Source organism: Thermobia domestica, chromosome 13, assembly GCF_964235325.1.
Source record: "Thermobia domestica chromosome 13, izTheDome1.hap1.1, whole genome shotgun sequence".
Classification (NCBI taxonomy): domain Eukaryota; kingdom Metazoa; phylum Arthropoda; class Insecta; order Zygentoma; family Lepismatidae; genus Thermobia; species Thermobia domestica.
This window is the reverse complement of record NC_137466.1, coordinates 83,811,870-84,965,302: the sequence shown is the minus strand read 5'-3', so window position 1 is coordinate 84,965,302 and position 1,153,433 is coordinate 83,811,870. Positions and strand designations below refer to the sequence as shown.

At 34.8% G+C, this 1,153,433-nt stretch overlaps 4 protein-coding genes across 16 annotated transcripts; 2 read left to right on the top strand and 2 right to left on the bottom strand.

Annotated features, from left to right (window-relative positions):
• The first annotated feature begins 73,949 nt into the window (after positions 1-73,949).
• Positions 73,950-361,682, top strand: nab (NGFI-A-binding protein homolog). 6 transcript variants are annotated; one of them, XM_081736000.1, is made up of 13 exons: positions 73,951-75,112; positions 199,238-199,339; positions 222,100-222,237; positions 249,140-249,417; positions 251,637-251,795; positions 271,703-271,843; positions 311,282-311,415; positions 318,673-318,808; positions 329,219-329,427; positions 336,747-336,855; positions 338,651-338,785; positions 353,273-353,453; positions 356,875-357,039. In XM_081736000.1, the coding sequence occupies exons 1-13, from the start codon at positions 74,923-74,925 to the stop codon at positions 356,895-356,897; spliced, it is 1,935 nt and encodes a 644-aa protein (XP_081592126.1). In that variant the 5' UTR covers positions 73,951-74,922; the 3' UTR covers positions 356,898-357,039. The 6 variants fall into 6 exon arrangements, with proteins under 6 accessions (XP_081592127.1, XP_081592126.1, XP_081592125.1 ...); XM_081735999.1 differs by having other exon boundaries at positions 73,954-75,112; positions 271,724-271,843; positions 353,273-353,440; positions 356,875-361,682; XM_081735998.1 differs by having other exon boundaries at positions 73,954-75,112; positions 329,222-329,427; positions 353,273-353,440; positions 356,875-361,682.
• Positions 361,683-391,557: 29,875 nt separating this feature from the next.
• LOC145668281 (condensin-2 complex subunit G2-like) lies at positions 391,558-512,394 on the bottom strand. 3 transcript variants are annotated; one of them, XM_081735993.1, is made up of 20 exons: positions 512,121-512,393; positions 499,460-499,607; positions 497,156-497,323; positions 491,230-491,376; positions 484,027-484,149; positions 475,514-475,696; positions 471,567-471,680; positions 469,716-469,907; positions 460,469-460,645; positions 450,098-450,761; positions 442,695-442,900; positions 432,029-432,271; positions 425,081-425,251; positions 418,252-418,433; positions 409,916-410,088; positions 408,971-409,176; positions 404,864-405,007; positions 398,075-398,215; positions 397,381-397,559; positions 391,558-394,498 (listed from the first exon to the last, which is right to left on the bottom strand). In XM_081735993.1, exons 2-20 carry the CDS (start codon positions 499,553-499,555, stop codon positions 394,414-394,416), a joined length of 3,594 nt encoding a protein of 1,197 aa, XP_081592119.1. In that variant the 5' UTR covers positions 499,556-499,607; positions 512,121-512,393; the 3' UTR covers positions 391,558-394,413. The 3 variants fall into 3 exon arrangements, with proteins under 3 accessions (XP_081592119.1, XP_081592120.1, XP_081592121.1); XM_081735994.1 differs by having other exon boundaries at positions 512,127-512,393; XM_081735995.1 differs by lacking the exon at positions 432,029-432,271 and having other exon boundaries at positions 512,121-512,394.
• An 18,118-nt stretch (positions 512,395-530,512) lies between these two features.
• Positions 530,513-531,383, top strand: Tapdelta (Translocon-associated protein delta). The gene has a single exon (XM_081735991.1). The coding sequence runs from the start codon at positions 530,541-530,543 to the stop codon at positions 531,057-531,059; it is 519 nt and encodes a 172-aa protein (XP_081592117.1). The 5' UTR covers positions 530,513-530,540; the 3' UTR covers positions 531,060-531,383.
• Positions 531,384-551,693: 20,310 nt separating this feature from the next.
• On the bottom strand, positions 551,694-1,098,032 carry cnc (NFE2 like bZIP transcription factor cap-n-collar). 6 transcript variants are annotated; one of them, XM_081735988.1, is made up of 16 exons: positions 1,097,929-1,098,032; positions 1,097,615-1,097,716; positions 691,985-692,149; positions 688,627-688,690; positions 642,850-643,016; positions 628,349-628,480; positions 577,378-577,642; positions 571,579-571,709; positions 566,761-566,857; positions 565,797-566,010; positions 563,725-563,888; positions 562,215-562,400; positions 560,523-560,627; positions 558,725-558,912; positions 557,495-557,668; positions 551,694-555,087 (listed from the first exon to the last, which is right to left on the bottom strand). In XM_081735988.1, exons 2-16 carry the CDS (start codon positions 1,097,699-1,097,701, stop codon positions 554,914-554,916), a joined length of 2,313 nt encoding a protein of 770 aa, XP_081592114.1. In that variant the 5' UTR covers positions 1,097,702-1,097,716; positions 1,097,929-1,098,032; the 3' UTR covers positions 551,694-554,913. The 6 variants fall into 6 exon arrangements, with proteins under 6 accessions (XP_081592114.1, XP_081592112.1, XP_081592111.1 ...); XM_081735986.1 differs by lacking the exon at positions 1,097,929-1,098,032 and adding an exon at positions 1,085,009-1,085,615; XM_081735985.1 differs by lacking the exons at positions 1,097,615-1,097,716; positions 1,097,929-1,098,032 and adding exons at positions 1,085,009-1,085,615; positions 1,096,806-1,097,278.
• Positions 1,098,033-1,153,433: the final 55,401 nt, after the last annotated feature.

Here is a 1,153,433-nt window from a genome sequence, read left to right as displayed (position 1 = left end):
CATGGGGTCCCGAAGGCCTTAACTTTATAAAAGAAGTTGGTCATCGCATTCGTTTATCGTCAGGAGATGCTAGAGCAACCTCGTTTCTACTGCAACGCATCAGCATGGCAGTACAAAGAGGGAACGTTGCATCAGTTTTGGGAACGCTACCCTCTGGTAAGGAACTGGAGGAGATCTTTTGTTTGTAATCTCGGCGAAGGTTTGAGGATGCTGTTGTGAGGCTTATCACAATAACGTGTATTAGTGAATAATTATATTTTAATAATCTTTAAAATGTAAATTATGCACTGTTCAAGGAATGTAATATTTTGTAGTTTTGCCAGCGGACTTAATGCAAAGTGGGATCTTATTGTTGTCTAATTTCTAATTTTAATTAACTTTGAATGTTACAAATTTGAATGAGGCCGTCGGTTTTAACAATATTTCATTGTTAAATTTTAATGTAAATAATTAGGCAAAAATTGCTTTGTTGTTACAATACATTTACCAAGGATAAAAAAAATTTGTTAAATATATAAAACAAGTTCATTGCAGAAAATATGTATTAGCATGCTTCTCAACATACAAGACAAATTAACAAAAGGAAACTATTTTTGTGGTACTTAAAATTGTGTATGTTTTATTATTATTATTATTATTATTGTTTAGTTGTATTGAAAGGACATATACAGTGGCAAATCCAGGATATGGTCAAGGGAGGGGCTAAACCATAGTTTGCAGCTTTTTCTAGTGAAAAGCAGGATTGAAGCCCATTTTATCCAGTGTATACCTTAGCGTCAAGGGGGGCTATAGCCCCCCCCCCTTAGATACGTACCTGGACATATAGTATTATATTTCCTTCAAGTTTTCTTGCTCGTATTTTAATTCAGATTACCGAGAAGTGAGTTTCTTTGGAGAGATTATTGGTGAAGAAAATATCAATGCAAATAAAGTGATATGAGAGAAAAAGAGAAACAAGAGAAAATAATTAAAATAGGAACATGAATCGTACATAACATGTTATAGGGAAAAAACTAGAAAAATTCAAGAAAAAATGCAACTAAATAATATAGATTAGGTAGGAATATGTGCAAGTTAAGCGGAAAGTTAATGTTCAATTACTAAGGAAATAGAATATTATAATCAAGAAATGAAAATAGAGTTTACTGGTGTGGATTGTAGTACTAAAGAAGACTGGGACGAAATAGAAAATCAAAGACTTACCAGAAACATATATGAATGATGAACTGAAAGAATAGAAGAAATGACAGAGAAAAGTATAATTGAAAGGAAAGTTTGACAGTCACGCTTCTTTTCACCGGCTCTATTTAATATCAATTTAGAAGTAATAATTTAGAAGGATCTACATAGGGAACATGGTATTTCAACAGGAGGTACGAATAGAATACCCGATCTTTGCATGGGGCAAATACGTTTCATTTTGGACATAAAGGGGTGATTTTGAATTTAAACGGCATCGGAAGTGTCAGTGTTCGTCTCAGTGACCCCAACAATTATGAATTCGACACTAATATTAGTCATTTTCGATCATTTTTATATATCTTTCTCCTCCCCCATGCCAAGTTGCGAGGCTGAATTTGGATTTAAACGGCATCGGAAATGTCACTGTTCATCTTAGCGACCCCAAAAACATGAATTCGACACTAATATAAGTCATTTTCTATCAATTTTAAATATCACTCCTTCCCCTCCCCTAAGTTACACCGTCAAAATGGAATTATAAAAAAACACCCCAGGCCCGAATCTCACTATGTTGAAAATTTGATCGAGATCAGTCTCGTGGATCATTACTTATTTTAATTTATTATATATATATATATATATATATATATATATATATATATATATATATATATATATATATATATATATATATAGAGAGAGAGAGAGAGAGAGAGAGAGAGGAGAGAGATACATATATACATAGACAAATATGGACTAGGCTTTAAATATTAGTATATGGCTTTTAATGAAGAATACCTATGATAATAATAATAATAATACAGGTAATATTTTCCCCTTTCGTTTACACTGCAGATTTTAACACTCTTCTTTTTCTCCTTTCTTTCACTTAATTTTATTATCTCTTGTTTTGTAACAATAGAGACAGTTGTATACGTTTGAAATTTATAAACTTTAAGCAATTTTAAGCATTAAATTTATATTCATGTTTGGTCCTAATTTAACCAAACAAATATTAATGTAAACATATAATGTAAAAGATGTCAATGAAATTAAGAGAACAAACTGTCATGTCATATTAATATACCGCGAAACGTCACTTTCCGTCAAAATAAGTCCTACAGTAATTAAGGAAATAAAATGCAATTATGGTGCTGATATTACATAACTTGTTGAACTTCAGTATAAGTATATATACGTGCATAGGGAAGAGCCTATTTGTCAAGATTTAGAGGGATCCTATTCTTCAAGTCCTACCTTGTCCCTTTACATATTCCCGTATAGTTTGGATAAGTTGCTAACATTTATGACCGGAATAGTTTAGTTGATAATCTTGTCTAAAGCAAGTTAGAAGGTCGAAGACGGGACGCCATAATAGTCCATTAAGGTAGATTTAAAATTAATTTTAAAATCTAGGGGATGTAAAAAATATTATTGCAAATAAAGTACTGTTCGGCGATAAAAAAAAAAAAGTAATAAAATATAAATTATTGTGGTAAAAAAAGTAATAAAATATAAATGATTGTAGTATTGTGACATTATTAATCAAATTAAGCAAAACGACACTTCAGTATTCAGAAACAAATATTAAATTCTCAAATTCTACTTCGTAGCAGTTAGGGACGCCAAATTTTCAGAGTAAAAATTCTGATATTTTTGTTTCGTGTATTCTTGAGTATAGGGAATATTTACGGTGTAATGTGAAAATTTGAGATGAAAGTGCTGACAACTGAGAATGCTAGATTTTTAACATATTCTTTTAAGAAGTCTAAATTCCGTAATCCTTAGTACATTTTATGAGTAATCCATTACATGATTATATATATATATATATATATATATATATATATATATATATATATATATATATATATATATATGTATGTATATATACGAGAGAAGGCTGGAAAGTTCATGAAAGAACCAAGAAGAAATTTACCTGGAAGAACCATTTTAATACACTATTCAACGTATTCCCCCCGAAATTCAATACACTTTCCACAACGGTCTTGCAACATTTCTAATCCTTGCAAATAGAAAGTCTTATCCTGAAGTGCAAACCAGCCCTCCACCTCTGCAATGAGTGCCTCATCGGATGAAAAATGATTGCCTTTGAGATATGGGAAGAGGTGATAGTCGGAGGGGACCAGATCAGGTGAGTAGGGTGGGTGAGGTACACAGGTGAAGCCCAGATCCACCAGCAATTACATAATTTGATTAGCCTTGTAGGAGGGTGCATTGTCCTGGAGAAGCTGAACACCACTGCTCACTTTTCCCGTGCGTTTATTCTTCAGAGCCTGCTTCAGCTCAATCAAATAGTTGGAATAAGCCCCAGCATTGATAGTTTCACCCTTTTTAAGATATTTGATACGGATGACACCGTCCTTATCCCGAAACACCGATGCAAGCACCTTCCCAGCTGATCTTTGGTTTCGGAACTTCTTCGGTCGAGGAGATATACTGTGGCGCACTCCATGGATTGCTATTTAGTCTCTGGATCATAGTAGTGCAACCATGTTTTATATTCTGTCACCAGACTGCGCAAGAAATCACCAGGGTTTTGAAACTTTTGCAAAATTTCCTGTGACATCTGCACCCGTGTTCTCTTCTGGTCAGCATTCAAACATTTTGGGATCCATTTGGCACTGACCTTCCGCATGTCCAAATATTCTGCTATTATGACACCCATACGCTCACGCGATATCCTTACACACGCAGCAATGTTTTTGATCGATATGCGCCTATCCTCCATGATCATGTCATGCACTTTGTCAATGTTTTCCGTGGTCACTGTACTTGAAGGCCTGCCTGAGCGAGGTTCACCTTCAGTCTCACGATGACCAGTCTTAAAACGCCTCACTCACTTCGCTAGTGTTGTATATCCTGGAGCGTATTTCCCCAAAGTAACCTGCAAAGTTTCATGAATTTCCATTGAGGATTTGTCTTGCAGCACGAAAAACCTGATGACACTGCGAAGCTCATTCTTCTCGAATTTTCTTAGACCCTCCGCCATATCTTCTTACAGAACCTGTAATAAAAGAAATAACAATGATAAAATTATCATACACAAGATGCGAGGTTCACAATATATGACCTTTCTAATGACTACAATGATATGTTTAAATTTTTATTCCTTCTTGGTGATTTCATGAATTTTCCAGCCCCTCGTATATATATCATTTAAAATTGGTATACTCGACAAAGTTTAATATCTGAAACGAGAAGATAAATAAAGAAATAACTTATAATAAAGTAGCGTTAGTACCCACAAAGGATTTGAAAGTTACTTTGGTACTTTTAGTTGCAATAAATAAATAAATAAATAAACTTAACTTGTTGACGTTAAAACCAATCATTGCTACAACTGACTAAACGGCTTTATAGTTGGGTAATGAGTAATCAACAGATATGGTCAGTATTTTTCGCACTTCTTAGGAAGCCAGAGTTCTCTTTCTCGTATTTCGAGTAGCTCTGCTCCGCAAATGTCTCCCGATGTTCGGTAACAGAAAATCATAGCAATCGAATTCGGGACCACATACGCTGCCTAATCGGGTAATTTTTTTTTTTAGATATATTATTAAATTATCTTTTCTTTTTTAGTCTCTAACTTTAAAACTAATTTATTTTTCTTATTTCAAAAGTAATCAGAGTTTTTAAATATAAAAAATTTATTACAAAGAATCTTATAATATGTTTTATTGAATTTTATGAATATCTTTTTACAAAGTTAAGCTGTTGGGTTTTATACACAGATCACAAGCTCTGACAGAGTTTGATGGACTGGTATACATCATAAGGTCACATTTGTGTATATAAGTAGTCTTTTTTATATTAACGTTGCAACTGCGTGATCTAGCTACTAAAACTTAAGAAATAACATATCGGTCTGTATCTAATTACGCATATAATGCATCAATTAATCAAATGAAACACTTCTTTTCAGCATATCAATTATGATGGATATTTTATTACACAGGGTGTATTGTCATGCTTCCGTTTATCTGAATTTTGGTTATGTGAAGTGAACCTTGTTACGCTTGATCATGGAGATGATTTCTAGCGTGTATACAAAATTATGGGTGCTGATTCAGGCCTAAAATACGACTAGGAATCCACTTTAATTTAATGATAATGAACTCTGGTCTATAAGGCAAGAAATAGCCATCGATATTCTTTCTGGTCACACATCACCTAACTTAAAAGAAGAAAGAAAAGTGCCATCCGGACATAGCGTTTTTAAGAACATTAACGCTAAATATTATGGTATTGCATTGTCAAATGTCCAGTATTACAAAACATTTTCTTAAATACAATACATTCCCGGAGACTTTTTTGTACAGAGTGGCGTGCCGTATTAGCGAAAAGTGTTGGATTATTGAGAGTGCTTGAAGAACTTTATACTTACTTTACACCCTATGTTGTATTCATCAGCAATCAATTTCTGATAAGATCCTCTTTTTAATTTAGGATCTACAATATCTTACAGAGGGGCCGCGGTGGCTCAGTGGTAGGTTTATACCTCTGGTGCTTGGGGTCCCGGGTTCAAACCCTGCTCCCGCCACTTGAACTTTGTGGTGGGCAAACACCGTGTGCGTGGGTTTTCTCGGGGTTCTCCCGTTTCCACCAACTTTCCCCATTCCACCATTTCATTCATCTCTCATCATCGTCGTCTTCTTTAGCCTAACCGGCATAACCGTGGGACGTAAAACTCAAAAATTTCATTTCATTTTTTTCAACATCTTACAGAGATCTATTGTTAGTTACGTATATATGATTTTGGATGCAATGACTTCAATATTTTGTAGAAATATTTTGTATGTACTTGTCTAATTAACGTATGTATCTAAATGAAATAAGCTAAGTGAATAAGTATCTAAAACAATAAATGATTTTTCCAATTGGATGATAATATATCTGCCAACACTGTTGAAACTCTTGTGGATAGATTAAAAGTTGAAGAAGGAAAAAAAGTTGATAGGAAATAAAAATAAAAGAAACAAAAGAAAAAAGAAAAAAGTTAAAAATAAGAAGGCCAACTGTCTTTGCTTGCAGCCATCACGAACAAAGGAGAGTGTCCTGCATCGAATTGACTGAATCACTCGGGTTGAAACACATCAACATATATATATGCATATACATATACATACACCTTAGAGGCACACTCATAGTCCAAATGCATGTTGTAGGTAGGTACTCATATATGCATACATACATACACCCAGCTAGCCAGACACAAACTCGCACACACACACACTCTTACATATATGCTGTACGAAATGGTCGTCATCTTCAGTCCGTCAGACCCCATGCAACAATACAATTTTTCGTTGGTCTCTTGCGGGTCGAGTCTCTCCCCACGCCGTCATACATACAACAACGAAGTGCAATAAAAATAATAAATGACGACATGTTTCATGACGTGGTAGAGGTACGAGTACTAAAAATCCTTACCCAGAAAACCCGTACATACATTCACACACACATACATACACCCTTTGCAGCAAAACGCATTCTATAAAGAAAAATGAGGGGAGAGAATATTTTTTTATTACATGCGTATGCAGGCCTTCCTTTTTGTTATTATTATTGAACAGAACAAAATCGTATGCAGTTTTCCGCACCCATCGGGGATGTCGAAAGGAGGGGTGGGTGCCGTTATAATAGTAAAGAGACCCTTTAGGATGCAATGCAGCTGCACATCTGCATGTAGACAATGCAGTCAGAAAAGAGATGTTAAGTTTATAGTCTGGCCTGTGTGACTAAGGTGCTCTCAAATATTGCCCAATCGCCGTCATATACATACACTCAGTCCCCCTAGCTGCAGTTTTTTTTAACTCTAAATCTCCATCAATTATTTCATACGGGTATGTCTTTGTTGCACCAGGAAGGATGTGTACGTAACATTCTGGTTCTTCTGGGAGTTCAATTATTTTTGGTTCCTGTTTCCCAGTACTTATTGAAGAAAAAATAGCAGTCGACTCTTGTGTATTATTCAAGCTTCAATAAACCTTACAGTGACATGTTGCATGAACGGCTTTATTTTTTCTTTCTGTAATTTTCTTTTCTGTTATTTTTCTTTTTAAAAAAATATTGTCAGCAGTTGTGGTCGATTTTACTATATACTATTTGTTGTTTGATGCAACGGACCTGGTTTCACCCTTCCTGATGCACGCAACGTTTAAAGGGTATTGAGTAACGCCTTCCTATTTCACGTATGTCACAGTCTAATATATACTTTTTTTTTTCGTGATGTTAATGAAGTAAATTAGATTAATTTCGAATTTTTTGTAACCCATTCTGTTCTGTGGGTGACGTTAAATTGAACCATCTGCTTTTCCAATTTATCTCCCCCGTCTTTTCAATATGAAGTCTATTATTTCACTGTTTGTTTTGTTTGTTTTTCAAAAGAAAAAAAGATTTTGAAAGTTGTTCTTACTTTTTGAAAAATATTTGATGTTGTATTTACTTTTTAGAAGAAAAATAACATAAATTCAATGTTTCATTGGCGTTATGGTCTACTAAGAACTGTGACCCGCCAGATGGTGTATATTCGTCTGGAGTGACATGTGAGCATGATCAGTGAACTAGCTTTCAACCCCATTATTATTATTATTATTATTATTATTATTATTATTATTATTATTATTATTATTATTATTATTATTATTATTATTATTAAATCAGAGTTCACTAACTTTTAATGTAAGTATCTTCTGAAATTGTCCATAGTGCTCGGTCAGCACCGAAACAATATGCTTCACCGAGTCGAGCAACAAACCAGGACTACATACATCAACAGTTCGGGTACACAGTGATGGGAATAAAATTCTAACGAGCTAGTTAGAAGAAACAACCTGGTTATTATACATAATTAAGAAACAAAATGTATTAGCAACTAAAGTACCTGACATTGCTTGATAAAAATTCTAAAAAGCCTATAGTTTCTTCCCGACAGTTAACTAGAAGCAGTGGTCTTTTTCTGGGAATAAAGACACGCACTTCTGGATGTCGGCATTTGCCATGAATTTGTTATTACTCTTTAACATTTTTAACATATTTCGACAAAGTCTTTTCGTTTTTACATTCTAATAAATAAATCAGTGATTGAAGATGATTTAGACATTTTCTAGAAAAGACTTTTAGCCATTGTTTAACATGTTCAAAAAGTCTTGAAGTATTCTATTAGCGAATAAAAAATGTTTAGGATGCATCCTAATACACATCAACATATATATATATGCATATACATACATACTATTAATAGGAACTGCCCTTAGAGTGTTCAAAATATATCTAAACTTCTGATGTGTTAGATTATTATATGGACACAAAAATGTTTTTTAAAAAAGTGTTAGAATACTTCACACATCACCATTTATGCATTTACAAGTCGTTTCTGCCAGTATACTCATTGGACATATCAGAAGTTCAGGTATCAAAAACTTTGAACACTCTTAGAGCAGTTAACTATTAACCATGATTAGGATGCATTTTAGGTATACTTTATTCATTGATAGAACAATTAAGAACATTTTTGGACAAGTTAAACAATGACCAGAATCTTTTCTTTTTTTTAAAAAAATGCCCAAAACTGATTTATTTTTGCAGAGTGGCACTGTTTACCGTTGCATATCTCCAGAAAGAAAGCACTACCTAGAAGTATGCCAAATGAATGGTTTGAATTGTTTAAAGGCAGTGGCAACCCGTAGGAAAAATCCCACTTCGGGAATTTTTTGACATTAATTTGTAAAATAGGGATAAAGGGAATTTTCGCAGAAATTGACAACATGTATTGGGTGCTTTGTATATTTAGTTCATAGACGTAAACAAACTTTTCTATAGACGGAAAGTAAACTAATGAGTCTTTAATAAAAGTGAAATCAGTGCTAATTGTCAAATTTTGTTATTATAAAATGCATGATGGCACACTGCAAAAATTACAGAAACTACTTTAGACACTGTACACATTACCGACCCTCCTTGAACACCTCCAGATGACGGCACATATTCACCCTTTGTAGATACTGTGTTGTCCAAGTATGTCCCAGAGGTATGTACAAAATGTATGTCATCATTTTGTTTTCGAACTGTTTGCCGAGAAGTGTTTCAAATATTATTAGATACTGTTTTCGGAGAATGAAAACTTTTGGTCACACGAAGCACACTTTATAAACATACACTTGATATATTTTTTCCCTTCAGCATCTGTACTAAAAGTGTTTAAATGTTGTTTTATTTTTTTACAATATATGGAAGTGATTTATACAATGACTTGAGAATCCCAGAAATTAAGCACCATGGAACTTATTAATAACTCTGATATTTAAAAAAATAACAAACGAGAAACAATAACAAACAACGAGAACGAGAAACAAACGTATTTCAGAACGTTCTACACGAAATTATTGAAGAATGTAGCTTGTCTTGTCTACTAGTTTCGTTACGTTCCATCGAAGATTACGACACAAATACTTGATGCAAATACTAATTTTATAACAACAAAATGTACTTATGTTTGTCAATATTTTCAATTCTCTTTTTATTACTTATTCATCAACTGATTAAAATAGGTCTGAATTCACTGATACATTGAAGAGACTGAGTGACATACAGTATCATCACTTTTCATATTTTAAAAATTTTGAAAATTTTGTAGAACGTGGGAAATTCGAGAGCAATATGAAAATTTCTGCCTCTCGAGATGAGATTTTCTAACGTTTCAGGTTGGCATCACTGTATAAAGGATAAACCAAGAAACATTCAGTTTTGTACGGTATATAAGATTGTTGAATAGTAGAACAAGTTTTCACGAACATACACGTCTAATTGGAAATTCTCAGTTATTTGAAACCGTGATTTTCAAACAATTTGCCATGAAGAACCATAAGACCCATTTACATCCCCAACAAAAAAGATGACAATGATTGATGGAGTTTCCTAAAGTATTTAATAATTCCGTTGTACGTGGCTCAAGGATAGTTGAAGTAAAAAAAAAAATAGCACCACTTTACGTTTTTTAGTTTGTATAGTTTGTTGATTGTAGAAAAAAATCGTCCTTCATTAATTTTGATAAATTTTTATTGTAAGTGAACATTGCATTGACTTAACGTTTAACCTCGAAAGAACGTTTAGCAGATTTATTCTGTGTATTTTAATCCAATTCTTGTTCTAAATAGCAATTAGTGATTTTGATTTTCGAAAATTTGTCTTAAGTCCAAACTTCAAAGATTCCTAAAAGCAAAATATATAATGAGAAAGTCACAATCTACTTCCATGCGAAGTTTAGTCAATATCGGATGAGTTATACAGATCGTGAAAGATATATAGACCCGAACGATATACATACCCGGACGATCCAACGATATATTATACCTGGACGATATATGTAGATTGCTGACGATATACAGACCCAGATGATATATGCAGATCGCTGATGATATATAAACCCAGACGATATATGTAGATGCGGATAACTTGCATTTTTTAAAGGGAAACAAATGAAGGTCGAAAAGGTAATAGAACAAAAGTCTAAAATGTTAGATATATTTTCTTTTCTGGATCAAAAGATCCAATATATTTTAGGCAAAAATTTGCTTGTAGGCCTTATATCTGGAGAATTACATATAGTGTAGCTAAACCCAACTATCACTTTGTGATGTGCTTATTCCATTAAAAAAAAAAGAAAAAGAAAAAAGAAAAGAAAGAAAGAAAGAAAGAAAACTCGATTTAGGGGCCGTTCAAAAATTTTGTGGCCCCTGATCAAAAAACTAATTATTTGCCAAGGTTGCAATCTTTTTATGCTTTTTTGATCATTCCTAAAATTATTGGTCAAGATCGCAATGTTTTGATCCATTTTTAGATCGTTCCTAAAATTCTTGTTTGATGTAGTGTTCGGAAGCGTGTACAGTGAGATTATACAATGATAAAAGCGATTAATGGTAATATGACTAATAGTCCCTTAAGTTAGTTTGCATATGAATAGCATGTTACGTTATACAATAGTTGTGGAATTAATATCAGTCGCAATCAAGGTAGTTTAATTTATGAAGCATGTGCAGTATGAAGCTCGTATATGATATAATCTTGAAATTACAATAGTTAAGTCGGAAGGATCGCGCGGTAAATTCTATAAGATTACTATTGCTAGTGTTTACCGTTAACTTGGAAGAAATTTCAGAATATTTATTCAGTTTAGCTTCCGACGTCTATGCCCTGTAAGATAAAAGAGACTAAATCAATGAAAGTGAATTATTAAGAAAGAATGGGTGGAATGAGAATGTGGAAAGAAACGGAACAACTTTGGGAAACGAGCAAGCTTACATGACCTGGGATAGAGTGCGAGACTCTTTGCGTCAGAGGTATGCGCTCCAGTACTGAGCCACTTTTTCCGCAGTTTCAGAGTTTGAAGTTCATTTAATAAAATGCTGAGATTATTGTGATGATGTGACTTTTAAAAGTTATCTTCACAGAAAGGTCAATAATAGTTGTTTGTTGTTATTTTGAAGTTTCATTACTTTAAAAACTTAGCGGCTATAATGAAGACAGATTAAATATTTTTTTTTTATTTTTAATTGAATCAACAAATAGCTCAAAATACTTTTAGCAGAAAATTATGTACGAAACTCTTACTACTCTAGTTCATCGCCTCTTTATTTGACTTTTTTAAGACGAAAATCTTGTGTCCCTAATTTCCTTCGATTTTATCGTAAGTTTTCCTAAAACCATAAATATTCTCTACATACCTAAAAGTTCTATAACATGTACAGTTAAGCGAGCTTGATAGCGAGAAGCAATTTTCTGCAATCAATTTAGCGTCCTAAGAATATATTTCATCTGCACTCTTATCTGTTTACTAAAACCGGAAGTGGTAGATATCTATTACTAGTTCCAGTTTCAATATTAATTGAGACAATAATACGCCGTACAAACCAAACTTATTCAGGAAGCATACTCTTGACAGTGCTACTGCGTATGTAATATTCAAGACCAGATATAATGCATTAAAAGTCATCTGCGTTTGTTTAATGTAGTACTTTTTTTTATGTTTTCTAGAGTAGTAATTTCCAAGTGGCCAGTGTATAACAGAAGCACCCTTTTTACAATCTGAGAAACGATAGAGACAAATTACTAGAGTAAAGGAGGAGAGGGGAGCCTTGCCAGTGTACAGGTTAGTCATGGATTCATTGGTTTAATGTATCTCCAAAACGGTTGGGGTTCTTGTTTTCCTGTCACCATTGGCTTTTTGAATGCCCGGCTTCCTGAATAATCCTTGTTCTGTCCGTGTGATTTACTGAAAATAAAATCAGCAAACTGTTGCTCTACAGAAAATCCAGTTGGAGACGTCATTCTAAAGCTTTATATTCTTCAGATTATAATATTGCATTTAGCTTTGTACTTATATACAGTGTCAAAAAACTTGTGGATAAAACTAGTTAAATTTGTAGCTTATACTCTTGTAAATATAGCTCTCATCGGTGGTCTAGTGGCTAGTACCTGCGCTGTTGATGCACGAGGTCCGGGGTTAGGTTCCGGTGAAAAAGGCTTGAAATTTTGAACGCATTACGAAGGTTCAGATTCCACCTTAAACTGTAGGTCCAAGTCTCATATAGACTCGGTGCTAAAAAGAAACTCCAACAAACAATTCTTATATATCACGGGGATAGCGCCCATGGAAGTTGTGGAAGTGCCGATTTTCCTAAGTAAAGAGAATAATACATTAAAACAAGCAATGAAATAATGAATTAAGAATAATAATACATATTGTAAGAATTCTTCTTCTTCTTTCTCTTTACCTTCTTCCAGTTATGTGGGAACGACGTTTCCCATTAGTCCTCTCCATGAAGCTCTGTCCCGGAATTCTTTTCTGTTAGACCTTTTTCCCTAAAGCCATTCTTAATCATAACCACGTTTTCCTTCTTGGTCTTTCTATACCTCTCTTCCCATCCACTTTCATTGCTATCACTCTTCTGACCATATAGTCGTTAGTGCTTCTCATTAAATGGCCATACCAATGCAGTTTTCTTTTCTGGATAGATGTCTCTATCACCTTGATTGTCTCTTCTTGTTATAACTCGCAGCGCAGCACTTTCGTTTCGGTAACACTCAATCTTTTTACATGTGTTTCTTTTTATTGGCCGTGTTTCTGCTCCGTATATCATTCATTGCTGGCCTAACCACTGTTTTGTAAATCATCCCTTTATTCTTCATGGAGATTTTGCGGTCACATAGAACGTCACTATTATTTCCATGTCTACATCACCATTTTTAGCAACAGATGAGCCGAAATATTTATTTTTTTTTCACTTCATTCAATCGTTTTTCTTGCAGCCTTACTTTCCCATTTCCTTTTCAATTGTACTAGAGATATTCCGCTTTCTTTCTATTATTTTTTAGATTTCTATCTTCCAAAAATTTCCTTCAGCTCTCCACTTTCCTTTCAACTTCTTGTGTATTTGTTGCATAGCATGATGTTGTCGGCAAGCATCGTACACCAGAGAGCTTCATCTTACATCTTAAGTTGTAGCACCCATGACAATGCTGAAGATGTACGGGCTTGAGACTGAATCCTGGTGTAATCCAACTCGAACAGGGGTTTGGCGTGTTAATCCCACACTACTTCTTACTTAGCTTCTGTATATCTTGGATTCTCCTTACGTATTTCTCTAGGAATCCTTTCTTTCTCAGACACCTCCATACTTCTGGAAGTAGTACTCTCTTGTAAGCCTTTCCCAAATCAATAAAGATCATATGCAATCATTTTGATTTTCCTAATATTTTTCCATAGTTTGCCTTGGTTTAATACGTAATTCATCCGTTCTACTCTTTCCTGACATAAATTCAAATAACTCTCACACCGTGCTCGTGGGTTTTCTCGGAGTTCTCCCGTTTCCTCCCACTTTCTTCATTCCACCATTTCATTCATTTCTCATAATCACCATCTCCTTTAGCCTAACCGGCATAATCGTGGGACGTAAAACTTAAAGATTTCATTTCATTTTTTCAAATAACTCTCCTTCTATTTTTAATGTTTCTTCCCGCAATCGACCGCAATTTCTTCAAAATCTCCATCGTATGTGACATTAGTTTGATTCTTCTGCGGTTCCCACAGTAATGTTCATCTTCCTTGACCTTGAAATTAAGTGCATTGAAGCTATCTCTCCATTGACTTTGCATTTCTTTCGTGTTCAAAGTTTTTCTACACCAGATCCCATACAATATTTATACCTTCTGGCCCCAGACTCTTCTAACTATTGTACTACTTACTTACGAAGCAGTACACCGAGATATACCCTGTACAGTATAGTGACACTAGCCAGAACGTATACTCTAATTCGTGAACTTATAATATTTTATACTTAGTTCACTTCTTCATTTATTATAATTTATGTTAGCATCAACATGACATAACCTCAATTATTTATTTATAAAGAGAGGAGAGAGCCATGGAAATATATCCTCTCTAGACTTCTTTCCTGCCGGTTTAAGTCTGTCTTCCCAGCCTGGGAAGATCGTTTTTTCCTTTATGAAATCTTTTTCAGCCTTTGATTGATATCAATGAGTTTTAACTTTTTGTACACATTAAAAAAAAAGAAAAAGAAAGAAAAAAGAAAATTAAAAAAATGTCCAGTTATCAGACGCAGAAATAAATTTAATATAGGTAGATCTCTCTTGAATACTGTCAATTTGTGTAGCACCATGCTTTTAAACATATTACTTCCAGCTGATGCGGAAGGGAGCAATGTAATGAATTAATAAGAAAAACATTACACAACGAGGATAATTCTTGATATGGATGAAAATGCAATATAAGATGAGCCTATATGATAATATTTTATGTTTTTTAAATACAAAATTTTCTCTGCTTGATTAGAAAATTCACAAGATTGTATAATCTCCACAGCTTTACAAAATCCTCCTATATCAGAAATTCGCCAGTAAAACACTGCTACTTTATGTAAGGAACAGAAGTTATCATAAAATCCAACCAGGAGGGTTTACAACTGATATAGATCCATAAAGAGATTTTGTAAACGTATTGGACAAATAAAATCATAGTCCAAAAATAATATTAATATAAATATTACTAGAGTCGATTACCCGCTTCACTGGGTTATGGTAAGAAAAGTTAGTAATATGTGCTGTACCTTTTCTCCCCAAAGTTGCGGGGCTGAATTCGGATTTAAACGGCATCGGAAGTATCACTGTTCATCTCAGCGCTCCCGAAAACTATGGATGCTGCACTAATATCGGTCATCTTCGATATATATATATATATATATATATATATATATATATATACAGTGAAACCTTTCTAAAGCAGACAGCCGTGGGGAATCAATAATTGTCCGCTATAAAGAGGTGTCCGCCTTAGAGAGGTTTTGATATTTTCTTACGTAAATTAGTAAAGATGGTCCAATTAGTAACAATATTTTTGGATGAATCATGTATTCACGAATATTACCAAAATGTTACTGTACCTGTGTTGTCCTCTGCTGTTCAATACTCTATGTTCGTTGCACAAGATGGAAATAAAATGTTATAGTTCTCTGCACTTTACACTTACGTTTTCAGTATGTCGCTTTAATTTGTGGGTTAATTGCAGTCCAATGGTGTTTTTTTGTGCCAATATGCGTACCCGCCGGCAAAAACTACCGAACTTGTCTTCTGCTTGGTTAGAGATTCCAGCAGGACAGTAGAATAACGTGTTATTCCAAACGGCGGGAAACTGTCAATCACTTTTGTGTCTAAAACAGCTTGAGTGGGAGTGGAATACAAGCAAAGGACAAGAGAGTGTTGTTAAACAGACACTCTTTGTTTGGATTGCTGAGTAGACAGTTGAGGAGACAGAATGTCACAATATTTATTTAGATAGATAGTTAGATTATATTATAATAATAGTCCTATTACATTATAATAATATAATAAAACAAACAGCGGAAAAGAGAAACAATTGTTATGTTTTTCGGTATTAGGCCTATTTTTAAATCAAATAGTGTGTGTGTGTGTCATTATTAGTAGTGTGTATCATCCTTAGAAGAACACAAACAACAGATACAATAGTTAACAGTGAATCTTTTTCACATACACAGTACATAAATAAATTATCTTTTTCCAGCAGAATAAAATACTATCAGTGGCGTAGCAGCTGCCCCCGCCACCCCCGCAGTGCGGGGGGCCCCGAAGTCTTGCGATGAATAAAGATTTAAAGAAGTAGAACTTCAACCTTACTTCTGTCGGCTTTACAACTAGGGCCCCTTCTCTATACTTTACGGGGGGCCCGCAAAAGTGTGCTACGCCACTGAATACTATCAATTATTATCGTCAACCAACAACATATTTTTTTAGAGCTATAGAAATTCGTTTTCTCAATTTTCTTGCAAATGGCACATGAGAATTTATCCCCATGCATGTCCTTTTGTTCAGTTCTAAACAAGTATTAAAATTATAAGTGGTTCATAATTTTGGGCTTTATCTCTTTAATATTACTGTGTACTGTTATATTGCAAGCGTCATAATGAAAAGTTTCATGAGAATAAGCTCCAGTGCCAGCTTCATCTTAAGGCTCTTTACTACAGCACAATTAAACTACCTCTAATTTTAGTTTTTTTTTTTTTTTTTTTTTTTTTTTTTTTTTTGTAGTATCTTCAAAACAAATAAACAATATTCGAAAAGCAGAAACGTAGTGAAATAGTCAATACGATTTTGCATGTGATACCGTTATCACAAGTCACCTATCGGCTTTCGATTTGGAACATAAGATAGATTTAGCATTTTTTGCGGATTCTGTAAATAGTAGCATACCAAAAATAGATAGGTAAATTGTGGTAAAGGTATCACATACAAAATCGTATTGACTATTTCACTACGTTTCTGCTTTTCGAATATTTTTATCTTTTTTGAAGATAGTACAAAAAGATTCTAAAATTAGCGGTAGTGTAATTTCGCTGTAGTAAAGATCCCAGCTGGCGTGCTTATCGTACAACATTAATTTTCAGATTTACAAACAAATTAGTATTTTTTTTATTGTCTCTAAAATTACGCATGAGAATTTACACTAATCCGTATCATTTTGTTTAACTCATTGGGATCTATCGAATGGTATGTGTTTCACCTTTGAACATTTTGTTTTTCGCTAAACACTAACCATGTTGTAGAACATTGAAATCTACAGGAAAATTACCTAAAAAGATTATTGCATTCCGTTAAGATTCGCCTTTCTCAGTGTGGATTTTGCACATACTCCATGAGATTACAAGTATCTACAAAGATCTTCAGTGATTGAAAGCAATTTGCGAAGGAATGGGATACATGTTGCATTATGAAAGCACAAAATTTGCCGTTATTCATAATCAGAATAACTTTCAGTTTATGGGTTCGAAGGGTACGTATTATGAAGATTATTGAATTAGTATGATTCAACTTAAGTCTCCATACAAATGATTATAATACTACAGTACAGTTATAAAATATGTTCCACATGTTTCCCTTGCATGTCGAGACAAAATGACAGGCGCTCCAACCAATTCCGAAGAACATTTGTCAATGTTGCACTTGTCACTTGTTTGCAAGCTGCACTGATTCTTTAAGATGATCCAAATCCCGAATTTTCTCCTGGAACACAATCGATTTCAGGTGGCCCCACAAATAAAAATCCATGGGAGTGAGATCTGGTGACCTTGGTGGCCACTCCACCGGACCACGTCGACCGATCCAATGCTCAGGGAACTGCTGGTCCAGCTATCGGCGCACTTCAATGCCGTAGTGGGGTGGTGCTCCATCCTGCTGAAAAAATGCAGGGAAGTCCCCACTCTCATCCAAGATTGACACGAAGATGTCATTTTTCAATATGTCAAGATAACCTTTGGCGTTAAGGTTTCCTTCAATGAAAAAAAGGGCCAACAATCCTGTTACCCCATATCCCGCACCACACCATGAGTTTCGCTGCACCTTGCTGTTTGCACTCAGACATCCAATGTGGGTTGGTATCACTACAGTACCTCACATTTTGCCTGTTCACCTCACCACTAACATAAAAATTTGCCTCATCTGAAAAAAGGATGGTACTAACGAAATCATGATCACTATGGTATATGTTTAGTGCCCATTCACAAAACTGTCCTGCAATCAGGATCGTCTTCTGACAGCTTCTGCAACATTTGTAGCTTGAATGGGTGCCACTTGTTAGTATGCAAGATACGCATGACACTGCTTTGGCTGATTCCAATTTCTGCAGAGAGGCGTCGGGTTCCCTTTTTCGGACTCTTGACCATCGCTACCAGCACCATCGTTGACATAACTTCATTTGTTGCCGTCTTCGGTCTTTCACATCGAGGTTCGTAGGCCACAGAACCTGTCCTCTTGAATTTCTAAATGAGTTTGGCCACTGTGTCATGGGTTATCTGCGTTCTGTGTGTTTCATTGAACTCACGTGCTACATGACGCGTGGTACCACTACCAGCCAACAGAATGATGTCAATGCGTTCTTCCTTCGTAAGTGGCATTCTTTCGCTTCTTTCACTTTGGTTTAACTACCTGGAATATAAAAAATAAACATGAGTCATCTTGTATGGAGACTTACGACTCACCCTATATATCTATCTATCTATCTATATATATATATATATATATATATATATATATATATATATATATATATATATATATATATATATATATATATATAGATAGATAGATAGATAGATAGATAGATAGATAGATAGATAGATATAGATATAGATATAGATAGATAGATTGAATGTGTTTGGTTCAGGTGCTGAGCCTCTTAGTAACAGAATCAATTGACTTAATAGACATAACTAGAGACCGCATGTTAGGCAAAATGCCTATTCTTTAATATTAAAGATATTATCAAAAGTTACGTTTTAAGGTTTATATGGGGGTTATAGTTTCAATTTAAGTCAATTTTATTTCTCCCATTTTGCCTATTTCGCCTCTTCCTGCCTAAATAATTGCATGAGTGCCTAATGTTGCCTATTTTATTCATTTTCTTCAAAATAAAACTTTTTTGAGGAAAACTATATAATTTAGTGTTTCAAGAAAGGATTCGGCTTCTTCTGAGAAATGGGCCTATCGGAAGTGTCGTTTGCAGTAATAAGAGGCCGTAAAATTTTGGACTGCTCTGTGTACTGATAAAGTGTATAAAATTTGGACTGTTATGTGTAAAGTCTTGTATAGAATGTGTTTACCAAATATACGTGGAATATATGTCAAGCTTCATTTTTCTATATACAGTAAAAGAAGGTATTAACAAATAGGTATGTTTCAATATTCTTTGAACATTATCTATGACTTGAATTTGTTTTTAATTGTATTGAGTATTTATCTTCATTATTTCAAATTACATCTTAGTGCCTATTTTACTGTCTATTTTTTAAATTTTCAGTGCCTATTTTCCAGGTTTTTATGCCTAAACATCCGGTCTCTAGATATAACAAATAACGTAAGTTAATCAATATTGTAATATGATTTATTTGTTCCTTATTGTAACTTATTCAGTTGACTTACGGATTCAAATGTTTTAGTATGAATTTACCTATTAAAATGTATGCAACGTAAAAATATTTCCGTTAGGGTTAGCTACAAGACGAGACAAGACAAAATTCTTACAATAGAAATAGATACTTTTTGAGACGACCTCATTTTCACGACACCTTTTCTAGACGAGACATCCTCAACTCCCCATTAAGAACAGCTTGTATTATTATTGAGGCGTATTAGTATACATAAGAAAATACGTAATGGAAAACCCTTCCTGATGGTTCAGTGGCAAGCGTGCCGATCTTATGTGCAAGAGGTCTCGGGTAAATGATAGGCCCATCTCTTATAGCTTCGGTGCTGAAGAGGAGCAGTAAACTCCAACAAATAACATCATCATGTAATGTGGATTATAGAGTATTAGATATTTCCAAACAACTATTCCTTTAAACATTCTATTTATAAATTATGAAGTCACTATACTTCAAAGAAAAAAAACTGACAGATTGATCTAGGTCAAACTTCTTGTAAAAACGTAAAATTTGGACAATACATAGAATCTGTGACACAAGGTACACCGTGAAAGGATTTTTGAAAATACGATGTTTAGCAGGGAAAAGGGAGAAGGTGTAGCAAGTACCGATATTATAATACGATATCTATATCTGAATCCCTTAAGGTTAGAGACGTGAAATTCGTATTTGGACTTTTCATCTAAAATAATTAAACATATATTTAATCGTTTTTGATACTTGACCAATAAGGAAAGTAAAAATAGTGGGAGTGGTTCACTAAGGTGTCTGTATCTCGAAATCCATCAGATTTAGAAAAATTAAATTTGGTATTTAGACTTTTGATTTTAAACAATTAAATACGTGTTCTAGCGGTTTTCGATATTTGTATGCAATAGAAACTGCATGTCTTCAGCCGGATTATACAGGTACAACGAATTATGACAATTGACTATATTGTTGTATTTATATTTCACATTCAAAAATTGATTGTAAAACTTATTGACCGCTGTGAACTTCTCGAGTATTCGAAATGTTTGTATATCAGCTGTGATGAAGTACATTCAATTTTACTTTCTTATTTAGCTTTCAAATTCAGAGACATTCGTATTTGTAAGAAAAAATTCGAATTTGTTGAAAACTTCAGTTTATGGTGTTGAATACCTGGACATTTTTTAATACTTTTTTAGCCCATTGATTTGTATGTGGAATTATTCTTTCTGTTTTCCTTGAAATGAACTGGGATTTTAATTGCTTGATTGTACTGATTTCGTCTTTAGATCTACCTAAATGTCCCTTTCTTCATGAAAATTAAAATTTTGTGATATATAATTTAAATATTTAATAATCAAATTTAATTTAAATATTTCTACAATTCAGTCTACGTAAAGCCTGGTAAATGAATTAACATACCCGTATTAAATTATTTATATACATATAGTTCAATTAAATGATCCATTTAATTATTTAATTCAGTTAAAGCTGAATTTTTCGTCTGCACGTATTTCACTTCATATTTACTTCGTTTTATTCAGTCATTGAAGACAAAGATTCAAAAAAAAAAAAAAATTACTTTCTATATATTGAAATACTTATTATTTTTATGAACATTCGTCCATTTACATTCATTTGATTCAAAACAGCTTAGTAAGTTTTAGGAGGGAAAACTAACAATAGTGTGTTCACGTTTTGAATCGAAGATCAACAAGGTCACCGATGGTAGTCACTGACCATCAAATAATCCTTAGAATTTGAGAGGAGGCATAAAAGATCTGTATGATCAGAAGAACCGTCCCAAAGATATTGCAATCGAAGCAGAGGAAGAGATAAATGATGAAGAAAATGGACTCCATATTCTGAAAAATTAAGTAGTACAAGCCATCAAAGACATACAAAGGAGGAAAGCCACTGGAGATGATGACATTCCATCAGATTTGCTCAAGAGCTTAGCAGATAATGCAATAAAGTACTGAATTCACTTATTAACAAGATCTACCTGAGTGGGGAATACCCAAAAGATTTTCTTGATGTTACAATGATTGCATTACCCAAGAAAAACCGAGCAAAGAATTGCAGCGATCACAGAATACAGAGTAATTAGCCTTATTTTCCACACTGGAAAGATTACTGCGCGTATACTGAACAGGAAAGTAAGATAGAAGAGATGTTCAATATGGATTCCGGAAAGGAAAAGGGACCAGAGACGTTATTCGATTGATGATAATATATTAAAATTAGTTCTTGGCGCAAGGGAAGAGTTATGTTTGTGCTTCATCGAGTGAAAAAAGCTTTTGACCGGGTCAATTGGACCAAACTTCTGAAAATATGGTAGTTAAACAAATCAGGATCAACTGGGGAGATCGTCGACTCATTCACAACCTAGGACAAAGAGTGCAGTTGTGCTTCGATGAAAGACATACCAATAGTGTGGAGATTGGAAGAGTAGTCAGACAAGGATGTATGTCGTCTCAATTACTGAACATTTACAGTGTATATTTAATGGAGGAAGTATTAATGGGAATTGGAAATTTAAAGATTGAAAGGGCAGATCATTAATAAGATCAGCTATCAGATGATGCGGTTATTATAGCTGGAACTGAAGATGGACTACAGGACAAAATTACTTACGCTGGGAAACTATATGATATGGAAATCAACATTGAAAAATCGAAAATCATGAGAATATCCCGTGGAAACGCGCCCTTACAGGTCAGAGTAGAACAAAGAGAACTTGAAGAGGTCGATCATTTCAAGAATCTGGGAAGTATTTTGACGAGAGACTATTACTTCACCAAAGAGAAATGATCAAGAATTGGTATAGCCAAGGAAGCATTTAAAAAGAAAAGAAAATATAATAGAAATTTTATTAGTAGTAGTTCATTTCCCTGCATAATAAAGTCAATAATTGTATTATTTTGCTCTAATTGAATCTACAATTACAGCAAGGATCTGCAAGTAATACACAGAAATCATGTTTTACTGAATCCCGATTAACTGAATTTCCTGGTTAAATGAGTCACTAAAAGAAATCTACTAAAGCAAATACAGTACTGGAAATCCAATCGAAAAATGACAGGACAGTATTAAGAGAGATCTCGCAGAAATAGGAATACAAAATAGAAACTGGATCCAGTTGACTAAGCATAGAAGTCGATGAAGAGCTTTTGCGAATGCGGCCTTGAACCTCTGGGTTCCATGGGCCATAGAGTTAGTTTATAATATTCACAAGCTGAATTAAACTTCATTATTTTAGTTCTACGGCTTTAATTCAGCAATTTTCAGTTTTGAAGGCATCGTGTTGCCAACATCTTTTAATCCTGAAAATATACAATACTGTATATCAAAAAATCCTTATTATGGTTTAACTTTCGTCTTTGGTGTTTTTTACAGAGAAGGTTATGTGTACTCTTATAGTGAAAATGTTCAAACATCAATTTTATTTTAAAACATGTAACTCAGGTTTTTTCTGCAATCATCGATTCAATTGTGCTGGATGTATTGATTTCTATAATCCTAAATTGGAGTAACAAATTACGCTAACAGTACCTCTCCAAAATACCTAATGTCTTAATGACGATTTCACTTTATATATATATATATATATATATATATATATATATATATATATATAATAATAATAATAATAATAATAATAATAATTTAATTTTAATTTATTGGACTTTTTAGTGCTAAAAACAGCTCGAAGCCCCCTATACAAGAACAAAACAGATTGTACAAAGATATAAATGATAAACTTTTTATATACCGAGTGCATGAAAATGGATAAATTATGCTTGGAGAACATACACAAAAATTCTAAGATACATAAATAATATACGCAACGATGATATACATACAGTATAACATACACACATAAGATAGATGCATTTGTGACATATACTGAGATACTCCTTGTTACCATTTATAGTTAACAAAAAAAAATTGTTATATAACTTCGTTTAAGAAAATATTTTACACTGCACAAAGTATTCTGCTCGACTTTTGATCTTATTTAGCATGTCCAAAAATGTCCTTAAATGTTCTATCAGTGAAGAAGGTATATCTAGGATGCATCCCAACATTGGTTAATAGGAACTGCCCTAAGAGTATCAGAATGTACCTGAATTTCTGATACAATTATATATCCAATGGGTATTCGGACACTGTTTAAAAGTCGTTTCTGTGCCTGTATACTCTGATATTCTGGTACATTTTGAACACTCTTAGGGCAATTCCTAGTAACGACTGTTAGAATACATTATAGACATATTCTTTTCACCGATAGAAAGCTTCAAGACATTTCTGAATATGTTAAACAATAGCCGAAGGAGGTTTCTGAAAAATGTCAAGACACTATTTTTTTTCAGTGTACTTATACTTTAAACTTTCAGTTGATACTGAATGCATGTATTATAATATTGTATAAGTACCTTCTAGAGCAAGGTTTCTCAACCTGGGGGTCGTGAGTTGGTTTCATGGGTGTCGCGAAGATAAGCGAAAAAGATTAATGTAATTATAATCTAATATCGGGAAGAACTTTTAAATATTATTTTGAATTTTGTTTTGATAAGCATATTTTTATTTTGATATACACTGGTCTACTAAATATTTTCAACAAGTGCAGATTTGTTTAAAGAAATTTTTGATGAAAGAGGTACGATATGAAACTAAAGAGAACTGCATATTGAAATATCAGAAAAATACAAATGCAACAAAACCAGCACACTGAAATACAATTAAAATTGAAGACTAATGAGATACCTGAGGATGGTGTGATTTCACTAGTATACCTATGGCAATGTCCGGTTCAATCTTCGTGACGCACATTGTTAAATCATTTTCAACTGATACGCGATTTATTGTCTTTCCTTTAATGCTTACCAGGGAAAAAAAAAATTGCTTTTAACGGTTTTTGGTGATACTAAACACACACACAAACAACATACCAAATTCACAACAATATGAGATAACTCAAAGTAGCACTCTGTCGAAAATTAAAATACTCAATAACTTTTTTAACAACTGTCCAAGTTTTTAAACCAAAATTAGAAATCACTTTATTTTTTATCATATGACCCAAAATTAAGGGCGTTATGAAGTTTTAAAATTTTCAAATAGCCTCCATTTTGAAACAATATGACGGATCAGATTCGATATTTGTAATTTGAATGAACTAACTGAATTTGGTTTTAATCCATTCGCTTTTAGGGAAGTTACTGTTTCCACTATATACAAGAAATGGATTCTACTATTACAGGGATAGATGAATATCATGAGATCTCCGTAATAGGTATATTAAAAATCTCACACAAGATTATTACAAACCAGAAGCTGTAAGAGGGTCGCTGGCAAGAGGATGTGATAAAATGGGGGTCTTGATAGGGATTAAGTTGAGAACCACTGTTCTAGAGGAATTATTTATCTTCTTTTACATATAATAAGTATATTGTTCTTGTTTTCTGGGCTAAAATTTCGAATAACAATTTAATTCAAATAAAGTGACTATTTTGTTATCAACTAATTTGTCAATGAACATTGCGCTGGTGTATCATTGCCTTCTTGTCACAAGAGAGTCTGCTATAATCATAGTATAGGTGATATAGTTTAAGATAACGGTACAATAGCTTTAAGAATATTTTTAATACTACTACTATTATACTGCAAATAATAATAATAATAATAATAATAATAATAATAATAATAATAATAATAATAATAATAATAATAATAATAATGTTTGAATGCGCAAAAGCTACTAAAACACCTTGTCCTTTAATATGTATATATTTAAAAAAAACTAACATTTGAATAACGATAACTTTGCAGTTACTTTGTACGTAGAACTGTCAGAAGAAGCACAAGTAAGCAACAGCTGGCTGTTGGAAGTTCAAGTAAAAGACAATTTGTCAATTTTTAACTAAACTGACAATGTTAGAAAAGAATCGCCCTACTCCTCCCAGCCTGGTGTCCTATAAATATATGCATAAAAAAAATTAAATTTATTAAAGAAGACTGAAAGAGACAGATAGGTTTGTCTGGGCTTCTGAATTTTTCTCATAGGCATAAGAAAGAGATATAGTGGGATATTTAATAAAAAGGGGGAAGTGCATGTGAGTATGTATAATATGGATATCCATACGTGACACAGGGGGAGTGAGTGAGTGCAGAATTTCCCGCCTGGCTTTGCAAAGCTAAGTAAAAACCCCTTTTGGATGTACTATAACGCTTCTTCTTGCCAGACAGGAGTGGACTCCACTTCCTTTCTATGGATTAAACTGACCCCTCTGCTACACATTTTCCTGCTTTTTTTAAGTATGTATATATGCACATATGGCTCCTGTTTGTTTTATGTAACAGGGGTCATCATCAGTGGACACTGGCCAGCCGTTTCTTGTTTCCCTCCTTGGCCCAGCGTGATGGTCATTTTTGTTATGTCCACCATTTATCGTTGACCAATCTGGTTTCTGGTTCTCTACTAGGATGGGTGGGTAAAGAGGGGGATTAAAGAAGCGTCTCGTCGCTTCTTTTGGATCAAGCATATACCCATTGAGGCCAGTATCTTATTAATTTCCGTACCCACCCCCCAGATACATACACTTTTTTTCCGTCTCGGGAAGGGCTATTGTGCAGCAACACCAAAAGCTTTTCTACTGGTTTCCTTCTTGATGACCCGCATCTGCACCTCCCAGCTGCATTCTGTCTGACGGATGCACTTTCCCGTAAGTTTAACAAAAAGGGGGTCAAGACACTATATTGCTAGTAACAGGCAATAGTAGAAAAACGGAAAATGTATGTATGAACACATTTGAAAAAAAAAAAATCATGTATGTGTATATCCATGTTCTTATATTCAGAAGACTTGTTTTCTATGGCACTGCCAGGATTATGAGAAAAATCTTACTCCCGACAAGGAAGGAAGAAAATCTATAGGGGAGATTTCTAGCTTAACTTGAAGGAAAGAGGTGGACTTACAACATTTTTAAAGTTCCATCGTCATCAAACATCACCAGACGCATTTTTCATCAAGTAACCAACCAAACAGCTAGACAGCCAGCAAACCCGTCTTTTATGTGAGAATGCACTTTCACATGTGGGTATTGGTTGTCTTGCAACCAGACTGCATAATCAAATAAAGGAAGAATTTTAAGAAAGGGTTTTTAAAAAAAGTATCAAGGGTTAACTTTTACTTACATGAAGTATGCACTCTTCCCTATGACCAAGTTATACGGAACAAATCTTACTAGTTGCTCATTCTCCCCCATAGATTTTTTCCTTTTATTATTTCCTGTACCCTAAAGAATCAATTGTATGCATAATGCATTATTAATTTGAATATTGGCAATGCAGTGCATTCGATTGATAGGGTACTGCGATTTTCCTGTACCTTAAATCAAGCGGAAAAAACATTATTATTATTCCTTACACTTTGTACCTATGAAGACTGTTACCTAAAAACTGTTGCGATTGACACGTAACAGGGTTAACTGCAACGCATAAATGTGGTCTCTTTTTTTAAAAAAAAAATATTAAAAAAAGTGTTACAGCCAATCGGTTGAACTTGCAATTGAATATTCCGTTACTTGTTAATGTGTGATTGAAAAAAAAAGTCACAATTTCCATTGGAAAAAAATTATATAAATGCAAGCTTTCTTTCTCGACAACTTATGGGTACGTTAGTTAAATAATGTGAGAATTGAAACTTACATGCTATACATTTATTCGGAAAGGGAAAATGCATCTGCCCAGGGTGGGAAAAAATATGCACCACTGCATTGTATAGATAAAGGTAATATTATTACCATTCTCATTAACATTTACTTTATAGTTGATATTTTGATTTCTTTAAAATGTCAGAAACCAGCTTGATGGACAAGTGTTCGTATATATCATGAAACTATTGAATAATATTATTATAATCAGTTATTTGAGTTTTCGAAATGAACCATAAAACTTTTATCAAACAGTTTGCTACTTTCTCGTGAGAATCCTAATTTGTCTCTGGTTATTTTTAACGACTTTATGGTTTTGATATTTGTCAGCAGATTCAGAATCTTAAGATATATATATATATATATATATATATATATATATATATATATATATATATATATATATATATATATATACTATTTACGTGTTACAATAAAAACATATTTACAGAATCACTTATATAAATCTTGATTATAAACACTAAAATGTAGTGTTTTGGAAGGTCTACTTATATTAATATATGTAGTGATATATTAAGTGAAAGAAGATAAATTCATCCCCTTATCCTTAAGCATCCCCTGAAGGAACTTGAAGCAAAGGGAACAAATCTTACGACTTGAAAAAGACACGAATATGTTTTAAAATAGTTCAATTTTTTTCAGCATCTTCAAATTAGTATAAAAAGCATAATTAGCAGTTAATTCAAGTGTGGGCACTTTTCAGTGGCTTAATCGTTAGTTCTTTGCTTTTTGCTCTCGCATTTTCTAACAGTCTCTTTAATGTTCTTTGTTATGGCTAGGATGTGTTCCAGGCCCATAACCAAAGGGGGATGTAGGGGGCTTCCTCTAAATTTTACATGGCCCTCCCGGATCACATTATGTTTATGTGCTGCACTAATAGAAAAATGCAATTTAGATATTCGTAAGAGATGCTTTATTTTAAATTCCTTTAAGAAAATATGAGACAAAAGAACTGTAGAAAATAGCTAGGAACAAGTAATAGGTAGGTAGAATACCCATCTCCTCAATGATTTTTTTACACACTTTTCTTGGGGATTCCTCAATAACCGAATGAAACTAAATGACGGTAATTGTAGTAAGTGGAAAATCGCCAAACACATATAGATTTAGAAAATACTAAAGTCAGAAAGAATAGAAACCAAGTACCGAAATTGTGACCTAAGTTGAGGCGTTGTTTGTACAATATTCGGAAACGACTTTAAGACACAGTTAGGACACTTTACACATTACCGACTCTCTTTGAACACCTCTGGATGACACATGTTTATCCCCTTTTAAAATACTGTTTTTTCCAAGTATGTGCCAAATGTGTTTGCAGAATGTGACATAACTTTGTTTTTGCAGTGTTTGCCGAAAAGAAGTGTTTTAAATATGTCACATTAGACACTGTTTTTAAGTTTTAATTCTTTTTGGACAATTTTCTTCTCAAAACTGTTCCAAAAGTGTTTAAAGGATGTTTTATTTTTTATAATGTGTGTCTGGGAGAACCAGCAAGTGAAAATGGGATACATATTTCAAGAATGCGCTAGTATGTTTTTTTTTTTTTTTTTCAACTGCTAGGGATAATGCCTAACAATGCATGATTTCGGGAAGATATTCGGGAAAACTGTACTCCTCTTACTTCTTGTAAAATAAAGAATAGTGTTTTTTTTTAAATATATCCTTTGTCTATCTGATATTCTTTTTTATGTGATTTTAGTTTTGTGTATTTTTACTTTCGAGTGACAATAGTGGAGAAGAAAGTAAGGCGATAGTGACAAAAAGGCGAATTAGAGATTTCCGTGGATTTTCACTTTCATGACCTTTACATATCTAAAAAAAAAATTAGATATCTATTCTTTCGTTCGTGCCACTTTACATACACTCGCCTAGAGGTAATACCGTTCAAGGAATCCGGACCAAATTCTAGACTTAAGGTTTATATAATATAATATTCTATGGAAACTTTATTATTATTATTTTATTCCTATCCTCAAAAATAAAAATAATTTAATATATGGTGAAAATCAAAATTTACGACTTTCCCAAAACCGTCTTTAACGATTTTATTCATATTTCTTAAATCAATATATCATTTACAACCTTATTGTGAGACGTTTTCCTAGGGAAAATCCAAATGTAGAAGTTCTCTTATGGGGATAAGTACTTTTGGGACGATGTCTCAAACTCACTGTCAGGCAATTTTGTTTCTATTTCATAAATAAATAATAAAATATTGCATAAGTCATATCTCTTGAAAAACCCATAAGGGGTAGTTTACTCTTTGGGGTAAATTTTTTCAAACGAGTTTTCAGAAACATCTTATATGATTTTGTTCTTATTTCATAAGTACCATATATTAATATTTAATTAATAAAAGTGCAATTTGACGTAAGCAGTTTCTCATTCAAAGGACCACAAGGGCTACTTTACTTATGGAGAAGAGTTTTTTTTTCCTACGATGTTCTCGAGTACGTTGCAGCTGATTTTGCTCATATTCCATTAATTATTCTACTTTGTGAAGTAAGTAATTTCCCTCCAAAAAAATTTGAAACGGATGTTTTATTCTAGGAGATTAGATTTTGTCGGACGATTTTCTCAGAAAACTTCTCAGGCAATATTATTCAAATTTCATAAAAATATATTTCATCGATAAACCTATAATATGAGATAACCTGTTTTTTCCCGAAAAGGTCCACAGATGGTATTTTACTCTTTGACTTCAATTCAGACTATTTTCTCAAAAACTGCTCAGCCGTTTTTTATTCATATTTAATAAACAATATGCTATAATATTCTCCTGAAGCTGTTCCCTCTAGAAAAATTAACAAGGCATGTTATCTCTTTGGGTTTCTGGGGATGGCAATATCAAATATTTCTCTAGCATTTTCTTCATTTCTAAATAAATGTTTCGTATAAGTTGCTCCCTTTCTGCTGTGAAGTTGAAAATAGCAGATAATGACGGATCATCGTTAATCTCTATACCGTTTCTATAGAATGTATCGAGGTCTGCAGACCCTCGTAAAAAAAAAAAAAAAAAAAAAAAAAAAAAAAAAAAACCTCAAGATGAAGATGAAGATGAAGATGTAATATATCCACAACAAAATGTTGTAAAGAGATTTAATCGCGCAAACCTCATGCGGGACGTAATTATCATCACAAGATGGCACCATCTAGTATCTGGTCGCCAGCAAGAACGAGAAGAGTCTTGCAAAGAATGGGATAATGCATCTAAGAAATCTGTATCAAAATTGTAAACCTAGGGAATTATTACCCTCCTCGAATTATAACTTATTAGAAAAGTTTCAACGGAAAATTTTATATCAAAAGATACATCCCGACAAGGGGTTAATACTAGGGAATTATTACTCCCTCCCCCCGAATTACAGTTTATTTTAAATGTTTCGACAGAAAATCACGCATCAGAATATATATCAAAGGAGCACTCCCACGAGGATGTAATAACACTCTAGACATATATTAACCTCTTCGAGTTTCCGTTTAATTGAAATATAACGGAAAATCATACTTTTATATATATCAAAAGATGCATCATAGAAATATCCTGAGGAGGGAGTAATAACACCCTAGGAAATTATTAATCCCTTGAATTCCAGTTTATTTGAAATGTTTGAGCGGAAAATCATAATATATCAAAACATTTATCAAAGAAACACCTCGACGAAGGGAAGTAATAACCTTGGGAATTACTACCACTTGAATTTAGGTTTATTTGAAATGTTTCAACAGAAATCCATGTTATATCAAAATGTACACTAAAGGAACGTCTTGATAAGGGGATAATAATATTCTAGGGAAATATTACCCCCCATCCATTTCCCACTTATTTCAAATGTTTCAACGGAAGATCACTACATCAAGAAAAGAGATATCAAAATATACAAGTTATTAATTAACTATACCGACAAACTTTAAGAGGTGATTCCTCATATCAAAATAAGAGAAAAAGTTCACATGGACTTATGGCGAAAAGTGCATAGTTTCAGAGCTAGGGTTGTCCAAAATCGCCGAAAAGCAAAATTTCAAGAGGCCCTAATTCGAATTCCAGAAACTGTGGATGGTGGTCCTTATCAGCGTAAAGGAAGTCACGCATATGCAGTCCAAAAATGCATATTTCATTAATGTTCAATTGGTGTACAGATTATTCCCTGCAGCGTGAAAGTCCCAGACATGCCATCAACCGAATTTTGAGATATGCTCTGACTTTATGATTGGTCCAAAGTAGGCAAACAATAAGTCTTGATATCAGTGAACACGAAATCCTTTGGCGCAATGTCGGAAGTGTTAAGAATCGTCAGCAGCATGGTCTCTCGTACTCGGGGAAACGCATGGTGCGATGATTTCTTTCACGCTTATAAGTGAAGAAAACGTGAAATATCCCGTGACGAAGTACATGTCATCACACGTTATTCCGAACACAAAGAAACATGGAGCTGGCGGTTTCTAACACTTCTGCCTTCCCTCCGAGGCTTTGGATGTCCATTGTTGTCAAGGTTTACCTCCTGCCTACTTTGGACTCTTCTTGAAATCGGAGTATGTCTGAAAAGTCTATTGATAATATATCTGAGAATTACACCTTGTAGGGAATACCTCCTACACCTATTGACAGTTTAGGAAATATGCACTTTTGGATTGTATATGCGTGGCTTCCTTTACGTTGATAAGAACAACCATTCACAATTTCTGGAATTCCAAATAAGGCCTATTGAAATTTTACTTTTTCGCGATTTTGAACAGCCCTACTCTGAAACTATGCACTTTCGCCACAGGTCCATATGAACTTTTTCTCTTATTTTGATGTGAGCAATCACCTCTTACGGTTTGTCGGTATAGTTCCTTAGCACGCTGTATATCAAAAGAATCGCTACGGCGAGAGGATAATAATACTCCAGGGAATTTTTATTAGCTCTAATTTTCATCTACTTGAAATATTTCAACGGAAAATCGGGGTGTTTCTTAATTATACTTAATTATGTTTACAATATTTAATTATTTCAGATACGAACTTTAAAGATACCAAATCAAAGTTATTACGATCAATTTGTTAACAAATTAGGTTTACACTACCATAGCTAATTTATATTGCTTTCCACTTTAAGCTCTTATTTCATTAAATATAGTTTAAATCATAAATACCATAATTGCTTCTAGTATATATTAGCTTATACAATGTACAGGGCAAAATGTACTATTTCAGTTTCACATGGCTCGCATGTTTTAAGTTTGAAACATAGGTAAATTTTATATAGCAATTTCTCGTGAAGTCAACCTAATTCACGGATCAAAGAGGAAATAGAGTTGTCATTTAATGCCTATTATTACATTCGAGATTTGAAAAAATGAAATCAAATGAATCATTCATTTCTTAGTTTTACATTCCACAGTTATGCCCTGCAAGCATGACAGGGGATGGTGATAATGAGAATGAATGAAATGATGGAATTGAAAATAGGGGAGGAAACGTGAGAACCAACGCAAACAGTGTTTATCCACAACGAAGCTCACTTGGCACGAACTGAGATCAAAACATGGACCCCACGCACCAGAGGTGAATTCTCTACTACTTTGAATTTGTTTTTATTAGAATAATTACAAAATAAAACTATAACAAGAAAGTAACCCATCTCATATGTTGAAGTACGTAGAATAATGATAACTTGTTGCAGGATAGAAGGTTAAGATGAGTTACACAGGAGACATCAATATCATATCTTCTAGCACAGGGAAAAGAACATTCAAATAATCGCTTAAGCGAGGCCGTTCACCCGACAATGCATACAGTTTACATCGGGTACATTGAAGATAACTAAATTAGTACTAGCTTCTAGCAAAGTAAAATAACGGTAGATATATATATGATTGTACCTGCGATCAAAAACAAGACTGTGTTATGTTTCGTAGAAGGATGTCAATGAAAATCGGGAAAGAGGATAATTAAAAAAAAAAACAGACTGGAGGTTTGCGACACACACATCTCAGAAACCGTAACGGAAGACTCCAAATAGGAAGTACCACCGAACACGAAGTACTTATATCGATGTTCTAGAGTATAAATATGGCCACTTTGGCCACACGATGTACAATGTGGGTCAGGGGTGCGACGGGTTATGAAGACATTTATTGGTGGCAACTAAACGATAGATAATTTGTTACCATTCAACCAGGATATGGGGTACTAAAGGTCGAGCAAAATCGTTGTATCATATCTAACTCCGCTAGTGCTGAGGAAACAAGAGAGGAATCCATAGCTGAGAATTATCCAGTACTGAACTGAGTAATTCATGATAAAGATGATTACAGGGGAGAAACTCCCAGAAAAGGTAAGTCCTTTAATATACCTAATATCGAATGAAAATCTTGAGATATAAAGGACAGCTATGAGACAATGTTAGTAAGGACGGATTCGCAGATGGCAGAGAAGAAGCCCTAAAACAGCCGAGCCATAATGATGTGTGAGATGTAGGACGCGATGAATGATGAAAGTCCAACATGAAAGCGCTTCACATTTCATGCGAATATTGATAAGGCCTATATAACCCCAAAAACATGGAAATATATAAGTCTGTGTGTTTCAAACAGAGAAAAGTTCCGTGCCAGATAGTCCATAAAAATAAGGATTCAAGTTTTTTAGCATAAAGTTCAGGGAGAGGATAAAGTCGACCATAATACCATAGTTTTGGGGCTGTTTACAGGTCAATTAACTGGATTTTATATAACAGATTTAGTCGCCAAAAACGATGATAAATCAGTTTTTGTCGTATACTTGCTGAAAATAGGTAACCAAATATGATCAAAAGGTGTGGTAGGGACCTACTGAAAGGTGATACCAAGAATAGTAGTAGAAGTAACAAGAGGTATGACAGGCACATAAAGACTATTCTGAGGTACAGCAACGTCATGAAACGTAAGAACTGCAGTCTTACGTGGTTATAGAATAAGCCAAAACATTGCGCAAATTGAAGTAATGTGTCTAAAACTTGTGACATGCGAGATAGGTCTACAGAGGTAATGTCTGCATATGCAAATACGTTAAGAGGACAGAAGGGGTGCGCTGGGAACGGTGACAAGATCTCTACAAAATGTAGATAATACTAAAGTGGGTCAGCAGTAAGAGCAAAAAGGAAGTGTAGAAAGGGTACATCACTGGCGCAAATTCTCGAAGGAATGGAATAACAGATGATAGATGTCTATTAATTTGAAGGCGCAATATAATTGGTATGTAAAGGCGTGGAATCAAGAATAGAAGGATGTAGGTAAACTTCACGCCGCCGATACTTGAAACAAAAAGCGGTGGGCAAGGGTATTATAGGCCTCATCGAAATGAACGGTACGAGCGCCAGCGCTTATTTGTCTAGTTTGAAAATAAGCAGAAGTATCACTGGGAGAACGTAAGGTAAAATGAATGTTCGGATAAATTGCAATCTGGTATGGGCTTATATGTCTTATTAAAAGCGGCTTTAGTCGTGCTATTACTTTGGTAAATAATTTATTGTCCACCGGTAGAAGCGAAATGGGACGAAAGTCATAAAAAGACTTAGTGCAGGTTTTGGTAAAATAATCACAATGACAGTATTCTGGATCAAATGTGCCTAGTTAAAAAGGGATTAAAAGGAGAAGTCAAAACAGGTTCCAAATACTGCCAAGGGTGCCGGTAGAACTGATACGGTAATAACTTGTTGATCCCAGGTGGACTTGATTGTTTAGCAGTACACAATACTTGGCGAATTTCGTCTGCAGTAATTGGAGTCCACTAAGGCACCGCGGCTCCCTACAGAGATTCTAATTAAATACGATCGATGATCAACTAATATTGAGTTTGACTTTGAACAAATTCTACATTAGGTAGTTAGTTCTCTTACCCATTCGTAAAAACAAATTGAAATTATGCTCCTTAGGCTAAAGGAAACAGATGATTACTGAAAGTGAGTGCTCTCCCATAGAATATTGAACCCGGGACCATGTACACACACGTTAGTTAATTGATTGATTTTGAGTTTAACGTCCGTTTCAGCAGCGAGGCTATATGAGACGTGGACCTACTCATTAACGTGGAATCCGAACCACGTGGGCTCCGCCGGGAATCGAACCCGAGCCTCCCACGCCAAAGGCGCGTATGCTAACCGCTTAGCCACGGAGGAGCTCGCACACACGTTAGTCACTAGACCAAAGGTGACATCTCCTTTCAGTTCATTTCCTCTTATTATAGAGTTTCTTAGTGTGTGTAAGAAACCCAATATCTGCTTATTACTCTTCGTATTTTATCATTTTATATAAGCTCCGCAATAATCGGTATTGCGATGGATCAGTTTTCAGAAATCTTTCTTCTCTAAATATTTATTATCCATTGTTTACAGTATCGTATCAAGATATAATTATACAGCTTCGTACACTATCTATGCTGGGCAAAGACAGGAATTTTGGGAGAATTCTGGGAAGATGACCAACCACTAAGTATCAGAGTCTTTTACTCACCTTTAACATAAGTCTTCTAACTTATAAAACATTTTTATTTCAGATTTTTTTATCTCGTCAATTTTGATACTATGCTCTAAGTAAAATAATTCAGTGACAGTCTCAAGTAAGGATGACGTTTTTCGAAAAATCTGGTCTCCGATTTCCAAAAAATTCATTTTTCGTTTTCGAAAAAGTATTTTTCGAAAAAATGTGGCCATCCCTAGTCTCAAGTTCCTTTTGGTAATTAAACACACCAATTTGATATAGGCAATGTGGAACTTCGGTTCGTGAATGAATGAATGAATGAATAGGGGGATTAATGGGGACGTCAGCAGCGATTCTATCGTCCCCATTAATCCCCCTATTCATTCATTCATTCATTCACGAACCGAAGTTCCACATTGCCTATATTAAATGTCCATCTTGATTGCAATTTATACTGTAACTATTGAAACTTTTTCTACGATTTGATTCAATTGACTTTGGTATATATTTTTTTTTAGAAAAAACATTGGTTGTCGACATGGATTTATATCCGCGACACAAATACAGCTTTTATAGTTTGTATAGAATAGAATAGAAATGAAATGAAATCTTTCAGTTTTACGTTCCATCGCCATGCCGGCTAGGCCAAAGAAGACGGTTATGAGAAATGAATGCAATGGAATGAATAAAGTGGGGGGAAACAGGAGAACTCGAGAAAATCCAGAAACACGGTGTTTGTCCACCACAAAGGCCATGTGGCGCAAGCTGAGATCGAACCAAGGATCCCACGCACCAGAGGTGAACGCTCTACCAGTGCCTCCCGTCTATAGAATAGAATAGAAATATAAAATCGAAATCGAAAAGTCATACAGTGAACAAAAAATATTTTAATTTTAACAAAACACAGAAGTTAATCAGCAGAAAATAGCAGATGCAATAAATCTACTAAGAAACCACTACTTATACACGAGAAAAACTGGGAAAACACTAATTTTATTTTATTTGAGTAAACAAATTTCTTTCACAGTTTAAGATCGACATAATGGTTGATACGAACAACATGGATTGTTCAGTCAGGACCTTTCTGTTCCTCATATTTTCTGAATCTAACCTATGTCTGTATTATAAACAGTATATATATATATATATATATATATATATATATATATATATATATGCACATCAAAAGTCCAGTTTCTATACGAAATCTACGGAAGGTTGTTTGGTTGTTCGATGTGTCCGTCTTATTCAGTATTCGTTACATTTGTTACTAATTATGCCGTATTATATGGTATATGTTACTTCATCACTAAAAGAAAATAAAAGCCTCAAATAAATATGAAAAATAAAATATTTCAGTGTAACGTCCCATAATTATGCCCTTTAGATAAAGAGAGACGGATGATTAAAGCAAGTGAATGATGCTGGAAGAATTGGTGAAATGCGAATATAGGAGGAAACGGGAAAACCCCGATAAAACCCACGGACACAATGTTGTTCATTACAAACTTATTTGGGAACCAGGAACCCTACACGCTCTGCCACTAAGCCACCGTGTCCCCTATATACGAGTATCTAATGTACTGGTTAACTAATTTTACTAGCTACTTACCTCAACCTGTAACAGGTTACTTAACTCCTAATCTACCAATACTAAATATACTTACCTGGTTATCACACTATACTCCAGCGTCGACGGCGTCCTTCAGACATCTTGCAGCAGATAATTCATGTTAAGAAATAATGAATTATATTAGTTACAAAAGTATTTGTTAATTTCGTTTATTATGTATTGTTAATGTAATGTATTACCTACTTGTGTTAATTATGCCTTCTTTTGCAGTTATCTATATAGCCTAATGTGTTTACTTAATTATTTGGAAATTCATGTATTATATATTCATAACATTGTCAATTTCTTTTGGTTATTATCTAACTTGCGGATGAAAGTTCTCGATCTCAAGATCTTGTAATGCATTACATCAGACATGTTCAAACTTCGTTTTAGTAGCGACCAGAAGCTGACTGGTGCCATCTCGCGGCGGTTTCAAGAACTATTTCAGGAACGGCGGGATGTCATATTGATATTCCATCTTGAGCAATTTCAGCCTTGATAACTTACGACTGGGAGAAGTGAAAGCGATTTGTTTTTAACTTTGCACAGTCTATCCTGGAAAACAACATAACATAACTGAATCCATCAAGGGGAACCCCAATGGATGCGTTTGTTTATTTATTTATTTGTATTTATTTAGTCTTATTTTACATGGCGAAGTTGTCTCCCATTTAACCATGCAATGATCAGGATATAATATTACAACTACAAGTATTTATGAAGAATAATAATCGAAATGACACATACTGGTATTTACAGATAAAGATATAAAATTGTTGCACATAATCCAATACGTATAAAATGTGAATTTTGTGCATTGTAGTAAACAACGCACCAAACAAAAAATACTCACGAACGCATACATACACATATATCACATACACAGATTACTACAAATAAATATAGTATATTCAGGTAAATTTTAAAGAATAAAGGGACACATGTAAAGAAAGAATAAAAATCAGCATTTTTGCCAGATATCACTGAGCCTAATGAGTCCCGAAGGGCCTGCTCCATCACGTACGTAGCCAGAATTTCATTTCGGAAGAGAGGGACAACGATATGAAAATCTTTTGAGACTTCCGGTTCAGAAACTTACTTTATAGTCTATATGTCTGCACGTTGCGACTGGGAAGTACAACATCTAAATTAAATTTCAATTTAATTAACTGTCTACTGGTTTTAAGAAAAGTGCTATGAACCTCTCAGTTCTCTTTAAAGTATAGGCATATATTTACTACAAAAGACAATGGAAAGAGTTAGTATTACCAAAAGCGTTTGAGATAAAAGAAAACTTGTACCATCTGAAAACTAAACCCTCTTATTTAAACTATCGACACTACTAGCGCAAGAAATTCCTTTCGGAACACAAGTATAAATAATAAGCTAGCTTAGTACAACGCACAGCTTGACACCCGAAAACACGTTTCTGAATACTGCTGAAAATGTTTTTTGATCGTATACTCAAGTTTGGACTTTCAATATTGAGTGTGAGTTTGTGATCTTGGATTTTATAAGTAACTCTATTATTTGTTTCCAAATACTATAGAGGTAACTAAGAAAGTTCTGTCACTTTTTCACCCACCACCTTCAAACATCGATATGTCACCAAGACATACCTGGAATATCAAAAATAGTTCCCATCAGCATCGACGACCTATGCCAACGTTCTGGAAGGCCATGGATTCCAACGCGTAGAACTTGGTGGGCCGTGAAGCGAAGAAGGTATCAAGTGCATTTTGCACCTCTACTAGGAATATGAAGTAGCGACTTTTAAGGTGATTTTTAAAGGAATAAAACAGGTGATAATCGGACAGTGCAATGCCCGGGGAGTATGGCGGATGCAATAGTGTTTCCCATCCAAGGCGTAGAATGGTGTCCCGGGTCATCCTAGCAACGTGGAGCTTCAAGTTGTCCTGTAACAGGAGGGCCCCTTTGCGGTTCAAAAGTGCTGGCTGTTTGAATTTTTCTTGAATACGGCTCAGCTGCTGACAGTACATAATTGCATTAAGGTGGATCACCACCCGGAAGTCAGTACATATTTTAGCTCATTCCCTTAACTACTACGCAATGAAACGTTACACGTTATAAATTTTGTATTTTAAGATAAAGTTATGTTTCAGCTACAACACAAGACACTAATTCATTTGGTTGTGTCTTTTGATGTAGAAAAAGGTAACGAATAAAAGAAAATATTTGATTCGATTTACAATGAGCACACAAGATGGCATTTGCTGTTAGATCTTACTAGAAGTGTTCAATTTTATGAAATGTTTATTTGAATTTCTAAAGTACTTTAAAGTAACGATCTTATTACGAAATAGATATACTATCTGACCGTTTTTCTTGTTATGTTTCACATTTTATTTACTTAATTATTAATTTACATTTAAGGAAATATATTTTGAGAAGAAACTTGAGCAGAGCGTCATAATGCGTTGTTGCTAAATTTGTACGTTTAATTCCTGGATTCTAGCGTTGCAGTTCGAGAAGCGGAACATAGCTGTGAATTGCGGTAAGGGTCGAAAACCAATTTCTCCAGTAAGTATTCAAGTAGAATTCCATAATTACTTCCTTTATTATCTGGCACCAGTAAACACTCGACATTATCTGGTAACGCTGCACTACTTAAGCAGTGTTCAGCATAGCACCGAGATCACCTAGTGATCCACCTTAATGCTCATACCAGCTGGTAGCAGTTCCTGATGCACGATGCCATGAGCAGTCCAAATACAGAGGAGGACTTTCTTCTGGTTCACTGTTTGTTTGGGCTGTTTTTGAATAGTTTCATGGGATGCTCACCAATGATGACAGCGCCATGGAGCTTCGTACAGGATCCACTTCTCATCACATGTCAACACCCTGTCCGGAAATGGCTACTTCCTCGGACGAGGCAGCAAAGAAACATAAGTTTTGCATTCTGGCCCGGAGTCAAATCATGTAGGACCCATCGACCCAACTTGTAGTACTTTCCAAGTTGATGGAGGTGTTGCCGAATGGTTTTCCACTCACACTGAATTATAGTTCCAGTTCCTCACATGTCTGGCCATTATTCACCTCAATTAGTGCCTGAACATCTTCATTTTGTACATGGTCTGCCGGTACGTGGTGCGTCTTCAAGTGTTTCATCACCATCCTTACACTCTCACCAAGGCCTGGCATATCTTCCGCACCGCCGCAGCGGCGTTTGACCCTAATTTGAACTCGTATAGCATACACGGCCTTATGACGCTCTGTGGAGGTTCCATGTTCACTCTGTCTTTACGAAAGTTCACGGTGTAATTGAACTGCTAGAACCAGGTAGTATGTTGGATATACCCACAGCAACAACTAGGTATGTGTCCTTCGCCTTTTCTCCATTCGCATTCAACTCACGGTGTGAGGGCCACTTGAACACATACCTTCATAAAGAGCGACAGAACTTTCTTGATTACCTTTATAGATTTGGTAATACCTAAGGACAGGAACTGCTTAGCAAAGCATCTCACATCGAGATCGCTCGTCTACTCAGTGTTTAAACCGCAATATGCATGCATGTACTTACCGTTCAAAGCCTTCAACACTTAAATACAATCTCGTCTGGTACAATTTAAAAAAAAAAATACAAGTGTGTTTTTAATGTGAGATGCTTTTCTAAACAGTCCTTCTTAAGCATTATCATACCTAATATTGGAAGTGAACAACTCAGTAACTAATAAAAATTAAAGATCACACATTCACTTTCGACATTCATGACTCAAACTTAAATATCTACATAGGGCTAATAAACAAAGCTGTCGAACTATGTATTTCCTGCTATTACAACGAAATAGTACCAAAGAAAACAAGAAATAAATTACACGTTAAAGGAAAATTCTAATTTATGCTCAATTATGCTGAGTAGATACTAGTTACTATCTTTATTCAACCAAAAATATTACAAATTCAACACCATCGTAATTCTCAAACAAATTTGATCTTTGATTCATATTGTTCGCCGAATTCCATGAAAAACATAATCTTCACTCGAACCATTAGTAAACTTTAACGGTTTCAACTTCTCCACCCTTGTCCTGTCTTGCAGGAATTCACATTTTACTCGCGGATTTTGGATTTCCTCTCCCTCTCAATTTGGCGGAATAAATGTTAATCCTAGGGTAGTCGATTTACTCGAAGAAATCACGCCAAGTAACACAACTGTGTCCTACTCCCGACTAAGTACTTGTTTACTTTAGAGTAACAGCTTAATCTAGTTTGGAAAAGTTCGTCCTATGGGTATTAAATTCCACTCTATCGGAATAATAAATCTAAGAGTAGAATTGATTATTATTTCGTATTCTATTTCCCTTCTTTCCTTTTTCCGCAGTTTTTCGTTTAACCCTTTTCCACTTTTATCTTTGACCAAAATTTATGAGGACATGTCTCCCGTTCCCCCCTTGGCTACTCCCTGTGCTCCACCGACTTCTTAGAAAAATTGATTGAGTGTGATTGTCGTGTGTTGGGTGGAAGGTCATTCTATTCACAGATAATGGATGCAAAGAACGAATTAGTGCAGTATTTCGACGATTATAGGGAATGAGAAAGTAGTTTGTTTACACCTGATATTGTATTCTGATCATGGACCATTTGATGGTTGCAATCATTAAAATATAAGCAGAAAGGTTGTTGAAAGCGGAAAGTCTTTGAAGAAATGTTTGTAATGCTTGAAGAAATATTGTAAAGGGCATTTTGTATTTATTGTTTTATATTTGCTTTTGAATTTAAATATTAAATCTATTTTAGTGGAAATTCTCACTTGGTACCACAGCTAAAGTGATCCCACGCTAGAGTGTAATATGCTCTCCGCTTGTCAAATATAAACAATACATTGCAAGTTGGCTTGGAATCTGGGACCGAACAAAATAATTTCCGATTGATGCCTTACACTTTCCAAGACCGGTCTTGCGAATGGCGAAAAGGAGTTTCAAGTCCCCACAGAGCTCGACTTTGCAAATCATCGTTTTTTCTACAATCTAAGAGTTTTAGGAAAACGTTCCTACAATATTTCAAGTTTTTACGTCCAATGTAGTTTCGGAAGTCTGATGATGAGTAAATCAGTAATGAGTCAGTGAATTTACCCTTTATTCTTATATAATATTTATTTCACTCCATTGCTTGCTATTATATTGCACGTTATATTGGAGATTATAAAGTATAACGTATCGATAAGTCACAAAAAGATAGAGCAAGCAATGGAGTGGATTATGTGTGTGTGTGGCATAGGATAAGCGTATAAAACGTCTGTTCTATCTTTTTCACATTGTCTTCTTTTGTAGTGTGATACCACAGCATGTAAAAAAACTTGTTCTCTTAAACGAGTTTTTGTTGCACAGTACTTCGACACTATCGAAAAAGATTTCAGTTTTTCCACATCAAAGTCTAGTATGTGCCAGTCAAGTACCTATCAAATCGTCTTACTCAAAGCCGATACTGAATACAGAACTGCGTACGAGAATTGTCAAAAATAGATCTTAAGAGCCAATTCGGCATTTATCATATATGATCCGATCTCCACAACTCATCCGACCTGAACCAAACTTGGTGTGCCCTTGTTTAGTATGCGTGTGAAATACGCTGTGGGGGTCTTTGGCTACAGAGTTATCGACCATCAAATTTGGGACATTATATAACAATAGCAATAATAATAATAATAATAATAATAATAATAATAATAATAATAATAATAATAATAATAATAATAATAATAATAATAATAATAATAATAATAATAATAATAATTATTATTATTATTATTATTATTATTATTATTATTATTATTATTATTATTATTATTATTATTATTATTATTATTATATTATTTAGAACAAGAATTAGGCGGAAATGGGTGGAATAAACCTATCAGTGTTAATTTAATAAAAATCGTTACGTAAATATACAGTAGCGCGTACTTACAATAAAGATTTGCTGAAATCAACAAAGGACGATCTTTTTTTTTCATACAGACAACTCCTTACTACTTGGGTTTCCCTAAGCTGCAATAAATAAATAAATAAATAATAAGTTGATTTGAGTTGGTTTTGAGTGCAAAGTCCCTTTCAGCAACGAGGCTGTATGAGACGGGACCTACTGATTAACGTAGAATCCGAATCATATGAGCTCCCGCCGAGAATCGAATCCGGGTCTTTCACGCAATTGTTTTTTACGATATATTTGTAAACTAAACATACATGTGTAGGTGGGTCCTTCCTCATCTCTCCGCATAATCTCTCATTGAAATTCAGGCATTTGTCTTACCTTGCACCAATTTGTTCCAAACCTTTGCAAAAAAAAAAAAAAAAAAAAAAATGATGACTCTGGCTATTTATCAATCTCCTCGTATTTCATTCCATTTCTTCACCACCAGTTGACAGGAGACCAGGTCTCTTATGTCGAACCTGAACTCTTTCTCAGGAAAACCCAATTAGACATAAGCGACTTGGTCTCTTCTTCGTGACGATAACGCCGACCTCCACTCAGCATGCAAACAGATTTACTCATTAGGCCTAATTCCCATTTTGCCTAACACTTTATCAGCTGTCAATAATAGTTAAAAATCTCATCCGCCATTTTAGCTGAAACACCAATTCCCATTTGGCCTAATTCCCATTTGGCCTAATTCCCATTACGCCTAACGATCTTATCAAGAAGGAAATACTCCCCCACATACAAAATTTGACAGTGTTTCAATACTTATACATAAATAAGTGACAGAAACTTACATACAAAAGATACATTTATTTCAAACAACTAGAACATAAAATATTTCAAATATGCAAAAAAAATAACATACATCAAAGAAATTACTACAATCATATATTAAGAACTTATTACAATGAACTAAATTTGCTAAAAAAAAATACTAATTTCAAATAACTATAACAAAAGATGTTTGAAATATACAATATTGTAACTGTACAGTGTGAATACACACATAGTTGTGGAGGGGCGAATTACAACGTTGTGAAGACTTCACTTTCCATGTCCGTTGTGAATAATTGCTTTTGTCAACAAGGGCTTTGTATGTAAGTTTTTGTCACTTACCTATAACCTATGTATAAGTTTGGAAACACTGTCAGTTCTTTTATGTAGGGGATATTTTCTTCCTGATAAGACCGTTAGGCGTAATGGGAATTTGGCCAAATGTGAATTGGCATTTCACCTAAAATGGCGGATGTGATTTTTACTTGTGAGCTGATAAAGTGTTATGCAAAATGGGAGTTAGGCAAAGTGGGAAGACACCATGCAAACAAGACACAAAATTGAAGAATTAGGGTGCGAACGGTTGCTTTACTCTCTATACAGCTTCAATTTAGCACCGAGTTCCATCTTTTTCCGGTGTTAAAGCTTGCATTGCAAGGGGAACGTTTCAAAACATATGAAAAAGTGAAGCGGAATGCGAGGAGAGTGTTAAATAACTTTTTATTATCATTATTATTATTGCAAAAGGTTTGGACAAATTGGGGCAACGGTGAAACAAATGCCAGAATCTCAATGAGGAGGATTATGGGAAGAGGTAATATAGGACTCACCTACACATGTATGTATAGTTTACAAATACTGTATATCTCAGCACATAAATATTTTACAGCTTAGGGAAACTTATATGTATATTGAGTGAACCACGTAAATCTTCAAAATCATATCTGACTCTGCTTCCTTCTCCCATATTTTCTGTCCTTCATAATAAAATAACCTCCTATCCTCGAACGGTGTTCTAATCAGTTCATTTACCACTTTTGAAGTATCGTTTCCTCATATATATATATATATATATTATATATATATATATATATATATATATATATATATATATATATATATATATATATATATATATATATATATATATATATATATATAGGGCCGGATCCAGGATTGCTTGAAGGGGTGCACCAATAAATACCAAAATAACCAATCACACTGAAACTCTTCAAAGTGATATGTGACAATATTCTTTACATCTCACAACGCTGATGGACACAACTGAGCAAAGTATTTTAAAGAGAGTCGCAAATGTTATGCACGAAACAAAAAAAAAAAAAAAAAGATCTTCTCCCCTCCTGGCTTTTGTTTTCTTCCCTAATTGACAAATGCTATGTTGTTTTGCTTGGTGAATCCTCTTCCTTCAGCCTTTAGAAGATGGACTTAGCAGGAAGTTTCGGAAAATGTTGGTATTTTCACTGCTAGCTTATTATTTTAGATAGTGCATATTCACGAAGAAGAGGGGTGCACGGGCACCTTATATATCAGTTTACTTGTTTTTGCTATCCGCTCTTTACACTTAGTTTTTCGCATGTACGTTTTAAAATGCTCCATCAATCGATTTTTATTGATCTAAGGTATATGTTCCTGTCACATACGTATAATACACGCATGAAACATGTAAATATATAATGATGAGTCTTTTTATTCACTCTCGAGAGACATGGTTTTGTCGCTTCACCAGTTCTCATTTTCTTTTACAGGGAAAACTTACATTTTTCCCTGAGCTAGTTCCTTATAATATTAATAATTTTAAAAATTAATCATAAAATATTATTTATGGGCCAAAAATTATTAATTTTATGTGTACATATATATATATATATATATATATATATATATATATATATATATATATATATATATATATATATATATATATATATGTGTGTGTGTGTGTGTTTCTGTGTATGTATGTATGTATGTATGTTTTGTGTATGTTTAAAATATACAAAAGTAGTAAGGGGAGAGAGTGTTCGTGCAGTTAAGATGTGAAGACAATTTTTTTCTCCTCTTCTCGTACTACGTTCAACAGAATTTGTTGTAGAGTAAAATATTACAACATCGAGGCTCACGGAAAGTCCTGACGCTTTTCCCATCGGAAACAGATGATATTCTTCCTCCCCACGGGTGTGGTATCTCTCTCTCTCACTTTTTCGCAGTTTCATCACACATAACATTTTTTTCTTTCACCTATCTCGCTCTCTTTTTCTTCCCCTCTCCCTGACACACACACACACACATATATATATATACATATAAGTACTCACTCATATGAGTATTTATATATATTTAGAAACACACGCATGCACGCACTTAACACAACAGAACAGTTTTTTTCCTCTCTCGTCAGTCTCACGCAACGGTTGGTAATTGCTATCATCTTTGCGAGTTATGTTGGTTGTCTACCACCTAAGGATATATGAGACGTGGTTCTAAATATGTGATCAATAGAGCTAGGAATTTTAGGTGCAACTTTTTGGTTAAACTAAAGGTGCAAAATTCTGGGGAGGGGGAAGATGCACATTTCAAATGTAAAACAGTACCAAAACTAATTACATCACATATAAGGATTCAAAATTTTTGAGAGCTTGTTAGTGGCTAAGCGGTTAGCGTACGCGCCTTTGCCTTGGGAGACCCAAGTTCGATTCCCATCCGGAGCTCATGTGATTCGGATTCAACGTTAAGTTGTAGGTCCACATCTCACACAGCCTCGCTGCTGAAGGAACGCTAAACTGAAAATCAGATTGAAAAATCTGCCAAAACAATTCCCAGAACACAATGTTATTAAAGTCGTGAGCTCAGAAAACTGTTAAAACAGATAAGCTAACATTTAACACTTTAATGAAATTCACAAATATAGGAAACTGTTAAAATAGATTAACATTTCAGTGAAATTCATAAGCCCAGAAAACTCTTAAATCAGAGAAAAACTTTTGACATTTCAATGAAATTCACAAGTCTAGAAAACCGTTAAAACAAATTACATTTAATATCTCCAGTCACTAAGTAAGGCTTATGGCTGTATGATTAGATTACGTGCTTTCAACTTGGCAGAACCGGATTCAATTCCCGGTGGGAGAAAATGTGGTACTGAGCCCATCTCGGTGCTAAACAGGACGCTAAAGTCAAAATCAATAAACCCATTTGGTTATTAAATACGGTAGATGCTTGTAATGTAGAAAAGCACTCGATACCCGTGATTAGTCAGTTTGATGTTCCCACATCTCCCTTCACTTTCAATTCATTAGATTTTATCTAATGAGACTGGATTGAAGCGAGAGGAATGTGATGCTGCACATGCTTGATGTTCCTTATTTAATTATTACTATAATAAAATACAGAAAAGAAATAAAATTAAAAATAAGTGCAAAAAGTAATGATATTGAGAAAAGGCGCAAAAAGATGATTGTATTGAAAAAAAAATAGAATAAGCTGCAACCAAACACATGTAGGAGTGTTTATTTAAGATTTTCTTGGCAATTGAAAAGTCGAAAGATGAGAAATCGAGAAATGAATTCGTTGGAATATATTTTTTAAAAACGCTTAAGTAACAAATAATTAAATTCAGACAAACAAGGAATATGAACTACGGGACAAGTGAACATTTTGAATTATGCGTTTCAGAGCAGACAATAGGTTATAGTAAAGAGTGTAGAGCTAAGAAACCATGAGTTAAGAAAGAGAAGTTTAGAAAATGAAGGAAAAGAAGTTATGAGGGAAAAATGACAGGAAGCAGCATGAAGAAGGGCTTTGGCGGCTCAGTGGTAGAGCGCTCACCTCTGGCGCGTGAGATCCCTTGTTCGATCCCAGCTCGTGTGCTTTGTGGTGGCGGACAAACACCATGGGTGTGGAGTTTTTCGAGGATTTCCTGTTTCCTCCCCCTTTCTTCATTCCTCAATTTCTTTGTCATCATCACTGTCTCTCTTTGCGTAGGTGCATAATAATGGGACGTTAAACTTTAGGCCTATAAAAATACAAGAAGAAAGAATGTATAGGAATTCACAAAAGCGAATTGCGAGAGGAAACCGACAAGGGCAAGAATTCTTATTATGTATATAGACCAAAATATGATGCAGAAATGTGGATGTTATAAAAAGAACACAATGAAGAATGGCCAGAAAGAGCTTTGAAATAGTAATGTTAGGAAGAGTGAAGGAAGAATAGGCCAAACAAAAAAATAGCGAAGGAATCTTAACAATACAATAATAATAAATAAAATAATAAAGCAAGAGGGTTTTCTGGGTTTTAACCCGCACCTCCTTGAGTAAGATATTATGCAAAAATAAGCATTCTGTGATATATGATAGAAGGAAAAATAGGGAGGTGAGAATAGGCTACAAAACGTATCATTCCTATGTCAAGACGAAGTGGTTGGCTGAAGATTTAAATGCATGGAACATTCTCAACTTATAACCAGTGACCTGTCAGTATTACCAGAATACTTACAATGATGATTACTGCGTATAAATGACACAACTTCTGAACCTTCCCCACTACTCTGGTGGGTAGGGCACTCCGTTTTAGACCATGCGTTATTCCGGGTGGGAGAACATTGATTTGAACACATTACAGTAGTTCGGATTCCACCTTCTGTAGGTCCGCGTCTTATATAGCCTTCGTGCTGAAAAGAGACGCTAAATTTCAACCCAACCAACAACTTCTGCTACTTCTAATGGTGTTGTTAAGAAAAAAATCTAATTAAATGGGAAACACGTGCATCCCACGATTTAAATGAAGTTTATTTGAGGTTTCAGTATTGGCATGCACAAGCTTAATTTCTTGGTTTCCATAGTATACTCTTTGAAAACATTTATCATTTGCGCAAAAACAAGAATAGTCCTTTTCTCTGTTAATACTTTAGCTTCTTGACTATAAAATATCAGAGAATAATATCGCAAAAACGTTTTATTGACATGTGCAAATGAATATCTGTGTAATATAACATTGCTACTCACTTCTTATATGTGTAGTATCCTAAACATTAGGAATGAGATTTCTGGGCTTTCGGCATCTATGGCCATGCTAGCCCGTCAAACATACGAGGAATGACGTCCCTCGGCGATCATCCTGCACGGGAAATTGGAGAGGAAGGAAGGAATGGGGAAAGAAGGAAGCGGCCTGTTAGGTACCATCCCGGTATTTGCCTGGTGTGAATGAGGAAAACCCAGAAAAACCTCACTCCGAATGTCTGCCATGAAAAACCTGTTACATCTTTTTAACCGAGTGTCACCCACCGGGAATCAAATCCGGGATGTTCGCACCAAAGTCGAGAACGTTAGCAACTACGCTACGCGGTGCCACCATATTTCTAATCGTAATACTGAAGCTAAAGATTCAACCCATCTTTCTGATTTATTGCTTTCATGCACTCTTAAATAACAGGGTAAAGGGCGTATATAATACAGTGCTCTTAGGAGCCAGGCAGTATGGTGGGAAACGGCCTATATACTATGAGAATTGTTGTTGCATGATAGTCTGTTGGCTCGTCAACTAGGGATGGTATCGAGACGAGACGAGACGAGACTTGGTACAGTCTCGGTCTCGTCTCGGTTGATAAGTAGCGGTCTCGGTCTCGATCTCGTCTCGTGTCAAAAATCGCTGTCTCGGTCTGGTCTCGGTCAACAGATGCTTGTCTCGATCTCGGTCTCGGTCTCGAAGGCCAAGTCTCGGTCTCGTCTCGGGTCTCGTCTCGAAAGTCTCGAAATAAATAGTATGAAATTAAAATTGTAAAATTATTATCGTACAGTCTGTCGTTTCCGGTTCATAGTTTTTGCCTTCATTCTTGACAGATTATGGCATGATGGACTTCTTCGTAGCTAATTTGCTAGCGCTAATGCTTTCCATGCGTGTGTTCCGGGCTCAATCATCAGTGGGTATAACATACCTGGGATAAAACCCTAATAGTAACCCATATTTCACTTTCTACAATAGACTTTGTCTCAAATAACCTCAGTACTGCCTATACAATTAAACTCTATTAAATTAACTCCAGTATTATACAGTAGTTTATTTCCTTCCTTTGAATTATAATTGTTCAATACCTCCTAACGGATAACGCAACACATAGCAGCACGAATGTATTTAATCGTACCGAAATTGAAATTTTACAATTTCTCAGTTATTATCCAAAACACTCTGCTTTGATTGTCATTTTAAAAATAGAATATAACGTTCATTATCTTAACAAATAGAGTAAATTATTACTACCATATATTTTGTTTCAAATTGATCAACTGCTTTATTACCGTTTCACATCTCAATGTTTAATTGACACTTTAAAACAGGCACTTCCTTAACCTTATGGTGGGAGCTACGGCACTCATCTTTGCTATCTGTGTTCTCGGGTTGGATCACCAAACCAGATAGATTCAAAGTTATGTTTCGTATAGTTCGCGTCTCACTTTAAGTATATTCTGTTTATTATACAAGTTTATAAGGTCGTAATGTACTATATGAGCATATATCCAGTGCCGTAACATAGATTAAGCTAATTCCTGAGTTCTCAGCGGTGCATGGGAACGCGGTGGCTCAGTAGTAGAGCGTTCACCTCTGGTGCTTGGGGTTCCTGATTCGATCCCAATCCCCGCCAAGTGAACTTTGTGGTGGACAAACACCGTGTGTGGGTTTCTTCGGGGTTCTCCCGTTTCCTCCCACTTTCTTCAGTCCACCATTTCATTCATTACTCACCATCACCGTCTTCTTTAGCCTAACCAGCATAATCGTGGGACGTAAAACTCAAAGATTTCATTTCATTTTTCTCAGCGGTGCATGTGATCTTTATTCGAGAAAACTAATCATACATTCATTACGCTGAAGTTTTATATTGCTTAAAAATTAATTGTTCTTGATTTCGTCAAACCTTCTTGTATAAGGACGTTTCCTAGGCTGTTTTTATCTCGTGGTATCCTGTCTAGAATTGTTTTCGTTCATCCATCATAATTTCTTGCAATATGTCCAGCACATTTTCCATCCCATGTTAAAAATTATTCAATTAGTACCAGTCATTAGTTGCCAAATAATTCATTTCTACTGTATGTATTTGGCCTACAAATAGTTCAAATCCGCTACTTTTGGAGCACCGACAGGCTACTTTTTGACCTTCGAATCTGGCAACACTGACTCAATTATTTAAATCAAGACAATGTGAGGACCTCCATTTGGTCTAGCGGCTAGCACGCTTGACTTCGGTTCGCGTGATCCCGAATTGATTTCCGGTTGAAGGACCGAAGTGGTTCGGATTCCATTATAATCATTAGCTCCACGTCTCCTTTAGCCATTCTAGCATAATCGTGGGACGTTAAACTAAAACAAACCAAACCAAAAATCAACACAATGTGTATTACTAACTGTAAGTCCTTGAATAATTGCATATAGCTATATGGTATGGATCGAGTTTGAGGTGGTCGGTGGTCAAACTAAAACAAGTGAAATGTAACTAGGGTGTATTTAGAATTTTTAATTAAGCATGGTTTTGTGTACATCAGGCCTAAGGCTGAGAGGAACAACTAGTGTTACTGAAAACTTATCAGTTACATTTAATTTCAGTTACAATTTGCATTTACATGTATTGCTGGAACGAAAACTTTGACATTAACATTATAAATAGCCCAAAGACTATGAAAAACGTCATCTTTTGAAATCATTCCTGCACCATAAAGCAAATTACGAGTTATTAAAATATTTGGCAGCTTAGTTACGTTGTTTCCACTATACTTAGAATAATATTTAGCAATTTATTTAAGTTGGCAACACTGCTTAAAATAATGGAACTGCAACTTGTAATTAAAACAACCAAAAACTATTGTTGTAATGTTAGGCCTATAGAAGCAAACTAAAACAACAATCATTATAAAAACAACACAAATGCGTTATTTTAAGCAATAAAACAATCACTATCCACGTGTTTGGTATCTCTGAAACGGTTTGAAATAATTCTTGTAAATGACATTATGATCTCTTAAGTCTTTTGGAAGCATCTACATGATGAGACATTATATATATCAGCACGTTTTCAAAGTAAAGTCTAGAAAAAGTTTTTTTTTTTTTCTTCATTTCTTGTAACTTTGTTCCTTCCTTCATTCGAAATACATTATACCATGATCATAGTCTTTGACGCTAAGATACAAATCATGCGCATTGCACCGCCTATGCCATTTGAGTTATTAGAGATCTCCAAAATGTTGATGTTAGTGATATTGTATTGTCCTTTATTACACTGAATAATGTATGTGGTATTGTGGTTTTATTTAATATCTAAATTAGAAATAGGTAATACCTTACATAGTGCAATTGGAGAAAATACAACTTTATTTTGTGTTGGTAACACTGTTTGTTTATAAATAGGGACGGATCTAAGGGAAGGGCTATAGGGGCTATATACCCCCTTAATGCTCAGGTATACACTGAATAAAATGAGCTTCAATCCTTTACACTGGCTAAAGAGACAAAGTACGGTTTAGCCCCTCCCTTGATCATATCCTGGATTCGCGCCTGTATGTATATATATACAGGGTGGCCCATTTTAATCTTTCCACAAAAATATCTCGAAAACGGTTGAACAAAAACTAACTGAACAAAAACTCAAATAGGAAATACTATGGGGCAAATCGAATGGTGATGTCATGGTGTCCCCCAGGGCCGCTCTTCAAGGGTGCCCGGGGTCCAGTTTTAAAATTTTAAATAGGAACATGGGGCGAGTGACACCTCGTTCGGTAGATCTTTAAAAACTGAAAAGGAATATGGCAAAAGATTTTTACATCGGTCACCGTTTTCAAAATGGCAGCCAAGATAATTATATTACCTGTATTAGTTAATTGTTCAGTAGCACTAATATGAAAATGGTTGAACATAAATGAACCAAACAAAACCTCAAATAGGAAAGCCTTGGGGGCACATCGAATGGTGTTGTCGCGGTGTTCCCAAGGGCTGCCCTTCATGGGGCCCAGGGCCCAACTTTAAAATTTTAAATGGAATCATGGGGCAAGTGATACCTCGTTCGATAGACCTTCAAACACTAAACAGAGTTGTGACAATGAACAGAACAAAAAGTGAAATAGGAAAATGACATAAGGCACGTAGGATGATGTCGTGGTGACCCCCAGGGCCGCCTTTCATGGGGGCCCAGGGCCCAACTTCAAAACTGTTAATGGAAAAAACATAGGTCAAGTGATATCTCGTTCGTTAGATCTTTAAAAATTAAAAAGTGTTGTGGTAAAAGATTTTTCATATGGTTATCGTATTCAAAATGGGCGCCAAGACATGATGCCTGTATTAGATAAAACGTCCAGTACCACTAATATGAAAACGGTTGGAGATAAATGAACAGGATAAAGTCCGTATAGGAAATCGCAAAAGGTATTTATCATTCCACGCCTCGAGAATAATCCAACGGAGAAAAAGATTATTAAAGTATAAGTGAGATAATGCTAAATAGGAAACCTAATTCTTAGAAAATTATCTTTCCGATCTCCCTCCGTAAGTGGGTGAAGCGGAAATGAATGGTAAAATCTCAAATGAGAACCCCACTTTTACTTGGAATAGGTATGGTTTGTCTGGAACACTTGTGTGTACAAGTGACTGTTACTGTAATGAGCCAATATTGTGCAGACGACTTTTGAGCAAAACCAACATTTGTACAAGTTGTTCTAAAATTGCATTGTTCCACAAATTAGTTTCGCATTTCACCTGATTCATTTTTGCACAAATCATTGCCTGCAATCAAAATGGAAAGTCATATTTAACAAGAATTTTACCTACTTTTTTCTATTACAGACACCTATCTGTTATAAAATCACATTTCAGATAATTTTGTTGTGTAGGTACAATTTGCAAAGCTAAGGTTCTCACTTGCAATTTCACCGTTTCTTCCTGTCCCGCTTCACCCACTTACGGAGGACGTTGGAACGATGATTTTCTAGAAACTAGATTTCCTCCTTTGCATTATAGCACTTTTACTCTAAGCATCTTTTCCTCTGTTGCAACACTTTCAAGTCCTGGAATGATAAATACCCTCTGTGGTTTCCTATAGGAGTTTTTTTCTGTTCATCCGTTATTATCTTCAACCGTTTTCATATTAGTGGTACTGGACGTTTTATCTGATACAGGCACAATGTCTTGGCGGTCATTTTGAAAACGGTGACACTTATGAACAATCTTTAGCCACAACGCTGTTTAGTGTATAAAGATCTATCGAACTAGGTATCACTTGACCCATATTTTCGTTTAAAATTTCAAGTTGGGCCTGGGCCCTATGAAAGCCGACCCTGGGGGGAGGCGACAACATCATTCGATTTGCCCCGTGGATTTAATATTTGAATTTTTGTATGGTTCATTTATGTTCAACCGTTTACATATTAGTGCTACTGGACGTTCATCTGATGCAGGTAACATATCTTGCGGGCTATTTTGAAAACTGTGACCGATATGACCTATCGAACGAGGTGTCACCCGACCCATGTTTCCATTTAAGATTTTAAAGTTGGGCCCCGGGCCCCCTTAAAGAGCGGACCTGGGGGCACCATGACATCGCCATTCGATCTGCCCCATGGTATTTCTTTTTTGAGTTTTTGTAGATAGATAGATAGATAGAGATAGAGATACAGATAGAGAGAGAGAGAGAGAGAGAGAAGATTATATACAACAGCAGAGGATTTTGTTTGGGAGAGGCTTGAGGAACGGGTAACAAACATTTGTGTTGTACGTGCAATGATTACAAATTTATTTCGGGAGGGGCTTGAGCCCGATACCTACCCCCTAAATACGCCACTATACATCAGTCAACCGTTTCCAAATTATCTCATACAGCAACGAAGCAAATTTTTAGTAAAGGCAAAGTAACTATCAATATTCGAGACGAGACCGAGACTTTCGAGACTGACCATGGTCTCGTCTCGGTCTCGTCTCGATTTATAGAGGTCCGTCTCGGTCTCGGTCTCGTCTCGGTATGTAAAAGTCCGTCTCGGTCTCGGTCTCGTCTCGATATATAAAAGTCCGTCTCGGTCTCGGTCTCGGTACCATGCCTATCGTCAACTACACCGGATTCAATTTCTGATTGTGGTTCGGGTCCCAAGTTAATTGTAGGTCTCGTCCCTCATGACTTCGGTATTATAGGAAAGGCACAAACAAAAATTCAAACTTAGAGGGGAATGATGTTGGCTACAAGACGAAACAAGACAAAAGTAAGTTTTTACGATCTCCTTTCGTAAATTTTGTAAAAAGTCTCTTCTCGTCTCGCTTTTCGAAGAATCCTTTCAAGTCCCATCTCGATTCTAAAAAAGTGGGGCGCGGTGGCTCAGTGGTAGAGCGTTCACCTCCGGTGCTTGGGGTCCCTGATTCGATCCCAGCTCGCACCGTGTGGACTTTGTGGTGGACAAACATCGTGCTCGTGGGTTTTCTCGGGGTTCTCCCACTTTCTTCATTCCACCATTTCACTCATCTCTCATCATCACCGTCTCCTTTAGCCTAACCGGCATAATCGTGGGACGTAAAACTTAAAGATTTCATTTCATTTCATTTTTCGATTCTAAAAAAGCTTTTCTGATCTTGTCTCATTCTGAAAATTCAAGTACAAAAAAATATTGGAATTCTTTGAGTTTTACGTCCCACGGCTATGCCGGTTTTAGGCTAAAGAAGACGGTGATGATGAGAAATGAATGAAATGCTGGAATGAAGAAAGTGTGAGAAAACGGGAGAACCCCGAGGAAACCCACACATACCGTGTTTGTCCACCACAACGTCCACTTGGCGCGAACCAGGGATGGAATCAGGGACCCCATGCACCAGAGACGAACGCTCTACCACTGAGCCATAGTGGCCCCTCATGTATAAAATATGTTCCCTGATTTTTCACTTAATTTCATCTAAAAGTTATTAGAATCCTTCCGCGTCAGAGGCCCACAAAGTGTATGATACAACAACCTTTTAACCATATTCGTTTTTGGAGTACATTGTGTAATAAGTTGCTTATCAATGCATTTCATTGTGTTGGTATAATCACTTTGTCAATTTATAGTTTTAAAACTATGAATCATGTGACACTAAAACAGTGGTAAAGATTTAAGACTTCGATGAACTAGTGTTGTCCACGAAACTCTGAAATTTCTGTTTCGTTTCGAAAACGAAGTGATAATGGTCATGTTTCTCGTCTTGTCTCAAATTCAAAAATGTGCTTCTCGTCTCGTGGACAACACTACAAGGGAAAGAAACTAAACACCCTATCCAACTAGTTTTGCTACATATATGGGTTAGAATCTACCTGTGGACAGAACCCCTCACTTAGGTCTAGTTCTGGGAGGTAAAATCCTTGAGAAATGCTTTACCACGGCCTCAATTAAAAAAAAAGGAAAAAAAAAGCATTATATAGCTGGATCAGTAGCAATTACACGATACACCATTATGATAATATCAATCTTTAATTAATCATGAATTAATTTATCATTGAAACAAATCGATTCATTAATCATGAGTCTTGTATTATGTGTCACTGTGTCAGAAGTTTCCAAACTATATAAATTGTTATTGAACTCGTGATTTACATTCATAGTTCTTCTCCTTCTCTTTTGATCTGTGTTCAATAAAATATACTCTATTTACTGAGCTTAATTTAATGCTTTTACTTTTTTTATCCTTCATTTTGTCTCAATTCAATTAACAATATAATAAATCAACGACAATAGCACTCGCGTTTGCAATTGTCAATTAGATAACTATAGCTCATACTTAAAGTGCTTCTTTGTGACCATAACCCACATATCTACGGTATGCGTGATCCTGGGTTAAATATCCGGTAGGTCACATTTTTTTAAATGTTGATTCAATACAATAAGACAATTGGAGAGCCACTTAAATTAAGGATAGCGAATTCCAGTCTAGAAGACCAGAAATATGGAGCTTATATGCTAATGACGCATCACCTAATTGAATATGTGTCACAAGAGGAGTCATAAACCTTCGAGGGATGCAGTACTAAGCACGGAAAGTTTTCTTTTTAGTTTAACAAACATATTTACTTATTTAACGAACTTCAGATGCAGACTGAGGCCCAAAATACCATCCATTATTCACCCGGTGAATAATTCGGTTTTGGATGACTACAAAATCATGATATAATTTTCAAAAAGAAAAATATCACTAACGAAAGAATGATGGCTTAAGGGTCGCTAAGTTAAACGGGACGGAGGAATGATAAAAGTAAGTGATAATGGGTGCAATAATTGGTAAATTGGTAGTAGTGGAAGGAAAAGGAAGAATAGGAAGAAAACATAAGGACATCATCACTAGCTCACATGTCCTAAAATTGAACATGAGACATTTTGCACCCGAGTTGATCTATATCATTTTGTACAATGCCTCCACAAACTTGTGAGACGAATTGCAGTCGTATTCACATTTCATCTTAAATATAATTCATGCGAAAGAACTATTCGCGTTAAGGATTTGTGTGGTGATAATAATAACAATATTTTGGTTTGTCGTACTGAGTTAAATGAGGACAATACATAGTGTATATTTCTGTGATATGCATGAAAGCCATTCCTGGAGGGGCCAAGGGGCTTGCACCCCCCCGAAATTGCTTAAGCTCTCCAACATATGGATATTTTGCTCGAATCTTTGCTTGTATATCTGAAAATGAAATACATTTATCTGAAATTACACAGAAATCGGTGCCGCTGGATGTTTGCAGAGATTTGCAAGAGATGTAAAGGATCGTATCAAATTTAGGGTAATGAATTCGATAGTTATGTATGCAGTAACGTGTGAACATATCTGAGACGTTAATGCGATAGTTTGTAGACTTACAAGAGGGACGGTAGAGTTGTGTAGACTTACAAGAGGGACGGTAGAGTTGTGTAGACTTACAAGAGGGACGGTAGAGTTGTGTAGACTTACAAGAGGGACAGTTGCCGTGAGTAATCCGTGGTACCATGGTTCCAAAAATTACAGCCTTTTGGGACGGCTGCATTTGTGCCCTTTCCGATTTTGATTATAGTTATAGTAGCTAAATAAGTAAACAGTGTGTGACAAAAGGTTTCCGTGTGACAAACAAAGGGTTCAGCACTGTATAAAATCGAAACGAAAACGATCATCATTCCTGTTGCTGGATCCTCCAATATTGGGCATCGTAGATATTGAAGACAAAAGTGCGTTCTTTGATGTGACATGAAAACCCACCGTCTGAAAGAACAATATCAAGAGCAGTGTAACGTTCCTAATCCCGCAATAGACCCTCTATATATATATATATATATAATATATATATATATATTATATATATATATATATATAATATATATATATATATATATATATAATATATATATATATATATATAGACCCTATAGGAATGGAACAGATTTGATCAAACCACTTCACAACAGTTTCCTTTAGTGGTAATTGAGATGTAAGGTGATAGCTAACAGACAGAGTTTGTTCATCTGTTCATCGAGGAGAATCCCTGGTAGCATCACTGTATTTCTTAAGCTGGTGAAGGTGGCAAATTCGTTACCATAAACCTGAAACAATCTTTTGTATTGATATACTGGACAGAGTACATATTTTTAGTGGAATTTTTCCCTCGACTAACAATGGAATAGTTCAGAAAGAATAGTTTTAGAGATTTCAACCATATTATTAAGCTAAAGAAGTAAGTATAAGCAAAAATCGTGCTAGAAAAATAATTGTAAATCAAATCTTTAACGTAGTATGGATATTACTTGGAAGTTAAGGGAGACTGATGAAATAATTCGTGGAATGAGGACTTGCAATAAGACGTGAGACCGTAGATAAAGCTCACAGACATAATGCTGTTCTCTACAAACTCACATAGCCTGGGATCTAACCAGGGAATCCTCACACCATGGGTAAACGTTCTTCCATTGTCTTTTCCCACCGCCTATTTGGTGTGGAGAAAATAAAGGAAAAGGAAATGGTTTTGAAAATTTGAAAGTGATATTTGCAATATTATACCTACGTATTTTCTTTTGTTGATTGCCTTTTGACTTAACTGTCAATTGCAGAAGATATTGTAAAGTGAAGAAATCACTAAGAAAATGCATTCGGTAAATGAACTGGCATATACACTACACAAACGATCTTGCAAATGGAAATACAGTAAAAATATACGAAATATATTCAGAAAGGTAGGGTTACTTCGAGAGGTCATTTGAGAAGTGTTTTTAATCTGTGAAGTAAACAGTAGTTTGAGATACGGCCATGAAGAAAGAGATTTTCGTAATGTGGCATAAAATCCCTCCCGTAATACAGTACTTGAAAAATTGCGTTGAGAAAAAATGTTGTCACATGGATTGGATATATTCTTGGTGAGAATCGTTTCTTCCTCTATATAACATCTTCATCGTATGCAAGCATTTTATGAGGGAAGAATGTATATATATTATTTTTTTTAAAACATATTCAACAATCATATTCATGACTTTAACCTTTCGGTATTTATAATATCTTGTTCAATGATGAGTCTAGTTCACCCATGATGATATTTTCAACGTCCACAATCACTATTAATATATCGTAAATAATCATTTGCAATAATCAAAATCAGCCGGGGCTAGTGGCTCTCTTAGAGGCGAGATAGTGTGGTGGGGAACAACGTACACTGTGAGTATTGCTATTTCAAGATTGTCTGTCCAGCTCCGGTATGGTTCGGAGCCAGGCCCGTGCTGGGTCACTAACGAGGGCGGTGGACAAGTCTACCAAAAGGGCGCCCATATATATATATATACAAGGGCGGATCCAAGGCTATAGCCCCCCCCCCTTGACCCTCAGGTATACACTGGATAAAATGGACTTCAATCTTGTTTTACATTGGATAAAGCGGCAAACTATGGTTTAGCCCCTCCCTTGATCATATTCTGGATCCGCCACTGTATATATATATATTGTGTAACTTAATTAATATACTAAACGTCGGGGGGTGATTCCTGACACCGGAGATAAAACGAAAAGTATAGACCAACCTGGGTGTAGAAATGCCTCTGAGCTATGACCACCCAAAAATTTTCAAGAAAGTGCATATCTGCCAGCTCGTGGACAGGATAATCTGCCATTGCGCAGGCAGATATAGATTAACAAAATTAATTTTACTTAAACACCAACATCTACAGTTTTATACGACCATGAATACCTGGATACAACCCTCTACCGTTGTACGCAACATTTCCTATCCTGTAATACAGCAATTCCACACGCAACATCAGAGAATCGGACTCTGTATACCACTCACAACTTGCATCATATTTCTACTATAACACATGCACGCTAATTTATGTAATTCCACATCAAAACTGCAATACAGCCTTCCGCAAGCCACTCGCAAGTGGCACACAAAGGACGATAATCCCATAAGTGATGCTACGTCTAAGCAAAAGTGCCACATTCTTTTTTCCTCTGTGTAGATATTTCATCCACCTCCAAAGTACATAGAGAACGTCAAAAAATATTTTCCATCATTTGTTGCATGTGTTTTCTTCTAGAAACATTTTTTTTTTAATTTCCACCAGTTTCAAAATCAAAATATAAGTGGGCTAAACTACGACACTATTTTGGTATATTCATAATAGGAATGTAGTTTCTCGTAGTTCAGGATTAAGGGGCGTTTTCCCAACTCCAAGAGAGGGGAAAAGCCCTCGAAAGTATCCGTGGAAGATTTACCTAACGGATAAATTAAGTATACTGTTCTAGCGCATTTCATTGCAACGTGTATAACATCTCGTGTTTCGTCCATTTTTGTTGCTTGTGTGCACAGAAGTATCATATTCCACGGAATTACATATTACGAGGAGGCAATCCTTTAATGCAGCTTACTTTAGCCCAATATGTATGCGGAGAATCCCTTGTATACTCGTTGATCACACATGATCTTAGCATTTTTCAATATTACATGTTATGTTTCTTTACATGCCGCCTGACTGTCCTATACACAGTCATTTTAAACCTGATCTGGGTCAAAGTTATTTTTTCCATTTTCACACACTCGTAACTTGGACAGAAAGCCGTTCATTTATCATCCATTATCAATAGCCTAGAAGATATAATAATAATTTATAACCAAAGTCTTTCATTCCCCTCCGTGGAGGGGCGGGCCGCAGAAGGTTACGTCTTCTCTTTGGGCAGAGGAGTAAAAGACTGGAGATACGATAAAAGATAGATGGAAGTCAGGATACAGTTTATGCGGGATGTGTTGAGCCTTTATAGTCAACGTAGGTGAGAATTATGGTGGTAATAGCGAAGGTCGATAAAGTGTATAGACGTGTAGGCTGCCAAGGAAGGATATATATGTATGGATGGCAACGATATATGCGGCGGTCGGGGTTGTAGTCAGCTGTATGAGCCTCTCTTTCGTAGATTGCTAGTAGATGATCCATAGGTGGATATGTACGGCGAGGAATGGTAGGAGTCTGTTTCAGAAGTTCGGCTATGATTGGATGATGATTTGTGATGTGCTGCACGATGTAGCGGGTTCTGAGGTGATAGAGGTGGTTGAGAAGAAACGGCATTGAGGTTTGTTAATAAACTAGTGTAGCTGGTGGTCGTGCTGGTAGTGAGTAGGCTATGCGGATGGCTCGGCGTTCCAAGACCTGAGGCGGTCATAATAGGGTTTATTTGCTGATAGCCAGGCGAGATGGCCGTAGGTGATTACGGGACGAACGAACACCTTATAGGTATAAAGTAAGAGGTCGGAATTTAAGCCCCAAGTAGTGCCCTTTAAACGACTCAGCAAATATAAGCGCTTGCGGATGTTTTGCTTCAAAGTTTGTAACTGGGATCTCCAGGCCAGATGGCTGTCAAAATGCACGCCGAGGTATTTAAGACTATTGCTGAGAGGTATAGTTGAGCCCATGACGGTGACGCGGAGACAGTCAGGATTGCGTGAATGACAGTATTTATGTTTATTAGGCCCGAAGAGCGCCATCTGTGTTTTAGTCGGGTTCATCTTAAGCTTCCATTTTAAACACCAAGCTAGCAGAGTATGTATGGCAGGTTGTAATTGTATTGAGATGCTGTCCACCGATGATCCCAAGGCAAGATAGACGGTGTCATCTGCATATTGTAGGGCATGCACCGGTGGTGGTGGTATAGGCATGTCCGAAACATATAAAATATATGAGGGGGATCGAATTTACCCCTGGGGTACCCCAGCTCTTAATAGGAATTTAGTGGACTGTGCACTATTGTGGATAAAGGCATGCATGTGAGATAAAAAAATTGGCTATGAGACGGACGTATGGAAAAGGGAGGATCCGTTGAAGTTTGTAGAGCAATCCTTCATGCCACTGTGTCAAAAGCACGTTCAATATCAAATGAGATCAGGACCGCTGGAAGATGCTTGTTGTAATGGTTGGCGATCAGTGAAGAGGGTTTGAGCAACTGGTTCGTCGTGGCAAGAAAAATGGCCGAATGCCTGCTTGTGAGAGCGGAAGGATGTTATGTTATTGAATATATACATGGAGCCGTTTTACTATGATGCGTTCAAAGGTTTTACCGAAAACTGTGGTGAGTCTGATAGGTCTGTAGGAAGTGACCTGGATGGGATCTTCCCCAGGTTTTAGAAATACTACTATTTTGGCTAGTTTCCAGGCAGGAGGAAAAAAGCCCGTGGTGAGAATTGCGGTGTATAGAAGAGCTAGCAATCTATGAAAGAGAGCCGGAGCCTATGACAGCTGACGGAAGCTTATTGAGTCCACTCTCGATGACGTGTTACGTCTATTGAACAGAACAGAAGTGATATCTGCAGCGGTGATTGGTGTAAGTAGAGAGGTGCTGACAGGAGGCTGGGGGGCGAAAAGCGGTTCAAAGAGTTGCTGATGTGGGGTGCCTGCTTCAATGATATGTTGGTGAGTCGGATGAGTGAAGATCGGATCCATGTGTGGGGTGAAAACTGTTTTAAAATTTTCTGCGAAAGCTTGTGCTGTAGCTGCGTCCGTCGCTGGAGCTGTATTATTAACAAGAAGTGGATATTTCGGGCTATTGGTTTGGAAAGTGAGTCTTTTAAATAGGGCCCAGAATTTGGTTGGATTTTGCTCGGTGCGGAGTTGATTGCAGGAGGTGCGCCACGTGAGTCGTTTCTTGGCTATTATGAATGATTTGACCATGCTTTGGAATTGCTTGTGTAAGTGGAAAAAAGTGGATCTCTGGTGCGTTTATATTCTGTAAGATAGGCATGAGACCGAGCTAGAAGCGTACGGGCATATGGAGGCAGAGGGGCCTGGACGGATTGGTCGTGTGTTTAGGAACTGCATAGGCTGTGCCATGAATGATAGCGTCAGTGAGCGTTTCTGTGAGTTTGATAATGGAGTCTGATGTAGAGAGATCAGTGGAGGTACCTGCAAGCGTCTCCGTGATAGATGATTGATATTTCTTCCAGTTGGCCCGATGGAAATTATATTTGGCAGACGATATGGTTTGAACAGCATCACAGCCAGGGTAAGGGTAAGTAGGACAGGAAGATGGTCGCTGCCGATGGTCCCCAAGACGTCAACTGTTGTTGATGGTACCAGGTTGTGGGCAGTGATGTAATGCTAATATTTTAGGTGGGTATACGCTCCATCCCTTGTCACACACACACACACACACACACACACACACATATATATATATATATATATATATATATATATATATATATATATATATATATATATATATATATATATATATATATATACGAGGGCAAGTCAAGAAAGACTTGGACTGATTTTTTTCCCGGCAGTTCTGTTAACGCTGGATCTTCATAGTTTGGCATACAAGTAGGGTGGGTCTTGCTGTGCATATATATAAAATGTTGTTAAGGAATCATTGCATGTTTGGTAACCACGACTTTTTATTGCAGGTGATGTTCTGCGCCGCCTCTAGAAGTCGCCTGTAGAAGAAATGGAGTCATTACGAGATGAACAATTTGCAGCTATACGGTTCTGCTATCGCCTGGGGAAAAGTGCAACAGAAACTCTAGGAATGTTGAGAGCAGCCTACAAAGATGACGCTCTGCCACGAAGTACCGTGTTCTGGTGGTTCAAAGAGTTTAAAGAGGGCCGAATGACAATCACGAAAGCTGGTGGACCAGGTGTATCAGCGTCAGCTGTTACTGAGGTGAACATTAACACGGCAGCAGTCATTGTTAGAGAAGATCGCCGCATCAGTATCGACGATCTGGCAGCCGCACTACGCATATCTCATGGCAGTGCCTTCAAAATTTTGCATGACCACCTCCACATGAGCCGAGTGTGTGCGCGATGGATTCCGCGACTCCTGACACCAGAGCAGAAGGCCATTCGAGTGGAGACTTGCAGGGAGCTGTTGCAAAGGTTTGAGGATGGTGGAGACGCCTACCGCACCGTGCAACTTTTTTCTATTCCTTGCACTAAAATCCAGACTGCGTGGACGCCGCTTCTCCGATAATTCCGAGGTTCTGAAAACATCGGAGGCGGTTTCGAAGGACCTCTCAAAGAATGGCCTGCGACACGTGTTTGAGGACTGGAAGACTCGAATGAAAAAGTGCATTCAAATGGGCGGGGACTACTTTGAAAAGGATCATGTGCCTGTTGCTGAGTAATAATAAATTGCCTAGAAAAAAAATCAGTCCAAGTCTTTCTTGACTAGCCCTCGTATCACTATGACACTTTCAAAACGTGTATTTAATGTACACAGAAATACACATATCTCGTTTGAGTTAAATTTGGAGTAATTTAAGATTGAAATTTTGAATTGTAATATTGTAAATCGGTCGCGAACCACAGCCTACTGGCTGCTATGATAATCAGGACCATAACCAAGAAGAGATTAATCGCCCTCAATCTGTAGTTTGTCCGTCCTGCAGAGTACTTCTCTCTTTCTCTCTCTCCCAAATTGTGTTTAGTTGTTCTTTTGCTCGGAGAATCAATTTAGCTCTCTTTTGGCGGATCATAATTACATTAAAATAGAAAATGTTTAATTTTTGTTTCGTTGGCGCATGACCGTTTTAGAATTGATAGGTTGAGTGACCCAGTAGCCTAAGTGTCAACAGCAATAATGTCTAAATTGGTATCCATGCTAATACTAAAATTGCTGTTGGTACTTAGGCTACTGTGTCACTCAACTATTCAATTAAAACAATGACACCTATGTCCCAATGAGGAAATAATTAATGACTTGAAGGGTTAATAGCTAAGTATAAAGAATAGACAAATAAACAATACAATAATACGAAGACAAGCTGTTTTCATGAACTACCACACCTAGAAATTAGAGTTTTAGATGTCTCGGAAAAGCAGAAAAAAACTTAGGTTATACCACTGTCATAAGTTCAAATCTAGTCTTTGTTGCGATCTTCAGACACGAAGCTTTCTTTTGCTCTAGATGCCGATTTCAAGACAAATTTAAACCGAATTAAGCATATGACGCCTGGAAATACCAGTAAGGATGGATGGCTATTTAACTAATTTTCTAACGTGTTCTTGGACATCTTGCGAATTGCGAAGAAACTCTTAATTCGTCAACCCAGAAATAAAGTTTAAACATATTTGGGATTTCCACTTTTTGAGGTAAATTTTAGATTTTCACTGAAGCAGTTACTGCTTTCTTAGGTCTACTATTTATCGTAGGATCATGGTCCATACCTTGTTTTTCTCAGAATAGAGCACGGCACTACTCGTTTGGCCGTATTATACACCAGAAACGAGTTAAGTAGGGAAAACCGGGAGTTTTTTCGATTTTTTTTTCAAAATTTTTGCACCCATTTATATATATTAAAAAAAAATGACATCGTCATTACTACTTGGCCTAGCATCATGGCCATTTTCTTCATCTTACGCGCCCTTTCCAACGGCGCCACTCACATGTCTGTATCATACACATGAATACGAAAATGCTGAAAACCGGATTTTTTTCTGAAAATTACCCTCTGAAAATATTAGCGCCCCTCGGGTCGGGTCCGGGTTCAGGTAGGGATCTCAAAAAATTGAGAAATACTGAAAGGTGCACACAATCAGTATGCAAAATTTTAATCTTGATACCTTTTAAACTAAGGGTGGGATTTTTTAAATTTCCCTTAAGGAAAAAAGAAAAAGTCACACCCCTCCGCCCGCAGTTGGTACTGCCAATTTACCATCCGATTCCAAAACGCATCTGGGGTGTTCTTTGGTCTATGCTTGACTTGACCAATAAAGAAAGAAAAAAAATGGGTCTAATACTTGTTATATGAACTTAATAGGCGTTTAAACACAACACTACTCCATGGTACCGATTCGTACCATAAATCCCCAAAGGGTTAAAACACTACTAAGCATATATTTTCGAAGTGACGGCTGTATCGAAATGATCAAGGACTACTGTGACATGCTCATACGCTACAAGTCTTTCCTGACTTTTGTTTACTACCCCTTTCAGTTAACAAATTTTCTTCAATTTTCTTTTTTATCTGAAAGAAAATTATACAACAAAGAAAAATGTTTATTTTTACTCCGTCTCTTTTTTTGTTCAGTAGGTTCAGGAAAAATTACTACTAGTAGTAGCTGCTGAGTATCTATCGAAGTCAAACGCTCCTTTCTTTGATGTCAATTGAGGCTACAAATGAGCAGTACTAATCCGAAGTTCGCTGTTGTATTTGGTTGTATTGGGAACGACGGTGAATGCTTCAAACTAGACCGACGATAGGTCATATGTTTTGTTATTTTTGTGGAGGCCAACGACTTCTTGGCGCAGATACATTCATTTAATTTCCTCTAAACTCTTAAAGTAAAGACCACATTTTTTCGGAACCTCCTTCCGTGATTAGAAAGGAACTGGTTCCATCCCATATTGCCTAGCTCAAATTGTATCCAATCGACAGACTTTGAATTTGAATTTGGAATTTGGAAGGTAGGGACAACGCATGTGACATCTTGAGGAAAAAATCAGTGGATGTTCAGAGCGCTGCTTTCCATTATAGAAGAGATTTTCAGAACATTTGATTCCTACGCCCCGAAAACGCAAACATTTTAAAAGAATTTAGACATCATTCGCGGTAACAGCCTGAAAGTACATGAAAAGTAGTTGCTGTTTGTCCCAATGAACTGAATATACTGTTGCTCGAATGTAGCGTATACCCGCGTACTTCCTAAATTCTAGGTGGCTATACGATAGTTTCCAAAAATTAGAGGTGGGTATACGCCGTATACCCGCGTATACCCTCCATTACATCACTGGTTGTGGGTAACAAGTACAACATCGGGTGTAGTGCCACTGACGGGACGAGTTGCTTGCGGTATGGGCATGAAGGATGCTTTAGTCGTGAGCAGAAAATCTTAAAAACGTTGCTTTTGTTCTGCGGTGCAAGAGGAGTAATTAAGGTCAGCGAGAAGTACGTAGGTAGTGAAATGGGTGTTGAGATAAGTGATACAACGGTAAGGGAGTGGTTGAGTGGAGCGAACGTAAATGGTGGCAACGGCAATGATTCTATTGAAAAAGTAGACGGTAGTAATGACGCTCTCCGGGTATAAGTCAGCATGAAGAGGTGTAATATGTCGGTATGGTAATGAGGATCGGACAGCCAGAGCAGCACCACCCCGGGCAACAGTTTGCGTGAGATCGGAACGAAGCAGATGATAATGGGGAAAATAATACGGGTCAGTACACTTCAGAAAGGTTTCAGTGAGAAGAATACAGTCCGCTTGATGAGCTGTTGCCATCGTTTTAAGGAGAACACGATTTGTTGTCAGAGAGCGGACGTTTGAAAAGAGTAAATGGATCGGTCGTCTGCCTGTCGATCGGATATTCATGATGGTGGGTCGGAATGAAAATGGAAATATGTTGATAAACCGGAATAAGTGGCAGCCATATGGAGGTGGAAGACATCCATGGCCGCTTTGGTAGCATGTGTGAGAATGCTTCACGTTGGGAAGGAAAAGTATTCTGTAATACAAGTGTAACGAATTGAAGCGAATTCTCTACTGTTGGGGGCGGTAAGAGAGAGGTTTGGGTACCAGTGTAGATTTGAGCGGCCGGATGGAGTCGGAGAGGTACAACCCGGTTTATCAGGTAACGGCTGAGCCTTCTTCGTGCAGCGATACGAATAGGTAGGGTGGGGACCATCGCAGGTATTACACGTGGTCGACTGTTGGAGGTTGGGGCAGCTTTTGACCTTGTGGGACCCCTTGCAGTGTGGGCAGATCGTAGGCAGCGTGTACTTGGTGGGGTGTGTTGTAAGAGAGACAATTTTCTCACCGCAACGGAACTGGTGATGTAGTACGGGAAGGCTCCACTCGGTGGTGGCAGCGATAGATATAAATTCGGAGAATATTGCGGAGAATATTGTCGATGAGATTTTGGCCCTCCGTGAGGACGCGTACCATATACATGGGCCCGTTAGCATTTTTAATTCGAATTGCACGTTTGGGATGAAAACCCTCCTCCTTGAGTTCGTCCAAAATATCTTGCTCTGTGAGGGTGGGCTCAACTCCACGTATCACGGCTGATAGAAAAGCGATTCGACGGGGTGGTGGTGGTGTTTTTGGAGTTGTGGACGTCAAAGTTGTATTTTGGCATTGGGGTCCAACATTGCCGGTCCTACTTTATGGATTAGGTATAGTTGAGCGTTAGCAGATTTAAGAATGATGCCGTTCTGAGTTTTGATTAGTTGTTTCAAATCCAGCCTATTGCAGTAACGCATGAGTTGTTGGTAGAATGATTTGATTGTTGAGTATGCCGGGTTGAGGTTGCTGAAGAGGATATTAAAGATGGTCGGATTGTCGACACCCACGTCCATGATATTTTCAACAGAGGGAGCTGGTGTAACTGGAGTAGAATCGCTGTTGGATGCATCAGGAGTTGGTTTAGGAGGACTCTAGAGCGTCAGTGTAGCACGGCTTCGGTGAAGAACGAGAACGGTCTCGCTCACGAGGGGGCGAGCCCTCGGAGGATTCAGATGAACTAGGGAGCTTAGTGCGCTTCTGAGAGCGCGAAGCATCCCTGCGAGGTTCTCGTGGGGGTCCCATCACAGTTGAAGGAAGGCCTTGATGTTTGCCTTTGGTGAATGAAAAGCCCGGGATCTTTGGCATAGCGTCGTCCTAAGAATGACGTCAGAAAGGCAAAGCCTTTCGTCGGTCAAGAGCTGCCGGAAAAGAGAAGATAGACTACTAGATATGTAACTGATATTAGAGAGATTGAGGCGTACCGCGAACACCGAAGTGTTGAGTCACCAACTAAAGTTAGTAAAGATGCCTGGCGTATCGCCAACACCGAAGTGTAGCGCCCCGCTCAGGTTATGTGCGGACAAACAACCGGGGTTAGTAAGCAGAAAGTAACTACGCGCCGGTAATTTCGGTGCCCTAATATATATAAGGGTAAATGCCGTGCTACTGTTTTTAACCTTCAATTTATTTAGTGCTCAATAGTAGGAATACCCGTGTTTTGTCAATATTTACTTCAATATAACGAAATCGGGGCTTTTGGCCTGATACTCGAACCAAAACATCACAATTACGTGACCATGTGTGACCTTTAGTAGATACTCTACTATTGGTATGTGCAGGACAAGGGCACTGTTTTCTGTGTAACTTTGGAGGGCCCTATGAAAGATATGCATTAGTAGAAAGGAAAAATGAATGACCATGTACTGTAGAAATAGGAGAACCTACTTCAACTTAGCAATTTGGCCCCCCTCGTTAGAGGGCCATTTCAACTTTGGGGGTCCCAGGTCACTAAATCAACTTGGGGCGCCCTTGGTGCAGGACTACCCACTTACGCAGGCTAAAGGAAGTTTTTCTAAATACTCGACCTTCACCTAATAAGAATATTAAGTATTATTATTATTAATAATAATAATAATAACACAGTAATATCGTCTTTTAATATACACTTACCTCCGTTTTTCTTAGCAGTTAGCACTAGACAAATGAACTCACACAATAACAAGTCACAATTCGCTCCATAACAACACGAAAGCCAGTCGAGCATGCGCAGCAAGTGCTGGAGACTAGCTTCAAACAAAACATGACAGGTGACGCTCACATCAAGAAGAAATGCATCAGAACAGATGCAAAAATTTGCATCAATCGAGTAATCTTAAACCACAATCCATTTATATGTCTCAAATGACCCGTTTTTTATTTTCGATCGTTCTCTCGGGTTGAAAATGCTGCGCATCAGTAAATTTATACATATTAATGCGCCATTTGATGCAGAACGCTGTTTCAAATTTCCTATGATGCACTTGTAGTTCTGTGTGTAGAAGATATAACTGTGATACGTTAGAGACTTCTTTTCGTTTACATTATTCTCCCGAGAGTTTATTCTGTGCTAAGATGAAATAGTCAATCACACATGTGCATCTCTCTTTTTTTCGAATTCTAAGTGTTCTAATTTGAACGATGTACTATTACTTTTGATTGTTGAAATCTTGTACTTGATTGTTGTTCATTGCCCTGGTTCAACGTTTGATAAAATAGTCGAAGGAGTACTCCGGTTTCTTTGGGAGGCATCCTTGCGTCGCCACTGCACTATATTCGAATGTACACTAATGGGATCTACGGCTAAAAATAATGGACATTCTCTTTTACCCGACTTCGATCCGATGTTTTATTCTTGAGTTATGGCTGTTCTTACATTTTTCCGACAAATTTTTGTGTATTCAAGGTGCCAAAAGGAGGCATTTTTACACCCAGATTGGTGTATACTTTTCGTTTTATATCCGTGTCAGGAGTCGCCTGAAGTTTATGTTAAGGACTCTGTATATATACAGGCACCATTTTATGTATTAAGACCCAAAGTTTGTTTAATAATTAAATAGCTAAACTGTGAAAACTTCTTTACTAGAGAAACATTTTTTACTTCTTGTAAGATTTTTTTGTGAAACAAAATGAAGCTAAATATATACTAATAAGCTACATTTCAGAAATACAATAGGCACTGATTATTCCAATACTGCTCTAAAACACACAGGAATAATCACATGAAACGGGCGCCTTACGTAAAGGGCGCACTGCACCTTTCACGGGTTCTTTACCAGCAGTATGTACTCATAGTACAGAACTGTGCCATACAGAAGAATAAAACTGTTTGTCCTTCATGTGGTTTCGCAAGGGCGCCTTTGCAAAGGGCGCAGTGTACCCTTCATGGGTTCTTTACCAACAGTAACAGTATATTCATGGTACAGAACTGTGATACAGAAGAATAAATGAAACAGTTTATATTTGATGTGTTTTCGCAAGGGCGTATGGGTTACTTACCAATAATAACTGTAAGAATTTAAAAGTATACCTTTATATACAGGGTATTTCAAAACAACACTGACAGCGTTTGGGAGGTGATTCCTGACACCAAGATAAGACAAAAAGTATAGAACAACCTGGCCGCACAAATGCTTCCTTTCGGAGTTATGGACTCCCGAAAACATGAAAAAATGAAATTTTAGGGAAAACTCAACAACCAAAATGACTCTCATGTAGTGTGACAGGACAAAATAAGCATACTATAGCCTACATTTACGTTAAACGTTTAGACTAAAATCGATCATAATCATTTGACAGTAGTCTTAGTTAATGGAAATATGCGCAGAGCCTTCTATACCTCTTCACGTAACTTTAACAAATGTTTTCCATGCATAATAGCCTCCCGGATCAGTTTACGTCAATATATATATATATATATATATATATATATATATATATATATATATATATATATATATATATATATATATATATATATATATATATACAGTGGCGTATTTACGATTTTGTTTCGGCAGGGGCTTTGCTAACTTTTGGGGGGGCTTTGCTAACTTTCGGGGGGGGCTTTGCCTGGAAATGTGAAAATTCTGCAAGATATTTCATTTACTTTACTATACTAAGTAAGATTTCGGGGGGGGGGCTTAAGCCCGGAAGCCACCCCCTAAATACGCGACTGTATATATATATATATATATATATATATATATATTAATAATTAGATTTCAATATCCTCAAAAATGAGCTGATCGCGAGCGAGTTACTGAGTTGTTTGTTCCATGGCCAGATTTGAATCCTTTGAAGACTTTTTAAATCGCGTATCTGATGCTAGCGTAGGAAGACAGATATTATAAATTAGTATGAGGAAATGCAAATGTGGCAAATAGTTGAAAGAAACATGGAACAAGGGCTATGCAGATGCATAGAAACATGAGGGTATCACTTCGAACATTTTTTTTTTATAATAAAATGAAATGTTAAGTTACTTTGTTTGTTCATTTTATTGTATTACATTTAGCCTTTTTAAAATAACTTAACTTATTGATTTATTGGGTTATCTTCGTTATCTAATACCAATTTTGTTAAGTACTGAAATTTATAGGTGCATTTACTTCATAATGAGAAAAGTAGTTTTAGATAAAACATATTAGATTGGCTACACTGCCCGCCACATGACAACACACGACATCATCCAATGTGTTCCTCTCGTATGTATACAATTTCCGAACGATCAGGAATTACGTGCATTTGAGAGTCATATTGCTTGAAATACAGTACAGCAAATTAGTATTGTCCACGAGAGGAAAAATTTCTCCTCTCGCCACGAAAATGAGACGACAACTACATTTTATTTTTGGTTCGAGACGAGACAAGAACTACATTTTTTAGTTCGAGACGAGACAAGAAAGATGAATTATCTCATTTTCGAAACAAGACTATATATATTTTTCGGCTCGTGGGCAATTATAGCAGATTGTATACGGAAAAACGTAATGAGGTAGTGAATATAAGGGTAAAAGTGGATCTGAAAAGGAAGGGGACGCATGACGTAACCCCGTCCCCTGTACCTTTCTTTGTCTATTCTAATTTTTAGGAAGTGGAGGGAAGCCATAGATATTTTTGGAAGTGGAGGAATGTCGTTCACCCACGTTCCCCCTCATTTTTACTCCTGGAATATACTATACTATTACTTGCATTTCTTTTTCTATACTGGTACTTTCAAGTCCATATATGGATTGAAACATCTAATATCAATTTGGTTATTAAAGTATCAACATTAAAGTACAACTTCTTTCAGAGAAAAGTGGCGCGAAAGAATGAGAAAGACAAGGATTACTCGTATCGTAACCCTTTCCAACGATTAACATAGTCTTACTTGTTGTTCAATTTGTAACAAAAACAGTGTTGGGATCTTACCCATACTGTGTACGTATGTCTGTGTATGTATGTACTGTGTATGTATGTACTGTGTATGTATTTATTTTCATAGTAATTCAGCTTGTCGAGATAAAGACAACAAAACATGATTTTGCGCAATTTCTCGTTTCCATTGACATACAATTTAAGTGTTTTTTAACAAACAGATTTATAATAAAACCTAAACTTTTTTTTGTATAGTTTCCATTTAAAACAGCTGGTAACAAACTGGTAGACTATATTAATACTCTTCTTTTCATCTTCACAAACAACTGAACATCAAAGGAGCGTGATTTTATATTTTATATAAGCTATCACGGAAAAGAATCTTACCGTTCGTTCCGTGTTCTTTATCGTAAATACTGTCTGTCTTTTTATTTCCTGTGCTTTGCTGCCGTTTACTATCAGATTCGTTACGCTGCAGTTAATTTTTGCACGTCTGGCAGTGCTGCTTTATTATTATTATTATTATTAATATACATTTTTTTCTTTTTTAGTTCTATGCAGTTTTCGCTCCGAGTCTAGCCGAGAGTCACCGACAGCGGCCGAGGTAAATTGTCGAGAGTTTCCCTTATGCTCAGTGGCGCCATCGCGTGGTCTGGTGTGGGTGGGTTGTGGCCCCGCCCCGTGGCCCACCTGTTTCCCGGCAACGTGTTTTTGGGGTGGGCCGGTCAGTCAGGGATTGGGGTGGTAGTATTCACTGGCCCCCCCAAGCACTCACACTGAGAGGCCAGTGTTTTGTTCGTTCGGCCAACAGGGGGCAGGCGGATACAGGGAGAGTCCAGCTTTTTCTATGAGGTTGTATGGTTGTTGTTTTTTATACTTGCCCCCTCTCTCGCGCGTTCCCCTCCACTGTCATTGAATCTTGGTGAGTTTTTTTTCGTGTTTTTTGCTCGTTTTTTCCCCGATGCAGCCCGCCATGAATCAGGCTACATCCGTGCTCGCCTGGGAAGGTTTTTTATTGGCGGAGCCGTAAGGAGCGAGCTCGTAGCCGAATGCCTCGCTAGTCCGAGACTGGCAGCATGAGAGTACGGAGGGAAAAAAGAGATCGGAAAAAGTTGATAGTTGCGGTGAGGAACTATCCGCCATACTGTGCTATGTCTTAAAGGAACTGGGTCGAATACGACCAAAGCATGTACTTTACTTTACTACGCCAGACCTCAGATTAAACGAAATATCTACCCAACGAACTTTTCGACTATTTTTTTTCCTTCCTAATTATTTTTTTCTTTTTTTTTATTACTATTCGCAAGTGAAACAAATTTCACACAAACTTCAAACATACTTGAAATATATATTCTGCATCTTTTTAACAGGCCGTATGGACCTAATTATGACTATATAATTTAAAATTTCTTTTAAAGGAAAACAAAAGTGTTGTGAATTGAGTGAGTGGTGTGTGACACCTTACAATACTTCAATAGTTAACAACTTCTTGTTTTTGGTGTCCATCTGTCTGCTCTTTCTGGTGTCATGTGCGTGTCATCAATACAATCGGTGCATTTGTACAGGTGATAATCCCAAGTGGGACGGGATGGTGTAGCGTTTTTTGGTGCCTGATGGACCCAAGGGAGTATATGAACCATTGTCCCGGTGCTGCCAGCGTCGAAGGGGGATCTTCAGTAACCCCCGGACCCCCTGCAGCGGGACGAAGCCCCATCCCCCCCACAGTGATGCCTGTTCCAGGACCTTCTGGAGTTCTTCCCAGCACGGGAAACAAGATTCTTAGCCGAAATGTGAACGGAACAAGTAAGTAAACATTTTTGTTTGTTACTAATAAACTAGCTATTACACATGATTTACATATTGTGTTAATTGACACTTCGCCAGACTGACCAGTAAGTTGTGTTATTTTTAACCGCAACCAGAATTGAAATTATGTATCTGACCCGAATAAATTATTGAATAAGTTCTGTAAAGTACGAAGTATAAGAGAAAAAATAGAGAATTTCAAACTGATATTCTGGTATAAAGACATTGTTATTGAAAGAATGTGTAAGGAATATTTGTAAACATGTTAAATAAAACTCGGCAAAAACTTTAGAACATATTTTTAAGTAAATATGCCTAGATTGATTACATTCATATCAATATATGTGTAGGAGAAAAAGAAGATAGATTCGTATTTTAGTGTCTGTAGCGCCAAAAAGTGCAAGTTGAACATCGAAAATGTATCCCTCCAATGTTTTAAGATCTATGTTGTTTGTTGTGAATGTACGAATCCTCCAGATGGCAGGCTAAACGTCCGAGAACGCTTGTGGTAGCGAAGAATAACCAAATGCTATTTCCCTGAGCCAATTTATATAACTGATTCTTGTTTGTACGTATTCTAAATTTTTAGACGTTAACAAATTATTTATGGCCTTGAGATTTTTTTCTTACTTCTGTGTGTACAATAATATTATATATGCACAAAAATAGAAATACGAAATATCGTCGAAATAAACAAATCGTTGTCATATACAAGATAAATTATTTCAAACACACGCACATAATGTAAACCCTATATATATTAGGAAAATTGAAAAATTGCATTTTACGTTAATAATATTCTATGTACCTAGGTAATGTGTGAAGTAAGTAAATTATCTTAATCCATTTCAATGATGGAATAACAAACATATTTTTACAACAAAAAATTCAGTGTTTGACTTTAACACCATAGTTAAACATTGTAGACTAAGAAAGACTGGGAAATTATTAATGATAATATCGTACTAATGATAATAAGGTGGAAGTTGAATCCACTACCAACACGTCTAACACTTTCGCTCCTCATGTCAGCCAGTTTTTTTTTTTTCTGCACCTTTTTCGTTCTTTCCTTTTTTTTTTTCTTTTTTCATATTTTTCAAAATAGGGTCTACAAGTATACCTTACATAATGTGTGTTTTGTTCGAATCCGCTTTTATATTATGTCAAATATTTACGAATTAGTAATAGGTTTGTGAATTGAAATTTTAAAAAAATATCACGTAAGCATGTATAGGCTGAAGTACATAAGTTGAATCGAGATGATGGTTTCTGACATTATGTAGATAAAAAGTACAACTAAAGAATGGGGGCATGGTAGCTCAATGGTAGAGCGCTCACTTCTGTTGGAAGAGATCCGTGGTTCCATCCCAGGTCATATTGAGTTTGTAGTGGACAACATCGTATCTGTGTTTTCTCCCTTTTTCCTCCGACATTTTCATTCCATCAATTAATTTCATAATCACTTAATTTCATTAATAATCAATCACCTACAGAGAATAAGCGTGAAGCGTAAAGCTGAATGATTTCATTTTTCATTTATAATTAATGAAATAGACTTATAATCTTTTTAACAGCTGTTTATAGCTATGTTTAAAAGAATTTTCTGTTTTAGCAAGTTTTATACTTTTATTATTGTTTATTCATTATCTTAAATTTTTGTGATGAACATGTTCATTTTAAACCCATTGTAAATAGGACTCGAACAATGTAGTTTTTATAATGTGGACGTTTTTACACAATACCATGTTATAGGCCATACAAGGTACAGAACAGGCCGGTAGTCAGCCCAGAAATATAAAGGGGGGGGGTAGAAGTTAGGAGGGCCCGATCCAACTATATTATAGTTCATCAACATATTATAATTCATTTGTAAGCCTACCGTGAAAATTTTAGGGAAAGCCAGTAAAAGTTTAGTGTGGGCGGCCCCAGTAGACACCCCTGGATACGGACCCGGTACAGAATGCTATAACGAAAATGACAGACAATTAATGTGTAAGGATTATAGTGGTCCAGTGCTGACAACGTCTATGATGACAAATAAATATGATTAATCTGAAATATTGTACATAAAATTTGATCTATTGTAATTACTAGCGTCATTTTGGATTTTGCTTTTTCTTGGGGAAAGGGGGAGCAAGTGCACGTTTATCCACCGACATAAGAGTTTCAGGTTTTTTTTTTCTTTTAATAAATATATTAGTATACAATTGATTTTGAAAATATGTATTCCTGAGACTCAAGGGTCAATTGCCCTCATCAATTAGCGGCCCTGATTATAATACATTTTTTCGTGCCTCATAGACGCTAATCAATTCATTTCATAATACTATATACATGTTTACTAGAAGAGCTCTTTCGTAACTAAGCAGTTAGTGTACCAGCCTTTCGCGTGGGAGACCCGCTTTCGATTCCCGGAGAGGGCCCATGTGGTTCGGATTCCACGTTAATCAGTAGGTCCCGTCTCATATTGCCTCGCTGCTGCAAGGGACGTTAAACTCAAAATCAACTCAACATATTTACTAGAATCCGAAATTTTATATTTTTGTTTCGTCAAATTTGAAATAATATTTTAAAAGCTAATATTCTTCGACAAATTTTAAAGTTGGGTATAATCATTCCGAAGAAAAAGGAAGACATCATTCCTTTCTTTCCAGTTCTTGCGCCAGACTGTACATAGCAGCAGATCTAAGGGAGAAGATAGATATTAAAAGGGGCAAATGATTTTTTATTCATTCAGAGCCCAAAATTTAGAAATTGTAGCTATTTTGATAAATATTGTATAGAATACATGTTGTGGGAGAATGTTAATGATTGAAAAGGTGTTGAAAAATACGTTAAACAGCAGCCAACCAAATAGCGTGGGCATATCCGTGGGACTTAAAACTTAAAGATTTCATGCCTTATATAGCCTTGGTGCAGAACAGAACGCTAAACTCTAAATCAACCAACCAACTCATAACTGCGCTCGTAATGAACAATCAGGATCTGAAAATAAAGTTTTATAGAAGAGCAATGCTAAGTTCAACACTTTCTATCAATCAGAAACTTTCAAAGATTGATTTAAGTGATGTCATTTTAACACATATTTACTATAAAATTGCAAAATAAATCCACTGAACTGTGTAATTGAAAATTTTACTTACATTGGTCTTCCTAATTCTTTTCCAAGCCACTTAATAGACCCATTCTGTTTCTCTCAAATGGAAGAGACACAAAAAAATAATGTTCGTATTAAATATATATTCAGTTTGTCACATTTTCAAAATAATAGTAATGAAAATAAAAGCAAGAGTAACACTATTCTACACATTTTGTAGATATATGAGAAAAAATAGTTAACGTGTTTACGAAAACAATATGATACAACGTACAGTACCGCTCAAAAGTTTTCGAACGCCACGGATTTTTGTAAGCGTCTATTATGATCCTATTATTTTGGCACGAGAACTTACCGCCCTGCATCAGAGGTACGAGGGTCACTACGAAAGTTTTGAGGTACGCATTGTTGTGGCACAGTATTTGAATTCCAACAATTGCATTCGGTAGTGGTATCCAGAGCGAAGAAGCGAAGCAAGTTTCAACTCGCCTCGTTTATCGGCGTGGCCGTATCGCCTTCACTTGTTTGTTGATGTGAGCAGTATTCGGCTGTCTAAAATGGAGCTCGAAAGGGAACATTTTCGGGCAATGATCCTTTACGATTTCAAAAGTGGTTTGAACGAGACACAAAGCCTTGACCGTGTGCAGGTGGCATTTGGGGACCTTGCTTCTTCCCGTGCTACAATTTTTCGGTGGTTTGGTGAATACAGAAGAGGCTGGACATCGCTTAAAGATGAAGAGAGAGCTAGATGTCCGGCAACTGCTGTGTCAGATGAAAACATTGCCGCTGTGAAACAAATGATTCGAGAAAATCCTCGAACAACTTTCAAGGACATTGAATCTACAGTGAAAATTGGATCGCCAACAGTAACAAAAATGCTTCATGTTCATCTTCTGCTCAAGAAGATTTCATCTCGTTGGGTGCCTCACACTTTGACTGGACAGCAGAAGCGCATGCGTGTGGAATAATGTGAAGAAATGCTTGCAAGATTTGATGGAGGCAATTCTCGACGCGTCTCTGACATTGTTACTGGTGATGAGATTTGGATCTATCAATTTGACCCTGAAAATAAACGCCAGTATACAGTTTGGATCTTTCCACCCACGAAAGTGAAGCGACCGCGAAGTATGGGGAAGAAAATGGTCGCAACTTTCTTCTCCAAATCTGACCATGTTGCAACTGTTCCACTTGAAGAACAAAGGACTGTTACTGCTCAGTGGTACACCACTGTTTGCCTAACAAAAGTGTTCCCGAAGCTTCGGGAACGGCGTCCAAAAATTGCGTGTGATCCTGCTTCATCATGACAACGCGTCCGCACACACGGTCAACATCACAATTCAGTTTTTAGAATCTACGGAATATATATATATATATATATATATATATATATATAGATAGATAGATAGATAGATAGATAGATAGATATAGATAGCCTAGATGTTTATGCAACCCGAAATTCTTAAAGGTTTTGCTGGTTGCACAATATCTAGGCGAAACGTATTTTTTATGAATGAATGGTATATGGGTAGTCACCGTTAAAGTCAAAGTTACCTATGAAGATGAAAAAAAAATGACTCCATTAGCGAACCCGTCCCAGATAATCATCCTAGCTGTTGTGTTCAAAGACTGGAATTCACAAATTCGCTTTCATTCAAAAGTTATCGTGTGGAGTAACGAATGTACGTACGTATTAACATTATAATCTCATAAGCCCCGATAGTGCAACCCTAATAAGAAAATTCCTCAAGAACTAAACGAAATAAGTGAAACTAATTCTTTGAATAGAACTAGTAAGTAAAGACACGTTGAAGATGGATGCTATAGGTTTTAGTAGGATTGGATTGGGATTCACGAGAACCATTTTTATGAAACAAATAGATACAACAAAGTGCTATCAAATAATGTGTTTTTGTTCTTAGTCATACGCATCGAAATCGAGTATCATCCCACGATTACGTAAGACTTTTTTTTCACTGGCACGATTGTTTTCTTTTATTTTCTCTTCTTTTTGTGTCCTTCCCTGTCTTTATGAAATGAATTCACCACACTATTAATGAACCAAAACTGTTTTGCGTAATTTCATTTTTATCTTCCCATTATACCAAGCCTTCTGTCTTTTCGTGATGGTTTTCATGAAACGGTGAAGTCGTTTTATGTTCTTCTGTTTGTCATCTTCTGTGCGTGTAACACGTTCATGGAAAAAGAAAGGATTTTAAAAAAGAAAAAAACTTTGCGCAGTTTGCCACACATACAAATAAGTGCATTTCTGGTTACAAATCGGATTTTAAATAACAATAAGCGTTATTTATTGTTTTAAGAACAGTGCTCATTCAAAATACAACACTTTGTCAAAATTAGTGGATTCAAATATATAAATACTTAAAATAATAATAAGAGAAAAATGTTTGTTGACTTCATACAGGTTCGAGTCAATCATAATTTACATATTGACCACTCATCAGATTGGATTGGATTAGATTTTGAGTTTAACGTTCCTTTCAACAGCGAGGCTATATGAGACGGAACCTACTGATTAACGTGAAATCCGAAAAAATGAAATGAAATCTTCAAGTTTTACGTCCCACGGTTATGGCGGTTAGGCTAAAGAAGACGGTGATGATGAGAAATGAGTGAAATGGTGGAATGAAGGAAGGGGGAGGAAACGGGAGAACCCCGAGAAAACCCACGAACATGGTGTTTGTCCCCCACAAAGTGCACACGGCGCGAGCTGGGATCGAACTGGGGACCCCAAGCACCAGAGGTGAACGCTCTACCACTGAGCCACCACGCCTCTAACGTGAAATCCGAACCACATGAGCATTCGCCGGGAATCGAACCCGGGTCTCCCACGCAAAAGGCTCGTACACTAACCGCTTAGCCACGAAGGAGATCCGCTCAGCAGATGTTCTGTTGTTAATTGAAATACATGATTGTACAATTATCGTAACATTATTTTTGATAATTTCGTCTTTTCTTTTAATTGTAGTTTCTTATCAACTGTCTCTATTGATATGTGATTCCTTATCTTGTCCTAACATTAGGAATTTTCATCAAAAAGTTTTGAACTATACATAAGTGCTGGGCAATATATTAAAATATTTTTAGGTTTGAACTACTGTCCGATCACTATAATAATAATATAGTTGCTTTCCATGCGCGAAATTCAATCCTTGCTTTGAATACAACGCCCCAGATATAAAGAGTTAATTCACAATGTCAGGTAGCAGAGATTCCTATTACGATTTCTTAAAAATTGTATGTGTATCTAAATATTCCTCCGTATTTTGTAGCATCCCTGCTGTAAGGAGAAGTGTCGTTTGTCTGTCTGTTGTAGTGTCTGTAACAAACGTCCTCTGGATCTAAAAAACGAAGAGGGACATCGACAAAGGAACTTCAGAGTCACAATTAAAACCCTCGATTTCTTGGTTGTTTTCATGTCATGACCCCTTTCTTTCGTTCTTTCTCTCTCTCTCTCTCTCTCTCTCTCTCTCTCTCTCTGTCAATCGCGCTGCTAGTAATCGATTTGAAGGGTTTTGGTGGGGTTTCAACCATAGATAACCCAGATGAATGCCGGTTGTTTGTACTGTGAGGCACAATCTTCCCCTAGTTTATAGAATTGACTCACAGGTGGCACTACTGTCAAAATAAACCAATAACGGCTTTTTATTACTTTTATAGACTGAACAATTATTTTTTCTGAAAAATTAAATTCGTTTCATGTTTTTAAAAAGCGTTCACAAATCTAAGATTATAAGTTCTATTTGAGAAATATGACCAGTTTGTCATTAGTGCCATCTAAACGATAATTCTATCAAATACTTGAAATCTTCACACCACTATCAAAATAGCCGTTGTGCATCAGTCTTGTTTGTGCTTCGATTTATCTCGAGAAACGAAAAAAGCTATCGAGAGATGAACATTCGGAATCGGTATTCTTGATCGTTTCCAATATCTCTATCTGTGTATGGTAGTAGGACCCAAACCTGCGGAGGAGGAGGGAGAGCGGAGAGCGAGCAAGAAAGGCATTTGTAATTATAAATATTACGAGTGTTGTTAACAAAAAGGCGTTAAACTAAATACCGTTTATACGCAAAATAACTATGGACTGAGTAAGAACTGTGGTTTGAGTAATAACAAAGCTTCTAACAACATTCGGAGGAATCTATCAAAACCAGAAGTGGTTGAAATTTACTACTACTTCCGGTTCCAATGCTGATTTCCATAGAGCATAAACGATAAGAGATATCGAGATGCAGTTTTTTGCAATCGATTCTGCTGCTTAAGAGTAGGTTCTATCTCCTCCTTTAACCATCAATTGAACGCAAGTGATTTGCCTGCGCTTTTGATAGCTTACAGCTTTGAAAAAACACGTTATCCAACATATATTTATAAGAACTTTGATGCAGTGATTCATCTTGGAAAGTTTAGCATTTTGAATTAAAAGTATCTCTATTTAGTCACTGAAAGCCTAAAATGAATCTATTATGAGTATTAGTAATTCATTTACGTGTTTGCGTGAAACTTAACATTTGCGTTTTCCTATCCCACATCCTTTCTTTTCATCATAGCGTAATCATCAATCAACATTTGGGCTGTTGCGTTTGCCACATTCTTTGATATGGAAATTATACCGCAATTCCAGAACACGTAAAATTTAAGAACCTAGCTTTGAAAAGAGACATATATGACAGTACAGAATCAATTAGATTAACTTAGAACAAATTATTGTATGGTGCATCGTTCTGAATTATTAATGCAGTCATTTATATATAACTCGTTCTTAATGTTTCTGTTCCCAGTTAATTTAATGGACTAAATCGTACCGTAAGTTACGAGAATTTCGGTTCAAACTACTGTTGTTAAAAATCATTCCATATATATTTACTTCAGTTATTCGAATATTTGTAAATCCAGTAACTATTCGAACCACATTCATTTGAACAATAAGTATATTTGTTTATCGAAATTTAGCGTCCCTTTCCAGCAACGATGTTATGTAAGGCGTGGTCCTAGAGATTAAGTTGAAATCAGATAATACATTCAAATGTCCCATCGGGAATCGAACTCGGGACTCCACGAACCAAAGCGCGTTAGCTACTAGACCAGTGGGAAAAGCTTGAAAAATATATTATTCGTACATTCCTATATTAAATTATCCTAAATTTAGCAGTTCTAATTTAAGCCTCTGCTACGTTTACGAGTGTGTGTAGCAGGGGCGTCATTTAGGGAGGGCAGGAGGGGGCAATTGCCCCCCCAAGAGTTTGAGGAATACATACACTATAATCGATTGTCTACTAATATACTAGTACAGAAGGTGAAAATCTTATGTCGGTGGTGCTCTTGCCCCCCTCAACAGAAGTCTGAAATGACGCTCCTGGTGTGTAGTCGAGCGAATAAAATCTGATACTGACCGAAGTTACAAAGGCTTGCTTGTATTCATAAATACAAGTTGTACATCTAATTTTGTCAATGCCCCACTCATTAGTTACGGATGAATTCATCTGGAATTTAGGAGCTAATCTCCTTCACCAGAGATATTGATGTTCATATTAAGAGGTGTGAATGTCGTTATTATGGAATTTTACAACGCTCTTTTTTGTCCTTTGGTTTTTGATTTGATTTAATTTTGAGTTTAGCGTCCCTTTCAGTATCGAGGCTATTTGAGACGTTGATCTAAAGCTAACGTAGGATCCGAACCACGTGATCCGGGTCTTACACGTCAAAGGTGCGTACGCTAACCACTTAGCCACGAGCGAGATCCTTTTTCATTCGGAGTGTAGAGGTGAATGGTGGAAGAATAATGCATAAAACTCATGTCCAGATTGCGACTAATAAGTTTTGAGATTTCCACCTTAGTCCCTTAAACATTTTTTTTTTTTTTTTTTTTTTTTTTTTTTAAGGAAGAATGGAACTACGCTCGGCAAGCCTTGCTTCACTTCTATAATGTAACCCTAACTATGCCATATAATTCTCCATAAGGGAAACACTGCACACAGTGAAATCTTTCAGTTTTACGTCCCACAATATCACATGAAGGCTAAAGGAGAATTAATGAAATGGTGGAATGAAAAAAGTGGGAGGAAAGAACTCCGAGAAAACCCACGCACGTTCACCACAAAGCCCACTTGGCGTGAGCTGAGATCGAACCAGGACCTCACACACAAGAAGTGAGTGCTCTACCACTGAGCCACCATACCCCTCACTTCACACAGTATTGTACACTCCAATGCTTTACATGTATTTTCCAAATATATTTGAAATAAAAGTGTCTGCAAATCAGGGTTGGCAAAAACCATGGTTTTTATTAAAAAAACCAAAAAAACCGGTTTTTTTGGTTTAAACCAGGTTTTTTTGGTTTAAACCAGGTTTATTTGGTTTAAATAATTTACTCTATATATTCATATCATATATGGACAGAAATAAGTTTGTTTCGCCTTGATGTTATTATGCAACAACCGGGTTATGTTGGAAGGGGTCACATAAGCTTAAAGCGGAATAAAAACTGCTTCTCGAGTTACATCCGAGAGAAATTGTCCTCCATTTGAACTCGGAACCAGGACTAATTGGCCACAAATGCGATACGTCTGCCGACTCACTCACGAAGGAATCCTGATAAAAATACGTTGTACTGATCTTTACATGTTTCTTAATATAACTATCAAGAGTCATTTCAGAAGGACAAAAAGATACACAGTTGCACAAGTGAAACCATTATACAGAATTACATATGGACAATTTCGAAGTACTACGGAGTACAGAAGAACTAATTTAGTTCAAGTTAGTTAACAACGACTTTTATTGGTCCAAATTAACGAAATACAACGACTTAATATGCATATCAGTAAGAAAAGTGTATAAAGATACGAATTATTTGAGTCCACTTTGGCTCAGACTCATTTATACATAAATATATACCAAAGATACTTCTCATTTCACTAAATGCCTCTCATGGGGTCTGTATGACCCCCCCCCCCCACACACACACAAGTATGCCATTTCGATGTATTTTATCAATAGTAAACATTGAAATGAAACAATATTTAGAATTTTTCTTTGATTGCAATTACACAACAATAATAACTACAAAAAAATCACAAAACAAACATTTATAAACTTGTATTTTAAAAAGTTTGCTTTTGTAGTATAATCTTTTTGAGTAATGAATGGGGAATTTAGGTCTGAATATAATACGAATAATATACGGGAGTGAAACGTGATAGCCCACAAATGTGTGTTCATCAAGATTTTACAAACACTTACACTTTTACGAACATTTTTCGTTTTTTGGTTTAAACCAGTTGGTTTTTTTGAAAAAACCAGCTGGTTTAAACCTTGGTTTAAACCATGGTTTAAACCACCTTGGTTTAAACCAGCCAACCCTGCTGCAAATACAGATGCATTTCTCCGAGCTATTTTAATGACAATGACTACAAATAGCTCCCGCTTTTGCGCCTTGAGCACGCTAACCCTCTATGTTACTACCTTGTCTCTGCCTTTTTTTTCTCTTCAGTCATGCACTTTTAGGTGGATCACGAAAAAAATCATCCAATGACATATTCCTTAAATGTATGCAACCCTTGCAAACTTATATGCACAAATGGGTGCATACGTTTAGGAGTCATTACTCTCCTTTTGGAGTAGAGAAATGTAAACATGGTGTTCTGGTTTATTGGAATTATTTTCTATACACTAGATAAATATGCTAGCGGGTAGAAACACAAACTGGGATAACACAAACTACACGCTGTTGCTAAATAAAGAGGAAAATGGAGATATTTCTTGTTTCTTTCTTGTGTTTTAAGGATTATCAAAATCAATTGGAACCTGTTATATGCTTTCGCGTCTGGTGTAACAGCTAAGAATAATAAGAAACTAATAGTAAAACGTTGACTTAAAAAAAAAAAAAACTACTATCGTAAAGAAACCCATTGTAATATCAAATTTATATATAGTTTAGTGTTCGATATAGTGTCTATGGATTAAAAGAGTGATAGATGGACGTGAACTGTTAATTTTGATTATTCCTTTACAGTACCGTGTCTACATAAGAAATCAACCTACAAATGTAACCTGGGATCTAAACCACAGATATTTCCATAACTGATCGAACCCGCATCTTCCACACAAAGACGAGAAAACTCACAATTTAGCAAAAAAACTAACAATTTAGCATGAGAGAACTCACCTGATGAAAAAAAAATGCATAGTAAATTAGTAAAATGGGAGAAACTCAAGGTATATTGATGTGTTCCCTGCATGTCAGAGATACGTGCTCTACTACTAAACCATTCTGAACTTCATACTTGTAATGATCAAAGTGAACACAAGCACGACTTGAACCAAATCTAGCTTCCAGGTCAGTTCCCGAATATCCCAGTTTGTTACTACAGTTCCGTTCCGGTCGATCCCGTGTAGGAACTCATGAGATTTAGATCTTAAAATTCACATCTCACACATCTTCGACGCTGAAAAGGACTTTTGTAATCCCAATCAACCAATCAAACTCATCTCAGGTGCTGGTTTGTGGCAACAAAATGATCAACCGCATTACATATAGATACATTAATAATATATTTCCATTCTCTAAAATACTAATACTGAGATAGAAATAAGTGAGTTTTGTTTCACAATATGAAATTATGGTGATTCAACACTCAAACTCAAAGAAGTACCTCTATAACTACTGGTTGCAATAGATTAATAAGATCAAAGATAGAACCTTTTCCTCGGACGCTGAATCCATATCAAAAAGCCATTATTCACTATGCTATACTGTTCTGGTTCTGTTGTAATAAAGGTTGAAACCAAAAATCCTTAATTTGAACCAATTCCGGATTGAATAGATTATTAAGGAAGGAGATAGAATCTACCCTTGGGAAGCTGAATCAGTTACAAGAAACTGCATTTCGATTTCTCCTATCGGTTTTGATCTACGGAAATCAGTATTAAAACCGGAAGTAATAATGAATTTCAACCGCTTCCAATTTTTGTAGAGTATTGCGGATTGTGACGATATAGTCTCTTGAGACATTGAATCGTTTACATAAAATCGCTTGCTGCTATTCTTTATCGTGTTTGTTCTATGATTATATGTGTTGAAACCGGAAATGGCTAATTTAAACCACTTCTGATTTGAGTAGAGAGTTAGCGAAGAAGACGGAACCTATTATTGGGACAATGAATCAATTGAAGAAAACCGTATCTCGATATCTCTTATCGTTTTTGCTCTGTGGGAATTAGTATTGAAATCAGAAGTAACATTAAATTTGAACCACATAATATTAGTTTAAGTAGGGTGTGATTTAACTGGAAACAGTAATCAGATTAGGCATAATAGCTAAGTTTGTCATCTTTTAATGTTTCAAAGTCCCATTATTAACTAATAACTTGAATAATTATAGATAATTTCTTGCAATTGAAACCTGTTACATTTCACATCGTAAACATTTGGTTGCGATTATTTATCTATTGTTAGGCATGTTTAAGCTTTAAAGTGACTTACATACACTTTCCTTTCAAAGTTAGAATTAGTTTAACCTTCCAGAGTTCAGCTCTCTTCCACGTCGGAAATCAAACCCAGGGCTAACCGAAGCGCTTGTGATATTTTTTGACCAGTTAGATGCCTGGAAAGAAGAAAGAAAGAAAGAATAAGTGAAAGAAAGAAAATCAGTTATGCACTATAATCAAGTATCCAGTAGTTTGAACATACAATCACGCAATACCGTATCTTTGACAAACGTAGAAAACCACTCTATTTTATAAATTATCCTGTTTCCTGTAAATGTATCTACGTAGAAAGAGTATATTAGGTCTATTTAATCTGTCTCTTACTGTTTAAAAAAAGAAAAAAAAGAAAGAGATAGATGAAAAAGAAAGTATGAAGAAAAGACATGATGAAATTAAGTGAGAGAAAGATGAAGAAAAAGAACCAGAATAGTTAATCTGATTGAATGAATGCAAAGTGAGGGAGCTTTGAGGATCAACCAGGCGTAAATAATCATGAGCTGGCTTCGTCTCTTCCTTTCCTGTGTTTCCCCCTATTTGACCTACTCACCTATTAAAGAATAATCAATAGACGGAAGAAAATAAAAAAAAAGAGTAGATTCATTCTCCCACTGTCAACATTCTTTTTTCATTGCTGATTTAATTAAAAATAGATTTACTAAAGGTCTCTATATCAACATGAGTAAAAAAAAAAAAAAAAGTTTTATCAAATGGGCCGCAGTAGCTCAACAATAAGCAGTTCCGTATTTATATATTGTGCACCCCTGTGCTCTAAATGATTTGCCGTCCCCGCACAAAATTATGTTGCAAAGTTGGAAACAAGCCATGGTTACCATTACAACTTACAAAAGTTACAACGTAATTTTAAATGGCCTAATTCCCTGAATGATGATTATGATGTGGTAGGTGTTTGACACGAGTGAGTCCTTATGCTCCACTCCCCAGGGAGGGCGAGATTTTGAAAGTAATTGAAAAGACAGCTATTAGTGTTGAATTCATAGTTTTCGAAGTCGTTGAGTTTAACGCTATCAGGTTTCATGATATTTAAGTCCATTCTCATCCCTTGAGGCGGGGGTGGAAGAGAATGACTTTTTAAAAACAATCAGATAAGCTAGCTAATTAGTAACTACTGTAATTAGAGCGAATTTAAACACATTAACATATTTTCTCGCGCTTGCGCGGGACTCTGAGGGTTGCTAGTTTTAAATATTACTTATTGTGAATCTTTAAAAAAAAATCCAAATTTAGCCGCCCCCTAAATTCTGCCGCCCTGTGCTCGAGCACAGAACAACACTTACCTAAGTATGGGTCTGGCAATAAGGCACTCAGTTTGAAAACTTAGAGTCGTAGGTTCGATACCAAGAGCGCTGTTCGAGCTTTAAGCAGCATAAATCCATCTTTCTCGACGTCTCCTTTCAGCACCAATAATGTATGAATCCGGATCAGGACCCTCAGTTTAATACGAGATTGAACTCAGGACTATGCACAAAGGAAACTTGTATTCCTATCATTTGGGTTACGACATTGGAAGCCCGTTAGATATTTCTTTTCTCTTCAGTAATATACAGTGTAACATGGAAAAATTAAATGTTCTAGCTGTTCAATATTAGTTTATTGATTGGTTGATATGGTTGTCTTTAATCAATATCATCCAGATATTCAAGTTTTCAATTTCTGATGTGGTACATCCCGGGTTCAAACCCTGCTCCCACCAAGTGAACTTTCTGGTGGACAATCACCGTGTGCGTGGGTTCACTCGGGGCTTCTCCCGTTTCCTCCCACTTTCTTCATTCCACCATTTCATTCATATTTCCTCCTTTACCCTAGCCGGCATAACCGTTGGGACATAAAACTCAAACATTTCATTTTCATTTCAATTTCTGATGCTACTATTCTATGTTTCAGCATGGATTAGTCAAGATTCAATGATGTATTATAAATTAATGTAATGAATTACATAAGGGGGCACGTTGACTCAGTCATAGAGCGCTCACCTCTGGTTCCATACCCGTCCACTCGAATTTGTAATGTGCAATATCGTGTACGTGGGTTTTCTCGGAAGTTATTCCATTCCTCCCACATTCTCATTTTACCAGTTCTATCGTACTAATCACAGCACTTCCATCAACCATGCGAATTCTTCACCTTAAAAGACGTAACTTCTTCTAAATGTAAAACTAGAAATTCCATTTTTTCACGAGTTATGTACTATGTATATCTGTGAAGCCCAAGCCATCGTCCTGCTGTAGACTTACAGTATAGCTTAAAATCGTACTTAATCAAAAGCTGTACATTTAACATTTTGTTTAAAGTTTCCTCACTAACCACCCCAAATTCCATAAAACTTCGTTATACACAACAATCCTGCCAGTAGTAACATCTATTAGCGTCAGATAGCGCACGTGGCGACATCTATTTAGCGCGACAGTACTAGTATTAGTAATTAGCGTGACGCACTGATACATTTACCGTTTACTATAAAGATTTTCATTTTGCCCCTTGTCTCTTCTACAACCAGCATTACAAATCTCTTAAGCAAGATTGTATAACATTCCAGGAGAGCGTGTGACGCTCAAACTGCCGTTTGCCTTTTATAATTTGGATAGAGTTAAGCAATAATGCTTTTCCTTATCAAGCAGATAAGTCAAAACTTGCGACCTACAATATCGTGTACGTGGGTCAGTCGACATCGAGTTTCGGGAATAAGTGATCGAGAATCCATTTAAGCACGAGTTCTGTACGTGAATAAAGAGCTAGTGCCTAAATAACAACAAGCATAAACCCCAATGAGGCTAATGAGGCTAAACACGAGGAATGAGCTGGATGTCTTAGTGAGGGCGAACTCAGCACGAGTCTCATTAACCATAACGATCCTGAGCTCGATCGAGTGAATCTCCATGCCCTCCCTAAGTGAATCCCGTTTGCAAAATGGCCATGTGTCCTATATAGATTAGTATTAGTTACTTCTCTGTTACTTTTCCTTTCTTTTCCTTGGAATGTGCAACATTCCTCTCGAGTATCACCTTTGGAAGGAATCAAATAACCTCGCTACTGACTTCCCCATTAAACTCTCAATAATCAATCATTCACATTTCGAACGCTTCCAATTTCCTTTTTATCTGCTATTCAAAACGTCAACTATTTAATGTTCCACTTAACTCTCAGTGGTGATTGAAGATAATAATCTACTTCTGTAACATCCGCAGTTTCACGTCAGTATCTTGGCCGTACGTTTCGGCAATTACACTTTCACAGCTGGAAAATGATACAGCAGAGCGGCGTACCATTCTAGCAAAGAAGAGGACGTAAAAAGAACTTTAAACTATGCCCATTGTATTATTCCAACGTTCATTTAATATTGTGAATGAGAAGAATGAGCAAATCGCAATCGGATTGGCAATTTCAGAGTTTGTGTCATCTGGTAATGATTAATAAGGTTTGCTTTCTGTTTATCTTTGCTGCTTACTCATCGTCATTTATTTATATAATTGCAATGAACGGGAACGCATATTTGTTGCAAATTATTACCTATTTTTATCACCTGGTGCTACAACCGTAGACAAGTTACAGATTAAAGAAAAAATATATGTGTATTATAGTCAGCTAAATATTTTTAATGAAAACATATTAGATAATAACAACAATTCATTATAAATTTAATGTTCCATGTCATGTCCATACGGGACTCTATGTAACATGCCTATGGCACCAGTTACGGAATGGTGATTCTTATTTATGAAAATTGAAATGAAATCTTTGAGTTAAAGGCCCCATAGTTTTGGAGCTATGGATCTTTAAAATTCATTTTTTCATGTTTTCAGCAGTCTATAACTCCGACAGGAAGCATTTGTGCACCCAAGTTGGTCTATATTTTTCTTTTTATCTTCGTGTCAGAAATCCTCTCCCAAACGTTGTCGGTGTTGTTTTGACACTCCTATATATACACTCCTTGTTTCGACTCTTGTCTCGTTTTCAAAGATGAAATAATAAGTTTCTCGTCTGATAGACAAACATTAATTGAATATCATGTTCATATCCCAAGTATCCATGGATATAAAAAATACATTGACCATCAAATGACATGGCAATAGTCGTACTGGACATTCAATGGACATATGCTAATAGACACGCGATTTAGTGTCTTGTAGTCATGTCGTAATTTCAGTAATAGGCTATTCTAAATCAATTTTTACAACTTCATGTAACGGAATGCAAGAATGCTTTTTATTTACAAACTTGTTCAGACTATATGCCAGAGAATATAATGTAATCGCAAACACAGTTGACTACTATTATTATCACCATAGCGTAAACGAAAAAGAACGTTAATTATTTTTTTTCTATATTCTTTATGAAACAGGATACTTCATCCTCCGATGAACCGTTTCTTCATCCGAAAAGAAGGAAGATGAAAGCGCACGTGTTTCATATTCGTGATACAATATGACATTGATTAATTATCTCTTTATTACGATTTCTTTTGGCATACGCATTGCAGTATTTTGCATGTTGGTAATACGTATACTGTATGCCTATACTCACTCCCTTCCTGCTTTGATTAGCCGTCGAGTACACTCAAGACATCTTGACCTCTCCCTATACTGATTACAGATATCTACTATATATATATATATATATATATATATATATATATATATATGATTATATTCTGATTTTTTTTTCTTTCTTTATGGTTGGATATAACATTAGGAACATTTTCGTTGAGAGTGATGTGTTGCACAAGAACTCTTGAGTTTTGATATGTGACATACACAAAAGCGATGTTTTACTTTTCTGCATTTAATCATATTCCAAAATAAAGAAATAACACCGGATTAATAACATCGAGAATATTTGATTGGTATATAAAATGTTGAAATTATATCTGTAATAATGTTTATATATATTTTTATTAGAAACGTTTTATTAGTTAAGTATAATAGATTGTTACTGGAAATGTGTACATTCTTCATATGAGTAATTCAGTAAATCACGTTTAAAAAGTGTACTTGCTGTTTGGGAAAGACCTTCCGGATGTTAGCTGGTTAACAAGTTTGTCTGTTGGGATGTGTATATACTGTTTGGAGTTTAATTACCTTTTTTCAGTGCAGAGACTACACGAGACGGGGAAGTAGAGTTTAACGTGGGTTCCAGAGCGATGTGTACTTCTACCGACAGTTGAAGTTGACTCATCCATACTGGATACTATATACGATACGTGGGACTTCCTCCGTTACCCTAGTTCTGTTAAATTTTGAACATACGTAGTGTCACTTCAAATCCATCACACTATAGATTATATTGTCAAAATGTTAGTTGTTAAATCAAGTTTCTAACATGATGAGGAGACATTTTAGTAACACACCGTTTTCATTGTTTCATATACAGTTGCCAAATAACTACTTTTACAAAAACATTTTCTCTCTTATTAAACGGACATGGCTCTTATGAAAGATAATAAAATAGGTGACGAACATAGTGAACAATAGGAACAACAGATGGCAGCACTTCTACTCATGTAAATGTCAGAAAATGTATACATTCATAAGATTATTTTCTCAAAAGATTACAAATATATAATACGTTGTTTGTTACTTGGTATAAATATCGTAAAGGTTTGTTCATAACAATAAATAAATAAAAATTAATACAGATTCTTCAATGTCATCTACTAGATATTTATGATATTCTTGAAAGCCAATGTACACGCTTAAAATTACAATATAGATGTATCTCTTTGATACATATGATTTTAAGGCAACTATGATACCCGTGCTAAATCATTGTAGGTATTAAATTGAAAGGCTGTGCTAGCCACTGACGTGCAATACAGTTATTAATATTTGTATCTCAGTGGCCTTCATGCAACATGCTAGATAGGGTATTACTTACAATACATGGTATACATAGAAGGATCACTGTGGTGCTGTTCCTATTTCCGAATTTCTTCGTTCTTTCACCTAGTTCTTTAGCATCGCCACGGTGTTATTTTTTCACTGCTTAACACTGTCAAATCGGTAACACCAGGCCTGTGTTAACCGCAACACAGTCCTTTCTGTTGAAATAACATGCTGAAATGGTAGTCATGCTGGGACCACTAGTCTGTTTTAAAATTGGGTTGTTTTAACACCATCATTTCTTGTTGTATATTTCTACTGAGAATCGTACCCGGCTCTCCCATTTCATAGGCTATATGAGACGTGAACCTAGAGTTAACATGGTATCTAAAAAGACATGTTTATACTTCGAGCGAAAATCGAATCTGACTTTCCCATACCAGAGGCGAAACACAAGGGAGCTCCTTTTTGGTCCATGTGAAAATGTTAAGCAACAAAACAAATGATTTTACATTTTTAATATGCAGAGAGAGAACATAGAAATACAGTTTTGAATTTTAAAGTACACGAAGACTTCTGACCCGCTAGATAGCTTGTTATTACTTGAGCTGGTCAGAACATTAGTTCCCATCGCTGCTGTTGGAGCTTTCTACACCGGATTTCCCTACGTAACACTGCAAGACTGTTTAGTTTCCTTATGGTACTTGGACAAAATATAAATGTCAGTGCTCCCACGGGGAACAAAACCAAAAATTTTACCATTCGGCTTTTTGGGATTGTACAGTTTATATATATATATATATATATATATATATATATATATATATATATATATATATATATATATATATATATATATATATATATATATATATATATATATATATATATATATATATATATATATAGATAGATAGATAGATAGATAGATAGATAGATAGATAGATAGATAAGGGCGGATCCAAGGGGGAGCTATAGCTCCTATAGCCCCCCCCCCTTCTTGACGTTCAGATATACACTGGATAAAATGGGCTTCAATCCTGCTTTACACTGGATAAAACGGCAAACTATGGTTTAGCCCCTCCCTTGATCATATCCTGGATCCGCCACTATTCTTATATTTATATATATATATATATATATATATATATATATATATATATATATATATATATATATATATAAGAATAGTTACATTTTTTGGCATAAGTTACTTTTTAACAAGGTTATAACAAAAGTATAGTTGCTACTCTATTCTTAGATAATCACTGTACGATTATGTCTCGATAAGTAAATTGTACTCGAACCTAGGGCAATGTGCGCCAGAAGCATTTCCTGGGAAGTAATCTGAATCCTTCAGGGCAGAAGGAAAACCTTTTCTTTTATTTCTATTTCAGTAAATTTATCCGAGAAGGAGAACATTCTTTTCCCAGGCTTTTCCTTGAATTTATCCCTGGATTTCGTATATCGTTATGCTTTTCGACTATCTTGAGTTAAAACTAGTATTCCGTAAATTTTATGACAGTTATTTGAAAATTTCGACTGCTTCCTGCGTTTTTTTTTTTGTTTTTTTTTTTTTTTTTTTTAATTTTTCATGTTTGATTTCCAAAACTACGGGGAAAATAAAGTACACATTAAGATACTGCAGTAAAGATTTAAGATTTAACAATTTGTTTAGGAAAACACACAATTGTAACATTTAATAAATCGTAAAAAGAGGGAAAATCAGAATTTACGTGACATTTGTGAGGTAATAACAGTACTAGTTTTGTCTCATTTCGTTGTCTGTGATACTATGTCACATCTTTTGCAATAACTACATTAGTTTTGTGATACAGTGTTACGATGACCCAGTCAACGGTAACGTAAGCAACCATCTCCCAGATGTTTCATGAATAATATACCTTATGTCATGTAGCCTTATACAGAGAATGAGAATTTGGACACCAAACTGCGAGTTAATAACAAGATATGTATATTTCTCTCTCATCCTTTGTGGACGGCTTTTATTCAGCATCTTCCCACACGTGACAGTTTCTAAAGCCTCTTCCCATGTGGATGATGATAGCTATTTGTTTCTATATGCATGGTTCAGCACTTTTTTTCTCTCTGTATGTATGTATGTGTAGTGTGACACATTTTTGCTCTTGCAATTGCAACATGATATATACGTGGGTACGATACAACACGGTCGCACATTTGAAAAGTTAAAAAAAAAGAAAGAAAAGATGCGTGCAACATAGTATAAGCGATAGGAGTACCTATTTGGATGAATGTTCCAAATAGTCCCTAAAAATGCGACCGTTAAAGCAAAATCAGAATGTGAAATTGTGATGGATCAGTAGAAGACAATTCTCCGTTAAAAAAAAAAAAAAAAAAAGTAAAAGAAAGACTGAGGAATCAGTCTCGCAATGAATTCTTTCTTGGGAGAGGAAAGAAATGCACAGTCTGCAACAAGAGAAAATAGAGTTGCCTATGAAACAAAACTTCAGACTGTCTCGTCTCGAGAAGGGTTTGCCTCGTCTCGTATTTCCTTATATCTCGTGGGCAACTCTAGCGTTATACTGTATATGCACTCTCTGTATAAGCTATTTTCTTTTCTCGGTGTCTATATAAAATCAAAGTTTGGGCGTCATTGAAGGAAGGAAGTGCGAAGCAGTTGCCCCTATCTCCGAGTTTGAGATTATATATTTTATAAATAGAATATAGTAATGTACTAACGCGAAACATAAAACTCTAATTAAACTATTAACTATTAACTATTATTCAACTTCAACTATTAATTAAACTTTAAATGCTTAGGAACTACGGTAGAGAATTGCTCCACCACCCCCCTTCCCATGCAAAAGGTATAATGACGCTCCTGTTTGAAAGATATAACAAGTAGATATAATTACGAATGGAAGACAAAAGTAAGATGATGATAAATGGATAGAATAAAATTTCAGAATTTATTTTGTTACGTATCGGTAATAAATTACACCTTTCTACTGAAACTAAAACGATTTCTAATCCTTATTAAAATAGCGAAATATCTGCCCTTGTAGCATGTCATTACATTTTTGTATCCAATAGATTTCTAGATGATAGGTAATGATAGTGGACTTGACACCTTAAGATAGTTTACACATTTTTAAATTTTCAACTATACTATGTGTAAGTGTCGGAAGTCTTATAGAACGAATTTGTCCGTACGTCCTTCGACTGGTATCAGAGCAAAAACGGTGAGAGATATCAAGATTTTTTTTTGTTTGTTTGTTTTTTGGTAATTAATTCAGCGTCCCAGAAATATGTTCCATCTTATCCGTTAATACTCTATTCAAACGGAAATGAAATGAAAAATGAAATCTTTAAGTTTTACGTCCAATGGTTATGCCGGCTAGGCTAAAGGAGACGGTGATGATGAGAAATGAATGGAGTGGTGGAATGCAGAAAATGGGAGGTAACGGGAGAACCCCACGCACACGGTGTTTGTTCACCACAAAGTTCACTTGACGCGAGCTGGGATCGAACCAGGGACGCCACGCGCCAGAGGTAAACGCTCTACCACTGAGCCCTCGCGGCGCTCTATTCAAACAAGAATTGGTTCAAATTAGCCATTTCCGGTTTCAACGTCTATTGGCATAGAACGAAAACGGTAAATGATAAGGAGAAGCTTTTTTTTTTTTTCAAACGACTTAGCACTTCGAAGCAACACATCTTAACTATCACGAACACTTTGCCAAAACCGAAAGTGGTTCAAATTTACTATTACTTCCGGTTTCAGTACTAATTTCCATAGATCAAAATCTGTAAGAGATATCGATAGGCGGTTTGTTGCAATTTATTCAGAGTCCCAAAAATAGGTTCTCTCTCCTCCCTTAACCCTCTTCTCAAATCGGAAGTGGCTCAAATTAACCATTTCCCGTTTCGATCTTTATCACCATAGAACAAAAACAACAAGGGATAGTGAGTAGGCTTAAAGGCTTTTTGGTATGGATTCAACATCCGAAGAATAGGTGCTATCTTTGATCTTATTTCTCTATTGCAACCAATAATATAGATGTACTACTTATATACGAGGGTGAGTAAAAATGTGCATATGTTTTGTTATCATTCTGATCAGCTTGGCTTCATTGTTTTGATGTTTGCATTCAATGATTGGAGTTTCAAGTCCTGAGGACCATTGTGATAAGTGCTAGAGCTCTCGCCTCTGATATGAGGGGTGTGTACTTAGATTCCAGATCATATGAGTTTGCAGTGGACAACATTGTGTCCATGAATTTTCTCGCAGTTCTTCAGTTTTCTCTGACATTCTCATTCCACCAATTATTACATAATCATTTACTTTCATTAATCATCTATGAAATATTAATAGTAATTTTTGCTAATAGCTTTAACATTGAACTAATTGAAAATGATCTTGCATACAATTAGCCTGCGTTGTTGTTTGTGAAAATAGTAACACAAACCAGAAATGATGAGAGTGCGTCAAAACTCAAAAGTTTTCGATGGCAAAATATGATGTACGAACGAGTATAGTTGATAGGGATGGCGCATCCGTGAACCTGCAGCGTTCTCGAAACGATGCGTGAAGTAGTATTACGAGAGAGTAATTTACGCATAATTCGGGCTGTGCAACAAGTGCAGATGAACAGGAGAAATGTAGGCAAGTCAATATGCCTCGTCGACGTCATAGGGTGCACCATGAACAGATAACTGCGTTCGATCTGAGATGTATGGTCGTAGTTTCTCGTAGCGCAAAATTTATTTGTGTCCGAGGAGGCATATCATCACAAGAATGCATACGTGCAACAGAACAGTACACAGTGACGACTGAGCAGTAAACCGCGCAATGAGATCACATACCTGGATGACAGACATCTGACAAACCATACAGCATACAGCATCGTCCCCACAGGTCACTACTATACCGTAGCGTGTGTGAACTTGTCGACAGTTCGACGTCGTTCACATTAATCCCGTGTTTCTGAATGATCTATTCATTGCTGGAATATTCAAACGTGATGTCGACCTACAATATTGTCCTATTTGATTAGCCTGCCACTGTTAGAAAGACGTTAAGATTTTTTCAGCATGACAGAGCATCCCCGCACATCGAGTGAAAAGTCTACCACTGACTGGATAAGGTAATCCTTGGGCAATTGAGTGATTAACGGAATATTGTGAAATGTCTACTTAGTTCGCCAGACTTAACACCACTGGACTATGTTCTTAGAAGTGTGCCAGATCTAGCGTGCACACCAGTAGTCACCGAACAACAGTTTTACTCCATAAAAATATCTGTAGTCATCTTGCATTGCAATGTTACGACATTCTGTACGTGAAGTGAGAGTTGTCTTTTCATCATGTTTAGGTGTACCGTTTACAGGATGACAGCAATTATGGATAATATTACCAATTTATTTTTATTTTTTTCTATTAGTATGTATGCGGAACAAGGTTGCTGTAGTGGTGCGTATTTTAGTTTGTCGTAGTGCGAATGTCTGTAGAGACGTCTTTTGCGTGTGTGTGTGACTTCGCAACTAACGATGTAGTTAGTAGTGACCGAGGGTATTAGCCAGATTTTCATTTTTGAATAGTGTGCCATGTGTTCCATTTTTTCCATGTTTGTTTTATGCACTAATAAATTAATAACGGAGTTGCTCTGTGGCAACTAACTTTTCAACCACACTATAGGCCTATATTGTAGCTTTTCGGCTTTGTTGTTCATAGTTTCATTCGTTGATTAAAGCATTCAGTGATTTAATGACTTCATGTAAATCACTGAATGTTTTATAGAAAAACTGAGAAGGACTATTTGATTTTTAAATTAATCTGAAGTTCAATGGAGCTAGGTCAGGAGAATGGGCAGTACGTTATATCAAAATTGGTTCCGAAAAACTTTTTCTCGGTGCTTAACTGAAGATAAGATGATACAATGCTTAAAGTTTTAGAAAGAGCTGCAACACTTTTTGTTACAATTAGTTCAAAGTACACACATTTTCGGACCAATTTTGTAGTTTTGAACCTAATCTCTTTGAACTAAAAATAATGTCTAACTTCAAAGGGGGGGGGGGATATTAAAATTTTCTCTTAATAAGAAAGATTTTTTATATTTCATTTGTTGGTTGACTTTTTATCTTAAAATAATCTCAGGTTATAACCTCCAACTTACCTAAGCCCGTATTTGTTGATGTAAATTTCTCACACGGTCCTTAAAAATTCGTTATCTCTGCAACAAGATCTCTGTTCCCATGAGTTACTTGAAGGTCATCGTACATACATCTTTAAAACAGTAATGGCTTTGAAAAAAAATACGTCGCTTCCTAAAAATAAAAAAAGAACAGATAAAAAAACTGAATTAAAAGAAGGTACTTTTTTTATAGTTGTACGTAAGTAACCATTCCTGTACAAACGGGTTCAAGTAGTACGTATGCAGAAACTTGTTCATGTTCATACAAGTTTTTTTTTTTTTGGTTCATCTTAGGGGGTTGCTTGTTTTATAACGAATTATCTCTGAGAATAATGTTAAAAAAAAGCCTACGGTGATATGGGAAAAATGCCTGGGAGTTGTCATTTTTTTTTTAATTAACGGCAATGAACTGTCTTTCAAACAAACAAAACAACTGAAGTAAAAAAAAAAAAAGTTGTCTCATAGTTTTATTAGGCAACCAACCCTTCTTCGGTGTAACTACCCTAACAGATCTTACTCTCTTTTGTTTAGAACTAGCTTACTTTTATGTAAAGAGAAATCTTAAAAAAAAAAAAAAAAAAAAAACGAACACGATAAATTAATTAAAAAAGCTAGCTTCAAGTCCTTTTGTTCCAGGGTTTCAGGGATGATTTTTTTTTTCATCTCTCAGTGCTGAAGACAAAAGACCAAGAGAATAGAGAAAACTCACACATGCATAAATAGAGAGTAAAAAAAAGTACTCCCTTACTCTGCAATAAGCATGTACTCGGAGAAGACGCTTTAAAATAAAGGATTCATTGCAAAAAATTATAATACTAAGAGAAGAACGAAAGAAAAAAAAATGTAGATGCAAAGGACATTCCGTGGGTATTCTTCATTATACTTGCTCAAGCTCTTCTTCTTGGCCGTTAAGATAAAAGGATCCTGTTTTTGCTATTCTTTTAAGTCTCTCTTCTTTAGCCTGTTTCGTAGTCCCCGCAGGCGATGATGACGACAGAGAGAGAGAGCGTGTGAAAAAATTCAAACCTCCGCATCAGTGCGACTGGGGTATCCTATTGTATATATGCGTGTATGTATATAAGGGTGTGGTGTGGTGGTGGAAAGTAGTAGCTACATGAACAGAAGAAGGGTCGTTAAGATTGCAAGACACGTACTTGTCGGCTTAAAACAGACCTAGTATTCATAATTTGTCCTCCATACTCTTTTCATATACATACACACGTATGTAAGGACAAAAGATCTTTTTTTTATTATTTATATGGGGTTAAAAATATTCAAAAAAACACAAGCAAGCAGACAGGAGTACCTCAAGGCTCATCCCTCTCACCACTGCTCTTCTTTTTCTTTAGTTTTTTGTACTCATTAGCAGGGTTTTTTTGTCTTTTTTTCTAATCTTCGCTCTATTACCCGTGCCTACCCATATGTCTGCGTTGTCCCCCGTTTCTTTGCCTGGGTTGTCTGTTGCAAAAACTCGCGTGCCTTGAGGCGGTTTTTCTGGTCGGTATGTGGGTTCTTTCTATTATTATACAGAAGAAGATCGAGAGAAAGAGACCTTATACGTTATTGTCCTCGTAGGGCAAAAAAATCTTACTTCTGCAACGTCATTCGTCCGAATTTCACAATCAACCCCTCCTGAACCTTTAAAAGTTGCACATGCCAATATGTTATTGGCGAACGCTACATTTGTTATCGTCCAATCAGAAATGATTTTGCCATCCGAAAGATCAGTTAAAAAAAAAAAAATGGCGTGAAGAAGGAATAAAGTTTTATAAATTTTTGTGCTAATCTAGAGTCACATTTAAATTAAATAGAACTGCTAAGATAGTGACTGATATATAAGAGTTCAATTATGGCGCGAACTCTAAAACAAATACTTGTGTTCATGTTTTCCATAGCTTGGAAATTGGAATACAAATAAATATTTATGAATTTGACAGATCTATCAATAGAAATAAATTGTACAAAAATCATTATTACAAGTGTTCCTACAACATTATAATTGCAGAGCTTCTCGTGATAATATGGTTAGCGTACGCATCTCCAGGGCTGGAAATCTGGTTTCGATTCTCGGCAGGAGCTCATATGGGTCGGCGGATCCCACGTTAAGCAGGTCCACGTCTCATATAGTCCCGCTGCTGAACGGGCTGAACTCCAACTCAACCAACATTATGCATCATGTTACTCACTCATTATTATTATTATTATTATTATTATTATTATTATTATTATTATTATTATTATTATTATTATTATTATTATTATTATTATTATTAGACCTATAATAAAATAATTGGAATAGCTGCATTTTCAAATCTTACTTTTCTGCTGTAGATTACAGGAATATTGACTCAATAGATTTTTTCTTCAACACGTGCCTTTCAATGATAATTCTCGACTTATATTTTTTAAACTGGGCGTCTCCGTGATAACTCTGTGCCCTCATCTATGTAAGACGTTGTAAGCCTCAAAATCAGAGTGGTGCTTCGAATCCAACTTGAAAGACTAGATCCTGTCTCGTATAGCCTGGGACATACACGTAGCCAGAACTTTTCATATGAGTGTGCACCAGTGATGACATTTGAGGGGGGCAAGAGGGGAGCGTTTCTGTGACTGCCTATTCCCCCCCTCCGACTGCGCTGTAGACATGTATTGTAATGTAGATCAAGAAATATAAAGCAATCTTTTGGTATACAAAAGCTAGCTGCCCCCTCAAAAATGTCTCTACCCGTTCTCCTGTTCCCCGTCCAAACTACTTAAAGCTGTCGACATTTGTGGTCATAGTGGTAATACCAAATTTTAGGATGGATTCTAGGAGGTGTTCAAGGGGAGCAGGTAATTGCAAATAAGTTCCTCAGTAAAGATATGACAGTATGAAGAAACCCTTTGTATAGCATCCTCAACTCAGACTTCTTTAAATAAAATGTATATTGTGATTAAGAAGAACGTGCAATGTACACAATACATATTCTAAGCAGTGTTTCTTCCAGACGTATTTCGGAGGATTCATCCACCCGGTATTGGCCAACCGTTTCCCAAATCTAGATAAATTGATAAATTTAGATAAGATAAATTAAATTCCGATTATGTGTTACTCTTTCTCAGGGCCGGGGCCGCGGTGGCTCAGTGGTAGAGCGTTCACCTCTGGTGCTTGGGGTTCCCGGTTCGATCCCAACCCCCGCCAAGTGAACTTTGTGGTGGACAAACATCGTGTGCGTTGGTTTCGCGAGGTTGTACTGTTTCCTCCCACTTTCTTCATTCCACCATTTCATTCATTGATCCATCTTCACCGTCTTCTTTAGCCTAACCGGCGTAAGCGTGCGACGTAAAACTCAAAGATTTCATTTCATTTTCATTTTCTTTCGCAGGGCCCGTTCTTTACCAAATGTTGCCCCAGCACATCCCTCTCCCATGTTGAGTTTGTTCCCCTAGCGGGGAAAATTTTCTGGATGAGAACCTAATTCTAAGCGTGTGATATTATTTGTGCTTTCAAGCGACATATATGTTACTGTGGATTGCATTTGATCTCTCAAGACGTTTTTTTTTTTTTTTCTTAAGTTGCTAAGTAGTTGCTATCTTATCCATCAACATTTAATTTTGTGACTACACCGGAAGGGTAATCTTGTAAACTACTTAAACTTGAACTTAATTTTGTGTATGTGTAGCTTTTCTCGCCATACAATTTACGGTTGTTATAATCTTAGGGGAAAGATGAGAAGGATGACTGGATTGCATGTTACCAAGTAGAATACAGTAGCTGAATAGCCTCAAAAACAGCAGAGGGAACGAAGAGAAAAATGTTTAGATAATATCTGTTAGATGTGCAGTGGAAAAAAACCTGTCACGCTACCATTTCCCCCCACTTTTCGAGTATAGTTGGAAAGAAAGGGGAAAATAAACAACAAGGAATATTTTTCCCCCCATTCTCTGGATCATTCGGTAACAATAAAAACAAGAAATGAACTACATTGCACTAAAACAGCACACTGTGCAGTATAATACTTTTTGTTTTATGTATACCGGGTATTTCAGATGAAACGTTCAGTGCTAGTGAATCACAGACAAACAGTTTGAGATAAAAGGATCAAACAAAGGATGAGATACGAAAATATTACAGGATACATCAAGTAGATTTTTCTACTTGACCTTCAGGGCTCCTACCGTGGGACTCTTGCATTATATCAGAAAATTGTAAATAGCAAGGTATGCATTTTTTTTTATATTTGGTCTAGGAATTAATTCGTGCGGGTGGACAAGAGATGGCGCAACGAACGGAGCGTCCCACAGTTCCGTGTATCCACACATGTGTTGCAAACCCCTGTCATCGCGTATCGTTCGTAGTATAGGGCAGTGGATTAAAGCGTCAACAACACCAGTTTGTAGTTAAGTGAACATGGCGCAATTTGTGCCTGATAAAGTGTTTTTGCGGGGTGTCCTACTGCATTACTTTAACATGCAGAAAAGTGCGACTGAAAGTCGTCGTATTTTGGTGGAAGTGTATGGTGACCATGCTCTAGCTGAGCGAACGTGTCAGAAGTGGTTTGCACGGTTTAGAAGTGGTGATTTCGGCTTGGCAGACCAAGAGCGAGCTGGACAGCCAAAAAAATTTCAAGACGAAGAATTGACAGCATTGCTCGAGCAGGATTCGTGTCAAACGCAGGAACAACTTGCAGCAGCATTAGGCGTTGATCAAAGAACAGTCTCCAAACGCTTGAAAGCCATGGGAATGATTCAAAAGATGTCACATTGGGTTCCACATGAATTGAAAGACAGAGACGTTGAAAGACGAAAAACCATTTGCGAATTGCTGCTTCAACGACAGAGCAGAAAGGGGTTTCTGCATCGAATTATTACGGGTGATGAGAAGTTGATCCATTACGAGAACCCTAAACGAAAAAAGGCCTGGGTGAAACCAGGTGAACCAGGTCCATCACAACCAAAACGAGATATTCACTGTGCAAAGGTTATGCTGTGCATATGGTGGGATATGAAAGGTGTGGTGTACTATGAGCTGCTGCAACCGGGTGAAACTATGAATGGAGAACGTTATCGACGACAATTAATGCGTTTGAAGCAAGCTCTGGCCAGAACACGACCAGAATGGGAGAACAGACATGATAAACTTATTGTTCAACATGATAACGCTCGCCCACATGTCGCAAAACCGGTCAAAACCTATTTAGAAAATGTCGGATGGGAAGTTTTACCCCACCCGCCGTATTCACCAGACGTTGCTCCTTCGGACTACTACTTGTTCGATTGCATGAACAACGATTTGATTGGACAGCGGTTTACTTCTTCAGAAGATATCGAAACATGGGTCTCTGACTGGATCGCTTCCAAGGATGAGGACTTCTTTCGTCACGGAATCCGTACATTGCCTGACAGATGGGCGAAAGTGGTGGCTAGCGATGGGCAATATTTTTCTTAAGGTATTTATGTATTTTGTGTTTGTACTACAGCTTCAATGTGTGCGTACCAACCGCACGAATTAATTCCTAGACCAAATATATTATTGAAATGACCTAGAAAAAGGAACAACTTTTGTTAGAAAAACATTTTCGTGTGGGGCACCGTTTACGAAATGACTACTATTCAATTAAGAGTTATTATACATTCAAACAAAGGGGTCACTGCCTATAAATCAGTAACGATTGAAACAGAAAGTGAGAGATTGACTTATAAGGTTCAATATCGTTGAACATCGAAATAAAATGAAATCTTTTAGTTTTACTTCCCACGATTATGCAGTATTGGCTAAAGGAGACAGTGGTGGTGAGAATAAAAAAAGTGGAAGGAAACGAAATAGCCCCGAGAAAACACACGCACACGGTGTTTGTCCACCACTTTGCGCGAGCTGGGATCGAACCAGGGACCGTACCCACCAGAGGTGAATGCTCTACCACCAAGCAACTGCACCCCTCGTGGAACGTCGAAGTACTTCAAAAAATCGTAAATTGCAAGGTATGTAATTTGATACATGGACCATGAATAAAGAAATAACATTTGCAGGAAAATATTTTCATGTGGGCGTTGCGCAGGAAATGATCATATTTAACTGTGAGTTTTATCTAACCAAGAATTCATAATGGAACGGTGGTTAATTCGTAAATTGTGCTCCAAATATATTTTTTTCCTTTAAAAGTCTTTTTTTACATTATCTTATCAATGATGTAAAAAAAAATCACAGAATCACCTATCAGGGGACATCGAGGGGTATTTTCGGGTGACCCCTCGATGCCCCTTGATAGGAGATCCTGTGAGTCAAGCAAAGCGCTCCATTCGATACGATCTATATAACATTTTTCTGTTTCCCTTTTTGTTTTATCCTTTTATCTGCAACCGTTTCTCATTTAAAAAGGGTGGACGTTTTAGCTAAACACCCGGTATGCACTTCTGCGAAGCTAAAGGGCTAGGGCGCGTGCTGTCATGCCCATGGTCCTGAATTCAATTGCCAGTGGCAGTATAGAATTTTGAGTGTTCATCCAACATCGTGGTACAATTGAGGAAATACTCGAAATAAGATGTAGAAGAATGTAGATTTGTAGTCAAGAAAACCATCAGTAATAACCAAAGTATAGGTGATGCGTTCTCCTAACATAAAACCTCTTTGTGCCAGGGATTTCGAATTTTAATATCAAAATAGATTGCCTAGCATTTTTTTTTAAATGCAACTATTGCTGACTTTATGACATTTTGCACTGAAATCATTAAAGATGGGAAGTGGGAATAACTTTTCTGAAGGAAGTCAGCCAAAGGCTATATTAAGAGCACCATCTCGGAATTCGCCTGGAGGATTTGACATTGAAACATTTGAAAATGTCAGGTTTATCATTTATTAAATGTATCATCTTTTTTCAAACGTAGAGCCATTTATTATTATTATTATTATTATTATTATTATTATTATTATTATTATTATTATTATTATTATTATTATTATTATTATTATTGAAATGAAATTTCTAGTTTTATGCCGTGTAATGAAAGTGAATGTGAAAGAATTGATGAATTGTTAATGTGGGAGGAAATGGGATAACTCCGAGAAAATCCAAGGACACGATGCTGTCCACCATTAACTCACATGACGTGGGGTCGAACCTGGGAACTCTCGCGCCAGAGATGAGCGCTGTACCCCTTACGAACCACGCTATTATTATTATTATTATTATTATTATTATTATTATTATTATTATTATTATTATTATTTCGTATTAAGAATATATAATAATCTACACTCAATAGTAGGGTATGCCATGCATATCTTCCAAGGGTATATATAGTATTTTTATTATGTATAGTAATACACTTTTTTATGCCCCCCTTTGTCTACCTATTTCTATCTCTCTCTCTTTTTTTCCCTTTTTTCTGTCTGTCTGTCTCTTCGTCTACTACTGCTTTTGTAAATAGTTATTGTCTGTGCGTGCTGGCACACTGCACACGGAACAGAGGAGCGATAGGGGAGGATGGGGGAAATATGCTGCGGCAGTAGTCCCCGAGTGCAATTGCATAATTGCAAGCTCTACGCTCATTCTGCTTTGAAATTCTCTTTTTCTCTCTTTCTCCTTCTGTTGTACTGTATGTCCTTTCCTCGTCATCCCCAACCTCCCTCTCTTTAGCCTATGGTGTATACGATAGAGGTGGAAAATCAATAGCTTTAGCCTTTTTAAAGAGGAGGGCACAAAACATTATAGTCTGTTTCGCTTCTTCATTAAACAGGAGCTGCTATAAGAACTACTCGCATATTCATTAAAAAAAAAATCTAAATACTACTGCTATATGGGGAGTCTTTTCTATAAGAAAAATAAAAGCAACGATGTGAATTGGGAAGGAATCATTTAGGTAGAAAGAAAAACGAATTTTATGAATCCGTAAGGAAAGAGTTAAGATATATTTGTTTGACTGGATTTTTAGTTTCTTTCAGTACTTAAGTTATACGAGACATGGACCTACAGCGTAACATAGGAGATCCGAACCACATGAGCTTCCACCGCGCGGAAATCGAACAAAGGTTTCATTGTACTTAAGGCACGTACGCAAATTATATTTTTTAAGAAGTTTGGGATTAAGGATTATGAATTACATTTCTTTATTTTCCGCATCTATGGTCATGTTAACCCGCCACGTATGAGAGATAACGTCCCTCGGCGTCCAGGGAAAGAGAAGGGAGATAGAATTGGGGAAGGAAGGAAGCGGCCTGGAACTTGTATGTTAGGTACCATCCCTGCATTTGCTTGGTGTGAATGAGGAAAACCTTACTCAGGGTGGTTGACCTAAAAAGAACTTTTACACTTTTCCGACTGAGTGTTCGCACCGGGAATCGAACCCGGAACCGCTCCCGTAAAGGAGTTTGGTTTGCGAAAACTCTTTTATATATATTTATTTTGTCCGTGTGTCCTCCGTTCGGGAGACAAAACATCTTAAGAACTACTTGATTCATCACTATCAACTCTGGCCAGAATGTAAAGGGTCAAAACTTAGAAATATACGTAGTTCATTGATAAAAATGATCCATACACTGAAAGTGGTAAGAATCAATCATTTCCGGTTTTAACGTTTATCACTATAAAGCACAAACGGTCATTCGGTTTCCTACAGTCGATTAAGTGTCCCAAGAATACATTTCTTGTCCATCCTCAATTCTACACTAAAACCGGAAGTGATAGAAATCCACTTCAACTTTCGGCTTTAATATTGATTCATCTATAGGAAAGCAAAAATGATAATAGAGAGCAGGAAGAGTTTATATTTAATCGATTTATTATTCTAAAAATAGGTATTATCTTCTCTCTTAACTCTCTGTTCAAACCGGAAGTGGCGTTGAATCAACCACTTACGATTTAATGTTGATCACTACAGAGTAAAAACGGTAATAGATAGCGAAAACCACTTTTCTGCAATCAATAATTTAATTAACGTCCCAATAATATATTCCATTTCCACTCTGATCTCTCTACTAAAATTGGAAGTGGCAAAAATCTACTACTACTTCCCATTTCAACATTAATTGAGAAAAATTACGTCATACAACCAAACTCCTTCACGTGGTGTACACATGCCGTTCCTACTTATTTTTTTACTTAAAACATCGCCCCAACCGGGACATTTGTCTCCATGGTCTTCTAAATAATCGTATTCAGCATTCTACTGAATCCACTATAACAGGGACGTGAACACAGAAACTTCGAGAACAATTAAAACGGTCATGTTCTTCAGTGAGTCTCGAACCCACAGTGAGCTAGCATCGTGATCCGAAGCTGAACGCCCAATACAATTCTAATGGTATTGGATTTGAGTTTATTATCCTTTTCATCAGCGAGGCTATGTGAGACGTGGATCTACATCTTAACATGGGATCCGAAACACATGAGCTCTCTCCGGGAATTGAAACCGGGACTCCCGCAACGAATGCGCGTACGCTTACTATATAGCCACGAGGAAGCTCCCGGAGGCTACTCGGTTATTACCATCAGCAAACGTATAGCCAGGAGAAACGGCTATGTTTCTCATGTAAGGCATTTACGGCGCAAAAAAGTTCACATTAACAAATTGTGACGAAAAATGACTGGCGGCGTGAAAAAATGATGAAAGATGTCTAATTGAAAAGTGTTGTAAAATGACTGGAAGTGTTCGGAATGTGGATATGAAGAAAAATGGAAAAATAGGTGGGCGGAACGAAAAGTACTAATAAGGAAGTGATAGAAAAGATTGGGGAGACAAGATGGTTAAATCAGAAAAAGAATTTAAATACGATATTGATGAAATACACACATGGTAAAGTGTAAAAGGGAAAGTAAAGGAGAATACATGTTGTTGAGTGGTATACATTATTTATTTTTACTGTATTTTTAGCTATTTTATAGACAATAATCTATTTCTTTTAAGAAAAATGCATACTAAAGTTTGTGTGTGTGTGTGTGAAACGATGTTAGTGCATTCTATCGATTGACTGGTATTTAATATTGAATAGCAATGCAAAATAAAGGGGGAAAATGCATGTGCAGAATAAACAAGTGAATAACTAGATTGTGATACACGTAACTAATTCTGTAGTCTAGAAAACCCTGATGCGTGACTCAGCTGTATATTCTACTCTTGACATGTTTCATGTGGATATACATATTTTTTTCTAACATATAATATACATATTTTTTCTAATACTGCATTTAACGAAACGAAACTTGCCGTGTGGCTATTACTAATGCTGTGTTTCCTTGTTACCTACTTCCGTTGCAGAGACTCTCCTTTCCCACTTTATTTTATGGTGAGGATATTAGAACGAGTTCTATAAGCCCCGGATCATATAACATGCATCGTATCGCGAGATGTTTGACACTGTCCTCTGCTTTTATCCAGTAGCAATGTCAACATAGTTTGAAAAAGCACTCAGAAAAGTTTGTTCCTTGCACTTTGCGTTATCTTAAGTGAATGGTGAACAATGGTAGTCCTGAATCAAACACACGTTTGTCTGGATATTGTTCATGTCACACCATCATCGGCAAATTCTTTTCTCTCGTACCTTCTTCAAGTTCCTCAAATCAGTGTGTTGGAATGGTTTCTTCCAATGTTTTTATTTTAATTCATTTTTCATCTGTTATCCAGAAATATCGTACTTTTTGGTTCGTAGCTAGACTTGAAGTTTAGCCTCCCATTCAACACCGGGGCTATATAAGGCATGGACCTTCAGTTAAAAGTGGGATCGGAATCACATGAGCTCCCACAGGGACTTTTAGATTTGGAATGATGGGAATGCAAGTAGCACTGGTAACCAACAAATCAATTTTAGACCAAGGTTTGTCATTTCAGGTTTTTCTTTGGAAAACCATGTTTTTTTTTTTTTTTTCATTGATATAAATAGTTCCAGGTTTTTCATTATTGATAGTAGGTATATTAGCCTACTATTGAAATAATCACTGTCTCACACTCAGTGGGTCATGGTAGCTTCACTTCAGGTGCTAAGGCTGACTCATCAGCATCCAAGTCACGTGAGTTTGTGGTAGATTGTGGACAGTATTGTGTCTGTCTCCTTTAGCCTACAGGGCATAATCGTAGGACGTAAAACCGAAATACTTCAATTTTTCGAAGTCAGGGGGTTGCTGCCTTAAATGATGCCTCTGGTTAAGCTTTGTTAGTTAATGACAAAATATTAATTGTTAGACTATACTTGAAATTGCCCTAGAAGACTAGATGTTTTTAAAATTCTTTTTTTCCCTAATTACAAAACGTTGACAGTGTAGTGAAGATCAAGCAAAGAATTGTTACATAATTCGTTTAACTCCGCGCCAGATGGATGCTGAAACTGTTTTGCTATTTCTGCTCGCATGGGGGCCACGTGTTTCTGCAACATCTCTCTGTCTTCGTTTTTTCAGTGTCTAATATTCTTTCTGTGTCTTTTTGCCCCCTCTGGTGGGAGCAGACGAAAGCGGCTCGTGGTTGCTGCGGGCGGTCAGTGGCTTTTCGTTTCATTCCTGCGCTTTCTCGTCGGCAGAAGTTTTGTCTTCGCACTGATCCATCACATCATTCGGATAGGATAGATGGAAACCGTGCCAAAGGCCGAGCTTAGCGGTGTCTTCGGACAAGGATGGGGCGTATACCGTATTTATTTCTTTTATTCTTTTTCTTGTGCGCTGTTGTTAATATGATGATGATGTTACTTAGAAAGAAATTAAAGGAAAACCTCTAAGTCGGGGTTCCGCAATGGGAAAGGTGGAGAATGTAATTTATGCAACGTGTTACGTACGTTCGTATACTTACGTTAAAACTATAGTATAGTAAAATCTATTGTACGTTCGAGGCTACTACATTTTATATGACCACATATCACTAGAACTATATATACAAGATTTAAGGGGTGCAACCGTGCACGTGCACTTCCCTTCATTGTAAATATAGCTACACTATCTAAAATCAGAAGCAACCAGTGAAAATAACAACACTTTCCGAAAATTTCTGCCGTCATTGGGGGCAGGGCTCAGTGGCTGAGCCCTCACCTTGGTGTGATGAGCTCCCTGGGTCGATTCCAGATGATGTGAGTGTATAATTGGGTCAAGTCTTGTCATATCGAAGATTGTTGGTGACTTGTGTGTTTCCAATACTTAATTTTAATATATATATGGGAGTATATCATAAGAGAAATACCAAAAGAAATCAGTAGTTCAGATGTTTTAATGTGTTGAATATTAGCTAGAATATTCGTACTGGTTATTTTGAATCCTCTCTCCTATTACTAATGGAAGGACAAGGCCACCATTTCACATTTGTTCTTCTCTTGTGATTGCTTCCATATACTTTACAATTTTTATCTAAAAATCGGAAACATATGAGTCACTTTTTTTTTTTTTTAATTTTGTTTTAATTTGGATTGACTAAATTGTGAGACTTAATTTCATTTCAACATTACTACTTCACAAGTTGACAGCTTGTGTAAATCTGAGGGTGCCCAACTTATTATCGTTTCACTGTGTAATTACCGGATTGTCTTGGTTAAAATTTAGGAGCAATACGAATTTAGAAGCCTTGTAAAAATAGAAATGAACATTGAAATACCACATCTTGCAGCTAAGCAATACTCGTTTCCAGTCCTTACTTTGTTAGATCCATTCTAATGATAACGCGGTTATATAGACACTCACATTCTAGACGGAATTCGAATCCCATAAATTCACGTACAAGTCAGCCAACTTCCAACGTTTTATTTTTCAGCTGATGTTCACGGTACATAATGCATTAGCTCCCTCTTAGCTTCACAAACTACTCATATTGCCTATCTTCTCCCGATAAAGTTAATAAGTAAGAATTTACTCCCTATCTAGTTTATTAACATACAATTGGGGGTTCAATGAGTCAATGATAGAGCGCTCATACTTCTTTCTTTTTTGGGTCTCATGTGCGACTCCCGCCTACGCGAATTTGTGGTGGATAACATTGTGTTCATGGGTTTTCCCATTTCCTTTAATCAGTTATTTCATTATCAATAATTCATCCGTCTGCTTTCGTTTTTATTTCCGCTGGAGAGAGGATGGAAGTGACCCCTTTTCTCACATAATGGCGGGAGATGAAATCTGGATATCATACGGCACTGGGGAGTCGAAGTAGTAGTCAATCCAGTGGCGGAACTCTGGCACTTCTACAGTTAAGACATTCAAACAAACACAAGCAGGTTGCAAAATCATGATAATCGTGTGTTCTGAGACCAAAAGGGTGTGATTCTTGTGGAATTTTTGCAACCAGGACGAAGATTTACAACACATGTGTATTGCGAAACACTAAATAATCTGCGACGTGTTATCCAAAATTGGTGGAGAGGAGTGCTACGCTCTGGAATTATTCTGATAAATTACAACGCTTGACCCACACACAGTTGCTCGCACTGTTGAGACAATTCAAAGATTTCGATGGGAATTATTCAATTATCCCTCTTACCGTCCCGATCTTGCCCCCAGCGATTTCTAGAGCGTTCACCTCTGGTACTTGGGGTCCTGGTTCGATCCCAGCTCGCGCCGTGTGGACTTTGTGGTGGACAAACACCGTGCTCGTGGGTTTCCTCGGGGTTATCCCGTTTCCTCCCACTTTCTTCATTCCACCATTTCACTCATCTCTCATTATCACCGTCTCCTTTAGCCTAACCGGCATAACCGTGGGACGTTAAACAAAGATTTCATTTCATTTCCCCCAGCGATTTCTTGTATTCACCTGATAAAGTGTTCCAGCTTAGTGGCTTCCATCTAAGCATTTCAAAAACAGTAAAGTTCTCAAGACATCAGTTCTGGATTGGCGGCAGTCGTTACATATAGGGTATACAGAAGCTTGTGCTACACGAAATGTCTAAGGGTTCATGGTGACTATTTGAGAAAATAGCCAAGGTATGTATTTGTATATCAATGACAATAAATTTCTTCTCTTGTATTTTTTTTAAATATCGGCCTTTTTGTTTTGGTATGCGCTACGTATTTTATGAGAATTTGAAAGCAATGGAGTGTCCAAATTTATTAATATGTCCCTGATTACATTCATAAGTTAGTCAGTCGGGTTACAGGTTCTTTCCAGATCAATCTTGAACGAATATTTTAATAGAATTGTAGATTTGTAAATGATGAAGATAATGAGACATTTTATTTAAGGCTCTTCAAAGCTAACTCCAACTGTTTTGAATTTTAGTGAGTAACGTAAAGAAAATAATAAATTCAAAAATGTAAAAAAAAAAAAAAAAAAAAAAAAAACAGATACTAAATACTATCTAAAAACGCTATTATATGAACTAATAACTGTTGATTCAGATAGTGTCTACAAAACGCCATTAAATAAACTAGCAACAGTTTCCAAACCTTTTCTTATAGATCAAACATTTTGGTGCCCAGATTATGACGTCATAATTGTAGGATACCCATTTATATACTATACGAAAGATCTTCAAAACAATTATTGGTTTATATAATAGCGTTTTGTAGATACTTTCTGGCTCACTTTCTACATTTTTTAATATTTTTTTTACTGTCTCCAAGTTATTTACTAAAATCTTAAAAAAAAAGGGCACGGTGGCTCAGTGGTAGATTCTTATCTCTGGTGAGTGGGGTCCCTGGTTCAATACCAGTCCAAGTAAGATTGTGGTGGACAACATCGTGTCCGTGAGTTTTCTCGGGGTACTCATGTTTCCTCCCCTTTCTCATTCCACCAATTCTTCCAACATTATTCACTTGTTTTATTCATCGTCTCCCTTAGCCCAAAGGGCATAAGCGTGGGATGTTAAACTAAAAGGATTTCATTTTATTTCATTAAAAAAAAAAAAAAAGGTTGTGGACTAGGTGAAGAGTTGGTTTTAAGCCTGATAGTACTCAAGAAATCTTTAAATCAGAATGACTTGAGTTTGAGAATCGAGTTCGAGTCTTTTTCTTTCACGAATTATGCATACCAAAACTACTCAATCACGTTCATAATTTCGTAGGTACTTCTGTATTAAACATACAATTTTTAGATTATGGCTTCTATACATTTTATGTATCTAAACCAGAATTGAATCCTACTAGATGATAGTGTTTTCCAAGGCAGCAAGAAAGAAGGAAAGTTTTTTTTATTATTTTTTTTTAAAAAAAAGCTATTTCGATTAGAAATTTCATGTACTTCCCCCCTCTCTCTCTCTCTCATCTTCCTTGTCTCCTTCAGGCTTGAGAAAGGAGATTAAAAAAAAAGAAACTACACAAAAATACAGAAGAAAAAAGATTTTAGAGGGAGAGTTAGTTGTGCAGCGAAAAAGGAAGAAAAGGGGGAAAAAGAGAGAGATAGAACGGTAGCCGACACTCGACCAGTTAGAGATTGGAATCTGCCAGAAGAAGCTGCCAACAAAACCTCATGAAAAAAAGAAGAAAAAGGAAAAGAGGAAAAAACTGAAGAAAAATTACGGAAGGGTAAATAAAAAACTAAAAAAGAAGAAAAGTAAAAAAGCAAGACAAGTCCTTGCCGTTCTTGGTCGGTGAAATCGATTTTTCGGCTGGAGCAATGAGCAAAACCTTCTATATGTGGGTGGAGAAGTATCTGCTTTAGACAGGGGAAGGAAGGGTTTCTAGAAAGACATAAAAAAAAGATAAACGTATGCGAGAACTCACATACGAATATTTATCTTTTATGATTATACACAGTAAATGACAAATGAAATCAATCCAATCCCATATGTCATCTGCAAATTTTTGTCTTTATACTGTCGATTTTTAAAATGCAATTACTATTATATTTTGTACAATTTCTGAGGTATTATTTCTGCGTTAGGAACAATATTGCAGGGGGGAAAAAGGTATCTCCTTCAGCTGAAAAGATAGCAAGTACCAGTATGTTTCGGAATAGCAGTTAAACTTAGTTTCCCAATGTTAAGGGTACCCCTCAATTTATTTGAAAATGAAATACAATCTTTAATGTAACGTTCCACACTTACGTCTTGGAAGGTAAAGGAGACGAAAGACAAGTGAAAATGATTTATGAAACAGAAATGAAAGGAATGAGAAAGTGTAGGGAAATGAAAGAATCGCGAGAAAAATAACAAATAACGATATTCTCCATCACAAAATAAAATACTGTAGTATGGGATCAAACCAGGATCTCTGCTCATGAAAGGTAACCACTGTACCATTGAAGTAGCGTGTTATTTCAAGATTAGGATTAGGAATTAGAATGCTGGGCTTTCAGCGTCTATGGCCATTTAGCCTGTCACGTATGAGGAGTGACGTCGCTCGGCGAGCACACTATCCGGGAAAAGGTAAGGAAGGAAGCCGCCTGGGACCTATAAGTTAGGTACCACTCCGGCATTTACCTGGTGTGAATGAGGAAACCCTCATTCAGGATGGCTGGCCTGTAAAAGTTTTTTTACATTATTTTCGACCGAGTGCTCCCACCTGGAATCGAATCCGGGACTGCTCGCAGCGCCGTGTTATTTCAGTTTGCTTCAAGTCAGCTATGCTTTTCACCTCCTGGTACCCAACTTGACAAAATAAGCAGTTTGGTCTTTACCCAAGATTTACTTTTTACTGTGTTTGCTTTCGCTTTATGGTTAGTGTAGCCCATGTACGTATCCAGGTAGATAATCGACAAATGAAAATATCATATTCTTCACCATAAAGTATTCAGTTGAAAAGATGAACCCAATAGCCGTTAACTTCGCTTATCGAAAAGTTACCTTGTTCTTTGTCCAGCCAGCGTGATAGGTCAACTGAAATTGTTTAAATTTACGATCCAATGACTGGCCCAAGCAGGAAACGGAAATTGTTCTTCATTCGTATTCATAATGTCATCATTTAGTGGAACCAGATTTGTCAACTCATATGATATAAACTTAATTGTCCCACCTTACCCCATATTCCCCTAAATAGAAGATTCACGTCGTGCCGTATTGTAAAAATGGTTGTGAGATCTGGTAGCTTGTCGAAAAGAAACGGGACAGTAGTGGCCTTGGCTATAAAAATGAATCTTCGTATTTGTACACAAAATGTAAGGTTAACATTTCAATTTCATTTGCATATGAGAATCAAGTTGAGTTTTTATCCATTTTCGACTTTTTTTTTCTTAATCAAAGTCACTCTATATATAGAGAAGTGACTCTTCACTTTTCAGAAGTTTCAACGGTCTAAAGTTGTAGACAGTCCACGATATGTCCATCCATTTACTGTACTTCCACCTAACATTCCTTCTCTCTTTTTAGGTAATCAAATTTATGAATGCGAAGGGATGGCTCCTATTGAAATCGCTGCCACATAAACTTTATCTAATGTTCTGGCCTCTTCATAATCAGAATAGAAGCCAGAAAATTATGTGTTTTTGGTGGCTTTTTTATTTGACGGGTGCCGAATGAGGAACTACAATTGAAAAGCGGAAAGAAAGAAAAAAATCATAATACAATAAAATAAAACGTATCTCTTTTTAAAAGAGAACTTAACGTTTGGCTTCTTTTTTCTTTCTGCTGTTTCATGGGCTTGGCCTTTGGCACGATGTTTGAGATAGAAGGCGTGCCAACTGTTCAGCGTTTATTCTTCTTTAAATCTGCTGTAGCACTTCAATGTTGCCAGGTAGATGGGCCTAAAAACATCCCAAGTTCATTAAGCTTTTTTAAATATGCCAGTTATATTAGTATCCTTATCTAAATAGTTACATTATTGAATGTGTTCTACAGTTTAATATCCTGCAAGTTCATTTGGTTCTAGAGACTGGTTTCGTAGATTATGAGACTGTAATTACCAATTTCGGTAGTATTAGGCTTACATGTGAATATGGTTGATTGGTCTTCAATTATACAGTAGTTTGCATGTTACAGGAGTAGGGAACCTCTTTTTTTTTCAGGGCCACCTTAGCAATGTCCATTTTCCAAGAAGGCCGATATAAAAGTTTTAAATATACATATTTGTTGTTGTTATTTTATTGTTATTACTTACTTAGTTATATAATTTATATGGAAATATATAACATATTAACATATTAAAAAGACAAAATAAGAAAATGTATCATTATTTACTTTTTCAGAATGTTTGTCGTATTCCTATTCCGCATACAATTTAGCATTTTCCTCAACAGGAGTAGAGACACTTTGTGACTGTAAAGGTCACAGGTTCCACCCCACTGCGCTGCTATAGTAGAATTAATATCCTGATATATTTTCTTTACTGCTTGTTCAAGTAAAGTTAAGCTTCTATCTATTAAACATAGCACGTATGGGTACTCAGGTCCGTAGCTACGGTTGACCAGGGGTTGAACCCCTTGCGATACCTTCACCTACACATCCTGTCGTAGTGTTGTAGTTACGGACCTGCGGGAAGAGCATGGAAGATTTAGTAGGATGAGTGATGCGAGAGAAAAAAAACTGAGAAATTATAGACATACTGTACGTTCAGAAAAATAAACACACTGCTGAACAAGACTGCACTTATTTAATATAAAAACACATTTACACGTGACGTTTCGATTTTCTAGCCAAGATCCTCATCAGACGTACACTCTGACGTCTGTGTACGTTTGATGAGGATCTTGGCTAGAAGATCGAAACGTCACGTGTAAATGTGTTTTTATATTAAATAAGTGCAGTCTTGTTCAGCAGTGTGTTTATTTTTCTGATTTTATTCGCAAGACGTTGACTATGATTGTGTGACTGTACGTTCATCAAGTTCTTATAAGTCAGAAGGGAAAGCAGGGAACCATCGTTCCAAAAGTAAATATTCAACTACTGTGTCACAATATTTCATTTCCTGAATTAAAAACAGTAGTTTATATACACGTAGTGTTTGAGCCAAATATATATGCATCCTTATGCAACACCAGGGTATAAAGGACGAGCTACTATTAACGTGGGTTTCAAAGCAAAACCTGAGCTCAAATCCGATGTAGTTGGCGGGTGTATAAACCACCATACAAGATCAACAGTACAGGTCGTTCCCCATCACACTATCTCGCCTCTAAGAGAGCTGAATCACAGAACTATGTTACTAGCTTCGGCTCCAAATCCAATATAATTGTTTTAGATTTGAAACACAATTAATACTTGTTTCCTTGTAACACTAACGTGCAAAGGGGGAGATGTATTCGCGGTTAACAGAAATCCTTCACATTTAGACACGACAAAAAGCTATTAATATTTTAACTGTCGGAAATAAAATTTCTATTTTTAGACAGGGAACTTCTCTCTCGATTATTTTTTTTTTCCTGGATACAGATTTGATTAAGTGTAATTTGTTATATAGTTATGCAAGTTAGATATTATGCAAGTGTAATTGATTACATAGTTAACAAATTATTTTTATAGAAGTTACAGTATTATAAAGTAGTGGTTTGGATGTGTATCACGTCTTCGTTAGTATTAGTGCCATGAGACGATGAATTTCTCATCTCTTCTCGGACATATAATATGTACAGTTACAATTTCCAGTGCATATAGTTGCATCAAATTATAAATCAAAGAAATGATAAATCAAATAACAGTAAGATTAAATATAAATTCGTCATGCAAATCGTATTTTAAAAAAGAAAAAAAACACCCTTAACCTGTTGTAGAGTGTAGATAGAATTATTTCTGATGCAAATCAAAATCCTCAAGAGACACATCAATATTAGCAAAATCATTTCCAGTTGATAAACATCTGTATTTAGGAACATCTTTTAGACATGCGGCACTTAGAAATGTTCTCAAATCCTTGTGTAATGCCTAGAAACATATAAAGTTATTGTAGATAACAAGTTCAGTTTGTCATGTAAGATAGAATGCACTGATTTGAGATCCATAAGGTTTTCCTTTGCGACAACTTAAAAATACCTAATGAAAATCTTTCATTTTTCCGAAAAACGCTTACATGTTTAACGTAACCGTAACAAAAATAAGTTTTGGATCATTTCTAAAATATTTAATACATAATTAGTACTTCTATTCCAGATGCTAGTGCAATACTCTAAATATCTCTTTACATTGGTATAATGAAGAATTAGGCAAGTTTACTCACAATTAAAGTATTTTGGTATAAATTTTAAAAATACTAAGATTACAACGAGATTTTGAAACAATATTAAGTATATGCTTATTAAAAAGAAGCTGTTATCAAAAGCAACATCCAAGTCTTTAATGAAATTTATGACTTTACCCAATGTTTTTACAACAACACAAATAAAATAAACTGAATTAGTCTTGTCCGTAAAAATCATATGAAATCTTTTATTTTAATTTAACGGTAACACATTAACTTCGGGCCAGTACATAGTGTTTTTAATATTATTTTGAATTACAAAGCAGTATCCAAATCCTTAACAGATTTATAAAATTGTAAATCATTAGTATACATTAGAAATTTACAATTTAAATTGTCGCCAATATCATTGATAAACATGAGAAATAAAAGCTCTGAGAAACATCGGAATGAATATTGTAGATACCAGAAACACAACCCTTGTATCTAACAACAAATTTTCTACATGACAAATAAGATGCCAAGAACATAATAAATAAAATGGAAAAAATAAAAAAAAATCTAGTTTCTTTATCAAAATATCATGAGGTAATTTGTCAAAAGCCTTGAAAAAATCGAAATGTACTAGATCACCACCTTGCCCATTATTCTTAACAACAAGAAGAATATCGGCCATAAAACAGGCCAGATTAGTCATAGTTGATCTATTTTTTTAATAAAATTATATTGATGTGTAAGGAGACTAGAATAAACATGATAGTACAAAAATCTGTAAACCAATTTGTCGAATACTTTAGGAATAATATTCCAAAGAGAGATTGATCGATAATCAGCTAAATTTTTATAATGTGTTCTGGAAATAAGGACAACAGCAAGTCTTTCAATGATCTGGATAAACATAGGTAAGCAAACTCCAGTTAAATAGAGATACAAATACCGGAGCAATTATACTTATTATTAATTTATTTCAATGTAAATACAGGAATAGTATGAAGAGCACAAGAAGACCTGGTATTAAGACCTTTCATGACCTCTTACTTGATTGCAGTAATAGCTGAGTAGAAACATCTATTACTAGTCACTACTGTATAAAGAAGACACTTTTGATAAATAGACTCAAGTAGTTCAACTTACGAGTTAGCCAACAGCTTTGGATCGGATATATAATTACGAGCTATTAACCACACGCCCAGAAATTTGATTCGATTAATTTTATTTGTATGAACGAATTTCCAAAATTTTTCGGACTAGCCCTTAATTTGTTCTGCATTTCATAGATATAGATAGCCTTATCAGAATGTAATACATATTTAAATTGTTTACAAAGATCAGCAAATGCACAATAATCCTAGGGATCGGAGCGAATCTTTTTCAGCTAAAAGTAAATAGATCCTATTTTTGGGGGGAGGGGAGTCTATCAGTCTCTATTATTGAAACATAAGCCTACTCGGTCTCTTTTTTTCTCACCCCTGCTTAGTCCAATTATTGTGGACTGTGGCGAAAATATCAGTGATTAGATAGAAATAATGAAGATGATGAGTGGGAGACCACATAATATAAGGTAAATATAGTCAATATATGTGGGAGGCTGGTGAGATTTCTGTCTCCCACAAGGGAGTTCACCAAGGAGACATTTTTGTGTTTATCTTACCTTTTGCTCACTGTAAGTAAATTTGCAACAGGTTATCACTTCTCGGTGATTCAGTTTTTAATACTACACTTTATTTCCTTTTTGTTGGCATTTTGTGTGTGTGTGTGAGAGAGAGAGATATATATCTTTTGATGCTGTTTCCATGAACTATTTCTGATGTATAAAACAACAATTCATTTCAAAAACACGTTATATTTCAAAAAGCACTCAAATATAAAATTTAGACCGCACTTCGGAGTAACTAGCACTTACAGTCTTTTTCAGATATACTTTACATGATTCACCTTAACACAGCAATATAAAATTTCCTGATATAAAATTTGAGAAGTTCCACTGATTCATGTTTTATGTGCAAAGTTATTTGAAGCCATTTGAACTATCATTGTCAGAGTGTCTAAAAGTACTGCTGTTAGTGAAATGAAATCATTTCCATGTGATTGGACAAATAACAGGTTGTTTGAATCTGATAATTTACTGCCTTTACGACAAGTTGTCAAACAAAATATGAGCTGTCCAAGTTACCACAAATGGATGTTCTACAATTCTTGAAGATATTTCACATTATATTTCAGATAGTAAGCATTTGGTGAAAAATACAATGATTCAACCTGTTCACAGGCCCGTATCCACGGGGGTCTAGGAGAGGCTGAAACCCCTAATTTTTTTCCGGCAGGCTTGCAAATGAACTATAATATGGTGATGAACTATAATGTGTTTGGATCTTCCCCCGTAACTTCTACCCCCCCCCACACACACACAGTTTGGGACTGGCTACCGACCTGTCTGTCCATATTAAATGAGCACTTACATTTGTCAATCCTTTGACAAGGAAACAATAAAATAGCTGCAGATACATCAAAACTGTGGCAAAGGCACTACTTGTGGCCATTTCAGATAATCAACTGTTTGACCAAAAAGAGAGGTTGGAAAATGCTAGCAGTACTAAAAACATAGAAGTAATGGAAAGGAAGAGGAAGTTCAGTGGCACCAGTGGCGTAGCAGCTGCCCCCGCAACCCCCGCAGTGCGGGGGGGGCGAGGTATAGGGGGCCCGTAAGTCTTGCTATGAATAAAGATTTAAAGAAGTAGAACTTTAATCTTACTTCTATCGGCTTTACAACTAGGGCCCCTTCTCTATACTTTGCGGGGGGGGGCGCAAAAGTGTGCTACGCCACTGAGTGGCACAAAAGAATTTGTAAATTTTCTGCTGGTAAATCCACTGATCAAATTCGAAAGGCTCCTGAAAAGGGGACTTGAAGGAAACCCATATTGCTCAAGGGATATTGGAAGATGCTATGCTTTTGAAAGAGAAGGAATGCAAAGAGCACAAGGACATTCAGAATCTTCAAAAAAAGTGTTGAAAACAAAATAAATGCTCTCATGAGATCATTCTCTAATGCACAATCAAAGAAGTGAAATTTACTCAAGTGAAAATGCTTTGTGTTTTATATTTTTATGTTTCTGAGATATGTGTCTAATTACAGATGATATAAACATCTATGAAAAAAAGCCAATCCCCATCCAGGGTTAGAAGTAAAAGATTTGTTCAGATTAAGACTGTGCAACTAAGTTGTCACTCAGGTTTCTTTACAGATATGTCCAAATATATATATATATATATATATATATATATATATATATATATATTCCAACAAGTGCTCTGTATAATGCTAAATAATCTTCCTTATGAAAAGCAAAGTGATGAGATTTATCTCCTTTTGACATATTAAGATAAGAAGAAAGCTTAATTTTAAGAAGATAATGAAAACACGCAGGTTTAACAATCAATTGAACATTTTTGGTAGCATAAATATCAAAATTGGAAATTACCAAATCCAACTCGGGAACCTTGAGATATACATTATGATCATCTAAAAAAAAAAAAAAAAAAAAAAAAAGAGAGAACAGCATTCTCAGCTTTACATTTAGGATAATAATGGATACCTGGCAAAAATTCTTTCATAACCCAATCCACTTTAGATATATTATAATCACCAAGCATAAGAATGTAATAATTTATATCTATTTTGGTAGAAATCGTTGCAACAAACTTTTTAAGAATGTTAGAATGCAATTTCGAATTAAAATAAGCACAGATTAATAACAAATTCTTCCTAGTTTTGTTTGGAAATTCTAAACAGACACTTTCTTGAAAGGATTCATGATCAATTCGTCGAATCACGTTCATGTTGCTTGTCACTCCACGGAAACCACATCTACTTCTCACACATACATGAGATTCGTACTGTATGTCTGTCCTAAAGCAGATATAAATATCTGGATAATGGTGTTCATTAATATGAATATCACTAATCTAAGTCTCAGTAACAGGAATATTATCATATTTACAATCTGCAACAGATTTATAAAATTGCTGACTTTTAATTCGTAAACCACGCATTTCTGATACCAAAATTGATGCTACTCATTAACCTTTCCGGGGGCCGCTGTAACTCAGTGGTAGAGTGGTCAGCTCTGGTGCCTAGGGTCCTTGATTCGATCCAGCTAGCGCCAAGTGAAATTTGCGGTGGACAAATACCGTGTGCGTGGGTTTTCTTGGAGTTCTCCCATTCTCTCCATTCCACCATTTCATTCATTTCTCATCATCACCGTCTCCTTTAGCCTAGTCGGCATAACCGTGGGACGTACAACTTAAAGATTTCATTTCATTTCTCATTAACCGTTCCTGAACTTACATACAATTTATCCACAATAATGATAATAATAAGTTATTATTATTATTATTATTATTATTATTATTATTATTATTATTATTATTATTATTATTATTATTATTATTATTATTATTATTATTTAACAGTCATTAATTCTCGAACCAAGCAACAGATTCGTGAGACAGCCTGTATAAAAGATCATAAATAAATAGAAGATAAAGAAAAACGAAAGCAAAGAGATTTAAAAGAGAGAGAGAGAGAGAGAGAATTAAAAGATGTAAGGGAAGTTATGGCTGAAAGGAGGGAATAACATTTAAAAAGTAACAAAACAAGTAAAAAGTCAAAGTTGATGCATAAAAGGATACAACAAGGAAGAAAGAAATTTAAAAAGTAATAATGAAAGAATAAGTAAAAGAAAAGTTAGGGTGGAAGATAAAAAAGTAAGTTTTTTTCTTCATTTTGTAAAATTATAAATAATTCTTATAGAGTTACTGCTTAGTTACAGAGAACTATTATCAAGCAAGATTTATTTTTTTTTTTTAAAAAAAAAAAAGGAAAAAGTCGTTTACAAAACAAGAGAAACAGTATTATTAACTTATATTTTAAAAAAAGAAAAAGAGAACAAAACGTCTTCTTCTCTAATACTGTTAGTACGAGCTTTTAATTATTATTAACAGAAACTGAAGATTGTTTTATTTAGGTACGCTGTGAATCAAGTCAGCCACCTTTTCCCAGGAACGTTATGTATGTAGTCACTGTACATGAGAGATGATGCTTCAAGCTTCATGAGATAAAAACTGGATAAAAACTAATCATACATACATACAGATGCATAGTCTATATATGCATCAAACGCCAATTCACTGAGAGAGGTGATTCAGCAGGATACATAAAAAGTCCAATGACCCATGTAGTAGTAGATTCGTAATTGTGCATTATATCAAATATAGCGAGATGTTTATATGTTAGTTTAAACACAGGGTGTATAAACGATGTTTTTATATGAACTTGAATCTTCCTTATTACAATAATATCTCAATGTGTTTATCTTTTTTTTTTTTTTTCTTTCTTGCCCGCATATTAAACTCTTCATATCGGACAGAAAAAGAGTCGGTATATGCAGTTGAGCAGTTCGATTGGTATTTTTAATGACTTGAAGCTGGTTGTCATACACTCATACGGTTATAAGATTCTTAAATGGCATAAATTATTTATACTTTTTTTTTTCATTTTGTATTGTTAAAAAGATAATAAAATAATAGTACTTATAATTGAAAGAATTTATTTGGCAGGAAACAGCTTGGACAGGCACATGTGCGACAAAAATAAATTCAACATATCAGAGAATATATAGTACATTTCAAAACATAACGTCCTCAGGTCCAGGAGCGGCGCAAATCTGCCTTCGATACTGGAAGGGACAAGTAACCTTTTTGTTGTTGTTGTTGTTGTTGTTAAGAGATGCTCAAAATAATTGTAAAGTTGAAAAACAATCCTGTGGAGGATCAGGGAGCAGAGTTGTCTTCAACATTGGGAGGCGGGCAGATTTGAGGCTTATTCTGAGGGACATCAATTTCATCTCACTTTCCTTTGTGGCAATCGAACACAAATTATCACAATTCTCCCCCCAAAAACACATTTCAAATCGGATTATGGGGGCGACAGTCCCCTCCTAGTTCCAAGATTGGAGGGGACATGTCCTCCTCATTTCCCCGGGATTTGCGCCAGTGACAGGAGATATTCCTAATATTTATCGGGCAGCAATTCCTTAATACTATACGTACGCACTAGAACACGAAGAGCAGCTCTTAAGCGTGGAATTCTAATTATATTACAAGGATATATTACAATTTTCTTCTCAATGAGACGGTAATTACATTCAGATGAATATATGTAATGAAAACTTCATATTTTGAAATTAGCTATACATCGTCCGTAAGAAATATGCAATAAGGCAATAAGTAGACAAAAAATTAATAAACCTGGTGATCAAATAAGTGTCTTACAATCAATAAAAAATAATAGTTAAAAAAAGCACCACAACAGAAATTATTACCAAAATAATAACAATAACAATACTAAGTGTTAATATATGTGGTGAAAAGTAAAATGCACCCATATATATATATATATATATATATATATATATATATATATATATATATATATATATATATATATATATATATATATATATATATATATATATATATATATATGTGTGTGTGTGTGTGTGTGTGTGTGTATGTATGTATAATATTTACATGTATGTATGTATGTATATATTTAATATTTTAAAGATAATTTAACAATTTAACAGAAACCTTTCTGTTAATAGTATTCTGAGCGGTGAGGATGTAGCAATACAACGTGAATGACAAAATGTTATTAACATTCTTAAATCAATTTTGTTTGGGGGATAAATAAAAATATAATAGAAAAAATTATACTGACATTTTCATTATTCCCTTACGAGGGAAAATATAGTTATTGTGTCAGTCAGCGCATCATTTTGTGGCAATACTTATTTTCAAAGATGTACTATGCATATGTATTTGTTAACTTTATTGATAATATTTAGTGATCATGTTATTTTTTCTTCTAACTAAGCTTTCACTCTATGTCATCCCTAAAATGGCGTCTCTTAATAAATACCAGTGCTTACTTCCTATTTTTGTCTATCTTATTGTTTAATAATGCATTATGTGACAAACATTTTAGATCCTTTTACTTCTCAGGTAATACAAGATTCAAGTTCAAAATCAGTAAATCTATTTTGTGGCTCTTAGTGTCCAAGTGTTCTCTTCGTATAGTCGAATGGTGTAAGGCATTATGCTGATTATCATGACAAGAAATCAATCGTGAGTTCGAGCCCTACTGCAGAACATGGGTGTTTTTAATTGTCCTGTTTCCTGTTGAATTTGGTGGTAATCGAAAAAGCAAGAAAGAGTAAAATAATAAACTGAAGTAAGGTACAGAAATGAACAAGCTGTTGTGTCACGTGCACATCGCGTAAAGGACTTTGGTTTGCATGACGTAATATTTTCTCAATTAATATTGAAACCGGAAGTGGTAGTAGATTTCTATTACCTTCGATTTTAGTACGGAGAATTAGTGTGAAGATTGACTGAATTCTTGGGACGGTTTATTGATTACAGAAAGCCGTATCTCACTATCTATTATTGCTTATACTATATAGCAATCAACGTTAAAACCGGAAGTGGTTGGTTTCTGACACTTCCGGTTTGAATACAGGGGTAAGAGAAAATATGGTACCTATTCTATAGATTATTATTATAGTCGATTCCAATAAAACTACTTCTCGCTACCTCTTATCATTTTTGATCTTTGTAGTTCAGTATTGAAACCGGAAGTTGTAGTGGATTTCTACCACTTCCGGTTTTAGTGTAGAATTAGGGATGGATAAGAAGTGTATTCTTGGGACGCATAATCGATTGCAGGAAACCGCTTCTCGCTATCTGTTACCGTATTTGCTCTATACTGATCAATGTTGAAACCGGAAATGGTTGATTTCTACAACTTCCGGTTTGAATATCACCTCTTTAACGTACTATGTTTCTAACTTTTGAGCCTCAATATCCTGGCCAAAGGAGGTGGTGATTTCAAAATGTTTGTCTTCCGGACGGACACACGGACAGGATAAGAATGTAAAAAGAATTTTCGTAAATCCAATTTCTTTTTTTTTTTTTTTAAAGTGAGTAACGAACGTATTTTATTTACTTGTGATTCAGTGTTCGATCCCCGCTGAGGTATTTGCCTATTATAAAAATCCGGGTAGTGTTTCTGATTCTATTTTAAGCAGGAGGTTCCCCTTCGGTATTTGAAACGGAACTTCAAAGTCCAATTAATTAAACTATGACAAAGTGCGTAAGGCTTTCGTAATTTACTACAATGTTTCTATGTTTGAGCAAAAAGCGGGGAGGTGCAGCTAAAACAGTCGGCTTGTGTAATTAATATACAGCATAAATTTAAAATTTCTTTGTAATGCAGTTTGAGAACGGAAATGAAGTTCTAAAATGATGAAAGATTTTAGTTAATTATTTTTGGAAACAGTACGAAAGGATTTCAGGCGTTACCTTAATCTCTAGTTAGAATTAGTGCAAATACAAGAAGCAGCTAAATGAAAGGGAAGAAGCGTTTTGTAATATAAAGTAGTCACGTTAAGGTAAATCGGATTACCATTTCTTTTTGAGAAACTCTACAGACGTAAAATCTCTTTTGCAGGGATATTGTAAAATGTGTATCTTGCAATTTGTATATCATCGCTATTCTGAAGTTCTTTTGCTCGTCTATACACCGAAAGATTCTATCAGCAATGTATATTGAGACTTTTACAAAACACTGTGAATTTAAAAATACAGTAGTAATGTTTTAGCAGCCTGAGAGAACTGATACACAAAGTTATATCATAATAATAATAAGAAATGCATTGTTACGCATATTTTTTTTTTAAATTAGAACTTGATGACTTTATCACTATTATTATTATTATTCGATGTAATATTTTCTGATAGTACAGGACACAATGTTTTAACAGATTCATTTTTTCAACAACTCATGGCAGCTCAGTACTGGAGTACTCACCTCTACTGCGGTTTCCAGATTTAGCCTGAGACGATATGAACCATGCCCATGGATTTTCATTGTGTTTTCCGATTTATCCTTTCTCTTTTCACTCCATCAATTCTGTCACAACTATTCGTTTCTTTAGTCTAGAGGCGCATAGTCGTGCGTAGAACGTTCAACATTGAAGATTTTATTTCATTTCATCTTGAATGCTATTCTGATTTATTTGAAATCTTCAGTATTTCTGCTTTTAATTAACGTTTCTCAGCAGCGATAATTCACGTACTGTCAATTTCTAACATGGTTGAAATGTAATATCTCCATTTCCTATAAGCGATTTTATGATGTTTATCATTGTACTTCCATCTTCTAGCATTAGGAACCTGGGCGGGGTCCAGCCGGCGTGGTTCTGTAAGCAGTTCCTGGAGTAAAATAGTGTGGTAGGGAACGCCCTTCTATGTGCAAGAGTCTTTTCTATAATAGTTTATGCACCCACCAGTTGCACTCGATCCAAGTTTTGGCGTGGTTTAAAACCCATGAAAATAGTACATACTGTCCTTCATAACCTTGGTGTTCCTAAGAACATAAACCAAAGATCAGTCACTTAATCCAGTACCAGAATTTCAGAAAAAAAAATCCCCGTTTATTTTATATTTAAAAAAGACAGAAAAATAAGAAGCTAATCTGTGTTGTGGTGGTGGTGGATGTTCAAAATTGAAAAAAAATAAAAAAATAAAAATAATAAAATGGAATTATTATCGGGAGTTTAGCACCACTCTTGCGATTTGAGGATATTAGAAGGTTTGGATTTAGATTTAAATACGGGATTCGAAACCGAATTACATCTGACCCAACCAAAAATCGAATTCGATGCTTCGACGCCAAATGTAGAAATGCTAGCCAGTAAGTTGTAAGAAGTTTCAGAGAGATTATCATTTACATGTCTGATTCCCATCATAGAGAGCAATTGGAATTAGAAAAAAACGCCACATAGAGATCCTAAGAAAAGCTCGTTGAGCCGTTGTGATATGCATACTATGCATATTGTATATGTGTAGAAGATCGGCTCTGGCAACCCTTGACATAAGCTGCTCTTAGGTTAAAGTATAAGAAAGCCTCAGAGGAGGGGGCCTAAGTCACGATTCAATGAAGTGGCATTCCTGCAAGTCATGGCGAAGGAATCGAACAAAAGCAAAAGAGCGGTCTATAGCCGTCTAATTCTTCCAGCACACGGGAATATAAACATATACTATTCAGACAAACATTACGGTATATAATGACTATAAAGAGTCTTAGGGCCTAACAACGACTGTCTTCCTTTTTTGTCTCTGTAGGATTGACGATTGTAGTGTGTGTATATGCGTATGCATACATCGCTGAACGTCAATATGTGAGTATATGCGTAATTTTACCCTTTATGAGCGTGTATGTGAAGATTAAGAAGAAAAAAAAACGTGTGTGAGAGAGGAACTCAACACGCAGAGGGACATAGATGCTTTTACTTTATAAAAATTTGCTTTATAAAGCCTGTGAATATTCATTTCGACTTCGGTTCATTATTTTCTTTTCTTTTTTTTAAGAAAAAAGTCCTCTTCTTCCCCCCTTAAAAAAAACATACCAAGAACAATTCAATAGGGATCCTTTGGAATTAGATGCAAAAATGAAGATTCATAAGATTTATTATATGTCAGAAACCGTTTATTTGTATGATATATTCTAATCCACCCTAAAAGTCTTTATGAAATAGTCCTTGAATCTCTCCTATAGGTTCGGGCTCAGAGGTAGTGTGAAGAGTGAATATATATATGCACGTAAAAAAAAAGTGAAGGGAGAAACAGAAAATTAATCATCTTATAGAATTGTGCCGATATATATATACTGTTTAGTTGCATATATGACATGATACAGAGTTTTGGTGATATGCACTTTTCTCAAGCTCGTATATAAACTTGAATGAACTATAGTGTGAAGATACTTGCGTGTTCGTCACAGCTTTACATACGTAGTTATATATTATATTCAACATTGATTTAATTTATTGGCCAGATTTTTTAATGTCCCTTTTCAGCACTAGAGCTATATGAGACAGGACGTACTGTTTTAACGCGAAATCTGAACCAATCCTAAGCAAGTATCCCATTTTCGCATCGAATACGAAACTACAAGAACAAAATTGCACCTGCAGTAGCCACTTGGACACGAAGGAGCAGAATGCCAATTTCATGATTTCAAAATTGATGAAAGTTACTGCAGGAATTTATAAAGTCATTTACAATATTTCTTTTAAATGAACATAAACAGCACAGAACAAATAACAGGCTGCAGATTTGCTGTTGATAAGTGTTTATAACTAATTTTACACTGCTATACTGTTATTTTAAGAAGCCAATAGTATACTCTAATGGTGTAACTTCTGTATATTATTATTTTTACTTACCTACTTACTTATTAATTTTTCTCCAATTCTTATTAGTAATTAGGATTAGGAATTAGATTTCTGGGATTTCGGCATCTATGACCATGTTAGCCCGTTACGTATGAAGGATGACGTCCCTATGCGATCACACTATCCAAGGAAAGGGAAGGAAGAAAGGATTGGGGAAGGAAGGAAACGGGCTGGGACCTGCATGTTAGGTACCGTCCCCGGCATTTGTGAATGAGGAAAACCCATGAAAACCTCACTCAGAATAGCTGGACTGAAAATAAAACTTTTATACTTTTTCGACCCAGGTCCTCATCGAAAATCGAACCCCTGGCCACTCGCACCAAATGCAAGAGCGTTAGCGACTAGTTTTTTAAAATTATTTTTTAAAGATCAACCGATCATACCTCAGTTCCCTGAGCACCGGAATTTTCTCGTATACAAGATTTCTTTAACATTTACCATATTCGACAGGGACACGAACACATATGTATCCAGGACAGTTAAAATTCCAAAGGCTCTCCCACCGGGAATCGAACTCGGGACCCTATATATGGGCCATCCAAGTATATTACTATTTGTATGTGTGTGTATGTTTTCACGCTTTATGCTGAGGTTTGCATGAAGTTTCTTACAATTTTTCATGTGTCCGATATTACACCGTTCTGTATATTAATGTTTTATTTTCTTTGATCTTCAATTCTAATTGTTCAAGTGCTTTTTTTCAACGTCGTGTGGACCACTCCGGTATTGGATAATGCACATTTATTACTTCGATAACTGGTGAATATATATATATATATATATATATATATATATATATATATATATATATATATATATATATATATATATATATATATATATATATATATATACATATATAATTTCAAGGTCCATGGTCATGGGAGAAAGTGGATAAAAGAAACGGCTAAAGCAATCTTATAACGAAGAACGAGTCATTTAACATTTCGAAGTCAGAGTTTATATTTTCATGCACAGATTTTCTTGACCACTTGTATTGTATTAATCAGAGTGAGTTGCTTGATCAATAATTCCATGTTATTCATTCCGGAAAATATAAAAAGCGAAAAATATGTGTCCATTAATCTATGAAATTGTTGTTTTCTTTTTTAATTTATATTTTTAGAGAGAGAAAAAAAGAAAATATATATATTTCCCAGGTTGCCTATCTTCATGAAAATGTTTGTGGTCTGAAAAATACGAGATTTGATTAGATATGTATTTCTGTAAAAGTGAAGTTGAATATATAGATATATATATTGAAGGAGTTGAATGGTTTCCTTGCCTGTTCTGTTTTTTTTTTTTTTTTTTTTTTTTTCTGTACGTGAGAATTTTTAGATTCCAGCAACTCGTAAAATTACGTGACCAGCAGAGAATCAGACGTACAGAGGATATAGTAGGAGTTCGCGCATGTTTAGTATATCCAGAGAAGAATGTGAAGTTATCTTTACGACTGTGTTTGAATACACAGTTGTATCAATAACTAAGCACTTTATTACTCTTGTGATATTTCTTTCCTTTTTTTCCCCCCTTTTTTAATGTTTGACTTGTGCATATATGCTTCCATATGATTTTATTTTCTTTTTGTTCTGCCAGTGGGGAAACAAGCTTTTTTTTTTTTAAATGACAAATCTTTTCTTTATACTTTTGTTTTTAATAAGCAATAGATATTTAGTCTTGTGCAGGTGGTGCGCATTGGGAATGTTTATTTGTTACAATTGAAATAACACAAAATAACGTTATTATAAGGGGCCATCAGTAGAGTAAGAATAGTACATATACTTTACATCAAACTTCTGTGCATGACTTCCGGGTTCGATTCGCAGTAGAGGCAAAAAGAATCGATATTATTGTTTTCAGTATAATGGGACAATTCGAAGTAGACTTAAATTAAGAGGTAGGGCTACTGAACTTTGAACGAAATAGATAGAGGCAGCAATATTGGAAATCAATGTGCTGACCTTAAGTTATTACTAACAATTCGCTGACATTCCAGAGCATTTCTTGTTCTATAGCGCCATGTGGTCTTTTATCACGATAAAAATCGATCATTTAGGAGCGTTTTAATTTTGTAACGTAAATGTTGAATATTATTATTATTACATTAAAGCCTGTTGTTTTCTAATCACGAGTCATTACCCAAAGCATTTAATCTCATCCATATAAGTGCACGCCGTTAAAAAAAAAAAAGAACATGTAACGCAGTGTTTCTCAAACTGTGTTTCGCGGATCACATGTGGTCTTCGATGTTTCCATTTATGGTCCTCTTAGATAAAATAAAAGGCATAAAAAAATACAATTCAAGTGAATTGCTTGTCACAGTCTATAGTTGAGAATCTCAAACAGTTATAGATTATACAAGTAATATGTTATACAATGTAATAAGGGAGCAGAGAGTACACAAATTCTAATACATTATACAGATGTATTATTGTAAAATTTCCTTGACAGCCTTCAATTATTTAAAAAATGCATTTTCTTGTGTTATTTGTTTGTATGTTTATCCGTGGTACAATTCCACACCGTTCGCTTGGCATACTTCTAACGCAGGCTATTTAGAATTTTTAATGCGTATACTCAGAGGGAAGGAGGGGGGGGGGATTCGAACATAGAGAATCTCACCATATCCACGAAAAAATTAAATGTCGATTGAAAGCAGGAGATTCTTGTTATTATTCAGGCCAAAATCTCTTATCTACGCGAATTCTGTCAAAGAGTTTGAAGCTTAACATATAATAAAAACAACAATTATGCCTGATGTGGTGTATGGTTGCGAAATATGATATCTTATCTAAGAGGATGAAAGACTGAAAGTATTTGAGAGTAAAATACTGAGGCGAATATTCGAACCCAAGAGAGAAATTGTAATGCGGAATAGTGGAAACTTCATAACGAGGAACAGCATAATTTATATTGTATACCAAACATTGTTAGGGTCAACAAGTCTAGGAGACTCAGATGGGCAAGTCATGTAACCTCATGAATGGAGAAAAGTAAAAACGTTTTCAAAATTTTAACTGGGAACCCAATTTGAAAAATACCATTAGGGAAGGGCAGGGGATAATTAGCCCCTCGAATTTGACAACCACATACTTTTTTAATAAATGGTATACGAATATACTAATTCTATATATTCTTATGTCGATAGACAATCTTGCCCCCCCTCCCTGGCAAAATCTTAAATGACACTACTGTTAGAAAAACCTAGGCGTGGATGGGAGGACAATATTAAGATGGATATTGCAGAAATAGAAATACAAAGTAGAAACTGGTTGCAGTTCTCTAAGGACAAAAATCAGTGGAGTGCTTTTGTCAATGCGCCATTAAACCTTCAGGTCCCATAGGTCATAGTGTTAGTTAGTTAGTTATGACCCATCAAAATAGTTTTTTTTTTGGGGGGGGGGCATGCGATGGTACAGCGTTCACCTCTGGTCCGTGGAGTCACTAGTTCGACCCAAGCTCGCGCCAAGTGGACTTTGTGGTGGACAAACACTGTGTGCGTAGATTTTCTCGTGGTTCTTCCCAATCTCCCGTTTCCTCCCACTTTCTTCATTCCATCATTTAATTCATTCTCATCATCACCGTCTCCTTTAGCCTACCTGGCATAAACGTGGGACGTAAAACTTAAAGATTTCATTTCATTTCTAAGAAGGAGTTTAAGCTTGATGAAAAGTACATGGGTCGAACAAATCTGTCAAATGTTTATTTAGGCATAAGAAAGTAAAAGTTAAGACGGTTGATTAGCTATTTCACAGTGCGGACTTATAATAAACATGAAAGACAGAGCGTTTCTGCAACACGGAATCTTGAAAAGTTTATTGTGGAGCTTTTGTGGAACAATTGGTTGAGTTGATAGATTTTGAGTTAACGTCACTTTCAACAGCGAGGCTATGTGAGATGGGACCTACTGATTAACGTGAAATCTGAACCACTTGAGCTCCGTCGGGAATAGAACCCGGGTCTCCCACGCCAAAGTCTGTGGAACATTTGATATATTTTCGACTGGGTGGTGGTTATATATAGTGTCCAGCACACACAAACACACACACACATGTATATATATATATATAAAGGTCCGGGTTACAACGACTCACCAAAGGTAGTCGTTAACCCTGGTTCAGTTATATCTTTAGTGGCAATAATCGTTTTCACCTTAAAATATCTTCTGAAGTTATATTCACTAGTATGCTCACCTTTTCTACTGAAATTACAAGTCCATGATGAATGTTAAATAATTTATTCTTTGATTCCCTTTTAATGTATATTCACACAAACCGACTTGCAATCAAACATGTTAACTGAGTATCTATAAACAACGACATAGCAACCAACTAGACAATAATGTATATTTCTTATATATTAAAACATTCTTCTTTTATTATTTTTAATTAACATTATAACAGGTATAGTGCTTGTGTAAAAGCACTTTCTGCCCGAGATATATGTAATTATGGACCGATACAAAGTATCTCGTTATAGGGTTCGATTCCCGACGGGAGCTCATGTGGTTCGGATTCTACGTTAATCAGTAAGTCAACGTCTTATACAGCCTCGCTGCTGAACGGGACGTTAAACTCAAAATCATCTCATCTCATCACATTTAAAGGTCAAGAGAGTCTGCTTTATTATTATTATTATTATTATTATTATTATTATTATTATTATTATTATTATTATTATTATTATTATTATTATTATTATTATTATTATTATTCCTTGTATATATTCATTATCCGTCACCCATTTGTGGTTGCGAGTGTAACGTGGGTCTCTGGTGGGTATATCCTTCCTTTCTTATGATAGATAAATTTTAGGAGGAGATTGTACTGCCACTGGACAGGAAAGAGAAAAAAAGGTATAGAGCTATTAATCACTCAGTTGTAGTCTTTTGGAATTTAGAAGAAGAAAAAGAAATACACGCTGCGGGAAATACGGGTGGACGGATTGAGAGGTATACTTCCTTTTTACATTACGAGGGAGAGAGAGGAAAGGCAAAAAGCGGACTGACCAACTCCCCAATTCTTTCTCTGAATGGATGTTTTATTTATGTAGGTTGGCTGGCATTATAGTCTCATGTACTGAAGCCATTTACAGAAAACGGTATTCCCTATTATTTCTTTTTTTGTAAATGTAAGGACTGGTTTTTTGTTTGCTTTTTTGATCTTGGGTCAATGTATGTATGTATGTGTGTATGTACTGTATGTGGATATATGGATGGGTTAGCACGAACGGATAGACGGACATTTGTCGTTTTTCGTACTGTATATCGATGGGTTAAGCGCGTAATATATGTTCTTGTTGAGTATGTTGTGTGATGATAATGACTGGATGATCCGGCTCCTGGCGAGTTATGGTGGAGTCATGACGGATAATGACTTCTTCCCGATACAGCCACTTCCCTCCATAAACGTCACTCTTCTGGAGAGGAAAGAGTCTTTATCTAGACACACACACACACACACACACACAAAAGTGCCAGGGACGGGATTTCACTAAGCTTTGAACGAACTAAAGAAACAGATAAAGACTAATAGTCTTCCTTTCTGTTTTCCTTACGCTTTAGAACAATGGTAAAATAATCATTATCTACACCAGTCATTTCTAACTGCGCGATGTATGACATAGTGATGCGATTTACAATCTGAGAAAAGCATAGAGGAACGCAGTGAGGGAAGCAGAGAAGAAGATGGTGTAAGAGTAGTAATTGCCCATAACTGAAAAATGAGACGAGAATCATTTTCAAATTCGAGACGAGACAAGAAATGTTTCGAATCTCATAAGCAGCACTGGTTCACTCAAGTCTTCGTAACTGTTTCAGTGTTATATTATTCATTTATATACACATTGATAAAATGATTGTACGAACACAATGAGAGTGTCTATCAACATTTCACAAGTCATTGCACAATATACTTCAATAATAAATATGGTTTAATTGTTGTCATATTCGTGAACCTCTCGTGACGCGGAATAATTCTGATTAACTTCTAGTTGAAATTAAGAAGAAAATCAGGCATAAATTTTGTTAATAAATTTACAAAACAAGACGAGACGGAACTAGATATCCGAGAGTTGAGACGAGACAGGAATTCGACAAACTTTAGAAACGAGACAAAAAAAAAACTTCTTGCTCGTCTCGTCTAGAATACTAGGCTACGTAGGAGAGCAAGTGTTGGTAGTGTATGCGTAATCCTGGATCCAAGAGTAACATGCCTGTAAAGTTATCGATATTTACGCGTCATCACTATCCTTAATCAACGCCAGACTATCTGCCAGCCAATTCCTTTCCTTTAAATTGGAAAGGCGAGAAGCAGACTGTGACGTCACTGAGCATTGAGTTGGAATTGACTGATCTATACTGTAGGCCAGAGAGATTCAAACTAGCGAGCCTGGCTTTCGGGTTCAATCGGCCTCAAGCTCAATAATTGAACGCGAGCGTGTTTAAGCATTAGTGTTATGAATGGAGAGCAATCGACAATCTGAGTCAGAGCGAGCGCAAGCCGTATTGAGGATAGAGATCCCCAGCCCATTACAGTCTAGCGTACACGTGCAGTAGGATTGATAAGTCGTTATTTTAATAGCCAATACCGTTTTAATATCATCCGTATTTCACGCAAAGTAAAACCTCTCTTAATGGACATCAGGCACCTCCATAAGAGGGTCAAATTTTTTTGTCTGGCAAAAATATGTATTATTATGGCCAAGAACCCTCTGTTTTACAGACACGGGCAGTCTTCTTTTATCTCTAAGGACTCCATAAGAGATAGAATGTATTCTCAGCTCATATGTATTTAGGGCAGAAAATATTTTCTGCAGTCTGAACATAAAGCTCTAATTAGTCCCTTCATCTTTCAGCAGTTACAAGCAAATTTCGGTCAAACATTCTCGTAGTGTCCGCAGGGTTATAGGAGAGACAATTATTAGACTTTCAAAAAAAAAAAAAAAATCATAAACCGTCGTGATTGGTTAGTTCTGCCTACATTGTCTGTATTTAATAATAATGTTGCATGATAATATTAGGTTACTTTTATTTTTAATAGAGTCAGTAAGCGAATTAAGGAAATTAATAGAGGCATGATTTGTACTTGACAAGAACATTATCACAAGCATTATTTTTTTAGTCCACGCTCATATAACACATCTCCCAGGGATACTTGTGTTTCTTTACAAAGGGTTTTCCTCGTCCCCCAGTAATTCGAATACTGCGCACAATATTTTTGTATTAGCCTATATTTACATTTAAGTTACTGTATATTACACACAATGGCAACATAAGTATTGAGTCCTCTTTATTTATGTAACCTCCTAGTAACGGATACATCTCATTTACGGACAAATAACCGCTTCCCATTAGTATCGAGAACTTTCTTTGTTTTACAGTGGATTGTAATTTTTCAACGTACTACAAGTTGTTTGCTAGTAATTCGTTGTAATTTTACTGAAAATTTTTAGAATGTGACTCAGGGAAACTAGAAAGTTTAAGGAATGCCATGATTTTTCTCCAATTCAACCTTACAAATAACATCATCGTCACAACCATTTAAAATTTAAAATTTCAATATCCTGAATAGTGTAGACTAATCTGGTCTGAACTTTGAGTCCGAATGTCGGTTTGGAGCTGAAAAATCAGGGTGACTGGAGGTGATGACTTGAAAGGAGTGGAGGGTGAGAGTGAAAGAGGTCATGCCAAAATGTATACCTATAATTTGGACAAGATTTTTGGCAAAATACTTTTTTTAAACCTTAAATAGTAAAATTTAGAAATTGCAACTAAATTTACACCTAAACGTCCTATTTTAGATCCAAATAACACACAATTTCTGACTGCTATGCAAGCATGTAATTCCCTACTTGTAAAATGTATTCTGAGCCTCATATACAATACGATTTTTTTAAAAAATCATATTCAGTGTTAAAATCATCAAAATTATGAAAAATGGCCAATACAACAAGAAAGTAAACCAAAAACAAAGAAAAGTTGCAAGTTTTAAAAATACAGTACTTTGGATAGTCTTCCAAAGTACTGTAATATATATATATATATATATATATATATATATATATATATATATATATATATATATAGAGAGAGAGAGAGAGAGAGAGAGAGAGAGAGAGAGAGAGGCTCTATATATATATACACTTGTTGTTGGCCTGATTGTGTTGGCTTGTTAATCAGGTACGATGTTTGAATGAATGATTGGAAATGGCTGTGTCAGCTTCTCAGCTGTACGAAAGGTTTGATTTTGACGAAATTGAGCATTTTACACATATGTGATGGGTGTGAGATGCCCTGACCTAAGAATATAGAACAAACTCTGAAAATTACCTAGAAAATCAGAATGAAAATTTGTTTCAGATGAACTTTCAGAATGCGAACTTGTATTTTTGTTCTGTAAAATTGCTCAAAACAAGAATTTTAGTAATGATCCAAAAAAATGGATCAAAAGATTGCAATCTTGGCCAAGAATTTTAGGAATTATCAAAAAAATGCATCAAAAGATTGTGATTTTGGCCAATAATTAGTTTTTGGATCAGAGACCACAACATTTTTGAATGGCCCCTAAATCGAGTTTTCGCATTTTTTACGAAATAAGCACATCATACTGAGTTAAGTGATAGTTTGGGTTTGGCTACACTATATGTAGTTCTACAGATATAAGGCCTACAAGAAAATTTTTATCTGAAATATATTGTATCTTTTGATCCAAAAATGAAAATAGACTACAGTATTTGTGCTGCAGAAACACGATAGATATTATGTGTAAACTTTGAGAAAGCATATAATTGTATGCAGTAGGTCACACAGTGAAGGATTCCAGATTTTAATCCCTGCTCTTCAACAAGATATTACCGGAAAATAAACATGTACTACTGTACATTAGGATATGTATACAAATATCACAAATGTCCTGCAACGATATGAATTTGGTACTTGAACTCCACCTTGATGAATAAGTTAAGACAAATTGAAGGAGACTGAAATTGCTGCTTTCTTTAAAGTGATCTTTTATTGAAACACAAGACACATATAGGCCTATATATGTAGGTAGCTACAATAAAATAAGACAGTATTAGGAAAGACTTAATATAACACAATTTCCTTTAGGTTAAGGGACGAGAATGAGGACACTTTAAGTCCAGATACACTGGTTAATGTAGCTATCATACAATTATTTCTTTTAGAAAATTATTATGTACGCACGCGCTCTGTGAAAATAATGGAGAATAACCACTCCTTCCAAAGTGACTCATTCTTTCACCGTTGATATGCAGCTAGGGCTTGTCAAAGTGTTATTGAAGAATCGTTAGGTGTGACATATTCATGTGTTCATTTAATTTCATTTTCACCCTTAGAATATGGTTCACGTACACTATTTTGAAATAATAATAATAATAATAATAATAATAATAATAATAATAATAATAATAATAATAATAATAATAATAATAATAATAATAATAATAATAATAATAATATAAATTATACACAATGGTAAAATCGCTGTACAGATATTGTGACCCTTTATTTTTTACTCTTGTAATTTCTTATCTCCATTTCCTTCTATTTGTTCCCTCTGTTACTTTTTATGACTCACATATTTCCAACTATCAACGTCGGTTATCGAAGTAACTTTAGAGAATCAATGGTATTGTCATTTCATCGACGATTCACACAGACAGAAATGCCTAGTCAACTTGAATTCGTGAGAGTACCCACGATTATGCCGGTTAGACTAAAGGAGACGGTGAAGATGAAAAATGAACGAAATGGTGGAATAAAGAAAGTAGGAGGGAACGGGAGAACGCCGAAAAAAACACGAGCACGGTGTTTGTCCACCACAAAGTCCACACGGCGCGAGCTGAGATCGAACCAGGGACCTCAAGCACCGGAGGTGAACGCTCTACCACTGAGCCCCCGCAACAATCTAAAAACATATAAAGAAACCACTTCAATTTATTGCAGCAGAAGATATTTAGCTAGGAATTTCTTCATTGGTGCTTATTTGTGTATATTATTTTCTACAAGCACAGAAAGCAATTTTACGATATACCGGTAATACGGCTAAGTTGAATTAAATTATTCTCAAAACAATTGATCAATTAAATGAAGCACCACTTATCATATGATACAGAAAATTCTCTGAAATTTTTCACTACTTTCCCTAACCTACAACTCTTTTAAAAAAAATATCTGAAAGTTGGAAATAAGGTTTTATTCTCATCCATCTCATTTTGTTCATGTTAATGAGATTTATTGATATATATATATATATATATATATATATATATATATATATATATATATATATATATATATATATATATAGGTAGATAGATAGATAAGTATTGAGCTGTATGGACCAGAGACTTGGACATTACGGAAGTTAGAAAGGAAATATTCAGAGAGCTTCGAAATGTGGTGTTAGAGGAAGATGGGGAAGACAAAATACACAGAGTAACACACGAAGATGTTTTAAAACGGATAGGAAAGAAGAGGACACTTTTTGCCAGCATCCTTTGTAGGAAGGTCAATTGAATTGGACACATCTTGCAAAAAAAAAAAATGTCTTCTTCATACTGCCATAGAACAAAGATGGAAGAAAAGCGAGGAATATGAAGATGAACACAACTGTCGATGATTAGAAAATATTGGGAGTTAAAAGAGGAAGCCTAAAATTGAGAAACGTGGAAGAAACATTTCTAGGCCCAATCCTGACAACATAAGCTGTATATTTCGTGCACATATTTTAATATAGAAATTGAATATTTCAAAATAAGAAGAAAACTACTTCTTATTAATCTTAAATTCAAGAATGCAAACCGCAAATGTAAATTAAATTTACCCTAATTAGTGTTATATATTGATAAATTTTTCGAATCTATAAGGCATAATTGTCATTGAAGTGTTTTACTTTTTTTTTTAAAAAAAAAAAAAAAAGAAAAAGAAAAAGATACAATGAAGGAAAGAATAGAATTAAACGTATATTTCAATTTGTACGAGAAAAACACAATTTTTAAATTATTACGAAATTATCAGTAAGCAAAACGTATCAATTAATGTAAATGAATTTTTAGAAAAACAGTTTTTATAAAATAAAACTTGGAAAAATGCACATCATCATACATAAACTTTGTTATTTTTACAAACGAAAGAATATTAATTAATGTAAACAACAAGATTGGTTGTGAAAAAAAAAATGTTTCAAATAAACAGATAAATAAACCATAAGTATTTTCAGAACAACGTTGCAATTCTACAGGTTTTAAAATTAATTCATGCATTTTTTCACCACCATGGAAATAGAACCAACTTTTATTTTTATTTTTTGTGTTAAACTGAGAAAATATATCATATCAGATGAAATGATCGAGATAATTCTATCTTGTTTGTAATATGGAATTTACCTTAAATAACGTTTTTACGTTCTGTAATAGGTTTCCATGTGTTCATAAACTTACAATGTACTGTAGACTGCATCGATTTATCGATGCATATTTTCAGAATTTTCTGCAAAATTTTGAAAATGTAAAAGTGTTCAAATACTCTTTTTTCATTTAAACCTTATTTTCCATTAACTAACAAACTAACTCTATGGTCTGTGGAGTTCGGAGTTTCACTGCTACAGTCTCAAAAGCTTTCCATTGATTTCTATCCTTAGCAACTGGATCCAGTTTCTACTTTGTATTCCTATTTCCGCGAGATCTAACTTAATATTGTCCTCCCATCTGCATAGATCTTTCTAATGATCGTTTTGCGATCGGGTTTCCAGTTAAAATTTTGAAAGTGTTTCGATTTGCTTCCATTCTGGCTACATGACCTGCCTACTTAAGCCTCTTAGGCTTAATAACCCTAATAATGTTAGGTAAACCGTATAAATTATACGTAACCAATATTTATGAATATGAATATTTATGATAAAAAGCCATGGGAGTTTAAAAATAGTATTCTGCAGGACAAAATAGTGAAGGAAGTGGTCTCCAATGTTTTTAACCAAGGAGCCAAAGCTACTTTTAGATAACAACAAAACTGGACTTAAATAAAAATAATAATACATTAAATATTACCATTATTATTATTATTATTATTATTATTATTATTATTATTATTATTATTATTATTATTATTATTATTATTATTATTATTATTATTATTATTATTATTATTATTAAGTATTCTGCCTTTTGGCAGGTCCTGGGACTAATGAGGTTTTTTTTATTCTTTTTTCTTATTTCTTTTCTTAATTTTCAGTTTGGACCTGGAAATTTTTCTTCCATGTCTCTCGATTTTCAGCTTCCTCTTTCAACTTCCAATATTTTCTTCTATTTTTCAAAAAAAAAAATCGATCACTTGTGCTCTTCTTCTTCCTATTCCTTGCTTTCCTTCCATCTTTCCTTCTATGGCGGTATGAAGAAGACAATTTCTTCGAAAGATGTGTCCAATCCAATTGGCTTCTCTACGAAGGATGGTGGCTAGAAGCGTGACATTAAATATTGACAATGATAATTTAGATTGTATGAATATCACTAGCAAATTACATAGTATATAGTAATAGGAAAACAAGAGTTAACATAATTTTATAGTTCAAATATAAATAAAATTTTACTTCTATTGACGAAGACAAATTTAAAATTGACAACGTTTTACATTTATATAGTGGCCCTGCTAAGAACTATAAATTGAATATCGATATACTAATACTATATGTATAATCAATTCACTGGGTCAGATTAAAATTATTCGCGGTCCATATTTGACGTGTACGTGGTAGTTGGAAAACCCTGTTAGTAGGGGAAGGTTGAAGTGCAAAATAGTAATAATAATAAAATTCGCAAAAGTAGCAGTGAAATGCAATATGATGCAGGAATGCAAAATGATATATTTTGTTGGATTGACCTGTTATATTATGGATAAGAAAGAAAACATGCAACTGCTCACGCAACTAGAGACAAAAAAAGAATAAGCAAAACAAAAAGACATATAGGTTATTAACAATAGGCCTATATACTACATGTACCATAATTGTATGTGTAGCTTATTGCATGAAAGATTTCTACTTCTGATAGGAAATAGAAATTAGAGCTTCAATTTGCCATTGGTAGTTTATGATTATTATTATTATTGTTTTTGTACTCAACGTTTCCCCATACTAAGAAAAAGTATATAAAACCACATGACTTTACCTATTTTATGGTAGTGATTATTTGAACAACAAACAAATCTATTGTCAAATACTTTGTCTGAATATGCTTAAATAACTTGGTGACCTATATTTTCTATACACAAATTATAGTTTTAAGTATGCCGGAAACTACGTATTTTTTTTAAATAAAATAATTGGATTACATAATGTCATTCCTTACAAAAAGCACTAGTTTAGCCACAGACAGACAAAAGGCGCCTTTAGTGTAGAAGTTGGAAAATATACTTCCTTCCCTCACATTTGTTTGAGCTTGATTTCGGTTCCTATTCCGGTGTATGACCACTGTGTTTAACGTGTAGAGTATAATTATGAAGCAAGTGCATTGTACTGCTTTTTAATCAACATCCTGTTAACACATAAAGCATATCACACAATCTCTTAAGATTAAAAGAAAAAGGAAGTTCTTAGATTTAGAAAAATGAAATATGTAAGTGTTACGTCCAACGGTTATGCCGGCCAGGCTAAAGGAGACGGTGATGATGAGAAATGGATGAAATGGTGGAATGAAGAAAGTGGAAGGAAACGGGAAAACCCCGAGAAAATTCACAAACACGATGTTGTCCATCACAAACTCACCTGGCCGGGATCCAACTAGGGACTCCTCAAACCAAAGGTCACCTCTCTATCACTGAGCCACCAAAAATTATTTTAAGAATATTATAATTTGATGTAAAGTATCTACCCAATATTAACAAACGGTTGTGTTTCCGGGATATTGTGAAATGCGTGCGTTATAATTCTCCCTTTACATCCACTTTATCCAGATATCTCGGCATGTTTGAGAACTTTATCTATAGGAGAGGGAAGATCTCCATATTCTGGACATTTATTAAACGAATAATTATGTCTATTGTTAATTTTATAAGTCAACGAGTCAACAAACTTATTGCAAGGCTTATAATACATATAATCAAGAGCTAAAAGTCACTTGACACATCATCGTCTTTCTCAATAAGCGACAGATTGAACGACTTCCGTAATATTATAATTTGCTCAATGTATCGGAACAACCAATAGTCCTTTCCAGTAGGGCATTGAAATCTCTGAAAGGAGATTTTGTATTGCTCTCGTATTGCATTGTGTTGTGTTAATATCTCTATTGAGTTCGAACGAAAGAGGCAAATAATAAAAGAAGGATAGATAGATATGTTATTGTTAGCTCTGCAGCAGCAGCAGTCAACGAAATTAAGTTCTCCTTTGTGTATGTGTGTTGCTCGTGAAACATGTAACTCACCAGAAACATCTTCTTTTATATAAACTGCATTGTGAAACATGTCAACACAAACCAATCAAGGAATTATAAAATGCCCATCCCTTTCCAATATTTGCAAACCAATTGGTCCTATTATTATTGTTATCAGCTGCGCATTTTTTTCTTCCTGCTAGAACTATATGTATATGTATATTTAAAAAAAAATCTTGGCTTTAAGCTTTCGGAAAGACTCTCTTTTATATTTGTGAAACACACAAAAGGGAAAGGTGCAGAGGGTTTGATGTGAGGGCCTACTATGGATACATATGGAAAAAAGAGTGAAATGGGAATTCAATAGGAAAAAGGACCGACGGAAATACGACACTTTTGTATTTATCTTATGTGTGTGTGTGTATGTGTGTGTATTTTTGTCAATGGAGGTCGTTGGTTGAAAAATCAGTCGTCGTCAGTTGGTTTTGTGGTCCTTTATCCCCCGAAGAAAGAGGTAGTGCGGGTAAAGTGAGAAAAAGATATGAAGAAAAGATTGCCCTAAAAATGTTAACGTCGCGTGCGATTCGCGTGCAAAAGTGTGGCCACAGTGAGAAAGTTGGTTTGTTATCCGTTTTGTGTCCCTTTAGTGTAAGAAAAACCTTGCTCTCATAAAGATAACTTTGTATTGATCTTCTGGTTACAAAGTTATTCTCAGTTGTGATTGAAGTTTTAAAATACTTCGGCAGATGACAATAGCCATTAAAAACTATTTGTTCGATTACTATTGAGATTCGAGTTAATTCTTTTGTGATTTTCTTTCTGTTTTCATTTGTCATCTAGGCTTATATAACTATAATTTAATGTAAAATCAAACCCTCACATTAGAGATCAAATTGAGATCACGAACAAAATTTAATCGAGTTACCATTATAGCATAATAAGCATTATAATACTGATATAGTACCATTATAGTACTTCGACGTACTGTTTCAAACTTGGAATATTGTGCAGTGCAGGAACTTATATTTTTATAATGAAGAGCTATTTTGCATATAAACAAATACCTACCTAGTCTTTACTCAGTCTGTAATATAGTTTGCTACGAAAGTGTAGTGCATATAATATATTCGAAATTCGTTCTAATTCTAGAAATTAATAAATTCCTACTGGGAAATAATGAGACTCGTAGAAATAACAACACCATGATTTTAAATTTGGTTAGAAACAGTAGCCCATAATCGCAGATTAATACAGTACAACCCCTCAAATCCGAACCCCGGAAATCCGAAAACCTGACAAATCCGAACACGTTCTCAGGAGAAAAAAAATAACTACAGCTGGAAAATGAAAAAAAAAATGATTTAATCACACAAATTTAGTTTTTTTAAGGTTTTAACATTTTTAGACTTTATGCTTATTCAAAATCATTATTTAATTATATTCTTACAAGAAGACAGTTATAGATATGCGACAATCATTTTGGACATGAGTGTACACCCGCCAGTCAAGGTCACTGCCCTTTCGACCACTGGGCCACCATGTCTAACGTCAGTCGTTGTTTTACCGCCAATTCAGTGACGAAATAAGTATGTAATATTATTTCCCGGGTAATCCAAACCCCCCGAAATCCGAATAGGCTTCAGCCCCAATTAGTTCGGATTTGAGGGGTTGTACTATATACCTGTTGAGTGTTATTATATAAGCAAAATATTGGTGTCTGCAGAAGTAATGAAGAACGACTAGAAACTTTTAAAAATAAATGTTGGAATGAATGAAATAAAATACGTGAAGCAGAAGAATATCATCATAAAAAAAATATTGGATAAGGTAGGGGAGAGGAGAACGATATTTGAGACAGTTACAAATAAATAAATAAATAAAATTGAATCTTCCAGTTTTACGCCCCACAGTTATGCTCTGTAGGTTAAAGGAGACAGTGATGATGAGAATGATTGAAAAAATGGAATGAAGAAAGTGGGACGAGACGGGAGAACCCTGATAAAAAAAAACCACACACGTTGTTTGTCCGTCACAAAGCCCAGTTGGCGCGAGCTGGCATCAAACCAGGAACCCCACGTACCAAAGCTGAATGTTCTACCACTGAGCCACCGCAGTTCCCAGAGACAACTACAGTGAGAGAAGAACAAATTATGGGTTTGTTTATGAAGAATATTCTGAGCGCTACGTAGAAGGTATAAAATGAGGGAGGGGAAGAAAAAGATTGGATTGATGGATTTTATTAAAGAAGGCTATTTTTACGCCAAGATAAAGAGGTTGATGGTAAACCGTTGTTCATACAACCTTGTCAACTTTCACGGAGAGTAACCTGTCAGTAATGGTAGAATATGATAGACAGTCATTGCTTGTAAATTTTTAAGTTCCTAATGTATATTAAGGAAAGATAAAGCAAGTCACACAAGGATTGGGATAAATGGAGTTTGTAAACCCATTTTGAGTGTTATTTGCGCTCTAAGATACATTATTTGAAAACACTTCGTTTTTTACAGTTAATATACATATGTTTCAGTCGTGTTTCAGACGGCAGAACTTTTTATACACAAGTACATGTAATTATTAGTATTATTATATATATGCATCGGAATTTATAAATTTTGTATAGAATAATAGCAAATGATATAATAATAATAATTATTATTATTGTTGTAATAAATATGATAATAAGAAGCAAAGTAGAGAAGGAATAACAATTATAGTAAAAATATTTATTATATTATTACGTTATGCATTGATCCTAACAATAAAAGTGATCGTGTTAGTCTACGCGTCATGCTAATTCATAATAGTAGTCACGTTAATTCATAATAGTAGTCACGTTAGTTCATAATAGTAGTCATGTTAATTCATAATAGTAGTCACGTTAATTCATAATAGTAATCACGTTAATTCATAATAGTAGTCACGCTAATTCATGATAGTAGTCACGTTAATTTGTAACAGTATTCGACGTAAATTGCGTAAATAGAGTTGATAACAAATGAACAATGAAATAATGAATAGATGATAGAATCAGCATATTACTTATGGATAGAATCAGTAATAGTGAAGGTCTACGCAGATATACAATTTCGCATCTCGCATAGCAACTTGATCCACACCTTGTCCGTAGCATTCATAACCGGATTAGCACTCGCTTGTACAGATAGTGAGATAGCGACTTGTTTATCCTTTGATTATTATGATTTCAAAAGCAATTTCTAACATAGCAATATGAATACTTCCTTCGTATGTAGTTTTGTTTACGTAGGTAATTATGTTGTATAATATCAGTTAAATCGAAAATAAATATTACTGCATATACAACCATTTTCTATCATGAGTCTACGCTAAATAAAGTGGATTCATGCAGACATAAATTACTAAATTAATAATAATAATAAAAACCAGTACTTACTTAAAATCCTCTCAAACGCAATTTCCTTCAAGAAAATTGTTAAGTTTGTAATAGTGTGATTTGTCAGTTAATTTCAAGGTAAATTGCTATTTATTTTAATATCACTACTCCTAAGATACGTTCGTTTTAATTCAGAACGGAAAGATGAAATAAAGATAACAAGGTCCTTCAGAAACAAGAATAAACCACCTCAAACAAATTTATATAAATGACATTGACATTTCATATTTATTACTGGAATTTCAACCCAAAAGGAAAATGAATCCAATGAAATACATTTTTGCTCTGGCGGTTATTCCTTAACCCCCCCCCCCCTTCCCTGCAGAGACTTGTAACGCTTTAATGCAAGACGCCAATACAATAGTTCATAGTATTCAGAAGAAAAATCACGAATATCTGCAATTGTTTCCGACATCCGCATAGAAACTAAGAATATATTTACAAGAAGCTGTATTTATATGCCTCGTATCCGCGGATATCTTATCCGCCCAGATCTCTAGTGATTAGTAGAACTAAAAGAGCAATCAAGAAATGAAATTAAGGTTCGGAATTAGTATATTCGATTTACCAGATCCAGTTGAATGTCGTGAACTATTTGTCATTAGCGTTGCCAGGAAACTACTTTGGCAAAGGAGATGTCTTTAATCAGAATCTGATCAAGAAACAGACTCCTCTCCTCTCCCTACTGGAACTGGAAGATTGCGAACATTGGCAACCAAGTTTATATGAACTCATCTCTTTCTCGAACCTCGTTATGTCATTCATGGTTTTAACTCAAAATACCTCTTTTTGGTAGAAAATATATGCTGAAATGGAATAACCGTTCTGCACTTGACAAAAAAGCATATGTAGCTCTAACTATGCGTACTACATAAATCTCTTATCATCATTACATGCGTCTTTGGGATTGGACTCGACTCCCGGTGCAAGCTCATGGAGTTCGGATCCCATGTGAAGAAATAAGATCACGTCGATGCTGGAAAGAACGTTAAACTCTACCCCAACCGTATATATTTTCGTAAACGTAATGCGTTCTTGTTTGTGACTACAAGTTTCTCTAAATCGGAACTAACTATTTAGATCCTGAGACATTATAATTTAAACAGAAGTGGAATTCGAAAGGGATATTACAGAGTATTAGAAAAATGAAGGGAAAGGTGCGAAGAATGAAAAAAATGTGGGAAGAAAATAAATATTATAAAGGTGAGAAACAATTTGATTGGAATGAAAGGAACTTGATAAAGTATAGAAGTTGGATGGAAGAAAATAAAATAGTTTGTACTCAACAACGAAACAGTGGAAATGAGCAATAGGAGAAAGGACGGAAAAGGAAATAAGAATTATTTGAAAATAAGAAAAGGGATCTATTTTTAGTTCCGTTAGTTATAGAACTAATGTTTTGACGACTTAGGCACATCGCACACTGAGTTAGCAAACGGGCAGAAGCAAAGTAGCAATTTAGTCTTGTCCGGAGAAATTTATCCCTTTGCTCCCTCAGTGAGCGCGGTAATTTAGCTCCACGGTGCATTTTGATCCAAATGAACTAGATTGTTATCACATCACTTTGAATGTTCGTAGTGAGTGCATTTTAAAATACGAGGCTTCCATCTGCTTATGCGCCGATCGAAATGCTCCCGCAATTTCGGAGCGCAAGATAGAAATGAAGGTAGGTGTTCGATATTGCTCCAAATGCCGTGCGGTATTACAAGTGACATGGAGTTCAGTATGCGGCCTTGCCTATTTGAATGTATGGGAATCTAGTTTCCGACAATCTTCAATAGAGCGAAAATAACGAGTAACACATGCTTCTACCCGTTTGCTCCCTCAGTGTGCGGCCAGTCTTAAAATCGTCAGAATAAACTAGACAAAAGCACGAAAACATCTTTTAAGTGTTCACACAAACATATATGAACTATAGGTGTGTCTAGACAAATGGGCAACATTCTCGGATTTGTACAGAAAACCTTGCTTTAACTCTTAGTTGGAGCACACGTTGTTCCCAGTTTAACATGTATTCATGTTTATTAGAACCTCGCTTCTAAATAGGAGATTGAACTACAAATCAGAAACAAGTTGCTTCAGAATTCTTTTACAAATTTTGGGAGGCGATTCTGAACATATGAAAATCATCCCCCCCCCCCCAAAAAAAATGTAATCACAAAGTCACTCATGAATCAATCTAGAATTAGTGTAGAAATGTTGGATAAGTACCAAACTGTAACTTTTGTATGGGCTTTAATTTACTGTGTTACATAACTATTTTTTGAAATTGCTCATTTCAAATCCATTCAAAGTTAAACTAAATGTTTCAAAATCCTATAATTTGATTTTTTTTAAAATCACAGAAACTTACACATTTCAGCACCATGTCATACAGTTAAAAGTTTTGTTGTAGCATCACAACGAAATCATTTTTTCTACGTTTATGAAAAATATTATGTGCATTACGTAAGACCATAAAATTTCATTACACTATAGAAGGAAAACATATTTTACTTTCGCTTCTTCCGTGGCAACAACTTTAATTCTAGAATTTCTGGTGTGTGGTTTCAAAGTACATTTCTAGACATTTTGCGTGACTCGTAACTCAGAAATAAACCATATTTTGAATTTCTTAGCATATTTTATCTTTTTCGCTATATTTGAATTATCAATCAAACGCTGAACCAAATATATACAGAATCATTAATTTAAACACTGAGCGCTAAATCTGTAGAAGTAGGCAGTTCGTGATTTTTATAATTTCTAGTATGGTACTCTTCAGCTATTTACTTAATCAGTCATTCCACCGCCTTACCACAAATGTAATGCCTATTTATAGTGATAAAAATAGGATTGTGGCTTCTGGATATGATCATAAAAAGGAGCGCTACAAAAGCACCACACGGACATGACTAATTTGAATATCTGATATCATCTGTTGATTTTTCCGAGAAGGTTCTTGATAATAGCTAAATAGAAATATCCCAATAGATTTATACAGAACACCATAACCCATTTGAATAACCTCTTTTTCTCTCTTTTCTTTCTTCATATATAAACATACACAGAGAGAGAGACCACTGTCCCAAATATGTCAGTTACATCTTCACGGACCATTTCCCGTTAGTTCCCATCAAAAGAAAACCTGAAATGGCATAGAGACCTACTTTCATAGTTTAAGTACTCCTAAAAGATCCACTTCGAATACTAAAAAGTTTTTTTTCTTTTCTTAATACACAAATATGTGATTGAAAAAAATATATATCTCTAAAAGAGATGTTTGAACCAGGATTAGTGTGTGTGTGTCTTTCATTCTTGTTTCCCGCCCTTCTATGTTCAGGTGTCACTTACATTGAAATGGAGATGAACTTTTTTTTTTCTTTCTTTAAGTGAAGAACCTTTCCCGGATTTGTAGATCTTTCTCTGTCTTGAAGACTATAAAGAAATAAAAGAATTGTTCCTTCAAAGACAATAATGTTAAGACATATAACATATTATTTCTTGCCCAAATCAAGTTAGGAGTTTTTTTTTTTTTTTTTTTAATTTTCAGTACACCACCCTATGTGAATTGGTAAAATAAATGACAGGTATAGAAAAAAAAAGGGTCGTCTAAAACAAAACTAGGAGTTGACGTTTACTGATGATTTTTATATGGGCGGTATGATTTTTTTCTCCTTTTGAATGGTGATACGTGATCTTGTCAAATAGTCGCGTAATCGTTCCTCTCTTCGTGCAGAAAACGCACTAATAGATCACGTTAGTATGTGTGTGTGAAAGAAGAGTATTTAATCAATGGGTTTCGGGGAGGGGTCTCTCTCTCTCTCTCTCTCTCTCTCTCTCTCTCTGTCTTCCCTAAAGTATCCAAAGGACTTTTAGTGAGAGAAGTCTCGTTGCTAACTGAACGTCACGCGGAAGATGAAATGACAAATGTCTACAATTCGTCACGCTTTCCTGCGCTTAATGACAAGTTTTTGTGTACATTTATATTTTTTCCCCCTTTCCTGTCTCTTTAGTTTTTTCGTTCTTCTTAGTTACCTCAGTTTCTTTCTCTCTTTTTAACTATTATTCCCTCCTTTCTTCTTCCTTCCATAAGCGTCGTATACTTTTTTCTTGTACTGTTTTTTTTTTTTTTTCGTAATAGCTTGCCTTGCTGTTTCTTCACAAACCCTTTCTTTCATAACAACTATTAAAAAAAAAAGGAAAGAAAAAAGTTGCTGGGAATTATCTTAGGCAAGACAAAAGCGCCTTTTCATGCCTTTCTTATGTCTTGTCTCGTCTCGTCTCAATGCGACTCTTCAGCATATGCAAAAAAGAGTACTACTAATGATAAAAAAAAAACCTACCTAAATTTTTACCCACGATACTTAATCTCTTGTTTTTTTCTTCATTTCTTTTGCCTCATAGGAAAGATTCTACAAAACTCGTGAAAAAAATAATTTTGAACTAATAAGAGCTTTGATACAGAGAAGCTGTTGATTCAATTCAAGACTAGTTAGTTGTCCGTTTACCGTACTTTGTAAATCGAATGCAGTTACTAGTTGCAGAATTTAGTTACTTTCTTTATACGAAAAGTATGCTTTAGTATGCATAGAGTAAGTTTGGGTTTGGATTTTTTTTTTTTTTTAATTTTTCTCTTGAAGATTAATATAACTGTTCGGCACCCGATACCATATGAGGCAAATTCAGAATTTAACATTGATTTCAAAGTACATCAGGAATCGAATCCCGGAAAATTGATTTGTTAGGGGTCTATCAGTATCAACGTTATAGAAGACGTAGACGTACAAGACATTTCTACAGTTTAACTTGGAATTTAAATCACATCATTTAGACTGAGAAATGATTTCCTGGATCGTACTTGCTGAAAGTGCGTTTGCATTTGTTTGTATATTGATCAATTTCGCTCGGGCAATAAAATAAAATAATTCAGATTAAGTAGATACAGTACTTAAAACGTATTTTTATCAGCATTTGCCACATGAAAAAAAAAAAATAACTACACAGTAAGCAGAATTTTGGAAAATGTGACCTCTAAAGGAGGGAATTCAATATATTTTCTGCCGCTCACCAGACTCCGAAACCATTAAGTCTATGACCTTGGAATTTTATATGAATGTTCTCCGTGTAAGTTAGGGTAACAAGACGGTATTTTGCGAAATGTTCCCCCTAAGGGTAAAATGGAAGTTCCAATATTATTTTTGCTGTTCACCAAATGTCGTAAACTAATTAGGTGTAGAGGTTTGAAATTTTGTATAAATATTCTCCATGTACCCTAAAGCTGTAGATAAGAAGTGAGTTTAGAAAATGCGATCTTTTAGGGAAAAGAGAAAGGAACCTTGATCTACACCAGATCTCCGACACGTTTAGGCATTAAAAAAAAAAAAAAAAAAAAAAAATCAAAATGTGTGCAAAAAATATTGTTCTTCAACATTTCATTAACAATTTGCACGAAACAGGGAAAATACCTTGCGATTTCGGGTGTAAGAAAGTGATTTAGCAAGGTCTCAACTTTGATAAAACACATTTCTAGACGTCTGTTTTTTTTGTGATGAGAATGAACTAAAAGAGTTTGCCTTACGATTCACATGAACTGGAGCGGGTTCGCTGTTTTGGAGTGAGAGAAAGTGTCTCGGTCTTGACATTGTGAAAATATATATATATATATATATATATATATATATATATATATATATATATATATATATATATATATATATATATATATATATTAGGAACGATTGTGTTGATGTTTAAGTGACTTCGGTGAAATCGAATTTGAAGCAACAAGTATTTGGAATTGAGGAAAAAGTGCATATCTTGCAAATACTCATACTTTCCTAAAACTTATTTCTGCCGTGCGAAGAACTGGGATTCTTCTAATACACTATACATATATAGAAGAACTATTTTAGAACCTCATCTTTTGGTACACCTTTTAAAATCTCTAAATAGTGATTTACGTTTTCAATGCTGTAGTAAAAAACTGGTTTTCTAAGCGTCACCATTCTATGTAGTAGAGGATAGAATAAAGTGGCACAGGTGGTAGAATAATTCAAGATGTTTAGTTATTCTGATAGATTGTTGTTAATAACAAAGTAAAGCAACAAAATAATAATAATAATAATAATAATAATAATAATAATAATAATAATAATAATAATAATAATAATAATAATAATAATAATAATAATTGTGATTATAAATTCTTAACAAGCTGTCTCTTGAGAACATACGCGATTTTCGCAAGAAAATTGAATCAAGTAACACACTGCCAAATACACATTTTAGCAATGTACAACTATATAAATATAGTGTTTCCCACGAGACGAGACGAGACATTTCTCGAGTCTCGTTAGCAGCTAGTTGATCCGTCTTCAAACTTTAATAGTTTTAGTGTTCTATAATTCATAGTATTGATAAGGTGATAGTAAACCAATGATGACAATTTATCAATGTTTCAAAGATACGCAAATCATTACATGATTTACTCCAATAACACCGTAAATATGGTTTGAATGTTGTTATATCTCACCCTTCATGGACCTCTCGTGATGCAGAAGGATTCTGTTATTTTTCTAGATGAAATTAAGAACATTAGGGCTTAACTTTTGTACGTAATTTACAAAACGAGACCATTAAGAATTCTTCGAGATTGGGGACGATTTGAGACTTCTACAAAAATTTACAAGACGAAACAATCTTATTTTTCGTCTCATGGGTAACGCTAATAATATCAAATTATCTTTTGCACACATCTACAGAAAGTAAGTAAGTACTGAACTTTAAAAGATCAACAGTTTTATGGCAACACTGAATAATCCAACGTAAATACATCAAACACGCCGACAAGAAGTAAAAGTACTACTATATGCGTAAAGTGTTTATATTATAATAAAAACATCTTAACCAATCTTTTTTTTTTTTTTTTTTTTTTTGCATATATATATAAAAATGAAGGATTGGCCGGAAGATGGGTGTATAACCAAAAATAAATATTGCTATTTGCAACTGCAAGTTTTAAATAATTCGCAAACGATGTGTTTAGTAAGGAGCTACCTACCAGGTACATAACTCAAATAGAAAAAGAGTTACTTTCAAACTCTATACCGTAGTAGTGATGACCAAATGGTGGCCCGTGGGCCGGATTCAGAACTTGAATAAAAAATTTAAAAATATATGATTTTTTTCTTCTTTTCAACACTATGCATAGCAGGAAGAGTGTAACCGGTCATCACAAGCGGTATACCTGAATTAAGAATTTGACTTTTAACAGTAAGAACATTCCAAAAGGTATGGCTGTTAGTACCGGGCCAATTTTTAGGGGAAAAAAATACAGATTTCATGTTATTACTTTCAAATGTTCGTAGTTAACGTAAGTGGCCAACACATGAAGAAAGAAACGTAATACTTAGAATAGAACAAAGATTCAGAAAATATATTACTGACAGCGAACCGTTGCCTCGAAGCGGGGGACCCCCCAAGTATTGATTTTCTAAATTTTACGTAGTTTAGCGTCCCTTCAGTAACGAGGCTATGAGATGTGGACCTACAACTTAACGTGGGATCCAAATCACATGTACTTCCTCCGGGAATCGAACACCAAACCAAAGGCGCGATTCGTGTTTCTTTCTGCCCTACAGTGCATTACGAATTGATTATAATTGCTCCACGGCATAAACAACAACCCAACTACTTTTTTCTGTATATATTTGTATATTTTCTGAACTAAAAGGGGAACTTACATGTTTTTTATTCCATAGAACTATTTCGTTACGCGTTTGAATGCTCTTTTCAGATCAAAACTTTGTTGAAAAGTAAGTGCAAATACAAACTAAAACACTTGTGCAAAAGTTTTCACTGCAGAATGAATTGAGAAACACACTACTGACTATATTACGAGTACAGTCACAAGGAAAAGTTTTTCTCTGTTTGATGATTCTTTTTAGTGGTAGTTGAGGAGCAGGTTAACGAAATTATCTGATTGTGTGTATTTCATACAAGAATATACCAAGAAGCATCAAAACCCGCTGATAAGTTTTGTCAGTCGCAAATTTAAATGTCGGTTACTCTTCTGAGACTTTAATACCTAAGATCTGTGATTTAAAGAAGAAGAAGAAAAAAAAAACAGAACTCATCTTACAAATTTAGCAGTCTCCCTATGGACTTATATTGCGTTTCAACATTGCCTGAGAAATATTTTCCGGAACGACGATCCTGTGTGTTGCAGTCCAACTAAACCACTGCCAAGGATATAACTCTCTGTTTGCTCATAAGCTCGCTGTTGCGTATTGAAACCAATTGAATCTCGCGTGAATGTGGATATTTAGTGTTGTTGTTGTTCTACTATTTTGTTTAAACTGTAACGGGCAAATTGTACACTTTAGGAAAGCTAAGCAAATGTATTTTTTTTATCACGTAGCGGTATTAGCTTATACTAACGAAACTTGAGCTCGACCGTGTCTTACAGCTTGATGTTCTTGATGCTAAATTGAAATGGTTCCTGCACTTCTTGTGCACAGGGACGTCTTACGTGCATATCTAAAGGAACCGCACTTCTTATATCAGGAGGGAAATTACACTACCTTGAATGAAGCTAAATAATTAGCAAAAAAAGAGAAGCATCTTGAAGTATGAACAAAAATGGGAGGGGCAAAACAAGAGAAGGATAAATTAAAATGCAAATACTTTGAAGCTCATAACTCTTCTGTTTTGGAATTAAGAAAATAAATAAATTATTTTTAAAATAAAACACTTCAATGCTACTTTATGATACAGACAGTAATTTTTCGTCATAGCAGTTGGTCCTCATCCCTTTTCTTTTGTTTATTATTTTTCGTTTCCTTTCTAACTGTTTGCTTGAATATATGAATTATTATTTGTGCTTATGGTACACCTGGGGAATGCTAGGACGTTGGTCAGCCTCTCAAAGAGATGCAGAAGAAGCCTTGATTCCATTAAGTGTTTGAACAAATAACGAGTGTCTTAGAGCAAGAATAAATTTATAATGGTACCACTAGTAGTAATAGTAGTCGTTGTTGTGATGTTATTATTTTTAAAAGTTCAGTGTTGCCAACCATTGCTCTATAAAGTGATTCTAGATATATTTAACATGTTTTAAGGGACATTTCTTCACACCATAGTTAGAAAAATGCCATGCATAGTGGATGTATTGGTTGTGTTCTGATGAAGAATGTTGTTGACTGATGCATTTCCATGTTATAGTTATGAAATCACTCGCTCACTCAGATTAGGGGAGAGTAGCCAAAATCGCACCACTTTTTACATAAATGGTTTTAATTCGAAACTTTTGAAGAAATTGAAAAAGATTTTTTGATTATATTGAACTTTATAGTTTTTCAGTTCTTTCATACTGATTTCATAACGATATCTTATCATTACCATGATAAAAATGATGACAGTTTAGAAGCCTGCGATTGGTGCGATTTACGCAACAGGTTTCCCAAATCGCACTATGTGAAGCCTAAATCGCACCGCCATTTGAATACATGCAAATTTTACAGTAAAGCATATGGGTTAAACAAATTATCATTTCCATGGAATATCACATTATTTTATTTATGTTATATTAAGATGAGGAATAATACATCTTTAAAGATTTAAAAAAAAAAAAAAACTGCAATATAAATGACCGAGCACAGAAATAACACTTTAGAAATAAGCTAAGTAGAAATGCAACCTACAAATAAAACAAATTATTTTTCTATATATCACATTCCTTTATCGCAATGTTATTAATACGAGGAAGAATATATCATTAAAGAAAAAATATCCATATTTTGATTGAATGAGCAATAATCCATGCGCAATGTTGTTCATGATCGTATGAAACGTAAACACATCTATATTTATGGAAAATACGGACAGCTACGTCGTATGTGCAGAAAAATCACATTGGAATGCACGTTCATCTCCTGAAACACCCGCACAAGATTCATGTATCCAAACTTTACACAAAACACACTGGACTAAATTTTGTTGACAAAGGATGCAAAACCAATCTTGTTCATTGATTTTAAAAGCCACATTTGAAACACTGCGAATATGTAGCTCGGAGCATCGTAATTTGGTTGTATCTTCTTTTCGAATGAACTTTTTGGTGGTAAGGTTTCCTGAAGCACATGCAGACCTAGCTGAACGTTCAGAAAGATTAGGTCTCGCCACACGTTTGGATACTCTTGATTGCCTTTGCCGTTGTTTTTCAAGATGCATCTTGTAAGGACTTGATAAGAGAACTTCTGTTTTTTGTGGTTGCCTATTGGTAGTCCTACTTCCTCCTGCTATTGGACTGAACAGCATCACTTTATTTTCTATAGACTCTTTCAAAGCATGATTCATAGACTCCGGAGATATTTTCCATATTGTCGTGTACCCATTTTGTGTGAACAATAACGAGAAACAAACCAGGAAAAACAACTACACCACGGGAGCCAAAATCGCACTAGTGCGATTTCGGACACAAGGTAGTAGTGCGATTTGGGAAACTATGCCATTTTTTAAAATATGATTCTTTACGCACCTCACATGTTAAAAAAAGAATTACTTGAGTTTGTCACTATAATATTAATGGTATTTTGTTTATTACTACTTATTGAAACATAAGCTAATTCTCTTACCTTAATTCCTATTCTACTGTTAATTAGCCCGAAAATTAGTAAGGAATACTAAAATTTTATTGTACTGCATCTGCACACACACGTAACTTACTGAACGTCGTCACTTTACTGTGCAACTATGGGAGTATGCTTAAGTATTTAATTTAATTGCCAGATGGTATGTTAGTAATACCGTTCTTTTTAAACTAGGGATGGTGAGATATAGAACCCGGTGCGATATCGGGAACTCTCCCCTAAATATGCTAACTTTTGCGCAACTCTCGCTTGTCATCACCAGAAAAGATACTGTAAAAAAAAATAGTTTATTTATTGATTTATTTGTACATATTTCTGGGCATTATCGATATTTATGGCCTTGAGCCCATCATATCTGAAGGATGACGTCCCTTAGCGAGCACACTATCCGGGGAAGCGGGAAAGGAGGGAAGCGACCTTGAACCTGTAAGTTAGGTACCATCCCAGTAATTGCTTGGCATCAATGAGGAAAACCCAGGAAAAACTCACTCAGGACCTGTAAAAGCTCTTACACATTTTCGACCGAGTGCCCCCAACAGGCTGTAAAAATACGAAAAGGGCGGAGTATGGTCAAACAAGTAAATAATACATAAGTGAAAATCTACTTTAAGTTTCAGCTGATATGATCCAGGTCAGATCGTTATAATTCCTTCATGCGCTTTTCCTCCAAAGCGCTTTTACGTGACTAGATTTGCTCAGAAATATTTTTATTACAGTCAGTGCATTGCTAATAAATGGTATAAAAATTGTATGCTTTAATTTGTACTTAAATTCTATGACAGCAGAGAAATATAAATATTTGAGCCCGTTTGACTCGATTCATTACCCCACTCATGATCACAAATCTACCATACTACAGTAGTACAGGATTTATCTTCTATTTCGCTGAAAAAACATCTTTGCCTCTAGACGGAATAGGAACTCGGTAGCTTCACTCAGAATATACACGTGAGTATACAGAAATTGAAACAGGCTTACTTGATCAAGAATATTAAAAAAAAAAAAAACTATAATTTTCGTGTGTTTGTGTGTGTGTGTGTTTTTTTTTTAACCTTATAATTTTAAAATACATAAGAATTTGAAATTGTAGCACTATGGCATTAAAGTTGAATAAATTCAGAAAAGAATGTTACGAAACATCTATATATGTAGGTTTTTAAAGTAAATCCAATTTAAAGTGTTATAAGAAACGTGGCATAAGAACGTTTCCAATTTCGACTTATCTTTATACATATATATTGTTTGTGCTTTGCCGAGAGTTTTTTTACATCTCTAAAATCTGTTAATAAGTTTATATATATTTTACAGAAATATAAGTCATCACAAAAGTTGATTTTGCAGAAAAAGTACAATAATACACTCACACTCAATTATCAAATACATTTGTTTTGTAATAAATCACTTTTTGTGTAGCTTGTAAACTGTGTTTATAAGTAAAAAGAGCATCAGTGTTGCATTTGAGCAAATACACAACCTGCTCTAGTATTGATTTTATACTGTTATTTATGAAATGTATTTTATTTTCCTCGAAAGCGAAACAATTATGTATCTCACATGGAAATTTGGAGATAATGAGATAGTTCATTCAAGATGAACCTCTCCCTCCTAAAATAAAACGTAACATCACTTTAAGTACAGCAGTCACTATCGAAATTAAATTTATGATCGTCCATTACGGAGGTGAGTATTCTTTACCATTGACCAAATCGAAGAAGTGTATTCGAATACGAAAACCAGTTAGTCGCTATTAGAATCAAAAAATTAAGGCAAGGAATGATGGAATTGCCAAAGTTTATCTCAAGTTTACATTTTGGTGCTTGATTACCATAACTATTAAATGATGCTACTACCGTTCAACGTATGAGGCATCTAGAATAGTAACCACATAACCGGCTACACTGAGAAAAATCCGTTCTCCTAACAGCGGTATATTGTACAAATGTACGGAATCCTCTTGCTTACTACAGAAATCAGTATGGAAGATACGTTGTCCATATGCTACGTACGCATTGCCTGTAGATGTTACATCATGCCGTTGCAGGATGTCTGACATCTAACAGTTTTCCGTATATCACATGCATATACTTGTTACATTCCTCAGCTATATGTTATATACGTCCTTTTGTATGTGAGATCCTGACAACCTATATTGATTCCTACGGAAAATACGTCTAGATGGAACACTTATACGGAAAGTATTATAAAACATGAGTTTTCAGTTATACATCTGTTGTACGTTGTCCAAAAACTACAGGAATTAGACATATAACATATCTTTTTAAGTACGCCACCTACGTTTTTTCTCAGTGTACATGTCCATTTTTTCTTTTTTTTATGTGTGTATGTAGGTGTATCTGCACATTCTATGAACCTTTCTTTATAATAAGTGAGAGTACCATTGGTTCATACTCAACGGGTACGAGTGATATTGAAATATATCTAAGCAGTACTAATCCGTATGTACTGTTCAAGTCTTTGTACGGGGATTTGATTGGTTTGATTTGATTTCAGTTTAGCGTCTCTTTCAGCAGCGAGGCTATATGAATCGTAAGAGTTAACAGTTTAACGTGGGATCCGAACCACATGAGCACCCGCCAAGAATCGAACCGGATCTCGCATGCCAAAGGCACGTACGCTAGCCACGACGGAGCTCTGTTCGTATGAGAAAATAACAATTGGCTCATATCGTTATTATTCTAGGGGCCTCATATCTGAGAAATTGTGTGTGTGTGTGTGTGTGTGTGTTTACCTGTTTCACGATAATTTTCGTAAAAATCTCCTAAAATGTCCTATTTTGATATAACCTTTTCTCTGGTATTTACGAAACAACTCTGTTATTTGTGGTTCAAGTAGGGCGACAATAAGGACATAAATTCAACTCCAACTTGCTCATACTGTGATAACAAAACGATTCGTATGCAAAATTTATGTACTTTGTCAAACATAAAAACAGCAGCCTACATGCGCTCCTGTTATGCACTTTATATAGTATAATTACAATGACACTTTGGCATTTAAAATGCCACATTACTTTCGATTACTTACATTATAATTCGTATTGAAAATCACAAGGTGCTAGAAATATGTACGCAACTATTCACAGAGAAATCGTGAATTATGTTTTTGCGTTAGAAAGGAGAGAGAAGGTGCAAAACGTACTTTTAAATGGGCAACAAATCATTTACAATGTGTCTCCAACGTGTCATAATTGCTGGGCGTCTGTGTTAATTTGTATTGGAAGTTCTAAAACACAGGAACTCACGCATAACGTAACTTTTTTGTACTAAGAATTTATAATAAGTCAAATATATAGTAAGTACTCGAAGCGTGGCGAGTAGAGATAAATCGTTGTCTTCTGAGAACAAGTAAAAACACAACCAAAAAGAAAAGAAAAAGAAAAGTTTTCATACGCTGAAAGGTAGCAAAAACAGTAGTCTCTGTTTCCACTACATATTTTTCCCTGTTCGCTTACAAGTTTGGTGTATGTGATTTGATTTATCGCTGTCAGGCGAGGGTATACTGGTTACTGATTTACAAAAAAAAGGAAGGAATAAAAAAAAGGCGGGTGTCCGGTATTGTTTAACCAATACCATAGACTTGGCATGTAGGAATACCGTACACATGAACATTTCTGAAGACAGGATACAAGAAGGAAAAACGAGGCACCTGAAACTCGAGATGCTGATATCTGTGTGTGTGTGCTGTATGTACGTTTTCTGTAGTTGTAGTGTTTGTATGTCTAGTATGTAGATGGTATGCTGCAGAAAGAGGAGAGAGAGAGAGAGAGAGAATAAGAGGCATGTGAGAGGGGCGGGGGAAGATTATTCTTTTTATATGAAGACAGACACGCAGAATGGAGGGAGGGGTATGAATGTAGCATAAAAGAAGGTAAAAATAAAGTATATAAAAAAAGAATAATCATAGCCATTTATCAAGCTGGAGACAAAAGGGTACTTTGACAAGAACCTCGTATGCAAATTTCTTCAGTATAAACATACATACACGCACTACAGCACACAGCTCCTGACCGACCCTTCTTTTCCTGATGCGCAAGGGACCCGCGAAGTATGCAAATGAGTATAAAGACTAGTGGATGGATAACTCCTGAGCGATGAGAAGATCCGAGTAAGAAAACGACGAGAAGGTATGGATGGTATGAAATAATAATAATAAATAAAGAAAAAAACTGTGATGAGATGGGGTTACCGGGAGCGGGACGTAAAGATGACCGAGGGATGCTTTTACCAGACTAGTATTCTTTCATACCGCTTAATACTGTGAGGAGGTACGCATTTCTTTCTGTTTCTCACTGTCATACTATTTTTTTAAAACTCTTTTTTTGCATATATGTATATTATAGTGGCTGTGCTTGTGGTATTATATGCAGAATAGCTTCCTTTTACTCAGTTCTCCCGCACTAAACACCATCGCCTATTCATCTCTAAGGAAGGATTAACTAAAGGGTCACAATTGAATGGTTACACAGCTGAAACATTAAGTCCATAATCCTCGAGGTGAGAGTCGTCGTTCCTTTTGCACACTTGAGTAGTTTCAAACCAGACTTAGTGGATCTGTTCGCTCTGTTCACTGTAAGTTAGTAACGAGGCTCGTTCTATTAAACAAAAAAAGACAAGACCCACGAACACAGAAAAAAAATGTTCAGCACTTTTCTCATAGTTTTTAGTTGGCTGTTTTAGTCTTCGTAAGTAAGGGATTAGGCAAAATAGAAGGAATAAATAAAAGAACTTCTTATGTTAGGGAGAAAAAAAATATCCTAAGAAAATTTTCAGTTGCATAAAAACAAGCTCTTTACGTATTTTTTTTCTTGTACTAACGAAGCGAACTGTATTTACAAAACGGATGAGCACTTATAAAAAAAATGCAGGGTTGCATGAAGACATGTTCAGAATTTAATATTAGCTTACGGGGAGATTAGGAAATCTACTCTGCTTCGTAAATACTGTATATTAACGATCATTACCAGAATATGTTGCTAGAATGTTGTAATCTTACTAGCGTAAAAATTTAAAAAAAAAAATGATTTATTTTGAATTAACGAAATGATAGCAAGTCAAAATTATTTATTAATATGAATTCAATTGCGGGATATACATGGGATTTTCTAGAAAAAATTGCATCAATGCTGATTTCTCCATTAATTTCCGTGTCAATCAATCAGTGAATTGAATCATCATTCTAAATAAAACAGTTACACTGATCATTAGGAAATTTTATGTCATTGCTGCGACCGGCCAATGATCAGGAAAAAGGTCGTGTTAAAATGCCCTAAGATAACTTTTTACAAAGCTTCTCATTATTTAGAGGTAATTATCAGACAATTTATTATTATTATTATTATTATTATTATTATTATTATTATTATTATTATTATTAGTAGTAGTAGTAGTAGTAGTAGTAGTAGTAGTAATAGTAGTAGTATTCTGTTTCACACTAATAAATATTTTTGAACGTATGGTCTATGCTTAGTCACATTACCCCATGATTACTTTGAGACTTAATATGTTTTCTGGTTCTATTTTGAAAACTAATTGTAGTAGGTGTTAGTATTCGTATTTCTACAAATCTTTTTCACTGAAACTAAAAATCAATAAAGTTTGTAAATAACAAGACAGTATGTATACTTCATTTTACAATATTTTGCCTGACCTAAACTGGAGGTCCACTCAAATCATGCACTACAATGCCTTGGATATGAATCCAAGTAGTTGTTCAGATAGGTGCTGCTAAGGTTCGAATATTTCGACATTCCAATGTTCGTTTTTGAATAATTATTCCAATAATAAATAATTATTGTGATAACAAAATTAGTATTCGAATATCGAATAATAATTTGAATATTGGAAAAGAATGTTGTTCAAATATTCTAATAACATCAGAAAAATTATTGGGATAACAAATTATCATTCGAATATCGAATAATAAATCGAATATTGGAAAAGAATATTGTTCAAATATTCGAATAACATCAGAAAAAAATATTTGGATAATAAATTATCATTTGAATATCAAACAATAATTCGAATATTGGAAAAGAATATTGTTCAAAAATTCGAATAATATCAAAAAATATTCAGATAACAAATTAGTATTCGAATATCAAATAATAATTCGAATTTTGGAAAAGATATTGTTCAAATATTAGAATAACATCAAAAAAATATTCGGATAACAAATTAGTATTCGAAAATCGAATAATAATTCGAATATTGGAAAAAATATTGTTCAAATATTCGAATATAAAAAAAACATTCAAATAACAAATATTTGAATAAGTTTAACATTATTACTTCAGATCCCATTTTAGTTCTTAATCTGCACTTCGTAACCCCGCTGTTATGCAAAGACGTGAAAATCCAGTCTCATAACAGTAACAACAGCCGAAATGCAATTATGAGATGTTTCTTAAAGAGTTTTGTGACACAAACTAGTGTCGAAAACAGTTAACACCATTGTACAAATGATATTTCTCGTGAGTTAGCACTATAAGAATTTTATGGGTTAAAATTTATTGTAAGAAAATATACCAGGAAATAAATCATAATACAATCATTGAGAGCCAGGGATAAGAGCTTAAAATCTTTTTCCTTATTTCTTTCTTCTTTTAGCGATGATCACTGTGTTTAATAAGTAGCAGTGTCATGTGTACACCACGAGAAAGAGTTTGGTATGTATGACGTGATATTTTCTCAGATGTTGAAATCGGAAATTGTAGTAGAAAACGGGTTTGCCACTTCTGGTTTTAGAAGAAAGATTACAAAGAAAATTGAATATATTATTGGATCGTTTAATTGATTGAAGAAAATGGCATCTAGCTATCTATTAACGTTTTCCTCTATAGAGATCAACGTTAAAACCAGAAGTGGTTGATTTCTGCTACTTTCAGTTTGAATAGAGGGTTAGCGGAGATGCTACCTGTTCCTAGAACGCTTAAGGGGACAGACTACTAAATATTTTTCGAAAGCTAACAATATTTCTTTTGCCCGTTTAAGTGAAAAGAGATAATGAAATGTAACTTACCACAATAATAGATAATATTATTCTACACCCGAAAATGTGAATCAGAAGAATTTTCAGTGTTGCCATCCATAGAAATTACAATGTGACCAGAATTTGAATTACCCAAAAATCTACGTTAAGACAGCGACTAGAAAAGTGAACTTTAACGGTAATTGATGACTTATCATACTGTCTTTGTTCCTTGTTAATTACTTTTTAAATAATATTTGTATTTATTTTGTAGTAACTTAAGTAAGTTATCTCTTTTCACTTACGAAAAACGGGCAACAGAAAAATTGTTAGCTTTTGAAAAATATTTAGTAGTCTGCCCCATTAATCAATTCTTTAAAAAAAAAATGGATTCTGGCTATCTCCTTTTATTTCTCCTCTATGTAGATGAATATCAAAACCTGAAGTTGTGTATATCTATCCCGGATTTAGTAGAGATTTATGGAGGAGATGATTAAAGCTAGGAAAGAGGTTTTCGCGTTTTCAGCATCTATGACCCTATTAGTCCGTCATATATGAGGAATGACGTCCCTAGACAATTACACTATCGAGGAAAAGAAAGGAAGAAAGGATTGGGAAAAGAAGGAAGTGTGGCTTGGGACCTATATGTTAGGTACCATCCCGGCATTTGCCTAGTATAAATTAGGAAACTATCAATCAGGATGGCTGGCCTGAAAAAAGCTTTTACACTCCCCCCCCCCATCGAGAATCGAACCGGGACCGCTCGCACCAAAGACGAGAGCGTTGGTGACTACTCTCGAGACGAGGAGGTGAAAGGTATTCGTCAGGCAAATTAATCGATTGCGAATAACTGTTTCTCGCAATCTATTACCGTTTTTGTTCTATAGTGGTCTACGCTAAAACCGGAAATGGTTAATCTATCAACGAACATGATTCCTAGATTTTGACCCTATACACCCTTAACCAAAGCCAAAGCTGGTGATCCGTCAAGTAGTTCTTTAGACTTTTTTTTTTTTTTGGTCTCCCTGATGGATAGACAGACAGTGTCAACTAAACTCCTTAAAAATTGGTTTAGTAACACAAAATAATCTGATTTATTAATAAATTGTAGGCAAAAGCCAGTTACTGTGACATTAAAAAAAAAAAAAAAAAAAAAAAAGCTGGCCTAGCTGAAACTACCCAAAGCGTCGTGTGTGTATCAGTAACTTGTATGAACTACGGAACAACAAGTTCACGAGTGTGAGTACGTTATTAACTATTTTAAAGCTAATGACTATATGAAATCATTGATTTCAAGCTTAATACTTAAACCAGGGGCGTCCACAAGTACGGAATATTCCGACACTAAGCGGGAAAAATAATTAGATGGAACTTTTGAAATACTTAAAAGAACTACGAAAAGCGTGTGCAATATAGGCAAAAAATAATACTATTTAATCTAGACCTTATCCAGTGAGTATGTGTTAGGGGGGGGGGGGCGGAAGGCTGGAGGTCATAATCATTCAGTAAGTTTAAAAACAGACCAGCAATATGTCAGTTAAATTTAAGGTGTTATACTTGAATCAAGGAAGATGGACACTCCCTTCCCCCTTTTAAAAATCATATTCATACTTCATAATACAGTAATTAGTTGTTATGTGTTCTAAGGAATTTTAGAAATCTGGATATTTATTTAGATCCTGTTTTCATTACTAAATTTATTGATACATACCAGTAGGTTTATTTCGTGATATTTAATGGCATGTCTAGTACACATGATGGAAATTGAAGGAACAGCTTATTTGTGGACCAGACCAGGAAATAAAGTCTAAGAGAAGGATAATCTATTTAAATAAAAGAAAAAAAAAGAAAAATGTACAGATCTTTTTTTTCTGACTTTCGGGTTACAAATGCTGAATAGAAGAGAAGGAAGGACTACTAAGCAACGGGATTTGAAGTGTAATGTCGTTCAAGGACAACAGCACAATTTGGCAATGTTGCCACGAGACTAGTTAAACTTAAAGTACATGTTTTCTTCTTAACCTGCTGCACTGTGACATTGCTTGTTGCCTAGCATTTCTTCTGCCTTTGATTTTTACGACAGATACTTTTAACTGGAATATTGCCAACGCCTGTCCAATGTCCACCCACCTAACACGCGCCAAATTTGTGAAGAATTAAACCAGATAGAGGGAACCTTTTTCCAGTATTCCCTTTATTTTCTTGTTTCTCGTATTTATCTGTACTCCCTGTCATCTACAGTGCCAATAGTTTCAACCAGAGTACACGGTATTAACACATCCTCTATCCCAGCCTTCTTTTTTGCCTGCCTAGTACAGGAACGTCATTTAGGGATGGGAATCGGGATGAGGAATGTTGTCTCTCTCTCTCTCTCTCTGAAAAAAGTTGAATATTTCGAAACTCATTTATAATTAAGTTTTGTAAAAAAAACTATTTTGTAATTCTGTCTTTTAATTTGTCTCCACGTACCGATGTTAACAACCCTTACACAACATCATGTGTAAATGCATGATATTCACAGCATGTTACTATTTCTGCACAAGTACAGAAGTCTCTGACCTCAACATTAGTCGAAAAACAAAACGACTTGAAATTTCTAAGTCGTAGCATTGCAACTATAAACTGTAGCAAACAAAAGAAAAAAAGGAAGAAAGTAAAGGAAAAGAAAGAAAGAAAAGAAAAAAAGAAAAGAAAGAAAGAAAAAATACCACATCCAATCTAAATCCAAACTAAACATTAAAGTTATAGTTTATCAATACTAAAGTATGCCATGAACAAGACTATTATCATAGGACCTTCAACATAAAGTATATATTTGTAAATTATTTGTCAATGCCTGGTCATGATGCGGTACTTGAAAACATTTTCACGGACACAAATGAACATAAATTACACACATTAAAATCATTCTCCAAAACTTAATTCTTTTCATTTCAGTATTTATAAATATTCGTATAAAAATTATCAATGTCTAAATTTCTTTTAAAAAGTTTTTGCTATGACAACAATACCTCTCACAAACGTTCCTACGATAGTTATTCATAAATAACGCATAGCATGACCGCAGTACTATACAGTAATAGATACAGTTCTATCTCCATTACTCTTATCCAAAATATGGTGTCACCCATTCCAAACTTGCAATGTGTCTTATATTGTGCAATGTGACTTATATTGTATGCTGTAAATGCATTGAGAATTGGAAGTTGCATGGGGTAACGTTTAATATTCAATTGACCCAATTTTTTTCTCATGGGTTAATTTAGTTTGATATAGAACCATTTAACGGGGTGAGACTCGAAAAAATCGTGAAGTCATGAAGTATAAAAACAAGGATCACCCTAATATATATTATAAATAGCCTCGCTATATCTATCTATCTATCTATCTACATATATATATATATATATATATATATATATATATATATATATATATATATGGGATAAGAACATTAAAACTCTACTTACATCGGTGGGTATTCTTGCTCCCTTACCCCAAACCCAAAGCAAACCCTAAAATGCGTCTCTCAGTCCAATGGCTAGCTCGCATGCCTCTGGTGTACGAGTTGAGTTGAGTCGATTTTAACGTCCCGTTCAGCAACAAGGCTATATGAGACGTGGACCTACTGATTAACGTGGAATCCCAACCACATGAGCTCCCGCCGGGAATCGAACCCGGGTCTCCCACGCCAAAGACGCGTACGCTAACCGGTTAGCCACCGAGGAACTCTCCTTTGGTGTACGAAGTCTCTAGCTCGATTCCTGGTGAGAGAGCATCGAACGCATTAAGTGGCTCTGGTCCCACTTTTAAACAGTAGATCTCCTCGTATACAGCAGCCTCGTTGTTGACAAAGACGTAAATAGAAATAAATTAATCAATCAATTTTCAATCTTACTCGTAAGATAACATTTGACGTCAAGTACCTAATTTGAGATAAGAAAAACTATTATCACCTATAATTTTCAAAGGTTATCGGCAGTATAGCTACTCTATGGACGAAGTAATTCAAAAGTCAACGATATTATTTCCTCAATACTAATTGTTCATTTTCCTCTATTAGACCTATAGCGGGGACACGGTAGTTCAGTAGTACAGCAATCATCTCTGATACGAGAAGTCCTTGTTTCAACCCTCGGCCACGTTAGTTTGTGATTTACAACATCACGTCCATGGATTCTTCCGTTTCCCCCCACATTCTAGTTCCAATAATTATAAAAATAATTCATTTTCATTACGTGTATATCTGGTTCGAGTAAATTGGAACAATAATGAAAAGAAAATGGGGAGAAGAGAGTTAATGATGGAATCCAAGAAAATAAAAGGAAACATGTCGTTAGGGACACTATTTGAGAATATCCTTGTTCATATTACGCTGGGAGATTTTTTTTTTTTTTTTTTTTTTTTTTAATTTGAGGCCAATATTCCGTCAGCCAATTTTACTGTCGATTGTGCAGCGAGGATATTGTGATAAGATTTCCCACACTCCCATTACAAAGCAAACCAGTAGTTAACGCTAATAACTGTCCTACTATATCTTATACATTACGAAGAGTTAGAAGAAAAATATATGCTCAATTTTCAGCTGATAAATACGGAATGGTCCTGAAAAGAAATCGCATGTCATAGTTGCGACTGGATATAAATATCCAAAGTATTCATATAATAGATGTAAAGTATTTTATTAGTCGTGCGTCGTGCTATCCTGATACAACCACACAAGGACGTGGAGTAGAGACAATTTTGTTTTCTTGTGTTGAGGAAGAAACTAGCCCTTTCGTGTGGAGGAGGAAGTTTACAAAGAATGCTGATGCGTGACCAGTCCTCATTGGATTGGAGCGGAGATGTCAAGGATTTTTTGTTCCTACATAGAACTAAGGAAAATTCGTGAATATCGCCGTTAAAAAAAAAAAGTAACTCCCCACCTCTCCCAGTTGCACACATATAATGATATAACCGGAAACGTGGTAGTACATACAAATATTACATCATGGACGTTCACTTGTAAACATCCTACTCCAGATATCTACTACAAAAATAGAGTGGGAGTGGGACATTTTTATGTAACATCATGCAGTAAACAAGGTGTTGTTCTTTCTTTGCATGTCTCTGTGCAGTTTACGAATGAAAGTATAATAGTTTCTTAGAATAACTTATATCAGTATATGGAGATTAATATTAATAGATATACTTTACCGAAGAACAATGTTAAACTTTGAAACAAAAATCGGTTTGTTTAATGAGAGTCACTTTTCTACATCCTCGAGACAATATGAATTCATAGTTTAACACGGGAATCGAACCTGATCTCCCGTACCGAAAGTGAGATCACTAGTCATCTAAAGGTACGAGGGTGTTTCGCTAAGAATATTAGAATACGAATTTTCTTAATATACTATTTTTTTTTTCGCAATTTTCCCTTGTTAATAATTATAAGCAAGTTCTTATTTTTTGAGGATTGCTAATGAAATATGTGAACATTTGTGATTTCTTATGCCTTTATATCATTTTGATTTATAGTGATAAAAATTGAAGCAGCTGTTCTACGTTTAAGATTAATTCTTAGTATTTGGAGATTAATGAGTGTAAATTCGCGTGTAGAAGAATATATATTCCGATTCCTTGTAACGAGAAATAATGTTATTAAATCTGTATAAAGATGCTTCATAGCAGTAGTTGGGATGGGAAAAGCGACCGAGAGGGCGTAAGCTGCTACCAGAAAGAAACTACATTCGTAGCTAGAAATATTACGAATGTTGTAAAAGAGACATTAAATTAAATACCGTATAAACAAAATATTTCGTAAAAATTGTGGTTGCGTTAAGAACAAAGATGGTTTTAAAAATTAACTGTACTACAATGGAATTCAGAAGTTTAGCTTGAAATAAATACCTATAAATTGATTAGAATAATAATAAGTATTATTATTATTATTATTATTATTATTATTATTATTATTATTATTATTATTATTATTATTATTATTATTATTATTATTATTATTATTATTATTGAAGATTTGAGAATCAATACCGCATCTGACATCGCAAAAGGGACCAGGCCAACGAATGGAAAGGAGGGGAGGGGGCGTGAAATATACTGGCACATTGTTTATGAAAGGGGTCGCCAAATAAGCAAGGTTGGGAACCACTACTTTAGAGGAATACTCTGCCATACATTTAAACCATTTAAAATACAGTGGAATCCCGGTAATCCGAACAGGTCCGGGAGGAAAATTTTATTTATTTATTTATTTATCTTGTGGTGAAAATATGCAGTTTCAGGAAATTAATAACTAAAAGGATGAAAATGGGTGCATGTTTTCTTAGAAAACAAAGTAAACTTTTGTTAAATACAGTTTTTTCTTTAATATCAGTATTTAGGCTTTAAGCCACATTACGACAATTACACAAAGTTTGTAATAGAATACAGTACGTACGTGTTTTAAATTACTATACGCTGCGTATTACAATACAATAGACTTGTTCACCCGCTTCAAACCAGGATTTTACTGTTATTCCAGCTAATCCGAACAATCACGTAATCCGAACAGAGTTCGGTCCCAATTAGTTCGGAATAGTGTGACTCCACTGTATTCTAAACATAACTTCTCAGCAGTAACCTTCACCTCTGATGCGGTTTGTTGATTAAAGCTCCTTCGTGGTTACAGGGGCGGATCCAGGACGGACTTCTGGTGGGGGTGGTGGGTTGTAATGCTGCTACTTGGAGCTACTTTTAAGAGTTCCAAATTCTGGGATGGGTTTTATTTATATATATAAAATAAGAAAGTTTCCTCTTCTGGGGGGGGGGCAATTGCCTCGATCGCTCCTCCCTGGATCCGCCATTGCGTGGTTATATGGTTATTATTTGCGCCTTTGATTGGGAGACCCGTGTTCACTTCTCGGCGGGAGCTCATCTTGTTAGATCCAAGTTTCATAATTCTCGCTGCTCGAAGGGACGCTAAACTGCAATACAATCATACTAAGAAGAAAGTGTTTTGATGTTCCTATTAATATTTATTACACGTGAATTTGAATCACGTGACAAAGATGAAACGCATTTATCGAACAAGTATCCCTAACCTTCTTTTATTTCCTCATACTATACACGGAAACTGTCTGCAAATGCGTGGCATTTGGTAATCTAGGCTATTGCAGTTTATTATTTGCTATCTCACTTGTAGTTGACCCATACGATTTGCCCTTGTACCGTCTTTCAGGATAAATATGATAATACATACTACTATCATATTTACTACACTAGTACTACTTTAAGTAAAACTCCCGTAAACAACAGTTGATATAAAACCTAATTTAACGCTTACTTCATAGTACGATGTTCTAATATTAAAGCTTGATCCAATTGATAAGGTGTCGGCCCTCGTAGGCTAGCGCAACATGCTAGTAATGAAAATCGAAGAAAAAAATTGATAAAGACTTATGATTGTAGTAGCTTGTTGATATTTTTAAGTATTCTGTTGGGGTGATAAGTCGGCATTACGTTGGTGCTGTACGTAACAAGTAAAGCCCATTATACCTCGTCATAATTTTCCATCAAATATTGTATCAAACTTTTTTTTTTATGGTAATTTGATCAAATAAGTTGTCTAAAACTTTCGCACCCATAATAAACGATCAAATATAAAGATCAATATCCACACTTATTTGTTTACACATCTTGATTCAATTGTTAATTTACTTGAACGTATGTGTGTAGTTTTATGGTGGCACCTGCTGGTGTAGCTTGCTATAATGAATAAGATTGTAGAAATGAACGGAATGATTACTCATATTACTTCTTTTTGTCTCATTTCAATCCTTTATTTCTATTCCTAAGTATTTCTTTTTTTCATGCTTCCTTTCTTGTTCAGTAGATACGTATGAATCTATATTCTATTTATTGGTCCGATGCTTAGATTTCGTCTAATTCAGTGAATTTTCGAGTAACTTTTGGAACTTTCGGGCACTGATTAAGAATAAATAGTGGGTCATAAAAATGTTAGGTTCTACAATTAGGATTAGGTTCTACATACTAAAGAGGATTTTTCACATTGTAAGAAATCACTAATTTATATTTAGAAATGCGAAAATATTACACGTGCTCTAACCTGTGATTTTATGCAACATCAAGATTTTGTGCATATGATTTTTCGCACTATCCTCATTTACGCACCCACCCTCTATTAATGATGGTCCTGCTTCTTGCGAACCGAACTCTGAGCTAACTCGCAGCTCCCCTGCTGTGCTCCTGCTCTGAATAGTTTAAATATCATCCTCACTTTTAATGGCCACCAAACGTAATTTGCTTTCTCTGCAGTCTCGTTTTGTAAATGGTATTCGTCCGATGCGTGTTTATACCGCAAAGAAATTCCTCGTAAAGTGAATCAACACTCATGAATGCAACTCCTACCCTAAGAAACAATTTTAAGACACTACGAATGAATTTCGTGAAGAAATAATTACATATAATCAGTTAGCACATAATCATTCCAGACACGTCATATTCACGCATATTGTCAATCTGTACGCAGTTATCTGAGCATGCGCCAAAGTAATAACGTACAGAACGTCTTAAAAGCTCATTTAAATAAAGAAAAGTAAAAGAAAATGTTTGTTTGTTTGTTTTTTAATTTCACGGAATATTCTTAGTCTATGCCCACATCAATTTTGGGAGGTCACCCGCTGTACTTAGCCCTGATATTCTTTAATTTTATAGTTATACAAAACAGATTACTGCTATAAGAATGTCAACTGCTTTCCGTGTCTACGTCATACTCAATTTTAGTGATACCGCATAGCGATTTTCGTTTGTTTTCTTGATCCAATGTTGGATAGAAATAGAACAAGTTCTAAATTAGAACAGTTGTAACAAATGTTGTAATCAACCCAAAAGTTGCATACAATTTGGTATCGTACACGTTCAAATTCTACTTTGCTGAAATATTTGATACAATATATGATGAAATATTTGTTCGTCTATAATATGCTTAATGCCAATATTGATGTGCGATCCTGTGTTTCCTATGTATTTATTAGTGAATAATAGGCATGTTATATCAAGATTAGACGACCCTTGTGTTTGTAAATAGGAGATGCTAACAATAATCTAAGATCAAATGTTAGGATATAATGAGATTACACGTGATAATATTTCTGATTGAAGATTGAAATAGTTTCCATCCACGTAAAGCTGTTGTCGTATGACGTTAAGATTAATGGTGGTAGGTCTTGAGCTGCGTGTCGTGATATGTCTTGAGCTTAATGTAAGTTTTGACTAACAGTGTACATACAATGATTTCTTGTTAAAGAACTTCAGTGATAAGTTCCTTTGTGGTTAAGCTGTTAGCATACGCGTCTTCGGCGTGGGAGACCCGGGTTCGATTCCAGGCGGGATCTCGGTATGTATTCCACGTTTTATATAGCCTCGCTGCTGAACGGAACGTTAAACTTAAAATCATCCCAGAACTTCAGTGATAAAGATCAATTTCTATCCTTAAAGCTCCAATGCATACAAGTCTCGTTATAAAAGAAAGAAAGAATATATTAATGTCTCACTATATTTTACACGTATGCCCTTTATAGACCAACGTGTTGGATAATATTAATGAAAGTGGATGATTATGAAAGAATGGTGGAATGAGAATGTGGCAGAAAAGGAAATCCCCCTAGAAAATCCACCATAAACTAACATTGCTTGGAATCGATCCAGAGACCGTTTCCACCACAGGTAAGCGTTCTTCCTCTGGGCTATCATGCTCCCATATAAGCCTCAGGGGCTCCCTATACGCAACGCAGGGACAACGACAAAGGTTTCCCACGTAGATGAACAAGCTAATAATAATAATGTTAGTCATGAAATATTTAATAAAAGAACTTTAATAAAACAATATATCTCAAATAATAATGTACTATATCTATATGTATCAATGATATTTCCCGAAAACCTGTGGAAAAGATGCTTTGAGCAGGCCAGTCACAAAATGACATTATAAGAAGATGGATCTCAGAGAACGAGTGTTAACAACACTCCTAATTCAATTGATATGACAGAAAATACGATACTGTGCAATATTACTTAAAGTCCAAATTTATAGCATGGAACTACTGCATACCTTTAGGTTGTATATTATACACGGACAAAATTTTTGTTTTCGTGTCTATTGATTCATCTCTTCCGGTTGAAGTAAACATCGACAAACATCAATGGAAAAGATTCCTCTTCCTCTTTTCCGCCTCCTAGGGACCTCCGATACTACTTACAAAGCGAAAAAGATTTGGTGGTTTAATATATATATATATATATATATATATATATATATATATATATATATATATATATATATATTTGGCTTTGTGCCAGTCAAAGAAGGCCCCTTTTCGTTCTCTCACCCTGTTGAAGATTATGCAAATAGTACTGTCGAGACCTTTTATCGCTCTCAAAGGACTGAAGGCCCCGAAGACCTGTTGAATCTTCGGTTATCTGCTTACTACGAACAACGCGAAAAGAGAAAAGAATAACAAAATGTGGAGAAGGGAGACACAAAACTAAAAGGAGACATATAGAAAGTGTGCATATATTTAGAAGGGAGGAAAATCCGATACCTTTCACACATTGATGGAAGTATTTAAATGTTAAAAACTTGGCATCTCCTGATAATTAGCAGGTTTACCTTCTTTTCGTGTAACTTGTGGTGTCATGGTGGCGTACAATTATGTCTTCACATTTCCATTTTTGTTAGTAATGGTTAAAGGAAGGTTCTGTCAGGATCTCTACGGGAAGCTTATACTTAATATCCGATAGGATTTCATGATGAGAACATTCTAATGTATGTAATCAGAGACCTGCATATGATGAGCTAATAAAGGTAAGAATTATAAATTAAAATTCCCAGAAGAACCTCGCATGCGTATGGCTAATTGAGTTGGTGATGTGCTTTTTCAACGTATGTGTAGGCTCTTTTCCATGTGGAGGTAAAAGCTTTAATTCGGAGTAGGTAACGCAGCTTAGAGAGCAACTGACAATACATTTTAGGATATGTTTTTTATACAAACTCTTGTTGCTTAGTTTAGATCTGGTAAAGTTTAAATTAGTTATTGTATAAGTAATACATATACATGCAATACTTTTGCATTTCCTTACTGTAAGAGAGAATTGTTAACCTATTTTATATCACAATCCTCCAATCATCACATCCTCTTACCAGTGACAATTGTACTTATATGTTCGTAAGCCTTATACTGGAATAAGAGGAACAGAAATATCAGATTGACAATAAGTGTGGGAATAAAAATATGTAGATATATCAAAATAAGAAAATCAAAATAACTCCTTAAATAGTTTTTCCGATACTAGATTTTAATTAAATTTTTTCACCTCACTTCGCGACTCATCTAGGGATTTCGATCAGGTTGAGAACCCAGCTTTATAGTTTTATCTTAAAACAATGAGTCGTCTAACACAGTTCTTTCAAGCATTGTTCCTTAAAATTAAGGTGGCCACGTATTAAATTCTAGAAGGTGTATTTGGTTTTCGGATACGAGCTCGAGGAATGTTTTGAATCCTACTTTAAGTAGTAAATCCTCAATGCTGAAGGAGTTGGAACACACCCATCACATCTTTCTCAAAGTTAATGAGCGGTTTTAGAACATGAATGAAAGTTTTAGTTTACGTGCAATGGTTGCCCCCTTATAGGCTAATTGCCAGGCGGCGAAAGTGTCTAATGTTTTTATCATTATAGCAGAAAAAAATTCAGTACTTTCGTCGCAATTCTCTCAAAGAAGGAGGCGACGATAGTTCGATCTCAATTGATGTAAGTTTGTTGTAGTGGACAACATCGTGTGCATGAGTTTTCTCGAATTTTCCTCGTTTTCTCCCACATTCTAGTTCCACTAATTGTTTCATAATCGTTCAATTTATTAATTATTCTTCATCTTTAGCCTCAAGGACATAACTGTGGCTCTGCTCAGGCATTTAAGCTAAAGTTTGAGCAACAAAACAACACTAAAATGCAATCAGAGTAGTAAAGTTGCTGTTTTTGTAATTTTATCGCGTGTTCAAATCAGTGTTACTTAGGAGAAGCGTGGTAGTTATTAGTTACAAGTCTATAAGTTATCCATGTGAAATCAACATTCATAACGTATACAATTATTTTTTATATATATATTTTTCTTCGATATGAGGATACTACAAAGTATGAGGTACTACTCTCCGGTATGAGGTAACTTATAAGTAATTGAAATCGTAAAGAAATACAAGAATACCTTACATAATATTGTTAAACTGTTGATTGGATCCAAGAAGTGTCTAGATATGCAAAACCACGGTGTTCAAACTCTGTTTACAATGCGTTTAAATTGAATTTGTTCATTGTAAAATTTAGGATAAGTTGAAAAATGAAATAAAAATATTTATTTTTAGGACCAGTAGTCAAATCGAAGGGATTGGGATTGAAGTGATGTTATAAAGTGGAGGGCAGAAACGTGTACAGAATCTCAGTTCAGTTTCAAACTTCTCGTCACTATTCTGAACTGAAGACGGAATATCCACAATAGAACGAATATCTTTAATAAAATTCCCATTTTAAAAAATCGAAGATTATATATCGATTGAATATAAAGCAAATTATGGATTAACAGTCGGATACTTTTAGGGTTTAGTTTGATTCAAATAACTTCAATTGTATTTTAATGGCCTTTTCAGCACGAAGTCTATTACATATGAGACTACAGTTTCTATATGGGCCCTTGGTGCTGATCTAACGCGCCTTTAATGTATGGTGTCCCTGGTTCGATTCCCGGTGGGAGAGCTTTAAAATTTGAACTCCATTACGATGATTCTGATTCAACCTTAAACTGTAGGTCCACGTCTCATATCACTTTGGAACTACAAAAGAACGCAAAATGCCAACCATTTTTCCCCCCCTTAAGAAAGGAAACTTCATGTCCTTCGTCTCAGCATAGTATCTATAGCATAAGGACTTAGTCATTATGGTATACTTCAAACACTTTTGCATGACTTGAGAATGTTTGTTTTGCTGGTTATTTGTTGGTATCATACTCTTCAAACAAACAATTAGAAAGAGGATTAAATTAATATGGCTTTTCCTTGTACCTATACATATTTTTAAACCTTGTAGTTTTGGTATGGAATTTGTATATTATTTCTTATATTCTTTCTAAAAACACACGTTATTAAATCTTCTAATTGGTGATATTGGAAATATTAGAAATCCATTTTTTTTCCTTTACGCATGTATAAATGTACTGCTAACCCTCTTTCAATAACAGGCTTCAGACGCATGACAAACTTCAACCTACCTTGATCGGCGTCACTCATACTTGCTGCCAGTTACATAATAAGCTTCTATGTATGTTGCAATTATCCTCCACAAAATTGCTAGTTATTTTTTTATTATTCTTTTATATTTCTATTTTTTTCTTTATTCTTTTCAATATACGTCCCAGTTAATAGTTGCCTACAACCTACTCATACTTTTCCAATAATAATGTAGGTTGGTTTCTAAATATTGATCGCAATAGATGAATAACTGCGTCTACATATTGAAATCTATTAGAAAAAGTAAATTGTGAATTTTATTTGTGATTTTGTCTGTTATATGTTTTCAATAACAATGAAAACAAATAACGTATGTACAGTATGTTCCTGTAATCTATCCCCGATTTGTTTAGTCTTGCAAGTTGATATTGTTTAAACAAACAAAAAAAAAATGCGTGTTTAAAGTATAACGGTATTGAATATATACAAAACTACCAAATAATACCATTGGCAACAAAGAAACTAACAAGAAACTAAGTTTACTTATCCTAACATTCATGAGAAGCTGAATTACTTGTGATATGCCTTAAATATTTTGTTGCGGATTTGGTCTGTACAAATTTATCTTGCACTGGGATTTTCTTTAAATGACTTTTAAGTACGTTTTCTCCGCTCTGGGAGGATATAAAAGGGGTATTGTTATTATTATTATTATTATTATTATTATTATTATTATTATTATTATTATTATTATTATTATTATTATTATTATTATTATTATTTGTAAGTTTCCTCTTAGAAGTTGCCTACAAACATTTCTGAATAAAATTAGCAATAAAAACACACTCTATGTTGTAAATATGTTGTAAAGAACTACATCGAAAATCATGCACTAATTCGAAAAGTATCTGTGAATATTCTGCCTGAAAACAGGTACCGAGCAGAGATAGAGCGATCAGTTCCTTGTTCCAGTAGCAAAAGAGCTGAATTAGTTATAAAAGTTGCGAAGCTGAAAATGGAACAGTTTGAATGAAAGAATAGATTGAGGATCAGGAGTAGGAATGCTACATGTGTAAAAAGTTGATAATGTCCACTTACACACATCTATTCATATTCCTCCAATATAAGGCTCTTTTACGTATTATAGCCAAGAAACCAAATTCTTAATGAGAAGACACTTTTTGAATTCGAACATTCGAACAGTCAAAATCTGATCTGTGGACCAAAACCTAACGCTTAGAAGTCTTTAGAACTTATTATTATTATTATTATTATTATTATTATTATTATTATTATTATTATTATTATTATTATTATTATTATTATTATTATGAAATTCATTTCTTTCACGCGATCCTTCGCGTACAAAGAACGACATTCCTTCCTTTGTACCCTAAAAGGAAACACGCGCAACTCTTCTCTTTGTTAATCTATTTCCTTGTTAAGAAACATCAATTAACAATAAGTATGCAACTATAGACCTATATTAGGACTTAACACCCAAGCAAAGAATCATGCCCCACTTGCACGCAATTACGAAGTTGAGGTAAGAGTTCAGGTTTTGTGTTTTGAGTCTTATTCAATATCAAGGTTATGAAGGACGGAACTACTATTAACGTGATCTCCTCAACTCAACGATGGTATATAGGCTGTTCACCATCATACTATCACGCTTTCAAGAGATCAAGAGTCTCATTACCTATTGGTCTTCGCAAAAATTGAAGATCGCAAAGTAACGCAAAAAGGGCAATAAAGAGTTAAATTTAATAGATACTATGCTGATATTTCGTAAATTGAAACGCAAATTTTGGGATGCGTTGACGTAAACTGATGTAACGGGCCCCTTGATATATAGAACTTTGCAACTGGCTGCGACGGAATGAAGTGTTCTGTGTTGTAACTAAGGATTTGTTTGTCAAATGTTTCTCAAACTGAATTGATTCAGAAGTAAAACCACATACCTAGGTAAATTTAAATGCTAATACTGATTCTAATAATAATATTCAGATAACTCTGATCACTCAAAATATTTTCTGCTAATAAGTAACAACTTAATTCTTAGGCTACTGATCAAAGATCTGATAGAGGAAAAGAGTATGTGAATTTGAGTCTACAAGGCGTTTCAAAGAGGTGGTAACAATTTTTTAAACCTGACCGAACACACGGGCACTAATAATAAAATAGATTACTTATTGATGTTTATGATATGCTTCGCACAAGAAGAACACATTTTTAAAATGTGTTTTTTTTTGTTTTTTTTTCCTTTAAAAAAATAGTTTCTACATTGTTTTACCAAAAAACGACGGAACAAATTCCAATGAATTCTTTCGTTCTAAACACTGATATACGTTGACTTCTTCTAGCTAAGGGCAAATCAATCTATCCTTTTAGCCGTAAATAGAATCAAAGCATATGCATTTTAAATGCTGTTTTATAGTTTTATGACGATTATTGACAACTTTGCTAAATAATTCAATATATTTGTAGGTTGCAACGTATACCAGTATATTGTTTGGTCTGGCTGTTAAGTCAATATTACGTGTTTCTCCTATGACACTGGTAGTAAAGCCATTGCAACTTAAGTAAAAGTAAATAAACACGCTGTTAAAACCCAAAAATTGTTGTGGGTACGGTGGCTCAGTGGCACAGAGCTCACATTTAGAACGAAGGGTCCCTGGTTCGATCCCCAGCGGAGTCACGTGAGTTTGTGGTGGTGTTCAACATCGTATTGATGGGTTTCCTTGATGATCTTCAGTTTCTTCTTACATTCTTATACCACAAATTATTTCATAATTACTTTCATTAATTATTCATCTCCTCTAGCCTAAAGAGCAAAATTGTGGGATGAAAACTAGAAATTTCATTTCTCTTTCTCTCTTTTCTTAAAATGATGTTTTATTGATTTAAATGGTGTACTGTCGACGGCGAATCTTGCTTTACTTCTGTGTGATCTTCAATATGAACCAAAAAATTAAAATATTCCACGAAAGAATATAACATATTCCACATTATTTTTTTAGAAGAAATTAAGTGACACTAACATATATATATATATATATGTATATATATATATATATATATATATATATATATATATATATATATATATATAGATATAGATAGATAGATAGATAGATAGATATAGATATAGATATAGATATAGATATATCGTTACTACAGTTTAATAAAGATATAGAAACAAATACGGAATCAACCTTCTATTTTCGTGAAACTTCCTTCCTTCTTTCCTGCTTACACATAAATAGTATCTGCTTTAAACTTTCCGAATGGTTCTGACCTTCGGGACACGTCCTTGATTAAAATATAATGTTCCTTCTATAATGTATACATTTTCAATGCATTTTTTTTAAAGAATAATTGATACCTGATTTAATCTTAGTTTTTTAGTAACTCCTCTAAAAATTTCAGTGACACATCTTGCATCACGACCCCCCGCTATGAGCATCTCTGAATCAACAAACACTTCCTTTATCTAATTAATAAAAATAAAAACATCGTTTCAATGAATAGTATGTATTATGAGAGGGAAAGAGTATGTTAGTAGTCAGTAGTCTGTGGTGTTTTTTTTTTTTTTTAAATAAAATACAGCTATAAAATCTGTTTGAAATATATATTATGTAAATTATCCCTTTTTACTCTCCACGCTTTTATCAATAGCTAATAACGTAATGTTAAGTGATTCTGCTAATCAATTTACAAACAGGAAGAAACTTTTTAAAACACACTGAAATTACAATAAATGAACTCAATCGTAAGGCTATGTGAACAACGGCAATTAAAAAACGTTGATTTTCAATTATTAAATTTTTCACGAGCTTTTAAACATTTTCCAGCTCTATGTGAATTTGTAACTGACCAAAGCATCAGACATAGCATTAAATAATGAAATATTAAACGGCGATTCTTGTGTACTTTCTGCTACAGGAAGTATAAAAGCCATTTCTCACTTGATTTGTTTTCAGTGAGTTTAAAGTTATTATATACGCACTTAACAATGCATTTCGAGATAAACTAGGAGAACGATAGCTCAGTGATAGAATGCTAACTTCAGATGTATCTTGTTTGATCCTATATATATATATATATATATATATATATATATATATATATATATATATATATATATATATATATATATATATATAATATGACAGAGATAAAATTTGTTGGGGAGAAAGAATATAATGGTCACCTTGGAATAAATTTCTTGAGGTTTGAGGCAACTATGACGCACATTCTGTATGTCTCCGCAATATTTGCGTATCGCAACGCAAAAAAAAAGAAAGAAAAGAAAGTAAAATAATCATAACTTCTATGACTATTACCGCAAACTAAAACACTAATTTTGACTTATGTTGAAACGAACTGCAAGGGAATGAGGGACTATATAATCTGTTCCGTGTTTTCATATTGGAAGTAGTTTTATATAACAATGTTGCTTACAAGCAATTTCTTTTCTGTACATCTCAGTCATACCAAACTTAAAACATTTAAGGTATACACTAGACACGCTAGACTAGTGAAGATGTACACTCATGTCCAAAATGACTGTCGCATATCTATAATTGTCTTTCTATAAGAATAAAATTTGATAATGATTTTGCAGGGTATTTTAAATACTGATACTATGTGTATAATCGGGAAATGTATATTTGTGGTAAATTTCATAGGAAAAAAATTATAAATACGAAAATTAGAATGAGTAAAACAAAATGTTGCTAAATGGACAAGAAAGTTTTAATTTCGTTTATTGTTCTTATTTACTGCTCTTTTGACATGAAATTTGCCATATACATGCCTTTGCCGATTACACACATACTAACATTGTAAGACATACCTGGCGAATTCGTTATCAACTTATATTCCCACAACAACATATTTATAGACATGCGACAATAATTTTGGACATGAGTGTACATCTATTTCTCTCTCTCTCTCTCTCTCTCTCTCTCTCTAAAAGGATCTTGCCCCCAAGGAAACTTTGAAATGACCAATGATCTTATAAAATAGAGGATCTGCCCATATATATCCTCATCCTATTAAATAATGAAACCAAAAAACAACCGAACATCGGCACGTCTGATTGGCTACTCTCGTTTCCGCCTGGGGGGCGCGGTGGCTCAGTGGTAGAGCGTTCACCTCTAGTCCTTGGGGTCCCTGGTTCGATCCCAGCTCGCGCCGTGTGGGCTTTGTGGTGGACAAACACCGTGTTCGTGGGTTTTCTCGGGGTTCTCCCGTTTCCTCCCACTTTCTTCATTCCACCATTTCACTCATTTCTCATTATCACCGCCTCCTTTAGCCTAACCGGCATAAACGTGGAACGTTAAACTTAAAGATTTCATTTCATTTTTCTCGTTTCCGCCATCATCTGATTGGCTACTTTCGTTTCCGCCATGTTTGTTGGTTCAAAACATTGCGATCCTAGTGGGTGGAGTGGGCAGAGTAGGGGTGGCAAAACTGTGACGTATGGCTTCAAGATTTTGTTGTAAGGGCAGATCCTCTATTTTATAAGGTCCTTGGAAATGACGCCCCTGAGTACTGTGTCTGTTAGTGTTCTCAGACTTTCTTACTATCTTGATTACATTATTTCTTTCATTATTATTAACTTTTTATATTTGTTATTTGTCTTACGTAGTGTTATCCATGAGAGACGAGAAATATGGTTTTCTCATCTCCTTTTGTAAATCTATCATTTGGAGGTAGTGTTGGTAGAATTTAGCGCTTAGTAAGAGAAAATTCAGATTTTACTTATTAATTACTGTTGAATAATTAGCATTAAAATTGAAGAAGATACATATTACCCAGGTTCCTTAGTCAATATTCATATCCAAATAAATATAAAAGTCATTCACAGTATTGAACTATTAGTAACTGATTTTAACAAGAAAAATTTCCGGAGTATATATGAAATACAAAGATAGTAACTAAAATTCTAACATTTTACAGGTATAAGGAATGTAACAGAAGCAATAGTATATAATTAGTCAACTATTAGACAAATGAACCTCATTAAAATTTAATTCTTGTAGAAAGTACGTAGGAGGCGTTATCTTTTAACATGAAAATAATTTTCTCGATAAAAAAAGTAACTCAATAATACGCACATAGTTTAAGCAGTTTAATAGTATGGGATAAATAGTTCAAACCTAAATAATCAAATCATGTAATGACATGCAAAACGAGGATTTAAAATATGGCAAAGGTTTAACTTCAGACCTTTTGATTATGTTTCTTATCTAATCTATTCACAATAACAAATTAAATATTCAGAATGCACTATGTATTCAGATGATGTTAAAATAACATAGGAAACAGAATACTGTTATAATTACTATAATGTATTAAATTATAAAATCTACATTTAAACCATATTTAATTGGATATTCTGTAATGACCTGCATATCGTCAAACGTTGACCAATGCTCTTTCATTGTATATAGTCATTTTATCAATTTATAGTTTACATACTATGAGTCATACTTCGAGTGAGTAGTATGAGTAACTAAAACCATGTTTGATATTCAAGATATGGATGTAATAATACTGCTTACGAAATTCGTTGATTGGGCAACACCAGTCTTTCTTAACTTATTGAGCATCCATGGAACTTAAACTAAAATTCAGTACCGCAGGAGCTCATGTGGTTCGGATTCCACGTTAATCAGTAGGTCCCGTCTCGTATAGCCTCGCTGCTGAAATGGAAGTTAAAATAAACTCAACTCAAAATTTAGTACCATATTTTACAAATATTCCTGGTATTTTGCATTAATGGTAGAGATTTAATAATTAATTAGAGAGAGAGAGAGAGAGAGAGAGAGAGAAAGAAAGATTTGTCATCTAAATACGAAATCATTTGTGATTACTGATTGTCAGAACTGACTGCGATTACTGATTGACTTCATAACTAAATTTAACTCTCCTTGACTTATTGCCTTTAAGGTGCAATAGCTATTCTTTCTTATCCCAAATTTCTTTAGTTCAGCCAAAATAATTATCTGTCTTTCTTTCTTTCTTCCACTTTCTTAATACGGTACGGTGCTTCAGTGATAGAGCGCTTACCTCAAGTGTGTGTGGGGTCTCTAGTTCGATCCAGGGCAAGTTTGTGGTGGACAACATCGCGTCCATGGGCATTCTCTTTCATTCCACCAATCCTTCCATCATCATTCACTTGCTTTAATCATCGTCTCCCTTATCCTAAGGGACATAAACATGGGACGTTAAACTAAAGATTTCATTCCATTTTCATTTTTCCACTTCTTAAAATTGATTTTACCATGCTTATTAGTATTATTCCGGATTTTCTAGTCTTACTACGCCATGTACTATTTTGTTTAATCGTTGGAATTTGATAGATGTTCTACTTCGTTGTTTAATTATATGACTTTACAAGTTAGTAGAGTCTGGATTTTGATCAGTGATCAAATTCGAAACCACATATAACCGAGACATCTTCGTTAGTGTAGTAGTAATAGCGCGCATACGTCTTTAGTGCACGGTGTCCCGGGTTCAATTCCCGGAAGGAAAACCCTGAAATTTGAACACATTATAGTTGTTGTTGTAGGCCCCCTTTCATATAACTTTGGTGCTGAAAATGGATGCTAAATTCCAGCAAGTAGCCAATGAACCACGTGCAACCAAAGGAAAGCATGGTAACAATCTGTATACCCGGGAATCCTTCAAATAAACCGGAGAATTTTCATTTCCAGCACAAAATGTATCAAATGGATTACAATAGGTGCCAAATTCTTTATGAAAATTTGTATCAAATGTCAATTATGAACCCTTTAAAAAATTTGACTTCATGACACTAAGAACTTTGAGTACCCTACATATCGGAGGGATATGAATTGTCATGTATAAATAAACACCTGTTTCAGTGAAGCCATACTTACTTAGCTCTTGTGTAAGTTGTATCCCTAATCCTTTATCCCAGTTCTTCAATCTCGTAGTTTCCCATATGAACGCTATGTGTTAAACCAGGAGGAAAAGAAACTTTATCATACTGTCCGACTGTATTGGCTTATGGTCTCGTCTAGGTGCGGTAGATAAATGGGCTGGAACTCTCTTCGATTAGAACTGGCATATATGGCTAGTTAGAAGCTATGTCATTGTTAGGAGTCTGTCACCGTTAGGTGAAGGCAAATAGTAATACACACAATGTTCTACTTAACAGTGCATTTCTTTTTACATATATCGAAATACAGAACATAAATTCTATACTTCTGATAGACAATAAAAAGGATCACGCACTAGAAGCTTCAATATCGTCCGGAAGTAGTTGTCCCCTGGAGGAGGTTTGCTGCCATCTAACGGCGAGATGGGTAACTTTAATCTTTGTTTCCATAGTAGAATATGGGATATGGGTGGCTTCCGTTAAAATCACCATTGCCCCATGAAGATGTTAACGGCTTGACTCAATTAAAGAATTCGGCCGAAATAATAGCTTTAATTATCTATTGCGAAAAAAAGAACTGAATTCAGAAATTCGCTTTTGCTCAAGAGTTATCGTGTGAACTAACAGACAGTCTTAAGTGGCCGTTACCCTTTAAGCTGTTAAAGGATTGAATCTATTAACCAATTCGATTGAAATAATCATTCTAGCTATCTATTGTGCAAAAAAAAAAATCAAAAATGATATTTCATTTAAGACTTACTGTGTGGACTAACGGATGGACGTAAATCGCCGTTACCGATTAAAATATTAACAGATTGACACAGCCCATTAACGAATTTGGCAAGAGTTATTGTGTGGCCTAACGTACGGAAGTACTAACGTTATAATAAGTCGTACTTGCAATATTGTAAACAATGTGTTTGAACACAATTAAAAGTATGAATTATTATTGGCAACAAACAAAATATTTTTTAGCTCCATAAATATATTTTTTCTCGATTTCCTCGACATCTACACGCTAAATTTAACCTTAAACGTGTACTCTTGTTCATCACCTTTATGTCACCCATCGATTGTCTCACCTTGGCACAATACTATAGTTAAACAAATTTCAAATTTAAGAGTTAATAATAATTTTCGGATTCATCTTGTTAACCATGATGTGTGATGTTATCTTGCTATGTTATAATGAAAAGCTTGATTTGAGTATACTTCGAAATGAAAAATGAAATGAAATATTTAAGTTTTACGTCCCACAGTTATGCCGGCTAGGCTAAAGAAGACGGTGATGATGAAAAGTGAATGGAATGGTGGAATGAAGAAAGTGGGTGGAAACGGGAGAACCCTAAGAAAACCCATGCACTCGGTATTTGTCCACCACAAAGCTCACTTGGCGCGAACTGGGATCGAACCAAGGACCACATTCACCAGAGGTGAATGCTCTACCACTGAGCCACTGCAGCCCGGGAAGTACACTTCACTGTCAGTTTCATCTTTATAGGTGAAAATATTCTTTTTACAAGCGATTTTCTAGAAAAACTACGCATAAGAATTTCCATTTATCCATATAATTTGGTTCACCTCAATAAGATTTGTTGATTGGTATGTGTTTCATCTTTGGATAGATTTTTTTTTTCGTTAAACGCTAATAGAATTACAGAAAATTAATCTCTTTTTTACATATACATTATTATACCTTCCTGATTTTTCATGTTTCACACACACACACACATGTTATTTTGTCGACCTAATCAAGTACAAAAAAATTCTATTAGCATATGTAATTTAGTTTGAGTTCAAGCATGCTTAATTAGTGATATGTGTATGAACAATCTTCCCTCTCCCCTCTTCAGTTCTCCAGAAAACAATTACTTTTTCTACTTTGTTTTGTTTCTTTGAGGGGAAGGAGAAAAGAAGATCCTACGATATATCTTAAAAATAAGCCCAACATGAGCAAAAAGTAATATTGAAAGAATAAAAAGACACTTCTTTCAAGCGTCTGTTGTGGTAGGGACGTTTTTGGGTCAGTTTTTTTCTGTATTCCGCATCCCGTCCTGCCTTGCTTCCTACAGTATTTCCCATTTTCTTTTTTCTTTCCCTCTTTCTCTCTCTCTCTCTCTCTCTCTCTCTCTCTCTCATCCGTAGCAGAAAACTACGTTCAAATATGATGCCCTCGCTCGATGGCAATATATCATCTTTCTTTATTTCGGTCACTAGCCACTCACAAAGCAATGCTGTTATTGTTATTATTATTATTTTAGTGTATATTTTTTCTTCTTTCTTATTTCAAAGCCTTGTTTTCGTATTTTTCTGCAGAGGATGAGGATGATTTCTTGTATAACTATACTTCAGTCATTGTTCACCGCAGGAACAAGGATATACAGTAGTAATTTGTAAATGAAATAAAAGAAACCTTTTTTGTTTGTTTAGGATAAAGCATGCCATGCGCTTGAAAATAAGCATGAACGTCATAGGATTTTAACCACGGAGGGGTAAAAGATCGACACATTATCGTAAATGGACCGCGGTGGCAAGGGCGCCGATTTTTCTGTAACTTTGGAGGGCATTCATAAAAAAATATATATATAACAATATATATAACAAGAGAAAATACATATAAAAATACATATTCATAAAAATACAGGGGCCCACATGAGCTTTGGGGGGCCCGGCTACCCCAGGATTGGCGCCCTTGCGCGGTGGCTTAGTGGTATGGCTAAGCCTTCACAACCTCAGAATTTGATTTGTTATTATTATCAACATTTCCCTTAGGCTTGGAGCATAAATATAGGACGTTAAAGTAAAGAAAAATAAAGTGCAGATACTGGGATTAAATTGGAGCTTGGACATTTTTCTTTCTCTGTCATTCTTTATTCTTTCTCTATTTCTGACGATCATACACACACACACACACGTATATATATATATATATATATATATATATATATATATATATATATATATATATATATATATATATATATATATATATATATATATTCTTGAGAATTGGTTTAACAACAGTTATGCTCTCTTCAACTTAAAAATAATATAAAACACATACTAAAACTAAAGCTACTTGCTTACGAATCTTTGAGGAAGAAAGAAAGAAAAAAAGCTTGCATAGCTGCAACTATCTTAAACGTTGTGCGTATCAGTAAGTGTCCGTAGGTTTCCTCATGAAAATTTCCCTCGATTGACAAAATTTTCCCTTTTCTTATCACATTTCCCTAGTTTGTTGAGTGTCCGATTTCTATGACGGAAGTTATAAGATTAATTTAGCTATGTTAAAAGAAGTGCTAACCATGTTTGGGTTCATTCATTTTTTGTTTCTATTTTTAAACTTTTCCTTCACTTTTTTTTTTAAAATACATCCAGCCAACAATGGGTGCAAATTATGCTACTGAAGAACAAAGATACAATTAAGCATTTGTGTTGGTCAGTCAGTTAGCCCGAGAATTTCCTTGGATTTTCACGTTTTATCGCAAAATTCCCTTTTCCCCGTTTCGCTAAATTTCCTAAGAAATTTACCTAGAGTTGGGAAATTTCCCTCAAATTACAAACACTGATTAGGGACTGGTATAAGTGCCGAATATTTCCACAAAAGGTGAATAAGTAATTATTCGAAACTAGAGACTAGAAACGCCTCTAGGTTCTTTTTTGTTAGTATTATTTAGAGGAAAGAAGTAAAACCGTCACACAAGCCTTGTCAGGAATATACACTCGCGTTGATGTACGCGTGCACAGAAGTCTTTATGTGAAGCTGTTATACATATTGCGTAGTTTTATTAATTACATTAAATACTGTATACTATAGTACTAAATAAGTTTTGACATGTATTTCGAAGAACTGTACCCCATTCTCCCTTACTACCCGGAATGCATCATATATCTATATATATAAAAGAGAACGTACAAAATCCTTTGTCCGCTCATCACGCTAATACGGCTGAACCAATTTCTTTCATTTTTGGGGGGTTATTAGGATTTGGACCCTAGATGGTTTTTATCATATCACTTTGATTTTTAATTACCAGTGTCTTGAGATAATTGACCATTCAAGTGTCCATAACGTACAAATCCTTTGTTATTAGTTCATCATAGGTAAAAATAAACGTATTTATATGCAACCCGCATGACCGTGTCACTCGGCGGGTTAACATAAATGACAGGCGATATACAGCGGAAAATAGCTTGAATCTTCTGTTTAAAATTTTTTAATTGATTTGCTTATTTTTACAGACACTTTTACAATATGCCAGCACCGGGATGACCGCAGCGAAGCGGGGCGGGTTAACATAAATGACAGGCGATATAATGTTAAGATTTACTGCAATCTTCTATGGTTTTTATCATATCACTTGAAAGCGAAAAAGTAAAAATTATCTAAGTAACAAAGTTTATTGCGTTCCGGGGTGACCGCAGCGAAGCGGGGTGAACGCTGCTAGTATATGTATATAGTTCAACGAAATACAAAGTACTTGTCTACCGATGCAAATTAACGGTTTTTCAGACGCACAGAAACTATTTTTATTTATTTTTAAATCGTGCTTCAAGTAGGGTTGGAATTTTACCGGAATATGATAGAACTTCTTGGTATCAAATTAACTTTTTCGGGATTCCAGACATAATTAAATATCTATCGGAGTATTTTTACTATATCTTTATGCATCAAACATTCTGTCTTCAATTTCTGTTTCAAATGTAACTTTGAGAGAGAGTTTAGTGTAATCACTCAATTATGTTGTAAAGAAAACAAGCTTTTCGAAGTTCCCGAAACCAGAACTTAAAAATGTCACCTTTTTTTTTTTTCAATCTAAAATATTAACAGGACAGAACAGGACAGATAATGATTTTTCTTTAACAGTTCATGTATTATTTGTTATTCTCTAACATGATTTTTATTTCTTGATTAAAATACTTATATAAAGTTGTAGTTCATAGTATCATCCTAGTTACGAGTAACTGATAAGTTTTTTTTTTTTTTTGTTATGTATGTACCACTGTCCTTAACATTTTGACTGAATATGTCAGAATGTTACGTAAATTTGCCTGGAAACCTATATTTGCATAAGTACTTAAGACGTAATATTTAGTATGAGAAAAGATAAAATTGATTTTTTCGTGTATATTTTGAAATTGAATATAGTGAAGAACGTGAACGTATAACGTAATAGCGTGAACTACAGGGTTACCACTTACAAAGCTACCTTTGCGCATGGAGTGTTAAGAGGGACTTTCAACCCTGTCTTAACGTGATGATGGAAGTACGAAGCAGGAGATATGCCTAATTACTTCCAGTGTTGCAAATTACAAAAACCCAATTATTACTAGTTTATTCAAGATTTATGTATAAAACTTATAATTCTGACATATCACGGTCATGCTCTTTAGAATGGAGGACCCAATGATAAGTTATAAAGAAATAATTAAGCGGGTAGACCGTGCGGCGGCGTGAGAGAGAAGAAAACACACACGTGATTTGTTGCTCACTACAAAACGCATATAGCATGACTCGGAATTAAAATAGGAATTTGAAATCAATCTTCAAGTTTTTAAGTACTTACGCACTCTATATGCAATTCCATGAGCTCTATAAATATCGATATACTGATAGCGTCAAAGAAGGAAATTATAATCGTATCGTGTGAAACTATTATATAAGTGGTCCCCGAAAAAAGAAAAATGCACCAAAGAGAATTTAAAAATCTCCAGTGTTTACGTCCTACACTATTTCAGGCTAAAGAAAACTATAATTAATGACAGTGAATGATCAGGAAAGAAAATTGATAGAATGGGAATGTTGGAGGAAACGAGAAAAATGCACAGAAACATTGTCCAAAAATTCACATGGCCTGGAATCGAAATAGAAACCCCTTCCTCGTTCGTACCAGAGGTAACGCTTTATCACTGAAGGAATAACATAATTTCTCTCTTCTTTAAATATTGTAGCGTATTAAAATTTCTTGCTTAGTACTAATTTGCCCTTTTCTCTATTAATATGGTTTCCGAAGTTTAATTAATATTTTCAAAGTTATTTATAAGTTCATTTCACCAATAAAAGTTTTCTTGTTATTTGCTCTTGGTGTAAGAGGACTATTTGTCCGATTTATAAATGATAGAACTATTTTTTTTTTCTTTTTAGTGTAATGAAGTATGTATAGCTAAATAGGTTAGTTCACCAGCCTTTGATAAACATGGTCTCGGGTTCGAGCAGAAGTACACTATTTAAGTTGTTGACCCGCTGTCTCGTGACGCAATTCAAAGATTATTTGAATTCAGAAATAACGATGTAACTGGGTATGACAGGAGTGTCATTTGGGAGAAAACGGGGAAATTACTCCCTCTGAGTTTTATATATATACAGTATATATTCAATTAGTTGTATACTAATGAAAAATGCGAAACTCAACTCACATCGGTGGAAAATGTTGCCGTCCCCCTAGAGCATAATATGAAATAACTTTACTGTGATGGGCTAACCATATTACCGTACATCGCCCCCAAAAATAAGAAAAACAAACTGTATGGCCGTCCATAGTACATAATGAATTGAAATGCTAGCTTTTCGTTATTTTTCAGCATTATAATTTAGAAAAGATCTCCTTTTATTTGAATCATAATCTGTATATCAAAGTCTCAATAAAGTCATGGTAGTATGATAGCATTTGGTCCAATGAATGGAGAGTTTAAAAAAAAAATCCCTCCATTTTATTTTATTTGTTGAAAAACTAAATTTTTTGTGTATGTTTACCAGGAGTCTAGCCACCTGTATTGATCTAAACTCGTTTTATTGCATTACTCACTCTCACTTGTGCAAAGCCATTTGATTTGACATTTGCGAGGGTGGAGGGAGAACGTGACAAGAGAGAGAGAGAGAGAGAGATGCAAGAAGCATATATGAGTACGTGTGTAAGTCAAAGAAGAAAGAAAAAAGGGAGAGAGAGAGAGAGACTGTAAAATAAACTAGTCAATATGTATGCTATGTTACGGTATTGATTTTAAAAAATAAACACAGTTTTAAAAAAAAAATTAGATTTCTTTTTTAAAAAGTTGCATGAATGCGACTCTTTCTCTCTTTCACTTATATATTTGAAGTTTGTATAATATTGCTTGAGGTCTGATTATGTGTGTGCGTCTTTAAGGATTTATTTATTTTGCTGTTCCGAAAATCACGAAAATTCAGGCTTTGCTCTTAAGAAATATATCCTAGAAATTACCACGGTTCATGTGTAACGAACTGTGTATATTTTAATACATTGTATTGTATGGGTGATACGTAGAGGCGCTTTCAGTCAACAAAGTTTGGTTGGTTGGAGTTTTGGGTTCGTTTTTAGCACCGAGGCTATACCTAGGTAGAAGACGTGGACTTACACTTCCAGCTGGAATCCAAACCGCCATAATGCGTTGAAATTTCAAGACTGTCCCATAGGTAATTGAATCCCGGGATCTCTTGCATCAAAGGCACACGCGCAAGCCGCAAGACCTGTATACCAAGAAGTAAATGGGAAGATAAATATGAATGGACATCTTAGGGAGATGGGAAATATGTAATAAATGCGCAATCTAGACCATGAAGTAGCTTGCCACGAGATAGGAAATAATGGAAAGTTATTTTTAGTATTGTTAAAATTCGAATAATTTGTTAGTGCTCCCTCGTAACTATGCGGTTAGCATACAGCCCGGGAGACCCTGGTTCGATACCCGGTGGGAACTCATGTGGTTCGGACCCACATTAAGCTGTAGCTCTATGTCTCATATGTCCTTGTTGCTGAAAGGGACACTAAACTTTAATCGAACAAACCATGAAATAATTCATTTTTCGTTCGTTATGATAATAATAATTCGAATAAAAATAACTACTCGAATAGTTTTCGTACATAGAAAACGAGTTTAGAGATATTCAAATAACAGCAAACTGAAATCGTGATGTTAATTTTCGACTTTTGTTATTTTTTAATACTTATTTAAAAATGAAAATTATTAGAAAAAGGTTTTATTATCGTTTAAGATTTCGTATAACAGTGGCAGAGATAGATTTTTTGCGCTCTCCTTCAAGTCCTCTTAAAACTCTTTATATTTTCGTCACGAAATCCCACTACACACCAACCTTCTCTATTTGGCACTCCCAGATCATGGCGTCACCTGCAATTCTGAACTCTGTGCCTTTACTTCTGGTATTGAATATATTAAAACAATATTATGATTGTTACAATTTTGCATTAGAGTCTGGCAGTTTGTGATATACTGCAAGCGTAATATTAAGACTTACATTATAAAATGTATTAATATATTTGTTTATGTGTATTTTTGTGTGTTAGGTAATGTCAGACAGGGGATTAGAGATTAGTGCCCTTAATGCTTATCATAATGACAATTTATTTGCTATATTGAAATATATTTATGTTTTTCTTAATTATTTGTAGTAATTCCATTCTGTTCCTTTTTTAATTCTCTCTATTTAGGATCTTGAAGAAAATCGCTTCAGTGCCAAGAAACACTGTAGACGCAATCTAATTTTGATGTATATCATCCTGTTCATAAACATGTAGAGACCTAGTGGAATATTTATTTAGAGATTATCATATAGGCTATATATAGTCTTCACAAGAACAAAATTTAATGATATTTCAAGTCTGGAAGTTATAAAATGTGTAAGATGTATATATTTTGAAATATACCCTGTCAGACATTACTATTTGTATGTTTATAATGAAGTTAGCATGTTGGCACATGTCTTCAAAGATCTCACGTAAAAATGTAGAGTTAGACTTCTTTCCCACCTTGTGACTGTTAATCTTACTGGCTGCACTTTTCGCCTCTGAATCTTTCGAATACGTTGAGATATGTAGGATATTCTGTCGAAGTTTCAATATTTAGTCTACATACTTACATGTATATTAAATGCACAGTATTCTAAGAGTATCGAGTAAAATAATTTATGATCAAATCTTATTTGTTTTACTTTTTACATATATTTCATTTATTATTTATAATAATTCAAATCAAGAGGAATTGTGTAAATAATTATTGCTAATTGACTTTTCATTGTGGTTGAATTATGTTTTTTTTTAAATTTTAAATTGCTCTTTAAGTGTCTAAGAGAATATATTTAATTAATTATTTAAAACTTAAATTTTATTTTGTTTTTATTTAATTTCGAATTTATTCTATTTCCTCAGAGCATTATTATTCCTTATTTTTTATTTTTTTAAAAGAAAAGTTAAACCTTCACTTCTTTAAACATCTTAACTACATTTTGGTTAATTAAAAACTGTTAGATTATATTTCTTCAACGGATTCTGGCCAGATTTCCTTAGTTAGCAACTGATTCCTACGATATTTTGAAATTATATTTCCGAAGTGAGTTACTGTACTTTGAAGCGCTTTTACTCCCTTACATTGATGTGACTGAGTCTAATGAATATAATATGTCCATATATATGTAACTGGACATGTGGTTAAAATGCTAGAAACTCCCATAACCCTACTGCTTATATTCTGAACAATTCCTTCCGCGTATCTGCAATGTTATAGAAGGTATTTTCTCACGAATTATGTACAATAATATATTGCAATGAGCAGGCACACCCGATTTGAAACCAACACTAAATGTTGGTTTTAAAGGTTTAACCTGGGTGACGAAATAGAATGTTAAGCCCTAAATAAGCAAACAAATTGGTAAATTTAGTCGAAATTAATATTATTACTTAGACATCAAAATATATGCAAAATTGATACTATATGACAATAAAGAATGCACCACGATTTGATGTCAAATATTTTATTGCCGTATAACTTAAATTATGCACAAGTATTACCTTTTGATTTCTTGAAGAGTGTGACGTAGTAATAAAATGTCAGAATTTTTTACAGAATTTTCTAGACCATATGTGTTGTTTGAATGTATTTCTACGGTTATGTTTTTCGTTTTCAAGATTTTGCTTTCGAAGTAGCGTAGCAGGTTATGCCACTTATCCTCACAAGTGAAGGACATTTCTTAGTTTAGGCAACAGTTTCAAGTCAAGTTGTCTCGTTGAAAATTAGGTATGCTTTAAATAACGAGTTCCAGTACATTGTCACCTCAATTTCCCCAGTTTTCTAACAAGATTAGATTAGCCTAGCATGTTTTCTAACAAAAATCACAAGAAATGAAGATGTAATTTTTGTTCGATATTTTTAAAAAATGCACATCACAAGAGCTGTCTGCGTGTCGGGAAGAATTAGAGCTAAATCATTCATGTTTTGTCTTTTTTAATAAGCTTTTAATCGTTATGACAGACTTTTATCTATTTTATGCTTTACAATAATACTATATACGGGATGGAACAAAATCTTGGAAATTAAGAAAGTAATATACGGGATGAACAAAAACTAATCTAACGTTGTGTCATCACTGATTTATATTCTTATATAATAATGAAATGTTATGAAGGAACTAGTAAACTTACAATTTGTAGCATTTGAACAACTGTTCGAGTTTTTATTTCAAATTTTAATAAAAGCAATACGAGTGATGAAACTTTTGTTTCGTGTTGATTAATTTGTTTTAAGAATTATGTTTAATTCAATGTGCTCTAAATATCTAAATACAAGTTTTCAATATTTTATAATCTATTAATACAATTGTACATGGATAAACAATTTAAATAGAAATTGAGGAACTACAATATAAATGTGTTTACTATTTTGAGGCTTAACTAAAACTAAAATGTTACATGTAATTGCCGTTTCAAAACATGTGGAGCAGACAGTATTTATTTATTAATTTGCTGTCTTGGAGAGTCAAACTGGAAATCTTCTGATTATTGAAACTCGAATTAAAGATTAAATGCATATTCACTAAAACTGTTTTGATTTAGGTCTCCAAAATTTTTTAAATATCTAATATACTGGCGTTTTCTTCTAGTAGAATGAAAGTAATTTTCTTTAAATAATAAATATATAAATTTAATTGGGTGCTTACAGTATGAGAAGCTTATCAACGTAAAAATCTACAGTATATTTGATTTGAGACTTTTGACTGGTAAAATAATAAAGATTATTTATAACCAAGCACTTAAGTTAGAAATGTCAATACGGAAATTTATAATATACTAACTGATATCACATTTATTTTCTATCTTTAAACATATTCAAAATTTCTTTTTTCATATTAAGCTCCGGAGCCGTTAAGTGTTCACTTTGGCTATTTAATTACGTATTTTGTTACATTATTCCTCCGTTTTATATGTAAATACCACCGCAATTTAATCTTATTGTTTTAAAATTTAATATTAACAATACTGACAAAAAAGTTAAGGGGTTCCTAATCAGGCGTATAGATAGGATAAATTATTAATATCCACGAGCAGCAGCCAGTAAGACGTTTTGTGTACCTATTTCCTCCTCTTTTAATTAAAAAAACAACTACCTTAACTTGTTCGTGGTTACAATCCAGTAAGGCCTTCGTACACCTGCTGTGTTCTTGCTTGCAGTTGCCGTCACCTCCATTCCCTACAACCTGTCGGAGGTCCAGTTGTTTCGGGTTTTACAGCGTGCCAACCTGCTAAGCTACTACGACACTTTCGTTAGTCAAGGTAAGTAATCCGAGCTTTTTTTTTCTCTTCCTTCCTTCTCTTTTAGTTGTGCTGACGTCAGCGCCTAGCAACGAAGCTGAGCTTCAGTTATACAGGGTGATGCAACGAGCCAGCCTTCTCGCTTACTACGACACGCTGTTGGAAATGGGTGAGTAAAGCTTCATTGTATATATATGTTCTTCTATCTTTAATTGGTATTGATATTTGTAGGATACTTATAATTCAATTTATTTATTTAATATTATTATTAAGCCTATGTCCTTTGAGCTTCTGAGATCATTTCCATTCTAATTTTTTCCCTTAAAAGTGGATTGGAATAGGATATAATACGCAAATATTATAAACGTAAATATCATCAAATTAGTTAATTTTGTGAGTTACATATACATTAAGCTATTTTTTCTATATAAAAAATACTAGCAAAATTTGAGTCCAATATATTAAAGACTTAGAACTTAGTTTGAATTTGATGTTTAGTTGACAAATTGGAAATTAATGAATTACGTATATTTACATATGATTGGCACAGGGGTATTATTGGTATTTAAGACTTAATTTATTAAATCTATATTTTTTTTATAAAATTACATATATTGTTAAAATTATTGATTTCCAATCCGGTTCAGTAGACAAATTTCGAAATTAATTTAAACTTATGTAAGTACTAGGAAGTTAGGTAAGTTTCAAGTAAAGTGTAAATAGCGTCTTCGAAAATAAATAAAATTTAGGTTGACAAGACAGTAGGGGAGTAATCTTACAGAGTGCAGTTTTTAGTTTAAAAGTGGATAATTTCCTTTCCTTATATAAAATATGTGCATTTTCTATATGAAACTAAAGTACATATTGTTCATGTTTGACTGTGTTGATTTCACAACATGATTTCATAACGTTTTAATGTGTGTAATAGAAATGTATTCTACCAATTTTGTATTGGCTGGTCGTTTTCCTGACTGACTGTTTTGTTACCATACTAATAGTATTGTATGAGATTAAGTGGATGATATGATGTAAGGTGAACTGGGTAACATTTTTAAAGTGTTCAGTATTGATTAATATAACATATCGTGGTTATTAATTATAATATATATTAATATAACATGCATATATGGCATGATTGTAGTTCCATCAAGAACTTTTGTTCTGAACATCATCATTTTCATGTTTTCTAATCCCCGAATCGGCAGAAGAGCCTGCTTCCAAATTAAGGTATTCGTGGTATGTGCTGATGGTAAATGGCGATTATCCTCAGTGCAGTAGAAAGGACAGACGAAAGAGTAAGCTGATTTTTTTTTTTTTTTTTTTTTTTTTATAAATCTATACTCCAACCAAGAGTGTTTTAAACCATTCAGCCTGAAAACTTATTTTCTCTTGTCCAAATTGTCTCTTAGGATATTCGTTCAACACTGATCGTTGAAGCGCGTCTGATATGGGATTTTGCGATATCAGAAGGAAATTCAATATCACTTTCCACAGTATACGTATACGAACTGCTACTATCTTCTACTACATCCAGGGTTGCCAACTTTTCTTAAGAATAAGTCGGGACGGGATAATGGGTGTTGGAGCTCCCACCCCGGAAACGCCTACATGTACGGCGAGTCGTTGAAAACAATAATCAGCTGAATAACACGAACCTGAATGGATGCATCACCTTATTTTCCTACCCACTGCTCATCTCTAGGTATAAGCAATATATGCAACGAATTCAAACCAAAACAACTGCAATTTATTTAATATAAACAAAGTTTAGAGGGAAAACTATGAAGATTAGATCTTTTTTTAATCACAAATGAGTGTATAACACTGTTAAGGAATTATTGACAAAAGTATTACTAAAATCAAGTCTTATTCTTTGACTATCGTCATACAACAAATTCAAACCAAAACAATTGTAATTTATTTAACAACGTTTAAAAAGAGAATTATATAGAATGTTTGGTTTTTGCCACAAACAAATGAGTTCCTTTAAAGATTGACTGAAACAGACTATCAATTAAACTAGTCTTTTCTTTGGCTATTCCCTTTGGTAAACTTATATTAAAAATGCAATAGAAAAACTTCGTGTTCTTTTGCAAAATTTATCATTTCTTAAAAATTTACTTTTCGGTTCTCCTAGTAACCTTGATCAATTTCTTGTTGCTCTTAGAATTTGAGATAAAGTCAGCACAAGACATGTCCAAGTTTAAAGTAATGAGTAGCTAAGCTTGAAGTCGACAGAACAGAGATTCTGAACATTTGTCCGGAATATGAGTCAAAATACAAATTTGTGAAATTGATTCTATACATAAAAGTATGCGTGCAAAAGAATAAGTTATTTCTTTGTAAAACTGGCCCAGTAAAATATTAGTTAACTTTGAAAATTGATAAATTGGAACAATATGCGTCCCGACGAGTATCTGGTCGCGATGCGGGACAAATAAGTCAGAAATCGGGACAGTTGGCAAGCCTGATTACATCATCAAAATCTATCGTGACATTTTGACGTTCATATACAATTTTTGTTTGTTTTACAGATAGCTACTTTCTTAAAAAAAAAAAAAAAAAAGTCCTAAATGTTTCGTTTCTATTACACATTTTTAATTGTTCTACAAACACATACACACACACACACACAAGAGAGAGAGAGAGAGAGAGAGAATCATATTAAAGAAATTTTAATTACATTTCAAATTTCTAGAGACGTTTTAACTACATTTCACGTTCTTCTGGCACTGGAAGATTCCCCGCGTGATTTATATGAGCACAGATACACGAAGAAAATGCCTCAACTGACAATAGCACTCACTGTATATTATTCACACTGTGAAGTCATAGTTCAGAATGGTTATTTTTCTAATAGGAAAACACCGCGACAAAGCCGCAATGAGAGCTTGAGGATGGAGAAAATAATAATAACACAGATATTGTTGATAACTTATACTAGCCCCTAATCGTCAGTACGATTAATTTCGACTGTAGTTTGACACCTCTGACTACAGAAACGCAAAAATCAACCGTTCAGAAACAATGCGTCTTTTTATTTATACTTTTTTAAGAATGAAAAATCGGTTCTTTTAAAACCAAAAATGAAGGAGAAAAAACAACAACACGACACACTAAAAAATAAAGAATATCGTAATATTTTTAAAAAGAGACCATTACGTCATCTGGATTGTTGTTCTGAAGTCCTATCTTACACAGGACACAAGCGTACAGCCAAATAATTCGGTGAGCTTGCAAAGTCAGGTGACAATGGATCTGCCGTTTTTAAACGGCATTCAAAACGGCCCTGAGAAGCATTTAAAATTGAGTGTGATAGGTCAAAATGAAACGTTACATGAGATTTCGTTCTGTTTATGGCATCTTAGACATCAAGCGTGCATCCAGAAATTTTCGCTGGGAGTGCAATACTGCAAGCCACTATGTCCATGTATTATTGACCGGATATTACTTGCACCCGAAAAGACGATAAGTAATTGTAAAATACTTCCATCTACATTTTCAGAAGATAATAATAGAACTAGATTGTTTTATAAGAGAAAATGTACGAATGAAGTGTAAAATCAAATTTTCATGCTCGTACGTCAAGCATTGCTCTGTTAAACAATTATAGTTTTATTGAGAAAGTGTACAAATATGTTGGGTTAGGAAGATTTTGGGGGGTCCGGATCCCCCGTGGATTCGCCCCTGTTAGACAGTATAATTTGAAACTTGCCTTATAATTTCAGATCTAAAATTTATAATATTTTTGATTCCCAGTTATAAATTCAATTTTATTTTACTGAGGGTGCAGAAAGGGGTGCGGAGATCCACCCAGAAGGTGTATCCGCACCCCTTCAATCCCCTATCGACGCACTTATGGAATGACGAGAATGGGAGAAAACGGGAGAACCCGAGGCAAATCAACGCACACGGTATTTCTGCTCCACAAAGCCCACTTGGGTACTTAATTATTTTTAGTGTTCGTAATGTTATACGTTTAACTACAGTCTCCCTGTTCTTTGGTTAATAAAACTTGAAATTAACAGTTTCGCTACTTATAACTAGCTAATTTATAGCTATTATATTAAAAAGTGTTAAAAGTTATAACATTCGCTAGATAAGCTAGAAAGCACATCACAGGTAATTACATTCTGACATTTAGACTTGATTGCTATTTTTTTACTTCATTTTGACGTCAGTTAATATGATTTCAGAAAAAAAATAGGTAAAAAACAGTCACGTTTTTAAAATGTTCATGGATCTGATACCTAATCACTGAGTGTTTTTTATTCCTCCTGCGAAAAGTGAAAAAGAAATGTAACCAGCAAAATACAACACGGTGCAAATATATTTTTCGAATTTGTAATATATAATATGCAAGTTTTAGTAGTACGCTTCTTCATCGCAACTAAATTATGTACTACATCCATTACAATCTGCATTATTTATTGTTAGCAGTCATACACACATACACACTTATAAAAATGCAGCTCTATGAATACTAAATTATTCTCCCTGTCGATGACGTCGATGGGAGAGGCATATTAGTGTGACGAGAGGAAATCGACAAATAACTTTTAAGTAGACATGTGATGTTTTTATGACGATGACACATCTACGTACTTCTGTTTTTAATGTTCGCTTCCAACAGCGATTTTTTTTTTTTTTTTTTTTTTTTAAGTGCGTGCAAGCTAAATCTTTGTGTCAAAATTTATACTAAAACTCGGCAAAATTGTACTAAAGTAATGGTTTCAAGAAAATTTCGTAAATTTATTTTTCAGGATTTGTGCCACAAAAAAATGTTGATGTATTTTCTTTATGGGGGGAGGACGTAGAAAAAGGGGTTATTTGGGATGTAACATTTTACCTCAGATGCATTTTTGTCCTTCATTTGAATTTACGAAAATAAATACTGTTGCCCACGAGACGAAATAAAACGAGAAATAAGGTTTTCTTGTCTCGCAAATTTTTGTCGAATCCTCGTTTTAACAAGACTGTGATACAGGTAACTGGGACCTAGGTCTGCACCTGAAAATATAAATACTCAATTGTGGTACGGAAAAAAATTTTAATGTTGCGCACGATATTAATTTTTTTTAAATCTTATCTCGATTCCCGTTTCGAAAACGAGTCGGGAAGTGCAATTTCAAATTCGGGATGAGACGAGATTTCTCGAGTGTCGTGAGCAACACTAGTTCACCCGAGTCTTAGATCTCAAACAGTGTTACACGATTATATTGAAAAAAAAACTGTAAAAAGATAAAATGATCGTACAGAGAGGTTCGAAATGTGGTGTTAGAGGAAGATGGAGAAGATAAGATGGACAGAGAGAGCAACAAACGAAGATATTTTAAAACGGATAGGAGAGAAGAGGACACTTCTAGCCACCATCCATCGTAGAAAGGCCAATTGGATTGCACACATCTTGCGAAGAAATTGTCTTCTTCACACCGCCATAAGAAGGAAAGATGGAAGAGGAATAGAAAAAGAACACAGTTGATCGATGAATTGAAAGATAGGAGAAAATATTGGGAGTTAAAAGAGGAAACTGAAGATCGAGAAAAGTGGAAGAAACATTTCCAGGCTCAAATCTAAAAATTAAAAAAAATATAAAAAATAAAAAATCTCATTAGTCCCAGGATCTGCCGAAAGGCAGAATACTTAATAATAATAATAATAATAATAATAATAATAATAATAATAATAATAATAATAATAATAATAATAATAATAATAATAGCCAGAAAGTCTCGTCTTGTCTCGTAATGTAAATGTTGTCCTGATTTTCTTATTAATTTCATCTAGAAGTTTTTAGAATTTTCCGAGTCAAGAGAGGTCCACGAAGAGTGTGATATAAACATCATTTAAACCATTCTTATTATTGAAATATATTGTGTAATAATTTGCGTATCTTTAAACGTTGATGAATGTTCGTCATTGTGTTTGCACAATCACTTTATCATTTTACAGTTTTTTCTGTATAATCGTGTAACACCAAAACAGTATTAGAGATCTAAGAGTTTTGTGAACTAGTGTTGTTCAGGAGACTCGAGAAATTTCAAGTCTCGTCTCGAATTTGAAAATGCACTTCCCGTCTCGTTTTCGAAACGGGAATCGAGATAAGAAATTTTTCGTATCGTGCAAAACATTAAAAATTCTTTCTTTCTTTACCGCAATTGAGGATTTATATCTTCAGGTGCAGACTTAGGTCCCAGTTACCTATATCATAGTTTTGTTATAAATAATTGTTTTGTAATATAGTAATTTCATTGTAAAAATTGATGGAAAATGATTGATGACGATGAAGGAGTAGGATCGAAGCTACCTTCGTATCAACTTACTGAACTACGACGCTTTCAAAGTACCTATGCATTACATATTTCTGTCAATTTCTTAATCTATTTTTCAACAACATCTATAACATATTTATACAAAAGATACCAGCAATTTTGGAGTCCATCGAATTCTTTGTTTCCGCCAATTCACTAAACTTCATCAATACCTCCAAGATGTGAATAAATAAAATACATTTTCTCCCCCCATCTTCGTTCCAGCAACTGCTTGGGCTATTAGACTAAACATTACATTTTATTTCTAAGAAAACTGAATAAGTCATAATTTCCTTATCAAGAACAATGGTGAACTTACTGTCCCCCTAGGAGGACTTTCAATTCATGGTGGGAAATAGTACTGCGAATACATATACCAGTGATACATATAATGATAGGAGATATGGCCCGAGAAAATTTTTATACTTCTGGCGGGGAAATTTCAGCTACCTTCTAAAATCATCACTGATCACAAATACTTTATGCTGTCGAGAATGCCCTGAAACAAGGAGATACTTTGTCGCCATGATTATTTAATTTTGTGCTCGATAACGTTATACTAAAAATTAAAGATGCAGCGATTTTAATGTTTTGATTTCGCTTATTTCTTCTTTAAGTTTAATTAAATGTCCATTGCTTTGTCAAAACTAATTTGCATTTATGTGTAAATCTAGCATTACTTAAATTAATTTCGATTATCAAATATTAAAATTATAGACCAGAGAAATTAATTTTCACAAAGTAATGGGATGCTTTTTTTTTTTCACAAGATTTGAAGAAATCAGTACAAATCAAACCATTAAAGTTTTCGTTCATTTCAAATAAAATCGAAAAATAATAAGTCTCCATGTAAATCAATGCTGAAAGAGAGAGATGGTATAGGTGCTCAACACCGTAAAATATTTGTTTGTAATAACACTAACGAAAAAAATGACCAAATATTACTCTCGAGACACTTAAAATTCTCTTTACATAAAAAGCGCTGCAACTTTTCACTAAACAGAATTTCCCGCAAATTTTGAACGTTTGTCAGTGCTTATCAAATAAAAGTGCTTGATTCGATTTCTTATCCTTTTCCCTATTTTTATTTTCAAAGGAAATCAATATGTCTATTGACTTGTATCTGAATTTGTCAGCATTCAAATTTATTTTACATTGTAAGTGAATCAACATAAATAACTAGCGTATTCCCTTGCGTGTTACTGCAGATATTATGTTTCATTTCTTCCTCTTCCTGTGTTCCATTCCTCTTCGTCTTCGATATTAAATCCAAGTGAATAACACAAATGTTTTGAATGTGCGATTCCCAAAACCTTCTTGCCTTATTTATGTCCTATAGGGTGCAACGAGAACAATTATGCAAAATATCAACGTTCTACGTACGTCTTAACAGTTTTAATAACGGCAATTGCGAACGGCAAATAATAATAAGAAGAACCCATTCCCCCGTAGGATAGAAAAATATCCAGTTTCCAAAATCTTGTCATATTTGCAGCCTAGGGTGCAAGGAGAATATTTATACAAAATTTTATGTTTCTGCGCTGTAAAGCTTTAAAAATCTGGCGAACGAAAAACAAAATCCCCTTTGGGTATGCAATTTACAAAACTTCACCCTATTTGCAGTCTATGGTGTATGGAGAATATTTATACAAATGTCATGTTTCTACGCCTTTTAGTTTCGGAGATCTGGCGAACACATACACAAAAAATCTATTTAAGCCCCCAAAGCATTTAGGATATGGAATTCCCAAAACTTTGTCTTACTTGTATCCTAAGGTGCGAGGAGAACAATTATCAAAGTTTCAACGTTCTACGTCTAATAGTTCCGGAGATCTGTTGATGAGTGAATCCCATTAGTAAATATTATAAATAAATATAATATTTACTCTTTTACATTTATCTAGTACATATTTATCTAGTATATATTTTATATAATATGTATTGTATTTATTGAAAAAATGTTTACTTACCCAAATATCAATTTGCATAAACATAGGAATGCTGGAACTTTTCCTGTTTCAATTTCCAAATGCTTTTAACATCTGCTTGGAAAATTGGTAAGTCAGTGTAATCCTGTTGTGAGAATCGAAAGCTCATGTCGAGTTCTTTTGTCTGTTTTCAGTTTCAGTTCGCAAGGATTTGTTAATAATCGTTGTCAAGTTAATTGTCACGAAAGTAGAAGTCATCATTTTCTGTTACGTTGTCATTCATGTACTTTTAAATACAATTTCAGTAAAATATTTGTTGTCTGTATTTCCGCCAATTTTTAGCTAAATATCCTGTTACAATAATAATAATAATAATAATAATAATAATAATAATAATAATAATAATAATAATAATAATAATAATAATAATAATATAAGTATGATTTCATAGTTTCTACAAGTTTCTTAATATAAGTTGATTATTTTTCACTAAATATGATGAACCGCACAAAAAATGCAAATATATCGTTCGAAGATTTGAATCAACTACATCCATTTATGCAATTTAATACACTGTTCTGTGTAAAACGATGTGTTTCATTCCTTTTAATTTTGACGCAATAATATGTACTGTGCAAAGAAAAAATACTATAATACTTCCGGGTAATGCACGTGAATATATCAATAAATTGAAATAAAACCATAACCAACAAAAGTTATTTACATTAACAGAAATACAGCTAATTCGACGTATTTTCAATCGTTACGATAATGTCATGTTTCTGACGAAATACCGAATTTTCAGTATTCATATTTTGTTCACTTTATGCTGCTAAAATGTGACTGTAGTCTAAAACATATTCTGCGACTATAGCAAAGGCACTTTATGAAAGAGATTGTTTGTTTTTATGTGATTCAGTTTTCGTTGTTCTGGATATTCAGAGATCGCTAAAAGTATTGTTCGTTGAAAAATAGGATTTTCACCATGATCTTTTCTCAACTCTATTCACAATATTAGTGTAAGATCATCTTTTCATCACTTTTGTGTAATCATGTGCAGTTTTAATGTTTTAGGTACTCTTCGATTTATAATAAAATAATAATAATTTTCCGTTTATATTAAAGTTGTCAGAAATATGCACTTAGGTGTAACTTTGTATAACTCAGATCTTTTTTTTTTAAACTTTAAGATCCATTCAATATTTGAATCATTAAGTATCCGAATAATCAACATGTTTACTTATGTGTGTGTGTGTGTGTGTGTATGATACTGGGATCGAACGGGGAACTTTCGGTTTAAATCCTTTGTAGATTTCGTTTGATGTAGTCTCGGTGCTCCAAACAATCAGCTTCCATGGTTGTTTTCAGTTCTTTATTATTCACAATTTCTTCATTCGTGGAACAGATTATAGATTTATGACGTATATTGAAAACAGAAGTAAGTCAATAGGCGTAAAACTTTTTTTCGGAATTTTTGTAGAACCTGATGAACCATATTCGAAATCGTATTGAAAGTCTATTGTGTTAAACAGAATTGACTTTCTATTTTACACTCCAGCACTTTACACTAAAACTAATACGTAATACTCTGTGTTTCATTCTCCAAGAAATGGATAAAACTGATTATCGTCATGAACCTTGATGCTAACGATGTTTATTTTTCTGTGCACAAAGAGTTTTGTAGGAAGAAATGCTGCGCAGAGATTTTGAAAGCTATTCCAAAGTTTGATGATAACACAGGAATGCAAAAGAATCTCTTTATGAACTTTTTATGCATTATTGCAATGTATCCTCATTATTCTAACAATGTCTGAGGTGTCAGAAATCAGAATTGAGTAGTTATCTTCTATTCAGAAATGAATACGGGGATTATTGTAGTACCAAAAACTGTGGAGATGCAGTAGTACACCTCTCAGTACTTGTGGAGATTCGTATATTCGAACCCTTCTTGCACCATTTAGCATTTGTTTAGGAAAACACCATGAACGCGAGTGTTATTCCCATTTCCTACACTAACATAATCATTACTAAGAATTTTATTACGTATTTTTTAAATCAAAAATACATAACCGCGTTATATTAACGCTACAAATGTACACACTTGACTGACAAGTCCCTGGATTGTTTGAATTATTTTAGAGAAAATTTTGGAAATAATTAGTACAGCTGTATAACTGGAATATGTCGTCTAAATGTAGAAAGATAAGACGATAAAAAAAATAGTTTTTCTAGTAGTCATATGAATTTCTATCGTAGAGGATCGAAAGGTAGGCCTATCATTTTGGTGCTCGATTCTGAATAAACCCAACTGTACTACAGAACATATATATCGCACCATAAACATAAATGTAAATAATAAAGCCAAGTTCTCGCGTATTTATCAGCTCATTCGGCCAGAAAAGTAAGTAGAGTTCTGAAAACGATGCCAAGTTCTATTGAAATCCGATAATCAGAAAATGAAATTTGAAACTTTAATGCTGAGAACAAGTTATACATGGTATTGCCTCCTGCGACTTCTGCTTACAAGTTGTTTTCAGTATTAAAGTTTCAAATTTCATTTTCCGATTATCGGAGATTTCAATAGAACTTGGCATCGCTTCAGATCTCTATTATTTTTTTCTGGCCGAATGAGCTGATAAATGCGCGAGAACTTGGCTTTATTATTCACATTTATGTTTTTGGTGGGATATGAACACTTTTGTAAAACTTAGAATAATCTTCCTACTATCTAAAGCAGCAAATAGACCATTAGTGTCCTCGTCTATTAACTAGTGATGAATATTAAATCCTTATTTTTCCTGTGCTTCCCAATTTTTCCCTCTTCGAGGTGGAAATTTTCTTTCTTTCTTTCTTTCTTTCTTTTTTTTTTTTTTTTGTTTTTTTGTTTTGATCTTCTTTTAATTGTATCACTAAACGTACATTTATGCTACATTTCAAGTTGTCATGTCCACTGGAAACATCGCATAGATTTTGTTTCATAGGTAGTGTGATCATATTAATTTTCCCCTTGCCCCCTAATTTTTCCTCTTGGAAAGAGAAATTTCTAGTTTTCAGATTTTTTCCCCCTTTCTTATATCAGAAAACAGGTTTGTGCCAAATTTCAAGTTTCCATGTTAACAGGAAATACTCTATAGATTTGGATGAGTGAGTGCGAAATTTGAGGTTTTCATTATCCTCTATCTCGTAAACAGTTTGATATTAAACCTCAATATTTTTTGTAGGTCATGACCTTATGTAGTTTAGTGTCGCACCTCATTTTCATTCTCCTGTCGTCACGGGAAGTGAAATTATCCATATTCAAAATACACTCTGAGTTGCTTCGTTGTAAATATACACATAGCGTGCGCCAGCTCGTAGTGAGCGAGAACTTGGCTCGCCGCTCGTAACGTTACAGCATACACTTCAAAAGATTTTAAACACACACAAAGTATGAATTGTGTTTTCGGACTCAAATTATATTAAATCTCGTTCATTAGTCTGGTAAAATTAATTCACAGTATAAATTTAAAGTGTAGTTGGGGTCCTACAAACCCCAGTGTATAGTTGCAGGCTTGAACTTTCATTTCATTCACATCTCTTAAACCGTATTGTTTCACTTTGATCTAATAGTGGATACCTCGTACATTTTAATGAAGTTATAGGAAACAGAAGAAGAAGTCTTGTCGTGAAGACAAGATGTTACACTATTTAACCTGTGGATTTTAGTTTTAACAAGACAATATATATATATATATATATATAGTTGTATATGATGACATATAAATAAAACAATAGCCATAACAATAGTAGTTTAGAAGAAGCAGATAAAGGAAACTAATTACGTAATGAAGTGTTGAATATAGTGTCAAAGATATTTTTGTCACTAGTCGATTATAGCTTTTAATGTTGAACTGGTGTTTACGGCATAGCATTACACGTAATACAATAATTTAGGCTTCTTGGACTTCGTTGTTTCTGTTCTTATGCTCTCTCTCTCTCTCTCTCTCTCTCTCTCTCTCTCTCTCTCTCTCTCTCTCTCTTTCTTTCTTTCTGCTTTCGTCCTTCTGCTGCTGGCGTATGGAGTAGTGGAGGCAGTTAATAGCCCCAGGGAACGAAACTGAAAGAATGTTTTACGTTTGACAACATATATAACCAGCCACTTGTAACAACACCAACTGTCAGCCTGTACAACTCTTTTCAAATGTTGATAAAGCAAAACAATTGGATTTATTTCATTTTCGACATGTACTCGAATGTAGTGTTGAAGAGCTGGAGGTCACAGATCTGATAGGAATGTTTGATTGATTTAGATAAGTGATGTCCTTGTCTCGAAAAAGTATACTTGTTTCTATTGCAAGAGCTCTATTTCATCACAAAAATCATGTTTCGTCTCGCCTCGTGGACAACACAATTTCCAACTAGATGTTCTGTGACGTCACATCCTGCTCGTATTCTCAGTAGATCACACAGAGAGGGCAAGGAGGAGACAGCAAACCTAACGTTGATTCAAGATAGTGGTGACAGCAAACAAGGCGTAGTTAATAGTTTTGCAGATTTACTGCTCCTGGATCTATGGATAATTGTACACTGGCAACACTCGTTTTACTCTCTTCGATCTATCTCAATCCGTCTCCTTGTTTGCTCAACCTGTTCTCTGTGTTCCGGCTCTGGTCTTAAAAGCTCACTCCTACGTCACACATTGCCCAGTTGGAAGTGAGTGATATAGGTCTACTTCCAACAATGACTATGCACTGTAAGCATGGGAGCCGAGAGCCCTCCTCCCAAGTATGCTTGGTCCCCAAGGATCTGTATATATTTATTCGGAACAACTGGCAACGAAACAAACATACACGAATACCTTCCTCCGTTCCTCAAAAGTTATATAAAAGTCAGTGCTACTGACTGTAAAGTACTTTCATACACTAACCGGAAGTTGTGGAAATTTACGATTTCCAGTATTAACACTGATTGGCATAGTGAAAGAAAAAGAAAACTATAACTGTTAGTGAGAAGTAGTCTTTTGGTATGAATTCGTTTCCACAAGAGTAGATTTCATCTCCGACTTTATTCCTTCATTGTAACCGAGAGTGGTATAAATCTACTACCACTTCCGGTTCCAATATTGACTCCCACAGAGCGAAAACGGTAATAGGAGACGTTAAATGTTTAATTGATATGGATTCAGAATAACAAGAATAGATTTCCACTGAAACTGGAACTAATAAAAACTACTGCAACGTCCGGTTTCAGTTTTAATTTCTATACAATAACAATTCTGAAAGATACCAAGAAACTGTTTTTGATATGGATTTGAAGTTCAAAGAACAAGTTCCATTTCCTGCTGCTACCGTAAGTTATGGGTTTACAACTTCTGGTTTAAATGTGCATCATAGTAGCACAATGTGAAACGGAACGCTCCTGTAAGTTTTACACTTTCAAACTATGCTAGGCATAAATATTGGAAGGTTGTATAGAACAAGTCTCTATGTCCATCTGTCTGTCTGTCGACAGGTATACAAGCCAAAACAATATTAATATATACTAAAACTGCCACATCCGGTTTTTAAAATTGCATCCCTATAGTTTACAGATCCATTATGTCTGTTATGCTTTCATAATATGAAACAAAAACTCTCATATTTATATATATATATATATATATATATATATATATATATATATATATATATATATATATATATATAAATGAAAAATTCCCAGTAACTAGTGGGCTAAGACAAAATAGGAGGGATAGAAAGTATCCAGTATTCCTAGAGATTTTTCTCCTACAGTATAGATTCGTTACTATACAAAATTGGCCACAGATCTACAGTTTAAGGTGGAACCTGAACCATCGTAATGAGTTCAATAGTTTATCACCGGGAATTGAATCCGAAATCTCGTACATTAAAAGCATTCGGGCTAGCTACTAGACCAGCAGGAAGATCAGGAAGAGATAATGTTTGCCCTTATGGCACTGCCACTATAATTAAGTGTTTCTTGATCGTTTCAACTTTTATTGTATTCGGGCGAATTTTATTAATACTATTATTTTTAATAGGTAGCTATTTCGAAGAAAAGCTTTTGTAAAATAATACACTGGTATGCAAAACTTAACGATGAGATAGATTAAAAAAATAGCATAAAATATTGCGTAGTCGATGTAAATAAATGAAAACCCGACAGCATGTTGCCATAGGTATCCCTTCACCCATAGGGATCAAGATGCTGCATAGCGTGACCGTAGCGCCGAATGGGTTTGCTTTCTCAACACAAAGAAGCTGAATGAAAGAAATGAGACAGTGTGTGTCAGTCAGAGAGCTGTTAATGTGCATTGTGGTTGTTACTCACAATCAAATGACCTGGAGACAACGTTTGGGAAACATTATCCGGGGAAAAATAATTGAGAAACTGGAAGAATGACTAAGTGTGATGACTGTGAACCAAGAGTTTGATATTTCCCACAGCATTGCATATGAGGAGCATTCCTAACCACAGGTAATGCTGTGCAAAGGAGAGATGGTGGTCAGCCACTGTCAACTACAACAGAGAACGACCGCTACATTTTGAAACGGGAAAGAAGGAACACGTCAAATGGTGGGTGCAATTGCAAACCCACCTAAAAAGACTGCAAGTCATCCAGCCACACGCTTCACAATGGTACGTCGTCTGCATGGAAGGGGTCTCTTTCCCCGACAGAAATTACGTTGCATTCCGTTGCCACCCGCACATCGGCGGTACCGTTTGCAGTGGTCCCAAGAACATAAGGACTGGACTGAGGAGGAGTGGAATCGCATTCTCTTCTCCAATGAAAGCAGACTCAATTTGAGTAGTGATTCTGAACCTACACTCATCTACCAAGAGGTAGAAACATGCAATGAACTCAGGAACATTGTCGAATATGATCATTTTGATGGTCCTGTAATCTTGTGTGGGGAAGCATGATGCTACATGCGCATATCGACTTCTCAATTTTGGAGCGCAGTACACTCATCGGTCAACGTTATTGTGGCACTGTACTCATGCTCCATATGCGTCTTTTCAGAGATGGAGTCATCCCCCCCCCCATAATCTTATTTATAAATGATAGCACATAATCACATCAACACAACAGTTGGTGGAACTCTTGAAATGACATGATATTTTGCAAGTGGACTGACCTACCTGTTGACTTAAATCTCATCTAGCACGTTTGAAATGCTATGAAAAGACGTCTTGCAGCACGTCCAGGTGCACAAAGAACGATCCAGCAATTATCAACAGCGCTGATGGTGGAGTGAAACTCCATACTACATCAACTCAATAACAGCTTTGTGACCAGCATGGATACACGTTCCAGAGCATGAATCGCTATCCGTAGTGACACATACCTTCTTAAGGACCATTCACTCCTGTAATCTAAAGGGGATAGAGCATCATGAATCACAGTGCTTTCAGTGTAAGTTATTGCCTGTGAATAAAAGTGTCAGTTTTGTTCTTCTAATCGCGTTTTTTTATGTTGTTTCTTATATCCTACTGTAACACTATTTCCTATGTATTGTTCAAATCTCACCAATCTATGCCACTTGGGAATGCCACAGCATGCAAAACTTACTTTCGTCCTTATATTTTGCACACGAGGATAATACATTATGTTGTTTTTTAATTGAGAGTTATTTTTGTAGTGAAATTGTGAATGGCAAGATATTTTATTCTTCGAAATGTAAACATACCTTAACCCAGGTAAGTTCAGTTCCCAAGTTCTATGCAAGTAACCATGATTAACTGTGTGTTTGTGTGTATGTGTGTGTGTGTGTGCAAAGTTCATTATATCCTTTGTTCTCTATCTCAATCATTTTTATATTTTTCTTTTCTTACGTGTTGTGTTTTCCATTTTTTTGCGCTAGCCTCGTATTAAAAGAACTTTCAAGGCATCTATGCCTTTTTTATCTCCCTGTTCTTTTATCTTTTACTTTTACTTTTTCTATCTTGATTTTTTGTCCCTTTATTTTCTTAAATAATCGTTTCTTGCTTCTCTCCCTCTTTCTTTGGCTTTAATGAACTCCCCGTCGTTCACTCTTGTAAGTCTTCTTTCAAGGCCAACCCAAACACTTTTCGCAGCGTAAGTGCTGCTACACTCAATAATAATTGCAATGTACGTACTTTATGATGTTATAAGATGGTTTGTCATTTTGTATACCTATTTTACTATACAATTTTTAATTCATTCCTTAATTATCTCTCCAATGTACTAAAATAAATACGAAATATATTGTAATGTTTTATGCTTATCATTTTAATTCAGTATTGGAGCATATTTAAGTATTACACTATAGAGTAGGTGTTCTAAACCCGATATTTGTGTGCATTGTGGTGGTTCCGTAATAAGAATTGATGTAGTGATTTAACCAAAAAAAAAAAAAAAAAGGAGAGAAAGAGAGTATCAGCGATCATGTTTCCAATATTAAAATTATTTTGTTTATATATTTAAAAAAATAAACTGTTTAAGATTAGAACAAATAATAGATTTCTGATGCGCGCTGTCTGAATCTGATTATATTTATATATAGATAAAAAAAAAGTGTCCGAAAACTTATACAAAGGTTAGGAATGAGAGCTCTTGCTATAGAGCAGTGTTTCTCAAAGTGTGGGTCGCGACCCATTGGTGGATTGTGGGCCGTCTTTTGGTGGGTCGCAATAAGTTTTTCCTTTCAATTATGAAAATTTTATTTTGATGCAGAAACATATGTTGTGAACAAGGGCGGATCCAGGATTTTCTGAGGGTGGTGCACCATAACTACCAAAATAACCAGTATCATTGAAATTCTTCAAAGTGACATGTGACAATGTTCTTTACAGCTGACAACGCTGATGCATAGAACTGAGGGGGGGGAGTATTTTAAAGAGAGTCACAAGTGATATGCAGGAAAAATTGTTCTTCCCTTCTCTTGGCTTCTGTTTTCTTCCCTACTTGACAAATGTTATATTGCTTTGCTTGCTGAATCCTTTTCCTTGAACTTCCTCTTTCTTTTAAGCCCCAAACGGAAACATGATGGCAGAAAGTTTCGGAAAGTGTTGTTACTCTCACTACTAGCTTCTCATTTTAGATAGTGCATATTTGCAACGAAGGGAGTGCACATGCACCGGTGCACCTCCCCTAAATCCAGCACTGGTTGGGAAGTATTATTGAGAAAATAAAAATTGCAAGCGTTTGTTAACGAGTAAGTTATTACTCAGAGCCCTGCCCTGTTATATAGTTAGTAGAGATGCTGCGTTAGGATGGGAAGATAGTGGGTCAGTGAAAATCTGTCACGGGCTAGGATATTGCGTCAGGAGTAGTGTTAACTCTGTGCCTTTCTATGGAAAAACTTTAACCCACTTTGCGCAAGCGTTCAATTTTAAATGATACAGTTATTGAGAAAGAAATTTACTTTACACTTACTCGATCGTCACCTTCTGATATTCTCTTACCGACGAGGCCACTGTATTCATAAATTTACATCACAATTTAGTTTGAGATATTTACGATAGGCATAGCTAGAAGAAACCAACTAAATTTTGATTTACTAAAGTTTAAGCATCGAGATCTACTTTGTAACACTCGTGGTCACTCGAGGTTTTCGCAACATCCCCAAATAAATTGAAGGAACTGAAATTAGAGATATCATTTACAAAATTTAATTGCTTTGAAACATATACCATTACGTAGAATACGTCAATGTGTATTTGAATAAAAGTAGGTGGGCCACAACATACTTTTTATTATTTAATGTGGGTCACGGTAAAACAAGTTTGAGAACCTCTGCTATAGAGGGAAAACTAGTAGTAAAAAATATCTCCTGAAACATTTGTAACGATAAATCCTTTACTGATAACTTGCATTTTAAAATTTTGAATGTTTATAATCACATATGATTTTAAGAGCTTTCATTGTATTAATCACAACATTTCTTTCACATGCAGAATTTTCCAGATAAAAACATAATTGTGTAGGGGAAAAATATATAATATCCTACGCTCAGAATAGCCTATAAAGTCGTGAGTTCACCATATGCTTCTGGAGAGCTTTTGAGAGTTTCCGTTTGCTCTATAATTTGTAATTCCATCAATTATATATCATTATCTTTATTCTGCAGGCCATAAACAAAAATATTTCGTATTTTCCTTTACAAAATTCTCATGGCTATATGGTTAGTATACTTGGCTTCTGTGTTGGAGACCCGGGTTCTATCTTCAGGAGTACATGAGATTCGGATACCATGCTAAGCTGAAGTTCTATTTCGTGTTTAGCTTCGATTTTGAAACTGAATTGGTTGGTGTGTTGATTAGATTGGAGTTTAGAACTCCTTTCAGTACCGAGACTATAAGAGACGTGGATCTACAGTTTACAGTGGAAACCGAAGCACCACAACCTTCAAATATCAAGGTTATCCCACCAGGAATGGAAACCGCAATCCTGTTTACAAAAGATGTGTGTGCTAGCCACTAGAGTAGTAGGGATGACTGACCCTAAATCAAAATAAATAAACATATAAAATTCAGGATAGGTTATATGTGTCCATGTAATTAAGCATTAGAATTGCCTCTATTTACAGATGCATACAGTACATGACCGACCTTCCCCCTAGCTGTATTATTTTTATTAAGGTATCTATTTTATTCTTTTAACGATTTTCGTGAAACCTTTTCTTTTCATGCTTCCATGGATGGCAATTCTGCGACGGCTCGTGCTGATTAGCGAAGCGTAACAGCAATGTACCACGAAAACAGTGGCAGGCAGCTTGCTTTTAATAGCTTTCTTGTTACCCGACTCACACATTCAACAGGAAGAGTTTATTTCAATTAGGCATATCTACTGACATCCTAGATGTTAACATGATTATTCCTTTTCCTTTCTTTTTCTTGTTGAGTATTGACGAGGGACCGGAGAAGGAGGTAGGTTTCAAACTCAAGAGAATGAAACGAATACGAAATATTAGGTTCTAGTGTGATGAATACATAAGCGAAACGTAACGTGGTAGGCAAGTGCTCACAAATGGTTTGAGTACTTTCTTCACAGTTTCGCTTATGTTCATTATTCATTTACAACACATTTTCTTCCAGTTCATTACCGCGTTTCTATTTTTTTCTTCTCATTCGCGTTGTCTACTGAGTATAACCGTTTTACTCTTGCTTTCGTGTTCTTCTTTACACTTCTTTTCTCTTGTCCTCTTTCTTCACATCCTTTCAGCGTTCATGACCATATTTTTACGTGATCTATTATATTTATTGCATTTGTTGTGTCCTTTCTATGCAAGCTTTTGTCTATCTTACTCGCTTTATTTCGCTATATTTACAGTATTCTAGCATCTTAATATTTTTGTTCCAATCACAGTCTCTTGAGTTCACTACAGAATGTCTAATATAATAATTCGCTTCTTGAAATGAAAATTCTCGAATTGCCTCCATCAGTTTTCACTTCACCTCGCAGTATGTGTTCCTGCGATTTTCATGTTTTCCCTTCATAATTTTGCCATATTTACTAAATTTACCTTCACCCCTTCTTACTCTAGTAAATTTTACCCGCTTTAACCCATTAGGATCTTTTATTTGATTTATTGGGAACGCTTATTTGAAATGACTTCTTTATATCTCAGTTGACGTATATGCAAAGAGGGAAACAATCGATTAGGAAATACAAACACGATAAGGTGATACTGTCTTTTCTTAAGCAATTTATAGTATTAAAATGCGTAATTTTGTTTCTAAACTAGATTAATAATGAATCACTGTACAAACTGGTATTTTTTGAACCATCTTACACATTATTTTCTTCGTAAACAGCACTCAACTGCAGAATAAAACAACTTAATTTAAAGAGTAAGGAATTCGGGCTGGAAATGAATATAGAAAGGACGAAAGGATGTTCAAAACTTTGGAGGAGAGTAAAGGAGTGTGCAATTCTAGTTGAAAATGTGGAATTAGAGGATATGAATTCCTACGTTTACTTGAGGCAGGGAATTGTATGTATGAAAGCATTAAAGAACAATGAAACGGATTATTTAGCTCAGTTGAAGAACACTGGTAAAGACGTCAGAGATGAGAACACAAAATCAAAAAGTACCGTCTGCAGACGACAGCAAAGAATAGGAAGATATATGCTCTCATTTACTCTCAAAGATCATTGATTATGAAGATATTGACGAATATTATTATGGCAATAAAAGTTCTGAAAGCAGTGTGTCGTACATGTTGCAAGAAGAAATTACGATAGATGGATAAAAGTAATTTGACTTGGATGCCAAGAAGCAAAGAAAGACTATAGGAAACGGTTGGTTTGACGAAATCAAAAAGCGCTGTAAAATTTCAAATTTCATTCCAACATTGGGTTGACAATAGTTTATGCATATGTATATATATATTTCTGTATTTTAGGTTGCATACTTCCGTTATTTCTGTGGAGTAATGCAACCTACGGCGCAGAAACGTAGATATTATGAAAGAGCGACGAAGGACCAGGAGCATTCCAAATGTAAGTGTGGAGAAGACTAGAAAATTATGGATCGAACGAAAACTCAATAAGAAGCTATTAATGAAAGTTATGGAAAGAAGAGTAATATAGTGGAAATAGTTAGATAGAAAAAAAGAAACTGATTATGGCATTACTTGAGAAGAAATTATCCAGTTAGAAAAGATTGTATATGGTAGAAGATAAAAAGGAAGGAGAGGAAGAAAATTGTATGATAGAATAAGACAACAATTCTTAGTTGAAAACGAAGAGATTACGAGAATACCATGTTAAATGATTTTTTTTTTAAATTTGTGACAAATGACTTGTCAGTGATGCCAATATAATCATATAAATAAAGATGTGACGTATGTTGAGAAAATGAAAGAAGTGAGTTGCGTTCTACACTGTAAAATTATAGTATTTTCAAACTACGATTTAACATTGAAATCGGAAGTGCGACGGTGAATTCATACGAAACAAAAAAGTCGCTACTTGTTACCGTTTTTGCTCTAAGGATATCATAATTCAAAACCGGAAGTTGTGAAGATTTCTACAACTTCCGGTTTTTCTTAAAAAATACGGGCGGAAATATAAACTATTCTTGTGACACTAAACCATTGACATCATAAAAACCGCTTCTCGCTACCTATTACCGTTTTGCTTTATATTAATCAGCGTTGAAACCAGAAATTGAAGATTTTACCACTTCCGGTTTGAATAGACGGATAGAGGTTCAGATGGAAACATATTCAAGGGATCTGAATCCATATCAGAACGTAATTTCTCGCTATCTTACAATTTTTGCTCAGTGAAGGTCAATATTGAAACCGGATGTGGTATTATATTTCTACAACTTCTGTCTTTAGTAGAGAGATAAGGACAGGGGCGGATCCAGGACGGACTTCTGGGGGGGCGGTGGGTTGTAATACTGCTACTTAGAGCTACTTTTAAGAGCATCAAAAAATAAACTATATATTTTATTTATATATAAAATAAAAAAGTTTCCTCTTCTGGGGGGGGGCGATCGCCCCCCCTGGATCCACCCCTGGATAAGGATCGAGGTATCCTATTCTCGAGACGCTGAACTCATTTCCAGAAAATGATTGTCGCTATCAGTTACTGTTTTTGTTCTATCTTGATCAATGATGACTCAAAAAACGGCCGATTTCTGCCACTTCCACTTTGAGTCTAGGGTTAAAAGAGGAAGTGGAACGTATTCTTGGGACGTTGAATTCATATTAATAAACAGTTTCTGCTATCTCTGACCTTTTTTCTCTGATACCTGTCGACAGATAGACGAACGGACATATAAAACTTCCCATATTTATGCATAGAACAGTTTGAAAAGAATTCAAATGCTTAATCGCGATAAAGCCCCAGAATAAATAGTGACAGATACATTTCAAAACCCATTTCACTCTTACATCATATCACACTCCACTACTTTTAAATTCAACTTCAATCAGCCTTAAGGTCAATTTGTTGTCAATAAACCTTTATTGCATCGCTTGCGTAATTCAGAAGACAACAGAGATAATATCAGTGTAGATATCTAGGACGCAGTGATTTCCTAGAAACATGTTTAAAAAAAAGGAAGTGTATTAATTTCTAAGCTATAGTGTGGCATGTCTGAATTTTAATAAAAAGAGGAAAGTATAAAATAGGAGCAAATCTTAAGGCCTTAGGCAATTGCTCGTCTTTCATTGTAAGTTAATTATGGAACTCTTTTTATTATAAATCATTAGCTCTCTTTTGTATATACAATAAATGCATACACGTTTACATTTCATGGTGACGTATTGTATTTTCTGTATTCATTCAAAGTTACAAAGCGAAAGTTTCACGAAGTATCCAAAATTTTTCGCACCACTGTGTGTGTGTTATCTGTTTTACTTTCTGTACTGTGTATCTTTGTTTTATATCTTCGTTAACATATGTTTGCTGTTTTTCTTATAATCGTTTCTTGATTGTCTGCCAGGAATTAGTTATTTCAAAGATTTCAGTATTTTATGAACCAACAATCCTTTTAAAATTGTTCAGCGTAAATTTTGAAACACAGTCCATTGAGAATTTTATGCAATATTAAAGAAAAATGGGCAAAACTAAATTGCCTGTAGTACTTCCTTAGTTATTTTTGGGTTTAGTACATTTCGTCTCTTACAGTATTTAAAGCAAACAATAGTTTTGGCATTGGCTGAAGAATTGAACATAAATATGTTTTATTATATATTTTTCGTTGCAGGAGGTGATGATGTCCAGCAGCTGTGCGAAGCGGGCGAGGAGGAATTTTTAGAGATCATGGCTCTGGTAGGCATGGCTTCCAAACCTCTGCATGTTCGACGGCTGCAGAAGGCCTTACAAGAATGGGTCAGCAACCCAGGTAAGTCATATAAAATATTAATGTAACGTTTGTTTAAAGAAAATATAGATCCACGGTATAGTAATTCTGAAGAAAATTGCAGTAACTTTGTGCTACAATAAAACAGGCAACTACCCCAGCTTTCACAAATGTACTCAATCTTTCTCCCAGATTTGACAGTATCAGGATTTCCGCTAGGACTTGGTGATTGGGATGTTACTAAATTAGGTGTAACATTTTGTGTCAGGATACATCAAATTTTTGTCAAGAATTTGAACGCGTTAGAAATAGCCAACTCTCTCTGTAGCGATAGGTGTCTCTCTGTAGTTGATCGATTTCCTTGAGTCGTTTGTGGTTTTAGTTTTCCAGGGTTCGATTAACGATGGGACTCAACATATTCAGTATTGTGCTCACATTGTGAAACAGCATTCGAAAAGCTATTTGCATTAAGTTAACTCCATTTACAAATCGATAAATGTAGGAATTGAGGGAAAAGAAAGTTCAATATATGATTAACTTTAGGTTAGGTAGTATTGTTAGTGAAGATCTGAAATATGAATAGGAACTAAAAGGAAGAATGGCGAAAGAAACTTTTAGGGAAGAGAAAGAAGAAAATTAAAATTTTTGACGGTGGAAGGAGAAAATAAGGCCTTTAAACCAGTTAGGAACAAAATTTTTGACGAGGAAGACGAAAATGAGACTTTCAAACTAGTTAAGAATAAAACTTTATGTATAAAAAGTGCATAATATATACAAAAGCAACATTTTGTATCAGTACAGCACCATGAGAAGAAGACATGGATGAAGGGTTGGAGACCAGACCATTGAGAAATTACAAAAATATCAAATATATGATCTATGAAATAGCAAATAACTTGTGAAAAATGACCTAAAAATTGTGAAAATGATCATTAAAAATGTAACTGTAACTTTAAGAGAATACAACAAACATACCAAATGATGGGCATCATTTCCATGTTACCGAAAAAAATAAGGTAACGTCTTCAGTTGAAATATGTAATTTTGATTTTAAATGAAAAATAGCCATATAAAATATAAACTTAAACAATTTACAGATTAAGACAAATATAGCAAATTATTCAGCGTAAGACGCACTTATTTCCCGCATCTCGGCCTACTATGTAGCATGATATATTTCCATGTCCTATGCGTTACTGCAAAAACAAAGAAATAGTGCCTCCACGTAAATCGCGTTATTATTGTTTAGAATGAAAAATCAGAAAGTGAAATTCAGGGGCACATTTGAGGAAAGGACGACTTCCTAGGTACGCTGCCTCTTTCCGCCAAGATACAGACCTTCGAAAAGTAACAAATTTAAATCATTAAAAATATTACACACAAAAAATTAATTTTAGAAATTTTAATGAAAATGAAAACTTCAAGATTTTTTTTTTTTCATTTACTTTACACATAGTTACAGTACACCACCATTGTATTAACAACATAGAAACAAAGATTAATGTATGTAGTTCAGATCCTTTTTGTTTTGCTTGTAAATTGTCATCTTACTAGAAAATGTGTTTACCTTGGTGCAAAGTCTCGAACATATTGCCAAGATTAAAAGAATGACAAAAAAAAAAAAAATTTAAAATACCAAAACATACCAAAAATGACGAAAAAATTACTGAAACTTAAGAAAAATGACAAACAAAATTATATAAAATAAGAAAAAATGACCTAGAGGATGAAAATTGGTAAAATATGCAAATAAATAAATAAATAAATAAATAAATAAACTTTAAAATTATAATTTAAAAAAATATTCAGAACGAAGTGTAATATTGTGTGTATTGTGTCCGCGATACCAAAAAAATGATAACATGTCATCAACTTCCGCCCTTCCCCCTTGTTATGAATCTTAAGGCGGATTCCGTGCTGGCGGAATCTGACCACTCCCGTGCTGAATAGTTTCTATCGAGTCATGGTGAAGCTTATTAACATAAAATATTATGCTTTTGGTTAAGGTTTTAATAATATTGTGTAACTCCAATCCATTAGATTAAGAAAAAAATTAACAAAGTGCTAAAAATAACTTTAGTTCCCAACTCAGATTAAGGTTCCCAAACTGTTATTTCTCTCCTCCTGTGTTTTCACATCAAGACACTAGGTGATGCTCATGTGTTTTCCTTTGGGCTTCTTACGTAACACACTGGCTTCCTTCGGTTCTCTATGTTCCAGGATGTGGCCTAGGCTGTGGCTTCCAAAAGAATGAGAGAAGGAGGTAAAACGAAAAAAAAGCACATAGACGAAGAGAAAGTCTAGTAAAAAAAATAGGAGCGAAAGAAATAGAACACGAAAGTACAAGAGAGAGAGAAAGATAAGAAAGTCGAAGGACTCACATAGGACTTATCGATTTTTAACACCACGTGCCAACATTATTTTTTTATCCTCATTTATTTTCGTGTTTTTTTTCCTCTCCATCCTGCTATCTCGTTTTTCTTCTAGTGTGCAATATTTCTTTTTCCAACTGTGCTGGTGGGCATGCAGAACGGCCAGTGGGGTGGGAATGTTGTATTAGTTTTTCTGTGCGGTGTAGACTTTTTTCTGTTCTTTTCTTGAGCTGGTAGAAGTGGGTGGAGAACGGAGATGTCAGTCGATTTTCTTTTGTCTAATTTTTTTTCTAAACTCTCTACTCAGTTCCTCCTGGATGGAGGCCAAACACACGATGGATTTTTTTTACTTGTCTTTTTTATATTTTTTTCTCTTCTTCCTATGTGATTTTTTTTTCATTCGTTTCTTCAGGCTCTGCAAAACTGTAGGACGAAAGAAACTCAAACAATCTTTCACTGCACTGCAAAATTCACCTCTGAAATTATTTCTCTCCATGAAAGGAGGGAGGAAGGAAAGTACGGTGTAACAATGGGAGGTAGAAATTTATATATTGATCCTGCGTGTGCGATGCCTAAAATAGTGAACTAAAGAATATTGCTGAAAAGTTACATTTCCTAGATATTTCTAAAACTTGTATTGCAGTATCGATTTTAAGAATGTCAGTCAGTATAAATGAAATCATTATAAAAACGAAGTGGAAGGAAGGGGGTACGTAGGTGAATGTTTCTCATTTCGCCATCAGAATGATCTGTGTTCAAAACTCCCGGGAGACCAAAGATTTTACAAGTTTTCCGATCTTATTTTCATTAGCGGCTGGAATAGTCTCTTTCCCATCCTTTTGTTATTATTGAAAATGAAATGAAACCTTTCACTGTTTACGTTCCACGGTTATGCCAGCTAAAGGAGACGGTGATGGAGGAGAAATGAATAAAGATGCAGGAATGAATAAAGGGGGAGGAAACAGGAGAACCCTGAGAAAACCTACTAACATGGTGTTTGTCCACCATAATGCTCGCTTGGCTCGAGCAGGGATCAACCCAGGGTCCCCAAGCATCAGAGGTGAACGCTCTACCACTGAGCCACTGTACCTTCTCTTTATTATTTGGGATGAAAAATGTTTTCTACATTTGAAAAAAAAAAGTGTACGGTGTCGGATGTCATGCATGTACTTGAAGTTAAGTTGGCTCGTCTAGTGCAGTTATTGTTTAAAATTATACTTTTAAGATATCTTGGTGAAATAAGTTACTTATGTCATCTTATCGTAGGTAATTTAAAATATACTATATATGCAATTAAACATTTAAATGAAATCTATAGCTTAAGAACCTGCCTTATTAAAAATAATAAAAAAAAATTACAATTTTTCCTTTGCTTGTTTATTCATAAGTGGAAGAAGATAATGAAATACAACTTACCACAATCATAAATAACGTTATTCCAGAACAGAAAATATGAACCTGAAAAATTTTCAGCGTTGCCATCCATAGAAATTACAGTGTTGCCAGAATAACAATTTTCCCCCCAAATCTAAGTTAAGGCAACGACTAGAGGAACGAACTCAACTGCGTTTGATTATGTATCATGGTGTTTTGTTAAGCTGTGAACTACTTTTTAAATCACATTATTATTTAATTTTAAGAACTGTATGTTAAAACTGTTTTGTTTATTTCAAACTAAATAATTCTATTATTTAAAAAATAGTTCACAAAATACCAAAACAACATGATACGTAATCAAATGTAGTTGAGTTTGTTTCTCTAGTCGCTGCCTTAACTTAGATTTTGGGGGAAATGTTATTCTCACTGTAATTTCTATGGGTGGTGGGGCCGCGGTGGCTCAATGGTAGAGCGTTCCCCTCTGGTGCTTGGAGTCCCGGGTTCGATCCCAGCTCCCGCCAAGTGAACGTTGTGGTGGATGAACACCCTATGCGTGGGTTTCCTCGGGATTCTCCCGTTTCCTCCCACTTTCTTCATTCCACCATTTCATTCATTTCTCATCATCGCCGTCTCCTTTAGCCTAACCGGCATAAGCGTAGAAAGTAAAACTCAAAGATTTCATTTCATTTCATTTTTCTATGGGTGGCAACACTGAAAATTTTTCAGGTTCATATTTTCTTGGTAAGTTGCATTTCATTTTCTTCTTTCACTTATGAATTAACAAGTAAAAGAAAAATGGTACATTTTGTATTATTTTTAGTAAGGCAGGCTCTTAAGTAATCTCCCAACAGTGAACTTTATTGCTGTTCGCTCAATCGTAAGAAAAATAATGTGTTCTTACAAGAAATTTTTCAACTCACTTTAGAAATATTCATATTCTATTGTACGAATAAATTATTTTGAAATTCACTACTAGAATTGAGCCACCCTAATAGTCATGATCAGTGGCGTATTTACGATTTTCTTTCGGGGAGGGGCTTTGCTAACTTTGGGGGGGGAAGCTTTGCCTGAAAATGTGAAAATTCTGCAAGATATTTCATATACTTTACTATTGTAAATAAGATTTCGGGGGGGATTAAGCCCGAAACCCTCCCTTAATACGCCACTGGTCATCATAATTTTTGTAGCTGTATCAAGAATCGAATCCCGCGGCTATGAACAGGAAACGTGTGAGCCAGATATGACCGCATTTGTATTTAATATACGGTTTTCGTCGGTGTATACTCTAAGCAAGGGCAGTTCTGTGGAATATTATATAGCCCTACCAGTTGAAATGTCCGGTATTCGCACCAGAAGAATAAGCTTATGGAAAATGTTTGAAAATTATACATTATTTGAATCTCCTTTTCCCTCTCCTTTAGCCTAATGGGAATAACCGCGAGACGTTAAACTAAACGAAAAATCATCTCCTCGTTTCGATGCTAGAATTCAACAATAATTCATTCCAATGGTTCAGTAGTATATTCCTGTTATCAATAAATGTAAGGGTGCAGAATTTGCTCTTTGACACGCCTTCTGTTTTCTAAGTGTTGTTAAGGAATAAAATAAAATAAAATAAATGAAAACATGGCACCCATTGTTTAAATTGTAACATTATACATATTGCTTTGACTTAATATTAGAAAGATAAAGGAAAGCGGACATTTTCTGTTCCATTACCTATATCCTATCAAAATAACAAAATACCGTATTGGTGTTTACTCTCGTGTTACCTGTAATGATGCAGTTAATAAAATTACACGGTAAGTTTAGTTTCTCACTATACGTACGTACTTTTGAGAGAAGGCAATTACTCTTTAACGGTGCGTGAACATTGAAGAAAAAAAGAAAAGAAGATAACAACAAACTTTATGATGAAGGATAAAAAAAAAGTAGTTAGGTCTTGGCTGTCTTACAACTAATCAGACCGGTGTTAATTACCAGATGTATCTTTAAGTATTTATTACTTAGCTGATCTTTTTGTGTGGTCGGTTTGTATCTTCAACTTGCCGCTCCATTTGTTATTACTTCCATTACGATTACATCGTTTCAATAAATAAATAAATAATAACCATTCCCAAGACGTTTTGTGAGTGTTTTTGAGCTCCAGCTTTCCACTTTTTTGAATGTTTAATTTCTCTTAATAACTTCTTGCTTTCTCCAGGGCAAGGAAAAGACAGGGAGATAAACGAGATACAACAGGATCAGTTATTCAGCCATCTTGCTACAGATGTCATCTTTGTTTAAAAAAAAGTAAATAAATAAATAAAACTAATAATAATTCAGTGGTATGTTTATTTATTTATTTATTGGAGATTAGCGTCCCTTTTCAGCACTGAGGCTATATTAGACGTGGACCTACAATTTAAGGTGAAATCCAAACAATCATAATGCGTTCAATGCTCTCCCACCTGGAAACGAACCCGAGAATACGTGCACCACAGGCGCACGCATTGGCCACTAGATTAGTGGGGAGCGCTGATTTAGTAATCTGTACAAGGTTGTTGAAATGAAGAATCAATTGAGAAAAATAAACGTAATAAAAATCTTTACAACATGTCTACATTAAAAATAAAATAGTTTTCCTCATTTATGAAAAGGAGTGGTAACAGGCATGCGGGCACGAATTTATTTGGGGTGGGGGTCCAAAACTTTTCGAGGGTCTAAATTCAATATGATCATAAATTGTATTAAAATATGTAAAATCAACCCTAAATTTACAGAAAAGAAGGATTTTGGGGGAGTCCACACCCCGAGGATGCACCCTTTGCGTACATCCCTGATACGAACAAAATAACTATTCTTTAAAAATCTGTTAAATGCTGATTATTTTATTCTAATGACACGATCTTTTTTTTCTTGATCGTCTATGTAACCTGCTTTTGGTTTCCCATATCTATAGTTTGCATCGACCTTTTGCTCTTGCGCGGATTAAAATACGATTGTTTTTGAAAAACTGCAATTATTTTTTTTATTTTGAAAAATATACACCATTCCGTAAATACGGTGTAGTTATAATTAGCTGTCGCACGTAGTGAATGTATATAGTGACTTATTTTTATATGATTATTTTTACATTTATATATTCCTTATATAATAACTAAAATTCGAATCAAGCATACGTTGGTAATCTGCATGTCATAAAAGCTACGCAAAAAATGTTTAAGAGAAAACAACTTCTTAGTACGAATCTCCGGAGGACTCAAGCTGGCGATTTTCAGTTGGAGGATGTCTCTGTGATCGAAGGCACTGTAGTCTAATGGTTAGAGTGTTGCATTCCGTCCATGTGGTTTCAGGTTCGATTCCCAATCAATGCTTTCCAATTTTCGGCGTCCATCCAGCGTTGTGAGGAAAACTGGGGAGTGATGTGACGTCACTAGGTCTAGACTAGAAAGATCTTGATATGCCTGTTAGAGACAGGGCGACGCAGTGCGCTGACTACGTGTTCTTTGCTAGACTTGACGTAGTTCGTCCGGTCGCTAATAGATGGCGTCGTAGCGGCTCTGGCTCACAAAAAGGGCTGTTTTAGGATGGGCAAAACCGGTTTTTATAAAAACCGAAACCCGAAAAACCGACATTTCGGTTTTCTCCATAACCGGTTCGGTTTTTCACCGAAACCGGTTTCGGTTTTCTTCAAAACCGGGTCGATTTTCACCGAAACTGGTTTCGGTGAAAAGTTTTCGAAAACACATAAAACTATTTCTGTGGAAATGGATTCGGTTTCCGGAGAACAACGAAACACCATTCTGGTCAGAAATAGAACAAATTTTGGAAAAAAACGGAATCGGTTTTGAAGAAAACCGAAACCGAATCAGGTGAAAAACCGAACCGGTTTCGGAGAAAACTGAACCGGTTTTTAAGAAAACCGAAACCGGTTTCGGTGAAAAACCGAAAACTGAAAAACCGGTTTTTTGTGCCCACCATTAGTTTAGATATGTGTGTGTGTGGTCAGTACATCGAAATCCCACCAGCATACTGTCTTGATTTATTTATTTCTTAACTCAAATAAAGCTCCCCGATTTCCTTACGATGCTAGGTTAGTACGCAAATATTTTTGGTCCAATCGGGAACCGAACCCGGGATTTCGCCTATCAAAAACACATACGCTAAACATGCAGCTATGCAGATGTTGAACAAGAAATGAATCTGCATAATATAATTAAAAGTTTGTTCAGCTCTTAGATAGTTCGCCATGCTATCGTAGTAAGTAACTCTCTTTAGACATTTAAGTTATATAACACTTTTTTAAAATGAATTTCAATTTACTCGAACGTCGTTTTCCTTGTAAAGAAACAAGCTCTATATTGCATTACTCTTGTCTTTCCCTTCTAATATGTATAGTAGTTACGTATAATTATAATTATAATTATAATTATAATTATAATTATAATATGTAACCCGGTTGTACTGGACATGTACGGGTATACTGCTTTCGATATAATTGTAATTACTTTGTTTGTTTTCATATCTCCTTTACCTTTGATAATAGATTTTAAAATATGTGATGTTATTGAGGCGCAGTACCAACAAATAATTCTACATTCATTGTTTATAATATTTTATTACTATTTTAAACCTTAATAATTATTTTTGTGTCTGTTATGATACTGTTTTATCTAAGAGCATAAACCACGAGACACAATACTTACCTATATTTTATTCCACTAATCTAGAAATTAATTACTTTTACTTATTGTAGTCTACTTGTTACTATTTCGTTTTGTCGTTCGTTTACGCAATGTTAATCCCACAAAAGTGAAAAAAAAGAAGTAAAATATAAAACTAAAGATTCTAGTATTGGTATTTTTGTGATATATTCTTTTCCCCGAAAAAACGTGCATGATATTTTTAGCGCACGTTGAGAGGTGGGGATGTGGTAACCCAGTGATAGAGCGTTCACTTCTGGAGTGTGGGATCCCTAGTTCGACTCTCGCTTGTTCCAAGTGGGCTTTCAGGTGGACAAACACCGTGTAGGTGAGTTTTCCCTGGCGTTTCCTCTTTCCATCCACTTTCTTAATTCCGCCATTTCATTCAATCTCATCATCACTGCCTCCTAAAGCCTACACAGTATAAACGTGGAACGTAAAACTGAAAGAGTTGATTAAATATTTTTAGTATCCTATTTCATCGTTGGTTCTATATGAGAAACTGATCCTAAGTTTATATAAAACACATGGTTCTGTACCTGACTACCAGACCTGGGAGTACGCGTTAAAAAAAAAAAAAAAAAAAAGTTATTTACTTGGATACTCGAGACGGTGAAGTAACGCCGTGTGCATGGGTTTTCTCGGGGTTCTCCAGTTTTCTCTCATTTTTTCTTCATTCCACCATTTCATTCATTATTATCGTCACCACCATCTCCCTTAGCCTCGATGCAAAATTGTGAGACAAATAACTAAATATTTCATTTCATTTTATCTGGAAAAATCTATCAAAAATCATATAATTGATTATATAGAAACGGGATTATTTACCAAGTGAGGCATCTAGCGTTTACAATAATGATTAATTTTGATTTGATTTGATTTTCAGTTTAGAGTTCCTTTCAGTAGTGAGGCTATATGAGACGCGAACTACAGCTTTATGTAAGATCCGAACCACATAACCTCCCTCCGGGAATCGAATCCGGGTTTCCCATGCCAAAGATTCGTACGCTAACCGCGTAACCATGAGAAAGCTCATAATAATTACTAAGAACATTTAAGTACTTTATCTTAGATGCTTATACAACCCGTTTTTCTTAAATCTTTTGAAGTTTGCATATTAGTATTACAGACATATTTTTGCTTTATAAAAAGAATATGCAAGATGTGAGTCACACATAATTTAATAATTTTTCATAAACTTCCGTGTAATATGATAATTGATACGAGAAATACCTGTAATGTCTTCGTCAAATCTCTTTTATTATCAACTTCTTTATAGCCACTGTGTCCGATTTCGATCTTAAAACGTGGAAATTATTTTTAAAAAAATACATGGTGGGAGCTATTTACAATTGTCTAGATTCAGCGCATGTCTGATGACGATGTCTTAGTTTACCTTTCTTCTTTATTTTCTCTACAAAAAGAGAGGATAGAAGAATTTAAAAAAAAAAATCTTTTGGTCAACTTATTTTATTGTTTTCTGTGTCGTAACGATTTCCGGGGTTGTTTATTCCTTGTTCTTTTTTTTTTCCTTTCTTTTATCGATCTTTTTTGAAAGAGGAAGTTTGTACATCAACATTTTTGGTTTGTTTATAAAAATACAACACAGAGGTTGAAAAAAAAAAGGGGAAAGCGGTAACTACGGAGGAACGTTACTGGCAGAAACCCCCTTTTCCCTCCGTGCAAAGAAGGAGAAAAATTTAAAAAGAATTTGCCCGAAAGAATAATGAAAAGAAAAGGGAACTTTTAAGTCGGAATCCTTGCTTTTTGGAGATATAAAACACATTGAAATTCATCCAGCTTATCTTCAGCTTGTATATGACGTCATAAAAATAGACCTGGAGGAGCTTGAAAGAGGCCATTTTGTTGTCGTCTGGGAACTTTTCCCATTTCAGTGTCTTTTATGAAGAACTTGTCTGGGGCGGCCGTCGTCACGTGCTCCGCGTACGTCGTCGTCGTGAGTCGACTGACTATACGACACGCTCTCGCTCGTTGTGTGGTGTGTGATGTGACTGACTGTCTGAGGGAGAGAGACTTGACTGTTTGCTAGATGGCGCTGGCATCACATACAAACAAGAACACTTTTTTTTTGTGCCACAAACGTGAATAAACATCTTTTAGGTGATATATATTTCTTTCCTTTCCCTTCCCACTCCGATTATTATACTCTTTCTAGATCTATAATTCGAAACAAACGTACCCACCTTATTTGTATCAAAATAATGTTATCCTCTCATTGCACTGTACAGAACAGACAGGAATTGTGAAGTAGTGACGAAAGACGAATAGTAGTAATGTGGCCATGTGGGTATGATGAAGAATGGAGAAAATTAATTGGATGAAACGAAACAAAAAAAAAAAAAAACATTGCGAAAGTACTGACAAAATTTGGCGCGAAGTGTGGCCTTTGAAGGAAGTGACATCGAAAATAAATGAAAAGTACACCATGATACTTATTTCCCGTTGCCCATGTTTGCAGCAGATAATCCAATGAAACTTTCATATGTTAAAGTATTACGTAAGTCAATACGAAAAACCATATTATAAGATGCGCTTATCACATAACACAAGTGGCCAAGTGTTCAGCGTAGTTGGACTGCATACCAAAGGTCTTACACTTTTGGTTGTAAAAAAATCTTATTCTTATACAAAGTGCTACGTTATTTTGTTCGTATAACAGACAAGAAGTCATAGTTAAAGTCTGAAAATAGTTAAAGTCTGAACCTTATATTTTAAAAATAGTTCTTGGGATAGATAAACTATTTATTTAAATTAAATTTTCATCTTAAGGGCACGTGATTCAGGGTCCCTGGTAGTTTTTTTTTTTTTTTTTTTTTTTTAATTTACATCTTCCACTGTCAGATCAAGACCGTTAGTTTCGACCAATGTACTGCTGAAGGTTATTCCTATGGGATCGATAATTTTAATAACAATTCTATATCTAGTCTACGAGACAGTCGTTGGGTAGCTGTTCTTATGTTGAATGGCAAGAACTTGCAGTGCATGATTTTTTTTTTTTTTTTAAATTTCTATTAACCCACTCGATTATGAGTAGAAAATAATCCTGAAAACTTCAAAGACGTAAACCATTATTAATACACTAGAATATCTATTTTCCTCTTGACATTCCACCAGCACCCATAAATAAATTTATGATGTAATAATTATTATAAAACTGGACCTTTCTTATACTATAGATGTAAAATATCACATTCTTGTTGCCCCATTCCATCCACGACTCGTTTGTTCTGTTGTTGATTGTTGCTTTTGATGGTAGCCCATTTCCCCACTCCTCTGGTTTTTAGTATTATTATTGTTATTATTATTTCTATCTGTTCCTTGCTTTGATATACACTGCAGCTTGAGTAAGGCAAGGACGAGACTCCCAGCTGTTTAAGTATTCCGGACGGCAGTTGGGAACTTCTTACGTGAGGCGATTTTTTAAAGGAAAAAACTTGCTTTACGTAACTTCGCTACATTACGAGTAAGAGTGTTTCGATGCTACATCCGAAAACTAATAGCAAGGACCTGAAACATGAATGGATATCTTCTTTTTCTCACTTTGAGTTGAATAAGCAAATTTTACAGTTCTATTATTAACGTTTAAAGAAAAAGTCCAAAGATAAAAAAGATATAGGAAACAATAGATCTCATTAAACAACACATAATGATGTTGGTAGGTGTATAGTAGCCTCATGCGCAGTTTTTGAGAAAATGCAGAATAAAATATTAAACCTAAAATTAATGCTATACAATAACCACGCCATCTAATAAGATGGAATTGATACTAAAGTATGCACTATTCATGTTTTGTGTTATTATTATCACGACACTAGCAAAAAGACAGTATGGTTTATAAAATATAACCCAAAACTAAACTGCAAAAAATAAGATAGTATTTAATTATTTTAAAATAAATTTTGTCGAGAAAATGGGTTAAACAGTACTCAATAAAACTTTTCTAAAGGTACGAACCTATTTTTAAAAATTAAAATGCAGAAAACAATAAAAACGTTAAAAAAAGCTAATAATAATAATAATAATAATAATAATAATAATAATAATAATAATAATAATAATAATAATAATAATAATAATAATAATAATAAAACAAAAGCAGACAATTTATTATTATTATGATCTAAATAAATTGTTTTCTGCTTTTAGGCGCCTTATTATTATTATTATTATTATTATTATTATTATTATTATTATTATTATTATTATTATTATTATTATTATTATTATTATCTGCTTTTTAATTCTTTTATTATTTTCTGCTTTTAAATGCCTTTTTGAAGTCGGTTACTTTTCTTTGAAATGTTTTAATTTTGCCATTAGTTGTTTAGTTAGATACCTAAACTAAAAGTAGGGTACTAACTTCCTATCAAATAGCCTTCTCTACGAAACACACTCGAACGAATACGTAATAATAAATTATTATCAAAATTATTGACTTTTTAAAAAAATATAGTTAAGAATCTACCTTGAGAATAGCTTATTACGTTAGTGCAAAACCACATCAAAATATCAGGTAGACTAAAAAGTAGTAAGCTCTTTCCGCACGAGATGGCATTAGTGTCCCAAATTGCAAAGTATTTAAATCTCAAAGGGTCCGGCATATCATCATGTCATTTGACAGCTAACAGTTGAAGCTAGTAGATGTTTAAGTTATTATTCATCGTTCTTTCAATTTAACGTCCCACGATTATATCCTTTAGGCTAAGGAAGACTATGATTAAAGCAAGTGAATGATGATGGAATAATTGGTGGAATAAGAAAGTTAGAGGAAACGGCAGTACCCCGAGAAAACCTACGGACACGATGTTTTCCATCACAAACTTACTTAGTAGGGAATCGTACCAGGACCTCACGCACCAAATGTAAGCGCTCTACCACTGAGCCGCCTTGCTCCCTAGTGGATGTTCAAAACGCAGTAGAATTCTTATAATCAATGGCGAAGATATTGCGCCGTGAACATGGGCGAACTTTTCTTAAAACTGTGCTACGTTTTACAGTTTTATTTCCATAATTTGCAAATGTAGAAAAAGCTGGCCACCAAAGGGTATTAACCCCCTTGGTTGTATGCAACCCGCTTTACTTTGTTGGTTACCTGGTTGCTGCATATTTTAGGATAAGAGTGTTCATCAGGTGTAGAAATTACTTTTTTTTTTAATATTTGATTTTTTATTGATTAAATACTTTTTCAAATATTTTATACCTAAAAACCTTCCTTGGGAACAACTTATTCAATTAATGAAGACAGCATAGAGATATGACCAACGGTTCTCGACATAATTACGTATAAACAGTGTTCGACATGGGGAAAAAAGCAGAGGTGGTATGTTTTATTACGATTTTGACTCGACATACCGGCTATCTAAATGTTTAAATACAGTGAGAGTATGTTGCCTAAAATATTGCATTTCTATCAACATAAAGACTGAAAACCAACGGAGAGCTTCCGATTATAGAGAATTCATAATGCTCAAGAAACGAGTTTTTGTTTCCTGCGGGAAAACTCCCGGACTCCCTACTTCACTAAGGTGTATTCCAAACCCCCCTAAGATCCTCCCCCATCCGTTTATGCTCCTAAATCCGTTTATGCTCAAAACATGACATTTATATGCATTAATGCAAGAAGACACACACACGATAAGAAAGAAACAATTCAATATGGCACATCAAAATATAAACTAGATTAACTTCTTTGAAGACTCCTCATTTTAAAAACAAAAGGTAGGAAAAAGATAACAAAAATCTCGCTGTTGTCAACTTAGAAATTATTTCTACATAAGAAATAAAATCTTTTTACAAACAAAGCTATTCGTCAATTACTGTGTATAAAAATGGACTTATTAAAGGTATTTCAGCGTCTACTCTCCAGTGACGGTATGTCTTGGTCACTGAAAAATCAGAGGTCTTCATTACTGAAAAACCAGAGGCGGTATGGCATACCACCGCATACCGTCTCACTTCCACCACCGTTTATAAATACAAAAAAGAAAAATTCAATATAATCATTACTCGAATGAAATATTCGGTAGAAGGAAAAATAATAATATCCTCTTGAGTCACTGGACTGGGAGAACGACCTGTAGAAGAATGTGGACTATGGCCTCGTGATCTCAAGTCCATAAACTTTGCAATATGATTAATTTGGGAATCTGAGGATATATCCTGTGGAACTCCGAAATCTGGTTCATCTTCAGAAGCTAATAACCTTTACAATGACTGCTTCAGATCCTTACAAGTTGAAGAGAGCTCAAGAAAGGTGATGGAACTTTTGAAGTCTTCTGTTGTTGAGAATAGTGGCGATGTGGGTTTGTGGAACAAACACTATGTTATTTGTCGTTGCTTGTAGTCTTGTGTGATTGAGTGCAGGACTACGAGATATTTTGATATTTCGATAGATATATCCAAATTTGGATTTCGCACAACCCTAATCGAAGGTTAACTTGGTTTGTGGTGTGCATTATCTTGGGTTCTATTCCCTGTGGAGTATGCAAAATTTCGGTGTTGACTCGTACATATAGGCTATCTTCTTGAACTAATTGGGACCTCAAACTTCGGTGAAGAAAGCTCGAAATAACGATGATGGAAACAGGTGGTACTACTTACCACGTCGCTTAATTAATATCCATTGACTACTGAGAGTCTTTCATGGGCTGTACGAGTAGGATGCTTAATTTAGGAAAGTATATCAATTGCTTCAATCGCTACATAGCAGTGCCGCCAATGCAAAATATGAACTCGCGCCTCTTCATGACCAACAGGTGCATGATTTGTGTACATGTGACTTCGGGTTTTATGATCTTTTTGGGTGTGCTTGCATCAGACAAAATCTGATCGAGTCCCACTTTAAGCCATAGGTCGTATCTCATCCAGCCTTGTTGTTGAAACGAACGTAACCTATAATTAATCAATTAATTAAAATATGAGTACCATTGACGGCGATAACGGTCCTTCAGACCGAGGGTCCCCTTCAAGTTATGAAACTGAATTCCAATAGAGCTTTCTCAGTACCAAAAGAAGTTTGTTGGAAGTTTTAACAATACTAACACATTCCAAAATCAATCCAAGACCTTTTAACTCCCCCTCACCGACCTCACTGCAATACAGTCATCATACTTATGTTCTAAATTTGAAGACGTAGATGAGGATGGTTAAAGCTATTTAGCTATTTCTACGTCCTCATAAATAATTAATAGTAGAATCGCCCGAAGTGATAATAGAAGTAATTAACGAACAATCAATTGATGAGAATTAGCGATAGATGGCTCTGAGATCGAACGAGAGATGAACGGAAGGCAACGCACGATGTATATGCCTGGTTTTACCCTATTTCTTCAACCGCTCGCTTCTTCTTTCTTTACTGCACTGAGCTCAGACTCTGTTAGCAACAGACACTATGAAATGAAAAAAAACACACACACACACACACAGAAGAGAGAGAAAAAAGCAAAAAGAAAAGGAAAAGCAAAAAAGAATAGGAAAAGAGTAGACCAAAAGGAAAAAACGCATCTCCATGGAGACCGGTGACGTCAGCTGTTTTATTGGTCTTCCTAGCTGAGGAACACTAAGAAAAGAAAGGAAAAAAAAGGAAAAATGGTTTTCCTTTTTTTCTCCATAGTTCTTTCTTTTTTGTTATTACTTTTACTTTTTTTTCTTTTTTTGCCGCCATCCTTTAGCAGCGAGACTTCAGAGTCTGTTCTGTTCTGCTGTGCGGAGAAGAATGCGGACTTCAGATACGAAGAGAAAAGAAAGAAAAAGAAAAAGAAGAAAAAACACTACTGCAGACATGTTCATGTACAGTGTATGAACATTACATAAACACTCCCCTAGTTTTAATTAAAAAAAAAAAAAGAATAGGAAAAAACTGTTTAGTCGATGAGCATGAGGGAAGGGAGGAGAATTAAGCTTCTCAATCGGCATCACAAGTGTTCCTTCCTGCTTCCCATTTGGTGTAGGTACTGTGTACTGTACATATAAACAATGCTACATTAACTATGTAAAATAAAATATTGTCGAATCGTTACAATACAATAAGTTTCTACGCATAGTAATACTATGAACTTGATTGGATTCAAAATGAAAAATTAATATTATGTTATCGATATTTGTCAAACCTCAATTTTCAAAAACTGGTTTACCAACCAAAACTCTTTTATATATTTAATTAAACTGTTTGCCCGTTTGTCTGTCCGTCCGGTAGACAAAACTTCTTGATCCGTCCGGTAGAAGCCACCAACTCGTCTTGTTGAGATAAGATGAGAAACATGACAACTCGTCTTGTTGTTGAGATGAGATGAGAAACATGACAATTGGTCTTGTTGCTGAGATGAGATGAGAAACATGACAACTCGTCTTGTTGAGTTGAGATGAGAAACATGACAACTCGTCTTGTTGCTGAGATGAGGTGAGAAACATGACAACTCGTCTTGTTGTTGAGATGAGATGAGAAACATGACAATTGGTCTTGTTGCTGAGATGAGATTAGAAACATGACAACTCGTCTTGTTAAGTTGAGATGAGAAACATGACAACTTGTCTTGTTGCTGAGATGAGGTGAGAAACATGACAACTCGTCTTGTTGTTGAGATGAGATGACAAACATGACAATTGGTCTTGTTGCTGAGATGAGATTAGAAACATGACAACTCGTCTTGTTGAGATGAGATGAGAAACATGACAACTCGTCTTGTTGTTGAGATGAGGTGAGAAACATAACAACTCGTCTTGTTGCTGAGATGAGGTGAGAAACATGACAACTCGTCTTGTAGTTGACATGAGACGAGAAACATGACAGCTGGTCTTGTTGTTAAGATGAGATGACAAACATGACAATTGGTCTTGTTGCTGAGATGAGATGAGAAACATGACAACTCGTCTTGTTGAGATGAGATGAGAAACATGACAACTCGTCTTGTTGCTGAGATGAGGTGAGAAACATGACAACTCGTCTTTGTTGCTGAGATGAGGTGAGAAACATAACAACTCGTCTTGTTGCTGAGATCAGACGAGAAACATGACAGCTGGTCTTGTTGTTGAGATGAGATGACAAACATGACAATTGGTCTTGTTGCTGAGATGAGATGAGAAACATGACAACTCGTCTTGTTGAGATGAGATGAGAAACATGACAACTCGTCTTGTTGCTGAGATGAGGTGAGAAACATGACAACTCGTCTTGTAGTTGAGATGAGACGAGAAACATGACAGCTGGTCTTGTTGTTGAGATGAGATGACAAACATGACAATTGGTCTTGTTGCTGAGATGAGATTAGAAACATGACAACTCGTCTTGTTGCTGAGATGAGATTAGAAACATGACAACTCGTCTTGTTGTTGAGATGGGACGAGAAACATGACAACTTGTCTTGTTGTTCAGACGAAATTGAAACTTTCCCGAGTCTCATGGACAACACCAGGCCACCCAAATCTTAGTTTCTTAAACACTGTTTTAGAGTTAAATGTTTCATAGTATAAAAACTATAAATTAATAAAATGAATGTGCGTACACAATGAAGAACATGTATCAACGTTTAAAAATACGGAAAATTATCACGTAACAAGTATGGTTTGAATATTGTTATATGACACCCTTCATGCTCCTCTCATAAAGATATGGGGCCCATACCTTGTCCTAAACATAAAGAGAGGAGTCTGCAACTCTGAAGTAATTCGGAACTATTTTATAGAGAATGATAGATAAAATCCATTTAATAGAAATCGTTGTTCAATCAACAATTGAGTCAAAATAAGTTACTTCAATTTCTTTTTCTTACATCTTGTTTCACCTTTGCTATTGGTCAGTCTCATGCAGTTTAAGCGAGATAATAGGTTGCTTATAGTCATTCTAATTCTTTAAGTGATTTTTGAGTTAAACTAATACAAACATACTACATGATCTTTCAGAGTCGTTGACATATACATTATATGCATTTTATTTGCTCTAATCGATCTCAACCCTCTTAGCTGATCTAGGGGCAACCACTTGTGCGGCTATAGTCCGCGTCACCAGAATTGGCGTGTGGCATCAGCCAATAAGCTCGCAGTGCGCTGTTACTAAACCTTCAGGGAGGAATCTAATAATTCATAATTGATTTTGTTCTTATTTGTGGACAATTATGAATTATTGGATTCCTCGTCCCCTCGATCCTGACCTAGCAGTCCAATGTAGGTGTTATGCAAGGTGACTCTTTTAAAAGGGGACACTAGCACAAAGCTTGGTTGTACCTTTTATGGGCACGTGAATATCCAAAATACGAAGTAACAGACAAAAAAAAAAGTTCCTCTTGTTTCATGAATAATCATTCGGTGATGAAAAATTTGGGAATTGGCTCATGGTTTCAGAAATATCCATTGAAAATCTATTTATTTCTAATTTGCAGTAATTTGGATTATACTTCGACATTCTTGAACTATTCTACGTATCTCAAATTGAGCGAAATCAACATCAATATTGTTTATTTCCTCTTATTGCAATTTGCCTCACGTCCCATATTTCTATGGCGGATGGGCCGCTACGTTCTCCGGATCTTTGATTTGCAATTTCTTTACAATATCTTTATGCCACCTAAAGGATTAACCTACATCGCACGAGATTTAAAGGAAAATGTTCTAAACTCAATTGATAATAATGATTCCATAAATTTGAGTCACACTTCCAGCATAAAATTGAACACAACCCTTTCATTTGTTTTCATTTCGTACATAGAAACCAGTGAAGGCAGCAGACACAGGAGTCGAACAGATTTTACGTAGCCACTCTGTACTTTCAGAATAAGAGTTTAAGGTTTAATTTTGGAAAATATGAAGAAAACTAATTTCTGAGTATATTTTACAAAGAAAATATAACCAACTACTTCTACAGAGAATTTTCCGTTTCTTATCTACCATGACGTATCCGCAGAAGTAAAAGTTTTTTTTTCTTTTTTTATCTGCTGGAGGAGGTGGAAGGAGTATCTGAAACTGTCCAAGCTGGACCCAGTCTAGCTTCTTCCTCATCCATTGCGGTCACCTCCAAGCTTTACGAGAAAGAAGAAAAAAAACATGGATTGGAAGTAACACAGAGAATAAGGGGAGGAGAAGAATAAGGGCGAAGGATGGAAAGAGGAGGTAGAAAAAAGTAAAACGTGCTTTCGTAACCTCCTGGAGTCTCCTCTTGGTGCAGTTTTTCTAAACCCTTTCCTTCCCTTCATCCTATATGTGACTTTTTTTTTATTTAATTCTTTCTTAGAGACGTTTTTCGTTTTTTTTCTGCAATAACTTCATCTAATGCGGTTCTTGGACCTCGCCGCATTTTTCAGGGAGGCTTGGTCGTCGTCGAGGCCACTATATATATATATATATATATATATATATATATATATATATATATATATATATATATATATATATATATATATATATATATATATATAGATATAAGAAATTAAGAAAAAACTGGAGAAGAAACTGGGATGAAAGAAGAGTTACAAAATGGATGAGGGTATTGATTCACCAAACTATGAAGGCTTTTTTTTAAAGCTTCCTCTATGCTTTACCCTGTTTCTTCCTTCATTTTTCTCTCCTGCGCTCACACACACACACACACACACACACACACACACACATATATATATATATATATATATATATATACAGTTTTTCAACTTGCAGGTTCGTAAAAGTAGAAGGGAAAAAATTTATATCGCAAAGCCCAGGAAACAAATGGCTGGTTTCTTAGAATCTCTCTCTCTCTCTCTCTCTCTCTCTCTCTCTTTATGTGTCTCTTTCTCTCTCTTCATTTTCTGTTCTTAAAAAAATTACAAAATCAAAATATGAAAAACAAGTTGATGCAAGAGCCTGGAATAAAGTTTTTCTTACTTTTTTTACTATACCAAAAGGGGAGAAATGAATTTAATAATAAGGACTGGAATAGGATACACTAATGAACGAACCAAAAGGGAATAAAATGACGAAAAAATTAAAAAGAATAAACAGAGTTGGGTAATTATGTTCCTTTTAAAATTCATTTTCTAATAATAGGGTTTGATAACAATTTTTGCTATTCATACGTTTTGCAACATGTATTCTAATAACAAACTTGCTTCTTGCTCACTGACTTCAATGTGTTTTACTCAAGTTTATCTGTGCCATATTTTCGTGGAAAAATAGTATTCCAAGAATGGGTCAATTTTATTCTATAATCATGTACATTGGTAAGAGAACATGATGGCTCAGTGATAGAGAGCCCATCTCTAGTGCATTTCCTGGTCATGTAAATGTGCGTTTTGTAAAGAGTTTAATCGTGATTCGTGGATGACATAACCAGTTTGAAACAGGAGAATGTCTGTGCAAGGGTAAAAGTATGGGAAGACCAAGAGCGTCTGAAAAGGATGTTGAGCGCTTTAGGGAGTCTTTCTTATGAAGTTCTAGAAAGTTTGTTGGGAAGACCAATCATGAACTTTCAATGCTAGTGATGACAGTATGAAAGGTCTTAAAAAAGACGCGTACATATGCGCCCCTACCACTTAAAGTATTACAGTTTTTAAATCCTACTGATTACGCTGTGCACTCCAAATTCAGAATTAAAGTGTTGCAGTAGCAAAATGATGACTTTCTTGAGAGTGTTTGTGTTCAGTGATGAAGCAACACCTCATCTTAGAATCTGGGGATCAGAAAATCCCAATGCGAACTAGACTCCCCAAAAGTTAGTGTTCTGTGCTGTTTCCCAACGAAAAGTTAATAGGCCATTCTTTTTCGCTGAAGATACCATAATTGGAATGACATCTTTGGCTGTGCACAGAGAATGGCTTTTATCCAAATGCAAGATGTACCAAATAACTTATTTTGGTAACAAGATGGTGCACCTGTACATTGTCATCACTCTCTTCGAGATTGGTTGAATGATGTCACTGACCACTGCATTTGTCATCATGACTTTATGACGAGACTTATCTCCGATGGCCTCCAAGATAATCGGATCTTACTCCATGCAAATTTTGCCCTTGGGGTTTTGTAAAGGACCGAGCCAATGTGCCTCGACTGCCTCTAACTTGCATGAATTGAGAGACAGGATTCGAAGAACTGTTGCTGTCATCTGTATATATCGGGTGTTTCAAAACAACACCAACAACGTTTGGGAGGTATGTAAATGTATATATATATATATATATATATATATATATATATATATATATATATATATATATATATATATGTGTGTGTGTGTGTGTGTGTAAAGGCGGACTGTTTCCTGTATGTGTTGTCCCGGGTTCAACCTCTGATGTTGGAGTACAAACTCGAGTGGTGCTTCGAATTGCACTAGTTTTATCTCATACAGTCTCTGTGCTCGAAAGGCATGTTAAACACCAATCAGTCAAAAGTTTCTGCTTATTGAGTCGTTGAAAGAAATATTTTGACCTTATTCGACTCAAATGTTGTTTTAATTCATTGAAGCTTTCTTGTTGTAGCACTGTGACGAGACGTATTTTTCGGATGTTGCACACGGTTCTCTATGGAGTTAAACAAAAGACTAAAAAGAAAAGACTCGCTTAACGAAAGAAAGAAAAAGGAAAAAGTAAGCTTGTTTCTTGTTTCTGAATATCGCAAGGTTGCCAGATCGTAAGGGCTTTATATTACTTGAGTTTTTTTTTTCATACCTTACACTTTTTCTTTTTCTTTTTTTTTAACAATGCGTATTACTTTGTGTGCGCAAAGCGTACTTAGCAGCCCCATCAAGGTCACCTATAAAAGCGGGCAGACATCGAGGGCGGAGGAGACACACCGGTAAGTTCTAACTTAGGGGAAGGGTTTGAGAGGAAAGGGGTAGGAAGCAAAGAGGGGAGAGGTAACTGTCGCGTAGCTTCAGAGACACACATATCGATCAATGCCAAGTTCATACAATAGTGACTATATGCAACACTGGAAATATTATTGTCAACACTAATGACCACATACTGTGTTGCCATAGAAAGCCACTCGTTTTTTCTTACATCACCATAGTCTTTATTTTTATCGCAAATAGCTCATTGGCAGTTACGAGTTATTTCAACGTATTGTTAAAGATAATCAGATATAAATGCTGTATAAATAAAAGACTTCTTTACTGTAATTGGTTCGCTACTTTTATCTGTAATTTTCAAATTAATGAGAAAAATGGATCAATATTACAATTGTTTCACTTGCAAAACTTTTCCAGCTCCATTTATTATATACTTTAAGAAGGTGGTACTTAATGAATCGAATCAATGTCTTCTATATATAGAACCTATCTATCTATATCTATATCTACACACACATACACATATATATAATACAATATTATCGAGTGTTCTTCAAGGATCGAGCACTAACACACCGCTAAAGGATGTGCCCCATACCACCTGACTCTATCAGAGAGGATGACACGGGACTTATGTTTTAATTTTATTCAGATTTGCGAGAATTATATGGTCCCACAAGATTTTCATTTAATTTAAATAAACTTCGGATTAATTTAATTACTACTTTGTACACATTAATCATCGCTGGTCCAGTTACCATCAATATAGTTATATGTTTGATTCACCACCTGGAAATTCTTTGCAGTTTCGGTGTGTTCACTTTCGTTACACGTTGGCGAAGCAATGGTTTGTTTTATTATTTAGATTGTCAGTTTTCCGATCTTTTAGTCTGGACCATTTCTTTAGCACTTGCACTTTGCACAATTAGGAAACTTCGTAATTCGAACTAATCATATTTATTCGCAATATCATTTGTTTCTTTGAAATGGATCAGATTTGATTACAATATCAATTAAAATCAGGTCTTTCTCTTCACCTTCATTCTATGATCGATCATTAACAATCGTCTCATTACTCATCATGGTTCATTGAAGTATCGATGTTCTTTGCTGTCCTGTAATTAGATATGAATGGTTCCTTGCAGGGTATCACACAGATTCTTAATTGAAATATGTATTTTAGCTTCTTTGACGTCGATATTATTATTATCGGTTGCAGAATCTATATTTTCTACTACACGTGAATGAAATAATGAAGTTTTATAGCTCTGTATTACTCTATCGAACCGATCAACTCTAGAATCCCTTCATTCAAATGTTGAAATTTTGAACAGATTATTTCATTCCATTAATTGCATATATTATCCAAAACATTCTGACATGTCTCTAACGCATTTTGAATATCATCTAAACAATTCTCTTTTAATGCCATTATAAATTATTACTCTTTACTTGACTTCGGAACTAGTCAAAGCTCCCGATCATAGCACCAATAAACATAGAATGTATAACACTGTTATGTATTCCTATATTAATATGTTATTTACTTGGTTCTATATGGATCGGAAAATAAAAGAATTTACAGAAGTAACTATTTACATTTATTTATCGACATATTGTAGTTTCTGTATCTATAATGTTAATTCTCTTCTTCTATCTTTATTAAAACAATCTACATGGCACATATTGCTAAGCTTTTCTAGCCAATGTAAATAATACATGATCGTTGTAACCTTTTTCTCGAAAACTACGCATGTTAATTCGCCCTTAAGCATTTCTCACTTTGTTCAGTTCGACATCACATCAATTGATATATGTCCCATCTTTGGAGAATATTATTATTATTATTATTATTATTATTATTATTATTATTATTATTAATATTATTATTATTATTATTATTATTATTATTATTATTATTATTATTATTATTATTATTATTATTATTATTATTATTATTATTATTATTATTATTAAACTTCGAGATATCATAGGTTATTTAGGATTTTTCTAAGGCTACTTCATCTGTTGCTATGTACTTTCGTATAAAATACTTCATTTCTTTAATATTGTGATTGTCTGTACACATCACAAATGGTAGAAACATATGCATATATATATATATATATATATATATATATATATATATATATATATATATATATATATATATAGAGAGAGAGAGAGAGAGAGAGAGAGAGAGAGAATGTACCTATGCATTATGTGTTGAGGCACATAATGAAAATGGGAGAGGCGACTATTTGTTGTCTGACAAGATCTTACATGAAGTAACACCGTACACATGCATACATACGCAGATGCAAAGGGATGAAGAAGAAGAGTTTGGGAACAAGGTACAGAGATGAAGCTAAGAGAGAAAGAGGAAGAGAATAATTTTCTCTCTCTCTCTCTCTCTCTTGTCTTCTCTTTGGTCTTCTTCAAGCTGTCTGTCTGGAACCAAAACTTCCAACTCACCACCCGAAAAACTAGATCCACTTTTTAATATTTTTTGTGTATGTATGCGCCCGACACTTCACAAAAACTCTTTACCACAGAGTCTCTCTCTTTTTCTCTCTGTCTCTATCCCCATCTTCTTCTGTTGTTCCGGGAAGACCTTGAAACAGAGTGATGTTCTTTTGTTCTTTATAGTGTGTCTTTTTTTTCCTAGACTTATTTTTGGTATGGGTATACTGTACTCTTAATTTTTTGGACGTTGGCTTTCGCTACATGGCTCGGCTGCCTTGCTACTTCTTTTTAGTACATCCAAACCTTGACCCCTGCCCGTGTATTTTTTTTTATTTTTAATTTTTATCATTCTTTTTGCTAGTTTGTGTACTCCGTTACCTCACTCCACCTTTTCCTTTCTGTTTAGCCAGTTTTTTTTATTATTCTTTACTTCTCTTCCCCTCCCTTGTTTCCTTTTTCTTCTGAGCTGCATATTAATTACGACAAAACAAAAGCGCTGGTACCACCGTGGCAGGGGATGCTACGGGAAACGCCTTGGAAACAAAAAAGGACGTAACTTAAAGTTTGTATGGGGCGAAGGAAAAAAACAACAGCGAAGTGGAGAGAAAAATCTTCTCTGTGACTTTTTTTTATCATCTTCAATGTAGCCAACTCCTCAATTGCGGAAGGATGTCAACTTTTTTTTTTTTTTTTTTTTGATGCTTCATAATTCAAAATTAACAAGAATTCATTTTAATAAGTGATGTGTGCTCTAGATTCACGATCTTAAATCTTAAGACAATTTGCTAGGCTCACTCCTACTTTTTTGAATTCGACTAAATTACTTAGAGACAGTTAAGAACTCGAAATTTTAGAGTGAGCCAGACAAAATGCTGTTACATGGACTAATAGTTGACATCAAATCCTTTCGTATAGTGAAGAAAATTATGTCTCCAATAATTATGATGACACAAATTGCACACTCACATTACATACTTCCAAGAAAGTGTCTGTAAATTCATGTTTCTTCATTTAATAGCTTACTAGAATTTTTTTTTTAAAAAAGTGGGAGTGAGATAAGTTCTTTCAGAAGTTCTGAAGTTGCAAAAGAATATGAATACACAGCGAACTCTCTCTATCCTGACGTGTTCATAGTATATATGCGTAGTGAATAAACTATACACTACCATGTAGCCGAGGATTTCTTTTAGGTCTGTCGTGTTCCCTAGTTAAATTCTTGCTGAAGACACACAAACTTTCCCTGTAATTGATATAATTGATATCCAGATCACATACTGTACACTAAAATCTGTCTAACCACTCAACACCTTAAAGCAGCATTGAATTATTGTTTAAATATGTAGTATGCATGTTCGAGAAAACAAGTCTTATGGCAGGTTACACAATAGTTCTGCGTCTTATCTTCTTAACTGATTTAGCGTCATGTCACTGATCTTTTAAATACCATGGTAGTTCGACATTTAAAATAAATTTCATTTGGTGCTAATTCAATATTAGCAACTTAAATACGGTGTGTGTACAATCTTTTTTTTTTCTTCTTTCTTTTAAATGTTCATCCACTTCTGAGAACTCTGATTGTAAGATATTTAATGAAAATGTTATGTATATGAACCTTTATGTTTAATATCAAGACTTCCAGTAACTAATTAGAGAAGCTTTATAATTCTTCTATAAAATCATTATCAAATTCTTCTATTTTAAGTGTTACAAATTTAAACAAATGTAAACAGAAAAGGATATCGCACTTTCACAAAGGCCCAGCTGTGACGTTGGAAGAATTCTGTTGGTATCGTGGTAAAATTGATCTGAGTCTTATAGAGTGAACTAGTCAATATAATTAATTATTTATTTCAAATTCCTAAGATATAAAGTAGTGTGTATATTTTTTGTCAGGGAATACTTTGAAAGTTTACAAAGAAAATCTGGCGTCGTAATTGTCAGATATTCATCCTAATATTACACACACGCACACACACACACACACCAACATACACACATTTACCCCTGTATGCATATATTTGGTTCTTTTCTGTTTATGGATAAAAGTACTACGGAAATGAATAACAAACACCTTTTGAGCAAGACCCGTATGTAAGCTGACTTTAGCTATAACCCAGACATACTATGTAATCGGTCCCCAATGTATATACAACCAAATTTGTATGCTAAGTATATGTCAGTATTACTCTCATTGTGTTCAAATATGTATATCTTTTATTGTATTAGAAATTTCGAAACTCTTCTATAAATCTTTTATTATAATTTACTTTCAGCGTTGTTCCAAACACCGTTGGTCCCTAACATGCCAGCGGCGGGTTTTCCTATCAACCCTACTCGGCCGATGAATCTGTCACAAACATCGCAGCAACAGCAGCCGCCGTCGCAACAACCCCAGCAGCAGTCGCAGCAGCCACAGGTGCCACAAACGTCACCAGTGTTGCCAACTGCGAGGCCAAGTCCTCCAATGTCAGCCGTTCCAAGTAACAATCATAGTAGTCCAAGCCCGAACTTCAACAAGGAGAGTAGTGAACCTTCACCTGGCCATAATCAGGTAAGCATTTCTTAGGTTATTTCCACGCATTAAACTTTCTTAAATGATTAGAATTTTGTGAAAACAAATTTGCCCATTAGTTTGGGAGCAGGTCCGTAGCCACGGGGTGCCCAGGCTAGCTACGCCTTCTCTAAAATTTCCAGTTGTTTCTGTAGGTATTTATAATTTTAAAAAGAATGTAAATTAAAAGTTAGCCACTCCCTCCTTTAAAAAATCTCGTCCAGTTGTTTTTCAGGTTCCGAGACTCGAATTATGGATGAATTATGAATTATTATTATTATTATTAGAAATTAATGGTTATGAAAGAATTGGTGGAATGAAAATCTTAGAGGAACCCCGAAAAACCCACATATATAATGTTATCCATTTTTTGCATTTCTCATTGTTAAAAAAAACACTATTGACCATATACTTCAAAGTCGATTCGTTTATATGAAGAAGTAAGTCTTCCTTTCAAACAAACGAAAATTTTAGTATTTTAATTTTAGTGGTTTATTCTTTAAACCTAATACTTCATGAAAATTCTATTCTGTGATATAAAATGTTTAATACTTACTAGCTGAACCTGCGCTGTCCACACGGCGTATCTCCTAATATAATCAAGAATCTCCACTGTTGGTAGATGATATAACTCTTGGTGTGAAATCTGAAAAGAAAATTAAAATAAGATATTAGGAAGTCTTGAGGAAAAGCTGCGAAGAATATGGGATGGAAATAAACATTAGAAAAACAAAAGCACTAGTGATTGAAATGAAGCGTTTGGTATAAAATATAGAAGTGAAAGAAGAAAAAGTAAAACAGGTGACTAGTTTTCGGTACTTGGGTAGTATCATTGGTGAAGATGTGAAGTGTTAATATGAAAATAAAAGCAAGAATAGGAATGGCGAAATAAACATTCAGGAAGAAGAAGTTTATTTTGTGGGTCTCTGAGTACAGAGTTAAGAGAAAAAAAGACTCATACTACAAATGTTTGGTTTTGATTTGATTTTCAGTTTAGCGTCCCTTTGAACAGCGAGGCTATATGAGACATGGACCTACAGCGTAATATAAGATCCGAACCACATGAGCTCCCACCGGGAATCGAAACCGGGTCTCCCACACCAAAGGCGTGTACGCTAACTGGTTAGCCACGAGGGAGCTTTTAAATGTTTCGTGTGAAATATTGTTCTCTATGGCGCAGGGTATGGACATTACATAGAAGCGATGCATAAAGACTGGAGAGTTTGAATTTTTGATTGGAAGAAGAGTGGAGAAAGTTAACAGGGTCAAACAAAATTAATGAGGAATTGCTGAGAATAATGGAAGAAAGATTGGTTGGACTAGAGTTTGGCGCCCCTTTTAGCAGCGAGCCTATGTGAGATGCGAACCTATAACTTAACGTGGAATCGAAACCACATGAGTTTCCGCCGTGAATCGAACCCAAGTAAAGAAGAAAGAAAAATATTGAGTCTTATTAACAATAGTAAGTGAGACTGGTTAAGACATTGTCTGAGAAGGAATTGTATGCTGAGATATGGTGCGGTACCTCAGGATTAATAATAGAGTACAATACTTAAATAGAGGGTACGGTGAGAGTTAAAATAGGGAAGGACAAATGAGACTAGTATTTAAAACGGATAGGTACCTCAAGAACGATGAGGTTAATGGAGATTTAAGAGAATATGAAATCCCTCAGTTTCCGGAAGTGACCTGTCAATAATGGAGGGATACATTCTACTTTTACGTCTTAAATAATGAGAGACGGGTAAATAATGAAAACGAATGATTAAGAAAAAAGTAGAAGAATGAAGGTGTTGGAGAAAACAGGAGATCCGTGAGAAAATTCACACACACACACGATATTGTCCACCAGAAATCGCTTGGTCGAGAATCAAGCTAGGGACCCTCCACACCAGAAGTAAGCATTTCTACCACTAACCCACCATGTTCCCAAACACGTGTGATGATAATGCTAGGAAGAAAGGGGCATTTAGAAGATAAAGTTGAAGAAGAAACAATCAAAGTCGAACGATAACATAGAGTCAATAAAATATGACACAGATTCTCAACAGCATTGATATGATTGTTCCCAATACAAAATGGTAGCTATTTCTGGAATTTTAATACTTTGTAAACAAATAAAGTAAATCGAAAGAAACAGTGGCGTGATCACAATAATAGAGTTTAGATGACGTTTTTCTAATCTAGCATTATCTGTTATGTTTTGTGTCTAATTCCAGGAATATCCTAGTCCGGGATCTCCTTTGCAATTAACGCCCGTCCTCGTGGAGTCTCAAATCCAGCGACTAGCCGAAGCGGCCGAGCAGCTGGTGAGGACTCTTCCCCAGTTCGAGCCTAAACCTCAGAACAGCAAGAAGAGAATATGTAAAGACTTAGAGGTGAGTAGTTTCTTACATATATTTTCCACACTATTTATTATTATTATTTTATTTAACTTGCACTATATCTTGCACTATATCTACTTTCGGCAACTTTCTGTTCAAATTTAGTATAGATGTTTTAGTACAAGAGAAACAGCAAGTTCATCGGGTGTTCTTTTGAATTTTTTCAACTTAAAAAAAGTAAAATAAAAAAATGAACAATAGCGATGCTCAGTGCAGATTAAGGTATCTATAGAGCCTAGACTAATTCTCTCTAATGGGCTTCTTTCACATATATCTTTCAGTTTAATGTCCCATGATTACCCCCTTTATTCTAAGATAGGTAAATGATTGATTGAAGTGAATGAGATGGGGAATTGGTGGAATGAGGTAGTGGGAGGAAACTTAGATATCCCGAGAAAACTTACGGGCACAATGTTGTCCACCACAAACTTACTTGGTCGGGGATCATATCTAGGGCCCGACGCACCAGTAGTACTGACATATGACGTACGAAGACACTTTAACTATCAGGTGTTGACAGTGTACGCATAGTCGTTGATCCATAAATAGTATGCCTGCAAAACTATTGACAACGCTGTCGATGTTCTTGTTTGTCCGACATCACTGCTTTTGCTTTAGCCAGGTTTCTTGTTTGTCCTTTTTTCTTTCCGTGTTGTTTACAGTGAAGGGGAACAGAAAACTGTAACGTCACAGAGCATTCAGTAAGAAATGACTGCTTTAAAATATTCGTATAAGTTAATACTATATAAATAAATTCTAGTAAGGTGCTGTACTGTGAAGCACTCATAAGATTGAAAATATGCAGGTCATGTTTTTCTAAGTAATCAATCGCCGTACAGCGCATACATATGATATTTCCGACAATTTCCTTCTATGTTTTTGTTGAGCTTAAGCGTTTAGAGATTGTCGTAGCATATAAACACAGCCATTTATTTCATTGATTGTGAATGTGGTGCATAAACACATCATCTGGACGAAAAGAGGTGTGTGATTTATTGCGTTTAATTTGTCAAGTAAATCATTCAGTACCCAATCATAGGCTTGGATGGCTTTTAGGAAGTTCATTTTTTTAAACTTGTAAAGCAAGACTGATAGCTGTCTCCGAAGAGATCCATTAGAGATGAGTGTGACATATTGTCGCGGCCACGAACGGTCTCAAGGGGAAGCTTAGACCTTCGTGGTGGACTGGTAGGATTCTCAGTGTTAGAAAGTTGTAGAACACCGATTCTATCATTTGCATTTAAAGAACAACGAATAGTTTGTTCACGCTCCCAAGTAAGCTCAGGTAGAATTCAAAATATAGGTTTTATATACATGAGCGCTTAACTAATTTATGGGCGTACTGACAGGGTGTGAAGACACCGATATAGAGAACGATAGCCAAGAACAACAAGTATTTATATACCGCCAGAGGTTAATTATATCACAACAAGATTAATTCATTTCAGGGCCACTATTTATGTGGGCCAGGGTTCGAGTCTCAATGTAGCCACCAACTTAAGTCAGCGGGTACATATCCCAACGATTCTGTTATCAAATTATGTGCGTGACGCTAGGTATCGCATGTCACAGGCCGACAACAATTATGTCGCGCGTGCACATTCCACCAATCTGTCACCAAAGTATGTCTTGGTGGAGGAGGTTGTTATTAGTACAATAATAATGAACAATAGCAAGAGGTAGCCTTGAAAAAGGCTGTTTATATTGATAGCAAGAGGTAGCCTTGAAAAAGGCTGTTTATATTGGGACTTCAAATTAGTCCGTGTCAAAGAGGAGCTATGCAGCTCGGATGATAGATGGTTAAATAACATACAATTTCAATAACAATCGAGTGAAGGCGCAAAGGCGAAGATGTCCATCTCAAGCAAATAGGCTATCGAATGACCACTCGTCAAGGGGGACAGCTTTAGGGTCCCGTAACAATACAAATAACAAAAGCAAGGCGGTTTTAGTCACAATGAGGACGAGGGTGGTCAGTACACAAGAGAACGAATGATTACGAGTATTAAGATATCAGCGAGAAGGCGTCAGCGAGTTGGAATACCACTGCTATCAGCCAATTCAGAATACTTAGCAAATTAGCATATCAAAACTTATTATATCATTACAATTAAACACGAGATTACTGCTCGAATTAAAAGAGATCTAGGAAATCAAAAGTAATTAGCAATTCACACAAACGATATTTAAGCAACAAAAGGTTTCAAAGTAATTTTGAAACTACTTGGGAGGTGATCCCCTTTACAGTTAAGCGACTTGATGAAAAGATAATGCAAATGACAGTTACATGAAAATATTAATTAAACAGTGATAACCCACCTGAGGTCCGTGGTCCTACCTCCAGGCACTCTAAGTCGAGATGGGAAGACTCCGGGGCTATCTTCGACGCTGCTGTAGCCGTTTCGTACGCACCAGGTAGCACAATCACTTAAAAGCACTAAGAACACTATTACGAGAAACTTACTTGTACTTCGAGCGGCTGAAATACAAGAACAGGATAGACGGACGATGATCAGGACTTCATGTAAGACGATGTCGTCACTGAGCTTCGTACGGGATTAGAAGTCTTCGGAATATTTGGGACTTCGCACAGGCTGGTCTTCTCCTGGATGGATGATGGAATAGAGGTGAGACGAATGGTGAATGCAGTTCCCAGATTCGAACTACGTCCAACAGGATTTCATTCCACAGGTCATCTGCCTTCTCCAGTAGACTACAACATGGGCACGTCGATACGAGGCGTTAATATAGATATTGAGAAAGAATTATGAAACGTTCACCAAAAGGGAAGTATTGAGAATGTTTTTGGAATGACGTAAACAACGCAAGTTCGAGTTAGGAAGAATTTTATTAGCTGGCTCGAATAAGTCCGTAGACTGAATACATTACAGGGAGACTTTCCTACATGAGGTCTTCTACGCAACTCAGCGTTAGCACAGGTTAACGAATATTGTTTTAGGAAGCATTTAGGTACACAAAAGTTGAATTAATGAGAGATCTTAAAGAGATCCTTGTAGAGCCAATGTTCAGATTAGGTAAGCAGAATCTGAGTAGTAATAACTAAGTTTGTAGGTTGACTGTATACTCACAGTGAGAACAGAGGTACTGTCCAGTTGAGCACTTAGGATTGAATTAGTGATAACACACACTGCTCATCTCCAATGATGAATCTTTATGAAATATCCGTGGTGGAAGGAATACCGTCCTTACGCCGTATGATGGAAGTTAACAGTCACTGCCGACACAATAGCACAAGTCGGTGAGGGATGTAACAAAGTTTCTCCCGACCGAAGAACGGGCTATAACAAGAGTGTCAACGTTCCGGCGTAGTTCCAAGTTAGACTGTGGACGATAAGTCCATGTCGTGGAGTTTGATGGAACTTTAACTGAAGGAAGCAACAAGCTGGAGCTTGTGCCACTCCTAAAGGTGATCGGAATTTCCCCCGAAGGGGGCAACGGGCGGAGGCCCGCGCCTCTTCGAAAAACTATGGAATCACTCCCGAATTGACGAAATTGAATCTAAAGAGAGATGTCCTCACTTTTTGTTTGTCCTTATCATTCTCACACGGCACTAGGTTAGGGACGTGTGAAGGCAGGGGTAAGTCAGGGTTTTACCTGATTGGATTTCTAATTATTTATGAAACGAATTTAAGTTTCTGCGACTGCGTAAGCAGGCGGAGGGCGTATCCTAAAAGCTTCCTTTACATGAGAAAATTTCTTGATACAAAAACCCTGATAACCTGAGAAGGTTAACATTTGACCTCATGTGTACAAAGAGTCACTTTTAGTTACAGATAGTACAATTTACTAAGACAATCTTAATTACACCATGACTCTCCAAACACATTATATTTCTAATAAAATTTCAAGAGTTCAAAAGTTCAAACTTTGCAAGTGTGCTTTAAAATAATAATTTAGGTCTGTGACAATTTATATTACTAAAACGTCCAAAAACAGAGTGAATAATCAAATTTATAATCGAACACTTGTGGTTGTATTACAGGAAGATGAGACTCTGTGTCAGAGTTTTTGAATATATTACTGGCTAGCAAAATAACCTTTTTAACCTTTAAGTTAACTAAATGAAAATCGGATTAATGCTGTAGTATCTATTTATTTAAGAGTTGTGATAACCAAAAGTAGGAATCTATTACTTTCCTGTAGGCGGAAATATTATCTTCTCCAGACGAGAAAGGTTATAGTTTAACTGATTCTTGAGCAGACAGTCAGCTGGCTGGGAGGGATGAAGCAGACAGAATATTTCATCCAAGAAAAAAAATAAAGACAGCTGGAAGGAACTTGAATGCGCGAAGAGAATGACTAACATTTCCCTGTTCTCTCGTTTTTCCTTGTTTTAAGATTTAAGAAAAAATAAACTTGTCTACGCAATTAGAAAAATAATTGTCGATAATTGTTTGAGTAATTGTGGAGTGTGGCAAAAATTTTGGCGCCAATTGAGATGGCGCGTGTGGCACACTACAGTCGACGCCCCTTAAGGAAAAAAAATTTTAGTTTGCTCCGACAAATCTAAACATTTTTTTTTAACTTAGGGCTAATGGCAAATTAAATTTCAGAGTTGGCAACACTTTCATGTTAAATGAGTTTTACTTTGGGTTGGCAACATTGACTTAACCTATGGTAGGTTGCAACACTGTTGTATGTTCGAGCAATACTACATACTAAAGTTAATTAAAATTGAAATAGAACATACCCTAACTCAATATAAGAGAACTCATATAAGTATATAGTGACAATTTCATAATAAGTACATAAAACTAAGAAATGACACGATTAGTGAGCTTTAAACTACAGGATTGAATCATAAAATCAAGGATACTAATCAATACGCTATACCTAATAGACAATTACAAAGTATGTATATGAGCTTATACTAAAGGCATTAATTCTTTAAACCTTTATAGTATTTCTACATATGTGCCTTAAAATTTTTACATGTAAATTTAAGTGATATTCCTTTTAATAATGATTTCTAAAATTACTAAGATTTTCCGACAAATGTGCTGATAGAATAAAAATAATATGAGACCAAATAATTCGTATGCGATAGCAATATCGAATTGTATTCGCAAAGATACAAAAACAAAAGGAAACAGAATTACCAAATTCTTGTTTATCTACGGAAACATAATAAGGAAGTAGACACATAGTTGACCTTACTGAACCCAAACAAACCATTAAGGGATAAGAGATGAACTTGACCTACTTTTAGACTTAACGGTACGTTTTCTTTTTTAACTTTTTCTTTTTCTTTTAAAAAGAAACTACCCTAAACCATTTACACATTCAGCTTGGACTCGAGCTGAAATATGATATTTTCTACAGAGGGGTAAACCACAGAAGATGAAAGAATTCAAGAATCTGTATATAGACGTATATATAGATATTTTTCGGCTACACAACTAACCTTTAACTTTTTTTTTTTTTAACTGTTTCTTGTCCCTACGTTGACGGAACCATTCTATGGAAACAGATGTTTCGAGATTGTACCTTTTACATATATGACTAATATATTGTAAGCGTAAATTACAGCTACCTTTTAGATGTACGTTTAACAAATTAATGATGCAAATTATAATTTCCTTGAATTAGACAGAATACTATTGTCACACTTTTATTCTTATACAATTAATATAACGTACGAGGTATTATAGACCTCCTAATTTCAAACGCTATCGTTTTCAATACGATTATTATTAGCATGGATGTTGTTGGCAACATCAATATTAATACTATTATTACTAGCAACAATGTTATGACGGCTATTATTACATATGTATATTGTTACTTTAATTATTTCGAATTTATAGCTACAAGCATTAGTTTGATCAGTTTGTATCAATTGTTATAAAATATTATAATGAACCCTTCATAATTGATTTACGAAATGGCAAAGCTTACGAAATAACATGAAAATTAATTCTCTCACAGAAAGAGTTTTAGAGTACAGGTGAAAGACTTCTTGTACATTTATAAGGGAAATATAAAACCACAATGCCACAATGATATTATGGAGATACAGAGCAAGAAATTACAGATATGAAAAAAATATAAGCTATTTATGCATTATGATCTTATGAATCCGTTAAATAATGCATAAATAAATTAAGTAAGTTAATTGTTACTTTAATGATATTAACTTACGAGTAATTAAAGGAGATTTCTGAACAACAAACAATAGATAGTTCTAAAATAAATTAACATACTGACTTCTAGCATGGTTGAAATAAATTATATTCTTTGCGCGTGGGACGCAAGTCGCACAATTTTGTTTAAATAGAGTATTTTAGAAAGGGATGATTATGCCTTTCGTACTAATGACTCAACATAAATAAATCTATTAAAGTTTAATGATTAGGCAATTCATAGACACTTCTCGCTTGAAATAGTAATATTTGAGTTATAATTGAACATTTACAATGAACGATAAAATACTAATGTTATTAATTCGCGAATAGCTAATTAAGGTGAGCTCGTCCACGCTACTGGACTAGGTGAGCGGTTAGAAGACATTTAAACTATCATAATATTTCTATATGTATTGCCTATAATTAAGTATACAGATTACCTTAAAAGCTTTTTCAACACATTATAACTACATTGTTAACAAACATAGGCGATTATTTGAATCAATATTTGGTTTTCAATTAATCGGCATCAGATAAGGGTGCTTAATCATACTGAATTCATACATTTTTCCTCCTTGTTTAAGGGCACAAATTATACACAATTAGATCACTACACTTGAATTTCTTACTAAAATTCGCTTTACAATTAACCTCTAGATTAAATGATTTTCAATTACATATGGCGAGAGCTCGAGAATCCTTAAGTCACTGTTGTAGATCAAACAATTGATCTTCAAATTACAAATTAACGATAATTAAACTTCGGATGAGAGAGTTTTACATTAAGATTTTCCTTTTTGAGAGGGGCGGCTTGGCTTTTTGAATGAGATTGGATGACTTGTTACGTTTAGTAATAATTGCATGAATTCCATTAGCAATTTTGAGGCGTCTGATTTCAACGCAGAAAAAGATAATAATGGCTTAATTTAGTAGAACATTTAGACAAATACACAATTAACTCGGCCGTGGGCAACTTTAATAGGCTTTCTGGTGCGGACAACCTTTTACTTAAGGAAGAATGAATGGAACTGGTCATTGGTGCTCCCAAGATAACAAATACGTAATGAAATAACACATAAAACTGACTTCAATATATCTGAAAGATTTTCTCGCTTGACACTAACCTTGGAGCGGATGGCGCTCGGAAACACTTTCATACAACAGAAAACTTACTCAGTATAGCAGGCCTGTTCAGAAGGGCCGCTAATTCGCACTTTTACCACATTTACATATTTCTGCAAAGGAAACAAGACACTTGGCCTCCTTTTCCTTGCATTTATTCGCCTTTTAATCGCATTTTTGCCTTCTGGGAGAAGACAGAGGGGCTGCAAGAAAATGCGCCCAGGTCGGTAAATTTACGGACCTATTGAATCAACATAAGCATGGCTGGACCTAGACTGACGCAAAGAGGTGTGGTCACTCCGAAAAGATGACGACAGCTGTTTTACGCGAGTAGGCAGCAATTCGCAATCGCTATTTCGAGGACAGTTCGAAGGCACTGTCAATAGCAATCTAGCACAACAGAGAGATATGTATTCTACACATCAAACGCAATTTATATGAATTTCTTCAAGATGCGAGGGAAGTACTACTTAACCCAAAACACTACAATTGAAAATGAGCGAGACTAGAAATGAACGGAAGCACCTGAGTTTGATGATTACGTCACATGGGCTGACGACATTTTTACGTCCGACACAGTTGCAATTAGATTTTCAAATTGATACTTTCCACATTACTTTGATATTATACGGCCATTGCAATACAAAGATATTTAACTAGAGCAGTATACAACATTTTCATTAATTAATAGGTTTCAATATTCCTGAACAAACATACATGAATGCACGCAATTTCTCATTTCATGTCTAATAATACTCATAAATGGATACATTTTTATTGAAAAGTTCTACGTTTGCCGCAAGGTTTAAATAACTTCTGTTTCTAGAAACGATTAGGAACGCTAAATCGTTGTACAACTTCAAAGATTTCAAAGGGTCATCCGTTTTGACACATTTAACTAAACGCAAATCAATAAGAGTTGATTCTAGGTGTTTGACAACAAGATTTTTGTCGACTAGCGGTAATAAAGCAACAATTTGTATTCTCGGATTCGGACCAGAGAATACGAAAAGAACTGAAGGTCGTAACTCTTCATGATACTCAATTAAATTAGAGAGATAATGTAAAGACATGGTTTTGATGCCGTGAAATATAATTTCTGAACTATTCGCTAGGCTAGTCTGGAAATGCAATTCATACCATTTTCGGAATCGTAAGCCGCGTAGATTTTGAACAATTTCCTCTTGTTCTGTTAATCCGTAAGTGGGATTAAACAATTCAAATTTAGGCAAAACTGAACGTTGCGCAAGTAGGTACTTAAATGAAGAATCTTGCATGAGAACTTCGTCTTCTTTATAGACAGGATAATACAATTTATGATGTCCCAACATTTTGACAACTAATTTTCCTTTCTCTCTCTCTCTACTAAACTACTGAAATACAAACGAGTGACGAATAAATGAACGAACGAGTGGATATCGTCACATACATAAAACAAATTGACTTTCTCTCAATGATTAATGACTTAAGTAATTAAGTTTTACATGAATCAAATAACTGCAATTAACTTGATGAGTTAAGAATTCTCACGCCTCCGTTTTTCTTTACTACTACTATTATACCTTCTTATTAATGTTACTAGGAAGAAGAAAGAAACTTCACCAGTTGAAAGAAAACAGATCGTTTTTCGAAAGGTTGCGGAGGGAAACAAGTATTTCGTTCCGCGGTTTTCGCTTCTTTTCTTTTTTTTTACAGCCGTGGGTTGACGGCGAACGCAAAAGGAGAGGCTTTCTGTCCAAAAGATTGAAAACTTCCTGTCGCGGTCAATTTTCTATCCTATTTTCTTTCTAGGTGTGAACCTTCTTTGATCTTGTTTTTCTTTATTTACAACTACCACGGGGGGGGGGGGGTTTGGAGAATAAACGAACAAGATGTTTCTGTGAGTGTTATCTTAGCTTAAAAAGATTGGAACAATAAGTTCTGCAATGAAACTATACCTAACTCTCTTTTTAAATTTGTAAAAGAATGTAAGATTACGTTTACGTCAACAAAGCAAAATGAGAGATTTGTTGTGTCTCTACCAAACAACTATCTTGTGATTTAAAAATGAACAAAATCTTTTGAATGAGGTGTGCAAACTATTCAAAAACACACAAATTAACTTGATTTACTTTGAAACACACTTTCCTTAAATTTTAACTAAAATTACAAGATTAAATCAATACAGTGTAACAATTTACAAGATAGATTAAATTTTTCGCTATCACAAGCTGTTACCAAAATTTACCAAAATTAACAGAATTTACTCTTGTGAAGCAGGTTCGCATGTCACGCGCTGCCACCATTTCTGTCGCGGCCACGAACGGTCTCAAGGGGAAGCTTAGACCTTCGTGGTGGACTGGTAGGATTCTCAGTGTTAGAAAGTTGTAGAACACCGATTCTATCATTTGCATTTAAAGAACAACGAATAGTTTGTTCACGCTCCCAAGTAAGCTCAGGTAGAATTCAAAATATAGGTTTTATATACATGAGCGCTTAACTAATTTATGGGCGTACTGACAGGGTGTGAAGACACCGATATAGAGAACGATAGCCAAGAACAACAAGTATTTATATACCGCCAGAGGTTAATTATATCACAACAAGATTAATTCATTTCAGGGCCACTATTTATGTGGGCCAGGGTTCGAGTCTCAATGTAGCCACCAACTTAAGTCAGCGGGTACATATCCCAACGATTCTGTTATCAAATTATGTGCGTGACGCTAGGTATCGCATGTCACAGGCCGACAACAATTATGTCGCGCGTGCACATTCCACCAATCTGTCACCAAAGTATGTCTTGGTGGAGGAGGTTGTTATTAGTACAATAATAATGAACAATAGCAAGAGGTAGCCTTGAAAAAGGCTGTTTATATTGATAGCAAGAGGTAGCCTTGAAAAAGGCTGTTTATATTGGGACTTCAAATTAGTCCGTGTCAAAGAGGAGCTATGCAGCTCGGATGATAGATGGTTAAATAACATACAATTTCAATAACAATCGAGTGAAGGCGCAAAGGCGAAGATGTCCATCTCAAGCAAATAGGCTATCGAATGACCACTCGTCAAGGGGGACAGCTTTAGGGTCCCGTAACAATACAAATAACAAAAGCAAGGCGGTTTTAGTCACAATGAGGACGAGGGTGGTCAGTACACAAGAGAACGAATGATTACGAGTATTAAGATATCAGCGAGAAGGCGTCAGCGAGTTGGAATACCACTGCTATCAGCCAATTCAGAATACTTAGCAAATTAGCATATCAAAACTTATTATATCATTACAATTAAACACGAGATTACTGCTCGAATTAAAAGAGATCTAGGAAATCAAAAGTAATTAGCAATTCACACAAACGATATTTAAGCAACAAAAGGTTTCAAAGTAATTTTGAAACTACTTGGGAGGTGATCCCCTTTACAGTTAAGCGACTTGATGAAAAGATAATGCAAATGACAGTTACATGAAAATATTAATTAAACAGTGATAACCCACCTGAGGTCCGTGGTCCTACCTCCAGGCACTCTAAGTCGAGATGGGAAGACTCCGGGGCTATCTTCGACGCTGCTGTAGCCGTTTCGTACGCACCAGGTAGCACAATCACTTAAAAGCACTAAGAACACTATTACGAGAAACTTACTTGTACTTCGAGCGGCTGAAATACAAGAACAGGATAGACGGACGATGATCAGGACTTCATGTAAGACGATGTCGTCACTGAGCTTCGTACGGGATTAGAAGTCTTCGGAATATTTGGGACTTCGCACAGGCTGGTCTTCTCCTGGATGGATGATGGAATAGAGGTGAGACGAATGGTGAATGCAGTTCCCAGATTCGAACTACGTCCAACAGGATTTCATTCCACAGGTCATCTGCCTTCTCCAGTAGACTACAACATGGGCACGTCGATACGAGGCGTTAATATAGATATTGAGAAAGAATTATGAAACGTTCACCAAAAGGGAAGTATTGAGAATGTTTTTGGAATGACGTAAACAACGCAAGTTCGAGTTAGGAAGAATTTTATTAGCTGGCTCGAATAAGTCCGTAGACTGAATACATTACAGGGAGACTTTCCTACATGAGGTCTTCTACGCAACTCAGCGTTAGCACAGGTTAACGAATATTGTTTTAGGAAGCATTTAGGTACACAAAAGTTGAATTAATGAGAGATCTTAAAGAGATCCTTGTAGAGCCAATGTTCAGATTAGGTAAGCAGAATCTGAGTAGTAATAACTAAGTTTGTAGGTTGACTGTATACTCACAGTGAGAACAGAGGTACTGTCCAGTTGAGCACTTAGGATTGAATTAGTGATAACACACACTGCTCATCTCCAATGATGAATCTTTATGAAATATCCGTGGTGGAAGGAATACCGTCCTTACGCCGTATGATGGAAGTTAACAGTCACTGCCGACACAATAGCACAAGTCGGTGAGGGATGTAACAAAGTTTCTCCCGACCGAAGAACGGGCTATAACAAGAGTGTCAACGTTCCGGCGTAGTTCCAAGTTAGACTGTGGACGATAAGTCCATGTCGTGGAGTTTGATGGAACTTTAACTGAAGGAAGCAACAAGCTGGAGCTTGTGCCACTCCTAAAGGTGATCGGAATTTCCCCCGAAGGGGGCAACGGGCGGAGGCCCGCGCCTCTTCGAAAAACTATGGAATCACTCCCGAATTGACGAAATTGAATCTAAAGAGAGATGTCCTCACTTTTTGTTTGTCCTTATCATTCTCACACGGCACTAGGTTAGGGACGTGTGAAGGCAGGGGTAAGTCAGGGTTTTACCTGATTGGATTTCTAATTATTTATGAAACGAATTTAAGTTTCTGCGACTGCGTAAGCAGGCGGAGGGCGTATCCTAAAAGCTTCCTTTACATGAGAAAATTTCTTGATACAAAAACCCTGATAACCTGAGAAGGTTAACATTTGACCTCATGTGTACAAAGAGTCACTTTTAGTTACAGATAGTACAATTTACTAAGACAATCTTAATTACACCATGACTCTCCAAACACATTATATTTCTAATAAAATTTCAAGAGTTCAAAAGTTCAAACTTTGCAAGTGTGCTTTAAAATAATAATTTAGGTCTGTGACAATTTATATTACTAAAACGTCCAAAAACAGAGTGAATAATCAAATTTATAATCGAACACTTGTGGTTGTATTACAGGAAGATGAGACTCTGTGTCAGAGTTTTTGAATATATTACTGGCTAGCAAAATAACCTTTTTAACCTTTAAGTTAACTAAATGAAAATCGGATTAATGCTGTAGTATCTATTTATTTAAGAGTTGTGATAACCAAAAGTAGGAATCTATTACTTTCCTGTAGGCGGAAATATTATCTTCTCCAGACGAGAAAGGTTATAGTTTAACTGATTCTTGAGCAGACAGTCAGCTGGCTGGGAGGGATGAAGCAGACAGAATATTTCATCCAAGAAAAAAAATAAAGACAGCTGGAAGGAACTTGAATGCGCGAAGAGAATGACTAACATTTCCCTGTTCTCTCGTTTTTCCTTGTTTTAAGATTTAAGAAAAAATAAACTTGTCTACGCAATTAGAAAAATAATTGTCGATAATTGTTTGAGTAATTGTGGAGTGTGGCAAAAATTTTGGCGCCAATTGAGATGGCGCGTGTGGCACACTACAATATGAAGGCATTACTGATCTTCCGTTGAGGACTGGTCTGGTATATAAAAGCAAAATCTGAACGGAGAGGTCGGATGTGCTTTATAAGTCTACTTTGTATTCAACTTGTAAAATAAGTAATTCCATGTATTGCAATAATGCAGTTTGAAACTTATTATTACTTTTTTCGCCTCTGAAGGAAGACTGATTTAAAATAGCGACCCCCTAAAGGGGTAATCTTAAATAACGCATCGAAATCAGTAAACTGTAAAAAGTTCACTTTTGACTAAAGCAATCTACACTGCTGTGTATTCAACTGGTGAGGAAATCATACCGTTTTCTATGTGATTCCTCATTCAATTCTTGGTGGAGACGAGGTATATAATGGATCATATAATTATGGAAGTATTTTATGGTCCACCGTATACTCGCCTTAAACATACGAAAGAACGAGCATGTACGGGGATGGGTAGACGTTAAATTTATAAAAACGGTCAAGCGTGTACTTACCAAAACTTCCAACATTATACCACTGATGGAGACAGAATTGTCAGTGTTAACCGAGCATAATAATGCAACTGGAAAGATATTTTAATTAAGAGGTAGCTCACTTTTTCTAGGAAGCCAGAAATAACAGTAATGAGAATTGGAAGCACTGCACACAGGAAGTTATCTAATCGCCTAATCTTGATTTTAAAATGTAACTAGTTTTCACTCCCCTTCTTTACCACAAAATGTCGCATGTTATAGTTACGTTGAATTTCGAGGGAAAGTATCGTGTTGTCTTATCCATAGATGTTTTCTTAAAATTGCCAAAGATTTCCTTACAATTGACAAGTATTTTGTGCCTAAATAGAGACGAGATTTTACTTTAATTCAAATTTATTTCACTTTGGTTTCGGGCGGAAAAGAAATTTAAAAACGTTTCGATTTTGTAAAAACTTAAAGGCAAATGTAATGGAAATTATTGAATAAATAATTTATATCAATCACCATACCAAATAAATGTTGGTCTTCCAGGTGTTAATTTCCAAAATTAATTTGATATTTTTTTCTTTTGCGTTTAATATCCTACGTTTATGCATTGAGGCAAGAGAGATGGTGATAATGAGATGGATGATAATGATGGAATGAAGAAAGTAAAAAGAAACGGGAGAACGCCGAGAAAATCCATGCACACAGTGTTCGTCTACCACAAAACCCACTTCACAGAGATAAAAAACGTGGTATACGTAAAAACATATTTTACGTGAATAAATCCTGTAGTTTTGGGACTTAACGTACGATTATATGTAACATCCTGCAGCAAACGTATAACTGAAAACATATGTTTTATAACACTTAACGTACGATTATATGTAACATCCTGCAGCAAACGTATAACTGAAAACATATGTTTTATAACACTTAACGTACGATTATATGTGACATCCTGCAGCAAACGTATAACTGAAAACATTTGTTTTATAACACTTAACGTACGATTATATGTGACATCCTGCAGCAAACGTATAACTGAAAACATATGTTTTATAACACTTAACGTACGATTATATGTAACATCCTGCAGCAAACATATAACTGAAAACATATGTTTTATAACATTTAACGTACGATTATATGTAACATCCTGCAGCAAACGTATAACTGAAAACATATGTTTTATAACACTTAACGTACGATTATATGTAACATCCTGCAGCAAACGTATAACTGAAAACATATGTTTTATAACACTTAACGTACGATTATATGTAACATCCTGCAGCAAACGTATAACTGAAAACGTATATTTTATAACACTTAAAGTACGATTATATGTAACATCCTGCAGCAAACGTATAACTGAAAACGTATATTTTATAACACTTAACGTACGATTATATGTAACATCCTGCAGCAAACGTATAACTGAAAACATATGTTTTATAACACTTAACGTACGATTATATGTAACATCCTGCAGCAAACGTATAACTGAAAACATATGTTTTATAACACTTAACGTACGATTATATGTAACAGCCTGCAGCAAACGTATAACTGAAAACATATGTTTTATAACACTTAACGTATGATTATATGTAACATCCTGCAGCAAACGTATAACTGAAAACATATGTTTTATAACACTTAACGTACGATTATATGTAACATCCTGCAGCAAACGTATAACTGAAAACATATGTTTTATAACACTTAACGTACGATTATATGTAACATCCTGCAGCAAACGTATAACTGAAAACATATGTTTTATAACACTTAACGTACGATTATATGTAACATCCTGCAGCAAACGTATAACTGAAAACATATGTTTTATAACACTTAACGTACGATTATATGTAACATCCTGCAGCAAACGTATAACTGAAAACGTATGTTTTATAACACATTACTTATAAGTGTTCCATCTATATGTACTTTCCGTATAGGCTGAAGGAACACTTTCCGTATGACTGTATATATTTAGGCGGTAAGGACCTCACATACAGATGGACGTATATAACATGAAGCTGACACATGTAACATACGTATATGTATGGAATATACGGAAGACTGTTAGATGTCAGACACCCTGTAGCTGGATGGTATAACATCAAAGCGGGAAAAAATATTACGTATGTAGTATATGGATAATATATTATCTGTACAGATTTCCGTAGTAAACATATGGATGCCGTATATTCGTACAATATACCGCTGTTCGGATAACGGATTTTTCTCAGTGTGGCGGAGGCTGGGATTGAATTATGAACTCACACACCAGAGGTAAGCACTCTACCCCTGAGCTACCGCGACTCCTTGATGTTTTGTTCTTTACATTTGATCAGAAAAATATGTTCTTCCTCAAATTCATTAATTTACAGTTTGAAATATTTATTTCTAATATTACCCATTACGTATATTCGTTCGTCTTTCTCCAGTGTTGCACTTTTTCTTCTGAAAACATAGGGAAGCTTTATTTCTGAATCATTCATTGATAGCAATTATTTTCTATTCAGAAGTGACTATTAAAACAAAACAAGAGATTAGAATTGTTTCTTATTATTTCTTCTTGTAACAACAGTTTGTCTTTCGTCATGATATGAATAATGTAAGTAAAGTTTAATCATGTGGACACTATTTTCAAAAAATCGTTTATTTTTTTAATATCTATTCGAATAATAATTATTTATTGCTAAACGTACAATATGTGGTTGCTACAAGCGAAAGATATTACAAGCGGACACTAGCCTTTTGTATCCCTTTGTAGATTTGTGGAAATTACGCGTTGCTAGTAGTGTTAGGTTAATTGCCAAAGTAATTACCACAGGGACTCTCATTGTGAGCTGGCGGTCATAGAAGTATTATCTTCATTGGCAGTACCGAAGAGGAAGCAATATAGAGGAAAAAAGGAAAGAAAAAACAAAAAAGGTTAGCTCTGTTCAACAGGAAAATTAATTTCAAATAAAAAACTTCAGAAAAAAATGTATGTATGGTAGATTGGGGCCTTTGCAGTAATTATACGATACAAGAGTAGTTTTCCCCGCAAAATTGCTATCGTGATTAGATTAGGAAGTAATTATAGAGTGTGTGTGCAGGCATGAAAGAAAAGCATTGCAGATCTATTGATATATTGATTTAAATTAATTAAAAAAAAACGATCTATCAGATTTTTATTCTTCCTTTCAAGCTAATGCATATCTCACAGAATGCCGTGGTCGTCAATGAATTGATAACTATATACATATTCTTTGTTTCACTTGTTTCTCATTATCATAAAACGTCTGTATGTCTTATTCAGTCTAATGTAAAGATTCCGTAAGGTTATTCGCAAAGTTAAAACATAATATACAGAGAGAAAAAAATATATGTGACATACGTAGAAACGTAGGTTACATGCGTAAATGCTGTAGTTTTTGGACTTAACGTACGATTATAGGTAACATCCTGAATCAAGCGTATAACTGAAAACATATGTTTTATAATACAATCGTATAAGTGTTCCGTCTATACGTACTTTCCATACGAAACAAAGAAATGTATATAGACATTCAGGATCTCACATACAGATGGACTTATATAAAATATAGCTGATGAAAGTAACATAGTAAACGTATGTAATATACAGAAGACTGTTAGGCCCGTTACACAGTCAAGCGGAGCTCCGCGCTCCGTCTTCCGCCCTCCGCGCTACGCGCTTACACAGTGATCCGTAGCTACGCGCTACGCGTCACGTGATTACATACACAATTCTCCTCAGTCAGTGTTGCGAGTCAACATGAGTAAGATCGAAACGACAATAGTGGCTTCTTATCTCTGTAAGAAGAGGAAACGAAGAACACAGAAAAATAGGCGGTTCCAAAGCCACCCCTTAGTTACTCAAAGAAGTTTGAAGGGAGCTTTTGTGACTCTTTATGTAGGTTTGCGAGAAGATTAGAAAAAGTTCTTCAATTATTTTCGCATGTCGGTCCGGTCGTTCGATGAATTAATTGGAAAAATTGCGAATCTCACGATTTTTGTATTCTACGCAAGCGGGATCCCATAAACATGGTCTTAATTCAACTTCTGTAATAAGTCTTTCTGGATCAATCTTCATTTTGGTTTTGCTACTATGCACCTTGCTCTTTACATTTTAAAGGGAAGTTGCTGCTCCGCGAGCGGAGTTCCGCTTGACTATGTAAGCACCCATTTGCTCAATGGTCCTATCCGCCTCGCGGAGGACGGAGCGCGGATAAGGCCACGCGGAGACTGCTCCGCGCGCGGAGGCCTCAGCGTGACTATGTATGCACCCATAAGAAACAATAGAACAATCTTGCCACGCGGAACTCCGCGTGACTGTGTAACGGACCTTAGATGTCAGACATCCTGCAACGGCATGATGTACCATCTAGTGAGAAAAAGGGAGTACATATGTAACATACGTATAACGTATGCTCCGTACAGATTTCCGCAGTAAACTTATTGATTCCGTATGTTTGTACAATCCGCGGCAAAAAACCTGCAACATGAGGATGTAAGTTTATTGTGAAACTACGCCTAACAGCACAGGGAATGAACATAACGTCTATGTGGAACGAATCACGCCAGGATAAACCTCTGCCTCCTCCCGTGCACACTTATTTTGGAGCAAAAGACTTCGTCATTTCACAATAAACTTATATGCTTATGTTGCAGGTTTTTTGCCGCGGATTGTACATATACCGCTATCCAGATGACAGATTTCGCTCAGTGTAGCTTAGGCCAAACAATTATAAGTCGGTGCTACGCAATCGATTTGTTACTGTGTATAGCACAATAATATGACAATGGTATTATACTACGTAACTACTAGCTAAAGTCTAACAGAACTTCTCCCTCCGAGGAACATCTTTCGAGACTAATTTGAAAGATTTAAATGATTTGAAACAGAACAGTTTTTGTATAAATTAAAAGAAGACATACTTTTACATGAAACTGCACTGAAATGAGCTACCTGTATATTTTACACCAAGAGAATTTAAGGAAGAGAACAGTGCAAGCAGTCATCTATTTTGTGATTATATGAAATGTAGGTTCCTAGTACGACATATGTTTTGTAATTTCATTAGCTTACTAATTGTTGTTAATTTCTATCCCAATTAGAAAACATGTTAATCTGTACATAACGCTAATTCCTAATAGTAAAGAATTACGCTAATATATGTCGCTACCTGCGCTGCCTGCCTGACGTTAATAGAAGTCGCTAGCGTGCAGGTAGTTTGTCGATTTAAAACTATTGTGGCGACTTAATTCCTACTTATAAACTGTATTGTTTCAATTTAATTAATTAATCCAAAAAATATGTAATACAGAAAAATCAAAGACAGAAAGCGCGAGCAAACCACTTCCCTAATTTATATAAAATGTGGATCTCAACCTTTGGAAGATGCTTTTAGTCTTGATCCTATTTTACTGTATCCAAAAATCGTGTTATCCTTTGTAATGCACTTTTTTTTATCTTTTGTTAGTAAGGCAAAACACTAAATTACCACCCAGAAGTTATTTTCTCCTTTTTAATGCATTTTATATTTTTTCTTTAAAAAGTTTTTTAAATTGTTAATCTTTATTCAATATCGTACAATTAATTCTTTATTCCTAATTTCCTTAACTTAATAATATTGTATTACTCAGTGTGTGAGCTTACTTACAGCATACAAATATTAGATGCTCAAAATTTCGTTATGGTTAACAGAACGCCTGATCGTCTGCAACCAATCATGCTTGTGAGGGTATGGGTTGTATAAGCAACAGACGCTTGACCATTATTTCTAAATATTTAAATAATTTCATTAATTTTACAGTAAAACGATCAACTAGAGCGAAAATTATGTGATAATACAGTATTGCATTTTTATCGAGTTTACGTATGTAAAAATTCAGAGTTCTCGCGTTTACCTATCTGTACAAAAATTTCAGAGCTCTCATTAATATGGAAGTGTGTGAATTTAAGTTGCAAGATTTGGGTCTAACAAACAATAAACGGAAAAGTAACCTAATAAAAGCGTATGGTTTCTTGAATGCTTAAAATTTCTCAGAAAATGCATTCTCGAAAATGTACTGATATTTCAAGATATATTTGTCAGGTAACTAAAATAAACCAATTCAAATATGTTATAACAAAAATATTTCCTTCAACACATATTACGCACAGAGGTCCGGAGCTCTGTGTCTTTACATAATAATGATGATGATGCGTAATTTGAGAAGTATAGAATACATTAACCATTTTTTATTTTAAACAAAGGTTGTGTATAGACTTACATTCTAGGTTTTGTTGAAAGTTCCCAACGTCAAACCCGAATAGCTTCTCTTGTTTGTATGTCTGATATACCAACGAAAAGATAAAAAAATTAAAGTTGCTTGTCTGTTTCTACAAAAATCAAGTTAATCCAGGGCTTATATTTATTATTTACGTATTTGTTTTCCTTTTCTTTCAATTTGTAACGAATGATTATGAACAATGTCGTGTAGCTATGGCATGCTGGTAGCAACTGACTTATCTTGCGTATCAAGTCCTCTTCTTTCTCCTTGCAGTATGTGATGTCGATGCCTGAGGACGACCCTCGACGGATGGACGAAATCCGAAAATACGCCGCTATCTATGGCCGATTCGATTGCAAGAGGAAGCCAGAAAAACCTCTCACTCTGCATGAGGTAAGTCGAAACTCTAAATTTGACACTAATTTTCTTTGAATTTGTTGGCTCTTGAAGTTATAATATTAGTTTGTTAAAAATAAAAATAAAAAATATTTACCTTTTTGTGGTTAATAAACAATGGCCACCGAACAGATTTCAGTCAAATTTGACAAATGCTCTAACTTTTCGTGTGTTTCCTTTCCTTCTAACTCAGAATTTAGTCACACGTAACAATAATAGGGCTCTATTGAAGAGGGTGTTTGAAAGGTTCTAGTCTCCCCTTTCTATAGAGCGTCTCACCCTTAGATTGCAGTACAGGAGTAAATGGCAATGCTTTTCCTTATGCCCATTGTTGCCAAACTTAGCCTGAATTTTAGAAATAGTTTATTTTACTAGGTATGAATAAATTATTGTAGAACATTGTATTCTCTATCAAATAATCTGTTTTTCTCACATCGAGAAGAATTTTCAAGTATTGAAATACATTGAAAGAGTGAAATCTTGCTAATGGCAAATTCTAACGTCGCGTTAAATATATCACGTCATAAGTTCGGAACTCTAAGAGATACAACATTGAAACTTATACAGCTATTAACACCATAATTCTTGCCAATGTCGGAAAAGTCTGCATTCAAAAAAACTTTTTGAATTTTAAAATAAAAAATAAAATGTAAGAGAAAGTGCGTATACTATTGCAATGCAATATCTAAAAAGTTGACTAGTGGGAAACTTTTTTATTTTTCAGGTTAGATGGGGGTGCAAAGCGAGAAAAATTTTGAGAAAGGATTGAAGTTATTTTTAAAACAAATTGCAGGTCGATATCTTTCTTTCTTTAGGTTTTATGACTTTTAGTGTTAAGAATCAACTTTCCAAAGCGCGCGCATCTGACCAGAAGAAAGGCAGTGACAAATCTTGCCAATGTTATTTTCCTTATAATGTTTGTTTTAAAGTTACTGATGTAGAGTATTGTGCTATACCGATGAGTGTTTACTGTTGATGCTATGCGAGCACGAATCTACTGCTTAACGGAAGCATATTCGCAAAATCGAATCCTGGACCTCACCTACGATAAACATTGCGTCAACTCCACTCAATCTTAAGTTCCACTACTTACTTTGCTTGTTTTCCTTGAGTTGCACGCACGCAAGCACGTACACACACACACACACACACACACACACACACACACATATATATATATATATATATATATATATATATATATATATATATATATATATATATATATATATATATATATATATATATATGACAAATATCTATTAATAATAAATCTCCTCATTCCTGGTGATAAAAAGCAATTAGTTTTGTAATTGATTCATTATGGTTCGCATGTAGTCCTTAATGCTGTTTCAGATGCTGACAATTTTGACAATAAAAGTTAGTTTCGTTTGCAATTCCACTTCTCTTATTTACTTTGAATACACAGATGAAAATGACAAAAGCGTTCATAACAAATAACTTTATGAGCTCACAAAGCAGAATGAAAGGCCTCTTTATTCTCCCCCCCCCCCAATGATTCTTTAGGAAGCAGGGTTTGATAATTCTGTTTGGTTTTGTTTCCTCGCCCAATGATTTGTATCTTGTTGGCTGTCATACGTGATTTAAAGTCACAACTTGCGCGTTTGTTTAGAACGGATACAATGGGGTTTATTTTCATTCTTCTTATGTTTCCAGACTGATATTGTGTGTCTGAGGTGACAGAAGTGAGTATAGAAACTAGGAGGTTCAGTTCCTATTCACCATTGCATATGTCATCATCATCATCATCATCATATTTTATTGGCAGACCACTTGCTGCAACTCAGAAGCTTCCATGATCCACGGTCTTCGGTATTAACTTCTTCGTCTTCACGCATGATTTTTCTATTTTGATATCGTCCAGTAATTGTAGTCTCTTTTCGTCCCCTCCCTCTTTTTCCTGCCACCATACCCTCTAGCACGTCCTTCATGATACAGTTTTAAACATTGGAAGTGCGGAAAAGCCGGCTTCACAATATACTTTATTATGTAACATGTTTGACAAACGGAATTGGATTAGCGGATATTTTGCGTACACAGACGAATGAGCGTTCTCGTACGTCACATTTTCTCGTCACTTATCACTATCACCCTACTCGTTTTCACTCTTATCCAACTTCAGTAGCAGTATCTTACCCATTGCTATTCCTTAGTTTTCCGCACAATCGGTGCAGGAAATTTCTGTTTAGAAGTGTTTAGCCGGCCATTTATTTCAATCATATGTTTTGCTATTCGTTTCATATGTTCTCTCGATTTCATATTGCTTCCATCAAAATTTTATTGCAACAATTTATAAACCATCATTAAAAAAATAACTTCTAACACAATTGCTAGACTGTTATTTCGTACCCTCCAATTCGCCGTTCTAAATGAATTTGCGCGATTGGAATGACAGAAGAGTTGAAAATATATGAATTTAAGAAGGATTTATTTACAGACTCATCACTCTTTCTTTCTTGTTCTTTCTTCGAAAAAAAACATACGGCGGAAGAAATGTGGCAACAGCGCGCTCCATTTACTCTGTACTGCAATCTAAGAGTGGGACGCTCTATAGAACTCCACAATTCTGAAAAAGTTAATTAAAATTTAACGTTTTTGTTGAAACTGCTTTTCTTAGCTCTTCTGAAATAAACTAAATTTATAGTTTAACGATTCTCAATTAGGTCTTTTAGGCTAAATGAAAGTGGATAATTAAGAAAGTAATTTGGTGGGATAAGAATGTGGGAGGAAATAGGAAAACACGAACGTTGTCCACCACAAACCTACATGGCGTGTGAATGAAACCAGGCAACCCTAGCACCAAAGATGAGAGCTCTACCACTGAGCCACCGTGTCCCCTTTTAATTTTTCTCTTCAGCACTAAAGCTATGTGAGACAGATGTCGTAACAGTTACTGATTAATAACATTTTTGTTTCTCTATTGGAAAGACCCGGGTTCGAATCCTGTGACCGTCTATCCTGGCTGAAGTTTTTCCAGATTTTTTTTCTGAGTTCCACTAGGCAAATGCAGGGATGACACCTTTTAGTAGGTATAGGCTCTAGCCGACTCTCTTCCACTTCTTTTTCCCTCCTTCTTTTCCAGGGAAATTGGACTCTCGCAGGCTGTACTTGGAAGTGTGGTAAATAAATAAAATGTTTAACGTGAAATCCTTATCACATATTCTTTCATAGGTAATCAAGCCAGGATCACCCACAATACATAAAGGCGAGAAATATAGCCATTTCGGTATGAGAAATAGCTGTCTAACATATACTTGCATCATTAAATCGTACTGCAGAAATTAGCAGATTATATATGATTAGGTTTCATATGTATGATAGGAAACTTGAGTAAACTGACAAATCCAATAGACGTGACATTTTAAGTTCAATAATTCAGGTAGAAAAAAGTCTTATAATTCTTTCTTCATATCACAGTATTAGTGAAGTGTTATACCAATCAATATTTCTAATATACTTGAAGCTTCATGCATTATTAAACCAGCTTGAAGAGTTCAATTTAGAAACAATGTTTTTTAAAATACAGTAAATGAAAATTTTATGTCGGAAAAAGTTTTATGTATACATATGTATTGTCAAAAAATCTTTGTTTATATTAAAAACATACCTGAAGCGATAGGGTCAGTGAACTTGAAATTAAAATTAATTGAATATTTTTGTATAGATATATTTTTTTGGGTGCTAATATAAATTAATTCTTCCTTTGGTAAAGTAAAATAAAAGAATATATATATATATTATATGAATAAACGGAAAATATTTATTCTTTGTTTTTTTTAATTGTACTTTTTCGATCATAAGAAAATAAATTACGGAGAATGATAGTTTCTAATGGTGATCAAAGAGGATCAGTAGTCACGTTAAAGAAATAATGTGATTGTGTCGTTATGACAAAGTTTCTTTCCTAAATGGCTTGAAGAACAAAAAAGTTCTATCATGAGTGTTCGTTGTATAGAACTCTCATTTTTATATAAATACTTTTTTCTTTTACACATTATTCATATACAGTATAGGCATTCATAAAATTTTGACGATAAATGTGCCATCCAATGTATAGAAAGTATATTAGTAAATATTGGTCAGAACTTAGATCTATTACCACTTGAAATTCTGAAGAAACAAATGCAGTTAAACTTGGTTATGGTAATATCGGTTTCTAAGACACCTTGTTTATTGCATCAAATATTCAGAGGTAACAACTAATTCCTCATAAAGCAATTGATTTTATTCCATGATTAGTACGGCACTCACAAAGGCATCAAGCTCGTATATAACTTATCTCAAACTTCTATCTAAAATATATGTTAGTCGAGTGGTCAAATACATTCCCAATCTTCGATATATGATACTGGTATTGCACATATCTCGCTTACAATAACTTTCATTCATAATGGCATTATTTTTTGGGTCCCGTTATAACCAAGCTGAATTGTATAAATTTCGGGAGCGAGTAACTGAAATAATAAAGTAAGTTTATATATATGATGACTCCGTTGTAGATCATCTTTGGTGCGATGGAACCTGGTTCGATCCCAGATAGTGTGAGTTTATGGTAGACATAATTGTATCCGTGATATTTTCCTGGATTTTCTCTCTCATGTCATTGTCATCATAATCATCACCGTATCATCTTCAGTTTCGTTTATCTTTAGCATACAGGAAATAACCACGGGAGATAAACTAAAGCTTTCATTTCGTTTTATTAAAGTTTAATAGCAGGTGTGATGAATCATAGAAAAACTCGTCTTTAACTAATATTTTAAAGAGATGCTTAAGAGATATTCCAGTCTTCATCTTCATCTAGAGAATCGTCCAAACTTAAATTATGCCATAGTTTGAAAATCTCTTGCGCAGGTTTTTATTTATTTATTTATTTACGAGCCGTTACAATGCTTTGTTGAGTTACTGAAAACTTTCTTTCCTAAAAAGACTTGAGATTTAAAGTGCACAAAACGCATTTCTGACTCCAAGACATGCAAACTTTCGCAAAGTGTACAAATATGTAATGCATTAAAAGTTTTAATACATTATATGGTCACAATTACAAAGTAACACATTCCACTGTTCGCTTAACTATTGCTTGTGTATAATATTTAATGTTTTTTTTTTTTATTCATCGGTGTATTTAAAGATGATATCCAGTGCGATAATTTTTGCTTTTATCCAGATCAACGTTATTACCGTCATAAAAAAATAATGGTTCAATCCCGTATCATGTGAGTTTGTGGTGGACAACTTTGTATCTGTGTGTTTTCTCGAGGTTCTCCCGTTTCTCCCGCAGTAACATTCCATTAGTCATTCACTTTCATTAATCATCTGCCTCCTTCAGTCTAAAGAGCATAACTGTGGAACGTAAAATTGAACGAACCAATTAAGTATAATACGTTGTATAAAGAACGCTTAAAGTCACCATATGATACACTTTGGTTTTGCAAAAAAAAAAAAAAAAAAAATCTCAGTTTTACGTTCCATGGTTATGCCGGCTAGACGAAAGATGATGATGATGGTGAGAAATGAATGGAATGGTGGGATGAAGAAAGTGGTAGGAAACGAGAGAACCTCGAGATAATACCCACACAAAGTCCACTTGGCGCGAACTGGAATCGAACCAGGGACCCAACGAACCAGAGGTAACGCTCTATCACTGAATCATCACTGGCCCCACTTTGGTTTTGCATATCTATAGTTACTAAAGACAAGAAAGTTTAAATATTATATCAGAAATTCCAAAACTGTAAGTTATATTATATAGTGTTATGAAGAGTTGTAACATTAATTAGATTAGATATGCATAAAGCTAAACCTGTTTTGCTTTCATGTATTTACAATAGGAAAAAATGGTATTGTATATAAAATAATACCACAATTCTGGGAGGTTTATGTGCTTAACTGGAGAGTATAATGCCCCAAACTTCGTGTGACAGGAATAACAGTAACTTGATACTCTGCTGCAGTATTAGTATGTGAAAAGGCGCTTAGTGAAATTAATTCAATCTTAATTATAGTGCGGTAAAGAAAACTAACTAGCCAGACTGGCTACTGCTTATCCCTTAAAGGCAGGAAAAATAATTTTAAAAAAGAGTGATACTTGATTACTAGGAACTCGGTCCTGTAATTTCGATGCAAAAATCAACTTCTGACGTCAAAGTTATCGGAACCTCTTTTAAAAGATATAATTGTAGATGAGTTTAGGTATTAAGTCTCATCGGCGCTTCAGTTGATAAAAGAAGGACATCTTTATTATAAACGCTTCGTTACTATAGTCGTATCTTCATCATATTAATTTCTTTCCTTCGATCACAATGTTTCAGGAAGTATCTTTTTGTCACAATAATTTATTTCACAAACATATTAATTGATTTTAAAAAACTGATCTTCTTATTATAATACTTTATTACTTTTTTTCTAATAAATTTAGCTTTTAGGATATGAATGAAAACAATTACAAACCCTAATTGATAGTGTTTGAAGAAACATGCAGTTTTTGTGTGCATATGAAAGATGTTACTAGAAACATTGATAGTGTTTCTAATAACGTCTTTCATATGCACACAAAAGCTTCATTTGACTTACAACCTTTGTTTTAGTTGATAAATTTCAGGAATTATTGTTTGTAAATCCTTCGTTTTAAACCTCGAAATAATACGTTCCTTTTTTTCTCATTTCGACTACATCGACAAATAAGAAGATATTTATTTTACTATTTTCGTCTTTCGTTTAATATTTCTTTTTCAATCATGAATAAGGATAGTTTGTTGTTGTTGTTCGCCGTATGAGGCATGAACCTACAGCTTAAGATGGAAGCCGAACCACAGTAATGCATTAAATTTCAAGGATCTTCTTCCATCGGGAATGGAATCCGGGACCATGTTTATCAAGTGAGCATGCGCTAATCACTAGACTAATGGGGAGTGCAAGGCAGATTATATCGTACGCTATCTACAGAACTCATCCGATTTTGACCAAACTAGAGATGTCTAAATTCGTGAGTTCAGCTCTCGAGCTCAAACATTGAGCGCGAACACGAGCGCTATAAAATATTAAGCGATTTAGAGCCTGAATCCGAGCAAGCATGATCTCCAATGAGGTTATTGAGCGTGAGTGCGAGTGCAAATTCCAGTAACGATGGCCAATTGAAGCCGGAGTTATTACGAGTGTGAGTCGGAGACAGCAGGAGTCTGAGACCGCACGAGACCACGAGTGAGCCCCGGTTTAAAGATAGCAATCTCAGGACCAAACTTGGCATTGAGATAGACCTTATGTTGCTTAGTATACATGGAATACAATTTCCTGAGCAGATTTTTCGTTCTCTGGATTTTTGCCATCAAATTACTGGCTTTAACAGTCAAATTCGTGCAAAAAGAATTAAATGAAATTTTTTAAAAAAATCACTACTTATGTTTTAAACAAAATAACATGGAAGAAACATGTTAAATGTTACTTGTAACCATAAAAAAGAATAATAAAATAATTAATTAACTATGTTCTAAGTGCAGTGTGTACTTATAACGAAATAAATATTTAAATAAATGATTTTTTTTTTGCTTTTTAGTTTATTATTGTTATTGTTTGCAATAAACTTAGTAATCTATCTCACAAACATGTTCTGTATCAACACGGAGGTAATCTAGATCTGAAAGAAATCGTTCTTACACTTAATTTGGAGTGATTGGTTGATGAAAGACAAGAGATGTTCAATACTCTGTAAGCTAAATAATAACTACAAAACTTTTTTGTGTGTGAATGAGCTTATTTTTAATATCACAACATACGATCAACTTCTGAAGGATTTTTTTCAAAACAATTAAATTTTGAATATTCAACCCTTAATAAGAAAGTGGGAATAGAAATAAACTATACCAATATGTTTATTTTGAACGAATGAACTAAAGGTAAACAAATTTGCATATTTACAATCTTTTTCCGCCATAGAATACGAATTTCTTAATCACTTGCACGAGTGCATTTGGATTAAAAATTTTCTCCAAACTATTTTATTTCTAAATTTGTACTAAAGCAGAAAGACGAGTAGACTCAGATTTTTAAAAAGAAACAAATTCTATGTTTGTTTGTGTATTTTATCTTTACATAATGTATGTTAAAGGTTGATTATGCTCAATGTTATCTGTAGAATTGATGAACTAATTCTGACAAAATTTTTATCACAGTTGTTCAGAATAAGCCAGACAAAGTGTTAGAATAACACTTCGTACGTAACTTCGCTCAACACTTTCGTTAAAAGTTTAGTGTAGTGTTTATAGACGAGGGAAATAGGTTGTTCAATTGACGCCTGACATTTAGGCAACCTATTATACAAAGAACAATATTAGGCTGCATAATTTGTAGGGAGTTATGCTAAAGAGAATATTTGTAGTTAGATTCGTCGATTTTTAGACTTCTAAACTATGTAATGTATGTGTCGAAAGTCTTATAGAACGGGTTTGTCCATCCGTCCGTCTCTCGACATATATCAGAGCAAAAATGCTAAGATATATCAAGAAGCTGTCTATGAGAATCAATTCAGAACCCTAAGAATAGATCTCCTCCGTAAACCTTGTATTCAAACTGGAAGTTGTAGAAATCAACCGTTTCCGGTTTCAACTTTGATCCGCCATAAAACAAAAGCTGTAACAGATAGCGACAAGTTTCTTTTCAAACCGATTTTTAAAAAGGAAGTTCTAAGTTTTACTTCTATATATGTATTTAAGTGTGTACGAGGAGCGGTTGATAAGTTTGCGGTTTGAGGTACTTAGCAATGATTCTTGTACTCATTAATGATAGTACTAATTGCGGCATTCCTCGGTAGTGTAAATATTACCGTATTTCAGTAATAATATTAATTACCCTATTATCTGTGGAAGGACAAACATCTCCATGTTACCCCAATACGAAAACTCTCGCAACTTAATAAAATATTTTGTGAAGAAATAAAATAGACATGTCGTCAACTGTAAAGGATTTTGGGCCTTCGTATAGCGTGGTCAAAAGTGAATCCGCCTATTTCAACAAGGGTGAGAAAGCTGTGAAAATGACCCCCGCCCAGGGCATCGTGTGGCCAGATCCCTCAAGAAAACATCGCAAAAATCAAAAAAAATAGTTCTGACTGAGCGAAGAATAAAATTGTAGCAGATAGCGGAGGAATTGCAGATTAGTAGAGAACGGGCTGGAGAAAATTTTGCACACCCATGCTGCTTCACAAGCAACGATGACTTTTTGGAATTAACCGGAGACAATCTTGACGAAATTTGCTCCCAAATCATACTGTAGATGAGTCTTGGCTACTTGCAATATGATTCGGGGTCGAAACAGAAGTCTATGCAGTGGAAAGTACAGAATCTATCTTTGATCCTGTTCCTCTGTTACAAGTAATTATAGATGTACCACTTCAAACTTGAATATTGAATTTACATAGTTGGAAGTCTACCGTACTTTCACTCTATGAAACAAATCTAATTTGTTTACTTCAATTTTTGTTTTTGAAAGAGCCAGGGAGGCAAGGGCGATAAATGAAAAAAATGTAGGCCTACTATGACACACGCATTACAAGAATAATTCAATTAAACCTTTCAGTGCAGCGTCTTCTCTTGGCCTGGTACTTTTTTTTTTTTTTTTTAACAAGTTTTGAGCACTTTTCCTATTGACGTGTCACAAAAATCGTGAATAGTCGTAAACATTACCTGAAAAGTTTTAGTTGCCTGTTAATTCTTTAGTTGCCTATCGATTCTGCCAGGTGAAAATTTAGTTTAGATTTTTTTTAGTTGCCGAGTTGAAAAGTACATATGATAATTAGTACAGATTGTCTTTTTTTTATTAAAAAAATAAAATATGTTTCTATTGATTCATTTTCAAAAATCGTGAAAATTTGTAAAATAATATGTAAATTAGATTAATCCTGCTTCATTAAAGAGTTAAAATGGTTTCATACGTCAAAACCTTATGGTTATCTTGATATTTGAAGAGCGACCCTTCTCACATGAATGACCATCACTAATTGAGCACTATTTATAATAAAAGACATTTGCTTGTGTGTATACGAATGGTTAGCGGGTGGGTTACCGATGGGGACTAATATGGTTTAAATCCCGTGTTAAACTGTAGATTCACGTCTCATATAGGTGCCCTTGATGCTAAAAGGTGACGTTAAACTCTAAATCAATCAACCAACAAAAAATAGATGGGTTTTCCATATATATAGTTTGATATTAAACAATATCAAACTATATATAATTAAAGATTATAATCATTATAATTAAAGATTCAAGTTTTTATCCAATTATTTTAGCTTACTTGGAGAAATTCCTCACGTCTCTGGTTAGAATTCTAAATTGATTTAAGACCGTTGAATACAATCAGATACATTTGTGAAATTTCAAACGCATAATTAAACCTGCATCAGTGCTAGTTACGATTTTAACGGAGGTGTTAAATGAACAAACACATGTTTTTTATTATTATTATTACTTCTGTATTTATAATTATATTGACCTTCCCACCTAAAACACATATTGAGATGGGAAAAACAAGCTTTTACATCCCTTTCGTAGGCATCCTTATTATGTCAGTTTCCTTTTACAAAAAGGAAATATGGAATCGGTTCTAAAAAACATAATTCAATGGACTAGCGCTATCTTTTAATCAAATATCGCAGCATTTAAAACAAAACGACTTATTGGAGGAAAAACAGGCCTGTCTGCAACTATAGCCTAGATGTGTGAGATCTCAACAATGTGAGCAATGTCCGTTGTTGAATGCCAATGTAATTGTAAAAGCCGTCGAGATGTTGTGGGAAACTGACCAAGTTGACCCTGTTTTAATGAACAACTGATTAAAATGCTTTTCTCGATCGTACATTAACTGGACAGAACAATCTTCAGATTTTTTTCTTCCTTGTTTTGTTTCTAATTTTAATTTTTCTTTGAAGAGAGAGTTTTTTTTTCTTTTACCTTTTCTACTAATCTCGGTTGCTCTTACATATATACTTTCTCATGAGCTGGTCTAATAATATGAAATGTTTTGATTATCTTTGTCAGGACTTTCTTATTTATTTCTTCATTTTTTTTATTATTATTTTTGTAAAGGAAACAGGAAGATGATAAAGGAATAAATATATGATCTATCAAAGTATAGTCAGAAAAAGGATGCAAAGCAACGGAAAAACAAAAAAAGGAAGCAAAATTAGAAAACAAACAAATAAAAAAAATATACATGATCAAGTTCGGTTTCGTGGGAATCTTTGTTAACGATCAAGCTGCATCGATGCGTTGTTGTATGTTGATACACAAAAAACAAGCGAGCATCGTAGCTCCATAATTATGTAAATACCACAAGAGATCCGGCAGTTGCTCTTTTGCAGATGAGAAAGAGATGAGAGAAGAACTTGGTTGGGGTGGAATAATAATAATATAAAAAAGCAATCCCGTAACACAGGGCCAAGTTTTTCTGTGTGGTTATTTTCCTGCTTACTTCTTTTTTCTTTCTTTTTTTCTTTCTTTCTTTGTTTTGTTAAATTTTAGAAGAACCATCGCAATAACTCTTCGTATAAGTGTTTAAAATCAGTGTTGCAACAAGATTATTTTTTCTTTCTTTCTTTTCCAATGCTATCATAAAACTTGCTATCATTATGTTCATTTAACTACGATATTAACCTACGTTATAATTATTTCACTTTATACGGGCTATTCCTGTTGGGAGAGTTAGTAGTTTTTCAACCAAAACTACACGAAGCTTACATGTAGTTAGTACTTGAATTTTTTTTTATTGAGTCGACTAACCTCAAACCAGCTGAAGAATAGTGTCACCAAATTTGAGCAACGGTAGCAATTGCTAACAAGTTATTTGTCTACTTCTAATGCGAATTTGTGGAAACTTATTTCGCAAAGGAGGAGGATACGACTTTTCCCGCGATTCCTTTTTTTTTTAGGTGTGAGAAAGCGTATAAGCTGAGGAGTTGCACCCAGAGCAGATCGTGAGGAAAACCGTCTATCGATGTCACTTCCCTCGAGAGCCACCATTGGTAGCAACTACGAGAAAACTCATTCGAGAGAAATTTTGGAACCATAACCTCTAAAAGTTACTCCTCACCTATAACTGGCCTGAAATTTGAGAGTTGGTGGCTAAGGCAAAATGAAGGACAAGACTCAGTTGTTGAATGAAGGTAAAGATGAGTGAAACGTACTCCGCAGTTCGGATTGATTTGTTGATTGGAAATGAGCACCTTTTTTCTGCACGAAGGGCATATGGAAGGGGCATATCCCTCAGGACACAGTTTATTCTAAAAGGGAATCCCGAGCAGTTTCTTTTCCTGTCTTTAATTGTACTTCGAACGTCCCACGCTTATGCCCTGTAGGCTAAGGGAGACGATTAAAGCAAGTGAATGATGATGGAGGAATTAGTAGCATGAGAAAGTGGGAGGAAAGGGCAGTAACCCGAGAAAACTCACCGATACGATATTGTCTACAACAAATTTACTTGGTCGGGGATTGAACCAGGACTCCAGGTAGCAGAGGTAAGCCCTCTACCACTGAGCCACCATACCCTTTGATTGTATCTCGAATATTCTTCTTGTCTCTTCTATTGTTTCCAATATTTATAATCGTTTTTTCGTTTCATCAAATTAATTTTCATTATCTGTCTATTGAATCTCTGTAACTTTTTTTTTTTGTTCAGTAATGCTCTCGTTTCTTGCACCGTAGAATAAATATTCCAAGCGAAACATTTAATTAAACTTTGCCGTAAGCCTTTCAACAGGTGCACTGAGAAAAATCCGTTATTGTACAAATATACGGAATCCTTGTGTTTACTACAGAAATCAGTACGGAGCATACGTTATCCATATGTTGCATACGCACTGCCCTTTTCCCCGCTTAGATGTTACATCATGCCGCCGTTGCAGGATGTGTGACATCTAAAGTCTTCCGCATATTACACACGTATATGTATGTTACATACGTCAGCTATATGTTACATACATCTATCTGTATGTGAGACCCTGACCAACAATATACAGTTCTTTCGTTCTCACGGAAAGTACTTTTATTCGGAAAACGTATGCAGAAAGTTTGTATATTTTTTTTCAGTTATACGTTTGCTATACGTTGTCCAAAAACTACAGGATTTACACATGTAACTTACGTTTTTATATACATCACATACTTTTTCCCCCCTCAGTGTTCCCTTAAAATATGATTTTCTTCTTCCTCGAATTCCTCTTCTTGCGTTTATTTTCAGCCTTGCTTTCTGTTCTTGCTTTGATCATATTTATTTATTTAACAATCACCAGATACAGCTTAGAGGTCTTTTTATACTAGATATCTAACAACAACAACAATAAGAATGGAAAGGATTTAGGAAGGTGTCGACCAGGGCCTGTTTAATAGGTACCATCCCAGCATTTACCTGGTAGGACTGAGGAAAACCCGGAAAACCCCAGAAAGGATGGCAGGCAGCGGGAATCGAACCCACGAGCTACTTGAGCTACATTTGAGCTCCTTCGCTCGCTACGTTAAATGATATGTATCAAATATTTAAAAAAATATTAGGAAGTAAATATTGTTATGTTTCTTTAAAAGCTAAAAGGAAGAGAAAAGGAAAGCAGGGAAACGAATAAAGTGCCTTCTTAAACATTAATACTGCAAGAAATACATATAAAAAATAAATTTTTGAGTAAAGCTAATGAGAAATGCAAGACAGAATTATCCTTAATAAAAAAAGAAAGAAAGAAAACTAGACTAAACATTAAACAATGCTTGCTTATTTCCTTGAAGAGCTGAACAGAGACCCATGAAAACCTAACCCATTTATGTTTTATTCAAAGTGAAGAGGGTGGCAAGAGACACAATAAACAAATCTTAACATTTAACACTGTAACACTTTTAACATATACAAATTACGATTTAAGACTATACAGAAACATTTATATTCTATATTTCAGAGTACTCTATATGGAAATATGTCATCTGTGTTAGCGATTTTGGTGAATATATATAAAGTTCTTGTTTCTTCAGAAAGAACAACGGCTTCAGTCAAGGAGGAAAAAGCTCCCTCATGTCTATGTCGTTCGCGTTGGTGCGGGAGACACTAGTTCGATTCCTGGCGAGAACTCATGTGATTCGGATCCCACGTTAAACTGCAAGTCCACGTCTTTGTAGCCTTACTACTTGTAGCCGTACTATATATAAAACAAGGAAGAGAAGTCCCAAAAAGAGACGAAAGAAAAATATAAACCGAAAAAGCGAAGATAAATGATTAACATCCTTGCTTCCTAATGGGAAGATCTCGGATTCGAAACCAGCGAACGCTCTTTCTGAATGACATTTCTCTCAGACTCACGATGAAAATGCCCATATGTTGTCTCTAAATATATCCTTGGCCGATTGCTTTCCAAAAATTCTTTTTTCTTTTATTGTTACATTTTAAAGTTAAAACTCATATCTCTATCAAATATAACTGGAACTTCGTTAAAATTAAGTAGATATCTAAGGAAAATGAAAAGAAAAATACTTTTACGTCTCACGATTATGCCGTGTGTAAAACATAAGAATAATTGGAAAAGTGATTATGAAAGAATTTATGGAAAGAGACTCTGTGAAGAATTGGGAGAATTCCGGAAAAACCCACGGACACAATGCTGTCTACCATAAAATATATGGTCCTGGGATCGAAGCAGAAGTCCTCGCACCAGAGGTGAGCGCTTTACCATTAATCCGCCACGTCTCTATCTATAAAGAATATTACACATTACAGAATATTATATATTATATAAAGGTCGTTTTTAACTTTATATAGCTTGCAGTAACTCCATAATTAAAAGAATTTTAAAAATGTAATTTATAATCTCTTCCTGGCTGACTGATCAATGCCCAGGCCTCACTGCTAAAGCTAGAATCTTGGAGTGTGTACAGTACATATGATTTTGTGACGTATGGTACACCTAAGGAAGGATGTTTTAATTCGACGTTTGAGGGGGTAACTATATTATCATATTAAGATATCTCGGAATTTGTTTATGGTAGAGATACTAAATTTAGTTTTGGGACTGTTCATTAAAGTAATTAAACACGTGTTTTAGTGCTTTTTTTTTTTTTTTTTTTTTTTTTTTTATTTCATCTAGAAGGGAAGAAAAGGGATTGGAAATTCGAAATTGGAATGGATGAAAAGACGTTGCAATTATTATAACAATACATATGTCGTTATCTTAAAGTCCCTTGAGGCTACAGACAGGAAATTTCGTATTTAGACTTTTAATTTAAAATACTTAAATACGTGTTTCAACTTTTTAATATATATTATATGTTTGATCTAGAAAGTAAGAAAAACGGGAAGAAGTGGTTCAATAACAAGAGATACAAACTGTTGGGATTTCGTGCAAGACTTCCATTTTAAAGAAATTCTAAGTGAAAGATGCGGATGGTGAAATACAAAGTGTTGTGTGCAATAACACTGGGGAGAGGGGCATTTGATATCTAAATACAAGTAATACATATTTCATTCTGTTATACATTTTCAAAGCTGAATAGAATCAAGACCATTTCTAGATCTTTGATTTTCCCTTACAGGACGAAAAATATTCTTTCTTTTGTGAAATGATTGCTTGTTTGCTTGTTTGCTTGATTACGTCCTTTGTCAGTAGCGAGGTTATACATATAGAACGAGAGCTACAATGTAAAGTGGGATCTCAATCAGTTCGATGGTCTCTCACCATGAATCAAACGTGAGAGTTTTGTGCACCAAAGGTCGTAGTCATTTAATGTTTCTTGCTTTGCAAAAATAATTTTATGTGACTTATGAATTTAAAATTTTATAAATACAGTAATATGTGGAATAGTGATTGTGTCATAATCGTCGTAAGTATTCTGTCATTGGCAGATCTTCTTCTACCGACAACTGAAGAGCTTCCATCTACCTTAGATCGTAGTTAACCTCTTTGTCTCCGTGGAACAATATTATTTGAATACCGTCTACCAATTATAACATCTTCCGACCCTCCCTCTTTTTTCCTTCCACGTAATCTTCCGTTGTATTATGTCTCTTAGAATACAATTCCTTCTCAGCCAATGTCCCAACAGTTTCTCTTCCTCTTTCTAATCACATCTGATATTGTTCTTTGCAGCTCTAGTATTTCTAATATTCCCTTCATTCCGTTCGATGGAGAATTTCTTCCCATGAGAGGGGACGAGCCAAGAAATAAGTTTTCCCATCTTATCTCGTAAAGTTTGTAGAAATACTGTCTCGTCTCAATTCGAGAAGATCTTTCTTATCTCTTCTCGATTCTCGGAAAATCTTGTTTCATCTCGAAAATATCTCGTCTCATACTTTGATGTAGTACAGTTGCTTAAATTGTTTAGTGATTATGCAATAAATAAAAATCATACAGATATTCACTCATTCACTCCCATTCACAGGCTGGCTGCCAGCTACTGATTCTCTCTGCGGAAAAAAAGGAGATGCCGTACATTTCCCGTACTTTACTTCTTTAGCGGGAAAGAAACGATCAAATCTTTCTGAATATATCATGTGCACCAGTATTATTATTAATGCTTTCAGATTAATTTTTAACAATATTTATTTGTCATGTAGAGAATTATGGAAGTGTATGTTATTGATAAGTCCCTGCCTTCTGTATTGATAAGGATGTTCTGAACAAAGCATGCTTCAATAGTGAGAAAAGTATGTGTATTTCTTGCAGATTTGACACACTAATCTATGTCTAGGAAGTTGTTTCTTTGTATATGTCACTGTAGTCAGATATTTTAAGTACGGGAAGTTCATTAAGCCGTAGAACTTCGTGAAACCTTTGCAAATAATCATGCGCCTTTTTAAACTAAGGAAGTGTTCTTGGGTTCTTAATGTAATATACTAGAAATATGAATATTTGATCTTTTAGTGGAGGCGTGGTGGCTCAGTGGTATAGCGTTCACCTCCGATGCTTGGGGTCACTGGTTCGATCCCAGCTCGCGCCGTCTGGACTTTGTGGTGGACAAACACCGTGCTCGTGCGTTTTCTCGGGGCTCTCCCGTTTCCTCCACTTTCTTCATTCCACCATTTCATTCATTAGTCATCATCACCGTCTCCTTAAGCCTAACCGGCATAACCGTGGGACGTAAAACTTAAAGATTTCATTTCATTTCATTGATCTTTTAGTAGGGGGCACTGTGGCTCAGTGGTTCAGCGCTTACCTCTGGTACATGGGGTACTTGGTTCGATATCCTGCCAAGTAAGTTTGTGGTGGAGAACTTCGTGCTCGTGTGTTTTCTTGTGTACTCTCGTTTCCTCCCATTTCTCATTTCACCAGTTCTTCCAAAATCATTCACTTGCTTTAATCATCGTCTCTCTTAGCCTGAGAGACATAATCGCAGGACGTTAAACTGAAATATTTCATTTCATTTCGTTTTGATCTTTTACTAATAAAGTATTCAGCAGAAGTTCCAACGTTCTGAAGTATTACTTGCCTTTAGTTTCACAATTAAAAAAAAATCTTAGATTTGTATCTTGCAACACTGTCAAAAATATTATTATAAACTAGAGATGCAAGGGCTCGGAAAAAAACCGGCTTTTTTGGAAAAAAAACTCGGTTTTTTCTGCTTTGCTTGGGAAATTTTGGGCTTTTTTCAAAATTCTGCTTTAAATCGATAAAGCAGACTTTGTTTCGCTTCTCTATAACACAGAAAGTCATTTAATTAGTGGTTGATGCCGATAATAATATAAAACCTCGAAAGTAAACCATGAATTTCGAAAAGATATTTTAAACAATTTTACTTCAACATTTTTACATTATGAATTCCAAAGGATTAACCAATGTATATAATATACACATTTTAACCTCCTATATACAAAAGTAAGCAGAGTTGGCAAGAACCATGGTTGTTTCTGAAAATGCCAAAAACCCGTTTTTTTTGGGGGGGGGCAGTTTAAACCAGGCTTTTTTGGGGTTTAAACCAGGTTTTTTGATTTGGATATTTTGCTTTATGTATTTGTATTACATATTCACAGAAATAAGTTTGTTTCGCCTTGGTGTTATTATTCAACAACGGGGTTATGCTGGAAGAGGTCCCATAAGCTTAAAGAAGTCCGGTCAGTAAATTTCTTAAATTGAGAAACTCCCGCCCTAGCCATCGGGAAAATCCCGTCATTCTTTTAAATGTAAAACAATAACGGGAAAATCCTGTAAAATTTAATTTGCATGTAAAATTTAAAGGTCAACGTATTATAATCAGTACGCTAAAACTGAGTGACACACAATCATAGTCAACGTCTTGCGAATAAAATCAGAAAAATAAACACACTGCTGAACAAGACTGCAGTTATTTAATATAAAAACACATTTACACGTGACGTTTCGATCTTCTATCCAAGATCCTCATCAGACGTACACTCACGTCTGATGAGGATCTTGGATAGAAGATCGAAACGTCACGTGTAAATGTGTTTTTATATTAAATAAGTGCAGTCTTGTTCAGCAGTGTGTTTATTTTTCTAAAACTGAGGTATTAAATTACAAATTTAGTATGTAGGTATCATTGAAAGTCCAATCCAAGCTAATGTTGGAAGCTAAGTAGGCAATCGATAAATTTTACCAATTTTAATCAATATATTTAAGCAACCTTCGCTTCTTTATAAAACAACAGGCATGCAGAAATATATAATTTGGTTTCGTTTTGTATGTTTAGGCTTAACATCCTTACGTAATACCGAGGTTATCAAGGAGAAGACTTTCGCTTAAAGTGACATCCGAAAGAGTACTTGGTTTACACATGAAAGAAGGGTTGTGGTTCGACCGACAGTTGAACATGGGACACCTTGATTAAAAGGTGAAAAGGAAATAAGACTACTGCAGATGGTTTGACATGTGAAACGTCACTATGAAGTTCACACGTTTCGCATTTTTGTTCTTTTAATTTTTTTAGTTTAAACCAGTTATTTAAAAAAAAAAAAAAAACAGCTGGTGTAAACGAGCCAACCCTAAGAGTAAAAACTTCTTTCAAAAAATACACAAATAACTAGCAAAATTGTATGTAGTATTTTTACTTCAAAATATTCCATACCCTCTTTTTGAAACAAAATAAAATTAAAATAAAACATAAGAGAAATACTTAGATTTGTATGATACAATTAAAGGCTGCACATGGTTCTGTATATTCTTGAAATTCTACAGTCAAGTTTTTTATAACCACCATCAAGGGCGCCCATCAGGGGGGTTAAGGGGGCGCTTGCCGCCCCCCCCCTAGAGGAAAATGTACTTCAGAATATTGAAAATCCAATAGGATTTTTACATTAGTTACAGCAAAAATTTGAAACTATTTTTGGAACGTTGCTTATACTTCCCCTCCTTGGAAACCACAACATGGGCGCCCTTGACCACCATCACGGTTTACCCAGTCCTCAAGTTTTCTGAATTTTTAACAAGAGGGATTCAACATATCATTACGGAACAAAAAAAAAAAAAAAGACTACGGAATATATTTAAGTTAAGCTAAATACAACTGCACAACAAACGTGACTGAGTGGTTGGCTTTTGCGCTTCTATCGGGAAGTCCGGGATTCAACCCAGCATTCGACCATTCTGACAAAGCCTTCCTTCATTCCATCTGAGAATGTAGAAATAGTGCGTGTACTGGCCGACTAGGAGTGTAGGAGTTGGCCGACTTCCTTTTTTATTGTTTTTAAATCGTTATTATTACTAATTACCAGCAGTGACGGTTTTGCGAAGGTTAGAGGATCGGTCTTTCGGACTGAAGCCTGTTCTCCAAAGTTGTGGAATGTCTAAAACGAACGAAATATCTATTAGTTATGCCTTTACTCATAAACTTTAAGCTCCCGTCAAATAAAAATTACGAATGTTTAGAAAAACTAAACATTAGTAGTAAGAAAACCCCTCCCAAAACACTTTTTTAAATTCGCCATTGATTCTCAGTATACCGGAAGATTATTGCCGGAAGATTATTGCTAAACATATAAACGAAACGAAATATTAGTTATACCTGTACTCATAAACTTCAAGCACCTCCCAAATAAAATTAGGACTTTTTAGAAAACGAAACAATCAGAGAAACCCCTCCCAAAGTACTTTTCTAAATCCGCTATTGATTATTTGTATAAATTGGTATTCAAAGTTGTATTTGGAAAATTATTGCTAAATCATTGCACAACTACAGTATAACAGAAATGTGCAAATACGGTTTGACGGACATATTGAAAAACGTATGCTTTGACGGATATATAGAAAAACGTAAGTTTAACTTTCGTGCTAGAAGCTGGAGTACTAAGCTCTTAGAAATGAAACACGGATGACAAACTAAAATGATCTAGAGAAGGAAAAAAATGTCGATAACTCAAAAGTTAAAATAAAGTTAAATAACCTGTAAAATTGCCCTCAAATACTACATTCTTCATGTTAGCTTTAATTCGTAAAATATGTGCTCCATCCATCTTGATGGTGAATTACAGAGCTAAATATGGCATTCAGGTCGTGGAAATCTTATCTAACTATAGAATATACTATAAGAAAGCTATTTGGATAGAAAAATCATGAAAATGAAAAAAGCCAAAATTTCCAAAATTCTCGGTTTTTTTCCAAAAAAGCCGGCTTTTTATGTGAAAAAAACCATCGATTCAAAAAAGCCGGCTTTTTTGCATCTCTATTATAAACAAGTACTCATTAGAGACAGCAGCTGAAAAATCTTCCTGGATATGCAAGACAGGAGACGATGCATTTCTCCCTTTCTTTCTTTCCTTCCTTTTTTAAATGTTGATATATAAATATATCTACAGAGAAGAGGGAGTAGTGAACCCTCATATTAAGATGTTTGTTTCATCACTGTGAAGTTTAAACATCTTATGTGTAAGGAAGCCATTATTTTATTCTTGTAGCCATAAGCAAGATCTTAGAATATGTAAATGTAGCCTGTTCACTTGTACACTTGAACCCAAATATTAATGTAGTATTTTTTTTTTTTTTAAGTCTGAATTATATTGAATGCTTTCGTAATGAACAGTGTCAAAAACTTTTTTTAAAAAATTCTTTCTTTACAAGTTCAGGCAAGCAGAAAACAGTTCGAAATAATTTTATTTTGGATAAAGCTTGAGGGCCAAAGACGGAAAACTTTTCTGGTTTTGTGATGTTTAGACGTATCGTAAGACTCGAGGACTTTTACTTCCCCGCCCTTGTAACTTGGATTTCTTTTCAATAATGAAAGAGATAACATTGCAATTTGACAAGACGATGCGCTAAGCGATTTCGTACAAGTCTATGAAGAAAAAAAGAAGCTACACACGAATTACCAAAAGGCATTCTCTTTGTTCAGTTACGATTTTCTTAAGGTTAAAAATTAAACGTTTCTCTTGAAACGGCTAATTACGTTTATTTGATATGATTCAAGGGTATGCGTACATTCCATACATTCCTTCCTATATCTGTGTGTACTGTTCGTCTGTGTTCGACACAGAGTCACACACATACACAATTTCAGTTTTGAATTTGAAGATACTACGGCTATTAAATCAATAATTCGGAGTACAGTGAAGTCAACTCACACAATAAGCTATTTCTGTGTCACGTAGAACAAAGAGCAAAACCATTCGAAACACTCACTTGTGATACAAATTGGATGATACGCTGGCTAACTTCTAAGAATAAAAATATTTAACGACTTATTAATCATTCATTCTGGATGTGCTATTCATAGGTCAGCCTATTGAAGGAAATGTTCCAGCGATTCTTATCCATAAGAAAGTTGATTCCTGCTTCAGAACATTGACTTGCTTCGTGTTTTAATTTGTATAGAATAGCGATAGTTATATGATCAATTTCGGGTTCGAACAGCGCATTAATATTCAAATTCCATTAGATAGCTAAATTATGAATACAAGAACTTTATCGTAAACAGGAAACTCGTACAATAAATCTGAAGCCCATGTCTTGAGTGTTCTTCCAGAAAGCAGATTCTATTCCGTTTACACCAACATAGTTAAGTGGAACCAGTAAGCTATTCCAGCTAACCAGCAAACTTCAAATTAAGAGGTGAAGTAGAGGAATACGTTTAGAGTTAGGATTCAATATACCACTTATACAAGAACTTTGCCCTTAATGGCTTCCCTGCACAGGTAGTTGCTTGAAATGAAACCAAGTTTGTAGTTTAACTTCCCACGATTATACCTTTCAGTCTAAAGTGATTAATGAAAGGGAATAATTATGAAAAAAGTAGAACGAGAATGTGGGAGAAAATTAGAGAATCTCGAGAAAACCCACGGACACAATGTTGCCCATCAAAAACTCACATGATCTGGACTGGGGAGCGCTCTGCTGCTGAATCATACCGTACCACCATTTACCTGAATAATTTTGTCTATTTGCATGTATGTGTATGGTATAAACTTTCTTTGAAAAGAGTTTATTTCTCTTTGTAGTTACATTGCTTTCATTTCTGGCAATGTATATAAACGATTGTATGAAAATATTTGTAGATTATTTGTTTGCATTGCGTGTTCGGCACTGAAGGGATACAAGATATTGGCTTGTGACTCAACGTGAAATTCAAAGTCCTATCGAGAATCGAACCGAAGTATTCTACGCCAAAGATGACAAACTCTGACTGTTTGGCCAGAAGAGAATCATATTTTAAGTTTTGCTTATTTTGCTGAGAAATATTTCATCTTAATGTGTGAAGTCGACAGTACAAGAGAACGATAAATAGTGTGCCGAAAACATGGACCACCAGAACGTTTTTGTCATCAAAACTTTGCTTTTCTCGGTAGTTTGGAAGCCAAGTTACTTTTTGTCATTCCTACAGTTTATGTTTTAAGAAACGTCATTCAGGGTTTCCAAAAATTGACGACAGTAAAAAATGCTTCCCATACTAGTTCGTGTTCGATTTTTATCAGGAGCCTTAACATGTAATATATATTAATTTGTATACTAGAAGCTAAATTCTAGAACGGAATCGTGTTTACCTTATGAATATGCATTCACTTTGTAGTGTTGTTAACTTGATTACTACAGTTAAAAAGAGAAGAAGCAGCTTAAAATTCTGTTCCAACAGACAAAAGACTTTCACTTGTAAAGAACTGAAAAAAGAACCAGAATTAGTAGAGTGGAATTAAAGTTGTGTGTTGTTGATAAAGGGGATAATATATGGTGGTTGTCCGAGGCGGAGATTCAAAAGCTCTGTTGAGCTGAGGCAGTGGTGATTCATTTACTGCACCTTACGTTTGAAACCTGTTGCTGCCTCTGCGCTGCTCTGCTCTCGACTCACAGAATGGATAATCACTCTTTTCTTTGGGAAGGAGAAGTAAAGAACAATCACAGTTAGAGATGAAAAATTAACAGAGAGAGAGAGAGAGAGAGAGAGAGAGAGAGAGAGAGAGAGAGAGAGAGAGGAAGAAAGGGGAGCTAATGAACTTACTGTAGAGAAAACAGAAGTTTCAGTTTCCTTTATCCAAAAGCAGAACTTTTTTCTGTACTTAAAATTGCATGTTATTTTGAACTTTACTTTGAATATAAAGTCATTTTCGATTATAAAGCTTATTCCGAGAAAAGTCTATTTGACGGAAGGGATATTTGTATTTTAGTTTTTGTAAATAAAGTTTGTTAAAATTTGTATCTTTATCGTCGGATTCTTAGATCTTTCAAGGTTAAGGATCATACATGATAATTACATATAAATTAATCCTATTTATAATTACCAATATATATCCCAGTGTGAGTAACGCTTATATTCGAACTTCTAAACATTTAAAAGTTACAGATTGCATAAACATCCGGGCAAAAATATTTAGATATTTCTAATCCTTGTTACTTTATTATATTGAAGAGTTGTGTTTGGCATTTAATACATTGGACATTACTATTACATTTTTTGTCATTAGAATTTAACTCAAGGTTTCCTGCATCAATATCAGAGGCGGCTGCACGCTTGTGCAACCGGATATATATTTTTAACACATTTTTTAAAATATTACGAGCGCAAGACTCTACGCTGAGAAAAATATCGTATGTGGCGTACGTAAAATCGTATGTTACATTTGTAAATCCTGTAGTTTTTGTCTTAACGTAGAGCAAACGTATAACTGAAAATGCATGTTTTATAATACTTTCTGTATAAGTGTTCCATCTATACGTACTTTCCGTATAAAACAATATAGGCGGTCAGGATCTCACATACAAATGGACACATATATATATATATATATATATATATATATATATATATATATATATATATATATATATATATATATATATAACATATAGCTGATGAAAGTAACATACATATATGTATGTAATATAAGGAAAACTGTTAGATATCAGACATCCTGCAACGGCATGATGTAACATCTAAGGGCAGTGCCTATGTAGCATAAGGATAACGTACGCTCCGTACTGATTTCTGTATAAGCAAGAGGATTCCGTATATTTGTACAATATACCGCTGTCCGGAGAACGGATTTTTTCTCAGTGTATTGACGCATTAAAAAAAGTCATTAAAAAATTAAACTGGATCCAGTAACATTGAGTATATTACAGGGACCTCTTATTTCTTAACATTGGAGACCGCATTTGTACCTGCATCGCTTTTATTTTATTTTATTTTTTTTTTGTATTGTCTACTAGCAGTTGCAACCACTTTGGCAACCACTATTTCTCCTCACGCTCCATTCCCCTCGAAGACACTTTAGTAAGATGAATGAACATTTGAAAATAGACAATATTTAAGCCTTTAGATTTTTGAAGTAAAAAGTCATTTAGTTTCATTTTAGCGTTATTTCATGGAGAGATTAGTATTTTGTATCCTGAGCATTATACTAATCCGTTAATCTTAACAACACTGCGGGTAGTCTATCAAGCAAGCAAGCAAGTATACCCCGTAATTACTTCCATAAGAATATATGGGGAACTGATTTTTCTTTGTTCATATCTTGGATAATCAACGATGGATCACGTCCAATAACCAATTCGCTTCTTAATTTTTGATCCTATACATCCTGGCTAAAACTCATGGCGGTCTATCGAGTAGTTCCTGAGGTTTTGTGCAGTGTCTTCCTGATCAACACACGGATAAACAAAGTAAATACATATGAAAGAGTTTTTGGTAAACCAATCTCAGTAATTTCCAATTTCCGAACCATTATATTTCTTGGAAAATACGAAAATTTCCGACATTTTTTTTTCTCTATTGTGAAGTAAATTTTTGAGCCTGTATAGAGATGCATGCAACAACGTGGATCGTGCAACCGACTGGTTTGGTCAATCAGTCTAAGCAAGGCATTATTAGGTTGGCGCTCGCAAGACTTGTCTGTCGCGAGTTCGACTCCCGCTTAGGATATGTGTGTGTTATGCACTATACATTTACCCTTTATTTCCATAAACGACACGATTGTGGGGAGTACGTTAAAAATAAACTACTAGCTGAACCTGCGCTATTTACACAATGCCCAGTTCTAATATGAGCGTGAATCTCTTCCCCACTTCTCACTATATCTGTGCAGGTCCCTTTACGAACACAAGTAAAAGACAGGAAGACTCTCAAAGGGAGTGAATTGCTATAGACAAACATATAAATGTAGTATTTTAATATATAGTGTGTTGGGGTGAGTTTATAGCAGACTTGAATAACTGATAGATGATACCAAATGCAAATATTTTTTTCTTATAATTCTATATCCGAGTACGCCTCATTGTGGGTCCACAAGCCATCGAAGTTATGAGCTTGCAATAAATTTTGTCATTCAGATTAAAGCAAAACCCCTGAAATGTCCGTCAATCCGCTTCTTCTACTGGTTGCCCTTCACGAGGGTACTAACCTTTACATCTTAATGGCAATATTAAACCATAGGGTCAAAACGACACCTAAAATGTGAAATAGAAAAATAATGACAAACTTTTTGAAAATTTGAATCAGAACTGGACAATCTATACGAAGTTTGGAATCGACCAGGGAAAACGGCACGTTTCTAGCACTTGTGGTTTCCGAGGTCTCATTGTCAAAAAAAAAAAAAAAAAAAAAAAGCCACAAAGATATAAACGGAATTGACCACAAACATATGAACTTTTCTTGACCACAAATATATAAACCTAGCATTTTAATATACAGATTATATAATATTGTTTGTGTATAACGAATTAAGAAAAAAACTGAGACATATATCTATCGATAATTGAGTGGGTGAATATAAATAGTTGGTGTACGATAAGCAGGCCATCTGTTAAGGTGAATTTAATAGTGAAATATACCCTCATTAAGTTTTTCATTATGACATTAGCAAGATAAAAGTACACATATACCATGATTAATGAGATATACATTTAGTCCAAAATTCTAATTAACTCTTAAATTTAAACGAGATACATATACAGGGTGCGGAAAAAGTCCCCGAACAATCCAATATCTCGCGAAGTATAAAGATCAGCAAAACAAAAATAACACGTGTTAAATAGTTTTGAAAAAGCTATGCAATGATACTAAACTCAGCCCCCTATTCCCACCCCCTTCGGAGGTAGGGGATTAACTTTAAAATTTTAAATGGAAACCCCAATTTTTTATTGCACATTTCGATTCTCCAGAAAAAGTGACAGTGATTTGACCCAAAATTGAAAACAGTGCCTTCACGGATCGCACTTCAACCGACACACACACAAAAAAAGGAACACAAAACGTTATGAAAATGTGGTATCTCAGCATCGTACTCTGTGGCCACGTGGTTAGCATACTGGACTGTGGAACCAAAGGTCGTGAGTTCAATTCTCGCACAGAGTAACATTTTTTATGTGATTTTTTTACACCAAAATAATGAATTCACACATTTTAACTTCGATAAAAAAATAATGTATTTATCCATATTAGCAAGAAAATATAAATGATGACAAAAATGGTTTATTTTTATTGTAAGTAACCCTATCTAAGAACTACTTCATAAAGCTAGTTTGCAAAACAATCATCAAAATTTGTACTCTATTTAACTTCAAAAAGATATTAATTGAAGTTAAAACATATGGAATTTATTTGGGAAATAAAAGAAAGAGTATTGTCTTGAACACGGATCGTACTCACAACCTCTGACTCCGTAAGCCAGTACTCTATCCGTACGGCCACAGAGCACGAGACTGGCAGTTCGCATTTTCATAACGTTTCGCTGCACCATCTTTTATTGTGTGTCGATTCAAGCGCCATGTGCGAAGACACTGTTATCAATTTTGGGTCAAATTACTGTCACTTTTTCTGGAGAATCCAAATATGCAATAAGAAATAGGTGTTTCCATTTAAAAATTTAAAGTTACCCCTCGTACCCCCGAGGGGGTGGGGATAGGGGGTTGCGTTTGGTATCGTTGGATAGATTTTTAAAACCAATTTAACACGTGTTATTTTTGTTTTGCTGATCTTTATACTTCGCGAGATATTAGACCGTTCCGGGACTTTTTGCGCACCCTGTATATGAATCAATAAATGACATCGAACTAAAAACAAAGTGACATACTTGAGGATAAATTCTTATGTGAACTTTTCAAGAAAATCGAAAGCAAGAAAAAAAATAATATTTATGAGGCTAAAGAAAAAATGTAATTCGCTGTTAATGATAACTGGTAATTTATATTCTACTGGAACATATATTCATTTGTTTATATACTGTATCATTTGTGTATACTTAAATCTGAGAAACTCTGTCTTATCTGTGCACCGAGAACATCTTTTCTTAGAAACAAGAGTTTGAAATTCTCATTAATGAGAAATGAAGAAAAGTAGAAGAGGTTGTATAAAGCAGAACGAGACACCATACTGTTGCTTTCTTTCTGAAAGAGAATTGCTAAATTTCATTTCTAACAAAATATCGTCTCGGTGCACATATAAGAAACGGTTTCTCAAATTTAAGAAATTATTTTTTAACAGTGTAAATAGTACTAAATATGTAGAAGAAGAATTACACTGCTAACATTGACACTTCTTTTAACTTTGACACATATATTCTTAAAGTGACACACATACTACTTCTAAATAAGTAAATATATAATCATGTACAATTTTAGTAAGGGGGTAGACGCACCCCTAGAGTTAATTAGCACCGTTTAAAATATCGTATAAAATAGATATTTGAATGGGAGAAAGGCACGGTGGCTCAGTGGTAGAGCGCTTACCTCTGATGCGTGGGCTCTGTTTCGATCCCCGGCCAACTAAGTTTGTGGTGGACAACATTGTATCCGTGGGTTTTCTTGGAATACTCCCGTTTCCTCCCATTTTCTCATTCCACCAATTCTTCTTTCATCACCATTCACTTGCTTTAAACATCGTCTTCTTAGGGCTAAAGGACATTACATGGGACGTTAAACAAAAAGATGTCATTTCATTTCATTTCATTTTCGAAATTTCAACAATTTAATTAGTCAATTAAGAGTTGAATATGCTACTTGATTAAGTATGCTTTCTATTTTATTATTGTATTTAATAAGATATCCAATTTTGATTTGTTGGTCAACTCATTATTTAACCTAACTTGAAGAAAGTAGGACAAATGTCGTAGTAAAACTGTAATTTAAAGAAGCCAGAAATTATATACTACTATAATGCACAGTTTTTACTTTATTTGTTGTTTATATACATGTAATAATAAAGAACCATCGTCCGCGGAGGCGGCAGAATCCCGTTTGAGAAGGCTAACAAGACATCATAAAATTTCAGTTATTGCAACCGTTGGCAAGGAATCCTCACTCACTCACACACATTTGACTATGAAAAGATAACAACATATCCTCTGTCTTCTTCCTTTTCTTTGCCAATACCAGTGGCATACAAACCTTTATAAACTAGTATTACGCCAAAAGTATGCAATTTTTAGTACCTTAGATATACGAGTCTATATGTCCTAGGTCAAAAGTTTTTATTTCCTGCATCATAAGTAATCAATTTTCTTTGTGTATACAGGCTGGTTTGGTTTACAAGCGTGAGAAAGTGCATATGAAAATACGGATGAAAGAGGTAGACCAAAAAAAAAAAAAAAAAAAGTCAAAGAACAAGATGATTTTCCAGTGTTTTATGTAACAGCAACATAGTAGCAGCCTACGGCCACACTTTTTTTTTTTTAATGTTCAATTTTCCACACAACAAATTTGGATAATCAATTATTTCTGTCAGACATTTGTTTTACTTCTTCATCTTCTTGTGAAAGAAATAGTGGACAGTGATTCACACGTACGTTGGTGTTTTTCGGCCAATAGTAGTACTTAACATGTGAGAACTTCGCTACTGGATAGTTGGACGTCTGCTTTTAGCCTTTCTACGGTTTATCTCTTATTAACCAAAACGTTGAACTACATTCCGGTCAGAAGCTTGCAAAACCAGATTCGTAGTGTGAATGTGTTTGCCTCATTGAACATTTCAGAATAAATAATAATAATAAAAAAATGCAAGACAAGTTTTTTCGTTGTTATTTTGTTAATGGTACATTACTTTTTTTTTAATCCCGTTTACATACATTTGGTATCTTGTCAACATAAAATTATGTGTAACAATAATCATTTCTGCTTGCCTTTTTTTTAAAAAAAAAAAAAATCCTTTCTGGTTCATATGTAACATTTTGCTGGTCATACTGCTGATAATATAATAAAGCTTTACAGTGTATCCTACTTTTATGTAAAGTCTTTATTATTATTATTATTATTATTATTATTATTATTATTATTATTATTATTATTAATATTATTATTATTATTATTTAAATTCTTCACTTGAAAACTCACTGTACGGGTAGGGGGCCTACTAAATCTCTATAGTAGAGATATGACTGCTTGATGTTAAGATGTAAATTCATGAAGCAGTAGAAAATGGACTTAATCGCCCGTGTCAACTACCCTGGTTCTTCTTTATAGTCTTACAATATTAACATAAGTGTCAATCAGAGGCGGCTCGTGAGGGAAATCACACTGGTAAAAAAAAATGAAAGTGTTTTCGCTTGAAACTGAGGAAATGAATGTTATCTAATGTATTATTTTGTATACAGCAACTAGTGCATTTTAGTTTCAAGTTATAAAATTATATTGTTTTACCGGTGTGATTTTCCTCGTGAACCGCCTTTGATGTCAGAGAGATATCTCAGCAAATGGTCATTATTTCTAAAGATGTAAAAGAGGAAATCTGTGTCTCATATAACTTTGTTACCGACAAGGAATGCTAAATTTCAGTAAATAAATAAATAAAAAGAATAATAAAATATTGTTCATAAAAAGGAAAACACATGATCCTGAAAACTGCTTTTGAGCTCTCTCTTGACCACATGTTTAACATACGCGCCTTGGATGCGAAAGACCCAGGTTCAGTTCCTAGTGAGAGGTCATATAATTTAGATTCCATATAAAAGTATGTGTCCACGTGTCGTACATCCTCCTAAACAAATTGTGGACTCCAACTAACCAATCGGAACGCTGCTTTAAATCTTTCTTTTTTTTTAACTACCTTTGCTTCTGATACCATATGCTTTGCAGTAGTAGTGAAAATGAACTATTTCAGCCAGTGGCGGATCCAAGGGGGGCTATAGGGGCTATAGCCCCCTTGACGCTGAGGTATACACTGGATAAAATGGCCTTCAATCCTGCTTTACACTGGATAAAACGGCAAAACATGGTTTAGCCCCTCCCTTGATCATATCCTGGATCCGCCCCTGATTTCAGCTTTACGTCCCACGATCTGTCTCTAGTCTAAAGGAGACGGATAATTAATGAAAATGAATGATCGTACACGAAATTGCTAGGATGAGAATGTGGAAGAAATGGGAGAACCCGAAGAAAACCTGCATAATATGATGTTGTCCACCATAAACTTGTATGACCTGGGATCAAACCAGGGATTTCTGCACCAGAGGTGAGCGTTCTACAACTAACCCACGGGCCAAAGCACTAGTAGTGTATAAGGTATCATATGCAAGGAGTTGGGGATCTATATATGGAATCATAAGTATGTAATTTAAGTATTGTGCAGTCTAACTTCTAAGAATTCTACGATTGGTAGAAAACAACAATAGTACTTAATGGTCAGGGGACATGATCTATAAATTAGGAGGATAACCTTTTCTTTTTCTTTTCTTTCTTTCTTTTTTTTTTTTTTTTTTACAATTTCTGTTTTTTATGTTAAACAAGAATAAACATGCATTTTACATGAAACGCCCATACTTGAAATGACGAAAGAAGGAAGAAAAAAGCAATAAAAATAATAGTTCGTAGGAAGAACCTTCTACATTACCGTATTAAAAAAAAGGAAAATCTATATATACTGTACACGTGTAGGTATTTACTTCATTTCTTAACATCAACATTTACCACATTGATTGAGAGAGACTCACGAATTTTTGCCAACTTCATGGTCAAGTGACAAAAGAAACAATTATGGGTAACAAGATTGGCAGATAGCCAATAAAAAAAAAGTTCAGATTTCATTTTAGCAAATCTAGTTTAGGCCTATGTCAAATGCTGATAATGACCTTGAAATACAAATGTACTGTCAATACTGTTACGGCAATTAACGTACTAAAAAAAAAACTTCTGTAGATTTCTTTACAATAAGAAGTATTTACAAGCATTCAATAGGAAAGTTTGATTCAATAAAAGTTTTGTATTATTATTATTATTATTATTATTATTATTATTATTATTATTATTATTATTATTATTATTATTATTATTAAGAGTAGTAGTAGTAGTACTAGGACTACTAGTAGTAGTAGTAGTAACACTAGTGATAATGATGATGTACATTGTAGAAGCGAGCACCCAATTTCCCTCTCATTAATTTTAACCTCAATCTATACAAACGAATCTACAACTTAAGAACAAAACACAGATGTTATCTATACATATATTAAAATGCTAGGTTTATATGTTTGTGGCCAATCATTTGCTTGGATGTAAGTAAAGTAAGTTCTAGGGAACCATAGCGACCTCTAGAAAGATGTCATTTTCACTGATCGATTTCAAATTTTGTGTAGATTGTTCAGTTCTAATTGAATATTTTAAAAACGACCGTTATTTCTTTATTACATTTTTTAGTGGTACACTGTAAGTGTAGAAACTTTAGAAAAGTAAAGCATCGTATCCTACGAGTTATATACTCTAATGCCCAGTGGTGCTATACAGCCGCTTCGCACCGGTCCGCGAGAACCGGTTGTTAAAATATTTCGAGTACGCAGAACCGTTTGTTATACCCAGACATAAAACACACACACGCAAGACCAAGCAAAAAAAAAAAAGTGAAAACAGCTCTTTATTTTCTCCCTCTCGCTTGCATTGTTGTGAAAGCAAGCAACTTTGAACTATTTCAATTCAATGGACAGTCAGAAATTTGAATACGAATTCCGGAATTTCGTCCGGAATACTGGGACCTGTGAGTGTAATGAATGTGATACGAATATAATGACTATTACGTGTGCTACCTATTTGTTTTTGTATGATTCCGATATCTTCGTCGGTTCCGGAGATATGCGTCTTCGAAGCAATGTGTACGAAATATTGGTATTGTCATTGATATCTCGAACGATTGCTTGTCATGAACCATACTGTCATTCCTCAAAACATGGCCCTTACTGATGGGACACCCTACATATATGTATACACGAGACGTATTCCAAAAGTAAGGGCCGTTTAATGATGAGAGAGAGAGAACCGGTTGTTAAAAAATTAGAATAGCACCACTGCCAATACCACTCATTTGTATACGGGGTTAGTATATTTCTCCGGCGTTTGTTTCATGACCAAATGATAATGAAAAACGAAGGATAATCATTATCTATTCTAAGATGAATCTTTATTGTGTGGAGTGTTTTTTTCAATGAACATCATATATCACTGACATTATTAATTGTGTATATAATGTATTTGCTTATTACATACTGTATGCAAGAAGAAAGAAAACACTGATCAAACATGAATTGGAAACTCCAACTGGAAATAGTCTCAAATCTTGCAAACGGTGCGAGATATTGAAAAATCGAACAAATCTTTCCTTTATGGTACCCTTTGCCGATTTTTATCAAGACGTCTTTCACTTGTGTCTGTAAAGGAACATGTACAGATGTTGTGAGAAATGACAAGGAGATTCGTACTCATATGTGAATGATGCGCTATGTAGAGAGCGCAGGTTCAGCTAATGTTTTATTAAAAACGGAATATTTATACGAAATATGCATGAAAATGTTTAAATAAAATCAGGGGATTCACTTCCTCATTATTGACCTATTCCAAGCAGTAAAAACGATAGGAAATCCTCAGAAAAATTTACGTCATATTCCACCCAAATCGAATTATTTATTTTATGAAAGCTGTTGTAATACTTTTATTTAATATATATTCAGCCATTTTCAACTCCAAACATTGGGAATTGTGTAAGAACTTCAACATACACACCATATTGTGTCAAAATGAAATAATTTTTACAGTGGGTGATAGTGGAATGTATTTTTTTTACACCGGTGAAAGGAAGAGTAAAAGTTTACTCGCTATTTATCTATTGATTTGAAATCCAATTAATGTGAATGTTTGTGAATCCTCAAAAAATATGCGCTGTTGCATCAAAATCTAATATTATTTTACGAAAGTATTCTTAGAAATGTTTCTAAATTGGCGGTTGCGGGAAGGGGGGGGGTCAGGGAAACTAAATTCATCGTTCATTCCTGAGTGATTTTAATCTCAAGCACTGAGGAATGTGCGAAAGCCTGAAAAGAAAATATACATATAATTCTATCAAAATCTATAACTTTTACGAAAGTTCTCGTAAAACATTTTTTAAAATCGAGAAAAATAATATTTTCATCACTATCTCCTCAAAAGGAAATTTTTTGGAAGCCCCAAAGAAAATGCACACTTTATTGAATCAAAATCAGACATTTTCTTAAAACGAAAACTATCGTGGAACATATTTGTTAAATTGGGGATAGTAAATTCACTCTTTCATTCTTGATAGATTTTAACCCGACCTGTTAGGGTAATTTAAATCCTTTAACAAAACTATTTTGCAAAAAACCGATTTTTTAAACCTATTTTTCCTGGGAAAATTTTCTGTATGCATATGTTCAAACTTGTGATGTGGGGTGGCTTTGACTCCTTTTTTCCTCCCTTATTATTCTTGGATGAAACCTCTAACAATAGGCTTATTTTGAAAGGTTGGAGGAAAGTGTATAAACCATGCTTCATTAAAATCGGACAAGTTTTTTAGAGAAAGATGGACAGATGACAGACAGACACAAAAATGCCGATCGAGTGAAATGAAAGAAGCTTGCATCAGTTATTTCATCATCATCGTCGTAGGAGCAAATATTACAAGATTTGGAGAGTGTAGAGCCACAAGTGATAGTACGAAATATTAATCTGGGGCTACAGTGGGGTAGAATCCATCTCTCGTGGAGGCGAGATAGTGTGGTGCGGAGTGACATACACAGTGATAGGTAATCTTGCATAATGTTTTGTCTCCCGCTTTCTTCACTGGATTCAAACTCGATCATGGTTCGGAGCCTACGTCAATAGTAAGTCCCATCCTTCATAACCTCGTCGCATAAGAACGCAAAACCTATAAATTTATTAATGCTTGTAGATGGTTCGTTATACAATTAAAGTGTTGCTTTGAGAAAAGATTTATTTAGCTAATACAATTAAAGTTCTGCTTTGAGAAAAGATTTATTTAGGAAATACAATTAAAGTTTTGCTTTGAGAAAAGATTTATTTAGGAAATACGATTAAAGTTTTGCTTTGAGAAAAGATTTATTTATCTAATACAATTAAAGTGTTGCTTTGAGAAAAGATTTATTTAGGAAATACAATTAAAGTGTTGCTTTGAGAAAATATTTATTTAGGAAACACAATTAAAGTGTTGTTTTGAGAAAATATTTGTTTTGGAAATACAATTAAAGTGTTGCTTCGAGAAAAGGTTTATTTAGGATATGCAATTGAAGTGTTGCTCTAGGAAAAGATTTATTTCGGAAACCTACAATTTTCAGAACTTTCATTTTTTTAAAAAAATATCCTTTACAGATTTTGTACTAGAATGTAGATGCAGGAACCTTACTTGGAAATTATAAACAAGATGTCACGTGCACAATTTGTTCAATGTTGAGCACGAACCCTTATCGAAAGAATTTTAAACAAAAATAAAGAAAAAGAAACATTACGGGAAAAATGCTACATACATTAGTTCTCATCCAAATCAATTCTTCAATTTTATTTATGCTTAATACTACGAATTTGAAATACTCCCAGTATTTCGAAAACATGGTTAGCTCGAATTTGTAAACAAAACGTTTAGTTTGTTAAACATTCCCACAGTTCTCTTTCTAATTAAGTGTTTAGTTTCTTCTTACACATATAAATAAAATGTAGTATTATATCATTAGCTTTCTGATACATTTACCAAAAACAGAAAAAAGTACAGAAAAACTGTCTTCAGCTTCCTACACACAACGTTAGATTTATTGTTTTAAAGATACACCATATATCAAAACTTTTCTTCTAAGTGAAAAAAAAAAAAGTCTTGTGATTTTGGTAGTAGCTCTTTGTTTTGAGTTGGCTCAACTAGACGTAAGCTACTGTATTTGATTAATGTTTCCTGAATTGTATTTTTAAAAGCGAATAAATCCAATTAATGCCTAATAGGAGATGGTAAAACTTTGTATTGTATTTGGTGGTGGTTTGTGCCAACTTACTTGGCAAACGGGGAAAAAAGTGGCACAAATTGTTGTACTTTAATAAGTTTTTGACATCATCACGTGATGTATTATGCGTACATATGCGTGAAATAAACGTGTCTCTCTACATCTTTCATTTATAATGGGACACGTTGACTTCACACATGGAAGGAAATTAAATTTTGCTAATGGTGTTGAGTACCTATATCTGTTTCATCTTTTTTTTTTTTTTTTTTTTAGTTTATTGATTTACATGGAGAGTTATTTTTTTCTATTTTCTTTCAAATAAACTGGAATTTTAATGGTTTATTTTATTGATTTCTTCTTCGAGTGTAGTTAAATGCTACACGCTGCTGTATATATGGCCAGTTTTAGGGGAGGTGCCCCGGTGCACGTTCACCCCCATCGTAAATATATACTATCTAAAATAAGAAGCTAGCAGTGAAAATAGCAACACTTTCATTACGATTCTGTATGATATCCATCATATTCCAAGTGTTCATGGTTAAAGAAATTGCTAACCTAAAGCAACAAACTAATTATATACTAAAAATTATACCGGTACAAAGTGGCCGCGGCTCAGTTTGGTAAAGCATTGGCTTTGCATTCGGAAAGTCGTGATTTCAATTCCCGAGTCCAGACACTGAGCATTTCCAGCGCAATTCCTCATTCACACTACAGACGGCTAAAGGCTTAAAAAAAATAATAATTTAATTCAAATGTACTGGTAATTATTGGTGCATCCCCGTCAGAAATTTCTGGATCCGACCCTGTATATATAATAATATGGAAATATATAGGATATATATATATATATATATATATATATATATATATATATATATATATATATATATATATATATATATATATATATATATATATATATATATATATATATATATAGGGAAAAGAGTTCATACATAACTTATAATGTATAAACTCTTTTCCATATAGGCACGTTGACTCAGTGACTCAGATTACCTCTGGTTCGATCTCCGGCTAAGTAAGTTTGTGATGGACACTATCATATCCGTAGGTTTTCTCGCGGTACTCCCGTTTCCTTCCACATTTTCATTCACCAATTCTTCCACCATCGTTCATTTGTCTTAACCATTCATCTCCCTTAGCCTTAAGGCATAAGTATGGAACGTTAAACTGAAATATTTCATTTCATTTCATATTTAATATAGGGCCATTAAGTTAAGAGCCAACTGGATGGTTTAATGTTTGACACATGTTGAATGTTAAATCACGTGTAATTTTATTCATTCAACATATAATACTTAAAAAAAAAAAAAGTACGTAGATGACTACTCTCACATGAATTTTGATAAAAATTCAACTTATCCTTTTGGTTTTCATGCACATACAATAAATTTGACATGAAAACAGTACATCTGACAATCATATGTCTGGGAATTCACTAATAAACAATAAAATTAATTCCCAGTCTTGTCGTCTACACAAATACCAATACGTGTAATACATTTTTTTTTCGAGGGTGACAACGGGATATTCTCTCAATTATCTGCGTTTGCCGTGACTAGAGTCTGCCCGTTCCGGCAACTCAATCTGCAATATTTTGCTCCAACTCAGTGCATTATTTTCGAACCAATAAGCAGGTCTTCGTAGTGTTGACGAATAGAGTTGATATTGTCATTGGAAGCAACCAATAAGCGTACATCAAATTTGCGATGTTCAGTTAACACCGGTACTTTTTTTATGATTTTACGAAGTGTACCGATTGCTCCGCCTTCTTATCGACTCGACGTCTTAGGAATGAAGCTTCTGTCATCTTATGATGCTTACAGACTATTACAGCGATCACTAGATCTCATAAAATCATATAATGTACTGGTGCTAACTTAAAATAGCAATTGGTGAGGTACGTCTATATTGGTTATATGAGGAAATCATAGTTTCGGTCGCCAATTTTAGTTCCTCGAAACCTCTTACTTTAAGCGTCCATTATATAAAGTAACAATTGATAGAGTGTTATAATAATAATAATAATAATAATAATAATAATAATAATAATAATAATAATAATAATAAATTTTCATTCGATGAACAATAATTATTCTTACACCTTACAATCGCTTTTTTTATTATCTGATTATTCTTTGCTTTGCAATTAACCGTTACCTTCTCATGTCACATCACAAATTCCTACCAGTTCTATATCATTTTGTTTCATCTCTTCTCTGAGATATTTATTTTTTTCCTCCTGTAATGTGGTTCATACATTTCATGTTCTTCGTGACTCCACGTAGTGTAGTCGCTAATGCTCTCGTCTTTAGTGTGAGCGCATCTTGCTATAACGTCGAAAAAAGTGTAAAAGCTTTTTCAGGCTAACCATGCTGAGTAAGGTTTTCCTGGGATTTTCTCATTCACACCAGGGAAATGCTGAAATTGTACCTAACATACCGGTCCCAGGGCGCATCCTTTCTTCCTTCGCTTTCCTTGGATAGTATGATCGCCGAAGGAGATGTCATCCCTCATACGTGACGGGCTAACATAGCCATAGATGCCAAAAGCCCAGAAATCTAATTCCTAATCCTAAGTTCATGTTCTTATCCTAATATTTTTGCTCTTGTTTGTAATGATAGTAATGTCAGTCAATGCATCACCCTATCCTGAAATGTTATACAACCTTGCTTAAGAGATTTGTAATGTAGGTTACAGAAACACGAGAGGCACATAATGAGAATTCCTTATAACAAACGGCTAATGTCTCACACTTAGTGCGTGACGGTAATTACTAATAATATAGACTACAATATCACTAATAGATATCGCTATCTGCTGGATTGTTGTGTATAACGGTGCCCTTATATAGCTGCATTAAAAATATATGGTATTGAGTTTTGGGGCAATTGAGGTCAAACTCAAATAAATGAATCTGTTAAATGAAAACAATTAAGAGCTTTTAATTAAGCACAATTTAACCTATAGTGTACAGGGGACTGAAGGCTGGGGGCAACTACTACTACTACTACTACTACTACTACTACTACTACTACTACTACTACTACTACTACTACTAATAATAATAATAATAATAATAATAATAATAATAATAATAATAATAATAATAATAATATGCATTTAGGGTGAATAAGGGATCGTAAACAGATATATAGTTGGTTTGAAATGCTTTTAAGTTAAATTTTCCATGCAGAAAGTCGAGACTTTTGAGTGGAAAACCCTTCTTCTTTTCCCCTTTCTCCCAAGTAAGACAGAGGTTATATTATATCGCAAACAAAGCAGTTTCGCGATTTTATAGATCAAGTGACTTGACTATGTCTCCTCATTTATGTGTTCTTCCATCTTTTCTCTGATGGTTTGTTTCTTTGTCAGAGTGCGGCGGGTATTCAAAGGTTAATTCAATCCAATGTTTTGCACGTCTTGCACACTGCATTTATTGAGAAGAAGAAAAGAAAGAAAGAAAAAAACAGACAACTACTTGTGAGACGTCTCTGCTACCACTAGATATGGAATTTTAGATTTCACTACTTTCCGTAGACTGCTTTTTATTCACTTCAGAAGTTTTATTGGTACTTTGAGGCACAACAAAATTGAGACGCTTTCGTCACCGCTGTCTTTCTTGCGTATTCTGGATATTTCTACCATACAACTTCTCAAACAGATTAGCATTCACGCTTTTTTAAATTCTGTGATTTTCCTTTCTTTTAAAATAACGTTGTCCATTCTATTAAGAATCATTATTTGTTTACTTAGCCTATAGAATAAATTTCTTTTCTTTTCCAGGTATCGGTGAATGAAGCGGCGGCGCAAATTTGTAAACACATTCCGGCGTTGCTGACACGAAGGGACGAGCTATTTCCCCTCGCCCGACAAGTGGTCAGGGATTCCGGATATCAATACTCTAAGGGCCATTCCAAGTAAGTAACATGATTTTTATTTTTAAACTTTTCTTAGGTGTTTTTAGTGGCGGCTCCTGAGGGAAGTCGCAACTGTAAAAAAAAAAAAGTTTTATCACAACAAGCTTAAGGGATAAAGCTTGCTAAAGAAGAAAAGCTTACGTAATGTAATAGCCTAATTCTTGTTTAGAGTTTTCTGAAGCCGTATGAAGATTTCCTCTCTCGGCTTGTATCGACAATGTGACTTCTCACTAATCTGACTTCTCTTAAAGAGTCGGCATTATATGCTTTCGAGTCAACTCGTATCGTCTTCATGATCATACGTATTCTGCCATTGTTGGCAGGTTTTTTGCCACAATTCAGAAGCTTCCATGCTCCACGGTCTTCAGCTAATCTCTTCATCTTCACATACGATTTTTCTGTTTTGATACCGTCCATCGATTGTAGCCTCTTCCTATCTTTCTTGCCATCAGACCCTCTACCACGTCCCTCATGATACAGTTCCTTCTTAGCCAATGTTTCTCAACCAGTCTCTCTTTCTCTTCTTAGTAATATCTAAAGATAGTTCTTTTCTAATATCTCGTTATCGTTTTCTGCTCGATTCACCTAATTATCTATTCTTTTCCACACCCACATTTCGAAAGCTTCCAGTCGTTCTTTTCATCATTTTTCCGTAATATCCATGTTTCTGTCCTATACACTACAAAACAGAAGAACCATATGTGATAACGAAGAGGTTAGCGGAAGACCGTGGAGCCTGGAAGTTTCTAAGTTGCAGCAAGTGAACTTGGCAATAATGACAGATGATAATGATGATATCGTAGAAACGATGGTCGGCATTTATTCAAGCCATTTATGAAATGACAGGAAGTTGGATTTACTTGAAGTAAATGCTCGTTGGTTGAAATGGAGTTTAGTGTCCCGTTCATCAATGAGACTGTATGAGATGTGGACCTACACCTAACATGGGATCCAAACCACATGAGCTCCTACTGTGAATCGAACCCCGTTCCCCACTTCAAAGTCATCAAGTAAATGTCGTTTCGGTGGGTTTGTAGATACATGGGAGAGTTCACTGAATGTGAGAACGAAACCAAACTTGGTGACCACGTTTTGGTATTTTTCTTTGAACCTTAATGAAATCGTTGGTCCAATATATATCACCATTAATTGTGCAAAAGGGTTCAGTTTAGCAAAGATGCTGTTACACGTGCTTGTACTAAAATTGTTGTTTTAACTTGCGGTGGCAGTAGGGTTAAGAAGAAAGTTTGGAAAGAACTTATCATTTCGGGAAAACAACACAATGTTAAAACTCTATAATAAATCCTTATGATTGAAGTAGAAGCTTTGGTGTAAATGATATTTGACACGAAATTAAGCACGTAAAAAGTTATCTTTTTAAAAATATAACACAATAATTTACAACGGAAAAAAGCGCAAAATTTATCTATTACCAGAGACTGTATGAAGTTGAAAAATATACGATGGTTAAAAGATTTCACCATCATGAACTCAGGTGCACGTAGAACCCAAAATATTTCAAGAAATGAGTGTTAAGCTAGCAGTACAGCTGCTTAACAATTCAGTTGCCGCTAGTTTAGGACTCCCAAACGTCCTGATGTACCCGGAGTAGTTCCGGATTTAAATTATCTTTCCCCAAGGAATTGAAAATGAATTATATTTGTTAGTTGACCATTCTATGATTTTTTGTGCTCTTCCACCGGGAATCGATCCCGAGATCACGTGCACCAAAGGCAAACATATTAGCCATTAGAATAGCAGTGAGCATCCCTCCCGAAAAACAAGTTCAAAAACCCAAATATCCCAGTTTTTCGAGAACATAAGTTAATTTCATCCATGCGATATTTTTAAAAAAATCCCTCATTTATCATTGATGTTCAACTAGAAGGTCAACCTACTCCCTGTTATTCATTTTTGGAGAGTGTTCACCTATTATTTATGAGTAATTAATTTTGATGTTTGAGCTAAAAGCAAATACATTACTATCACTATACTGTAAATTTTCATAGGTTGTCCCGGTATTTTAGTCGGAAAATCTGAGACCCATATATTGGTTTAGAGTTTCATCGCGAGCTTTGTGTAAGTAGATTCGAAAAGAGAGAGATAACTGAAATATTTATTCGCGGAATGAACAGTGTGTTTAATAAAAATGGACTCAAATTTTCGACTTAAGGGCCTTCAAAGAGAAAGTAATTATAAATGACGTATTATTTTGAAGAACTTTTATGGTGTTCCTTTACATGAAGAAGACATATTTGCATCAGAAAAAACTTTGGAGTCTTTGTGAGTGACAAAAAGAAGCACTTCAGGCTATATGCGTGTTCTTACTGTGAAATTTAATTAGGGTCCTGCTTAAAGATACAACGATCTCATTCGCTATATAAGTTGTGACTACTATCCTTCTTCAGTCGTGTGGCCCCGCGTGGCGTAATCACTAACGATCTCGCCTTTGGTGCGAGCGGTTCCGGGTTCGATTCCCGGTGTAAGAGCTTTTTCAGGCCAGCCATCTTGACTTAGGTTTTTCCTGGGTTTCCCTCACTCAGACCAGGCAAATGTCAGGATGGAACCTAACTTATAGATCCCAGGCCGCTTCCTTCCTTCCCTTTTCTCGGAGAGTGTGATCGCCGAGGGACGTCATCTCTCATACGGGACGGGCTAAATGGCCATAGATGCCAAAAGCCCAGAAATCTAATTTCTAATCCTAATCTTTCTTCAGTCGACTTCTCACAATTACATGTTTCAAAAAATGCTCCTCGCTAGCATATTACGATGTAATCAAATATGCTGACTGTAATAGACAAAAAAATAAGGGTCAATTACCGCTATATATTGGGAAGATTGCATCGAGATAGTACCTACGAGAACTTCCAGTGTTTCGAAATTTGAATTGCTTTGAGAAAAAAAAATGTTAAGATATTTACCGATATTAATATTTCATAATATCAAGCGTTGCTTTATTTTTCGTGACCAGGGAAATTAAGTCAAGACAGTGACAAAATCGGAAAGAAAACCAATATTCTGCAATATATTCATAAAACGTTCAGGGATATCGAATAAAAATCGTCATAATTCAAGCGCGTAAATATTTTCCTCGCCGCTTCGGTCAGACTTAACTACGCTAGCACCACCATGCGGTAGAATTAGGAACTTCAAGACTTCCAATACTTCACGTTTAAAGTGCTATGCCCAGGTTAAAACAATAAAGAAAGAAAAATAAATCACCCTATGTGGAGTGGTTTATTTTCTGCTGTAGTACCTATATTCTAATGTAAGGTAATTTTTCTATGACGTGAAGGTTGTAATAGTGACATTGCAAATAAATGTGATTTTACTTTGATTCTTGATTCCTAAACCCTTTCAAAAACAGAGACTAGTTTTATCTCAATGTCCTATTCAAAATTCAGGTTCGATGAATCACGTGTTATATCAGAAAAAAGAATCACCTTGTGGTGGAATTAGAAACTTGAGGAGTACCAGCACTTACAAAGCGTTATGCTATAATAATCACTTACGAATCACATTTAAACATAATGAACAGTTACTGCTCAACGTATATTGAAAAGTTCAGACAACAACACACGGTACTAACTCTCTATTGAAGTATTAAAAATAGATTCGGAACATTTTAAACAACATTCCATCTGTCCTTGTGAAAATAGTTCGAATTCAGGGTGATCCAAAAGTAGATATACACCCCTGCATTGATCAAGTTTAATATTCTAGTTTGTGGGTTTATTTGCTCCAACTGTTCCGAGATTAAGGTATAAGTAAAAGGCTTTAAGAACAAATAATAAAGAAACTAAGCAATAAAATTAAGAAATGATATAAAATACTATGAGCTGATCAGTACGGTACTGTATACCTATTTTTGGGCCACCCTGTATGCACCAGCACTACGCTTATACTTGTTTTTCCGGAGCATGTTTTCGTTTTGGCAATCATTCATTCAAATTTTTCTTCCCATTCCGGCGTCAGTTGCACATAGTACTTCGTAAATAGGGTTGCCACTTTTCCAAAACAAATGGCATGGACATATCGTGCAGATATTCGAAGAAGAGTATATAAATGTTCTTTTTCCGTAATAATGTAATAAGTCTTTCTATAGCGAAGAGCGAATCATATATCTAATTGATAAAAGGAAAGTCGTCTTAATCATAGGTATTATGTTATTATTGGCAGCTCAGTTAGCATAACTGAGAAGCTTCCATGCTTCACGGTCCTCAGCTAACCTCTTCGTCTTCACATACGATACCGTCCATCAACTGTAACCTACTTCGCCCCCTTCCTTTCTTTCCTGCCACTTACCCTTTAGCACGTTCCTTATAATACAGTTCCCTTTCAGCCAATGTCCCAGCCAGTTTTTCTTTCTCTTTTCAATAATATCTAAAATTGTTCCTTTCTCCTCCACAGTTTCTAACACCTTTCTTATTCGTTTTCGATTTACCCAGCTAATTATTTCCATTCTTCTCTACACCCAAATTTCGAAAGATTCCAGTCACTTTTCTTCACTCTTGCGTAATGTCCATGTCTCTACCCCATACAATACAATACTCCGGACAAAGCATTTTATAAGTCTTTTTCTCAACTCTTTATTCGAGGTCCCAAAAATAGACTTGTCTTTCTCCTAAAGGCTTCTTTCACCATTCTTATCCTTCCTTTTATTTCACGTTTACTCTTCATATCATCACTAATAATACTACCCAGGTATCGAAAACTAGTTATCTGTTCTATTTTCTCCCCTCGTACTTCTATATTTGACACCGACCTTCTTTGTTCCAACCCACCATGGTTCTTATCTTTCTATCATTTGTTTTCATTCCATATTTTTCACTGCCTTTTCTCAAGTTTTCTAACATTTTCTTTTCAGATTCCGCAACAAGTACCGTATCATCTGCAAACCATATACATCTGATCATTCTGTCTCCTAGCGAATGTCGTCTTCGTTATGTAGGCTCTTTTTCACTATCTTTTCTACTTAGATATTAAATGATGTTGGCAGAGACAACATTCCTGTTGAACTTCCCTTTCATTTGCACTCTCCTCTGTCATTTTCTCCCTTATTCTAACATTTACTTGTTGATTCATACATAAGTTTCTTAGGAGTCTTCGATCTTTCCATTCCAACCCAAACTTCTTTAGAACTCCCAGCAACAATGCCCAGTTTATGCGATCAAAAGTCTTTTCTCGATCAATAAGTACAACATACATTCCCCCTTTTTTCTATAAACCTTTCACTGATTACCTTTAATAATTCAATTGGCCTTAACTCTCTTGAACCCAAACTGTTCCTCCTCATCTTTTTCGTTTGTTCTGTTCAGTGTTCGAAGCAAAATTTATGGTGCATGCGATATGAGACTAATAGTTCTATTTCTCTGGGTTCGATTTCTTAGGCATAGGTATTATAATCGTCTTCAAGAAAGATCTTGGCCACTATCCTGTTTCATATATTTCATTACAGAGTCGAAACAATTCTCTCTTGCCCTTGTCTCTCATATTCTTAACGAATTCGACTGGTTCCTAATTTCGAACATACCTTTTTTCGAGCTCATCCCGAAGAATACTAAATCATCCTCTCGTACTTCATTTTCTACTTCCACATCTAGGCCACATGTTCGATCCCTACTCTCATACATGTCCTAAAGATATTCTTCCCATCTTCCTAAGACTTCACTGCTTTCGCTGACTACCTTCCGACTCGTATTTTCTATTGCTATCAGAAAACCTCCTTGTTTCCTTCGTAGTTCCATAGATTTCATCTCCTTATAGGTTTCCTCATATTTTCCAACTCTTTACAATTATTTTATGTCCTTCACGTTTTCTTTTATAAAACTCTTCCCTTGCTTTGTGTGTTCTGAGGGGAAAACAGTTATAAATGTCTGCACTGCTAACAATTTAAAAATAATTCACAACATCAACGACAACAAGAATGTTTAATCCAAAGCATGATTCACTAGAAATTTCAAATTCATTATGTGATATTACAGATCCTGTAAATCATTGGGGGTTACAGAAGCGGTTCTCACCGTAGACATTAACACCCTGCATAAGGCTTTCTCTTTTCCAAAGAGGGCGCTGGAAGATGAAGAGGGATTGGGGGAGATAGATTATTTAGGGGTCGTTTGATGTAAGAGATAAAGGGAAATGTATAGGAAAAGATGGCTAACGTAAGACTAATTATAAAAAAGAAATTTACTTTTACTTTATATACACTTTGTATAGCTCTATATATTTTTCAAGGCTGATTATAAGAATTGGAGCTTTATTCTGGTCCTTAGACTGTTTCCTTCAAGTTTTACGTTCAGCTTTGTGCATGTGAGGATTGGGTTGAGATAACAGGGGGCGCTCAGAACAATCGCATTCACCCAAGGGGGCGCTAGGTTCGAAAAGGTTGATAAACAACTGGTCTACAAGTCGTAAGTTCTTCATTGCAGCTTTGGAAAATTCAATATTGCTAATAAAACTCCAACTGACCAAAGCAGTATATATATTTTAACAGTATATATGTGTTACTTTCGGCTATGTAACATAAATATATAAAATATATATACTGCTTACACTTACTTAAAATGTATACATTGCTTTGGTCAGTTGGAATTTTATTAACAATGGTCTACAGGTATACCCAAGGAACATTTTGCTACTATTAGCTGAGGATAATCAGAGAGAAATTTTGTTAATTAATGTGTATAGTTGTTTTACAGAAAAATAAAAGAAAGGAAGATGGGTCTACAGAAAGAAAAAAATAGTTTCAAGGGTTAAAGAGGAAGTGTAACACCTAAATACCACGCTAAATACCTCCATGTATGATACAACGAACAAATTTGTCCCTCATTATCTACAGGCTGTCACTTAGAAAATTGGAGTAATTAATAAAAGCTGTTAAGAAAATTATTCTTTTTGCCTTTTTTTTAGGTAAATAAATCACCTGCAATATGTCTTTCTCCATTCCATAAAACAATTCGAGTGCTGCAGACACATTCATTTGCCCCACCTTTTTTTTTATTGTAATATATTTGTTAGTGTAGTTAGTGTGTACAGTAGCAATTGCTATGAGCATGCTTTTTGTTCTTTTAACGCTGCTAACTTTTGTTGTAATGGTTATAAATAGTACTGGTAAGCAATTTTTGCACTATTGAAGCGTAACGAAAGACCGGTACATGCTGTATATTTTTCCCAATGATGACATATAAACTAAAATTTATTATACTTACAGGAACAATGCTTATATATATTTTTTTTTCTTTCTTATCATTGTAGTTTAACGACTTGTTACCGAACGGGGCAGAGTTATAGTATTCGAGGGTGTAACAATGGCGAGGAACAAGGAGGGAAGAGGCCACGACTGGAACAAAGCGAAGACTCGCAACAAGAACAGCAGCGGATCAAGCGACAGGTTATTAACATAGTTCTTTTGTCCAATATAAAGTAGGTTGTAGAAAAAATTATCAATGTAGATTCACAGGCGGATCGAGAGGGATGTCACGTCAGTAACAATTTAGACTTCTATCGCTACAGCCTTAAGGAAGAAAGCTTCAGAAAGCTGTATAAAAAATCAGTACATTAAGTGAGCTTTCTTCTCTTAGCTTGTTGCGAAAAAAATCAAATTTTTAGTGGTAATTCCCTCAAGAAACGCCACTGAATAAATTTAAATTCTCGTCAAGAGTCAAAGTAAGTGGATTTAAAGTACGGGACAAAAATAAACGACCACAAACGCTATTAAAAATAATGACATTTTCGGTCATTTATTCTTGTCCCGTACACTATATAGTTATCAAGGTAAGCACAAAATAACAACAAAAAAGTATAGAGATAAACACATTTATTTCATTAATTACAAATATGGTTATATTGATTCAATTTAACAAGTGTGGGATTTGTGTCCTAAAGTTTTAAAAATTTTCTACCCCAGCAGCACAGATAATAACTCAACAGTGGAAAACGATAGAGTAACTAACTGCCAACGTTGGTCCTACGTTGTAATTAGCTAGTTCGTCGAAAATTTGGCAACATAATCCCTACGACAGAAGTAAAATTTTAATTGAGTGTGAGGCCGATACTGTTGGATATGATGGCAAACTGTTTGTTAAATAACGGCAAATTGTTGGATAAATGATGGCAAATTGTTGGCTAAATGACGGCGAATTTTCGATAAATGACGGCAAATTGTTGGGTGGCCAACGTACACTATAACTACAATGGACCAATATAATTTTCAACTTAATTTTTCATTTTACTTATAACAGCCTACGTAGGACTTACCAAATGTGCTGCTAGAGCAAGTACTACTGAAAAATTAATTGAATATAATCCTGAAAGTGTAATTATTACTGAAACTGATGTTCATTATGAAGGAATATTCAATAATTTTTGTGCTTATTTGCATTTGTAGTATTTGAATAATTTGCCTCAGTGACGCGAAAACTATCTTACTTTAGCCCTATACTATTTGTTTAGTTAAATAAAGTTTAGGAAGAGAGAAAGGGCGGTTATTTTTTTCCATCCACTTGATTTTCATAGATTGTTTAAATAGAATGAGAAACGAAATGAAATCTTCAATTTAATGTTCCATGCAGTGGCGTATGCAAGGGAAGTTTCCAGATTTAACCCCTTTCCCTTGATTAAGATATGGAAAAATAAACGTTCACTGTATGTATACTAGGGTGGTTCTTATTTTTCGACTTTAGAGATTTTTTGAGTCGTATCCCCTAAAATGGTTCCATATCAGACCAAAGTAAACTATGAAAGAAATTAGGTTAATTCAATAATATTATATAATGCCCCAAGTAACTTAAATTTTTAATGCATTTATAGTATATAATATGAAGCACAGGGCTGTAATAGAACTATATATAGATCTAAGAAGTACCTTTAAAGTTAAGCTAGTTAAAATTAAATTGCCAAAAATAAATAAATAAATGAAAAGTAGTCTACTTAATGGATCTAACAAATGCTATAATACAATTTGAAGATCTGTCATACATAAATTACTTAATAGGTCTACTATCTGGATGAAGAATGAAAACAACTTTAATGGGGATTGAACCAGACACGTAACTAAGGGGTGGCCAGGGGGTCTCATTTCTTACTGCGACCACCTTTAGCCACCCTGAAACTTATACATAGTAAATGTCAGATGAACTTTAGTTAACACCCTCTAAAGCTGGTCTCGACTCTGTTGTCTTAGCATTCTGTGTACTGTACGGGTCTGGATTGAAACCATTCTATCCGTCCTATTGTACTGTTCCTGATTGCTTACTGTTGTTGCATTATTTGCAAAAGATTTTTTCCTCTTTGTATTTACTTTTTGTGAACACTTAAGTTTCATAATGTTTTTCTGGGGGACAACTTACATATGGGTGATTAGGGAAAATTCATTGAATTGTTAATCACTTATTGACTATAACTATTTTACGAGTATTAGACCTGTCAGAATTACAAGGACATAATAACAAACATTTTAATTATTCCCATCCATATTGACTGCAACAACATTAACACATGATGTGGCAACTTTGCTAGTACATGATCGAAATTGCTCGAAGCGTGAAATGTTGTAAGATCTTTATAGTTTAGTTATTAACAATATATTTCAAAATAATACAATTTTATATAAATTAAAACAGCTATTAAATTGTTTGAACTTTATAATAAGATTTAGTCAATATCTTATATAATAAGCAATATTGAGCTAATAAGATATGACATCTAAAAAAAAACTCTTTATGAAATGATTTAAAACTGCAGTTAATTTATATTGAATGTAACTTACCTTGAACCACAAAAACTAAGCCGCAGGGTATTCTTCGTGAAGAAACAAAACAAAAAAACGATCCCACGGGCAATTGAGAAATAATTTTTTGTAAGGAGTCTTTTTTTACTACATGTTCAGAAAAAAAAATCGTGTTGCATGTTCTTCACAAAACATAATATTACCACGAGAATTAGCTGTAAATTAAATCATCACAAGAGTTAGTTAAACAACATTAATTTATTGTATAGCATTAGCCTTTTGGCTATTAACATATATAGGATTCGTTGAAAAGGAAATTTAGCAAATTATTATTATTATTATTATTATTATTATTATTATTATTATTATTATTATTATTATTATTATTATTATTATTATTATTATTTATTTATTTATTTATTTATTTTTATTTCCGATTACAAAGAGATTTGCAAATCCTTATAGTTTTATGGGTGTTTATGGGTATTTAGGTATTTCAGTAATTTGTTATTTCTCGTTCCTCTAGAGATATCTTTTCATTTCATTTATTATCAATCTTCTTAATTGTACAATCCGCGGCAAAAAACCTGCAACATGAGGATGTAAGTTTGTTGTGAAACTACGCCTAACAGCACAGGGAATGAACATAACGTCTAAGTGGAACGAATCACGCCAGGATAAACCTCGGCCTCCTCCCGTGCACTTATTTTGGAGCAAAGGACTTCGTCATTTCACAAGAAACTTATATGCTCATGTTGCAAGTTTTTTGCCGCGGATTGTACAAGGCATCACCATTGGAACGTAAGACTAGAAATTTTGTTTCATTCTATTTGTCCAAATATTATTTGAAAAAATTCTTCGAAATTCAAACAGCCAAATAGCTGTGTAATTCAAAAGTGAAAAATTAATTATTGATGAAACTGAAACGGAACTTGTACAAGCTTCACTGATCTGCACTGAGAAAAATCCGCTATCCGGACAGCGGTATATTGTACAAATATACGGAATCCTCATGACTACTACAGAAATCAGTACGGAGCATACGTTATCTATATGCTACATACGTACTGCCCTTTTTCCCGCTTAGATGTTACATCATGCCGTTGCAGGATGTCTGACGTCTAATAGTCTTCCATATATTATACACATAGGTATACATATGTTACATACGTCAATTATGTTACATGCATCCATCTATATTTGAGATCCTGACCACCTATATACAGTTCTTTCGATCGTATGTAAAGTACGTTTATTCGGAACACTTATACGGAAAGTACGTGTAAAATATAGACCTACTTTTTCAGTTACACGTTTGCTGTACGTTAAATAAAAAAAAAACTACAGGATTTACACATATAACCTACGTTTTTACGTACGCTACCTATATTTTTTCTCATTGTATCCTTAAACTTTCAAACATCCTTCCTTCATCCTGGTTGACCATGAGTGTCGAATGTAACGTATCAATGGTGTTGTTAAAATTATTTCAATATAGACCCACGTCTCAAAATGGACGGTAAAACTCAAACCGTTCAACCAATGTTTATTCTAATTATTACTCGTTCAATGGTACATTATACCAGTACCGGTATTTATTGGTATAAAAAATATTCAAGGATTGTTCGAACTATAATTCCTCTATTAGAAATTTTAACGGCTCTACAGAATGCGGATAGTGTACACAATACTTTCGCTTGCCATATAGTTTTCCACTAATGTGAGACAACTTTAATATTTACCTGAAACTTTAATGAGAAATTAATATATTTGGGAAAAAAATGCGAAAAGATATGTTATATGACCTATATTGCTATCCCATATTTTTCGCATCCCTTAGTGTTACTGTTGGGTATTAACTTACTCGTCTTTCTTGCCAACAAAATTTTATAGCGCTGTCAAAATATTTCCATAAATATTAATTCAGTTCGAAATAAATAAATACATCGGGCAGTAATGTAAGTAATTCATCTGGAGCTTAGCTCACGAATCTCTGCCGCGATTCTAATTCTTTTTTGCCGTCAACCGCGGCAGAGATTCGTGAGCCAAGCTTATATCTCTAACCCTAGGATGTCAATTGAAGACAAATTTTTGCTAAATACAGTAGAATCTCGATTATCCGAGCTAATGTGGACCGGATCTAACTCGGATTAGCAAAAGCTCGGTTAATACGGATGTATGCATAGAAAATTTTGTACAGTATTTATTATTGTTGTTTATTGATTATTTTTCTTTATTAACTTATTTATTATTACTATATTTATTATTTTTATTGGACATACAGTACACTACATACATACATACATAAGTAAAGCACAATACAAATAAGGCACTATTTAGCATATGCATAGCATTAAAAAAAGAAGTCTTTCGCAGTCTTCTGGTTCATTAAACTGTTTCGTTTCTTGCCGCTACATTGTGCATACGTCGTAATACCATGTCAGCTGATGTGTCGCCTTGCTGTTCGACGCAGAGCAGTACCTTCTCGATCGCGATCGTGTGACTGATTCTTTCAATATTTACCATTTTATTGTCATCTTCGTCACCTGAACTGTTGACCAAATTTACAATGCTGTCATCAGACAGTTCATAATGTTCATAATCTCGCATCTAATCACTCACATCTTCGTTTGTTACCGCCTCTGTAACCCGTAGCCTGTTTAAGAGATCTATTAGTTCTACATTATTTTAAGATTCTTGAGTTTATCCCATCCTTGTGCTATCATTATTTGGCAGAAATATGTTTCCAGTTTTTCAGAACGATAGATTCTTTCACATTGTCCCAAGATTCTACCAGCCAGTAAATGCCATCTTTTAGATTAACCTCTTTTGGACTTTTGACAATGTATTGTTATTTTCTAGATCTTCCAATAAGTGTCTCAAAAGTCACACGGAACAACAATAATAATAATAATAATAAAAAAGTGGCAACGTCGAGCGTAGTCGTTATCTTTATGCCAGTTTCACTTTTGCTTTGTTGCTGAAACAAAGGCTTTGCAAACTGTTTTTCGTTTAACCAGACTAGGTTTTACAATATGTTTTGTGTTTGTTTGTTTTGATTAAGCTCGGATAACACGGAACCTCGGTTAATTGAAACTCGGATAATCGGAACTCCACTGTAAACAATAAATATTAAAAAAAGGCTTTATTACACATTTCATTAGATTATTTTTTGTGCACTAAATGCGTTTTGTGGATCGTAGATATTAAGAGAGAGGACAACTGAAACGAAGTACGAGGGTATTTCCAAAAGTTTCTAGCCTAATTATAAAATATCGTGCAACTGTAATAAACCGTTCGTGGTATATGGTGTCATCTATGGAAGAAATAATGTATTAGTTTCAACTGTCTAGCTGCGTCAGTTTGTTGGAGGCAATCATTTACGTAAACCAATCGCTGTGCGTTGAGCTGGCATATAATGCATGGCAATGCTCCAATCCACACGACTGTTATTGTCAAACCTGCAGTGTTAAATCTGGGTAATAGCGTGAGTGCTGAATCTTCTCGAAGCCAGTTTTCCACTGTAGTCCTCTCAACAACAGCAATGTGAACTGGAGCATTGTCATGCAGTATGTGAGCTTAACGCACACGACTGATTCAAATGGCTGCCTCCAACGAACTGACGCTACAGTGATGCCAACCTGTGACGTTACAAAATCCTATCTCGAGAGGGAAAAGTTCCATTTTGCTGTTACTTTTTCCACGCTATACTACTTTAATTGCAAAAATTCATAACTTATGAAGTATTAAATGTGAAAACTATTGTATGACACTCACTTTCATCAATAAATGAGCAAATTATCCGTAAATTCCGATCTTCTATGTTTATCAAATAGTTTATTAGTAAGTGTTTTCCTTAACTTCAAGAAACAATTGAAAATGTTAACGAAAACAAAATAATTTTGTTGGCAGAACTTCATATTTTTAAGCATTCTTTTGTGATGTAGTCTTCTACGGAATGTAACGAAGCTACACAAGCTTCATTCTCGAATCATTATGTGTTGAACGTTTTGGAAATTGGCTTTTTTTTTTTTTTTTAATATCTGATTACAATTTACGTTCCTTGGCTCTTGTTTCTTGAGACTCTCAAGCCACTGAATAAATCGTTTCCATACTAGCATGCATTTTACAGTAATAAAATTAGTTTTGATTTCACGCCTATTGAAGACTCATTATTCTCCTTTCCGCCCATTAATAACTTCTGTTGGCATTGATGAAGTAAATACAGTATATGATAAATCCCATATATATTACCAATTTCTGCGAAAATTCCCTTTATCCCTGTTCGAGAAATTAATGTCAAAATATCCCACAAAATGGGATTTTCCCCACTGGCAGGCATCACTACTGACCCAGGTTTACAGTTCAAACTGATACGTTATTTTTCCCATTTACGATGAAGGCACTATTACGATAGTGAGATATTTCAATGTCACGCTGAAAACGTAGGAGCTTCGAAATGTGCGTATATAGGGAAAAGAAGAAAGTTAAGGGGTAGAATGAAAAAATAAGTGAGGGAGTGTGAACCGAAGTTAAAAAGAAAGAATAATGCTGAAAGTAGTTAAAGAAGAAGAGAAATAGAAGCTTATTAGAATAGTATTTGAAACTAAATGATAAGGAGGGAGAGAGAAAAGGTAAAGGAGGGAGAGAAGAGTATCATATTGCCCCAAACATTGTGCGACCTCAAATATAATTCGACCTCAATTTTTTAAAGATATTTTTAAAGGAAAAATAAAGTATTCAGCATAAAATATTATACACATTTTCAACATATGATATACTAATGGAAAACTTACCACTGATACAAAGCCTTTTTTAAGATTTAAATTCCAGTTTTCGTTCCTGCTTCTTCTGGTTATTACTCCGTATTCAATATCCTCATGGTATACTTAGATCGATTTGAATACCCCATGGAAGCCTAATTGAAATACATTAGTAGCAAAAATATTAGGTGTCAATCAAATCGAATCATAACATTAAGAATTATTATTATCTATTTCCTATGGACGTCGAGTTTGACGAGTCACGTAAACGGTACGGCATCGGCGCAGGAGAGTGATACAGATGGTACATTTCTGCGTGACATGAAACTTTTTCCAAGTTCAAAGGGCTAGGTTACGATTATAATATGAACATGGTTTTTTTATATTAAAATATTGTACTGTATTTGCGATAATACGGTTTATTGAAACGAAGTGGCTGGAAATTTCCAACTTTGTGACAAGTGACCTTCGTCAAGAGCAGAATGGTTACGATGATGATGATGACGATATCCATCTGACATAATGCTATATCTTGAAAGGCGACGAAAATACATGAGATGCATCATTGTTGAGCTTTGCCTATGGGGCGGATGATAATTATTTCAATGCTTCTTCCCGGAACTAGAAAAATAATCGAGAAAGAAAAAAAGCGCAGGAAGAAGAAAGTATTTAGTACAATAGGAAATTGACTTAAATTTTCTATGAGAAAAGATTCCAGTTTTGAGAGATCAATAGTGTATTTACACAAAGGTTACTGTATTAAGCGATTCTGAAGAAAGAAAAAAAAATACAGAAGCATTACTTCTACGAACGTAGGCCTACTTGGTTGGTGGACAAGAAATCATTTTGCGAGAGATGTAGAGAGGATCACATTGTATGTATGGGAAAAGTGAATTTTCTTAGATTAAAAATGGATGCATTGCGATTCACATCATGTGGTTCCTGTAATTAGTCTCAAAGAGCAATAGTTTTCTTGAAAACAGGTTTCGCTTTACTCTTGTGTGTTAGTTAACTGCAGGGGCCATGTTCACACGACGGTCACTGGCCGGCAACGTTGAAAGCAAACCAAAGCAAAACAGTGCAGTGTGTGTGCCGCTTCTTTTTCATCGGTTCCCACACAAGCAACTTTGGCAAGGCAAGAAATAAAGTAAAGGGAAGGGGGAGAGAATAAAAAAAATATATGTATGAGAAAGAGAGGGGAGGAATTAAAAGAAATGCAAGTTGTCGGGGGAGTACGTACGTAAAGAGATAGGCCAAGTATCAACAACAAGAGTTTTAAGAAAAGAAAAGAAGAGAAAAAAGTGGCCGATTTTAGCTATAGGCCATGAGATGACTATTCTTCCACTTGTCAGATTGGTCTGTTAGGGGCAATTTGTTACATTAGCCACGAAATTCATCTCGGCTTCTCTATCGTTTCTTCTCTTCCTCTCTTTGTCAAATGCAAATTCTATTATGCTTTTTTTCTCAATATTTGCAAACTTGCAATAACAGCTACCAATTACTATCAATGTTTTTTTCTTCTTTCTTTTGTTTCGCTGATACACGCTAGAACAGCCTAAAGCTGTCAATTTTGGGTAAAACTACCGGATCCGTTATCTTTGAAAAGCCTTGCTTCAAATTTGTTTTCGTGCTATGTAATTAAAAAATAAACATTTAAAAAATCATAATATAGTATCTGTAAAAAATAAAGTTCTCTTAAAAGAAGAAAAATCTATTTCAAAAGAATAGCTAATATTCCTTATGTATTTGTGACTGGGAGAATCAACGACAATAACAGCCGTTCACAGATGCATGTTTACTAGGAATTGCGGGAAAATGCAGGGGTGAGTTATGGGGAAATAATGCTTCTTTTCAGGGCCTCATTAATAAACTCTGACACCCTATGCTATACTTCCCGAATCGTCCCCCTCAAAATAATAATAATTTATTTTGTAATACAGTTCTACTTCTCGAATTTGAAGCTGCTGTTATTGGTACTGTACAATTTTCTTAATACGTGAAGAAAGTGGTATAACATGAGCGAGCTTAGACTTCAATCTTTAGTAACAGTATACTGTATTATTTTTAAAAAAAATGAAATGAAATGAGACTACAGGGATTATAGTAATAAATATGAAAGAAGTAAGGAAAAGAATTAAGAAATAGAAAGGAACCAGATAATATTTATATCCGTGGATTCTTTCTCGTTTTCTGTTGGTCATATATGTACGAGAAGAAACACACCTGAATTAGCGCCTAGACTCAGTAACTTAGAGCATACAGGGCCGGATCCAGGATTCTCTGGGGGGGGGGGGGGCACTAATAACTACCAAAACAACCAATCATACTGAAATTCATCAAAGTGACATGTGATAATGTTCTTTACCCCTGACAACACTGATGCATAGAACGGAGTATTTTAAAAAGTATTTTTTGAAAAAAGAGGGTTGTAAGTGTTATGCAGGAAAAAATGTTCTCTCCTCCTGGCTTCCGTTTTCTTCCTTACTTGACAAATGTTACATCGTTTTGCTTGGTGAAACTTTTCCTTCAACCTTCAACACAAACTATTGCTTTTGCAAAACTTATCTTTTTTTAAGCCCCAAAAGGAAACATGATGGCAGAAAGTTTCAGAAAGTTTTGTTATTTTCACTGCTAGCTTCTTACCAATGGAAAATGCTACTTTATCTTGAATATCACATTCAGGATCTCATTTGCAGAGAAGTGATCACTTCTGATGTGCAAGATCCCTGTTCGATTCTAGGATATGAGAGTTGTGGTAGATAGGTTCTACTGATGGTATGGGTCAATTACCTGTATAGTGGCTGTGTTCATGTATTTTCTCCGAGCTCTCCCGTTTCTTCTTAATTTATATTCCTTCATTTATTATATCTATCTTTTTAGCCTGCAGGGTATAACCATTAGTCTAAAGATTTCACTTCCATTTTTGTATTACGTTTATTATCTCTATTTATTGTAATAAACTATTTAAAATGTCTTATGCTGTAATATGCAAAGACAAATAATCTGGCGACTTTATAAATGTTGAGTTACTTATAGGAGGATATTGCAGAACCAGGTAGCAAACTAATTATCCCATCCGAGTAGAAACTTTTAAGTTAGGCAAGGATTTCTTTTAAGAGAAATCAAACCGCACTACAAAAATCGAGTTGCAAATCGACAACGTTAAAATGTGTGATGTCCTTGTTATTTTAAGAAAACTGTCTATCCATTATTTAGTTGACTGCAGTATTAATGCTGGAATTTTTGACTCTTTTCTTTTTTTATATATGAAATGTCTATATGGTTTTTAGTGTGTTGTGGTATCTTTCAGGAGCGGTTGGAGCAAATCGCTGAAGAGTTGCGAGCATTGAGTGAACGCAACGAAGAGCTCCGCGGGGCAGCTCAACAAGTAAGAGATCTCAATGACTTCCCAGCGCTGCATTCTCTTCAACAGCAGATGGAAGTGTTGCAGAGCAAGCAGGCGCAGCTGTTACTCGAACAAAGTGACCTCATGCGGCAACAGCAGCGTAGCGCTAGCAGGTACATTTGCAATTAAAAGAGTGCTCCTTTCCCGAGAATAAGACTGGTTACGGTATTTTGTCCGTATTTTTTTATAGGTATTTTAAAAGTTATGAATGTGCTACTGATACTTGCTTAAAGAATAAAAATAATCGTAGAGTTTGCCATTATCCTTCTTTAACCTGAAAAGTGGCGTTAACAGCATTAAATATCTGCACATCTTTATTTTATTTTATTGTAGCCCATTGATTTATATTGGGATTAATTTTTCTGTTTACTTTAAAATGAACTAGAATTTGAATGATCTGTTTATACTGATTTCTTCTCCAAATCTATTTGTGGGCATGATCCGCTCCAATGCCATCTGTTAGCAACCGGCTGGACCTACATCCAGTCTAGCACGCTGGCTACGTGTCGTCGCTCTGTCTCTAACAGACGTATCAGAAGATTTCTAGACCTAGTAGTTGTCATATCTTTTATTCACATGGCTCCCCAGTTTGCCTCACGATACTGGATGGACGCCGGGAATTGAAACCGGGACTATGCGGACGTGAGTCCAAATATTAAATCTATAAATAATGCAAATTCATTTTGGAAAAGCAAAGGATTTTTAATAAGGTTTAAGGAAGAAATCAGTAAAATCACATTGTTCTTAAAATTCTAGAAGAAAAGAAATTCAAAGAAAACAGAAAAGTAATTCTCCATATAAATCAATTGACTTTTAAAAAAAGTGACATAGGTACTCAACGCCGTTAAGTGAATCTTCTATGCAGTAATTTGCCGAAGAATTGTATTTGACTACAATAGTCGTTCGAACTTTTTCCACTCATAAAACGCGTAACCGTCGGTGTGCATATCTGTATCACTATTATATCTTCTTTTTTTCCCTTTACGACTTAACACCACAACTCTATCATCAACAAATTCTACTTTCACTACCTTCTCATTACAAAGAATTATTCCCACGCTATTATGGCTGCCCTTTTCATTACCTGAGTAAAACATTCAATATCCTTCACTGTTCAACTCTCCATTATCATCCCATCTACCTTCACAAACAAACTAAATCCAGGATTATTTTGTTTGATTTCTTCTTTAAGATTTTCTAACTCTCCTCCTTGTAACATGGTACGTACGTTCCATATCTCTGTCATAAACTTTTTGCTCTTGCGTGTCTTCCTTTCTCTATTTATCTTCACCATATTGTTACTCTCTCGTCCAGTAGTCCTTCCCAAGGTACCTCTCTCCAGCAGAACCGAAAGGAGGGATATTTTACATCCGGAACTATATTGTGACCTGCAAAAGGTACTGCATTGTACTTAGGTTTTCTTTCTACTATCAGCTAACTAGGGAAAATAGAATGATAGTTACTCGTTGCTTTCCACCCCGCAGTATCCCAACCATTAAAGTCACTCTGACCGTAGATGTGATTAATGCCGTACCAATCACTATGATTGTCGCCAACTTGCTACTGGAGATCTACCGCCTTCCTCCAGAACACTTTTTGTCTAGCTACTCCATTTGGACTAATTCGGTAGGGGTAGCCCTTCTGGTAGTGTGAACTGTTGCCGACATATACATTTCACTGTAGCAGGCAATCCTCTCTACCCGGCACATAAATGTTTGCGTAAAGGTGGTGTTTATCGGAGAGGATATACAAACACGTGAAATTATATGAACTTGGAGGCTTGCTCTCTCTTGAACTTCTGCTTACTCTACTGATTCAGATAGCCTTAGTGTGTACATCACGTTGCTGATTCAGTGCACTACAAATTCTTTGTCTCAATTATCACTAGCTACAGCAAAATAAAGAAGGAGAGAAAAACGATTAAATATTTGCACCATGGGTTCTCAGATTATTATTATTATTATTATTATTATTATTATTATTATTATTATTATTATTATTATTATTATTATTATTATTATTATTCTGTATTCCAATGTGATACTACTTAAACGTCCTTGTGGGATCGTAAGAACATGAACAACAGAAGCATGATTATTTCATATTCTGTTTCATGACATGCAACCCGTTTTTGAAATGTACCATATAGATTTCTCTTATATGTATATAAAAAAAAATCTCTCGTATTTTATTACTCAGTTCTTTCTTATTTGTTTGTTTGTATTAGTTCCATTGTTCAAGCTTGTGTAAAGGCATTCTGAGGGTGGTTTACTGGTACGTTGGATACTCTCTTCCTTCCTTCCTTTCGCTTTTTCTGCTAAGACCAAAAATAAGTTCTCTTGCTATTCATAGCCCAAACAGCGAGGCTCGCATCCGAGTCAGTGTGTGCGAAAAATTAATTCGGAAGCTGAGACCTTGGCAGATCATTCAGTGTATATCTCTCTCAGCCGGCTGTGGTTGTGGGGATCTTTCTCACCTCACCTCACCTCACACTCCCACCAGTTTATTTGTTTTCCTCTCCTCTTCTTCGTTCTCTCTGTTCCTATTCATATATGTGTATGTGTGTGTGTGTGTGTAGACACACATAGTAGAGGTGTTCGCTGAAACAAAAAGTATTTCGCCTGAAGATTGATGGTATCCATTGGATCTATTTTGGTCTTGTTGCTCAGATTTTTTACCTAGTCATAACTTACTATTTATAACATGTATACACTTAGATGACTGACTTTCTATAATAAGTAGTTGGTTGCCTAAAAATGAGAGCTCATTAGAACAACGAATACTTTCGTTGTGCATATAAATCTGTTTATGGTGTTAATTTCAAACAATGACCCTCTAGGTTTTGCTTTTTGGATTGATAGCGACAAAATAAGCACTACTTTGCTGGCAGAGAGATAAGTGCCTACAAAGCTACAGGCAGTGGCAGCTATAGAAGATAGGCCGGATAGGCACGGGCCTACCCAAAAATTTTGAAAAATATACAAATGCTAAAAGATATAATAAAGAGTAAATATGTTTTCCACTATTCATATTAATGGTAGATAATTATTTAACAAATATCATCAACTACTACTGTAAAAGTAATTTCCTACTGTCGTTAATCAATCAAATATATATCCATAAGCGAGGAGCGGGCCTACCCAAAATGAAAATCCTAAAGCCGTAGCTGGCTAGGGTGGCTACAAAATTACAGATAAACTATAACACTAAGATAAAATGCAACTCAGTGAAAATAATTATCCTTTTTGGATCAAAAGATCCAATATATTTCAATCAAATTTTTTCTTGTAATCCTTATTTCTGGAGAACTACATGTAGTGTAGCCAAACTCAAAACTATCACTTAACTCTGATGTGCTTAAGAATCAAAATGTGATCGAGTGGGGAAATTTCCCTCTGCCGGTAATTCGCACCCTGTATGTAAAGTCTATCTCCCGTGTGCTGAGTATGATAAAAATTTGAAATTATTACATGCCAGTAACGTCATTTCAGATTTTTTCGGAGGGGAAAAGAATGCCCACCGACAAAAGAGCTTCACATTTTTTATCAATAGGGCTATAGTGGTATACAATTTATTAAAAAGCATGCCCTCCCGAAATGACGCCCATGTTATTCAATTTGAAAACTCCCGTCAGTCATTTGTTTCTTTCTTCACTAAATGTTATTCAATATTTCAGATTATTTTAAATTTATCGTGTGCAGTTATCACTTTCCACAAAATACTGCATGGGAATCGATTTTTGTTGCTGTTTTTTTCACTCTTGAAATTAGTCTACGACTAGAAAAAATCTACAAATCTCGTATAAAGTGCTTCCATTTTCCATATTTTTCTGGGATAATATACAACTTTACGGTTGAGTAGTATAAGAGATTTCTTCCGGTAAACGAAAAAATTTTTTTTTTTTTTTTTTTTTTTAATACGTCTTCTAAAGATGAACAAGAATCTTTTCTTTGTGAGAGGCCTGTCGTCTTCGTCGACAACCAATTGTGAATGTCAGCACCCAGCTGCTCGTTGATTGGTGCCAGAAGAAACCGCCTGCTAGTGTGTTATATACAGTAACAAGGGACTGGGGACAATGTGGCACGTGGCACTACTTCACTGACGGTTAAAGGCTCCCCCCTCTCGCTTCTCATCCTCTGCTGCTACATATAGAAAATCCCTTTTAAATGAACCGTGAAATAAACTTTCTATTCGCCCGATTTGTTATCCTTCAGTAAGATTCATATTCTTTTATCGGCTTTCAAAATTTCCCTTTTTGCTGCACAAATAGAAGTAAACCCAGGTATAATTTCCGGTTAACCTATTACATTTACAATAATGTGGAAGGCAATTGAATAGTGATCTGAAAGTTATTACAATTCCATTCGAAGAGTTAATGATAATTTCTTTTAAAAAGAAAATGCCTGGGTTATTGTGGGATTTTCAACTATCGTTTGCTTTGCAGAAACATTTAGACTTCCAATCTATATTATACATAAGTAAGAACGACAATGTTCGTCCGTCTGCTAACGGAGATCAGAGCAAAAACGGTTGAGAGATGTCGAGAAGCGGTTCATATTCCAAACAAATACGTTCCATCTCTGCCTTAACCATCTCTCTATTCAAAACGTAAATGGTAGAGTCTACCAGTTACGGGTTCAACCTTGATGATCATAGAGCAAAAACGATAATAGATAGCAAGATGCAGCGTTCTGATGTAGAATTAGCGTCCCAAAAGTAGATTTAATCTACTGTATTATCTCTACTAAAACCAGAAATTTTAAGAATCTACCACCACTTCCTGTTTCAATGTTGATTTTCATAGAGCAAAATAGTACAAATAGGAAATTTTTCCCATATGAATTCAGCGTTCTAAGAATAGGTCTATCTCTATCTTCATCTCTCTATTCAAACCAGAAATTGAGCTCATTCGTGGCTAAGCGGTTAGCGTACGCGCCTTTGGCGTGGGAGACCCGGGTTCGATTCCCGGCGGGAGCTCATGTGGTTCGGATTCCACGTTAATCAGTAGGTCCAGTCTCATATAGCCTCGCTGCTGAAAGGGACGTTAAACTCAAAATCAACTCAACTCAACTCAAACCAGAAGTTGTAGAAATCTATCACTTCCAGATTTAGTATTGATTTGTAACATGGATTTGCTATTTTTCAGATTTCCATTCCTTTAGTTTTACCTTGTTGAATATATGTGAGGCAGCAAATGGGGTAGTTGCTTACTACACGAGACGAGAGGAGAAATAAGGTTTTCTCGTAAATTTTTGTCGAATTATCGTCTCGTCTCGATTCTTAGAAACCTTTTCTCGTCTCATTTTGTAAATATATGTACAAAACTTATGCCCCGACCTTCTCCTTAATTTCAACTATAAGTTATCAGAACCCTTCCGCATCACGAGAGGTCCACGAAGGATGTGATATAATATTCAAATCATACTTATTATTGAAGTATGTTATGTAAGGTCTTGCATATGTTTGAACGTTGATATATGCTCTTCTTGTTTAATTTTAATTTTAAGTTTAGCATCCCTTGGAGCAGCGAGGCTATATGAAACATGGACGTACAGCTTAGCGTGGGATCCGAATTACATGAGCTCTCGCCGGGAATCAAACGCGGTCTCCTACACCAAAGGCGCGGTATGCTAACCAGTTAGTCACGAGTGAGATTGCTCTTCATTGTGTTCGTACAATCACACAATTATCAATTTATAGTTTTGTACTGAAGCAGTAGCTACTTTACTGAAGATCTTCAATTTCTTTTTAAAATCCCAAATTGTTAAAAGGGTTAACATTTTTTCACCGGGAATCAACCCCAGAACCATGTACACCAAAAGTTCGCTCTTGCCACTGGATCAGCAACGGACTGCCGTTGAGCTACTCGTATATGATACTCATGATTTAAGAGCTTGATGTGCAATAGTAGACAGATAGTTTAAATGATTACAAAGTTGAATGCTGTCCCGCATTTCTTAAAATTAATGATTAAATGTGTGATATATAAAACAAGTATAAGTTGACAACTAACCACACGCGTGGCGTAGGAAGTGCATAGGTAATTTGTTATTACTTAATTAGAAATCACAGTACTAATAAATCATAAAGTAATAATTACGTGCGGACATACCTCTCCACTGTAAACTACGATACTTGTATTGTAGTTTCATTCATCGATTGTTTTATAAGAATAGATCTATCACTGTTATTAAAGGTCATAGTAGAAGCAGAAAAAAACCATCACACCGAGCGATGCTGTCTTCCACTGCATTCACAGATTAGGATTTTACCGTCCAGCTGAGCGGTAACAAAGAATCTAAGTAAACATTATGTTTTGACCCACGACAGAGTCATTAAATCACAGGAGCCAATGTCCTGTTTGGGTTTGTTGTTACATGTACCTCGCCTGTAACACTCTCCATTGAATCACTCCATTTGATCCATTCGGCAAAAGAAAGGGAAAATGGTGTTGATATGAATATATTTGTTGATATTAATATATCATTATGACTAACTTAAACTAATATAAACTTTAGCGACTTATTATTATTATTATTATTTTATAATGTTACTACCGGTAACACCGGTTACGTGAATGCGACAATCCTGCACCTAAGCCTTGTCAGAAACAATGAGTGGGCGAATTTTTACCCTCTTCCCTCAAAACTTCGTTCCGGACCTTCAGGTTACGCATATTTTGTGTCATTTCATCGGATAACTTCTTAATTAAATATTTCTGTGGTATTTATTTTAATTTTTTGTAAATAAACTTAAAAGATTGAGTACTTAGACCCTACCTCAAAATTTAATTGTTGAGAGTTCTTACTGAAGGTTTCAACCACTTTTGCTGCAGTTTTCTTCATCAGAATTAAGTTACTAACATGAAAATGAACTCAGTTTTTATGAAAATATTTTGCAATTTTCTGCAGAAAGGATTATAAAATTGAAATTGACAACTTCGGTGAAACAAAAATGCAAAATATTTTCATTAAAAAAAGTAACTTATTCAGTTGAAGAAGGCCGCAGCAAGAGTGGTTGAAACAGCACAGTAAAAGCTCTTAGCGACGCAATTTTAACCTCCTGAGGCCCTGCGTATTGCATGCAATACAATTTTTAAATGATTTTCTTTATTAAGAAAATTGTTGGAAAGGTCCTATTACGTGGTATTGAGTTCAGTATATAGCAGGCTTACTGTACTGAACACAATACCACGGAATCTAACCTTTCCAACAATTTTCTTAATAAAGAAAGACATTTAAAAATTGTATTGCATGCAATACGCAGGGCCTCAGGAGGTAAGGCATGGTATAACACTTTACCATATTTCAAACTGTGTAATAAAACCATAAATTACTTCCTTTAAATAAATGTTAAAAGATAAATATTTTAGTTATTTGCATATATATATTTCTTATCAATAATGTATGAACATTTTGTTTTTTTCTCAAAGGCTCAGCAAACGTAGTGGTCGAATGTCATCGTGTTTTGACTCCGAGAGACCGGACACGGATGACACAGACTCACAATTTTCCTATAGCAATGCAAGCTCTCCGTCTCAGGTAAATAATTATGCCTTTTGATACAATTGTTTGGCAATATAGAGATTAAATAAGTTTCCCCATCTCCAACTAGAGTACAAAAGAAGAATACACTGTATACTTAAAATGAAAGAAAACATTTAGTGGTAACATGAATGGCTTCTAGTATAAGTAATGATGACTAAAAATTTTAGTTTTTTATATTTGACAAACTTTCCATAAAAGAGTAGTCATTAAAAATATATTGTACTCAGGATGAAATGCATTCTTGAATATCATTTTGAATGAACGGTTTGTATGCATTAATATTAATTTTAGCAAATTTAACCAAAAGCGAAACTGACATCGCCATTACAAAATACAGTGCTATCTAGACACTAACTAAATAGCTGGAAACCTAAATCTTTTATTTATAAAAAATATTGGACAAAAGAGAATTAGAAATACGTAATGTTGTTATCATTATTGACATCAAGTGAATATAAATCAAAGTTATTTTCAGGCTTTAAGTCATGTTTTGTGCCTATATTAGTATATAGACTTTAAACATTTATGCACAAAAAAAAAATCTTTTGTAGTAAATATTTACATGTAGTACGTGCGTAAAGCAACCAAGTGCAACAGCCGGCTACCAGGCCAGTGCCAGCCCACTGAACCCTTTCATCCGGCCCACCTGACTCCTTATTGAAAATAGACTTCTTGCATAATCTTAAACTGAATTGAAAATATTTCCTGGATAACTGATATCCACTTTTGGAAAATAACATCCGCGTTGGAACATCCAGTGTACTATGGAACACTGAGAGACTAGTTCCGAACATAAAGAATCAAATTCCCAACTAAAATAATAAATAAATAGATTTTTCCTGCTTTTCTTTAGTAAACAGATATTTTGGTTACTGTTATAACAGATTTTGTGTTCCTGTGATATTAGTGTACAATGGACGGGTTTCCCCATTAAATATGGACATTCGATAGTTATGCAAATGTTATATATTGTCTCATATGGCCCTCGATGCCAGTAAGTTCTCGTAATTGGCCCAATTCCTGTCGCAACTTGCACATGTCTGGCATAAAGAGTATGTATGTCGTCATTAGGAAAAGACAAAATTAACAGTGTATTTAGCTGCTTATACAGTACATAAATAAATAAATAAATAATTTCAACAAAATAAAGATTGCCAATTATTATTGACAACGAACTATATATACTTTTTAGCGCCACAAAAGTTCGTTTTGTGTGTGTGTGTGTGTGTGTGTTCTCAAACTACACACGAGAACTTATCCTCAAGTATTTACAGTAATCTCATTTCTCACGATTGGTCTATCGGCTGATATATCTTATCTTTGAACAATATTTTAGTTAAACAAAAATTGAAATTTAAGAGTTAATTATGCTTTTAGTTTCTATCTCATTAACCATACCATGTACTGTCATCTTGCTAGTATCATAATGAAGAGCTCAATGAAAGTATACTTCCGTATCAGTTTCACTGCATTAAGTAGCATTGTTCTCGTGTAGCATTAATTTTTAGGTTTAAAAAGAAATTAGGTTTTTGTTCATTTTTTTCGAAAACTACGCATGAAATTTTACGCTTATGCATTGTGCTCAACCCAATGACATATGTCTCATTTTTGGACATTTTTTTCGTTAAACACTAATAATAATAATCTTGTAGAAGTTAATTGTAAGGGACATTGTACACTAATTTATTGCTATTTAATTATTCTTAAGTGCATATATGTGAGTGTAGAGATCAGTAAGTGTTTAGAATCAAATCCAAATGATCATGAACAATTACCTCTTATGTTATAGGACATCGGAGATTCACGGGACTCAACGACGCGGGACGGGGAGACAATGCCAGGCAATGGATCTGGGGATACCAAAATCCATGATCTTGTTGTCAAGGGATCTGCTGTGAAAAGTCCAAGCAAGATCCCGAAACAGGTAAGGTGACGATCGCATTTTTCACTATTTCTTTTCTGAAGAAAACAAATACCATACTTATAAATTATCTAAAACGCAATCACTAATTTTATTTTGACTCTATAATGGCATTGATTTTGGGATGTAGTTATTGTTAATTTGATATTTTTATTTGATTTTATACTTTTTTGAGTATTCCTTATAGTATTTTTTGTTCTATATTATTTATGCAAAACAATGTCTGTAAATATGACCTGGTATCGCATTTGGTACAACTCTTAAATGGAAATTATTGCGTGTACATCAACATGGCATCACACAACGTATGCACGACATATACATTTCTTTTTGCTATTTATTGCATGTTAAAATTCTATTATATAAAAAAAGAAACGAAAAAAAGAAAAAAATGATTCTAATGGGGACCAAAATTAATAATTTTAACAAGATTATAATACAAACTTTTCTTTTTAAATTGAAAACAATTTTTAATCCGAATATATATATATATATATATATATATATATATATATATATATATATATATATATATATATAGATAGATAGATAGATAGATATAGATATAGATATATATAGATATATATATATAGACAGATAGATAGATATAGAAGGAAGTATAATTTAAATTTAACATGCCAGTGTACTCAATAACTTCCTCATGAGCTAATTTCTGGGACAACGAGAAAGCAGAGAAAAATAATAATGATGAATATCGATAAACGAGATGAATAAATAAATATTATAAATAAATAAGCTTTTATTGATATGACAGAAAAAATTATATGAAAATGCATATGGCCTTTAATAGCATATTTTCTGATGTTGTGTATTTTACAGTTATTAAATAAAAGGTGGAAGTAATGCACAACATAACCTAACCATATATATATATATATATATATTTTTTTTTAAATCTATGATAGTATCTCTCACCTTAGCATATTAGGACGATGAAGCTAAACAGCTGATATATTATGACATTAAATTCGTAGTACGATTCGAATCCACTGTTATTTTGGCCTTTATTCAGTATATATCAGCGATTCCTAGAATACAATTCATTTAGCAAATTATTAATGTTAAGCAATTATATTTTGCCTATGATATGGTTCTCCCAAGCAAATACTTTAAGAAAGAAAGAAGGAAAAACTTCGCTGCTTACTGACATTCTTATCTTCATAGATAGGTAGTCAATAGTGAGAAGGTAGTTTTTGGCGTGAGAATTCTTCTCAGGACAATCAGAACAAATTAAAGTTATCAAGTCAAGTCTGGAATGAAAGGAGGAATATTTGTAAAGAAAAGAATGCGGACCGAGGAAATAAGCAGGAACGAGAAATGAAGAATATATATTTGTTGTTGAAATGATAAATGAATTTTTAAAAAGTGTTAGTAATGAAAACGATATTTGAAAAACAGCTGGAAGTAGATGATACACTGTTTTAAACTTTAAATTATAATAAGGATGATAAATTAATTCATACAAAGTAATGATAATATGACAATGATAATTAAAATACTCAAGAGATATATGGGAGAGAACAGCGGAAATAGAAAAATGATATACTAGATTTATTGAGACAAGTTATGATTAGTGGACAAAACGGAAATGTAAACTTCCGCATCTTTCCTTCTAAACTAAGAACATAAGTAGTTTGTACAATTTATTTACCTAAGTATTAGAATAACTGTTTCGTTTAATACACAGTTTAGCACTTGTTTCCTACAAGAGAATATATAAAACTAATCAAATAAAATATATGTGATATACAGTATTACAAATTTATAGTCAGTGCTGATTTGTCATCGACCAGACAAATTAGGAATGTAATTGGTAATTTGGTCTACCAACCAAATACTCTGGGTTTGATCCCAGACAGGGTGGCATTTATATATTTTAATTCTATTCAAATACGGGTCAGGGGCTCCACCGAGCTTCTTCCAAATGGATACCGTGAAAAACTTTAAAAAGACGCGGGAGCGTGGTACTGACCCCTTTGGATGTCAAAGTCATAGATCTGTGCCCGTCTTTGGTTTATCCCGATTGCTAGGCGTACTTTTATCTTCACTCTTACTGTAATATAGATAGAACATAGCTGTATGTAAGATACCGAAAATAGAACTCCAATTAGATTGAAGTTATTGACGTAAGTAAAGATATGACTTGATAAATACTTTGCTGGCTACTATGTAGTTTTGTTGCTAAATAAATTAGAATAGTTTTTTTTCTGCATTTTTGACATGACATGACTAACCGTACAGAGCCAAAGCATTTATTCGAAGGAAAATATTTTCGAAAGTCGCTGCTTGTTTCATTCTCAGGCGCTCCAAGTACGACATACGATGAATACATTAAACTCACATATTTATGGGTTTCATAGTTAACACTAAGTAAAATGTAAATCGTGTTATACAGGGTGCGGCAGCGTTCATAGCGTAATTTGACTTGCGTAGTACAATGACGTACTGCATGAATGTGCGCCAGCTCGTGCCGCATTCGTGTACTAATGAGCTGTCATTTCGAGTGTGACAGTGATATGGAGCGATAGAGTGCACAGCATTGTGCCTTTGCTGTTGAAAGTTATGTTAAGAATAACGACTCTGTTATTGTTACCCAGCGTCTATTTCGGCAACATTCCAACTTCGGACGTCATGAGAAAGTTCCAGATGGACGGACCATTGTGAAGTGGGTACGTGCATTTCGAACAACAGGTTCTGTTTGCAATGGGAAACCGGTAAGAAGTGAAAGAACTGTGCGGACACCAGAAGCCGTGGAAAATGTTCGTGCTGCAATATTGCGTAGCCCAAAAAGATCTGCTCGTCGTCATTCGCAAACTGTGCATATGGCCGATCGCTCATTCAGGAGAATATTGCACGAAGATCTCCATTTTCACCCATATAAACTGCAGATTGTTCAGGAAATTAGGCCTCACGATTGGGTTTCACGAGAAACATTCTGCTTAACCATGCGTGATCTCCTTCGCCAAAATCCACGAATGTTGCACACCATCCTGATGTTAGATGAAGCTCATTTCGAGTTATGTGGTTCAGTGAATAAACAGAATATGCGTTATTGGAGTGATGTAAACCCGCATGAACTCATGAACTGCACATCAAGCCCTTGCACAGTTCTCGTGTCACAGTGTGGTGTGGAGCTGCATCCTTTGAGATTATTGGCCTTTACTTCTTTGAGGATGACAGCGGTGTGGCTGTAACTGTCACCAGTGAACGCCACCTAAAGATGCTGCAAGACTTCGTTCTTCCCCAATTAGGTATGGTCGATGTGGATGTGGAACAATTATGGTTTCAACAAGACGGAGCGACCTCGCATACAGCCAGAATTTGCATGGATTTCTTGCGACAGACATTTCCAGGTGGAGAAATTTCCCGTTTTGGTGACATTTCCTGGCCGCCTCGCTCACCTGATCTTTCATGTGCAGACTTTTTCCTTTGGGGCTACCTGAAGCAAGAAGTTTTCCGAACACGTTGTGCCACCATTCCTGAGTTGAAGGATCGCATCAGAACTGCCGTCGGCAATGTCCCAGGGAATACGTTACGCCGAGTTATGGAAAGCTTCCAACGCCGCCCAGATGAATGTGTTGTGCAGTGGGGGCATCATTTGATTCAAAAAAGTAATCCACGCAATGGACAATAACTTACACATTAGTAAATGGCATACCTTTAACTATTAACTGACATAAGAGGTAATAAATAAATTACAGTTACTGCCTGATGGTGTGTTTTTAATATCCTACTATGAACGCTGCCGCACCCTGTATATTGAAAGTACAGATTCTGGCATGTGAGTAGGATAATAGTCACTATAGCAAGTAAAAGAAACTTCTTCATACTTGTGTTTATTTTCCCAACGATGTAATGATAGTCCAGATAATTGTTAAGAATTCAGGGTCCTGGTGGTGCAGACATATTCAGTTACTCTAATACAAATATTGCTTTTTGAGGATTTACAATGTCACTTACAAGTATGACAAAGTATATATCGGTCATACAAAAGTAAAATTTTCGTCAGAGTAGTTGAACATGTCTGTACCATCAGGACTGTCAGTTATCTTCTTAATAATTAGCTGAATTATCATTACATCTTGAGAAAATAAACATAAAATTGGTAAAGTACGCATTTAAAAAATGCAAAAACTACGACTGAACATAACATCAAGGCGGCTTACTACATTCATAGATTAAACCCTGCATTTAGTCTGGACAAAGGTGAAATTAACCCGATACGGAGTAGTGTTTTTCCTACGTACTCCTGCAGATTGGAACGAAAAAGGAATAACAGTGAATATTGACTAACTTTATAGTGATCAGCGTTGGTTCATTTGTCATAGTATTCTTTGACGTAAAGTGTTATATGTACTTCGACATCATCATTTTTATCTTTTCACTTTCCCACATGTTTATAACTTTTTATCCTTTTCCAAACTCACGAATGCTGAACATGAGGACCGTTGTTCCTTGAGAACGTTACTGAGATGTTATAATTTAGTGCGGTCAGTATGAAGAATTTTCTTTTACTTACTCTTACGTCATATATTGGCCAACATTTAATCCTACTACTCAATTGTAATGTAAAACATATTCAACGTGGAGCGACCGAGGATGACAGCAGCAGCCGCTGTCAAAAATATTTTCGTTGGAATAAATACATTGTACTGTTAGTCATATCATTTAGTAAAAAAAAATGTGTCAGATGATTTCTATATTTCAAATAAAATAATTCCTGTTTGTGATAATCCAAAAGAAGAACAAGGGTAAGTATATTGCACAAAATCTTAACCATGCAGTGTTATGCTAAATACAATTAATATCATTTATCTTCACTCGTAGACCTTATTTCTTTTTAAAATATGTTTCTACATAACTATATCTTCAGCTAAAACTGCATAGTAAACAAACATACAACTTCTTATATATTTTTTACGTTTACATCAAAAGTTTCTTCACCATAGCCTCTTTTCTCAACCCAGACATGAACTTCCACCGTCTTGTAACTAGATCCTTATTCTTTCATAATAAATAAACAGTAAATAAGAAAATATCACATGTTCAGCACCATAAAGACACTCACGGCCTAGATTGTCATTAACCAGTTTCTGTTCCATCATAAGCTCCTAATAGTTAGTCGAAAATATAATGACACTAGTTCAATTTTCTAGTAATAAATACAGGGCTATTGTAAATTATCTTTCTGATTTCAAAGTTTAATAATTCACGTTTATTCACTCACAATAACATATAACTTATGTTAAATGAAAGAAAAAAAAGTAAAATAGTTTCACTGATGTTTAGTTACGCATTCCACTACTAAGGCAGTAAATCAAGATGGCAGAAAACGAGGATAGAAGAGCATTTTGTGTTCTTGAATCTTGTACAAAAGTCTGTAGTCTCTTATTCTTGTCGGTGGGTTTAAGCGCCTGCAATACTTTCAATCAATATGGGTTAAATTTCAAACGTTTTCGCAGAATCTTCCACTCTGTTGTCTACTTCAAGTTCAATTATTTGATTCCGTGAATGGATGATTTTCGTGGAGTTCCGGCGAAAGTTGCACGCACACAATCAACTGCTTCCTCATCAACTCCTGGCCGGCCCGTTGTTTTTCCTCTTGCAGATACACCCACTTTCTTTATATTATCGCTTCCGAATTGAGTGTCTGCTTAGGGAATCTAACCCGAACTTTGTCGTGAAACTTCGTTGAACACTAACTACAGACTGTTTTCGAGAAAACAAAATGCTCTCCTGTCTTTGTTTCCTGCCATCTTGTTTTACTATCCCCTAGCGGCAGAATGCGTAACTACACATCAGTTTTACTAACCACTAAAACTTTTTGAGTTTTGCTGTCATTAACGTAAGCTGCATGTCATTATGAATAAATAAACGCAAGTTATTTAACTTTGAAAGCGGGATGATTACTTACAATAGCCCTGTATAATAACTATAAATTCAGCCAGCAACAAAATATACATACCTCATACATGTTTCCCTGCAAATAACTCTGAACCAAATAGAGTTCCATTTTTGGTGAAAACCATTCCTTGAACTGATTCTGTATAATTGCAGACATTGTTTTGCAGTTATTTTCATTTATTTATAATATTTTACAGTGTATTGCAGACATGGAATTGTTATAAACAACACAATTGTTGTGAGAACTTTCATTCTGTCAGTAATAAGTTAGCTTTCAATATTATTGTCTGAAACTTCAGAGAAGTCTTTTACGACGGTTTGCTTTTGAATCTCTTTCATATACACAATTTTGATTCCCAAACATATTTATAACGATTCCATGCTGTGTTATTGAAAGATGTTTCTTTTAATTTTCATTTTTTATATTTTATTTAATAATTTTAACTATTATTTAACTTCTGGTAAAGTGTCTTTTTTCTTATATACATAAATTTTAAAAGTGTTAAGTTTGATATTGTATAAATCTGAAGTTAAATATATTAAAATCTTAATCTAAAATAATACAAGATAAATAATACATTAATATGAAGGGTATATATGCCGTATTTAAGAACACCCTGTACATAGATCGAAATTCGCACCACAAAATGTGTCTATAAAGGGCATGCTGATCTTAATTTGAAGATCCCAGTACACTGGCTAGTGCAAAGAGGGCAAATTGATCGTAATGTCTGTAGAGAGCATGATACTAGTAGTTTGAGAGTCCTCAGACAACAAAAGTATGTGTGTGCGAATCTATTGAATAACAGTCTGTGGCTGCAATGCCAAGATGACGGCGTCGAATGCTTATTGTGTCTCTCTTTCTCCGCACACCGCATTGGGGAGCGCTTCAACAGAAGGCTCGTTTGAGCCGATGTAAATGAAAGGATGGCGACTGTTAGTTCGATCAGAGCCGTTGTGACCCTATATGAGCGCATGAATAGTAACATGGAGGCAGGAGTACATTTCCACGTTCCTCTCACACGAAATCTACTTATCACCCATAATGTCTTTGGTAATGTTGGGATAGACTACGTTGCCGAAATGAATGGAGGGCGTTATTATTTAGCAACGAGTCTCAGATACAGTGATAACCAAGCTTGTGTCAGTTGACGTGCAATTGAACGAGAAAATCCAACACGCGATACGGAATCCACATCTGGTATTACGGCTAAGCTTCCTGCTCTCCTTTAGTCTTCATTCAGAGGAATACGACTCGTGTGTCGTGAGGACATCAATTCTATTCTCTTATCTTATCTGGATACTTTACTGGTCTCCAACTTCAAGCAAGATAACATTCACGCCATACCGCCAAGGTAGCCCAGCTTGTCCTACTCGGTATGCACTTCTACCCTGGCCTTTCAGATCTCCGTACCTAAACTATATCGAGAACGTGTGGGACGATGCCCGACTGCCAGGTGGATTGCATCAGCGATTATCGGCTAACTATATACGCCAAGACTTACAGCAAGCATGGAATGCAATTCCCAAAACATGCAATATTTGCACGATCTCCCTGAGTCTTTCTGCAGTGATGTCTTTTCGACATATTAAACTGTGTTTTTAACTGTACGAACTTGTGCGGCTGTTCGGAATAGTTGTACATAGTATTGAGACTATACTGTATGTGTTTGAAGATTCTATATAACATGTTCTGGATCTTCCATCGGCGTCATAGGTCATTCCACTTATCGTCACTTTCTTGTGCCAATTTTAAACTGGGATTCGTGGTTTTTTTCCGTGGCTTTCTCTACAAGGGCTAAAGTCTTGCTCAAGAGTATAAAATCAATCAATCATGAATAAAATAGATACTCTTTCTAATTGAAGAAAATGTTAGTTATTATGGGATTTCAATTTTGTACAATAAATAAATATGTATGGCTTATGGCTTGAAGTTACTGTACATTACTACAGTAAAATACAAATAAACTAAAATGAGCATATAAACCACTGCAACTTAACTACGTAAGCATAAATCACTACAATATTCAAATATAAATCGCTACGTAATCATCTTTAATAAACCAATGAAAATAATGTACATAAAATGTGAATATTTATCGCACCTAAAAGGACTATTATTGTAATCCATGTCCATTGTGACTTTGATCAGCATCAAATAAACTAGTTATTCCAAAATTGATTGATAGAACTTTAAAATCCTTTTGTAACACCGAGGCTGTAAGAGAGAGGACCTTATAGTTAATTTGATAAGCCAACCCTACTTGGATCTGTATCCGAGAAGAGAATCTGGACCGAAAGTTGAATCTAGAATCATGAACACTAAATGAACGCGTATTAGCAACTTAGTCATAAAAGGGTATACAGTTATTCTCAAAGTTTCACCAATTGTGTCTCAAGATTTCTTGAAAAACTGTCCAGGATTCTTTACGAACCAAATACTCGGTTATAAATTAATAATATAAAATGTTGCGAATGTACTTACATCTATCATACTTTTTCCAGGCATCACATTTATGTCCCGTTTATTACAGTATATAAAGTTTATTACTGTGTATGTTCTACAAACAACACAACTCTTCATACGAAGAAGTAGTTTGTTTTTCGAGAGTACATTGAAACAGCAATTAGTTAGAATAAACACCATAAGAAATCGTTTCAAGAGGACCATCGAATATCTTATCTACTTATGTCAACTCAGATATAGTAAAGCATTTTTGCATCGAAACCAAAGAACAACAAAATTTTTTATTACTATAGAACATGGCTTTCTGCAATATTTTTGGGAAACAGTGAAAAAAGTGGTTCTAATAAAGAATTTAATTATTATCAAAGTGAGAGCAAATTGTTACAATAAATGTTATAGTATTAATTTCTGTGAATCCGAAAAAACATATCTCATACTATATCCTATTAATATCAAACCAAGAATACCTACAAAACAATTTCAAATTCCTTTGTGGACAAATGGAGTTCGTAATTTGTAATTTATCCATATAACTAGCTCTGCGAAAACGAGACAGAATTAATATATTACTATTAGTGTTTAAAAAATACACATATTGAATCTCTATTTAAAATAATTTGCCTTGATCGACACAATTACAAATTTTAATATTATGAGCTAAGTCAGAAAGAGGGGACCCATTGCTTCAGCAAACTAAAAGAACAATTTTGATTAATATGTACCGGAACTTAGAAAACAACAAAGCTTTACATCATAAATCTTTCTCACAGCAGTTTAGAACCGTGACTATAATGAAAAATAAAAAATCGGTATAAATAATAGAGTTTTTTAAAAAAGGGTCATCGCTTGAATACGTGATGGAGAACGCAAGTAAAAGATTACAACAAATATGCATTTATGATTGACCAATACTAGAAAATATCAACAAATGTTTGTTTCTCTTTGACCGCACGGATACAGAGCTTACTAATCTCTCATGACAGACCTGTATCTAAAGTCTAATATACGACTATATACTATATTTTCGATTAGGAGTAACACTTTGTTTCAGTTGAACTTTAAGAAAATACAATTTCAAAAAAGTTTTCAAGTTTGTTCATCTTTTTTTTTTTTTTTTTTTTTTTTCGTTTTTGTTTTCAATTCAGGCAAAGCTAAGGAATTTTTCCCTTTCGATCCTGATTCATGATTTATGGAGGAAAGCCAGGAGTAGAAAAGCATTAGGGAGAAAAGCCACACAATACTTTGTCCAAATCCATGAATTCCTAATGGGTGTTTTTAAATGCGTTAAATATGTATATAATTATTTTCTTTTATTGTGTATCCGTTATTGTTAACACAATTTCGTAATTGCTTAAATATATAAAATTCATTTGTGACGTAATTCAACAAGCATTTTATTTGTGAGTAAAAATATGTTATAATCTGTTTGAGCGCATAAAAAACAAAACGAACAATTCAATAAATACTTTAAAAAAAACATCACTTCATAATGATACTTTATTTGAAATAGTTTTTTAAACAATTGTGAGATTACTAAATATTTAAGTATAATAACTATTTAAAATTGCCAATATTAAATAAATGAAAATAAAGATTAAAACCTAAATAAATCACTTTATATCCAAATAATTTGGCACTAACATTAACTTTTCTTCTACACTAAATCATGTTATACTCATGAAAGTCTTTCCCTTATTTCCATAGTACACTTGCACTTGATTAAAACATGTATTTTTATTATTATTATTATTATTATTATTATTATTATTATTATTATTATTATTATTATTATTATTATTATTATTATTATTATTATTATTTAAGAACTTTTTCACATGTATACTCCCGCTACACCGCTAAATGTTCCATTGTATACTTGTAGTTATATTATGCATATAATTACTTACTATAATTTTTGGTAATGGTAATGTATACTAACAATAGATACTTAATACAGTAACTAATGTACTAACTTTTTTATATATAAAAAAGGGAAATTCTCGATAATATTACTTTTAATAGTAATTCGTTGTAAAGTATATCTTTATTTTGTTTTCTTTATATTTTTAGTTTAATGCCCGATGATTATAATCTTTTGACTAAAAGCGAATATAAATGCAGATAGATGAACGATGATGAAAGAGTTGGTATCATAATGAAGTGAGTGAAACAGGAGTATGCCAAGAAACCACGCATTTACATATATCGATCGACTGATTGATTTTCTACACCAAGGCTATATGAGACGGTACCTACTGTTTGAAAGTGAAATTCGAACCACAACTCGCCTTTATATCCGAGGAAATTTCTCCTATTCGGTTTCAAATTGAGGATCACATGCATTAGTTGTTTAACTCTGAAGGAGCGCTATATATATATGATGTTGATTTCATCATACATCACTTGGAAAGAACTCTTGCCCATAACTGTTTGATTTCCTTCTCTGCAACTATAAATTAGTTTTTATTATTGGGTTATAAATAATAAAATAATTCAGTGTTCGTAACACCAATTTACCTGCTCTTAAAATATTGAAAATATATGCTGTATGTGGTAAAGTGCATAAATTTGTATGGGAATTAATAATGTAATGGAAAGATAGAAAGGGATATTAATTCATAAGAAACAATTCTGTCTTCAAAATAATAAGAAATGTTTTAAATATTACACTTAAATAATTCTGTAGACACTTTACCTTCACTTTTGTTTCGTTTTGTTATTTGTTGTTTTATATTTGAATATCATCCCAAGTCTTGAGACAATTCATCAGTGCCACTGCACCAAAAACAATAGAGAATTTGAGTGCTTTTTAAAACTACTGTGTTATCAAACGATGTTTCTAGTCTGTCGTCTCTAGACACCTCAAGGTCCAAAAGTCTTATGAGGTGGAGGAGATAGTGAGGACAGACTGAGGTAAAAAGACCAATGAGCTATATGGCATGTACCGTAAGTAACCTGCAAGATAGGCAGTTCGCTGTAGAGATTCCGAGTTCTTAAAAATGTAGATGTATGATATAGATATGTAAGAATATATTGTCTAGTGTAGTATGTAAAATTGATATTACATATACGTAGTTAAGTGAATAGGAGTATTTCTAGAACTTAGAAATATATATGTATGTTGTTTTTTTCAGTGTTATACGAATCGATTGAATTAGAAATGTTATTTGTTTTGTTTTTCAGTTACGTATTCAATACATTTATACATATTTCTGGGAATTACCGGCATCTATAGCGTTATATTATTTATATTGATAACAGCGAATTTAAAAACATTTTCCACCAAGTGTCAAAATACTAATAGCTACTTAAAGTACTAATAAAATATTATTTTTATTTGTACATACATGTGGGGTATTACCAGTATTTATGACCCAAAGGCCGTCATATATGACGGATGGCGTCCCTCGGCGAGTACACTATCTTGAAAGGGGGGAAATGAAGAAAGGAATGACGAAGGAAGGTAGCGGCCTGTGATTTGTATGTTAGGTACCATCCCGGCTTAGTCTGGTGTGAATGAGGAAAAACCAGGAAAAGCTTCACTTAGGATGGCTGGCTTGAAAAAGCTGTAACCCTTTTCCGACCGAGTGTTCCTAATGAAATAAATGACCAAAATAATCTACTCATACGCACTGTTTGTTCTAAGACTTCGGAAAAATTATTATTGAAATTTATCTCCTTAAATTTGTACGAAAGAATATTCTTTAATATACTAGTTTGTTATCTCAATATTACAAAGAATTATGTAACCGACCAATCCAGTTAAACTGTTTGATAAATACTTAATTTAGATCACTGTACTCGGTATATCACTTATACTCTTTATTACAGATCTCTTTTTTACACAACTACTTATATTACACTTCTGTTAACTTTCCTACACAAATACCAAGCTTAACAGATGCTCCTTGATCTGAAATACGCATTAATTCACATTAATGGAGCTTCATTGATATCAACAACTAAATAACCTATGTTCTACATAACTGATCAACAATTCTCATAACAAGAACACTTCTGTATCTGTATGTGATGTATTCCTTTATCACTTACATCCTTTAATTCTCAATAATTTTATCGTGTCCTATTTTATAATGAGGATTACATTCATCTTGTTATGCATGTACATATACTCTCAGCATGCTGGTCTGTCAAATGAACGATTACGGAGAATAAGACAAAAATGCCTAGTTAGTTTTAGTTTTGAGTTGGCAGTTAAAGCTGAACGTGTTTTCTTTTCTTAAATATGTTTCATGATAATAGTCTTGCAATAGTAGCATTAAAAAGTTCTATTTTGAAAGCCCATTTTGAGTGTTCCTTTTCTGCTGAATTCTATGTTGTAATATTAATAAATTAAAATTTTTATGTACAAGCTATAAATCTGTTAACTTTTTGTTGGAGGAGGATGTCAATTGCCTAAAATTAGAATAAACTAAGACCTCTGGAGCTACAGCATACACATACAGCTATGGCCAGCCAGATCAAAAGTAATATTTTGGTTTGATTGACTGAACCATTTTTTCTCCTTACAAATGATTTGAAAGTGAAAAAGAATAAAAAGGGATATATAAGATTACAAAAGCGTAGCGTCTACACAGATGAGTCGCTTGATTCTTAAAACTAGTTTCGTGTTCTGTGTGTATTCAGTTTCTTCATGATATTTTCTCTTTATTTGCAAACTATGTAGTCAAGAAGCTACATGATTTGGTGATCATTCGATCCGTATATCACTGAATATTATTGATTACGTACAGTACAGTAAAATGTAGTTATTCTGTAAATAGTGAATTTCGTAGATAACTGTGAAATTATCTAGTCATAGTGCACGTTAGTAGATTTATTCATAGTTTTCAACGCTAACTAATTTCACAACTTTTAACATAAATGAAGAATCTTTACTAGAAGTCCGTACAGAGTCTAAAAATTGGCTTCATTATTACTATCCGATTATAAGTTTCCCTAAGATGTAATCCATTTCATTAAACTCTAGTTAGTTTGGAAAATATTACACTAAATGTTTTTTTTTTTTTTTTTTTTTTTTTTTTTTTTTTTTTTTTTTTTTTTTTTTTATAACACGATTTATGTTACGACTATGCTTAATTTAGCTAAGACCTTTTAACATCCATATTTAGTTCGATACATCTTTAAACACTGCACATGAAGGAAGACTTAAATGAATTTCGTTAAATTATAATAATATGCAATGTAAAATTTGATAATAACACTAGTTCAGCACATTAAATTTCGAAAAGCTAATTTTCAATGTTTGAAAATATCTAAATTTTCACCAAAACTTCACAGCTACAAAATTATAATTATTATTAAATCTGGAAATGGTTCCTTTCCACAATTTATTTTGCTTTCTGTTTTGAGAGCCAACAATAGTATCCAAAGAATATGTTAAAACATTTCTTACGAATCCAATAGCATGGTGAATAAATGCGAAAATATTTTAATAAAATCCACACTTATAACTAATCTTCAAATCAGATTCAAAACCGTCTTGTCCATAAGCAAGCACTTTGCATAAGCAAACATTGAACCATTAAAGTTCCAGTTCATTTCAAAGAAAACAATAATATTTTCCCATATTAATCAATTATCTAAATCGAATATGGGGCAGCAGGTATTCAGCATAGTTAAGAGGCTTAAGGTTGCGGTTATACTGACTTTTAAAGCGGACGCTGAGAACCCTTAATCTAGCTCTGGACGTTTTCCAAAAAATATCTTCGAGAGTATCTTCATTCTTACTGCTTTGGATGTACTGAAACTATTTTCGTAGTTGAAAAATAAATAAATAAATAAATAAAAATAAAAAATAAAATAAAAAGGAAATAAATGAATAAAATAAAATAAATAATAATAGGAAATAAATAAGTAAATATAAATAAATAATAACACAAACAGATACTAAAGTCCATCTGATTACCGTTTTTATTATATACAATGTAGACTGGTAGTTGGTTTTCGAAATTTATTGGGTAGCTTGCATTTATAGTTAAGGTACTTAAGTATGTCTAATGGCTTTATTTATTGATGTAATATGTAATTGTCCATTGTCTTGTTTCACACTAACCATTATTTTCCCTACACAACAGCTAGTTCAAGAAACTCTAATCCACGAAGGGCTGAGAGTAGTGAAAGAACTTGTGGCTAGTCAAAACAAGGATTCTTGCGGTAGTGAAGGATCTAGTGATTCACCGAGACATACAAACACATCTGTGGGACCACAATCGTATGACTATTTTCAAGAAAGCAAGGTTCAGGTAATAAAATATTGTAAGAATAATTTATTTGAATAATATTTACTCTTACACTTATAGCATAGAATAAGATAATATAGGTGTTGTTTGTTTAGTTTTCAAAGTAACTGTAAAACAAAGTACAAAATTACGATTTTGGTCGAAAAATTACAGCAAATCTGTATTTGACGGAATCACAGTGGTATCGTAACTTATTTCCATTAAGGAAAGATTTCTAAGTTACTTTTTAATACAGATTTACATTAATTTTCTATCTTGCAATACTTTCAGGCAAGGGGGCAATCGCATGTATTTTATTGTAATTAATTTGTCTAGGCTATAATTAATTTGAATTCTGTAGCTTGACTTGTGTTTCTTTAACACAAGTATTATAGATGAATATAATTTTGTTTATATCATGTTACAGAAAACATAAATTTAAGTTATATTTGTTAAATCATTACAATGAAATGATTCAATCGAGATAGAATCACAGAAAAGACTACGATAGAAGATTTAAAAATGAGTATTTAAAAAAGTATACCTAAATATGTACCTGAAATTAAGGTTTTACGGAATTAATTTTCTGAAGCATTCATTGCATTTTATTTATTAATAAATTTCTGTTCAGTCATCTGGGATCTCATTTTCCACTATGTATTCCAACATTGACATTTCAAACAAAACAATAATATTTTTCCATATTAATCAATTATCTAAATCGAAGATGGCGCAGTAGGTATTCGAATTGTTTTGAATATTTTCACAAAACAGTACAGCCATTCCACGAAAAGTGGTAATTTCACGAGAAATGTACATACGAAATATGAAGAATAATTCTATCTATACTGGAATTGACCATCCTTATATTGTATAAAAACAACTTATTTATGCATTTATTGTACCTCTTTGTTACATATTTGTATCACTGAATGAAATTGTTCGCGCATTGTCAAAGATTCTTTCAAACATGATGAATTTGGATAGCTTCTATCAATTTAGTGGACGAAGTAAAGTAACATATTTTTGGGAGGAACGAAAGAAGCACATTTGTAGTTTTCAAGAAAGCAGTAAGTATTGTCAAGGCAGATACTGTTTTAAACTTATGCAAGTTTTGATGAGTAACAACACGATGTAACCTCCGTTACAACAAATATTGATAAATTCATATAAAATGGAACATAGGTGTGTTATTTGCATTAAACCTGCGGAGAGTAACAATGAAGACATAACCAATGTCTCATCTACAATAACTGGTTTATAAATATAATATTTCTTTTTTTAAAAAGGTGTAACGGAGGTTACATGTCATGAATTGACACTGAGACAATGTAACCTGGCCGTTACAGGAAAGAATGACGAAAATTCATGTACAATCGAAACAATAGCTTTCTTAGTTACATAAAACCTTCAGAATGTAATAATAACGTCACAAAAATTAATTCTGCACAAAAATTCTATGAACATGCTGTCACTTTGTCTAAACCTGTTAATGTGCTTTTTGTATCTCGAACTTATGTTGAAAAAACGGGTCGCCTCTTCCTGAACAAACGTTAGATGTTAGCTACTGATATCATTGGAATATGAAACTTCCATCACTTTGAGAAACTGGATGACAATAATATTTTAATTAGTCTTACCGCAACGCCTAATTTAATCAAAATACATGTTTCTTCGAGGTCGACTCAGCAACCAACCATACAGACATTACCTCAAAATCATTTAAAGTATAGTGATATTTACAGTGATGATGATGTTGATGATAGTGGCACACTGTCCAGCATACAAACGAGCTATTCTGACGTTCCCAGCCCATCAGTTGAAAAACCTGCATCGGAATTGGAACTTTCAGCACATAATATTAAGCCAGAAACTTATGTTCTGATTGATTTCAAGTGGCGCTACAAGTAAAGTTGCCTATAAGTATGCAGGCATCTGTCAGACTGGATGTGAAGATGATGAAATTCGGGTGGCATTTCTAAAATTGTGTGGAAGTGACGGTACATTGTTTCAGCTTGATGAACATAGTGAAAAGTATGTTAGCTACGAGCAAATAGACAAAATTTTACCTCTTGCAAATCTGAAGATAATACGTAACAGGATACTGTACGAATTTTCGCATCCACTTGATGTATATGAAAAGTGAATATTTTATTAAAATTAGACAAAGTACCCGATCTTCTAGAAACAAACTTTAAAACTTGATGGAGTAAATTTATTTCTGATAATTATTTTACGCAAATAACAGTTTAATTTGTCTCTTTTCCGTTACGTGAAATTATTTTGGATCTTATGTTCTATAGTTTCTAATACTTTTCAACTTCACTGCACAATATTTTGTATTGCTCTTGAGTGGAATTCCTGAGCTTGGTATCATTTATAAATAGAGTGGTTGTCTTATTTGTGCTATGTAATGCACTCTTTTCTTTACACTCACGATTTGATTACAGAGATGTTATATCTCGTCTTGCAAGTCCTTGTCTTGTTTGATACTAGTATAAAATGAACGTTCATTTAGATATATATATGTTTATAGACTGCCTACATATGTATTAGGTAAATAATTATTGTAGTAACATAAACCGAATTATATTACGATATAGTACCTCAGGACTAGTTCAGTGACTGGTCTCAAATTACTTGTAACCTCCGTTACACAACAAACATATATCAGAAATATATCAAATTTTATTTTTTCTCCTCACAACTGTTCTTTCAGTTCATAGTTTTATCTTTTAAGAAACAGAAAAATCGAACAGCAATAGTTTCGGTGTTACAAGAAACCAGAGTTCTGATTGGAAAAGTACGAAGAGTTAAACCTGTTCCCAAAAAATGTAACCTCCGTTACAATACAAATAACGTTTTTTCTCCTCAACGATGTGATATTTCCACATGTACCTTTATACTATAAATGGTGGCATGAGTATGTATTGTTTGGTCTATAACAACACGAACAGCACAAGTTTTATTTGTATATTATATCACTTTGCAGTAGTAAAAGTGTAACCTCCGTTACAAATGGAATGGCTGAGTACTGAAAAAAAAGTAACCAAAATATTCAAACAATTATCTAAATAAAAGCTTCTGTTTAAAACTAATTTAAACGATGATCTCTTAGTATATTTTGTTTAGTTATAGCATGTAGGCATAATCTGTTTTGATTGCTTCATTTCATTTCTCAACTAATTTAACTTTTCCTTAAAACTTTGGATAAAGTCTATCATTTTAAAAGACATGTATTAGATAATAACATTCCAATCTTCTTTCTTCTTAGAGCCCCAAAACTTTCTTTAGATGACTTGATTTCTTTAAGTAAACTTTGTTGTTTAGAAACAATTTACCAATAGTGAGCGAAAGCTGTAATATAGAAATATTCTCAATATTATTACAGATGCTTACCCTCCTTTTCTTAAAAATAAGAAGGTCTAATCTACATAACTGACTTACTTATTTTCCAGGTAATAGCATCAAGCGGAGGTAATATTATTGCAGTAGCGAATCCAGCGTTATCAATGTCGCCTGCCATTCACCCGTCAACTCCTGTATCATTAGATTCTGACAGTGGAGATAAAGGTTCCTCAGCCACAATTAATACGCTACTGACTTTATCTCAAAACACTGGTCGCACTGTTATGAAATCAGAAGTAGACGGTAGTAGTAACAGTAATGTTAAGACTGAGTGAACCCAGTGTGAAAAGAGTGTGTATATATTATATATAAATATAAATAAATGAAATTTTTGTTTGTTTGGTTGTTTCTTTTGTGCGTGAGTGTGCGTCACGCCGATTGAGTGAAAGATGTGGTTGTGCTAGCTTTGGACATGTCCGCCTACCTTCCTTCTTTGTTTCTAGGCTTTGTGATTGTGTATTTCAGTTATTATGATAAATTAAAATGTTCTCATTATCGTAAAGAAAGAAAGAAAAATCATTATAAAATGAATCCCGAACACAAAGGAAAGTCATAATGTGAGATGATGATCAAAATATATATATATAAAAAATGCCTTGAAAATTGGATCGAACAGGAAGGCATATCCAAAATTAAAATTAATGTTTTAGAAAAAAGCAAAGTAAAATGCTTAATTTGTTTAGATGCAGGGTAAGGCAAAGATTTTTCGTAAATTTTTGTTTTCATTTATGGATATTAAGAAAGAAGAAATATGAGACTTGCTTCTTAACAAATATCTAAACAGAGGGAAGACAAATCATTATTCTTCAAACTATCTTCATCATATGTGTAAAAATAACTGTGATATTTTGCGTTTGTTGCTAATATAAGACATGGTCACATGTTGCTCTTAAGTTTTTTTTTATTAACAAAAAAAAGGAAAGAATAAAACATCTCACGAGATATATATATATATATATGAAGAATGTGCCTGTGTTGGTATTTGTTAAATAGATTGTCTAGTGTTGACTATAAAATACAAAAGAGAAGAATATATGTAAAGGAAAACAAATATGTTACAAATTTAACAAACAGAATTATATGTATGTACATCATCTTATGTATAAAAGAAACTTAGTATCGTCTATTAAATAGGTGATACGTTTTTTTTTCTGTAAGAAATGATGGATGCCTAACCTCAAAAGGAAGGTTTAAGAGGGTTACTGTAAGTGCAATATTTTGAATAAACAATTATGATATACATATTGTATGGATAAATATACGATACATATACCTGCATAGGTGAGATATGATCTCACTGAATTGATCATGAGAAAATCAGTATTATTGCAAAGTAATTAATTGGCTTTCTCTTCGTAGTGAATATGAGAATATATTTTTCTTACGGACAAGATAGAGAAATCTAAATGTCATATTGCAAAAGCTATTTTGTAAAAAAAAAAAAAAAGTAAAAATAATAATTACATGAAAAATCATGTATTGCTTCTTATGAAGAAAATATGAATAGAATATCTACAAAAAATATGTATATAATCATAGTTTATTAAAAAAAAAAGATGTTATCTAAATTTATAATTTGTTCTTGTTCGGCAAATCATTCCATGTTTTATTTTTTTCTGCAACTTTCATTGTAAAAGAAAATGTTATTTTGAAATAATTTCTACGACTAATAGACAAAAGATGATGATAGAATATTATGTTAGTTGTTGGCTGTGAAGGAGTTAAAAAGATAACGAATGATAAAGAAATGGTTATCATACAGTTTTATATTTATACATATATAACGTAAGAGCGATTGTTTTCATATCATTTCATGGATATGCCAAGAAAAAAACTCATGCGTAAGACATTTATTTCACTTTTATAACTGCTAAAAATACACTACACGACAAGTAAAAATAAAATATATATATACTACTTTATATTATTTTATTCAAAAATTTTGAATCAAAAATAAGGCTTTTTTTAAGCTACTTTATGTTTGCAGATTTAAAATCTATGCAGTACTTTCTTTAATGTCAGATTGTAAATTTCATGTGACTATTGTAAGAGGTAGATATTGCGGTGTTTGTTTTCAATTGCAACAAAATTATTTTGTGTCAAAAAAGTGAATGCTTATTATCAATTTGATAATATTATTTACCCTAATTAATATTTTATCTATACACGAATTTTGAATGTAATATAAATAATGCTAATGGTATAATATATCTATTTTGTTGCATAATCTTCTTTTTCGTTTAATTTGAATTTTATATTGATGTTGCTGATGTTAACTTTTCACTGCCAAATTACTTAAAATCAAATTGTCTTGCCGTAACCTGTACTACAGATATAAATAATTGATAACATTATGTATTGGAACGCTACATAATTAACCAAACATAAAAAGGATGGTAGAGCATAAATACATGTTAAATAGTAACTTAAAAGAACATTATTTATATCGACATTAGAATCATATTCACTAATAAGTTGGACATGTGTATTTACTCGAGAAGTAGTTGTATGGAGATTAAGTTGCTGCAATACCTTCTACAAAACTTTGCCCATACAGTATTGTAACATATGTTTTGTCTCTAATTTTATTTTTTACAATATCATGTTTTGTTAGTACAAATTAAGAAATATATATATATCTATATTTAAATTTTGAGTTTACAAAAATCTTAGTTATCTAAACAGATGACTGCTGAAATTAATTATTTTTAGTTAATTATTCTTGTATAGATTTGTGTTAAATGTAAAAGAGCTATGTAATAGCTTGAAGAGTACAAAGTAGATATTAAAAATGTTTTTAAATTAAAGACTCCTAAAATTGCATTTTATTTTAAAATTTAATTAAATAAATCTTTTTGTTAGTGTTCAATATAAGTATATTTATCTATGGTGGTGTTGGTATGAATTTTAAACACCACACTCACACACACACACACACACATAAACATATTTTAACATATATAAATACAAATACAAACACAAAAGAATGAAAACATTATCTATAACTGTTGACATATAGTGTTTTATTTGTACTTAATATTTACTTGTTTTGGAAAATATGCGCCTTGCTATTGGGAGTAGAGCTTTTTCCCCCTTTAATCATGTTTAAAAAGAGCCACATTTAATTTTAGCAAGTAGATGGGTCTTCAAGATGAATATAAATACGCAATTGTTAAACAATATCAACGCTTAATCATGTGTCATATAAATGTGCCATCATTTTCATCATGACAAATTTCTATAAGAAATTTAAAACATTTACGTCCTTAAGATATCGTTATATGGTAGCATGGTTTGACCAATAAAAAGTGTTTCTTTAAAAATAGCGAGTGAAACATCGTAATACACATTTTTTTCATTTTCATTATTTGTTAAAAAAATCAGAAGTTTATATACATATATTGAAAAAAAAAAGCTTAATGCTGTACCTTATTTTGGAGTTGATATTATTAATTATCGTGTATGTAATTGAATAGATAAAAAAGAAACTTCCTAATAAACTTGTTATAAATAATTGGTGAAAGAAAGTATAAGAATGTTTTAGAACAGGAATGTTTTTATTAACTAGTCTGTACATATATATAATGTATACATATTTACAAAGGGTGAGTTATCAAGTGAACTCTTAAGATACAGAAAAACAAAAAATATATATATATACACACGTATATTTTTTCTAGTCAAATTTTTATGTCCTAGATAAGATACAAATATATCTATAAAAAGAGGAAAATTGAGTTTGTATAACTAGGTTGTCTCTATTGTTTGCCAATTTCTATATTTTTTTTCCCCTTTTGAAGAAAACTAAATCAATGAATTGAGTGAAACAGAAATATTTGACGTGCAGTCATAACAAAGAATGTAGGGTTTCTACTGTGATACTTTTATAGATGGTTGAAAGAGGGAATGGTATGGGATGGGATTGATATTTATTTATTGTATTTTGGTATTGCTTGATCACATGACTACCCAGTAAATGTCAATAATATAACTACAGTGAAGGGATGAAGTTATACAACAAGTGAAGAGGAATTAAGAAGCATTCCAAGTGGCCATGTTGGCTTTTATCAAAATAGCGTTGTGCCTAAGATTAAAGAAATATATATATGTATATGGAAACAAGACATTTATTACAGGTAACAAACATCTTCCTCAGTAATTTTATTTAACGGAAAAAGTATTGCAACAAAATAAAGCAAGATATTGAAATAGTGGTCAGTTTTCTTGTGACAATTTTTAACACTTCTACCATCGAAAAATAGAAACAAAATATTACCAATTAATTAAAAAAAAAAGCACACAATCCGAAATAATGACTCTAAGTGGTGCTAACTTTATAAACACACTATTCTATATCGTACGTCATCTTCTTTTGTAAGGACGAAGAAATTTTCTATTGTTTCTTACAGTGTAAATGTAAATAATACTTCTATCTGTGCATGGAAATGTTTTTTTTTTTTCACCGTATGAACTACATTTTCTTCCTATTCACCCAACAAACGATCTTTTGTAAAATTATCATGGACTGAAACAATGTCAAAAAATTGACAATAGTACGTATATATATATATATATGTACATAAATAAATATATATATATACATATAAATATATTGTTCACAATGCCTGTTTAATACATAGTGAGTTAGCATTAGTTATTTTTTAAAAAAAGAAAATACAAGAAAAATATAAATCGAGCTGCCCAGTGTTATGTGCTTGCTCTTTTAATGCAAATAAAAAATACGAAGTTCCATGTTACAAATGACTTATATCTGACAAAAAAAGAGGAAACGCGAAACTGTTTCATTGTAAAAAAAATAAATAAATAAAAATAAATTTGCTTATTGTAATATAAAAAATTTTAACTTATTTCTCACAACCTATAGTGTATTATTATTATTATACCCTAACTAAAATAATAGCAGGTCATCCATTATTCCTACCTCTCGTCCTCCCTTTTTTCCTTCCTCTCCCCCTCCCTTCGGAACGATTTCAGCATTCACATTGTTAATAATTAAGAATTCTAATTAGACAAATATAATTTAACGTTCTTGTTAATTTCGCGTTATAATTGTCCATTATTGTATTAGATGAGAACAACGTTTAATATTGCCATTAGGAAACAACAATGACTCAGATTTTGTACTTTATGGTACAAAAGCTGTCTAACTAGAATTCCTGAATAATTTCCAGTTCTAATTAAGTCACACTTTCTGCTAGAAACTTATAGGCCTAAGTAAGAATAACAGACCAACCGTGTCTTTAGTTGATAATACTTTACTATGAATATAAGCTAGTTCCTTCAAATAACCAATGCCAAATCACAGAACCAAACTTAATAGTGCTGAATACCTACGCCACTTCCTCGCACTACCCCCCGGTGGGGAGGGGGGTACTTTGTGCAAACCAAAGTGTAAATTTTTATAATTACTCTTCTAATTGTTTCCTCAAATTTGTAAAAAAAAATATGTTATTGCTCAACATGTTTAGCTAATGCCTTACGGTGGTGCAAATTGAACGTTACTATGTCTCAAATTTGCTTTTTTAAATTGGTGAGCACAAAGTACCGCTCCCTCCCCCGTTGGTACATGTGACTAACATTTAGAATTTCACTCCTTCATGGCAGTATAATAAATAGCTCTTAGTCGTCTTATCCCCTGTACTGTTCATTTCAGTCCTTGAAGATGTTTGTGAGAGTTTGTAATTTGTATCTTTTCCTAGATATATTTAAGCTTAACAGGTAAGTACAAAATGACCCCTCCCCCTTGGTAGTCCGCGTTACAAAAAATATCTAGATAGTGCGAATGTTAGTCCATTGGTATATATCGGGGATTATTTATCTGTTTCCCTTGTAAGTGAACTGGAATTTTAATGATATAAATTTACTGATTTCTTCTTCGAGTCTAGTTAAAATTTCTTGCTTTCTTAAAATGAATGTGTATTAACATTACTAAAATTCTATTAATAAATATCAAAATTATATATAGCGAAATTAAATATTCACAAAGTAAGGGACATTTTTATAAGTAGATTTAAAGAAGAAATAAGAAAAATCAAACCATTAAAATTCCACTTGATCGAAGAAAAAAGGAGAAAAATAATTCCTCATATACATCAATAACCTAGAAAACAAAGGTGTCACTGATATTCAACATTTAAAACAAAACAGAAAAATAATTCCTCATATACACCAATGACCTAAAAAACAAAGGTGCCACAGATATTTATTTAACATTTAAAAAAATAGAAAAAATAATTCCTCATAAACATCAATGACCTAGAAAACAAAGGTGATACAGATATTTAACATTTAAAACAAAAGAGAAAAATAATTCCTCATATACATCAATGACCTAGAAAACAAAGGTGCCACAGATATTCAACATTTAAAAGAATCCTCATATACATCAATGACTTACAAAACAAAGGCGCCACTGATATTCAACATTAAAAAAAAAAAAATATATATATATATATATATATATATATATATATATATATATAATTTCTCATATACATCAATGACCTAGAAAACAAAGGTGCCACAGATATTAAACATTTAAAACAAAACAAAAAATAATAATAATAATTCCTCATATACATCAATGACCTAGAAAACAAAGGTGCCATAGATATTCAACATCTTTAAGGAAATCACAAAAGCTTCTGATATTTCTTTAGCTGCTTTGTTTTCTGAGATGATAAGTTTAGTATATGAAAATTTTTCAGAGCTGAAGAATGACTTTTTTTTTTTTTAATACAGGCTATTTAGTATAGAATATTTACCTCACTTTGCAATCTAAATGCAAATTCAGAATTTTTTTTTAAGCATCTTCGGAATTTACGAATAATATTAATACTTACATTTTCTGTTTCATTCTTACTTTATTGTCAACATGCTTAGAAAAACTAAGCATATAAACATATAGCATCATGTAATATCCTTCCTGCCAAATAAAATTATAAACATAAAAGTATGTATGAACTGGTTCTATACAATATAACGTCAGGGAATTCTTTTTTTAAGAGGTGTCTGATACCGCAGTCGAGTCACTCCTTGATAATATGTAACTACAGCTTTCCATGTAGCTTGCACACAATATAATACAGTATATAAAAATGGGAAATAAAGCATATTGATTTTTAAACTTGTATTTTAATCTAGTTAAAACACAATTTACCTAGCATGTGGTTGCCAATTTTGGCCTTAGAAAGTCTAATGTTTAGCTTCACACTTTGATCATACTAGATATGAGAATTTTAACAATATATCAAAAGTATTTGAACATATCTAATTACTTACTAAGGTTACATACACATAAATGTAGGAAATGCAACATGGGAAGAAAACATGGAATTGTTAATAACGAAGATTCTAGTAGTAAACAATTGAAATATCTCGAAAAGGTAAGAGCTTAATATATTTTCCGAGACCAAGGCTATATAAGACGTGGACCCGAGAAAATGGGATTTGAACCACGCGTACTCCCACAGGGAATCCTGTGCTGTATATACTTACTCTCACCAGATAGACACGGGAGCTCATATTAATATTCGACTTCGGTTGGAAGATCACCTCTTATAAAGTCAGGATTCTCAAAGTTCTCCAAAACTATGGAAAGCAATTGACTGCAAAGAATTATCTTAATTTGAATGTTAAAAATTATTACACAGTTAAAATATTCTTCTTCGTTACTTGTATCAAGTTCTTTAAAAAAAAAAAGGACTAAATATGTATTAATATGTTGTTTTAATTGTTGGAATAACAGAAACCTGTTAACCAGAATAACAGGTTAACCAGAATGCTGATTATGTAGCATAGAGTATGTAAGTTCGTTCACATTTTAGAAATTCAAATCTGCAGTATTCTAAATGTACCTTGATAACAAAAAAGTGCTGCGATGGTGTAGTGGATAAGGCATCTACCTAACAACTGGATAACCCGGTTTCAATACTCGATGGGGTGATTTATTCTCCCGTTCTACCTTGGTCCAACTCAGGAATTCACCCACTCTGTTGAATGGACGCGTGGGCGGAGCGTAATGCGGACCAGGTAACCTCGTCTCAATCATGGACCATATCGTAACACACCATTACCTCTTATCATGATAAAAGAATCGTTTTAAATTGTGTATATGTTCTGAACTACAACTATTGAATGAAATATAACATTAAGAATGATCAGAGTAAGCATAATGAATATTTCCCCGTATTTCCTGAGTGTAGAAAAGCCTGGTCAACAATGAAGTAATGACAATTTAACAAGTTTAGTGTCCAAATACAGATATGACAAGAGTTAAGTTTATAACCATTGAAATTCTGATTATGGAAAGATGTAAACAATTGTAATAATAGGGAAACATTAGTAACCAATTTGAAAAAGTTACGAAGCAGACTACTAGAGAACAGGAACTTCATTATTTTAGTATATATTAAAAAATCTAATAATCCTCCTTAATAAAGTCTGGAAATAAGTTTAAGAAGATACAAATTTGCTGCTTTCTTCATTTTCCTATTGTTTTGAAATAGAAGTGATGGGAATGAATGCTACCTTCCTTCAAGGATTTATATCTTTTTGAGTTTTATTCGAATTAAAGAAGAATGTTGGTAAAGGGCTACGAACATTCACAGTAAACGTAACAGCCTTCATTCAGAAAGCTCATTGAAGTAAGCATTCTGATCATAGTATGAGTATACTAAGCATATGTCTCGATGAGCTCTTTCCTTCTTTTCTTGGTAATAGAATTGTACATTTGTTATACAACAAAGAAATACACACATTTAAATTTCTAGTGTAGACGATTGACTTTTAAAACAGCTTATAAATCAGTGATATTATGGTGCTAATTTTTAAAGACTATATATGAGAAATATTAAAGTACAGGCCTACAAAAGTACAGCCACAGAAAACAAGATCCGTTGATAGAAAATATTATAGCTGAAAAGTTATACTTATGGTGTGCCCAAATAAATAAATAAGGAGGCACGGTGGCTCAGTGGTACAGCATTCACCTTTGGTGCGTGAAGTCCCTGGTTCGATCCCAGCTTGCGTGAAGCAGATTTGGTGGGTACAAATCAGTATACAACGTGACATCGTATGTAAGTTGCAATCAGCTACGAAGATAAGGAGTAGATAAAGGTTAGGGTGATCCAGAATAAAGTTAACCCACCCAACCAGGTACATTCTAGGAACGTGCCATTTAAGTTCCATATGTACCGTTTACGTACCTGGTACTTGAAAAATGTACATTTCATATGCATAGCACGTGTCGCTAGGTACGTGCCTTTCGAGGAATTTCTGACACTTGAAAGGTACTTTTACATGCTTCACTGGAATGTGAGGAATGTGAATGGCACATACCCCATGTACCATGGCATGGTTGTTCGTAAGTTGCTTCGTATTGCGACTAGGGTTGCCAATTTAGCCACTTTGTGACGAGATCTGGCCATTTTGAGAACGTCGTTAGTCACATAATTTCCAAAGAGCCAATAGTGGCTTTTTAGCCATATGCTTTTCACTTCTATAGCCACTTTCTGAGTTTAGCCACATTGTAATATATTGTGTGTGTCATTTTGCAATTTTCTGACGTTTGATGCGTTCTCTAGGTTGTAACATTCTAAACCCCACTGTCAGAATTGTCCTCATAAAATTAGCATTGATGGTTATATTGTGACGTTACACAGCAGAGAATTAGTTCAAAACCTGTACGTTAAAACTAGACGTTAAATAAAATTTTCGGGAAGACGTAAGTTTAAGTATAAACTAACTCCTTAAAGAAATTCAGCCTGATAATATAGACATCCTTCAGGAAATGTCGCTTTTCAGTGGCAATAAGCTTGAAACCGGTGAAACATCTTTTACTGATTTAGCTTCTTCTTTCACCTTCTGTGGAATTTGAAGATAATATCGACAAAATTGAAAATCAGTGGCGATTATAAATCTTCGATTGAAGAATTTTTGCAAGAAACTAGCTGAACCTGCGCTCTCTACACAGCGCATTATTCGCATATGAGCATATATCGCCTTATCATTCCTTACAACATCTGTACATGTCTCTTTACAGACACAAGTTAAAGACGTATTGATTTAAAAATAGCCAAGGGGTATCATAAAGGGGGATTTTTCGATTATTTTTCTGAATATCTCGCACCGTTTGCAAGATTTGAGCCTACTTCCGGTTGGAGTTTCTAATTCATGTACGACCAGTGTTTTCTTTCTTCTTGCATGCAGTATGTAATAAGCAAATACATTACATACAAAATTAATATATTGCCAGTTCTATATATGGTGCTTATTGGGAAAAACACTCCCCAAAAAAGTTCATCTTAGACTGGAGAAATGGTTATCCTTCCTTTTCCATTATTATTTGGCTATGAAACAAATGCCGGAGACATATACAACCGCTATATACAACAGTGTGGTGTTGGAATGTGTAATGATTAGGATGTGATGTTTTATTTTATTTTTTTGAAATTTCAACACTTCCAATGTACCCGTAAAAATGTACTAAAGAAATAGTGCCCATGTTTTTTAAATATTCAATTAGAACTGGACAATCTACATGAAATTTGCAATCGATCAGTGAAAACGTCATCTTTCTAGAGCCTGTAGTTTCTGAGATCTCATTGTCGAGAAACATATATGTGTATTTTAAAAGAGCTCCAAAGATGGCAGCACAATTCATTTGCATGTATTTCGGAGAAGGCTTACTAAAGGCAAAGGCCTTTGAACAATAATTTAAAAGGATAAACTTTGTGAAAAATATTTATTTCCGTAATTTATTTAAACTACACTCTTTTAAAAATATTTGTCTTTGTTATAAACGTGAAATCACAAATAACCGTAAATCAAAGGTTTGAATGCTAAGATTATAGGTTAGAGCTCGGTCGCTCGTAAACGAACTGGCCACCTGGAATCTCTAACCAGGTAAAAAAATAGGGTATCCGTTGCTGGCGGAGAAAAATAAACTAGTCCTCTGGTGTTTCCATCCCCATTGTTTGATTTTACTCGCGATCTTCTGTATACGGTTGGATAACTTGCCTCCTCGAGGTCCAAGGAAACAACCGTCGAATTGATTATAAGCCTCCACGGAGGCAAAAATACTAAATTGATCCTAATAGTTGACGACCCTTGCTATTGTTTTTGGCTTCTAGATTTATTTGATACTCTCCTCTTAGGAGGCAGAGATACCTGTACACGGTTGACGACCTTGGCATATCTATCGGCAAACGACTTCGTTTTCAGTTTTCGTAACACAGTACCATGGCTTCTCCTACACAACCCTCATATCAGCATTGCGGATTACCACAGATCATCCCAGGTCCGGCTGACGCTGCTGCTCTTGACAGACAACGCAGGGAAAGCCACAAACGTGCTCAAGGCACTAGTCGATCTCCATCTCGATCTCGCTCACGTTCACCAGCTCTTTCACGACAACCTCTGTCCCAGCCATCAAAGAAAGCACACACAATTAGCGATTCTGAATCTGAACTTCAGATAGATCTAGGAGACGACCGGCAATTTCCCCCATTACAAGCACCGCAACGTCCACCGTTATACAACTTTATCCTTCAACAGTTTGATCCTAAATTCGCCAATCTCAAAATTCTGCTCCAGCAATTCTGTAAGTACGTACCTCGTACGTCAATTTCTGAACTAATACCCACTCGCAATGGCATCATCATAAAATCCACAGATGAGAAACTGGCCTATAAAATTCTGAACCGCTGCAGCTATGAAGTCTTTGGCAAAACAGCCACTATGGCACGATTAGCCGACAAAAGAGCCAAACAGCCACCACCACCACGAAAATCGCCTACCTTGTCTGTAGTTATACGTGGTGTGGACCCGTCGATCACAGACGAAGAAGTTGCCGACGAGCTCAAACAGGAAGGCCATGTCATTACGAAATGCATCCGCATTAAGAATAATATGGGCCCGACATATATGATGCGTGTTCTTACTTCGCACCAAGAAACTATCGATGAACTTCTAACTTCAGGGGCATTTATCTTCAAACGTCGACACCGGGTCGAGGCATCTCGCACTCCACAACCTCTCCCGCTCCGATGCGAAAAGTGTCAAAAATATAATTCGCATCCAACATCAAAATGTCCAAATCAACCAACGTGTGGCTTTTGCTCCGGGTCTCACTTCACTAAGGTCTGTCCAAATACCCACCAACCGCCTAAATGTACCACATGTCCTGAACAACACCCTACGTTCAGTTACAAATGCAAAGCCAGGCCACCAGTGGACGAGACTAAACCTGAACTTGTGGTGCCTATCAGAACGCCCGAAACTAAATCTGAATCTCCGCCTATCACTTCAGTATATCAACCTATCACAATCGAACAACTTCTTGCATTTTTCACCGTAGCTCTGCAAAACATTCATCCATTTCAAAGACAATATGTACTCCAACAAATCCAACTTGCAGCTCAGGCAACTCTAAACGTCACATTAAATGCTACATATTCAGGTCCGTATGCTTATTTCCATGCTACTGCGGTTCCACCTAGCTCTTAAAAACCTCACTTACTGTATATCGATCATTATGGCTTTAATATTTCTGTTTCTTAATATCCGGTCTCTTCAATCACATAAACCACTGTTTGAACAACTGCTACTAGAAGAACAAGTCAATGCATTTCTCCTTAACGAAACTCATCTGAAGCCTAAACAAAGCTGCAAATTTTCACGATACACACTGCTCAGACATGACACAACCATACCCATGTGCCGTGCAAATGGCGGAGTCGCCCTTGGGTTTTCTCCATCAATCGCCTATCGCCAACATTTACTGTCAATACCAAACATCCCGGAATACATCATTACCACTCTATACTACAAAGATATATATGTCACTTTGGCTACCATTTACATCCGCCCTGGTCATGCCATACCTCTAAATTTTTTTCAGTATATCTCAGACACTTTCCGCACCTACATCATTATGGCAGACATAAATTTTCACAGTCGAACAGCCCGCCAAAAGGAAGAATTTCTAGATTTCATTGCAACCGAAACATCCGGCACATTCCATACCCTGCCTCATTCTACCCGACCGATCTCGGATACCACTCCAGACGTTGTCATTACTTCAGCCAGTATCTCTGCACGGTGTACTCTCACAGTACTCGACCCGCTTGGTAGTGATCATGTTCCCGTTAAATTATCACTCACTTCTTCACACCGTCCAGCACCCCACTTACCTCCTGTCACTCGTACCACATTGCGCTTCGACAAAGCCGACTGGCCAGGATATCGAAATTACCTCAGTAGCATTTTTGCAAACTCAACTTTATCAGAAACGGAGGAAGATCTTCATAATTCTTTGGATAGAATAACTACAGCACTCCATGACGCTACCAGCCGTTTTATTCCGACTAGTACATCCCATAGTTATCGCCCAACGCTCCCACCCCATTATTTACCACTTATCAGACGTTCACGAGCGCTCTACAAAGATTACAAACGTACAGGAAATCTAGAGTCATTGCACTTACATCGTCAATTTCAACGCACAGTTCACAATTATATTAAAGCATATAAACTCCGTCAATGGATAAAAGCTTGCAATAATTTGGCAGACGATGCACACCCATCCAGATACTGGAACCGTTTCAACATGCTCACTGGTCGCAAGACCCACACTACCTATCCTCTTCTAGAGAATGAAAATCCTCTTCACACAGATAAAGAAAAGCAGACGCCTTCGCAACCTATCTACAATCTATTTTCACTCCGTCTGAAGCAGCCATTCCTCGCAGGCATCCCACACATACCTTTAACATAAATTCACCAGAACTTCAACCCAGCACGTCTCATGTTTTACCCGCACATCCTCTTACTACGCCTATCACTGTAACAGATATCAACTCCGTCACGGCTCGCAAGCGCAATACTGCCCCTGGTCTGGACTCAATCACTTATCGTCATGTCAAAGAAGCGCCTCTCGCCTTACTACACCTTTTAGCAACTATATTTACGTTTATTCTCCGCACAGGTTATCTTCCCCCTCAGTGGAAGACTTCCAAAACACTCATGTTTGCTAAGCCACACAAACCACTAAATTCCGTATCATCTTACAGGCCCATACAATTAACTCCGACTTTCAGTAAAATATTGGAACGCATCCTTGTCAAAAGACTTCACACTCACTTAACAGCGAAAAAATTGCTACCTTTACATCAAGCTGGTTTCCGACCAGGATATAGTATTAACGATCAGTTACTTCGCCTCACCAACATGATCACTAATCATTACAATTCTTCCAAGCCTGCCTGTTTAGTTTTATTCGATCTCGAAAAGGCATTTGATAAAGTATGGCACCTGGGACTTTTATTCAAGCTTCTGTCTTTCCGTCTTCCAACCACGTACATCCGCTTCATTTTTAATTTTCTCTCAAACCGCCTGGCTTACATTTACATCAATGACAGTGTCTCTTATCCTGTTTTCCTTCATAGCGGCGTTCCGCAAGGCTCTGCCTTGTCCCCACTGCTGTATCTGCTTTATGTCGCTGACATGCCGTCCTTACCGCAAAATATTCATACATTTCAGTACGCCGATGACACGGCTTTCCTGGCGTTAACAAAGACTATCTCTCAAATAAACACTGCGATGAATGAAGCTATCCGTCGCTTTAGCGATTGGTGTCGGACGTGGCGCTTAACAATAAACGCTACCAAAACTCAGGCCATAGTCTTTATTCCACCAAAACGTCGATCACGAGTTCATCGAAACCCAGCTCGTCTTGCCCTTACCGTCAATGATGCTGACATACAGCACTCAAAGACAGTGAAATACTTGGGTATAACATTTGATCATCATCTTACATGGCGTCCACACCTCACTACCGTTGTAAGCAAAGCCAAAAATAGATTAAATTTACTTAAACGTCTCATAGGTACAACGTGGGGTCTCCATTCTTCTACGCTTATCAACACCTACAAGGTCTTCCTCCGTCCCGTACTTACATATGGTTTTACCTCCTGGATATCAGCAAGCGCAAAACATTACGAAAAGCTGTTAATAATGGAACGACATGCTCTCCGCCTAGCCTACCGCATTAAATTACCAAGTCCAACCCGTGAATTGTACGACCGCATCACATTTCCTCACCTACTTTATCATATTGAAGCTCTTCGTATTAAATATATAACTCAACGGTATGACAACGAACACGCTTTATTTTTTGAAACCGTTTACAGCGACGCTCCCTACACTCACAGCCATCACCACACGTCTACACCTCTCTCACTGCTTTTCGCATTATATAAATATACCGTACCTCCAAATCATCCGGACTATAACATCATCAGTATCCTCAGCACATCACACGTACCGGCCCATATCTCACCTTCATATCATGCACAGTAAACCCGCTTGTCACTAACAGGACCTCCTCACGTATAATAAAATAAATAAATAATTAAATAAAACTTATGGCGGTTTAACACAGTTCATAAATGTCTCTTTGCCCAACTGAAAATATTTCTTTTCCGACACAAATATGTTAAATCTCTTTCCCTAATAGAGGGTGTAGCCCTCGCAATGGGTGCTAGCTACACCATAGCTAGCTAACTTAAAAAAAAAAAAAAAAAAAAAAAAAAAAAAAAAACGCTCGTAAACGAACTGGCCACCTGGAATCTCTAACCAGGTAAAAAAATAGGGTATCCGTAGCTGGCGGAGAAAAATAAGCAAGTCACTAGTATTTCCATCCCATTGAATCGCGAACTTCTAAATACGGTTGGATTACTTGCCTCCTTGAGGTTCAAGGAAACAACCGTCGAGTTGATTTTAAGCCTCCACGGAGGCTAACACACCTAACTGGTCTTACCTATTGACGACTTTGCTATTCCTCTTGGTTTTACGGTTTATTTGGCATCATCTCATACTCGGGCTTAGCCCACCAGACGGTTTTCACTATGGCGGACAATGGCATCGATCAAGGCAAACGCACAATGAGCAAACATACTTTACCAAGTATCATCCCTGGTCCTCCTGGTTGCTCCACTAAGGTGGAAAAACGCAAGGTGCAGTCACAAACTATTTCTGGTCGTACCAGAAGCTCATCTCAAAGCTCTGTTACGTCTGTGGCTTCCCGCTCTTCCATCAAGCAAAGTTATTCTAACCGCTTGCAATTTTCACCACCTGCAAAGAAAGCACACACTGCATCAGATAGAATGGAGAACACTACGGATATGGAAACAGATTCTACTGCGGATCCAGCTTTACCTCGCTCTTCATCACCATCAATTTACTCGTTTCTGTTGACTAATTTTGATTCACGTTTCTCCACTGAGAAACAAGTTGCTATACAACTGCGCAAGTACCTTCCTCGTGCTTCACTCAAAGAAATAGTCAAGACTAGGAACGGCTTCATTTTCAAAACAGAAGATGCAAACTTGCTTAGCACTATAAAGAACAAAGTACCTATAGATACCTTCGGCAAAGATGCTAAACTTACCAACCTTAATGCATCTCAACGTAAGCAAATACCACCACCTCGCCGTCCTCCGCTCCTTTCCGTGGTGATTCGCGGTGTTGATCCTTCTTATAGCGATGACGAGATTCAGGAGGAACTTACCTACGAAGGACACACACTCCAGAAGGTTGTGCGAATTAGAAACGCTGCAGGCCCCACATACATGGTTCGAGTACTAACTCCTTCTCAAACCACCATTGATTCTCTTCTGACTAATGGAGCATACATTTATAACAGAAGACACAGAGTTGAACCTTCACGGTCACCAGCACCACTACCACTTCGATGCGAGAAATGTCAGACATATAATCAACATTCTACCGCAACATGCCCAAATACTACTGTTTGCGGCTACTGTTCTGGTGAACATTCCACTCGTACATGTCCAAATCTACAACAACCACCGAATTGTCACACTTGCCACGAACAACATCCGACATATAGTTACAAGTGCAAGGGTAAACCTGCCCCTACCGAGGCTCACCCTGAGTACGTGGCACCATTACATACATATAACTATTCTGCAGACGTTCCCCAATCACTGGACTCTTCTATAACAGTGCGCAATATGCTTGCTTTTCTAACGCTCACTCTTCAAAATATCCAGCCATTTCATCGTTCGCATGTCTTAAAACAAATCACCCACGCAGCCAGAGAAATATTCCATGTTACATTTCATGCTACTTATTCTGGTCAAAATGTCTATTTTCACACATCACCTTTGGAAACTACTGTCTAACCTACTCATCATGGATATAGTCTTTCTATTTCTCAATATTAGATCCATTTGGCAGAATAAATCTTTATTCGAAGCGTTGTTACTGGAGGAAAGAGCTGCAGTGTTTATCCTTAACGAAACCTTTCTCACTCCCTCTATGACTTGTCACTTTTCTGGATATACACTAATTCGACAAGATAATACTCTTCCTAGGAGGCGTGCAAATGGTGGAACAGCTGTGGGATTTTCTCCACGTATCCCATCACGACGACACTTTTGTAGGCTGCCAGATCTGCCTGAATATCTTATAATTACTTTATACTTCCGTAATATAGCCATAACTGTTGCCACTGTTTATATCAGACCTGGAAAGCCGCTACCTACTGCATTCGTGCAATACATTTCCGATAATTATAAGAGATTCATAATTATGGCCGATTTCAACATGCACAGCAGATCACAAAGAGACAAAACTAACTTTCAAACCTTTGTCACAACTCACACGACTGGTATCGTTCATGATCTTCCAAAACCCACTAGGCCTGAATCACAAAGCACACCAGATATTGTCATTACTTCTGCTAATCTCGTTTCGCAAATCCATATTGATGTTCTCGATCCATTAGGAAGTGACCATGTTCCGATCAAACTGCTCCTCCGTACTCAACATACGTCTCCCTCTCCAGAATTTCAGAGAACTAGCGTCCGTTTTGACAAAGCCAACTGGGAACAATACCGAACATATCTATCGGCAGCAATAGAGCCATTAAAACCTCCTACATCAGAAGTCGAACTGTATCATGACATTCATACCATCACAACTTCAATCCAAGAAGCAAGTTCACTTTACATACCAGTAACTACATCAACGCCTTATCGACCAACATTGCCACCAGAATATCTTACATTTATCACTCGCTCTCGACAGTTTTATCGAGACTATCAACGTACAAAAAATCCAGAATCACTCCGTCATCACCGGCAACTTCAGAGGATGGTCAAGAATTACATTTGTGCTTACAAGCTAAGGTGTTGGGTTAAAACCTGTAATTCACTCTCTGACGTCACTCATCCTAGCAAGTACTGGAAACGTTTTAATGCTCTTTGCGGAAAACATGCTAAAACACCATATCCATTATTAAATGGTGACTTACCTATACAAACAGATTCCGCCAAAGCTGACGCTTTCGCTGATTTCCTCCAAGACATCTTCACACCACTCAGTTCCACATATTCATATAGACATCCAGCTGACACAGTCAATCCATCTTCTCCTTCATTACAACCTCATGCCCTTCATACTCTTCCGCAAAATGAACCTCTAACCGAGCCAATCACAGTTCAAGATATCAGTACAGTTGTTCGCAACAAAAGAAATAGTGCACCTGGCTTTGATACAATAACCTATCGCCATATAAAAGAAAGCCCGCTTATATTGCTTACTCTGTTAGCCACGATTTTTACTTTCATTCTGCGAACTGGCTATTTTCCTGTCACCTGGAAAACTTCTAAGACGTTAATGTTTCCAAAACCAAAGAAACCTCCTGCCAACTTATCATCCTACCGCCCAATTCAATTAACGTCTACTTTTAGTAAAATCCTAGAACGTATTCTCGTAAGACGTCTTCATGTATACATAGAAAGACGCCAGTTACTTCCCATACATCAAGCAGGATTTCGCCCAGGTTATTCGATCAACGATCAACTACTTCGCTTAACCACCATGGTTACACAACACTATAACTCGGTCAAACCATCATGTCTTGTATTATTTGACCTCGAGAAAGCATTTGACAGGGTATGGCACATCGCACTTATATACAAATTAGCTCATCTTCGATTTCCTGTTCCATATATACGACTGATATACAACTTTTTATTCGGCCGTCTGTCCTATGTTTCAATAAATAACTGCCTCTCACATCCTATTTTCCTTCACTGTGGAGTACCTCAAGGATCGGCTTTGTCGCCACTTCTCTATCTTCTCTATGTTGCCGATATGCCTCCACTTCCTGATAAAATACACCTATTTCAATATGCCGACGACACTGCGTTTCTTGCCTTAGGACCTACTATCCAATCCATCAACACTGCTCTACAGTTAGCAATTAACAATTTTCTTCGCTGGTGCGACAAATGGCAGCTAACGATCAACGCCACAAAAACGCAGGCCATTGTCTTCATTCCTCCGAAACGAACATCAAGAGTCAGAAGAAATCCTAACTGCCTTTCACTACAAGTAGACCAAACTCCCATCCAGGCACGATCAACTGTAACTTACTTGGGGCTCACATTCGATAAACATCTCACTTGGAAACAACATCTTCAAACAGTCACAACTAAAGCATACAATAGACTTAACTTATTAAAAAGGCTCACCGGAACGTCCTGGGGACTAAAAGCGAACACAATTCTGAACACATACAAGGCATTTTTACGGCCTGTACTGACTTACGGAAACGTTGCATGGATTGCGGCCACCCGCAAAATTTATGAAAAGTTATTAGTATTAGAACGACATGCTTTCCGCATTGCATATCGAGTCAAATTGCCTAGTCCCACAGCAGACTTGTACAACCGAATTCAGTTTCCTACCCTTCAGTTTCATCTTGAAACTTTACGTCTCACATACATATGCTCTCGTTATAACACCCAACACCCTTTACTTCTGAATACTATGCACCACCTAGCTCTCCATCCTTCTCCATCTCGATATTGCCCTACACCGCTATCGTTACTCTATACTCTCTACTGCTACACTCTACCTCCTGACGCCTTAGACCAGGAACTCCTCATAGAGTATCAAGTTCATGACCATCTTCCACACATATTTCCATCATTTGCACGCTGAATCCATCTTCTACTAACATAACTCCTATTGTCTACTTTGAAGCCTAGAGCAGCCCCTAGGCAAGAAGATGATTTCATCTGTCGAACTAACACTTTTAGTGTTGTGATGTGATAGCACGCCTCGCCTCACCCTTCATGCTCATTTCACAATCTATTTATCTATGGTATGCCTTCTCACCAGGTACTCATATTACTTTGATATATCAGTTGCTCCAGTTCAGGTTCGGAAAGATTCTTAAGACCTTAGCAATTATTATAATAAAGAACTTCTCTGAGACCGTCACAAAATCCCTTAAATCTTCTATTTACGTAACACTCTTCCCTAAGAGAGGGCGTAACCCTCTAAAAGGGTGCTAGTCATTATGACTAGCTATAAACTGACTGACTGACTGACTCGCTCGTAAATGTTACTGTAGTATTTTAATAGATAGTTAAATTGCCACACAGATGCCGGAGCAGGGCATATATTTTCAGAGTTAGTTGCTTGGCTTTTTTTAAAAGTACAAGCTTCTAAATTCGAACGTAAAAATGAAGCGTTAAGGTTTTAGTATTTAAGTACTCGCACCCCCAGTTGCATAGCACTGCCCTAAGGAACATTACTAACATGCCTAGTACATTCCTGGCACATGCCAATGCCAAGTAAATGTGTCAAGTACATACACGGTACGTGATATACACATAATAGATACATTCCTCGGTATGTGTCATGCACGTACTTTTGGGCGGAAGTAACCTTATTCCTTACATGTGTATTTCACATGATTACTCTATTCACGTACCTATCATGTACATTCCAATGTACCTCGAGGAACATTCTTTACACATGATCAGTATGTACTTGTGTTGGGTGGGAAGATGCCGAGAGTTTCTTTAAATTTTCACAATTTTGCCAGTTCCGCAGTTCTTTCTAATTGTGGGGTTACATCGTATTCCATTTTACAACATTTCGATCACTATGTTGATAGAAATAATAATTATCAAAGATAAATAATGTAAAATTTATATTTTCAAAATATTTAAATATAATTACAAATAGTGATTATTAATGCATTATCGACAATATATTTTATAACATAAAAATAAGACTAACTAATTACCAAAAAGAAGGTTCCTGTATAAACTAATCGTGCTAGTATTAAGACAACTCTGTAATAAATTGATTTTCACAAAATATGGAACATAAGAGATTACTCGCATAAGCGATTGGGGTCCCGGGTTCGATCCCAGCCTCCGCCAAGTGAACTTTGTGGTGGACAAACACCGTGCTCGTGGGTTTTCTCGGGGTTCTCCCGTTTCCTCCCACTTTCTTCATTCCACCATTTCACTCATCTCTCATCATCACCGTCTCCTTTAGCCTAACCGGCATAACCGTGGGACGTAAAACTTAAAGATTTCATTTCATTTTCGCATAAGCGAATCAGCTAATTTGAAGCTGAAAATATGTAAAACGATATTCATGCCTGTTGCTCTGAATGGTTGCGAAACATGGTCGCTTACTCTGAAAGAAGAACATAAACTGAAAGCATTTGAGAACAAGATGCTCAGACGAATATTCGAACCCAAGAGGAACGGGAATGGAAAATGGCGGAAACTTCATAACGAGGAACTACATAATTTATACAGTTTACCAAACATTGTTAGGGTCATCAAGTCTAGGAGGCTCAGGTGGTTCATGTAGCCAGGATGGAAGAAAGTAGGAACGTTTTCAAAGTCTTAACTGGAAGACCGATCGGTAAATGACCATTAGAAGACCTAGGCGCAGATAGGTAGACAATATTAAGATGGATCTCGCAGAAATGTGAATACAAAGTAAAAACTAGACCCAGTTGGCTAAGGATAGAAGTCAGTGTTAAGCTTTTGTGAACGTGGCATTTAACCTCCAGGTTCCATAGACCATAGAGTTAGTTAGTTTTTAAGTGATTATATATACACTGATACTTCTAAAAATTACTCATTACGATCCTCCATTCATTTCTCTGATTTTCTGTAACTAACTCAGTATAAAAAATAATTTGACTCTTTTAAAAATAGGCAATTTAATACTAACAAAATACTATTGAATTGTTTATTTGTTTTAAAGATGTTTTATATACAGTAAGCCAGTGAACTCAGTATCTGACTATATAGGCCAGTCGAATTAGGTACCTCGCATGGACATAATTGGTAATGAATTTTTCTCTTCATAGGATTGTTGTATAGTGGTCCTAATCAACATACTAAAAGTCCTGAATGATCCGCCTTGTGCTACCTCCGCCATCTTGAAAAATGGTAGACGATTACACATCTTCATTCGGCTTTCGACTGATTTCTCAAAAACGGTTAATTTTAGAAAGAAAATAAACTAAACGAATTTGAAAGAGCAGAAAACTTGCTATTAGAAAGAGATTTTACATTTCTCTCAAAAAGATAAGCATTCTATCACCATGCACACAGCATTTTTTGGTCAGCATATCGACATCCCTCGAAATATATTTATGATTTTCTTTCTTGGTTGTAAGTAATGAAATTTTCTCTTCACAAGATTGTTGTAATTGTGCTCCTCATCCACATACTAAAAGTCCTGAATGATCCGATTTGTGCTGACGCCGCCACCTTGGAAAAATGGCGGACGATCAGGCATCTTCAGTCGGTTTTTGGTTAATTTCTCTAAAATGGCTAACTTTAGAAAGAAAATTAACTGGGACATCTTGTAAGAGTTAAAAAAAATATATTAAATAGAACTTTCACATTTTTCTTCAATACTCATAGCTCTCCAGAAATTTTGGCTAGTTTTCCTCTCTTGAAATTATAAATCAGCCGAAAATTGTCTGTGTTACCGGAATATCGAATTTTTATAGGATGATTGACTATTATTCATCTCTAATTTATCTTTTATTATAAAGGATGAATTGTAGAACATTTCTTGAGTTCTACAATAGCGGAAATAATGAAAGGGGAAATAATAATAATAATAATAATAGAAATCACAATAACAGGCAAAATTACAGCAATAGGAATAACTCAAATCGATCAAATCGACGTAATGAAAGGAATTCCGGCCACTTGGAAAACAATTAAAAGGCGGTACTGCGGACCGGGTACCGACCAACACATACTTTTTTACTGTAGGTCCAACTAAATATTTTCTGGTATCTCATACTCATACTTGTAGTATAAATAATTTCGAGTTGGCTAGAAGTGAATTTGAATCGGACACCTACTGTCTAGACCATTATATTAATGCGCAACCCAATCCTATCTCTGAAAACTTAAAGTTTTAGTTTGTAATGCTGAAGTTGAATGTCTGGTGGACACACGCTCCGACACGTGCCTCATGTCTTTAGCGCTTTGGAAACGCATTAGTGCAGATGTGACGTCACCCAAACTCACTCCAGCTGACGATGTACTTTTAGTGGATTTCAGTGGGTCAACCAGGAGAAAAGTAAGAGGTTACACATTAGTCACTATTCAAATTGATAACATTTCCGTTTATGTAAAGGTTTATGTTACAGAACCTCTTAATCAAGATCTTATTTTAGGACTGGATGCATTTACTGCCTTGAGAAGCCAAATTAATCTTTCGGATGGCACGATAATTTGAAAACCATTAAATCTTTTACCAGAAAATTTTGATTTTCAGGAAATTTCTGAAGATGAAGAGAGAGACACAATAGATAACAATTTTTCTGTTTCAGCTGCCACTTTTGTGAAACAATGTCCCACCCAACACAAGTACATACTGATCATGTGTAAAGAATGTTCCTCGAGGTACATTGGAATGTACATGATAGGTACGTGAATAGAGCAATCATGTGAAATACACATGTAAGGAATAAGGTTACTTCCGCCCAAAAGTACGTGCATGACACATACCGAGGAATGTATCTATTATGTGTATATCACGTACCGTGTATGTACTTGACACATTTACTTGGCATTGGCATGTGCCAGGAATGTACTAGGCATGTCAGTAATGTTCCTTAGGGCAGTGCTATGCAACTGGGGGTGCGAGTTCTTAAATACTAAAACCTTAACGCTTCATTTTTACGTTCGAATTTAGAAGCTCGTACTTTTAAAAAAAGCCAAGCAACTAACATCTGTGTGGCAATTTAACTATCTATTAAAATACTACAGTAACATTTACGAGCGACCGAGCTCTAACCTATAATCTTAGCATTCAAACCTTTGATTTACGGTTATTTGTGATTTCACGTTTATAACAAAGACAAATATTTTTAAAAGAGTGTAGTTTAAATAAATTACGGAAATAAATATTTTTCACAAAGTTTATCCTTTTAAATTATTGTTCAAAGGCCTTTGCCTTTAGTAAGCCTTCTCCGAAATACATGCAAATGAATTGTGCTGCCATCTTTGGAGCTCTTTTAAAATACACATATATGTTTCTCGACAATGAGATCTCAGAAACTACAGGCTCTAGAAAGATGACGTTTTCACTGATCGATTGCAAATTTCATGTAGATTGTCCAGTTCTAATTGAATATTTAAAAAACATGGGCATATTTCTTTAGTACATTTTTACGGGTACATTGGAAGTGTTGAAATTTCAAAAAAATAAAATAAAACATCACATCCTAATCATTACACATTCCAACACCACACTGTTGTATATAGCGGTTGTATATGTCTCCGGCATTTGTTTCATAGCCAAATAATAATGGAAAAGGAAGGATAACCATTTCTCCAGTCTAAGATGAACTTTTTTGGGGAGTGTTTTTCCCAATAAGCACCATATATAGAACTGACAATATATTAATTTTGTATGTAATGTATTTGCTTATTACATACTGCATGCAAGAAGAAAGAAAACACTGGTCGTACATGAATTAGAAACTCCAACCGGAAGTAGGCTCAAATCTTGCAAACGGTGCGAGATATTCAGAAAAATAATCGAAAAATCCCCCTTTATGATACCCCTTGGCTATTTTTAAATCAATACGTCTTTAACTTGTGTCTGTAAAGAGACATGTACAGATGTTGTAAGGAATGATAAGGCGATATATGCTCATATGCGAATAATGCGCTGTGTAGAGAGCGCAGGTTCAGCTAGTTTCTTGCAAAAATTCTTCAATCGAAGATTTATAATCGCCACTGATTTTCAATTTTGTCGATATTATCTTCAAATTCCACAGAAGGTGAAAGAAGAAGCTAAATCAGTAAAAGATGTTTCACCGCTTTCAAGCTTATTGCCACTGAAAAGCGACATTTCCTGAAGGATGTCTATATTATCAGGCTGAATTTCTTTAAGGAGTTAGTTTATACTTAAACTTACGTCTTCCCGAAAATTTTATTTAACGTCTAGTTTTAACGTACAGGTTTTGAACTAATTCTCTGCTGTGTAACGTCACAATATAACCATCAATGCTAATTTTATGAGGACAATTCTGACAGTGGGGTTTAGAATGTTACAACCTAGAGAACGCATCAAACGTCAGAAAATTGCAAAATGACACACACAATATATTACCATGTGGCTAAACTCAGAAAGTGGCTATAGAAGTGAAAAGCATATGGCTAAAAAGCCACTATTGGCTCTTTGGAAATTATGTGACTAACGACGTTCTCAAAATGGCCAGATCTCGTCACAAAGTGGCTAAATTGGCAACCCTAGTCGCAATACGAAGCAACTTACGCACAACCATGCCATGGTACATGGGGTATGTGCCATTCACATTCCTCACATTCCAGTGAAGCATGTAAAAGTACCTTTCAAGTGTCAGAAATTCCTCGAAAGGCACGTACCTAGCGACACGTGCTATGCATATGAAATGTACATTTTTCAAGTACCAGGTACGTAAACGGTACATATGGAACTTAAATGGCACGTTCCTAGAATGTACCTGGTTGGGTGGGGTGCTACAAACGAACAGATCAGAGATGTTGTCAACCGCACGTATAATTTAAACAACCAACAGAAAAAGAAATTATACTCTCTTTTGTCACAATATAGGGATATTTTCACAAATTATCCAGGTCTTTGTAAAGACTTCGTTTCTGAAGTGGAGGTAAAAACAGACAAACCACTGGTACGTAAACAATATTCCATCCCTCATAAGTATCTCCAAGATGTACGAGATACATAAGTTATTAGAATTAGGATTAATTTGTCATTCAAATTCTGTTCATAGCAATCCTATCCTTGTAGTTCCCACGAAAAACGGGAAACCAAGGGTATGTGTTGACCTCCGTTTGCCGAACCGGTTTATGGAACTTCGCCATACCAAATCTGAGGGCATACAAGATTTGTTATTAAAAGTAAAGTGTAAACCTTTCCTTAGGTCTTTGGACCTTGTAAGTAGCTATAATCAAGCCTTGCTTACCCCTAATGAATATACAGCATTCAATTTCGAAGGCCAGCATTAAGAATACCGAGTAACATGTTTCGGCTACAAGAATGGTAGCAGTGTATTAAACAGTATGCTTCAAAAAGTATTGGGACCAGAGTTAAACGCTAAGATCTTACGATATATCGACGATTTGGCTTGCTTTACCTTCGAAGAACACCTTGCATTGCTGAGACAAATCTTTGAAAAGTTTAAAGAACACAACCTTACTCTTAACATTGAAAATGTTTGTTTTGTACTAATTCAATATCTTTTCTAGGTTTCTTGATTACTCCCGAAGGCATAGAAGCGGTTCGTAACTTACCCAGGCCCACCAATATTAAATCTTTACAATCTGTAATTGGTCTCTTTAATTTGTCACGAAATTTTATTCCTCATTTCTCAGAAAAAATGCAACCTCTTTTCTCTTTTTCAGCTTCTCAAAAAAGGAAAACGGTGGCAATGGCTTGAAGAACACGAACAGTCTTTTCAACAGCTTGAAGATGACATTTGTAAAGATGTTCTTTTGTCTCACCCTGATTTGAATTTACCTTATTATTTAGAATCAGATGCGTCCCGCCTGGGAGTCAGTCCAGTCTTATATCAGTACAATGATGGACAGAAGAAAGTTATCCAGTTCGCGAGTCGAACTTTAACACCTGCTGAATCTCGTTATATTGTTAGTGATCTCGAATACCTAGCAATTGTATATGCGGTGCGAAAATGGCGTCAAGTATTAATTGGTCACCATGTCATTTTTATTACAGATCATAAAAATCTTAGTTGGTTAGATAAGGCCAAGCCTTGGAACACTCTCTTTTAAGATGGACTTTGGAATTACAACAGCATGATTACGAAATACGTTTCCAGAAAGGTTCTAAGAATCTTTGTGCAGACGCGCTTTCACATTTATTTCCTTCCAAAGAATTACCAACTAAACGAGTTCATTTTTACAGGTTATTCAAGACAAAATCAAAAATATTTCAGCTGAAGAATTACGGAACGCGCAAAAGGAAGATCCTGATTATTTCCCCATTGTTTCTTTTTTAGCTGGCGAGAAAATAGAAAAGCTCCCAAGGAATTCACACAATCGGGAAAAATTTTTCAAATTCGAGAACGGTATTCTTTTGTATAGATATTTCCATTTTCCAGACTCATATAAAATTTGCATTCTCAGATCATTAGTGAAAAAGTTCTTACAGCTTATCATGATGATTTAGATCACCCAGGAGTAGACAAAACGCTTCGGACCATCTCAAAATCATTTCATTGCAGTAAAATGAGATCAGATGTCAAGAAACATTTAAAAGATTGTGTGAAGTGTATGCGATTTAAATCCGATCATCACCCAAAAGCTCGTTTCTTGTTCATTAATCCTTATTCGGCACTTAGAGCTTTATTAGCCCTTGACTTTTTAGGTCCATAGCCATCAGGAAAACATGGTGCGCGCTTCGCACTGATTGCCGTTGATGTATTTACTCATTATTGTACAGCTTACCCCTTGAAGAACGCCACTGATACTTCAGTTATCAAGTGTTTATTAGATATATACATGCTGTTTAGGTATTGTGGAAGCGGTGATGACAGACAACGCTGCAGTGTTTTATAGCGAAAACTTTTTATCTAAAGTGCAAGAGTACAATATTAAAGTTCATCACACAACACCTTATTATCCCATGAGTAACATCACGGAACTCTAATAAAATTCTTTTATATACCCTTAGGCTATTATGTCACCAGTCACACAACAAATGGGCCGAAAACCTGACGCAAGCAGTTCTATTACATAACTATTCCATCGTTGAAAGTCTTAGTGTTTCAGCAGCAAGTTTGTATCTCAACATTTATTTTTCTCGTCCCATTTTTAAGCATTTTGTTTTACAGGTATCTGAAGATTTTGATAAGGAAGATAGGATTAGTTGGTCGAACAAACTACTTATGGCAGATCACCGACGAAAAGCCATCATTGAAAAAAGGAATGCACGGTCGAACGACAGCCAGCAACAACGACAACTTTCACTATGTGATCAAAAGTATCCGGACACCCCCCAAAACATACGTTTTTCATATTAGGTGCATTGTCCTGCCACCTACTGCCAGGTACTCATTATCAGCAACCTCAGTAGTCATTAGACATCGTGAGAAAGCAGAATGGAGCACTCGGCGGAACTCACGGACTTCCAACGTGGTTAGGTGATTCGGTGTCACTTGTGTCAGAAGTCTGTACGCGAGATTTCCACACTCCTAAACATCCCTAGGTCCACTGTGTCTGATGTGATAGTGAAGTGGGAACGTGAAGGGACACGTACAGCAAAAAGGCGTACAGGCCGACCTCGTCTGTTGAGTGACAGACTGCGCCGACATGTGAAGATTGTCGTAAAGTGTAATAGGCAGACATATATCCAGACGATCACACAGGAATTCCAAACTGCATCAGAATCCACTCCAAGTACTATGACAGTTAGGCGTGAAGTGAGAAAACTTGGATTTCATGGTCGAGCGGCTGTTCATAAGTCACACATCACGCAGGTAAATGCCAAACGACGCCTCGCTTGGTGTAAGGAGCGTAACATTGGACGATTGAACAGTGGAAAAACGTTGTGTGGAGTGACGAATCACGGTACATAATGTGGCGATCCGATGCACAGTGGGCCAGAATTAGAATCTGACTGGAAAAAAGTAGTTTTGGCAACTACGTCTAATCTACATTCGAACAGCACAGTTGTGTTAAGTAATAAATAAGGTTTCTTGCTGCGTATCAGTAAACACGGATAACAGCATATAGTGGCGGCAGCAGCACTTCAAAATTGATAGTTCATTATCTGTTTTATAGCGCGCTGAATTGGGGTAGTATGAACGTAAGGTTTGCGGTTTAATTGCGCATGTGAAAAGGCAACGAACGATCGCAAAATAAGCTATGAGTAAAGGTATGTATATGTACTTGCTGTTTGACTAAAGTTTTGATTGATTGGTTTACGTTGCTGTTCTGTAGAAGCATTTCTAGAGAGTCGAAGTATTCACGTATTGAAGAACTGCTATTGGAAATTGAAATTGAGATTTAAAAATGTACGTTCATGTCTGTATTGAGATCTTTCGTCATGATGTAGTTTGATATATGTATTTCGAAATACAGTTGTGATCTACTGCCCGTTCTTGCCCGATTTTTATATTTATCGTCTTTTCAAAGTTAGGTGTAGCGAGCTGGATACGCTCTTCGTGACGTGAAGAACCTGTACGAGGTATTGCGTTCTAAACCATCACTTTATAATTATGATACGTCAGTTATGGAATGTAAATTCTTTCTGTAGATGTTCTTCGCAGTGTGAGAGTGACTTTAAGTGCCTTCAAAGTGATTTCGAGAAGCGTTGGAAGCTGTGTAATAGAATGACTAATAAATTTTTATCCAAATAAAATGATTGGTTGGAACTTGGAAGGACATATTAAGTTCTCTGATAAAGTATTTACTGGTTTCAAAACGATCTCTTGAAGCCAACAGCATAGGCCTTTGACAAGCAAATTAGGCAGACCTAGTAAACTCTTCGAAGATCCGGAAACAAAGTCGAAGAAAAAACTTGTACAACCACTCGTTACAAAGCATTCTGAGTAAAAGCTGGTGTTGGCTACCCAATGTTCATTGAGAGCTGCTGGAAAAAGAGATGCCGCGGTTGTATTAGGAGAAATCACTCAAACGACACCTAAGGGAGCAACGAAAATCAAAAATGCTTATCATTCGCCAAAATTCTCTCAAACACTTATTCTCCGGGTGAAGTCGTGGCACTTATTATAGATAACAACTCAACAAAAAGACAGTATGCAAATTTGAGACTAGGTGCAAAGGCAGAACATTGTGACATATATCCGTCTTATAAAGTGGTGTGGGAAGCAAAATTAAAGCGTTATCCCAGAGAAAATATTATAGTAACTGACACGTCAGCCGAAGATAATTTACAAGCAATAGTAAATCAGACAATTGAGCGCATCGTGATTTTAATGAAGATTATATTAAACAGTGCATCAAAGATGGAGACATAATGAAATTAGTGTGTGAGTGGGGTTGCGATGGAAGCAGTTGTCATAATGTATACAAGCAGAAAGTTCAAACAGAAGATAAATTGAACTAGTGGCTCAGATATTTTTGCTATCTCCTTCGTTCCCTTACAGTTGTATTCAACATCAGATAGGAAGGTTGACAAAGCAATTTTGTAGCAAAATCCCTAACCATCGTCGCCTAGATTTTGTCGACCAATTAAATTATTGTACCAGAAAAGAGAACTGAACTGTCGAGAAAAGAGGTATGTTATATGGAAACGCAAATACGTAATTTAAAGCCTACTAATGTACCAATTTAGGAAAAGGAAGTAAATGATATCCCTAAACTTGTGTTCACAATGGTGAATGGGAAGATGTGAAACTCTGTTACAGAAACTTCCTCCTCAAACGTACTCCTTGAAGGCACTTAAAGTCACTCTCACACTGCGAAGAACATCCACAGAAAGAATTTATATTCCATAACTGTTCGTATCATAATTATAAAGTGATGGTTTAGAACGCAATACCTCGTACAGGTTCTTCACGTCACGAAGAGCGTATTCGGCTCGCTACACCTAACTTTGAAAAGACGATAAATATAAAAATCGGGCAAGAACGGGCAGTAGATCACAACTGTATTTCGAAATGCATATATCAAACTACATCATGACGAAAGATCTCAATACAGACATGAACGTACATTTTTAAATCTCAATTTCAATTTCCAATAGCAGTTCTTCAATACGTGAATACTTCGACTCTCTAGAAATGCTTCTACAGAACAGCAACGTAAACCAATCAATCAAAACTTTAGTCAAACAGCAAGTACATATACATACCTTTACTCATAGCTTATTTTGCGATCGTTCGTTGCCTTTTCACATGCGCAATTAAACCGCAAACCTTACGTTCATACTACCCCAATTCAGCGCGCTATAAAACAGATAATGAACTATCAATTTTGAAGTGCTGCTGCCGCCACTATATGCTGTTATCCGTGTTTACTGATACGCAGCAAGAAACCCTATTTATTACTTAACACAACTGTGCTGTTCGAATGTAGATTAGACGTAGTTGCCAAAACTACTTTTTTTCCAGTCAGATTCTGATTCTGGCCCACTGTGCGATGGCAGGGTGTGGGTATGGCAAATGCCCAGTGAACGTAATCTGTCAGCGCGAGTAGTGTCAACAGAAATTCGAGGTGGTGGTGTTATGGTGTGGTCATTTTTTTCTTGGAGGTGGCTTGCACCCCTTGTTGTTTTGCTTGGCACTCTCACAGCGCAGGCCTACATTGATGTTTTAAGCACCTTCTTGCTTCCCACTGTTGAAGAGCAATTCGGGGATGGCGATTGCATCTTTCAACACGATCGAGCACCTGTACATACTCCATGGCCTGTGGCGGAGTTGCTGCACGACCTTAACATCCCTGTAATGGACTGGCCTGCACAGAGTCTGACTTGGACTCCTTTTAGATGCTTTGGAACGACTTTGTGCCAGGCCTCACCTACCTACATCGATGCCTCTCCTCAGTTCAGCACTCCGTGAAGAATGGGCTGCCATTCCCCAAGAAACCGTCCAGCACCTGATTGAATGTATGCTTGCGAGAGTGGAAGCTGTCATCAAGGCTAAGGGTGGGCCAACACCATATTGAATTCCAACAGTACCGATGGAGGGCGCCACGAACTTGTGTCATTTTCAGCCAGGTGTCCGGATACTTTTGATCATATAGTGTATAAGACAAGGAAGTTTAATTTTTCTAAAACAGCGCAACATTAGTAGTCTATTAAAAGGTGAAATCTCAAAAAAAAATATTTGTACCGAGGGCCCCTTTTATGTGTTAAATTTATCAATTACCGTGTTGTTGAACTTGTTGACTCCTCCACAGGTGAATATTTAGGACTTCATTTCGTAGACAGGACTAAATTATGGGAACCTACGCCAGAAACCCGTGAAATTTGGATGGCCTTGGCACGACGCCAACTACCAGAAGATCAAAGTATATTGTTTGCATTTACCAACCAGTTTTTTAATTGTATGAATGAGAGAGAGTGTAGTAGCATAAGATTAACTATTTGCCTTTCCATTTTTTTTAATTTTTTTTTTTTTATTTTGGGAGGTTTTCAGGTACGCTGCTGCTGTGAATTTTCACTGGTTCAGTCACTCGCGATTAGTTTTTTTTTTTTTTTTTTTTTTGCTTTTTTTCTATTTTTCTCAAGTCATATAATGATTGCGATATCGAAAAGTGACGTTTCGAATAAACCAAGTCAATTTTTTTTCTTTGATGGATTTCAGGTTGATTACGTATGATTTTTTTTTTCTTTAATTGAGATGGTATTTTAATTCCAAACCAGCGGCTATATGGGATTATAATTTGGACCAGTCGAGATACTTATTAATGTTTCAGTGAAGTACTCAATGCTACACAAGCCACATAAACACCATATCAAAAAAAGCTGAAGGAGATGTTGGGAAGACACTTGGAAATTCAATGTTGCCAAATACATATTTATATCCGAATTAGTGAATTTAATGATTATGTATATCGCGATAAATGTTTATATAGAATGGAACACAGAGTCTATGTGGTTGGATAAGTATTGCTAGGACCCTCTTTCAAAAAAATTTTAATCCCGTAAATATAGAACAACAAATTATTCCTAAAGGTAATACTGCACTATCTGGGCATAAATAGAATAATTGTAGTGTTGAATAACTGTGTTTAGTACTCGCTATAAAGAGTTTTCCGCTATTGAGACTACATACTGGTATCCAATAGTTCTTACAATTACTTTATTTCGACTGAAGTGAAACACCACAACATATGATCAACTTGCTACTTAAGATGATATAAACTCCTTAAATAATCCGGAAGATGAATAATCGATCAATTTCCTTGAAATATCGCTGATTAAAAGATTTATTATAGTTAACAGGAATTGAAGTTTAAGTGAGCTATATCTCATTAGTCATACTGTATACTGCCATCTTGCTAGTGTCCTAATGTAGAGCTTAATGAGGATACTTTAGTATCAGTTTAATTTTAATAGGTGGCGTGGTTATCGTCCAGTTGTTCCCAACCGGTGTGTCGCGACATTTTAGAACTTAATCAGCTGAGAATGCTCGAAGAGCATTGCCAAAACGAACTTAAAATGAATTATTTTTTCTTATTAACCTCTACAGGCTTTATATCAATTGTTCTATGTACTTTATTACTATACTCGTTAAACAATTCTTGTAATATATCGATCCATTTATAATTTCCTTGAGTACTAAATTTTTCCATATGTTTTGTTTACGAGTTGTGATAAAACGTTCTACGATATGTTGTTTTACGAAGACACATGCTCAAAACTGAATAAATAAATAAATCCATCCAACAGACAAAGAATGAATTAGTAACAAACTGCGTTGAAAATCATGAAGTATTTAATAATAATAATAATAAAATTGAAACTCCAGTGCCAGTCAACGCCTCCAGTGACAGCAACAATGCTCAGTACTATATAGTCACTCAATACAATTTATTGTATTAATAAAAAAAATCAAACAAGTGTGTCGTGATGACGTAGGTGTTCAGTAAAGTGTATAGTCAATAAATAAATAAATAAATGGCTAAGAACCATTGTCATATAGTATCAGTTTTCAAGTTTAAAGAATAATTTTGCTTGATTTTCTTGAAAACTACGCATGAAGACCTACTCACTCACATGATTTTGTTTAGCTCGCCGAGATCTATCGATTGGTATATGTACAATTTTTAAATTTTTGTTAAACGCTATAGTACTCGCACCGAGTCGTGAAGCTTGACCTAGATCTACCAATTTCACCACCCAATAGAACGCAAGGGTGTGTTCCAGTCGTCAACCCCCACCCATCAAATTTTGTCAGTGTCTTCTCTCGCACTACACGGAAAACATCTCTCGAGAGTACAGTGTTGTCGGATTGGCGTCTATCCGTTTTGTTAATTCTTTTTTGTTGCGTTATATTCTCATTGTTACCATTCGTGTTTTTGTTACCATTTTAGAATAGTTGTTACAGTAGTTATTATTGGTAATTTTTAAATGCCTTTTTTATATACTCGTTTACTATGTCTTTAAAGTTTGGCAACATTGTTGGTGAACTTCAGCTGTTCGATGTTTCCCTAAGTGTGCTCTCGGGAAGCGGTTCCACGAATTATATCGAAGTTTTCCGATGTGTTGGAGCTCAATTAAAATATTTCTATGATTGGTTTATAGCCCAAGCTTCACGACTCGGCGCGAGTACTATAATAATATAGAAAAAATTATGTAGGTAATTGGGAATAACGAATTTAAAAATGCAATGGTGCAATTTATTTAGCTCTTTATTTTTCTAACAGAAAATAATACTTTTCCATATATATATCTGTATAAAACTCTTACCTTCTATTTATGAACAAACATATTTATTTCTCTGTATGAAAAATAAAATTGCACGAAGTACTTTACATTGTATAGCAGAAGCTTTACTCTTAAAGCTTATAACATTTTGTAAGTTGCTACTCTCTTCTCTGTTCAGCATTCATACTAATATGAACAGAGTGATTACTAATAGAAAAAATAAAATAAAACTGCAAAATAGTATCGTTTTCTATAACTCTTTCTTCCATATTAACTATAAATTTGCAAACTTGTTCATATATATATATTAGGCTAATAGAAACTAAGATACTCTATAACTATATTAATGACTTGTTCGGAAGCGTAATTACAAATTTAATGTTAATTGTGGAAACAGAAATTCTTTTTTTTTAAAAAAGCTTGAAATATTCTTTAAAACACAAATGAGAACGATGCATGGATACAGTCAAACCTTATGGAATAATCCACTTGTAATACTTTACTCATTTTTGGAGTCAAAATGTCAAAAGTACGAACATGACGTGGTATGTTTTGATGTGCGTATACGAACACTAACTCTGTATCTAGGCAGCTTGGTAGGGAAAAGTCTAATGCTCATTTTGCACGATTTTAGTAACAACTAATATAGTGTTTTATATTTTTTATCAAGCTGATCAGACCGTATACATGAAAATACTTTCCAGTTACTTTATTCATTATACTGCATGTAGATATATTTATTAGTACAATAATGATTTTTAATTTCCCAGCTTTTTCAATTTTCCTGGAAAATAATCCTTGTTTTGCCTAGATACAGTTTCTATGGAATATATTTTTATGGAAAGTATATGAATTGCCATGAACGTACATACATGCTTTCTTTACTAATATTCGCGTATTATATTTATCCACCATCAAAAATTAACTTGCTATGGGAATTCAAGCTGCTGTTTTTCTACATGAATCCCTCTCGTTATATATTAAACTTCAAAATCCCGTTAGAATAACCAATGCTAATAAACCGAGTTGCTCCAATAAGGTTTACTGGAAATTTGTAGAATTACCATTCATACGTCTGCTTCACATAAAATTTAAAAGGAACAAATTCTCAATCACTTAAATGCAAAGAACAAGATTACAATGCGAAATAACTTTTCTACATTTAAGTTCTTCTATAGACGTGAGGTACGGATCTCATATTCAGTCTGTGAGATCCACTTATAACTAACGCAATTAATCTAATTATAACTCAAAAACCAAAACTGTAATATAACTATTTATTAGTTATTATTTTTTTACTATAATTTGCATAAACATCTCTTATAAGATGCCTCAAACTTATAACGAAAAACGGAACAAATAAATCTTTGCAAAGGTATATGAAAAGCAAAAGAAATGGAAATCGAACATATATACATATAAAGTATTAAGAAAATAATCTTTAAATATTCTTCGATTGCTAGCAAGCCACAGGTAGCATTAAACTATAGCGCAGTCGAGTTCGTCGTACTGGATATTCCGGGCCACTAAAAACAATTTCAGTATCCGGGCCACTAAAAACAATTTCAGTAAAACCCAGCTGACAGAAATGTAACTATCACTGTGTGAAAGCAATAAAAATGAATGAATTAAAAGAAAAAAAATGTTGGGATACCTGGACATGACAGGAATAAGTATCAATGCGTATAAAGGCAGAGGAAGTTGGAGTTGGTCAACATAAAATGCTGGAAAGAGAGTATCTTTCAGGAGAGACTGTCTAGAGTCACTCTTGTTCGCCGTAATTCGTTGTGACAAACTGTTTGTTTATCAGATCTGTAGACAGCAACAGGTCTTTAATGGTTAAGAGCTTAAAACTATTTTGGTCACGTAAGACTGACTAGAAAAAAATACAATTACAAAAATGAACACAGAACTGTTATGCATGTTAAACTTGAGAAAATAAAAATTAAATTTAAATTTCAAACTATGGACTAAATATTTCTTTCATATACTTTTCAGTATACTGAATGAGTATAGACAAAGAACTATACTGGATTTTTAACTAAAAATTATACGTAAGCATTCGTTATATTATTTCAAGCTAGTTTATAAGCTACCCAAATTTAGTGTTTCCCGAAAACAAATGCTGTATTCATTAGCGAGTTGGCATACAAACAAATGAGATTATAATTTGAGCCAGAACACAACAATGGCATAAGAGGCCAAATTTGTCCACCTACTATGTAACGGTCTACTAAAGAATTACAAAGTGCTACTATCTTAAGGGAAAATAATGTGCTCTTATCTTATTACATTCTTAACAGCTCACTTTTGCTAGGTAATTTGAAACTTCATACATACATATAAGTCACTTGTACAATATGATTACAAGGAAAGCCACAAAAAGATAAAGTACAAAACACAATTTTTTAAACATAAAAAAGAAAATTATTACTCATTTCTCACACAATGTTCTTAACACTAAGCGAGAAATGCTAAAAAAAAATGCTATTATTACTTTGGTGATCTGTTGTTACCCGTGCACAATACAATCTACTCTATGCTATCGCAGTAGTTGTCAAACAACAAAAGAATATTTGTATATCTAACCAACGACTACACACTCGAATACAACTATGTCAATTTAAATATAAAAAGTTTGCTATCTTTCAATTTTAACGCACGGTACATATAATTTTTCTATTTAATTTTTCACGCGAATTATCGTAGAAAACTTCAAAAGTATATATATATATATAAATATTTATATATAAAAATAGACATATATATCACAAGATTCTGTGAAGTTAAATGCTGATTCATTGACTCTACATTTGCCAGTCTCTTCATTCCTCCATTGCAGCACTTCGCAAGTCGTTAAGCGTTTCCTTCATATTCCATAGGAGATCTTTGGCGATTCGAGTAGTATTCCTGGAAGAAAATTTTCTTTGAATTACGCAAATATTTCACATTTTTGTTAGACATAATTCATTGAGAAAATAAGTAACATTATCGTAATATAATGAACTAACAATAAAATAAGCGGCATACATTGCCTCGACTCATTGTTTCTTTGCAACATTCAAAATTGAGCTAATATACGTATTATTTAGACATAAACAATTGCTTACGAAAGAAAGAAGTTAAATTTTGACTTATATTCTGTGGAAGTGGAGGTAGAGTATATCGCGCCAAGCATAAAATTTGATGGTGGTGGATTTATGACATGGGTTTGATTTTTCTGATACAGAACTCTACTACTTATGGTTTACGGTACTCCTACTTAGCATTCTGAATACTGACATTTTTAAACAATGTGGAAGTTTACGCTGCGAACTCGTATTACTCCCATGATAATAACGCATCAGTAACTCTACTATTTGCAGAGGCTACTACTAACACAAAATGTAAACAATAATGTTCACCCACTAAATTGGCCAATTCAGAGCTAGGCAAACAAACCTAACATCTCAATGTTCTAGATCTGTCATTACGAATAACAAAAAACATTTCGATAGCTGACAGGCTTAGAGCACAAGAATATAAATAATAGCAGAGTACTACTACTGAATGGCATTAACCAGCTGCTGGTGTAGGTTTCGATAGGAAAGTTTAAGACATACTAACAAATTGTACGAAGAGAACTATCGGAAACAATAATAATGCAAATACTAATGATAATAACTATAAGGAGGAAGATAAATTAAAACATGTAGGAAAAACCATAATAAATAAGAACAACGTACACGGGAAAACAAAACAAGATTAATGGTACTATTTCTAACATTTTGTACTCGAAAGTTAATAACATTTGAAAATATTAGTTTGCACATTGCTCATACGCACACATATAGACTTATAAAATAAACTTTTACGTAAAATATGGTGGACTTTATTGAGTGTATAGCGTTTAGAAGTTTAAGATGAATATATATTTTAATTAGTTTCTCATATTCAATTACAATTGATTTAGGACCACAAGGAAATGTAAGATTTCTTAAGTTTATTTCTACATATTCAATATTAACCGATATTAGAAACACACTCCTTATGTGATATTAAAATAGCACTTCGAATTTTCTTTTAAAACCATCAGCCCTGATGAAGGCTTCAGGAACGCTGTAAGTAGAAATTGATCGAAACAAGTCAATACACAATTTAGATTTTTTTTTTAAAAGTTCAATTTTGGTTGCTGAAATAAACGCATGTGACAACTAGACACACAATTACAACAGCAAGGACAAACTAATTGTGTTCGAAGACAAAATAAAAAGCAAAAATTCGTAACAAAAAGAAACAGAAGAATGATAAAGGTTACACAACACGAAATATCTATTCATTACCGAACATAATGAAACTAATTAGTTCGAGATGTCTAAAATTTAAGAAGAGGATTGCATAAAGTGTTCGTTGGAAACCTGATAGGAAAAGTATCTCTGCAAAATAATGAGAAGATGGAATGATGATCTAAGGAACGTGGATAGTAATAATACTGGGTGGATTGGATTAGAACATCATGGATTCTACTGATGGGCTTTTGTTTCTGCATTAAACTTTAAGTTCATTCAAGCCATACGAAGGGCGGTCAATAATTTTTTGTCCTCAATATGAAGGAGTTGAGGAGGAAGGGCCAAATGCAGACATATGATTAGTCTTTCTCTGCATAGTCACCAAGCAAAGTAACACAATTCTGCAAGCGGTCTTTCAGCTTCCACAACTCCTTTTTGTAAAAAGTGTCACATTGGCTGGAAAACCAGTGCTCCACTGCAGCAATGACCTCCACCTTTGAAGAAAAACGTCGTCCTTTCAGAAACTGTTTCAGTTTTGCAAACAAGAAGAAATCTGACGGCGCGAGGTCAGGTGAATACAGAGGATGGGGAATTGGTACCCTAGGCAATGGACAAAATTCATGGTTTCCTGTGCTTTGTGGGCGAGCATTGTCAACTAACAGGCGAGCACCTTTGGTGAGAATGCCACGGCGCTTTTCCTTTAGGGCATCGCGAAATTTTCCAGCAGATCTCTGTAATATGTTCCAGTCATACTATGCCCATAAGTTAGGTAATCCGTAAGAATAACGCCCTTGCAATCCCAGAAAACTGAAAGCATGACCTTCTTAGCAGAAGGCTGCACATGAGCCTTTTTAGAGGATGGGGATCTGCCATGTTTCTACTGTTTACTCATCACTTTAGTCTCTGGGTCAAAGTGAAACACCCCCGTCCACATTTCAGCTGTCTCTTCCATGTTTTTAATAGTGCTTAAGGATGGGTACTTTTCACCATAAACAGTTTTCATCTCTGCATAGATGTCCTTGGCTTTCATCCCCTTTAGATGGAGAAACTTTATGACAGTGCAATATTCCACTTTTGCCTCCTCTACATTTTTACTCCTTCCAGACGTCATATCTTCAAGTTTTCAATCTAGTATGCATTTTGTACATAATATGCATACAAATAGCTAAAACATTTCTATACAAAATCAAAAATATATTGACCGTCCCTCGTAGTTATAGTAAGTAGGCCACTATTTTTGCAACATTGCTGGTGGTTTATTTATCGTAGGGATGGCCAACTCATCGACCGTGGTCTACTAGTCGACTGGCAAGTCGTGAGAGATAACCCGCGGTGCTATGTGTCATACTGTTTGTATCAATTATTGTTATTGTATAATGGTTTCTCTAGCGGGATAGTGAAGAGATAAATAAACCACCAGTGACTTCTGAGATGAAGAGTAGCCCTCAAACCTATAAAGACTAGCCACTTCTGGCCTGTTGAAATGATAGTAGTAATAAGAGAGAAAAGTTCTAATGTACTTACATCTCAAAGAAAAGCTCCTCAGAATCTGTAGAAGGAAGAGGAAGAGTGCTTTCTGGTAGACTCTCCACAATATCATCTATTTCATTTACATGTTGTACTAAAGTACTAACTTTTACTTTCCCTCGATCGTGGACTAATGTGAAGAGAAAGCTTAATGCTGCCAAAAGTTTTGGTTTATTCTGAAAACAGGAAGAAAAACCATATAATTATGTTGTATTTCTTTTTAAAATAAAGTAGTGACGATGCTGAAACAGAAAAACATGAATGTACTTATTTCGTATAACGTCTTGTTCTTTTTAATTCTAACTTCCGGGAACCCTTGACCGTCTCGATTTAATATACTTTGTAAATAAAAAAAAGCTAAGCCAAAAATAATAATCAATGTTTTCCTTTACCTGACATTTCTTTCTTAAGTTACGGGAATTTTTACATTGTTCCGACAACTTTTTTACGGGGTAACATATATAGAACTTCTAAATTCTTATGAAAAAATATTTTTAACATATTAAAAATACAGCTCAGAAGCTTACAATCTTACACATTTTCTCACCATGTTCAATGCATTAATTAACAATTTACAGGTGATAAAGGATAATTCTGACATTAATTCAAATAATATATTATATGATAATATGACTGGAATACACTACATACTGAAAGGAAGGAAATATATAGTGAGAGAACCGTTACTTACGTCTGAGCATACTTTAATTTTCTTTTGGAGAAAGAATAATAGTACGTCTCCTAATCCTTCATTGCTTTCGAAAACGGTAGCAAGTTGAGCAGCTACAAAAGGCATTTCTACAATTTTCAATCTATATTCAACATTATTGGCCTGGAAGAGAAATTATATACATATTACTTGTCTGGCATCAGAATAGAACGTTTTAGGTATCTTGTGGCAATGAATTGACTTTGTCTAATTAAAACACCATGTCACCATATGGACTTATTTCCTCTTTTTAATAGCAAATGTGTTTATTGGCCTTTGGTAAAGCTATATCATACTTAGACAGATTTCTACTACATATCTTCCATTTTGGTCAGGTCTGGCCCTCCGTTCGCTCTGTTAGTCACTAAATGAAAAAGAATCTTCTCCATGGACTATAGGTGATGGGAAGATTCAATTCATAATAATATTCGTGTGTTGAAGTTCTGGATTTTATTCTGGAGTGACTTCCTAGGTTAAGTTTTCTACCGTTGGACCCGGCATTAGACTAAAGAATACGAAATCCAGACAGGTGGTATGACCAAGACAAAGCAAGGAAATATAGTAAAATTTTAATGGATCCTTCTCTCCAAGTATGATATAAACATTCTCCAGTAGCCTTCAAATACCAAACATATCTGAGTTTCTCATATAAGAGGAGAAATATACAACAACAAAACACTTTAAGGTTATAAAAATTATGTCTATGTAAACTCACGGCGTTCATGCTAAGGCACTGTACCGCTGTATATATATATATATATATATATATATATAACTAAAAATAACATCATAACTATCACCAAACCTAACACTGGGGCATAAAGTTAACAGTTACAGATAGGAAACAAAAAGCTGTCTCTCTCCACAGTTGAAGAACACAAGTAGGAGTTCATCTCTAAAATTACGTATATAAATTCCTGGTATTCCCGTTTATTTACATTCATGAATAAGTCGTTGTATCACAGTTCACAAAGAACACTGGTGGCTTGCAAAAAGTGGTATTTCGGTGCATACAAACGATCAGCAGTATTAACACATGAATGAAGTAGTAGCATATGAATTCAAATTATATATACAAGTACTTAATAACAAACGATAAAATAGGCGTTAAAGAATATGTACTACGAATTTAGTACATAGATTAGGGGCATAATTAGTTTGATGTTGTTCGTGATCTACATATTCATTCTGTTGTTCGCTCTGAAGTTTCTTCACGTTGTCTGATTGTATATCCTGTTGCCCAGCATCCTTTGGTTTGTTCATCTTCTGGTTTTCAGATCCTTGTATTTTTTTCTTCTTCTGGAAACGACTTCTTTCATCTGGCTACAGTAACAGAATCTTAAACAAGCTTACCACATGGAGAACAATACTGCACCATATTCACACCATTCTTTTTAATCATTATACCACTGAGTAGAGAACTTCGATTTTCCGGGTTTGGGATTCATATCCAAAACCAAAACTATCTCATGAACTAAAAAAAATTGGGTGCGACGTTTTTGCGTCGGAGATTTTCTTATGGCATCCAAATTTCTTACACAGATTAATGTATGTTTCACTCCGCGCCTCTTCAATCTTCTTCAATCGATCTCGATTGGACTAAAACTGAATAGGTACTGACATGGTATTACCCACTGATAATAATAGATTGAAGCGCATTAAAACGGAGCTTCCCAACCGGTGTATCGAGAAATTTTAGAATGTAAAATCATAAAGCATTTGATAACTAGATAAAATCAATTTGAGAGAGAGTGTACCAGTAAATGCCCTAGCAGAAACAATGCTCAATATTACATAGTCACTACTTCTAGAAATTTATATTTTTACATTATAATTTATATTATTATTAATAAAATATCAAATAAGTGTGTTGCGATCTCGTGGGTGTTCAGTAAAGTGTGTTGTCAATCAAGAAAGGTAGGAAACCATTGCATTAAAAGATAAGCTTGTGAAAATTTCATTCCAGGTACAGACGGCAATATTATAAGAAAATGTGATGGACTGGACATATCAGACTACTGTTCTTGCTTATTATATACATAAGCTTTAAGACGGGTAGACACTGTTTATATGGTTTTCTCAACCATTTTAAAATGGGCCATAGTATCCGCAAATTTGAAAGTGACCCCCAGATGTTGAGTCAGTTCCTTAAACAGTGCTAATTTGAAACAAAGCTCTATCCAATTTGAGACATTTACCTATGTCATATCTTGGAAAAACATGATTCACTGCAACATTCGCCACTGATTCTGCATCTATTTTCTCCAATGTTGTAGTTACTAAAGATCTAATTGTATCGCCAGTGCAGTCGATTCATAAATGTCACAAACAGTCGAAATAAATGGTACAAGGCTGTTGTCACACATTTGCAATGTATGTGGCTTTTTCTCAGACTGGATGCACAGGATTTCTCTTTTGCTTGCCTGAATTGAACGGTGGTCTAACTTATCGCTTATCGAACATGCATGGAACACATTTGGTCAGCATCTTGTACGTCCCGGGCTTTCAGTAGACAATCGCATACAAGCAGCATGCCAGGAAAATTTTTCAGGAACGCATCTAACGACTATCTGATGCGATGCCACGACGTATTAAGAGAGATACTGACTGTAGCACGCAGAAGCTTCATGCCAGATTCATTTTTCAAAATGAGAGGTGTTATATAGTTTTTAAATTACAATCATTTCTGTATATTTATGTAACTAACTTGTGGTATAAAGTTTACACGCGTTATTATTATTGTTTACTTATTTGATCTGTATTCAGCTGCAAGGTTATATGAAACGTGGACCTATAGCTTAACGTAGGATCCGAACCACATAAATTTTCGCCGGAATCGAACCCGGGTCTTCCGCATCAAACGCGCGTACTGTGTCTTTTTTCCTGTTACAACTTCCACAAACAGCAGTGTACAAAGGCACTTTTATGGTTGATTTCGAACGGCTATCCGAATACAATACAATGAAGTACTGATATTCAGTTGTTGGAAATCAACATCTGAGTAAAAGTTTGATGATTTCTATTATTATTATTATTATTATTATTATTATTATTATTATTATTATTATTATTATTATTATTACGTAAGATTTCAAACAAATGCTAAAATGGAGCTTTAAACAAAATTAATTGCCCAATTATTTTCTTTCAGACATGTGACTAAAATTAAATACGCTAATTAATTATAAACCATTCCTTATTATTTTATTTGAATGAACTTCATTGTTTCTTGCCAGCACCAAACCTGTATCAGATGTGGCAATGTAATGCCCCCATCGTGAATCGGATTCAGTGGGTGCAATGCTTTTACGCACACTTTCTTCCAGCTTATCATTCCATGCAGATAAGAAGCAAAACAAATAATCATTTTAATGCTTTTGCGCACAAAATGGTATGCAACGTTGCCAATTCACTCTTTGATCTTAATATACAATATATTTTGTAGTTCTTTTGCAAAACAAGACAGGACTCATTTGATTAAATAAAATAAACTAATTTATTAAATTACCTAAGTAACTCCAACTACCTTACTTTTTTGGCTTCTTCAAACACACTAACTAACTTATCTAACAGAATACATAGCGAGACAGCAAGTGGTTCCTGATTGGTTACCACCAGCTGGCGGCAGCCAATCGCGTGACAGCTTCCAAAAGAGAACTTCAAAAATGAACTTTTAATTAACGACTTTCACTTGGCAGTAGATCGTTAATTAAAAGTTCGTTTTTGTAGTTCTCTTTGGGTAGCTGTCACGGGATTGGTTGGCGGTAACCAATCAGGAACCACTTGCTGTGTCTCTGGAACTTGTTAACTACCAGATATGAATATATATACTGGAGGATACTGAGGATACTGAGAACTACGAAGAAAGGAGCACCATTTATAATAATGGGAGGTTATAAATATCGTCGTTTCCGTGAAGGAAGAGAAGGATCAATATGGAGGTAAGTTAAAATATACTTACTAAATTGGTGAGAGCAGAAACTTTTGTTCTTCTCAGATTGCTTTGTGAACCATTTTAATTTCTACAGACTATGTTGACGTTTATAATCCTTGAGTTTAAACGTAGCTTACTGTGTCTCTCCACTGGCTAAAGTAAGGTAATGAAGCAGTGGATGTAAACTAACTTAATACTCTAAAATTTTGAACATTTTCGGTTTTGAATACATTTTCATACAAAAGTAGCAGAGTTAATCTATAGACCTTTTGGTGAGGCACCTGCTCACTATTGCTCCATCTACTAATTGATTACTTATACGAAACCATTAATTTTGCAGGTGTACCTTGAAAACATGCTCGCCTACAATTGAAGTTGATGGTACTGAAAGCAGTGTATTACAGAAGGGAGTGGAGCATAATCATCAAGGGAGTATTGAAAATGTTAACAGGCATTTGTTGAGGGAAAACTGTAAACGTCGTGCTGTAGAATGCCTTGACGAACGGCCAAATAAAGTCATAAGAAAGGAGATTTCAAAATTAACAAGCTTGATCATAAGGTTATGAAAACATGCAGAGAAGCAATGTATCGATCTCGGAGGAAGAAAATGCCCAGTAAACCAAAGATATCACCGAAGCTATTCAACAATTGAAAGAAAGAACGAACGATATAACTATGGCTGGAGAAAGGTTTCTGTACGTCAATGAAGCAACGCAAATAGTCCTTCTTACATACAATGAAAACATCAGGTATGTGTTCCTTTTTAGTTGTTGTTGACTTTGATGTTGTTGTTTGATGATTTTGATTTTGTTTTTATATAGTTGTTTTATATAGGTCTAGTGAAGAAAATGTTTCGCTTCTATGTGTTCTTTATTCTTATTCGGTATTATTATTCCTTTATTCTTTTTTCGTTTCAGGTTCTGGTGTGTTTTCCAGGACATGGAATTGTTTGCTGACGGGACATTTGCATATTCCCCATATTTTGCCCAGCTATATAGCATTCACGGCTATAAGAATGGATATTATGTTCCTCTATGCTTCGCGTTATTGCCAAAAAAAGATAAACAGACTTAAGAAGATATGTGGAAGATGGTTATCAGTTTAGACGCAAGAGTGACACTCAGATAGATTTACACAGACTTTGAAAATTCTGCCATAGAAGCTATCAGAGTGATGTTCCTAGACTGTGATATTCATTGTTGCAGGTTCCACCTAGGTCAAGCATTGTGGCGAAAGATACAAAGTGATAGCGATCTCCGTAGTGCCTATTTAGATTCAGTCAGTTAGGTATGTGCCTTGGTTACTTTTCTTTTCGGTTTTATAGTTACTTCTTTAAGCTGTGGACTTTTGAAATAACTCTACTATCATGACATTAGATTATGTCTTCTAAATATGAATTTGTGGCTACTACTCTAGGCAAGACTACTCTAGGAAATTTAAGTTGTGAACTATCCATAAAAGAAGTCAACAATGTTGAACTCAATTTAATTTCTATGCTTTTTAGGTTCTTGGCTAAAGACATTTTTTGGACTCCCGTATTTATCTCCAGAGCAAGTACCAGATGCCTTTGCTGATCTGATTTCGGTGGCACCTGACACCAAAGGATTTAGATTTTCAGATTATGTGCTGAATAACCACATCGAAGATAATTGCAGGTAATATTGCAAATCAGAAATAGCATTCTGGTTTGATAAATGTAAAAGGTATAATGAATTTTGGGGGCAATAACAACCCTGTGGCTTACACCCGTCCCGATCTGGGAAAAACCACTTAACTTAGTTTTAACTATTAAAGAATTATAAATATCAAAATTAAAGAGGTAGAGGGTCTCCAGCCAAAGTAATTAAAAACTGTCTAGTATATAGGCTAGAAGCATTCTCGTTTGAGAAATTAAAGGCATGAATATAGAAATAGCGCACAGAAATAGTAGAGTATTATATGAAGTGAGATCCGAAAATTAGTTTCTACTTTATAGCAGTTCTGGAAATCAAAATATTATTTCAAAATAAAAAATTAAACGGTGATAGGATATGGTATTCATGATTACCTTTTCTTTTCAGGTACCCTCCAGTGATGTGGGCTTGTGAACCATCTCCAGCACCTAGGACAACAAATGGACCAGAATCTTTCCAGCGTCACTACAACAGCCAGTTCTATTCTAGTGCACCTGATGTCCATAAAGTAGTATCAGTGTTACTTGAAATACAGCATGAAACACGTTTGAAGATCGCTTCGGTACGGAAAGGTGATTCGAAACCACAAAGGAAAGAAGAAATTCAAAGGAGGGAACAAATTATTAAATTATACAGGTACTTTCAAAACTCCACACACAGCGAAGTTTCGAGAATGAAATATCCTAAAGTTGTAGGACACAAATTTCAAGGACTAAAGTTGTAAAAAAATGTACCATACAGCAGAATTGAATATAATAAACATTGAACAGCAGAATTGAATATTTCTTTCGTATCTTTCATATTTACCCTTATTCTCTAAAGTATTGATACTGTGCGCAACTGCATGATTTGCTTAAGCATGATTATATTGAGATTTGGCAACGTCGCATTTAAAAACTGTGCGCAAAACCACGATTTTATACTTTTCGATCAGCTGTCAATCAACTACAGATTATCGTAGATCTTTGGGAGAAAACTGTGCGCAAACGAGTACCACAAGCACAGAAATTACAGATATTAAGAACCATTCAGCTGTTCGAAAGTCTTACATGTATACATTACAATTCATATTAACGTTTAAAAAAATTTAAAAAATAGAATAAAATAAAACTATTATACTGGTATACCAAAAATGTAACTACGATTAATGTTTCACGTACTTACCTTTTTAATTTCGTTTTCGACAAAATCAATTATACAGTCAATGAAAATATTAATAAGATACTTCATTTTTCCGGATCTCTGACCAAACACTTTCCCGAAGGAAATGATGACGTCAGTGATAAATATTTTCAAGCCGGTGAAGTTCTGAAAAAAAGAAATAAACATTTATAACGAAAAGCAAAACAAATGATGGAAATTGTGCAAAACTGACTACATGGTGACAATAATTTTCTCAGGGTACTGATTTTTCTTTCTTTTTTCCTTTCTTTTCTTTCTTTTTTTTCAATTTACATTTTACATGCCCTCTTGTTTCTTAGTTTCACCATCAGTATAACAAATGATATGAAGACGTAAAACAAACAAATAGGTGTGGGCAAGATAGTTGAATGGAATGGAAAATCGATTAGGAATAAGCAAAAAAGACGAGGAGAGAAAAACAACATTCGACATGTCAACAAGACGAAAAAAGACTTGGGAATAAAGAGATTAATAAAGGGGCATAATGCACACAAGTTTCTAAATTTGTGTTTAGTAACCTGTCAGCAATGGCAGAATGAAATGATAATTACAGTATGTTTCAAAATGATGATACATGTTTAAAAACATAACTATACAAGAGACAGAAACGACGGATCAAAAAAGAAAAGCAGTAGGACTACTGCAGTGTTGCACTATAAGAATAACAGATTATTTCTTTAATAATAATAATAATATGGGACCTGAAATTAAAATTTTCCAGTTGAAAAATTATGACATTTAGTTGGAAAATGGACATTTGCTTCAATAATAGTTAGTCTAAAGATCCAAACATTATCTACTATCTTTATTTTAACAGTATAACTAACTTTATGGCTTAAGAAGCCCAAAAGTTCACTGCAGTAGAAACTTCTCCATTGTATCCTGACCTGTGCCAAACCAATCAATTCTTCGGCAAGAACATTTTTGGTTACTTTGTACATAATTATAAGATATTAACTTCACAGTAATGATATTAAGTCAACTTATTATACTGATCACAGAGCCGGTTGATAAATTGTTTGAATGATACCACTGATCACGCATGAACTGTATTTCACAGCACACACAAACATATCCCCTAGCGATAATTTTGTTTATTTACAGAGGAGGATTTCACTTCATCCTCCCCAATAATTTGAACATCGAGTAGAGTACTTCAATATTAACCTATATTTATGTTTATAATTAAAATATTTACTATATACTGATTCAATTAGCCCGTAAGGTGTGGGTAATCTAACTGTGTAACCTCTATGTAATGAACACCTTATTTACGGACAAAAGATCATGTCCCAACAGCGTTCGTTAATTATAAGTTTCATTGTAAAGATAGGATTGCGCCGAACATAAGGGTACATTCATAATCCTTTGAAACTTGTATTACATTACACAATCCACAGGGGCAAGTAGAGATATCTCAAAAGAAATAAGGGAGTGCAATCTGCTTTTGAACATGACTGTACATACGAAGTTCTTAAGCTTTGGAGACTGGGGTTTTGTTAACATTCCCATTAAATTTTCATTATCAGATTTAGTATACTAATCATTTATAGATTAAAGTGTCTTTTAATGACAAAAGTAGGAATTTTTGGTAAAAAGGTAGGATCACCAGTATACATCCTTTCTACATAAGCTTACATACATAGACTCTTTTTAATAAATATATCATGAGCCGCCTTCTCATTTGAAGGTTCTTCGTCATTCTTTGGCCCTTCTTTTAATAAAAATAGCTTCATAGTATTTTCCAGACATCTCAGTGAAGTAATAGCTAATGTAGAAGACTGTTTCACGTAACTTATGGTAACTCAAACTGTTTTCAAACTGTTTTTAGAACAGGATTAATCAAATGTAGTTTTGAAAAGGCATGTTCTGTGGTCTGATAAAACTTTCACATTTCATACAAGAAAATAGGAGGTGTTTCAAATCTTTTTTTTAAAATTCTTTTTAATCCTACTTCCAGTTAAGTATTACTTAACTCTTGATATGAACTTGGAAATTTTGTCTAGGCAAGTTCTTCGATAGCCTTTAAACTAGTCACTAATGTTTACGAAGATGCGACTTAACAAACTCTTGATAAAGATTCTTTATGAAGTATATAAATTAATGACTCCTCTTTCTGAAACCGTTTTAAGAACTTCTGGAAGTAGTAATGGCGCATGTACTAAAAAGTGTAATTGGCTGAAAGTTCTTAAAAGGAGAATCTTTTATACCTACAATACTTATTTATGCCAATTATTTGTTCTAACTTTTGGTCTCGTTGGGAAGCTCTGAGATTTGTTTATTTATTTATTGCTAGTTACAGAGTCTCTCACACGGGAGGGTCTCACAAGTTGTCGCTAAAATCTGATTGCCACATAGCACATCTAATAGAGCATCATGAGAAATGAAAATGAACAAAATTTAAGGTGCTATGGATCAGAAGGATAGGAGCTTCGGGGCTTCAACATTTGAATATCCAAAAAACTATATCATGGAATTATGTACATTTAAAGTAAATATCTTGAAAACTGTTAAAGCAATCAAAACAAAAGTTGCACAATATAATGAGAACAAAATGCCTATCAAAAACCACAGTGTTGTCATAGGTGAAGCAGTGTTGCCAATTCAGAAGAAAATATTTTGTTTAAAATAGCACCACATACAAGTGTGCACAGATTTAAAATGCACTATTATCACTAAACATAACAATGAAGTGTAGTGGTACAGTGTGCAACTGTTGAAACTACGTGTGCTGAAAATGTACAATGGAGAAATCTGATATGTGGCAACAGAGGGTAATAAAGAAATACATTAGAAAAAAGATAGGGTTTTGCATTATATTCTGTAGCCCTGGTGAATAAACATACAACTTGCGAAAACAAAATGATACACGTGAGGAAAGAAACACGTGTTATCTAATAATGTAAACTGGTTCTCCAGATTATCTTATCAATATTTGGAAGAATACTTTCTTGGCTTATGTCTTTCGTGTTAAGTGGCATATTCTTTTACTTCCTCTCCTACATATCATATGATTATGTTTGTACACCGTAATATTAGAATATTCACATTGGAAATATAATTATTTTATTACTACCTCATTCTGTTTTCAGTCGGCCCGGATAGCCGTGTGGTCTAGAAGTCTAGACAACCGATAAATTAGGGATCGCGGGTTCTAATCCCGCCTTGGGACATGTTTTGTACTTTTTACCTTACATTTCATTGTTATCTTTCTCTTTTATAGTGATTCGGATTCCATTTTACACTATAGGTCTCGTCCTATATACCTTCGGAGCTGACATAGGACGTAAAAATAGCATCACCGAACTTCCGTTTTTCAAAAGCATCAATATTTTGTGACACTGCTGACATTTTGCTATGTTATACTATGTGTATTATGCATTTGAACTAAATTCATAGTATGACTCATATTCCTTTATTACCATCTGTTGCCACATATCAAACTTCCCCACTGTATATTTTCAGCACACGTAGTTCCAACAGTGTGCAACACTGTACCACTACACTTCACTGTTATGTTTAGTGATAACAGACCATTTTAAAACTGTGCACACTCATATATGGTGCTATTTCAAACAAAATATTTTTATATTGAGTTGGCAACACTGCTTCACCTATAACAACACTGTTTGTGGTTTTCGATAAGGCATTTTGTTCTCATTATATGGTGCAACTTTTGTTTTGATTGCTTTAACGGTTTTCAAGATATTTACTTTAAACATACATAATTCCACGATATAATTTTTTTGGATATTCAAATTTTGAAGCCCCGAAGCTCCTATCCTTCTGATCCATAGCAACTTAAATTTTGTTCATTTTCATTTCTCATGATGCTCTATTAGATGTGCTATGTGACAATCAGATTTTAGCGACAACTTGTGGGACCTTCCCGTGTCAGGAACTGGGGTCGGAGGCAACCATCATGCTACAACAAAATGTAGCTTACCTCCATGAAAATATTACTTGGATACATATTTTTCTGACTGAAACGCAGGAAAACTTAAATCTCGAATCATGTACTGATCATTTAGGTCAAAAATACAGGAAGAGGCTATAAAACACAAAATGTTTCATGTGGTCCATACTTACAGCAACAGATAGGTCGTCGGGGCCTTCGATCGTTTTGCTCATCACATCCACCATCACTTTTAGTAGTGGAAGTATCATAAATTGGTACACTGTTATATCTTCTTGGCTGAATTTTCCATTACCTTCCCCGCAATGATACGCTTGGGCATAATCACACAGCTTAGATAAAACTCGAGCGGAAGAAGAAAGAAACATCATGCCTGAATCTACAATACACACATAAGAAAAAAGCAAACTAATATCACTCAATATCATTACACAGTACTAACAAGTGAGTATTTAGTTCAACATAATCATCTAATTTCTTTTGAAGGACCTCTACATAAACCTATTAATAGTAATGACTGATAGAACGTGTGGAATACATATTACAAGATGAAAATATTCCCTATAAAACATTATACACTAATAATACTTCCTGATAATACTAAAAACATCGAGATGGCGGACGTCATTGTGATTGTTATTCTGGTTATATTTTGCAACGTTTACAACTTTTTAGGCTGTGTCCACACTTTTGGGCCACCCCGTATACTGGTTCCTACACAATTCCAAATGAAATGAAATGAGATGAAATCAAAAAGGTAAGTCTTATTTCGTAACGAACAGCAAATAATTCAACTTCCAATACACTTTTCGAATCAGGGTTGATAAACCTAGCATTGATATTTAACACTTTCACAATGATTAAAAAACACACAAGGAAAATATCAACACTAGATTTATCAACCCTGATTCGAAAAGTGTAATGGAAGTTAGATTACTCTTTCATATTTGATTTTCATAGTTCTTTTGATGGAATCTATACAAGAATCAGTATATAATATAATGACATAGTACTGATTCTTGCACAGATTCCATCAATACGTAGTTCGATTGATTGAATTACTACGTGAACACTCTATATACCTGTTACAGCAACCAACAGAAAAATATCAAGCATACCTGACGTCAACAGTTTCTTCGTAAATATTGTTATTTTTGCGCAAAATTCGGTATTTACTTTGCGAATTGCAATTACATCATCTGCTACCATGCATATATCCTGCAGAAATGAAATGGCGAGGGAATTTGAATTGTTCTCCATTTCTGCTTGTGTCAGGTAGGGAACAACTGTTCTGGAGAAAAGAACAAAACACTGTAAGATACGCTTTTATAGTTAGCAACATGATTTGATTTTTTTTCTCTTTAAATAACATTATCATTTAACAGTCAATCTAAATGGCTCAACATAGAAAAATGTGAACATTATATAATAAGTATGTTAAAAAAAACATAAATAAAATGTAACTATACATATTAAACCAAAATAAAATGTACTTACACGGTAGATATGCATAAAAATATGGATGGGCAAATAAAGATGAACATCTAGATTTACATATTAATTTGTATGAATATAACTTTGACAACATAGAGTACTACTATAAAATTTTAAAAAATAAACTAATATATGATTACAAAAAATTGGAACTAACTTTGTTAAATCTATTATTTAATAACTGCTGAAATATTCAATAGGCGCTCCTACCTTTCTCAGCGCCGTTTTCTTAAAGCATCGGCTATAACTCTTAATCATATTTCACGGCACTAATCGTTATGATATAGATGTATCAAACAAAAACCCTCTTTCTAAGATATAGAATTACCTCGTTAGGATCAGAAACAGAAGTTACAATCCTAAATCTGAACTTTCATAGAACCACTCTGGACCTTCCTTGAAGTTGCTCAAAACATTCCATATTGATGCCGATATTACTATACGGCGACAAACTTGAGATAAGACAAGTATTAGTATTTTACTTGAGAATAACGTGACGCTTCCTACAGCTTTGACTTACGCCAAGTCGCCAAGCATTGTCGAAAAAGTTTCTAGCAGATTATAAAATTACATCTCGAATCGTTTATTACGAGTTTACCAGGCAGACGGTTTGCAAAGAACTCCAGAGATGTTAATGAGGATAACTAGACAATTGTAGGTTCATAACAGTTGGATTCCTCCATGCGCCCAAGCACAAAATTAATGATAGTGAAGTACTACACGGCACAAATTCTTTCACTGAGGGAACGTTTATGAATAATATTTTATAAGGACAAAAATTCCTGAATCTTGACGAATGCAACATGGACAAGAGATGGGGGGGGAGGGGTATTACCAACTGTCATTTGGAACGCCAAATATGAAGTCTACTGCTCGAAGATAAACCACAGGTTTATTCAACACGGAATTAAAGAGGTACCGATAGTTTTGTTTTTTTTTAAATTTTCGACGTTAACTTGCCAGTGATTTAATTTAGATATTTATTGTTTTACAGATCATTTATTGTTTTACAGATCACTTGTTGTTTTACATATCATTTATTGTTTTACAGATCTACGAAGTGGACAAAGAAATTCTTTTAGTAATCACAATGTCTAGTAATTATAAGAATGTTATGTTGAATTAAATCCTATAGAAATTCCAATTAGTGTATTATGAGAAAACTAGAGGAAGTGTTTTAATCAATGATATTGTGCGTAGAATGCAATAATGGAGTGTTAGTTTGAGGAACCTAACAAGTCACAGCAGTAGAAAATCTATCAAATAATTCTCAAGTAGATTATTTGTACTGTTTATTTTCTCAAGTTTGACGCCATTTCAAATAATAAAACTTTACGTTGGGATGGCTACAAGGGCGTTTCATGATATATGGTCCATTCCTCATGTGTCCATTGATAGTAACTTGCATTTTTTTTTCATTTGATCATACTATACACGACTTACATCTTGGCAGATTGCTTCGTATACTTCTGGGGAAGAGAAGCATCGGTATAATAATTCTTGCAACCAGGTAGTGATTTCTTTATACCGGTATTATTAGAAGAAGATATGGGTAATGCCATTTTAACATTGTATCTACGGGACGTAAGAACATATGGAATTTTCAAATTATTTTTGATTAAACTGGAACTTCAATCCGAATTTTGATCTGGATTTGATTGGAGTTCAGTGTCCCTCAGTAGTGAGGCTATATGAGACGAGGACCTACAGTTTAACGTGGGAACCGAATCCCATGATCTTCCGTTGGGAATCGGGAATGTTGTCCTCCACAAATCCATATGGCTTGAATTCGAAGCAGGTACCCCTCACACTAGAGGTGAGAGCTCCACTATTGATCCTCTGTGTCCTTTGATAATGAATGTTTGTGATATGACGAGTAACGAACACAATATTCTGTTCCAGTGAGTGAAACAATATAAGAGAAATCAATCTACTGGACGAAACTAATCAAAGGCTGAATTCTTCAAACGTTTGCTTTTATGACCTTTATTATTATTATTATTATTATTATTATTATTATTATTATTATTACTTGTGGACCTCAGAACACACTTTCACGATATATCTTTTGCAAATGTACCACCATATGCCAAACATTAATCATCTCAGAGATGAGGGCAGGCTTATAGCCACCCTAAAAATGTAGGGGAACAGTAGAATTTAGGGGGCTAATCCAACCATATTATACAAGTTCATCACCATGTTATAGTTTATCTGCAAGCCTACCTTGAAAATTTTAGGGGGCAGTAAAAATTTAGGGGGGCTGCTTCCCGTGGATACGTACCTATCTGAAGGGGAGAAAGATTATAAATAAACTCATGTTTGTATACTTAGAACATTATTTCGTGTGAGTTTATTGAAAACAAAAAACTGAAGTTTCAGAGTAACAAATATAAGTAACACATAATGAATTTCTGTCAATATTCCTCTTGTTCAGGTTCGAAAAATCCTGGACGCCAGATAGTCAAGGCGATTGGAAATAGGAGTCTGGCTCATAAATAAGTTAAATCAAAAATAAAATTATGAAGTCCCATGTATGAAATTATATTATTATGGTGACTAATTGCTAATATACAGAGTAAATAATAGAAAAATGAAAGGATGTAATAGGATATGAATATTTTAAAAGGGATTAAGAGTTTTCTGGTACAGAAAGTGCTTATTTGTAGCCGTAGCATAACAGCATGGAGATTCACGACAAATCTTCAAAATAAAGAAAAGCTATATGATGGCCTAGATATTCTCAATCTGCGCATGAACTGATATAGTGCTTACACTCTAATGTTTTTTTTTGGGATAATACAATAGTAAAGTAATTCAGTTTAAGTGTATAAGTATCTAAATTATTTATAATGATAGAACATTACAAATGACCACTAATGTATTTCAAACTAGGAAAATAGGTCTTATTAACACGTTAAGTGTATTACTTATTTTGCTATTTTTCCTTTCGCTATTCTAATAAATTTATTTGTAGTTTGCAGTAAAAAACTGTAATATGAAAAGATTCCCTGAAACTTCCAATGTAATTCACAGAGTGATATGGACTTGTGACGTCACGCCAAAACCCTTGTTTGTGCTGCCGTGACGTAAGTAGATCATTTTTCCCTTGTTTGAAGCGTTGTATCTCCGTAACGAAGAAATATTTTTCTGAGATTTTTGGTATGTGGTATATTGAAGACTAGTTCTACACGATGGTGTCTTTAAATTACAACCTTTGGTCAAAAAGGAAATGTCCATTGCTGAACCATGCGTAGTCTTTGAGATCTAGCACGAAATATATCAAAACATTTAAATTTTTCCGGGCTACGACCATCGTCACGCGCGTGCTTTCTTCGCGTTTCTAACATGTCCTCACTATTTTCTCCATGTAATATCAGTCATGATTTTTTTGCAAAAGGTTATTCACATACAGATTTTCTTTGTGGCCTAAGCAGCAATTTTTAGCACTTTGTCCTCCTGAGATATTACGCCCCAAACATGGCATCAAAATCACGAACTTCAATTTTCGGACCCCCATAAATCTATGGTGCCAGTAGTATCATACGTGTAGATATTTCTAAAGACTCTTTACATGCAATAGTATTCAGCACAAAACTTATGAATCCCCACTTTAAGCCATTCCAAAATAGAGCCCCTTTAAAAGTGTAATTTTCTATACTTTTCCTAGCGATTTCTTGTATTGTTTGCAACCCTGCATATTTATTTAGAAACAAGAGTATATATTCTCCGTTTACTTCAGTCTCTCCTCTAAACATTCGTTTTTGTTCGGAGTTCGTCTGATATGTATGTTCTGAGCAACTGTAGTTTACGAAAACTCTTAAAAAAAAAAAGCACTCCACCGACAAGGAAGATGGCCGCCATTCCGGAACACTTATACATACGGCAACGTGAACAGTATACAAGGTTCATCACACTCCAGTTTCGATAATTTTCGGAGATGGTCCAGCAACCATTTTCCCCATTTTTGGACTTCAGATGGATTGACCCAAAGAAGAACGGGGTAACTTTGAAAGAGTAGTATTAGAAGTAACAGACAGCTGAGAATTATTAGAAGTAACAGACAGCTGAGAATTTAACATCACTTCTGAGAATCAATGCAGATTATAAGGAACTTAAATAATTTATTACAGGATTCTGTAAAATGTACCGTTGTTGTTTTTATTAAATTATATTGGCCCCCGTAAACTCTTTTCTATATTCTTCGGGTTTCTCCGAGAGAAAAAAAGGTGTCCACCATTAATCTAAAGCAGCGTTTCCCAACCGGTGTGCCGTGAATGAGCCGTTGGTGTGCCGCGAGGAAAGCGAAACAAAATTATTAATAGGTATCAAATTGCAAGTCATAAGGAAAAAATGAATATTCGTATTTCACATTACTATGAATCTACAATTTTAAGTTTCATACCGTGTTACTTTTCTGTACATTTTTAATGCTGAAAAAAGTATTTGTTATCATTGTTATGGCCATTATTGCTTCTTTCTTGTTGCAGACTATTTCGTAACTTGAAATTTTAAAATATCATTCAGTCCTTTCGACAAAGCAAACATGCATACAAATTACCTACATTTTAAAAGTATTTTAAAAGTAAAAGAGATTTATTTGTTCGTTCGTTATTTAGTGCTTCCTTCTTAGTGAAAGGTTGGATACAGTTTTCGAAAAAGAAAGCGTATTTGTAAAAACCTGTGTCCAATATTTCATTGCAATTGTTTTCTATTTTTAAATTAGAATGAAAAATAAGCATAATGATTTACCACGGGAAAAAAACAGTGATCGAGCTTTCTTCTCTGTGGGAAGGAGATCAGTAATCACAGAAAAAAATACACGGTATTTTATATTTACAAATAATATCTATGAGTGTGCCGCGAGAATTCAAGTTACACCCATACTGTGCCGCAAGTTGAAAAAGGTTGGGAAAAACTGATCTAAAAGAAATATTCAGTTTCTGATCGGAAGTAAATTTGATAACCTTACGGAAATTTTTTCCACACCTTGTCCTTCATTGTTGGAAAATGCGCAAAGGAGGCAGGAGGGAGGTAAACACCTTCTCTCTTCTATTTAACTTTCAAGATTAACGATACGTCATCCGAGTTAGAAAAAAAGTTAAGAGAAAGCGGGTGGGTACAGTCAACAGAGTATCACTGTATAGGAAACAGTATATATAAATAACAGATGTTATGTGAAATGGTGAAGCAGGTAGAAGTAGCAAAATACGAAGAAAAAGACAGAATAAAGAAGTGACAAAGTAAACACAAAAAAGCTGGAAAAAATAACGATGTTAAACAAATTCCAGGTAATGGAATAAAAGTGGTAAGTTAATAACAATGGCAACGTAATTGCTTTGCTGTTTGTTATTTCTTTAAGTTTAGCGTCCCTTCTCAGCACCAAGACTATATGAGATGTGAACCTACAGTTTAAGGTGGAATCTATATTATCGTAATGAGTCCAAATTTTATTGCTCCCCCGCCGGAAATTGGAACCGGAACCAGATGCATTAAAAGATCATTTACTAGAAATTAGATATACAGGGAAGGCTAGTTGCTTCATCATCATTATATCGTTATTAGTACAATTATATTTCTTTATTATTATTATTATTATTATTATTATTATTATTATTATTATTATTATTATTATAGCATTTTGTCAACTTTCCACACATTATCTCCACTTTCATTACCACTTCTCAGTTCTATGTATTTCTACCTATGTCACTACTGCTTCTCATTACAGTTATCTGTACTAGTTTGTCTATTGCGATTTCAAGTGAATTGTGCTTGCATTCTCTGTATTATTTTTCACTTCCCTTGATACCCAGTCAGATTTCGATATGGTCACACGTTCCTTTGTTGTTAACTAGAGACCGGATGTTGGGCAAAATGCCTATTTCTTAATAGTAAAGATATAATACCATTCTGAAGTTCATTTGGGTGGTCTTTACTTCAATTTAAACAAAATTTATTTTGCCTGTTTCACTATATTGCCTATTTTATTTGCCTACTTGTATCTGTACTTTTTCAAACCAGGACTTCAAGATCGAAACTATGTCGTTTATTTAGATTTTTTTACTTCACGAAAGGTTTCTATCAGATCCCATTAACTTATGTTCAGGTTAAGGTCAAGCTTAATCTAAATAGCTGAAAAGAATGTTATCGCAAGAAGGGCTGGATGTGACGCACATCGTCTCGTACTTTCCATTTCTTCTTTATTTGCATTCCACAGATGCACCAAGGAATAAGTTTTTATTTCATTTTAGTTTGGGGGTGTTTGTTTTGTGATCGGTCGTGGAAAGAGGTGTGTGTGTGTAAGCTCTCTGAACCGAAGGAAAAAAAAAATGTGTTGTCCTTCTCAACCGATGTGCCGCGACACACTGGTATGTCACGCAATCCCTAAGGTCTGTTGCGAAATTTTAGAATTTAAAAATTATGAAGAATTTAATAATAATTAGTTAAAATCAAGACAGACTGTACCAGTCAATACCTCGAGCGGTAGCAATAATGCTCAGTGCTGTATAGAGTCATTGTAAAAACTATTTGGTCTCACTATTATAATATATATTGTTATTTTATTATTTATAATAAAAATATCAAACAAGTGTGTTGCAATGCCCTGGATGTTCAGTAAAGTGTATCGTCAGTCAAAAAAAAAAAAAAAAAAAAAGGTTGAGAACCGCTGCTATTGGGCATAATTCATCATCTGACAAGTTGAAAAAATATCTTGTTATCATGTGCAATCACAGGTAAAGATTTCTTGAGACAGACTGTTAAAATGTACTGAATTAAAATATATTTGGTTATTCCTCTATTTGCAGGAAAGTGAACAACATTCGTTCCTTATGTGTACTGATAAAAGTGCTATAAAACTTTGGACTATTACTGTTATGTGTAGCAATAAAACGTTCAAAAACACTGGACAGCTGTATGAAGTGACGAAATGCTCTAATAATTTGTTTAGTAAATATACACTAAATTAAAGTTTGGACAAGAGTTCGAAAAAATTATATACACATGGAAAATCCAGTGCACGTGTTAAACTTCAAAAGTATGGTAACCCTGCAACAAAAAAGAAAGAGCCACCGGGTTTGCCAATAAGAACATTAGAAGTTTAAAAAGAGGTAACATGAAAACAATATAACTAAGAAATTGTCCCAAAAAATATGAAATTTGCACGTCTTACAAATATCTACCGCGTTGGACTCATAATGAACTGAAATCAACCACAAACCCTCCTTGCAATAATGTATACAAAATAAAAATTTCACTACTATATTGAGTGCCTATGTCCAGTTCCACTTGCTACCCTTTTTCTTTAATGAGTCACTGTTTCGGTGAGTGGAATGGATTATTCTGGACTCATTGCAAGAAAAGTTCCCCGCGTTCCATTGAGAAATGGTGATGTAAATTGACCACCCAGATCATGTGATCTTTCTCCGCTGGATTATTATTATGGGGTTATCTTTAAGTCTACGACAGTAAGCCACTAACAATTTGTGAACTGAAAGGGAACACTGAACATACTATTATGAATTTACTGTGCCACGTGTGCAAAAGTAGCCCAAAATTAAACTTTTAGAATCCATTCCACCGAAAGAAGCAAAGGACATTTGAATATTATCTCGAAAACAATGCTATTAATTGCTTAATAACATTTGTGGTTTTCATTGTATCTCATTTTAAAGTTCTGATATTCTTATTGGTAAACCTTTTACCAATATTGTAATGTTCCTATTTATAGCTTCCTTTTGATTTCTTCATCCGACGATAGAGCCTGACTGGCTCTGAAACATTGTGAAATCCTTAGCAGCATTTTTGAGTCGTGAGTCTGAAATTTCTTGAGTTTACGTGACTTATCTTTCTAAGTGTACAAACACTTAAAAAAACAATTTGCTTTATTCTACGGAAATAACAAAGTTACCATCTATTTTACTGTTTTAGAACTTTACATTTAATACTCCGTACTAACCTTTCTGCCCAATCAAGCAACTGGGTATAATTGGCAATAGCATTGAAATCCTCGTCTTCTTTGTCTTTGTGAAGCAAAATAGTCAATTTGCAGTATCTTAATAAGCATTGTTTTAGGAATTCGTCTGAGCAAATGGAACGTTCGAAGGGTTCTCGCGATTCCAATCTCTGCTCAACAAGTGACTGAAAAATAAATAAATAAACTACAGAAACTTCGCATCTCACGAACAGCAAATCATTATTAAAATACTTCCATTATAAACATTTTCTTGCTATATTCTAGGTCTGTCACGACACATCAAGTAATATACATTCCAGCGAAGTACATTGTCCGAAAATGTTCCTAACAACATGAGATTCGCATATCTAACATAAATATTCTGCCAGACTGGACTCACAGTGGATTAATATCAACCGCAACCATCTTTGCAAAACGTACATATGTAGAATCAAAATTTAACAATTGGTCTATATCTGCTTACTTTATACACTTGTTCTTTAGATTAATTTATATTATTTCGGACAACTCTTCTTCGGTTATTCTTCCTCAGCAGGATAAGGCTATTTTATTCCATAGTATGAAGGAAATAAATGACATTTTTATTGTTTTAACTCTGATAGAACTGAGTAACCAATTGTGTTGATAATAAAACATTCTGATGCGTAAGTTTTTTCAGTGTCGCGTCGTACACGAAATTAATTATTAAAACGAAAATAAAGGCAAGCTAATACTAAAAGCTAAATAGGTACTACATCTGTTATCTACTCACACACTAACTTCTTAATAAGATATGTACTTGATATCAATAATAATAAATTTCTTCTTCTATCGAAGTATTCTTCTTCTATATCTTCTATATGTATCCAGGGTGTCTACCAAGCAAGCATAATCAAATTCCCTGAAAAATTATAATTTTCCCTGACTCTGTCATTCTTTTTTCTTTAGTATTATACCTGTAATTTACGACTATTTTAGTGGCATTCCTTCACCCCTCACAGCCTGGGAAAGATTTTTCCCTGACATACAATGAAATTCCCTGACTGGTAGACACCCTAATATATATCTACTATGTGATCAAAAGTATCCGGACACCTGGCTGAAAATGACTTACAAGTTCGTGGCGCCCTCCATCGGTACTGCTGGAATTCAATATGGTGTTGGCCCACTTTAGTCTTGACAACTTCCACTCTCGCAGGCATACTTTCAATCGGGTGCTGGCAGGTTTCTTGGGGAATGGTAACCCATTCTTCACGGAGTGCTGAACTGAGGAGAGGTATCGATGTAGGTCGGTGAGGCCTAACACGAAGTTGGCGTTCCAAAACATCTCAAAAGTGTTCTATAGGATTCAAGTCAGGACTCTGTGCACTCCAGTCCATTACAGGGATGTTATGGTCCTGTAACCACTACGCCACAGGAAGTGCAGTATGAACAGGTGCTCGATTGTGTTGAAAGATGCAATCGCCATCCCCGAATTCCTCTTCAACAATGGGAAGCAAGAAGGTGTTTAAAACATCAATGTAGGCCTGCGTGGTGAGAGTGCCACGCAAAACAACAAGGGGTGCAAGCTCCCTCCAAGAAAAACACGACCACACCTAACACTACCACCTCCGAATTTTACTGTTGGCACTACACACGCTGATAGATGACGTTCACCGGGCATTCGCCATATCCGGCACTCAGCATCATAGAACTAAATTACCATAACTTTCTTATTTTTGAAGTTATTGGGCTCATCCAGGTGTCAAATGAAAGTTAATTTTTGCTCTTTCAGTAGATCCTAAGTAACCTTGCAAAAAGTTACACTGTCAAACATTAATGGGCATACAAAGCTTTTCTTTTTCTTTTTTTTTAACAAATTGTGCCGTTGCTCAAAAGTTACAACTAAGAAACTTTTAAAACTTTTTCTGCTCATTCAGCTTAACACGTACATGGTATGGTGTTAAAAAATAAAGAGGGTGTTTTTCGTATTTTTGTAATTATTATTTTTTATATATATATATTTTACATGTACGGAAATATATAGTTTTAAGTTTTGTTACAAATTATGTCATTGTTCGTAAGTTACAACTATGACACTTTTGAAACTTTTTAAATAGAATCATCTTTGCACATACACGATATGGGTAGAACATGAAAAGGGTGCTTTAGGTATTTTTGCAATTATTATTATTATTATTATTATTATTATTATTATTATTATTATTTAAGTTTTAAATGTACAGAAATATGCAGATTTACAGTTGTTAACAGGTTATGTCTTTTCTCTGAAGTAGTGATGGCCAATTCCGGAATTTTTACTTTACAGATTCCGTAAAGTAAAATAAAAAAAATTCGGAATTCGAAAAAATTCCGAGTTCGGAAAAATCCGGAATTCGGAAAAATTCCGGAAAGTGAAATTTCCGATTTCGGAAAATTTTGTCCATCCCTACTCTGATGTGACAATTGTTACACTTTAAAACTTTTTCAAATAATCATCTTAGTAAATATTAGGTATGCTTAAAAATAGAACTGGTGTAATGTGTAGTTTTGGTATTACCATAATATTATATTTTCATACTTTAACTATGACTTTCAACTTTTTCCCAATTGTATTATCGCTTACAACTATGAAACTTTTGTAACTTTTTATAGGATTAGTTTGCATTTACTAGGTATGATTAAATAACAAAAAGGGATATCCTTTTTGTAATAATCTTGGGGTTTTGTGAATGGAAAATATAGGGCTAGCAATGTTAGGGATTGAGTGATTGTTACAAACCCTAACAACAGGAATAAGAAATAATAGACTAATATACATAGATGAAAACAATAAACATACATAATACCAGTAATACTTCTTTGAATTACATAGATTTACATACAAAATTGTGTCCTATATTTCAGAGCTCATTCTTTTCATTGATGACATGATGTCTTCTTTTAATTTTGCTTTCAGTTGCGTAAGCCCGGACTGACTGGCTTGTAACAGATGGAACAGGAACTTCCCAGATGATATTTTCAAAAGGTATCCAACAAAAGTCTTCATTTTCTTGCCAGTAGAATATAGAAGGCCCAGAGCGATTCATGAATTGCACTCTGACGTACAAAAATAATAATTGCAAAAATACCAAAAGCACTGTTTTTTATTTTTAAACCATATCATGTATGTGCTAAAATGATCCTATAAAAAAGGTTTCAAGAGTTTCACAGTTGTAATTTACGAGCAATGACACAATTTGTAATAAACTTGAACCTGTATATATTTCCATACATGCAAAAAACATATCATGTATGTGCTAAGGTGATTCAATTTAAAACGTTTCATAGTTGTAACTCATGAGCAATGACACAATTTGTAACACAAACCTGTATATGTCCATACATGTAAAATACAAAAATACCAAAAGCACCCTTTTAATTTTTTAACCATATCATGTATGTGCTAAGATGATTCAATTTAAAAAGTTTCATAGTTGTAACTTACGAGCAATGACACAATTTGTGACAAAACTTAAAACTGTATATTTTCGTACATAAAAAATAATAATTACTAAAATACAAAAAACACCCTCTTTATTTTTTAACCATATCATGTACGTGTTAAGATGAATGTACAATTTGAAAAGTTTCCTAGTTATAACTTTTGAGCAATGGCTCAATTTGTAAAAAACCCTAAAATTTGCTTTGTATACTCATTAATGTTTGACAGTTTAACTTTCTGCAAGGTTATTTAGGATCTAGTGAAAGAGCAAAAATTAAGCTTTCATTTGACACCTGGATGAGCCCAATAACTTCAAAAATAAGGAAGTTGTGGTAATTTAGTTCCATGATGCTGAGTGCCGGAAAGTGAAATTGAAGCAAAGTTCACATTTTTCAAAAATTTCTCTCCGGCCTATTTCTCATCCAAAAAATCGGAAAAAATTAATTTAGCATAATTTCATTGGTATTTATGTATGAAAAAAATTTGAAGAGAATCTGAGACATTGAAGTACAGTGCTCTAGGTGATTTGACATGGAATGACCCCCAATTGTTATATGAACATACATTTTACTGTAAATATAACTAAATGGGTAATTATGTCGTTGCAAAATTTTGTACGAGTTTCTTAATGTTTTTGTATGTAGCTCACCAGTATTAAGCAACGACCATAAGGAATCTAAAAAGGATCTGCATCAGAAAATCAGAGTTTGTCAGTATACGTCTCCAAGACCTAAGTAAAATGTAAATTAAATCTAAAATGTAAACATTCTGCAGCTGGCGTTCATAAGGTAAGATTTGACTATGTGTAACATATTCTACAATTATTTGCCTACACTTAGTGCAAAAAGTATTCACCTAAATAAATTATTTATAAGTCTTTAAAATCGCTAGCGCTAACTATATATTGTTTGGTGTAATTATCTTTAGATAATAAGCAGGAAAGGACGAAACACAGAAGAGTCTTCATTCAACCACCCTGCTGTGAAGAACAAATGCCCTTCAACCACCCACACCTTATTTTGTAAGGTTATTTTCACAAGTGGAAGTAGCAGGGTTGGATGGTTTAAACCAAGGTGGTTTAAACCATGGTTTAAGCCAGCTAGTTTTTTCAAAAAACTGCTTTAAACACACACACACACACAAAGAAAAAGGTTCGTAGAAGTGTAAGAGTTCCTAAAATTTTGATGAACACACATGTGTGGGTTATCACGATTCACTCCCACATATTATTCGTACTATATTCAGATCTACATTCCCCATTCATTACCCAAAGAGATTATACTACAAAAGCAATTTTTTAAACATAAGTTTATGAATGTTTCTTCTGTGATTCTTTTATAGTTTGTTATTATTGTTATGCAATTGCAATCAAAGAAAAATTCTAAATAATGTTTACTACAGATAAAATACATCGAAATCCCGTATACTTTTTTGGGAGGGGGGGGGGGAGGTTAAACAAACACCACGAGAGGCATTTATTGAAATCAGAAGTATCTTTGGTATCTATTTAAGTATAAATGGGTCAGAGCCAAAGTGAACTCAAATAATTTGTATCTTTATTTACTTTTCTTACTGATATGCAAATTAAGTCGTTGTATTTCTTTAACTTGGACTAATAAAAGTCGTCGTGAACTAACTTGAACTAAATTAATTCTTCTGTACTCTGCAGTATTTTGAGATTGTTCATATGTAATTCTGTATAATGGTTCACTTGTGCAACTGTTTATCTTTTTGTCCTTCTGAAATGACTCTTGACAATTATATTAACAAGTATGTAAAGATCAGTACAACGTATTTTTTTTAATCAGGAGTCCTTCGTGAGTGAGTCGGCAGACATATCGCATTTGTGGCCACTTAGTCCCGATTTCAAGTTCAAATGGAGGACAATTTCTCTCGGATGTAAGCCGAGAAGCGGTTTGGATTCCGCTTTAAGCTTATGTGACCCCTTCCAGCATAACCCGGTTGTTGCATAATAATCCCACGGCGAAACAAACTTCTTTCTATCCATAAGTGATATAAATACATAGAGCAAGTTATTTAAACAAAACAAAAAAAAAGGGGGGGGTTCAATAAAAAACATGGTTTTTGCCAACCCTGGGAAGTAGCAATGCCACAAAAATATAGGAGTTTTCGTTGAAATATAGGAGCACGGAAAGCCTGGAAAATTAAATTTAAATTATCTACTAGAATGTTATTTTAATTAAACTATTTGTGGCATAAATATTCACAAACTAACGATTTACATTTATTTGGAAAATAATTTCGTTATTTTGTTTATCTCTTATATTTACATTCAAATATTTCAATGGAAAAAGAAATATATTAATAAAATTTTTTATTATAGTAGTAATAAGGAATAAATTTTGAAACTCTCAGAATGAAATATATTGAAAATTAACACAACGCTCAGGACAATTAAAGTAAGTATTGTCAGAAAGAGAATGTTACCAGCTAATGTTGTGTGTTTTGTGACAAAATTTCAAACATTAAACAACTCTGAAGAAATTTAATGAAAATATTCCGAATTTGTTAAAATAAAAAAAAATCTCTCATTCAGAATTCAACGTAGGCTTTGCTAAGGGAAATTTCGAAAATCATGCGAATTTTTCAATATTAAATTTCGATTGGTGAAGAAATTACGCCTCTGAATTAGGAATTTATCTTATATTATGCTTGGACCAATACGAATGAAGAAGATTCGACGACTATAGAATCAGACGTGCCTCTCCAATGGCCACTATCTTATTAATTTTATCAACCGCCTGCTACAATGTGGCTTAATTATAACTAAAATTGAAAGAAGTAAGTAATAATAAAACCCAAAAAATTCGTATTTGTGGAGTATTAACATTTATGTTGGATCTTTTTAATAACTGGCAATACAATCTGTACTGGAAAAGAAAATACATATAGCTCTCTAAAAAAAATTTTACAAATTCTTTTAGTATGACAAAATTTAAGATACAACTATGTTTCTAACTGGAAAGTAAAATCTAGTTAATTTGCATTTTTAAAATAAATTTCAAAATCAAGAAAAACAAATACTAATAATGAAATAGCGGATAAAAAGATGCTAGGAAACAAAAGAACTGCATTTTCACGGTATAGCTTAGTACAGAAATTTATAATCCTATTCCAGATGTCATACCAAATTAACATGAACATTAACTAAGCAGTCAGTAATACATCGAAAACACTAAACGTTTGTTTCGTTACAGTATTTATAATATGAAGCGAACGAAAAACCACTTTTAATGTTATCGTAAGTTTTTAAATATTGACCTCTAGTAAACTTTGCTTTACGTGTTTGCAATGTACTTCGAACTCTACAGAAGTGAAACATTAAGATCAATTACACAAAGACCTCACCTTAACGTGACTCATTCCAGTCCACAGTTCCAATACAGTGTTGTAATTTTTCAACAAAACCACTCTTTTATTTACTGGGTGACCAAATATAATATCCAGATATCTAAGTGCAAGCATTGGTTTTGGTCCATGGTTATCTATTATTTTCACAATAGTTCTTCTTCTACCTGCCTGCAAAGAAAGTTAATTTTCTCTTACAAATAAAAATGAACACTGAGTACTTAGGAATACATACATACATATACTGTATATGGTTAACAAAATAAAGAAAACGCCTATAATTTGCAACACATACGATGTATGAGAGGGGAAACTCCGATGATGGTTGTGCAGCGCCTGGCCGTCGTTAGAGCTGTTCGGTCTGTAATATGTCAGATGAAGTAGAAAGGAAACTTATCTTGAAGCAGACAGACGGTTTTAATGCAAAACAGGAGACTTATCTGAGCTCCAAATACGCCAAATTGTGGATGTGGTTAGTTGGTGCAAGTGTATTACCTGAGATGACCAGTGTTAAGTGCGCTGTGAGGAACGGTGTCTAAGGTGGTGACGATCATGACAAAACATCAGCGAAGAGTAATAATAAATAAAGAAGCCTCAGTAATAGACCACCACGGATTGTCATCAAGAATCGTAAAATGAATGCGGCTAAAATGATTGCAAACTCAATCAGCACCTGGAACAACCTACTGCGACAATCACAGTAGGACGCGAGCTGTATAACCTGAATATTCACAGTCAAGTTGTAATTTCCAAACTGCTGCTCAGTGCCAACGAAGGGGAAAACAGGTACCGAGAACATGCATAGTGGACCAGTTAAGATTGGAAACGCGTAAAATGGTCTGATGGGTTCGCTTTCACCTTATTTCCAACAAGACCGTATTTATGTATGGTGGACGATCAAAGCAGCTCATGATCTGAACTCTCCTTCCTACCGTGAAACTGCCGGCGGCTCTGCAGGCCGTATTTTCCTGTATTCAGTGGCTCCTATGATTACACTTAGAGGATGCAGTAATTATGTGGAAATTTTAGGTAACCACGTGCATCCTATGGTGAAGCTGTTGCCTCCGACCAATGATGAAAATTCCCACTGCTGGAGCTCATGGACATCGGGAAGAACTACATTTTCCTAGCCCAGTCCAATCTCCAGACCTCAATATTATTGAACACTTGTGATTAGTTCCAGAGTTCAAGACTCCCCAGCCGGTATCCTCTTCTTCCACCTTCGCTGACGGAACTGAGTGCAGCGCTGTTACGAGGCATAGTATAACATTCCTTAGGAGAGAATTAGCTGAGTAAGCGGAAAACGAATGAGAGAATGTTAGAAATAGTGGAGAAGAAAATAACAATTTTAGATATTACTGAGAAGAGGAAGAGAAACTAGTTGAGACATTGGATAAGAAGAAACTATATCATAAGGGACGTGCTAGAGGGTCGGGGGCAGAAAAGAGAGGGAGGGAATGAAAGAGGCTACAATGGATGGACGATATCAAAACAGAAAAATCGTACGTGAAGACGAAGAGGTTAGCGGAAGACTATATAGAGTTGTAACTACTCCAAATTTGTGCATAACCAAATTTGTGTATAATTGTATTCCTTTACTTAAACGCAAATTTTGCGTTTCGTACCTGTGGTAATCCAAGTGCATTTAGTTCACCACGTGTATTTTGCTCTTCGATTATGCTGCCACCTAATGGTATCAGATGAACTAATAGAAGAAAAGGAAGAAGAGAAGTTGATGATGACTCGCCGTATGTGAAGAGTAATATGTATGTATGTGTGTGTGTGATCTGACAGAATGAATCAGAGAAATCTGAGAGTGATATGATTTAATCATGGTAGCCTAAACACCAAAAGCGCATACGATAAAAACTCCATAAATACATTAAAGACGATTACTTCTGTACAATTTCAAAACTGAACTTTGTATCGAATTTCAACAGTGCGTGATAGCCTGGTATTAAAGTTTAGAATGACAAGCCCTGTCTCGTGATCAAAGAGCGGGCGGTAGAGATGAACTTTGGCTCGGACAACAAGTGTGTAATAAGTGATGGCTTGAGGTGGATGTGAATTAATAACAATCTCCAAAATACGAACTTTTTCATGTAGTCATCGTGTACGAAATTGTTGATTATAAATGTTGTATCTTGGTGTTCGGCGATTGCATTATAATTCAATGTGAAATGAAACGCCTCGAATCTTTTAAGTTAGAGGATGTAGTGGATTCATTTCGAACAAACGATTCTGTACAACGTCATGTGAACCCACCATGTAGTATGAATAGTCACGTGTGCATCAGGCCCGGATCAACGAAAGTTTTAATATTTTAAACACTTATTCTACGTTTTATATGAAAAACAAAGTAGCAAACAACAGAGGTACCACATTTACCATATTTGTATTTTGTGTAAACATTTAGGTACAAGGTCCATCCTTAAAGTAGTAGGACTGATTTTTTTTCTTTTCATTTTACAGACCGACGGCGGTTGCTCCACCTCTTGTTGGTTGAGGTGGGTCTAAGGAAAGACAGGAAGAAGCGCCAGTCGGCTGCCAGCCATAGCAGGGTTAAGATCGATCGTCATCGTAACCTCTGCGAGTGACCCTCGTCACGCTGCGTCATGGCCAATCTTTTGGAACAGCGTTACGTCATCAAATTTTGCGTGAAGCTCGGTAAAACTGGGAAAGAGACTCATGAAATGATCAAGACGGCGTACGGTGATAACGCCATTGGAAGATCGAGTGTGTTTGAGTGGCACAAGCTGTTTAGGGAGGGGAGAGAAGTTGAAGACGCTGCACGGCCAGGACGACCTTCGAGCTCCAAAACGAAGGAAAATGATGCAAAAGTGAAGAATTTGCTGGACAGTGACCGAAGATTAACTGTCTGCATGATTGCCGATGAACTTGGCATTGCTAAAACCCAAGTTCACGAAATTGTGCACGAACAATTGCAAATGAGGAAAATTTGTGCAAAGTTGGTGCCGCTAGTGTTGACAGGCGAGCAAAAGGACGTTCGCAAAAGGACTTCCGAGTGGTGGCGTATCTGGCCCAACATAACATTGCAACCTTGCCTCAGCCACCCTACAGTCCCGACCTTACCCCACCAGACTTTTTCCTCTTCCCCCGCCTCAAAACCACACTGAAAGGGCATCATCACCACTCGGTGGAAGCATTACAACAGGCCGTGACGAGGCAGCTGAACAGCATTCCAGTTTCCGCCTTCCAGGAAGCGTATGAAAACTGGAAATCCCGCTGGCAGCGGTGTGTGGATGTAGGAGGATCATATTTCGAAGAATATTAACCGTAAGTGTTATTTCTGTCAATATCTTATTTTTAATTGACTCAGTCCTACTACTTTAAGGATGGACCCTATATGTGTTAGTCTTTATAATAAAGCACTAAGCGTACTTGTGCTTTGATTTATATTTCCAAAAGAAGCATGTTAAATGTAGAATTTGCTGTTACACAGCATATTTGTTGTGTAACAAGTAAGCGAGAGTAGACGATCACTTCATCTATTCACGATAACTACATCTTGGATCGTCTTACAGACGGTACCTCCTGAAAATGGACCGCAGACAGTAGGGTCGTGCGCTAAGGGCAGTATCACTGAGTGACAACTGGAGGGAACTAGTATGCATTCCAAATTCGCAGGCATTACAGTGCAAGGCTATGTTGTCTGGAGTGAGGAACTGAGCAGGCCCTACAGAGGTCACTTGATAATGGAAGCGGTTTGCCCGCAAGGCGTAAACCCGATGTGTTATAAAATGTCGTTCCCTCGCAGGGACGAGTTGTTATAGAATGGCTCCGTAACGAACAGGGACGTCCAAGGAACGAACCCAGAACTTAATAAAATGCTGCCCGAACAACGGACTCTTGATCTTGGACTGTTATAGAGTATGGAAGCTTCTTAGTTGCCGCAAGTGACCCGCAAATAATGGCAGAATACCTACGATGATTATTATTCCAATGTCAAAATATCGTTGAAAAACTAGCTACGTTAAAGTAAAGAATAGTTTTTGAACCTTTTCCCAGCAAAATCTCGATACTCTTCCGACCAAAGCTGTATGATTACCTTTAAACTCCTTTACTTACAAGAGAAGTTCGGGAGAAAGTACTCGCCTGCAGAGAAACTAAGCATGCCATTTGAAGGACTAATTCATGCTCATTACAACAAGCTCATAAAATCCTGTACGATTGAGAACTGTTCGAGAGATTCAAGTTGGAAGTTTATATGAAAAAATGAGTATATACATCTTTAAACGAGTTAAGTACAACATTATTGCCAACGAATATTGGCGTACGAATTGAAATCTACCGGAGGTAACAGAAAAAACTGTTTTGCAATAACTAACCGGTTTGTTAGTTAAAATTAGTCATTACACTGTTTACAATAATGATAGGTTAGAGATGAAAATTGATGACTGTTGTTCTACTGTTCTATGAAGAAATGACACAGGCAAAAGACTTCCTTGCGCCATGAACATTTTATATGTGCAATTGCGTTGCATCTATCAAGGGAACAGTTCGCATTACCAAAGCTAAAGCAAATTCGACCGTTGATTCAAAAGGTATATAATGTGTTCGGTAACCTGCTTTGTGAAGGCAAACTGAAACAATCCAATGTATCGCGGTGATCGGAACTGATTCATTAGCATGGACACGAACTTTATTTGATTATTTCGTTGCTACAGTCCGCAGCAAAAAACCTGCAACATGAGCATGTAAGTTTATTGTGAAACTACGCCTAACAGCGCAGGGAATCAACATAACGTCTAAGTGGCACGAATCACGCCAGGAGAAACCTCAGCGTCCTCTTCTGCATACTTATTTTGGAGCAAAAGACTTCATCGTTTCACTATAAACTTACATGCTCATGTTGTCGGTTTTTTGCTGCAGACTGTACATCATAACGTCCGGATGAAGAAGTTTCATACTATGTACAAATCTCCTGTCATTATCTTTGATTGGTCGGAGTCCAAACAGATCAAATGATTGTACAATTCGTGTGCAGTTCTTTGATATATTCTCAACCATTACGTCTTTGCCATCCGTCATCCAACTTGCAATGGACAATTTGTCTGTGAATGGACCCCAGTGATCAAGCATTAGTAAGTTCAAACCAACAAGCTTCGCCATGGGAGAAAATACTTCGGCTATACACTTCTGGCATCCTTCTTTCCTCATCATACTGCTCGTAGATGAGTCGAATATCAAATTGGATGGTTTTATCATAGACTCCCATACTTGACTACCAAACTTCTTTTGCTTCTTTTGAAAAGTTACAAGCACTTCTCTTGCAAAATCCGTCATTGTAACTGTAGGCAGTATAGTAAATGAATGCATTGAAGCATTCTTGCTTTGAACAATTTTAATGACATCTCAAAAGTTTTCATTTGCTAATGAGCGATTACCAGTTAACTCGTACTTGGAACCGGACTGATCAGCGTTGAATACTCTATCAGGTGTAATATTTTGCTCATCTATGAACGCCTTCATTTTCTCTACAAACTCGCGGCTCTCGTTCTCTAGTTCTTCTTAGTCATCATGAGTTACCTTTGAAATGTATGCCGTAATCTTTCTACTGGTAATACCATATTGTTTCTTGAAGGAGTAAACGAAAGTGCGGCTTGATGTCAAGTTGAAGTTTTATTTAGCTACATTTACTTGGGCCTATATCTGGATATCAACGTCAGGTATGTCAATTCCGGCGCGTTCAGTTTCCAAGAAGTTTTGGTACGTGTCATCCATATGTTTCGCCAAAATATTTTCGCGTTCTCCACCCAGTTTAACGTGGTCTTTCCAGCGATAGGTATCTCTCCAGCTGTGAACAAACGGATACCATTTACGGACTTGTTTAATAACGCGTCGTTTTTCATTCTTCAAATAAACGAAATTGATGACGTCTTGCAGTTGTTTATCTGTCGACTTGAAAGCATCTCGTTGATATTTTCTAGGTGACGGTTCATAATTGGGATCTTCGTCAACCTCCGCCTTGCCGTGACGGCGGTCGACTAACGCGATCACGGACAGCTTCATTCATCGTTCATCGTTTCCATCCGCGTAAGTTTGAATGTCTGAAAACGCCAGTGTCTCTCGGATATTGTCTTCGCATTCGAATTTAGTCAATATGATGTCGAATATTTGACAAGCAAACGCTTTGTGTGTGTGTGTGTACGTGCGTAATACGATTGACTTGTTTGAATCCGTTTTCATGTTTCCAAACTATCGCAAGATCAACCATTAAATTAGCTACGTTAACGGATGATTGCCATTTTTCTGCTGAAAAACCCTGTTTGTGTTAATAAACAATCTATCATCGCCTTACTCAACTTTTGCAAACACGTCTGAACGTACCGAAGTATGATTGTCATCTACCTCAATATTGTAACTTTGTATATAACAACAGCAAGTGAATCGTTTTGACATCGACACAAAACTGGCATTTGTTTACGTTGTGTGTCATGTTATAGCTTCTGACGGTCGAGACGTGGCTCCAGACATCGTCCATGAGCGTCATTTGTTGGTATTGTTCAAAACTGATAATAACGGTACGTCGCTCGGAGAGCAATCGTGCATGTGTTGTTGGATATCTTGAAAAGTTCTTAACAGTACAAGAATTTTATTAGCTTGTAATCAGCATGAATTGGTCTTTCAAATGGCATGCTTCGTTTCTCTGCAGGTGAGTTCTTTCTCTCGACCTTCGCTTGTTAGCGATGTGTTTTACCGTATCACCTACATATATGTCAGCGCGGTGTCAAATTTAAATAGTCTAATTATTCCTGCTCCAACCTTCACGTAAAGAAAAAAATGATTGAGAATTAAGATTCCTTTAACAATTTCAGACCATCATCTGAAGTTTAATTGTTATAACCTTAACACTTCAAATATTATATAAACACTCAAGTGTAAAATGATAGAAGTCATAATTTTAACTGTAGTTCTTTTACTCACTCTTAACGTGAAATCCTGAATATGACACCTAAAAGCAGCATCCAACCACTCAGAAACAAGTTCGAATATATCTGGTGCTCGTTTCCACATACACATACACGAAATGTATATCAAGCATCTGTCGTCACTTGCATCAGCTGCCATTGACTTTAATTCAGAGTTACACATACTCACTAATGTACCCACTTGATTCGGCTGAAGAAGACTTGCAACGTATAATAACGAACTGAGTTCTTCACTATGCTGCACAGAAAACGAAATATAAAAATATTAATTTCATAATTTACTTAAATAATTAAAACACATTTATTATTATTATGCTCTTGTACATTTAATAGAATTGGTATTTAGTTATTCCAATAATTAATTATGTTTCGAAATGACTCGGTCATTGTGAAAAAGAAATTGCTTTCATTACGTGCTCCTCGTCAGAGAATAAAGAGAAAGAGGAAAAAAGGAAAAATGAAAGAAGAACACGATTGTGTTTTTAGAAACTGTCATCTTATATGTTTAGACGGAAGAGTGAATAGCAGATTTCATGGTAGTTTCCGGAGGGAAATATACTAGACATAGGTGACTGGTATGCAGAAAATAACCGTACAGAAATTTGCAGCATAAACAACTGGAAAAATAACTCTAGCGACATATAATGGGACCCTGTGTGCATTTTTACAATGTTTTTATTACATTACTTTTTTGTTTGTTACTTTTCGGGTCAAATCTTCCAACTTAAATTTACGCACGTCCATACTAACCACGCTCTCAAATTTTGTAGATACGTAAATCTGATGACAATCTTCACATAATTTTCGTTCTAGCTTATAGTTTTACTGTAAAATTAATTAAGTTATTACTAAAGAGAGAAAAATATGAGCTTTCATATTTTAAGCCATGCTTCGTACGGCAATGGCAATAAGGATCTTAACGTTTCATAGAATGTCGAATCGAAATTATGTGTTTTAAATTTTCATATTTCGCAATAGTATTGACAAAAATTTCATATTTAGTGAAAATTTTATTTCTATATGTTCTGTGCTCATCGTGTGCCTACACTAACCTCTTAACTTCGTTAAACCCAGTGACTTTGCATCACCTTCAAATTCGTAATGTACGATCCTGAACATCAGTAGCATTTTAATCCGGGGTCAAACTTGCCTGGTCTCTTGGGTCACAGGGACATCATCTGGTTTCCCGGGTCGTACCCATAAACACACGATTCATCCTCTCTGATGATACTGTCCAAGAATATCTGATCGTTAGAAGCTGTTTCTCCCAGTGACCTTCTTGCCCTCTACGAGAATCCTTGGCACGAATATCACCGATACAGGCGCAACCTTAGATATTCCGGTAAGATTTGATGTCATGAGTCAATGTGAATGTTAATTTCACACGAATTTCACTGACAGATAGTCGTTGTTTGGCTCTGACAAGTGCAATGATCTGGGCAATTTTCTCCATATTCTAACTTAGGACGAGGACCATCCTCCACGAACAGGCTTCCAGCTCGGATATGTACGAACCAATGGAAGATAGTTGCGCGACTCAATGATATACATCATCGAATGCTATTTGCAACATTTCATACGCCTCTAGGGCTGGTTTTCCAAACAAATTCGCTGTTTTTTTCGATCATTCCTTTCAGAATCTGATACGGACCACACAACACACTGCATGCAATCACGTCCCACTACCTAGACTTAGGTAAGTGATAACGATGTGGCGTCATATGACATATTATAGTAATACCTGCGCTGAGCATTCTGGGTTGCGATTAATACCTTTTGAAAAGAGCTATTTTAGTTAGCACTTGGCTTCATGTGAAATTCGCTTTCAATTTATAACTTTCTGTACACTGACTTGGATTAATTTGGTTGGTTGGTTGAATTGGAGTTTAGAGTCTCTTTCAGTACTGAGACTGACGTGAACCTACAGTTTAAGGTGGAATCCGAACCACTATAATTCGTTCAAATTTTTCTAGGAACTTCAACCAGAAATCGAACCCAGGATAACGTGCACCAAATTTCATTTTCATATATTCACAACAGAATTTGCTTCAGTATTGCATTATTATTATTATTATTTTACTCGTCATACGTAAAAAAACATTTAACACACAAGCTCTCAAGAAAGGTTTCAAAGAGACGAAAATCACACACTTACATATGCTGTAATCCTACCTAGGGGTGTACAGGTACCTTTTGAATGACAGTGGACAGGTAGGATAATTTCCCATCTCTTTTTCTTTATACACGTATGATGAAACATTTAAAAATTGACAATCTGTATCAACACCCACAACATTTGTAGTTAAACTATCACTGAAATGGAACAGCGGATTACAACTATACTGATTCGCAATATTGTAATACGTCAAACTTACAATCTTTTTCTCAAAAAGATGCGAGACCGACTCCAAGTTACAGTATGACGACTAGAAATTTTTTGAAATAATATTAAACGAAGAAGCAATTATATGCACTCGGAATGTAAATATAGCCAAAGAACTATGCCTGAAGTCCAAGGAAATTGTAACTTAAGTTTTCAGTTCAAGGGATGATACATTATAGAAGAGAATTAACTATAATGATTAGAGCAACCATGCTTTATTTTTTGTTTAACTATGCTTTATTTTTTTCAAATTATGCTTTATTGTTAATTTCAATCACTGTTTTACATTAATCATGTATAATGTATAATATTTACTATACATTAAATATTCTAAATATCTTGATCTATTTATTAATATTTTATGCAACCAGTTTCTTTCATATTTAATGAAATTTCTACGTATTGCACTGTAAAGAGATATGCTTTACTCGAGTCAGTTTTTTTTTTTTTTAACTTTTTTTTATCACTTGTGTGTGCCTTAGAGGTGTATATATACAGAAAGGGAAAATAAAACATGCCACCAAAAAGTACAGAAAGTGCTCGAGTTCAAGAGGTACACATAATAATAGAGTGTGGAATTCTTGTGCACTTTTTGTACATTTTGAATCATCATACATACAATTCTTGTAGACATGATATTTGTACCGGAGAAAGTAACTCACTTAAGGTGTTCACAAACTATGTACAATATCATTAATATCACTCACATAATATCACCTTCGAGATTCAGCATATCTGAAACAAATGCTGCAAAATATGCAACTTGTTTGAAATCTGTTAAAGTATCACTTATACACCACACTAAAATAGGTTACGAATGAAAAGTTAGTAATCTTCATCTATGTCACTCTCAGTTTCTTCGTTTTCACCAACACCACCTTGGTAAATTCCAAGTTTTAAGTGAGCCTCGAGATTTTCTTCTGTGAAGCACAACCTCTTGGAATTCAAAATCCAACTGAGCGTAGAAAAGCTTCTCTCTGGTGAAGCAGATGATGGAGGGACCATTATTGCCTTCATTGCCAGCTTACTACTTATAGGCATCTTAGTGGAATGTTTCTGCCAGAAGGATAAAGCAGAAGACAAATTTTCTCCCTGCACCATTCCTACATACGTTGCTATTTCTTCTATTGGAACATCAACAGTCGAGAAACGTTTCAGTTCACCCGAAGTAAAGATGGAAGAAATCTCAGCAACGGCTAACGTTGGATCTAAATTCTGAACTTTCTTCCAGAAGTTTACAGCTGGATGGCGTTTATTCATATATCTTTCAAGTTTTTTACATGAAACACCAGAACTTTGAATCATCTCAAGAACTGATGACAGAAGAAGTCAGACCTGTGTTGCATCAATATTTTCTGATTCCAGAACCTGTATTTGTTTACAAAGCTCATCAGAAATTTTAGCAATAGCTCCAAGTTGAAACTAATGGATTTCATTTTCAACCAATTGTTTTAACTTTGTTACAGCAGCACTATTTTCCTCAGCTTCTAATTCAATCCAACGTTTCACTGCATTAAAATCAGTATTGTGATATTTTCCTGCCTTCAGTCATGTGCCTCAGCGTGTTATTACAGGAACTGGAGGTAAATCAAATATTCCTGTTTCTTTCAAGCAATCCAGTAATCTCTGCATTCTGGCCGGTGTTTTCGCTAAGGCAGTCTTAACTGCTGCAATGAATTTATCAGCAATTTCAAGCGAAAATCATCTTCTTCGGCACAAAGATGCAATACGTGAGCCCAGCAAGTAGAATGTAAAAGCTATGGTGCAACTCCAGCTAGTCATCTACCAGCAGAAAGCATGTATGGTGCACTGTCTGTTATCAAAACAACCAAATTATTAATGTGAACACCAATAAGATCTAGTGTATCAACTACTATAACATCAGCATTGCAATGTTTAACAATTTTAGTTTTCACAAGACAGGGTTTTGATTCACAGCACCTAATGGAGCAACAAGAACATTCACCAAATTACAATTTCTTAAATTTCTAGTTTCATCAGCAATCATATAAACAGAATTTCCCTCAAATTTTGATTTAGTTTCCTGGATATCTTCCGCACACTTGACAAGATACCTTCTCAGAGTGGTTTCACTGGGAGCCGGTTTTATAGATGCAGCAGATGCTACCCACTGACGATGTTGTTCATTTCTGAACACATGAAATGGTACCTGCAGAAGTAAATGTTTTCATAATTTCTTTCATATTATTCTTGGAATCTTCCATACACTGCCATACTTGAGGTATAGTACTAGTATGTATGCTGCTAGGGCCGCTTGAATTGAACAATCTCCTTGTCCGTCGCTCTGCTTTCGAGATCTATGTTTAAAACTTTCCACGTGTTTCTGTACAATGGACTTCTGTGGCAGTCTAATATTTTCCAAAATTATGCTTTATTATGCTTTTAAAATTAGTTTCTTCTGGACCCTTAGACGGCCACAACCATGTTCAAGGTACCAACCATACGTGTAAATTGCTGTTATGCTTTTTATGCTTTTGGGTTGGCCTAATAATGATATTATCTCTGGGTGTATATAATCTACAGTAATATTTAGAAACATATTTACTGTAATATACAGCATGTTCAAAAAATTATGCAATTTTAGAGGAATCTCATGAATTGTTTTTGTTTCGTTATAGATGCCGAATAACTAAGCAGCCATGAAGTATGTTGTGAAAAACTTTTTTTGTTTTTTTTTTAGCCAACCCAGTGGGCTTTTACTAAGAAAAACTAAGTTTTAAATTTTATACGTACAATTAAAGTTGTATTCCTACTTAAAAACACTGCTTAAGCATTCGTGTTCTATTGTAGACATTTAGAGTGAAACTATGAAAGTCCCTTGTCTCACAAAGGGAATCCATGAAGGCCTATCCGCGTTTCGTGGGACATAGTTTGCACTCGCTTATATTTCGAATTCTCGAAAGGAGGAAGTAAAAAAATTTGTAGAGCAACAAAAAGGATAATATAATATATTATACAATAGTGTTCTATATAATATACAAAAGGAATAAAATCACTTACTACACTTAAGATTCAAGGACCAGTCGTCCTGACTGAAGATTTCTTTAGTTTCCTCAAAACATGCCAGACAAATACTAGGGTAGTACCTCATGTCAGGAGCCAGATATGAAAGAAAGCAGCTTTACACGTTCAGCCCCATGTGTATCTATTTGGCTCACAGTAAGGTTTTACAGGTAGACCACGTGTATCTATTTTAATCACACAAATTGATTCTCTTCTAAGGCGTGTGTATCTGCTAGACTTACAATTTTCATTTGAATAAATGATTCAATTTTAAGATTTGATCCCTGGGAAAGGAAATGTTGACTTCGGTCACGAAATTTTTAACAGATGGCAGCCCTTTATTGTTACACTTTCCGCGTCTTTATTCTTACATATTGAACTGCCCAGGGTGAACTGCGTTTTTGTCCCGAGGTAAACTTTACTCATATAGAGCTGGGGCTGAACGTGTTAATCCCTTGGATACAAACGCTGTATCACCCACACCTATCAATTATCGCCTAGAACGTATATGCTTGGTTTAAAATGATTTTTCTCTCTTATGTTCAGAGGGTATAACGTTATAGCAAAACACATTTTCCGTTCTTTGTGTTCGACGATATAGTGTGATGATGTCCCTCCAAATTTGGGCTTAAAACAAAGCCATATGTTTTGGAAAAGAAAGTGTAAGATTATTTGTTGATACTTTAGATTCACAGTTAATGTGAATATATTAAGAAATTAACATTACAGCATTTTCCCTTCCTTTCTCTTCATTCCCCTTCTTACACCCAGAAAATTTTATATGATTTAGTTCTGAGCCAAACAAGGAAGTGTTATTTTAGTTGTTTTTTAGGTGGGTTTGTTGCGTTTTTATTAGCGAACGGTAATTGGGCGATGTAGTTTGAGTGTAATGTGTAGTATATTACAATAAGAGTATTGTTAATGGGTCCGATTCTCACGTAGTATCTCTTTTGTACTGTCAAACAGGATTGAGGAAGATTTTTCCTTCGTAACTATTCTAGATATTGCAACGGAACTTGGCATATGCATTAATGTAGGCCCATAATATTTTTCAAGGTAGATTATATTCGGGAGCCCGTAGCCAGGACCGCTACAAAGGACAAATTTTAAAAAAAGGGAAATTTCCCTACTTATTCCGAATTTTCCTTTTTTCGTACATTATGAACACACGCGCATGATATCACTTGAAAATTTGTTTCATTCTGAAGAGAACGAGGTATTAACCATGATGCTCGGATAAACAGTACTGTATTTGGAAACTTTCATTTTGTACCTTCTACTTTTCCCTATTTATACATATATGAAACTTGTTATTGTCAAACAATATTAAGAAATATTTTCCCCTTCTAACTATTTAGATATTGCAATAAAACTTGACACACGCATTACATACAGGCAGTAATATTTTTGAAGTTAGATTATGTTCGAGTACCTGTAGCTGAAGCCGCTCCAGTGGGAACAAAATTTAGAGAGATATTTTCTTGGAAGGAAAATTCTCTATTTTACCTCAAATTTCTCTCCTTGTACATCATGCATACATGCATATACTATTTGAAAGTTTCTTTCATTCTGAAGAGAATTATGTATTAGCCATAATACTCGAATAAATGGTACTCAAGCAGTAGTTACATAACTGGAAGTCAACATTTTCCCCAAACATGTTATTTTTTTTCTATATCATATTTCTCGTCGCCAATTTGCTTTTTTACAACATATTTTACGATTAAAGGACCTTTGCACAACATGTGATAATAATACTATAAGTCACATGTTCCACCACATGTTACGCAAAAAGAATTTGGGAGTTTCCCGATCTTCTTTTTAAAGCAATTATTTCTCATTTTTCTATGTGTATTTACTTAGGTGAAGTACTGAGAAAAGAGGTAATTTTTAGTAATTTTCTTTTTTAAGTGAAGTGTTTGAAGTGTCTTTAATTCAAATTAGGATATTAAAAAAAGTTTGATTTTTACACTTGTAATTATCATAAGAGAAGATTTTTTTTTTAATGCAACTCTTTTTCGTTTGTGTGTAATTATCTAAACGCAGTGTTGAAAAATCCTTTATTATTTGTTTGTACTAATACGCGAGTACGTATTACAAAAATGAAGGGAATATAGCAGTGTTGCTTTTCTTCCCAGGTTACATGAACATTGTTACAGCGAATTTGTTCGAGCGCAAAATTCGTAATGCATGATTCACAAATATTTTTTTAATGATATTCTGTTCTGATGATGATTTCTTGATAAATTGATATTTGAAGCCAATTTTGAAAGTAAACGTGTACTAAGAGACACGATTAAAGAACATAATTATAATCACATTAGGGTTATTATTTCAATCTAAGTTTAGAAGTATATTTTGGACGTGGATTTTTTTTTTTTTTTTTTTTTAAAGAGTGGGAAACTCCAACAACCCTGACTGCAACAGCGTATACTCACTGTGACAGAGTACATACGCATCAGTAGTTATGTTTTGAGCCAGGGGGTCTACACGGACAAGTATGAAACAGATGTTCCAAACAAATCCTCCTGAAAAGGCTGTACGACAAGTTCCAAGAAACAGGTAGTATAGTGGACGCACCGAGAAGTGGTTGGCCAAGGTTGTTACCGGAAGAATAGTTGATCGATGTGCAAGCTGTATGTGTCATGGGTCCAAAAAGATCAGTGTGATTACTTTCTAGCCTGTCCGGACTTTCCGATTAGCAGAGCACGCACGGCCTTAAGCAAGGTTTGAAATTGTACTTCTATAAAATTACAGCGACCCAGTAACTGCTACCTGAATACATAAATGCCTGAAAAGACTTGTCATGGAAACTGTAACGCTAGAAGGGAAAGAATTCAAAGACTGCTACTGGGCTGATGAGGTATGGTTTCATCTACACTAATCACCCCAGCTGAGTTCGACACACCTACCGTGTAGCACCACTTTTCGCTCTGATAACGGCGGCTACTCGCCGCTGCATAGACTTCACAAGACGCCTGAAGTGTTGTTGTGACATCTCAATCCATATTTGCTACAACGTCTCTCACAGATCCCGCAGGTTCGTGATGGCCAGGGAGAGGGAAGTATTGCCAGATCAGACGAGTGCTCATCAAACCAGTCTGCTGCCATCCTAGAGCGGTGGGTCGCCACACTGTCCTGCTGAAAGATGTCACCATCCGAATGTTGCAGCGGAGCAAATGACAGGATATGGTCATTCAGATCGCGGTAGCGTTCACCTGTGACGGACCGTGTCATACGTATTACGGGACCCATTTCAGTACGCGTAAACATGTCCTAGATGAGAATACCACCACTACCGGCCTGCATAGTTTCCTATAGGTACAATGGATCCATTGCCTTGTGCGGCTGGCGACGCACCCGTACCCGTCCATTGGCATGTACCAATGTGAAATGTGACTCATTCGTCCACGCAACTTTTTCCACATCGCCACAGTCCAGTGGCGGTGTTCCTTTTCCCATGTTAGACGTTGTTTCCTGTGTTGTGCAGTTAGATGGGGTATTCATGTGGGCTGATGGCTTCTTTACCCCATGGTGAGTAGATGGTTATGGATTGTGTGGCTGCTAACACGGCGTTGTTGTCCTGCATTGAACCTCTCCGCGATTTGGCCCGTCTATCGGCTGTTACGATGCGGGGTAGTCGGGGCCAACCCCTGTCGTCGACACGCCCCTGACCGTAGTAGGTTGCCTGTGCGGGTACGATTTTGCCGGAAGCTAGGTACTCATGATACACCCTTGACACAGTTGCCTTTAAAAATCCGAGTGTAGCAGCCACTTCCGAAATCAAGCCACCTAGTTGTCTGGCCCCTACGATTTGACTATGGTCGAATGCACTCAGGTCCTTCGTCTTGCCCACCACACATTGCATTGACACGGATATGGAGAGAGGAAGCACATTGCAGTACACGCGCGATGCATTTAATTCAAATGCACTGGTGGACTCTCTGCAGGGCGGTTTCTGCAACTGTCCTGCTGTCTCTAACCAGTGACAACCCATACGTGCTGAAGGCCTCTATATTCACAGAAAATTGTGTGTGATGTGCCATATCACGTAGTTACGTGTTCATTACATTCTTTGAACAGAAGTGACCTCTGAACAGTACGTAAAACTAATATGTTTTCCCATAAAAGTTTTAAAAAAATTAACTTTTTAAACGTCTTGAACAGAGATTGTTAAATTTCTTTGTGATGTTTCTTTTTTTTAAGCTAAAGTTAACGAAAACTAGCCCTTTCCTTATGACAACTCTGAGTAACATTATAACTAAAAGCTTAGCGTCTGGATTCTTGAATGCTACTCTTCTTTCTTTGTTTACCTATGTTTACATGTCTTCAACAGCAAACACACTTTGTGGACTAAGTTCAAGATGGCATCTAGTTCGAATAATGAGATCAAGTTTACATACAGTTTTCCTTTGTTGATGAAACGAACATCAAGTATCTTTGGATTACAATATGAATAACGCTTTTCAAGTCCAAAACAAAACATTCACGCAGCAGTTCTCAATCTTTTGGTCTCTTTAATATAAATCAAAAAGCAACCAAATCGTTTTATTGTAATATACTTTGAAAATAAAAACCAAAATAAATAACTAATTTATTAATAACAAGCAAAAGAACTAAAGGAACATGATCCACAATCAATGCTCTACATGATCTAAGAAATATTTAACAAATTGTTAGATTATATATTAACAGATCGTGAAAACACATTACAACAAGAATGCTTGTTTTGCACTTCATGTGCAGTGCTAGAAAGTGATATATCACACATCTCTCGAAGCTTGATTTACTTACTTCCACTCAAAATTAAGCCATTGTTACATGGTTAATTTTCTTTTGATTTTTCCAGGAACATGACACTTACCGTACATCTGGCAATTAAAATACTTCTTTTTCTTGTATGTATGTGTGGATACGCAATCAAAATTTGGACAACGGACATGACAGGTAAAATGTGTACGTAATGCATTTCCTGGACACCATTTCTTCATGCCCGACATATCTTGACATCGAGTTTCTCTACATTCCTTACATATTTCTTTTCATTTATTATAAGAATTACACATGAACTCAAGAGGTACTTAACTTGCTCTTCTGTATTCCATTACGGGTTAAAAACAATAATAAAGCAATAAAAATCAAATTAGTAATCGCATAAAAATTCCTTGTTTTACTCAAATTTTCATTTTCTGTCCATTAATTTAATAATTTTCACGACTACGTACTACAAAAGTAAATGAATGGAAATACTTACTCTAAAATACCTGAAAAGACTTGGTATTACTGCCATTAGTCCATTTTCTAAAGCAACTTGATATTTCTGGTTTTCAGCAATATTTTGAGCTCGAGCTGTCCACAAGATACCAACGATATCAAGAAATCCTTGAATTACAACTATATTTTCACAAATCTCATCTTTATTATTATTCTTTTCATGATCATCGGATGAAGATACATTTCCTATCAGGAAAGAAAATAAACGATTTACAATACTAAAGGTTTGGAACAAATATAGCATAGGAAAAGAAATGGGTCATATATGTTTCCAAATGCTTATTTAAACAAATTAAACGTAAACGAACATAAAAGTACTATAGTTATGGTACTTTAAACAAATGCCACACATACCTAAAAGCATCTGCGTGAACAAGTCATCTACAGTTCTAGTGATATTTTCTCGCCATCATCAGAACATTAAAAAAAAAGTTGCTAAAAAATACATTTTGATAAAAATCTTCTTCTGTGTAGAAACATTGCAAGCTGACAAAGAGAAAACAATTTTTGAAGTTTATCTAAACGAAATAGTGAATCTCGACAAATTATTCATCTACACATAAAAACATCAAATCTTTGAACACCATTAAGTTCTGAATGACGTATACATAACTGCTATTACTGCTTATGAAACAACAGCAACTGTTGGTTATTTAGACAAATTAATCGATGCCTCAAAAAGCATCGGCTATTGAGAAAACTCAATTTTCCCATTTTTTATTTCATTAATATGAAAATGTTAAAATTGTTTTTGTCCTCATTAAAAAAAATAAATACATGGTGTCTAGCAAATTTCTCTCAGCAATTTCCCGACTTTTTCCAGACTTTTCCCGACCATTTCCAAATTTTTCCCGACTCATTCTTAAAAAAAAAAAAAAAAAAAAAAAAAAGTTTTCGTAAAATTACATGCGTTTCTCATTGATAGAATCATCTGCTTTGGGATAGGAAGGGCTTGTATGCCACCAGCCTCATTGACAGCATCATACACTATACGCTGCGCCACTAAAGAATCCTTTGACAAATTTTCAACTACTATTTCCCTGTTTAGAGAAACCCCTTTCTAATGTTGCATTACCGTGGGAAAGAATTAGGCATATCTTTACTATTTTGCACAGATATACATCATTTGGTGGTAACACACTCATCCAGAAGTCAAGTCTGTGTTCATTTCTTTTGTACGACTCCATTTTCTCCCACACATGTGTCTGATCTACTAGAGCATTGTATTCTCTGTCAGCCTTTTCTGCATCAGACGCTGAGACAATATTACTCTGCACTAAAATTTCGAACGTTGCTCTCATTTGTTTAACAGCTTCTTCCTGTGAATGACCAACGGTTAAGGGATTAAGAAACGTCAGCGTTTTTGTAAGGGAATATTTTAGCGGGGATCTCTCCTGCAGCTTGGACACTAAATGTTGATAACATTCACGTACTTGCTTTCGGAAACACAACGTTTCCTTTTCACTAACTTCTGTACATCTCCTCAGTGCTGACCTAGTTGCATACCCAAGGTCAATTTCCTTGATACGAATTAAATATATAAGTTTTCACTTTTCTCCTTAACATCAATAGCATTGACACTCTTCCTGTCCATTATTTCTTTTTTAACGAAGCGAGACATCAATACTTTCAATAACTGAGTAAGGGTACCATGCAAAAATGGAGTCATAGGAGTGTCTGACTGATATTCAGTCAGGAAAGGCTCACAGTCCTCAGCAAGAGATTGAAAAAACGCTAATTTTGCATAGAGCAACTTGTCGTTCAAATTTCTAGCTACTATTCTGAAACTGTTACAGTTGGGTTCTTTGTCTGTTCCCTTAACCGTTTCAACATACGTTCTCACATGCGGTAATATTTCTTGGCTTCGCTTGGCTACCTTCGCATTTTCTACCCAACGAATATGCCAAAATGGAAGTGGAAACAATGACGAACCTGTTATTTCAGAATGCTGGGCACGCCTTGCTAGTACCATTTCGTACAAGTTATACAAGGCTCTACGAAAAGAAATCAAATCCCATCCAGTTTTTTGTATGCCAGTCTTAAAACCACCGTGAACAACGTGAAAACCACACGAGCCAAGTTCAAGGAGCTGTGGAGCGTCTGTACCAAGAGAGGCACAACGTTCCTCTTTCATTAGCCGTAAAAGCGCCCAATTTACATTTGGCCCATCCATTGAAACTTGCAAAAGCTTAAATGGATCAAGCGATTGCAATACATTCTGCAAACCTTGTGGTAGGCCTGTAGCTGTACTATGATCCATAAAAATAGAATTCAAATACCGTGTTCTGACTCTGTTCGTGTTATCGTCCCAGAAGCGTACACTTACATCCATTTGAGTTCTTTGCGCAACACTATTTAAACTTTCATCAAATCCAATGACATAATGTTCGCACTCTTGTAATACGGATTTAAGTTCACGTTGAAAGTATGGACACAATCCGTACACGATGCTATATGACACTTTACGCGATGTTTATCGGAGTCGCTCCGACAAGCGTCAGCATCATTTCCAATATGTGGAATTTAATTCCATTTTTCCCTACTTTTTTCGCAAATTCCAGACAAATCCCCGAATTCCCGACCATTTTTTAAATTTAAGACAAATTCCCGACTTTCCCGATTTTCCCGACTGCTAGACACTCTGTAAATAAAAATAAATCATTCCACACAAGAAAACATTGAAAAAATGTTCCTTTATCAACTTACTATTTCTACAGGGAAGATTTATCAAAAATGTAGTTCTTCCAGCAACGCAGGATTAAAAGAAAAAAATCAGATGATGGCAAGAAAACACAACTGAAACTGTTTACAAATGGCTTGTTTATGTGAATGCTTTAGGTGGATGTTGGACTTTTATTATATGATATACATCCTAGTGTTTCAGTAAGTAAAATAAAATAAAATCCAAAAAAATAAATAAATAAATAAATAAAAATAAATAAATAAATAAAAAATAAAAATCTTTCAAGTCTTGAGGGAACTAGATGCTGGTCTTCTATGGAGATTAAAATGAACTATAAAGGGTTTGTGTTATAGTAATGAACTATGTAATAGAATATTTGATAATACAGAATAAATTATTGCACACATGTTCAGCGATCTACCATTGACATTTTTAGAGAGAGGAAAATTTCATCCCTACAACTTGCAACTCGTACACAACCAGAGGAGCAGTCACACATGAGATCGTAATTGTGTATAATTATAATGGTACATGTAAGTGCTTCGAGATTAGATATCTGCGGTACCTGGCGACGCGAAAATGGGATGATCATTCTATAATCTTTTGTCAATATGGCGAGCTCTGGGCGTATACCAGGTGGAAAATCATAGCAAACGAGTTAAGACTATTGGGTTTAATGCCATACATACGTTTGAACGCAAGATTTCATAAATCTTGAGTCTGTTGAAAATGCCAATACTAACACTATACCGAGCTGTAACCATACGTCAGACATGAATGTAGAAATACTTTGTAAAAAATAACAGAAGCTTTTGTTACCTTACATTGCGTCAAATGTTAATTGTTCCAACATGTTTCGTCCAATAATTATCGTGCGGACGTCATTCGGATTTCAGCTTATTTTCGTAGGTAAGTGCAATTTTCCTACATCATCTTTTAATTATATACCTAAAATCCGTTCAGCTATGTCACAATTATGTCAATTGTGTTCACTGTTGACAAAGCAAGTACATTTTAGTAGTGAAGATTTTCAAATAATTTTAAGTGTTTTGCCACAAATTCATGGCATAAAGTTTAGGAGGATAATTAAAAGATACAGGAAAATCGCACATACTAAAAAAGCTGAGATCATGATAACTTCCGAATTACGAATGTTGGACAAAATATTTTGGAACAATTAATTATTTGACGCAACGTAAGGTAACAAAAGCTTGCATTTTACTTCATATCAGAACAAGTTGTGTGAAAATGAAATTTGTAAAGTTTTGATGCAAGCGTTTGGTTTTGCTTCAGCTAAGCTTTAAAATATTCACTTTGTTACTTTCACTCTAACATTTAGAAGATGTGTTTTCCCAACTAAATGTAATTCACTAATTACTGAACATGTAATTACTGAGTATCAACGTATCTCTACATTTACACCTAATAGTGACATATTTTGTTCTAGAGAACTTCCGAGTTCTCAGTAGTAGGATGTCGTAAGGATTGTTTTAAAACTATTGTTCTTTATATCAAGGAGCCTCTTGCGCACAAGATGGTGTTAGTGTTCCAAATTTCAGGGTATATTTGTCGCAACGGATCAGGTCTAACGTCACTCGACAGCTGACAGTTGAAGCTAGTAATGTGCGAACAGTAAGTTTGAATTGTTATAATCAGATGTAAGGTATTACGCCATGAAGAGAGTGAGCTTTACGCAAAGCTGTGCCAAATTTTACAATTTTATTTCCATGCAGGCGCAAATGCTCTTAGACCAGTGAAGAAATTTATGCTGTTTATGGACAAGACACGTTATCAAAAGCAATAGCTAAAAGATGTTTTGGTCAGCTTATGACATTTCGTATTGTCATCTGACAAGAATTATATGAAAAGTCTTTCAATATTTCAGTATCATGCTCATACCAAGAAACTAGAGATCTCGCAAAAAGTTTTAAAAACCTTTACTGGAGAATAAAAATGGCACAACCAGACCAATAACTTTTAACGTACACTCATGTCCAAAATTATTGTCGCATATCTATAAATAGGTTGTTGTAGGAATATAATTTGATAACGAATTCGCCTGGTATTTTTTACAATGTTAGTATGTGTATAATCGGCAAAGACATGTATATGGCAAATTTCATGTCAAAAGAGCAGTAAGTAAGAACAATAAAACGAAAATAAAACTTTCTTCTCCACTTAGCAACATTTTGTTTTACTCATTCTAATTTTCGTATTTATAATTCTTTTCGTATGGAATTTACCACAAATATACATTTCCCAATTATACAAATAGTATCAGTATTAAAAGTACCCTGCAAAATCATGTATCAAATTATATTCTTACAAGAAGACACTTATAGATATGCGAAAATAATTTTGGACATGAGTGTACATAAAGGTCATTTCTGGCCATTTCCTCATTGCCTCTGAACACCCAGATTGGTAGAAAGAAATCGCAACCGAACTGACTTCACTTGACGAGATATAGAAATACCATAATTCTGCTTACCTGTTACGACTAGCTGATACAAGTCAGTCTCATCAAAGAAGTTCGTATGCGCAAATAAATAAAGCAGTTTGAAGACAATGATTTGTACCCTCACAAAAAAGGCGACTCATACTTAAATGTTCCTACGTCAACAAAAATTAGTCGACTATATGATACTAGTGAATACTGGCTAAAATAAGCTATTTACTAGTAATTAAATTTTTCTTTCAATGTTAGGATATTCAAACTGAAACTCACGTTAAGATTTCAGTTGGTATTATTTCTAAAGGGCCGAACCGGCTTGCCATAAACACCAGTCACGTGATCAGGTCAAAAGTCACGATGCGTACTAAATCAAGTCTCGAGATTCAAAATCAAGTCGTGAGATATTTCACCCGTTTAACCTCCTCGTGGGGCACCCTGGGTAATTCGAAGATACATATACTTTATCATTATTATTGATTTTACTCAAACTTGAGTTTTGACAATGTTCTATTCATATTTACCTTACGTGCTCTACATAATTTCTAAGCTCTTCACTATGTCTTTGCAATAAGCTTTCTATTAGCTATCTTCTTATTACAGTTTTTAAGATACGTGGACGACTCCATTTTTTCACTGATTTTCCACTGACGACTTTTTCATGTTTTGTGATTTTTTTTTTCTACGTTTCATCCATTTTAGGACAATTTCACTTTTGAATGTAGAATCTGCATTGTCTGCTCTATATTTAGTATAATTTTCAGCCATCTCCCTCTTTAGGCTTTTGAGATAAGTGGAGAAATTATTTGTATTTCATTGATTTTCCATTGACATTAATATTAATGTTGCGTACTTTTGGACTATGTTCCATCCACTTTAGGACAATTTGGTTTTCGAATATAGAATGTGCATAGTCTCTTCTACATTTAAGCTAAATTTCAACCATCTCCCCCAAAGTCTGTTTACATCATTGAAACCAGATAGGCCCTTTCAGAAAATCAATATATAAGCTGCTCTCAAACAAACAAAACTGTATTTTGTCTAAAATGATAGCAATTAATCATGATGTTAACTTGTATTACGTAAAAAATCAGTCACTCCCTTTCATTTTATACTGTCTTATACTCTCATCCATCAGTCATAAATACTTTAAAGCTGTACCTGTCGGATTTTCTAAAACAGTATCATAAGTAGTATGTGTGTCACTGTTAGAAGATGGCAAACGGAAGATACAATCTGCTATTCAATAGTGCAATTTTTACATATAGAGTATATAGTGGAATAAATAACATGTTTCAGCGGAACAAAAACCTATCGATTATTATTGGCATAAAGCGACATAGTTTTTAGTCATAAAATCTTTTTTGTTAATATTATCGAAAATTACACAAAAGAATTTACCCTCAAGTATGCAATTTCGTTCAACTCATTGTGATCTATCGATTAATATCTGTATCATCTTCGCAGAATACAGGACAAGTCAAAATAATGGACACGATTTCAGAAATTTACTCTGTAAACTCTAATGAACATATGTTATTGTGAGACATGTGCTTCGAAAAGTTAACTTGCAAAGTTTCCACTTTCTATCGCTAAGAGTCAGCAGCGAGCAGTTAAGAAAAGCCATTGATTGGAAAACAAGAGATCTTTCCGTATGCTTGATTATTATGTCTGTGATTAGTGTGCAACGGCATTTCCGCAAAACTGTATTGGAGATACCGTTTATATTGGAGAGATTCACCTACGGCAAAGCCATTCATAAGTGGTATGAACATTTCAGAGATTCGGACCGTGCATCACAGCAGCCATTGCTAATATTGACCCCATAATTTCATTAACCATAGTTGTATTGTCATCTTGATCTCATAATGGAAAAAAAAGTATACTTCAAGATCAATTTCGTCTTAATACATAGTGTAATTATTTTAGAGCACCGATTTCAAGGCGTTCAAAAATATTTATTTTACTCGATTTTCACGAAAAATCATGCATGAGGATTTAATACTCCCCAATATCACGTTGTTCAGTTCAATGAGTTTTATGGATCGGTATATAGCTGAAATTTTGACGATTATTTCACGTTGACGGCTAATAATGTTATAGAATTAAGAACATAATGGATGACATCCACATGACAAACCTATCCGTATACTACCAACAATATATATCTGTGTATGACCACGTATTTTACTCCAAGTAATCACACATTTCTGTTAACTACAGTAAAGGAAACAGTTTTATTACTTACCACTATTTGTATTCTCTTTCTCTTCACTCGAACAGCCTTCATTTAGTCGACGTCTTCTAGAAGGCGGATAACCCTCTTCTTCATAACGGCGCCTGTTCTCAAGCAAGTTATTTCCCACCTTTTTCAAATACTTCAAAATAGCTAACATAAATTTAACAGCCTCCAAAAGCGGAAGGCATTTATGACTATACTGATAAAATTTCCTGGAAGCTGTTTGGTTCGTAAGAATTATATGTTTACATCTATCTAAAATTGCGGACATTGGTTTATCTGACGGATGAAATGATTCAAAGAGAAGTTGAGCTATTTTCTCACAAACGGCAGGACTGTCTTCTTCTAATCTAGCATACAAATGTTCCAGAGAGACAACTTTCCAATACTTAAGGTCTGCAGTTGTTTTAATCTTTAATAACATATCTACAAAGGCTATTCTTACAGCTTCACTGATGTCATGCAGAGAATTCTTCATTAGTGGCAATGCTTCCGAAAGAAATTTTGTCGCATAGGGATTTTGTACAAGCAACTTCATTCCTCTAAAAATCTCTTGACGAACGTCTGCACATGAACTATCATTAACAAGAACGCCTGTCACAATTCTGAAGATATCTTTAATCACTGCACCAGGAATTACTTGCCAGAATTTATAAAGTGTAATTGACACCTCCTGTAAGGATTTCAAACGAAAAAATAAAAGTTATTTAGGTGAGATAAATATCTTATCATCAAAAATAAAATAAAATAATAACTTAAACATTAGATGACAAAACTAAAAATAAACAGGAAGTCTACCAAGAGTACCTGATAATGCAAAATCGTAAAGAAACTTAACTAAAAATAAACAAACTTAACTAAAAAAATAATTGGATTACTACGAAATTTAATCTTCCGTCAGCTTTAGTCGCGAAGGTGGTGAAAGGAGACACGGGGGTTCAGTTGAGAGCGCTCATCTCTGGTGCAAGGAGTCCCTAGTTCGATCTCAGGACAAATGATTGAGGTGGACAACATGGTATCCATGGGTTTCCTCGGGATTATTCCGTTACCTCCCACATTTACATTCTTCCAATAATTATTCACTTTCATTAATTGTTTGTCTCCTTTAGCCTAAAGAAAATAATCATGGGACGTTAAACTAGAAATTCCGTTTCATTCCATTTGACGAAGAAGTTATAGAATGAATAATGATTAAGGCAACAATTGAAACTAGTAATCAATATGAAATTTTAAAATAATAATGGAAGAAATCTAGCTGAGTGTGTGGAAGTTGGTATTCTTTAACTCTACACAAAAACATGGGACTTTAGAAATATTTTATTCCTTTCCTGTCTTGTTGTTTCAAGCTCTGGAGTAACAAGTTCATAAATGACACATCTGCATAGTTATTCTTTTGCTGTCCTTTTGATTTTTACTGAAATGTACAAGGGTTGGATTTTTAGTAATGGCAACAACGGTATATTTTAAGAAGTATAGTACTTACAAGGTTCGAAGTTTTACAGGCCATCGAAGTAATAACCAGCATTGTGAACCACGTGTTCCCAGCAATGTGGAAACCGCTGGATGCCGTTGGCAGTGCCTAATCTCTGGATAGTGCGGATGGATCATTCGGTTGTCCGGAGAAGATCATCAACTGTACGGAAGCGTGTCCCACGAAGTTGTTCCTTCATCTTCGGGAAGAGATCGTAGTCACAGGGACTTAAATTTGGAGAATACGGGGGGGGGGGGGGAGTGATACAACATTTCCCAGCCCCAACAATGCAACAAATCAGTGACAGCATCTGCTGAACGTGCCCTTGCATTGTCATGTAGAATGATGAATGGGTTCGTCAGGAAGTGGCGTCGTTTCCGTCTTACAGCTGCTCGCAGATTGTTTTGCAAAAAATTGCAGTAGTACTCTGCACTAACGATGTGTCCTTGGGGTATGGTATGGTTTATGATTATACCATCCCAGTATGCAATGATAAGCATAGCTTTCACATTGGTTGGGTTATTTTGAATTGTTGTTTATGTCGGTGACCCAGGATGACGTCACTCGTTTAATTGCCGTTTCAGCTGTGGTTCATACACTCTGGCCCAGGTCTCATCAATAGCAATGATCCGCCGTAAGAAGGCCTCACCTTCACGTTGATACCGCTCCAAGCGTTCGAGCGGCATCATATCGCAGCCACTTGTGTTGTTCAATCAGATCATGTGGAACCCACCCTGAGGCGACCTTACGCAATCCCAGGTTCTTCTTCAGAATTTTCAGTACATTTAAAAGCGCTAGTCCTGTATCGTCAGCCAATTGACAAATCGTGGACTCCCATCCGCTAGCACAAACGCGTTCACATTCTGTACATCATCTTCACTTACAGGAGGATGGCCGGAGCGAGGCATGTCTGTAACATTTTGTCGTCCGTCATTAAAGGCCCTGACCCACCTTGCTACTGTACGGTATGCTAATGCACTTGCACCGCAAACATCTTGCAATACTTCGTAGCACTGTTCTGCATTCCTACCTCTAGCGCATTCAATTTTCAACCAGCTCCTCTGATCTTGCTCGTAAACATTACTGTATTCCGCGAGCACTCACGCAGCGTGACTGTAGTCCACCAACACTCACTCAGAACTGCCTTTTAAGTGCTGGATTTGCGCGCACTGGAAGGGAGGGTCGCTGGTATGACTTATAATGGATTGCTTTGTTCCTGAGTGTATGTATAGCAGTGTTGTCATTACTAAAAATCCAACCCTTGTAGAAAAAAATATAGTATACGTTTTATAAATGGAAAAATAAATTTGATCTGGGCAAAATTTGGCTACGAGTTAGGAAATTAGCACTTCTGTGAAATTAAGTTATTGTGTTTTTGTGATATAGGTTCATCTCGTGGGATGTGTAATGACAATTCACGTTTCTTAATGGCATTACCGATCCGGCACTAAGTCATTGAGTGGCCAACAACTGTCAGAAGTCACGTACGAATATCAAGATACCTCTGAGCGGGTTAATTCGGAAAAGCGGGAGGATCGTAAGTTTCAATTAATTGACTAAAACTGTGCAAGTTGAATATCGGGTTTCAATGTTAGTCTCTAACTGAACTGTGTTGCGTCGAAGTTCAAAATCAATGAAGGCTGAGTTGAGAGAATTACTCAATCGTAAGAAATTTACCCGTTCCTTCCCATCGAACTTCAGTGGAAGGTAGGGTTCAACCGACAACTGTTCTAGCTATATTAATGGACTGTTGCGTTGGTGCTGAACCATTTACATCGGGACCTTGAGGCTTCGGTGAGCTCACCAACTACCTAAAACACACTGGGTCCATACCAGTACCTCCTACCTGGACTATCTAATATGACAAGAATGAATCGAAGAATCTACGAAGACTACACGACGAAGAATTTCCCCTTGAGTTAATTGTGAGCTTTTATAGGATTCCGACTTCCACCACTTGAGAGGAGGTAAAGAGGGGGATTCTTGGCCTTGAACGAGATACTGAATCGTCTTCTTCAAGTTGTTGTTGAACTGTCTTAGGTATAGTATCCGCTAGCTATACGGAAATGATAGAATAAAGGAATATTTTTCCTATTCATTTTGATTGACGTCAATTTGCAGCATGGATGATTTACGAACACCGACACAAATATCTATAAGCACATCCTGGATAGACTGGGTAAATGCTCAAATTAGGTGAGTTCAAAGAAGGGTTTTTACACAACTTCTGATAAGAGAAAATTATTTTTTTTCATTGCTGATTCATACCATAGCAGGGCCGTAAGTCTCCTACGCTGGAGTGACATTATAATGACTCCTCTTTTCATTAAGTTTTTCTTTCAGTTATATCTGGGAAATCTGTCAGTTTAACATCCCATGATTACGCCCTTTAGGCTAAGCGAGAGGATGAATTAGGCAAAGTAAATGTGATGGAAGAATCAGTGGAATGAGAATATGGGAAAAAACGGGGGTACCAGAGAAAATTAACGGACACGATATTGCCCACTGTAAACTTACTTAGCCATGGATCCAATCAGGGACCCCACTCACCAGTACTAAGCCTTCTACCACTGAGTCACCGTGTCATCCAGTTATACTGGGAATATGCTGTTACCACTAGACTAGGATTCCTCTTAACCTTAGAAGATTACCTACGCACTCTCACAGGTCTCGAACCAATAATCCTCAGTGATACATTTCCAACTAAGCTCACTGCCGTCCTGGGATTTGCTTAGGAGTTAGATTAGGAAGACACATTTTTTTTCTTCTGACATTTGTGAATTTTAGCGAAGGAATAATATGGTTCTTTCTGCAATTCCGTCACCTTTTTAGCTAGTGTAATGATTTCCTTTACGATGCAAGTTCGATACTTTCATTTCCTTTGGAGAACAGTTGGATGTTTATAGCCTGCATCTTTAATTAAATACAAATTCCGAGAGGCGGAAAGCAAAAATACCACCTATGTTCTGCAACAGCTGGTAAAAAATAATACTGCACTATAATGCTATGCAGAAGTCTTGATGGAAATCAATATAAATTGCTGAGAATGTATTGTTATTAATATGAAAATTTGAGAATTCATCTGAAGTCGCAGAAACTCTCACAAAAACAACGTATGACAAACGAGCGGAAAGGAAGGAGAACGTAAAGTATGCAGGGTTTACGAAAGGGCGCCAGGCAAAGTAGGCTGGGAACTACTGGACTAAACCAACCTGGCTAGCGAACAGAAAATACTCGTATTAGCTTGTATCAGGTGTTCAACAGTCCAAAATAAAACAAAAATGCTATATAATGGTATCCTCCGGAAACTCCTTCAGGCGATAAAGCCAACAAGCTCACTTGGCGCAAGCTGGGATCGAACCAGGAACCCCACGCACCAGAGATGAACGCTCTACCACTGAGCCATATACTCAGCTATTATTATTATTCATTCAAGAATATACTTAGCTATTATTATTATTATTATTATTATTATTATTATTATTATTATTATTATTATTAAAGTGTTACAGCCAGTAGAATGAGACGTGAGTATCCTCGTGAATAGGACCTGTCAAATTTGATTTATGATCTTGTTGTGGTTAGATGGTTGAGTAAATGAAGTAGCGTTTATTGCCAGACCGTTAGATGGTCAGAGTAGTTATGGAAGGTTGACCGTTACGAGGGTTGAAGTAGTTTCTAGAAAGGTTGAATGACCTGTATCGCATGATTTTTTTATTTTCTCGTATGCATGGCATACTCCGTAGAACAGCTATGGTGTGATCATATTAAAATATTTAATTCGATCCGTTAACATGACGTCATTCTTTTTTAATTTCATTTCATAACATTATTTTTAATTGGATCGTATCTTTTCTTTTATTCTTTCGTTTTCATTAAAGAAAACTCAGAGGAATTATATTCCGAAATATTAAAAACTCGTTGAACACTCTCTGATGGTGATCAATTATTTGTTCTTTCCCTTCGATACGAAGCTCATTAAACAGCTATGCTGTGATCATATTAAAGATGGGGAGGGAATAAACTTTATTCATGCGGGACTTTTTTTTTATTTGTATGGTCGAGAAGACCTCGTTTTTATGGAGTACGTATTCTTTTACATGATAGGCTATACTGGTGCATATACTGTATATAGAATATGGTTTTCGTACGTCTTTCGCTGTCGAACTCAAGAGACTAACTGAGCTTTTCGCCGACTTTTTGGAAACCAGTTGGGTGGGAGTGAAAGCTGGCGTTGCCAGGTAATGACCTCACAGGTACGTGTTAAAACATGAACACAAATACAAAAGAAGACCGGCACAGCGGCGGGTGGATATCACAGAATGTGGAAGGGGTAATAAAAAACAAGTTTTGCTGCCGCGGTGGTGGACATGAAACAATGCCGGCGGAGAATACAAAAGAAGTTTGAGGTTACGGTAGGAGTACACAATACAATGCAGAAGGGATAATAAAAAAAAAAAAAAAAAATTGATAGCGTGGTAGGTGGACATGACACAATGCCAACGGAGAATACAAAAGAAGATTGAGGTTACGGTAGGAGTACATAATACAATGCAGAAGGGGTAATAAAAAAACAAATTTGATGGCGTGGTAGGTGGACATGACACAATGCCGACGCGGAATAGAAAAGAAGTTTGGCGCCACGAAGGGTGAAACATGACGCGACACTGTACACGTATACAAAGAACTTTGACATGACAAATGATACTATTGAAAACATGATGCGACACTAAACGCGAATACAAAAGAACATTGGTATAATGACGGATGAACCTGTTGAAACATGAGGCAGCACTGAACGTGAACAAAAGAAGATTGTCACAATGATGGATGAACGTGATGCAGTACCGAACGCGAATACAAAGGAAGCTTGGTAGTATGAAGGCTATTGATAATGAAATACTAGTTGTAATCAGGGTGGAAAAAAATCATGATTTTTTTTAAAAAAATCATTTTTGTTGATTTTTTTGATTTAAATCGATTTTTTTGATTTAAATCAAATCTTTCTCCTCGTAAAATACAAGTCGCGAACTGAAGAAAAAACATTAGGAATTAGTATTAAATGCTAATTATGCCATTTAAGTGAAAATATTGAGGTTGAATTTTGAATTATCCCCAATCGTTAACCTATATCAATCCCAAGAAATGTTTCTTAACCCTTTTAAATTATGGCTCTTTTTAAAGGTAAATTATAGACTTTCAGTCAAGCAGCTACAGCATCATCCCTATTTATCCTAGGATCACGGTACATACATCACCCTCTTTGGAATAGAACAGATTTTGAAACAGTAACATTCACATTTCCCTATCATGTCCTTGAAGCGGAAAATTTTGAGAGTAATAGTCATTTTTTTTTTTTTTACTATTTTTAAAAATTTTTGATCCCCTCTGGATTCCCCTGTGTTAACGCACAGATCTCAAAATCAACTGGGAAATACTAAGGGGTGTACTAAATGTGTGTACAAAATTTCAAGCTTCTATCTTGAGTAGTAAGGTTGAGGAAATTATTTAACAGTGAGCTAAGAACATTCCCACAATGCACCGGATAACCCAGATGTAATATAAAAATTTCCTCACACATCCCTATTTATCCTAGGATCATGATTTGTACATTATTCTCTTCAGATTAAAACAAATTTTCAAACGGTACCCTTCAAAAGTTTCCATCATGTATCTGGGGTGGGTAAATCAGGAAAAAAGGAATTTTCTGTTAATATATATATATATATATATATATATATATATATATATATATATAAAACCTCTGTGGACCCCTTCCCCTGTTTTAAGGCAGAGATCTGAAAAATACTGAGGGGTGCACTGAGTAAATGTGCAAAATTTCAATCTTGTAGGTGCAAAAGTATTCTAAGCCTGCGAAAAATAATATTCCCCAAATACTCCAGATTCCCGTATAAAACAGGATCTCAGGTAACAGTTTCCTGAGACATTCCTATTTATCCTAGGAGCATAGTACGTACATCATTTTCTTCAGAATAGAACAGCCTTTCAAACGGTACCATTCATACGCCTCCATCTAAGGCGGGAAAATCACGAAAAAAGTTTTTTTGTTAAAAATATCATTTTTTAAAACATGTTTGCCCCTCTGGACCCCGCTGTTTCCACGCAGAGATCTGAAAACGTCTGAAAATTATTAAGGGATGCACTGAACGAGTGTGCAAAATTTCAGTCTTCTGAATGCAAAATGTAACTTGCCAAAAAATAATAATAATACGCATAATAAAAAAATATCTTTTTAAATTTATGACACTATACTTCAACGCAGAAAGGCGTGAAAGCATATGTAACGTGTTCTAAAATGCCTCTAGTCTTGAAGAAAACGAAGTAAAAAGCTTTATTGGTACATTTTTAATCGAATAATGAAGATTCTATCTTATCACCTAAAAATATGTGATATCATTTAAAAGGCTAAGCATTAAGGAAAAAGTACAGCAACGTTTATCAAAATGACACTTTTTTTTTTTTCACAAAAGTTACTGATATTTGGCAGGAGCCTATTTTTAAGAACTCAGAACTAGCTTGCGGCATGAGATACATAAATTTCGCATAAAATTATAAAATTAACAAAAAAAAAAAAAAAAAAAAAAAAAAAAAGATTTGGAGGAGATAGGACCCCTCTAAATACGTCCTATTATCTGGGAACAAACAGACACACACAAAAAAGAATTTTCGTCTTAAATGTCGATGGTGATTTCCCCGTTGAAATAGTTAACGATTTTAAAACCCAAACCCAATGTTACGAAAAGAAGAAAGCAGGATTGCTCGCTTACCTGTTCAAAACGGGATTTTCCCTAATCATCCTCTGCATGACACTTGTTTCCATACTATACTGTACATTTGAGTCTTATTGTATTATGATTATTAACTTCCATAATCGAAATAACAGAACAGAAACGGGATTTTACTTATTTTCACTTTAAATTAATTTATTTAGGAATTTGATTTAAATCAACGATTTTTATTTAAAAAATCAAGTGATTTAAATCTTGATTTAAATCGTGATTTAAATCAGACTGATTTAAATCAATCCACCCTGGTTGTAATCCTTTTATTGTACGTAGATATGTGTGGTTGGTAGACGCTGTGTTTACCCGAATAACATTAATGATGGAATGTTGTAAAAGAAGATGTAAATGATCAAAGATAATACGGGCACGTGAATAACATGTTCTTTTGAAAACATGTAAACCATTTATCTGCACACGGATCATGTAAATCTTTTCTTTGTACGTAGATGACAGGTGACTGATTGGTACACGATATGATCACATGAATAACATTAATGATGATGTTTTAAAAGGATGTTTTGATCACAATAAATATATATGAGGTTTTCTCCGCCCCTATGGGTATAAAAATTGTATAGAGAATTTGGAAAGTACATGTGAAAGCTGATTGAAAATATTTTAATTGTTGTAGGGGGAATGTTTTAAAGTATTACGTGATATGACGTCGTTGGTAAAGTTTTCTTTATATATGGGATATAGAGAGACGACTGGCATAGTATCGTCATGGAGTCGCTTGACAGGCACGACGAGAAATCGAGCTCTGCAATGAAGTTAACTGGGATTCTTCGTTTCAATTTGTTGAATCCCCCAAGAAGAGAAAGTTTAAGTCCTTACAGGATTCTCCAGACTTGTTCGTAGAAGAGGATACATGCTATTTTTCGTCAGCTTCACCACACCTTTTTATAGAAGCAGGAATTATAGACTTGAAAGACGAGCCAATATTGATTCCTACTTCTTCTGTAGGATCGGGAACAGCAACACCATCATTAATACCGCCAACACCTTCACCCTCACCAGCGCCAGCTTCACCAGTTCCTGTGGGATCAGCTCGAGTAAGCTCAACATAACCAGCAGCAACAGCACAACAAAGTTTACCAATTCCATCGATTAAATGGACCCTACTGGAAGAAAGATAATCTTCCCTTGATTTATTCACTGAAGAAGAAATTTGTAAATTAATCGGTGAACTAGATGATTGCAAGCTGGACTCACCAGCAGCAAGTGTTTCTCCAGTGGATTTTAAAACTCCACCAAACCTATATAAGGCATAACGAAGAGAAACATCGAAGCAAGAATAAACGATGTAGAGACTAAGGAGAAGAACCAAGCCGTTTCAGGACTATTAAAACATCTAAATGAATCTAACTATTCCATAAAACAAACCAACTGCATAAAACTTCTTCGCTTTTAGAACGACAAGTAAATGAATTCTCCTCATCCGGACCAAGAACACTAAATTAAACCTGGATAAAGGCAGCTCAGACAAGCAATGGACTGCATCATAAATTACAGCAAACGAAGTATCTTCTGTCACTGTACCGATATTTCTCCGGCATTCGAGTCAGTACAGTAGACAGAACATCTATCTAGCTCAATGTCAATGAATATTTCAATAGTGAATGAAACAATGAATGAACACTGTTGTTTAAAAAGGCAAACAATCGGCACCTTTTACTCATCATTAAGTTGTTCTGTGCAGTTTTCCAACTCTCAGAAGAGAAAAAAGGCATATTAATCAATTTTATATCTACCTTGAGTGCAGGAGACATCATTCTCCCAAACAAGAAAATATCCATATATTTTTTTTAATAATGTTTCAGTTTAATTATTTCCAAATTGATAGTGATGATACTGCACATGAACGTGCTCTGGTGTTTATTATTGAGACAAGAGACGCAACTATATTTATACTTAAGCATTAATATTTATGTATCATAACAGCAAGTTAGTTATGGGTAAACTAAAGAAAAAAAATAAACGTAAACAGTTAGAATTCTTAATTAAGCACGATTTTAACGTACAATGTTTAGCGGGCCGAAGGCTCGGGCAGTACAACTAGTAAAGGTAATTATGAATTAGCTGTCTAACAAACAATTTACTTACCCTTATGGCAATTATTCGAACTTGATGGCAATCATCCACTAGTAGATCTTTCATTACTTGGTACTGTCGATCGAGGAATAAAGTGTTTTGTTCTCTTCCTCCACCAGGCACTTCCATAGGAAAAAACGCACCAAAAAATACTTGAGCTGCATTACAGCGTAGGTAATTATTTGGACTCTGTCGAAAGAAAATAACAATTATTTCGTTACAATTTTTTGATAATACAACAAAAGGTATTATCCTCACTATTCAAATTACTGTATAATTTAAATTAATTATTCAATTTTGCTGAATATTTCTTTCCTTTCAGTATAACATGCTATAACATAAAGAGGACTTTATTTAACTGGTAATCGTACATAAATAATATGCATATCTTAAGATATGTGTGTGACAACAAATAATGGCATTCATTTTGAAGCGTTTTATTTCCTTATATTCTAAACGTCCTGAAGGTTAGATTATATAATATGAAAAACTTAATTTTTATTCCTATTATGTAAACTTCATCCACTTATGCGAAAAGTTTTGGCTTTAAGCACGTGACGTAATAGAAATTAGTTTACTGCAAAATAAGCTTTATATTCTTTCTTAAGAAATTTCAATTATTTTCAGAAACTGGCACAGCAAAATGGGTTATCATAAAAAAAAAAAAAAAAAAAAAAAAAAAAAAAACTAACACTCACGTAATATTAATACATCGAAATAAAAAAAAAAAAAAAAAAAAACGGATTTCTTAAACAATTCAAAACATCTTTACACACTTTACATACATACATGCAAGTTAGTTCTCAACCAAAGCAAATAACTTATTTCCGAAAGACAGTTTCATTCTTTTCTGGTGTGAAGTAATATTGATTTCTTCAAAATTTGTGTAATTCTTTTGCCGATTTCTGGCAAGAAATTTGACTCTATTTTGATAATTTCCATGAATGTTGTTATCAATCGATATCGGACCTAATTAGGAATACTACTGCTATCTGGGAATGATGGTAGAACGACATGTTTACTGTCATGAGCAGTAACGTTGTTGAGTTGAGTTGATTGTGAGTTTAACGTCCCTTTCAGCAGCAAGGCTATATGAGACAAGGCCTGTGTCTGAAGTTGAAGGTGGAGGAGCATCATCAAATGGCGACTAAATCAAACCGTTACTGGGAAACGTATATCACGGTTCCTTTCCATACTTGGTTTTCCTATATACGCACTGAAACTGTCCAGAAAAAGGGCTTAGAGTCGAGGTGACTACTGCAAAAGTTATTGAGGATTGTTACACAAATCAGGAGCATATATCGAGACAATTGCCCAAGAGAAGAATCAGAAACAGGGCTACAGGGGAAGTGATACCCACAAGCTGCACGGAATCACTCAATTGATGTACCCATGTAAATTCAACTATTGTATGTAATTTTGCTACTTTAATCACTGGTGCATTTTACACGTACTTGGTATTTGTATAAAGATCTGTCTTTTGCACAACGAACAAATGTGAATAAAAATATGGTGAAACGAAACTGATAAATACAACGGTATATACCAAGTCTTCTTTTCAATTATATTTAAGTGGAAAACTGTCGTGAAATAAGACTGAATGTGCTATACTTATACCGTGATAACTCTTGTTTGTGTGTGTGTGGTTCACTAAAACGTTTTCGGATTTTCTTGCTGTCTTCTACAGTAGTATCGTGAAACAACATAACTAATTAGAAGCCGGCCATTATGACAAATAAAGGAAAAAAAATTGAAGGAAAGAAAATAAGTGTAACAAGAATACTAAGTTGTGCAGTTTTTTTGTGTGTGTGTGTGTGTGTGTGTGTATAATACTTTATATCCTCCTATTTTCCATCTCTTATTCGGTGTTGTCAATACTATTATTAAAAATAGTAAACAAGCTGTCGAAAACTTTCTAGTAATGAAGTCAAACAGAATCATTCACGAAATAAGGTACGCACAGTATGCACAGATTCTTTAAATTAAGATTATAGAAGACAGAATGTGGTTAAAATAACGAACAACTGACAAAACAATTAAAGAGCAAAATTCCGATTTGTGAGTCACAACACATATCGCACACAATACGCGAAAAAACAGAATATTTCAATTGTATATATATATAGGGCGTTAACGAACTATACAAACAAACTTTAAGAGGTGATTCCTCACATCAAAATAAGAGAAAAAGTTCATGTGTACCTATTGCGAAAAGAGCATAGTTTCAGAGCTAGGGCTCTCCAAAATCGCGAAAAAGGTAATTTCAAAAGGCCCTATTTTCGAGTTCCAGACACTGTGGTGAGTTAAGCCTTGGCAACAATCGACATCCAGTGCTTCGGAGGGAAGTTGAAAGTGTTAGGAACCGCCAGCTCCATGTATTTTCGTGTTCTGAATAACGTGTGATGCGATGCACTTTTTCATAATATATATTTCAAATTTTCTTCACTTTTAAGCGTGAAAGTAATCAATTGACAGACTGTGCTGTTGACGATCCTTAACACTTCTGACATCGCGCCAAAGGATTCCGTGTCCACTCTGTCAAGGCTTATCGTTTTACTGCTTTGAACCAATCATAAAGTCAGAGCATATCTCAAAATTCGGTTAAAGGCATGTCTGGGAATTTCACCTTGCAGGGAATACTCTGCACACTCATTGAACATTAATGAAATATGAATTTTTGGATTGTGTATGCGTGTACACTGATAAGGATAACCACTGCACGATTTCTTGAATTCGAAATAGGGCCTTCTGAAATTTGGCTTTTTCGCAATTTTGGACAGTCCTAGTTCTGAAACTATCCACTTTTCCCCACAGGTCCATAGGAACTTTTTGACTTATTTTGATGTGAGGAATTACCTCTTCCAGTTTGTCGGTATAGTTCATTAACACCCTATATATATACACTACCGGCCAAAAGTATTGCATCACCACCGATATCAGTAGAAAACGAAAAAATGAAATGAAATCTTTGAGTTTTACGTCCCACGGTTATGCCGGTTAGGCTAAAGGAGACGGTGATGATGAGTAATGAATGAAATGGTGGAATGAAGAAAGTGGGAGGAAACGGGAGAACCCCGAGAAAACCCACGCACACGGTGTTTGTCCACCACAAAGTTCACTTGGCGGGGGCTGGGATCGAACCCGGGACCCCTAGCACCAGAGGTGAACGCTCTACCACTGAGCCACCGCGGCCCCCAACAGTAGAAAACGAAATGAATGCACATAATTATGAACACAAATAGAACAATTTTATATTTGCGAAACAAAACAACAAAGGGTAACACAAAACCAAAACAGAAGAGTCAGAATGTGAAACGAAATCATTCAAATTTGGGATTTATCAAAATATCCACCAATAGCTCTCAATACAGCAGCACACAACCTAGGCATCCTCGCGAGTAATTTCCGTAATGTTTGGGCTTTAAGTCCGTTCCAACACGTTTGTAAATGTACCCACAACTGTGTTTTATTAACTGGTCGACGTTTTCGAACGTTTCTGTCTAACTCATCCCACAATAACTCTATCAGATTTATGTCTGGGCTTTCCGGTGGCCATCGCATGTTTATCAATTCTTTTTGTCTTTCTTTCTTTCTTTCCTAAGTACGACTTACACAAATGAATAGCGTGTTTGGGATCATTGTTTTGTTGAAAAATAAATCCCTGACCGACAAAACTTTTGCCACTGTCTCTCCATAATGCGATGATAATCTTTTTTCATTGTTCTCTCAATTTTAACTAAATCACCAACATTTTCACCCGCGATACAACCCATACGATGACAGACCCACCACCATATTTGACACTTGGATTAATGGATTGTTCGAGCATGCGTTCTCCACGAAGTCGACGAACAAACTTTCTGCGTTTAGTTCCAAAAATTTCGAATTTACTTTCGTCACTAAAGAGTACTTTATACTACTGTTGTACTGACCAATTCTTATATTTTTTAGCCCATTGCAATCGTTTACGTTTGTTTTGTTTACTCAAAAGTTTTTTGTTGTTGTTGTTGCAATGTATCCCCTTGATGTACCGTGTTTTCGAAGTCGGCGTTTCAGTGTTTTAACAGATACGACTGTTTCTCGGGTAGCATTAAGTTTTTCTCGAATTTCTGGGGCAGTTAGTGTTCGTTGACTTTTGCTTGTGACCACAATAAACTGATCTTCATTCTTTGACGTTATTCGCGGTCTTTCAGGTCATCGACGATTAACATTTGACAGAGTTTCGTTGAAACGTTGAATAGTGCGAACAACTGTAGATTGATGTATGTTCACTTTTCTAGCGATCTGTCACGTAGAAAACTTTAACGTGTACAATTCCACAATAACAGCACTTTGTTCTTTACTAAGTTCACGAACTTGAGCCATACTGTTCATATGTGTCGAACAAACAATCACTTATTTAGTATATTTTAGCTGACAACTCTTGATAACCACTGGTCCCTGAAAGGCGAACAGAAAAAACTAGGCACAATTGCAACTGGTTTCGTACTTACAATATTTTATGTTGTATGTAAACAAATATTCATGTTAATAATTATACCAGCTAAAAAAATATTATCTTCCTACTTGTCAAGAACTTTTCTTTTTGCTGTGACGGTGAGGTCTCGCCACATTTTGAACTAATTTTTGATCGCGAGAAGTTATTTTACTGGTGACAAATTTAGAAACGTTTCAGAATGACTTAACGATAATTTATGTATAACATTCCAACATATTTTCATGAAAATCGGTACACCTTGTACGTATTTACAGCATTTCCATGGGTGATGCAATACTTTTGGCCGGTAGTGTATATATATATATATAAAACACAATTGGAATATTTGTGTAATTCAATGACCTTCCACGAATGATCACAACAGTTTCCGGTGCTTGCAGTTTTTCCTGTACATGTTAATGATATGCATAGGAGACCAAACCACATAAACAATGAAACACTAAAACAGAAACTAAACATTCAATACTTTCAGAATGTAACTTCCGTTATTTTATTTTATTTATTTTTAAACTGAAAATTGCGATCTTGTTTATTCCCATATTACCTTGGTATAAACGATATGACATGCTTATGGGCAATAAATATCTCTCAGCGGCTCGGGCGAACATAATAGTAAGCGCTACTTTCAGTGAAATTTAGTTATTAGATGGTATGGGTTGGGATCGAACGTAAAGTTAATTTAATTTCGGAAATGTATCTTCAGGAAGCTTGTTTGGTACAGTACACAAGTTCCATTGATGCTCTGACCAGCTGGTAGCAGTTCCCGGTGCACGATGCCGCGAGCAGTCCACCAAACACACAGAAGGACCTTCTTTTGCAGTGCTGGTTTCGGTTGCTTTCGAACCAGTTCATGGGACGTTAACCAATGATGACGGCGCCGTGGAGCTTTGTACAGAACCCACTTCTCATCACATGTCAATATCTTGTCCAGAGATGGCTCCTTCCTCAGACGAGACAGCAAAGAAACACAGGTGTCTGCTCGCGTTGCCTTCTGGCCCGGAGTCAAATCATGTGAGACCCATCGATCCAACTTGTAATGCTTCCCAAATTGATAGAGGTGCTGCCGAAGGGTTTCTCCACTCACACTGAATTGTAGTCCCAGTTCCTCACATGTCTGGCCACTGTTCGCCTCCATTGCTGCCTGAATATTTTCATTTTGTACATGTGTTAGTATTCTGGCACGTGACGCATCTTCGAGTGTTTCGTCACCGTCCTTAAACTTGTTAAACCACCGCTGCACTGTCCGCGCAGTCACGACACCCTCACCAAACGCCTGGCATATCCCCCCCCCCCCCCTCTTCAGCGGCACATCTTGACCTCAGTTTGAGCTCGTACAGCATACACGCCCTTATGACGCTCTGTGGAGGTCCCATGTTCACTCTGTCCTTACGCATGTTCAGGGTGTAACTGAACTGCCACAACCAGGTAGTACGTTGGATATACCCACACCAACAACTAACCTTTACATTATCTCCATTCGCATTCAAGTCACGGTGTGAGGGCCAATTGAACACAGATCTCCACAAAAGCGACAGAACTTTCTTGGTTACCTTTATATTGTAAAAGTTTGTCCCATATAGGTATAGGTAGAGCGTTAATAAAAAGTGTTCGGAATCGACTCCCACTACCGGTTTTTATTATAAAACTTTTCACTATAAAAGTATTTTGTAAAAATACTGTACAAATAATCTCTCTAGTATACAAGGTTAGATATAGGTAGTCTTTGACCGTAAGGTCGCAGACAGGATCTCCACAAAACACCGTAGCAGGCTAAGCAGAGGGGAGATAGGGACCCAGTTCTCCGTAGTAAGCAGAGGAGGGTTAAGTGGCCAACAGAGCCCCGTAGCAGGCTAAGTCAGGAGATCGGATAGGCTTAGTCCCGTAGCAGACTAGAGGCCTGGGGTTAGGTTACTCCTAATGTTCCGTGGCAAACAGTAGGAGGGTCACCAGAAAACTGGTACAGAATTGCCGTCGTCCAGCCAATTTAAAGGGTTCCTTGGGTGGCGGTGGCGCTGCTGCTCCGTGGAAAAGCTGGAAACCGTCGTCTGCAAGTGATTGTAGATCCATTTGGTGTGAAATCCTCTTGCCAAACCACGTGATAGTGTTTGTAAACACTGGCGTATGGAATTGTTTATACACTACATCACGTGGGACATTACAATATATATATATATATATATTAGTACTTTGAATTTTATTATTATATTATTTCTTTCGTCACATATTAAACTGATTCGTTGCAGCAGAAAATGCTTTCTTGATACTTTGTTTATTTAAAGCTCCTCCCTACGCTAACTTTTTTATTTTTTAAGTGAATAACTTAAAGACAATGAAGAATATAAAAAGTGTAGAAAGCGAGTCAGATAATATCTACAAAATAATATTATATGAACTAATAATTTTTTCGAACACCTGTCGTATAGTTTGTAAATTTGGATGTTTCACAATTATGACGTCATAAACTACGCACCCAAATTTCTGGTCCATCAGAAAAGGTTGGAAATGTTTATTAGTTTATTTAATAGCATTTGTAGATACTACTTGGCTCACTTAAGAACTTTTTTTATATTCTTCATTCTCTTTAAGTATTCACTAAAGTTTTAAAAAAAGAAAAAGAAAAAGAAAAATTGATGTGAGCTTAGCGAAGAGCCTTAAGTTTGATTGAAATTTAAGGTTCGTGTTCAGCATCCTAAATGAGACGGAATGTACTATTTCATGTGGGAACCAAACCACTGCTCAGGTTTGTGTCCAAGGCAAATACCCCACCAGGAATCGAACCCTGAACTACGTGCAAACATAACAGATGTATTAGTCATTTCGTTACAATAAGGTACATTTGTTTCTTTACCTAAGTTTCTAAACTAATCTCTAACTCATTCGATATGAATCATCCTTGCGTATACGTTGCATACAGAAAACTGTCTGCTATATACAGATGGTCTTCAAAATAACAGAAAGACTTGAAAGAACTAGATTAAAATGGAGTTGGACTACCTTTAGCCCCCAGAACAGCTCTAATGTGACGCAGAGTGGAGTCATAGAGGTCATAAATGGTAACAAGTGAAATATACTATTCAGCCTGCAGTGCATCACTCAGTTTCGTAACAGAGAAGGGAGGTGGAAATCGAGGCCGGATTCGTGTCTTCAAAACAGATCACAGAATCTAAATTATGTTCAGGTACAGGGATTGGACGCGCCAAGGAAGGTGTTCAACTTTATCTTCATGTTCCTCAAACCACGCCGCAACAGCTCCAGCAATGTCAATGGGCATATTGTCATCCTGGAATATAGGCTCAGAAACATCTGAACCATATGATGAACAAGTGTTCTCTAAAACGGCGACATAAACACGTCTAGTGACGTGACCAGTAAGTGTCAGTACAAGACCCACTGAAAACAGGATACTGCGGTTCACAGCTCATAGAGCTGCCACCATGTTACACGCGTGGGCAGCGCAGAGCATCATAAGCTTCTTTGGACACTTGCCAAACATAAAAGCAAGGTCCATCGTTTGAAACCAGGAGAACGATGACTCATCAGACCATATTACACGTTTCCAGTCATCAGTGGTTCATGTTGCATGTTCGTGGCACCATTGACATCGTGCTAAAGTGAGAGGTCCCTTGTCAGCGGTTTTTCCAATTTAAGCTGACCCCGCATGTACATGTCAAGTAATTCGCTACAGACTATTATTGTTGAAACAGGCTTTGAGAGGTGCTACTTCAATTCCCCCGTCACTTGCACCGCAGTAGCACGATAGTTCTGATGACAATCCGCTTTAATGCTGTCACTGAGTATTGTTCTCCGACTACTGTTTCTCTTCGCCGGAATTATCTTGCTATGAGTTTTATAAGAAAACATCACCTTGGTTACTGTCCCTCGCGAGTCAGAACACACCCAACTGCCATTCTTGTCGAGCTCGTGCCACATAATCGAGCGTCAATAAATCAAGGAAATCAAAGACATAGCCTATTTTACACTATCACTGTCGCTCTACTTCTCCTCACGGAGTATGGAGTTTGCGCTAACATACCAGCAGCCTGGCGAAGCGGTCCCCCGTCTGACCATTGTCAACCCAGGCAGTTGATGTCATTTAAACTCCAGGTGTTTCTATTATTTTGATAATTATCTGAATGTGAACGATTAAGAAATAGTTCGTATTTCAAGAATGCCATGGAGTTACTATCGGCTGTGTTCTACTAGAATATCAGTTTCGTTGACAATTACTCTACAGTGCAATGTACATAGTACAACACTGTATTTGAAATGGGAGTATCTGAATGGGAGGAAACTCTTTCACCTCTCTATTACAGCTTTTGAGACGGTTTCTAGTTTGCAATGTATTTTAAAACACTCTTTGGATACTTCTTCTTGATAACAATGATTAGTAATATGATTATCCTTAAGTTAGGCTTGTCAAGCGTACGGTTCACTCAGTGGCGGGAGTGTAAGATACAGAGTAGTTTGGAATCGATGTTACATTGAAGATCCATTTTTCGTACAGATTGTAATTATTTGTTGAAGTTAAGCGTCTATTTTCAACTCAGACGCTACATGAAATGTGGAGCTACAGTTACAATGGGAACCGAGCCGAGGACCACATCCACTAAAGGCACGCGCTAGCCACTAGATCAACCTGGAGAGCGACTTTTCATAGAGAGATGCTGCTGGATAATACTATATATAAATATTCCGTACGAGAAAGACACGTAATAATTTTGTATCTACTTATGCTATTTAAAACATCCAAAGCTCAGTTACCTTGAGCTGACGCCAGATATGAGGTTCATATAACGTCACCAGCATATTTCTTAAAGCAGGATTCTTCTTTTCGTTGTGGAGAACAAAGAGCACTGCAATTAAATTATGTCCCAGAGTGGTCGGCTCTTTACCTTTCCGTTGTACATAAAAAGCATGGCAGACGATACTTTGTATGATATCAAGTTCAATGACCTGCAAATTAACAAGGAATTAAGGACGTATTAAAACACAATTGAGTATTTACACAACACAATAAAATAAACTTATTTACTTAAAAGTATTAGAACATTCGCCTTTTTTCTATTAACTATGCATATACAAATAGTAATGAACCTTTGATAAATTGAGAAATGCACACTAATAATAATAATAATAACTTAGAAGTTACTTGCTCTAATCTTCTCTACATTGATAAGTAGAAAAGAGTGAGATGGATAAGTTTTGAGCTGATCTGTAAGAAAACTCTTCAATCAATTTACATTAAAAAGAAGTAGAAACTAATTATTCCGCAGCATGAGTTAAAGCGTGGACCCTGCGTTAACTGCCTGAAAACAACTGTTTTACATAATTTAGATAGAGTACTTTAATTAGATGTTATGTAATAGATACCAAACTCAAAATCAAGAGAGAGAAAAATACGAAAAAAGCAGACCGACTTTGACAGCAACTTTGCAGAACTTCGATATGTAATAACTAAAATGATAAGTAAAACAAATTGACAATAATACTATATACAACAACGACAGTAACGAATAACTCTTAATAATATACTGAGGAAGTTAACACTATAGAACATACCAAATAATTCAATACTACACTCTCAAAGATAAACTATCTGTAATATACACACAAATACATAAATAAGTAAAAAGGATGAATAATGGATAAGTATTAACATCCGAAACACCCTGATGTTTAAATGAGTCCTGAAAATATTGATCAAGGTTAGCGAGAAGTAAAGCCAAAGAAGGTGTATACTCTTCTGTTATAACAGAAAAATGAAATGTTTAAGTTTTACGTCTTATGGTTATGCCGGCTAGGCTAAAGGAGACGGTGATGATGAGAAATGAATGAAATGAAGAAGGTGGGAGGAACAGGAGAACCCGAGAAAAATCTTACACACAGTGTTTGTCTACCATAAAGCTCACTTGGCGCGAACTGGGATCGAACCAAGAACCCCATGTACCAAAGGTGAACGCTCTACCACTGAGCCACAGCGGCCCCTTATAACAGAAGGCTATACAGTTTCAGGAAGTTAGGAAACAACAAACGATAATACCTAGTCTTTAACACGACAATAAGAAATAAGAATTTTGTACGAAAAGATAAATCATATTCCATTTGATTTCTCTGTGACAATTTTGATTTGTTTGAGCTCACAACGTTCTATTTTTACGTTCAAATGAAATACTGTAAGCCCAATTCGAGTGACAAAGGATTTAGACTCCAAAGATTTAAATGAAAGACAATAGATATTCAACTGAAATGGTATTATGATAACTTAATTTTCTTTTAACGCTTTTCTTTTGAAGCTAATTCATTAATTTTTAGAATGTTACAGAATCATATTTTATGCACTTATTACATAAATGAAAAGTAACCTAATCTGCGTTGTTTATTGTCTTATTTTACCTGATATTTCGCTCTCATTTTTCTCTGAAAACTTTTTCGAGATACAATTTCACGAGAAAGTATCTTGAATGTCGTTCAACGCAAGAGGACATTCATGATATTTTACTTGGGAAACTTATCCCTGGAAAAAGCTTTCAGAAGGAAATGTCACGTAGAATAAGACAATGAACAACAAACTTAAGATTAGTCTTTATTTAAGCCATTAATTTTGTTACTTACATTCCGTGTAGTAGCATCTCCATTAATCCACGCTGTACATAACACGTGCCCAATACCCTCTGCTACATTTTTCTTACATTGTGTCAGAAGATGCTTAAAGTTTTCGAAGATTCTCTGTAAATACAATAAAAATAATTTGTTAAAGCGCAACTTTCATCATCATCTAAATGGTACAGCTATTGAACTGAAACTATTATTAAGAAAAATGCTGCTTTCTGTAAAACCAAGGGTAAATATTTAGAATGAAGTTCAAATGAGTAGCACCTAAACAAATATTAACTTTTCCCAATGAAACTTCCCAAAAATATGACTGATTACAATTTTCTAAGAACTAAAAATCAAATCATTAAATTTAATGTGATGAAACTATACTGTAACTCACAAATACAAGGTGTTTCAAAACAACACCGACAACGTTTAGGAGGTGATTCCTGACATCAAGATAGACAAAAAGTATAGATCAACATGGGTGCACAAATGCTTCCCTTCGGAGTTATAGGCTGCCGAAAACATAAAAAATGGACTTTAAGGCATGTACTTTTGGATAGGGCACATTGACACTAGTTCCTAAGTGAAGTCTTGACCAGACTACGGTAGGTTCCATAGTTTTGGTGTTATGGATCTTTAAAGTTTGTTTTTTTCATGTTTTTAGCAGGCTATAACTCCAAAAGGAAGCATTTGTGCACCCAGGACGGTCTATATGTTTTGTCTTATCTCGGTGTCAGGAATCATCTCCCAAACGTTGTTGTTGGTGTTGTTTTGAAGTACCCTGTATATCCAGAATAGAATAGGGAAAATATACACTGTAACATCAATTTTGAGTATGGCTGTGCAAGTTGCAGTCTCAAATCAAAATCAGAACGAGAAACTACCGACAATAAAAACTAGGAACGAGAAAAAGAGCTAATTAAAACTTGAGAATTGTAGTTCCAAACTCAGAAAATTACGGAATTTTAACGCTTATACATAAGGGCTCTAAATTAAAATATAGAATGGTCTAGAAATTTACATTGTACGTATTAGACAACATACACTATATTGCAACGACGGCATATAGATGACAATTAATGAGAATCTAGAGGTAAACACCTCCAGCGTTAAAGCAGCTGTTCCAATGCTGAACCAATTTCTCTAGAACAACGCTGGTAGCTGCTGAACCCTCCTATAGAGAATCACGATCTGCTCAGTCGGATGGGAAACGTTTACATTTCAGGGCCTTCTACGGAGCGAAGACGTGATAGTCGAGTGGCGAAAGATCTGGGCTCTAAGGTGGATTATCAATAAGACTATCGAAAGTGGAGCGAAGTGTACATTGCTGTTGGTAGCGTGTGTGGAGAATAAGCACACCTCGTAACAATTTCCTCGTCGCTTGTTTTTAATAACCATTTGGAGTGTGAAATCTGTAATAACGCGGGTCGTGGCACTGCCTGATAGTAACTCCTACAACTGAGGTCCACAGCGTGACTCTGCTATCAGAAACCTATGACTTTACCATCTTTGGTCTCGGTGACACAGAATGTTTCCAAATCTGTCTCAACTTCTTTGCCGCAACAAACGTTGTCCATGTGGTACTGGATGAGACATTCACAATATATCCCCATCCGTTCTGGTTTCTGTTCATCGGAGAAATGCCACGATACCCATTGGGAATATTAATTCCATGTCTAACTTCCCTGTGCTGGATTTTATGCATGGATCCAATTTTGAGATTAAGTTGTTGATTTAGTTGAAATGGATTTTATCATCCTTTCAGCATCGAGGCTATATAAGATATGGACTTACAATTAACGAAGGATTCGAACCACATGAGCTCACGCCGGGAATAGAACCCGGATTTCCAACACTGAAGACACGTATACTAACCATATAACTACAGGGGAGCTGACAGTTGTTCAATGCTCACGTACGGTTACGGCAATTGTCACTTAACATCATGTCCAAAGGGGCAATCTTTTCCTTATTGATTACAGGCACTTGCTTATATCGTGGGAGATTCGTCGCAAGGCATCCGTCTCGAAATTCGACACATCACTTGAATATATTACTTCATTTGGAACACTGCCTGTATATGACGAAAGATTTTCCCTGACGTAGCACCTTCAGTGCACAGAAAAGGAATCAACCCACGTTGTACTAGCCAATAAACCACTGATGATTCACCTTGCTCTCGGCTCAGCGAATTTGTGTCTCAGGTTACCGACATTCTGTGCTGTCACCTCTTGACCGCCCAGTTACATATTTGTAGTGTTTCCCAGCGGTTTCAATTGACCTTTTTATTTGGTTGGAACAAAGGGACTCCAAAATCGCTTACTTAGAAGAAAACAATGGAAACAGAATCACACTAAGCGCTTTTGTTAAATGTTTATAAAAACGGGGAGGGAACGCACAGAAACAAAATAAAAATTAAAGAGCAATAAAGCGTCCAGATGTGCGCCAAGTCAAAATGTTGTCAGGCTGAAAATAAAATAGTTTAGTGGAGGAATATATAGATAACGTTAAAACACTAAATTAATCCCTACAATGGATTCGGCTTTATTATAGCCTACGATTTGTGATAACGTAGCGCAGTCTCCTGTAGTGAATACTCATGGGGCAAGCTAAGCCAATCAAGAGTGAGTTTACGCGAGACGGATAACACCAAGATTTGTAAGTATTTAATAAACAATAGATTGTGGTGTCTCGACAGGTTGCAGCCTCGATCGCGCAAACGGTTGCACTATTAGTGTACAAGAGCAACTATAGTGCCAGCGGAAGGACGTAACCAACCGTCGAAAATACTGCAGGACTGCGTTGATAAGCGTTGCAGAGCGACTGGTACGGAGTCAGAGGCACTGTAAAGTGAAGGTGAGTACTCAACACAACCGTGGCTAACTCGAGAATGTATCTTCTCTGACAGTGCGCCGTACAGTCGCACATATGGGGTATTCTAACGATGACCCCGGAGTCACCCGCTGCTCATCACCTGGGTCCAGCCCAAAGATCCAGTAGGTGCAACGAATACGCTAATTGGACGACACAAGATATGAAGATGATCTGTTGGGAGGTGATTAGTTACAATTTCTACTCCACTTCGTGCATGGGCATGCTAGGTCCCTTAGTGGTTGACAACAAAAAATGAATCCCAATCTCATGGCAGAATTGGTACATCCAACCTCCTGCAACTTTTTCAATCATGCCGATGAAATCTTCTGAAACTAGCCACCGTCTACGTCCTGTGCAGAAACAGTCGAAGGAACACAGTATAAACTTCCATCTTAAATGCCCCAAATTCCACGCATCTTAAACCCTTGTGAGTATTTTGCATTACGTGCACATTGGTTTGGAACATACTACCAGACTACCGACGTCTCATTATATTCCCGCTAGGTCGGATCACTGTCCTACGGAAGGCGAAAAACGAGCTACATGTTAGAAGGTAGGTGTTATATTTGAGTTATCACCCAGTACTTAGGTATATACCAGGGGTGGCCAACATATCGATCAAGATCTACTACTCGACCGGCAGGTCGTAGAAAATAGCCCGGACTAGTCTGTTCTTGCACTATCGGTTCCGAAGCGAGTAATCCTAGTGCATTAAGCCACTTAAAAACACGCTCATCTAGTACAGCTTTAAGTAAGAACGTTTTTTTATTCATTCATAATAGACATAAGGTGTAACAAAGTCTTCCTTACTTTAAAAAAGGAATCCGATTCTTTTTTTTTTTTTAATATTTTCAAACTTCATCTACTTACAGCTGATAACACCATCACACAACCCTACCTACCAATATGCCAACCAATTGAACTCTTCTAAACGTTTTACTCTTTTTTTTCTTTCTTCCTTTCTTTTTCTCTATTCCCCCCTTCCCCAATCGGATGTAGCAGTTACCATAGTGTATTTTTTTCAGTTATGAGAGTTCAATTTTATTAAATTCTTTCACTTTCTTGAATTAATTGTATTTACTTACCTTAATATATGCTGATCCATATGAGAATAAAGAAGCAATAAAGTTGCATCCTTCGGGAGTTGTTAAGTACAGATTACTACGCGTCGTGTCCAATACTAGTTGTGACAATTCACTGGGATTTTCCTTTAGGCGACAAAATTTAAGAAGTTCTCTTAATTGCCACACTCGCTTTACATCATTTTTCTGAAGAAAAAAGGTGTAAAAAATAAAATCAACTTCTAACAATCAAATAAGATATTAACTTTTTTTTTTTTTGTGACACTGACTCCATCTTGCTTTCATTCACACTTTCGAACACAAACTCATATACTGGAATTTCTTTTTTCACAAGTCTTACAATTTTCAATATACTTGACAATACAAAGGATTTTTATCTTCAAACCATTAATTGGGAAAGCTGACTGGCTAAGGCACTAACTTTATTTAAAAGATGACAGGGTTGGCTGGTTTAAACCAGCTGGATTAAAAAAAAAAAAAAAAAAAAAAAAAGGTTTAAAAACAAACAAAAAAAAAAAAAAAAAAAAAACGAGAAATGCTTTAAATCATGTGAACTTCATGGAGACGTTTCCACATACCAAACCATCCGCATCACATTTATCTACTTTTCACCTTTTAATCAAGGGGTCCCGTGTTTAATTCTCGGTCGACCCACAACCCATCTTTCAAGTGTAAACTAAGTAGCGATTCGAGGTGTCCCTCTAAGCGAAAGTCATCTCCGTGACAACCTTGGTATTTCATAAGGATGTTAAGCCTAAACATACGAAACGAAACCACATTATATATTTCTACTTGCCCGAATGCCTGTTGTTTTATAAAGAAGGCAAGGTTGCTTAAATATATTGACAGAAATTGTCAAATTTATGAACTGCCTACGTAGCTTCCAACATCAGCTTGGATTTGACTTGGTTTTAATTTTATTGAATGATATATACATACCAAATTTGTAATTTAATACCTCAGTTTTAGCGTAGTGATTATGATACGTTGACCTTAAAATTTTACATACAACTACATTTAAATTAATACCAGGATTTTCCCAATGGCTAAGGCGGGAGTTTCCCGATTTATATATAATTCTGTATAATGTTTTTACTTGTGTAACTGTTTATCTTTTTGTCCTTCTGAAATAACTCTTGGCAATTATATTAACAAGTAGGCCTATGTAAAGATCAGTACAACGTATTTTTATCAGAAGTCCTTCGTGAGTGAGTCGGCAATCGCATTTGTGATCAATTAGTCCCGGTTTCGTGTCCAAATGGACAATTTCTCTTGGATGTAAGCCGAGAAGCGGTTTGGATTCCGCTTTAAGCTTATGTGACCCCTTCCAGCATAGCCTTGTTGTTGCATAATAACACCAAAGGGAAACAAACTAATTTCTGCCCATATTTAATATAAATACATAGAGTAAATTATTTAAACAAAACAAAACAAAAACAACAACAAAAAAAAAAACGGGTTTAAACCAAAGAAACCCTTTTTTTTTTCAATAAAAACCATGGTTTTTGCCAACCCTGAAAGGTGGTCATCAGGAAATCGAACCCTGGTCTCCGGTTTACTGTATGGATGTGTTAATCACTACGCTACCCAGCCCGCTTTCTGAAAAATCGTATGTTCTATCAACCTTGAGGTCGATGCTCAGTCATTCAGACTACGTGGACTGTATCACAATGCCTGTTGGACAAATTAGTATCTACATTTCAAAAAAACCTCTAACGGCTGGTATACAAATACGTATTATAAATGATAGTTGAGCGAAATAAAAGATTTTATATTACATCACTTCCACTTTTCCATCCACAACACGAGTTTGTGATATAATCCTTGTGGTCCGGGTGGTTGAGCCGACCTTAACTGATAGAATGTATGACTATTCAAGAAGATAACTGAGTTGAGTTGATTTTGAATTTAACGTCCTTTTCAACAGCGAGGCTATATGAGATGGGACCTACTGATTAACGTGGAATCCGAACTACATGAGCTCCCGCCGGGAATCGACCCTGGATCTCCCAAGCCAAAGGCGTGTACACTAACCGCTTAGCCACTAAGGAGCTCAAGAAGATAATTGAATAACGTAATAGTTAATGAATCGGTACGATATGCCAGACACCCAGTTTCCACTCTCGGTCAGTCGTGCATTTTTCTCCTTAAAATGCTTAATTATACTACTGTATTTTAATGAGTTATTACACTTAAAACTAGTTACGTTTTTACCTGTAGTTGTTATTCGTACTTTCGGACGAGTTATGCTGAAATATATTATTAAACAATCAAAATCTTATCTTGCGCCTCGGATTGTTGTTCCTTTTTAGGATTTAACTTCCACTAAATATACTCCGTTGCCATGAGTACGTGACGTTGAGGTGAAGGCTACAAATCACCACAAAATCATAGTCGTTGACCTAGTCTTGTAACTGAAGAAATATCAAGTACTCTGAAGCCATACACTTTTCAATTAAACACTATAAATCAATCACTTTCTAGAAACATGCATTCGTTTTTCTTGAAATGTGGTTAATATACGTACGTTCTATGTCATGTCCTCGCCCTAAACTATACTCTTTACATGCTATGTCCTTTAGAATCTTATCCTTATCACTTTACACTTCTTAAATTTTTTTGGAAACCTTGCCCTGTACATTAAAACACTCTTATGGCTAAATCCTCTGTAAAGTGCACAGTAATGAAAAATAACTCACAACACATAATAAAATGGCATAACTTTATTTTTACTTTTTACGGCGAGTTTTCTTTGAAGCAGTACAGCAGACTATCGATAACTGGCATAATTAAAAAAAATCGTTAAAAAGCTATACGACTTTTAACCCCTTCACAGAAACGCGACTTTGTCAAAGAAAAGCAGTCGTATATCAAAGACTCTTTCAAAAACTAAAAACTTTTACGTTTTGACTTTTGTTTCCTTCTTTCTTTGTGTTTTAGGTCTACCTTTCCACACGTTAGACATTATAAAATTTGCCTTAAAATGAGCAAATATTTTTATTCTTGATTTTTTTATTTTTAATTTTTAAAGCGTACAGTACAGTACATAGCAAACATTTATAAGATAATGCCCAAAGATGTCAGAAAATATAAACAAGAGCAGGTTTCGGTGCGAATAGTGTGTTATTTATGGTATGGATGGCTCTGAGCAGTAAGTGAGAATTACAGAACTCAGGCCTATTCGGCCCATCTTTTCGCTATATTAGGCACGATAGTCGAGAGTCTATATAATGTTATTTATAAACACTGGAGAGTTTGGGACATTTTTATATATAGGACAAGGTTTCCAAAAATATATTTGAGAAGTATAAGTTGGTAAGTACAGATACAAAGAGTACTACCAAAGTCTTGCAATACGATACAACCATATGTCACAGGAGTCTGCTTCTTGTTGCATGTTGAGACATGTTCATACTTGCACAGTAACCGCTGTCCCAAGTCGCTAGGTTAAGTTATTCATTAGCAGTGATAGTCTAAAATGCTTGCTATGACATCTTGATCACGAAACGAGATACAAGCAGTTTTGTGGTATAATTTTGCGCGTGGTTTAAACGTAGACCAGTGTTTAGAAGAAATGATTCTTGCAATGGATGATGTCTATCTACATCATACGACTATATTCAGGTGGTACAGAGCATTCTCAAGGGAATTTTCACTCTGGAGGAGGCTGAGAGGGCGGGAAGGCCACAAACGTCAGTTACGAAGGAAAACATTACTACTGTTGGAAACTATTTGACGAAAACAGGCGGGTAACCTACCAGCAGATTGAGAATACTTTAGATCAAAATGCACCTTCAATTCGTTCGATTCTGCATGATCATTTGCACATGAAGAAACTTTGTGGTCTCTGGATGCCGCATAGTCTGACTGAAGAGCAGATGACACGATGTGGGACATGGTGAGGGGAGATGCTGCAAATGTTTTATAAGAAACCATCTTAATATGTGAACAACACGTGACAGGTGACTAGACTTGGTTGTATTTATATAATGTGTCAACGAAGATTCAGAACAAAGTCTGGATTTTTGCTGACGAGGATACACCTGTAGCTGTCAGAAAATCCCGATCAGTAAAGAAGAAAATGGCAGCCGTATTTTCCAAATCGAGTGGAACTGTGGAGCGTGTCGTCGTTTTGGACACGCAAAAAACAGTAACAGCTACGTGGTACACTGAACAGTACCTACCTAAAGTTAACGAATCTATGAAGAACATACGACCAAACTAAACAATGGTTCCTCCATCATGACAATGCTCTAGCTCACAGCGCGAAAGTTTGCACCAAATATTTTACTACTGTAAGACTGGAACTTCTTCAGCACCCTCCTTACAGTCCAGACCTTGCTCCCTGCGACTTTGCACTGTTTCCGTATGTGAAAATGAAGCTGAAAGGGATGTAGTTTTAAAGTGATGAGGATCTGAGAACTTGGGACAACGAGTGTGCCTTACTCCCTAGTGAAACTTGGCAAATCTCATTTAACGATTGGTTTAGTAGGACAAAGAAGTGTATTGAATGCAGTGGAAATTATTTTGAAAAAAAAAAATAAAAAATGTTTAACTCTAAACGAATGTACAACTAACAAACTATGGCCTATGGAACCCGGAGGTTCAATACCGCGTTCACAAAAGCTCTCCACTGACTTCTATCCTTAACCAATTACATCCAGTTTCTACTTTGTATTCCTATCTCTGCGAGATCAATCTTAATATTGTTCTCCCATCTGCGCCTAGGTCTTCCTAATGGTCGTTTTCCGATTGGTCTTCCAGTCAAGACTTTGAAAGCGTTTCTACTTTCTTCCCCTCTAGCTACATGACCTACCCACCTAACCCTCCTAGACTTGACGACCCTAACAATGTTGGGTAAACCGTATAAATTATGTAGTTCCTTGTTATGAAGTTTCCGCCATTCCCCATTCCCGTTCCTCTTGGGTCCGAATATTCGTCTCAGGATCTTGTTCTCAAATACTTTCAGTCTATGTTCTTCCCTCAGAGTAAGCGATCATGTTTTGCAACCATACAGAACAACAGGCATGATTATCGATTTATATATTTTAAGCTTCAAATTCCTCGACAGAATTCGCGACGACAAGAGATTTTGAACAGAATAGTAACACAAATTCCCTGTTTTTAGTCGACATTTAATTTCTTCGTGAATATGATTTTCATCTGTTAATATTGATCCCAGATATTTGAAAGTATCCACTTTATCAAAAGTATTATTTAATATTTTAAAGCATCCATAATTTGCCGTATTACAGTCCCGACGCACTTCCATGTATTTAGTTTTCTCTGCATTTACTTCTAAATCCATGTCTCTGCATGCGTTTAATAAGATCTATGCATTTCTTTCTACTGTTCTCCTATCATCCCCTATTAAATTTACACCATTAGCATATGCCATAACTTGGTGAATACCGTTCAATTCTAGGCCCTGGTTGCTATCTTTGATTTTCGTTATAGCGTATTCCAGAACAAAGTTAAATACTAATGGCGACAACGCGTCTCCTCCTTTCAGACCATTTTTGGCGTGAAAGCTCGTGGACAAAAATTGTCCTACTCGGACTTTACTTTGGGATTCACTTAAACATATCTTAATTAATCTAATTAGCTTTCTCGGTATTCCAAGTTCTGTAAGAACGTTGTATAATGTTTCTCTCCTAACTGAGTCGTACGCCTTTCTAAAATCAATAGTTTATGTACCGGGGTATTGTATTCCCATTTTTTTTTTTTTTTTTTTCGAGTATTTGGCGAATGGTAAATATTTGGTCGATAGTTGATTTCGTCTAAATCCGCACTGATAATCTCCAATGATTTCATCTGCGTATGGGGTCAATCTTGCTAATAGAATATTTGAAAGGATTTTATGTGATGTTGACAGAAGAGGAATGCCTCGATAATCATTACAGTCAGTTTTGTCGCCTTTCTTGTGAATTGGAACAATGATTGATTCTTTCCACTCTTGTGGCAATTCTTCCTTGTTCCAGATAAGGAGAATGAGTTTGTGTATCTTGTTACACAATTTTTCGCCTCCAGCTAAAATTAACTCAGCCGGAATTTCACATACAACCGGAGATTTGTGTTTCTTTAATTTCTTTATAGAGGTTTCTACTTCTATTCGGTTGGGTTCTGGAATAGACGGTTCTGCGCTGTGTATCTTCTTTTCTCCACGCACATTAGTTTTTGGCTGCGTGTTCAGCAAATCGTCCAAAGAAATCTTTCCATCTATTTAAGATGCTATTTGTATCAGTGAGAACTGTTCCGTCAACTTTCTTTAATATATATACACGAGACTGATAGCCTTTCTTAAATTCGCTGATTCCCTTATACATGTCCCGACTGTTTTTATTTTTACAATTATCTTCAAGTTCCTTAATTTTAGCTTCCAAAAATCGCGTTTTTTTGTTCGAAAAGTTCTGGAAATTTCCCGCCTGATATCTGCGAAATTACGAATATACAACACATAAAAAATATAGTTTAGGGTGAGAATACAGAATATATATATTAACCACATTTCAAGATGCAAGTTCTTAGAAAGTGAAATTTATACTGTTTAACTGAAAAATGTACTTGTTTTGAATATTTGGAGATACCTCCTCATTACAGGACTAGGAAACGACAACGGTATTCTGACGATTTTTACCCTTTCATCTCAACCTCACGTTCGTGGCCACAAAGGGGGGCCGATATATATATACATATTCTGTATATATATAGTGGAAGTTAAAATCCTAAATAGCAAAAACAATATGAGATGCAAGATAAGATTCTGATACCAAATAATGTACTTCATAGCAAAGATTAGTTACTATATTATTAAATACTTCGGACAGATGCACTGTATTTTGTTATTTGGAAAATACCAACTTCAAGGTTGAAGATGTGAATTTCGTTTAACACTCTGAACTTATGGTGGACTCCCAAGCTATTGCAAATTCAATACCGAAACCAGAAGTAGTATCTGTAGCATCCGTTTACAACAGAGGAATACAGTTAGACATGAAACCGTTCTTCGGACCCTGAATCCATCAATATCCAAAAAGTTTCTTGCTATCTCTCACAATCATTTTTTATTACTATGTAAGAACCAATAATGAAGCACTAAGATGTACTAGTTTTGACTCCATACCAAAGAGCCATTTCTTGTTAATTCATATCATTTCGTTTTATGAATATTAATATTGAAACCATAATTGGTGGATTTATACCACTTCCCGTTGCAACTGAGAAATAAAAAGTTGCAGGTAACATATTCTTGCGGCACTGAATCAGCATCAAAATGCTTCTTCTTCCTATATATTATCGTTTTTTCCCTATAACGGTATGCTGAAAATGGAAACCAGGGATATCCACCAGTTTCAGTTTGAAAGAAAGACAGAAGTTATTCTTGGGATGCTGAATCCACATAAAAACCCATTACTCGTTATCTGTTATCGTTTTGCTCTATGGAGATTACCACTTAAAACCAGAAGCGGTAATAGATTTCTGTTACATCTGGTTGCATTAGAACTAAAATCGCAAATTGCAACTATTTGTACGGTACTGAATCAATATGAATGACGCTGCTTCTCGCTATTTATTATGTCTTTTCATTATGAGGATTATTTATTTCTTGCTATCTCTCGCCATCTTTGCTCTATGATAATCACTATTATTGAAACCAGAAGTTCGGGCGAATTTCACCCATTTCCGATTTCAATTGGAAGATAAGGGCGGATACAGAATCTATTCTTGGGACGCTAAATCGATTACAGAAAACCGTGTTTCACTGTCTATTACTGTTTGAGTACAGTGACACTCAATGCTAAAGCCGTAAAGTCTTTTCCTATCATTTTTGGTTTGAATAGAGGATTAAGGGAAAAGATAGAACCTATTCTTGGGACAACGAATTGTTTTCAACAAACCGCTCCTTGATATCTTTTTTTGCAGTTTGTGCTCAACAGACAGATGGAGGTAGAGATATAGCCATTCTATTAGATTCTCAATACTTATGCAAAGCATAGTTACTGTTGGTGTTTAGTGGTGAAGTGTTCCACGAAAGTATTTAAATAATTAGAAGGAAAAGAGTTTACACATTTGCTTTTCAGCAAAATGGAATCAAGTATAGTTAAGAAATGTGAAATAAAATATATTTCAAGAAATTGTCATCCCTTGGTCAGTGATTATAATAGTCTGTACTACATTCATTAGAAGTCTTAAGCAACAGTTTGGAAGTCTAAAAACGAGAAGTTGTTCTGTTTATAGCGTAGTATTTAGCGCACTGCAAGGCTAAAAGCCATGTTCGATCATCGTCCCAGTCGCCCTCTTGAATTTAATTAAACAGAAGTACATAATTTTTTATTGAACTAAATACTAGAATGTTAAAGAAATTTACTTTTCGCAAATACACAGAGATTTTAAAACTTTCAAATTAATTTCTATTTATTTTAAGGAGCAAAACACAAGTAACAATATAAGAGGGCAAGAAAACAAAATATTTAAAAGCCATGCGCAAGCCACAGGAAGCATTCTTCTATACTTACCACACTTTTCGGTCTAAGAGTTCTTTTCAGGAGAAAGATGAGTGCACTGGGGCATAACGTTTCACACATTTCTAATCTCTTTTTCCACCATATCTCAAGCAGCTGAACAATATAATTCTGACACTGTAAAAGGAAAAAAAAATTGATATTTAAAATTCAAGCAAAACAAATGAAAAAGTCTATCGATAAATTAAACAAATGTTATTCGGAATTGCAAGATATAAAGCAGACCTCACAACTTATTTCCCAATCGTCTCACCACCTCTAACCCTTCATTTTGTACCGTATTTGAAATTTCGGCTCTCTTCTATAACCTTTGTAACAGAATAAAAATAGAAGGTAAAACAATAGCATAATTCTTTATTCTTTCTGGACAAAGTTAAAGCCCTTTTTCCCCAACCCCTACTCATATTATCCCCACAATCCTCAGCTAATTTTCGGGAGCAAGTGAGCTGTCATCCTCAGTGTTGTTCTATTCACACACAATGTACGTTTTCTCACGAGAAAACTGACCTAAACTCAGTGCTGTTATTAAACCGGTTCGCAAGAACCGTTGTTATAATATTTCGAGTTCGCAGAACCTTTTGTTGGATACCCAAACATAAACACAAACATGCATATTTACGCATAATTTAACCAAGAGTGAAAGAAAGAAGCCAAACAAATTTGTGAAAACACACTGTACTTTTTCCACTCACTTGCGTTGTGAAAACAAGCAACTTAAAATTGTTTCAATTCAATAGGCAGATAGAAATTTCAGTGCGTGGCCGCCAAGAAATTTGTCTAAGGCCACAGATAAAGGGTTTCCCAGTCATGTAACACAAGGTTTTCAGGTCTTAATTATGAATTCATTGAGTGCTCCATATTTGTATTGATGAGAATAAGTATTTGAAATTTTCAGATAATAAAAGCCTGGTTTCGGTAAAGCTTTGAAGCTACATGTACCAAATCTCACTAACAAAAATACACTATTTTATATTGTGTAATAGGTTTTTCCCTCCTTCAAGTCGGTTTTGTTTGAGCGTGGCACTACAAAATATAGTAGAAACAGTTGTGGTAAAATTGGCGTTGCGTTCTACAACGTAAGAACTTCTGTAACTACCTTGTATGGTTTGTTTCCTAAGAGATTATATCTATCTACATATCCATCTACTCTCTCTCTCTCAGATTATATATATATATATATATATATATATATATATATATATATATATATATATATTGGGGTGGGTCCATAACCTCTTGGGTCAAATTTATACAGGTGATAGAGGGATCCAATATACGTATTTTGAGATAGAAACTGGAGGTCGAAAATGACTAGTTCAAGCGTCATGTCATCTTGAAGTTCCAGCAATTTATGGGAACAAGTACGAAGTTTCAATAGCAAATGTGTTTATAAAGTCAACCTGTTTTATTCTGCATAACACTACATTTCAGTATGTAACGTTTAGTACAAACACACTACTGCTGCACTGTACGTATCAAACATTCACAGTAACTGTACAAAGTGACGACCACAAACCTTGATTCACGTAGACAACGCATAAGGAAATGTTACCTCACTCGCTCAAATATCACCGGCATCTCTTGCAAAATCAAGCACGCAGCTGGGGCTATTGCAAGAAAGACCTCCTCGGATTCTACTGACGATTCATACACCAAGGATCTTCCTTCTTTCCCGAACTATTGGAGACTGTACTTCTAGATGTCCGCGCGAGAATGTGGGTGCAATATGGCGGTGCGCCTGCCCATTTTAATGTGGATGTTCGCCATTATTTGGATACAACCTTTCCTAATCGTTGGATTGAAAGAGGAAGTCCCATCCGGAGGCCAGCGCATTCCCAGGATCTCAACCCTCTCGACTTTATTCTTTGAATACACATCAAGTACTTGGTGTATGAATCGCCAGTAGAATCCGAAGAGGACTTGGATATTTGAGCGAGTGAGGCAACATTTCCTAGGCATTGTCTACGCGAATCGAGGTTAGTGGTCGTCACTTTATGCAGTTACTGTGAAATTTTGGTACGTACAGTGCAGCAGTAGTGTGTTTGTGCTGACCGTTACATACTCAAATGTAGTGTTATGCACAATAAAACAGGTTATAGCGACTTGATAAACACATTTGTTATTGAAACTTCGTACTTGTTCCGATAAATTGCTATAACTTCAAGATGACATGACGCTTGAACTAGACGTTTTCGACCTTCGGTTTTCTATTCCAAAGTACGTATATTGGACCCTTCTATCACCTGTATATATACAAAACCGTTTAAAAAATTAGAATAGCACCACTGCCTAAATCCAGTATTTTTGAAAAACAAAACTAGAAAAAAAAAAAAAAAAGAAAAAAAGAAAGGAAAGAAACTGGAGGTCGTTCATCAATAGGGAAACGAACTTAGACAACATTGAGTCATTCTATTTCAAATCAACAAATGAGAAATTCGTGATCTCAGATTTTGATAATTTTTTGTATATTGAAAGACATGTTTGAGAATAGTTATTTCTAAAATAAAACTTTCCCTGCCCTCGTAGGTAACTAGTAATTACGCAAGTAGCTTCAAGGTCAGGACTCAAACACGGCTGTTTTTGCATTTTATTGTTTATTTCAATAACCATAAGAGCTATGAAGCTAAAAATTTTGATCCCCATGTAATTTTGCCTGTAGATTTCAAATTTGAACCTAAGGGCCAAAATAAAACTTCTAATATGTAGTAAAATTTTCACTAGTAATGAATCTGCAAGGGATTAATATATTCTTCAAATGGTTACTTCAGGTTAATGAGCCACGGAAATCACCCAGAAGAGCCTTGGAAGGTGATCGCGAAATCAGTGACCAATTGAAATATGACAGTGTGGCTGTACATGAATTCTTAGCAGTGTTCTTGGCAAACTTAAAAACGGAGCTACCATTCCTTAAACATGTCATATATTTCAGTGATGGCTCTGGGGCTCAATATAAAAATTGTAAAAAATTCAAGAACATTTGTATGCACAGATCAGATTTTGGTCTTATATGTGAGTGGCATTTCTTTGCCACTTCAGATGGTAAAAATGTTTGCGATGGCATAGGCGGAACGACAAAGCGATTAGTTACTCGTGCAAGTTTACAGAGTACAACTGCGAACTAAATATTAAATGCATGGCAATTTTCATAAAGGGGCTGTGGACAATATCACATCCATTAGATTTTTTTTTTAATCAAATGTCAATGTTTAGCAGCATCGTACGACTCAAGAAAATAGGTTTGTCCCTGTGAAAACAATACCTGGAACAAGATAATAATCAAGCTTTCATTCCTGATAGTGAATAAGTTTAAAAATTGGATAAATTTCCTCTACGTCAATGGAAAAGCTACACAGAGTTTGGGTAGATACAAGAGCACAAACAGAAGACATCAGAAGTAAAAGTCTTGGATCCAGGAAAGTTTATAGCATGTGTCTATCACTGCAAATGGTGGATTGGGATGGTGCTGGAATATTCTGACAGATATCAGGACTATATCACAAAGTTCTTGCACCCTGCAGGGCCCGATTCTACTTTTCACTGGTCTCGAACCAACGATATTGTATGGATGCCAGCTGGTCACATTCTTATTGATGCAATAGATCACATTTTCTATCACAGCTAGTGAAAGATCACATAGTGTGTCACATGAGACTGTTAATAAAGTTAACGATTTATTCAAGAATTTCTGTAAACATTGATACATTGCACAATAACTGATTTTAGTAGATAAGGCAACTGTTATTTTTTGCTATAATTGCAGGCAGGGGCACCCAAAGAAAAGTTTCTAGGGGGGACCATTCCATGGTTGCTATATTGCGTCTGGTATTTAATATATGTGGTTTGCTATATTACATATACATTTTCGTGAGCCAGGGGGGCCTTGCCCCACTTTGGATGCCCATAATTGTAGGCTACTGTGTGGAATAGTTGTAATAAAAGTTATACAGTATCAAATACCTCTATCATTATTTCAGAAAGTCGTTAAGAGACAAAAGACACATTCAGATTTTGGGGGGCGTTAGGATCAAATACCCAAAACCAAATTTGGTTCACACAAAATATAAGTATTTCTTCACCTTGTGCTAAAAGTTCGCACATGTACAACTTTCACCACATGCTCATTCCGGGGCCTGAACTTGGGACCTAAATGCTACTATATCTCAACACCTATACAATATTCATTAGTTTTGATTGCAGATTTGAAACCTACAGACAAAATTACATGGGGATGAAAATTTTTAGCTTCATAGGACTTATGTTATTGAAATAAACAATAAAATGCAAAAACAGCTGTGTTTGAGTCGTGACCTTAAAGCTAATTGCGTAATTAATTACTAGAGCAACCCACATTATGCTTTATTTTTCGCTTAATTATGCTTATTTTTTCCAAATTATGCTTTATTCTTAATTTCAACCATTGTTTTACATTAATCGTGTATAATGTGTAATATTTACTACATAGTAAATATTCTAAATATCTTGATCTATTTATTAATATTCTATGCAACCAGTTTCTTTCATTTTTAATGAACTTTCTACTTAATCCATTGTAAAGAGATATCTTTTACTCGAGTCAGTTTTTTCTATCACATGCGTGAGCCTTAGAGGTGCATATATACAGATAGGGAAAGTTAAAGATGTCACCAAAAAGTACAGAAATTGCTCAAGTTCAAGAGGTACACATAACAATATGGTGTGGAGTTCTTGTACACTTTTTGTACATTTCGAATCATACATACATAACTGCGCAGTTACACTTAGAAGAAAACTATTGTTTATTCATTGTTGGAGGGAAGTTTTCTTCTTTTGCTTTTTTTCTTTTCTCCAATTCAAAGGGTTACACCGAAAAGTTTACAGAAACAAAAATAAGCTTTTCATTGTTGCATTGTTATGTTCTCCAAGATTTTGCATTGTAAATATTGGTTTTAAAAAAATATTAATACAGTGTGTTAAACTTGCAGTTAAACAGAATTTTCAAAGAATTGTTCTAATCGAATTTTGCAAGAACTGTCCTATATATTTTAAATTATGCTTTATTTTCTAAAATTACGCTTTATTATGCTTTTAAAGTTAGTTTCTTCTGAACCCTTAGACAACCACAATCATGTTGAAGGTACCAACCATATGTGTAAATTGCTGTTATGATTTTTATGTTTTTGGGTTGCCCTATTAATTACTAGTTACCTACGAGGGCTGGAAAAGTTTTATTTTGGGAAATAACTATTCTCAAATATGTCTTTCAATGTACAAAAAATTATCAAAATCTGAGACCACGAAATTTTAAAATGCTTATACTTTGGTCGATTTGAGATAGAATCGTCCCATTGGTTTTCAGCGAGCAGGGTCATAAATCTCTACCATGTGTGCAAAGTTAAGAAAATAAACTTAAAAGACGAAATTTTTTACTAGTGAACTAGTTAAGAAATTTCGGGTTTATTATTATTTTTCAAAATCTTCGAAACTCCTATACCTAGGAATCCTAAGCAACATCTTATGTAACCGATCACAAAAATGTAACAGAAAGAGCGTCTGGCACATTATTCGTAACCTAATGATATCCTATAAGTGAGCTATAAATCTCCAACTGATATTGGAAAACAATTTACAGACCTAAAATATTTATCAGTAAATCTATTCATGCGAGAGTCTCTGGAGCTATTTGTCAATGTGAAGGCATGAACATATAAGAGACTCGGGAAGTCCAATTATAATATCAAGAAAATGAAAATCATCCGAAAAACCAAATCACAAAACGAAAGGAATGTGTTTTGGGTCTTATTATGTAAGAATTAAGAACCTACGTTAACTTTAAACGATGGTAACCTTTATATAAGAATTCGTATTGTGTTATCAACAACTTTATTACTCAAAAGTTTAACTTCGATAATCATTAAACCGATCTTCTTGTTCTTTTCACGCACATGCTTAATGGAGCAACTGATTATAAAAGTGTCAGAAAGGACAAAATTGATTTGATTATATTCTGTGAAGTTCTTTTCCTGGCAGTTGATGAACTTTTTCAGTTTATATTTTTTGACACTTTTAGTGTATTTCAATGGTAGAACCTTATTTAGTTCGCCAACTAAATTCCATATTATGACTAATGTTATAGTGCAGTGTTATACATGGGCAATTAGGTATGTGAGCTCTCACCGCTGATTTAGTGGTCAGCGCGCGCGCGCCTTTGATGCATTTGGTCCTGGGTTTGATTCCCGGAGGGAAAACATTGAAATTGACGCGTCTTAAGCTATAAGATAATGTTGCATATAGTATTGACGCTAAAAAGAAACGTATAAACTTCAACCAACAAATAAAACAAATCAGGCTTGTGAGTTCTTAGATTTTAGTGTTAATCGTACCGAGCGACCAATGAAGGAAATATGAGAGGTTCTTGATATTATTTCGCTTGGTTAATTACATAGGCGTAACAAGGTTTTATATCATTTGGAACAAATTAAATTTTTTAGTCTAACGGAGACAGATGATTAATGAAAGTGAAAGATCATCAAATAATTAGTGGAATGATAATGTGGGAGGAAAACAACCCAAGAAAACCCACGGACATGATGATGTCCTCCACACACTTGCATGGACAGAATCCAACCAGCGATCCCTTGCAACAATTGAGCGCCCTACCACTCGACCATCGTGCTCCCCTAATTATATTATTTGTTTCTGACGTGATTTATCTACCTGAAAACCGTCATCTTATACTTATTAGCAACAATTTCATAACAAAGAAGAGAACTGCCGATTGAATTCAAGTTTTTTGTTTGTGTTAATTTTTTAACGTCCCATGAGTATGCACGTGGCTAAAGAAGACGGTGATGATGAGATGGATGTTCACGGCGGAATGACGAGTGTGTGAGGAAACGGAAGAACCCCGAAAAAACTCACGCACATGGTGTTTGTCCACCACAAAACCCAAGTGGAGGGCTCGGGTTGAACCAGAGCCTCCACGCGCCAGAGGTGAGCGCTCTACCATTAAGCCACCGCGGTCCCAATTCCGTTTTAAGTACAACGCATAATAATTACTTACTTAGTCATAAATCACATTTCATCTATGAAGTGTTCTTAGCAATAATGAAATAATATTTTATCAAAAAATGTATGTTAAAAAAATCTAGGTATAAATCGCCTAACAATTTATCACAAACTTATTCTTCAATATCAGTACAAGCGTTGAAGAAATCTTACCTTTTCATCTTCCAAATGTTCAAACAGCCCACACATAACAACAACACACTGTGCTAAGCCTACAGGAATGTGAGGTTGATCAGTTGAAATGGTGTGTTCTGCGAAGGTAACTGCTAACATCACTAGCTTCACGAATTTTTCTTTTTCCTTTCAAAAAAAATTAACAAAATATTTACAATCTTAATCACTCTACAGAAATCTTAATCACTGTAGATTTTTATTTAAGGTTAACTCCATGAAAAAGATATATAGAAATTTCGTAAACAGGTATTGCAAACACTAGCCTTAAATCAAATCATACTAGTACCGTTAAAATCCACTTGTATAATTTCCCTCATAATTTAAATGTATACAAACTAGACTATAACTACAACTCTGATTTTATGTACAATTTTTAGCGTTTGTAAATATACCAAATTATATTTTCAAAAGTGGATGATAAATAGCTTAAAAAAATCATTCCAAACTCACAGCACGTAAAACTTATACTGAAGCTCATTCTACTTGAATAATGAATCTACAAAATAAACTTTTGACAATCAAAATAAGTACCATAATTTAGAAAGAAACAATGAAAAAAAACTATGAAGCCACCACGAGAAGAAGATTCTGTAGGATTACCATCACTATTTGAGATTTTTTTTTTTTTTTTTTCGTCAAATTGAATAGAAATACAACTTCATATCGACAATATCTTGCGGATGTAAGCACCAACCTAGTGAAATATGTCATATAATCGCCAAAAAGATTTTTACCACTCACCGCAAATACTTATCACAATAACTTCATAAATGTCCTATAGAACATGATTATTTTTATAATTTTGTTTTCAATATCACCACAAAATATCACGAATACAGGTAGCAATTTTCCCTGAGTTCTTGAGCTGTGACTATTTATTAAGATATCTACTGTGTGATCACCGATTAATGTGGAGCGCACAGGTGAAACAGACTACAATCGGCTAATGAGAAAACAAAAGAAAGAAGAAAAACATTCTTTAAAATGTTTTACATATCAATATTGAGGAAAGTAACAATACTGGAGACCATTTATTTTATAACAATCTTAACTACACAGTAGGTAACAGTTATTTCGTAAAGACAATCCACTGTTCCGTGAATATTTTAAACGATGACTTTTCTGGATTTAAATGAGCTGTACGAGAAAACGAAGAATGGTTTTAATTTTATATAATACCTATGTCTATGTAATCATTTCTGCAAAATAACTGTCAGTTTCCTGATGCTCACGAAATAGTCATAAAAAATTAAATGAAGCGACGCTGATTGATCAACAGATACTTATTTTTGGAAAATAGAGAATCGATATAGCTTCTCTATCAATAAAGGGATCAGTTTCTCTATTTTTTTGATTCTCTATCAGTTCAGCGATCAGTTTCTCCGCTTTTTCAGTTATGGTTCTCGAAGTTAGTTAACACTGACTCTTGAAGACATATTGAATTAAGATGGAGCTTTCTTTTACATATCAATCTAATAATCCCTCCAGAATTTTTTTTTTCTAAGAATTTAGGTCTTTACAAACGGCGAAAATAATGCTACAGAAAGCAGTTACGTCCCACTCAAATTTATGGTAGAAAATATTAATGACGAAGAGAGAGATTTACTACATGTGCCATTTAAAAATTACTAACTAAGAGTATTTATGTCTTGTAAAAAGCCACAAATTTGTATGCATTTTCGTTCTAGGATAGGACAATAGCAAACTGGATATAAACCGTCGGAATAAGATATAATAACTTGTAGATGTCCCAGGATGCATATTTAAACACAGAAAAAAAAAAAACTAACCTTGCATCTGGTGCTACCGTAAAACTTTTCAATATTTCGACCCGCGCTGGGGTCATGGACATTAACACTCCTACTGCAAACTGAAAGAAATTACTGAGACATTAAGTTGCTTTTTGTCCTATATTAAAGAAAACATCCCGACTATTCAAAAACCCTAAAAATGTTTTAACATTCGAAGCTTTGAGCTATGTCCATTCTCTTTAAGGTGTAAAAAGAGTATTCTTTAAAAAACGATCCTGTTATGAGACATCTTCGCTTCTCACTAAACACTAACATCTTTCGCTGTACAAACTGGAGATATTTGATTGTGTGCCGATTACCGTTGCCAGAAGATGGTGATGAAAGACTTTTACAAATTAAATAAAAACACTAGTTTACATAACAAAAAGAATAAAATTATTATAACAAAAAGAATAAAATTATTCTTTTATTTATTTAGTTCTTGATTATGAAATTCCGTCGGTATTCTAAATTTCCACAGTCTACATTTAGTTGTGGATTCTTGGTCCTAATGAAAAATGATTCAAATTCATTTCTTTCAAGGTTATTTGGAGCAGGAGCGCAGCACTTAAATTCTATCGATGTCGTGTCCAGACTCTTCCAAGTACCTTGAAACACCTGACATGAGGAGTTCTTCTCTTGCGTCTCCAATGACGTGTTCCTTTACCCTCGTTGAGTAGTTCCTTTTTGTCATTCCTATGTACACGAACAAGACGCGGATTAGTTTTTATTTTCGGAAATACATTTTAAAAATGTTTCAGATTTAATCAAATATTTGATTCCAAAAGAGTAGCCAATTTTTCTAATTTCGTCAAAAATTCCCGGGTAAAGTGGTAATGAAAACCACTTCTTGTCCTATTTTACTCTTATTGACCGAACTGATGCACTATTTCCACGCAAATTATTCCATTTTTTAAGTGTGTAGTAATCAAATCCGTTCTTCCTCCCTGGTAAATGTACAATCTGCGGCAAAAAACCTGCAACATGAGGATGTAAGTTTATTGTGATACTACGCCTAACAGCACAGGGAATGAACATAACGTCTAAGTGGAACGAATCACGCCAGGATAAACCTTGTCTTCCTCCCGTGCACACTTATTTTGGAGCAAAAGACTTCGTCATTTCACAATAAACTTATATGCTCATGTTGCAGGTTTTTTGCCGCGGATTGTACAAGTTTTGAATGCGATTACAAAGATCCTTTCCTTCTGTGGTCTATCTTCTGCCCCCAAAAAGTTCTTCCCAACATTGGTCTTAATGAGATAAGAATGTACCGAATTTCTATGAATAAACATTTCGAGGCAATTTTTTTCTCGCATACAGACGCGCAAAATCTTTAATTTTGCATTATATGTGGATTCTAGAAAATTTCGTTCGTTGTTGGTTTCTTTTTCTACAATGAATGTTGTAAAATTCAGAGACTGAATCTAACAATGTATCTTCTTCCTTGTAAATAATTAGTCATCGATATATCGGAAATGCCTGGTGAATTTATGAATGTCTTTCTGTAAAATCATTAATTATTTCGTTATGATTTATAACTAGTATATTGGCCAGGAGGGGATATAATGGGCTGTCCATGGCTAGTCCCTCTTCCTGTTTTTCAGTTGGAAGTAATTCTTGTTCAAACAACATTCTAATAATTTAGTGATCTCATAAATTATCAGATCAGAAACTTGTTTTTCTTTAATTTTTGTTGAATACATAGGATGATAAATTCAATCGGAACTGAATTATACATGTTCACAGCGTCTATAGACGCTAAGTGCAATTGGTTTACGTTGACGAGGAACTTAATGTCCGGTAGAATCTCCAGGATGTTTTTGATGGAACATTTAAGATGTCTAATATTGTCACAAATTAATTTAATCAACCATCTGGCGATCTTATAAGTCGACGAGTTCCTACCGGAGATGATCGGTTTCAAAGGAAAGTCTTTTTTGTAGATTTTCGGAAATTCAAACATGAACGGTAAAGACGTTCATTTTACGACGTTTGGTTATGGTTTCAATCAATAACCCATGACTCTTCCAAAATTGTGTTTATTTCGTGTAAAGGATTAATGACATTAAAATATGATTCACAGTAAGTAGTTTCGTTTCATATTCGACTTAAGGAACTTTTGCTCTTATCCGATTTAATACACTAAAAGTTTTTTATAGAAAACCATTCTTTAATACAGTGAAGGTTGTTTATAGAAAACCAATCTTTGAAATTCCTGAACAGTTTCTTCAAAAAAGTTTTAAGCTTGGGTTTGAGTTATGTGCCTTGTAACCTAAAACTGATTGACAACTGTTAATGAATTATTTTTTTTTGCAACGGAATCTTTAATAAAAAGTAGTCTTTTCTATTCCAGTTTGCGGTAGAAGTGTTCGCGTTAATGGTCCCAACATGGGTTGAAATTTGAAGATTACGCAATTCTAACAGGGATATAGTAGTACCGGATGCAAGGTTAATTCTTTTCTATTTCGGGATGAGAACTTAAGTGCCTTCTCTATTCCAGTTACATTCTGAAGTTTAAAAAAAAAAGAAATCTGCGCATATTTTAGCAAGAAACCAAAGGGATATAATTTTACAAGAGAAAAGTCATAAAAATTACTATGTAAAGTACAAAAAGATAAATGTACACACGTGTGTTCACAATTAGTGAAAAACAAGACACATTTGTGATGTAAAATACCAGTACTGGTAAAGGATACCTAATACAAAACATCAGGTCTACGTAAACAGATGGTGTGATTACGGTGTTTATGAATCTTGCCATATTTTTTGACAGTTGGATTTGAATTAATGTGTGCTGTGGAGCTTCATGGTGGCTCATCACCAACGTCGAACAATGCACTGAGCTGGAAAGCAATTGATCGATTGGATGCAGAATGTATAGTAGTTGAATATGTCTTGACAAGTCACCTTCGGGACTGGCATCATTGCAGCAAACAGGAACACGACGACGATCATGGAGCACAACACATGAATGACAATTATTTAATATTAATGGCCAGTCAGCATAGACAGATAAGTGCAATCGAGATTACTCTGGACATCTATGCTGTTACTATTAACTCTATTCGCGACAAACGGTGTACCGGCGCCTCAACGGGGCAGCACTCTATGCGTGAAGGATTATTCACACAGATAGGAATGATACGGATGGTGCAAACACCATACACAATGGACCCCAAAACCAGCAGTGCTGTTCAGTGATGAATTGCGACTCAGCTTGCACAGCGACGCTAGACGTGTGGAAGGCTGAGACCCGTTATCATCACAACATTCGAAAAATTTACCACTGCACAGCAGTGCTGGCCAGGATCATAATCAGTACAGATGCCCTGTATATGCTGGAGCAAGAACAGCTTAGAGATACCGCGAAATGAAATCCTTGAACTTACACGCTAGTACCCATCGTGCACAGCTACTGGATGAGTTCTTGGATGGGAGGGTATGATTTCGAAACCTGCACGTTCTTCGGACCTCAATCCCCATTCATCATGTGTGGGACAACTTGGGGAGGAGGATTGTATCTCGTCACCTCCTTCGCAAACTCTTCCAGATCTTAGAACCGCTCTGCTTCAGTAGAATGCTTTGCGCCAGAACAACAGCCTCATAAAGGTTAGCGTTCGCGCCTTTGGCGTGGGAGACCCGGGTTCGATTCCCGGCGGGAGCTCATGTGGTTCGGATTCCACGTTAACCAGTAGGTCCACGTCTCATATAGCCTCGCTGCTGAAAGGGACGCTAAACCAAAATCAACTCAACTCAACTTAACAGCCTCATAAAGTACATGGGGAACCGTTGTGTGTGTATTGCAATGGCCTCACATTCCCTATTACCAGTTGTACAGGGTCTCCCAAGAACATCTGAATGCCATATAGTCCTTTGTTCACGGCTACACCACAAACAAAATTACACTTTTTGCTCCATATGGTGTCTTTTATATGCTCAGATATGTTCATGCTTCGATATATTGTTGTACACTTTCATATATCCCTGGAATGGCATTGCGTTCTTATGTCTGTTACCATTTTCGATTTTCCGTTTATGAACTTAATTTTGGATATGTAAGTATTTTAAAACATATATTTACTAAATCACAGTGTATCGTACCGAAGACTTACCTCTTTTCTTTGAGAATCTGAAACTGAAGTCGAAGTTTCACTTTCATGTGCACCATCTCCAGCAGCAAGAATACCCACTGCATCGAACATGATTGGAGTGAAAAACTGCCACACATTGTTCAACTCTGTCTCGTTAAAGCTCTCCGCAAGTTTTTTAAGGACAGCTACCTACAGAAAAGAAACAATATGCAATTTGAAAAACAAGAAATAAAACTATTACGCTTATAAATACTGACAAAACACTCTTACCAGAAGGAGGAACTATAGAGAATAGGAAAGCTTTTGATTCTTGTTTAAGGTTACCCTCAACTTACCAGAATATATCTAAATGTCTAGGATCGAAATTTCCAGATTACAATAATTCCAGGTGAAATAGCACACAGCTGACATCTTATTATTTTCCATATGAGTACAATTAAGGCAACACATTAATACTGGACACAAACTTATCTTTCCTCCAACGCTGGACCATCATCAAGCCCACACGATGAAAGTTAAAATTAGAAATGAAATATTTTGTTTTAGTTGATCGTATTCCAGTAATTTTAGGACTGAAAATTAAACAAAAATTTCGGTTCTTTTTAAGGAGTTTAAAGAAGCATGGAAACTGCAAATATGGAAAACCTAATTTTTATTACTATTATTTATTAGCTTCGCAATTGAGTCTTGGATACTGTAAAGATGATAAACGTAACTGAATGATATATCTGATGAAATTAATTATAATATACCTGATACCAACACTTGTTTCGACACAGAGCGAAGAAAGCGAGATAGTTATGACTAATATTCAATTTAACAATGTGTGGAACTACAAGGTTGCTAACTTTAATTGGGTACAGAGGAAATGAGCAGGAGCAGCTTTCGAAATCATTTCATCTTATTAAATACAGAAAAATATCAGTGTAATGAATCTTTGGGAACATCCGAAATTAATTTGTTACAGTTATGCTGAATTTTTTGCTATCTCTCCTTTCTCCACTTCCAGAAGTATTTCGCGTTTTTCTTCAGAAGAAAACTGCTCTCACTTCTTTTTAACTGAATGCCGTTGTGAAGTTAACACACACGTTGTGAAGTTACTGTGCAAGTTTACATCCGAAGATGCGCAATGCTTGTTTAATGGAATTACGCTCATTGGTTACTCTCAAATTATTATCCAACTCGACCGATCGCGTACATGTACGAGGAGTGTAGAATAAATTATCTCCCTAGACAGGAAGGAATGCAGATAGGCTCATCTGGTTATCACTGTTTTTCGATGTAGTCCCCATGGAAGTCTACGCACCGTCGCCACTTTGTGGACAGCGAAGAAATTCCAGAGAAAAAAAAGTAGTCTTTTTCATGGCCTTCAAACCACTGGAAAACAGCCTGTTGGATCTCGTTGTCCGACGAAAAACACCGGTGCTGCATCCCAGTATACTTTCACCAGTCGCTCGTTGATCTCCTTTGGTCCCTTTCCTTCTTCTTTAGTAAGAAATTTGATGACCGAGCGACGCTCCAACTTCTGCAAATCCACTGTTCGCGGCATCACACAAACATTCACTACGTGGAGTAATAGAAACACTCTGCTCACTGCCACTGCATTGCTCCAACTGACCTCAAATTAAGCAAGTGGGATTCCTCAGAGTGGAGTTGGATTGCGTGTCAGGTGTCATTATGCTCCGCCCCTTTCTTCCTGTCTAGGTAGATAATTTATTGGACGCCCGTCGCACGAGAAATGGCTACTATACGGACTGAATAATAAAATAATGTAGTAAGAAAAATATTTATGTTGTAAAACAGGATAAATTTCACTATTTTGAAAAAAAAAATAAAAAAAGTTAAATGTAGGCAAAAAGATGAAATTTTCATTCGTTAAAATGATTTAATACACATTAAACAGTGAAAGGGAAGGGAGCCTCAAAATAATTTCGCAATTAACATTTCGTTATCTTGGCGTTCGTTACAGAACATTTTACTGTATTGCGACATATTATAGCTTAACTGTACTGTTAGGTTTACGGAAGCAGTGCCAACCGCTTTCTTTACTACGTATATTAAAACTCTTTATGGCTGTATGGCTTTAAATAGGCACACATTAATCTGTTATGCATTGAAGAAATGTGAAGTATTTACTAGCTAATTTGTATACACCAGACCCTCCATCTTTTATATATATATATATATATATATATAATTAGCAGACCTTAAACAGTTGAGAACCACCAATATATTACAAGTGATCAAAACTATCTTTCTTTTTAAGTAACTGTAGTTTTCTCACGAGTAAGCACATTGGATATTTTATAATGCAACAAAAATTACCTGACAACAAGCATATGGTTGCAGTTCATCAATCTTTTTTTGTTCCAAGCAAGATATTAAATCTTCCTTATCCTTGGCAAAGTCTCTTCTACTCATTTTAAACAAATGCAACTTTCCTGAATCTAAGAATACATCCACATACGCTTACCTAAAGAAAAAGAAATAATAAATTCAATAAATGATTTAAACTTCCAACCAACATACACAAAAGCATTTAAAGTTCAACCAAAAAATTACTTTGTGAACAACAGCTCGCATGTTAAATGTACGTATGAAATCTATATTATAAAATTGAAAGTGACTATGTTTGTGACTCTTAATCTCTTGAACCGCCAGACCGATCTCGATCAAATTTTCAACGTAAATGCGGTTCTGGCCTGGGAGTGTTTTTAGCTATTTACTTTGACGGTACAACTTAGGGGAGGGAAGGAGGGGGACAAAAAATAAATAAAACTTAATAACTCTTGAACCACCTCACCGATCTTGAAATTTTCAATGTAGATGAGGTTCGAGACTGGGATGATTTTTATCATTTCACTTTGACGGAGCAAAGTAGCGGGGAGGGGGGGGGGGAGATATACAAAAATCAATAAATATAAAAATAGAAGTCACTATGTTCGTGAATTAATTACTTTTGAACCACCCGATCGATCTCAATCAAATTTTCAACATATATGAAGTTTAAACCTGGAAAGTTCCTGATCATTTCATTTTGAAAGTAGATCTTAGGAGAGGGGGTGGAGAAATATATAAAAATTAATAAAACTTAGTAACTCTTGAACCACCTGACCGATCTCGATCAAACTTTCAATATAGGTAAAGTTTGGGCCTGGGATGTTTTCCTCATTTCACTTTCACAATGCAACGAAGCGGAGGGGGAGATATATGTTAAAAAAGTAAAAATAAAAGTGACTGTCTTTGTGACTTCATCACGTTTAAACCACCCACCGATCTTAACCAAATTTCCAACATAAATGAGTTCTTACACATGCCCTAATCAGTTTCTCTTCTCAATAGTATCTAAAAGTGTTCTTTCACCATTACACCCAACATTTCTAACACCTCCTCATTCGTTCTCCGCTCGCCGCAACTAATTCTTTCCATTCTTCTCCACACCCACATTTCGAAACCTTCCAGTCGTTTTTCATCACTTTTGTGTAATCAATTTCCATGTTTCTGACTCATACAGTAGCATACTCCTCATGAAGCATTTTGTGAGTCTTTTTCTCAACTTTGTTCAAGATCCCACAAAATAGTCTTTTTCTTCCTCCTAAAGGCTTCTTTTGCCATTCCTATCCTTGCTTTTATTTCACGTTCGCACTTCTTATCATCACTAATACTATTACCTAGGTATCGAAAAGTAGTTACCTGTTCTATTTACTTTCTTCCTACTTCTACATTTGACACCGACCATTTGACTTTTGTCTTTCCTTACATCTCCTTGGGTTCGATTTCTTAGCCATCGGTATCATGATCGTCTTCAGGAAGTCTTTCGGCCATTCTCCTGTTTCATATATTTCATTGCATGTCGGAACAATACTTTCTTGTCCTTGTCTCCCATATTTTTAATGAATTTGATTGATATATTATCTCTCCCGGTTGCCTTTCCATTCCTAATCTCGGATATCGTTTTCAAACTCATCCCGAAGAGTACTAAACCATTTATTATCCTCGCCTACTTCATTTTCTACTTCAACATTTAGGTCACACAGTCTATTCCTACTCTCATATGAAGGGTAAGGAATGTCCATGTGTGTGCTTTAACGGGTGCTTTGCCCTATCTGTTGATGACTCTTGGTACTATTTGCCTGTATATGCCATGCATGCGTAATATAGAAATGTCCAAGGGAAGGAGCAAAATATTTGACTAACCGTATTCATTTGCACGCGGTTTTCAATGTTAAAACGTCGTTTTCTCGAAAATACAGTTTTGTGACGTTTCTTCTTTTTTCCCTTACCCTTCTATGTCTTCAACATATTCTTTCCACCTTCCTACTTCACTTCTCTTGTTGACTACCTTCCCATTCTTATCTTCTACTGTCATCGTAATACCAACTTGTTTCCTCCGAAATTTCATAAATTTCATCTCCTTGTACTTTCCTTATATTTCCCAACTCTTTCTAATTCTTCTATGTCCTCGCATTTCCTTTGTTAAACTCTTTCTTGCCCAGTCTCTTTCCCTTCGTAACTCATTGATTAACTTTCTATCCTCTTCTGTATCAACCTGTTTCCACGTCTTCCTTTTCCTCATTTTCTGCAACATCTCTTCAGTAACCCATGGTTTCTTAGCAGTTTTGTGTTCGCGATAACCTACGACTTCTTCTGCAGCCTACTGTGCAGAAACTTTAATATGTTCCTACCGTTCATTACTACTTGCGCCTATCCTTTCCTTGTTTGAATATTTTTCTTCAAATCTTTTAACGAAAACATTTCTTACATCCTTGTTTTTCAACTTTTCAGTATTTTCCTACTTTTCTTCTGTCTATGTTTTACAGTTGAACATCTACTTCGGCCAGCCAAGATTATGATCAGAGATGTCGCCTCCGGGAAGGGTCTTCGCGTTCTTCAAGCTATTCCAATACCTGTCCTGAATCATACCATATTCTACCTGATATCTTCGGCTGTCAATTGAGGAGTATATCTTCTCATGTGCTGATTCAACCAAGTGTTCCCAATTACTAGTGAATTCTGCTACAGAAATTCACCAGTTCCTCTCCTCTTTCATTTCTTTCGCCTAAACCATATTTGCCTACAATACTACCTTCCTGTTTTTTCCCCACAGCTGCACTGAAATCTCCCGTTATAATTACGCATGCACCTCTCTTCCCCTTGTCTATAATTTCTTCTATTTTCTAATAATTTTCCTCTACTTCTGTTGCATGCGAAGTCATCGGTGCGTGTCTTTATCATAACTAGATCCTTTTTTTTTCTTTTCTTTATTTAAGTCTTAACATCATAACTCTATCATCAATAAATTCTACTTTCATTACCTTCTTCTTTAAGCGCTTTCCAAAGAATTATTCCTACGCCATTATTACCGCCCTTTTCATTACCTGAGTAAAACATTCTATATCCCTCGCTTTTCAACACCCCATTACTTTCCCATCTAATTTTACAAACTCCTATCATATCTAGAATATATTATTTCATCTTTAAAATTCTCTAATTTTCCTCCCTGTAACATAGTACGTACGTTTCATGTCCCTATCCTAAAACTTTGGTTCTTGCTTGTCTTCCTTTCTCCGTCTGTCTCCCCTTCCCTCCCTCCCGCATTGTAACTTTCTCGTCGAATAGTCCTTCCCAAGCCAACTCCTATTCTAGAAAAAGCATATAAGGGTCTTTGGTAGTCTAGTGGAAAGAGTGCTCGTCTATGGCATTCGTGACTGCGGGCTATAACTCTCGTAAAAGTTATTCGATTTTCATTAAATTTGGAACGTTTCTCGTTTGAAGCTTTCGCAGAAAATAAGGGAATAATACCTATTTGTTTGAGGCTGAATTTAGTGAACGTTAGAGGGGCAAAGCTCTACTCCCCAATATTGGCCAAGTTGTTGATTCCTTTGTGCAATTTAAATGGAATTCATTTTAAACTTAAATATATTTAATATGCCTAGTGGGTATTTACGAGAAACAATATACAATGTCATCGGGGAGTAGAGCGGAGCCTTCACCTGTGTAAGTAAACTTTACTGAGTTTTTGATTAAATTCTCTTCTTTATACTTACGATGACTATTACAAAACTTTAAAAGCACTGAGATAATGTTTCCCCGGGGGGAGGAGGAAAAGACTGCTAGGATGACAAAGCCCTCCCCCACCCATGAAAACCAATAGGGGTAAAAAAAAAATGATTTTCCATTAAAACCTCGAAAATTATTTGTCGTAGTGCGTCTAGACAAAATGACTATTTATTACGATGTAGGGGAAGTACATAGGATAGTTCGGGGAGAATGCTTATATCTCGAATACTAATGGTCTAAAAACCCTCAAACAAACTTTGTTCAACTCAAGTTCCAGTGAACATACGGGAAGATTACGGAAGATAACTGAAAGGTTAACAGCACTATTAATGAATTGTATAAAGATTTGCTCGCTTCTTCCGTGCATGTTACGGCACCATTAGTAGTAGACCCAATAGTGATAGTAGGAGTGCATTATGAATCATTACAGATCAAATACCCTAGAGCAATGGCGGATCCCGTACAATGGCGGGCATTTTAGCTAGTAACGAATCAGGGTTGGCTGGTCTAAACCAGCTGTTTAAAAAAAATGGTTTAAAATTAAAAAAAAAAAAAAAAAAAAAAACGAATAAGGTTCGTAAGTGTAAGTGTTCGTAAAATCTTTATGAATACATATTTGTGGGTTATCACGTTTCACTCCCGTATATTATTCATATTATATTCAGACCTAAAATTCGCAATTTATTACTCAAAGAGATGACTGTTTATTATTATTATTATTATTGAATGTTTCTTTTGTGACTTTTTTATAGTTTGTTATTATTGTTATTCAATTGCAAACAAAGGAAAATTCTAAATATTGTTTCGTTTTGATAATGTTTACTATTGATAAAATACATCGAAATGTCGTACTTTTTTGGAGGGGAGAGGACTTACAACCCCCGCGAGAGACATTTATTGAAATCAGAAGTATCTTTGGTATCTATTTATGTATAAATGGGTCAGACCCAAAGTGGATTCAAATAATTCGTATCTTTATTCACTTGTCTTCCTAATATGCAATTAAGTTGTTATATTTCTTTAAATTGGACTACTAAAACTTTTAGTGAACTAACATAGACTAAATTAGTTCTTCTGTACTCTGCAGTACTTTGAAATTGTCCATATGTAATGGTTTCACTTGCGCAACTGTTTATCTTTTTGTCCTGAAATAACTCTTAATAATTATATTAACAAGTATGTAAAGATTAGTACAACCTATTTTTATCAGGAGTCCTTTGTGAGTGAGTCGGCAGACATATCTTATTTGTAGCCAATTAGTTTTGGTTTCGAGTTCAAATGGAGGACAATTTCTCTCGGATGTAAGCCGAGAAGCGGTTTGGATTCCGCTTTAAGCTTATGTGACCCCTTCCAGCATAACCCGGTTGGTGCATAATAACACCACGGCGAAACAAACTTATTTCTGTCCATATGTTATATAAATACATACAGCAAATTATTTAAACCAAAAAAAAACAAAAAAAAACTGGTTTAAATAAAAAAAATATTTAAACAAAAAACCATGTTTTTTGGTTTTTTCAATAAAAAACATGGTTTTTGCCAACTCTGTAACGAATAAAAGCTATACGATGGAAAAATTCACCATATTTGTATTTTTCAGGTTTAAATTGTGTCAAATATATATTGAAGAAGTTTAACTTCTTATTGTTTTCTTTCCAGCATCAATGCTTCGTACTTCTCAGGCGTCATCAACAAGCGCTACTGAAAAAGACAGTTTCAGTACACCAGAAAGAGACCATAGAATCAAATGGAACAGAATGGAAACTGAAGAAACAATCACAGATGTCAACCTTTGTGACGAGAACGACCCAGAAGCAGAAACAAGAAATCAATGAACAAATGGCAAGATTCATATACGCTACCAACTTAGGATTCGGAATTGTAGAACAACCTGAATTTAAAAAGTTAACGCGAATGCTACGACCAGGATATTTATCACAATCAAAAAATAATGTCGTGTATGATCTTTCATACAATATTTACATAAAAGGGAGGAAAAACTGTTTCGAAAACTTAGGACAAAATGTATGAGTGTTGACGGTAGGTGTAATGTACATAACGTTCCTATTCTGTGCGTTGCTGTACAGAAGAACGTAGTGATGTATATTTATATAACACGATCGATACGTCTGGTAAACCACACACTACAGAATATTTATATGATATTACTGTTAAGTGCTAGCGAAAGTTGTGAACAAGAATTTGAGTGCTACGTGCGTAGTTAACTAACACATAATACAGCAAACATGCCAAAATGACAAAAGCATTAAGTGAATCAGAAAATCTCGATATTATTACCTATGGCTGTTCAGCTCATCTACTACATTTGTTAACAAAGACCTGGTAGTTGAAAGTGTGAAGGAGAATGTGTTGTCTCCCATGAAATATTTTAGAAATAATCATTTTTCATCCAATAAATATCACGAAGGGGAACTGTCTTTAACCATACCTTCGGAAGTGCGGTGGAACACTTTCGTTGACTGTTTGTCATTATATGTTTAAGAACTGAGCCGTTTTAATGAAAATTTGTGAAGAACATCGTACACAAATCGATCCAATTATACAACAGAAAGTATGCAATTTAGAAACAGGCAGATGTGCTTAACCTTTTAAAACCAACATCTGTTGCTTTAGACCAAATACAGAGAAACGACGCAACAATAGTAGATGCATTGTGCATATATGGAAAAATATTAAAAAAGACTTGCACGATACGTTACAAAATAAGGAGATAAAAAAGAAGTATGAAAAAGCTTTAATTCCAGGCCACTTCTTGGCTTAGATAGTGGATCCACAGCTTCAGAAGCACAATCTTACCCTAGAAGAAAGTGATTCCACTATGCAGTTTGCTGAACTGTCATACAGTGGCACTTAATTCTTGCCTCCATTCATTAAATTTCAAGCTAAAGCAAAACCATTTTCAAATGTTATGTTTTCGGATGAAGTATTGCGAAGTGTGTCTGCTGTTGAATGGTGGAATTCGCAAAGAATTTTATTGACAATAACGTGCAACAGGCAGTTTTGCAGCATCTTACAGCATCCGCTTCATCAACAGGAATAGCGAAAACTTTCTTCGAGTTTCGGAATGATCCATTCTAAAATTAGAAATCGTTTAGGCATAGGAAAGGCGTCTTTTTTATTATTATTATTATTATTTAAATAAATGAATAAAAGAGTAATTAAATGTGAAAAGTAGAATATGAAATATACTTTGTTTTATATGTTTTCGATGTGCTACACTACTAATACAAAACTGTGTTTAGTGCAAGTTTTTTTTTTTTTTTTTTTTTTTTTTTTTTTTTTTTTTTTTTGTACTAAGCTCCAGGTTTATTCATAGACAGGGCTGGCAAAAACCAAAGTTTTATTGAAAAAAAAACACTAAAAACCCGGTTTTTTGGTTTAAACTTTTTTTTTTTTTTTAATTTGCTCTATATATTTATATCACATATGGACAGAAATAAGTTTGTTTCACTTTGATGTTATTATGCACCAACCGAATTATGCTGGAATGGGCTACATAAGCTTAAAACGGAGTCCAAAAGATTTCTCGACTTACATCCGAAACAAATTGTCCTCCATTTGAACTCGAAACCGGGACTAATTGCCACAAATGCGATAAGTCTGCCGATTCACTCACGAATAATTTCAGATATGCTGTACTGATCTTTACATCCTATTAATATAATTGTTTAATTGTCAAGTCATTTGAGAAGGACAAAAAGACAAACAGTTGCACAAGTGAAACCATTATACAGAATTACATATGGACAATTTCAAAATACTGCAGAGTACAGAAGAACTAATTAAGTCCAAGTTAGTTCACTACGACCTTTATTAGTCTAAGTTAAAGAAATACAACGACTTAATTTGCATATCAGTAAGAAAAGTGAATAAAGACACGAATTATTTGAGTTCATTTTGGCTCTGACCCATTTATACATAAATAGATAACTTCTGATTTCAGTAGATGCCTCTCGTGGGGTTTGTATGACCCCCTCCCCCCCAAAATGTACGGTATTTCGATGTATTTTATCAATAATAAACATTATTGAAACGAAACAACATTTACAATTTTTCTTTGGTTGCAATTGCATAACAATAATAACAAACTATAAAAAATCGCAAAAGAAACATTCATAAACTTATAAGAAAAGTTGCTTTTGTAGTATAATCTCTTTGAGTAATGAATGGTAATTTAGGTCTGAACATAATACGAATAATATGCGGGGTGACACGTGATAACCCACAAATGTTTGTTCATCAAGATTTTACGAACATTTTTCGTTTTGTGTTTAAACCAGTTGGTATTTAAAAAGAAAAAAAAAACTGTTCATAGAGAACAATCCCATCAAATGTTTTATATTATATAGGCTAGTACTAGTACTGATGTTCTTAATATTAGGCAATATATGTACAGAACTAAAATAACATGATAACAATAGCAGTGAATTAAGTGGCTAAGTGCCAAAGCCGAAACAGAAATGTTACTGTACTCTAACATAAATAAAACTAAATGAAAAATTATAAATATACTTTTTTTAATTTTTTTTTTTACATACATTTTATATTAATTACAAAATATACTGCACTTTGGAACTTACGCCAAACAACAGTTGAGAAGCCTAGCATATAAGTTGGGCTAGACTTCACTCGGGTATGATGAAACTGCTCTAAAATTTGATACTTTATAGTTAAGACAATCTGGCTGTTCTACAATTATATTTTGCGCCGAAATAACAAACAGAAACAAGACTTCACTTATTTTCAGTTCGAAATTTATTAATTTATTTCGGAATTTGATTTAAATCAACGATTTTTATTTAAAAAATCAGGTGATTTAAATCAATCGGCCCTGCGTAGATACTATTCGTGCTTTCAGTGAACACCTAGCACAAATTCAAGTAGTTTGTTTTTAAGTTGGTTCGAATTTTATGCCGAATATCCACACGCTGGATGTATACTCAGCTCTTCTGAAGTCAATCTGTGCCTATTAATGCAACTCCCTCGAAGTGATAAGGTAGGGAAACAACTTCATAATTCCACTAAAACATTGTTTTCGTTATTTCTGCAAAAGAGATCGCAACAGTTAAGAGGTACTACTTTCGCGCATAGATACAATACATATGAGTATTTAGTCAGAATACAGAAAACAAGAAATTAAATATTTGCGAAATACACTACAATTATAACTGAAGTAGGAAAATGAAGGAGTAACAGTAAGGTAGGATGTTAATAGAACCGTAAAAGCAAATAACATTTAAAACAGTTTTAAGTTCACGGAGGAATATGTAGGACACCAGCGGAACCTTAAATAGGTTACTTATGTGTTGCTCTATGCAGACATTTTGCAGAAGCACAAGGAGATTTCTCTGTATTTCTGTTAATTTCTGGTGATCTCAACTTCACTTAAAATGTAGGGCATTCTTAAATCGTCCATCGACAGTATTTTTCAAAAAACATTAGAAGATAATTCATAAAAAATTATATTTGGGTAAACTTTACAATATACGCTCCAGCTGCGCATCTATAACGTCCCTTTCACATTATCCGGCGATTTGCCGGATCCGTTTCCGGCAAATTTGCCGGACGAGGTAGAAAGACATTACAGGCATGAAGCTCTTCACATATGTGCGGCGGTCGCCGGACATTTATCCTGCGAGCAAAAACTGCCGGATCTCCCTGCTAGAATCCGGCGCGGCAAATTGCCGTGTATAGCCAAGCGGGACATTACAAGCAATGAAGCTCTTCACATATACGCGGCAAACTACCGGATGGGTGTTGGGGGAGGAAGCAAGTGTTGCCAGGAAAGGGCAGAAAGTGGCTGCTATAATATGGGAGCCTGTGGTTTTGTGTGTGTGTGGAGTGTGTTTGTGTATGTGGTTATGTTCTAGCCCAGTACATCTGGAGTAATTAACCAAACCTGTACATACAATATATGGGGAAAGATGACATGTAAAATTAAGTGAAAACGACCAATACTACCGAAGTGTCGAAATCAATATAAATTATTATTTTTCTATGTAATAGAAGATTGGGAGATGTCCGGGTAGCACTGGACAAATGAGCTTCTATAAATTTGTGGTGACCCAAAATTGAAATATACACTATCAAATATTTTAGCAATAGAGTCTTTTGCTATATACTTATGTACTATTTTGCTACACAAAGCAAGAGAGAATTCATGATGTGATATTTGATAAATATACCGTACTTTATATATTTTATAATTATCTGGCTGTAATTTCTTGAATAGTCCTCTGAATTCAGGGACTAGAGCAGTGCTTTAAAGAGACTTGAGTCAATAGTCGGAACGCTTAAAACAAAAGAATAAACACGAAATAGTGAAACCTCTCTAAAGCGGACAGTCGTGGGGAATCAAAAATTGTCCGCTATAGAGAGGTGTCCGCCTTCAAGAGGTTTCAGTATTTTGTTATGTAAATTAGTGAGCAAGGTAATATACAATTAGAAAAAAATATTTTTGCATGAATCACGTATTTACGAATATTACCTGCTTTACCCTCTGTCATCCAATATTCTATGTTCGAGGCTTAACATGGAAATAAGATGTTATAGTTCTCTGCACTTTACACTTATCAGTACTTCATTCGTTTTCAGTATGGCGCTTTAATTTGTAGGGTAATTGCAGTCCTGAAGTGTCCTTTTTGAGACAATATATATACCTGAGGGCAACAAATACTAAACTTATCTTCTGGTTGGTTAGAGACTCCAACGGGACAGTAGCATAACGTGTCATCCCTAACGACGGGCAACTGTCAATCACTTTTGTGTCTAAAACAGCTTGGGTGTGGGAGTGGGATGCAAGCAAAGGACATAAGAGTGTTGTTAAACAGAGACGCTTCATCTAGGATGCTGAGCAGACAGTTGAGGAGGCAAAATGTTGTCACAATGCTTCCTTGGTGACACATGTATGAGTTACTAAAAATGCATTTTTACTACACTTTTCAACTTATTTCTAGAGAAAGTGTCCGTAATACGGAGGTAAATAATACGTATAAAAGAGAGAAAAGACTGTCCGTGTCCGTACTAGAGAGTGTCCGCTTTAGAGAGGTTTGCCAATATGTTTTTTCCTATTACAGTGTTTGGGGATTCCAAAATGTGTCCGTTAAGGGAGGTGTCCGCTTTATAGAGGTGTCCGTTAGTAGAGGTTTCACTGTAATAATAATAATCATCATCATCATCATTCACATCAAATATAAATAAAGGGTTTATGTGTCTGTCTGTCTGTCTTTGTGCGGCCTGGGGACCATACGAGTAGACCGAAAGTTACCAAAATTTGGTCACGTGTACCTTGATCCAGGCTCCAGATCAAGCCGATGCGTTTTTTTTTTTTTTTTTTTTTTTTTTTTTCAAAATTCGAACCAGGAGGTCTCAGGGGGACGTTTACCAGGACATGTAAAAGTAGTAGAAAATGATCGATGTTAGTGCCAAATCCATAGTTTTCGCGGTCGTTGAGATCAATGGTAACACTACCATTAGCGATGACTTCAGCCACCATTTGCATGCTGGCCGGGAGTCACCAGAGGGGGGGGGGATTTCGAGACATGTAAAAATAATCGAAAATGACCGATATTAATGTGAAATCCATAGCTTTCGGGGTCACTGAGCTCATCCAACAACTCATCAAAAGATGTGATAGACATACGAAAGAAATTAAAGAATTTTCCTTCGTCTTCCCTTAATTGTGGAAACAGTATAGAAAAATCTTCAAGATACCGCTTCTCTAAAAAAGGGCGAACCCATATGTGTCTCTGACTTTTTTTTCTGCCTGTGTCTTAACAAGGCGAGTAGAAAACACATTTTGCGTCTGTCCATTACAACCACCACAACACGACAAAAGTCACAGAGTTTTGTTTCTTCAGGTGCACAGCAACCCTGCTCGCATATTTTTCATTCACGGCAAAACGCCGGATAATATGAAAGGGGGCGAAACCGGATCCGGCAAACAGCCGGAAATGGATGGGGCAAATCGCCGGATAATGTGACAGAGGCCTAAGTAAAACCGCTTTAAAAGGGTAAAGTTGAATAAGATAAAGATAAATAGGGTAGGAATAGGAACGGGTTGGGGAAGTTTTGAGCCATTTTCATAAAATTAATGTGTAATTTCTCGTGGTATCTGTTTACTTTTGGACAAAGCAGTGATATCCTGTCACTGTTAGTATTGTTCCTGATTCATTACCGAGCGAGCGTTAGCGAGTGAAGGCGAGGTAGAGCTCTCCGCAGAACACGTTGTTTTCTGCCTTTCGTTCTTGGGAACTGTAAATGTAACTGAGAGAAACGATGCAGATGAATCGGTTATTGTCACTGCCTTGCCCTTGTCGCTTCTGAATGAGTATAACAGCTGGAGCGGCCACTGTAAAGTTACATTTTTTCAACATTTGAGTAGCGTTCTTAATGTTTAACTACCACACTAAAACCTAGCCGTTAGTCTACACCCACTATATTGTCTAGTTTCGGTGCTGGACAGAAATACATAAGTAATTGTCAATTCGTAAAAAGGAATATTATTTCCTTTGAAGCCTTACCAGCTACGAGCTACTAAATGCGAGTCAAGTTACTGTCAAAGCAGCCACTGCCACCATAGCTTCAATAATGTAATACCCTTTATCTCACCAATTTAAGTTGTATGGTATTACTCGATTAAACGACACGCATTTTGCATACTCAACAAAATTACTATATTAGGACAATTTTCCACGAAAATAGTGAATTTATAAGAAAAACCTGTGGTGTTGGCCAATTCCTAAACATTAATGTAGCCCTTATTGTTTTTGTCATTGACAGCTACTGAAAGTGTTGTCTTGGCACAATGAAAATACTATTTGTATTTATTATATTATTTAGTAAATATATTTGATTATTCTTAAAACTTCTACAGAATTACATAATAATTACAACTATTACGCACTTTCACCTGAACACGTCATTCATATGCTTATATCATTACAAACTGCATAAAACACACCACCAACACTTCATCCCGCTTATAGAGTTTTGCGCCATCGCCATTTGATTTAATTTGAAACCAGAGTTGCCAAATCCCTGACAAAAAGCCTCCAATGATAGATGAAAAGATTCCAATTTTGGATCAAAGGTCGCTAAACTTCTGGTCGTCGGTGTTAGCAGTCTATATGCATCCATGCATCGTTTTAAACTTTCAATAGTAATTTGTAGCATTATCCAACAACGTGAACGTCTACAGCTACCAGTGACAACACCAGAATTAGTTTCATGGAAGGCCAGGTGATAGGGTTGCCAACTTTTGAAACTCCATCGTTCAAAGAAAATATGAACTATCTGAAAGTGGTTACTTCACTGGAGTAGCACACTTTTACGCCCCCCCCCCCCCGGAAAGTATAGAGAAGGGGCCCTAGCTGTAAAGATGATAGTTATGGCGACAATAATAAAAATGCCTTTCGGCCAAACCTACAAGCGGAGGTAGACTCTAAAATTTATACAGGGGAAAGATGTTATTGATTTGAGCGTAACTCATATTATGCAACCCGTTTGACAACTAAGGAGAGAGTGGAATAAGAAAGGATAAGTACTTGGGTAATTTTTCGGGGGATTTTCGCTTGTTATCTGGGCTTTTCATCAGGCCGGATTTCAAGTGATTTATAACAATTTTAGTGTGTAACAGTTTTAACTGACCATGGTTTTGAGGTCTATGGACCAAGAAACGGAAACTCTGTTGAAACGACTGTAATATACAGGTTTAGATTTTCTTCGAAATATACATATAATAATAAAATAATATAAATTATTATTATTATTATTATATTTTCTCTTAGTGTGTTCCATCCAAATAACCATAGAAAACATTAATTCTAAAATATTTTTCTTAATTACTTAGTCTTTCATCCTCACATAATTCGTCAAAAAACTTTTTTGCTCTACTTGGACGTTTACTTGTGAAACGACATACAATCCCCCACATTTGTGCCATTTCTTCGGACTCTTTCTTCACTTTGTCAAGAGAATTCCTTAAATCTTTATGTAAAATAAGTGCCTCACCCAGTAATTTTGTTACAGCTTGTATTATACTTGTCTGTTTATTAAATAATATACACCGGCACTTTATTAATTGGATTCATGTCCTTTATTGACAGTGCTTCACACTACAGCAAGAACTACACTTGTCTTTATTTATTTATTTATTTTTACAATTTACTACATACATATAGCCATGCGCGCCAACTACGTGGATGCTCCGGGGCTCCAGCACCTACACAAATAATCTTGTGGGTGCGCCGCTCCCACCTAGATTTATAATTTAAAAGAAACAAAATAAAATAAATATTTCTCACGTGCCATTATCAGAAAATAATAAGCAATTAAAACATTGAGATGAAAGTTAAAATTTCTAATTTGTAAAACATAATTGTTTGTTTGCAGTGCCGGATTTAGTTATAACCTAAACAACCTATAGCTTAGGGCCCCCAATCTCTTGGGGGCCTCCCAAAATAAAGAAAACTTGGATTTACATTTTCAAAATACAAGAGAAACAGCGAATAAAATAAAATCTGCATATAGCAACAATGCTTCGTATTATGTAAGCAATGTGTGAGTATGATGTAAGTAATGTGTCCCCTTTTTCTAGCCTAATTTTTATCACTAGTTTCCTCATTCTGTACCTAGGACGCCTACGTTTATTTGGACACAAAGGGCACCATTATCTTCAATAGCTTCGGGCCCACCAAACCTAAATCCAGCTCTGTTTGTTTCAAATGTTTGTACAAAGGCAATAAGAAACACACTCCTCTCTTCCTTGCTTGTCTGTGGCCTAGTCAAAAGCAGTCCCTACAATAAAAATGGAACTATATTGTGAATAGAATCGACCACAGCCCTTTAGGGCATTGTTCATAAAATATTTCAACTAAAATCAGTCAAAAAATATCGAAGCTCCGCTGAAAACATATATAACACACCCGCCATTGATATGCATTCACATAAATTTTGGGAAGTCGGCGCCGTTGCATATAGCAACTAGTTCGATAACTATAGTAACTACAATATGCTATAAATTTTACTTCTCGTTCATACAAAGTTCCCACGGGGAAATCTGAAATCATCATTATTTCTAAAGCTGTTGATAACGCTGGTATGGCGAGGAATAAGTTCAATAGTTAGCTTTCATTGACGTGCCCAACGAAAAGACGGTTCAGTGTTGCCAACAATCTCTGAAGAAAATAGGCTAGATGGCCTTCAGAAATAAGCTTTTTTATGCAGAAAATGTCTTGATTTTGAACTGTTAAAATGTAACCAACATTGTAGATTTTAAAGTTTTTTGTTTTTTTTTTCTTTTGTGTGTGTGTGTGTGTGTGTGTGTGTGTGTGTGTGTGTGTGTGTGTGTGTGTGTGTGTGTGTGTGTGTGTGTGTGTGTGTGTGTGTGTGTGTGTATGACTATAAATGAGTTATAGTGAAATTTAAAATGTTGAATTTTATTCCCTGAAAATTAACAAATAACATAGATGACTAAATTACACTAAAAACCATCAACTCATCTGATTTGTGAAAGCAAACAGCCACATTGTCAGTTGTATGAAATAATTCATCATCGATGATGTCGCAGCTAGTCGATGCGCTGGAATTGGATGTATCATCGTTGGATTGTGGATTGGTTTAGTTTGTGTGGACTGCCATTGTCCCAATTTTCAGTAGTACTTCTTTCGGCAGGTCATAATCAGACAGGTCCTTAAAAACACATCTTATTTCTCCGTACACCCACATAGGGATGGTATCGAGACGAGACGAGACGAGACTTTGTACAGTCTCGGTCTCGTCTCGGTTGATACGTAGTGGTCTCGGTCTCGATCTCGTCTCGAGTCAAAAATCGCCGTCTCGGTCTCGGTCTCGTCTCGGTCAACAGATGCTTATCTCGATCTCGGTCTCGGTCTCGAAGGCCAAGTCTCGGTCTCGTCTCGAAAGTCTCGAAATAAATTGAATGAAATTAAAATTGTGAAAGTATTATTATCTTACAGTTTCCGGTTCTTACTTTTTGCCTTTATTCTTGACAGAATTATGGTATGATGTACTTCTTCGTAGCTAATTTGCTAGCGCTAATGCTTTCCATGCGTGTGTTCCGAGTTCAATCATCAGTGGGTATAACAGACCTGGCATAAAACCCTAATAGTAACCCGTATTTTACTTTCAGCAATAGACTTTGTCTCAAATACCCTCAGTACTGCCTATACAATTAAACTCTATTAAATTAACTCCAGTACTATACAGTAGTTTATTTACCTCCTTTGAATCAAAATTGTTCAATACCTCCTAACGGATAACGCAACACAGAGCAGCACGAATGTACTTAATCGTTTCGAAATTGAAATTTTACAATTTCTCAGTTATTATCCAAAACACTCTGCTTTGACTGTCATTTTAAAAGCAGAATATAACGTTCATTATCTTAACAAATAGAGTAAATTATTACTATCATATATTTTGTTTCAAATTGATCAATTGCTTTATTACCGTTTCACATCTCAATGTTTAATTGTCACTTTGAAACACGCCCTTCCTTAACGTTATGGTGGGAGCTATGGCACTCATCTTTGCTATCTGTGGTCTCGGGTTAGATCACCAATCAAGTTAGATTCAGTCTTATGTTTCGTATAGTTCGCGTCTCACTTTAAGTACATTCTGTTTCTTATACATGTTTATAAGGTCGTATACTAAGTAGTTACAAAGTAATAGGATCTTTTAAACTACATTGTTACACCACTAAAAAGAACATAGTCTATTAATAATGTATTCTTAACTCAATTTCGACCAAAAAATGACAGCATAGTCTACCTCTAAAGTTCATGTGTATATATATAACTTTTATTAGGTAAGGTAGGGTAAAAACAGATCCAAAATTTAACGAAATTCGTACAGCGAAAAACAAAATTGATCCTTCATATTGCAGCAATACTACGAAAATTAATACTAAAGAAAACTAGAAAGTTAAGAATCACTTAATTTGCCGGAACAGAGAAAATAGATACATATAACTCGAATTACTTATATACTTACATAATATGTATGTCCATGTTTCGCAAGTAATTTTCAAGCAATATACGAGTAAAATTTCAGCGTAATGAACGCATGATTAGTTTTCTCGAATAAAGATCACATGCACCGCTGAGAAAAATGAAATAAAATCTGAGTTTTACGTCCCACAGTTATGCCGGTTAGGCTAAAGGAGACGGTGATGATGAAGTGGTGGAATGAAGAAAGTGGGAGGAAACGGGAGAACCCCGAGGTAACCCACGCACATGGTGTTTGTCCAGCACAAAGTTCACTTGTTGGGTTTTGGGATCGAATCCGGGACCCCAAGCACCAGAGGTGAATGCTATACCACTGAACCACCGCGGCCCCATACACCGCTGGGAACTCAGGAATAAGCTTAATTACGGCAAAACAGTACTATAGGTCTTACTTAAGGAACTGGATTTTCGCTTCTCTTGTAAAATTACGAAATTATGACTTGGTTTAGTTTACCTCTGAGGTCCAGATATTATAAAATCATAGCCATAATCATAATCAACCGTTGTCAATCCACTGCTGGATGAAGGTCTTTCCAAGTCTTCTCCACAACTATCTATCTTGAGCAATTCTTTTTCAGGTTACTCCCCAGTTGTTCTTGATTTCGTCATACTTTATTGTATAAGGACGTTCCCTAGGCTGTTTTTATTTCGTGGTATCCTGTCTAGAATTGTTTTTGTTCATCAATCGTAATTTCTTGCAATATGTTCAGCACATTTTTCAGCCCATGTTAAAAATTATTCAATTAGTACCAGTCATTAGTTACCAAATAATTCATTTCTACTGTATATATTTGGCCTACAAATAGTTCAAATCCGCTACTTTTTGATCTTCGATTCTGGCAACACTGACTCAATGATTTAAATCAGCACAATGTGAGGACCTCTATTTGGTCTAGCGGCTAGCACGCTTGACTTCGGTTAACGTGGTCTCGAATTCGATTTCCGGTGGGGGTACAGTTGAGCGACCGAAGTGGCTCGGATTCCATTATAATCATTAGCTCCACGTCTCCTTTAGACGCCCTAGCATAATCATGGGACGTTAAACTAAAACAAACCAAACCAAAAATCAACACAACGTGTATTACTAACTGTAGTCCTTCAATAATCGCATATAGCTAATGGTATGGATCGAGTTTGAAGTGGTCGGTGGTCAAAGTAAAACAAGTGAAGTGTAACTTGGGTGTATTTAGAATTTTTAATTAAGCATGGTTTTGTGTACATCAGGCCTAAGGCTTAGGGGAACAACTCGTGTTACTGAAAGTTATCAGTTACATTTAATTTCAGCTACAATTTGCATTTACGTGTATTGCTGGAACGAAAACTTTGACATTAATATTATAAATAGCCCAAAGACTACGAAAAACGTCATCTTTTGAAACCATTCTTGCACCATAAATCAAATTACATGTTATTAAAATATTTTGCAACTTAGTTCCGTTGTTTGCACTATATTTACAATAATATTTAGCAATTTATTTAAGTTGGCAATATGCTTAAAATAATGGAACTGCAACTTGTTTTAATTACAACAACCAAAAACTATTGTTGTAATGTTATAGAAGCAAAATAAAATAACAATCATTATAAAAACTTAACACAAATGCGTAATTTTAAGCAATAAAACAATCACTATCCGTGTATTTGGTATCTCTGAAACGGTTTGAAATAACAATTCTTGTAAATGACATTATGATCACTTAAGTCTTTTAGAAACGCGTGTCAAGTTGGACCAACCACCAACACCAAAACGACCGGAACATATCTCAGAATTATGGGCTATTTATGGGCTAATTAGTTGCTCTAATCCCAATTTTTGGGCTCCTACAGTTTAGCGGGAAATCGGATTCAAAGTGGGCGAGTCCAGCTTGATATCAAGCTAGAACCCCCCATATGGTTAGAATGGTACGATAGAAAAAATTCAAACGCCAGAATTATGGGCTATTTATGGGCTAATTAGTTGCTCTAATCCCAATTTTTGGGCTTCTACAGTTTAGCGGGAAATCGGATTCAAAGTGGGCGAGTCCAGCTTGATATCAAGCTAGAACCCCCCATATGGTTAGAATGGTCCGATCGAAAAAATTCAAACGCCAGAATTATGGGCTATTTATGGGCTAATTAGTTGCTCTAATCCCAATTTTTGGGCTCCTACTGTTTAGCGGGAAATCGGATTCAAAGTGGGCGAGTACAGCTTGATATCAAGCTAGAACCCCCCATATGGTTAGAATGGTCCGATCGAAAAAATTCAAACGCCAGAATTATGGGCTATTTATGGGCTAATTAGTTGCTCTAATCCCAATTTTTGGGCTCCTACTGTTTAGCGGGAAATCGGATTCAAAGTGGGCGAGTCCAGCTTGATATCAAGCTAGAACCCCCCATATGGTTAGAATGGTCCGATCGAAAAAATTCAAACGCCAGAATTATGGGCTATTTATGGGCTAATTAGTTGCTCTAATCCCAATTTTTGGGCTCCTACAGTTTAGCGGGAAATCGGATTCAAAGTGGGCGAGTCCAGCTTGATATCAAGCTAGAACCCCCCATATGGTTAGAATGGTACGATAGAAAAAATTCAAACGCCAGAATTATGGGCTATTTATGGGCTAATTAGTTGCTCTAATCCCAATTTTTGGGCTTCTACAGTTTAGCGGGAAATCGGATTCAAAGTGGGCGAGTCCAGCTTGATATCAAGCTAGAACCCCCCATATGGTTAGAATGGTCCGATCGAAAAAATTCAAACGCCAGAATTATGGGCTATTTATGGGCTAATTAGTTGCTCTAATCCCAATTTTTGGGGTCCTACTGTTTAGCGGGAAATCGGATTCAAAGTGGGCGAGTCCAGCTTGATATCAAGCTAGAACCCCCCATATGGTTAGAATGGTTCGATCGAAAAAATTCAAACTCCAGAATTATGGGCTATTTATGGGCTAATTCGTTGCTCTAATCCCAATTTTTGGGCTCCTACTGTTTAGCGGGAAATCGGATTCAAAATGTGCGAGTCTAGCTTGATATCAAGCTAGAACCTCCCATTCTTCTACGGTTAGAATGGTTCGATCGAAAAAATTCAAACTCCAGTATTATGGGCTATTTATGGGCTAATTAGTTGCTCTAATCTCAATTTTTGGGCTCCTACTGTTTAGCGGGAAATCGGATTCAAAGTGGGCGAGTCCAGCTTGATATCAAGCTAGAACCCCCCATATGGTTTGAATGGTCCGATCAAAAAATTCAAACGCCAGAATTATGGGCTATTTATGGGCTAATTAGTTGCTCTAATCCCAATTTTTGGGGTCCTACTGTTTAGCGGGAAATCGGATTCAAAGTGGGCGAGTCCAGCTTGATATCAAGCTAGAACCCCCCATATGGTTAGAATGGTTCGATCGAAAAAATTCAAACTCCAGAATTATGGGCTATTTATGGGCTAATTCGTTGCTCTAATCCCAATTTTTGGGCTCCTACTGTTTAGCGGGAAATCGGATTCAAAATGTGCGAGTCTAGCTTGATATCAAGCTAAAACCTCCCATTCTTTTACGGTTAGAATGGTCCGATCGAAAAAATTCAAACGCCAGAATTATGGGGTATTTATGGGCTAATTAGTTGCTCAAATCCCAATTTTTGGGCTCCTACTGTTTAGCGGGAAATCGGATTCAAAGTGGGCGAGTCCAGCTTGATATCAAGCTAGAACCCCCCATATGGTTAGAATGGTCCGATCGAAAAAATTCAAACGCCAGAATTATGGGCTATTTATGGGCTAATTAGTTGCTCTAATCCCAATTTTTGGGCTCCTACAGTTTAGCGGGAAATCGGATTCAAAGTGGGCGAGTCCAGCTTGATATCAAGCTAGAACCCCCCATATGGTTAGAATGGTACGATAGAAAAAATTCAAACGCCAGAATTATGGGCTATTTATGGGCTAATTAGTTGCTCTAATCCCAATTTTTGGGCTTCTACAGTTTAGCGGGAAATCGGATTCAAAGTGGGCGAGTCCAGCTTGATATCAAGCTAGAACCCCCCATATGGTTAGAATGGTCCGATCGAAAAAATTCAAACGCCAGAATTATGGGCTATTTATGGGCTAATTAGTTGCTCTAATCCCAATTTTTGGGCTCCTACTGTTTAGCGGGAAATCGGATTCAAAGTGGGCGAGTCCAGCTTGATATCAAGCTAGAACCCCCCATATGGTTAGAATGGTCCGATCGAAAAAATTCAAACGCCAGAATTATGGGCTATTTATGGGCTAATTAGTTGCTCTAATCCCAATTTTTGGGCTCCTACTGTTTAGCGGGAAATCGGATTCAAAGTGGGCGAGTCCAGCTTGATATCAAGCTAGAACCCCCCATATGGTTAGAATGGTCCGATCGAAAAAATTCAAACGCCAGAATTATGGGCTATTTATGGGCTAATTAGTTGCTCTAATCCCAATTTTTGGGCTCCTACTGTTTAGCGGGAAATCGGATTCAAAGTGGGCGAGTCCAGCTTGATATCAAGCTAGAACCCCCCATATGGTTAGAATGGTCCGATCGAAAAAATTCAAACGCCAGAATTATGGGCTATTTATGGGCTAATTAGTTGCTCTAATCCCAATTTTTGGGCTTCTACAGTTTAGCGGGAAATCGGATTCAAAGTGGGCGAGTCCAGCTTGATATCAAGCTAGAACCCCCCATATGGTTAGAATGGTCCGATCGAAAAAAATCAAACGCCATAATTATGGGCTATTTATGGGCTAATTAGTTGCTCTAATCCCAATTTTTGGGGTCCTACTGTTTAGCGGGAAATCGGATTCAAAGTGGGCGAGTCCAGCTTGATATCAAGCTAGAACCCCCCATATGGTTAGAATGGTCCGATCGAAAAAATTCAAACGCCAGAATTATGGGCTATTTATGGGCTAATTAGTTGCTCTAATCCCAATTTTTGGGCTCCTACTGTTTAGCGGGAAATCGGATTCAAAGTGGGCGAGTCCAGCTTGATATCAAGCTAGAACCCCCCATATGGTTAGAATGGTCCGATCGAAAAAAGTCAAACGCCAGAATTATGGGCTATTTATGGGCTAATTAGTTGCTCTAATCCCAATTTTTGGGCTCCTACAGTTTAGCGGGAAATCGGATTCAAAGTGGGCGAGTCCAGCTTGATATCAAGCTAGAACCCCCCATATGGTTAGAATGGTCCGATCAAAAAATTCAAACGCCAGAATTATGGGCTATTTATGGGCTAATTAGTTGCTCTAATCCCAATTTTTGGGGTCCTACTGTTTAGCGGGAAATCGGATTCAAAGTGGGCGAGTCCAGCTTGATATCAAGCTAGAACCCCCCATATGGTTAGAATGGTTCGATCGAAAAAATTCAAACTCCAGAATTATGGGCTATTTATGGGCTAATTCGTTGCTCTAATCCCAATTTTTGGGCTCCTACTGTTTAGCGGGAAATCGGATTCAAAATGTGCGAGTCTAGCTTGATATCAAGCTAGAACCTCCCATTCTTCTACGGTTAGAATGGTTCGATCGAAAAAATTCAAACTCCAGTATTATGGGCTATTTATGGGCTAATTAGTTGCTCTAATCTCAATTTTTGGGCTCCTACTGTTTAGCGGGAAATCGGATTCAAAGTGGGCGAGTCCAGCTTGATATCAAGCTAGAACCCCCCATATGGTTTGAATGGTCCGATCAAAAAATTCAAACGCCAGAATTATGGGCTATTTATGGGCTAATTAGTTGCTCTAATCCCAATTTTTGGGGTCCTACTGTTTAGCGGGAAATCGGATTCAAAGTGGGCGAGTCCAGCTTGATATCAAGCTAGAACCCCCCATATGGTTAGAATGGTTCGATCGAAAAAATTCAAACGCCAGAATTATGGGCTATTTATGGGCTAATTCGTTGCTCTAATCCCAATTTTTGGGCTCCTACTGTTTAGCGGGAAATCGGATTCAAAATGTGCGAGTCTAGCTTGATATCAAGCTAGAACCTCCCATTCTTCTACGGTTAGAATGGTTCGATCGAAAAAATTCAAACTCCAGTATTATGGGCTATTTATGGGCTAATTAGTTGCTCTAATCTCAATTTTTGGGCTCCTACTGTTTAGCGGGAAATCGGATTCAAAGTGGGCGAGTCCAGCTTGATATCAAGCTAGAACCCCCCATATGGTTTGAATGGTCCGATCGAAAAAATTCAAACGCCAGAATTATGGGCTATTTATGAGCTAATTCGTTGCTCTAATCCCAATTTTTGGGCTCCTACTGTTTAGCGGGAAATCGGATTCAAAGTGGGCGAGTCCATCTTGATATCAAGCTAGAACCTCCCATTCGGTTACGGTTAGAATGGTTCGATCGAAAAAATTCAAACTCCAGAATTATGGGCTATTTATGGGCTAATTAGTTGCTCTAATCCCAATTTTTGGGCTCCTACTGTTTAGCGGGAAATCGGGTTCAAAGTGGACGAGTCCAGCTTGATATCAAGCTAGAACACCCCATATGATTAGAATGGTCCGATCGAAAAAATTCAAACACCAGAATTATGGGCTATTTATGGGCTAATTAGTTGCTCTAATCCCAATTTTTGGGCTCCTACTGTTTAGCAAGAAATCGGATTCAAAATTGGCAAGTCTAGCTTGATATCAAGCTAGAACCTCCCATTCTTTTACGGTTAGAATGGTTCGATCGAAAAAATTCAAACTCCAGAATCGTGGGCTAGTTATGGGCTAATTAGTAGCTCTAATCCCAATTTTTGGACTCCTACTGTTTAGCGGGAAATCGGATTCAAAATGGGCGAGTCTAGCTTGGTATCAAGCTAGAACTCCTCATACGGTTACGGTTAGAATGATCCGATCGAAAAAATTCAAACGCCGGAATCATAGGCTATTCATGGGCTAATTAGTTGCTCTAATCCCAATTTTTGGGCTCCTACTGTTTAGCGGGAAATCGGATTCAAAATAGGCTAGTCTAGCTTGATATGGAGCTAGAACCTCCCATACGGTTGCGGTTAGAATGGTCCGATCGAAAAAATTCAAACGCCAAAATTATGGGCTATTTATGGACTACTTATTTACTTTAATCCCAATTTCTGGGCTCCTATTAATTAGTAGGAAATCGGATTTAAAATGGGCAAGTCTAACTTGATATCAAGCTAAAAGACCCAATTTGGTTACGGTTAAAATTGTCCGATCGAATAAAATTGAAAGCCAGAATTGTGGGCTAGTTATGGGCTAATTAGTTGCTCTAATCCCAATTTTTGGACTCCTACTGTTTAGCGGGAAATCGGATTCAAAATGGGCAAGTCTAGTTTGATATGAATCTAGAACCTCCCATACGGTTACGGTTAGAATGGTCCGATCGAAAAAATTCAAACGCCAGAATTATGGGCTATTTATGGACTACTTATTTACTTTAATCCCAATTTTTGGGCTCCTATTGTTTAGTAGGAAATCGGATTTAAAATGAGCAATTCTAACTTGATATCAAGCTAAAAGACCCAATATGGTTACGGTTAAAATGGTCCGATCGAAAAATTTCAAACTCCAGAATTATGGGCTATTTATGGGCTAATTAGTTGCTCTAATCCCAATTTTTGGACTCCTACTGTTTAGCGGGAAATCGGATACAAAATGGGCGAGTCTAGCTTGATACCAAACTAGAACCCCGCATACGGTTAAAATGATCCGATCGAAAAAATTCAAATGCCAGAATTATGAGCTATTTATGGGCTAATTAGTTGCTTTAATCCCAATTTCTGGGCTCCTACTGTTTAGCGGGAAATCAGAGTCAAAATGGGCAAGTCTAGCTTGATATCAAGCTAGAACCTCGCATTCGGTTACGGTTAGAATGTCCGATCGAAAAAATTCAAACGCCAGAATTATGAGCTATTTATGGGCTAAATAGTTGCTTTAATCCCAATTTTTGGGCTCCTACTGTTTAGCGGGAAATCGGATTCAAATTGGCGAGTCTAACTTGATATCAAGCCAGAACCCCCATGTAGTTAGGGTTAGAATGGTCCGGTCGAAAAAATTCAAACGCCAGAATTTTGGGTTAATGTGTTGCTGTTATTCTATTTCTTGGATCCTAATGTTTAGCGGGAATTGGCAAACAAAACAGGCGAGTCTAGCTTGACATCAAGCTAGAACCTCCGATTCGGTAACAATGGTCCGATCCAAAAAAACTCAAACGCCGGTATTATGGGCTATTTTTGGGTTAATTGGTGCTCTAATTCCGAGTTTGGAGCTGCTACCGTTTAGCAGGAGTTCTTCATCAAATTGTGTGATTTGGCTTAACCTCTAGCTATAAACCTAGTGCTATAAATGATCAAATAATTAAAATGCCAGAATTATGGTTTATTTGTTTTCTAATTAGTTCCTCTAATGTCGATTTTAGTTCTTCTATCGTTCACAAGAAATCTCATGCAAGATTGGTATTGATTTCTAGATAACGTGGGATGATAGTTGCAAAGTTGCAGTGAGAAAACGTCGATATCTATTAACTGAAAATTGATTTTTTTGCGTTCTTCGCGAATGCAAATATATATCTCTACTAGTAAATTTGTGAAATGTCTTTTCACGTTTATATGTTCAGTATGTCTGGAAGCAAGTAGTGTATATATAGAATTTATATGGTGAAATATCATATTGTTTTTTAAATATTTTTTTTAGTTTATAGGAAATGCCTCTTCATCGTTGCTGGGGCCCGCAATGGCACAGCGGTAGATATGCCGATAAAAACCAAGTACATGGTGTTTGTCAACCACAAAGATCAATTGGCGTGATCTGGGATGGAACCAGGAATCACACGCACAAGATACAAACGCTCTACCACTGTGCCACTGACTGCGGCCCCCAGCAACGGCAAAGAGGCTTTTCCTTAGAAAAAAAAATTGATTTAATAAATAATGATATTTCACTATATAAATTCTATATATACACTATTTACTTAAAAACATAATGAACATACACACGTGAAAAAAGAATTCATGGATTTACTTGTAGAGATATAGATTTACATTTGCGGAGAGTGCAAATAAATCAATTTTCAGTTAATAAACATCGATGTTTTCTCACTGCAACTTTGAAAGTATCATCCCAACTTATCTAAAAATCAATACCAATCTTGCTTGAGATTTCTTGCTAACGATAGAAGAAAAAACTCGACATTAGAGCAACAATTTAGAATACAAATAACTCATAATTCCGACGTTTTATTTCTTTTGATCGGAGTGTTATAGCCCTAGGTTTATAGCAAGAAGTTAAGCTAAATCTCACAATTTGATAAGGAATTCCTGCTAAAACGTAGCAGCCCTAAACTCGGAATTACAGCATCAATTAGAACATAAATAGCCCATATCTCTGACGTTTGATTTTCTTCGATTCGAGATGTCTAACCTTATAGAGAGTTTTTACTTGATGTCAAGCTAGACTCGCAGAATTTGATTCCGATTTTGCACTAAAAGGTAGGAGCCCAAAAATTGGGATTAGAGCAACTATTTAGCCCATAAATAGTTCATAATTCAGGCGTTTGAATTTTTTCGATCGGACGATTTTAACCATATGGAGGGTTCTAGCTTGATATCAAGCTGCACTCGCCCACTTTGAATCCGATTTCCCGCTAAACAGTAGGAGCCCAAAAATTGGGATTAGAGCAACTAATTAGCCCATAAATAGCCCATAATTCTGGCGTTTGAATTTTTTCGATCGGACCATTCTAACCATATGGGGGATTCTAGCTTGATATCAAGCTGGACTCGCCCACTTTGAATCCGATTTCCCGCTAAACAGTAGGAGCCCAAAAATTGGGATTAGAGCAACTAATTAGCCCATAAATAGCCCATAATTCTGGCGTTTGAATTTTTTCGATCGGACCATTCTAACCATATGGGGGGTTCTAGCTTGATATCAAGCTGGACTCGCCCACTTTGAATCCGATTTCCCGCTAAACAGTAGGACCCCAAAAATTGGGATTAGAGCAACTAATTAGCCCATAAATAGCCCATAATTCTGGCGTTTGAATTTTTTCGATCGGACCATTTTAACCATATGGGGGGTTCTAGCTTGATATCAAGCTGGACTCGCCCACTTTGAATCCGATTTCCCGCTAAATAGTAGGAGCCCAAAAATTGGGATTAGAGCAACTAATTAGCCCATAAATATCCCATAATTCTGGCGTTTGAATTTTTTCGATCGGACCATTCTAACCATATGGGGGGTTCTAGCTTGATATCAAGCTGGACTCGCCCACTTTGAATCCGATTTCCCGCTAAACAGTAGGAGCCCAAAAATTGGGATTAGAGCAACTAATTAGCCCATAAATAGCCCATAATTCTGGCGTTTGAATTTTTTCGATCGGACCATTCTAACCATATGGGGGGTTCTAGCTTGATATCAAGCTGGACTCGCCCACTTTGAATCCGATTTCCCGCTAAACAGTAGGAGCCCAAAAATTGGGATTAGAGCAACTAATTAGCCCATAAATAGCCCATAATTCTGGCGTTTGAATTTTTTCGATCGGACCATTCTAACCATATGGGGGGTTCTAGCTTGATATCAAGCTGGACTCGCCCACTTTGAATCCGATTTCCCGCTAAACAGTAGGAGCCCAAAAATTGGGATTAGAGCAACTAATTAGCCCATAAATAGCCCATAATTCTGGCGTTTGAATTTTTTCGATCGGACCATTTTAACCATATGGGGGGTTCTAGCTTGATATCAAGCTGGACTCGCCCACTTTGAATCCGATTTCCCGCTAAATAGTAGGAGCCCAAAAATTGGGATTAGAGCAACTAATTAGCCCATAAATAGCCCATAATTCTGGCGTTTGAATTTTTTCGATCGGACCATTCTAACCATATGGGGGGTTCTAGCTTGATATCAAGCTGGACTCGCCCACTTTGAATCCGATTTCCCGCTAAACAGTAGGAGCCCAAAAATTGGGATTAGAGCAACTAATTAGCCCATAAATAGCCCATAATTCTGGCGTTTGAATTTTTTCGATCGGACCATTCTAACCATATGGGGGGTTCTAGCTTGATATCAAGCTGGACTCGCCCACTTTGAATCCGATTTCCCGCTAAACAGTAGGAGCCCAAAAATTGGGATTAGAGCAACTAATTAGCCCATAAATAGCCCATAATTCTGGCGTTTGAATTTTTTCGATCGGACCATTCTAACCATATGGGGGGTTCTAGCTTGATATCAAGCTGGACTCGCCCACTTTGAATCCGATTTCCCGCTAAACAGTAGGAGCCCAAAAATTGGGATTAGAGCAACTAATTAGCCCATAAATAGCCCATAATTCTGAGATATGTTCCGGTCGTTTTGGTGTTGGTGGTTGGTCCAACTTGACACGCGTATTTTTGTTTTAATTTTTCCGTCAACTACTGTCTGTTCCAAATGACAGGTTAAAGGAGCAGTAGAAATTCTTTTTCAAATAACATGTTTGATACTGCAAGGATGCGATGACGAAAAATTATGATAAAAAATGTCCACGCTATTACCCAAAAGCACTAGCTTTCGGAAGCTTGAAATCTCCCTCACTGGTAGCAGAAATTCTGAGAATTCCGTAACTTTTCTAGAAATTTCAAATTTCCTTACTTTTCCAGGATATCTCGCTCACCTTGCCAGCATGTATTGCAAGTAATACAAATCCCCTCATAAGAAAGAATAACCAAAAGCTTCCTGTAGCTTCTTATTTCTTAACGCTGATCCTTCCTTTTCTCATTTCATTTTGTTTCATCCTTCCTTATTTTTTTTTCATTTCTGGTCTCGAAGGGGGGTCCGGACCTCCCCTTGGCTACGTGCCTGGTAAGGAGAGAGAACAAGAACGAAAAACAAGCGCTTGTTCCGTAAAAAAAACACCCTCTGTCTAGAGAATCAATTAATACGACAATAAATAATATAACAATATACAAATAAAATAAATTTGAAAATTAAACTTTATTTCCAAAAGAAAAAGTATTTTTTAGAATTAATTTAACAGGTAATTAAAAAAAGCAAAAACGGCAAAAGAGTTTCATAAAATTAGCTACCGGTATATTTAAGGTTATAAGCATTTCGTAGATTTGTGTGGCTTAATGCCTCTCCAAATAGGCTAGATTTAGCCAAAAATGGGCTAAATTGGCATCACTGAGTTCATTGAATTAATATCAGTTTGTAGCACAGTTTATTTATTTTCTGTAATAGAGGCACCACTTGTTACGCTTTTGCACTGCAACTTTTATTATTATATGTTGCATTGTGGTAACCCTGAAATTGTTAGATTTCCATTGACGTTTCTCATCTGCATAAGGAAGGAAGGAATGGTGTATAAATTTAAGTTGTAAATTAGTTTTGTAAATTTATCCCTTTGGGAATTACGGCTTTTTGGAGTATTTTTTAGACTTTCAGTCAAGCAGCTACTGCATCGTCACTATTTATCCTAGGATCATGGTTCATACCTCACTCTCTTCAGAATGGAACCGACTTTCAACTGGTACCACTTGCATGCTCATACCATATACCAGGAGAGGGAAAAATAATGTCAAAGGGAAAATTTCAGAGGGAATTTTTTTTTTTACATTTTGGGCCCATCTGGAACGGCCCTGTGTGAATGTAGAGATCTTTAAAAAATCTGATGAATAGTACTTGGTATACTGAATGTGTGTGCCAAATTTCAAGTTTCTATCTTGAATACTAAGGGCGGGAGAAATTTTATCAAGAATTCCCACAATACCCCAAATTACCGCAAAACACCATGATCTCAGGTAAAAAATTTCCTGAGACATCTCTATTTACCCTAGGACTATAATCCGCCAATCATTCTCTTCAGAATAGAACTGCCTTTCAGACGGTACCATTCACATGTCTCCATCATGTATCTAAGAGAGGAAATTCCCGAAAAAGGGAGTTTTTTGGTCTAAATATCCCTTTTTTCAACTTTTAGCCCCTCTTGACCCCTCTGTTTTAACGCAGAAATCTAAAAAAAAAAAAAAAATCTGTTAAATACTACTCGGTGGACTGAATGTTTGTGCACAATTTCAATCTTCTAGGGGCAAAAATAAGCCCGCCAAAAATATATATATACTGACAATGTCCCATATTCCCCTATACAGAAGTATATTTTGATAAAAATTCCCTGAGACATCCCTAATTATCCTAGGGTCATATTTCGCCCATCATTTTCTTCAGAATAGAACTGCCTTTCAGGCGGTATGACTCACGTGTCTCCATCATTTATCTAAGGCGGGAAAATCCCGAAGAAAGCGATTTTTTGGGTCTACATATCCCTTTTTTCAACTTTTAGCCCCTCTGGACCTTCCCGTTTTAACGCAGAGATCTGAAAAAAAATCTGAAAAATACTACTAGGTAGGCTGAATGTTTATGCACAATTTTAATTTTCTAGGTACAAAAGTAAGACCGCCAAAAATATATATATGCTGACAATGTACCATATTCCCGTATACAGAAGGATATTTTGTAAAAATTCCCTGAGACATCCCTAATTACCCTAGGGTCATGTTCCGCCATCATTTTCTTCAGATTAAAACTGCCTTTCAGACGGTATGACTCATGTGTCTTCATCATGTATCTAAGGCGGGAAAATCCCGAAGAAAGCGATTTTTGGGGTAAAAATATCCCTTTTTTCAATGCTTTGCCCCTCTGGATCCCCCCTGTTTTAACTCAGATTTCTGAAAAAAATCTGGTAAATACTACTCGGTGGACTGAATGTTTGTGCAAAATTACAATCTTCTACGTGCAAAAATAAGCCCGCCAAAAAATAATGAACATAGGCTTAATAAATGAAAATATATATTTTAGAATTATGACGTCATCACCTCCTATGTCTGGACGCAGGGTGGTGTGAAACCATACGTAGCGTGTTCTACAATGCCTCTGGACTTGAAAAACAGACACACAAACAAACAAACAAAAAAAACCGGACGAAAAAGCTCAAATAGGAAAGTTATAACGCAATGTACCATGAAACACCCGTATGGTACAAATTGTATCAACCAAAGGGATTCGATTCGAAACAGTTATACAGCACCTTTTGTCAAGGTATGCGTCAACGCAATGTAAAACTTACGATAATCGTTAAAGTTTTTTGTCTTTTGTGTAATCGGCATGACTCTTGCACTTGTTGCGTTGCGTTACGTTGGTGTACGCAGGATTTTGCGAAGACTGATTCGAGGTATTGTTTTTCGGTAGGTAAGGAAAATTTATTTTAAAAAGATGGATGAAACACCAGAGAAAAAAATATTTTGGTCAGCTTGTGCAGCCTGATTTGATAGTTGGCAATGAAAAGTTTTGTTTCGGATAGCGGTTGTCATTTGTTACGTGTTGTTCTGCCACTTTGGCAATATGGCTTTGGGCATGTGGAGTGTGGTGACCGCATGGTCTCTTCTAATTTTCGCAAATTATGTTTCTGCAGAATCTTGTACTAAACCAGAAGTGACAGCTTCAGCATATACAACTCAGGATGCTACAGTGTTAACAAACATCGCATATGTAGCAGAATTTACTTTGAAGTGCGGAAATGGTGTCAAGGGAATTCCACTATATGCAGAAATTAATGGAAGAACTCTCCCAGCTGGGAAGATTGGTAGCGATAAATATCAAGTTAGCTGGACGGAAGACGTAACTAAGGCAAAAAGTGGGGATTTTAGTGTAAATTTATATGATGAAGAAGGGTATGCTGCTCTGAGGAAAGCTATTAGGAACGGTGAAGATACTTCCAAAGTTAAGCCCTTAGTTACAATTGTTGTGAACCATCCGGGAGCTTATCAGGGTCCTCTGGTGAATTCAGAATTTATGGCTTTAGTTTTGTCGATAATAGTATGGTACTTAGCTTACTCTGCAAAATCCAAACTACTATCTTAAGCATAAGCATGAATGAAATAGCTGAATGACAAAACTGTAAAAGTTTTTCAGGATCAAATAACTAGTAAAATTATACAAGTACTTTGATGGTGTGCAGTGAATTTTATGGAAGAATTAAAATCTTACAAACTTAGATGGTGTCCAATAATGTTAAGAAAGAAGTTAAATTGTCTTGTTGAACATTCCATAAATTTTGAATTATCATTTTTGTTGTTCATAGGAAATTCTGGAACTGATGGGAACATTTTAAAATGATTGGTGTTTGTGTGCAGTTATAATACATTGTGTGTGAAAATAGAAACCAGAATAAAATCTGGAACAGAATACGATGCGTTGCTAGTTTGTGAAGTGTTCTATCGAAATCCCACTGTAGGCTGGAAGTTTTTTGTTTATTGCTTATTACAAGTAACCAGGGTGGAAAGGCTATTGACAAAATCGGCCTATGTGTAGCAGAAAGGGTCCAGCTCTTTTCTCAAAAAAATGTTACAATTTTGGTAATTTCTGCTCACATTCGGTTAGTTTGGGGTAGGGTTGGTTAGTTTAAGTTAGGTTAGGCTAGTTTAGGTTACGTTAGGTTAGTTTAGTTTATGTTAGGCTTGTGTATAGCTCGCTCCCCCCAGTTCTTTGTCACCGGAACTGGAGGAGTCACTACTACTACTACTACTTTACTACTATTACCACCACCACCACTACTACTACTACTACTACTTATATCGAGAACAGAACCCAACCAACCCCTGCGGGGCATCTAACCCGTTCCTACTACTAGTACTACTACTATTGCTACTAACTACCACTACTAATACTACTACTACTACTATCGCTACTACTTATACTAAAGCTTCCTTACCACAAGATTTACATCTTAAAAATTTATAACATGCGATTCCGATTCATTATCAACTAATATGAATCGTTAGAATCACTATGATTCGTTAAAAATCACCCTGAGGAGCGGGCTATACTCAATGTTATATTAGTATGGGAGTCTCGCATAATTTTCCAAAAAAATGATAGAATTTCGCTTATTTCTACTAATATTACGTTAGTTTAGGTTAGTTTATGTTAGGTTAGGTTAGATTTGGCTACGTTATGTTACGTCTAAGTACTTGTATCACTCATTTCTCCTGTAAATTTTGCGTTTTTACGTGCTTCTGGACCCCTTGTACTAAACATACCCCACAAAATCTTTTAGAGTTGTTTATATGCAGGTATTGTCATCGTGAATTCAACTTAATTTGGTTTTGTTTAACCCTCATTTTATTAGTTGGGTCGTGGTGAAAGAAAGGGGACCTATGGTATTTTCCGGCCTATTTTTAGCAGAAGGGGTCCAGCAATTTTTATATTTTTGGTAATTATTGTTCAGATTAGGTTAGATGAGTTATTATGTTAGTGTAGGGTTCCAGGATAATTTTCTAAAAACTAATAGAATTTCCGGCGCTGGTTTACTTTTAGCGCACCACTCTTTGGGAGATATGCAGGTAAAATTCAATACCTGAAAAGACATTTATAGAGGACAAGTTTCTGCAAGGGATAGAATTAAATACAAAATAATACACCAGTATTTCTGGTTTGCAGCTACTTCTCATCTCCAATGCACGAGGATACTTCTTACTGTTGCACTAGCTACAAAATTGATTCTATTCGATGTACAAGTGATAATACAACACATACGAAACCCAGATCATGTTGTATTCACACTCCAATATGGAGTGAGTATACAGTGTGATCTGAATTTCGTATGTGTTGTATTACCACTTGTACATCAAATAGAATCAATTTTGTATCTAGTGCAACAGTAAGAACTATCCACGTGCACGGAACATGCGATATGCGTTCAATTGCCCCCACACATATTCATACATTAAGTACAAGGGCAAAACAAACTTCAAAACACAACGAGAGCGGAATACACATACATCTTCTTTTATTTCGAACTACTCATTAACTAATTAGAACTCACTCTGTTACCTACTTTTTAACATGCTAGATACTTAATGAATAATTCCTAAAAGTATGGCCTTTCTCATCCTTTCCTAAATGGGAAGCGCGGCTCCTTAAGTATAACCGATAATATTTTCTACCGGCAGTGTATTTCTGCACAATGTATAAAAGCTTTATTTTATGGTTAGAATTGGAATACTACTAGTATGAAACGATTGCAAGTGCCATTAAAATCGTATCATTGCCGAAACCTATTTGTTTTTACTACCATTGCTTACGCGTATATCCACTGTCGCCATCGCGCCTGCACCCTTCAGACTCACCCCTTCGCTACCGCTCGGGCTCTAAACTTTGCGCTGCCCGGACTCTGTTGTCGCCCAGTGTAGATCATTTAAGAGACAATAAGATTGAAATTAATGAAACGATTATAATTTTTAAATTATTTCGAGTAGTGCGCCAAAAGTGAACCTGCACGGGATTTCGCTTATTTCTACTAATATTAGGTTCGTTCAGGGTATCTTAAGTTAGATTAGATTTGGTTACGTTATATTAGGTCTAAGTACTTGCATCATTCGTTTCTCCTGTAAATTATGTTTTTTCTACGTGCTTCTGGACTCCTCGTACTTCAATACTTTGTTTTTTCTTGGCATGCTTCCTGCCTAAACAATGGATCTGTTTGCATCGCGTTCTTGCCACACCACACTAAGTTGTGAGTTACAATACGCTAGGAAACAGCAGAACGCCACACCACTCTCAAATCACTGTAACACACTTGTTCGCATGTGGCAACTAAGCTCTTCAAATACCCGCCAAATAGCAATGACCTCATTTGATGGGCTGGCTGAGAACTATCGTCACCTACACGACAAAACCAATTAGATAAAAACGTTCACGTGAGTACTAGCAGAAAGTACTTTAAAAGCCAACCAAATGCTCTGACGGGAAGTGTGCCAAGATAAAACAAACGTACTCTATACATAGCCCTATTTTTCTTCCAAGTGATCATTATTGGTGGAACTGTTTCTAGCACATTTAGTGTATGGGAAATCGAAGAAGAGATAACAGGTTTTACATAAATCAGGAAACACTGGCTGTCAGGTTGGAGAACACTTGAACTAGTCACAATAAGCACATAGTAACACATACTAGGTAACATCATATTCAATGTTCGAAGTGGAGAAAAAGCAGAGACGGTATGATTTATTACGATTTTGACTCGACATACCGGCTATCTGAAGGTTGAAATACAGTGAGGGCATGTTGCCTAAAAGATTGCATTTCTGTTTACATGAAGACCGAAAACCATTGGAGATTTTATTTAGTTAGGGGGAGGGGAAGGAGGCGCGGAGAAACTTTGGTTCCCGCCAACAACTTTCTGAAAAAAAAAAAATTGTATTATAGAGAATTATACACGAAAATGTTCAAAAACGGAGTTTTTATATTAACAGTTTTCTGCAGGAAAAGTCCCGGACCCCCACTCAACTGAGGGGTATTCCAAACCCCGGAAGATCTATCCTCCACAGCAGAAAACCCCTAAATTCGTCCATGTTTAACCATGTATATGCATTAAGGCAAGAATACACGCACACATAAACAAAGAAACAATTCAATATGCCATAGCGATTTTTTTAGAGGTTATTAGCATGTGGAAAGTACAACATTTAAATCATAGGATGCGAATGCTAAACTCTGTTACATATTTATTTTATGTAATGCATGATTTTTCCTATATATTATTTGGTTGGCTCGGAGCTTAATTACCCTTTCAGCACTAAGGCTGTTTGAGACATAACATGGAATCAGGATAATGTGATCTCTTATCGGGAATCAAACTCTGGTTTCCAACGTCGAAGGTGCGTACCCTAAGTATAGTTTTTATTTTTTTATGATTATTATTTTTAAGTTCACCTCAACTTGAACTCTCTTTACTTAAAATTCCTCTCGCTTCTAAAGCGTGTAGAATGTAATCTGACAGGAAATCAAACTTTGAAGACAGTTAAAAAGAACTATGTTCTTCAGAGCGTTTTGGTTATTGTATTAGAAATGCGTATGGTCATCATCAAATTTGGAATAGTGAGCACAAAATTCCTTTCTTAATAGAATTCGATTAGCCATTCCTGTGTAATTTTTCAGTTACATACAATGCTTGGACAAGCTCATTATTATATTTCTATGGGCGGGACAAAAAGAAAAACAAAAAAGTTTCATGTAGAGAAACGTTTCTGTATGGCACATATGACCCTTGGTCTGATTCTTACTCTATGCACATTTTCGATAGGCTCAAAGCCATTTGGTTGACACTCCTTCGTGAGCTTGTAGTGATACAGACTTTAATTTATCTTTTGATTAGTCATAAAAGAGAAAGAAAAGAATTCTTGTCATGTGTAACTTAAATATTTTTTCATAGTTCGTAGATCTTGTTTAGGATATTTCATCTCAGTGAAATGTTGGTGTTCTAATCGTGTGTAAGAGAGTTGTAATCTTCAGGGAAGGAGGGATATATTAGTAAAATTCGATTAATTCAAGAAGGGGAGAACATTTAAATGAGATAATTGTATAAAAATTAAATGGATAATCAACAATAGTACCTTAGGACAGAGTATCTTTATTGTGCCAGGAATGCTGAACAACGGCAGACGCTACGCTTTATTATAATTATTGATAATTATAGACTATTTATTGATTGAGTAGTAAGATTTAATAGCAACAGTCAGCTAGAAATTGACTCCTCCTGGAATTTTAAATAACAACTATAAGCAAAATTTAAAAATTTTTCTGATCAATGGTCAAAAAATAGCCTTGGGATGAATCTTGTATTATTAAACATTGTTTTTCGTGACTCAAAGGTAATTCACTTATCTGCAAGCAAGTGAAATCTTGGGTTCAGTGTACAATTAAATGGTTCAGTGCGTTCCTATTCTGTTATGTCCTATTCACCTCTGGTGCGTGGGGTCCGTGGTTCGATCCCGGCTCTTATCAAGTGGGCTTTGTGGTAGACAAACACCGTATTCGTTGGTTTTCTAGGGGTTCTCTCGTTTCCTCCTACTTTATTTATTTCACTATTGCATTCATTTCTCATCATCACCGCCTCCTTTAGTCTACCTGGTATAATCGTGGGACGTAAAAGTGAAAGATTTCATTTCAATTTTTTCTGTTATGTGCTATGTCAATTTAACATTTGATATTCCATCAATTCTCCGTACATACTGTTAATCGCAAGCAGGGTTGGCTGGTTTAAACCAGGGTGTTTTTTTTAAAAAAAAAAAGAAAAAGAAAAATGCTTTAAATCGTATGAACTTTATGGTGATGTTTCCACATATCAAACCACCCGAATTACGTTTATCTAATTTCATCTTTTATTCAAGGGGTCCCGTGTTCTATTCTCGGTCGAACCACAACCCATCTTTCAAGTGTAAACCGAGGTGTCCCTCTAAGCGAAAGTCTTCGTGATAACCTTGGTATTTCATAAGGATGTTAAGCCTAAACATACGAAATGAAACCAAATTATATATTTCTGCTTGAATGAATGCCTGTTGTTTTATAAAGAAGCTAAGGTTGCTTAAATATATTGATAAAAATTGGCAAAATTTTTCACTGCCTACGTAGTTTCCAACATTAGCTTGGATTTGACTTGGTTTTAATTTTATTGAATGATATCTACATACCAAATTTGTTATTTAATACCTCAGTTTTAGCGTAGTGATTATGATACGTTGATCTTATAATTTTATATATAAATACATTTAAAGTAATAACAGGATTTTGCCAATGGCTAAGGCGGGAGTTTCCCGATTTATATATGATTCTGTATAATGTTTTTACTTGTGTGACTGCTTATCTTTTTGTCCTTCTGAAATGACTCTTGACAATTATATTAACAACTAGGCCTATGTAAAGATCAGTACAACGTATTTTTATCAGGAGTCCTTCGTGAGTGAGTCGGCAATCGCATTTGTGACCAATTAGTCCCGTTTTCGTGTCCAAATGGACAATTTCTCTTAGATGTAAGTCGAGAAGCGGTTTGGATTCCGCTTTAAGCTTATCGCTTCCAGCATAACCTTGTTGTTGCGCGTTAACACCAAGGCGAAACAAACTAATTTCTGTCCATATCTAATATAAATACATGGAGTAAATTATTTAAACAAAAAAAAAAAAAAAAAGGTTTAAACCGAAAAAACCTGGTTTTTTGGTTTTTTCAATAAAGACCATGGTTTTTGCCAACCCTGATCACAAGAGTCTTCCTGGCTTATGACAAAAACTAAAATTTTACTGCGTATGACGTCCATCATAAAGCAAGAGGAAACGTAAAGGACTTGCAACATTTCTTTGCAAAGGAATGTATTTCACAGCGCTATTATGATTATGCTAATAATAAGGAACGAGTGAGATTGATGCTGGAATACTACAGATCCCATCAACCACCGAAGAATTCATCCTTTTGTCCCTGAATGTTGTTGAACCCATCCTCCCACATTATATCATTTACAAAATGATAAAACCCCTAACGCAAAACAAAAGAATATATATTGACGTTTTCACTTAAATCTTCATCAGATAGGAAGGAGAAGCAAAAAGAAACGATATCTTTGAGTTTCACGTCCCGCGGTTATGCCGGTGAGGCTAAAGGAGACGGTGAAGATGAGAAATGAATGAAATGGTGGAATGAAGAAAGTGGGAGGAAACGGGAGAACCTCGAGGAAAAACCACAAGCATGATGTTTGTCCACCACAAAATCCACACGGGGCGAGCTGGGATCGAACCAGGGACCCCAAGCACCGGAGGTGAACGCTCTACCACTGAGCCACCGCGCCCCCTAAATAATAGAACAATAAATGACAAACAGCCTCCGACTGGACGCCATCTTGGAATATATCCGAGATACTACTACACTTAGTTTTTTTCTTTTCTTCTCAATATTTGACGAAATATTTAGTGAAATTGTTTATAATTTACTTCGTTTTGTTGTGTGTGTTAATATGTTTACTATTTTCTGTCAACGCGCGTGCTTTCTCTTGACTCGGGTTCGATTCATGGTGAGGTGGTTGTCTCAAATACAAACCCGGACCACTCTTTAAACAGTCGGTCCTGAATCATATAGCCGTGATGTTGAAGTGGGACTTTCAATTCTGATGAATCAAAACTGCTTCCTGGCATGTACAGATGGTTATAAAATAATTGAAACTTATCTGATTAATATGGTGTAGGACGACCGTAAGCCTATGGAACAGCTTTAATTCGTGATGGAATGGAGACATATAAGTCATGAATAGTTTCCAGAGGAATGTTGTACCATTCCTCATGTAGTACACCAGTTTGTTCTGTAAGAAAGTTTGGAGAAGGACATCTGCTCCAGATACTGATCATAAACGTTCAGCATTACTAAGCTCCCGGCATTTTGTACACCAGGTGAAGTGTAGTCTATTCTGATGCTTATAAAGCGATCTCTCAATAGCTCCAGCAATGTGATTTTGCGCATTATCATTTCAAAGAAGTGCGTCATTGGCCGAAAACATCTGTACCCTAGGATGAACTGAACTGTTCACAAAATCGCTGGTGTAATCACACGACCTACGGAATATGATTGAGACCTCTGGAGTCGCCATGTTTTAAGTAGGGAGAGAGAGTTCTGAGCATAACTTTTTTGGGCGTCCACCATACATACGCACGACCATTTGTTAGACATGAAGAGAAAAAGGACTCATCGGACCACAATACACGTTTCCGATCATCGGCAGTCCATTTGCATGTTATCGTCACCATTTTGTTAGCACAAAATCTTTGTTAAAGATTATCAGCGGTTTGGGAATTGCAACCCGGCCGCTGATGTTCAGGTTATGGAACTCTCGTCGAAGTATGTCGCAGTAACCTGTTCCTGGTGTTGACTGAGTTCAGCATTCATTTATGGCCTTTGGTGACAATCTTCTTCAGTGTTCAGTGATCCCTGTCACTATGGTTTTTCTTCGCTGATTTTGTTTTGTCATGATTTCTGTAATCCATCATCACTTCGGACACTATTTCTCATGATAGACCTAACATACAGACCACCTTAGATACACTTACGCCAACTAACAGTACACCAACAATTCATTCGTCCTCGAAACATGGTGTATCACCAACGTCTCCCTGACCCACATGACGTGCTACAGACGACTTCTTAACGCACCACTGAGAATAGTAAGACACTGCACAAGCATCCTCACACAACTTGCATGTTGCAAACTAGTTGTTTTGATAACCATTTATATATTGATAAATAGATGTAGATGAGTAGATAGTTGTCAACAATAAAATAACGAAGTGCAACTTCCTGAACAATACAAAGTTGAATCACTTTGACCCTGTAGTACAGCTTGTATTCGTAGTGGAATTGAGGTATACAAAAATGAAATGAAATCAAATCCTTGAGTTTTACGTCCCCACAATTGTGCCTGCTAGGCTAAAGGAGACGGTGATGATGAAATAATGAATGAAGAAAGTGAGAGGAAACGGGAGAACCCCGAGAAAACCCATGCACGCGGTTTTTGTCCACCACAAAGTTCACTTGACGCGAGCTGGGATCGAACCAGGGACCTCAAGCACTAGAGGTGAACGCTCTGCCACTGAGCCACTGCAACCCTTTTGGAATTGAGGTATACAAGTCGTGAATCGTCTTCAAAGGAGTAGTGAACCATTCTTCATCCAATGCAGCCCTCAGTTACGGACGATACACCTGCTATGGATTTACTGGTTTAAAACTGACTAGAAGTGTTCAGTAATGTCGGGAGATTGAGCGGATCAGGAGAGGTGTTGAACTTCATCCTTAACGTTCCTCCGATCATATCTGAAACGGTCTGGCTATGGGTATTGGCGCATAGTCGTTTTGGATGATTGGATCGTTATTAGGGCATAATATCTGTACCGTAGGATGCACCTGGTTACCTAAAATGTCCACATAAACATTGGCAGTATTTCTTTCTTTAGTAGCAATAATAGGGCCAAAGAATACCGTAAAATTGGTATCGACGCCAGCACAGAACCGCACCAAGTAGGTAGAGTGGTGCATACGCCTTTTGGGTATTCGTCATAAATAAACTCGATATGTTGTCGAAAACAAGATAGAAGATATCGGACCATATTACTCTCTTTGAATCATTAGTTAATCTATATTTTATGTTGTCAGTAACATTCTTTTTTCGCGCTATTGCGTTAAGTGATGATAGTCTTTGGTTTAGAATTGCAATCCGACCGCCGATGTTGAGATAATTCAAAACTCCTCAGAATGTGGTTACAGAAACAGGCCATTCCAGATTCTGATTGAATTCTGCAATCAGCTGTACCGCATTAGCTCTACGATTCTTTGTGATAATATTCAGTATTCGACGATTCCTCTAGCCTAGATGGTTTAGGTTCACTCTCCCCCTTCTGTGATGACGTCTTGCCACGCGTTCTGTATTCCATCATTTTGGGCATTGTAGCTCTCGATGCCGCTAACACACCCGTAATCTTGGATACATTTGCTTCAATTAACTGCGTACCGACAATTTGTTCACTTTAGAAATCGAAGATCTTTTCCACTTACGCTGCCTTCCGTACCACTCATTGTTACTCAACGCAACATTAATACAAAATAGTCGCAGTGCACAAGGTTCCTTTTTGATAACCCACAAAAAGTACATGTTGCAGTATATGAGTGTTGTTATTATTTTGATAACTACCTATATGTATGTAATTCTAAAGACATGCGTCTTCAATTATGAAAGTGTATTAAGTTTCTTATTCATCCACTACAGCAAGTACAAAGGATTTTTTACAAAGGAAGTTTTCTATATTCGTACAGGCTTTCTGTATGAATGCACAGAAAACTGTTGTGGTGTTGACCTTATTTGCTTGTCTAATTTCTGGACTTCAAGAACCTGGTTTATAGTTGCAATCAGAATTCAAACTCAAATTATTTTATTAAATTAGGCTAGATTCAGCCAAGGCTCATCGAACACCTAACGTTTGTTCTTAAGAAGAAGAAGAAGCAAAAAGAGAAATTATGATATTAAATCCTACCGTCAAAATTTGGGTAAGTTCGTGCGGCAGTTCCTGCTAAGAAATCAGATGTTTCAGGTATAGTTAGTTTTTTATTTATTTTATTTTATTTTATTATTTTTTTTAGCTTGCTTTGCGTTTGTATTTGGAATCGCGATGACTCAGTGGTAGAGCGCTCATCTTTGGCGCGTGCGGTTCCTGTTTCGATCCCAGTTCGTGCCAAATGGGCTTTCTTGTTGTCAAACGTGTGCATGGGTTTTCTCAGGGTTTTTCTGTTTCCTCATACTTTCATTCATTATCATCATCATAGTCTTCGTGCCTCGGTACATAATCGTGGGACCTTAAGCTAGAAAATTAATTTCATTCAATCAATGAAAAAAAAAAAAAAAAGAACCGTTTTCCTTTAAAATAAATGAAAGGACAATGTGTATCTATGATTGCATTAAATAACGTAGCATGAGTTTGAACATAAAAGAAATCATGCACGAAACTTCGAAGACTTTAAGCCGGCTAGTGAGCATAAAATTGCACAAATTGTGGTTAGCACATCATTACTCTTGTTTCTCTGCTGCGCGTTAAATCTACTTTCAGTTTCATCAACTCCCTACTTGTCCTCACAGCGCTGGGTGAACTCCACGCTACCAATGCTATTTATCTGTTTTTCCCTGATGATTACATTTCTAAATATACAGCAGACCAAGCACTTGATTGATTTCGGTAATCTTATAGAAACCACTAGGACACTGAGTTAGAGACCTGCACGGGCCGAATTTTTCGGCCCGAGGCCAATCTAGCCCGAATGTACCTGGGCCCGGCCCGATACGTTTTTTTAAAATTCTTGGCTCAAGCCCTCCCCGGGCCCGATAAATTTTAAAAATTTCATTTTGTAACATTTTTCACGGGCACATTTCTTCGATGTTTGCCTTTATTCTAATTATCGTTTAACGAAAGCCAATAATTATTAAAGAATTGCAATTAATCGGCCCCAGTCCGGCCCAAAGAAATAACAAGAGGGCCTGCGGGCCGAGTCCGGCCCATGCAGGTCTCTACACTGAGTTACCAGTGCATAATCACAACTAAAAATATGTTTCGTCGTATTATACAGTATTGGGAGCACTTCTATGTCATGCTTGAGCTGGAGATTCCTGTTGCTTTGAAGTATGAAAAAGAGAAAAGAAAAAATAAAAGAACACTACGATTAATCATAGTCGTTGGTCATATTGGCAAATATTCTTTGTCTCTGTACACTTAGATGATAATCTGTAGCTTGAAAGCTTAAAATAATACTGCAAAGAATCACTCTTTTTCATCATATTTCGTGTTCTTGTTTTTTAATGACCCTTTATACTCCGATAATAACCCATTTTGGTTCGAAAGCTCAGTGTTCTTTATTATAAATTCTGGCGCAACCGATTAAATCTGTTTGTGGAGGTTCCACGCGGCTCGAAAACGGATACCAAGGTAGAAACTTCTAGTTTTGTCTCTTCCATTGGAATAGTTTATTATTATTATTATTTATTTATTAAAAAGAAAGAAATCAGCTGTACTCATTCTCCAGTTTGATACATTTTTATAATTTTTCCGTTCTCTCCCAAATTCTTCATTAAGTTAATAGATACATAAGGACTGTTCGTTTTTTCTCAACGTATTAATTGTAGCTCTGGATTCTCACCACAGACATATTTGGCAACGTCTCATGATGACATCACAGCGTTATCGCTTATCTGACCTCAGACAAGGTTGACTAAGACATAATGGCGTGCCGTGTGTTGTGTGATCCGTGTTGAATTGTGAAATGGTGATCGAAAGAAAAAGGATTCTGTGTTAAAAGTTGCTTTTTAACTTGGAAAATTAGGTACAGAGACGTACGAAATATTGCAAGTAGCATTCTGTGATGCATCAATGAATCGCGTACCAACTTTCGGTTGTTTGCACATTTCCAAGCTGGAAGAATGTCCGTGGAGAATAATCCCTGTCCTGGTCGTTTGGTGAGTCAGAATGAAAAGAATATTACCCAGGTCAGTGCATTTGTCATATCCGATCGTCGACTGACTATCCGTGAATTGCGGAGGAGTTAAAACATTTTCATCGGCTCAAGTTACCAAATTTTACACGAAGACTTGGATGCGGCGTGTATCGGTGAAATTTCTGTCGAAGATTCCTACTTTTAAGGACACTCGTGTCATCAGCAGGAAACTGTAGAATACAGTTACCAACGATCCGACATTCTTGGCCAGAGGATAATCATGGGTTTACGGGCACGACCCTGATACCAAGGAATCTGTTGTTCCAATAGAAGTCACCTAGATCCCCGAGACCCAAGAGGTCCAGATAAATCCGATCCCGGGTGAAAATGCTACTGATTACATTTTTAACATGTTCGGGATCGTACATCACGAATTTGTTCCACGTGGTCAAACTGTCCATAGGAAAATATATACAGCTGTGTTACAACTGTTATACGACTCTTATTTGTTGTCAACAGTCGTACAAGTGGGCAGACCTGGATAATGGCGTTTACATCATGACAATGCTCCATGTCACACTTCAGAAATAAGTGTCCAACTTCTTTGGCAAAACATCATTCCCATCGTATGTCATATGCTTCACTAATCAGATCTAGCTCTTTCTTTTGTGTGTGTGTGTCCCTTAAAAGAGAAACAACTTGATATAATCAAAAACATCCAGGATAACACGACAAGGGAACTCCGTCGCATTCCACAACGGCGTTTCTGGACTGCTTCTAGCGATGAGAATAAGGTTGGAATCGATGTGTGGATGAAGCAGGAAAGTATTTTGAAGGGCATAATCAGGAATAGATGGTAAGTAGTGTCTACAATTTTTTTTTTATAGCATCGGTCCGGGAATTACATAAGCAAATTGACACTAACTAGTTGAATTAATCTATGTATACGAGGGAAACTGCCTTTTAACTTCACCTGAGCTACTATATGAATTTTCGCTATAATTAACTCCTGCAGAGTCATTATAAAGATATTTCATCATATCATCCGTCTGTCAAATTTCTATCTATGGATATATATTTCTCGAAAACAGGTTGATTTTGATAACCTTGCAAACAAGCTGAGGTCGAAAACCGAAATTGTCATATATAAAAGTTACATTCTGGTAACATGGTCCTAGGAATAACGTTTTATTCCTGAGGAATAGCTTGACCAATTTGAACCACAATTGGTGTGAAGAACTGATGGTTAATTTAAGGAGACAGTCAAATTTGTTGGAGACTGGTTAAAGCCAAAAGCTGAAACTAACAGACACCTCAAAGAAGTTATATCCTAATCTAACCTAGATATAACATGTTAGGCCTAAGATCAAGTAAACCAAAAGCGCAAGTTAACAAATTAGTAAGCCATATGAAAGGAAGTGGGTGACCATAAGTCATACACCAAGGGATCATGCACGAAAAGAATTAAAAGCAAGTGAGTTCCGTTTCACAGTGTAAAACTACAGTAGACTTCCAAATTATACGAATCGAATATCGAAACCAGAAGTAGTAGATCTATATGCATATTACTGTTTCAATAGAGGAGTAAGGGAGGACATGGAATATATTTTTGGAATGCTAATTCAATACACACACACACATACAAATCTTGCATCTCTTACTGATTATGCTCTTTGGGGACAAAATATTGAAACGAGTGATTAAATCTACTTCTACTATTTTCAATACAAGAATAAGGCTGGAGATTCTTGAATCCGTATCAAAAAATATCTCGTTATCTCTAATCATTTCTGCTCTCCATGGGGATCAATATTGAACCATGGAGTGGTAAATATCTATCTTTCGGTTTTAATAGGCGGAAAAGAATGAAAACAGACTGTGTTCTTGGGACGATTAATCCATACTTACAGTTTTTGCTCTGATTCTGTCAAGAGACGGACGAACATACTCATTATATAAGACTTTCATACTTATGCATCCATAGATCGGAAGTAAGTTTTAAAAAAATTAAGTATATTCCTTGCTTAAAACGAGAATAAATATTAAGAATTTATTTTCGATGGAGTCCTTATTATAGTTGAGCCGAGAATTAATTTAAAGTTACCTCTGTCGCTCACATAACAAGGAAATTATCAACGTAAGTTGGGTAACCGCGATAAGTCAGTAGCATAGAACGCTCATCTCTGATGTGTGGAGTCCTTGGTTTGATCCCAGCTCGCACCAAGTGGGCTTTGTGCTTGATAAACACTGTGTACGTGAGTTTTCTTGGGGTTATCCCGTTTCGTCTTACTTTCTTCATTCCACTATGTCATTCATTATCATCATCTTTAGCCTTGGTGCTTAAAAGTTGGGTAATTTATATTAACTTACAAAATTTTAATATTATCCAATTATGAAACGTTAAAAAGATTAAAAATTCCAAATGGATAAATAATCTATTGAAGTTGCTAAAACGCTAAGGCTGAAATAGACATAAACAGTCCGCAAAGAACACGAAATAATGAACACAGAGTAGTTGATCTGTAATTTAGGTTCCATGATTTTGCCTGTTACAAATTTAAGCGCATAATAAATCGTAACTTCACAGATCCCATAAATAGTGCTATTCTGAACTTAATATAATAATCGCTCCAGTTATATTAATTTAGCAGTAGAATTCACTGAGAGTGTTTGATATGTTTCAAATAACTTATTAAACACTTTTAGCATTGCTCTTCACATACTTGTTTTTTATGTTTTAAATTACGGGACTAACCACCAATAATTCTTGTCAATTTGCACGTGCATACTTCACTTTGCTAAGTATTTGTTATATACTAGATCATCCAGAAAAGAAATGAGAGAAAAAAAAAAACTTTTAGTATGAAACTCAAACGACAAATGATATGTATAAAAAGATTTCTGGACAGAAACTATAAACTTTCTCCACTTCTCAGCACTTTGCCCATACACATTCAAGCACTTTTAATAGTTAGAATACCTATTAACACTTTTAAGATACGAGTTTTTTTTAGGTGTTTTTGTTGACTTTCAGCCAAGAAGGTACAGCATAATCCCTAATTATCGTAGGATTATGGTTCATACGTCGTTTTGTTCAGAATAAAGTAGGCTTTCAGACAGTACCACTTACATATCCCTATCATGTACCTGAGGGGATTTTTTTGACAAAAAAAAAAAAAAAAAAACTTCTTCAAAGTTTGGGACCCCCTGAGCCCCTCCCGGGTCTGCGCACAAACCTGAAAAAAATCTTGAAAAATACTACGTAATGTACCAATTACTTGTGACAAATTAGAATTTTCTGTTTTCAATAGTAACGGCAGGAAAATTTTTACTCATGTTGGGAGAGCATCAAAAAACGCTCAAAAGTTTCCTAAAATGCATCCTACAAAATTTAAAAATTTCCTGACACGTCCTTAATTATCGTAGGATTCATACGCCGTTCTCTTCAGAATAGAGTAGGCTTTCAGACAGTACCACTCATATGTCCCTCGAACGCCCTTAAAGAGGGAAAAGTTTAGGAAAATAGGGATTTTTGTGAACAAATCCCTTTTCTCCCATTTTGAGGCCCTCTGGCGCGGCTCTGGGTTAACATACAGATCTAGAAATCACTTGCAAAAATAGTACTTGTGGTACTAATTACTTGTGACAAGTACCAATCTCCTACCTTCAACATTAGGGCGGGAAAAATTATTTCCATCTTCTACGAATATCCCCATAATTTGCCAAAGATCCTATAGAAACTTTAAAAAATTCCTGACACGTCCCTAATTATTGTAAAATGATGATTCATACGTCTTTCTCTTCAGAATAGAGTAAGCTTTCAGACATTACCATTCCATCTCCCTCGGACATCCCTAAGGAGGGAAAATTGAGGAAAATAGTGATTTTTTTTTTTTATTTTGAGGCCCTCTGGTGCGGCCCGGGGTAAACATACAGATCTGGAAATCACTTAAAAAATAGTATTTGTGGTACTAATTACTTGCGACAAATACCAAACTCCTATCTTCAATGCTAAGAGCGGGAAAAATATTTTCCCATGTGGGAAAAGCGCACGAAGCGCCCCAAATGACAGTAATAACAAAAAGGATATTATGTAAAAAAAAAAAAAAAAAAAAAAAAAATCCATGACACGTCCCTAATTATCGTAGAATGATGATTCAAACGTCGTTTTGCTGAGAATCGAGTAGGCTTTCAGAAAGTACAACTCAGGTGTCCCTATCATGTACCTGAGCGAAGCAATAATCGCGGAAGTAGGATTTTTGGCCAAGAAATATAACTTATTTTACCCTTTAGCCCCTCTGAACCCCCCCTTCTGTGTTGACGAAGAGATCCGAAAAACTTCAGATAAAAACTAAAGGGTCCACTGATTGTGTAAAACTTCAGAAATCTAGGGTTAAAGAGAAGCTCACCAAAACATGTTGAATTTAAACCTCACTAAAAAGAAAGGGGGGAATTTGTAAAGTGATGACGTCATATTCCCCTTTGTTCTGACGCTCGGACCCTTCCAAGGCTTTCTTCAATGCCTTCTCTCTTTATATATAAATATATAAAACCGGAACTTAATAGCTTTCTTAGCTCTCTTTTAATCGAATTTTGAAGACACTATCATTTTGTACTTAAAACTACGATATATCTTAAAATGGTTAATAGTTTTTCTGTACCAGCATTGAACTCTGTTGCTGCCAATGTATTCAACAATGTATGACAGACAGAATCGTTTGAGTTTATCAGCGAAAGAAGAAAAAAAAAATCGATTTTAGCATGCAGCATACTCTACCTACGACCCTTCAGTTTGAACCAAGCAGCGAGACAATATAGACGTGAATATGAATGCTATCTAATTATGAGCACTGAACATATACGACGCTGCTGAACGGGACGTTAAACTCAAAATCAATCAAATCAACATATAAGGCTAAATTGAACCTTCTTCGAGCTGTGAGATGCAGTGTGTGATATCGTTTCAGACTCATTTATTCCAGAAGTTGAAATGAAATGAAACGTTTAAGTACGACTAGTCTAATACCTTTTTTGTTACTATCTTCTTAAAACGAAGTACTTAAAATGCTTGTACCATACATTTGTGAGAAAACACTAAAGAATTTGATAACCGCTACCACTAGAATGCGGCTGTCGGACATTTTGGTAGTGTCAGTTATCAAATATATTTTAAATGTTTTCCAGTAGCGATGTCCCCATGGAGCAGAGGGAACAGCTTGTTCCCTCCCTTTTGTGCATCTCCAACTAAAATTGATATTATTTAAAATCCTGCATTTTTACGGAAAATAAGTTCCACCGCTGCCTTACTACATCCAAACTCCATATCGTCTGTTCTGTAAGGGTGCAACGCTGTTCAACATTCAGTTGTCGATGGTATGAGGAATGTTTTCTTCCGAATAAATCCGAGCAGACACGAACATAGCGAGGAACGGAGAAAGCCAGTGGAAGCTGTGCGTTTGACCTGTTCCATCCACTGTATTAGGCATAGTGGAATTCAGTGCTGCATACAGTTCAGTTTGTTTGTGTAATTTTAATTTGCTAAGGAATAAAGGAATTCGTTCATCCCTTGTGTATAACGTTGTGTATGATAATGTATCACTTCTTTGATAAAAACTTGGAATGCTTCGATGTGCATACTGCTAGTTAAAACTTGTGCAAATAAGGCGGCAACGGAATAGGTAATTGGTAATGGTTGTAGGTTCACGAATTCGTAAATTTCGTCTTGGACAGAAATGAACCAGCCAGTGTATGATAGATCAAGTGAAATTGTCTTCTTTTCGTTTATTAATCTTTATGATATGCAGGGTTATTTTAAATGGCAGACCTTCCCTTGCCTTACAGTACTTAAAACAAAAATAAAATCTTATACTAGGCATTTTCTAAGTATTCACTATAATTCTACGAGACGGTTAACTGAGTGTTCATCAAGTGATAAATTGTCATATTAGTCATGTTTGTTTTGTTTCTAAAAAGACTTTTAGAATGTCTCAAAATTTAGTTTTTATTATTATTATTATTATAAATAGTCTGTGTCATAAATAGTTTCAAAAACATTTCCATCCAAGTACTGCGTAAAGACATTCGATTACACAAGGATTGACGGTCAAGTAGATCATCAACATCTCTATGATATTAAAAATATTAAAAATGTAAAAGAAAACAGAAAAAGAAAATGTCTAATAGACTGAAACAGTGTGACGTCACATCCGTCTCGTTGCTATGGTGATCGTAGTTATATTTTCTAAACAACATGGCCTAAGCATCTAAGTACAAAGCGAAAACAGTGACGTGTTAACTTCCGGATTACGAACATTAGAGAAAACAAACACTTGAATGTGTAAAAGACAAAATCCAATGAATGAAACTACGAAAACAGAAAAAGAAAGCAATTAGATAAATAATATGTTAAAATATGTCAAGCGTTGAAAGTAAAATATTTTCCCTGATATCACAGAGTTTGTAATTTATACATTTGGAGGTTACGTTGTGTCAAAATATATTTAGCTTATTTATTTTCGGACATTAAATTTAAATAATTGTGGAAAAAATTATTTAGTACCATCGGTATCACACATTACATTCCAAACGTGTAGGTCTACAAAAATAGTGTTTAAAACTTATGCTGAACCTCTCATAATTGGATGTTTCCTTGTTGTTATATTTTCAAGGTAAGTACGAAATATAACGAAAGATCCGATGCATGTTAACCGACCAGAAATTGGTCCAGATTAAAAATTCTCAGAACGCATATAGTTACAAGTTTCGTCTTTTTTTTTTATTATTATTATTATTGATCGTTTCTTTATTTTGTAGCCACTATAACTATGTACTCACATTTTAAAGGGTGGGCGTGAAATATCTGAATATGTCAATATAATTAACATCAAAGATTTCAAAGTAGCCTATTATTTTTCCTTGCAGACAAATCAAGTATTTGTTCTATTTTCATTATGCCGACAGCTCATCAGTCTGTACCTTACGAGTATTTGCATTGCGTCTAGTTGCTTTTGTTCATTGTGCATTACCTGGTAATGGCGTTGGCATCACTTATGCAATTTCTATCTTATCAGGTTATTTAGAGATGTGTCCCCCCTAGAAAAAGGTTCTTTATATGTTACTTCGTTAATTACTAGATTTTACTCGTAAACTTTCTAAATAGTGGACACATATTCTTAATCTGTATGTTTTCCTGTCAACTTTACTTTGTCCTCAAAATATTCTAAAATTATTATTAAATGTGTGTTCTTATTAACAGTATATTTCATAGTATTCCTATCGCTTCATGCATTTGTTTAGAAAACAACATGGCGATCACCATGGTAACGAAGAGGAAATGACGACATCACTATTTCAGTCTATTAGTGCAAACGGTCTGTTTTAGCAAAAGCAGGGATCGGATTATAGAAGACATAGAGACGGTAGCAAATCAAAGAACAAGAGCAACTACATTGAACTGGTGAATTTGATTACAAGATATCTTTAGAAAGTAGCAAACGATTTGATGAACTCAACTACGTTTGCTAGAACTTCCAATAGAATTCAAAATTACCTAAGAAGCTCTGTAGCAGAGGAAATATTTAACGAAATAAAGTATGAAATTTTCATTCTCCCTTTGTCGTGATATTACTTCAAAAAATAACAGCATAGCAACTTTGAACACTGTTACAGGTAGAAAAATGATTTCCATGATTCTTAGATGTTCCTGGAAATCGACCAGCTGCACTATTGGCCGAGCATGAGTAAAATTAAAATGAAGTCTTAAACGTTCCACGATTGCGTCATTTAGGCTAAAGAAGACGGATGGTTATGGAATAATTTGTGAAATGATAATGTGAGGGGAAATGGAAGAACTTCGAGAAAACTGACGAACATGGTGTTTTCCATGTTAAACACATGCTAACATTACCTTCTATTTGACAATGCCGAAGGGTGAATTATTATTCATGGCTTGTTCCCTGATCGGAAACAGTACCGCACGCCACTCGTTTACACGAGTGAAATATCTTCCAATATTGGTCCGATTAGGATTTAATGCGACTAAAGTAATCAGTTATTTTCATTTCATAATGTATGACGTCCTAATTCAAGTGATACAGTGGGGACCGCGGTGGCTCAGTGGTAGAGCGTTCATCTTTGGTGCATGGGGTCCTTGGTTCGATCCCAGCTCGCGCCAAGTGAAATTTGTGGTGGACAAACGTCGTGTGCGATGGGTTTTCTCAGGGTTCTTCCGTTTCCTCCCACTTTCTTCACTCCACCATTTCATTCATTTCTCATAATCACCGTCTCATTTAGTGTAACCGGCATAAGCGTGGGACGTAAAATTTATATATTTCATTTTTTCAAGGTTCCAAGTGATACAGTATCCTTTATCCAACCTAAAATCTTGAAGTTAATATATTTCATAGTATTTCTAAATGCTGGTGAAGTGTCAGTAAAACTCCGATAGGTGACTTAGATTATGAAAAGATTGAGACCAGTACAAAGTAAAGTTAAATAAGGAAACACATCGTTGTGTATATAGGGATGAATTTTGCACGGAACATGGTTCACAAACAACATTTTGGAATTGTTAACAAAACTACTAAAAGTTTAAATGTCGAGCCAAACAGAAAGTAATTATTCATCGCAAGCAGCGTTATTACCCTTGAGTTTATTCTACAGTAATGCCTCATTTTATACATGTATACAACAGAATGAGTAAAACATCCAGAAAAAGTGAAAAAACTTTAATATTTAGACTGTTATCATTCATTTCACGAATCACAATATTCAAGAAACAAGATACTGACCAATTTATATTTTAGAACAATTTGAAGGCATGAAAAAGCATCATTTTATCAGCATTATATCTCATATAATAATAATAAGATATTGCCATATACACAACTACAGTAGTAAAAGCCTGACTAATAACACTTTAAAACCCACCCAACTTAAAACAAGTACCAATGATAAGAACTACAGAAAAAAAGACAACTCGTTTCTTTCGCCTGTTGTTACGGATAATAAAAAAAATTACAAACAACAATTTAAAAATACGCAAATATATTCAACACATAAATGCTGGTTTAGGTACAAACAGTTTATATTCACTAAATAGTAAAAAGATAGAAGAGATGATCTAACACCAATGTAAGTAAAATACAAGGGCTTTGTTTTTTCTTTACAGAAACGGACAGGATTTTAAAAAAATACCTACAGAAAAGACAACATATTTTCTATTACCACCTTAATACACAAAAAGGCATATGTATACATTTTAAAACAATTTCATTATCACTGTCTAAATTGAGCTTTGGTATATATGTATTTATCAAAATATGCAAGACTCAAATGCTCTTGCGTCCTTTGTTTTCTTCTGTTTATTTGACAAAGATTAAAAAAAAAAATAAACTAAACATGTTAAAAATTGTGATTCAAAACAAAATTAACTTCACGACATGAAAACAATCTAGAAGAACACATTTAAACTACTTCTTTTGCGCCTTGTTAAAAAAAAATACTAATAACAAAACAACACTAGCATATTTTTTACATTTCTACCCCGTGATACAATGTACCTGTGGAAAATTAAAATGTTTACTAAAATTTAAAAAAAAAAAAAAAAAACTTTTTTTTACAGAATTATAATCTCACTTCCATAGAATAAATCACACAGATAGCGGAATATATCTTTTTAAGGCAACCACAGAAGTTACTAGTTTGGGCACCATACGTATATGTAAATATGTTGGATAGCGTATTTATTATTCGGAAGTAATTATATACAAAAATATGTCTAAGTAATTTCTACTACTTCTTCTTATGTAGAAAGAATATCTGAATAATCTATCTTCTTTTTTTAAAAAATATTTAAAACAATTTTCAATATATACATAAATATATATATTTCTTTGTTTTCTTTTTTACTTAAGCAATCTTCATTCTATAATTCTTATATAAAAATATTTGTGTATTCACATATCTTTACAATACGGCATTTGCCTTTTTAAGGCTAACAAATTTACATTACAATTTCACAAGTCTGGCTTTGCACAGTCTTCCTGTGTATGTATAGTATTTTTTTCTTTCTTTCTTGAAAATTAACATCTTACGAAAGCTTTAGAAATATACATACAAAGTTGAAATGATGGAGAAGGTAGATTATTGTTTTCAATCAGCCAACATAGATGTTAGCCTTGCCTCCAAACACTAAATGAACACTATTACATTTCTAGTACGCCTTCATTAAGAAAACAGGAAAAAAAGGGGGAGTAAATCAAACTTGTACAACCTTCCCGCTTTACTTATTTATAGCAAAGCTGTTGCTATATAAGTTTATGAAATTCTGTTGTAATTAAAGCGTTCACATAGTTTCACTGTGTTCTTATGAGGAATGTAACATATTGTAAGTGGACTCCTGTTACTTTAACAGATTCAAATGGATTCTGTTCTATCTATTGTGTTTGTATCTGACAGAGATTATCTATACCTCTTTGGGTATCATTTCTTTCTCTTTTTAAATTTTCTTTCCAGGACTTGATTCATTGATAAAAGTTAGCAACTCTGTGCAATTTCACATGAACTCAAGACCGTTTATTTGTACTACAGGAATTATTTTTAACATTACTTCATATATTAGAAGAAATGTCCACTCAGGGCTTTATGAGATCAACTTGTTTTTTTCTGAATAGCCTTCAAAGTCAATTTAATTTATATATTTATTTACATGTAGAAAAAATATGCTATATTTTCTCAATGAAAGAAGCAAAATATGTACTATGACTTACCAAAAAAAAATTAAGAATTTTATTGTTAGGTTCTCCTCTGAAAAATTGACTTAGAAACCAAAGTAATGTACCATCTTCTACTGTTTTATGTTCATTTAGATATTAAATTATAGGCATAGCCTTTCAATTCTTGTGTATGATACCTTAACATATTTGACATCCGAACATTGCTTTGAAATGTACAGAATTTATCTTTGTTCTATTATTTCTTTTACATATGTATCATTCGCACTATTAAATACAAGATGAACATATAAAGACATGATTCAAGTGCAAATAGAATGCCACTAATCCATACTTTGTTCTGCTTTAATATATGGCTTATGACGTCATTGAACCCAGTGCCCCATCATTATAATAGGGAAGTCATTTAACACATTTTTTTAAAGCATCTTATTGGGTTATGTTAGGTTCATTCAACCAAATTCTGGTATCATTTTCATGAATTTTAAACCTGGGTTCTTAGGCGCTTATCATTTAACAAAGCCATCATCTTATACAGTACTGGACCTGTAATAGTGTGATTATCTTCTAACACCTCAAATTATTCACTGGGATTTCTGCACACCATATTCTACCATAAATGTAGATATAAAAATAAAAACTTCACGCATGACGTAATTATTATTAAAGTAACAACAAATTAATAACCGTAAGACACTCTAACACTTTAAAATGTCTACCTAGCAGAATGATTATCATATATACGTAATGAACATATCCTTCACTCTTAAATCATATGTACACACACATATTACAACATACTAGAAAATAAACCTTGTTTTATTACCAAATTACACCTGCGTTTTTTATACTCGTTCTACAGTTTTTGTTTAGTTAACGAACAAAACAATCGGGAAGAAATTAAGAGTTCTGTAATGGATTATGTACAACAATAAAGGAGGGCAACCTGAGTACTCACAACACAGTGTTTCCTTCTTATTCTTTTCTAGAATAAAGTCATAAATATACGTCCTGCCCACCAAACGTCCAATTCTCGTGGGAAAGAAACCTTGTTTCACTGATATTAAACATATCTGAAATGTTATTTTTTATTATCAAAAAGAAAGAAAACAAATTCACAAGTTCAAATATATTCTTATGTTTCTTTCAGCACTGGCTTCGGATAAAGAGTTTACAAATAAAATTGTAGTTTCTTCATTCACTCTTTCTGGTGGTGTTCGTCTTTGAATTTCTGATGCGGAATAACATTCATATCCGTTTCAACAACACCTGTTGCATTTGTACGAGGAACAAGAAGCACTGTGCCATCGGCTGACTGCTGTAAACTGTACTCGTATGGAGAATATGGATTACCATCAGGGTCACGAAGGGCCTGAAAAGAAAACAAAAGAATCATGTTGTGATTTACATCAAATGTCTAACTTGATTTAAACATATGAACTAAAGTAAGGAAATGTTACGTTCTGAAAACTGATATGCTTACACAAACTATTCTACCAATGCATTAAAGTCCATTAGAAAGGGTGGTTCCGAGCCGACTGACGTATTTCAAACTTGAATAGTGCGCAAGCGTAATAACATATTGGTTGGCGGGGTGGTAATCGAAAGAGGAAAGAACACCACGTTATATGGTCAATCACAATGGAGCATCATGTTACTTCAGTTCGTAGTTATTACGAAACTAGTCTGTACGAGAAGTGCAACGTTCTTTTAGTCGAAACTTTAATGTTGGTCGACATGGTAAGGTTCCGTCTCGTACCATATTGGCTTGGGTGGAATGAGTTTGAAGAGACTGGTAGTGTGGATGTGAAATATGGAACTCCAAGAACAGTGCTAACTCCTGAAACCGTGGAAAGACCAACATTAAAGTTTCGTCTAAAAATCGCTGCATTTCTGGCACAGAATTAGTTTCGTAATAACTACGAACTACGGTAACACAGTGTTCTGTGCTCCATTGCGACTGACCATATAAGTGGAGTTCTTTCCTCTTTCAGTACCCACCCCATTAACCATTATAAGTTATTACGCATGCGCAATATTCAAGTTTAAACTCTGTCAGTCGGCTTAGCGCCACTCTAAGAAAGTAAAGTACTGAGTGCCTGTGTAGTGTATATTTTTAATCTGTTGGTTTATATAGGGAATTATTTTGCTCTTTTCCTTGAAATGAGCCGGAATTTTAGTGATCTGAATTTACTGATTACTTCTTCAAGTTTGTTTAAATGCATTTTCATGAAAATTAAATTTTGTTACATAGAATTTAATATTTATACATAAAATTTAATTTAAATAATAAAGTGTTAACTTTATATATACAAATTTATTTCAGAAAGCAAGAAACATTTAACTAAACATGAAGAAGAAACCAGCAAAATCAAAACATTAATATTCCAGTTCATTTCAATGAAACCAGAAAAATAATTCCGAATGTAAATCATGGGATTCAAAATCAAAGATAGCGCGGGTATTGTACACCGTTAAGTAACGACACAATAGCAAATGTGACGAAAGTGCTCGACTGGCCAATTTATAGCTCTTCTTCTAGAGAAGAAATATGGAAAAGCAGTAACAGCAAATAACTACTGCCACTCGAGCTTAGTGGCAAGTATACAGCAATGTTGACAGTTTAAGAATAACCATGACTTCCACGAGAGGCATAACTGCAAGGCATTTAATTCCGCCACCAGCGTAAGAACATCTGTCCATTATGCTACTGAGAATAAGAAACGCAAACTAAAGTCAATCCGATTATAAATCGCCACTGAGAGTGAGAGACGCATACTATAATCTCACAGAGCGCCCAACTAAAGACAATCCTATAAAAAATTGACACTTTCGATCATATTATTCAAATAAATTTTTAGAACTTGAATTTATCGCAGTTCCATCTCCATACATTTACGAGATTCTGTTACAATATATAAAAATGTATGTCGACATTCTACAGATGACGCGGAGAAAAAAAAACAACGTAAAATGAAGCACATATCTACAAATTCTTACAATACTTCAGCATCTGCAAAATAATTATTATAGAAAGATATAAAATTGTTCAACCAATTACTTCACTATAAAAAATTCAAGTTCTAAGATATAATTTAAGAACAAAATTTAAACAAAAGACAGTGCACAGTGTACAATTATATAGTATACATAACAGAACACAGTATATCATATATAAATTCTTGTTACTTGCAGAAAGAACGTGACAATGGCAGTAAAGGAAGCATTCATTTAAGAGATTGTATGGTTTAGAAATATGAACACTTGAAATCAAAAAGGAAAGAGCTGAAGGGCATTCGAGGTGTGATACTACAGAAGGGAGCTGCGCGTATCATAAAGAGAAAGGGGAAGTAACTAACTACCTAATTTCGTGGTCTATGAAACCCGGAGGTTCAATGCCGCGTTCACAAAAGCTCTCCATTGACTTCGGTCCTTAGACGACTGGATCCAATTTCTATTTCTGCGAGATTCATCTTAATATTCTCCTCTCATTTGCTCCTAGGTCTTCCTAATGGTCGTTTTCCGATTGGACTTCGAGTTAAAACTTTGAAAGCTTTCCTACTTTCTTCCACTCTGGCTACCTGACCTGCCCACCTGATGACCCTAACATTGTTTGGTGAATGGTATAAATTATGTAGTTCCTCTTGGGTCCAAATATTCGTCTCAGGATCTTGTTCTCAAATACTTCCAGTCTCAGAGTAAGCGATCATATTTCGCAACCATACAGAACATAGGGGAAGTAACAGAAACATTAGAACAAGAACGTGAATATTGTGTACCTGGAAGACATGGCGATACAGCTGAGCAAATTTCTCCTTCAGACGTTGACGTTCTGACAACATGTAATCTTTCTCTCTCAGCAGGCGTTGTTTGCGTTCTCGCATTTGTTTCACTTCATCAGCCAAACTTAAGATCTGATCCAGTTTTCTTTTCCTGCAGTTCTGGGCAGCAACCTATAAGAAAAATGCAAATATTTACAAGTTCATTTCATTATCCTTTTTCGGACTAGAAATTAAATATTAGTTAGAAACAGAAATAAAGATTTACACTTAAAAACAAACAAATGTATTTTTGAATAAAGGGATTTTACAAACGCTTTTCGTTATTCCTTCTACAGAGAATTGCTATGATCGGCAACATCTTCAGTAAAAGGATCCTAAATTTTCAAGTTCTGTTGCAGAGATTTAATGTTAACATTTTTGGTAGGTATACTCTCAATCAGGTTCAAGAATATAACGTACAAGAAATTCTAGTTTTTCGATGGAACGATATAAGGGCCCCAGGGAATTGTCAAACAACTACTTTTCTTACTGTGTTATCGCTCTACGCATACCTTTGGTTTATAATTTTCGGTGCTCTCGTAATATATATATATATATATATATATATATAAAAACCGACGATTTGTCGGCTTCAAGCCACACATTTCCAGTAAGATATTTGTGATGAATGCTCCGAGCTTTTACGAAAAAAAAAAGTTTCTCAGCCAAATCTCCATCATTATTAAATAATCGAGATATCAGAACAAAGACTTTGTTACTTGCTGACCCCCTACCTAAAACACCTTATATCACAAAAGATGAAACAAAAGATTGGAATATAGAAATAAACTCTTCCAAAGAAGGGTAAAATAATTGATTATGCACATATATATTTTTCTTTATTTCGAAGAAATGAATACAATAAGTAAACAAGGAGAGTATATATTCGATTTTCAGTGTGTATCCGTGAACTACGTCTAATTAAAGTCAGTATACAATATATTTTAATAACAAATTAATAAATAAATAAAAAGATTTGGTATACTACGTATACACTCTACATCTTTCGCTACATCTCTCTCTGACTTGTTTTCAAAATAACTGCGAATTTTCTTTTTCTACTTTTTCCTTTTCTTTATTTATGTAAATCTTACCGTCATATGCACCGCAATGTCATATTATTTTACTTAATGTCACCCGCCACATATTGAATTGTTAATATGAGAAAACGAAATTCTTTGCACATACCTTATTCTTCCCTCTTCTTCTGATATCTCGAATAAGAGATAACTGTGCTTCTGTAAGATCGTACTTCGATAAACGTTCATTAAACTCATCCATTGGAAGATTTATTATGTCATCAACTGTAATAGGAATATTCATGGCCCGAGCTCTTTTCTCGTCTCTTGTCAGGTGCTCGTCGTCAGCTTTGCGGCCTATACAAGAAGAAACACACAATCGTTTTCAATGAATATGAAGTTATTTACAGAACTTTTAAATCTTAATATAATTTAATAGAAGAATTTTTCTAGTTACTCATCTAGTACTTAGATAATACATTTAATACATATAAGTCATATATTGATGTTTTGAGAAAGGGATACTTAAACGACACATATACAAATATATTTTATTTGCATTACAACATATTTAACATATTTTGCCTTATGTGAATTAATTGTTCACTGTAATGAAAAATATAAATTACAAGAGGACATATTAAAGAGATACAGCTTTGCCTGATAATACAAAGTATTACAGTATTACGTGTCCCGACGTAATAGGTCTACTTCGACAAACTTATCAATTTTAACAAAATTTATAGCAACAGAATTAGATAATGGTGGTCAAGTAGATGTCATTTATACTGATTTTAGCAAGCCATTTGACGTCGTTGATCATGATGTCTTGCTACTAAAAGTAGCATCTCTGAATTTTTCGAAACAAGCAATGGAGTATCTTGTATCATACTTGCAAGTCACTCGACAAGTCACTCGTAATCCGCTCGAGGGATATGCAGCCTCGACTGCTATCCACACTTCGGTGGTTTCTGAAGGTGAAGGTTCCTGGGCACTGTTCGATGATATCCCACATGTGTTCGATAGGGTTCATGTACGGAGATCTAGGGGCACACCATGCTTTGGAAGTGGCCAGAATGTTCCTCAAACCAGTTGCGTACCATTGCAGCTCGGTGGTATGGTGCATTTATTTTGGAAATTCCCATTGTTGACGGGATAAATGGATGTGCATAAAGGGCTACAGAGGTTATCAAGTAGCTGAATATAACGATGGTCGGTCAATGTCCGGCTCAAGCGGAGCAGAGGTCCTTAAACCATGCCGTGTAAACATGCTCCAAACAATTATGGTGGCACCATCAGCTTGAAGAGTACAGTGTTGATAACTTGGATCCATGGCCTCAAAAATCCAACTGATAGTATTAAAATTCTGCTTCGCGCCGTTCGATATTTTTTTCCGTGATGTTTGCGTGACATCAAATAATTCCCTACTGCTATCCCACTATCCCATGATTTCTGGCACTTAAGTGTATATATACTAAAGAATATTTCTTGGCCAATAACCTCAAAACGTACTCAACTTGCTCCTTTGTAAGTTTATATTTAAATTCGAACACATGTTAGACGTCGAATTTAAGCCGCCGGATGTCAACATTGTTAAGAAGGTGTTTAGCAAATAACTGGTGAACAAAAACTTCTTGCTGCTACAAAAACATTGTGTAACTGCAAGAAGTCTTTGTTCACCGGTGGAAAATTTTCATTTTTTTTTCCTGCGTAATTATCCGGAACAAAAACCTTTTCTTATTTATAAATTAAGGGTCTGTTATACTGTAATTTGCTATACTGTAATATATATTAGCATTTTCTAAATAATAATAAAATATTAATATCACATTTTGAATAATTTTCTATCAATTTCCAGGCACTAAATTCACAGTAATATTTTGAGTATGAACAATATGGTGTATTATGGAAAGTTTTGTCAAACTTGTGAAAGTTATTAGAATATCATGAAACAAGAAAATTTTTACCTTTATTTTTATCCCTAGCAACAGGCCTTTGCAAAACGCCTGTGTTCTCTGGTGGCATATGATACGAATGATTGTGATGAATATGCTCCAAATGCGGCCTTGGTTCTGCAAAATAAATGCAAATCAAGTATAAAATACATAAAGTTAAGAGAAGAAGAGAATGACCAAAGGTGTACGAGTGTTCCTTTACGATTAAATATTTACTCTACTTAAACTGACGAAACATTAGTTTCTAAATTCTTAAGAAAGTAAATAGGTATTTACAAATAATATTTTAAATACAACTCACTTTTTAAGAAGTGAGTTACATTTAAGAACGTACTCATACGGCTACTCTAACCTGTTATACATTTGCTGCAATTATTAAAATATTAAATAGGCAAAATCTTTTGTTTTATTTATTTTGTTTCAATTTCGTTACATTTTAGCCAATAAATTTCTGTTATTATTTGAGTATACACACACAATAACTGAAAGCAGAACTGTTACTTATAATAAAATCTGAACCATGTTAATATTTTGCAATTTTTTTTAAGTAACACGTAACAAATTGTAACATAAAACAAAGAGGATTATCTGATACGAGATATTCCTGCCACTGATTATATTTCCATGATATAATATTTGTCATCGAATGAACACTACAAACTGATCTCAGTAAAACGAATATTTGTTTTCTTAACTTTTAGTAGTAATATAAATTTATAATTATATTATCATAAACTTATTGCCTTTGTTGTCGAAATTCTTGAACCAATGAAAGAAAAAATATTATTAAATATTCTTTCCAATTATTCTGAATTTAAACAACGATTCTACATCTTTTATATTCAATTGCAGTACATCATAGCTATATGAATGCATTCTTTTGTATTACATTGTTATGGATTATACTACTGGATTATATTGTTATGGATTGAGAAAGGTGATTGTGTGTGTGTGTATTCTGCAGTAATTATAAACGAGTCTGTTTATTAGAAAGTTTCTACATAGGTTTCCTTTCCATATACGCACATGGCCTATTCATAAAGATACATTCATAATTCATAGTCTATTGACAATTTCTTACTGTCAGAGTAATAGATATGACTTCCCCTTACTTAGTGCTTTTATATCTCTTAGTTCCACAGTAAAGTATATTTTCTAATTTAACGAAGTAATAGATACGCGATTTTTACCTTATTCTTCTCTTCTACTTACAATTCAATGCCTAATACACAGATCATGAAAAAAGGTATTAACAAATAATTCACTTAAATTAAAATTCAAGACTTCTTTAGGATTATTTAATTAATTAATCTATTTATTTATTTTTAATAATGTAGAATAAAAGACAATATCTTAATTTGGGGGACGTAATACTCAAGAGATAGAGAATGTTATAAAATAACTGACTTGGAGAGTGTTAAAGGTTGGATGTATTATATTTCATAGTCTAAGTAACATGTCCAAAATTCCTGCCACACTATTTCATAGTATTTTCTTTATTCATGGTTTAAGTAATACGTTCGTTATTCTTGTCACAATATCTCATAATATTTTTTATATTCTAGGACCCTATGTTTTCCAAGTTTTAATATTATGTTTTGTTTGACAGTTATTTTGCAAATGAAAAATTGCACGAATTTTAGTGTGTCATCTTGACAATGTAGAGAGCTTGTGCAGAATATGTAGTTCTAAAGTCATTCCTACCTGTGTGATTCCGCACGAATTCCATACTACAACTGTACTTCATTTCCAGTGGTTTGGCAGCCGCCACATCAATTGGACCATGAAACGAAGGCGTAGTGGAAGCAGTGGCACCAGCTTCACCGTACTCATACTTGATAGGTACAGGGTGAATCCCTCCGCTACTGTGATTGCTCAGTGAAGATCCTCCTGCAAACAGAAAAGCACAATCTAATAATTCTTAATTACCTTTCACCTCTATTAGTATCTTTTACTTCAATATCTGAAATATTCTGCTTAGTGTGTTCAAAGACGCATGGAAAATATTCAGCAAAAGTTAAATTTGTTATTTTGTAGCTCCACAATTGCCTCATCTTGCTAAGTCAATAGTTAACATCCTATGATCCACTGAAAAGCGAAGCCAGGAATCCGTTCAACAGAGGTACATACGCTTCTTTATCCCATATATACAGTATATATGATGTTTATTTTCGTCTGAAAATGCATATTATTGTGCATTATTTCAAGTATATTACATTATCATATTCTCTCCTTTACAAACTTGTGATAAGGTGAATTATTTATTGGTGTCCATCAGATTAGCAAGTTAACTCAACGATGTATAAAATTTCAGTGTTCAACGTCAGTAAAGTCTAGTTTTTTTTTCTTTATAAGAATGCGACGTAAAACCAACAAATAAATAACTAAATTACATCTGTATTAATGTCAATAAGTTAGTTCAAAATTACATGCGAATTCTAAACTGTTCTAAGACATGCCATTTGCAGACAGAAGCTTAGAAGAATATAAATAAATATCCAAGATATCTAACTATTGGTCTCAACGTAACAGACCTTTATTACGAATACTCAAATTGAATATTGCTGGATTTTCTGCAACTGGTGGAGATACTGAGTTACGATTTGATACATTAGGAACCTACGATTCTAAAGCTCACTGACTAAAACTAGATTTATAATACCTGTTCACACATGGTACACGTAACGGTAGTAACTTAAACCGCTTTCACTAGGAAATAATACATGAAGCATCATTCTGTACTATAAGACTTGTTTAGTTATGGGGAGATTTTCATGTCTTAAACCACGTGAAGAAGGCTTTTGAAGGGATATGACAGTTGTATGAGAGTGACTTTCTACGATACTGAAATTCAGTGGCTATTTTCACAATATATGTATGCTCCCAGATCATTTTGGCGTCTTCAACCTTACATTTATATACTTGTTATCCTTCCGTGCGTAGATAAGTTCAAGGTACAGTAAAATAATAATAATAACAACAGTATCGTGCAAATAAAACAAAGCACGGATGGAATATCGATAGTTTTGATTATTGAATAAACAGCAGTATTTAAAAAGTAACAAAACTATCAAATAGCCCAAAAACTGGACAGCTGACATTCAAACTACGAGACAATAAGACTGAATTGATAGAAATTAAAACTGAATTTAACTTTATTCTGGACTTTTTTGAATGTAATAATTCGAGTTAAAAGATTAATTACTTGACTCACCTGTGCCTTGGTCTTGAAAGTAACGTTTTCCAAACATATGATGCTTCTTCTGAGCCACAGGTGGAGGTATTCTATGTGAACCATCAGTGGTGCCAACTGCTGTTCCAGAGTGTTGCCGTCCTGAGTAACTATAATCATAAGGACGGTATTTGTGATGAGCAGTGCTGAAATGCATAAACTTACTATAATACATAAAACTATCATATTGTCCAATAGCAATGTGACATTCATATACAGAAGTAAATTTAATACCATGCTTTTTAGTCTTATGAAAAAAAACTATATTATAATAGCTAAACGCACATAAAACATCTTTAAAAACACACAATTCAATACACGGAATAGTCAGTAAAGAATGGTGAGGTTTAGTAGAGGATAATATATATATATATATATTATTCTACACAGGTGCCATTAGGAAGTGCAGCTATCTGAATTTGAAATACGTTGCCAATAGTTCGGGGCTCCCGCATTTATAGGTATTCAGCCAATATTGACTGGTCATTAAAAATAAAATAAAATAACTCCTCAACTGAACACAACAAGTCCTTTCTTAAAATTTTTGACATATTACTTCTTTCTGCCTTCTGTATTTCGAAAAAGATTAATATATACAAACGCAAAATATTTTTGATAAAAATTCGGATTTTCATCCCACAATAAGAAAACATGGATGGAGCTGTAAGGGAGCCACTAAATCTCTTTGCCACTCCCTCATAAAGAACATTATATTACTTCGGATCAATTAACGAGAAAAGGAACAAGCTATACAGATGATGATTCAGTTATATTGAATCGAACTCAATGTGCAATTGTACTGTGCATGGACAACCCAGAATAGATTGTGGGAGGGGTTCATTGTAACCCTTTCCGACGTTAAGTTCACGGCGTCGCGCATCACAGAAATGTGTGAAGTACACAATTTTCGTGTAAGTCGTGTCACTGTGAATTGTATTATACGAAAATATGCGGTACAGAATCCTACTCCCACCACACCGACGTAAGCATCCAGAGACCGGCCTTCGGGAGGAGTACTCCGACGCTATTGCGTGTGGTTCGGCATATGGCGACCTCTGAAAATCCCCTACACAGTGTATGATGGTCAGCAAATGCCGCACATCGCAGGCGATAATTAACCGCACCATTCACACGGATTTACGCCTCATGGTTTTCGCAAAAGCAATGTGGACGTCCTGAAACCGTGTCATATAACTGAACGAAAAGGGTAATGCAGGAATTCTATCGCCATATGGAACAGGAAAGTGGAGTTTCGGCAATTCCCTTCTCTGGCATCCCTGTCAAAAGTCCAGATGCTAGCTCAATGGACTATTGTGCTTTCGGACTCCTCGAGAGGCGACTGTCCTATCGTCAAGACTGCACCGTCTCCGGTCTGTGAAAAGCCTATAAAGAGGAGTGGGATGAAATATCCATGGTCCAGCTGCAACGCAGTTTCCTGCAATGAAAACTCCGATTCTGGGCAATAGTCAGTAGAGATAGCCTCCAGATTGAACACAATCGGTGGTGGTAACATTCCATTTCCAACATTCAAATTCGACTCAATATAAATTAATCAAGCTTTGTGTTCTATGTAGTATATTCAACATAATTTTCGCGGAGACATTTATGAATTTATGATGTAAGGAAACTGAAACTCTTATATAGTACATCATAATATTCCACATTGTCAAGTTGTTGTGAACAGCATGATTAACAGAACAAGTAAATTTTGCTTCATATTCGCTTGGGCAGCAGTAGACACAAAACAACAATAGAATAACACAGTATCTGTTTGCTGGACCGCAGGGAGTCAAATTCCCGATCTCCACTTTACCGTGTTGTGCCAGCGACACAGCTAGTCTTTCTTTGTTTATGTGCTTTATTCTTCAGATTCCTACAGTCTAAATATTTGCTGGCAATGAGAAGTAATCCAACACTGATAAATATGTCAGGTGAGAAAGCACTGGCATCTATATTTTTTTTTTCCCTGAGGGTAACCATAAAACAAAACCGCGAAATAAATTGAATATTTTACCACAATGTAAATCACGATTTAGTAAACAATGAAAGCTTACCTGTTATGATAATCTAGCCCATATCCAGCCTGCGATTCTCCATTATGACCAGAATCCGAACCTGTTTCCATCCATTCTCCATCGGATATTGATGGGACTCTCTCTGATCCCATTGAACTTACAGCGCTATCACTGGAAGCATCCATTCGCTCTTCAGTAGTTGGCACAGGCACTGTCGTTGTAGTGTTATCCAGCATTCGCATAGTATACATGCCTAACATTAAAAAATATATATATAATTACTAATTCCCATAAAAAGAGAAAACAAGTAATTCAAACGGAATAAATAATCAAGTAATTCAAAGGGAATAAATAATAACATAACACTTACATTAAGTTTATTGAATTTTAAAAAAATGAAGCAGAAAGCGCAAATATTTGATCTACTTGTTAGGACAGTACACTGCACAGCAGAAAACACAGCAGTACTGATAAAAACACCGTTGTTTGTCATTTAATTATAGAAGTGTACATGACAAATTCTTCAGTCAACTCTCTAGGTCTGGATAGAAATGGCCACTGTATCCAACAAATTCTGACTCTCATTTAATTTTAAAGAAATATTCAAAAAGTATTTGATTATTCTTAATTTTATATATAGTATTTTGTTCACTGTATATTATGATTTGTATATATTATGTATTGTATTTATTGAATAATTCACCGTACATACAATTGTAACATTCTAAAAAAACATCAATAACATTCTAACACGAAAACAGTCCAATAATTTTTTTGTATCTCCTCTCAATTTAAATCTGTCAGCTATGATTGTCTTAGCATGGACATTGAAGACAAAATTAATCAAAGATACATGGACAATTGAGGGTTATTGTAATTTTGGATGAATTCTTTGTTTTCTAAGTTTGACTGTATTTTCGATACTATTGCAACAGCACCGCAATTTCAAACGTGTAATATTTGGCTAGTGAATAAAAGAATCAAGAGTTGTAAATACCATTACCTTCATTCATCGCCATATCCATTAACTGAAGATCTTCATCATTTAAAATGGAAGACAAAAATCCTTCAGTCGTCTGATTCATCTCATTACTTGAGTTCTGAAACAATCAAAGGAAAATACCCTTAAAGACCATAGTCTTAATTACCAAACAAAATACTAATGAAATAAAAACACTCTAAATGTACTAAACAAGCTAATATTCGAATAAAAATAGACCATCTTTTGTGTGATCATTAAAAAAAGAAAAACATATTTATTTAAAAGTCAGTGCACTTTTAACTTTAGAAATCTATATAATTACATTAATTAAATCATTATATTTTCTACTTCTTTTAATCTTTGTTAGAGGAACGCCGTATACTTATAAGATTTCCGAAGACAAAGTAGCGTTAAACGTTTAAAATCTACACTTATTAGAGCTACTAGTTTAAGACCCTGATGTAAAAATTTAATTTCATTATGCTATTCCTTGATTTGAAAGCACTAAAACTTTTTAATTAAAGTATAATATGCGCCACTCTAAAGGAAATATAAGAGTTTGAATTGCAAGTCAAACAACTAAAGAAACAAAATCAGAAAATGTGATTTATGGACACCAGTAATGTGCACAAGAGGATTTTGAGATTTAAATACTTTCCTTGAGGAAAATATTATGTAAAAATACACATTTACTGTATTGAGATTTATATACAAACACCTAAAAATATATGAAAATGGAAGGCTGAACCCCTTACCTCCTTGACCAACTTCTGCGGACCGTAACACTGATGATCGTAATAATGACTTACAAGAAATCTATAACATTGATAGTGAAAGCGAACAATGATAAAAGAAAGGGGAAAGATAAAAGGGGAACAGAGAAGCTTCAAGAAAAATTATACGATCAAGGTATTCGTCCGTCATGATATTAATATATGATCACGGTTCGATTTTGTGAACCTAAGTTCTCAAGATGAGCGTTATATCATTGTACTAATAGCTTCTTTCACTGAAGATCCAAGAAAAACTTGTTTTACCCATACATTTATTCATAGAATTATCCAACAATCCGTCTGATACGATAAAGTAGTATCCTACTTATGTTTTCCTGCACCAAGCTAAGAAAATTAAATATAGTCACATTGTGTAATATAAAATTTTGCTGGGTAATGAGTACATGACAAGTCATAGTGCATCATTTTTAGTTTTTTCACTTTTTGAAATGTGCTTAGTAATATGCGTTACTCATTCTGCATAAACACTTGTTACTCTTTCCACAAAACTTTAAGGTATCAGATTCTTCCTCTTTTAATAGTGTGTAGCTAGCTGCAAAACACTGTGAGCAACCCCCCCCCCCCAAAAAAAAAAATCAAAGCAAAATGTCCTTAAGGAAAACTTTTTTACAGCAATTGACAAAAGATTGAATAACTCAACAGGTTTTTAAGTAGCTGAAAGATAACCACATTCCCTTGTAGAGAGCAAAGAGGGGTTCATCACATTAAAAAATATTACAGGCAGTTCATGACAACCTCCTACTCACATTTTAAATCCTGTGGATATTTTAATAATTGACTTTTGAAATACCATTTTATGTTCATTCAAATATTTTCCATTTTTTTGTTTTTCATTTTGTTTTGCTGCTTTTATCAGTATAAAAGTTTTAGGATTTGCTAGATTTACCTATTGTGTTGTTAAGCTTAGATTAAAAATATTGTGTTTGAAATCCCTCGATTGTCAAAAATACTTTTGAACAGTTCCGAACAATACAATATAATTACTTTTGGAATAATTTAAAACAGATAAAGAATATTAACATTTGTTCAGTTTAATTTCGCTTATGGATACGAGTACAGGATTCAAACTACTGTGAGCGACCTGTCTCTTTTGATCATTACTGTGCTTATTGTATATAAGTAATTTCAAATTCTTCTCTTACCAGAATAATTCTTTTCGTGATAATTTGAGAGTGGTATGAGAGAGTACATATTTTTAAATAACTTTAAACAATATTATGCATAGAAAATACACATTTTATATTAAATATTAACCTTAAAGTTATCCATCTGTAGATTTCCAAAATATATAAATGATCTTGTCTTATAATTGTCTCGATACGAACCTTTAATCAATTTAGTATCTCATAGAAATATGTTGTTTAGATAAAACAAAGAATTGTCGAATTTTGTAATGAACAGTTGTAAAATTCAGTAGTGAAGTTACAACAAAATATCGATAAATATGTTGATGTAAAAATAACATTCTTGTAAATTTGTGATAGTAATAACGTTCTTGTTGTTGGTCTTCTTTTCAAGTAATAGACAAATAATATATAATTATCATTTTCCACTGAAGTTCAAGATAATTTAAAAGAAATTGTTTATGTAAGCTTTAAATGACCAACTAACTGCATAATATATCTAATCTATATATGTTTGTGTTTTTATATATATGTGGTATGTACACCTAGTTCTCAATTGTAAAACATTAAATTAATAAAAAGGAAATACAGAAAAACTGGTTAGTGTACTTTAGAAAATATACAAAATACTTTAAAATTAAAAATAACAAGTAATACATATATAGTTATTTTTAATTTTAAGGTATTCTGTATATTTTTTAAAGTACACTAACTAGTTTTTCTGTATTTTCTTTTATATATATATATATATGAAAACTTACAAGAAGTCTAGTTAATCTCCTTATTATTCAGAAATTAGTATTGTGTACCTGCAATGTGCAATTTTGCACTAAAGATAGTTTAGTTACAGTCAGTTATCATCTATTGAACTTACAATTACCTTTTCTGTCGTTTTAGCATATTTTTTTCTTTCTTTTATTTTTTATTTTATTGTTTTATTTATTTATTTATTTATTTAATTTCTGAATTAGAATATACTGTATTACGAAAGTCATATAGAGCATTGAAATATTAGTAATACACAAAAGGAAAAAAATCGCTGCTGAACAGATGGCGTAACAAATTAAAGAGAAAAAATATTTCACAGTTACCACTTATTTGGCAAGCATGACTTCTCCGACTTTTACACATTTTTCAGGACACGAATTATAAATATCCAGGCCTACATATAACGTCGAACAACAACTATATATTTCCTCACCAATGAGATCCTCATCTACTATAGATATACATGTACACTCATGTCCAAAATTATTGTCGCATGTCTATAAATATGTTGTTGTAGGAATATAATTTGATAAAGAATTCGCCCAGTATTTCTTATAATGTTAGTATGTGTATAATCGGCAAAGACATGTATGTGGAAAATTTCGTGTCAAAAGAGCAGTAAATAAGAACAGTAAAACGAAAATAAAACTTTCTTGTCCATTTAGCAACATTTTGTTTTAATCATTCTAATTTTTGTATTTATAATTCTTTTCCTACGAAATTTACCACAAATATACATTTCCTGATTATACACACACTATCAGTATTAAAAGTACCCTGCAAAATCATTATCTAATTATATTCTTACAAGAAGACAGTTATAGATATGCGATAATCATTTTGGACATGAGTGTACATAGCGTGTGTGTAGGTAGAGAAGTTTTGCAAAACAAACTAATTTATTTTATATAAATATAACTAATAAACAACCGGGTAAAGCAAAAAGAGAAATGGGTTCTAAGAAGTGAAAATCTGTACTTAAAATTTCCACAATTTCACAGTTGTTTCAATTTTTTTTTAAATTCCCTCATTTTTTTAGGCCGGTGGGAACCCTGATATTTGTGATTATTGTCGAAAACAGTAATGAAACTTATACTTCGTTATTGAGCGTATAATAATAATAATAATAATAATAATAATAATAATAATAATAATAATAATAATAATAATAATAATAATATAACTAATGTTCTTTTTTATGTATTTTTAGCTAATATTTTCAGTATTTCCCACAGGTAGTCTTCGTCGATGCTAAGGCTTAAGACTATCTATTCTCTATGCAGGTCTTCACATAGTTTTTGTTATAACATCAGTAAAGTAACAATATATACAAATTTCTCGTGCACTAACCCTATATGAAATTATTCTATATATTTTTTAGTATTTACTTCTGTAATCTTCTACTACATTGCATATGTCTTCCAACACTAAATAAGTTCAAAGCCATGCATGTATGATGTTGCCACATTACATACTGTTGCAAATTAATGTATAAATTCAATCCTCAGTCTATAAACTCTGTATGTCCCAAAGAATATATAATAAAGTATTAACAACGTTAATTTTTGTTTTTATTTGTGTAATTTGTAATAATCGTATTCCAGTCCTTTTCAAGGTTCCCTTTTCCGGTGTTTAAAATTGGGTTTTTTGTCCTAATATAATGAGCTTCAAGTACGTTTCTTTCAAGGTTAATGGCCCAATGTACCTTTCCTACTGAATGTTTTGTAGTTTGAAGATGCTTGATAAGCCGAAACAACTTTATTCTCCCGCGACTCTAATACGTTCCTTAAATCTAGAACCAATAATTATTTTGGTCATTCCAATATAGGAAGCTTCACAAGATTAAAAAGCTGATATATTCCACTCAGGCTGTTTCTGTGCGCAAAATGATTTTTATGACTTAAAATTCTTTTTGTGTTTCTAGAAGGCTTAAAACTAGCTTCAAGGTTGTATCTTTTATATCTTTTCACATATCATATCGTTTCACATAATGATTATTCTCACGAATTTTGGAAACTAATATCTACATATGTAACAAAAGATAAAGAAACAAGTACAGAATATTAAAAAGATTAAAAGAAAGCAAATTACAGAGAAGGAATAATTAGACAAAATAGCCTAGGTAGTAAGTATTACAGCATAAGGACACGTACCTGATAGTACATCATGTCATGACCAGGCTCTATCTTAAATGCCGCCTGCGAATTATTGTCTACCATTGGTTCACTACTGTTCGTTAAGTTCATAGACGTTGCAACAGCAGAACCTAAATTAGAGGCACCACCTGAAATTAAGAGAATGTAAACGCTTAATATTAGTTGAAATATAAAATTATTAGAGTACTGTAAAAATATGTCATAAATAGAAGGAGGAAGTAACACAAATTAAAAAACAATATGAATTAGACTAAAGAATTGAAGATCACGCCGATAGTAAAAAGTGTCCCCGCTTGGATACATTTCTGATTCCACATTTTTAAATAATTTGAGGACACTTAAACCAATCGAACTCTCTTTAAACATATGCATATCTGAGGTGTCTAGAAAAGCGATCTTAAATTTGGGATATAAATAAATAGAAATATCTCAACTTCGAGGTAATTTTTCTTGTGACTCCATGTACGGATATGTTTGAAAATTGTCTCATTGGATTTCGCGACCTCAAATTACGTAAACGTGGAATTAGAAATGTATCTACGCGTAGGTACTTTTCACTGGTAACATGATTGTTAGTTCTTTCCAGTACAAAGAAGCCTTCACGAGCAGAAGAAAAAGATGCAAAAGAGAAATAGGTGAGAAAAGAAAGAAACAGCCTCGGGATCGAATTAGTAAAGGGGCATTTTCACTTAGTTGATTTCTAGTCAATACTATTGAACTGACGTTACTTTCGGCACATTGACTGTATAATCAGTGCTTCGACTAAATCGCCTATTTTGATCGAACCAACGAACACACAGTAAAGATTCTACCTTTCGGTGTTGGTTCATCTGGTGGAACAGCACAATGAGCTAGATCCTCTACTGAAAACAACTGTTCCCAACAAAGTTCGTTGGGAGACTGCAAAGTAGAACGTGAGTTCCGATCACAGGTATTTTGGAAATAATGGTTCTTTTTGAAAGTAATGATACGAGATTATGCGATTATTTCATATTATTTTGTATTATACGATTATTTCGTGTTATACGATTATTTCTAAATTTGTACGAGAAAAATACATAGGATATAAGGAACACTTTTTACCAAATTTTATGGCTGGAAAAGCCACAGTAAAAGCGATCATAAAACCAACTACCTTAAAAATAACAATTGCCGAACTGTGGACCAACATACAGCAAATACATATAAGGGCATATAATGCATACAGAAAATCGTGAAGTCACTAATATAAATGATTCTGTTTCTTGCTGCTACAGCTCTCCTCTTGGGCATCTTTGATATTGCCGGTCGATTTCGAATCGAACAGAGGAGAGCAAGTCGACAATCGGTGCTTACTCGTAATTTTGATTGAAATAATTCAACAGAATCCAATGGTTAGATTTGGCCTTGTCCATTCGATTTAGCAGAAACTGCAGAAAGTTGATTAGCCACGTGACCAAGTCGAATGAGTGAAAACAGAGTTACAGATATGAAAGAATTTGTAATGGAAGGTTTATTACGGAATAGATCCCTATTGCTAGAGCAGTCCAAACAGTCATTTCGAATGAAAGAAAAACAGAACACTGACCAATGACATGGCGTTATGATCTGCTGAGGAGAAAATACTGAAGAAAATAAAAAGAAAATATTCACTTCAAAATAACTAACTTATGAAAGAGGTAAAACAAATGAAAACAAAGTAAAATTTATGGCATGGAAGAAATTATGAATATAAAATACTAATGTAGTTTAATCCAAATTACCAGTTCGCAGAAGGATAAAAATATACAGATGCTACTATTTCTTTTTAAAGGACAAGGACTCTTATTTGCTTCTGCTGAGTTCCCTTACTTATATTAGGACATCAATTTAACGTCTCTTTTCAATACAGAGACTATATGATACGAGATCTACTGTTTAAAATGAGATGGTAGGATGAACTATTTGATTTTATATTCGAGGGAGGTATTTCATCCGGAAATCGACCCTGAGGCCACACGAACAGAATGCACATGTGTTATTCGCGAAGAAGAACAATTTTCTTTTCTGTTTCTGCACCGAGACAACTAGGAACCTCTTCCAAAATAACAAATCCATAGCCCACAACTGTACATCTATGAGTCGAGAAGAAAGCAATGGTAAAATATGCTATACCATAACATGTGCTATAAAGTTTCTTCTTTGCTTTTGATTATGAAATGGAATGTCCTCTTTTTCAATTCCAAGTATGCCACCTTGGGCAATTCTCAGTATGACGTTATATATGACATCACTGTTTCACCTATCTAATCTACGTATTAAACGGTAATAGATACGTTAAAATCTCTATAACTCAGTAACCATACACAGGAGGAATTTTTCCTAAGCTATATGTAGTTGGACGTTTCCACAATTTGTAACATTTTGGTGGCTATTACTGGTATGATGACAATACAGTGACGTCACAATTTTGAAAAATTTTCATTTAGAAAATGCACCTTAATAATTCGCTATTAACAAAATATTTAATGAAATCGTATCAAACTAAAGGAAACTATAAAGATATATAGGGTATATAAAAGTCAGGAGCTATATACCATCTTCGCCATGAATAAAAATACCCCCCGTGCAAAATAATAATAATAATAATAATAATAATAATAATAATAATAATAATAATAATAATAATAATAATAATAATAATAATAATAATGGAAAGAGAGAAAAGTTATTAGAAAAAGGTTGTTTTCAATCTAAAATTACGGATTTTTTTTCATTGCACCATCCCTTTAGGATACACACTGGTAAGGCATCCTGTGTAAAATGGAAAAGTACATTTCCAGTTCAACAGGCCGTTGGAATTAAGCGTAGACATGTACTGTTGTGTGCAGAAACCTCCAATTTGTCCCCAATAATGATTCTTCTTGATGTGGTAAAGGCCCAAGGAAACAAACTGATGGACTGGTAACGTTGTTTTTCATTTAATATATGGCATATTACCAAAGTTGAGACCAGACGACTGGTGCGATTGAAAAAAAAATCTGATTAAAAACCAATTATTTCCAAAAACTTTCTCTCTTTCCATTTCTCTGTATCTTTATTCATAACATAATTGGTTTACGTCCTACGCATAACTTCAACATAGATGACCAGATTTGTTTATTCTCTCTTAATTTTTTTAAAAAATAATATACGTTTTAGTATAATCCACATACATTTTATCAGGATCTGATTACAGCCTTTGGAGTTAGACTTCGAAACTTCTAAACAGTTGACAATGCTAATACCATGTGTACGTTCGCGTATTATTCGTAACGCATAGACTGACTTTAAATTAAAATTTTACTATTTTAGAGGAAGAATTCTACAATTCTATAAACTATCCTAGGTTCAGTTTAGATATCTAACTAAACTACTGGAGTAACGAAAAAATGATAAAATTAAACAAAGGAAAAATAACTGGCTTCGAAAACGCATTAAGAAAATAAAAACCTTTTTTTAAAAAATAACAATATTGACCGATTTTAACAAAAGCGCTAAAAACAGGAATAATAATAATAATAATGAAGCGCTAGAAAATAATTTATTGCTATTATTCATTAAAAATGTTGAACTCTGCGCCAAACACACCTTAGTTTGGATAGTAATTTTATGAGGCATTAATTTCTTTGGCTTGGTATAGACTTCAAAAATTTTACACTTGGGATATATTTTGTTCATAGCGGATTATTAAAGTACATTTTTCAATGAAAATTTTTCAAAATTGTGACGTCACTGTATCGTCACCAGCAATGGCCACCAAAATGTTCCAAACTGTGAAAAGGTCCGACTACATGTAGCCTGGCAAGAATTATGTTCCTACTGTGTATGGTTGCTGAGTTATAGAGGTTTTAACTTATCCATCTCCATTTAATACCTAGATTAGATAGGTGAAACAGTGACGCCATTCATGACGTCATACTGTGAATTGCTCAAGGATGCCACGGTGGCATCGCTCGGAATCAGAGAAAAAAGGACATTCCATTTCATAATAAAAAATTACAAAATCTTTATGCCACATTTACAGTTTCCTCCCAAATCTGTTTGACTATATGTTACCATTCAAGTTATGAAAAATGCTTTTCATTTTAATACATAGCATTGTAACACTATTTTCTGTTTTAGCAATAGTATTTGGACACGGTTACTAAACAAATCTACTACACGTAACCCTTGGGGTTATCATTAAATTATAAGTACATATTTCATCTAGCTTCACTGCTGACAAACGAACGTTAAATCCCAAACAAAAGAATAAGCCATTTTCTCTTATCCGAAGAATATGTTGTACTGGTTTCAACCAAACTTTTTCACATCTGTCTAGCAAAACAAAATTACTTTATGTGGAAAACTCAATAACACATTCGGCTTTCATACTCCTGGACTTAAAATAATGATATTAGATTCTGGACCTCAGAAGTCGTAGAAGAAAAAAAAAACTTTCATCCTACTTCTAACTTCTGGTCATTTTGCAAAACTCCTCTTGGTTTATTTTTTATTTTTTTAACTGTTCAGCAATGAATCAGGAAAGAAGAAACGTAGCAGAAACATGAGCGATTGGAAAAATATCATTAATTCATCCTCAAATACGCAATATGTGTCAGGGAAATTTGAGTTACATATCAATACCAAGGTATATGACCTCTGCCTATACAATTCGTTTATTGTCGTAAGTGACCCATTACTAAATTCCTAGAATTGAATTATTGTTTGTTCATGAATTAAAAACACTGCTTTTGTCCTTTGGAGATCTAAACACCTTCTGGAATAACAATCGTTTCTTCTACTCACTACATACCACATATATTAGTACAATGAATATTGCAAGCAGTGACATACGCAGAATTTCTTCAAGGGAGAGGTGCTTAAATTTCCAAGTTCATGTTGTTACACGAGTGCACGGAGACTCAGTAGTAGAACGCTTACTTCTGGTTCTTGGGACTCCTCGTTCGATTCCCAGCCAAGTAAGTTTGTGGCAAACATCGTTCCGTGTGTTTTCTCGGGGCACTTCCGTTGACACCCACATTCTCATTCCACCAATTATTTCATCATCATTCACTTGCCTTAATCATCCGTCTCCCTTAGCCTAACGGGCATAATCATGGGACGTTAAACGGATTTCATTTCATTTTGTTTCGTTTAATGATTTTTAAAAACATACAGGTTGGCCCAAAAGTAGGTATACAGAACCGTACTGATCAGCTCATTGCATTTTATATAATTTCTTATTGTTATCCATTAGGTAGACTTAGTTTCTTTATTATTTGTTCTTAATGTGTTTTTACTTATATCTTAAGCTTGGAAGAGCCGAAGCAAATAAACCTATAACCTAGAATGTTATACTTCATCAATGCAGGGGTATATACCTATTTTAGGACACTCTATATATCTTAATATAGTAAATGTTAATTTTTTCATGACATCTTGTTCTGGGAAGGGGTTAAAACCCAGGACCCCAATCCGTTGCGTACGCCACTGATTGCAAGTAAAAAAAATGTTGAACGAATCTGTTATTAATGTCCATCAAGTTTCAAAATTCGCTAGACTTAAGTTCTACTTTTTATAGTCACGGTAGTCTGCCGAATCATATAACAAATTTCAAAATTCGTTAAATTACCATGATTATGAGAAGCAAAACTTAACTGGGTGATTGATCAATCAAGTTAGACGTTTCGTGGTCATAGTGGTCTAATGAATTACCTCATATATCCCAACAAAGTTCCAAACTCACTCAATTACAGTGACTACAAAAAATAAAATCCAGTATCATATAATGAGTATAATTATCTTACTGCTTACCCATGGTGACATTAGGATAAGGACTCGTTGCATTTAAATCACCCATAGGAGGAGCTAAAGTTGCATTATGTAGTAAAACTCCTCTCGTGTTATCTGGTGTGTATGAGGTTGCTGTACTCCCTGTGAAGTTGTGATGATGATGATGATGGTGATGTGCAAACGAATGAGAGATGCCAGAAGCATCTGTAGCAGGCAAACTCAAGAGATTTGCTAAGTCCTGCCATCTCTGCTCCATGCTCATAGTGCGCATGAATGGCATGCGCCCCTGCAAATAAATAAAAAATACATTTTAAAATAATGCTATAATTACTTACTGACTATTATATACATTTACAAAATAAGGTATTAAACATTTATCTAAACCAGTAAAAGTCCCCAATTCTCTCTCTCTCTCTCTCTAAAAAAAAATAATTCAAAACTATAAATCCCACACTTTACATATGTAGTCAATGCTAACTTAATTTATAATCAGAAAATTTCGAATGAAGTATGTTTAAATTACTATGTACAGTCTTGTTAAGAAAAATTAAGATCAAAATTTCCTACGTACAGATGCCACAATATTGACTTTCAAATCAAGATTTTTTTTTTACCAAGACTGTACATAACTATTTATTGTTGTTAGGAGATCCAACAGCATTTGTATTAGAAGAAAACGAGAAATTTAGCTCCGGAAAATTTACGTTCACTACCGAGAGTAGCGACACTATGCGGCGAAACGAATTTTTGCTTTCACCATTCGGACTAGTTTGCTGATTAGTGTATAGACATCGATTTTAGAGTAAAGTCGATATTTAATTATAGCATTGAAGAGAAACATTTTCCGAGACAAGGTATCTTTTCATAATATCTTTCCGAGACGAGATAACCTCTTTCTTGTCTCGTATGCAACACAAATTACTCTGCAAATTTGAAATTAATTGGTTCAGCAGGTAACTGTTTTCTCAGTTTGTGGTTTTATTGATTAGCATTGTTCCTACAATAAGACCCTTTATATTTAAAGTTATAATAGAAATAATAATAAAAATACCAGTATCGAGTATTATTATTATTATTATTATTATTATTATTATTATTATTATTATTATTATTATTATTATTATTATTATTATTATTATTATTATTTTGAGGTTGGGCTGCTGTTTTTACTCTTTCTAGTCTTCAACATCTCACTAGTACTAGCTCATGAACAAAACTAGGGAATTACAATAATACCAAAATGCAACAACTTTAATTTAAGCCACATGCAGCAATATTAACGTATTCATGGGTGTATTTGTGATTGCCTCAACCAAGTGCTATCAAGAAATTCATCTAGTGACTATGTTTTTCATATATTTGTATTTAACAAAGATTCGTCATCTTTAAATAGCACATAAAACTATTTTTTAAAACATATAATTCCCTCAAATGGTTTATTAAAATCTAAACTGAAAAATTACCGAAATAAATATCTCTGTATAGTAAATTTTATGGAGCCCAGTAACTCTTCCACAAGTACACGCGATTTGAAACAAGATTTAGTTTTATACATGAAATTTTCTGTACTCCTGTTCCAAGATCTTTAGATGACACAAATAAATTTATAATTAGTCATTAAAACTCGAAAATTTGATCAGGTTATTTCTCAATAGTTTTTATCGTGTCCATACTATGCTATATAGTTTGCAGGTGAATTAGAATTAGAATTTCAATCGTTTACAGACATACCACGACAGTCAATAATAATAATAATAATAATAATAATAATAATAATAATAATAATAATAATAATAATAATAATAATAATAATAATAATAATAATAATAATAATAATCTACATAACATATACATAGGAAAAATTACTAAATTGGCAAATATATTTCAGGAACAAACATTTAGATATGACCACTGAAAATAAATTTTATTTAATATATATATATATATATATATATATATATATATATATATATATATATATATATATATATATATATATATATATATATATATATATATATATATATATGGAATACAGTTGTTCAATCCTAAATTCACAGGAAAGAGTGGGCTATGTATGAGCAAATATGTTTAAATTATTTCGGTATTCTAATTGATTTAGCCCTCATTAAAACTTTTAAATTCTAATTCATAAAAGAACTGAGTTCAGCAAAGTTACTTCCAAAGCACATATTAGGAATACCAGTCCTTTTCATTTGTAATATTTGCAGACTCCTGTGTTTCTGAGAAGTAATCTTATCGGGCATTAGAGAATATTCAATTAAATAGCTTATGTCACCATTATCGACAAGCTGATTAAAAAAATAGTTTTCAACAAGTTACATTAAATATATATATATATAATAGCAGTAACACATTTAAAATATATTTCAGTGGTATTTAAATATGTTGATAACAATCTATCATTAATCAGACATTTATCCATACTTTTGTAGTGGGAGGTGTTTAAAGTTTACAAATTACGGTACTTGTATAATATAAACTTCTATATATTAAATCATGTCTCCGATGTCTAATCGCAATGTTCTTAAGAAGCATGGAAGTATTGGAGTGGTGGTAGAGATATATAAATAAATCATTGACTAATTACTAATGAATGCTATACATTACATTTTAACATATCAACTAAACCTACCTCGTACCCGGGTACGATAGGTTTTAATATTTACAAATTTTTGTCATTAATTATTGTAATAAAAGATTAATAATCCTACCATTTTCTGCTTGTATGAGGGCGTTTCCTAGGTCTTTTTTTTTTACTTCTGTTATCCACACAAGAATTACTTATATTCACGAATTTTTACATCAGATGGTGAATGTCTGATTTTGTTCAAGGAGTGTTACTGATCAGTGTCCACGTCCCCGATTCACATGTTGAAACAGGCAGAAAACATGCATTGAAAATTTTACGTTTCCGCAGTTTGGGATTTTAACTTTTCAAAATGAAGCTGTTCCTTCCGAATGCACTTTACCCTAGCTTAATACTCTGTTAAATTTCTTCTTCCATGTTTCCATCCATGAATATCTTCTGTGCCAGAAAGATATAGGTATTCACTCATTTTAATTTCACATTTTCAACTTTAATCAATTACATCCTTGTAAAATTGTTCAATATCATCTTAGCCTTTTCCATAATCATTTTCAAAACAACTTCTTTGCTCTTCAAATTAAGTTATTCTATCATATATTACAGATTTGCGTTATTGTTTGCGAAGAGAACGATGTTAACAGCAAAACTAAAATGAGTCAGATGTTCCCCATTTACACCTATTTCTTACCTTTTTAAACTGAGAGATCGAACTCACATTCAAGTACGTTTGTAAAAAGCCAGGAACAAATAGTATCTGTCATTCTATCATATTTATTTCTTTATTCATATGATTTTTGTACAGCCAAATAGTTGGATATTTGCATTGGCTTGTTTATTGATATCAATTATATATAAGGAGCGTTCAATAAGTTATTTACCTCGGGATATGTTTCCATTGCAGTAGTTGAGTATACATGTGCAGCCAAGTACATGTCTTGTCATACAACAGTGGCAATTACAAAGTAGTCAGCACTAAGCGCTTGAATTGAAAGAGCTGCAGAGCCACAATCATGATCTTGAAACCAAACAAGAGTATATCCGACAGTAGATCCACAACGCGTCTGCATACAATTCATGCAAATCACGGGCTGCTACCAGGAAATGTGGCTTACCGATTTACCCTATACCGCAGACCTAGTTCTAATTTATTTTTTGTCTCGACACCTGAATATCTGTGATCATTTACTGAGGATAAAATAGACAAGGAAGCTATAATGAGGGTTTCCCGAGAGCCAAGATTTCTTTTATTCCGAAGAAATATGGTCACTTAAGGCGAAGATATTTCTTTTACATGTTCAGGTAAGATAACTTATTGAATATCTCTCATAATATATTTATATTCATATTATATACATTAGGATTTTCTTCCAAATTCTAGTTATGCCATTAATAAAAATGTTCCAGAATTAGTTGACAGAAATTGTGGTAAATCATGATGGCAGAAGTTTATTCTGAGGAACTTTCCATAGGGCACCTTTGTATTTGGGTTGCAGCTCATTAGTCGATCACTTAAAAGTCAAGCCGATGTGAACATCATCTAATTACCAATACGAATTTTACAGTTTTAATTAACATATGGGGCGATAACTGCGCCACACATAAATGCTAATTACTTGTACAATAAAAACCCACTTATGTAGCAATAATCAACCGGTGACTGACTTGCAGAAGGAATGGAGGACGGGAGAATAGTATAAGATCATTTATCATGACAATTTATTTGTCACCACCACGTGTACTTTGTTTTTGCTTTGTTTTATACAAAGAAAAAATAAATATTTCTTTACTTCCTTGATTCCGAGGCAAAAATCTATTCACAACGCCAAAAGTTCAACGCACTACGTACTATGTTGCACAACAGATGGGAAGTGGGCTAATCAAATGCACAAAATAAACGATTATTGCTTCAAATGACATTGACGAATTAAGAAGTAAGTACCAAGAGGTTATTCGAGAAGACGCCTCAGGGGACCTAAAAAAGGGAAAGAGAAAGAAAACTTCCATGAGTGTATATAAAGGCAACCCATTAGAGTCAGCTGTGGCGAAAGGAATCTAACGTCTTCCTAATAAGCACTTTTACGCATACCCAGAATTAAACGGTGGTTGCTATACATGTACAGTACCTTTAATACTGTACTACTACTACTAATAATATTAACAAACGCCGCGATGGCTCGGTAGTAGGTGGAGGTAGCTCTGATGTGTGGAGTCCCTAATTCTATCCTAGCTCTCCCTAAGTGGGGTTTGTGGTTTAAAAAAAAAAAAAAACACCGTGTGCACGAGTTTTCTCGGAATTCACAATTTTTCCTCCAACTTTCTTCATTCCATAATTTCGTTCATTACCATTATCATCGCCTTCCTTAGTCTCGGTGCAAATTCATGAGGCGTTAAACTCAATAATAAGAATATGCTATTTTCTTCAACAAACATTGACGAAATTGAGTTGCCAATAAGTCTCACTATTACCACCTGTAAGCTACGACAGATGAATTTTAAACGAAAAGAATGATGATAAAAGGAATTGGAGAAATGGTGGAAAGAAAGAGAACAAAAATGTGGAATGATGATGGGAAGGAATAATATTACCTTATTGATATTAGAAACTACGAGTTATAATCATCATCTAACATACAATGGTTTCAAATTGGGATCCTTCGTACCAGAAATGAATACTCCGTTGCTAAGCTACGTATCACTTTAAAAAAATTCAGATCGCCTATACAATCAAAAATCCTTAAAAGGATATATACACAGGGCTGCTTTTCCGCTTAGGCACGCTAGGTACGTGCCTAAGGTGCAAAATATTTGGGGGCGCAAAAAATTGGAGGGATAAAAAACAGGGAAAAAAATAAAATACGCTGGTGCAGAAAACGTCATTTTCGTTCCAGTTGAGCTACCTGGTTACAAACAAACTAGATCTCGGCGGCTAAAGTAAATATGATACGTATCAATTTACTTTTGTTAACTGAAAGTAGAGATTTATATTACTTGATAAATAAGAGTACTTAAGGACAGTTGTCTAAGGATAACTGGGGGGGGGGAGGTGAAAACAAACTATTAACTGTACTAATATTAGGAAAGATACGTGTGTTCTGCTATTAGCAGACAAAACCCTGCACTGTAAAAATGATTTCTTATGCACGTTTTGATTATAATAATTTACTAGCAACCTATAAATGCAACCTCCGTCCATTTAGATAATGGAAAGACTCTCCAAAGAGCAAAAGCAAAGAAAGGGAAAAGAGTAGGAGAGTTATGTGAAAATCTCTCCCGAACCAAAACTGGCAAAGTAATAACTGAATGAGGGGGTGCTCTGGAAATAGTGGGGAGCGTAACAATTTGAAGTGCCTAGGGCGCCGGGGAGGTTAAAAAGGCCCTGTACATACATCTAGTATGAATTAAGATCTTCGATTTAACATTGCCACAAACAGTTTTCAAACTATATATATCAGCAGAGATTTATAAATACATGGTACAAAAATATTATAGGTTCGTTCTATTGTTAAGTCAAAGTAATGCTAAGATCAGCTTAAGTTTGTGTTATAGATTAAAAAAATCATTAATCTTCTTAAGCTGAGTAAAGGAGAAGGTGGTTCTCAATTCAATCTGTAATATAGGCCTATATATGTTGTATCTTCACGCATAGCTTCAACATACGTGTATATATATATATATATATATATATATATATATATATATATATATATATATAGATAGATAGATAGATAGATATAGATATATAGTTTTCAGTGTATATATATCGGGTTTATGATCTTTTAAATGGTACAATAATATGTAAAGACAGATGCACTGATGCAGCTATACCGATGGATAGCTACATGTTCGACTTCTAATTTATTATCTGAATAACCGAAAACTTCACAAGGAAATCGACCATTAATATAATAAATCGTAACTTTAATATGCCTTATAAAGCTTCGATCAGTACAGCTGCATTAATGATTTTTGGCTTACGTTGAACGTTGAACTATTGTGCTATTATTTTCTTTAAAAAATGGTAAAAGGAAAGTAGATTAAGTGTTTATGGCCGATGTTTAATTCAAGCTCAACTCCTACGTCAAGACTCGAAAGTTCTAAGTCTTTTCCTACCAAGTCATAAAATATAATGAAACAGTACTAGAAAAAAAATACGTCATTTGTAAATATTGGTTCTGTTACCCCTAAGTTTTGTTGCTCTATTGTGATTTCCCCTAACATATATAGCTATACACTAGTTACTTCATTAGGAGATCTACACTAATAATCCAAGATTAGTACTTTTTGTGTAACAAGTCCAGGAAATTGAACCCGGGTCTTCTACATCAAACACGAAAACACTTACAATTTAGTGTCGACAAAGAACTAAGGAACGTTTAATTTTTGAAATTATACTAGCAGGGTAATTATTTTGTTTGTATCAAAGCTTAATTAACGTCCCTTTTAAAGGGGCTAAATGAGACGTGGACCTAGAGTTAAACATAGAATCTGTAACACAAGAGCTCCCATTCTGAAATGCAATCCGGGTCTCTCGTATCAAAGGCTACTATAGCTAACATGTAACTACGAGGAAACTCGTTATAATATTTTATATACATTATATAAATATTGTTCGCTTAACTCCCACGTTTATGCACCGAGACTAAGGAAAACTGGTGAAGAGATAACGAAATACTGAATGAAGAAAACGGGTGGAAACGGGAGAACCCCGAGAAAAAAACAGGAACACGATTTGTAAATTATTCATTGCAGCTTTGGAAAATTAAAGATTGCTAATAAAACTCTACTGACCAAAGCAGTATATATAATCTTAAAATATATATACTGTTTTGGTCAGTAGAGTTTAATTAGGAACACAATGTTTATTCACCACAAAGCTCACTTGGCAGGAGCTGGGATCGAACCGATATCTCCACGTACCAGAGGTGATCGCTCTACCGCGACCTCTATAGTGATTATCATTAGCAAGGAAATATTTAGAGTTATAATTAAAACTTAATATTGAGTTTCACTCAAATATATTTTTGAAATGAAGCAATTATTCATTCCCTTCTGCACATTTCGTTACACAAATTCTGACTCCAGTGACAATTCAATCTGTGTTACGTCAACAAAACATGCACTGATAAGTTTCGTATCAAACACATAAACCTGTCAATAGAGCCTTCACTACTGTAAATATGTCAATTTACGTCTATTATCTTGCTTATATATTTTATTGCTATGCATTAATAGTTACTGCAGCGAATTTTTATGTTATACTACTTGAAATGTCCGTTCTTTGCATTTGGAAAATAAATTATGGGAAATATTTGAACTCTCTACTCTCCTTTGGACAGGCATATCAATCAAATTTCAATGATAAAAAACAACTTTTTGGGATAAGTTTTGTATCACGCTAACCCCTTAGAATGCGTTCCTTAATCAAAATGACATAATCAAGCTGATAAAAACTCAGCTTGAATCTGACATTTTCTTCTGATGCAATCACAAACAATACACAATATTGATTTCAATGTGGCGAAACTAATGAAAGAAATCGACCCTCCTCCATAAAAGCAAAATTTTCTTAACTCCACGCCAGTGTCCGATAATTGTTCTATTCGACTAAACTTGGGTTTGTCATCGGGACTGTTGCCAACTAGCTTAGCGACCTTTCCCCCCCCCCCAAAAAACCCTACTGTTTCGACAGTAATCTCGGTCATTTTGGACATTTTATTTTTCACTCCTTCTCATCCCCTCATGACAATGAGGGTTGAACTTGGACTTAACAGTATTGGAAATGTCACTATTCATCTCAGCGGTTCCGAATTCTATGAAATCTACACTAATATTGGTCGCTTTCAATTATTTTTACATCTCACTATGTTTTTGATTATGTGTGCACCAAGTTTGGTTGAAATTACTCCAGGCGTTCCAGAGTTATGTTGGAACATACATACATAACACACTTTCCATCCATTATTGTCATCAATACATATATGTAGAGAATAGGAATGAAGGTGAAGTTCTAAACATTTTTAGATTTTGCAAAAATCAGGAAAAAAGTTTTTAGCAAATCAAATAAAGTCTAACTTTACTCAAATTATTAATTAATTAACTAACCAATTTTATTACGTAAATTCATATTACTCTATTTGTGGAAGAATAAAAAGAACTTTCTAGTTTTACTGCGAAAATATTACTTTCCTCTTTTTCTTTTTTAAAAATATTATATTTTATTTCATGATAGTTTTGACGTAGCTTTTACGGCCGGATGCTATTACTGACGTCATCCATCTTCATTTTACCGGACTTGAGATCGTCACCATGCTGCCCTACATTACTTCCGGGGACAAGAGTAGTGGAAAAGAAAGTCCAATCGATTACGTTTTGTGCCGAAGACAATATTTCAAGCAAATTAAGAACTGAAAGATAATAAATAGCGAAAGCGTGGCCCCGTAGCATAAGACAGAGAGCGTAGACTGGAAGTTTGCGAGTAGATATAAAAGGTGTCCATAAAATGGATAGACAAAAATTAGATGGTAGAGCCTCAAAGAGGAAAAATTAAGATCATTTAAAGAAAGTGTTATGGGTAGAGTGAACCTGCAAGAAGAGAATGTGCAAAACGGTGGAGTGTAATCAGTAGTATGATACTGATGGCCGCAGAGAAGATTTTTTGAGGTAAAACTTCAGGAAAGAGTCCACCTGTAAGAGAAGAGACGTGGTGATATAACGAGGATGTGCAAGAAGCTATTTACGCGAATAAAAAACAAATAAAAAATGGGATCCTTCTGGGACAGAAGAGGATAAGTGTAGCTTCAAGGTGACTAATAAGGCAGCAAAGAGGGCAGTGGGCAGAATGTAAGTGAAAGTCTGGCATGAAATGTACGACAAACTTAAAACACCAGGACAAGTGAAGAAGCTACAAAGGTTAGTTAAAACTAGAGACAACAAAGAATATTACGCATATTAGGCAAATAAAAGACTACCATGGGTTGGCGCTTAAGCCAGAATCAACGAGATATGGGCCAGTTATTTCGAAAATCTTTTAAATGAAGAAAATCTGGGAAAGTCCTCAGTGATGGAACTCCAAATCTTAGAGTAACACCAAGAATAAGCCGGGGAGAAGAAGAAAAAGCGTTCTGGAAAATGAAAACAAGAACAGTGATAGATGCATATGCCTTATCAGTAGAAGTATGGAAGAGTTTGTGTCCAGAAGGTACATGTATCGTATGGAATCCGATGCAGAAAATTTATGAACAGGGAAAAATTTCCCCCCAATAGAAGGACAGTGTTATTGCACCCATTTTTAAGGAGAAGGGAGATGTACAGGACTGTGGAAACTACAGAGGAATCACCCTAATGCCAGATATGATGAAGATTTTGGAGAAAATCGTAGAAGGGCGATGACGGGAGGAAACATGAAGAGAAGAACCATTCATATTTGTCCCAGGAAAGAGTACAACGGACATTTTTATACCAAGACGAACTATAGAAAACCATCAATCAGGAAAAACAAACAAACAAACCAAAAAAAAGAGAAAGAGATTGCATTGATTTGGAAAATACCTGGGACTAAAGGTAAAAATAAAGGGATGATTTTCTAATCAATACTTATGTTAGCAATGATTTACGGGGCAGGAACATGGTCAATAAAGAAAGCACATGGAAAAATATTGAATGCTACCGAAATGAGAATGTTACGCTAGATGTGTGAGATAACAAGAAGAGAAAAAAGTGAGGAATAGGAGAGTAAGGGGAACAATCAAGATTGTAGAGGTACTAAGAGAATCCAAGAAAGAAGACTGCAATGGTATGGTCATCTAATGAGAACAAACGACTATGTCGTCAGAAGAGTGATGGCAATGGAATTCGATGGGAAGGGTGGTAGAAGAAGACGAAGAAGAAAATGGATGAATACGATTAAAAATGACTTCAGAAAGAAAAGGTCTAACAGGGGAAGAAGTCCGGGACAGGACTTTTATGGAGAAGACACATGAGAAATGTTGACTTCAAGAATTGATGGGAAAAGACAGAGTAAAAGAAGATTATCTTTTCTTTATTTAATGTATATTAGATAAAGAAAATAAAATATTCTTTCCCGCTATCTTTTCCACCACTTATTTGGACGCGGTGGCTCACTGGTAGAGTGCTCTTTCACAGACCGCTCGCAAGTAGTAACGAACAGCGCATTCCGTGATTCTTCTCTTTCCTCCCATTCTTTTAAATCATCAATTGTTTCATCCAATCATTTGCAAGTATCACAAAGCTCCTTTACCTGCAGGAAATAACCATGGAGTGTTAAACTGAAATGCTCATTATTATATAAACTAAAAGAGCTTGCTTTAAACCCAATAATAATAATAATAACAAAGGAATAGAACAAACTATCGCGAAGTAAACAAGTTGGGGGAAAACCCACTAACTTTGCTCTACTCATCATGACATAGCATTTATTTTTTATTGTAAACTCATTCATGATAAAGTTCTCTCTCTCTCTCTCTCTCTTTGTTCATAAAATAAAATAAAATCACGTACGAATGAAAATATATACACGTTAAACTTACACATACTTGTCAATCATCCATTATCATTTGAACAGGAAGTATACAATCCGGAAGTCAAGGGACGGATAAAATAATATAATACTTCCCGTTTTAAAATGAAATACTGAGAATAGGATGAGCTAAGGAATTGGTTAGGACATTATTTAAGAAGAAACTGTGTATAGTGAAAAGATGTGATAGATTGTAAAATGGAAGGTAAAACAGTAAGGGAAAAGATGACAATTGATGAACAATGTTACATATAAGACCATCGTAATAATGATGAATATGATATGTTAATATCTCCTGGGAACAAAAACTTACTGATCGATATTCAGGGCCAAATAATTAACGTATTTTTACATTATGTAAACACGAGTACTCCCCTTTTTAAAAAAAACTGGAAGAAAAATTAAACATGAATTTAGAAAACCACCGTGAACACATACATCATTACAAGTTTTCAATGCAAAAAAAAAAATAATGTTTTTATGTTGATCTTATGCTGCGAAGTGATAGCCAAAAATCTAAGTATGAATGTGCTGAAACTATAATAAATAAATAAATAAACCCTAATGAATAGTTTCGAGACGCGAAGCATGAATTATCTGTTAAAACTAAAAATAAAATTTGCTAGATACCATAATGTATTTAAACAGATATACAATGTTTAAAGTTGTAACAAAGCTGCAAGGCATTGTTTAAACACACTACGAGGTTTCTACGATACATTCAAACGCCAGAGCACTGTTAGCATTACAACTGCTTCTAATGCTTCGCTTGTATGGGAACTGCGAGAATAAAATAACGTAAAGGAAGCACTACCTGTATTTGCTCCCGAAGGAACAAACCAGCGGCATACTTCTGAGCTCTTCAGGAACACCAACTACAGCCATCGCGCTAATATACTGTATATCTTCCTTTAGTTAATCACCACCATTCAAACATGTTTTAACCAGATATTTAGCTAGTTATATGTCGCACACACTTCTTGAAATTGAAACAAGCACTGCACAACCATAATAACGATATCTCACTGTAACACTTAAAAGTCTGTGTTCTCTGTAGCTGCACAATGTCTTCCCTTTAAATCACTATAATACTGTAGCACTGGTAAAATTCATTGTCATCCTGTATACGAATTCAAAAAATTCTTTCTACAAGTTTCATGTAATACTTCCTTACTTTGTTTCTATAGGGAATGTTTCATTTCAGAGCATAATGTTAAGTTCAGGTAAGGTATCAGTTTCTTATCGTGATTTTATTATCTCGTAAAACATTCTTTTTTCTTCTAAATAGCCAAAAAGTAGATTTTTAAAGTAAATATCTTTATCTAATTTTGCACAACATGATAAAATGAACACAGATCAAAAGTCCACATTCACAGATAGAAAAAAAAGAATAAAAATTACTGAATAACGTCTAAAGGTGCGAAGTTAAATCGAACATTTTTTTTCTATGGTGGAAAATTTGTTATAAGATTTATGCGTTCAAAAATATCTTCCCAATTTCGTAGTACCATATTTATCATTATAATTAATCAAGGTTAACTAGAGTATCCTATGTATCATTAAATGAAAAAAATAATAAACATTTTTTTCTGAAGGTTGAGTTTGATTACATAAAGTGAAATTTGAGGAATACGTTTTGTGTAAATATAAGACTTCTGTTTGCCTAAATTTAGATTTCAGTGAGTTTTTTTTTTTTTATCAGGATAAAATCAAGAGACCGCGTATTAAAATACATCAAAATGATTTGTGTAAATGCATTAAAGAGTCCAATGAGATAATTAATAAAAATGTAGCTATTTCATTACGTGTTATTGATATATTCCGAATTTTGATAGTGAAGGAAAGAAAACTAAAGGAACGTCATAAATGAAATGAAACAGCAGCTTCGGTTTAACGCCCTACGATTTTGCCTTGTGTTTAGTACTATATACAGGATGGATGACAAATTATAAGAGAACGTTTGTATGAGTCGGAATTTACAACGTATAATAATATTAACAAATACGAGCATTTTGTGTTCAATGAGTATCCACTTGTTCATACCATTTATGCATTTTCCTCAAGAATTTCTGTGAATTCTGCTTTCTTTTTCAAACACGACCGCATTAATAATTGTTAAAGCATCCTGCGAAAGCTACTCCGAAACAAATACGAGATCACTATGTTTGCAAGGTAACGCTTATTTCCGAAAAATTCCTACTTTCGACCAATGACATCATAAATGGCTTATTAGTAACAAAATACCCCGAAAACTAGTCGGTTTGTTTTAATGTGCAGAGGACTTTTTTTTTTTTAAAAAAGATGAATAGAAGTCATAGGAGTGGGTGAATAGGGGAACCCGGATTCTAGGCGCCCACAATAACTTTTTATTTTTTAAAAAGAAATTCTGTAAAAATTATGCATCTTTACAAAGTTAGTACCTTTTCATCTACCATTTTTTAAATTTCAGTAAGAACACAGCTGCTCATACTTTAATAAAGTTATCCTTCGATTCTTGATTAAGCACTGTACTGAAAGTAATTACTCTAATTAATTACAGCAAGGATGAAACATTTTTTGTTGTTGTTTAACATTCCCTTAGGCTAAAGGAGATGGATGATTAATAAAAAAGTAAATGATTGTGAAATTAATTTTTCTGTGTTCTCCAATCAGGAATCGAATCCAGGACCATGTGCACATTAGCGCACGAGCCAGTCCCATGACCAGCTGGGAGGGTTACGTCTAATAAAAGATTCATAAGAGTTCACAGATTTTTGAAAGTCACAAACTACAAAATAATGTTACTGGTTTATTTTTTACTCAGTATAATACGAAAGTGAAGGTTTGTTATGCTATTGTGCTTTTAAGAAGTAACAAGTACTGTAACATTGATTTGGTTCTTAATTAATTGTTATTAATTTTTCAGAAGACTGCATTTATATTAAGTGTACGTGAAATATTGTAGAAAGAGTCTTTTAGCAATAAATCTTCAAGTGTATCGCCAATTTTTTTTTCTCTCCCCTAAGCTGCATATTGTTACCTTTTAATACCCGTTATTTTGATAGCTAAACAGTAACAAAATGGTTAATAAAACTCGACTAAATAAGCTCTTACTTCGCAAAATTTATCCTTACAAAAATAACAAAAATAATGTTGAAACCTAAAAGCACGTAGTGATAAGCTACTTATTCACTTAAAAAAAAAAAAATCTAGTAAATACAAAATTTTACTTCATAATCCGTTGAACACATAACAATATTCGAGTGGTATCAACTTAATTTGAAGGACTACCTAAAGTATCATACACAACCTCTTCCATTACATATGAAACCGTATTATTTTCATTTTTACGTCCGTACCAACATGTTCACTGATGCCCATGTATCTTTACTTGAACGACAACGTTGGATATGCATGAGCAAAAAATACGCATTTAGAAGTACACATAGCATATCGAGTATGAGTAGAAGAACACGCTTGCCTATTCGCTTCCGCCTTCAATCGTAATGGCTGTTTGCTTAAAATGTAATCCTCGTTATTACGTCATCCAATTGACGAGCCAAGGTAACCGCAAAAAAGTATAGATTTTTTTGTTTAACTTACGTCGAAGATAAAGCATTATCTTTCTTTAAAAAAAGACTACATCTTTTTCTCTGTAGATTTAGTTAGTTCTTCAAGTTAACTTCATTAACGAACCATAATATGACAAAAATTTTAATAAGCAGTGTCCTTGAATTTCTAGAAAATAGTATTAAACATTGTTGTGGTTCCTTCGATACGTGTAAATTCACGAAATCTAATCAATATTAATGTATTCGCTAATTTGAGAAGAGTAACAACATAATTTAAGAGCTCGGTCACAGAAAATAATAGCCATAAAAGTGATAATTTCATTTTTCACTTTAACTAGTTGTTTCGACCGAGCCTTCGGCTCATTATACACTATAGATTAAAATCATTAATTAAAAGCTCGAATGTTTCATATCTAACAATTTATTTATTTATTTATTTATTGAGTCTCCCCACTAACCACCTCATATTCCTTACTGTTGTTATGCAATTAATCACGAACTTCGTTATATAAGCAAGTGATAGTGCAGGCAGTTGTTAAAAACTATTAGTATGACTGTTTAAGTTATTATGATTAACATGACGTACACACTGAGACGTGGTATGCCGTTTATTATTAAGATTATTCTTGGAACGAAGGGGTCGGTGCCAAACATAGAAGTAGGAGAGGAGATAATAGAACGGGTGACTAGTTTTCAATGCCTGGGTAGTATTATTAGTGATGATCTGTAGTGTGAACTTGAAATAAAAGCAAGGATAGGAATGACGAAAAAAGTCTTTACGAGGAAGAAAAGATTATTTTGTGCGACATTAAATATATAGAGTTGAGAAAAAGATTCAACTCTAAATGCTTCGTATGGAGTATTGTACTGTATGGGTCAGAGACATGGACATTACACAAAAATGATGAAAAACTATTGAAAGCTTTCTAAATGTGGGTTTGGAGAAGAATGGACATAATGGGTCGAGCAAAAACGGAGGAGAGGCTGTTAGAAATGGTGGGAGAGATAACAACAATTTTAAATATTACTAAGAAAGGAAGAGAAACTGGTTGCGACACTGGCTAAGAAGGAACTGTATCATGAGGGACGTGATAGAGTGTATGGTGGTAGGAAAGAGAGGGAGGGGGCGAAGCAGACTACAATTAATGGACGATATCAAAACAGAAAAATCGTACGTGAAGACGAAGAGGTTAATGGAAGACAACAGAAGCTTCTCAGTTGCAGAAAGTGACCTGCAAATAATTGCAGCATATCTATGATGATGATAGCACAAAACCTAACCACTGAATGAATTTGATATCTGGTACTAAATATCATAATTGTGAGTTGTTCTATCACGTAATGTTTGCTTTACGTGATAAAAAGTACGTAAACATAAAAACCCTTCCTATGAATTTAATTTTGTGGTTTATTACTATTTCTGACTAAACCTATCAATTGAATCGGTGAGTGGAAATATTTAATAGGAAAAATATTCCAAAAATTAAGAACATTCCACGATATCATTTTCTGTATAACTAAATAGCCAATCTCATTACATTTTTGATATTTTGCGAAATAAAAGGTCTTAACATACACTACAAATGTTCCATACAAATATTTTTGTATACGCAATGGTATTTCCGGTAAGCGAATTTGTTTTCTCATTTGCTAAATGTAAGGTATTGTGCAATGCTCTTTTTACACTCATTGATTCAACGGTGTTTGAAATGTAAATCTGATCAATCCAAACCTGCAAAATACCATACTATTAAGAACATATAGTATAGAAGATAATATTAATTTATCTCAAGGTTATACTATTTAGGCTAAATGAAATGTAAGTGCAAATAAAATAATTCGTTGGTAAAATAAATATAGAACACTCCAAAGAAAAAAATATATCCATGACAAATTTCAAACGGTCTAGCAGAGTTCAAACTCGAATTCCTACAGTCTACCGCTGAACCTACATAAAAAAGAAAAGAAAGAAGGAAAACAAAATTATATCAGAGTGAAACAGATAGCATCCTTGGCATATGCAATGATTTAGATTTTCGTAATTTATTTTGGTAAATACTGACTGTATTGCTAACTGAAATTATTAATAAAATATTAACTGATATAAAACTAGTATCTCCTACAAAACCTATCGCTTTAACACACTTCCTTCATTTTATTCATTAAATTTAACTTATTATAAATTTTGAAGTAAGTACGTAATTGACAGCAAAAGAACTCGTTACTAAAATATCAAATACTAACTAGTAATAGAAAATTATTGAATTCTATCAGTTTGTTGAAAGTTGGTGTCCATTCATTTTAGTGTTCAGTAATACTTGATATTTAGGACGACAGTATTTGTGTGTGTGTGTGAGAGAGAGAGAGAGAGAGAGAGAGAAATTACGTCGGAAAGATAGAGAAAATTTTGTGTATACCTGCAAACCGTAGTTACTTGAATGTGTATGGTGTGTTGCGTGCTTCAAGGGGTAATACGCCTACCCTGGCAAAATTGCACGCTTTAGTTGAAGTAGGAAAAATTTCAGTCAAGTATAAACAGTACAATTGTGCAGCGTAAGGTTATACAAACTGCCCGAGGGTAATAACATGTATAATTACATGATAATATGATAACAATATGTATGAGAATATATGATTTAAAAACACTAGCCAGTATAATACGCAAAAATATTTGAAGCGTACGTTTGTGGTTCAGAATACGTATCATATTCAGTTCTATAGAACTGTCAAGAGTCTCTCGTGGTTATATGATTAGTGGACTCGCTTTCAGCGTGGGAGACACGGGTTCGATTCCCAGTGGAAGCTGATTTAGTTTGGATCCTAACTTAAAACTGTAGAACATACAGCCCTTGTACTGGAAAGGACGTTAAACTCCATTCCAACCAACAATCTATAAAATTGTCGGTAAATTTAAACAGATATGTAGTAAATGCCATCGTTGATGTATTACAATTTAGAATATTACGATGGATACGTACATTTAGATTGATTTATTGTTATTTGTATCAAATAATATTGAGCAGAGTGTAAATACAGAGAACACAGTGTATTGATTTTGACTCAGAATTTTCTCGTTTCATCGTTACAACAACGTATTTTTAACATCAAAAAAAAAAAAAAAAAAAAAAAAGATTACTCTCCTTTACACAGATGAATTTTATTATTGGACGTATAATTGTGTTCAAATCTTTGTATTTGTAGACAAAAATTAACTGTACAAGCCTAACTTTAAACATACGAAAAAAAGTATATAATGTAGTCGGTTATACGTGAGGACGTGTTCGTGCTCATCTGTAAAACTAATTAAATACAGTATTTATATAGCCTATTTAACAAACCTTCAGATTCAGCCTGAGAGGCAAATTTACACAAGAATAATTAACAAACAATAATAACAATAGTACAGAAAATGCAAAGAAATTGGCCAGGGTTTACATTTAAGGTATCAACCCAGTATTTTCTGGTGGAACTAAGGAAAATCCTGAAGAAATATCAGGACGACCACCTACCGGATTTGAAGAAATAACCTTCGATTGAGGGCGAGATCTCGAACCACTACCCCACGCCTACTAGGTACCCAACTCAATTTTCTTTATGGAACTTACATATATATAAAAAGGTATTTTTTCTTCTCGTGGGCAACACGATGAGTATTGAACTTAATCCAATATTGGGATCTAATGAGAATTATTTATGAAATAGCTACTCGTGAACCCGTTCTCAGTTTGACATATTATTCAATAATAATAATAATAATAATAATAATAATAATAATAATAATAATAATAATAATAATAATAATAATAATAATAATAATAATAATAATAATAATAATAATAATAAATTTTCTCGTATAACGTATAAAGCCTGGATTCAGAGCTGATGAATACCATAGGTTGTGACAAGATAATAAAGTAGGAGGAGATCCAGGCTTTGGCCAAGCAGGAGTATATACATCCATATGCTATCTTGTTCACTCTTAGTTATAATCAACTGCCGTAAATTATATTTCATTCAATGTAATATAAATGGTATGTTACAGTATATGTACTGCAGACCTCTCTCAGATCTGTGTCTGTGAGCATGCATGCAGAATTTATGGAAAATCGAGTCAGTGCAACTGGGTGCGAATTTTATTATAGAATTATTTTTACTCAAAGTATGCTATTTACATTAGTTAGCTTTCATTATTTTAATACATTCAATTTAGTATGGTGAAACTGCCTTTAATATAGAATATATGAGGCCAATTGTATTTGGACCAATACTGCTTTTGTGTCTTCAATTACGCTCACAAACGTCAGTGGGTATAAGGGAGATCAAGAACTTAAATACAATGCAACATTTTAGCATTCATCTGATGTGAATGCAACGTCTCTCTCCTTGGGCAAATCTTAACCAGAATACCTAAGCATAAGTAGCACTCGAATCTACTCGACTTTTCTTCAGTCTCACACCCAAAGACTTAAGGCCTTACACGCAAAAGCTAGTTCAGAAGTGTTCTTTACTATTTTACAAATAGCAAACCTCAGACACTTTTGTGCCCCCTCTTACCTTTTTTTTCAATAAATGTTCCCAAAAGAAATTCGCACCAATGACATAACATATTATGACATTAGACTAGATTCCCCCAAAATGCATATTTCTCCAACGAAACCCCACAACAATTATCTTGTTAGTGTTTTTTTTTTCGAACATCTTGTATTAATGCCTTTTTCCCATGAGCAACAGCAGGTGAGTTGCTCAAGGCTTATAGAGAAAAATCGTCAAGTGGAGTTACAAGGACTTCTCAAAATGCGCAGGCACTTTAAATATTGACACTGCTCCCCAAAGACAGGCTTTCAACCATCTTCAAGAAAAGGCCAAGACGAAGAAGTGGAGACTCAACATCATCTTCCTCTAAGAAAAAAATAAATTCTCTCCTCCCTTCCGCTGTTCACCCCCCTCACTGACAATCTTTTTTTCCTTCGACTCCTCCTCTGCATCTCCCGCCATTACTACTTACTTCTAGGACTTTTTTTTCTTACTTATCTCTTTTTGTATTCTTTTCTTTTGTACTCCTAAGAGACAGACAGAAAAAAAAATTACAGATGAAATTGCCTCCAGGGAAGTAGGCAAATTACCACCTCCTCAAACCCACACGTTTTTTTTAATATACGAGCACCATCCAGCAGCAGCCATCCATAGGACACAGCAACAAATTGGAAAGGCACACACTTTTATTCTATGCGGACGTAAATCACAACAGCTGTTACGGCTTGACAGCTGGCATTCATTCTTCGTATATAGGTAACATGTCGAATCGTGACACTCACTCAACCGGAAGATTATTCCTTTTTCTTTTTCTTCTTCTTCTTCTTCTTCTTTAAATCAGTATAAGCACTAAACCGAATCAAATAAATATGTATATATATACATATACTTATACAAAGGTTTACTTAGTTTTCATTTTGCCACAAAGGTAATACATTTGAGTATTTGCAATGTTACTATGATAAGCATCATGGACAAGAACAAGAAGTGGTATGGACGATGAACTACCCGATCTATACTGAAAAAAAAAAAAAAATACGGGAATAAATTTTCTTTTAACACACTTTATTTTCCTTTATTTTTATTTTCTGGTTTTCGCAAACGGTTACGTCGTCTATTTGGGACCAGGATTTTTTATATTGCTTATTATACTGTATTGGTTAGTCTACAGAATTTGCTGTTTTGCATTAATAGTATCTAGTTATTCCACCTGAGCCCTCGACCTGCTCATGGGTGCCCGAAGAAAATTTTCTAGGGAGGCCATCTCCCTGGTTGCTATATTACGTTTGTTATTTTTTTTTATTTGTATTAAGAAAATCTTAAGAAATTTAGTTTCTTTTCGTGAGCCAAGGGGGCCTGCTCCCCTTCAAGCGCCCATGGGCCTGCTGTACACTATATGTTAAAATTAAAAGCTTTTAATCGTGCTTAATTAAAAGCTCTTATTGGTTACATCTAACAAATTTATTATTATTATTATTATTATTATTATTATTATTATTATTATTATTATTATTATTATTATTATTATTATTATTATTATTGAGTTTGGCAACAACCACTCCAAACTTCATAGCATTATATGCAATTATTCAAGACTTCGTTATAGAGGCAACAGATAGCGTGGATAGCGACATCTACTAGTAGGCAAGCAAGTGACAGCGCAAGTAGTGACATTTATGGGCGTGACTTTATTATTAGCATGAGCGTGTTGAACACAATTATTGGTAAGAATGAAGACCATCTCATAAACATTGGCCAGTTAAGGATGCTCACTTCCCCTGCCCCATTTATTATTTATGTATTTATATTTACAATTTTTCAAAATACTATGGAAGTAAAAAAAAAAAGTAAGTACTTATATTTCGTAAATATAAAAGTAAGTTTTGGTGTAATTATTCAGTAACTAATGGAAGTGTCCGTTTTTGCACGGGAAATTAAAGGTTTAATGAATTTTTGTAAAGACAGTACAGAGGGATACGCAAAAACAATAAATTCTTGTAAAGACAGTAAAGAGGAACACGCAAAAATAAAGATCAATGAAGTTTTCCCACTAAGGAAAGCTATGTATACCTTCATCATAAGCAACCAACAATGTTTTGCTGTTGTACACGTTGCACAGACGCTAGGAAATGTAATGGATTTTAAATAATACAGCGCGTTTGCAAGTCACCGTTACACATGTAAATGTTAACAGATTGACTTCATTAACGAACCGGGAGCAAATAATCGCTCTAGCTATTTATTACAAGAAACAGAATTCTAAAATTCTATTTTGTTCAAGAGTTATCCTGTGTAACGGACATTATAATCTTATAAGGTCCACTTAGCGTGACGCTAAGAAATGCAAGGCAGGAAATTTGAATATTGTATAAATCGCCCCCATTTCCACCTTTAGAAGCGGGATTTTCGAAAATGCTGGAGCACATGTTCACTAATTTAAATGAAGAGTTTAAATTCTGAATCTTACATCCAACTTAAGCGGATTCTCAAATTTGGAATTTTATGAACATAATATCGGAAATCCGAATATTATAGATTTGGCTACATTTTCACTTTTAGAACCAGAATTTTTAAAAACGCTAAAACACGTATTAACTCATTTTTAATGAAACGTTTACATAATAGTAAATTTCACCCCTCCAACTTCTGCGAACATTCTGTTTGCATTGTATGAATATAAAATCGGAAATTATAATATAAAAATTTCTTCCTTTGCTCCTTTCAGAGCGAAATTCTCGAAACGCTTTGCTTTTTTTAAAATTACAAGCCAATACGTTTTCGTTATTTTTAATAATTGAATTGCGTAAGAATTTCAAATAGGCAAGATTACGCAAACAGATTGTATAGTTTAATAAGATTATACAAACTGTAATAATTAATTATACACATTGTAATGTATCGTTATAAAATATTCTTGACAGCCTTCAATTATAAAAAAGAACTAATGTATTTTCTTCCATTAACGTCAATATAAAACTAAATGAATTTTAATAATACTTTCTTCAAAATAAAGTATAATGCTCATATATGCTCAAAAGACAAATACATTTTTTTCTTTTTTTTTAAAAAAAAAAAGTGCTTTCGAAGGAGACAAAAGTAGGCGAGCTGCTGAACGTTCTGACTAGTTAAAATGGTTTCCACTTGAAAAAGTTCGAGAAACACTAGCTTAATGTGTTTACTTGCTATCACTTCTGAAAATCATTAATACATTCAACACATAATCCAACTCAAAGGGCATTATTGTGTTAGCAATAGCTTCTTCTTCCATGTTATTTCCAATGCGATGGTAGTAGCTTCCAAAGAGAATACATTTCAATATATCCACAGAGGATAGATAACTACGTAAGGAAAGGAAAACAATGATCTTAACCTTCGTTTTATCATTCACTTTGATAAAAACAAAATAGTACACTATCACAATGTTTTTTTTGTTTGTTTTTTGGGGGGAGGGGTTCTTTCTGTTATTACGATCAAATCTTGAAACATAAAATTCACGCATTACCACAGTAATTAGAGCTCTGAAATTTTGCACGGCCAATACAATATTTCCCACATAATTTTCGCTCTAACTAATCAAATTAATTGTTTAGAATTACTTATCGCTCGCCTGCTTCTTATACAAACCAAATCTTCAAACGAATGTGGTTGGTTGCAGACGACTAGGCGTTCTGTTGTCTTCGTATTAACAAGTTGAGTAGTTTTTTTCTATTTTTGTAATAAAAGAAGAGACTGTTTACTGCCACTACGCAATAAAACATATTGAAAAAAAAATACTTTAAAAAGTAAAATAATAATAACCACCTAAAATAAACTTTCAAAAACAATGGTTTTGTAAAATGCGCAAAGTCTGAGTTCTAAGAAACGTCCCTTACACATTACATCACACCCAATGCTTTTAGGATTAGTCCCTTTTCTTCATTTTCTCCTTTTCAGTGCATTTTCTCTAAATTTGTATTAAAATAATTACTATTTTATCCGTTTAAGTGCATTTTCTCATTTTTTTGTTAAAGCAATTACACTGAATTACCCTATCCATTGTTTATTAAATTGTGTTATTGGTTACGAAACCAAGTAAACTGATTAGTTTTCTACTAATGGAGACTCTCTACTCATTGGTAATCTGATTACAGACCATTAATACAGTATTACTTGTAAAACTACCATTTTAATGCTAACAGATACTACAAGACTACATATGTAAAAACTGTTAAATTATTGTGTGTATTTGCTATGACTTACAAGCATCTAAGCTACAGAAGCAGACTGACGTTTTAACTTGAGATTAGACATGTGACATTATCGGACATTGAAACCGAAATTATTCATATACACTATGTGTACGATACTCAACTACTCATGCTGTATAGAAAACTGCATAATAAATTAACTACAAGGAAATCCGAAAATAAATTTTTAAAACGGGCATTAAGTCGAATCATTGTTTTATATCCCTCAAAGTAGGTAAAAAAAATGTGTAGATACCATGAAATTGCCTAGAGATTTGCATGTCGCATTTTGAGGATCAATATACTGCATAAATATTTGAAATAATATTTATACATAATCACATTTTTTTTTGGGGGGGCGAGGTTACAACTTTTTGGCGTAATAGGGGAAAGAGAGTTAAATCAGAGTAACTTTCATCCAGTACTATACAATTACATTAAAACTTGTGAAAGATCTAAACATTAGCTAAATACCGATAGCAAACCTAGTTTATCTCGGAATATAAGAGAACGTAATAACTTCTACTTTCTGGAATATTTCGAATCCTAATTGGGATTCATTTCTAACAACGAAAGGGAGCCCCAATCAGAGTTCAAACAGTCCTTCAAATTAAAGATATTAAGAGCATCGTTGGTTGTTTTGTTTTTAATTAACATAATTAGTGTCTTCTTACGCGAATTTTAATTAGAAAACTCACTGCAAAATTGTCACTATATGATTAACCGAACAAGAACGGTATTTTAAACTGCTTTCTATTTGATGCAGTGCAATGAATTACGGGCCATAATAAATCTTTTACCGAAGTGGTGATATATCTAGAGTTCAGAGATAAAAGCCAAACAGCGTACTTGTGTCATAATAATTAATCCTGACTACAATGGGTCAGTAGTTTGCAGATCAAAGCAATAAAAAAATAAAAAAATAAAAAAGAGGGAAAAGCTTTTTAGTAGCGAATACAGTATAACGTCAATAGTATTTTAAAACTAGGAAATTACATTATTATTATTATTATTATTATTATTATTATTATTATTATTATTATTATTATTATTATTATTATTATTATTATTATTATTAGCTGGCATATCTTTGGTAGTCGACGCACTGATCTTCCACCTTTTTGAACGTGTGCCATCATTCCAATTGCAACCCTTTGTAATACCAGAAGAATTATATAATTACAATATTATTAGTATTGAAATAAAATGAAATTTTGTGTTTAATGTCCCACAGTTGTGTCCTTTACGCTCAAGGAGACAGATGATCAATTGAAAACAGATGATTGTAAAGGAATTGCTAGAATGTGAATGTGAGAGGGAACAGAACTCCGAAAAACACAAGAACACAATCTTGTCCACCACAAACTCTTATTGCCTAGAATCGAACCAGGGTTCTCTCGCACCAGAGCTGAGTGCTCTACTACTGAGCCAACGTGCGTCCTATTATTACTATTATTATTATTATTATTATTATTATTATTATTATTATTATTATTATTATTATTATTATTATTATTATTATTATTATTATTATTATTATTATTATAGTAAAAATTATGCAGAAGAAAGATTTCTCGTTTTGGGGAGCGAAGGTACAAATACACAAAAGCAAAATATGATACTCTTTTGCATTTTACTCAAGAAAGTGTGTACCTGAGACCTGCTTTCATTTATTTTTTGAACTTATCTGTGAAATAAATGTTATCTGTAAAAGATGGTCAATTGATTTGCATGGAAAAGTTCTTGCGTTGTTAAAACCATCAGGAAAAATGGTAACAATCTATCTAAGCATAATCTCCGTAGGTACGATATCTTACCCATACTCTCACAAAACAAAAGGATTACCTTATCTTGTTTTAGAATGCAAAAATTTTAATAATACTATTTATGATCATCTTCCGGTTCTTCTGTTCAATCAGTTCGTCAACAACTCTTCAATTGCAACTTTCAACTTGGAAATATTTACCTTAAAGGACACTCGAAATAGTTATTTTTACTTTTTCTTTACTATATCTATTATGCTCCCTTCTTTTCCGCTTTATCCTTTCAGAATCTCTTCACCTCATCTGTTAAGTACTTTGTTATATTCGGGTCAATCGATTCCACTCTCCAATAATGCCTTCCATTTGGAAAACTTATCTGATTGTCTGAAGACTTCATTTCACATTCTCTTTCACGTATTTTGTCTTAATATATTCTTAGAAGTATATGGTAGGATAAAAGGAGGTGAAAGTATCAATGGCCTCAAGTATTTCACAATATGATATTACCTAAACATTTCTCCCATCTGCAAATTTTTGAGTTCTAACGAAAAATCTCTTGGTATATAAAACAGCATTCCGAAAATTGTTCCTACAGCTTATTGGGCCATTTCCGACAGACAGAGCTTTCACGAAGACACTCGTGTGTTAGGAGGATTACGTGCTGTTGTGAAATTTAGAGCAAACTCGGTGGGCCACTCAAGCAGGATTGGTCTAAATGGCATAGCCATAGATGATGAGTGTCCTGGTAAGCATTAGTTCTTCCCAGCTTTCAAAACGATAGCTTTATTAGTTGATCGGAATTCAGCGTGTCTTTCAGCACCGAGGATATATAAGACATGGACCTAGAGTTTAAGGTGGAATCCGAATCACCGTAAAGCGTTCAAATTTTAATATCCTCCCATCGGGAATCTAACCCGGAATACCACGCACTAAAAATACAAAGGCTGGTCACCAAACCAGGGGAGAGGGCTAAGATGACAATAGTTATAATTGCAGTGACTGGTAAGGTAAATTTGATATTACATCCCAGCATGGTGAGAGCGACTGTAACAGCTGGAATACTGCGTGTGGAAAGCAATGCGAAAATAATACACTATTTTTCCAAGTTGACACAGATAATAATAATAATAATAATAATAATAATAATAATAATAATAATAATAATAATAATAATAATAATAATAATAATAATAATAATAATAATGAAATAAGAGAACATGTATAGCCATGTTCAGAAAACTTTTATAAAAGCTTTCTAATCTCACTCGTTTTGATACATAAGCTTAAATGAAAGTCACCAAAGGAACGGAATATTTATACGATTTATTAGAGCCAAAGATACAGAGTGTGAGGAATAAGTACCTGGAGAAAGAGAGAGAGAGAGAGAGAAACGACAGTAAAAGTACAGACATTAGAATAGAACCAGTTGAGAATGCTAAACGAGCACTGTCAGAACGAACTTAAAAAGAATTATTTTTTCTTATTAATTTCGAAAGGCTTTTTACCAATTGTTGCATGTACTTTATTATTATATTCATTAAACAATTCTGGTAACATATCTATTCATTTATAACTTCCTTGAGTACTAAATTTTTTCCACATGTTTAGTTTAAAGATTCTGTTAAAACGTTCTACGATATGTTGTTTTATGTAGACACATGCTCAAAATAGAGGGCTCAAAATTGAAAAATTCGCAAAATACCATTTCTCTATGACTTACGGTTCCCGAGATATGGCTCCTTAAATCTCCTGAAATCTTAACTTTTTTGGCCAATATTTCCGGAACAATAAGATTGACGCGATAAATTCCAGACTTCTTTCCGATAGTGTTTGATGCTCTATCGATTGGAGGGCTCAAAATTAAATAATAATAATAATAATAATAATAATAATAATAATAATAATAATAATAATAATAATAATAATAATAATAATAATAATAATAATAGCAAACAACAGACACAAACGCACACATAGACACAGAAAATTCATTAACGAACTTTTTTAATGAAAATTGAGCATAGTTACACGTTAGAGAGAGGAAAATAAAAAATCTTAAAAAGGAGAAAATAAAAGCTAGATGTGGTAGAAGTTTGAGTTTCTGGATTTTGTGTCTTTATGCAACACCAAGGTTATAGAGGGCAAGGCTTACTTTTAACATCAGCTCCTTTACCACTACATGCGCTTGAATTCGGTGCCCAGACCATCACAGAAGACAACCCTCACAGTTAGACTGCTTTCCACCTTGACTATTCCAACTCCAAGAAAGTTGGATTACATTACTACACAATCGATATTCATGAAGTTAGGGGGAAAGAAAACGGGAGATTTCGAGACGAAGAATATAAGATATTTCTGAAGTTATGTGAAAGATAGTGATGGCAGTAATTGATTAACCACCTGAAAAACTAAGTAATGAGAGTAAAATGTGTCGATGATAAAGTTATAATGAAAAAAATCCACACACAAGAGAGAAAAGAGTACATGTCTAATTATAACGGAATACTTCAATGCAGTTGTGGCAGTGGACAGACAGTGTAGTTGTCAAATATGGTTAGGGCAAAAAGAACGAAAGAGGAACGACATCTTAACTACTTTTCCAGACACAATTTTGTTATAACTCTTCATTTAACCAACACAAAAGAGAGCATATACCTGGAAACAGATGAACAGACACATCAAACGTGATTGGGAAGCTTTTGGAATAACTTAAGGAACGTGAAAATTTTTTTCGTAATAATCATATTCTTATATCATAATCAATTGACGCTAAAGTGGATATTAACTTAAAAAAAAAAAAAAAAAAAAAAAAACGCATCCGGTAACAAGAAGATATAGGTTCTGAAAATCTGAAAGCTAGGAAATGGAAAACTGATCCTTTAGGTAATTTGAAGAGAATTTAGATTCAGGATAAATAATCACAGAAACTACTAAGAAGTGGGACTGTTACCTACATCAAGCTACAAAAGAAACACTAGGTATCTCCATCAGAAAAGTACTGGGAAATCATACATTAACAGATTACTGAATTATTATTATTATTATTATTATTATTATTATTATTATTATTATTATTATTATTATTATTATTATTATTATTATTATTATTATTATTATTATTACGTATTCTGCCTGCTGGCAAATCCTGGATTAACAGGATTTTCTTAAAACTCCTTAGGTTGGGATCTGATAGAAATATTCAAAAAAATGGACAAAAGTGATGCACAAACAACATTGAAACAGATTTGAAATAAGAATGAAAAATGAAAGAAAGGATAGAAGGAAGAAGAAAAGTGTATTTTGTAGTTTAGCTAAAGAAGGAAAGAATCATCAAATGTTTCGTATGGAGTACAGTAATGCATTCCACGGTGGAAAATATGGATATTACGAACATACAAAAGAAAGAAAGAAGAAGAATAAAATTACATAAAAACACGCTGCTGCGACTAACCTGTATGTTCTACCACTGCCCTGTTTGCGGCTAGGTATATAAATAAAAGATTCTCTAAACCAGAACTTTGAGAAAAAAAAAGTTTTGAAGCAATAATAGACCAAAAAAAAGGAGAGTGAATGGTGAAAAAAGAAAACAGAAACAAACAGACAAACCGAAAAACGCTGTAACTGAGTACTATACGGATAATAATATTAGGGGGTTAGCATTCACGGAAGCTGTGGATGCGTCACTTAGTATACCCTTAGCAAAGAGAATAATGCACTAATACATACAAATAACGAAATGACAATTTAAGAATACGGCAGAACATTAAGAACAATGCATTAAAAACAACAACTTTCAGTAAGTATGAAACTGTGTTACAACGCTGAATAACATCAAGATTTCCGAGAAGGAATGTGCTTAGTCGCATGGAAAATAAACTCAATCAAAATCTCGGGAATTCTAGCACACAAGTGTTTTAGCAAGGGAATTCCCTATATTTTGCTATCAATAAACACAACCAAAATTCAATAACCTTTCAACGCAAATTCCTCTTGAAACTAAAACTGTATACGCTCGATGGAACTGATGAATTCCCTGCACCTTTTCGATCGACTTTTTTTTTTTTTTTTTAAAAAAAAAAGAATCTTAACCACTGTCTGAACTTTACCTTGAACTTCTCTTAGCCTAAGTTAACTCCTGTATCGTAGATTATCCTATGAACTTTACGTTATTCAGCTATCAATAATACTACAGTAGCTCTTTTCTTCTTTCTTTTTCCTATTTACTTCCAATATTGATGTACTCATCTCGTTTTTCAACATTTTTCCCCCACTTCTATTTTCAGCGACTTGGCCACCACAAAATTCAATGGCGAAATTTTGTTTTAGCGCGACAAACCCGTGCACCGTATTCACATGGTTTAGAGCACTTAGTTTTCTTACAAGTGTTCAGAAGTTTAAACCCTGATGAGAATACAATGCCGCGACTTTTATTATTACACATATTTACGAATTGGCAATAAATTTGTCAATTCAACTTTTTGAAGAAAACAATGTAAAAAGTAGATAACAATAAAGGCGCTAAAAACAGAAAATAATAATAAAGCACTTTAAAACGAAAAATAATTCATTACTATTATCGATTGAAAAATATTGGTCTGTATCAGTACCAGGCCAAACAAGTTACTGTCTAATATAAAATTAGTTTTGACGCTAATTTTATGAGGCCTTATTTCTTTGGCTTGGTACAACTTCAAAATTTCTTATAGATAATGTTACTTACTTTTTTCTGTTTTTAAAAGTTTTATTATTATTGTTCTTTACTTTTAGAGCTTTTATTATTTTCTACTTTTTGGTGTTTTTGTTGAAGTCGGTGAATATTGTTTCTTTTACAAAGTTTTACAGTATTTTCTGCTCTTCTATTTAGTGCGTTCTGAAATTGGCTATTTGAAAATTATTTAATTTTTCCAAGATTTCGTTAGCTCAGTAGTTTCGTTAGATACCTAAGCCGTTGAAGAGTTTCATGGTTTAGTTCCAAAGACCATCACCTGACCCTAATGAAATTTATATGGAACCACAACGAAAGCATACTCTTTCAAGCAAAATAAAAATCATCATAATTAGCGCACCTATGTCTATGTCAAAGTTATGCGTGATCATACAATTATGGTATTAACACTGTCAGCCATTGAGACGTTTCATGTTCAAGCTTCGTAAACCTTATTATATCCTTATGCACTTTATCTCGGACCACCAGGAAAGAATACTCTTTCAAACAAAGAAAAACGGATCATAAATACCGGTACACCTATGCCAAAGTGGTACGAGGACATATGCATATTTAAATTGGTTAATTATGGTTTTCACATTAACTTTCATGGTCTAGCTCCAAAGACATCATCACATTTTGACAAAATTTATACGAGACCACCGGGAAAGTATCATCTTTCAAATCAAAAGAAATAATCAAAATCGGTGCAAGTAACGTTATGTCGAAGTTGTGCGTGAGAACATAGACACAATATACACTATACAAGGTGCACACCAAAATATGTGCCTTTTTGTTCCAAAGTGTACAATCCGCGGCAAAAAACCTGCAACATGATCATATAAGTTTATTGTGAAATGACGAAGTCTTTTGCTCCAAAATAAGTGTGCACGGGAGGAAGCCGAGGTTTATCCTGGCGTGATTCGTTCCACTTAGACGTTATGTTCATTCCCCGTGCTGTTAGGCGTAGTTTCACAATAAACTTACATCCTCATGTTGCAGGTTTTTTGCCGCGGATTGTACATTTCTTATCATTTCAGGAAAACAACTGCTGTGTCGAAGACCTCCACATCCTTCGTCTCTAAGCAGTTCAAGTTTAGTTTACTAGGTGGCAGCAGTTGAGTCACATTGCCTGAACGAGAAAGACGTCTTTCTGATACCGTTCGGGGACATGGAATTTTCGGTTGAATTGCAATGGGTAATTGTGAAATTTCTCACCGTAGCTGGACGCTGTGCAACCGATATTCTTCGCCAATTGGAGGAGCTGTGTAATTAGTGCTCTTGCAGAAAACACTGTTAAGAAGTGGATGAGTGAGTTCAAAGCAGGGCGAAAGAGTGTGGAAGATGAGCAGAGACGTGCAAAAACAGCATCAACTGACGCTAACATTGGTTGTATTGAAAATTTCATCGTGGTAAATGGCGTGTCATCATGCAGAAGATTTGTGATACACTAGGGCTAACAATGGGATCAATAGAACGAATAGTTACAAACGAACTAGGCTTAAGGAATGTATCTCTTGCTGGGTTCCACAAATGTTTAAGGACGTTCAATAAGAGGCAAGGATTCGATCAAGTGTTGCAAACTTGACACGGTTCAGAAGAAAGGGACGCATTTTCCTGGAAACTGGAAAGTGTGGTGACAATGGATGAATCACAGTTGCATAATGGAATCCATTATTCAACCCAGACACAAAAGAGCAGACGATGCAGTTGACACACACAGATTCACCTCCCCCTTAAAAAAAATCGTCAGATGGCATCCAATAAGAAGCTCTACACTATTTTCTGGCTCGACAGGGAGTGATATTGTCCCACCCTGTTCCAAAAAGATTATACAATTACGAACGAGTATTTTCGTACACTTTTGGATACCGAATTTTTGCCAAAATTGACTGAGAGACCACAAATAAAAATGACAATTTCATCCTCCAGACGGGAAATGCACCGTAACACCGTGCAATGTTGTGACGTCATTCTTGGCTGACCACGGTATTAAGCTTCTGTCATACCCACCCTACTCACCAAATTTAGTACTAACAGTAAGTAACTCCGTTTTCTCAAATATGAAGGATTCTCTTCGTGAACGTCATTTTGCCAGCAGATCATCCCTTGGAAGTGCTATTTTCCAGTATCTGAAACATACCCCCGAAGGTGACCTCTCTCCTTCTCTTTCTCTTTCTCTCTAAACCATTATACCTTTAGACACTTATTCACAAAGTTATTCCGAATGAGACATCGAACTGAAAATAAATCCTTTCATATTAATTTTTATAATAGTTAAAATAACCTTTAGAGTAAACTAACTAATCTTTGTGCCAATGTATTGAAATCCTTGAATCAAGTTTCTGTCTTGTAGTGATGATTACGAAGATTTTCATCGGGGGGAGAGGGAGCAGGTTAGAATACTGAAAGTAATTGAACGGTGTGAGTGATAACAACTTGTGAGACAAGAGTTTATGAAATGTCGCACGCTACACAATATGGACGGAGCGATGACAACTTGTATCAATAGAGGGAGAGTTGGTTGAGAAACAGATCTAAACGTGTTGAATTGAGCATTTCCTCCTTTTTCGAAGGCAGCTAAAGACTAGCAGAAGTTCCCGTTCTTCGAAAGTTTAATGCAAAAGAATTAAATGATCCGAAAGGTATGCAACCTGGTTCACAGGGAAAACGACTGAATTTCCCATCTCATAGGCACTATGGTTTACTGTGAAATTTTTGCATACATTTTGAGCTCCCTCTCTCCCACGAATCTCGCCTTGAATCGAAAAACTGATTCTTACGTGATTAGATCTGCTTAAGATATATATCTATGTACAAAAGTTGATGATTCCAAAAATAAAAGTAGTAAATAGTACGTCTGCATGTATAGATAGAAATACTGTGTAAGCTGAGACTGCTAATGGCTTTTGATACGACGATATTAATTACAATTTTAGGCTGGGGCACCGTGATTCATTAGTGCGCTCGCGTCTGGTTCAAGGAGCCTCTGGTCCAATATCAGGTCATATGAGTTTATGGCGGAATATATTGTGTCCGTGGGTTTTCTTGGGGTTCTCCCGTTTTCTACCACATTTCTTAGAGATCAATTCCTTTCTCAACCATTCACTTTCATTATTCATCCACCTCTTTTAGCCTACAGACTTTCATTTTTCCTTTACTAAAATACGTACGTATATATATTACAACTTTTACATTTTAAAAGGATTTTCTTTTTATTTAATTCATAATTTATTTCTTTTTCCCCCATTTTTAAACTTATTATACTAAATTTTTGTGGTGAACAAATTCAATTAAAACCTACTGTAAATATGTACACCTCGAACATGATTTTCCACAGCGTGAATACTTTTTCGAATCAATCAACATTCGTACGTCATTTTAATAGTCAGGTTGCGACCTTTCAAGTCCATTTAAATTCGTTTTTCTTTCTTTCTTTTTTTTAAAAGATTATTTCCTTTTTCTCCATTTTCACATTTTGGAGGCTGCAGATACGTTTTCATAGATTACCGTAATATTCATATAACTGCGGCAAACATTCAATGCTTGTTTTTCTTGGCTTCAGGTAAGGACTCAAAATATTATTCCCTCTTCCTCCTCAAAATTATTCCCATTCGCCATTCCTATCGTAATTTGTATTTTTCAACTACGTTTTCATTCTAAAATCTAGTTTTCTGTTCCACCCTATTCCAAAATTTTCCAGTCCAAATATTAGTACAAAGGCTTGACTTTACCAAGAAATACCAGCAAATGCTCCTTCTCTATCCGAAGAATTTTGTAGCAAGCAGCAATACTCGAAATAATTAAGTGAAATTCATAAGATATTTTCAAATTTTGTCCAAGTATCTTCATTCAAACCAAGTCAAACTTTGTTGAAAACATCTAATTTTATTCTTCAGAAATGCTTCTGAAGAGTAAAATTAGATGTTCTCAATAATGAAATACTCTTAACAATGAAATAAGCAGAATATATATATATATATACATATATATATATATATATATATATATATATATATACATATATATATATATATATATATATATATATATATATATATATATATATATATATATATATATATATATATATATATATATATATATATAAACTGTACAGGTTATTCTCTGATTATTTATTCAACTTTCTTTCGATAAAGTTCGAGTATCCATCTCTTGGATTTGACTGAATTGTTGCGAATGCTGTTGCTCCCTGCAAAATATATTAGAACAGGCTTTCTCAACCTGTGATATGCGTACCACTGGTGGTACACGAGCCGCTGTTAGTGGTACGTACAACTTATGGTGGTATTAATGATTAATATGCAGTAGTTGTACGTCAGTGAAAGAAGATTGAGAACCACTGCATTAGAAAGGTATGAGACACGTGCTGAAATTTATTGTGGATTTGCATTTCTTTAAAGACACCTAACAACTTCTATTGTCCCAATTTCCACTACTTACACTTTTTAAATTTGATTTACAATCCATAATCTTCAGTTTTTACTGAAAATTTGTAACATCATCATGTCCGACAATAGACAGAAGCACTTACAGAATATTTGTGAGCCAAAACAATGCTTTAAAATTTTACTACCTACGAGAACAATAACAACCTTAATTTGTTATTTTTGGTTTAGTTACCCAAAATTGAGTAGATTTATGAGGCAAAAAATCTGAATACATTACAATATAGTACACATTTCCTCAAGAATTGTATTCTCCCAATCAGCACCATTTTCTTCAACGAGTTTTGAAGTTCACTATTACTAAATACATTAGGATCAACTCAAATTTTACGTACTTGTATTGAAGATTAAAATAAGGTTCTTAACATAATTCATACCTAACAAATATATAAAAGGTCACAGAAAATTGATAGAAAATAATCCTCTACTTTTTTTAAAGTTATTTAAAGTTAAATTGTACGCCATTACATACAAAATAAGAAGTCTTAACAAAATGGCGTGACGAAAAGGAAAAGAAAGTGTAACATGGGTCGTTAATGACACCGTTTGATGAAGAGAAAAATATAATTTGCTTCTTCCAAATCTTTCCGCTGAGCACAATACTGCACTAAATAGAAATAAATAAATAAATAAACAAATAATAATAAAAAACAGTATTCTGTTTACACCTCGACCATTTGTTCTTTGTATAAACAAGGTCAATCATTTTCTTCATTATTTTTTCTTCTTCTTTCGTTTCTTTTTTATTTTATTTATATCTATTTTTCTTTCTTGCTTCTCTTTGAAGAGAAGAGAAGAATGAAGTAAGAGTCCTTCAAACCCATCATTTCTCAAAAGTTTTCATCTGTTGGAGAAAGGAACACATCACCTCACCATCAGCCATTTTGCCTCTTGGCTTTCCTAATATAGCACTGACATCAACATATATGCCCTTAGGACATTCAATCTTCAATGTTTTGTGTGCAATCAAGGTATCATTAATTAAACTTGTCACCCTCTCTCGCACACACATTCACAATAATAATAGTAAAAAAAAAGTACAGAGAATAGAATAGGAGATTAGTAAGAAAAAAAATGGTGAAAGAAAAGTAACACCATTAACTGGCAGCCAGCAGCACTGTCACAATGCACATAATTATGTTTCCTTGTTTTAGCTCTATGAAAGCGATCTTAGGTCTTTTAAACTACTACATCAAAACATGAACAATACTAGAGAAAAAATAACTAATTAACCAAGTAATCAACGACAATTATGTAGTTTCACAGACAGATTTCTTCCGTACTCGATGCAATTGGCTTTGGCAATTTCAACTTGCGAATTGTGGTCAAAGCAAGAGCTGTTTTCATCATTACCATTTCTAAGGTAGATGAGCTGATTGCAAGGGCGACGATCCTCAAGGGGCTCGGGCCCCCAATGCTCATATGGGCCCCATGTACTTTTATGAATATGTATTTTTATTGTTATATGTACTTTTTTATGAATATACAATATTTTGCATAATTTGAATTTAATTTGTCTTAAAATCCTCATATATGCCTTTTTAGGCCCTTGTCTACAACCAAACACACATCTGAATGGGAACACACACACACACACACACACACACACACACACACACACACACACCCTAAAGTTACAGAGAAATCGCCGCCCTTGCCTAATCGTAACCAAATTGTGCCTACGTTAGTTACGAACGTAGTATTTTCGAATTCTTTCATCTTGTAAAGGAATAAATCGCTGTATGTCAAAATAATTAACGAGCGGTCAATTTACGAAGATATGACAGATCAAAAGTAACAACTAATTTCATAGTAGTGTTTCATAGTACGCTCTAAGTACTAGACCAATAGCGTCGTTTCAGATTTTGCCGGGGAGGGGGCAAGATATCACCGACATGAGAGTTTCACGTTTTTTATTTGTATATTAGTATACAAATTATTAAAAAGTATGTATTTATCAAATTCGGATGTGAAAGAATTGCCCACCTACCATCTCCAAATGACGCCCCTTCAGTAGACTGATATGAGGCCTCAACTACTATATTGTCCTCTGTGCGTAATTTTGAAAACTATATATTAAAACAACGGAAATTGTATAGGCCAATTATGTTCGTGCCTGAATTTGGCCAGTAGTGAAAACGCAAAACTCTAAGCTTTGGTGAGGGACATGAACTTTCTTGTACTCTTTCGACTAAATGAAACGGATGCTTACTGAAAGTGAATGATTATAAAATATTTGGTGGAACGAGAATGCAGGAGACAACGCGTGAAAGCTGAAATAACCCATCGACATGATACTGTTCACCACAAACACACATGGCCTTACGCAGAACCAGGGACTTTTCGCCAGTGGTATAGCGCCGAACTACTGTGACCTCCACTTAAGACTCATGGGCGTCTCTGGCGGGGGGGACGGGGGGACGCGTCCCCCCCAATATTTTGAAGTGACATAATCTAAAATTCCGCTGAGATACTAGCAGTTAGATCATTTCCTTTGATGTCCCCCCCAAATTTTACATGCCAGAGACGCCAATGTTAAGACTGATTGATTAATTGATTTATATTTACACCTTTTGCCAGGAGCGAGGCTATAAAAGGCGAGACCTACAGTTTACAATGGGATCTGAACCACTATAGTGCCTTCGATACTCTCCAACCGGGAATCGAACCTAAGATCTTGTGCACACAAGGTACGCGCTTTAACCATTAGACTACGGAGGAAGTTTGATTCATTGGGAAGGTCAATCACAACAGATCGACCAACCAGTGCTAAACATACAAAAAAATGTATTCCTACTGTGTTATTTACCAATCATTTGTTGAGGAGAGAAAAACTACTTATTTATTAATTATTACTAAGATTGTAAGAAATAAAACCAAATAATTACAAACATTATAAATATGTGTATGAAAATGTATTACACACACCGATATAATTCAAATTGTATCATATAATTCAAATTGTATCATATAATACACTTCGTTGTACACCTATGCAGAAATGTAAGTTATTGCATGTTTCTTTGTACAGATTTAATCGAATATTCTTTTGATTTTATCCAAGTGCGACTTCAAATTTTAATAAAAATCTATTTTATCCAAGCTGATGCATGATATATGTACATAAACCAATACATTAAATGTTGTTTATCACACTGTAATTAAGTCTGTATCTCGGTGGTTACGGTGTGAGACACTAAACCCTTAACGCACCAAGCCTAAACCGTCAACGATGTTTACCAAGCTAGGACCCCAAGTATTGTTTTAATTTCTCAACTTACTTTGTTGTACTTTTAACGAATGTATCATTGATTTAATTATGTAATAGATATCCCAAACGGATGCAGGGCACACATAAAAATCGAGAATAAATTGGTTTTTATGGTTGCAGCAGTATCACTAAATATCACCCTCTGGGGTCCCTAGAGGACCCCGCTTGGTATGTTACGGGTTAAACATATATGGGTTTACAATAGAGTTAACTTGAAACAATGTCAAAACTCAAATTATCATTTTTCTTGTATCCGACGTTTCGCAGACATTCTTTTTATTTATTCCTTATACCGAGAATATACTTTTATCCTAGAAGACCACAAAAAAATAGGAGCGAAAGATTGTTTGACTTCCAAGATGTTGAATTTTAACTTAGTAACATTAAGAAGCTCTTTTGTCATGTGTTTGTCTTCTTTTCGACACAGCAATTTATCCACAGCAGTAACTATCAAAACATGAAAGAAAAGCATTACAGGAAGTAATTAATTATTATATATCGGTACATTGTTTCCAATACTCTATGCAAGAATTGCCAACCTCACGTTTCTCTCCCGACATCAAGGCTAAATGAGACGTGGACTTATATCACATGTACTCTATCCAGGTATTAAATTCTACTGTGTTCTGTGGAAGGACCCTCAACAACCAAATGTTGGATTGACACGAGAGAGTAGCTTAAATCATGTAGACCTATCCCAGTAATGGAGCTTAAGTAATTAAAGAGACAAGTTAAAGTGATGTAAGTAACTTTCTTCAAAAATTATCGCAAAAGGTATTGTAGTAAATTCGGATACAGAACAGCTGTTCACTTTATCATTAGAACTTCCACTGTCATCTGTCGGCAGATGAATGAAGCTCTAACTCAAGTTTTCTGTTAATAGATTGACTTATCTAGATCTGGTTTTTATGTGTTATTTATTTACTTTTTTAAAAAAGCGACTTACATCTATGTAACTTTAACCCGTTCAAATACTGAATGAATACAATGTATTATATGGAACATACGAAGGAAGGGGAAGGGGGCGAAAAGAAGAAACCGATCTATACCAACACAATTACTCACATATCATTAGTATAAGATGATGTTAAAAATATTACCTTAAAATCCATATTTTTACAACGTATGTGCAACGTACCATTAGAACACAAGTAACTGATACAATCTGCTAGTTAACACTTGTTTTTCAGCATATACAATAAATAAATAAATAAATAAATAAAAATTCTTCCCGGACAATTCTTTAAAAAAAACATGTCAATTATTATTATTATTAGAAATGAACAACATACCATTTTCGCGCCAGAAAAGTTAGTTTCTTTTTGATTTTCTCGAAAAATACGCATGAGAATTCTTTCAAAATGTTATTTTGTTCAGCTGGATGTGATCTATCGACTGATATGTAGAGTATTTGGATAGTATTTCAGTTAATCAGAAATTAAAATACTATAAAAGTTAATGATAATTTTAGGTTACATGTCACACTATGCACTGTCATTTTATTAGAATCATAATGGAAAGCTTTTACCTCGGTATCAGTTTCACCTCATAAAGTGGCATCATTATCGTTCAGCGTTAAGTGTTTGGTTTGCAAATAAATTCATTTTTCTCCATTCTTTCAAAAGCTCGCATGAAGTTTTACACTGACGTGCATCATATTGTTCAACATGAAGAATATATAAATGTTTGGTCTCGATGGCGTTTAGTTTTAAGTGAACGATTTTCTGAGAACGAAGAGCCTCGACTATAAAATTGGTAAAAGGACTCAGCTTCCTCTACCCCTCCTCCTCTGATTTGAATTCCTGATTCCATTCGGAATCAAACTTAGGTCTCTCGCATCAAAGAAGGAAACCGACACATTTAGTCAAGATCAGCTGAGATAGGAAAATCAATCTGCTTTTGATTTTTGTTTTTCTGATTTCTTTTCCGTTTATTTTCTCATTGATTTTTCAATTAAATTTATATATTGGAAGAACACTCTAAATAGCTGTCATCAGATCGATGAGCTGTATGGTTTATAGTGGAACTGTAACGTAATTATATTGTATCTTCCAACGTTTCAAGTTTGGGAGGGCAGTTAAGGGTTAGGGTATCCAGTTCCTCCTCTCGGTAGTTCTAAAAGGTATATGGAAAACTGGAAATTAAAGAGGCCGTAGTGGAGGGATAGAGTATCACGTACGTATAAGAACTACGAAATCATTACTTTATTCTCCACATATTCACTTAAATTAATTCACATTAATTCAGTGGCGTTAGCAGAATTTGAAGAGGGGATCAAACAGTCAATCTCATATCATTTCATGCCAAGCGTGATTTTTGTTATATAATTATACAGAATACAGTTAAACATTTACTCTTTCTCTCTCATATAATATGTATAGTAAATGTTTATTTTTCCGAATCTTATTCAAGAGGGGATTAAGCGCAGGCTACTGCATCAATTAACATTTTTCCGATTAAAAAAGCAGGTACACTGACTTGTGGTATCAAAAATCTATATCCGTAAAGGGCTTGCAATTATTACGTTCAGAATTCGGCTCTATAGCAATAATAACTTTTTTTTTAACTTTGCTACTATATTCCGAACTATTCATACCATAAATTAATCTCCGAATCTCTGGGCAGTATAACATAAGTAGCCTTCAAGTTTAATAATGTAGACTATTAATATGAATATAAACTGAAGAACATGCGATATTTTGAAGAAATGCAAAGGGAAACAGATTAGTTTTAATCATAAGTAGCACGGTAATTATAGAACTTGCCTCTATGCTATTCTAAGATTTTTTTAAAGTGTAGATTTAGCATAAATAAACAAATAAAGTATCTAAAATTAGAGATTAGCACAATCTGTTTTTCTATGCTACACTAGAGTATTGCTTCCTACATTGTATATTTGAAAACTTCTATATAGCATTTCATTAATAAGATACGTTGAATTAATATTATTAAATACTAGCTGTAATCACCTCTCGTTCTGGAGTCTTAATTCACAATCTGGATAAAAAGAGTGAAAAAATAATTATTTTATTCCATTTTCTGGGCATTTACTCTCTGTTGTTGTATAAGTCCGCACAACAAATATGCAATGTTGGTTGTATACAGGACATGTGACTGTACAAATTGTTAGAAACGTGCACACATTTTGGTTTCTCAAAATCTCTCCAAGACGAAACTCAGAAAAGGGCTTCGTACACGATTAGATCTGTACAAACTTTTGTGGTTCTAGGTGAATCCTTTCTACGCTAAAAGCTGGCAGACAGACAGTCAAACGTATTATTATTATTATTATTATTAAATATTTAATGTGCATAAAACTTAATTCCCTGCGCTAGTGCCCACAAAAGACTATACTCGGTTGGATGGCTTTAATTTCGGAGATGTATGGTTAGTACACTAGCTCCCATTACCATAATTTGTAGCTTTCTTAAGTAGATTTTACTACCTCTCAATTCGGAGATCTTTTCAATTACTTCACGATGCTGGACCTACATCGAGAATGCTATACGTCCATTGCCAATCGAACCCGGGAATACACGTGCTACCCATCCATTCGACTATGTGGGATCTTGGCTTCACAAGAGTGTTGTCACTGGATCCCACCATCAAACTACTTAAATACGAACCACTGATTTATCGTTAATAAATTAAAACATATCGTTTAGTTAGGGTTGTAAATACCGACGAGACAGAGCTCTCCCAATAGAAAGATATATTTTTCAGGATGAGATAGAATCAACTCTTGTCTCGCGCGCATCTCCACATTTAGTTATAAAAAATAATTTTAGAATTTGAACAAAATGTTACTTAAAATACAAGTCCGAAAAAAGTTACGAACAGTTGACACTTATTTATGGAAGATGCCTGTTTTCGCTCATTTTTCATGAAATATGAAGGGCAGGAGAGTACCGAACTTTTTCAACGAAGTGTAGCGCTTCTGCTCAACTGGAGACCTACAAGTAACAGAATTATATTAGATACAGAGTTAGGGTGCCAGATCTTACGTTTTTCCCGTAAGTTATACACTTTTCTGGCACAATTTATCTTATATGTTTTCATTTTCCTCGAGAAACGATTTCTTCCGTTTTTAGTAAGTTATATACTTCTGGAACTTTTACAATGTGTTTTGTAAGTAGTTCGATCTTTTTTAAATAAGAAAAACAGATTTCTCATATCCTTTGACAATGCCACCAAACGTCTAGCTTTGTATTTATACAGAAAATATAACAGGTTGCATTTTTATCTTCCATTTAACTGGCCTCCCAATCCTATGTTTAACAATAGTTTGGTTTTAGAATTCATCTGTCAACAGCGTCTCGATCATATCGCATTTTCTATCGACTGTGATACACTGATGACAGGAGCAGAAGCTACTATGAACTAATAGCAAAACTCCAAGTAGTTGCGAATTTTGGTTAAGTCCTGCAAGGATTTTTTGAACGTAAGAAAAAGAATGTGGGGCTGTTAAGAGACACAAAATAATCATTAAAATATAATTAAAAAGCAACATAGATTTACACAAGGACCTATAACTTAACTTGAGATCGGACTCTCATGAACTCCTATCAGGAAATGTAGTATACTTTTTTTTGGTTATGCAATTACTTTTAGTGAAACTGCTGCAGTTTACAATTAAAATTATTTTACGTTATTATGTGAAACTATACATGTGATTCTTACATGTATATTTTTAATATTTCACATCTCCCTCTTCCCTAAAAAATTCTAAAATCTTTCTTCTTTTCCTCTGAAAAATTTGACAACCTTATATAGAGTTCACAATTCATGAACATCCGTGATCAGTCTGTAGACTGCATCCTGTTTCAGAAGATAGTTTGCTACCTATATTCTTGGAACCAAGCTGCTTCCGCCTATAGCTTGGACTTCCCAAAGAACCTGCCTCCATAGAAGATGAATTTGCAGAAACAAGTTTTGAATTCAATACTTTAAGAATCTCTCATTTGATAATGAACTTGTCGACTTGGAGAAAATATTTCAATTACAACCTTCAATTCATCCTGTGGATCTCCTTACAATAAATTTTAATCTACCTATAAATTTTGCATGGCTTTCTTCATAAAACAAAGAGTAAATGATTGACCTAAAAAGTATTCATGAAACACGCGGGGAGCCTATACGCATTTCTAAACCATTAACCACATTACATTCACCAAACATATGGCTTATATTAATTTGTCCACTCTACTACAGCCTACAACAATGCGTAGTCGTTCTCATTGCTGCCTATTGCCCCACTAATTACGACGACCCAGTCATTCCAACTCCAGAGACCATGCTGTTATTACGAAACAGCGTACTACAACTATGGCGGCAATCCATCCTCCTCAAGTTAATATGACCACAACTTGACATTGGCCATTTATTTAAATGATTATGTTTTAATGAACAAGAAACTGTTTCTTGAACTATGTAATTATTAGCAGTAAAAGAATTCTAAACAGGAAGGCTGTTTACAGCTAATTTTAGCTTGTCTCATTATCGTGGATTTCACGCTTTCAACTCTAACCTATACAAACATATAACTAGGCATTTATATATGATATAAGTTTGTAACTACTTCAAGATCAAAAGCATTTACAACCTTCGCAAAACATAATTAAGATTCAAATATGACACAGAAACGAAGTATTTTAACCAAAAATAATTGTGAAAATTTACCGCATTTTTCTGTTTCCAATTGGTACGATACTAAGTTGTGTATTGTAAACAATTTCACATTATATAAACTATAAAATGCAGCAGTATAAATTAAATGAAGAAAATTATTTTTCTTAGCACGTAATATATATCAACACATAAAATATTAATTTTTAGTCTAAAATAACCAAATATTGTAACGTTAGTGTTACATTGGTTACGAAAATATAAAATCATATCATTTTCATTATTATCTGTCGCTACTGTGTGGAGATATTCTGCAAGGAGGGTAACAACGATCAAGGAGGCTGCTAGTAGTCAAACACTATTGTCTAGGCGTATACTTGATCATTTCACACTCTTTTTAAAGAAGGGGGTTGACCTTGAAACCTCCCTTGCGAAGGCCCTATTAACTCATGAAGCACACTTTTATAAAGTTTCAAACTAGGCTCAAATTCAATAACAACTGCTAATTTTACAGTATCTATGTATTCTTCGTTATTATAATGGCGTTATTAGAGTGAATACACAGAACAGTTACAATAAATTGTATATTTCAGGGAAAATTTTACAGATATCACCGTAGTTAACTCGTTAAAACTGATATGAAACCCATCTAATGTGACAGAAAATAAGTTGCTACTATTGCATTTTTTTTTTCAAGTCAAGTTATACACGATCCAACTATTTTTTAAAGATATTATCCTCTCTCCCAAATTACATATGAATAAATTTTAAGTCATTATAGATTTCAATTCAGGGGCAATATATTGCATATTCAAGTATTGAGCATAGGTACTGTCTCCCACGTGCTTGTGGTACATAGTTACACATTCATAAAAAGAAAGGGAAACCCTTTTCATTCATTGATAATTCAAATATCCAATTACCTATATATTTATGTAATCAATAAAACTGACCTGCAAAAAAACCTCCTTCTCTGCAATATACCTGCAACATTCTGTACTATCCACACTGATTTCCAACTTTGCAGTCATTGATGTTGGCTATATGCTAGCTATCGTTCCAACAATGTGTTTCCATACGATCATTGACAATAATGCACTTCATCATCTTCAGCATTCAAAATCACTTATAACGGACTAGAGATGATGGTATTATAGTTTTAATTGAAAGATTAAACACTTAGACATTAAAACTGAAAGCATGTGCGATTATTGACGACAAAAACTTTAAAAAACACTGCTTGAACACACTTCACAAGAAATTTATGCGTGTAAAAACCGTTGAGACACTTTTTTCCAATAATAATCAGTATCTTTTACAGCTTCAAACACTGAATCCCACCTTCACAACTGATGCTATCAAAAAAGTTTTCATGCGGACAAATATACATGTGACACAATTTTTCCTCGTGTGACTGACTACTACTACAACTTGTGCGGCTTCTTGTAGCAGTGGCCCACAGGCAAAAAGCACTCAAGACCACGAAAGAACCAACGGTATAAAACTTCTGTCTTGGTACTGACAGATAACTCTGTTGACGTTAACAAGAGGTGCAGCGGTGTAGTGGTAGAGGTAGTAGTAGTAGTAGTGGAGAAGCTCTTCTTGCAAGGACAGACCATGTTTGTCTTTGCATTCACCTGTAACTCGTCCACCTGCCTGCTTCTTCTTCAGCAACCACTGATGGTTGTCGTCGACGTTGTGGTAACTCCCCTGCCAAACCATCTTCACAAGTTCTGACCATCATCAACCACCAACAACCACCACTACCGGTACTATACCAGAGTTCCTGTAGTGGTGAAGTCCAAAAAAAAGACAGGCGGGACGGGACGCCAGTCAAGGCGCAAAATGATTTCAACACAGTTCCTCATCCACTCTATACGCCTTCCTCCTCCTCTTCATCTTTTTCTCTCACCAATCTACCTCTCTCTCTCTCTCTTATGACTCCCACATCACTCTCTTGTCTTATTCTTTTTCTCTTCTCTTTTTCTCCTTACTTTTGACTTCTTCAAGGCTTTCATAACACAAGGTCCAATTGCACGGTCATGGCCACATCAATATGATTCCTTTATTAGTGACAGATAATATTTCTACCAAGGTATCATTTTTCATATTCTGACATAAGCTGCTGCTAAGTTCAGGAAAAACATTGTTTTCTTTTTTGACAATAGTGAAAAATATTACTTAATTTCACTCTTATCTCCTTCTTTCCGACATCTCGATGCTTATTTGTACTACCGACATCTAAATTCATACATATATTTGATTCATTACCATTTTATTAGTATTTTTTTTTTAATTTGCCGTTTTAGTTAAATCGAAAACGTACGCCAATTAAGAACCAAAGTTAACCAAGCTAAAATGGCACGAGGATAGGAATTAATTAAACGTTGAGAGAAACCAAACTAATACTTTTCTGCATCTGAAAAGCAAATAGTAACTGTAATTTGATACTTTGGCAGAATTACTCAGCAGAAACATGAATGACTTCAGACCATATGACAACTACCACCCCCTTACACAAAGGCATTTTTCTCGGAAAGGTAATTTCATAACCAATATCATTTGTAAGCACTGCAAATTTATGGGATGATACATATGAGCCTAAAAGGCATTAGATCTTCACATTAATGTCAGAACATCACTAATATTCACTAATCTATTATAGTAATAGTTTTGCGTAGAAGTAACTAGTAAGCCCAGAGATATAATTAATTATACATGAGTTTTATCACACTTGCTTTCGGCAAAGAAATTAAAGAAGATCAATTTCATTTGTTTATTTAGATTAATGTTTGGTTATGATTTGTAATAACAAAAACTGGACTCATATCTAAAATGGAAGGTCATATTATCTATTTGTATTGAATATATGATACTAACACGAATACTACGACGCTTCCACAATCATATATTCTATTATATATATAAAAATACATTCATCTTTCTTGTAACGAAATCTTTCTCTATCTGAACAAAACGATAGCGTACTTTCCACATTGGGTTGTACGAGAAGTTTTAAGATGAAAAACAACATATGTCATTGTTTATTGCAATCTTACTCATGAATCAGGAAAATTAACCTCTGAAAGAGATTTGTGCACTCTATTCTTTTGATCATGACTATTTTGGATGGATATACCGGACACAGTATTATTTAAAATATATTTCTTTTTATTTATTTTCTTACAGTTTATCAGACAATGCTGGAATGCTATTTTATTACTAGCAATGGAAGAAGTTTTTTTTTTTTTTTTTTTTTTTTAAACAAGTCGGTTAAAGCTTACATATATTCATAAAGATATCGTCCCAGCATTTATCCAGTGGGACTACAGAAAACACCAGGAAAAGCTTCAGTTAGGACAAGTGACAGCGGAATTCAAATCCGATCGGGGCTGACCTCCCTTCCGATTGCTGGGCGAAAAAAAAAAAAAAACGTTGATTTACGCAGGCCAGTTCATAAAGTTCTAACATATGAAACATAACTTTTAACACAAAAAGCACGATATGACTATCTCAAACATGAATATTCATATACGTTACAAACTTAAAATATCTGAAAATCATACAGAAATATGTCTAATGAACAATTATGCAACAATATCATCATTTAAGGTAAGATACATTATTGTATGTTTAAATAGAAACACAGCGTTTCAAGAACTAATATAATTACTTCTGATTCGAAGGATCTCTAGTTCGATCCCTGGCCGTCTTTGTGGGTTTTCTGTTGATTCTTTCTTACCTTCCCATCCCATCAATTCTACCATCATCATCATGGACTTACATTTATCAGTCTCCATTACACTACTGAGACGTTAAAATGAAAATTTCACTTGTTCGTATTGCATATTAAGTTTGTGTGAAACAGTTTCAGTGCATCTTCTGATTTTATGCCACAAAGTAACATAGTCTACAAATATCTTTCTGTGTACAGTGTTGACTATTGAGAAAGTAAATAAAATACATTGTTGCCAACAAAAATGCTTGCTTCTAAATTCCATCTGAAGATACTTTAACATACAATATTTCAAACGTTTATTGGTAACAACCATACTTGCATTACTGTCCTATTCTTAAGAAATGTGTTTACTTTCTTTCGAAACTATTTGAGACAAACGAATAAGTCTTTTCTCCCTTTTCAGAGAGCAACACAAACATCCACAAATATACACAAACGAAGATATTATTTCTTCGCAGAATTACCCATCCATGTTTGCTTGACATCTCGCTGTATGGAGCAGAATACAAACATAGGAATATACTTTCTATCGTTGACACAAGTTCAGACGCCCATCTTGCATACTAATGCGGTACGACCAGACAAAAACCATGGAATATTATTGATTTTTTTTCCATCATTGAAATAAAATAATGGGTTAACACGGCGATTCAAAACGATATTAGTAGTTTGTCCTAGGTCAAGTATTTTAAAAATTTCGGTTCTTCAACGTACACAAATTCTACACCATTATTAGTTTTTAACGAGAAAAAATTCCAAAGATCCGATATATATAGTGTTTCAAAACAACACGGACAACGTTTGGGAGGTGATTCCTGACACCAAGATAAGGCAAAAAGTATAGACCAACCTAGGTGCACAAATGCTTCCTTTCGGAGTTATAGGCTGCCAAAAACATGAAATATTGAATTCCAAAACTATGGGGTCTACCGTAGTCGGGTCAAGACTTCACTTAGGAACTAATGTGTGCTATCCAAAAATATGTATTCACGTAAATCCTAAGGTATTCAAGTAACAATTTTATAGAGGGAGTTTGGCTACGGGCTTATAATCTGAAGTATTCACCAACTACCTCTATAAAAATTGTTGCGGGAGTACCGCAGGGTTCTGAAGCTTGGATATTTGGATAGGGCACAAACTACTTCCTAGGTGAAGTCTTGACCCGACTACAGTAGGTTCTATAGTTTTGGAGATTGGACTTTTAAAGTTCATTTTTTCATGTTTTCGCCAGCCTATATCTCGGAAAGGAAGCATTTGTGCACCCATGTTGGTCTATACTTTTTGTCTTATCTTGTTGTATATATGTATATATATATATATATATATATATATATATATATATATGTGTGTGTGTGTGTGTGTGTGTGGATAAGTGTAAATATTCATGAGTAATTTTCGAGATAAATGAAGTTTTTGTACATCTAAAAACTACGCCCTCCTATTAAAACGAAACTGATACTGAAATATTCTGTACCCTAAATCAAGCACATCGGCTTGATGATGGTACACGGAATGGCCTAAGAGTTAGCCTACAGCCTAAAATTATAACTTACTCAAAGTTTAAATTTTGTTCAACTGTAATATTATCTAAAGATATGACCAAATAGTGAAACGTCTCTCAGCAGTGGACGCCTCCATAATACGAACAAATGTTCTTGTCTCGGCAAAAATATATGTATTAATATGGTAGAAAATCCTGCGTTTTACGGACTCTCTCACAATCAGATACGGACACGGACCCACTTCTTTTTATCCTCAAAGTTTTATAGTAACCTCTTCATAACGAACAAAAATTGTTCTCACCTCATGCGTATTTTTGCGAAGAAAACAATATCTACAACTTGAAAACAAATCTTTCAATTGGTTCATACAACTGATTCTGTTACTTACAACAAAATTCTCGATTAGAAACTAGTGCCCACACGACTACAGGTAGACAACTACGATATCACAGACTTTTCTCCCACGAAATTTATAAAGCGCCGTCATTGATAAGGTCTGTCTATAATTTTACAATTTAATAACAATAATAATGTTGTAGTGTTCTTATTGAGTTACTTTGACTTTGGATTCAGTCAGTAGAGCAAAAAAGAGAAACTTTAACAGAGGAATGACTTGTATTGGAAAGAAATTATCATACAAGGATTATATTTTGCACTACACGCCCATATAAATCTGTTTCTTCACAAAGGGGGATTTTCCCCTTATCCCCCAGTAAATTGAGAGCTGAGTACAGTATTTCGATATTAGCCTACACACATTTTTCACTAATGTGTTTATTACACACTGTATATTATTATTATTATTATTATTATTATTATTATTATTATTATTATTATTATTATTATTTCAGCGTTCGTACATGTAATAGATTTTACAGATTTTACCCAAGTTTAAACGCTATCAATGAAAATATATGTATTTATAGATTATACCAGTTGGTTTTTAAATCATTTTTTTCTGACGACACAGTTTACTGAACACTCACAGTATCGCGACATATTTGATTTTTTTTAAAATTGTAGTAATATAAATTATAGTAGTTTAAGACTCTAAGTTTCTATGAAGTAGAGACTCTATTGTATGTAATACCATACACAAAAAACACGGATTACTTTAAGGTAGTGCCGAGCACTGTTGCTGCAGCGGGAGCACGCTTATAGCCAGTGAGTGGCCAGGGGGCTAAGCTCCCTTTGAGACCACCTTCAACCTCCCTGAAACTTTCAGTTGACTGTTGATATGTATGTAAATTGAACTCAAGTCATCCTCTCAAAAATTATCTCTGCTTCCTCCGTCCTAGTGTTCATAACACGGGTCTCCGCTGGGGGCACTGGCTAGTGCAATCTGCCCCAAAATTGATTTTATAACAATTTAAATGCTTAATAATTTTTCAATTCTAAAAATGTTGTAACACATGCTATGAGACTGCGCGACACACCGGTTGGAAACCAATACGAATTCATATGAGTTGTTATTCGTAAAAATCCTGGAAATGTTGATAATGTACAACTTGGCATAACTTGTTCGTATCTACTGATTATTTTCGTTTTGTAAGCTATCATTGTATTTGAGTTGATTTTGAGTTTAATGTTTCTTTTAGCAGTGAGGCTATAAGAGACGTGGACTTATTGATTAATGTAGAATCCGAACAACATGAGCTCCGCCAGGAATCGAAGGCGGATCTCACATGCCAAAGGCACGTACGCTCACCGCTTAACCACGAAGGAGTTCTGCTATCGTTGTAAGATTTATATGACTTTTAATCTTTTAATGTATGCCAGGTTGTCCCGTAAGTTTCGTGTCATTTCAAAATGTTCCCTGTCATAGGTTTCGTATCAGCCAAGAAAAATTTCGTAACCTGGAAGGCGTTGAACTGTTACCATCCAGCATATCGTATTACTACTTGTTCTGTGCAATGGGCAACTTTCTTCGTGGTGAAACATTCACCAATGAGGATGATGTGCAAATGTTTTTCAAGACGAAGTCCAAGAAGTTGAATTCATAGGGAATTAAAAATTCGGCGGAAAGATGGACATTCACTATAGAGCACAATGTTTTACGTTTTGCAGAGTAAAGTCTCGTCTACACAGTAAACTTGCGTTTTTCTTTTCCATATGGTGCGTGGCGGGAAACTTATACGATACTCTGGTATATATACAGGGTGGCCCAAAAGTACGTATATAGCCCCATATCGACTGGCTCATGACATTTTATATAATTTTCTTATTGTTATCCATTCAGGTAGTGATTTAGTTTCTTTATTATTTGTTCTTAATCTCTCTTCTCTTATACCTTAAGATTGGAACAAACAAAAGCAAATAAACTAATTATCTTAATAGACTAAAATGTCATGCTTTGTAGGACTGTATACCTACTTTTGGGCCACCCTATATATATATATATGTATAACAAAGGATTATGTTAAAGGAAATACAAGCAATAATAATAAGAGTAATTACGTACCTGAAAGGAGCGTGCATGATGTGGATGAAATTGCGCTGTTTGGATCATCTCATCTAACTCCCTAACTGGACTCTCTGCTGCTTCCAAATTTACAGCTTCATCAATTGTTTCTTCAGACTCCTTTTCTTTCAGCTGAAACAATTCATCCAACTATTATAGACATCATATTTTGTTGCTAACATACTTCGTATCTGATATTTTCTTTATGCTAATTTTCCTTATGTGTCTATGGGATAAAAAAAATAATTATGGGCATTTAAATAGTTTCAAATTCTGATGTAAGCTCCATTGTGTAAATTGTGTAGAGGCATATATAATCATAAAATAATTAAAGTACAATTTTTAAAATACATTTAGTATTACTATTACACCGAAATATCCAAGACCTTCTCGTGTACATTTTTCTTGGGGTACATTTTGAAATTATATATTTATTTTACTTGAATACAGTTCTTAGTTTCAGCTGTGTAGCCATTTTCGCACTAATTAAGTACGGAAAGGCATTTTAACAGGATGTCAGAAGTATCATGCCAGATGGTACGACGAAGGCTGAACTTCGACTTCAAAATGAGAACCATTCATTTACGCCTCATAAAATTGAATCAATATAAATGGCGTTTGATATTAAGAAATCAAAAAGCTTTTGGTTTATTAAGTTACACTGAACTTACATACATTTGTAATTTGAATAATTTTTAGAAAGGAGCAGGTGCAGCACGACCATTTTTCATATTTAATGTTTTAATTCGATCTTGTGCACTTGTACGAGATACGTCTAGAAAGTTATCTACTTAGACAGGAAAGGAGGGGCAGAGCATAATGACGCCAAGGCCACTGTGGGGAACCCCACTCCGCAATTTGAGGTCAGTCGGAGCAACGCCATGGCCGTGAGCTGTCCCGTGATGCAGCTGTCCCAAGGCTTTTTGAACTTATTTGAGGAGGGCCAGGACAAATTCCTGGCTCAGCTGGTAAGAGGGAACGAAACCTGGGTCCACCATTGGGATACTGAGAATAAGCTGGAGTCCATGCATTGGAAATACCACGATTCCCCGCCCATGAGGTCGGACAACGAGGTCCAACAGACTGTTTCCCAGTGGTTTGCAGGCCATGACAAAGACTATTTTTTTCTCTGGGATTTCTTCGCTGCCCACAATGTGGCGACGGTGCATAGACCTCCATGGGGATTACATCGAAAAGCAGCGACGACTAGATGAGCCTATCTGCATTCCTTCCTGCCTAGGTAGTTAACTTATTGGACGTCCCTTGTATCTTAATTTATTTATTTATGACTTCTTTTACGTGGCGAAGTTAAGGCTCTGCAGCCTTCTCCGAGCACTTAACCACGTGCATGCATTTTTTTAAAGCACCAATATATAGAAAATTTATATACTTTTCTTATTTATACTGGCATACTTTTTATATTATTTTAATTTATATACTTTTCTTATGGAGATATTGCTAAGTAAAAGGATTATATTTACAAGTTACATCAAATCTCGGAATGTCAAATGAAATCTTTTAGTTTTACGTCCGACGATTATGTCGTGCAAGTTAAATGAGACGGTGATGATGAGAATAAATGAAATGGTAAAGTGAAAAAATGGAAGAAAACAGGAGCCCGGATAAAACTCACCAACAGAGTGTTTGTCTACCACAAAGCTCACTTGGCGCGAGGTGGGTTCGAACCAAGAACCCCACGTACCAAAAATGAACACTCTACTACTGAGCCATCGCACCCCGTAAGAACGTTGAGACTGCATCAAAATGACACACATTCTTCACGCATCTGTCCAGTAGTCTTTATATAAAGAGGTGCTACATGCTTTCGTTATTTTGGAAATTGATATATTATTGTGATTGAGTCGATTTCCATCAAGCTGGCACTTACCGTGCAGTGGGGCCCCTTCTCTACGTCCCACTTCACAAGTTGGGGCCCCCTGATGGCTTCCCCCCCGCAATGCGGGGTCTGCGGGACCCTTATTTATGCCCCTGCAAATGACTGTTCTTAAGTTGCTGATATTTTTTCTTTTATCCTTCATTTTTTTAAACAGAAAATTTCGTGAGTAAACGAGGAAAGTGTGTTTATTTAAGCCGTAGTATAATCATTGATAGTCAAAATAATATTTGAAGATCAAGAGTTGAAATGATTTTGAAATCAAATGTGTATTATAACTGTTACAGGGTGTCCGGAATGGGACTGACGGTTTTTAAAAGTGTATAGTTTTAATATGGTCAGAGATACTGAAGAAAAAAAACATTCATATCAAAGGAAAGCTCAAAAAGTTTGGTTCAGCAAATTTTCACACTTGAACAGCTACCGGTGACGGCGCTAGTATCGCCGATAAACAGAAATGGCGTCGGTAGTCGAAAAGGTGCAATGCGTGTGGTGCTTTGCTCTCCTGATGTTACCCCCCCCCCTGGAATTCTTCCTGTGGCAGTAATGTGAAAGACCTTGTGTATTCTAGTGAAAAGGTGCGTAACCTTGAACTGAAGAACCGTATTAGAAATGCGATTGCTTCAGTAACACCTCAGATGTTACAGAATACGTGGATAGAGATTGAGTTCAGGTTAGATATTGTAAGAGTTACAAATGGAGCTCACCTGGAGTTACACTGAGTTAGAATAACTTGTAAGGAAGACCAAATAAACTTTTTGAGTTCTCCTTAAAAATGCATGTTCTTTTCCTTCTGTATCTCTGACCATAATAAAACTATACACTTTTAAAAACCGTCAGTCCCATTTCGGACACCCTGTACAATACAAATTTATGTATCAAATTGCAATTTTTTCATAGTTTTCTATTTTCTGTTTCAGATATACGTACGTATTGGAGATAGGAAGAACATTCTCTAAAAATATATATGGAAATGAATTGCTACTATGAAAGTAAATCATTACACTTTTTCGAAAACTATGTGGAATGGATTTCTGATAGATTTTAGTGCAGTTTGATATAATTTCAATATTTTTCTCAATTTTTTGACTTTATCTTTTATCAGTTTTATTTGAAAACAGTAACGCTTCCTAATAATAGATTAACTTTGCCATGCCCTAAATTTTATAAATCAAATTTTATATTAATTTTTATAATTCCAAATAATTCTCATTGCATAATAGTGAAAAGTGTCATATCTAATTTTAATTTTAATTGATTAATTTATAAGTTTATTTTAAACTGATTTTGATTAATTTTGAAATTTTAACAGTTACTTTTTTCTGACAATTTTTAATTTAATCAATTATTTTTCTTTGTCTTAAATTTTAATTTTTAACCTTTCAATTTTTCGATTATTTTTCCAGTTATGTTAATATTTCAATTTACTATTTGGGGAGCAAGGTGGTTCCGTGGCAGAGCTCTTATCTCTGGTTCGTGGGGTCCGTGTTTCGATTCCCGGCCAAATAAGTTTGTGGTTGACAACATCGTGATCGTGGGCTTTCTCGGGGTACTCTCGTTTCCTTCTACACTCTCATTCCACCGGTTCTTCTATCATCATTCACTTGCCTTAATCATCCGTCTCCCTTAGCCTACAACGCATAATCGTGTGACGTTAAACTCAAAGATTTTCAATTTACTATTCAAACATTACATTCAACGATATTCTTTATTTATTAATACTTTAAATAACAGAGTAAAACCTGTTAAATTATTGACTCTCTAACGTGGCCCCTATTTAATTTTGGCCCTGTTGTCATATTTTCTGTGAAACTATTTGTGTGAGTGTAATATTTTCTGTAGAACCAAAAAATGACCAATCTGGACCGATTTTACTGTAGCTAATTATTTATTAATCATTAATGAATTCGTTAACTACTAAACAAATTTAGAATTATACAGAAAAGTAATAACATTTTGTTTGGAATATAGCCATAAGCTTTTGTATTGATTTTCGGAAGAAGAAGAAGAAGAAGAAAAGGAAGAGAAAAACAAAGAGAAAAACCGAAGTAGTTATTTATTCAATTTTACGATGTACAACAATAAGGCATTGCAGTTTCCGAGATATTTCTTCTGCATGAAGGTGAGCAAGCATCCAAGCCCACAAAAGTACACACAAGACAAGAATTTTTGGCTTAAAGCACTCGTTCTCTCTTCGTCTCTTACAGTAAACAGTTCTCTTCAAGACTGAAAAGAAAATGAAAATACGAAGGAAAAGAACAAAGAATCGTTTGTTTTATTTCGATGCTATTTGCACAACGCTTGGTGTATTTTTAATTTTTATTTTTCTCATTCGGTTAGTTTTTTTTCTTATTGTTCCGGTTTAAAATGGTTTTAAGAAAGTAATAAAAGAACGCCATGTATCTGCTGTAATATACTGTATATAACACCGGTAAGTTCCTTCCTATCTTACATATCACGTATAACTCAGCCATTATATTTTTTAGTTACTTCCTTAGTCAAGGTTTTATTTCCTTTAGTCAAGGTATACGTCCCTTTTCAGCAACGAGGCTACAGTATATGAAACGTGAACTTACACTTTAAGGTCGAATCTGAACCATCGAAATGCCTCCAAATTGTTTAATGTCTATTACCAAAAATGCACGTGCTAGCCACTAGCTTCGAGGGAAGGTTATTATAAGGTAACTTCGGCAAATAACGCCAGTCAGGTATTAACGCCATTTAAAACTTTGCACCCTACTAGCATGAACATGTGTTTTGTAGCCGATTACACACAGTTGTGTGGTATATAGTGGCACTTACTGTCTTTGTGCCTACAATAAACAGTGGCCAGTCAGACGTCAGTTGAGAGAAATAAATTAACTAGTATAGACGTGGGACCCGTATATTAGCGAAAAGAACGCATAAATTTTTATCGTGTCAAAAGAAGTAAATGCCTATTTATGTAACGTTAACTTATATAAATATTGCCATGACATACATTAATAGACTGATCATTATGTAAGAATAGGACCTACAGTACATAATATGTGCAGGAGCCCGTTGTTTTGGGTTTAGAAAGGATACTCGAAACACAAATCTATTTTTTCTGAAATAACGCCACTCCATTTAATTGATAATAAAATAATATTTATATCCAAAATGTATTCTTTTGTGCCAAACTGGATGTGAAATGTACAAAGTCTCATGTTTTGTGTATTTGCTTTTGTAGATGGAAGAAAAAGTCAGAACATTCGAGTCAGATTAAACTTGAAAATATACGGGTACAAGGACCTTCAGTTACTCAAAATTCATGCAGAAAATCCAAGAAGATAGAAGAAAGAAAGAAAAAATATAGTTAACGTCACCATCCAGGAGAATATGTTATTCCCACATAAATTTATTATGTAATACAGACTAAAATCAATTTGAAAAAATCTATTGTAAAAAAAATTCTTGCAACACACGAATACTGTAATAGAGTTTCTGTCTTTTACGATAAACGATATATATTTTTAAGGTTCTTCGGGGTCTTTTGTAAGTTTTCTTGAAGCGTAACACTTCTCACCTTGCGAAAGTTGACACTTCAAACTCGAATTTATAAAATTAAAAGATCACTAATTTAAGTCTATCCCATCTGAATATTGGAAGGAAAGGTCTGGGTTGGTGCCAAGAAACAAAAACACACTTTGGGCTTGGGGGATCACGTTTAAAACTACAGTTGGATTATTCCTACCTTCAAAGTCCATTGTACAGTGTCTAACAAATATAAATAGCGTACAGGTATAGAGTTTGTGTATGAAATATACGAGTAATTTTCTCTTCTCGATGACTGCGCAATAATAACGAAAAATTTCTTGGGAGTCATATATATATATATAATGGAATTCAAGATTTCAACAGGTTTACACGCTTCATGGCCCCCACATACCGAGAAAAGTTATTTTTCTGTCTGTCCGATGTCGCCTACCAAAGGAGACTCATCTGAACCAAATTTTAATCTTCCTTTTTTTTTAAAAAAAAAAAATATTTGTAAAATTCTCCAGAGGAGATTACTAGAGGGTGAAATTTTAAAAAGAAAATGGAATTTGCTCGACAACGACAATAACGATTTTATTTATTTTCCATAGACCAATATTTCATCAGTTATCCTATAAAATAGTGTAGTTCATTTTTCTCGAAAAATTCAACAGGGGTATTCAATCTTGAGAGCGAGTTTTTTTTTTTTTTTCGGCTGATTCTATTTTAAAAGACTCATTCCATGTTCATACTGTATTTCATAATTAAATATTTCCGTAATAATTGCAGCATGACGTCATTCAATTTAAGGTATAGGAGCAAAGTATTTTAGTTTTGTGTATTTTTTTTTTTTTTAAGTAATTCTCGAATTATACTCCTTGGTTGGTTGACATGAAACAATTACGTTAATGGATTACAATTTCAATAGGCACTCATATATATTTCTTTTCAAAATTATAAGAATCATATTACATAATATTAGCTTTGTTATCGAAAAATATAATTTACCACCAGTATAATTCAATAGCTACTTTAATACTCTCATTATTTATAAGGCAACAACGCGGTGGATCCATAATAAAGAATGTTCACATTTTGTATGTAGGAAGTTAAACTCGATTCCAGATCATGAACGTGTCTGAAGGTAAAACACGGAGTGCTATCGAGGTACTCATGCATCCTGCCTCATTCAGCTTCTTTTACTACAACATAATTCACCTAATTTATAGTTGGTAACCTTAGGCTACCACGTCATAAGCATTGGATGTTAAACTGAAGATTTCATTTCATATAATTTATTATTCATCAAAATGGTGAATAATTATGAATTTCCCGCTTCACGCCTTATGTCTGGTTAATACCTACAATTTTAATACCATATTAAATTTATAATTAGACACAGAAATGCACTTACAATTTAGCAATAAAATTGTAGTTTGACAACATTCGCGTGTTTCATATTGGTCATATGAAAAAACAAAACTTTTCTATAAAACAACATTAACCTATCTCAACAGAAGCGCTAAAAAGTAGAAAAATAATGAAGGCGCTAAAACACAAAAAATAATAATAATAAAGCACCTAAAAGCAGAAAGTAATTCATTACTATTATCTACAAACGAAAAAAAAATTAAAGTCTGTGCCAAGCCATCAAATTAAATGCCTAATACAAATTTAGTCTCAACAGTAATTTTATGATTAGCTAATTTGTCTGGCTTTGCATAGAATTCAATTTTATTTATAGATAATAGTAATGAATTACTATCAGTTTCTAACAGGGTGGAAAAAAATCATGATTTTTTTCAAAAAAATCATTTTTGTTGATTTTTTTGATTTAAATCGATTTTTTTGATTTAAATCAAATCTTTTTCTTCGTATAATACAAATCGCGAACTGAAGAAAAAACATTAGGAATTAGTATTAAATGTTAATTATGTCATTTACGTGAAAGTATTGAGTTTAAATTTTGAATTAATTCCCAATCATTAACCTATTTCAATCCCAAACAATGTTTCTTAAGCATTAAGGAAAAAGTACAGCAATGTATATCAACATGACACTTTTCTTTTCAAGAAAGTCACTGATATTTGGCAGGGGCATATTTTTAAACAATTGGAACTAGCTAGCGGCACGAAATCCACATAAAGTACATAAATTTCGCCTAAAATTAACTAACTCACTCTATGACCTATGGAACTCGGAGGTTCAGTGCCATGTTCACAAAAGCTCTCCACTGACTTCTATCCTTAGTCAACTGGATCCAGTTTTTACTTTGTATTCCTATTTCTGCGAGATGCAACTTAATATTGTCCTCCCATCTGCGCCTAGGCTTCCTAATGGTCGTTTTCGGATTGGACTTCCAGTTAAAACTTTGAAAGCGTTCCTACTTTCTTCCATTCTCGCTACATGTCCTGCCCACCTGGGCCTCCAAGATTTGATGACCCTAACAATGTTTGGTAAATGGTATAAATTATGCAGTTCCTCATCATGAAGTTTTCGCCATTCCTCATTTCCGTTCCTTTTGGTTCCGAATATTCGTTTCAGGATTTTATTCTCAATTACTTTGCGTTCTTCCCTCAGCGTAAGCGACCATGTTTCACAACCATACAGCACAACAGGCATAATTATCGTTTTATATATTTTAAAGCTTCAAATTCCTCGACACAATTCGCGACGATAAGAGATTTTGAACTGAATCATAACACGAATTCTCTGTAGGAATTTTCTGCAGGAATTCCAAAATAAGAAAATCAAGATGATCAGTTCCAGAAGAAGAAACACTTATGATTGTTAAAAATATGCTTTATGTGACGTGAAAAACATTTCAAATGCGAGTTGTCCGTGCATTTAAGACATCTATACATATAGCAGGCACGTTTTTATACTTTTCTGTTGGCTATTTTATTTCCTCTGACAATTTTTCCTGCACAGGCACGGCAATTTTTTTGCGATCACATCGCAGATCGCGGCATGTTCTGCAATGGGGTCAAGTATCCACTTTATCAAAAGTGTTATTCGATATTTTAACGCATCCAAAATTTGTCGTATTACGATCCCGAGAAACTTCTTTGTGTTTAGTACATAAATTTGGCCCAAAATTTTAAAATCTAATTTTTTTTCTTGTTTCGGAGAGAGAATCGGACCCCTCTAAATACGCCCCTATTATCTGGAAACAAACAAATAGACGTGTACACAAAAGAGTTTTCATCTTAAATGTCCATGGTGATTTCCCCGTTGGAATAGAAATTTTAAAACCTTGTGTTACAAAGAGAAGAAAGCAGGGTTCACCCGTAACCCGTTCAAACGGGATTTTCCCTGATCGTTCCCTACATGATACTAGTTTTCATACTGTGCTTACATATATTTGAGTCTCATTGCATTATGATTATTATCTTCCATAATCGAAATAACAGAAGAGAAACGGGATTTTACTTACTTTCACTTTAAATTAATTCATTTCGGAATTTGATTTAAATCAACGATTTTTATTTAAAAAATCAAGTGATTTAAATCTTGATTAAAATCGTGATTTAAATCAGACTGATTTAAATCAATCCACCCTGGTTTCTAAGCACTTTATTACTTTTTTTTGAACTTTTATTATTTTCTACCTTTTAGTGCTTCTATTAAAGTCGATTAATATTGTTTTTAAAAGTTTTTATTTTCTGCTTTTTGGTGCATTTTTGAAGTATATTATTTTTCTTTTTGGTGCATTTTTTAAGTAGATTTTTTTCTGCTTTTTGGTGCATTTTTGAAGTAGATTTTTTTCTGCTTTTTGGTGCATTTTTGAAGTAAATTATTTTTTAACGTTTATTTGATTTTTTCACTCTTTCGCTACCTCACTAATTTAGTTAGAAAATGAAATTAAATTTTTGAGTTTTACGTCCCACGTTATGCCGGTTAGGCTAAAGGAGACGGTGAAGATGAGTAATGAATGAAATGGTGGAATGAAGAAAGTGGGAGGAAACGGGAGAACCCCGAGAAAACCCACGCACACGGTGTTTGTCCACCACAACGTTCACTTGGCTGGAGCAGGGTTTGAACCCGAGACCCCTAGAACCAGAGGTGAACGCTCTACCACTGAGCCACCGCGGCCCAATTTAGTTAGATACCTGAGCTAAAGACAGGATAAATAAAAATTGTCCTATAAAAATTGTCGGTCTACGAAACATGCGTGGTCATATAGATATGAATAAATTGGTTTACGCATTACAGAACTGAGCGGCTCGGGGAAACATATTTCTAATGGTATGTCACGTTTTCTAAATTTCAAGTAAATTGGAAAAGAAGGCTCAACAGTTTCATGCAATTCAATGCAATGACACATACCAAACAAGTTCCCCCTGCAGTCTGTAGATACATTTCTCGAAAGCGAACTACTTACATACTGTTCTATTGTTCAATCCCAACCCATTTCACCTAATAATTCATTTTCACCGCAAGTGGCGCTTATCATTATGTGCGTCCGAGCGGTCAATTACATGTGAACATACACATGGTATTAACACTATTGTCTGTACCAAAAAAAAAAAAAAAAAAAAATGTAGAGAAGAAAAGAACTTTGAGGTGAATAGAGGAAAAGAAACTAGAACAGTTTTGGGAGAAAAGTTTTATGCTAGGAACGTGATGAATACGATAAAAAAAGGAGTACCACGGATGAAGACATGTGGTATTATTATAACCGGCATTTTCCGCTTTAGTACTAAGAGGACGATACAACTACGCAATTCACAGGAAGAGCATGCCAATATTGGCAGAATTACTGTTAATCTTAGAGCGCTACATTATTTACCATTTCACCAAGGTATTTGTTACAATTTGAAGCATATAAAACAATGCACTTTCCTATACATTTTTGTTTAATTTAGCGTCTCATGTACTCCCACTCTACATTAAACACAAACATATCTTCTCGGAAATCAAACACGGCACCGCTAGCCAGAAACGACATTCAGTAATCTTGTTCCCATATCTTTTTATTAAAAAAATAAAATTCTAGATATGCCACAAATCAAAAAGAGAGAAGTGTTACAATTTAGAAAATAAATTTTCTGTGATTCCCAACTATTTAGTTGGATATACATTTCATGATATTGCTTATTGTTAAGTTATACAAATTAAGAAATTAATTGCGATATAGAATAATAACAGAAAGAACTACAAGAATTTTAGGAATAATCCAAAAAATGGATCAAAAGATTGTGATCTTGGCCAAGAATTGTTTTTTGGATCAGGGAAAAATTTGAACGGCCCCTAAATCGAGTTTTCGTATTTTTTACGAGATAAGCACATCATACTGAGTTGTGATAAATTGGGTTTAGCTACACTATATATAATTCTCCAGATATAAGGCCTACAAGAAAATTTTTGATTGAAATATATTGGATCTTATGATCCAATAAAATAGAAACATCCCATAAAAGCTGACAATTTTATTAAATCGATATTTTGAAAGTACTCGTCAATCATAAATATATAATAAATAAAATTGTTACAATTGGTACTTGTATTATTCATATAAAAATATATTTAATTTAGTACGAGCCACCGTACGAAACATCCTCTCTACGATTTGTTGAACTAAATTATGATATGCTGCATTTATTACTAAAATATTTATTTATGAAACACGAACAAAATTATAAGGCGTTCGAAAAACTTTGTTCCAAGAAAACACAGCTATATGTAAAGTAACGCTTATGGTATAAAGATACTAATGAAATATTTATTTGTGTATGAAAATATTTTTAAAAAATTGAATCATTTTGAGAAAATCGTCTAAAAAGAACATACTGTCAGAGTACAATATTCTATGTGGAATTTTTTTAAGGACAAATGAGTTATGCCACATTGTCAGGTTATTAACGAAAACGTGTATTTACGAAATATGAACAAAATCACTTGAGCCGTTTCAGATAAATCGTCCGTAAGGAATTCATCTCAAGAGTAAACTACCTCCTTGATTTTCCCCCGAGAAATTACTTACACCATATTACAGGGATTTTAATGAAATATTGATGTAAAAAAAATACAACCAATATTGTTAGAGCTGTTTTTCTTTTAATCATAATTTTTATTCTAATCTTCCATTGAACTTTTCCTTTACGGTAGAAACAAAATTTGAAGAACTCTCCTCGAGATTCTTATAAATATCTTAAGTTTAAAATGTGATGCCGGCCTCTAGATGAGTGTAAACACAGCGGGAGGCCCAGACGGAAACATCCAAAAATACTTTAGTATTAAAGAGTGCTGAAACCTCGAAATAAATACTTCTATTCACGATCACCATACTTTCTACTTTTCTACTGTTCAAAAGTAGAACTTACATATAAATTTATCTTTCAACAAAATTACAATACCTAGGTATTTTTAGATTCTTTCTGAAAATTTTGAAAAATATAATTAAATTTTGGTGGAATAAGAGAATGCTCTTCATAAATTCACATATATATGAGTCAGGAATAACTCGCTGTAGCTTTATTGTCCATATGAATTAACTGATATTTCAATTCAAATATTTGTTTTATCCTGTCAGAGCATTTCTTCCAAACATTATTCATATATTATGACTCTCCCACATATTTCCTACCACATTAAAAAAATATTTATTGATAACTTTAAAAAGGGGGAATTAGAAATTTAGAAAGCATTTGCCGTCTAATGCTAATGATTATGAAGTATTCAACAGAGTAATAGAAGGTGATAAGTCTCTTTTTAAGCATAGAGAATGCCTGCACATAATATGACGTCATAATTTCAAATATCATCTCACGAGATCTTAAATTTCTACATTATATGAAAAGATTTGACAAGTACTTGTTTATTTAATAAAATTTAACAAGTTTTAAACAGACTATTTTCCAAAAAATATAACATTGTTAATTGTTGACACCGTAATCGTTGGACCACCATGTTCAAATTTTAGAAGTATGAAATAGAATTAGTTCATTTATTAATTTACAAATGCTAAACTGTCTACTTTCCAAAATTATATTACTCATTATTATTTCGATAATAACAAAAAAGTCAGATGAAGAAGTAAAGAGTAACGTATTACTGCTGTCAGATGCGGTAAAAGAAAATGATTGTAGTGCATAATTTATTTGAGGGTGAATATAGTTTGTATTCCTATATACACACACCATGTTCACTAAATCTACTTTTTTTTAACACGAACACGAAAAAAATGCTGTGTTAAAAAACTATCTTAAACCCATATGCTTAAACCCGTATCTTAAACCCATATGCTTGAAATTTGAGGATTTAATTTAAAACAAATACAGCGTAGATTTTAGTCTTGGTCTCGATCAAATTCCGTTTTGATAAACATAGCAAATTAACAATAGGAATTTATTCAATAATATGATTTTCAATTGTTTTATCTAATTAGAACATATAATGTTTTTTAAAGATAAGAATTTAATTAATGTTCAATTTAACGTAGAAAGGAAATTCTATCCTCTTATGCTACGTTTGCTTTCTTACTATTGTTTTAAGATGTATTACATATGCTCTTTGAATTTCGGAAAATATAATTTTAATTTGCTTTTCTATTTTGTCTATTTTATTTATTGTTTATATATCAGACACACTTAAAAACTACAGAAAAAATATTTTCTGTGTAGCGCTAGGTTCAAAAAGTCGGTCTGAGATATATTTTCGAAACACACAGTACGCTGTAAACAAACTTTTATTATATGAAACATAATCTATTTATGCGCATATTAAAGAAACTAATACATGCTATTTGTCTTTATTTTCGCATTTATTATTATGAGCCTATAACTTAAAATATCCTATCTAGGATTGGCCAGGATTATTACATTATTATATAAATTTTATTCGTTATAATACAGGATTAATATTAAGCCTACAACTAACTTATTGTTGGACGGAGCTCGAATCTGATGATCGGCCAACCTAACCAGTTTTCCAGGGTTCTTCCTCAGTTTCAACACGCGAATGCCACGATGGAACATTCAAATATACGGCCTGTCCGACTTCTTTTCTCAATGTTGACTCATAATAGTTGAGTTGATTGAGTTTTACGCCCCGTTCAGCAGCGAGGCTATATGAGACGTGGACGTACTGATTAACGTGGAATCCGAACCATATGAGCTCCCGCCGGGGTGGACTCATAAAAACTCCAAATGTAAATTGGCCAAGAAAGTTCTCTAAGGAATTTTGTTCAATAAATAAATATTTTACAGAAAGTAAAATAAAATAAATTTAAACTAAATAAGTATATCCAAAAAGAACGTGCTTAATAGAAGACAACAAAATTAAGATGTCAAACAACGCCAGAACTTAAATCTAGTTTGCTTTACTTTGATCTTTCTATTTGATGCTTGATTCTTGTATAGCACTCAGGCCACGACAAAATTCAAATAGTATGTACTCTCACTGAGAACTGAAGTTGGGTGCCCGCATTGAAAGCAACAGGGTTAATTATTTAACTACATAAGTTTCGACTTAATTTTTATTGAAATAAGTGACTACGCCTTGCTTACAGTGAAACAAGCCTATATGGTCATTTTGGCTCAACAGACGATACCTAGCTTAACCCAGTGGATAATTCACGGAGTAATAATGGCGTTAACATATTTTCTCTACATGGTTCTGAAGGCATACATATGACCGAGTAAGCGCGGTGTCCAATGTAATAAATTCTATTATAGGTTGATGAAAAAGACCAAACAGGAGTTCGAAGGGTTAATCCTGAACTGTAGAAAAAATAAATACCATTTTCTTACTGGCATTATTGAATTTATTCATCTACTATGCTATAAAGTAGGACATGACTGTGATCAATGCAGTGGTAACTCTGTTAATGGTCAGGAAATGGTAACCGTGAACAATGTGTTAAAAATACGACAATAATTTTACATTTTAAATGTAATTTTACTTATATATTTACTATTGTTAAACATATAACCCTCTTGATTAGATGAAATCTCCAAATACGTACTTCCACTAATTTATTACATTCGGAAGGAAGAGCCTTTTTCCTATTTTTTTTTCTGCTGCAGTTAACAAGTACAACTAACCTAACCAAACAAAAACACTCGTATAATAAAAGAAGAAAATAAGCTTGTCTATCTCTGCCTACCTCGGATGACTCTTGTTCGGTATCCAAGCAAACAATCCGAAGCGCCTCTTCAAGTGAAAATTCATCTGTCAAGACGTTTAGCGACGGCGCTGAATCATCCACTGGTATGGTTGTGTTCTCAGCTTTAATGAGCTCATCCTCAATGCTATCTTGAAGAACATATTCACCTGGAAAAACAAAATGTCCCAGAATATTAATACATTTATGTATTGTTTCTTAAAAAGAAATAGAGAACTAGACAATACGAACGTAGAAATATATTTATCTGGTAAGACTTCTCCACTATACAGATATTTTAAATTTAAATCATACAGGGAATTTCCTCAATCTTATTGTAGATGTAAATGGATAATATATTTTGATACTTCCTCTGCACGGTGTTTCTAAACTTATCTAGCGTATTCGGACTGCGTTACTCATTATGTATTATTTTTCATCCTCTCGCGATGTGCTGATCACCTCCTCCAATTTAAGCACCTTCAGTCAGTAATTCTCAAACTGTGGTCCTCACGGTAAGCTTTTGTGGTTCTCTAAGATTGAATATTAGTTTTTAAAAAAAGAGAGAGAGAAGAAAATAAACCTGAAATGAGTTTCGTATCATATCCAATAGATCACATAAGCAAAGTTTGGAAATCACATAAGCAAACGTCTTTTACTCTCTCTTTCAGGACTGAAACTTTCTTACACTTATTATCTTATAAAATATTCTTGATAGCCTTCAATTATTAAAAGAAACTAATACGTATATAACACAATATAAAATTCAACGGATTTTTAATTAATAATTAATATTACTTTGAAAATATAAGTATGCAGATATTAACATATATTCAAATGATTATTTATATATATCCCTTCCAAGGAAACAAGAGAATTATGGTCCGTAGAACATTCTGGTTAATAAAAGTAGTTCTCATTTGAAGAAAAGTTTGAGAAATGCTATCTTATGCCCATTCGAGGCTTCGCCCTATCTAGACTGAAAGATTACTTTCGGTTAGCAGTGCTATAATCATATACGCCTAATAAAAATGTTCATACTTCAGTGAAAATAAAAAATAGTGAAAAAATCGTAATAAATTGAGGAATATTTTTCAACCATCTTTTTATTTATTTATTTATTTAGTTTAAAAAAAACTTTTAACGCCTTCATAAAGACGCGACTTTATCAAGGAGAAGCAGTCACTTGTCAAGGATCTTTTCAAAAACTAGAAAAAAATAAGTTTTGACTCTTTTATCTTAGGCCTACCTTTTTGTATTTATGCAATCTTCATCTTCAATGAACAGTAAAATAAGTCTTTTTTGGGTAATAATTAGACTACGTTAATGTTTTGTTCATTTTAAAATTGTCTGTACTCATACTGTACATTGTACATCATTTTATGTTTCCTATAAGTGAAGACATAACATTTACCTTAAAATATGTACATTATTTTTATTCTGACTTTCTTTTCTTCTGATACATTCTTAAAACGCACATACAGTACATAACAAGCATTCGTAAAGTACTGACCTGCACTAAGGGGTGAGAAAATATTAATAACAGCGGTTGTTGACATATAAAGGATATGATTTTAATTATATATATATATATATATATATATATATATATATATATATATATATATATATATATATATATATATATATATATATATATTTAATATGGGGAGTGTGAGGCAGGAAGTGTATAATTATAGAACTCAGACCCATATGGCTTGTTTGTTATCTGGTCTGCCCTTCTGTCACATTAAGCCGGATAATCGGAAATCTACTGTAAATCTAATTTAACGTCTCATGATGAGGTACTTTAAACTCAAACAGACAGAGAGTGATAAATGCAAGTGAGTGACTGCCTTAAAGATTGATGGAATGAATATAATGCAAGAAATGGGATGACTCCAAGAAAACCTATGAACTTGATTATATCTACCACAAACTACCCTGAAACAAAGGTAAATGTTCAGCCACCAAAATGAAAATAATACAAGCACCAGTGTCGTATGTACACCACCTGAAGGAGTTTGGTTGATGATATTTTCTCAATTGTTATTTAAACCGGAAGATGCAGTAGATTTATATCATTCTTGAGACGCTTAATTGATTACAGAAAACCACTTATCGCCAGTTTGTTACCATTTTCACTATATAACAATCATTGTTAAAACCGGAAGTCGTTGATTTCTACCACATCCGATTTGAAAATAGATTAACGGAGAAGATGGTACCTAGTCTTAGAACGTTAAATTGATTTCATTAAACCTCTTCTTGCTATCTCTTAGCGTTTTTGTTCTATGTAGATTAATACTGAAACCGGAAGTTCTAGTGGATTTCTCCCATTTCCGGAAAGGATAGAAATGAAATGTATTGTTGAGACGTTTAATCGACTGCAAGAATTCACTTCTCTATACTGCAAGAATTCACTTCTCTATACATATTACCGTTTCTACTCCATAGCGATCAACGTTAAAACCGGAACTAGTTTATTATACTGCCACTTCCGATTTTAATATTTTACAGCCACTTCTGGTTTTAATAGAGAGATGAGAATGGAGTTGAATATAATTTTGGGATGCTTAATCGATTGCAGAAAACTGCTTGTTGCTATCTGTTACCGTTTTCATTCTATAACAATCAACATTAAAGACGGAAGTGGATGATCTGTGCCACTTCCGTTTCAGAAGGCAAATTTGAATAGAGATGGAATATATTTTAGAGACGCTTAATTGATTACAGAAAATCGGTTCTCACTATCTATTAAGGTGTTTATTCTAAGGCAATCAATGTTAAAAACGGAAGTGGTTGATTTCTGCTACTTCTGGTTTGAACAGAGTTAAGACAGAAGATGGCACATATTTTTAGAACGCTAAATCGATTCCAAAAAAATCCTATTCTCGCTAAGTTATCGGTTTTGACCTATGTAAATTATTATTAAAACCGGAAGTTGTACTGGATTTCTACCACTTCCAGTTGTAGTAAATAGTTACGAATGGAAATGTATTCTCAGACGTTTACCCGATTGCAGAAAACCGTATCTTTGCAGGGGTGCCCACAAGGGGGGAGTATGACGCAAACTGCGTCATTGAAATATTTGGGGGGGTTAAAAATCTATAAATAAATACGTTTGAGAGGGTGTAAAAATTAATCGAAAATATTTTTTTTTTTCATGGAAGAACACCTACGGATAGACAGTTGAGGGGGGAGTGCGTCATGGACATGAGGGGGCTGGGCACCACTGTCTTTGTACCCATTACCGTTTTCGCTCTATAGTGAACGTTAAAACCGGAAATTGTTAATTTATACCACTTCCGGTTTGAGTACCGGCTCCAGGAAAGAACTCGGTTCCTAACTTTTGAAAATATACATTTCCGACAAATTTAGTATTGATTGGGTGAGATATTTTGTCTTCCGGACGGACAGACAGGGTAAATATAAAGGAGTTTTGGTAAACCAACCTCCTTAACTAGAATCGCGGTTGAAAATATATTAAATTAACACAGGTAGCTTTATTAAGCACAGAACACGAAGTCCAACAAACGAACCGATATGCGTCAATTGATGAATTGTGCGACCAATCTACAAAGGGCATTCCAAATGTTTCCGGAATTTTGTTGTAGCTCTTTTATTATTACAATATAAGTATACTTAATCGTCTTCAAAGTAGGCACCTTCGGAACACATACTCTTGCTCCACCGCTCCTGCCATTGCCGGAACACCACGAAAAATTTATTTTTGGTATCTTTTGAAGTTCAGCTGTCGCGCTGGTTTTGATCTGTTCTACGAGCCCCTTTGAAACTCTTCGTCAGCTTTGGGAAGAGTCAAAAATCTGATGATGCTAAAGTGTTATTAAAGTCTCTGAAGCAGATTTTCCCCAATTTGCACACATATTTTGTTTGCACGTTGCTCGAACTGCGACATTGCATCAATGATCACCACACACTCCTCCGCACTTGTACACTGCCTGCTATGAACTGTTCACATTTATCAAATTCATAATTAAGAACTTAAGGACTGTACCACACAAGATTCACCAAAACTACAATAATCCGGGAACTTTTTGAATAAGGATGCGCACGAAACGAGTCGAGACACGATTTTCCTGACAAAATTCGAGTCGAGACACGACTCTTCCAATAGAGAAATATACATTTTTCGAGTCGAGACATTATTTTTACAGCACATTTTCCAGACTAGACAGCCACAAATCTTGTCTCGTGCGCATCCCTATTTTTGAATACCTATCGTAAGTAAAACTGCGGATGTAAAATAAAAATGGTTTCCGAGTTGTATGTATACAGTTTGATATGTATATTTATATGTGTATATACAGTATAATACAGTACTAATCATATACAGTACTTAGCTGTGTAAAACATGCTTCGTAGTTTTGTCACCAGGGCATAGTTGATCTGAATGGAACAAGAAAATGTACGCAGTAATGCATAAATTAATGCATTATTTTTCTACATAACAATGCATGAAAATACTGTAGTATCTTTAAGTATATTTCTGTTGCTTAAGGGAATATTATAAAGGCGCTACTATGTACAATATTTTAACAAAACGAACATTGACTAAAGCTTAAAACTCACTAAAAAATATACAGTGGGTTTTAAGCTTTGGTCATGTTTCTTTTGGTAAAATAATCAATCCAAAGCCATGGATAGTCTTGCTATGTACAATATGTGAAACATTTTTAGTACAAAATCAAAAATACCTTCTGCATGTATATGTGAATTTGAGTAGTTTAAGAGTATACTCAAAACGTCGGCACTAATAGATTCAATCCATCGAATCAATCATTTACGGAATATTACACATATTTCAGTGTAGTTTGGTGTATCTTAAGAAATACTATTTATTATTTGCTCTTCTTAGACAATTTTCAGCAACACGGAGAAATATAACAGTTAAATATTTACAAACAAGAACGTACAAACAAGAGCGTATATTTTTTCAACATTTAAAGACAGAGTTGGAGAGAAAAGTTGGATCACAACACACAACTATTCATGAAAATATTGGTCAACCCAGACGTATATATATATATATATATATATATATATATATATATATATATATATATATATATATATATATATATATATATATATAAGGTTTGCCAGTACAAAAACGAAAGACGTGAGAGAGGCTCAAGGCTTGTAAAACCAAGTATTAATATTTTCCATGTACCGTTTGCTATGCAAGAAACTGTATTCCATTTATACCATGAAACAAATAATTTATCGTAAATTAAAACGAAAAAAAGTAAAACAAACATGTTGAAGACAAGTATAAACTAAAATCAAATCCTAGGCATGGTCTTTTGTCATTATATTTTTCATACACAGAGTGTCACATACTTTCAAATGCCTTAAGTGAAGTATTCAATAATTTATTTTCGTCGTAACTTCAAAATATAAGACAACTATTAGAGGGAAATTAAAACTCAAGTCAAAGTCTTGAGAGCAAAAGAAGTCAAGAAAATGTTCATGAGATTTTTACGCGACTTCTTTACTTCTATTCTTCTAAATCAGAATTTTATTAACAAATACAAAAGAATATTCTATTCTACTATTCTTTTCTATTATCTATTACAAATGCATTAAAACGTCAACCACAGCTGACAGTCTAAGCTGTAATGTCAACTAAAATATGGTACAAGAAATAACAAATGACAAACTATAATCTAATTTAATGCAGAAGAAATTTTCTGATGTTGATGACGTAAATAGTTGATTACATTATAATACTGAGTATCAGAAATTTTTATGAAAATTTCGATCGTTTCTAAAGCTCTTAACTCATTAATATGGCAAATGCAATCCACCAGTGGTATACATGTTTCGTCCTATGTTTGTTAGCAATTTAAACCAGATTTTTGACACACTAAAGATACAATAAGGAAATAATACTGCCAGAGCCATCGAAAAAGGGCGGTGCAAATAGCATTATGATCAGCTGACCTCAATCTTACAGACTTTGGCATATTTGACATTTTGAAATACGAGCTGCTTGCTCTGAAAATTTCGGATCAGTATCATCTCCAGGAGAGAATAACGGTTCCTCTGTATCTTCACACGCTGAGAAAAAATTCAACTGGAACGCAGGAAGTTTATAGTGGAACGTTTTAAGCAAGATTTAGTGGAATAATTCAGTATTTTCTCACCAAAATCTCCTGGGTTATGGCTTAAAATACGATTAAATATTTAGTTTGACGTTCCACGATTACGTTTTTCAGGTTGAGTAATGAAAGAAAATTATTATTGAAAAAATGGTAGAATAAGAATATAGAACATGAGACAACACCAAGAAAAAGAGCTTTCTACCGAACATGACCTGCGTTCGAATCAGGCACCAAAGGTGGGAAATCTATCATTGAGCAAATGCGCATCTCTTAAAAATATTACAACTAATGAAAATTATAACAATAATTAATGTAATTAATATAAAGATGCAGGGGTAAAAGTGCGAGGGGACGCCGTCCCCTCACTTCCCGAAAATATGTGTTGTCCCCCAGTTTCTAAAAAAAATACAATGAGCAAAGATAGGCACGGGGGACGGCGTGCCGTCAAGCGTCCCCCTACCTTTTCAGATCCACTTTTACCCCTGTAAAGATGTAATATTTATAACTTTATTCAACATTTTTAATAATAATAATAATAATAATAATAATAATAATAATAATAATAATAATAATAATAATAATAATAATAATAATAAAGTAATAAATGAAGGAGAAGGCAAGAGTAAGTGGATTACGTGCGTTTTACCTTATCTAAATGGATTCTAGTGAATTTTGAACAGTGACCTGTTGTTAAATTTGCATTACTAGTTGGTAGCACTCATAGTAAGATGATTGTCATGTATTAATAGCTCAGAAAATACTCTCATTCAATAGGCTATATTTAATAATACAATGAAAACATGTTTATGCATGTATTGGTACTCTTTTAAATTCTATTAGAGAATGCAACAAAACTGGCTGAGATGCAAGAACCCTTATAGAATGAGCGTAACAGAAAGTTCAACGAAACATTCAAAGTAAATCTTTTTACCCATGAGAAACTTCTCACAAAGTACGTGTACAAGCTAAATACAAAACAAGATAAAAGTAACTTATTAGCCGAATAAATCTCTAAATAATCAGAATCATCGACGACTTCTTCCAAGTCAGTTCATTCGGAACATTTAAACAGAAAAATATAACTCTTGATCTTTAAAGCAAAAAGTCTTTATGTGCCCTTATGGTATACTATTGTTATAATTATAACCAGATTCTTATAATGCACTATAAATTTACTTCTGAAAAGTTTTGCCTTAATCTAAATTATATTTGCGTATTAGGACATTAAGAAAATGTGAACCATAGCTTAAAAAATACAAATAAAATTAAGGATAGTGAGATTAGATGTGACTTACTCCCAGTGAACTTCGGTGCATACCACGGAAACGTCAAGCCACAATGAGGATATGCAATGCACATACATAAAATCACGGAAAATAAGGTTGGAAAATTTGATTAAAACAGTAACAAACACCAAGAAAAGATGTCCAACGCATAAAATAACGACAACAAATAGATGTATAAATGTTATCAGATACATATATAAAATTCACAAATAGTAACGATCTGGAAACAATAATTAATAGGCTAATTGAATGTTTATATTTAGACATGTATTTGGTAAATACAGTAGTTCAAATAATTAGTAGCAGTAGAGAACACTTCCCAATATTCTACAACATTATTAGTAGAGACCGCATGTTAGGCAAAATGTTTATTCTTTAATATTAAAGATATTATCAAAAATAACGTTTTAAAGTTTATATGGGGGGGGATTATAGTTTCAATTTAAGCCAATTTTATTTTGCCTATTTCGCCCATTCCTGTATAAAAATTGCTTTAGTGCCTAATGTTGCCTATTCTATGCATTTTCTTCAAAATAAGACTTTATTGGGGGGGGAAATATATAATTTAGTAGACCTACTGTATTTCAAGAAAGAATTCTGCCTCTTCCGAGAAGTATAAGTGTTGATACGATGTAAAATTTTGCAATACTGTGTGTACTGATAAAGTGTATAAAATTTGGAAGTAATATGTAGAGAATGTACTTACTAAATATACATGCAATACATGTCAAGCTTCGTTTTTATATATACATTAAAAGAAGACATTAAGAAACAGGTATGTTTCTATATTTTTTGAACATTATCTATGACCTGAATTTATTTTTTTATTGTATTGAGTATTCATCTTTATTATTTCGAGTTACATTTTAGTGCCTATTTTTTAAGTTTTAAGTACTTATTTGCCTGTCTATTTTCCAGGTTTTTAATGCCTAAACATCCAGTCTCTAATTATTACTGTTTAACGAAAAAATGTCCAAAGGCATGACAGTGTGTCAATCGATAAATATACTGAGCTGAATAATAATAATAATAATAATAATAATAATAATAATAATAATAATAATAATAATAATAATAATAATAATAATAATAATAATAATATACATGAGTGGAAAACCTCATGCGTAGTTTTCGAGAAAATGGAGACAATTAGTTTCTTTGCAAAATTTAGAATTGATGCTGTACGAGTAGCATGCCTTTTATTAATGACGCTAGCAAGACGATAGTACATAATATGGTTAATGAGATATAGTCTAAAATGATCAAGTTTTAAATTTTAATTTCTGTTTGATTAAAATATTGCTCAAATACAAAACATAAATCAGTCGATAGATCACGTCGAACTGAACAAGATAACTTGCTTCAGGGCAGGGGCGGATCCAGGGGGGGGGGGCGATCGGGGCGATCGCTCCCCCCAGAAGAGGAAACTTTCTTAGTATATATATATATAACCCATCCCAAAATTTGGAGCCCTTAAAAGTAACCGTATGACAACCCACCGCCCCCAAGAAGTCGGTCCTGGATCCGCCCCTGCTTGAGGGTAAAACCTCAAACGCAGTTTTCGAGGGAATCGAACCTTTTTTTGCATTAAAAAGTACCTTTTTTCATTGCCATCATAGTTTTTGTTTCGATGGGGAAAACTGTTATTTATTTATGTACTGTATCTATAGCATAACACTGTATACTGCTAATTAGTAGGTTCTATTTATGGATGTGTTCCTTTTCCTAACGGGGATAAATAGTTCTTTTCGCACACACTACTTGTAATCTTGAAGTTTAGAACACTTATTAGAGCTCCTAGCTTAACAAGTTAATATGAGATTCCGGCATTAGGCAAAATAAAGCCACAAGTCTGTTTTGAAAGCCCTTTTTGAAAGTTCTCCGTCTTCTATACAAATTCTAAAACGCTGCAAGAAACTATAAATGTGATTTTCATTTCACTGGCGAGAGGATTTCTCCTGGAAAAACAATTTAACTCTACAAATATACATTCATTTTCTTGGCACACAAACCACACTCTGCGGTCTGGAAGTATCTGAAGTAATTTGTGTGATTTTAGGTACCATTTTTCAAAATTAATAAATCTGTATGATTAGAATGCTATTGATAAAACAAACATCTCCATCTGTAAGTAATGCTAATATGCGAACTTTAGAACATTTAAGAGTTACGGGTTGCATCAACATCTAGGCGAAAATGTTCAGATATTTGTAATCCTTATTAATATATAAATGCAAGACGCCTCTCTGCCAGTCATGCTAATTCAAAATAGTCCAGATTCAGAAATATTATAGTTGTTGCTAGTTGTCCTGTCTTCTACATGATGTTAAGAAGAGATGTCGTTAGAGTGCAAGTAATTTCCAGACGAGCCGAAGGCTTGGTGGAACAAGTAGTATAATTAGTGTTGCCCACAAGATGAGACGAGACAGAAACTAAGATTTGCTCGTCTCCTTTCGAAGAAGTTTTTCTCGTCTTATCTTGTAAATTTATGTTTAAAATTTGTGCCAGTATTTTCCTTTAATTTCATTAGAAGTTATCAGAACCCTTCCGCGTAACGAGAGGTCCACAAAGGATGTGATATAATTCTTTTAAATCATATTCATTATTGGAGTGTATTGTGTGATGACTTGCGTATCTGTAAATGTTGATAACTGCTCTTTATTGTGTTCGTACGATCACTTTATCAGTTTTTAATTTTTACACTATAAATCATGTAACATTCAAAGAGATTAAGACTTGAATGAATTAGTACTGCCCAGGAAACTAAAGAGCTTACTCGTTTCGTGTCATCTCGAATTTGAAAATGTATTTCTCGTCTTGTTGGCAACAGTAAGTATATTTTCAAGTAGGAAGATAAAAAGTACGCAGTTTTTCTAAAACAATACTATTTTCACCTCTATTACTTTACATACAATATAGTCCAATTTAAATATATATATTACAAATTAAACAGTCAACATTAAATCTAAATGAGCTATGGTTTATGTTATGTTCTTGTATAATACAGTGGTCATAAGAAACGGAGCATACTACTGAAAGGAGCCCGAAATACTACTCGGACTTATTTCCAAGACAATATTCTACTAGCAGACCTGAAGGCATAGGCACCAAAACCAAAGATGCTAGCTAGTCACTGAGGTCAGGGAAGCCACCATTGAATATTACAACTCTCACAGTTTTTATTTTACAATGGAACAGAAGTAAAAAAAAAAACTGCATATAGAGTATCTAAAATTCTTAAATCCACAAAATTACAATGCATTTTATAGTCCATCAAATACAGAACTCGCCCTAACGTCACAAACTTCTTGTAGGAAAACAAAACTCTTGCAATGTACACAATGCATTTGCGCGTTGTCTGTTGTAATTCGAATATACCAATAAATTGAGTCCTATCGGATCCCATTCAATTTCAGATGTATGCACATTAAACAGCTAGTTACTGTCGTAAGACTGTTTAATTTGCTTAAAGCGTAACGTTTTTTCAGAGTGTCATTTCTATCAGACGTGGATCTGCTCCTTAATGTTGGATAATAGGTAGGCCTACTATTTGATTATGACATTTACACAAAATTGAAAATTAAAATTTAAATACAATTTTCACAAATTTATGCTAAACATTTCGTTTTCATTGTTGTTTATGAATTTTAGCAACATTGAAGATATCTGCAATACAATATGGACTAACAGAACGATCCTTATTGGAATCGAACCTGGAACAGGTCGCAATAAAAAATAGTAGAGACTATTATATTAAAGTATTATAGTATAAAAAATAATTTAGACGTAAATGTTCTTAAATTTCAATTGAGTTATTACTTATACCCTCGGTAAGGCGAATTCCATCTTACCACTTGAAAAAACAAATCCGTCTTTTTTATACATAAATATTTTTAACTACAACTACAAATTACTTCATTCTGTCTTAAAGTTGCAGAATTAATTTTACAAATTCGGTCTTTCTAGCATTATTATTATTACTATTCAACCGAATTTAAAAGCAACTAATGTTAAATTATTATTACATAATAATTGCTATTAAATTATTATTACATAATAATACAGAAATTGCTTTTAGAGTAGTACTCGAGAAAGGTAAATTAGCGTGACGGAATTGTTGAGGCGGCTGTGAAACCTTCACCTTCTATTATCTGAAGATACGCTTTAATTCAAGGTTGATTATTTGATATCGAATAATTTAATCTTTTAAAAAAAATGTTACTATATATAAATGACTATACCTATACTGCTGCTCAACACTAATATATTATTTTTCAGCAATAACTTAAAGAGTTCTACAAGTTGTATTTCACAATTTTATAGTTTAAGATTTATTTTGCAATTTAAAGATTATTTCTGGTTATAAGCTATATGTTACCAGTAGTGCTCACCATGAGACGTAACGAGACGAGACGAGAAATAAGGTTTTCTCACCTCTTTTCGTAAATTTTTGTACAATTACTGTTTCATCTTGATTCTCGAAGAATTATTTCTCATTTTGACTCTCGAAAGCTTTTGTCGTCTCGTCTCGTTTTGAAAATTTATGTACATAATTCATGCCCTGATTTTTTTCTTCTTAATTTTACCTAAAAGTTATCAGAATCCTTCCGCGTCACGAAAAGTCATGAAAGGAGTGACAGAGCAAAATTTAAAACATTTATTATTGGAGTCAGTTCTCGTCCTGTCTAAGTTTTGAAAGGATCCTTCTCGTCTCGTGTCAACACTAGTTACCAAAAATATTTCTTATTAGCATCGGTTGTTTCAGAACTGTCAAGTAGTATTTACTTAGGAGTAATACTTGTATGGATATGTAACAATAAATACATATATATTTGGAGGTAAAAGTATATCTCACACGCCCATCATTGAGGATCAGGCCAATGTAATCCACAGGCAAAGGCTCTGTACTTCCATGAGTTAAGCACATAGATAAGATAATATGGTCACTTTGACCTTCCATATTTCCCGAGGTACCCGTCTGACATTTGCACTTCAACGAGGGAACAAACCCCACTCGCTTCGTGAACTGTATCTCGTTTCATCCGATCCGTAGGTAAGTTAGGCAAAACCAAATAGTACAATATATTGCACTTATCCCAATGGTGGCACTTAAGATTAGAACTCCACGTTAGGTATAAGTCCACGTTTTACATACTCTCAATGCTACAAATAAACAAATCAATCTAAGTGTGGACAAGATGCTGTTAGTGCAAACAGACTTTGAGCTAAAGTAAATCTGAAGTGTAGGTACTACTTATATTAAAAATGACAAAAGACATTAAAAGAGCTAAGTCGTACCGAAACATGAGCACAAAAAATTTTCATGATTGTTGCATAGCCTATTACTTCTCTCTCGGCCACAATAGAATATTGAGGAGAATAAAAATCACAAACACGTAGTGTGTCTGTTTAATTTAAATGTATATAGTGCAATACTCCCTCGAATACTCGAACCAATACAAGGATTTTATTCCAGGCAAGCACCCCTACTGCCCTGCCCGATGACCTAGTGCCTGGCGCGCGTCTTTGGTGCACATTGCTCCGGATTCTATTCTTGTTGGGACAACTTGAAATTTGAACGCAGTAAGAAACTCGGATTTCACCTTAAACGCGTAGGCCCACGTATGATATAGCTCGGTGCTGAAAAGGGATGCTAAACTTTAACAAGCAACAAAAAGAAATGCCCTCTGAGGCTACGCGTATACAGAGAGCACTCAAATTAACCATTTGGCCAAGAAGAGTCTATCTAAATTTTAGTAGCTAATATGAAATCCTATAGTGTTGCTTATCCCCTATATATTTCAGTTGGTTATCGAACTGGGGAGTATGATATTTCTTGATTGTGTTTAATGCCCCCTTTTTCAGCAGAGACGACGCCAGCCTTAATTTCTTGGGAGACAACGGAGGTGCAAAGAATTTTTGTGAGGTAGCTATTTTTTGTATATGGAAGAGGCTAGTTTTACTTGACCTACATTAAAATACAACATGTCTAAAGGAGTCAGTCGTGGGCACCCGTGTGCTTTCACTAGGAACCGAAAATGAAATGAAATATTTTAGTTTAACATCCCACGATTATGCACTTTAGCATGGGCGGAGTTTTCGTGGAGCATGTGGGGAATTGCCCCCAACTTTTTGACAAAAAATAAATAAATAAATAAAAATGCCACCTATAAGATGGCCACCTACCAAGATCGAGACCGACTGACATGTCTGCCCCCCACTGCCCCCCCCAGCAGACCATTCCTATCTCCGCCTATGCCCCTTACATTAAGGGGGCGATGATTAAAGCAAGTGAATGATGATGGAAGAATTTATGTAATGTGAAAGTAGGAGGAAACAAGAGTACCCCGAGAAAACCTACGGAAAACCAGAGTACAGAAAACCTGTTTGTTGTCCACCACAAACTTATTTGGCCGGAGTTCGAACCAGGGACCAAAGTTAAGCGCTCTACCACTGAGCCTAGTGTCCCCCTCAATAGGAACCGAATCTAGGTCTCTTGCTATTTAGCCACGAAGGGACAAACGCTAACTATTCAGCCACAAGGGAGATAAAATGAAAATAGTTCTTTTTATATATATATTAAATGTAACACTGTCACAAAAGTTATCTCGTTTAGCTTAACTCCAAAAATTTGGAGAGAATGAACTTAACAAAATAAAAAAAAAATAACATTGTATGTGCGTGTGTTTAATTTTTTTTATCCTTTGCCTTAAACACTATACTGTCCACTACCAAACAAATGTATCAAAATGAGAGAACACCATTAAATTTCAATATTCATACCGATTTACAAGAGCGACACGCAAATATAAAATGTAAGTAGAGTTATTAAAATCAAACAATTTTGTATCTTTTATTAATTATGTACAAGCACAGTCACATGTTCAATTCGATAGCAGTAAATAAAAGAAACGTTTAAAGGTGTTTGCTATACTAAATCAACCGGAACATATATAGAACAAAATTAAATATTTGAAAATTAAAAGATGTTAAACTAAATTAGTTTCATCGAAATTACGTACAGTTGACAAAAGTTATACAAATTTGTAGATAAACTATTAACGTTTTTATCTCGTAACCATGGAGCAGTCGCACACTCAGAAATTTTTGTTGAGAGAGGTCCAATGTTACAAGTCACTATGAAATATTGGACGGGTATTATTCTGCACCCAAAAAGACGATAAATAATTGTAAAATACTTCCACCTACATTTTCAGAAAAAATGATAAACTAGTTTTTTTTTTAAGATAATGAGATTAGATGAAATGTAAGATCAAATTTTTATGCTACACCAATCATTTCGCTATTAAACAAGTAGGCTCATTGACAACGTGTACAAATGAATGTTAAGTCAGAAGTTTTTGGAGGGTCCAAACCCTGTGGACTTACCCCGTGGGGCCATGAAGCCATGGTTTAAATCTCAGTACCGGTCATTCTCTCCTAGTTTTTTTTTTTTTTTATTTACCCATTAGTCCCACCAGGAGAATATTAAAGTGTCTCTTAACATACGTCCTGACCGACTTCCTTTTGAAATATCCTCTCCATGTTATCGTTTTCTGTGAATAGGGTAGTTGTCGTATGATCTTTTTTAAAAAATAATAAACAAGTAGCACGTCGCATGTACATCACGCGAAGGAGTTTGGTTTGTATGGCATGATATTTTCTCAGTATCGAAATCGGAAGTGTTAGTAGATTTATACCACTTCCGGTTTCAGTAGAGAGATTAGAATGGAGATGGAATATATTCTTGGGACGCTTGATTTATTGCAGAAAACTATTTATTGCTGTTATCGTTTTAACTCTATAATGATCAACATTAAAACCGAAAGTGATTGATTTCGGCCACTTTCAGTTTGAGTAGGGGACAAGATGGTATCTATTCTTAAAATGTAAAATGAATTGCAAGTAAATGCTTCTTACTATCTCTTATTGTTTCTGTTCTATGTAGAGAAATATTAAAACAGGAAGTTGCAGTGAATTTCCATCACTTCCGGTTTCAATAGCGAGAGATTAGAATAGAGGTGGAATATATTCTTTCTACGCTTACTTGATTGTAGAAAACAGCTTCTTGCCATCTGTTACAGTTTTTACTGTGTCAAAATCAACGTTAAAGTCTGAAGTTGTTGGGAGGCGGAATGTATTCTTAAAACGCTTAACTAATTACAGAAAACTACTTCTCGTTTTGTATTGCGATTTTTATTCAATTGCTATCTACGTTAAAACCGGAAGTAGTTGATTTATGCCACTTTCAGTTTGAATAGAGTTAAGAGAGAAGATGGTAGGCTATTCTTAGAACGCTAAATCGATTCCAAAAACAGTTCTTCGCTCTCTCCTATCGTTTTTGCGCTATGGAGATAAATATTGAAACCGGAAGTTGTAGTATATTTCTATCACATCCGGTTTTAGTAGAGCGTTAAGGTTGGAGATGAAATGTACTCTCGATCGATTTCAGAAAACCGCTTCTCGCTATCTATTACCGTTTACGCTCTACAGTAATTAACTTAGAGATCACACAACTAAGGAATTTCACTGCTCCCGATGAGGCGTTTCATGATCTCGCACCGAATACTATGAATATATTTCGATGAAATTTATATGGGGCCACTGAGATAGGACCACTCTTTCGAAAAAAGAAAGAAAGAAATCAGTCGGTAGACCAATGTTGAAGTTATGCGTAAACATATATACATAAGTAGGTTGAACTGAGAGCTTTTTTGTGTTTGAAGTCGGTTTAAAATAGCAAAAAAAAAAAAAAAAAAAAAAAAAAAAGGCATATCATGTTTTGCCATTCCCGTATAGAAATAAAAATGAACCAAAGAATGTTATCGATAAAATGTTGCAACAGAAATACGCATATAAATATGTTATACATACAAACCCACAGAATTTATTGAGCAGAACAAAATTATATATATGTGCAAAAACTCATGCATAATCTTAAGAGAAAATTGAGAAAAACTAATTAATTTGTAAACGTAAAAATTGATGCTGTACGAAACCCATGTCACTGAAGTGAATGTGATACTGAAATATACTCTTATAAAGCTTTAAATAATATAAGGTACGGGCCATCGTACTAAACTTTCTTACTCTCATTTCTTGAATTAAAACATGATGTACACCATATTATTTATATTCACAAAATCGCCTAAGTAGTTTTTGAGTGAATCGTTCGAAAAGAAGCACCATAAATATGAAGGGCATTAATCGTCTTAATAAATAACTTTCGTAAGTTTTGCGTAGACGAGTATAATATTTTTTATTAGTTGTAAGATGTTATGAAATTTTAGTTGAACATACTATGATCCTTTGGCTTCAAAATGGTAATAATTGTTGTTTCCTATCGTTCATAGGTAAATCATTGTGGACACTGAAGTAGACATCAGGACTCAACAACAGTCAGTATTGGAATTCCTGTTCAAAGCCACTGATAAATCAGCCCCATCAAGTCATAGGAAGTTGCTTCTGGTTTATGGGGATCACACACTGGATTGCGTCAGTATCCAATTCATTTTCATTGACTTCTTGGAGCATGGCTCCTCAATTAACAAAGAGTGTTATTATTTCTCACTGGATAATGTTTGATGGGCTCTCCAGGCTCAGACACTGAAGCTCCAAGATAAGCTCATCAAACTCCATCACGACAATGCCAAGCCTCATACAGTCATGACTCAGCCTCCCTATAGTCCGGACTCCGCTCTTTCGGATTTGTTTCTGTTTTGTCGCCTAAAGGCCTATCTGTGAGGAAAAACAATATACAGTGGTATGGCCCTAACTTCTTACGTAAAACAAGGATGTAGGCCATCTGAATTTTACCAAAGCGCATTCAAGGCATGGAAAGAACGTTGGACGCAGAGGCGTACCGGGTTCGGACTCCCCCCCCCCAAAAAAAAATCCTAACTCAAACACACATTTGTACACTTTTTCAATAAAATTATACTTGTTTAACATGGAAATGATTGACGTAGCATGAACATTTAATACAGTAAAACCTGTCTTCAACGGACCCTTTATTAAACGGAAAACTGTCTTAAACGGAAATATTTTACGGTCTTATGAATTTTGGAGAACAAAACGTGTAAAAAGTCCCTTCATTAAGCGGAAACTGTGTTACGCGGACAACGGAAAGAAAAATAAACATTTAACGGAAAATTCTGAGTTCCGGACTACAGCGTTTAGAAGATGTTTAGACATTTTGTGAGACATATACATTACACTGTCTGCGATAAAATGTGAGTTCTTTTGTTAAATATTTCTGGACAGTGTTTACCTTCCCCAACCACTACTCATATTCACCCCCACAAATTGTCCTTAATCTCCGCAACTTAATCAAAAATCATACGGAATGTCGCAAAGAAGAAAACGAGATAGAGGAAGAAGAGGAATACGATACAGAGTTCGAAGAAGAGTATAGAATAAATACATATGAAGATGCTCTCAGAAGTTTAAAGGAACTGAAAAAATTGTCTTACGGAAAAATGATTCTGATTCACTTAGTATAATTTCTCAGGCTAAAGTGTATGCGGAAAGTCAAGCAGCAATGTACACAGAAAACCCTGCTTGGCTATTAGAAAAATAAAGAAAACGTGTGCATAGTATATTTTGTATTCATTTTAATTTTTGTGTATTTATTCGTTGAAGAAAGAAGTACTGTAATCGAACAATGTACGTACAGCAATATATTTTCTCAGTATGCCCTATTATAAGCATGTATTTTTTTTAAAAAAGAAAGGTCTATCTCCACTAAGCGGAAACCTGACTTTAACGGAATTTTTTGCAAGTCCCGCTCGATTCCGCTAAAGACAGGTTTCACTGTATTATACTTCATTTATACTTCTTTTCTTATGAAAACAATCTAGTTTCATCATGTTTTTCTTCTGAAAATATAGGTGGAAGTAGTCTCTTCGGATGCAGAATAACGCCCGTTGAATACTACACAGACGTAGTGGCTTGTAATATTGGACCCTCCGTCCCAAAACTTGGACCCTCCCAACAAAAATTTCCGGGTGCGCGCCTGGTTGGAAGACTCTTAAAAGGAATTATTTATGCTTTACTGCAGAATTGTTAATAGAATATGCACGTATGAACAAAATTGGCTAAGTCGCTTTTGAAAAAATTGTTATTCCCCCCTACCCTGCCCCCCAAAGAACCAATTAGTCCTTGCGTAATTTTCATGGGAAATGATTTACGCCAGATTGTACAATTGCTGTGACATACTCATTTATATATGAAGAAAATCTCCTTTCGTTTTTGAGAAACTTATCCGAAAAAAAAAATAGTCAGTCTCCTCCCGAGTAAACTCTTATTGCAGTAGATGGTACTTGTTTTAATGAAAGTGACTTGCGTTATATTGTAGGGTTGTAAATGACACATGACCAAAAAATGAGAATCTTATAAAAACTCAAACTTTCAAATTTGGCTTAGATTGTTAGATGATGAAAGCCTATATGCATCGGACGAACCAGCAACAGACATTCAAAAATACCAGTTTCGACATATATTGAATGGAACATGTAAATCCGTTAAAATCAAGAATTCGATTTTTGTTTTTTACCATCTTTTCTCTTATCGTCGATAGAAAGTAAAAAAAGCTGAGATTTTCTAACCATAGACTATATTTTAGATGTAGTTTAAGTACTGTGTACGAATGGAGTTTTAAATACTGAAACAATACTATTGTCAACTACGACAATTTAATATGATCTGTGGTGCAAGCTGAATCGTAACTACACAGGAGATAGGACATACATTTATTTTACTGATATGTAAATTTATTTTTGAAAATGCAATTATAGTGAAACAAACGTATTTCGATTGTCTACTATTGGTGATTCGATTTGTTTTAATTAATGAAATTGTTAACATCATTGGTAATGTTTTATATGACTAATAAATAATCAGATTCATTAATGCATTTCTACATTTTATTAACCATACGAGGGCCACTATTTATACATATTTTGAGCCTAACAATGAAACAACAGTAATTTGTCATTGAAAATTGATTTATTGTTTTTCGAAATATTCTCCTTTATGATCAATGCACTTTTGCATTCGTTCGATCCATTTGTCACACCATTTTTTTTTTTTTTCAATCTTCTTGAGACATCATAATATGGTTTTTGAACGCATCAACGGCTTCTTCCGCCGACGAAAATACTTGTCAAAAATTTATTCTTGACATTCGGGAACAAGAAAAAGTCATTATATGCCAAACCAGGACTGTACGACGGATAACCCATCAATTCGATTTTTTGAGTGTTCAAATAGTCGGTTGTTAGACGAGATGTGTGAGATCTCGCATTGTCTTGATGAAGAATGATACGACGGCACTTCTTTCTTTTCCGTATTTGACCGAAGACCTCCAGCAAGCAAATTGTTGTGTACTATTCAGAGTTGATCGTTATACATTCTTCTAAAGGTACAGTTGCCACATGACCAGTTTTCCCGAAAAAACAGGCGACCATTTGTTTCGATGTGCTTCGAGCGCGAACAACTTTTGTTGGATTTGGTTCATCTTGAAACACCCATACAGTCGACTGCTGTTTACGTTTCGGCTCATATGCACATATCTATGATTCGTCACCTCTTGCAATCTTATATACGTCTTTTGAAGCACCGCTATTGTATTTATTGAGCACTTGTGTGCACCAATCGACGCGAGCTTCTTTTTGAGTTTTTGTCAAATTATGTGGTATCCAACGAGAACAAACCTTTCTCACAGCTAAATGATCATGTAATTCCATTTTTCTGTTGTCACGCAATCTTCAAGTCAACGTAAACAACACAAATAAAGCTATTGACAGAACATTTGAAGTACGTTATGGTCAACAATGTCAAACGTTTCTATGCAAACAAAAAATAGTGCCTAACTACAATCGGTGTTGCCAAGGCTCAAAATATAAGTAGTGACCCTCGTATTTCAGCTTAAACTTCCGTGATATTATTAGGTATCAACCAATGAATACCTTTGACAAACTACCCCCATCCTCTTTCTTACTTTCTTTTGTACATAACCCAAATCAGGTGAGTGCTGAAAATGAGTCATTAACTCGATTTTTACTGGACAAAAAATCAAAATTTGGTGTGTTGAGTGGGAACTGACGTTGGTGTGCTGAAGAATGATGCGACGATTTGAGTTTTGTTTTACGCAATTCGTTGATGACTTCTGGCAAACAAATTGTTGTATACAATTCAGCATTTACACTTCTTTGATCTTCTAAAGCAATGATTGCCATAATTCTACCCTCGTTCCTAAGTAGCCCAGGGGTCCCATCCAATCTGTAAAATGAGTACCTGGGGCAGTGTAAGGGTAAAGGCAGCCGGAACGTAGTGTAGTTAAAATTCGAATTGAACAATTGAACAATTATTAGGACAACATATAATTATTCACACATTTAATCGGATAACTAATAATTATTCACACAATTATAATGGTAACCAAGAAAGTTCTATCGCTTTTTCACCTACCACCTTCGAACATCGATACGTCACCTAAGACGTACCTGCAAGATCAAAACTAGTCATCATCAGCATCGACGACCTTCTTCCAAAGTCCTGGAAGGCCATGAATTAAATTGCGGTAGAACTTGGTGGGCCGTGAAGCGAAGAAGGTATCAAGTGCATTTTGCACCTCTATTAGGGATTTGAACTGGCGTCCTCTAAGGTGATTATCCAAGGAATGGAACAGGTGATAATCGGACGATGCAATGTCCGGGGAGTATGGCGGATGCAATAGTGTTTCCCATCCAAGGCGTAGAATAGTGTCCCAGGTCATCCTAGCCACGTGGAGCTTAGTGTTGTCTATAACAGGAGGACCCTTTGCGATTCAAAAGTGTTGGCTGCAGAGTTTTGAGTTTTTCTTGAACAAGGCTCAATTACTGACAGTACACAGTTGCAATGCTCTGCTGCTCTGACCAGCTGCTAGCAGTTCCAAATGCATCAAGCCGCAAGCAGTCCACCAAACACACAGGAGGAACTTCTTTTGGTGCACTGCTGGTTGTGGCTGTTTTGGAACCGGCTCATGAGATGCTAACCAATGATGACGGCGCCGTGGAGCTTTCTAAAGGACCCACTTCTCATCACATGTCAACATCCTGTCCAGAAATGGCTCCTTCCTCAGACGAGACAGCAAAAAAACACAGGTGTCTGCTCGCGTTGCTTTCTGGCCCGGAGTCAAATCATGTGGGACACATCAACCCTATTGTAGTGCTTTCCAAGTTGATGGAGGTGCTGCCGAATAATTTCTTCACTCACACTGAACTGTAGTCCCAGTTCCCTACATGTCTGGCCACTGTTCGCCTCAATTGCTGCCTGAAGATCTTTGCTTTGTACATGTGTTGGTCTTCCAGTACGTGGTGCGTCTTCAAGTGTTTCGTCACCGTCCTTAAACTTGTTAAACCACCGCTGCATTTTCCATGTAGTCACGATCCCCTCACCAAAAGCCTGTCATATCTTCCGCCCCGCTGCAGCGGCGTTTGACTCCAGTTTGAGCTCGTACAGCATACACGCCCTTATGACGCTCTGTGGAGGTCCCATGTTCACTCTTACGCAAGTTCATGGTGTAACTGAACTGCCAGAACCAGGTAGTATGTTGGATATACCCACACCAACAACTGTCCTTCGCCTTATCTCCATTCGCATTCAAGTCACGGTGTGAGGGCCAATGGAACACAAGACCTCCACAAAAAGCGACAGAACTTGTTTTTGGTCACCTTTATATACGGAAACGAGTAATCCTAATATTGAGAACAAATATTCGAATAATAGCACGACATATTCGAGTAAGGAATATTCAAATAATTATTCGGATAATTTTAATAGCACAAGTACTGACTCCATCACTTCAGTACATGCCAAAGCAACAAAATATGGAGCCTTTACATTGTCTGTGGGATACACTGGCCTGCCTTTTAAAAAGATGCCTCTTTGTTAAAGTTATTGAATACTTTAGTGTTTTTTCTTCACTCACTCTGAATTTGGTCCTTTATACAAAGTTTATGTTTATTATCTAGTGACGGGATTTTACTTACCTCCACTCATGTTTGCCTTGTACAGAAATATGTACGGATAGTCTTTCACTACTACAGGTATTCTTGTGAAGTCCAGATAGTAATAGAAGAGAAATCAAAATATGTTCAAGGGGCAAAGTGTCACTCTGTATTCCCATATGGGAAAAGAATTGTTAGTACTAAAATAATTTCTTCTGTAGTAAAGGTACCAGTAACACAATACCCGTTTTGTAACGTATGGAGGTACAGATTATAGTAGAGTCAAGCGTTCTACGTAAATTGCCGGTTCGGTTCCACCGGTATAAAGTTTTAATATATTTTTTTTATTGAAACTTTTGAATATATTTCAAATAATATCGTTCTTTTACTAAATCTCATGTCACAAAAAATAATTTATTTATTTATTTATAGCTGTTACAACAGAAACTGCAAGTTCTTTAAAACGAATTTCCTATACACTTAACACAAATATATATACATTGTTGCATTGTGAAGTGATAATTTCGGCTAAAGCGTTAAGGTAAAAATTGATTCGTAACTATCGTTACTCTACCTGAAGCATATAATCAAACTGAGTAATAAGGTTCTAGAATAATAAACAGATGATTAAATAATAAGATAATTCAGAAATAAGACTAATAACATTAAAATCAAGTTCAACATAAAAATTACGAATTCTGTCGTGTTCACGGAATTCGATTTTTAAAAAGATTTCAACAATCGAGAAAAATCGGACAGTAACCGGTACAATTCAACAATAATAAACTAATACGGCACAGACTTAGGATGATTATAATTTCTTCTATATGCGTCAATAGACATTGATGGATTTTAAGAAAACATACTATCTAACTTTATCTTCTCAGCAATAAAGATTGAAATCTAATTGTATTTCGCTTACTGTGTGGAACTGGTTGCTAAAATTGTTAATATATAAAATATTATACATTCCTCTGAATCCATGAAAACTACATAATTATGATGATTTCTGTACTTTCTATATACGTTTCATATTATACACATGAAATTTCATACGATACATTTCATATCGTATGTTTCACTAAGTTCAAAACTGGTTGAAATATTATCTTCATATGTGTTATGTAAGCTTCAAACTTATTTCACGTAAATGTGTCTACAGAATTTAGTTTTCAAGTCTGATTCACTGGATTCCTATATTTATCTCAGTACAACACTTTATAGATACATAAGAAATTTAATGTTTACACTGTGAACTGAAATTTACTCTTTTCTTCAGTATCTGTTGCTATTTTGATTCGTCTTAAATTAACATAACTTTTGACAACTTAAAATTATTTATTTAATCTTCTAGAGGCATAGATCATATTAATAAGATTTGGCTAACACAATAAAATTTAATTTTAGTGTTGACGAAACGTTATTTAAATTGTTTCATGGTTGGAAATTATTTATCCGGATTTATCTTGTCACCTATTAGAAGATTTCACTCCTAATATTTCTCACAGAGGAACCTTTAAAGCCTGTAATGACAATTGAGTAAAAAAGCTTCTACGGTAAATGTATGTAAAATATATCTTGCACTAACGATTACGAAATGGTTCTATATTATTTATTCAATTTTATGTTTTCTTCTTCACTTACTATATCATTGCTTTCTGAAATGTATAAGCAAATGAATTACAAAACTGAATTAAAAAGTACAAGGGATTATTTTCAGTCAGTTGCGGGTATGTACTGTATATAACTTAGAACTTTTTTATTAGCTGTGTGAATATGTATCTCCTACTGAGTCAATGCGTTCTACTAGAACACATCATTTGTTGACTTAGGGTGAGCATATAATTAAAAATCACTAATCATTTTCCTCCATACTGAATATGTTATTCACTGTACATATATAGGAGCATACGAAGAAACTTAAAAAATGACATACTCATTATATGTAACTTGGAATTGTTTTTCCACTTGTTACTTTATTATATTGGTAATTTACTTTACAGTGTATAAATAATTATTACACACTTTATTTATCAACAGATTGATTTCTAATTAGCATTTAAAAAATAAACCACTACAGCATTTTTTGTGCTGTTAAAATTTCAGTAAGTACAACAGAAGATCACAATGAACACAAAGAACACACCAAGGTATCAGTAATTTCAATACTATCGAAAGACCTTACGAAAACCCTTGTATCTCGCTTATAAAGCAACGTTTAGCACATTTCGTGTGATAGGTTCAATTTCTAAACTGGATAATATTAAAATATAATATTCTTTATATTTTTATTGAAGCTAATCAAGAAAACTGTTTTGTTTTCCCTCACTTTATATCTACGGTACAGCACGATTAACAAATTTTAAAGTAACATTTACATATATTTAGCGTATTTTAAATGCTAATCTCACAATAATTGTGTGTATAAATAAATGTATACATATTCCAGCACCGGAATTTACATTTTATATCACGCATTGCTAACTAGACACTAAATACCGGTAAATGTAAATAAAGTGCAGCAATTGTTGACATAAATTACCATAAACAAAAGGAAACTTTTATATAAGAATGTTATGCACTACTTTAAAATTTCAGTCCAACATCATAAATTATGTTACTAGACTGCATTTTAAGTGGCAGTGTTCACTACTTTTCATACCAACTACGACTTAGTAATAGTTTATGATCCTTTGTACTCAAAATGCTACTTTTTTTCTTCAGATTTTTTTCAACTGTAGTTTTCTTTTGTTTATATCAATGATTCATTTTACAGTGTAGTAAAAGTACCACACGACTGTCTGTAAGTGCAATATGAGATACACGTATAGGTTGTATAGTGTGGCTCTTAAAATTTATATCTTCATTCATGTAGCAATCAATTTAAAAGATAAAACATGTGTAAGATATTATATCTTTAGAATAGTGAAAGGAGTATAGGCTTATAGCAAAGCTCATTATAAATTAGCGGATAGTTGTTATAAGGAATTCACTGATCAATATTCAGTGAGCTCTATTTTCGCATCAAAATATTCTAAGTAATTTACATATGACGATTTTCACTAGATCAAAAGGTTCCTAATTATAAAGACGAAATACGGTAGATGAAAAACTCAATAGTTCACAATAACTGTAGTAATGAACAACGTATAACTAAAAACTTTACAAAAAGAAACAAAAATTCTTTTTGTAAAGTTTTTAGTTATAACAAACTGAAAGAAAAAAAAAATTGTTTGTTTCTTTGGAAACTTTTTTCCTTTAACTTTATACACATGTGCGAAATACACACTGTCCATAGTGCTGGCTGTAATAAAAAAAAGCTACCGCCGGTATTATAATAATTGTAAAAATATCTAATATTGTAGTATTATAATAACTGTACCTAAAGTATTGCCACTAATTTACAGATGAAAATTAATTTTGTACCCAAAAAATCCTAATTATAAAGATGAAATACGGTTAATTGAAAATTCAATAATTTACGAATAACTAAAGTAATGATCAATGTACAACTAAAGAACTTTACTAGAAACATCGTACACGCAATGAAAAGAAAAAATAAATATGTCATTTTTTTAAAAAAGAAAGTTATTTCTTCAATTTTGTGTATGAGTATGGGACGATCACTTACAGTATACATAGAGCTGGGTGTATTAATAAAAGTTACCGGTACTGTAATAACAAGTTATCAGTATTGTAATAATAAAAGCTACTGGTATTGTAATAACAAAAGTCACCAGTATTGTAATAATAAAAGTTACCGGTATTGTATCTTCGTATTGCTTCCGAAAAAATAAATATATATGTACTAACGCTTCTAAAAAGATGTGTTATTTTTAATTACTTCTTCCATTATTTTTCAACATTTAGAAGATGAAATGAACTATTGAAAGCAATGAAAATCAATAGGGTAAAAACCTGAAATTTTTCCCACCTAAGAAAAAGGAAAAGAGAAAATATGCAAGTCATCCCTCGAAAATGCGTTTTCCCTCTAAATTACAACCCTCCAAAGGCCATATGTTTCTGTCTATACCATCAACAGACGCTATCCTCAGAAATCTAAAAGTTTTTCTCAATTGTACAACCTTTCAGCGCACCTTCTAAATGTATCTACTGAATTAATTGCTTCCTGCCGGGGTTTTTAGTATTGACACCTGCCACAAGTCATGTTAAGGGAGAATAAAACATTTTGTAGCCACCACCGCCCGTCTTTGTTCTCTCTCAACAAGGGAGAGCAACAACATTTCTTCTCTGGATTATAATCAATTCCATTAGGAAAAGGAGAGCATCGAAAAATATTAATTTGAGTCTCTCTATCTTTGTTGTTCAACTACGTCTACACCTACCGAAGAAGAAAAGAGAAGCTTTCGAAAAAAATCATTTACCACAATAGACATCAAACGTTTCGATCATGTATTCTCTTCACTAGTAGAAAACGACTTTGACAATGGCTATTAAAACGAAATATACAAACTTATATACAGTACATATCAACAGTATCCTTCACAACTGAAATGCCTTACTAAACTATCTTGGTTGACTGACTTTATAAAATTACTGTAAAAAAAAATAAGACGATTCTGCAATTTAGAATCAGAACTGTCAAAGCTATGCAATGTAGTACTAAATCAAGTTTTATTAATATTTTCCCATTTAAGCATACAATTCTTGAGAAAAGTAACTCTTACAGAAAATAATACAGAACGAAATGTGTATTTTCTTATTAGTTATGAAGCATCTAATTTAAGAGGGGAACAGCTATATCAATCACATGTAAAATGTTCCTGAACTAAATAATATTCACTTTAGATGAAGAACCGAAAAAACATCGAAACACATGCCCGGATCTTTTGTTCACTACATACTTTTTTATTTAAAGGCACATAGATACATGAAATTTCATTGTCCTGAAACAATAATTATATTAATTTAAAACCGAAAAGTGATTATTTAGCCTTCTCATTTCTGCTTATTCAAATAATTTTTACAACTACCATGACAAAACAAACTAATATTTTTGCTAATATGAATAGCTAATTTGAATGCAATAGGTTGTAGATTCAAGAGCACTCGTATTAACTTTAAAAAGCTACTAAATCACTATTCTAACTACATTATAATTTTAATTAGTCAAATAATACTTTAAATTATTATTAACTTGATGTATGTAATTGAATACTTACTGACTTCACGCGAACATTACAGCTTGCCAAATACTGATTTTGGAAAAATAAGATATTTCACAAATCACTAAATGCCACACTTTCCAATTTCCTTTGGGGTTCAATTATTATCATATACTGTATGAAGTGTCTTTCACTTCATGTGCATTTTACGCATATTCAGCACATTCTTACTGTTTAGAAGTTCACGGTGTACACACACATTCACATACACAAACCAAATGCACAAACACATGTCAAGTAAACATTACTTGTCAAGACCAAGAAAATGTTTAAAATCTCGACTCCTTTCTCATCTGTTATGATTCGATTAGTACATGGAGCACTTCAGAACACTTTTCACAAACAATTTATGAGACTAAGGCACGTAAAAATCACTTGGATGAACATTACAACTCGACTAAATCCATCGACCCCATCATCAATATGGCCGCCATACAGTCACAGTATCAACTGAATATAACTAACAATGGCGTGAATCCAAGAGGAAGGGTTGTTGAAGCAAGGGTTGTCAAGCGAATGGTGTTCAATGCTTGATTTCCCATAATCCTTTAGCTATCCCATAATACTCTAGTCTCTTGTCTCCTGCTGAGTTCAGCAAGTCTCGCCCATGAATACTCGTTACGTTCCAGCTTTCCAAGGCCTTCGCATTGCATGATAGCTACATGCTGGCGTTAGGCTATGTTGCCAAGGTGTAATAAAAAATTGTGGCAACTGTGTCTGTTAAGTGTTCACTGGAGTGAACAATGTAGATGATCTGATAAGCTGTACTCAAAGGTATATGAAAATACAGTTACTCTTGTTGATTCTCAGTGAAAAAGATATAACCACGATGCTGTGGTAACACGTCTGTGACATAAGATAGGACACACACACCAAAGCTTTAGTGATACAGCAAAAAAATTAAATTGCTCCAAAGAAGTCTGGGGAAAGATAAACCATGTGGCAACAATGTGGCTCTGCCCCTAGATTCCTCCTCTACACTGGATGGACCAATACCTGCAACCTCTGACAGCCGAAATAAATGGTAGGCAATTTTAATAATGCAACAAAACCCTAAGACCATCTTTGAAACATCAATGAATAACATTAGATTGAAGTGGGGGAGTTTTCTATTGTATCTTTAGATCCCTATTCAATAGTTATTGTTTTACAAGTTGGAAGGGAGAGATGCACAACGCGATGGGAAGGAAATGAGACTGTTCAGTGTTACGAAGCTTACCTTTCAACAATACAAAGCAAAAAGAAAGTATTTTCTGATCAAAGAACTTGCAGAATTACACTACTCTCAGACGAAGCGTGTGCCAAATTAAGTTAATGTTGAATGATATGGCGGAATAAGCATATTTCATCCGGTTTAGCGTCTGTCTTACAACTCATGACACGAGAAATTAGATAAGCAGATATCGTGCCGAGAAGCTAAACACGATATGACTCTGTCACCTGTCAATAAGAAATCAATCTCACGAGTTTCGCAGACACTTCTTTTCTAACTCTAGGTAGTAAATAGTAATGATGAGATAAACTTACGCTTATGATTCATTATGAATAAACACTCTTCCTAATAACTTATTATATACGTATCAAAAAGTACAAATTATTACTATAATACCAACAACAGAAGCAAATATTTTCACGTAGGATGTGAAATATTTCCAAAACCATCTTTCATCAACAACAGCAACAAATAATTAAAGCATCTGTGAATTCTAATCGAAATTATGGAAAAAATAATAATAATAGGTATTTATTTCACAACGGAGTTTTCTGTTTTAAAATTTATTTAGAATAAAATTTACACAAAGACTACTTCTCGATAACTGCATTGAAAAACTCACACCTCCAAAAAATAAAATGAATGAAAGCACACTTAACTCTCTAATGTACTCATTTTGTAAAGAAACGAAGTACTAAACAATAAATATGTATTAAGAGTTTATTATTAGAAAAAATCTAACTTCTAAATTAATCTTTCTCTCAATTAATGGCAAGTGTTTGTTTCTTGTTTACAGCAAAATTTTATCTTATATAATTTTCAGATATACTAATTCTCACTATTACATTATTGTTCCTTTTAAATATGGAATAGTGGAGACAGAAATTGATATATTTAATAGAAAATGCTTTTGATTCTTGGCGCGATAGACTCTTATATTTGATATCATTCAGTAAGCCATAGTATCATATAGAATACTGTTATATTTATTTAAACTGTTATTTTAATTAATTATTTAAACTATATATTCTAGGCGTTTTTAGTACATTTTCTCATGTACTTAATTTTTCTTACCTCAATTTTACTTATTTCCTGCCTTTGGTAACTTGCCAAGAAAACTGTCTTTATATTCGTAATATGTTGATTTATGATAATGTGATATTGTAGGTGAATATTTTCCTTATTCTTATGAATTCTTACGATTAAAACAAAAAAAAAAATCATTCTGTTTCATTTTAAGATGAAACCTGTCAATATGAAATTATTTTAAAGAATGTGTTTTCTTACTTATTTATTCACTCCTTTCATTAATCTAACTTAATCACGTAGTTTCTTTTTTTTAGTAATCTTTGATAATGCCAATGACGGCTCTTAAGGAGAATCACATCGGTAAAAATTAAGATTATATTGCTTCAAGCTAAAAGAAGAAATTTTACTTACTTGAAATTTTGATTCCTGAAAATACCTTACAGTTCCAACCTTTCGGTTCTCCCCCGCATCCTTGTTCACGGAGGGGAAAAAAACACGGGACCAAGTAAAACATCATGGAAACTTATTATTATTTTGTTTCTCCTACTTGTTATTCTCCATGAACAAGGCTCCAGAGGAGAGCCGAAACCTAGGTGTAAGATATTTTTAGGAATCAACGTTTAAAGCAAAATGATTGTTAAAATTTCTGAGCATGTTACCATATGATCTAAGGGGAGAAAGTTTATCTAATATGTTAATTCTTGTATACGGATTCTGAAACTGTATGAGCTTTTCTTTTCTTAGTTTGTAGTAACAAAATTTAAATTCTACCGATATGATTTCCCTGAAGAGCCGCCACTAGATAATACAAATCATTATAAAAAGAAATATCAAACAAGAAACAAGTAAGTATTTCTTGTTTATCAGGGTTGGCTGCTTTAAACCAGCTGTTTAAAAATGTATATTATTTTAAACCAAAGATAATAATAAATTTAAAAGCAAAAATTTTACAAATCGTGAGAATTTCATGGCGGCGTTTCCACATATCTCAAACCCTCTAGATCTTACCTCACACATTACAAACTCAGGAAATATGAATGCGATTGATTTACTGATATTAAAAATATTTTCTGTATAAGTATATGTATGAATGGTTCAGAGTCGGAATGATATGGGTGATTCGAATTTTTATTAATTCTTTTATTGATATGCAAATTAAATTAAGTCGCTGTACTTCTGACTTAGACTAACTTGGACAAAATTACATCTTCTGTACTTTGTAGTCTTTCAAAATTATCTATATGCTTAAATAATGAGTATTACTCAGTACACTGGTTTCACTTGTGTAGTTCTGTATCTTTTCGTCCTTCTGAAGTGTCTTAACATTTTCGTAAGTATGCAAGATCAGTATGACGTATTTCAAACAGATGTCTACCGTGCATGAGTTGATAGACTCGTCACCTTTTGAGTCTAGATGGAAGACAATTTACCTCGAGTACAAACGGAGTTCGGATCCCACTTTAAGCTGTAAATCCGGTCCTTCATAACCCCGCTGTTGCATACGAACGTTAAGGCCAAACAAACTTATTTCTATCCATATGTAATATCAATAAATAATGCACATATATTTAAACCAAAAAGGCTTAAACTTGAAAACTGGTTTAATCCACAAAACCTGGTTTCAGCAACAACAACAACAACAACAACTTTTTTTTTTATATATATATATATATATATATATGTTTCTGTCAATCCTGTTGTTTACAGTAAAACTGTCCTGGTACAATTTTCAGATACACTAAGTCTCACTACTAGCTTCTTGTTCTTTTAGACATGGAAAAATAAAGGTAGAGCTTAATATATTAAACGGAAAATAATTTGACTCTTGGCACGACAGACTATCTTAATTTTTATTCAACATACTTAATAATTCATACCACCGTACGGAGATTTAGAGATTTTATATTCTAGCAGGTTTTAGTACATTTTTTTCGTATATTTCATTATTAAGAGTTTTCATCTCTTCGCTCCGGAAAAAAAAACTTACGAATATATTTGGTGGTTTCTTTCACCTTCTTCAGTAGGTAATTTGAAAGTTGAGAACACTTTTTTTTCTAATGTCTGTCCTATTGTTTAATTTTTTAAACAAATCTTGTGATATTATATGGAGGTACATGTACAATATTTTTTATCAAGGTATAATAAAAAGATTAATAATTTATATTTACAGATTACAACCTTTCCCCTCACAATTGGATAGTCTTAGTTATTACAGTTTACAACCTTATTTCAACAGTTTCTCGCAAAATTATTTCTGTTTGGCATGAATAGAGCTAATGCAAAGAAACAACGAATGTCACAAGATGTGAAGATATTTTTATTAACAATTAGGACAAGAATTTACTCCTTAAAAAAATAAATAAATAAAAATACACAGGTTCATTAAAGAGTTGAGGATATAGCACTTAAATTTCCAAATTACCGACTGAGAATATAGTGAAAGAAGTCACTGAATATATGGTGAACTGATTTTCTTTTGGAGCAGAAAGGCAAATGGTAGTTTCTGTTTAGTCTGATAATGTGCATCAAATATGTTATATCAGAAGTTCCTTACATTATTTTGGAACTAGTAAGTCTCATTGTTTCAACTTAGCGTAGCTTACATCTTCATCCAAAATTTAATCAGAAGTAAGTAACTCCCATATGTATTTAAAAGAAAACCTCACCATAAATTAAGTTACGCTGATACACATTTATGTTCTTTTCCGGTCAGCAATCTTTCCATTGATTTGACACAACATTCTACTCTTTTTATTCTGAGCCGAACTTTTTGTTTCCATGTACTTTTTCATTCCTACCTCTTTGTGTTATTTAGTTAGTACAGTGGTGTATATTTAATTACGACCTTCCTCTAGGTACTTTTCCCTTCCCCATTCCCTCCAAACTAATAATGTTATTCCTCCAGTCTCATAATGTGTCCAATCATCCTACCTTTTCTTTTCAAAATTGTTTTTCTTCTACATATTTCTATTACTCTCTCATTAGATAGCTTATCAACTCATCTAATTTTCAAGATACTCCTATACCATCACATGTCGAAAACTTTCGTCCTCTGTTTTATTTCTTCTAGAGTTTAAGCCTCATACCCATACAGCACCAAGGGGCGCGGTGGCTCAGTGGAAGAGCGTTCACCTTCGGTGCTTGGGGTCCCTGGTTCGATCCCAGCTCGCGCCGTGTGGAATTTGTGATAGACAAACACCGTGTTCGTGGGTTTTCTCGGGGTTCTCCCGTTTCCTCCCGCTTTCTTCATTCCACCATTTCATTCATCTCTTCATCATCACCGTCTCCTTTAGCCTAACCGGCATAACAGTGGGACGTAAAACTTATTATTATTTTTTTTTTTTCATACAGCACCACATTCCATATTTATGTTTCCATCAGTCTTTCCTTCAGTTTTTTTGTCAATGTTTTCGGTTGGATTTTTTTTTTTTTTTTTTCAGATGCATTCTTTGCATGAGCTATCTTGTTTGCATCCGTTATTGTTTGTTATTTTACTCACCAAGTAACAGAATTCTTGTACCTCTTTCACCAGGTGATCTCCTACTCTGATCTTTATTTTTCTTTTTTTCTTCTCTTCTCTACTACAGCGATACTTATATTATTATAATACAATAAAATTGTAAAACACCTTACTTTTTTTTAGGTAATCTGCACTTGAATTCCTACAATTTTCCTTTACTCAGTCCAGTGTTTAGATTTCAAATCATGTAGACAGAAAAAAGTTAACAATGACAGGGTTTGTATTATTCAGGCTTCTCCTCTTAACAATTTTCTTTGAATATTTCCTCAGTTCTACCATAACAATCTTTAAATTTGGAGCTAAGTTATAGTGTTACTTTATAAAAACTTCTAGGTACGTCATTTGTTATGTTTATATCAAACTTAGAAACAAACGAACATGGAAATCGGCTTCTGCCACTTGAACTAATAATTAGTAAATGGAACAAATGTTGGATTTGTATTTTTTTGCTTTCCTACAGGACATTTAAACATTCTCAACTGCACAAGAACTTTTCTACAGAGTAATAATAATAAAGTCTATATAAAAGTATGTTACTTTGTAATTTTCAACGGGCTATTCCAATACTGCATGGAACAGTACAGCACACATTTCCTATTGTAGTTGATGTCATTTTTATGTTGAAATAACCTTTGGTTGATTGATTGATTGAAGACTACCGGTTCTCTTGAAAACCGAGGGTATATGAGACAAGAGTTACTTTTAAAGTGGGATCCGAACCACTACTCGTATCTAAGACAAGTATTGCCCGCACAATTATTACGAATAGAACAGATACATAATTCTATACTGGCATCTACCTAAATACTATTCTTTCGATAAGAGGCCAGTAGGTTTTATTGGCAAGCCCTATTCGGCAAAATATAACACCAGTAAGTGTGAAAAATATGTTTTTGAAGGAAGTATGATCAATTTTTGTGAACAAATGTAACAGAACACGTACTTTACTTTCTCTACAGGATATCTTTGCAAAAATTCCACTACTGCTCCTTCTAGAATCTTGTCATTTCAGTGATATATATATAATGCTGCCCTTAATTGTGGACACGTGTTTCTACATGCAATACCATTAAATTAGCCATTATGTGTAAAGTATATCTGATACTTAAACTTTTAAAAAAAATGAATTCTAAAATATGCATATTTAAGAACACAGTTCACCTGCTTTCCGTTTAGATAAATCTTATGAAAGAAAAAAGAAAAAAATGAAATTCATTCTAGAAGAAATGAATGATCTTTCAATGTATTCATATCCTCTACTTTGAGCTCCCTATTCTACGGTTGCAATGATTGTTCCCTCACAAAATGTAGTGTCATGCTCAGCCAAAACTATACGCTGCAAGAAGGCAAGCCATGTCATGACAACTTGCAGACTCTGCGTTAAAAATTAGATTAAACATCATACAGATTCCTTCAGTGCTACTTAGTGCTACCGAAACAAGCCTAATTATAGAACAAAACCACATTTAGAAAGCCACTTAAAATGAATAATAATCCTATTTAACACAGTCTTGCTTTTGAAAGAGTAGTAAAAAGGCAGTCAGTCAAACTAACTCTATATGCCAATTACTAATATCATCTCCAAAACAGTAACAGTTAAGTTGATAGAAAAGATTGTTTAACTTCCTTTTTATTTATCTTTATATTAAAAAACGTTTAAAAGAACAGAGAACGAAGAAACATGAGGAAAAATAAAGAGTGAATATGCAAAAGTAAATACTGAAGAAGATTTATTAAAGCATTAGCAAAATAGTTATTAAATTATATTCTATAAACGAAACATCAGCAAATCAATTTTTGTAAGAAAGGAGGAAAAAAATATAGATCTCAAGTATCAGCGTTATCAAACTACTTAAGGTATCATTTTTCTCCTTAATATTAAGTTATAAAATATATACACAATTGAAAAGCATGGTATAAATAACATAATATATTTATAATTCCCATGAAACGAACCGTACTCCTTCATTTCACACAACAGATTCGCGACAATATTAGTATTTTAAATCAGTATATATATTAAAAGGAAGAAAACAGAACGTCATATTCAACATTTTTTAGTAAAACACACCGGTGTGGTAATACTTCTTATTGATGAGATTAATCCTTAGTATGGAAATTTCTTACTTTCATACTTTTATTTATCTTTTTTACTTAGCCTGACCAAGTCTCACGAATCAGATGAAAAGTTAATAAAATTAATTTGGTAAAGTATACACACACACAAATTTTTCAAGTAAATACATGTTTGTAGATTTCTGCGCTTACTCTAAAAAGTTATAGTGAGTGCTTAAACCCAAAATGTTCTAGACAGTTGTTCCCAAGGTAAACAAAATTACAATGCACAAGCATTTCTTTCACATCCTAAAATTGCATATTTCATTAATTTCTATATGTAAATAGGTTAATCCAAAATACTTTCCAAATTTTACTTCTATATTTACTGAAGAATTACAATGTATAATTCTAACAACAGCGCTGTATCCGAAATACTTAACAATCTAACATCATCATAGTACATTTATATCTAGGTGGAACATTTCCCCTTCCAATACTTCTCGCAGCAATTCCTAACAGCTATTTATTCTAAATATTCCAATCAACATCCATTTCCTTTTTCTAATGAATGATTGACTGCCAGCATTTATGATATACATCAAGAAGACGAGCTAGCTTACGTCAGAATTGAAGCTGAAGTTTAACATTTAAGCCTTCAGACCAGAAAGAAAGAAAAAAAAAATACTCATTTTTAGTTAGTATTCAAATTTTCATTGCACGCAAATGTAACAAATTACCTTATCAAATGGTTGTGTTCCATATTACACTGACCGATAGTGTAGTTTTACATTTAAAAAGGAAAAACTGTAACATAGTATTGAGTATCATGGGAACTTGTCACATTTCGATTTCTCTTACTCCTAATATATTGCAAACTTGACTATGCACTTTTTTCTAGTTATTTCTAACAGGACAACCGAATCTTTCAAAGAGATTAACCTTGATATATAATTAACAAAAATGGGAAGTTTTAATCTGTAAAAGTTTCCACTCCCTTCCTGTCCTTCTTTTGTACCTTGATGAGTGCAAATGACCTCTACGCAGTAACACTATACAGCATTCACGTTTTTTAAAAAAAACACCAGAAGTCAGTTATCAAAACTTTCAGAATAATATAACAAAACTTAATATAAAAACGTTTAGTTTTCTGTTTATTGAAGTTTGTAACCGTTTTCAGCACCGAAGCTGCACGACACATGGACCTACAGTTTAAGGTAGAATCAGAACCATCGTAATGCATTTAAATTTCATTACTGTCTCACCGAGAATAGAACTCTGAACCGCGTACGCCAACAGTGAGTACGCACGCTAGCTACTACCCCAGCCATAAGGGCAATGAACATTTAGTTAGCAGTCCAATGACCATAATCCTTAGGGTTGTAAAGTCTTCCTGTATTTCTTTAAATAAAAATAAAATATGACCAAAGTAAACCACTACTACTAATCTGTGATACAGTTTCGGCAAGATATCCTTGTTTTCATCAAGCTACAAAGGGTAGTATTTCTTGTTTCACAATGCTCCACTCACATTTCCTCCAGTTTCCCAGTTTACGAGTATTTCTTTTCTTTTCTTTTCTTTCCTTTTTTTTAAGCGTAATATTTTAGCTTTGATAGAATTCTACCCTAAAAGGATTTTTTAAAATAACATTACGCGAACATTTTAAACAAATACAAACGCACTGCCTTCAGTATTGCTCTAAATAAATGTTTTAAAAGTAATTACATTATATTCATTTAAACACACAATTGTTCTCTTAGTAAGTTTTAAAAAAAGTCGATAATATTGATTATATATTTTTGATTTTTTTACTTACTAATTTTATTAGACAATAATTAGTCAGCATTCTTAACGTTTAATTTGCATTCTCAAGTGTGTTTTGAATCCTTGGTATTTGTTTTGTATTTCTAATGTTTGTCCTATATCCCTGGAGATTACTTTGTGTTCCCGATGTTTGTTTTATATCCGTGGAGATGTTTCTTTATATATATATATATATATATATATATATATATATATATATATATTAAACAGACATAAAAAAGAGACAATATTCTAAATTCAACCCACATCTATCTAACTATCTATCTATATCTATATATCTAGTTGGTCTTTTATCCCTGCGTTAGACTTATATCTCGAAAAAGACGAACGACGATATATATATTCGTTGTAAACTTCAGCCTATCAGGAAGAAAGAAAAAAAAAAAAAAAAAAAAAAAACATAAGGCAGAATTTTCCCACTCTGAAATCCAACGCTAGCTATCTGAAGTGACATATTCTTTGTTCCTTAAAATAAAGATAGGACACTCATCTTTTCTCTTTTCTTTCTCTATCTTTTGAGACAACTGACAGTTGATGTGGAGGCAGAGTCTCTCCTTGTTCTCACCTGTTCCCCCATAATTTACACAGATAAAAAGATGTAGCTCCTCTATCATTAGTATAGCACGAAGTGAAGTTTTAAAAGTTATCATCTTCTCAGCAATTCTCGCAAAAATATATATAATCATGCTTGAGTCTCTTCCAGTTCTGGATTCCTTTCTGATATTTTGCCTTCTTCGGCACTGTTCATGTATTTATTATTATTACTTTTTTTTCCTTTTATGTAAAAAGAAAACCAAGAGCTATTCACATTTTGAAACTTTCATTTATGACAGCTATAATTTGACACATTAGTTGTGTAAGGTCGGTGAACTAACTACAACCCAAATATGTGCAATGCTGATTGCGATCATACTACAACTGTATACAACCAAATTGAAACTGTGGAAACTCCTCTTAGACAATGGATGCTCTTCTTTAAATGACTATGCCCTGGATTAACGTAATAGCACCATGAAAACAAAGCATCGTTTATATAACCATGAAGCAAATAGTGGATGGACTGAATATACATATATACGTATTAATCTTTGTTAAACTGCATTTAACATAATGTAAATTTTATTTTGAAGTAAAACTTTTCTATCTTCATCACTTTTGTTTGCAATGAGAAGTCAGAAATTTAAATTACCAAAGAGGTTCAATAATTTCCATAATCCTAGCTATGAAATAAATTAATAATCTCAAACAAGCACTTTTTTTCCTACGACTGGTCTGCACCACTTACGTTTGACATGTCTCAAAACTCTTTTCTCATGTAAAAGGGAAACAAAATTACTCATGTATCATTAGAAGTTTCAGTTCCATACAAAAATAACGGAATCCTGATCACAAACATTACAGGCTAGTTTGCCCTTCTTAGTCACCGAAAACTCTTGCAATTACAATCTAGAAAACTGCTTTGAACACAGCGAGGCGATAAGGGGGGGGGGGGGAGAATGTCGTGCTGAGACGAATTCTGAAGTTTGATTCAATTCAGTCTAGCCCTCTATCATATACATTTAGCATCGTATAGTATATCTCTATTCCATTTCAATATTTATTATGGTGCATTTACTACAATGGATTTTTTTTTAATAACCAGTAAAAAAAAAAGTACAAGATTGCAAAAACATATACGTGAGGGAACAACACTTCTATATGTGACAAAGACATACGTAGATGAAGCTGAGAAAGAGGTAAGATGAAGTTGTATTGCACGAAAGAGAAGAAACAAACTGGCATTAACGAAGAATGTACCTTGAGTTAAAACAATTAAATCTCAACAAACACAGTAACAATTTATGAGTAAAATAGAATATGAATGACCAGAGAAGACAATTAAGTACCATTGAAATTAGAACGTAAAAAAATATTTTTTTTTTATTAGATACAATATGTATTCTTTGCAGGCGTTTACCAATTAAAACTGTTTTTGCTATGTAAGTGCTCGTCTGTTTTATTGTGTTCCTACTTAACTCAAATAAGTAAATGTGTTGTTGAAGCTATGTTCACAATTTCAAAATATTTCAATACAATGAAATAGTATATTAGAACAAATAATAGAAAAAATGTCATAAGTTTTATCCCACGTGAATAAAATACATAGGATACAAACACAACAAAAAGGAAATTGCATATAGAAAAAGGGATCAAGAAGAACTTACCCAGGGTTGAACACTCTTCTAGCACAAGAAAAAAACTGTAATTTCTATAAAAGAGGAAATACCGGTAGCCAAGTTACAATAATCCACAGAAAATGAAAGAAAATACTAGCCACTACTATTTGTTGTCTGTTTTGTCGAACGAATCTCATGAGAGAGAGAAAGAAGAGGGGGTGGGGTGGAGAACGAAGTTAGTGAAGTTAGCAAATGGCAATTCAATAACATGTGATTCTATGCCTAAAAGAAGAAAAAAGAACGTATCCTTACGGTACAGAGAATTTTTAGAAGATCTTTCAGGTAACGTGTTTACTACAGAACTAAAACTTATTTTTCTCATCTATCATATTTTGACGGACAAATCATTAATCGTTATTTGAACAAAAATTCTTATCCAAACCAATTCTTAGGTCTTTTCCCGTCCTTCCCTAAAAGAAAAAATCCACAAAGGAAACAAGGAAAGACAATTATTTCAAAGCAAAATCTGAAAGCACTGAGCTACATGTTACCTAACTCACAAGAGACACAAAATTCATACGTGACAATTTCAATGAAGATTTTACTTTTACCCCTTTGAACAACGAAAATTTTCTTTTTTATTTATTTATTTATTTTTTTTATTACACAAAATTCATCTCGAGATTTCTACCACCACATGCTGCTTTTAGATTCATGAGAAAGAACATGGATACTTCATAAACAATGTACATTAAAAAAATGTTTGACCCACGTTGTGTTCTGCAGCGTATCTGGTTTTATGGTTTAACGCTCTAGTCTGCCTCCTACAAAGACCTTCTCCTAAGATTAATGGAACTTTGGGTTTGGTTAATAAGAACACAATAGAAAAATGGAATCCAGACTGTGGCACGTTTATGACTAATGATCAAGTGCTGTCATGCTGGTGCCGTCACTACGTCTTTTTTGGATATGGGGTGAACACTCTTATACATAAGCGATATGAAACTTCCCATACCCCAACACTTCCTACGCCGGCGAGTCTTACACAAAAGAAACTTGAGCAAATGTTACAGGATAGTCTGGATAAGGTATGTGTGTGTGTGTGTTTCATGACAAAACCTGGAAACTGAAAACACCATGCACCTGTGTAATGAATGCAATATCACAGATTTTTCTAGAGATCTGTCCGCCTGTCTTGAAAGCCCAACTCCGTAAAAGATCTCACAATCTACCAGCAATACACTTCAGAAGCCTAGTATCAGCTTTTATCTATACCTAAAACTACAAGTCATGGTCTCATGTGCGGAGAGAAAAAGGCCCACTTAAACATACCCACAGACTCAGGTATCATAGTGCCCTCGTAACCAGATTCACTCTTGTCTCTCCATGAATATATTCATACAATTTTTTCTTTTCTTCATTTTTCTTGACGGCAAAAAGATTCGGAGATTGATAGCATAGAACAGGTATTAAAACTTCAATTACACAAATTTACTATTAATGAATATTAAATTGTGCACTAACACTTATCATTTACGCAGTGCACACACAGAAAGCATAATTTTATGATTTATAAAGAAAAAAAAAAAGTTAAAAATATTTCGTGGGACTAACATGAATTCTTCTTCCATCGAAACACACTGAAACACTCCTGTACAGCTAAGAGTTAAATTGGCTCTAGTTTTAAAGTTGCATGAACTTTCTACCGTTAGTATCTAAATTCCTACAAAAAGTTTGTGACATGTTTTGACAATATCACACTATTTAGTTAAATTCTATAATTATTAATGCGCGGCTTATTTGTAATAGAACCTGACTACAAATTGTGTTTATTCATTGTCACCTGAGAATCAATTTTTTAAAACACGAAATCTATCACAATTGATTCCAGTTTTCTAACTTTCAATCCCTGCCGCCCACCTTTCTCAAATACAGTGACAGAAGAATAAAATTATATACACACTTTTTTTTTTTTTTTTTTTTTTTTAAATTTTTCAACCTTTGCTATTCTTGAGAAAGATATCCAGCACAGATCGAAAGTTTGGATAAAATGTTACAAAACAGAACTGAGTTCACACTAATCCGGGACCGACTCAAGTGGCTTTCTGTTGACTTAAAACTAATTCTAAGTCTAAATATTATCTGACAACACAACATTGCTGCACGTCTTGCAAATAATTATAAAAATAAAGCACTGAACTGCTGAACAGTACTGTACTATTCTTAGAAAATAGATACTTTATGTCACGTTTCGATCTTCTAACCAAGATCCTCATCAGACATACATTCCTGATGAGTGTATGTCTGATGAGGATCTTGGTTAGAAGATTGAAACGTGACATGTATTTATTTTTTATGAAGAGTACAGTACTGTTCAGCAGTTCAGTGCTTTATTCCTAAATATTATCGTGAGCAAAAATAAACAAATGAGCCCAAAAATTGATTTGCCAGCTCAGGACATGAAATATTAAATCTCAGTGATAACGGCTATTAAAAGGTCACAGAACACATAGTTATGCAGTGGATAACTGCGACCGTTTTTTTTTTTTTTTTTTTTTTTTTTTTTTTTTTTTTTTTTTAATTTAATCAAATATGTGAAGACTAATTGCTTCCACAGACCTCACTGCGCCATGTGTTGTAGGTGAACGTAAACAAATCACTCAATTTCTGTATTTTTATGGTGAGACTGATAAGTGACTACTTGTATAGCAGTTTCTGCTTGCTCCTATCACAGAGAAAATCGTACCTTTCAGTTAGATATGTTGCTCTTTAGGCATCAGTGTATGTATAGCGCTCGTTCGAATTCGTTATGCATGCTTAGGAGTCATTTACGTCTAAAGAATTTTGTAACTGGTAAACTTTACAGTGAGTTTGCAGCTCACCCTTGTAACTTCACGGACTAGTAGTTTAAGCATTATGGATCGCAAATGAACAAAATATCTGCAACTTAAGAAATTGGATATAAGTTCATTAACTTTAGCAATGTTCCCAAGTTAATTCTTTGGACTTAGAATACTCATTTTACATGTTATATTCTTCTCATTAAACTCTATCGAATGAGTTTATATTTTTTTCAAACTTGGAGGAAGTATTTCGGATATTCTGTGTATTTGTTTGCAAAGATGTATAATTTTGTATATTCGTTTACTAAAATTATCATCTAATTACGACATGGCAATTTACTCATGTTTTATGAATTTCTGGAACAGTCACGTTGCAACAATGATTTTTTTTTTTTTTTATCTTACGTACAGTGAAAAGCTTATGTGCGACTCTAAAACTTGAAATATATTATTATTTATTTCAATCTCCTTCTTGTATAAACCTGATATTTATTAGTCATATTTGAATTATTATTTTATTATCTCTCATTATAAATTTTGAATTTTAAAGATGTTATACGAAATGAAATCATGAAACATAAAAATGAATAGTAATATGTAAGGAGCATTTACGAATGAGAAAATGACATTTTGTGGATTCCTGAACGAAGAGATAAAAACAAATTCTTAAATGTTTTGTGTAGAATAATATAATTTGGGCAACACAAACGGATGAATCGAACAAAAAAGTTAAATTGGAAAATTTTTAGAAAAAGTAGTGAAAAGAACAACAACATTAAAGACACTTTTTTTTTAATACGAGGTAAAAAAAAAATACCATTTAAGAAGAAAATTGTATTTGGAGGTCTCTGATACAAAAAAGGCGTTGTGAAACAGAAAATGAAAGAAGATAGCGATTAATGTTTGGTATTAGAAGACGTTCCGTACGTCAAAATGAAGAGATTGCGGCGAGCCTGTTAAGAGTGACACGTAACCTCTGCCATTGATAACAAAATAGTTATTGATGGTGATGATGTTTCATCAAGAAATTCAAGATGAAATCACTATTATTTTTTTTTTCAAATAAAAAGTAAAGCAGATTAAACTTATACTGCATACATAAAAAAAAACTTTTCTATATTATATGGATATTAATTCTCTACAAGAAGTAGATGCAAACCCATGGAAATTTGTTGAATAAATATCAATTTAAATTGGAATAAATGACATGCATATGTTGACTAATGGTAAAGAGGAAAAGAAGCATTGGTTTCTTCCAACAGAGATTCTCCCACTCGAATAAGCATAGAAACAGCTGTGCTGGCAGATTCCCAATCATTACAACATCAATCAAGGTTCATTCGTTCCATCTAGATGGCTCAATTGATTTCCATCATAATTATATATATATATTTATATATTTATATGTGTGTATGTGTGTGTGTAAAAAAAACTTCTAAATTCTTTGTCTTTCTCAAAACAATCACAGTTGTTCTTTTCCTATCAACCACTAAGTCAACAACACATTTTAAGTTCCTCACAATAACAATGTAACATTGTCTCAATGTTTTGCACAGTTTTGTTGATATAAATTATGCAATTTAATGTACCTATTTTCAACACTACTCCTGCTGCCATTCTACTGTACATACATAAAACTGAATTCAATATGCTATTTCATTTTTATTTATTTATCTACTGAATTGTTTCCTAGACAGGCAAACACAAACAGTGTAACCGAGGAACACGTGTGATCCATTTTCCTTCAAACATATTAGAGTTGAATGTTCTCTGATAACGCAGCCAATTTTATCAATAGCTAAATGATAGTTCTATGAATGCGTTTTAACAGAAATTGAAAGGAAATTTAAGAGCTTCTATTGGTTGTTCATGCAACGTCACTAAACAATTTACCTATATTACTAAAACAACCTCGTCTTCACTGTTGAAACACTGTTCTCTTTGCCGAAGACTGTTTATAACCCTTGGTAATTATTTCAATATACCATCCACTAAGAAGGAATTACTTTATTCAACTATGAATCCTATTATAAAATAAGATTGAATAAAAAAACTCTTCGGACCCAAGATAAGTATTCCACTCATGAACCACCACGAGTCCAAACATCGATTTTGATACGTGAAACAATACAACGACGTTTGTCCACTACTTAATGAATCACGCCATAATGATACATGAACATATACAGAATACGGCAAACAACTGTCCTTTCATGTTCGATTCCCGATGGAAGGACACTGGACACATTACGGCGATTCCGATTTCCCTTAAACTGTCTCACATAGTCTTGGTTCTGAACAGGGACACTAAACTTCAATAAACTAATAAACAAAATATTAGCACAAAAATGCAATGGGTAGTCAAAAATTCTTTTGAGAAATAATTTTCTCCGTTCTTGTCCAACACAACAGAAAAGTTGTCAATCTTAATGTTTACCCAAAGAATAGTATTATACAATTTAGTATCTCCTCCTACAAAAACAAAATTCACTCAGTCATTCCTTTTTCTTTTTGTTTAGAACAATTACCCTTTCCGACAACGAAATTAAAGTACAGTACCGCTCATAAATTTTCAAACATCCGGATTTGAGTACGCATCTATTGTGAACATATTATTGTGGTATGAGAACTTTGCCGCTGTATTAGAGGTATTCCTGTCTAAATCATAAAATTTGGCGACAGTAGGATTGGGATATGAAAGATATTACATATGCTGTATCTATAATTATAATTTTTAAAACAGACAAACATAAAGACAATTTGTAACTGATACAACATAGTATAAGCAAAAGTGTGGAAGGTGGAGTAATATATTAGTTTTATTTGAAAGATATAGATACATGGAATCACTGCATTGACAGAAATTCGAAAACTTAATTTATCTTTATTGAAATGTTCAAATTGTTAATAACTATTACGATGATTAAATTATTTTTAGAATAGTACACCAGGTGCAATCGAGATTGCAATGAGGGTTATCAAATTTCTCTCATATCATCTTCAATGCCTCTCATATCTGATCTAACTATCGTAAAATTTTATGCTTTCGACGGAAGTACCATACTTCTGACATACGGCGGGCAAAGTTCTCGTGCTAAAATAACAGGTCCACAAAGAATACTCACGCAAATTGAGGTGTTTGGTAAGTTTTGATCGGTAGTATCGATTTGGTTAAATCGTGTGCGATATGTCTTCTTACTCATATACGAGTATGTGCTTCAAACCGCTACCTCACTGGAAGATGATTCATCACAAATTTAGAAGCTTTTCCTATTACAATTCTCCGCTAATTTAATAATTTTACCGTACACCGCCGGCCCTCTTGAATATAGCCAATCAGTTACAATCTTCTTCCCCTTTTATTTTACCTTCTATCAGGCATCTCACAGACAATTCCTTCTGAAATAATGTCCTGATGATCTTCCCTTCCTGTTTTTATCTTCACTATCGCTCTTTTTAAACCTGTTTTCATGGTGACATATAAAAAGTAACGTAATTTTCTTTACTATACTATTGTATAAATCAAATGAAATAGTTTTATGAACATACCTGTTTCAGAATCAATTGTATAAGAAAAGCCAGCCCATGGATCCAATTCATTCTCCTCTTCAACCTAAAATAAAATAATCATCTCGATAATTCTTCATATGCATGTTATACCAGTGTCTTCCATTTTCTCCTGTTTTTGGCACACTAACTTTATAATTTAAAATCCTATGGCGCATCTATAAAAAATTAACTTTTTATTTCACATTTAATGCCTAGTTTCTATTACAGATGGGCAAAACCGGTTTAAATGAATTTTAAAAAATTGGAAACTGGTTTCCAGAAAACCGAAAAGCCAATATTTCATTTTCCCAAAACAAAAAATGTTTTTTTTTTTCACCGAAACCGATTTCGGTTTTCTTCGAATATTGGCACGATTTTATTTTTCTCCAAATGAGTTTTAGGTTTCTAGTGAAACCAGTGTGATTTTCGCCGAAGATGTCATCTGCTCTTGTTCTTGTACTCATTTCGGAACATAGAAACTAAGAAGCAAAAATTTTTAGTCAGAAAACCGAAGCAGTTTTGAAAATCGATTTTTTGAAACGCTTTCAAAAATCGGTTTCGTTTTTGCTAAAACAAACGAAAAATCTATCTTCGTGCCCACCATTAGTTTTAATGTCTTAACTTTCTCCCGGGACACTAGTAGTTCTGTCGGGGCACATCGTTTGAAAATGGTTGTCCTATATAAAATGGTATTTTTTTCTTGTTTAACGTCCCGCGGTTATGCACCGAGGCTAAGGGAGTCAAGAGGTGATGCAATAGATGATAAGGGTGGAATGAGGAAAGTGCGAGAAAACGAGAACACCGAGGAAAACCCACGCACATGGTGTTTGCCCACTACAAAGCCTACTTGGAGGGAGCAGGACTGAACCAGGGACCCTATGCGTCAGAGGTGAATGATCTACCACTGAGCCACCGTGGCCCCATAATGACAGTGATATCGATAGGTTGAAGCATGAGCTAAACTGATCTGTCAAGGAGCGCGAAAACGGACACAAGACAAAAAGAAATAATAGAATAATAACAAATCAATTAAATAAATAAAGCAAGAAACTACATTTGTATCTACGTACACATTTGTATCTACTGGATAATTTTAGGAGTACTGCATATTTCCGATTATAGACTGAAGTCAAATATGTGTAAGACAGTTTTTTAGAAATTAAATTTCCAAATTTACTATCGTCTCCCTTTTCATTTTAGGTCCCGGATTTAAACGTTGAAATTTTCCATCTTTCGTTGAAATAAAAGATATTCCATTTCTGAGTTTGCTGATTTTTCCCCCATGCTTACTTTAATGTCACTTACTTTGTACATACATGTTTTATAAAATTTATATATAAAACTAGCAGAAGTGATTATTCTTCTGTACGGGTCGAATAAGCTTTACGAAAAATATGTGAAAGGTATATACTATTTTTTTTCTGAGTTTCAAAGTACTTGTTAGTACAAGTTTGATTTCACTGAAGTTACGCACTCTCACACAATCACCCTAAGAATAACTTTTAACACCGCCAAAACTTAGTCATGACGTTTTCTCACGTTACAAATCAGTGAACCGATGGATTCACTCAGTTCATATAAATAGGTAAGCAAAGTATTTTATTCGATAATCATCATCCTGAAATCAGTTATTGTTTTGCATTTATGTTTGTTCATAAATGTTTACTAATCGTTTTCTTAATCCGAAATCGGAAGATTCTCTCTCTTTCGTGGAAACTGTTACTCGATTTTCTTATCCCCAAAATGATTTTTTTTTTCAAACATCTCCCTAAATGTCCTTTCATAGTTTAGATATTTAGTCAAATTGACTTCTCGCATGATATTCTATATGTCAAAATATAACTTATACTAATTTCGTGGCCATTATGTTCAGCACTTCAAAAGAAATAGTAATAATACTGTAAAAGTTTAAATCCCCCTACCTACCCTTGGAAGCGAAATTCCTGAAAACTCCTTCTTACCCATAGTTTAGGATATAATTATAGAGAACACCGGACATCAGGTGACGAGTAGATCAGTGGATTAACTCATATTATTACAAAATATTCTAAGAAAAATGTAAGTTTCAATAAAACAGAAACTGCTTCGTTTCCTTCTTTAGAAGACAAATTCTGAAAACTCTGAAACACATGTTCGCTTATTTTGAATGAGAAATTCATTCCGAGTTTCATACTCTCTAACCTTAAAGACTCGTGTGATACTTTACTCTTGGGAAAAATATTGAACTTCCTCTTACCACCTTTTAGGATATCACAAAATTATTTCTTACCTCTTGTTTCTGTGACAAAAGGGGTATTCTGTCCAAATTTCACGTTTTTAGCTAAAGTAGTTAGACCTCCGTTGATAAGTGAATGAAGGACTCATTTCAACTCTTTATAATATAGATAATCTCATTTTTTTTTTTTTCAAAGCAAGGAGTATTTCAGTAACTATAAAAAGTAAGCCAAATCAAAAGCATAGTTTCTGCATTCAACTAGAGACGAAAAGTAAATCTTGTATAAAGTAAATAGATTACAAATTTAAACATGGCGCCATTATTTAAGAATCTGAGGTAAACAGTATTTGCAGTTTTAACTTTATATAGCTTTACAAGTGATAGTTATATAGTTTTAACTTTATATAGCTTTACAAGTAACTTTATATAGCCTTACAAGCAAACAGTTTTTTTTATTTATTTAATCCAATAATTGTGATGCTCAACGCATAAAAGCTTCTTTGTTTCTCGAAATAAACAAAACATGACTCACAATACATCGTTTTTAGATATATTCTTGAAATATATCCGAAAACACTAGAATCTTTTAGTTTCCGAAAACAGCTTTATATTACATTGCACGTCATCAGAGAAGGCCGTTTCCAATACAAATAATTATATTTAATCGTCTTCATAATACTGGTCAGTTCGGTCCATAATATTAACAAAAATTGAAACTACTAATATTTACGAAGTTTGATTTTTTTTTTTCGCTGAAGTCAATTTAATATTGCTCAAAATCAACGTTAATCTATTAAACGGAAATTTGTTGTCTACGGAAATAAACCATGGTACCACGAGATTCCGTTAAAAATAGGTTTCACTGTAGTTCGTATATTACAGAATTCAAATGAGTTTGCTCTAACCTAACACAGAAAATGCCTGTCAGTATTAACTTTGTATACATCACTTTCAGCAAAATTTCTAGTTTTGAACCTAGGGAAATCATAACTATGCCATAATTTTAGAGACAAAATAATAAAAAAAGTTCAATTCGTAAATTTGAAATATTTTTCCTCAAAACTACTTAATTCGGCACTACATATTATCCGTGTTTAGAAAAAAAATCAAGAAGAGTAAATATAGTATGAAAATTTTATTTACCTTTGGACTATCTGGTTTATTGTACTCAGCACTCAAAGCCTTTAGCTTTTCGAGATCATCCTCTTCAATCTCCTTTTCTTTGGGTTTCTCTTGTGGGTTAAGTACATCCAAAGACACACCCAAGTCAACATCTTGTTTCCACAGAACTTCGATCAGGTCCATGTCCTGCGAACACAAAGCAAGAATATAACTTTTCATTTGCCTAGACATATTCAAAAGAAAGTTCAGTCAATATGTAACGTATTCAACATAATCATAGGGGAAGTATGAAAAATAGAATATAATCCTAATGATTATAGTGACTAAACCCATTGAAGTTGTATGCAACTGAAGAAAAATTAAAAATAAATAATAAGAATTTACGTACAATGCGTAGATAGTGCAAGAAGAAAATTCAAATATCATTTTGGCCTTCCTTGCTGATCTAGTAGCTAGGCACGTGCCTTTGGTGCACAGGGTCACAGGTCCTCTATTCTAATTGAATTTGAGATTATTCCAGTGTTTTTTTCTGTATTAGTAGAATATTATTTATAAGATAACTCTTGCCCCATAATGATACACCATATAAAATTATACCCTGAGAAAAAAAAGAAAAATAAGCTGTTCTAACATGAAAATCAGGGATGTGATTTTTCAGCTGCCTCAATGAATATATTATCCTTGGAAGTCTACCAGACATATAATCAACATAGTAACTTATCGTTAGTAAAAAAAAGTTACACAAGTTGAGTCATATTCAATAGACTATGTTGAGTATTATTCTTATTAAGCAAAAACCCATTAGCCTTAAACCAAATCGAAGTTTGAGCCGGTATATTTTCAATCATAATTTCAAGTGTACCAAAATCAATATTGGTATTTGAAAAAGTTGCATCATCAGCATACAATACATCATACATCAGCATACATTATTCAGCGTACATGAGCATACTGAATGAGCAGGTAATGATAAAGGTAATCATTAATCATTAATAAAAATGAAAGCGGTCCAAGTATAGAACCCTGTGGCACTCCGAACTTAACTGATGCAATCCTAGATTTATCATTATTTACAAAAACAATTTGCCCATAGTTTTCAAAGTAAGACTTGAATAATCTAAAGCTTATACCATGGATACTGTAGTTCGCCAAATTATTTAAAAGAATTGTGTGGTCAATATAATCGAATAATTTACTTAAATAACAAAATGTGGTCTGAGCATAATCCTTATTTTCAAAAGCTCTAATATCCTTCTCTATTAGGGCAGCAATTGCACCAAATAGTGAATCTACATGTTATAAAACGATCTTAAGAATCGCTAATTACATTATGCTCAAAAAGATAATCATAGAGTTGCATGTGCATCATATTTTTAAGAATCTTTGAGAAGATTGATATCAAGGAAATAGGTTGATAACTGGATGGATAATGTTTAGGTCCCTTTTTACAGACAAGTACAACTTGAGATATATTTAAAACATTGGGGAAGATTCCTTGAATTAGATATTGGTTAATACAATGGGTAAGCAGGAAAACAACACAATCAATTACTTTTTAATTACATTATTACTTGATAATCCATAAACACCGATATTATTTGAAGAAAAATAAAAATTTCAAGCAAAAACAGATGAAAAATTAAAGGAAGGAAGGAAGGTGTGCACGTTACTGAATATCACGCGAATACTTACGACTGCAACGTTAGTAGGACATGTCGCTTGCATGTGAGACATAATTCATAAAGAACTTAATTCGATTGAATTGATTCAAGAAAACAGAATCGACAGGAAGGTTTCTCTTATTATTATTAGGTTAGAATGAACCATGTTCGATTATTTGTTAGAGACAAATCTGTGGATTTAAATTCACGACTTTCGTACTAACTAGAGCTCTGAAATTACATATACTACATAAATCCGATGACAATACATTGCTTTCACGTTTAATTGCTCTCTACCAGTGGCGGCGATTGGACGTTAAAAGTGGGGGGGGGGGAAAGACATGATCTGAATATTCCTATATCAATCTTAGTTTTCCTGGTTGTTTCTAACACTTTGTTTCATGAAAGGTTGTATAACTAATAGGATACTATATTTTTAAGTTAAAATACTGTATATCGTATTTCATATTTTATTAAGTAAAGTGACAAAACCAACACAAGTAGGTACTAGACGTTTGTATTCTGAAATAACGAAAATGTAAGAAGAGATTTGATTCCTTGCTCATGAACATCTTAAAATTCTGTCTGGAAAATTGTGTAATCAGATTATTTAATAACAAATTTGAAAACCAAATAAATAGAAATAATAATATTAATCATAGTAATGAATGAGTTTTGCTTTGTATATGCTATATTGAAACTGATGATAATTGAACAACTTAATTTTTAATTCCACACATGCTATTAAATGTATGTTATTACTCTTAGAAAATGAAAGGCAGTAAATACTACAAGCATATGCTACGACATTTAAAGCAATATTTGCTTTTGCAGCTTCCCGAAACATGTTCGTTGCCACTAGGTGCAGTTTTCACTTTCTTGGAACACATCAAAAGACAACAATACTTAGAATCACTCTACACTCCAGCTATACAAAATAATCCTAAAACCTAGAATTATGTTGAATTCACTAAATTTAATTGTATATACAGTTACACCCCTAAACACACACCACTTCACTCGTATATTATATTACAAAACAATGCAAAAGGTAGAAGTTGTTTCTTATTACGCTCTTTTTAATCAATATTCCTTACTTTAGAAAGAAGATAAGACATTTTAGGAATTGTCAATTTTTGTGCAATTAAAGAATAACTTGTGAAATACTTTTTTTTTTTTTTTTTTTGCTTGCGAAATGTTTTCTCAATTAGTTTCAAAGCGACTGACTAACATATCAAGCCCTTGTAAGAAAGGGGTATTGAAGCAAAACCTGCTAAATCCATTTTTGAATTTTGTCTGGGAACGAAGAAAAAGTGACGCCCTCATGTTTTCAGAATTGTTGAACAACTTATTTTGTTTAATAGTTGATTTCGCTCATTTGTATTAAGTAGGGACCTCTAAACAAGAAAATTGTTAAACAATTCTGAAACATAACGACATCACTTCTCCGTTTCCTGACAAAACTGAAAATGGATCTAGCAGGTTTGGCTTCTATACCTCTGGATTGAAAGTATGCTCGAATTGTTGTGCTCCAATGGGTTAATTTTTTAGTTGTTTTCCGTCGCACTTAAAACGCAATTCCTGTAGCTTTCTTAACTTCACGGGAAAACAACCAATACGTACTCACGCAACGGCAAATGTTACATAGCACCATTTTTCTTATGAAACAGTAATACATACATAAACTTTATATTTCCAAATGAAACTACGGTATATACATTAATGGGTTACTTCAAAAAAGTGGGGGGGCAACTGCCCCCCTTGGCCCCCCCTAATCGCCGCCCATGCTCTCTACTAACTACATATTCTGTTATCCAATCAGGTGATAGCATCTACCAAGATGACTTGATACCCTATCACGCTGCAACAACGGTGAAATCATGGTTTGAGGAGCACGACCAGGAGTTATCACACCTCCCCTGGGTCCCATAATCACCAGATCTGAACATCATTGAGCCATTGTGGTCTGAGTTAGAAAGGCGTGTTCGGTCTCATTACCCTCCTCCAGCATCCCTTAAGGAACTGGAGCATCTTTTGGAGGAACAATGGTACAAAATTCCACACACCACGATTCAGGAGCTGTACTTTGAATCCAAGCTGTTTTGGACGCAAAAGGAGGCCCCACACCATACTAGGTATGATTTTCACACTTTTGCAAACGTTTTAGTTTTTTTTTTTTTTTTTTTTTTGTCCAACCCCTGTATCTTGCAAACATAAAATATACTATCTATCTATCTTACACAATCGATAGCGTGAGAGTTAGATGAGTAAACGAAATCTGTGACACGACGTTGTCGTGTGGTAAAGGAGCGTGGCTAAGCAGAATGCACTACAGCACCAGAAGCTGAAAGATACATCTCGTTCTCCCCTTCAAGAAGGTAAACAAAGATGTAGCAACGTCACAGCTCTCACATTTGCAAACAGCGTTTACAGGAACTGGGAGCGCTACTTTCAAATGTCATAAATGCTCTCCTTTGGCATAACTCAAGGCCTTTGTACGTCAGAACTTCGCATTACCTATAAGACCGTGACGCATTCCCCTAAAGTACCCCAACATGTCCCTTACCAAAGCAATGCATACTTTTAAACCTTCTGAATGGTTTTAATCTTCAAAGACCCCTCATCTCCCTCAGGATAGACATGATTACAAGTTGTTGTATAAATTAGAACTCTTCAAACAAATTAGTTGCAAAGTAAGTACCTGAAGTCTCTTCTCTCTCTATTTTTTTCCCCGACACATCTAAAATAGCAATGATCAATTTTGCTTCATGATCTCTCCTTGCGGGTATGTACAAATCCAAATCCCAACTTTACATTCTATCATGTTCGTATTTTCATCTTGGAAAGGTTTCAAATTATGCGTCGCCGAAGGATGCCCCTGTCTTGGTCCGAGATGCCGCAATTGTAGTTCACATGCATACCCAATGTTTGCTGTTCTGTTAATCTCATTCTGTTCAACCAGAATAGTTGTCATGTACTCTTTCTTTCTGTTTAAATTGTGGTTATGCTTAAGTTTTATTTTAATTGGGGTACATTGCGAGAGGTTTTGTATTTTAAATATAATTAACTCCCTCCTATATTTTTGATAGAGATATATAACATTAATTAAACTAGCAAATTTTAGGCGTGAATAAAAGATATACGCTTTAAATGTGTGGTTGATTTTAATGCTTTATTTTAGTTATGTGGTGTTTGTGAATTGGTTTATGTGTAGAGATATTTTTGGCAGTTGACAGAGTTTTTAAGCACATACCTGAATTTTTTGTTGAAGATATCGTCCAACGGCAGTCACTTGAGGTCCAATTTTAGTACAAGTTTTTAATTTGGTTGGGATTTAGAGAGAAGTATGTTATTTGACAAAACAGTAACTTTTTTAAACTTTATTTGATGTAGATTATGATGTTTGAAGTTTTAAGACAAAAGGTGTTTTTAATATTTTAGTTACATTGAGACTGTTAATGATATAATGTTTGGTTACACTTCCTATCCCGGAAATATTGTAAGGTTATATATTATTTTTTTGCTGAGGTTGTTATTTAAAGTGACATAGAACAACGCCATGACCCAGAAAATTGGGTTTATGTACAAGTTCGAATTTGGTTTAGATGAAGAAAATTGTTAACGCAAGATTTACATAATGAGGAAGTTCACTATGTAAGTTAAACTGTTTTTAGCACATAAAACGAATTTACAGACAAATTACATAATAATTGTTAACATTTTATAATAGATTTTTGATTTGATTTTTTTGTTTATTTTTAAGAATTAAATTTGAAACCAAAGTACAACACAAATAAAAAGTTTATAACTGGCCGGTTACAAAATAAACGTTGCTTTTATTTCACGTTTACTTTTTATATTTTCAATTGTTAATATTACTATTACTATTAGTGTACCATCTAAGTATCGAAAACCGTACTTTCTCTTATTCAATTTTTATAATAAGCACAGGAAGAAATGCTTGGTTTTATGTATTAGGCTCTCCGCTAAGCTCAAATCCGCTTTTTAAAATTTTATTGAATAACTTGAAGACAATGAAGAATCTCAAAAATTTAGAAAGTAAACCGCAGACAGTACCTCCAAAATGTTATTACATGAACTAATAACTGTTTGAAAGATCTCTCGTACAATGCATAAATTTGAGAGACCAACAATTATGATGTCACAAAGTAACATCCAGATTTCTGGTCTATAAGATATAGGGTTTGGAAATAGTTGTTAGTTTAACAGCATTTTGTAGATATTTTCTAATATCTGGTTTACTTTCTATATTTTTCATACTCCTCTCTGGTTTTACATCATTCATTAAAATTCAAGAAAAATTGGAGTGAACTTAGTGAAAAGTTTTTTTGTTTCCTTCCAGTGTAATTTTGTTCACTTTATCCACATTGCGTTTTACATTTTTAAAAAGTATCTATATTAAAAGCATATTTATACGAGTTTTTAATTATCTTTTGAAATACTTTGCGTTGTAAACAGGAATCTATACTGTCAATGTCCACAAAAGCAACGGGTATTTCATTAAAATAATAATGAACTCAGGTAGAGACGGTATAGAGAATTATGCTGAACTTATATTTATGGCTGAATCTATGCTGGTAGTTGAAGCGGTCACATTATATACCCTCTCATACCCTAAGTATGTTATTTTAACCTCACTTATATTTTCTGAGGTTTAACCAAAAGATCTTATAAGTAAAATTAAACTGATCTCAAAAAAAAAAAAAAAATATTCTACGCTTTATATACCCTCTCATATCCCATGTATGGGAAGTATATACCCTATTATTCCCCGAGTATGTAAGGTTTTAACCTTACCAATATTTTTTGAAGTTTAACCAAAAAATAAAACCTCCGTGAAGCATATCTGTTTGGCATCAGTTTAAACAACAATACTCTAGACTTTGTATGTCCTCCCTCTCATACTCCAAGCATGAGAAGTTTCTTCTTTATTTAAGATTTACCCCCTCCCCCCCAAAAAAGTTAACATCAAAAACACTTTTAACCTCAAAATATATTTTACTTTGTTTAAACTTTACAAAATTATCTCAGCACATACAGGATAATCGTTCTAGCTGCTCTATTGTCAAAAACGGATCTCAAAATTCTATTTCGCTCAATAGTTATTGTGTGGAGTAACGAACGGATGGACGTACTGACATTACAATCTTATAAGGTCCATCTGTGTGATCCTAATAATAGAAACAGAATATATTGATTGATAGTTACTCTTTCAGCTAAGTTTATGTTCTCACTATTGAATGAAAATTAAACTTAGAGGTTCATTTTCTTGATGTTAGAGATACAGCCACAAAATTATTTTTGTAATATATTTTGGGTTGTTCAATTTCTTGGAAGCTTAACGTCTTTTTTCAGCGTAGAGATTATATATGAAGTACGTGTAGCTCTACAATTTAACGTAAGATCCGTACCACATATACAATCACCGGAAACCGAATCCAGGTACAAAGCATTTGATATTATAGAATGTAGCCTATTAACTCTTTGGGGACTTTTGGTACAGATCTATACCATGGCGCCGACCTTCAGAATTTGCTTTATAAATCTCTAGTAAAGCTTTTCACACTGGGTTTTTTTTTTTTTTTTTTTTTTTTTTTTTTTTTTTTTTTTACAGTCATTTAAGCTTGGAAGCATCACCATGTTTCATCGGCATTTTGCAGTCACGCGTGCGATGCCTGGGGGTAGTGACGTCACAAACATCGAAGGAAAAATTTTAAAGCCTTTTAAAAAAAATCCTGACACATCCCTATTTATTTTAAGATCACGGTTTGTAATGTTGTTGTGTTCGTAATGAAGCAAGGTTTCCAATTGTACCATTCAAATTTCCCTACTGTGTACCAGAAGCGGGAAAATCGAGTCTAAATAGGAAAAATGGAATTTTTCAGGAAATGTTTCCTTTTTTGGGAAATTCTTCCCTCAGGTACAAGACAGGGATATGCGGGCGGTACCGTTTGAAAGCCTAAATCACTCCGAACAGAACGAGATACGATTCATGATTTTAGGATAAATAGGATGTGTCAAAAAATTGATGATGTAGGGTAGAGTGTGATATTTTTTCCATATGGGTTAATAATTTTTCCCGCCCTCAGTTTTCAAGATATGAGATTGATAGTTTGCACAGATATTACATACACTATGTAGTATATTTTAGATAGAAGAGTTAACACAGAGGGCGCTCAGAGGGGCCCAAACTTTGAAATAAAGGGATATTTCAAAAATTTCCTTTTTTAGGGATTTTTTCTCCTCAAATACATGGTACCGACAAGCAAGTGGTACCGTTCAAAAGGTGGATTCATTTCGAAGAAGACGAGGTACGATTCACGTTCCTTCAATGAACAGTCTTTATGCTGAAGCTGATTGAATAACAATTTATTGAAAATGTATTACCCAGGGAAAATTAGTAAATCGGCTAAAGCATCAAGACTATTTTTCTTCCGATCATTTTTCATACCTCACTCAATTTTTTGTACCATTCGAATGTTCGTGTCGTGTATCTGAGGGGAGATATTTGCAATAAACAAGGACACTTTTTTCACTTCCGTTTTCCCCAATTTGGAAGGGAATTTCCCATCTTAGGTACACAATAGGGAAATTTTACTAGTACAATTGGCAACACTGCTTCATTCCGAAGAAAACAAGATATGAACCATCATCTTACAATAAATAGTATTGACGCAATAGCTGCTTGATTGAAAATCTTAAAATTTACCTTAAAAATGTGGAAGTCTCAAAAGAGTTAATAATTAACCTTTACATATGCACTACAAACAAATATTAACCAATTAATATTTTTCCTATTAGTGCTGTCCACGAGACAAGAAATAAGCTCTTCTTGTCTCGTTCTCGTAAATTTTGTAGAAGTCTTGTCTCTTCTCGTCTCGATTCACGACGAATTCTTTCTCGAATCATCTCGATTCTTGAAAAGCTTTTCACGTTTAATCTCGTTTTGTAAATTCATGTATAAAATTTATTTATTTGTTTATTTTTGCTTAATTTCAACTGGAAGTCAGCACAATCCTTCCACGCCACAAACAGTCCACGAAGGGTGTAAATATAGTAGCATTTAAACCATATTTATTATTGAAGTATGTTATTTAATGACTTGCGTATCTTTAAACATTGACAAATACTCTTCATTATGTTTGACAACTACTTTATCAATTTATGTTTTTTAATGCTTGGAATCATGTAGGCTAACATTAAAAACATTGTTCGAGATTTAAGACTTGGATGAACTACCGTTGCTTACGAAATTTGTGAAATTTCTCATATCATCTCTAGAACGAGACAAGAATTGCCATCTTTCTAGTCTCGTCTCGAATTTTACGAAAATACATCTCTCGTCTCATTTTCGAGACGAGATAATTTTTTTTTTTCGTGGCCAACACTATTTTCTATTACAAGAAAAATATAAAAAGTTGAAATATATATATAAGAATTGAGGTTATGTTCGCATGGTCAGATAGATACCCATATGTGAGTTCTCCATCTACTGGTGGCATTAAGTTGGGCGGGGGCTGGGCGGAGCTTGTTATAAAACAAGATCCAGACATGTGTAAGGATTTGTGCACATGTGTGTGTGTTGTGTGCGTGTATCGCCCAAGCAGACACCACACATCAGCAACGAATCCTCCTCCTTGGGTTCGTGACGCGTGCATGCAACTTTGGTGGTCGACAATGTCAGAAGATACAAGAAAAAATTAAGAAATAAAATAGTCACAATATTACATCTTCGAAAAGAAGAAAGAAAACTGTGCACTTCTCTTTTAATACATGAATATAATAATAATAATAATAATAATAATAAATGCTGTTTTGTATTATAAATTACCAAAGATGAGCATCTGGATATGTTCAATGTTGTTTTGTTGCTTAAAAAGAGGCTGACACTACGTTGATTAGATTGATATCAGACACAAACAACAATGAGGGACGTTTCCTGAAAGTGTCAGACATACCATTTGCCTCATTGTTTATATGTTAATTCTTTTTTCTATCATACTTCGTTACGCCCCAATGTTAGTCGTATTGTCATTAAGAACAAGGGCGTTGTTACGTCTCTTCGTGTTCTTTTCGTTTGGTGTCACTGAAACCAGGCTTACAAAAAACGATTTGCTTAGAAATCAGAAAGCAATTCACCTGTGCGTAGACCTACATAAGTCTACATGGGCACCTACGTGTATTTTCATTCAAACTATCTAGGGTAACATGCTACGTACTTCTTACAAATAGTGGTGTAAGATATAGAGAGTTGATCGATATATCGAAAATAACTCTATATTGATATAGGTTTATTATCGATCAGCAAAAAAATTGATATTTGAAAATATCGATCGATCGATTTATTGAATATTGGACAGCCTTAAGTGTACATACATTTGAAGAAACGCATGGACAGACATTCAAAAATAGCCTTTTCGAGATGTAGGGGATATGAAATGTGCCAATCCATTAAAATTTCGAATTAGATTTTTTTTTTTTTTCACTATCACCATGTTTTCTTATCTCCTATCGGCTCTCGAAAGTAAAACTAATGTTTGCTTCTCGTATAGGGCACATCGAATGTAATTTAAGTTTTTATAAGAAAATGGAAACTTTCGAAATACTTTAATAACGAAATATTGCGCTATCGAAAGATATTACGACACCGAAACGAGAAAAATATTCAAAAATCGATACAACGATCAGCAAAAGTTTTCAATATCGATATTTGATCAATATATCGTGCAATCCTAGGTTTCCTCGTAAGCTTAGGTGTATATCTGGTACTAAGCATACTGAAAGAAGAGTGCAAAAGAGAAATGGAAAGACAGAATAAACTCTATTTGAAAAGAAAAATAAACAGAACTAACAAACAGCATTAGTGCTTAATTAGCATTAGATATGCAGAGTGGATCGGATAAAGATAAACGAAGTTATTGGGACCAGGGAATATGCTCGGAAAGATTGCTTCTTGAATCAGGTAAAGTGTTTCTTTTGGTTTTTATGTTCTTCATCTTAATCTAATTTTACTGTATTCCGATATAACTTCGTTTCAAACGCCATGAATATTTGAGAGCCGTGTATACCAGACTCTAGACTTCCAACTAAAAATCAACGCTCGAGTTCCGGTAATATTGGTGACCATTCAACGTGACATCATTTCCTCATTTACTGCAATTTTTATCCTTAAAGTTTTACGAAGAGGCTAAAGGAAAAAAAAAAAACAATCTTTAGGCAGGCCAATATAATTTATTAAAATAAGAACAATTCCTCACTTTAAAATGTCAGTATGGCATTCCAATACAGTGGATACGTAAATAAATTAATATGTAGTCACAAAGCTTAACATAAAAGAAGCATAAGAGTAAGAAAATAATTCAGGTTTATTTATTTTCCCCCAATTCTTGTGCTTTTCATTCGTCAGACTAGGAATCATGTCGCAGGACGGATGCAACTTTTCACGGACACGCGGGATATAGTTTATCCATTACTGATTTAACCGAAGAACGTTTGGATGATAATATGTGTATCATATAATTATCGTTATTGATTTTGTTTTGATCTATACATGGTATTCTTCTTACAGACTTCACTATCACATGATCATATCTGTGCGATGTTAGCTCATTAAATTTTTATTGCTATTTTTTTTTACATATATAAACATGTATGTTTCATAGAATCATTCGCATTATAAGTAGTAAGGGCGTCACTGTTCGAAGTATGTCTGTTACTATTAGGATAAATCAAACAACATTAGATACAATGTGCTACCTAACACTACACAGTATAAATAGTTTTCATACTCGATATATAAGTAAATGAAATAATCTATTTCATCAGAATAAAAACCACCAACTGTTTCAAACTGGCACTGAACGACATACTTTTAAATACCAGAAAAAATCCTGTTTTCTGATTTTCTCAAAAACTACGCATGAGAAGTTACCTTCAAGAACATAATTTGGTCAGCTTAATGTGATATATCAATTTATATATTTTGTCTTTGGACAATCTATCTATTAAAATGCTACAATAGCAATTAAAAGCGCCTGAGCTCCAACCTATAACTTTAGCTTTCAAATCTTTCATTTACGGTTATGTGTGATTTCACGTTTAACAGAGACAAACATTTTAGGTATTTGTACTTTAAATAGTCTAAATTAGTTAACTATATCTTTTTCATAAAGTTTATGATATAAAATTATTGTTCAAAGCCTTTGTATTTTAATAAGCCTTCTCTAAAATCAATGCATGTGAATTGTGCTTCCATCTTCCGAGTTCTTTTAAACTATATGTTGAGGACGTTTATATGTTTGTCGTCAATCCTTTCGACAATGAGATCTCGGAAACTACGGGCTCTAGAAAGATGACGTTTTCACTGACCGATTGGAAATTTTGCGTAGATTGTCCAGTTCTAACTGAATATTAAAAAAAAAAAAAAAACGCCCATTGTTTCTTTATTACATTTTTAGGGTACACTGGAAAAGTTGAAATTAAAAGAAAAAAGTAAAGCATCATACCCTATGTGTTATACATTCCAACACCACATTGTTGTATATTGGGGTTGTATATGTATCAGGCGTTTGTTTCATGGCCAAATAATAACGGAAAAGGAAGGATAACCATTTCTCGTAAGATAAATCTTTATTTCTTGAGTGTTTTGCCCAATGAACACCATATATAACTGACATTATAATTAATTATATATGTAATGTATTTGCTTATTACATACTGCATGCAAGAAGAAAGAAAACACTGATCATACATGAATTAGAAACTCCAACCGGAAGTAGGTCAAATCTTGCAAACGGTGCGAGATATTGAGAAAAAATAATCGAAAAATCTCCCCTTTATGACACCCCTTGCCGATTTTTTTATCAAGACGTCTTTCACTTGTGTCTGTAAAGGGACATGTACATATGTTGTGAGGAATGAGAAGGAGATTTATGCTCATATGCGAATGATGCGCTGTGTAGAGAGCGCAGGTTCAGCTAGTCTGTATATTAAAACATTAGGTTTATATGTTTGTGGCCAATCATTTCGTCAGTGAGTTCTTGGGAACTATACGCTCTAGAAAGATGCCGTTTTTACTGATCGATTGCAAATTTTGTGCAGATTGTTCAGTTCTAATTGAATATTGAATATTAAAAAAAGAAAACATGGCTGTTATTTCCTTATTACATTTTTTGGGGGTACACTGGAAATGTTGAAATTTTAAAAAAAGGTAAAGCATCATATCCTACGAGTTATAGACTATATTCCAAAACCACATAATTATATACGGGTGTAGTATATCTGTCAGGCGTTTGTTTTATGGCCAAATGACAATGAAATACAAAGGTTAATCATTTCTCCAGTCTAAGATGAATCTTTATTGTTTGAAGTGTTTTGCCCAATGAACACCATATATAACCGACATTATAATTAATTGTGTATGTAATGTATTTGCTTATTACATACTGCATGCAAGAAGAAAGAAAACACTGATCATATATGGACAGAAACTCCAACCAGAAGCAGGCTCAAATCTTGCAAACGGTGCGAGATATTAATTAGAAAAACGAAAAATCTCCCCTTTATGGTACCCCTTGGCAATTTTTATCAAGATGTCTTTCACTTGTGTCTGTAAAGGGATATGTACAGATGTTGTGAGAAATGACAAGGAGATTCGTGCACATATGTGAATGATATGATGTGTAGAGAGCACAGGTTCAGCTAGTATTATAGTAAAAGAAAAAAATAAAATTTAAAGAGTCAATTATGAGTTTAAAACTATAGCCCATTTCATTAAGCACATTGAATACTGTCATCTTAGTCTCACCATGAAAAAATTGATTAGTGGTCACTCGCAGTGTAGCCACTAACGTTTCTGCCTTCACTACCCGGCGGTCCCGGTTCGATTCCCGCTTGGGAAACTCGGTCGAAAAAGTATAAAAGCGTTTCCAGCTTTTACAATAAAAAATTCCTGGGTTTTCCTTATTTACACGAGGCAAATGTCGGGATGGTACCTCACATAATGGTCTCAGGCTGCTTCTTTCCTTTCTTTTTTTTAGTGTTAACAACTTTTTTTAAAACATTTATTCCAACGTTTCTTTTAAAATAAAAGTATAAACACAAACAAATAGAAGATACTCCTTAGCACATCCAGATCTGACGAATGTAGCCTAACCAGGTATTTCAAGTTTCGTTAGTTGAAAGTCAGTAGAAAAAACAAATCATGAGAAATAATGTCCTGCGATATGCAATTTCGAAATTAAAAAATTGTGGGTTTTATAATAGACCTACCTAAAATAGATACACAACAGGAATCAAATCTATGTTTACTAAAAATACTACCATATGCAGGAAATCATAAATCACATGTAAGATTTCGAAAGGTAAGAGTGAAAACCAAAGCAAGTCACAGAACGCGGTTGGGTATCTCGTATGTACACAAGCCAGCAACAGCAGTATGCCTACACTAGTCACGGAACAGTCAGAGAAAGACAAGCAATGAGGAAAAAAAAATACACATAAAGAGGAGATCATAGATTACAATGACATTCTGTGAACAGTCAAGCTTATCTTTGACAAGCAGATAACACTCCATGTAGGCTGACAGATACTGATGCATACAACAGCTCAAAAATAAAGAATTGCAAATGATCATACACATTTTAGAGCACGAGAAGAAAGAATTGTTCAACAACAGCATACTTATATAATACTTTGTAAATAAAATAAAGGTATACTTCCTGTGGTACCATAACTCAGAAAGGCTACGGCTGGCTAAAGATTGCTCACGTTCAAATAGGTGATGGGTGGACAGCTCATTCATTTCCAGTATAATTATGAATGGCTTTTGAAACTGTTCGCTACCTAGAACTCCTCCTTGATTCTAGTGGCTAGAAAGCAGGGATGGCAAAAACCATGGTTTTTATTGAAAAAACCAAAAACCAGGTTTTTTTTTGGGGGGGGGGGTTAAACCAGGTTTTTTTTTTGTTTAAATAATTTGCTCTACATATTTATATCACATATGGATAGAAATAAGTTTGTTTCGCCTTGGTGTTATTGTGCAACAACCGGGTTATGTTGGAAGGGGTCACATACGCTTAAAGCGGAATCCAATCGCTTCTCGGCTTACATCCGAGGGAAACTGTCCTTCATTTGGACTCGAAACCGGGACTAATTGGCCACAACTGCGATACGTCTCCCGACTCCTGATAAAAATACGTTGTACTAATCTTTACATACTTGTTAATATAATTGTCAAGAGTCATTTCAGAAGGACAAAAAGATAAATAGTTGCACAAGTGAAACCATTATACAGGTTTACATATGGACAATTTCAAAATACTGCAGAGTACACAAGAACTAATTTAGCCCAAGTTAGTTCACTACGACTTTTATTATTCCAAGTTAAAGAAATACAACGACTTAATTTGCGTATCAGTACGAAAAGTGAATAAAGATACTAATTATTTGAGTCCACTTTGACCCACTTATACATAAATAGATACCAAAGATACTTCTGATTTCAATAAATGCCTCTCGTGCGGTTTTATGACGCCCCTCCCCCCATAGTACGGCATTTCGATGTATTTTATCAATAGTAAACATTATTAGAACGAAACAATAACAGTCCATTCAAAAAGTCCATAGGATGACAAAGAGATGGCGTTACTAGACTTTTTTCCATATGATTTTTATTTAGTACTAACCTTCAAACGATACGTGTATACATTTGACAGCAATCTGACTATTGATTCGTGAGTTATAGCTTTTTTGTGTGAAGCAACTTGTGTTAGTGCAAAAATAATGGACAAAAGTGAATTTCGAGTTTTAATAAAGCATTGCTTTTTGATGAGAAAAACTACAGTGGAAACCAAACAATGGCTTGATAAACATTATCCGAACTCTGCTCCATCGAGACAAATGGTAGAGAAGTGGATTGCTGAATTTACGCGTGGTCGTACCAGCACAAATAATGCAGAGCGTAGTGGACGCCCAAATGAGGCTGTTATTCCAGAAAACATAAAAAAAATCCACAAATTGGTCATGAACAGTCGCAAATTGAAGGTGCGCGAGCTAGCTGACATTGTAAAGATATCAGATGGTAGTGTTTTTACCATTTTACGCGAGCATTTGGGTATGTGAAAGCTCTGTGCAAAGTGGGTGCCGCGTGAGCTCACAGCCGACCAAAAACAACAACGAATCGATGCTTCAGAGGAGTGTTTGGCGCTGTTAAACCGCAATAAAAGGGAATTCTACCGTCGATATGTGACAATGGATGAAACATGGCTTCACTATTACACACCAGAATCCAAAAGACAGTCAGCTGAGTGGACAGCAGTCGACGAACCGAATCCAAAGCGAGCGAAGACGCAACAGTCGGCCAGTAAGGTGATGGCGTCTGTATTTCGGGATGCGAACGGAATAATATTCATCGACTATCTCCAAAAAAGAAACACCATCAACAGCGACTATTACTGTGCACTTTTGGATCGATTGAAGGCTGAAATCGCAAAGAAACGGCCACATTTGCAAAAGAGAAAAGTGTTGTTTCACCAAGACAATGCATCGTGTCACAGATCGATGAAAACGATGGCAAAATTGAATGAATTGAGCTTCGAATTGCTTACCCACCCACCATATTCTCCAGGTTTAGCCCCCAGCGACATTTTCCTGTTTTTAGATCTCAAGAGAATGCTTGCTGGAAAGAAATTTAAGTCCGATGATGAAGTCATCGCTGAAACTGACGCCTATTTTAACGAGAAAGAGAAACGGTCGTTACGGTCCCGGCATCGCTGTACGTTATGTTATAGAAAGTTTTATCGGTTAACACGAATTTCGGTTAGCACGAATTACGAACTAATTTTTAGTCCCTTGAGTTAGTAAATATTTTCATTTAACACGAACTTTCAATCCTTTTTTTAAAGATCATTTTTTCTTATTTTAGATTTCATTCCAGATCAGTTTTTGTCATACAGTATTTATACAGACGAAAATTGCCTTGTAAGTAAGAGAAAAACCAGGAACAGGTATCTTTCCTCTCTTATGAGGTGTTGATTCTGTCCTCCGTCAAGCGCTGAAAATGTAGGTGCTTGGCAGACGAGCTGGCGACAGCTCGAGACAAAAATCTTCAATCCCCTGTAACTGCAAACTGGTGACAGCAGTCAAAAATACCTTTCCATTACTAGCGGTACCCACCCTGCTAGCGGAGTTGTCAATTTTATAACTTGACCTTGATTTTCTGCGTATAAATTCCATTTGTGGAGGGCACTTATGCTTGCTGTTTCCACCACTTGACCTTCTATGTTCTGTGTTATTCCAAACTGATGTTATAAAGAGGATTGATGGACATAGTACCAATGTAAACTTTTTTTAAAAAATCTTCGAAGATATGATAATAAACTTACTGTAGTGTTTTCACTTGAGGGTGGTATCGAGACCGAAACTAGTCTCGATCTCGATCTCGTCTCGAATTTGAGACCGAGCCGTGCTTTTCGAAATCGAGATGAGACCGAAACTGTCTCAGTCTCGTCTTGATACCATTCTGTGGATGGTATCAAGACGGAGAATAGATTTGGTTTCGTCTCGAATTTGGAACCGAGACGTGCTTTTCGAAATCGAGAGGAGATCGAAACTACTCAGTCTCGTCTCGATACCATCTTTAGTGTTATCTATGACATACATAATATACTGTAGTTATATGTATTGTCTGTATACTGTAGTGCGTATGTGTGGAGAAAATGTATTCGAATAATAAAATTTGGATCCCGGTTAACACGAATTTTTTTAACACGAACTCCTGATTTTTCAGTCCCTTGGAATTCGTGTTAACGAGGGTTTACTGTATTAAAAAAATCACATATGAAACATTCATAAACTTATACAAAAAACAAAAGTTGCTTTTGTAGTATAATCCCTTTGAGTAATGAATAAGGAATTTAGGTCTGAATATAATACGAATAATGTACGGGAGTGAAACGTGATAACCCACAAACGTGTGTCCATCAAGATTTTACGAATATTTACACTTTTACGAACATTTTTCGCTTTTTGGTTTAAACCAGCCAATCCTGCTAGAAGGAGCATGTCTTTGGTGTAGGTAAGAGGTCCCGGGTTCGATTTCCCAAGAACAAACGCATTACAGTTGGCCATATATTACTTTAAACTGTAGGTTTCGTCCTATATAGCCTCGTTGCTGACAAAAAGAACGTAAATACAAATAAATTAACCAATCAAGCTCGTCTTCTCAATATTGTCTCAGGATACAGAATAAAAAATTGTCAGTATCTACCCAATATAGAATTCGATAATAATAATAATAATAATAATAATAATAATAATAATAATAATAATAATAAACTATTTTGTTCTTGAATTATTTTACATTGAGAGAAAAATAACGAAACACACTGTATTTCGTACACGTTTCAACAAAAATTCTGAGGAATAATTCGATGACACGGTGTGGAAATGCCTTTATTCCCTAATTTTTATAAATACATGTAGTTCAGTGTTCAAATGTTACTGGTACATTTCGATTAATTTTCTTGGAAGACGTACAGTATTTCTTACACGTTGCACAAACAGTTTCTAACCCTTCCTGCTAGTTTCTCGCGGCTAGTGCATGCCTTTGTCTTCCGAGGTCTTGTGTTCGATCCCTGGCAAGAGAACATTGAAGACATTATGGTGGTTCTCAATCCACTAAACTGTAGGCGCACGTCTCATATAGCCTCGGTGCTGGAAAGGAATGCAAAACTTCTACAAGTAACAATTCTAAGGATTTCAATCAATTTTACAATGTGGACTCGTGTTGGTTTCGTGAATTTAACGTGTCTAAACTGATAGATTGCTCAAAAGTTATGGGCATTTTCCCAAACAATCATGAAATTCGAGCATGAACACCTCAAGCTTCAAAGGAATTCAATGAAATTTTACATTAAGATTTTTCTCTTGTCAATAAATAAATAAATAAATAAATAAAATATGCTGATGATTGGTTGTTCAAACGTTATGGAAATTTTTCAGAATAAACTAAATAAAATAAAATAAAATTTAAGAAATAGTAAAAACTTATTCTAGTCTAGTTAGTTTGTGGGTCCAGTTTCTAATGCGCTTTGAACTCTTACCACACGTTCTATTACTACTACTACTTAACGATATAGGCAACAACAATCATAACTGGATGCATTGCCTAGGCAGTGATGTATTTAAGGTAAACATGCCACTGGTCACAGAATATGGCAATGGTGAGCTCTAGTTTCTGCGGTTATGAACCTTTGGATGTTCTAAGCTATAGAGTTAGTTCCCACCCTTTTATTTATAAATTTGAAAAATGAATATTATACCAGAATTTAAGCTGACGGATAGTGTGATTCAATTAACTCAGATGATCTTGATTTCTATGATCATATATATTACCGGTACTACTTTCCCTGACAATAACAGTTCAATAATTAATTATAACTATTACCCAGTAACAGCTTATAAACAGAAAATGTGCTAAACCTTTTCTTCTTTATCAAATGCAACCGATGATTTTTTTAAACGTAAAAGAACAGAGGAAGATTATTTACTTTACGAGTTATGATGACGTATTTATGAATGTTGCTTGCTCACCGCTAATTCCGTTAGTGAAGTTCCTCTCTTTATCGGTTTAACAAACAATTCTTGTCCATCTTTGTAAGCAATTAAAAAAATAAGGGAAGGGGGGAGTTTGAAAAACAGCACGATTACATGGCTAGGCAAGCAATGAGGTCAAGCTGCCTCAATGATAGAGAAGGGAGGAGAGGGCACTCGAAACAACTCCTTGAAAGCTACTCAATTTCCGAGTCGTTACGCTTCACACCTCGCCAGCTGCCTCGCAACACCCTGTACCTTTGACCAATCGACATTAAACGGAAACCAATGAGGAATACGAACGCACACAATTGCTTGCTTGCTTCGATTTGAAGCCGTGATCTTACCACTTCTATATCTGACGTTTCGCGTTTCTCTCCTTCCCCCCACTTCTATCCGATGCTTGGAGTAGATAAAATCAACTTATGCACCCAGCATACAAACACTTATATTTACATATTAACAAAAAGTAGAAAGTTTCTACTGCAATACCAGCAACTAGAATGCACATTTATTTTCTCTCTTTCTCTGTGTCAAGCTATTTTACAATCAATTTTCTAGAAAACATAATCTGAGCGAAGAAAACTCAAACTGAGACTTAATCTGAGTGAAACTATTTATTTTCCTTATTGAGGAATATATATAATACCTAAACACCTTAACACTGCATTTATAACATAGCTTATCGACTGTCCCCTCGTTTATTTTCTTACCCGTCAACATTTAACACGTTTGTTCCATTCACATTTTGTTGTAAACAGCAAAATTTAACTGTCTAAACTCCAATTTTGACGGCTTATGATTCACGAAGCAAAGGTTTGCCTACTATAATATTTTATATGCGTACTAACTCGTCTATTGTCATGCCATGTTTGCTCATGATTCGGCTGAGATTTATCGATCGCGACTTTGTTAGAAAAATCAAATTAAGGACGAAAATCGAATTGAAGGTTTCGAGATATTAAAGACATTTTAGAATCATACAAATCGAACATGTGAATTTTGGATGAATGACTTTGAGGTGCCCACTATCAAAAGCCGCCAAATCTTTTTTTTTTTTTTTTTTTTTTTTTTTTTTTGCCGCAATTGAGTTGTATATTGGTTATTATATGTTTGATCTAAAGGAATTCCATTGAAACAGAATTTTGTTTAAAACCCTAATATTTCATCCCAAAAACTAGTTCAAATATGGGACTTTGTACGCGTATATATGGAGCTTCACTGCACGTTTTGCGAGATTACTCGAAACTAAACGACATGGATGAGGCGGGTTTTGATACTAGGCGCCTCACTTGTCTATTAAGTTTGTTTCTTGTAAGAAGGAATAAGTTATTATCATATCTTATAGTCTACTTACTCGCATTTTATTGGAGAATTTTTTGTTCTTTTCTTTCTATACAACTTCAAATAGAAAGATACTGATCTAATCATACCTATACTATCAGTGCCGGTCTGGAGCAATCACGGGCCCTCGGCTAAAGTTGGTTCTGGGCCCCTTGATCGAGAAACTTTTTACAGCGTATCGTCGGTACTTACAAGAATGATTAAAGGTTTGTTTATGAAAAAAAAGTTTCTGAAGTATTTTAAATCTATGTTACGATAAATGACAAGGCAAAACATACTTAAGCAATATAACGTAGATATAAATCATGATATAGGTTTCGGCGTCAGTTCAGCATTGTACTATATGATATAATAAGGCTATGAGTGAAATAAAGATAAATGTGTTGATATGGCAAAATTATGCGAAACCCGTATAGTTATAAACCTTTTTTTTATTCTATGAGAACTAATGACAAATATTTAACGTGTATTACAACATTTATATGACCACATATAACTGTAAAAAGACGAAAATATTGATATGCACTAACAAAGTGAAGCTTATTCTAGATTTATATTAATACAAATAGACAAATTATTGATTACTACTAATAAATGATTACAATATCATAAAGCACATAACTGTAAAATTGAAAATGACTCAGACACACACAGAAATTACAAAGTATCAGGAACATATCAATATATTAATTTTCTGTTCAAAACTTTGCTTGTCACCGCAATTTCATCAATGAATTTATTTTTCTCCAAATTTATAAACAACTCTCTCTCAACATTCAACATCAAAGGAGATAGTAAGTTCGAGTCTGTTTTTTTTTTACAATTTTCAATTTCGAAATAACTCGTTCACAAGTCACCTGAGTGGTTGGAATGATCATTATGTATTTAAACACAGTATATAAATTACTGAATAATCCAGACTGTGACGATAGTTAATAGAAAATGGGAAATGCACATGAGAGACATCTGAAACATTTCCTTTTAGTACCACATTGAGTTTGAGACTTTTTTCCTTTTATCTTCAGATTCTTCTTCAGATGTCACACTTTCATCTGAATCACCATCATTATTTGTAATTCTCACAAATTTACACACTTCTTTCTCTTCTGGTTCTTCAGACTTGTCACTAAAATCTGCACTCAAATTACGATACTGGCTTGCAAACTGTTTCAGTTCTAACAACAACTCACTTCTATTCACGTTTGCTAATTGAGAAATAGTTTGCAAGCAATCATCTGGAAAATCTTCTACCTCCATTGCACCTATATCCTCGTACCTTTTTGAGTCTAACCAGAAACAATCAAGTAGTAGAGTCTTGTTGGGTACAAACCGTTCTTCTGTACTTTTACCCGCATAATCGAGAATGTTCAAATATAGTGCTTTGTATTTCTGGTCATGTGACAAATTTCTAGCCTTGTTAGAAACTGCTCACAAGGCATTTTCTTCACCTTGGGAATTCTTTTCTCTCTCTCTCTCTCTCTCTCTCTCTCTCTCTCTCTGGAAAATCACCTTCTATATCAATTTCCCCATTCCTAAAATAAGTTTTGATGTCTTTAACTAGGGATTTACATTTGTCATGCAATCTTTAAAATTTTTTGTCACTTCTTTTTCTTCTAATTTCGTCTAATAATGCATCTACCGACTACCAGGCCTTTGCATAGTCTAAAGACTAGCTTTGGAGAAGTAACTGAAAACATGTCTAGCATGACTACAGCTAGAAACAAATTTTCGAATTTGCACCACTGTCCTAGAAGGGAACGCACTGTAAATTTTGCTTTACAATCGAAATTGCCTGTTGACATATCTAACAATACTGACAAAAATGTAACGAATTTAGAAGATTCAACAAGCTCACCCCACTGTAAACATCCAATAATAGACTAAGCTACCGCTTCAATCTTTTTCGAGTAATTAAATGACCGTTTTAAGGAAGTTATACATGCAGAGAACACACACACAAAAATATCTTGGAATTGAAAAAAGTGTTTAGTAAACTATTTCACTCGTTTGTGTCGGGAATTAATACAATGTTAATGTTAGAGAATTTTAGGAAAACCTGTGAAAAATACGAAAAGAAAGGAACAATAAATCTATGAAAACTGTCACAAAGGAAAGTGCGGCAACTATAATGTCCGAAGGAAAATAGTATAACAGATAAATAGTTTACGGTACTGTATCTAGGTAGTGTTATTAGAGAAAATACCGTATGCACTCTGAACTGAAAATTAAAGTTAGATAGGAAAAAAATGTCATTACATCCAACTAACTTTATTAATATTTTGGGTGCCCCTACAAGAGTGGCGCCTTAAGCTATAGCTTGTAATGTGCAAATCTCGTACTGGTTGTTTCTAAACTGGTTTTCAGGCATTACATTAAACTATGTTGTTGTGTTTTAAACTAATCAGTAGTTAATTCTGTGTTTGTATTCTAAACATCTGATAATTAAGTTATTTTTTAAGTTTTAAATATTTATTTTCCTATGTATCCGGGCCCTCCCAAAGGCTCTCGGGCCCTTTGGGCCCTCGGCGATTGCCGAGCAGCCGACCTAGCCAGACCGGCACTGTATACTATAAATGCTGTTATTTATTTCCTTCGAAAAATTCCCTATAGGATAAAACCCTGATCACACAGAACAAATACAGAAGATTGTTTAACTCATCGGTATATAAAAATTAAACTATTTTTATGTGTATTTTGCGACGGTTGAAGTGTTATTGCACAACTGCAGTCACAAATGTTTTATACAGTGAAAACACAGATGGAACTACACTATAAAGATAAGAAATTGCAACTGAATGTGTGTGTTAGTGCGATAGAAGCATAACCTTCATGTAGGCCTATACAACCTATACTGTATATAAAAAATACCCGAATTTGCGAAATTCCTAAAGTTATTCCCGCATAGACCTATCGGGTCTGTAAGGTTTTGTGTTTGTGTTTGTGAATAATCCAGCAATACATTAATGTAACAAAATTAACAACTTAAACACTGAAAGAAGGACCGCCATTTTGTTATCCAGGTGCGAAACAAAATGGAGCTGCTGTGAAGATAGGTGACCGACCAAAAGGTAATCTTCGGAACATTGTGAAGAAATGGCGAGAAATTCGGTTTAAAAAAAATGTCCGCGAGACAACATAGATGTTTTTACATGCATCTCCCTACAATTCTCACGAAAGCTCGTAAACTGGTAATAGGGTCCAAATTATTGTACGGATTTATTATGTATTGTCAATACCTTTTATTTTTCATTTTTCATTGAAATAATTGTCTTTTTTGGGAACACTTGCGAAGATTTAACATATGATACATGGATTCGTGTTACAATCGAAAAAGATACAAAGGAACAAAGAAGGTATTATATCCTGGCAATTTCTAAGTAATTAGTATTACGAATTTAGAAAATTATATAGTGTATAAGTGTAAAACTAGAAGAAATACTTATTACACGCAATATTTTTATACTACATAAATAGATTTCTCTATACATTCATTACAAGTAGAGTGTATGGCACTGTTAGTATGTGTATCACTGTTTAAAATAAATATATATTAGGAATATTTGAGTTACCGTTAGAAGAATATTTGTGTCATCATTAGAAGACAAGTAACAATAAACAATCTACTATTTAACAGTATTTCTTTTACGTATACGGTACATAAATAAAGAATTAATTATTGACAATGAACGACATACTTTTAGCGCCATAAAATTTAATTTTTTTTTCCCCGAAAATTATGCATGTGTTTACATTTACCCATATAATTTTGTTCAGCTCAAAGAAATCTATCCAGTGGTGTGTCTCATCTTTGGGCTTTCTTTTTCGTTATATGCTAATATTGAAGAATTTATAAATTATATGGGAGGAGTGATGGCTCAGTAGTAGAGCGCTCATCCATAACGCGCGGGGACCCTGGTTCGATCCCAGCTTTTACTAATTGGGTCTTGTGGTGGAAACACCGTATGCGTGGGTTTTTTGGGAGGGAGTCTCCGTTTCCTCCCATTTTCTTCATTCCACCATTTTAATCATTTCTTATCATCACCGTCTCCTTTATCCTACACAACATAACCATCGGGCGTAAAACTGAAAGATTTACATTTCATTTCATTTTCAATTTATAAAGTACAAAACTATATGCAAATAATAATTAATAAATGTATGCAAAATATATTTTAAAAATGAAATGAAATCCTTAAGTTTTATGTCCCATAATTACGCCGGCTAGGCTAAAGGAAACGGTGATGATAAGAAATGAATGCAATGATGGAATGAAGAAAGTGGGAGGAAACGGAAGAACTCCGAGACAACCCACGCACACGGTGTTTGTCCACCACAAAGCTCGCTTAGCGTGAGCAAGTGCATTTATTATCTTTTTTATAAATTGGCCAGTACTTGATGAAGCCAAAGGAGGCCACCATAGACAGATTTCACTGTATAACATCTTCCGTGCAAAATTAGTTACGAAACTAGTTCCTGTATCTACGTACGATCAGCATAAATAACACGACGATCACGTTCTTTTGTTGTAATCAGATGTTTTCACTTTGCGATTTGTTATACTCTCCACTGATTTTGTTTGCACATAGTATAGTTTTCTCTTTTAATCCCGTCTTCAGCCACCGAAAATTTGTCTACCGATTAACTGTTTTCTGTTTCTTTAACATTAAATAAAAAAAAAATCATTGACTAATAGTCGATGAACTAGAAAATTCCTTTTTAAAAAAGGGGGGAGGCATTTTATTAATATAGTTTCTGAGTAGGAAATTGTTAACATCAATAGAAACTAAGAGTTGATTACACTCATGCTACATTTATTTTCGCTTACATTATTCACATATGATGCAAAATTTATAATCAAATCAGCGTTGCACCAGGAAAAAAGATAATGAGCCTTATGCAGAGTCGTTCTGACGCGTGATTAGTGCCATACTAAAGACTTTCACTAACATATTCCCTGCAGAAGTCAGGCTTTTAGTATGACGCTAATCATACGTCTAAACGACTCTGCATAAGGCCCAAAAAGTTTGAGGAGGTAGATAATAAAAATTTGAAAAGGAAATACATAATATACTTTAAAAAAAAAAAGTTAATTTTATCAACTAACTACTCATGCTAATCCCGAATTCTCTATAATCTTAACAATCTTTAAGTTTTAATGTTCTGGAATCGCATTTTTTAAATTTAATTTTTTTATTTTTATTTATTTATTTATTTATTTATTTTTGCATGGAACGATGGTACATATTACATATTATTTTAATTTCATTTTACGCCAATGGTCCTAAAGCTTTTATTAGACAATGCATCTCTGACCTCGACTAAAGGACTAATGATTATAATTACAAATGGCATGGTTTAATTTATATACCTATACATGGACACACAACACCGACAACGTTTGGGAGGTGATTCCTTACACCAAGATAAGACAGAAAGTATAGACCAACCTGGGTGCACAAATGCTTCTTTTCGGAGTTATGGACTGCCGGAAGGTCCATAACTCCAAAATTATGAGACTTACCGTAGTCGGATCAAGACTTCACTTAGGAATAAATATGTGCGCTATCCAAAAATATATGTTTCAGAATCCTAAGGTACTCACGCAACAATTTTTATAGATGGAGTTTGGCTATGGGCATTTAATTTGAAGTACTCACCATCTGCTTCTATAAAAACTGTTGCGGAAGTACCGCAGGATTCTGAAATTTGGATAGGACACGTAATATTTTCTAAGTGAAGTCTTGACCCGACTACGATAGGTACCATAGTTTTGGAGCTATGGACCTTAAAAGTTTTTTTTTTTTTTTTTTTTTTTTTTTAAATGTTTTCGACAGCCTATAACTCCGAAAGGAAGCATTTGTGCACCCAAGTTGGTTTGTACTTTTTGTCTTATCTTGGTGTCAGGAATCACAGGAATCATCTCTCAAACGTTGTCGGTGTTGTTTTGAAACATTCTGCATATTAAAAAACATATCTGTAATAATACTTTGATTGCAAAATTTTTTATAAAAGTGCATATACTTGTACTTCAGAGAATAGCGAGAGTTAAAAGCAGAGCAACTTAAAAAATATATTTATATATAGTTATTGTATGTTTTAATCAGAATTCGAAAACGAACTTAACATCTTTAAAGTAACGGATACCGTGTTTGCATGGCTTGTCAATTTTTTACTCTCCTCCCTTAATATCTAGTGAAAATGTTATGGCAGCAGCGTAAGTACAATTTTTAAAATTTGTACATTTTCGAAAACACCCCGAAATCTTCTTATGGACAAATCAGTAATTTTTCTGCTATAGTCTGTGAAAGTGTATGGTATATATATATATATATATATATATATATATATATATATATATATATATATATATATACGATTTTACAGCATACCCAAATACATACTCCTGTAAAAATTGGGATTACGTAAAATTTACATTAATATATGATGTCCTGATCCGAAGCCCCAAGCTAACATTTTCTTCTCGTACAGGTTCTCGAAATGCACGAGTTACGCGATTTTAAGTACAACTACAGTTAAAAAATTTCAGTTTTTGAGATTTGTCTCTCCTGTAATTTTTTAAACGATATCTCTAAACTACAACGAGATCAATTTTTATCGAATCTGACTTGAACTCATTTTCCAGACGAGTAAAAGGTTGTATTTTAAATCGCATACGTCGTACACTCGACAACGTACAGCAGAAATACAATCAATAATGTCACTCATGAGACGAGATATTTCTTGTATCGTTCCTAAACGAGAGGAGAGTCGAGAAATAAATTTTAGAATATGACAATGTCTCACTTTCGAGACAAGACGATAAATTTCTCGAAATCCATATGCAACAATATTGATGATTTTTTCTGCTGTGAGTATAATGGGCAACACCAAGTCTTAGATTGTTACATGATTTAGTGTTACATGATTTAGATCTATAGTATTAATATTTTAAAAAATACTATAAATTGATAAAGTGGTTGTACGAACATAAAAGCATTCATCAACGCAAGCACTATGCAATATATTCCAATAATAAATATGGTTTGAACGAAGTTATACTTATACCCTTCATGGACCTCTCGTGACACGGAAGGATTCAGATAACTTCTAGGTTAAATTAAGGGGAAAGAAAAACAGGGCTTAAATTTTGTACATAAATTTACAAAGCGAGACGAGAAAATTTCAGATGAGACGAGAAAAGCTTTTAGAGAATCGAGACGAGAAAATTTTATTTCTCGACTTGTCTCGTGGGCAACACAAACTATCAATTTCTGAGCTTTGTCTTATAAGGATTTTTGATCAGGAGCTCGTAGACTAACAACAATTTTAGCGAGTTTGTCCGGAATCTATTTTTTATAAGAAGATTGTGGTAATTCTAAAAGATAAAAGGGTTACATGTAGAGTATTTTTTTTCAGACCTTCTTTTTCTTATCAGAAATAACCATTTTCTTTTTGAAAACTGCTCCTTATTACGGCAGAAATTAAGATGTTCTCAGAAGCACCTACCACTATAAATCAAGATTAACTTACTAAAGATATACCAGATTGACTTGATCCCTAGTCTTCCGTTGCAAGCGCTGGTATCGGCTGAAGGAATTCCACTCGCTTTCTCTCGCTTAGCAACAGCTGAACCCTTATTGGCTCAACGCGTGGGTGTGTGAGGGTGTGAGCTTTAGTTCGCATTTTTGCCACGGCTCAAGACATTTTGGCAGCACAATAGTAAACATTACTTCACAAACATTACTGAATAATTTCAGAAGTCAAAGTTTCCTCAATCATCTCAAAACTTTTCCTTGTTTTGATATTTTATTTTTATTTTGCAGTTCTTTGTTGAGGACTGTACTATTTAACACTGCAATGTAAAAACACTCTCTGTAATATAATATTCATTGTAATAAACAGATTTATTGTTTTCATCATCACTATTTAACATACGAGGGTGGATCAATAATTATTGTCCCTGACCTATAAGGAGTATTATTTTTCCAAAATATCTCCTTTCATAGTAACGCACTTCTTCCACCTATGCTGTAAAGCCAGTATGCCAGCTTCAAAGAAAGTCTCTGGCTGAGCCGTGAGCCATTCCTCCACAGCTTCAATAACAGCTCGTAAAACATTCAAATTATTAACTCTGAAGGACAGATAGTCTTGATTCATTATTCTATAATCCATTTTCCAATTTTGAACCAAATTCACCATAAATCTTATAGTATATAAGGGTTACCGTAAAAGTCATGGCAACTTTTTTTTTCTAAATTTTTTAAACGAAAATGGGAACGAAGCCAGAAATTATGAAATATGCAAATGGAAGATTAGTACATATGAAAATTTAATAGGGGATGATAGGAGAACAGTAGAAATAAATGCAGAGATATTATTAAACGCTTGCAGGGACATGGGTTTAGAAGTAAATGCAGAGAAAACTAAATACATGGAAGTGCGTCGGGACCGTAATACGGCAAATTGTGGAGGCGTTAAAATATTAAATAATACTTTTGATAAAGTGGATACTTTCAAATATTTAGGATCAATATTAACAGACGAGAATGATATTCACGAAGAAATTAAATGTCGACTAAAAGCAGGGAATTCGTGTTACTATTCGGTTCAAAATCTCTTGTCGTCGCGAATTCTGTCGAGGAATTTGAAGCTTAAAATATATAAAACGATAATCATGCCTGTTGTTCTGTATGGTTGCGAAACATGGTCGCTTACTCTGAGGGAAGAACATAGACTGAAAGTATTTGAGAACAGGATCCTGAGAAGAATATTCGGACCCAAGAGGAACGAGAATGGGGAATGGCGGAAGCTTCATAACGAGGAACTACATAGTTTATACGGTTTACCCAACATTGTTAGGGTCGTCAAGTCTAGGAGGCTTAGGTGGGCAGGTCATGTAGCTAGAATGGAAGAAAGTAGAAACGCTTTCAAAGTCTTGACTGGTAGACCCATAGGAAAACGACCATTAGGAAGACCTAGGCGCAGATGGGAGGATAATATTAAGATGGATCTCGCAGAGATAGGAATACAAAGTAGAAACTGGATCCAATTAGCTAAGGATAGAAGTCAGTGGAGAGCTTTTGTGAACGCGGCACTGAACCTCCGGGTTCCATAGGCCATAGAGTTAGTTAGTTAGTTAGTAGTTACATGTAGGAAGTTGGATCAACATACATATACTCATCAAGATATAGCACGTAAAATAAGCACAATGAACTATTCATTTCATACGTGTTTTACCTCAAATTACATTACAAACCATTACAAGTATAAATTACAATTACGCGTAAAGTCCAGAAGCACATACCAGAGGCAACTATACTCCTTAGAAGTAGCCACCCAAAGAAACCGCCACTCACTGTCAACGATGTGGAAGGTGATGAATACTTGTAGCCTTACCAAGAGCGAATTTTTTGATTTCACGGCTCACTACTCTGATAATGTTTGCATGTGTTCGAAACCATGTTCCATGCAAATGGCTCCTTTAGTTTTATTACGAGGTTAAGGTCCCACGGCAATAAGTCTGACGAATATGGTGGATGCTCGAGTACTTCCCATCTTCATCGCGAGAGAAGATTCTTCTCACATGCTGTTACTGCGGTATCATGAACCTGGCATCTAGTGGATTCTTTGGGGAGTCTATCAAGGACTCCAGATGCCTTCTGAGATTTACGCATAATTGTAGTGCTCGTAATTGTTTGTAATTATGTAATTCGAGGTAAAACAAATATGAATTTTTCTCTTGTTAAATCTTGATGCCAATATGTGTTTTCATCCAACTTTCTACATGTAACGTGTTAACATATGTACTACCTTCCATTTGTATACTTTACCATTTCTTGCTTCGTTCCCATTTTCGTAAAAATATAGTTGCCTTGATTTTCCGGTAACCCTCGTACATCAAATTTATACATCTTTATTTGTTTATTTAGTTAGTTCTTCAGTTTTTCGGTATATGGAGTCAAAGAAGAGGCAGATTAATAGTTCCTTGTTCTTAGAATAGATGAATAGTTTCTTACTCTCGTAGGAAGAACGGCCATTTCCGCAAGTCAAAATTAAAAATAGGTTACTTAGAAAGGATCACAAAGTGAGCTTTGGCCCCTGCTCTCAAAACTTCATTTCGGCGCGTCTATCCGGCCTGTAAATGGATATTAGGTTCCAACTTGGAATTTAATTCAACGACTCTGCTCACCAAACACTCATATGCTAACCATTCGTGTAGTGGCAATTTAAATACCTAGGCATATCAATTTATATAATACAATTATCAAATGTAGGTAACTTGAAATAGTACAAGAAGATCCATTCATATTGCCATCCTTAGCTAAAAATTAGTGCCTACTTTATTTATTTATTTATTTATTTATTTATTTTTATATTATTATATCAGGTCTATTTATTTTTTTTTAATTCTACGCATACACTTTAACTAAACAACAGTCTGTTTAGTTTCATAATTTTTATATTAGATACTATGTGTGAAAATTAATTGCAACTGTGAATACACGACGTTACGTACGTTATGATTATGCTGACTCAAAATATCTACTGAATTCGTATTCTTAATTTATTTCTCTGTTTATAATGCTTAAATATGTGAGGTCAATTTTGGGCAAAGACCTCTGTCACTAGAAGTTTATTAGCTACCATGTTGGGCGGGGCTTCTGATTTACAGCAGCGTAGGAAGGATTAAGACTTCCGCCTGTCGTAATTCTTGAACCAGGAAACCCACAGTATCTGTGGTGGCGTGAACTAACAATATTTAAGAAAATAAAAGGAAGTTTTACGGAAAGTACTTACTGAATATAGTTTGTGCAAATACATGGATTTTAACAGCTTGCTTGACGTAAATATATATGTCTAAAAAGTATTTGCTAATACATTCTATGTGTTCCTTTTAAAAATACCACTAAAGACTTACAATATTGAAACATTTAGGCAATATAAAGAAATACATCTCAATTACCCATTAGATTTGGCCTGGATATTTTCATCTCCTGCATTTTCCTAATTAGTCATGTCCAATTATGCACTACAGTACACCCTATCGTCCAAATCCAATCCGTCCAATTATCCATCATAATACGACTCTTTTCAATACTGTTTAAGATAAAGAGCTATCCAATGTCGAGGGACAGGACTTACGCGACACAAAAAGGGTCATCTTCATTTTCCGATCTGTCCAACATAGACCCCGGGGATGTCCAAATTCAGGGATTTTTATTGAGCTTAATTTTAATCAAATTTCAAAAGAAACAGAGCAGATAGACATTTCTGAGAATTTTGTATAAATTTAGCAATGTTAGAAGACGTTATTATTAATTTCCTTTCTTAATTTTTGTATATAGTTTATCCAATGTTTTTTCACAGTTCCATGAGACACGAAAATATCTCATTTATGTACGGTTAATGAAGAGAGTTAACTTTCTTATTTTCTCTTTTACTTGCAAAGCATTAACACTAACCCGTCTTTCTTTCTTGTAATATAAATTAATATAATAATTCTAAGCCAGGAGTGACCAATCTAGGGTACATGTTCCACTACGTGGGCGGGAAAAATAAAAGAAACAAGAGTTCTACAATTTTCTGCACTTAAAAAGTACTACATGATAGTAGTAGTAGTAATAGATGATGTGCTGTAGGTTGACCACCTTGTTCTACGCGAAGACAAGTTCTTAAGAGTGTTTACCAAATGGATATTTTGGACAATACAATTTTATATTTACAGTTCCAAACATAATTTTTCTTATGTTAAAAAAATTTTACAGATAACTTATTAGACAGACTTTTTCTTCATTAATTTTAACACCGTTTCATGTGCACATGTACAGGAGATTTTTCTAACATTCATTAGCAATCAAAATGTTACAATAGTGACATATTATTCATGTATTAGTTGTTATCACAATAATAAATATAGCTCCAACATTCTTGCTCTTACACATGGTACGCAGTATTCATTTTAACTTTCGTAAAATAAAACAAGAAAAACGTACATCGCGTCAATTTTAGTACTGAACGAAAAGAATCTTTGCAAAATTTTACTGATATTGTAATATTATAAAACTAAGTTGTTAACTGAGTTAAATGGATTATACTAAGTGGCAAAATTTGCTACTCATAGTTTCTATCTGCCTCAAAGAAAATGGTATAAAAAGCACAAGTCTCAGCATTACAATTATAATTTATGGTGTTACCAAGACAAATAATTTCTTTTTTAAAAAAATAATATACGGCAAATCAGACTATGTAGAGTTAACATATTGGGAAGGGGGGGGGGGTAGAAGTAGATAGACAGGATGTGTTCGTTTGCGGTATGCCCAACATTTACATGCAATTGGTCACTGAATGATCAGCAATATTCAGCCAAACCTATCGTTGTAATGACTTGTTATGACATTGGTTGTGATACAGTTACGGTTTTATTTCGTTCTCTTTCTTCAAGTACATACACACACAATCAACATGGATGATCACAAAACACCCACCTGCCCAACGAGTCGCCTGTGAAAGCAATTATAGAGTATAGCCAATGGCATTCTACATAACAAAACGCTTGTGTTTTTACCCATGTAAACAGGTTTTCTAGTGTTTTTTCTGGTGTGGTTAGCAAGTTGCATTATATACAGTACAAGTTCCAAATTAAAAAGATCAACAAAAGTTGATACAAAAATACTACACGATAAAATAACGACATGTGGTTTTAATTAAACTCTTTAGTGAGATTCTTAAAAAGCAATTAGTATACAACACCACCTAGCACATTAATTTGTTAGTTGAAGGAAGGTACGCACTATAAAAGGCGACCATGTTCTTTTTAAAAGGAACTAGTTATGTACGCGATATTCGTAAGTGAAAATGTATTAGGTCGATCAAGTAAGTATTGCTTGCATATATGGACAGATGGACCCCTACACTTATCAATGTTAAGTACAGTATAAACATTGGAAAAATAACAAATTCTAATATACAGTAATTTTAGTGTACACATTCCCTGTTCACGCAAGGGTGATCATACACTACATGATCTCTTACAAGGGAAATTAATGCACTGATAATTGAAGAAATAAGTTTATACTGAAATAGTCGCCGACGGCAGTTCACCTCACAGTCAACTGAAAATTATGGGTAGACACAGAGACTTGTCACAACATGTGTCAATTCTTTTACTTTACCAATTATTTTTATGTTCTACTTAATATGGAGGAGACATAGTAACAGAATGGTTCGAAGTTCAAATCCCAGACACTACATTAAGTTTTATTTGTGAGAAAGAGTAGTCTCTCTTTTAACTCATCGTTTAAACTGCCTAGCTTGTAATGTTTTTCACTCCACTTTTCTATTCTTCATTAGTACAGACTCACAGTATTCATACTTGTCAGCAGTGGCGGCTCGTGAGTATATGATATGGTAGTGCCAAAACGTAACAATAAATAAGTGCATATCCGTAAAAAAAAGTACATGTAAAGGCACAAATAACATTATTTTATTACAGTCATACACACACACACACACACACATATATATATATATATATATATATATATATATATATATATATATATATATATATATATATATATATATAGAGAGAGAGAGAGAGAGAGAGAGAGAGACAGACAGACAGACAGACAGAGTTATTTAGAATAAAGTTGTTTGTGCCTACAGTTAACTTATTATAAACATAAAGCAGATTTTGTCCAGCTTGCGTCCCCCCTTCCCCAAACAACACACGGAAAACAAAATAAAGGATTGGCTACATCACAACCACAAATTCAAACTTATGTTTCAAATATATGTTCATGTTAAATTGATGCAATCTTTCCTTATTACGGATCACTTGCTTAACACATAATTTTAAATTAGGCATTTGCTTTCCTAAATTTCCTGCTTCCAGTTAGTTTGTCGTCATATGATAGGGATGTAAACGGATATTTCACTAAATTACTTGCCAAATTCATCGTAATGTGTTGTTCTGGTTTCACGGAAAGTAGTTACAAATATAGAGAAAGAAGAAAACAGCACTACACTTCAGTGGCGGATCCAGAAAGGGGGGCGATCGCCCCCCCCCAGAAGAATAAACTTTCTTATTTTATATATATAAATAAACCCATCCCAGAGTTTGAAGCTGTTAAAAGTAGCTCTAAGTAGCAGTATGACAACCCATCGTCCCCCCAGAAGTCGGTTCTGGATCCGCCCCTGCTACACTTAAATACTCAGCATCAAAACTTCGCAAAAATATATAATTGACAAGTTCATACACACACCACATTCAACGCCACAAACACTCAGGCCCACAATGTGCTTAGGTTTCAATCAGGGGGGATCATACTTGGGTTGGTAACACAATAACGAAATAAATTCCAAATCGATTTTTGGGAGGGTCAAATCTAGATGGTACATACTGATATGTAATAAGTAACTAGTTTGGAAACACTGCAATAGGAACAAGTGAATCAGGAGTCACATGTTAGAATTCCAGGTGACTTAACTCCAAATCAAAGCCCCCTTTCCTAGAGCATCAAAATATAAGACGAAACAAATCTCCCGCTTCGAGCCACCTTCGATCGTGGCACAAAATGCTAGTTATTTCTCCGTACTTTCCTCCTGCTCTCCAACTAACGAGCATGCGCACAAACCATTTTTAGAACAGTCGGGAGAGCACGGGAGAACTTGGCACAAACAGAGTAGAGATAGGCCTATGTGATGCTAGCGTGCGAGTAATTCTGAGCGCATTGAATCACTGAGCGCGACTCAAGCCAGCTTCTCGTGAGCAATGATGACGTTGCAAGTAAAGTATTGTGCATAAAATTAAAAAGTTTGTTATTTAGTAAGATGCAAATATTATTTATATTTTTTTTTGTATTATTTGTGGTAGTGCCACGGCACATTGGCTCCCCTTCAGTGGCCGCCGCTGCTTGTCAGAAACGATGTGTTTGAGAGGCTTTTATGAAACTACCTACTTTCCCCACTAGTTTTGTACCTAATTTGTGCACACGTGGATTAGGTTGTATTTATGAAGTTAATGAGAATATAATTCTAACAAATCTAGTCTTTAAAGTGTTTTCAACCGTACCTTTAAAAGATCCCTATTATTATTTTATTAAGCAAATCATTATTCATACGAATTACATTTGGATTTTTTTTTTTTAAATTTAAAATTTAAAATCACCGCAGAAAAGATTGACACTATTTATAACGTTTACAATCACCCCCAAAAAGATTTATACTGTTTATTAAATTTATTTCCAAATTATTACAGGATCTCTCTTTTATTTTGTTATGGAAACATTATGCTTTCATCAATATTTTGAAATTTAATTTGACAATTTTTGTTTGAGTCCATCATTTCTATATAAAAGATCTGCGTAAGCGAATGAGTGAATTCATGTCCAGATTAAACCGTTCAAACTACAAACTTACTACAATAACAATAAATTTGGACAGGGCATAAGATTTGCGACGTAAGGTAACACTTAAAAAAAAAAAAAAAAAGGCTACTTAGATATTTGACGAGGAAGGAGGAATAGGGGTAGCAATAATTATAGTAAAATGTACGCACCTCTGAAGGGTAAATATATAAAATTTGGTTCATGGACTCCCCATTTAAAATAATTAGACATGTTTCACAGTTTTTTTTTTATATTTCCCCTTGAAGGAAATAAAATATCCAAGAGGAAAAAAGAGAGAAATTTCAATTGTTATAATAGGATGCTCATATCTCGAAATCATTTAAGGATAGAGACATGAAAATTGGTATTTAGGATTTCAATTTAAAATAATTAAAGCCGTGTTTCACAGTTTTTTATAATAAGATGGCTATATTTCGAAATCCCTTAAGATAGTGACATTTTAGGAATACGAAACTTGGTATATAAACTCCTTATTCAAAATAAGGGGGATATATCACAGTTTATGCCCTGTCTCTGGAAATTCCGTTTTTAACGAGGAAAGGAGGAATCTCTAATTTTTTTTCTCAATATATAAAAATGACTTGCGAGGTAGTCAATCTCATAATCATGGCAAACGACAATTGGAAATGAATTTTTGAACAGTTAGCACTTGGATCAACATGGGTTCTTATCATTTCACTTAGATTGAAATGCGTATTCCAAGGGAGAAAGGTTTAAATTTTTCACAAAGAATAATGCCATTAACGTATTCTTGCGGTGCGAACAACAGAAGTAAAGGCTGAAGTATGAGGTGCGACGCCGTAGGCGGAGCAAGTTCTGGGATTTTGCGGTGAAGTTCCCAGTTAGCCGAAAACTAGCACATACGTGTACATTTAGTCATGTTTAAAAATGTACATATATTGCTCGCCAAAAAAATAGTTATAATTTGTTATAATAATAATATTTTCTGGAGTTAGGGCAAACGAAGGATTATAGCCAGCCAGGTGGACAATTGTCAGATAAGGTGTCGTTAGTACATCTGTAACTACAGCTATTTCTGGTCTTCTACACGGACAAGATTCTTAATTCAAGCAGCGCTCAAAGTAGGGTTAGCACCTATACTTCTATGTCCCTAACATGCGCTACAAATGGGATTGCGGTGGCTCATTGGTAGAGTGTTCATTTCTGGTGCGTGGGGCCCTGGTTCGACCTTAGCTCCCGCTAAGTGAGCATTGCGCTGAACAAACACCGTGCGTGTGTGGATTCTCTGGGGATTCTCCCGTTTCCTTCCACCTCCTTCATCTCCCATTTCGTTCATTATCATCATCACCCTCTCCCTTAGTCTCGAAATATATATAAAAAGAAAAACGCGCTGCAAACGCACATGCATTAACATTCGGATACATGTACTACTACTACTACTACTACTACTACTACTACTACTAATAATAATAATAATAATAATAATAATAATAATAATAATAATAATAATAATAATAATAATAATAATAATAATCGTCCCTTCATGGCCGAGTGCTTTGTATGCGCGTGTTCCCAGGTTCAATCACGCTGGAGTACATGCCTCTGCAAGTCCGACTATCGGTTCGAATCACACGTTGAAATATTAGCTCCATCTCATATAGCCTCTGAATATATATTCTATACTGAATAGGAACGTCAAACTTCAACCAATTATTATTAGCATTAGTAGTATTTTTTCCAACCAAATATATTGGAGTTTAGCGTTCCTTTGAGCACTGAGACTATACGAGACATGGACTTACAGCTTTACATGTGGTCCGAATGTGAAGTTCCCACCGAGACTTTTACATCGAACCCGGATCTCCCGCGCGGAAGGTGAGTACGCTAATCATGTAGCCACGAAGGAGCTCCACAAACGACATTCAAGTAATTTATTGCCAAAACAACTGACTTTCACATCAAACTTTAACGGCAAACTTAAGTAAGAACGCACGAACTTGTAAGCTTACTGGTGTGTGATTTTTTTTTAAGACTTGGAATTTGGAAGCTCTAGTTAACAGTAATTAAAACAACAAAAGGCAGAGGAAAAGAAACTACAAAACCAATGAAGAGAAAAGTTGAAAAGAAGAAATTAAAGAAGTAAAAAAAAAAAACTATTTGCAAAAGGAATGATCTTTTGGCGGAAACAGGTGGACACGGTCACGTGCTCGGCTGACGATGCTGTCGCCTTGTTCCCGGCCACCTAGCAAGCGGACAAGACTAAAACCGGACCCAAGTGACACGGGAGATGAAGCGCAAAGCCGGGATCATTCACCAAGACCACTTCTCACTGAGGGAGCAATTAAAAACAACAAAGTGATTTTATTCTTTTCAGCTTTCCTTTTAACAAAACAATAGAGAAGTTCAGTATGTTGAATTTCATGAATACATATATGTGTTTATATATCAAATTCTATACACATGGAGGAAATAAATCTATGTTTGTTCGTAAAAAGAAAAATAAGGGGCAGAACTCTGCCAAAAATATTCTTAAAAAATAAGTTACTTCACGGAAAATATGAAGTTAGTTATTTAATTCTTTATTTAAGTATAATGTTGGATTCGTGTACTAAAGTGACTACTTTTGAGACGACCTTCGTTTTTGCTTAGTCCATAATCTAAGAAATGAAATCATAATTTAATTGAAAGAGTTATTCGTTTAGACAAAATGAAATGAAATTTTTGAATTTTACGTCCCACGTTTATGCCGGTTAGGCTAAAGGAGATGGGTATTCGTTTAGAGTGTCGAATATATCGACAATAGAAACTATCTCACTAAGTGGTATTTTCTAAGTACGTACTAATGTAGAGAAATTTTAGGATTATTTTTTGAATTATGGAACCAAACCTGTGTGCTGAAAGTGTTTTGTCAAGGAGAAGATACTTGGGTTGGTGTATGTATCAGGTTTCTACGAGGTTAAAATAGGTTTCTTTAATTACCTTTATGCACTGCTGTTCTTCCTGTTTCATTTGAAAATGATTACTGTGAGTACAAATGGAGCACACAGCCGTGAGCTGTTTTAAAAGTATCCGCCATCAACATGAAGGCAAAGATATAAAATGTAATTTGTTAACTTACTTCCAAATTATTCTTTTTTTCTCAGTGCAAAATTGACAGAATTTGTGCTCAGCGAGCACAATGCACGGAGCATTCCTTGCCGAGTGAGTTCTCTTTCCTTACACACAGTAAAATGAATTTTTATCTTCAATCTGCTATATTTCTTATATTTGCCATTAACAACTAAAGACTAAGAATACGGAATCTTAACGGTCGTTGATGGTGCTTTCGTAATGAAAAATCAGTTAATTAATACCAAAATCTGTTTGACAAAGTGTCGCACCACTGCAATGGATTTTGTGCGCTCGTCATGTATTTTTATACCATGAGCGCACACAACTACTTCTTTGTGCGTTCCCGGCCGTTCAGGGTTATTTAATTCGCAACGATGACGTGTTTGAGTACATGAATGGTTTCATGATATTGATAAATATATATGTGTATTATAAACGAGGGATCTTTTTGAGGGAAACAAGGGTAAACATGGTCAGTGCTGTTGCAAAGAATTTATCTAGAGATGGGAATTTTTAAAGTTAATTTGCAGACAAGTTTAATGTTAACTATTATCCTAATATTCTGGTATATATATATATATATATATATATATATATATATATATATATATATATATATATATATATATATATATATATATATATATATGATTCTTCTACCTATTCCTTGGTTTTCCCAAAGACTTGCTGACTAGAATTCTATTCAAGGGAATTTCATACAATACTTACTTTGTAAAGTTAACAATTTAATGTTTGCACCCTCTACTCCTGACCTTACAGTATTTTTTTTAAATAATAAAATAAAATAAAATAAAAATTATCATCAAACAAAGATGTCAATAGCCATTAAATTGCACGGGAGATGATGCAAGAGTTTTAACATACCATCAGTGTATTATTATAGGGGGGAAATATTAAAACGCTTCAATTGAATGAAGGAATTTTTAAATTAATGACAGAACAACTAATGCACCGTGACAGCCTTTTGCAAAGCGTCCCATCAATTTTGTGAGAATCGCCTCTTGCCAATATTATTTACTTAAAATGAGAAATTATATCGATATTTGATGAAACGCAACAAGAAAAATGTGGAACAAGAAGACATATATATTTGCGGTTACTTCCACCTGCAAACACTTATATTTTCCAATTCAAAGCATATAGCATGATAATGATCAATACACTTCATGTTCACACAGCGTGACTATCTGGAATGCTTCTTAATTCTCACATTTCTTTTTATTTGTTTATTTATTTATTGAAAGGTCTTGTGATTTTTCTCATTTACCGCTAGATGAATCATAAAATTATTGGTTTCATCTCTCACACACAAAGCTTGAAATCATGTAATAATTGCAACTGACAAGTGTATACTATTATCAAAAAGATCACAGTTTAAAACAATTTAAATAATTGTTATAATTTAAAAAAAAAAAAAAAGTCTTTCTACTTTAAACACAAACACCAACACTTTTCAGTCGTTCCATCATCATGAGCAGGCTGAATTGATACCATTCATTAGTCAACATTACAATTATGTGTAAAGAATTCACGCAATAACTATAGGTAATTAACCACAAACAAACTAGCAATTTCGTTAATCTAAGGATCTGTTTCAAGTTAGATACAAATGTAAACATAAAGTAAATAAATAAAGTTAAACCAAAAGGTCAAAATTAACAGTAAAATATGTTTTGAATTGATATTTTAGAAAATGCAAATCAGGAAGTCACAACTGTATGAAATGAATGTGTATTTGGCTTAATTAAACAGAAAAAAATAGACCAATTTCTAGTAACTTCTTCACCAACGTATTCTGTACAGTGTTTCCAAAATTTTTAAAGTGGAGAGCACTTTCCTATACGACCATCATACTCTTATTTCCTTCGAATATTTTTTAATATTTTTGGCATATACCAGTATAGTTATGTTTTAAAAACAATAAATTAAAATTCTCTTTATTTTATGCTACCTGAAATCACTATTCTTCACAAGGGGAGAATAGGTTTATGAAAAATTCCAGCTGAACCACCCTTAGGACACGCATTTGAATGAAAGTGTAATGACAAAAGCCCATGAGATACTCAATTTTTCAAAGAAATTTTGAGCTCGCATCCTCTTAGCATATGTTCTTTAATCAAAATGACATGAGAAAAATCCTATCTTGAGGCACTACTAATTATACACTGTATCAACATAACTTTCAAACAGTTCAACCGTTTTCCCGTGATGTAACCACAAACATTAAACAAAGTCGATTTCAATGTGAAGAAGGAAATTATAAAAGATGGCTTCCTTCACCCCTTAAAATAGAAATTTTCAAAATCGGTCAGACACGTTTTTAACTTATTTTTAAGGAGTTTATACTGTATATCGAGTTTCTTCTTCCTAACTTGACGGGTTGGTGAAATAATGCATTTTAGCTGAAATATTGAACTTCCTGTACCCCCTTAGAGTATGACCTTTAATCAAAGTAGCATGATAAAAAAAAAAAGTAGATCAAGATAGAAACTAACTACGCCCCAAAATGAATTTCAAAAAATGTTCAACCGTCTCCCCATGATCCGATCACAAACAGCAGGCAACATAGCTATTAATATGAGGAAAAAAATATAAAAAATGTCCCTCTTCTCCCTTAAAACGGGAATTTTCAAAACAATGCTGGGACACAGGTTCACTTATTTTTAATGAGGAATTTATATACCAAGTTTCATCTTCCTAACGTGACAGAACCATGAGAAACTCAATTTTTCCCATAAAATTTTGTCCTCCCGCTTCCCGTTAGGATACGCATTTTCATCAAAGTAACATGATAAAAATTTAGATAGATGATAAGTATACCCAAAAATTCATTTTAATCGGTTCAGCTTGTGACTTGATGACATACAAGATTAATTTAATTTTTTATACGTATAATAGATTAAGATTAATTTAATTTTTATACGTATAATAGATTGATATTAACAGAGGAAAATACATTTATTTTTTTTCTTAATTTTTATCTAGAAGTTATCAAAATTCCTCCCCATCACGAGAGAATGATATACCAATATTTAATACATATTTAATATTGAAGTATATTGTGTAATTACTTTTGTATATTTAAACGTTGATAAATGCATTTCATTATATTCGTACAATCACTTTATCAATTTACAGTTTTGATACTACGAATCACGTAGCCTAACACTAAAACAGTCTTTGACATTTAAGAGTTCTGAGCAAATTTCTCGTCTCGGGTAACACTATTTAACAATAGTATAATCCTAGAAATAACTTCAGGGTTGTAGAGTACACCCAAAACTGCTCCTCCACCTCTCTTCAAAAGCCATATTCTGAGCTCCTTCGTGACTAAGCGGTTAGAGTACGTACGCGCCTTCGGCGTGGAAGACCCGGGTTCGTTTCCCGGTGGGAGCTCGTATGGTTCAGATTACACGTTAATCAGTAGGTCTACGTCTTATATAGCCTCGCTGCTGAACGGGACGTTAAACTCAAAATCAACTCAACTCAAAAGCCGTATTTTCATATCTATACGTAACGCACTGGTGTCTGACTGATTTACTTCCGCTTATAATTTAGGATTCCGCAACTTTTAAAAGGCTCTCTCCATACTTCACTCACGAAATTACATCACTTTCGATATATCTATACCGTTACTATTGAACTTGAATAAACAACAGTACTTTCTTATTATATTGTTCTTGGGCCAACAATCCTTCGATTGGTTTGACACTAGTTTCCACTCACTCCTATCCTGAGTCGCACTTTTTAGTACCCTGTATCTTCACTCTCCTCACCTTACATCTCCTATTACTTGATTGTTATATTTCGATCATGGTCTTCCTCTAGGTATTTTTCCTTCTGCCATTCCCATCATACCTAATAATATGATTACTCCTCTCTTGTTTCACACGTCTGATTATCCTCTCTCTTCTTTTCGAAATAGATCTTTTTCTCTCCTTTCGCTTCCAACACTCTTTCATTTCATACCTTACCAACTATCTAATTTTTTATGTCCTTCTATATCAGCACATTTCGAAAGCTTCCAACTTCCGTTTCTTTACTCCGTCTAGAGCAAGCCTCACATTCACGTAACGCCACATTTCATACATGTGCTTTCATGAGCTATTTCTTCAGCTCTATCTCGATGTTTCCGGTTGGAAGCTTTTCTTTCGCATGAGATATTCAGTACTTTTTTATTCAGATAAATTCAACCTTTTTTTTTTAAAGCATTACAGTTGAATAAATACATTACAAAAGTGTGTTACCATTTTGCAATATGTTTCTTCAGCTGTAGTGCTCTGTTCGGAGTTTATTTATGTGTATAAGAATTTACACAAATGTACAGTATTTTCTGTAAAGGTATGCAAATAAATAAAATTTCTTACATTGTGGGAATACTATTTCTTGCTTACTTTCATTCTTTTAGAAAACTATCTAACACTGGATCTTAGGTGAAGCACCTATGACATTTTAAGATTCGATACATCAACATTTGTTAACTTTTCTATTATTACATTTGATTACTGCTCCACCTCTCGTCTCTTCTCCCTCAAAAAAAAAAAAAAAAAAAAAGTTTGACCTGGTGCTGCTGTCACTGCAGTCCACTGTCCATTTTTCCCACAATAGGTCAATCCGTGACTTCACAAACGATGCATTGTTCCGGTCACATTCACAGCCTGTCACAACAGAGGCAATCCGGAATGTCTTTTCTCTCACGGTTGTCTGTCACCCAGTCGACCCAGCAAACACATCAGGCATATCGCTTCCTGTCTGTTTGTCTATAGCTTCACTTACACCAGGCATATCTCTACGCAAATCTCTATCTCTTTCAATCAAATTTAAACTACACCATTATTACATCTATGATTACGAGAAGAACAATAATTGATGTTTGTAATACTGATTCACCTGTAGCACAATACATAATCCGAGTATCAATTAATATGAATAAAGTATGATGCAGGTAACAGCTTCCAGTCACTACTGACACTAAGGAACTACGGCCCAAGTAACTGTTGAAAATGCCAAACATGCATCGTTCTAATTACCTTTACACATCATTACTGGCAGTGCATTTATGCACTGAACACGAAATTGTACATTATTGAAATTATATTCCAAAATTTTTCAGTATTCCTAAAAGGTACCGACAACTCGTTAATTATCTAACGCAATCACTGTCTGTCGTGAGAGAGGTTCAAAGAAGTCCTAATTACAGGAATCGTAATTCTACTTGAACTAGCTTCGAAACTGTATTTGTAGGAATATTGAAAAAAGATAATTTGCAATTTTTCTCTTATCGTTTATCATTTATTCTTTTAGTCTTTTTACACTGAGAAAAATCCCTTATCCGGACAGCGGATATTGTACCAATATAAGAAATCCTTAAGTTTACTAACCAAATATGTACGGAGCATACGCTATCTACAACATAGGCCTACGTACCGCCTTTTTTTCCGTGTAAATGCCGCTGCACGATGTCTGACATCTAACAGTCTTCCTATATTGCATACGTACGTTACTTATGTCAGCTAAATGTTATATATATGTCCCTTTGTATGTGAGATACTGACCAAATATACATTTCTATATTTCATACGGAAAGTACGTATAGATGGAGCACTTATACGGAAAATATCATAAAACATACTTTAAGTTTCAGTTATACGTTTGCTACCAGGATATTATATGTACCTATAGTCGTACGTTAAGTACAAAAACTACAGGATTTACGCACGTAACCCTAGGTTTTACGTACGCCACATACGTGTTTTTTCTGTGTATATGAAAATTAAGTATTTGATTACTATTTTCTGATATTCAAACATATCTGAAGTATCTTTGATCATTATCGATTTGATATCAACTATCCAGATAATTGATGTTTTCTATAAATAATGGTTTGGTATTCTATGAAGCTCAAAAATGGTTCATTTTTTCTCCTCGGCTCTCTTGCCATGATTTTACGTAAGTTTACGCAATTCGGTACCTTTGATAATTTTCTCTACCTCCCGAACTCTGTCAACTAGTATCTCAGTATGAAAATCTAAAGATAACTAGTGCCCTGAATATACTACGAAACGTGAAAATAACTCTTACAACTAATAAACATGCAAATTAAATTCCTATTTCTAGAGGTTAAATCTGGGGTACAATTAAACCATAATTCTATATACATAGGCTATTGTATTAAAAGATTTGTATTTTCTGGATTCTTCTGAGACAAATCATCAGTTAATAATAAACTTTAAAGTCATTAATTATACAATGATTCAGTAAACATTAAAAAAAAAAATGTAAATTTCGATTCTTATTCATGAACACACTATACTCTACTTGATAAGGATGCATAAGAAAAGTAAAAGAAAACAAAGAAATAATACAAAATTTCTTTATTAGAATTGGAAGAGCTCTCTCTCATATTTTCTCTCTTCATGAAAATTTCGTCTTGCCTCATTGTCAACTCTGTCGGACATTATTATTATTATTATTATTATTATTATTATTATTATTATTATTATTATTATTATTATTATTATTATTATTATTATTATATTATTATTATTATTATTAATTATTATTATTATTAATTATTATTATTATTAATTATTATTATTATTATTATTATTATTATTATTATTATTATTATTATACGTTGGGTAACTATAATGTGGCCGAATAGTAAACATACGTAACTTCAGTCTTTGGTTTCAGTTTCGTTCGCCGGTACAAGCACAAGCTTTCCGATATTTGTAAAGAATCTTGAGGCAGTTGAGAAACTATATGCATTAAAAGATACAGGATGCTTGTCTTTAAAGCAAAAAAAAAAAAAAAAAAAAAAAAAAAAAAACCGGCGCTGGGATACAATGTGCTGACATCTCATCATCCAGTTGACTGTGCATCTGTTTATGGGCTGTAGCACCACAGAGTTTATTGATCTTCATACATATAAATCCGGCAGAATTTGATTTTTTTGTTTACACTGTTACAACCAAGACTCTACGCTTCTATGGTTTTTCGATAGTAAAGACCACTTACCCACGTATAACATTTATAAGCAGAATACAACACAATCTACCCTACTTTCTTTCTTGTTATACGTAAGTATAAGGAAAAGTGAGGTGAGAAAAGGCGATAACATCAAAGAGATCCAGTCGATTTCTTTGGAAATGCAGCATGACTATAAATGCTTCAATGATCTGTCACGTAGCCGTTTGTGCTGAATTGCATTAGTTGCAACAGTTAACCATGCCCTATCTTAACGTCTACCGAAAAAAAAAAATAAGCCACCACAGGCAACGAGGGAAAATGAAAAAAGACTTGAAGAAAAATAAAAGGGTTCAACACATAACACAACAAATAACAAAGTCACGATGACGAACAATTTACATGTGACATTCTGTTTTCTAAGAGCTTGTTTAATCGTTTTATTGATAACCAATCAAAACATAAAACAAACTACAGTCATTTAAGAAGCGACGACGAAAGTTATTGAGGCAATTATTGAGTATATATATATATAATATAAAAATATGGAGTAAAACTATATATATATATATATATAAATGATTGACAAATGTGTTACTATTTGTAGTTCTTACTTGCAATCCATCCTAACACAACGACTATAATTCATATTCGATTTGTAATTATTAATTACAATATTATTAGCACTTAACAGAAAAAAGACTGTCGAAAGATGACACATATACCAATCGATAGAACTAATCGAATTGAACAAAATTATATTGTAAAGTCCTGCTTTTGCAGGTTTCGGTAAAGCATAGTTAGAGCAAAGTACAGTTCCGGAATCAAAATCCACTATAAACAGTATATTACAAAATATTAGTACAATGTAAATTGTCTAATATTGGGTTAATAGAGAGGTGATCCAAGGCCCGAGCAGTCGGGGCAGGATCTCCAAAGAGCTCCGAAGCAAGCAAGGTGGAGTGGATTTTTAGGATCCCCAATGCTTCCTTGCAAGCAGTGAGGGATTAAGAGTTAAAGAGCTCCGAGCAAGCTAGGAGACTGTGGTTAGGATGCCCAACAGAGCTCCGAGCAAGCTAAGAAAGCAGATTGGAAGCCTAGAGTTCCGAAGCAAACTAGAACCTTTGGGATAGGTATCTCCTAGAGCTTCAGAGCAAGCTAAAGGAGAGACGAGCAGTGGCAGACTTTCCTTGGAATCCTGTCGGTTATATAGGTGCTCCATGTAAGTGTAAATTCTCGTGTGTAATTTTCGAGAAAATCGAATATTTTTAGTAAATCTAAAAACTGATACTGTACGATACCCACCCCATCTATTAAGATGAAATTGATTTTGAAGTGTACACTAATCAAGGTTTTCATTATGACACCACCAAGATGACAGTACACAGTGTGGTTAATAACATAAAGTCCAATATCACGATTAACACTATAATTTTATTTTCTGTTGAACTATAATATTGTTCAAAGGTAAGACATATATCAAACAATATATGATAGCAAACTGAATAAAATGAGGTGTTTGAGAGTAAATTAACATGCGTTGTTTTCGGGAAATCGAGAAAAAACTACTTTTATGGCACTAAAATGTGTGTCGTTTGTTGCCAATATTCAATTGATAATTTTCATTCTAGGGAAGAGATTGCTTATTTATTTACGTACCGAATATGTTTAAAAAAGCACTGTTAAGTGGCAGACTGTATCTACTGTTCTTTAGTGACAAAATGTATTCCTAACGATGACGCACATACAACCTAAATTTCTCGATTACTTCTTAAATACCAATGACTTTTACTACCAATTGTATTTCTAGTAGTATACCATGAATGATAATTTAACGGTGTTATGGCAGTATATTTTTTAATGATTCTTTGTAATTTTGTATTTTAAAAATACAGAAAGAGTATGATATAGAAAAGAATGTTCATTAGCGTCTCTCCCCTCTTCAAAATACTAAATGTATTTAAAAATCTAAGTTATCTAACAAGTAAGTAATTTCATACACGACATGAAACACTATTTAGTAGAACACTCAAAACTTGTACAGATGTTTTTCATTGTTCATTAAAACGATCTCATATCATAGCGTCAAAAATTTACATGATGGAACATCACTAAGTATTACCTCTAAAACCATAGTAAAACAAAGTATACATCATTTCTGAACAAAGTAATAACGCTAGATAACATTGAAGAGAGAATATACTCTTTTCATTATATGACCTATGCTTAACGCAATATCCATAAGCACCTATTTATATATTCGTTTTCGTAATTTTTCTTTTCACTTCATTTTAAACACAGATCTCGCAAATCCTCCATATGGTAGTGCGGGAAATATTTTGCCAAACTCCCTTCCCCGTATTCCATACTAAATTTATGCGAATGAATTGTAGATTAATAATTTTAGTAAATATTTCCATATAATGTCAAATTTCGTGACTTTATGTTGAACGATTCGATAAAAGAACTATCACACTGGCGTTGTTAGCTTTTTAAATCTGGTGGGGGGTCGGATGAATCAAAATCAAAATTCTCTTTCCGACAAAAGTTATAAAGTAGTACAATTTCTTTAAATATACACTTGACTAAAATCTGGGGGAACGCGTCCCCCGACCCCCGCTAACGACGCCCGTGACTATCACTCATGCAAATGATGAAAAGTACCCACATTTGGATAAATTTCTAGTGGCGCTTTTTATACTTATTTGGGGTCGATAAATCCAGCGAAAATATTTTAAACATACCTCAAAAAACTTTGGAATGAATAAAATATCCCAACTTTGAGGTAATTTTTCTCGTGATTCCATAGACAGATAGTTTAAAAATAGTTCCTATGCATTTAGCGACCTGAAATGAGTATATAAACACAATAAGAAATTTATCCAAGTGTGGGCACTTTTAACATGGGCACAAGCGGCAGTTCTTTGGTACATCTCCCTTTTCGGTGTTCAATCTTCAAAAATATTACTATATCAACAATTATTCCGATCCATAAAGTAAGTTTGTTATTAGGTTCACATACGAACGTTCTGTTATAACAGATAATAGCTATAGCATTCGCATTTGCTCCATATATTAGATTAGAGAAACCACGCCATAAAAGTACTAGGAAAAAGGTTGAGGATTTGCTACTTAGGATAGAGGGAAATAATTTTATTCATTATCTTTAGTTTGAATTATTATATCAAGTTAGGATTATGTATGTTAGATAAGCACATCACATAGTAAGATGATGTAGTGGTGGTATTACGCGAATATACGATGTCTTACACAGATTGTTTATGGCCCAAGCGTATAATCACATCAAATCTACAGAGTATACAATATAAGTATTTTGTAATTTACCAATATTTTGCTTTGTGAGGTTTCGAGATCAATGTTTACTTAACTTTTCTGGAAGAAAATATTATTTTGCAAATATTATGAAACGTCAACTAAATTTATTGATTTGAAAGAGTTACTCTTATTTATTTATTATGATATCTCGAAGTTCTTGATTTCTAATTCTACGTAAGTGGTGTAAAATTAGCTTTATATATATATTATTGAGATTACTCTTTACAACTTCAATGTTCCAATCAGTAACTCTTTTAGAAGGTTAAAATAATCGTTTATAGCAAATACACAGACTGATGTATACGAAACATGTATACGAAAATACGAAAAATACTATAAGTATACAATTGTTATAATTATTATTGGACATTTGCTATACTCGAGCATGTTCACTAACATTTTTTGCATTCTGTAATAGAAAATCTGAAGAATATTGACGTTAACTAATAATTTTAGCAAATCTTTTAAGTTTATCCTGGTCAATACACGTTTTTGGATTTTATTCGTATTTTCACTTTGGATAAGTAATCTTAATAATAACTGGACATTTTATTTGGCATGTAAAAACGTTTAGATTTTTTCAGTTACTTGTTCTTTTTAAAACAATTCCTCTCAATTATGAGAATGCTAAAAATTCTACAAAGTTCTCACATGGAACCGAATGGACACAGCGTGCCCTTTTATGTACATGGACTTTGGTTCGATTCTTGGTAGGATACTTTTTGTGGGAAGCAACACCCAGGCCCGCAACCAGAGGGGGCTAGGGACCTGGCCTCCCTGAACTTTTCGTCGCCCCTCCAAACCTCAATACAAAAAACACAATTTAGATATTTGTAAGAGAATTTTTTAATGACTTGGCCCCCTCTAACATATTCATGCCCCCTCCCCAAACCTCTGTGGCTGGTTTCGGGAACGGCAACACCTACAGAGCTTCTTGAATTAAAAGGTAGCGATCTCCGATCCAGTAACAAAGAAATAAAGGAGGAACCGTAGTGCTGGAAACCGACAACACATCAGACAAATGAAAGCTGCCTGATCGTCAAAAGTTGGCCACAGGGTATAATGCTAATAGTATGTGTATTATTTACAGGAATAGTCATACGCACTTGGCGCTAAAATTTAAAAAAATAAAATAAAAATAAAAAACATTACAGGGTATACCGAGAATACTGTAATGTTAAGTTGGTATTACTTTTGTTGATTAAACTGATACACTAATTCGGATAAAGTTCGTACACTATAAAGCTCTCTACATAATTTAAAATGGAATGAATACTCATATATATAGTTCAGCAAGTGATGTACTGATAGATTAAATATACGTATGTTCGAGAAATCAAATTTATGTCCTATATATACATATAGACGAGTAACACTGGTTTATCTAGAATATGTTTTTTGCTAGTCAACTGACTCGATATAAAGATAATGAAACTTAAAAACAATTTATTCAATATCACGAAGACTGTACTCGAACATGATAGCAAAAATTAAATTGAAACGTGTACAATATATAAGAAACAATGCTTATATATACATCTGTGACATTTTTCCCAAAGCACATATTCATAACATGTATATACTTTTCATCTCAAGTATGTGCATGTAAGGACGTGTGTGTTCTACATATGATACTTTGTAGCGATTTGTGCTTAGTCATTGCATTCACACCTGGTGCTAACATTTGGCGGTGGTGGTTTTGATCGCGGGCAGGCACCCAGACAACAAAAATCACATATGCACACGTTCTCTATACATGAGCAGATACTACAAAGTTACGACGACGTTCAGCAAAGCAGAACGCAATGTTATTATGCGAAGACACAAAACAAAAGTTTGTTACTATTCAAGAAAGAAAAAGAGAAGAAAAGAAAACGTTATGGCCAATGATTTTCCCTCCTCCTCACTTCTGTTAATAGAATTGATTTTAGCTAGCAGTTGGCATACGGGAAACAGACATTCTCTTATACGAAAGAAACACAAAGATGTTAGCGGCATATTGGATTGGAAATCAAATTCACCACAATTCGTTGTGATTTCATAGACATGTTTATATTTATAGCTTTGCAATGACCTCTATCACAGTACAATAAGAAAGAGTCTTATACAAGCGAAATATTAATTAACATGTACAAATGAATATCTGTATATGAAGTTATTTATAATAACTTAGTTCTTGTACACGTAAATCCCAATCTATTCATTCTCTCAAGCCCCCAAATTTTTCCGTTTAGTTATGATATACTACTTGTCTTTGGCACCACACACCACTCGAACACGACGAAACTCCATAATATCAGATGATATAGCGAAAATTTCATAGCAGTGGGAAATTTTCTTCCCTGCAGATCACTACAATCTGTGCAGTAGAAATAATCACACTTACATTTGCAATTTTAATTCTATTATATTCTTATTTTAAACGACTACTTATTCCAAAAAAGGATAACAGAAAATAACATTCACAGCACACACCAATGTGCATTGGTATAATGTAAGAGAAAGTATCTCTTTCTTTTGATTTGAGTTAAAATATATTCATGTGTTTAAAATAGACGAATATGAATTCAATTGGAACACAAATTAACTGAGGAGTAAGATGTTGAGTCATTAATAAAATAAGCTCATACTGTATTTCCCCAACCCTAATTATACAAATTTAGTATAAGGAAGTCAAAATAAGTTATTTTATTTCATTATTTATTTACCTTACTGTAATGGTTGAATATCAATAGATGAACTATTAAGAAAGAAAAAAAGAAAATTGATCTTTAGTTTAAAAACCACATACACCTTTCAATGAATTGGAATATATAAGCTAATAATGAAGGATATATTATACAAACGAGTGTTTGCCAACCTTTCTGGTGTCGCGGAGCCCCTGCAGCGGCTGTTCGGCCCCATGAAATAAAAAGGTATTTTTTAAACATATATATTACATATAATAATGAAGTGATAAATTTTTACGATACTAGAGTGTCACTTACGAAAATTCAATACTGATGTAAATAGAGATATTTGGGGAAATATACCATCATACCAACTAGGCCTAATATTATGAATTCAACACTCACCTACTGTGATAACTGATGCTGTTTCTTAGACGTCAACTTTCATATGTCTGGATCAAAACTGAATAATTTCAGACATAGCTCTTTCTTTACGTTAAATCTGTACGTGTATTTGTCTTTCGTATGTACGAGAAAGAAAAATGTTGTCACGCTCAGATACCGTATGTAATGGCAAATGGCAACGAATGTCTTACAGCCCTTTTGGAAATTTGAGAACAAGGAACTTTAGAGTCAAAACAAAACTCCAGTAATGGTAACAGAGGAAACAGCACTTCGAATGTCGAATTACAAGGCATCTTGATAGGTTGTTCTTCGACAGACGGAAATTCATATTCTGAGTTCAGAAAATGAACTTTCAACCATTTTTTTTTTCAAAAGATCGAAAAATATAGAGTAGACGCAATGTCAATTACCTAGTATCTCCAATCATACTTTCAGTGACATCATTAGAAAGAAGCTGTTCACTGAAATCAGTGAAATGATACAGTATGTGACAGGCATCGTATTTTCCTTTCTCTAAATGGTTGCAACACAAATTTAACTTTTTGCATTACACAGAAAACATAGTAACGTGTACCTTCTATGTACCTGTACCACGGATGTACCTTGAAAGCTCGAGTTAAATAGTATATTTGAGAGGAGGATGATTCCAAATTTATTTTGATGGAGAAGCCCTCTGTATGTCATTGAGAGAAACATGAATCAAAACCAAATGAAAAGTTACCTAGAAATCCTTATTGCTCATTACAAATACCCCAAGTGTGTGCAACAAAATAAGATAAAGTTTAATGAAAATAAAATGTCCCACGGACTCACTTTCAATTTCTCGAGGTCTCCCGGAGTCCACGGACCGCAGATTGGGAAACATTGATACAAACTACACGGTAGCGGCCTGAAGGATCAGAAATAAAAGTGACCACTTTCCGATTATAAAGACACATTCAATTCCATACCATGTGAATCCATAGTTCAAAACACCTGTCCATGTATTTACACAGGTTCTCCATTTCTTCACATTTTATTATCATGCCATTATCTTCCACTTGTATTTGCAACCTGTAGACTATTAGCAACATAACCTTGGAAGATAAATGTAAAGTTTTCATTTCGTATAAATGTGTGTTTCTTTAATTCTTTATTGAGGTAAATGTAACGATATCGATAAAAATTCTACAATATTATCAATGTTTAACGAAAAAAAAGTTTCAAGATGAGAGATACCAATCGATAGATCCTATGGAGCGGAACAAAATATGCGTGAGTGAGTGTAAAAGTTCAAATGTGATTGTCGAGAAAGTGGATAAAAACTACTTTTTTGTAAACCTAAAAATCGACAGTGCACGAGAACCACGATATTTATTGACGTGAAACATATTTAAATATATCCTAATTAAGCTCTTCATTATGATGCTAGCAAGATGACAGTACATGATGTGGTTATTGAGGTATACATTATCATTAAATCTTAAATTTTAATTTATGATTATCTAAAATATTGTCCAAAGATAGATATTTATTAGTAGAAAGATCACATTGAGTTGAAAAAAGTTTAAGCGTAAATTTGCATACGTAATCTTCCAAAAAATCAAAAAAACGAATAATGATTGACTTATATATATATATATATATATATATATATATATATATATATATATATATATATATATATATATATATATATATATATATATATATATATACGTATATAATCAAAGATAGCATTAACTAGCAAATGTTAGTAAGTACACAGTAGAATTGCGAAATTCCTAATTTTGCACTAGTACAAATAATGCAGAAATTTCTAAGACCTTAATCTTATTCAGCTGATAATAAGTCAGACATTTCCTTGTTCTAAAGCACAATATTGGAATGCTCGTGTGGCAAAAACGAAATTAAAAACACTAAGCAACCTGTCAGTCACGCTCCCACACATCGAAAAAGAAGTTTAGAAAACTACATGAAAAGACATCAATTTCTTAACAACAATATAAGACATATTATAAATCTTATTGTACTAGATAACAAGAATCATATGGGCTTTAAGGGCGATCCCTTGGCATATCCACTTTCAGTGTGATAACTTTCGGGCGGCCCCCCAGTTATACGATTAATACGACAGGTCCACTTTATGCTAGTTCGCCACTGCAGGAGGTATTAAGAACGGTAACTCCCACTTATCGTTGCATGAGAAAAATAACACTCCTTTTGTGTAATACTTGTTATCGTACTTACATACATACGTGCACAAGTTCGTTCAACGTGAATTTAATCTGTATCCAAGGCTATATAAAAGTATAATGCTTTTATTTTTTTTAAAACAAAACATTGATCAGATACGTTGCTTATAGAAAAAGAAGGTGGTGCCTAAATGAGGTATCGAAAGCATATCCGCAGGTGAAACAATAATTTAATATTAATTGACGACGCGAATAAGGTATATAGAGAGGGAACCACCAAGAGCTAAAGTCGAACGTAATAACAAGTTTTATTGAAAGTTATCTTCATCTTATAACATGGAAAGGGAATAATAGAATAGCCATGCACCACAAGCTCAACTATATTTAATCTTTTGTGTTCGCAAATTGAAATTAATAGCAACGGCTTTGCGGAGACAAGATTTCACTTCTTATCATGCAAAAGGCATCCTGTTTACGAGATAGCTGAAGCAAATCATTCACCAAACTTCCTGATAGCAATGCCATGCCTTTTACTCGTAATAAATGCCATGAAATTTTATATAACATCCTAAAGAGATGAATATTAATATGATATATACAAAATGTCTCGAACAAGCGTGTCGCTGAGAGATAGACATGAAAGATTGGGATATTTAAATTTATCATAAATTCAAAGCTATTCATCCACCTTCCACAGAAAGACATAAGTACATTCCTTGGATTACAGCAGCAAAATAATAGCAATTTACAGTTACTATAAAGAGTATGCAAAAGAAATAAGTCCCATGCAAAAATCATAAAGAATCATACTTTTAAAAATACAGTATTAATATTATACAACTTTAGTTATTATGACAAAACGTAGACTCAGTGGGGCTACAAAGTTATTTCTGAAATGACTTAAAGACTTTCAAAAGTAATTACAAAAAATGAAGAAAATTATACAATTCTATCGTTTTTAAAGTTGTTCATAATATTTCGGTTGAAATTCTGCCTACCCACTCAGCATTTTTCTTTAACGTTCATGGTACTATACTTATTATGCTGAAAATCAACGAAATATTGAAATTGATTCATTTTACATCAAACACGCGCAAGTATTAACGTGTGGATTACAAAGAAAATTTATTAATAAGTACACATAATAAACAATAAGACTCAACGTATAACTATATACTAAATATAATGTTTTGGAGGATGCTCACGAATTAAACTTATTTTATAGAGAAGTCAAATATTTAAATATAAATTAAGTATTATAATTAAGAAAAGTAAGGAATAATTATATGCAGTATATTCTTGTAATTATATTTAGACTGTATATAATTCTCTTCAGAGTTGCTTTCAGCATTAAATAATAATAGCAATAACGGATTCTTACTTACAATGTCTTACAGTGCTTGGACAATCCAAGTAACAGACGCGGGTAAATAGGGATCCGCACGAGACAAGATTTGAGGCTGTCTCCTCTTGAAAATGTGCTGTAAAAGTGATGTCTCGACTCGAAAAATGCATTCTTCTCTATTGGAAGAGCTGTGTCTCGACTCGAATTTTGTCAGGAAAATTCTGTCTTGTCTCGTGCGCATCCCTACGTGTAAACGCCATCATCGACAATAAGTACAAAGTCAAACGTCATCAGGAAGTAGTGTAGCAAACGGAATAATTTACACGGAGGCCGTCACTTCGTCACTAACTTCAATCAGTTTTTAGTGGAGTAACGATGAGTGCTCAACAATATCTTTAGTTGTGCACTCATGAGACATGAGTTTGTTTAGTTGAGACGTGAGTGCTCAACAACATATCATAGAGTATGTAAACTGTTAACTCTATGAGTTCGAACTTGAACACAACGCTGCGGCAACAACTCAAAATATTTGTAATATCAAAGGGGAAGCTGAAATGAACCACAGCACAGCAACTTGGTTTCAGAAGTTTCAAACAGTTTGAAAAAATATCCAAGATCAGCCAAAGTTCAGCTGCCCGAGAGTAGTGGATTCTAAGGTCATACGATACACCACTGAGGAAAATCTATGCACCAGCGCACGACGATTGTCAAACCAACTCAGCATGTGTTAGTTCACTGAAGTGAGTCACTTTCAGGAATTCGGGAAAACGATCAGAAGCGGTCGCACTGTGTCACATGAGTTGACCCTTGTTCACGACTAGAGGAGAATGGATATGTGCCGACAACTGCTGCAAAATCCATGAGATGTGCGTTTTATGAAACGGATAGTCGCATGTGACGAAAAGTAGGTGATTTTCCGAAATACGAAGTGCAAAAACAGTGATTAAGCAAGGGTCAACATCCAGAAACGGTCGTAAAAAGGGTCGTTTCGAGCACAAACTCATGCTCTGTGTGTGGTGGAACTATGAGAGGATAATTTACTTTGAGTTCGTTAATAACTGTCATACCATCAATGCTGATCTCTATTTCGAATAGTTGGAGTGGATGTACCCTACAGTATGCCAAAATAATTTTGCATTGGTGTACCAAAAGTGCACCCTACTGCAACATGTCATTATAATGCAAAATTACACTTGGCCTGAAAAACGAAAAAAAACTCAGAAACAACGATACTGAACTGACGCCACATTCGGCATACAGTCCTGACCTTGCCCCTTCGGATTACTACCCGTTTCGTAAATCCCGATGCTTCACCAACCAGCACAAGGTGGAAACAGCAATGACTGACTTGTTTGTCTCTAAGGACAAGATATGGCATCACAGAGAAACTAGCGGAAACATGGCTCCAGACGAGGAGCTATACCTTGAATGTTAACCTGTTTTCATTATACTGCAATAAACATAGGTCTGTTGTGTACCAAAATATTGCAAGACTTATGACTCACCCTTGTATAATGACTGCCAATACTTATAGGTAAATAACGACACACCACGATGAATCAAACCCTAACCGTTTATCAACTGAATGATATTTGCCTTTCAGATTTTTAAATAATAATACGTATATTATGTTTCTGAAGAGAATACCTTCTCTTGGGAGAAAAGAGAGCCTGAGCTCCAACCTACAACTTTTGATTTCAAACCTTTGATATGCGGTTATTTGTGATTTCACGCTTAACAAAAACAAATATTATAAAGTATGTGTACTTTAAATAAATTATTTAAATATACCTTTTTCATAAAGTTTACTTTTTAAAATTATTGTTCAAAGCCTTTATATTTAAATAAGATTTTTCCAAAATCAATGCAAATAAATTGTGCTGCCATCTTTGGAGTTCTTTTAAACTATACGTTTGTGGACGTTTATATGTTTGTGGCCAATCCTTTCGACAACGAGATCTCGGAAACTACAGACTCTAAAAAGATGACGTTTTCACTGATCGATTGCAAATTTTGTGTAGATTGCCCAGTTCTAATTGAATATTTTTAAAAAAAAAACCATGGTCATTATTTCTTTATTACATTTTTACGGGTACACTGGAAGTGTTGAAATTAAAAAAAGAAAAAACGAAATCACCACATTATACATTCTAACACCGCGTAATTGTGTACAGGGGTCGCATACCTCTCAGGCATTTGTTTCATGGGCAAATTATAATGAAAAGCGAAGGATACCTATTTCTCCTAAGTTGAATCTTTATTGTTTGGAGTGTTTTGCCCAATGAACACCATATATTACTGACATTATAATTAATTGTTTGTGTAATGCATTTGCTTATTACATACTGCATACAAGAAGAAAGAAAATACTGATCATACATGAATTAAGAACTCCAACAAGAAGTAGGCTCAAATCTTGCAAACGGTGCGAGATATTGAAAAAGTAATTGAAAAAATCTCCCCTTTACGGCACCTCTTGCCAATTTTTAACAAGATGTCTTTCAGGTGTGTCTGTAAAGGGACATGTACAGATGTGAGGAATAACAAAGAGATTCATGCTGATATATGAATGATGCGCTGTGTAGAGAGCGCAGGTTCAGCTAGTTAATGTATTAAAATATTATTTTACGACATACTGTAACCAAGTGGCATAAGTAAGCGAGTTCTAAACTTATAAGATTACTTCAAAGAACTCCATTTATCGTGTCAGGATTTTAACACTACCTTATTTTGTTTTGCACCAAATAACTTACCAACAAGTAAGCTTCGCGTCTCCCTGTTGATTTGAATGTATCCCAAAATAACCTTCTCGTGCAGAAAGTTAAGAAAAAAATCAACAAGGAGTTAATATTTTAATATGATGTCGTATATCGAGGGGATGTGTAATCTCCGTAGTAATTAAATCGTACGAATAATTTAACATAAATCTGTTGATACTTCCATGAAAAAAGTGACAGAACTGAAAATAGGTTAAAAACTCAAAAGAGAAAAGGTAAGAAAGAAACCTTACAATCAGAAAATTAATCTCATAAAAAACTAAATTGAGGAAGCGTATTTTTCTTCTTAATAATAAAAGAGAAAGGGTGTCATGCCATAAATTGAACAAATGCAGATATAAGTACAGACAACAAAAGAAAGACAAAGTAGTGTATTCCTCTCAGCTTCCAAAGAACTGTAATTTTTTCTTATTAAACTTCTAAATTACTATTACTGAGAGAAACAGACAAGACAGGTAGAGTAAATCTTATCAAAATTAGATATTCCTAAGTTTTTTCCTTTCTAATTTTAAGAAAAGCATTCACAAAATACAAAATGCTCCTTCTTCCACTGAAAATCATATTTTGTTCATTTAATTAAACTTACCTTGAAACAAATTACTATGGGAATTTTTTTTTGACTGCGCAACTAGCTTCACACTTGTTCCGAGATGGCGCCGCGGTCGATTCATCATTAAAGTTCTGAACTGTCTTAATCTAATGTCAACTTAATTTATGCAAACGCTGAATTCAACATAACTAATTTATGTCAATTTCCATTTGAACAAGTGTCATTGAAAAAAGGTAGTACACATCTACTTCTCCAAGAGGTGTACTAGAATATTATTTCTTTTTTTGTGTGTGTCCTAGGTTCGACTACAGGTGAAAGAGTATGTGAGTTGGATTCCACATTAAACTACGAACTTCTCTCATATTATACTTCATTGCTCAATATACAAAGCTCAAATATACAAGTTTTTTTTTAACTTTCTTCCTAGCTACAAAAGTCCAAAATCAGATTTTCTTACAATATTTCACTTTTAATATTTTCTCTGATATACCGATGTATTAATGTTACACTCATATACATATAAAAACTACCTAGGTAGACAGCGCCGAGCTCAAAGAACCCATACTGCTATCGAGCTATGACATTATGATAAAGGAATCTCACAATAAAGCCACTAAACTGTATTATTATTATTATTATTATTATTATTATTATTATTATTATTATTGCTGTGTCTCGGTTTAAACCAGTTTCACCTTAGTAATATGACGGCCGTCTCAGGCAAGTGCAGATTATTTGAAGAGTTCTCCTCCGAAGAACTTTTTGACCGTATGACAGGTGTCTGGTATTACTGACTTGTACACTTGTTAGGAAGAGTTTTGCGTTTATCTGTTTAAGTTGTGTCGCAGTACTTTTAAGGATAATTGCTGTAGTTGAGATAATGATTCATTTTACTGTGACTTTCTTACACTTCCGTAACTTCCTGATTTCGTCAGCCAGGTCTTTATATTGGCTTATTTTCGTACTGAATGTTGTACGCATGTTATGAGTCAATGGTAGACTCTACTGCTACATTTGTAAGGGTTATTTCTTGGTCCATTTTATTGATGTCGATCTGTTTACAGATACCGTTACATCTGATCTGATTTCTATATCCTAGTAGAGCTTGGATCTATCATTTTCAAGTACTGGACTTGATTGGTATTTGTAGTATGGCATGATATAGGTGATTAGTTGTATGTTATGTGCCAACTACTAGTGAATGCCTCTTGTAACACTGTTGTGCCTTTTTAGTCTGAGGGAGTCATTATACGGCACGAGACTGTGATGCATTCAATTGTTTCTGATGTATCTCCACATTTTCTGAATTTTTCATTCGGTATTTCTTGCTTTAATATGTATTTACAGTAGTTTCGGTGTTGATATCACTTGGTTCTGTACGACCATAATAAATCCTACTGTTTCAGAGAAGAGCCCAGTTTTCTTGAGTCAGGCTAGTTATTATTATTATTATTATTATTATTATTATTATTATTATTATTATTATTATTATCTGCTTGTCTAGTGGCTAGTGCATGAACCTTTGGTGCATGTAGTCCATGGTTCGATACTTTCCCAGTGGGAGCACATAAATTTAATTTCACAATCATCCGCCTCCTTTAGCCTCAAAATTATAACGGTGGGACTTAAAACTAAAAATTAAAATTATTATTATTTAAGAGCCTATTTTAGGCCTATAAGTGCATACATTTCACAAATACAGCCATTATATAAAAATTAAATTTTTAGTTGTTAAAATTTTGGAAGTTACATCATTCTGCAATAATCACTTTGTGGATCAGATCATTTTTGATATGACGCTGGTTATTACGCGTACTTGCTACGATATCGAAATTTTGAGAACTCCAGCCTGAAGGAAAGAAGAGGAAATGAAAATTCTGTTAAATAACATGCTTTAAATTTAAAACGCTAGACATAAGAGCACAAAATTTGGTATATGGATGAACTGATACAGAGAAGCATATCACACATCAAGTATGTTATATAAGAAAATTAGATATAGAGGACATAAGGCAAGAGAGAAACGAGCGACGAGAAACATAACTTTTCTTTGTACATATGCATTGATAAAACTATAGACGCGTGCGTTCTTACTATGTTAGATTTGGGCTTATCAATAAGTAATACATTTCACATTGCGAATGATTTTACCTGTAACCATCGGAAAACTAGTTTCAGAAAAAGAAAAGCAGAATTTGCTGCGACCTTACCTGAAGCATCACAGCCTACAAATTATACAACCCAACAAACTCCGATGTACAGTGGGTTGCATATATGTGAATATATATATATATATACCTAATAAGTATTAAACGTCCATATATTATATCTTATGTTGGATTGTTCACATAATTCTCTTTTCGTAGCAGAAACCACTTACAGTTGATAAACTACTGACTGCAGACACATATACCACTGTTGCTAAATCGTAATTTAAGGGATCAAATACTGCTTGCATTTAGTGCCGATGTTTATGTTTAGTAAATATTGTAAATCCGTTTTATGATCAATTATATAAATTTCCTGTATTTAACGTTACGCTCATGTCATAACGTACAACTAAGGTTATTTGTCCACTTTTGGATGGAATCATCATGTAATTAATATAGGTACGTTGTATATCAGAACACTGCAAGTCTTATGACTAATCCTTGAAAGTAAAGGAAAAACGGAAAACAGAAACCTCTAAAAGCAGGGTCCAATAAGCATTAAATTAAAGAATCATCTATTTCAACTTAAAAATGGTGCAACACACAGAACATTTTCACAAAACAACACGTGGACAAGAGTAAAATTCGAATTGTTTTTAATTATTAAATATATGACGACAAAAGACTATGAAATCTTCATTAAAAACGCAAGAAAACTGTACAGGGAGTCAAAACGAGTACTTTTTTCCCCTATAGAACTAGTTTCGTGGATAAAGAACAAATAGACTTAACCAAATCTATGCTTTAGAAGGGAGCACGGTGTCTCAGTGGTACAGCGCTACGTTCGATCCCCGACTAAGTAAGTTTGTGGTGGACAACATCGTGTTCGTGGGTTTTCTCAGGGTATTCCCGTTTCCTCCCACTTTCTCATTCCACCAATTCTTCCATCATCATTTACTTGCCTTAATCATCGTCTCCCTTAGCCTAAAGGGCATAATCATCGGACGTTAAACTGAAAGATTTCATTTCACTTTTCTATGGTTCATGTATCAGAAAATTACTAACGAAACTAAAATTCGGTATTGGATATTATTCTGTTTCAATTCTATTCTATCCAATCTCCATCCTTGTTCTCTATTTCTCTCAGATCCTACTTTATATTAAATTCCCATCTTCTTTTCTCTAAATCTCAGTAATGACTATGAACGTGTCTCGTCTTTTTTAGAAGCCTTTGGTTGATTATTCGCGCCTAAATCTTCAATAAGTCTATATTGTGGAGTTCAGTGTTACACCCATCTTCGCATTTATTTTGGACGGAAATATCTCCCTGTAAACTCGTTTTACAATCCAGTCATCTTATTGCAGCAAAAAGAGTCTTTACATTGGCTTTCTTATATTACATTACAGTCAAAGAGATACTGTTCTTAATAAAGGTATAAGCCAATACTTATACACAGTACTGGTATTCAAGAGAACAGAAAGCGTGAAGAGTGAGTTCTCATGATAGGGGGCAGCTGAAGTCAACCTTGCATTTTTTTTAAAAAAAAAAAGAACGACATAACGAGCTACAAGAAAGGAAGAGAATGAGAAGATGAATACTGCCTTATGGGTGACAAACACAACAACCAACGGTGCTTTTAGTCATTCGGCATTGTCGACAAGAGTAGAAAACCGCTGTCCCATTGTGACCAACAAGACAAGAATGGAGGATACGCTTCTTGTGGGGTCACGCCTGTTTAGATAGGTATCTCACCTTCAGAGTCGACAAGGCGACCCCAGTCTATCATGAGACATTCAACAAAAAAAAGCTATACGGTATGGCACATACTTCAATATGGTACTCCTTTTAAACAACATATTCGTTTTATTACATGAACAGGAGAATTAAAAATATACACAGAACTTTATATATATAAAGATTTTAACACAATTATGCATGTGTATACAAAAAACAGCAAAGAACTTATTTATATAACGGGAACAAGGCTTTAATTACTGCTTGTAATGCTGCAGCTTGAACCACGAAAAGCATACAGAAATAAATTCATTCGTTAAGATTTCGAACTTAATGTTAGGGTCAAAAAAGTATTTAAATAAGTGAATATGTTGTTTGATTATTTTTAAAAAATGAAAAAAGAAGTAAATAATAAGGACTTATCTTTATTAAGCTAAATGATTTCAACCTTTTCGAAAATGTTCAGAACACAAAAACATAAAATATTAATGTTAGCCAGGTCGAAAGGAATTCTATGTGACAAAATGGTTTAGTATTACAAATTCTTTGTGTCATTACGGTCTTTGTTGTGGAAAGCCACATATGATTCCTGGTATGTTTTCAATTGATTTGGATTTCGCGTTACAAGTTCTAGGCCCATATCTTACATGCATATCTTCAGTATTGAGAAAGGCCTTAAAAACCCGGAACAAGCAACTAAACTACCGTTATGAAAAATGAGCTATTCAAAGATAACCCATTCAAAGTATTCGGTATTTTGCTCATTTACTCAAATTAACTTTTCCACTTTGTTTTCAAAAACTTCGACTGAAAAAAAAGTCTAAATTAAAATCTACCAATCTCCTGCACCAAAGGTGGTAGTTATTTGAGATGCAGATGTATCTGATTATGTTACATTTCCTTAATATATTTTGCTAGTAAAATCAATTAATTAGATCGATAAAGAAAAAGAATCTACGTCATAAATCTTTCATAATTCCCAAAACCAATTTGCATAAATAAATTTGTGATCATATGCCTAGGTATACTGTACACTATATCTAGGTATAACTATCAACTACAGAACACCTAAATCCAATTAACATTTTATTTCTTATTGAGTACATTTGAATGAAAGCTTGGTGTATGAGACATATCACTGCTCAAAACTCTATTGATGATCTTGGTATTCTGTGTTATGGAAAATTTTTAAAACTATGGGAATATTTCTCATTCGAACAATTTGATACCTTGAGTATACTGACAGTTTTAGTATTCTATAGGAGAAGAAAAATATCAATAAAAGGACACTAAATTTATGTTTGTAATTCATATAATATATCTACGTATGTTATTTTTGATGAAGAGACAACAATATGGTTTATTCATGTACGATTAAGCTGGATCCGAATGCCTGACTGTAGTAAAATATTATGCGGTTTACGAGATATGTGTGTCCGGCATTTAACAGTTAAGATACAGAATTGTTCGCTTAATTTATTAATATTTTATTATTAGAATTTTTAAACACCACTGTGTATCACAACCTACACAACTTTGTTCCGTAAGAAATAAAACTATTAACATAATGTACGCCTCACAATATAAGCATCTTTTTATTCTAATAGTATACTTTTCTTGTTTTAAAAGAAAATTGAGAACACGGCCATTGTGTACAAACTGTAATTTTTCTAATCTACACTGTATAGTTCCATCAACTTTCTTCTAACAGAAAAGAAAGCTCAGACACGTAAAGACAGAGACAGACAAGAAATATACGAATGTTATTTATAAAAAAGATACCTTCTTTTCTTCTTTCATGAAAATGGGGAAACGTCCGTCCAATTTACAACAAATCACATTGAATAGGTGAAAGTGACATTATAAATTCTTAAATCTCTAAATTGTTTTCACATTTACATTCATTTTTACATCATCTCTGTCTCTACCTATCATGTCCTTTTAATGTTTCCAAATACTGTAAATTAATGGTACTTTTGTTAATATTTAAACATGTACAGTTTTATATCTCATTACCCAACCCATACTATGTTCACAATTCCTGCATGCAAGTACTTTAAAGACCTAGGTATCGCCATACACTAGGAAGGGAAATCCTGGAAGGGCTTGAGAGAAATTCCCTCTCTTAATATTTAAAATAATCCCACGCTTAATAGTTTTGCAAAAAAGAAGTCCTCTCACTAATAACTTACTGGGTGTGTGTGAATGAAGTAATACTATTGTCAGAATACTGGAAATTAATTAGACAGTAATTCAAATATAATTCGTATATATTCAGTATGTGATCAACGGGTGAACTAATGTTTAACGGTATTCCTAATCCTATATATTTTAATAATTTTGGATAATGATATATGTGAACTATGTCAAAACATTTCGTGCGAAGTTTTTATTTATTTATTGTTAGTCTGTCTTCTCCCTTCCCCTCGTTAATTGTTAAACTTTTAATAGTTAACAATTCTGCTTTAACTCTAGTCACAGTATCCATTTGATTTTTTTTTAATCTGTAAGAGATTGACCATACCTTGATAAATGAATGAAATGAAACACTTAAAGCTGCGAAAACTCCGATCACTAAATTTGAATATACGGTAATATTTACAGGGTAGAGCAAAGGTATTAGCCGTTTTCAATATAATTGATTTTGTTTAATTTACGAATACCCTTGGAAAAATGTGATAATGTAGTCGCTAAAGGCTCTGACTACCATGAACACAGTCCAGGTTCGATTTGCGGTAGGGTACCCTCATCCATATACAGCTCAATGGTTCACCCAGCCTTTGCAAAATGGGTACTTAGGGAAAAGTTAGGAATAAAAGACGACAGTCAGAAAGTAGTGATGACCACATAATCTCCTCTAGTGCTGGGGTTACAAAATGTGGAGCCACATTCCACATACCACATTGGCCTGTCCCGAATGGAGTGTGATGGTTGCTTGGATTGTAGTTTAACATCTCTTTGAGGACCTAAGATAAATTTTTAGATATTGTTTCTTCCAGACATGTTTTTGGGGGCACTGGCACCCCCGGAGCTCTGAGAGTGCCCCCCCCGGAGGAGACCGAAACAATGCGTTTATACTACAAGCTGGCCCAAAAGTAGGTATACAGTACTGATTAGATCACTGTATTTTATATCATTTCTTATTATCAAACCATGTAGACCTAGTTTCTTGTTCTTATTTGTTCTTAATGTCTTTTTACTTATACCTTAAGCTCGGAACAGCAGAAGCAAATAAACCCATTGTCACGTACCCGCCAGGAAGGACAAACAAAAATCTCTTTCTTTGTTATCTTTAAGCATTAAAAACAGCTCAAGATATGGAAATGACTGAAAACGACGGAAACCAGTATGCAACCGAATAAAACCTGACCCCGCATGCTAACACCCAACCTTCAAATAAATGACTATTAAAGTGTTTTAGTAACTAGATAAAACGAAAAAACAAAGATAAAATTCCAAATAAAAAGGTGGGTGGCAGCAGCGGGGGCATCTCTCACTCACTCTCGCTCTCATCGCCGTTCTCCACAGTGAATCTTCTCGACAAAGTGATTGAAGAGCTGACCTTCCTGGAGTATGGGACTGAAACCTGCAGTGTAAGTCATTTTCTCTATCCTTTCCCTGATTTTATGAGCTGTGGATTTGGATAGCAAAGTCGGTATCCCGTGAGGGGATGACTTACTGTAACTCACTATACTATCTGTATTACAATAGCCAATAAACCAGTTACTGTTTAAATTAAATTAATTCCTTTCAGTAGACAACATTGCCACTTAAGCAGTTTCTGTAATTGTCTCTTTTGAGTATTGAAAAGATAATTTTGAGAACCGAAACATAGCTCCCCGGCGTAAACTAGATCCTAATTCACAGCTCATACTCACCATAGCAATATCATAATTTTTTTCTATATATTTCTTTTTTTTAATAATAGTCTGGTTTGTTTTCATGTTTCTTTTTACGTTGCACTATGCCTAACCATCGCCGTTCCAATTTAACTAACCGTTTAACTCCCACCCCCCAACCACCTACTGGCTCTACTCCATCCTCCCCACCCGTCTCAACGTCCCTTCCCATTACTTCCTCACCGACCACGCCCCAATACTCCAACCCTTTCATGATGCAATCCGTTCCACTTGAAATTTTTTCTGCAGCCCCCCATGAAAAAGTTGATCTGTTCTTAACTAATTTTGAACGTCTAGCTGCCATTAATAATTGGTCTGATCAGAAGAAAGCCTCTATCTTTGTTCTCTGTTTGGCTGGCCCACCGTTGTACTGGTACGAAACAAACTCATCTTCTCTGTCTTCTCTGTCATGGTCTGACCTCAAAAAACAATTTCTTCAGCACTTCGGCCCGCAGAGGGTACCTCTTTCGGCCATTGAGGTATATCGTTCACGGGTTCAACAACCCGACGAACCGCTCACACACTATATTTACGAAAAGAAGTACCTTGCTGATAAAGCTCTACCGAATCAGCCCTTTAACGATTTCCTTGCAGATACTATCACAGGCATGCTGCCTCAATTCATAATTGAATTTTCACAGCACACCATTACAGATTTTGTTGCACTTGTGAAGGCCGCTACGCTTCGAGAACGCGCTGATCATCTGGCGAAAAAACGCTTCGCGCAACTTTCGCCTCCCCTAGCATCCTCCCCACCTACGCCATCCTATACAGTCTCACCTTCCCCTAATGAAGAATTATTGAACGATTTGGCCACTAAACTTGAAAACCTTCAACTTCAGGTCCATACTCACATTAATTCCCACTCCGCCTCCTCCCCATCACCCGTAGTCGCTTTCGCCCAACCTCCCACCGTGTCACGCTCTCCGCGTTCTACCTCCTCCACACCGAACCGCAGTCGCGATTCTTCCTTTGACTCTCACGATCGCCGTGACCCCTCCCCTCACAATTCCCGCCAAACTAACGCTTTCCGTAAATCTAGACGCGATCGAATCCCGACGCAACCTTGCTCTCACCGCTGCCCCTCCTGTACCCAAACTCCACGATCTCCTTCACCTCACCCCCCAGACTCAACTTGTAAATGTCAGTCCACTGTAACCTGTCCCTCACACCCTACCTCCAACACTGCACCCACACACACAACCAACCCTCACCGCAATCATCAACCCCGTACTTCTAAACGTCCTTTCCAAAGGCGAACCAATCACCGCGCAGTTTCCTTTCAACATCCTTTTATCCCTCCTTTCCCATTCAACCCATACAGTTCTTATTCCTACGCCCCAGTCGCTCATCCCGGATTCCTTTTTCCAGCCTCGCTTCCCGCGCTCCCTAACACTCAACCTCCAGCTGATCCAAAAAACTCCTAACTCCCGCGGGGCGTTGTAGTTCTAACCCCGCGGCCCCCCCTACCCCTCAGGTTCTCGACCTACCAATTATCTATCACCGTGAACTAGCTTTTATATCAGGTTCCACCCACGGACGAACTTATAAATTTTGCCTCGACACCGGAGCTGAGACTTCCCTTTTTCCTGTTGACAAATTGCCTACGGCAGCTAAACGGTTTTCTCTGGATACTACACTCAATGGTATCTCCCACGACCCGGTTCATTTGACGGAAGCTGTTTCTCTAAAAATTTTCTTGGCCGATAAACAATACACACTACTTTTTAGACTAATACCAATTAAAGACTTTCCAATTATACTTGGAAATGATTTCTTACGAGCTCATAACGCCATCATAGATTACTCGAATAGCACGCTAACAATATCCCACCATGGCTTTCAACCGCGCACCCAACAAAAGAGCCTCTCTCGGGCAACACTTTCACCTGCTCTTGTGCAACGTTTTGCACGGCAGCCACAGTACACTTTTGTTGCAGCCCGAACCTGCACAATACCTCCCCGGTCAGCCACCCTTATCCCCTTGCACTTTCCTTTCCGTGCACCACATTCCGCATACCGCCTCCATACCCCTATCAATTCATCCCTTAAGGGCTGTTTTACTGTGCACACCGCAGTAAACGGGGAACACCCTCTCTTCCCGGTGGTAAATTTAGCTCCTTATCGCAAGACGCTGACGAAAGGCACTCCTTTAGTTATCGGGTCCGTACTACAGGACACAGACTCTTCCTTTAATGTTAATACGGTCAGGCAGTTGTACACTCCTACGGAGGCAGACGCACGCCGCAACGTACAAAAGAGACTTATGGACATTGGTCATTTGATCGACATTTCTAAATTTAAGATTAATCCACATCTCACTCCTGAACAGCAAACAAAATTAAAAGGTGTACTAGCACAACATGCAACTGTTTTTAATTGGGACAAAGATGATTTCACACAGCTTACATCCTTTGAGGCGTCCCTTAACATCATTGACAAGTCCCCACATCAGGAACCCCAATTTACTGTGCCTCACCGTCTCAGACCACAAGTTCGAACAGAGATTTTACGTCTTCTAAAACAAGGCGTCTTAGAGCCTAGTGAGTCTGATTATCGTAATAATATTTTAGCAGTCCTTAAACCTCACTCTAAAACTGAGATACGCCTCTGTTTGGATCTACGTAGACTAAACCGGAAATGCCTTCCTCTTTCCGAGCCTATTCAGCCAGTGGCGGACATTATAGATAAACTTTCGGAAGCGAAATTCTTCATTAAGTTAGATTTGACCCAAGGCTATTTTCAGGTCCCACTGAGTAAAGATGACCGCCCTAGTACTGCATTCAGTGTGCGCGATATTGAATTACCACATACTCATCTCCAGCTTCGAGTCCTTCCTCAAGGTCATGTCAATAGCGCCATTACTCTGCAACGTATTTTGCGCTCAATTTTCCAGGACGTTTATCCTGCAAACGTGTGTTTGTACTTAGATGACCTTTTTATACATTCACCTACTTTTGACACTCTTTTACAGGCCTTCACAGCAGTCCTTGAAACTGCTGAAAGACATTCTCTCCTCTTTAACCTACAAAAATCAACTTTTGGAGACACTACAGTGAAGTGCCTTGGTTTTCAAATTACAGATGGTACTGTAACTCCCGACCCGGAAAAGCTGGCCGCGCTCTCACAAATCGAGCGCCCCACCACTCTGAAGGGCCTTCGCAGCTGGTTAGCAGCCGTTAATTTCTACCGCAATTTTTTCCCACACATCTCTTTGAGGTTAGCACCTCTTTACAATGCTTTAAAAGGAAAACCTAAAAAACTAGTTTGGACTCCAGAAATGGATGCGGCTTTTCTTGATATGAAAACGGCTATGACTACACGCCCGGTTTTAGGAATCTTTTCCACCAAGGACACCACTCACATTGTTATGACAGATAGCTCACAGGTAGGCGTTGGTGCCACCTTGTTTCAGAAACGGAATGATTCCGACACTTTGCAACCTATACATTACGTCAGCTCGCGGCACCCCCCGAGAGTTCACCCCCTCCCTATCTATCAACAGGAATTATTTGCTGTCTTCTATGCCTTTAAGAAGTTTCATAAGTACCTCATCGGAAGCCATTTCATTCTACTAACAGACTCGAAAGCCCTGACGGCTATTCAGCAAACAGCACAAATGTCGCCAAAGATTATTCGCTGGATCGAATACATTAACAGTTTCAATTTTACTGTACGCCATATTAGGTCAAGCTCTAATCCCGTGAGCGATCTTTTAAGTCGCAATCCACTTCCGGTGACACAAGACACAATTGATCTTTCCGTTGAGGAACCGCATAAGTATCACCTATTAGCCTTGGATGATACCCTGGATCTTCCCAAACTACAACGGGAAGATAAATTCTTTGGGAAAATTATCGAAGCCCTACATTCACAAAATACTAACCACCCCTCCTATCACCGCTGGAATAAGGAATATTGTTTCCAAAATCATGTCCTTTACCGCCGTCTCTTTTCTACAACCACACCCCGGCTTTTGCTTTGTGTACCTCTTTCTCTCCGCGATACCATATTCACCGAAATTCATAAGAACAGCCTAACCCAAGCGGGATATCAAAAATGTTACCTTCTCCTACGTTCTAAGTACTTCATACCAAATTTAAAATCATGGCTGCGTTCAAAAATTAACGGGTGCCTCGATTGTGCTTTGTTCAAGCGTTCCTATACACACAATTACGATCACACCCAGAGGCTACCTGCGGCTGCTACGGTGTTTTCTACATTTTCAGTGGATCTTTGTGGCAAATTAATTCCGTCAGAACCAGATGGGTACACTTATTTCTATTGTGCAACTGATCATGCTAGTAGCTTTGCCATTACTTGTCCCATCAAATCCCCAACTAGTGACGCGTTTATAGATTTCCTCCTAAATCACGTCATCACACCTTTCTCCTGTCCCGAGCATTTATATCTTGACCGCCAAACAAGCCACACCAGCGAAAGAACCAAACAATTTCTGAAATCACTTGGCATCAAAGTTACGTACGTTCTCCCCAACCAACATAAAACATTAGGCCACGCCGAGGTCCGAATTCAAAACTTACAGACCGCACTTAAATTTCTAACGAGGGACCAACATAAACAATGGCCCTCTCATCTCGCAGCCGCCACTTCCTCCATCAACAAGACCCCTCTCACAGCTTTGGGAGTGAGTCCATTCCAGCTTCTTTACGGCGTCGAACCCCGATTTATCGTGGACCAACTAACCCAAACCTTTTCTCCCCACCCTGACAATGCCGATAGATTAACCTCTCTCTTTGAGCTGCGAGACTTAGTTGAATTCAAAAGACAGTTAATCTTCTCGGACCTCAAGGCTAAAAATGATTCTCGTCACTCACCAACGACCTTTCTTCCCGGATGCAAAGTAATGGTGAAAAATCTCTATACCAAAAAGAACGAATGTTCAACGTTTGCACAAGAGTTTTCTGGCCCTTTCACTATTTCGGCCAAATTAGACGAAAACTCTTTTCTGGTTCATATGAATGGGAAAGATACTCCTGTTGCAAAGAATAGGCTTAAATTATTCATACCGGACACTCAAACCAACGGGAAATTTGAAACTAAATACCGGCGTTTCCTTCAGACTTCTCACTCATCCTAGTACTTCACGCAAAGATCTCCTGACTTCGTCTCCCGATCCTTGCAGTATGTTTTCGTTCCAACACTCATTGCAGTGTCCCTTTACATACTACTCATTACGTTTCTGTTAAGAAAATATCGCGGCTACACACTTTTACTTATATCGAGGGGTTTTGCCCCCCTCCCAAGCAAAATCTGAAATGACGCTCTTGGTTTGAAATATGATCATATATCATAGTTGCCGAAACGAAGGTGGCGCGTCGTTCAGGCTAATGTGTTTTAGATGTGCGTGAAAAACGAACTGTCATCATTAGTTGATGTGAATGAGTTATGAGTAAGCTTTACGGAATAACAGTTAAAAATATTGCATTATGAGGGACTGGTGCCTGTTCACACCTATGATAGAGGAAACGTTCTATGATGATCGGATGTATGTGCCAGTAATTGTGTTTACGCCTTTTACTCTGTGTGGATGCTCACTCTAGACGGCGGTGTAACATCGTATTATACAAATGAAATCAAATGAAATATTTGAGTTTTACGTCCCCCGTTTATGCCGGTTATGCTAAAGGAGACGGTGATGATGAATAACGAATGAAATGGTGGAATGAAGAAAGTGGGAGGAAACGGGAGAACCCCGAGAAAACCCATGCACACGGTGTTTGCATAGTAGTATAAGTACCAGAAAAACGCTACTTTTAACAGAAAGAGTAATATTTGTAGGCAGTAGTTGAAACGACGTTATGCGTAAAATGCAAATCGAGTTATATATAATACGTCGCCAAGCCCCGGGCAAAAGCCCGTTCCGCGCACGAGGGACATGAGTGTAGTGCGAAATGATTTAAAGGTGTATGCACCCTGGATTATAGAAAACACGTGTCGGCTGGCTTACTTAAACACGATACTAGTTCTATGCATAATTTTGGCCAAAGATGACCCTAAAAAACATCGTACGCCATTGGATTTGAGAAAGATTCGTTTGGATACAATTGGATGTCGGTGAATGACTTTCTTACACATATGCGTATCTCTGTTATACATATGTATATTCATTAGTATTATCCTTATTAGTATTAGGAGTAATCTACCTCCGAGTTGAACTGTGAGGTCTGGAACGAGAAAACACTGAAAGCACTTGGAAAAAATATTATCGCTGTATGTATGCCAGTAATTACCTCGTGCAGTGTAAAGACATTGTTGTCGTTTTGCTCTATCTGTATGCGTGGTTTGTGGCATAATATATCAATGACTTTATGAAGCACCTAATGTATTACAACATGATTTCCCCCCGCAGATTTGAAATATTCCGCGAGTTTACTGCGAGTTTTTAATTACTCTTTTTGGGCTAGAATGAAAAATGTAGGAGGGTGATACTGGAGTTAGAATTGTAACTAGATTATAGCTGTAGTACCTAGAGATATAAATGAGCGAACTTTCATTTTCGAAAGTTCGTTTCTGAACTTTCCGTAAGCGGCTTTTCCCGAACTGTCGCTTTTTTTTATTTACTAATTAGCGACACTCATTTTTATAATAACTTATTGTGAACAGTGTGTGATGACTGTGAGCTGGTTATGTGTTATACAGTATAGTTATTTGCACCATAATGATACAAGATGGACTGACACACATTGACATTATTCATGATATGGATAAACACGTAAAACACATTATCGTAACTGAATCAGTGCTTTACACAAAGAAAAAGAAAATAAAATGATTAATTTTGTATTGGTAATGCGTGAGTTTATGATATAAACTTGTTTGTGCAAGTTAAATTTAAGTTTTCGGTTGTCAGCATCATGTGAAGGTTTCTGCGGAAAACATTGTTTTATGATATAGGCTTGAAATTTGAAATACATGCTTGTAACGCTCCGTAACGTTTGTGAAAAAAAATGTGGAAATGATGAACTATTAGAAAGAGAAAAAAAACTGAAATAAATTTACTTCGATTTTCAATATAGCCATGTTATATACCAAAACGTTTGTAATTTTACAGGGTTTTTTTTAATGGACAAAAAAAAAGGAGCCGAACTTTCAGCGAACTTTCGCGCTAACTCTTTAAGTTTGAACTTTTCATGAAATTTTCCAACACCAGTAGTACCTAATTGCATTGTAATGTTCACCGGAATCCTGTAAGCCTCAAAAATATGAAGTGACACCAACGGCGCATGTTCCTGATCCGCATCTGGCGATCCACAACGGCGCATGTTCCTGTTCCGACATCTGGCGATCCACACCGGCACCGTCTTCTTCGCTCCGGATCCAGATTCCAACTGTTCCTGCTCCGACATCTACTGATCCAGGTGCTTTACCCGCTGGCCAATGGACCACAGCCCCGCCACAACCGAAATCCACCGCCTTCGACTGTGGGGGACTCCAATCTCCACATCTTTCCCAGCGTGGCTTTTCTGGAATTCTGGACTATACCACGCCGTCAACAACGCTCTGCTCCATCCCCTCCCTTGATATCCATTTTGCTACCGCCCACGCTCATAAACGTACTTTCAGTGATTCAGTGTATTAGTGATCTCGGTGTTTTTTTTTCTTTTTTTGTGTGTGTCAGTGTATATACAGTGGCATTTTTCCTTGTACTCAGGAATGGACCCAGGAATGTACCCAGGAAGGACAAACAAAAATAATAATAATAATAAAAAAACATTGTGAAATAAAATGTCACGATGACCACGTTGACTGTTGGTGTGATCCTGGTGGGGGACTGTCACGTACCCGCCAGGAAGGACAAACAAAAATCTCTTTCTTTGTTATCTTTAAGCATTAAAAACAGCTCAAGATATGGAAATGACTGAAAACGACGGAAACCAGTATGCAACCGAATAAAACCTGACCCCGCATGCTAACACCCAACCTTCAAATAAATGACTATTAAAGTGTTTTAGTAACTAGATAAAACGAAAAAACAAAGATAAAATTCCAAATAAAAAGGTGGGTGGCAGCAGCGGGGGCATCTCTCACTCACTCTCGCTCTCATCGCCGTTCTCCACAGTGAATCTTCTCGACAAAGTGATTGAAGAGCTGACCTTCCTGGAGTATGGGACTGAAACCTGCAGTGTAAGTCATTTTCTCTATCCTTTCCCTGATTTTATGAGCTGTGGATTTGGATAGCAAAGTCGGTATCCCGTGAGGGGATGACTTACTGTAACTCACTATACTATCTGTATTACAATAGCCAATAAACCAGTTACTGTTTAAATTAAATTAATTCCTTTCAGTAGACAACATTGCCACTTAAGCAGTTTCTGTAATTGTCTCTTTTGAGTATTGAAAAGATAATTTAAAGGATCGAAACACCATAAACCAGAACGTCTTACTTGATCAATGCAAGGGTGTATACCTACTTTTAGGCTACCCTGTATAATAATAAACAGAATAGTGTTAATGGCGCCCCGGAATACTAAGTGTGCCCCCCGGAACATTATTTCTGCAAGAAACACTGTGTGTGGACCTACAGGTTAATGTATTATTAGAACCACATGATCTTCCACCAAAAATCTATTCCTGGTCTCCTGCACAACAGGCGAATGAAGAGCGTCTTTTTAACATTTACCTTACCTTTGAAAAAATAATTGTTAAAAAAAACAGTCTACTGTTTAGTTTTAATAAAGACTTATTTGTAGTTCTTAGAAAATAACGGAAAACAAATGACATAGTATTGATGATGGTACTCTATATAGCTTAGAGATGTATATTCTAATAACTTATTATGTATTACCAGAGGTACAAATTTATGGGCAATAACAATCCATCTATTACAAAGGGAAAGAAGTTAGGAAAAGCCCCGAACAACATCTTAATAGACTGACGAAATCAGAATGGTAGTATATAAAAGATAAGTGAAATGACATACCGATGATAGCTCATTGCCGGATCATTCGTGAAATCTGTAGTCAGTTAAGAGGTTTAAAGGTTTCTTCGATGCCTTAGAAAATGTTATGCAACATTCAAAATAAATGCAACACGTATCTACAAGGAATGAATCACTAGTCTACGTCTAAACATTTAAGAAAAATAAATTAAGAAACACTGGTTAAACGTTGTTGTTCGATAAGCTAAAAATTTATGGATATTTATGGAAAAACGATGAAAACATCTTAGTTTTCGAAATGTTGGTATGAAGAAAAATGAAGTGAAATTAGCTGGATTGAATGAAAATTCATAAAAATGTATTACGAATAACAATACAAAAGAACAATGTTTGGGGGGGGGGTAAGGAAATAGAAGAAAAGCAATTGGTTAGGACGCCGAGAAGAAATTGTATTTTGACAGCTACATCAGAAAGAATCATAAAGGGAAGCATATGATTTATTAATTTATTTCTATTTATATCCTTTGTTATGAGCGAAGTTGTAGGTATAAGACCTATAGTTTCAAATGGGATCTGATAGTAAATTGATGCTCTTTCACCGGAAATCAAATGCGGGATCTCATGCACTAAAGACTGATGTGTTAGCCACTAGGTCAAATGGAGGACTGATGTATACGGAAGCTGCTGAAATTGCGGCAAGTGATATGGCAATGAAGATAATTATCATAGAGAATATTTTTATTTATTACGTGTATCATAAAATTAATTAATGCCGGATATTCTACATATTCGTAACTGTTACAAATATTTTATCCATTCATTTTACACAATTCAAAGCCAGTGGCTTGTTTACAACCAAAAAATCGCAGAGTAAACAAACAAACAAACCACAACATATACAGACGAAAAAAAAAACGACGTAGGCAAACACCTTGAATACATAGTGTATATAATATTATCTTCTGAAACAACATACGTAGCCTCCCCCTCCCCTATACAATACGTGAACACTTTCTTCTGTTCCTTTAGTTACTGTACTACAACACATGCACTTAAAGGCATGACTTTATACATTCTTCTTTTCATAATTTTTGCCGGTTACATTGAACGAATTCCATATAGACGTAAAGTAAGACGACTGGGTAAACTTCTTAAAATTATGTATGCAAGTCACTTTCGTTCCAGCGAGAGTGAAGTGAACAAATAATCATTTTTTACTGCGAAGGACATTCGAGAAGCACCGAAAGTTAAACAGAAGTTTTTTTTTTTTTTTAATGGCATCTGGAACATGAAGGGAAAACGTGATTACGTTAAATCCACAATATTCAACTCCATACAACGAAAGCAGTCAAGTCACGAGTCAGTCAGTCAGTGTACAGAGAATGTATATCTTGAGAAATTCAAAGCACCGAATTCATATTATATATACACAGACATTCACTGAGACAAAGAAAAAATAGATAATGAATGTGAAAATAACTTTAACCTATAATAATTTTATTTTTAATTTCTCTCTTTTATGCTTTCTTGAAAAATATGGTTTCTATTTTTAATATATTACAAAATTAACTAATAATGATTCATAATAATTCTAAAAAGACAAATGAGGAAGGAAAGATTGAAGTGGCTACGCGACAGAAAAATAAGAATTTTAGGAATGATCCACAAAAATGTATCAAAAGATTACTATTTTGGTCAATAGTTAGTTTTTGTCAGGGGCCACAAAATTTTTGAAAGGTCCCTAAATCAAGTTTTTGTATTTTTCACGGAATAAGCACATCATGTTGAGGTAAGTGGTAGTTTGGGTTTGGCTACACTACATATATGTAGTTTTCCAGATATAAGACGTACACGAAAATTTTTGATTAAAATGTATTGGACATTTTGATGCATTTTTTGATCAGAGGCCACAAATTTTTTGAAATTTAGGCACATCATACTGAGTTAAGTGATACTTTGGGTTAGGCTACACTATATGTAGTTCTCCAGATATAAGGCCTGCAAGAAAATTTTTGCCTAAAATATATTATTAGATCTTTTGATTTAAAAAAAATACCGTGATCCCAAAAAACATTGGTTTCTCACACCCATATTAACATAACTGACGTCTTTTAAATGCACCAAAAATATATAATATTCAATTCACTACTAACTACTCATATTTGAATTTCCGATTACTTTACGATCAATCTACTTCCTTATTTATCAGTTTTTCACTTTTGAAGTAAATAGAATCGATTGCACAATATTTGGACGATGTTAATGGTCCACAGTGTAATGTCTGCCACTGAAATTAGTATGCTGTTGCCAGGTTTTTAAGTTTTACACACCATTATTACTACGACGTAATATATAGCTACTTCTATGGCATATAACAATCACACTGAACAATCAACAATATCCAAATACAATTTTCATATTATTTACTTTTAAAAAAGTGCAAAAATTAATACATAAAGAATAAAGAATTATTTTAAAGTAACCGGAAGTTTAAGTGTGAGTAATACTTAATTGAATATTATGACAGAAGTTACTTATATCAATACAGGTGTGAGAAACCAATATTTTGTAAACACAGAATGAACATATTCCTTTTAGAGACTCATATGAGTGTACATTAACTAAGCATACATACAAGTCTGAGAATCGATTCTACCTTCAGTTCTATAATATATCCATTAGCTAAAAATATTCGAAAAAAAAAAAACTTTTGTATAGTTGAATGGGCGAAAACACTGTTACATTCTGAATAAACTATAACTGGTATAACTAATGTATGGTGCCATTGTTAAATATTATAAAATACCCTGACTTGCTTTCCTGTACTGAATTAAGTTTCACCGAGGTAGGTTATTCGTAAAAGATGAACTATTAAATTATAATGATTAGAAAGAAACACAAAGTCAATATTATCGAACTACATTACCCTTTTGAAAGTTAAATGTTCTTTACGATTTAATAACACTAAAACGATGTTGTTTTAATAAAATATATATTTTCCATTTATAAGTAATTAATATTCAGCAGCTTCTTAACATATAAGAATGATAAATAAAAAAGCAGCATAAGCTAATGAAGAACATAATTATTTGTTTAGAAAAATTAAGCTTCAAGCAGTAAGTTCTTTTATTCTTTGTATCAGCTTACCTGCTTGAAGATGCGCAAACTTCTCCCTGGACGTTACAATCATGCACGAGATATTGGTAAAAGGCATCGCACGTACAAGAAATAAACTTGTTGCTATCTAGAATTTAATTTATGGCGGGACAGGGTATGAAATCCGAGTTACGTTACAAAAGTTGGATTTTATGTTGGAAACACCGTCCTCGACATCGTGAAGATAGAAGAGGACGACTAAGTTAGTAAGTAAATTAATTTTAATGCACACAGAAGCAACTAGCTTTTTGACAAGACCTCATGTTTGCCCTTTACAACTAATCAAACATGATATACCACACGTTTAAATTTTCGTTGTGACGAAACGTTCGAATATAGGTCCTATCAGAACTGAGCATATTACCATCAGCAAGGTCACTTGCGGAAAAACAAGACTACGTAATGATAATAATTCTATGTGGGGTTTGGACAAAACCATTAATGCTAACAAAAACTTGGTATGCTATCTATGTGACACTATTGACAAAAGAATACTAAAAGACAATCACAATTATTTTACTGTCACAATTATACCTATCTTTCGTAAATCATCACAGCTAATTACACCAGAAACAGAAACAAAACTAAATTCCATACCAAGGTACTATGCTACATTAAGCACTCGTTTCCTCAAATTTAATAACATCAAAAAAAGACAAAACTTTTATCGGATGACGAATTTTTTCACCGTAAGTGTTAGTTTAAAATGTCACTATATTAGCAGAAACAGTACACATTTAGTGCACATTTTTAATCAACATTTCAATTATGGATGAAAGAAAGAGTTCCTCTATTTCTTAACGAAAAGAAAGGAAAGAATCTCAGTGGTGAATCTCCCGGAAGAAATAGCCTACGTCAGAACAGGACAAGGAAAAACTGTTAGATTTTTAAGAAATTTAGCTCAAGTTGTTTTATCCGTTTCCCTCGATCAGTTTCGGCTGACGGCTAACCAGTTCGCCGCCATGTCAACCATGGTTTTTCAACTTAAACGTTCCTTCCCTTTGGAGACGGCTTCAGGATTTGCAGGTTTGTTATCCACGAAATGCGCCAATGGACAGCCGGCCGGAGGAACAAATGAAAAGAAAGTGTGACAAGTCACCTTCCCATTCGACCCACTACCACGGTCATTAAGCCACATTCGAAGACCAATTATTGGTCTGAAATTGTGCACGAAATACCAGCCTTAACTATCTATGCTGGAACATGATAACAACCTCTCAATTTCCTATCAGCCATATCTGTGTCTCCTTTTAAAAAAGAAGGTACATAAATCATTCTCTGCCATCAGGTGAGTATCATTATAATTCAACGTATGGAACACATGCTTCGTTGCTCCAGGCGTCGAATATTGAATTTTTAATGACCACAACCAATACACTAGCTATTTAATAACTCTTCATTAGCCCATTCTTCATATTTAATAAATTATGTCAATGTGTCCAATGTGATCCATTAAACAGAGAGAAACAAACGCTATTCAAATATGCAGGAAAGAAAACTCAGCTGAACTTAACTGATTGCTTGTAGTTTAGCGTCCTTTCAGCATTGAGGGGCTATATGAGATGTGGAATTAGAACCACCATATTGCATGCAAATTTTAAGGCTCTTTCACCGGGAATAGAACCTGGAACACTTTAGAACTTAGACCCACGGGGAAGGTGGCGGGACTTCAATTCCACCCTTCACCAGCAAAAATGGTTCTATATTATTTCCTATGTTCTAGGTTGCAAATGTTATCCTAATTTTAATATTGTCTTATGTTTTATCCTTGTTTGAGAAAAGGAAAAAAATAAAACGGAAAGAAGTTTACCGCAAACAACTCTAATGATAACCCGTGTATACAAAATACTGAACGTAAGAAGAAAACTCGGAATGATTCACTTAGTTACAATACCCTTAGCACAGAATAACGTAGTATCGGGGATACTATTATGCGCTATACTTACAAAATATGATGCTATATTAATCCGGTCATTTATTCTAGTTTCTTCTCTATTTAAGTACAAGCAGTTTCCACCTTTTTAAGTATCCTTTAATATTAGTTTTCGTCTAGTATATATATAAGGCCTATAAAGTTATAAAGATTGATTATGAAGATATACGGTATGTAAAGATTGTATACGATCGTATACGGTCGATGAAATTCATGTGATCATCGCATGGTAGTAACAATTTTAGTATCGATGAAATATTACGATGCAGGTCCTTAGTTCCCGAGTTACGAGCCATTAAATCAAAGTTACAGTTTGGACTTAATACAATTTTCGAAAATAAGATCACTAACTGCTATTAGAACAAAAACATATGGAACAAACCTGTTATGAAACGTTCATTTGAGGCTATCAGAAAGGAAACGATGAGACGGTTCAGCTATGTTAAAATGCGATATGTAGAGTCTACTCATAATAGAGATTTGCCTTTAAAAAAACAATGAAGTATAATTATTTTTTTCAACAATAGAGAACCTTACTAGCAAAATGCACCTATTATTCGAAAACTTTTCAAGCCACTAGGTCCCTGTCTGCTGCTTTATTGTTCTAGACACCTGTCACTCCATATTTCATCTGGTGAAACGTGTGTTCTCGAAAACGTGGAAAAAGTTTACGTAAATCGTCAAAATGAATAATCACCACGACACTCATTACTTCAATAATGTAATATACCGGTAGATACAGATACTTAATAATTTGATGGAAATACTTGGAGTTGAAGATATGTCAGATTGCTGGGTTGGCAATGGTCAGGCGGCAACTGGGCAAACTCTCTACTACGTGAGAAGCAGCACAATAATATGCAGTGAACTGAGCAGACGGTGATAGTGTAAAATGGGCACACTCTGATTTCCAAAGAGGACAAGTTATTAGTGCTCGGATTGAGTTTGAGTTTAGCGTCCCTTTTAGCAGCGAGACTATATGAGACGTGTACCTACAGTTTAACGTAGGATTCGAACATGAGCACTGCCGAAAATAGAACCTGGGTCTACAGCGCCGAAAACGCGTATGCTAACCATATAGCCACGAGGAACTTAAATACAACAACACACTGGCAAGACCCAGGGCTGGACGTGATTATTCAAAAGCACGAGGAATTAATCCTAGGTTGCCCAATGTTGGCCCTCGGGTAAGTGGTGCGACAATGACGAAAGTGACAAGTGTGATGGGTGTGTCGCAAGGAACAGTATCCAAAGGTGATGATGGCATACAACACTCATGGCAAAGCGTGCACATCAGCGAAGAGGAATGCTGGTTGAAAGAAAACCCTCAGGGACAGGTCCCTCAGAGTATTAAAGTGGATTGTCACTCAGAACCGTCGTGCGACTAAGGTGCAAGTGACGAAAGAACTCAAGCAGCACCTCCCACAGCCAGTGTGGACAATCACAGTTCTCCGTGAGTTACATGACATGAATATATGGGATCGGGTTGCACGATGAAACTGCTGATAAGGAACCAGCACGCTTTAGCACGATGACAATTGTGGCACGAACGTGCAACATGGACTGTTGATGACTGGAAACGTGTGACATGATGAGTTGTCGTTCACCATATTTCAAATCACGCACCGTGTTTATATGTAGCAGACACCCATTTCACCTGCTATCATTCACGTTCACTATCTCCATTTCATGTATTATAAGAGTAGCGTATGAGGGCAAAAGGTGGTCCGACGCCATATTAATCTGGTAAATTGCATATTTTTAGGTACTGCCATCAAATTGATAAGTATCTGTATACTGTACTGATACAAATGAAATGGTAAAAGCAGTTTTGTATTAAAAGTGGGATGTTTTCGAGAGTTAAAATGGTGGCTTAGTTACAGAGCACTTACTAATGTAAGAATAAGCGTTGTTAGTTCGTTCCAATGCCATGTGTTCTAAACGTGGACAACATCGTGTCCATGGGATTTCTCGTAATTCACTCTTCTTTTTTCACGCTTCATTCTGAAGATCAATACTTCCATCATCATTCTCTTGAATTATGCATTCTTTAGTTCACAGGGCATACTTCAGGGATGTTAAATGTGCCCTTCATGGCCACGTGGATAATGCGCACGCTTTCTGTCCTCGTGGTTCCGAGTTCGAGTCCCGATTAAGGTATTTATTCGGATACGAATCCCAGTTTAAACAATACGTCTTCATCTCATATAACGTTGGGTGCTGAGAAAGGACGTTAAATTCTCTTAACAAACTAATCAGGGATGCTAAATCAAAGATTTCTTTACTTCAGTGCATGAGCTTTCGACCATCTAAATTAACTCTTATGTTAAAAAATAATTACATACATAAACTTACAAATAGACTTACGGAAGTGTCACTCACCGATTTGAATGAAACTTTGCGTACTTGTAGATTATCGACACTTTTTTTATTATTATTATTTCGGCAATGGTACGGGTTTAAGGGTAGAAACCATCCGTTGAACGATAGAGGTAGTTTCCAATTATAGACAGAAAACAATCATTTAATGTTGAAGAAAACATACTGCCCGGGGGCGGGCTTAGAACAGCTGATACAGAATCTGACGTCAAAATTACAAAATTCAAAATGGAGGATCCAATATGGTGGTTACAATTACAAAAAGTCTTCTGGTCTGAAATGTTCTGCACTTACGCAAGAACAATCATAATTGACAGCGGATATGGCGAGAAGGTTGCTACCGATCTGAAACCTCTTTCTGTACGTATTTTAACGGGGTGCTTGATTAAAGTGCGTCGCTGCACCTCTTATTACTAGGAGTGCTTATTCATAGTGAGCCCCTCGTCTCTCACTATTGGGGTGCTTATTGAAAGTGAGTTCTTTCGCCTCTCAGTAGTCAGTATGTTTATTTAAAATGAGTCCCCTTGCCTCTCACTTTGTCAGAACTTGATATATCCTCAATTGTTATAATTATGAATTTATAGAGAAAACGTTTTACAGTAATGATATTTCGCAAAAAGTGTGTGATGTATAAACATCGTTTACGGAAATAACTGTGCATAAATAGCAAAATGCTGCAGAAACTTTAAAACAAAATGTTACAGGGTTTTCAAACGCACGTGGTTTTTCTTCCAAATAACCGCTTTTGCACCACGCATAGTTAATAAGATTTGCAAATCTGGGAGAAGAAAATTGATTATGAATCAGTTATTGAATCTTTATTATATTATTATGAGATGTAAATTTATGTTTATAGTTGTAGAGAAGGACAATGTCAGAAAAATGTCTCAAGAAGTTTTTCCACGATCTAAAGAACAAATCAAGAGGCTGAATCCTACCAGTTGTTCCAGGGTTTCTATTTTGAGGTACTCTTTTGTTCTTAAAATAGGTTCAAAAGTTGATGAATTATGATCACTCCACAAATCAAATAACCAAATGGACTTTGCATTAGACGCTAGTAGAAAAACCTCTTGAAACCATGATCTCACAAGACTTGTTAATTTTCCCTAATTTGATACTTTCACAAGGACATTTTCAGATTTAAAGAGGACGTTTTGGACTATAGTGAGAGAAGAGAGGACTCACTTTAAATAAGCACCTCTAATAGTGAGAGGCGCAGAGACGCACTTTAATCAAGCATCCCGTTAAAATACGTACAGAAAGGGGTTTCAAATCGGTCAGCAACCTTCTCCCAGTAACTCCTGCCAACTATGACTGTTCTTGCCTAAGTGCAGAGCATTTCAAACCAGAAGACTTTTTGTAATTGTAACCACCATATTGGATCGGCCATTTTGAATTTTGTAATTTTGACGTCAGATTCTGCATCAGCTGTTCTAAAACCCCCGGGCAGTATGTTTTCTTCTACATTAAATGATTGTTTTCTGTCTATGATTGGAGACTACCTCTACCGTTCAAAGAGTGGTTTCTACCCTTAAACCCGCACTATTGGCGAAATAAAAAAAAAAAAATACGTGTCGATTATTTTTCGACGTTCTACAAGTATGCAAAGTTTCATTCAAATCGGTGAATGACACTTCCGTACGTCTCCTTGTTAGATCCTGAAATTAAAATTACGTTCAGTTTGAAGTTAAACAAATATTTCTTATTCAAAAGTCTAAAAGCACTTTCTACCGTTATAACGTATTAGAAAAGTTATAAAACTATAAGTTGAATACATTAAACTTAATACTTATGTTACGATGATTCTCGATACTTGAAAAAGTTCACTTAATACACAGAGGATGGAAATTACATTTACTTACACATACATATACATACTATACACATTATGATGATCCCCGTTACGTTAAAATATTATTAACAACTCAAATAATTATACACTACAATTTTAGTGTTAAAAACATTCCGGCAACGAATATTTGCATTGCTAAAAGTTTTAATTACTGACCACCTTACTTAGCAATATTATTAAGAGTCCTACACAGTTACTTCATACCTGAAAGAGACATTCTTTTACAATATCCATAAGAAGCTAAAGGATAAGAATATTAAGTGTATATGGTATCAAATATGTTTAGTGTCGTATTAGGTTGATATACTAACTATTCTTCGAGCGATTTCATTATAACTTTAAGAAAAAAAATTCTAACGTGGAAGTCTATAAATAATAAATGTTCTGTCCATATGGACAACCTCTTCTCAGTTGGATGATCAACAATATAGCTTTAACAAGCTCTTTTAATACTCAATTCCTTGTGCAAATAAGGTCTTTTAAAAAAAATCTGTCATCTTCAACAATTCAGGTATTCGTACGGATGAGATGTCCCTTTTACAATGAGTCAAGTAATCACCTCAATTTTTTGGAGTTTTTTATTCTTAAATGTTAAGAAGAATGTTTTTCTAAAGGCTTCGTAATGCATATTCACTCATGATGGACATGTGAATTAGATAGAATGTTGGCAATGCATGGATCTCCGGATTCCTCTCGTATCTTGCCACTCCTCAGGACACACGGGTTTCTTTTCCAAGTTCATACTCATCAAGGCACGTTCTTCTTAGCATACTTCTCTATATGGAATTACTATTGATTTTTTAATTTTTTTTTACCAAACAGAAATAATAACTTAACATCTTCAATTAAATTAATATTAATACGATTTTTTTTTTCGTCAAAGTATTTGACAAGACTCTAACAGCATCTGTTCGTTAAGACAGTTACAGTACTTCCTTTATTGATGTCACAACCACTTCTTTTGATATAGCAGGAAAATAACTTAATTGAAGTTAGTTTCTTTTTTGTCTGTGTGTGTTAGTTGTAAAGTTTGTATTCTAATACCATTCTTTATGGTTCGCTAATTTGGAGCTTACCATCACTCTCAGTACAGAGGCTATGCGAGACTTAGATCTACAGCTTAACTTGAGATCCAAACCACCTGAGCTGGGAATCGACTCCGGGTCTTCCGCATCAAAGGCAAGAATGCTAACCATATAGCCACGACGAAGTCCTAATAAGCCAGTCTTTAATTCTGTTTCAACTCGGTGGTAAGTTAACTCTTTCCTTTATCGTACCATCGAAAGCAAACGTTCTTTTCTACTTCAAAATTTTTCTTTCAATAATAATTATAGAATACATTTTATTTACTAATTTGACAACGATTTTGAGTAACATACACAATAATAAAGTTTCCTTTCTTTTCTACGTTAATAAGCTTGTATTCAATTTGGCCAATTAATTTTTCCGTTATTGGTACACAAAATTTAGCAGAAGAATGAACTTTTAATTGCAATATCTTTTGAGTTCGGCTGTATTTATACCTGGCAATATACTTCTTCTACTTGTTTTCGTATCTATCACTTTTGATACACACATAATCGAAGTCGAAGTTAATCCGTTTTGTACAGTAATCATTGTTGGCTTTTTGAAATTTAACGTCCCTTTTCAGTGTCGACACTATATGAGATATGGATCCAGTTTAAGCTCAAATTCAAACCAATGTAATGCATTCAACGGTCTCTAACAGGGAATGGAACCTGGCACCACATGCATCAAAGACGCGCGCGCTAGCCACACGACATGCGAGAAGGGTTACAGGATTAATACTGTTAACAAAAGGTTTGCTTCGAACAGTCCTATAACAATACTTTCATATATAACAAATTATAACTGCGTAAAAAGCTGTTATACAGTATTACTTTAGTATCACCATATGTATGCTGCCAATTGTTGGCAGGTCACTTGCTGCAGCTGAGAAGCTTACATGCTCCACGGCCTTCCTCTAACCTCTTCGTCTTCACGTGATTTTTCTTTTTTGATATCGTCCATTAATTGTAGTTTCCTTCGTCCCCTCCCTCTCTTTCCAGCCACCATACCCTCTAGCACGTCCTCCATGATATAGTTCCTCATCGCCCATTGTCCCAACCAGTTTCTCTTCCTCTTCTTAATAATATCTAAAATTGTTCTTTTCTCTCCTACCGTTTCTAACACTCTCTCATTCGTTTTCTGCTCGACCCAGATGATTCCATTCTTCTCCACATCTAGACTTCGAAAGCTAGGCCAATATCACTTTTTTTTTTTTTTTTTTTTTTTTTGAAGGCTGAGTAGGTGAATCGAACCCAAAAACCATCTAATTATATTATAAATACACTACCCGTATATTGGTCCTTAAGCTTCCTTGTAAAGTGAATATATTTCTATAAGTTGAAAAATGTAGGGTGGAGCATTTATCGACGCAGGTGTGCTCACATAGAGTTAGAATATGTAAGCCTTCACAAGTTTATTTGTAATGATACACGATAAAAACATTACCATATCAAGATAAATAAAAGAGATGCAGAAAAGGAAGAGAGAAACGAGCTGCTTAGCCTGAAAGACTTGCGTTATTCTTTATTCAAGTTTGCAGTTTCAAAAGCGCGCAATGCCACAAGATCGTTCAGTCTTCTTAATGCCATCTTTATTTGTTAAATACGAGTACTTGTAGTCAATGAATAACAGAAAGGAACAAGGTGCCTTTCACCCTAAGGTTATTAATATCCCTCTGTACATACAGTATAGTACACGTAAATCGTCAAAGAACCCCGTTGATATATTAATGTTCTTTAGTCCTTGTAATGATATTAGCCTTCAAAGCTGACTTGATTGTTATTTTTATTAACCACAAGAAATAAAAAAAAGATACACATAACATGTAAATGCTGCTTTACTAAATGTACGTGAATGTTACTGTGTTGTAGACAGTGGAGTATACAACATGTTACTATAACTTCTTACAAAAGCATCGTTAAATACTACACAGTTAACAACATATTACGATCATATTGCGTTGCACAGCGTAGCATCTCTTAATAGATTAGAACACCTTTTCACACATAGGTTAGTTTATATTACTACAAGAGCTTTTACAACGAGAATAATATGAACTTATTGTCTTTTAAATATTTCGTCCAGCACGTTCAAATAGTAAATGTAATTTAGTTTTTTTTACGTGTTAATTTATTTACTAACATGCCTTATGGTTTGTAATTAGTATAAATACACAAATAAATAAATTAGTAAATGACCATGAAGCAAAACAAACAAATAAATTAAAAATCAGTTTATACACGCATTGAACTTTTTTTCGCATGTTTATTTGTCTTAAAAGAACGCAACGGATCTAAGTTAAATTTCTGTCACGATTTACAGACTGACTTCCTGCTTTACAACAAACTAGGACCAGAAATATCAAGAGTTCAAATTATAAACCTGCGTAAGCAGCATACGGATTGTAAACGGAAACTTTGGAGGGCAGCGACCCCGAGGATCCGAAGTCTATCAGCTCTAGAATTGCTGTTGCCTGTTGGCAAAATTGTGTTAATCATGCTGGATTTTATACAAGGTGGCCCATAAACTAGAATGTTATACTATCAATGCAGGGGTGTATACTTACTTTTGGGCCACCCTGTATAATGGCATTCGGTTATAGTCAAATTATGGTAATTTCAACTTGCTATTTAGATTCAGAACTTAGCACTAATTTTGTAATAACCCAACATTATACAAACAAAAAAAAATGCATTTTTTTAAAAAATGAACAATTCAAAAACGATTTTTATGATTTCGAAATCGCACTAATGCTAAATACTTCAAAATTTTAGATTAAATTCTGCATATCGGGATATCTCAACCGTCATGTGATCTCTTAAATCCCACTGAGAAGTTTCAAAATATTAAAGGATATATAATAACCAAATAAGAAAACTAAAACTCAACATTACATCATACAAAATAATACCAACCCACATAAGAGCAAAATGTTTGTAGAATATTGCTTGTATATAGCACGGTGTATATATCCAAATTGTTTATCCCAAAAAAGAAAAAAGTTAAATTTGTACTTAAACGTGCCAATGGCCATATTTTCCGGAAACCGGAAAACTGGAAAGAGATTTTTTTCAGAAAAGCGGAAACGGAAATTTTTTTTAGAAAAGTGGAAAACGGAAAAGTTTTCAGAAAAGAGGAAAACGGAAAAGTTTTCAGAAAAGCGGAAAACGGAAAAGTTTTTCAGAAAAGTGGAAACGGGAAATGTGATTTCCGGAAACCGGAAAAATATATTTTCGGAAACCGGAAAACTATATTTCCGGAAATGTCCATCCCTAACCAAGGGTAGGCCCTGTAAGCTAATGAGATGAATATGTGATATTTAATACAGGAAGTTAATGAGCTTTACCAACAAAGTGAAAGAGTTGATTCTTCACATCAAAATAAGAAAAAAAAGTTCAAATGGACCTGTGGGGAGAAGTGCATAGTTCCAGACCTAGGGCCGTCCAAAAGCGTGGGAAAGCTACATTGCAACACGCGTGATTTCGAACACGAGAAACCGTGGGGTGACAATCAATATCAGCGTATACAAAATGTTGCATAAACGCATGCATATTTCAGCGATGTGCAGTGGGTACGCAAGGCTTTCCCTGCAGGACATAAATCCCAGAAATACTCCCAACAGAACTTTCAGATATGCTCTGACTTAAATGGGAGTCCAAAGTAGACAAAATGTAAGTCTTGCAAGTAGTATTGAATACGTAATGCGTCAGTGACGCAATACATCACAGCATGCGTTACTCTGAACATACGGAACCCTAAAACTGACGATCCCTAGCACTTACAACTTCCCGCCGATGCATTACATATTCACTGCTAAGGCAGTACCTAGTTTGGACTAATTTTTAATTTAGAGCATTAATTGTGCACATAATCCACACTGCTGAAATACGCATTTTTGGATTATCTATGTGTGAGTTCCTTTTCACTGATATGGACAGCCACTACACGGCCGTGTATTGCAATGAAGTTTTCCATGTTTTTCAGTGGCCTTAGTTCTGAAACTATGCACTTCTTCCCATATGTCCATACAAGTTTTCCCCCTTATTCTGATGTGAGGAATTACCTCTTAAAGCTTGTCGGTATAGTTCATTAACACCCTATATATACATCTAGTACTGTTTTAACTCACATGGGCCTCGAGACGTTTCGTATCAGAGGTGAACACTCTACCACTGTGCCACTATACGTCTCGACACATTTAGGAATTTATCTGAAATTAAGTATCAGGAATGTCTGCCTCTAACATTCTCTGAAAGAATATCATTGAAAGTTAAGTTTATGAATTCATGAAATAAATATTTTCAGCACTGCTATATACTGTGTTTCTGGTTTCAGCTCCCTATTTTATTTTTCTCTCATAGAAATAGCTGCTTAATAGAAATTCTAACTAACTCAACGATGGTTTACTTGTTTACACTCGTATATATATATATATATATATATATATATATATATATATAATTTCATTAAATATGTATGCACGTAATATGTCGCATATATTTTATTTTATTTTAAAATAAAAAACATGGGTCACTGCATTACACTTACTTACCTCTTCCTCTTAAATTAAATATCATACTCTAGTTATTACTGAGAGATTTGTTTGTAAAACATGAACAAAATTAGAATAAGGTTTTTCCAAAACTTCGAATAAAACTCATCCCTTAAAGTAAACTAACCCTCTGTTGACTTTTAATGAGAAATAATTTACGGCATACTGTCGAGTTGCAATATAACATTTATTTATGAATTATGAACAAAATCATCGAAGTCGGTTTTGAGAAAATCAACTGGCAATAATTCCCAAGAACTTACCCAAACTATTCCTTCTGGATTTTCCCCATAACAAAATAGTTACAACTGTTTTGCACAAAATCGCCAATTCTTATTTTTGCTCTAGTAATCTACTTTCATTTTTTGATGGGGAGTAAGATTTTTATTAGATTCTTTATTAGAATTAATAGATAGAGAATCTATTTAAAAAATTGGTGCGAATACATTGAGTGCTATGGCCTTTAGAAGTATATTCATACATCGGTACAAAACATACGAACAGACACAAAAATCACTTTATCGGCATATAGGGACCATAGACCTAAATGCAACGTGTAAATTCATTAAAACCTCGAATTCAATTTATATCAGTATCTGAATAATTTCTTCTCTCCCATAGACGACCGCAACTGTATACTGAAAATAAAATATTACACTATAAAGTACTCATAGATGTTATGAATAGAAGCAGTTAATTTAGCGCAAACACTAGCAAAAATTTTATCAGTTTCATGCAGAATTTCATTTCATTTATTCATTTAATTGGCTAAAGTTAAAATTTATTATTAGATACGAAACAGACAGGTCGAGTGGAAACGTAGTAGTTTTATTGTCATATGGACTACGAAGTGCCCAAAAAGAATTTGAAAACTATTCCAATCTCTTCAAAGAATCCATTAGTTAACCCTGTTACAAGATTAAAGGTGACAAAATTTTCCAGATGTGAAGTAATAAAATCACAGTTCTCCGGTACGCATACAAAAATATGCAATAGGTATATGTAATTGTATTTCAATCTTTCGTCTCTTCAGTTCGAATTTTTTTCGTTCGCGCAGCAGTTTGATCGTATTATTCATACGAGACTGTCACATCTGATCGAATCCTGTGCATTTTCACAAATGTTAGAAATATTAACTACCTGATTTGTATTACATTATTACTAATTTTGTATTGATCAAAATACGTTTAGAACTCAATGTTTGTTCGTCGACATGTTATTGAAGCATCCATTGATGTATTTGGTGCCTTTAAATTTTCTATTTTAAGCACTTTACAACGTCTTACTCAAGAATTTTATGTTACTATTTCCTGTATCACTTAATACGTTGAACATCTGTAAAATGAACTTAAAACGTATTTCCATATTACAAACAATTATAAACTACAAGCTTTGAAATATTTGCGATTCCTCGTTCACTTTCTAAAAGTAAGTTTATTTTAACCCATTTATTTTTCTGTCCCAAAAGCAAAAGAAGTATTTTAATTTTCTCCATAAAATACATAGCTGTGTCAATTGTCTCCATAAAAGAATAAATTTCTATTTGACCTTCTTGGTATATGCCGTGCTGCAAACAGTTTTTTTTATTTGCGCGAAATCGGCAAATGAATTTGGCGTTATTACGGTGAAAGAGCAAGGAGAGAACTTAATTTTGAAATAATTTTAAAATATTTGCTGCTCTTCTACTATTATATGTTCATGAAAATATCACAAAAAATATTTCGTGGATTCACTTACAATTATGTGATTAGCGTGTGTGTGTGTTTGTGTTTAACGTGAATGAATTGGTGGAATTAAGAAAGTGGAAGGAAAAGGAAAAACAACAAGAAAAGCAGTCGCTAAGGGATTAGCGTTCGCTCAGCGCAGGTGAGCCGGGTTCGAGTTCCTCCGGAAGCTAATGTTGTTTGGATCTCCCGTTAAGATGTAGGTCAACCTCATAAAACCTCACTGTTAAACTCGAACAAAACCAATTCAAAGAAACAATGAAGAACATAAAAAAATATTATTTAAAATGCCATTGTCATCATAATGGGAACAGATGGGTAGAATGTGCATCAATATTATTTAATAAACTAATGGGGCATTAGGCATGCATAGAACAAATATACTATACATTTTCTTGTAGGACGTGTAGCGCACCTTAACAGAATGTTCAGATTCTAGAAAGAAAAGAACAGATGAAGGAAATGATTACGTATTTGTGCAAATTTCATGATAAACTACTTTTTATTGAACAATAAATTATTTATTTATTGTCTTCATTCAAGCTGTCTTAGTTTACATCATTTCCATTTAAGTCACATAGTTTACTGCTTTTAAATATATATATATATATATATATATATATATATATATATATATATATATATATATATATATATATATATATATATATATATATTGTATTTTCAGTTGCATACAGTTCTAGACGTTTTTCGGTTCAAAAATTTATTAAGTTTTTTTTTCTTTTGGTACAAGGCAACACTGCCCGAAAGTAGATGTTGTTTTTCCGACTTAATATACACACACACACACATCTAAACCGAAGAATCACATTGGCGAAGAAAGAGTGACGAAATTAAACAAAATATTGATACCAACTAATTTGTAAATCGGTTTCGAGGATCAGCTACGTTTCATGCAAATGTGCTGGATAAAAAATGTTGATGTTCCTGATCTACCAGCAAAAGAAGAAAATAATATATACACTTCATCTCATCATTGATCTCAGAAGAAAACAAGATACTTCAGTATCATCATCGCCTAAATCCTTAAAGAAAGGAATTTCCGACGATGTACGACTCCCAAATTTACCAACAATTAGAATTATAGAAATAAATGGATTAATTTTAGGCATCAAAATGAAAGCTAATTAAAGCTGTCAGCACGGAATGCATGAAACATTTATTTCTACTTACAATAACTTCATGGTACTTATCTTCTCACGCCCGGATCCTACTTGCCTACTACAGCTTGTATAGTTCGTAATGGCTAATAATCTTGAGACATCATGATAAATCAATTCGCACCATTTGGTGAACCGGTAAGTACTACATTAGCTCAAGATCTGCAATGCGTAGTTACAAATTCTCGTGTATCTTTTCAGTCAATTTTACAGTTAGGATGAATACTATTAACATACGAAAATAACATTTTAAGAGACATCAATCAATCGGTAGAAAAGAGAATGATAAAATTCTAAATTAATACATTATATTAATTAAGATTTTATGGGAGTTAATTTATGTCATCTGCAAAGAATTGTATTATTTGAGAGTAGGTTTAATAAAGACACTAACAACGAAGCTAATCCTTATATTCATGTATTTATATGAAATAGGAATTTTGTATTTTGGTATTTTTTTTTTCAATTGATAGTTTACGGACTCCTAAGGATATGTGGATTAAGTTAGGGGGTATGTGATATTATTTATAATTTATAAAAGATGTAAATAATGCTACCGACTCCCTGTATGAATGTACTGCATAATGTTGAGGTCCACACCTTGCTTTAAAAACAAACAAAAAAAAAAAAGAGATATGTAATTCTGAAATAATTGGTAACTATTGTGGTAAATTGTTAATAAAAGCTCTGTGCTAACGCTACACTATTATAATTATAAGAATTATTATTTTGGTATTTGTTCTTAAATGTTCCTTGCAGTAGCACACCCTTACAATGACAGATTTTTTTTTTATAATGTTATGAAAGCATTACGTTTTGAAACCATTTTAATTGAACTTAACGACTGCGTGGTTTTCTTTTCTCTACGTACATGGTTATTGTGTTAGAATATCATAATTCTGTTTTCTTTATCTATGGAGGTTGACATAAAGATATAACATAGTTCTAATAATTTAAAGTAATTATAGTGAATACTTTATTATTATTATTATAGCTGTATATATAAGGTTTGAGCTTGATTCACACATAATAAATAAACTGCGGTTTATGAGGTACAACAGGAAATTCTTTAGAATCATCTGAAACAGATCCATTTCTTTGTCAGCATAAAGCAAACTTCTTTATGTATTTTAATCTGAAAGTTACGAATGTATTAATTTAGGATTCATAACGCTTAAGGATTCATAACGCACACCGACAATGCATTTCAAAACCAGTACCAAATGTTTATTTTTGGAAATGCTTCACTTGATTAATAGATACTCCAACTGAAATGAAATGAAGCGAATTAGCCTGCTTTATACAGCAAAGTGTATCACATGACGCATTATCGGCGCTTCAAATCTTCTTTCAATATGGTTTGTTTTCTGTTTTTTTCTTTAACTTGATATACAAATGGTTCATTTGTACCCAACATCTTAGAGCGCATTAATTAAAATGAAATGTAGTTTTCGAATGAAGAAGTGGCCTGCATGTTATATTTTTAATCTTAAATGGGTTTGTTTTGAAATGTTAAACTAACCTCCTTCTGGAGGCCATGAACGGCTACATGAAAATATACATCTTCCCTCTATATTAAATTTTGTCAGTACCTCCAGAATAAATTAATCAATTTTAGTACAGTTTCTTGGCACTGTACAGAAAAGTATATTTTCTCTACGTAAAAGAAAACTGTTCTCTCCGTAAACAGTATGAAGTACACATTTTTGATGGCGAGTGCGCAAACAAAATCTAGCAGGTAGGTGCACCATTTGCTACTACTGGAAGTGTAATTTTCATTAATATTCGTGTAGACGAATAATTACTGCCAGTATCTTTGAAGCAAGTAATATAAGTTCTGATTTCCGATTAGGGTCACAGAATTTTCAGCATTAACCTAGGGCCATAATGCAATTGGAGAGTTACTTAAACTGTGATGAATAGAATTCCAGTCTAGAAAACCAGAAATAACCGCAAGAGAAGACCACACATCACCCAACTTAAAGTTTCCGGCCGGCCACAATAATGTAACCTCAAGCGTCAGGAACATTTGGTTCAATTATGCTCACTTAATTTCATATTTGTGGGGCTTTTAAAAATCACCCACTCTAATATATAATTGAATGTAGATTTGTACTATGTACGTGACTCTTAGGAATACGTGTGTCCAGTGGCGTACGAGAAAGTTCGTCGAGGAGGATTCAAGCTCCCAAGTTCATATAATTTTATGTGCTTGTGGCCCTGCGTAGCGTAGTCGCTAACGCTCTCGCCTTCGGTGCGAGCGGTCGAAAAAGTGTAAAAAGCTTTTTTCAGGCCAGTCCTCCTGAATGAGGTTTTCCTGGGTTTTCCTCATTCACACCAGGCAAATGCTGGGGTGGTACCTAATTTATAGGTCCCAGGCCCTTCCTTCCCTTTCTCTGGATAGTGTGCTCGCTGAGTGACGTCATCCCTCATACGTGACGGGCTAAATGACCACAGATTCCAAAAGCTCAGAAATCTACATCCAGAATCCTAAAAAAAATTAGGTGCTTGTATATCTTACTAAAGTAAACGTTTATTTTTGCATATCATAATGCTCAAGGGAAGGGGTTAAAAACTCGGACACTCCTTGCGTACACCCCTGTATGTATTTTACCCTTAGAAACAATAATAGTTACAATATCCTATGTACAATAATTGTTACAATATGCTATGTAACAGAACGCTATATTCGTGAAAAATGAACGTTATCAATTGGCAACGAACGATATTCTTTTCAATGACAAAACTTTTTTTACCTTTTCTTTCTCGAAAATTTGAACATGTAACAATTTACCCACAAGAGAACATCATTTTGTTATCTAGATATGGTCTATCGATTATCTTTGGAGAATACTATAATTAAACAGAAACTGAAATTTAAGAGTTAATGGTAATTTTGGGCTATATCTAGTTTACTATGGTTTACAAAAAAATACTCAATTTTCTCGAAAACTACACATGAGGATTTACACTCATCCATATCACTTTGTTCAGCTCGATAAGGTCTATTTGTTAGTAAAGGTCTTATCTTTTTTTTTTTTTTGGGGGGGGTGTTAAACTCTAGTAACATACTAGGATTTTCATGATATCAAAAACATGTTTTGTGCGGACTTACACAAATCATTCACATGTGAAAACAAGTTGAAGTCAACTTATTTAAAAGCTCATGCGCATAATATTACCTTATCTGACAATGCCTGTTACAGTAACTGATATCCAACCATTTTATACATATACAGAAACTATAACATCTTACCTTCTCTTCCTCCACATCCTGCCAGGCCCCATGTGTTCAATTGCATTTCCATTGTAAATTCCGATAACACAAAAAATCACTAACGAACACATGTTTAACAACCAAAAAATTGTATGTTTTTAAAAGAAAAACACTGCACTAAAATGTATCACACACAACTCTACGAACACACCAAAAAGTATTACACTCACTGCGTCAAGACGCACAAGAATGTTTATGAAAGAAATAAAAATCCATTTGTCCACCCTTTCGTTAAGCGAAAAAAAAAAAAAAAAAAAAAAAAAAAACAAGGCAACACACATCAACAAGTATCACTAGAGGTTTTTGAGTGGACCCTCCTTGTCCATTTTCTGACTTGTCATTCTTTAACTTCTGGACAGCAGCAGTTCTCTTTTAGGGTGGCTTAAACCAAAAAACCGGACGCTAATGGATGTTATTTGAAAGGGGTCAGAACACAAGAGAGTGATAAATAATTCTCCTGTCCTGTCTTTAAGGGGGTAGAAAACCCGCAAAACCACAAATCAGAAAACCATAACAAGAATTGAAGGTGGGAAGATATTTTCTTGTTTCCAGCACAAAATCAGACAAATATCTGACCTGTTGTGAGACGAGAGACAAAGTTCTTTACGTTAGTCCATCGATGTCCATGATGACTCGCATTTGGAGATGGTAGCAGTTAGTTGAGGGCTAAAGGTACAAGAGACGACCACAACAAAAATTCTTAAAAAGAACAACAACCATCCAACTAACAACCCTCCACCCTCTCTCTTACATGCATTCCTTGTTTTCTTTTATCTTGAACACTCTTTCTTTTCTTTATTTCTTTCGTTTCATTCTCTGCTCTTTCTTTGATGTGTATTTTTGCTGCCGAGTCAGCGCACGAGTTGATCTAGCTAACTCACCCTGAGTTTCCAGATTTTCAGCAGAATAAATAGAACTTTGCCTATTATGCATCTCCCCCTCCGTTTTTAAACGCTTCTTTTGTAATTTCAACCAAATCATATTTGGGAAGTCCGTACCACCGTCTGCTATTAAAAACTACGTTCCCACCTTCAATGTTATTTGCCATTTTTTAAATATGGGGCTTAATAATAAGAAAGCCCTGATTACAAACGTTGTTTTTAATCTGAACAATTCATCACAATCATAATTCACTGTATTTAAAGATTTAAAAAAATATATATTCCTTATTACCAATAAACAACAAGAATAGAGAGTGTCATAAAGGTGACTGTTTACACTTACAACTGCGTCTTGTTACAAAAATATTTTTGCCGTGATAATTTTCTTAAAAAATATTTACGTTGTGTATGAAGTGTTGCAGCTTGCATTATCTGTGTAATCTCAAGTTGGTTTCGGAGGATACTTTAAAGAAGTGTTAACTGACTCCTAAAGATTGCCTGTAATTTGCCTAGCTTTTTAGATAAATTCTATCTATAGATATTTTTAAAGACAACTGATGTGAATGTAGGAATAATGCCTTAAATTAAGAGACAACTTCATTTTCTGTCTCTCCACGATTAAGTAAGTAGAACTAGTGATAAGAAAAGTTACCAGTAATCATAGGTTCGTAGCTAAAGGTATAGAAAGTAGTCAAGATTTTGCTTGCGCAAAGATTACTGCATTAGTTATGCTCTTCAAAGAGGTTTGTCAAGTAACCGTTGAAGACGGTGATCTCGGAATCTCATGCCCGGCTGAAAATTCTGGCTCAATTAGTGCACACAGTATAATAACATGGCAGTCAAATTGAATTAATGAATAAAAACTTAAATATTAATATTCTGCTGGGTGTTTAGAGGGAGGGCGGGGAAGGAAGGGCGGTGAGGCGTAGTCTTCATTCACAATTTTATCAAAAGTTGTTTTGATACACACTGGGTAATTACACATACAGTTTATATACAATTATCCAAACTTCCATCATCCAGATCGCCAAATGGGGTGTTCAGAGAACAAGGGAATTAAAAGAGACAAAGTTTGCATGTTACGCTTAAGTACATAACTCGTTTTTATAACATTATAGGAGTCATCTACACCGTCTGGATACGAATCTTTTAAGCTCTGAAAAGAGCTTCAAATTGAGATGTTAAGGACGAAATACAGTAAACATTCAATTAACCGCGGTCTTCCCTTCATTTTTGCTTCTTACTTCTCTTTTTTGACAAAATGTTGGTAAAAAACTTCAATCACAAATTGAGTTAAGTTGATTTTGTGAGTAACGCCATGCTCAGTAACGCCATGCTAAATGAGATCTGGATCTAATTATTAACGTGAAATCTGAACCACACGAGCTCCCGACGGAATCGAACCTGGGTCCCCCATGCCAAAGGCGCGTCACTAATCGTTTAGCCACGAAGGAGCTCTTCAATCACAAATAAACAAGCGGTGTTTTCAGACGAAAAAGTAAACGAACAAACTTATAAGGAGACAAAACTAATGTTAATTACGGTAAGTCATAATGGTGTGTAGGCTTCCTACTGTAAACGAAAATTGTTCTAAAGCATTTTCGTGTTAATTTATATATTCTTTCGGCCATTTTGCAGACTACCCGAGGTTGCCGTGCCATCCATCTCCGCGGATAATCGGGAGTTTATTCTATATTCAGAATGATCAAAAAAATGAAATTGACTACCTTGCGCACTGAACGCGCCAAATATGCGGATCGACATCAGGAAATTAAAAAAAAAAAAAAAAAATCCTTTTAAAAACTTATTAAAATGCGAACTGCTTGTATTCGTCCGCAAAAAATATAGTTTCCTCGAAGCCTCTATTTAAACCAGCGTTAACATTTATATTTAATTGAAATTTTATGTATTTTTAAACAATTATTTATATAGTGAAAATGATTACCATATTCTATTATTTTTAGGGATGGTACCGAGACCGAGACTAGTATCGGTCTCGTCTCGGTCTCGTCTCGAATTATCGAGACGAGACCGAGACCGAGACGGACTTTTATATACCGAGACGAGACCGAGACCGAGACGGACTTTTAAATACCGAGACGAGACCGAGACCGAGACAGACCTCTAAAAATCGAGACGAGACCGAGACGAGACTTAGGTCAGTCTCGAAAGTCTCGGTCTCGTCTCGAATATTGATATTGATAGATACTAAAATTGCCTTCACTCAAAATTTGTTTCGTTGCTGTGTTAGATAATATGAGAACGGTTGACTGATGTACATTGGCGTATTTACGGGGTGGTTATCGGGCTCAAATCCCTCCCGAAATAAATTTGTGATAATTTTTTGCATTGCACATACAACGCAAAAGTTTCTTACTCGTTCCTCAAGCCTCTCCGGAAACAAAATGCACTGCTGATGCAAATAGAATTCTCTCTGTCTGTCTGTCTGTCTCTCTCTCTCTCTCTCTCTCTCTCTCTCTATATATATATATATATATATATATATATATATATATATATATATATATATATATATATATATTGGTCGCGGTGCCACCCAGGTCCACCCTGCATAGGTTCCCGGGGCCCAATTTTAATTTTAAATGGAAGCAAGGGGTGAGTGGTACTTCGTTCGATAGACCTTACGTGCAGTACCACTAATATGAAAACGGTTGAACATAAATGAACCGAACAAAAACTCATATAGAATATGTCATGTGGCACATCGATTGATATTGTCGCGGAGGCTCCCATGGCCACCCTTCATAGGGGTCCAGGGCGCAACCTCAAAATTGTAAATGGAAACATGGGGTGAGTGATACCTCGTTCAACATATTTTAAAAACTAAATAGTGCTGTTGCAAGAGATTGTTCATATGGGTCACCGTTTTAAAAATGACCACCAAGACATGGTACCTGCATCAGGTAAAATGTCCAGTATCACTAATATGAAAACACCAGAACAAATATTCGAATAGGAAATCACAGAGGGTATTTATCATCCTATAGCTCGGGAATGTTGCAACAGTCGAAAAGATGATTAGAGTGAAAGTGCCATAATGGAAAGGAAGAAATCTAACTCCTAGAAATTTATCCTAACCTCACTCCGTAAGTGAGTGAAGCGGGAAGGGTCGGTGAAATTGCAAATGAGAGCCTTAGTTTTTGCAAATTGTATCTACGAAACAAAGTTATTTGAAATATGTTTTTATACGAGATAAATGTCTCTGTAATGGGATAAAGTATGTAAAATTCTTGTTAAATGGTACCTTCCATTTTGATTGCGGGCAATGGTTTGATGCAAAAATGAATCAACTGAAATGCGAAACCAATTTGTCGAACGATGCAATTTTAGAACAATGTTTACAAACGTTGGTTTTGTTCAACAGTCGTCTGCATGATATTGGCTAGCTTCTTTTCCTTCTATGTCTTCTTGCATGTGATAGAATATGAGTTTCACTGAGATGTCCACAGTTACATTCCGAATAACTTTCAACGGTAATTTCAGTTGAGATACTTAGTAACGAAACGGTACATACTGATGCAGATATGTCCCAAAAATCTTGCACGCATTGCGTTAAATTATCAGGTGCGAAGGAGCGGGCAAAATGTTGTTAAACTTTAATTTTACCTTATTTTTATTCACCTTATTTCACTTTATTTTTATTCATTATAGTACCAGTCATTTGTACACACAAGTGTTTCAGACCATATCTATTGCAAATAAAAGTGAGGTTCTCATTTGAGTTTACCATTCATTCCCGCTTCACCCACTTACGGACAGATCGGAAAGATAATTTTCTATCATTTCCCCTGTTGCATCATGTTAATTATACTTTAATAATCTTTTTGTCCGTTGCATTATACTCGATCCGTGGAATGATAAATATCCTCTGTGCTTTCCTATACTAGTTTTATTCTGTTCATTTATCTCCAACTATTTTCATATTAGGGGTCTAGTGGTACTGGACGTTTTATCTGATACAGGCACCATGTCTTGGCGGCCATTTTGAAAACGGTGACCCATATGAAAAATCTTTTGATACAATACTGCTTAGTGTTTCAAAATTTATCCAACAACGTATCACTTGACCCATATTTCGGTACAAAATTTCTAAGTTTGCCCCCTTGAAAGGCAGCCGTGGGAGCACTGCGAGAACATTACTCGACGCGCCCCATGCCTTTCCTGTTTCACTTTCTGACTGTTCGTTTATCTCCAACTGTTTTCATATTAGTGGTACTGGACGTTTTATCAGATACAGGCACCATGTCTTGGCGGCCATCTTGAATACGGTGACCAATATGAAAAATTTTTGTCACAACACTTTTTACTTTTTAAAGATCTATGGAACGAGGTATTACTCGTCCCATATTTCTATTTAAAATTTTAAAGTTTGGCTCTGGTATCCCATGAAGGGCGGCCTAGGGAGGCGCCGCGACAACACCATTCGGTGTGGCCCATGGCACTTCCTATTTGAGTTTTTGTTCGGTTCATTTATGTTCAACCGTTTTCGAGAAAGCTCCGTGGAAAGATTAAAATGGGCCAAAATGGGATATATATGATATATGATATATATATATATAGCCGCGGACCTAGTATATGATGAAGGGAGGGGTTTGCCGCTTTATCCAGTGTAAAAAAAAGTAGAATTGAAACCCATTTTATCCAGTGTATACCTGAGCGTTAAGGGGGGCCTATAGTCCCTATAGCCCTCCCCTATTATGTGATTATATATATATATATATATATATATATATATATATATATATATATATATATATATATATATATATATATATATATATATTAAAAATGCTGAAATTTTGTACCAAGTTGGAAAATTCTAGACACTCTGCAATATTACTAGATAAACAATGTTGCTAAAAGCAAAATAAAGTGGTATTTTCTCAAATTGCGGTACGTAAAGTATTACATATTTCTAATTTAGTTATTTAACAAAACCACAATAGCCCATACATTATTTAGTGTAACAAAGGACAACACAGTATCATTAACATCAACAATCTGGAAATCTCTAATAACTCAAATGGCATGTACGGTGCAATGCGCATGAACTGTATCTTAGCGTCAAATACTGTGATCATGGTATAATATATTTCGAATGAATGAGGGAACAAAGTTACAAGAAACGGAAAATTTAAATGTTTCTAAAGACTTTACTTCGAAAACGCACTGACATATCACGTCTCATCATGCAGATGCTAACGCCATTTACAACAATTGTTATTTCAAATCGTTTCAGAGATACCAAACACTTTGGTAGTGATTGTTATACTGCTTAAAATGACGTATTTGTATTAAGTTTTTATAATGCTTATTGCTTTGCTTTGCTTCTATAACATTACAACAATAGTTTTTGGTGGTTTTAATTACAACAAGTAGCAGTTACATTATTTTAAGCAGCGTTGCCCACTTAAATAAATTGCTAAATATTATTCTAAATATGTGCAAATAACGTAGATGAACTGCAAGATATTTTAAAATTACTCGTAGTTTGTTTTATGGTGCAAGAATGCTTTTAACCCTTTCCGGATTCCGGCTTTTTGGGCTATTTTTTAGACTTTCAGTCAAGCAGCTACTGCATCCTCACTATTTATCCTAGGATCATGGTTCCCACCTCATTCTCTTCAGAATAAAGCTGGCTTTCAAATGGTACCACTTGTATGCTCATACCTTATACCAGAAGCGGGTAAAATTATGTCAAAGGGAAAATTTTGGAGGGAAAATTTTTTCTCGCACTTTGGCCCCCCCTGGAACGGCTCTGTGTGAACGTAGCCATCTAAAAAAATCTGAGATATAGTACTTGGTATACTGAATGTGTGTGCCAAATTTCAAGTTTCTATCTTGAATATTAAGGGCGGGAGAAATTTTATCAAGAATTCCCACAATGCCCCAAATTACCACAAAACACTATGATCTCAGGGGAAAAAAATCCTGAGACATCCCTAATTACCCTAGGGTCATGTTTCGCCCATCATTCTCTTCAGAATAGTTCAGGCGGTACCATTCACATGTCTCCATCATGTATTTAAGGCGGCAAATTCCCGAAAAAAGGATTTTTTTGGTCTAAGTTTTCCTTTTTTCAAATTTTAGCCCCTCTGGACCCCCCCTGTTTTAACGCAGAAATCTGAAAAAAATCTGTTAAATACTACTCGGTGGGCTGAATGTTTGTGCACAATTTCAATCTTCTACGTGCAAAAATAAGCCCGCCATAATATATATACCGACAATGTCCCATATTACCCTATATAGAAGTATATTTTGATAAAAATTCACTGAGACGTCCCTAATTACCCTAGAATAATAATTCGACCGTTATTCTCTTCCCAATGGAACTGCTTTTCAGACGATATGACTCACGTGTCTCCATCATGTATATGAGGCGGGAAAATCCTCAAAACCGGGATTTTTTGGTCCAAAAATACTTTTTTTCAACTTTTTTCCCCTCTGGTTCCCCCCTATTTTAACTGACAAATCTGAAAAAATCTGGTAAATACTACTCTGTGGACTGAATGTTTGTGCAAAATTTCAATCTTCTACGTACAAAAATAAGCCCGCCAAAAAATATTGAACATAGGCTTAATAAATGAAAAAATAAATTTTAGACTTATGTCGTCATCCCCTCCTATGTCTGAACGCAAGAAGGTCTGAAACCATACGTAATGTCTTCTACAATGCCTTTGGACTTGAAAAAAAAACCGGACGAAAAAGCTCAGATAGAAGAGAAATAACGCAATGTACCAAGAAAAACGCGTATGGTACAAAATTGTACCATAAAATCCCCAAACGGTTAAGAGAAGACGTTTTTCATCGTCTTTGGGCTACTTATAATGTTTAAGTCTTCGTTCCAGCAATAGATGTAAATGCAAATTGTAACTGAAATTAAATGTAACTGATACATTTTCAGTAACACTAGTTGTTCCCCCTAAGTCTTAGGCCTGGCGATGACCGTGCTTAATTAAAAGTTCTAATTACACACTAATTACATTTCACTTGCTTTAGTTTGACCACCAATCACCTCAAACTCGATCCATACCATATGGCTATATGCAATTATTCAAGGACTTACAGTTGGTACTACACAGTTTTCACTTTTGTTTTAGTTTAACGTCCCACAGTTATGCTAGGGCGGCTAAAGGAGACGTGAAGCAAATGATTATATTGGAATCCGAACCACTTCGGTCGTTCAACTTTACCACTACCGGAAATCGAACTCGAGTCCACGCGAACCGAAATCAAGAGTGCTAGCCGCTAGACCAAATGGGGGTTCTCACATTATGTTGATTTAAATCATTCAGGGGAGGTGCGGTGGCTCAGTGGTAGAGCGTTCACCTCCGGTGCTTGGGGTCCCTGGTTCGATCCCAGCTCGCGCCGTGTGGACTTTGTGGTGGACGAACACCGTTTCTCGGGGTTCTCCCGTTTCATCCCACTTTCTTCATTCCATTCATTTCTCATCATCACCGTCTCCTTTAGCTTAACCGGCATAACCGTGGGACGTAAAACTCAAAGATTTCATTTCATTTTTTAAATCATTCAGTCAGTGTTGCCAGATCCGAAGATTAAAAAGTAGCGTGTCTGTACTCCGAAAGTAGCGAATTCGAACTATTTGTAGCCCAAATATATAGAAATGAATACTGATGATGCTAATAAAATAATTTAATATGAGCTGGAAAATGTGCTGGACGTATTGCAAGAAGAAATTATGATCGACTGACGAAAACAAACTGGAAACCACAAGACAAAAACAGCCTAGGAAACCTCCGCATACAAGAAGGTGTGACGAAATCAAGAGCCACTGAGGAGTAACCTGGAAAAGAATTGCCCAAGTTAGATAGTTGTGAAGACTTGGAAAGACCTTCATTCAGCAATGGATTGATAATAGTTGATTATGATTATGGTGATGATTTTATTATATCTAAACCACGGAGGTAAACTAAACCAAGTCATAATTTCGTAATTTTACAGAAGCGAAAAACTGATTCCTCAAGTAAGACTCTCTCTCTCTCTCTCTCTCTCTCTCTCTCTCTCTATATATATATATATATATATATATATATATATATATATATATATATATAACTTTTACTTGGTAAGGTAGGGTAAAAATGGATCCAAAATTTAATGAAAGTCATAGAGCGAAAAAAGTATTTTTGACTATTCAATCCATCATGTTGCAGCAAAACTACGAAAATTAATACAAAAGAAAATTATAAAGTTAAGAATCACTTGTTTTGGCGAGTGAGAAAAAAATAGATACAGATAACTCGAATTACCTATTTACTTGTATAACATGTATGTCCATGTTTCGCAAGTAATTTTTAATCAATATAAAATTCCAACGTAATGAACGCAAGATTAGTTTTCTCGAATAAAGATTGCATGCACCGTTGAGAGCTCAGGAATAAGATTAATCTATGATACGGCACTGGATATGTGCTTACGTAATGCATTACGACCTTATGAATTTTTATAAGAAACAGAATGCACTTAAAATGAGACGCGAATTATGCAAAACATCGGACTTTGAATCTAACTTGTTTTGTGATTCAACTCAAGACCTCACATAGCAAAGATGAGTGTAGTAGCTCCCACCACAAGGTTCAGGACGTTCGTGTTATAAAGTGTCAATTAAACACGGAGATGTGAAACGCTAATGAAGTATTTCATCAATTTCAAATAAAATAAATTAGCAAACTAGCAAATTAGCTATGAAGAGGTATACCCTACCATAATTTTAAGTGAAAATGAAAGGAAAAAATAAGCGGAAACGACAGACTGTACGAAAATAATACTTTCATTATTTTAATTTCACACTATTTATTTCGAGACTTTCGAGACTTTCGAGACGAGACCGAGACTTGGTACTCGAGACCGAGACCGAGATCGAGACAAGCATCTGTTGACCGAGACGAGACCGAGACCGAGACGGTGATTTTTTACTCGAGACGAGACCGAGACCGAGACCGTTATTTATCAATCGAGACGAGACCGAGACTGTACAAAGTCTCGTCTCGTCTCGTCTCGATACCATCCCTAATTATTTTATTAAGAATTATTAAGTTATTTTCACCATATTCTACTTTTTCATTAGACAAAAGCCATTTTAGATATTATTTTTTGCTCACAGCTGGATTATGTCCAGAAATCACTAATGTTGATAATTAGAGTTTCACTGTATTTACATATTCTTCTGAGTTCCAAACTTTAAATTATATATCTACTATCGTTCTTATATATTAAAATATTCTGTTGACGACTAGAATTTCTGATACACGCAGTAGTGCCTACGAGACAACAGTTGAGGCTGTCTCGTCTCAAAAAGATGTCGAGAAAATTATGCCTCGTCTCAGAAAATGTATCTGTTTCTATTTCTGTTGAAAAAGCTTATTTCGTCTCGTCTCATGGACAATTCTAGGTAGATATGTGTTGAAACGAAATATTTCTACGCCTGTTTTGAAAACTCAATTCGCATTTTTAATGGCATTATTAACAAGTTCTAAACAACTAAAGTTAATTTCTTTTTACATTACTTCTCCGCTTAGCTAATTAAAAGTGTTTTTACCCCAAAAATATTGAAACAAAAACATCTGGACATAGAAGTTAATTTTGAGATTACAATAGACGGATAAATGGGAGAGAAAAGAAAGCCTGGATTCAACAGCGGATGTAAAGCTAAGTGGACATGCTGCTACTACTTGACCTTGGTTTCTGAAGGAACCTTCATACTTTTGGCTTGGTGGGCGAGGATAGAAGGCCGAGCTGCTGGCTTCAGTGAATAAACTACCAGATGCGGACAGCCAAGCTACACTGTCTCTCTCTGTGTAATAACAACCAATGGTGCTTGGCCGTCCTAACCTTGTTGGACAAATGACCTCTTTCCCAGTTTTTCTTTTCTTCTAATCAGCCCTCCTCGTCCTCTTTTTTTCTTTCTTAAACCTTCCACCAAAAGAAATTGAGGATAAACACCTTACTATCAAGGTTTTCAAGCTAATAAGTGGAAGAATTGACCTAATTAATTATTTAGGTCGCTTTTGAAACCAATATTGGAACATTCCATTAAAAATAAAATGCGACCTCACGTTTCAGTGTAAATTTTGTATTTTTGTCAGGCACCAGTAACACTGTTACAAATATCTAATAAGTAAAAAGAAGAAGAAGAAGCAAAGAAAAAAGAAATTATTTACACTCCGTACCAGGCCCGCAACTAGAGGGGCTAGGGGGCCTAGCCCTCCTAAAAAAATTTTGGCCCCCCAAACCACAATGCATCATATATATGTGAAATGCTATTTCTTTAGTGCATTCTATATTAGTGTTTGATTTAGTGTTTTACAAACGATATTTTTTGGGGGTAGTGAGCAAAGTAAAAGATTCTTCAAAAATTATCCCAGAAAGATGTTTGTGATTATTGATAAGGGGAACAATAAAACAAGTCTGTTAAGGTAAGTTTTCTAGTATCAGCTAATTTGTAAATGTATGGATATCGGCAAATACAGACAATGTTTTTATCGTTTTGAAAATATTTCCATGAATTTAATTCACACTGAAGTAAAGTTTCCCACAAAGTGGCCCATTTTTTACACACGTGACGTCAAATTTCAATTTAACTTATCCTAATCTAATCATAACTTAACGTGAATTATTCTATTCTGCTCTTCATCTAACGCACGTCGACTGTACTAGTAAATTTGTATTCTAGGGGATAGATAATTTTCCCTTCGATTAAAAAGATATAAAAATGATATTAGGAAGCTGGAGGGAAGGGGTAGGATGAGAATTAGGGATATCAGATATGAGTAATTATTGATATAGAGAGATTTAGAATTGTTACGACTTTGGCTCCCCTAACCTATGAATGGCTCCCAAAACTTTTGTGGCTGGTTGCGGGCCTGCCCGTACCATTTTGCAACTGGGGTTCGCTCAGGCTCACTACCTTGCAAGTGGTTTGCGCTAACCAATCTAATTGAGGCTTATACTAGCTCAGACTTGCACATGTTAGAGCTCGGGCTTGCTATTCTCAATGAGATTGGCGCTCACTAATCTTAATCAAGTTCACCTAATTCCAGCTTGGTATTCTCAACAAGAATCTTGTGGACAATACTATTTCACTCAAGTCTTAGAACTCAAACATTGTTTTAATGTTTCATGATTCATAATATAAAAATTGTAAATTAATAAAGTGTATGTACGAACATAGCGTAGAGACTTTTATCAATGCTTTAAAGGTACGCGAGTCATTACACAATATAGTTCAATAATAAATATGCTTTAACGTTGTTATATCTCACTATTCATAGACCTCTCGTGACGCGGAAGAATTCTGATAACTTCTAGATGAAATTAAAAAAAAAAAAAAAAACAGTGAATAATTTTTGTACATAAATTTTATAAAACGAGACGACAAAACTTCCCGACAATTGAAATAAGTCGAGAGTTTTAAAAAAAATGAAATACTCATCTCGTGGGCAATTTTTGGTCTATAAGACTTGGTATTACGATTAGGAACTAAATTTCTGGGCTTGTGGCATCTACGGCCATGTTAGCTCACCACACATATGAGTAATGACTTACGTCCCTCGAAATCACACTGCTTAAAGAACTGGAGAGGAAGAAAGAAAGGAAGCGGCGTGGGAGTATTATGTTAGGTACCATTCCGGCATTTTCCTTGTGTGAATGAGGAAAACAGGGAAAAAACCCACTCAGGATGACTAGCCTTAAAAAGCTGTTACATCTTTTCGACCGAGTATCCCCATTGGGAATCGAACCTGGGACAGCTCGCACCGAAAGCGAAGCGTTAGCGACTACGCTACGCGGGGTCACATAAGAAAAGGTTTGGATACAGTTATTACCTTAATAGTATTAAGATATTATTTGGTTCATTTTCTAAATTTTTCATATTCTTCACTGTTTTCCTTTATCCACTAAAATTGAAAAACATGGGAGTGACCTTAGCGAAGAATTTTAAAACATTTCTTAACAAATTTATTTAAATCACTGTACTCTGCTATATACGTCTGCATTCTTAAGAATTAGTTTAGAGTATAATAATAGAAATCACCTAAAGAAAAACATAAAACTGTGATTTCGTTAAATTCATATGAAATTAAAGTGAGTGTTTAAATTCCCTTCGATTGGTTCATAAAGATTAAAGATCAATAATACTGTGTATGATATTTAGTTCTTGAGTTCTACCTAACTCAAAAATATTCCATAACTTCGACGTTACTAGTACTGCCTTTAAGAACAGCAAGGGTCCAAGTTTCAAATAAGGTACACGTCTCTCAAGACTCAATATACCTATTCTGTTCTTTCATGCTCTACACATATTTTCACAAATTGTGAACCAAATACACCAAGTAATATCTGATGTTTGTCTATATTTGTTTATATCTGTTTTGTTTATCTAATATCTGATTGCCTCATGCAGTATATTCCATTTGTCGACGTCACTCTTTTGTCATAAATTGTGAATAATTTAACCACCAAGTATTGGTATTAACCATATTTCTTCTTCGTTGTTCTTTTCCTTTTTTAGTGTTTAAAAATACATCATGCATATGAATTTAAAATCTTAAAGAGTAAATATTAGGGATGGCCCAAGTTTCCCGGAATCCGAAAAAAATATTTTGCGGAATCGGAAATTTCACTTTCCAGGATTCGAAAACATTCCGATGTCGGAAAAATTCCGGAATTTAGAAAATTTCGAAATTCAGAAAAATTCCGGATTTTTCCGAAATCGAAAATTTTCGAAATTTGGATTTTTCCGATTTTACTTTCCGGATTCCGGAAAATAAAAATTCCGGAATTAGTATCCTTAGTAAATACTAATAGTTGTCCATTTCCGTAAAGATTAGAGCTTCTGTATGTTCGCTTTAAAGTTCTAATGTTTACGGACATGAAACATATTTCTGGAAACCTGAACACTTATTATAAGAAATTTCGAAGAATGTGTATTCTCTTTAGTTCCACATATAGTTATCCTATCCGTAAAATGCAAAAATAAATAAATAAATATATATATAAATAAATAAATAAATGACAAGTTTCCCATAGAATACATCAGTACAATACAAATTTTGAATGATACAACCTATGGTACTGCTTGTTAAACTCAATGTATAATTCTTACCAGGCCGGTAGTTAGCCCAAAAATCTAGGGGGGCGCTGAAGTTAGGGAGGCCGATCCAACCATATTATACTTCATCATCATATTATAGTTTATTTGCAAGCCAAACGTGAAAATTTTAGGGAAGCCCCTAGACCCCCCTGGATACAGGCCTGATTCTAACTCTTTATTTCTTTATTTATTGAAGTTGAATATCTCTTTTTAGCATCGGGGCTATATCAAACGTTGACCCATAGTTTAATAAGATTTCAACGCCCACCCATCGGGAATCGAATCCGGGGCAATATGCACGAAAGGCCACTAGACCAGCAGGAAGGATTCATAAGATTTTAACTACTGTATTGTATGTTCTTGCTAACCAAAACTACAATGAAAAACAAAGTAAATACCGAAAAGAAAATAAACACCTAGAAACTAGATATGATAATCTTTTAGATTCTTCAAATCAAGCAAAATATTCTTATCTGTATTATTCTTCATAAAGTGTACAAACAAAAATCTCTTATCGTATACTTGGAATCTTAAGATAAGATGCCATATAACATGCTTATTACATAATTCTTATACATTCATACACATACATGATTTCAGATAATTCACTAAATTCTGCAGAACAGTAACATTTTCATAAAACCCTTTTAAAAAATCGTCTAACTGAAAAAAAAAACACTATTGCTTTCAGTAATCAAATGAAGTACTCTTTCTGTTTAAACTTCCACGACCAAATCAAGATATTCGACAAAAAGAATCATTGGATTCAAATTATCACAGATATTTTATAATAATGTAGTTTCATGTTTTACACCGTATGTAAAAACTTCCATGTGCATCAGTGGCGTACACAGGATTTCATCGAAGGTAGGATTCAAGCTCCCAAGTTCATTATCTTTCAGCATTTTTATGTATAGCCTATATATCTTACTACGGTACATGAATATTTTTCATATCTTCCTAAAAGGGAGAGGTTTAAAATCCCGAACCCATTTCTGTGTATGCCACTGATGTGCACCACTTCATGATGTCGAGTACCTACGCCATCTTTTCTTTCTTTTAGTCTATTGATTTATACATGGTGTTACGAAAATTTGTTACGATATTTTGGGAATAGATTTCTCACATCAAAATAATAATAATAAAAAAAAGTTCATATGGACCTGTGGTTGAAAGTTCATAGTTTCGTGGTTATAGGATGCCTAAAACGTTAAAAAAAAAAAAAAAAACTTTAAAAGGTTCTTAGTTCCACTACCATAGGACCGATCGTAGTGGGGTCAAGACATCACTGAGGAACTAGTATGTGAACTATCCAAATATCGATCTTTCAGAACCTCTGATACTTGCGCGATCATTTTTAGAGAGGCTATTCGGGAGTACTTGATGACGCTTTACCTACCTCTCTTAAAAATTTGTGTGAAAGTACTGAAACATTCTTAAAGATGAATATTTGGATAGTTTACATACCAGTTCGTCAGTGATGTCTTGACCCGACTACAATACGTCCCATAATAGTGAAGCTATGGACTTTTAAACATCACTTATTTCACGTTTCGGGCACCCTATAACTCCGAAACTACCCACTTTTGAGCACATGTCCATATGAACTATTTTTTTCTTATTTCGATGTGAAGAATCTGTTCCCAAAATATTGTGACACCTTGTACAGAGGATTAGTTTACATATTTTTTTTTTTTTTTTTATGAACTAGAATTTTAATAGTGTACATATCAATCTCCTTGCCAAGGCACAAAAGTATAAAATGGAATCCTCAAACTGGATATAATTTTCTTCAAAATGTTAAATGAAAAATAAAGAAATGAAGAACTGCTCCAAAAATAGTAGATTCCAACGCCCCAAAAATAATCTCAGTTATGGGAAAAAGTATCTAAAAATAATATTAAACTTAATAGGCTATATATGACTGTTAGTCAACTTAACAAAAATATTTTTTTTTCAGAACTGTAGACACCTCAAATCAGATTGTCATCCATCAATAATTACTGTTTTTATTTCATTTTATTATTAATGTTCGCTTTAACATGTTAACCGACGGATTTGATTGGAATGCATTTTTAACAACTTCAATATTAGTAACAATAATAAAGTTATTATAAAATAAATTAAGAAACACGAAGTGTTCGCAAATAGTTAGCGTTCTTTTCAAGTTTTTCTTTCTTTATACTAACATGAATTTAAAAAAACTCTACATTAAAAAAACTTGTGTATTTTTTATAATATTACACAATTTCACTGTAAAAAAATGTCAACTTCTCAAAATGAAGTCAACCATAGTAAAGAAAGAACGAAAAAAATGTAATGAAAACTGAAGTGAAATATAAAATTGTTTCACATGAGCGATCTGTTAAGAGACAAGAAATGCAGGAATGTGACATAAAATAATCACCAACAAATCCTGCATTGAACAGTATTGTCACAAAACTATACGTTGATGATTCGATGTTAAGGTAACTCATCTAATGGTGTAGATATAGTGATTTATTTATCTATCACTTTGGGATAGTTACTCGGATTTGTCTTTTTTATTATTTAAACATTTGTTTTGAATATGAAAATTATTTTTGTAACATTATTCGTTCCTTTTTATTTTATATTTATTTTATAACCGATTTAAATCAAAATCTTATGTCGACCAAACTTGCCTTCCCTTGTTCCGAAAAAAGAGGGGGAAAACTAAAAGGGATGAAAATGAAGCCATACATTTGTCGTAATTCAAACGAGAAAACGAAATATATTAGTAACATATTTTGAAATATTTATCCGGAATCTTCTACAGAAATCATCATACAAGCTTGTTCAAAAAATCTTGGCCACCCACCTCTCTATAAAATTAATGTAAAGGAATATACTGTCCGTCACGAATTGTGCCATCAAAATTTAGTGTAACACTGTCTACGTAATGAATAGTAAGTAATACGATTAATGCAAACAAAATGTTTACGGAACAACAGTGACTCTTGAAAACAAAATTTTAACATTCCGAAAATTCACTTGGCTAGTTTTCTTTAAACATATTCTCTATGATACCTTACAGATGTGGTTCCCTGCTTTTTTTCATTCAAGTTACGATAAAATTTTATAAACAGTCGTTGTTTCATTGTGTTCTTTTCTTTAAAAAAATGTTTTAGATTATTGAATTTCCTTTTACATGACGTGGTGGACATTGACACACAAAGTACACTTTAAATTCCGTTGTCACATTCAGATATTTCTCTCTCGAAAGCATTTTTTCCTATTCAGGATCAAAATGTCACAGAAAGAAAGAAAAAGAAACTTGTCGTATTTTGCCGTATTAATACTGAATCTTTCGTTTCCCCAATTCCTTCCTTACTAAGCTATCTAAATTATTACCAGAACTTTCGTATTAATTTGATATTTTTGGAAGATTAATTCTTTAGCCCTCAATACCATCCACAAATTTAACTTTATTTACTTTTCTTAGTTCTCAGAACATGGAAATTGCTTACTTGTGATCTTATCAAGGTTTTCTATTAAAGATAAGAGTGTGTTACTTTTCGAAAATGTAGGTACAAATTTATCTCTTTGTGGATGTTTCATATTTAACCGATTAAACACCTTTCTTCGCGCTTGAAGAACTGCCTCCTTTGTTTTTGTCAGATCCGTAAATTATCATTAAGAATGCTGTACAGAAAAAGTACTTACGATTCATCCGTGGTTTTATAGTCCTAGGTAAAATTTGATTTATCAAATACTAAAATTAAACTACTAGGCACATTTTCTTTATAAAATTGTGAGTTGGTACGGAAATAATATACGAGTACCTTACTTTATGAACATATAAGCAGTTTTCAAATAGTTCAAACCAAAACGGATTCACATCTCATTCGCACTTACCTGAAAAAGAAAAGAAAAAACATAATTTAGAAACATGCATCACAAAAACGTTAAATTGTATATACATTCATTAATTGAATACAACAAAAAGAGAACAGTATGTTTTGTTTAAAATTACGTTTGGAGAATTATGGATTTTAAACGTTTCGAACATGTCTCTTGTTTCTGATAATGGCTTCAACTGACAAAGTTCTATTCCAGACAAAGCAATTTTCTAAGTATATATTGCAGGAAGTACATTTGATTAGCTATCATACTTCCAAAATTCAACTAACTTTCCTATATTCTTGTATAAAATATAATCGATATTTGTAAAATTTCAGTGACAAGGTCCAGTTCCAATGTTATCATATTTTCGTTCAATGTTCGATAATTCTTAACTCTAACAACATTCTACGGTTATGTGGCATGTCTTTCAGGATAAGAATGTAAAATCCCTAGACTTCTTTTGTTTCTTTTCTTAAGTCATACAAGGTAAGTTACATCGTTCAAGTATCTTTTATAGCTTTGTGGTCAACAATTCCGAAATCTCAGTAAATGAAAGTTCCAGGCTTGTAGAGAATCTGAAGATAAGTTCTCATCAAGACAACTGGTTATTTATTAAAAGCTACAAATTGGAAAAGAAAGAAAGAAAGAAAGAAAGAATGAAAGAAAGAAAGATACAATATTATATCCGGTCTTTCTTCACAAATATTTCATTATCCAAAATAAAGTAAAGAATAGAATGCGAAAATGTCTCACTTCTTTGAAGACCATACCTGTATAACGAAGTGAGAAAAACATGGTACAAATAAACGTGCAAGTTCTATTTTAGAGCACTATACCAATTTCATCTTTTATTGTACTTCAGTTTACGCAAATTTAGGAATTGGTGTATTTTATATTTAAAGTGTGACGGCAGACAGATTGTTTGGCAATTGTAATGATGAGAAGAATATAAATGAAACAAGTGAAGAGGTTACTCAAGACGAGCTATAAAAAGCTATTGATGAGACTACGGAAAACGTCAATCAGGACAGCCGGTCTGAGACCATTTAAGACTTCCGTTGTAAGGAATATAACCTAGTACATCACGCAGACCGAAGAAATCACCAACGTCACCATCATGTCTACCATCCTGTCTTAAAACGAGAAAGTTCGACACACCACAATCATCCGCTATTCTTTTATCCAGTTAACGCCTTAAATCTTCTTTCATACTTTTGTTCCCCTTCCACCACATATTCTATCACGTCAGATCAAATTCTTCTTAATAGTGCCCTAACCAATTTCTTTTTCGCCTTAATTATCTCAAACACTGAATTCCCTCACCCTCCAGCATTTTCAACATTTACTTATTGGTTTCCTGTTTCGCCTACATAACTTCCTTCATATAGGCTATATTTCGAAGTCTTCTAGTAGTTTCACGGCGTTTTTGTATGAATGACCAATTTCTGTAATGCTTCTGATCCTAATGAACATACCTAACCAACAAAGCACAGTTACAATGAATTACAAATATGACAAATGTATCTGCGGTTATAATCATTGTCATTATAAAGTTATCAATATAATGTTGAATGTGTGAGTTTCCTGCTTATTGATATTTGGAATATGCATTTGATGACCATCAGATGCTTAGAATTTAGATTATCAAACAAAATATAAACCGTCATCTGTTATGGGCTTTATTAAAAGTGAATGCTTAAGAGGTCATGTACTACGTTAAGATGGACTACAAATAGTAGGGGAGCTTAAGGCAAAAAAATGGCCAAACCCTGCACTTTGTGTTAAAAAGGTACCACTCGGATATGGTTCCCCTGATCCAACTAACCAGGAATCGAAGTGGCTCCACTCCGACAGGTGGCCAGAATCCAATATGGCGGCTATCAAAGATGGCCGCCTCTGCGAATTCATAGTGTTGGTTTTAGAGGCATATATCTCCTTAACTAATAGTCTAATCTTCACCATTCAAAAACTAAACGACGTAGAAGATAACAGGGTCTAATAAATTGGCAAAAGATTTTACCTAACACTGAAATTAACACCTACAGAAATTATTTAATTTGGAACTTTACATTTCTTATGATCGAGTTAACTCATATTTTTTAAAATAACAAGTAAACGGCTGGGATTATCGAAAAGGGTGTCGTATAACTTTTCAAAGAGTGTTAAATTATCTTTCGTTTGGTGTATATTTCATTCAGATTGGTTAATAAACAACGAAGTTATGATAATTTAAAGATTCGCATTGAGTCAAATGCGAATGTCGAGCGAGAGTTCATTTACCGTAATAAAGCATCACTGATGGATGCTGCATTGTACGAAACAAATCATTCTCTTGTGATGCGTTCTTCATAAGTCTCATTTTCACCAGAGCACAAGACAGTCTGACCGAGCCCGGTTATATGAATCCAATATGGCGGCTATTAATTATCATCCATAAAGATAAGTCTCTTTCGAAATATTTATTGAAGTATCTAGATTTATAAACAAGTACGACAAAGCAATAACAAACATTTTTCTCTCCCCCATCCTTCTGCCCCACTGAGTAAGTATGGGAAGGAATGAACTCCAAATCTTGTTTCGAAATACGTCAAAAGAATCGGATAGAACCGAGTGTTTAAAAAACTTGGAGTAATAACAACTGCACTATTCTCGAAGTGTTTCCATTGAAAGTAACAATGGCGTAAATCCCGTGTAATGTTTCGGCGGGAATAGTTCGGAATCACACAAAAAGGCAAAGTTCGAGGCGCCTACGCAATTCTTGTGTTACCAAGAAGTCGTCGATTCAAAATGAGCGATGTTTTTGAATTGTACAAAACACGGTTAATGACTAATATGAAGAAGCCTGAATCAGAAGAAATTCATAGTACAAGATTTCGTGAAAGGATTCTTCGTCACAGGCCAGAGCTAACAGCTCATCTGTCCGGCAGAGATGTTTTGCTTTCAGAAGGATCTGACATAATAAGTGAGCTGGAGGAAGACATAGATGAAGATGCTATGGCACTAAGTCGTGTTGTTAAGATGCTTCGAAAGGATATGGCAAACCACAAGAGTCATTTTGCAAGAAAATTTGAGAATCACTGCCAGGAAGATTATGTTCCTCCTTCACTAATAACTGCTGTTAGGCCCGTTACACAGTCAAGCGGAGCTTCGCGCTCCGCGTCCCGTCTTCCGCCCTCCGCACTACGCGTGTGTGCTTACACAGTCATCCGTAGCTACGCGCTACGCGTCACGTGATTATATACAGGATTCTTCTCAGTCAGTGTTGCGAGTCAACATAAAAAGTTCGAAACGACAATAGTGGCATCTTAATATTTCTGTAAGAAGAGAAAACGAAGAACACAGAAAAATAAATGTCTCAAGATTCATCCCTTAGTTTCTCAAAGAAGTTTGAAGGGAGCTTTACGTCTGTGTATATAGATTTGCGAGAAGACGAGAAGTACTTCAATAATTTCCGTACGTCAATTCAGTCGTTCGATGACCTAATTGAAAAAAAAATCCATCGAAATTATAAAAATGCAATTTAAATAAAATTCATATGCACGCTCTTAAAATACAGCACTTAACAGATCCTGTTTTTTAACAAATGAAAATAACCTATTTTATGTTTGTACATTTGGTTAGAACTTCACATCCAATCAACTATTTAATAGTAGAGATAAATTATTTGCCTCAATTTATCTTTTTTCATTGCCCATACCTTCATTTTTACCAAAAAAAAAAAAAAATCTTTTACATATCTCGTTCCATGCCTGTTCACGAATGTCACGCTTTTTGTATTCCTTCCAAGAGGGATCCCACTAACATGGTGTTTAATTTAACCTCCGTGATAATTGAAACTGAAACTGAAATTTGTTGAAAGAAAGTCCAAAAATTACAATAGTCACGTACTGTTAACAGTGGTATATTAGAGGCACCACATGTACAGTTCCAATTAAGCAAAGACATTAATTGAAAGTTCCAATTAAACGAAGACAATATAGCTAAATTAAAAATAACACTAAACAATATGAAAATAGTATTATAGAACAGTATAAAATATTATTTAGCAACTCACTATCAAAAATAAGAAAAGAAATCTGGATCAATTTGCATTTTGCTTTTGCTACCATGCACGTTTCTTTTTAAATTTTAAAGAGAAGTGGCTGCTCCGCGCGCGGAGTTCCGCTTGACTATGTAAGCACCCATTTGCTCAATGGCCTAATCTGCCTCGCGGAGCGCGGATAGGGCCACGCGGAGGCTGCTCCGCGCGCGGAGACCTCCGCGTGACTATGTATGCACCCATAAGAATCAATAGAACAATCTTGCCACGCGGGACTCCGCGCGCGGAGCTCCGCGTGACTGTGTAAAGCGGCCCATACACGTAAACACATGCCTGAAGAAACAGCCCGACTTGTATGAAAAATGATAAAACCACAGGCAAGTTGATCGTGTATGGCCTCGTTCATTCATGTTGAAAGTTTTCAAAATCTTCTGAAAACATGTTTGATGTTTTTGCCGTTCTGCATGCATGTTTACCGTGTATGGGCTCGTTCATGCAAGGTGGCTGTTTTATATTTAGGTCCGCCAATCACGACAGCGGAAGAAATCACGTGAGTCTCTCCTCCGTCGCATGCCAAGGTCGTGCAGTTGCAGAAAGAAAAAGCACGCGTTTCCTCGTCCTCCACATTTCTCCAACTACTTTCAGTATGTTGGACTGCACGTTGGTACGTGTGGGGGCAAAAAATTCTTTCAAGATGCATGATGAAAGAAACCTTTCATACATGTTGGTAATGCAAGTGCGTGCGTCTATGGCGCGCTTTACGGGCCTTAATATGTTACTTTATGATTCATCTGTCACCCCTGATAGCAACGCAGTCAAGCAACTTCAAGGTTATCGCCTGATAGCAAGCCAACTTATATTTTGCAACTTCCATAGGAAAGCAGGCGATATTGAAACAGAAGCAGCAAGACATAAAGCAATCGCGAGCCACCTCTTCCTCTCTATGTTGGGCTGAGCTTGTATGCTAAAACTCGTAAAAAAAAAAAAAAAAAAAAAAAAAAAAACTCTCATAAATGAACTGCATTCACAAGACAATTCGTCTACACGTGTACAGGAAATATCTTCAAGTCTTTCTCAGTGCTTGATAAATCAAAGTGGCGAAATGGGTTTGGACTTCCAATCTTCGTTGAGGTATTTTAACCGTTGCAACATTAGATAATATTGACTACAATCCTTCTAGCACAACATCAAAGGATTCTTTTCATGGTACGAGCATTTTTATTTTCCAGCATCCTTCTAAAGATAACCTTGGCATTCGACGTGACCATGACTCACTGGATAAGTGAATATAAAAATGAGAACTGCTCCTGCTCTCCCCGATAATTATGCTCTAATATAGAGATGCAAATAAGCAACAAAATTTTACTCACCCAAGAAAAAAAGCTACTAACCTACATCCCACAATAGAAATAATTTACTTACCTTGGTTACGATATAAATACTCGAACGCACCGATGAACCACTCGCCCCGGGCGAGTGGTTATTTGCATCCCTGCTCTAGTACCTCCTGCTTATATCACTAATAAGGAACCAGTTTTACCTCAACAGAATCCGCAGTTTGTAGAGAAAGTTCTTCCGCGAAATGGATTTTTCGCAGAAGAAAAAACTGAGAGTGTTGGCTTGAAGCATGCTTAAAAAATGACACTACTTGCACTTGGTCTGTACACCATGCCTCGAAAACTGAAACTCTGCAATTACCAAGTATATGCTGCCTGCTTCCGTTGTTTAGGGAAGACTCTATATCTGTTGCTATGATATGGAATGCACGAAATGAATGTTGTACGAGAACTTACAGACAAAGTTAACAAAGGACAAGTTCCGGTTCTTGTAATGGATCAACCACTACTTGCCTTGGGGAAACGAATTCAATGGAATTGGCCAGAGTTATATGGCGGAGATCATCAAATTCTGATGCTGGGAGGATTGCACATCGAACAAGCCTTCCTGTATCTTATAGGCAAATGGTTAGATGGAAGTGGTTGGGTAGAAATTTTATACAAGTCAGATGTAGCAACACCAGGAACCGCTGACAGGATATTGAAAGTAACTCACATTACAAAAGCTCGTTTTGTTCATCAGATTACTCTGACAGTTTTACATCATTTGCTGCGTGATGCATATCAGAACTCTTCATCAGGGCAATCTTTCAATGACTGGTATACTGAAAAGGAATCTTCGTGTCCAACGTTTAAGTTTTGGATAATATATTACCGTCTCGTGATTTTACTGTTAATTTACATCAGAGTCATACGTCAAGGAAATTTTAAGCTCTACGTTGAAACACTGAAACTAATGGCAGAATTGTTTTTCGCAATGGACCACCTTAATTAGGCTCGTTGGCTTCCCGTTCGCATTTTTGATTTGAAGAAGTTGGAAGAAACACATCCTGAGATTATGCTTTCGAAATGGGTTACTTTGTGATAAGAAAGACATCAAAACCTTTCTCTGCAATAGCTATAGATCAGCTCATGAACAAAATAACAAAATTATAAAACGGGATGGCGGAGCGATTGGACTCTTACACGACGACAATGCTCTTGTGAAATGGATGACAACGGGACCACAAATTAGTAGACTAATTAATGAATTCAAAATACCATATAAGGAATATGATCCTGATAATAAGCACCATGAAGATTACTCGTCGATGCAAGAAAGATTTAAATCGTCTGTTGAAAAGATGAAAGAAATTTTCATCGAATTGGGGAATCCGTTTGAAGAAAATAGTGGACTTGTTAATGTTGCTTCCAGAATCATCCATAGCGGTGATATAATTGAATCCCTATATTCAGCAGAAAAAAGGGTCTAATATGTACAAGGAATTTGTGCAAGGAAGATCAGTAGAATGTACCAAGCCATTCTTTTTCGCCCATGAAAAATATCTTCTCTAGTGCTTCATTCTTCCCTTCAAAAGAATAAAACAAATAGAAATGAAATAAAATTACTTAAGATGGACGTTGAGCTATTCTCTCGCTTACTACGCGTCAGTCAAACAAGACGACTTGACTTGGATGAATTCTTTCAGCACGAGAGTGAACTAATTCCACAGTCTCTCTGCCATAATTCACAATCCTCAAAAAAGTCCGACTTAGTCATGCTTGTAGAGAGTGAAGTCAACATCAAAGAAGAACACTTTCCTAATTCTTGTGATGTTTCGTTATTTCATGGAGCAATTTTGATTCACATTTTGCAACCAGTATCAGTGAAACATTTTGTGATCATTTCCAGTGTAATTTCTTCAAATATGTTCAAAGAGATGCAGACACATTCCATGCAGAGCAAGTGGATCTGACATGGGATAGATACTCTTCAAAGAGCATAAAATTTTCCACATGAGAAAGCAGGGGTGTAGGAGTAAGGACAAAAGTAACACCAACTACACCAATTCCTAGCAAGTGGAACGATTTCCTTCGTAATGACGCAAATAAATAAGAACTGTTCCTTTTTCTTGGAAAGTCTGTGTGTGAAAAGGAAGGAAGTAACTTTGAGGTAGCAACTAGTAATAGATATCACATAGAAACTTCAAGAAATCTTCCAACATTTTCAAACAAATCATCAGGAAATCATTTAGAAAAAGCTGATATTAGGATCATGTTACATTGCTTTGATGCAGCATTAAATGCACACAAGAAGATAGTTATCCGCACAGTAGACACAGATGTTGTAATACTTAGTGTATCGTTTTTCCAAGACTTTGAGCGACACGATTTAGAAGAATTATGGATATCTTTCGGTACCAAGAAACATCATTGACTTCTCCAAGTTCATCATATTTCAAAAGCATGAAGAAAAGAAAAATCAACTGCGTCACGAGGCCTCCACGCGTTTATAGGATGTGATACAATGTCATACTTTCTCGGACATGGAAAATTATAAGCATGGGAAACACGGCTTTTGTATCCAGAGGTGACCACAGCTTTCCTAACTATTTCACACCCTGTAATCAACATAGGCAAAGATTGTTTTAATTCACTGCAACGATATGTTGTCCTATTATATTCAAAAACAAGTGAAAAATTTAAAGTTAATGAAGCCCGGCGAGAATTCTTTTTGGAAAAGGGCAGAACTCTTACTGCACTTTCTCCAACTTGTGATGCCTTGCTTCTTCACATCAAGCGTGAACCATACCAAGCTGGACAAATCTGGGGCCAGGCAATAGAGAAGATAGCACATATTCCTTCACCAGTAAACTGGGGATGGACTGACAATGGAAGTGAACTTTCTCCAACATGGACTTCCATTCCAGTTGTATACGAAGCATGTAGGAAACTCTTTTTGAAATGTGCCTGCAAGACATGTACCCCAAGATGTCGTTGTAGAAGTGCAAGCGTCCCGTGCTGCTTTTTTGTTCTATGAGTAGGGGAACATGTGGAAAGGTGATGGAAACTGAAAACGAAGATCTAGACCAATAGAACTTTGATGTAAGTAGCACTCATTATTTCTGAATATTCAGTTGATCCACAGTAAATTTACACCACGTTGGAAACGTACCAATAAATAGATAAACTTAAATGTATGATTCTTTATAGAATAGCTTGTACACAAAGTAGTATTAACTGTTCGTCGAAATCATAAAACTGTTTGTACACATGGAAAATCCAAAAGGTATATTGTGAATTTCAAATTATCGAACCAAGTGTTTGTGTTGTGTTTCTGTTCTTCAATACGAAAGAAAGTATTAAAGAATTCAAAAAAAAAAAAAAAAATATATATATATATATATATATATATATATATATATATATATATATATTGCCTTATGTAATTTCCTTATAATATTGTAAAGAATATAAAGACAATGTCTATGGTTTAAAGACATGAACTTACTTCTTAGTCTTCCTGTGCAGTTCTCTTTCAATTCAGATGAAACAATAAAACTTTTCTATCGTTATGCTACGCACGTAATTTCTTAAGATATTCTTAAACTTGATTCATGTATAAAAGTGAATAGTAATAGAATAGGTGATATTACTTTGTCCGTATTCGTTTACAAATCTAGATACTCGGGTCAATATTTCGAAAGAAACTAATTTTTATGAATCATAATTAATGGCCGCCATATTAGAATCATAACCGGGCTTGGTCAGTAGGCCCGTAGTCAGCCCAAAAATGTAGGGGCCCCGTAGCCAGCCATATTATAGCTCATCACCATATTATAGTTCATTTGCAAGCCTACAGTGAAAATTTTAGGGGGCCAGCAAAAATTTAGGGGGGCGGCCCCCTAGACCCCCCTGGATACAGACCTGTTGGTCAGGCTACTTTGTGCTTCTAGTGAAAGTGGGACTTATGAAGAATACATCACAAAAGAATTTGTTTCGTACAATGCAGTATCCATCAGTGATGTTTTATTACGGTAAATGAACTCTCGCTCGACATTTGGGAAAGTCAATTGACTCAATGCGAATCTTTAAATTGTCATAACTTCGTTGTTTATTAACCAATCTGAATGAAATATACACCAAACGAAAGATAATTTAACACTCTTTGAAAAGTTATACGACACCTTTTTCGATAATCCCAGCCGTTTACTTGTTATTTTAAAACATATGAGTTAACTCGATCATAAGAAATGTAAAGTTCCAAATTAAATAATTTCTGTAGGTGTTAATTTCAGCGTTAGGTAAACCCTTTTGCCAATTTATTAGACCCTGTTATCTTCTACGTCGTTTAGTTTTTGAATGGTGAAGATTAGACTATTAGTTAAGGAGATATATGCCTCTAAAACCAACACTATGAATTCGCAGAGGCGGCCATCTTTGATAGCCGCCATATTGGATTCTGGCCACCTGTCGGAGTGGGGCCACTTCGATTCCTGGTTAGTTGGATCAGGGGAACAACATATCCGAGTGGCACCTTTTTAACACAAAGTGCAGGATATTTCCCCTAAGCTCCCCTACTAAAAGTGAACCCTATCATAATTTAGCTATCCACTGATACTAACACAATTATTTTTTCTTAAAAAAAAAAAAAAAATAATTTTCTCCTTATTGAACCCCTTCCTTTGATACATCTTACTAAAAAAATTTATTGACATTATACTATTTTTTCTCTAACAATATAGTGTTAACATAAACTATATTGAATTTTAGATGACTATAAACCCATCACATCACCTTCTGAGATTACGACCAATCCATGACACCTTATTCACCGCGTTCTATCAAACTGTTTCGGTTCTATGTGACAATAAACAAGCGTGCAGGTTTCTTTATTCTCACAAAGAATCAAACAGTTTGATAAACTCGGTGACAGGCCTGTTCTTTCTGAGAATAAAGAAGCTTACAGGCTTCTTTATTCTTATATCCATGCAAAAAAAAAAAAAAAAAAAAAAATGTTACCCTCTTTTAGATTTGCCGTAGTTGGATCAGAAAGGTACCTCCTTTAAGTGAATATTATATATTTCATTTGACTAAAAGAAACTTAAAGAACTTACATAGCGACGTTCTCAACTTCTAAGTCGAGTAACCAGCAATCCAAATCTATAAAATAAATTCGAGCGTAACGTCATTGCGTACGGATTCTTTTAATTTGTAGTTTGATTTGAAACTGTATAAGGTAAGTGGAAAACCACTTTCTATTTTTAGAACTTCGTATCTAGCTAAGTATTGCAAATGTTGAAATACATTTTTATGTTGTGACGCCATCGCTTGTTATTAATTTTTGAGATCCCAGTAAAGTCTCACATGAAAGATTCAGTTGCTGACAACGTGGAAAGAGACAAAATTTTCAAACGATACAGTACGGCATCATGTGACAGTCTGCTGTTTGTATGAAATCAATAAAGTGAAGTCAACTTTATAGGCCTATTATTTTGGATCCAGACAGTCATAAACTTTCACAGAAGTCACAGAAAAAGATTTGCTCGTCTCTCGTAGAGAGCATACTTTGCCCTGACTATGAGTAGATGATTCTTGTAGATTTGTGAACCAAATCACACTTATATATCTTACGAAAAGCAAGTCGGATCATTATACTCTGGGCCCTAGGCTATACTTTTGGAATTGCCCTCCTGTTATTCCCCAAAATAAAGTAAGTAATGTAACTTCAAATAGAGGTATATTTCTATTTACCGAATTTGAAAGTGTTGCTGTTGTTCATTGTTTTAATACATAAAGAAAATTTTATATTTTGATCTTGAAAACGGAAAACATATAATCTATATTGCAGAAATGTCCACATGGAAAATGTCTAATACAATAAATTAATTTATTAAGGCGAGAGAGAAGGAGCGAAATGTGTAGGCTGTATGACGTACTAGGCTCTAGGTTACTTAGCCTAGGTACTGATCTGGGCCTGATAAGGTAGTAGCCTACATGCAGAAATATTTGAAGGAACTATTTAAGCATGTATAAAGCAATTCGGAGTGGCATTATTTTCAGTGCACAGTAAGTTCCGGACGATATATTCGTGTCGTCTTCTTAAGGAAGTGCTTAAATGTATCTGCCCCTTTAATATATGGAAAATGTTGATAATCACGTATGTTATAACTCCAAGAATACATCTGCCAAATAATAAGTTACAAATAAGATAAGGAAATTCATTAGTAATTCATATTTCTGGAGAAATGTGATAGTAACGTACTTCAAATTTAGTTAAATGAAATGTCAAAATCTTTTTACTTGAAAGATTCACTTTCTGTTGTCTATAAATTTTGAATTATCAGAACAGTTGTATTTTTAAACATATTTTTCCTAAATGCAGCAAGTTTAGCAATGTTGAATGGAACGAGCAGTTTAGGTGTTGATAAATAGTGCAACTATTATTATTATGTACCGGAATTATCTATATAGTTAATGAATTAGTCATAGTTCTGACGATTGATTATTACTGAAATGTTAGACGCACTTGGGTAGTGTAGGAAGCCGCAGTTGTAAAAGTATGGGACACACTATCAAAACAGTACTTTTGTGTAGATGATTTTGAGAGTCATGTAGTCGAAGTAATAAAAATAAGTATAAGAATAAAAATAACTAGCTGGAAATAATTTTGCCGTCTTCATCGAATACTAATTAACATTTGTAAAAGTTTTTAATTCTTCTAATCCCAACATTTATTAGTCCAAAAACTAAACGAAAAAGACCTTACCTCTCATATACATTATTTAATTAGTTAAACTTGTTACAAATTTCGAAATATTATTGATCTTTAAAAAACATTCCATTTTAAAAAACATTACCTCCTCCAAGCTTATACAACCCAAAAATGCGAAATGACGAATGGGTTGTATATGCATCAGGCGGTTATTAACAAAATTTAATTTAATAACGTAAATATAAACAAAATATAACAATATACCGGACAAAGTCATACGAAATATTATACTTAAAATCTCTTCTGGATTATCCCGACAGTTCGGTGAGAAAGTTCAATCAAAATAGGAAAAATTGCTCCAGACGTAATGGTGGACACGCTAGAATGGTATGATCATAGAACTTGACTGATTTACACACAAATCGAAGACCGGTTATTAAAAACGATAAGCAAAATCATATAATTTTAAAATTAAATGACACGTTTACAATGGCCTTCAGTAAAAGCATTTTCCGGCTCAAAATTACTTCTGACGGAATGCTTCACACACAATCTATACTCTATCCACATTTAGATTAGTACTTGACGTAAACAAATCCCGCATTACAATACACATTCTCAAGAATTTGGTTGACAATATTTATGGTATTTCAAAAGTGTAATTGTTAAAGAAAAACAATATTTCCAAATGTAAAAAATTCAGGAAATTTCAAAAATATGGTTTTCAAAGCAGATCAATACGTATGCACAATCGGCATTCCCTCAAGTACAGTTTTCAAATCAAGAGACAGTCGTATAGTGAATCTGTCAATTAATGGCAAGTTAGGGGTTCACTCATAATAACCAGTGGTGGAATGGCAAAATTATGCCCTGAGGGATGTTAAAACAGATAGAGTATAGAGATAACTGCCGCAAACACTGGTGTTTTGCGCATTCTTCGCCCTTTTGAGGCTACAGGTTTGAAGTAAGTCTTCAAAAGAAACCGTACAATCTACGGCTTGTTATAAAATAAATTAAAAAACTTTCACAAGAAGAGTCAGTGCAATTTTTTTAAGTCATGACGATACATATTATTGTTATACATATCACATGTACGTATAAATGTATAACAATACTATGATGTTTTAAAAAAAATAGCATTCGCTCTTCTTGTGAAAGATTCTATCCGAAGCTATAGGAAAGGCTTCTTTTTTTTATAAAATGTTTTCCTTCGAATATTTTTTTTTTGGGGGGAAAGTAGGGAAGGGATTTTTTTTTCTTTCGAAGATATGCTTCAAATAAACATAGTCTCAATATCTAACGATATTGGTAATTGGCGTATCCTACATGGACAATCCGTAACAGATAAACATCTAATAGCTCTACTCAATGTACTAATGCTGTCTCAAAGAAGAAGTACCCAGTTAGCTATATGTATAGAACATTGGTCGAAAGACTTTCGAAGTAATAACACAGCGTAGAAAAACAGAAATACCTAGTACAATTTAGTTTGTTAGTTCTTATGTTAGTTAATTAGAGGTGAAATACTTTAATTAAATTAGAGGTGTGTTTCTTTAGTTTGAGTAGTTTTTATAAATGTCTGCGTATTTTGTATTTATATGAAGCAATGAAATAAGTTGTTTCACAGCGTATTTGTTGAAATGAAGATAACACCTGAATGATAATGTATTTTTGATAAAATACTATACCACGTTCTCAAATTGAACCTAGTACAAGTTGTTATGTTTATGAGTAACCATATAAAAGTGAATATTGTTTCATTTAAACTCCAACATAAATGAAAGAAAAGAACTTAAATTAAGTCAAAAGCATAAAAGAGAAGGGAACTTCGATTTAAAATAAACTTGAAAGAAAGAAAATTTGGTCATTTAGAAAATTATCTCCGTTGTTTCACACTTTATCGTTATGATCTTAGAAGGTAAATTGACTGTATACAGGAAGTTGGAAATCGAGGAAAACCAGGTAAAGAAAGAAACGAAAAGGATTTTTAAAAAAAAAGGCGCTGCGAAGTAAATGAAGAAGAAAGATAGGGAAAAGTTGTCGTTCGCAAAATTAGCGTAATATCTCTGTTAAAGCTGCATTAGATAAAAAGTAGAAAGTTTTTTTTTTTTTACATGTCTATCACAGTATTTTTAATGTGCTTTCAGTTTAAAAAATAAAAAAATAAAAAAAAAGGTTTGCACCGTGCAAACCATATAATTCCTGCTTGCCACTTTCTCTTTATTCGCCTACTTTAATCATGTGTCTTGTATAATGTGATACGTTCTACAGAAAGGCGTCTCCACGCATACAACTTTTATCACAGAACACACACACATACAGAAGTATTGTTACAACCGGCCATATAATACAAAGAAGGGCTTGTTTAACTGAATATAGTAGAGAAACGCAAGACAGCCCAAATTCAGCCTACACGGAAATAAAAAATATTCCTTTTGAGAACTTCCAAATATCAACGATAAGAAATAAAAATACCCTCATTTTGTATAGTAGTACATTCATTTATTTTTTTATTATTAATATTATTACTTGTGAGTGTGTTTGCTGACGCCTTTCTATACGATACGTTACAAAATATTCCAAAAGCCAAAGGTTAAAATATAATAACCCAATCTATCTGTACCTTCATATCTTCATTGACTAATGGTGTTAAAATTCGAATTTCTGAATAAAATTCATTATTCGAAGAAAATAAATCAAATAACAATAGTTACTAGAAGTATGTATCTGACAGGAATATGCGTGTCATGATTAGGAATATGTTCGTCAATATTATGATTGGTTGATTGATTATGATGCTTAATAGCTTAGGATTAGGATTAGGAATTAGATTTCTGGGCTTTCGGCATCTACGGTCATGTTAGCCCGTCATACATATGCGGGATGACGTCCCTCCGAGATCACATTGCACGGGGGAATTGGAGAGGAAGAAAGATTTTGGGGAAGGAAAGAAGCGGCCTAGGACTATTATGATAGGTATACAATCCGGCATTTGCCTGGTGCTAATGAGGAAAACCCAGGTTGGCCTGAAAAAGCTGTTATACCTTTCCGACAGGATGATGCTTATTAGAGAGAGATATTTAATGGCAGTATGTGTGTTGCCGATAGGAAGACATAATGTCAATAGATACTATCTACTACTTAAACAGTATATATTTTAAATATGCATTAAATAAATAAATAAATAAATAAACTATCTGTTGTACTGAATAAAAACTATTAATTATTATTGGTAACAAATGACTTGACTTTTAGCGCCGTAAAATAGTTTTTTCTCAATTTTCTCAAAAACTACAAACCATAACTTATCCCCCAAGTATACTGAGAAAAAATTCGTTATCCGGACAGCAGTATTTTGCACAAATATAAGGAATCCATATGTTTACTACGGAAATCTGTACGGAACATACATTTTCCATATGCTACATACGTACTATCTTTCTCCCAGTACGCTGCTAAACATTATGCCGCTGAAGGATGTTTGACATCTAATAGTCTTTCGTATATTACATACATCTACGTATGTTACATATGTCTGCTACGTCCATCTGTATGTGAGATAGTTACAGCCTATTTACAGTTCTTTCTTTCGTACGGGAAACTACGTATAAATGAAACACTTATACGGAAAGTATTATAAGACATGAGTTTCCAGCTATATGTTTGCTGCAGGATGTTAGATAGGCGTATGTTAAGTCTCAAAAACTGCAGGATTTGCGCATGTAACCTAGGTTTTTACGTATGCCACATACTATTTTTCTCTATGCATGCCATTTGTTCAGCTCAATGTCATATATATCTATTGACTGATAGAGGTGTATATGCGTCTCATTTTTGAACATTATAAAAAAATAAAGTGGAAGAGTTAATGTTAATTTTGGTCTCTTAACTCATACGCCATACTGTGTACATACCTACGTCTTGTTAGTGTCATAATGGAAAGCTTCATAGAGTACAGCCTACTTCACTTTCTATTCCATCTTAATAGGAGGCGTGGTTATCGTATAGCATTAATTTTTTTAGGTTTACAAAGTAAGCTTCTGTCGATTTTCTCAGAAATTACGCATGAGGATTTACACTCATCCATATCATTTTATTTAATTCAGTTGTCTCACCTTTGGACATTTTTTTTCGTTAATAATATTCTACAATTCGAATATTGAAAATGAATATTCGGATATTCGAATAGCAAAAAAAAAAAAAAAAAAATCAAATAACGAATTATTTAGTTCATTTTAACAACAATACAATTATATCTGTCTTACGTATGTGATTTTACCGACTTTAGAAAATGATAATATTTCTTTTTTTTTTTTTTTAAAAAAAAAAAGATTTTTAACAATACACATAGACGAGATACGTAATCATTTTCCACATAAATAGTACGGTATCCAACGGAATTTTTGGGAATTATTTCTCAGCTCGTTCTCACAAAAGAAAGAAAGAACGAAGACCATTAAAAATACATGACAAGAGCAGATGTGGGTGCAAAAACTCGTAAACAACACCCAAAACATTGCTCCAACGAGCGGGAGGGTAATGTGTTTTCTCAACAGGAAGCATGTTATTAAATATGATCCCAAGAGAAGAGAAATTCTGTGATTTCTTGAACCGAGAAGGGGAAAAATACGGAGAAAGAAAGGGAAAAAAACATCTACCTTCAGTTGACAAATGAAGAGTGCCGGATCATTAATCTGACAACTGACAGACCACGACATGAATTTCACCTGGGACGCCCACGCTAGGCACATCCATCCCTTGGGATGGGATCTCACGAACACAAACAATTCCACGAAAAGGTACAAAGGAGACAAGTCAAATAAACTCAGTACCTTCACATGTATCACAATTTATATAAAACTATATGAGAAGTCGGTACGTTTACCGAAATTTACATTAAAGACACTAAACAATTAGGTTAAACAAACAAATGTATTGTAGATTAAAGGAATAGCGGCAATGTCTTATGATCGATTGGTTGGGTGCATTGGAAATTAGCGTGCTTTGCAGCATCGAGGCTATATGAGATGTGAACCTACAGCTTAATACTGGATCTGAACACATTCGCTCCCACTGAGAATCGAACTTGGATATCCTGCACCCAAGATGTGTACGGTAAGCATATAGCCATGAGGAAGCCAGGGGCGGATCCAGGGGGAGGAAACTTCCTTATATTATATATATAAATAAAACCCATCCCAAAGTTTTGAGCCCTTAAAAGTAGCAGCATGACAACCCTACCCCAGAAGTCGGTCCTGGATCCGCCCCTGGAGGAAGCTTGTCTTACAATCGAGAAATGTCCGCCTAAAACCCTGCGACTAACCGTTTTAACTGAGGCTATCTGCCCCTTAATTCCACCATGCGAATATTAGAAGAGTATAATGGAAATTTAATCATCAGAACAATCATTAAAATAGCTGGAAATATGCTGAAGTTATGCGTGAACACAGACATAATTATATAAACGCTTTCTCCTGAACGGAACGGAATTCAGAACTTCCTCCTTTTTCTGACGTCGGTTGAAAGAAAAAAAAAGCTTTTATTATTAGAACTCCCTCATGTCTGTGTGAACAGCGTACGCGTGAATCGACGCGAGTTCGATTCCTGGCGGGAGCTTTTGTGGTTAGGATTCCAAAGCTGTAGGTCCATGTCTCATATAGCCTCGCTGCTGAACGGGATGGTAAATTCAAATATAGCTTTGTTTCATATTGCGAAATTACAACAGACTTCAAAAATGCATTGAATTTGAAGACGTCTTATAACCAAAATAAGAAAATAAAACTTTAAAAACTTTAGAAATAATATTTTTATAAAATTCACTAAAAAGAAGAAAATAGTTGTTTTGATAGGATAATACGAAGAAATTGAAATAAGACTAAAAGCATGTGACAGGGACGCTCGCAAGATTTTTCCCAAAGGGACAAAAAAAAAAAAAAAAAAAAAAAAAAAAGTGATCCAGAAGTGCAGTCCCGAACACAAATATTTGGCTGCACGTTGCAATAATACATTATATCCACCAATTACAGTTGTTTACGCACATATCCTTATTAACTCGAGTATTTAATAAAAGTATATCAAGTGCTACAGTATGTGAGTAAACAAATAGTATGTATTGACATGTATTTCTTCCGAAAATCCAGAGAGTGGACTGGCCTCCGTATCCTCCGCTGCGGGCAGCCATGTATTGCGAACAGCCCCAACTACTCCGGTGGCGTTTCTCAGACCCCAGTAGTAATTTATTCCTCCATAAATTTAAATGTAGTCTCTTAATTTAGATAGATCGTGCTGGTTCCTTGTCTATCCTCATGACTTGGTGTGAACTATCACTGTTTGCTAGAAACGAAAATGAATATTCTGTTTTTCGCAATATGAATTACTTGGAGCCTGACATATTCCACCAAAGTGTACACGTTCCTATTTTCTATTGAACGTTAGTAAATGAAATGTATATTTATATTTTATCTTTTGCAATTATACTTGGTGTTTTATACACATGATTCTTACAACGACACAACATATGCCACTGGCCTAGAAAACACCTCCTGCGGCTAGCCCATCCTCAAACAGTAATGAAATTACATTTTTTGAAGTACACACATGTAACTTTACTTGAAAATGCCAAAAAGAAGACAAAGGATCAAGAAGATTGCCCAGCACTTGAACTTGAAAAGAAGCAATACGATCGTATTGGTGAAAGACACAATTGGGGTCTGTCAGATCCTACCGGAGTGACTGTAACTTATTTCACCATAGTAGTTAAAGGTGAAAGGAGTCCCTAATATGCATAAAAGTTTAACTTGTGCATACTATGCAAAAACTTCTGCTTAACAGTCGGGGCCGTGGTGGCTCAGTGGTAGAGCGTTCACCTCTGGTGCATGGGATCCTTGATTCGATCCCAGCTCACTTTGTGATGGACAAACACCGTGTTCGTGGGTTTTCTCGGGGGTTTCCCGTTTCCTCCTACTTCCTTCATTCCACCATTTCATTCATTTCTCATCATCACCGTCTCCTTTAGCCTAGCCGGCATAATCGCGGGACGTGAAACTTAAAGATTTAATTTAATTTTCACTGCTTAACAGCCTTATTGTCACTTCCTCATTTTACCTCACAAAAACTATTATTTTGTTCTTTTTAATGCGTTATATAAAAAGACTGTTTCTACTTTTTTCCCGTTATGATTTTAATATGAGCTACCAGAAGGTATACTACGAGCTAATGGAAGTTCGCTTTGTCCACTATGAAGTACAAGCAAAAGATCTCCCATCCTTAAGATAAATTATTCCGTAAGACAATAGTAACCAGTACAACAATAGTAAACTAAAAAAAAAAAATTAAAAAATGGACAATTCCATCAGTACACAGGAAGCAACAAGGAAAATAGCCCGCAAACAAACAGTATCCATATACAAACACTAATTACGTTATGTCGGTAGATGCAGCAGTAGTAAGTAAGTAAGTACACATTAGTGATTCCACATAAAGAAAAAAGATCCTTTATAGAGGTAAGGAGGAAGCGTGCAGAAAAATCATGCAAGCAAGAAAGAGACCCCACACATCTCTATAAAAATGACCAACCAAACAGAAGAAACCGCAAAACGAGAAGAAAATGTACATAACAAACATGACACTCGTCATACTTTGGCTTTTGGCTTCACTGCTGCAATACAGTTAAAGAAGCTACCGTACAACAAGACAAGACAAGGCGATGGCATAAACGGAGCACCATATTTACTTTGCTAATTGCTGAAGAGAAGCTTTAACCTATATGGCAGAGAGGCTTTTACACAAACAAGGTTAATTTAATTTACTCCTACAGTTTGTTTTTTATCCGTCCTCCCTCTACTTAATCTTTACTAAAACAGCTACTTATCTCATTTAAGCAGGAAAAAGAGAAGAAGACCACCGCACACACAAAACAAAACAAAAACCGTTTACAATTATTTGGAGAAGTCCTTCTTGCTTCTGTGTTTGTGCGGAGGTCCAGTCAGTCAAGACTCTATGTGAACAGTGGTACCAACTTCTTATAGCCAATTTTCAATTTGCAGTTTCTTTCTAAATTGTATCAAAACTGGAAGTACATTAAAATTTGGATTTACATTTTCTTGTGTGTTTTAACTTCTCTTTCCAACACAGGATAAATGAGACAACGATCTATGATTTAAAGTTAAATTCACGAGCGATTACTGCACTCAGACTTCTGTACCACTAGTATGCTAATCATTTAACCACGAGAAACTTGAAGGACAAAGTTATACTATAAGAAAATATTTTAACTACCACAGTGCAGTCAAAATGTCTTGATCCATAGCAAAAATGCGAACTAAAGCTAACACCCTCGACACACCCACGCGTTGAGCCAATAAGGGTTCAGCTGTTGCTATACAAGACAGCCTTAGCGAAAAGGGAGCGTGGAATTCCTTCAGCAGATAGCAGTGCTTGGAACGGAAGACTAGGTGCCGAGTCAATGTGGTATACCCATAACACCTAATACTATACTGCAGAAATTACCACAAAACAGATATTATTAATAATGTTTTATATGCTAAGAAATCACATTCATTGGCGTACGAGTATATCTAGACCAATTTCTACACTTGGTTTGCTGTGGTGTATGGTTCGTTGTGAAATATGCGAAACGGAAAATTTCATTCTTAAACTCAAAAATCGACGAATATGTACTTGGCGCACTCTGGTTTCACACAGCTCAAATAATAATAGTTATTTGTCATTGAGTATTATTATTATTGTTATTATTATTATTATTATTATTATTATTATTATTATTATTATTATTATTATTATTATTCCTGTTTTATGTGGATATAAAGTAATAAAAGCTAACCATTTTTCCGTATACTATTTGTTTCTGGCAGTAAATCATGTCAAGTTGCCACTCTTATAAGGGCAAATTTCGCTCAGCACCAAAATGTAGTTTGTTCGGTCAGGCTTCAGACAGCTCATCCTATCCTATATATAATGCATCGGGAACTTTTTTTTTTTTTTTTGTAACAAGCCAACAAAAAACAAGAATCAAACGTCAGGATTCTCAATCTAAAAAGAATTCAGTCTCACTCATTGTGTAAGTCACATACGTATATTTCATTGCAGCTGTCCTGCAGGCCAATGTGATACAAACAAATCGAAAATTAACTTCGATTTTTCTCCGAATTTTGTTAAACGTAGGTGTTGTTTTAACTCAATCAGCTAATCCTACCGTTAAGAATATTGTTAAATCTGATCTTCTAATAGCAACTTTGATTTACCAAATTTATCCTAGCATAAGTACTTAAAAATAAGACTGTTTTTATATCATATTGTACTTTTTTATGTCCCATCGTTTGACCTTTACGCTAACAAAATAAGTTCTCGTAGAGTAACTTCAAAGAATTTTACTATTCTTTCTGATTTTCACTTTTTACCGCTAAAGAGATTTTTTTAAATACTCCATGTGAAATGTAATAAAATTTGCGTGTATTGTTTTTGAAGTAAAGTATGTTTTCTAAGCCATTCACCAATGTTACAGCATACACATTCTTAAAAATATGCTACGTAGAAAATTACTAATTTCTGACACTAAACTAGTAATGGGCAAACTTTTTAAAGAGGGGGCAAAAAAATACAAAACTTTACGTGGTGCCAATATCGTTTATATATATATATATATTACGAAAATTTTGTAAAATGTATCATTGCTGTTTTATATATATATATATATATATATATATATATATATAAAACAGCAATGACACATTTTACAAAATTTTCGTAAAACTAAGCTCCATTAGTGGGGAAAGATAACGAATGATACTGTGCTTGTATTCCTAAAAGTTTTTCATAATTTAGTTCGAACTGAGATGCATTGATTCTCAGAAATGCAGTTAAATTCGTCGGATTAGAATCATGTCGCGGGCTCGAAAGAACCTTTCTCAAGGGGCCACTTCTGTGCCGCAGTTTCTGCACTCTGCTGGCCTAGTGCAAATTATGTGAATATAAAAATTTGGTCCATAGATTATAATTGTAACACAGTTGGCATCACTGGTATGTTCCTATGTACATCTACCTACCGGGCTTGTGTGTGACACTTTTTCATTATTTTTTTAATACTTCATCCGCGCTTGACTACTGTGCAAACAGACCGTCTCTCTCAGAGGGTCTGAGACAAGTCCCAAGAGTACCCATGTTTTTATAAGGAAATGCACACTGACAAATCCGCCTTAAGAAAGAAATTAGAAAAAAAAAGAGAACATTCAAGATATAGCAATGCTGAGTCTTTCGCCCCTGAGGACTTTTTTTTTTTTTTTTTTTTTTTTTTTTTTTTTTTTTTTTTTTTTAAGGCTTCTTCCAACTGCTGCTGCAAACTAGCAGTAAAGCCGCAATGTCTTGTCGGTATCCTCACAGACGATCCAACGTGACAAGGAGCTTTAATTCTAACATAAAGAGAGGGAAAAAGAAAATAAATATGATTGTAGAAAAAGGAGGATGTTACGGAGGAGGCATTGCATGAGTATTGAGTGTGCGGGGTGCAGCAACGTATATTTCAATGTTCCGGGTGAGATCGCTCGCTAGTGGTTGGTACCTTGTACCTGTCTTCACCTTGGAATTACAAGTCTTTTTACAACAGATGTTAGAGAAGTTGTCTTATCTCTCTCCTTCACACACACATATATATATATATATATATACGTTAAGCTGTGCACGACTCCTTTCTTTTCCTGCTGCTCTGGCCGTGTGACAGCAACTCTCCTTTCGCAGAAGTAAATGAGCGGCAATTATCGTCCTGATAGGCACGAACTTGTCGCTTTCAAGCTTGTCACCGTTTCCCAGCATCACAGAAGAAGAAAAAGACATTCATCTTTCACATAGCCTCACTGTCACGAAAAACTAAAATGGGCGATGAGTTTTCAAATAATACATATAATTTGCACATAACTAGGTTATATAGAAAAAAAAAAGAACTTAACAAAACAGTGGAAATTCTATTGAAAGTTATTTTTAAACTTAATAAGATTATTAAACTTGCTTTAATTTTCTTATCTGCCATATAGATCATACAGAGTAACAATCCTAAGTTGGCCATATCTGTCCCTTCTCAAGAAGTTAACAACTTGTAGAACCACCCAAAAAAAAAAAAAAAAATGGCCGTACAATGCCCTTCTAAATATTATTTTGTCAATACCTTTAAAGCGCAGTGTTAAGAAAACTGTATTTGATTACCGTACAGAACTTACTCCCAAAACAAATGTAAAATGTCTGCATACTTGCTCTTACTAATGACTGTGCAGATGGCCAACTTCGTAATAGTAACATAATTTTGTTTTTATTCTTTCTATGTGGCCAAACAAAGCAGGTGTCCAAGTTAGAGAGGTGGCCAACTTAAAAGGTTTTTCTGTATTACTATTCTGCTACAATTATGTAACAGAAAATATACTGGTGCTGCTAAAATTCGCATAATTTCGTATTCAACTATTCAAAATAATTGAAATTATTTTCGTGTAATAAAAATTATTTGATGGAATAGCTAATAGCCATATGGTTATTCAAATTAACAACATTAGTATGCACTCAGTTACCCATCCCCTACTTCTTTCGAGACAGTTGAACATATACGAGGTGGGTATATAATGGAGAATAGCTTTCCGTATTCGTTTGCATCAATTTCAAAAAGACGACCTTCACCTGCCATTACAGTTTACTCTCCCGATTCTATCATTGTAAATAAAGGATTCCATCCTGATTAAAAGTGTGAAAAGTATTAAATATTTAAAACAGAAGGTATGGGACGATGAATACAAATACATTGCCAAGACCATGGTTACTCAAGATCAACATCACGCTTCAAAATTGCCAGATGTATGTGGAAACAGGCTTTTCGCATGTTAAGCAAAAGAATGACAGGAATCCATTTTGGTCTTTATGCGAGGAACAAAATGGTACTACATTTGAAGATAGAGAAACAAAACGTAATCTCATACCCACTGTGACAATCTTTAGGTCAGGACACAAATTTCGACAACTTCTAGCAAATAGTTATGATCTGCATTGGCTCACCTTCTATAAATGTTTTTCAATTATATGCATTTCTATTGTGTTCTAATTTCCACGTAATAACCTATATTTAAACTTAGTTACAGCTTCTACAGCGAATTGTCTTTCTTGTTTTGTTAATCTTTTGCTCTTTGTTTTTTAGTTTAACGTTCCACAATTATGCACCGAGGCTAAGGAAGACGGTTATGATTAGGTAAACGATGATGATGAAGTGGTATTTGGGAGAATCCACCCACACAAGATGTTTGTCAAACACAAAGTTTACTTGGTGTGGGCTGGAATCGAACCAAGAACTCCATGCATCCAGGCGAATGCTCTACAAACCTTTCCCGCCTTCTGAGATAAATAATGTTTCATTTTTCTTCTTTTACAAGTCTTTTTCCATCAATATCGGTCTCATTTTGTTTCATGAAGACTTTTACATTTCAATGCGCTTCTACCCAGCTTCGAACACTTCGTAATTTGTCTGATAATATTTTTGGTAATCTATCATGTTACCAAAAATGACATGACAGACGCAAACTTGTTTTGCATTTGTGGGTCAAAATGATGGTCCTCATTTAAAATTTTAGTTAAACGGTCCAAGTATTGTTATTTCAAGAAAATTACTGTATTTTAGTTTTAGAATTAATGAGTCACTTTTAAGAGCATTTATTTATTTATTATTTTATTGTCAAACCAAACCAAATTTTATTCTTTTCGAAAATAATATAAAGGTCTCATTTCCATCAACGAGAAGTACATTAAGTACTGTATTCCATAAGTACAACGAATCCTCTGGAATTTCCTCTTACGCATCTTACTCTAGAAGGCAACCAAGCAAATTCTCTATGTACTGTTCTGATTAATTTTGTGAAAGTTCTAAGGAACCAGTGCAGAGGGTCCTAAAAATAGCAGACACAAAAACTCGTAACAATTCGAACATCTGTCCGTAACTCTGCTTATTAAAAAAATAAAATGTATTACTCACGTTCATTTTGCAAATAGCTAAATCAATCTATTACACACTGAGATTACAACCATCGTCTCGTGAGAAAATTATCTTCCTGCATTGCAGACACTTACAATTTTTTAATAATGCATATTTTTTTCTTTGTAAATGCAGATTTTTTATTAATTTTGTGAAGGAGTCTTCTTCGAAATGCACTTCAACATTCCAGCACGTAAGAGTCTCCTAATTACCGCCCAGCACATGAACATTTTACGTCCCAGTACCTATATAGCGGTGCAACATACAACGGTGTTCTGTGTCTTATAAATGTTATCATATATAAAGAAATCAAGCCAAGTGTCAAGCAGATAGATAGAAGACAGACAAGTAAGTAAGTAGCTGCCGCCGAGATGATGTTTTTGCAACTGATTGCTCTGCTCTGTAGAGTAAGCACATAGAGGAAACATGAGACGAAACAGTCTCCTCTTACGAGGACTTGACATATAAATTAAAAAGATTGGAATACGTACATACGTTGTGTATTTACACAGAGTTCTCGTGCGTACTTGATTGGCTGACAGAAGATGATGGAAAAAGAAGGGTTATTGACATTTTCTTTTGCGATTTTGAACACTAATTATCACTAATCAGATAAGAAAACAAATAATAAGTATGATGTGTTTGACATAGTATCCACACTAAGAACTACAGGAATACTATTTGTATATTTATTTTTTTTAACGTGTAAGCTGAAAATAAAGAATTAATATGTAAATAGTATTTTTTTCCTGTTGGGTTACAGCCACTCTTTCCGACTATGCGCTCGGAATTTGTCCACATTGTAAATAAAGCGAATCATTGGTTTGTTTGCCTGCTAGTAATTGATAACTTGTTTTTCTTAATGATGACTAATTTTGCTTTCCTCCCACCATATTCTCAACAGCGCTGCTAACAAACTGCACAAACCCCGTTATTAGAAAAATACTACAACTACTTCTACTAAGTGGTTTTCAATGTTGTTCTTTTGGTCCTAATGTAATGAGATTCTCAAAGAGAATATGTGTTTCATATGTTATACATACAATGAAGCTATTGTCTCGCAACATAACACGGATGTTGTTTTCGAATATTAGGTTACTCACCATCATCACTATCATATTAAGATTTAATATGCACTGTGATCTAATTAAATACGTTTTCATCCACACATTGACGCACTCTAGTTATATTTTTATTATTATTTCTAGTGTGTTTGTATATGCCGGCTTACTTTTAAGTAAAAACACAGATGGCAAATATATAATATTATCAATGCAGCGGAAGTGTTACTGTAAATATAGCGCAAGTCCCTTTACTTACTAGTCTACAGTAAAAAAAAAAAAAAAAAAAAAAAAAAAAAAAAAAAAAAAAAAATATATATATATATATATATATATATATATATATATATATATATATATATATATATATATATATATAGTAGTAACTGTATCATTTGAGTTACACTTAGGCAGTTAATAACGATATGCCGTATTTAAAGGGCTTATCTACTATTAATTTTTATCTACAATTATATGATCATGAAATTAGTATTGGACACGGTAAACCTACATTAACAACGAGAAGAACGGTAGCACAATGATGGACCTCTGGCGCGAGAATCCTTGGTTCGATTACAGGTCATATGAGATAAGGTGGAACAATGTGACTGTGGGTTTTCTCGGGTTCTTCCGTTTTTTCTCTCACATTCGCATTCCACCAATTACGTACTTCATAATCATTCATCTTCACTAATTCTTCTTAAGAGAATAACATAGGACGTTGAAGTGGGAAAAAATCCACAAATCGCGGAACTAAACTTCAGTTTAATAAGTATAGTTAATTATGGTATGCTTATAGCCCCGTGGGCCCTCTATTGCCGCTGAGAAAGAAAATAGAATTAAAATTACAAAATAGATATATATCTCTCAAGCTACTTCAAATTTCGTAAAGAACAAAACAACTTTTTCAGAAATAAAGTTTATTTTGACAGTCAAATTTAATTGAGATAAATAAATTCGGATCTACTGTTCTGTAACAGATAGTAGGAAATATTATCTGGCGATATATACTTTTGATTAAACAAGCTTTATCAAATCATACATTTCTTATTCAAAGTATCAGAACTATTGCAGAATATTTCAGGTGAAATGCAAAATATTTATTCTTCCTTGTTGTTTTTCTTAAAATGCACCAAATTCATTGATAATCCAATTGTACAGAAAATAAAAATGCATAAAATATGAAACTTCGTATTAATCGAAAGTGTTTATGTACTTTGCAGTGGCTAGTAAACAGAAATGAAACATACCATCGACAAATACATTGTCATATACTGAATTAAATTATAATTCATGTATTAATAAAAATTATTTATTCTCTTTCACTCGAAATAAAATTATATACATTTATATTATTATGAAGAAATAAATTACTTGATCCAGTGGCTTCAATAAGTATATTTACACATGTAAAATAATAATTATACACCAATTAATTTGCCAAGTCCATATAAATCTGATCAGAAATTGAATGAATACCACTAAAGGAAAATATTTTGCTGTTATGAATTTACTAGAAATACTTATTAAATGAGAAAATATTGCAATTCGAACTACTGTAAGAAATGACTAACTAGTTTTATCTCAATGCCATTTCAGATAATTCGAAATACGAACTTTCATTCAAAATATAACAATATGTAAAATCTATCTGAAAATGCATTTTTCTATAAAATGTGTTTACGGTAAATTTAGAAACTTCCAAGACCCAATTTCATTTCAGGTTAAATTAGGTGACTGAAAATCTTTATTTCGTCCCAGAATTCAATATTAAACTGTTAAAATACATCATTTATGAATTCCACTGGAAATTATCACGAATTGGACAGATGGTGGACATTAGCTATAAAAATGGGAGGCTATGAATTCGCTTTTCTCGTACGTATTGATAACTGAATAACTGTCAAGAAAAGTTACTACAAATCCATTCTGCATGTCTAAATTCCGTAATTTGTATCCAAATTATGTAATAACAATTAATCACAGACAAAAGTGGACTCAGTTTAATTTCACTATTGGTTTAGTTGCATGGTTTCGGAACAACTTGAAACTTGTACCAAATATGAAAACAGAGCCACTATTTTATGAATTATATTGGTAAATAAATCATTGCTTGTTTCTAAATTAGCAGTCAAAGATATTGAAAATCTTGTTAAATTTCTTACAGTCAGTCTATCCTGAAATGGCTGAATATAATCAGAAAATACTAACTTTTGTCGTACTTTAAGTATACTCAATTTTAGTTTCTTCTAAATAGTTAGTAATTCTATATAATATTTGGTTTCTTTTCATTTGTCAGAGGGGGATTACATGTCTATAAACAGGACAACATATCCTTAAACATGTGGAAATCAAACACGAAAATAATCCTATTTCAGTTAATTTGACCTGTCGACCTAGCCATTATGAATACAAATAACTGAAACATTTCTAAAAAAAAATAAATAAATAAATAAATAAAAAAACCTTCCTATAGAGCATGGAAAGTTCATCAATTTATACAAATTTTGTAAATTAAATCTAAATGACCTATATTAGCAAAAGATGTTTAAATGTATTGTATTAGCTTACGTAGATAAATGACGTCATCGTAGCGTGATCGAAACTAGAAAATCCGATTATTTCAACTAACACAAAACTACATAATAAAGGTAACTTGTGAATAACCGAACATATAAAAAAAAAAAAGGTATACACAAGTTAAATTAAATATTTCATTCACTTTCTTTAAATAATGTAATTATATTTATACAATTGACTCATTACTATTATTGGGGCCGCGGTGGCTCAGTGGTAGAGCGTTCACCTCTGGTGCTAAGGGTCTCGGGTTCAAACCCTGCTCCCGCCAAGTGAACTTTGTGGTGGACAAACACCGTGTGCGTGGGTTTTCTCGGGGTTCTCCCGTTTCCTCCCACTTTCTTCATTCCACCAATTCCTTCATTTCTCATTATCACCGTCTCCTTTAGCCTAACCGGCATAACCGTGGGACGTAAAACTTAAAAATTTCATTTCATTTCATTATTATTATTATTATACTAATAATACAGTTTCATAAGCTTGTAAGATTTGTGGATTTTGTTGCTGTACATTTGCAGGAGATGGAGTGTCAGTCATTTGGATAATTTTGAAATCAGGGGCGTCATTTGGAAGAGCAGGAATCAATTATCCCTTCCCCTCGAGTTTAAGAAACACATACATTTTACCCTCCTCGCCTGGAAAAATCTGAAATCCTAACTCTACGGCCTATGAAACTAGGAGGTTCAATGCTGCGTTCACAAAAGATATCTATAGACTTCTGTCCTTAGCCAGCTGATACCTTGAATTCCTATTTCTGCGAGATCCATCTTAATATTGTCTCTCATCTTCACCTAGGTCTTCCTAGTGGTCATTTTTCGATTGGATTTCTAGTTAAAATTTCGAAAGCGTTCCTACTTTCCTCCATTCTGACTACATGACCTGTCCACCTGAGCCACCCAGACTCGATGACTCTAACAATGTTTCATGAACCGTATAAATTATATAGTGCCTCGTTATGAAGTTTCCGCTATTTCCCATTCCCGTTTCTCTTGGGTCCGAATATATATTTCAGGACCTTGTTCTCAAATGCTTTCAATCTACGATTTTTCCCCGGCGTAAGCGACCATGTTTCGCAACCATACAGGACAAAAGACATGATTACCGTTTGGTATATTTTAAGCTTCAAATTCCTCACAGAATTCGCAACGACAAAAAATTTTGAATTGAATAGTAACACGAATTCCCTGCTTTTAGTCTATATGTAATTTCTTCGTGAATATGGTTTTGATCTCTTAATATTTATTGACTCTAGATATTTAAAAGTATCAGCTTTCTGAAATGACGCTACTGTCTGGAATTCTGATAAACCCATTGAAAAATTTAAAACTATTTTTAGAAAAGATAGGTTTCCCTCCTTTTCTTTAGAAAGGAAATTTCGAAATTAATGGTATAGAACCGTACCGGTAATAGTGTGCCGTGAACATTGCAATTTAAAGGAAGCATTAAACTCCTAAACATTACACACACACACACACATTATATATATATAAATAAATAAACGTAATTACTCTTTAGTCTAAATGAAATTGACCTTGTAGACTAATAAATCATCTATCATAAACTTGAATTCAGAGTTTAATTGGAGTTTATCTCATCTGAAACATCCGTGTCTCTACCATTCATTTGATAAGAGAATAAGTATAGTACATGTGAACCGCATTGTGATTGTGTTATCTCTACGTTTTTTTTCTTCTTTAACACTGAAAGAGAATAATTCGTTTTTAAGTTAAAACAGACTTGTTTACACAGATTCCCTTCCGCAGTATACTCTTAAGTCTTATCTCGCTCTGAATTTCAAGAAGAACATGAACTTTACGAGTGACGATTTCTTATTACATCAACGGTTAAAATAAAAGTTTTAAAAAATACTTGAAAAAATATCAGAATATCAGTTACTGTTTTCTTCGAACTAATGCACAATCACATACGAAAACAATCCTCTTTACCATATACACAGTTATGTACAGGGTGTTCCATGATAAAAGCAACATATCTTTCAGACAGAGGCTAACACAATGAAGTACGAGAGAAATTCCATCTCTCACTTTGCTGAGAGAGAAGCTGAAATACAGAATCGCAACCGAGGGAAGTTTATGGTGAGAAAGATATAATTAAAATATATCGGAAACTACTTAATATATACTGTATGTATATGCCCTACATAATCAAATTGTAAGAGTGGCATCCTACCAATTTTGTCCTCTCTCTCCATTTGACCGTATTTTGAAAAAAAAAAAAAAAAGATATGCACAATCTATAACTTAAATATATGTCAATATACCATTGATGAAAATTTTATAAATTAAAATGGTCAATTTTCTATTCTGTTTAGTATTTTGGCTAAGGAAATCACAATGTATTGGATTAGTTGTTTCAGCAATAAACGGCCCATTGGAAACAGTACGAATCTTACAGCATAGCATTTTAAACAATATTTTATTTCTAAAATATAATGGGCATTTTAAAACAATAAAATACAATTTATAGGAAATACCTGATTACTTCAATGCCAGACATCAAATAACTCTTCCAGTACAGTTTCGTATTTTAACTCTTTAGACAAGGTTCTGAACAAATTTGTACATGCAATATATATATATATATATATATATATATATATATATATATATATATATATATATATATATATATATATATATATATATATATATATACATATTACCTTTCATAATTTTAAGTGCACTATATCCTGCTCGTTTCTCTTTTAACCATTTCAGAATAGATAGAAAACATATCATGCGAGACATCAAAAAGAAGAGGTTATATTATTCATATGTTCCACCATGGTGAGTTTTACAACCTGACATGATTCCTTAATCAAAACTTGTGCATGTTGTTTCGAAACTGAACATCTACCGCATAACAAAAATCAAACTTAAAACAAATCAAAATAATTGGAGCTTCTATAAGGTTATTCATTCAGCTCGTACTAGAAAATGTGTACGTATAAGGCTTTCTTTTTTAAATACTACTACTACTAATAATAATAATCCTTTCATTTATTCATAACAACGTAAACATTAAATGTAACTGTTATTATCCACAATATGTTGTTTTTATGGATGACAAACCTCGATTTCTGAAGTTCAAAGTTTCAATAAAATCGTTCGGAGTTGATTTCATGAATAATATATTAGCGTAGAAAATATAGCCCGCGTATTACCAACGGACAATATTTTTCATCTCTTCTTTCTGCATTCCACTTCTCTTCGTCTTCGATGTTGAATGCAAATTAATAATACAAACACGCCAACTATATTTATTTATTTAAGCCCTCATCCTCCTAAAGAAATGCAATTCCCGAAACTTCGTCTTATTTACAGCCTAGGGTGTAAGGAGAACATTTGTACAAAATTTGAAGTTTCTACGCCTTATGGTTTCTGAGATGTGGCGAACACCACCTATTTATAAATTCCTAATCCTCTTTGGGATACGTAATTCCCAAAACCTCACCTTATTTGCAGCCTAAAACACAAGAACACAATTTATACAAAATTACAAGGTTTTATGTCTAAACGTTCCGGACATCTGTCGAACGGGGAGAAAAAAATCATTCAAGCCCTTCACACCTTAGGATACATCAATTAAAAAAAAAAAAAAGTCACAAAATGTCAAGGTTCTGTGCATAGTAGTTTCACAAATCTGACCATGAGTGGCTCATTGAGTCAGTCAGTGGACTTCCTCTTTTATTAAGACACATATAAAGCATTTATAATAGCGCGCAAAGATAAAACAATTAACGTGACAATGATCAATATAATACGTATTTTATATAAAAGAATTGAATAACATCAAAAATCAATCTTACCAGTCGAATCTTTCTGGGTGGCCTGTAATCACTTGAACTTGTTAGGATCATAATGATAGATACTATGAACAAAAATAGGGTTAAGAACCCTCCTTACAGGTCACTACGGACCAAAATTTGTAAGATCACTGCACGGGTCAACTAAGCACTAAAACACTGTATATAAGAACTACACTTTTTAAAAATAGATAAATCACGGAAGATCACACAAAAAACACTTCTTACACGAAAGAAGACGAGGTAAACACTATTACAATATCTCATGCAATGAAGCCTTTTGTATGTAAGTCAACTTCAGCTGATAACGATAGCTAACAAACACATCTAGCTGTATCTACAGGTCAAGATGTCAAAGCGATTATCTTTTTCTCTTTATTTCTCGGTACCAACTTCCCAGAGATTTTATTACCGATATTTGTTGAAACTAGGATTAAAATGTCTTCTTCTTCTTCTCCTCCATATTATTATTATTATTATTATTATTATTATTATTATTATTATTAGTAGTAGTAGTAGTAGTAGTAGTAGTAGTAGTAGTAGTAGTAGTAGTAGTAGTAGTAGTAGTAGTAGTAGTAGTAGTAGTAGTAGTAGTAGTAGTAGTAAAACAAACTCACATATTCAAATATGTTGATCTTACGAATACTCGGGATTCAATATAAATTTTACGATACACAACACAGAGAATGAAAATGTGAATGTTTGTTTACTTGTTTTGTATGGAAATCCACACCGTTGGCTTGGCATACTTTTAGGTAATTATAGGGAAAAGCAGCCCTGTAACAAATCTCTTCGGAGTCCTAGTGCAGCAATTCATTTGGAAGCCTTCAATAACTGAGTTGGCATCGGTGCTGGAGGATATTTGGAAGTCCCAACCAGTGAGTTGGTCCCGACTGGGCACTCCAATCAGTGAGTTATTTTAAAGATAGTTGAAGCTAGAAGCCATAACAAGGCTCCTCCTGAATTGGTTTATACAGCATGGGAAGATCCAGGAATGTCTTGAGCGGTCGCAGTTCTGGGCGTGTGTTTTCAGGCATCACCTAAATTCTGCGTCACCGCGTCCTGTGATGTTTAACCCTTTTCGTCCCAGTAGTTACGTCATAAAACCATTTTTGAATATTTTGCATCCGTTTCCTGTGTTTTCCGTTAGTTACATGGTGAAACCACGTTGCAGGCCCGTATCCAGGGAGAGTCTAGGGTGACAGGTCCCCCTAAAATTTTCAGAGTAGGCTTACAAATGAACTATAATATGGTTGGATCGGGTCCCCTCTAACTTCAGCCCCCCCCTACATTTCTGGACTGGCTACCGGCCTGCCACGTTGTAGCACTGATTATAATTACTGCTGCCATGTTGTGTACAGAAATGAAATTACCTTTTACCCAGGCCAGTACGAGAAACCACATACGAAAACAATACTGAAAAATCAATATTTTCTACATATAACTTTTCTTTAAGTACCATATTAATTAGATATGCACCATTTTTTTTTTTTTTCAAAATAATACTTTTATGCATGATCCTCAAAGGGTTAATTCATTTTGAATGCCGAATTATGTTGCTAACGAGTTACTCGTATTTTCTTTTTCTTTCTCCACCGTGATCGAAGTGCGATAGTTTCTGTTGTTTCTTTTCGTTCATCTCTGTTGCTTGTTTCTACAGTCCACGCAATGCATATTCTTCTCCACCACTAGGCCTACATCTTCTTTGTTTTCTTGAAGCGCCCTATTTTTCTAATCCACATAGGAAACACTGCAGTCATTAGGTTCTTCCACCCTAAGAAGTCTCCTCTATCTTAGGATGCTTGCTTTGTTTGTCCAATCGTACATTCCACGCCTTTCTCACTTTTAAATCCGGAAATAGTTATTCATTTAACTGTCTTCACTTTTTCAATTTCTCCTTCTCTGAAGATGAATTCATATTCCTCCCTTTCCGTTTTGCCTTCTTATTTCTTTTTATTCATTAAAGCAGAGTACTCAGAATTTCATCAGAGATAAGGATTCAAGCTCCAAACTCAGGATTTTTGTATATATTTTTAATACGATCAATTTTTATTTTCATATCTTGTTTAAATGGGTTTTAAAAAAACGAAACTTCCGTTCTTCGCATTTCTCACCGATTCATTATATACATGTTCATACACAAGTGTAGCAAGCATTTTGATTAAATACTGGTTGAGTTGGGGTCTAGCGTCCCATTCAGCAGCGAGGTTATTATGAGATGTGGACTACAGTTTAACCTGGAATCCGATTTACATAAGCTTCCGCCGGGAATCAAAGCCGGGTCTCCCGCGCCGAAGATGTATACATTACGATATAACCACGACATTCCTCTCGGATTAAATACTAGATATACAGGATAAGATAGATCAGGCTTCAGAACACCTAATCTCTCAATAAATTTAAGTATAGGTCTCTAAGGATTTTATTTCATCCTATATTCAAAGGTGCTTTCCAAAATTATTTAAACAGCTTCATTGAATCCAACGCCGTTCTATCCTACATAGCTAATATTATTTACAAGTAGCAACAATTTTAAATAATATAACCAGATTCAAGAATAGATCAACACGTTTGTTGCTGACAGAACAAAACTACTACCAAGTGCATCAGTGTAAGAGCATACTTGATAAATAATAATAATACATTATCATGAGCAGATTTAAACTTAACTAATGTTTAAAATCACATTATCATTTCTTACACATATGGGAGTCATTTCATTCATCGAAGAATAAGAACTAATGCGGAAACAGGGAATGCTCAGAATGTACAGTAGTTACTTTTCAAAGACTTGATTTCATAATAGCACACATTTAAGATCTGAACTATTCACAATAGGAAAAAAATAATATACCCTAGACATTACAAATGATAGCTTGAAGATATGGTGTTAAAATGATTTTCTATTACACCATGGAAGACCCATATTCTAGGCCTATAGGATAAGTATGAAAAGAAAGAAAAAAAACTACTTTGGAAAAGGATAGATGGAGGATGAATACATACAGTGGAAAACAGTTGGGAAGCAATGACTAAGTATTTTTTTTTTTTTTTTTTAAGTCGGTACGGACAGAAATCTTTTTGCTTCTTTTCGACAACGACGGCCGACTGTTCTCTTAACTTCAACCAATATGTATATCCAAGCGCCTTCCATGTCAGTTTGGGATAAAGCGTTGTATCGCAAGCGATGATTAATGGTTAAAAGGCAGGGCGTCAGGCTCTCTCGATACATTTATATATATATACCTCCAACCTTTTATTTCTTCCTTTCTTTAAAAACATCCAGACTCCTATATCCATTAATAATAAAAGAGAACGGGTGGGATTTCCTAACCAATCCAATGCAGGACCTTTTTAATCTTGCCCCCCTCAAAAGTGGAACCAATACCAAATCCCTTCTATTCTGTCTCTCAGCCACCCCCACAATGTTTTTAAGGACTATACATAATCTACAGATAAGCATTCGCTTCTCTTTTTACTGAAACAAAATGGAAAAATCATTCCACTAAAACACAATTCCTCTCTTTCGGAAACTATGAACTTCTACCTCTCAAATATCGCTGATCAAATGCGATAGAACTTCTTTGCTGTTTATCTTGTTTTAAAGGATGAAAGATAGAAATGTTGATCCAGAAGACTCCGAAGAGAACTGCAGTTAAAAAGAATAAATTCTGAACAACAAAACATAATTTACAAACTACTACAATACTGTATACTCAACTTATCTTACAGGTGATTAAGAATCTATTATTTTACATTATTTCCTTCAAATTTTGCCAGAAATTTTGTTAAAATCACGTAAGAATTTGCTTTAAAAATAACGAGAATTAACTCAAAAGGTTACCAAAATTTAATGTAAAGAAGAAATTTGGTTAAGATCATATAGGACTTTACTCTAGAAATTACCAAACTTTGAATTCAAAAAAAAAAAAAAAAAAAATTGTTACAACCTCACAAGAACTAACTCAAACAATTACCAAAATTTGAACTGAAAAAAACATTTGGTTAAATACGAATTTACTCAAAAGATTACCAACATTTGAAGAAAACAAAGTTTTGATACAATTACATTACGATTTACTTAAAACCAGAATTTGAAGTATACAAAAAAATTTGTTAACATTTCGTAAAATTTACTCAAACAACCAAAATTTAAAGTAAACAAGAAATTTTCTTAAAATCACATAAAAACTTACTTGAAAGATTATCAAAATTTGACGTAGACAAGAAATCATGTTAAAATCATAAGAATTTACTCAAAAGTTAACATTTGAAGTAAACAAGAAATTCCCTTAAAATTACATAAAAATTCACAGAAAAAAAATGTTAACATTTGAAGTCAAATTGCTTTTAAAAATTTACTCACAAGATTACCAAGATTTAAGATTAACAACGTGCATCAGTGTCTAATAAGTAAAGAATACATTCTATATTTGAATATTTTATGGAGCAACGTTTTTTGTTTGTCATTAATTAAAAAAAAAAACATTATCTTGAAGGTTTACTGTTTCCTCTACAATTTTGTCCCAAATACTGCCAATTTGTAACATGTATAAATCACACGTTTCTCTACCGTATAAGTATTGTTTGATAATACACACAAAGCACGTTGACGTTTTGCTATGCTTCGCTATGTAAAATTGATCTTTTCAATAGTGCTTCCAATGACACAGCTGATATAGATGAAATCAAGAAACAACACATTAACTGCGAGGGTCAGTCAAAAAGTTGTACTGCTTAAGAAGATAAAACGATAAAAAAATTTACAGTAACTTTATTTGTATCATAACGTTCCATTCACAATCTACTTTTCAACGTAATTTACCTCCGTTACTTAAGCATTTGTCGAGGCATGGTACAAGTTTTTCTATGCCTTCTGCAAAGAAATCCTGTCCAATGCCCGATAACCATTCTTGAGCTGCAGCTTTCACCTCGTCATCCGAGTGGTATCGTCGCTTTGAAAGTTCGTCTTTCATGGGACCAAACACATGGAAGTCACAGTGAAAGGTCTGGGCTATACGGAGGGTGATCCCACACTTTCCACCTAAACTTCGTCAGAAGTTCTCACGTTTGTTGTGCTGCATATTCTAAAACATGTTGCACCACTTTGCGATAGCTTGATGGGCACATTTTCACTATACACTTCTTGCAACTGCCGATAAATTTCAGTGCACTTACAACTTTTAGCCCACAAACGACGAATCACTATACGCATTTCTAATTTATTTATTTATTTATTTATTTATTGAACAAATTCCCAGATACAGCATAATTGTGCCATTTTACACAGGGAAATATCAACAAGCGGGAAATTGGACGCCACTTGCAGCTGTCGAGACATATTTAGGACTGATTATCAGAACAGCTCTCCACTTGGCTCTGAAGGCCGCTGCGTCACCCTATACAGCTACATGTCTGCAGTGCTGCCTAGAGACCTGCACGGGCCGGGCCCGTCCCGAAGCCCGGCCCGGCCTGCGGGCCGACTCTGTTATTTCTTTGGGCCGGGCCGGGCTTGGGCTGACCGACAGTAATTTCTCTTCAGGTCGGGCCGGGCTGAGGCCGATCAATTGCAATTCTTTAATAATTATTGACTTTCGTTAAACGATAATTGGAATAAAGCCAACGTTGAAGTGTGTCCGTGAAAAATGTTACAAAGAATGCAATAGCTATTTATAGTTTGTGTTGCTTAGCGGCTCCACTTTCACTATAGAGGATTGCAGGCATTATGCGGTAAATTGAGCTCTGACCTTGACCTTCACTGAACCCAAAATATGACAAGAAGGGGTGAAAATGTTTGGCCTGTCGCTAAACAATATTGCCATCTTCACTTTATGCTAAAAATCATTTAAGTTAAATTTTTGTTACAGGGAATGGAGTTTTTGTTCTCTCGATGACAGGCAAAGTTCTAGCAGGCAATGGTACCATTCCGAAGGCAAGCGTCAGGTTGTGAACCAAAGTTTAGAAAATGTTTCTGAGGGTTAGCTGAAATTTAGTACTAAATTTTGAAAAAGATTCGGGCTCAAGCTATTTTTTTTAAAAATTTATCGGGCCGGGGTCGGGCCAAAAACTTTTAAAATTTATCGGGCCCGGGCTGGGCTTGGGCCAAGAATTTTGAAAACTCATCGGGCCGGGCCGGGCTCAGGCCGAAAATCTCCAAAACTTTTCGGGCTCGGGCTGGGCCGGGCCTAGGTACGTTCGGGCTGGATTGGGCTCGGGCCGAAAAATTCGGCCCGTGCAGGTCTCTAGTGCTGCCACACAGTTTCATCAAAATAGCCTTTGGCCGAAAATACTTACGAAGGAGCGCAACTAACTTTCTGACTGCTCCACGTAAGTATGGATGAAATACATGAGTATATTCATCAAATCAAATAAAAGTACTTATAGGTTACTACATAAAATAATTTACACTGCGAAAAATTAAGCAAAGAGAATAATGTGAGCCTTCCAATTGCCATGAGAATTTATCAATGCATTGTCGCAATATTACGAAACGTTTTATCGTGATCAGGCTGGATTACGAATGTGTGTAGGTTAAATCTGATGTATTTTCAATATAGTACACAGAATTACCAAAATTTGAAAGAAAGAAATGTAAAATCCCGGAAAACCAGAGTTAACAAAGAAAAAGTGTATTACTAAGTATTACTCCTCACACACACACACACACACACATATATATATATATATATATATATATATATATATATATATATATATATATGCACACATTAATTTCAACTACCACTTTTACAATTGTTTTCTTTACTATGTCGTTGGTCGTCGCACTGGTGTCGTATAACAATGTGACAGGGATAGACCCATGACCCAGTGTGACCCGGAGACAATAGGAATAGCATCGTCATACATATGGGAAATAGCCTAGAGTGTCAGGCTGCAAATGTAATCCTAACGAACACGATTGTGTCCTCTGTGTCTTCACACTAAATCTACATTTTCCTATCGCGCTTGTTGTTTGTGCCTGTGTATGTCAAAGCATTGTACTGGAAGATAACTACAAGGTTTATCAGAGTATAAATTCTTCAAAATCACAGAAAAGATACAGTATTTGTTTCTCTTGTGAAGGATTGTCAAAATTTAATCGTGCGAACTTGTATAACTTACCGTTCAGAATATATAAGATGTAAACTGAGCTCAGTATTTTGATATTGATTTTTTTTTTTTTTTTTTGCATAGTCTAATGTTCAAAAACCACTGTATTATTTTTCTCAATATGGGAAGACGAATAAACATGAAATTATACTTGACATATTAAATGATATGTATCTTGATTTAAAAATGTCACACCGTGAATCAAGCAAATGAATTTCAAGCTCGAGTAGGGAACGTCATTAATTAACTATAAAATTCGGAAGAAATGCTGCAAAACTGATAGTTCGGTTGCTTCTAGTCCTCGAGTCTGTCTGGGTCTCCATGTCCGCCCGCGTCACCGGGTATAAGAAGGGAGACCCAGATGGGAATGACCCGGACGAAAGTCGTGATTCATGATCCATTCCATTACTGGGTAGTAGATATATTTTGTTTCTTTCTAGTGAATGAAGTGTTTGTACTCGCATGTACTTTAAAATATGGGTGATATTGTTCAGTCTATTTTACATGATTATTTTAGCATTAACAACAATTTACAAGGGCCTTATGCAGTCTAGTTTCGACGTATAGGCTAATTACCGTCATACTAAAGGCCTGACTACTGCAGGAAACATATGTTAGTCGAACTCTTTAGTATGGCACTAATCTAGTGTCAGAACGACTCTGCATAAGCCCCAATGTATTTCACTACAACTGTTGACTCGTTTCAAAACATTTTATAGAATTTCCAAAGTTCAAACAATACATAACTCACACGAAAACGGCTTCTGCACATAATACACCAAATATATGGCAACAAGCTATTTGTTTACGATGAAGCCTTCACGCAATGATTTGTAATTGAAGATATTCTGATCCTATCTTCTGGATAATATGTTCTATATTATTGCTGATAAAATTCGAGTGATTCCATATTCGAAAAACAATAAACATCATAATTATACGAATAATTAGGTACAAGCCTATTCGTATAATAAATCATTGTTCAAATTCCGAACATTCGAATAATTGGAAGAAAATTATTTCTCAAAATATTTAATTTTATATTTTTTAAAGTATAAATTCACCTAACTTGAGGGGTTCGTTTAGTGTGAAACCTTCCATTAAAAAACGTTTCAGATGAAATTAACTAAAAAAGCATACAGACAACGGGCCTACAGTTCCTCTAATGTAGATATAATGCTAATTTGTAGATGCTACTATGTTCACATGCTACTAAATAAATACAATTAAACTAATTATTAATTTAATAAATTTGTTTTAGCGAAGCTAATGCGTGAATGAGCAGAAAGAGAGTAACCTGTCTCGGTACGAAACAGGAAGTTTACTTTTCCTAAAAAGAAACCGCAAACTGAACTTTTAAGTACAAACACTTGTCATGATCCATGAACTGTATACAGAAGGCAGGGCGAGAGAAGCTTAACTCTGCGGAAATGGCAGTATAAGATCAACAACATCTGAAATATATCATATCACGTGAGAAAATAAGGAAACACATTGACAAGGCAAGTCTGAAATTGAACTGGATTTGCTCCTCTCGAAACAAGTTCAATGGCTAATGAATCAATATCAATTAATACGCTTCACACAACAACTCCGAGAGATGATGGAGCCAGTTTCGAAATATTATTTTAACCGCCTCCTGTTTATGTGTTTATCTAAATGTGATGTTTCTGAACAGGAACGTTGTCCCGCCTATACTAACCGCAAGGAGAGAATGGCTTTTTTAACACACCTATCGAGAATATACTGGCCAGACACAGCCTACTAATGTTATAGTATATGCTGTTACTTCTCTATATAATCATATAAGTAACACTTAAGGCTTTCGTTGGATCTTTGAACTAAATTCAATATACGTATGAAAATGGTTACCATCCTGTCTGGTAGAGATTCGAGATTTGATGAGGTACATAACTTGTGGTGTTTACCAACTACAGTGAGGCAACTGGATTTATTATTGATGAATTGATTATAGAGTTCACCATCGACGCCACTGTTAGTTAAAGCCAGAGGCATAATTAACAAATCTGATTCTGCCGCTGATGCCTCACGTCATCCAATGAAAAATCGAACATCAGATTGCTGTTCCTCGCTAATTCGGCAATAAGAGTTTTCCCTTAATACTAAAACCTACTGTGGAAGTTCTGGCTCCTTGACACTAATTGACGTGTACAGTCCGCAGCAAAAAACCTGCAACATGAGCATGTAAGTTGATTGTGAAACGACGAAGTGTTTTGCTCCAAAATAAGTGTGCAGTTGAGAACACCGAGATTTCTCCTGGCGTGATTCTTGCCACTTAGCATTATGTTAATTCCTTGCGCTGTTAGGCGTAGTTTCACAATAGACTTACATGCTCATGTTGCAGGTTTTTTGCTGCGGACTGTACAAGTGACTGACTACCTATATAATGAAGCCATAATTATTCAGTTTTTTTTTTCAGAGTGCTAATTTTAATTTTAATTTTCAAACCATCTATTTATTCCAGGTCTTGAATTATCGGTGTGCTTGGCCCCTTGAACCGCAGAGAGAAGCAATTGGCTATCCTATAACTGCTCCCCTGACTTAGTGGTCTCGCCCCGAAGTAATCAGAATATCCCAGCTTCGGATTCAATCATTCTGCCTGTATTCATCCAGATTTTCTTCGGTTCCTGTAGGTGAGCGCCCGAAACACCTACTTTAAGCACAGAAGCCCTAACAGACTTCATTTCCACGTTTCATACATAATTAATATATAAAGTCTAAAATGGCCTTTGATCTTGATCATCTATCTTGAACGTTGTTGAGCCCTTTCGATGTTAAATTGGAAGATCTGCAACATCCTGCTTAATTGATTAGACAAAAATTTAAAAGTACTTTTAATTCATGCTACTACTGATATCTTTTCAGTTTAACGTCCCACGTTTATTTATTATTATTATTATTATTATTATTATTATTATTATTTTTTGCTAAGGGAGACGATGATATAGGCAGATAGACAATGGTGGAACGATTGGTAGAATGGGGATGTGAGAGGAAACACGAGTACCCTGAGAAAACCCACAGACACAATGTGGTCCACAAGAAACTTACTTGGCCATTAAGTGAAAGATATTTAAAACTCAAGTTTAAGACTTAATGTTTTTTTTATATCTTGTTAACCATAGTGTGGACTGTCCTCTTGTTAATGTAGTAATAAAAGGCTTGGTTTTACAATCAATTTTAATCTAATAGACAGTGTTTTATCAGGATCATGCTATGTATTAGTACGTCTATTCGTCTGTCCGTTATCCCACACGATCTCTTGAACGAAGGCTTTTTTAAAAACTTTTTTTTTTTACAACAGAGAACAAGAGAGATTATTTTGGTCGAGTTCGTTAATGGAGACAACCCGTTAATATCTTCATCGTTAAAAGTTATTTTAACAGTAGGTATCCATATCCTATAAATGGATACTGACCATTTCAATTACCAGCATAGAATCATTCATAAATATAAATTTTGTGTCTTTCTTTACTGTCTTTAGCAAAGTTTGGCAGAGAATGAAAACCTAATGCCACAAAAATATTTTTTTTCGATTTTCTCGAAAATCTTCTCATGAAAAATTATCCTCAAGAATGCCATTTTGTTCAGCCCGATTTGATCTATCGACTGATACGTGTTATTACCTTTGAACAATATTACAGTTAAACCAATCTTTGAGTTTAACGTTCCACAATTATGCCTTAAGGCTAAGGGAGACGATAATTATAGCAAGTGGATTATGATAGAAGAATTGGTGGAAGGAAACGAAAGTATCCAGAGAAAAACTCAAGGACACAATGTCGTCCACCACAAACTTACTTGACCGGGGATCGAACCAGGGACCCCTACGGTCCGGAGGTAAGAGCTCTATCACAGAGCCACCGTGCCCCCGACTAAAGTTAGAGAATTAATCCTAATTTGTACTATATCTGAGGCGTGGCTATCGTTTCTCGAAAAATATAAATGAGAATTTACACTCATCTACACCATTTTGTTTATAACTCAGTAAGATTAATGGATGTCTCATCTTTAAACATTTCTTTGTTCCTAACAACATTGTGGAATTTATTTACTCGTGAGAAATTCTAGAGAAGAGTCTGATAAAAAGAAAAAACAAAAACGTCGCATTTACATTTATCATACAAATACATCAAAAGCTCGTGTATAAAAGGTAACACTATAATCAGAAACATCACAATTCTATGATTGGTTTCACTCAACGAAACCTTCACGTACCAGAGTACAATGTTAACTCGCTCCATCTCAACACAGATAGCTGTGTCATGTTTTCTATACACTGTGTACCACAGCGATAATCTCATGAACTGTCCTGACAACCGACTACCTCATAAGAAAACTACTACTTGTCCTGTCCTGCATGGTGCTAATTCGTGTCAACCAGATAAATGCATATAAATGTATATACATACACATACACTTAGTTTTAAAAGACTTGACCTCTTGAAGAAAAGCTGTCTCCCCCCCTCCCCTTCAACCAACGAACCATTCACAAATGCTGTTCTTCACTTACTGCTGTTGATACGTAAGTAACTTGAATGGAAAGAAATCTCTCCCGTCTGTTCCCCTCGCTCCAGCTTTACTTTGCATTTTGGTTGATCTGTTTACACTGCATTGTTTCGTGTTAACGTGACGTGGGTTTTCATTCATGAGAACGTAAAAACAGCTAAGTCAGATTCCAGATCGAACTAAATACGATGACAGTAAGATTTTTTTTTTTTTTTTTTTTTTTTTTTTTACTGTATATTCCGGTGACTAATACAGGAACAAGTAAGATTCTTGAAACTGCACTGGATTCATTCACTTCCTCAAGGACGAAAAATACAATGCCGTCTTGTTTTCAATGTTAAGACAGATATCGACTTTTTCCCCTTTGTTTTTCATCTGAACGAAATAACGAATCGAATTCTACACGCTAACAAAATATCATCATGCATTTCTCTGTCTAAAATAGTTTATTATCCTTACTGGAGCGAAGCTACATACAGGCAATACTCTTCATGTGTCTGTAAATTCATTTATTCGCACGTAGAACCTAACCGGAATCGTTATTGTTTTAAAAGTGACATTATAAGTATTGTTTAGTAACGTAAAATTCAACATGGTAGACGCTAACCCACATATGGTAATGAATAATTTCATGTAAGACATCATTGATATCAAATGAAAGAGATTGGTGACAGAATATATATACATATATACAATATCGCGTTTTTTCATTACTTATAAAAATAAATGAGGGAATAATTTATTTAATAATCTTAATAGTTTTATTTATTTATACAAGAAATACGTACAACTCTGTAAACATTAGTATAATCAAAAGTTATTTGAGGTTAAAGTGTAACAATTAACCTTAGAAATATCCTTGGGGAGTGTCAATTTTACCAAGGTACTATCTCTCTCTCGGTTTTTACATATATAATTTTGCTTTAATAATGTAACAATCTGCAATAAATGTAAAGTAGAACTAATTTGACCTCCCTCCAAATGGTAATACAGGTAGCAGCCAAGAGTCTGGTAATTCTACGGTTATTGCTAGCTGAACCTGCGCTGTCTACTCAGCATCGTTCTGTTATGATATGATCATGAATTTCCTTCCCACTGTGCATGTCCCCTTATTCACACAAGTAAAGGATGGGAGACTCACAAAGGAAGTGAATGCTATGTATAGATCTTGGAGTGAGTTTGTAGCAAATTTGTAGTAGAAGTAACATGATATTAAGTGGAATTTTTCTAATAAATCCATATCCGTCCGAGTACGCCTCATTGTGTCTCTTAAGACCTTTGAAGTTGCCAGCATGCATTAAGTCTTGCTATTCAGATTTAAGCAAAGCGCCTGCAATGTCCGTCAACCCGCCATACGTAACTTCTCTACTGGTTGCCTAACACCGTAGTTTCGGCATGCAACAATGTTAAATTTATGGGCTGAAAACAGCTCCTAAAATGTTGAATAGAACAATAACGACAAGGTTTTTGAAAATTTGAATGAGAACTGGACGATCCACACAAAATTTGTAATCGACCAGTGAACACGGCACGTGTGGTTTTCGAGATCTCATTGTCGAAAGGATTGGGACAAACATATAAACCTAGCATTTTAATATATATATATATATATATATATATATATATATATATATATATATATATATATATATATATATCATTAATCATTTTGTTTTGTTAGCCACAAGTAAGGACACATTTTTTTAACATCTTATTTTTTTGTCGATTTTTGTAAATAAATAAATAAATAAATATATATATATATATATATATATATATATATATATATATATATATATATATGCATAAGAATTTACGCGCAATCATGTCATTTTATTCATCTCGATTAGATCTATCCATTGATACAAGCCTATGTTTCTTTAGAAAAATCTTTGCCCATTAATCATTACTATTACTTATTGCAAGGAAATTTACTTATTTATTTATTGTGAATTTATTTTATGACTCGTAAATTTATTTTGCGATTCCAACAACCGGTTCAATATTTTAAATGTCCTGAAAATCATGATATAATGATCAAGAAACAGGTTGGTATTACTTATACAAAAATAAGAGCAAGTTATAATTTTACATATTGCTATGTAGGTCTAATAGGACATATTAGGCCTATTTTTAAGATATATATGAATTCATCTTGCTCGTACATTTGCAATTCGGGACGTTTGGTTGGAAAACTAACTTTGGTATGTACCTTATCAACATATTGTATTGTGTTTAATTTACGTATATTTGGGTTTAAAAGACGATTGTTAATATATAAAGTATCATATTTTTTTTTCAAAAAGTTGTTTGATTATTTTAGTCTATGGACGGAACCAACGATATTCCAAATGTGACTAATATATGCATACACTTACATGTTCATCTCATCACATACTCTTTAATTTCTTGCCTCATTATATTGATCTTCCAACTTTACTCAGTCCATCGATGAAACTTTTTTTTTTTTTTTTTTTTTTTTTTTTTTTTTTTTTTTTTTACACAAAATGTTCCTTGACTCTATGCGTTTATTTAATGAGGTATACATACTTCAATCTTCACAATATATCTTATATGTTTAGTCTAGTGACCTATCCCGATAGCAACATAGACCTCTATTTCAATTTAAATGTCTTTTTAATTTATGCTATTATAGCTGTTTCATCAACCTAAATCATAATTCAAAAGCAATAATTTATCATTTTCATTTGCTTTAAATTGGAAAACGAACAATAGAAGTAGTAATGCATAAAGCGTGAAGGTGTATACTATAATTATACTGTTTTAAATTTCGAACAAAAAAGACTTCCATTTCTCTTTCTGAAGAAATGGTTAGCATCCTGGGTGCTCCTCCAGTTATGAAGATGATTGTTCATCCATGTATGATTAATGTTATGAGGCCGAATTATATTACAATCTAAAGTATCGCATTGGACCGAAAATAAATCCGCACTTTTTATATGAACTTCAACTGTAAAAACGTGAAATGCGGCTTATATTTTATATATTTTTCTTACATTTCTTCAAACTGTATTCTGTTTAAAAATATGCTAATAGGTGTACCTCACTTCGAACCCTTGCTCCTTATTCCATATTATATTTACAATGGTTTGCCGAAATACACATTATTTTCCAAACACTAGATATAGATATTATTTGCTCAATCTACGCTTCATGCCTAACTCCTAGACTGATGCACCGATTTTGATTACATTTGGTACATGAGTTGATTCTGAGCCTTGGCCCTAACTTATCTTTTTTTTTTTTAGCACATTTTCGCAAGAAAGAGAGAAAGGGTGAGGGGATGACTTGTAAATATCGTAAATGACCTATTATTAGATCTAATTCATAGTTTTCGGGGTGACACTCCCGATACTGTTTTAAGTCCAAATTCATCTCCCATAGGCATTGTGGCTGACAGTGGGAAGGGGTGACGTGTAAAAATAGTTTTTGGCGTTGCTGAGATGATTAGTGACTTCCCCAATGAAGCTTACGCTAAAGTTCAACTCCATCGGTATAAGAGCAAGACTGGAATAGGGATGCTATGTAAAAATAATCAAAAACGAGCAATGTTAGAGTCAAAGCCATATTTTGCGGGATTGCCGAGATAAATAATTTACATTTCCGATGTAGTTTAAGTCCATATTCATCCCCCATGCGTATCTTAAAGGGGTAAGACGTTTAAGTGTTTTTCATAAACCTATTGTTCCTGTGCGAAAAACAGCATTTCAGCTATCGCTGAAAAAAAAAAAACTTTTCCAGGAATACAAGATTTATTTGGTCACATAACGTCTAATATGGTTACTTTCTTTGTTTAGTTCAACCAAATATTTGGTCATTAAGATGCACCTAAATTATTTGGTCGGAAAATATACATTATCAATTTTATTATATCAACTAAATCTTAACTGATTTGGTTTTCTTGACCAAAAGATTTAGGGACAAAGGTCGCGTGTAACTTACTTCTGGATACTCATAGATGGGAGACGTGCTTCAGAAATAGAAATGGATTGAACTTTAACAATCTTTAACCATCTTCATTTATAGCCTACCTCTACTTAACCCCGGACCCGGTTTCCTGAGGTTTTACTAGGCTATACCAAGCAAATTCCAGGATGGTACATATAAAATTAGGGGCGGCAGATACCTTCCTCCTCCTAGCTTAATCTATCCGGGCAAACACTTTCGTTATGATTAACACACTACTAATAACCAACCCAGTTATTCCTGGCTTCGCCCAAGGATAGAAGGAAGCAGCAATCATACTCATAAAGTGTGCAAAATAACGAAAATGTTACCGTTACATATAAAATATCGTGCTGAACCACTTTGTTTCTAGTACACTTATAAAAGCAAGAGATGGCAATATCTGTATTCATGTAAATGTTGTCGGAAAATGCATACACTGACAACACTATAATCGTGAAAGATTATAGGAAATATAATAGGTTGCTTATTGCTTGGTACAAATGTCAGATGTATGACGTAAAACCTAAATCATAGCAAAAATAAATAAAATAAAAATGACACAAATTCTCACTGTCAGTTGTGAATAACTGTGCTATAAAATTTGAATGAGATACCCATGACTTTGAAAAGAACAGATGATGGAGCTGTATTGTTTTCATACCACAATTTTTTTACTGTGTAATTGTTTGTAAATCAATTCATATAACTGAACACTTAACCGAATTTACTAAATTCAGATCGAGTACTTCCAATAAAATTTAGTTGCAAAATAACCAACCTTAACCAAATATTTTAGTATTCCTAAAAAAAAAAAAAAAAAAAAAAAAAAAAATCCTACATATTTGGTCAGGTATTGCGGTATTGGTACAGTGTACGTATTAGTATACATTTGGTACTGGTAACTCTTTACTTGGTTGTTGTTGCAACTAATCTCATCGTAATCAAATAATTTTGTGCTGGTTACCAAACGTTTGGTTGGCGCTACATTGATCAAACATTTTCTTTCTTTCAGTGTACTGGAAAAATAAAAATCACAATGTTTTCTGCCAGAACTTGATTTTTTTCTCTCAAATTTCAAGACAGAAGCTTATATTTGGGTATTACCTTTTTCCCCTTGAATTTTAAAGGAAGGGTTTATATTCGAGTAAGAGGTCTGCACGGGCTAGAGCCGAGCCCGCGGGCTTAGGCCCGACCCAGCCCAGTATATATCGCTTCGGGCCCGGGATAGGCTCGGGCCGTAAATTTTTAAATACAAAACCATATTTCTCGGGCCTTTTCAGGCCTAACTTTGTAAATATACTGTACAATGATATTTATTGGACCGTTCTTTCTGGAAAACTTTTAAAGCACAACTGCAAAATTATACATTTAATTGTTGTAAATAAAAATACAATTTTGCGTTAATTATTAATTACGTTTTTGCATTTTTGGCTCATTTAATTACCATATGAAATCGGGCCGGGCTCGGGCCTAAATGCTAAAACATATTTCGGACTCAGGTCAGGTCTCACATTATAAATTCACGGGCAGGACCGGGCCGGGCCAGAGCTAAAAATTCCGGCCCGTGCAGACCTCTAATTCGAGTATTATCTCTCTTTTTTTCTTTCTTTCTTGAATTTTAAAGATTTATCGCTTATTTTGGGGTGCGATTTTTTTTTTACCAAGAAGTTAATGTAGTAATTTGAAATTAACGAAAAATGTTAGAATTTTAGAGAAAAATTCGAACTACTGGAAAAGAATATGTTTCCCAATCGGGGGTCTATAGACCCTACGTTAACTTCGAGTGTTTCATTGACTTTTGAAGCAAATCTTTATTAAGGTGGGTTTAACAAAGCACGTTTTTCCTTATCTATCCAACGTATTTTGTATGTAGCGACAATATCAAAATCATTTAGTCAAATTCAAGAGGTCACTGTTCAAACATTGCCCAGAAACAAACTGAATCAATGATCAGAGAATAACGAAATTCTCTCTTTGTTCGTCGAGTTTTTTTCTTCTTGGAAGTGTGTTTCTGAAAAGTAAAATTATGTGCTGTCAACAACGAATAAAACAAATATATTAAAACTGAACGAATTACTCTCTGATTACTTATTCAACTTGTCTTTGGACGAAGTTTGAATACTGATCTCTTGAATTTGATTCAATTATTTTAAATATATCTAGCTATTTAAAATATATTGGAATACTCATCGCTAGAGATCGGATGTTAGGCAAAATTCCTATCCTTTAATATTAAAGATATTATCAAAAATTTGCCTGTTCAGACCCTTCCTGCCTAAATAATTGCTTTAGTGTCTAATGTTGCCTGTTCTATGCATTTTCTTCAAAACATGATTTTATTGGGAAAAATATATAATCTAGTATTTCAAGACATGATTATGCCTCTTTCGAGAAATAAAAGTAGACCTACTATTTGTAATGATAAGATGCCGAAAAACTTTGGACTGCTGTGATAAAGTGCTGTAAAACTTTGGACTGCTGTGCGTACTGAGAAAGTGTATAAAATTTGAACTGTTACGTGTAGCGATGAAGTGCTGTATAGAATGTATTTACCAAATATACATAGAATACACGTCAAGCTTCGCTTCATATATACAGCGAAAGAAGATATTAACAAACAGATATGTTTCTCTATTCTTTGAACATTAGCTATGATTTGAATTTATTTTTTAATTGTATTGAGTATTTATCTTCATTATTTTGTGTTACATTTTAGTGCCTATTTTTAAATTTTAAGCGCCTATTTGCTTGCTTATTTTCCAGGTTTTAAATGCCTAAACATCCGGTCTCTACTCATCACAAAATACACTGGAAAAATGTAAGGAAAACGTGTTCCCACCCCATATACTGGTGATAGTGGAGCCTTTACACTAACCTTAAAATTATTCTGCGAAAATTTTAATAAGTGATGAGACAGAACTAGAAAAACAAAAGCCTGTACACCATGAAATTTTACTTGTATAGCAGGTCAAGGTCTATCACGAAGCCAAGTTTCATCCAGATCGGATGAATTAGTTCAGGAAAAAATCAATGAAAGACGAAAAAAGTGCCGTCATAACATTCATTGTTAACCAATAATCAAATATATAAAGCTAAGAATACAATTAATATTACAATATACAGTGATTCACTGTTGTTACTAAATGATTGATTTAATATCAATTAAGCCTATATTTCGCTGGATTGATATTAACAACGAAATCACGACAATATATTTGTCACTGATTCGTTTAATTTCGTATATATATATATATATATATATATATATATATATATATAGTAATTTTCCTACATAAAAATCTTCACTAAAATTAGCTCTACATGTCAATTTTTCTTTTAAAAAAAAAAAAGAGAGAGGGAGAGAGAGAATGGAAGTAACACAACTGATTCCTAAAATTCTAAATGATTCATAAAATGACAGCCGTAGATGAAAATGGATGAGAAATAATTTCTACATTATTATTATTATTATTATTATTATTATTATTATTATTATTATTATTATTATTATTATTATTATTATTATTATTATTATTATTATTATTATTATTATAATAAGGGAAAATGTCCGCAGATAAGACATTTACCAATGAAATAATCTCATTAAACGAAAAAAATTGTGTAAACCTATAGGTGACTGTTAATCCTTAGATATATTTGTAGTTTTCGACAAAATCAAAGAAAATGATTTTGTTTGTAAATCTAAAAATTGATGCTATACGATAAGCATGCCATATAGGCCCTATATTTAGGTGAAACTGATACTGAAGCATAGGTATTCACCTACTAAGCTTTCCATTATAATACTAAAAAGACGATACTACGACTTATGATACTAAAAAGACGACTATATACATACAATATCTACATGGTTAATGAGATACAGGTTTAGTCTACAATCATGATTAACTCTTGAAATTTTTGTTTTAACCTTTCTACGCCCGCCAGGGATTTGAACGAAATCGTAGTCTCTCACGTTGGAGGCCCTGGTGACCCTCCTAATCATCACAGAGTCATGACTGGTATATCGTTGGAAAGCTTATGGAACACAGATTCCAACGAGGTAACATTTGTGCAATTCACATCCTACTCGTATAAGAAGAAACCTGAAGGAACCGTCCTGACAATAAAGGTAGACCTAATTTATGTATATTAAAAAAACCTGAGAAATTAGTCAATTTTGCTCCTCTCCTTCCCCCATATAAGCAAGAAGTACACATATAGCGTACTACTACTATGTAGTGGACTACTTCATTGCTTCACATAGCAGTTTTTATGAATGTACCCCCAAAAGGGGAAAATGCCTCCCATAAAAATGATGCAAAGAAAACAACATCATGAACTTTACCCTCCCCCTTCCGCCGTGGTACCCCACATACATAACAATGCAAATCGGCGGAAAACTCCATTCCTCTTGAACACATTACAAATAATACAAAAATTATCTTTCTAGCTTAATTAAGGGCTGAGGTAATCAAGTTTAAAGTCTGGATGTAGCAGTTCCGTCAATGGGCGTTTATATGTTAACTATCATATTATACACCGCTAAGCCATATAACAATCGATACATTACATCCAGCTGAAGAAAATCCCATACTTAAAGGTAAATTTTGATGCGCAGTTTTTGAGCGAAATTAACTTTTATGTCGTTAAAAACTAAATTATGTTGTTCGTTGCCAACCTGATAGAGCTGATAGTATCTATCGTTGTTTGACTTCACTTAACAGTGACACATATTTTCGTAACAGTTACGCACATAATCTGAACAATGACGTGCATACAACTTGTAAAATATTCAATTCAATATCTCTCACTCATCGCTTATAACTAAAAGTGGCTGGATGATAACTGCAAGAGAATTTCACTCATTAGATGGATTCGTGTAAACAGAATGAAAGAAAATGAAAGAAACTCAATAAAAAACGATCAACACATTGTGAAATGAAATGAAATCTTTAAGTTTTACGTCCCACGGTTATGCCGGCTAGGCTAAAGGAGTAGGAGACGGTGATGAGAAATGAATGAAATGGTGGAATGAAAAAGTGGGAGGAAACGGAAGAACCCCGAGAAAACCGATATACACACGGTGTTTGTCCACTGCAAAGCTCACTTGGAACGAGCTCGGATCGAACCAAGGACCCCACCCATCAGAGGTGAACGCTCTATCACTAAGCCACCACGGCCCCAATCAACATTGTTGCCTACCTCAAGCTTACATGTACTGGGAAAATAAACTTGAGAAGTTTCTGAGAAAACAAATTGTATGGACAGGACAAAGAGGAAAGTACTTTTGCTGGTTACTATACAAAACATTTAGGTATGACAATATAATTTTACACAAGATTCAGATACGTACATACTGGAAATGCCTAAAATAATTTTATTAGCTATATAAAACCGACGCAATTTAGTTGAAAAGATTTATCATACCTCCTGGTCAATCTACTAAATCCGCCTCTGATTTCGTGATACCTAACTTAAACTCACAATACAATTTCGAAACTTTTCGTGAAGTCCTGTCCACACTCTTTCACGATTTTTTCCTTTGAAATTCTTTCAGAAATATTGTGTTGTTTATTTTGGTGAAAAAGCAAAACACTTTTCATCGCCAGCGAAGCTTGTTATATATAAAAGCGAAAGAACTTTTTTTCTTTTATTTTAGTTTCTCTTTAGGAACAAGAAATGATAAAAGAAAAACATTCTTTGACGAAATTGGATAAATATTGCAATAAAGATTCTTTTTTTTTTTTAATATAAATAAATAAATAAAACATAGATTATTTCCTCTTTGAAACGTCTTAAGTTTTCCTTCTTTTTTTCTAAATTTCCAAGCTTTTTTTATGAGAAGAAAAAATCGTGTGGGCTATACTCGTTTCGTTCACGCCATGTTTTTTTGCCTGGAGGCTTTGAGTAACAAATGCGTCTGCGCAACTTCCACCAAAAACGCTCCTCCCATCATCCACATGCTCAATGCCCTGTCTGACGGCAGTTAAAAAAGCAAGCGAGTGATTGCTGGAATTTCTCTTAGGTGGGCAGGACTCCACTCGATAATATAACATCCATGTAGCGTGGAAAACGATTTTGATATTTAAAAAATTGAGAATATCATTCACTAGAATCCTACATATGAAGCCACATTATGACCTGTCATGACACATTGTGTCTTTTGGGAATTATACTTTTATTCCTTTTCATTAAACTCAGTATTTTATATATACTGAATTCCAGAATGGCTACAAATATTCTTGTTTAAATATGTTCAGCAGATTACTCCTTAAAGCTAAACTTCCTGGCGTTACAAATGTAACGTAGAAATGTAGGTGATGAAATGTAGAACGAGACAAGCTGGTTACGGGAAAGATAATTCTTGCACAAAATCTTTTGTATAAATTCTTCCAGCAATCTACCAATGAAATTAGAGATGTCATATTAAAACACTACCCGACTTAGCAATCTATTAAGTGCATGGCACACCAGGGCTTATAGTTGGATGATATTTATTCATAATATCGGTTAGCTATCATTGCTGTTATAATTGATTACCTTTTAACCACTCATGATAATTGATCAATACCGAAAACTTCCGTGCTCCCATCAAGAATTATGCGGATACAGCATTTAGTGGCAGAGTTATTATTTCTGGTAAGAAGGGTCCTTGGTTCGATCCAACGCTGAGTTCGTGGTGAACAACAATATATCAGTGGGAATTCTCGGGGTTCTCCCATTTTCTTTCACATTTCATCAAGCCTTAGGCATAAATCGAGAAAGTTAAACTAAAGAGAAATCTAACTTTATTTTACCAGTGTCTTCCCGTTCTGCCTAAAGGCCCTGCAGCATTTTGTAGAAAATATTTTCAATGATCTTATATTTATGCAGAACGGGAATTCTCGTTCTGCCTAATCTATCGAGACGGGGAATTCTGCGCAGTGAGGAATCTTTACTAGGGAATTTTCTTTAGTAATTCTAATAGATTATCTAAGAAGAATAACTATTTCTTCAAGTTTCATCATATATTTTAGATGTTATTCTACTTGTTCTTCTCGGAAAAATGACTAGGTACAGTTCTGTTATTAGCATCGTTATTCACGTCTACTTTAGTAAAGATATGATTTTTTAATACTTACAGAGAAATGGAAAATTAATTGACTCAGTCAGAAGAAAGTCGTTTGACATTGTAACTGAAACGAACATAAAATAAACTTATTTCGGTCTAATATCAAGTCATTTCACAACAAAATTTTATTCAGTTTTCCAGTAGTTCATCTCCAGCATCCTAAGGCTCGCAGCACGTAAAAGATGCTACAGTTCACATCCTCAAGATAGGTTTGGCCATATATTAAACAAACAATGCAAGAGGTCTGTTTTATTCCTGTTTATTCGGTCTGTTTTCTTTTTCTAAAAAGAGCCTTTCACTTCTACATCACAGCTCTTTTTCCTGCATCACCTCTATACATGATCAGGTGCTTTGTCCTCTACACATGATTCTGTAGAATACTACACACAATGTCGTACTATATTGTTTTTTTTTAAAAAAAAGGCCGCGATGGCTCACCTCTGGTGCATAGGGTCTATGGTTTGATCCCAGCTCGAGCCAAGTGAGCTTTGTGGTGGACAAACACCGTTTGAGTGAGTTTTCTCGGTGTTCTACCGTTTCCTCCCACTTTCAACTATTTCATTCATTCCTCATCATCACCGTCTCCTTCAGTCTAGCCGGCATTACTGTGGGACATAAAACTTAAAGATTTCATTTCATTTCATTTATACTGTCAATCTAAATACTAACAATACTAAATACCACATATCGTTAATATAGCCAATACAATTTAAATAAAGATCTCATTATCGGTGTTCTAAATGTAAACAGTATGCAGCCACATCTAGACCTATGTAACCCACCAAGTCTATTACACGTGATTCCAGCCTTCTTCTGAATGATTTAATTTTCTGTTCAACTCGCTTGTCTATTGAAGTTTCGATTCCTTCGGCTTCTTTCCTACCTCCAACATTAACATAGAAACTCAGTAGGCAATCACCTTTAAAAGCTGCAAACTGAAACAAAATCTTACGAATTCCTCTCCCTTCCCGATTATTTGACATTTTGAATTTGATTGAAAGTCTACAAAAACATACAAGTATTTCAATATGTGATGTTGATATTTTGTATTGCTGGTATATACAGAATATGCCGAAAAAGGAGTTGTGATGTAGGGGACTAAGACTTTCTTAAGGGCCGCCTTATGGATCCTCTTACATTGTTATTTAAAAAAAAAAAAAAAAAAGTTACTTCAGCAAATTGAAAAATTACAGATAATATTTTAGAATATATGACAGTTAAAGGGAAAAATAATCATAGGGCTACAAGGTGCGCACTGCTACATCCAATATATACTCCTATGATTCTGTCCCTTGTGTTTTTTCCATCTCGTCAGAATTTTCCTTGGATTTTGACCGCTTGGATTTTGTCTACGCCTTCATTATTACAGCCATTTTATACATGAGTTCTAATCTCCATAAAAACAGCTAGGACTCAAGCATTTCGGTGCTGCATTTCACTAACAGTAAGAGATCCCTCTCCGCACAAAATTCCCTGTCTCCAAAGATTAGGCAGAACGGGAAACTAAAGATAAGATCATTCAAAATTTTTCTGCAAAGTGCTGGAGGGCCTTTAGGCAGAACGGGAATGAATCATTTTACCATCGAAAATCACACTTATAAAGAAGGATCCAGAAAACAGGACCCAGAATATGGCGAAAACGACAGGAATTTACGATTTAAGGTTGACTTCCAACAGCTTTGTTCAACGAGCAGGGGCGTTACTTAGGGGGCAGGAGGGACAATTGCCCCCCAAGAGTTTGAGGAATACATATAGTTTAATCGATTGTCTATTAATATACTAGTACAAAACGTGAAAGTCTTATGTCTGTGGTGCACTTGCCGCCCTCAAGCGAAGTCTGAAATGACGCCCCTGTCAACGAGCCCTCACCGGAGATCGAACCTGCTTGTTTTGAGTTTATAACCGCTTCGCTATTACCAGAAGACCGTATCTCATCTTCGTAACGAGCTCGCTCTCAACTATTATTAAGCCTACTATGTCTATATAAAACTGCTTCACTCAAACAGGAAATTAACAGTTACAGAACCCAACGAAGCAGATTCCATACAAGTGTTCCAAGCATTTACCACTTGATGCTCATCCGAGGGGGGCGGAATCAAATTACAGAAATGAACACTTCTTTTGTTTTGTTACCAGAAGGATTACTCGTTTTTTCTTTTCTTTTTCTTTAAAGAAAGAAATTAGAACTGCATATTAAACTTGTTAAACCACTACCAAAGAACTGTGAAAGGTGGTAAAGTATTTAGAGTTGATTAACTTCTGACTTTTAATATTGCTCTTTTAATGTCCTAATGGGAAGAAAATACAACAAATAATGGGGAGTAGGTGGCTAATTTTCCATACCTGGGCAGTACTAGTAAAAATATGAAGTGTGAATATGAAATAAAAGCGAGGAATGGCGAAAGAAACATTTATAGGAGGAATAAAAGTCGGTTCTGTAGTCCTTGAATAAAGAGTTTAGAAAAAAAGATTCATAAAAATGCTACATGTGGAGTATTGTACTATATGGAACAGAAACGCAAAAGTAAAGAAAAAAAGACTAGAAGCTATAAAAACGTGGTGTGGAGAAGAATGTAGAGAATTAACTGGGCCAAAGAAAAAACGAATGAGAGTGTTAGAAATAATAGGGGGAAAAGAACAATTTTAAATGTAATCGAAAGAGAAGAGATACTGTTTGGGATATCGGCTAAGAAAAAACTGTATCATGATGAACATGCAAGAAGCTAGAGGATATAGTGCAAGGAAAAAGAGGGATGGGCGAAAGGGAGTAAAAACATACATGAAGATGAAGAGCGTCTTGCATGGAAGTGGCAGAACACCTACGATGATGATTATGATTATAATGTGTTTAATTTTACGATATAATTCTTACTTGCACAGCATTGATGCTGCTCTAAGTCTGTAATACTTTTTTTTTTCTGACATAGGCTATTACATCAAAACTACTTCTCTTTAGTACCTCCATCTAAATGGGAACTGACAAAGAGAAAGATCTATATCCTACTATTTATCATCCAGTAGGTTATGTTAGATTTCAAATTTTAATTCTGAAATTTTTGACAAAGATGGAGATGGAGGAACTATACAATGGAGATATTCAAATATTTTAAACCTTCCACTTACACTTTGGTGTATTGAAAGATCAAATTTCCGGTGGAATTATGAAATCTACTTAGCAGCTGAAGGGGATCGTAATAATGAATCAATTTTTCAAGACCACGAACATTATTTCGATTACGTATAATTCAAGTTTTCAGTCATAATTATATTTATTTGTTATTAATTTTCCGCTGACTACATTTGCAGCACATTGTGAAACATTTGCGTACTGTACCCACTTTCAATGAGAGGCTCCTGTTTGGATTTAGAAAACTAATATTAGCCTATTTATTCTCTGTTCTCCTCCGTGGGACCAGATACTACAGATCATAACTATTTCTTCGAGTACCCTTCAGTCAACTGCCAACACCAAAAGTACATGAAGAATGATTTAAAATGGCCATAAAATTAAGTTCTTTCTGTTACTTCCGAAAAAGGCATATCCAATAATTTATGATAAAACGATTCTTTGAAATGAAACTACTCCAGACATTGTATTGACAGGAGACAATCAATAATACTTGAAAGAGGAAAGAAGAAAAAAGTACGATTTTCTACAAAAGCATTTATATCATTCAATAGAACAATGACAGAACAAGATTTATATCCATCCACTCGCAGACGCGTCCAATCCAACACAAAGAGGACACAAGCCCACCGCCAAGAACACTCAACTTCAAGCGCTCAAAGCTTGACACTAAAATTTGCAGAACCGCTCCGCGGGTGTTCGTTCATTCGCACATCAACAGTTGCACGAAATAATAAATAATAACAATAATAAAAAAGAGAACAGATACTACAAAACATAATAATACATACGGAAGCAAGGTTGTAATAAAAGTCGATTTTTTTTTCTTCACGCTGCGAATATTTCAGTTTTCAATCGTGCACATCATATAAGCACTTACAATAGGTCTATAAAGAGGCCAGGAATACACTGATCTATGGTGAACAGAGACAGAACTATGCGACCAGTACCTCTATAACTATTGACGAGAATAACCTATTGAAATTTCACAGGTCATCACTACTTCAAGAAAGTTCAGATTTTATTTATTTTCTACATTAAAAAATCTATTTCAATCACACCATATTGCAGTGCAAGTGTGAAGAGCAAAATAGGGCGATCACAATACATATTTTAAAAAACATTCGGTGCCTCAAAGTAATTCGTGCGATTAAAGAAAGAAAGAAAAAAAAACTGTATTTCTTGAACCCTCATTGCCTTTTATACTTCATGAAATGTTTCACTTTCACTAAAGACGTGGAAATTACTCTTCGATATACAACTCAATTCACTGGGACTTAGCAGCGAAATTTATTCACAGGCCGAAGACATTATGAGTCACGATTTTGCTTTGCATTCTGTCAATAGGAAAAAGGAGCTAATGATTAAGAATTATTGGTTTGTCACGCACAGTCTCCATGTGTAACCTGGTGGAAGAATCTTCACAACATGTTCCGTGTCTTTATTAGATCTTCTTGGTACTCTATACACCACCTAAAAGGCTAAATAAAGTCTTACAATTGTTGCACGTGATTTTCAATACAAAAGACGTAATACGAAAGCCAAATATAGCAAAGCCAGTTTAAGGCTGGTGTCCAATTTATATGCTTACAAGTGGCAAATTTACCAACTAATAATAATAGCACATGGCTGCATCTATATATCATATGCGCTCATGTAAATAATGTGACCAAAATATTATAGACAGGTGGCCAACTTAACATGCCTTACTGTAAGCGAAGCCTATGTTGCCCAACATTTTACAACGATTGTCCAATTTATGCATGTGGTCAATTTCCAAAATAATAACGCATTACTGCATGTATCATCATAATTCCACTCATTATGCATTCAAGTAAATGATGTAGGCCTAACCAAAAACAGATACGTCGTCTTAACATATTTTAATGTAAGTCAACCCTAACCACCTTTACAGTACAAAGTTGTCCAATTTATATAGGTGCCCAACTTACGGAATAATAATAGCACACGACTGCATCTTCAATTCCACAGACTTGCACCCAAAAGGTTTGGAAAGTTTGTTGGTTGAAGTTTATTTAATAGCATTTTCAGACATAACCTGGATCACTTTCTACCTTTTCACTATTTTTTTATAAGTTATATATTTATGAGTGGAGTAAGCTTAATGAAGGACCCCAACAGTATATAGATAGCAAACTTGCCTGTATAGTGTAGACATTTACGAGACAAAAATATTCAAAAGTACTTTATAGAAATCAATAAAGATCTCTATTACTTCCAGCAAGATTAGTGGTCTCATTTTTCCCATTCTCTGGAATTTTGCTTTTGGGTTCTTCAAAAAGAAACGAAACAAAATTTTAAATTTCTGGCTAAACAGGACCGAATCATGGAGAGCGTTTATTGTTGATAGATTTTCATAACTATAATACTACCCCACAACGTATTTAGTCGTTGTCATTAAAAACTGCTTAACATAAAGACTGTTCTGTTCAGGACAGACAGAAATGGCCCACTTGGTACGGCTCACTACACTTCACATCTTCATGCCTTCACTATGCACTTGAGGCGACCTCAGCACTACGATCCAGCCGTTTAAATTTCGATTTTTTCAGATACTCATTTAACGTAGATTGGGCGAAGCTATGAGTCACTTTCGAACAAGAGTAGAATGGCGAATAAATTTTGTTCCCATTGGAGATCGAATCCAGTAGTATAGTTGGGATGTAAAGTATACGGATACCTTACAAACTACATCACCGCGTCTTTCATTAAAATGTACTTAGAAAAGCTAAATTCACCGACAAAAGCTCAGAATAGAGTTCCCCACGAATTATGTTAGTGTTACATGTTTCCTAGTATAAATACTATAAGCTGATAAAATGAGTGTATGAACACAATCAATGTTCAAAGATAAGCGAGTCATTACACAATATACTCCAATAATAAATATGGGTTAAACGTTGTTATATCAAACCCTTCGTGGACCTCTCGTGATGTTGAAGGACTCTGCTAACTTCTGGATGAAATTTAAAATAATTTCAGGACATAAATTTTGGTCTTAAATTAACAAAACGAAACTAGAAAAAATGCTAAACGAGATAAAATATTTTTCGAAAATCTATAGACAGGACGAGAAAGAATTCTTTGATAATCAAGACGAGACGAGACTTCTACAAAATTTAGGAGACGAGACGAGAGCACTTTGTTTCTCGTCTCGTGGGTAACACTTGGAAACTCTCAGGATATTTCAACATTTTGAGAGCCTCGTTCCATTCAGAGTGGAGTCAAACAATTTTTGGTGCTGACACAGCATCGTAAGCTAGTTGAATTAAGAGCTCAAAAACCTCCGTAGGCTACAGAAAGCCATACATAAGAGTTGGGAGCTGCTGTGCTGACCTTATATCATCCTCTTACTCTTTGTGGCTCTTTGGTGCGACAGAGAATTTAATTTTGATAATTCTACAACATATGTAGCCTATGTGCGCAGTTTACATAAAGAAAATGGTTAATATGTCGGCTTAAAAAATGAGTAGGTAAAATTTCACATTTACTATATAGTTACGGTAATATTTTCTTTAAGACGGAATTTTACAGTAGACGTTAAGCAGTAGTCATTACAATAAGAGCTGTTTGTTTATTGAGAGGTTGGTAATATTACTGAAAAAATGATTTACTCATTTGTTTTTATGTAATACACATAATAAACTGCTCATCAAGTTCGACATTTTTGGAAACCTCTTATCCAATAATTTCTTTTGATACCCTGTATAAAGTATAATTTGTATCTGATTTTTGTTTTTTAACATCATATAAATCCTTCATACTGAATTTACCCAACGTCACATATTTAATGTCATTGCTAAGATTATAACAAATCTATTGGCACCTCATACACTATACTCTATCATGTTATTTAGGTCCATCGTCCGAAAATTTTGAATTTTGCACGACTTTATATACTGAATATGAATTCTAAGGCTATGACAAACCAATATCAATTTTTTTCTAAGCCGTTCAGGTTTTAGGTCTGTTTGTGAACAGACACCTAATACAATACATAGGTATGTACACATGAAAGACATCACACATTCACTCTCTCTATTTAGCTTTACTTCAGTGACATAATAAATAATAACTTTCTTAACCAATAAAAATGCAATACAATTCGTGAATCTAATATTCACCAAAGAGAACCAGATCACGAACTGGAAAAAAAAAATAATAAAATGCATGTCAATACATTAAAATTCTGATTACAATTATAGAGGAATATTAAGATGTATCACCTTAAACTTCTTGGTTTTATGCAGTCCATCTATATCACAATATTCAATATAGGTAATAAAAATTACCAATCTATACACAGCAAATGAATTATATTATTCTGACGCTAATCAGTGCGTCAATGGTTCATGTAGTTAATATCTTTGTGTACATTACAGTCACATTAGGAAATCAAAAAGTGTTTAGTACTGTATTTTGCTAGAATTCGTAATATAGAATTTTCCCCAGCAGCAAGTTAAAAAAGAACGTTATCTGTTGCTACAAGAATCGACAAATGTTCTCTGTTGTTACGGTAGGCGATTAAAAAATAAAATATGTAGTTCACAATTTTATCATGTTTTCTCTCTTTGCAGTCAGACTATATATATAAAAAGAACATCTCGTACACACAGAATGGAGAATGACAAATTTATATAGTTCATTTTAATATCTAAATGAATCAACTGAGAATCGTAAAGACAGAAATTTTAAGTAAATACTTCGATATAATTCAGATACGTTGAATAAAGACATACCTATTCCTGTCAGGTGAGGAGAGAACGTCACTCCAAATATGAAATTGAAAACATTCGACGTACTGATCTTCTCTTAGTAGTCTTATACACGAACACGAGCTGACTTGAATCATATTTGTATAACACCGACTCCAGCAACTGAAATGTGTGTGTCTAAAAATATTTATAGATTTTACGATTTTTTTTAAATGAAAAAAAAAAAAAAAGAAGTAAGACGCCTTTTATACTTTCGATGTGATGTCCGAGTGTTAACTCAATAATTGCTGAGGTGAATATCGAATTTACGTTTCACAGTACGGCTGCGTCAACGCATGCACCGTAACTGCCTTATTGGTTTTCATCGTTCTCCTCTCCCATTGCAACTTTTTTAAACTTTGACAGTTAAAAGGCATATTGAAGAAAGTTTAATAGTGGAAAACTTCAAATTCGTTTTTTTTTTTTTTTTTTTTTTTTTTTAACAAAATGTACACATTTCGTAATTACTATATGTCGAAGAAAATTATCGTTGTGTGTTCATCTGTTTGAATGTGCCAAGACTTAGCAACTATAGCATTCAGCTTCATTGGCAACTTTTTTTAGAAGGGGGAGGGGGAGAACACACTAAAGTTTTTTTCCCTCGTATTGTTCTCCTATATACCTACAAACAAGGGCAGTGTATTAATGATCAAAACTGAAAAATGCAGTTTTCTCTAACGATTTTCTTAATATGTAGGATATTTCATAAATCTATATTAATTCATAAAGCGATCTCCATTAACAAGGTCGTTCTTGAATAATATTAATAATAATAACTTACTCGCCGAAAGTAAGTTCTGCCCGTTGCTTTTCTCGAATATGATTGTAACACTTTTGTTCATGCCTCTACGTCGTTCAGATCTCAATTTTCGCGGCCTAAAATATTTTATTATTACTATTACATCTGGTTATCAGTCTATTGCACAAAAAAATATTAGCATTACTGATATATTACTGACGACAAAAGACACATTTTATGATCTTCTAAATATTGCGATACTACGTCCCTAATAATAAGGCAATTTCTCCTGAACTAATATCCTATGGTTTCTCAAGCTCCACACATTTCGCTATCACTTCTTAATTGTTGTTACACTTACTTAATTTTCTCCATTCGTCTCCATACCCGGATTTCAAATGCTTCTAGTAGTTTTTCACGTTTCATGTTCACGTTTCTGCTCTGTACGGTACAATAATCTATTAAGATAATGAAGAAAGAAAAAAAGATACAGAACGACCTTTGAATTATGTACGTAGAAATCACGTTTTTCCACTACTTAAAATCTATTTATTTCATATTACGCCACGTGAAACAAGAAAGAAAGAAGAAAAAGTAAACACACAAGCATGAAGTGTAAATAGTAACAAGAGCAGATTAAAACGGACGAAATTTTTTAAAAAAAAAGTATCTTAATTTCGTTCTTTAAAAAGAAAAAAAAAAGATAAAAAGAAGTATTAACAAGAGCAGGCAATGAGAAGTAGATGTTTCAAGTTGCTTACAAATTACAACCGCGTTCTTTCTTATAAGCGTATTTGCTTCCGCGCATGAACTGGCGGTGATTATAGCCAGAGGGTGGAAACATTTGTAGTGCTTGAGCTTGGGAGTGCAGGCGATTACTAAGCTTCAAACGTTACAGCCTTGTTTTTAGTTTATTTCTCTCTCTCTCTCTCTCTCTCTCTTTTTTTTTTTTTTTTTTTTGTTTTGTTTTGTTTTGTACTGTAGTAGGAAACGCACAATGTCCCTGTGTTAAAAAGGGAAGGCAATCACACAGGTAACATCCGACACAGTGGGAAAATTATTTTTTCTTCCTCCTTGTCGTCCCTCTCTGTGAACAAAAATAAAAACAAAAACGGCGCGTCTTATTCTTGGGAGTAGAAGCCGCTGATTACTACCAATTCATCTTGTGACACTGCAAGTGTTTATGGAGCTCACACCGCAAGCCTCTCTCTCCTCAAGGAACGCTGCGCTGTTATCCAAAAGAAGACGGAACTATACATACAGCACGAACATTATGAGAAGGTGCTACGCAAGGACACGGGTATTTCCCCACTGGCATTTCGTTACATCATTTGGTTAACTTTTTTTTTTGGGGTCTCCTTTTGATTTCTTCCTGAATGCGTACGCGTATTTCTTCCGAATGAAATCCACATTTGTTTCGCATTCGACGAACCAATTTTATGGCCCTAGGCCTAATTGGCTCTAATCAATTCTGAGAATCATATGACGTAATATCAGATGAAGACTGTAACAACTGTTAGTGTTCCAGAATTTCATATACTGCATTTACGCCCATCGAATCTAATTCTCACCCCAAATTTCAAATTTAAAAAAATATTGGCGAGTGACTGTGCGTCAATGGTAACGTAAGTTTATAATTTTACACAATAATAGATTTCTAGATAAACTACTAGAATACAGTTTACGTGTGGCTTATTGTTACCTGACATACTCACTGTTGAAGAAATTTACTATGAAATAAACAGTTACATACGTAACTAATTCGCTATTACCAATAAGTACAGTCGTGATTCGTCCTTATTCAGTTTCCATCACTGAGATTCTTGGAGGTGTCTACGCCAGAAACAGATTCATTACCACTCCCAGGAATTCAAACTATACACGAATACAATACACCATCGACTCTAATGCTCATCATAACTTTGGATACTACATCTGGATTAAAAAAAAAAAAAAAAGTTTGTATTTAATTTGCTTAAATACAGCAATATGTTGGTAAGAAAGTTCGGGCATGAAGAATACAATCTATTACAAGCACATGTATGGTTTTGGCACAGAGAGCTTGAGCAATAATAATAATTATTCGGACCTAAGAACGAATAACTTTTATAAAAAGAACAAACCATAAAATATTACCCTGAATACATATCAGATTTGCGCATCTATTCAACTCCCCCTTTATTATTTCAACTAGGATGGCCACAATTTTACGGAATCGGAAATTTCACTTTCCGATCGGAATCAGAAAAATTCCGGAATTTAGAAAATTCCATAATTCGAAAAAATCCGAAATTTGGAAAAGATCCGTAATTTAGAAAATTCTGGATTCAAAAAAATTCCAGAATATTTCCGAAATCATAATTTTCTAAATTCTGTATTTTTCCGAATTCCAGAATTTTTCCAAATTCCGGAATTTTTCCGAAATCCGTTTTTCTAATTCCGAAAATTTTCCGATTTTACTTTCAGGATTCCGGAAAGTAAAAATTCCGGAATTAGCCATTTCTAATTTCCACTAAGATTACCCACGAGATGAGAAGTATATTTTAAAATTTGAGACGAGTCCAATAAGAATTATGGTTTAAATGTTATACCAGATCATTCGTGGATCTCTCTTGACGCAAAAGGATTCTGATAACTTCTAGAAGAGAAAAATCAGGATATAAATTTTGAACATAAATTTACAGATCGAGACGAGAAAATTTCCAGACGAAAGGAGAAAAATTTTCTTGATAATCATTTAGCTTACTATGACAACCAACTTAGTTACCACACAGTTTACATCAGAAGGTTATTATATATATGTTGAAAGAAGCATTTTACACCAAACATATGGCAGTCAAAAACTGATGGATTAAAAGGTCACAAATTTATCCTTGTTTCATTTAGAGTACCTTTATCTTCATTAAATAATTAATTACACATTATATAAGGGTCTAGTTGATCTATAAAACATTAGAAACTCTCAATGTAAGATTACGGTTCATTCCTTATTAGTTTTCAAGTAAAATAATTTCTGAATTTCTTTCCAGCTTTTCTTCAAATTACGGTTTAAATTCTCGTTATCCTTTCTCTTTCTCTAATAGACAGACATACTATTGCAAAAACAAGATTGCAAAAACAACCTTCTCTCAAGTTTTGATGTTCTCTTCGCCTACGTCTAGCAGATAATTTCTATAGGGATGAAGTTTACTTCTGGCTGACGTTTAATTTCTTAATTGAATTTAAATATAATGTGCATTTTAACGTCGAATGATTTTACTCTGATAGCTAATGATGTTCCTTGTCCCACAGGAGAACTGAAATAGGAGGTGTCATGCACTAATAATTTAAACTTGTATAAGTTCTCTTAAGACATGAAAAACAACGTTCTCCACGAAGAATGTACTAAACTCTAATTGTTACGCTGACCACCATAGTCGAATGGTTACTACGAGCATCTTCGATGTGTGGTCCTAAATTCGATCTCTACCAAACACACAGAATACGTGGATTTTACCCAGCACCGTAAGGTAAATAATAACTAATTTTTGTTCAAAAATAGCAGTGTCAAGTTGTACGTTACAAGGAGTTTGGTTTGTTTTTTGATCAAATAAGCTCCTTAACAAGTCAAATCTTACCAACCGTAAGCTTAAATACACCTACTTTACCTCAAACTAAATGAAGTATACTTTATGATGAAGGCATATCTATTTGAAAATAGAAAATATTTAAGTTTCAAGATTTGTATAGCAGAAAGTCATTTATAGTTTCATTTTACCGTTGTATTTCACGGACAGATTAGTATTGTGCATCCTATGCACTATACTAACCCGCTAATCTCAACACTACGGATCATCTATCAAGTAAGGATAGTATCCATAAGTTTTCGCATACGAATTCACGGAAAACGTCACTTGCCATCATCATCCATTTCCTTTAGCCTATTTTTTGCACTATCATTTTAGTAATACTTTTCTCTCTCTCTCTCTCTCTCTTTTTTTTTTTTTTTTTTTTTTAATAAAATTAAATCTCGTAACTCACGTAACCTTAGAGAATTGACGTTCAATGAAGTGACACTGGTTTTTCTCTTTCTCTCTCTGCTTCAATTCGATGTCCTGAGAACAAAATTTCACGTTTTGGTACAATAAGATGAAGTACCAAAAGAAGGGTCTGGAGCTTTTGGAATTATTACTCAGGAAACAAATTGGAGAGTCAGTTCTCTTTGAGAGCCTAAACAGAGGTTTTCTGATTTGATCATTTATCATTGCATTCTTCTCGTTCAAACTCAATCAAGAGCCACTTCATTCCCGTTCTATTTCATCAGAAGCCAACTTCACAAACACAATCAACATCTCTCGCTTCTTTTTTTCCGTAGAGTAGACAAGAGGCAAAAGATCTTTCCCATAGTTGGTCATAAGAAAACAGTTAATGGAGAATTGCTAAAAGGAAGTCTGAAATAAAGATGGCTCATTATCTGCTTGCTACTTACTACTTCTCTTTCTTCCATGTGATTTCTCATCACAATGATCAAGTAGCAACAGAAGCAAACTGAAATTTAACCACGCTTAAGTGAACAGCAGGCATTTAGTTTCCTTCAAAATCCCTCCCCTTTTAACTGAAAAACGAACTTGGTTTAAACGAATTTACAGAAAATATAACGTGTAATTAAAAAACTGTTGGAAAGATTATTTCCTACAGTATAGGTGGAAGAGTCATACAGAAATCATCCAAATTTTATATAGTAACTTTGCAAATTTTGTTCCAAATGAAAATATTCCTTCCCCCTTCCCTTCCACCCTTTTTTAACTCTCTATAAGCAAGATTTTTTATTCTTAACAAGGAAGAATATGACTACTATTCTTTCTTTGATTCAATCTGCCTTACTACAAAACTATGTAACTTATGTAACTTGCGTGAGAGACGAGTGTTTAAACTATTCGAAATGTACAAAACTATGTAACTTGCGTGAGAGACGAGTGTTTAAACTATTCGAAATGTTTTCTCCACGGTGTCATCTAGCCAGTTTCCCCCCCCTCCCCTTCAATACCCGCAGCACTGATCTAAACAAGGAGTTTCCACTTGTACGATCTGGGCTAGTGTTACTCATCAGACGAGACGAAACAACTTTGAGTACATGTGGCTAATTCAAGTTTTAGGATGTAGGATTTAGATTTCTGGGCTTTCGGCATATATGATCATGTTAGCCCGTCACGTTTTAAGGGATGACGACCCTCGTCGAGCACACTATCCGGGGAAAGGGGAAGGAGAAAAGGGTTGAGGAAGTAAGTAGCCTGGGACTTATATATTAGGTACCATCCCGGCATTCGCCTGGTATGAATAAGGAAAACCTTGGAAAACCTTATTCAGGATGATTGGCCTGAAAAAGCTTTCGACCGAGTGCCCCCACCGGGAATCGAACCCGGGACCGCTCTAGTTCAAGTTTTAATTTGTATTTGAATATAAATGGTAATTCCGTTTTAAAATATCTAACCTCACATTTTCAGTATATTATTAGTCTATTACTAACACAACTAATCTTAAAAATAATTTTGTCGTTGAATATTGCAAGACACGTGTTGCCATTGCAGCCAAAAACTGCCATTTTTACCTTCCCATGGAATGACCAATTTTATTTTGATTCTTGAAAGTTTTCATCTCCTTTCTTCAGCTTACTGTAAATTCGTGTATGTGTGTGTGTTAAAATACGGTAAAAGAAAGAGAACAAACTGCATTTTTAATTTAAGATGTAATTTTGAAGAAAAAAAATAAGCAAAAACGCTGTACAATTTTCTTTTCAATAAATAAATTTTGCTTTTTCCGAGCTCATTCATCTTAATTTTCCCATAACAGGACAACTCGCCTCAATTCAGGGTTTTAAAAATATAATATACAACAAAATGTTATAGCTAAAATAGAATGCAAGTGACCCAGAAAACCTGAAACCGTAAATTGCTGTCTAAGAGCTGCTCGGAAGTTCAAAACATCCCTTTCTTCCAAAGAAAAAGAGGAAAGAAAAATCGTACGACATAATCCTGGAAACAAATTTTACTGTGATCTTCTTCTAAAAAAGTGATAAAAATCACAACACAACTTGATAAGTACATTAACTTTAAAAACATAAAATTACAAGTAGGTTTGCATCAAATATAAATAATAAAGGAATGCACAAAAAAGCAACAAGCGAAGACAAATGGAAGGTCCTAGTAAATGCATCAGATGAAAAATTTTTTTGCTCAATCATGGTCTCACGCGTACTGCACTACAGAACGGCCGGTCGCGGTAGTAAACGGACGCATCTTCCGTTTACCGTTTGGAGGTTCGGTGACATGTATATAACTAACAGAATCTGATGAAACTTTATACATATATGCATATATACACATTCTTCACCATCATCTCACACCTTGTTTTGTAATGCGATAAGGCAACTTCGACACTGACTTGCTACATCGTAAGTTGTCACTTAGGCTTCTTTAGCCGTTCGGTCGGCGCTCTTTCTGACCACCACAAGCCTACTAATAATAGCTCAGTCACACCGTGACAAAGCGATATACATACCAACCACTATATACACATACAAAGGTTCTGGTTTACATTTAGACAACAGCAGAGCCTTGAGAGAGAGACCCACTTTGGCTGCCACTAAGTGGATCTTCAAAAAACAACGGTACACCAGCTTCTCCCTTTGACGGCGACTGATGCTGCTGAATGCCGAGAAGTCCTAGTAGGTAGCTCTCAGCGTAAACAAAGGTTTTTCTTCTTGTATCCTTAAAACATTGTTTCCACAACAATTTATTTATCTTCTTAAACTTAGAAGTACTTTTATGTATTTGCAATGTTTTTTCTTTTTAAATTTGAATTTGCAATGCACAAAGAAAAGACATCGTAACTACACTACGGAAGTCTTTACACGAGAGCAAAAAGAAAGTTTTCAGTGTCATAAGTCTATCGTAGACTATATAGCGAAAAAATGTTCAAAAGTGAGACATATACCAATCGACAGGTCTCATTAAAATGTACCAAAGATATGAGTGACTGTAAATACTCATGCATCATAGCTTTTGAGAAGAAGAAGATAGTTTTTATTATTTTTAAACCTAAAAATTGGTGCTGTGCGATAAAAACTCCATCTTTTAAGACAAAGGCGAAACGTGATAGATCTAATTTTTCTGCATAAAATAGTACAAAACGAGTTTAATTGTATGGATCTCATATCGATACTAAATTTTCCCGACACTTAAATTGTCCCGACACTTAAAACTCGTTCTGATAACTCTGGCCTGTTCCATTGCAAAAAAAGCAAGGAGCAGCGTATTATTGAAATCACCAATCTGGAAAATGTGCTCCACTTATAACAAAATATGTATCGAACACAAAGAATGACGTATGTAATATGAACTCTATGTTTAAGAAAACTATTGTAAATGTTTTATGTAATACATCAACACTATAATTGGGCTTTCCCTGTGGTTTTGATGACAAATAAATAAATACATAAAAGTGATACTGAAGTATACTATAATCACATTTTTCATTATGACACCAGTATATAGAAAAACAAACGGCATTTTTGAAAGAAGCAAAGTAAACTTTTACCGCAGTTTTTATGTATAGAAATTTTGGGCTTTTCTTTTAAATATTTCAAGTTTACTGAAAAGATAAGAGTACGTTCTATCTTGGTTTTCCCATTATAACAGGGAAAAAAATGTGATTACTGCAGAGAAAATCCCAAAAATCAAAGACAATCGGTCACTCGATAACACAGAAAAAGTTTAAATCAGTGAACGCACTCTAGTTCCAGCATCACAATGGTTTATAAAGCTATTAAGTTAACGCTCAACAACAAACATGTTTTACTAAAAAGTTTACTAATAGTGTCAGCAAGAACTGTTCTGAAAATGTAGTAGATTTCATGGAACAAAATTACTATTTTAAGTTTATGAATATAGCTACTAAAACTTCGTTATTACTAAATACCCTACATACCATTTATCGAGGTCGCTTAAATTCGAGAAAGATAACGTTTAAATCGCTATCCACGGAATCTTTTATCTTAAAAAATTTGACACAGTATAATAATAAAGAAAGAAGGATTTCTGTGAATAATGATGTGAAACTAACAATAAACCCAAAATAGTCATTTGTAGGTTTAATTTTATAAATTGGACTCTGAAGTTCAGGATAAAATATTTCCCGAACAGAGAATAAGATATAAGGAAGACAAGGTTTAGAAAAAAACGGGGAAGGGGGGAGTTTTGTATCTTTCTTAATTTATAGTACTCTTTCATGCCTGCCAGATGGCATTTAGGCAACCAGTAAAACATATATCACGATATATAACTTCCAGGAACTTTATAAGTGTTAGGCAACCAAAACATCATTTTGGATATGGTGGTTGCATATACCGTACACTTGTTTGGGGAGGATAAAAGGCTACGCCAGTTTGAAAACAATCAAGACAGCTAGGACATAGGACATAGGACTTATTGAACATAGGACTTATATATTTTCTTAGTAGGGATGTTATAAACGCACTTTCTTAACTATAGATTCCGCAATCGGGAAACAAATCTGTACTTGAACACTGAAGTCATAAAAAGTATATAATAATAATAATAATAATAATACACGAGTTATAGCTAAAATCTTTCAAGAAATATTGCGGCAAAACTAATTTTTTAATTTCAAATAAGCCTACTCTTAAAAAAGATGCCGTTCTTTCTAAGTCATGCATACTTCATCTCCGTATCATGACCTCCACGCTGGTATGACACTTAAGAGCGTGCGCTTTTGGTTAGAATGGTCTCAGGTTCGAATCCCAGTGGAACAGCATTCAAATTTGAACCAATTACGGTGGTTTCGATTTCACCTCAAACAGAATCTTCCGTCTTATTTTTCAAAAAAACAATCTGAAAAGAAAAAAGAGAAAACGTCGATACTTAAAAGAAACATATGGTGGGGAGGTAGGGTGGGAGGACGTTGACCAGTTTTGGTTGTGTAATTTTAGTGAATATATATATTCACTATATATATTCACTAAAATTACACAACCAAAACTGCTCAACGTCCTCCCACCCCATCGTTAGTAGTAATTCTGGTGGTGCTGTTCAAATATCAATCATTATCAGATTATTTTAATATCAGATTTATTCTTACTGTTAGTGTTATTTATCACTGTAATTTAACAATAGATTGACAGCTCATTCGCCAGTGATCCGTTGAAATTTTCAGAGCGTTTAATGGGTTTTATTTCGAGTTCGATTACAGATAGGTTAGATTAAATGAAAGGTGTAGAATAAATCTTGTAAGAGGGAGAGAGAGATCTTAACTATATATAAACATACATGAGCTAACATAAATTATTGAGCACTTCCAGTAGGGCTACAATGATTAAATTTGGCATGATTGTAGCTTTCCGAGGCTAACCGACAGGAAAATTGCCAAAAGTGAATATTTTTAAATCTTAGGGGGTCTAAAGGGGAAATGAAGAATTTCCCCATGCTGTTTAAATGGCTGATTTTTTTGACCTATACTCTCATGTTTTAGGTACTTGGAATTGGAATAAAAACTTGAAATTCGGTATGTTTGTACGTTTTCGTTGCGTTAACTAAGTAAATAAGTAAAAATAAAAATTTCTAACTGTAGAGTGGTTTTATGAGGGACTGAAAAATCTTTCCCATGTAATTTATATGGGACACCTTTTACACTCCCAAATTATTGGTCACTTCCTGTAGGACTACAATGATTAAATTTGACATGATTGTAGCTTTTTGGGACTAATCGACAGAAAAATTGCCAAAAATGAATATTTTTAATTTATAGGGGGTCTAAAGGGGAGATTAGAAAATTCCGCATGTTATTTAAATGGGTTTTTTGAAACCTATAGTCTTATATTTTAGGTACTTGAAATTGGAATAAAAACTTGAAATTCGGTATGCTTATACGTTTTCGTTAGCGTTAACTAAGTAAATCGCTAAAATTAAAAATTTCCAACTGTAGAGTGGTTTTATGGGGAACTGAAAAATCTTTCCCATGTTATTTATATGGGACATCTTCTACCCCCCCAAAATGTTTAGGTAGGCCTACTTCCGGCCGGATTTGAATGATGAAATTTGGCATGATTGTAGCCTTCCGGGTCTAACCTACAGGAATTGCCAAAAGTGAATATCTTTAGTATTTAATGGGTCTAAAGGGGAAATGAAGAAATTCCCATGTATTTAAATCGACGTTTTCTTGGGATACAAAACCTTATCTTTTAGATAGTTGAAATGGGGGGGGGGGGGGGACTTGAAATTTGGTAGAATTATGGATTTAAGATTTGCGAGGCCATAGGCCGAGTAAACGTGAGGGTCAGGGGGCCAAATTCAGGAAATGCAATTAAAGAGCAAATGCACAAAATTCACTGTTAATGCAAAGGCCGATAGATAAGAAATGCGAGGCCGTAGGCCGAGGAGACCCGGGGGCCAAAGGCTAGTATATATATATACTTATATATAAATATTAACTCTCCATTGCGACAAACCACGCACGTTAAGCAAATACATCGTTTCTAGTTCTTAACCTGTATTAATGCGGAGTCTATTTCAGACTAATTTTAAGACAGGGTTCGAAGAAACATAAAGAATTTCGATGTTATTTTTGAGCATTAGCGGTAGGGATTTTATTTTATTTTGCTATTAATATCAACATGTTGTGAATTACTGAAGCTTCTTCAAATTCATCCATATTTATTACATTAACGCTTACAAAACCCTGGATTAAGATTTGAAGATTATAATTTATCTTAGTGACAATGATGCTTATCTAACGGAGACTTGTTTATTTCTTCCTTATCTCTTAGTATTGTTACTCTTGTCTCGTACCGTAAAACACCACACACACACAAACACGAATTATTCTCTGAATGGTGAGTCCTTGCTTTTGTCAATTTCTTCTTGGAAGTCGTCCTATTACGCAATGATAATGTTCAGAATGGTAATAAAGTCTGGAACCAACAGCAAAACAGTAAGGAAAAGCAAACAGGATCACTTAAAACTATCAGCTTTAAACAGGGATTAAACTAAAAAAAAAAAAAAAAAAAAAATATTCAGCAATTTCCTCTCACTATTTACCTTTCAAGTACGAAAAAAAAATGATAATAGACAGACACACATAGATATTATTTTATATAACTTAAATCGACTCTGTCGCTTTTTCATTACAAAACGAGTTAACCGTTTAGCACCTCAGTCAAGCTGATTTATCACTTCATTTTGACAACAAAACGACTGAACCATTGTGCCTGTAATACAGGGTGGCCCAAGGTAGGTATACAGTTCCGCAATGATCAACTTTATTGCTTTTTAGATAATTTCTTATTGTTATCCAACAGGCGGACTTAGTTTCCTTATTATTCGTTCTTAATGTGTTTTTACTTATATCTTAAGCTCGGAACAGCAGATACAAATAAACCTATAAGCTATAATGTTATACTTGATCAATGCAGGAGTATATACCTACTCTTGGGCCACCCTGTATAGAGAACCCAAACAACATCGCTGTGTTCTAGGTTGCCTACAATTCATGTAGTTATATTATTACAAGATAACTTTATTCCAACTGATCCCACATCGAAGAGAGGCGAACTAAGCTAGTATATTATATCCTACATACAAATGGCGTACTTTCATTCATCCCACTTCGCCGGGATTATGTCATTTTATTCAGCTCGATAGTTTATGTATCGACTGATACACGTATATGTATCAACTTTTGGACATTACTTTAGTTAAACAGAAGTTTAATAGGTAATCATAATTTTGAGCTATACTTCATTAACCATACCACGTACTACTGTCTTGCTAATGAAAAGCTTGATAAAAGTATACTTCACTATCAATTTCATCTCCATAGATTGCGTGATTCTCGATTTTAAGGTTTACACACACATATTCATTTTTTCGATTTTTTCACAAGATGCGCATGAAGTCTTACACTCACCATATCATGTTCGATTTCATTAGATATATCGATTGAAATTTGTCTCATCTATGGACTATTTTTTTAAACGCTAACAACATTTATATGTAAAATTTATTCATATTTATTTATTTATGATATTCGACTCCCAATCTATGTGTTCAATAAGAAGTGTGGGAAGTCTTATTGAACGATGAGATCCATACGTCTATGTGTGTTATAGCGGGTCTCTGGTGGAACCAGCGGCTACTGCAGGTTCAACACTAGACGCTTCTAGACATCACACCTTGAACAATCTCTAACAGCTAACAGCAATCAGCGGCCCATTATAACTGCAGCTTATAGTTCAAGCCTGAATAAGAAAAACATAATTTTTTTTTCTCTCACTAAAGAACGGAAAGTTATGAATCTTTGTTGTGCGATGACATACATTCATTCTATACTAGAATCCGTCGTCATCATTTTTCGATGACTGCTGCTGTCATTTGATGAATACCTAACCTTCTATTTAGGATGCCATTGAATCGTGTATTAAGCTCAAAAAAGTAGGTTGCACAACATGAATATTTCTCTACACAACTCCTGCAACTCCTGAAGACAGGATGAAAATTCTTTTCATCTTAATAAGAATAAATATATTTTTAAAAAAATCCTTTAACACTAATTACTATCTAATGACACTTTTAATAAGCGTGGAAGCATCTTTTATAAAGAGCTCCGGGAATGATAATTTAACTATTGGAATTCATGCGTGATACACGACCTTCAAATGTCTTTTATGAATATATCGTTTTTATTTCTTACTTACGCTTATCCTTTTTTCTTTTATAGTTTTTACACATGCATACACAATTATCTTTTAACACTAAACAGCCACGCCATCTCTCCCTAGAAATGAAAACAAATCAATAATTTTTCTTCCTTTAGTCATGCATTCTAATGTGTACAAAATGCAACTGCAGTATGTTATGCATTTATTTTACTATTCAATGAAAATTTTGCGTATTCGATGCACGACTAAATTCGAACCAAAGAATAATTTGAAACTTCAAAAGTACGTTTGAGTCGTCCATGGTTACAAGCGAGCTTCTTTCTTTTTTTTATCTTGTTTAAAATGGAAAATGTAGTACTGAACAAAGAACAATAAGAAGGAGAGAAATCCTGTCCTACATGATCTTACAGATAAGATACATTTTACGGAATGTGCTTGATTATTAGAACACTTTGCATCCCATGATACTTTTAATTGATATTATGCATACGTTACGACATGACAAAAATGAAAATAAAGTATACTGAAATATTTAGTGTTACGTACCACAGTTATGCTCTTACCGTTAGACTAAAGGTGTTGAGTGAAAATGAAAGATTGCCAAATGATTGGTGGAATGAGAACGTAAGAGGAAATGGGAAAACCCCACGCACATGATGTTGTTCACCACAAATTCACATGACTTGGAATAGGAAACAGAGACTCCTAGCACCAGAGATAAGAACTATTACCGTACCATAAAAATTAAAGTTTAAGTGTTAATGGATAATTTTATGTTATATCTCGTTAATGATACCGCATACTGTATTATCTTGATAGTGTCCTAATGAATAAGTTGATACCTATAATATCAGTTTCACTTTAATAGTTGGATGGTTCTTCTATAGCATCGATTTCTACGTTAAAAAAAATCATTTCTGCCGATTTTCCCGAAAACAACGTGTAAAAATTTCAACGTCACTTTGTTCAGCTTAACGAGATCTATCAACAGATACATGCCTAATTTTTGTTTCCTCTTTTTATCTCTCTCTTTCTGTATAGGCTAATAATATTGAAGAGTTTACCTGATATGAGCATTAGTCTTTCAGTTTGTAAGTTAAAAACTGGTTAAAGATCAAAGCAGCAAACTATCGAAACAATGGAGCACAGAAGTCAAACTGCACTGCGCAATATTAAAACCACCCATAGCATATATTAAGTCTGTGTAGTGTACTGGTATAAAACAATATGTCATCGTGACAAACTCTTACGAGGATGACATTCACCTACCCCATCCCAATGATCCTTACCAATCTTCTGATATCATTCTAAAGCAACTCTTCTTTAAAAATGGTGTATCTCTTTTACACATAATAAACTTGAGAGCATGTGAAACATGGTGAAATATAATGTTCTCCATTAAATTATTATGTGTGGTTCAGGTTTTCTTTATCCTTCAATGACACTTTTCCACGTACAAGAAGAAAATTACGTACTATATTTTTTTAAAAGTTGTGTACTATTAATATATAAATATTTCGATGTAATTTCTATGAAAATAAGGCCAACCTTAACAAGCATTCAATCTAAAGTATATAATTTGTTAGAAAGCTATTTTAAAAGTGACATGAAATAAAATCAATAGTCTTCTGAGATTCTGAGACATTTCGACTGAGAAGCGATAATGCTAACCGTTAAATTACTCCATACTATGTCTTCTTCTCCAGGAATTCGTTGTTTTGTTTGTTTCACTAGTGGCCTTCCTCTTGGAAAACAAAGTTACACGAGACGGGATGTACAGTTACTATGGCATAAACATTGCATATGATCACAGTGAATATTAAACGCTGGATTTGACACACAGAAACTATCTCTGCAAGAATGTATAGTCTAGACACTGGGTCATTAAGTTCATTGGCGCGAAAGAGTACATAGAAGATTTGGAGAGTATTAAACCAGAAAATACTAATTACAGTTCTTTACAGTTTCATACATTTACCAGAGGCGTCATTTCGAGCAATAAGGGGTGAAACAATTGCCTCCCCAGAGTTTATATAGAACACCAATGAAAAACGTAGAAGTCTTTATATCGGAGAGTCTTGCTTCCCCCTTCCCAAACAAAATCTGAAATGACTCTCTACTGACATTTATACGAGTGATGAGTGTAGTTGATGGATTCATACATCCTGACAGATTCTATCTGCCTCCTAGAATAGAATAAAATAATCGAGTGACGTAGTTATCGAATACGTAATTGCGACTCAGGTTTCATACCTGTTACTCCTATACGTGTAAATTAAACAAATACCGTATTAAATAATGCATCTATTCATATACATACATACATACATACATAGATTAGAACAATAAATCAGAAAGAAATAACTGAAATCCAATAAATATTCTTCTTTTTTTTTTCCAAATCAAATCATTTAAATTATTATTCTACTGGCAGCGCCATAAATAATAAATGTTGAACTTTTGTAACGTGCATTAAACAACAGACTATCCACACACTACAGTAAACTGAAACCAACATTACGAAAATAGCATTCTTTTGTACACCGCGGAAGAACTAATAATAATGTTCTTCTTATTCTTTATTTGTACATAATGTAAACAACATTAATCTTCCATACCCAAATAGAAAGTTGAATTACTTAAACATGAAGAATATACTCCATGCGAAAAAAAAAAAAAAAACTTCCGTAGATATCTCATTATAATAAATGGGGAAAAAATCTCTCAGAAAAACCTTTCTCGCCAAAGAACAAAGAATGTTCCTTCACATTATCTCTTCTCGCTTTCTTTCCCTCTTCTTCTCCTTTCAAATCTCTGGATTGTGTGTGCGCAGCTCGCAAATATGTAACTGGTGGGTAGCTATGAATCAACACAGGTGTATTTTATTAGCAATGTTATGCAGAGAACGTCTCTTGAGGATGTTGGAAACCTTATTCGGACATGTAAGATCATTATTAAATAAGTTGTAAAAATGAAAAGAAACGTTATTAAATAATATTTGTATGTAATATCTGAAATGAAAAAATGGTAGACCTCCCCCCCCCCAAAAAAAAAAGGATCCCTTAACCGATGGCTGGCTGTAAGTTTGTCTATATTTCCATATTAAAATTTATGGTACATATACACACTCTTGAGTCCCCCCTCTCCGTTATTTTACAAGCCCTTCACTCAGGGACAGATAAGACATTTTGGTATGTAAGTTTGCAACAAAAAACTCAAAGCTTTGTGTGTGTTATTAAGAAATTTGCATATCTTTTCGATACGCCCATGAATTGTATATAGTCAGTTCAGCCTTCGTACAGGTAAATGACAAAATGGATTAAGTTAATCCAAGTAATAATTATTACCAACTCGAGTGCTATCGCAGAGTACAATAGCATGCCATTGCGTGCCATCGTACGCTACTAATACAGTTAAGGTTGCTTAGACCGTAGAGGCACCTGTGCTACGACACAAGGGTTAAAGCTGTCTGGTCTCGAAAAAAAGTGTCGTAAAAGCAGGTCCGTAGCCAGACCCAAAATGTAGAAGGGCCAGTAGAAGTTAGGGGGACCGAATCCAACCATATTAATTATATTCATCACCATATTATAGTTCATTTGCAAGCCTACCATGAAAAATTTAGGGGGCCCCACCGTGGATACGGGCCTGCGTGAAAGTGATGTTGTAACTCGGTGTCCAGCAGCATACGCAGAATTTCATTAAGAAGGTGAGGGTTTCAGGTACAAAGTTCAAATCGCTTTAGTGTTTTTGTATATAATCTTAATGCAGTGATATTTTCCCAAAACATATTATTAAAGCGAGTTTTAAAACCCAGGAACCTCCACCTTTGAGTACACCACTGTCAGAAAGTATTTTATACAAGTTTCTATCTGAAAAGCTCTGCCTAATTTCATATCTCGACACGAAAATTTTGTCTCGTCCCGTCTCGTTGACAATTCTAAATACAACAAATAAACAAACTGCTAAAAGAGGATCACATAACTCAATATCCTTTCATTATAGGTAATCACCAACTCATTGCTACTGTGCAAGTTGCATAGAAGCTAGGGAATCTTATTGATTTTAAACGGGATATGAATGGTCACCGTTACCCGTAAAGATTTCACGGTTGACTCCATTAACGAATTCAGGCGAGATAACAGCTCTAGCTGTCTATTACAAAAATAAATAGATTAAATTCAATTAAATTAAAAATTCGATTTCGTTCAAGAACTAACGTGTGGGGAAACGGACGGACGGACTAGCAGTACATATTTTTAAGTCCTACTACGTGATCCTAATACAATAAGTTACATCTATTTAGATTTTTTTTTTTGTGTGTGTGTAAAAGAGATCTTTGGTTAAGACTTTCACATAATGGAGACTATTCTTAATCACATTTCGCCATGTTCTTTAGAAGCACAGGACTATCCTTACCCAAGCTTCATTCAAATTAACATGTAACTAGGTTCGGAACCAAGAAAAATAAAACTACAGTAACCTAAAGCAACAAATACGACTTACATTAAAATAGACAATATTAAAACTGATCGACGGATCACAGACATGGACATAGGAAAAGAAATGAAATAGTGCTAAAGGAAGCAAATGAAGGATGGTAGATCATGAAGATAATAGGAAAAAGAAGAAACAGCATGCTTGGCCATCTTATTCGGCACTCCGATTGGATCACCATGTTGATAAGAGGGAAAGGCAGAAGGAAAACCAGGAAGAGGAAGACCAAGGATAGAATATCTAGACACAGTTACGAAGAAGAGACTTTATCAAAGTATAAAACAGCTTTCCCAAAGCAGAGAAAAGTTTTAAAATTTCCATGTTGCCCACCAACCTAAGGTTGAGGAGAACAAGAAGAAGAAAACTACTGATAGTTACTTTAATGTTAATTACTAGGTACATATTGTTATGAACAGTATTACCTGTATTACGCTTAATTGTAATTTTATTAATATTTATGGAAGAATATGTCAGTGATTCACTGTAATTTTACTCAAGTTTTTCATACTCTACATGTCTAACATCTTCCTAAAATTCCAGTACTTTTGTAACGAAATTTCTTTTACTTTCTTTTTTTCAGTGAAACATTGACTTATAATCAGAAAAACCACAAGATCACCCCTTCTAAGCCTAGCTCATCGACTAATTCATCACGATTGACAGCATTCTTTGTTAAGAAACTTTAAAGACCAAAATTTAACAATTAAAAGGAGAAAAGGGTAGAAAGAGAAGAAACGACAGCCGACAATGAATGTCCTGTAAAAATGTCACTTGTGGTTCACTACTGTTCAACAACAAAGCACCAGGGCGTGGTGGGGGTCGGTGGGTGGGCAGAAGACCCGGCACTTTTTCTTCACAACGGCGTCCTTTTGATGTTGCTGCCACATTCTTTATTTTTTTTTTGTTAGTTAAAGAGTTTTTCACTCCTGCTTCTTTACTTCTATTTCTGAAGATGAGAACGTCAGACACAAGAAAAATCATGTACTTCATTTGCCCATTCTTTACACTGTAATGGCTATTTAGCTTCCTTCCGAAGTCCATAGACTTAAAAAAAGAAATCAAATACAATAAAAACTTCTATTCTACAATTACAACAAAGCATCTTTGTGAAGGCACAGTAGCTCATGTGGAGTGCTCACCTCTGGATCGATTCCAGGCATGCGAGTTTGCGCTGGGCACTATTACGTCTTTGGCATTTTCTGAGGATTTTCCTGTTTCCTTCCTCATTTCCATTCTATCAATTCTTCTATACTATGAGTATTCACTTGCATAACCCACAACTCAGGGATATAAAACTTTTTTTTTTTTTTTTTTTTTTTTTAACGAAGCATACCGTATTTAATAGAAGTACACTTCTCCAATGCTATTATTTAAGTCTTGATGGGTATATTCCTCGAAAGCTACTTTCGCATGCATCCCGTGTTAAGCCTGATATATCAGAGATTTAGGAAATTAATAGGTATGGTAACTAATACGAATTACGCAAACAAACATTAATTAATTATGCATTTTGAAAGGCATACAAATCAGAAATATTAAATATGTTGATAAGAATTTCCCCATTTTCTATGATACTGTTGATAAGCATTTGTGGTAAGTGCGTATATCTGTATCATTTATACAAATAAACTGAATACTTTATATTCTATTGCTTCCGTGACGAAAATTCCATACTATTCTTCCGCGATCTACAAAGTACAACGTACATCTTCGCTTCTCTGCAACCATCTGTTGTTTGTCAGGATCACACAACAAACAGTTCATGACATGCCTCATGATGAGACAACCGAAAACCATCAAATTCCTTTTTAAAAAAAGAAAAAAAGAAGAATCAAAGTATATTTATACAACAGCAGAGTTTGCCTTCGCTCTTTTACCCTTTAGAGAACATCACTAGCCCTCTGCGAGAACAGAATCTCAAACGGCATTCTCTTGGCACCTGAAAATGGCTTTATAATTGGAAGCGAACTCACGACATTGTAAGAGTCAGAAACCCGCCTTGTATGACTTCTTTCCATTCCATTCTTCAGTGGGCTATATTATCCTTCTATTCCTGCCTCCTTCTCTCTCTCTCTCTCACACACACACACGAAACAAAAAGAAAGGGGTGAAAACTTTTGAAAGAAAACAAAATATAACAAAAAGATTCAAAAGAGAAAAATAAAATTAAATGTTCTCTTTTATGTATATAAAACGAAATAATAATAATAATAAAAAAGAGCACCATCACATCTGGCATTCGCATTTTTAGGCAACAGTAAAGATTTGAGTAACCAGAAAAAACGACAAATAAAATAATTATTATAAATTCGTCATTTACGTAACACAGAAACCGTTAATAGTTCTAGACAACGGTGATTTACATGGTGAAGGCTCCTCGCTAAATTGAACTCAGCCTCACATTTCTCAATTTGAGTAAATACCATAGAAGCAATGTCAAGAATATAAAACGTGTAAAAATTGAGCCACATAGTAGCCACAAAATGGCATTAAAAGGACTTCATAACGCTTTCAAACCTTTTATATATCAGATTTGGGCACTGGCGCTAATCCCGGGGTGGATCAGGGGGACATATCCTCTTCAAACTTGGAACTGGGGAGCTGTCCCCCAGTATTCCGATCTGAAATGTGTTTTGAGGGAGAAATATGATGATGTGTGTTTGACTGTCACTTCATCTACATTGCCTGTTATATAATATACGACAGGTTGACCTCAGAAATTCATCTACCGTAATATGAGTCTTCTTCCCTGGAATTAGTCTCAAATCTGCCCACCTCCTAATGTTGAACACAACTCTGCTCCCATGATACTCCACAGCATTGTTTTTCAACTTCATAAATATTTTAAGCATCGCTTTTAAAAAATATGGAAACAGTCCTTCTCCCCCTCCCCAATGCTGAAGACAGATTTGCGCCGCTGGATTTGGGTGCGCAATTTATGACAATTGTTATAATGTGCACAATTGTTAGGTCATGTAATAGCATTTTGCAGCTAGATTCACTAGGGTTCAAAGCGGGTAGTGGGGCAAAATGAGTAATGCTCATAAATATTAAGAGCTGGCAATACAGCAATTATTTGCTATTTTTGTTAAGTCGACTCTCTGATTAAAACCAGCAGCTAATTGGTATATGTAATCAAGTTGACTCTCTCTGGATTCTGGTAAACACAGTAGACAGCAGGTGTCTTTATTTGTGGGTAGAAAAGTGGACACATATCATTGTCTTGTCAATAGCTGTTATAAGTTTGGAGTAGAGTAAAAGTAACTACATTAAGTAATATCTATCCACTAAATACTAATTGCCATGATAACATAGTTTATAATCTACTGTCTGATTTTTCTAATATATATTCTTTCATATACGGAATATAACGTCCCTTCAATAGCAGAGGGCAAGAAAAAATCGAGGTATCTTGACTATCATCTTAAGCGTCACTACCTAGAAATTTATAGCATTTCCTGACTTTTTTCTTTTTCTTTTTCTTTTTTTGGAAATAGTATTAAAAATTAAAGAATAATTCCAAAACTTCCAACATTACTCCTTGATAAACATGTACAATAGAAATACTTCTACAAGTGAAACTAAATTTTCCATAGATATTTCCCTATTTGCTAGGCAAAGAAGGACATGTAACAAATAGTTGTGTCTGTCGAGCATTTTCGAGGACATAAACCAGAAATGTACTCTTTGGGAAAGAATGGAGCTCCGCTTAAATAATATAAGCTACCTAACATTACATTTAGTGACGGTATGGGGTTCATGATCCGGAAGCAGCCAGATATGGGGACTCGAACAGAGCCAAAGACAACAAAACATCGTATCATACAAATGAAGAGAACGCATGAGGCCGCTAACGGAATTCTAACAAACAATTTTTCTCTCTCTCTTCTTACTAAATCTATTATTTTGTCTCTTGTTCTGTGCATTATATATACGTATATATATTAAAACACATTTTTCTGACCAGAACAAAATGAATTATTTAATAACTATACGATTTTTGTTAATAATTCATTTTGTTCTGGTCAGAAAAATGTGTGTGTGTGTGTGTGTCAAAATATTGCACTGAAAGACAACTACAAGGTCTATCACAGAGGAGAGAGAAAAAAAGCTACACGTTTCCCTTATAAGGGATCTTCGAAATTTAATCGACGTGCCTGTAGAATATAAGAGATGCCGCGGAGGCCAAACAGTTATGTTAAACATTTTTGAATAGTTTAAGTTCAAAACTACTGCATTATTTTTCAGTTGGGGAAGATGAATGTACATGAAATTATGTTTAAAATAATCACGATAGATACCTTGTTTAAGAACTATCACACCGGGAGTCAAATAAATGAATATTACTGCTTGAGTAGTGGACATCATTAATCCAATATAAAAATCTGCAATAATGCTGTAGAGCAGGTATTTCAGCTGCTTCCGGGTCGTCGAATGTCCAAGATCCAGATCCACATGACCTGTTACATAACTGTTCCAAACACAAATATAAGACTAATAATAATAATAATAATAATAATAATAATAATAATAATAATAATAATAATAATAATAATAATAATAATAAATGTACTTACCACAGCCAAAAAAGGATGAATTTTCCCCTTCCAAGAGATTTAAAACGAAACTGAAGTATATTCATTTTAACACCATACAATGAACTCTTACCTGTGAAATAAAACAGAAAAGAATACTAAGAACTGCTAGCCATTTTACATACTGCTAGTTTACAGTTTTAAAAAAAACAGTTTAAAAATTATTTTGTAAAAGAAAATAAATAAAAAATGTACTATTACTCTTAAGAAATTATGCATTTCTTGAAGAAATTCGAAATACTTCCACTGTACTTAATTATTATTTTTTTTAAAATTTGACGAATAATAGAAAGTTATTTTAACCAATAAGGCCAACTATAAAGCTTAGTTTAAAATAACTGATAGTCACTTTAAAATTATAACAAAAGAATTCTGATTCTTGAAGCATCACTTTTTACTGGATCTTCGCATTTTGCGAAGAGGAAAGAAAATAGAATAGGTGACTAGTCTTCGATACCTGAGTAGCATTATTTGTGATGGTATGAAGTGCAAAATGTAAATAAAATATAGCAATGCGAAAGAAAGCTTCAGGAGCAAGAAAAGTCTATTTTGTGGATCCTTGCATAAAGAGTTGAGAAAAAGACTCATAAAATTCTTTGTGTGAAGTATTGTAATGTATGGGGCAGAAACATGGACATTACGCAAAAATGATGGAAAAAAGACTGGAAGCATTTGAAATGTGGGGGTGGAGAAGAATTGAGAAAATTAGTTGGCTAGGGCGGAAAACGAATAATAGGGTGTTAGAAATAGTGAGGGAAATAAAGAACACTTTTGGATATTAGAGAAAAGGCAGAGAAACTGGATTGGACATTGACTAAGAAGGAACTGTACAATGAAAGAAGTGCTAGAGGGTATGGTGGCAGCTACAACTGATGGATTTTCATGTGATATCATGGATGATATCAAAATAGAAAAATCGTTAGAAAAATCAAAAGAAAACGAAGAGGTTACCGGAAGAACGTGGAGTATGGAAGCTTCTCAGTTGCGGCAAGTGTCCTGCTAATACTGTTAGAATACTTAATAATAATAATAATAATAATAATAATAATAATAATAATAATAATAATAATAATAATAATAATAATAATAATAATTATTATTATTATTATTATTATTATTATTATTATTATTATTATTATTATTATTATTATTATATCTTTAGGAAGTGTGTGTGTACCTGCGAAGGGACGGGTAAAAGAAAGTATTTTTTTTTAATGTTGAGCTCTTTAAACAATCAGTTCTTAGTTGCTTTTTCATGCATTTACAATTGAATCAAAATTACATTGATTCTATACATTAAACATGTTTCACTTGCCGGATGTATGCATTTCTATTTATATCACTTTGACGCATCATTTGTGTTTCAAGTCTTCTTTGATGCACTGTGTGTTCAATATACATTCTTTAAATTAAATAAGTATTTTTTAAAAATTATATTAGCTATTGTTTTATTTTCGTTCCCTTAAAAACCTGTTAAAAAATCACCCTATCAGTCTCTCTCTTCTACCATTTCTTTTTTAAATCTTGGTTTTATTTACTTTTTAAATATTGAAGTTTCTACTAAAAAAAAACGAATATTCAGATTGACAGTTGTATACGTACTCATCTTTATTTCTTACTTCATTGATTTATGTCGGAAATTTATGTTTCTGGTTTGTTTAAAATTAACTGGAATTTTAATTATGTGCTTTTATTGATTTCTTCTTCCAAATTCAGTTAAATATTCCTTGCTTTGGCAAAATGAATTTGTTTTATCTATAAAATTAACCCACTGGCACATAGATTCATTTTCTGAATATTAAAATGCACTCAGGCAGCTTTTTTTAATTGATATTTTAGAAAAAAATGACAAAATTCAATTAATAATATTTCATAATCATTTACTCGAAACGTTAAGAGTATTTCCGTAATGTTTGCATGAACATACATAAATGACAAAGACTATCATGAAGTATGTTCCTGTATAAGACTTTAGTCCTACGCAACATACGTACTAACATTTGAGTTGGTAGCGGAAGTGGGGCAGAGAGGAAACGAGACGGAGAAAAGTGAAACAACAAAAAAAGACCTCCCTAAGTCTGCCTTTATTGCATTTACAAGCATATGGAACTTTTTTATAAGTCTGCACCAATTGGTTAATATTACTTAAATTTATTTATTAAATATCAAAAGTATTTATTGCAAAATTTAATTTTCACAAAGTAAGAGACACTTAAAATAAATTTGAAGAAAAGATCGGTGCAATCAAACAATTAAAATTCCAATTTATTTCACTCAAACATTAAAATTCCAATTTATTTCAATCAAACCATTAAAATTTCAATTTATTTCAATCAAACCATTAAAATTTCAGTTTATTTCAATCAAACCATTAAAATTCCAGTTTTTATTTCACTCAAACATTAAAATTCTACTTTATTTCACAGAAAACAAAAGATAATTCTCCACATAAAAAAAAATGGCATAAAAGCAAAGATGGCACCTTATTCAACACTATCGTGGAAAAGACACATTGATGTGAATGTAAAATGTCCTCAACGTCTCTATGACACTAAAGTGACAAGAGCTCTGGCTGGACAGCGGTCTATTAGCTATTTATGAACGAATATGAAATCAGATCAGTACTTCGGTTCACATTATCGCTATTTCTGTCTCTCACAACCTGAATAGATTTATTATTTTTAGTAATTCCCTAGTCTTTTCACAATCCTGCGAAAATAACGAAAATTTTAGGTCATATCGGGATTCGAACCCACAACCAAAAGCCACTGATTTGACCATTCTATATATAAACATTAAAGAAACAAAAAAAGTCAAGTACAGTTTATTTCATCAACATTTCAGCGAAGAATATTGAAACTTCTTTCTTATGTCTCGATCTTTTAGATGTTAGGTCACGTTCCCTTGTGAATTTGAAAACTGTTCAGAAGAAGATTAACAAAGGCGTATGTTGTGTTGTTCTTTTGATCTTCCAGCATTTTACTCCAGTATCTCACTTCTTCATCGCTTAAATAAATAGTAGTAAAAAAAAAAGAATAGCTTTCCTTTCTTATGAAAAGAAAAAAAACAGGGTGGTGATAATGGAAGGAGGAGGAGTTTGACCTGTCACTAAAATGAATTCAGAAAGAACCTTTTCTTGAATAAATAACAATCATATAGATCTATGGAACGGAAAGTACCGACTGATTGGCTCCTATCTTATGGACTTTTTTTCTAAAGAGAAAAAGAACAGAGAAGTAGGTGGACACCGCATAGTGAAGGAAAAGAAACTCCAACCACAGATATTTCCAACATCAACAGTCTTTTGTTCCCCATTTCCCTCCACACTAAGATATTATTTAGCAGCGCCATCTTTACTTCCCTCATTCTCTTTTAATAATTCATCAACGGTACAGTCTCTTTCGATGTAGTCTGTGGTCTCCCTACGCCAACGACTCTTGTCTGACTGTCAGAAGATATCAAAGTCAGCCCACATCCTCATTCCAAGCAGCATCCGTTTCTTCCATTCTTTATTTTTTTTTATCCTCTTTTTTGGTCCATAATATTGTTCAACTTGTTTCGAAATACTGATACCATAACGTAAGACGGTTGGTTCCTCTGATGAAAGATTGAAAAAAAGATTATGCGCTAAGAGTGGGTGAAAGAGCTATTATGAGTCAGACCTACTACTAACAAAAAGTATAAATATAATACTATCAGTAGCTCTCCCCTTTTTGTAAGTTATTGGAATATTAATGGATATCCAGAAGGCGCATGTTAGGGGTGCTCAGGATTTCCCTCACATTACTATAAATTTTTAGAAAATTAAATGAAATCTTTGTTTTTCTTTCCAGCTTATGTCCTGTAAGAGTCCTACAATTATAACCTTTAAGCTATGGGAAACGGTGGTGGAATGAGAATGTAGGAGGAAACAGGAATACCCACCGAGAACACCCACGGACCCCATATTTTCCAACACAAACTTATTTGGCCAGGGATCGAATCAGGGACCTCATACACCAGAGGTAAGCGCTCTGCAACTCAGCCACCGTGTCCCTCCCTCTAAGCTAAACAAGACGATGATGAGAGGGAAATAAATGGCGGAATATCTGTCTAAAGTATGCTACTGATATAAAGTAAAAAACAAAGATTTTTTTTTCACAAAGGCAGAATGTATCCATAGGTAATAAAGGCTGGGAGTTTTCCTCTAAAATTTCAGATGTTCTCGCTAGTTTCTTCTTAAAAAGTATTGTGTAGGTTTTTTTTTTTTTTTTTTTTTTTTTTTTAATGTATGGTCTAAGACAGCACTAACTCCAGTTACCAGATTTGTATAATTCTCCCATGGCACGATAGCTCAGTGTAGTAGATCGCTCACTTCTGGTTCAGGGGAACTCTGCCTCGATCCCAGGACAGGACAGTTTGTGGTGGATAACACTGTGTTCGTACGTCTTTCAATCATTCATTTTCATTAACCTCCTTTAGCATATAAGGCATAAACGTAGGAAGTAAAACTTGAAATTTCATTATTATTATTATTATTATTATTATTATTATTATTATTATTATTATTATTATTATTATTATTATTATATTATTATTATTATCCTATTCTAAAATACACTTTCCGTTATTTACGATCTTTGTTTTCTTTCTTTCTTAAAAAAAACTTTTATTAGGATTAGTTTATATTGCACAGTAGATTGTATATCCATTCGCCTTAATATGCCATTGTAACTTTTAAATAGAGACAAAACGCTAAATTTCGTACATGCAAATATCGACAGGGGGACATTGCTTGACCTATTATGCAATACAACCAGATTAACAGTATTGCCAACCCAACTATAGTTCTATTTTTCAGGTTATTGTATATTTTAAACTTACATATAAAACGAAAACTTAAAAAAACATCACACTTGTTAAGCAAACTAAGACGCTAGAGTATCACAAACATCGAAAAAACTAAATTTCGGAGGGTTATGCAACAGTAATAACACAAGTGAGACGGGTGAGGTATGCACATCTAAAATATTATAGTCATGTACGTAATATTAATGTGCAATAATATAGTCACCATATAACGTATTCCAAACAAGTCGAAACAAAATTACAAGGAATTGAAAATTTGACTTTTTTTTCTAAGGTCTTTATTTCAAAAAAAGTGTTTGGATAAATTTGACAATGATCCAATTTACGTACATGATTTTACAATGGACATAAGAATCATAATGCCGTTTACAGCAATTTGACATCTCAAGCGATTTGTGAGATGTAAAGAAAATAGTACAATTTAATATAATTATTGCTTGGCACTTTTCTGAGAACTTTTCACAATAATTTTTTATTTACTTTGCTTTTATAAAATTATAACAGCACTTTTTGGTAAATGTAACCATAACAAGTTCTTTAAATTACATAATTTTAAGCAGTGTAGCAAACTTCACTAATGTTTATCATATCTCCAGAACGGCTTGAGATATAAAATTGCCGTAATCTTCGCATGTATTGAAAGCCGTATAGGTTGGCCCAGGTACTTTCTCAGCAGTTTTTCGAAATAGACCCTAAATGCTTTTGATAAAGAATCAAAATTTCAATCTCTCATAACTTTTTGTTCCTACTCATTTCAAATCCGTCATATCATGTTCATTGTATATTAGACACTCAAGTTCTTTGAATATTAAATGTCCGGTCCATCTTGCGTTATTACTGCTGTGGAGGGCACTAAAATTTGAATGTTTGTGATAATGTTGCGTCTTTAGTTTGCAACACTAAATAACATGTTTGATACTGGAAGTTTCTGTTGAACTAGTAAATTTGATACACGGATATTCCATTTAAAATGATTAGAAACTTATTTCACTGTTTTATATATTTTATATATATATTCTCCTTAGAAGGAAAGAAAAAAGGTGGGGTTACAATTGTTATAACAGGATGATCATATCTCGAAATCCTTTAAGATTAGAGATTTGAAATTTGGTATTTAGACCTTTCATTTAAAATATTTAAAGACATGTTCCAGTGTTTTCTCATATTCCCCCTAGAAGAAGAAAAAAAGTTGGCAAGGGGAAAAAATATGAGTTACAATTATCGTAATAAGATGGACATATCTCGAAACCCCATAGAAAGTACGATTATATTTGGCTACTGAGTATATGCAATGTGTGTTAATCTAAATGTATGTATTGGTTCCTAAAATTTAATAAAGAGAATAGACGGTCAAGGTGGTTCCTCAGGTGCTTAAACTTTTATAAGCTCTGGGAATACCCCTTTGGGCCTTTATGTACCAGAAACATGAAAATTGGCATTTAAGTTTTTAATTTTAAACAATTACAGATGTTTCAGATTTTTTTTTTATTTCCTTCGAAGAGAAGAAAAACGGGGGAGGTTGCAACTGTTGTAATAAGATTGCCATATCTCGAAATCCATAAAAGATGGTTATGGAGTACCAAATAAGACATAAAATTTGTTACTTACGCTTTTCATGTAAAAGAATAAAAGACATGTTTCAATGATTTTTCTTTTTGTTTCCCTTAGAAGAAAGCGGAAGGAAAAAAGATAGGCGTTGCAACTTTTATAATAAGATGGCCATATCTCGAAATCCATTAAGTTGGGTAATAAGTTGTATAAGAAATTTAAAATCAGACGAAGCTTTCAAGTATCTTGGCTGCAAATACACGTTCTGTCATTTAGATGAATTAGGTAGAATACTGAATGCGATAGATAAATTATGTCAGAAAATCTATTTGACTCAACCATATTTTCTCCCAAAGGAAAAGTTTACAAAACAGAAGTGAGACCGGCCATTTTATATGGACGGACTGTTGGGCGACGAAGAAGAGAGAGAAACAGAAGTTGTATGTTGCGGAGATGAAGATGTGTGCTGCGGTGGACGTGTGGAGTGACGCGGAGGGACAAAATTAAAAATGAAGTGATCTGATGAAGTGATCCGGGGAACAGTAAAGGTGAGATCATCATCATCATAGGTATTCTGTCCTTATTGGCAGGTCACTTGCCGCAGCCGGACCAGTAGTGGAAAAACTGCACTAATATGGTTTGGGCATGTAAGACAAATACCTTTGAAATACGTAGCTCGCCGAATTAATGCTATACAACTGAATGAGAAAGAAGCTCGAGACGGCCAAAGAAGAAGTGAGGAGTTTTTAAGTTTTCAATCATTTCTTAACCAGTTAACTTTTCAATCATTTCTTAGTTTTTTTTTTTTTGTTTTTTTTTTTGTATCCGCTTTAAATCACATTGTTAATACTATACATGTAGCCAAATGGTTTTTGTAGAACCGATTGAGAAATTCAAATTGAAGAAACAATTTCAGCAGTGCTGGCAACATCCATTATTTTAAACTTCTTGGATAGCTTGAATTCTTTATGCTAACAAGAAAATTAGGAAAATCAAATATGGATCAAAAGACTGTTATCTTGGCCAAAAATTAGTTTTAGGATCAGGGGCCACAAAATTTTTGAACGGCAACTCATCGAGTTTTCCTACTTTCTACGGAATAAGCATATAATACTGAGTTAACTGATAGTTTGGGTTTGGCTACACTAGACGTAGTTCTCTAGATATATAAGGCCTACAAGAAAATTTTTGATTGAAATATATTGAATATTTTGATCTAAAACTAAAATATATAAAATTAAATTAAATCATTTTGTATGTGTATATATCATACTGGGTAGATGATTACGTAATGACAAATTCGTAATATTTGTATCTCACATTCAGTGACGTACACAGAACTTCATCACGGATGTTTCAACCACCCAATCTCTCATATTTTCACGAGAAGTGTGTCATTTGTAATATAATAAATATTTATTTTTCCATAATATATTTCTTGCCTCCAAGAGGAGTTAAATCTTGAAATCTCCCTTGCGTACACCACTGCTCACAGCATAATTTAAAGAATGTCTTCAAAGTGAAAAATCACTACAGGACCCAAAGTCGGGGTTTAATTATGCGGAGTGATGGATGCAAAGACGATTTCACTGCCATTCCTCACGGTACTTCCCTCTTGTAAAACTCTAGAGCCGCCACCGGGTTTAATAGAAATGAGATCTTTATATAGACTTTGGACTCTCAATTACTATTGTAAAAGAGCATAGAGGAACGGTTAACGTTTCTGTTTACTTGGTTCAAATCCTATGGTCAATGACCTAGGACGTCGTCCTGACTACGAACTGGCTAGGGGTTTACTGGAATAATTAGGCGAATGACGAGCTGGTACTTTTTACAAATAAAGCCACTGCATGATTTTCTTGAGAAAATTTCATCTCATCTACCATTTCGGGAGTTTCCAATACTTCATACTTCTTCAACCCTGAATTTTGTTGATAATAAATAAATAGTATGTTCTGACTACTAATGAACATTATTGTACCGTACTTCCTTTTCTCTCCTGAATCACACAACAGTTGGTATTGAAATTGCTATAATGTTTCGAAAAAAGAATCCCAATATAAAATTCTTTATTTAAGGGTGGGAAGGAGGATTCTTAAACAAAGCTACCATAATGATAACAAAATACTATGCTCACTATTCTAAAATCTTGTTTAATTATCTCCAATTGGCCATGAGTATAAAATTAAAAATAATAAAAACAATTACAAACTTTAATTTAATATTTATCGTGAATCTGCCACAAGAAAGAAACAAAGAATCAGGAGAGAGCTACAGTAGTTAGCTCCTGTCACCAATGTTGGCACACAAAGTGAGAGGAATTTCCTGTGCTGATATTCTGAAAATCCCCAAAGATGGGTCTCCATCTATGAGATTCATAAAAAGAACAAAGGTCAAACTACACTGCGACATAAAATAATACTAACTAAAGTACAGGTGGGAGTGTTTAAAACATGGGGGGATGTATAATATGGCAACTATAGTCTGTATGCCACTGAGACCACTGCCATTAAAAAGAAATAAATTGTTCATTTCTTTTCTTACATTTTGAGATTATTTTTAAACCGTAAATAATTTTCTCTTTGTGTCAACGAAGAAAGCCCTACAACAGTGGTTCTCACGTAATTCAGCACCCAACAGCCATCTATCATCGCGAACTGAAACTACTGATAGATACACGAGTATTGTATACGGATTCAGACGCATTATATGCAATGACTACATCAAAATTAGGTATAATTTTCAACTAAAATGATGTCGAAAAGAAATTAATTCCGCCTACATATATAACAACACCTTGAGCATTTGTTCAGACAAGGCCAAACAAGAGTTTGTTTTTAAAGCAAGTAAGACTATAAGGAACTCTACTGACATGCACGTTGAGAATAATTGCCTAGTATAAAACACACAACAAATTTCTGATTCGGCCCTTTTCATGTAGTTTGGTGCCGGATTTCTCAAATCTGTGGTACGCAGTGGAAGAAGTTGAGAACCCCTGATCTAATGGATACAGCATACGTCTTTGGTGCACGAGGTACTGGGTTCGGTTCTCGATGGAAAACCATTGAACTCACTATAATGGATTAGATCCTTAAACCGTAGATCTTATCCTTATACACCCTCGTTGCTGGCAAAGGACGAAAAGTAAAAAGCAATCAAATCCAATATCTGATTCCAGTGATATGTTAATCCAGTTTTTCTCAACGTTTTTGACTGACTACAGACTTTACTGTACAACACCTCCGACATCGCGACACACTTGTTTAATATATTAAAATTATATAAATTATACGTCAGGAAGGGAGTTGAAACGTCAGATATTAAATACACAAATCAAAGGTATTTTACTGTTACTGGCAAGTACCTTGCCACAAACTGAGAAGCTTCCATACACCATGGTCCTCAGTTAATCTCTAACACTTCCTCAATTCATTTTTCCTTCCACCCAGCTCCACGGTCCTCAGCTAATCTCTAATACTTCCTCAATTCTTTTACCCTTCCGTCCAACTCCACGGTCCTCAGCTAACCTCTAACACTTCTTCAATTCGTTTTACCTTCAGCCTACTGTAGTCCTCGGCCCTCAGCTAGCCTCTAACACTTCTTCAATTCGTTTCCCTTCGGCCCAGCTCCACGGTCCTCAGTTAACATCTAACACTTCCACAATTCGTTTTCCCTTCGACCCACCTCCACGGTCGTTAGCTAACCTCTCACACATACTCAATTCGTTTTAACTCAATTCCTAAATTCGTTTTTCATTCCACCCAGGTCCACGGTCCTCAGTTAACCTCAATCTGGTTTCCCTTCAACCCAGCTCCACGGTCCTCAGTTAACATCTAACACTTCCACAATTCGTTTTCCCTTCGACCCACCTCCACCGTCGTTAGCTAATCTCTAACACCTACTCAATTCGCTTTAACTCAATTCCTAAATTCGTTTTTCATTCCACCCAGGTCCACGGTCCTCAGTTAACCTCAATCTGGTTTCCCTTCAACCCAGCTCCACGGTCCTCAGTTAACCTCAATCTGTTTTCCCTTCAACCCAGCACCACGATACTCAGCTAACCTTTAACACTTTTTCAATTCGTTTTCCTTTCAATCCAGCTCCATTGTCCTCAATTTCTTCTCCCTTCTATTCAGTTAACTCCTCCTTTGAATATAAAATTCTCCAATCTTCCATCAAAGAAGCAAAATGTTTGTTGCCAAACAGACGTGATACAGTATAACTGATTTAATAAGGGGAAAATGAAAGAGAGAAAAACATTAATTTAGTATAATTACGGGCTTCTGGGTACTCTTGAAGGGGCTGCGCATTCCTTGGTCCAAACCCTGCTAGAAGTACAATATCTGCAATAAAAAACCAAGCAAATAGTCCCGATATCCTTTTATATTATGCTGCGTCCTTTCTAATGTCGCACACGAGATGAGAAATTTCTCTTCGAGAAGTACATTTTCAAATTCAAGGCGAAATGAGAAATTTCACGAGTGACGCGGAAGAATTCTGATAACTTCTAGGTGAAATTAAGAAAAATAAATCAAGGCCTACATTTTGTACAATAATTTACAGAACGAGACGAGAAGGGAAAACTTTTCGAGAATCAAAACGGGACGAAAATAAATTCTTCGAAAATCAAGACGAGACAAGACTTCTGCAAAATGTCGAGAACGAGAGGAGAAAACTTCATTTATCAGCTCGTCTTGTGTGCAACACTATGTCCTTTACACAATGCGTAAAGCAAATATTGGAAATGAGTATAGTTGGAAACACTTCGATTGGCATAGTGTTTTTGGAACTGGCAATAAAGAATCAAATGAGGCCAACGCATGAACAGAAGTTCTTTTAGCTGACAGATTGTTGCTGCAGGTGAGGAAAAGAAATGTAAAAAAGACAATTCAACCCCCGATGAAATCCAGGAATAAAAGAGCCCCCATCAGTTCAGCCGACAGAACAGGCGTGACTCAAGGGTCGGTTCTAGGTCCACTCTACTAAGCACTCAATTCTCTTCTTTATTGCTTTCTTCTCAGTTTTTTCCATCTCAACAAACACTCCTCTTCCTCTCCTGCACATGCAGACATATGCATAGACAGACAAGATACCGCTTCTGGAACGCCTTCTCTCTTTTCTATCTTGGGAGAAGGTGGGAGTATGGAGCTGTGTTGGTGAAGCAAATATTATTGGTTCTTTGAAAGTAACGTCAAGAAAACCGTGAGAATGGTAGAGAAAAAACATGATTTTTTTTCTTATTAACTGACATTCCTTTCTTCCTCCTTTTATTCATTCTGTCTTCTTCATCCTTCGTGTTCTTAGTCCGTCTTGACTCTCTTTACATTCCACTCAATGTTTTCAACCAACGGAACACATCACTGTTCACCGTCATTTTAAACATTAGAATTTACGAAAATTACTAATATTGAGAAGTCCCCTTCATTTTCTATCTTTCCAAACTGATGATTTCTAATATTTGTGTAAACTGTCGTATAGGCCTGTGTGTTTTAATTTCCTGTCAGAAACATAAATTTTGCGTTGCTCTGACGGAAACACGAATTGGGATCCCTAATGTTTGTGTTAGTGTGTGCATTTTGGAATAATAATAATATACACAATACAAGTGGTTGGGACAATCGATGAACCAAACTCAGAAACTTCCGGCGTGCAAAGCTATTACCGAGCGAACCAAGCAGAGCCTGTCTCTGCCCGAGCTAGGTCATCATGTATTGTAAAATTATCTTTATTCCTTACACGACAGGCTACTTGGGCACCAAATTTGGTTCAGATTCGGCCAGTACTTACCGAGAAATACAGTACCTCATACAAGCCAAGCGTGTCCCTGGGCGAGCTCGGCACCAAATATAATGAACTTTATTTCGTAGGCGATGGACTACCTGCCCATCAAAATAAAACACCACATACAAGTCGAGCAGAGCAGAGCCTATCTTGTCCCTGTTCAAACGATGGGCTACTTCCTCACCAAATTTCGTTCAGATCCGGCCAGTAGTTACAGAGAAATAAAGTATCACATATATATATAAGCCTAACTGAGTCTATCCCTGGTGGAGTCTCGCCACTAAATATGCGATTTTTATTCTTTATACGATAGACTACTAATCCAGCTAATTTGGTTTAGATCCGGCCAGTAGTTACCGAGAAATTAAGTGCCATATGCACACATATACACCTGGAGTGAAATTATAAGCTCCTGTATGCCTGCTCCGAAAACTAATTATATCATCCAGTAATACCAGTAGCGTAGCCAGGATGTGTGTTTGGGGGGGGGGGCAAGTGCTGTTATAGGTACATATAGAAAAATTACAAACAAAAAAATATATAAACATAAAAATATATAAAACATTGCAAACATCAAAGTACCAAAGTACATTGTCGGACCTCTTTGGGGGGCGGCCCCTCTGGGCCCCCCTTCCCTACGCCACTGAGTAATACTAAATCACTTTACTACACTAATCACAGAACTAGTTGTTACATTATCTGCAGGGCACCACCGGGCATAACTAGGATATTTTGCTACGGGAGGACATCATCCATTACATCTGAAAACTAAAAGAACCTTTCAAAGACCATAGTTTCAGCCACAGTCCAACGGTATTTAAGCTAGAGGACCAACTGTATACGCCCATGATAAGGTATTACAACTTTGAATTATTGTTTGCCAGAAGGAGCCAAGGCTCACATGATATAAATGGAAGTGCCTAATTGGGGGGAGGAGGTTGTTTGAAAACTTTCACCGTAATTACTAATACAAAACAGTCTCTTTCAACTTTTTCTAGTCCTAGGTTGCGTAAAAGTTTCGCATCAAGTGACAAACAAGGCCCATTATAACTGGACACAAGATTAATATAAAAACATCTCCGTAAGGATCATTAAATCATGCACCAAGAATATTGATCTGGAAACTCTGAAAAATAACGATGTTATTAAGAGATATAAGAGTGAAACTGATTTCCAAAGAAAGATTCAATACGCTTAGATTATAGGCCTATTGTATTCCTCGCAAGACACAGGACCTCACCCATATCGGTATGTGTTAAAGCATCCGCAAAGCAAAATTTGCGTTTCAGTTTGAGATATTCGATATCACAGTCTGCTTTTGCAAGATGACGTCAGTGATGCAAATTTTGTCTTTTGCAACCATCTAACCTCCCAAATTTTCCACAGACTTACTACTTGCGTTGCGGCCCAAAATTTTGTAAAGACTGATACAATATGAGACCTAACATTTACTTATAGAGGGAACTGACAAGAAGCCGCTGTAGATCTGAATAGAAAAAATGAAACGAAATTTTTTAGTTTTACGTCCCACGGTTATGCCGGTTAGGCTAAAGGAGACGGTGATGATGATGATAATGGAATGAAGAAAGCGAGAGGAAACGGGAGAACCGCCAGAAAACCCACGCACACGGTGTTTGTCCACCACAAAGTTCAATTGGCTGGAGCAGGGTTTGAACCCGGGACCCCAAGCACCAGAGGTGAACGCTCTACTACTGAGCCACCGCGGCCCCTTGATCTGAGTAGAAGTGCTATGGTAATTTCTTGGAGTTAATCTTGTTAGTGAGTAAATATTGCCAGGTCATGTGATGGTGGCTGTACAATTGTCAAGGGAGAAAAGCTTCATAGAAGAAAATCAACTGTAAATCAACTGAAAAACGTGGTTACGGGACAAGGTTCATTGAATACATTTTTTGCCAAAACATCCATAAATAAGGCAATAGCTCATCTCACTCACCAAATTCACATTGATATTATTAATGAAATAAAACAGTCTGGCTTATTTAATGCTGAGGTTGAGTGAGAGTACGCAAGATACAGCAGTAATTGAGTGAATGAATGAATTTTTATATACGGTTTGTCCACAAAGTTATGACTGACCGACGCGCGGCGCTCCCTCGCCAGCAGCGCGCTCCCCGGCGGGGAAATTTGAGTTGGGGGTCTAAAATAAGCTAAGCAACGCACCGGGCGGCAGTCACGTCCGAGTGTTAGGGTATGTTGATCTGTGGTCAGATCCGAGCTCTGATGCAGTGAGGACTCTGAGGATTACGCGTGGTCCGTCTCCTTTAGCCTAACCGGCATAAAGGTGGGACGTAAAACAAAGATTTCATTTCATTTCATTCAGATTACGCGTGGCGCAAAACCTGTTTCTGAGTTTCTGTCACGACAGAAAATGTGAGAAATGTAGTGTTCGCCTTACCTGGGCAAAACCGCTTCCGAAACTCTTGCCTTGGTCAAGGAGGCTTACAAAGACGACGCCCCCTGTTAAGGGCCCAGTATTTCCGGCGGTTTAGCGGCTTCAACTACAGACGGGAGACCGTTGAAAACATGAAGCAATCTGGACGCCCTTCAACAACTAGTTTAGAGAACGACGGTTGGAATCCAGATTTTTCACTTTGGCCACAATTATATCCAAACCACTCGCTGAAGGGGATCTCTTTGAGCTGAGGGAGCAATACGTGTTAATCCTTCCACGTCCTCTGTGTGTCCCGGAATCCCTGTACCGTGTTGTCTGAGAAGTCAAAACAATCTAGATCTTTCATGAAGGAAAGAGGGAGAAAATATCGGAGTAGCCATAAACGAAATGCTGTTTTTGGGAGGAAAGACTTGAATTTCTGAAAACAAGAAGTAACTGAATCCATTTCTCCTTCAGCGAGGCAAGGAATCGTTGGCAAGTCTGTAAGGACACAAATCTTCGCGATAACAGAGCGGATCTTTTTTTTTTTTTAAGCTATCACCTTTTTTAAAGGAAACAATGACGTGCAAATACTAAAATTTTAAGTTTAGTTTTCTGTTCCGCCTCACATTTTATTTTTATTATTTATTTATTCAGTTAATCGGGCTTATAAGATTTATAATATTAATACGTACGTACGCCCGTTATTCCACACGATAATCCTTGAACCAAAGTATTATTTCTACTTTTTTAAATAATAGTTAGAGCAATTATTTCGACCGAGTTCGTTAATGGAGTCAATACGTCAAAAAAATTAACGGGTAACGGTGACTTTAATGGTGCTATTCGTGTCCCATTAATTCATAAAAGAAAAAGCATTAAAATTTACGGGTTGCATAAATATCTAGGCGAAAATGTTTAGATTTTCTTAACAAGAACTATATGGATTAGACCAGTGCATCAATTGACGGAGCGATACCAGGGATTTTCCCCCCTGATGAAAGGTTATCCTGATGGAGAAGAAAATTTTCACCTATGTCAGGAATAAGTTTTCCATCCATCTAGAATTTTTTTGAATTGTCATGAAGACACAAACAGGAAAAACACTTTTACTTTGATTAGTAAAACTAAAAAGAACTTATTTGAATGAAGATAGTTTATGAAATATCTCACAATCACATACTTTTGTTTCTTGAAATATTTATCTATTCATGCGGAAAATACATTATAGAAGTTAGGCATTTTGACATTTTAGAGTTATGACAGTCTTATTCTGAGAGTGTGAAATATTTAGGTCTGCAATTCCTGGAAAAAATATCCTTGTGTGCCTCGTCTTTGTCACAACATTTACTCAAACAAGTTATGATCTAATTTCATCTATATATATTCTTAATAATAATAATAATAATAATAATAATAATAATAATAATAATAATAATAATAATAATAATAATAATAATAATAATAATAATAATAATAATAATAAGAAGAAGAAGAAGAAGAAGAAGAAGAAGAAGAAATGCTCGAATTAACTGGGTGCGTATATAGCTAAAAATTATCAACCCGCGAAAATATTGAATTTGCACTCTGTACTAGATTCGATTCTTTAATGAACCGCGAGTCTAAGCTGGACAATCCAGCTTCATTCTCTTGGCAACACTTGAATTTCCGACTACTGGTCTTAGAAAAATCTTATGTTTACATTCCTCAAAAGCATAGGAAAAAAAGAAGATAGAAGTCTTCTTTGCTGAGCTTTAGATGTGTCCTTTTTGTTATTAATCGTTCAATTTTTCATTTTTACTTTTTTTTTTTTTTTTTTTTTTTTTTGAGGGAAGGGGGTCTTTCAACAATGAAACGAAAACAAACAGGAATGGAATGCCAGACATATTCTTTGGATGACATTCCCTACTTTTCTCTAAGCTTTTGTTAGCAACAATAACCAAAATGAAGGCTCTTCTTCAGACAAAACAAAATGAAGAAAAAAAGGGAAGGAAATGAAGCAACAATAATATTTCAGAAAGGAAGGAAAGACTCCAAAATATTATTCTTTCAATACCATTTTCTTTTCTGTTCTTTTTCTATTTTTCTTATTTTTCCTTTTTTTTAACTTTTTTTTAAAGAATTAAACTTACGATTGGTCACAGTGAACAAAGTTAGTACTTATATGTCTAATACGACAGCTTGACATGTTTATTAAAAAAAAAAAAAAATGCGAATAATGAAATACCTAACTACGAATCAGATGCAGTTTTACATTGATATAACACCATACACAAAAAATGTGAAAAATAATAAACAAATAAATAAAAATTGCCAAAAGAAATATTTCTATAAAAAATATGCCAGACTCTCTTTACAGTTTCCGAAGACAATACTGCTAGTAAATAATGGAAGAGTTCCATCATCCATAATCAGAGACGTCATTTGGGGAGGGCAGGGGGCAACTGCTCCCCTGGGTTGGAGGCTCATATGCTTTTATATAAATTGTATATGATATACTAATAAAAACGTGAAAATCTTATGTCGGTGAACGGTGAACAATATTGACCCCCTTCCCCGGCAAAATCTGAAATGATGCTTCTGTCATATATTAGAATGCCGCATGTCGTATGCATCAGTTAACAGACAGATACCCCATACTTTTTTCCATACTCGTTAAGCAACATCATAAATGTTAAAAAATTTTAAATCCGTTTTACGTAGGTGTTTCTTGAATAAATAATACACTCTATAACTTGTTTCTTTTTAATTAATTACTAGCTGAACTTGCGCTCTCTATACAGCGCATCATTTGCATATGAGCATAAATCTCCTTCTCATTCCTCACACAACATCTGTACATGTCCCTTTACAGACACAAGTGAAAGACGTATTGATTTTTTTTTTTTAAAGCCATGGGGTATCATAAAGGGGAGACTTTTTTCGATTATTTTTTCTTAATATCTCGCACCGTTTGCAAGATTTGAGCCTACTTCCAATTGGAGTTTCTAATTCATGTATGACCAGTGTTTTCTTTCTTCTTGCATACAGTATGTAATAAGCAAATGCATTACATATACAATTAATTATAATGTCAGTTATATATTGTGTTCATTGGGCAAAACACTCAAGAAATAAAGATTTATCTTAAACTCGAGAAAAGGTTATCCTCCCTTTTTCATTATTATTTGGTCATGAAACAAACGCCTGACATATATAACCCCAATATACAACAATGTGGTGTTGGAATGTATAACGCATAGGGTATGATGATTTAGTTTTTTTTTAATTTCAACGCTTCCAGAGTGCCCTAAAAAAATGTAATAAAGAAATAATGGCCATGTTTTTTTTTTTTTAATATTCAATTAGAACTGGACAATCTACGCAAAATTTCCAATTGATCAGTGAAAACGTCCTTCCTAGAGCCTGTAGTTTCCGAGATCTCATTGTCAAAAGGATTGACCACAAACATATAAACGTCAAAATATAGTTTAAAAGAACTCGGAAGATAGAAGCACAATTCACATGGATTGATTTTAGAGAAGGCTTATTAAAATACAAAGGCTTTGAACAATAATTTTATATCAAACTTTATGAAAAAGATATAGTTAACTAATTTAGACTATTTAAAGTACAAATACTTGAAATGTTTGTCTCTTAACATGAAATCTTACATAACCGTAAAGGAAAGATTTGAAAGCCAAAGTTATAGGTTGGAGCTCAGGCGCTTTTAATTGCTATTGTAGCATTTTAATAGATAGATAATACATAAAATCAATACTTCTGAATACTATGCACCGCTTAGCTCTCCATCCTTCTCCATCTCGATATTACCCTCCACCGCTATCGTTACTCTATACTCTCTACTGTTACATTCTACCTCCTGACGCCTTAGACCAGGAGCTCCTCACAGACTATCAAGTTCATGATCATCTTCCACTCATATTTCTATCATTTGCACACTGAATCCATCTGCTGCTAACAGGGCTCCCATTGTCTACATTGAAGCCTAGAGCAGCCCCTAGGCGAGAAGATAACTTCATCTGTCTAACTAACACTTCTGTGTTGTGATGTGATAGCACACCTCGCCTCATCCCTCATGCTCATCATTCACAATGTATACGTATGATAGACTTTATCACTAGATATCCATTATTCTTTCCATATTTCTACTGTTCCAGTTCTGTACAATACTACACTAACTACTCGTTAGTGTAATAATTAATTTCCTCGTTAATTTCCCACTAAATGTTAAGGATCGGAAAGATCCTTAAGATCTTAGCAATTATTATAATGTAATAAAGAACTTCTATGAGACCATCACTCAATCCCTTAAATCCTCCATTTACGCAGTACTCTTCCCTAAGACAGGGCGTAACCCTCTAAAAGGGTGCTAGTCATTATGACTAGCTATGAACGAACGAACGAACGCGCTTTTAAGTGCTATTGTAGCATTTTAATAGATAGATAATTTGAGTCAGAATAGCCTAAAGCAGGGGATATACGCGCGTATGGAAATGTATGGTAGGTGGAATATAGAAAGTGAATACCACTGGTATAAAATGAGAATTCTATGAACAGCTTTTCACGTTATTTTCTTTCTTTTTTTCTTTTCTTTCCTTTCTTTTTGCAATCTTTAAGTTTAGGTGCGCAACGATTATGACGTCATAAAATGCACACTCTGTAAGAAAAAGGTTTCGAAGCATTATTTATTTCTTTAATAGCCTTTTCCAAATACTACGTGGGTCACTTTCTACATTTTTCATATTCTCAGTATCACGAAGATATTCACTAACTTAAAGGGGGAAAAAAAGGGGATATGACCATGGCGAAGAATTTTAGTTGTTAACGACTCTAGGATTACTTTTCCTCGCACACCAAGTTCGTTTAAAAAAAAAAAAAAAAAAAACTTTCTCTTTAATATTCACAGTCGAATAATCAGTTAATGCGAGTAGAATGAAAACGGTGGGAAAATCCAGACGACTCACTTTGTCATAAGCGGAAAGTAAAAAAGAAAAAAAAAACTTTTTAAAGTTACACACAACCCAAATCAACATACTCTTCCTTCCATTTTTTAAAACGAATCTGAAAGAATTAAAATAATTATATAATCATTTGACTCCCGAAGCTTTTGTAAATATCCTCCCTCACTACGCTGTACTTTGGTCATTCCCAGAAGAGACAGAAATTACCATAAAGCTCTTTTGTCGAATGTATACTATACGTGTCCATTTTTCCATAACTACGAACTTCGGCCTTCAAGTTAAGGTCACACTCGTAGTACCTTATAGCATTGCGCAATGAACATGATGTAATCACTACTCTTCAGATAAAGATAGTTCTCTCTGAGCAAAGGGTCAATTTTTTGACAGCAGGACACAATAGCTACCGACACCCAAACGAGCCTTCGCTACGTGTAACAAATGAAGCAACGTGATCGTAGAGGAACTACTGCCTTTGGTAGCTGCAATTATGGACGTCAAGAAGAATCTTTCTTTCCTCAGAAGTTTTCCTCTTCTACAATTCCTTTTAATATTTCTTTTTTTCTTTCTTCTCCCTTTTGTTCTTTCTCTTCGCTTTTATCACGCTGGAGATTATTTATCCAATAAAGCAAATTATTCTCTCATCTTTCATGCACGGCAGAAGAATTACATCATTATAAAAACAAGTAATCATCTACGCGCTCTGCCATCTATTGGGTTTTACTGCAAACATCAGACTCTTACTGCCACCTGACGTATACATTGAGAGTTACTTCTGTTTTCCAACTTTTGAGTCCAAAACCATATAACAGTGAGAAACCGAAAGAGAATTAATTCCTTGATTCGAAGTTTATTTATTTATTTATTTATTTATTTATTTTGCATACTTATTCAACAACAAGGTTATCAAGGATGTAATATATTATTAACGTGGGATTCGAACCACAGCTGACTACAGCTTTATCTAGTGTAGATGGCGAGTGCACATACAAGCATACAGTACTCTAATAGTATAGGCCGTTTTCTAACACAATATCTCGTCTAAGCTGGATTACAGGAGTACCCCACTGGCTCCTGCTTCTCTGAGTTGGAGGTTAACGTCTCTTTCAGCACCGAGCCTATACGAGACGGAGAAGACAACTTAATGTAGGATGTCAACCACATGAGCTCCCACTGAAAATCGCCCGCGTCAAAGCCTCACACACTAATCAAGTAAAAAAGAAAGTAATATGCTACTTTTATGCTAGAGGAGACGGATGATTAAGAAACTCTATCACAACGAAATTAAAATACCGCTAATTTTACAGTAATTATGTAATATCTTCAAATAGATAAAAGATAATCGAGAAGTGGAACAAGAGCTCGCTAGAAAATATTATTTTACATGAGATGACGTTATCATGACTCATTTATCAGCTTTCGATTTCCAGCCATTTAGATAAACCGCGTTTATAAATGGCTGCAAACGGAAGGCTATTAGGCGACTCGTGATGACGGTACCTCATGCAAAATAATATTGTCTAGCGCGCTCTTGTTCCATATTTCGATTATATTTTATCTATTTGAAGATATCACATAATTACTGCAAAATTAGCGGTCTTTAATTTCGCAGTGATTAGACCTCTTAATGAATGTGAATTGTAATGAATGAAAGAATTAAAGGATTTGGTAGGAAAAGTTAATAACCCACAAGAACCAAGTTGTTAAATAAACGCAATTGAAGTTATAAATTAATGTATAAAATCAATTCGTCCAGCCACCTGGTTGGATTTTCCTTTTCAATTTATCTTTATTGAATAGCTTTCTGTGCTAAAATTGATAATTATTAGGATAATCAAATTATTGTGAGGAAAATGTACAAGACTGTAATGAAAGTTATCAAGGGTTTCCATTAAATCCCTCAATTGGTAGAGTGAGAGGAAACGGGAATACCCGAAGGAACTCACGGACACGATCTTGTTAACCACAAGCGCACATGGCCTGAAATCGAACCAAGGACTTCTCGCACTAGAAATGAGTACTTGGGGTGAGACTCTGCGCCCCCATTGAGTAAAAATCCACGAAACTCAATATTCGAAAGGTCTGAGCTTTTGAAAACAAATATAGGTCATTTTGTTGCATTGATTGATAAAGTAGCTCCCCTCTGGTGCAAGTGGTCCTTGCTTCGATCCATGACCACGTAAGTTTGTGATGAACAACATCGTCTCCATGTGTTTTCACAAGGTTCTTGCGTTTCTTTCCACATTTTCATTCCACCAATTCTTTCATAATCATTCGCTTTCATTAATTACCCGTCACTTTTTGCCTATGCAACGTTAAATTAGTCTTTCTTGTTGTAACATGCATACAGTGGTGTTTGTAGAGCAACGTTTTTTCTTTTTGAATGAAGGTGCCGGTATGCTGGACCTCAGGTTCATAATGGTTTAAAAGTTGCGTACCTTTAGGATATCATTATTATTAATTATTTATTATTATTATTATTATTATTATTATTATTATTATTATTATTATTATTATTATTATTATTATTATTAATGTCAAGTAGCATATCACTGCAGTCTTGTAACTAAAAACTCTTATGTAGATATAAAGATGCTTTTGAAATGTCTGATTCTTACATCCCAATTTTATAATACAATAAACGTAATGATAATCAATATTTCTTAGTGATTTGTTTCTTGCTTTTTTCTCTTTCTGTAAACGAGCGAAAGTAAGCTGCTATTGTTTGTTTTCAAAAGGTATCAAGATTCCACAAATACTGAATTTCAATAACAACACACATACACTACATTGATTACATAATGTTTTACAGAGTACTAATCATATTACTAAAATGTTCTACAAACCTCTACTAAATGAATGGGTAAACTTTGCGCAAAAAGTCATAGAGATATTTTCACTTAATCCTCTTCCTAATAATGAATAAAAAGACAGAAGGGTCTAAATATTTCTAGTCCCTGAATACAATTAACTGTAGGCCCGTAGCCAGCCATATTTATTAGGGCAGAAATGAAGACTGAGGGGGCAATGACAAAGACATTAAAGAACACCATAATGAGCCATCTTGTGTGCCCATTGTAAACGAATCAAATATTTTCTTTTATTTGTTCCCTTTTTCAATATCAGAATACACAACCAAATGAAACAGTGGCTTGTTTTGTAGCTGAAACATAACTTTGTCTTATCGTACAATATTTATAATATGTAATGTTTCATTGCGCAGTAGTTAAGAGAATGAGCTAAAATATGTACTGACTTCCGGGTGGTGATCCACTATTAATTTTGAAATATGAATAAAATTCAGTATCTCAGAAAATCATCCGAATAAAACTCACCCCAAGAGTAAACTATCGTTTGGGAATTCTTAACTGGAATATGATTTATACTATATCGTATATTTCTAAATGGGAAATTTATTTATGAAATATGAACAAAATTACATGAGTCCTTTTTGAGAAAATCACCCGAAAAAAAAAAAAAACTCCCAAGACTAAAGTTCTCCTTCTGAAATTTTCCGGAGAAACGACAGGATTGTTAATGAAATATTTATTTGTAGAGAATAAACAAAATCGTTAGAGCTATTTTCGAGAAAAATCACTTAAAAAATCACTCTCCCCTTATTTTGGGGACAGGAAGAAAATTCTTTGGTCTCGATTAGACACGTTGAATTGTATAGCCTCTAGGCGAGTGTACTGCATCAGGACGACCGGACGAACAGTCATGGAAGTACTTTTTCGGTAGGTATAGGGACTATGAAACGTGTGAATCCATTGAAATAATGTCGAATTCTACTTTTTCACGATCACTACTATACTTTCTTCCATTGACGCTTGAAAGCAATAATAATAATAATAATAATAATAATAATAATAATAATAATAATAATAATAATAATAATAATAATAATAATAATAATAATAATAATAATTGAAATTACTAGAAGTAATAAGGATTTTATTGTTGGCAGAAGCTTGATATACAATTTTAAATTATACAAATCCTTTTGTGGTTGCAGACATCCTCCCTGCGCCATCTAGCAGTACAATTTAAAAGCTTGTTCTGCTCTTCTGCCATCTATCGGCACGCATGGAAATTATGAGGTAGACCTATTTTTCAGTGTTTCCATGTTTCCAGTGGTTTTTGCTTCACGACTTTATGTATAGCAAGGTATTTATGAAAGCAGAATATGCACTAATATCTTTTGTGTCCAAGGCGTTACTTCTGGTTGTTTGAACCCATCACGAGCACCGAATTTAGTCATACGGGAGTATATGCCTACATAAATAAATAGTACAGGGCTGCGGTATCTCAATGGTTGAGCACTCACATCTGATGCGCAGAGTCTCTTGTTCGATCACAGCTCCTGCCAAGTAATGTTTGTAACGGACCAACACTGTGTGCGTAATTTTCTCGAGGTTTTCCCGCTTTCGTCATTACACAACTATAACCTATCTCGTCATTACCGTCTCCCTTATACTTGGTGCATCACGTGAGACGTTAAACCAAAAAAGAGGAAGAAGAAGTATATCAATGAAAAACGTGAAATTGTACTTATACCAGAGAGTCTTGTCTCCTCTCAGGAAGCAAAACCAGAAACGATTGAAGAAAATACTTAAGAAATTTTAATTTTAAATATTTTTTAAATTGGAATGCCTGTTTTGTTGTAAAAATGAAACTTAAAATTACAATGAAAAAAAAAAGTTAGCTTCATACTCCTATATAGAATACCGCTCGTTCACTCCTGAAGCTGATGAGTTGAGTTGATTTTGAGTTCAACGTCCCGTTCAGCAGCGAGGCTATATGAGACGTGAACCTACTGATCAATATGGAATCCCAATCACATGAGCTCCCGCCGGGAATCGAAGCCGGGTCTCCCACGCCAAAGGCGCGTACGCTAACCTCTTAGCCATGAATGAGCTCCTGAAGTTGATGAATTTTTTAAATCTAAATATCAAACACAATGTTTACTAAATCTTAGATACTCTATTAAATGCAGAATTGTTTTTATTCATCGCCTGGAAAGTAAATATGGAAGGCACGGGGTGGTTCAGTGGCAAAGTGCTCATCTCTTGGTGTGAAGGGGTCTAATTCGATCTCAGATCATGCAATGGACAATATTGTGTCCGAGGGCTTTCTCTGGGTACTCCCGTTCCCTCCGATTTCATTCTACCATATTATCCACAATTATTCACGTGTATTAATTATCCGTGATCCTAGGTGATATTAGGCCCTATCGCGGGAACATACTTAAATTTTATTTCACTTTATTGTGTCTATGAACACCTACCGAATAAATAGTTCTTCTTCTTGTAATATTCTGTTAATGCCCTGAATTCAACTGTTTACACAGCAAAAATGTTGCTGTTTATTGAACTCAATAATAACACATGCCAGTGGTCACAGTATGACTATCACGTTATAGCGTGTTACTTCAATACCAAGCGTCAACACCAGTGGTTAACACAGACCTTGTATACAAGTTTGACACAGAAGCCATGTTAATTTGTGTTAATTTTGTACTACGAAAGTAAGACCGGTATGGTGTTAATGAACTAGGTGGAAGAACGCGGGAACGCAAAAATAAAACCACCACCACGGTGTTATTTCAATACATACCTAACTACACCTTACCTAAGTAACACCCCAGCTGCAATGTTGAACATTAGCTCTTGAGGTACTAATATTGATAATTTTTCGTCACTGATAACCAAACTTTTTGTTTACTAAGAACAATTGCGTAGCAAAAAGATCACCAAACTCGCCCAAAATTTCGTGAATCACACAGGTACAGTACATCCATGCTATAATTTAAGTACACATTCCGCCTTGCACAAGCAATATGTATTTTCTGTAATTTTTCACAAAAATAGTTTTATAACATATGAAATTTCTTACAAAATTTACATGAGCAAAAATAATACGTTCTTACGCTTATATTGGTGTATTTCAATCCGTAAATACTAAAAATGGCATTTAGCCCAGTCAATAAAGGTTTTTGCAAGGAAAAAATTTGGGTAAAGCTGATTTTCTCCCAAGTGATAGACCACTATGAGGGGAACATTTTCCCAAAAGTCCCCGCCCCTCCCCCTGGAGCTTCTCCCCCCACGCCCCCTCAAAGTTAAAAAATGGGCGTTTTAGAAAAAAAAAACATATCTTCAAAACTAATGGACATATTGACATGCTTCTTTTTTTCTCGTAATCTGTGAGATGTGCTCTACAATTTCGTATTCTTTAAAGTTTTTCATAAATCTAATGGTTTCTTGGCAATTTTAACCTAAAGAGTAAAAAATGAAAAAATCGCCCGCGCCATTTTGTTTTTCCTCTTATATTTCCTTAGTGAGTTGTGATATGGAAAAATGTTTCAAATAAATCTTAAAGAGCATAAAATTATCTTTCCAACGGTGTATATATTGTGGGGGTTACTCTTAAAATTAGCCATGTAGCGAGGTAAGTTTGAAGACGAGCGGGCTCAAATTTTCACCTCAAATATCAGTCACAATGTTTCATTTCGAAAGAAAAAATAATAATAATAACAAAGCTTTTTTTTTTAAATAATAAACCACTGCATTGTTAGAAAAGCATTTTTGTTTAGTCCTGCCTCCCCTGTGAAGCTTTAACCCTTACTCTATCCCCATTACCATTCCAAATTTAAAAATAAGGGTTTCTGAATAGTTTTATCTCCAAAACTATTCAACACATTGATAATTTTCACATTCTGTTTTATTCTTAAAAAGTGATAAAATTATTTTATTTTATTTTCTATTTTTTTATAAATCTAATAATTTTTAGATAAACAATTAAACTATAAAAATTTGAAATATTTTGTTTGCTCTTCCTTTCCCTATTTTTTGCCTTGGATCTCCTCAGTCAATTAGCGTATGAAATTATATCTATAACATTTTTATGTTTACATCTTAATTTTGAACATGTCCGCTATGCTTATTGCAGTATTTTCAACTTAATCTTCCGTAGCTATACAGTATACTATTTAATTTTCGGATGATGATTCTACAAGTTCTTCCTCGGAATAGAAATGTGAATTTAGGCAAGACAGCCCATACAGTGCTCACACGTTGCAGAGCAATCTATTTTAGTTATTTTACATTTACAGTATTGCCTACATCCTTGCTTACACGAACATGATATTATGTACAGAAGCTCGTCTGGTGCAAATGACTTGGATGTGGGAATAGGTTTCAATGTCTTTTTGGAGCGTCCGTTTTCTTTAATTAATTCTATCCTCCAACCCCATTCTGTGTCAGGAAGTTTATTTCCTAACCATTTCTGTACTTGCAAAAATACTCTGAGCGAATGTTCATTACACGCTTCAGAAGTTGGAGGTAGTTTGGCCAGGTCAAAGTTAGATCTCAGTGAACTTTTCTTTGTGAAAGACAAAAATCTGTGGTATCGAGCTTCATTCAAATTTGAGTATTTTCCCAAATCATACAAAGCCAAAACTAATTTTTCACCTGTAGATAATATTTCTCCTTTAGATTTTGAAATATCCAAAAACACTCTGGCCCAGTTTTGAAATTCCGGTGATTTAAGCATATCTATTACTTTTAATTTGCCCATACCATAAAAACACGATGTCGTGTCACATCCTGTAAACGCATGACAGAACAAAAGTAGTTGCCGGCAATCTCCAAACTTTTCAATCAATGTTTCGATCCTGAAGTACCGTGTGTTCGGAGTCACACCACCTTTCTCTTTACAGAAGTAAACAGAAGCACTTTCTTTCTCAGGAGACAAGGCAGTAAGTAAGACTACCAGGTCAGTATCAGACCCTACAACAATAACTTTTGAAGCAGTTTTCAACTGTTGAATGGCCGTCATTACAATGTCAACATCTGCGTCTTCCTCTGCTGTAATTACAGTCAATCCCCGTTTCACGAGTTCAGACCCCAGAGCCAACGATAATGTCTTCTTATTGTTTCTATTACCTAAGAACTCGTCTTTTTCCGTGGCACAGACTGCGTTTTGACAAAAAATTATGTCTTGTGAAGATTTTTTCGCCGCTCCCCTGTTTTGTTCTTCATTTTTCGTGGTAGGCTCACTAGGGTAACCATCAAAAACAACGATAGATTTTTGACCATATTTATTAAGAACATGTGTACAATAGTTCTCTAAGACAGCTCCAAAGGTACAATTTTTTGGCCATGGCAGATGGTGAAGAAGAAACCCTCCGTCTACAATATATATTGCATCCTTCACATCTAGTTCTTCGATGATTCCTTCTTCAAAAACATTCATTAAGGATGATTTTGTACCTTTTCGAAGAGAAACTTCATCAAAAAAGAGCTGGTGGGCGTACTGCCAATTCATATTCGAAATATGTCTTTAATTTGCTGGCGCTATCACAGGCACACAATATCCGATTAAAAAGCTGTTGAGAATTGATATTGACCTCGTTTGATCTTACTCTTGCTGACTTCTGTGCTGCCTCTGTCTTCACCTTTTCTGTGCAGTTTGAGTTCTTGGAAATTTTTACCTTTAATTTTGTTCATGGTAGACAAACCGACATCGTATGCTTGATCACAGTTTATTGAATCATCACAAACAAACCCAGTGGCCAAAGAGACCAGTTCACCAGACAACTTTGTAAAAGGATTGTGTTCTTGTAACCAAGCTGTGAACTTCTGTAAGTCTGACAAGTCTTTCTTCTTTCTGGATTCTCGTAGTTACACGTGCTGTTCGCTAAACTGCATTGCTGTTCCGAAAAAAATCTTCTACAGCCTCATGGACTTTGAGAAAGAATGGTGTTCCAAGTACCAATTTTGAAAGAGTATTGTCAGTAATGCCACGGCCATGTGTTAGTCCTCCAACAGATTTCATGGGTCGCATTAAATCTTGTTCTATGCACATATCAGACCACGTTCCTGACCAGTACTTGCCTTTCCGCCTAATAGTGAAGAATCCTTTCTCCTTAAAAAGAACTAGTTCTTGATTTGTGAGTTTTGATTCAAGTTTGCACATCTCTTGTGCATACAAGTGGGCGGATTTGGCATAGGGGAGATGTCCGGCAGCATGAAAATATGGGAGAATTTGAATTGTTGTTTCATATGTAAATCCCAGTTTCCTGATCATTCTGCAAAGATAAACAGCATTATAAGGTCAATGCACCTAAGGAGATTAACCCACAGCTTAATTGTTCTGCTTAAAGTTCTAACTGCAAGAAATCGTTAAATTTGCTCAAAGCTTCTTTAACAGCTGGTTCTTCTAAAACATCTTGTTCATTAAAACTCTTTTCAAGAAGATCTTTAGAAATATTTTCCAAATATGCAAGAGAGCCATTTATTTCAGGAAAACTGCTCTTCATCACTTTAACAATCGCACAAGCAGTAAGGCTATATGCTCGGACAGCTCGCGTATGCGTGACCATTCAAATGTGGTTCACAGTCAGTTTACCGTAAACTGTAGCCCATAGGTCTTCCAAACCACTCCCCTCCATTATCTTTCCAATAGCACCCATAAAAGAAATTAATAGATGGAATCCTCCTAGCCTCAGAATAATTTTTGACACTTCACTGCTGGGATTTGCTGACGCTACAATTTCAGCCGCCTTTAAAAACAATGGTTTATCGAACGTAACAATACAGGCACGGCGTTGCTTCTGACATTGTTCTGCAGCATAACTGAGAGCAGAGAAAATTGTTGATGGATTGCTAGGATCCATGTTTATAAAAGGAATTCCTAATATATATGTATCCTCACAATCTTCTCTTCTACTCATTACGGAGGTCATGAATCCATTCCACCCAGGCTGCATATCTGCGCCTGCAATCCACAAAACATTCATTGGAAATATGGGGTGTACCGTTCGACATTCAATTCCTCTGGTAACTTTCAAGTCATTAAAATCTTCCACAAAAATATTGGAGAGCCGACCACGGTGACTTTTTTTTTTTTTTTTTTTTGCATACGAAAGAATACGAATAGTTTCAGCATTAAATGTTCCCAACGGAGTTCGCTTCACCTCCACTTCTGTTTTAACACATTTACTTAGTGTTATGCATTTTATCCCTCCATGATATTTGAGGCGAAAATTTGAGCCCGCTCATCTTTAAACTTACCTCGCTACATGGCTAATTTTAAGAGTAACCCCCACAATATATACACCATTGAAAAGATAATTTTATGCTCTTTAAGATTTATTTGAAACATTTTTCCATATCACAACTCACTAAGGAAATATAAGAGGAAAAACAAAATGGCGCGGGCGATTTTTTTCATTTTTTACTCTTTAGGTTAAAATTGCCAAGAAACCATTAGATTTATGAAAAACTTTAAAGAATACGAAATTGTAGAGCACATCTCACAGATTACGAGAAAAAAAGAAGCATGTCAATATGTCCATTAGTTTTGAAGATATGTTTTTTTTTCTAAAACGCCCATTTTTTAACTTTGAGGGGGCGTGGGGGGAGAAGCTCCAGGGGGAGGGACGGGGACTTTGGGGAAAATGTTCCTCTCATAGTGGTCTATCACTTAAGAGAAAATCAGCTTTACCCAATTTTTTTTCCGAAATTTGATGTTTTTTGACCTTCATTGACTGGGCTAATTGTGCCAAGAATGTTTGACACACGTTTAACAACTTTGTTGATCACTTTTCGATGTTCTTTCATTTAAGAAGCATGCTTGCAAATCGCAACATTAAGGTCCACGGTGTTCCTCCTCCTTGCTAATTATATTTCGTTTACCGCAACCACTTATAAATATTATGGTACATATTTTATTATCCCTTCATAATAGTAGCTTCCGTTTAATAATGAAGAAAATTTTATTGTAAATATAGTCATTTCGCAATTAGATATAAAACAATATTAATGTGTACCACTTAAAGCACTCTATAGTCCAGATTTAACCACAGCCAGTCTAAAATTTACTTTAACCCTTTCAAGACGGTCATTTTTGACGTTTTCTTAGACTTTCAGTTAATGAATTATAATTCAAAGACTATTTACTCGATTGATATGGTTTATACCTTGTTTTTTAAAAGAATGATGTGGCAATTTTACGGCGTAAGGTTGATTGCAGTGTTCCCAACGGAAGGGAAACTATGGAGGAAAATGAAGGGATAAAAATTCAAAAAAAATCCCTAACCAATTTTAAGATTTTTTTGGAGTTGGCACCACTGTTGCCACATGAGTCCAAGTCACCTAAAAATATATATATTTGGTGGGTCGATAACGCTCAGTGAAAACCTGAAGTCGTTGGCTGCCAAGCAAAGACAGAAAGAAAAAATTCTCTTTCATCATACACATGGAATTTTGACACTTTTTCCACTTCAGAAGAAAAATCAACAGTTATACAGGATCAGCAGCTTCCCTAATTATCCTATTGAAACTTGGTGCTCTGTGTAGGCCACAGACGAGGCTTTCAGATACTGGTACGTTTGTTCCAATGTAGCTAACAAGAGGGAAATTATAGAGGCAAACCTAGGATAATTTCCGAATTTTTCGTATAAAATCGGGAATTACAATTTATGTGGCTGGAAACACTGCTATCATACAGATGCAAACTATCTTAAAGTAAACTTTGGTGCACACTAATATATCCTAGAAATATCGTGACTATATCTAATACACTAAGCTTGTCATTAAAAAAATCTCTCATTCTACCTTTAAAAAAAATTACAATAATCTTTCCACTTAGAGAACAAAGTCTACTATAAACCTCAACTGTTCCTAATTATCATATTGAAACTTTTTTGGTGCGTTGTGTAGGGCAAAGATGAGGCTTTCACATACTGGTAGGTTTGTCCCGATGTAGCCAACAAGACGGAAATATAGCCAAGAGGGAAAAATGGATTTTTTCGGAATTTTCCCCTAAAATAGGGAATTAAAATTTTATATGGCTGGAAACACTGCTACCAGACGGATGCACACTATCTTAAAATAAAACTTTCGTACACCACTAATATATCCTACAAGTATCATGTCGATATCTAAGAAACGAAGCTTGTAGTTAAAAAAATAAATAATGGTAAATATAAAAGTAAAAAAAATCAAAGTTTAGAACCTAAATTCGAATTTTTCGTGCGCCCCAGAATTACCCAATTGTAACAATATGTACTTTCTTTTGTTCAGTAACGACTGACGTTCGACTGGCGTAAGTTGATTTGCGTTTGTACGTAAAGGTACGGATTTATAAACATAAATTTCGAAAATTTCTAATTTTTCTATCCAAAAATAGGGAAATTTTAATTTCCGTAGTTGGCAAAACTGATCGCAGGATGGTCCAACTGGTCTTAAATGCATCTATACAAGGTATGTAACTAACAAGTTCTAAGCGAATCTCTCTAAAACGAAGTAAGCTATAGGGAAAAAAGAAAAGAAGAGGAAATTCAAAAATTCTCGAATTTTTGACTTTGCGCTCAAATTTGAGAGGGAAATTCGATACTCAGAAAAAAGAAAATACAATCAGGATAAACTATGATCCAACCATATATGGCATAGAAAAAATCATCTCGATATCTTAATTAGTAACCAGCAGAGGATGAAGTAAGTGGCAACCCTGTATATGTCGTTTTCAGGTCGGTCTCCTAAGGGTTAAAATCCGATGGAGTTGAAATACCACTGGACACTTGCCAAAATTTAACACAACTCGGGTGACACGAGTCACATTTTACTGTGCAGCAAGCACGTGTAACTTTCTTATGAAGTGGAGCGTATCTATTATTATTTAGTAAACTATGGATATTACGCACATTTGTGACAGATCTTATTTGCAAAAATTCATTCCTCTTCCAGCAGACGTTTCATCACAGCAGAACTTTAACATTGACTAGTTTTGTTTGTGATTTGTTTGATGGGAAGTTACAATTTGCATATTTAATATACTTTTGCTTGGCGACTATTGAGGATGGCTGCGTACTGGCGCAATAATGCCTCCTCTTATTTAAGATATTTTAAGACTTTGGTTTATAATATCGACCCCCTTCTCCTTAATCCTCCTCTGGCCTCTCGTCTTCGATGTGAGCGGTCTCGGGTTCGATTCCCGGTTGGGGCACTTAGTCGAAAAAGTGGAAAACGCTTTTTCAGACCACCCGTTCTGAGTGAAGTTTTCCTGGGTTTTCCTCATTCACACCAGATAAATGACAGTGTGGTACCTAACTTATAGGTCCCAGGCCGATTCCTTCCTTCTCTTTCCTCGGATAGTGTGATCGCCGAGGGACGTCATCCTTCATATGTGACGGGCTAACATGGCCATAGATGTTGAAAGCCCAGAAATCTAAATCCTAACTCCTTAATCTTCCATGCTATTCGCCTACCTTCGCTCATTCAAACCCCTGCCTTCCCTGTGAGTTACAAAATTAATTTCATAGTGTAAATATACCTAGTATTGACAATCTGATAAAAGGATAAATTTATTTTAGTCAATTAAGAGATTAGAGACGCAAATTGCAATGTGGCAACGTCGCAGAAAAAAATCTTTCATTTTAACGTCGTGGTTCCACAAATATGCCCTTAGGCTAAGGGAGACAGCTGATTAAGACAAGTAAATTATGATAGAGGAACTGGCGGAATGAAAACGTCGGAGGAAACGGAGTACTCGAGAAAACTCACGGACACGATGTTGTCCACCACAAACTTACCAGGCCGTGGATCGAACACGTCGCAGATAAAGAATCATAGTTATTTTATCAATCCATTAAATAGTTACATCGATTCTTTCATATGGTAGTTAAGAGTCGATTGACGTTAATACTAACACCACTTATTAGTATAACAAGTTAATCTACGGCGTTGCCACATAGTGAAATTTTTTATGAAGGTGCCCAGGAGGGTATACCATTATACGGGATTTTCTCTTTATTTTGATCTGAAGAATAGGCCTCTGGTGTCAGTATGCGTCATTTTAGAACACCCAATATATATATATATATATATATATATATATATATATATATATATATATATATATATATATATATATATATATATATAGGGTCAAAAAAGTTCCCGTACACAGCACAAATATACAGTAGAAGGAACCAAAACACACACTAAATAGCATTTGTAGTGGTTACAGATGACAGAAGCGTGCTCTACTAGTGATAAGGTAGTACTGCAGTTACATTTGGGCAAGGGAGAGACCTACAGATGCAGGAAACGACATGCCAAAATGGAAGTGCCAATTCCAATACGTGAACTAATAGTAAAATTAAGACATGAAGGTAATTCTCTTAGAAATATGGCAGAGACAGTACAGAAATCACATTCTACAGTGCAATAGGTGTATTGCAACAAATATTTGCAAAGATCGATCGTGCAGTGGCCGTCCAACAAAGCTGAAGGATACGCATAAACGTGTTATTTTAAGAATTATCCAAAATGAACCCAAAACAAGTTCTCCAAAACTCCCTATTATGATTGAAACTGACTATGGTGTACCAGTAGTTCCTGAAACAGTTCATACTGTCCTCAAAAGAGCGTTCTACAAGGGTCGCGCAGCCAGAAAGAAACCATATATTAGTAAAGCAAACTGCAAGAAATGTATAGAGTTCGCAAAATCTCATGTGAACAAGTCAATTAGCTTCTGGAACTCTGTTTCATTTAGTGATGAGAGCAAGTTCAACATTCATGGATCCGCCGGAAGAGTTATTGTGTGGAGAAAACCAAATATGCATGTGGAACCAAAGCATCTGTGTCCTACTGTAAAGCATGGAGGTAGTGGTGTGCTCGTTTGGGAGTGTATGAATGCAGTTGAAGTAGGAAATTTGCATACTGAATATCGGAGCCTCTTTTATATTCCAGCAAGATAACGACCATAAACATACTGCACGAAAAGTGAAAGAGTGGTTGTTGTATAATGTGCCAAAACAACTTCATACTCCTCAACAATATCCTGACTGTAATCCCATTGAGCATCTGTGGGATGAATTAGGGAGACGCATTACGAAACACAATATTAGAAACAGGATCCAGTTGAAAAATACATTGCGTGAAGAATGTAGGAACATCCCCCTGCAACTACATCAACATTGGTCACTACAATGCAGAAATGAATGCGAGAAGTATTAAAGGCCAAAGAAGGACCATCTGATCACTAACTGCGGTCGAAACTCAACATGGTGCCCTTATTTACGTGTATTTCTTTAGGTGTACGGAAATTTGATTTGTAATATGGTCAGTATTTCGTGTGTATTTGATTTTCTACTGAATTATATACTCCAAATGTTTTATTTAATTATGTATATGCTTATTATGGAGTTCTTTACAGAAAACTCATAAAAATTGTAATTTTCTTTCTGTACTTCGTAAGGTATATTACAAAACATAACAGGAAAACATCTGTACGGAAACTTTTTTGACCCACTGTATATAATTGTAGCCATGGAATGCTCCTACGTTATTCTCAATCTGCACAAATTTACATGTACTGTTAATTTGAATTTTTTCCTCGGTACTTAATAAAATATTATTCATAATCAATGTAATACAATATCTTAAACGGAAACCTGTTCACATCGGAAATAAATTCGGTACCACGTGATTTCATAATACATTTCACTTCACTACCTATAATTTTTGGAAGTACTATTTTGACAAATGTTAAAGTACAGTAAGCACAAAATATGAAAAGAGTTGAACAGTCCTCTGTCGGTAAAACTATGAACTGTAAAGAGGAAGTTTCAACCAGTGTTTCTTCCAGACCTGTTTTTTTTTTTTTTGGGGGGGGGCACTGCTCCCCGGAGCTCTGAGAGTGCGTCCCGGAGGAGACCAAAATAATACATCTATAATATAATAATAAATACAATAGTATCAGCAGCGCCCTCGGAACATTGATTCTAAAAGAAACATTGGTTTCAACTGCCACGGTAAGATAGAATATCTAACTATATTTTGGCTATAATATTGGCTGTTAATTCAGTTCTAATTGCCGGGATAGTTTGTTGTTGTAGAGATATGGAAAGCAGTCACTGTAAAGATCGACAAAATTTGAAGGATAACTTATCACCTACAAGAAGTCTGTTTCGTAGAATACTACTGTGTATAATGGGTCTTCGAGACAATAGTTAAAATTGAAGTGTGAAACTTTTTAAAGTCATAAAAGAGATAAAACAGGGAGAAAGGCAAGGCCGTAACTTGTGGGGGAGGGGGCAACTGCCCCCACCCGTAGGAAAGCTCCCAGCCGTTCGAAAGGGACCCACTTTACGACAAAATTTTCTTACTCCATGTACGATGCGCACATGAAATTATAAATGAACCATGAATCAGGTTCACTACATTACATAAACAAAACAGCACATAAAAGGTAAATAAAATAGAGTTGTGGGCCCATTTCAGTAAAAAAAAAAAAAAAAAAGTCTACTATTAGAGGCCCTAGAAATAATATTCATTCGTATGGCTTCGGGATTTGTCAATATTGTCCTCTTCATTTGTTATGTATGGAACGGGCCCAGGAGTGTAACGGTCCCGCAGACTGCCGTGCGAAAGGGTCAAATGGCTCCGGAAGGCCCATAAAGAGTAAAAGAAAGATGGAAAGAGGGGGCCCAAGAATTAGAAAAACAACTTTTTATATGGTCCCAAATACGCTATTAATGCTTGCCCCCCCCCCCCCCAGAAAAAATCTAAGTTACGGCGCTGGAGAAGGCGGTTCCAGCCTCTAATCGAGGTTACTTTGCACCGGTTCAAAGTAACCCCTTAGATAGGAAATTACTACCCTGAAATCATCCAACGTTTCTAACTTTAAGTAAATTTCCTATTTTGGTAGATGACGGAATGGATTTCTTGTTGGAAAATAAATTACGAATAGTGGCGGATCCAAAAACTTAGTTTGAGAGGGCCTTCACTCAGAAAACCTTAGTTTCTTCAGAAATCACTACTTTTTTGGAGGGGGGGGGGGCTTGAAGCTTATATGCATAAGAATGACTAAGATTAAATTAAAAAAAAAGAAATAATGCAATTTGGGTGGGCTCAGCCTGAAAGTCCAAAATCCCGTAAATATTCCACTGATTACGTTTGGGATTATACAGGGACGTGCCGTGGAAAATCAGCGCCCGGGGCGGGAGTATACGACGCCACCCCATACATATATTCCAAGCAATTTTTCCTCTTTTTTCTCCTAAATTTTCGCCCCCTTACTTCGGCGCCCGGGGCCGTCGCCCCGCTCTCCCCCCCTTCCCACGGCATAGCCTTGGGATGATATACTCGGACATAAAGAGCAACCAAGGCAAATCAGTTCACGGGGGATTTTTTTTTTCTCTTTCTGAGCTGGCATTTTTGTGGGGCATATGCTAAAGTATCAGAATGTGGTTCCTGTGCCGGTACTAGAAAATACATAATTTTCTTTACAAATATCCACTGGCGTCTCTGGCATGTAAAATTTGGGGGGGACATCAAAGAAAGTGGTTTAAATGGTAACCTAGTCCAACCTGTGTATTATCCACGATTCCATTTCTTACTTTTCTGCTTACCTTCACGGATCCCGTGACGTATAGCAAGAACTCTGTTATAATCGTTTCACAGCCTGAATATTACCTAGGTATATTCCAAATAAATATAAATATTATTATTTATATGTTATTCTGTCGTCAGTATATAAATTAAATTAGAATAAAATATTGAATATTTTGTACTTCAAAATATTGGGGGGACGCGTCCCCCTCGTCCCCCCGCCAGAGACGCCCATGCAAATATCGATAATTCATACTAAGTTTTATACCGGTACCATCATTCTAATATCAATATTTGTAGACTGCATGCAGTTTTGTGTCGACAGTTAAATGTAAAAATACTGAAGGGAAAATATTGCATAGAAACATTATGTTCGTATGTTGAACATACTTTTTTTTTGTATGTTGTGCAAAGTATCCCCACCTATGGAGTTACTTTGGACCAAAGTTTATATTTCAATAACTACGGTCATACTAAATGTTTACTAATGCACTTGCACAAATGTTTTCCTTATTATATGTTTGTATGTTATTATATGCTATTATATGTTTAAAATATTATGTGCTATTATATGCTAGCATGTAACATATTATATGCTATTATATGTTTAAAATACAGCATTCTAATCATTGCGTTTGAAATTATATGCGATTTCCTTTAAAATCCCTTAATTATTGTGCAAAGTACTTGCGTACTTGCGTCTTACGGTACGCAGAAAATTTCAAAGAATAAATATCGCTGTGATTGCGCAACTTGGTAGGGTATTCAACCTCAGCTAGGACATTCAGATGACACTATATCTCATTAAAAACTACTGTCAAAGTTCAGAAGATTTCTTCCACGTAAGAAATTAGGAACACACAAAATTGTCGATTACATGTTGCTTTCTACTCCTGGACTACTGTATTACGTTATTTTATGAAAAATTCGGGAACAAGCACACCGAACATACAAATAAACACGTGATTATTTCACAACTGACACGAACTTCACATCAGGCAATGTAAAATTCTCTTGGACACCCCTACCAATCGGTAAACAGACGACACCATCACATGTGCACTGCGAATCGCGCACCATCTGTAACGGTTTATGTGAACTACTTGCTACTTCCACACTTAACTCTAACTAGTAGCGACATCTAAACACGCTGTTGCACACTACATCGAAGTTATTAACTTTGCAAACATGTCACGCGGAAGGCTATTTGATTTGAGAGAAGAAAAAAAAATGTTGACACTGTGACACAGATAAGATATTGATTCTTCAAAGATGAAATTTAGAAGGCTTTAAGCAAAATCGACAGCGTACGTAATGTGGAATTCCTCAACACAAAGCAACCTTCGGCATCCACTAGTCCACGTAATGAGCCTAATGAATGTTCCAATAGTACAGCATGTAGCCTTCTAATAAGAGGATGGATGTCTTTCCAACTTTTAAAATGTTGACACGGTAACTTATTTTATTTATATATATATATATAAACTGAAACAATAATAATAATAATAATAATACGAACATATAATTAGTGAACTGAAATAACTGTTTAATTAGTGCAGGTATTCTGCCATTATTGGCAGATTATTTGCCGCAATTGAGAAGCTTCCGTGCTCCAGTCTTCAGCTGACTTCGTCTACACATACGATTTTTCTGTTCTAACACTATTTATCAACTGCAACCTCTTTTAATCCTCCCTCTTTTTCCTGCCACCATACCCTCTAATAGGGCCAATGTTCTTCATAATAGTTCTTTCTCAGCCAATATCCAACCAGTTTATCTTCTTCTTCTTTTGATAGTACACCAAAAATTGTTATTTTCTCCCCCACTATTTTAAACACCTCATTTGTTCTGCATTCGACCCAGCTAACTGTCTCCATTCATCTTCACACATACAACTCGGAAATTTCTACTAGTCTTTTACAATCGCTTTTGCAGGATGTCCATGTTCCTGCCCCATACAACATAATACTCTACACGAAACACTTTATGAGGCTTTTCCTCACCTCTATATTCAAGGACCTTCCTAAATGCTTCTTTCACCATTCCTATCCTTGCTTTTATTTTAGTTTGCACTTTACGCCAGCACTAATAAAACTACTCGAACTAATTACTGTACCTACTTTATTTTCTTCCCTACTTCTGTATCTGACACTGACCGCTTCGTTCTTTTTTTTTTTTTTTTTTTTTTTTTGTCTTTATAATGTTTATTTTCATCCCAAATTCTTCACAGCTCTTCCTCGAATTCTCTAGCATCTTATTAACTTTCTTTTCAGACTCAACAAGAAGCGCCACATAATTTGCAAACCGTATACACCTAACCAAGGGCACCCATGTTGTGGTTTCCAGACGGGGGCAAGTATAAGCGACATTTCAAATATAGTTTCAAATTTTACAGTAGCTATTCTAAAAATTCTATTGGTTTTTCGTTCTTCCGAAGTATAATTTCCTCTAGAGGAGGGCGAGCATCCGCTTGTCCCCTAATGGGTGCCCTTGCACCCAACCAGTCTATATCGTACCGAAATATTGTCTTTATTAGTGCCGTAACGTGGAAAATCAGCGCCCGGGGCAAGCCTACGACGACGCCCCCATACATATATTCCAAGTAATTTTTCCTATCTTTTTCCTTTTTCTCCGGAATTCTGTGCCCCCTTCTTCGGCGCCCGGGGCCGTCGCCCCGCTCGCCCCCTTCCCCCACGGCACAGTACTGGTCTTTAGTATGTAGGCTCTTCACTATCTCTTCTAATACGAGGGATGCCGCAAGTCATTACTTTTTTTTTTTTTTTTTTTTTTTTTTTTTTACGAAAATGGAAACGAATGAAGGATTTCTGAAACATACAAATGGAAGATTAGTACATATGTAAATGCCATGTGTAGAGAATTCGATGAACATACATATCTCCATCAGGACATAGCACGAAAAACTGAGTACAATGAATTGTTGGGACCATACGTGGTTTACCTCCATTTACAATATTGCAAATCAGTACAAGTAGAATTAAAATTGTTCGCGACGCCCAGAAACACATACCACTGGCATCTACAGTCCTTAGAAGCAGTCTCCCAAAAAATCCACTAGATGGCAGCACCATGACGCCCCATTAATGAACAATGGCCCAATTGTGAACCCACTGCACTACTCCTGCACTCTTCTGTAACGACACATATATCGGAGAAACGCTCTGATCGTCTATACGATGTTCATCCTTCTTGACACTGCTATAATCCATACGGCAGCTGTATGCTGAATCTTCTGCGATATGGATGTGAACTACTCGAGTATCCATCATACTCGCAAGACTTGCCACCTTGCGGTTTCAACCTCCTACCAAAACTGAAGGAATCGTTGCGTTGCGCTTTTGAACACATGAAGGCATTGCCACAGCAGTAAATCGTGGAATCAGAAGATTCTCTCATAGTGACGTCACGGGTATTCGTCGGCATTTACATCGTTGGCAGTGTATGTTGGATTCTTTTGAACACTACTTCGAAGATACTACTGGTATGTGTTTCCGATCTTTACACGCATAATTGTAATTATATTTGTAATGGTTTGTAATGTTGAAATTCGAGGTACAACATGTATGAAATACATATGACTTGTTGTCCTAATGTTGTCTTGTGTTATATCCTGATGGGAATATGTATACCCTACGTTCATCCATCTCCTATAAGTAAAGTTTACACATCGTCGATCCAATGCCAAAACAGCGAATGTGCTAAATTTGACTTTGAGTTATAAGCATTTTAATATTCAACTCACCCCGAAAAATCAGTATATATACTTAGGTACATGTTTTAGGAATTGACAATAACTTCTAAAATACTCACATTTCACACATGCGTATTTGGTATTTGAATATGTGCGCCCCAAGTAACATGAAACTGCACTTAGGTGAAAATAGCAAAATTTGCACATTCGCGGTTTTGGCATTGGGCCAACGACATGTAACTGACCTTTCACTTGCATGTTTTAGAATTTCTTGCTTCGTTTCCATTTACGTTAAAAAAAAAAAGCGTAAATGTTAAATAGCGTTGTCAAGAGACAATATTCCTGTCGAACTTTCACTTCCAAATGCTCTATCCGCTGTCATTTCTTCCCCTAATCTAAGACTTTACATACAAGTCTTCGATCTTTCTATTCCAACTCAACATTCTTTAGAACTCTCATCGACAATTCACTGTTCACCGGTCAAAAGACTTTTCTAGATCAATAAACACAACATATACCTATTTCCCTTTTTGAAATGAAATGAAGTATTTCAGTTTAACGTTCCACAATTATGCCCTTAAGGCTAAGGGAGAGAGATGATTAAAGCAAGTGAATAATGATGGGTGAGTTGGTGGAATGAGAATGTGGGAGGAAACAGGAGTAAACCCACAGACACCATGCTGTCCGCCACAACCTTGCTTGCCCGGGGATCGAAGTAGGGATTCCACGCACCAGAGGTAAACGCTTTACCACCGAGCCACCATGTCCCCCCCTCTTTCACTTTTTCTAGAAACTTTCATCGATTATTCTTAACAAGCCAATTGCATCTATTGTACCCTTACCTGTCTTAAACTCAAACTGTTCCTTCTCAACTATTTTATTTGTTCTTCCATACAACCTTCTGTACAGTATTCGAAACATAATTTTTGTTGTATACATTTAATAGTTTTAGAACTGGTAAGGATGGCTGTTTACATTGAAGGAAAGAATACATTGGTGATATTAAACGAAGAAGAAGAAAGTAAAAACGAAGGAAGGAAGAGGAAAAGAAACTGGCCCGAAGGATGTAGCAGAAAGTGGTTAAAATAAAACGGAAGAGGAAGAGGAAGATCATGATTAGGAATTCTTAAATGATATTAGTCTCAAGAGAAAAAAAAATAATACACCAAGTAGGAGACTACTTATTTAAAAGAAATCAATTCGATAGGTAACCCCCTACTCATTGGCATAATGCTTACAATGATGTTAGCAATAATTCATTCCACCTAATCTGATAGGCGATCAAAATAAACTTTTCCACCACTACACTCATGCACGCCCTCTGATAAACGTGAATTCTCGTGTTCCTTTTCCACCATGAACCCCGCACAAGAGAGTGTACCAGGTATTTATTAATTATAAATTTACTAATAGCACGTACATATATAACATTACATTAACACTTTATTACATTAATATGCATTACTGAAATAAGTAACAATCTTTTAGTATTATTCTAAATTTAAGTGAAAATTCGTTATTTTTTGGTAGCCGAAGTCAGCGAGATAAGGCTGGAATATACGATGACAGATTGGAAATGAAGAATGCTTTCTACATTCATACGATTATTTCATCATAATATACAATCCAAAAGCGAATGCGATAATGTATGGGCACAGTATAATAGAACAAACATAATAACGATGAAACTTCAAATTATTATGAAAATAAAAACGTATTGTGCGACTCTATAATAAACAGACATTTTCATATTAAACATTTTTTTTTTTTTTTTTAACTGCAAGACTACAGAACTGAAAGACGCGCATTTTGTTAAGGACTACATAAATATGGAATATACTACAAATGAATGTATATACAAATTATTCTTATATGCACTACAATTTGTTACAAATATATTCAAACGATATATCGAAAACGTCATTATTTTCATATATTATATTATCCTACTGTATAAACGACTATCTTCTTTGAAATCTGAAACAAAGGTAGAATCTGGACAGAACTGATTTACCTCACAACCTCCCGAATTTTGAATAAAGAATCAAAAATGAACTTTGTGATGATTGAGTTCTTATTTTTACTATTTTTTTTAAATATTAAAATCAAGCCTTTAATACATTATTGATTTCAATGGTTCCAGGTGTGGCTCATAAGGGTAGTAACAGCTGTAAAAATTAACATCTCATTGTATTAAACTGAGAGAAGAAAGTGACCTAATATTCTAATTGTTGTGTGTATATGAGAATTAGAACATTAAGTAACTTTTGTTCCCTTATTTTGAAGCGATACAACTTTAATTTTTGACCGGTAACTTCCGTCACCAGCCGCCTATGAATACTTCTTTTAAAGATGGAAGACAATATGACTATTCTCGATAGCACCTTTTTGAAGCATGATGAAATGGGAGTATTGCAAAATTTATAAAGCCTAGATCTGGATTTTATATTTACGACCTCTGTTAGAAGTGAGCCTATATTGAACGGGAACTACAGTTTGAAGTGGAAACTGAATGGTCTGAAACAGAAATTTTATCCGGGACCTTGTATTCAAACGACATGCGTATTAGTCCCTAGACTAGTAAGTAGAGCGTAATCAGAGGCGTGTATGAAAATTGTAGATATTATCGTCCTAATCCATATTTAAGGTCCAAAGTTGTATCTTCCATAGGGTTGATATTGAGGGATCAGACAAAACCGTCAGAAATACTCAAATCGTGAAAGGAATCTTCCCTGAAATCCTTGTAGTACAGAGACGATATAATTTTTAAAAAGACTTTCAGATTTACGTCTTATCTTTGGGCTGAAGGAGATGGACAATTAATGAAAGGCAATGATTATTATGAGAAGAAATGATAGAATGAGAATGGGGGAGGAAATGGTAGAACCTTGAGAAGACTCACGGACACGATGCCCCCTTGAGTTAGAGAAATATGATTTTTTTTTAAATGTACTAATTAAAAAAAAAACATGCAATTTTTGTCAGTGAATAATCTTGCCCGCCCCTCGGCAAAATCTGAAATGACGGTACTGGGTACCCGTTGTATCAGAAATCGAGCGCTCTACCACTGAATCACTGCACCCCGAGAATTGAAAAAGAAAATCTAGATCAAAAACAAAAACCTAAATTCTAACGAGATTTGGGACTTGCATTGACATCAGAAACACTACCTTGCAAACAGTACGTAAAGCTTCTCTTACTTAAATAAAGCATTCGCTGTCTGATGTTTAAAAAAAAGAAAAGTACTTTCAATAACCTTCATATATGCAAATGCTGAACAAATAATTTTATTACACGCTTCACTACTGCAAGTATATTAACAATAGATACGGTTTGGTTTTATGATGCATTACATCTCATTCCAATACGCAACCTATGATTAAAAGACTAACTGTTGGATTATCCACACACAATTGAAGCCTTGAACCTTGGAGTTCACGGCGCAGACTTTCACCAAGAACGTACGTTTCAACTCCAGCAGAATATCGTTAGTTCCATCACGGATCCAATATCCATCATTTGGTCATAATCAACCGACGTCGTCAAAATAGAAACTCCTACATGCTTTTATTCAAGAATTATGTAACTTCCTTGATTTTTTTTTTTTTTTTTGTCAGAATTTCTCATGCATACCAACAGCAACAAACTATGATTAAACTAAATAGCTGTGTTGACGCTCTAGTATACACAAACACAAGATAAACTTTTGAGGAAGAATCTGAGCTTACAATACGTTTTAAATCTCAAATGTAATAAAATATTATATACAGGGTGATTAACAAGGAAGTACAAATGCTTCGGATGCTGACAGTATGCGAGATGCTAAGTAAAAAGGTTCCTATGAACATAGGTCCGATTCTGAATATTGTTTGTGAGACACACGTTAATCATTTTGGATACCTCCCTACAGAAATGTATTTTTTTACTGGCCATGTAACTGCCGTTCTGGGAAGTGCTATAGCGCGTTGAAAATGTAAGGGAGTAACATTTCGAATGGTATATGTATAATATGGTATTCTCATGCACATGATAGCGACATTATAAAGGGAAATTTCTACAACTGTCTTGAAAAAAAAAAATCGCTTTTTTCGAATCATTTTTGAGAATCGGATGCAAACACTGTCGCCGAGGCACACAATACATATTAACCAGTGTTTCTTTTTAAAAAGCATGTTTCGGGGGTCACACTTAGTATTCCGGGGAGGGGGCACTGCTGATACTATTCTATTTATTATATTATAAATGTATTATTTTGGTCTGCTCCCGGGGGGCACTCACAGAGCTCCGGGGGAACAGTGCTTCAACAAAAACAGGTATGGAAGAAACACTGACAATAACATTTGATGACTGCTACCTTAAAAAAAAAAAAAAAAAAGTCCACTGGAAATCCTGGAAAATAATTGATAGTAAGAGGAACAAATACGGAAGTGAATAATCATAATAAAATCGAAAACAGAAGGCATGCTTTATGAAAGAAAAATAATAATCATAAAACAGAAAAAAAGTGAACACATGAATTTTCTGGAAGTTAATGGAAAAAGAATAAAACGAAGAGTGTCCGGAAAAAAATGCATGTTTCATCTAAACAGCAATAAGTAATTACAAAATACACCGTTCAATTTAATAACGACGAGAAACAATCCCGAAAATTTCTATTTCTCCTTGACGTATCGAGTTCCTTTGCGGCTATGTGGATTGCGTACGCGCCTTTGACGTACGAGACCCGGGTTCGACTTCCGATGGAAGCTCAGTTTGTTCAGGTTCCACGTTAAGCTGTAGGTCCACGTTCCACATAGCCTCGTGCTCAACGGGACGTTAAACTTCAATCCATATCCAAAAATCCAACTCCGTTGACGTATCTCGTGTCTTACAGTAAATGGTCTACGACATCACCATCAACTTCAACGCATTTGCTAACTCTGTTCAGGGTACTTTGGGTGGGGACGTCTTAAAACATCGCGGTTGTTCTTCGAGAGGACACAGGAATTGTTGATGCGAGCGACAAGTTCATTTCTTGTATTGACTTTGATTTTGTACACGTCCCCCTTTAAGCACGTACACACAAAAGTCTAAGGGGTGAGGTCAGGAGAACATGCAGGCCAGTGAACGAAACACCTTGTCCAAGCCACTTGTTGGGGTAGATGCAATTAAGATAGTATATGACAATCCTACTGTTATGGATTGAAGCGCCATCACATGCTGTACGTGCATGCATCTTCTTGCAGCCGTGGGTACATCTTTCATTTGTACAGGAGGTCATTTTCTAAGAAATGTAGTCTAAGAACTGTACTCTTTCTCAATTCAATTTCATTCTGCCTGAAAAGTTTTTTTTTACCTGTTTCTGAACTAGCAAATGTCCTCACGTGTTACTATAAGCAATATTTTGTATTGTCTCTTCTAGAGCTTTCTGCTAAATTTTCTACCCCTAACCTTAAGGCTTAAGGGATTTCGAGATATGGCCGTCTTATTATAATAATTATATTTCCATCTTTTTTTTTTTTTCCTGTCCACCTCTGTTTTATTCCTTTCTAGGTCAAATATGAAAAAAACATTGAAACACGTGTCTTATTATTTTAAATGAAAAGCATGTCTGTAATTTTAAGAGATTTCGGGCTTCTATTATAATTGTGATCCCCACCTCTTCTATCCATTCACTTTCCTTCTTTTTCTAGCTCATATGGGAAAAAACGCTGAAACATGTATCTAATTATTTTAAATGATAATTACAAATTTTTATGTCTCTAACCCTAAGAGATTGTGATGTATGGGCATCTTATTATAATAACTGAAACTCCCATCTCTTTTTTTCTTCTCACCTCTATTGTTCCCTTCTAGGTGAAATAAAAAAAAACGCTGAAACACGTGTCTAATTATTTTAAATGAGAAGTCTCCATATACTAAATTTCGTGTTTCTTACCCTGGGATTTCGAGAAATATATACATTTTAATTGTCACCTCTATTTTCTCTCCCCGTTCCTCGTCGAATTTTCAAAAAAAAAAAAAATAAAATAAAATAAAATAAAATAAAATAAAATAAAATAAAAATAAAAAAATAAATAAATCTTTCCTTAGTGGTATTCCACTCCACAAATCCTATGCACTGTCCAATTTTGAAGTTTGGGCGTTGCTTAGTGAGTCAGTCATTCAAGATTACTTCTTTTATATTATATAGAGATCAGTAACAAAACAGTTATTTAAAAAAACCTTTAGAATTTTTAAAGGCTAAATGTAACTAAAGTAATATGTGGCATGCTGCCGTATAATGCAGGAGTGGCCAACCTGTTTAGGTTTGAGAACTACTTTTCATTCCATATATATTGGCGCTCTACTTTTCTTCATTACTGAAACAAGTGAGAGAACAAGGAGTTGAGTTAAGTTTAACGTCCCGTTTAGCAACGAGGCTATATGAGACATAGACCTACTGATTAACGTGCAATCCGGATCACATTAGCTCCCACCGGGAAGAGAAAATAAGGACTAATGTGTGTTTAGGATGTAAATAATCATGTAATACTTCGATTTTGACATCTTTCAAATTTAATTCCTTGAAATTTAACGTCCGTTTCACGTACATGCGACAAGAATTACCATTTAAAGCTGGATTCGGACTAGATGTGTTCCAACAGGGAATCAAACATAGTCAAACCAGTGCAAAACTACAAAGTACACAATATTTCGCAAAACTCGAAAGTAAACAGGCAGTATAGCCTATATGTATATATGCAAGTTCTTTATCCAAGTACACTGGAATAATGAGTACCCGGTACTTCGCTGGGAAATTCCACTTACATTTCAAAGAATTTAATTATCTTGGTTTTCTCAGTTAAACTAGACAATTTTGACATTATACAGTCATATTCGAAAATTAATACCCACTTCTGTTACTCATAAGCTCTATCTTTTGTTCTTATCTAGAATGCAGTACACACAATCATATATTATTCACCTCTTTGAAGCGTTTGTTTAAAGCCTATGTATTGGTACATAAGTACCACGACTTAAAATATCAAGCTTTCACAAGGAAAAAGAGCTGAAATTTTTTGAACATGACTGTACCTTCTGAACTAAATAGAGTGTAATAACTTCAATTTCAGGTAATAGGAATTAAACCAAAAGAAGATGTATTATATGTCAGAACTAGAAGCGTGTCTTATTCGTATTATGCACTTAGCAGAAACAGTAATGTTTCAGCATTATCTATTACATTAATACATTTTTACATTTCAACTTTAGACATTTCAGAGTAAATTTCTCTCTCGATTTTATTCAAAGGAACCACTGGCACAAATCCCGGGTGGATAAGGGGGACATGTCCCCTCCAAGCTTGGAACCAAGGGAGACTGCCCCCCCTAATAAACCGATTTGAAATGTGTTTTTTGGGGGAGAAATTTGATTATTTTTGACCGATTGCAACAAAGAAACGTGAGATGAAATTGATGTCCCCCAGAATAAGCCTCAAAAGATTTTGGAAACGGTCTTACCCATCCCCTCCCCCCCAATATTGAAGAAAGATTTGCTCCCCTGAAAGGAACTACTAAAAAGGTACGAGAATAACAGAAAGTTGGATCTTAGTGAGATAGACAGTGTTAATACCGGTAACAATTGAATTAGACTTATATAAGAATATTATTGATGACCTTTCGTTTCTGTAGCTGTGAACTTTCAGGATTCTTCATATTCATAATCAGTTATACCCGTTTCTCTTTTTCCTTAATGATACTCCATACAGGTATATCCAAAAAAAAAAAAAAAAAAAAAAGCCCATTTCCTCTTTAGTTCAGATACAGTTAACTCATAATCCGACCTTGAAGCACACATACAAACATGGAATGTACTTCATTGTACGAATCATTAAAAAAAAAAAAAACTATCCATCACAGTTAGCTAAACTACTAACTAGTTGAATGGAATAAGAATAGAACATGTACAATTTTCCGGTCTATATGGAGTATTCTAAAAATCTCATGAATTTTCAACATCGTGAAATAACTTTTTACAAAAATAAACATTATTTAAAATGTTTTCACTCGATGTACAGCTGTTCAATGCCAGACCTCCAGCTGTGTTCCACTGATGACCAAAACATCCTACAATCGTTTCCAGAATCCCAAAATTGCACGTCAAAAATTTTTACTTAATATCTTAACAACCATATATGTTTTCCCCTTTTAGGTGATGCACATTTGATTTTTTATTTTTTCAGCATACAGTAATATCAACACGGTCCTAATACAGAATCTACAAGTAAGCATTCCAAGTGATAATGTCCTCGAAAAGAATAGCTGGACTGTTGAATATTCCACGGAAATGGCGCCACTACATATTACTCTTAGGATATGTTTTGTTCATGTCTTACAAACTCATATGACGCTTTGTTTCCAAGAAGTATTTTGGAACTCTCTGTAAACTACAACACATATTAAGATTTAGCATCTTATAATCTACTGATTGCTTCTTGTTCGTGAGATGGTGACGTAAGAATGTTTGCGAATTCTAAAATTTTAAATAATCACCTCCTATTTTCATGTTATTTTATACTAATGCGAACCTGCGTTTGGAATCCGTATTATTTTCAAATCCAAAACACCTTGTAAATTGAACAATTTGCATTTAGGATTAGAATGGATTGAGTTCAGCGTCCCGCTCAGCAGCAAGGCTATATGAGACGTGAACCTACAACTTAATATGGAATCCGAACCACATGAGCTCCCGCCGCAAATCAAACCGGATCTCCTACGCCAATGGCGTGGCGCACATACCTACGAGATAGCTCAACTTGCATTTAGATATAGGTTCCGTCACCTGGAAAAAATATTTTTTAAAAAGAGAATAGGAATGAATTATATCTTCAGCAATGAATTTTAAGCTAAACTGGCCGAAAACAATACAGAAAGAGAGAAAAGAAAGAACGAAAGGAAAAAGAAGTTGAAAGAAAGAACAGATTAATAAAAAAAAAAACAATGAATTCTATAACAATTATTCGTAGAAAGAACCGATTAATTAGTCGTCCATCTCTAAAACAGCTCTTGTCCATTTATTGCAAATCCCAGAAAACTTAGAAAAATGTAGGATCTGTATGTTTTGCAGAACTGAGAATACTTCAGTGTGTTCACGTGAAAAACTTAAAACATCCTCAAATATTTCGTGTTGTGCAGAACGCATCGATCCTACAGTTATTCTCGGTTTTTTGGTGTAAATGGAAAAGAACCGTTTTGGAACTGGACAACTCAATTTAAAAAATGAAATCTGTAACAATTATTCGTAGAGTTATCAGTGACGGCTCTTGAGGGAAGTCACATTGGTAAAAATTACGATTTTATTCCTACAACATAGGAAAGAAAACTTACCTAATATATATATTTGAAAGAATTCGCATATTAGAAAGTTTTGTTCCGTTTGCTTGTAGGGATAAAATTGAAATTTTTACCGATGTGACTTCCTTCAAGAGTCGCCACTGAGAGGTACGATCTGCCACTAAGAAGTATATACATTTAAGCTATGTTTAATATTATCTGTAGAGCTAGCAAAACATTTATGCATTCACTACCGAACAGCAACAAAAACATTTAATTTAACACAGTCGTTCAGGATTCAAATCTAAAATTACCACCCGCATATGGATCCTGTTTCGAATCAAAAAGAAAGTTCACTGTCCTAATTGATATGGATAACAGGAGAAGTCAACTACACTTCCTGAACCGTTCCGTGAATTTATGTATAATTTAGTATGTTGTGAAATGAATTAGGAAAAAAATAATAACAAAACGAAATTTTGCTATGCTATCAAAAATGAACGAAGATTTTTGCTTCTAGATCTTGTATAGGCATACTCTTTATCATTACTATAATAATCAAAAGAAGAAAAAAAAACGTACATTGAAAAAAACAGAGAGGGGGGGGAGAGAAAAAACAAAATAATGACTACGAAAAGTATAATGAGGACAAACGCCAAAGATAATGCGAAACAAGCTAAACACTTAAACTTTACAAACCTAAACACACACACTCACACATTATATTTAATTTTTATCTTGTCAAGCGTGTTGCTATGCTTATTGCTATACACAGATAACACTTCCAAGCTTAATGACTTTAGTAAAACAAAAAATTGAGGTCTACTAGTAAATATGCTAAGATAACACATTTCCTTACAAAGAAACTACTTAGAAGTCTTCCTTATACAGTCCTCTCTTCCCCTTTCTCTTAAATAAGTGGGTTTCGTTTTACAGTTGTGAAACTACCGCAGAATACCAAATCATACGAATTTACGGTATAGGGTTGAGGATTATATTCGTAGCGTTTTTTGTTTTATTTTGTCCTACTACGATTTGTTTGCCGTTTGACGAAGTGTTGATATTTATTTGAAATAATATCCTTTCTGCTCTACAAAACAGTGCTAATCATTGCTTAATCTCTTTAGGAGGCTGAGTACCCCAGAAGCTAACCAAGAACAACAAAGAGATTCGCCTTCAAATTGTTTCTTAACATCTTGCCTTCCACCGAGCAACACGTAGACATAAGGAACGTTTTTTTTAGTTGAGTTGATTTTAACGTGAAACGTTTTTTGTATCGAATCGCAACGGGAGATGAGAAATGGTGCCTACAGGATAATCTGAAACAAAGAAAAGAGTGGGTGATATGCTGAAGCCGAGAGTCAAGCAAGACCTCAACCCCCCAAAAGACCATAATCTATGTTTGGTGGAACTGGCAGGGTATGTTGCATTGTGAGATGCTCGAGAGGAACAGTACGATCAACAAGGAACTTTATATTGTCCAGCTGCGCCGCATAAATGTGGCACTTCAGCTGAAGAGACCCGATCGACAAGGCCAAACCATTCTCCTTCACGACAACGCCAAGCCCCATGTCACACAAGTCGTCAAAGCCGCACTGCAAGAGTTCGAGTGACAGGTTCTTCAGCATTCACTATACTCTCTGGATCTGCCGCCAACCGCTTACCACCTGTTAAGTTCAATGTCGAACTAAATGAGGCTTAGTTACCTTCAACGACGAAGAGGACCTCAAAAACTGGCTGAAAAACTTCTTCCGACGCCAGGTCGGACAATTTTTGGCTGAACGAAATTGGTCGATTAGTGGGAGCAGGTCATAAACAGCAACAGCGAATACATTCTTGATTAATGTATTGTTATAATTATTGGGTTTTGTTCCAATACAGCTCTTTAATAAAAATGCTACGGACTTACTCATCAATCCAATATTATTTAAACAGATCTATAACTTCGGGTTCCAATAGAAGAATAGTGAGAGATTAAATCTACTGAATAGTAATTTTCTACCATTTTCGGTCTTATTGTTAGTAGAAAGATCCAGAAGATGAAACCTTTTCTTAAAACGCTGAATAAATTACTAAACATATTAGTTGTTTTCTATTGCCTTATTGTTCTATCGCGATAAAGGTTGAAACCGGAAATGGACGATTTCTATCACTTCCGGTTCGAATAGAGAGTGAATGGGCGAGATGGAACTTATTCTTTGACAACGAATGAGTTAAAAAAAAAGAAGAAAAAAAGAAAAGCAATATCTATTACCGTTTTTGCTCAGTGGAGATTAATATTGATAAAAGAAGTTCGTAAATTTTTATTACTACTTCTAATGTAATAAGGGTATAGGTGATATCTTTTCTTGACACGTTGAATCGATCAAAAAAATTCTATTGAACGTTTTTATTCAATAGAGATTAACGTTGATATCGGAAGAAGTTGATTTATACCACTTCCGTTTTGAATAGAGGGTTAACGGAAGTGATGAAACATATTCTGGGCACACCGAATCGATCAGAAAAAAAAAATACTCCTGATATCTCTTACCGTTTTTATTCTATGAAAATCAACAATGAAACCAGATTTATTAGAATATTTCAATTACTTCCGGTAAATAGTTGTACTGGGGGAATCGCTTCTACTCCTTGTCGTTTAGTTGTTATAGTTTTTGTTGCACGGTAATGAACGTTGAAACGAGAAATGCTTGTAAATTGTATCATTTAAGGTTTTAATAGATAATATGGGTGGAGATGGTATTCTCCTTTAAGATATTGATTGATTCCAGAAAACAGCTTGTCGCTACCTATTGCTATATTTATTCTATGGCGATCAACTCTGAAACTGGAATCAGATTTCTATCACTTTCCCATTTGAAAACAGGGTTAACGGAGATACGGCGATCAACTCTTGAATCTGGAAACACTTGATTTTCTATCACTTTCGCGATTGAAAAGAGGGTTAACGGAGAAGACGGAAACTATTCTTGTGATGTTAAATCGATTGGAAAAGAACACTTTTCGATATCTCTTACCGTTTATGGTCTGTTACCTGTCTGCAGGTACACAGACGCACGGACGGACGGACACAGCCGTTCCAGAAGACTTCCAACCTTTTAAGCATAGCATAGTTTGGAAGTCTAATGATTACTAAATAACTTCTAGACAATGTATGGAAAACTGAAATTAAAAAGTGAACCAGATAGTGTCTGCAAAACGCTATTAAATAAAGTATCATAATAACGGTTTGTTTCCTTATATACACCAGAAGCATCAATTTATGGCATCACAATTGTCAGGCACTCAAATTTCTGTACAATATGAAAGTTATTCCGTGCAATTCTTAGTTCATCTACCTGGTTCACTTTCTGATTTTTCTTTTTTTTTTAAAAAAAAAAATTAACACTGAAATTATAAATAAAGACATTAGTGTAACGACGATTCTTAACGTGTTCAAGCATAAGTTGAGCTATTAGGCCAGTTTGTAACGCCCGCAATTATAAGAGGAAAGCAATAAATGTAATTATGATTACAAGTAGCATCTGCGTCATTGTTGGGAGAGATCAAACGACAATAGATACAGTCTACTACTTAACGGTTCACAATTCATAAATAAATAAATAAATAAATAATATATTCCGCAAAATAAAAACTATCAACTGGATCATTCTGGCAACGAACGAAATTCTTTTTAGCGCCATAAAAATACGTTTAATTGAGTTTCTCGAAATCGATGCATGAGAGTTTATCCTCACAAGAATGCCATCAGTTCTATGCGATTCAGTGAGGGCACGGTGGCTCAGTGGTAGAAAGTTTACCTCTGGTGAGTGAGGTCCCTGGTTCAATCTCCGGTCAAGTAAGTCTATGGTGGACAACATCGTGTCCGTGGGTTTTCTCGGGGTACTATTGTTTCCTCCTACTTTCTCATTCCACCAGTTCTATCATCATTTACCTTCCTTAATCATCGTCTCATTTAGCCTAAAAAAACGTGGGACGTTAAACTAAAAGATTTCATTTCGATATGATTGGCAATATTTTATTTTAACAGAAATTTAAATTTTAAGAATTAATAATAATTTTGGGGCTTATATGATTAACTATACTACGTACTGTTGTCTTGTTAGCATCTTAATGAGGACGCTGATGAAGAGGTTCAATATCAGTCTGATCTTAATATTGGTAGGATGTTTTTTGTACATCAATATTTGGGTCTTTTTTTTTTTTTTTTTTATCTTAATTTTCTTGTCACCTATACGTGAGCGTTTTATACTGTATCATTTCGTTCAGCTCAACGATACTTGAATCGATTGGTATATTTCTCGTCTTTGAGTAACTTTATTTCCGTTAAATGCTAATAAAATTGTAGAATTTTCATAATAAAATGTGTCCCACAGACACATTTTATCTCCATCCTTAATTGTCTACTAAAACCGGAAATCCATTGCAACTTTCGGTTACAATATTGATTTATATAGAGCAGAAACATTAAATAGGAGATATCGAGAAGTAGTTTTTTTTTCTGGAATCGATTAAGCGTTCTATGAACAAGTACCAGAAGTGGTAGAAATCAACCACTTCCGGTTTTAACTGGTCGCTATAGAGTAAAAACGGTAATACGTAAGTAGCGAGAATCTGGGGGTTCTGCAATCAATTAAGCATCCCAAGAATAGATTTCATTTTCACTCTAACCTATTCTCTAAAACCGGAAATTGTGGAAATCTGCTACCACTTCTGTTTCAATATTGAAAAAAAAATCCATACCATACAAACCAAACTCCTTTACATGTCTGCTACTTAGTCTTGAATTATAAGTTCCTATATGACTATCTATTTTCCATCCTTTTCTAGTATTCAAAAACTAGGATAATTCTTTTGTGTGTGTGTGTGTGTGTGTATGTAGAAAATACAAAAGATGTATTTTGTGTTTGTAATTCTACACAATACACAAACGAGATTACAATTTAATTTATGTATATATAATTTATTTTCCATCTTACACCAGCACTGTATAAAATCCAGTAGTACTGCTTGCTGCCCTTGTACTGTATATAACGAATACCTACGGAAGCAAAAGCCTATCACGGGAAACCTTCATACCACAAGAACGAAATTACACCTTTGCTGACAACAAATATATTACAAACCTATATCAACAGTTGCATATACGTGACTTGTCCAACAAGAAATGAGTAAGGGCTATATATACACACAGTATATTTTCTAATATGAAACGAGCTACTACTTATATTAATTTACTTTCGTGGTGCGATTTTAGTTGTCACTAGCAAAAGTGCCTGTTCTCCGCACGGGATGCATAATGTTTATGGAAAATCTTTGAAACTACCAACATGAGTGAAATATGTAACGATAGCTGACATACCCGTTCTTCTCATGGAAAGAATAAGGTTAATGCAAAAGAACTCAAGAATCTGAAAGGTATGCAACCTGAAACAGTTCCAAAATGTTGGATTGCCTATCTCACAGGCACTATAGTTCACTATAATTTTTGCAAAAAAATGTTGTCCCCTCAATCCCACCTCCACTCTAAAATCGAAAAAATGGCTTCGTACGCAATTAGATCTAGTGAAGATCTATATGTGTACACAAATTTGTTGTCTCTAGATGAGTTTCTTTCTATGCAGAAATTTGATGACCGATACATACATATTCTTTTAAATATTAGTATAGAGTATAGACGTAATTTTTAGACTTTGTATAACAAAATACTTTACTGACTAATTACTGATCTGAATAATCAGAACAATTTCATCTAATGGTTATTCCTCTTTTCGAGAGCTTTTGTTCCTTTCCCCTCACCCTACATATATATTCCACATTTCTAAATAACTTCACTGTTTCCTGTCATGCAACTGCTTCTCATTCCTCCATTGAAGCTTAGAGTCAAACGGAGCTATTATCATGGCAACTACGGGCAGATCGACATAATGGCATAGTGAAGAACAGTGTGTTCATTCAACAGGAGTGCAGTTCAGCAAATTTTCAAGTTGTCATGCTGATTTTACAATAGCATCCCTTCCTCCCTCCAACACTCTTTTGACCACATTTGCGGGATTGCAACGTCTTAACACCCACTGTGTCTGTACTTTCTTTCCAATACTATGACTAATATGAAACAGATATCAGGCAACGTAAGAACAAGAAATCTAGTCTTCCTCGGACCAGGAAATCAAATAGTATACTATAAATATTAAACAACAATATTCTAAGGACAGCATTTGGAACTGTAGTAACTAAGACTTCACGCGGAATTAACAACTGACTGTCAGTTGTTTGAAATAAAGGTTCTGATATGCCACTTAGTTATCGGGATTTTTCCAAAAGTTTCCTTTCCGCATGATCGGACGATGACTTATTTATGGCAAGAACACCGCACGTGGAAGGCAGCACTCTTTATATCCGAAATGCACTTCGGTTGAACAAACGGACTATATACCACGCTGTGAAATTTGCTCCATTTGTCCGTTTGCCACTGTTTGTTTTTCTCAGCAATAACGTACCAACAACTAACTACATTTGTAGAAAGTAATTTACGTAAATCTCATAATAACTCCTATGCATGAGCAAAAGAGAGAGTGTTGAATCATTAATTACAAGAAGAATCATCACGCTCATCTTGGATGCACATACAATTTTGAAGACGAAGCTAAGGGAGGCATCGTCTCTGTAGCATACTAAAGCAGATTAACCTTCGATGAATTACTAACTATAATGCTACCTTACACATTATAATGCTACCGTACGTAAATTTTAACGTGCTTTATTTTTGAAAAAAATCTGTCTTCTTCTTTTAAAAGTATCGTTTGAACATTCCTTTTGTGTAACACAAATAGAAGAACATTACAATACTTCAACAGCGAGCTACTGCTTATCGCGTTGTGATCATTAGTGTGAGAGTATAAACAAATGACTTAAAAGACAAATGTAGTTGCGAAAAGGTTAGTCGTATAGCTGTATGAAGAGAAATAAATATGGTATTGTAACTTGGAAAGGCAGACAACTCTAGTCTGTTTTTAATTGTTTCTGGTGTATGAATATTAGTAAATTACAACCAGTAATCAATAACATTATATAGTAATATCTCAGGACTTTTTTTTATCTGTCTTGTTTGAGTGTTCTGCGAGAAGAGTCGTTATACCCTATCTACCCTAACTTAGGAAGGATTACAAGACAGTGGAGTAGAGGTAAGGTGTCTCTTTTCCCTGTGATTCATATGAATTTATAAATAAAGTTTGAAACTAATAATTATAGTGGTATGACACAAATGGAGACAAGGTAATTAATTAATTGGTTGATTGATTTATATTTTCGTACTTTATCAGCGGCGAGGCTACATAGGACAAGTGGCATCTGAACCATTATGTTCAATCTCTCTCACCACCGGAAATCCAACTCGGGTCTCCGTGTATCAACCAAATAACGTCTGATGATACCAAATAATGGCCAACTAATGATACCAAATAACGTCTGAATAATTAAAGCTTCATTACTCTGATATTTACGTGCCTATGTTACGTGATATTTCTCTGCACAAAGGCATTTTGAATTTTTATATTAGGAAAGCAAACTGCTGACTGACGGTTCTTCTAAGCGAAGATGCTAGTCTTAAGTACCATTCAAGTTACGTCTAATTTATAGGTCTAAATTACCACAACATAAAAAAAAGTTATATCGATTTTCTACACATTAAAAAGTCTTAATATTAATTTTCGGTAATTTTATTATTTAGTTAAATACAACGTTAAAGTAATTTCACAGTCTATTATATTTCTGGTCAATGAAACACGGGTAACTGTCTTAATGTGGCTATGTCCTATATATTAAAGTAAGTATTCCTTCCCTCTACATACTCCCTCTCCCTTCAAAAAAGAAAGGAACTTTCTTTTACTTTAGTATCTCAATGATCATTCAAAATATATTGCTGGTGTACGCCAGTACAAAAAAAAAAAAAAAAAAAACTTTTATGAGCTTACCAGGGATAATGTTATGTCTCTCTCCTTCCTCATACATTCTTAACGGATTAAGAAATACCACCAAACAAGAAAACACGTATATAATCATCTGCATGAGGACTGGCGCACGTATGGTTAGTTGTTGGATTATAATTAGTAAAGGAGAAAATGGATAATAAGTACTCTCTTCGCCTGCCAAAAGGTGGCGACACTGCTCGTAAAATTTAACCAACTCTCCTCAAAGTTATTGAATTTTAAAGGATCATTAACATAAACAATAAAGTCAATGAACTTAACATTCACTCCTTGTTCTCCATAAGCAGCAGCAAAGCCACCAGAAGGAAAATAAGGATTCTATTTCAAACAGTGGTGTAGCGAAGGGGGGGGGCGGAGCCCCCCCCAAAGAGGTCCAACAATGTACTTTGGTACTTTGATGTTAGTAATTTTTTATATATTTTTATGTTTATATATTTTTTTGTTTGTAATTTTTCTATATGTACCTATAACAGCACTTGGCTTCCCCCCAAACACACATCCTGGCTACGCTAATGATTTCAAATACTGTATAATGTGTTGACTGCCGGAATCTAACACATCAATCAGAATCCAGAGTGCAACATCAACTCAAATTTGGATAATAAACCAAGATTTAAGCTTTTTCTTTCAATAATGTGCTGGATTTATTTTTAATTCGGCGAAAATCAAAAACAAAAATAGCATTTTCGTATTAACATTATCAGATGCAATTTCCCTTGTTGATATTATTATTATTATTATTATTATTATTATTATTATTATTATTATTATTATTATTATTATTATTATTATTAATGTGTTTTATTATTAAATAAAATAAGTAACATATATATACATCATGAAGAAGTAAATATTAAAAAGTAAAATGCAAAAGAAAAAAATATGACAATCGGATTTAGGAAAAAAAAACACTTATTTCGTCGGTCTAATTACTAATTACTACTTGTCTAAACTAACAGCTTGTCTTAAGTCTGGTTATACTAGAAAGTGTTGAACGCGTAATGCAGTCAAAAAATTAAGACTTGTTTCGAAGTAGTGCACTAAGTTGAGCCTTCATCCCTGTAAGCAAAAATCATGACAACTGATTTTCACAAATGTCACTTCTCATCTGAAGGAACTCGCGACGAAAAAATATCAGGCAGAAATACAAAAACTCAGTACCCGATATGACAAGTGTTAGAATTTCCACGATAATTAAATAGAAAAGGTAGCACTAAGATATGTTGTTGCAAGATAATGAAGTTTTTTCTTTCTTTAAATCTTTATGGTTGTCTTTTTAGTCATAAAACGGGTACTACTTCCAGGAAAGCTCTCGTATATCCAGTTTGGTTCTACACTGTCACAGACTATCAAATCAAGTTATGATCAACACGGAAAACTAGAATATCGTTCATCTTTATTGTTACTTTTTTTTTTTTTTTTTTTGAGAAGTTATGTAACGTCAGAGCTCTTTCTGGTGGCTATTAAAATGATCATTTCCTCTTCTTTTGTTTTTTGGCGTAACATGATGCAAGCATTGCGTAAATCACCTGCATTTTAATAAGGTAAATGCAAGATCTTTTAAGAATTACAACGTAATGTCCAAACTCTTCAATTAAATAAGCTTTGGAGACGTTATTAGTTCATCTTCTGACAGATTCTTGTATGTGAACGACCACACAGCACGCAAGTTTTCTCCATCAACTTTTAAATATGAAAACAGACATATCATATCCAGATCTATATTTTCTTACCCCTCACACTTGCTAAATATGCAAAGTGTTCATGAAATATATTGCTTCGGAATCTATTAAAGGAATACCTTGCATAATGCAATGTTGAATAATGCGAGTTTTCCTATGACGCCATTTTTATTACGGTACAAGCAATATGCATGACATGCGAGAGATCCTTGATTCGATCCCAGACCACGTGAGTTTGTAGTGGTCAACAAAGTATTCGTAGATTTTCCTGGAGTTTTTCCGTTTCCTCTCCTCAGTCTCATTCCATCAATATCTTTTATAATCATTCATCCTCATTAATCATCCGTCTATTCTGTCTGCTTCGTGTAGAGTATTGTATTGTACTGAGTCATAAACATGGACATTACGCAAAAATGATGAAAACCGACTGGAGGCTTTCGAAATGTGGGTATGGAGAAGAATGGAGAGAATTAGCTGGGTTGAGAGGAAAACGAATGAGAAAATCTTAGAAATGATGGCGGAGAAAAAAACAATTTTAGATATTACTACATATAAGGGAGAAAAACGTCTTGGGACATTGGCTAAAAAGAAACTGTATCATGATGAGGGACGTACTAGAAGATATATTAACAGGAAAGAGAGGGAGGGGGCGAAGAAGATTACAATGGACGATATCAAAACAGAAAAATCGTACGTGAAGACTAAGAGGTTAGCGGAAGACCGTGAAGCATGGAAGCTTCTCAGTTGCGGCAAGTGACTTGGCATTAATGGCAGAATACCCACGATGATGATGATGACTTTAGCCCAGAGCATAAAACTGAATATTCTTTCTTACAATTCTTGTGTTTAAAATGATTTTATGTATCTTTAAGTTCGTATGTTTTTAAAATTTATTATTATTACTCATTTATTTTTATTGTTACTCATTTATTTATTTATTTATTTTTGTGAACAAATTTTACACCCATTGTAAAATATACATCGAAAAACGCGGTTTTGTGTAACACGGACGTTTGTGGTAACCGCTGTTATCTCCCTCTCTAATATTAATTAATATACCACTGTTAACAATGGTCCAGACAGAGATATTGTTCTCAACACGAGAAAGAAAAAAGCAAATATTGGCTAAGGATGTGTTTTCTATGTTTCTCGTTCAATACTGAATAGTACGATAAAACACCGACAATCTGAAGAAGGTGGCAATACTGACAACACGACATTGCTGCACGTCTTGCAAATAAGTACAGAAATAAAACACTGAACTGCTGAACAAGACTGTACTATTCATTTATTCATAAAAATAAATATTTTACATGTTACGTTTCGATCTTCTAACCAAGATCCTCATCAGACATACAAGGTGGTAATAGACGTAAAATTAAGCAAAAAAAAAAAAAAAAAAAACTAATGAACATGAAACATAAGCTGCACCATTTTGCTGTCGGATCAAAAGATTACATTGAAAGTTGCACCAAACAAATGCAACGACACGAGGATCTCCGTTGTGCAGCGACCGCTCCGTTACCATCATCATCCATACGTCATTGCGTGTCAGATGCAACTTTCTGTATAATATTTTGACTTGACAGCGATATATTTCCGCCTGCACGAGATACGTGGCTTTATATCAGCGAATTCGTTGCACTGTTGCCACTGGCGCAAATCCAGAATCTTGGAACTGGGGGGGGGGGGGGTCCCACCAATAATCCGATTTGAAATGCGTTTTTTTTGAAAGAAATATGATTTGTCCGACTACTACAAAGGAAGATTAGATTAAATTGATGTCCGCCAGAATAAGCCTCAAATCTGCTTGCTTCCCAATGTTGAAGACAATATATTCTGCTCCCCTGATCGTCGACATCATTGTTTTTCAACTTCATAAATATTTTAAATCGTTAAAATCAAATCGAATTCAAATCAAAAAATATGTTTTTATTTTTTAAATTTTTTTTCGATAATGTTGGAACTAGAAAATACGACACTTTTAAGAAAGATTAAAAACGCACACGGAATACACTCTAGTCACTTGAACTTATCGATTACACAACACTATGAACTACGCAATACACACTGCAACTAAATATAGTGAAAAATGCATTCCAAATGCCCTAGTTTATTCGTCTGTTTGGAAAACAAACGTACAGTATTCGTCCACAAATAATTTTCTCCTCGCTGTCCCAAACTGTCAAATGTTAATTGACCAGACGCACTACTACCATAATGTGAAGCAGAGCCGTCAGTTGTCACGAGCTAACGGTGAATTCCCGATTCGTCACACATGGTGTGAAAGGTGGTGATGTCATGAAACACGCGTTTTCCCCGAATTATATCCCATAATGATTTGCGTTTGTTTTATTCGCCAATCTTGTGATAATTGCTCAATAAGTAGGTCTAAGGTCTAATAATCGATTTTAAAACAAAAAGTGAAAGCACTACTAGAATTCGCCAGTTTTGTCGCCATTTGCCTCTTGAAATCCACTACATTTAAAGAGTTGGCGTTATAATTGTCAACACTGCTTCATCGGTTTTTGAAAGCCTCTGATGCTAAAACGGAGCCGCTTTCAACCCATGTTCATTATACTTTTTTTTTTTGTTTAATTTTATGTCTATTATGACCTCCTTCAGTTTGTCGGTGTATTATCGTACCACCCTGTATATCTTCGTAGAAATGGAAAGTCTATGCTCCGATGAATGGAAAGTCAAGCAACCTTCTTCTCGGAATCAATACTTAACAATGCATTCTTTTGGGTTATCGTAGATAGGATCACATATGATAAATCTTCTCTTTATCATTCTTATTCTTATTTTTTTATTTATTTTTTATTTTATTTATTTTTTTTTTTTTAAGAAAGAGCAATACGCGTCTCTAAAAGTAGCAACTTTGGTATCAAGAGCTTCTGTCAGGTGTCTTGTTTCCCCAAGTCTGGAATATCAAACATTTATTAACGTACTCACCCCCTAAGAAACGGGCATAACAGCAGAAAGGTGAATATTTCATTTAAGAGTCATACGCTTTCGAAAACTGCTACTGGTATATGTTAATGATAGAAGCAATAGAAGTTAGCAATTAATTACAAATACAAAAAGAAGAGTTATTTTGGATTTATCGACATACGAGGTGCACACCAAAAGTACGTGCCGTTTTGTTCTAAAGTTCACGTTTTTTTTATTTATTTATTTATTTATTTATTTATTTTTATTCATTTCAGGAAAGCAACTGCGACGTCGGAGACTTCCATCCTTCGTCTCCAGGCAGTGCAAGTTTAAGTTTACTAGGTGGCAGCAGTTGAGTCACAGTACCTGAACGAGTAAGACACGTTCCTGGATCTGACCGGGGACATGCAATTTTCGATTGAAGAGCAACAGGTGACTGTCAAATTCGTTATCATATCACAATTGGACGCTGTGCAGCCGATTCGTGGCCAATTGAAGGGTGTGTGTGGTGCTACTGCTCTTGCGAAAATTACTTTTAAGAAGTAGGCGCGTTAGTTCAAAGCATGGCGAACGAGTGTGAAAGATGAACAGATGTCTTGACGTCCAAAAACACATCAGCTGACGCTACTGCCCGTGCTGAAAATTTCATCATGGAAGATAGGCGTGTCACCATGTAGGAGATTTGTAATATACTGGAGCTAACAATGGGAACAATAGAACGAACAAGGCCTAAGGAATGTTTCTTCTCGCTAGGAAAACTTACGACAGGAGCAGTTTCAACTAACTCAAGTCTTTTCTATTCCAGTTTACCTGAAGAAGCAGATCGGAGGCGGGAGGTTTTCCTGAATTGTCAGCGAAAATTGTCAAGATTCGTCTGCGTATATTTTGGACCATCTTTAGTTTATTTTGGTCCGAACACAACTCGGAATTATGCACTGTGGGGAACCCCTTGCGCATCCATTGCATCTTGCTGAAATATGCACTTTTGGATACATATGTGTGATTTCCTTTATGCTGACATGGACAGCCTCCTTAACAACTCTTCGTGTTTCTTATATCATGCACTTTCCAGCAGAAGTCCATATGAACTTTTTCTTATTTTGATGTTGGGAATCACTTTTTACAGTTTGACGGTATAGCTCATTAACATTCTGTATATACATTTGAACATGACTTACAATAAATATAAGGTTGATAACATTCACTATATAATACAAATTCGCGAAGGATAAGTTAGCAATCAACTTTATCAAGGAAAGCACGTGTCAGACTCATAAGCAAAAAGATCTTCTTAATCGACTAAAATTAGTGAATGTTACGAAGCTAATGTAAATGAATACAGAACGTCCTATCTATATCTGAGCTATTCTAACATTATGTACAGGTTGTTATTACTCAAGGTTGGCATCCTGAATGAAGTCATAAAGGCTATACCGAGAATTAGAGGGACATACGTTATATACGTAATAAATACCAACTGACCAACATACATTCGTGATAATCTTAAACTTCACACTTGGATGACCATTTACCTCAACCAAAACACAGCGACGTAAGAAAAAAAGTATCCATTCATTATAGGTACCTTGCCTGCAGTTTCAAACTTGTTTCACAACTCTATTGACCTCTAGGCACTATCTGGAAGAGAGAGCGAAAGAAAGAAAAATACAGATACCAAAAAAAAATCCAACTCGGTTAGCAGGAAGAAATGCAACACGACATAAAGTAATCCAACAGGAAACTCTACTAAAACAATTACGATAATTTTCTGCTTATGACAAAAGAAAAAAACTCGGAACTCTGAAAGCGAACCAGTTCTTTGACTTTTTTTTCCCTTAAATCTTCCAAACTTCTTTTTTATTTATTTTGCATTTCGACAGAAGAATTTGATGAAGAAGAAAGTAACAGCCAGAAGTCACTAAATGAACTTTATTTTATTTTGTTTTATTTATTTATTTTTTTGGACAAAATATAGCCCGGGAAGAACAGCACTTAATACTCATCATCAAGTATTCTGTCATCATTGGTTAATCTCCTGTCACTAAGTGTAAAGCATCCACGCATAGGTCTCTTGCTAATATCTTCATCCTATGTATTAGGTTGTCGCGAATGGATGTCCGTATTGATGTCTGATGGGAAACTCACTTCAGCAACACAACACAGGGATGGACTTTGGTCTCATGCCTAATGCCATAAACTCAGTACACTTGCAGTAAACAGACTAGGGTACCCACATAGTCAGAGGTGAAATACAGGAACATCGAAATACACCATGAAGGACATAAAACTGTGAGATTTTTTTAAATGAATTTACTGGGACATTCTACAAAGTAAGCTGCAAATAATAATAATAATAAGAAGAAGAAGATAAATAAAATAACACTGCATATGGGCTAGAAATGGCAAATTAACGCATCATTTCCCGTTGGTTTGTCTCATTTCGCTCTAGTGACACAGCATTGCAAAATGAGCCCTATGGGATATGAGTTGATACCGGCCAACAGTGGCGTATTTACGATTTTGTTTCGGGAGGGGCTTTGCTAACTTTCGGGGGGGCTTTGCCTGAAAATGTGAAAATTCTGCAAGATATTTCATATACTTTACTATAGTAAGTAAGATTTCGGGGGGGGGCTTAAGCCCGGAAGCCACCCCCCCTAAATACGCCACTGCCGGCCAACAAGACTCACTGTCCGGAGGTGTGCAATTCTCTGAGTGTAATGGAATAATTAGGGAAGATTTTCTCCATCGGATTGTCATGTATTGATTGATACGTGACTCACTGCCCAAAGATGTGCAGTTCTCTAAGTATATGGAATAACTTGGGAAGATTTTCTACATCGGACTGTCATGTATTGATACGTGATACTGAAATATACTGCTATTAAGTTATTCATAGTCCGACACTAGCACTACGACAATATATAGTACGGTTAATGGAATATAGCCTCAAGTAGGGGACGGACCGGGTCCGGATCCCCCCCTCCCCCCCAAAAAAATCCTAACGCAACATACATTTGTACACTTTCTCAATAAAACCATACTTCTTTAACAGGGAAATGATTGACGTAGTATGAAAATTTGATCTTACATTTCATCTGCACTCTTGTCCTTATAAAAACTAGTTCTATCATTTTTTTCTGAAAGTATAGGTGGAAGTATTTTACAATTACTTATAGTCTTTTCGGGTGCAGAATACTACACATACTACCCATTCAATATTACATAAACGTAGTGGCTTGTGGTATTGGACTCCCTATCCAAAGTTTGGATTCCTCCCAACAAAAGTTTTCGGTGCAAGCCTGGTCTAAACCCTAGAACGTCAAATTTTGTTTGTGTTTAAAATTAAAATATGACCAAAGATAAGATATATATCACTCGATAGATCACTCCAACTGAACAATATAACGTACTTGCATGTAAGTTATCTCGCGTAGTTCTTGAGAAAACCGAAGAAAGAAAAAAAAAAAATGAACGTCTGTGGCACTAAAAGAAAGTATGCCGTTCGTTACCAAAAATGATTTGACAGATTTTATTTTGCTAGAAGAAATTTTTACTATATGTATACTACTAGTATATATATTTTTTACTATACTTGTAGACTATATGTAGCAAATTACACTATTAACATAACAAAGTGTAAAATTGTTGTTTCTTTCCCTACCGTAATACATACACATTTACGCATATATTATTTGTTAAAAAAATCCTACTAACGTTATAAATTAATTGCACGGTTTATGAAACTCGAATATTCCTTGTAGCAACAGTAAACCTTCACAAGTGGTTCTAATCCAGCAACAATCTAATTAGAGTGGATATTTCCCTAAGATCCTACTTTTATGCACTGTTTCTTTCAGAAAAAAATGTTCCGGGGAGGGAAACTTACTATTCGGAGGGGCACATATTATTTTCACACGGTACAACTCTATTTATTATTACAGTATACTACAGACCTATTATTTTGGTCTTCTCTGGTGGGCACTTAAAGAGCTCCGGGGGGCAGTGTCTCCCCAGAAACACTACTACGCATATTATCCTGCACCTTCTTGGTGTGACTTCTTCCATAAAAGGTGGCCTATTAGAATTATAAACAACCTGCCTTTAATTTTCATGTGAACGACGTCTCCTACTTATCTTGTTTAATGTGTCAATTAGCAACAATTCGAATCGAGCCATTTTGCATTAAAGTTTATAAAATACGCACGTAAAATATTTGAATTTGTTCTCAGTGAACTCTACATGGCTGCCTTAAAAGAAAGAAAAAATATATTACAATTTTCCGGAAACGCAAGTTTCACTCACGTCTTGACAACTTTCTATCAAGTAGAAAAAGACATGACAAATTACTGACTTTTGTTGACTTTTTTCTTCTTTCTTTGAGGAACTACTTTGCTCTTTTCTCCTCTAGAATAATGATTATTGTTATGCTTGAATTTAAGTTGATATACTATGAGACCAACTACATTACTGACATTATTTTAAAATATCTCGTCACTTCAAGCTAGTATGGGTACTATATTTTATTAATGCCATATTTCCTCACGTAATCTGCGCACATTTTAAGCAGACCATCGGAGAAATGTTCACGCCACTGCAGGCAAGTTAGGCTCGCCCGGTGGTTCCATGTATAGTAAAATCGCTCAAATCGTCCCCACGCGGCTACAAAGGAAGGGGAACACAATTGAAGGAAACCGCGTGTTTCTTTGTTACATGGAAGGGATAATTGAACATGTCTTTCCAGTTGAGGGTGGCCTGCCAGTTGACCTGCTGAAAAAGAAAGCGATGTTGCAATTTTCACCCTCTTGCTTACTGATTCTTCAGTAGTCTTCGCAGAAAGACAGATTTATCTAGTTTTTTTCGTTACTTTTGTTTTCATTGCATCCTCCTCCTTCCGTCTCCCTTAGCTTGAAGGGCATAGTTATGGGACGTTAAACTGAAATATTTCATTTAATTTGAATTCGATTTGGATATATTGTAAGGAAGAGAAAAAAGAAATCAATCATTAGTTTCATGAAATGTGCTTATATTACTCTTAAATATAGCATATTGTTAATATTATGTAACTTCCATAACGATAACGCTTCCTCCTTCCCCTCCCGGAAGGCAGTGCCGCAAAAGCCCGATGAGAAAAAAATACAATCTTTCTTTGCCACTCCCAGAAATCCGTCCTTGACCGTCCCTGTCCATACTATTATACTGAATTCCTTTAATGATTGTTTTTCTATTATTATTATTATTATTATTATTATTATTATTATTATTATTATTATTATTATTATTATTATTATTATTATTATATAATGTATCCTCGATAACAAAAGTTTAGCGATGGCAACAACGTATTACTTCGACACCGAACACGTGCCGTTTATGGCTTATGTGGAGTGTTATTTATGAGGGCGGTTAGGGTAAATTTTCTGCTTAAGTACAAAGGAAGCCGGTTGGGGACCAAAAGAACGTCTCGACTATAATTAAAGAGAAAAAGTTGGATTCCTGCGTGCCACACGAGCTCCAACAAGAATACTCGTCTGGAGGTATGCAGTCCTCTGATTGTGTGTAAGAAATACTCAGGAAGGTCTCCTGCATCGAATTGTTACTTCAGATGAAAAACAAATCTGCTACGAATCATAAATGGTCAGAATAGTAGATGGGCCGTGATTACCGTCCAGAACAGTGTCCAAATCACCCCTCTCCAGCAGAAGGTGTTGCTACTGTTATGGTAGGTATGACCCAACGTCTTTCTAAGTCGAGGCTAAACCATCACTGCGGATTGTTATAATTCTGGACTGTAAGAAATCCACTCCAAACTTGTCCGCAAGCATCCATTAATAGTTAATAGACATGCTGTCGTCATGCTGCACGATAATTTATGCCCATATGTCGTTCAAAGGACGATTCTGACTCTTCATGAGTTACCGTATGAAACCTTCTTTGATCTACCGTATTCTACTGACATCTCTTCCACTGACTACCATCTGTTCCGGTATTTCGATCATTTATTTGGAGGGATAACCTTGCCTGATGTTTGGGCGATGGAGCGCGCGGTTGAAGATTTCTTCGCATCTCATTCCAGACTTTTTTTTTTGTCACAGCATCGATTGTTGTTTGAGTAATGGCCAAAGTGTGTTGCTCCAGACTGTGACTATTTAGACTGACTCCGTATAGCAGTTTTCAATTATTTTGGCCTTTGAAAATGACACACTTGACGGACAGTCCATTCATACTAACTTAATACAAATGCGTTTATATGAGTAGAAAATTTAGAAAATTACTTTCAAATGTACAGAAAATCAACTTCCTAGCTCATTAAGATGTATACATGAATATGCTATCTTTCTTCACATACTCTTCTACTTGGACTCATTCTGAAATTAAGCATACTACTTGGGATTATCAGGATAAACACTCATTCATATTGGAAACTATTAAGATAGATATTTTAGAATTCACGGAATCCTCCTCCTCCGTCTTCTTTCTACACAGATACACCGTTCCACCTGATCTTCTCTTTGGCGAAGTTTTTGCTCCCACCACTGATCTTTCCTACAACTGGCTACCCAACTAATGCAATTCTCTTCATCAGCGATTAGAAGATAATCTCAGGTGTTAAAATGAATGTTTTATGTAACTTAACTTTATATGGAATAATAAATTAAGAATATATCTTTCCCACACAGATTTGACTCTGTATGCGTAGCAATACCTAGCATGTTAGAAAATAATTGTAAAATGCAACGAAAACATCTTGTTGTAACGGTGACGTTTTATAAATAGCTCATATGCATGATTTAAACGAAAGTAAAACGCAAATTTTAAACTTAAAAATGTATATTTTTTTTAACTGCGCAATTATTCTCTTAATTTTTACTGTATTGTACCCATCACTTCAGTTGATAGCATAAATCTATTATGATAAATTATGATAAATTCATAAATTTATGAATTTTTCAACGTTTGCGACAAAGTATAAAAACTTTTAAGTCAACAAATCTATAGTAAAATCGACGGTATCAAAATTTTATTACCGAAGAGAAGGCTCAACCATGTACAAAAAAATGTACGCAAAAAACATGAAGAAAATAAGCTTGAGGTTGAGTATCAATCAGCACTTGGTTATATTCAAGAATAATACTGTTCTTGTAAGATTGAATATCCAAGTTTCAGTTTTAACGTCAGAGAAATTTATACTCGTACTGCATTTATACAGATAAAAAAAAAGTTTTGACCCTTTGTGATACTAATCTCCACCGAAGCACCGAATTACCTACTGAACACATTACAAAAAACACATAACGATGCACTGATATAGCAATCACGATTGATATAGCAATGACACTTGGGCATATCATTGTATACATACAGTTGAAGAAGCCTGGCTTAATTGGCATATATTTATGTATTTTAAATTGCTTGTACACATTTCAACGTGTTATTTGATTAAATTAAGAGTAACTGTATCATTACTAGAGAGACAACAGAGACGTGTTTTATAAAGTAAATCATTTAATATAAAACATTCCAATGCGAATGATCACCACCAGGGACGCCCGAAGATGATTTTCTAGAGGGCGGCCCATCTCCATGGTTGCTATATTACGTCTGGTATTTAATATACGTGGTTTGCTATATTACGTATACGTTTTCGTGAGCCAGAGGGGGGAACGGGCCCCACGCTGCCCCACCTTTGGGCGCCCATGGTCACCCCGAGCAAATGACCGGTGCGCTCTCCCCTATATGCCCTCCAAATCTTAAATAATAAAAATAAAATGATTTAATTTCCTGAAAGATTAAAGTATATTTACATTACTTTTCTGGTATAAAATAATTCGCGTATCTCGTATCTTTGTTGGTAAGAGCTTGTCAAAGGTGCGTGTAAGATTATATTGCCTGGGCGCCGCAACTTTCTTCAGTAATCAATCAAACATCAAACTAAAAGAGCACTAAAGTCATAAGTGGTTATAGATATAATATGAGATGTCTATAGCAATATACATAATCTATAAATTTTTCCTCTTCTCTGACCAATTCGTCTGGTGCTCTCCCAACATCTGCAGCAGCATCCTTTACATAGAACCCTCCCAACGTCTATTCCACCGACCGCCATTTACATGGGGGCAGTCGGTGCACTAAATCTTCGTAAATCTATTTCAGTTTAATGTCCCACGATTATGTCCTTTCGGCTAAAGGAGACGCATGATTAAGGCAAGTGATGATGGAAAGATTGGTGGGATGAGTATGTAGGAGGAAATTTGGCCGAGAATCGAACCAGACCCCACGCACTATACTTAAGCGCTCTACCATTGACCCACGTGCCCCCACTGAATTTTCGTTTTTATAATTTGAATTTGTTTCCTTCTCTTCTTTTGTTTTAACAAATTAATCTACATAAGGTGCTCTTTGCTCCATTTTTGTTCGTAGAACTATCTTATGCCATACATATGTTCCATTTTATACATTAACCAGCCATGGTTCGTCACTACGTGTCGCGATTTTAAATGTGCAAAAATAACCAAATAAAAAAAAAAAACTTGATTTCGCGAAAACTTGACAACTTTGTGTGGGAAAATTCTGATCATCCGTATTTCCCCTTGATAATGTCTTATTGTTACTGTATTTCCCTTACATACATTTGGTACCGTTGTTTGCTAATTTTATCCATGTCCATGCAACTTATGTCAAAGCTAAAAAAGATTTAAAATCAAACAATTATAAACAGCAATGCTCAAAGGTTCGTTTGATGATTTTCCGTTGTGTGTGAAATGACGAAGAAAGAAGAAGAAGAGAAAAAAAAAAAAGCATTTCCTTTTCAAAAAATTTTAAGAACTTGTTCGTCAACAAGTCTGGGCGAAACAAGTTTGTTTGTCTCTTTGCATATGTGGATGTGTCGTGTCTGTATGTGTACGTGTGTGTTCTACTTATTTGCAATGTCAAGAGCATCTCAATAGATTCAGCCTTCATTGTTAAGTCGCTCCACGATTCCTTATCTTCAAGCATATTTGAATCGAGAATTAGCGACAGGGTCAAGCGTTAACATAGCTTCTTGATGTCAAGGAAACCTTTTATACCTTCTTCAATGTATGTGTACCTACATTTCCGTTTATACAAAACAGTGATCTACACACACGTAGCGAAACGTAACAATTCCCACTTCACTTCTCAGACGATCATTTCCGGTCATTATTTTCAATTTACTGATTTTTCAAACAGTACGACAGTAAAATTATAACAGACAGGCTTTCTCCTTCAACAATTGAGAAAGAAATCGTTATCGTAAATTTATATTCTGATAGCATAGCAATCGGATGATTTCTGGATATTACTTTTCAAGTGATATTAGCAAAACTATGTAGAAACTACATATTGAGAACTTGAGACTCCTTACACATGACAGTTCAAAATGTTTCAACACAATGTAATGTTTATTCCATGTCACGAACACACATACACAGGGAAGTGTAATAAAAAGATCCATCGCAACAACTCTTGTCAGTCAAATGATCAATTGTGAAGCATGCAATGGCTGAATTTCACTCTCAACCAGTGTTTCTTCCAGACATGTTTCTGGGGGGGAACTACCCCCCGGTGCTCTGAGTGTGCCTCCCGAAGGAGACCAAAATAATACGTCTATAAGCTTATACCAGCAGTGCCCCTCCGGAATACTACGTGTGCCCTTCCGGAACATTGCTTCTGAAAGCAGTGTTTTATCCAGTCCCCTCGGTTTTGGGGAGAAGTCTGAAGTTCTAGTGGGGAGCCCATTAAAAATGTGGAAAGTAATCATGTATCTTATGCAACCCATTCCTTTATATGTTATGTGCAAAGAAACAGTCTATTTACTTTCAGAGAACTGTATCTTTATTTTTCACTGCCACACATAATTTTTTAACTATTGAAATATAAAGCTTCTCCATATACAAGAATTATTACTAATAATATTTCGTCAGTTAAAGTATCATATTTATTCAATTATTAAAATATTAAGACTAAGCTAGAAGGTTCTTACCTTTTCATGAACTAAATATTTAAATAAACATTTTTAATAACATGTTTTACATTTTGTTTTAAAAGAAGGCAGTGCAATTCTTCTTGAGGATGCATTACACCAGATTTTTATATTTCTTTTTATGGAAAAGTTCCAGTTCGCAAGGACCTTCCAAAGATATTAACACAAGTGAACTTAGGTGATGTGATGTAACTTTTTGTCTTAATTTAATACAAATTCATGTCATACTGAGAATGATCTTTCAACTTTGCAGATACCTATATTACACACACGTAATATGGCAGCTAGATGTCGTAGCGTAGGGAAACAGTCCCCAATATCATCCACTTGAATTTTGCATAAGACACCAGTCAACTCTACATACTTCTTTAAAATTGAATGAAAACACTTATATTCAGATATGCACTCTTCAAAAATCAAAGAAAAAAATCACACAAAGTTTGAGATCTTGTGTCGCATTATCCATAGGCGTAATGTCAGCACAGTTGAACTTGGAACGATAAAGAAATTTTGCCAACGGTATCCTCAAATCTTCTATCGAACTTTTCTAGTAATGCTATCACATATGGCCGCACAACTCCATTATGGAGCTTATCACAGTCTTCAAAATCTGCCTTCAGAAATGCGTACAGACTTTCTTCCATCACTTTCTTGTGATATTTGTGAAATGCTTCCAAATAAGTCGATGATACACTAATATCCTTCAAACGAGAGGTTGCTACTGACACTTTCATCGGTAAATCACTACGAGTAAAACTAGAGTCAAGGAATTAATTAGTTTCAACACTTCCAATATAGCGAACAATAAGACCGTTAGCTTTTTGTTCTGGACTACTAACAACAATCTCCCTGCCTCTGATGACAAATCCCCGCAATCTGTATGTATTTCTTGCAGAGTTACTACGATTGGTGCTAAACAGTCAACAAGGGCCTTGACAACTCGAAAGTGAGACGTTCAATGACTGTCTCCTACCCTTGCAAGCTCCAGATTGGGATCATTCATGATAGCTTGTAATGCTTTTAACTTTGTATGATTTTCCGGTGACTGATGAAAGAATTTCCATAGGCTTCTTTCATAAATTTCCGATTCTTCAAATAACTCTATTATGAAGAAATATAACATTCGAAACATTACACCTTAAAAAGCACAAATACACCACATTAAAACCCGATCAACACACTGATTTTTTTTCTGCCGTTGCTTTGTGCTGATACATATTGCTTAGTGTTCAGCCTCTCAGATAAAAGCGAATTTTGCTGGGAATTTTAGCAAGCGTTTTCTCGAAATGACAAGGGAAGTGACAAGCCGATGTGACTTTTTGTGGAATATGAAAAAAGACATCGACTGAAAACTCACAAATTGGAAAAACAAACTGCAGGTTAAATCTGAAACCCGGATATCTATATCTATCTATCTATCTATCTATCTATCTATCTATATATATATATATATATATATATATATATATATGGCTATACCTATAACTTCAAAAATTGGAGGGGATTCTACACCTTTGGGAGGGGAATTTTCCCCTTCTAAGATGCCTGGATAAAACACTGCTCTCAACGATAAATTACCCTTTACGGACTAGAATACGTAAATACTATATATTTGATTCTAACCCAATTGAAAGATACAATGTGCGATACAAGTGAAAACACAGTGCAACCCTAAAATAGCTAGGAATTTTACAGCAATTTACTATTTATCTACTATCTTCCACTGGTTCTGCTGATGTTACCAAAACACATCAGAAAATGTCACACAAAACAGAAAAAAAAAAAATCGAAGAAGTCCCCTAGTAACTGTATGTATATCAGGACAAACTTGGTGACATAGAAACAGGTAATCATCATCTTGAAATTTAATCTAAATTAATAATTACTAGAACCACAACTGGCCTAGTTCCAGCTTTCAAAATACCTCATTTCTTGACTTTCTTGAATTGCTTTGGCTAGAAACCATACTTTTGAGTTAGGATGCTTTTAAAACTAAATTTGCAATTTGTAATATTTCCAGCAGCTTATAACTATCAAAGGATAGAACTCCGTTTGCAATAAGAACCTATTATTATTGTCGTTCAATTATGTCTCCGCTTTATAAGCCAGCTGTCAATTAGTATATGCACATCACTGCAGAATAGTTTAGCGTTCATACTTTTGATATACATTGTCCCAGGCTTGATTTCTGATAGGACATAATTTTTTCGGCGTTTACCCAGAATTGCAAGACAATTTCGAGCTTGCAGAACTAAGAGATTGAGAGCTTCAGTCTAGAAAAGCACAAATAATAGCGATGTGCTAACCACACTTCCTCCAAATAAAATTAATCAGTTGCAGCTCTTCGTGAGCTGTATGAAATGTAATTAATATATGGTAGTCCTCAGTGGAGAGAACTGAAAGCGATGAACAAACTTCAGAACGAGGATACAAATCGGCTACTAGATCTCATCTCTCATCTTTTTAACATCAAACTATCATTGCACAATACACTTGGAACAATGTTACGTCACAAGTGCATTTCCGCATCCCTTGTTTGTTGATCGAGTGATTCAAGAACAAGTACACTCGAACACTGGATGTCGTGTCTTAAAAGTTCTTTTTAAGCTTTCTCACAGACAATAAAGCAAAAGCAGTTGTTACAAGAGAGGTGTGTAGGTATAAAAAGACCTCTGACCACAATCTCCGTCCACAAAATTGACAGCTTAAAAAAGAAAGAAAAATCTTCACGAACATTTTGAAGCTGCTATCCTTCTACTACAACTGGTACGGCATAGGAATTCTACCAGAAAAACTTCCTTGTCCATATTATACAAAGATATAAGGAAACATGCACTGTTATAATCTTCAAAAAATAATCTGTACGTATCAAAATAGCATTGCTTTCTTTCCTTTTTCCTTTTCAAAGAAAAGTAGTTCTCCAGACTCTTCGTTAAGCTCTGCTGTCACTTTTTGAGAACTCAACGTCTATGAAAAGGTAACAACAAATCTTATAGACACTAAGCAGTCTAGTACTCGTATGTACAAAATGGTTTAATATATATAAACCGACAGTTCTGGATTTTTTATACAATGTAAAAATTCAAGAACATAGTGTCAAACTCGTGGGAAGGCACGTACGCAAGAGTTTATTTCGAGAGGAGTCCGAAGCTTTGGAGAGAGTGTCCAAATATAGTATCACGAAAAATTATATTAAAATTTGTACAGAAACGTCGGGATTTCGGACTAGGTCCAGACCCCTGGGACCCAACCCTCGCGTACGTCCCGACTTGTGGGCATCACTAAGTTGTGCACTACAGTGATGGCACGGTCGTGGGTCATGGTATGTGTCCGGATCACCCAGATCTAGGTCTCGCTTCTCAGATCAAGAAGCACCCGATATCGTATCACTTTCATAGCATTATGGCAGCATTTTATAAGAATATTAATGACATCCATCACTCACGCTCGAATACTCAGGCGTTCAATTCTCGATCTCATATTATTTCTTTGTCACAGTATGTTTATTCTTACTTGTTTGGGATTTGTTATCGAGCAGAGCCCATCTAACTTAAGATGCAGAGTTGAAACATAATCATGTTTTTGCAATATATATATATATATATATATATATATATATATATATATATATATATATATATATATATATATATATATATATATATATATATATATATATATATATATATATATACATATATATATATATATATAGTCGTCCCTCACCCTTTCGGGACAGGCAATGAAGGAGCCGAGAGCTATATGTGTGTAAAGGCTCTTTCTTGACCGGGGCATTTGTGGAAGTGATATAGTTATAACCACATTCCCTCTTTACTTCCCCAGGTTAACCCAGATACTCATCTCAGGCTCGATGAATCTCTAAACCGCATTGAAAGGAGAACAGAATTACAAAAAAGTCCAATTCTTCACTGGGGATCGAACCCGAGAATTTCAATTAACAGATAGACGCTTTACCAACTATGCTACCACAGCTCTTCTCAAGTCCTGCACGAAAGAATGGAGGAGAATTGAATAGGTTTCCGAGTCAAGGCCAAAAGGTTGCATGTTTTAAACGTCTTGTATCAATCTTACCTGCTACAGGAAGAGAGAGACTTTGGCTAATAAATTTATAAAACAATTACATGTATATAAACGTGCAGAGCTAGCATGAAAAGTGAAACGGTATAGTCACATCCTACATTTCACTCAAATGTTGACAGCTCTCTTTTATCTGTACATCTGAATTTATAAATGTCTCATCAAAAAGAAAAGTATGAATTAAACACTGTTATCGGTCGCTAGCATCATCTAAGGCACTTGGGATTGTTATACACAAGTCTAAAGAAACTACTCACTAAACAAGGAGGATATAACGTAGGGTAAACACATTTATAACTACATATTGTCAACAAATTCTAAGAACTTTTCGGTATCCCATCGTCACTGGGAATTAACTTACTTTGTTTTAACATGAAAATACTCGTAGTTTATATTCTTGAACGTACATGTAATTTCAAGTCCGGTAATTTTCTGTTATTTACGTTTTTTGATTACAGTAAGCTGTAGATCTACGTTTCATATAACCTCGCTGCTAAAAGGGCCGCTTAGCTTTAATCCAAGAACAATCCAAAGGGAGATAGATACAGGGATGTACGTACATGGGCGTGTATAGCTTCCTTGACTAAATCCTGGATAGCTACATTGTATGTGTAAAGAATAAATTGTAGACTGACTATAAAATCCGTGCTAAGTGCCAAAAATGGAAAAGTTTAGTTTAATATCAAAATGTGGTCTATGTGTCTAACACTGCTCAGTTAAAACCGGATTATCTAGCATTCACTTGTGGAAGTAATTCAAATAATCACCAGAATGTGCTACCAGTTCTGAAGTAAAATCTGGCCTTTTTCTCAACATTTTCATTTTGGCACGGATTTTGTGGTCAATCTACAATTGTTCAGTTTTAAAAATCGTATTATTCCAGTACAAAAAAGGAATAAAAAAAATAGTTATTTTCACTCTTACATTAAAGGTTCATGAATGTGCGTACGACCACAAAAACAAACAAATAAACAAAAAGAGTATAATTATGAGATAGCTATAGTATAATGAATGAATTGTCGAGTTGTACAATTCTGATCTCTAACACTGAAACTCTATTGCACAACTATCTTCAATTGTCAGTTACCATATTCTTTCCCATAAACCCACTGACATAATGACATAAGAATGCCCTCCGAAGGAAAATTACGCACACACCTATGCACAAGAGTCGTATTACGCAGACTCGACGTTGTTCTCTTCTCTGGTCATATCCTGCTTAGAAAACCACAGTACAGACAGTAGGTAGTTATTCTCTGACGAAATATTCTGCTTCCATAAAAACACCAAATCATTTAAAATGCTTTCAATTTATGCGCCTTTCTCTCTTGACACTCATCTCGACACTAAACACAGTCGTATATCATATATGAATCTCTCTTCCTGGCGTATATTAACAATAGTCCTAAGTACATTATTCTTATTATCAGGCTGAAACCTAGTAATTAAGGGGCCTCATTAGAGTTAGGCACATATACGTGACTGGTTAATCTAACGATATAACATATCTATGAAAAGTCGCTTGCCATCTAGTATAGCCTCTATCAATATAATAGCCCCTTTATAATTATGTCTAACAGTTAATTTCATCCAAAGCTAAGTCACGTTTCTTTCCGTTTTCAAATTTCTACTAGCAGTGGTGGATCTAGGCCAGGGCTGGGAGGCATAAGCCCCAGTTTTTTAAGTGACACGCATAATTGAAGCCATTATTTATATATTTTTGATAAAGTTTATAATAAACTCATGGTATACCTATTATAATCTAGGTTCTGGGTGTCCCCCAGTTTTTTCTTCTAGATCCGCCATTGCTTCCTGGTCTATTCCCTGAATAAAATGCTGAAAGAGATAACATTATTATGAAACGTTTTACGTGAAGAATTTGGCATTATGAAAGAGAAGATGGGAAACGAATACAAGCGAACTGATAACATTAGTTGAATGAAGCGGAAGCCCAAGAAAGAAGAAAGGAATAAACAATAACGCAAATAATTACAAACAAGAAAATAAATTGGTTAATGATTCGCCTCCGCTTGTGAAGAAATTGTATTGTGAGAGATGCGATGGAAGGTGCAGTGATATGTAGGGAATTGAGCAGTCGGATACTAGCTGGATGAAAATATTATTATTATTATTATTATTATTATTATTATTATTATTATTATTATTATTATTATTATTATTATTATTATTATGCCCAAGAAAAAGAACAATGTATATCAGAAGTGTACCACAACTACAGTATACATACGAAAAGTTCTGTTTGCGGCGTCTTCCTAGTGAAGGCAGAATAAAGACAACAGTGATAATATATTATTTATTTATTTACGGACTTCCAATTACAAGCTGCGAGACCAATTTTCCTCGAATTAAAGTCTACAAAACAACAATCGGAAAGGAAGTGGAAGGAAATCGACCAGGCCCTACATTTAAATGTATAATCCGGGAGTCCCCTGGTAGAACTGATGGAAAACCTCAGGATGGCCAGCCAACGGATTCGAATCCAAATCCTTCCAGCTGCGATTCAACAACGCTAATCATTAGCCTACGCTCGCTCGTTTCACGTTTACAATTTAAATAAAAAGAAAAATAATGAAATATTCAGAAGACGCAAAATTTATGAAAATACTGTATCCACTATGCTTTTAGACTTGACGTTTTTTCTCTAGTGAACTAAAACAGATCATTATATGTATAGCCGGGAGCGGATTAAGATCGGGGGCCAATGGAGCCCAGACTTCATTAATACTAAAATATAGCAATCATCTTATTATGTTATAGGCTTTAGACCCACGCTTCCCCCCCCCCCCCCCGCTCGCGGTATCGCTAGAGTTAAGTATTTTTCCACCAGCATATTACGATACTTATTTCGTGAGGGAGTGAGCTATTTTGGGCCTCTATTACAAACCAAATTATTAGCTTGTGGAGACAATTCCTTTGAAATATCTCTGTCATTACTTAGAGCAAAAATAAGAGGTTTTGCAAATCTCTTTTAGTCTATTTTTTTCTTTTTTTAAAGGGACTGTTGACCATTTGGCTTGTATTTGACATTTGTGTGTTACACTGCAGTATATGAGCATTTACGGCAGTATGTTAATAATGAATGTAATTAAACTAATTATTGTAAATTTGGAGCACATTAAAATATTACAACACAGTTCTCGGTGTTTCGATAAGCCTATGAGGCTGTGAAAGGCACCAAAGAAAATTTATGCGCTGGAATTATTCGTGACACAATGCCCCCTTGAAATAGTTGGCTCTAGGGCCCAAAAAAAAAAAAAAAAAATTAATCCGCCCCTATGTATAGCTAACACACGGCCTCTTATTATTGTAAAAACTAATACACAGGAAAGGTGACAGGTAACAAATTTTACTAGTAATACAGTAAAATGTTCAATACTTTTAATTAAAAAAAAAATCAATTTGGGAAAGAATAGTTAATATTTAATCGATTATAAAGAACATATTTCAATCATTAAATCCAACACCGAAAGTTCTTAGACCCTCTAACTTTAGAAAAAAATAAAACATTATAGTATATGGTTGTGAAATACAATATATATTGGTGGTGCAGATCCAAACTGTATCCACGAAGAATTGCATGTCAACTGAAAGCAGATATACTATCCAGTATCAACTTTTGTCTTCGTGAATTCTGTCGAAAATTTTGAAGCTTAAAATATTTAAAACGATAATTACGCCTATTGTGTTATATGGTTATGAAACATGATCGCTAACTTTGAAGGAAGAGTGTAGACTGAAAGTGTTTGAGAACAAAATTCTGAGGGGAATATTCAAACCCAAGCGGGACGGGAATGGAGACAAAACTTAAAACTTAAGTCTACGAGTCCCGTCTACTTCGTTCTGGTAGACATTGAACGCTGCCGGGATTGTGATGGAGGGGCGTGATTGTAGCAAAATGGTGACCCAGCCAGGATGTCACTAGGGGGCGTCCCTAATTGGCATCCTAGTTGTGGTTTAATCCGTGGTAATAGCATACGAAGACGAGGAGAATATCAACAGCTAATGACAAACATGGTGTTGGAGGAAGATGGAAAAGACAAAATGGACGGAAAGAATAACAAAAACGAAATGTCTTAAAACGGGTAGGAGAGAAGAGTACGCTTTTAACTAGCATTCTTCGTAGAAAGGCTAACTAGACTGAACACGCCTTGCGAAGAAATTGTCTCTTTCATACCGGCATAAGAAAGACGGAAGGAAAACGAGGAATAGGAAGAAGAACACAACTGATCAATAATTTCAAAAATAGAAGAAAATATTGGGAGTCAAAAAAGGAAGCTAAAGATTGAGAAAGGTGGAAGAAACATGTTCAAGCCCAAACAAACAAAAAAAATCATTAGTCCCAGGACCTGCTTACAGGCTGAATACTTAATAATAATAATAATAATAATAATAATAATAATAATAATAATAATAATAATAATAATAATAATAATAATAATAATAATAATAATAATAATGCCTAACATTGTTAGGGTCAGTAGGTCTATTAGGTTGAGGTAGGCACGGCATGTAGCCAGAATAGAAGAAAGTAAGAACGCTTTCAAAATTTTAACTGGAAACCCAAGTGGGAGAAGATTATTAAAAAAGATGTAGGGACAGATGGGAGGATACTATAAAGATGGATCTCGCAGAAATAGAATTTCAAAGTAGAAACTGGATCCAGTTAGCTAAGGACAGAAGTCATGGAGAGCTTTTGTGAATGCGGTATTGAATCTTTGGTTTCCATTTGCCACGGAGTTAGTCAGTATGTAATTTCTATACTTAAAACAACAACTTTATATCCATTCAAATTTTTCTAGTTCAACTCCTCTGTGTTAGAAAGTAGTTGCAAGAAGTGCATATTATAAAGAGCCACTGGAAAATGTTGATTTAGCGATGGTATTAAAAATAAACAGTTACAGTCTCATAAAGAGATCATAGAATACTTATTTTCCATCATAATAAGTAATCAGATATTACGGAATTACAGTATAATTATAACTGAAGGTCTACAACATAAATAATTTTTAGTAATGATAAAGACCTTCACACCGTACTCTTTTCTTACTGAAGATTTATTCAGTAAAAGTATTTTCTTCGTTAGACTGACAACAAATGAGATGAGGCCTTGGCATTTAATAGTAGTAATGAAGTAAAAATAAAAATTTCTTGGAATAAGGTAACAGGAGGAATGAATCTAATTCAAAATAACTCTTATTATTATTATTATTATTATTATTATTATTATTATTATTATTATTATTATTATTATTATTATTATAGCAAGCACTAATTGGGAAGAAGTACTCATATTAGAAGCTTACAATTTCTTTCATTTTAACAAGAGACAGTTTAGTTTTACATTGTATTAACTCACAATTAGTTTCAAAATTAATGGAATTCATTACTGAAACTGGAAGACTTCTGGTTTCTGTAGGGCTACAGAGGAAGCCTACTTCTCGGACGTACAATCCATATAATTTATACGGGGCCGGATTTACGATGCACCGGTGCATGTTCACCCCCCTTCGTTGTAAATATACACTATCTAAAATGAGAAGCTAGAAGTGAAAATAGTAACACTTTCTGACATTTTCTGGCTTTTTTTTTTTTTTTTTCGTTTAGGGTTTAAGAGAAAGCACAGCTTTGCAAAATCAGTAGTTTACTATAAGTCGATTTTATGAAGGTTGGAGGATAAGAATTCACCAAACAAAACAATATAACATTTGTCAAGTACAAGATAACACATTTTTTCTTGCTATCACTTGCAACCCTCTTTAAAATACTCCCCCTCCCCGTTCTATGTATCAGCGTTGTCAGGGGCAAAGAATATTGTCGCATATCATTTTGAAGAGTTTTAGTCTGGTTGGTTATTTTGGTAGTGATTGGTGCACCCCCCTTAGAAAATCCTGGATTCGACCCCGAATATATATCCATATTTTAACCAGATTTTAAAAGATCGTTATTTCCTATCGTTTTGCTCTATGAGAATTGAAGATTGAATTATCACTTCGAGTTTCAATAAAAGGTTACGAGAGGAGATGAAACCTATTTCCGGGATGCTTAATTCACATTAAAATAATCGCTAACGTTACGTTTTTGTTGATACTTGGTAAAGATAGACAGATTTACTCTGTAAGTCTTCTGATATTTAAGTATAACAGTTTAGAAGTATAAAAAAGGCAGAATACTTCCTCATACTATCGTTGAAGTTGAGGTAAAACATACTGAATATCTTCTATGAATGACAGGATATGTAGTAGTCGAATATTTCACACAAAACGCTTGATAGAGGAACCATTTTAGTCGTAACTACGAAAAATTTAAATAAGAACTCCACGTGTTCAGCATTCAGTAGTCATTTACAATTACAGTTGGTAGTTAGGTTTTCTGTGATCCTATTCATACATTTTATGACCTAATAGCAAAGAGAAACTTACGGTGTGGTTATATTCGTTAGTTGAATTTACTGTAGTTATTCTTTTCCCAGCACTACAGCTATACCTACAGTACGACATACAGGATTAATGTCTGCCGTGCCATTCAAACTATATGCACGTGCACCGGGAATTGAACTCTTGCTTCCCGCATGAAAGTCGAAACTCAATTATATAATCAGGAGAAACTTCCGCAAATAGTAGTTGTAATGTGTTCTAATTTACATATGTCGCTTAGTTACAGGTTCACTAACAATTGGACATTTCAGCAGAGGTAGTGCAACTAGAAAAGAAAGCAAGATATAAATCTATATACTCACATAACCTATATTGAGATTATTTCTTCTGGTATTTGCGAAGTTTCTGTACACAAGAAGATTTGCTATGCTTACCTGCAAAAAAAGCAAAGAAAAGTACTTCAATATAACATTCAAAATATTACCCCAAAACAATGATTTAATAAAAATTTACCTCACTTGTTTTCCCACATATCCACTAGAGTAAAACATTTAACACTAATAATTACTGTTGAAATAATAATACTAAGAAGAAGAAGAAGAAGAGGAAAAGAAAATTTTCAATTTTACTGCGTATTTTTTTTTTTAATCATGTTTTTGTTCTAAAAATATTTAGGGATACGCAATTTCCGCGACGACAAAGAACATGAAACTTTGGGAGGAGTTTTGAAAGGAAGTTACAGAGGAAACAGAAAGAATGTTCTAGAAAACAAAAAGTCAGGATAGTGGACACGCGATTCTAACCCGGGATCTACCGATTGCGAAGCCAGAAATGTTAATCGTTCAGCTACGACCTAAGCATGAAAGCAAAGAAGCTATTTCACTCTAATTCCACATTAAAGTCGATTGTGTGACACAAATGTGAAGAAAATAGTAAGAGTTGAAGCAAGTATTTACTGCCATTTGCAATCTCAATTACTCAGATTCTTGTACTTAGATGTTTCCTTTTAACGCATTTTAAAAACTCTCAATCTTAACGCAAGAGACTGCAACCACACTTCTACGTAAATTTTACTTTATGCATATTACAATAATTGTAGATACATGGCTGATGCAATGGGTTCTTAAATACTGTTGGTAAGTGAATAGGATTCATAAAATAGTTTTCTCTCTCTCTCTCTCTCTCTGACTACTTTATACATATAAAGCTGGAATAAAATACGAAACACTCCACTCACGTGGAACGTAACTATCACATTTACTATTCGTCACTGTTCGGAACTTGTTAATTGGTACCCTTGGCAATATCGCTACTCGCACTAGAGTTAAATTTGACTTAAACTACTCAATGAGGAAATAAATACGCTTATTGTAATATATATATATATATATATATATATATATATATATATATATATATATATATATATATATATATATATATATATATATTAACGCGTAACTGACTGATGAAGCCAAAGTGTCTACTTAGCGAAATTGTTACACGTTAATAACATTTACAATAAGCGTATTGTTTTCCCTCAGTGAGAAGTTTAAATCAAATTTAAGTCTACAGAAAGCAAAGCTTGAACAATAGAAAACATCACACTAGAGTTTAAGAATGAGTTAGTTAAATCACTAGTTCATTAAAGCACATTCTGACAACATATTAACTTTATTCAAATTAAAAAAGTCTCTCTCTCATTCTACACATTATACTGGATCAGACAATTCACATCAAACCGTCAAATTTTACTTAAGCATTAGGATTATATCATTATTAAACTCTCTGCGTTCTACCCCATTATGAACTCCTTATTAAGAATGTAAGTAAGAGAATTTTTACAAATTGATAATACAAACGAAATGAGTATTCCATATTTTACGATTGTAATTAAAGATAATTTCAGCAATTTTATGAACACTTACAAACAAGATCAATGTGAAGTTATAATTACGGTCTTTTTTTTTTTTTTTTTTTTTTTTTTTACAAAAAAGTTTTATATGGAAACTTAATGTAGAAAAAAAATGTGATTGTATACTAATATAGGATTAAGGAGTTAAGAAGAGAAGCGTCTTCTACCATTAGGAGCGTACTGCTTATTTATAGTGTAACATTTCTGTCCGTAATCAAGGTTATATTAGATGTGTACCTACAGCCTGACTTAGAATCCGAAGATGTACTCCCATCTGGAATCATTCCAGCTTCTCCGCCAACAAAGGCGGTGATTACAAAGCTAATACACGATTAAGCAAAGTAGCCAGCTGGCTATGATAAAAATTTTCTGGATCAGATATTTATTTTCAGATGAAGTTTGATCATTCTTCGACTTTTAATGTGATCATTGAAAAATACTGCATTTGGAACATTGGGAGATCTACAATAATACTATTTATGGAGACTAGTTATTTATTTATTTATTTATTTATTTTTTTATCTGTCTGAGAGTAAATTCACTGACTTACTGATTCACACATCAACAGCTCTCCAAACTATTACGCGTAGAACTTTAAAAATTTTGTACAAATGATTTTGTGTGAATGTTCTTCTTGCACCCCAGGCCGAGATAAAACAGAGGTTTTGAGAAACAGATCTCTAAGGAAGTAGGGATCCTTGAATAATTTTTCACCGTTCGTCACATATCCGAAACTATTAAGCATAAAACCTTGAAATTTGAAATGTTCTCTTTGCAGCACAGGCAGCAAATAATACAGAGTTTTGCGAAATGCATATCCTAAGGGAAGAGGAGTAGGAAGATTTAATGTTTTTTGCCGTACAAGATGTGTCCAAAACTGCCAGGCGTAGAAATTGAAATTCTGTATAAGTGCTTTTTTTCACTTTAGGCTCTAGAATAGAAGACATTTTGCGAAATGCGGCCCCTAAGATAGGATTTTAAGTTTAATTTTATTATTTATTTATTTATTTGTTTTATTTTTATTATTTGTTCGCCATGTCTCCAAAACTATTGGGCGCGGGATCATTCAATTGTTTGTAGTCTATAGGTGTTATTCACTATTCAATATCGGACACGAAGAGGAATGGAACGCAGGAAGAGGGAGGGATGAAAAATGTTGTCCAAGGAACACGCCGGAGCATATTTAGTACTTAATATGATGAACACAATATTCTATCTTTCAAAATTTTAACTTCCCATACAAGCTATGGTTTTGTATAATATGATACAGAGACACAATTCTGAGTATTGTCTTATCTCGCTGATCCATTCCCCAATGAAATAAGCACATTAGTGCGTGCAAGAGGAGTCAACATGTTACGAATCCAACTATATTCTTGTATATTCTGGATTCAAATTTCCTTTTTACAATAAATACAGAATTAGACGGGAAATATTAGGCAGCTAAATCTTGAATACTAAAGGTGAGCTCGCCACTACTGCAGACAATACAAAACAGACAATTTAAGTTGAACAGTACTATTCCAGCATTCATCTAACGTTTTGTCAGGCTAGTTGCTAACTAACTCTACATTACAGTTCCACACTCCACTGCTAACCGAATCAAACTAGGGAAAAATACAAGAAGATACACGATTTTGTCAATCCGGAATTGTATTGCTTGTGAATAGTTGGTACTGAATAGGGTTGTCTACGGGACAAAGGTTGAAGATATTTCGTCTCGAAAAGGTATCAAGAATCTGATGTCCCGTCTGGACTGTGAGAAAATACTCCAGACACGTGAATAACGAGAAAATAGCGTTGTCCCAATTAAACGCCATACCTTAACAAAAACCACAAAATTTTCCATAATGGGAAAGGGGGGGGGGTAGAATGAAAGTCCTGTCTACTTAATTGCTTCATGAACAGAAGAAACAGCACGTTGCCACGAAGGTTAAGTTTCTTGTGGTTTATTACGAGTTTCTCTGATTCGTTACGTACTTACACAACTAACACCTTTTTGAAATGCACACAACATGCATGAATAATAACAATTAAGCTGAAATGCATTATCTTCCATTCTTCCTTGAACAGAAATGACGCACATATACAAAAAAAAAAAAAAAAAAAAAAAAAAATCCATAGCAACAACAGAAATTAGACATACTGTCCATCTACAGGGGAGAGGGCGGGGCACACTATAATAACCCTTGATAAATAAAAAATGACATTAATTCAGTATTCATCTAGAAAAAAAAAACGAACAGAAACTCATCACATCACAGCAAAGCAAAAGTACGGAAGATTGTTTTCGTTTTGCCATACATGAAGGCTGAATATGACAGTCTATGATAAGTCATGCATGTCGTATTTCTATGCAGAGAAGATTATTTCAAGCTATAAGCAGATATTTACTTCTTCAATACAATAGTTAACACAATCGACTTTAGATAAGCGCGAACAGTTTCTTATTAAAGGAAATAATATTTGTATCTGGTTGAATAAATCGTATTCCTATCAGTTTGCTATACACAATTACGTATTTACACTGAAAACAATTGGTTTTCTAGCTTATTGAATTATCGTTAAGTTGTTCAATGAATAAATGGGAGAACTGAAAAAGAATAATAAATTAACTGCCTGACGCGACGCTTGGCTTTTAAATTTGAAATTTTGGATAAGGTAACCTTTCTTCTTATTTTTAAGCCTTTAGATGTGAGTGTGGCATATAAACACAAAGCCAATAGTTTGAGAATGAGCGTGGTATATAAACATATTTGGACGACGAGGACAAGTATATGCTTTAAAGGCCTCATTTGTGTTTAATTTGCCAAATAAGATATTGAATACCAAATCATATACTACGATGTCTACGGATTGCTTTTACGATGTCTTTATAGTCTGAAGCAAGACTGATAGCCGTCCCTGAAGGGACCCTCTAGAGACGGGCAAGGCATGTAAACACATAGTCGACCGCTCCGTTGATGACGCGTCTGGTATATAAATACAACATTTAAACAGGCAGGACGGGTGTGGTATAAAAGCATCATTTGTATTCCGTTGAGGACCAGTGTGGTACATAAACAAAATTTAAACGGGTAGCACGGTGTGGTTTAAAAGCATGATTTGTGTTCTGTTAAGGACGAGTGTGATATATAAACACAAAATTTAAATGGATAGGACTGGCGTGGTTTAAAAGGATGATTTGCGTTCCGTTGAGAACGAATGTGGTACATAAACACAAAATTTAAACAGGCAGATTGTGATAGAAAAGGATCACTTGCGTTCCGCTGTGGACAAGTGTAGCATAAAAACACAATTTAAACGGGAAGGAGTGGTTTAAAAGCATCATTTGCGTTTAATTTGTCAAATAAGTTATTCTATGTATTACCATACAATAAAAAAAAAATCAGATTGAAAATTGTTTGATTTACTTATTTTGCGTTTCTCTCTGAAGAACCGCTTAAATGATTAAAACAATACATAGTACAAAATAACGCAAAACTCACGTCGCATTATAGGACTACTAGTTTTTCCTTAACCGTTCTCGAGCACATTCGTTAAATTCAGTTTTTCTAAATAGTTGATATTGGTAACAGAATTAAGAATTTTCTATTGTATTTTTCTAATTGTCATGAAGTAAGCAGAATGAATGAATAATCCGAACGTAAAAAACCTTATTGAAACGAGTTGACTTGAAAACCTTATTGCGTAACACTACATGTATAGTAGTAGTACGCATATTTGCAAGTGAGTTTCGTTTCACAGTGTAAAGCTACGGTAGACTTCAAGCTACGTACCGGTACATTCAACACTCAAACTTGAAGAAGTACATCTACAGGGTGTTTCAAAACAACATCGACAACGTTTGGGAGGTGATTCCTGACACCAAGATCAAGACAAAAATATAGACCAACCAGGGTGCACAAATGGTTTCTTTCTTTCGGAGTTATAGGCTGCCAGAAACATGAAAAAAAAAATTAACTTGAAAGGCCCATAGTTCCAAAACTATGGGACCCACGGTAGGCGGGTCAAGACTTCACTTAGGAACTAGTATGTGCCCTATCCAAATATCCAAGTTTCAGAATCCTGCGGTACTTCCGCAACATTTTTTATAGAGGTAGCTAGTGAGTACTTCCGATTAAATGCCCGTGGTAAAACTTCCTCTATATAAATTGTTGTGTAAATGCCTTAGGATTCTGAAACATCTGTTTTTGAATAGAGCACATTGTAGTTCCTAGGTGAAGTCTTGACCCGAGTACAGTAGGTCTCATTGTTTTGGAACTATGGACCTTTCAAGTTTATTTCTTCATGTTTTCTTCAGCCTATAACTCCGAAAGGAAGCATTTGTGCACCCAGGTTAGTCTATACTTTTTGTTGTTGGCAGGAATCTCCTCCCAAACGCTGTCGGTGTTGTTTTGAAACACCCTATAACTACTTGGATAGAGGAACAAGATCAAAGATAGAACTTGTTCCTTGTACGCTGAATCCATATCAAAAAGCCATTACTTGCTATCTCTTACTGCTTTTGCTCTATGGAAATTAATATTGAAATCGGAAATGCCAATTGATATCTATCACTTTCGGTTGCAATAAACTAACCTTCCCCTATCTATTTACCTTTCATTCATTATGCAATCAGTGTTGTAACCGGAAATCGGAAATTTTCACCACTTCCGGTTTGAACAGATGGATAAAAGTAGAGACAAAACCCATCCTTGGGACGTTGGATCTATGTCAAGAAACGCTTTTTAAGATATTGCAAATGTCCCCCTTCTCGATATATCTGACCATTTTTGCTCTGATATTGTCGACAGACAGACAGTCGAACAGACATAGCCGTCCTATAAGATTTCCGACATTTATGCATAGCATAATTTGGATGTCTAAAAGAGTAATCTTAGTTCGTATTCTTTCACTCAAAGTACACTATACATACAGACAAAACTAATGTTACATTTTTTTTTTTTTTTTTTTTTTTTTTACGGAACATTTATATTTGGATAGTGAACTACAATAATTTGTCTATTAGAATAGGTCAAGAACAAAGCGTTCGAGTTCGATATTTTAACAATTTCGATTCTGAACCCATGGGATTAATGAAAATGAACGAAGTTCTAATCTAGTTCGGTAATATTGTAAATAAGAATACCAATAAATGCGGTACGCATCTTAAAAGAGAAAGTACAAAGATTTATTTGTCAAGCATTTCGCACATTTACCTTTCTTCTACTATCTGATACACATGTTTTAAAAATGCATTAAACTGACAGGAAGCTCGAATTTGCTACATAACCTCAGGAGTGAAAGTGTTAATAATCCTAAAAGTAGCTTTTTATATCCCTCTTACCAAAAGAAAGGAAAAAATATTTTTTTTAATTTTAAAAATAAAAATATACGTTTTTTTTTTAATTTTTAGAAAACAACTATAATATTTTATATTAGACCTGTTACATCCAAGAAAACATTTTACCAAGTTGACATTTTTTTTTTCTCACGAGGTCATAAAATAGTCACTTTTTATGTATTAAAATATCCAACTCCAGAAAAAGTTTTTATGTCGGGATGTCAGGAAATCACAAACGACATTTTATTGGACACCAAGATACAAGATTCCAGGGACAGTTCTCTTGTGTCTAAATTAAGAAACATTGCGAAGTAAAAATTGTGCACAACATTTGTTCAAGTGCAGTAATATTAAGGCTGAAAAATACCCCCTAACGATGTAGTGTCATATAGTTAGATGCAAATAGGATAAATATTGTTTATATACTTGTTGATGGAATATTGCATAGGAACTAAGATTTGATGCTATGAAAGATAGCTATAGAAAACTATAAGAGGGATAAATGTGATAATAAACGGAATTCGTGAAATTATGACGATGTTAAGGAAGGTTCCTGATAAGGGTTGAGGTATGATAAATTAATACGATAAATGAGGGAAATGTTTATAGTCATTGGATATGATAATATTAGCTATTAGAATTGATAACAACAACCAGTAACAATATTTAGTTGATTTTAGAAACCTCTACACCAAGATATACGCGGGTGGTAAGACCTTCATCCAGCAGCGGACTGATGATGGTTGTTATATTCATAATGATACATTGATACAGTATATTTATGAGGATAAAGGAGGCCGAAAGTACTGACATCACCTCTTCCCAAAGCCAAGAGGTCCTGAAAATGAGGATGGAGTCTTATCTTCAACTACCTATAAACCTATTCATTAGTAAAAATCTGCAATTAGTTCTGAAAAAAGGCGACTTTTTACTTTTGATTTCTATTATACTGTAATCTGGCCGAAATAAAAGATTTGTAAATGCAAGATCTGGATAACCAAATATATGCAAAAGAGATTCTTTTCCATTTTCTTTAATATTAATAGGAATTTTAATGACAGGAATTTCAATCGTTTTCCAATTTCTACGATGTATGATCTGCAGTCTTTTGTTCAAAAAAATTTTGGTCACCCACCCTGTTTTAGGAGGCTATATTCTTAGCAACTGCGCGTAGGAAATTATAATATATTCAGCTCTAAACAAAGATCTCAATTGGCTCGAGAAAATCCACATTCGTTTGATTTAATTTTAATTGTAGGTAAGAGTATATAGGTTTTCAAAGAGATATTGATGGCCAGTTTTATTTTCAACATGATCATATTACATGTACGAAGCAAATTTATCTTCTATGTGCAAGAGGTTAAAATTATGTACATTATGACCAAAGCATAATAAGAAACAGCTTGGAAATTAAGACAATACCCATTATAACTTGTATTATGAAACAAAGGTTCCCTCCTCCATAATTTTCTATGTGGTAACGTAATGACTCCAACGCATGATAGTTCAGGACATTATGACCCTAGTTTGTTCCCAGTGGTTTCTTCACTAGTAAATTATGTGAATATTCTCATGTTTTGCAGGAAAATAGGAAAGGGCACGCAAACAAGTGGCCAAAACAAAAAAAAATAAATAAATAAAAAATAAAACTAACATACTTATCATGATACCAAGAGTTACTTCCTTTCAAACAGACCACTCGTGTAATACTACAATGGAAGACAAGAATGGTGGATTACTGTTGACCGACCAGAAGACGACAAAGAAACAAGATTTTCTCGCTTCGTGTCTTAAATTTCGTAGAAGTCTCGTCTCGTCTCGATTATCGGAAAGCTCGTCTCGTCTTGTAAAATTATGTAAAAAAAATCATGCCCTGATTCTCTTCTTAATTTTATTTAGAAGTTCTCGGAACTCTTCCGCGTCACGAGAAGCCTACGAAAGGTGTGATATAACATTTACACCACATTAATTATTTTTTTTTTAAAAAAATGATGAATATGCTCTTCATTGTTCGCATAATCACTTTCTCAATCTACAGTTTTTATACTATGAATCATGTAACACAAAAACAATGTTTGAGGTTTAAGACTTGAGTGAACTAGTGTTGCTCACGAAATTCAAAAAATTCCCCTCTCGTGTCAAATTTGAAAATGTACTTCTCGTCTCGATTCTCATCTAGTTTTCGAGACGAGAAATTTCTCGAATCGTCAAACCGTCTTTCAATTTTAGGACAAAAATAAACTATTGAAAAGCATTGTTTCATTTTTTTTTTTTTTTTTTGAAAATGTGTGAAATGTTTGGGATTTTATTGAAAATATTCCTAACAGAAAAAAATAACTGTAAAAAATAGATAATAGTTTAGTTTTCGAATCATATCAATCATTGACCAATCATTACCCAATGTCATTGCATTAGACGCGAAAAAAAAAATCAAATAAATGCAATCAAACAAGGCATGTATAATTACCAGAGATCAAAAGTAACATACTTGGGAATACACATCAAATACTTGGTTAATGAGTCAAATACTAAACGACAAAATCCTTGGGAATCTTACAAGCCAAGGACCAAGTTGAAAATAAATATTTCTTTCTCTCTCTCACTCACTCTCTACGAGATATCTGTATGGAGGAAAGATTTCAAATGTCCATGTTGTCTCAAAAATATCACACCTTTCTCCGTATTTCAGGTTCTTTTAAGTGCTCATACAAACTATCCATACATTACTATCCCCCACCAAAAAAGAAAAAAAAAGCAATCTTGAAAAGTGTTCCTGTTCCTTAAAATATTTGTAGCTCTTTACTAACAATGGAATGTGCTTTAATAGCAAATCAGTGATCTTTCTGCTTTATCATTATATGATAATCTTATGAGCATTACTCCCTGATCCTAATGTGCTTCATTTATTTATTTATTTATTTATTTATTTATTGCAACCTACTGCAAGGTAACTTATACAGGTGCGGACCACAAACGAATATCACCTTTATTCTTCAAATTGTATTAAATATTTTGTAACAATAAATTGTTCACAGTGACGGTGGATTGAAATTCAAATTGCCACCATTATCTATAGTGAATATTGTTTCTTTAAGATTTATATGTAACGATATTGTACACTGTTCCACTTTGAATAACAAACATGACTTATTCCACCGACATAAGTAATTATGTGATAATAAAAATATAAATAGTCACAATATGAATATTTGTGTTGAATAAGTTTATAATTATTACCTAACGTTTTAAAGTATTAAAATTATATGCACTCCAATGACTTCAATAAATATTTATATATTTATTTTACTTTGTATCAATGTTTAAAACGTTCTACAAATTTCAATGTAGAATTCGCCTTTGTTAGTAGGTATAAATATTTTTTTTTTTATAATATTCCACAGCTGCATCAGTTTAAGTAGTTGATTGTTCTGTCATGCGCAGTTACTATTTCAGTTATTAACCAGTTGGCCAGTGGCTACTGACACTATTTAGTACCAAAATGTTCAACATTCTCTTAGGTATTGGTCAACACCAATATGATCTATCTATGCCTTACGGTTCCCGAGATATAGCTCCTTAAATCTCCCGAAATCGGAAATTTTTTGGCCAGTACCTCGGGAACGGTAAGAGTGACGTAGAAAATTCCATTACTTTCTCAGGTAGTTTTTAATGCTCTATAGAATGGAGGGCTCAAAATTGAAAAAAAAATCGCAAAAAAATAGACGGACGCGCACACACACACACACACAGAGAGAGAGAGAGAGAGAGAGAGAGAGAGAGAGAGACTTCAGTAATGAACTTTTTAAGTTCGTTGAAAATACTACTGTATAAAAAAAAATATATGTGTAAAAATTTTTTAAAAAATCTATTCGCTCAATCTGACGCACACTCGATTCATTAACACACCGCCATATACTCCATCATCAATATATATATTCATCCTGTAAGTAAAACTGACTTCAAATTTCGTAACAATTGGTAGGTTTCGTGTTGCTAACGTACAAATTTGGATAGCAATAGTTTCAGTGTTTTGTAGAAACGCATCAAGCAACTGGATTTTAAATTGTTCTTGAAACTAACGTTAAAAATCCGTTAAAAGAAAGAAAGAAAGAAATTAGCTTTGAAATATAATCAGACAAAACTTAAAGATTTTATTACTTAACATCTGCTTCCGAAGTAACGTAATCCAACGGCTGGTATTTCATAGACCTACAAATTGATAGCTTCTTCGTGAAGTAAACGCGAATCTATAAAGAGTAGAGGAATCTGAAACGCCAAAGGACCTATTCGACGCCACGATAAATTATGTCAGTAGGATGACGAACTTCGGAAGGGAAGAAAGAAAAAAAAATATGTAAACAATTTTGCCTGAAGTTGAATATAACAGAATTGAAAGAGAAAGTAGTTAGCTATTTCAATCAAAAAAGAAAGAAAAAAAACTTAGCTACACCGAAGGTCGTTTACTTCTTGTCAAATTATGGGATGAGAAGGCGAACATGAAGAGTTAAGGATCAGAATATTATTATTCCCCTTCTTTCTTCGCTCCTTTTCAATTGGCCTCCAGCAATCTATACAATACTTTTACAACACCAACATGTTGTTTACGGAAGGTCACGGTTATATATGCACCTGAATATTTGATCAAACTATTAAATTATTTGGTATGACACTTTTCATGTTCTGTACAGCATACTACGTTTTTGCCAGTTCTTTCTCTTTTGTCATCTTTTGTCTTAGACGGCTTTCTACTTTATTGAATTAACAAACATGTTTGCAACAGGAAGGTAAATAAAAGCACTTACTTGTTTTAAAACCTTTAAAAACTATTTAGCACCTCACCTACAGCTATTGAAGTAAATTAATTTATTACATGTGTTTCAATAACCTTTCTACTTTCTTTTCATATTCTTTGGTGTGACTTTCCCAAAGTATAAAATTCTAAACGCTATTGAGTTTAGAAATTCTGTCTCTCTACCTTCAAAACCCAGGGATTCATTAATCTCGTTTTAGTAAAGATTGTCAAAACCAACAATACCTCTCACTTTAAGGAATGACGGCAAGCCACAAAGATATTTATGATAAGATTATGGTAATTTAATCTGTGACATATCACTGTCTGACCGCAACCAATTGAGTGATCCTCAACACATATTCTAGGAGAATTTTCTTTGATCCGGGTCCTGGAAACTAAAGCTCTATAGGTAAAGCACGTCCGTATGAAACTTCAGCTTTGTCCATATGGGCGCTCTGATTAGTGCAGGAACAGTGCTCCCATTTCATTCTGATACAGTAGACGTTCTTTAATCCGGCACGTTCGGATTAACGAAGTTGCCGAATTATCGAACGCCAATATAGTTTTATCGGAAATATCGAAGGGAAAATAAAAATGCAATCGATTAAAACATTATTTTATGTGTTGACGCACATTCTAAACCTGTGCAGGCGATATTGAGTGAAATTTTTCCTGGGTTTTTCTCATTCACACCAGGCGAATGACGGGATGATACGGTACCTAATATACAGATCCCAACCACTTCCTTCTTTCCTCATTTTTTTCTTCCTTCATCACTTCACCGGATAGTGTGATCGCCGAGGACATCATCTCCCGGACGTGATGGGCTCAAAAGGGTTCAAAAGACCATTCGTGCCGGGAATATCCTAATCCTAATCCTAATTGAACCTGCAAAGGCAGCTCTTGTGATGGCCCGACCGTTCGACCAGACCAACTGACGAATCAAAAATTTGGACACTTGAAAACACGAGAGAAGGAAGTTGCTGGCATTCAAGGTATGTGCGGGCTGCAGTAGCTCAATGATAGATAGAATGTTCATCTCTGGTGCGTGGAGCCCCTACTTCAAAGTGGAGTATGCTTAGAAAAGAGCCTTAATTATTCCACACTGCTCACTAACTCTTGGCTGACTAGGTATTAAATATTGGTTTATAGATGTAAAACCAAATATCCTACGCCATCCGGATTGTTCATGAATACGCACGAAACTATTAGTAAAAGAGTAAAAGAGTTTTAACTCTTTCTTATGCCTGAAGTTATAATAGCAAATGAAGGAGTTTGATGCAAATCGTCCCATCAGCATTGATGCAAATTATCACCAACATAAGTTTACATTCAAACCAAGTATCATGTGCAGTTGTATACCATTTGTAAGTATACAAATTCTATACGCCAAATGATTTTATTATTATTATTATTATTATTATTATTAGTAGTAGTAGTAGTAGTAGTAGTAGTATTTGCTATAAGATACTGGTGTTGTCTCTCTTGTACTGAAGCACAGAGGACATTGTAAAAGCAAGAGAGTTAATTTCAAGTTATTATTTTGAGGAGTTTCTGCAAGAAATTATGCTGTAATTGTATGTTTACCGGCGGTAAACGTGGTAACGTAGAAAAATCGCCACTATATTGCACATGTTTGCCGGTGGTAAATGTGAAAACAGAGAAATCACCATTGGCTTGAACATAAAGAGTAATTGTTAAATAGAATAATGTTATCGAGGGTACAATCTTTGAAAAACGTTTAGCAGGAGGTATTTAGAAAACTTTGGAACCGATTACACATAATTAGGATCTGCCAAGATGTAGAACTCCTTTTGTATTATTACATGCTCTATTTTGATTTTAAAGCTCATATAAATATATAGGCTTTCTGTATTGATATTTGTCACAAAATATCTATGCAACCATTAACAGTTCGTTCATAAAATACAGTTTCTGTTGGCAATAATTGGTACATTTCAGTGTATATCTATTGAATAAAACGTGATTCTAATATATTTCTAAGTGTTAGCTAGTACTTTAAAACACTTATCAATGGCCACATGCTGCTTCATTAGTGCTGAAGTCTCCTACTTCTAGCTCTAAAAAATCTTGTTCTGCCTGTTTTTCGCGCTTACCCTTCTTGCAGAAGTTTTCGTTGCGCAATTTTAACTCCAAGGTAATCACATTTTCTGGTTTCTCCAAATCTCTTGATTACTAATCATACATACAACGTGGAAATAATCTTATTTATGCATTCACTTGTGTCCTTGTACAGGACAACCATATGCCCTTGTATTTATATATGTAAATCATGATGAACTCATGTATTTAATCTAATCGCTAATTCTAATATCAACTAATACTCTCATCAAATCAAATATATTTGACCAATATTTCTATATTTCAAACTGTGGTGTAACGGTTTCTCACAAATATATAGAAATGAAACGAAATTTTTACTTCCCCGTCGCAGAATTACGCACCGAGGATAAAGGAAACGGTGATGATTGGTTGGATTGGAGTTAGCGTCGCGTTCAACAGCAACGCTATGTGATACATGAATCTACAGCTTAATGTGGGATCCGAACCACATGAGCTGCCGTTGAGAATCGAACCCGAGTCTCCTACAACAAAGGCGCGTAGACTATCCATACGAGCCACGAGAGCTCCACGATGATGATACCAAATGAAATGGTGGAATGAAGAAAGTGGGAGGAAACGGAAAAATCCCGAAAAACTCAAGAGCCCAGTGTTTGTCCACCACAAAAATAACTTGGCGCCAGCTAGCATCTAAGGTGAGCGCTCTACTACTGAGATACAGATTTTTCACCTGAGATATTTTGTTAATGAAACTGGTTGCCGTGCTATCAAATCCATAGGTGTTTATTATCCTTGATAGATAATGAAGTCTGCTAACTTCAAAAGGATTATATTTGTGAAAGAAATTTGAATTTAACAATTTGCAACTTCAGATTTACAAGCAGTGCCCGGTTTTAAAGCTTCCAAGAACTTTTTAATGGTCTTAACTGCAATATAATTTTTCGATTATTTGACTTCCAAACTATGCTATGCATAAGTGTCGAAAGTCTTATAGAAAAGCTTAGTCCGTCTGTCTGTCTGTCGACAAGTAGCAGAGCAAATACAGTACGATGTATCGAAAAGCTGTTTTTCGCAATCGATTCAGCATCCCAAGAATAAGTTGTATCTTCTCCTTTAACCTGGTACTGAACCGAAAGTGGTTCAAATTAGCTATTTCTGGTTTGAACGTTTATCGCTATAAAACAAAAACAAAAAAAGAAAAAGTCATAAATAGCGAGAAACGGTATTTTGTAAACGATTCAGCGTCTGAAGCCAAGATATCATGACTAATCACAACACTATACCAAGACCGAAGTGGTACAAATTTACTATTACTTCTGGTTTCAATACTGATTTCCATAAAGCAAAAACGGTAAGAGATATCGGGATGCCAGTTTTTGCAATCGATTCAACGTCCCAAGAGTAGCTTCCATAATCTCCGTTAACCTTCTATTCGAAACGGAAAAGGTTCAAATTAACCATTTCTAGTTTCAACATTTATCGCCATAGAACAAAAATAGTAATAGATGAAAATAAGCTATTTTCTGCAATTCATTCAGGTTTTCAAAACAATATGCAATCACAACCCGCAACACTCTTCCAAAACCGGAAGTGGTTGGAATTTACTACTACTTCCGGTTTCAATACTTATTTCAGTAGAGTAAAAATGGTAAGAGATATCGAGATTTGCTTCTTATAGTTGATTCATTTTCCTAAAAATAGGTTCCGTGACTCCCTTTCTAGGGATGCGCACGAGACGAATCGAGACAAGATTTTCCTGACAAAATTCGGGTCGAGACACGGCTCTTCCAATAGAGAAATATACAGTTTTCGAGTCGAGACATCACTTTTACAGCACATTCTCGAGACGTGACAGCCACAAATCTTGCTTCGTGCGCATTCCTATCCCTTTCACCCTCTATTCAAACAAAGTGGTTCAAATTAAACATTGCCGGTTTCAACATTTATCACAATAGAACAGAAAGAGTAACAGATAACGACAAACTGTTTTTGCAACCGATACGGCGTCTCAAGAGTATATATACACACACACATCACAACCCGCAACACTCTATCGAAACCGGAAGTGATTGCTTTTACTTATACTTCTAGTTTCAGTACTGATTTCAATGGAACAAAACCTGTATGAGATATCGAGAAGCTGTTGTTTGCAATCGATTCAGTGTCCCAAGAATATGTTCTATCTCTTCCCTTGACCGTTTATTCAAACCGAAAGTGGTTCAAATTAACGATTTCCGATTTTAACATTTCTCTCCATAGAACAAAAACAGCAAGGGATAGTGAGTAATGGCTTTTCCCGAAGAATAAGTTCTAATTTTAATCTTCTGAATCTATTCCGACTAGTAGATACATATGTTTACTTAAGAGCTTGAGTATCGAATTCGAATAGTTTGGAAGTCTGTTCGCACTGTGAAACTAAACAAGACAGCATAAAAGAAAAGAGAACTAAATCTATATACGTTATAAAGATGTAAAGTTAATATACACTCCCTCCGTGTTTCAGTGTATAGGTTTTACGAAGTTCACTTTTTGTAGAAACATCAAATTTCAAACAAGACTTCTTAATAGGCACTTATAAAACATAATAATACAGTGTTTGGAGGTGAAAGAAACACTTAAGTTGTTGTCCATATAAATGGTTGGCAAAGGTACTCGTTACATTTTACTTAATCATTACTTTGCTCTTCCATCTCTCTTCAAATTCACTACTGATCCACTTCTCTCCCTCATCTACTAAATGTTTTACAACTTCATCTCGGATGCTATCATTCACAGAAATATACTATAATTAAGTATTTGGTGGGATCCCTTATAGCTATACATGTACTTACTAAGGTTTCGACTTTTTTAAAGGGGGTTGAAAATAAGGGAAACTTACAACTTTACTGTTATTATGAATAAACAAATGATGTTTGTTTCACAGTGTGAAACTACGGCAGACTTCCAAAGTATCCAAATTCAATACTCAAACTTGAAGTAATATATCTATAACTACCGATTGCAATATAGGAATAGATCTAAGATAGAACCTGTTCCTTGGACGCAAAATCCGTATCAAAAACGCCATTACTCGATACCTCTTACCGTTTTCTCTCCATGGAAATCAATATTAAAACCGGAAGTACTAGTAAATTTCAACCACTTTCATTCGTCGTAGTATTGTGGGTGCTGTTTTTGTGTTTTCCAGGGATGCTGGGTCGATTGTAAAAAATCGTTTGTCGTTACCTATTACCGTTTTCTGTTCTATGGTGATCAAGATCGAAACTGGAAATGGTTAATTTATACAACTTACGATTTGAATAGAGAGTTAATGGAGGAGATGGAACCTATTCCTGGAACGCTGAATCGGTTCCATAAACCCTTCTCGATATCTTTTACCGATTTGCTCTATGGAAATTAGTATTTAAACTTGAATTAGTAGTTGTAGTAAATTCTAACAACTTCATGTTTCGATAGAGTGTTGTAGGTTGTTACGATATTTTCACTATCAATCTATCACTGTTCTTGTTCTATGGTGAGAAACATTGTAACGACAAATGGTTAATTTGAACCATTCCGGTTCAATAGAGAATTAACAGAGATGGAACATATTTTTGGGACGCTGAATCTATTGTGAAAAACCATTTCTCTATATTTCTTACCGTTCCTGTTCTATGGAGAATTAGTACTGAAACCGGAAGGAAAGTAAATTTCAACGATTTCCGGTTCCTCTACCGTTCCAGTTATAACGATATTTGTCTCTTGAGACGCTGATTCGATTGCAGAAAACTGTTTGTCGTTATGTGTTACTGTCATGTTCTTCTATAGCGATGGAACTGGAAACTGTTAATCTGAACCACTTCCGGTTTGAATAGAGGATTAACAAAGAAGTTGGAAACTATTCTTGTGACGCTGAATAGACTGCAATAAATCGCATCCCGATATCTCTTACTGTTTTTATCTGTGGACACAAGGACAACTGACATGCCTGTTCCAAAAGGCTTCCGACACTTACGCATAGCATAGTTTGTTCGAAAGTGTAAAAAAAAAATGGTGACTATACTCTATTCCATATTACACTTGCATTGGAAGCGATATTGCAAGAGGAGTAATTTTAACATTAAAATAGGATCTCAATGTGCAAGAATTACGCGATTTTGCTGCGTCTTTTTGTAAAATCGGGAGATATGAGCTTCCAGACTAAATCAAATCGGGAGGTGGAAGAAATTTTTAAAATTATGCCAAATACGGAAGCTTCCGTATAGTATGGGAAAGTTGGCGACGGTAGCTAGTATACACGCCTTCAGCGTAGGAGACCTGGATCCGACCTTCGGTGAGAGCCCGTGTAGTTTAAGTTCCACGTTAAGCTATAGGTCCATACAACTCATTTAGGTTCAGAGCTGAAAAAGAGACATCTTGAACTTGATTTCAAAAACGAAAATCTTAACAGAAACTACTGTTCCACTCAAAAACATTATTTAGCCGTTAGCAATTAATTATGATTATCCTTGAACACTATGAAGATTATGAACAGCACCAAACATCCTTTCCCCTTTGAGATCTGTTAAGGCAAGAAACTATCGAGCACAATAGCATTAAACATATTTACAGAAAAAAAAGAAATGGTTCGTGTAGGCCTATGTTAAAACACTATTTTTATGACATCTTCTCTATCTCTAAAGAACATTAACTACCTTAACATAGTAATGAATATTTTTTATATATTTTCATTTTATCGAGGTCCATTAAGTGAAACGAACGCTCAATGTGTAATAACGAATAAATGAAAATAAACATGCGTTACTTTCACACGTACAAAATAGTGTTTTGGGTTTAACCTTCAGTTTCAAATAGACCTATATTTATGTCATAGATGTATACAAGCTCATGCGACAAATCTCTTCATCATGTGGGAGCAACTGTGCAAGGCTGAAGTCAAGATAAATATCAACAAGTAAAGTTAACAAAAAACGGAGGTACGAGATAGAATGTGGGAACAATGTTGGTGTGAAGGAATACTGTGACAATGTGTTAAGCTTAACATTACACAGGATTTTCAAAAAATCCCGCACCATAAGTGAAACAGAGTTCTTCGTTGAATTCTACACATGTCTGTAGGCAAAATAGCTAATTCTTGAACACACAGAGACATAATTCGAACCAACTGCTTCACATTCGTCCTTGAATCTTGTGTGAACGTGAACAATATCATGAATCTTCAAGTTGTACACAGGAGATTTAACATACCGTCAAAAGTATAATTCATCAGATTCAAATACAGCAAGCATGGGACCCATTCCGCGGCCCCTCTACGACTAACCCAGCCGCACGGCTACAGCTTTTTTTTTTTTTAATTCGCTACAACAAAGCGGAAGGAATATATATTACCATTTTTCTTACGGTGTGGGAATTTTTGGACACTATTTTACAAAAATCTGGTTTGCCTAAGATCTTACTTGTTTGTTTTCACGTTTCCTGTATAGTACGTGACAAATTTAACCTGTCACACCTCAGGAATCTTGCTTATACAATAATCAATAGCAAGTTGAATCACTAAAATAAATTTAATTTGTGATCCGAAAAAAATGGGGCCCCATGGTGGCCCAGTGGCAGAACGCTCACCTCTGGTGTGTGAGGTTCCTGGTTTGACCCCAGCTCGCACCAGGTCACTCATTATCATTTACCGTCTCCCTTAGTCTCGAAGCACAACCGTAGAACGTTAAACTCTAAAAAAGAAAGAAAGAAAGAAAGAAAAGGAAAGAAAAGAAATAAACCACAGCATCAGTTTAGAAAAGACACCATCGAATTCGGAAGAGAGCGTTGAACATTACTTTCAAAGTTCATCACTAAATTGGTTGACCTGTCATTACTCTATATTTACTGCATACGGCAATCCTACTAAATAACTGTATGAAGTCTGCATATCGCTGCCCAAACAATCTTGTGTACTGATTTATCTCGCATGTGAGTATACAGCAAATTAGCATATAAATAGTTTTGTATATTACGTGGATCGCGGAATAAATCTCATTAAGGAATAGGCTAGAACACGAATGGAAGAAAAACATTCTTACATTTTTTAATACTACACTTTTGTAGTAAATTGTAATACTATATATTGTAACGCTAGGGAAGTGAAAATGTTTAAATATTCAGTTTCAAGATATCATACAGAACGCAAGATGCATGATGAAATTGGAAGAAATTATATGATGTTTTGCTTCTGTGTGATCAAAGAATCCGGTAAAGAATAAAGGGATGATTTACAAAATAATGGTTAGGTCAACAATGATACGCGGAGCAGAAACATAGCCAATAAAGAAAATACAGGAAAAAATACTAAATGTTACCGAAATGAGAATGCTGCGCTGGATGTGTGGGATAACAAGAAGAAGAGAGAGAGAGTGAGAAGGGGAAGAACTAAAGATTGTAGAGATATGTAAGAAGATTCAAGAAAGAAGACTGACTGGTAAGGCCATCTAATAAGAAGTAAAAAACAACTTATAGTCAAGAGAGTATTACCAATAGAGGAGGATAGGAAGAGAATTAGAGGAAGACAAAAGAAATGAATGGATATGGTTAAGAATGACTTAAGGGAGGAGGAAGTTCTAATACAGGAAGAATTGTAAAACAGAACTTGATGGAGAAGACTCATCAGTAACGTTGAGCGCGCGTAATTAGGAAAAGAAACAGAGAAAGAATTGTAATCTTAGGGAACGAACTGTGTATCAATAAAAAGGAAAGCTCTCAACGTTTCAAAGGAAGAGAAAGTCAGAACAATTCGTACAACAGAAAACGAAATACAAGTTTTTGAGTAATCAAAAGGTCCCTATTTTTACTTTTTGAATACTATACATCTACATTTTAATGCGACATTGTGGCTCTGGTTACTACACGTAATAAAAGAATACATATAATGGTTATTGCCGATCTATTCTTAGCATATTCTAAGTTTACATTTTCTCATAATTTTCTACGCAAACCTATTATTTCTTTTACATGAGGATAAAAAAAAAAAAAAAAAAAAAACAGGAAACAAGAGAACTCAGTAATAATTCTTTCTCGCGGTCTATTTACTTGCCTTAGTACAAGGAAACTTTCCACACACAAAAAAGTACCGGTACCGGATTAAGTAAAAAAAAGAGAGAAAAAGAAAAAGTAAAACAGAAAAAGAGTATCTGAAATGAAAAATATGTTTAGACCTCAATCAAAGACATCTAATAAGCAAAATATTGTTTTCTCCAAATTATTAAATCAAAGCCCATTTGAAACGAAAAAAATATATATATTCCATTACATGCAGAACATCTACCTTCCGGATATGAGACATGTATTATTTCCCAGACAAGGGTGCACACGAGACGAGACTTAATTCTCGTGATGAGTTTCGAGACGAGACAGCGCTCTTTCAATAGAAACAGATACATTTTTGGAAATGAGACAGCCTTAACTCTATTCCCAGATCATGCTATTTAGATTTGCTGCTGATGTACCATGACTATGCACATGGATGTCTTTTCTTGATTATATATTCATAGCGGGAGACACGATGGCTTAGTAATGCCGCTGGCCTCGGACGTCCGACTCGGGATTATGATGTCCAATTCATCAGGGGGTTCGTCAGGTTGGTCGAATTACAGTTTGGTGTCCCTTACAGCAACAAATATGGATCTACACCTTAACGTAGAACCCGAACCACATGTGCTCCTGCCGGTAATTCCCGCTCCGAAGATGCGTACGCTATAGCAACGAGGGAACTTCATCGAAGGGTTCGAGTCTCTTTGAGGACCATGGACATTTCTAACCGTCCTCGATATTCCACTGTTCATGACCCTGCCAAGTTTGTTAGTCATGAACAGTGTGAAGAGACAGTAAATGTAAAGTAAGATACGAGTTTATTTTTTAAGTGGTATGTGCTCACTTTTGATGCTATGGATCCCTAGTTCGATTCAATCCTAGGTCATGTGAGTTTGTGGTGGACAACATCGTGTTCTTGGGTTTTCTCGTAGTTCTCTTGTTTCCTTCCACACTCTCATTCCACCAGTTCTTTCACAATTATTCACTTTCATTAATAATTCGTCTCTTTTAGCCTAAAGGATATAATCGTGGGACGTAAAACTAGAAATTTTATTTATTTATTTACGTACTCATAGCTTCCCTCACATCATTAATTTTACCAAGTACATTGCACTTGAATCGGTGACTGGAAGAACAGTACAAGTCCAAAATCATACTCCAATAATATTTCAATAAGGAAATTGTGTAATGGTGTGTCCTACACAAGAGGATTAATTTTTAAATAACTTAGTAACTTGAAAAATGCCACACCAATCCATAGAAATGCATTTTCGTGTATTCAACAATTATTTTTGACAAATATAATGGCTTCACCAGTTCAGTTGATTTAACTGTCATTCTCACTTCGTTTTCACTAGTTTGTAATCGTTAAATCATCAAAAGTAAAAGCTTTCTCAAACACCACGAGAACTTTCAATGGGCATCTCACCCTACCCACTGTTGTTTCCTTGCATAGTACGACAATACGAGACAAATATTGAAAACGTTTGTCTAGTCGACATATCAATACAAGATATCACTGCGTTTGTTATAATTTGTTCATTTCATTTTACAATGTAAAAGGTTTGGAAACACAACATTCTACTTTTCTGCTGAACGGTATATACATACCTCTACGTATCTCATGCAACCACACATTTTCCTAAATAAAAGGAAGGGAAAAAAAGAATTATGCAATGCTCAGGAATAATTTCTACCCGCTATTTTAGTACTGCTTAATTTGGGAAAACCGGACTGTTCTTCCAAGGACGTTCATGTCTTCATTACAGAGAGAAAAGAAAAACTATGACAAGTCTGTGTATATGAAGAACATACCAGTGTTTAAAGCATGCATACGTCCAGTGTCTCGTATATGCTGTACGCTGAAAAAGGCTTAATTGACTGTAATTAACGAACGTTAGCGAGTTGTCCAAAACACTGGAATCACCAATTTACAAAATACATGTTCTTGACCTCAAGCATAATTCTATTAATAATGACCTTTGCACATGTTTAGTTACGTTTAAAAATGAGAGCACAAAACTTTCAAAAGCCGTGTATTGTCATCCCTACATATTAATCCTTGTCGTGTCGTACCCATTTTCTTTTTTTTTCTTTTTTTTTTTAAAAAAAAGGGAAACAAATTGTAATCCGTCACCCAAGTTATCAAAACACATCTACCTAGGGGTGTACGTATCATATTTAAATATATAATGTAGGAATTAAGTATTATTTCATATCTTTATCATAAAATCAAATCGCATCAGTCTGACAGTCACGCTCCTAATATTTCACAGTAAGACGAATAGTTGTCACTAGCTGTGCTACCTCCTGCCTGATGCCAAGAGATTTTGAGATATGTAGGCAATTTGCAGACGAGCCAAAGTCTCAGAGAGAACAGCTGGTTATTCAATGTACAAGTTTCATTTCTAGAATAAACAAATCAAAGTGTTAACGTACTATTTCTAGTATTTTTATATCAACATCTAAAAAGAGAAGCCCTCCCCGCTGGACTAATGGCTAGCGTGTGCGTCTCTGGTGTCTTGAACCTCGAGCCACGTTCAATTTCCGGCCGAAGAGCATTGAAAAATTTAAACGGTTTAGATTCCACCTCGAAGTATAGGCTCACGTCTCATATAGTCCTGGTTGCTAAAAGGAATGCTAAACTTCAAAAAACAAGCGGATCGGATAAAAGGAGAAATTTACCAATAGGTGCTCCGAACACACATTATAATAAATTTATATTGAGAAGCTGTGTACTCCTAAGAAGCAAACAACGAATCCGGCAAAACTAAGTTATATGAACGTAAGTAAATAAATATTACATATAATATATATATCGTACACTCTGAAATTGTTCTGCTTATTGATAAAAAGAGTATTTCCACTATGATGATCAAATATAAAAATGTACTTCAAGGATTAGGATCACAGTAAAACAATATATTCCAAAGCTTTTAGTCTTATTTTCCTATTTTAAATGTTGATTTATGCTTTTAAATTAGTGGTAACCAGGAGGCGCAAGTTGATGAAATATTTTTTCTGGTATTGCTGATACAATGCCCATCAAATACACATAATATTACATTTCATTTGAAACCAAAAAATGGTAACTTAAAGATTTTTGATGGCATATTTTTCCTTTTTTTTTAAAGTTTTGAGGTAATTTATTTCCGATTTTAGATAAATATAATTGTCAGTTTCGGTGATTTTTCATTTTTGATATGTTTCGGTAATTTATATTATTATTTGTGATACTTCTGATTTTGGCAATATGATCGAGACTCGACACATTTTCTCGTAAGATGACAATTTATAAACAGAAGAAAGAGAATTTGAATTACAGAAATTAGTCTTTTATTTCTATGCTGCCAAGACAATGGTAGTGTACTGAAACTATGTGTAAGGTATAAATAAATTGAAAAGAATGTAGTTTTTATTATCATTTTCATAAATTTCATTAAATATTTCCAAATTAATTTGTGTGTGTAATATTGAGATCGTTGTGTAATATTGAGATCGTTTCTGACGTTTAATTTTTTTCTCGACAGTTTGTATTTTGATGGAAAGAGGCAGCGTACCTAGGAAGTTTCCACTACCCTGAATGTGTCCCTTCCTTTCACTTTCCGATTTTTCACATACAATTTGTTAATTCTAAATAATAATCACACAATTATGTGGATTTTCTTTATCTTTACAATATCGTACAAAATATGGAAATACTCCACACTATATAGTAGGCCGAGTTGTGGGAAATAAGCGTATGTTACAAACTTAATCGTCATTTTTACATGTTTCAGGTGATATTTTCCACATTTTAAGGGCATTTTATAGGTCATATATCTACATTTTTTAGGTTATACACTTCTGCCACCTAATGACAACTTTTGGTTTAGCAATCTTATGTTAAAGAGAGGAACTGAGATCTTTCATTTCCAGTGTTTCTTCCAGACAGTACTGCCCCCCAGAGCTCTTGAGAGTGCCCCCCCCCCCAGAGACCAAAAAATACATTTAAAATATAATAATAAATAAAATAGTGCCATGTGAAAATATGTGCCCCTCCGAATATCAAGTGTGCCCCCCGGAACATTTTTCTCTGAAAGAGACATTGTTCGCCTCTATCGTGAGACAAATAGTCGCGATGCTTAAGTTTGCATCAAACTTACAATCAATCGATCAACCGAGAACATACTCACCACCAATTTTTTTACATCGCAAAAACAAATATTCAGTTCTTACAGTAGATAGAGTCACAACGCGAATGAAAACCCTGATTTTTTTTCACTAATCATCCTTTTGTTTCTAGGCTGCCAAATCTATAGTTGGTTGATGGCTTTTACGGTACCTACTATTTAGCTGGTAGCCATCTACACGTGGTCTCTGAAAATAACGCATCAGTCAGCCAAGAGAAAGAAAGAAAGAAGAAAAAGAGATTCTCCTAATACAAGTTCAAGGAAAGTCACAGGCCGTGATCTGCATTCAACGCACACACACACACAAACATATATATATATACTTATATACAGGCTCGTTTGCTGAAATACACATCTTCCCATCCAAGTATACCCAATGATCTTCTCTGTGCCTCCAAAGCCGAGCCAAAATGAAATCAACTACCAGGTTGTCGTCTTTACTTAGTTTTTTCTCCCCTCTTTTTCATGAAAACACTTTTGTTTAATGCCAACTGAAAACTTTCATCAGTGCCAATTGACGACAAATTTCTGCCAAGTTTCATTTCAGTGCACCAGCCATTTTTGTCTTTTGTAGCGCTCCACTTGAAACAGAGAGAAAAATGGGGATTTAAATAGATGTTCGCCCGCCTTTTTACTACATGGCACTGAAGGTATAATCAACTGGTAATTATCATAACATTTTCTTTGCCTTCAGAACATTGCTTTAAAAATTCTTTTAAACACATTTTGCTTTTGTAGGTTTTTCTTGAACAATTAAAAATCAACAGGTAGGACAGTGGTTTCCAACCTTTTTTGACTGACGACCCACTTCGCTGAAAGCCCACGATAGTGTGACACACATACTTGATTTTTATAATAATCTTAACATAGTACTGCAAGCAGGGGCGCCCGAAGAAAGTTTTCTAGGAGGGCATCTCCATGGTTGCTATATTACGTCTGGTATTAAATATACGTGGTTTGATATATTACGTATTGCTATATTTATAATATTGTTATATTTCGTGAGCCAGGGGGGGGCGGTCCTCACTCTGCCCCCTTTCGGGCTCCCATGACTGCAAGAAATAACTTTCTATAAAGCAGTGACTCTATGTAGTACTCTAGGGAGCGTGGTGGCTCAGTGGTAGAGCGTTCACCTTCGGTGCTTGGGGTCCTTGGTTCGATCCCAGCTCGTGCCGTGCAGACTTTGTGGTGGACAAACACCGTGCTCGTGGGTTTTCTCGGGGTTCTCCCGTTTTCTCTCACTTTCTTCATTCCACCATTTCATTCATCTCTCATCATCACAGTCTCCTTTAGCCTAACCGGCATAACCGTGGGATGTAAAACTTCATTTCATTTCATTTTTCTATGTAGTACTGGTCACTGTTCGTTCCGCTGGACGCTTTGATTGGTATAGTCTGTCCCAAATTGATTTTAACTAATTATTATATATTTCACGATTTTAGAATTCTAAAATTTCGTAACCCACCCTACACGACTACGCGACACATCGGTTACAATCACTGATGCAGGACATTATTATCTGTGAGTTAAGTAGGTATACGACATTATGTAAGTGGGTTTTTATGAATTTTCAAAAATAAGGCAGAAATATCTATATTTTACCAAAATAGTATTAAAGGGCATTATAACTTCATTGTAAATAACAACATACAGAATGAGGATTTGTAAGATACAAGCTATGTTGTATCAAACTGTACACAACAGGGGAATATCAGCAAATGTACCTACCACCATATTTCCCAACACTTAGACCACTAATATTTCTGTTTGAATGGAATGGGGCAAATTGATACTTTTTCTTATTTTTGACAGATAATTTATGGAATTTTTCGTGGCACTTTCGTTTCAGATTTCCCTACATCACTGCTTTCTAAGTCCTACTTTGAAATCTTATACGATCGATTGATCTAGCTGGATTACACACAGGCCCGTAGCCAGGCCAAAAATTTAGGGGGGCCGACCCAATCATATTATACTTCATCACCATATTATAATTCATTTGCAAGCCTACCGTGAAATTTTATGGGGGCCAGCCAAAGTTTAAGGGGGGCCGCCTTGCCCCCCCTGTGGATATGGGCCTGACTACACATGAAACAGATTATTTGAAGTTAAAATATATTCTCCACAAAAAGATGGGAAACTATGAGGCATTCAAACTTCATGAGTTCCCACCGGGAATCGAATTTCAGTGTGGCTGCCCTGAAACGAGTTTTTCCAATATAAACAAATAGCTATACTTTTCGGGACGAGATGTAATTTTCACACCTATTTGGGACGAGACAACTACAACTCTTGTCTTGTGGTGGGCAAACACCGTGCTTGTGGGTTTTCTCGGCGTTCTCCCGTTTCCTCCCACTTTCTTCATCCCACCATTTCACTCATCTCTCATCATCACCGTCTCCTTTAGTCTAACCGGCATAACCGTGGGACGTAAAACTTAAAGATTTCATTTGTTTACAACTCTTGTCTCGTAAGTAACCCTAATCTTTGGCCTACCATATCGACAGTGCTAACCTTTTACCATAACAGAGAAAGAATTTTGTAATTGAAAAGAAATGAATCAACGCCATGCATAGAACTTCACTCATACATGAGAAGAAAATCTGTAATTCAAAGAAAGGAATCAAATTTCTTAGACCTAATAATGACCAATTATTCGAAAACACTCATAAATAACGTGTTACTAGGGTTTCAGATGTTATGTCATATCTAAAATTTTTATTTTGCGATACTTAGAGATACTAATTCCACCCGACTAAAATTAAAATTGAAGTCCCAGCGCCGCGAAGGGCTTAAATTGATCAACTAGAGATTTGAAATTCAGGACATGTGGTCAGTACATTTCAAATCTCATTGTTGTTGTTGCTGGTTTCTTCGACTACTGATTCCACTGAAGTAGTTTTCCAGCTATCCTCAAGCATCAAGACGTTGGGCGAAAGCTGCACTTACCAGACCCAGTGATGTTTGATTTTCAGTGATCTCACGACAAACCAGGTAGGTCAGCGAGGGATTACTATATAATTTTGATTGTGAAAAGATACAAAATTAAATTAGTAATATTCAAATACTACTGCTTCTATATAATTCATTAGCACAGAGAGATCTAGAATTTTTTTTTTTTTTTTTTTTTATGGAAGCAATAAGAAATGCAATTAAGAATATTATTACTTCCATAATGCACAGCAAATCAATGAATATGCAATATCTCATATTTTTTTCCAGTTGCAAAATTCATTACTGTTCCATAAATTACTTTGAAAATACAAACAAAAAGAAAGAAAGGTGTGCAGAGAATGACAGATCAAGAAGTGCTTTCACATTTCAGAGGGTCAGGGTTGCATTGCAATACCTTTCTTCATAACCGTACTCGTACTGTCACTTAACATTAAGAATTTTATGACTTTTTGTCGTTCAAATGGAAAGCTTACGTGACTTCTGCAATTAATTCACAACTCTTCTCTGTTATTTTTCTAATACATTAAATTTACCCCTACTGTTTCTATACAGCTACAAATATGCTTTTGTTGATTATAAAAGAAACTATTACTCTTCATTGATAATATTTGCACGTAGAAAGAAATTATTAAATTACCAAAGAAAATATCTTTGAAACGCCTTCGTTACTGAAGGTGAAGGTTATTCCTAAGATTCTGCCATTCAACTTCAAATGTTCCAAACTGCTTTTTGCTATTGTTATGCTCCCTAGTAGAATTATGAGATTTAACTGGCATAAACCACAGAATCAGGTAACTCCATAATTAGGTCTCGGTAGGATCAGGTCTCGATGTTCTTACACACACGAAAGAGTAGGCCTGCTTTTAGCTAGATGGTATATAATCAATACATTGGCACGCATGACAGCTACTTCTGCATTTTTAAGTAGAAATGTACTTGTTCTTCAACTACCTTACCATGCTTGGTATATGCCTAAAATTCTATGCTTCAGTTGGGGTTTGAACTTGAAGCACATCCAAAAAAAAAAAAAAAAAAAAAAAAAAAAAAAGACTGTGACAACTATTTCGTTACACGGAATTCAGTTACTTATCATAAATATCAGTGTTTTCAATCGAATTCATGGTGCTTCGGTGAACTTATGCCAGGCGAACGTAGATATATATAATGTTTTACTTTTTGTGTTCAAACCGAGGTCGTCAAGAAGAGAACCTAAATATTAGCGTTGGCTTCAAGCCGGTGCAGTGCTGGGTGTACAACCCATCATGCAAGATCAATCCTCACATCTTATAGGCCGTTCCCGATCGTACTAACTCGCCTCCACGAGAGCTGGACCACAGGACTATGCCTCACGCCCCGACAGATAAGATATATATTAATATGAGTCATATGCTAACCCAAGATAGGTACAGTTTGCTGAAACACGTCTAATTATTTTAAATTATAAGTCTATATTCCAAATTTTGTTTCTATCTTTCATAAATATGGACATCTTTATACCTATATAATAATTTCCAAGCCCATTTCTCCTATTCCTTGTTGAATAAAAAAAAAATCCTTAGTAACACGTCACAAATCCTATCTACTGTCTAAATTCGAAGTTTCTAGCTTAAGAGTCTTCATCCCTGCGAAATTAAAATACCGCTAATTTTACAGTAATTATGTGATATCTTCAAATAGATAAAAGATAATCGAAATGTGGAACAAGAGCGCCAATATTATTTTACATCAGAAACCGTTATCACGACTCACTTATCTGCATTCGATTTCGAGCCATTTTGAAAATCGGCATTTATTTTCGCGTTTCTAAACAGCTGAAAACGGAAAGCCACTAGGTGACTTGTGATAACGGTACCTCACGCAAAATAATATTGTCTAGGGCGCTCTTGTTCCATATTTCAATTATCTTTTATCTATTTGAAGATATCACATAATTACAGTAAAATTAGCGGTATTTTAATTTCGCCGGGATGAAGACTCTTAAGAGATTGGCCTGGACACTGATTTGTCGCTCACTCACCTAGGATTTCTGATTATATATATATATATATATATATATATATATATATATATATATATATATATATATATATTTAACCATAATCTGAGCTCACCGATTTCTGAACTTTACCACCTATAATTTATTTTGCAGGTACTACACAGCTTAATTTCTAAATTTCAAATATTCTCCCGTGATGTCCTTTTATGTTATTCATGATTTTTAAAAAAAATCAAACTAATACTATATGAAGGAAGGTACTGCAGCTACCAATTTTCTACTTTTCCTCAATAACGCAAACACTGGATATATCTAAAATTTCGAAAGGAAGCCGTCTAATGCCGAGAAAATTGCGTTCACTAAAGTAACTAGTACATGATTTCGAGTATTTTCTTACAGGTATAAACTGTCTTTTTAGCCTAGCCGGTATAACCGTGGGACGTAAAACTCAAAGATTTCATTTCATTTTCTCATAGGTATAAGGAAGCAGTTCATGACGTCGTAAATGTCTATAAAATTTCTTTCTCTGACAGATATTTACGACTAGAATGTCGGGCACTAAAATTTCTTCCTGAGAGCTATTTACGATAAAAAAAAAAAATCGAGAAATGAAATTTCCTCCTGAAAGCTGTTTATAACAGAAATGTTTGGATCTAAAATTTCTTTCTAAGAACTATTTATGACAAATATCGAGCACTAAAATTTCTTCCTGAGAAATATTTATGACAGCAATATCGGACACAAAAATTTCTTTTCGAGAGCTACTTATGACAGAAATGTCGAACACTAAAATTTCTTCCTCAGAGCTATTTATAACAAGTGTCGTGTACTGAAACTTCTTTCTGAGCTATTTATGACAGAAATGTCAGACACTGAAATTTCTGCTTGGAAGCAGTATATTATGTAGTAAATTAAGAATATTTCCTGAAAGAGCTTATGATGTCTTCACTGTCGCGTATTGAAACTTCTTCCTGCATGCAATTTATGAAATCGTAAGTGCCGGGAAATGAAGTTTCTACCTAATTATTACATTAATACTTAAATAAGTTCTAAACAGCTTACTTTCCAAAACTGTCAATTGGACCGCTTGAACGCCGCTTAGTGTAACTCCAAAATAGAAACTTTCCAGGAGAAATCTTTGAACTCAACACCTAGTGTAAATCGCATAAAGAGAATGTTATTCATTATTGCATAATCATCAGAAAATACTTATGTTTTTGTTTGCAATCATAAAATAAAATATGATTTTTCATGATATACTGAACTTCAAAGTTATCTCCTGAAAAATTAAAATTTTGGAGATACATCAGTTGAACGAACGATTCAATTGCTATTGACAAAGTTTAGAAAAATATAAAGGTCAAAAGCATAGCGAAGTGCAAGTTGAGGACAAATCAAATTCATGCTTCTCAGGAATAAAGGAGTAAGAAAGAGCGATTTTTTTGGTACAGATTAATCCCGAGATATTTTCTGAACTCAAATCTATGTAGGAACACACGTGAACAATCTCAAACATTACGCCCTACCTCATCCTCACTGTTAGCAACAGGGTTTGAAATACTAATTTATTTATTTATTTATTTATTTATTTAATTTATTTATTTATTTATTTATTTGATTAACTTTTATAGGTAGCCAGCGAAGTCAAAATACATACACTGGGATCTTTAATAATCAACCACAATAGGAAAGGAATTGGAAGAAGGTCGGCCATAGTCAATATTTAAATATATTATCCCGAAAATTGCCTCGTAAAAACAGAGGAAACAGGATGATCAGCTAACAGATTCGGACTCAGGACCTCTCGACTGCGAAAGTTTGAAATTAATCAGTGACCAGTGACGTATGCAAAGTTCATCAAGAGAGTTCAAGTTTCCAAAGTTTATACTATTTCAGGTGTTTGCATATTATGTTATATATCAAATTAATTTTTGCATCTTTCTCAAGGGGGAGAAGGTTAAAACCCCCAAACAAGGGTGCCGATTTCTCTGTAACTTTGGGGGAATTCAGGTGCGTGTGTGTGGTTTTGGTTGCAGACAAGGGTCTAAGAAGGCACATATGAGTATTTTAAGAGAAGCTGAATTCAAATTATGCCAAATATTGTATATTCATAAAAAATATAGGCCTATAACAATAAAAATATATACTCGTAAAATACATTGGAGTTCACGTGAGCATTGGGGGACCCGGGGAGCCCCAGGATAGGCGCCCTTGTCCCCAAACCTCCTTTGCGTACGCCACTGAAGCTAACCACTAACCTTAGCTTGCTACGTGGTATGCAGAGCGTGAGGGTGTGAGCTTGTCAGGTTTGATGAAAATCGCAGCCTCTATTCAATCTTACGAGAAAGCAAAACGCCATTTACAAACACATATATTGCATTGAGACCTAACGAAACTAGTTTAATTAACAGGTACTTAACAAAACTACAGATACATGAGATCGTTAAAAAAAATAAAATAAAATAAAATAAACTAGTGAAGCAAAACTGGAGTTCAAAACGACTAAAACTGTCTATGAATTAAGTAACACAATGAAAAGGAATGCCTCGAGTACACTTAAAAAGAACAATTCAAATAACATAGGCATACATGATTTAGAATAATGCGCAGAAAAGACACGTCAACAGACGTATTACGCGGGTCAACTACTGCCAAAGCAACAAATCGTAGTTATTCCACATGTAGAACAATGTTCAACCCAAGGACCGAACAAACGAGCGTGTGCACTAGAAGACCAGATTTCGGTATACAAATGCTTTAATCATCCCTTTCGTTCTCAGCGAAATTTACTTTCACCTTTTCTCCATATTTGTTTTTATTATTATTATAATTATTATAGTATTCTGTGGTATCATTGAACTACTTTCTTTCAAATCATAATGTTGCTTAGATTTTCTTATCTTGTGTACAAAAAAGAAAAAGAAAGAAAATAAAAGAAAAAAACATGACGCACATACAAGAAGAAAAAACACGCTACTATCAAGTATACAGTATAAGCAAACCGACTCCACGACTGATAAATGCAATCACATAAAACGAGTTGCGAAATGAAAAATAAAGAATATACGTGGATTTTTTTTTAAATAATAATAATTTAAAAAAACGGGAGAGAAGCACAACATAACAAGCGATAAAAACGTAATTACTATATTTCGTAAAAGAATATACAGTCATTAAATATTTAAAAGCCAACATAGGATAAGATTAAGGCAGAGAGAACATTTGAAATTTCCGTTGTAAGACATAATACGATGAACAAATTACAACTCAAGTACTACTATAAAAAGTAAGAATAGTGTGAAGATAAGGCAATTCAGAGATATAATAGAGGATGCACGAACCGTCTACTCACCTAATGTTTTTATAGTTTAGCGTACACTAGCTTTAAATTGGGGATATGTTGGAAGGTATAAGTAAGTATACGCTAATATATATATATATATATAATGACCGAGCATATTCCTACAAAAGAGTTCTAGCAATATACTGTATCTCTGTTACAATTCCAGTTTATCTCTAGTTCTTTTAAAAACAAAGTTAAAATGATATTTACCATACATTCTGTAGATTAAAATGGCCAAAACTAGGCAGGACAGTCAGGGCAATGACTCGAGATTCCCGGGAATATGGAGCTTCAACCTAATAAACTATACTTTGACGAATTTTATGTAACAAGAATTAAAAAAAGCTTTTAAAGTGATGTACAGTTTTTAGTGTTGGAATCACTCATCACGTAGTGCAGTAGCACTTTCTAAAATAGTGCTGTTGAAATTCGAATAATAATTTCTTCGAATATTCGTTACTCGAATATTCAAATAAAATTTGCAATTCAAATAATTATCCGGATAATGAATAATTATCCGAATAATAAATGGTTATTCGGACAATTATAACGAATAATTATTCGATCAATTATTAGCATAATGAACAACTATTCAAACAGTTATTAGGATAATGAATGATTATTCGAACAATCATTAGGATAATTAATGATTATTTGAACAATTATTAGGATACCAAATAATTACTCGAACAATTGGTAGGTAGTGAATGATTATTTGAATAATTATTAGGATAATGAATTATTATTCCAATAATTATTAGGATAACGAATAATTATTCGACTAATTATTACCATAACGAGTAATCATTTAAACAATTATTAGGGCAACGAACAATTATTTGAACAATTATTAGGATAGTAAACAACTATTCAAACAATTATTAGGATAACGAACAACTGATGAATAATAATTCGAGAAATTATTAGAATAAGGAATAATTCTTCCAACAATTATTAAGGTAACGAATATATACTTGAACAATTATTATAATAATAAATAATGATTCGAACAATTATCAGGATAACAAACAAATGTTCGAAAAGTTATTAGGATAAAGAATAATCGTTCAATTATGAGAAAAATGAATGGTTATTGTATGAGGATTATGAATGATTATTCGAACAACGAATAATTATTCGAACAATTATTAGGATAGCCTTTAGCGTAGAAAACCAGGGTTCGATTTCTGGCGGGTGCTCAAGTGGTTCGGTTCCCACGTTAAGCAATAGATTTACGTGTCATATAGCTATAGATTTACGTGTCATAAAGGATGCCAAGACTCAAATTAGTAGGATAATGAATGATTATTCGAGCAATTATTAGGATAATGAATAATTACTGAAACAATTATTAGAATAATGGGTGGTTATTCGAATAATTATTGCGATAACGAATAATAATTTGAGGAATTATTAGAATAACGATTAATATTCGAACAATTATTTGAATAACGAATAATTATTTGAATATATTTGAATAATTGTTGGAACATTGAAAACGAATATTCGGGCATACGGGTAACGATAAATAAACTGTTCAAACAGCAAACATTCGAATAATTTTGTGAGCAATACTCCAAAATTTTCCACCAGAAGAAACATTGTATCAGACAATTAAGGACTATGTTGGTCCATTGGCAAATCTGATGAATCAGCATTATCTTGGAAAACAAGACCGCAGCAGAAATGATAATTTTAAATGCAGTAGAAAGAACCATTTTTAAATAATGCTGATGAAATGTTTTTACTAAAATTAATACCAATAAATATAGACCATTTTATACAAATGTTACAATGAAGACACACACATTAAACATACCCATGAAACGATGATATAATTAATCTACATAGTACTTTATTTTAACATCAAATTTTGGAGAATATTTGAGTAACACAAGTTGTTTCAAAATTTGAAGGAAATAATGTTAAATATTGGATTAATTAAGTTATCGTCTAATATAATAGATGCTCTGAAAATTTACGTCTCTTTGAATAAAATATTTATTTTATTTTATTGATTATTTAATAAAAATAAAATAAAAATATTTTTAAAAACACATTTTCTCTTAAAAATAACATAATAAATCGTACTAAAAAAGTAAAAGAAAAATCTGTTTTCATGAAAATTGCTTCCTAAAAGAATCTATTTATGCATAACTACATATAACAGCACAGGGAACGCTTTATACAATCAATTGAATGCATTTAGCTCTAAAGGAACTAAGAGTTAATTTTTGGTAAATACAATTTTTGTTGGATTACGAGTTAATATGCCAACAAGAACCTGCACCTAAAGAATTTACGTGCCTAGCTATTTCCTTCTAGTTTATAGCAACGCTCAAAGATGCCATTTTCTGTATGATCTTATGGTAAATATAAGTAGCTTTTCTGTTAATATCTGAAGCGTTTATATGTGGATTTTTGCTTCATCTGAGTTAAATAAACACAATTCATAAATTCTTCAACACCTCATGTACAGTACGTCACGTGACTGTATACGACAACGCTCCTCATTGCTTTCCTTTTTAGTCACGCATAAATATTTTTAAAAAAATAATTTTCTCGGAAATACAGTAAGTAGTATGTTTGTTTTATTTTTATGTCTTGTTTTAAAAGACAGCAAGTTATTTTTTTTTCAAAAATTATGAAAAGTTCGTGAAAAGTTTGTCCGAACTTGTTAATGTTAGTCCCTGTATATTAGACAATCCCGCTTTACTCAAGAGTTAATCTGGTTGTATATCATCTTTCAAATCAAATAAGACATTTAGCTTTAAGCATACATAAATACATAGATATATACACAAGTAACAATGAAATATTGTGTTGTCACTCAATTTACGTTTCTGTCCAAAATTTCGTTAGTGTGTGACGTCGGGGAAGGAATTAAACTAAGGGTGCAAAGTTTCCGGATGCAGTTGAACCAAGGTCCGTCGACCCTACTGTTCCTTTCCTCTTTTAAAAGCGCGGAACAGTAGGGTCGACGGACCTTGCAGTTGAACCATCGTAAGTAAAGAAAAAGTATGTAAAAAGCAGTACAACGCTTATGCTTTTTTTTTAAACGCTCTCTTCTGCTACAATTATTCCTGAAATATCAGCGGTTCTCGATAGAAAGGGTTGTTATTTGATGTACTGATATTAAAATTACCCGAAAAATTGATATTTTCAATTTTAATCCCATTATTCGAATATTCAAATTATTCAACTAATTTCTTTTAACATTATTATTCGATACAGTATTATTCGCGAATATCGCATACTAAGAGAGATCTTTTGTGCCGTACATTTTGTTCTACGTCTATTTTTAAATAATAATAATAATAATAATAATAATAATAATAATAATAATAATAATAATAATAATAATAATAATAATAATAATAATAATAATAATAATAATAATAATAAGCATTGGAGACCCGGGTTCGATTCCCCGCGGGCGTTCATGTGGTTCGGATTCCACGTTAAGCTGTAGGTCCGCATTACAGGACATTAATTGGAGTTAGAAAATTTTACGGAGAAAAGGTGGTATCTATTCTTAGAATGCTAAAGCAATTCCAAAACAACTTTTCCCCCTCAACCTACCTTCAGGAACGTCTTATTTTTTTTTCAACTGTAATTCTTAGTAAATATGTTTAAAAAACAATTGTTAAACGGACTTTTGGATAAGATTTTCACAAGTCTCTTTTGAAATGAACTTAACATTACCATTTGACTATTTTACCAATGAGTGCATTGTATTATAAATAATACGTTGATTTCAAAATTGCAAACGTTTACCATAATACAACGAAGATTTTACTTTAGATGGTATTAAACAATGTGAGGAAGTACTACATATTCAAACTAAAGAACAGTTAATAATTAATAAATGATTTTTGCATAAAATGACAAAATTTTAACAAAAATAAAACAAATATGGGAGAATTGCACAGTTTTCGACTCAAGGTGGTAGCTTTTTTTTTTTTTTTTTTGTATTGCAGAAATGCATTTTTTGAATTTATTATCTATACAAAAATTGTATACCGTTAACAACACGAATATTCCCACACAATGCGCAGAATAAGAAGGAGGGATGCAGGGCACTAAAATAAGGCAATATTCAACTTCTTGCTTCCCCTGTTCCGTTTCCAAAGTTTCAGCATTGCAGTCTTTACTATTATATGAAAGAGTGAAAAGTGATTCACTCATTCATTCATAGAGATTTTGAAACACTGAAAATAAGGTTCTTCATTTTTAGAAAATGTCGGCTTCAAGTGACAATTGGTAGTTGAATTTCTAAATACTAGATTGTAGAATATAAAAAAGCGTATCCTGAAATTATGACTGTGAATGGAAAAGAATTAACAAATAGAACAACAGCTACTGAATGTCCTAGTTATTTTAAGTCTTTGTTCTATGAAAATCCGCTACAGAAACATATAAGTAAAGAACCATTCACCTCACCATTCATTGTCAGACATACGAAAAATTAAAAGAAAAACACCATATTATATATATGGGATGGTGTATGCGTGTGTTATCAGTGTTTGTGTGAATAATTCACAGGTAATACTTGTATTGTTTCCATAAGATTAACAAAAAAAAAAAAAAAAAAAAAAGTAAATAGTAGTGGGTTTCCTTGAATGTAACCATATCTCAATAGGTCAGCGAACCGCAAGTCAAGACAGCTGAAGTCAGTCAGTCTACAACAGCATCTCACACGTGTAGCACAATGTACCTCAAGAATAAGCCTGAACAGATATGTTCGCAAGAAGTGAGTCATGGGCGTTCGGACCCCTCCTCCGATCGGGTGATTTTACAAATTACAATATAATTTATCCTCATATTGAATTTGGACCCCCCCCTCTAATAAATTCCTTTGTACGTGCCTGAACATCAATATTTGTAAATTTGTTACTATCAGTACAATGTAGCTTGGGTTTGGATTTCAATGTGTTAATAATAATAATAAACAATGGAGAGTTAGGTCTTCTTCTAATACATATTTTATATATACGTATATAAAGTGATGGAACATAGAAAAACATGTGAGAACTGTAGAAAAATAAGATATTCGATAAATATAGATGAATGAAATTTAAGACAAAGAAATAAACAACTTCTTTAACCAATCTTTAGCAATAATATATCTTGGATTGATTTTTCTGACGCTCTTCCGTGATGTATGTAGGTAAAAATAAATTAATAAATAAATAAATAAATAAAATTGGAATGGAGTTTGAATTTGGTTCCAAACTGCGGCAGCTGTGATTTCGATTGCCTACATTACATTATTTCTTAAGGTCCTCCCAATCCTCTCACTTACGCACTTCATAGCTGATCAGTGTACTTATAATAATAGTCGCTATTAAATAATAATAATAATAGTCGCTAATAATAATTAATATACAATAATAGTCGCGTATAATAATAGTATAAAACCAAATAATGGGGTAATAATTTTCTCCCTCAATGATAAAAGGTAAAAATCCATTCTTTTAACTTTTAGTGTGAGTACATTTGAGAAACTAATAGTCGGTGACCTCTGGTTTTAGCTTACGCCCTTCTGCAATATAGAAATTATAAAGAACGGAACAGGTACCTGAACCCAATTATCCTTTTTTTTCTTTCTCTCCCTCTTTTTATGAAGCACTGTTGTTTTTACAGCAGGGCTTGAGGCCACGACCACGTACATTGCAAGCGGACTTGTTGACCATGACGTTGCAAGTGAACCCAGTGTTATTCTAGGACCACCCGATCTGAAACCAATTCACACACAAATCGGTATCCACGGGTGAGTTTTAGGACGTAGGTTACTCCCGTCAGATTATTGGGGGGAGGATATTTGTTTTACTGAAAATAGTGCAATCAAACTGAAGAATGATAAATTTGAGGGGTTAGAATGGTAAATTTGGACGTAGAACAGTTAATTTGGGAGTGCTTGCGCCCAAACCCTTGGAAGGGGGTGGGGGTGGACAGTCCTGAATTCATACGGCAAGCTAAGACTTCAAATTATGGGACACTCATAGATTTTACTGTACTCAGATTTGAGTTTTCTTTTAAAACAATTTTTAAAAAAATACGATATGTAACAGGACAAGAAATAAACAAATTATACAATTTTATATACGAAGCCCTGTGATCGATTCCCAGCAGGGAATGTCAACCACATTAGAGTGGCTCAGAGACCACTTCACAAACTGTAATTCTTTCTTTATATAATCTCGTTGCTGACACAGGGAGTAAACACAAATCAGCACATATTTCACTTCACTAATACGTCGATCTATAGCCATCCCCGCTGATTTAGTGGCTAGCGCACATGTCTTTGGTACAGGAGGCCCTGAGTTCAATTCCCAGTGGGAAAACCTTACAATAAGAACGCATTAAGGTGTTCCGGATTCCACTCTAAACTGTAAGTCCATGTCTCGTATAGCCGCAATGCTGAAACGAGACGCTACTTCCAACCAACCACGAATGTACGTAAAATAGCACAATTAAGGTATAAAAATGTTTCTAAGACACAAATTAATGAATGTACTAAACACTTATAAAACATAGTTACGGGAAGTCAGTTTCCATTTCATCTTCCATTTAAAATCAGGCAAATGACTATTTGCTTCATTTTCTTTCGAATGTATTACCTTATGCAATATAATGTTTCACTTGAGTAATAGGTGCATTCAGAGCCATATCTAACATTTTTTCCGCCGCAGGACATTAAAAAATACCACCCCTCAATATCAATAAATATTAGTGTAGAAAACTTGAGACAGTGAAGTGAATAATCAATATTTAAATGGAAGTGGAATAAAATAAAACAAACACGATAAACAAAATACTATATCTGTTCAATTTCAGTTAATAAAATTATATTTGATTTGATTTGATTAAAAAAAAAAGTGATCTGAGAAAATTTTCCGCCCTAGTCCATGGTTCATGTCAGCCCATGCGTAAATATGGATGCCCGGGAGTTCATGCAGTTCGAATTCCACGTTGAGCTGTACTGTAGGTCCACGTCTCATATAACTTCGCTGCTGAACGGGACGCTAAACTCAAATCTACTAAATACTAACTATAGTAGACTCACGATTATCTGGCCTAATGTGGCGAAAGGGCAGGCCAGATAAAAAAAAAAAAAAAGCCGGACAGGCGGGAGTTCTATGAACTCATTTCTTTATGAACATTAAGCATACCCCAAGCACGATTTATGAATACAGTATTGTACATACTGTACAGTTATAATCAGAAACAGAGGCAAGCGTACTGTATTGAGGGCCGTTACACACTGACGAAACAATGAACAAGGAGCAGAACGCTGCTCTTTTCCTGTCACAACTTGTATTTTGCACACACGACACGTAGAAGAATCGTAGCAGACGCCCGCTTCCAATTGCCTTGGCAATGTTGCCAATGCAAAGCCTTGCCTTCCTCATTTAATTACGATAAAAGAAAACTAGGCCGGAAGCCGGATACTCGGGAGTCTACTGTAACTAAAACGATTATTCGTTTAATGAACTTTCAACAGATATTATTTGCAATAACTGCAATACAATTAATGTTACCGTGCTGCCCGAGCTCCCTTGTCACGAATAACATATTATTTGTCTCGAACAAATATTTTGTTGTAATTTCACACAAAATTTTAACTGCTGTATGACAATGACAACAGCAGTCATCGAAAATTAAAAATGAAGGCAAAAACACTCACAAATGAAGGACAAACATGCGTGTGAATTAGAGTAATCTAGTACAAAAGTTTTCTTTACAGGAAAAACTGCTTAGACTAAATAAAAATTATATTTTTTCTTTCTTTTCTAGTTTGTTTTCAGAATAATTACTGACATGACGGAACAAGTTCCACATCCGTTCTTTTCTCTTAGCTAGGGGCAAAAGATCCTACTTCTCAAATCGTGATAAAACATATAACAATGTCCAAGCTTTCAGTACATTTTTTTTACTAAATAAATAAACAAAAAGTAAGTATACATCGGCTCTTATTTATAGTTCAATCAATAGCTGTAAGTCCATTAAGTTTTTATAGTTGTTAATTACTTCGTTGGCGAAAACAACCGCGTTTCAAGAATGTGCTTATTCTGATTCTTCTCTTTTCACAACGCTTTCCGCTTTTTGTTTCTGTCCTGGCTAAACCTGTTCTCTAATTTCAAACTGTTTTCTAAATCAGTAAAAAATTCATATTGCTGTACTGTTAGCTCCAAAACTTCGCCATTTCAGCTTATTTCATATACTTAAGATTCATGGAATATGCAGAAGCTCACCAAATTAAAAAAAAAAAAAAAACCTTCGGCAGATCGTATCTTTAGTTCGAGGAGTGCGTGAGCCACACTTGAAGGTTTAATTAAGTATAATGTCACTTTAATATTTAATCCATTCTAGTAGCCTACTATAAGAAGAATATTGCCTTATTGCCTATATTTCATTCCGCAAGAATATTGCCATTCCTTGCCATAATATTTCACGTATTCTATTGACTCAGAGTTATACGATAGAAACAGAATTAGATAAGGTGTATTCCTTCGGTAGCACCATGGATGTTTATCTGATGTCTATTTCATGTCATAAACACACATAATACATGAATGTCAAAAGAAGCTTTTTTTAATGCACTGTAAAATCAGTTACTTTGTTTTTAACTAGCGTTGCTTCGTCTTATCTTTCACAATTTCAACCTCAATCAACACCAGTAATTCTTAACCTCCCAAGAAAATACATGCCTCGACTCATTTACTACTTTTCTTCTTTATGTAAATTGGGGTTAATTTGCCCTCTTGCCCTTACGTGATACCAACCTGAAATGTCCAGACTGGAAAGGCTAAAAAGAAAGTATACGCAATATTTCATGAAAATCGGGTATATTTTAAGGAAGGTTATCGTTAACATTTTCAATCCTATTGTAAATGTAAACGTAAGTTAAATCCAAGTGTGTTCGAGAACAACACGGCTATTTAAAATTTAAAATACTAACCAAAAATGAAGTTTGTATGCATTTTATTTAAGAAAATAATTTCAAGTGCTTTGTCGATTATCTACTACTCACAAACCTGATCCAAGAATGCCTTTCAGTCCTTGCAGAGAGAGAGAACTAAAGAAGATGTATCATTATCATCCACAACATACAAGCATTATTACTTTGTAAGAAATAAAGTTATTGTTTGCAATGGTTATTCACATATGTCTTGTACGGAAACCGACATCTTCTAGTAGATTGGTACTTTTTTTTTTTTCATTTGTAAAAGTTTAAACTGTTTATAGAGAAAAAGGTTAGGAAGGTATGATTTCTTAAAATAACTCTTTATTTTCTTCAGGACACAAGACTTGTCAATTTAAATATTCCTAGGATCGAAGGTGTTAAAGTGCTTTCATAACAAAGGGGTAAAATCATCATTTAACCGTAAAACATTTTTATCTCTGTGTAATTTAAACCCCTAATACAAGTAACAATAAGTCGGTACTTTCGAACAAAATATACACTACGTACGTTCCATAATTTTTTAAAAGAATTTTCTATTTTAAAAAATCGGGACTGATATTTATTAAATCAGAAGGAGAATATGCATTTATTTCTTTCATTATTGATCAACTTCAATTCCAAAGACTGGAGATAACACACACAAAACAAGGGAAACTTGGACTTGCGTTAACTACATTTATAATAATGTTTTTTCTCATATTAATTTATCTAATATCTCTCAATTTCAAGTTAACCGTACTCTAATGTGTACAATTTCACCCTCTAGGAAGAAGCAAACACTAATAATAATTTGCTACTTATTGATCTATAAGTTTCTGGTAGGAGTTCATATGGTTTAAATCAATCCGATGTTAGCTATGGATCCATATCAAAAATTGGTTGAGTACTGAAAAGGAGTGTTAAAATAAGGGTACATTGTGAAGAGGAAAGCTTGAAAATGGAATTTTGGGAGCTACAGGAAGGTGCAAACATCCCTAGCTCCTACTGTATCACCCACTCATCCTTATATAGTACATTATCACCACCCTTTAGATACAGTAAAATGACAACTTGAAACTAACATTACTGAAATTAATTCCATACTTTGGAGTGACTGTGTATTGTATATTAGGATGGTAGAGACTAGTATTTAGGTATTTTATCCAAGAAAATTTTGAGGACCCCTTATTTGTTTTGAATTATATACCTCTAAAGTCGCAATCACACTTAATTGTTTGGATATTTCCCAAAAACACCAAATTTCGTATACATGTTCATCATGTCATGTGAGTAACGGGAAAATTCCGATATCATGAAAAACCGGACATTTTCCATGTAAATGAAGTGTCGAAATTTTTCGTCGTTTCGAAATGTTGGTTTTTACGGTACTTGCGCACATCGTAGAAACATCATCTTTTGTGAGGCAGTGAAGATAGGAATGTAGTTTGTGCTAAAATAAAGAGCATTAAAATTCGTTTCCGTTTGGTGGCAGAAATCGAAAACAGCATTAAAATGACTGTTGCAAGAACGTCCAAATTTCGAACTATTTTTTTTTCTGATGCGTAGTTGCGAATCCGTGCTCAAACTTGAAAAAAACAGTCATCTTCAGTATAAGAAAGTGGTAGGTATGTTTTAAAGGTGCGCCTAATTCTAGACAACTTGTAGATATGATGGAATCACGAAATTTCGTTCAAATGTGTAGCATAAGTAAGGGGGAAAATCGGACATGCTGGAAAAGTCATCATCTTCGATTCAAGATGGCGGTTTAAATATAAAGTGTAGTTTAAGTGAAGATACAAATCATTGGAGAAGTCGCCATCTTGAATGCAAAATTACCATGTTGTTGAATTGGCTTGATCTGCCTTGTTCTGCATAATAGAACAAACATAAATCAACATACTAACTTGGCTCAGAGGTAACGTGTCCGCTTTCTAAGTAGCAGGTTTGGGTTTAATTCCTGACCAAACCTTTCTTTCGTTTTGCATTTTTTCTTATCTCCATTGCTTTGTATTAACAAAGTAGTTTCTGTTCGTATTGCGCCTACAAAATATTTTCGTTATTACATACATAGAGGGAAATAATATATTTATACGGCAACTGTTGATATATGTTCGTGTGAAGCTTCGAGACGATACTGAAGTATTTAAAAACAAACACATGTAGCTTTGAAGATGGGGTATCACCAGTGTTTCTTTCACAAACAATGTTCCGGGGGATCAGAGTTAGTATTGCGAGGGGCACTGCTGATTGTATTATAGACGTATTATTTAATCTCCTGCGGGGAACTCTGGGAGCTCCGAGGAGGCAGTGCTCTCCCCCCCCCCAAAAAAAAAAGCTGGAAGAAACACTGGGCATCTTTTCCACGATATAGTGTCCAGACGAGACAACAATATACATTTTGTCTCGTGATAACAATGTGTGCTTCAAACCAGAAATAATTGCAAAAAATCTCCCCTTTTATGCTCCTCGTTTAGATACGTGCGTATACCAAGTTTGAAGTCTATACCACAAATGAAAAAGTATAAGATTATAAATTTTAAGGAAATATACACAGATACAGATACACATACACATACACATGCACCTTTTAACAATTATCTCGTCGGCAGCGTACATAATTATAATATATGAGATACATGGAAAAGTGCCCCTTTCGATTCAAAAGTTTGTGTGGCGGGACCAGTTGGAATGAAATGCCGTGTATAATAGACTCAACCTTATTAGGAAACAATATACGCTACGAAAATAAACGTTCGATGAAAGAAAAAAGGTTGGAAAAGAATTTGATGGGAATCGATGCTGGTCTCCTGCTGAAAAGTCTCACGTGCTTCCACTACATTACTGAATTCCTTACATTTTCAGTTTTCTCCTTACTGCTCACATAATACCGGTACGTAGGAGGCCAGCATCTATGGAATTACACCTCTAAAATCGGAATACTGATGGGTTTATATATGCGCTGTTTTTAAAAGAGAATACCGGTATCATTATGGAAATCATGTTTTGTTAGCTAATTGTAATTAGAAATGTGATTTTAGTTACTGAGAAATGATTACCTACTAACTTGTAGTCTTCATTGAAAATACAAAAAATAAATATGAGACAAGACTGCAAATATTTTCGGACTCTTATACAACAGATATGAATCACTTTTGCTGCAGGTAATAGGTATATACAATTAACCCCAAGTACACCATTATAATACATTGTAATATATTACACTGCAAAACGTAGTGTTCACGAAAATGTTATAATAAATGTTTAAAAGTCCTGCACCAAATCCACATTCGTAAACCGTGAGTGCTTGTGGAAAATGCAAGGCTTAATATGTAGGAGATTGTAAGATAATGTCTGCCATTATGTGGCAGAAAATAAGTACTGTTATTGCTTCTAGATGTGCGCATAGCGCACATAATAGGCCATTTACATGATTGTCAGTGTACACGTAGGAATGCAGTTCTTTTTAATAAATTGAATATATGCTATTCAATGTGAAATGCAGGAAATAAAACGTGTTGAATTGAAGTATGTGTTGGTGACAGGTGTCTGCTGTAAAGGGAAGTAAATTCCTCAAGACTAGTTTTCTACAAGTTGACACAGTTCATGACAAAGCCATGATCGGGGGTCTGGGGGTGGAGCCCCCAGCGAGCTTTAGCGAGTTCAGTCATATATAAGCAAAAACAATATAAACTTACAGAAGACAGAACACTACAATTTGTCTCTAGGATACAAAATAAAAGCAAAAACTAAAACCACGAAATACTAGTCTACAGAAGTTAAAACACAGTATTGTCAGTAAGTTTTTAATATATATATATATCGGGTGTTCTAAAAATGGTGCCCACGGACCATAAAACACTACAAGTCATGATAAAGCAAAAAATGTATACATTTGTATACCTTTCGGGTTCTTGTCTGGAGAAATGTTGCAAATAAAGAACCATAGAGTAGATCTACTAATCTATCAAATAGTTGTATCGATCTGTTCTTTCCAGATGACAGCTAAAGTCGACATAGATCGGTCTAGCATCACTTATTAGTCTAGCAATAGATTTAACTGCTTGATGTATTTGTAGAGTGATGCTAATAGTTCATTTGCAACGTTGACACATTGTGAAATTTGTATTCTCCATAGCGGCTGAAGGAGGTCCCGGAGGGCAAACCCTCATATAACCTTTTCTCTTAGTTTTGGCCTGTAGAATAGTGCTCTGTGGATCGCCATTTTTAGAACTTCGATACACATATGTACTTAAATTTATATCTCAAGAACAGTCTTTTTTCGCATACCATACTTTAACCTCGTTTTTTTTAACGTGCCGCCCCTAAAATTAGTCGTCCTGAAGCTCGTGCGTAAATACAAGCTGACAATGCATATAATTGGAAAAAATGAAATCTTTCAGTTTTACGTCCCACGATTATACCGGTTAGGCTAAAGGAGACGGTGATGATGAGAAATGAATGAAATGGTGCAATGAAGAAAGTGGGAGGAAACGGGAGAACCCAAGAAAACCACGAGTACGGTGTTTGCCCACCACAAAGTCCACACTGCGCGAGCTGAGATCGAACCAGGGACCCAAGCACCGGAGGTGAACGCTCTACCACTGAGCCACCGCGCCCCCTCTACACGTAATTGGAGTCTCTAGTCTTATACAGAACGGTAAACTGCAAAAATGTATATGATTTAGTATTTTTGCCAGTACAATTATTTTTTTTTTTTTTTTTTTTTTTTTTTTATGATTGTAAGCAGCAACAAATGTAAAATCACCATATACGTTTCATTGTCCTGTATGCAATTAGCAATTTTAAAAACAGTCGGTAAAATTGATGAACCACAAGCTAACTTTTCAGATAAGACGCTCGTTTTCACAGAATTCGGGGAATAAACATCCTGCACCTTCTTTATTTGATCTAAATTTTCGCTGAAGGCATAACTAACTTAACTAATTAGCTATATAAAATTAGGGCAATATTAGATATACATGTTTTTTTTCCGTTATTTGGAAAGCAGAGGCATAGCATGTCTGTTAAGGAGAATTTGCATGCAAGATTTGATAAGTGACCTATGCTTACCAATCAAGAAACATGAAAATTACAGAAGAGATAATAAAAATAAAGACGTCCGGTAGATCACGTGTTATCAAAAGGAAGTAATTTTAAGTCAACAACTGAGATCGCTTTTTTTTCTCTCTCTCTCTCTCTCTCTTTTAGCATAAGTACATATAAAACAAGGAAAGAAAGAAAGAAAAAAAGAGAAAACCATCACTGACACAGATACTGTATCTCAACGAGACAGACACAGAAATTGTAATGCTATTATCTTCACAATAAAGCTTGTTTGCACCGGTTGAGAATCCAAGTAAGACTCGTTATCAGAAATTGTTCAGTACTTGTACGTTCCATTACTTAAATGACAAAATGAAGTACTCTTACTATCGCAGCTGAAACTAAAGAATGAGATATGATAAAACAGTAAAATACATGAAACTACTTCAGTTACGAGAAACAAAGATGGCGAGTAGTGGATATATATTTCTTTATACGATAATATAATTTTGGACTTACAAATAAATAAAATCCTCTTATCCACGAAAATCGAGTGAAAATGAAATGAAATTAAAGGTTTGATTTAAATTCTCCCGTTGTGCCCTTCAGGCTTCAGTGTTACAAACTAAAGATGTTGTAGTATCATAAACATCCAAAGTTTGGAAGCCTGTAACAAACATACAGCACAATGGAGATACACAAGATAACGCACATCAAAAGTACCTTAGCGTTAGATACCATGGTCATCGTTTTGAATGAATAGGAACGAAGTTACCAGGGCTTGAAAATTTGAATTTGGTTTGAAATGCTTTATTTCGAAAAAAATGCTTACATAAGTATCATATCTAGTTACTTGTATGGTTTGTAATGGATGTCTAAGTTATTTTGCAGATTACAGCGCTTCTATACCTCAAACCGTTCCAAAGATATGATAAACATTGTTAAAGTTTACAACACTGCTTAAATCATATATTTGCAAGAACTTGTAATTACAGCTACTAAAAACTATTGCTGTAATGTTATAAAAGAGAAGAAAAACAACAATCATATTAAATATTTTTTTTACAAATACGCCATTTTCAGCAATGTTGCGAACTTTATCAATGTTTACTTTTTCATTTGTTTTCCCTTCTCTCTCTAGGACGAATGCATAATACTCTAAACCTAAAATATACTACAGTCATATTCTTTCCCATCCAGGTTCCTATAACATTCCACATCCGATTCGTCTTTTAAAACTGTATTCACCATTGAAAGACGAACGCGTAGAATGAAATATATTTCATTATACAGTAATCACAAGTATTTTAAACGAATACTTGACGTACCACTAAGAGCAACTCGATCAACTTCGCCATATAAAATACGGGATTCCAGTAACATGATAAAGAAATAACGCGCTGGACCTTGTTAATGAAAAATACGCTCTACTATTAAAAAATGAATACGTTAACTATCCCTATCTCTGGCCATATGGCTAAAGAGCCGAGTATGATCATCGATATTAGGTGATATGGTGACTCAGTAGTAGCGCGCTCATCTCTGGAGCAAGGGATCCTTGGTCGATCCCGAGCTGCGCAAGTTTGTTGTAAACACCACCGTGTCATTTGATTTTCTCAGAGCTCTCACGTTTTCCCTCACATTTTCAATTCACTACTTACTTCATAATCATACAATTTCGTTAATCATTCGTCTTCGTTTAGCGTTGAAGGACATAACTCTGGGACGTAAAACTACAAATTTCATTACATTTCATTTCGATCATCGGCATGTTTACATATCTCAAATAAGAATGAAATGACATAATTCAGTTTAACGCCTCACAATTATACCCTTTAGGCTAAGGAAAATGATTAAGGCAAGTGAATGATGATGGAAGAATTAATGGAATGAGAAAGTGTGCAGAAATGGAAGTACCCCGAGAAAATCCACGGACACGATGTTGTCCACCACAAAGTTACTCGGCCGGGAATCAAACTAGGAACCCCACGCACCAGAGGTAAGCGCTCTACCAGTGAGTCACCGCACAAAGGCTTAATTTTAACGCCATTACTTCTTGTATTATTCAGTACATATCCCTCGTCAAGAATCCAATCAGAGATCACCGATGTCGTATTGCCATTCGGCTACACGCGAATGGAAAACAAAGTCCGTAAGAAAGAAGAGGAAAACTAATCTTGGAAAATATTGTAATGCAAAAGACATATCTCAATGTCTTCCCGTCCTAACCAATTTTTCTAAGTACGGACGAGAACGGAGTGCACGCATTTCCTTTCGTTGTTGTTCACAAAATATACGGAAAACTGGATATTAGCACTGACAGAGTTCTCTACGATATTAGGAACATACACAGAGAAATACTGAGAATGAGAATCCGTATACCTCCGTATATACGGATTAAGGAATTAATCTTCATTAGACACATTTCATTTGATTACATCAGTAATTTATTAACATTTATAATAGTCTTAACTTTTCTTTTAATATATTAATACATATCTTTGTCATATGTAACTTGAAAAGTACTCACTAGCAAAATTCTCAACTTTGAACCCTATACTACAGCGCTTTTCAAATTGTGGGCCGCGGAACAAAAAGTAATCCTCGAAGTTTTATCATTTTGGTCCTCTGAGACTTAATATTAGCCCAAAACGACAGGAAAAAATAAAATTACGTGAACTGAGTATTATATATAGTCAAAAATCTTCCACTGACATAGATTAGACGATAGAATTCTAATTACTTATACAGATATATAAAATATTCGCGATAGCCTTCAATTGATTTTAAAAAATATCTATGTATTTACTCTACGAATACAAATATAAAATTAAGGGAATTTTAATTTTCTACTATTTTAGAAATATAGAATTCTGGTATTAGCATATGACTTTAAAAAATCCTTTCGAAAGAACAAAAACAGGGAGGTGAGGTGCGTAGAACATTCTAACTATTACACGTGGTCTCTACTTGGTAAAACAATTAGAAACTCTGTCTTACAAGGAATAGGTTTAAATTCCGTCTTCTGTATTACTGAATGAAAGGTCACTTTGCATTACTCTTATCTCTTTATGAGCCCTGACATATCTCGAACGTCCTCACTTCACTGCAGCAGTAAAGCTATTACTCAGAGCCTCGTGCTAATATTTTAAAGTATCATAACACTCTGAATCATACTATCTTATTTACGTAACAAAATTTGGAAGCAGCGTCGATGTTTACTGCAGAGTCAATCACAAGAATTACTGGTAATAGACATCACAAATACAATGAATGATAAAGCGTTTGCACAAGAAAGAAAAAAAAACCTCTTGGACACAATGAGACTAAAAAAAAAGTATGTAGATATAGAGAAGAAACGGCAGGAAAAAATCATGAACTACAATATACCAATAATAAAAACATATAAATAAAATATATAAAAATTCACCTCAGGAACAGGTATAAAACGATACTTGCAAAATTCAGACTACACTTTAATTTCACTGTTTGCCATCAGTGGATATTTTTCTCATGAATCACAATAGATGTTTTGACAAGGCACGAAAACAAACTCAATTTTGCTTTTAACAAATAGTAGAGCTCTTTCATGCTAAATAGTTAGCGTTCGCACCTTCCGCGCAGAACAGCCGGGTTCGATTCCCTGTGGAAGCTCATGTAGTTTGGATCCTAAGATTGTAGGATGACATCTCATATAGCTTCAATGTTGAAAATGGACGTTAAACTCAACACAAAGAAAGAAATGAAATGAAGTTGGTTGGTGATTACTGCAGCACACTTTGGCCTTTAATTTGCACTGCAGAGTTAATTTCAGGTTGAGGTTAAGGATACCAGCCAGGTATTTATACGATGCGATAATTATTACACTTTAATAGAGCCATCCTGACGAGCCTACGTTGTGAAACTAACATCAGGCCCTATATACTAAAATTGTATTACTCGTAAACATCAGAGAACACACAGCACTGACATGAGAATCAAAGATATAACTTTCGTCTAACCTCGTTAGGACACGGTATACGTGCCATAGGGGTTTAAGCCAAATATTTCATACCATTAAGGGAAGAAGAAGTAGCATAAGGTCCGGTTGAACTGAAATTTGGAAAAAACAATCCACCTTAATCTTTTTGCAGGAATGGGTGGAACAAAATCGCTTGTACTCGTGTCTATATTTAAAGTGAGTGAGGCTAAAATCAGCATTGTACAGGACAATATATAAATGTGAAATCTGTTTCAGGCCGAAGAAGACAACGATCGTAATATAAGCATTAGTAACCACTAGTTTGTTCGTAACAAATACACATCTGCCAATTGGAACATTATAAAACTCTGTCTCAAATGAGAAAAAAGTACGGTAACAGAAATGCAAAAATTGAGGCTATACACACTATACGGAAGACTTCTATTTTATACATAGTGTAAGGGATAATATATCCCGTTAGCTCTCAATCTCATCCGGAATGTCGACCTTTCAATCTCTGTAACTATACACGTATATATATATATATATATATATATATATATATATATATATATATATATATATATATATATATATATATATATATAAGAAACACTTAGGAATGAGATTTTTTTATTTAGACCACATTTCCGGTCTTCTCTTTAGCTTACATTGCTTTTTTCGTTGATATGTTAATAGCATAAACTTGTCTTGATAAAAGGCAATCCCCTCTGTCTTTCTTGAGTTACGACCCGGTATTTTTTTAAGCTATAGTATAAAATATTAAACGATGTTGAAAGAATACAAAAATAGTGTTTAATTCGCTATATACACAGACAAGGCTCTTCACACTTTCTTGTTATGCAGATTTTGTATTAAGATTGTGCGTATATCCTATTTTGTCAGTGCAAATAAATACTGTAAATTTTTGGAAAAGCAGTTGTGTTTATATGATAATTATATTAAAAGCTGAAAGAAACTAGCAAATATTGGGTGCATCGCAGTTTCTGGTAATAAATAAATAAATACGTACAAAAAAGTTATTGAGAACAAAATCTTGTGAAGGTTATACAGGAACCGGTTAAGAACGTTGTAAACATAAAATGTTTGCTATTATTTCCCAAAAACAACAGGAATGCGATTCCAGCTTGTTTTTTGGTTTATCATCTTCTGAGTGGCAGGTTAAGGATCTTTAAGCTTAATGTAAAGAAGTGTTCAGCGTTTATAGATTGTAACACGACTTTCTTCTCTTATCCTTTCTTTACATTATTATTATTATTATTATTATTATTATTATTATTATTATTATTGTAAGATAATTCAAACTAATATTCATCTAAACACAAACTGAATCAATAATTAGACTAGTTGATTTTGAGTTTAACGTCCCTTTCAGCAGCGAGGCTATATGAGACGGGACCTACTGATTAACGTGGAATCCAAACCATACAAGCCCCCACCGGGAAGCGAACCCGGGTCTACCAAGCCAAAGGCGCGTACGCTAACCGCTTAGCCACGACGGAGCTCGTAGGATTACCCGAGTACATGTTCATTATTTTGTTTCTTTTTCTTCGTATCTCTTTAGACTAGAGGTTTCGTATGGAAAACGCACTGTTTCTTAATTTCTACATAATCTTCTAATTTTAATTCAGGGGCAGCTTTAGGATTTTAATTTTGAGTAGGCCCATTCACACGCTTATAGATACATATACACATTTGACTGATTAATGACAGTGGGAAATTACTTTTACAGTAGTGGTTGATGCTATTTCTGAAATAATTAACTACCATTAATACAAATGGAAAATATATTTACTCTTTATTGTATTATCTTTTAGCGTTTATATATTTTTCAAAATTTTTGGGTAGGCCCGTGCTACTCGACCAACCCCCTAAAGCCGCCACTGTTTTGATTGCTCCCTATTAAAATTGAAACTTACCTTCTTACATTAAAATTAATTAAAAGCATCATGGATGTTACATAAACAACCACCATAGGAATGAATGAATATTCACATGTAAAAATTGTAGTTAATTAATGTTTTCAGTTCCAAAGTGTTTACACATTGAAAGAGGCTAAAGAAGACAGATGATCAAACAAGTTGTGATTCAAAAAATAAATAAATAAACTAGTGAAATCAAGAGAAAACGGGAAAGACTCGAAGAAATTTCAGATATATATTCTGTTATTTACTACACGCCTGAAACCGAATCACAGATTTCTCGCAAGCAAGTGAGCACATTCGCAAAGAAAGGCCTCATAATTTCACATATTATTCCAGTAAGGGAAAATATTATACATTAGTCCTCCCTTTTTCCTTTTTTTTTTTTTTTTTTTTTTTTTTTTTTTTTTTTTTTTACTTGTATATGTTACGTAATAAGATTTCATGAGGTCCTTCACAGTAAACTTGACCTGTATTAACGCGTGTAGGACACTCTTTGCTTGGCCAAGAGAACGCAAATTGTGAAGCACGTGCCAAGTACACAAAATATACACCTGTGTTCCACGAACTTGCTGACGTATTTACAGTAAATTCACAGCTGAAATCTTTCAATATATATAACTAAGTTTACTTCATCCTTTACATCACTGGTACTTTCAAAACGTAAACCACTATTGTAAACATAAAAAAACGGAATTCTTCCTAACTTGTCATTCATACATACTTTCACCTATAGTCCATCGATTACAAATATATTTTTGTGCTTGGAGGATGTCTTGTTACAACGCATTGACACTCAGAATTTCTCAGAACGGTGTAGAAAAGAATTCTTAATACTTTAGTAAAAAAAGAAATATACTTTCGGGGATTCTCCGAACACCTAACCAAACGTAAACATGGTAATCATTTTGTACCCACCATATCATAAATGTACCTGCTCCTACAAAGTCAGAGAGAGTAGAACCTCTAACACACACTAATTTGCCTGTTATATGCTTAGCGTACGCACCTTTGACACGGGAGAATCGAGTACGATTCCTGGTAAAAGCTTATGTGGTTCGGATCCCACATTAAGTTGTAGTCCCATGTCTCATGTAACTTCGGCGCTGAACGGAACGCTGATTTGGCATCTTGACATCAACCAGTTATTGTATATATATATCGTTTTATACCGAATTGCAATATCTTGACTTTCTCACTGCATCACTATAGGCACCAAAACGACACAATTAGGAAGTTGGTGTAGTTTGTTTTAATTCTTCGTCTTCTTTTCTTTGTCTTGCTGACACTTGTAGTACTTTTGTTCAGGGACGGCCCCAGAAAAATTGATGGGGTGGGCGGGAAAAGGCCGACCTAGTTGCTGGGTGGGCGGACAATAAAAATAAGAACTGGGCAATGTAGACATTTTTTTGGACAATAATTAAGTTTCAATCTTTAAACTCTTTAGTTAACTAAGGCTCAAACCGAAATAGGGAAGGGACAAGATGTGGAAAACAGCTGTCTTGGCATTATAGAAGGTACAATTCCGGAATTCACCTGGTGGGACTGAAGAAATGCAGGACTTAGGATGGGCTGCGGGAGTTCGTGGCTATATGCTCGACCTACCGAATTCCGCGTAGCAGACACACTACCTCTACTTCCAGTTTTTTTTTTTTTTTTTTTTTTTTTTTTTTTTTTTTTTTTTTTTTACATCCTATTACATTACAATCAATATTAATACCTATTGCTTTTGAAGTACAGAATGTCACCTTCATTATTCTACTTCTGTTGGGGTGGGCGGATAGGTGGGCAAGGCCATTTATCGGGTGGGCCGTCGCCCACCCCCGCCCACCCTTAGTGCCGTCCCTGCTTTTGTTTCATGGGTGTAAAAGAATGATAACTTTAATAATTACGTGAGAAACACGTCTCCACGTACCACTTGTTCAACTACTTAGACAGGGGTGCCCACAAAGGGGGGCTATGACGCAAACTGCGTCATTGAAATATTTGGGGTGTTAAAAATCTATTAAATATGTTTGAGGGGGTGTAAAAATTAATCGAAAATATTTTATTTCATGGAAGAACACCTATGGATAGACAATTCGGGGGTGGGCGTCATGGACATAAGGGGAGGTGGGCACCACTGACTTAGATACCCATTGTTGTCATCAATATGAATGTAATTTTAAATCACTTTTCTGAAACCGATCTATCCACTTCGCCATTTGAATAATCTATCTAATCGCTTAATTCCATTTAAGATAATTCTTTGTCCTCAGAATCGATCTATCCATTCACTAACTCGATTCAGAATAATTCTTATAGGCCTAATTCATTTTGTGTTTCGTTCACTGCTTAGGTTGGGAACCGAAAAACTGATCAAGATACTCTTTAGTGGTTACATGCCTAGATCAGTTTTAATATTTCAAGACCTGAATTATTCAGCATCTTGTAATTCATAGAAGATAAATTTTCGTAATTTTCTAACCGTCTATTAAAAATCTGTTTTTTATAAATAGTAGCAAATAAGGAAGGTTTAGATTAAAGGAGACAGTGATGATGAGAGAGAAGATAGTGGAAGGAAACGGGATAACACCGAGAAAACCCATCCACACGGAGTTTGTCTACTACAAAATCCACTTGGCGCGAACTGGGGTCAAACCAAGGACTTCACACGCACCAGAGGCGAACACTCTACCACTGAGCCATCGTGGCCTGCTATAACACTTGGAAATAGAGGTTATTTTTAAGGTATTGAATTAATTTAAGAAAACTGCTTCTTGCTCTTACTCTATTGCTCTATTGTGATCAATATTGAAACCGGAAATGAAAATATTTCTACCACTTCTTGCTTTAGTAGAGAGACAAAAATTGAAGTTAAATATAATCTTGAGACGGTAAGTTGATTTCGAAAAACCGCGTCTCGCTATATATTACCATTTCAGCTCTATGGTGATCAACGATGAAACACGAAGTGGTTGATTTCTACCACTTCCGGCTGAAGCAGAAGGTCAACCAATTAAATGAAACCAATTCGTAGGACGGTGTATCGATTTCAAAAATGCATTTCTCGGCGCTATTCCTTGCAACTTTTGCTCCGATGTCTGTCAGGAGGTAGACAGACGAACACAACTCCTTTAATTTTTCTAGGGGTATATTGGCGTTGATTCATGGATTGGTCTTTTAGTTAAAAATCTCAATTCGAACATTTTGACTCTTGAATTATCAACTTTTCAAGGCCTTCATTTCCACTATTGCATACCTTCAGAATTTTTGAAAGAGAAAATTTCTGTTGTCCATGGATAACAAGAATGATGAACAAAAATCTTGCTGATTGTGTCTTTCATAAATGGTGGTTCAAAAATTTTACTTGCTTAATACATTAAAATCTGCACTGCCACAATTTACAGGCAAAAATACAATACAAAATCAGTATAATGCTTGATTTGGATAACAGTGAAATGTTTGATAAAACGCAGATGACTTTGGAGAGATAAGGAAAGTGCTCCCCTTCACTAAGAAAAAACTTCGTCCAGTGAAATATTTGCCGCTGTTCAACAATATCATTTCTTCAGTACAAGAAACTTACCAATCCTGGATTTTTCTTTTCTTTGGTGCACTGAGCGAATTGACACACATTCGAATCGAAATTCTGGATTTTGGTCACATTTCTGTACACCTCACATTCTTGAAATAAAATATTATCTTCATTAAGTGGAACGTCCCCCATTATGCATTTTACGCTAAAGGAGATTTTTGGAAATACAAATAAGTTGTGGGCTTCCAAACCCAGTTGCTAGAGACTACGTTGCTACTTGTGAAAATGGAAGGAAGCGTGGGGATACACCACGAAAATTATATGTATGGTATTTAGGCCTATATAGCATATGGCTCAAATGGTGTAATCAGAGCTCGAATACATGTAGTTTCACATCAAACGCAGTCACAACCACAATAATTTATAAGTTAGACTCAAGATAGACATGTTCTAAGATGCAGCTCTATACTAAGCCTTCCCTGCTCCTGTAAATTACGCCAAACAATGGTCCAAAATATATGGTTTCCCTCTCCATAAATGTTACACTCCCCCCCCCCCACACACACACACAACTCTACCGTCTATGAGCTTACTCTAGGCACTATGGAAGTTCTTGAACATTTTTTGAGTCGTGGGAAATAAAATAAAAACATAAAAGAACTTATTCTATTGTGACGCAAAAGATCCTCATAATTAACTCATGTCACCTATTTAAAAGGGAGGATTAACTAACAGAGTTCTTCTCCATTTGCATGATATACATCTACCAAGCGACATCCAATGTTCACTTCCATTTTTAAATTCGTGTTGCTCTCTCTCACAAACAGTGACCCTACGAGAAAAAATCCTGTAAGCTAGAAGGCGTACAGTTGTAATTAGTTATGTAATTTAGAACGTTGTGCTTCCTGTCCATGCTATTTTAGAAAAAAGAAAAAAAAAAGTCAAACAATTCTGGAGATTGTACGTCATAAATGACGGAGAGTACTTTTTACGTCATAAATTAAAACAATAGTGGCATTGGAAACTTTTCTTAATTCAATTACATGACCCGGAAGATCACATAGTATATTTTTTGTATATATATTTTATGTAGAACAAGTAGCGCAACGTAACATTTGACTAGTACAAGTCTTTTTCAGTGGTAACTCGAGAGAGAAGTCACATTGGTAAAACTTAAAAGTTTTATCTATTCAAACCAAGGGAAGAAAATTTACCTAAGGTACACAATAATTAGTACATTAGGGAAATCCCCCCCCCCCAAGTCTGAAGTGAAAGAACTTTAATTTTAACCGATGTGATTTACCTGACGATACACCACTGATCTTTTCCTTCCGTTCCATCATGTTCTATGGCGAAACTTTTTATATATAACGTGCAATAGTGAAAATCAGAATTAATTGTAATGGTATGTTAATACTTATTCCTTTTTTTTTTTTTTTTTGTAGTCTCATTAAAAAAGAAAAAAGAAAACTACATACAGAGAACTATTGTGAACAAACTACACGGAGTCTGCTCGGAAGGATAAGATGAATAGTTAGTATGCGTATCAGTGGAGAATTGACACATTTTCACCCGGAAGAGGGATATACTCATGGATATTTGAGCAGAGGGAGGTGATTTTTCTTTGTAAGCACCGTAGGCGTATTCTTTCTTCTGTATGTTTGATACATCTAGAACTTATTATTCTGGGAGAATATATTTCATCTAGGATCAATTATCATATGCTCCTCCCGAATTATCTCTGATTAGCATTCTCGCGTAGCAATCGGGAGATCCGCGTTCGGATCCCGCGGCCGGACATTTTTTTTTTTTAAAGAGTATTTAGAATGCCAATACGTCTTCAAATATACGTCCTTAAATACTCACAGCTTCTTTCTAAAACTCCTTCCCATGTTTCATTGCTGTTTCCAATGTATAGGGTATCCGAAGTTCCAAGTCCCGCGTCATAAGCAAAATTATAATTGCCTCATTATTTTGATGTAATGATGCTGTCCCAGGACTAACGTATGGGAATGCTACTGCTGTGTCAGAGTGAAGGTTACCCACACCGAGATGTTGTTAGTGAGTTCAATTAACTCATTTCGAATGATAACTAGTATTCCATCATTGTAGGACGATCTCTGGAGAAATTCAACTTCAGTAGAATCAAAAACGTATACGAAGCAATTGGTACATATTATATCTCCCGTGTGCTCAACAATTTGCAATTTTGCCTATAAACATGTGTTGAACTCAACGAAGAGTGTATCGAATAATTACTGTGATTTTTGCCTATGACGCGGGGCTTTTCGTACATCCTGCTTAAAATGATTTCACAGCCATACCTCATGTATTAGTGCAAGATTACCCCAGAAATTTCATACGTGACACAATGAAAAGTGAGTTCGCTTTTAGTGATTACAAAATTTGTACAGAGTCATACTGCTGGGTTTATTTTCTGATGGGGAAAGCTCTATCGTAGTTTTTAAGTAGTTAACCCTCCTGATTGCTATGGGAGACAATAAACTATATACAAACTAATTTTAAGCTCATAATCTCTACTGCGAAAATAAATTTGTTCTATTCGAACTCTACAAACATCGCAATGATAAGATATATTAAGAGAAAAAAAAAAATACTTGGAAACGAAAGTCAAATGCATACTGTGCTCTTACGGTTGATAAGATTATTACGAATAAAATTACATGAGTACTCTGTGTTAATGATATCACGTAATTTGGTTAATTTTCTAAGTCGTTTTCAATGATAGGCGTCTCATTCCTGTACTATACGAACAAGCATAGCCAAGAGAGAGAGCCCTCATATTGTAAATTAGAAACAAACGTCATTACATGTATCAGGTATTGCCTTAATGTCTACATTTTTAAGTACATATTACTTCATCTTGTCACTGTATAGAAAAATACATGGTACGTCAGGGAAGCTATTGAAACTTAAACATCATGTATACAACCTAATACAATAATGCGTTTCAACTACTCTTTTTATTTGTCGTTTCATGCTGAAATTATTAACAAGTTACTTGATCATTTAAGTTTCATGCTCGATCCACGATTATGACACGTGGGTAGGCTAAAACAATAGATATGAGTTTCCACACAAAGAATCAAACACAGGATGTAGCCCCCTTCTATTTATGTTTTTTTACCCATTAAGTATTATGAAACACATTTTATTTTAGATCGCAAGCCAGAAATGATATAATATCGCAGCTATTAGTTACTTCGTAATCAAACAATAAACAAAAGGTTACATAATATTTTTCTAACACATAGAAATAATAATACATTAAGCATTTTCATAAATAAATAATAACCTCATATTGGTATTTCGACGAGCGCGGTGCACATTCCTCTTCTCAGTATGTAAGCAAAAATTCCATTGGAAATGGAATTCTTTCGAACGGTAATTCAAATTCCAATGGCACATTTAACGACTGTAGAACATTTATATCGGTATTTGCATGTGACAAACAATCATCTACCTTTTACCTTATATTAGTTGGGATGATATTTCATGTAAGCATGACAATGGAATTCAAGGAGTCGAATCTCTTTATACATTTTTTTTTTTTTTATGTAGAACTATATGAAAAAGAATTCTGAAATTTCAAGTAACAATTCTGAATTAAGATATGACTATACCAAGAGCTGAATAAAATAGACGATAACCTATTCTGACTATGATTTCCAATATACCAGGAAACTGAAAAGAATATTACCTTAACAGAGCTATATAAACTCTAATATGATCATCAGCAGGGCCCGGATCTTGTTGACCTAAAAATTTTTAAAAAGTGACCTATAAAATGACACTAAAATTCCTGTAAAATGACCCTAAAATCACAAAAAATTTGACCTTAAAACTTAAGTTTTCTCAAACTTTTATTTCATTAAACATTGACATTTTTTAATATCCATTGGATTTTTAATTAACATTTCTCACTCATATTCAAAAAGTTTTGTTTCAGTTAGTTGCAGTCCATTTATCACTTATGTCCATTGATCAGTCCATTGTACGGCATTGTAAGTATTGAAAGCGTCAGTTCACTCCCGAGTTGAAACTAGGTAGCACTCTTAAACAATAAAACTTAGCAAGTTTAGACTACAGGAAAATAATAGATAAAAACACGTTTAAAGCCCTTGTACGCCTTCTAATGCATTTTTAGTTATTCACGTGATAACATTCATTGTGGTCAATAACCCAAAACTATCAGTTTGGCCACCTACCAACCCCCGCCTTTTGTTAACCAGCTACAGTTTAGTTTTCATTAGCTTGTTAAGAATGCAGTTTTTCCACTCCAATAGTCAGGAAGTAAGAAAAGAGATTATTCAACTTCGTCTTTTTCACATCCGTAAACCGTGTTCATTTAAAGATTACCTTATGTAGAAAAAAAGAATAAAAAGACCATAAGTGACCTAAAAGTTACCTTAAAATATTAAAAAATGACCTGAAATTTCAAAACAGCAAAAAGAGACCAAAAGTTGATCCTAAAAAACTATATTTTTAGAACCTAGAGTTGATGGATAACGTTTATACTTGAACTTGCCTTCTCCTATGCGGAACAGAAGAAAGTTGACTTGTCAACAAGATCCGGGCCCTGATCATCAGTGATATTCAGCCGGTCTGCTCGAATCGGTTGTTAAAATTTCTCCGGTTCCCAGAGTCGGTAACTAAATTTGTTTCTTACTTACAGATACATACAAACACTACAAGTACTACTACCAGGGGTGCCCACAAAGGGGGGCTATGACGCAAACTGCGTCATTGAAATATTTGGGGGGTTAAAAATCTATATAAATATGTTTGAGGGGGTGTAAAAATTAATCGAAAATATTTTTTTTCATGGAAGGACACCTACGGATAGACAACTGGGGGGGTGCGTCATGGACACAAGGGGGGGTGACACCACTGCTACTACTTATTATTATTTCTACGAATCAATATACAAAACGTCAATGTAGCATCTGCATGACCAATTCTAGTCACTTTTACTAGTATCACTGAAATAAACAAATACCGTAATAATAATAATAATAATAATAATAATAATAATAATAATAATAATAATAATAATAATAATAATAATAATAATAATAATAAACTTTATTTTTACGTGGTGAGAACAGCAAAAATACAGCACTTCGTCTTATTCTACATTATTTTAGCAATATAAGTTATAAATTATGGTTACCTCTTTAACATATTTTTTTATTAATAATAAAAACACTGACAGTGTAGTGTATGTCAATTGCTAAAAACAATAAGACGTCAAAAATTAAAAGTAAAAATAAAACCTACTAAGTTAGCCCCATATTAAAAATTCTAGAATAAAGTCATATTTTAGGATATAACTAACTAACTCTATGGCCTATGGAACCCGGAGGTTCAATGCCGCAGTAGTAGGCCCCCCGTTATATCGAGCCGAGTCAGCAAAAATTTTTGTGACGTCATAGGTCAAAGGTCAATGACCTTGGCCAGGGGTCAATGACCTAGGGGTACCTAGGACCACCCCCTCTAAATTTTGGCAGGGGTACCTTGGCCCACCCCCTAAATTTTGGCAGGGGTACATAGGACCACCCCCCTTAAATTTCGGAAATTGCCAAATCTAAAAATTTGGTATGGTAGCCTAGGACCATAGTATGTACCCCTATCAGTATTGGGTGTCTATGTCGTTCCCTTTCATGGGTAAAAAATTGCCAAAAATTCAAATTTCGGGGTTTTTTGACCTAATTTATCCCCTTTGATGAGGTGTTATTACCCTATATAGTTATATGGGCGTATACAGGGGTCCATTACCTTTCATAACATATGGGTATATTAATGCACCCCTTTAAATTTTTGGGAGGGGTACCTTGGCCCACCCCTTAAATTTTGGAAATTGCCCAATTTAAACATTGGGTATTATAGTATAGGACCCTAATATGTATCGTGATAAATTTGGGCGGTCCACCTTGTTTCCTTCTAGGGGTACAAAATTGCCAAAATATAAACGTAAGCAATACGTTATACCACGTGTTTGGTTTTCGACCTAATTTATCTCCTTGGATGAGGTCCTATTACCTTATATAGTTATATGGTCATGTATAGGGGTCCATTATCTATCATAAGACATGGGTACATTGGTGCACCCCTTGAAAAATTTGGGAAGAGTACCTTGGCCCACCCCTTAAATTTTGGAAATTGCCAAATCTAAAAATTTGGTGTGGTAGCCTAGGACCATAGTATGTACCTCTATCAGTATTGGGTGTCTATGTCGTTCCCTTTCATGGGTAAAAAATTGCCAAAAATTCAAATTTCGGGGGTTTTTGACGTAATTTATCACCTTTGATGAGGTGTTATTACCCTATATAGTTATATGAGCGTATACAGGAGTCTATTATCTTTCATAAGATATGGGTACATTGGTGCACCCCTTTAAAAATTTGGGAGGGGTACCTTGGCCCACCCCTTAAATTTTGGAAATTGTCCAATTTAAACATTTGGTATTATAGTACAGGACCCTAATATGTATTATGATAAATTTGGATGGTCCACCTCGTTCCCTTTTAGGGGGTACAAAATTGCCAAAATATAAACGTAAGCAATACGTAGTACCACGTGTTTGGATTTTGGTCGATTTTATCCCCGTTGATGAGGTCCTATTACCTTATATGGTTATATGGGCGTATACAGGTGTCCATTACCTTTCATAAGACATGGGTACATTAATGCACCCCTTGAAAAATTTGGGAGGGGTACCTTGGCCCATCCCTTAAATTTTGGAAATTGACCAATTTAAACATTGGGTATTATAGTATAGGACCCTAATATGTATTATGATAAATTTGGATGGTCCACCTCGTTCCCTTTTAGGGGTATAAAATTGTCAAAAATATAAACGTAAGCAATACGTTGTACCACGTGTTTGTTCTTTTGGCCCATTTATCCCCTTGGATGAGGTCCTACTACATTATATAGTTATATGGTTATGTATAGGGGTCTATTTCCTATCATAAGACATGGGTATATTGGTGCACCCCTTGAAAAATTTGGGAGGGGTACCTTGCCCCACCCCTTCATTTTTAGAAATTGCCCATTTTACACATTTGATATAATAGTATAGGACCCTAATATATATTACTATAAATTTGGGTGGTCCACCTCGTTCCCTTTTAGGGGTACAAAATTGCCAAAATTTTAGTACAACCACTTGTTTGGACTTTTGACCTAATTTATCGCCTTTGATGAGGTGTTATTATCCTATATGGTTATATGGGCGTATACAGGGTTCATTACCTTTCATAAAACATGGGTATATTAATGCACCCCGGGAGAGGTACCTTGGCCCACCCCTTAAATTTTGGAAATTGCCCAATTTAAACATTTGGTATAATAGTATAGGGCCCTAATATATATTACTATAAACTCGTTCCCGTTTAGGGGTACAAAATTGCCAAAATATAAACGTAAGCAATACGTTGTACCACGTGTTTCGTTTTTTTTACCTAATTTATTCCATTGGATGAAGTCCTATTACCTTATATCGTTATATGGTCACGTATGGGGATTCATTTCCTATCATAAGACATAGGTACATTTGTGCACCCTGGAGGGGTACTTTGGCCCACCCCTTTAATTTTGGAAATTGCCCCTTTTACATGTTTGGTATTATAGTATAGGACCCTAATATAGATTAGTATAAATTTGGATGATTCACCTCGTTTCCTTTCATGGGTACGAAATTGCCAAATTTTAGTACAACCACGTGTTTGGTTTTGGCTCAATTTATCCCCTTGGATGAGGTCCTATTACCTTATATGGTTATATGGCCATGTATGTATTGGTCCATTTCCTATTATAAGACATGTGTACATTGATGCACCCGAGGGAGGGGATTCGGTATCATAGTACATGCCTCAACATGTATCATGATAAATTTGGATGGTCCATCTTGTTCCCTTTCATGGGTAAAAAATTGCTAAAATATAAACATAAGCAATATGTTGTACCATGTGTTTGGTTTCTGGTCCAATTCTTCCCCTTTGATGATGTTCTATTACGTTATATGGTTATATGGACATGTATATGGGTTCATTTCCTATCATAAGACATGGGTACATTGACGCATACTTTAAAAATTTGGGAGGGGTATCTTGGCTCATCCACTCGGTTTTAGAAATTGTTTAATATAAGCATTTGGTATCATAGTACAGGACCTCAATATGTACCACTATAAATTTGGATGGTCCACATCGTTCCCTTTCATGGGTAAAGAACTACCAAAAATCAAATTTTGGAGGTTATTGACCCCGTCTTATAAGGTTTTAACGCGTTATATGGATATGTACAGAGGTTTATTACCTTCATATGTTTATGTTCCCTTTTAAATTTGGGAATTATCAAATAACAAAATTCGGTAAACGTTTTCTAGGACCCATTGGTTTCCCTCTTATGGCCAAATATTCAAAATTTAAAGGTTATTGACCGGCTTTATTATTGAATAAGTACAGGATTTATTACTTTTTTCATAAGACACAGGTGTGTTTGTGTACCAATCTTAAATTTTGGGAGGAGGTACATTTCTTATTGTCATATCAATAATTGGTAATTGTTCTTAGAATTGGGTGGTATCTCTTTCTTTGGGTAAATTATTGTCAAATATGAGTATGATCACGTGATCAGTTATTGACCTATGATGGGATTAGGAGCCCAGGACATTGGTACATTTAAACTTTATAGGATAATTTGAGAATGCGTCATTGGTATTGATTATTACAGCCAAATATAAACGTAAGCAATACGATGTACCACGTGATTGACCTTGATGAGGTAGTGTACAGGGATACATAGCTAACCTTATTGAATCTTATGACTCATAGTCTTAAGGAAATACATGCTACAACACTGGCAAAGTTATTGTTGATGCAATTTGATTGGTGGATCACTATCTTTCGTGCAATCTGATTGGCTGATCACTATCTTTCGTGCAATCTGATTGGTTGCTGATGTTTAAATCTTTGCTGCATTCAGTTTTATTTTAACATTTAAAAAGTTTGAAACTTTGGTTTGACATTTTTTCGTTTGAAATTTTTCGTTTAAAAATTTTTGTTTCGAAATTTTTTGTTTCAAAATTTTGTTTGAATTTTTTGTTTCAAAATTTTGTTTGAAAATATTTTGTTTAAAATTTTTTGTCTGTAAATTTTTGTTTCAATTTTTTTTGTTTAAAATTTTTCGTTTCCAATTTTTTTTTTCTGTTTCAAGATTTTTGTTTGAAAAAATTTTTCGTTTCCAAATTTTGTTTCAAATTTTTTGTTTGAAAGTTTTTGTTTGAAAATTTTTTTGTTTGAAATTTTTTTGTTGCAAAATTTTGTTTGAAAATTTTTTGTTTAAAATTTTTTCGTTTGAAATTTTTCGTTTCCAAATTTTTTGTTTAAAATTTTTTTTGTTTCGAATTTTTAAAGAACCGGAACTGTTAGAACTAAAACCTCTGGCAACATTGTGATGCACGTCAGTACATGGGGTTGTACTTGAAATGAAAAAAAAAACTTCATTGAAATGGATCATTTTATTACACTCCACATACATCCATACCAGATAGTGGTTCTGGATATTGTCGATACAATGTATTTTGAACTTCGTGCACTAGTTTGTCTTTAGCATATAATTTTAATTCCAATTGAAGTCTTTTAAGGTCTATTGCGATATCAATTGGTGGAAACTCAATGTCCATTTGATCACAAATAAACTGTTTATCAATACAGGTATGCACCCACGAACGATGTTGACAACCATCACAATATCTAGATACATGTTGTACAATATGCATAAATAGTACTTTTTCAGGAATATACTAGTTTTGTTGCACACTTCCACTGCATGTTTAACACACTGAAATACGCTGATAAATTTGTTCCATTCAGTTTGTGTTAGATACACCATGTTGCGAGGGACATGGAATGTACTCTTTTTACGTAACAGCACCATCTTCTCTTCGAGGACCACTTCATGATTTGAGCCTAATGATTTGACTATGGTCACATTTAGCTCATCGTTCATTTGGTCGATTCGTGCCATTCTTCACAGGTCAGTTGTACACCAAATTGTTCTGCTTTGCCCAATCGAATCACTGGTTCAAATGTTCTAGCACTGATACCAATCATCACATGTTTTGTTTATTGGATAACAGCTTGCGAAGATGAACTCTTTATCGTTAGAAGTACACATCTTTCCTCCTGAAAAGCACTTGCTCAAATGATTTCGTGGGATGACACTGTATTTGCTGGTTTATAGTTATTGCTGATGTCGAATGTGCTGATTCATGATTTCATCACAGTTACAGACGTCATGCCGACCAACCACATTCATACAACTATGTCTAATGTGCTGACGTTTGAATCACAATTGCTGACGAATCCGGCTGTGTACTGATGACTTCGACCCAAGAATCCTTTGTAACATAAAGATACAGATCCAGTATTTAAGAAACGCAGCAGTTCTTCTTGTTTTGATGCTTCCATGGGTAAATATCTTGCTGGTAAAATTATATTCTTATCATTTTCAAGCTTCACTACGATTCTTAATCCAAACTTTGTAGGGATTTTTTGGCTAGCTAAGATTCTATAAGGTACATTCTGTTGTAAATCAGTAATCTTGGTAAATGATTTCATCACATCACGTGTGTTTAGAAACTGCAGACAAGTAGCCATGATGACGTTACCACGAATACTAACTCGAACGATGATGCAAAACTGATGACGTTGCGTTATCATGTTCTGACGTGTACTATTGCAACATGTTCTGACGTGCACCACAATGTTGCCAGAGGTTTTAGTTCTAAACAGTTCCGGTTCTTTACTAATGAGTGCACAAACTTAAAAGATGTCAAACCAAAATTTTCCAAACAATAATTTCAAACAAAAAAGTTTACAAACAAATATTTCGAACAAAAATCTTTGAAACAAAATTTTGAAAAAAAAATTTTTGAAACGGAAAAACTTGGAAACGAAAAAATTCAAACAAAAAATTTCAACAAAAAATTTTAAACAAAAAATTCAAACAAAATTTTGAAACAAAAAATTTCAAACAAAAAATTTGGAAACGAAAAATTTCAAACAAAAATTTTAAACAAAATTTTGAAACAGAAAAAAAAATTGGAACGAAAAATTTTAAACAAAAAAAATTGAAACAAAAAATTCAAACAAAAATTTGAAAGCAAGAATTTTCAAGCAAAGTTTCAAACAAAAAATTCAAACTAAAAATTTTACGTTTCACGGTTAACCGTCAAACTTTATCCGGTTTTTTAACTATTCGATTAACAAATAAACGGTTTTCAAAAAAATTCAAACAAATTTGAAACAAGAGTTTTTAACAAAAACTTTCAAACAAAAAATTTTACGTTTCACGGTTAACCGTCAAACTTTATCCGGTTTTTAACTATTCGATTAACAAATAAACGGTTTTGATCATATTTATCAGTGAGTGCAAAATGTTGAACGAAACCAAGATTTTTAAATGTTAAACAAAACTTAAAACTGAATGCAGCAAAGATTTAAACATCAGCAACCAATCAGATTGCACGAAAGATAGTGATCAGCCAATCAGATTGCACGAAAGATAGTGATCCACCAATCAAATTGCATCAACAATAACTTTGCCAGTGTTGTAGCATGTATTTCCTTAAGACTATGAGTCATAAGATTCAATAAGGTTAGCTATGTATCCCTGTACACTACCTCATCAAGGTCAATCACGTGGTACATCGTATTGCTTACGTTTATATTTGGCTGTAATAATCAATACCAATGACGCATTCTCAAATTATCCTATAAAGTTTAAATGTACCAATGTCCTGGGCTCCTAATCCCATCATAGGTCAATAACTGATCACGTGATCATACTCATATTTGACAATAATTTACCCAAAGAAAGAGATACCACCCAATTCTAAGAACAATTACCAATTATTGATATGACAATAAGAAATGTACCTCCTCCCAAAATTTAAGATTGGTACACAAACACACCTGTGTCTTATGAAAAAAGTAATAAATCCTGTACTTATTCAATAATAAAGCCGGTCAATAACCTTTAAATTTTGAATATTTGGCCATAAGAGGGAAACCAATGGGTCCTAGAAAACGTTTACCGAATTTTGTTATTTGATAATTCCCAAATTTAAAAGGGAACATAAACATATGAAGGTAATAAACCTCTGTACATATCCATATAACGCGTTAAAACCTTATAAGACGGGGTCAATAACCTCCAAAATTTGATTTTTGGTAGTTCTTTACCCATGAAAGGGAACGATGTGGACCATCCAAATTTATAGTGGTACATATTGAGGTCCTGTACTATGATACCAAATGCTTATATTAAACAATTTCTAAAACCGAGTGGATGAGCCAAGATACCCCTCCCAAATTTTTAAAGTATGCGTCAATGTACCCATGTCTTATGATAGGAAATGAACCCATATACATGTCCATATAACCATATAACGTAATAGAACATCATCAAAGGGGAAGAATTGGACCAGAAACCAAACACATGGTACAACATATTGCTTATGTTTATATTTTAGCAATTTTTTACCCATGAAAGGGAACAAGATGGACCATCCAAATTTATCATGATACATGTTGAGGCATGTACTATGATACCGAATCCCCTCCCTCGGGTGCATCAATGTACACATGTCTTATAATAGGAAATGGACCAATACATACATGGCCATATAACCATATAAGGTAATAGGACCTCATCCAAGGGGATAAATTGAGCCAAAACCAAACACGTGGTTGTACTAAAATTTGGCAATTTCGTACCCATGAAAGGAAACGAGGTGAATCATCCAAATTTATACTAATCTATATTAGGGTCCTATACTATAATACCAAACATGTAAAAGGGGCAATTTCCAAAATTAAAGGGGTGGGCCAAAGTACCCCTCCAGGGTGCACAAATGTACCTATGTCTTATGATAGGAAATGAATCCCCATACGTGACCATATAACGATATAAGGTAATAGGACTTCATCCAATGGAATAAATTAGGTAAAAAAAACGAAACACGTGGTACAACGTATTGCTTACGTTTATATTTTGGCAATTTTGTACCCCTAAACGGGAACGAGTTTATAGTAATATATATTAGGGCCCTATACTATTATACCAAATGTTTAAATTGGGCAATTTCCAAAATTTAAGGGGTGGGCCAAGGTACCTCTCCCGGGGTGCATTAATATACCCATGTTTTATGAAAGGTAATGAACCCTGTATACGCCCATATAACCATATAGGATAATAACACCTCATCAAAGGCGATAAATTAGGTCAAAAGTCCAAACAAGTGGTTGTGCTAAAATTTTGGCAATTTTGTACCCCTAAAAGGGAACGAGGTGGACCACCCAAATTTATAGTAATATATATTAGGGTCCTATACTATTATATCAAATGTGTAAAATGGGCAATTTCTAAAAATGAAGGGGTGGGGCAAGGTACCCCTCCCAAATTTTTCAAGGGGTGCACCAATATACCCATGTCTTATGATAGGAAATAGACCCCTATACATAACCATATAACTATATAATGTAGTAGGACCTCATCCAAGGGGATAAATGGGCCAAAAGAACAAACACGTGGTACAACGTATTGCTTACGTTTATATTTTTGACAATTTTATACCCCTAAAAGGGAACGAGGTGGACCATCCAAATTTATCATAATACATATTAGGGTCCTATACTATAATACCCAATGTTTAAATTGGTCAATTTCCAAAATTTAAGGGGTGGGCCAAGGTACCCCTCCCAAATTTTTCAAGGGGTGCATTAATGTACCCATGTCTTATGAAAGGTAATGGACACCTGTATACGCCCATATAACCATATAAGGTAATAGGACCTCATCAACGGGGATAAAATCGACCAAAATCCAAACACGTGGTACTACGTATTGCTTACGTTTATATTTTGGCAATTTTGTACCCCCTAAAAGGGAACGAGGTGGACCATCCAAATTTATCATAATACATATTAGGGTCCTGTACTATAATACCAAATGTTTAAATTGGACAATTTCCAAAATTTAAGGGGTGGGCCAAGGTACCCCTCCCAAATTTTTAAAGGGGTGCACCAATGTACCCATATCTTATGAAAGATAATAGACTCCTGTATACGCTCATATAACTATATAGGGTAATAACACCTCATCAAAGGTGATAAATTACGTCAAAAACCCCCGAAATTTGAATTTTTGGCAATTTTTTACCCATGAAAGGGAACGACATAGACACCCAATACTGATAGAGGTACATACTATGGTCCTAGGCTACCACACCAAATTTTTAGATTTGGCAATTTCCAAAATTTAAGGGGTGGGCCAAGGTACTCTTCCCAAATTTTTCAAGGGGTGCACCAATGTACCCATGTCTTATGATAGATAATGGACCCCTATACATGACCATATAACTATATAAGGTAATAGGACCTCATCCAAGGAGATAAATTAGGTCGAAAACCAAACACGTGGTATAACGTATTGCTTACGTTTATATTTTGGCAATTTTGTACCCCTAGAAGGAAACAAGGTGGACCGCCCAAATTTATCACGATACATATTAGGGTCCTATACTATAATACCCAATGTTTAAATTGGGCAATTTCCAAAATTTAAGGGGTGGGCCAAGGTACCCCTCCCAAAAATTTAAAGGGGTGCATTAATATACCCATATGTTATGAAAGGTAATGGACCCCTGTATACGCCCATATAACTATATAGGGTAATAACACCTCATCAAAGGGGATAAATTAGGTCAAAAAACCCCGAAATTTGAATTTTTGGCAATTTTTTACCCATGAAAGGGAACGACATAGACACCCAATACTGATAGGGGTACATACTATGGTCCTAGGCTACCATACCAAATTTTTAGATTTGGCAATTTCCGAAATTTAAGGGGGGTGGTCCTATGTACCCCTGCCAAAATTTAGGGGGTGGGCCAAGGTACCCCTGCCAAAATTTAGAGGGGGTGGTCCTAGGTACCCCTAGGTCATTGACCCCTGGCCAAGGTCATTGACCTTTGACCTATGACGTCACAAAAATTTTTGCTGACTCGGCTCGATATAACGGGGGGCCTACTACTGCCGCGTTCACAAAAGCTCTCCACTGACTTCTATCCTTAGCTAACTGCATCCAGTTTCTATTTTGTATTCCTATCTCTGCGAGATCCGTCTTAATATTGTCCTCCCATCTGCGCCTAGGTCTTCCTAATGATCGTTTTCCGATTGGTCTTCCAGTCAAGACTTTGAAAGCGTTTCTACTTTCTTCCATTCTAGCTACATGACCTGCCCACCTAAGCCTCCTAGACTTGATGACCCTAACAATGTTTAGTTAACCGTATAAATTATGTAGTTCCTCGTTATGATGTTTCCGCCATTCCCCATTCCCGTTCCTCTTGGGTCCGAATATTCGCCTCAGGATCTTGTTCTCAAATACTTTCAGTCTCTGTTCTTCCCTCAGAGTAAGCGACTATGTTTCACAACAGGCATGATTATCGTTTTATATATTTTAAGCTTCAAATTCCTCGACAGAAATCCCGACGACAAGAGATTTTGAACTGAACAATAACACGAATTCCCTGCTTTTAATCGACACTTAATTTCTTCGTGAATATGATTTTCGTCTGTTAATATTGATCCTAGATATTTGAAACTATCCAGTTCATCAAAAGTGTTATTTAATATTTTAACGCATCTATAATTTGCCGTATTACGGTCCCGACGCACTTCCATGTATTTAGTTTCCTCTACATTTACTTCTAAACCCAACCTAGAGATTAAAATATGTTTCCTATTATGTGGTTGGAAAATGTTTCCTCTTATGATATACATACATGATAATATAATCAGAATAATAACATTAATACAAATTTGCTCACTATACTAGTCATAAAGGAAATCGTTAAATACTAATTATACAGCCGCTTATTAAGTGATTTGCATGACACAACTGTTGATAACCCAATATTAATCAAAATATGAATCATGGAAACTCATATAATATAATTTATTGTAGGCCGCAGTCAATGAGGGGGAAACTGTTAGGGGGTACAACCCTCTAATTTTCCCTTATGTATGGAAAATGATCTTCTAATTGCCTGTAATATTCTAGTGATTAAACGCAAAGTTTGCTGAGTGCTTTGTTGTGTAGAGAAATTTTGTCCTTTATACTGAATCCACACAGAATCCGAAGGTATATATGATATTATATCTATTCTTTAAAGTGCAATCCAATTTACTCAGATTTGAATTCAATGCAAGTGTCCCTTCCGAAGATCGAATCTAGAACCACTTGCATTAGTTATTTGGTCACGAAGATACCTATGTGTCACAAGTGTGAAAAAAAATAGTAACTGTGTTTATGAAGAAAAACTTCAAATAACCCCGGGTTTTTGACAAAACATACATCAATAACAGAAAATAAATTATAAAATAAAGAATATATTACTCTCATTATTTCTTCTTTCATCAAACTAACACAAGAATTAACATTGTAGATTATTAGGGAAGAAAGTTCCCTGTAACCATATCTTTGAATCATGTGAACTAGGTGTACACGAAGCTCATCGAATACCATACGATTTACTATGAATTGCATCATGCTGTTAATACGTGTAAAATGTCGCTTTTATTTACTTTGACTACATATTAACTAAGGAAGACCTTGTATACATTTTTACGCTATTTTATTATTATTATATATTATATTTTCATCATATATACCTTTAAATCACAATACTTTAATATACAATTTAACCTCTCAAATGACCAGAGGCGGATCCCGTGGGGGGCGATCAGGGCAATTGCTTCCCCCTTTCCGAAGAGGAAACTTTCTTATTTTATATATAAGTAAAACCCATCCCAGAATTTGGAGCTCTTCAAAATAGCTCTAAGTAGCAGTATTACAACCCACCGCCCCCTCCCCTCAGAAGTCCGTCCTGGATCCGCACCTGCAAATGACGGGAAAATTCGTAGTGAGTCGAGAAATACGCTTATATCTTAATTCTTCAAAATAATAAATGTAAAATCGCATACAATCATTCGTGAGATAAATTATTTTCATGAAGAATGATGATGATAAATAAAGTGAATGATAACGGAATAATCACAGGATAAAGATAGGAAAAGGAAATGAAGAAACCTACCAGCATGTTGTTATATACTACTACAAGCTCATATAGTCTGGGATCGATCCAGGGACTCTTATCTTCAGCCGAGGTGAGTGATTTACTGATGAGCCATCATGGTCTCTTAAACATAAAGTACTAATTATATCCGTACAAGGCTTATTCAACTTGATCGTAATATTTAAGGCTTCCCACGGTAGTAATTATTATTCTCTCTCTCTCTTTTTTTTTTTTTTTTTTTTTTTTTTTACTCCACAAATTACTCTTCTTTGCCCTTTATATTTTCCCTGGTATATTTCATAATTTATCTACGTCATATTACGCTAATTAAATACGTTAAATCACCAAAATAACATACACTCTTCTGCGTACAAAACTAAGGTAAAAATACTAACGACTTAACAGTGTTGAGTACTTACGCCATTTTTTTTTAGCCCATTCATTTATATGGGAAGTTATTTCTTCCCCATTTCTTGTAAATGTAGTGAAATTTTAATAATGTGAATTTACTACTCTTTTTCAGCTTTGTTTTTAATGAATAGACGTTCAACAAATTTGATTATTAAACATTAAAATAAATACATGTTTTAATCAATTGTATACTAATAAAAAATGTGAAACTACTGTCAGTGGGGAATCTTGCCCCACTCAAGTAAAAGCTGAAATGGTGTTGCTGAAAAATCAAATAATTAAAAATTCAATTTCATTTTAAAGAAAACAGAAAAATAACTCCCCATACAAATCAATGCGCTAAAAACAAAGATGGCGCACGTACTCCGCACCATTAACATAAATTATAATTTATTTAAATTTTTCTCACTATAATAACATATAGACGGAAAATATTTTCCCCAAAAATAGTTTCTCGGAGTTTTTAAAATAACCGAGATTAAAACGGACGACAACTGTGAGCACTGTTGCCACACTTGGTACAATTGTACCAAATTCAGCCCTTTTTGTCATTCATCGTCTCGTTGGTACCACGCTGGCATTTTCAGCCCCTTTTGTGAAAAAGTTGGTAGAATTCTACCCAATTCAGCACCATTTAACAAATACTTGTCAAATTTTCAAAAGTGTCAGTAACACTTTTCCCACATCTCACGTTACTCATACCGTGTGATGTCATGAGGAGGAACTCGGAGATGATTGATTTGTTTCTCATTTTATATATACTCTATTTTTTTTTTCAAATATGGCCATAATACCGTTTTGCTTTATGGTCACTGAAATAGCGGCGCGTTTGGTTTCCTTGCAATACATACCAAAAATTATAACTGTTTTCTGTATTAATTTGCGGCCTCTGTTATATTTCCTACGTGTGAGAAAAGTTTCGTCTACTTCCACGGCTGTTTAGGATCCTCCCAGTGGCGTAGCAATAGGGTAGGCAGGGTAGGCATTGCCTACGGGCGCAGGACGTTTCGGTATATTAGGGGGAGCCCCAGGTATTTAATAAAAAAGACAAGTTATATAATGGAGCCCTAAGTTTTCGTGGTCCCGCCTTCATTTTCAAACATGGCAAGAATAAAAATTCCTTCCCCCCTCTCTCCCAGTTTATTACATTTGCGTATCAAATTATTGGCATTACTGTAAACTCGTCGAGGTTACACCACTGTATGATTAAGAAATTAATCCTCCTGGTAATTAATTATTACCGTATTATTACGATACCAGTCATATTTTACATGTACTGAGCTTACTAACTATAAATAAAATTCCCCTGCGCAACAGGCTTTCAACAATAACGACAAATTCTCCAAGCACCAAAGGTTGGACAAACCGGGCAACTGCCCGGGATGGTAACGTCAGGGGCGCCCAGACGATCACCCCAAAATAAATTTTCTAACATCACTGTAATAAAATGTAAAATATAGGCTAGGACTAGGTGGTGGTGGGGGGGGGGCAAAAACTCATTGGTAGGGTGAAAATTTTGACTTCGTCCTCTCCTGATGTTGACTGAGATGACTAGTGTTAAATGGATGAGAACGATACTGACCTATTTAGGCTCTGAGAGTAATAATTAGCTGATCTTCTTAAATACCGATTGCAATATTACTTACAGTATTTTTGTAGACATGATAACTTTTTTTTTTTTTCGCAGTTAGCGAATTTTTAGCTCTGTTTTAACGGAAAGAGAAATCTCATGTTGGCAACACTGTCCAAAGTTAGATAAATGTGGGATGTGGCGCATACGCGTAAGTTACAGATGGTCTTACATTGGTCTATTAAATGGGGGTGAGAGGGCGCCACTAGGTATTTTGCTTAGGGGCGCAAAAGGCCATTGTTACGCCAATGGGTCATATTTGGATGTTTTTAAAAAATAATTTTTAAAAAGAGCGCTTTCTTGATTTGGACTCTTGGAAGAGGGAGGGGGGGGGAGTGTTCTAGAACTTTACCTCTTTTAGTTTCGTGTTATAGAGCCATGTATTACACTGATATAAAATAATGAATTCAGCCCTTTTTGGTTCAATTTGGTACTATTTTTCAGCCCACTCCAGAGCGAGGATTGTGGCAACATTGACTGTGAGTGCAAGAGTAAAGACTGCAAGTAGCTAGTGTTTCGGCATCTAGGTAATAATTAATGAAGATACGAGGTGTAAATAAGAAACAAAAACAAACAGATTTAAATCTAGAGGAAGAATAATTTTGGAAGAAGCAAGATGTGTATTTGAACGTCCTTGAACTTTTACAATAAGTCAAGACAACGATTCAACGATTGCCTCGTGTGGAAAAATACTGTATAATACTATTAAAATTTGACTTTGTTTACACTCCATTATTCGACCAACATTAACTTGGAATATTCCATTGTTGTTTAAAGAAATTAATCGATTAACGTGTAATTAATTGTTCGAATTGAGAGAGAGTTATGTACGGATACAGTTAGCATCATACAGTTCGATTTAACATTGACCATTAACACTTTTCATTATATATATATCTTGGATCTACGTACGAGGGCAAATTTTTAAAAAATGCTGTTTGGTTTTCAATGACATACACTCACAGATACAGAACTTTTATTATACATATTAGAAAAGTACAATATCACATTACTTTTCAACACACTCACCATTCAAATTTGAGGCACTTGTCATAACGTTTTACAAGGTCTGAAATTCCTTCCGAAGCACATTGTCATTGCCGAAGCGGTGCGACGTAGGCCATTGTTTCACGTGCCTGACGAGGTGGTAGTCTTTCGGCGCCAAATCTGGACTATAGGGAGGATTATCACAAACATCCGAATGGAACTGCTTCAAAAGTTTTTGAGACGCCCACCAGTGTGGGAACGAGCATTATCGTGAACAAACACCACACCGGAAGACAGCATGCTCCTACGCTTGTGCTGGATGGCTAGGGATACAGTTGTAGGGCCTAACTTTTTATAGTAAACTTCTGAATTGATGGTCAAGAACATATTTAGCGGGTTTTTCTACTGGAGCGTTCATATTCAATTGTTATAGTGAACGAGTCAACTGCAACACAATCTTTTCCTTCCACTGCTCACTGTATACTGTACTACTGCAAACAGCATCACAAGACTGACGTTGCTCTTCCCGGCCATTTTTCGTACAGGCGCGTACGGAATTTCTTTTCAGAATTGCCCTCGTATAAAGTTTTTGGTTATAAAATAATTTATTGTAAACGATAGATACGTTAGTGCAGATGTATCGATGAAATCTTCACAAGAGAGTAATTTATATTATTACTCTAAAACTCCATAAGGAATCCATTATCAATATGATAAATTACTTCAATATGCCTATGAAGCTTCCATCGGTACAGTTGTATTAACGTATTTATATGTCTCCGTTACGTGTGGATTTAACCCAGTATTTCCCTCAACCTTAACTTATGTGTTTAGAGTTGCCTTCAAGACAAGACAACTTCCACACACCTGTTCAAGAAGACTGTCTCGTCTCGAAAACGTATAATGAAAGTGGTGTCGCGTCTCGATAATTATATCTGATACTACTGGAAATTCTCTGTCTCGTATCATATCTCGTCACGAAACTCATGTCTCGTCTCGTCTCATGTGCAACCTTAACTGCGTTATTGAATATTTTAGAATACGGAGAAAAAAATGGTTCAAATATTTAAACGAGTAACAAAACTTTTTTTCAAAATTTATTATTTATAGAAGAAGAACAACATGCTTTAATCGAAGGGTGGATTCGAGGCCAGAACTATTAAAATGTAAATCAGGCTCATGTCAGAACAATTAGGAAGAAAGGTGACATGAACTATGGGAGGATGGGACACCCTTCGCTAGAATGATTATTGAATTAATAAATATACTCAAACAGTTTTAACGGCTCTTCTGAAGTGTTGTACTATATAGAGACGAAAAATACTACCAAGAACTGATTTGAAACTGAAAACGAATTGCGGGTAGTCGAAATATGGATCGAGAGAAGAATAAAGAAAATAACTGAGGGGAATTGTACTGCATTACGAAAAAATCGTAGAAAGTGTGAAGGAGAAAGAAGCAAATGAAACATAATTTAAAAAACTAAAAACATTAAAATACTGGAAAGATAATGTACACTCTATTCTGTGGTATGTGATACAAGGTATTGTAGAATTTATAAAAGAAGATAAAGACAATTCCAATATAAGTATGGACGGCATTACAAGAATGGAAGTTAACAAGGGCATAGTATATCGAAAAATCTCTGCTCACTATAAGTGACACGACGACGACGACGGTATTAATAAAAAAAATGTCACTAATAGATATTTCAAATATATAATATTAAATATTCGTTCAAAGTCTGGTAGTTAACCACATAGGCTAAAAGGAGGACATGCACACATATTGATCACGAAATTAAAATTAATTGAACAAAATGCTTTTGGTTTAGAATTCCAGAAACTACGTATTACAGTAGAAATTAAGTACAATCAATCTCTGAACTATTCACAGACTACGAAAGAAAGAAAAAAAGGGATTGCTGGAGACAGTAAAGACGATCTCGCAAATAAAACGTACATTTACGAATGAACTGGCTTGAGTTTATAGATGGGTTAAGAATATCTAAATATTTTCGCCTAGATAATTATGCAACCCGAATTCTAAAATGTTTAGAGGGTTGCATATTCCTCAAATTTAATTTTATCTATAAATGGGATAGATATGGATAGCCACTATCAAAGTCATCATTACCCGTGAAGAAGTTAACGGATTTATTTCTTTAATGAACTCTGCCGAGATAATCGCTCTGATCCTGATTTGTTGTAAACACACACAACGCCCAATTCAACAATTCGTCTTCGTTCTACAGTTATTGTGTGGAATAACGGGAGGACAGACTAACATTACAATATTATAAAGCCCACCCCAGGCCGGTAGACAGCCCAAAAATGTAGGGTGGGCCCGGTAGAAGTTAGGGGGGGGGCAATCCAAACATATTATAGTTCATCATCATATTATGGTTCATTTGCAAGCTTACCGTGAAAATTTTAGGGGGGGGGCAGCAAAAATTTAGGGGGCCCAGCCCACCCTAGCCCCCCTTGGCCTGAAGCCTTGTATTGTTCAATAAAAGTGGGATCCTAATATCAAGAGAAACAATAATACTTTTAAACGACAACAGAAATATATATGGTGAAATAACAGCGAAATAAAACACATTCTCAGTCACCTCTAAGAACATATAGAAGCCAAAATGAACGCTCTATTATTCTTTCCTAGAAACATTCTCGAAAATATGTTTCTATATCTATTATTTATGTAAACTAATTGACCAATACTTCGCTTAAACTCTCAGGAAAGTACTGCTTGCTGTTACAATTTCTCTACGAAACAGAGCACTAATCAACGTAAATAACATTATTCAAAATGAAGTTCTTTATGAGGTTACTCTTGAAAACAATTCCCTATATTATTACCTTTTGTCTACAAAACAAAGAAGGCAGGCTATACAGTATGATAATAGAAACCAAATCACAGAACAGGTTATTTATATATTTAAATACTATTGAAAATTAACACGGCTTCGCTACAGGAAGAGAAATACATTGACCTGATAGTTAATGCTTACAATAAGAATTCTTTTTCTAGGTTTCTTCCGGTACTGCGCTTTTGCAGTACTCATTGCTGACATAAATATTTGCGTCATATTTGTCACTAACCTACACGAAATACAACTCCCTCTTTATAAAATCAGCGATATGAAATCAATGGTATCTTGACTTTGTTTCTTATAAACAAACTTAAATCATTAAGTAAGCACTTAACAATTTTAAGCTTTAAGCAATTTACGCGCTACTAATATCAGCAAAACTACTAACACTAATTAAAAAAAATAATAGGGGAAAATATTGACGTGTAACAGAACTTCTTAAGAATGAGCAGAACCCAGCTTAAATCCGATTCGTTTTTAGATGCAAACCAATAAAGTTTCGGTCAGTTTCGAACACAGTTTAATACTCAAACATTCGATCAATATGTTATTTGAATATTCAAACAACTCATAACCAGGCCTAAAAGTGAAGAGGAACGCTGGTGAATGTCGTCCCCTCACTTTCAAAAAAAAAAAAAAAAAAAAAAAAAAAATGGCGTCCCTCCATTTCCTAAAAAATTACAATGGGCAATGATAAGCACGAGGAACGGCATGACGTCATGCGTCCCCCCACGTTTTCAGATCCTTTTACCCCTGTTCGTAACTGTTCTAAAAAAAATCATTTGAACAAGGGACGATTTCAAAATAAAACAGTACAAATTTACTGATTTTCATAAGTAGTAAAGATTTTTTTATTACAAAAAGCAATCAGTTCACTGCCAGGAGATTTGGAAATAGCTGATGAAAACATGATTTATTTTTTAACGCATGTGCTTCGAAAGAAGGAAAGAATGCCAGTTTCTGTCAACATTCACACATGATTGCTAAAACACAATTTGATTAAAAACAGACCTACATTAGATTTGTTACTGACTCCTCTGTGACTTTTTTTTTTTTTTAATTTGGACAGATTCCTTATTCTATGACAGCAACCCAACTTGCAAGATGGAAGATATTTCGACACAAGAAATAAATATCTTCGCAAAAATATACTCTATAATCCAAGTAAATATGAGCGTAAGGTCTTTCCTAATCCCAAATTTAACTTCAATTAGATCAGTAAGCATACTTATAGAAATCACTCATGATTTAAAAGTTTCGTTATCCTCTTTGCCTGTTTCCTAGAACTAGAACAAGGAATGACATTTGCTACACAAACACAACACACAATTTCTCGCAAGCACTTTCACTAAAACAGTTGTTCCCCAGAGTATCCTTTTTTATTCGATTTCAGTACTATTTTTACTCTTCCTTGAAGTGACAAGAGCAATGTATCTCTCGTTGGCACCGATTCTTTCTTCGAACCGTATTTCCAAATTAACAGTTGCTTGCCAATTCCATTTATAAAATTCAGCTGTATTTTTCATGTACATATTTATATAAACAAATAAATTGTGTTATATAGGGCAGTCTTCAACTAACTGTGAAAATAGCTATCCTAAAATTAACTACGTTACAGAAATTCCGTGAATAATAACCTAACAAATGATACTGATCCATAATTAAGGATTCAGGATTTAGATTTCTGGGCTTTCAGCATCTATGGCCATTTAGCCCGTCACGTTTTGAGGGATGACGTCCCTCGGCAAGCACACTATCCGGGGAAAGGGAAGGAAGAAAGGATTGGGGAAGGAAGGAAGCGGCCTGGGACCTGTAAGTTAGGTACCACCCCGGCATTTGCCTGGTGTGAATGAGGAAACTCATTCAGGGTGGCTGGCCTAAACGGTTTGACCTGTTACATGAAAACGAACCTTTTAATTGTAAATTTTTTTCATTCTCATAAGAGAAATAACTGTTGGCTTTGATTTTCAGAAGAAATTATTCATTTTTTTACACCAAAATGTACTTAAAATTAAATAAAGATATCGAGGCAGGTATATGCATCGAACACTTAAGTTAACATCACTAGCAGTGGCTTTCGGGCTTAATCCCCCCCCCCCCCCGAAATGTTACTTACTATATTAAAGTAAATGAAATATCTTGCAGAATTTTCACATTTTTAGGACTAAAGTTAGCGAAGGCTGCCCTTAATAAAATAGTAAATACGCCACTGATCACTAGTGACCGCAAAAAATACGAAAATCCGGTAAAACATCGTAATAGAATCGCATTTACGTAGGATAGCCAGTTCAAAGATCTTTGACATACTATTAAACAACCATTAGATTATTGTAAAACCATCCCTTTCAAAAATTTAAACAGATATTCACAAGTATTTCTTGACGAGGAAAGCTTTTATCATTACTTAAATTCAAAACATATAATAGGTCTAAGTCTACAAAACGAGGTAAATGCACTGAAAAAATTATCCGAAGACAAATATAAATGAATCACTTTTCAACATTGTATATTAACTCAATATTGAGACAAAAAGCTATGGCTGTACGAATATCGAATTCTTATTTTTGGAAATGTAGTTTCTCAAGAATCTGTAGTTTCCAAAAACTCAAGTTTCTTTCACAACACAGCATTACCATAAATGAAGAATTATCAGCATACTACTTATTTTAACAGAAAGATGTTCATTCACAAGGACACATAGTATCCTTAAAACATCAACTTCAAAAACCACTGAATTCGAAAAGAATTTCCAAATAATTAACCGTTATTTTAATTTTATTTGTTTGTTCGTTTTCAGAAATTTTCTCATAAGCGGAACATAATTTAGTTAATGCTGCAGCAAAATAAGATAACTTCCACTTTTGTAGTTTGCTAACTTCCATATAGGCCTATTTACAGTTTCTTTAATGATTTAGATATTCTTAATACACAAGATAGCATTTTCGCATTTCAAAACGTAGTCCTCTCTTTTTGAACTCATAGGAGGAGGGGGGGATCCCACTTGAGGTTTCTTGTATTAATTTTTGGTTTAATGATATTAAGTTTCCTGTACTGATTCTCGGTTTAATGATATTAAAATATATTCAGCTTGGCAATGCACACACATACATGCATATACACACAAAACATTTTGACTCGAGTAGAACATCACTTTGCATAAAATCGAGAAATTATTCACTGGAAACATTTCATTAGATACATATTAATGCGTAACATGCCCATGACAATTGAAAATGTCGAATTATGATCTTTGTTAGTGCATAGTATTTTATGATGTACGCACGTTCTCTACTTGATTTGACCGTACAGAAGTACCGCATTTACGATCTTACAAACATTTCCGTGCATTAGTTTTTGGTAGCGTATTATCCCCAAGGCAAACATTTGCATGAAGACATAGCTAAAGTACACAGTTGATAATTATATAGCAAGTCATGAAATTAAGTGAACATTAGCAATGTAGGGTGAGTAAAAAATTACAGGAAAACTTCTTTTTTCCGAAACAAAGGTGTTGGCCATTCCGTGTTCACTGTTGTATATTGGGTGGAGGCCTTGCGTTGAACAGTACTTCCTGTTTATGGCCAGCATACTGAAATCCACATATTAGATCGAGATTTTTTTATTAATTGAAAAGAATTTATGTGCCTATCAAATAGAACTAGAGGTTCCGCTGAATCTATTTATGTAATCTGAAACTACATATATATTGTCATTTGAGAGTAATGAGCAAAGGAATGAAGCTGCCGTGTCATAGATACGGTACTGATTTTAACAACTGATTTCCAGATAGTGTCTGATGAAGCCAAAGTGTTAGTTGGCGAAACTGTAACACGTATGTAATTTTTTAATGTGAATATATTGTTTTGCTCAGCAAATAGTTTGTTTGTATTTAAGTATACACAAAGCAAAACTTCTACTTACGGAAAATATTACTGATTTCCAGGTATAACACAGCTGCATTCTCATTAGCCATATTCCGTCAAACGGAAAGTTTCTCATAGAGGAACACTTAAAATACTGACGATAAAACATTAACAATAGTATTTGCAGTATTTATAAAGAGTCCAACGTACAGTACACGCTGTCTATACGCGCAATCAGGTCCAGTCAAACATCAACTGTGTGGATTCTGTCTACATGCAAACAAATGACACACATTTTAAACTCAACCACACCAGAAACTTGCTGAGGACGACTCTGATAAACGTATGGAGTGCTACGCCTGGGCTTTGGACCAATATGAAAAAGATCTCTCATTCTCGAAGAGCAGTCTGTACATTAACACGGTTTTTGTTGTTATTCTTAGTGGGGAGGTTAACCATCAGAGTCGTATTAGTGACCCTAATGCTCACGGACAGACACATCCGAAGAAGTTGCTTCAGACGGTGATGAGGTGTTGAATATGTGACACCCATCTTATTGGACTGGTAGCTGAGAGGGACTCGTTGAACTATGACATAGTTTCGTGAACGGCTCAATATCAAATTCCCTCGACACTGAATTGGGCGCCGAGGTTCACTGAAATGGTCACATAGTTGCCTGACTTTACCCTTTGACTTTTATCTCTAGGGTCACCTTAAATCCACGTCAGAATCTATAGAACAAAAATCCATGTCAGATCTATCTTCAACAACTTTCCCAGGCCTGTGACAACATTTTATCAAAAACTCTCTGAAAAGTGGAACCAGATTAGATTATTCGTTGTTTGCCTCTCATGCGCTTAGCATCGACGGTACGTACCCTTGTGCACATACGAAGATTGTCTTTGGTACTAGCTGGCTAATTCCACACGAGAATTAGCTATACTTAAATATCACATCTCAGTTTGCCCGTCATTTTGACACAAAGAACACTTCATAAAAGACATCTATTTCATACCAAACATATTTAAACTGACCAATATACAGAGTGTCTGGGCTTAGGTAAACAAAAGAAAGCAACCATGTTATTAATGAAATGATGTATAACAAGTTACAAGTTACAAATAACTAAACAGTGAGTATGAACTTTTCATAATTGTAGCAGAATAGGTGAAAGTATTTACTTGTTAATAAATCTTAGAGCACCATTGTAGCTTCATCGATATCAAAATAATAATCCATCTCTTGCTACAAACTTAAAAGCATTTGAGGCGTTATAACCTGAACTGCATGACTGACACGTTATTCCAAATCTGCCACATTTCAAGCTTTTGTTTTATACACGGTGCCCTTAATAAACTCCGGTACAAAATAGTCTAACGACGAGAAGTTTGGGGATCAAAGAGACCAAGGTATCGTCACACATCTTCCAATCTACCGTCCTCGAAATATTTGCATTCGTTTTTCTTCTTTCTATTTGTAGTGTGTTCTTTTTGTATAGCTATGGTCCGGGCATCCTGTATACTCGCTGACAGGTACGTACAAAGGAATTTATTTGGGGGGTCCAAAGCTTTTCAGAGGGGTCCGAATTCAATATGTTAAAAAAAAAAAAAAAAAAAAACCTGCAAAATCACCTCTAAAATTAGACTACATTTACAGAAAAGTCGGGATTTCAAATGTGGGGATCCGGACCCCTTAGGACCCATCCGCCGCATTTCTATTTTTGCTTTCCCAAAGAAATGGATATTTAATTGTAGCATTATGAAACCTCATAAGACGAACAGAGAGAGCCATTGTATATTATTTTCCTGTATTGTTTCCTCACACTTGGCACCAGTTACATAAAATGTAGTTTTCTGTCGTTCATAACGCAGGACGGAGAGGTGCAAAAATATTTAGGAATAATTAGACTTCTTGCATTTGCCTACTACATTTATCTTCTGGCCATTAAAAAAAAAAAAAAAAAAAAAAAAAGCACGTATTCCAGAGCAGTTTTGCGACGCATAGATAAGCAACAGACAATGCTATTCATGAAAGAATGAAGAAAATTGATCTGAAATGACGTAACGAATCAAACAGCTGAAAAGAGGTCACTCCATTTGCTTAATAGGCAACAAAAGTGATGACTAGGACCTTCGTTTTAAACTAATAGAATCTGCACGCTTAAGAATTTCTTTCACGAGGGGTACAGCGTTCCAATGCTCACTAACAAAATTTCCCTTTCAAATCTTAGGGTCCAGTATTTTGCGCGTTTATCCCCCTTAACTAATACTGTCATCACCTCCTTATGAACTCTAAAGGTTCATCACCGTAGAAACATAACATACCATTTACATTCCTATCTTATTTAATGTGCATCTAGTTAGCATTGTTGTAACTCACTCCTCTGCTTCTTCAAGTGTCTACACAGTACTAATTTTCCACAACTTGCTTGATGGCACAGGTCATAGGTTATGATTTTTGTCCAGATTATCTGTGTCTGTATCTCACTTTTCAGACCAGTTTTGACCCTGACACCCAGTAGCCCAGACACTGTGACCCGAAACCATATTAAATGCACAGCATTATTACACAATTGTTTATTAGTAAGTTAATGCTATTCACTACCCGTTTACATATGTTGACCCAGAAACAACCGAAATCGAATCAAATCTACAGCATTATTACAGAATTTTATAGTGGGTTAATGGTGTCTACTTCTCGAGTTTGAATATTCGCGTACTCGACTTCCGATGTGACATTTCTTAAACAAGATACTGTGTCTGCAATATTTCAAATATAATTTCATGTTTATTCGTCACCCTACTCTGAAAACTAATACAGTGGTTTTGAACACACACTATAAAAGAAAATTTAATAAAATATTGTCTGGGCTCAACGGCATCACTCATATTTTACGCAACAACCTTGACATACCTTGTTAGGAAAACATAGACTCCTATAACTTTAACTGCTGGTATTCTCATAAGCTTATACTCTGAAAGCTCTTGTAGGTATCTTTCAGTGTAGTGCTCTGGCACACATGTAAAGAGAAATAATAGATTTGGTGAGAAGAGAGAGAGAGAGAGAGAGGAAGTACAATGCTGGTTAGAATTATGTTAACAAACTCGAGGATTTCAGTGTGGGTGATGAAGTGTTGTAGTCTCTGAGTCACAGGTCTGTCCGGCTCACTCTAAACCACCAAGTCTGACTGCTTCCATCTCTTCTTAGTCTTATCACTGTCACACCCATATTAGACATCGCAATCTTGTTATTGCCAATTGTCCCGACTTGTTACAGAATGTTCAGTATCCCGGATTAGCCACAGTTTCTCTCGACTTTTCAACTGTAATAGCTTCTGTCTCAAATTTTGAAACGAAATACCACAGACAATTAAATAAATAAACAAACGAAAACACTCCTGTCCACCACACAATGAAAAGGATTGCATTCAGTGCACATATACTACAGTTTAGTACATTTCTGTGCAACATCTAATGATTGCATGGACGTACATTGATTGATTGATTTGTTGCTTACGGTTACGTCCCTTGTCAGCAATGAGCCTATACCAGGAATCAAACCCGGCACAAAATGCACCAAAAGTACTCGACGATAACCCTAGACCAGCGTGGAGGGCAAGTTGTAACGAACATGTACGATTTAATGTACATATATTAGAATCAGCTTTGACTTGACTTCGGCAGGAGCCCGATTGGTTGAGAAAACAAACGTTCAAGATTACCTGTGGTGAATTTGTACTTTTTTTTTTTTTTAAGAGCTCTAGGGAACTATTGTGCAAACAGGAAAAAGTACGGTAGTATAAATTGACAATTTGTATTGTAGAGTTTCGCATTGCTCAGTGGCGGCCGGTGTGCAGTGGCCGAGCGGGCTAAAGCGTTAGATTGATGGTCATGAGATGGAGTCCTACTAGATTCAAGTTCCAACGAAGAGCATGGATGTTTTTTTCTTTGATGTTTCTGTGTTCGTACCCCTGTTGATCTAATAGAATTCAGTATACGAAGAAGTTAATAAGAGTAAAATAAGAAACTGAAATATAGTATGTAATGTACTTCAATTTTTTGTATCTAAAATAAGTGGTAGAGCGCTCAAGTCTGTTGCAGGGTATATCTGATTCGATCCCATATCATGAGAGCTTCTGTCGTACAACCTCGTCTAGTTACAATTTTATTTCTTTTGTATTTATTTTTAAAAATAGCTCAGTAGCAACAAACACTAGGATTTAGGATAATAATCCACTTAATACTTCTAAAACAAACTAATAGCCGTTTTCATCACCTTTCATATAGCACGCAAATCAATGATGATGTCATCCCGGCCTATAAGAAGAGACTTAAAAGCAGTTATTTGTCTATTTAATAATATTTTACAGATACTATGTAACTCACTTTCTAAATATATTGTCTGTCTGACATTATCAAGTTGTTTACTAAAATTTAAGAAAGAAATAAAGTTGTATGGAGCCTAAGATGAATTCTTTTTCTTACAATTTTCCAAATTACCTCAAACAAATAAACAAAAATTAAAAATAATAAGTAAAACAAATAGAGAGTACCGCGGTAAAAAAAAAAAAAAGAAATAATAAAAATTATGGGTGATTATCAAATAAGACACGTATGACTTATATTAAAGGGGAACGATTCATACATTGGCATCACACATCGGCCAGATGGGAAATGACTGAAACTGTCAACATGTCAACATGGGAGGACGGTGCCTCAGTTGTAGAGCGCTTACTTTTGGTTTGAGGAGTCCCTAGTACGCTCCGAGACCATTTAAGTTTGTGGCAGAAATCATCGCGCCCGTGAACTTTCTCGAGATTCTCACGTTTTATCCCACGTTCTCACTTCATCAATTATCTCATAATATTCACTTTCAATAATAATCCATTTCCGACAGAATGGGAAGATTTCCAAAAAAAAAAAAAAAAAAAAAAAAAAATGAAATGAAATCTTTGAGTTTTATGTTCCACGGTTATGTTGGTTAGGCTAAAGGAGACTGTGATGGTAAGAAATGAATGCAATGGTGGAATGAATAAAGTGGGAGGAAACGGGAGAACACCAAGAAAACCCACGCATACGATATCTGTCCACCATGAAGTCCACTTGGTGCGAGCTAGGGTCGAACCAGGGATCCCACGCACCAGAGGTGAACGCTCTATCACTGAGCCACCGCACCCCCTGCAGGAAGATTTCAGTTCATTTCATTTTTGGGAAACAATGTGGGCTATCATTTCAGTAAAAATTTCCAAATATTTCGCGGTATCACCTGTAAGTCAGTCAACAATCCATGTCGCGGTGCACTGTTTGGAAATCTTACTATATAGATAAGAGTATTTGGTGTAACATGTACAATAAATCTTAATTTATAACAAATAGTAACGCCATACATGAGATGCAAGAAAAAAAATGAGCCTGTAAACTATTTTATCAAGGATAAAGTTGCAAAAAATATATATATACATTTTTTTAAAAAAAAGCCTTGCTACACATGATAACCATGTTCCTGTACAGTCTTAATTTTCAACCTACTACAATATAACATGTTATGCATACAGTATATTCAACTGCTTCTAGGAAATTTTAAATGTCTACACATACCAAAAGGAAGGTTGCGTACTATATCCATATACTTATTACTGACCAAGGATAACGTAACATAAACAACAACCAAAATTCTCATTTCATTGACCCAATTTTGTTACTCATGTAAGTCATAAGGCACACACATACGGGTGATTTATTATATGCTCATTAGCTCTCGTTATGTGGAACAACCTCCATTAAAATTTGATGCAAAGAATGTCCGGAATGCATAGTAAGAATATAATTTCACTACTCGTATTTGGCGATCTTAAGACACGACAACGGAGGGAATAAGAAAGAGTGAGAAAAAAATATGAAATTAACCAGCACTCAGTTCAATCACACAAACTTGCCTTGCCTTCAGCACCTGAGTATTTAAGAAATTGTCAAAGGAAAAAAACGACAGAAAAAAAGGAGCACAACAAGTTTTTTTTTTCCTGTAACAAAAAACACCGTATCCTTCAAAGTGATAATTTGTAGTCAAAATACGAACCTTTCCCAATGTTTATATACCTGTCTGTCTTTCTTTCATTTTTTTTCCATGAGTTTACGCTATCATAGCTATTTCTCTCAAACCAAACATTTTTACAGGTAACTCGAAAAAAAAAAGTATTCTAGGTTTATATCTGCTGTAAGAATGAAACATCCGCTGCAGTCTCATATCACAAGCAGGTTTACAGTAAATCGTCAATACTAGTCACTATAACCTACAATATTAACAAGCAAGAGTAATCAAGAAATACCTCATTCAGATTTTTAAAGAGTTCATTCAACCTTTTCCATATACAAACTGTAACCAAGTATTCCGTGTGTTCTGTGATTACATGAGTATCAGTGTCCGTGATTACGTGAACATTTTAGGTGAACACGTACATCCCATTAACAAGCAGTGGTTTCCAGCCTATAACACAATTTTTGAAGACGATGTACCAATTTCTACAGCTCGAACTGCTGAAGCGTGGTTTCATAAACGTCAGAGTGCTATAACACATACCCTGGCCCGTTCAATCTCCAGACTTCAATACAGTGAGAAAAAAATTTATGTGGCGTACGTAAAATCGTATGTTATATTTGTAAATCCTGTAGTTTTTGGACTTAACATACAGCAAATGTATAACTGAAAACGCATGTTTTATAAGACTTTCTGTATAAGTGTTCTATCTGTACGTATTTTCTGTATGAAATAATATAGGCGGTCCGGATCTCACATACAAATTGACGTATATAACATAGCTGATGAAGCTAACATACATATATGTAGCCTATGTAATATAAGGAAGACTATTAGATATCAGATAGCTGCAACGGCATGGTGTGACATCAAAGGGCAGTGCCTATGTAGCATACGGATAACGTATGCTCCGTACTGATTTCTGTAGTAAGCAAGAGAATTCCGTATATTCGTACAATATACCGCTGTCCGGAGAACGGATTTTTCTCTGTGTATATTGAACACATATTGGTAAGTTTTAGAGCTCTCATACTCCGGAGTGGACATCTTCGTCCACCATTGCTGACATAAATAATTGCTGCATTGCACGAGGAATGGTGAAATATTCTTCCGAAAACCATTCATTAATTCTATGCTTTCATTCCATAACGAATCAGAGGGAGTTCCGCAGGGATACTATCTCTCACTGTATCTACAAGAAACAGTATGCTAACAATCAAAGTTTGTGTAAGAAGACCTCTTTATTGTACACATTTTCTCTCTTTCCGAATAGATTATCTAAAATGAATGTTGATTTAAATTTTAATTAAGGTATACAAAAATTAAAACTGAATATTGCAAGAATAATTTTTGCTACTTTTTGTGAAAGAAAACAAGTAGTCTACTTCGTTTTACGTTTTACTACGCAAGACTCCCAAACTATTAAAACCGCACTAGCACTTTTGGTTTCAACAATGGGTCCGTCCTTCTTTCGGAATGCTAAATTTGTATCAAGAAATATTTCGATATCTGCTACCGTTTTCATACTGACATTTATCGACAGACGAATGGAAGGACAGATTCGGTTTATAGGATTTTCCATAAATGCACAGCATAGCTAGTTTGGAAATCTTACAATTGAATTTTTAATGTTAAACTTATCCACACCACCATATGAAACTGTTTGAATACTTGCACAATTCAAATGTTCTCCGCTCTAGAGCAAAGCTATTTTAAGTGATATATATGTTGTTTTCCAGTCACTTACGTATTGTTGTACATACATTCCGTGTACGTTATTTGTTGGATCGCTATCATCACGATAGTAGCATATTTCATGCTGAATCAACTTCATTTGGAACGCTAATACAGTTCAACGGAACCTAACACATGACTCACAGGAAATAGACACGAAACAGTAAACAGTACGTACGTACGTATTAGGAATCATGCAACAAAAGCGCTGACAGGATATTAACAATATCATTGCAATGTTGGCAAAGTCCACTATTATAACTCAAGCTCATTCATTCCATTTCTTTAACACGAACTAGGTCTATTTACATTAATCTATATCCCTCCTGTGTTTGTGGTAGTTTACGAAGAAATGGTGTCATGCAGCAGTTAAAGATCATACCACAAATCTGCAGAAGTACAAGTGCAACATATCAATAGAACTCCTATTCTAAATAATAGCTAGGTACAGTATGTTTAGATATATCACGCACAAAACAAAACATAAATAAACCTCATCAATGGCGTACGCAAAAAGGGGTCCGGTGTTCAAACCCTCTTTATGAAATGAAATGAAATCTTTGAGTTTTACGTCCCACGGTTATGCCGGTTAGGCTAAAGGAGACGGTGATTATGAGAAATTAATGAAATGGTGGAATGAAGAAAGTGGGAGGAAACGGGAGAACCCCGAGAAAACATGCTTATATAAATTAACAGACAAATTCTGACCAAAGCATATATTAACTAATAAATAATAGCGTTACAGTTTCGGCAAATTAACGTTGCCTTCATCAGACACATTATCAGATAATGTGTCTGATGAAGGCAAAGTTAATTTGCCGAAACTGTAACGCTATTATTTATTAGTTAATATATGCTTTGGTCAGAATTTGTCTGTTAATTTATACAAGAAGTTAGAAAGCTAGAATGAGTGGTATTCATATATATATATATATATATATATATATATATATATATATATATATCATGCTTGTCCTGAAAGAATGTCAAATTGAGTGTAGGGATGCGAACGAGACGAGTCGAGACAGAATTTTCCTGACAAAATTCGAGTCGAGACCACTTTTACAGCACATTTTCGAGACGAGACAGCCTCAAATCTTGTCTCGTGTGCATCGCCAATTGAGTGCTTCAATTCCCCTCGTTGAAATTTTGCACACCCCACTGAAACTCACCATACATAAACTAGGACAAAGGAGAAAATAAAACGTGGAATATAGATGCTGAAAACAAAGCTGTTTACAACAGAGACTGCCGAAGATACCCAGAGTCGATTCTCAGTAAGAAAACGTGGTTCAGAAATGAAAAATGAAATTAATTTTTTAGTTTCACGTTCTACAGTTATGCTCTTACGATGAAAGAGACAGATGATCAATGCAAGCGAATGATTATGAAGTAACTGGTAGAATGAGAAGGTAGGAAAAACGGGAAACCCCGGAGAAAACTCGATGTTGTCCACCATAAACTCACTCTGCTAGGTTCGAACCAAAGTGGCCTCCCTAGAATTGAGCCACTATGATTTCAATACAGTTTGCCTTGTATTTTTTTCTTACTCTAATGTCAACGTTCTTTAAGGCGTTAGGCGAAAACACCTCCTTAGTGTCAAAAATGTTAATGCTAATACTAATTGTACGTAGCCGTAGACAAGAAAATATGCCAGTGGGATCGTCCAAATCACACATCTTGAGAAGAAAGAAAGAAAGAAATAATACGAAGTCACTTTAGCCTTGCCTTTTATGCTTTTAAATCTAACATACAGTAGCCTATCCTTAGTAAACTCGGTGTGTGATGTGCAAAATCAATATTTACTATAATATGACGCTTTCTTGCGTCTACCACAATATTTTCTTAAGTGACGAAAAGAAAAGTAGCAGAGAAACAAGAATCCATTTATGAAATTGCTTCGTAATGGTTCTCAGAGATGCCAAATGTTAATGGCGGAACTGAATTCAACTCAACGGAACTTCTACCTTTTTTAAAGACCAGTCAAACACAATTTTTTAAATAAATTGATTATTATTTGTATTGTTGATATCAATCCTGAATTTACTTACGAAAAGAAAGACTATAGAAAGTAAGAAATGTTAAAAAAAATCACTGCTGAATCATATTGTTTCTCTCATGCAAGTTTCAAAAGATCTACGAGTCTTTTTTTTTTTTTTTTTTTCAAATCAGAATTTCAATGATACCATAAGGTACTCTTTAACATAATCAAACTTAAAAAAAACTATGGTCTATACATAATGCGTATGCCAAATTTCATTCCAATATCTAAAATAATTACGAAGGAAAAATATTTGTCAATACTGTTTGGCAATGCCAAATTCCACATACCGTATAAATGCGGGAAAAGTAGGATGCATAAAACAAGTTTCCAAACACACTACTATTTATCCGAGTATCATGGTCAATACGATCATTCTCTTCAGAATGAAACAAGCTTTCAAATAGTACCATACGCATGTGTTCGTCATATACGGAAAAAGGGGAATTTGAAATAAATAGGAAAATTTCATTTTATTTTTTTCTTAAATATGTAGGCGCTGCCTAGAGCTGTTCCGGCCAGGTAAATACCCGAATATAATCTACCTTGAAAAATGCTATGGATTATATGTACTGCGCATGCCAAATTTCGTTGCAATATTTACATTAGGTACGAGGAGAAAATATTTCGTAATTCTGTTTAAAAATACAAATGAGATACTATCGGAGAATCGAACCCAGTAACTATATTTTTCACCTTCTAATATGCCACGCATTACACTCAAATCACACCACCCAATTTCCATTCGCTAATAAAAATACAACGAACCCACATACAGCAACCCCTAAACAGCAACTAAAACAACATTCACTTCCCTTGTATGGCTCAGAATTAAATCATAACAAAACTTTCTGCATGTAAGGAGGAGAATAGGAAGATAGGAAAGGGAAAATGCTATAATGTTCATTTCTTAATATACGCACACGAATTAAGACCTAAAGTACGGACAAACAATACTGATAAACTTTATTTTTCTTTGATGATACGTGTCCGTGACACACCGTTGGTGCCAAACGGGTTAATTAGGATAGGACTTAAATTCTTGGGCTTTCGATAACTATAGCCATGTTAGCCCGTCACGCACGAGGGATGACTTCCCTCGGCGATCATGAGGGATGGAAGAAAGGAATGGGAAAGGAAGGAAGCAGCCTAGGACCATTCCGTTAGGTACCATCCCGGTATTTGTCTGGTGTGGATGAGGAAAACCCAGGAAAACCTCACTTAGGTTGGATAGCCTAAAAAGGTTTTTATAGTTTTTCGGCCGAATGTCCCCACTGGGAATCGAACTCGGGATCAAAACTTTTTTTTTTCATATCTGGCTCATTATTTGAGGTACTATCTTACATTAGAAACTTTCTATTTCAAGTGTGCTCTCGGAAAATAGTGAAACATACTTCGGCCCCAACCCAGCTGTCCTCTTACGGAGGAAACCTTCCCTTTGTTTTGGGGAAAGAAGTGAAAGACCTAGGCTGTGTTGCCAATTTGTCATTCAGTCGTTTGGTCTTGGCGAGTGAAGATCATAGGCTACTTAGAATGGCTAACAGACGGTGCACAGCGAAGCCCGTGAAGTAAATGTGTCCACTCTGTCCGCATCCAGCCAGTGAAAATATCGGCCACAGCAACTTGTCTCTTCTCTTTCGAGGGAGGAATGGGAAAACACACATTGACATCAGCGCCAGCAGGTCACATTTAAAATGAGGAAAGTTAAACAAATCTCCAGTCAGGACAGCTAGCCTTTGAATCCTGAGTGTAATAGGGGGATTTTATTTCTATTCTATTTTAGATAGAATTACATATATCGTTGTTATTCTGCAACATTGTCTACTTCCTCCTTTCTAGAAATCGAAAGAGTGCTAAATGAAAAAAAAAAAAAAAATGTCCCAAGAAACGCAGGTGGGTCTTTACGGATTTCTTTTATGCGACAAGGAAATTAAATAGTTTCACTCCAAATATGGACAAGAGAATATGAATGTTTAAAGAGGTATTTCAAGTAGGAATACGACTTTAAATGTATGTACAAAATTTAATAAAACCTAATTTTGTCCAATAAAATTCACTGGGCATTTTTACACCCCTGCTTTGAGGTGGTACTTCAATTGTTTGATTTGTTCTTAATTTTTTTTTCAAAATAAATTTGCATTGTATATAAATTTATTTTTACTCACATTAAATATGGTTATTAAATATTAAAACTATATCGTATATGTCAACCTTTAATTTTTACGAAATAAAGGACATTTAAAAATATATTGAGGCGACATCAATAAAATTCTAGTTAATATTGAAGAAAACAGAAAAAAATAATTCCCCACATAAATCAAGAGGCTGAGAAACAAAGTTGTCGCGGGTATTCAAAACAATTAAAATTTATTATATTGGTATGTAATGATCAGTTTTTAAAAGCAAAATCTATCTGTATCTTCTCTTGTAATACTGCCAAAACAAATAAATTCATAGAGGGTGTGAACTTCACATAATAATAATAATAATAATAATAATAATAATAATAATAATAATAATAATAATAATAATAATAATAATAATAATAATAATAATAATAATAATAATACGTAGCTTAGAATCATCAATAATACTGTATATATTATCTGTACTAATGAGTATAAATTCAGAAGACAAATAGCTTAATTTTATGTAGAAGCATGATACATTATTTATGTATATTCCACGTAGCATATTATATTCTTCAAATTAAATGAAATACTTAAAAACATGAGGCAACGGAAAATGTTTCGGTTTAGAAGTGGAATCTGTGAGAAATCACCACATTTAGTAGACCAAAATCTACTAAATTCGCTCTACAAATGCATAAACAAAACCAAAAGTTACTTTTCGCTTTCTGTAATTTCCGACTTTGCGTCGCCATTGTGTGTGGTATCCTGATTCCTATACTTGCCAGCAGCTCAGAAATACCATAAATACACATATCCGGATGAACAAAGTCTAAAGTCTTGACACTATAGTGCGAAAAAAAAGAAGAAGAAGAAGAAGTACGGGCGATATCACATCACAAGATAGATAAAAGGCTTATGAGAACGGACTTGAGTCTTAACAGCTCATGAATGATGTAGCGTATAGTTGGCTTGACCCTTACCAATCCACATACGTATACACTTGATTTTCTATGGTCGCACACACACACTGCTATCTCTTACAAAGTCACGAGATCCACCGTAATCACTATATCTAATATTACCACTTTCATTACACTTATCTAACAGAAAAACACACATTATGGGTTGAAAAAACATCACTAATTCAGTGACTTGAGAAGCTCAAAGGATCAATGCAGGAGAAACAAAACAAAAGCTGGTTGGTCTTCCCAACTCTTTAAGACAAATTCAATCAGGTTATTCTATTCAATTCCCAAAATTTACCTGTACGCTATCATCTAATTGTTTTGCTGGTTTATCGAAAAAAATTTCTAAATACCTTCCTAACAAGAAAACTATACAACCAGCGCTTAACTTATATTTGAGTGAATGTGTGTCAAATCATGTCATATGCTGATCTGCATTTGCTCATATTTTCTAGTCCTAAGTTCGATTTTAACTGATACGCACGTGGACTTATCAAACTATATCCAAAATTTGAAGTAAACAATATACGTAGCATAACATGTCCCATGTCCACGAGACGTCCAACACCTGTCCCGGAACATTCAGGTTCACAGTAGAAGCTTCGAGGCGGGATTTCCTTTGGATTTCAATGTGATATGTCTGGTATGGGACAACGCTTGAATGTCCAAAAGTCATCTTGTAATTTATTTATTTATTTAATATACAACACACCAGGCTTAGTGCCCAATTATAGTGTTGTGTACATACAGTAAATGTTACATACACAAAATTCTTAATTATTTCTATAGAAAGTTTCTTGTTTTAAATATGACCGGAACCTGTTTTCTGATAAACTAAATACATCCACTTTATCAAGCTTATTTATAATGTCATTATATAACGTACACAGCCTCCACATAGGGGATTTAAATAATATATTGCTTCTGGCTTTCGCACAATAAAATGTACCTGTATTCTCTACTCTGGTTTTGCAAGTAGGAATCCGCAGTGATATTTTCGAGACCAACTGCATACAATCAATCCTATTATTTAATAACTTGTATAAGAATAACAAGTCAAACATCCACCTTCTTTTTTCTAAAGTTTGAAAATTAAAATTGTTTACTAGATCATTGTAGGAAAAATATTTGGGATAAAAACTAGTTTTTTTTTTTGTTGTTTTTTTTTGTATGTAAGCATTTTCAAGAATTTCGTTTGGATGCTTTCTATTTCTTAAGAGTATTTTTTATTATTGGGAGTCCATATAGTAGAACAACATTCTAATTTTGATATAACATATGTAAAATAAAGTGCTGCTAGCGTTGTGTTACTGAAAAGGTCTTACCCTATTCTGTACATTAAACCTAAGTTTCTATATGCGCTGTTTGTTATCATATTTATGTGTTGATTGAAATTTAATTCAGGATTAAAAATAACACCTAAATCTTTAACAGTACTTGGCCTAGACAGTTTGGTTTCTTTCAGTGTATAGTCAAAGGAATCCAGCAAAAGCCCAGAAATATCCCACAGAAATCTCGCAGGAAGTCACGTTGCCGGGATAGAAGCGGACTTTTGGATTTGCACTGACAAAAAAATAGACTTTACACGGATATTTCGATATCCCTGGACGTCCAAGAGACATTTCTGTGCGTCCTACGATTATGCTCCAAGATTAAGAGACAGTGATGATGAACGAAATATTGGACTGAAGAAAGTGGGAAGAAATAAAAAGTAATGCGAGAAAAGCCACGCATATGATGTTTGTCCACATCTGATAGACATACTGAATATTTATATCATTTCTGGAAAAGTCCGAAAAGGTAATTTGTTTTGTTCTTATCAATAGAAAGTAGTTCATTCCATTTCTTCTTTGTCTTAAAAATTCCTTTATTGAGAGTAGTATTGATAAAGAAAATGGTTGATTTTTTGAATAGATACATTTTGAGAACATAATAAGTAGTGTAACATGAATTATGTGACAGTAGTCCACCCAAATCTTATTAGATTTCGAACAATGTTTTAGTGTTACATGATTGATATATAAAAGCTATAAACTTTTTAAAGTGATTATACAAATAAAATGAAGAGCATTTATCAACATTTAAAGATACCCAGGTCATTACACAATCTACTCCAATAACGAATATGCTTTAAATACTATATTGTTATATGATTCCCTTCGTGGACTTTTCGTGACACGGATGGATTCTGATAACTTCAAGATGAAATTAAGAAAAAAAAATCATACCATTTTTTTTTGTACATAAATTTACGAAATGAGACGAGAAAAATGTCAAAATGAGACAATTTTTTTTTTCAGAATCGAGACGAGACTTCTACTACGAAGTATTACGAGTCGAGATGATAAAATCTTATTTCTTGTCTCGTCTCATGGCAACACTAACAATAAGTTCTGAAATCCTATCCGATTTTTGTTCACAACCACCTCCGCCTTCTTTTATTCTTCCTCTTTTTCTGTAAAACTTGGGACAGGCAATCTAATTGGTTTTTCCAATGCTGCTGCTCTTGGAACAGATTAACAATAATTGCATCTACATTAACTTTTACCCTCTGCACATGCAGCATTCCTCCATCTTAGAAACAGCAACTTCCTTGGACAAATTATCTGGGCCTCAAAATAATATTTTGGAGGATGCGAGAATAAGTGTGGTAAAAGAATAAAGAGAAAGATTGAAATTGATATACAAAATTTTAAAGAGGACTAGTTGAACCTGCGCTGTCTACTCAATGCATCATTCTGATATGGCCATGGTTCTCCTTCCCACTTTCTCAGTACTGTATATCTATCTATTTCCCTTTACACACACAGGTAAAGGGCAAGACGACTTACCAAGGGAGAAAAAACATAAACGTAGCTTTTAATACATAGATGTTGGGTTAAGTTTGTGGCAAACTTAGAGAAGTAACAGATGATGCCAAATAGAGTTTTTTTTTCTCTCTCTCTCTTTGTACATCCATGTCCGTCCGAGCAGGCCTCATTGCCGTTCTTGACGCTTTTGAAGTTGCCAGCATGCAAGAGATTTTGCCATTCAAATTTAAGCAAAGCGCCTGCAATCTTTTGTCAACCCGTCACACGTAACTCATCTATTGGTTGCCTAACACAAGGATATGAACCTTAGGCCTAGTAACAATGTTAATCTCATGGGCTCAAAATGGTCCCTAAAATATTGAATAGAAGAATAATGACACGGTTTATGAAAATTTGAATAAGAACTGGCAAGTGTACACAAAATTTAAAATAGACCAGTCAAAACAGCACGTTTCTAGAGCTTGTGGTTTCCGAGATCTCATTGTTGAAAAGAATTGGCCACAAGCATATAAACGGAACTGACCACAAACAAATAAACCTACCAATTTAATATATAGACTAGCTGAACCTGCGCTCTCTACACAGCGCATCATCCACACATGAGCATGAATGTCCTTGTTATTCCTCACATCTGTACATGTCCCTTTACAAACACAAGTGAAAGACGTCTTGATAAAAATTGGCAAGAGATACATAAAGAGGAGATTTTTTCGATTACTCTTTCAATCATTTGAGCCTACTTCCCTTTGGAATTTTTAATTCATGTATGATTAGTGTTTTCTTTCTTCTTGCATGCAGTATGTAATAAGCAAATACATTACACACACAATTAATTATAATGTCAGTGATATATGGTGTTCATTGGGCAAAACACTCCAAACAATCAAGATTCAACTTAGAGTGAAGAAATGATTATCCTTCGTTTTTCATTATCATTTGGCCATGAAACAAACGCCTGAGATGTGTGCAACCCCATATACAATTATGTGATGTTGGAATGCATAATGCGTAGAATATGATGCTTTAGTTTTTTTCTAATTTCAACACTTCCAGTGTACCCGTAAAAATGTAATCAAGAAATAATGGCGATGTTTTTTACAATATTCAATTAAAATTGGACAGTCTACTTAAAATTTGCAATCGATCAGTGAAAACGTCATCTTTCTAGAGCCTGTAGTTTCCGAGATCTCATTGTCGAAAGGACTGGCCACAAACATATAAACGTCCACAAATGTATAGTTTTATAGAACTCCAAAGATGACAGCACAATTCATTTGCATTGATTTTGGAAAAGGCTTATTAAAATACAACGGCTTTGAACAATAGTTTAAAGAAAGATAAACTTTATGAAAAACGGATCTATTCAAATTATTTATTTAAAGTACACATACTTTAAAATATTTGTCTTTTTTAAATGTGAAATTACAAATAACTGTAAATCAAAGGTTTAAAATCCAAAGTTTAGATTGGAGCTCAGGCGCCTTTATCCCGATTGGAAGGTTTCAAAAGTTTGTATTTTTATTAAACCCAACAAACCGCCGGATTCTGTACAATCATATCGTCCCATCCAGCTAACTTCCACTATGGCAAAGTCTTTCAAAAAATACTAGTCCTACGTTTACAGCCCTATATCTCTGAATGTCAACTTTTACCACTTTATCAGACTGGATTTAGATTTCATTACAGAATAAATGATCAATTATTACGCTTAACCACAATTCTTACTAATCACTATAATAAATCTCTTCCATCCTGTCTCATTATGATGGATCTTGAAAAGGCATTCTACCGGATTTGGCACTATGGGTTATTTTATACACTGATTAAGTTGGGTCTCCCTCTTTCATATCTACGAGTCATATATTCATTCATACTTAACCGTGTTGCTTATGTCAGTGTAAACAAGTCCTTATCTCATCCAGCCTTCCCTATACAGAGGTGACGCAAGGCTCTAGTTTATCGCCTCTTTTGTATATCTTACATGCTTCAGATTTGCCATCTCCAGCGCCGAACACTTATCTATCCCAATACGCTGACGATACAGCCTTCTTAACATTAGGAAAAACAATACAACAAATTAACACAAATTTGCAGACTACGAGTACAGCTTTCCTCGACTGGTGTGGCAAGTGGCGACTGTCGGCTAACGAAGGCAAAACTCAGACACTAGTTGTTCTGCCATCTAAGTATCGTAGTAAAATTCCACGTAATCCTAATTTACTGCAGATACGGGTTGGTGAACACCTTCTTCATCCTTCCAAAACAGTCACATACTTAGGTATCGTCTTTGACGATAAGTTACGATGGACACCCCAACTACAGAAACTTGTTACGAAGGCTAAAAACAGACTACAACTTCTTCGACGTCTTGTTGATCAGAACTGGGGATTAAACTTTAATTTACTGCTTAACACCTACAAAGCCTTCGTGAGAAGTGTACTCACTTTTGGTCACCTAGCATGATGTTCAGCCCCACAGAATTTCTATACTAGACTTGAGATTCTAGAGAGACACGCCATTCGCTTAGCATATCGGATCAAGCTCCCATACCATAATACTGATCTATATGACAAAATTGACTTTCCTCCGCTCATTCACCACATCTCCCACTTGCGCCAAAAGTTTATAGTCAAGAATCTTCAGGATCGGAAGGATATCTTTCTATATGCAATACTTACAGACTTACAGCAAGAATCTCCATATAAGTACTATTATACACCACTCCGTATCTTGCTTTCAATATACCTTCGCAGTATTCCAGCAGACCATCATCATGCAGCATTCTTCCATCATCACTTAATTCACCAGCATACTCCTCATCTTTTTCCATTATAGCACTGTCTATCCACACCACTAATAAGGGCTCTCCATACGTCTCTCATCAGTCCTGAGTCGCCCCAGGACAGAAGATTAACATGCATTTGTCTCTTGTAACATCACTATAATGTGTTGTGGCGTCCAGAGCACCTCATTCATCACTTTCCATTAGTTGTGGTGAATTTTTAATAATATATTTCAACAATACTCCATATATTTCACAATATTTGCTTCTGCACTATTTATCATCATTGTTTCTTGCACCTGGGTTATTGTTTTGTATGTGCACCTTTGTTTACTAGTTTAACATTTGTCTAATATGTTATTATTATTGTTGTTGTTTATGTATATTTCTTTCACAGGTCACTGACCATCTATAAACTAAATAAAGAATAAATGGTGATCACGAATCCCAAGCCAAGAGGGAGGGCGAAACCCTCTAGTGGCAGATTTTAATAACCTCCTTGATACTCGATTGCTATACTACAAAGAATGCTCTTCCACTAATTGATGCCCCTCAACTTCTGAATAAGGAAATAAAATATTACTTGCACAAACTCACCTCTTTTTTTTTTTTTTTTTTTTAAAAAAAAAAAAAAGCTCCTTTATTGCTATTGTAGCATTTTAATAGATAGATAACCGGGGAACCGAGATTAAGCTGCCACTTTTCATGTTTACCCATCATGTTCATCAATTTTTACCTTAAAAATATAACTTTATTAAGAAACATTTCTTTGTAACAAATTCAGTGATATAAGTAACTCAGACCTGGATCTTCACCTGAACATATAAAATCTCAATTGAAGTTAGGAAGACAATCTTTTCAGTTCGCTCCAAGTCGCCTACCACTGATAACAGAATACTAGTGATAATGTTGCTCATACTCCAAATCTATATCTGTCTATAAAAACCCACATAAATCATACCTTTCTTCTTTCTCATTTTAATGCTGATAAATAATAGCTGAATTTACCAAAAAAAAGATTGGACGGCAATATTGTGGGTGAAAGACAGAGCATAACGGCTAATACGATCTTATCAATTTCAGAAATATCTCATTTAACTTTATTTACACATACGTAAGTATATTAAACGAAGGAATGTAAGTTTAAGGAGTTTAACTTGAACCCATTAATTTTTGTATAAACTTAGGAAGAGCTTTTAAAATCTGGAACACACATAAAGGACGTAATAATATTGGTTTTATAAAGACCTGGGACTAAAAATAAAAAAAAAATAAAATAAAAAAACTATGGAACGAAGTGGAAAACGTTTATGAACTATAGCAAAACGAAAAAAATCCGTTTTCCTGTCAGTTATGGCATTTGAAATAAAGATGACAAATTTCTCGCCGATAAGCAAACACTATCTCGAAAACGTTGATAACCATATTTTATAAGTACCAGGTCGCTACGGAGTACGATTTGTGTCATTGCGCAAGACTACAAACATTTAGACGTTTATGTGTATTTTAAAGATCAAAAATTTTAATAGGTTTGTCAAGGTTGTACGTGCCTTTCTTTTATACATGTCTTTACATTTAAGTGAATAATTTAAAACATAATGATTTAAAAAAAAATAGTCAAAAACAAATCTACAAAATTCTACTTAATGTTTTCAGATCTTTTCTTACATGCTAGAAATCTGGGATGCTAAATTTCTGCACTGGGTGGAAAGGCTTGAAAACTACGAGTAATATTAATTTTGTTAAGTGTGCGTGTGTATTTTGCGAACTTCCTAGGCCCACAGCTAGAGGGCTCAGTCAACCGTGCAACCACTTTCAATCCCACTTGAAACTTCCCGCTGTTTAGACAAACACTCGCATGTGTTAAAAAAAAAAAAAAAGTAAAAAATGCAAAGTGAACTCAGGTTAGCTCCTTCCCTCAAACAAATTCTTGACACTCTCCATCAACATAATTATTGGTCCCCTAGTATTCGTGTTCTGTCTACGGGCCTGGCTCCTATGCAATACCGGAGTAATGAAGGACTAACTTGCGTTGAAGGGCTACTTTCAAATTCTAATATTGATCATTGTTAATTCAGTTATTTATACAATAATAATAATAGTTATTAACTAACTCACGAACATGGTCACTTTTATTTTTATATCTATTGATTTTTGTATATCTCCTCCTCTTCCCCATCCACTACATTATTCCGTCAAAATGAAATAGCAAAATCCATCCCAGGTACGAACGTCATATATGTTGAAAATTTGATTGAGATTGGTTGTTTGGTTCAAGAGTAATTAAGTTTTATTTTTTTAATAATTCCCCCTCCTCCTTCACCCCTAAATTCTACCGTCAAAGTGAATAGCTAAAAACACTCCCAGGCTAGAACTGCCCTACGTCAAAAATTTGATTGAGATTGGTCGGGTGGTTCACGAGATTAAGTCACAAATATAGTCATTTTCAATTTGGATCTGAAGTTTTTTGTTCACAGACAACGCTATTAATATACAGATAATAATAATAATAATAATAATAATAATAATAATAATAATAATAATAATAATAATAATAATAATAATAAGAAGAAGAAGAAGAAGAAGAAGAAGAAGAAGAAGAAAAGTTGGAGAAAGCACAATGCAAAACATCAATTTTTCTTCGTTATGTTTTCCAAACATTTCCCTTATGTTTTGTAAATATGTTAGAAGAGTGAAATTTATAACTACATCCCTTTCTATGCAAGCACTTTACGTAAATTTTATTCGTGACATACAGATTCTAATGTCATTATTTTTTAAAACAGAAGAAGTGTAATAACGAATAGTTGACATTCGCCTATTGGAAAATAAACAACCAAAAACACTTGTACTTTATCCTTGTCTACTTTTGCAAAACACAAAATACGATGGATTTTTTTTAAAAAACTTTATAGACACATTTCTTGTGACACAAAACAACACTGTCCTAGACTGTCCTACGTACAATTAGAAAAAATCCAAAAGCTGTGTGAAGACAGTTTTTTTTAACAAGGCCATACAAATGTAAGATAGGACACAAATTACGTATAGATTCAATGTTCTTCTCATGGCTTGTTCTAGGTGTTAGTGTATGAATTATGAAGTACTTCTCTAAAATAATTTTCATGAATATCGAATAATTGTCGAGTCGAGTTAAAAGTCATTTAGTTTCATTTTAGTGTTGCACTTCATGAACAGATTAGTATTTGGTATACTGAGAATTATACAAACCCGCTAATCTCAACAGCACTGTCCATAGTCTATTACACAAGAATAATACCCATAATTGTTCTCATAGGAACAGAAAGGGAGTTATATATATATATATATATATATATATATATATATATATATATATATATATATATATATATATATATTATTATTATTATTATTGTTATTATTATTGTTCATATCTCGGAATCAACTGGGTAGATTACTTCCCACAACCAACTCGATTCCTTACTTCTGACCTGCTACATCCAGTCCAAAACTGATGGTCATTCATGAAGTAGTTCCTGAAATTTTGTGTCTCCCAGACGGGCAAATGGACAGATAGAGTAAATATATAAAGGAGTTATTGACAAGCTAAATTCTTTAATGAGTTCTGGTAATTTTAACGAAAATGAAATCCGGATCTTGCTTATGACAATTTTTGAGGTTAGTATATTATACTGTAAAATGCTATTATGTCAATGGATACTTATCACAATGTTTCATATACTGTAGAAATTTCTAAGCCCGGTAATTCATAAATACCCATCATTTTATTTAGCAACATTTTGCAGATACCAGATTCTTTACTTCCCAATCTTCTTGACTTTTCTCGTTATGAAAATAATGATATTTAATAAAATGGTAGGACAATTAAGCTAAGTAAACCAAAAATTCTTTTTAAGCAAAAAATAAATATCACAATAAAAAAAATTATTGAGATCAGATAATAATTGATATTCATAGGTATGCATAGCGCTAGAAAGGCTTAGGATACAAGAAAACGATAAGATAAAAAATAATATACTTTTACTTACAGTATGAACGACTATTGCTATCATTAAGATAAATCTAATTAACTTACGAACATGCTTTGGATCTCGTAATTCTTCGATACAGTAATAGAATATTCATTGCATAAAGAAACTTTGAACAGGAAAAATTCTGAAAAGCGAGAAATTGACGCACAAGAATCTGATAAAGTGTGGGAAATTTCCCTTTGATTTGAATGAACAGCACATGTAAATATCATTATTGAAAAATGAAAAGTGTTTCCTATTTTCCTAGAGTCGAAAATAAAGGAGAAGGAATCTAATGGTTTATGTGGGAATTACGAAAAGTAAACGAGTGCTTTATGCAATGTCTTTCTCTATGCACCGTTGTTTTATTCTGGATAGAATGCAGAACGATCCCATCATAATTAAATGTATTTTGCCATCAAGCCTGGCCACTTGCCGCAAAGTAAGAAGCTTCCACATACAATGTTCGTGGATTTTCTGAGACACGTTTGCTACCATCACAAAAAAAAAAAAAAAAAATCCCTTTTCAGTTAAATTTTTCGTAATCTATAAAAAGTAGTCTTTCCACACTTTTGACAATAGTTAACTAGAATGTTTCTTAATTGGAAAAGAACAAAATTGATCAAAAGAGTCGTTTATGGTCTTCTTCTTCTTCTAACTTCTTTGATTTGTCCTTTTCCTCAATATTGCCATCCTTTTCCAGAGTACAGAAGAACGGGTACAACGGAGCTGGATTAATTTACCAGGACCTCAAAAATTTCGAAAGAAATTGAAGATAATTTAGGTTTATCGATTGTCCTCAATAAAATGTCAAGGATTAGAAGGAAAATAGGTCCATAAAACTCGTTCTCCAACTCAACACTGCTCTTTTTCCTAGATTTCACCATTTGGCCTAAAAATCCCTTTTGTTCCCTATTTGTCCAGTTTTGTTGCCAAATTTCCCTACAGTAGGCAAATATTCCCTCCATTAGAGATTTCCTCATCTCGACTCGAAAGTGAGACGAGAAACACGTTTTCAAGTTTGAGATGAAACGAGAAAAATTCAAGCGTCTCATTAGTTCATTCAAGTTTTAAATCACAAACACTGTTTATACATCATTCATAGTACAGAAACTATAGATAGAGTGAATGTACAAACATAATGAAAAGCATTTATTAACGTTTAAAGATAATGTAAGTCATTATACAAAATACTCTAATAATACATATTGATTGCCATTCGTAGGCCTCTGGTGACGCCAAAGGGTTCTGATAACTTTGACACGAACTTAAGAAAAAAATTGGGCATAAATTTAGTATATAATTTACAAATCGAGACGAGAGTTCTACCAAAAAAAAAAACGAGATGACAAAATCTTATTTATTGTCTAGGGAGCAACATTCCCTCTATCTACAAGCACAGTTCTTAGATAACTTTTTTTTCACTTCAACGAACGAATTATCCGTTTTAATATTGTTCACCAATTATGTAATGTTTCTTTCCTTTTTTCCACTATGCTTTCTATTACTTCCCTCAGAATACTTCCCTTCTTAATGCGCCAATTCCAATTTTTTTAATTATTACTTAAAATACTGTATTCCCATACACTCCATAACAATCCTAACACTTCTCCCTTAGTTTCTCGTTCGACCTGGCTAGCTTTCTTGTGTATCTCTCAGAGGAAGAAATTTACAGGTACAAATACGGCTCATGGCACAGTAGAGATAATGGATGGTATTCAGAGAGAATTTGTTAATCAATAGTTAGTCAGCGACTAGTTAGTACCATACTAGCTCTTCAGTAAGGAAGGTGTACTTTTTGGTATTCAGAGTCTAATTTGAATACAACTAAAAAGTTGATTTGGGCATGATTAACTAATATAACCCCAATGCATCAGGTAAGAAAAATAAATGTGGCAACTACGGAAAAGAGATGTGTGCATGCGTAGTCTATAAAAATGGAAATACATGAACTACGAAATCCGAAATGTGTCGCACAAACTAAACCATGGCTAAAAGGGTACCCTCTGCTCTAGATTAATTAGTCACATGTAATGAACTCCGTCGATTACTACGTCCTAATCAGAGACTCTGAATACACTTTTGATAACAATCTGTTAGTCAAACCTATAGTGAGGCATTAATCAGACGTCAAAACGATTCTGCATAAGGCCCATTGTCTTTTAAAATAAATAGTCCACTATAGCAAAGTATTCAGAGTTAATTATATCGTAATAGAGAGATGAGACTAGTTTACTTAACAATGGTAACTATGGATAAAGAAGAAAATGTATCAAATAAGGTTACTATTCTACATTTCTGAGACACTTTTGATGTTAGTTCTTTGAATCACTGGTAACACTGACAATATTGTGTGAGATGCTGGAACTAAAAAATTACGATCCTCTTCATCATTCCTCTAATTACTCACAAATTTAAAGTTAAATGTAGTAGTAACAAATAAAATTAATATCATTTATAATAAAATTAATGCAACCTGTTAAGTTGGCCACCTGCCTAACTTGGTCGTGTACCTCTAGAGCCGTGAGCTAATATTAAAAACAGTTGACCTCTGAAAATGTTGAATATATCATGCGGGACTGTTGATACGTAAACTCAGATACGTTTCACTGTACAGTAAACCATTTACATTGGTCAACAGCTTAATTTGTCTAAATATCTATATAACCAAATACATATGGTCATATGCTACTACTACTTTAAAAAAAAAAAAAGTTTCCACATTTACTGTGCAACTGGCCACCTTAAGACAGATTACACTACATAGTATTGATGAAATACCTCTTGCGTGAGCTCCGATTCTGGTGGTGAAGGCAAGACGACGGTATCATCTAGAACAGTTTCCTCCATAGAAGGTCCAGAGACAGAAGCACTTGGTTCCTGCACCGGTTCAGAAGACGTTGTCCTCTCGGATTCTGCATTTGCCGGCGACAAATGACACGATGTGTCAACGTTTAACAAGTACGCAGTAATATTACGATTTTGAGCATTGTGGAAATTTAATCGATTATAACGACCTAACGCATTCAAATCCGCAAACAACTCTTGTTCATAGTTCAGTAATACTGAATCCACACACTTCGGGTGTACGTAAAGACGTCTATGGAACTGACTACGAGAATTATGGATGTGCGCTGTCGATTGTCCCCAACTTGCACTAAAGTCATTACTTTCCACTGAAATTGGTAAATCACTGCCCAGATATGAATCAGGGTCCACTCGCAACAAACTAAGTATAATAGTGAGCTGCAAGAGCTCCTCACCATATAGCTTTTTCAGTGACATCATGCTGCACGTTTAGTTTGTACAACTTTGTGCAAACAGTTATTTGATTTTAGTTGTAATACCAATAATATTACTCTTAGTTGTTCATTTGTGACGGCTTCTCCTGAAAATCAAAACCAAATTTGAGTAAAATCAGCGTTTCCATTTCATCTCCTATTAATTAATATTAGTTTTAACACACATACATATACATATTATCCAACGACAAAATTTTACCTGTTGCCTCCAGGCTTTATGTTTAGTAACATTTCCACGGGTTCTAGATCCACAGAAGTGGAAACTTTCTAACACTGTGTCCTTTACCTTAAAATAAAAATACTACTTCAGATATATAATCCAATTAGCAAATTTAAAATTTGTACAAGAAGATGTAACTGACTTTTGTATTGTAACTGACTCTATGTACCACGATATGCTCTTTAGGCTACAAGAGACAGGCAATTAATAAAAGTAAATGGGTGTGAAATAACTGGCAGAATGGGATATGAGAGGAAGCGGACGAATCTCGAGAAAACCCACAGAAACGATGTTGTCCGCTACGAACTTGCAGGCCCGGGGATCAAACCAGTGCCCCTCATACTATAGATGAGAACTCTACCATTGAGCCACAACGCCTCACATTAATATATTAAAAAATGAAATGAAAACTTTAAGTTTTACGTTCCACGGTTATGCCGGCTAGGCTAAAGGAGACGGTGGTGATAAGAAATGAATGAAATGGTGGAACGAGTAAAGTGGGAGGAAATGAGAGAACCCCGAGAAAACCCACGAATACGGTTTGTCACCACAAACCCCACTTGGCGCGAGCAGGGATCAAACCAGGGACCCAACGCTCTACCACTGAGCCATCGCGCCCCTACATAACTGATATAAGAACAACGTATTTTAAGCATGACCTTACCCAGGACGGATATTCAAGGTTAGAAGCATTGAGTAAGGATTTAGGAATTAGAAGTCTGGGCTTTTGGCATCTACGGCCATTTAGCCTGTCACGTATGACGGATGATGTCTCTCGGCGATCACACTATCCGAGGGGAAAGGAAAGGAAGGAAGCGGCCTGGGACGTACATTTTCGGTACTATCCCGGCATTTGCCTGGCGTGAATGAGGAAAACTCAGGAAAATCTCACTCAAAATGTCTGGCCTGAAAAAAGCCACATTTTTTTTTTTTCGACCGAGTATTCCCCACTGAGTAAACGTCAGAATTTCGGGAGTGTGTCAGGAGATAGGAGGCGATTGGTTACCCCCTGATACACCTTCTGCGCTGAACAACCCGTACAAGATATAGATATATCAAACAGCTTTAATGAGGTCGTATGTGGTCTGCATATTGGCTTCTACCATAGTTATTTCTGCCCTTCGAAAAAGAAGTTTCGCTTATTCAAGTAGCCTACTGGTTAGACTCCGAATGTTAGGCCGATACCGGAAATGCACCAAAGGCAAGTGCGTAGAAACGACCCCTACACAAAACGAAAACATAAATTTGATTCTAGTGACATACTAATTTGTACAAATTGAGATATGCCGATGCATATTCAAATCTACCACGGTGAAATTTACACATTCAACACTATACAGGGTGTCTCAGGACGCAGGAGCAATACTTCAGAAAATGGTAGCATGGATGATTCTAAGCAAGAAAGTTCATATGAAGATGGGCTCTAATCTCAGTGGTTTGTGAACTACAGGTTGTGAACCATTTTTGACTTTATATTGCACCATGTAGTTATCCTACAGAGGTAGGGCATAGAGCATTTGAAGGGTGATGGAATAGCCTTTCCAAAGATATGCAATGTGTGGCAGTGGTGTCTTTGGAAGAGAAGTAATTGAGGGATATTTGGGAATCAGTGTTGCCATCCAATTTCTTTGAATAACTTTAACTTTCCCAATTTCCCTCAATAGCTTCCCTTCCAAAGAAAACACTGCGAGATGTTGCATACCGCTGGAAAGGCTATTCTATCAACCTTCAAACCCGCTATGTTCCACTTCTGTAGAATACCTACAGGGTGAGCAATATGCAATATAGAGTCAAAAATGGTTCACAATCTGTAGTTCTCAAACCATTGAGATTAGGACTCATGTTCATATAAACTTTCTTTGCTTAAAAATATCCATACTACCATTTTTCGAAGTATTGCCCCTTCCTCCTAGGACACCCTGTATAATCGATTAGTTTCACGTGATCGAATGTGACACTATCTTAGTGATTACTTCTTATATGCGAGCTACATGTGATTGAAGTTATATTGAACGTTCCATCTATAAAGAATAATATACCAAGTCTCTCCTTCAATTGGTGTAAAAATTTATCCCCGAATTATCTAGGTACATTTTAACATTACATGCATATTAATTATGTTAGGCAATCCTTGTAATAATAAAGTGGAAGTAAATTCGAACAAATATAGTGTGGCTGATACCACCCTCCTTTATAGACAGAATCATTCCGCGATCTGCGATGTGATCGCAGAAAATTAGCCGCGCCTGTGCAGCAAAATTGACAGAAGAAGAAAAAATTATAGCCAACAGAAAAGTGTAAAAACATGCCTGATATGTGTTGATGTCTTAAATGCACGAACGACTCACATAAATACAGTTCGAACTGTTTTTACATCGCCTAAAGCGTACTTTTAACAATCACAAGTGTTTCTTCTGCAGAAAATTCTTGCCTTACAAAAGCTCATCGCAGAAAGATAAAGAAGTTTCTGCCATCGGGGATACAGAAAATTGAATTTTTCGTAATTAAATCATGGTTGTGCCCACAAGACTTGGGGTGCTATGACCTGTCTCGATAAAGGTATAGTGAGAGTGTTTTCGCCTCGAAACGTTTATATATTTCTATTGATAAAGGTATAGTGAGAGTGTTTTCGCCTCGAAACGTTTATATATTTCTATTGATAAAGGTATAGTGAGAGTGTTTTCGCCTCGAAACGTTTATATATTTCTATTGATAAAGGTATAGTGAGAGTGTTTTCGCCTCGAAACGTTTATATATTTCTATTGATAAAGGTATAGTGAGAGTGTTTTCGCCTCGAAACGTTTATATATTTCTATTGATAAAGGTATAGTGAGAGTGTTTTCGCCTCGAAACGTTTATATATTTCTATTGGTAGAGCTCTGTCTCATCTCATATCCTGTAACGAAAATTGTCTAGTCTCAGGAGCATCACTATTCATTGCTGGAATTTCCAAAAACCAGAACACATTAGAAGTTGACTGTTCAGGCAGGGAGTCAAATTTTCTAAACGGAATGTAGTAGTTTCTGATTAGAATCTACTGTATACGAAAGCAGGAATCATTGGTTACACGTTGTCTTTTCCACTCTACTCTCTTAAAATGACAATGAAAATTACCAATATGATTGGATGTGTTGTATGTGTAGTCTCTTCGCTCTTTCAATATAATTTAAAAAGAAAAGAGACATGCTTGAAACAAAATTTTCATTTTCCTTGTACACAATTGTCGTCATAGGCGAGAGTTTAAACCAGTAGTGTTTTATGCCCAAAGCGCTTCTTTTTACTGCATTCTGAACATCAATTTAAAGCAGGGATGCGAATAATCACTCGCCCGGGGTATGTGGTTCGTCGATGCGAGCGATTTTTAGTGTGGGATGTAGGCTAGTAGCTTTTTTCTTGGGCTAGTAAAATTTTGTTGCTTATTTGCATCCCCGATTTAAAGATAAATAAGCGGGAAGGGGTCTGGAAACACTGAAATGTCTTTTATATTTCCTTGCACATACATGGACTCTGAATTAATTAAAAATAACCGAATTAATGTTTTTAAATCTATTCCGAAATTGGAAATATTACTATTGCAGGTTTCAGTTTCAGAAATATTTGATATTCTGATAAATTAAATTATCTTTATTGGAGACGTGGTAGAACGATAATCTGCAATATGCACATGGTGCTAATTTACTACAGAAATGGGAAGTAGAGCAGGGTTCGAATAAGCGAATGTGCCCCCATAGTATTTTCCTAATGAATCACAATATTCCTTTTCATTCTTATGCTGTCAAGAATTGCATTCGAACACATCAACACGGAAATAATATAGATATTTCACAGCCAGGAAGCGGGGGAACAGTTGGTTTTTAGGAGCGCAAGAGATTATTTGGGGGACAATTTTTCATTGAAAAATGGTACAATCAAACAGGAGGGCAGTAAATTTGGAGGGAGAAAGGTAAATTTAAGGGAATTGTAAAAAATCAGGTGGTTACACCCCAAGTATTTGAGAAGGATAGGCACCCATGTTTACATCACTAACGTATTATACATACTTTCCGTCTAAAAATGCATTATTTGCCTACAAGAGTCTCTGGTCTCTGTTGCGATTCCAAGTCATGTAAGTTTGTAATGTGGAACGTGATGTCTGTGAGTCTTCCCGATATCTTCTTGTTTTCTTTATTTATTTTTTAAATGTTGGTTCAATATGAGATAAAGTTATTCAAATGCGCACTCTATAGCCGAAAGGCATTAACTTAAATACCCCATCTGTAAATACTGATGAAAGGCTACTAAATACTCATTTCATTTCCTGCCTTCCCTAAATGAGTAAGATTCCTGCGCCTCTGCACTTGCATGCATATTCTCCCCCACTTCCTGCAAATTCGAAACTATTATTCGGGTTACAATATGGGAACTTGATTGTTTAAATTTTATAAACTACTGTATCAACAATTAAATCAAAGGACAAGATCAGCTCTTATTAAAAAAGAGGGAGACAACATGCAAAACTACGGACATGACAATTTAGTATGTTCTATCAGGCAGTGGGGTAAGCATGGTGGGTTTCCAGGTGTTACTCCACATCCGGATATGCAATTATATGAACTTCGGAGGTAACACCCCTTGACAAAATTCTGCGTATGCCACTGTGTCAGCTTGAGTCCTTCGCACTTTTTCTCCTCTTTACGAAAGCATTCCCAGCGGGAATATCCCGATTTCATATTATTCGATAATGTCGCCTATGCTATTGCGTGTGATGTGATGCTTTATCTATAGTTAGATAATTTCACTGCTACTTGTGAACTGCACAGCGCATACGCAGGCCTACGTTCTTTAATTTTCTTTTATAAATAACTTTCCTCTCACTTTCAATAAAAGTATATCTAGACTGCACATCATCATCATCATCATCATCCTCGGTATTCTGCCAACAAGAAGTTTATACATTTTTTTTTAATCTCATCTTGAAAATCTTTATGCCCTCGCTGGTCTAGTGGCTATCCCGATTCGATTCCTGGTGGAAGAACTCAAAAACTTTATTTCACAGGGGCAGCGGTGACTCAGTGGTAGAGCGTTCACCTCTGGTGTATGGGATCCTTGGTTCGATCCCAGCTCACGCCAACTGAACTTTGTGGTGGACTAGCAGTGTGTATGTGGGTTTCCTACGAGTTATCCTGTTTTCTCCACTTTCTTCATTCCACCATTTAATTCATTTCTCATAATTACCGTCTCATGTAGCCTAGCCGGTAGTCGTGGGACGTAAAACTTAATGATTTCATTTCATTTCACTTAATTTCACAATCATTCATTCCTACTATGCCCTAAAGGGTATAACTCTGGGACATTAACTTTAATTTTTTTTTTTTTTTTAAGAAACTTTATGTTTACGGATATGTGAAATAAAATTTAATAAATATGCATCTTTGATCAGATCTGTATTTCAAGTCGAAATACTAACATTTCCTTCATATGATTGCAAGAACATGCCTCTTAGTATAAATATATATACTAAGATAATCGGGCTTTTTTTTTTTTTTTTTTTTTTTAGCAAGAGTAAATTCATGCCATAAGTCTCTGTTTATCAACCTATACCTAACGAAACAATTACAGATTGTATATAAAAATAACCTACAACTGTATCTGGAGGTAAATTTCCTTATTTTTCGTGCATAATATCCGTCTGCTGAGATCTTCCTAAACTCCAACACTGTTGACTTGTAGAGATCGCCAACACTGTTGACTTGTAGAGATCAAATTTTTTACATAATCATTGTTGAAAGTTGTCGCGTAAAACTACTTAAAAAAAAAAAAAAAAACGCAGAATTGTGTGAAAGAACAATTACTGCTATATATCTTATTAATCTCTCGTTACTCTGCTTAAAATTTCCTGCAAGTCTTCCTTATCTGAACAAGAAAAACTTAACTGTCTCTCTCTTTCTAACGAATTCCTGTTATTATTATTTTCTTGTATTAATAACCAGCCAAGTTTTTCACTTCAGATATTATAAACACGTAAAAACACTTCCTTTACGTAACGACTTTACGTAAAGAATGTGTATATAGCAAATAACGTATTTTGAAATGTTATATCTACTAAAAGCATATTTGTTACGTGAAACAAAATGTTCTTACGTGTTCATAAAGTTTGAAGTGAAAAACTTGGTGGTTTTTAAGACAAGAAAAGAATTAACCGGAAATTCGTCAGAAAGAGACAGTCAAGTGTTACTTCATTCTGATAGGAGGACTTGCAAAAAAAAAAAAAAAAAAAAAAAAAAACTAACGATGACTTTCTCAAAGCGAAGTAATGGGGGAGTATTAGCTAATATAAAAGTAATTATTTTTCATATAATCCTGCGAATTTTATAATTTTCTTCAGCAACAACTTTCAACGATGTGTATATATTAAAAAACAAAACAAAACAAACAAAAAAAAAGAGGTCTATCAGTATAATCTATGTTCAGTTGAGGAAGGTCTCAGAGCATATCGACATTATGAACGATTGATCAGGAAATTCGTCACCGAACACAAGAGAAGGGCATTCTTTATTTATTTATGTATCCTTGAGTTCTCTCGTGGCTAAGCGGTTAGCATATGGCGTCGAACACCTGGGTTCGATTTCCAGCTGGAGCTCATGTGGTTCAGATCCCATATTAAGCTGTAGGTCCACGTCTCATATAGCCTCGTTCCTGAAAGGGACGCTAAAACTGAAAACAAATCACGAAACAAGTTACGTATCCTACAGCGTCCATCAAATATATATATATATATATATATATATATATATATATATATATTGCACCTGATAATTTGTTACCTAAACATTTTCTTTTGGCACACGCATCATAAAAAGAAGAAAGAAAAAACACACAGACAAACATGACAGAACAGATGAAGTTCCAGATGAGATTTGTGGTGAGAAAACATTGGACGTACTACAGTGGTTCAGATCCCAATTTAAAAATGCAGATCTCACTCTATACAGCCTTGCTGTTGACAATGAAGAAAAATATTTAATTCAACGTACCATGATTATGCTCTTTAGGCTAAAGGAGACGGATGATTATAGAAAGTGAATGAAAGAAATAATGAAAGGTAATGGAACAACCGTGTAAAACCCCACCGACACGATATTATCCACCACAAACTCTCACAAGGCCTGGGATCGAATCAGGAACTCATTACACCAGGTGAGAGCCCTACCAGTGAGCCACCATGTCCTCATGCTGACAAAGGGCGTAAATATAAATTAAATATTGTAATAACTAAAAATCTCTGAATAACAATTACAATATTCGTACATATGGTATGTATGAAGATTATTGTTAATACATGAGAAGTTATATTTGTTTCAATTGTTTTTGATATCAATTTACACATTTCAATAACAGTAACACATTTCAATCAGGGGTGCCCACAAAGGGGGGATATGACGCAAACTGCGTCATTGAAATATTTGGGGGGTTAAAAATCTATATAAATATGTTTGAGGGGGTGTAAAAATTAATCGAAAAGATTTTTTTCATGGAAGAACACCTACGGATAGACAATTGAGGGGGGGTGCGTCATGGACATGAGTGGGGGTGGGCACCACTGTTTCAATAACAGTAGACATTAAACTAAGAAAGACACTACAAGCGTCATTAGTTAGTGTCATCCTGTACGGTAGCTATTGTTTACCCTTCCTTTCCTACGAACACCTATTATTATTATTATTACTTTGTTACTCATAGATACTGAGTTCAAAACTTTCCACCGACAAAAATACAAGGGCCATTCTATTAAACTTTTGGACATGAGAACTATCCGTTACGTAATGAAAATTTAGTAATACAATGAATAGTCTGTGGGGGTGTTCATGAAGTAGATTATTAAAACATTTTCCGAAATGTCACTAATACATATTGTCAACGGTAAAAGGGATGGTAGATAAAGTGTGACAAACATCTTGGTATTTGAAGGCGGCGCTCCAAGTTCCCTTTAAATGCTGCTAGCAAATGAGAGGCCAGCGGTATTGCCACGTTTATTTTGTACACATTCACGTCTATCCCTTGCCACCTGATCGCGCTGTAGTTTGTCAGCTTAGCCATAGACACACCCCTTTATCACTTGGCAACGTCGTGCCAGACCTTGCGTTTTATTCGTTTAGCTGAAATGCCAAGATGTTTGTCACAGGCCATAGTTTTAAAAGCTACATACTAAATATTATATTCTTATATATGCTCACAGCCAACTGCACAGGCATATATATATACCTTTAACTATGTATAGCATACGCGCCGACTACGTGGGTGCTCCGGGGCTTCGACACTCACAAGATTTTTAGTTCGGACCGGGGTTTGAACCCGTTTCTCTTGCGTTTAAGTCAGCCGTGTTACCGACTGAGCTAGGACAGCCCCAACGTATCCTTATAGTACTGGTATATTTTACTTTATCACAGCACAGCCCTTTATGACAGTATTCATAAAAGATTTTAACTAAAAATAAATCAATCAAATATCGAGACTTCCCTGCAAACATAAAAGCTAACATGTCCTGCCATTAATATGCACCCACATAAAGTTTAGAAAGTCGGCACCGTTGATGTATAGTATAGTAAACTGTAATTATAACACAGAGAACAGATTTCGCTAAATCTCTTAATAAGATTGCTCCTAACTGGTTTACATGAAATTTGTAATATAACATATATTGCATAAGACCTTTTGAACGATGCCAAATTCGATTCTCAGGGCACCATCTCCCTTTCTGCCCTAAATCAATTAAAATTTCGTACAATTTACGTTATCTAATAGATAATAGAGAAAGAATTTTATACTGTAAAATGATACCTAAAATATATAACATGTAAAATATTTTACCTATATGCATAATCACTTCTGTAAATCATATTAGGTTTGTTTTATAATACATAAATACTACGTACATGTGAACTGAAACTTCCACATACTATGTGCTGGTTAGATGGAGTAAATAAATGAAATAAAAATTATCACAAATTTGCTCCACAACAATGACCTGTACGAAGTTAAAAATTTATTTCATACTGTGACTGCAGAATGTGGGGAAATAAAGCGGGTATTTGTTTTGTGACTTTCACATTACATAGGGGCCCGTTCTTTTATATTATTTTATTTTGATTACTTCCTAACGTAACTCTAAAATAATAATAATAATAATAATAATAATAATAATAATAATAATAATAATAATAATAATAAACGTCAGAATGCATATTTATTTTTTCTATTTTCCAAATGGTGTGTACTATTTCAACATTTAAAGACCGTAATGGGGGGAAAGAAACTTGAAAATGGTATTTGTGTGTGTAAAATAAAATTTATATAATGTTATAACAATAAAATAATGAAGTTTTACAAATAAATCTTTTCATCTATCGATCGACCACCTAGCTAAGGGGATTCCCCAAAATTGCACCGGAGTAATCTGAAAGGTATATATTAGCTTTACTATACTTTGTGTAAGTAAATACAATGGTATGTATTATTACAGGAAAGACAGGCGTATTATTTCCAGCGTAGAGGTGTACTATTTATTTACTTTTTTGCTGATATAGTCAAGGCTGTATGGGCCAACATGGACCCACGGCCCAAGTCAGAAAGTTTTCGGGGGCGGTAAATTTACTTGAACGAGCTTTCTTCTTAATCAGATCTAACAGCCTACAATTTTATTAACTAAATCTGAAATTAATACATTATTTTATTTCTCATATTTATTTTCTTTTGTTCTACTTCTACTTAAATATTGATTATTCACTTCACTGCCTCATTTCTATACCGGTACTTGATTTTGAGGGGAAGGCATTTTTGTAATGCCCTGGGGCGACAAAAAATTTTAATAGGGCCCTGGAATAGGTCTCTAGGCATAGGTCTGAAAAATTAATCTTACCATCTTTTCTTTTTTAAAAAAATAAATGTTGAAATGCATTAAATGGGGGGAATGATACAATTACATGTTTCTTTTTTTCTAAACGAATATATCTCGACAATATTGAATGCATTTAAGTTTACCCTTTCAGCACCGAGGCTATATGAGACGTGGACCTTTACAGCTTAATGTTGATTCCGAACCACAAGTTTCCACTGGAAATCGAACACGGGTCTCCTAGGTTAGTAATATGAAAATTAGTCACTCGCGTTAACTTTGTTATTTATGGCCAACGATACATGAAATAAGGGAACTTCTCATAGCTACAAAATCCTAAGAAATGTTATGGGGGACGAGAGCTTTTTTACAAGAATCACGAGAAAAGTACTGTCTAAAGAAAATTTGCACAGAAATCATGAAAATAATACTGCGGGGAAAAGCTGAAATCGAAGATTCTAACAATAGTACGGTAACACTTTATAAAAAATATGGTGCACTTTTACATCACCAATTTCAATCAGAATAACTGTATTAAATAGAATTTTTATATTTTATTATATATAATTTCGATATAACCTGTGTAATGAATTAAGACCCGCTTTCATTCTACATATCCCCTTTCTTTATTATTTAATGAACTTGCTATTGTAGGACTGAACGAAACCTATTCGCAATTTATGTCTCATCACTGGTTTGAGAGATGTTAAATTAAACTTTACATCATCTGTGATTCATATTAAGATTTCACGGCCGAAACAACAATTTAAACATTCCTTTCAGGTCTTCCAGCGAAACGCTTGGATACTGACCGCCCCGCCCCCTTTCCTGTCAACGGACTGTTTACAGCAGTCGACAGTAGGTTATTGGAAACACGCGCTCACGTGGACCCAAGCATGCTAAAGATTCGGTTGAATTTATCTTAGTAGTATGAATTATCCAGAAATCAAATCGACTCGTAATAATAAAATAATAAGAATATACTTAATTTTTCCACAGTACTTCAATTATCTTCTGCTACGACATTCACTGTTGTAAGCACTTAGTCCGATTCATGAACGATTATCATGCAACAATTGCTACTAAAATGCCTAACCATCAATCAAATCTTAACCCCTAATTGTTTAGCTTATAATACAAGTAAGTTACACACATTATATACGTGTGTGTTACATAATTACTTACATGTACGAGTCTTAAATGAAAAATTTCCATTATTGACTCGTGATTTTATAAAACACATAATCATATGAACTCAGCAAGTATTTGATCACCATGTACTATGTATGTATATATCTCCTAATTAGTATTAATTAATTAATGCAGAGAATGAAATGGAAACACTGATCTCGCATTTAAAACAACACTAGCATCCGAGAAGGGTATTCCTGGTGTAATGAAAACACGCCGAGCGAATAAAACAAAATCACACAAATAGCCAACACTAAAAAATAATATTGTACATAGGGGGAAAATATATATCTTTCCTTTGGTAGCTTGTCACAAGCGTTTCACGGTTCAAACATGTCAACACAACATAGTTTTTCACACAAGATCACACTGTTTATATGAATTCGTTGTAAATAAACACGAACTCCCACTAGTAAATACACTTCACTCCACGCTTGGCGACTACTGCATTGAAGCTGCTGCTAGCCGGCAACCTGACGTCCCTTATGACTCAGCATTTGGACAGCCCTGCCTGCTCGTGCGTATTTGTGCGCACGGCATTATGGGATCATGACGAAATATTTCCTGATGCCAATATAGAGCTTTGCGACGGAAATATAGCATGTATTCTTCCGCTTTTCAGTTTTATATTTTCAATAAGGTATTCCAGTAATATTTGCAATCTTTATCATTACTCTCTGGCAAAATATTAGACACAATTTCATCATGCAAGAAGTCAGTGTTGCCAATTTACGGTCATTAGCAGAATGGAAACTTACTAGCTTAGTCTGCGGTCAAGTTATTACATGAGAAAATGCACTTACCTGTGGCACTTTTTGATCCTCTGCCGGCACAGATGGAGGTCCTGGCGACAAGCTCTGCATCCTAGGCAAATAATCAACTTCCATCATTTTCCGTTTTGACACCTGCAACAACAAGACAAGACATATGAAAAAAAAAAAAACTCACGCCGATGTTTTCCTAATCTTCGTTTCACAGATAATTTTCGTTGTATTTCTTTCCTGATAAGCCGGCTAAACAATTATTATGATACCAGAAAGTATTTATGCACATTTCTGATAGCTGTCACTACAAAATTATTGTATAACAATCCAAGAAAAAAACAGTAAAAACTTACATGAACTATTCAAACACCTGCTCCCAAAATGACCAGATTCAAGAATGACGTCACTTAGAAAAATGAATGTATTCGTGCGCATCGGTGACGATCATATGTTATCCGAGAGGAAGAAGACGTTACGTAACGTCCTATTGATGCTCCTTCGCGCTTCTTAGAAATATACATTACTTTTTTTATGTATATTTAATACATATTGTTTATTGTTAAATCTTAATCTGTTAAACAATGTGTGATATATTACAAAGATTATTAAAGACAACTCACCGCAGTGGAAGATTTTAATCAAGTGATTAAAAAAATTTAAAAATAATAATAAATGAGATGTATGCTTGCGAAAATTAACTGATAAGGAACGGATAAAGTGAAAAAAAGTAGTCACCAAGTGGAGGGCATAAAGTGTTTACTGCCAACCGTTTCTAATTTTGATTAAATATATAGTAGATTAATACCAAGGTCGCTTGTAAACATGCCAAAGGAGTCGATCAAAACCCAAGCCAAATAGGTTGTTCGACAGAATGAAATGTTATAATATTGAAATTCAACGGCTAAAAAGAAATACTTTTGAGATAATGCGATTCCTAATTGGAGTTCAAAACTTACATTGGAATTAAGTAAGAGCCACCTTGACAAGCCTTCTTGATAGAGTTGCAAGATTTAACTAAAGGCGAGCTCTGAAGCTTGCGAGATTTGTGTTATTGGAGGGTGAGCCAGGGGCGTATAGGGTGATTGAACTGACAAGTGTTCAGGGGCCCACTCATGACACTTAAAAAAAAAAAATAAAAAAACTTTATTAACTTTAAAGAGATTAAACACGTGGTATTCATTTCTATAATTTTATCAATGTACGTCATTCTCAAACGAACTCTTAAGATTTCCGGGATAAATTTTAAGTATTTGGTTGACACTAGGGCACGCGCACAAACAGCAGCCGTAAGTCGTCCAGTGTCGAGGAGAAATAGAGGTATCGAAGCAGCTTGTTTGCGTGTGTTTGTTACATGACTAAATTTGTCATGACCTGTCAAGCTGCCACATCAAGTCGCGTATGTGCTAGGCATTTGGGGAGAGTGCCGTGAACGAACGCACCGTCAGGTATTGGTTCCAAAATTTCCGTTCAGATGTGAGCCTTCCAGATGAACCTCACAGTGGACGACCACATGTGTTGAATGCCGAGGACAGTGGTCTAACGTGTGATGAACATGCAGAAAGGTTCCATGTTTTCGCTAAAAATTAAAAAAAAAAGTCAGATTGCACCTACAAGGGATAGGAAAGTCGTACAAGTTAAGCAAATGAGTGCCCCACACAATTTCGGCAGCCAACAAGGAACAAGGAGTGACAAGGAGGAGTATGTCCTTGCTCACTTGTCACTTGAACACACCCATCTTTGATTCCTTTATCTTTGGTGATAAAAAGTGGGTCCTCTATGACACTCAAGCATACCAGACATTGACTGTTGCCACATGACCCTGTACCTCACACATCAAGACCACCTCTGCATCCACAAAAGCTTATGCATTCCGTATGGTGGAATGATCGGCAAGTGGTGCATTACGAGTTCCATCTGGTTATACCACCAGCGCAGCGCTGACCTCTACTCTCAGCACTTGCAAAGGGTGCAACATGTATTTAGGCAGAAGGAGCCTTCATTGTGAATCGCAAGGATGTGCTGCTCCTGCACGGCAATGCCAAGCCACATGTAGCAAAGAGCTCCTGGGAGACCCTTCAGCAACTTTGCTTGGAGACACTGTCTCATGCACCATATTCACCGGGTCTCGGGCCAACATATTACCACCTGTTTCATTCCCTCAATAACCACCTTCGTGGGTGATCCTTCGCACATAAGGGAGACTAGCGGAATGCACTTGCGTTCTTCTTTGCATCCACGCTTGTCGAGTTTTGTAGCCAGGGTATTGTGCAGCTGCAGGAATTATGGCAATAAGTGTTGAATGTTGACGGAGATTACTTCGAAATCGAAAGGTACGTACCACCCACTGTATTGCTCTTTGTTTATCACTGGTCTAGAACGGCAAGAACTTTTTAAGTTACCTATTATTTACATAATTTAGTAACCTCTAAGATAGGGACTCGATAATACTTTTATGGTGCATTGAAACAAGTATGCATTAAATTTCAATTGTTTCTAAAGTAAGTGAGTAATTTATTCGACCATTCATTTCAGCACGACGAATTAGACCAACTATTTAACTTAGACTTTGAGTAATACTTGTTCCAATCGAAAATCGAACCCTATTATTCCATGTCGAAGACGCGTTTACTAAGCATACATCCACGAGAAAGCTTCAAAATATGCATAGTTCTGTGAGAATAGCTGAACCTCCGTGAGCGTTGTCAGCCTTAAACCTACCATACGTGACCGGGGCTTCAAGTTTCGCCTAATACCTCCTAGCTATGCAAACGTCAATCAAAACGATGACTCAGAGCTAATTTTCTTATTAGGCGAAAGTTGAATTTTTCTTAAACCTTGGTTTAGCTCGCATATGTTGGTAGTCCTGCAACCTCATTCATAATTTATAGTGTATAAGACACAAAAATTAACCAATCCTTGACAGTGTGCACTACTGGGACATGAACGATACGGTTCGGTTGGATCAGACCCACTGCTGCTTCAGATGAAAAAGGTCATTGAAACAATCAGTTTTAAGGAGAGCGTTTATGTTTTAATATTTTAGGTTTCATATAATAAACTCTGCTGCTTCTTTCAATACAGGAAAGGTATCTATTACACTTAAAAACTAAAAAGAATAAGAAAAAAGGAACTTCGAAAGATTCATAAAAGTTATGTATAATTCGAGGGTAGTTCAACACTAAGATAATGCCAACATGTCACTTTCATCTTGTTATTTGATTCACAAAATGTGATTTTCCTACAATTAATGCACATGTCTGAGTAAAACAATCTCGAACTAGGGCTGTTCCGATAATCGAGTAATCGATAACAATTCGATAAAATTTCAAAACCGCTTCATCGATAAAGAATTTTAATTTTATCGAATTATCGAACTTTCGAGACTCTCGAAATGTTCGAGAGTCTCGAAATGATCGAGACTCCCGAAATCTTCGAGACTCTCGAAATGATCGAGACTTCTGAAATGTTCGGCACTTTCAAAGTGTTCGAGGCACTCGAAATGTAAGAAACATTAGACAACTTCGAGACACTCGATCTGTTCGAGAATCTCGAATTGTTTAAAAGCAGCAAATACAGAGCTATATCAATATGATCGCATTTGTCGAGTCGCTTGAATATTTAGAAAAGTTCGGGATTATCGGAGTGTTCGAAAGAAACGATGTATTCGAGGTTATCATAGTTGTATATAATATGTATTACATATATGCAGAGTGTTCATTTTAAAACTTCTCTCCTTAGCAATGTAGTGAAGGAAAAGTTTTTCCCCACAAATCAGTGGCGGCTAATCTTAGTGTTGCAGCGTTGCGCAACGACCAAAGTATTTCAAGAAAAAAATATTATTATCAATAGTAGTAAAGAACAGAAAAAATACTTTTTAATACTTGCATATATACACTTTAAATAACATATTTTTTTACTTCTGTAACTGTCCATTCCGTTAATCCATTTTAAAAAGCGAAAAATAATCCCTCACAGAGTCTCTAATTTACATTGTGTTGCAGCGAGCATGCAACGACCAGATTCCTTCAGCGCGGGAATTGGAGCAAATGTTAAGTCTCCTTTCCCCTATCTTAGAAGTTAAAGGGACTGGTCGTTGCAGTGCTTCTGCAACACAGTACGATTTCCAGTGACGAGAAGGTTTTTCACGCTAAATAAGATTTCTGAATTTTCTTTCACTAGCAATTAACAAATGGAATTTGTTTTTATGCATTCATATTTTTCAATTACGGGACCATGCTGAAGCAAATCTATATAATGACAATTAAAAAAAGTGATCTCAAAATTACAAAATAAGAAAGAAAATATCTAGTAGAGGAGAAAACAAATGAAAGTAGACCTACATTTACAAGTTAATTCTTAGCTTACATTGATAATGGAGGCTTCTTCTAAAGTAATATCTGAATCAAATATTAATAAGTCAGTATATAGAATCGCTCCCCTACCCCCCTCTGTGGATAGTATTTTAGTATAAACATATTTCTTTTATAAAATAAGTAGACCTATATTTTATACTCTTGATAATTTCCACATAAAACTGTATGATGGGGAACGCCACATTGAATTTGGGACTAGTTAACAATGCTCAGGGGCGTAGCCACGAGGGGGGCCGACCTCCCAAAACTTTCGAAACTTGACTAACATTTGTAGACTTTCTTAACGAACTATACTTGTTTAACAGAGAAACGATTGATGTAGGCTAAATATTTTATTTTACGCCTTATCATGTACTCTTCTTTTCTTATAAAAATAATCGTTCTATCATTTTTTCTAAAAATATAGGTGACAGTAAGTAAGAATTACTTATCGTCTTTTCGGGTGCAGTATAAGACAGGTTCCATATTATGTAGACGTATTGGACCTCCCTCAAATACTTTGGACCCCTCCCAGTTAACATTTCTGGGTGTAGAACTGGCAGTGTTGTTTGTTTTGATATTCTTTGATTTTTTTGGCTTCTGTTACATGCTGATCCTTCATCTGGCGGGTTTCGAGGTTTCCTTTCCAGAACATATCACATTGGTAAGCATTGTTTCACCTCATGTGGAAGTATATTGTGTTCATCTTGCATTGCGTAACAAGCAAGACGGATGATTTGTAATGTAGTTTTTCTTTTACGCACATGTGTGTATGTTGATGTATGAATACGTGACATTCGGAATTCATATACCAGTACCTATTTTGTATCAGCTGTTTTGGTTTTTAATTATTAGGTTTAATTTTATTGTGTGTGCTTTAATTCTGTAAATAACCTACAAATTCTGAATGAATTGTTTACCATGAATTCTATAAATAACTTACAAAAAACATTGACCAGCTTTCAACAGAGGAAAAGTTTGCAATTAAGGCTTAGACAAAACAAGCAAAGGACAATTCAGGAGAGTGTTCGAAAAAAAAGAAATCCAGTTTAAATTTACAGGATATCTTATGCAGTAATGTTGTTTGCACCGGATACATTTCCTCAATTTATTTTAAATTTTCCTGGATAAACTGTGAATAAAGTGTGTTCAATGTACATTTTTTTTTATAACACTAATCGCTGCTACGAACTGTCTTCAGTCAACGCTGAAGAGGAATTCGGATCACTGTCAAGGACTGAGTTTGCTAGAATGAATCGTTCGCAATAATCTAGAAAAAATATTTAGTAAATCTACAAAGCTTTGAAATTAATATTAAAATTACCTATGGCGTCAGCAAAAGACGAAAAGTTTTTTTCCACATGAGAAAGAATTGACAGTTTCAAGGAATTAAATGTCCCAAGAAAGGTTATCACCATTGGTTATGCTTTCCATCGAAAAAGACCTGACAATAAGAATACCAGAGTTCAACCAGCATGTATTAGACAGATTTGCTCCAATCAAAGAGAGGAGAATGAACTTACTAATTAATTAAGGCGATTAATCAGATAAAATGTTCTGCACGTTTTATTTTTTAAAAACAGAATTTTATTTAATTTAATATGCCACATAGCAGTCGCATCTAAAGTTATGCTAATTAGTCAATGAGTCAACTTTATATCTTCTGTCTCTTATCGCTCGTACTGCAACACCCGAAACCACAATCCACCGGCCGCCACTGCCAGAAATCTGTACAAGGTTTAAGCAGTCTGTCAGAAGAGAGAAAGAGGAAGAGAAAACATGCATCACACGAATGGAATTGGAATCCAAGACAAAATTAGTCTACTAATAGTCACTTTGCCGATTGCGCCAATATGCCAATAACGGGACAGGCAGAAAAATAATTTTACATATGATTTCCACAAATACAACTTTGCAATAACTTATCAGATGGAAAAAGTTGTTTGACTAGTTTGGCTGCAAGAAGAAATCATTGGAGAGGTGAAGGAACCGAACTGTTCATTACTACTTTTGATAATACCCGAAACTTCGATAATACTCGAAATGTCGATAATACCCGAAACTTCGATAAAACTCGAAATGTTGATAATACCCGAAACGTCGATAATACTCGAAATTTCGGTAATACCCGAAACTTCGATAATACTCGAAATTTCGATAATACCCGAAACTTCGATAATTTCAAATACTCGAACGGTTTCGAGTAACCGATGACAACTCGATAAATTTTCACTCCCGAAGTTCGATAGGTCTTCAGCCTTATTGAACACCTCTATCTCGAACAAGAACAGTCGAATTAACAATCAGAACCGTGTTTTGGCGCTTGGTCAATTGATGCATAACACCGTCCAATTAACTATCTATCTCTCGAGTAGTTTCTAACAAGTTTCCTTCCCTTTCTGGAACAGACAAAGTCGTGTCTCTTCCTTTAAAAAATCATATAAAACAATATCACATCATCCATATTTCCCCATGTATTTTCATGTATTTAAACATTTTGGCTGGTTGATGAAATTTGCCTTCTTTGTGAATAAGTTAAAGCAATCAGAAAAATACACTTGAAAGAAACAAATAACAAGATTAAACGGCACAAGCTTATCATTTGTAATTTTATATCTGCCTAATCTACAGACATGACATATATGAAACAAAGGAAATTTTGTTTACAAAATATTTTGTTGTAAGCTCGAAGACCGTATAATTGAACCTAAGGAAGAAATCAAGGAAAACATGATTGTTCTATAAACGGCAGCGGCTTGAATATATACAGATTTGTAGATCTTTTGAAACAGGAGCAAGCAGAAAATGAAATGACAATGTATCAACTCCAGATGGGACACGTCGCTAAATCAAAGAAAACAAAGTGGTGACGGCTTTATCGATGTATTGTGGAATTCAAAAGAAGGGTTGGATCACAAGAAATAGTCATAATACAGCACTTTGATGCTACAGTGTCTCAATACATTTAATTTATGTGTGACTAGTGATTTTTGGTGCTTTGTTTATGTTATGATTTATACAAACTTTCGTATAATTTCTATCACTTCATTTTATGTTTTATTTTCTGTAAGACATTTTGTAACTTCGTGTAACATTATCACAGCTCGATGTCAAGCCTACATATACTATCTATTCATGTACCGTAATTGTTTAAGTTTTCTGTAATAATTCTCTAACTTCATCTAACATTTTCATATTTCGATGTCAAACATATAATATCAGTCATATACTGTAATTGTGCTTATACTTTTAAAATATGTGCCTTTTAAATGTACATTTTTTAATTTATATACAAATTTTTAAGTCATTTCTTGAGAGTACATACCAAAATAATTTCGAATTAGGCGAATCTTGAATTCAAGATTCGCCTACACTTTCTCTTGAGTTAACATCTGTAAGTTCCATTGCCTGGGTCTTTTAGGCGAATCTTGAATAGGCGAAAGTTGAAGTCACTGTACGTGACATGACAATTTAGTACTATTCTCTGCTTATTGTTATTTTATAAGGGTTTATTTGAATTAGAAGTGTAGCATACATATTTCTCTGTGTCTTCGCTTGTTTGCTTACATAGTAACATTGAAGTGATAAATCTAATTAAAATGTAGTTCAAGAATGTTCACTAGTTCCTTGCAAATAATAATAATAATAATAATAATAATAATAATAATAATAATAATAATAATAATAATAATAATAATAATAATAATAATAAATAGTTACATAAAATAATATGGTGTTATTAAATTCCGAAATTCTACAGTACATTAGGAAGTGTTTTTTTCTTTCATAATAATTTGATTATGGGGGTCACAAACAATGATTCGAATTTCTGCTACGGATTCCTCTCGTCCTTGCTAAAATGAGACATTTTTTATTCTTCTTTCTTTTTCTTTCTTTATGTTCGCATGAAAAGCTGAGCAAATCTGTCCCACTTGGCTAGCATTGAGCACGTTCACACAGCTTAGCCTCCACTCTATTTCCTCTTCTTCCGCGGTCCTTTAGTTTCTGCCGATCCTAACGGATTATTTTTTCCAGTCACTAAAAACGTAAAAGCAGACGTGCAGACGTTCAAAAGGCTCTTCTGTGAGGCAGATGGCAGCCAGAAAGAGCCAAACTGGAACACTTGAACAGAGAGTAACATCAAGCATCGTGATTTGCACTATGTTGCCAAATCTTTCAGACATCAGCCAGGGTTGCGAACTGATTAAAATAACCTTTTTGCTCGTTCATTCTTCATTCATATAAAGGGATAAAAATTATTTTTAACTCCCGGCAAAAGTATACAGAAGCTTATAGTTTCACTCCAGGGGTATGTGGTACTGTATTTTTTTGGTAACTACTTGGTGGATCTGAACCAAATTTGGTGGGCAATTAGCCATGTTCAAGGACATAAAGATCACTATATTTGGTGGACAAGAGCGGCCACAGACAGACTCGGCTCAGCAAGAAAACCTGTGTCCCCCAGTTTTGCATTCCGGGAGCTTCTGAGTTCGGATCACCTGAGCTTGTTTCTTTATTATTATTATTATTATTATTATTATTATTATTATTATTATTATTATTATTATTATTATTATTATTATTATTAGTAGTAGTAGTAGTAGTAGTAGTAGTAGTAGTAGTAGTAGTAGTAGTAGTAGTAGTAACATTAATTGAGAAGGCACGTGACTTCGTGACTACATTATAGAGCCGCCTCTACCTCAGTAAGTATGATAAGAAGTGTACAGATTTACCGAAGTTCAATAGAGGTTATTACATTTCATTTTAGTTTTACAAAAACATCACTAACGTGTTAGTTTACTCTTAGCTTACCTGTTATCTTAGGCATACAAAATCTGTGAAATCATACGAGATTTCACAGAATCCAATCATGGGCTATCGTAACTGAATCAAATGATGGCTAAAGTAAATCTGACATTGAAGTTCTTACTTTGCAATAGTTCATAGAATTGTGCTCTCTGTTGTCTTTTTCCCATCGTTTCAATTCTTTGTCGTTCTTTGTGATCCACCTAAGTTTCAAAGAAAGACCCAAGGTACACGGGGATTGTATTTGACTAATACTTACTCTTCTTGCTTGTTTTTACTAAGGAGGACTCGTGTCCTAGAGACCTGCATGGGCCGAGCTTGGGCGGGCCGACTCTGTTATTTCTTTGGGCCGAGCCGGGCTTGGGCGGGCCGACACTGATTTATCTTGAGGTCGGGCCGGGCTGGGCCGATTAATTGCAATTCTTTAATAATTATTGACTTTCGTTAAAAGATAATTGGAATAAAGCCAAACGTTGAAGAAGTGTGCCCGTGAAAAATGTTACAAAGAATGCAAGAGCTATTTACAGTTTATGTTGCTTAGCGGCTCCACTTTCACTATAGAGGATTGTAGGCATTGCGCGGTAAATTAAGCTCTGACCTTGACCTTCACTGAATCCAAAATATGACAAAAGGGGTGGGAAAGTTTTGCCTGTCGCTAAACAATATTGCCATCTTCACTTTATGCTAAAAACCAATTAAGTTAGATTTTTGTTACAGGAAATGGAGTTTTTGTTTTCTCGATGACAGGAAAAGTTCTAGGAGGCAATGGTACCATTCGGGAGGCAAGCGTCAGTAGTATAAAAAGGGGCGTTCTGCGCCACTGACCCTCTACCCACTTTCTCGGTCCCGCCTGAAGCAGACAACGAGTTTCCCAGTGCCGCCTGACACACTATGCCGGGGGACATATGGGGGATACGAAAAATCGAGCATCGTACACCGTGAGCCCACGGTCTTTTACGACCTCCATTTTAGGGGTGAATTTGTTCCCTTTTAGGGGGTGTACTCGTTCCCTTTTATGACCTCCATTTTAAGGGGTGTACTCATTCCCTTTTATGAGCATATTTTTCAACCCCTATTTCAACATAGGAGATAACACATAAGATTACGAACACATAAAAGAGAAGTTAACACATAACACTACGTAACACACAGCAGAACAGATAACACATAAGAGTAGCTAACATAACAAGGGTGAACTCGTTCAACCCCTATTTTAACATAGCAGAGCTAATAAAAGAACATGGCTTATTTTCCAACCCCTATTTTAACATAGCAGAAATTATGAACATACAGCAGAACAAGATAATACATAAGACTCGTTCCCTTTTATGACCTCCATTTTAAGGGGTGAACTCGTTCCCTTTTATGAGCATAATTTCCAACCCCTATTTTAACATAACAGAAATGACACTGAGATTATGAACACACAGCATTTTAGGGGTGTACTCGTTCTCTTTTATGAGCATATTTTCCAACCCCTATTTTAACATAGCACATCAGACAGAGACTATGAAACATAGTGAAGATTAGATAACACATAAGAGTACATAACATAACAAGGGTGTATTCATTCCCTTTTATGAGCATATTTTCCAACCCCTATTTTAACATAGCAGAAATTACACTGAGACTACGTAACACACAACAACCTCCATTTTAGGGGTGAATTTATTCCCTTTTATGATTACTTTTTCAACCCCTATTTTAAGACAATGAATACCTATGTAACATAGCGATTCGATACGCTCTTTGAACCGATTTGGATGAAACTCGGCATATGGGGGTTTTCGACCATGCTGAGTACGAATATCATACATTTAGCAATTGGTCATCAACTACTACATGTCCCAAAATTAGTGGTCATCGAGGTCAAAGGTCAATATACTTAAAACCCAATAACTCGAAAACGAAGCAACGTATTGAGGTGCTGTTTCCACATTTAGCAATAGGTCATCAGGTACTACATGTCCCAAAATTAGTGGTCATCGAGGTCAAAGGTCAAAATACTTAAAACCCAATAACTTGAAAACGAAGCAACGTATTGAGGTGCTGTTTCCAAATCTAGTAATAGGTCATCAACTACTACATGCCCCAAAATTAGTGGTCATCGAGGTCAAAGTTCAAAATACTTAAAACCTAATAACTCGAAAACGGAGCCAAATATTGAGATCCTCTTTCGACATTTAGTAATAGGTCATCAAATACTACAAGTTCCAAAATAGTGACCATCGAGGTCAAAGGTCAAAGTACTTAAAACCCAATAACTCGGAAACGGAGCCAAGTATTGAGGTGCTGTTTCCAAATCTGGTAATTGGTCATCAACTAGTACAAGTTCCAAAAATAATGACCATCGAGGTTAAAGGTCAACATACTTAAAACCTAATAACTCAAAAACGGAGCCACATACTCAGGTGCTGTTTCCACATTGAGTAATAGGTCACAACTACTACAAGTTCCAAAATAATGATCATCGAGGTCAAAGGTCAACATACTTAAAACCTAATAACACGAAAACTGAGCCACATATTGAGATGCTGTTTCCACATTTAGTAATCGACCACCAACTAGTACAAGTTCCAAAATAATGACCATCGAGGTTAAAGGTCAACATACTTAAAACCTAATAACTCAAAAACGGAGCCACATACTCAGGTGCTGTTTCCACATTGAGTAATAGGTCATCTCAACTACTACAAGTTCCAAAATAATGATCATCGAGGTCATAGGTCAACATACTTAAAATCTAATAACTCGAAAACGGATCCAAGTATTGAGGTGCTGTTTTCCAAATTTGGTAATTGGTCATCAACTAGTACAAGTTTCAAAATAATGACCATCGAGGTTAAAGGTCAACATACTTAAAACCTAATAACTCGAAAACGGAGCCACATACTCAGGTGCTGTTTCCACATTTAGCAAGAGGTCATCAACTAGTACAAGCTCCAAAATAATGATCATCGAAGTCAAAGGTCAATACTCGAAAACGGATCCAAATATTGAGGTGCTGTTTCCAAATCTAGTAATTGGTCATCAACCACTACAAGTTCCAAAAATAATGACCATCGAGGTCAAAGGTCAATCTCGTAAATGAAACCACATATTGAGATAACGTTTCCTCATTTAGTAAATTTGGGTGATCTATTCAATTTTGTACAAAGCAGAAAAAAAAGTGAAGAAGGAATAAATTTGAGAACACAATTTTAACTAGCGCAGAATTTCTGTACCTTTTTGGGCTATTCAAAAGAAAGCAAAGATATGCCATATTAACTAGCTGAGAATTATTTAAACAAAACGAAGAAAGCGAACATGGACCATTTTACTCAAATTTGGATGGAGTATTTATATTTGTATGAACCAGAAAAAAATGAAGAAGGTTGAATATTTCTGTACAATTTTGTACTACCCAAACAATCACAACAAATTCAAAGAAGGGTCATTTTATACCTTTTTGTGCTATTCAAATAATAGAGGCAACAAATTTCAGTGGTCTATTTTATTTTTGTACCAATCAGAAGAAAAGCAAAGATATGCCATTCTCAGACTTTTATACCATTTTGTACTACTCCAATAAACGAAGGAATACCAACAAGAAAAAAAGAAGTGAAGATCAGGTGGATTATTTTCTTTTGTACCAACTGGAAAAGATAAGAAGAGCAACTTTAACTAGCTCATTATGTACTGTTTAAACAAACGAAAATTGACCATTATGTAACTTTTGAACTACTGAAATGTTCTATTCTTGTATCAATCAGAAAAACCCGAAGAAGTTCATAATTTCGATGTTCTACTTTTTATACCAACGAGAAAAAATGAACTAGCTGAATATACGAAAGAATAAATTTAAGTAATCTATTCAATTTTGTACCAATGCTGAAATGTCATTTTAAACTGGTTCAGAATTTTACTACTCAAATAAACAATGGAATGTTTAGTTTTGTACCACCGAGAAAAAACAAAGAATATTGTACCATTTTGGAGTTTTCAAATAAACAAAGGACTTATAATTTGTGTCAAATCTAAAAAGGATCATTTTAACTAGCTGAGTATTTTATATCATTTTGTATTATTTCAACAAACAAAAGGAAAAAGCAAAAAAGGATCATTTTAACTAGTCTAATAAACGAAGGCATAAATATGAGTGAGACCAGAGAAAAACCGAAGAAGGCCCATTTTAACTAACTGAGAATTTCTGTACCTTTTTGTACTATTTAAACAAATAATGAGATAAATTTGAGTGACCTGTTTTTTTTTGTACTAACCAGAAAAAGCGAAGAAGGTACCTTTGTACTAACCCAATGAACGAAAGAACAAAATTGGGTGTTCTACTTTTTTTATACCAAACAAAGAAGTACCATTTTGTACTACTCAAATAAACGAAAGAATAAGCGAAAAAAGACCTTTTTAACTAGCGCAGAATTTCTGTAACGCAAAAATTAATTTGGATGGAGTAACAAGAAAGAAAGCAAAGATATGTCATAGTAACTATTTAAATAAACGAGGGGATAAATTTAAGTGATCTATTCCATTTTGTACCAAGGAGAAATGCCATTTTATCTAGCGTAGAATTTCTAAACAAAACGAAGGGCTAAATTTGAGAAAGCGGACATGAACCATTTTACTCAAATTTGGATGGAGTATTTAGCTTTGTATGAACCAGAAGAAAAAAGTAAAGAAGATCCGTTTTAACTAGTTCAATATTTCTGTATAATTTTGTACTACCCAAATAAACGAAATTTTATTTTTGGCCAATCACAAGAAATTCAAATAAGGGTCATTTTAACTAGCCAAGCAGAAAAAAAAGGAAAGAATTAACACTTTGTACTAACCAGAAAAGGAGAAGAAGGATCAGCATTTATTGGGGTGTCCTATTTCCTTTTATACCAACGAGAACCATTTTTAACTGGCTCAGAATTTTATGCCTTTTTTGTAAAATTTGTATGAAACCAGAAAAAAGCAAGGAAATACCATTTTAAATAGCTCAGCATGTTATAGCTTTATGTGTTTTTGGTCTACCCAATTTTTGACCATGTTGTACTATTTAAACAAACAAAGGAATAAATTTGTGTGACCTATTCCCTTTTATAGCAAGCAGAAAAAGGAAAGAATACATTTGAGTGGCTTAAGCAAAGAAGGTCAATTCATACCTTTTTGTGCTTGACCTATTGAAGAATGAATAAATTTTGTTTGCAATTAAAAAAGCGGAGAAGGTCTACTTTCTGTACAAACCAGAGAAAAACAAATTTGTCTAACCTATTCACTTTTATAGCAAAGCCCCTTTTAGTTTTATACCAACCATGAAGGTCCATTATACCATTTTGTATTACTCTATTTCATTTTTGTAACAATTAGAAGAAAACAGCTCAGAATTTTATACCTTTGTGGTGTTACATTTTGTATATTTTTGTGTCATTAACTACATATTTGAACGTAAGATTTAACCAACCAGAATTGCGTCATAATTGTGTAGAACAGACTACATAGCAATTAGTGTTCTAAAGAAAACTGATGAATGACGACAAATCATAACAGCATACTTGTCCATTTTGAATCACAGCAGAAGAAGAGATTATATCAAAGTAAGAGAAGTTTTCAAAGTTCCATGTTGCTGCAGATATTTAACAGTTGTATTGCTAGTATAGTGTGGGTCCTACGGTACTGCCTATTGCTCAACGATTCAATTATTTTTTTTAGACTTTCCTTCCTCGTATAAGTTCAAAAAGACAAATATATATATTTGCATTTATGTATTTTATTATAATGGAATATAATTTTATGGAGTATATTTGGAAAATAATAGAACATACATCATGATGTTATATTACCTTGAAAACATATTATTAAACACGGAGAATGCATAGAATGTTTTTATTGTAGATATATAAAATTATTTATTTGATTGGTTTTTGCTGAAGAGCAGAAAAAATGACTAGCATGGAAATTGTTTATGTTTCTCCTAGAGAAAAAGAAATTCAGCGTGAAAACGAAAAACCTATACTGTTAATTCACCCGTCTGACCCCGATTTGCCAGATGAATTACGTGATAAAGTGAGAATCATATATCCAACACAGGAAATAGAAGATGTGTATTATTTTAGACGCTATAATAGACATAATGATGAAATACTCACGGAAAGTGATGATGACAGAGTTTCAAATATTACCTGTTTTGAACTGGAAGCTAATGAGTGCGGGTGTACTAGTGAAAGTATTAGTCATACATGTGTTATACAATTATTTAATGAGTATACACCAAATTCAGTATTATTATGTGAAGCATGTTCTAAACATAATGAGAATGAAAAAGATCACAACTGTTTGCTGCAGTATGATTACGAATTATTGCAAAAGGTGTGGACGATCTTAATTAAATGTGAAATGAGAGAGAAAATCTATAAACTTTATTTAAAGAAGCATTTTAAAGGTTGTAATATTAAGAACACATACTTTGGAGAAAAAATTTAATCTGGTATATGAATACATTACAGAGTATGATTATTATATCAACAAAATAGTAGAAATGTTATTAGAGAAAGATAAACAATTATTTAATTCTGTAAATGAACACTGAGCCCACTGTATCATATGCATTTGATTGTGTAAGAATACAAGAACTTGAACTGTTAACTGGATCAATTTGTAGTACTGTAATATTAAGAATTTAATAGATAAGTAACATTGGACTCTGGCAACTGAATTGTCAGGGAGAGTCAATTTAAATTGTTCTCTGGATGACACAAAAATATACAAAATGTAACACCACAAAGGTATAAAATTCTGAGCTGTTTTCTTCTAATTGTTACAAAAATGAAATAGAGTAATACAAAATGGTATAATGAACCTTCATGGTTGGTATAAAACTAAAAGGGGCTTTGCTATAAAAGTGAATAGGTTAGACAAATTTGTTTTTCTCTGGTTTGTACAGAAAGTAGACCTTCTCCGCTTTTTTAATTGCAAACAAAATTTATTCATTCTTCAATAGGTCAAGCACAAAAAGGTATAAATTGACCTTCTTTGCTTAAGCCACTCAAATGTATTCTTTCCTTTTTCTGCTTGCTATAAAAGGGAATAGGTCACACAAATTTATTCCTTTGTTTGTTTAAATAGTACAACATGGTCAAAAATTGGGTAGACCAAAAACACAAAAAGCTATAACATGCTGAGCTATTTAAAATGGTATTTCCTTGCTTTTTTCTGGTTTCATACAAATTTTACAAAAAGGCATAAAATTCTGAGCCAGTTAAAAATGGTTCTCGCTGGTATAAAAGGAAATAGGACACCCCAATAAATGCTGATCCTTCTTCTCCTTTTCTGGTTACTACAAAGTGTTAATTCTTTCCTTTTTTTTCTGCTTGGCTAGTTAAAATGACCCTTATTTGAATTTCTTGTGATTGGTCAAAAATAAAATTTCGTTTATTTGGGTAGTACAAAATTATACAGAAATATTGAACTAGTTAAAACGGATCTTCTTTACTTTTTTCTTCTGGTTCATACAAAGCTAAATACTCCATCCAAATTTGAGTAAAATGGTTCATGTCCGCTTTCTCAAATTTAGCCCTTCGTTTTGTTTAGAAATTCTACGCTAGATAAAATGGCAATCCTCCTTGGTACAAAATGGAATAGATCACTTAAATTTATCCCCTCGTTTATTTAAATAGTTACTATGACATATCTTTGCTTTCTTTCTTGTTACTCCATCCAAATTAATTTTTGCGTTACAGAAATTCTGCGCTAGTTAAAAAGGTCTTTTTTCGCTTATTCTTTCGTTTATTTGAGTAGTACAAAATGGTACTTCTTTGTTTGGTATAAAAAAAAGTAGAACACCCAATTTTGTTCTTTCGTTCATTGGGCTAGTACAAAGGTACCTTCTTCGCTTTTTCTGGTTAGTACAAAAAAAAACAGGTCACTCAAATTTATCTCATTATTTGTTTAAATAGTACAAAAAGGTACAGAAATTCTCAGTTAGTTAAAATGGGCCTTCTTCGGTTTTTCTCTGGTCTCACTCATATTTATGCCTTCGTTTATTAGACTAGTTAAAATGATCCTTTTTTGCTTTTTCCTTTTGTTTGTTGAAATAATACAAAATGATATAAAATACTCAGCTAGTTAAAATGATCCTTTTTAGATTTGACACAAATTATAAGTCCTTTGTTTATTTGAAAACTCCAAAATGGTACAATATTCTTTGTTTTTTCTCGGTGGTACAAAACTAAACATTCCATTGTTTATTTGAGTAGTAAAATTCTGAACCAGTTTAAAATGACATTTCAGCATTGGTACAAAATTGAATAGATTACTTAAATTTATTCTTTCGTATATTCAGCTAGTTCATTTTTTTCTCGTTGGTATAAAAAGTAGAACATCGAAATTATGAACTTCTTCGGGTTTTTCTGATTGATACAAAAATAGAACATTTCAGTAGTTCAAAAGTTACATAATGGTCAATTTTCGTTTGTTTAAACAGTACATAATGAGCTAGTTAAAGTTGCTCTTCTTATCTTTTCCAGTTGGTACAAAAGAAAATAATCCACCTTATCTTCACTTCTTTTTTTCTTGTTGGTATTCCTTCGTTTATTGGAGTAGTACAAAATGGTATAAAAGTCTGAGAATGGCATATCTTTGCTTTTCTTCTGATTGGTACAAAAATAAAATAGACCACTGAAATTTGTTGCCTCTATTATTTGAATAGCACAAAAAGGTATAAAATGACCCTTCTTTGAATTTGTTGTGATTGCTTGGGTAGTACAAAATTGTACAGAAATATTCAACCTTCTTCATTTTTTTCTGGTTCATACAAATATAAATACTCCATCCAAATTTGAGTAAAATGGTCCATGTTCGCTTTCTTCGTTTTGTTTAAATAATTCTCAGCTAGTTAATATGGCATATCTTTGCTTTCTTTTGAATAGCCCAAAAAGGTACAGAAATTCTGCGCTAGTTAAAATTGTGTTCTCAAATTTATTCCTTCTTCACTTTTTTTTCTGCTTTGTACAAAATTGAATAGATCACCCAAATTTACTAAATGAGGAAACGTTATCTCAATATGTGGTTTCATTTACGAGATTGACCTTTGACCTCGATGGTCATTATTTTTGGAACTTGTAGTGGTTGATGACCAATTACTAGATTTGGAAACAGCACCTCAATATTTGGATCCGTTTTCGAGTATTGACCTTTGACTTCGATGATCATTATTTTGGAGCTTGTACTAGTTGATGACCTCTTGCTAAATGTGGAAACAGCACCTGAGTATGTGGCTCCGTTTTCGAGTTATTAGGTTTTAAGTATGTTGACCTTTAACCTCGATGGTCATTATTTTGAAACTTGTACTAGTTGATGACCAATTACCAAATTTGGAAAACAGCACCTCAATACTTGGATCCGTTTTCGAGTTATTAGATTTTAAGTATGTTGACCTATGACCTCGATGATCATTATTTTGGAACTTGTAGTAGTTGAGATGACCTATTACTCAATGTGGAAACAGCACCTGAGTATGTGGCTCCGTTTTTGAGTTATTAGGTTTTAAGTATGTTGACCTTTAACCTCGATGGTCATTATTTTGGAACTTGTACTAGTTGGTGGTCGATTACTAAATGTGGAAACAGCATCTCAATATGTGGCTCAGTTTTCGTGTTATTAGGTTTTAAGTATGTTGACCTTTGACCTCGATGATCATTATTTTGGAACTTGTAGTAGTTGTGACCTATTACTCAATGTGGAAACAGCACCTGAGTATGTGGCTCCGTTTTTGAGTTATTAGGTTTTAAGTATGTTGACCTTTAACCTCGATGGTCATTATTTTTGGAACTTGTACTAGTTGATGACCAATTACCAGATTTGGAAACAGCACCTCAATACTTGGCTCCGTTTCCGAGTTATTGGGTTTTAAGTACTTTGACCTTTGACCTCGATGGTCACTATTTTGGAACTTGTAGTATTTGATGACCTATTACTAAATGTCGAAAGAGGATCTCAATATTTGGCTCCGTTTTCGAGTTATTAGGTTTTAAGTATTTTGAACTTTGACCTCGATGACCACTAATTTTGGGGCATGTAGTAGTTGATGACCTATTACTAGATTTGGAAACAGCACCTCAATACGTTGCTTCGTTTTCAAGTTATTGGGTTTTAAGTATTTTGACCTTTGACCTCGATGACCACTAATTTTGGGACATGTAGTACCTGATGACCTATTGCTAAATGTGGAAACAGCACCTCAATACGTTGCTTCGTTTTCGAGTTATTGGGTTTTAAGTATATTGACCTTTGACCTCGATGACCACTAATTTTGGGACATGTAGTAGTTGATGACCAATTGCTAAATGTATGATATTCGTACTCAGCATGGTCGAAAACCCCCATATGCCGAGTTTCATCCAAATCGGTTCAAAGAGCGTATCGAATCGCTATGTTACATAGGTATTCATTGTCTTAAAATAGGGGTTGAAAAAGTAATCATAAAAGGGAATAAATTCACCCCTAAAATGGAGGTTGTTGTGTGTTACGTAGTCTCAGTGTAATTTCTGCTATGTTAAAATAGGGGTTGGAAAATATGCTCATAAAAGGGAATGAATACACCCTTGTTATGTTATGTACTCTTATGTGTTATCTAATCTTCACTATGTTTCATAGTCTCTGTCTGATGTGCTATGTTAAAATAGGGGTTGGAAAATATGCTCATAAAAGAGAACGAGTACACCCCTAAAATGCTGTGTGTTCATAATCTCAGTGTCATTTCTGTTATGTTAAAATAGGGGTTGGAAATTATGCTCATAAAAGGGAACGAGTTCACCCCTTAAAATGGAGGTCATAAAAGGGAACGAGTCTTATGTATTATCTTGTTCTGCTGTATGTTCATAATTTCTGCTATGTTAAAATAGGGGTTGGAAAATAAGCCATGTTCTTTTATTAGCTCTGCTATGTTAAAATAGGGGTTGAACGAGTTCACCCTTGTTATGTTAGCTACTCTTATGTGTTATCTGTTCTGCTGTGTGTTACGTAGTGTTATGTGTTAACTTCTCTTTTATGTGTTCGTAATCTTATGTGTTATCTCCTATGTTGAAATAGGGGTTGAAAAATATGCTCATAAAAGGGAACGAGTACACCCCTTAAAATGGAGGTCATAAAAGGGAACGAGTACACCCCCTAAAAGGGAACAAATTCACCCCTAAAATGGAGGTCGTAAAAGACCGTGGGCTCACGGTGTACGATGCTCGATTTCTCGTATCCCCCATATGTCCCCCGGCATAGTGTGTCAGGCGGCACTGGGAAACTCGTTGTCTGCTTCAGGCGGAACCGAGAAAGTGGGTAGAGGGTCAGTGGCGCAGAACGCCCCTTTTTATACTACTAGCGTCAGATTGTGAACCAGAGTTTAGAAAATGTTTCTGAGGGTTAGGTCAAGTTTAATACTAAATTTTGAGAAAGATTGGGGCTCGAGCCAAGCTAAATTTTTAAAAAAATTTATCGGGTCGGGGTCGGGCTAAAAACTTCTAAAATTTATCGGGCCGGGCGGGCGCGCGCCGGGCTTGGGCCAAGAATTTTAAAAACTCATCGGGCCGGACCGGGCTCAGGTAGAAAATGTCCAAAACATTTCGGGCCCGGGCTGGCCCGGGCCTAGGTCTGGATTGGGCTCGGGCCGAAAAATCAGCCCGTACAGGTCTCTATCGTGTCCACAACCGCAGACAACTAATGATAATGAGACTAGTTAGGGCCCAAGACAGTTCTGATAGGCAGAAGCGAGTGAACGAAAGTAAAATTCCTATCTACCTTTAAAAATATTCAAGTAGTATTTGTGGAAGACTATTTCAGGTTGGTCCTGATCTTGTGCAAATCTTGCAGGTATGGTCTTGGTCTTGGTCTCGGTCTTGCATGCAAGACCAAAACACTTACATTCATCGGTATTCTCATATCCATAATAATAATAATAATAATAATAATAATAATAATAATAATAATAATAATAATAATAATAATAATAAATTATATGCAAAATTTCTGCATATCATTGTTGTGCAGTATTATTTTTTTTACTACATTTTTCTTAAGAGAACCACTACAGTTCTTACTTAATAGTTATTTTGTATTTTTACTGTATTTAATTTAATGTTTCCGTGAAAACGTTTGTAATATTTGTAATTTGTAATTTAGTTTATTAACCTGAGTTCCCTTTGCTCGCTCCTCACGCTCTCCCAGCTGGTGCACCCCCAGATTGGGAACGACTGGCTGAACTGTTAACGTTTCGTTAGATTGAAATAACGAAAGACATTAGTGAGATACCTACCTTATTGTTGATGGTTTTCGGAGCTTCTTGCTGCTGAAGATGAGTTCTATTTTCCAGAACCATTATGTGGAAAGAAATTATAGGACATTTTCACGCTTTGGGTATCACAAGTTCTGTTGATGTTTCCATAATCTGACCATGTAGTTTTCCTTACACAAAGCACTCATTTGACGTGTGGATTACTGACTGGTATAGCGACAAAATATTCCTAACCAGAGAACTCACTGTATGATTCATTTGCATCGAAACACTATTTTATTCTCACCTTTATCAGACCTATAAATGAAAACAGTGTTTAGTAACGGGGTAATACATGCGCAACAATGAAAGGAATTTAAATCTACTGTAGACTTTTGTAACAATAAAAATATAATCCTTCCAAGTAATTAACAACAACTAAGAATATATTATAAGATTTTCAGACGTCTCGATTTTCCCGCACTAGTACCAGATTTACATCATCTACCCACCTCCAACCCCAATATGGGTTCTAGCTTTCCAAAGTAAAATGTAGGGACACTTCATGTACTATTTTTAGAGGGGAAAGGGTAGTGTACCAGCGTTTCTTTTTCCCGTAATAATCTACGTCTTTCTATAGTGAAGAGCGAATCATATACAGTATATCTAATTGATAAAAAGAAAATGAGACAATTCAAATCACATTGGCCTATAATAAAAATATAGCCAATTTGAATAGTATGTAGCCCATGTACAGGGTTGGCTGGTTTAAACCAAGGTGGCTTAAACCATGGTTTAAACCAAAAAACGAAAAATGTTCGTAAAAGTGTAAGTGTTTGTAAAATCTTGATGAACACACATTTGTGGGCTATCACGTTTCACTCCCGTATATTATTCGTATTATATTCAGACCTAAATTCCCCATTCATTACTCAAAAAGATTATACTACAAAAGCTTTTTTTTTTTAAATATAAGTTTATAAATGTTTGTTTTGTGATTTTTTTTTTTTTGTAGTTATTATTGTTGTGTAATTGCAATCAAAGAAAAATTCTAAATATTGTTTCGTTTCAATGTTTACTATTGATAAAATACATCGAAATGGCGTACTTGTGTGTGTGTGGGGGGGTCATACAGACCCCACGAGAGGCATTTAGTGAAATGAGAAGTATCTTTGGTATATACTTATGTATAAATGAGTCTGAGCCAAAGTGGACTCAAATAATTCGTATTTTTATACACTTTTCTTACTGATATGCATATTAAGTCGTTGTATTTCTTTAATTTGGACCAATAAAAGTCGTTGTTAACTAACTTGAACTAAATTAGTTCTTCTGTACTCCGTAGTACTTCGAAATTGTCCATATGTAATTCTGTATAATGGTTTCACTTGTGAAACTGTGTATCTTTTTGTCCTTCTGAAATGACTCTTGATAGTTATATTAAGAAACATGTAAAGATCAGTACAACGTATTTTTATTAGGATTCATTCGTGAGTGAGTCGGCAGACGTATCGCATTTGTGGCCAATTAGTCCTGGTTCCGAGTTCAAATGAAGGACAATTTCTCTCGGATGTAACTCGAGAAGCAGTTTTTATTCCGCTTTAAGCTTATGTGACCCCTTCCAGCATAACCCGGTTGTTGCATAATAACATCAAGGCGAAACAAACTTATTTCCGTCCATATATGATATGAATATATAGAGCAAATTATTTAAACCAAATAAACCTGGTTTAAACAAAAAAAACGTTTTTTTTGTTTTTTTTTTTTTTTAAATAAAAACCATGGTTTTTGCCAACCCTGCCCATGTATACCCCTACATGTTACGGAAGTAAGCCTCAAACGTCCTTTCCCGAAACGCCCCTCCATGATAATATTGAAAATCTGCTCCCAGAACGCCCCTTGATCCAAATCACAGTGAGTGCTCTTTCCCAGAACGCCGCTTCCTTAATGAACGTTATATTCAATAATTTACTCTGAAATAGTATTGTTCAACCGCAATTCACAAATAAGTTTTCATCTCAATACCCAACAGATGGTCGATTTCACTTTCTGTCAGGAGTTTTAATTGTCTCTCTTACAAGTCGATATTGTGACAACTCGCCACAAAAGAATAGAGAAAACGAAATGAAAGAAAATAACACCTCGTTCAATCTATTGAATTAGGTGGCTCCAAAAGGAGCGTTGTCACTTAATCTATTCATCTGCAAGTTGTGCAGATGCGTCTGCAAACGATCCACGTCACAAAATAAATCAATAGGCTATATCGCCTTAATACGTTTTCACTTATACTTGTATGAGTTTACATACTGAACATCACATCCTCAAGTTAAACGAACCCTCACATTGGTCACTTTCAGGGAAAAGAAAGGGAAATTTAGATCTTACTAGCTGAACCTGTGCTCTCTACACAGTGCATCATTCACATATGAGCGTGAATTTCCTTGTCATTCCTAACAACATTTGTAAATGTCCCTTTACAGACACAAGTGAAAGAGGTCTTGATAAAAAAAAAAAAAAAAAAAAAAAAAAAAAAAAATCGGTAAGGGTACCATAAAGGAGAGATTTTTTCTATTATTTTTCCAATATCTCTCACCGTTTCCCAAATAGCGCCTGCTTCCGGTTGGAGTTTCTAATTCACGTATGATCAGTGTTTTCTTTCTTCTTGCATATAGTACGTAATAAGCGAATACATTACATACACAACTAATTAGAATGTCAGTGATACATGGTGTTCATTGGGCAAAACATTCAAACAATAAAGATTGATCTTACACGAAGAAATGGTTATCCTTCGTTTTTCATTATCATTTGGCCATAGAACAAACACCTGGGAGACATACAACCCATGCATACAGTAATGTTGTGTTGGAATGTATAACTCATAGGATATGATGTTTTACTTTTTAAAATTTTAACACAGTGTATTCTTAAAAAATGTAATAAAGAAATAACGGCCACTTTTTTAAAAAATATATTCAATCAGAACTGGACAATTTACACAAAATTTGGAATCGACCAGCGAAAACGACACGTTTCTAGCACTTGTGGTTTTCGAGATCTCATTGTCGAAACGATTGGAGAGAAACATATAAACCTAGCATTTTAATATATAGACTAACTGAACCTGCGCTCTCTACATAGCGCATCATTCACATATGAGTATGAATCTCCTTGTCATTCCTCACATGTGTACATGTCTCTTTACAGACACAACCGAAACAGGTGTTATAAAAATCGGCAAGAGATACCGTAAAGGAGAGATTTTTTCGATTACTTTTTCAACATCTGGCACCGTTTGTAAGATTTGATCCTGCTTCCGCTTGGAGTTTTTAATTCATGTATGATCAGTGTTTTCTTTCTTCTTGCATGCAGTATATAATGAGCAAATATATTATACACACAATTAATTATAATGTCAGTGATATATGGTATTCATTGGGCAAAACACTCCGAACAATAAAGATTCAACTTAGACTGAAGAAATTGTTATCCTTCGTTTTTAATTATAATTTGGTCATGAAACAAAAGCCTGAGAGATATGCAACCCCGGTATACAAATATGTGGTGCTGGAATGTATATTGCGTAGGACATGACGCTTTCGTTTTTTTTTAAATTTGAGCATTTCCAGTGTACCAGTAAAAATGTAATAAAGAAATGATGGCCGTGTTTTTAAATACTCAATTACAACTGCACAATCTACACAAAATTTGCAATCGATCAGTGAAAATGTCATCTTTCTAGAGCCTGTAGTTTCCGAGATCTCATTGTGGAAAGGATTGGCCACAAACATATAAACGTCCACAAACGTATAGTTTAAAAGAAATCCAAAGATGGCAGCATAATTCATTTGCATTGATTTTGAAGAAGGCTTATTAAAATACAAAGGCTTTGAACAATAATTTAAAAAGACAAACTTCATGAAAAAGATCTATTTAAATGATTTACGTATTTAAAGTACACATAGTTTAAAAAGTTTGTCTTTGTTAACCGTGAATCACAAATAACCGTAAACCAAAGGTTTGAAATCAAACGTTAGAGGTTGGAGATCAGGTGCTTTTAGGGCGTTCTCGATCACCACTTGTGTGCGATACTTTTGTGCAACCAGGTACACCTCCATCAAAACGCCATCACACAAATCGAGACACCGATGACGTCCATAGCGATAACGATCAGGACTTCCCAACCCTTGAGTCTACTCTGAAACCGAAGTGGTATCCATTCAAACTCACAAACTATGATACTAAATTCGAAAATCCAAAACTTCTGCTCCAGCAGATCACTAAATATCTTCGAAGGGAAGCTGTATCGGAAATTATCAAAACCCGGAATGGCATTATTATTCGATCTACTGATCCTCGATTTGCAACCAGCATTCGCAATAAGTTCTCTTACGAGATTTTCGGCAAGCAAGCCAAGCTTGAAAAGCTACAACCACCAACTGCTAAACAACCTCCGCCGCCCAGGAAAGCACCTTTCTTATCTGTAGTTATTCGTGGCGTCGACCCTATCATCCAAGACGGCGAAGTCGAGGAAGAACTAAAGCTAGAAGGCATTGACATCCATAAGTGCATGCGTATTCGCAATAACCAAGGCCCGACTTACATGGTGAGAGTCCTAACGAATTCGCAAGATGCGATTGACACACTACTCTCCAACGGCGCATACATCTTTAAGAAACGCCACCGTGTAGAACCTTCTCGAAGTGCACAACCCTTACCGATTCGATGTGAGAGGTGTCAAACATATAACGACCATCCTACAGCTAATTGTAAGAGAGCTTCGAAATGTGGTTATTGCTCTGGTCCCCATGCTACTAATCAGTGTACAAATTTGAAAACGCCACCTGTTTGCTCTGCCTGTCCTGAGAGTCATCCGACATACAGCTTTAAATGTAAATCACGCCCAGCACCTGACACCACAAAACCAAGTCTAGTTGTTCCAGTTCGGCTTCATACAACACAGCAAACTCAAATGCCTCCTACACAAACGCAACAAACTGTAACTGTAGCTCAGCTACTCTCCTTCATAACCATCGCACTTCAAAACATACATCCCTTTGATAGGCCACATGTTCTTCAACAAATCCAATATGCTGCCAGAAATGTTTTTCATATTAACCTCAATGCTACATACACCGGACAATTTGTTTATTTCCACGCTGCCCCCCTCGAAACAGCAGTCTAAGCATAAAGTGATCATGAAACTTGTGTTTATATTTCTTAATATCCGATCGCTACTAACGCACAAGCTTTTGTTCGAGCATCTTCTTCTTGAAGGAAAAGCTAACGCATTTCTATTGAATGAAACGTATCTTACAATCAAGCAAAGCTGTAAGATACCACAGTATCAACTTCTACGTCACGATAACACTGTTCCAGCACAACGCGCAAATGGCGGCGTAGCTATTGGCTATCCTGTTACTCTTGCCATCCGACAACATTTCCTCACATTTCGACTTCCGGAATACCTTATAGTCACGACCTATTTTCGCCAACTGTATGTCACTCTTGCAACCATCTATATACGTCCAGGTCACCCTATCCCACTTAACTTCTTTCATTATATCTCCAATAACTTCCGTAATTATATCATTATGGCAGATATTAACATTCATAGTCGGCCAGAGCGAGAGAAACAACAGTTCATTAACTTCATTGAAACAAACACGACAGGCATCATTCATCAACTTCCAGCGCACACACGACCCGTCTCACAAACCACCCCAGACATTGTGATTACCTCTGCCTCCCTTCATAATCGCTGTAATGTTACAGTTCTGGGAAATCTGGGCAGCGATCATTTACCAATCAAGTTAACAATCACATGTTTAAAATCTTCTCAAACCCTATCCAGTCATACTGCTCGACGTATCCTGCGTTTCGATAAAGCAAACTGGGAAGCTTATAGAACTGATATAGCTACTGCGTTGGCGGAAACTCCTAGTCCAGAAACCGAAGAAGCACTTTATACTACACTAGATACTATCAACACAGCACTTCAAAATGCCGGGAATAAACACATCCCTACTACCAAGCTTACTTCCCCGAGCCGAACTCCGTTACCTCCGCAATACTTACCTCTCATACGACGTTCCAGAGCCCTTTACAAAGAATATATCCATACCAGAAACGAAGAAGCTCTTCGTCATCATCGTCAACTTCAACGCACCGTCTCCAATTACCTTAAAGCTTATAAATTACGAAACTGGATAAAAGCCTGTAATTCCTTAGCCGAAACAGCTCATCCAACACAATACTGGAAGCGCTTCCGTCAGCTCACAGGACAATCCACTCGTACTTCATATCCGTTAATAGATAAAGATTCCCCACTACAAGGTGACAAGGATAAAGCCGACGCTTTTGCAACGTATCTCCAGGGAATCTTTACCCCGTTACCACCTGCATACTCTCAGCGTCTTCATCCGGTTGGGAAACTTAATTTTGACACCTTTTGTCTTCAACCTGACATCTCTCACACTTTCCCGCACAAGACTGCTCTTACAAAACCAATTACAGTAACGGATATAACTCGAACTGTCCAGAACAAGAAAAATACTGCACCTGGTTTCGATGGGATTACTTATCGCCATATTAAAGAAGCGCCTTATCAGCTGCTTTACCTTCTTTCTCTCATTTATACATTCCTCCTGCGGACAGGCTTTTTTCCTTGTGAGTGGAAGACTTCCAAAACACTGATGTTCCTAAAACCACACAAACCACCCAATACTGTTTCTTCTTACCGGCCCATTCAACTTACTTCTGTGTATTGCAAAATTCTTGAAAGAATCCTTGTTCGACGCCTTCATTCTTATCTAACAGAACGTAATATAATCCCTCTGCATCAAGCTGGTTTCCGCCCCGGTTTTAGTATCAATGATCAGTTACTTCGTCTGTCTAATATTATTATCAATCAGTTTAATACACAATTTCCATCTTGTCTAGTGCTCTTCGACCTGGAAAAGGCATTCGATAAGGTATGGCATGCAGCTCTCATATATAAACTTATCCGTCTGACACTTCCCATATCATATATCAGGTTTATCTATAATTTTCTTCACAACCGTATTGCTTATGTTGCTCTTAATGACACTCTCTCGCACCCGATATTTATTCTTTCTGGAGTACCACAAGGGTCTGCCTTATCACCTTTGCTGTATCTTCTATATGTAGCAGATATGCCACCATTGCCGCCAAACACACATATCTTTCAGTATGCAGACGACACTGCATTTCTTACATTAGGCCGGACTATTCACCGTATAAATACTGAAATTAATGCAGCAATTCAAACTTTTCTCACCTGGTGTACGAAGTGGCGTCTGAAACTCAACCCAGATAAAACACAAGCAATAGTCTTTCTCCCGCCAAAACGCAGATCACGGGTACATCGAAATCCTTCACTACTGAATATCCAAGTAGATAACATGCGGGTTCATCCAGCTAAACATGTAACGTATCTGGGAATTATTTTTGACCACCACCTCACTTGGCGCCCTCACCTTCAGAATGTAATACAGAAAGCATATAACAGGATTAACCTCCTCAAACGCCTCACGGGTACTACTTGGGGACCACAAGCAAATACCATTCTTAATACCTACAAAGTTTTCTTACGACCAGTCCTGACCTACGGATTCACTGCATGGATAGCCGCACTCCAGCGTCATTATGAAAAACTGAAGATACTAGAACGACATGCCATACGAATAGCCTACAGAATAAAACTTCCTAGTCCTACTCAAGATCTTTACGACATTATGCCTTTTCCACATCTTCTGTTCCATCTTGAAGCATTACGGACGAAGTATATTACTAACCGATTCGAGTCCCGGCATCCGTTACTCCTCACCACAATGCAAGTAGACATCCCGTTCAATCCACCTCGCAAATTACAGGATACACCTTTGTCGCTACTCTTTGCACTTTACCGCTATACCCTACCTCCTGATCATCCGGATTTAGACGCAGTTGCAGCTTTTTCATCATCCGTCGTTCCTCATTACATAGCCCCTTCATCCTCTGCACAATAACAACCTTATGTCTTACCATAGCATTCATCTGGTACACTATCACATCTGTGTTGTGTTGAGACAGTGCACTTCATGTTCCTCTTTTCATTTACTTCTTCTACTTTTCTTTTTTACCATGATCAAATAAAATAGAACCTGAATAAAATGATGATTAACTCCCCGTGTAACCAAATTGCACTTAGACCATCTATTGTACTTGTATTATCAACACCAATACGTATTGTAACCTATGCCAAAGAGAGGGCGTAACCCTCTAATGGCTGGGAGTAGGAACTTATTTTATAAGGATAAAGCAATTAGATGAATAAAAATTTCAATGTTACCCTATTCCCGTACCAAAAAAGCGCTTTTATTAGACCATCTATTGTACCTGTATTAGCAACACCAATACGTATTGAAACCTATGCCAAAGAGAGGGCGTAATCCTCTAATGGCTGGGGTTAGTCTGTTTGATGTGAAGCCAACTATGATTATATAAACAAAAATAAATGATGAAAGAAATTTCCTAAACCTAATCCCTTACCTTTAAAAAAAGCGCTTTTATTGGTTAGACAACACTTAACTTGGTCAAACCATCGTGTCTTGTATTATTTGACCTCGAGAAAGCATTTGACAGGGTATGGCATATCGCATTTACATACAAAGTAACTCATCTTCGATTTCCTGTTCCATATATAAGACTGATATACAACTTTTTAATCGGCCGTCTGTCATATGTTTCAATATATAACTGACTCTCACATCCTATTTTCCTTCACTGTGGAGTACCTCAAGGATCGGCCCTGTAACCACTTCTCTATCTTCTCTATGTTGCCGATATGCCTCCACTTCCTGATAAAATTCACCTCTTTCAATATGCCGACGACGCTGCCTTTCTTGCCTTAGGATCTAGTATCCAATCCATCAACACTGCTCTACAGTTAGCAATTAACAATTTTCTTCGCTGGTGCAGCAAATGGCAGCTAACGATCAACGCCACAAAAAACACAGGCCATTGTCTTCATTCCTCCGAAAAGAACATCAAGAGTCCGAAGGAATCCTAACCGCCTTTCACTACAAGTAGACCAAACTCCCATCCAGGCACGTTGAACTGTAACTTACTTGGGGCTCACATTCGATAACCATCTCACTTGGAAACAACATCTTCAAACAGTCACAACTAAAGCAAACAATAGACTTAACTTATTAAAAAGCTTACCGGAACGTCCTGGGGACTAAAACCGAACACAATTCTGAACACATACAAGGCCTTTTTACGCCCTGTGCTGACTTACGGAAACGTTGCATGGATTGCGGCCACCCCCACAATTTACGAAAAGCTATTAGTGTTAGAACGACATGCTTTCCGTATTGCATATCGAGTCAAACTGTCTAGTCCCACAGCAGACTTGTACGACCGAATTCAGTTTCCTACACTTCAGTTTCATCTTGAAACTTTACGTCTCACATACATATGCTTTCGTTATAAAACCCAACACCCTTTACTTCTGAATACCATGCACCACTTAGCTCCCCATCCTTCTCCATCTCGATATTACCCTCCACCGCTATCGTTACTCTATACTCTCTACTGCTTCATTCTACCCCCAGACGACTTAGACCAGGAGCTTCTCATAGATTATCAAGTTCATGATCATCTTCCACTCATATTTCCATCATTTACACACTGAATCGATCTGCTACTAACAGAGCTCACATTGTCTACATTGAAGCCTAGGACAGCCCCTAGGCGAGAAGATAACTTCGTCTGACTGACTAACACGTTTAGTGTTGTGATGTGATAGCGCACCTCGCCTCATCCCTCATGCTCATCATTCACAATCTATATAAGTATGATATGCCTTATCACCAGGTATCCATTATTACTTCCATATTTCTGCTGTTCCACTTCTGTACAATATTAAACTAACTGCAATTTTCTCGTTAATTTCCTACCAAATGTTAAGGATCGGAAATATCTTTAAGACCTTAGCAATTATTATAACAAAGAACTTCTATGAGACCGTCACACAATCCCTTAAATCTTCCATTTATGCAATACTCTTCCCTAAGAGAGGGCGTAACCCTCTAAAACGGAGCTAGTCATTATGACTAGCTATGAACGAACGAACGAACGACGCGCTTTTATTCATACTTTCCAGAGCTTTGTCTCTACAAGGCTTTGAAACGTTACCTGGGAAAAGGTAACGAGTTTTGTTCTTTTCTTTCCTTTTCCACATCCTCGACTTTTTGCTTTGTCATCCCGTGGCGTACCGTTTCGTTAGACTGATATAGCCAAGGGCGACCGGTACAACAGGTTTGGCAAGTGAACTACTGCACCTTGACTACTATCCGAACGGGTAGTCAAACCTTCTCATATATCATTTCATCACGTCACTTTACATTACGTTCACCTACACTGCCGTATAAACACCATTGGGCAGCCGCCCACGGACAAATTTTCTCATGGCAGACTCAGGCACAGTCGGAGGTCGTAAGAACAAGGGAAAACACCATGGTCTACTTCAAATTATTAGCGGACCCTCCGAGAGCACTACCAAGGTGAAACCACGCAAGGACCAATCTTCAGCTCGTACTAAGAACACAACCAAACATCACCTCCAACGAACAGACTCCGTAGGATCGATTGAATCAGCAGCATCTGTAGTCACTCATTCATCCATCCGATCAAGGTCACGCAAACATCAGACAAGAATGATAGCTACGCCACCCGTCTTCAGCATTCTCCTCCTGCGAAGAAGTACCACCTGGATTCATCAACAGAATCAGACTCAGGACCAATGGATATGGGAGACACCGTATCCCACACCGACAATCGACAGCCAGCTTCAACTCACTCGATGCTCCTTACCACCTTCGATCCAAAATTCAACACTCCAAAGATGATTGCGGTCCAACTTCGGAAATACCTACCACGGACACCCATTACGCACATCATCCACACCAGAAATGGTATTGTTCTGAAGACGACAGATTCATCACTGTACAGCACGATCAGGAACAAGGTACCGATTAACACTTTTGGCAAAAACGCGAAGTTGGAAGCACTCAACACACCTCAACGGGAGCAACCTCCGCCTCCAAGACGCCCAGTCCTTCTTTCAGTTGTCATACGCGGAGTAGATCCATCATATGCAGATGAGGAAATACAAGAAGAACTGACCCTCGACGGACATACGATCACTAAAGTACTAAGGATTCGCAATGACAGAGGCCCAACTTATATGGTTCGTGTGCTCACCTCACATCAAGAGACGATTGATGAACTGTTAGCATCCGGAGCATCCATCTATAACCACACGCCGTTGGTTTCCCATCTTCTTTACCATTTAGGCAGCACCACTACAATACAACGCCTTTGCCAGAATACCTCCTTGCCACAGTTTACTTTAAAACTATCGTCCTTACACTGGCTACTATATATATTAGACCCGGCCCCCCCTTCCATATCAATTTGTGCAATACATTTCGAATAACTACCATTCGTATCTCATCATGACCGATTTCAATATGTTCAGTCACACCAATCAGGAACGAACGACTCTGCAAAACTTCATCACGGCTAACACCACAGGCATTATTGTTCATCTACCTCAAGCTACTCGCCCAATTTCAGATACCACGCCTGATATCGTTATAGTCTCAAGTAATCTCATACCTCACTGTACCGTTGAAGTTCTTGACCTCCTTGGAAGTGACCACGCACCTATTAAATTAACATGTCAATCACCTGCACCGAATGCCGCTCGTTCACCACTACCACCACGGACTAGTTTACGATTTGATAAAGCTAATTGGGACGAATATCGCTCTCACACCTCCCACCACACCATACATCTCACGGACAGCAGTGTCATTTCAGATTTGGCTTGGGGGGGCAAGACCCCTTGATCTAAGTAAAATTTCGCGTTTTTCACTGACTTACTACTATTCTATTGATAAAATCTATATAAATCTCAAACTCAGGGGGAGGCAAATGCCCCTCCCTGCCCCCCTAAATGACGCCCCTGCTCACGGAGCCTACTGCTGAAGAAGAGTTAGCTACTACAGTCGACAGAATCACCACTGTCATTCAAGACGCAAGTAACTCCTACATTCCAACTTCCACAGCTACCTCATTCACACCTCATCTTCCTCCGCAATATCTCACTTTGATCAAGCGGTCACGAAAGTCTTACAGGGAATTTCTCTAAACTCGCAATCCGGAGGCATTACGGTGTTATAGACAACTTCAGCGTATGGTCCATAATTATATTAAGGCCTACAAACTTCGGTGCTGGATAAAGGCTTGCAATAATCTCTCTGACTACTCACCCCAGCAAATATTGGAAACAGTTCAATACTCTTCGTGGAAAATCTTCCACACCAAAATATCCTCTTTTACTAGGTAACATTCCCTCATCTACCGATACTGACAAAGCAAATGCTTTCGCTAACCATTTACAGACGATTTTCACACCTACCACGACAAGTAACGCCCCCCACCACCACCACAGATAGACTTAACACATCATCACCACAACCCCAGCCGGATAATCACCATACACTACCCTCCAACACACCCATAACAACATCGATCACCGTACAAGAAATCAGTCAAATCGTTCAAAACAAACGTAATACAGCACCCGACTTAGATAATATAACGTATAGACATATTATAAGAATGTTCTGGCACTTTGTTAGTCTTACTTGCACATATCCGTACTTTCATATTCCGAACTGGTTACTTCCCAATATCTCGGAAGACCTCTAAAACGCTAATGTTCCTTAAAACTAATAAACCTCCACAGGATGTATCTTCCTACCGTCCCATACAACTAACTTCTACATTTAGCAAAATCCTGGAACGTATATTAGTTAAACGTTTACATCTGTATTTGACCAATCGCAATCTTCTTCCTCTCACACAAGCCGGCTTCCGACCATCATTTTCTATAAATGACCAGCTTCTTCGACTGACGTCACTCATCACTCAACAATATAACTCAGTTCAACTATCCTGTCTGATACTATTCGATCTAGAAAAAGCCTTCGATAAAGTCTGGCATAAAGGGCTCATATACAAACTTCTTGATCTACAACTGCCAATAGTATAGCCTATATTCGTTTCATTTACAGTTTCATTTCCAACCGCCTCGCATACATCTCTGTTAACACCAGCTTGTCACACCCTATTTTTCTACTCTCAGGCGTATCACAAGGTCCGGCCTTGCCCCTGTTATTTTACTTACTCTATGTCGCTGACATGCCTAGACTTCCCGATAGGATGCATGTATTTCAATATGCCGACGATACAGCCTTTCTTGCTTGCTTTATGTAACATAATTTAACAAATAAACTCTATCCTACAGACTGCCATCAACCGCTTCACATCCTGGTATACTCGTTGGAAACTTACCATAAATGCAGCTAAAACCCAAGCTATTGTCTTTCTACCACCACGCCAAAGGTCCAAAGTACGTCGAAATCATCATCATCTCTCACTCCATGTAGATCACGAACCTATACGACTCAGTAACAGTCACCTATCTCGGAATTACTTATGACCGTCACCTAACATGGAACAAACATCTAGCAAAAAGGGCGCCCATGTTGTGGTTTCCAAGGAAGGGGGAAGTATAAGCGACATTTCAAAAATAGTTTCAAATTTTGCTGTAACTAATGTAAAAATTCTATTGGATTTTCGATATTCTGAAGTACAATTTCCTCTCGGGGGGCAAGCGCCCTACCTTGCCCCCCTGATGGGCGCCCTTGTCTAGCAACCATCACGGCGAAAGCCTATAATAGACTTAACTTGCTGAAACGTTTAACTGACATGGGGACTCAATCTTAAAAACATACAAAGTTTTCTTACGGCCAACCTTACATACGGATTCACAGCATGGATAGCTGCATCATCTAAATTCTAGCAAAAGCTTTTGATCCTTGAACGACATGCCTTCCGCATAGCCTTCAGTGTCCGATTACCTAGCCCTGCCCAGGAGCTATACCAGAGGCATCACTTTCCCCACACTACAGTATTACCTCGAAAAACTATGTCTCACCTATATCACCAAACGCTTACAAATCCAGCACACTCTACTTCATGCTACCATGCGATAACTTGCTTTAAACTCCACGCCACATCGTTATTATCATACACCCTTGTCTTTACTGTTTACACTCTATCATTACATTCTACCCCCGAGAGATCCTTCGTTCTTCATCATTTCTGAATACATTATTCACTTCCACTCATTAACATCTTCCACTCATTCATCCATCATATCCTGCACAGTAATTACCTTTGTCTACTCACTTGAGCTCCACTTGTTCTCATAATCGCCTAGAGATGCCCCTAGGCAGAAGATAGTTTCATTTGTCTAACTAACAAAACCCATGTGTTGTCCTGTGCTTTGCACCTCGCCTCAATTTTCATTCTCATTACAACCTTATTTAATTTTCATTATATATATATATATATATATATATATATATATATATATATATTCATTTTTTCTAGTTGTATATCCTATTGTATCTTTCCATATACGTTAAGCTATTTGTTATAGTTAACATTTACTCTATATATGTATGTTACCTTCCTCTCTTAATGGTAAGGATCAAAGTTCCTTACATCCATTTTTTTCTTAGTTATTGTATCATATAACATTAAATAGTTTCAATAAAGCGCATAGACCATCAACTGTACCCAGTACCTAAAGTCCTTTTCCTCACTCACCTCACAGTAGAGACCTGCACGGGCCGGGCTTGGGCGGGCCGACACTGTTATTTCTTTGGGCCAGGCCGGGCTTGGGCTGGCCGACACTAATTTCTCTTCAGGTCGGGCCGGGCTGGGGCCGATCAATTGCAATTCTTTAATAATTATTGACTTTCGTTAAACGATAATTGGAATAAAGCCAAACGTTGAAGAAGTGTGTAAGTGAAAAATGTTACAAAGAATGCAAGAGCTATTTCCAGTTTGTGTTGCTTAGCGGCTCTACTTTCACTTTAGAGGATTGCAGGCATTATGCGGTAAATTGAGCTCTGACCTTGGCCTTCACTGAACTCAAAATATAAAAAGAAGGGGTGGGAATGTTTTGCCTGTCGCTAAACAATATTGCCATCTTCCCTTTATGCTAAAAATCAATTAAGTTAGATTTTTGTTACAGGGAATAGAGTTTTTGTTCTTTCGATGACAGGCAAAGTTCTAGGAGGCAATGGTACCATTCGGGAGGCAATCGTCAGGTTGTGAACCAAAGTTTAGAAAATGTTTCTGAGGATTAGGTAAAATTTAGTACTAAATTTTGAGAAAGATTGGGGCTCGAGCTAATTTTTAAAAAAATTTATCAGGCTAGGGTCGGGCCACAAACTTTTAATTTATCGGGCCCGGGCCGGGCTTGGGCCAAGAATTTTGAAAAACTTATCGGGCTGGGCCGGGCCTAGGTACGTTCGGGCTGGATTGGGCTCGGGCCGAAAAATTCGGCCCGTGCAGGTCTCTACCTCACAGAGGGCGTAACCCTCTTATAGGTTGCTAGCCGCTTTGGGTAGCCGGTAAAAAAAATAAAATAAAATAAAAAAGCGCTTTTATTGCTATTGTAGCATTTTAATAGATAGATAGAACCGACCCCGTTTTTCTTCTTAAGAGCGGAATTTCAGAAAACGCTGAAACATTGTTCCTTTAGTTTTATATGAGTTTATAATCCTCATATAAAGTTTTATATGATCAACTTAAGCAAATCCCCACATTCAGCACTTTGGACATAAATAAAGGAGACTTTTAATATCATAGAAATGTTTCTTCCCCTCCTTCCCGGAGCAGAATTTTCCAACTTCTGGCTCATAAAATGAAATCTTTGAGTTTTACGTCCCACGGTTATGCCGGTTAGGCTAAAGGAGATGGTGATGATGAGTAATGAATGAAATGGTGGAATGAAGAAAGTGGGAGGAAACGGGAGAACCCCGAGAAAACCCACGCACACGGTGTTTGTCCACCAAAAAGTCCACTTGGCGAGGGCTAGAATCGAACCCGGGATCCCAAGCACCAGAGGTGAACGCTCTACCACTGAGCCACCGCGGCCCCCAACTTCTGGCTCAGTTTCACAAGTAATGTGATGAGGTAATACATATAATATCTAGACCTTAAAACGATTTCTAATAGAAATATGCATTTCATATTAAGTTCTTAAAGATTTTGAAAGTTTATACTTAAAAATAAGAAAAATCATCACGCAAACTGTATGAAACGTGAACTTATTGTTTGCTGGGTTTAGCGCAGTGTTCGAAGTGAAAAAAAAAAAAAGCTGAGGTGGTATGTTTTATTACGACTTTGACTCTGCATACCGCCTATTTAAATGTTGAAATACAGTGACGGTATGATGCCTAAAAGATTGCATTTCTATTTACATAATGACTGAAAACCACTGGAGAGCTTCTCTTTAGTTACGGAGGAAACATGGAGACACTTTGATCCCTCGGCAACAACTTTCTGAAACAAAAAATCTCCTTATGTTGTATTATAGAGAATCATACACGAAAATGCTCAGAAACCGAGTTTTTATATTAATTTCCTGCGGGAAAACTCCCAGACCTCATTCGAATGAGGGATATTCCAAATCCCTGGAAGAACCGCCTCCACAGCTGACAATCCTTAAATCTGTCCATGCTCAAAACACGACGTTTGCGAAAGAAACAATTGAATATGGCACATCAAAATATAAACTAGATGAACTTCTAAGACGCTTCACTTTAAAAACAAAAGGTAGGAAAAAGATAACAAAAATCTCGATGTTGTCAACTTAGAAATTATTTCTACATAAGGAATAAATTTTTTTAGTGCAAAGCTAGTCGTCAATTCCTGTGTATAAAAATGGATTTATTAAAGGTATTTAGCATCTACTCTTCAGTGATTGTATGTCTTGATCACCGAAAAACCAGAGGTGGTATGCCTTCATCACTGAAAAACCAGAGGTGGTATGGCATACCACCGCATACTGTCTCACTTCGACCACTGGGTTTAGCGTTTAGCTTTCCCTTTCAGCGCCGAGGCTGTATGAAACTGAAAGAAATACCTACTGAGTATATACCAACCAATTAATTGTAATGAAAAAATAAAGTATAAAATAATAAATAAACTGTTGTTTAATGTGAAACCCAATCTACTACTAGGACTGCATCCGTGACAAATATTCCTACCAGGCATCAAATGTGGCCATACATGCGCAGAACGTTCGCGTTAGCCAGTGACCAGTTAAGATGTTCGCATAGACCTGTTGTTTGATGTAGAATCTAAGCAACATATATTCTCACAATAGAATCAAACCCATTATTTCCATGCCATAAGAGATGAAACTGATCTTTCAACAAACTAACCGTTGAAGTTCCTTTGTAAGACATTGTATCCCTTTTAAATAGCCTCTTTCAGTTCTTTCTGGAATTTTATTAGTAGGCAAATAACAATAAAAATGACAAATCAAAGATAGACTATATCAGAGTCCTTGAGTCTTAATTTACTTGTACTCAACCTCTGAAGCCAACTCGTTTTGTTTTTTTAATACCAAGTTTTCCATGCTGGGGTAGGCGATTTAGAAGTAGACAATGGTTCTGGTTAGCTGTGATAGATATGATGTGGTTAGTTGTACTTACTGTACCATATAACTACTAACTAACTATGGTCTATGGAAGCCGGAGATTCAATGCCGCGTTCACAAAAGCTCTCCATTGACTTCTGTCCTTAGCCAACTGGATCCAGTTTCTATTTTGTACTCCTATTTCCTCGAGATCCATCTTAATAATGTCTTCCCATCTACACCTAGGTCTTCCTAATGGACGTTTTCCGATTGGATTTTCAGTAAAATCTTTGAAAGCATTCCTACTTTCACGTTAAAAAACAATAAACAAAACAAAAAATGAATGAATTTCTATTTATAAGCCTAATTTGGCATTATTGTATAACATAGATCTCTCTTTCTCTGTTTTATAATCTCAATCGAGTTTTTTCTATCTTCAGGTGCATTCCTGGGCCCTCGTCACCTGCGTCAAAGAGTTCTGTCAGAAATAATTGTTTTATAATGGAGTAATAAAGTAAAAATTGATGAAAATGATGGAAGGGAGAGTATGAATCTGTCTCATAACACGGATCTCAAATTAAATTTATTCTTTTTTTCTTTTGGCAATTATTATGACAGTGTGCTTCTCTACTGGAATGTCCTAGGTTCAAATCCGGAGACCGAACGTCCAGATTGGAGATCTTCCACTTTTTTGTTTAGTTCCACCATAGAAATGTTGAGTGGCAGTGGCGGATCTAGAAGGTAAAAACTGGGGAGGCTTGTCAGAATCCAGACTATGAAAGGTGCTAGAATCCAGACTGAGCTTACTATAAAATTTCGAAAATATATATAATAGCTTCGGCCCCGGGCTAGATCCGCCACTGTTGAATGGTACTTTAAAGTATATAAGACTTGGACGACTTTTTCCAAATTTATTTTTTCCTTGTTAATGTTTCAGGGTTTATCTTTAAGTCAAATCTGAAACTGTGTTTAAAATATAATACTAAGTAAATATCTAAAATAATTGCAATAAAATTCATTTAAATAACCAAAATAAATATCCATAATGGACAAAGATCTAGAGATCCATTAGTGGAATTGAAGGGAACAAAGACATGGCCCTTTCAAGTTTTTTTCTTTTAATCTTATGTATCAAAGTGTATCAAATACGTAGATCCGCAAATGGATCAGAGAAATTAAATGTGTTCTTTTGAGAACGAGTGTACATAATCTACAATGACGGAGATGTGTTTATTTTTAACGTTTATTTCAAGTGGCTATTTAAAGAAGACAATGTTACTGTTGTTTTCCCAGTCTATTCATCCCTCGAGACATGAGATCTCCCTCGTGGCTAAGCGCTTAGCGTACGCACCTTTGGCATGGAAGACCCGGGTTCGATTCCCAAGAGTTCATGTGGTTAGGATCCCAAGTTAAACTTTAAGTCCACGTCCCATATAGCCTTACTGCAGCCTTACTGCCTTACTGTTAAACTTAAAAATCAAACCCCTCCAGACATGAAGGGAAATATATTTTTACAGAACTCACGGTAACGAATCTTGACGCAATTTGCATTAGGAGAAACACAGTGTAGTACAGTAGAACCTCTCTCGTCCGCCCTCGGCTGTTCCGTCACTCCGGTTGATCCGACCGTGCTCGAGCCGAACTTGTCCCGACTAGTCGGTGACTCACAAGGCCCATTGCCGTTTAGTCGTCGCGGCATTGTTGTTTACTTGCTGTTACCGCATATCTGCTTTACTGCTCCGTCATCTGTATCGTTTCTTTCGTTGTGCGTGTTTTCTGTACTGTAACGTGCGGTTTTTAGTGAGTTGGTTTTACGACAGTGTTCTTTTGTGTTCTGTAAATACGTATTATTTTCTGATAATCCGACCTTTTTTGCGTTCCGACCATACCCCCAATCCCAAAGGTGACGGATTAGAGGGGTTATACTGTATTTTATTTCTCTTGACACACATTTTTTTCTTCTTTTTAGCAGTTCCTTTCTCCATCGATTGATTCTATTAATGTTGTCACAATGGTTTTCCGACGGATTTATTATTTCAAATCAGCTTCCAACTATCCATCCTTGTTTAGTTATTCCTTTAGTATTCTTTGTCAAATGTTTACAACTGCAAGCGTAGTCTTTAAATGTCAACAGATCGTTGGATATGATTTTATGCTAATGTAGGTTTCTTATTTCATTGTGTGCAGATGAGAAAAGAGATTAAAATTATAATAAGCCTTTCAAGTTTATTTTAAAAATAATTAAGATACTTAATTACAATTGAAACTCAGGATTAATATTTACATATTCATGATGCTGGGTTCATGTACTTTCATGTATATTCTACATATGAGAACACAAGACAATGCAATATAAATCGACATTCGTTGTAAAAGTACGTTAGTTAAAATCTATTAATCTAACAAATGAAATACCTTATGGGAATATCATTAATATATTTGATTTTTAGTGTAGCCAATCACCTGCCACTAGCAGTTTTAGAAAAAGTGTCTCACTTTAAAATGGCTCTTGTTCATTAACAATTAATTTCTCGAAATGTTACTTTTTAGATAAACTTTGTTGGCAAAAACAGTTGCATATAAAAGATTCTTTAGAAACTCACTTGTCAACGTAAACAAAAGCAAGGTATGTATGGGGAAGTAATAGTAACTAAATCAACCTTGTATTGTGGTTAACTTATAAGAATTTTTGTCTTTTGTCATAGGCAGTGGCGTAGGGAAGGGGGGGCCCAGAGGGGCCGGCCCCCCCCCAAAGCGGTCCGACAATGTACATTGGTACTTTGATGTTTGTAATTTTTTATATATTTTTATGTTTATATACTTTTTTGTTTGTAATGTTTCTACATGTACCTATAACAGCACTTGGGCCCCCCCCAAACACACATCCTGGCTACGCTACTGGTCATAGGAATTTGATTCTCCGTCAATATGTGTAATTACATCTCCTATAGTTTCGTACGGAATGTTAGACTAGAAGTTGGCGTGCAATTATCCCCATTGTGTAACAATTAGTAGCATAATTGATCAGGAGTTCATACCTATTTTAGCGCTCATGCATGCAGATGATAGGCAGCTGTAAGTCTGATCAATTAAATTTCTCTAATGTGATTTGGCGTAAATTGAAAAATGAGCAAATGAGGCCTGAGCACAGCTGTAACGAAACAGTAGGACTGGGATCATTGAGTATCGTCTATCACTACAAGAACATATTCTCCCTAATATGATAAGCTCGAGAAAGAACGTGCTTATTATTTATACAATGAAAGAGCAATTTACTCATAAAATTACATGATTATTGATTTGATGCACTTAAGTTTCATTAGTTGGTTACTATCATTGGAATTTATTATTCATAGTAGCCAACAACATGACTGTGGAACTTAAAATAAACGAGGAAAAAAGTTCGTCAAAGTCAACAACATCAAAACACACGCCATGTTTTATGAAAATCCGTCTCCACGATACGTATAGGAAACTTCTCCTGTCTTTGCTTCATCTCAATCCCTAGTAACGCGGAGAATTGTGAAACAAAATATATATATATATATATATATATATATATATATATATATATATATATATATATAGGGTGTTTAATAAGTAATGATCATAAATTAAACCGTAAATAGTACACGCCAAAACTAACAAAAAAGACTTAGTAAACATGTGTCCGCAAACGCTTCGTAACGGAGATAGGGACCGTCGAAAGTGTGGGAAAATGAAGTTTAGAGACGAATATCTCAAAAAGTATGAATCGGACAGAGGGTGGTTCAATGAATGACTATCGAAGTCAGACCTGTGCTATGCATAATTGCATGGTTGATAACTCTGCAATGCGCGCGCAAGGGATTCCTCAAAGAAACGGAGGGATTCCCGGAAAATTGTCCAAGGAAAGGGGGCTCGAGATGAACATCGAGTGCTAGTCTATCCACCAGTAATTCATAAGTCGTGGTACCAGGTCGAAAGCTCGAAAAGGTACAAAATGGCGGACAATGTTTACGTATATATATATATATATATATATATATATATATATATATATATATATATATATATATATATATATATATATATATATATATATATTCGTGTGTGTTCTTCAAGGCTAATTTTAAGAATTAAAGCCATTTTCTGGTCCTTGGACTGCATCCAAATCTTACATTCCGCCTTGTGCATGGGTGGATTGGGTTAACATGACGGAGGCGCTCAGAGTAATTCCACTCACCCAAGGAGGCGCTAACTCTAAAAGATTGAGAACCACCGGTCTAAGGAATAAAGATTGCTATATAGTGGCCGGGCGCGGCCAAGGTCAAGCTCAGCTCGGCTTGGCTTACCTTTTATGTGGTACTTTATTTCTCGCTAACTAGCTGGATCTGCATCAAATTTTGTGAGCAAATAGGGGTCTAGTCCAAGCCTACAGAATAAATATATTATATTCTGTGGACAGGCTCGACTTGTTTACGATACTGTATTTCTCTGTAACTACTGGCCGGATGTGAACGAAATTTAGTGGCAACGAAATTTAGCTCATCATCTAAGAAATAAGCTCACTATACGTGGTGGCCAAGCTCGGCCAGGGCCAGGATCTGTTCGGCAACAGAGCATGTATTTCACAGTTTTGTCGCAAGGAGCTTCTGCGTTCGGTTTACTTCGGCTTGTTTTGTGTGTACATTATACAGTATACCGTAATACTCTGAAGTGCGATAACCATATCAACTGAACGTACTGTTGCAAGTGCAATGAAAGTACTTGTTGCTAGTGAAGGCTATAATCAAACGCAAAGCAATAAATACCGAGTAATAGGCTGCATTTACTATAGATAGTGCAGACTTTTATTACCGCAGCGTGAATAACAGATATTTCTCTTTGTACACTTACGATGCAATCTGCTAAGATACTTTCCTCTAGATCAGTGTTTCTCAAAGTGTGGGTCGCGGGCCGTTTTTTGGTGAGTCGTCAGAAGTTTATCCTTTTAATTATGAAAATTTTATTTTGATGCAGAAACAGATGTTGTAAATTACTATTCAGAAAAAAGATTGGAAACGCTTGTTAATGAAGTGAAGAGGATATGGTTACTCAGAGCCCTGTCCTGTTGTACAATCAGTAGAAATGCTGGGCTAGAATGGAAAGAGTGGGCGAGTCAAAATCTGTCACGGGATAGGGAATTGCGTTGGGAGTAGTTTTAACTCTGCGTTATCTTTCAATGGAAAAATTAGATATGACTTACAAAATTTAATTGCTTTGAAATACACCGCCATTACACAGAATGTCAATGTGTATTTGAATAAAAGTAGATAGGCCACAAAGTACTTTTTCAATATTTAATGTGGGTCGCGGTAACAACAAGTTTGAGAACCACTGCCCTAGATGATTACACAGAAACTTGGATGCGCGTTACACTCAAAATAGTAGAATACGTCCAAGTCATAGCATAAGTATTTGAACATTTCATTTCGAACTAACTTTGTTGTTTCAGTGCAGATTAATGTCAATAATTCACGAGAAACTATTTTCTATGTTACCACAACATATATTCTAATAATTGCAGCGTAAATTGAAGTAAATTGATCACAAAGCATTTTGTTTATAGCAGGGTGGAGTGGGAGCCAACTTGACATAACTCTAGATTTCTAGCTTAACTTATTTTGGTTTCACTGTAGGTCTGCTAAGATGCACTGGATTTCTTTTGTCGTAAGTATGTTTAGTTCAACATTACTTCCTTCTCTCTTTTCCCGACTAGAAACTAAAACTATGAACCAAAATAAACAGCCCAGAGATTTTATGAAAAAAATGACCTCTTTCATTTCTCAATTTTTTTCTTAAACTGGAAAAATGTTTATGAACCTACTTACTTGACAATTGACGTTATGCAAATAATATGTTAAGTTAAAGTGTTCGATCTTGCTTTAGATACCTCATAAACTTTGAGTTTACAATCATTAATTAATATTGTAAACCAGAAGCAATATAATGCTGTACTTGACCGGTAATTAAAAAAAAATAAAACATTTCGTGTATTAAAGCATTTACAAGTACTTTTAAGAGGAAGCTATTAAATTTAGATCTATTTAGTAGCCATTTTGTAATTCTATTACTTTTGTTTTGATTTTGTTTATGTATTCTGAACAACACACACACACACACACACACACACACACACACATATATATATATATATATATATATATATATATATATATATATATATATATCAAACCTGCAAGATGTAAACAAAAAGTATTACAGCCAAAAGAAAAATACACTCCCATACAGCCAAATATAACTTTTTCGACATGTAGAGGTCATGAAGTGTATAAAACCGCTCATGAAAATAAATAAAAGAATGAAAAAAAAATAGGAGAGTTTCTCCACTGCTCTCATCGCTTAAAGGTATAACTTACTATTTTATTTTTAGTTCTTTTCTTTCAAGTATTCCAAGAGACGATAAATGTCCCTCATATGATTTATTTGAAAATTTCCACGTGATTTTCTTTAAGGAGGCAGACTACTAAATATTTTTGAAAAGCTAAGAAATTTTCTTTTGCTCGTTTTTAGTAAATGAAAAGAGATAATGAAATGTAACTTACCACAGTAATAGATAATGTTATTCTACATCCCAAAATACGAATCGGAAGAATTGTCAGTGTTGCCATCCATAGAAATTACAGTGTGTCCAAAATTTGAATTACCCAAAAATCTAGCTTAAGGCAGCGACTAAAAAAATGAACTCAACGGTGGTTGATTACTTACCATGTTGTCTTGGTTCCTTGTTTACTACTTTTTAAATAATATTTGTATTTATTTTGTAACAACTTACAGAAGTTATTACAAAATAAGTTATTACAAAATAAATACAAACATTATTTAAAAAGTAGTAAACAAGGAACCAAGACAACATGATAATTAATCAACTACCGTTGAGTTCATTTTTCTAGTCGCCGCCTTAACCTAGATTTTTGAGTAATTCAAATTTTGGACACACTGTAATTTCTATGGATGGCAACACTGATAATTCTTACGATTCTTATTTTGGGATGTAGAATAACATTATCTATTATTGTGGTAAGTTACATTTCATTATCTGTTTTCACTTACGAAAAACGGGCAAAAGAAACTTTCTTAGCTTTTCAAAAATATTTAGTAGTCTGCCCCCTTAACTTACAATGATTCAAGCATGTCAATGGTTCAACCGTGTTCTCAAATTTGGAACCTTAATTTAACTCATTTCCTTTTCTTTAACTTACAATGGTTCAACCGTGTCCGCAAGTTTTGCATACTTAATTTAACTCATTTCATTTTAATTTACAATGTTTTAACCAATTTACAAAGGTTCAACCGTGTCCTCAAACATTGCAACCTTAATTTAACTCACTTCGTTTTCTTTAACTCACAATAGTTCAACCGTGTCCTCAAATCTTACAAACCTTAATTTAACTCATTTCCTTTTAACTTACAATGGTTTAACGATGTCCTCAAATCTTGCAACCTTAATTTAACTCATTTCGTTTTCTTTAACTTACAATGGTTCAACCGTGTCCTCAAAATCTTGCAACCTTACTTTAACTCATCGCCTAGTCTTTAACTTACAATAGTTCAACCGTGTTCGCAAATTTTGCAACCTTAATTTAATACATTTCCCGACGTCATACAATAATGAAATTTTTCACGGTGATGTAAGTTGGATGACAATACAAGGCTGTTCCACTGTTACTTTTATATATTTCTATATACAGTAAATTCCGTGTTAACTCATCACCACCTGACCGGGCCCTGATCAGATAACGAAAAATCCAGTTGAAAATCATCATTGCATAGCCCCTAAATTCTATAAGGGGGTTAATGAACTATATCGACAAACTGATACATCAAAATAAGACAAAAAGTTCATATGGACCTATGGGGAAAAGTATATAATTTCAGAGCTAGGGCTGTCCAAAATCGCGAAAAAGCTTAATTTCAACAGGCCTTATTTCGAATTCGAGAATCTATGGATGATAGTAGTTACTCGCGTAAAGAGAGTCACGCATACGCAATCCAAAAATGCATATTTCATCATGGGTGTGCAGTTCAATGGGTGTGCAGGGTATTCTCTACAGCGTGCTACCGGTATTCTCAGATACGCTCTCAACAGTGTTTTCAGATATGCCCTGATTACAAGGTGGATCCAAATAGGCAAGATGCAAGACTTGGTAACAATAGATACCCAATGCTTCGGAGGGAAGTCGGAAGTTTTAGGAACCGGCAGATCGACACTCTTTTGTGTTCGGAATAACGTGTGCTGTGATGTAATTCCTCACGGTATATTTCACGTTTTTTGCACTTATAAGCGTGAAAGAAAACATCGCAGCACGCCTTTTCTCGAATAGAAGAGAGAATGCTGCTGACGGTCCTTAACACTTCCGACATCCAACTAAAGGATTCCGTGTCCACTACTGTCAAAGCTTATCGTTTGCCTACTTTGGACCAAGCATGAAGTTAGAGTACATCTGAAAGTTCGGTTGAAGGTTATGTCTGGGAATTACTCTTCCTTCAGGGAATACTCTGTACATCCATTGAACATTGATGAAATAAACATTTTTGGATTGCGTATGCATGACTCCATTCCACTGATAACTACCACCATCCACAGTTTCTCGAATTCAAAATAGGGCCTGTTGAAATTAAGCTTTTTCGCGATTTTGGAAAGCTCTAGCTGTGAAACTATGCACTTTTCCCCATAGGTCCATGTGAAGTTTTTGTTTTATTTTGATGTAAGGAATCACCTCTTTCAGTTTGTCGGTATATAGTTCATTAAAATCCTGTATAATAGTTAAAAGGAGGATTATAATTCAATAAATTTAACTTATCAAAAAGTTTCGACCACAAGCTGCTCCAGTGACTTTCAGTGTATATTGATTAAAGCGAACTATAGAGGAGCCACCAAGAGGTCTCTGACAGCTCGCAGCCCGCGGCTTTGCCACTACTTACGTGTCAGGGCTTTTTTCGGTCCATCTATAATAACAATTTAATTAATGGTGTAAGAGAGGGATAGTGGTTGGTAACAACTAGCACCAAAGTAGAGGCTGCATTGTCTCTCTGCATGTGGTAAGAAACTTCTCTTCCTGACTCTGCTATAGCCAATTATACAAATCACACTTATTTACAGTGTATGTCTATTGATTAAAAGAAAAACAAAACTGAAAGAAAAAATACGATTGAGCCTACAATATTGAATGAGACAGAGTACTGTACTTTATAAACACATTTACTAAGTGAAGAATTTATAAACTTTATAAACTCTGCACTTTATAAACACATTTGGGCTTAAAATCTACTTTTCAAAGTCTGTATTTTCTTTCGTATGCTTTGTTCAACTGCTTTCTTACATCACGAATACTGACGCAAATATCGGGGCCCGAATCTTGGAACTGAGGGGACTGTCCCCCTCAATAATCCGATTTGAAATGTGTTTTGGGGCAAGAAATGTGATGATTTGTGTCTGACTGCCACAAGGAAAGTGAGATGAAGTTGATGTCCACCAGAGTAAGCCTTAAATCCACTCGCCTCTCAATGTTGAAGACAACTCTACTCTCCTGATCCTCCACAGCATTGTTTCTCAACTTCATAAATATTTTGAGCGTCCCTTTATGGGAACCCGTCCATCCCAATGTTGACAAATTTGCACCGCTGATCACGAAAAGACAATCGCACCGCACAAGAAATACGAAGCAACTGTTGTCAACTTCTTGTTCCTTCTTACTATTTTGTCATTGATTTCAGCCAGCACACGGTTAGGATAAGATCAAAACATAAAATGAACACTCCTTTTCCTCTTCCATTTCTTTTATCCAAACTTTATTGACTTATGACATTTCCTTCCTTTGCAATGGCCAACAAACAAACTCTATTCTATATCTGTAGTACATTGTCTCCTTGGAAATGGACAGTAGCGTACGCAGGAATTTATTTCGGGAGGGGCCCAACTTAATATGAGAGTATCTATCTATTAAAATGCTACAAAAGCTATAAAAAGGTTTTTTTTACAAGCTAGCCAACGGCTAGCACTCTGTTAGAGGGTTACGCCCTCTTTTAGGGAAGAGAATTTTATAGAGAATGGGTACTGGATGTATGAAGGATGGTCTATGGGAAGGTAGATATCAATTTTATCTACCCTTATTTAGTAAAATCTATAAATAAATACAGGACTTAAGGCTTTTGCAGCCTTAACATTTGGGTTGGTAGACATACAAAATAATACAAAGGTAACATAATATACATAACATATAATGTACATAGTATGAGAAGAAACGTGTAAAACACATAGAAAAAAGGATGATAAATCAAGAAGCGATGGTTAAGAGATAATGAGAGTTATATATAAGAACTTTTTTTTTTTTGTCCGTTATCCCGGTTAAAGGGTTGGGCCCTTTCTTCGGATAAGTGCATTAGTTTGATTAATTGAATTGAAGGAAATGTAGGTGGTCTAAGAGGTTTCATATTTATCATTTACTAGCAGCGTTCACCCCGCTTCGCTGCGGTCACCCCGGAACGCAATAAACTTTGTTACTTAGATAATTTTTACTTTTTCGCTTTCAAGTGATATGATAAAAACCATAGAAGATTGCAGTAAATCTTAACATTATATCGCCTGTCATTTATGTTAACCCGCCCCGCTTCGCTGCGGTCATCCCGGTGCTGGCATATTGTAAAAGTGTCTGTAAAAATAAGCAAATCAATTAAAAAATTTTAAACAGAAGATTCAAGCTATTTTCCGCTGTATATCGCCTGTCATTTATGTTAACCCGCCGAGTGACACGGTCATGCGGGTTGCATATAAATACGTTTATTTTTACCTATGATGAACTAATAACAAAGGATTTGTACGTTATGGACACTTGAATGGTCAATTATCTCAAGACACTGGTAATTAAAAATTAAAGTGATATGATAAAAACCATCTAGGGTCCAAATCCTAATAACCCCCCAAAAATGAAAGAAATTGGTTCAGCCGTATTAGCGTGATGAGCGGACAAATTTTTGTACGTTCTCTTTTATATATATAGATTTATTCATTATATTAATATTAATCATAGACACACATACATACAAAAAGAAACACATACATGAACAATAATATTTTAGGTGCTATAAGTGAATATGTTAACATTGCCAGGTATTACATGAACGTAAAGCATGGATGAATTTGTGAACTCAAAAAATAAAGGTAAAAATGTAATTAATGGAATAGATGAAATGAAGTGCTCTGGACGTTACATCACTAGGTTATGTTAGTTTAGACGAATGAAGTTATCTTCTGTTCCTGGGACGATTCAGGAACTGATGAGGACAGAGGAGGCCCTTGTTAATAGGTACTTACTGTGCGTATGATGGATAGATATGAGATGAAAGTTCATGCGGGTGATACACTGTAAGGATTTCGGGGTCCAGCATATCGTTATCTAATTGTAAATGATATAGTGTCATGAAGTGCTGAAGGGGAGTATCAATGTAATGAGGAGGTGCATCGTTATCACGGTAGTAGCGGAAAATTTCAAGCATCAATGGATGGTGCTGAGCAATTCGTTTGTAGATATAACGTATACGACGTTGTTCAAAATGATTTAGTAATGACGGAAAGTCGATTATCTCATAGAGTAATCTCGTTGGATGCGGCAGACTTATACGATATGCTAGGCGTATAGCATGGCGCTCGAGGATAGCAAGTTTTTGGTAGAATTTTAACGGTGCAGATATCCAAGCTGTATGTCCGTATGTTAACGCACTCCCCATGAATGTTTTATATGTATTGATTACGGTACGTGCTTGTGGTCCCCAAGTTGTGCCAACTAGCCGTTTCAGAAGATTAAGTCGGTTTTGTGCTTGGCCTATGAGTTTGGTAAGATGTCGAGTCCAGGTAAGATGAGTGTCAAAATTGACATCGAGATACGTGATAGTAGTTGATACAGGAATAGGCGCAAGATCAACCTGAAGGAGAAGTAGATTCGGATTTCGATGTACTCGAGAGCGGCGTCTACGTGGCAAGAAAAGTGTGGCTTGTGTTTTGGAAGAGTTAATGTTCAACCTCCATATGTGACACCAACGCACGAATGCGTCAATAGCTGTTTGCATGGTTTTATTGAGAGATCGTACTGTGCGGGCAGTTGTAAAAAATGCAGTGTCGTCCGCAAACTGGAATATTGTGGTGGTATTAGGAACGACTAGATCGGCGACGTACAATAGGTATAATAAAGGAGACAGAGATGAGCCTTGCGGTACCCTACAGTGTAAGAAGATTGGATGAGATAACGTTCCATTGATCGAGATATAAGCTAGTCGCCCTATTAAGAAGGAGTGTATGAATCGGATGTACGAGGTTGGTAGAAGGTAATTACGAAGTTTGTATAGTAAACCAGGGTGCCAAACCTTGTCAAAAGCTTTTTCTAGATCAAACGTTACAAGGCAAAAAGGAAAGCTTATATTAAACTGATTATAAATGGCTGTGGTGAGACGGAATAATTGATCTAGAGTACTAAAGTGTGGTCGAAATCCACCTTGGTGATATAAAAACGGCTGAACTCCAACCTCTAACTTTGGATTTCAAACCTTTGACTTACGGCTATTTGTGATTTCACGTCTAACAAAAACAACATTTTAAAGTATGTGTACTTTAAATAAATTTTTATTTAAATAAATCATTTTTATATATAAAGTTTATGTTTTAAAGCTATTGTCCAACGCCTTTGTATTTTAATAAGTCTTCTCCAAAATCAATGCACGTGAATTGTGCTGCCATCTTTGGAGCTCTTTTAAACTATATGTTTGTCGACGTTTATATGTTTGTGGCCAATCCTTTCGACAATGAGATCTCGGAAACTACAGACTCTAGAAAGATAACGTTTTCACTGATCGATTGAAAATTTTGCATAGATTGTCCAGTTCTAATTGAATATTTAAAAAACATGGCCATTATTTCTTTATTACATTTTTACGGGTACACTGGAAGTGTTGAAATAAAAACAAAACTAAAGCATCATATCCTATGCATTATACATTCCAACACTATTGTTGTATATACGGATTGAATATATCTCAGGCGTTTGTTTCCTAGCTAAATAATACTGAAAAAGAAGGATAACCATTTCTCCAGTTTAAGATGAATCTTTATTTTTGGAGTGTTTTGCCCAATGAACAGCATATAGATCTGACATTATAATTAATTATGTATGTAACGTATTTACTTATTACATACTGCATGCAAGAAGAAAGAAAACAATGGTCATACATGACTTAGAAACTCCAACAGGAAGTAGGCTTAAATTTTGCAAACGGTGAAAGATATTGAGAAAAAATAATTGAAAAAAAAAATCCCTTTGTGATACTCTTTGTCGATTTTTTTTATCAAGGCGTCTTTCACTTGTGTCTGTAAAGGGACATGTACAGGGAATGAGAAGGAGATTTATACTCATATGCGAATAATGCGCTGTGTAGAGAGCGCAGGTTCAGCTAGGTTCATATTAAACTTTCTAAACTTGCCCCTAAAATTAGGCTAAATTTACACAAATGTCGGAATTGCGGAGGGGGGGGTACGGACCCATAGGACCCATCCCCTGCGTACGTCCCTGGAACTGAACTCATAATATTTAGTCTCGTATGATTTCAGGATCAACACATCCTTTCTATGAAGATCGTCCAAATAATAAGTGCGTTTTGTGAAACTACATTAGATTAATAAACTACAGTCATTCAGTATTAAAACGCGGAAGGGATTAATTTACCACTTCCGGCTTTGATAGAAGGGTAAAGCTGAAAATGGAATCTATTCTTGACACATTGAATACATATTAAAGAGAAAATCCTTCTAGATACAGCTTTTGCTCTAATACAATAATATATTCATTAGAAATGCTTAGTGGACAGCTACATAGGGAGGTAGGCTGAAGCTTCTCTTCTTGTTCTTGTACATCGGAATTAAGTGTTTTTAGCCCATTGTACATATGTGGTACCGGTACGTTTCGTATATGTATCATATTTTAGGTAGGGTTTGTATGCTTCTCATATTGTATGGAGTGTCTCTTTTATTACGACCCGGCGGGGGCTCATGTGGTTCGGATTCCACGTTAATCAGTAGGTCCACGTCTCATATAGCATCGCTGCTGAAAAGGGACGTTAAACTCAAAATCAACTCAACTCAACTCTTTTATTACGAGGCTGTTTCCTTGCGTCTCGACAAAATTCTTTGAAATGCAGAATTGTCTCGTGATTTATGAACTTGTGCTTAGCATTCTGATTTAAAACACGTAATTGCCAAAAAATCAATAGCAATCATCATTTAAAAAAAGTTATACTAATTTACAATATTGTTATGTTGCGAGAACATCGCCACTAGTGCATATGGTATTAACAAAGCACGACTTACTTGATAGATCTGCTTTGAATCGAAATTAGTTTTATGATTTCATGTACCTTAAAAATGACGAAGAGAATATAAGGAATAAATACCCCTTTATTTAAATTCATATAATTGTGACGAAAAAGTGTCCACTATTATTCAAACCGAAAGTATTATTTTTTCTTCTTGTTTCTTTTCCAAAATATACGAACTCCATATGCAGATAGACCCAAAACCACAAAAAAGCATAAGAACATTTGAGGCATATGTATAATACAGTTGCTACCTTGAATATGATTTTAGTTATGTGAGGGATCAGATAAAACTAATTTTAAAAGCATGATAAAATATATTTTACAAAAAATAAAGTATAATATGTAAAAAGAAAAAGTATTCCTAATAATTCGAAAAAATTCTTTTTAAAAATCCTTAAAAATTTATTTCCTTGTTCAAGTGTTAATCTAATCATTGAAATCAATAACTAAATTTTGTTTTAATTCTAATTCTCAGTCATTTCAGCAGTGGATAATTGAAAGACTACAGAAAAAAATGTTTTCTTACATACAGCACCTACACTGAAAGTTCTATGAGAAATAAGATAAAAATTAAAATACCCTTACAGGTTGTGAAGTTTAAAGGTTTTACGGTGAGCGTCACTTTGAATCAGAGCAATTCATCGTCTACTTAATTCTAAAACGTCATGTTGGACGAGATCTTGAACTCATCCAGGGTCGTATTTATATGGGGTGTCAACATGGTTCATGGATCGGGGCGGTAAATTTTGTTGGATCAGTTTTTTTTTAAATCTAGTTTTAGAAATTTCAGACCTTTGGTGGCAAATTTTGACATTGGTGGAGCAGTAAAAATGTTAAATACGGTCATGAGCTAAGTTTCCCAGATTTCTAGACTTAAAAACTGGAACATTCTATAAAAATTTGCAGTATATTAACAGTTGTGCACTTTCTCAGAAAAGTGCACATATCAGGGGAAAAAAAATCCGAAACTGTCTGGGAGCCCCACCCAGAGCTCACCTAATACTTGGAATTAATCTACCTCTTCAGTGCCATGGAGATGAAGATACTGATAGCGACATACACCGTATATGACTAAGTTGTAATTCTTAAACATTGCTTTATTGTTATTGCAGTATAGACTTCGTATAACTCTATAGTATCTAACAAACTTATTTTACTGTCACAAAAAGTAATATTTATAAATATTATATTTTGTTTGCAAGAGAATAAAGCGTTCTGCATGGATTGCTCTAGTAATCTATGGTTAGAGAATATTATTCAATTTTTCCCATTACAGTACTTGTTACGAAACAACAACTCTTGGCAGTCCTTTTTTGGTTATCTAGACAAAAGTACGCCCTTGGATATACTCACTTCATATTTATATTAATCTCCTTTGCAAACTTTGGCAGACTGTAAGTTAGGTCTTGTTCTAATTTAAAACTCAGCAATTTTACGAAAACGTATAAAGATGCATTTCATAGGATAGTTGCAAACACACAGGAAACACAAGAAAAAGAGCCGTTTTCCTGTTTTTGTTTTTTGAGGTAAGTCGTTTCAAGGACGCACGTTGCTGTGAAAAAATTCAAATATTTTCCCAACTCTTATTTAATTTATTCACACCAAATGATTTCATCATTTTTCTAATTCTTCGCACATATATTACATACGTTGATTATAGCGCAAATGAGAACTATTTCAAGGTTAATGTTTTATTTTCAAATGTTTACGTTAGCACATATTCTCTCATTAATATAATTAATATATTCGGTGCCATTGCACTAGTGTACTAATGCTGATACCGCACTACGTCATCAGTTTGCAGAAATTCTTGTCGTTTTATTAACAGTCTGAACGATGAGAATCTTCATTCTTTACTTTCAACAGTTATAAATACGGAAGAATAGCGTTTTGCTTTCTGAATGTTGAAAATCTTGTATAGGTAGGCCTTAAAATACCGCAACATACACGGATGAGAAGAAATATGAATTTTATAGTAAGAGTTCAATCAAATATGAAAACAGCAGGTGCAGAGAAACCTTCTAAACTCTGAATACAGGGACATTCAGTGAACGCCAGTTCCGGGATATTGAGATATCCATGGAACATCTCAAATTTGCTAGTGGACGTTCCGCGGACATCCTATGGAAATCTATATGTTCGCTTATGTCTGGAAAACGGAACTTCCTGCGAGATTCCTTTGGGGATATCTGGGTTCTTTGCGGGATAAAAATCATAGAACGACTTCTGGACATCAAATATTGACCCGATATATGCTCATCTTATTGAAATCAAGGGAAATCCTGTAGACGTTTCCATTACTTTTAACTTTAGGAGTCCAAAAGCTATAGTTATTGTCCACTAACCCCCTTGAAGCTCAAATTATATAATTTGGTTTGAATGCATTTTTCGCGCTTCTTTTTGAGAGCCTATGTTATTGTTCTTATTTACTAGTAAATATATCCAGGGGTGCCCACAGGTTGCGCTCATGAGAATATT

Coding starts and splice junctions, on each gene's coding strand:
- nab (XM_081735996.1), top strand. CDS start 74,923: ATGGACCCAAGGGAGTATATGAACCATTGTCCCGGTGCTGCCAGCGTC. Junction 329,428..336,746: donor CAGCAGCGTAGCGCTAGCAG/GTACATTTGCAA, acceptor TTTTTCTCAAAG/GCTCAGCAAACGTAGTGGTC. Junction 336,856..338,650: donor ATGCAAGCTCTCCGTCTCAG/GTAAATAATTAT, acceptor CTTATGTTATAG/GACATCGGAGATTCACGGGA.
- LOC145668281 (XM_081735993.1), bottom strand. CDS start 499,555: ATGAGTAGAAGAGACTTTGCCAAGGATAAGGAAGATTTAATATCTTGC. Junction 484,150..491,229: donor AACATTTGGAAGATGAAAAG/GTAAGATTTCTT, acceptor TTCCTTTTACAG/TGTCAGAATTATATTGTTCA. Junction 471,681..475,513: donor ATGGATCAGCATATATTAAG/GTAAGTAAATAC, acceptor TTGTATTTACAG/AGAATCTTCGAAAACTTTAA.
- Tapdelta (XM_081735991.1), top strand. CDS start 530,541: ATGGCTTTGGGCATGTGGAGTGTGGTGACCGCATGGTCTCTTCTAATT.
- cnc (XM_081735986.1), bottom strand. CDS start 1,085,515: ATGATGTCACTGAAAAAGCTATATGGTGAGGAGCTCTTGCAGCTCACT. Junction 566,011..566,760: donor GGATATGGCGATGAATGAAG/GTAATGGTATTT, acceptor TTTTAATGTTAG/GCATGTATACTATGCGAATG. Junction 562,401..563,724: donor CTTTCAAGACCAAGGCACAG/GTGAGTCAAGTA, acceptor TTCTGTTTGCAG/GAGGATCTTCACTGAGCAAT.